At 39.7% G+C, this 1,110,974-nt stretch overlaps 12 protein-coding genes across 30 annotated transcripts; 8 read left to right on the top strand and 4 right to left on the bottom strand.

Moving 5' to 3' along the window:
• Nucleotides 1-16,490: 16,490 nt before the first annotated feature.
• LMOD2 (leiomodin 2) lies at nucleotides 16,491-22,927 on the bottom strand. Of its 2 annotated transcripts, none has more exons than XM_050904408.1 (3): nucleotides 22,593-22,927; nucleotides 17,265-18,611; nucleotides 16,491-16,920 (listed from the first exon to the last, which is right to left on the bottom strand). In XM_050904408.1, exons 1-3 carry the CDS (start codon nucleotides 22,863-22,865, stop codon nucleotides 16,894-16,896), a joined length of 1,647 nt encoding a protein of 548 aa, XP_050760365.1. In that variant the 5' UTR covers nucleotides 22,866-22,927; the 3' UTR covers nucleotides 16,491-16,893. The 2 variants fall into 2 exon arrangements, with proteins under 2 accessions (XP_050760365.1, XP_050760374.1); XM_050904417.1 differs by having other exon boundaries at nucleotides 17,265-18,602.
• Nucleotides 22,928-33,763: 10,836 nt separating this feature from the next.
• On the bottom strand, nucleotides 33,764-52,799 carry ASB15 (ankyrin repeat and SOCS box containing 15). The gene is made up of 11 exons (XM_050903427.1): nucleotides 52,669-52,799; nucleotides 52,079-52,239; nucleotides 42,925-43,061; nucleotides 41,528-41,580; nucleotides 41,299-41,430; nucleotides 40,719-40,877; nucleotides 38,426-38,671; nucleotides 37,610-37,781; nucleotides 36,657-37,227; nucleotides 35,923-36,076; nucleotides 33,764-34,430 (listed from the first exon to the last, which is right to left on the bottom strand). The coding sequence occupies exons 3-11, from the start codon at nucleotides 43,038-43,040 to the stop codon at nucleotides 34,258-34,260; spliced, it is 1,776 nt and encodes a 591-aa protein (XP_050759384.1). The 5' UTR covers nucleotides 43,041-43,061; nucleotides 52,079-52,239; nucleotides 52,669-52,799; the 3' UTR covers nucleotides 33,764-34,257.
• Nucleotides 52,800-53,382: 583 nt separating this feature from the next.
• Nucleotides 53,383-57,358, top strand: NDUFA5 (NADH:ubiquinone oxidoreductase subunit A5). 3 transcript variants are annotated; one of them, XM_050900066.1, is made up of 5 exons: nucleotides 53,383-53,445; nucleotides 54,002-54,046; nucleotides 55,656-55,772; nucleotides 56,503-56,568; nucleotides 57,153-57,358. In XM_050900066.1, the coding sequence occupies exons 1-5, from the start codon at nucleotides 53,425-53,427 to the stop codon at nucleotides 57,252-57,254; spliced, it is 351 nt and encodes a 116-aa protein (XP_050756023.1). In that variant the 5' UTR covers nucleotides 53,383-53,424; the 3' UTR covers nucleotides 57,255-57,358. The 3 variants fall into 3 exon arrangements, with proteins under 3 accessions (XP_050756023.1, XP_050756040.1, XP_050756032.1); XM_050900083.1 differs by lacking the exon at nucleotides 55,656-55,772; XM_050900075.1 differs by lacking the exon at nucleotides 54,002-54,046 and having other exon boundaries at nucleotides 53,410-53,445.
• A 5,084-nt stretch (nucleotides 57,359-62,442) lies between these two features.
• On the top strand, nucleotides 62,443-87,402 carry IQUB (IQ motif and ubiquitin domain containing). Its single transcript, XM_050907941.1, has 12 exons — nucleotides 62,443-62,532; nucleotides 62,749-62,902; nucleotides 64,143-64,304; nucleotides 64,410-64,585; nucleotides 64,826-64,981; nucleotides 67,177-67,387; nucleotides 71,426-71,601; nucleotides 76,521-76,691; nucleotides 78,130-78,306; nucleotides 79,921-80,169; nucleotides 84,039-84,224; nucleotides 86,481-87,402. Exons 1-12 carry the CDS (start codon nucleotides 62,443-62,445, stop codon nucleotides 86,646-86,648), a joined length of 2,076 nt encoding a protein of 691 aa, XP_050763898.1. The 3' UTR covers nucleotides 86,649-87,402.
• Nucleotides 87,403-95,402: 8,000 nt separating this feature from the next.
• Nucleotides 95,403-148,765, top strand: ATP6AP1 (ATPase H+ transporting accessory protein 1). The gene is made up of 10 exons (XM_050912669.1): nucleotides 95,403-95,515; nucleotides 102,765-102,891; nucleotides 102,997-103,065; nucleotides 109,531-109,724; nucleotides 110,789-110,832; nucleotides 115,487-115,572; nucleotides 135,695-135,936; nucleotides 136,542-136,595; nucleotides 143,129-143,366; nucleotides 148,082-148,765. The coding sequence occupies exons 1-10, from the start codon at nucleotides 95,403-95,405 to the stop codon at nucleotides 148,289-148,291; spliced, it is 1,377 nt and encodes a 458-aa protein (XP_050768626.1). The 3' UTR covers nucleotides 148,292-148,765.
• Nucleotides 148,766-182,640: 33,875 nt separating this feature from the next.
• Nucleotides 182,641-210,438, top strand: SLC13A1 (solute carrier family 13 member 1). The gene is made up of 15 exons (XM_050903655.1): nucleotides 182,641-182,739; nucleotides 184,518-184,646; nucleotides 185,390-185,526; nucleotides 189,448-189,635; nucleotides 190,227-190,284; nucleotides 190,374-190,440; nucleotides 190,952-191,115; nucleotides 199,276-199,395; nucleotides 200,597-200,695; nucleotides 200,785-200,886; nucleotides 207,184-207,287; nucleotides 208,187-208,296; nucleotides 208,968-209,129; nucleotides 210,056-210,193; nucleotides 210,295-210,438. The coding sequence occupies exons 1-15, from the start codon at nucleotides 182,641-182,643 to the stop codon at nucleotides 210,436-210,438; spliced, it is 1,821 nt and encodes a 606-aa protein (XP_050759612.1).
• An 11,566-nt stretch (nucleotides 210,439-222,004) lies between these two features.
• WNT16 (Wnt family member 16) lies at nucleotides 222,005-1,095,678 on the bottom strand. Of its 2 annotated transcripts, XR_007766149.1 has the most exons (5): nucleotides 1,095,407-1,095,678; nucleotides 1,095,051-1,095,304; nucleotides 1,092,744-1,093,030; nucleotides 1,082,945-1,085,025; nucleotides 222,005-222,015 (listed from the first exon to the last, which is right to left on the bottom strand). XR_007766149.1 is itself a non-coding variant. In XM_050893046.1 (4 exons), exons 1-4 carry the CDS (start codon nucleotides 1,095,493-1,095,495, stop codon nucleotides 1,084,561-1,084,563), a joined length of 1,095 nt encoding a protein of 364 aa, XP_050749003.1. In that variant the 5' UTR covers nucleotides 1,095,496-1,095,678; the 3' UTR covers nucleotides 1,081,738-1,084,560. The 2 variants fall into 2 exon arrangements, 1 of the variants encoding a protein (XP_050749003.1); XM_050893046.1 differs by lacking the exon at nucleotides 222,005-222,015 and having other exon boundaries at nucleotides 1,081,738-1,085,025.
• On the top strand, nucleotides 294,190-621,310 carry CADPS2 (calcium dependent secretion activator 2). Of its 14 annotated transcripts, XM_050892945.1 has the most exons (32): nucleotides 294,190-294,513; nucleotides 362,886-362,999; nucleotides 403,478-403,810; nucleotides 431,366-431,446; nucleotides 435,259-435,495; nucleotides 439,568-439,689; nucleotides 457,554-457,665; nucleotides 468,284-468,423; nucleotides 497,959-498,025; nucleotides 504,047-504,155; nucleotides 505,298-505,501; nucleotides 512,221-512,229; nucleotides 514,694-514,830; nucleotides 518,478-518,665; nucleotides 530,723-530,824; nucleotides 536,909-536,972; nucleotides 539,173-539,296; nucleotides 541,887-541,907; nucleotides 553,670-553,773; nucleotides 555,337-555,345; nucleotides 557,419-557,575; nucleotides 566,531-566,672; nucleotides 566,802-566,921; nucleotides 575,304-575,459; nucleotides 578,200-578,347; nucleotides 579,377-579,391; nucleotides 585,008-585,082; nucleotides 588,558-588,641; nucleotides 588,759-588,791; nucleotides 598,463-598,570; nucleotides 617,706-617,810; nucleotides 621,116-621,310. In XM_050892945.1, the coding sequence occupies exons 1-32, from the start codon at nucleotides 294,190-294,192 to the stop codon at nucleotides 621,284-621,286; spliced, it is 3,915 nt and encodes a 1,304-aa protein (XP_050748902.1). In that variant the 3' UTR covers nucleotides 621,287-621,310. The 14 variants fall into 14 exon arrangements, with proteins under 14 accessions (XP_050748902.1, XP_050748920.1, XP_050748906.1 ...); XM_050892963.1 differs by lacking the exon at nucleotides 566,802-566,921; XM_050892949.1 differs by lacking the exon at nucleotides 579,377-579,391.
• On the top strand, nucleotides 632,244-634,749 carry FEZF1 (FEZ family zinc finger 1). Its single transcript, XM_050893034.1, has 4 exons — nucleotides 632,244-633,041; nucleotides 633,222-633,356; nucleotides 633,668-633,800; nucleotides 634,445-634,749. The coding sequence occupies exons 1-4, from the start codon at nucleotides 632,244-632,246 to the stop codon at nucleotides 634,747-634,749; spliced, it is 1,371 nt and encodes a 456-aa protein (XP_050748991.1).
• Nucleotides 666,726-698,784, top strand: AASS (aminoadipate-semialdehyde synthase). 2 transcript variants are annotated; one of them, XM_050893015.1, is made up of 24 exons: nucleotides 666,726-666,776; nucleotides 668,976-669,196; nucleotides 670,349-670,525; nucleotides 671,181-671,265; nucleotides 672,001-672,068; nucleotides 672,182-672,328; nucleotides 673,334-673,412; nucleotides 673,503-673,630; nucleotides 673,803-673,951; nucleotides 675,191-675,313; nucleotides 675,466-675,577; nucleotides 676,100-676,159; nucleotides 676,254-676,321; nucleotides 680,012-680,133; nucleotides 684,465-684,594; nucleotides 685,478-685,588; nucleotides 686,910-687,018; nucleotides 687,451-687,591; nucleotides 689,506-689,673; nucleotides 691,933-692,028; nucleotides 694,024-694,139; nucleotides 694,313-694,401; nucleotides 694,731-694,907; nucleotides 696,208-698,784. In XM_050893015.1, exons 2-24 carry the CDS (start codon nucleotides 668,984-668,986, stop codon nucleotides 696,324-696,326), a joined length of 2,787 nt encoding a protein of 928 aa, XP_050748972.1. In that variant the 5' UTR covers nucleotides 666,726-666,776; nucleotides 668,976-668,983; the 3' UTR covers nucleotides 696,327-698,784. The 2 variants fall into 2 exon arrangements, with proteins under 2 accessions (XP_050748972.1, XP_050748980.1); XM_050893023.1 differs by lacking the exons at nucleotides 666,726-666,776; nucleotides 668,976-669,196; nucleotides 671,181-671,265 and having other exon boundaries at nucleotides 670,478-670,525.
• Nucleotides 704,757-848,207, bottom strand: PTPRZ1 (protein tyrosine phosphatase receptor type Z1). Its single transcript, XM_050904294.1, has 31 exons — nucleotides 848,132-848,207; nucleotides 805,632-805,697; nucleotides 769,586-769,765; nucleotides 767,603-767,754; nucleotides 766,031-766,126; nucleotides 765,705-765,771; nucleotides 761,883-762,040; nucleotides 761,165-761,315; nucleotides 752,948-753,132; nucleotides 752,073-752,199; nucleotides 745,228-745,271; nucleotides 739,048-742,627; nucleotides 735,203-735,347; nucleotides 727,856-727,947; nucleotides 724,401-724,486; nucleotides 722,089-722,109; nucleotides 721,826-721,922; nucleotides 720,279-720,361; nucleotides 719,402-719,536; nucleotides 717,986-718,120; nucleotides 716,741-716,904; nucleotides 715,956-716,039; nucleotides 714,221-714,356; nucleotides 713,074-713,220; nucleotides 710,895-710,988; nucleotides 710,509-710,582; nucleotides 709,438-709,566; nucleotides 707,805-707,951; nucleotides 707,391-707,533; nucleotides 706,622-706,757; nucleotides 704,757-704,920 (listed from the first exon to the last, which is right to left on the bottom strand). Exons 1-31 carry the CDS (start codon nucleotides 848,205-848,207, stop codon nucleotides 704,780-704,782), a joined length of 7,071 nt encoding a protein of 2,356 aa, XP_050760251.1. The 3' UTR covers nucleotides 704,757-704,779.
• On the top strand, nucleotides 1,039,565-1,073,872 carry FAM3C (FAM3 metabolism regulating signaling molecule C). The gene is made up of 10 exons (XM_050893062.1): nucleotides 1,039,565-1,039,611; nucleotides 1,056,685-1,056,745; nucleotides 1,059,441-1,059,545; nucleotides 1,060,607-1,060,636; nucleotides 1,061,048-1,061,171; nucleotides 1,065,889-1,065,947; nucleotides 1,067,965-1,068,015; nucleotides 1,068,473-1,068,557; nucleotides 1,071,026-1,071,152; nucleotides 1,072,219-1,073,872. Exons 2-10 carry the CDS (start codon nucleotides 1,056,733-1,056,735, stop codon nucleotides 1,072,306-1,072,308), a joined length of 684 nt encoding a protein of 227 aa, XP_050749019.1. The 5' UTR covers nucleotides 1,039,565-1,039,611; nucleotides 1,056,685-1,056,732; the 3' UTR covers nucleotides 1,072,309-1,073,872.
• Nucleotides 1,095,679-1,110,974: the final 15,296 nt, after the last annotated feature.

Genomic DNA, 1,110,974 nt, shown 5'->3' with positions numbered 1-1,110,974 from the left:
TTTTCTGTGGTTCGTCTCCTGAGGGTAATGTGTGTAAGCGTGAAAGGCAAGTGGCTAAAGCAGAAATCTGCTAGGTAGTAGCATTCTCTTTCAAGGTCCTACATCAAGAATAAAGTTTTCACCAGTAGTAGCTTTAGTACCTAATCCTTAGAGAATATGTTACTAAAACTTACCTGCTGTCCCCAAGACAGGTAAGAGGAAGATCAGTTCTGGAGAGCAAGCGAGCCCCTCTGCTGTCAGTCATGTTAAACAGTGCTCAGGCCTGCGTTTTATATTTTTGACCATGCTAGTAGTGGGTTATCTGGTACAAAAACAAATAGCAAGCTCTTTGTATCAAAGTTGGTGCCAAGAGCACATGACAGGGAAGATACAGACTATGGTATTGCTGTTGGGTTTGTTTTTGAAATGGGGATGCTGTTGTTTAGTTTTCAGCGTCCCATCCGGCTCCTATCTAGGTTTTGTGCTGCCCTTTTCATATGTGAGTCAATATAATTCCTGGATGAAAAGCATAGCGGGATGGTACCTGGACCTTTTCATTTCTTTACCATGTCTACAATTTGCCAAACAGAAATAATACATCTTTAGAAGTATTTCTAGATGATTTTTCCAAAACTTCTGTCTGAATGGCATACTGTGGTTTGGAGAGGGAAATACTGATTTTCTTGGCAGGTCTCCCTGCAGACTCTGTGTTCTTAGAAAAGTATTTGAATATGGCATGTTACATTGCTAATCTGCTCCTCAGCCAGGCAACCCATCACGTGTGGGTTACTCCTTATGGAGAAAATAGTTCTTAAAAACCTACTGTATATTCCTTATGAATTACCCTAATTCTAATGCAAGCTATCAGATAAAGCAGAATTCTTACCAGACTAGGAAAAAAGGAAAGCTACCAACAAAATTTAAGACCTCAGCCAGCAAGATGCCTGGGAAGAAGGCACAGCCCTACTAGGGGTTTTTAGTGGCCAAAATGGAGATAAGTACATACCACGAGTGTTCAGAGACCTTAAAAAACCAAAAAAAACAAAAAAAACCCAAACCAAAACAATCTGATTATAAGTCTGCAGAAGGACCAACAGAGTCCAGTAAAGCAAGATGAAGAAAAGAAAAATTGTATGAAATCATTCTGTAATGTTTAAAGTATCCCTTTTGCGCTATAACATCCTGCATGCTGGCCTTACAGGAGCTGAGATACTCTTCTGACTCCTGCTAAACTAATGTCCTATGCAGACAACTGCAGCGTCTCTTTCTTGCAGATACATGATCACATCTCAGCCCTTACTACTCTCGGCCATTCTGGTCTTCACTACCAATGTCTTATTCCTGCACAGCTCTCCAAACCCCATGATAAAAATACAGTTAGCACAATTGCCTAACAAATACCTTCAGCAGCCTACAGCATGCAGCTGTTGTGTAAGACATGAGCCATTTCAAAGTGAACAGAAGTTGTCCTAATGTGGATTCCTCTTTCAGAAAAAAATGATCTTACCTACATACTTAGCTGAAGAATACTCTGAGATGTTAAATGACCAATAGAGAAAGCTTTGCACTGATTGCTCTAACAAACAATGTGACAAGTGGGTGGCTGGTCAAAGGATAGCTGTAATCCAAGAGGCATCCTTCAAGGAGTCAACCCAACATAGATCACTGCTGGCATAGAAAACAAAAAAATACTGGAATCTTTCTTTGCTGCTGGGCATGTTGCCTGGTTCATCGTGTGCTGACTCTCTAGGGTATGGACCTCAGGAAATCACGCAGACCTTGGGCAGCGACCAGTCAGGATGATCATTGTTGTTCCGCTATTTTATGGGAGGAATCTGCCTCCTTAGTCAAGCTGCCCATCCAGTCTAGAGATGATACCTGGATTTGGAACAAGTTTAGAACAGCATTCCTTGTACCTCGCCCTGTGGATGCTAGCTGACTAACCGAGTTGCCTTCAGCTACGCTGCTGTGCAGAGGATTTAGTGAGACTGTGTATTCTGCCAAGTAGAAATGAATTGTCGCGCTATTACCTGTAGACATAACATATCTCTGTTTCCTGAAAGGCTGTAGCTGCAACCCCCTGATTGAAATCAAATGCTGTGGTAGTTGACGTTGTTAGTCGTGTTCCTTCTGTTTTCACTGTCAGAACAGTCTTTTCTGTTGGTCCTGAAATCCTCCAGAAGTGTGGTACAATATGAGATCATTACAGATCTTCGTGGTTCCTGACTTTCCAATAAAACTAGATTATATGCTTCCTTATGTCCTTCCCCAAGCCATTTTCAGCACTAAGCCTGTTACCTTTGGCCCATTCTGCAGATGTTCCCTCTCTGCATAGATAGAACTAGTGCCTTCTGGAAGACAGTGAAAAGTCAGACTATCTGAACATTTGCCATCTTGTCCATTCTTTGCCATAAAACTCATTCAGGTTGTTAGCAGGAGGACAGTGTCCTGGATGAAGCTGCTGCTGTGTGTGGCAGAAGCATCTTGTCTAATCTCAAGCAGATTATCTCTTAGTGCTCTTTTGGAGGTGACTCCAGAGAGTGGTGGCCATCAGGGAGGACTGTCTGCATGGGGTAGCTCAGCAGTGCGTACGAAAACCTGTAGTGAACATCATGGGAGTCATGTCCCCATGCAAGAGGCCTCATGGCTCAGCGTTCAAGAGATTTAGCTGTATCCTCTCTCAGAAATAGATGATGCGTAACTGAGAAATCAGGGTGGGATGCATCCCAAAGTAGCCTCCTACATTTGCCCAACTCAGTCACTCTTCAGACTCTGTTTATCTCCACTGGCTGTAATGAGAGTGTAGACATCCATTGAGCAGGTAGGCATCCATACTTCAGACACTTAGATGTGGGTGTCTTATCTGAAACCAGATCTCACCCCAGCTTGCCCTGTGCCTCAGTTGCCCATCTGTGTAACGGTGGTAACAGCGTATCAAAAGTAATGCATATAAATACATATAGACCACGGTACTGCAGTCCAGACATGTGACACTGAAAATATTTTAAAATGCCATTTTACTTGTTAAAATTTAGTTATCTCAATTCTCAGAACAAAAACATTAGGTAAGACTTCTTTATTTCTACTAGGCCTGGTTTTCAGAATCAGCAGCCATTTTTAAGCTGCCAAAAAGAAAAACAAAACCCACCAGAATCATGTCTGTAAACCAGAGTTAATCTGAGCAGTTTGATTATCTGTGTGTGCAAATACTGGGTCATACTCTAGTGTTGCCTTAAACTATGCTTTTGAATTTAATATCTCCTGTGTGATCAGAACACTGGAAACCCAGCCACAGCATGCAGTTCCCCTCGGATTGTTTTAAGAAACTAAAAGTTTTAATAAACTATGTGAAAAACATGAGTTTGGGGACTTGAAGTTATAGAGCAGTTGCTAATCCCGTAGTTTACAAGCGAAATGTGCTCAGCAGGTTTGCAGCACACCCTCTCACAGCAGCTCTCTCTCACTGCACTGTGATCGACGGCGTCAGAAGCTTAACTGATCCCGAACAGGGAGTCCTCGCCAGGGCGAGCCACCCGAGCCCAAGCGCTGACTGGCAAGCGAACCTGCCCAAGATTATTGCAGGCCGCGTTTGTACGAGCGGCAGCAGCTATGTATGGCCCTATCATATGGCCACGCAGCTCTGCCCATTTAATCTATCAGACTTCCTTGCTGATTGGCTGCAAACGGTCACACATTTCTCCCTAAAGATGTAAAGAACCTTAGTTTCATGGGTGTAAGTCATTATAAAATCACCGGAATTGGTGCCTCTTCTGAATCCCTGCAGGTCTGCAAGACCAAAGGGTGCAGCAGTGGTGCTGCCATGCTTTCAGAAAGCTCAGGGGCCTCGGAAGATTTTAAGTACTGGAGGCATTCTGTTCATGGCTTGGATTTACTGCAGCTCTGTGTGTACTGGCTCCTGCTGGTTTCGTCTTACTGCCTCGTCTGTCTCTATCATCTCAGTTTGAAAGGGGCCATCCTGTTTTCATCAGGGTGCACGTTAAAGCTCTGACTTTGAAGTGTGTGATAATATTTTTGCTGTGGGATGACAGTCACACTGTATGTCCCCCAGCTTCTCGGATCATCACGGGACATTAGGAGAAATTGTGACTGGATGCGGCTGAAATCAGATTGATTTACTTTCCTCTATTAAATTTCTTTTTTACTATTTGCACTTGATAAATACTACAGCCACAGGGTAAAAATGTGACAGCTATTTCAGCTGAACAATGTGATCCATGCTTACTTAAAACTGTTGGACTTGCCATATATTTTAAGATCCCAACTAAGATTTTATTAATCTTTCTGCATAATTTTCAGTGAACAGCTGCACTGTCAACTTAGAGACAGAGAGGGCTTCCAAGAAACACAAGGGCAAATGTAGCTCTTTAAGTCTGACCTCCTGTTGTATTACTATGAGGACAGTTGGGTTCTAATTTAGCAGCATCTATTTTGCAGCATTAAAGAAGGAAAAAAGAAACAAAAAATTTGTCTTTTGTGTTGCTAATTTGACTGAAACTGGGAAAATGTTTCTGCCCAACGCAACTTCTTAAGGTCTTGCTGAACAGAAGCTCATAGATGTACTAACCCCAAAGTTTTTCATTCAGTGTAAATATTGGTTATTCTCTGCAGGCGTGTGCCAGCATTTTGTTCAGGACCTCTGAGCATTTTCCTAACACTAACCAGATCAGTCTGCAAGAGATTCTGTAAAGGGTTCAGGCAATAAAATGTTACTGCTCAAATTGCAAATGGGGAAGGCTCATTTCACCAAGGCTTTTGCAGAACTTTGTGGTGAAGGTACGTGCTCTACCCATTGCTCCTTCGTTCCAGCAGCATTACATTTATCCAGTCATGAAATCTTTCCACCAAGCTGTGTTTAGAACTACTAAACTGGAATGAAGTTGTGGTATGGACTCAATCAGTCAAACTGTTGGGATGTTCTGGAAATAGATGGGATGGGATCTCTGCAACAGCAAACACAGCGGTATGGCGGTACTTAACTAGCAATAGTCTCATTCTCAGAGACTAATATGTGTTTAATTGGTGTGATACTTCAACCACAGGTTTGGTAAGGAATAGAGCTATTAGTTTGTAAAGAGTGAGTCCCTATAGGATTAGTTTTTATTATGTTCATTGAGCAGCTCTCATGTACCATAGCTACCTGCTGGGGAGACATGGTATGGGGTTGTCTCTGCATTTCATCACTGTTTCCTCTTAATTGTATGCTGTCTCAGAGAAGAACATAGCTGATGTACAAAATACAAGGTTACATTGGAGATGGGAGCATCTGCAGCAATCTGCACAGTATGTACGATCAAAGCCCCCAGACCTCTCTCTGGGGTACATGAGCGTTTGGCAGAATTCATAGAGCAGAAACAAAGACTGGAATTACAGGCTTGAGAAGGGATTTGTTAGGCTATCTGAGGCAGTGCCCCATTACACTGAAAGACAGCAGTTTGTACAAGAATATATCAAGAGATCCACAAGTTCATATTACAGTTTTGGCAATTCTTGCAAGCTGGCAAAACATTTGGCCCTTGTAACGAGGGTAATTGTTTGGCTGTCTGGAGGCTGGAGCTGCATAAAGGACATACCCCTGTGGTACTGGAGAAGGCATTTAAAATAAAAATCAGGCTGATTCTGCATGCTGCATTATATTTATTGAATTCTTCTGATAGAGAATTTTTAATACCAGAACAAACTCACTTTCTCCTCCAAGTTGCAATTACATATTTTATATGTGGTGCAGGTGATTATGTAGCTGCTTTCCAATAAAATCTGTAAAAGAGATTTTTAGAATACAGAAAAGCAGCAAATTATATTAAAAATGCTTTGTGGATTTTTTGCTTTAGAGAAATTAATGCTGAAGAACATTTATTTAGATTCATAGTGGAAGTTTCAGTTTTATCTTTCTTTATCCACCAGAGAAACCTCTCATTTATGTTTATCACATTTCCAACCACCAGGACAGGACCTTCTACCTGAAACACACTCAGGGATTTAAAAGCCTGTGTGATGTCTACTAGGAAGTACATTCTTCATCGGTAGTGAGACACAAGATGAAAAGATGTCTTATTCTTTGTTCTGGTTCAGAGCCAGTGGGAAGGAAAAGCAGCTTGATGGAGCCTTGATTCAGGCTGTCTTCATGGTTTAGGCTTTGCTTTTCCTTACCTCATGTACTTACATCTCTCATGACCCGAGCAATGCCAGATGAGGATTAAAAGGGAAAGAAAAGGTTGCAGGGTGTCGTTTGACATGACAATGTGGAGCCCAGCACAGAGACGTGTAAGGAAAGGACTGACATTGATGAGAGCACCCTGAGCCCAAGCGGATAACACTTGGATCACACTGAGTATGTCTCTGAGAAAGTTATTAGACAGACAAATGTCCCAAAGCACACATGGAAAAAAGCAAGCCTCTTCTATGCAAAACACTGAAATGAAGGGAAGGGGCGGCAGGAGAAAATAGAAGTGATGGGGCATGCTTCTTCCATAATTTTGAAAGTGGCATTGCAGGAATGGGAAGAGACATGCAAAGAAAAAAGAAAAACTGACGATAGTTAAACCTTTCTTGGTGCCGTGCAGCGTGGAGGCCAAGCTGGTGAGACAGCCCTTCAAGTGAGAAGTCTGATCACTGGCAGCCGGTGCCCACGTCCATCTCACAGCAAGGTGATCCCTCGCACACTGCCTGCTGGAAAAGCAAATAAAGGGATATAGCATCCTTAGTTCCTCATATATTTTTATGCAGCTTTCCCCCATGTACTGCAGTGGGAGTCCTGCTCATAAGCAGCTGTGCTGAGACCGTACAGGAAATTCTGCCACCGGTTAGCTCAGTGTTTGCATTTTAAAGCATTATAGAATATCTGGTGTAAGAGGCAGGAAATCAGGGTAAAGCTTCAACAGCTTTTCCAGACTAAATCCCTAATTTCACTTAAAAGCTGACTGTAATAAATTATGCAACTCCTGATCTGCCTTCAGGTCATTCCCAGCCAGTTTCAACTAAATCAGATGTGCTGCTTTTAAAGTATGATGTTCTGTGTCAGAAATAACATACCCAACCAAGGCCATTACTTGCTTTTGAATGCAGGCAATGGCCCTGGAGACCTCCCGCGACCTCAGGGCAGCAGGCAGCATCTCTTGCTGACAGAACAACTGGAATGAGGTGGACACATTTGAATCTTCTTTCTCCTTTGCACGTTGATCATTCCAGCTCTCCCAGCCCCAGCGAGAGGACTGAATGGCCCTGGAGAGGTTTTCCATCCCATGGCTTGTTGAAGAACTGAACGGTTTCACCATTTGCCCCAGGAAGAAATGAACCCTGCAGACTTCCTCATGAAAAGCAAATGTGAGAGAGAGACACCCGGAATCTGCCCAAGAGATGCATTAACCTCGAATTTCAAATAAGGAAATATCCTATAAACAAAGCAAATTGAAATTCTCTTGAGACCACTGCTCCATTTGGAGAGGGGGTAAATATTTATCAGCTCAGAAAGAGGCTGATTTGGCAACGAGGTGTTGAAACATTCATTGAAATATGACAGAATGAAGTTCACATCTTTGTTTTGAGCGGTCTCAGGCATGAGTCCCACCACAGCAGCAGCACTCAAGACCTGAAGGGTCAGGCTGACTCTCTCACTCTGATCAGAAATTCCATCCTGGAAGTGATGAACTGGCCCATCCCTGATGAAAGAACCGCCTCTGCACCTATGACTCCATTCCCACTTTATCCCAGGTGGCACTACTAGTGTCCACACAACGATGAGACAGTATCAGAAAACTGACAGGCAAGGCAAGTGATGGGAGAGCAATCTTGGGTCATGCAGATCCCCAAATGTGACAACGACCCCATATTCCCAGTTACTCACCACCATGTCTCTTCTGGTGGGGAATATAGCTGAGGAGCTGCGGAGAGGCACACTGCAGGGGGAATAGTGGACTGCTTCAGAATTAATCATGCTCTTGGTGGGATCACAGCTAGCTAACCATGCAATGAGCTATGGGCCCTATTAGCTCTTGAACGGATGACCATCAGAGGACCCAGTACCCTTAGCATTGAACAGATCTGGTCACTCTGCATTTAATTAAGTGGTAGAATGAGATACAGCATTTTGTATTATTAACATGATATACAATCACTCACAGATGAGGCCACACATTGCCACTTTGAGGTAGCCAAACAACAACTATCCAGTGTGAATCGTCCTCCATGTGCAGTGTGGATGGTACAAAAAGTAATGGGCTTACTTTCCACCTGAGAAGATGACGAAGCTCTAAGGAAGACTTTCCAATGGATTGTTGTTTAGGGAGACTAGGCGTTCCATCTACTGCGTATTTTTAAGGACCGGTTTAGTTATATTTGATCTTATCTTGGAGCAAAGGCCACTCTGGGAGCGCTTTCTGTAACTAATTTTTATGCTCTACAGAGATGGGAAGCTGACACAGGCCATTCAATGCCCTTGAGGCACACCGTGTCTCATAGCACGGAGCTGGCAGAGCGGGATTAGAGCTGGGGATTGTCTGACACCCAGCTGTGAGCCCAGTTCTTCATGTGACCTGTGGGATTCTTCTCAGTGGGAATTTGAGAGAGGGAGCCATCACAGTGGGGTGATGCGGGCTGCTCAGCTGTGCTGGGCTATCAGCATCTGCCATTCCGTTGTCACAAAGACCTTAGGGTACGGATCCAGAACAATTTAAAACAAGCTAAATCCACGCTGCCAGATGCTGTCCTCCCTCCATGCGTGGTCAGAGGTTCCCACCACCTCCCCTGCACCAGCAACACAGCACTGAAACTGCAGTGAGAGGTCTGGGGAACCAAACCAGAACAGTCTTCCTTTTTGTTTGTTTGGTTTTCTTTTTCTTTTATTTTTTTTTGGTGCTGGTTTACCTCCCCAAACTGACTGATTGCAGGTTTGGTGCGAGACAGGGAGCAGCAACGCACAGACAGGCAGGCATGAAGGGGGCAACAGGGACCACAGCAGTGCTCATCCAGAGCTGCAAAATTGTCCTGGAGCTGCTCCGACTGGTGTTGCATCGAAAATCCAGCAATTGAGATGTTTGGAGTGATTGGATCTCACTTAGACTGTTTTGGGTCACTCTAAACTGAAAAGTTTAGTTCATGACTGGCTAGACAAAAGATAAGCCTGTCATGGGATGTGGTAAGGAAGCCTACAGAGCCCATTGCAGATGAATGGGAGCAGACCAAAAGTCATGTAACAGGGGCTAGTGAGGCACCCAAACCTGTGCAATAAACCCAGATGAAAGGCAAGAACGTTTGCCTTGTCTGAGTGCTGCCTGTGCAGTCACACACCACCTGGACTGGCATTGGTGCCTGTCTCACCGGCTCGTGATACGGGCAGAGTTTGCCTGTACCTGCCCACCCTACAGAATCGAGACTAACCTGTCGTGGTCAGGGCAGACTTGGTGAACAGGAAAACGAAGAGCTGGAGTTCGGCGGAAGTGTTCAAGAGCACATGAAACACGAGCACTGTTGCCTTCCAACTTGTTTGTGAAACACAGCAACAGAGGCATGTATTGCTGATTAAAGAGCAGTAAGCTGAGACTGAGCGAAAGGAGTGACCCCACTTTGTGTACACATAAACACTTCCTTCAGGTGCCTGTGAAATTCACTGCTTTAACTGTAGCTCATTGACAGCCCTCAAGAACAGTCATGAGTATGTTAATATAAAAATAAACCTATGGCTCCAAATGTTTCTCAGAAAAAGCCCTGGAAAGAAAAGCCCAGGAAATATTTAGCCCTTTATGGGTGGATTGACCTAATGCTCTTGGCAGAAAGGCGTAATGGGGTGCAAAAGGGACAAATTCCTTACCTATGGAATTGAAACTTCAGGTATGTCCCATGCAAGAATAATAGTCTGATGGGTAGAGGTTATACTTGGTTAGTCTGGTGAAATTGACTCCTAGGCCTCTCCTGGGAAACAGCCCCAATTTATTCTCCTCAGGGTACATAAGCATTTCTGACTGTCCGTTCCGTTCCGTTCCGTCCCTTATATGCTTGTTTCTTAGGTGACTAAATGAGAGAAATGGCATGTCTTCCTTTCGACGGCATTCTTGCATAGCCGAGTCAGCCTGGGGATTCCTGGCCTCATGGCTTGCTTCATCTGTATTTACAAAATTTCCTGCACTGGGACATGGGCTGTGCTTCTCTTACCACTTAGAAATACACTGACATTCATCATATTCACTTATATTCAGCCAGTCAAAACATTCCTGTTTGTTAGCTAAAATAAAAATAAAAATAATGCATCTAATAGCTCTTGATGTCTGAGGATCTTGGAGCACACTTGAGTCTATATGAACGTAGCCTTGCAGTACTGTGAGGCAGATCAGTACTGATATCTCCAAGGCAAAGCAGAGGCACAAGAAATTAAGCAATATACCCCAGAGTACACAAATAGCAGAAGCACAGCCCAGGACAGAACCCTTAGTCTTGGCTCTGGGATACATGTTCTGGCTCTTACCAGAAACTCACTGAGAATTTTTACTGTGACAATATTTTAAGGAAAGAGAAGCATCTTTCCCTGTGTTAGAGTTCTGTAGAAAATCATTTATTTTTTGCCATTAAAAAGGCTTTATAAAATTCATATTCATCTGAAGCTGAAAATAGTCAAGTGTTACAGATAGAAATAAATACACCTGGCAGGCAGGCTGTTGCCCTGCTTTCAACAAGGGCAGAATTTTTCCATATCTCCATTTTTCTTTTGGACTGATCGATCCTTTTCACACAGAACTGTTACATCTGGGTCTGATAACGCACCAGCTACCCCACAGCCGGTTGGTGAATGTTACCCTATTTTTCCACCACCTCCACAGAAAGAAAGTAAGCCCCTCAACCGCTGCGCACAAGCTGCAGTTTGCTCTTTCACCTCCCAGTTTCAGCGCAAGGCTGCGTCCGCCCGGCAGACCCAAAGCTGCGACAGACCTTCATCCCACGCTCCCCTTGCAGGACAGCCCTGGCAAGCTGGGGAGCTGCTGGTCCGTGCTGGGAACTACCCTGCCGCAGCTAACCCTTACCAGTAGCCCACTTACTTCATCCAGATTCATACCTTCACTTTGCCTACCTGAGCTGTGATGGCATCCCTTGCCCGTAATCCTCCTCCTTCGTGGCTCTGGGTCTTGGCAGGTCGGGGTGAGGCTGAGGACTGGGAAGCTCAAGTCTCAGCCGAGAGGCGGGATGTTGAGATGTCTCCCCTCAGATGATGAAGGTCTTTTCTGAGTAGCAGCTCTTAAAGATGAGTCCTCTGTACTTCCAAGAGCAAGAGAACTGTCAGATAAAATAAAATGACCAAAATACTGCAAAAATCACGGTCTGGTTCAGAAACTTCATTTAGAGGTGCCTAACTTGAAACACCGTCAGTGGGCTGACATTTTGCATGTCTGAAAAGAAAAATATCTCATGCTACTTATATAAAAGCAGCCACTCCAAATCACCAGGTGCTTCTAAAGAGCATCTTCTCAGTGACACAGGCACACAATTTAATTTCTGAGCAAGGCTTTATCTCTTGGTTGCAGGTTTTCTCCTCGTGTGTAAGGCACAGTTATCACTATCCTATTCAAGAAGTTAAAATTCAAAATGAAGTCATTGAACTGGCAAGTCAAAGTAAACTTCTGTTGTAAATTTTGAGGAATGAATCTAAAAATGAATTCTGTCTTAAGTGCAGGGGTTTGGAAATAGAGATCTGTCAGACCAAGACAGTCTTGTATAGACCATGTACAGTGCTGGGCTTATCAATATGTGAACCAAATTCTGCTCCGTCTTGTAAGTATTTGGTTCCTCTTGGTATCAAGTGTAGATGGTATCAAGCCACCATCTAGTAGAAGACTTTGGCCTCCATATGACAGTCTTTTTCTAAAGTTACATCTGACTTGCATGGATTTGAAAATAAAGCATCTTACTACAAATTGTAGGAGATTTTTACAACTTTCAATACTATTCCAGCTTGCAGATCCTCTGGATTTATCACATCTAAGAGCATTAATAGAACAATGGCAGGAGCTTCTGTGTTACCAATTTCAGGCTTCTCCTGCTGAAAGCACCATACTATACTATCCTTTTCATAAGCTTCTTGCATTCTTTTAACAGTAAGTTTGTGGATTTGCCCATTCCTTTTTAATGGGAATGCTGTTCCAAGAACCTTCTTGTTCTAAGAGTTAGGAAATGTCTTCTAATTTCTGATCCAAATGCAGTCATGCACAGTTTCTGTCCTCTTTTTTCCCTACTGCTGACAGTGTCCTGTAGCTCTTTCTCCTTTGCAGTATTTATAGACGTGAGCTGAAATCCTTTTGAGCCTTTGTTTGGCTAGACTGATCCCACCACCTGTTCTCATCTCCCTCACAGGACAGCCTCTCCAGTTCCGCAGTTATCCTAGCCATTTTCTGCCCCTCATCTGATTCAAAACAATTTTTCCTGGCTGTTAGTTACTGGAATTGTACACACTCTTCCAGATGCTGTTTCATTTGGGCCTGCACCCAGGAATAGTTCTTGGAGCTACTTCTCCCCTTACATCCAGGCATTGCAGGTGCCCCCTTCATGGCTACCTCATGGTAGTTATGTGTCACTCTCTAAACAACCTCCAGACAAGTCTTCTCTGTTTTGGCTGTGGAGCTGCTCTGCCTTAATCATTACTTCCATAGATCTGATGAACTTCTGAGGAAACCATACGAGTGGTGGCGTGGAAGTCTTGAATACTCACAGCTTCTCTTCTGTGCTGGGAGGGTTGCGCCTGTGTTGTGCTAGCATGCGGGTGAGGGAGAGGCCTAGGCCATCTCCCCTCCTCCTCACAGCCTCCCAGGCCCCAGGACATCCATCCTCCCACCACGCCATGCTGGGACTGTGCTGCACCAGCTCTTCTGGCTTCCCAGCTGCATGCAGCGCAGACTCAGCCTCCAGAAATGGATGTGGCTTCGCCTGGAAGGAGCCACGTTGGCCACCTGCCCTGTTTGGTGGGAAGGAAGCACCTCTGCAGGGCTGTCGGACCAGCACCTCTACCCCCAGCTAAACCCCCCAGTTGCAGAGCAACGTGGGTCACTGTCCAGAACATCTAACAGGGGACTAGGCAGGAGGCAGGAAACTTCCAGAGGACGTGGAAATAAAATCTCTTGGACTTTTATGAGCTCCTTTTCTTTCTATAAGCTCAGACACTTCCCTAGGTGATGAGGCACAAACTAAAGGGCCAAATAGTGGAATTACAGGTAACAGTCAAGCTCTTGATAATTCTGGTGCTTCAGTAGGTCAGCTCTTTCGCACCATGTGACACGGCATAGATGCTCACATGGATACACGTTATGGGGAAGGGCCAAAGCATGAAGTGGAGGCAGTGCCTCCTTGTCAGACTACCTGGGGTATGGGGCTTCACAGGGTGGCATAGCCTCCGACCACCACGCAAGGCTGCAGCCCTTGCCCGGCGCAGCTGGGTGGCAGATCACCGCTGCAGCGGCACCGCAGCCGCACACGGGGCAGGGTAGGCGTGGGGTGGCGGGAGGACCTTGTGTCAGTCTCAATCACAGTGTGAAGCTTGTGTGGTCTGCGCAGCACCCAGCCCTCCTCTCCCGCCCCCCAGCCCAAATTTGGCTCAGTGTAAATAGGGGAGGCAGGTTTTGCTTTTTTTCTTCCTCGGGAAGCTACAGTATTTCCACTCTTCAATGGGCTGGTTATTTCTGCAACTCATGAGGAGATGATAAATAATGTTCTAAGGATATATCATCTGTTCCTAAAGACATTATAACCCATTGTCCTCTCCTGTCCCTTTACCTCTTCAGTAACAGCAAGCACTTGGTTATCCTTTGCAGCTCTTTTATTGCTGACCAATTCATTTTGACGGATTTTGGTGTGTTTGTTTCTCTGACTGGTCTTTGAGAGAAAGTGGACGGCCACCCACTGCAGGGAGCCCTACGAGTCCAAATGAGGAGCATACCTGCGTCCCGGGGCTCCCTCGTCAAGACACCGCATCCAGCTCTGATGGGGGCATAGCACTGGATGTGCAGGAGCTGACCCAGGGGCCACCTTCCTTACAGGTCAAACAAGAGGCAGTCAGGCCTTCAAAGGAGATGATTTGCCTCCCTGTGACTCAAGGGAAGGGTACTGAAAGTGAACTAAGCTGACAGGCAGGACCTGGGCCCCAGGGGAAATGCACAGTTGCGGGGTGTTTGTTCCCCAGGCAGGAACACGGCTTGGCACCTCCTGGCTCCTGCTAAACCATCTTCCAGTCCAGGAAGGCGGCACGGTACCTCCCAGAGGGGTTTTGAATGCTTGCCATATGGTGCTTGCTTACCTATTTGAAAGGAAAACAGATTGTTCCTTGGAAGCATCCATGAGGGAGATCAGCGCTGCCGGCAGCAGGGCTGACACCCACCTGAGGAGGGAAGGGGGCTGCCTTTCCCTTCAGCGGGGCATCAAAACCTTAACAAGGTGTTTTCGGGGGCTCTGCCTCGCGACTCTGTGAATAGGATACATGCCTTGAAATGCCTCCAAGTGAAACCACTGTGAAATTTATGTAGGCAGAAGGTAATTACCCAGATTAGACCTTGGCTAAGGCGCAGGACTGACACTTCGTGAGGGAGTATACTGCACGAGCTTAAATAACCACACGCAGCCGCCACTTCCGTGACTTTACATTTTAGCTGAAATACTAATCTCTATCATCAGAGCAGGCCTCACACCAGAGAGGACTGATGAGCCACTTGTCAGCAACCGCAGTCAGCAGCTCTGGCCGAGCCTTCATAAGGGCTGTGCCCATCGCCCTCCCCTTCTGCAAAAGAGCAACTCCAACAGCTCCTACTGACCTGAAAGTTGAATTTTACCTTCCTTTTTTCCTTCTTCTAGGTTTTCTTCTTCTTCTGCATTCTTCTCTTCTCTCTTCTGCCACTTTTCAGTATTCTTTTTCTTCTATATCATCTTCTCTTTCTGTATCAGTTTTCACCTCCCATACGGATAGTTTCCTCACTTCTCACTCTCCCTCTTTCCTTAAAGGTTTGGGTTTGGTTTTTTTAAACATTTTCTTGTCTTCCTCCAAATTCTCTCTGTTGTGGTTTCCCTGAGTTCCCTCCCTATCTTTCATTCTCCCTTGCAACTGCTTAGCTGCTTCTGGCACTTGATTAAACATTTTGCTGTTTCTCTTCCTTCACAAAGCTCCTGGGGACAAGGTCTGGGGTCGTAGGTCTCCTCCTGTCTGTGGGCTGCATTCCAGCATTGCTTCCATCCTCAGAAGATCCCAAGCTCCAGCTTCCATTCGGTCATGGGAGACTGACCATAGGTTGATTTTTATGCTGTGGGAGCCTATGCAATTATAAAGGCAGCTAAAGACTAATTGTACGTACCATATTTCCTGTGATACTGGGTCTAGAAATACTCATGAGTTGTTGTGATCCTGAGACAAGAGGAAAAATGTTGGAAAGTGTTTCAGTTAGTTATAAATTGTTTTTGGTATGTTCTAGTCAATAAATACAAAGGCGAAAAGGTATCTTCACCGTTTTCTTGCTGTAACAGTAACATTCCTGACAATTCACTAATGGATCCCCTCTCCATTATGCTTCATTTCCCTCCAGTAATTTGTTCCTCTTTCTGGGGAAACCTGTCTCATTAATATTTCTAGATACAAGCTTGCCTGTATTTTTCCAGTACCACTGCAATGTTGGGTAACCTTAAGTAATTACTTCTCTTTGGTGTGGTTTTATGTAAAAGAAATACTAATTCTGTTATTTATTGTTGAAATGAGCGAACTAATTAATATTTAGTAGTGCTTCTAAACATGTATCTCCTCTTGCCTTTCAACATTTTGGCCGCTGCTCACTTTTCTTCATGTTATCGCTACCTTCACACTAGCTGAAGCACCCAGAACCATAACTAATCTGACAGAGGGAGATGTCTAGTACTACACGAAGAAGGGCTATTCCTGCCATCGCCTGTGATGTGATACCTCCAGCCGTGCATCTCCAAATGATATTGGCTCTGCTTCTACCATATCATATTGACAGTTCACACCCCGCTTGTTGTTCAGCTGATATCATATGAAAGCCTTTTTCCACCTTAATGCTGAACTGCTTTTCAAGTTTCTCTGTCTGGCTGAATGTCTGCACTGGGGTTAGTTCTGCCTAGATACAGCAGTGTGCACTTGTACTGAATGGATCTCAGTTGAATAATTCTGCTGCGTCCCTAAAATATCTACATTAATTTTTAACCTTTAAGTCAACATAAACTGCAGCTCTATTCATCACCTAGTTCCCCTTCCGTTAGATCAAGGTTTAGGACCTGGTATGCAACACCAGTGACCTGACACAGCCCACAGCTTAGTTTTAGTTGTATGTAGCCTTATGAACCGTTTTTTCCCATGTCAGTATGAAACCGCACTAACATATGGGCTCAGGTACTATTCTCCAAGCAGGCTTGATGGGGGCAGCTGAGAAAGATCTCAGGTTCTTTCCCAGGAGACTTCCCTAATGCTCATGAACTTGACGCAAACATCTGGTAGGTTTTCACTCACAGAAACCCAGGACTATGTGTCTGCTTGAAAGCTTCAAACCACATTTATTGTAAATTCATGGAAAAAAAAGAAGAAGAAACCACAGGTTGGTAAACTGTTACATCTCAGTGTGAAGAACTTGTCCAGTGATGTGCAATCAGATATTGAAAAGAATATCTAAATAAGCAGCAATTTCTCAATAGAAATCTCATTAAATAAAAAAGAAAATTACTTCCATATTTACAGATTACAAGGCAAATGTATCCTTAAAGCATTCTTTCGTATTTAGCGGGTTTATTTCTTTGAAATAAAAGAGAAATGGTTTGAATCTAAAAGTGTACTTTGGAAGCAGCTTGCTAGACAGTCTATGTTACCACCAGCGAATGGACAAGTAGCCTCCCCTTGACCACTGCAGTGCTCTGCTTCTTCTGTCGTCCAGGCTTTCACCGAAGGGCTTCTGGTACCTCCACCTACGAAAGAGGAGTGGGGTGGGGAGGGTGTTCATTACATTTGCTGTACAGTCTGGATGGCAAAATTCCTACCAGAGACACACTCCCAAGAGCCCTGTGCTACGCAGCATCTCCCGTAACAAGCCTGAACCTGGGAAAGTACCCCACTTTCTGTCAAAATCACAGTTGAATAGAAATCAGTGTGCTGAGAAAAGCCTAATTAGAGAAAAGCCTCCTCCCAAATGTTTTCTTATGCTCACATTTCTAAGAATTTTTTTTTTATTAAATATATATGTACTAAAATTAATTGAGCTTGTGCTATATCTAAGCCACAATCAGTTACTGAAATATGATCCCTTACTTACCCGCCTTAATTGCTTTATGCTGCTTGCCCGAATTGCTTCCATAAGGTTGTCATGGAGAGACCTTTGTGGGGTGGAGGGACGGCTGGAGGGTCGTGAACCTTCCTCTGATTTTCTGTCTGAGACTGATTTTAGAGAATCTTTAATTTCCTTCAATATGCTGTTCTCATCTTTTTTGCTTTTTTTGCCTTTTTTCTTTTTCTGTCCATTCTGTAAGGCTTTTTTTGAGCTTTCTTGCTGTTTGATGACTTCAGCTATATTCCTGGTTGGTGCCTTCTTCTCTGGAATAACCGGAGGAGGAGGAGGAGGAGGAGGAGGAGGTGGGGGTGGAGGGGGAGGTGGGGGTGCCGGAGCTGGAGGCTGACTTTTCACTGGCGGTGCTTTCTTAGGGAGCTTTGGAGAGGACCAAGGTGAGCTCTTAGGCGACACATAAGGTGAGGACCGAGGCGTCCCTTTCTGCAAGACTTTGGTCTTTGGATTGATGGCTCCATCACAACCAGACTCTTGTTGCCGCTGCTCCTGCATACGCTTTTGCCTTTGTTTATCCATATTTCTTGTCAGGATACTTGTCATGCTCATTCTTGGGCCAGCAAGCTCAAAGTGGTATCCAAGCTTGACCAGAGTGGTGTTCTCTTTCAACAGTTTAACTATGTCCATTTCCACCTGGCTGCCCATGATATGCCTTTGATTGTGGAACCGCAGTTCTGTTAGAACCTTGTTGGTCTGCAAAGCTCTCATGATGGCCAGCACTCCTTTGCCTGTGATAAAATTTGACTCAATATTCAGACTAGTTATATGCTGATTTACCTTTAACATACCAGCAATAGCTATTGCAACATTGTCATCAGCATGCGTGTTAGCCAAGCTGAATGACTTAACCACTGTGTTGTCCCTCAGGGCCTGAGAAAACTGTATAAGCATCTGTGAAGTGATGTTTTCAATGTTGTTCAGATTGACCTCTGTGGTGTCAGGGTCATTGCTCCTAACCTTTTCCAAAGCATCCTCAATAACCGTTGGATTTCCACAAGGGTGGATGGCACTGCTTTTTAAACTCAGATTATCGGTGTCTTTTCCATCGTGGCCATTGAGTAAGTTTTCATTGTCCTTTGCGCCGTTACACTTTTTGCGTCTGATGTGGTCCGAACTCGTGCCATCCTCAGGTCTTTCACCAGCTGCAGCATTTTGCTTTTCCTCATCCTCATCATCACTCTCATCTTCATCTTCCTCCTCATCTTCTTCTTGTTCTTCATCATCCTCTTCAGTATATGCCTCCTCAGACACTTCACTATTGCTTTCTGTGAAATATTCTTCGTGAATGTCTTCTGAATTGTCTTCTTCTTGCTCAGAATCCTGAACAGGAATGTAAGTGTGGGTGTTAAACATGACTGCAGTAATGTAGCTACTGCCTTTTTGCACAAAAACAATTATCTTGAAACTATATAAGTTAATGTTGAAAGCTAAAAATAAATCCCCAGAAACAGAGACAGTTAGGAGAACAGAAAATTTTTCAGCACCTAACACCTTCTTAACATTATTTCTTTCATATTCTTTAGAAGACAAATGCTTAGCATAAATTGGAACAGTTTTACTGACGTCAATGATTTCTGACAAGAGAAAATTTGATACAAGATATTGCAACATGGACATACTTCATGTTTTCTATGTGTTGGCATGTCCACAAGGGGCTATTATTTGGATCCTTGCCAGCAGAAATACAAGATAGCAATTTCAGAAGGGACATGATCGATGAGCAACAAGTTTCTTCATTTCATAAGGATTAGACATCTGTGTCAATGCTCAGACTCCCCTGCATATGTTAGTACATCTAAAAAGGCTAAAGACTGCCATGATTTAGAATACAAATAGTGTCTGCACATGTAAACATGCATGTTGACATGCAAAATAATACAGAATTACAGGAGTCATGTCGAAAAGACTCTGGATGCACTACATGGGCTATACACACTTAGAAGCTATTTGTGAACAAAGGATTCAGACACATTCCCACAGGTAACAAGTAATCACATGTCAATAATCCCCAAATTTCTTCATGTTTGCCAAGACCTAAGACTGTGCTCACCAACAGCTGTTGCAGGTCTGCTGCCATACTGTAACTTGTTATAACCCATTGCCTACAGAGTAAACTGATTGTTTTTCTAAAACCCAAGGTTATTTTAGCGTGTTTCGTGGGCACCAAGAAGGCACATTTGGAACCACTTCTCAAAGCTCTGCCTGGTGCCCTTAGCAGTTACGGTGGCAGAAGACAATTCTCTGCACAGGAGCAGCAAAAGCTCTGCTCCCCAGGAAAGTCTCACTCTCCACCTGGAGGACTCCAGAAGCACGGCTGGGTTGTATGGGCCATGGCTCAACCCACATGCTATGACCAACCTTAAACCTCTTGCCCAAAAAAATCTCCCATGTCCTGTTATGTCTACTGGACAAGCCATAGCATATGTCTTTTTATTTACATTTGTAAATGTTTATAAAATTTTGGATGAAATACTATTGTTCTGTATGCACTACTTTAGCAACATTCATATTTTAGTCTTTGTAAAATACCAGGTGGTATTTTACAAAGTGAGTATACTCTGCGGAGACACGGTGATGCTGTTTTGTGCTTCTGGAAAACAAAAGTGTTGTTACTAACATGACAGCCTATTTTTAGAAAACCTGTGCAGTTTTAGGTTTGCTTAATTATCTGGCTCTAAAAATGCAGGGAAAGGTTAAAATAATAGTAATGACAGATTGCATGGTACTGTTTCACAATCTTAAGCAGATTTCTGTGTTGAGACACACGCAAAAACAGACAGTAATTGTAATGTTTGCAGAAGCATGACTCTAATGAAACAGGACATCGAGCTGTTCCAGCCTGTCATTCCTGAGCGTTCAGAGCCTGGAGGGTTTGCAGGGTCCAGCCCCGTTGCCCTGCACATGGAGGACTTGCAGGGTCCGGCCCCGTTGCTTCTCCTGTGGATCATGTGCGGGAAGGCCCTTACACTCAGAGATGCTGTGCTGCATATAGAAAAAGGGCTGTGTTTAAGCCAGGTTTATTATGGGACTAAGATTTATATCTGTAGCTTCTATACATATACGCAGACGTTTAAAAGCTGAAAACATCAGGTATCCAGGAACCCGTCTTCATGGCTATGCTTTTACCTATCCAGGAACATATATACTACAGCCTTCAACACAGCTGCAGATGAGCAGAAGTTGGTGCCTCTAAATGGACTGCTAATATGCTTGATGACACTGGATTAATAAAAAAAATACTTGATTTTTTTTTTTTGGAGTGGCATTTCTGGGGTCAAAGGGGGAATTAAGTTTCCTGTCACATGCATTGTTTGGTGTCACAACAATCTGCACAATAATTTTGAAATCGAGTACTCTCCTCTTTGCAGATCCATAAAGGCATGCTCTGTTGTTGTGGCAGCATTTCAGTACAGGACTGCTGCAGGCAGCCTGCAGGGCTTCATCTTACTTCGTAGCAGTAACTTGATGAAAAGTTACGACTAAGACAGTCAATGCAGAGAGGTAAACACCTCTGGAGGGCAAGTCATTCACCCTAAAAGGCTATCTGCAGGATGCTTGCCTTCTGGAGGGGCTGATCTCTCACCACTAACTATAGAAGGGGCACAAATAACCATCTTAGATAAGGTGTCTAAGACAGTTGAGGGCAAGAAGAAAATTGCTTTCAAGAACCTCAGAAGGAGCTTTCTTAACTGCCTTCAGTGGAGAGAGCCTTTGTGCCCTCTACCTCAGCATGTCAACATTTTCATATTTACAGATGCATTTGGGAAGTTTCTTCTCAGATCAATAAGTATAGAGGCTTTTGCTAGCACTTTGAGATTTAGCCAGTACCCATTGTTAATGCTGTTTAGACATGGAAAAAGAAAAAAAAAATCCTGCCATTATATAAGACACCGAACTAGACCTGTTCAGAAGGTTTTTTGGAACTGTCCGGGTTTCGAGTTCCAGGCTCAGCTGGAAATAAACATTAATCTTGCCATTGCCTCCCTAGGACTTGACAAGCAGGGAGTGAAGTCAACGTCTGCAAGCTGATACTAATGGTCTGATGACAGCTAGTGGTCTGTGTGCTAGCCTGCAAAGACATTACACCACCATTCACGAGCAGGACAAAACATTTATGTGTAAAGAAATCCTGGATATTATTATTGCAGGCTACTTTAATCCAGGTGACTTTTCTCTAGGAGAATATTTTATCTAATGTACAAACTGCAATTATTTCCTTGCAAATGAACCGAGCTCCTGAATCAAGGCTGTTAGAAGTTCTGAGTCCAGTTTTGCTGTCTTTGCCTTTGTTGTATTATTTTCTACTTAAACATGGGAAAACATGTCCTTATAAACAGAGTCAGAGCTTGGTATGATGCAGTGCTTAAAAATCAAAAAGCTACTCACATCCCCAAGTCCCCACTTTGCTTTGAAATTACATGGAGCCAACATGAAAACAGAAGTTGCTTTTTGATAGAGCTCAGTCTCACAAATTGTTTTAGCAAGGGCCCAGGGGATGCCGACATGGACATTAGCTTAGACTGAGAGCGCTCATTGCCTGCTAGGACTGAGCCCTTCACTCCTGCCCAGCTGTACTGTTCATTTGCAGGTCAGGGACCAGCTTTTATTATTAACATGTTTATTTTGGGGGACGAATTGCCTAGCAAGCACTATTGGTTGTTTTTTGGGGAATACAGATAAATGGTTTGGCTGATGACTCTACCCCAGGCCACTTTTTAAATAACTTACAGCGACCCTCTGACACCAGTTGCCAGAAGACTCCTGAGCCGTGCCAAGGATCCTCAGCAGGAACAAAGCAACATAAGCTGCTGACTGCAATGCAGCTTCCTTCCAGCAAGCACAAAGCCTGGCGGCCGCTTACTTAACTTCTGACATAACACGTATTCAAAATTATCTTCCTGACGTGCTTCTCAGCAGTCAATACTGATTATTTTTTTTAAAGGAAAGAAAAAGTCAATTTTTTAGATTTTAAACAAAATCAAAAATTACCCCAAAGTCCACATTGCTACCTGGCAATAATTTCTAACATGCCCTTTAAAATTTATTCCTATTTTAACCACTAACGATAGTTTTTACAGGATTTTCTTCTTTTCTCAGCTAAGCTTTTAAGGTACCTCCAGAGAGAGAGCAAAACCTCCCTGAGCTAACACGCAGCGCTTTAGCAGACACAAAAGTATGGCTAACAAAGTTCTTAAAAATGCTGCGAGAGACTGAAAGAAAATGAAAACAGTGAGCAAGATTATGCCAGGGAAGAACAAGCTCAAATATTTCTAGGAAACAGCGAATGCCTCAGCATCTTACCTTGTCACACGCACCCAATCTCTCTTTTTCTAAGAGTTTCCTGGTCTCCCTCTCCCAATAGGCCATCAGCGCTTCTCGGCTGAAAGTCCCCGTCGGTGTTTTCTCCGTCAGACTCTTCTGCCGTTGTCCCACTGGAAGGTTACGGTCGGGCTCTATGTCCTCCAGCTCCCGCTCCAGCTCCTTCAGCTCCTCTTCAGTGAGAGAAGCGAGGAGCTCATCTTCGTCAATGTCTTCATATTTACTGAGCTCTCTTCTGTAGCCAAAGGTAGACATGGTCCCTCTTGGTCAGGCTGGTACAAACCTGAAGTGACTAGGCATTCAAGAAGGCTGAAGCAAGCAAGCTGTGTCTCGTTTGGTCAGCAACTGTTTCCCTGCGTAGCGGAGGCACCCTTTTAAGAGTAATCATCGGGGGCTTACGACAATGCACGAAGGGATGAAAGCATGCTCTGTTTTAAGCATCAGACGTCAGCTAGACATCTGAACAGCAAGAATGTCCCAACACTAGTGTTTGCAGGTCCCTTAAAGAGGGGGATTATTGACACACTGGCCATGGCCATATTTAGAGCAGGCGGCTAGCGGGAGAATACCAGCCTCGTGGACGGGGGGGCGGCAGCAAATAAAACCCCGGGCGCATTTACACTGATTTCGTGTCCAAACTGCAGTAGAGAAAGAACAATGAAAATCCATTTAATCCTGAGCTGCCACAGGGGCTGGAAATAAAACACCCTCGCCGTTGTTCACTGGACTTCCTCTCGTTTTCACGGTTTTCGAGTGGAACCACACTGTTACCCTGCCAAGGTGTTTGCAGGAGGTTGGGATCGGTGGGAAGGCAGCCCGAGGGGAGGAGGTCGGCGTGCTGGCGCCCATGGGGAGCACTGCTCCCGCAATGTCACGCCTCGCCTGTAACAAATCACACAACTGGATTATTTGTTAATTCCCCTTTTTTTCTGAGGATGATCGGAGGGAGAAGCAGCTTGACATGTCCATTTGGAGCTCCTGTGAGATTTTTTTTTTTCACACGGAGAATTGTGCTCTGCTGGGGGAGTGAGCAGAGTCCCCCAGAACTTTAGGGGGAACCAGCCCTGGGTGGGGAGCAGGACTGTGTCTTCATCGGTTCTGACAGCCCCTAGCAAATGAAGGCCTCTAGTGGCTATTTTAGTTAATGGCTATTGCTTGCTGTAGCTGACTGATCTGCAGCTGGAGTGCCCTTCAATTCTTAATTTTAAATTTATATCTACATTATCATGTCTGCTAATAAATGATACATTATGCTGATATTATTTTTATGGACAGGCGTCTTCCAATGTAGGAAACTACAGAATGAAAGGTTAAACTTCACGCTGTTTTTTTCTTTTCTCTATTAGCAGGGAATGATGGTGAACTAGCAACGTTTTCTGAAACGTGCAGGCCAGCAATATCTGCAAACCTGTGTTGTGAGAGAGAGAGAGGGAGAGGAAGAGAGAAAGACAGAGAAAAGGTTGGTTTTGGTACAGGGAAGTAGGAGCACATCTATAACAACATTATCAACCTTATTAAATGATAACACATGGTGGGTTTATTTTTAGATAGTCAAGTCAGTATTTAATAGAAATGTAAGTGAAGATAATTTGAAGTATTGTTCTTGTCCAACATAACCTCTTTTTGGTTAGTATGGATTGGACACCTGAACTGATGTATGATATTTAGCCAAATTGCTCATTTAGTTTTATTATTATGCATATTGCTTTATTGGCAATGGAGAGAGGAGATTGAGCATGATTTTCATAAAGAGACTTGATAAAGAAATTACATTTTCCCTTTGATCATTTTTCTATATGAATTTCATGCAGTTTGGCTTGCTCAAGAAGTGGGATGAAAGCTTACAAGCTTAGTCTTCCCTCACACACGAAATACATTAATAAAGCAGACTAAAGAATATTGTGCATCTTAAAATAAAATAAATATTTGCAGGTCATTTACATTGACCAAATCTTTGCATAAAATAAAGAGGAGAAAGATGCAAACCAGTTTGGTTTATGGAGCTAAGAGTGTTACCTTCATGGTGTAAGATACTGTGATGGGTCACCTGTGTCTAGACAAGTCAGTGGGTCAGTAGAAGTTCTGTTCACTCTTTCAGCTGCACTTGCAGAAATGATGCTTAGGCCACATTCTGTAATATGTGAAACAGCAGGAAAAAATAATAAGTACCTTTTTTCTTTCAACTTTGCATCGTGAATGCTGATGTTGGCATTAATTAAATGTATATAACAGAACTCCAAGCAATTTTATTTCTTCAGTATGTCTAGGACAATGGTTCACTTTGTTATTGGAGTTAGGCAGAGAAGCAGCACAATAAAATTATCTTTCTTGGGCGCATTTTTGCAGACAACATTTTGTTGCAAACATTATTACATGGAGCTGGTTAGAAAATTTGCACTGGACAAATTTTCTGTCAGAAAATGCCGATTGAAATTGAAATGCTTTTAGGAATGTGCTCTATTTTATTAGTACAATGTTGACATGTACAACATCGATATGTACAATATTAAAAGCAAAAACATGTTGTTAAAAATGAAATCTATTCAAATATACTGTTTCCCAGAAAATTCTGAGCTTTCTGATTTTCCTTTTTTCTTCAGATACAACAAAATTTGTAAGTCTCTGAATTTTCCGGGGCTGAGAATCCATAATACAAAGTACAAACATACAGATGCCTGAATTGTCTATTTAAAGTTTTCTATGTATAATTCAAATTTTCCAAACTCAAAGGAACTTCAAAAAGCAACATGCATTACTCGTAAAATAATATTCCAAAGGACGACTTAGTTCAGTCCTTGGCAGCAACATCAATATTACCTTCAATGCTACTCCTTGCTGAGGCATGATACAACACTGGGCCAGTGGTGACGTTTTTCTATATATAAAATGTCAGTGATGTCCATTCCAGCCATGAGATAAGAGAATTTAAAGATGTTACTAAAGATGGACAAGGACTTTTATTGTAAATGTCTCCCCTGAAGGGGGGGGGGGGGGGGGGAATTGGCACAGTTAGGTGAGGTTATGAGAGGTTTGGGTCCTTTTTAATCCTGTACATGTCAGTCATGGTAATTTAGGACCCATTCTTTATAGGGAGATGGCCAAGGGTGAAGACCCATGAACACTCTCTAGAACAATTTTAATAAAAGTAATAAGGCTGTAGCACATGGCAAATTACACACACAAAAAAGATGCTAAAACTGTAAAGCTAAGCACTCACAGGTCAGAAAATGCGGGGATAATATTTGTCCTTGCCTGTTGATGAGCACTGAAACATGGTCCTTAATTCCATAATTCCGTAATCGTATACTTTGATCCTAGACCTATGAGTCCCCAGGACCTTTACTCTTGTTTAGTGTACAGGAGAGATCATGCACATTTAATAAACAGCCTTTCAGCATTTTGTTTTGCCCCTGTTCTTCAGCATATCAAGACTACCAATGGCTTTATTTGTCCAGCGGCCCTTTCAGGAGACGTGAAGGTGTTACCGCCTTTGTGAGGAGGAAGAATAGAGGTACAGAGACCTTAAGACTGAAATATCCACTGATTTGGAGTTTAGGATTCCCTGTTTGGGGATATTTGGCATTATGCAGCACTTCAGCTGGTCAGGGCTCAGTTCCTGTGGGCACCAGCCACTGCTGAAGCTGCCCGCCACTTCGACAGTTCAGATCACAGGTTAACACTCAAATAATTTAGTTACAATTAAATTCACTTGTCCAACTTCTGAGAGTAACTCTGCAGCAAAGACAGCAGTGATTGTGTTTTCCTGTTATTAGCATTCCTGCCTGAAACTTTTTGTTCTTTTTCCACAGTCCCATTTCTCAGGCATTATAAGTGTTCAGATTTCTGCAAAAACAAGCAAAAAAATAGCAGTCTGAGCATCCTGTTATTCGTCCCAGGCTACGTGCTCGATCACACCATTCTAAACAGTTTAGGAAGAGACCTTGTGCTAGTGAGGTGCCACAGTGAACTTCCTTCCTTCACAGAAGGCAGGAGTGCAGAGCGTGAGCCATATGCAGTATGCGAGGGCAGGTTTACACTGGCTGCGTTGACGGCTGTTTAGGATGAATATTCTGAAGTGCTTCCCACCTCCTAACAGAAAACCCAAACTCACCTCCGTTAACGCCCTGCTGAAATCCTGCAGGCAGGGAATAAACCATTTGACGTATAGGCCATGAAAACTCATCACTCAACCAACAGAATTATTAAAAGGTTTGTTCCCTTCAGGACCTGGCCTAAGATGAGAGAAAATAAGAACTGGGAGCGCCCATTTAATAGGAGCAGGATTCACTCTGCCATTGCAGATACTTGGCACCCAGGTTCCCGGCTTCGAGTGGGACGGAGCCCACTCAGCGGCAGCTAGATTGCAGACAAGACTTTCAAACTTTTCTAGCCTGGATGATCTATTTTCTTGGTTTTAAAAGAAGAAACACTTCTAGATGTTTTTTTCCTTTCCAAGCAATTAACTATTTCAAGCAGCAGCCTAGGAAACTTTGTTCTGCTTCTCACACATTTCCACACTTTGGGCACGTTGGCCCAACGGCTGAAAGGACGCGAGCAACACCTGAGGGAGGGAGGGGTGGTACTCACCCCCTAGCAGGACAAAGCCCACAGTTTAAATTTTACTTCCACTTGGGTGAGGGCAGGGAAAACTACAGGCAACCAAAGAGAGGGCTGCACAACCTTGTCCTCAGGCACGGGACACGGCCGGCCCCAGGACAGTGGCTATTTCAGTCACGGCTCCTGAGGACAGCCTGTCAGACAGATGCGTTGGCTCGTACTGAGCTGCAGTCCCACGCTGCAGGAACAGGTCCAATTGCCATAGAGCACATTAAAAACAATGCACCACAGCACGTCTGGGCTATCCCCATCTCTCCTGCTGCCCTTCTGCCTGCAGTGCTCGCTCTCGCCTCCCCCCACCGCTTTTGCACCCTTCATTCCTCAACCAGCTCCTTCCCTCCTGCCGTCCCCTCACGCAGACCCCGAAGCGCCAGCCCCTGAGCTCTCCCACCTTCCCCTTTCCTGCCTCCTTGCTGCTGCGCTGTCTTCCCCATCCCCGACCCTGCAGGCCCCCCTCACCTGCCGTTCCTGCACAGCCCCTCGCTGTCCTCACCTGCCTCCGCAGCCTGTTCGCTGACCTCTCCTGCCCTCCCCTCCTCGCACGTCCCCTGTCCTGCCCCCGTGCTCCTCGCTGCCTGCCTTCCCCCTCCTGCCTGTATCAATTGATATATACATATATATATATGTGTGTGCATGTCTCAATTTCTGTATGCTGCGTGTACAGGCCCAGGTTGAATGCAGAGTCCAAATCGGCCTGGAAAGACAAAGGGTCAGCAACCTGGCGTCTAAACAGGACTGCGAGGCAGACTGATGGGACAAGCTGTAGCTCTTTCCCCTGGGAGACTAGCGCAACTTGTGAAAATTGTGGACGCCGTACTGTTCCTGAAAAGGATGTGTCATCACCTACATTTAACAGTGGTATCAGCAGAGCAAATGGGATAAAGCGTGCACTGAAGGCATTTGAAGGAACAATTTTTCAGCTGCTTTTCTCTATGCCAGATGATTCTGTTGTCCAGTCTATCTCTCCTGGTGATGCCGTAAACAGGGAGTCACACAGGAGAAAAAGACCTTTCCCTTCATCCATGCTAGGGAAACAGAAAGTGGGGTAAGTTTAAAGATGACCCTGATCCAAAACCAGTCTTTGCTTGGGAATCGGACTCGGCATCCAAACTCAACGACAGATTTTTCCCGCTGATCCCCTGTAGCACACCAAGGCTACCGGGAGGGCAGATTCCAGGTCCGGATTGTAGCTTAACAACTCGGACCCATCACAAACAGTGATCAGCTTTCACTCAAAAACATGTGCATGTGGGCTGCCTTATTGCTCAGATTAGTTTTGAAAACAGCATTCCCAACAGCTGCTGGGGACATAACCCGAAGTCTATATACAACACTGTATATCAACAAGCCACGGGGTAACCACAAATCTGTGTTTTGATGGCAGCAGTGTTTGGGTTGCCTTGCTTATCAAGACGACAGAAGAGTCATAGTGAGTGAAGAAGCGAATGGGCTCTGACAGTGCTCCTGATGGCAAGAGCGTAAGGACGCATTCCGGAAGGGGAGTCAAGAGGTTGACCTGGCTGCAGGGAAGCACAGGGGGGAAAAAATCATCTGAGTGCAAATAAGAATGTTTCTAGACTACCAAATTCCTCAACCTTTGATTAAAAGAAGGAAAACTCACTGCCCACATTGCACAGGCACCCGGTGTCCTTCATGCACAGATCCTGAAGGTCTATTCGAATATACAGAGAGGCATGCAGCTGGGTGCCAAGGGTGCAGCAGACTCGGGGTTTACTGCCCTTTTCGCCTACCTGAATCACACTAAAATAGGGAAGGTGAGGGGGACAAATAAATTTTACTGAATAAATGTCATTCCCATTCCCAGTTTTCTTTCCTTCCTACACAGCCAATACTTTTTAATCATCTTGTGTCAGTACAATGTCATGTTCTGTAATAACAGCACAAGATGAACCTGCTTATCTTTGACAGCACAAACTATTCCTGCCAGGGTTTTGCTCAAAGCAAGTGCTTCTCCACATCTCTGCAGACCGCCCATTTCCTCGATGCCAGTTTCTGCCACACCAAAAAGATAAACTGCTTTGTACGCAATGATGATCTTAATGCTCTTGCTTTCATATAGCTGCTCTTATCCCTCAGGAAAAATCTCAGTGTGCTTTACAAACATTGCCAACAGATTTACAGACTATATATAGAAATCATTTCACTTGCTACTGATGTACAGCCATAGGGTGACCACAGCAGCTGTTTGGAATTACATCGCGATATTGCTCAACTGGTTTGGACAGAAAGTAGAGGCCACTGTATTGCAAAGAAAGTAGCAGAGGAACTGCTGCCTGCACAAAAAATGTGGGGTTTGGAAGTGCAGTTTGAATGGGAGGCTGTTTAGGCATCTGCAGTTAGCCTATTCTTTCCCAAAAAAGCATGATAAAATAGGTAACATCTGCCAATGTAAGTATTATATTATTCGTGGCGGTATTTGCAAATATACCATATTTGCATGTCCAGGTCTGGTAGTTATTAAAGTGATTATAAAACGTGCATGGATTTAATCCTTTGTTAATGCCTTAGTCCCAGACAGTTCTCCTGTGTAGCTTAGCCAAACCTACAGTTTGTCACTCAGATTAAAAAATTGCTCTATTTCTTTATACACAGAGAGCAATTCAGGTACTTATTTCTATATTTAGCATTTCCTTGGGTTTTGTCACTTTTAACAGTGTGTGTTTATTAAGATTATTTTAAAAAGGAAATCCCAGCAATATAAACAAGTGATGTAATTCATAGGGAATTAAATACAAGCAGCAGTACTAACTAAAAGTAACCTCTCTACTTTATTGTCTTTATTTATGTCTATTTTTTAAATAGCCCATACTAATGATGACGGGAGTTCTGGGCACCATATCTACCATGCACAGAATATGCAGACAAAAGGCAATGGTTTTGCCCAATCAAATGTAGAGATTTCTACTGAAAATGTGAATTTTGAAAACTAAATGTAAATACCTTGTACATGTCACCAGCTACACTGTTATATCAGTCTTACGACTACTAACAATTTACTAATGTATTTTTACAGCTTTTCAGGAGAACCACAAAACACAGATTCCTCAGGGAATATTTCTCCTGATCTAAGTACCTCTTTTGCTGGTGTGAGTGACACTTAAGGGAGCATTTCAGAGAGAAAATGGTTCCCATTGCAATACATACCTTTAAATATTTATACAGTAATTTCGTGCACTTACTTACCCATGTACTTCTTTCTGATTTATCCAGCATTTGTCCTGGTAAAGAATCAGGATGGATTTCTTTGAAGAAGACTGCTCCATGCATTTGGAGACAGACAGTGTATTTTTGAATCAAGGTCATTATCTGTAGGGTGCAGAAGAGGGCTCTGAAGGATAGACACCTTGGGTGGCAAGGTGCCATTTTTAATTACTGCAGCCTAAACAAACAATTTCCAGCAGAAAGGTCGGGAAAAGAACAAGGCAGAATAGGGCCATTAAGGCTGAAATTCACTTTGGTTGGAATTACTTTTCTTGATACCATTTTCCTGAGCAGAGGTCTATCATCAGTCCTAAGGCTCACATGAAAAAAAAGTAGAGGGAAGGCTTTAAAAGGTCTGATTTAGCAGGCAGACCAGAGCTGGGGCAGAGTACACCAGGGAGGCAAAGCTGGTTACACAGAAGACACAGAGGTGAGGGCAAGAGACTGTTGATTAGGTGCATATTAAAGGGAGTGATGTAAAAGCAAAAGAGATGAGACCTGTTCTACAGAGATAAGCGATCATGAATTTATGCCACTTTTCTCCATGCAAACCACAGCTAAACAGCTGGATATTTTAGAAGCTTTTTTCTGCCCCAAGTAAGGGTCAGAAAAAATCCCTTTACCCTACCCCAAGGCAGACACAAAGCCTGTGGCTTTGTGACTGTGTTCTTCCATGCATGACTCCCATACTATCAGCAACAGTCTGAGAAAGGGCAGCGCAGGCACAAAGAGCCCAAGCCAGAACAGTAACTGCTGCAGTGAAACAGTAAAATTGACCCCCCCTTGATACCCAGAACAAGGATCTGCCGTGCCAGCTCCCACGATTAGATAGTAGCCAGCGCATGGAAGTTTTATGGAAGGCACACGACATTATAGTCCCTACAGGGAATAGCTTGGTCATATGCAGAACTCATGGCCATGGTTTGGTCCTTCACCGAGCTATGAAAACACAGCTACAAAGTCCGTCTCGCTGGTGCTGCAAAGGCTGACGTAACCACTGTTGAATGTCTGGCTCCTTGGAGAGCTCATTAGTCTGGTGCAGCTGCTTGTGTCAGATTTTATGAGAAACAGAGACCAAATGATACCTCTGCTTTCAAACATTGTCCCCAAACCGATCAGAGTCCCTACCCCAGAGCATGCCTGAATCAATGCCAGGGCATTTAATTACTTCTAGCCAACATCATCCATGGGGTGCACATGCCATGGAATTGGGTTGCGGTGGAGCACCCCATGAGTCACACCCAAATAGCAGAGAAAATTAAATCCCAGCATTGCAAGGGTTCAATCACAGTCCAAGCAGGGAAAAAAGGAGTAGATTTTTCCTACTAATTTCTTCTTCCAGCTGGGGCTGCTGCCTTTGCCTCTTTTCACACAACCACCAGTCCTGGACCACTTATATTTCCTGCTCCCACCAGCATGTACTCCATAAAAGTAGTATTCAATGTTCTGGCTGCAAAACATGGGAGTCGAAAGACTTGTGTTCAATTCCTAGCTGTGCCATAAGCATGACACAGGGTAAACAGCTCGCTTTCCGTGTGTATCATCTTGCCCCTCCTGACTCCATTCAGTTCACAGATGCCTTGAAAGCATTAAAGATGCTTTCTCATAATGTTGTACTTCCTTTGGCATCCGGGGGCGGGGAGGGGAAAGTCTTCAATAAATAAACCACTTCAATGTTGAAGGACAGAAAAGCTTTAAAACAGGATTAGGCCACCTTCTGTAACAGGCTACCAAACAACAAAAAGGGCCCAGATGTATTGTTTAAAAGATAAACACAATAATATCATGTCTTTTTAGCTTACCTAATGATATTCTAGGGACTAGTTCATGGTATCTTAAACACTTGGGGCAATGCTCTGTCCTAGAGCTGAATGCTTTGATGCTGCAGGCAATGTAACTATTGCCTGAGGCGTGTATAGAGTCCTAAATATAAACCTTGGCCCATGAACTAAAACTATTAATGGAATTTGGCTCTAGCCACAGAAAGGGTTTAAAATCTCCTGTCTAAAGCCCTATTTGATCATGTTTCCTATGCTGGTTGCAGGATACTGTATCAGATATGTGACTACCCAGATTCTTGTGTTGTGGTCACTGTATTCATTAAAATTACTGCTATTTAAGACTTACTATTATTAAGCCCGCATTTCTGTTTAGGAATTCCCACATAGAAATACCAGTTTATAGGTTATGCAGCATACATGCACTTAGCCTGGTATGCCCAGGATGTTTTGGTCGGTGGAGCCTTGACTATGGACAGCCGTGTTGGGTTCACTGGGCACTCTGTGCTCAGGCCATGCCTGCAGTCACCAGTCACCTGGGGCATCCTCCTGTCAGGGGCCTGGCCCAGATGCCAGATACCTAGAAATTTTTCACAAGTGTCCAGATTCTTCTTTTTCACCCTGGTCAAAATTTCTGGCAAAAAAACCTAGAGGACATGTCTTGGAAAGTCAGATGAATAGTACCCCTAGAGAGAGCAGAAGCAGCAATTAAGCCTTCTGTCAACCTTATACATGTCCCAGACCAGTAATTTTCACTCCTTCCATTTTGCTCCTGTGAATCTGTTGTGAGGAAGGACAGAACCACAAAAGGACTGATACAGCTGTCTTTGGAAGTGGAATTTACATCTCTGACTGAGGCGTTAATAAGTTATATATGACAATGACATCTGGCAAATAAGGAGAAGTTCTGAAGAACAGGGAGAGCCAGTGTAGGGAGCAGGGCAGGAGGATGCTTGAGCTGACCTTTGGTTTGTGTGAGTGCGTGTATGTGTGTGATAACCAGCATATCTCTTAAATTACACATTTAGCTAAACTCTGACTATGCACTATGTAATCCTGACATCCATCAACTGAAATCTTTTCTGAATTTTGGGGGTTTGGACTCTTTTTTGTCTTTTTTTCCCCAAGATGGAAGGGATGGCAGAATAGCAAAGGGAGTAAGTGCAACCCACTTTTAACAGAATAATTTAAAGAATATTTAATCAGTTGTCTTTTTCTCTAGACGTGCAGAAACATACTGCCAAGTGCATCACAGCATGACCAAGGGTGTTGTTTAGCCTGGTCAAGAACTGATCTGTGAAATCTCTGTAGGAAACATAATTAAAGTTATGAAATTGCAACATTTCTCAACCAAGGGGATATGCTGCACTATTATTTCCCCGTTTGTTTGTCCATCAAAATCTACTCTTTCTTTGAAACAGCCTAATTAAAGTCCCTCAAACTTTGCCAAGCATTAAAACATGCAGTACTGGCACACACAGCAGTCATACCTAGGAGCAAACACTTTGGAAAAATAGCTAAAAAGAATCTTTGAAGTGCTTGGGGAATTTTATAATAGGACCATGACTTTCAAAATACAAAACGTGCTACATTACAGGCCAATTACGTGACAGAGACGTGCATTTAGTGATTTAACTTTCTTTGCCAAGCTAAATTAGACATTTATTTTCTTTTACAGATAAACTAACGCTACAAACTGAGAGCAGCAATTGTATTTATCATCTTCATTGAGAAGTCCATCAGGAAAATTCTTCTTTTATTAATGTGAATTCCCATTTAGAGTGTACTGTTCTACATAATTATTATAGTGTCCTTATTCTGATTTTAGCCTATATTTAGATAGTACGATGCATTAAAACATGAGCTTTAATGTACTAGTTTTGAAGAAAAATTTGTTCCCATAAAAGAGCTATTAACAACAATTATCAGAACGCTGTGAATGTATACAAAACACCAAGCAGCTCTTTAGCTAGTAAAAAATAGTGAGGAAATGAGTCAAATTACAGACTGTATGCAGTTCTTTTTAGAAACTATTCTAAACGTATCCCTTTTCCATACAGATCATATTCTTTATATAGGATATAGTTCTTGAGAACCGGTGGAAGTGGAAACTTCTTCATGGATGACAGTTTCTGGAGTCTCTGTAACCCCAAGAGTTTACGTATTTTCAGACGACACAGATGTTTCAATGGGCGAGGATTATCTAAAAATAATAGTGAGAGAGAAATGGTGGAAAAATCAATGCCATTATTAATGACTGCCAGTTCACAATCCAAAACTTGCTTTAATAAAATTAATATCAAAATCTATTATCTTGGGGCGTTATTATTTCGCTACTTCTGAATAAAATACAATTCTTTTCACTTCAAAATTGTGATGATACACACTGCTGATATTAATCAAACTTCTTCCATCAGATATCTGCCTTTTTTTGTCTTACTTTTGGAAATATGCACACTGTACTCTGTCCCCAAAGCACCCACCTGAACACCTAAACAAGGACCTTATTTAGCATAATCAATGGTAACTGATGAACGATCTCTCCTTTCCCTAGGTGCACATCTTAAAAATGGCATGTTGTGGCCAGCTGTGGCACCTTCCATTTCTGCTGTATCAATAAGGCACCAGGACCAGACCTTGCCATGCTTGGGCCTGCTGAGTCTTCTAAACAAATACTTCTTATCAGAATTTACATCAGTCAAAGAGCTTAGTTTAATGTAGCCTTCCTGAACATAACAAAACCTTCCAAGGTACTTGAAATATCAGTAGTTATGTCTATCAAATTATTTTGATTTTCCCGTGCCACTAACAAAAAGGACGTCCTCTGCATTCCAGTGTAAAATACTAAAGCAAAATGAAATACAGGGTACCAGTTTTAAACATAAATATTTTGCTCTTTAACAGCTGATGTTAAATCAAATTCTATTTAAAATTTAAAAAAAAGTAAATGAAATTAATTCATGCAAAGAGAACACTTAATACATTCCTCAACAGATTTTTTTAAGTTAAGCTGGGTGAAACCTATCGCTGGTGCCAGCAATGGTAGAAGATCCAGGCTAATGTGTAGAACTTCAAAAGGAAAGCATACATAAGAAATATTATTCAATTACAGTATTAGTAATTGCAACTCTAGATGTATATCATGTAAATCGGAGTTAGGAAATGATGGTACACAGACTGTGATGGTACACTCATTGTGACCACCTACCACCTTGAACATAATGGGATCTAAAACATGCTCTTACAATAATCCTTGAACGATTAATAGAGAGATCAAGAGAGCAAAAAGAAGGATGGAAGTGTGAGCAATATTCCTCAATAAAAAAAGTTGTGCCCCATAGCTATGCAATGACTAGTGTCACATGGGTTAATAAGGAGTTTGAGAAGTACCTCAGTGGTCTTGCTTAACTAAAAGGGCTCCCCACACAACAGTGACATTCCTTACGAGATTAATTCTCACCAGGTGCACATTTGCCATATTCCAGTCCGATTAACTAATTTATGACCAGTAGCAATAGGTAAAGATCTGTCTCAATCTGAGGACTGGATGACAGGCACAACCTGGTTCTTAGCTAGTTCTTAGCTTAGTACACATTTGGACTGCTTAAACACTTTGTATGAATGTGACCTGACATAAGCAATTAAATTATCCTATAATAAATCATAACATCATTAACTGGAAGTTAGATATTTACCCAATATCTGGCGTATCTCTGTCCATTCTTTCTGTGTTTCTAAGACAAACTTAATTTTTGTGCATAGAGGAACATAATCCATGTAATCTATAAAAACACGAACCACTTTTCCTGCTAAATGTTTCAACCAAGGAACAGCAATAAAGTCACAGAACTGAAAGGGAAAACACATCAAGTCATAATTTCAAAATCTGTGCAGAGGAATGCCAAAATAACACATTTTAAAGCAATTACACAAGATAATTTAAACAAAATATTAGCAATGACCTTTAACAGTCATAAACTGATGCCTAGGTAGGTTACTTTAAAAGCCATTTTCTTCCATGCTTAACCTTTGTGATCCCTTAATTTGTCTGGACAGGCCTGAAGGCCAATAATTATTATAACATTGCTATAATTTGCGGCACTGTTTTGTTCAACAGCGATCTCTCTTTGGAAACACATCTACTCCACTGGTTAGGATAGGAACAGAAATTCCAGAATCCTGCCTCATGATTTCTTAAAAATTCCTTCCTAAATCTCTAATATACGAACCCCAATCTAAACCCACTCTATGTACGTAATTTCCTCTATCTCAGAGTAGAAAATGAAAAATGGCTGGTTTATTTTTAGGGTGTTTTAAAAAAAGGATTTTGCCAGTATGTTAATCTTAATTCTGCACAATAATCTGGAATGTTTAAAGCTGGCTAATGAAAAGAGCAAAGTGAAAAGAAGGAAGGAAGGTATGTATTTACTGGATTATCCTTTATTACAGAAGAAGTCCACCCGGGGAGAATCTCTTCCTCTGGAGTTGACCACACAAAAGAATTTCCAAAGATATCTTGATGCATACAGTCAAAACACATCTCCACATTATATCCGTGATTGAGCAACAGCCTCAGCATCACCTCGTCATTCAAAGCGTACTGAATGGCGCTGGGGAAATGCGTATCATTAACCAACATAAAGTAGCAATTGACGTTTGCTCCGTAAGATAGGAGCAGCCTTACAATTTCATGGTTGCCAGCTCTCACTGCCACAAGAAGACAGTTTAAAGGATCCTTGTTTGGATTTGCCCCTGCTTTGAGCAATATTTCGGTGCAAAGAATGTCATTGTTAGAAACAGCAAAATAAAGTGCGGTTTTCCTTTCGTCATCGTAACTATTTGAAATGTGTTCAGCCAAGAGAGTATTGACATCAAAACCATTTTCAATGAGGAGCTCTAGACACTGTGAGTTCTGGCCATCTGCTGCTGAGTGAACAGGGCTTAACCCACTTTTCTGGATTGCAGTTTGGGATGTGACAGGAATGAGATACTTCAGGGCCCTAAAAAACAGTGAACAAAACTAGTTAGGCATCGCTGCCCTGCATGAAGAAAATGACCCTCATCCAGCTATATGCTAAATTACCAGCTAGACATTTTACACAAGAAGATCCAAACACAGAAACACCAGTTTCGAGCACTGTCAAATAGGACCTTGTGTTTAAGTGGTTTCAGTGGTTTTCACTTAGTTCTAAGGAGTATGTTTTGCATTTTGCTTTGTTTAGGCTAAAAAACACTTAAAAGTTAATTCAAACTAAGGTAACATAGGCACTTCTGAAATATAAATGATCTATACATTTGCAAGTTTACCACAGTCGTCTTCAATGTGACCTTGTGCCACATATTGTATCTTAAAGAAAATGTAAAGTCCAAGCTCATACTCACAGGTAATGCCCCTCATAAGCCGCTTTGTGTATGGGAAGCAGTCCTGCCTTATTAGGCACATTGCCACTTCCTCCATATTCCAAAAGAAGGGCTATGCAGTCTGGATTACCTCCTCCGGCTGCTTCAAACAGTATCGATGCACCATCATCTGCTAGGGCCTCGACATCTCCACCTTGAAGGAGGATACGGAGTTTATAATTGTATCCCAAGTGACTTGCAGATCGTCATAAGAACAAGTGCAGAGTACTTTCCTCTTAATTTTCAGATGTATTATTTAAGTTAAAACTTCACTAAAACAAGAAATATTTCTTGTGGCAAATTTAAAACTCAAAGGCAAAACAAGAGTTGTACAGATACAAGTTCAAATGCTCACCTGAGCAGGGTCTGCTTTGACCGTTAAGTGTTATAACTGAGGATTTTAAAAATTCTGGCGTATTTCAAAAATATTTCATTTCATTAATTAATACCAATATAATTATGTACATGGAAGGAAGGGAGGAAGGGGAGGGAGGGAGGAAGGGGAGGGGAGTAAAGAGAGATAAAGTAGGGCAAGAAGGGCATGTGTAGCAGTAAGTCCCTCCTTGACTGAAATGGATTGGTATCAATTCTGCCACTCCTCTCACATGCATTATGGAAACGTGTAAGCATCACTGCAGTCTAGCAGGAACACTCGTATATGCTTCCTTTCCTTCCAAGAAACCAAATCTTCTTATTCATCACTACTCTTTCTTTCCATGATCACCCTAAAACACCTCAGCAACCAGGCAAGATGTATGCCAGTGCAGAGGTGTATTTCCCTTTTACCTGACTACATACCTTTATGAATAAGATGCTCCAGCACATCACAGTGACCATATTCAGCAGCAACACCTAATGGTGTTACTCCATATCCATCCTTAAGGTTCACATTTCCACCATTCTTCAGAAGAAGGGCAACAATGTCTTTGCGTCCCTGTTTTGCAGCTTCATGCATTGCTGACCAACGTTTTACGCATGGCTGGTGGATTCTACAGTTGTGTTTAATCAGAGTGGATACCATTTCAAAAGAGCCCCTTCTTACAGCTTGAAGATATTTAAAAAAGGAAGAAGATAATACAATTACATTTTCAGGTATGTTGTCTTGAAAGTTAAAGACATCTAATAAGTTTAGAAAAGCTTTTCCTTGTGTACTGATATGAGGAAATTAAAAAGGTTTCCAGTCCTAGAAATCTGGGAATCCAATTTACTGGTAAATAAACGGTAATGTCAGCTGCTCAGGAAATCAAGGTAAAACAACACAAGCTGGAAAATACGTCAGTTTGGAGCACAGAGGGCAAAAGCAGCACCACTTCGATTCTGAGAAAGCAGAAGGAGGTGTATCACAAGGAAAAGCAACGATAAAAATAACATAATATTTGAATACAGTCCTTACTTCTAAAGTTGGTGTAAACATTACAGCGTCCCCAAAAAATTCCACTTGTGACTTTGTCACCTGGTAACTCTAATCCCAGCATGTACTCAGTGGTTGCTGTCAGCCAAAGTACAGTTGACATCTGTCATACTTAAAGGCCGCGTTCTGCCCTTTTGAGGTTCCAGGTTTGAAATTTTCATGGATAACTACACCTGCAAATTATTTACATATAAAATAGTGATCCTGAGTAAGAGTCTAATTTGACTTCTGAATTACCCCACTGACTGGTGGGGCAGCTGAGGGAGATCAGCGCCATAGAGTTAGCAAATTTAACTTTTGCGAATGTCTCATTATAGAAGAAGGTTTTTAAGAGGCAACAGTCTTCATAATTATCCACAATTGCTTTGAACTAGAGTATTGCCAAGTGTACCTGGAAGCAGAAATCATCCCACTAGATAGATACTTCTTCAGCATTTACTTCTGTACTGAAGAGCCCTTTAATCCAGAGCTTTAAAATTAAAAGGAGTAACTAAATCATGAGCATCATCTACTAAGTGTTAAGCACCTGATCCTCTGTTTCACTAAGATTGAAATGTATGATGCACAACAGTATCTACATCCACATTTTCAGCGCTAAGTGACACAAAAACATAAAAAGCATCACATAAACAATACTTAGCTGACAAACCTCATTTTCAGGAGTTTGTCTAGAGGAATATGTAGGAAAATAAATTGTCATTATAAGGGGGAAAGACCCTTTTCATAAGCTCTAGTTAACTCTTTGCAGGATTCATTAAAAGCAAAGGCTGAAAATAGCTTAAAAGTTTCACAGACTTACAATTATTGAAAAGAGCTTAAACAACGCTAAGCAAGACATTGCAGCGGAACCCTCTAGAAATTCCTCAGGGCCTTAAAATGTTAATACAGTAATTGCGTGTGATGAAAGTTAACAAAAATTCAGAGAACTGAATATTTTAATACTGATAATTGTATTATATATTGTATTTTCTTATATTGTATTAATTTCACAGACTGATTCTCTTCAGAATGGAGACATTTTGACATTCAACAGAAATTAGAAGCTAATATAGCTAAATTACTCATGTATAGTAAAGCTCACTTAAGTCTACCAACAACATAAAATCTTCCAAAGGAATCATCTTCTTTTAGATTGGGGCATTACTTCGAAATGCAGTTGAAGCTTATTTTCAGTGCAAGAGGGGAGGGAAATGAGATGGAGATTTTGAAATTGAAAATACCTGCCTACTCCTGAAGAAATCATCTGATAAAACTAAAAATCTCCAATAACCTCCAGACCTCCAGAAAAAGCACATTCCAGTTAAAGCAACAGCTTATTCTTGTACCATACTTGTACCTTAAGATGGTCAAAGAGGACCAGGTTGGTAAAGGTCTTATAGCACCTGAAGATACAGAGAAGGTACCTTGAACAAAAAAATAGGCCCCAGTTTCTTAGGAGCAGCTCAGCAATGACCTAAAGCATAAGGAGCATCTTTAAGATCAGCTCAGTGATCACCTAAAGCATAACGAGTGCTGAACTGAACGCTGGGTACATTTCAGCAAGTGCTGGGCATTTAGTTTCATCTAAAAAGAGAACCAGCATCTAAATCACACAAGCCAACAGGAGTACTCAGGTGAGTACTCAACGGAGGGAAGCGCTGCCATTCACTTTGCTTAAACGCAGGGAGAGGAGGCAATTACCGATAAGAAGTGGAGTTTCTCCTTTGTCATTTGTGGTATTGGGCCAAACACCCTTTTCCAGTAACGTTCGTACATTTTCCACAAAGCCAGCTTTTGCTGCCAAAGTTAACGGTGTTTCTCCATCGCATGTTTTGTATTCCCACATTGCTTTATAAGATGCTAGAGGTAAGGAAGTGAGAAAAGATAAAACACAATTAAAGCACAAGGCTGTTAACACATACACATATACCAGAAATCCTTAAATCCTAAGTCTTATGAAAATTATTTGTAATTATGTTTAACTTAACCCCACTAGTACTGTCAAACACACTGAATATTGAACAGTAATTTTTGCTCTGTCTGTAGGTTTCTGAACAAAACGTTAAAAATGGTCCAAGTTCTTTGCTGGTGTAAATTGATGCAACTTTCCCAAAAAGAAATTTGCCTGAATATTTAAACAACATAAGCAAGATGCTCCATGGAGGATTTGATTATACTTTTTTTAGTAAACAGTTCTAGCCTGTTGTTGTGGATGGCTGTTTATTGCTCTCTGTTTCTTCACTGCTCCCCTTATCTTGTGGGATGTTTTTATCTTACTCACCATCTAAAATGATTTCAAGTATTTGCTGAATTGGCTGAGCTGCAGCCTCATGCAGTGGAAACCACCCTCTTTCATCAGCTTCATCCAAAGCATATTTCTGTTTCACAAGTTCTTGGAGCCCAAATACTTGACCTTAAAAAAATCCAACAGATAAATAAGATGCAGTTGGAAAAATAATATAAGGGAAGCCCAGTTTTGCAAAGGGACTATTTTATTTTAGGGTTTTTACCTTGCTTTATGGATGTTACAATTTTCCTATTTTCCTCACTAGGTGGCACAAAACTATCCAAAAAAGAACAGAAAATAGTAAATATAAACAAAAAGTAGATGCATTATATTATTCATTCAATATTTTCCATTAGGTTCTCATCTGAGCCAACTTTTGTTTGAATACATCAGCTACAATCTTGATGAGCCTTGTGACCTCCAAAGTTACACCTGTACTGTGGACCTTCAGAGTATCCAAAATTCTCGAGTTAAGTGCAATTTCTGCTGTAGGCTGACCTGATACATCTCCGAATTTAGTAAAGAAATCTGAGGTGGACTAAAAAGCTGTATTTGCCCCACACTACAGAAATGAGCCCTTCAGATTCAGAAACCTTAGACAGTGAATGAGAACGTGATGGCATCAGAATGTCAATATTCACTAACGAAGGAGAGTTTGATGATATCAATGGTACCATTTCCCCTGAAAAAGAGTTGTAATGTTTTTAACAATATCATTTATACCTCCATGAGATGGAATTTAAATGCTGGAGCCTGCTAGTTCCTTGAGATATTTTGGCGATAAAAGTGTATTAAAAAATAGATCAGATTTAATTAAAAAAAAAAAAAAAAGCAGCCAAATAACAAGAGTACCCAGTGGCTCTGCTGAGAGCCTTCAGTGAAAAGGGAGATTCCAGTCCTACAACAGGAGCCCCATGAGGACCCAAACCTTCATGAGATCCCACAGGAAATAAGAAAAGGTTAACAGTCCCCCAAGACTTACAGTTTTCTTTCCATTTTAGACAGGGCAATCTACAAAATGTATTTATGGGATTATTGCCGAAGAATTTCTATTAAGACAAAGTTTAGCTTTGTTCAACACATACACTTTTCGTAAGAAGGTAAGTGGCCTGAAACGCTAAGGGAAGTATTTGCCTAGCCAAGTGAATCTCATCTCCCTAAGCTCTCATCACCCCAGGTAGCTCAGCTGAGCCCTATGTTTCCTAATCATGGGAACCACTCTTAACCATAACATTAATGTCATGTATGAACCCTCGCTGGAACACCCCTGTGGGTTTTTTGTTATTGTTCTGGTTTGGATTTTTCCTGTACACGTATGTATCCAAGTGCACAGGGAAAGACTGGGATGCTGTTACAATTACAGAGCAGACAGATTACTAACAAATCCAAATTTACTGTCTTTAAAGCTTGAGGTTTTAGAAATGTTTGAGAAAAACAAAATCAACATTTCTATTTTGTTTACTCTTTTCAATCATTGCTTCAGACAGTGCTTCACTGAGAAAGAGGCATAATAGCCAAACGAAGAACTGTTTTAAGCATGATACAAGGCACTAAATATCAATGTCTCAAAACACTGTTAAAATATGGCATAATCTCTAACACATATTGAATTGACAGTACCTGTCACTATAGCTGGAAGACACTGGTAGTTTGGCCCCATTTGATTCTTGAATGCTAAGCTGTATGGCATACTCAGTGAGCAGATCTTCAACCAAATCTTCTCTTTCATCCATCATATGGTGAGGTATAATGATGAGCTATTTTGAAATACACACAAAAATATACTGCTAAGGATCATATCTTGCTTAAGGTATTTTTTATACTAAAATCAGCTGTTTCCATAAATTTCTTTTAATTTAATAATGTTTTGGTGAGTTTATTCCTATTGAAAAATTATTAAATTCCTGTTTAGAAATGGTGATAGAAAAGAAAACAACCCTGGAAACATTTAGTACTAGATATGCCATTTAGGAAGAACTCTTTTTATTGTTCACACACTACATTTGTCATCTACAGACAAATACTGGACTATTTGTGAACCATAAAAAGAAACTTTTCCTCTTCAGAAAGCTGTGGTCATCACGTCAGTGAATATATGATTTCCATACAAGCATGAATAACGAACAGTAAAGAAAGTTATCACCTCATGAATTATTCCTATCAAACACAGGCATTCACAAGGAATTCATGAACATAAAACACAAGCACATATACATTTAAATATTATAGACACACACAAAAAAAACCCCCACTCAAATTGTTTGAGAATTATTTACAGAGAGGGTCTGCATTTCAGAATGAAACACATGACCAGTTCTAAGGGTGATCACACACTGTACTTTTTCAGGATTTACACAAACATCAAATTATTTCAGAGAAGCTCTGAACTAACTTGACTCTCTTGCATGGGGAAAGAGCATTTTTTCCCGCTTCCTTCACCCAGGTGGCACTGGCAGCAGACACAAGATGGATCCACCAACCAGCGCTGTTTGGACACAGGATTTCAGTGTGCGAAAGCCCATGGCATGTCACTACAGTTTAGGTGGTGACACGTCATCCAGTTCTGAATTCAGAACAACTTTATTATCTTTCAATACTTACAGAGGGCTTATAAGAAAGATAGGGACAGACTTTTTAGTAGGGCCTGTAGCGATAGGACAAAGGGTAATGGTTTTAAACTAAAAGAGGGTAGATTCAGACTAGATGTAAGGAAGAAATTTTTTACAATGAAAGTGGTGAAACACTGGAACAGGTTGCCCAGAGAGGTGGTAGATGCCTGTCGTGGTTTAACCCCAGCCAGCAACTAAGCACCACGCAGCCGCTCACCCACTCGCCCCACCCAGAGGGATGGGGCAGAGAATTGGAAAAAACCAACCTCGTGGGCTGAGACAGTTTAATAGGACAGAAAGGAAGGAAAATAATGATAATAAAATGACAATAATAATACTAAAAGAATTAGAATACACAAAACAAGTGATGCACAATGCAATTGCTCACCACTCACCAACCGATGACCAGTCAGTTCCTGAGCAGCAATGCGCCCCTCCCAGCAAACTCCCTCCAGTTTATATACTGGGAATGATGTCATATGCTATGGAATAACCTTTTGGCCAGTTTGGGTCAGCTGTCCTGGCTGTGTCCCCTCCCAACTTCTTGTGCCCCTCCAGCCTTCTCCTGGCTGGGCATGAGAAGCTGAAAAATCCTTGACTTGGTATAAACACCACTTAGCAACAACTAAAACATCAGAGCGTTATCAACATTATTCTCACACTAAATCCAAAACACTGCACTGTACCAGCTACTAGGAAGAAAATTAACCCTATCTCAGCCGAAAGCAAGACAATGCCCCATCCCTGGAAACATTCAAGGTGAGGCTGGACGGGCCTCTGAGCAACCTAGTTGAAGATGTCCCTGCTCATTGCAGGGGAGCTTGACCAGACGACCTTTAAAGGTCCCTTCCAACCCAAACCATTCTATGATTCTATGAAAAGTTTTCAGCTGTAACCTGTATTCACCTCTCCTCTCCTGGAGCTGGATGGGGATGTTTTCTCAAATAAAAAATAAGGGATTTGAAAGAGACGATACCAAATGCAAAACCTACTTTATGTTAATATAATAATGTACAAGATTTTTGGACTTCACGGACAGGTAGTTGTACAACAAAATATTACAATGGTCTTGTGTTATTAATTATCACTTTTAATGATCATTAATATATTAAAAAAAAAACCCAAACCACAAACACTTGCAAATCTTGCTTTATTTTTACACTGCCAAGACATGGTCTATCAAAGCAGACTAAGGAGTTTGGAGTCTCTGCACTACTTCTGCAGTCATGATGTTTAATGGACATTCACAGGAGTTCGGTACAGAAGCCTGGGTGATGGTCAAGCCATGCCAGCTATTATTTTCAAGGTGTGAGAGTAGTTGGAAGGCTCAGTGGATTAGTAACGGAGTATGTCAAACCTTTTAACTATAGTCACCAGCTTAAATTCACTCTGCTCATATCACCAACTTTAACTGTGGCTTACATTCACTATGCTTTTTGCTAGTGATATCACATCAACCGAACGCCTTGCTAGTAAATTATAATTGGATGGTCAGGAATGTTGCTCTTTACAACATCTTCCTATAGGTTCTTGAAGTGTAAAATGTAGTATTTATATATCATAAAAAAATACATAAGAAACAAAAACTTAATATACGCCTAGCTGTACCTACCTAGGTTTTTAGAAGTGGGCTTTGGGTTTTGCCAAAGTTTCTCTGTTTGATTCGATCTTTGTGGCTTAACATGTTTGTCCTTTAATCAGACTGGGGACACCAGATGTTGAACTATTTTTTTAAAAAGTTTTAAACTATTACTCCCACAGTTTACACAGTAATGTACTGTATCTACCACACAGAACACTTCTCATCGTCAAAATGTTGCACAAATATTAAACAATCATACTAAGCATCTGTTGTATGTTTCTCACAGAACGATCATTGTGGGGTGTCCTAGTCATTATGCAAATAGAGAAGGAACGTTGTAGAAATTATTTGGAGGCCATTTTCTGAAAATGATCTTTAAGGGAAAGTGCTAACCAGATTTCTTTTTACACTAATTTCTGCATTGTTCCCGTAAATAATAAGCCAAAGTACCATAGCCAATATTATAATCCCATCCACAAATACTTTACTACTTAGTATATTATGATAAAGCTTGCAAACCAAAATTAAATTAGTAAGGGCTTAGAGTCAGAGTGACTCAGAAGCTAAAGGTCCCTTGGATTCAGATTCCCACATAATACCGTCTCCCACCTCTTTCAATATGTACTGGAACCCTGTCCCAGGTTTTTAACTGCAAGGATGGGCAATCTGAAGGAAAGTGGAAAAAAATCTCCACTTCAGTCCCATTTTCTTTGAAGGTAAAAATATACAACTTTGGTCTTGACTGCCACCTCTGACTGCAAAAACACTTCCACAAATAATAATAAAAAAATATTCATGGACACATTTTCTTTTGGGGCTTATAAGAATAGACGTTTACGTTGTTCATAAAAGACAATGCTTTTCTGAAGGGTTCTCTGTTCCTTCCTTTTGTGTCTCTAATCAAGACTTCAGCATAACAGTCCAAAAGAAGATTTCACACATAAGTTAGACTGATGAACTGGTCAGCACAACGCAGATACACGTACCAAAATCTTTCACATACTACCTAATGTTAAATCTCCTGCATATCATATTAATGCTTAGAAGTTCTCGAAGTTATGTTCTGGCATACTGAAGTTTAGGTAGAACTCCTCATGCAAAAAAGATTTCTGAAATTACTGAGAATGCTGACTGGCTGACATCCTGTTGGACACGATGGACAATACTAACTTCTCTATAATTCTAAAAAACAAAGAAAATTATGTCCTGAAACTCTTATGATCAAAACCAGCTTATGAAAGCCTATCAAGTTTGTTGCAGCAAAAAGAAATTAAGAAGAAGTTGTTGGTTTTTTTAAATACAGTTTGCTTTATGCAGAAAGGAAGGTATCCCATGTCAAACTTCCAACGTGTAATACAAAACATAGCAACTTCAAAAAGCTACACAAAACAAAGCAGCTGACCATCTGTTTTTCTAAATGCTGCCACAAGTTTCTTATTAGACAGAATGTAAAATTCTCATCATCAATAAGGCCACGAAACTGAGCCTCTCTTCCTTATCTCTTGTTGGCAATGCACTTCGTTGACAGGCAGGAGAATTCTGAGTTGAGGTTCTTTCATGTGTTTATCTTCACATTTCCATAAACACTTTTCTAATTCTGATGGCACCTTAAAGCTTCCATCATTTAACCCACAAATATACACTGTTCTGAAGACTGACAAACCTTTTAGACAGCAAAGATAAAATCTCTCTTGGACTAGCAGTTTTAGAAGTGTATCTCAATAAACGTATCTACAACCTCTTCCTGCCATCAGCTAAAAGAAAAGTACATTTTAGAATAAATTAACATTTCACTGGCAGCTGGGAGGTGCTCCTAATTAGACTAAACTGTTAATCTACATAAGATAATTTATTAAGGAAAAATGTGTAACATTCATAATCTCTTGTTTCCTCCACAACAGCTTAACGGCAAACAGAAGCTACCTTCCCTTTCTTCACACCTTTCGTTTTGAAAACCCTCCATTTGAAGACTTCATGCCATTGCTGAAATTTTTGAAGCATCTTTTGATGAATCATGATCACCCTATCAGATCCACATGGGTGGACCTTCATGCCCTGCAAGCCCTACTGAAGTGGCTGTCCTTAGGAGAACCGAGACTGAAAACCACTATATTACATTTTATAATGTATCATCATATTATATTTATCCTAGAGCCTGAACCAAAAAGACTCCTGAAGACTTATATAGGCCTTAGATTAGACCCTCACATTGCAAACTCTCTGAAAAAAAGGCTGTTTTGGTATATTACAGTATCTTTATGAAGATGTTCACATATGGTTTAGTCCTGTGAGGTGATGAATACCCTCCAACGTCACTGATTCCAAGAAGGGTTAAGAGCACAGAGCATCTTGCAGAATAGTCATTTAGTACGAAAATCCTTTTATCTTCAGAAAAATGTATTGCCTTTCTACCTTCCCTTTCTCTCCAAAAGATTAGAGGAAGAAATCAGTTCACAGGTCATCACAGAAACTTGTTTTCTTTTCTCTGGTCATACAACTTCCATACCCATTTGGTCAGCTATGTCCTGCTTTGCTGTATTCCCCAGACTGATTATGCTACAGGCAACATAAAGCTCTGCTTGAACAGAGACCTAACCAGAAAGGTCTCAGATAAGCAGTGTGTCAGAATTGTTGTATGTACTGTTTTCAAATTATCTTATCCCACAAAAATTAATAATATATTAGAAAATAAGAAAGTTAGTAAGGTAGCAAGTGACTGTGACATGATAGAGCAAGTATAAGGCAAACAGCTCACCACAGCACAAGTGCTGGACACATTGCCAGGGGTCTATACGTGCTTTGAGCGCCTGATTTGCTATATCACTGCTGGTAATACGCTGTGCTGAGGTGACAAGGTCTGACTGAAGCATGGATGTTCCACTAGGATCACAGTGGCATATACCAGCACGGCTGGTACACTGAGCAGCAGCAGAGACATCCCTGCTACATTACCTGATGTGGCAATGAAAAGGCTAAAAAAGCTCAGCAGTAAAATCTCCTTCCATTCACCTATGGAAGTTTTGCCATTACCAGACCCAGGCACTAGATCACTAGAAACAACTCCAAATGCTTACTCTAAACAAGTTTTACTTTTTGTATTACCAAGAATATTTTCCTGAAACAACATTTTGAGTAGTCTGATATTTTTTTCCATTTATGCCTGAAAAACTAGGTATTGCTTCTTGCTGTTTTCCTTAAAAAAGAAAAAAGTTTTGCTCTCTCAAATTAAGTTACTGTTTTTTCATTGAAAAAAAATCTGAACTACTTGCTAATCATGGAAGTTGCATCTTTCCTTGGAAAGAAGTGTATCAAGCATTCACCACTTTTAAACACATAGGTATAAAGTCAAAGTTATGTGAGTGTTATTCTAATTTCTTATCCTTAAAATAAACTAGACAATCCTAGCTTTGCTCTCTATAAATAGAAGGCCCTTAGGCATGCAAAGAGGTTATTCATAGCAATAAAATAATTAATAGCAGTCTAAATTTGGACTCAGTCTATTAAATATTACAGTTTAAAACTATTTCTCTGTTAGTCTAATTGGGGAGCATACCATATATTCTCACCTTTTCAACTCATTATCTTGCCACTGTTACTCTGGGGCCTGCATTTTGAACAGCCAGGAATGGTGCCCTGCAAGCTGATGTGTCCTGTGATACTTCTAAAATTAAATACGCAGTTGCTAGATAAATTAAGGTCTGACCTTGTACAACTGTAACATAAGCAGGCTCGACCCACAGGAAAGTATTACACATGACTTCTCTAAAATCTCGTCAAATGTAACACGAGGTCTGGACGGTATAATAAGACTATCTGTGCCCTCATTGGTTCAACAACTCTCATTAAGAAAATAAATTATTTGCCAACTTAGTCTCAAGGGCTACATTAACAAAATCTGGTAACGTATTTACATACATTAAAACAAACCTGAGAAGGTTTAGCCTTTAACTAGTCGTAGATCCCACCATATTACACCACCAAACACTAATCTCTCTCTCCCAGGCTGATAGGATGCAAAGCTTTATAGATTCAATGACAGCCAATTATAGTACTTACTTGACTAGATTTAATAACCTGAAATTGGACAAAGAAGCAGGAGGCACGGCACCACAGGCAGCAGTGATGCAAAAGCAGAATAACCCAAGAGTAACATCAAGAATAGCAGTACCCAGCAAGTTAAATCACAGGCATGGGATGAGGAAGAAGCTGGATACATATCACTGATGCAATACCTCTGTCTTGTTTTGGTTTTAACCAATTAGTTACTATCTTTACCAAAATGAACAGACAATAAGGGAACATAACACAAACTGAAACAACAAACTTGCAACCTATCTTTAATTGTTCTGATGAAATTGTACACTGTGAACTCTTCTGTGCCCCATGATTCACTTGCATTTATAGAACCATAAAACCGTAAGCTTAACTAAGGCACTACATGCATCTCATCTTTGGACACAAGATCAAGAAAATCATTTAATGATGATAAATAATATTCATTGCAACTTCTTTTGCCAGTGCAACCTGAGTGTGGCGAGCCTCCAAAAAACACAGTACAACAGAAGCAGACAGAAACAGTGCTGAGACCCTGCTGTACTGTTGGCTAAGAGATGATAAGAACAGAAATATATTCTTATATGATAAAAAAATACCTAAAATATATATTTATAATATATATAAAGAACACAAATGTTTTAATTGCTTACCTTGAGTTCTTTCATTTCCTTTACATAACCAGGACACTATCAGAACTAGTACATATCCACATTACAAGCACGGTATTGTTTTGCTTTTCAGGTATTTTTAATAATATTTCGCATTGCTATGTAAACAGCGTCTGATTCTGCTCTTACGAGGTATAAATCCATCAGTCAATTATGCATGTAAAGCCAGAATAAATAAGACTCTTGTCCAGATACCAAATCATATGGCGATTTGCTAGACTTCACAGTGAGATTGGCGAGATAAAAAAGGGAAGAGAAGCCACAGCTATAGCAAGGCCTTCTTAGGGTGCCTATGCACTGTATATTAACACACAGGATAACACTCAGAGTTCCCAGTGTTAAACAGATAATAAACTGTGAAATGCTATGTGGGTGGTTTTAGAGGGCTTTTTTGGTTTGTTTTCAAAACCAGGTAATTATTGAATGTACTCTGATAATACTTCTTAGGTCTTAGAGATGTTGTATTTTAAAATAAATAATGTACTGAAACAGAGTTTGGCAATTTGGGGAACTTCCCACTGTATCAATTCTGGATTGATTTAATGAACTGTCTCATCAACATGGCTTACTATTTTTTACTCTTTTTACTAGGATGTGGCAAGGACACCTACATGCTTGGGTTGTCTAAACAGACAGAACTACTGTTTGAATGACACTAATTGAGCTAATTTGGCTAAGGCAGATCGCGAGGCACAGAACAATTTGTGCTGTGGTCGGTTAGTGTAATCAGGAGACAGATCATCTGGCTGGACCACCACAGAGAAGGGAAAAAGGCAGAAATTTTTAAAGATTGTCATTTTGACAGGAAAGAGATTCTCAGTGCCTTGGAAAGAAACCCCAGGTCTCTCTGATGCAATCTCAAAGAACACTCAGAAGCGGAGAAGTACAAACCCTGAATTCTGATATAAACTGTATCAATCACTTTGCATTAGTTATGGAATGGTGGTAGTGCGTGTCTTATTAAAAGACGGGCTTTAAGGGAGAATTCTACAATATTCTGAAACTCAGTTTGTTGGGTTTGCTTACCAGTTATGGAAAAGAGGAGCTCAAGAGCAGGCCAAAGGAATTATAAAGAAAAATTTGTCCAGAATAAATACTATATAAAGTTACAACACAATTATTATCAACTCTTACTCACTGTGCAAAAATCACTCTTTAAATTAGCAGCTAGGCCATAAAGATAAGACTTAATAGAAGGACAACCGGATCTTCAAATGAACATCATGTTTATCTCCACCAAAAATTTAAACTTTTTATTGCTCATTTCTCCCACTCTCTCTATCTCAAGTCTCTTAATTTTCTACTTTCTGTCAGTATTTTACAGGTTTTTTTTCTTTATTAACTGATCACATTAACTCAGAAATTACCTATTTGCCATATTCTATTACAGTGATCCTTATTTTTGGTTCTGCAGTTAACACAATTTCTTGGTCAAACCAATTTCACAGCTGAAATTAATAGAAGGTATATGCATGCTTCTGCTTATTAAACAAATTCCAGAATACTTATGACTGTTCTCTGAGGTAGAAAACTATCAACGTCAGGAAGACTTGACTGGTAAGTACATGCACATACAACCCTTTAATATGTATTTTTAGCAAAATTATTATAATATTCTAATTGTTTATAAGCTTCTGCATTATTTCTAAATTAGACCCTATTCCCAGGCATAAAAATGCTTACTGTTACTCACTGCATCAGTTATCAATCGGAAGGTATTTATTTTTTACATGTATGTTGCAGAAAACTAGAATTCATGTACTAGCAACTTCTGCAAACCCTAAACACATAAGTGTTTCATGAAAGAATGACAGAAGCTGACACACATTCAAATCACATCTACTACACCAAAATCTCACCTCGAGTGGACATAAACAGCTTTATTTTGAAGTACACATCACACAAAACTGCTCTCAGCAGCAGCCAAACATACTTCTGAAGCTTTAAGGTTTGACACAGTTGTTTGACTCATGAAAGGGAGCTTTGAAATCAACTCAGAAGCTTGGACTAAGCTTGGACTCTGCAAAACATTTTGGAAAATAAAACAAATCAAGAACTATGAACCTATAATAGTTCTGAGAACTCATTACTGGCAGTTAGTTAGCTATCACTTAGCAAAAATCAGTTGATTTCAAGTACTGTCACCAGCCATACAGAACACACCAACCACACATGTATTGCATCTTTACTAGACATGTGCTGAATATCTAAATGCAACATACAGCACTTACAACTTCTGCGTGACACATTTCTAGTAATAGATCTTTCAACGGCTTATTCCCTATTTAGAAACTGCTAAGTTCTGCAAAATTGATCATAAGCTGTTGTTAGCAATTTCATGTAGACAACTTCACTATTAGAAAACGTTTATACTTAAAAAGGGATCTTCAAATCTACATGTCTTGTAAGCGCAGCCAAGCATGAACTACAGCGTACTGCTATAGCATACCCAGCCCATCTAAAAGCACTGGGCTCCAAAACTAGGGCCGCCTTCGGATCGGACACCAGTCCTGAATAAACACTGCGCACGGGCCGGCCTGTGGTGCTTCCACGGGCAGGGATCTGAGCGAGCAGGCCTCGCAGCCTCTCCCCACACAGATACGAGCCGCTCCGGCGAGGCCGGGCCGCCCCCCGCCAAGGCTGGGCAGCGCGGCACCACACGGCCGGCACCCCCGCCGTCCCTCCCTGCGGCTCCACAGCAAGGGCCTAGCCGCCTGCCCCCCACAGCGGCCGGCACACCACACAGGCTTTCTTCAGAGGGGGACACCCCGCCGAACCGGGCCGGGCCGGTGCCAGCCTCCCGCGCCTCCGTCTGAGCACAAAGCAGCGGCGGGCGCCGGGCTGAGCACGGCCCGAGGGAGCGCAGCCGAACAACCCCCGCCCCGCGCACACCGCTACGCGCATGCGCGCCACCCCACCGCCCTCAGCGCACGCGCACCTTCCTACTGCCTTCAGACGACGCATGCGCTGGGCGACACCGCATGCCGTGGCGCATGCGCGTTCTTTACGACCCGGCCTGCTTCGCTTTCTGCTCGCCGGGATCGGGAGCCGCTGCAGCTGCGGCGCGTGCGCAGTCCGGCGTCCTTTGCCATGTCCTCTAACCGGCGCCCGCAGGCGCCCGGCCCCACGCACGCGCATGCGCCCGGCTGCTCCGCGCCCGGCGGTGGGTGGCGGAGCGGAGCCGGGCGGTTGGCGCCGCGCAGCCATGGCGGGGGCGCTGAGGAAGGTGAGGCGCCGCGGAGGTCCTTGAGCCGGGCAGCCTGCCGCCTCCTCGTCCTGCGCGGCGGGCTCTCTCCCCGCCCCGCTCTGCTCTGGCGGGTTCCTGGGGAGAGGGTAGGGGGTGCCCGAGCGGCGGGGTGAGAGTGGGGCGCCCTGCGAGGAAAGGGCTGAGGGGAGCGTTGGGCCCGGCTCCCCTCCCCGGCCCACGGGGGACGGCGGGCCCGGCGCCGGGTGCTCGCGGGGCAGCAGCGACCGTTAGCGGAGGGAGCGGGCCCGTCGTGTGGGGAGGAAGGAGGCGGGTAAGCCGGAGCTCACCCCACCAGGCAGGCTTTCCAGCAGCCGCTTTGTAATGTGAGCGGCTCCGTCTCTTCGCGCTCTCCGTCCCCTTCGTGTGCGCTGGTCAAAACACTGCAGATACGTGGGATCACGTGTGTGTGGTGGGAGGCACAGGCTCATGTCACAGAATGGTCCCTGTCAGGTGTATGTTGAGCCAAAACAAAATAATCGGGTAGCATGGAAATAGATGCTTAGTTACATTAAATATCTTTATGCTCTCCATGCAGACCACTGGACTTGTAGGATTGGCTGTAGCTGAAAACCCTCATGAGGTATGTCACATGTCTTGTTTTGTATTTAATGGAAACTGTCAGTGAGATCAAAGCTTTTGTTATGTATTTGCGTATGTAGGTACGCTGTGTACCTTAAAGCGGTGCCAACTTAACGAAAGTGTAAAAATGTTCCAAAGTGATAAGGGAAGAAAGTTAATTCTTAAAGGTTTAATTCATATCATTAGGAGTTCTTTTGCAGATGTACTTCTTGTTGCATGTGCTGATTTCAAAAATCTTCGTGTAAGTACTTTTATGAATCAATATTTGATTTCTCTCATCTCCAGTGCAAAAGCAAAGAACTCTTTAAATTCAGTTCTTCATAAATGTAATTTCTAATTCACAGGCATACACATTTTTGCTGTCTTGCTATGTTGTGTTTCCAACAAGGACTGAAATAACTTATACCTATACCAAGGGGATAGGCTAGTCTTACGTGATAGAGGCTAACCATGTGGTGCAAAGCCACATCAAGGCCCTGTGATGGCAAGCACTGTTGAGACTGGAATACTTTGGTGGTTCTCGGGAACTGCATTAGGTGGTTCTTGTAGCAATTTGGTACTTTCTTTTTACCTTCTCAGGCTCAGTAATGAAACTATGTTTGCCACATATTGCTTGCTTATTCAGGAGGCATGAGCTTTGAAAGGACTTTAATAATTCTTCAACTTCTCCATGCTTTGACATTTCCCACTATACAATGATTCTGTGTCAAAAATGCTTTTGCCACCAAAAGTTAGGAATAGTGTCAAAAAGAACCATTGAAAAAATCATTATTGTTCTGTACAAATGATTCTAGCTCACTCTACAGCCTTGTCAGACACATTCTGGGTGAACTGAATAAATGTTGGTTTTTTCAGTGACTTAAAGCCAAGAGTAAAGAAATCAACAATGCTTTAGTTGAAGTATAGATTCTGTGCCAGTCCCCTTTTCGTTTCCTGTTTTTTCTTCTTTGTATTTCTTCGACTGCAGTATTCTGTTTCTATTTCTTATTGTTCCTATAGGACATCCATGCCTCTTCAGTTAGATATGGTTACCCAGCCAACATACGGCCCAAAAGCTGTAATTTCTTCACCCTAATGTGTCCTTTATCACTGCATTTAAATCCAGCAATAAAAGTTTCAGGTTTTAGTTTAATTTAAATCTGTTCGTCACTCAGAACTTTGCACCAGCGTGAGGAGAAGTGCCAAAAAAAATTTAATCTAGTTATGCTTTGGTAGCTTATGTGCTTCTTTATATCTTTCCCAGGTAATTTTTCAGAAGCTGATGGTTTAGACATGAATTTGGCTCATTTTTTGAAAGTATGGTTAGTATTAGAAACACAGCTTTTATTGTTTCCATTTTGCATCAAGTGTACTTCAGATTGCAACTTTCTTTTTTTTTTTCTTTCTTTTTACTTTGAGGAATGTGACTGTGGTAACTTCCCAGTCCTGGTAAATCCCAGTCTTACCCAAGACAGAGTTCTGTGGTTCAGACTTGGTTATCTTGGCATTTCTGGATTGAATGCCATAACCCTCTATATTTTGTGCATAGTTAGTTAGCTAGTAGGTTAAGTAGGACAAGAAGTTAAGTAATTCTAGTTGTGTATTTTAATCATGTCTTGTGATCACTTCAGCGCCTGCGAATACTGTACACAAAAATCCTTGGTGTCCTGCAAAACATTCCCAAAGATGCAGCATATAGGAAGTACACTGAGCAGATTGTAAATCAGCGATTTAATTTGGTGCAAATGGTAAGTACAGTGCTGTTTCATAAATGTTACACATGAAAAGATTTTTAGGATGAGAAGAATGATTTTCAAAATGACTGGCTGTTTTTCACGAGTATGTGTAACTTTCAGGTATCAATTCAGAAATCATTGAAGTCTTGAGGTTTATTTTTGTTACTGACTGGAATATTTTGATAGTATATTAAAAAGAATTGTTCTTACTGATGTTTTCTGTGAAAATTAGAAGAAAACATAGTTTTTTGAAGATTCGTAGAACAGTGGCAATTTCCACACACTTGCACAAAAAATGTGTGTGCTCTTAGCGATGTAGTATCTTAGCACAATCCTTGCCGTCAACATTTTAAACCACTTTTTGGTACATTAAACTATGCCATACTGGTATTGTGTATTTAAGGTGATAATTGGAAGGTTGCATATCATTTTATAAAAAGCTAAGATCAAAGTTTTCTTTCAAGATACGTACTGAAGCCCTTAGCTGCTAATGCTTCTTTGGATGTCATTAAATAGTACTTGTTTTTTTGTATTTATCATTGAGAGTTTGATATTTGTTTTCCAATAAGAAAAGTGTGTGAGATTTCTTTGATAATGTAAAATGACAGAAGCCAGCTAATTTGATGGTAGTGTTGAGGAAGACTAGAGTGTGATCTGGTTAAATTATTGTTTTCATGCTTTATCTGGGCTTTCTACTTCTCAGTAAAACTGAATGTTTATTTATATGTATTTGAATACACAGGAGACTGATGTGCAAAAACTAGAGGACAAACTGAATAGTGGTCACATAGAAGAAGTCATTGTACAGGTAAAGCAGGGAAATTTAAGGTTAGGTACAAAAGGGAGCAGTGGTTTTCAGCATTCCTTTGGCTGAACTGCTGTTCAGAAAATTGGCAGTTTTCCATATCTTCCTTTGCTGCAAAACAATCAAACAGGGAAAAAAAAAATCTGAAAATGAATGGTCACGTAGTGATTGGGATGACCACACTAAAACCTGACACAATTAACACGTGTTTACTGTATTATGCTTACATATATACCATGCATACCTACATTGCTTCTTACAGAGTCTGAATCAGTGGAAAGGGCAGAAGATGATTGAATAATTTTGGGGGATAATCCAAATAGACTGGAAAATATCATGAAGTTGTAATTGGGAATGATTAGGTGAACAGACTGTCTATTTGGGTATTTGGGGGTGATTCAGTATGTTTCTTAAAAACAAAACCCCCAAAACACACAGTTCCTTTTGATATTTATAGATGAAATTTGTGGTAGTCTGTGACCGTGATAGGTAGTGACATCACTGAGATAATGAACTGAAATAGAGGTAATTTAATACTTTGGCAATTGTATAGAATTTAAGAATTTGTGTATGGTGTTTATTAACAGGCTGAAAATGAGCTTTCCCTGGCAAGAAAAATGATACAGTGGAAACCATGGGAGCCTCTAATTGAAGAACCTCCTTCTGACCAGTGGAGATGGCCAATATAATTTTCAAAATGGTGTAACCTCTCGAAAGTCAAAAAAAAGTTAATTATTAATGTATTGTTACTGACAGTTGTCTTTAAATTAAAGATGATAACGTCATAAAAACATTTTTTGTCCTAATGTCCACTTATATTTAGCAATCTAAAGACTGCCTCCAATTTCTTGTAAAAATAGTTTTAAGAAAATTCTTTTCAGCTGTTGTACCACCTTTGGTTTATTTCCTTTTGTAATTTATTATTAACAGGGTATTTGTGCCTCATTCTGAGTTATTTTTATAATCTGTGGTTGTATGTTAACAAATACAGATATTATAGGCTATTTGAAATCAAAATCACAGTTGTAGAAATGTGTGATCCCGCCCTTCTCTCCCACCTTTGGTTGTGTATTTTTGCCAGCCACTGCCAGTGTCTTTATGAGCATGCAGATACTGAGATCAGGGATCTGATGTAATGAAAACTAGGCTTACCAGAAATAACAGTTTTTTAGATTTCAGCTGAATCACCATCTGGAACTGGCTGACTTTGCTGCCCACATAAACACTAATTCTGACTCGAGGGAAGCACTGGGAAGACCCGAGATCAGAGGGGTGAGGGGAAGAAGGGAGACTACCCCTTAAGGTGACAGCAGGAACAGGTTTCTTGGTTAGCAGGTAGGTTACCATACTTGGCATCATACGAATGGCATAAACTTTAGTATTGGGGTCTTACAAAGGCTTTGTATATAAACTTGTCTACTTTATAGATTTATTTGTATATTATTGATTCAGACCTTGAATGTTACTTAGTAATATGAAAAAAATAGTGGATCTCTCTTGACACATCTGGCTAGGTTCTTTCAGACATTTAAATGGAAACAGTGCCTGCCTCTTCTGAAAACTTTTGTTTACAGATTTAAGCTTATAAGCCCCAATTAAAATATCCAAACTAGATCTAAGGATACTGTGTGAGTTTGCCTTTACTCACATTTTTTCAGTACCATTAATAAAGGTCTTGCAAGCTTAAAGATAAGAATATAGCTGTATGACAAAAATCTGCAGTTTGTTAAACGTTTACAATAGAGTGCCACTGGACTACATTACATAACATACTTTGTCATAGCTGTTTTTTCATAGTCATTAGGCCTATAAGTTTACCTGTGACGTCATTATTGTTAATGATTAATTACATCTTTATAGAATATTTCATACAATCAAGGTATTAGGGGAGTAGGACAGTAGAAGAGAAAAACAGTAAGCATACCTAGGGTATTGACTCTAGCAACTATTTTCACTGCATTCTTTAGCATTGTTTTTTCAACTATTACTAGTATAATTAGAGAAATTTTTAGATTTTGAAAATTGAAAAAGTGTAAAATATTTTGCTTCGTTGGTTGGTTTTGAAGGCTTTTTCAGTCTTGAAAAAGGTAGAAGCTGGTCTCTTCTGATAAAACCACTAGATGGCATTCCGGAAGAGGACTTGGCTAAAGTTAACAAACACAGTTTTCACATGAGAAATACTAAAGGATTACAAACTTGAATGAGGGCGAACGATGTCAGATGAGAAATGAAGATGAATGGTTTTAGGTAATAAGTATTGAGCTGAGAGGAAGCAAAATAAAAAATAAACAAAAAACCCAAAGTCTAGTATGAATGATACTGGCATGCAATACTTGAGGGAGGAAAACAAAAGTTGCCAGAACATGGTGACAACTATTGGAATTCTTTCTACTGTCATAACTGCGACATTAGCTGAACTCTCTTTTTGCTCAGTTATTTTCTCCACTTCTAAAGCCATATTTGTCATGTGACTTACAATAGCTCTCCTATAAGCTCATGAGTTGTGTTGCAGGGGAGAGGGAAGTCTTTTTCTTGGTCCATTCCTGCTGAAATTTGATATCTGGTCTGTTAAAACTGAGTTTCACTGATCAAAAGCATATTCGCATCTTTTCCCTTTCACAAATGCAGAAATACATCATCAGCACAAACCCTAATATAAGTTGTTTGCTACCTTGAGGGGATTTTTTTTTTTAGAGCTCTATTTCCTAATTTGTATTCTCAGTGATTTTTCTAGTCTATAAGTGTTTCTTTCACGTGACTCAAAATAGGATCATTTTCTAAATCTTTCTATCCAAAACACTGGATTAGCTTTCACAAATGCTTTAATTTAGGAATCAATTAACTTGAGTCTTAAAAAGGTTCTACTGAAGCCAACTCTAGGAATCATTAATAAGGATTTTTCAGCTTTCTGAGCTTTTTATCAGATTCTCAGAATGTTATGATTTTTTTCATTATTTTATCATTGGTTAAGTTTCGTTTCATTATCTTAGCATAAATTAATCATCTGTGCTACATAAGATTACTAAATGAATTAGTATTATGTTGTAGCATCAACTTTAAATAGCAGTTATTGAGAACAGAGGGAGGAAAGAAAATGGATTGCTGTTTTGAGATGTAATGGTGTATGCCTTTTGTTCACATCATCCTTGTTCCAGGCTAATTTAAAAATGCATCTTTGCTAAGAAGAGAAACAGTAATTTTTACCTTGCTATTAACTCTGTAACTATATATCTGATATTTAAATCCACACTGTAGCAACAAAACAGTACACATATTTTACAAGCAAGAGAATCTATATTAGGAGTACTATGTTGCAAATAATTTAAGAGGAGTATGCTCGCAAGGTATAATTTGGAGACTGACTGTAATGATTTTGCTTGATTTTTCTCCATTAACTGTGTTGGAAATACATGATGATGCAAAAGATTTTATCATCTGCTGTAAAATGGTAAGGTAAATCACGGCAAGCCTTAGCGCTAACAAACTTTAGATCTTTAAAACACTTTGAGATCGTTTGATTGAAATCATTGTGCAAGTGAAAATTACCCTGTCTGCAAGGATGAGACCTCATAGAGACGGAGCCTGTTAAACCAGAAAAACAACTTTCGGATTGCCAGGTAGCAGCAGTGCTGAGGTTTTTGGTATTCCTAACGTGCTATCTGTGCTGCTTAACCTATTTTGAGTGGCTGTTCTGAGCAGGACACCATTTTAATCTTCGACATAATTTCTCATTGTGTTCAAAGGGAGATGAGTGAAAGCTGCTTTTTTTTTATTTACAGCATATATGCTATTTCATTAGAAAAAAATGAAAAATCATCTTGCAAACTGAAAATAGGTTTGAATGTTTAATCAAGTTGACTATATAATAGTGACGAAGTGACACAAAATGACATAGTATCTTTCTGTAGAATTACTGCTGGTCCTATTCTACCCTGAGTTCAAGTTCAATCCAGGTTTTAGAAAAAAGAGCATTAACAGTAGGAATGGGAAATTTCTGTCCGTCTTTTCATGGGGAGCAGGCCCATGTTCAAAGCCTAAAAATGTCTGTAAAACATGGTAACAGTGGTCGTGGCATACTGTTACTGAGTATGGATATAATTTCAACGCCTGATGAAATACAACTTTTTTTCAGGATTCTCCCAGAGTTGTGACTGTACAGAACTGTATTTCACCTCTAAAATGGTTGCATGAAGTGAGTGTAGTCTCAGTTTTCCTGTAGCATGCTGAAACACTTGCAAGAGTTGTCTCAGAAATCACACATCAAACACCAGGCAATTCAGTTCCATATGGTTTTAATTCTGGTATAAGTGTCTTCCTTTCCACTCAAGAGCCTCGGTCCTCACACCAGAACCGCAGACCTTCCAGGGGAGAACACCACTATGAGGCTGAACACATCCCACAGGTAAGTGCTGACACACGGCTAGGAAGCGATAGTCTTTACAGCGAGGGTTATCAACATCCCTTCACAACTTCAACACACTAACTTTTCATAATATCCAGGAAACAGTTCTGGGTATTAACACAATTTCTGCTATTATCTACAGTACAAACTGAAAGGAAAAATGGTGTTTTCTTACATTAGTGCTACTGTAAGCTGGTAAGAGTTGACCTTCACCTTGCTATGGATCACAACATAGGACATGGCCGTTGTCAGGAGCATTGGTGTGCCAACGCCGTATGATGCCGAGGCACAGTTGCCGACCTAAACGAGGCCGGGCAAGGCGGCAGCGGAGGCAGCAAGCGCAAGTTGCCGGAGGTGCTACGTTCTGAGGTGCTGTGGTGCTTCCGTTAGCCGCCGTGGGGTAAAATGGAGCCAGGCAGGTCTCTCAGCCTCTGTCCTTTCACACCGCTCCCCTTTTCCCCTCTTTTTGGCCTGCCTCGTCCCTGGGGCCTGTATAGCACCGCGGGTGTTAAGCGCAGCGCGGCCCGGCCCGCACCCAGCCGAGGCTCTGCGGGAACCGGCCCGGCGCGGTGCCCCCGCCTCCCGGCCATCCCCGCCTCCCGGTGCGCATGCTCGCGGGCCCCCGGCCCTCCCCGCCCTGCGGTAGCGTGCTCCTCGGGGCACCGCCCAGTCCCGGTTCCTATAGCTACCGCGACACGCCGCCGACGCGAGAAGCGGCCGCTGCGGAGAGCCGCTGTGGGGGGAAAGTAACGGATGCGTGGCCGGGCGGGGGAGCCCCACCCGTGCGCCGAACCGCGGCCGCAGCCCTCCGGCCCCCGGTGCGCCCCGAGCCAAGGGCTGCTGTCCCCGGCCGGCCCGGCGGGCGGTGCCTGCGCGCCCCCCACCGCCACGGGCCGGGCGGGCGTCAGGGGGCGCGTGGCGGCCCAACCGCTCCGGCGTGGCGGCGCCCGCCGAGATGGGCGCTCGGTAGGGCATCACCCGTTTGCCTGGCTCCTGCCGGGAGTGGCTTCCTCCTTGCTTTTGGGGTTTTGGTTTTCTTCGTGAATATGGGATTTGGATTCTTCCGGCCCGTGTCCTTTCAGTGGCAGCGTGGAAAACCTTGAAGGTGTGCTGTCTCTGGGTAATACTGCTCTGTAAAGTCTTGTTATAGAGAGATAGGTAGATAGATATAAAGAAAGAATTATGCTAACTACCTGCTGGCAATGCTATGGAGTATTATATTTGTTAAACACCAGTGAGAAGATGTTAAGTGTTTTGCATTTGGTGGAAGCAAAGGCCTCATGCTATTCTAAATAGGCTATTTGGGAATAGATACAAAAAAAAGCTTTTCAGGATATTAAGTCACTCATAAGTCTGGTAGTAGAAATGTGCTAGTATGCAATTTTAAATAGATACTGTGATGTCCTGGTTTCGGCTGGGATAGAGTCAGTTTTCTTTGCAGAAAGGTTAAAAATGTGCAACTGATACTTCAGGAAATGGAAGATGCATCGGATAGTTGCTTTGAAGTTGTTACAATGGAGAAGTCAGGTGCAGAGCAGCCATCTGCATCCTCAGAAAGAAGAGCGGTCGGAGTGGCCAAGAACGGGGAGCCAGCAGAGAGGCCTCTGCTTTCAGAAGCTACAGGCACTGTACAGTCAGAGGAGGGCTGCGAGCAGCAGCCTTCTCTGGAGCAGTCAGCTCTGAAGGAACAGGAGCAGCCAAGGTTAGCACCGTGGGAATTACCCAGTGAAGGACCAGGCAATCAAGAAGTGATCGGAAATAAGGAGCAAGATGTATTTGAGCCAGATGCCCCATTCAGCGCATCATCTGAGACTGCGTCTCCTGTTACCAATGAGAATTATTCTACTTTACTTGAATTAAGAAATTCAGAATGGGAAGAACAAACATCTCAAAACTCAGTACTATCAGAGAATACGGCAAGTGGGACAGTAACAGGTAAAGAAGTTATTAAAATATTGGACATTAAGGCTTTAAAGAGATTTTTTTTTTCTTCAACTTGATTATGGCTTCTTGCATCCCCCACACTCTCATTCTGCTCGTGTTTGCTGGTTTTTGGTCTTGAAGTGACTTTTTAAATTCTCATATAAAACATGCTTGAAAAGGTGAGGAGTGTATTCTTTAGCTCAAGTTGCAGTAGCAATTTAAGGCTGATATGGCATTTTATAGAGTGATCTTCATTTCCAGAAACGTGTGTGAGTACGTATATGTGTTTTGTACCTGCATTTGAAAAACAGCAGTGAGTACATGGGCTACTAAAAGTTTAGACTAGACCATAGCAACCACCTTACTGTTTTATGTCTCTTGGATTCCCCTGTAACTTACCTGCCACCCTTCCGTTATCCGTGCCTTTCTCCTGCAGTCCCCGAAACACTCCATCATTTCCTGCACTTGTTCTTCTCCATTCCGCGTGTCCTGTGTTTCTTGCTCTTCCCAATTCAGTGCCCCGTTTTCTTAGGTCTTCATAGCGGAAGGTAGCACATGCCATTCAGCAGGTGAGCACCGTGAGTGAGTGACCCTGCGGAGTATGGATCTGCTGACCGCCTTCCTCTTGGAGGAGCTCCATTCAGATGCTCTCATTCTGAGTAGCTGGCGATCGCTTCCTAGGAAGGGCACTGTGCCAGAGCCAGATAGACTCTTATCTCTGAAACAAAAGAAGTAATTTCTGGAGCTTCAAGTTAAGTAGATCTGGTTCAGAATGTAGTTTTTGGATAAACACCAGGTCAAGTATTGTGTGAAAGACAACAGTGATTCAGCCATCGTATGCTTAGATCAGGTCTAAATTGGAGCAGGTTTAGGTAAGATTTTTCAATAAAAGTTCACTGTGTAAATGAGTAACTTTGATTTAAAATTATGCATTTGCAAATAAAACACTTACTGTAACTTTTTAAAAATTATAGTATGAATGACTTTTTATGTGGTGACAGTATTACGTTGGATATCTCTTTAAAAAGTATATGATAATACTGTTTCAGCTTTCAAGTAGACTGTCTTTCCAGCTCAAAAATCTGTGATTATTCTGTGTTGCAGTGTTTCAATAAAATAATCTCAGGGTAAAATTGAGTTATTTTATTTATTTGTTTGTTTTGAGAATCATAGAATGGTTTGGGTTGGAAGGGACCTTAAAGATCATCTAGTTCCAAGATGAATTAGGAATTAATTTTGGTTTTATTTTTAGGAAGCATGATTGAGGATGATGAAGCTCTTAGGAGGACTAGGCCTAACTTTAATGAAACTATCCAGTCTGAGAAGTTACATCTTGATCAGGGACACTTTCCTGGGACAGCAGTTCAACAGGATTACCACATGCCTGATGTTATAACTGTCAGAATACAAACAGGTAAATGCTGTTTTTAAACATGTATCAATATAAATAATTGTGCTCTAATCTCAATCTGTTACTAAAAGAAACAATATTTCTATCTTGGAACTTCCACTTTAACAGATTCTGATTCATTCCAAGATGTAGTTGTAAAAATTGAAAGACCTACCTATCATAAACCATTTCTGGGTGGATTTAAGAACAGGATAACAGGACTGGAATTTCATAACGCAGGATCACAAACGATACCCAAAAAACGACCTGACAAAGGAATTCAATTATTTTGTAGGGAAACGCAGGTAATGGCTTTGTAGTGTCTTTTTAGAATGTTGTTTTTGCCAAACAGAATAGAATGTTGACACAATTATTTCCAATAGGAACGAGGAAGTAAATCGGAAATAAGTGTGCAATTGCAAGTATTTAGTGAATGAATATCATTAGTCTTGTGATTTTTGTTAGAAATAGCTAATTTTGCCACTTATTGTAATGAGGAAAAAAATCTCTGTATATTTTGTTATAATCTGACATTTTTTCCCCAGACGGTTTTTGAAAAAAATAAGCCACAACAAACAAGAAATACAACATCAACACAGATGACTAAAATTGGCCTGTATGTGTCAAACATGACTGACAAACTAATAAGTCCTGGAAAGTATCTTACAGCAGAAGAATACCATAAACGTAGACTTGAAGCAGTAAGTTTTCCTCTGTTTGAAACTGTATCTGTAAAGCAAAGTATTGCAAAGGTTATCTGAATATTTAATGAGTGTTCAGAGTGTTCAAAGACTGAATTTAAGTGGACTGCAAAATGTCTGCTTAATCTTCGCATTTTGTAATCTTTCACATGTGGGGGAAGCGTGTGTCTGCTCATTTACAATATTGGTGTTTCTAATGACATTTGAGACTTTGTGGTTTCTTAAATATTAAGAATTGTGATTTTGCTGGTTTCTGTTTTACAGTGACAGTTAAGCTTCCATATAGAGCATTAGGGATTAAAATAGGCTTGTCCTTACGGCATTCTAATGATCCCTTTAGAAGGACCTAAGCTGCAGACTAGATATAAGGAAGACATTTTTTATAATGAGGGTGGTGAAACACTCGAACAGGTTGCCCAGAGAGGTGGCAGATGCCCCATCCCTGGAAACGTTCAAGGTCAGGTTGGATGGGGCTCTGAGCAACCTGATCTAGTTGAAGATGTCCCTGCTCATTGCAGGGGGGGTGGACTAGATGACCTTTAAAAGTCCCTTCCAACCCAAACTATTCTATGATTTTATGATTCTACATGCTTAATGTATGGCCTCAAATGGATAGAGTATTGAGTTAGGATTTAGGAGATCTGCATTCAGCTTATGGGTTTTGTCGTTTTCGGGTTTGTTTATTTGTTTTAACAGGCCTGACAGGTTTCCTTTGGCATACTGTTCTGTTTTGGATTGTGTTCAAGCTCCTGCTTTGGCCTTAAGGTAGAACCTGGCTGTTCAAACACATGCAATGGGCCTGTGGAGTTTTTTGGTGCACTGAGTTGCCTCATGCAGGCAATTCTGATCACAGATTCTGTATAGTCATTGTGCAGAGGATGCCACTTAGGCATTCCAAATTGCTTTTTGAAAACCACATATTCAGTGACTGCACGCTTAAGTACACCCAACATCATGTTAGGCGGGGTACTGCTTGTAAATGGTCTAGTTATTAATTTGATTGCTTAAAATAGTCAGTCTGAATCTAACTAGATTGAGAAACAGTTGGTTCCTCATGTGTCCAAGTAGAATAATTGTATTGACATGATTGGCAAGATGCTTTGAAATGTTCTGGGTAGAAGTTTTCTGGAAGAACTTCTTATTTGGTCAGCATCAGCTGGCGGCAATAAGCGTCTTGTAGAAGTGGACCCAAATAGGTAGCCGTTTCCTCAGGACTGCCAATATGTTTTACTCTGATCATTACTGCCACTTACTGAAATCTGTAATGTATCTGTAGGTAATCTATAATGCATGGTAGAGAGACATCAGCTTGGTGTTGGTTCAAGTTGATGGATTTGCACAGTGGAGTGTAGTTCCATGTTGGAATACTAGCTGAGGAAATATTGAAGATAAATGTTAGGTTAAGATATCTCTAGAGACAGTATAACTGTATTAATAACTGTATTAGCGTGGTTTTGTGCTTGATAGCCTTCAACGCTGAACAATGCTTATTAGCTCATGGTATTGACCTGGCTAAACTGCTTGTGGTGCAAGTGCTAACTCAGTTGGCCGAAGCTCAGGCTTGTGCGTTGTGCTCCCTTAGCTTAGTATAGACACTTCCCTAGTGTTTAATGGCCACAGCTTTGGAAGGTGGATTTTTTAATTTTCTTTTTTAAGTTCTGTCATAACAGCATTGGTAATTTCACTTTCATTATTTGTTTACAAATAAAGTGCAGTTGATTTTGTGTGTATGTGTGTTGATTTTTGTATTTAGAAGTTTAAAAGAAATTTTGCAAATATGTATCTAAATTCCCAATCTAGATGCTATATAAATGGGTAGTAAAATGAGGACCTCTGCTCACAAAGCTGAAGAGAAAAGAATAAAAACAATACACGGCAAAAGGTGTTTTTTAAGGAGAGATTTGAAAAAGAAAAATAGATTTTGTAATTGCAGTTTATACTTTAACTTGATTATTTGAACCTCGTTTCTCCACTGTATTCACTGATTAAACCCCTGCAGTTGTGTAAATAAGTAAGCATACTAGTGTTTAGACTAGTAGTACCTGACTGTTTTTAGTGTAACATTTGAATTAGTTTGAGTACAAGACAAATCTGAGAAAATGTAGTTAAGTAGCTAGAAAAAATAACAGTTAAGAAAAAAATATTATGCTGTATTGTTTTAAAATCACGATTCTTTGGTATTCTATCACATATAGGTAATAGTGTTACAGACATATTTCCGTCGTTGGCATGCTATAAATGTCGTACAAAATCTGAGGGAAGAAAAGAGGTTAAGGCTGGCATGGGAGGCACAAGAAGAGTTACGGAGGAAAAAAGAGAAGGAAGAAAAACTGAGAAGGGAACATGAACGAAGACTGAACCCTAAAACAAAAGAAGACTTTGAGCTACTGTACCATGCTTTAGAATGTAAGTTTTTTGTTAAAGGGATACTCTTAAATCAGCAAAATAGTACAGTTTGTTTAAAACAAACTCTTCTGGTTTTGATATGTTTCTATAGATACTTCCTTGATTTTTTTGACTTACAGTGGAATTTCTTTCATTTTTAAAGAATTATTTGACTTTCATATATTTCTAGAAGCAGAAAAGGCCTTGACACTGTGTAAGCACTCTAGCAGTAACTAAAACGTCCCTATGTTATCAACACTGTTTTCATCACAAATCCAAAACATAGCACCATACAAGCTACTATGAAGAAAATTAACTTTATCTCAGCCAAAACCAGCACACCTTTTTAGGAAATGATCAGCTTGTAGAATAATGCTATTTGGCAGTTTTGGTTTTTTTTTTTTCATTCATCTCTAATGTTAGGGTCAGCTAGAGGAACAGGAACTGGTTTTTTGGATCAGAGTTACTTTAATCTTTTTACTCTACATTTAGGATGCTGAAAATAATACCGTGAAGAAATGACTATTAAGATCCATCATTCATCATTTAATATAGACATTTTTTTATAATGGATTAAATTTTTGCCCAGAATTTTATAATATATGACTGAGGTTATTCCTTTTGTCCTAGTCTTCTTCTCCTTCTGCTTTTCCTCCTTTCTAATTTATTCCATGTTTCACAAAACTGTGTGGTCAAAATTTTAAAAATCTGTTAGGAGTCCTACAGGGCATCCTGAAAGACTTACTTTTCCTGTTGGAGTGGATGGTGTCTAATATAGGTGAGCACCTCTAAACCTTCCTCGAAAAATAAGGTGAATGCTGCCGATAATAGACATAACTTACAGGAGAATAATGTTGCAAATGTAACAAAAAACCTAGAGTATGTCCTTTTGGAAAAGCAAAAACAATAGAAAGCAGTGGACTTGTACCGGCATATAATGAAACTGCAAGAGTTCTTTTAAAATGTCTCCTTTTAAGCAAGATGCTTGTGTTGTGACTTGTAACAACTCCTATGTTATCTAAGGCTACAGTGCTTGCTTATGGTATAACTCTTCGGCAGTTTGGACATTACTGTCCCTATAGCAGAACTGGCCTAATGGATTACCTGCTTCATTACAAAGCCACCTGACCTACCTTAAACCATTCGAGCTATTTCTTCCATGGTAAACTGAGCATAAATTTGGTGGCGTGTGTTATTCATAGAGCTTAGGATCATGATTCAAGAATTCCCAAGTTACACGCTAATCTTTTAATACTGTCATACTTTGTGTGGCATTGAACAAATCGCTTTGTCTGAATGTATAAATGACTTACAAATATTACTGTTTGTGACTAATGTAAAAATTATTACTGGTCTTAAACTTTAGAATTTTGGGAATGGTATCTGCATGAGATTTGTGGTTTGTTAGGGGTTGTTTCCCCTGCCCCTTTTTTCTTCATAGATAGTTTTTCACTTCACAAGAATCAAGCCCTTTTAAAGGTGTGGCTGGCCAGGTAATCAAAAGCCAAGGTACTCAAATAATCATTTTCTTCCTTGCCACTTATGGCAAGTGATACTATTTGGTATCTGATTTCCTGCAATATTTTCTTTAAAAAACTGCTTCCTAGCTAATGTGCTATCAAATGTATGATCCGCTTTTTTTTTTTTTAAAGTGTGATGAGTCTTACTTGCAATAGAAACAACAAACCTGAGTTAAAGTTGTGAATGAGTGCTGATATGCCCAATATTTTTAGATTTAAAATTTATGGTTATATAAGTGTCTCTTTTGCTTAATTTAATGTCATTGGATTCACAAACAATAAAACTTTCAGCTTTGCATGTTCAGGAATTTAATATCTAGGCAACCTGAAAAAGCATGTGCCACTTCAAAACTGGAACAGAGCAAACTCCAGTATTTGAAATGTCTTTTTAACGTTTTGTTAAAAATAATGGTCTGGTATCAATCTTTTTGGTTTGTTTTTGTTTACCGGTGTTGACTGGTTGCTTCCCTACATGGAGACTTGCAGTCATGCTCTTTATTTTAATAGAGCTTAGTGGTTCTAGGAAGTTTTTTTTTTTTTCCTACCTGCATCTGAAACTACTTTTACATTCTTATAGTGTCAACAGTCTACACAAGCTAAGTCATTGTGACAGTAATAGAATGAGACTATTGTCCTCTAGAGATCTGTGAAGGTTGTTGCTGCTGATCACAACAGGGGGATACTATTACAGGGTCAGCCAGTACAAGCAGTTCCTGTTGGTACAAAAACTTGCTTGTTGACTGTATGGTGCAAATGAGATGTATCTATATATTCAGTGTGTCTGCATAGAGAGACATTGATTATTTATTTGAAAAGCATGAACTACTTTGTTTTATAAAAACTGGAATAAAAATTATACTGAGTAAAATCTCTGTAGAACAGATAATCTAAGAGGAATGTTTTTAACTTGATTGCATGTATATGGTGAATCAGGAGGTGAGTATTGATGGTAACTGACAGCTTCTTCATTTCTGCAAGTACAAAATTGCTTACTGTATTTATTAGCTGTACCTTTGAAGTTGCTGCCCCCTTCAGGCATATAAAGCTTCATGTAAATTAATTCTATACAGTGCTTTTGTTTGCTGAAATGGCTTTATTTAAAAATATATCTTTGGGTACTCAGAACTTGTCAGACAGCTGTCATATTAATACCAAAGCTTGGAGAGCCTTAAGGAAATGAATTGAAATATTTTAAAATGGAAAACATAAGGTATTGTAGATAAGGAAGCCACAGGCAGAAAATAAACCTTCCTCCTTTCCCTCCTCCTGTCTCTAATCTTACCTGATACAGGATATTATAGATTTTTTCAGTAAGTGTGCATCGCTTACTGGATTGTTTTCTTTATGTTGGGTTTTGCTTTTGCATGACTGTTCTGGAACAATGACAACACTTCGAGATATTATTCAGGAATGTTGGAGTGTTAGATCTTATAAAATTCCCTACAAAACTCCAGATGTATTTGAAATGGAACAGACTCTTCAGAAAAGCCAAGAACTGTTACAATGTATGCAAAGGAAAACACTATTTAGTAAACACAATTTGATTTTACTAACAGATTGCTGTAAGGGCATATAGTCTGTGTATCAGCACTTATAGTCAAAAAATGGGTACCACAAAATAAACCATGATAGGCACATATGTATACGTCTGTATGTTTCTGTCATTAAGTAGTCTAACTTGTAAATGCAGCAGGTACCTGTGGGTTGGTGATTTGACCCTAAGAGTCAGAAGGCCAGATTCTTATACAGCATGTACTGATTCACGTGCTGCTGTCATTATTACCTTGTGGTTTGCATGCCACTTCCACTTGAAGGGTTCTGTTGTAGAAGAGGAAAGGGAAAGTAAAGCAATGACTGTCTAATTATTAATGTGCATCCATCTGCCTTAGATGGCAAAAGATGATACCACTCAAATCTTCAGTGTAAGACCTGGAGTGCTAAACGTGACTGTCAGTCAAGTTTTATCTCGGTTTTGGAGGACTTCAAGCTTCTTTAGGTTTAACTCATTTATGCAGGGAGAAGCAGTAATATTCTCAGCGCTGAGTACTAGTGGTACCACAGTCAGATGCTGTCCTTAATCTGTTGAGAAGATCTCCATGGTATCTTTTCTTGTGACTTTGATGAGCAATTGTTTAAAAAGTTCTTATTGCTCATACCTTTTGGAGCTGTTTGAGTCTCAAACAGTTATTTTAGATGCAAAATTGTGAAGAAATCATTTCATCACACATTTCCACAGGAGCTAAATTATTTTTCTCACATAGAGTTCCTTTTTCTCCTTACCTGTCTTTGAGTTTGGAGTACGGATTGGCAGTTTGGAATTAATATACACACACATATTTTCACAGAACATCTGTATAATTTACATTAATTTCTGGGCCATTTCACATGTATTGAAAATGTGCATAACAATTAATTCTCTAACATAGAAACTGGCTTTTAATGAATATTGAAAATTAATTATGTTATTTCTTAAATATGAAAGTGGAAGTTTCACTGGAAAACATCTTGTAAAAAATACCCAAAATATTTGTATCTGTAGTATGGAGGCAGGAGGAGACTGAACGGATTAACAGAACTCTTACTGGAGCTGAAAGAAAGGCAGCATTTTGTGGACTTCTCGAACAAGAGGCACAGCTGATTGCTTCCATTGGGAGACACAAACTAAATGCTGATGAGGAGAATCAACAAAAAGCAATATTGCACTTTCTGGATAAGGTCAGTGATGTAATTTTAGGCTGAATGTAAAGAATACCAAAGTACAGGAACAGAAAAGACATCTGCAAACTACCTGCCAAAACTAACTTTTGTAGCTTTAACAGTTAATCATGTGAATGCTAATGTTAGAAATATCCAAATTATCTAGTTGTTCATGTCAATACAATTCAGTAAATTTCTTTTTCCAAGCTGAGAATTTTAGCTCTGTGACTGATTGAAGGACTAACAGTGCATCATTAAGACTGTTAACTACCTGTGTCTATGGTAAATCTCAGGTGTGTATATATAATATCCACTCAGTGCTATTTTTTTATGAATTTTGTATTATGTAACTATTCTGCATAAAGAACATGATTCTGATGGCACTGTTAACAGCATTAAAGGCTCAAATTCTAACAATTCAGAATGGTTAATTTGAGGTTATAAAGCATCAGGGTATTGCATACCATTCTATATTTTGTATTGTGTGCATTACAGTGATGTCGGAATTCATGCATGAAACTAGGCTCTTTCCTAATCTGTTTTTGAAACTTTAAAAATCTACCTATTAGCTTCTCTTTCTAAAATACTCAGTTTCACTAATCAAAACTAATGACTAAGTGATTTTCCCTCTGGTATGTTCTGTTCATTGTTCTCTATAGTGAAAAGTTTGCTATTCAACAAATGTTTAAGCCAGTATTAGCAAAATTAAACTTTGACCCTGCAGAATGGATTAATTGATTCTTTTTTTTTTCTTTTTTTTTTTCCCCTTCCCTCAGAAATGTTATCCTTCAGGAACTAGATTTGTCACTTATTTCCCCATTGAGCACAGGCCTCTGGTCATCATATGTCTGTCTTTAAAGAAAACATTTATTCTGTTTTCATGTGGAGGATAGAAACCCAGAAGAGCTTTGACTGAATCTTATATCATATTGAACTCGGTTATTAATTCACTAGTTTCAGTTGTGTTAGAACTTCAACTTGAGATTTTATTCTTGTATAATCTTGGGGATGAAATTTAACGCAAGTGTTCTTCAGGCTCTCATCTATAAAACAAAGATGAGAATTCATTCACACACAAAGATGATTTAGAATGGCGTTAGATTCAATGGCACCTTAATGTAAAATGCAAAAAAAAGTCCTTTTTAGGTAGACATCCCAGGAATCCATCCCCTCAAAAAAAAGAAATAGTTTATTTTGTGGCTGTTTTCATAGTATGTGACATAATTATGAAAAGAAATACTGCAACAGAAATAGGTTTTTTACTATCTAATTAATTTTTTAAAAAATTTGACTATTTAGTGCTCAAAAGTAAAAATGGCAGTTTTGTCCAAAAGATACTTTTTTCATTCTTTTTATTACTGATGTATGGGAACTGGACTGTAAAAAGAGATTTGATAAAATCTATTACCTTTCTTCATTATGAACAAATTACTTATCTGAAATGTTGGTGGAACTGTTACCAAGTTTATTGCTGTGATGTGATTGTATTCTCTGTTACTGCTTTCAAGAGTGCAAAAAACCAGAAAACGAAATATTTAGGAACAATATCAAAACGTTGAATCATTTCTATGTTAAATGTTTGCTTCTACTATTTACAATCTATTCTGTTATCTTCTCAGAAGAAGAAGCCTGGAACAGTCAAAGCAAATATATTTCTCTCTTAACTGAGTCTCTATCTTTATTTTTCCTTTAAAGACTGCTTTCCAATGTCCTACCATATATAGATTACTTCCAGTGTATATTCTCACAAGTTGTACAGTTTTCTTACATCTAGGAATCAGAAGCAAAATGTTCTTCAGTACCAGAATTCTTAGTGACAATTGATGTTTGGAGATTCAGGAGACACATGAGAGACAAGAGATGTTCTCTCTTTCCAAAAAGGGAACTTGCTTCTGAAGCACTTACTACTAATTTATTTATTCATATTTTAAATGTATAAATTATGTTTTTCATTAAAGAGACTGGTTTCTTTTTAATTTGAAAAATCTCGTGAGCTTCTTAACTACTGCAACTTTTTCTTTTCATGTTTTTTTATCACGTCAGCTATAGGGTTTTGAGTGTTGTTCTAAACTGTTGACATAGATAGCAGCCTAACTCAGAAGTAAAGAAAGTAACAATTTCTGCATTTCTCAAAAAACAAAATAAATAAAAAATAATTTTGGAAATCTCAAAATTAAATGGATGGTTTGTTATGACTGTAAGTGCAATTTAATCACTTTAAACTGTAGTATGAAATTTATTGTTGGAGTGCTAGATTATAGATCATTCAGTTATTTTTTTGAACTTTGAGCTGATAATGTTAGTCTGGACACTTGCCAGTTAAATTTGAAATAACACCTTTCACATCTGAAGACTGCAAGCATTTCACTTTGCTGCAATAGCCAATGTGATATGAAACTTGCTTCTCCATGGAAACCTTCGTTCCCTTCTTTGCTACTTTAAGTGTGTACCTCCTCATGCATGTGTGCTTTTACAAGGGTTGTTACGGGTTGCGTGTGCACTACATTCTAGGGCGTTCCTTTTTACGCTGAGCTCGTTCTTCTTCAGCATTTGTATTTTGAAGAGGAAGTACTTGATTAAGCTTTTATACAGCAATCATATTTTCTTAAAGGAATTTGTGTAATTATTAAGTATCGCTCGGTTCATACCTTTCATGCTTTGTGCTATTTCTGCACCCGTCCTATGGATTTTTTTTTTTTTTTACTTTTCTTACCTTTTTCTCTCTGTCTGTGGTGGTATTTCTCTCCTCAGGTGCTTTTTTCTGCTTTCATGCATTGGCAGCAGAGTGCAGTTATAGTAGTCTTGCTCTCTGAAGTAATAGAGATAAGAGGATTATTGTAAATTCTGCAGCACTGCCAGCAGACTAAAAGGCAAGAAAAACCTGGCAAAAAATCTCAGTTTTAGTTTTCTCACATCAATCTTGAATACATTAAAATAGTCCTGAAATCGGAGAGCTTGTGATTCTTTCTGAAATACAGGAAATCTTCATATTGATGAGACCTCTGTATAATTTTTTTTCAGTAAAAAGCTATATAATTTCTTTCTTTTTAAATTATTTTATATAGTACCCAGTTATGATGAGGTAGTAAGAAAAATTACAGAAGTTATAGGTATGATAGCTTGGTTTGAATAATTTAGACATTATCATAATATAGTTGGTCTGTGTTAAGGGTCATTTGCAGAGTGGAATACCAAGACTGCTAGCTCATATATGGGTTGTTGCAAATTTATCGGAATAACCTAGTTTTAATAACCATTTCCTAGGGTAAACTCTGCGTGTTGACTCTCCCTAGCATAAGCAAATTACTTTTCTGTCTTATAAGAAGTGATTTTATTGAAGAGGATCAAATGTAGGTACTGAATTAACTACTCTGTGGAAAACGGTGATTTTTGCCAGTCTACCATACAAAGGAGTTACAGCATGATATAGCTTCAAAGTTTGTGGGGGGTTTTTTTGTTGTTTGCTTGGGGTTTTTTTGTTTGTTTTTTTTTTTTTTTTTTAGAATTTCTAGTACTGTGCAAAGTGAAACAAAGTCATAAAGTTACAGTAGAATGCTGCCTTTTTATGACAGAGAGAAAATCGCCTCTTTCTAGCTTTGCAGAAGTTCAAAGATTTCACTAAGGAATTAAGAGTTTTATTTTTTACTAAATCTGGTTTTGCTATTGCATTTCTTAATCAGTTTTGGCTCTGAATTGTGACCTCTGATTAACAATACCTCCTTTAATTAGCATTCCACCCCCACTGATAATGTAATTAAATGTCAGTTATTCAGTGTTAAATCCTTTTTGCAATTATTTTGTCTTTCTTTTGCTTACCTAACTTTATAATTTATTTATTTAAAAGTGAGGAAAGCTCTATTTTGATTGTGGTGGTGACTAATCATATCTGTTCTAACTATCTAATATTCCTGGTATTTTTATGACTTATCACCATAGCAAGCCTGTGTATTTGGTCAAAATAATGATTACATCAGTGCTGGGGTCATATCCAGAAAACTACTAGGCATGTGAATGCTGCATGAAGTGTTGCTGTAGTTAACTCTCACTGAGACTGCAAAGTGAAGTTCACAATTGTTTGTGAACACTCAAGTTCCAAATACCATGAAAAGGAATAATTAATACACCGAATGAGGTTCCAAATAGCTGTCCCAATTAAGGAAAGGGAGTGGAGTTAGGTAATGATGGGGAGAGGGTTTTGAATACTATTTTTCTATTGGATTTAGATACCTACCTCCCTATGTAACAGCGTGGTTTGCAACCAAACCCAATCCTCTTTCAAGAGGGGAATGGTTGGATTTTTCAAACTGAGTGGGGCAGCTGACACCATGTAACTTCTCACTGTCTATTGAAGTTAAAGACGTGCAAAGAGACAATTGAAGTAGTAGGCATATGGTATGTGGTTAAGTTAGCAAACAAGAAGCTAGGTGAAGTATCTGATAAGCTGTAAACTCATACTTTGCCTTAGTCAGCTTTAACAAAATCTATGCCTTCTATCTGTCTGTATAGCTAGCATAAATAGAACAGTTCCCTGGAGATATTTTGTACTGCAGTAGACTCTGAGGCCTTAAATTTGCAATCTTTACACAGTCAACGGTCCCATTGATTTTTTTACTGATAGTTTAGAGGGATTTATGACTGCAAGATGAAATACAGAGCAAATGTATTCTAACACTGCTGTCAGTAAATTCGCTTTAAGGAGGTAGAGCATATCCCTGTAGGAGAATATTATTTACTTTTAATATACTGTAAGTCAAAATTTTCATGACCTGCAACTTTAAGCAAAGTATAAATATCGACAATAGAATTAGCTTTTTGTATTAGTCAAGCATTAATGTTAAGTCCCTATTTGCTCTGGTGAAACTTGATGTAACATAATGCACTTGTTCAGCTGGTGAACAGATTATAATAGCTCAGAGTTATACAAATTGTTTCTGAAGTGTGCACAACCTAAGAGATGGAAAGCGTATGATGGAAAAATCACTGAAATGGATACACAGTACACACTCCGTGCCAGAGAACTATTTGAAATCTACCGCAGCATTAGCATGAATGACATCCCAAAAGATGAGAGAATAGATGTGCTGTTAACACTCAGACATACAGTGAAGGTATGTTTTATTTTTCTGTTTATGTTTAGCTTGAAGCTGTACTTCCCAAAGATACAGTCACTTAATTATATGTGCAATACAAGCATAAGCAATACTTCTGGCAGACAGGTGCCAGGATGATCAGCTGGCAGCAAGAGAAAGCCTAGTGTACCACCTGGAATGAGAGTGTAATTTACATTCTAGATATACTCTAAATTCATATATCACTTTGTGATGTGCACGTTTTTCTTCAAGTTGTGTTAGAATTTTAACCCCATGCTTTAGACTTTTTTGTATATTAATACATAATACAATTTTAGTACAAAGTTTAGCTTAAATATTTATAACAACTTGATGAAAACCATGGCAGAGACTTAGGTGGCTATTATGATTTTTTTTTTTTCTCAGTTCTTTGAAATGTCTGTTTAGAACCTTGTCTTTCTGTTGGTTTGGGTTACCAGTTTTACGGGTGGCAAATACTGACTTTTTTTTTCTGTGCCCCTCACTCCCCACCCCCACTGCTGCTGCCAGTGCTCCCAGTGAATTAGAAGCTGTTTGCATTTCTTTTAGTCTTTCATATTTGTTTTATTTATTCATGTACAAAAAGAATAATATGAGTTTCAAGGTACTTTCAGGATGATACTGTTGACGTCAAACTAGAATAGAATGCTGCTTCCTGGTGTTCTTAAAACAAACGAACATCTTGCTGTTGGCTTTGGTAGTACCAGAATTTGATCTAAAGCCAATATAGCACTGGGAGCACTGCTAGTTTATGAACTCCTGCCCATCTTAATACAAGTCAATATTGCTGTAGTGAACAAATTCTAGAATTTCTGTAAATTAGCACTCTATTTTAGGTGAGAAAACATTGGACTCATTCACCTCTTATCTCTCTCTGGAGAATCTCCTGCTAAGCATTTGAAATATTGAAATGACTGATTTCCAAGCATACTCATAAAGTCCCCCATGCCTTTGTGTGGTGGCGTTTTTGTTTGGGGTTTTTTGTGTTTTGTTTTGTTTTGTTTTTTTAAACCATCTACTGTGTATATACATTACGCCTCCTATCACATAGCCAAAGGAAGCTTATCTTAGGGAGATATTTCTGGGGGCTTCTGGAGACTGAAAATTTTGCATGTGTTGTGTGCCTCTGCTTAGCATTTTTTAATGCCTCCAGGTTTACAGTTCCTCATAGCTTTGGTACATATACAGGCCCCTTAAAGCAGAATCTGTAAGCATTCTCAGTTTTGTAGTTCTTTACATTAATTTTCTTGGAGGTTGTTTTCCTAAGACACTAAGGGTTTCTTCTATAAAGATGTTCTTATGTGAACATACAGAGGTATGAATGATGATTGGCATAGAATCCGTAGTTTGCTTTCATATCTGCATTAGAATTATTTTGTTTGTTTGCTTCCTTATTGCTGTGGAGTTTGTTTTCCTTTTTCTTTGTGTTTTCTTTCAGGAACATGAATGCAAATTAACACGGGAAATAGTGGAATTAATTGACAGAGAAGTTGATCTTATGTCGAGAGAGGTGAAAGAATGCAACTTAGAGGGACTGAGGAAAAGAATTTGTACATTATTTCTTCAGTATATTAAAACTCCAAAGTTTAACCCTGAAGTTGCTAGGATACTTAAGGTATTATTCCTATTTTGCAGTCTGACATAGTGGCCATTGAACTAAGGATGATGGAGAAGGGGAATGGAAAACAATGAAAGCTTTTTTTATTTTACATTTTGCTGTAGAATTGCTGGAGGACTTCCTAAAGAAGTAAAATGTAGCAAGTACACAGGCTTCACACAAATAAGCTTATACAGTCATATAGGAAGCATGGGGCATAGACACGGGTATAAGAACCTGACAAGTGGCTGGTAGCACTGAGAGCACCCAGAAACTCTATGTATGAAATAAAAAATCTGAGAATTATAAATGGTAGATCTTATGGTATGGTAACAGTAAAATGTAATAGCAAATGGGGAACCAATAGAGAGAGCAGTTCTCTTTTTTCCACTGGACAAGTGGCAGCATCCCATGTGTCCAGAAAGGAAGAACATTGCCATTGTCAAAGTGATGCCTAATGAGCTGGCACCTAAGCAAGAGCTGTTACGAGCTTCTGTTGTACAACTAGTTGCTACTTTGTGAGAAGAAGATACAGCTAGGAAGTGGAGAAAGTGGTAGACACCTCTCAAGTTGTGTGATTGTTTTTCTTTTCTGACTACAGATTACAATTAAAAATATGATTCACTATCATATGTTGCTGCTTTAGGCAGCAATATGTATTCTGCATCTGTCAGAAGAGGATTCCTCTTAGAGTGGTTGATGGTATTTCAGGAGTAGAGAATCTGTCAATAAATGTTAGCTGGATTTAGAACCAACAGTTATTTTACACTAGGTTTATGAACAGGGTTACCTAGATGTGTCATAGCAGAGACGAGATGGGAGATCTTTGTCTTGCATAGCTTTTGGTTAACTGTACCTTGAGTTGAAGGCTGAATTGCACCTATATTTGTATTTGAATCTTGTAACCTTCTGTAGACCATAAAAAAGGTGGCAGTTCATCAACAGACAAAGTGACCAAATCCTCAGGGTACTTTCAAAAAAAGGCAGACGACCACAATAGGTAGCTGGATTATCAGACAACTCAAACTACTCAATTACAGACTTGGGCCCTCTGCACAGACTACATTATATTCTTTCCAGAACCCATGAAGCAATATGAGGATGAGGAGGTCATTAGCAAGTTTAGTTTCTTACCTTCCCATATATTGTTTTTTGGACATGTGGCTCTGATGATTTTGTATTCTTATGCCAAAATATTAATATGCCCATAGTCTCAGGGCTTTATCTTTGACATAAAGGGCAGATTCTATACGAAAAATTAAATGCAGAAGAATTAGTTTCTGTTTTCTGTGTTGTCATCTTTCCAGAATGGCTGACAATCTGCATACATAAAAGCACCAGCAAGAGCACTGGAGCATAATGCCTAGGATCTTCATATAGCTTAAAAATGAATTGTCTGATTTATAGAACTGATTTTAGCAAGTACAGTAAGAAAATGCAATGGCTTTTGGTCTTCTGTTTAAAAAACAAAACAAAACCCTATTGAGTATTTTAAAATAAATATTACTAGCTTTTACATATTAAAATACTTGCATGAATATAGGTAAAATGTATTCCAACAGAGTTAGGGTGACACACAAGTAATACAAAGATACTTTGTGGTAAATTAACTTTTTTTTTTAAATCTTTTAGGTTCCACCAGATCCCTTAAAACTTTATAAAAATGTTAACTTCTGTCATAGTTGTGAAAATTACTTACCATCTACTGAGTTTCCTGTTCCTGCTAATTCCCGCACCATTGGCAGATGTCGCTTGTGTTGCAAGCTTGATAATGAGGGTCGGCATCGAGAAGCATTTTTGAAGTACAGACTTATACTAGAAAATCTCAGAAAGTCTGAAGCTGGTTATCAAGATGATGCTAAAATTGTTTTCTTAGTTCAGGTACTGTCTGAAAGAGCATTGCTAATAATGGAAACCAATGGCTTTGACTATAATTTTTCCTTTGTTTTGTGTATGTTGAGAAATAGGCTAAAAGCTACAAAAACTTCTTCCTGTGACATGGGATGTTCCATACCATAAAGAAGAATCACTTAAGCTCTTGAAGTGTGGCTGTACTTTCAAAAGTGGTTACAAGCTGTACATTAAAAGAAGGTAGAAGTCTAGCTGACAGGTCAAAGAATCAGATGATCCAAACTCTTCTTCTGGTTCTGCTATGGCCATCCTGTGGCTTAAAGATACTAGCATCATTTGTAAAGCAGCAATAATGTTTTTGTGACTATAATATTGTTCAACACATAATGCTAGTAAAACATTTTGAGCCCCATTATTTGGACTCTTTTAGTAATACAACTAAATTGTCTTGTGTTCTCAGAAGGAAAAAATAAAGGAGAGGAGGTTTTGACATTCCTGTTCTATGTCAGTAGAATATCTGTATAGTTGGAAGTTTTACTGTTTTGCATTTATTAGGAGAGGGATTCACTAAATATTTTAATTTTCTAAATTTTTTACCATCATCTGTAATATTCTGCAATATTACTAAGTAGCTAATGTTTCTTAATAATCATTACTGGAACAACCAAAGAACTGCTTGCCTCTGTCTTCAGCAAATTCTCTCTTTTAGTTGTTATTACTTATTTTGTCAACATCCAATGTCCACTGGGAAAGTTTTAAATCTGAGGTAATTGCAAAGTGTTATTTATTGAAAATATTGAACAGCTAAGATTTATTTGAACTTTCTGAGATTTAGTAATAAAGATCTCTACAACATCAACATTCGTAGAATAGTTTTTGAACTGTATTTCCAGTATGTCTGAAACAACAACCAAGCAAACAAAAGCCAGTCATCAATATCCCACTGCTACCAAAAGAAGCCATGCTGTGGTTTAGCACTTTGCCCATGGCAGCTGCCAAAAGGAAGATCGAGGTTCTTTAATTATCATGCCTGTGTTAAGAAATATTATCAAAGAACCTGGATTTTGTAGATGTTGTTTGTCCATATTGGTTTTCACTTAAGCTTAAAAGTTTTTTTGTCTGTGTCTAACTTAGTTTATCTTAATATGTAAACATCCTCCAAAATCTTTTGGACGTCTCACATCACATCGCTTGTGATGGCTGGTGGCCATTGATGCACTGAAACATGACTGCTTCTTAACTGCTGACACCAAAAGCCCTCACTTGCAGTTCCGTTTGTGGTTGTGCCACTGCAACATCTGTAGATACTGTGTCATTTTCATCCAAATTAACTTCTTTTCTTTAGAGTTGTAAATATCTAAACAACAGAGGTTTGTATCTTAAATCACTAATTTCCGTGGGTTTTTTCCTAACATTTCCTTAAATTATTAATTTTTTTCTGAGCTACTTGCTTTTTTTCCCTTCCCCTCCCAACAACTGTCTGTCCCCTTCTGCACTTACATCCAGAAAACAGCTCTGAGGCATCTAGACTTGGGCACAACTAAAAGTCTTTTGCAGTAGCTATGACAACTTCATTCATTGCCCAGTGCAGTACCATTGCTGGCTCTGATTGTATTGTCTGTGGATAGATGCAAGACTTTTGTGATAAGATAAAAGATTTTTCTTCAGATCTCTTGCGTACTGATTCTAACTGTGTTTGGGTTGACCACCTACATGAGTGCTGCTAAGGTTTAAAAGGCAAAAAGCAGTTGGTGAGCGTTATGGTAGCTCCAGTAAGTTCTGCTTACTGCAGCTAAAGACCTCTTTTCTATCAAAATGAACTAGTTCAGCAAATATGTCAAGTCCTGAGGCTGCCTTTTATTCTTTCAGAGGGTTTAACTATTCCATGCTCCTTAGAATCAATGATACATACTATGGCTTTGATTTTTCTTGATGAGCAACATCCCAATGGCAATGTCATATTCATTTGAAGTTACAAATATATTTAACTCCTTTATTGGTTCGCTGCCTGCCCTTGTTTCCCAGTCTCACCTGCTGAGCATTCAATGATACTTGCTCACAACCTGTCAGATGACAATACTTGAAGGCCATTTCTGTTTCTTGTGAGCACAGAACAAATTGGGGGGCAGGGAGGGAAAGCATCATTTGAAATGAATTAACTGTAAAATTTCACAGCAAAATGCATGCCTACCTTTAGAAACTGCAGAAGAAGTCTCTTAAATCAAACTCTTCCCCATAACCTGAGAAGTTTTAACATAGAACAAGCTTTTGCCTATTTTTCAGGCAGGAAAAAAAAAATAGTAATCCAGGAAAAAGGAAGAGTCAAATTATGGATCCGTTTTACATGGACTCTTATATGCCTCAGTATAGATTTTTGCACGTTCTGGTAACTTTTGAGATGTGTAGCTTAGCACAAAAATAGTAGTACTTGCTAATATGTCTGCTTGCAAATTTCTGGCTTCTAAGAAGAAGATACAGAAGTTATTTGAAATTTTGTGAAAAGGAGGAAATACTGAAAACAGAAGCCAATTAGTGAAACTTAATAAAGGAGGCCCTGTAGGACCAGATTTAAGACCAAATGTAGGACCAGTCCTATGTTCTTGGAATCAGCAGGCACATATTTATTACCAGCGGAGGTTCTAAGCCCAGCTTTAATCTTACATTTTCCCTGGCAAGAATTTATATGGGCTCCTGGATTTTGGAAGCAAGATGGATGAGAATACATGAGGCTACATTTCACTAAAGCACTGTGTTGGTATAGTTTCATTCATCCTTTGTCAGGAATTTAATAAGTAATATGTAAACACCATTATTTAATTAATTAAGTCAAGATTTCTTTTTAGAGGAATGAGTCTTCTTCAAATGGCTAGCTTGGAGGAAAACCTATTTAAAAGTCTGTTGTTTACAGACTCCTGTAGATAAAAATCGTCCAGTAATTTTCCATGACTAATATAGAGAAGAATTAATGGAGGGTGACAGAAAAACTTGCCAAAGTTCAGTGGTAACTGCTGTCCCAAGTTGTTTTTTGTTTGGTTGGGTTTTTTTCTTTCATTCAAGAGGCTGTGTTTATCAAGATTTAGTAGTGATTTCAGATGGCTACTAATAAATTAAACAAAGTAAGATTGACATAAATTAACCTTAGACATAGGTTAAAAGTACATTTAAAGGCCTTTATGTACTACAGACCCTTTACAAACAGACCTTCTATTATTTTTTATTAATATTGTAGCATAGCTGCCTGATCTTATAATCTCATTTGGTAAAATGAGCAACATTATCATGAGCATAATAAACTCTCCATATGTCAACAGCAGAGTGAGGGGAAGAAAGCAAAGCAGGCCGTGATTTGGGGTCTGTCACAGGTGGGAGTTTTTCTTGTCCTATTTCCCACATTTCCAGGCCAGATTATTCTGATTATATGTAAACTTTAAGTAATTTAGTAGTGTAATAACTCATTTAACGAATAACATTAATTCTGAATCCAAGAATGGAATGGGGAAGTCATCTCAGTAATGACAGAGATAGATTATGGTTATTAACCAAAAAGGTCTAAAGAGGCTTAAGCATGCTATATGAAAAAAACCATGAGATTTAAGAAGATTTATAAGAGCAGTTAAGCAATCAGGATGTCAACAGAAGATATGAATTGCCATTGGCAGAGACAATCAAAGTAAGAATGTAATATTTTAGAGATGATACAAGAAAAATGCAGTTAGTAATTGCCACACCATGCTAAAGGAAGATGTGTATGTCTAGACGTTCTTTAACCAAGTGATTATATGACATATGCATAGAAAATTTTTTTACTCAAAGATTTATTTGGATTCTTATACGATTACAATGCTTTTGTTGTAGAATGAAACATGCTTCTTCCTTCTTGACCCTGTTTTCCATTTCAGCATCAAGATCTGCAGTACCTGATGGAGAACATATGGGGCTGTCAGTCAGCTCTCAGTGCCTGCAGCGACCTCTATGATTTGGTTATGGTCAGATGGGATAAGCAGCATGAGTGGTCTCCGTGGAACACTATTCTCCTCACCAAAGATGAGGCAGATGCACATCTTAAGCTGGGTAACCTTCAGAAGGTAAAATTGGATGGGCTTAATTTTTTTACAATATTTATATTATGTTTTAATAGAATCCTGTGACTAATGATGTTTGACCAAATTTAGTCCTTGCACTCATCCATGTTTAAATTGGCCCATTGTGACTATTTAAATGATTGCATCTGTACTATTTAATAAGACAGGCACTAGGCCAGAGGGCAGCTGGCATGTACAACTCACATCTATGTACCTGAACTCTGTCTTGCCCTGATTCTCCCTCCCAAAATGCAAGAAGCTAAGTGGCTTCATCCATGCTGCCTACTGAGGACGGTGCCGTGCCTATGCTCTTCCCTCAGCTGAGATCAGACAAGAGCCAGCCTGGATGAAAAACATACTAAAGACTAACCATAATACTATGGCAATTGTGTGCCTGTGCTCTTGCACGTGCTATGGCCTCATTAGTTTCTGGTCTTATAAATTTCTCATCAAACAACAGAATGGCTCTTTGTCTAGAATGTAACCATTTGTCATAATAAAATTTGTCTCCATTTACTTTCTTATACAGATGTCATTTAAGTACCCCTGACAATGTAATCTTACAGTTTGCAATTAAGCAATAAAAATGTAATTGCTGTTCTGAGTTAAAAAACTTAAGAATTTGTTAAAGAAGTCATTGAAACTGTGTATTTTTAGACCACTCCCCCCAAATTCTATATCTAAACACGATAGCCTCGTAAATATCTCACTCCACTGGACATCATATGGTAGAGTATTTAGTTGTCTAAGGCACGGGAGAATCTTGTGAGCTGTGTTTGTCCCGCAATTAGTAATGGATTATTAAGCCTCTCACCTCTAGATTATTGATTTATGTAGGTAGTGACCTGAGATCATTGCTGTATAGTGTCCTTTTGTTCAGGGTGTTCTTAACTCAATTTCTAACGCAATACGTGTGCATCACAAATGCAACTTCAGCTGTTACGCATTGCCCTTCTTTTTGGAAGTCTTAAGAGTATGTGATAACTAAACTAAGAGAGCAAATGGATTGCTCTCTTAATGAAAGGTTTGCTTTGGGGACAAAATATATCAGTCAGGGAATTCTGAAGGTAAAGGGAATTCTGCCATCCATGCTATTTTTTGCATGTGTGCCCAACTTGTGTCTTCAAGCGGACACATGTTTAAGGGAGCATTAGCTTTAAAAGGTAAAATCAATTTCAAGCTGAAAATTCCTTTATTGACTCCTCTGTCTCACTTCCAGTCAACAAGGCTGTTCAGGCAGTCTGAATATAGCGATGCTTCTCCGCATCCATAAATTTATGTTACTAGCATTACGGCAGGCAAAGATTCTGATTATGCACTTATCTGGTTTAAATTCATAAGTCTGGATGTCATAGTCGAAGAGATGCCATTAACTTGATTAGGTCTAGAGCTTCAGTGGAGCTGGGAGTTAGGCCAGAAGAGCAACAGGGAAGGTATGCAAGCCTACCTAAAAATCGTAAGGTTTTTTCACTTAGCTCTTGCTACAAAAGTAGAAGTGGACTAGCTGTAGTGAGGAGTCACCTTTCTTCACTGGTAATGGCCAAAGCTTTGTTTCAAAAAAAAAAAAAAAAAAGAAGTGTGAAATAAGGAAAATGAGGCAAAGTTAGAATGTCGCAAGTTGAATCGTTGTTTCTCATTCACTGAAACAAAAAAAGGCCTCTCAAGCACTTTCTTTAATAGCAATTATTCATAACGATGACTATAGTGATAGCAAAGGGTTTTTTCAACTAAATATTCTGGTTATTTGTTACATCATCTGAACCACTACTAATCACTAGAAATTTAGGAAAATGTCACCACTGAATGCAAAGGCTGACTGAAATGCTGCAAATGCTTGCTGCCATGAATATTTGTAAATAATCACTCTGATTCTTATCAAGGAAATTTCCTATAGTCATCACCTTGCAAATGTTGATATTTAAGCATTGCCTTTTTTAATTTTCCAAGGTAAATACAAATGTTCTTACCTGAAAAGAAATAAATAAGTTTTATCTTGAATGGATAAAAAAATGCCAGAAGTTTTTCTGTTTTTAAAAGGTGGCTAATATTTCACAAGGAGCGGTTAGTAATTTTCATTATTGGGCCATAAGGTAGCAGTATAGAACTACAAAATATTTCATTATGTATCATATACAAATAAATTATCTGGCTTAGTTTCTTAAAGGGTCACTATTTATACTGTCTAAAATATGAAGCAACATGTAGACTGGTAGATATTTTAATTGTATTTAATAGGATTTGGATTCTTTTTCCTTTCAGGCTTATGAAGCGGCATTTATTCACAGAATAAAACATAAGCATATCCGGGCAAAGAACTATTTTGCTCAGATTCCAGCGATGACATCATTTTTGCATAGGAGTGACAATCAGGCTAATGCAAATGAATTTTTAATAGCTACGCCTATTCCTACTGGTACAAAAACATAACTCTTAGGCGAAGTTAACTGAAGTTAACTGAATTATTGATTAATACAATTTCCTTCGTTTTAACAAAATGTACTTTTTCATCAATACCTTAATTGTATTACACAGATCAAAACAAACTTCTGAGGATAAAATAATTTGATCTTGACCAGTCAATGTAACTGCATTTCATGTTTTGTAACCTCATTATTTAAAAAGTAAAATGTTGTTGATGAGCTTTGTAAATTCTAAATTTTTAGAGCAATGACTGTCTTTCTGTGTACGCCTGTGTTGCTTGGAACATTCTGTCTGTAGTGTAATATTCCTGTTGGGGGAATTTAGCTAATTCTTTGTCACCTTCTAATTAGAAAAATAATACTATAAACACTGTATTACATGCTTAAGATGAGAGAAATAAATTTAAGGCAGCAAACCTGTCAAACCGTAAATTCCTACAGAACAACAGGATTGATATGCCCTTCCAAATATATCTGCTTTGCCTTGCAAACATTTGTGCAAGAGAATAACTTTACTTTTTATAGCTGATCTTGATGGTCATAGTGGAACTGCCAGCATGTAATTATTGTATCCAAGATCTTGAAATTATTGTAAATCAGACCAATAATTTGAAATACACAATGCAGACTGTTTGGAACATGTTTATTTTTTGAGGAGCTTGTGTTATTTAAAGTAGAAGTCAATTCTGTCTGTAAACTTATTTAGTTATGTTTATGTTTGATTATATTTACAGAGGAAAATATGGTATGGGGTACATTCAATAAAGTCCTACAGAAAGTTGCAAAGTTCTGCTTGAAACCTCTATTCTAGACATGGTTTTGACCCAGGACAAAACCTTTTGCTCTGATAAATAGAACTGACTAGGAAGAAGCAGTAGCATTTACAAACAGAAATAAGCATCTATTTGGCAGCAAACAGCTGGAAACTGGATTGACTCCCTCAACAGAACATGAACTGTAGAACCAGTACCTGACTGACCAGTGCATTCTAACATCAGTGGAGTCTTTCCATTGATTTTACCATTAAATTCAGATTCTGGATTTTAGTTCAGTACTGAACTAATTATAGAATTATAGAATTGCAACACATGAGCATTCCGGTTGACTTATGTGCGTTCCAGGATCTGAGCCTTAAGATAGGAATGGCTGCTAAGATTGGGCTTCTTCCAGAGTGATAAAAGGATTTTTGAAGAAAATTAATGGCAAGAAGGAAAACATGAATCATATAGATAGTAACCTCCCTCTTTATAAATTTGTCGCCTTTCTTTTTAAATGGCTTTTAAAAAATGTACTGTACAACCCCAGAAGGATGATTTAAATAAACAGTAAGGAAATAGTTCAAACAAATGTGAAAACCCACAAGTCCATTGATTTCAGTGCCATGTGGTGTTGGCGATTTTTGGAATCATAGAATCATTTAGGTTGGAAAAGACCTTTAAGATCATCAAGTCCAACCATTAACCTAACACTGCCAAGTCCACCACTAAACCATGTCCCTAAGCACCACATCTACACATCTTTTAAATACCTCCAGGGATGGTGACTCAACCACTTCCCTGGGCAGCCTGGTCCAATGCTTGACAACCCTTTCGGTGAAGGAATTTTTCCTAATATCCAATCTAAACGTCCTCTGGCTCAACTTGAGGCCGTTTCCTCTCGTCCCGTCACTTGCGCCTTGGGAGAAGAGACTGACACCCATCTCGCTACAACCTCCTTTCAGGAAGTTGTAGAGAGCGATAAGGTCTCCTCTGAGCCTCCTTTTCTTCAGGCTAAACAACAACATTCCCTCAGCTGCTCCTCATAAGACTTGTGCTCCATACCCTTCACCCGCTTCGTTGCTCTTCTTTGGATGTGCTCCAGCACCTCAATGTCTTTCTTGTAGTGAGGGGCCCAAAACTGAACACAGTATTTGAGATGCGGCCTCACCAGTGCTGAGTAGAGGCGGACAATCAATTCCCTAGTCCTGCTGGCCACACTGTTTCTGATACAAGCCAGGATGCTCTTGGCCTTCTTGGCCACCTGGGCACACTGCTGGCTCATACTCAGCCGGCTGTCGACCAACACCCCCAGGTCCTTTTCTGCCAGGCAGCTTTCCAGACACTCTTCCCCAAGCCTGTAGCGTTGCATGGGGTTGTTGTGACCCAAGTGCAGGACCCGGCACTTAGCCTTGTTGAACCTCATACAATTGGCCTTGGCCCATGGATCCAGCCTGTCCAGATCCCTCTGTAGAGCCTTCCTTCCCTCCAGCAGATCAACACTCCTGCCCAGCTTGGTGTCATCTGCAAACTTACTGAGGGAGCACTCGATCCCCTTGTCCAGATCATTGATGAAGATATTAAACAGAACTGGCCCCAATACTGAGCCCTGGGGAACACCACTTGTGACCGGCTGCCAACCGGATTTAACTCCATTCACCACCACTCTTTGGGCCCGGCCATCCAGCCAGTTTTTCACCCAGCAAAGAGTACGCCTGTCCAAGCCATGAGCAGCCAGTTTCTCCAGGAGAATGCTGTGGAAAACAGTGTCAAAGGCTTTACTGAAGTCTAGGTAGACAACATCCACAGCCTTTCCCTCATCCACTAGGCGGGTCACCTTGTCATAGAAGGAATGTACAGAATCATAGAATAATTCAGGTTTGAAGGGGCCTCAGAAGTCCGCCTGCTACTCAAAGCACAGTCAGCTATAAGGTCAGACTGAATTGCTCAAGGCTTTATCCATTCAGGTCTTGAAAACCTTCAAGGGTGGAGAATGCATAACCTCTAGCGGCAACATGTTCCAGTGCTTGACTGTCCTCATCTTAAAAAAAAGTTTTTCATTTCAATAGAGTATGTTGTCTCTCATACTCTACCATGCACACCTGTAAAGAACCTGGCTCCATCTTGATAATCTCTTTTAAGTTTTGGAAAGCAGTTATCTGGTTTTCCCCAAGCCTTCTTTTCTCCAGGCTGCACAAGCCCAGTTCCCTTAGCCTCTCCTCACATGCCAAGTCCTTCTGCCCCCTGATCTTCTTGGTGCACCTCTCTTGAACTTGCTCCAGTTTATCAAAGCCTTTCTTGGTTTGAGGGGCCCAAAACTGACACAGTATTACAGATTTATGCTTGAAGAGTTCTATATTCAGTTCAGTATTCTCAAGCAAACTAGTATTTTGGCCTGCTAGAGAATTGCTCACACACATTTTTTGGTTTATGCAGAAGCCTGGAAGGTAGTCCCTGATAATGGCAGTGCCATTTAATCACACTGTGAAAGCTCTTGTGTAGTTAAAAATCTGCGTTGCAATTATAGTGAATTGGATACTTGACTAATATTTGGGACATGACTGTCCACAAAATAAGTGAGTACCTGTATAAAGTGAAAACTAATGTCTTCCTTCAAGTCAGTGTTTGAAAATGGCTTTTGAAAGCATAGAAATTGAATGTTTTGGAGGATATGATGTATTGAAAGAGAGCTGTTGAAAAATGGAAAAAGTATTTTCAATATTTTGGATATCTAGTTGAATCCTTTTGTTAGGGCAAAGCCAAATAAAGCCAACATAATTCAAAAATAAGATAACATTTTTTTTAAAATCTAGCATAATTGAAATCAGTATAAAATCCTTCATGTTAGTTTTCTTTAATTGCTACTTTGATTATCATAAATGTTGTGTTGATATTGTCACTGAACTTAAAAACAATGATTTTTTACCCCTTTTTGTCCATAGCATTTATAATCGTATTGCATTTTGAAAAGGAATTAATTTAAAACTTTTCTCTAATAGTTGTGTTGCTTCACCTGTTTATGTAGCTTACAAAAGATATTAAAAAAGGTACTGGACAAGTATGAAGAATGAAAGCGTTCTCTGTATCAGACAGTGGCAAATACTGGAAAAGCTGACTGAAAAGATCAGAGCCAGATTAAAGATACTATATTTCTAGGAGAAGTAATTGCATTTTATCAGGAAAAGAAAACTGTTCAGATAAAGGGTCAGATCTGCCAGTTTCTATTAGAACTGAGTAAATTCTGTAAAAGCACAGCTGATCATCTTTGCTTGAATTACAGAGTTACTCACAAGATGGTTTTAAAAGCTGTTGGTAAAAAGGCCTCTGCTTTGGAGCCTAGATCTTTCCAGGATAATGAGAACAAATGATTGCAAAGTGTCAGTGCCTCTTCAAAGGAGAATAGGCTGTAAGGTGAAATTCTAGTCTTCTCTCTTCCCTTCTGAGAAGTGGCTAAAGTGATAGGCTTATAAAGTCTCTTAAATCATAGCTTAGAGGTTGAGACCATGAGGAGTCCACACTCCTGAAACACTGGTGAGAAATGCTGGGTTTGCCTCAGATCTTTCCCAGATGTAGATACTCACTACCAGGAAAAGGGGATCGGTCCATATGGCTTGCATTTCTCCTTCTGCACTAGCAGAGACACGTGGCAAATTAACACCTGCAGCTTACCTCACAGGACTCTTTTGTGAGCAGGACTCTTCAAGCATGAAGCAAAATTTGCCTTCTACCTGCCTCCAACACCACTGGTAATCCATTTCCAGAGGGAAAAGTTCTGGCTTTCCTCCCACATGCACAAGTGGCTAATATGTTAATTTGGCAAAGAAGCACATGCATTTTGCCTCCCCACTCCCAAGAGGAAAGTCAATGCTTTTTCCAGGATGTAAATTTCCCTCTTTATGTCTCAAAGGAAAAAAAACTCAGAGTAATTGCTCCCTCCACCTCCTTGCCCCCAAAAGATGTCCCAATGAACATAGCATTAATTCCCTTCTTAGATAATAAAATGATTGTAAAAAGTGATAAAACAGGATTATAAATTAAATATGTGAGGGTAGCAAAGTAGTTGCTGACCAGTATTTGGCATATGGAAAATATTTTTTCAATAGGAAATGATACTAATAGTAACTGAGATTAAAAAAAAAAAAAATCCAAATCTTGGATTCTTTTAATTTTTATTTATTTTTTTTAAAGAGCCTAAATTTGAATGTCTATTATCTGAGCTGGGGGAAGAGGTTCTTTAATGTGCTGCTGTAGTACCATGTTAGCTCCCAAACCTATTGCTCAAGGATCAAATTTGCATGCAAAATGGATGGCACTTATTTTTGTCACCTATCTATAGATAGTTCTTCTGGCTTATCTTGCACTGTAAATTGTCCTTGTTACAACAGTCATCCCTTTTAGTCTGACTTACAGTCCTAAATTTACCTTCATCCCACACAAATCTGGGATTCACGCTTCTTTTTATTAAAAATTTTTTACATCAGGAATGTAGAATTCTGAGGTTGAGAGGATTTTTTTCTTTTTTTTTTTAAAGAAAAGGATTCATAAGCAAAAGAAATTAAGCATCCGTGATGTTAGTCTTTTCTCTCCAATTATTTTTTATGAGTCCTATATTTCAACCTTGACAGGATAAGAAATATATAGGGTATGTGATAAGCATACAATTGTAAAAGAAATTATGTATAAATCCAGATAAATGGGTAGAAGTAGAATGTAAATACATGATATGTCAATATTATAGCTTCTCTTAATAAACTTATTTTAGTTTAGTGGAGGTACATGGTAATGGAGGTATTTTTTTCTTCACTGCAGTTTCATAATGGTTTCACAGTGGTATGAGTTTCAGTATTTTGAATTTGTTTTGGATTAAAAAAAATCTTCGTGTGCAAGCAGTTCTAAACCTGGACTCAAGATCACCTATGGGTTTTCAAGGAAAAAGCCCTATGGAAACTGCAACAGTAAACAGTGTGCTTTTGTGTATACCAACAGACATCAATCAAAAGTGGTTTTAGGTTCCTGCTCACAGATAAAAGAACCACTGTGTTCTCATCTCATTTTAATTAAATGAAAGAAAGGAATCTTTCTGAAAAATCTCTTTGCAATAGGCATATTTTTTTCTCGTCATTTGGCAAAAAATCTTTATTTTTAGGAGTGAAGAAAAAAAAGAAAAAGGAGAAAATATATGCAGATGCATTTGCGAGCCAAATTTACTGAGGGCGGCAAATTAAAATCCCACTCAATAAGTTCTTCTCATTCCTTTTTTTCAAAGCTTTCTTCACTTCAGTTGTTCCCAAACTGTGGTTTGTGGTGAAATATTAAAAAGGAAAATTCAGTTTGTTTTCAGTTAAAAGTTTGTTCCTAAGTAATATGGTAATCTAAGAGAAAACAATCTGGTTTTGTTTCAAAAAGTTTTAAGACTGTTTCTATAAGGCAGAATACGGAGAGTATACCCACCAGCTGTGCTCCATCTCACTTGTGTGTGATCTGTTAGCGTGTGCAAATACCCTCCAAAAGATCGAGCTCAAATCAAGGGATAATTTAGTTTTTGAGATATTACCAGTTGGAAAGAGACAGGGACAATATTCTTTTCTTTCATAATTCTCTCCCTTGTATTAGCTTCTCTTTTGTTTTCATTAACCTACTTTAAGCCATTTCGGATGGAAGAAGTCAGGAATCTCTTATATGACTGAGGCTTTTTGTCTGGGGTGTCAGCATTTGAGTATGCACTTGTAAAAGAAGTTGCACATGCCAGCAGTGGAATTTTTGAAACAGTGTAAACGCTTTAGCCCTGTGAAAATGCTCTGTAATGATAGAGTTGAGCACTAGTCCCCCATTTAAAAAGCATAGAATTGACAAATATTTAGTAATGAATCATTTGCTCTTGTGGTGAGGTTCCTGTCAGGTTACAACACATATTTGTACAACACTATATATTTGTTGGTCTTGATTTCCATACATTCAGATCAGATTGTTGAGGGTTTATTCTGATGTGGAAGTCCTGGCAGTGTTAGTCATATTTATCAACTGCATTAGTAATGGAGCAGACCCAGTAGAACCTATGCTTCATTGTTTCATGTTAGAAGACTAGTAAGATATGCTGCTTTCTTGTTCTGTTTCGCAAAGCAAGGATCTCTGCATTGTGTAAGCTGAAGAATGAAAGGAATCACAATCTGAGAAGGCATGGGCTTAGTGGAATACAAGTGTAGTAGTAATGAACTATTTCTCTAGACTGCCAACTGCAGTGCAAATCTAGCAGGTTCTGCAAGATTGAAAATTTTTGTGGAAATTCCGTGATTCCTTTAGTATTCTGTGGGCAACCACATTGTGCACTCTTGATTTATGTAATGCTGACCTTCAATACATCTTCTTTTCTTATATGAAGGTTAATTGTAAGAAGCAGACAGGAAGACTTACAGTTGATTGGCTTTGTGGGCAGGAAATGCTCACAAAAAATGGCAAGACTATTCTGGACAGTTATGTGAGAAACCAGATCTCTCATGTGCTGGAAGATACCATGGAAAAGTCAACCACTTTGAGAATTACAAAGTATTTTGCTTGTGTTGACTGAGCTATTCCAATTCATATTAAATTCTCCCTGGAGTGTTCCAGTTCTACCCCTGTCTTTGTGCTCTGCCTTGCTGTCTTACCTGTACGCACCCTTAAACAGATGAACAAACACCGGCTTGTCAAAAGGGAGATGAAGGATTTCTAATATATCTCTGAGGAGAAAAGCAAAAAGTGCAATTACAGAGTTAAATTCAGTGTTATGTAAAGGTAACATGGAGAAGAAAATGAACAGGTAGATTATTAGTTTAATTGCTTCCCTCAAAATTATTATTTTTGTCTCAGAAATCTGGTTTCAGATTGAAGTGATGAACAAATTGCCTTCTATTAGACAACAGCGCTGTAACAGTATGCTGTGAGTTAAGGCAAATGGATTTAATTAATCAAGCTATGTGTGCTCAGATTCAGAAATGTATGTCTTCTGACATCTGTTTATATCTTCTCTTAAAACTGTCATTGTGCTTCCTTATTTTTCCCTTATCACAACTTGTTTTAACGTAGCTAACAATTTCTTTTGTGTATTATCCCTAACATCTTGTTCTGATTGTGAAGAGGCATCCGTGTCCTGTGCCGAACACGTGCCAAGTGACTGCTGCTGCCTAATGTAGTCACAAGGTGTAGAAACAGCTCAGTGCTTGGCAGGAGCAAAAAAAATATGCCAGAGGAATTTGCCTCTCAGCATGAAGAAATTCTCTATGACTGTTTTGATCTTGCATGAGACTTGTGAAATACTGAAGTCATGTCAGGTTCTGAATTTATTATAATTTGCTCCTGAATTCTGATATTTTTGATTTTTGGGACAGCATTGCTCCATGCAAAAGATAGCTGAACAATTCCATGTTTCAGTGGATACACTCCAAAAGTACCATTTTCTCACTCTCTTCCTTCTTGCTGGAATCTGCAATGGATAGATTTACTGCAGATTTCAAACCTGTCAACACCCAAATGTGTGACACCAGCTCTCAATACATGTGAAAGAGCTAAGCTGAGGGACATGGTAATATGTAGCAAGGGAAGAAGATAAAAGTTCTGCAGAATACATTTTGTGCAGTACAGAAAACTTTTCTATAAACTCCATTTTGAAGTTGAGCAACTCTGTTACCAGCCTGCAGTTATCAGGGAGTTAGAAAACAGTAGGACAGGGGTTTGGACTTCACGATTCTCCCTTGTACTAGAATATTAGAGGAATCTGTCTACGCTTATACTGCGGAGAGTTTTATGAGCTGCTTAAATCACAAACCTGAAAGTTATTAAAAATATGTATAACTCCCAACTTCAAGCTAAGGAAGTCCATGTTTTGAAAATTCCCACTGTCATTAGAGAGCAACCTCACCCAGCAGCCTGGCTGAATCTGGATAGCTGCAACTGAACCGGGAAGTGCAGCTGTACATATGCTCGGACTTTCCTTTGCAGCTGGCCAGTTACGTACGCACTTGCCTGGAGTCATGACGCAGCTCTGCTCTGCTGCTCCGGCCCCGCTGTTGTGCATCCTCGCTGGGCTGTTCAGAATGTCTCTGTCAGTGGACCATGTACCGATGCTGCTTTGGTCAACTCAGAGGTAAGAAATCTCATAAAAGAGTATCTCTACTTATGCTATTGCTCTGTGTGTGTGTGTGCACGCAGAATATATTGTATATCATCAGTTGTGGTAAATACCCTCTGGGCAATAAAATTACGCAATAAATAAATTTGCCTCGTGGCAATCAAACAACCTAACAGATGAATTTACCTGGTTTTATTTATAATTTTAGTGTTCTAAGCTGGGCAGTAAGAAGTAAATAAAAGCCATATTCTTCAAATCTGAAGGAGATATGCTTTATTCACTCTAAGGCAACCTTGAACTCCACTGTTAGAGATGTCGTGACTTAAAGGCACAACATAAAGCAGTCTCACAAAAAGGAGCTGACCAAAAACTGTGTGGGCAACCTTAATCCTTGCATTTCCTAACTCCCGAATCCTGATTTTTCACTTTAATGTTCTTTTTAATGCAGGTTTTTTAATAGAATACACTGCTGTATGTATAGACATCCGTTGTTAGAAACAACTGCAGAGTCTTGACAGATCCAAAGAGGCACATGAAATTCAGGGGTTCGCATATACTTATGAAGTAAGGCTTTGCACCTGTCTTGAAAGAGCGAGACATAGACCTCTTTTTTTCCAACCAGGAATTTTATTCATGCAGACTGTAAGGACTTTATATAATTACTTGGGATTTCCAGAAATACGGCAGCTTGGGCAATGCAGTAGCTTCAGGTGGGGTACTGGATATGTAAAGCTGTCAGAGGACTATGCACCACTCATTCACAAGGCTGCCTCTGCAGGGCATACACATTGGTTTTGTCTAGGAAGTACTGCCCCAAAATACAGTAAGCAGATGTCAGAGATTTGTAAGAAAAGGCTCCTGAGGGGCTTATGGGATGACAGGGCTGCTTGGAAGGGCTAAAGGCAAAGTCCTGTTCTGGGTGGGAAGGTGACAACAGATCTGCTGTACTCTGGGTTTGCCTAAGGTGCTTTGGCCTGAGTAAATCACTTGACTCTCTCCTCTTAATTCCTAAATCCTCCACATTCTTAACCTGGTTTATCTAAATTGTAAACCCTCTTGTGGAGAGTTCATCTCATACCCTCTGCAAGCACATATGTATTATACCTAGTTCAACAGGCCTGCTTTCAGCTGGGTATTTATTAATTTCTCTCATACAAATAATCCATAACACCAACAGTATTTGGAATTTGTCACAATCCAGCTGGGTGACTTCATAAGCATAAAATGCTTTCCTATATCCTGAAGATCCTGGTGCACAGGTTAAGCCTCACTTTTGCTGTAAGGATGAACAGAAGGGGCTGCAGTGACGGGGATTCCTGTCGGGTCCCTTTGGTGGCATGACCAAGCTGTGTGAGCCTGGGCAGGGGGAGTTTTGCTTCTGAACTCCTTCAGTCATCAACTCTTGTTAGGTCTGAATTCATGGGATTTGAATCTTTTGTATCTTTATTGTTTTGTTAATTCCCAGAGTGTTACTTGTGATTTACTCTTCTGTAAGCTGAGAAAGGAACCAAACCAATGGCTTCTTGGGAGGTAATTATCCTTTCAGCTAGTTGCGCTGGATTCACTCTACCTTTCATGAGGCTTTCAGCCATTCTTCAACACATTTGAGACACTGTGAATTATCTAGCTGTCACTAGGAAGAGAATTAGACTAAACTCTGCTCTCATTTATCCCAGTGTAAATCTTTTGTCTTTAGGCAAGATTATTAAGATTTAAATCTGAGAGCTAAATCTTGTTAATCTTTTTTTTTCCTTTTCTTTTTTTTTTCTTTTTTCTGTTGCTTCTTAATGTGGTAATTTTAAGACAGCAATAGGAGGATTCAGAAATCGTATGAACATCACGAGTTAGATTAAGTTCTTCAGGAGATCTTTCTCCGTGTATAGTGCCATATAGACAAGCATGCTACTTTTCTGTTTTTTCATATGTTGTGCTGTAATGTTGAGGGCCATGGAAAACAGATGTGCAGGAGGTGTGGATTGTGTTTCTTTCATACATATCCTGGACACTGTATTCTTTTCCCAGCAGTAGTTAATACCAGCTTTGATGTATGTTTACCCATCTCTTAAGCATTTCCAGAAACTGAACCTCTGGTCCTTGGGGATCCCCAGCATATAGAAATCTGCAAATTTTAATAAAGTTTGATTCGGTAACTTTGACTTTTTCTTTTCCTCTTGAAAGAAATAAATGGATATCTCAACATCAAGGCTTTTTTAATATTCAAAATACATAATAGATTCACCTCTATATAAGACAAGCATGTGCATGAGTACTAAACCTCTGTATTTAAAAGCAAAGTAAATGTTGGAAAGAGTTGTTCTTAGGATAAAAGTGATCCTAAGAGTCTAAGAAAAGAGCAGTGCTTCCTTTGTTCTATTTCCTAGTTTATATAAACAACACACCTGTTGTCAATATAAGCAAAATCTTATCAGTTAATCCCAGGTTGTCATAAAAGCAAACTTTCCACCAAGGTGCAATTAGCAACTTGCTCTACTGCAGATTGTTCAGGTTTATACAAATCTAGAGCAAGACAATCAGGATAGTGGACTGATTAAACCAGTTTCATGTTTCCACGAATAGAACATTTTCTGGAAGAAGTGTTCCTCCTACCATGACCTTTGCATTTTTGAAGGGTAAAGTTCTTGTGGGGCAGGAATTAGTTCTGGTGAAAGTCAGTGAAGCAACTGGAAAGAAGATCTATGTTGTTTTTTAAAATAAAGAAACAGTAACAGCAACTTTTGGTTGCTAACACTTAACTCTGTGCTTTACATCTTGGTACCTTGCAGTGATGCAAGGTTTGCAGTGTGTGATCTACAGGCTTATGAAATTTGGAAATTACTATTAAGAGTTTTAGGAAGGGTAACTAAAGAAGTGCGGCAATTATCAATGGATTTCTATTCACTTTGTGGTAACATGTCCCACCAGTTTAAAAGTTCAGTGATTCATCCATCAACAGAAGCTGAGGATCACTGATCTATTCCATCAGTGTTCAGATATGATATTGAATAGTTGAAGGATAATACATTTTGCTCTTCTTTAGAATTAGCCAGTGTTTGTAAAGCCATATCTCAGAACAGCTGTATGAAGCGGTTACAGAAGAATGTAACACTTTAAAGTCTTTTATGCATTATTATTGTACTGTAATCATGCTATTAAAGATAATGTCAGATGTCAGATACAGACGAAACCTGCAACTGACAAACACATGCAGTGTGTAAAGCATAAGGGAAGCATGATATAAATCCTTACAGGGACATTAGTAAATCAAATACCTCTTTCCTCTAGAAAGAAAAATGCAGATCTCTACTTTGAGAACAGTAGGTGTTTTCTACCAAACAACAATCTTTCTCCATTGAACTCGGAAGAAAGATGAAGTGGGAATAACTCAGTAGGTCACTGTGTCCTGCTGTTCACAAAGGAATACTCATGTATCAGTGGACATTCTCTAAATAACTTTGGCCTGGAAAAATTGACCTTTATCTTAAATTACCCTTTAAACTAATATCTCCTGGTTGCTTTTTGAAGCAGGAGAGATGGAGAGGTTCCTCTTGCGTACGATACACAGCAGAAACTTGATTTAGCCATTTTGAACCAATATTCAAAAGAATTTCTTTCCCTCCACAGATTAGAGAGGGAGCTTGAGGAAATAAATTCATTAAAACTAGCTTTTGTGATTGCTCCCTCATGTGTTTTTTTTAGGAATTATTTTTGCCTACAGTCATTGAAAATATATTACTACCTTCATTTATGCTATGCTTATATTGGAGAATTAATCCTTTTCTGGCAAATCCAGATTATAAGTGACTTTGAGAAGGCATTAATGCCAAATAGTACATTTGCAGTGTTTCCTAAAACTGCAAGGAATTTACTGAAAAATCTGCTGGAAGAAGGTGGAACATAAAAAGGATACAGTAGAACAGAAAAATGTTTTAGCTGTAACTTTGTTGGACTTCTATGGAGACACTGTGTGCTAGCATGCATGTTAGTTTAATTGTGCTGTGCAGGAGAAAATATTATTTCTTATATGGTAATCACAAGGTGACTGAAAGAGACGACTGACAAGAATAACCTGTAGGAAAGAGTTCAGAAGCCAGCTACAAATCAAAAACGTAAGGTCACAAGTTAGAGTGATAGAAGTCCTGTTATCTTACCATCTGCCCTTCTGGTGGGTCAAGATACAAGAAATCTTGAAATCTTTGCTTCCCTCAAAAATAAGTGCTCAAATCCCAGTTCTACCTAGAAAGAACACTGGTCAGAGAAGAATCTGTATGCTTAAACTTCTTGTCATGCCAGAGCAGTTAGGGACAAGAAAGAAGCAAAATACCAAGCTAAGATTTCTTTCTTCTCTTTCTTTAGTGCATTGTATGGCTACTGGAAGAAAGAGAGAGCAGCTGAGTTTTCAGTTTCCTCCTTCTTAGCCCGCAGGAAAGCACATACTTTAGCAGAGATGCTCGTCATTGTGAGCCCCCACCACTGAGGACCCCAGGATGGTTCTGTGGTGGGGAGGTTAAGTCTGATGTGCTTGGCATGCAGATGACTATACAAGGCTATGCATCTTTGGACATAAAATTTTGTGTGAGCAATCAATTGTAGCAATCAATATGTATGTTGGCCTACTGCCTGTTTCATCCTATGCCATCCCTTACTGATCTCTTGCTGACTGCTTGAGGTGAAGAGTTCAAAAGGATGGACAGGTTCATTGCATTCAGTAAAGCACACCATCAGCGTATCCACTGTCTGTGGCAGTCATGTATCTCCGTTTCACTCTGCAGTTCACAGTAAACCAGCTAGTAAAACATACTGACATTTCCTGTCTGAACCATGGTGAGAATATTGTTGTACCCAGCTGACAGTAGCAGCTCATTCAATGAAGGGTATGGCCTTGCCTGCTGCCATGCATAGTGCTTGGCAAACTATTTAAAAGAAGCAAAATAAATGCATGTATACTATGGTGAATAGAAGTATTAGGCAAACGCTGCATTATAATAGAATTATTAACTAACTGATGTAGATTTATTTTTCTAATGATGATGCTGGAGTTACTGAAGTTGACTGCTTGGAAGCTAAAAGGTCTCACAAAAGGCGCTTTTCAAGATTAGATAGCTAGCAAGAGCTGCTTCAAGGAACAAGGAATACCTTAGAAGCAAGCATGCTTTAAAACAGGATCATTAAATTTCTGAGGTTTTGAATTTACAACAAAAGCCTTTGCCATTGTGCTGCTGCAAATAACTTAGTTTTGTTTCATGTGCTTTGTTACCTTTTATTCTTAATTGCAAGTCCCAAAAGCTCTCAAAATCTTCAATTTTTTCTAATATTAGGCATGAAATAGATTTATTTAGTTAGTTTTTAAAATAAATATGCCGAGATATTCACTGTCATTTTCTTTCACACAAGCCATTTTTTAACATCTGTTATAGAATCATAGAATGGTTTGGGTTGGAAGGGACCATAAAGATCGTCTAGTTCCAACCACCCTGCCTTTAATATTGTTAGTATTCTGGTGTGGCCATGCAATGCATAAAGTCAGTATGAAAGTCAGTTCCTGAATAGTCATTCAGAATCTTTGGGAGTTTTTGTGTTTTCAACTGTATTATTTTCAAAGATTATTTTTAAATATTTGAGATCATGAGGTTTGACTTTTCTGAAAAGTTGAGGCACGTCTGTTACAATTTCTAAGTTGTTGGGCTTCATAAATGTAAGTTAATGTGGATTTCCAAGCACAAATTAACAAAGAAGTGAAGATGATGAGTAAAACTAAGAAAATATCAAGTGATAATTTCAACCAAATAGAAAAAAAATTTCCTTCCTGCACAGCAAGGTTTACTTCTAAAGCTTGAAAAGTGACAGGCAGAAGATCTACTAGAATTTAATTTTAACATCTGCAGCAGGTTGTCCTGAAAGAGTCTTCCATATGTACGGTTTGCTCTAACACTCTCCCAAACCCCAAATCTGAAGTGAGCTAGGTATCTAGTACTGCAGGACTGCACTGTTTTTATCTCTGCCGTGGGTGCAATGAGAGGCTTTTGATTCAGTCTTGGCAATCCTAATGGGAATTACTGGGAAGTCTTGAAGTGAAATATAGACTTTCCTTATCCAAGAAACAACATTGAAAGCCCCCTATGTGTTCATTACCCCTGTTCTGCCTCCATCTTAAGAAACTGCAAATATTGTTCTTATTCATAAAAGCTTGCTGTGCAAGGGTCATTTCTGAATTGCTTTTGGGTTAGAAAATTTAATCAGCATCTCAACTTCACCAAATTGCAATCATATAATAGCTGATGCTACAGCACACAGCAATTCTCTATATTCTATTCTTTGTAATTAGAACCAATTAAGGGGTCTGGAATACCTGATTTCTCAGGCTCTAGCAACTGATGTGTATTTGGGGAAGATAGAAGATTATGCTTCAAGCTCTGGGTTTTCTACAGAATGACAATTTTACCTTAGTCAAAACACCTAGGACCAAAGTTTTCATAATAAATTTCATCCCTATAGACCCATGTTGCATACTGTTAAAATCCCAATCAGGTGTTGAAAGAATAATGCCACCTCTTGTTTTGTCCATAACTGGTTTTTGTAGCAGCAAAACTAAATAGATGAGTTATTTCTCTGTCCAATCCTCATAATAACAGATTGGCAAAAGAATCATAACCTTTTCTTGGTGTCTTGAGCCATTCTGTTCAGAAGAGCTCCTGCTTCTGGAAAGGTGGCTGTTCTGAGCTGCTTCTGCAGAATGGTTCCTTCATCATGAAAACCTTAGGAGAGAACATACCGTTTACAACAACACTGAAAAGCCACTTTTACTTAACAAAAGGTTTATGAAAAAATATTGGTTTATGACAACTTGTAGTGTAGCCTGAGTTCTACTCCTCTCTGGCCACCAAGATGTCTGACAGCACTGGAAAGTGTTTTGGGAATTGGGATTCCCTCTGGGAATTCTCTCTGAAGGTTTTCAACATATTCTTCTTCATTCCACTTAGTAGCTAATTTTTTTTTGAAAGATGCAACTGTGCTGTTGTACGCAAACAAGAAAGTAGAGAGAGACAGTTATCTTGACCAATTTCATTCCTGCTGTAACACAGTTAATGTGATATGGGCATAAATGGGCAAGTTCTTTTCCTCTTGAGTAGAATGAAAGCAAACTGAACTGTAAACCTGATCTTAATCCAAAGACGATGATATCATTACCTGCTGCTGCATATTTAAAGAGAGAAGAGGTGTCATCATTGGCAGCAAATTTTACAGAAAACAACAAACTTCTTTGTAGATCACAGTGGAATCCAGACACTGCTTTGCACGAAGGACACCTTGTCTCAGCACAGGAGCTGACTGTACTCTTGGAACCTGTTTTTACCCAGAATTCCAGAAACCTCATCTTGTTCCTGCAAGATACGGTATGTAACTTTAATTCCTTTTCTCTCACCAATGCCGAGTACAAGTCTGTACCTAAATGAGATGCCATGGCTCCTTCTCACCAATCTGCTCTCTTTGTTTTTCAGCTTAGCATAGATGATTTCACGTACCTCAGTGAATCCTACGGTAAGAAGAATCCATTTCAAAACGTTCAGGCAAGCATTTCTCTCTTTTATTTCTTTATATGCAGCATTTAAAATTAAAAAAAGATGTAAGAAAGATGTAAACAGACAATAATTGGGAAAATTAAACTGAATTGAAGCATTTTTCCTATTTACATTATTTATTAAAATTATACCAGTTTAAACAGATAGGTTAAAGGAAATCAACTGAGTTTGCAGAAGTGTGTTTTGTAGGTATTTTATTTCTGAAGATCAAGTTTAAAGAATTCATCGTAACTGACAAAATTGTTCCTAAACGTGCTGCAATTTTGTTTTGTAAAAAACAATATAAACTTCAAGACTGAAACCCCAAAATTCTGTTTTGAAGCCATAGGAAGAAAAGAAGTTACAGGAATCAATTATTTATTCCTGATTTTCAGAATTGAACACCCATTTTATTTTCATAGAAGTTGAAGCTCATGCAGGGAGTTAACTGTTTCATATTTGAATGTAGTTAATATATGACTAGATACTGGATTGCTTTAATCTTCATGAAAAAAAGTAATGCTACTTCAGTAATTTGAAATAAACTCCAGGCACAGAGTCTAAAATGGAGTCCTCCTGAGCCAGTCAGCAACTTCAACTTCTGTCCTCACGGAGGAGGTTTACGGATTTTGTGCACAGCATCTATGGTTGTACTGACATGACAGTTTATTGAACTGTAATTAGACAAAGGAAGTGTTCACACGTGGAAGTCATGAAGGCATTCCTGCAGGCAGTGTGGGATGAACAGAGCTATTGGTGACATAACTGGTATCAGAGCACACGAGGAAGTGTAAATTCCCAAGCACCACACAGCAAGCTGTATGTGTAATTAAATACATAAATATTCACATATTACCTGTCTCCACATCTATACTGTCTAAGAACCTCACGTCTTCCTTGTATCACTGATACTGGAGATCTTCATCTCTTTGCCATATAACAGCATTTTGACACTGATGCTGACACAAAAACAACTAATCAGAGTATGTACATGGGTTTTCTGAGGAATGAATGGGAGTAATATTCATTTGTAGTGTAATGATCAGCGGTTGTGTCCACAGGCAGATGTACTGGTACTTCTCTGGTATGCCTTATCTTCTCTGGGTTTAAAATCTATGCAAGGCTGTCTAGAGCAAATTTTGTTGCTGCCTGACTGCAAAACTGGTTTGATTTCAGAAGCTGTGTGAAATGTACACATGGCATTGCAAGCTCCTAATGATTTGGTGGTTTTATTTAAGTAGGCCCTAGATGTTTAAGAGAAGGAATATTAAAGTATTTAAAACTTTCTTCTTTTGCCTTGTAATCAGGACTCCGTCAGCACTGTAGATAGAGCTTATAGCCAAAGGCTAGAGATGAGTCCAGACACTGATGGGTTTAGAAATCGGGTGGTATACTGAGTGGATTGGGAACCTACTGAGGGCTAGCGAGGAGGTCCTCAGCTAAACAAAGGATCATGTTTAAGTGAATCTTTGGTCTGTATCTGGCAGAGCAAAGATTTAAACCCAGGTTTTCAACAACCTGAATAAATGTCAGTAACTGTTTGCTTTCTGACCTTGCCTCTGTTCCCTTTCTGTCTTGGAGCTGAGAAACTTTTTCTCATTACAGCTTCTTTAAAACAGGAAAGTTTCTTTTGACAAATTGCGCACCTTAACTCCAGCACTTCCTAGATTTGTTCTGTTGGACTTGGCAATCAATACTTTTCTAGCATAGTTTTGTGGGGGTGAGGTGCTGTAACTTGAGTGAAAGAAAATGAGTTGTATAAATTAAATATTTCTTTTTCACCTAGGTGCCCATATGGAGAATTTTGTCAATATCTATCACATAGACTTGTAGCTTTAAGGGCCAGAAAGGATCTTTATAATCATCCAGTTCCATCTTGGGTGTAACAGAGGCTACAAAAATTTGCTCAGTTGCACTCCACTTGAGCTACTTTGGGAAAGAAATCTGTTCCTAATCATGCTATGAAAGACTCTATCATAATATTCACAGAACACAGGACGAAGTGGAGGTCAGGTCTGAATTTTCTCACTGGGGAAATTAGAATCTTTGATGTTGCATAATCACAAATTTTTATACCTTCACACTCTGTATTATACAAGTGATTTATTAAGCTATAATAGATGTTCCATGTCACTCGAGTATGCTCCTTTTGAACTTCAGAAATGCAAATTTATTCACAAACTTAAACTGGAGATCTCATTTGGAATGTATATGTGCATGTAGCAGCATGTGTACTACAAGAAGGAAGTATTATTTGTAAAAGAGTTATAGGCTTGTAAACCACAGAGGCATTTACAGATGTTAGATTTGTTCAGCTACATTAGCAGCTGTTTAGAGGTTTTGGGATCAATGGGTTTGTATGCAGTAAAAGAATTCTATTTCCAGTTAATACAAAAGGAATCTTATAGGTAGATCATTTATCTTAAACATTCAAAGAACTTTTTAATTAAATAATAAAATACAAAGATTAGCACTTGGGGAACTTTTTTGTCAAGCAGTCACCTACCCTACAAACTATTTTTCTTTAATATTAGCTTTGGCTTTCCCCAAACAATGCTCAGCCTCTTAGAACTGCAGTGTCTGGTAACACACTCCAATTAGTGGCCAGCTGTGCAGCTGCATAATTATTATTGTAAGTCATTGCCATTCGTGGTTCTATATCTCCATCGTATCCTCGCTCAGTGGTCATAGACTGAGTACTGTTTAGTCACGTGTGATACAGAGGTCCTACTATAGTTTTGATTGGTTTCGTTTCCTTTCTCTACCTCTTTTAGTTTTATTATATTATTTTTAACGAGGGAGCATGCAGAACTGCATAATAATCAAGATATAAGTTCATCATAGATTTATTCAGTGACATGATGATGTTTTGTTCTCTAGCCTTTTCCAAAAAGCTACTAATACTTGATTTTTCAATTCTGATCACTATCAGCCACCGAATTGCCATTTTCAAAGAGCTGTTGTGCCTCTTAAGGTTTCATTACTGAAGGGTAACACTCAGTTCTCAGTCTATTATCTATTATTGTGTACATAAAATTAGTATTGTTTTTTTTCTCACCCTGTGCTCTGTTAAAATCAATTTACATTGAATCTCATCAGTTACTTTGTTGCCCAAGAGGTTGTACTAGATGTTGCTTCTGCAATTCGTCAGTCAGGCCTTGCCTTTACTATCTTGAATAATTCAGATTATGCCTTTTTACCAGATAATTTATGAACATATGGAACAGAACAGACCCTAGTGCAGTAGCAGATACTTTTTCCTACCCCTTGCTTGCTATCTCTTTACCTATCCTTTACCTACCTCCATGTGAAGACTGCCTCTCTCATGCTAAAGCAGCTTAATTTCTTTAGAAGTCTTTGCTTCAAGACTCTGCTGAGTGCCTTTTGTGGATCCAAGGACACTGTACCAGCTAGAGCTCCCTGGTGTACATGCCTGTTGACTCCTTCAGAGATTTTCAGCAGAATTGTGAGGCATAACTTCTTTTTGCAAAAGCCATGTCAGCTTTTTCCCAGTATAATCCTTCCTTGTCACTATAGTCTGTATTTTATTCTTTGGAATAGTTCCTCCCATTCTTGGACTTCAGGTTTGCTTCTCTTTAGTTCCTCGGATCTGTCTGTAACCCTTGAAAAAAAATCTGGTGTCATGTTTCCCACCATACAGTACAGTAGTATGGAGATTTGTTTAACAATACTTTCTGTAGCTGCAACATATTTTATCAGCTAAAGTACATCAGATCAATTTTCATTAAAATCATAATATATAGCTTTATGTATACATTTGGAGAACACGAGTACAGTGTAAAAGTCTGTAAGATTAATAGTAATTGGAAAGTTAGAATGCAACAATGATAATTTTCTTTGTAGTTATCACTGTGTGTAGAAACAGATGTGCTTCCAAATCTGTTTGAATAGATTTTTCTTTTTTATAGATAACCCATTGACCAATGCTGTAGAAAATAAATACAATACTTTAATATTTTAAATGACATACAGGTAAAAGATGAAGATTTAAAAGATCTCTTTTACATGGAAGAGCCTGCCTACTTTGGGTGTACGTTCCCAGATATTTCCAGAGCCAACACAGGAGCCTTTTTCCCAACTAATATTTTTATTATAGGAATGTCTATCAGCTTTGATGCCAAACATAAACTAGTTCAGAACAATGAGTCTGCCTACATGATCTTTTACAGATAGAAGCATGAGTCTTAAACAAAGATTTTAACAATAGGTTTTTAATGATAGACCTAAATTTACTCCATTCCAGCTTCAAATTGCTTAGGTGTAATATCAATCCAGTTAACGTAACACTGAAACCAGAGCTGGGCAAGTAAGTCTAAGCACAGCTTTATCATAGTGCAGCTACTTGGCTTCAGGATGGCTAGAAATGTGGACAGAGTCATTTCACACCTACCTTCAAAAAAAACCTGAACAGTGATATATGTAATCCAAGAGTGAAGTTTCTTGTAATATTTCTCTCAGGAGAGGTGCTTCAGGGGACACTAAGGAAGGTAAATGTACTCATAATGAGAGTAAACTGCCCATAGACAGGTTATATGTTCTGGCATTTAATGTAGGAAGTTCTGCTATCAGTCCAACAGCTCAATAAGAGGTTTTCTTCCCTTTCTCTCTCCCTCCTCCTCTCCTTTCCCTTCTTTCCCTCCTGCTCCCCATCCCCCCTCCCTCTCCCCTTCCTAGCTACTGTGTGGTTGTACCTCTTTTTTTAGTCCTTTAGCAGAATGCAATATCAGATGTTTCTCAGTAGTCCTCTTCATTCTCTGCCCTCTTTCGGAGTTCTCGTGTTTTGAACATGCATGGTAGTTGAAATCCTAAAATGCATAAAGCAATATATGGGTGTTGTAAAGTCAAGTGTGCAGTGGCCAAATGTCAAGAAGGACAAACAGGAGGCATGGGATCAGAATGGCTATCTGAGGCTAATGAGTAGATATCCAGCTGTGTCTGCCCTTCAGACAGAACACAGTTGAATACCAGTGGCTGGAAGCTGAGACAGATGGCAGTGCAGGATTGGTTAGGAGCAGAGGCACAATTCAGATATTACTCAGTAATGATGCATTTTATATCTTATTCTACAATAAATGAGTAATCTGCTTAATATATCCTTGGAAGAAGTGGCTGCTGCCATTCTGGCTGCTGCTAGGGGGCAAGGGATTAAAAATATTGAAAATAAAATAAAATAATTGACTATTGCTCAGAATTTTAGCTCTAAATTCATATATACAAACAAACCAAAATGAAATGTATCATCCTTTCCTTCCAGGCGGTCCTAAAAACACTACTCAAAGACCTGCAGACCAGATCAGTGCTTTCTGCTCTACTTTAATTTCTGCAGTTATTTTTCTATCAGTCTGGCAAATCAGACAATACTGCATAATCATCCCTTATGAGCATCTATAGAAATGTGAAAATAACTAGCCTTTGCCTAGGAAGGAAAACATGTGAGCAATTAGAAAGAACCAGAGCAGGTCAGAAAAGTGGTAGGCAGTCGGAGAACAGACAAAAAGGAAAAAGAGTAGGAGGAGAAAAGTGTTAGCAACACCGCAACACTTGCATCAGTTAGAGGCGGAGAGAGAGTCTATAACAACTTGAATACCTGAATGTTGGATCAAGTGACAGACTCAATCTAGACTTAAATATAGAAAATGGGAAAGCAAAGTTAACAAGTTGCAAACTAGGACTCAATGAAAAAGTATCATCTTCTAATATTCACATTAAATTTGGGGTACATTAATTTTGATCATTCTCAAGTCTCCATCTTGCATTTTCTTTCCCTGAATATTTCAAGTTAATGTTGTTATCAAGAAAAATCTGTGGAAAGATGTTTTTTGACTATGCAAGTTTCAAATTTATAGAATGAGAATGTTTTTTAATTCATTTCACTCAAACATTTTCATCAGAAACTCAGCTATGAGAATTATAAATAAAGTGATAGATACCCTGATGCTTGATTATCTGAACCAGTTCAGCCTGAGCTTTATAATTTGTATTTTGAGTAGAAAGACAGAAAGTACATTACATGAGTATGACTCTGTACTGAATAAAGCTGCTGGAACTTGAGGTGTCTGACGGTGATCCTTCTCACCTCTGAGGGCATCTATTTAGATGGTCGTCTGACGAGCTTTGCTTCTGGCAGCGTTCATAACCTGTCTCTCTAACACATTCTTAGCTTGAGAACTTCTACATCATCTGTCTCTCCTCTTCCACCACACGTGTGGAAAGGACAGTAAGTATTTGATGTCACTGAGTACCTTAACCTTGCCACAAGCAGGTGCAGGAATAAGAGCAACACAAGTGTCCCTTCACTGCCCCTTTCCAGGAGCAGCCTGCAGCCAGGATCAGGCTAGTGAGAACTCATGTAGTGTTTACCATGGTCACCTTGATATTAAATTAAGGATGCATAAAAAAAGTTTGTGTTAATTACTAAGCAAGTACATAAACTGTTCATAAATTTTATTACAGGAAATTCTTCAGTCTTCTCCTTCATCTTTAGTTTTGCCAGCTGTTGACTGTGAGGCTACCAGGTATCTTCTGAGCTTTCTTCAGGAGTCAGGAGATTGGAAGTTAACAAACATAACTCATCTCGATGTCTCTCAGCTGGAAGTGAATACATCTAAACCAAACTTACTGGTGGTTCAGCTACAACCACTTGTCAGGTAGGAGCTTGTCCCAAACAAAACTGACCCACATGTGTGCATGATTTTTAAAGCTTTTGAAAATGTCACTTGTATTCAGGAAATTTAAAAACCAAAGTGGAAGCTTACAGGGTTAGCAAAGTTGTTTTTCTTGCAAAAGTGAATTCGGTGTTTTTTAAAGTCCCCTGATGAGCTTACCAGGTGTAATAGATGAATTATGTTGAGAAAGTCAGTCAGGCATTCCTATTTTGTCTGCCTTATTATATGAGAACAAAGGGACAACTAATAAAACTAAATGGCAACACACTTTTAGCAGAAAGGCTGAATTATTTTACGCAACACACATGATTAACCTGCAGAATTAATTGCTAGAAGGCGTTCCAGGGGTCAAAAAAACTGGCAGGATAAATAAGCAAGCAAACAAACATATGGACAAACGGAAAGTTAATATGAATAAAGAGACCGGTTTTCATCACACTAGAAGGAAGAGGAGGGCTATAATTCTTTATGTTTCCAGGCCTATGATAACTGTGATCTAACGGAGGTAGAGAGAGAGTGTTCCTTCAGGTGACTGTATATTTAGAAAATATAAGGCATGGGTGTATCGAGTCCCTCTGCTCAGCTTCTGCTCTTTCTTCTTCCTAGCCTGTTACTTAGGCATTTGTACATGTCAGTATACAGTGCATGTATCAATGGGTCCTAAGGAAGTGCAATTATAGCTGTCACGTCACTACACAAAAAAAGACATGATACCCATTTTAAGGAGCTCATGTACAAATGTTACACAAGGGGCCAACACCAAAGGAAAAGAAAGCTGCGCAGAGATTGGTCAAAATAACGTCAGTAGTCTGGCTTCTCTGCAGCTAAGGAAGTTTGAGGGGTTTGAGGAACCAGCTGAAGATGTGGTCTTTGTGCTATTAATGGCTTTGCAGAAGAAAAGGTTCATAAGGAGGAGATGAGAGAATGATGGAGGGACTGATGCTGACAGTAATCTTTTTACTAGTCGGTATCTTTGTACGTTTCTGGTTCACATTGTTCTTGCCTAGAAAAGATTTTTAATTGTTTTTCTCCCACTCTTTTTGTAGTGGTTTAAATGAGATTTCCGCCCTGGAAGCAATTGCTGAAAATGGTAAGCAATATGACCAAGATTTAACTAACATTTCATCATTTAAGTCTGTGTTTTCACTTGAGCAGATTGTATTCTCTAGTTCCTCAGTTTTGCTGTAATACTACTATTTAAAGGTTTTCTTTTCCCCCATCTATAGTACTTACAAGCAGTAAATTATCATAGTGTTGAAGTACTGAGTGTCTGAGTCAAAATCCACCAAAATGGGTACAGCTCTGTGGCCTGAAATGTAATGATAATTCACCTCTGCTTTAGGCATGGGCCTTTGCTCATGCTCTGAGATCCTCCCAGTTCGGAGTACGAACCCTGCATCTCCGTGCAGCTCGGACTGCCTCCTTGCATCTCACCTCGCACATCTCACCTCGCACCTCAGGCTTATCCGGCAGTTCGAAGGTCTTGGTCTCAACAGAGGGTGTCTGAATGAATAGAAAATGCTTTTCTAATCTTTGTGAAACAATACTGATGCCCTTCACAGCCTTTGATTTGAGAGTCTTTCATTGGTTTTGCAGGTATTAAACACTACTTGTTAAAGTTGAATCTCTCTATATAACACTATAATAAAACTTTCTTGCCTAGTGTCTGGCTGAAAAAGGCAGATGATACACCAAAAGAGGCATCTGGTTTTTTGCAGAGCTTTTGCTTACTACTCTAAATTAGAGATTGAGTTATAAAGTCTGCATATCACTGTAGTGGTAGTTTTAGTGTAGTAATGTAGGGGGCTGATAATTAAACAGTGTCCTTAGTGCCTATGACTGTTTCTGCCCAGAACTGGGGTTTTAAAATCAGAAACAGATTTGAAAATCAAGGGAAAATAGCTTAGTACTGAAAATAGCTTAGTACTGAAATCAGTGGTGTGTCCTTTTCTCTTTGTTTTTGTACTACTCCAAAGTGAGTGTGGTTTTTATACTCAAATAAGCAGCTGGATTTCCATCTCTGAATTGCAGAGGAGTTGTTTAGTTCTCTTTTCTTGTCCCCAGAGCATATTAGATAGGAAAAACCTTGGCTTAATGTTGGCCTTGGCTAAACATTAGTTTTTTCTTTATGGGACATGTCTTTCATCAGCTGCACAAACTCAAGAAGAAGCTTCCCAAATCCTGTCTCAGGCTACTTTGTTTTGGAACAGCAAAGTTAACGGGAGACCTGTGGGATGATGGAGGAACAGGATATACCAACTTTCTGGTTAGTGTCAACTAGGTATTATCAGGAAAAAGGTGTGTGGATCAGGGAAGATGTGCCACTTTGTACGGCCAAGTGCAAAATTTGCACTTAGTATTCTGCGTCTCAGCTATGCTCTAGAAAAGTGAGAGTGTGGGCTGAATCCTCGCCTTCTGGTTTATTTGCCAAAGCAGCCACTCAGTGCATTGCTGAATAAAAACTGGAAATAAAATCAGCAGGAAGTTTTAATTCAAATGAGAGTTACTGAGCCACAGTTCCTTAAAATTATCCCACTGAAGGCCTGTGCAGCAGATAGGAGAGAGTTGGAAGAGAGTCATTCCAAAAGTAGTAGATAAGTGTCCCAAACACAGTCTTCCAAGTCATGCAATCTGGGCTCCAGCAGGTCTAGGTGTTTAGGTACGGTTTGCAGCACAACCGCAGTCATTTGCCAAATACTGCTGTCAGGAGACCCTTCAAGGTCAGAACTGCTTGCAAGGTCATGAGTTGTTATTGGTGTTTGTTACGGAGGGACTGCTGCTAGATCCTACCTGGGTAAGCAACAAAAAATACTATTTGTCACGTACCTGCAACATGACAAGAGAATTGTTAACCCATAAATATTGTTGTAAATTTTTTTTTTTGCAGTATCAACAGTAGACCCATAGAAAAACACTGCAGACCTGTAGTAAGCTGCCTAGAAGTTCACAAAGCCTCTTATGTTTGTCACAGCAACTTCTTTCCTTTCTGCTGTAGAGGGTTTTAAAATCTGATGTAATAAAATGTCAGAGAAATCTCTCCTGCTGTTTTACTCACTGCAGACAGGAAGCTCTGTAAGACAGAACAAATGGGCTCAGATTCTGCCCGAGGGAAATGTGCTGTTCTGAAATATCTAGAAGCTGGAGTAAGCAGAGGTTTTTAGCACGTTATTAAAATGAGGCTCATTACAAAATCCAAACTGGAATTCAGAATCCAAATCTGCTCAAGTTTCAAGGGATTCAGACTTACTGTTTTCTTTATGCTTCTTTTTAGTATTTCTTCATTCTTTCTTTCTTTTGCATGAGGTAGAGTCTGACATTATTACTCAGTTTTTGCCAGTTTTCCTAAACTTTTCTCTGCTCAGGAGAAGGTTGCATTCTGTCATGTCAGTCTTACCTGCTGGATCCAGCATACTTCAAAATCAATGGCAAAGCTGTCTATGACTCCATCTGCATAAGATGAGGCTCTTTAATTGCTATTGCAGATATTCCTTTTTCAGCTGATTCTCAGTGCACTACTCTTTCTGTTCTTTCTCTTCTCTCCCATTTTTCCCCCTCTCATCTTGCTCTTTTCTGTTCTTTCTCTCTTGTTCATAGTTTATACTCTTCCTTACTTTTCACTTTTCCCCTTCCAGAACATTTCTTCTCAGTTCGTTTCTTCCATCCCTTACATCCATGTGTAAAATCACACAAAGAAATTAAGGTAGATTAGAAATTAATAATAGCACTAATAGTGCACTCCCTGGTGAAATTCAAGGAATGTGTCTTCAATGAGTTAGAAAGGTTTAATCCTTCCACCAGGGCATAGGTGCAGGCAGTTATGCTAATTGGAAGGTGTTATCCTAGACAAACTGTTTTACATTCATAGATCTATGTAGTGTTTCCTTGATCCATGCTATCTAAAATAAAAAAAATCCTTCAGTAGAACCACTCTAAAATCACTCTAACATCAATATCACCATCTGGAGGTGCCTCTTGTTCCATTAAAGAGCGAGCCTGGGATGACTAATGTTCCCATGTAGGCATGTAATATAGGTGCTTTAAAATATGGTGGACAATCTGGGCCCTTTTCCTTGGAGAATTTGCAAATACTTCGTAAGCAAGGTAGAGTTTTGATCACAGGCAAACAAAGCTCTGTATCAACTCTGTTGTCATAAGGGTGTTCACAGCAACTTCTCTGAATGAAGGAATTGCCTCTAGAATCTTCCCAAAGGCAAGAGTTATAGATGTTACTGGTAACTATAGTTACACGTAGCTCCTTACTGAAGTGAAATGCAAATAATGTGTTATTTCAGAAGGCAATCAGTTGCTTTAATGAAAGAAAAAACAATCTATGCATTTTTCTATGTGTTATTTTCTCTTCTGCAAATTTTAGCTGAGGCTGCTGAGAATTTCCAGTGAGTTGCACTCTGCATACAGAATACAAAATCGACATTATGTAATGCCTTCAACCTCCACACCCAATATAATTATACTAGTAGTATATAAACAGTTGTTTTTCTGAGTAAGTCTGTTTCTTATAGTAGATCCTTTTAGCAATAATTTTTTAGAAGGAAAATTTACATAGCTATGATTCTTGACTGATATGAGGGAATCAATTTGGTTAAAACCCTGCAGAAAAACCAATGCTTGCATTTTTACAAAAGCTAAACATTTTACTCAGCCAGGAGACCATAATTACTTTAAATAGAAGAGGTTAAAAGGGATAATAATATAAGCTCCACTTCCAGTACATGAAAATGAAATACAATTTCTGTAAAGTATAACGTTGAAATCTGAGAAGCCTGTATGTCCTGGCTATAAAATATCCATTCACCAGACTGGTACATGGATGAGAAGTGGGAAGGCACTGAAACAGTAAATGTGAGTCAGCTTGCTTATTTCTCTATCAGTCCCAATAACAACACTAATAATGGTTCTTGATTCACAACTATTATGCTCCTTATCATAAGCAGATGTTAAAATTTCTGTGTGGAGCTTGAAAACATTTATCAGTTGTAAGTATTTGTCACAACTGCCTGTGGTTTCAGAACTAATGGAGGATCTTCTGTAGAGGCGTCTTTGGACCTCTTTGAAAGGTCCTCTCTTCTTTACTTGACTTTTCCTTCCTTTTTCAGAAATACTCCACCATGTTTCTCCTTTGGCCTCCACTGTAGTCAACAAAACAACAAAATTTTCCATATCCTGTTGAGGGTGCAGAATCAGGCTTTAAATCCACTGAAGCAAAAAGTAATATTGCTGCCAATATTATGCATATCATGCCCCAAACTGAGCACTAGGTTTCGAGTATTGTTTCTCAGTGATTGGTTCTGTGTACTTTGTAATTCCAGAATAATACTACTTAAGCTTTATTATTTATTTATTGACTGGTCACTCGACTAACAGTATATGCATCCTGCTCTCACCTCTTAAATGATTTCTTCTGCTCTTGCTTTTAATTGCCCAAAGTTCAACTTTTCAGGTATTACTTCTACGGTATTTACTTTTCAGTTTCAAAATCACCCCTTTTTCTGAACTGCTGTAATGTATTTGTTTTGTATTGTCTCACTGAAATTGTGCATTTTTCAAGACACTGAACACGTCTTATCCCATTTGTACCTATTGACATATAAATGATACGAGCATCTAAATTGCTTAAATAAACTAAATAAGCTTAAACATCTAGCTCATTACTTCTCCAACTACTGTATGATTTTAGCTTTCTCAGCTTACAGAGTTTGTTAAATTATACATGTTTCTATGTATAGACAAAATAATTGGAAGACTGACCATGGATCTGCAGGAACGAGGGATTCATTTTTCAGTAATTTATACTGCAGTGAGACCTTCAAGGGTGAGTAATCGTCAGTGCCTAGAACTGTCAGATTTTTGGCATCTAACAACTTAATGTTTACAGAGGAATGCTGTAGATGATTTTCAAGATTACACAAGCAAGCAATCTGTATTATATGAGGTTTTGACCAGAAATGATTGCATGAATTTTCGTGTACGATAGCTATATCACATAACTATTGAAGTTTTACTGTTCTAGGAGACCATAAATCTGCCATTGTCTTTAGAACTTATTATTATTATTTTTAAGGACTGTAATTTTAGATTTTTTTTCCATTAAACTCTAATGGTTTTATAGTAAGTTCTACGTGGAACCTCATCAAGCTTCTTAGTGTGGCTGGTCAGTAAAGACAGTGTGTTGTTAATTAACTGAAGGCTACTAATGTATCCATTTTTAAATTAACTGGTTTCATTCCTTTTAGTCAATACTTGGTATTTACAACTAGAAGGTAAAGTTTTCACCCTTGCTGATAGTCAGAATATCATTTATAGATCACATCATACTATGTTAGCAGTAAGTAGCAACGCAGAATAGTTATTTATGCAGAGTTATCTGTTTTGTATGACATACAGGTTGTAATCGAGAAATATTCAAATTTTAATTTTAATGTGATTAAATGGAAGACAGTCATGCCTTGAGGAAAACAGAATACAGTTCCCACTAAGAAGAGAGGCATATGAGGGATGGGCTGTATCCTAAAAATCAGCAACTTCGAAAGAAACATATCTATCTGTTCCAGTGGTAACACATCTGAGCTCCTAAAATGATGCTTAGTTTAATTTGAATTTTAATTCAAACTCAAGATAATGTCATTTGAGAATACAGAAGATATAATTTCCTTGGTTTAGACAACAGGAAAGCCATTAGCGGGATTGTCTAGACCTAGTGTGAGCACTGCAGACAGGATCTTGAGAAGCTGGAGGGTTTTGGGGAGGAAACACTAAGAAAAATTCACAACTGTTCTTAACACAAGTACAAAAGCTAGAAAACCTGTTTTAAATGGGTATGGAGTGAAGTCCCTTTAGCTTATCCAAAAGAAGAGTAAGAGGCAACTTGACTGCACTTCATAAATGTTCTTTAAGCCAAAAGTGGATGAGCCCCCCCAAAGGTGTTCTCTGTTCGATCAGAAATAATCTGTGTTGTTGCAGGGAGGTAGGATCTTGAACCTCTGGCTATCCAACCAGGTGATCAGAATAGTCCCTTCAGACTCTAGGAAAAAGGCTAGTTCTACTGAAGAAAAACAAGAACTTTCTTCAGTAATCCACCCTGTGAAATTCATTTCCAGAGCCTGGGTTTTGAAGACCAGACTTAGACTACAAAGACAGAGCAGCATGAGGAAGGAAGCTCACATTGATATTCACTGTGCTGTATGTTTTTGTGGTAAAGGAGAGGACATGAGTCCAGGACTTTTGATCTGCCTTTTTTGTAAAATTTTTTTAACAAAGATCCAAAATAAAAATTATTTAGTTATTGTGGCTGTTTACTGTTTGAAATCAAAGGGACATGGGCATTCTTAGCTGAAAATTGCATTTAGAACAATTGGAATGAAAAATATTTTTAATTAAGGAAAGAACTGGTGTCAAGAGAAGGAATTTTTTGAGCAATTTTAAAAGTTTGTTGAATTTTAAATCTATGCATATTTCAACAGGCTTTCTAAGTTAAAGTGACTTAGTTTGAGCAACTGGAGCACTTTTAAATAATTAAAGCAATGTATTTTAAGATGTTCTGCTTTTTTAAAAAATAAGCAATTTAAACTTTTCTTAATTCTGTAAATTCAGTGCCATATAAAACCATTTGAAGCATATTTTTTTCCCCCACATTTAAGTCATTTCAGTGCATTCAATGTTATCAGCTTCTGTACAGAGCTAGAAAAGGCAAAACGGAAAATACCTTTGAGGGTTCATCGGTCTGTACATTTGCCTGTAACCTCTTCTTAGTATGTATTGCATATCTTTGGCTGTGCTTGAACTGCAGATGTGAACTGTTTTGTAACCTTAAGCTAAAGGACTAACTCCCTTTGCTTAAGCTATAAAAACTATTCCATGATCTAGAAGTTACAGGGTCTCTCCCCAGTGATAACCAAGATCACTATATATGAGAAGTAAAAGGCTTTGATCATATGAGAAAAAAGTCTACATTACTTAGTACATTTGAAAATCAATAGCAATCATTCAGTATGAAAGATGTGCATTTACTAAGTTGGCTTTTTCTCATTGATGAAGAAAATGAGCTTTAAGCATGACACTTCAAAAAAAAAAAAAAGACAGCTCCTTCTGATCAGGTAAATTAATTTTATGCAATGAAGCTCCCAAACACTGGGGCTATGAGATACTTCTCTCTTGATAGCTCTACCTCCTTGCTGTTGGGCAGTTAATGGCTTCATAGCATCGACTTGTTACATTCGCTCATTCTTCTGTTGCCTCAAGCAGAGAAAAATAGATGTGAGAAATGCATATATTGGAAAAAATTCCAGGCTGGTATTGGCTTCACAGAAAGTAAATTAATGAGACAGGAAGCAAAACTCCCCTATGACTGAGTCTCTTTTCTGATTTGATGAGAAAGAGCTGTTTAGTCAGTGCAGCCACAGATCCCTTTGGGCTATCATAGTTATCAGTTAATTACCCCAATGCACAATGGAGATTTATTCAGGCTGGTTCTTGCTCTGTTCCAGTTTCAGCATTTGAAGCTGGAAGACAGAATTAAGACCCTGAAAAAGAGACTGTTTTGTGACCTACGTGAAATGGTTTCACTAACCAGTTGAAGATTCCTCTGAATATCCCATCTTGTCATAAAGTAGCTGCCTTCCTCCAACAAGGCAACTGACACGTCTTGCGACTCTTGTTCTAAAATGCTTTGCCTTTGAGGTCTGGCTGAGTTGGGCTGACATTGAGAGAGTGATTTGTATCATGTAGTTCTGGGCAAGTGAAGTATAAATGTCTACATGTGAAGTCATCAAGCAGGGTTCTTTTTACAATCAAAGACTTTTTAGGGTATGATACTTCTGACCTATTTTGTAGGGGACTGCTGCAGGCTGAGATGAAACTCACCCTTCATAATCTCCTTTGTCTCTGACAACCATAAAGGCAGTCCTGATGCTTAGGTCAGATCTCAACATATACATTTAGTCAGACAGCTCTCACTCAACATTTCTCATCTTCTTTTCCATTAAAAACCAGAAACTTATCCCAGGAACTGAAGAGTCTCCTGCCAAGACCTTTCTTCCTTTTGAAACTCATTTGATGATAGCTTATTTTTTCTTCAGGAGAATCAAACCCCTCTGCAGTCCTTGTTCCACTCTTGCATCAGGAGTTCTCATGAATACATGAATTTTTGTGTTCTTGGGGACTATGATCAAAGTCACCCCTCTACTTGTGCTTGCTGCTAGGTAGTTTTTTTGGCTTGTGGTTGTAATACATATTTTTTCTGTGCTGTTGTAATTGGAGAGGTTAAAAAGGCTGCAGTGATTGAAAGATAGATATGCTTCAAATCATAAATCTCATCATGTTTCCCATTCTTCAGATCCTCATGGTGTCCATGTCACATTTTTACAAGTTTGCTTCTGAAACTTCTGCAACACAGTTTTACAGTTATCTCATCCCAGTTAGATTGAATGCTGAGGAACCACATGTTGCCAAAAGGAGATTTATGGCTACTTCCCAGCTGATATTCATTTTGCTGACTCCACTTTTTACAGATGCATTCTGAAGTGCTGTTTAAACCTTCTCTATTGCCTCCGCATTTTGAGAGAGTTTCAGCTACCGTGTGATTTTGACTGCTTCATTCTACAAGCTGTCTGCTCTAGTTGGCATTTAAGTGTGTTGAGATTTTGATCCCACTCAGAGCCAAGCAATATAAGTTATAGGAACTTTATTCAGCCATACGTTAACATGGGCATCTGCAGCACAAGTGGTTGCATTTTACTCTTAAAAAGTGTCTCTTGAAGGTATCCTCAGGTGCTATTGATGTGCACCCCAGCTGAAAAGAGTATGAAAAGTTTTTATTGTCTTTGACAAGTGCTTGTGGTTGCATTTTCTTTGTTTCTGCCTTCTACCTGATGCATTTTTTAAAATGCATTACATTTTGCAGCGCTGCATCTTCCACTTACAACCAGCTCCTCTCTTTTTTGTTGACTATTCAGTTTGCCGCTCTGAGGAAAATAAACTCTGCAACAGCCACCCCACTGACTTCACAGCTTCTGATTAATGAAATGTTTTTAACCATTTAATATACTCAAACTTTGTATAATGGGAGCTTTCCCATGAACCAAATGTTAGAAAAATTCTTATAATGCCATTTGCTAGAGCTGGGATTGCAGAGTGGATGTCTTCATGCATCCTTCAATATGGGAATTGCCTTATTCATTTAGTCTTGTATTTTTTACATTTGAAGGAGCAATTATAGTTTGACATAGTATAATAAAGCATCAGTTCTTCCAACCTAAAAGAAGAAACCGCAGGAATTCCTCATCCTTTAGTCCTCTCCCCACTTAAAGAATTCCATTATAATAAAAAATAAACTTTAACTTGTAGCTGAAGAATATGCACTTAATTATTTCCTAGCTAACTCAGGGTTTTTTTACTTAATAGAGGTAGAGTCTTTTTAAATAATTACAAAAGAACTGCTTAAGGCTGGTTGAAGCCAGTTAGGTGTCACTCTAGAGGAGAAAAAAAATGAACAAACATTTAGCCAAATTAGCTTGAAAACTGAATGCTAAGGATGTGAGAAATGCTTGCTAGCGATTCTGTATGATTCATTCCATGTGTTAGTGGGGAATTCAGGGAAATAACTGAAAACTAGTGTTTTACCTTTAACCCTAGACTTTGCACTAGGGCATTAAGATTCACTTACTTTAAACATTTTTGCAACTTTAGCTTTCATTTTATATTTATGTTTTTATATATATATTCTTATTGACTTAACTGGGAAATGAAGGGCAGCGTGGAACTAAACTATTATTCTTATCTGATCAGAAAAAAAATTTTATTTTCAGTTGCTAACTAACTTTTTAAGGCACAGGTGAAGCCTATATAAGTGTTCTGTATACACCAAATTAAAAAGTTGTAAGGGCAATTAAAACTAAGGACCAGGAAAATTGGGGTGGGGGAGGAATGGTGAAGAAGGATACAGGTGAGGGTGAATTCTGTCTTAGGAAAAAAACAGAAATTGGTAAAATGCTGGTATAATAATTGCAAAGAATATTCTTAAAAATATATAGGCAGAGGCCATAAACATAACAATTCAGATCAAAATTAAGGTGTAAGGCTAAAATAGGGTAGAATAAACAGGATGTGTAACTGTAAACAAGCATATTGATATGGCATGTTGGTAGGCATGTTATATTTCAGGAATTATAGAGTCCTGTTCTAGGAATAGGGTCTCTGAAGACTGAGGCCAAACACAGCATCCAAGTGATATGACTTTAACCTAAAGATTGAATCCTAAACCTGAGATGGTCCATATATCTGTGATTTGGCAAATTGCCTGGTAAGCTCCACTAATTACATTGACTGACTCTGTTTGTAGATGATAGAATGCAAACTGTTTAAACACAACATATTAAAAGCTCAAACTATATGTCAAAAAGCATTTTTGAAAGACAAAGAGGAACTCAGAAAAATGAGTGACAACACAAAGCCAAATGAGCCTGTGTGTTGATAATCTCTGTGGTGGAACACAGAGAAGTTTTCACTTCAAAGTCTTTTTCAGTAATCATCAAGACTCAAAAACTTTTGCTGTTACTGAGGTGGTAGTAGAAGAGATTTCAGAATAAATCAATAAAATGAATAGTATCATATCACCAATGTCAGATACTTTTCACATAAGTTTTAAATAAAATAAGAATTTGCAAGACTATAAATTGTCAAGATTTATAATGTATAACTTATAATTTATATAATATATGTATATATATAAATTATAAATTAGTTTGGCCTTAATCCCCGAGGAGCAGGAAGTGGCAAGTGTGACATGGTTTGAAAAGAGGCTCATATCTCTGAACAAATACAACCAGGAAACATATCTTCTGTACTGACAGAATTAGTTGAAACTAAAATAATAAATATGTGGATATAAGAAGAAAATATAATATGGATTCGGTGTTCTTTGAGAGGCATAAAATACATAAGTAAAAGTGATCCTGTTGCTACAGTAAAAAACGCGAAATTATTTTGGGGCAAAAATTAAAAAAAAAAGGTTGAAAAAAAGGATAAAAATAAAGGATCAGTGTTTACAGTGGAGAGTAATTACCAGTGGAATTCCCTGAGGATTGATGTTGATACCTGTGCTGCTCAACAGAGTTGTTGTTAGTATGGAAAGGGGGCTGATATCTGAAGGTGCCCAAGTTTGCTGATGTACTGACAAGTTGGAGAAACCAGTCACAGCACTGCGTTACTGGGTGATAAAATGACAGATGAAATCCAGTATGAAGGAAAGTAATGCACATAAGGAAAACTTTAAATACGCATATGACACTGTGGTGAGTGGCTGCTATTTCTCAGAAGAGAGATTACGGTGCGAATGTGGGTAGATCTCTTGGAACATCCCAGCAGTCAGCAGTGGGATGAATAGCGAGCAGAGTGTTACAAATCATTTGGAAAGGAGGAGGGCAAAGCAGCAAGTGTTAATTAGTTCACTAAGTAAGTCCTTGATGAGTGCAAGTCAGCCAGTGGAATAGTGTATGTGATCCTGGCCACCCCATCTCCAAAGGGATACAGTAGAACTACAAGATGAAAATATTTTAGCTAGGAAATTTGGCAATTGAAGAGGGAAATAATAAATAAAACCACCAATAACATGAACAGGCTAAACAGGAAATAGTTATTCACTGTCTCTGGCCAGTATTCACGATTATCACCACTCACAGACCATAACACAGAATTCAGGAGCACTAAATTCCTTTAAAGAAACAAAATAAACTATTTTTGGGTGACAAAAGTACATGGAATTCAGTGATTTGGTGAACTAATGAAAGATAGGAAGGAACGATGGAAGGAAGATCCTATTACACGTGTTCATTTGAATGCAACCTTTGGCTCTGAAGGTTTCTAACCCAAAGATTACAGAAATCAAGGAGGGTATCCTGGGACAAGTATTGTTTGTATTTACCTTTTTCTTCTTTTTAGCTCCCAGTTACTCTCTGTAGCACTGGCAGTGAGCTAGGTGGACCTTTGGTCTCTCACACAGTTTAGCTGGTCTTGTGTCTTGGCAGTGGAAGGTTGGGATATTGACGTAGCATTTCTCTGGGACAGGAATGTGAAAGGTAATATGTAACTTATTTAACTAAAGGCCATGAGCCAGAAAAGGCAGCCAACAGACTAAACAAAGCTCCACTAAAGGAAGCTCCCAGACTTTCCTCCTCATGCTCACCTATCAGGCTGTTGCAGAATTGCCACGTTTGAAAATGAAAATAATTGCCACATCAAAAAAATGGTTGCTGCACATAAATCATTGTTCTGCTGGCAACCAGGAAATCCATAACAAAAAGTGACTGTGTCAGCTGGAAATCGGGTAGGTAGCACCCGAAGCTTGGTCCAGTTTCCCCTAGTTTCAGTGTAGTGAAACAGGATTCTCAGGATCCCTGTGATTAAGGATCTGCAAGTTGCCTCTCTGGGGACTCTGAATCCTTTCCCCGTTCATTGCTACCACTGAGTGCAGAGACTTGTATCTTCAGCACCTTCTCCAGGCACCAAAGCCCACAGGCGTGATCTTTTTCAGAGGCAGATATGCATTCCCATTTTGGGGAAGCAAAGGGTTAAAAATGGGAAACGATCCTGTCCTCTCAGAGGATCACAGCGTATGTGTCTCCTCCAAACACGTTCCTAGGGCTGAACATGTTCTGGGTCCTGAGTGGCTGGGTAGCTCCTGCATGTGGTCAGAGCGGCCTTGCCCCAAACATCTACCTGTAGGACTTTTTGTCTTCCTTCCCTTTGTAGGAAATTAAATGAATAAAGCTGGTAAAAGAACCAGCTGGTGCAACCACGGGGATGCCCCATGCACTGGCAAAAGCATTCACATCCCGCACCATTTGATTTCTATTGCAGCCTCCGTTGTCTGTGCTAAGGGAATAGCTGTTAGAGGAACAAAGACACACTTTACCAACACATGACATAAAAACTTGCCAATAAATGGTAAAATGCAGATTCCTGATCCTGGGAAGTGCGTGAGATCTGATGGCAGAATAACCAGCCTCTAAGTTTTAGTGCATCCAATCTGTAACACAGCTAAGACTACTTAGAAGAAACCTGAATTATTTCATTTTAGTTTCAATTGGCATATCATATTCTATCTTTCTTTTCACTTTAGAAAATAATTCATTCACTTTATGTAGTGCCACAGAATGTTTCGATTTTAGAAATTCAGTGTTTTGTGGTAGCAAGACATTTTGTTGAGCAGTTCTAGATCTGCTATATTTATGCATGTAGTGGTTGTGTTTTTCTCTACTTTCTAACTCCTGCCCTGCCTGTGATCCCCTGAAGTATTAGACTCTGTTCAAAGCCATCAGCTAATGATTTTCTATCATTTGAAACAGAAAAGAGAGGCCATTGTTATTCATACATAGCCATTGTGCATATGCAGCCATTAAACTCCTAAGTACAGCATACATGCCTCTCAAATCAGGATACAGGATTATAATTTTTTGCATAATTGTCAAGCATATTTATGACTTTAACAGAGAAATATATCCTTGCTTTAGTGATGGATAATTCTATTGAAATGTTCTCTCTAAAAGTTACTTTTATTAAATCCTACAGGCTTTTCCATAAAAATCTGTGAACCTGGAATTGCGTGCAAGCCTCTCTTCACAAAGTTTGCACATTAGAGCTTTAGCAGACAAAGCTAAGAACTAGGCCAGGGTGTTAATAAAACATTGACAGACTGTTACGGCAGTGTTTGTGTATTGAAATACATATCTTATTTCTTTCTGAGGACCGTATTATCCCATCCCTTGTAGCTGACAACTTCAAATTGAATCAGATTTCAGTCACCTAATATATGGTATCTTTCTTTTTAGAAAGTTGTCTAATTAGAAAATTGACCGATTACAGAAACTTGTGGTACTAATATCTTTTGAGGAAATAGCTCTGTACAGTCAGACCCCTGTGCAGTCACCTGTGCTAGCACCAGCCAAACTACAGCAGACCCGGAGGCAATGATGGGAGGGCTCTGGGACTCGCCAGTGGACCCCTGGACTGTTAGCTGGGGGTGCTGTAAGAGAAGAGGCAAATTTGCCCAGCATGAGGTTGACAAGTCTTTCTTTCTTCTGGGATCCAATCTAGCATTGTAGCACTGTACTGATCCATGTAGGCTTACCAACTCACTCCAACCTTGCATGGGAATCTCTGTTATTGGATTGTTGTATGACATATATCCTTAGTGTCACTGGTAGACAAAAAAAAAGACAAGAAATTCATCCTTTTCCTGCCAAAATGCCACAAGCCTCTTATTTAATTTGTTAATGGAAGCATTGCTGTAAAAGCCATACATAAAGTGGTGCCTGACATCAAATTTGATATTACATGGCATATTTTGTTCTCGTTCTGTCCTTTTCATTTTACTAAAACCTCAATGTTTACAATTTTACTGAAACATTGAAGCTGTTCTTCTGTGATGGGATTTCTGTTTTAGCCCAAATGATTGAGTCAGTTCATAGATAGATATTTAATGAATCATAAAAAGTATCATTCTACATTTTAGTGCACTATGGTATGAAAGTTAAACCCCAAGTATTCTAACAGCTAGATGTCTCTGCCTCTGGGGCTTTCAGCCAAATCACTTGCAAAATCGTAGAATAGAATAGGAGGGTTTCTTGCCTTATGTTGAGCAGAACTATTACAAGGTGAATGTTGGATCCTACTTTGCCTCCTCACTGTTGAAAACTCCTTCCTCCTCCCCAGTACATGATTTCCTTATGACTCTAATGATATTCCTTGCTACCGCTCCATTGTTTTTCTCAGGATCTGAACTGCCAGCGGAAGCAACTGATTGTGGTTGAAGCAAATCCCCAGCCAGATTTGCCATTACCTAGCATTGAAGCTTGGCTATGGTGTAGGAACAGCAATAGGCATCAAGCTGCTAAAGCAATCCCACAGGATTTGTGCTGGAAGGAACTTGGTCCTTGTTTTCTAATACCTCTCACCTTATAAAGTTCAGTTTTCCAAAGTTCAATATCAAAGCATCATGACAAGGGTCAGTAACTACCAGCCACAGAGGTGGCAGTTGCACCTAACTGCTGGCAAAGATTGCAGGCTTTGGTCTCATTTTGTTTTAGCTGATGGGCTAGAGACTGGTAGGAGATGAAGGAAATTATGAAATTGAGATTGATGACATTGGCTGAGATGTGTTAACTGGAAGGGTTAACTAGGCTTTTGTGGAAATACGTCTATTTTGAGACAAACTTAGAAGAGGGAAAAGGGTTTATCAAGAGAAAAGAAAGCATGGTAATCTTCAAAAAAACATGGATGTTATTTCTAAGATTAGCTTTGTCTAGACTTTCTGATGTGGGTTTCATTTGTGTATATACCTTCTAGCTTACATACACTACTGTTAGAAAAATTAAAAGTGGATACTGAGTGGAAGAAAGCAGAGTAGAAGGTAAGCACCTTTTTATTGATTTTCTGTGAAAAAAATGCTTAACTTCCCTGTCAAAGAGATCCAATTTGCTAGAATTATTGGCCTTTGCCTTTTGATTCAGCAAAACTAGGAAGACAGAGCCAGACTCCCCTCACAAGTTCCTGCAGTGCAACTTCTGGCTTTCTCTGTTTTCTCCAAAAGAGCTGTCACACAAAGATGGAGAAGCCGAAAGCAGAGAATGGTGTTGTCACATTGAACACAGTATTTTTACAGGGAGAATCTGACCATCTGAAAAACATACTGGTATTTAGACCATAATTTATTACAGACAGACCTGAGGAATTGTAAGAATGATGTGTAACTTTTTAAAGTTAAAAGTAAATTTCCTTGAATTATCAATAAAAATTTCAAGTGTAACATGTAATACTATCGTCCTGTCCACACCTCTTTCTTCAAGTTAGGAAAAAAAGGGAGACAGGCTCCCCAGTTTTGCAGGTTAGTCCTCCAAAGTGCTGCAGGATCAAAATATTAAGTGAAGGGAGGGAGACTTTTGTGGATCTTCAGATTTTTAATTTCCCTGTGACTAGCCTACATCTGGGACAAACAGTGCTGGCAACTCTCCCGGCACTGTGAGTAACACGTTTTGGCCCCTGTCTGCATTCTTCAATTAGGTCACCCACCAGACCCTAACCTCAGTCCAACCCTCACTACATATCTGTTTCCTCTTATTGCAGCAGAGGCTCGTCATCCTTTTCCACATCTCCCATGGCAACTTGGATTTCACAGATGGACATAAGAAAGTGGGGAAAACAACCAGTTGGAGTGGGTATTCCCCTCAGCAGTCTAAAAATGATGTAAAATCTGTAGCTTCTTTTATCTTTATGGCAGAATTGCCTGAAACAGAGCCCAAAATCTAATGTTAAAACTGGGGAGACTGGCATCAGCGAATACTCCTTGAATGGTATATCTGGTAGATTCCTTTCAGAATTAATTCTGTTTTACAATGCAAGCTCTTAATAAATTTTTTTTTATCTTTTGTAATTAGATGGAAAAATCTGATTAGCTAAAAGGTTGTAAATGAGTTTTAACACCCTGGTAGATGACCAAGACATTGTTTTCATTGGAATAATAGTATTTGGGTTATTTGTCCTAAGTGAAATTTAAGGTGGAGAATTAAGTGTAGCAGCTCCTTCCACTGCTACTCCAGCTTATACATATTCTGTTTCACTTTCTAATATCAAGATCTTTTTATAGGCCAATTCCTGCTCTTCCTTAAGTTAACTGAAAAAGTTTGGTATAAAAGTCCGTTAGAAGTTGGAGTGAGAAAAAAACCACAAATATAATTTTCTTCAGAAAATTGGGACTACTGTGGCATTTATGGATTTGCTTGTATGTCCCATACATGCAAAAATTTCTTGCCTCATTTTAAGTCTTTCAAGCAGAATGATTGTCACAAGTGCTGCATCACAGCACCTTCCTCTGCTCTGGGTTCTGTCACTTGCATGGTCCCTGCTAACTCACTCGTCTCTGCACCATATTCGGTTGCAGAGTAGTCACATTCTCTGTAAATGATAGTCAAGAGATCTCTTATACAGCCCAGTGCTGCAAAAGGACAGGCCTATGAAGAAACACATCTAACCGTAAACATACGAGCTGACACTGCAGAGTGTGTTTACGCAGGCCATTGAACTGAGCAGTATAATAAATATTGCAGTTTTATTGTCCCTTTTAACAGAAGATCTCCAAGTGCTTGGTCATTATTTGGGTACTCTCCACAAGTCATAACAGTACTATAAATTATAAAAGAGAACATTATCTTTTACAGTGAGATCATTATCCCTTACGGCGAGACTTATATTTTGACTTTAGCATTCATGTCCCAGCCTCGCTTTTGTGAGAAACCCTGGGAGATGCAGAACACCGAGTAGGAGCGGAGTGTCACAGTTCCCAAGCCATTTGGCTTGCTGGTAGAAGTATGCATGGTTGGACAGAGGAGCCATCAGATGATAATGTGAGCCAGTAAGCTTGGTCATATATCCTGCAGGGCACTAAAATGATAGTAATCATTGTTAATAAATGATTGCTATTGATATAATGTACCTCAGTTCTGTGCATTCTTTTTCCCCTGCTTTATCAGAATATTAATAAAGAAGGGAAAAAGAGGTGAAGGATTCCTCTGGGCAATATGTCATGCTATTGACATTTATTCTGATGTCTTGATTAGGCTTACAGTTGCTTTACAAATGTGCGAAATAGCATAGAATTCACTTCAGTGTGATAGCAAGAAGTGGCCTAATGATTTCCTACCAGCTGCTGAAGTGGAATTGAGAAGGAGAAAGTATAGTGTTAAGGAGACCATTTTCTGGAAGTTTAATTTCCATTTTCTGTGAGGAGTCCATTCCAGTTTCAGCAATGCAAACTTAATCCTGCTTTGAAAACATTTTTCTTTGTGTGTGCTTTTAAGTATGACCACTTTAAGCTCCTTCTCTCGGTCCTCTTGTAAATGCCCTCAGATCTGCGCTCTCCATCTGGATCTACCTGTAGATCCATGCAGTCAGCAGGCAAAAGAATGAGATTTCTGAGAATTTCTCCACTTGTGAGTGTATTTCCACTCTACTCTTTCTGTATATGTGTATGTGTGAATGCACATATGTATGTGAGCAATACAGGTATCCAAGTCCATACTTATGCCAAGTATTGTCATAGTTCAATTATGCATGGATTTTGAATCAGATTATCTTTATTTTAAAGCATGTTTCTCTCGTTTCTTATAACTTAGAATAAATTTTCTATTTTGTGTTTCACTGAAGAGAAGCACATTACATACCTCCTTGCTTTTTCTGCGTAGACTGGTGATTCTGGTCAGTTTAAAGTTTCTACTTGGGAAAAAAATTCATTAATGTTGACAGGAAATATGTCTGAGTAAAAAACATAAGGGCTTGGCTCTCACAATCCAAAGAGCTTTACTGCGGCTTATACATATATACAAAACCTGATTTTTCTAAATGAGATTTCTAATTTTTCCTGAACCTACTCAATGAACATTTTTACCTGCTTTGTTTCCCTTGAAAGCTGTATTGTAGCTTTACCTCATGCTGTTTGCATTAAAGACAATTAATGTGGAATGAAAGAACAATTTCGGAAATTGAATTCTAGTTCTGATAACACCTGCAAGTGCAATTACTTGGGATTTGAGCAGTCTTTAGATATGTAAGTTTTACTGTATTATATGCAAGTTATAAAATTTCAGATGATTTAGTATGAACAGAAATTTCAAATTTGAAAAACTGTCTTGACGTTGTGATAACCTACCACCTTGAATGAGATGATAGGTAAATGAGCAAGAAAGGTGTATTAAAAGGAGCTTCTGGTAATTCCTGATAAGCTAAGCATCTCCACTGGAAATGTCTGGGGGATTCTGGGTATAACTAGGTCACCCTACAAACATTCCTGGTGGAAAATGCAGTTTAAACATCCTCTGCGTTCAGTTGCAGCAGAGCGGAAATTTTGTCTCTGTCAGTTTTAGTTATAAAGCATGACAGTCAAAATTAGTTGCAGGTAAGCAAGATCCTTTGCAACAGAGCACAAAAGACTGTAGTTGCTGCATCAAAGCTTGTATTTGAATTTGAACTTACTCAAAACTTTGTGCTGCTCTGAACCAGTGGGTTTTTTCAGTACTATGCCTAATTTCATATCTTTGTAGGTGATGGACGGACAGTATCTCATGGTTTACATTTTGTGCTGATAAGTTAATTTGAACAATAGGACTTGGAAAAAGTAGTGGGTAAAGTATGTGTAGTTCACTTAGTAGGCAGGAAAATACATCCTAACAAGACTGAACTTCTATATCTTTTGAAAACTAGGAATCTAGGCTTTGACCATTGTGATGAAGAAACCTTCCTCATCCTGCATCCTACTCAGGTCATGCTGAGGTCTAGATCTGTAGATGACTTAGGACGGAATCACACAGAATCACAGAATAATTGAGGTTGGAAGTGACCTCTGGAGGTCATCTAGTCCAACCTCCCTGCTCAAGCAGAGCCATCTAGAGCCAGTTGCCCAGTACCATGTCCAGTTGGATTTTGAACATCTCCGAGGATGGAGACTCCACAACTTCTGTGGGCAACCTGTGCCAGTGCTCGGTCACCCTCACAGTAGAAAAAGTGTTTCCTGATGTTCAGACGGAATCGCCTGTGTTTCAGTTTATGCCCATTGCCTCTGGTCCTGTCACTGGGCGCCACTGAAAAGAGCCTGGGTCCATGTTCTTTACAATCTCCCTTCTGATAATTATACGCATTCCTGAGATCTGCCTCTTGAGCTTTCTCTTCTGCAGGCTAAATAGTCCCAGCTCCTCAGCCTTTCCACATAGGAAAGATGCTCCAGACCCTTACTCTTCCTTGTGGCCCTTTGTTGAACTCTCTCCAGTATGTCCGTGTCTCTCTTGTACTGAGGAGCCCGGCACTGGACCCAGCACTCTGGGTGTGGCCCCACCAGTGCTGAGTAGAGGGGAAGGATCACCCACCTTCGACCTGCTGGCAATACTTTGTCTAATGCAGCCCATTAGCCTCCTTTGCAACATTGCTGGCTCATCTTCAAGTTAGTGTCCACCAGGATCCCCAAGTCCTTTTCTGCAAAGCTGCTTTCCAGCCAGTTGGCCCCCAGTGTGTACTGGTGCCTGGGGTCGTTCCTCCCCAAGGGCAGGACTTTGCACTTCCCCTTGTTGAACTTCATGAGGTTCCTGTCAGCCCATTTCTTCAGCCTGTGGAGGTCCCTCTGGATGGCAGCATGACCCTCTGGTATATCAGATGACGAATCCAGGATGAATCCAGTCTCCTCAATAAAACAGAGAGAGAATCTTGAGGTTTATATGGAATGCAAGATTCACCAAATCTAGGGCCAAAATTGAAATTATATTTTAAGATAGCCTAGAGGGGAAGAAAAAACCAAAATCCACAAAACATTACAAATCATAAAAATGTAAACAGTTCAGACTATCAAAGATAGAGATAATTGGTTATTATCTCTTTACTTAATGTTCTGGATTTTGACAGTTCAAAGCACTGTTATGCTACAGTCTTGCACCGACAGAGGAATGAAATAAGTGTAATCAAATACATTCTTTCTGCTTGCTATGCATGTGATTTTATAAACTTGACACTGCAAAGAACATCTTTGTGGTTATACCAAATTCTAATGCTTGCCTTTCCAACTTTTGACCTTTAGCAGTGAGATACAGCCATTGCCTGCACCACAGATTCGTGGTACAGTATCTTTCAGAAAAACTGATGTATTAGCAGGGGTGGTGGTGATGCTGTCTGTAGTGAGGCCATGATGCTACATCAGTTAGAAGACATGGAGGAAAACTGACCTATTCGCGTGGGAAGGAAACTGAAATGTTTTCTGAAACTAATTTCAGAAAAAGGATTTGAAATGTGCTGATATTGGCTGGGATGTGAATGCTGAGTGGCTTCTGATGTGCCACAGCCAAACCCCAGCAAGCAGCATGATCTGCCATTCTGCTGGGAGCAGCACCCCCGCACTCAGCACACAGCAGCCTCCTAGTGTCATTTTTTAAATGAAACTTGTGAAAAAAGATTGTAAAGGTCCCTGTTAAAGTGAATTGAGAAAATGCAAGTGTACAGTCAGCTTGGTATCCTGTCAAAAGAAGTACTGATGGTATATTATGGGTAGATGCAGTTCAAGCTACCCAAACCAGAATGTAGTTCAGATAGCAGGTATTTGTCTTTGGGGTGCTATGGTAGCGGTTGCAGTGCCTGCCCTCCCCTCCTCGGACGTTACACCTCATGATTCAGGCTATTGTAAGTGACCCAAAAGGATTCTTTGACCTCCCCTTTCACAATGTATTTTGAGCTTTTGTCTATACATAGACATTGTAATATATATTATTATATCTATACCTGCATGCCCTAAGCATGCAGGTAACATACCTAATAGCCCTATTTTCAGGCTCTTTTCTGCATTTGTGAAGTTTAATGCTATTAAGCAATGTCTGGTTCTCATACTGCACTTTTTTTTTAATAGAAGCTAAGGTTTTTATGTAGTTTTGTGATTCCAACAACGGGTTTAATCGTGTTACGGCTAAATTTGGAAAAATTACCATTTGCCATCTAAGTAGGGTATACACAGAGAATGCACTGTAGTGCACAGTACAGTATGGAGGCAGAGACTAGGCTAATATACAACCTAAAAAAAGAAAGGGAGTGGACCCTTCTTCCTCCTCTCCTCCCTCCTTGAAAGTACAGAAAGACCTTCCCCCCTAGCTGTTACAATAAGAGCAACAACTCCACAGAGAGGATGTGGTCATAGATCCATACTGTTAGAAATGAAAAGGAGTAGCAAGCACCTTTTTGCTTTGCAAAAGCAAAAACAAGCACCACCAGGACAGTTTTCTTATTCTTGATGTGCACACCTAAACATAGCAATAAAAAAGTCAAGAAGTACAAGACTGAAAAAGAAGGCATAACCATCTGTTGAACTGATATCCAAAAATCCCACATTGAAACTAGTGTGAAATGTAGCCTGTTTCTAAGGTTCATTACCATTCATCATTTCAGCCAATGAAAATTTTATTTTCCTAGTATTTTGTATTTGTCTCGTATGTGTTTGCACCATTTGATTTATATTTGTTTGTAATTTCAAATATATAAAATGGCCCCAAATCTTTTTTCTTGTCTCTAGCCATTCTATTTTGGAACAGCTAACAAAACCCCGGCAACAACAACAAAACAAATGAATAATTTTGGATGTAAGGTCTGTTTGCTTTGAAAAAGATCAGTATGTTGGTGCATCAAAATCTTGCCAGATCAGCTGTCTTTCTGCTTTCCAAGAGAGATGATTCTGAATTAGGAGGCTTGCAAAACAGATCAAAGGGAAGAATTTTGTCCAGGCTACTTCTATTGCAGGTTCAGTTAGTAATTACAGCGTTCAATTCTGGTCTACGACAATGTAAATGGCACCCTTTCTTTGCTGTATCTTATTTAATCAGGTCTTGTGATTGTTCACTGCATATCTGAGATCAAAAATGTCATTGATCAATCCAGAGGAACAAGACAGTGACTCACACATCCCATGGTTCAGATTAGGTAAAGGTGAAGGGGGCACTAAACAACAGAATAAAATAAAGTTTAATGATTGACAGCACTGCCACTATGGATTGTTCCTAAATAATCTAATTTGATTTACAAGAATTCAATGTAAATATAACCCATTTCTCAAGGAAGTATCTTGTCATATATAGTTTAGTATGAAATATATGGCATGGAGAGAATTATTTTAATTCAGTAAGCTCCTGTTTGTGAACCAACAAAAGAACAAGAAGATGTGCCTGCAACAGAGAGGCAGGGATGTACTGGGGAGCTCTCACTCCCACTGCAGGTCAGCTGGAAGGAGCTATCTTCAGGTCTCCAGTGGGTCCCAGGCTGGACTGTTTCAGAGATCCTCCTTCCAGCCTTGAGACTAAATTTTCTTGAATCTCTGTGAGGTAATGCTCTGATTTCGAATGGGCTAAATTACCTCACCCGCAGGTAACTTGGAGAAATGCATCTCCAGGCTGAAAGGATGAATATAGAGGCTGATAAGTGTTTGGGGGACATTTCTCCAGAGAGGTGATACTTTCAGGCTCCCACTTAGTGTAGTCGTCCTGCCTGCCTATAGCTGTGCAAGTGAGGACTCGCTGGGCTGCACAGTCCATGACTGCCTGTATTTTCAGCCACAAATATAAGTGAAACAAAGCCCGCTTTTAGAAATGTTTTTGGCAAGCTGTGTTGCCTCCCTTCTTCAGCATGGGTGAATTTGTTAAAACAGGTTTAATCATGGGAAACTAGTGGATTTCTTAGTCCCTGACACCCCTTCTTCACAGGCAAATGCTCTTGTGGTTCATATGCTTTTTCAGAGACAAAAGGGAATCTTTATGTGAGAGCCTCACGACAAAATACTGGCAGCAGAGCAACAGAAATAAAGCTGTAGTCTCATGACTATATTCTAATAGCTTTCTTTTTATTTTAAGATACTTAAACCTAATCCCCCAAGTTAGCCCAATCACAGTCTCCAATGTAGTATTGTTTTCAGCTATTAGCAGGTGGTTTTTAAAGCCCTCTTTAGATGATATACGGGGCCCACATAGTGAAGTCAATTGTTAGACAGGATATAATTTAGGCTTCAGCTCTTCCTCTCAGTTTGAAATAAAATGATTACATTTCAGGAGCGCCTAAGGGAAGATTAAAAGTTTTATATCAAAAGTTGAATATTTTCTTTTGTTGTACACTCTTCTTTTAAAGAAAATGGTATTCATTTAAAATAATGCATGTTCTGATGTATTTGAAAAGGCACTACTCTGAATTAAAAAGAAATTCATAAAGTATGCATGTATGGGAGAGGAAGATTGCAATCTTCATTTGAGCATTTAGTCAAAGGTTTTTAACTCAGCCCATTCTGCTTTGTTCGTAGAATGAGGTATCTGCAAAGATGCATTGTAAATAACAGATGGCCCATAGCATTTAGAGAGCAGCGGTTAAGGTGACAAATCTTCTGGGGCTCCTCTCCACAGGCAGGTTATAAAGCGATATTATAGCCTCTGTTCCAGACTGGAAAATGGTCCTTGCCTGTCTTTAAACCTGTTAAAAGTGGTTCCAGGCAATAGCTCCACATAATTATAGTTCTGGTAACCTCTGTGATGCCTCTCATTTCTTGTATCCCAAAGTTATGCAAGGGCAGAGGCCACTTGTAGAATACAAAAGTTGTAAAGCTGACACGAGTCTTAAAAATAGATAGAATAGCCCACATATGAACAGAGTAAGAAGTGAAGAGCAAGATATGAACAACAGGATTAAGTTATTGTCTGATAAGGTCAGCTACCTTTTACCGTTGATATCAATGGGGCTGTTTTACCAAGGATGCCCTGGGCACATTTGTAAAAACGCATGACCTATTAAAGGGAATTCCTGGAAACCTCCTAAAAGCAAATGTGTATATACAGTGAAGTCTCTTGTAGGAGTTCACCACATCAGCCAAATGAGCATAGATCTTCTTTTTCCAGAAGCCATCAGAAGAGTCTAAATATAACACTGCTGTAGTTAAGTAGCCTGCTTTCATGCCTTTTAAAATGAACAGTGCAAAACCTGTTATTGTTACTAAGGGGGGTGGTCACTGAACCGGTAAGTTGAAGTTTTCTTGTGATTTTATTGCAGAAAAAAGTTAATTTCTTTCAGTATATTATTCTGTTAAAAAAAAAAAAAGTTTTACCTGTTAGCATAATGCATACTACTATCTTAAGGCAGCATTAACGACATGGTTTTACATTCATTTGCCTAATATCAGTGGTGCTTGTTTTCACATGTGGACACCTGACCATGGGAACCTAGGTTAACACCACCTCATTAGCCTCCATACTGCCAATTAAATAGACAAACAATAATAAATATTGAGGTTGATTGAGGATTTAAGAAGGACGGGAGCTCATGGTACAGAATGGTGAAGGTCTGTGTTCAACTGATATTATCTAAGGAGATGAATTGTTAATGTGCTGTTTTTCTAGATTTCTAGAAGAACTGATGTGGTGGGGGAATTAAGACGACAATTAATGGCCACTGAGGAAGAAGACAGTTTATCATATCCTCCTCTGAATGTGACCACTGGAAACGATATATGCATCCTTTTTTACGCTAGTAATTTCAGCCTCAAAGCCAACAGTTCAGTTTTTATAGATTTGACAAATGCAACATTTGTAACGCAGAATGTGGATATTTCTTCCTCTGAGTGCTCAGACATCAACACAACGTGAGTAGCACAAGAAATTTCCTATCATAATACATGTGATTCTGAAAACTAATCAGAAATGGTGCAATGTCAAGTTAATACTAATTTAATTTTCTTCTTCTAAAGCATCCAAAATAAAAAATACTAAATTGGTTATTCTTAGAAGAAAAAGATTGAGTCAAGACCACAAAAATTGTTCAGATGCAGCCTCTTATTTTCACAATTTTTTTCCTCTTACATTTCTTACTTCCTTGTTTGTTTATATTTGGTCCAAACAGGTTTCCCTGTGCCTGATCTCACAATCACAGAAATCTCCGCTGGCATTAATGAGATCATAATTTTGTTGTAAAATTCCCTTGAAGGGGAGTATTACCAGTTACTAGGTAGTAATTCAGCTGAAAGTACATTAATGAAACATGATCTCTGTTTTCCTTTTCTTTGAAGCACCTGCTCTTGGGTAAAAAAAACTCTAGAAATATTTTGTCATATTTTTCTGTGTACTGAACCTTTGCTATATGACTTTTGTAATTGCCTATTGATTTAGAATATTCCCTCCGATTGAAATGTCACAATGATCTAATTAAAGCTGACTACTCTAACATTAAAAATCTGTTTCTTATTCTTAGACTGTCATTAAAATACACAAAGCCAGTGAATGGAATCAGCAGCCTAGAGATAAGGTAACTTATGATTTATTCTTAAATAGATCTTTGTGATGTACAAAGCCTGTTTGTAAACTAGGAGCTAAAAAAGAGCAGGAGTTAAGTGAAAATGTTTTTGAAATTACAATTTGCTTTCTGTTCTGAGGAGTTACTGTGCAAGAGAACAATAATACAGTCTTTATATAGAGAATATATTAATATGCTCAGGTAAAGTTCTCAAAAAGTGGTGTAGGCAAACAACCATACTGCAAGGTACTGGTATATGCAACATCCTGTTTTGCTAATAGGATCAGACCATGATCCTGTCTCAGGGAAATCTAACTGTGATCTGTAAACAATTCTAGGGGCTGAAATCTACTTGCATGGCCAGGGTTGTATTTAGTCCTAATGTGGATTACCAGTGTACTCTGTCAGAGCTAGCTTGTGGCTAATGAGGGGTGCAAAAACTTGTAATTTTTCTGCTCCATGGATGGTGACAGTACCACGTTTCTCCTGCCATGAGAAGAGGGAACAGAAGTTAGGGAATGGGAAGACATGGGATGAAAAGTCAAAGGGAGAACTTGCAGCTGTTGCTCTCACTAGTGGATTCTAGGGATGGGGAAAGCATCTGCTACTGTTTGAGGGCTGCCATACAGCTGCTGGTCCACAAACCTCAGTTCTTTCCTCAGCAGCAGGAACAGCAGTTAAAATCATTGGCTTAAGCTCTGGCAAAGATAATATGGCCTGCTCTTTTCATTTAGGTACCACAGTTAATTGCTTAAATTTATTTGGGAAGGACTTGGGCCAGGGAACTTGCACTGAATTAAATTTGCATATATCAGAGGATGAACTGTGTGTTTGCTCGGGCAGCAGCAGGACAAATGACTTCTGCCATCTCAAATGCTTTTGACATCTTGAATAAGGGAAACTGAAATCCAAGGAAACCGAAGAGAGAAAGTTTAAAGTAATAATGTAGGAGACAATCAGAGCTTGAACAACATTTTGGTAGGAGAGTAAAAGAGGCATGTGGCACCAAGATGATAAGCACGAATGAATAAATACCAATTTTTACACTGTGATAGAAGAATGTTCTACATTTAGGTAAAAGGACCCACAGAAGGACTTGTGTTGAAGAGAGTCAGTGATGTGTCTGGAGTTGTATTTAGAGTGCATAGAGACACTTGCATTCATCATCAGACACCATGATAGGTAGCAAAAAACAAAACATGCTTTGTTATTTAACACCTCCCCTCCCCACCCAAGCATCTAGAGCTTTGTGAAAGAACATAATGTACAGATAAGATTGCTGTTAGTGTAGTATTTTTACTTTTTTGACTATTGTAGTTAGCTGCGTATTGCATCCTTGAGACTTGTCCTTGGTGATGGAGTCAAGCAATTCTTGGTTTCAATACTGTAAATTATCAAAGGGGCGTGCATTTCCCTGAACACCACGATGAATTAAGGAAACATTTTCCTTGGATCTCATTCCAGAAATACTTTTCTCAAACCAAGACTCTGCCCAAGTTGTGTCTTTACTTTTACTCCAAGTCACAAAATATCACTTTCTCTAGTGCTGCCCTGGTGCTTCTGTCTACTGTCTGCTGCTCCTGTCTCACTCTCGTCCAGACAGACCCACCAAAACAGTGTCCTGGATTCTCATTCTGCATCTTTGCTGATACTAGTGCAGGTCTTAGCTGCTCTCCTGTAATCTCTTTCTGTATGAATGAAGCTGGTTACTTTCTACCTTTGTCCTGAATGTGACCATCCTCAGCATAATACCATGCTTTCTAGTAAAATTACAGTTCCAAGAAAATAATATTAATCATAAAGCACTTGAAAATCCTATGGAGCATGATGGTGTGCTGCAAAACTAGCTACCAAGTTAACTGATAGATCTTAAAGGGGTTGTTTTCTTTAAAGTAGTCAACAGGTTTTGCTCAACTATACAACAGCAAATTGCAAACCTTAGGATGCTACTGTAGAAACAAAACACTTTGGCAGTTGAAACATTTATCTTAGATTTTGATTGCTGCAGCAGGCATAAGAAGATCAAATGTGATGTTAGTGCATGCATATGGACTTAATGAAGATTATTCAGATTTATGTTTAGTCATCTGTTTGTTAAAATCTTATAATTTTAATTAATTATTGGAAGAAAACTTTAATGTGGTCACGAATCTGGGATGCATCTGAAGAGAAGAAATTTGAAGCAACTCTGCAGACAGACTGACTGTAAATTAAAGGAGAACATCCATACAAAAGGTGAATGGTTCATGTTTTCTGTCTTATACTGGAATATTTTTTTACATCCTTTGAGCCTGTTGTAGTAAAGGCAGAAATACTCACAAAGTTTCTCTTGACCTGTGCTTCTACTTGAATACATTATAGCTAAATACCAAAATGCATAAACAGCCCTTGAAGCTGGGATAAGAAACTCAGGCTCCACAATAGGTGAGGACTTGAAAAGAGAGCAGGTAAAGTCCCGACCACTGTCATGCCCAGTGAGTAATTAAAGTAGCATAGGCTGGCTGTGTTTTGCAGGAGAATTTGATTTATTCTATTGAGCTAGGTGTGATCCAGGTTTTTAATGGGCCCTCAGGGCATTTAGACACAAAAATGCCTAAACTGATTATTTTTTATGTGTGACACAGGTGCTTAGCAATAAAAAATGGAATAGACGAAGAAGGTGGGGGGTGGTTTCCAGGGTATTCATTGCTTGGGCATTCACTGTGCATTGGCCTGCTTGTGGGAGAGTGATTGCTTCTGTATCGCTTTTTTTCCTCTTTCCTTCACTTATTAAGCTGTCTTTATCTCTACCCACAAGTTTCCTCGTTTTTGCTCTTTCTATTCTCCCCCCCTGTCCTGTTGGGGATGGGGAGTGAGCAAGCAGCTACATGGGTGCTTGGCTGCTGGCTGGCGTCAACCCCCAACATCTCAGAAGCCTTTTTAAAGAAAACTTTCTGCTAAAACCACACCTCGGTATTTGTGCTGTTTTCTGTTGGATTATCTCTTGATTTAAGAGACAATTGTGTCATTTTAGGCCTCTATTAGCTACCATAATACAATCTTGCATGGCATATAATGCAAATAATAAGATATAATCAACAGACCCAGAACAATCCATTGATCTTTTCATGATTCAGGAACACTTTATTCACCTTGTTTATCTCAGCATGTCTATTGTCAAGAGCTTCCAAAACCCACAGATATACATTACAACCTCTGTTTTCCCCTTCTGGTTCACTTTGATTACATTTCTTGTTCAAGATAACTCCTTGGTAAGATTACAGTCTGCCTCAATAAACAGGACACAAGCAGGGCAAAGAGGTGGGAAGGAACAGAGCTTAGAGCCGTGACTGCATTTTTTTCCCCTGTAAAGGCCATTTACTTAGGTGTAGGAGAGCATCCCTTGAAGACAGAAAGTGACACCAGAGAGGACCACATTCAAACAGCTCAATTTATTTGTCAATAAAAGAGGCTCTAACTTCAGCAGCATGAGCTGGATCCCGAGCCTGCCCTTACCACCACTAGTCTACCACCTCGTGCTGAGCAGCTAGTCATATCCCACCTCTCACGAGCAGCTGCAATAGCTGCTTCATCCTATGCAAACAGCTGCTGTCTCCCCCTCCCTATCAAGAGCAGCAGTCCTGTTCATCCTCCTGCACTTGCCGCTGAGACGTGAGCTGTTAGGGAGCGGTTGTAGAGTGTTTCTGGTTGTGCTAGTTTTAGAAAAGTGAACTACTGCTGCAGCAGGGGTAGGAGCAGTGGGCAGTAGTTTTTGCTGGAAGAAGCATCATCTCAGCTCTCTCAGCAGCTGATGATATCCAGCTGTTCAAGCACCTGTCTGTCATCGTCTCTGGGACAAGGTGTCAAAGTGGGTGGATGTGCAGAGCATTAGTATTTTCCCCACTTACATTGATAAATACTTGACTGTTGTTGTTGCTCATAGCATGTACAGAATAGAATTGACCCAAGAACCATGTTTTAAAGTCTTTTACCTAACACTTGTGTTTCTCTTTGAATCTTTGAAACAGTAGTAATACCAGCTAGCTTCCTTTTCAGAAAAATCTCTCCTTGTAATGAATAGCCACATGAGACGGTGATCGGTAACAGGCGGTGGCATTTAGACTTCTTATGGTTATCTCTGGCACAAAGGGAGTCTGGCCTATGACCAGGAATTGTTTGTGCCACAATACATAAAGTACATAATGTCTGTGTGAAAGTTTGCTTCCTGTATTGCCTCTAATGTTTAATACAAACACAGCATTTCCTATAAAAGCCAAGGTACTTTCAGTTCTGCAGATAAAATCTTTGTTACCTCTCCTCCCCTTGTCACTCATTTGCTATATTGTGCTCATTCTATCTGCTATCTACTCATCTGAGAAAATATTAAAGTAAATTAATTCTATTGATTTTTGTTGTTTGAATGTCTTTTTTGTAATTTAATGAATTATAGTCATATCAGTTATAAGTTAAGCGTGTGCTTGTTGGAGGCTATTCACTATCAGTTGTTTGGAAAAACGCTAAGGATAAAAGCCTGTATTATTAAGTTAACCATGCTCAACTAGTTCACTAATTAGACTCTTAATTCTCATAAATCTGCAAGTAACATAAAATTTTAGTCTTTGGTGCAACGTGAAGAGACAGCGTTCTCTTGGAGGTCACTTTAGACTGTACTCCCATACATAGCCTTATAAAACTTGTTTGTTCATATGCTAAGTCTCGAAAGAATTTCCTTGTTTACTACTTGTCTTATCTTCTCAGCAAAAGTACAGAGCACACCCAACATCTGTGGTTGTCACAAACATTTAAGTAAACTTCTCTGTGCTTATAACTGGCCTTCAGCTAGTGCCTATAGCATTGCTACTGAGACACCATGGAAATTCTGTTCAGATTGTGCTGTATATCAGGAAAAGATTCCTTTCTTCTAGCAATTAATATCTAGGCTAATACATGTTTTAATTCTGTAACTTTATCACTATAACAATAGAATATTTTCCATAAATATCTGTAAATGTGTACTAGATGAAATTCAAATGTTTTTTTCTTTTTCACTGATGCGTGCAGCTGAATGTTGTATGGAAAGAGCTGTTTAGGATCAAAACGTAAGGCATGCCATAAGACAAAACACCCTTTTCTCACCTGAATGACACTTTGAGTTCTAGGATTCCTTCTGAGCATTTTGAAACTCTTGAGGATTATGAAGTTATATGAATCAAAAGCCACAGATTATTAAAAAAAAAAAAAAAGAAAAGGCTCAATTACTGTAGTAACCTAACCTGTCAAATTTTGTGTTTTACTCCTAAGGAGCATTGTTTGTGTTGAGTTTAGACTCTATGTTGTGTGGATGACATGCTACTGAAAGCAACTGATTTAAACAAGCAAGCAATATTCTACAACCAAGAATATTTTCTCTCTATATACATATACCCTATAGAACATAAAATATTCTATATTGTGCCACATTTATAGATGACACTTATTTTTCAAACCTGTCATAATTGCATCTAAGTATTACCCCACATTCTAAAATCCACATACGTGGACAGACATATTAGAACATTTCATTTTGTAGCAAGTCTCACTTATTGCTAAAAAGATTCCTCTTCTAAATTTTTTGTGGTTATCAATAAGCAAAAAAAATCTTCAGCAAACTATATAGAGCAATACATACATAGACCAAGTACGGTTAAAGTATTAAGCAACATACAATAAGGAGAAAAGTTTATAATTTCCTTATGAGATAACTTAAATACCTAAGAGTAACTGGGTAGAAAGTGGTAAAGACTAGGACATAGTCCTGATCTGTAAAGGATCAGGATGTACTTCTGGATGTTCTCAATTATTTCTGTTTCAGAACATTTGGGAGGTGTTCAGACTGCAGTGGTAGTAACATATATATAAATCCCATGATTATCAACTACTGGAAACTGCTGCAATACCGCACATACACAGACCTTTTCAAAATGAGAAAATATTTATTTGTGCCTAACCCACTACAAATTGGGAAACTAGGGCTGATGACCCGTCCCCACCCTCCAGTGAGAGAAAACTCTGTCTTCTACTGCAAATTCAGACGCTTGCAAAGGAAATTGCCATTTAGGCATCTAAGCCAAGGAAGAATTGCAATAATAAATCAGAATGGTTATCATGCCTGTACCTATCATAAAAGCAATTTTCAAGAAATCCCATAAAATGTTTATTGAGAGCCACTGCAGGCCTACTGACAGTCTCTCAGGTTCTGTTCCACTGATTATAAACTGTTGGTAACTGATGAAATACGGCACTGGCAGAGGCCCTTGAAGAATAAAATTGCATTTGCTCCTCGCCTGCCACAGCTATGGAAAGCTGTGCTTGTGAGATGAAACTCTAAGAAGTAGTAAAAACATATTCACAGAGTCTCTTCACTTATGAACAATCCTAATGACATGGGAGGCCAAGCTAAGATACCAACTGTGATGTTTGCAGCTAGCAATAGTGAACCTTTATCTGCCACCAGTACTTTATCAAATTAATATTAAATTTTTCCTTCTGTCATTTTGACTTTTTTTTCCCCTCTGTTGTCTTTCTAGGTTTTTAATGACCAACAAGTTCTATGGAGGCTCGGCTAGAAATTGGTCCACTTTAGATTCAGTTGAGATTGTACAAGATGGAGAAAAGTTTGCTAAATTTAATGTTTCTGTCATCGCTGCTCCTGCAGAGTATTCATTTCATTGTCAGCTGGTGGGAACAAGCAATCTCTATCCTGCAAGGCTGATTCCATCCAACAATGAGGCAAAAAACTGGGATGTTTTCATTTCCAGGTTGCAAGTGAGTACACATTGCCATTTCAGAGATAATTCCAAGAACTATTACTTGCTATTGTAGGTGCTGAACGACACACATTCATAATGCCCTTACTTTCATTTCAGCCTGAGGGAAAATGTAAAAGAAAAGCTGTTCCCCCTAGGTGAGCTATTCAATAAAGGGGTAAAAAAGATGACAGTTGCTGAATACTAAGAACATGAAAGCACAGCTTTGAAAAACAAAAAAATATGAAGTTGTCCACAGAAAAGAAAAACCAATAAAACCAAATGTGCTTAATCAGGCAAAGAATGACTAAGTCCCCATGCCTGTTTAATGAATTGGGCTGCTATTGGAAACATGGGCCTCTTAGGTGGGTGGCTTTACGCTGCTTGCTTTGTTTTTATTTGATTTCTTTGCACTTTGTTTACCTAGGAAAGTACAGCTTAGTGTGGTTACTGTTTTCAGTGACATGGACTGTCTGTACTCCTACAGATACAAACAAAGCCCAGTGCAATTAGATTTAATGGAAGGTTTGCCATGGACTTCAACTGGGAGCAATACTAGGTCCCACACGGCCCAGAAGGAAAGCAGCTGGCATTTTTTTTTTTAATGAGGCATAGATTTTCTGTGTATTTAGTGCAGTAGTACAGACTACATATGTGAGATGTAGAGGATTGCATCTTTACTATTTTGAGCATTGATCTTGACTTAGGAGAAGCACATCAACATTTGTATCTTAAAACAGTATTGCACTAAGGGATCTCTTTGATTAAAGAGATCATGGAAATGATAGGAATAATTCCAAACTGGACTCTATTTGTCAAAGATGAGCTAACCCCATGATAACTGGATACAAATGCTGATATAATTGTATTTATGATTTTGATAACAAACCAAATCTCAATAATCTGAGTCCAGATTTGACATTACTGCTTAAACAATGGAAATCTCAAAGGAACAGCATTGGTGCCGAGATTTATTTTCCACAAATTCCAGGAACAAGTTCCACAGTTTTTTGAGAAGCAACATAGCAATACACACCAACATTGTGAAGGTTCCTCCTGATGGTATTTTTTATGGAAAGGCCTGAAAATACCAGGCAAACTGTACTTTGCCTAGTCAACTCTTTGAAGTTAGACTTTGGCATCACTAGACTATGAAAGTACATGGGCTATGACAATACAAAGCATCCACTTACAACATACCTTTTCCTTGAATTTCTATGTACATTGATACTGCTGCCTTCTCAAAGCTTAGAGAGAGGCCTTACTCCATCCTTAGTAGGCATCCTTTCATTGGGGTCTTGATCAAGAGTAGTAGTAAGTTTCCCACCTTCCTTACTAATTTGGAGCAGCAGCTGCTTCCACTGTTCAGACAACAGAATGTCCAGTTCCTCTTGGGAAAGGCTTTTTCTCTGATAAACTCCTAAATGAGGAACACAACCGAAAAGTCCTGTTCTGATCTTTTCTGTTGTGTGAGAAAACAGAAGGTCACCATTCTCGGCTCGTTTCTAAATTCCATCTGAACTAGATCATACCTTTCCAGATATCTTCCAATGATACATGGTGAAATCTGATTGATCTCAATATCAGTCTTTGTTCTAGAATGAGGTTTAGAAACCCCCAAGCTCTGTTGCATGGTGAAAAAAGCACATGGGATGTGCCAGCACAAAATCTTGTTGATGAAACTGAGGAACATGATTTTCGTGTCAATGTTATGCAATTAATTAGAAACCAGGATCCAATGCCAATCTAGCTGGTACAATTGCACTGTGCAATGTTGGGCCCTGAAAACAGTATCACTGTATTAGAGGGACAAGGCACCTGCACAGTGAAGCCTTGCATAGCTTGTTCCAAGGCAAGGCTGAACTGATGCAGCCTTTTACTTTAGTTCTGGAGCTAGCTCAGTCACTACCACCTAAAGAACCTCTGTGGGATGCTGTCTAGGAGTACCCTTAACCTAGGATGTCACCACTCATAGCTGTACACAGTACCAAAACTGCTCTGGTTTTGGTGGGGTTTTTTGTTGGTTTTGGTGTTGTTACAGGAATGGTTGTTCTACCACAATACCTTTTATCCTTTTGAGGATCTCAGAATTGTCTCTGAAGTTAAAGAGGAGGCTGCCACCAAAAGCACTGCTTTTCTTTAGTATATGTCATAGTGATTTAGAAGCCCTTTCGTCCCTAAAAGAAAAACTGCTAAAAACTTTAAAATCAATAATATTAGGATTCTTTGTGGCTAAAATATTTCTAAGTTCAAAAATAACATGTTCAGTGTACACTTAAGAGCCATGAAAACAACAGATTTTACCTGAAGGCTTTGTCAAAGATCAAATGATGAGAAAACTCCATTCAAAAAAATATTTTAAAAATTAACAGTAAATGCAGACTAGTATAACTAAGACAAATGACACTGGTCCAAACACTAAAATTAAAACTTCCGCAGTACAGAGGCCTGTATCCAAAAAGCTTTTACATTCATAAAAATTAAAGAACCACATGTAAGTATTTTTAACTTTTCTATAGGTAGAAATGCTGCTAGGAGTCACATTTTTATCTCCCACCTGGGATCTAACACCCCCACAGAAATGATAAAGCTTCAGAAAAACAATAGAAGAACGCTGCATATACTTCATCTCCCGCCTAAAAGTAGACATAGCATTTTAAGAATGTACAATTAAAGCTTTCACCTTGAAGGTTCAATAAGCATAATCCTGCTTCAGAAAAAAACCAGTAGGATTGACATAATAAAATTCAGTATTTCTGGCTCTAAATCAGAAGTGCTAAAGCCTTTCTAAACCTAATATACCTGTTAAGTGCTTCAGAGAGTTCTTGTAAGTGTGGTAACAAGTGTGTATTGTTTTCCAGAATTTCAATCCTTTTTTTGAACATAAATGACATAAATCTTCACCTGCTTTCTGTTTTTATTGTAAATAAGTCTTTCAGACTACATTTCATGATTCTATTCACATTCTCATCTGTTGTCAAAGCAGTGGCTTAACAAGCAAAGGCTTTGGTAATCACCTGTATTCTCTAAAACTGTGCAAATAGTTATCCAACCCAAAAGCTTATTTTCGCTAATCCTGCTTTAATCAGAAGTCTGATATAGCCTATAATGAAAGCAGGCAGTCTTTGCAAGTTAGCTACCATGATCTGACTTGGAAAGATTCTTCTAAGAGGCCCAGAAAAGCTTGAATTGCGAAAATTGTCTTCACCTTCACAGTACCTAAATAGCCCTTAGTTCTGCATATGATAATAGTTTTGTTAATCAGCATTCTGGAAAGTATAGACATTGGTCTTAACAGACATTATGTACTCAGTAACTTTAGGTGCCTGAGCCATGAATGAACTTAAACCCAGAGCCCTTACTGGTGTAGCATGATATGCAAACCACAAACTAATTTCTTCAATATTTGTACCAACACCTTTCCTGGGAAGTAGAAACTCTTTTATTACCACAAAGCTTTCCATTTAGTTTATCATAAAGCATAGAGTAATCATGGAGTGGGAACATAGAAAAGTAGAAATCCATGATCTTCTGCTTCATTGCTTATTGCCTGGTGAGGGAAGTGATTTAAATAAAATAATCCTATTTTATTTTATTCTATAATATTTCATAGGAAGTAGTCAGTTTTAAGGTATTGTTTCTTTACTGGTGGATTTATGACGTTTGGTGCTTTCCTTACACACCCATTTCAAAGAATCTGCAAATATATAAGAATCCCAGTCTTTATTTTTCTTTATAAAATTATTTAAGAAAGACTCAAGAACACAGATCAGATTAATTCTTTCCTTCATTTTCTTCCATCAGTTAGATTCCCTTCCTTCTGAAGGAATCAGTGTTTATGTCATTATGTGCATGTGTGTAGAGGGGGGATTGTCTTCCCTTTCTTCATAGTTTTCTAATCCTTTGACAGTTTTTAACAAATTTTTTAGAAGGATACTGGTCTCAAAGGCATTCAGTTTGTTGATACTTTTTGCAAAATTGGTGGCTAGGCAGAGAATAGATCCCCAAATTCGTTGATTTTTCTGAGGAAAATAATATGGTAGGAGCTCAGTCAGTGGCAGACCTCAAGAATCCAGTCAAAGCAGAGATAGTACAGATTTTTCTAACTGCTGGAAAAGCTTATATGGGTTTCATATGTTAATAGACAACACAGATCCCACACCTCAATAAAGCAAGCCCTCTCTCCTCTTTTGAGTCTCTGATGTCTAAGGAGGGGGGACGAAAGGTTTCACAACTGTTTTCTCCTTGGACTTTCACTAAAACTCAGCCAAAAAGTTCATCTTCATTAGATGCATTTTAAAGTAGGTTTCAGGAGTTCTGCTTGTCAAGGCGTTATTAGCTAAAAATCTCAGGGTATTTCAACAAATCTCATGACCTGGGGAGGCCTTAACTCCCATGCCTTTGAGTGCTTTGAGTTTCCTGATTCTTAGGTGGTCATTGAGCAATACTGATCACACGTCCCCTTTGGGACTTTACTTCTAAAAGTAACACAAATTTCTGAAGTGATAAACCTACTTCTTGTAAATAAATGAATTCTGCATCTTTAATTTCCTGGGTGAAAAGGGGACCTGGAAAAGTGTTATGCAGAGGATTTGGTTCTCACTCTTTTTTAATGGGCAGAGTGTGAGTGGTAATTAACAAGTGCATTTTTTTTAATTACCACATATATCCTGAAAGTAGGGCCTACGCTCCACGCTTCATCGCACTCATCTATCTACCTTTCTTCATTTTCAGATTCAAGGCTTCAATGTTGAAAACAACCAGTTTTCCTACGCAAGTGACTGTACAGGTTTCTTCACTCCTGGAATCTGGATGGGCTTAGTGACATCTATAGTTTTACTGTGGATCCTGGCCTATGGAATCCATATGATCATGCAGCTCACAACAAACAGCAGATTTGATGATCCCAAAAGTCCGGCTCTGTCAGTTCCTCAGACAGAATAACCATGGATTGACTTAATGCTGCTATGGCTTTTCCTGGTCTGATATTTATGATTTTTATAACCTTTCTACTTCATAATATGTGTAACCTAAAAAGATATCATAGCAGAAAGGGATAATTAAACTACTTATAAAAAGGAACCTTATGCTTGGCAACAATAATAATTCTACTTGTTATTACCGTCATTTGTTAACAGCTATCATCTGTGTTAAGGGTCAGAGGTGAGGCTGTAGAGGTTATTACTCTATCTGGCTATTAGAAAGACCATTACAAACTGCCTTCAGATTAACTATTACTGGCAAAGAAAGGATATCACAACAGAGATAAATGGGAAGGACAAATAACTTATTTGATAGGAAACTATATATTGAAACTACCAGTCTCTCTAAAGGCTCTTTAGTAAGTATGTCATGTTGATGCTACATCTTAAGAAGGCTGAACAGTGTCATTTTTTCTCTTGAGAAAACCATCCAGAAATGTACAGAACTAATAAAGTATAAATCACTAAATAAATGGTCTTGAAAAGTCTTTTCAAAATACATCACTTTTTATTCAGATGTGGCATCACAAATGAGAACGGGTGGATTAAGGTTTAGCTTCCCTGTAATATTATCCCTCTAATCTTATACCTGTGAGAATTACATTGAGTAACACTAACTCATGTGTTTGTTTTAGCCATGGACAGCTGATGGAGTTACTAAGTAAGATAGGTCCTTGTCCAAACTGATCACAAAATTATATTTGGTGTCATGGCAATGAATGCAACTTTTCAAGCTCATAACCTAGTATGCTTCAATGTGCCAGTGCAGACAGCATCTTAACAGAGATAAGGTAATTTTCTTAGCACCCCTCCTTTTCCAGGTATCTTTGGAGTAGTCATGAAGTTTGTTCAAAAAAGGAAAAAAAAATTATATAAAGTCATTAGAAGCACTGTGCTAATGTACTGTTTAAGTCTGAGAATGTTTATGGTCAGCTCATGATTCCAGAAGCCTGAAAACATTCAGAGCGTGCTGAATTCTTCTGCAATTAATAAAGACACTACATCTTCTCATTGGGCAATCTGACTATGGAGTGAATTACTAAATGTTATGAAAAACTAGGAAATAGTAAAAGAGCAATGGTAAAACGGTAAAAAATGGTAAAAAATGGTAAAAATAACATTTTCAGTCTTTCTTCTGTAATGTTTTGTTATGACTGTGCATGTTCTATTAGTAAAGAACAAAAAGACATCATTTGGACAAAATTACATGTCACTTGAGAAAAATTCTAACTTTTCTGATCTTGATCCATATCATAGGACAAGATACAGAGGAAAGACAGTTAGAACCAACTATTTAACTAGACCAACAATAGCTTCTACCCATCGTTCCTGGATGTCACATTTTTATTATGTAGTCAGAAAGGTAAATTAAATGCTGTCTGAAGCTATTCCTCCTGAATTATTCAATCCTGACCTGGAAAACAAAAAGAAAGCTGGCATGTAACTAGCAGAGGTGACTCCTCTGCTGTAATATTTTTCCCAAATGTTTTTCAAAACCTCAAAGAATGTTGACATTTGATCTACACAAAAATGCTGTGTTAGAAAAGCACATTTTCCTTGCAAAAACTAGTTGCCAGGAGAGACAACTGGACTTGTTTTATTAATTCTCCCTTCAAAGCAAGTTACATAAATGTGACAATTGAAAATTTACATAACAGTCTGTGTTGGGTTTGTGTGGCGGGGGTTTGTGTAGCAGGGGAGGGGCTACAGGGGTGGCTCCTGTGAGAAGCTGCTAGAAGCTTCCCCGGCTCCAACTTGGACCTGCCACTGGCCAAGGCTGAGCTCATCAGCGACGGCGGTAGCGCCTCTGGGATAGCATATTTAAGAAGGGGAAAAAGACTGCTGAAAAAGGAAGGCTTCAGCGGAGAGAGGAGTGGGATGTGAGAGAAACAGCCACACAGACACCGAGGTCAGTGAAGGAGGAGAGGGAGGAGGTGCGCCAGAGCAGAGATTCCCCTGCAGCCCATGGTGAGACGGCAGGCTGTCCCCCTGCAGCCCATGGAGGTTAACGGCGGAGCAGAGATTCCCCTGCAGCCCATGGAGGACCCCACGCCAGAGCAGGTGGCTGGGCCTGGACAAGGCCGTGACTCTGTGGGAAAGCCCACGCTGGAACAGTTCGTGGAGGACTGCAGTGCGTGGACAGGACTCGAGTTGGAGAAGCTTGTGGAGGGCTGACCCCCATGAGAGGGAGCCCATGCTGGAGCAGGGGAAGAGTGTGAGGAGTCCTCTCCCTGAGGAGGAAGGAGCGGCAGAAACAGCATGTGATGAACTGACCGCAACCCCCATTCCCCGTCCCCCTGCGCTGCTGGTGGGGGAGGAGGTAGAGGAATCGGGAGCAAAGCTGAGCCCGGGAAGAAGGGAGGGGTGGGGGAAGGTGTGTTTTTAAGATATGGTTCTATTTCTCATTATCCTACTCTGATTGGATTGGTATCAAATTAAATTTATTTCTTTTTCCCCAAGTCGAGTCTGTTTTGCCTGTGACCATAATTGGTGAGTGATCCCTCCCTGTCCTTGTCTCGACCCTCGAGCCTTTCGTTGTGTTTTCTCCTCCCCATCCCGCCAGGGGGAGGAGTGAGCGAGCAGTTGCGTGGTGCTTTGGTGCCGGCTGGGCCTAAACCACGACATAGTCATGTAACTGATAGCTAGAAGAGAGGAAGGCTATTACAAAGGACTTGGTTTGTAGAAGACAGATTTATGACTTTTATCTAGATTCAACAACTTTTGGAACAGATTTTGTTCAACAGTGGTGATATGATGCAGTGGTGAACTGCAGAACAGCTTTACAAGGCCACCCAGCTCAGGATCCTATCTCCAGCAGTGGTACGAGTATGGTGAGCACGTAGTAGTACTTCCTGCAGATGTTCTCCCATTCTCCACCATTTAAGCTCAGGGACTTGCTCAGCCAGAGATGGTGTCTTTGTATTTAATAACTCTGGGTGTAGTTACAGTCCATGAATTTATCCAGCCTCCTCTTGAGCCTATGGAATCTCCTAGAGCTCACAGTGTCCTGACTGTAGTGTGACACTGGGGATACCTGTATCGTCTCTTGCTTGCCTGGGCTGGACTCTGGAGAAGACAAGGAGGAAACAGAGTCTTATATAGGCTGTACCATGAGGAAGAGATAAGCCTCTTTCAGAAGAGCTGAAATTGGGAGAGATGTTGTAAAAAAAGTTTGTTGGATTAGCTTTTTGCTGATTCAGTAAAACTGAAGCCCTCTGAAAAGGCCCAGACTGAACTGTCTGCTGTGTTTGATATTATACATTCCAGGGTGAAGGGGAAGGTGTTTTTTGGGTAGAACAGGTTTTTCCTTCTACCTTCTCTCACAACAAAGATACCATGAATGCTTTGGCAAGTAGGGCCTGTGGGGCATATAGTCTGTTTCTATAGTGAGTTGGGATATCCCTGTGTTGGAAAGCTCAAGCCACCAACCCTTGATGTGGCAGGGCTATCCTTGTGAGGTCTGTGCTGGGAAAGACAGCAGAAAAGGAAGGGAACTGCCTACAGCCCTAGGTGTCCTGGGGGCTAGGTGGACTGCGCTCTGAGGACAATGGCCAGTCCCTCTTAGAAGAGGATCAACTGCTCTCTGTCCACATGTGGTGGGTTGACCTTGGCTGGCTGGCAGATGCCCACCCATCCGCTCTGGCCTCTTCTCACAGAGGCCACCTGTGCTGCCAACACCTGGACATGGACATCCAATACACCACTTCAGGGGGCCACGTGTGCTGCTGAAGTCCCCATGCCATCTTGAACCCCTGCAGCTGCACATCACGCTGCCCTGTGGCTGGAGACAAAGACAACTGATCACTGATTTCAGCAGGGCTGGATTCCTTCCTTTCAAATAGGGCTGGGCCTCAAGAAATTCTAGCAGGATTTTGCACCTGCCTGTGCTTGTTTACCTTTCTGACTAAAGTTAGAAATCTGTCAGAGGCCTTCCAGTTCTGTATACTTCTGATTTCACAATTTAGCTTAATCACAGGTGTACTTGTTAAAACATGCCTGCTTTGGGAGCTGTTCCAGCCAGAATATTAGCTCTGTCTGGAAGGTGTGAGCCTTTAGGACTTCCCCCAGAGCTCACTGAAGTTATCAGAAGTACTGACTTCTGTAAGTGCTAGCTCATTTCTCTACAAAGTACAAAAAAATTTAATAAAGATGGAGGGGGTGATGGGAAAGAGCATCAGTTCGAAAATTAGAAGCTTTTTTTTTTGCTTTCAAATATGTAAATAAATGAAACTTTATCAAGAAAAAATAGCAGATACTATCAAAAAACTATGGCACAACTTGAAAAAAATCAATTTAACTGTGAAAAATCAAGATTAAAACCAGAGAAAACCCAAACCTAAACACAAAAGTCCTGAAGCCATAAGTTAAGGTATTTCTTCACAAAATTCAGCAATGATCGTTTGTTGGAGGGGAGAGCTGAGATGGAGCTAGAATCTGAACCTCCTGATCTGATACAGGTTTGTTTTGTGTCCTGGTCTGGTGGTTTCTCTGCTTGTAAAATTAATTATTTCACAAATCATGTGGAAACCCAGCAATGACTTAAAATGAAACAGAATTATAATAGAAATAGTCCAAGAGTAGTATTTTTATGTAGGCAGTAAAGGAAGATAAGTCATTCCATCTGTCAAGGAAAGACTCAATGAAGTAATTGGCTCCTCCTTTCCTTCTGGGTAACTGATAAATAATTAATATGCAAATCTAAATCAGCTGAATTATTAGGCAGCGTCCAGGCATTAGAGGGCTCTGTAATTATTTTAGCATAAGCTGGGGTCAAGCAGGGAAACTAGAGATGCTGAAAACAAGGAATGACCATGAGAAGCTAACTCCTAAGATAATCAGAGATACAAGAAGAAGCCTGAATGTTGGATACTGGTCACTGCTGGCAAAAAATTAGCAGTAGTCTCAGCAGGTGGTGATGATTGTGGGGGCAAGTGTAGTGATAATCTTATCCTTACAGTGAACAAGAGGATGAGACAACCTACACAAGGTGGGCAGGGACTCCTTTTCCTTCAGGCTGTTTTTTCTGTTGCATCCTGTGGTGGGTTGACCTTGGCTGGCTGCCAGATGCCCACTCGGCTGTTCTCTCACTCCTCCTCCTCCTCCTTCTCCTCAACAGGACAGGGGGAGAAAATAAGATGGAAAAGCTTGTGGGTCAAGATAAAGACAGGGACACCACTTACCAGTTACCATCATGAGCAAAACAGACTTATGGAAGATTAATTTATTGCCAATTAAAATAGGTTGGATAGTGAGAAACAAAAACAAAATTAAAACAATGCCTTCAGTCTGCTCAAATGCAAAAAAATCCTGTGGTGTCTAGTATCTTCCAGTAAAGGAACCTGATCTTCAGTTTGCTAATAAAGGTTCTGCTCTCAGATTAGTCTGTTCCCTATCAAAACTTAATGCAAAATCAAGGAGAAAAGGGCTCTTTCTTCAGAACTCAGATTTCTAGAGGCTTAAAAATTATTGAAGTGCAGGGGAGGAAAAAAGGAGGAAAAAAAAAAAAGAAAGAAAGAAATGAGATCTTGCCAAGGGGTGGTTCCCTAAGTAAGTAGTCTCTCGCTTCCATAATGTGGGACGGTGTCTTTCTTAGTCTTCCTACCTGTGTGGGTGGAAAGGAGACTTACGACAGTGACTGAGCCCAAGAGCAAATCATCTGCTATTGATATCCCACAAATGAAGTGACTTCCTTACCTTCACCACAACTTTTTGTATGCCTCCTGTTTGAACACAGGCTCCCTGCTCCAGAGTGGCTGGATTTCTGTATAACCCCTGGACCTGGTATGTTCTTGAATTATTACAGTTGAACTTAGTTTTAGGCTGGTTTATGTATCATTCATTATTGCCATAACAGAAGATTACTGAATGTTCATATACTTTCTGTTTTGCAAATGGTAATGTGGGTGTCCAGTGGAAGACTGGGAAACCCATTCTGAGTCTGTCTTAATACTCCTTTAACTAGTTGTGTAGAAGTAACGAAATGAATGATGTACAGTCACCATGACATCATATACAACTTTCTTTAGTTAATGAAAACTGTGCAAAAATAATGTTTGCAACGTAAAAAAACCCAACAAATGCTTTCATAAAAGTACTTTTGGAAGGTGGATAAGTTAAGGACTTTCTGATGTAATATTTGAATTATAATTTTGTGTATCCTATTTATTCTGGAAAAATGTGGATACATATGGTTAGCAGAGTGATCAATTTAGCTGTATAACAGGTATCTTTCACTGAAGCATACTGGCATGATTTGAGATATTACTGTCCCTATCTACCCTACCTTTCATTCACGTATACCTGTGCCTTAGCTGTTCATTAAGTTCACACTGCTGGGCTCTCTTTTTCCACCAAGGATGTAATATATCAGATTTTGCACTAGAGTAGCTGAGATGCAGGTGCTTGTCTGGGTCTGTCATTCCTGCTGCTGAGTAATAAAATCCTGGCAGAGGACAAAGCAGATAGATAGTTGCAAACACTGATGTCTTATCATATTATAGTGATATTGGGGAAGACTTTTTATTATAGCTGTCAAAAGGGGAAACCAAAACATGCAAGCAGCCATGTGCCTTGTCAGGGTGAAAGACCACATTGCAGATAGCCTGGGAGGCAGGACCAGCTCCACTTTAGGCAGTGTGTTTTCTGTCTCTGCATGTCTGAACACAGTTCAGCTAGTAACCTATGTTAGGGCAAGCTCAGGAGTGCTCTGTTTCATGTCCTGCTACAAAGACCCTAAAGGCTGTCCATGGCAGAAGATATGCAGAGAGCGCCAAGATCCAGCTCTGGCTGCCTTCTCTAACTCTGTATCTTCAGACTGCAATTGAACAAGGACGTCCCAGGCCCTCAACGGTCTCAAACCCTTCTCTTTAGTGAAAAAGAGGAAAAACAAACATGGCAGAGGAGGGGCAATATGGATCATCCTCTTTTCCTCAATAGACAGTGAGTCCTTGCACTTCTGAGTGGTCGCCAGAGTCCTTCCCTGGAAAAGCAAGGGTGGCAACAAAGGGCCCTGCCACTGCCAGTGAGGGTGTGCACACCTCTGTGATGCTGGGCTGTCTTGGAAGGTCGCCCAAGTCTTCAGCTTTCTCTCCCAGAACCATTCTTTGGGGCTGTCTGGAAACTAAGGCAGGAGCCGCCGCTTTGGCTGCCCTCCAGAAACTCTGAGGTAGCTGAAAGGGAGTGGGAGGAGGGAACCCTGCAGCTACACCACATTTATCTTACCATGTGCACGAAGCGACAGAACTGGACCCCAGAGTGTTTGAAACAGGCAGTTGAATTCTGAATGGAAAAATCTGAGGTTTCACCTATCTTTCTGTAACTGACTAGTATTACAATTACAAAATAGATGGTCTGCTTTTGCTTGTAGATCTTTCATGGATGTGTAATTATACAGCAAGAGTGGAGCGGTTGCAATAGTTTTCATTGATTTAGATTTTCACAGAAGCTTTTGTGGGTGTACTGGTCAGTTTTGAGGCCAGAATTTAGACCTTAATGGCTTACTGCTACCAATTTGTGTGGCCTAATAATGATTAATAGATACCCAATTGGAAAGAAATTAGTGTGGGGTTTTTTGGTTTGGTTTTTTTTTTGTTTACCTTAAAGAGCACAAAAAATTCTTTATTGGATATATCAGGGAATGTAAAGTTTGCTCATGTTCTGACATAATTTGAACCCATTTCAGCTATAATTGCTTTTATAGCACTTTGAAGTTCAAGGGGGCAGAAAGGATGTAGTGGTCATAGATTGTTGGGCTGAGCACACTTCTGGCAACAGATAAATGAGCTAAAGATTAACGGTCAGTTTTCTTAATTGTAATATCTGAAACTCTTCCCTGGGTAAAATTGGTGTCTAAGAATTAAGAAAGACATAGGTTTTTGCCTAATGAATGACTATCTTCTGTTTGTTATGAAACTCTTGGTTAACATGTGAGCTAGTTACTTTTACCACCTTACCTTATCAGAAAGGTGAAGGACTCCTTCAGTAGGGTCATTGTTTTCATCTGGAATAGCCAAAGGTTTCACTTGAAAGATTCGGTAAGATTGCATGTTACTCATTAAGTAAAATCTGCACCTTGTCTAATCAGCAGTGTATGCGTCTGCTGCAAATCCAGGGCTGGATTCAGTTGCTGTGTAATGGGACTCTCGTTCTGAAAGCTGTTTATGGTGAGGCTGTTGTTGTATCTGGAAATTACATAGTGATTAAAATTATAGCTTATGAGTTTCTCTGATATTGCACTATATTGGGCCTCCTGTCTCAAAGTGTTAGCACAGAGCTTCAACTGCAATATAATCTGTGCTCCAGCCCTTTGCACGCTTTGTAGGAAAGGAAGGCTAAAGGGCACTTGCAACAGAGGAGGTGATGTCTGTTATTAGTGTTCTAAGTGAAATAATTTCGTTATTGTCATTACGTATTATTGTTTTAGTGTATTTGGAAGGAGGATGATCTTTTCCCTTTAAACACTAAGTCCAGTGTTAAAAAATTACCTATTAGATACTTCTGATAAGGAATTTAGTAACCTTGCTCTACTGGTAGTGCTGTGGTGGTAGTCATTTCATCGCAGATACTAATACAGAAACTGTCTCCAAAGCAAAATGTATTGATGGAAATTGCTTCATGTGTATGGAAAGACCGCAGCTTTTTGACAGAACATAGCCTGTATTTGCTGGTGTGCTACAGCATGGTGTGAAATTGTCTATTAAGTGAAGAACACAGCTTATATCTGAGATGACGCTGGTTGTACAGGCCATATGGTTTGGCCAAGACACTAAAATTCGCAGTTTTCCCCAAAAAACTGAAGGGTCAATGCGAAGATTATACAGATTTATGTCTCCCTCCTCTGCTGTGGTGCTCCCACCACCTTTCAGAAACACCGCTGCTGCAGTGTCACTCACCAGTGTAGCTCCCAGCAACAGCCAGCCGGTCTGCTGATCTCACTGACGGCGCCTGACCTTGCTTAGCTTGTTCAGTCCTAGCCAAGGTGGTTAGGACTGGAGGTCATGATTCATTGCCTAATTTTTCTAAAGTTCAATTTTTGTAAGCTCACCAAAAGCACAAGCAACCCAGAAATTACATCTGTTCAAAAACATTTTAGCCAAAAAGCTGGAAGGATCAACAGTCAAAGTTCAAACCTTAAGTCTCCTTCTGATGAAAACAGCTGTACTTGCTCACATCTAGATAAATACAAATTAGAAATCAGAAAATGGAGGAATGGAAAAAAAAAATTCCTTCTTATATGCAGCAGCTCTAGAATGAGATTGGAAGACCTGCATAGGATACAGGACTTCTGTATGAACCTATGAAATACTGCAAAAGTTTTAATAAGAAACCTGTAAAGAAGAAGATTAAATTCCTCTCTTCTTCCCAGTTTCCTTCCTGTGGGGCATAATATATAATTAAATAAATGGTAAAACACAGCAGCTGCTTTAAAATGTCAGGAATGTTTCTGTCACCATAAACTTTATTCAGTAGGAATGCATAAGTTGCGAAAAACAACATGCAAACAGATTTTTCTCCGAGTTAAGCTTTTATTCTGAGAAAGGATCTGGCTCTACAGAAAAAGTGAGCACCACTATATTTGTTCTTTGAAAACAGACTCCGAGGGAGACTCTGCAGTGTCCGACTGCTCCCAGTTCTCCTGTTCACTTGCTCTGAACGAGTCAGGCAGGGAAAACAAACCCTGCGCTGGGCCGTTCAGGTCCACCCACTTGCAGACTGTGGGCTGGCTTGCCTCATCTCGTCTTGCGCTTTAGGGAGCGGGGAAGCAAGGTGTCCTTCTCTCTCCCTCTCTGTCCTTGCAAGCAGCAGGCACAGCAGCAGTATCTATGCTCTCCTGAACGCAAAGAGTGTTTCTGAAAAACACATCAAGCGATGTTAGCCCTCTTCTCCAGAAAAACAAGGTATCATTCTGCTCCCTAACAGGCAGACGCAGTCTGGCAGCTGAATATTGAGCCTTCTATTGTTTCCTCCTTTTTGTTCATGGGGCTATGTTGTCCACCTGGACGTCTGACTTTAAGCTTTGCCTGAGTTGAAGCGCACCTCGTTTCCCCTTTTCTTCATGTTTGCAATGGGTCTGTTTGCTAGTAAACATCAGAAGTGAGGGGTGACCTGATCTGATTTGGAAATTCTGTGAAGTTCGAGACTCCAGAACATCCCCCGTCTGCCCCCACACAAGGCAGCACCTTTGAGCTCCTCCTTCCTGTTAGGTGACCCAGTTGCTTAGAGCTGAGCTCAGTGCTTAAAAGCATTTGGCAAATGCAATGCATGTCTGAGAGCAGCACAGGTACCATTTGTGGTCCTCTGCAGAGGGGAAAAGCTGCTTATTTGTTTAGGAAACAGAGGCTATAGTGCTTAATTTGTGATTAAGTGCTTAACAGTCACTTCCATGGCAACAGGCTCTGAGAGAACAAAGCAGGACTTCACCAGATCATATAACAGCTTGAAAACGGAATAGAGAAAATTTTACATAGCAACACTGTGAAGTTTCCTTTAACTTTTGAATTCTACCTCTATTAGTTAACTATGATTTAATCAGTGAAGTAATTGCTGTTCTGCCAAGCAGTTATGAGCAAATTGGCATTGATTTCTTTCAGTTGTCAGGCATCCCTTGTTTCTGTAATGACAGGGGATGTGCCAGCACAGTGTGGTGCCCCTCTCCCCCTCTGCCCAAGGATAATACACACTATCCGGCAGATGCCCTGCGATGATAATTGTACTTAAGGGGCAGCATCAGTTAGAAACCATGGCCTGGTTCAAAGGCATTGGAATTTTTCCACCTTCTTCTGCGGGCTTCAGACTTGGCCTGATCTTAGAAATGTGGCCTGGCCCATTGCACGGTCTGCTGAGTAAGAGGTCGCAAAGCACGTGGCTGAGTGACGGGATTGTGAACCTCCCGTGTTTATAGGCAAACCCCTTATGTTCCCAGTCTGAACTAGATCTGGTCACTGGGATTTTAATCCCCTCACCGCAGGCAGGGAGAGGGAGAGACTACTTTACCCCTCAGGTCCTTGTCTTCTGGGCATCACTTGCTCCCTTTCCTTTGGCTGGCTCACGCAGGTAGCGCCAGAGAGGGCTACAGTGCCCGTGTGTCAAAGGGTTTATTCTTAGGCTTACACGTACTGCAGGAAAAGGGAGGGTTATTAAATGAAGTGCTGATATAGAAACAAATGCATGCTGTTTCATTAACAAAATCTTCTCTCATATCTCTCTAGTAAACAAATCAGAAATTGCTGTTGCAATATGATGTGCAAAAAAAAAAAAGGGCACCAAAGGTGACAGGGTTTGTTTTTAACTTCATGCAAATGGCAGCAGATGAGTCAATTATGATGCAAGTAACTGATTAAGTAGCTCCATAGGTGAAGCTTGAACTTTTAAAACTTTAACTTTATTAAGTTTATTGCTAGAAGAGTACCACTTAGATGAAACAATTATTCTTGAAGAGTATTTCTGTCATATCTCTGACAGCATAGCCTTCACCCTGAGCAGAACAAAAAGCAGTCAGTGAGATTTGGTCATTTTTTAGCAAAGTAGGGACTATCAGATTGCAGTGTGACTTTTGATTTCTGAAATGAGTGAAGTGCTTGTCAGCCACGTTAGCCAAATAATTTTTCAGTTTTTCTCTCATTCCATGACTGCAAACCAATTGAGAAGGTTGAGAGTCAGACATTTCAGCTCTATGACTTAGCCTTCTGCACTTCCTCCTACCCAGCCCTTACATAGCCTGGTATTTGCCCCACCAGCCTGCCACAACCCTTTTATAAGGCAGCTTTAGGAGTAAATAAAAGAACTTGCTGCTTCTCAAAAGCTCTCTGTATAAGTATGTAATTTTATACTCTGCCTTGAACAGCCTCAGTTTATACAGTAGGAGACACATGATAAGGAGCTGCAATCTCATTTCTGTTGCAGATCTGTACTGCAATATGTAATGTTTGGTCCAGCATGGAGGTAGGTGTCACTGACAGATGTTCACATGTCAGTGCGGTTTGATGTTCATCCCTTTGCATTACTATTTCATATTGCTTTTCTAATTTACTCTGTATGAAGCAGACACTTGAGATAAAATGCTTCATCCTTAGTTTTCTTTAGGTCTTAAAATATTAACCCCCTAAATATAATTCTTCAAAGAGGAGGTTTGCGACTGCATCAGGAAGACTTGGAGTGGGGAGGCAAAATTACCTAGAGGTCAGAACTGGGGAAATCCATTTTTTCTGACTGTCATTTAGTCTACTGACAATCTACAATATGTCATTTAGTGGTAAATCATCAGTCTCAAATTTTGGACACAATTTTATGATACTTGCAGTTGGAATTTAGACAAAGAGCTGAGGTAAAGGCCCTCAAACACCAGGCTGGTTAATAAAAGCAGATGTTGTCCAATGCAGCAAACGTTATGCCAGTTTAACCTAAACTTTCAGAGACTGGAAATTAACTTTGTGGAAAGCTAACCCCCCTAACATGGAAGCACTCCCAATTACAGGCTGCTTTCAAAAATTCAGACCTTCCTCTCCATGTGCCTCAATTTCTGCTTCAGTAAAATGGTGAATCACTGAGATGTGCCATGAGATGCTCAGGTAAATGATGCTGTGCAACTGCAAAGTGTTTTATGCTTCTTTTGATAGCTGAACATCCACTTTTTCAGGTAGAGGATCTAAACCATTATTTCTTTTGTGCCAGTGAAACAGCATTAGTTTGAAATAAACTGGAAAAGGAGAAGTTTTTATTTTAGATTAAATGGTACTTAGACTCTTGACAGCTGTCCTAATTTTCCCCTCACTTACTGTAGTGGTAAAACAAGATTTGTTTCACCTAAGTAAACGAAATGAAACTTCTAATGTTATTTTGGTTGTTTTACTGCAGGTTTTGATTTTTTTTCTTTCTTTTCAAGATAAAGACAAGTTTTCAAGTTAGAAGGAAACTAGACATTAAACCCTCAGTGCAATGTGTCCACAGTTTCAGTTTGAGTCTTGTAGGCCAGACTGTAATATAAATAATTTAGCACACAGATGAGGCTGATTAAAAAAAAAAAAAAAGCCCCAAAAGAACATAAACCTTGATCATAATTTATTTAGCTAAGTTACTTTGATGGATTTAATAACTTATATCCTGTTCTGTAGTGGTATCTAAGTTGAACATTTCTCTGGAGGGAAGACGTTTTCCAGCGTGTTTTGCTGGTGAAAATTAAGTAGCTAGAAAAAAAGGATTCCTAGAATTCAAAAGATTCTGTAGCAAGTTGCATCCTTGTTTGTGTTTCAATATGAAGCAATATGAAAGTACTTGGAAGTGGTGAATCCTGCTTGTTGGGGTTTTTTTTGTTGTCCTCTCCCCCAGCTTTTTTAACCTGCTCTTGAGAAGCAGAGCAAGCCTTGCTGGTTCTTCACAAAATTATAATTCTCTCTGCTTTTGCTTGTGGGTGTTTGCATCTAGCTGCTCCTAGAAAGCATCTGGGAAGGACAAGTGCCCTGACATTCAAATCATTGGCAAATACTGACATTTTATCCTCTTATTTTATCATTTCATTATATTTTGCCTAATGATTGTATCAAGATGATACGAACCTAAAATAAAGTACCAAATTCATATTTTCCTGTTGTCCGTGGTTTCAGTTCATGCGGCAGTTTTCTTAACACAGTTAATTTTGAGAACTAAAAAAGGAATGCAATTTTAGAGTAGAAAACCCACAATACTGTTGTAGACCTTTTAAGGAGCCTGGCTCTTTTTAGCCATAAGCTAACTGCATAAAATCATGGAGTTTGGACTTAAAACAAAGTGTTGTTGAAAACTAGACCCTCAATTAGTATTTATTTGGTTAAATATATAGGCTACTTGACAGAAATTTTGGGAACCCAGATGCTGCTATAGAAGCCAATGGCTCAGCAAAGCCATGCACCTTGCTGTCACTTAGAGGGAATTAGAGACAGCACCTCTGCTTTGCCATTGCTGCACCCAGCCACATAATAAGCCACAGCAAAAGCTTGCTGTGTCGCCATCACTTACAAGGAATCTCATCATCATTAAGTCTGTCCTCAGACCTTGCATAATTGTTTTTACTGGTTTCACCTAGCACTCCCATGAAATTCCCTGAATATCTGCACTACTATCTAATTGGTCTTGGTGTTAGGAACAATTTTCATAATGTCAAATGTTCAGAACACTTTAATTTCTTCAGTTCTCTCACTGTGGTTTTCCTTGCCAGTTTAATCCCTACATTCAGCAAATACCGGTAACAGAATCAGATCCTCAGGCATCTAACGCACATTGGTTCCTTACAATTTGCTGAGAGGAGAGAAACAGTCTGACTTCTTAATTGTGTATGAACTGAAAAAAATGTGGAGAAGCTCTGTAAACAGTCCTTATTCAAAAGATTTTTAAAAGTTCCAAGTGGAAGAAGTGAGACACATTTAATCCCTTACTCTTCCTGCAGAAGTCTGTCCATCTCCTTCAACCACCCTTTGAGCAAGTAATCCTTCAAGCCTGGTAAACATTAGAACCTCAGGAGCATGATAGTAATTTTTATATTTCAGTATCTGAGGAATGAATGAAAATTATTTGGATGTTTTTATACCTGGGTTAGAGACAAATGACCCAGAGGGTTCGATTTCGTGTGAAGCCTGGAGATTTTCAATAAGTCAGTGAACCAGAGTGCTTTGAAAAGCCAGTTTTGAAAACTTCTCCGTTCCTCCTGAAGTAGTACCGTTTGCCTGACTGTGACACAAATCTCACTGTGGTGCAATAAGTTGAGCTGGGAGGACTGCGTCCTGTTAAGCAGAGAAAGGAACCATTTTTAATTACGATTTTTCTGCAGGTCAGCCTGTCAGCGAGTCCACTGAGGAGCAGATAGAAAGGAAAGACAGAGCAGAGAGACAGAAACGATAGGATGTACCAAAAGTGAGATGAATAAAGGAGGGGCAATCAAAGGAAACACTGGAAAATCTCAGTCTTCCTCCGAAAATGCTGCTTCAGATACTGTGAACAAGGCACTGTTGATAGAAAAGGCTCAGCTCCACTGGCCAGAGGAAGGAAAGTTGAATATGTGTGACAACTAGAGCTGAATGAATACCATGCATAGTCATTCACCTTTGTTGTGGTTTAACCCCAGCCAGCAGCTAAGCACCATGCAGCCGCTCCCTCATTCCTCCCCTCTCCCAGTGGGATGGGGAGGAGGACCAGAAAAAAGGTAAAACTCGTGGGTTGAGATAAGAATGGTTTAATAACTAAAGTAAAATATAATACTAACAATAATAATAATTAAATATAATAATAGTAATGAAAAGGAATATAACAACAAAAAGGAAATAAAAAAGAAAAAAAAGAAAAAAAAAGAAAAAAAAGAAATAAAACTCAAGGGAAAAAAAACAGTGATGCACAATGCAATTGCTCACCACCCGCTGACTGACGCCCGAGCAGCGATCCACCCCCCCATGGCCAACTCCCCCCCAGTGTATATACTGGGCATGACGTTCTATGGCATGGAATATCCCTTTGGCTAGTCCGGGTCAGCTGCCCCGGCTCTGCTCCCTCCCAGCTTCTTGTACACCTGCTTGCTGGCAGAGCATGGGAAACTGAAAAATCCTTAACTTAGGATAAGCGCTACTTAACAACAACTAAACATCAGAGTGTTATCAACATTATTCTCACACTAAATCCAAAACACAGCACTGTACCAGCTACTGAGAAGAAAATTAGCTCTGTCCCAGCCGAAACCAGGACAACCTTCTAAATGGATTTGCTTTGATTGTATTTATGCCATCTTTTTTGGTTTTGGTGGATATTCTAGTGAGCTTGTTGTAAACAGTGACTACCAGTTGATTAATGTAAACTCCTTGGATATATGTATGAGCTTTAATAATAAAGTACTAATAATTCAGAATCTTTAGCAAAGGAGATATAAACAAACATAAGGTACTTTTCCTCCCCCTAAAAATGTCTTCTTTCTTTCCTTTAGGGTGTGATAAGACAGACAGAAATAGATATTAGTGAAGATTACTGAAAAGTTTTAACAAAGAAATCTTCCCTGTTATGTACTAATGGTGCACTGTGTAGCCCATAAATAATCTTACCAAACCCTACCTTAAGTGGTAAATGTTTTATACTTATAAAGATTTGAAAGTTTACTACCGTTCAAACTCTACTGACCTTTACAATAGCAGAGCTTATGAGAAAGTTTGAGTAGTAAAAGTAGTTGTTCATGTTGCTGTGTTGTAACTTAGAACTTTATACATGCTTATGTTACAAATACAGCATGTGCTTTCTATAAAATGTGGTTTTACTGCAATGTATTGACAGCCTGTTGATCTGCTGTTTTCTGTAAGAAACGTTTGTCAAATCGTGCTACAGCAAACAATGGAGAACGACTGCAAAGAGCAACCTTGGCAAAAAATAATGTAAATGCAAAATTAGTTAAAATAAAGTGAATTAGTAGGCAATTAGGGAATCCTGTGTACAGATTTTTGAAACTCAGCTGAGAAGAACAGTGTGTGAATTCAATTATACTCAGCTATAACTCACCACACTGCCTGAATTTGACATAGCCACTGTTTGCGACACATTGATTACTAGCTGTAAACCAAATACGTTCAGCTATAGAGATTAGTCAATGTTAATTTGCTTTAGGCAAGGAGGTTAATTCCTAATTATTATATTTATAGTTACATTGCTTGCAGTATCCATAACCGAGGGCATGGACTTAAGAAGAATGTTGTTTTGCAGCTTAGCCTATTCTGATGGTGATTTTTAATTTTTTTTTTTTTTATTAAGGGATGGACCTTAATTGCACAATACCGCTGACCTCCTCTGCAGGTCTGCAGCTGCCTTTCTCAAAGTTTGGTGACACAGTTCAAATTCAGGATAAAATATCAGCCCTTTTGCAGTTTGTTCGCAGGGAACAGGGCTGACGTTTGTCACCCTTGTGTGCAAGGAGATGCATAGGCACAGGGGGTCCTGTGCTTTCTGCCTGCGCCATCGGGCTCCGCATGGCCCCACATGGCCCCGCAGAGTCCCACGTCCCAGGCTCATGCTGCCTGTCCTGGCTGCAGGCAGCTGTGTGCTTCAGGCTCTGGGGAGCCGGAGCAGGACTTCAGCCCTGGAGAAGGCAGCCAGGGCGCAAAGCAGACTGCTGAGGTGACCGAAATGTGGCAGTGACGGCACAGCCCTGGTGATGCTGCCTGCTCTCTGTGTGCGAGCATCTTCCAGAGCTGAGTTTGCTATATGTGGCCTGTCAAGAGAGAAGACAGGTGAGGAAGATATTAACAGAGTTAATGGCTTTTAACGGGGCTGTTGACGGCACAGTTCCCTTTGCCTCCAAGGCTGAGCAGCAGGGTCTAACTAATCTTATCCTGAGTGCTGGCCACCAAAAAGTCATTTGGTCCACACAGTTGAGAAGTCTTGAGCCAGGCAGATTTACATTTGGTTTGTTGGTACGGATGTTTTCATGCTGATCGTGTAAATAGAAACTATTTGGCTGCAGCCAACAGGAAAGAAGGCAAGATGTGGGAAATTGCTCCCGAGCGAGCGAGCGTGCTGAGGGACGGGGCAGGTTCAAGAGCCGTCAGGGAGAGGTAGCAGGGCACGGAGCTGGGAACCTGCAGCTCGGAGATGGGAACCGCTGCGAGGAGCAGGGAGCAGCCAGCCAGCCCCTGGCAGGGCCGGAGGGAAGACTCTCCAGATCAGGGGAGGCTGTGCAGAATTTGCTGTGGTCAGGAAGCCACAAAACCAGCTAAACCAAGCCCTGAATAAAGGACTAGGTTGGAGAGGAAGAGTTATGTATAAAAAATTATTATTTATATATTTAATTTTATTAGCATCTTAACTAGCTGATTTTTTTCCTATTTAAAATGTTAGCTGACTCACTTTATATTATAGTAAAGCCTATTTGGTTTGGGTTTTGGGTTTTTTTTTTTTTTAAGCTTTCAAGCCACTTAGTTGCCTTTGAGGAGCCCTATAAGGAAGTGGCCTAGGGAGGAAACTTCAAAGCTGTGGACAGCTTTCAGTCTCATCACCTGGCTGTGGGCAGATATTCCCAGCCCCAGCAACACAAACTTGAGCCTGGCTGAAGACCAAATTGTTATAATATAGAGAATTTCTCTCCTTGGTTGCTCTGCAACCAGCAGCAGTAGGCTTCCTCTTGTTAGATCACCCTGACACTCTGCAAAGGAATGTGGAGGCATTGAACCTTGTGACAGAGGAATTTGCAGGCTGCTTGATTAGCCAGGAGAGAGTTTCCAGAATCTGACAGAAACTCTCATTAGCCCCCCATTATCATTTTTCAGAATACCTGGGGAAAGGGCCGTGTGTCTGCATAAACACACAACATATATATCCTGTAAGGGAGAGCTGTCATGACCACTCTTAGCATACTTGGCTATAGTGGGTTAGCGGTGCTTATTGACTGTATGTACATAGAGCACAAGGAGCCTAAATGAAATAGGAGCCCATTTGGTGGATGCTGTTAACACACACAGCAGAAAACTCTATTGCAAACTGTCTTGGCCTCAGTAGTCAGAAGAGACAGACCTGGTTTTGGAAACCATAGGGCAGGCTGCCATCCCTCCTCTGGACCGAGGCTGCAGAGTTGGCCTCTGCTCTCCGCTGGCAGCTGTGCACAGGCAGGAGGAATTTGGGTGTTTGGGCAATGATTGCTGTTAACCAGCAGTTGCCCCTTCTCAGGGAAATGCAGCAAGCCCAGTGGAGGTGTCCCGTAGGAAAAGCTGAGGTGTGGGATGAGCCAGTGTTGAGCTGTGCCAATCTCAAACCGGGAGACAAAAAAAAGGGAGATGTATTGTTCCCATCAGGGGTTAAACACAGAGAGCCTGAATAGTCGGTACAGTGTCAGTCTGGCCTTGAGTACCAGAGCTGGGAATGTAATTCTTGTTTTCAAGAAGTAATTTCTTTGTATTGAACAAGTAAGTGTGTTATAGTGAGATTTTAAACTGTTGAGTCAGTTAGGAAACAACATCTTTTGTAACATAAGGGAAGTTGACCGGGGATTGTATGGGTGTTTTTTACCATGAAAGGTACTGTGTCACACAACAGGAAAGGAAAGAAAAGGTTAATTTCGCTGAAATGCTGACAATTTGTTTAAAGTGTATCCAACAGTTGGCCAAGAAGTTCACTTAAGCTACTGCTGTTCAGTTTGCTTTATAAGAATCCAGCCCTTGAGACTCCAGAGCTGCTGTGTCTTGCTACCCAGCAGCACACGAAAATAGTCTTCTTCCCTGAACTATTTACTTCTGCCTTCTTCATGAGTAAAGTTATAATCACTCAGGATATATTTTAGAAAAAAATGACCCTGTTTTGAAAAAGTCAGGACAAAATACAAAATTTTTGTATTTTTTTGTATTATTATTCCACTATGGCTGATTTTTTTTTTTGAGGGGGGAGGGTGGGAAGAAAACATAATCCAGGATTTAATTTGGAAGAACCAGAAAGACAGGAAGCTTGCAGAGATATCTGGACCTCATTCCTACAATCTGAATCTGTAAATCTTTTACAGACCTATATATGTAAGTTGGCTGATTGTTAATCTTTGCAAAGATTAAGAGTAAAGGTAGTGACCTAAAGCCGAGTTAGAGGGTACAGTGATTAACGTCTCTCCATAACTAATTTCAGCAAGGAATTCCAGACTGCCATACTTTACATATTTTTGGAGTTGTAAAGTTCTTCTCCTTCATATTTTCTTGGGAATTGGAAATATACAGCTAATGAAGCCTTTCATATAAATGTAAAGAAATACTGTTGATTTGTAAGACATAAAAGACATTTCTGTTTTCTGACCTGTAAAGTGTGTTTTGTGTCACTTTCATCCTGATTTACACCCACTGGATCTGATGATTTGACTTCCCTGACATAAGCAGATCCTTCAGGCAAGCAGCTTGTTGGAGTGGGTCAGTAGAGCTGGTGAAGTCAGGGTGTTTCCAGTTCACAGGAGCTGTTAATATAAAAACTTACCTTTGTTTTGAATCAGTTTGAAACTAGATTAAAAGCAAAAAAATCTTACGTGTTAGAAATTTAAGAGAGGGGGAAGACATCTTTCTGAGGCATGAGGTGTTTCCGAAATTAAGTTGTCCAGCTGGCATTGGCAGCTGCTGCTGGAAATGTAGCCTGGCTACCTGAACGAGTTTCTATAGATCACTGTTACCTATACGCCAAGATCTAGAGCATACAGTCATTCATTTCTGCTTCGTATCTGCTGCACAAAGGTAATAGCTGACATGCTGTAAATCCACCTGCTAAATTTTGGTGAAATCACTTTTTGGAGAAGCCTTGCCCACCACTGATGTAAACTTGTGTGCACCCATTGACCCCGGAGGCTGGAGGCTCAGCCTCGCGTGACTGAGCTGGCAAGGAGCCGGAGAGGTCCAGGGCTCTGTTGGGGGACCAGTTTCTGCATAATTCTGCTGGAAGCTCAACGAAAATTCATCATCAGGACTGGGAGGCTTCTGCAGAACGTTTCCAGGTGTCGGATGGGGGGTGTCCAATAAAACAACACGTTTCAGAAGTTCTAGCCCTGCTCCTTTTCTTACACTTAGCCATTTCTGTGGGGAATCACCATGGCTTCTATTCTTTCTTCCATCATGGTCAGCTCCTGAGGGAATGTGAATATTCCCCCAGACTGCAGTATAACTGAACAGATTTGTTATTTATTAGGTGCCCACTGTGTACTGAGAACTCCTGTTGGCTTCAAAGGATGACACAGATATAGGCTTTAAATGAACAATTGCTGAAGACCTGGAATGCACACACAGGGAAAAAAAATCCTCTTAAAATATCTTAAGATCCTAAGTACAGGCTCAAAATTACTTCTAATAACAAAGTAATAGCATCTTTCTGCAGTTTTTATATAACCTCTTAGGTACAATTAAGAAGAATTCTGAATCTTTCCACAAAAATGGCATGGCCCTACAATATTAATTTACAGCTTGCTTTGAACCTGAAATAAGTAATTATTTCAGAATAAGGGAGAAGGGGATGGGTGCTAGCCAAACCTCACGATTAGTGCTCCCTGATCTTTCAGGCTGTTAGAGTTCAATACTGATTGAAATTCAAATGAGGCAAATTGGAAACTGCAGCCTTAAAATCTGGTTCAGTGCAACTCTGGACCTGATCTCTGAACTTCGTCTATTTTAAAGGAAAATATTAATGGTTAAGCAATTACTGATTAATATTTTTCTCTTCTGTATTTTTTCTGTATTGCTTTAATAAACACATTACAGGATTCAAAAGGAAATTTATAGTGTGATTTCGCATTTGAATTTTAGTCTTTGATCATTGAAATATGTTTTCCTTGAAATATATGTTTTCATTGAAATATGTTTTCCTTCACTGTTGATTAAATAACATTGATACAAATATGCTCTCTTGTCATGAGACTGCACTTGTATCCCACAAGAAACAGTTTTCTTGAAAGCAAAAACCTTTGCAGCATGGCACATGAAGTCTCACGTTACCTGTCTCATGACACATTAAGGGGAATGCTCCCAAACTCAGTGAAACTTCCTGTAAGATAATAAGTTGCAAACACTTTGTTTATCTAAGTTAAGGTAGACACTTGCTATTTCGTGCAGATTAATTCTGTGGGTATAAGAGAATTTACATTTGGTCAGTTTTCATCTCAGAAGCATTAACCTTTTCAAAAATAACTTCCCAGGTGATTTTTTCCTGCCACTCCATTACTCCTTCAGAGACTCCCTGTGATAACACTGAAAAAATAATCTATGAAAATATATTCTCATCAAGCAGAATTTACTCTTCAAGGTTGAGCTGCCTTTCTTTAACGTGACAGCAGCAGGTCTTGCTGTGGCTGCAAGCCAGAGAGCTCTCTTGACATGGACAGTGTAAATGCTGGGACAATGCAGATGTAGATGCAGACATCCCAGCACTGCATCTGCATTTTGCACTATTCTTAAGATGTTATTAATGACATAGCTACCTTAATTTCCTATGATTATTTTCATAGAAGATGTAGTAAAATAAGTACACATGGACATGGGCATGAAGATGGAAGCAGAGACTGTCTCCACCCACTTCTACTCCACCCCAGTGGAAGTTGTGTGGCTGCAGCCGTCTCTCATAGCTGCAGTTTCAGCCTGAAATTTAAACTTCGTTAACAGGAAAATTCCTCCACCATGCTGAATGGGGCTGGTGATATGACATGTGTGCTAGTACCTTACTCTCTTGCTCAAGCAGTGGCTTGCTCCATGAGCCTGGCCCATTTCACTGGGACTGCTTGACTTGGGATATGCTACGGGCCCACATTTACTACCAGCAAGGCAGTCAGCCTCCTGGCAGCACAGGAGACACTCTGCCAAGCCAAGCTTGTACAGCGTTTACTAGGTGTTGACAGAGTTCCCACTGAACAAGTAAAAAGAGTAATATGTTCAGCTAGCTCCAAGACTTCACAAGCCAGTTTTATTACAAGATGAGTTTGTTTTCTGCAGCGTGGGGAGACGGGAGTACTTGTGTGGTTTGTTTTGCTAGTAGATGTCGTAGAAGTTTTGTCTGAGAGAGTCTAGATCACAAAGAATTCCTGAGTAAATATATCTGTGTGTTTATTGTCCAAAATTAGTGAAAGATTAGGAAGTAAAGTCTTGATTAAGATAAACCTGGCTTTGATCTGGCTGTGAAATATTCTCAGGACCTTATAAACATAAATGACTGCCACAATTTTATTGTTGATGATAACCTGGTCACAGAGAGAGAGACAAAGGATGAGTGAAAATTGAAGGAAGGAACAAGGAAAATGGGACTTAAGATTAGCTAAAATATATGTCTGCCAATGAGAAGACTCTGGATAAGCTCATCTAGCAGTTTGGTAGACTTTATAAACACAAAAAGCACGTAAGAATATTGACAGGGAAGATATACCTCCAAACTCAAAAGTATCATGAAGTCCAACCTTTACATATAACTAACCATTCTAAGATGTATTTTTTCATGTGTTTTTAGATGCGGACATTTGTGAAAAACAGATGCCATTTTGGAGAATAAAGTATTAATGTGAAGGTTTGGGCTGAGGCAGGAGAAGATCTAATAAAGAATTCCAAAAATCTGTACCAAAAAGAGAAAATGGGAGTATACTCCTATGGCTTGAATGTGGAGAGCATATAGTTAATATAACAGAAACTTGATAAATAAAATGCCACCTGGGGGGGAAAAAAAAAGCATTTCTTTTCCCACAAAGTTAAACATGATGGAGGAATATTAAATAAATGTAAGGGCTTTTAAAGTGTATTAATACAATGGAAAAAAAAATGTCTTTTACTGAAAGGAAGTAAACTGTTAAAGTTACTAGTAACTATGAAATGAAAAAAATAAGAGTAAGTCTAGGAATGATCAGTTTAGAATAATTATGCCACTGAGAAATTTCACGTAGTGACACTGATCAGTTAAAACTTCCCACATATTTTTGACAAACTGTCTTTATTCAATTTTGTGTTTCACCAGAAAAAATTTAGTACTCTTCTTTGCAATGATTTATCCTCTGTGGCTTCCAAGGAAGAGGAAGTTGAACTTTGTTCTGAGTATAAATCAAAGATAATAGTTAATGGTTTTGGCTGATTAACACCTTCCCTCAACAATAACACAACTGATCAAACATCTTAGACAAAAGCCAGCATGGTTGATGACATTAACGTGTCACCAACACACAGACAACATCAATTGCAAAAAGTACAATTATACCACTTCCAATTAGCTGTCATCACCTGAAATAATTAAACAACAAAAAGCTCTTAAGCTAGCAAAGAATTGATTAAATGATTTAAATATTTTCCCTTTTCATGTTGCTTCTCAGACATCATTACGGTATTATTGACTCAAATTTTTGTTGATAGAAGACCATGTAAAATAGATTTTGCTGTCATGAAGGAAAGCCCCTGCAAACAAAGCCACATTTTGCAGTGCCATCCTAGGCAGACTTTTTTTCCTGCTGCTTTTGCATTCTGTGTGAGACTAAACATAGAATGGTTTGGGTTGGAAGGGACCTTTAAAGATCACCTAGTCCAACCCCCTGCTGTGGGCAGGGACATCTTTCACTAGATCAGGTTGCTCAAAACCCCGTCCAGCCTGACCTTGAATATGTAGTCTTCCAAAAATGAAAACCCTGATCTGGGAGTCATATTGTACAATTAATTTTAAAGCAAACGTCCTCCTCCAAAATGATAAAAATCAAAAGCATAACATGGTGTTTAATCAGGTGGCATCTGCTTTTTTGTAGCTCAGATTGTTTGCTGAAAATTGTGCACTATTTTCAGAAATATATTTTGAAATTCACTGCCAAGCTTGTGTTTTGTAAGTTTGAGGAATATTATTAGCACTTCATGAAATGAAGAGGCTTACAAATCTATGTTTACTCTAGCACAGTCTCTATCACCTTGTTAATGAGGAATGTGCACATTCCAGTGGGAAGAAGTCTGAAAAGTCTGTGCTAAAAACTCCAGGAGAGCATTAGGCCATGGTGCGTGGCAAACGGATCTGCCTGTATAGCCACTCTGGTGTGCACACAGACTCGCCCAGGCTTTGGGAGTGTCTCTTCTGGTAAGAAGACTTGTCCATGCAGATCCACTGCAGGTTAAAGGGTTTGGTGCACACAGCAGTCTTGGATTCACACAGCACCAACTACACAGCCATCATTCAACAACAATAAACATGGATGCCATATTTTAGGGAGGCAAAAAGTTGTTAAACAGTGAATTAGGCCTATAAATGATTCAAGGTTGGTGTTCTGGTTTTGTGCCAGAGTCACGTGACAGCAGCCCAGAGGATGTGTCTTTTAAAGAACGATATTATTACCTGTTCAGTCAGTAAGCAGGATATGCGGGAAAATGGAAAGTTTTTGAAGGCTTGGGTTTCTTTCATCACATACTGATAATTGGCAAGGGAAGTTTGCCAGAATTTAGAAGCACAGGTATCAGTTGCACAAAGGCAGAATGACTGTTGTCCTTAAAAGGAGCACATTGGACAACCATGTACAGGAGGCTGAGGCATTCAGCGAAGTCATTAAGAGGACCGTAGTGAGCTCAACAGAGAGGTCCTGGCCTGTCACAGAGGCTCACACAATCCAATTAAACAGGTGTTAAACTAAAAAACAATTATTCTTCAATATCAAAATTGTTCAGAACTCCAACAACGTTAGTAAACCACAGGTTCAATGATGTAAGGGGAAATTAATACTACACAACCAACTTAAGAATTCTTAAGCTTTAGAAATAATAAGCCGAAATGCACATATCACTCATCTAAAAGATGAGGGCTCCTAACCTGCAGGAGTTACCTTGGGCAGCATCCCAACCCAAGGGGAGAGTCCCCGACTGCAGACCAGCAGGTCGAAGGAGGATTGACTCAATTGGCCCCCCAGCGGGGCTCTGCTTATACCCTAGTTGACTCTGATCTGTGGTTAAATTAGGTCATGTCAGTCCTCACTGGCCAAGGGCAAATACTTCCTTATTCCTTGACCAAAGTGTGTACCTGGTGGTCATAACCCGACTCCACCACGTGGGTGGGGCAGCTTGACCCCCAAACCGCGGCTTCTGGGTTTTTTTCTCCTTTCACTGGCCAAGTAGTTTTGCTCTCAATCAGGGCGGGTGTACCTGCCACATGGCCAAGTAAATAACTTATGCTGTGGAAGCTGAGTGGCAGGTTTCCCAGGCAGGTTTCCAAGGTGGGTTCCAGTACGTGGAATTGGACTCACCTGGTTAATGTCATGCTCCATCCAGGTAACACTCTCAGCAGAACTTATTTACTGTCGGCACAATATTGCAATGATGAAGCAAGTTCAGAGTTGAAGAGAAGCATTATCAAGGAGTTGTTTGGAAGAAGATTGATGTAGAGACGGACTTAGTATAATGTGTCTCAAGTAACTGGGCCTTTTTAAGCTTTCAGGGCGTGCTTCAGGTATAAGAGACCTGTATCTGGGCTCTTTATTTTAAATTCCCATTATTCATTTGTATTTTACATTTCTACAGGAAGTTTATATGTAGTTTACATCTTGGAAATACTACTTTGTGACACTGGCCAGTGATTCCAGTGGGAAGACTCACATGAACAGTGTACCTGAGATGAATAATGAGTATATTGGAGGAGCTCTGTGCTATCTAGTGTCATTAGAAGAGAGGATTCTGCTTCAGAAAGATGGAAGATGATACAGTAATTGCTGAAGCACTTGAACTGATTCAAAGAAAAAGGCTGTAAGTACAGGTCATCTTGAAAAATCATGGTACTAATGTCCTTCAGGCACAGTGGGTTTCTGTTCAAAACTAAAAGGAATGATATATGTGCTTACAATGAATAGTGAACTTTTCAGTCTTTAAAATTTTCGAAGTCAAGTCATTGGAGTTTGTTTCTTTTCAGTTTGTTTGCCTTTATGCAGTAAGGAGTCTGGAAATGTATTCAACATGTCAGGTTCTGTCCATTCAGAAATACAGCCTGAATGTAGGTATGAAATTTGTTTCTTCTTCTCTCATCACATGCTGAAAATAGATTTCATCTGGTTTCTGTGAACTCCTTCTCCAAAAGTAGTCAATAATCTCTTCCAAACAGCACTTTCCCAGCAGTTCTGTAGTTTAGAAACAGAAATGCAAGGAAAATTGGAAAGAAAAAGTGGTTTGTAGGGGTTTTTTAACTACTACTCTTTAGCAAATCAGGCCAAGATCATAAGAATATAACATCCAAATTATTTCAGAACTTCCATCCTCCGTCTGGAGATAAAGCTCACCTATTGTTCAGAGTCTTGAATCTCATGCTATTAAAATTCCAGAAAGGTACTTTTTTTCTGATTGCTCTGCATGTCAGTTTACCTCCTTTTCCATACAAATTGCATTGTCCCTGATAGCATTCTGCTAAGCTTAGAAGAGATTGTTCCTTAGGAGACAGTTTAAAAAAAGAAGACCAATGGAAAAATGAAAAAACACAGTTTAAAATGCATCAAATTGCATTTCCATAAAGATTTACTAACTTAGAGAGTTTTTAGAGCATTTGGAGTTGTTGAAGTAGTTGTCTGTCATCATGTTGGATATGTACTTAGAAATGGGAGCACTTCAGGGTGGGATTTCATTTGACACCCCTAAGTGCTAAATCTTAGATGTGCTATTACATTTTCCCAACATCTGTTGCTTTGGTTCCCTTGTGGGTTTTAGAGAAGTAAATCTTGATCAAGGCCCAGCACTTTCCTATCATCGTTCCTCTTCACCACTGATTTGATGGGAGACACTGTGTCTCTGGTGGGAGACACCTGTGGCTACACACCCAATTCTGCCACTGATCCTCAGTGTAATTCTGACTGCTTTCACTTCCCTGCTTTCATATCTGTAACAAGGAGAAAGGGAGGGAGAAGGAGAGTTTCATGCTCTCCAAATGTGTTTTCTGGGGATATAAATAGAATTTTCAGTCCCAAAAGCTGTTACATTTTTGAGGAAAAATAATGAGCGGTAACAATGGGAAGCAGCCAGGCAAAATTTCCTGAGCTGGTTAAAAGACTTGCAGAATATGCAAGATCTTGGGGAATTAGCGCTTGTGATTTAATTTCCATGCTTTCTGTTTAGTAAACTTTTATTCTCAATGGCATCTTTCAAAGGGTGGCAATCTATGTTGGGTTCATACTAAAGATATTTAATTTTTCTCTGGTAGTAAAAAACACCCTGATCCCAGCCACTGCTAAATTAATACACAAATAAAATTAGACATGTTTTCCACTCTTTGCAATGATGAGGAGGAAGTGAAAGCTAATTATTCAATAACAATAATAATGAATTGTTCATTGATGGATACATGCTATATCCTGTTTGCTTAAACTCTAAGACCCAAGGAAAAGAGAGTTGTTTATTTGCTCAGTGCTCCAGGTCTCTTGCAGCCATTCTTGACTTCAGATAGCTTAAGATTTTTTCCCAAACAGGCAGAGGGTAGAACACATCTGTCCTAGCACAGACATCTAAAAGTTAGACACCTTGCTCCAACCCATTTGCCTAGGGCTTTTTGTAGTCAGTGAAGAGAAACACTCATCTTTAGCGTGTAATTCAGCTCAGCCTGGTATAAGCACATCAGTTAAGCAGGGTGGAAGTACTTACATCTCTCTGTAGATTGTGAAAAAAGGTTATGGTGACCAGTTTAGGTGCGGATGTGTAAAATTAGAAGTGAATCCCACCACGGTGCTTACTCAGGCCATTTCTGGAGCTTTTGTCTCTGCCCACTACATGTTGTAGAACATGGTAACTTCAGAATTTAGGCTCTCAAGTTCTTCTTATATAAAAAAATTAATTTTGTTGATAAAGCCTCTTAATTTTGTTATCAATAAGTATCATCTTGAGAATCATTAATAAAATGTTGTAAAAGTATAAATCCCTCAAGTATCTTTGAGAAGCTGCTTTTATAGCGTTCCTTTGCCCTGATTGTTTTTCCACTGATGTCTTCCCTTTAGGCAGTACCTTACCCATCTTACAGCTCTTGTAGTGATATATAGCCTTTCTGTTACAGTAATTAGTCATATATTGGTATAACAAATACTTTGCTGCTAGATTAGATGTGCTGCTCTAAAATGTTTCTTATCTCATTCTATAAAGGTATCCTGCTAATGCCATATGATCAACCTTTGACAAGGAAATACTGGTTTATTTATTTTTTCCTCCACATTTCCAAGGATCCTGCCCTGCTGAACAGTGTACTAAAATTTTGCATGCTTTTGAAATTCTCAGGAAGTAGTGCTTAACTGAAGTGTTCCTCTTAGTTTTGTACAGTAATATTACCACTGTATCTGTCATGGTCAAAAGATAAATGCATGGTAAGGCAGAGAGTGGTAATGTATCTTACAAGGCCATTGACAAAGTGTGGTGGGTTGACCCAGTTCAGCAGCTAAGCACCACCCAGCTACTCACCTGCTCGTCCCCAGTGGGACAGGGGAGAGAATAGAGAGATGAGCAAAAGTGAGAAAACCTCTGGGTCAAGATAGTTTAATAAGCGAAGGAAGGCGGAAATAAAAAACAAAATAAAACAATTGACACAAAGGCAATCACTGACCATGTCCCACAAGTAGACTGATGCCCAGCCAGCCTCCGAGCAATGCCTCCCTTCCCAAAACACCTCTCCCCCTCAGTTTTTATTGCTGAGCATGATTTTGTATGGCATGAAATATCCCTTTGGTCAGTTAGGGTCAGCTGCCTTTGTTGTGTCCCCTCCCAAGTTCTTGCGTACCCCCAACCTACTCACTGGGAGGGCAGAGTGGGAATGTCTTGATGCTGTGGAAGGACTGCTCAGCAATAACCAAAATGCTGGTGTGTTATCTACACTTTTAGTCACAATCCAAAAAATCACAAGATGCAAACCAGCACCATACAGGCTGCTATGAACAAAATCCATCCATCCCAGCCAGACCCAGTACAATCTCCACCCCTTATTCCATATCATTTATGTGATGCTCAGGTCTTACACTATCCAATATATCCCCATTAAGCACCGCCCTCCTTCCTGTCATGTGATATACCTATATACAGATATCATTCTCTTAGTCTATGGGCCACCCCTGTAAAATGTTCATAAAATGTCCATTGAGTTCCTTTAATCCATGACTTGGGCTTCACGTGTTATGGTGGTTGCTCAGGACAGGAGAGATGGCATACTGTGTTAAATTATTGGCTCAGGTTGGGTCACTGCTGTACTTGCTTGGCTTATTGCGAGGCTCGTTCTCCGTTGATTCAGGTGATTCTTAATGTAGTACTTCCTATTATATGCAACTCACATCACATGTTATATTCCCCCAAGGTTTAATCTCCTTGGGGTACACACTAGATTTCCCCATTCTTCCGCATTACCCACCAACTGTACCCAGGTCTTTGAGCGAAATGCCCTATACCTCTAGATCCAAAACCCTAGAGGCCGACCTTGGATCTTTCCAGGTACTTTCTGCCAGAGGCTCCAGTTGAGGTCATGCTCCCTGGCAACAGCATAGGGAACATTTCTCACATCTGGTCCTGTCTGGACTGGCCCATGGGCTACTGCGTGAAGTATCTGATGTTTGATCTGTTCAACAGCTTGTTGTTGCTCAGGGCCTTAGTCAAAAAAGTCTTTTGGGTCACTCAATAGAGAGGACTCACAAGCTGACTGTAACCTGGAATATGCATTCTTCAGAATCCCATAATGCCTAGGAAACTTTGGGTTTCTTCTTTGCTAACCAGTGGGGACATGACTGTTATCTTATTGATCATATCTATTGGGATGTGACGATGCCCATCTTGCCATTTTATTCCCCATAACTGGATCTCTCATTGTCCTGGTTTCAGCTGGGATAAGGTTAATTTTCTTCTTAGTAGCTGGTACAGTGCTGTGTTTTGGATTTAGTGTGAGAATGATGTTGATAACGCTCTGATGTTTTAGTTGTTGCTAAGTAGCGCTTATCCTAAGGTAAGGATTGTTCAGTTTCCCATGCTCTGCCAGCAAGCAGGTGTGCAAGAAGCTGGGAGGGAGCAGAGCCGGGCAGCTGACCTGAACTAGCCAAAGGGGTATTCCATGCCATAGAACGTCACGCCCAGTATATAACAGGGGGGAGTTGGCTGGGAGGAGCGAATTGCTGCTCGGGCATTGGTCAGCGGGTGGTGAGCAATTGCATTGTGCATCACTTGTCTTTTCTTGTGTTTTATTTCTCTTTTTTTTGTTATATTCCTTTTCATTACTATTATTATTATTATTATTTAGTATTATAGTCTATTTTACTTTAGTTATTAAACTGTTCTTATCTCAACCCACGAGTTTTACTTTTTTTTTCCCTTTCCTCCTCCCCATCCCACTGGGAGGGGGAGGGGGGAGAGGCTGCATGGTGCTTAGTTGCTGGCTGGAGTTAAACCATGACACTCATGCAAGTCCTTTGACCTTGTTTTGTTTTATGGCAAAATCAGCTTTTGGAAGAATCTGAATTTTTCTTTCCTCTTTCTCAAACGCTTCCTCTGCTGTGTTGCCCCACACAATGATGAATTTCTAAGCATACAAGCCCTTCTTCAAGTACGAAAGAGAAATAGTAGTCCTCAGCCAAGTTGCAAATACAGCTATCTGGACAAAGCTTCAGCATAAAAGGATCATCCCCACAGGCTTTCCTGAGGTTTGGGAAGATGAACCACAAAACTCAATTCAGCTACTCAGAAAACATGCAGGATTTGTCCACAGTTAACTCAAGACATAACAAAAATAAATAAAACATTCCAAGAAGGCTAGGGAGTGAGGGATCAATACTGACCCAGATCAGCTGACAGTGGCTGGTATAACAAGAAATATCCTTTCTCCCTACAAACTTCACCTCTTTTCTATTTTTTTCGTTGTTGCAAACACATCCTTATTTTTCAAACTGAATTTATCAGTTTTTTCCTAATCATTCAGTAATACCTCAAATCACATTAGAACCCCTTTCCTCTTCACATGCAGAGCTGTATGTTCAAGGTCCTTGTAAGCAGCTTTCCATACCTTTGCTTGTTCCTGGTTCCTGCCTATAAGGAAAGTTTTGTGCCAAATTCCATGGTCTCTCACAAAGCCTTCAGCCTTCCTCCACTAAGCTTACTCCATTACGAATTCATTATCTAGCTGAGCATCTATCTGTTGATCCGTTCTCAGGTTGCCTGTAAAAGCTTGACTGCTCCAGAAACATCTCAGTATAAGTTTGGAAGGAAACCTCTTCTTTTAACTCCTAGTTTTGCCCTGGCCATCTCCGGTGGCTGACTGCAGGTCTCAGACGTTTCATTTCAATGCTAATTCTGCAGGCCAATTTCTACTGCCTCATCAGCAATAATTCACTTGGATTAGTACTGGAAGTCTCTTTCATTTTTCTCTTTTGTTCTGAAATGTGTACACCTATCTCAACACAGCATTTTGCTATAGCCATGATGGTCTGAGAATGCTGAAAAAGCAGCCTTTATGGCCTAATACCAGCTAGAAGGTATTATCTTTGTCCTGCCCATTGCTAGTTTATGATTCAAACCAGTAATGGAAATATGGGCTAGAAAATTAATCAGAATAGACCCTTTAAGGACCCCATTTGAAATGTCATCTAAGTATGAATGTGAAACATTTGTAACTGCTCTTCAAGAACAACTTTTTTACGAGTTGTGCACCCAAACATAATTTCCCCTAGAGCATTTCTTCTGTGCTTACTTCTGAATTGCTCTCAGTTCATCTAAAAAGTGTCTTAAAATCAAATAAAATGTGTATATTTTATATCTTTGATCACTAAGTTAGTTGCCCCATAAAAGAAGAAAATTAGATTGAGTTCAGGTGACATATTATCCATATTTCATTTCCATGTATGCCTGACCAATTTTCTAGGAACTTGTAATCCTCCACAATTTTTCAAATATATGGCACATTAGAATACATTCAAATATATTCTAAAACAGTTCTCAGATTACTGCATGAATTCTCACCCATGAATTATGGGTGAATATCACCTGGAACTGTTGACTTGAATACATATATTAAACGTAAATATTCAGCACTCCCACCAGCACCGTGCCCATAGTGCATTCCCTTTTCCATGTTAAAATTAATTTCATTAGAGAGTTGACTGCCATTTACCTTTGTGAAGACTCAAGCAAAGAAAGTGTTGAATACTCCATCACTGTCTGCAGTTTGTCTTCCCTTCTCTTTACTAAATCCCTCTACTCTCCTCTGTTTTCTTCTTATTTCTGACGTTTAACAGAAATTTTCTTTGACGTCTCCGACTGAAATATATTTTCCATCACAATCTTCCAGAATTTATTCATCTATTTTTTTGTTATTCCTTTATAGCCGTCCTCAGGCACATGCCAATTTTTCCAGATCTCATACAATTCCTTTTTCATTTTTGGATATTTGAGGCTTTCCTGATGCAGGCACCATAGTGTCCCTCTCTACTCACTGTCTCTGAAGTCTTTAAACCAGGTTTGTCATTGTATATTTAGAATAGCCCCTTTCAAAAGCTACCAGTTCACTTGAACTTCTTTATCCCTTACATTGTCTTCTCAGGAGGTCTCAGTCTCAGCTGCCTAGGTTGTGTCAAAGCTGTTTTCCCAATTCTTTCTGTGCAGTAGCAAAAGCTGTTATTTCATTATTACTTTCATCCCCAAATTTTTCCCCACCTTTGGGTTTTCAATCAATTCCTTCCTGTCAGTTAGATTTGAAATACTGCTTTCCTAGTAAAACCAAAGTCCTGCCTTCCTGAAACCAAAAGTTTGTCCACAACACTGGCAATCTGATCACTTGGTTTGTCTGTACCCTGACACATGGGATCCTTATAATCAAAAAGTTATATGGATAGTAAAAATCTACCTTATTACCTGGCCTTTGGATGATTCTGATGGTAGCTCAAAGACTCCTTCATCTGTCTGCTCTTCCAATTTTCTGCTTCATGTAAGATCCTGAGCATGAAACAGTGTGTTCTTTCCCCTTTTGATCTTCTCCCACAGATAGCGTACAAGCCTCTTTCCTACTTTTCCTCTTCTTTATTTGATGCTATTCTGTTGTATTACAAAGACTGTACCCAGTTTTCTTTTACTGAAAACAGGAAAATTCAGGCAAAAGGATTTATTTATTTTTTACTTCTGTCTCAAAAACTCTCCTACTCTTAGCCTTCCTCAAAGCTTTACGTGATGTACATGGAACACCTTATCCTGTTTCTTCATGAGAAGAGAAAATGACCTATCATACACTCCCTGGCAGGCAAGACAGAAAAAAAACTGTTTTTCTCATATATTTCAAATTCTAGACAGATAGAATCAATAGAAAGACTAAGGCTGGAAGGGACTTCTGCAGGTCATCTAGTCCAACCTTTTCCTCAAAGCAGAGCAAAGTTGAGAGCTAGGTGAGGTTGCTCAGGACCTTGTCCTATCAAGTTTTGAATATCTCCACAGATGGAGATGAAGATGAAGAATTTTTAGTTCTGTTCAGTAAAATGATCTTGCATACATTTTCACATAATGCTATAATTGGTTTTGAACATATATTCTATGTATATTAGATGTTTTGATTTCCTACTGAAGCCAACGGTGACTGGGAGAGCACCTGAAATTTTTGGTTATCTGGTTGTCTAAAACCTGCTCTAATTACATAAACTTGTTATGAGGAAGGGCAGGGAGAGAAAGTCATGAGGAGGCTGACATCTAGCCTTGGTTTATGATGAACACTTATCTTATCAACCTACTGTTAATAAACTCACTAAAACAATAAAGAGCAAGATTTAATTTTAACTTGGTTTACTGGCCTGCTTTAGCAATGGCTAAAGGTAATAGCTTGGAAAAATATTAATCAGAGTCAGCTATTTAAAGTCAGACCTATTTTTTGGCAGTTTCTGCAGGAAAGTTCATCTACCAGCCATCAACTATGAAGATTCTTAGCTACCTCTTGGTTTACCGAAGGTTCCTGCTCATTGTCCTCACCCCACTGCTTTTACTTCCACTTCCACTTATCATCAAAACCAAAGTAAGTGACCTGCTTTGAGAGGTAATTATTTTCCACCTGTGTGTCAAGCCTGAGATTCCCAGATCTTTTCAGAATCATAGAATCATAGAATGGTTTGGATTGGAAGGGACCTTGAATGACTTCATGATCTTTGCATTGTGGAATTTCTTTTTTTTTTCCTGTCAGCTCAGAGTATTTGCATAGAAATGTAGAGAAAACAGCTTTAATGTAAGATTCTGTGCTGGTTGCATAAAGTTCTGAATTATATATTTGTTTTCTTGTTCAGGAAATGTTTTTCTCATTTAATATCATCTAGACTACCTTGAAAATCCTGTCCTTACTATTATATTTTGGCCACTTTTAAACAGCTCTGTATGATTGACAATGGAGATGAATTGTCAGGAAGACAGCTGCAATTACCTTTTTATTTGATGATGGATTTTAAGTTCATCATATACTGTGTTGTCTGATAGCAAATGACTGGAATCAATGATCTGAGAAATTCCCTTTGGTTCCTAAGTAGAGCAAAGGTTATGACAGGACACCTTAGTTTTATTTTACTTGAAATAAATTCTTCTGGCATTCAATAACTCTTGTGAAAACTCCAGGTTGATGAAACAGCTATCTAAAAATTTTATTAGTGATTCTATTTGGTACAGCTCTGATGTCAGCAGAACGAAATTGAGTTCTCACACAAGCATTATATGTATCATGCATAACAATACATGAAAGTCCAGTTCAGAAGTCCTTGCATCACAGATAGACAGTGGTTACAGAGCAACATGCTTCACACTGTCTCACATCACAGTTTCAATATTTCAGTTTCCTCTGTGAGAGGAAATTCTTGAGAAATGAATTGACACTATCAAATTGTTTCATACGTAACAGAAGCTTCCCCCCCAAAAAAATGCTAGACATAGCTGACTGACTGGGATTTAACATTGTTGTTTTCCAGTCAGAGGTTCCCAGAGCCATTTCATTAAGCTATTCCTTTCCCAATACAAACCATCTCTGCTGCTGCTGAGTAGTTTCATGCCCTAACCAGTGGCATTAAAAGGTCTAAACCATTTTCCTCAAGAGCAGAAATATAAATCAAAACTACACAAAAGAGGTTTCTAGGATTCTAGAAGAAACTAGGCTCACTTCATCTCATTATATTTGGCTGTGGCTGCATTTTACGGGCAGCATTGAGGTAAACTCTCCTGAAAAAACTGAAAAAACTCCTGTTTTACAGGAGTTCAAATGAAAGACACTCAGTAAAATTACAAGTTTTACAAACAACAGCTGTGTTTCTTGTCAGTCTTGCACAATGCTTTTTATATTAGATGATATCCGTGCCTTATTGATGCTGATGACAAAACTTCATTGATTACAGGAGAGAGAAAATTTGACCTATTATTGACTGTGAGTACTCCTAGAGGTTTAAAGGTTTGCTTGCAGCTGCAGAATGTTTGTGATTTATGTTAATTCATGGTCTGAGAATGATCCAGAATGACCTATATGATTAATTGTGCTTGAAGGAAAAGGCAGCTGACTTTTTCTACCTTTCATAAGTGGTGGCATTTAAGTAGTTTTACTATCTCTCAGAAAAAATTCTTTAAAACTATTTTACAGACTATGTTTCATATCTTAGCAGGATTATCAATAGCAGACAATAAGTACCCTAAATTCAGGTCCCTTGGCTCGTACTTGTTCCAGGTGGGGGGAATCTTTCTACTGATATAGCTGGACTTTTTGCAATTGTGATTTTTTTCCTGGATGATCCACTTACATTTTTGTTGGTGCCTTTTGTATTCTAGGAAGCAGAATGTGCGTACACGTTGTTTGTAGTTGCCATCTTTTGGCTCACAGAAGCTTTGCCACTGGCTGTTTCAGCTTTGCTCCCTGCCTTTATGTTCCCATTGTTTGGTATAATGGAATCCAAGGAGGTAACCCTTTTTTTCCTCTCTATCGTATTACGGATTTCAATGATAAAATCTCCAAAGAAAGAACCACATAATGTTGAAACCTGATAGGCTAATCCGTGGATTTGCTGAGTGCCAATGACAGTAGGTCTGCCTGAAGACTTGCTTACATGCTTTGTCCTCAGGACTTGTTCATATTTCTTTAATATTTTTTTCTAGATTGTGATTCAGTGCTTAGACGCCAGTTGTTGGGAAAATGCTAGATAGGTATAAAATATCCTTGATGTTACAGAAGCGAGATGACTCACTAAAGACCCCATGTGCAAAATGCTGGGTATACATCTTCATGTCAAAGAGATGACACCACAGATGACCATACTCTAAGTCTATGTTTAAAGTTGTTCTTTTATCTGTTGGATAGATGACAAAATTAATAAAAGCAGCATTTCACTGGTGATTTAGTTCATATGTGAGATGTGCCTGATGATCTTAGGTTGTGCATATCATAAGCTTTATTTTTCATTTTGTTTTAACACTATGCACTTTAGTGCAGTTACTCTTGCATCATTTGGTTAAATGAAATTAAGAGTTTCAATGAAATTAACAGTCTCAATGAAATTAACAGTCTAATTTTAAGCCACAAAAGTTCCTCGATATTTATTTCAATATATACCCTTACTGAAATTTTTTTTCATTAATCTGATAGTACCAAATACTAATAGAAAGTCACCATTTAGTTAACAAAATATTTTTTGTTTTTATTTCAGGTGGCATCTGCTTATTTTAAAGACTTTCATCTGCTGCTGATTGGAGTAATTTGTTTGGCAACGTCAATAGAAAAATGGAATTTCCACAAAAGAGTGGCTTTAAGAATGGTGATGCTGGTGGGTGTCAACCCTGCATGGTATGTGCTAAACAATGTCTTGAAGGACAATAATACTTGTGGAAAGCTATGCATTCCAGAAATAATTGCCTACTGCTTTTTCTGTAGTAGAAATCCAGCCTTTCTTTTCTACTGAAACAAAGTAGATACTTGAAATGATATGATTCATTTGTAGGTGACACTTTATTATTTTGCTGAAATCCTAATTGAAAAAATCTGATTAATTTGTGAATAATGTAAGGGTCCTATTTCTTATTCGTGGTTAGTACGTTACATATCTGATGCCTACAACTGAACATCTGTGCTATGCTTATTATCAATTTGTATTTCAATACTGTTTGCAGAAGTCTGGACACTTCCCAAAAATACAAGAAGAGTTCAAATACACAGTGAGGAAAAAAAGTCATAAAACTAAAGCTGTGGTGAGGAAGGAAAAACACATTAAGCACAATGTCTTTATTGATGTTTTGTGCTTTGTCTACCTATGAAGAAAATATCAGAGGAATAGGAACTTCCCCAGCTGGATGAGGTGATGAGGGAAACGAAATCACACACTCTCTACTTACTCATTATCAGCATATATCTTATGAAGTGAAAACTCTTTTCTTTGCTTGCTTTACAAGCTTGCAGAAAAGCTTTAGGCCCACGGATTCACCTGTTAACACACCAGGAAGGTTGCAGATAAGATCTGTAAAGCGAGTCTGGCTTCCCAGAATACCTGATGCTTATGACTCCTTGTCAGGAAGCAGACAGTGACAGGAAGTAAAAAGTCAGAAAAATAGAAATCCCAGGTCTAAAAAATGAGATGCCTCTTAGGTGATCTAACTAATAACACCTCATGGAAATGCTGGATTACTTCTATTCCTCAGTGATTTGTCTGTCCTAATTTTAAATATCACATGTATTTTGATTTTTCCTGCATCTTTTGATAGCTGGTAGCTTTCTTTTTTGACAAAATGCTCCCTACATTCTCGTTCAACTGCCTCCCGTTATCTTTAGCTATATTCTTGAGCTACGCGGTTTTAGTTATTTCAGCTTCTCTTTTTTTGATCACTCCTAAATCCTCACCTTTTGGCTGAAATCTTGAAAGGGAGAACACAAGTGGATGGTGTGCTGTGCTAAGCTGAACACTGCTGGGGAACTTGCTGTGAACACAGAAACCCGCAGCCAGCTGCTGAGGATACCGAGAGCAACTCCACAGACAGCTGAGGAAGCAGTATGCCTCATAACTATCTCAGCTCTATCATGTTTCCTGATCTTGACAAAAGGATGATAAGACTATGATAAGATGATCTGTGAAGGAGAGGATCCTCCCACCTCTCAGCATCTGCTGCTCGTTAGCTGTGCCCGCTGCAAAGCGATGCATGCTGTTCTCTGTGCACAGCCCTCCTCCTCCGCTAGCAGGAGTCCCCAGCCAGCCTGTGCACATTGGAGCCTCATCCAGCCCGAGGCAGAGATATCATTGTAGGAGGTTTCTTGCATTAGAGGGCATGGGGGACGCAGCAGTGGAAGTAGAATAGCGGGAGTCTTCTGGATTCTGCATTCTTCTGGAGAAACAGGCTTGTATCAGAAATAGTGGGGCCAGCAGGACTACGGAAGTGATCATCCCCCTGTACTTGGCACTGGTGAGACCACACCTCACATACTGTGTTCGGTTTTGGGCCCCTCACTACAAGAAAGACATTGAGGCGCTGGAGCGTGTCCAAAGAAGGGCAACGAAGCTGGTGAAGGATCTAGAGAACAAGTCCTGTGCGGAGTGGCTGAGGGAACCGGGGTTGTTTAGCCTGGGGAAAAGGAGGCTGAGGGGAAACCTGAAAGGAGGTTGTAGTGAGGTGGGTATCGATTTCTTCTCCCAAGTAACAAGCGATAGGATGAGAGGAAACGGCCTCAAGTTGCACCAGGGGAGGTTTAGATTGGATACTAAGAAAAATTTCTTCACCGAAAGGGTTGTCAAGCATTGGACCAGGCTGCCCAGGGAAGTGGTGGAATCACCATCCCTGGAGGTATTTAAAAGACATGTAGACGTGGCGCTTAGGGACATGGTTTAGTGGTGGACTTGGCAGTGTTAGGTTAACAGTTGGCCTCGATGATCTTAAGGGTCTTTTCCAACCTAAATGATTCTATGATTCTGTGAGGCCTTAAAGGCCTTCTGCCATTTGAGCTATGCGGTCTGGTCTGCAGACTAGCAGGGAAAGGTGAATACATCTATGCAACCTGCAACGAGTAATAAAACATTGATTGTGCATTACATAGCAAAGAGTGACTTTATAGTTGAATGTAAATGAAGTTATCATCCAAGGCTCCATGCAGAATGTTTTTTAACACCACCACAGGGAGAATAATGCAGAAAAACTGGGGCTGAACAGGTTAGGATATATTTTATTATTTTTTTTAATCAATTTCAGAGTCACTCATTAGAGTACACCACACTGTATTAAATGGTCACCTGACCATCAGTCCATCAAATGCTGGAAATTTATGACGAACAGTTTTGAAACATGTTAGTGAATGTCTTAATTTGGTTTGGTTTTAAATCCTCTTGCAAGTTGTACTAAAATTGTATTTCTCTACAATGTTAATGTTCATATTCAGTGTGCTTAGCCTGACCAGTATTTTCTGCATAAAAATTTCTCCTGAAAACACAATTCTTCTCCAGCTTCCATCTGAGGACCTAATCAAAAACTGCGTAAAGTTAATGGGTTTTATACTACTGATGACAATTTGTGTTGAATCAGATCCACCACTTGCAGGTCTGCAGATTATTTCATCATTATGCAATTAAAAGTGCAAAGAGAAAAGACAAGGTGCCCCTATTGAGAAAAAATCAAGTTTGAAATGTTGTTGCTATTAGCTGAAATGAAAGGCTATGAGAGGCATTTTGAATGGTATTTTTATGTCATAAAACATTGCTTACATTATTTTTGTATAAAATCTTGTCTTCGTGTGCCGAGTAATCCTTACAGTTTTTGTGAAGCTTTCGATCAAGGCCAGGCAAAGAGCTTTACAAATTGCACAAATGACTTCCCAGAAAATGCTGCAACACCACAGTCCCTCCACTCACAGTTTTTCTCTCACTGTGGTGATGCATGGCAGGTGTTTAATGACACTGCCAACACCTTGGGACAGAAAGTCAAGAGGACTACTCTCATTTACAACTCCAAGAGATGCATTAAAAATTACGATATAGCCTGTATTCTAAGTTTACTGTCCAACTTTACCAGATATGACATGGAATATTTGATTTTTTTAGTGTAAAACTAGAGTGACTCCAGTCACTGATGCAATTTGGTGAATTGCATCAGTGCAATCAGGAATTGCACAGATGCAATTCCTATTTGTAGTAAACTTAGCATAAGCTGTGCCAAGACCAGACTAAGACATTGTAATGACCTTCACTTTCCTATTTAATATCAAATATGATGTTTATTGAAGCACAAATAATCCCTACACCTGTCTTGGGGCTCTGATTAAGAACTAAGTTAAGTACCACTTACTGAATTGTTAATATTTCTTCCTATAACACCTGGACTGGTATCTAGAGGACTTACAGCCCAAGTGATAAGTCCGGGGTTTTGACCTAGCTTGTACAATACAAGTTTAATAGCATTAGCAGTATAGCCATTTTAACTTTCATTTGAACTTGTGACATGCATGGTGCTCTTTCTTCAAAGATGATTCAAATACAGTATCATTCTGTGAATAAACATTATTGCTTCTGTTTCAATTTATAATATATTTGAACCTTTAACTCTAACATACGATAATTTCAGTGATCAAGAAAATTGTAATTCATAAACTTCCTCAGAGGTCAATTACAAACTTTAAATTTTCAGTGTTTCCTACATTCAAGCTTTCTGTTGAAAAAGCTTTCCATTTATATTAAATAGAGTGGTGATAAGAGGTGTTGCTGTAGCAGCCACAGACTCTTCTCTCCTGTTCCAGGCTTATGCTGGGTTTCATGGTGAGCTGTGCTTTCTTGTCAATGTGGCTCAGCAACACCTCTGCTGCTGCCATGGTGATGCCAATTGTAGAGGCTGTAGCTCAGCAGATCATCAGAGCTGAAGCAGAAGCTGATGCGCGGGAGATGTCTTGCTCTAACGGCTCCATCAACCCAGCACTGGAGCTGGATGGTAGGCACGCAGTGCAGTTTTTGTCTTTGCCCACCCTCACTCTGCAGCGGACTAAACACCACGTAGAGTTGAATGGCTAGGGAAGTACTGGCATCATTACATGCTTCATTGTAAGACTTCTCTTGGACTGCTGTGTGTGAGGTCTCACATGTTCACAAAGATTAATTAAAACTGAACAGATGCAGAATATGGCAGTTATATGAGAGGAGGGGAGAAGAGAAGAGGAGAGGCTGGCTTGTAGTAAAAAGTCTGAAAAGAAATATAAGGCTATAAGTACACTGGGGTTAAACATTAGCAAAAGAAAAGAGCTCTTTGAGCTGTAGGGTAATGGTGGGGGAACAAATGGATCTAAACTGGTTACGTACACAGTTGGATAGTAAATTAGAAAGATTCTCCTCATTAGAAGATTCAGACTCTGGGGAACAGGAGTCATGAAGGAGTAGGGCACAACTCAGCTGTTTTTAAGATTGCCACTTGTAAATGTATTCATGGGATGATGTGAAGTGATTGCATGGAATGGGACATGCTGATGGAACCTTTCCAGTTTTGCTTCCTTAAATACTTATCTGTCTTTGCATCAATGTCTTACAGAAAATATAGGAGAATGTGAAATCAGTGACTGGAAAAAGAAAGAAAAACAAGTTAATGGGTAATAGTTATTCATTTACTAAATTCTGTTCTAAGAATTCATCTAAATAGAATATCTGTTTATTACAATACATACCTTTGTTTTTCCAGATATGACAACAATGTGGGTAGTACTGTGTGCACAATTGAAAAGGAAAATGAAAAAGAAAAGGAACAGGTACTTAAGGTGTCTTTTTATTATGCAGCTAATGTGTGTAACTTAGTTTTAACCTAAATCTCACTTCTAGGTAACACCTAACATGGCACAGCTAGCAATGAAGCTAGTTTCATGTGAATAAGAGATACATGTGTAGATACACATATACATACAGTTTGTTTATGTAGTTATTTCATTAGTGGTTTTGTGCTCCCAGTGTATTTTACACAAGTTAAACCAACCTCACCAAAGTAGAAACTCTATATATCAGGTGTATATATGTATCAGTATATATAAATGAAATTCTTGTGTAAAGACTGAGACAGCTCAGGAAAAGGACTTCAGGATTTGACTCTCCCTCATTTTCCTTCACATGAATAATTGTAGTACCACTGTAACAGCAAACCAAACCATGCTGCGTACAGCTATATTGCCAGCAAATTGTCTGGCTCTTCTGGGACATCCTTGAATCCTATTTTTGTGCTTGATGATGAGCCCTTTTATATATTAATTGGTGTATATCCTTTCTAAGCAGAACCTACCACCTGCTGAAACAGGGAGAAAAAGCAGAGAGGACAAATACAGTGGGATTTTCAAAGTGATGTGCTTATGTGTTGCTTATTCTGCTACCATTGGAGGGCTGACCACAATCACAGGAACATCGACTAATCTGATTTTTGCTGAGCACTTCAATACGTAAGAGACTATATTACATTGTTTGTATTCATCTTAATCCAGAATTTTAACTGTTCTTTCTTGAGCTCTCACATGGCTCCCCTAAAATGCATTAGAAACCTGACCCTTTTATTTTTATATTGTTTGATTCTATTGCTTTCTTTTTGTTATTTTTTATTAAAGGGGTAAAATGAAATTGCATGGTTGCATTTGCCTTATACTGGGAAAGGCTATAAGTGATCACCCAACACATGCAACAAGATGAACATTCTTTGGTTAAGTAGTACTTTACTCTTTGAATAGCTGCATGGAAAAAGATGGGCTGATCTGAGGAGGAAGACGCTACTTAGTATGAATGTGACAGATGCTATCCGGCCTTAAAGAACTGTTATTCATTTCTAAGTAGAGCAGGAGCTAAGTTCAGGTCTGCTTAGCAAAAAGCATCAGGAGACTTTCAGGAGGCTATGCTTAGTGCATTGTTGAAATGAGGAATTTAGGTCTGTTAATCAACAAAAAAGCAAATCATTTCAAACCAGTCTGAAACTTTGCATTCAGTGGAACACTTTGTTTTGAGGTTATTAAAAACATTCTTTAATATTCCTTTTCTTTTCTAAGTAGAACTACTTTGAAAAGAAAATTGGCAGATTTCATTCCGAAGCTTTTCAAAAACCACTAGTTCTTGCTGAACTTTTTTTTCTTCTGCAAACTACTCATTGCCAGAAATATTCATACTCTAATTTTAAAATATAACAAAATAAAGCACAATCCTTTTATTATCCTCTGCCCACTATTCTATATTGCACACGGCAAAATGGTGAAAGACCAGTTATTGATAGGTTTTCTTCCAACTTGTGTTCCATGAATGGATGAAATTTGGCTTCAGCATGCTGCGAAAGAGAACTGAAGTGGTACAGTCTGTAAATCAGCCTGTGCTAAGAGAACAGCAACAATGGAAACAGTATGGAAATTATAAGAGTGCTTTGTACTGGGGCCAAAGAACTACACAGGGCAGACTATGGCATTATAAGTCCTTCAAACTTAAACTTTTAGACATATAAGCATTTCTGGTTCAAGCAGGGTTCACACTCAGGAGCCTAGAAGAATCCAAGATTGATTACTAGGGGTAAGAACTGTTCTTGTTCATTTCCCTGAAGTTGTAGGAAACTTGAAGAAAACTGGCTTGCAGCTGGTTTTTCAGTTTGTCTTAGCTGTTAACAATCTCTTCAAGAATGCATAAGCAGATCGTTGTTCTCTCCCTGGGTCTTCACCCTCTGCTAGGAGCATGGGCCATACATGCAGCACTGCATGTGTAATCCAGTTTTATACCCCACCAGGATTTTGTTTAATCTTTACACACCCTCTGAGCCTAATCCTTAACTTAAGCTGAATCTACCAAGTAACTGTGCAAATATTTTTATCTTTAACTGTCTTGCTCCCCTTCTCCTCAGAGGCCTCGTTTGTATTTACGCCCTGTCTGAAGTGGGAATTGACCTGTTAGCATGACTTGGACACATGTGCAGTCTACCTTCACGTATCATAAGCATCTGAAGTAGAATAATTCAGCAAAAGAGTTGTACATACAGCATATTCCTGGGTTTCCCACTCAGTAACAAAACACTCAAAATCATAGAATCATAGGATGGTTTTAGTTGGCAGGGACCTTCAAAGATCATCTAGTCCAACCCCCCTGCAATGGACAGGGATACCTTCCACTAGACCAGGTTGCCATGCCACCTGGCCTTGAACACTTCCAGGGATGAGGCATCCACAACCTCTCTGGGCAACCTGTTCCAGTGCCTCACCACCCTCACAGTGAAGAATTTCTTCCTTACATCTAATCTAAATCTACTCTCTTTCAGTTTAAAGCCATTACCCCTTGTCCTATCACTGCACGCCCTTGTAAAAAGTCCCTCTCCAGCTTTCTTGTAGGCTCCCTTTAGGTACTGGAAGGCCGCTATGAAGTCTCCCTGGAACCTTCTCTTCTCCAGGCTGAACAACCCCAACTCTCTCAGCCTGTCTTCATAGGAGAGGTGCTCCAGCCCTCTGATCATCTTTGTGGCCCTCCTCTGGACTCGCTCCAACAGGTCCGTGTCCTTCTTATGCTGGGGGCCCCAGAGCTGGATGCAGTACTCCAGGTGGGGTCTCACGAGAGCAGAGTAGAGGGAGAGGATCACCTCCCTCAACCTGCTGGTCATGCTTCTTTTGATGCAGTCCAGGATACGGTTGGCTTTCTGGGCTGCAAACATACATTGCTGGGTCATGTTGAGCTTCTCATCAACCAACTCCCCCAAGTCCTTCTCCGCAGGGCTGCTTTCAATCCACTCATCACCCAGCCTGTATTTGGGCTTAGGATTGCCCTGATCCATGTGCAGGACCTTGCACTTGGCCTTGTTGAACTTCATGAGGTTCACACGGGTCTACCTCTCAAGCCTGTCAAGGACCCTCTGGATGGCATCCCTTCCCTCCAGTGTGTTGACTGCACCACACAGCTTGGTGTTGTCGGCAAACTTGCTGAGGGTGCACTCAATCCCACCGTCCATGTCACCGACAAAGATGTTAAACAACACTGGTCGCAATACTGACCCCTGAGGAACGCCACTTGTCACTGGTCTCCACTTGGACATCGAGCCGTTGACAGCAACTCTTTGAGTGTGACCATCCAGCCAATTCCTTATCCACTGAGTGGTCCATCTGTCAAATCCATGTCTCTGCAGTTTAGAGACAAGGATGTCATGTGGGACAGTGTCAAATGTTTTGCATAAGTCCAGGTAGATGACATCTGTTGCTCTTCCCTTATCCACCAACACTGTAACCCTATCGTAGAAGGCCACCAAATTTGTCAGGCACGATTTGCCCTTAGTGAAGCCATGTTGGCTGTCCCCAATCACCTCCTTATTTTCTGTGTGCCTCAGCATAGTTTCCAGGAGGATCCGCTCCATGATCTTGCGGGCACAGAGGTGAGACTGACTGGCCTGTAGGTCCCCGGGTCTTCCTTTTTTCCCTTTTTAAAAATGGGGGTTATGTTTCCCCTTTTCCAGTCAGCGTGAGCTTCTCCAGACTGCCACAACTTCTCAAATATGATAGATAGTGGCTTAGCCACTTCATCTGTTAGTTGCCTCGGGACCCGCAGATGCATCCCATCAGGTCCCATGGACTTGTGCACCTTCAGGTTCCTCAGATGGTCTCAAACCTGATCTTCTCCTACGGTGGGTGGTTCTTCATTCTCCCAGCCCTTGCCTTTGCCTTCTGCGGCTTGGGCGGTGTGGCTGGAGCACCTGCTGGTGAAGACTGAGGCAAAAAAGTCACTGAGTACCTCAGCCTTCTCCATGCCCAGGTAACCAGGTCTCCTGTTTCCTTCCAGAGAGGGCCCACATTTTCCCTAGTCTTCCTTTTATCACTGACGTACCTATAGAAGCTTTTCTTGTTGCCCTTGATGTCCCTGGCCAGATTTAATTCTATCAGGGCTTTGGCTTTCCTAACCTGATCCCTGGCTGCTTGGACAATTTCTCTGTATTCCTCCCAGGCTACCTGTCCTTGCTTCCACCCTCTGTAGGCTTCCTTTTTGTGTTCGAGTTTGTCCAGGAGCTCCTTGTTCATCCACGCAGGCCTCCTGGTGTTTTTGCCTGACTTCGTCTTTGTTGGGATGCATCGCTCCTGAGCTTGGAGGAGGTGATCCTTGAATATTTACCAGCTTTCTTGGGGCCCCTCTTCCCTCCAAGGCTTTATCCCATGGTACTCTACCAAGCAGATGCCTGAAGAGGCCAAAGTCTGGTCTCCTGAAGTCCAGGATAGTGAGCTTGCTGTGCACCCTCCTCGCTGCCCTAAGGATCTTGAACTCCACCATTTCATGGTCACTGCAGCCAAGGCTGCCCTCAAGCTTCACATTCCCCACCAGCTCCTCCTTGTTGGTGAGAACAAGGTCCAGCATAGCACCGTTCCTCATTGGCTCCTCTACCACTTGGAGAAGGAAGTTATCATCAACACATTCCAGGAACCTCCTGGATTGCTTATGCCCTGCTGTGTTGCCCCTCCAACAAATATCAAAGTCCCCCATGAGGACCAGGGCTTGTGAACGTGAGGCTGCTCCTATCTGTCTATAGAGAACCTCATCTGCTTGGTCTTCCTGGTCGGGTGGCCTGTAGCAGACCCCCACTATAATGTCACCTGTCCCTGCCCTCCCTTTAATCCTGACCCATAGGCTCTCGGTCAGCTCCTCATCCATCCCCAGGTGGATCTCCATGCACTCCAGCTGGTCACTGACATAGAGGGTGACACCCCCTCCTCGTCTCCCCTGCCTGTCCTTCCTAAAGAGCCTGTATCCTTCCATTCCAACACTCCAGTCATAGGAGCCATCCCACTATGTCTCCGTGATGCCAATAAGATCGTAGCCCTGCAGGCGTGCACATGTCTCGTAACTCCTCTTGTTTATTCCCCATGCTACTTGTGTTTGCATAGAGGTATTTAAGTTGAGTCCCCAGTGAAGCTGACTTACTGGCTGGAGTGGTTGGAATTCCTTTGTGCTGCTCTTCAGGTGCTCTCCTGCTGACCTGTGATCCCTCTCCAGGCTCTGGGCATCTCTTGCTGGCGCTGGCATCAAGCTGGTAGGAGTGGGATGGATTGAAGTTCCCCTCCCCAGCAACTTTAGTTTAAAGCCCTCTTCACCAGCTTGGCAAGCCTATGACCAAAGATGCTCTTCCCCTTCTCTGACAGATGGACCCCATCAGCCCCCAGCAGACCAGGTTTCTCAAAGTGAGTCCCACGGTCTAAGTAGCCGAACCCCTGTCTCTGGCACCAGTCCTGTAACCATTTGTTGATTCTCCAGATTCGACTGGCCGTTTCAAACACCTTCCCTTTGATGGGGAGGATTGATGAAAAGACCACCTGTGCTCCAGAGTCCCTTACCACCACTTCCAGGGCTCTGTAATCCTTCTTGATACTCCTCAGACTGCTCCTGGCTCTATCACTAGTGCCCACATGAAGCAACTGCAGCAGATAATACTCAGTGGACTGTACGAGGCTTGGTAGTCTCTCAGTGACATCCCTGATACAAGCCCCTGGTACACAGCACACCTTTCTAGAGAGTGCATCAGGTCGGCAAATGGGTGCCTCCGTACTTCTCAGAAGAGAGTCGCCTACTACTATCACCCATCGCCTTTTCTTAGTTACGCTAGTTGTTATACAGGGAGCAGATCGGCACTGTGAAATTCCATATTCCTCATATCTTCCCAATTTCAGTATTAAATAAGAAGTTGGAATTAGTGTTTACTGTTCTCTAATTCCCTCTTTTTCATCTGTCACATGAAGAGGAAACCAGTATATCTGTGTTAGCATTGGAGCCTGCGTGTTGCTGGGCAGCCTCAGCCTGCTGTTGATTTAGGACATGCAATTATGCTGTGTTCCACAGGGCAGAAGCAAACAACGATGCAATGCTAAGCATCCCTGCCAGTGAGACCAACTTCCATAAGGGCTCCTTTTCAAGACAGATTTGTTATTGATCCTCTCAGGGTCACTCTGTTCATTCTTTAATTGTGTGCAAAGAGACACTACAATACAGCGTCTAGAATATACCCAATGGGAAAAAAAAAAAAAAAGAAAAAGAAAGAAAAAAAAAGAAAAGGATTGGTTAACACACCAAGAAGTTGTGTAACCAGCTAGTAGGCTAAGCATTAGTCTGCTCACCTTTGCCCATAAGATACCCAAAAGCCTTTACTGGCCAGGGAGGCATCAGTAAGGATGAGATGGGTTGGTTCTCACTGCTCCCTGGAACAGATCCTCGATGATGCTGGGTCCCTTTCTTCTGACTCCATATGTTTTTCCTTTAGTATTTTATCCCTTTCTGTATTGGTGTTTTTCCTCTTGAATCCTTCAAGCTGCTGCAGATCCCCATGTCAGTTATCTCACATCTGTAGTTTTACCTATATCTAATCTTACATAGCTCTGCTGTAGAGACTTTCTCACAGTTCTTTCCCATATGAAGAAGTTTCTTCAGCACTGCAAGCCAAGGTTCACAGCTGGGTCATATTAGAGCAGGGCCGTGGATCCTAGGAGCGCAGGCAGCTGCACCCCTGTGCAGGGCGAGGGGAAGGCTGTGGAGAGACTAGAGAGAGAAAGGGTTACCAGACAACACTGTGTCAGGGAGAAAACCGAGTTCTCCTATGCTTGAGGAAGCGTAAATCCCATGATGAAACCTTTGGTTCTCCAGTCAGGCTCAGGGTTAGGCTACTCAATGTCCTGAATCCTATTCTGGTAACTGACTTTGACCTTCCAACACAAAGAATCAAACTTTGCCAACATTACATTATTTTCAACCTAAGCAATTTTATAAAAGGCCTAAAAAGAATAATCTTATCTTTCGTTCTATGAATGAAATTTGTTGGCATTTGTAGTGTTTGCCTGGAAAGATTTTATTGTTATTGGCACTGAATCACTGTAAAATGAGGATTATTAAAATCAATCACACTTTTTCATTTTCCAAAGGAAATAGGTCTAGAAAATAAATAGTTCAGTGTGTCCCGTCCATCCTTGTCTCAGGCAAGACCTGTAGTAGATAATCCAACAATAGCAGATAATCCAACCAGCACTATATAATACATCATTTTTTAAATCATTTAAATTGATCATCCAGTCTACCTGAGGAATATTTGCTCTGGAGGTGAAGAATACCTAACTTTAATATTAAGATTACTAGAAATACTTACATATATATTCAGCCCTGCACAAACTTACTGTGAAACCTGACCACAATAAATTAACATTTTATAACAGAATTGCCTCTTTATAATAAAGTTTTCAAGAGCTTGTTTTGTTGCTCAGTAAGGAATTCAGGAATGATCATAAACACTTTAGCAAGTGACGAAATGCTAAATCATTGCTATGCTGATGTCAGTTTTTTCCTATCTTGGAATTCATACATTCAAAAATTGATGTGGCTAATCATGTAATAAAAGCTAAATAGCCACGTAATCAATAAATTATGTATAATAGCACAATGCTTTTTCTTGTTCCAGTTTCACTGTCATGACTAAGTATAGTTGCAGTTTAGAACATCACCTCAAGAAGTGGGTAGGAGTTTTGGTTCAGTCCCTGCTGGCACTTTAATTGCAATATATGTAAGCATCATAGTAAATATAGATCAATCCTAACATTTGCACAATACTTGAGAAAGCATTTATAATAAGCATTTACTGCGTTGAAGACCTACGTGACCATCAGAATTCCTTTTCTTCTAGCAAGGCCTGAAATACAAAAGATTGGCTAATAACTGGAAATAGTCATTACAGCCTCCATCTGGACATTGTGATTTCCCTTCCATCTGATTTTTGCATCAAGGAGGAAGGCTGTTCAACGAGACTAGCATTTTCTCACTTTTAGCATTAAAAGCTCTCTCAGTAGAGCTGGAGGAGCTCAAAGGAAGAATAACTCCTGTTCATAAAGTAAATTGGAAAACAGGATTCATTTACCTGGCCTTTTTGCCTATCTGGCATCTATCTATTTCATTCAACAGTAAATTCATTTCTTTCAGAAAACCAAAGTCCATTTCTCCTTTTCTTAAATGCACATGGCAGGGACAGCTCTGGTTGAATGGCCCACATGTGTAAAGAGTAGATTAAGACAGCCTCAAAGAGACAAGGTGACTGGAGAGACAATCCACCACAAATGAACATTCCTGCCTTTCCTGGAAATTAGTAGTAATAATTTTGGTTTTAATCAGTTTTGAATCCCTTATGGAACCTTAAACAATACAAGTCTCAATGTTGTCTCCACTGTTGTCTTCTAAGTTCATTGGAGTTTTTCATTTGAGTATATTTTCTTGTGCTAAAGTCTCCTCTCAAAGAACAGCTTTTCTTCAAGTTCTGTTTCTTTGTAGTCCTAATGGTCCTTAACGCTGTGAGTGGCCCTTCCTTGCCTACTGAACTCAGGTTAGACAGGCCTAGATCGGTGTCAGATCCCCAGACGTGTTGCTGATCCAGTGCTCAGATAACTGGCACAGCTAGTTCCTGTAGTGGTCATGATAATCAGTAACAGGACGGGAGGATGAGGGAAGAGGACACCAGCGACCACCTCATACTGAAGTCAGCTGCCAGCCAGAAGCACTCTCTTGCAGCAGGGCTTTCTGGCACTTCTCACAAGTCTTCATTCCTTTGCAAAGCTCAACTAAACAGTTTTTCTACTTTCATCCAGACGTTACCCAGCTTGCCAGTGCATCAATTTTGGATCCTGGTTTATCCTTTCCATCCCCATCACAGTTATTATTCTGCTGCTCTCCTGGGTCTGGCTCCAGTGGCTTTTCCTTGGGTTTGAGTAAGTAAATGTTGTAATCAATAAAACTAAAGATTGATGAGATACTTCGTACCAGGAGTAAATATTGCATCTAAGTTTAACAGGCTCAACAGGCAGATAATACAGCAACAGTGATTTTGCGTCCTTGATTAATATGGCTGAGTCTCTGGATGGGACAAGAATTTTCTAAAATAAGGATCCTTGACTACTCAGCCCAATGCGAAAAGTCCATATTACAGATGATACCCATTCCTTTAGAATATACACACATCATCATTAAACAGTGCATGTGTGCCAGACAGAAGAACACTGAAATTTTATACATTTTGGTCTAAGACTGGAAGATTTATAGTCAGGATGTTGCCCTTCACTGGAGTCAGGGATTGGCTTGAATACTAGAGCAATATCTATGTTATAAACTGGATGACTATATTTGTAAATGTGAAGTAAAAAACTTCCACTTTTATATGCGGTAGTATGGTGGGGTGGGGGGAGTTCCCCTCAGAGCCTGTGCTTTTAAGGTTTTGGAGAGGACAATGCTTCTTTTGGGCTGATTCTTCAAAGCCTTGTGCTCCATGAGTTCACTAACATCTGCAGAGATATAACAATGGGGACAGCTGTCTTCCACAATTACATGGCTACTTATGGTGCAAGAGATGAAGAGTGAGACTGTCTGCTCTCAAGCAGGCTTAGAATCATCCCATGCTTACCATTCTGTATGTGAACATTTATTGTTTCATTTTTCTTGATTGTTTCAATAGTGTTCTTTTTAACATTGTGTAAGGGTCTTACCCAAGAATGAAACCCTAGATCATAGCAAATAGTCTGCTGATCAGTATGCAGGCTACTCATGCGATACAAACTTTTTCATTACAAAACGAAGTAAAGCAAAGTCATAGATGACTTTCATTAAATAGCCAGGTTATGTATTTGATTGTTTCAATTAGTTCCGTGATTAAAGTTTCATCCTGCCTGGGCAAATGAGCTAGTCAATAACAGGACACATTTTGTTGCTGCCTCTGTCAAGCTCCCACTGGGCTTTGTCAGTTAATTCCAATATGCTCAGTTTGGTGTGTGATAATTAAATGGGAGATACTGCATTTTAAAATGAAAATTTTACTTTTGTAAAGTGCTATTGGTGACTGGAAAGGTTGGACTTTTTTTTTTTTTCTTCTGTATACACTCTTAATTCATCATTCAATATTGCTGATTTACATTCCAGTTTTAAAAACATGTTCAAGTGTGGCAAAAAGAAAACAGCTAGAGAAGAGGCCTCGGCACAGGTGATTCAGGAGGAGTACAAGAAACTTGGACCAGTGAGGTATGTCAAACTATAAATGTGCAAACAAGAGTGAGTAAATCCAAGTGTGAATTCAGGAAAATGTATAACCCATTCTGTTTCTGCTATAGCTACCCAGAAATCGTTACACTTGTCCTATTCATTCTAATGACCCTACTGTGGTTCACCAGAGAGCCTGGCTTCATCCCAGGATGGTCTTCACTTTTCCCAAAGTAAGTAATCTTTTTGATGCACCAACAAGAACTGTACTGTGTCTTAACTATATACCTTCTTTTCTTCTCAATTAAAAAAAAAAAAAATACTTTCAACACTTCAGAAATATCCCAGGCTGAAGTTGTTGAAAACCTTTGTCGTGTATGCAGAATAGGTAAACTCCAGCAATTTCATAGATGTAGGTATGCAATATCTGAAGTGTGCTAAACCCATTACAGGATAAAATAAAGTGCCTCCTAAGAGGGATTATGCCTAGATTTTAGACTTGATCCAGTGAGGGAGAATGCATGATTGATGTTACAGTATCCTACTTCCCCATCAAATCTGCAATTTCAAGAATAAATCTTTGGTTAGAATTTTTTGATCTACTGCCCCTAGTGACAGCCACACTTGTATGCATACAGGCCAAAATCCCCTACTTTGACAGCTGTAGTTAATGATATAAATTACGATCTGTTCGTACGTAACTCTCTCAATGTCACAGTTCAACTAATCACCAAAAAGCCAGGAACAATTCAGAAACTATTACATTTTTTTGCCTTCTGCTCCAGCTTGGTTACGCAGTCCCTTCCCCAGGATCACCCAGACTTTTTTCCCTAAGAAACTGGTTGCTCTTGCAAGAACTTATAATACTGTGATATCTCCTGTTGTCTTGCTGTAATTACTGTAATTTCAGTTCTGTTCTTCTGTGATAAAGGTCTGAGTTTTGCTCTGGAGTACCGGGAAGTAGTTGCAGGATAGGGAGGAGCAGGACTTTGTGTTGTTTAGGTCCTTCTGGATTTAACGTTTATTACTGGATGGGTCAAAGGCCAGTGCTGGATTTGGATAGTAATTTTCCATTTTGTTTTCCTGTGTGTCTGTCATAAATGACATGCGAACATGCATCCATCATGCCTCCTCTCTTTAAATATATTCCCACCATTCATACGCTCACACACCCTCCCCAGTGCTCTGCCAGAAAATCTGGTAGGGGATGTTCCAAGGAATAATTGTAGCTCTTTGAAGATTTAAAGTGCAAAACAAAATTATTTTGTGTAAAAATAGCATTAAAAATTGTATTTAAAACTAAAATTGTTTTTAAATTATTTACTTTTTAATTATAAAAAAAATTGCAAAAGAACATTTTTTTCCCTTATAACAACAGCAGAGCTGATGATCATTGTCTCATATGAAACAATGTATTCTTGAAGGGGTCTTGGAGTGTTGACCTAATCAAGCAATCAGCTAGCTAAGCAATCAGGCTGGCTTTGCTTCTCTTTCTGCTTCACATTAACATTCAGTGCTCATCGAGCACTGTTTAACGAGATAAATCTGATACTGAAAAACAGACATTGTAAACAACCTTTCAAATTTGGGACTTATGGCTCAAATGAATTATTTCAGTCCAGAGATCCACATTTTCCTATTTGAAGTTGTCTGGTTGCTGTTGTCTGAGGATTTTTTCACTGGCAGGGAAAAGAAGAATATTCTCATAATAAGTGTGGTTACAGGTTCTGCACGGGGATTGTACTTTGTGGATGCCCTCTAATGTTTTCCTTGGAAGGGAATGCAAGCACGTGTCATGTCACATTAGGCTGAATCATGTTATAATTTGGGTGAGGTAACCTGAAGACAAACAAAGCTTGTGTCACTCCCTAACAAAACCTTTAAGGGGAAAGAAAGCATTTCTTACTATTCAGACCTTGCCTATTTCTAGATAGCTTTCATTTATCAATCAATTGCATTAACAGGCATAAAACCAGGCAATTAGGTTTTTACTTTTCTGAGCAACGAAAACTTCTCAGCTGAGATACATGAGTGGGGCAAGGAGCCAGTGCAGGTACAGCTGGGAGTAGTAACCCATCTTCCTTAAAGAAAACAAAGAAACAGGAAAAAGAACTCAAAACCCAGGAACTGTGGTTCTATCAGTGGTTACATTGCACTCATCACTGTAATGTCCAAGAGGCTTCTTCTAGCAGTGCGTGAACTGCGGCTTACATCTCTCACGCACTTGTTGCCTAATGCCTCTGTGTACAAAGCTGTTCAGTGTTTTGGATTTAAGTATACTGAGAGGCATGTGCACAACTTCCTTAAGTTTATGTTACAGGAAACAACTGCAAGGAAATATTCTCTGCCCTTAGAAGTCTGATTTCTTATCAGAAATCTGATAGTACTTACTTTCCACAGGATCTTATCCCACAGTCTCAAGCCAGCCTCAGGGAAGTTCTGTCACCTGCACAGATGAGCTTTGTCCTTATGAAAAGCCGCAATGTCAGAGCTGTAAGTAACCTTGAGACCCTCCTGGACCAGTAAGTGGGTCCTATTAGGTGGGAATTACACCACTCCCAAGGTCTTAAACCAGACAGGACCACCAGTTCATTTATTCTAACATGCTGAAGTTCAGAAGAGTTACATTGTTCTGTGTGTTAAGCCCAGTACAGATTTATTTTATTAGAACATGAATTCCCAGAGGGCAACCAGGCTTGATTTCAGGGTGGCAAAGCACAGGTTCCTCAGATTTTGGAATTTACTGCTTTCCTTGATAGTCTGTCCTGGTAGATAATCGTCTATGTTGCCAAACTAAACAAGACAAAATCGCACCTTTTTCTCTGTCTGAATATAGCTTCCAGCCATCTGTTTTTGTCTTTCCCTGCTGGATTAAAAACTTTTCTGTGATAGGTGTTTTAAGGATATACGTTAATTATATCACATTATAAGCTTTGTTTTGACAAACTAAATGGAATGCTCAAAGTTTTGCTTCAAGAAACAAATTCCCATCACTCTCACCACCCATGTTCATGTTCTCAGCCCCTTGTGTGCATCCTCACAAGTTACTGAATACCCCTCTAAAATACAAACACTGATTTTTTTGAAATCCCAGCAGAAATATTGGTATTTAATGATGATACCTCCCCACTTTTTAAGTGCTACTTTTTGAAATGTCAGCCAATTTTTAATCCACATTTGTGCTGTATCAGCATTTAGTAGAGCTCATTTTAAAGCAGCATTAGCAGATGCCTTTCAAATATACGTTACCTTTATCAGTTAGTTTTTCTTAAGAAAATTTTGTAAATCTATCAAAGACTAATCCTTTACTGTCCTGCCCTGATCCCCTGTTACCTCCCTCTGGAGGCAGACAGCAGGATGTTTTAATAAATGTTGTATAACACTATAGAGAGCAGCACAGGGTAAAAACGCCTGTTTCCTCCCCATCTGTTGACAGCAAAGGATCACACATCATTTCTGCTACAGTGGTTTCCTTCCATGTCCTGGCCTGATTCCAGGCTGTAGGGTATTAGCTTGAATTAGGGGAGTTTCAAGTTGGCCTTTGGCCAGGGCTTTATGAACCTCCTAAGAAACAGAAAGTTCAATACTGGGCTGCAGCTGATTACAGCTGATGTATGCAAGGTGGGCTTCCCTCACGCTTCCTCAGATTATTGCCTGAGTGTATTCTTTCTTTTTTCTGCATGGTTTATTCCTTTCTTTACTTCCAATACATGGCCACTATGTACTTTTGCCCACAGCCCTGTTCTCTACAATGATCTCAGTTGGAGTCATTGTGAGATTTCCTTAATCAACAGCTTTTTTGCTTCCTTATAGGACAATCAGATTTGCATTGTTATAAGCAGGTAGATGTTGTATATGCAATTGTGTTACAGCTTGGATAAATGGACTTTGAAAAATGTTTATCTCAAAATTTGATAATGATTGAAAAGGTTCTGTTTGGAATGGTGCCATGTGTGTCTTTATAATAGTACGACTAACGGTAGGATGTTGTGTGTGTCCCAAGCAGGTTTTCTGAGAATGGTGTTTTTGCATCAGGAACACTAAGTTTTTGTGAGGAAAAAATTGCACCTCCTTCAACAAGGGGAAGTGCAAAGTCCTGCACCTGGGGAGAAATAACCCCAGGCACCAGAACACACTGGGGGCTACCCAGTTGGAATGCAGCTTGGTGGAAAAGGACCTGGGGGTCCTGGTGGACATCAAGTTGAACGTGAGCCAGCAATGTGCTGTTGCTGCAAAGGTGGCAAATGGTATCCTGGGCTGTGTTAGGAGGAGTGTTGCCAGCAGGTCGAGGGAGTTGATCCTTCCCCTCTGCTTATCACTGGTGAGGCCATACCTGGAGTGCTGCGTCCAGTTCTGCTGCATCCACTGCTGCTCCTCGGTACAAGACATGGATATACTGGAGAGAGTCCAACAAAGGGCCACAAAGATGATTAAGGGACTGGAGCATCTTTCCTATGAGGAGGGGCTGAGAGAGCTGGGACTGTTTAGCCTGGAGAAGGGAAGGCTGCAGGGGCATCTTGTCAATGTTTAAAAATACCTGAGAGGGTGCAAAGAGGACAGAGCCAGGCTCTTCTCAGTGGTGCCCAGTGACAGTACCAGAGGCAATGGGCACAAACTGAAACATAGAGGGTTCCTCTTGAACAACAGGAGATGCTTTTTACCTGTGAGGGTGACCAAGCACTGGCACAGGTTGCCCAGAGAGGTTGTGGAGTCTCCATCCTTGGAGATATTCAAAAGCTGTCTGGACATGGTCCTGGGCAACTGGCTCTGGGTGACTCTGCTTGAGCAGGGGGAGTTGGACCAGGTGACCTCCAGAGATCCCTTCCAACCTCAACTATTCTGTGAAAAAGCAGCTGCCTAGAAGAAAGTGGCAGCATGAATTGTTTCTGTACCTAAATCTTGCCTTCCTTCAAAACCCCTAGCAAGTCTTAAGAGAGTGCAGGATAGGATCCTAGAGGAAGAGATTTTCTGCTCTTTAGACTCAGTGCATCTGGTCCTAGGCTAAACGTAATATATAGGCAGAATCCTCTGCCTTAAGAAACCATAACAAAATAATAACTTGTTTTTTGGAAGTGTTTTCTGTGCTAGCAGACAGCAGGAAGCAGGAGATAACATATTAGAGAACCATTTCAACTTCTACGGCAGCTTCATTTTGTGACAGTGTTAGCTAAAACTATGCTGGTTGTGGTGTCAGTGTGCTATGTATATTAAGGTTTTTTGAATCTCACCTAACACTGTTGTTAAAGCAAAGGGATCTTCCAGAATATACATTTGTAACGTATGACTGGGAGATGATTTTTCCCTTTCAGTGAAAAGCCCTGGTTTAGTATAAAACCTTAAGCTGCTGGGAAGATATGCTTGGACCTACTGTAGCTGCATATGCAGAAGAGCATATGGTATGAGGCTGCGAGGACAATTATATTGGTATATTGGTTCAGGAAAACTTACAGAAGAACTTACAGAAAATAGAAAAAAATAATAACAAAGCTTAAGAAAATGTTAGTTTAAACTTTCTTCAGCAAAATTCTTATTCATTTGAATGACCATCTTGGCTGAAATAAGACAGACTGGGATATGTCACCACCTAACAGTGTATAACAAAATCAGACGGATGTGTTAAAATGGCCTTAGAGCTCAGCTTTGCACTTTACCTAATCTTGGGGCTACTCTGGACAAGTTAGAAGGGCATTGGATTAGTTTAAGAAACACTAGCGCAAGCAGTTCTCAGGCACTGGAAATGACCAAAATAAACATGGCCCTTGTGTCTATGACTGAGTAGTGACAGCCATAGGAGGATGATAATAAAGCTCTGCTGCCTTCTCTTAGCTACAAAAGCATCATCCTTTGTGGGTATGCACAGTGCTCTTAAGGCCTGTTGGACTGAATCTATTACAGAGCATAATAAAGTTATTAAATTTATCACTGAACTGTGAAAATTAGTTGTTTAAGCATCAGCTATTCCCAAACGTTCCCCTCCCCCAGCTTATTTCTCTGTGACAAAATAACACATGCTTACTCAAGATGCTTATTTATGAATTTAGAGGGCTTGCATCTAATATTTCTACAGATGTGGTGAACTGACCTTGGCTGGCTGCCAGATGCCCACCCAGCCACTCTCTCACTCCCCCTCCTCAACACGACAGAGGAGAAAATAAGGTCAAAAAAATGGTGGATCAAGATGAAGACAGGGAGATGCCTTACTAGTTACCATCATGGTCAAAACAGACTTGATTTGGGGAAAATTCATTTAATTTAATTGCCGATTAAAAATAGATTTTGATGGCAAGAAACAAAGACAAAAACTAAAACACCTTTCCCCCACCCCCTTTCTTTCCAGGCTCAACTTCACTCCTTCATTCCTCCTCTACCTCTTTCCACTGCATCAAGCAGCATGGGGGGTGGGGAATGGGAGTGTGTGGTTAGTCCATAACAGCTCCTTTCTGCCACTCCATCTTCCTCCTCACTCTTTTCCCCTACCCCTCCTGACTATATATATTTATGTGGTTCTTTTCTTGTTAACTTCTCCTTAGGTATAAAGGCTATGCTACAGATTCAACAACTGCCTTAGTGATAGGCCTCCTGTTCTTTATTATTCCAGCAAAAACGTTGTCTAGGACTTCAAATGGAGAAAACAGTTGAGTATATTTTGATGTGAATTTTACTACAATAAGGTATCTAAGATGCTACCACAAATAGAGCTTATTGCACTTGTTAGAGGAATGTTGTTAAATGCTGATGTTACAATCTTAATACAGGATAATATCTTACTGGGATATAAAGCATCTCTGGCCTGGAAGTTAGTGCCGACAATTAAGCAATGTGAGCAGCAGGAGCTAGTGCTGTGCAGGAACTTGCTACCTGCAGCCCACCGCCGCCAATGGAAACCACCTTTCCATTGACTGCAGTGGGCTTTGAATGGGACTGCATGGGCCAAGGTTGGGTTTATTTTTTGAAAATGTAACTGCTTATTTAAGGTACCCGCTAAAATTCAACATGGTAAATGAGTCCATTCTCATTTAATTTATCCCTTCAAAATGGAATTCACCCTGATTAAAGTATACCTCCCACTTGTCGTCTTTATGCATTCAATTCTGCTGCTGAAATCAATGAGACCTGGGGGTTCACAGAGAATGCAAGATCAGAACCTAAATGAGTCTACGTGAAACAGCATTTGCTCAGCAATCTGTCTGAATAGTGCAGTTTTATTGAGTAAATTAAACTCATTGATATCCCATAGCTATCTTCCACATAGGGAAGGAGGGGAGAGGGGCCAATGCTCCACTGGTGGAAACCATTATAGCTCTATTGTCTTCAGGGTGTGACAGTTTTCACCAGCTAAGGATCCATCCCAGGAAGTGCAGGTTGTTCCCGTCAAAGACTTTCTTCATGTTATAATGATGAGATTTTGCCTTTGAATATTTCTGAAATACTTCCTCAGAGAGATTATTTCAATATATTTTTCAATATGTTTTTAAATGTTGGTGGGGGTTTTTTGTTTTGGTTTGGTTTTTTTTTTAATTTTTTTTTCTCTAGCTGTTTTTGGTTACACTCCACTGATTACTTGGAAGGAATTTCAGTCATGCATGCCCTGGGAAATAGCTATTCTTGTTGGTGGCGGGTTTGCACTGGCAGACGGCTGTGAGGTAATGCAATTTATAGAACATACTGAACAATTAGCATGACCTACATCAGGAGCAATTCAGACATGCAGTGAATTCACAGTTATTCTCCTGTTTTAGCAAGTTATTCTGTAGCAATATTGAACATGATAAATGTGACGAATATTCAAGACATTCAGAAAGCAGGGTTACAAAAAAAGGAGTTTGCTTTGTCTTCAAAGACTATGCACAATGATGACTACTGTTTGTTATTTAATTTAAACCTGATGGTGGTAGGAGTTGTGCAGACACACTGTTTCCAAAGCCTTAGGGTTAATGTCCCGTGTCACTGAGGTACCTCCCATGTGGAGCCCTGCTGGCTACTCTAGTAAATCGAGCAGGTTTGGGCCCAAACTCTGGTTACAAAGCCTGATGTATGCATATTACAATTTTCTGATTATAACTCCTCTAAACATCTCAGAGGTGTGAATATAAATAAATGGAATGTAGTTTGCATAGGTTCCTATAGTACACCATTGAGTTAGAAAAATATGCTTAAAAACGTGGTAGAAATATGGAAAATATTTCAGATTTTTTCTCTTTTACACAAATACTTCACAATTAGCAGATGAGTAAATTCCTGTTCCATACCATTTATTAAATTTTCTTTTCAGTGATTTGTAAAACATAATCATGTTGTCATATTCCTTATGCAGGTTTCAAAACTTTCTGAGTGGGTAGCAAGTAAATTGACCCCTCTAGGATCATTACCCCTGTGGCTGATTATCCTGATATCATGCCTTATTGTCACTTCAGTAACAGAAGTGGCCAGCAATCCAGCTACCATTACGATATTTTTGCCCATACTATCTCCTTTGGTGAGTATAACACAGGTTGTTTTTAATCAGAATCTGCTCTGTCATCCATGTAATAATACAGCTTCTCAAAGAAGCAGTTTTTAAAAGTCTCCATAAAATACTTCATGCATTTTTTTGCTGTTCTGTGTCATGCATTGGATACTTGGTTGTTACAAGAGATGCTGAAAATTCAGTAAAATTAGGTAAAAGTTCAACACTCAGAAATCGATGCTGTTATTCCTATTTACGAATAGTCGAAACACTTAAAAAGGACAGCTCTCTTCATGTTTCTTCAGGACCACATCTTCAGCAAAAATGGTTAACACTGCAACTTTCAAGCTGTCACCAAAGAGAACAGAGGGCTAATAGATGTGCTTTATATGTAATTCTCATTTCTTCTCTTCTCAGTTCAATTGTGTCCTTTCTTCTCATCATCTTTATCAAAACACGCAGTTCTTTCTTCTTCTTCAAAACTTACTGATCATCTTCTAGTCTGTAGATTTTCCTCTTGGCCAGCCTAGACACATACTAATACCCTTTTCCTCTCTTACAAAGAAACCTTAGTTCTCACTTCGTTGAATCCCTCCTATGTATTATGTACAAATTCAACTATGCCATCTTTCTTGCAGTGTTTTTGCTTTTAGTGCTTGTGCAGTGCATGCACTCTTTGCAATAGTCTTTTTTTGATGGACTCAATTACAATTAGAAAACATCAGGTGTGAATTTAAAGTACAGTAGCTATTCTGTATTAGAATCACCTTTTTTCCCCTGAAGCATTCCTAGATATAATCTTACAAATGAGTTATCAGAAAAGGTTATTTGTCACTATTTAAACTGGCAGTTCTGTTCACAGTTCACTTGTGTTAATATAATAAGTTTGTATTTATGTATTTCATTTGGCAAATGTGTCCCTTGACAGCTGTTCTCTCTCTTTTATTTTACAACAGGCTGAAGCCATTCATGTGAACCCACTTTTCATTTTGATACCTGCTACCTTGTGTACTTCCTTTGCATTCCTGCTTCCCGTAGCAAACCCAGCCAATGCCATTGTATTTTCATATGGTCATTTAACTGTTATGGACATGGTGAGTTTTAAGCAGAAGTCCCTAAAGGGTTTTTTTAGCATTTTAAAAACTTTCTTCAGTGTCTTGATGTGAGTTTCTGCTTTCTTTTTCCTCTCCTTTAGGTGAAAGCTGGTTTGGGCATTAACATCATTGGAGTTGCTGTAGTTATGCTCGCAATTATGACATGGATAGTGCCTATATTCAATCTCTATACTTACCCAAGTTGGGCACCAAACATTCCTTCTACAAATAGCACTGGGCTGTAAAAAAAAAAAAAAAAAAAAAATCCTGGGGATCAGTTTGGATTGGTTTTGTTTCTTTTCTTTTCCACTGATGTGTGGTGAGTCACTTAAAATGCTTTTTGTCACCACAACGATAGGGATCCGCATTACTATAAATGCCATATTTCACAGTTCCAGAGACTGATGATCCAGTCTGACAGTCTAATCAGGAAAAGTGCTAGACTTTCTAAATGTCATAAAGTTAGATCAAGTTTCTAATCTAGTTCAGCTAGTCTGAATTTTTACATCTTCATGTTATGAAGGAAAAAATAAATGTGCATAGCCATTATCGCTGGCAGTTTGCCCCCATTCTCAGGGTAGTGGAATAATGAAATTTAGATTTTATTATTTCAAATACATTTTCTTACTATTACTTTGGTGATATTTGGGGTTTGTCAAAGAACATACTGGTTTTCTCTTTTCTAGATTCAAACTCTGTTTGAAACGGTGTTGATCAAAAACAAAAGATCAGGCAGGGGATTGTCTTGAACACATAGTTTACAGACCTGTCAAAAATGCACAGAAAATGGAGAAGAGCAGCACGACCACTTACACAGCACTTTATCTGTTAAGCACCTTGTAATCTGGAAGGAGAATACATACTTAAGCATATGTTTAGTCTACCTCCTTCCATGACCTCACTGAAACATGTCATTGTTGTTGTCATTCAGTATTTTTCTGGATAGACATGTATTGATAGATCTGAGTTGATCTATATGAATGGAGACTAAATCATCATCATACCTCTCTGCCAAAAGTAGAGATATATCCCATTGATGAATGAAAGCACAAGATAAAGTGCTGAAGATGTGACGCTCAGTCCATCAATCGAGACTACAGTGCATCTTCACCAGGAGGCTCATGATCTCTACAGGACAGGTGGCAGTTTAAGGTTACTAGACTGTGTTAACGTTGTAAACACAAAACAGTGCAATGTAGTCAGAATGGAAGTTTGGAGTTCAAAGATATCTTCAAATAATAATGTTTTATATGGTTGTTACATGTTTTTCAGCAAGGACTACAGCGTTGTTCTTTTCACCTGTTGGGAAGACCCGTGACAATTTGTAAAGAGCGTTTAGTTAATAGTCTGAATCAAAGCTGCATGTATTTAACTTGGGTCATCCCCTGGGGCACCTCTATGATGGTTGTAAACTTTAATCTGTCTTTTACAGATAGTGTAAATTATCCATTTTTCCTAACAACAACAACAAAACAGCGCTTTTGTTTTTTGATTAGATGGTTTACATCTATTTTTGATAGTGCGTATTTAGAGTAGAGATGTCAGTCCTGACTTCTATAATGCCAGAATACAGTGTATAGGATAGTTGTATACGTAGTTTACTTCCATTAGCTACTAGTTGCAGATTCAGCTGCAATGAGTTATTAAAGAAGCACTTTTTCTTAATGACGATGTTTTTGTGTAGGTAATTGCTATCTGTACATGCCACCACACTTTTCAGCCTGACTGAGGCTGCTATCTCTTTAGGATGGCTACCTCCCTTTTCTTTTTTCTTTTTTTTTGTATTTTTTATACAGTGCTTGGCAACATAGGGCTATGTCCATGACTAGGCCAATCAGGAGCTGCCACTGTACAAATAATGTTATCTGATCCCCTGCAGTAATGATTATGGTTACAGATATGCAACGCCTGGCTAAATGAAGCCTCTAACTCATCAAGTACTAGAGGGAAATGCTTATGCAAGTAGCTAATCCAAGATACAGGTCTTGGATTATATCATACAGTGTCTTCCCAGAAGGATGTGCAGCACAGAAACAAGGACCTCATGGTTTATGTAGGCCTTTGGTCCTGCAGGCATAGAGAGGAGAGCCAGCTAAGAGAGTGCTCTTACTTTAAGGTTCCCAGATATCACCTTTCCAGTTCTGTCAGTAATTTCCAAATTATTCAAAAGCAGTGGAAACAGTGAATCATAGAACACTTCAGGCGGAAGGGATCTCAGAAGACCATCTCGTCCAATCTCTTGCTCAAAGCAAAGCTAGCACTGAATTCAGACCAGGTTGCTCAGGGATTTGTCTAGTCACATCTTGAAAATCTCCAAGACGCAGACTGCACAACTTCCCTGGGTAATGTTCTCCAGTGTTTTACTGTCCTTGTGGTGAAATGTTTTGTCTTTAAATAAATGAACAAACATATTATAGTCATTTTAGTGAAATAGACTAATTTTTCTTCCTTTTATTTGGGATAGATTTTTTCCTATGTGCAAAACTGTTTTTTTATTTTTTAATGAAACATGAAAAAGGGAGACAGTCCTCTTTGTGGCCTTACGTTCACTACTCCCAGAGGATGTGATATTTTCAGTCTCCACTGGTCTGCTCTGCAAAGAATCACTGGTATTATAATCATGTGGCAACTGTGGTTCAGCCAGAGAAAATTTGTTAACCGCTTATGAGCTGTCCCCGGTTTTATTAATGTTCACAATACAGAATTGGCTGTTGTAACCTCAGCCTTGAATATGACATTGAGGTCTACAGAGGTCCATGAATGCACTGCTCTGTGAAATCATGCTTTGACACCTGTATTCTCTCTTCAAGTTGTATATCTTCATGGAAGAAAATAATCATTTTGCACCATTTAAGAGAACTCTTCAGAAGTTGTAAACTGTAGTAAGTGATACGGTTTTCAGTGTAAACTGAAGCTCAGTTTGTGCCAGATGATTTTCAGCTGTTCATTTGCTTTACTTTTTGGCTTATTCATAGGATCATAGATAATACTACAAGAAAGGCCCATCATGTCTGAACCCTCACATAATGCAGACCACAGAATTTCCCTAAACTACTTTTTCAGGACAGACAGCAGGATAAAGTATTTTAGTAAACAAGAAAGAAGATTCAAATTGTTTAATGAAGGATGTACTTTTAAAAACTATTTTCACTACAATCAGTGTATGCAGTGAATAATATGCAAAGAGAGAAGGGAGGGATTTGTAAAGTAAGGAAAGTTAGTCATCTGTTGGGCCATGTGTATTTATAAGTTATTAAAATGAAATGCAGAATTATAAATAAACTGACTTTCAGTGAGTAGCATCTTAACTGTCATAATATACCAAATTAGTGACAAAAATGAAAAGATCAAGCATGAGGTTTTTGAGAGATTGTATCCTGTAAGTAAACCAGTCATGAATAAATGAGTTGGTAGTAGTGGGAATGTAGGGTTTCACCAGGATTTTTTTTCCCTTGTTTTGTTAAAAGTTTAAGGAACGGGTCAGACACAATCTTTGCACTGAGTTGTTATTATTGCTAACTTATTTTTAAAGCTTTTAATAACCTTTTAATTCAAAATGAACAACTCTGCAGTGCAGAGATTAATATTGCTGGAACTTCCTCACCTGAGAGCGTTGAAATGGAGGAAAAAGAGAATTACAAAGTGGTTGGATCTCTGGGTACCCAATGGGTGGATTTGGCTCTGACTGCAGGCACAGAGCACCATGCTGACCGGCAGCAAAAAATGTGCTCTTCATATGTCGCTATTATATTCATTGCTTTGTCCAGAGTTTGTGAGTGTTGTGACAAATGGTGGAAATGCATCTTTAATTATTTTAAGAGTTGATTAATATATGATGACTACATTAACTATTTGTAAATTGCTTTGTGCATAATTTTCATATAAAATGGTGTGGTTTTTTCTTTGTCTCAGCTGAGTCTAATTAGTCTACTGTATTATTACATAAGTAATATTTATGACTGACTTACTATTTATTTGTGGTCCCATACCAGCTGAATTAAATGGAGCCTTTGCCATGTACTTCATTAGGGGAGATGTGCCAGGTCTTTGTTCTCCTTTTCTATGGCCGTGCTATATTTAATATACTTTCACTTTGCTTTTGGAAGATATGCTTTTAGATTACCAGAAACCACAAAACAAGTGAACCCTGGGAAAAGCTTCTTGACTGTTCTATTACTACGATCAGATAGTCAGATCAATCTTGCAGTGTAAATCCCCTTACGTACTTTTAAAATTAAATATCTGTGTGCGTTTACTGCAAGGGTCTTGCTTGTTTGAAGTCAACCAGCCTATAGCCCAAGGGCTCACTGAGAAGCAATGCAGCACAGCAGCTCAGGAATGGTGTAGTGAGAAAAAAATGCCTTATACCCTGGATCTTACAACTTTTTGATTAGGTGTAGATACCAAGCCAGTTTGCATACTAATTACAACAATCAAAAGACTGTTGTATGTTATGTGCAGTTGCTGGCAGGACCGGAAGGCTCCTAGTGACCCCTTAGATGCACAGAAGTCTAGTCCTGCCTCCCTCTCCTGCCCTGCCGTTGGCAGCCCACAGTAGGACGCCAGCTGCCCTGATGGTGACACCCTGCTGCCCCAGAGCTCCTGGGGCTGAGGATATTCCCCAAGGGTCGGGTCTGCACAGATGTCAGACTGCTTTGCAGCTATTAGTGATAAATGATAACTTCAGTTATCAGCTTAGTTCTTTGTCTCTGCAAAGTTGATTTGATGATATATGGTTTTTAACAATTACTGACCTCTTTGTCAGTGTTATTCCTTAATACTTTTGCCTCGTGTTTTTGGAAGCTGTTGTATGTTACTTTACTTGCACAATGTTCAATTTCTGTACAACTTTCCTTTACAATACTGATCTACTATTTTAAAAATAAATATTTCCCAAATGCTGTACAGTCCAACATGTATTTAGTGATAAATTGACAAGAGCTAAAACTGTGTTCTGTGAAGAAAGGTGTCGTGGTTTAAACCCAGCCGGCAACTAAGCACCACACAGCCGCTCGCTCACTTCCCGCCCCCGCCATGGCATGGGGGAGAGAATCAGAAGGGTAAAAGTGAGAAAACTAGTGGGTTGAGCGAAAGACGGTTTAATAGGTAAAGCAAAAGCTGCACGCGCAACCAAAGCAAAACAAGGAATTCATTCACTACTTCCCATCGGCAGGCAGGTGTTCAGCCATCCCCAGGAAAGCAGGGCTCCAGCACACCTAATGGTTACTTGGGAAGACAAATGCCATCACTCCAAACGTTCCCCCCTTCTTCTTTTTCCCCCAGCTTTATATGCTGAGCATGATGTCATATGGTGTGGAATATCCCTTTGGTCAGTTGGGGTCAGCTGTCCTGGCTGTGTCCCCTCCCAACTCCTTGTGCACCCCCAGCCTACTCACTGGTGGGGTGGGGTGAGAAGCAGAAAAGGCCTTGACTCTGCGTAAGCACTGCTGAGCAATAAATAAAACATCCATGTGTTATCAACACTGTTTTCAGCACAAATCCAAAATGTAGCCCCGTACTAGCTACTATGAAGAAGATTAACTCTCTCTCAGCCAAAACCAGCACAAAACGGTATCTTTCAATAAAAGTGCCTGCGATTTCTTAAACCTTTTTTATTGTTATAATATCCAAACACCTGATATACACGGCAGAGAAGAGTACCCGCTGAGACTAATTTCAACTTACTGGATACCAAAAAAAGTCCACTTTTAAAATAATTAAAAAAGGAGAAAAGTCTTTTAGCTTCATAAAGCAGTTATAAAAATTCTGCTCTCTGCTAGGTTCCTCTACAAACACAGAATAAATATATCACAGTCTCTAAGTGATTGGTGCTTCATTAGAAAATCACAAAGCAACACATATACCTGTGTAAAATAGTCCCTGAGTGCCTGGTACCTGATTCAGTGCCCCTTGAAGTCAGGAAGAATCATTTTAGGTCAGGGTGCTGGAGCAGACCCATAAGGATGGCTGGAAGCGTCACTTCAAAGCATTTCATTCGGTTATCCTTCGATGAAGGGCCTCAAGTTCTGCCATGTTCATTTGAGGCAAATGTGGAAACTTGGGTGTCAGGCTCCAAAAGTGGGCTTCAGATTGCTGTCCTAAGTTCTCAAAACTCCTGTACAAGATGTGGGAAAAAACTAGGTACCACATGAGGGCTGAAGAACCAGAAAGCTGATTAGACCCAAACCATCCAAAATAAAATGCTAATGAAAAGCATGTGCCTGAAACTCTGTTCTCAGGCATTGATCCAAGAGTGCTGCAGGGCATTTTTGTGCAACCTGCTTTCTTCACTTGAGATTTCCATTTCCATCCTCCAACATCCTCTTAACAACACAGGAAGCACGAAAACTTCTTTTGTGATCCTTCCTCAAATGTTGACTGATTTAAACCCACAGCTTTTACATCCCAAAAGAGCGCCCAATGTTGCCAGGCTATAAGATGCATTCTCCTCCTGACAGACTGTGTGTAGCCAACAGAGAAAAATTCATGAGCCCCAAAAGGATAGCTATAAGCCCATAGCATGGGCAATCAGCTGTGAGGGGAAGGTCTGGGTCTGGCAGCTGGGACCACAATCATACTTTTGCCCTCTCCCACTGGTACCCCTCCAAGGTGCGGGGCGAGACCTTCACTGGGCAGCTGAGGGTGAGAATGTCTTACTGTAGCTGGATTGTGGTCCAGCACTCCACAGAGAGATATAGGCACAGTGACATTCAGAGCTGCCTAAATTAGGAATCAATCTGAACAGTTGGAGAGTAATTTAGTATTTCCAGGACTAAGCAGGCAGTCAGATTCACAGATTTTTCTTTGGACATATGCCTTTGGGTAAGTAGGCATGAAAAAAAAGAAGTTCAAAGCCTACGTTAAAATACAGAAGTTGGACCTTCAGACCAGGTGTTTTTCTTTAACAATAAAACAAAATCTTTTTATTATAAGTGGGATTTAACACAAGATTCACTGGGATTTATCAGGCTAAGAGGCTCAGCCTTTACAGTACACAGAGCATCACAGAGATAAGTTGTTCTTCACCCCCAACATTGTAATTCATGCTATATAATGTCCATCTTCATCTGTGCACATCATGAGTGTAGCTAGCAAAGTAAACATAAAAAGTGGCAAGCATATGCACTAAAGCTACACAACATAAGCATTCCAGGCATGTGTAACTAAGCCATAAACATTTGATAGTTTTTACTATTTGGCTCAGCAGAAGTAAACAGTATAAAAGTCTCTTGTTTATTGTAGTACTTGCTTGAATGCATAACAAATGGCAAAAGTGTTTTCTGCTCTCCTAGGTGATTTCTGTGAACAATTGTCCTTTATCAGACTTCTATGTTGTCTTGCAAAGCTCTGCCTCTTATTGTAAAGAAATAAAAGGAAGCAAAGAAAAAAGGAAAATAAATGAGAAGGGCAAGGGAGCAGGGAAGAAGGAAAGAAAGGGATGGAGGGGGAGAGAGAGAGAAAGAAGCTAACCTACAATCTGCAGTTCTGAGTCTTACCTTTGAAAACTGGTAATGATCCGTGTACAAGACTGACAACTTTTGCTGACATCCTTCATGAATTTGAAAAGTTCAGTTGGCATAATATAGAAAACCATGTGCTGGCTAGTTCTTTCTTTAGATGCTATTATAATGCATCAGAGGAGAAAGAAATGGATGGCATAGATAGTACCATAATTTTCTCTGTTCACACTGTGAAAGCAGATGGAGTTTTGCACCCATTAAGAACAATTCTTCAATTCCAATAAGCCATTAACTCTTTCCTGGTTGCACTGCATATTTTCAGTGTAGCAATTATCGAATTCATGGCTTAGGCAATATCTCATGAGTGATATTTTTGAAGATTCTGAAATTATTAGGTGTGGAGCACACTTCATATAATAGTGGATTATGACTAAAGCCTTATAATTAAAGCCGAACTTCCAGTGCCCTCCTGCAGCCACTTACCCCTTCCCTCTCAAGTTGTATTGCACTTCCAGGATGATTTTACAGACCACATGGAAAAAATAGATTGTGTTACACATGATGCTGACAAGGTCAATGAAGGCTATTATATGAAGTTGCCAGGAGCATAGGAATTTTCTGCTTCTGCTACACAGCCATGATGGGACTAAATCACAGGAAATCTAAATCTTGTCCTAGCTAATCAGAAATGGAAACTCCCATCTACTCTGATTCCCCTTCAAAGGTAGCAAAGCACAGCAGTGGAAAGCTGATCTCGGTCCAGCCAAACGGGTCTCTTGTCTATAATGCGCCCTCAAACTGTGTCACAACCCAAGTTAGCTAAATGTTAGCTGCACCCTAGCCCAGCCTCTCCCCATGGACTTTACCTTGCTCTGTCACCTGGGAGCACAGCTCTTGGGAGAGCTCTGGAGACGGTCTTCTGACAGTAGATACCACTACAAGCAGCTTGCAGTCCAAGGAGGCATCCTCAACCTGATTCAGCTTCTGCAACAACCTCCCGAATGAGTGTCCCCTAAGCACATCTTGGGTCTTCTTCCTTGTCCACATCCGAGCAATGTCAAGCTATCTCTGATTTGAAACCACTGGGATGTTTTCCTGACAAGTAGATAGTGTTAGCAGAAAAGTAAAAAATACTAAAAGAAAACAACAGTACTAATTACTACTAGCTACTGTATTGTGTAGGGCCGTAGCAAAATTGTGAGTGTCTTTTAGGTTAGCAACGCAAATGAAAGTAAAAAACGTTTTGAGAAACGGGTGACAGACAACATTAATGGAAGTTTTGAGCTACTTAGCAGTGGATTAGAGCTATAGAAAATCCTACTCATTTTACTCATAAGAATAGTTGTAAGCCCTTTCAGTGTGATTACCCAAGGTTGTGAGCCACATCCTGCTGAAATCCATTTGTAAATAAAATTCATACACTTTTCCTACATAAATAAAATCACATCACTTGATTATGGTTGCAAATTAAATAGAACTGTTTCCCAAGATACGTGCTCCCCTAGGATAAAATGATGCATCTCAGCAGGACCAAGCAATTAATTGCCAGCATTATATTGGCTTCTTTCTTAATTGTGAAAATAGCTAAAGATTGATTGGAAAGAGGAATTGGTTTGGGCTTTTTTCATGTTTTTTTCCTGTGGCTACTGATACCTCAAAGCATAGAAATAGCAAAATGTTTTTGTAGCTACTTATTACTACAAATTCAAAGGGGAAATATTTCTTTGTAATTTTGATTATAGCCAAGACAGTAATGAAATTGTATTAACAATACTTGTAAATGCAAAAAGTGTGGTAAAATAATTAAATGGTTTGTATTTGGTTAACATATTAGCATTTGCAGGTGATAATGCTGCTATTAACTTCAGGAGGTACTACTCCAGCTAGACATTAATAGTTAGTGAGAAGAGAGATCTGCATTCAGATAAATGCCAATTTCATCTACTGAATCATTCAAGAAAGTAGACTTTGGATAGCACGTTACAGAAAGTTGTATAATACAGACTCTAATCCCTGATATATAATCTAAATTTTTCTCATGTAAATTAGTCACATCTCAGCTAGCACCAGAGGACGTGGTGACCAATTTGTCATTGTTCCCCATAAAGGATTCTTTTTTTGTCTGTTTTTAACACTTAGAGCTGCCATTCTGTCCCTTACTCAGACTTCGGCTTTCTAGCCTAAACAACTAAGATGTTTCTGTATGTTCCTGGCCATGATGCCAACAGCCAGTCATGGGTAGAGAAATTAAGCACGTGCAAAGAGACAATCTATACCTTACTCAGTATGTGAGTCTGATTAGCTGTACCACTCATGTCATTATCTGTATATGGCGGCAGTACCTCCTTTGTGAAATTCAGTAGCCTGTGGTCCTGGGAATTCACAAAAATCGACACAAAAGTATGGGAAAAGCCATATATGTTTTAAGCAAAGTGTAAGTATTTAACTGATAGAGGAAAGCTTTCAGTAGGATGTCTGGCTGGTGGGTTTTTCAACATTCGACCATTTTGTATTGCTAAATCACCTCAGTTCTTTTCCACTTCATAATAATTATTTTCTAGACTTTTTATCTTTTTTTGTCCTCTTCTGGACACTTTGCAGTATAGTCACATCTCTCCTGAACATAGGGGCGAGGATCTCTGTGCATCCAATAATATAGGCAGATAGACCTGATAAATCTATATAAGGCCCCATGAGTTCTGAGTGCAATGCAATAATTATTTTGAAGCTCACACCTCTGTTCATACATCCCAAAATGAGGATTATGCATTTTCTTTAATTCATTTTGAAGAAGCATCTCGCTCTGTTTGTGATCCACTATAGACCTTGGACTTTTTCTGTCCTACTGCTGTCCAGTTAAGAAGTCCTTAACTTCATGAAGTTAACTTCATGAAGCCTTTCATGAAGAACCTTCATGAAGTCTTTAACCTCATGAGGTTCAACAAGGCCAAGTGCAAGGTCCTGCACATGGGTTGGGGCAATCCCCAATATCAATACAGACTAGGGGATGAGTGGAATGAGAGCAGCCCGGAGAAGGACTTGGGGATATTGGTGGATGAAAAATTGGACATGAGCCAGCAATGTGCACTTGCAGCCCAGAAAGCCAACTATATCCTGGGCTACATAAAAAGAAGCATGGCCAGCAGGTCGAGGGAGGTGATTCTGCCGCTCTACTCTGTTCTCGTGAGACCCCACCTGAAGTACTGTGTCCAGCTCTGGAGTCCTCAGCACAGGAAAGACATGGACCTGTTGGAGTGGGTCCAGAGGAGGGCAACAAAAATGATCAGAGGGCTGGAATGCCTCTCCCATGAGAAAAGGCTGAGAGAGTTGGGGTTGTTCAGCCTGGAGAAGAGAAGGCTCCAAGGAGACCTTATTGTGGCCTTTCAATACTTAAAGGGAGCTTACAGAGAAAGACTTTTTACTAAGGCCTGTAGTGACAGGACAAGGGGCAATGGTTTTAACCTGAAAGAAGGTAGATTTAAATAGGACATAGGGAAGAAATTTTTTACGATGAGGTTGGTGAGACACTGGAACAGGTTGCCCAGAGAAGTTGTGGATGCCTGTGCTGGTTTTGGCTGGGATAGAGTTAATTTTCTTCATAGTAGCTAGTATGGGGCTATGTTTTGGATTTGTGATGAAAACAGTGTTGATAATACAGAGATGTTTTAGTTATTGCTGAGCAGTGCTTACACAGAGTCAAGGCCTCTTCCACTTCTCACACAATCCCACCAGCGAGTAGGCTGGGGGTGCACAAGAAGTTGGGAGGGGACACAGCCGGGACAGCTGACCCCAACTGACCAAAGGGATATTCCATACCATATGACATCATGCTCAGCATATAAAGCTGGGGGAAGAAGGAAGGCGGGGACATTTGGAGTGATGGCGCTTGTCTTCCCAAGTAACCATTAGGTGTGCTGGAGCCCTGCTTTCCTGGGGATGGCTGAACACCTGCCTGCCGATGGGAAGTAGTGAATGAATTCCTTGTTTTGCTTTGCTTGCACGTGCAGCTTTTGCTTTACCTATTAAACTGTCTTTATCTCAGCCCACAAGTTTTCTCACTTTTACTCTTCCAATTCTCTCCCCTATTCCACGGAGGGGGAGTGAGCGAGCGGCTGGGTGGTGCTTAGTTGCTGGCTGGGGTTAAACCACGACACTGCCCCATCCCTGGAAGTGTTCAAGGTCAGGTTGGACAGGGCTTTGAGCAACCTTACCTACTGAAAGATGTCCCTGCCCATGGCAGGGGTGTTGGACTAGATGATCTTTGAAGGTCCCTTCCAACTCAGACCATTCTATGATTCTAAGTCCCCATTTCTTATTTGTACAATTGGTATGGCCTTGCTAAATACAGCTGTCTGCACTTATCTTAACTAATTTTTTTTTTTTTATTTCAGAGCATTTACCCAATTTAGCAATACAGTTTTGGATTCTAAACCTGTCTCCAAAGAGCTCACAACCCATAAAACATTTCTGTTATCTGCAGATTTATTATATCATTCCCTTACACGTGATCTAAATCACAGATCAGACTAACGCTACTGGAACCCTGGAACCACAATGTTCTCCAAGGTAATCTGTTGGATATATGCCTCCATTTTTTTGGCAAGTGACCCCTATTTTTTGAGTGCAGATTTTGAACACAAATGTATGCCCACACTATATACTGTTCTTGTAGGTTGTATCACCCTAAGTTACTTAGGAGAATGTAATGGAACAAAAGCCTTTCTAAAAAGAAGATACATTACTTTTATTGCTTCTTCATTTACTAGACCAGTCAAAGTCACTGGGTAGTCAGAGAAGGAATTGCTTTCTTTGACATGACTTTCCCTTGACAAATTAGTGCTGACTGTTTCTTATCTTATTTAAAATTGATTATTTAATTACTTGTTTCAGGAGCTTTCTGGCTATCAGAGTGAGTTTGATCATTTAGTTGATCTTTCTTTACTCATGGCACACCTCACCATCTGCCATGAGGTCTCACAAACAAGTGCTAATTATTCAGAAATTGTTTCATGTAAATTTCTTAAGTACTCAAGAGGTTCTTAAGTACTCAAGTACTTAAGTACTTGATCAGTTATCCCTCGTCTAAGTACATCATACCTATCCATTCTTTTACCTGTTCTTTTCCTATTCTGGCTTGCTTCCTATACCCTTAATAATTTCCATGTCTTGAGCTTCTGATCACAACTGACCTTTTGTACGCAAATTAAAACAGAAGTAAAAGGACTGAAGATTTTGTCTTCCTGGTGACAACATGAATTGCTCCTCTTCCCCTGTAAGTTATGGCCTACACTTTATATTCCTTCTAATTAATTTGTTAAAATGATTTTTTGTTTTATCTTTTATGTCCTTTGCTACTTGTGATGCATTTTGAATATTGGCTGGGGAGGATTCTGAAAAGGCAAGAACCAATAAGTAGCTACCAGTAAGCAGTCCTAGTTCATGGCTTCTGCTCAGCTTGGTGTCTTTGTGCATGTCAGGCAGCAGAAGTGTGGCATTATTGGATATCTAGACTTCAGGACCCTGTCATTGCAAAAGCCATGGGAACCCAGATGCTGTACTCAAAGGTCCCCTTTATGAGTCTGTTCCCTAAAGGTACACAAAAGTGGAATGGATGTGATTTGTCACTGATTTTTTAAGGGAGACAGGAGGTACTTACATTCAATTTATCTATGAAAAAAGAAATTACTTTCTGAAGTTTAATTAGAAGTTCCATATTTTACATTAAGTTCTATGGTTTTGTTTTTACTTCACATATGGCAACCATGTGATTTAAGCTATGGCTTTTCTTTACCTGATTTCTTTCTCATTGGGCCACCCGTGCTAAAGGAATTTTGCTAAAATGAAAACAGAAGAAACATTCTCTGTGTGAAGAGACACAAAAATAGGCTTTTTGTCACTTCATGTTTTTCTGCTTCAGGATGCACATCATTGTTGAACTAATTATTCAGGAGCATGTTGGAATTTCTTTTAACAGCTGAGCAGAAACTTAAAGGTATCTACCTAGGATGTAACGGAGTGGCAATTTTGTCTATTTTATTTCTGAGAAGTGTCCATATTTATCCATGCTTTGCTGGCTTCACAGAACCTTGATGAAGTGCCTCCAAGAAGCAAGCAATGGCATCTAAATTATTTAAGAAAACATTCACAGCACTATAATGACTACTAGCCCATCTCAAGAATAAAGGTCAGTAAATCTATTAGGGTCCTTGAGCTTTGCCTTGCTGATATTTCCAATTCCTGTAGCTCATTTCCCTTTCATTTTTAAGAAAGGTAATATAATTTGACCTTGAATTTATTAATGGCCTATGCCACTAATTGGACTGCAGGTAGCAGTTAGAAAAACACAAGGAAGATGAAACTAAATAATCATCCACACACTTTTTTTAGTTTCAGTTTTAATTGGCATTGCCTCAGCTAATCACAGTTAAGTGAAGTGAATATACAACATTACATACTCAGCTATAAATATATTTGCATCAGAAGCTGTTTAATGGATCTGTGACCAAATAATAAATTATATTCATGTAGCAACATGGTACTCACCACTCAACTCTCACTGGAAAAGAGTTCATGTACAGAAGTTCAGCGTAGTGGCTAAGAGAGGACCCTGAGGTAGGACACACGGACTTCTCTTCACTGATTTGCTATCGCCTGATGCTAACCAGTAGCTCAACCTTCCTGTGCCTTTTTTTTTTTTCTGGCTGTACCATCACTATCGAAGATGATGGAAAAAACCCTCTCTCTCACTTTCTTCTAGGAGATTGCTGATATTCAAAAGTCGTTCAATATTACTCAAGTAATATTTTAATTATATTAATATTTTCATTGGAACAAGGACAAAAGCCAGAGAAAATGGAGATTTATGAAGGTTATAAGAAGGTGAATGGTGTGTTGCAACTTTCACTGTATTCTTTTGTTAATTCTATACATAAAATAAAAATTCTCCCCTGTCGGGATAATACAATTCAGTACATCACACTGGAAAAAATGCAGAGCCAGGTATTATTAAGAAGGATGGCATGGTTCAAACAGATGGAAAAATTAGGAGAAAATGATGCAGCACTGTCCAGCTGTAGCTCAAAATGTTACGGCTTCATTCCACATAAGCAGACCACCACTATTAATCACTCACACCTGTGTAACGCATCAGCAACAAATACTAATGGTCAGTGCAGGACTTGTCTGCCTTAGCCAAATTGTTCAATCATTTAAATGAGCTTTAGACGACCTGATCATAAGACTGATTTATATGAAGTTACTTACTTACCCAATGCATATGTGCGCTGTGACATGAATGTGGCTATAAAGAAATGTAGTATACCACCTGCTGATAACTGAGTAGTGTATCGATTATCATTCTGCTCAAAAAAAAAAAAAAAAGGAAAGGAAGTGGTGCTTGCATTGTCTTAAAGTAACTCAGATGACACTTAATGTTGAGGATGATGTGGTAATACTCTATATTATCCAGGTCTACCAATAGCAAAGTCAACTAAGGTTAACTGTTCCCCAGACTGAGAACTACCCGTAGGTGAGACAGTCTCCTCTTGAGACAGTAGAGCCCAGTGGGACCAGGCATGATCCCTAGACCTCACATTTTGAAGCTAATACATAAAGAAAACCTCAAATCCTTTTTAGTAACTAAACCAAGGAATTTTGTAAGCTTCCCTAGTGACTGGCTGGCTTTCCTAGCTAGTTCAGTTTCCAGCTACTTTTCATAAAAACAATCCTCTCCTCTGTATTGTCACACTCCTTTTATCCTGAAAGAAATGTTCAAGCACATGAACAAAAGAGGAGGCAATTGTCTAGAGATCCCTCAGGAGACTGGATTAGGGTTTGGCCGATCTTGTTCAAATGCTCACAAAACAGTAGGAGTGCTTCATTGTACAAAAATGCCACATACGTAGTGAATAAATGCCAAATTTCCAACAGCCCTGATAACTGTTTGTTTGGTCATCATTGCTTTTCCTTTGATGTGACCCACAACGACCCCAGCTGGTATGAGGGCAAATTCCCCACACAGACAGGAGTGCTAGCATGTGGAGGTCAAAAGAGAGAGTTATGATTCCTTTAAGACACTGTCTTCTTGAAACATCCCTTGAAGACATAGTACCAAGAGAACTTGGCCATTTCAAAGTAACCATCTGAAAGGGTCTCACAGGTGGTCAACTAAGACAGAGTTTTGTGAATAAATACAGTTTATTCACAGAATGTAGCTTAAATTAATAGTCTCATTTTGTGACAAATCAGTGTCTTTGTACCATAGGAAGAATTATTCCTCTCCAAGAATTTAAGAATGTGCTATGTGGTCAGTCACTGAATGGACATACTATTAATGTAACTTACAGAACTTAAACCCAAAAGGTGACTTCTGATCAAAAGTCTTCTCTGCCCTTAAAGATTCTGGAGACAGGCGTTTACCCTTTAATACATGTAACACTAACAACCCTTATGATCCATGGGTTGAATGATGGTTGGAAAGGGCATGGCTTTTTCATTGTTCTGTGTTCACCTAAAGGAAGATATTCTAAATCACAAGTTTTGCTGGAAATAAATTCAAATGCTGTGGTAGGGTGCATTTTTGTTGTTATTCTTGTCATTTGGGTTGAAGCTGGATGAGAAAAGTATCCTTTTACTTCAAAAAAAGTAGAGGGAAGAAAAAGCAACTGCTGGCATTTATAGTAAGCAAATGACAGATGTGAAAATCTAATAACATGTTCATAACAAGGTGGAAGAACTAAACATATATTCACAGACGCAATATCCAGGAATCCTAATCTGACAGGCTATGGCTATATTTCAGCAACAGCAGCAAAGAAATACTGACATCACAGAAATGCACATTAGCGCTTTCTTTTTTTCCATTCTTTTTATCAAATACAGGTTCAGAAGTGAATTATTATTTATCTGGATGTTAGACTGCAGAGAGAGCAACAATTCTGGTAACTGTGTTCAGCACTGAAAAAAATGGGGAACAAAAAGAATAAGCTAGGTGTATCTTCAATACATATTGGTAAAATAATATGTTTGAATCAACTACATATAGGTGTCTTTAAGAAGCAGCAGGATGATATTTGTTGGAGGGCTTGTCAAACTGCCTATTACTGGTTTGTTCCAATATGCTGCTGGGTATCCTGGCTTGAAACCAGGGCATCATGTCCTTAAAATTAGCAATATGTAAGTACTTTACTGGACAGCGGCCAATGATACCAGGCAAGATAAAGTCCATTGAGCTTTTAATGCTGCAGTTGTATAGCTAAAATTTACAGATAACATAAATTGGATATACCCAAGGGTATCTTAATTTGTTTGTCATATTTGGGAACCTACCCAAGTGTTTTCCTTTCTATTTATGATGGATAGATTTACTCTGAAGACCATGATATTTGTTCCTTTAAATTCCACCTGTCCTGTAGGGGATCCAGCTGCCTGACAGGATGAATGCTTTAAAAAAAACAAGCCTAAGTACCTGTAAAAAGACATATTCTCTTTCAGTAGCAGTGATGACATTTTTAAGCTCCAAGACCATCTCAGTTGTTTTTGCTTTCCTCACAGTCACAGAGACAGCAGCTACATAAGTAAGGGGGAAAATGAGTTAATATTTTTTCAAAACTTATCTAAAAACTGTAAAATGATGGCCAGAGGCAATTATTTTCCTGTTTTCCCATTTCTTTGACTCCCTGTCTCTCATCTGTGTTTTGATTTTGTTTCTGTTCTTGGCCAGCCTCTGGGCTGCTTACACACTTTGTACAAACAATACACTAAAAAAAACCCAAACCCAAACCTGAATTAATATTTAAATATTTAATGACCTGGGTCCAGAGGCAGATATGAGTTGCTGCTATATACCCCCAAAATAGTATGTTTCATGGTAGGGAGTTTGGGAAAGCAACTTGAAATAAGCAAGGGAGTTCATGTAAAATCATGGAATATCCTTGAAAAGGATATTCTAGCAGAGTCAAACTGGAGATGAGGGTGACACCAGATTTGGAAGAGAAACAAATAGTTCTTGCACACTCACTTTAAATTTTATAAATTTAAAAGTCTAGATTGCTTTTCCATTAGAAAAGTCCAAAAGGCCACTAATGTTTGCCACGGAGTATTTTCCTTACAGTTTCATTAATATTGTGGATATGCCTTAAAGAAAAAAACAGTATACACAGACTATTGGAAAGTCTTCTCCAAGCCCTGCTGGATGTCCACCAGCAGTGGTGCAGTTAATGGGGTGCTCTTCCTGCTCCCAGGCTCCCGCAGACTGCTAACATCGCCTCAGAGAGAGTGCTCGGCTTTTGTTTCATGCAGTTCCTGTCCTCCAAATTTTGTTGTCTTTCTCATCCACCTCTCCCCATTCCTGGTATCACAAGACCTGGGCTCTTTTCCCTTTCCGAGCTTTTCTCCTCTATGCACACACTGTGTGCAGAGCAGGGGGGAGCACTTGGGAGCTGAGAGGGGACAGGACCTCTTCTCTGCCCCCATCGTGGCCTGAGAAGGCCTGGGGTTCTTCCTGCAGCCCTCGGCGGGAGGAAGCATTGTCCGTGAGCTGCTATCAATTAAATGTAGTAAATGAACATGTATGTGAGCACAGGTTTAGACAATCACAGTGTAACCATGCTCTGATGCCTACATAGGCCTACCGGAGCTTTCTATCACAAATAAATTAAACAAGAACAGCTCATCCATATAAAAATATTATCTCTGCCATGCAGTCAGGAACCATGCTGTCTGCAATACAGTGATCAGTTGAATCGGTTCTTCCATTACAAATTAAAACTGCCTGAAGGCAGCTTTATTTCATCTAAAAAACTTTTTCATGTCTTCATATAAAATGATAGAGACTATAGGCATGCTATTGGTTTTAACTGAGTTTATTAAAAGCAGTTTTGTAGCATCATTTGGACATTGGCCCCTTCTTTACATGTATAAGATAAATAATTCACCTTTAAAGCCACGGTTGCTGTTCAAAGGAAATTAAAATCTGAGGTTCACCAAGCAAAAGTAGGGGCTAAAGTAGGAGCTGAGATATTTAAAAGTCTGGTATTGAAATGGCGTGATGTTTTTCTCTGCATGAAATTCTTCTCACTACATTTTAGCCATCTACAGTATAGGTGTTTCAATTAATTCACTTGCCTGGAGTCCCTTTCCAGTTGAGAGGGAGAGAGAGATCCCCCCCAGAAGAAGATTCATTTGACTTCTTAGCAACTATCTTAGAGAGCACAGCTTCAGCCCTCTGAAATGGCTTCTTCCAGAGGCAAGGGAGAGAGGCTGGCAAGAGGATGCTTTGGCTAAGATGTTTAACAGTAAAATGGCTAAAAGTTTAGCCTGCTTCAAAATAGTGCCTCAAGCTATTTATCACAAAGAGCCAAGAAACATCAGCTGGTTAAACCTGTTGGCACATGTCATCAACCCAAAGTTCCCCACAGGTGCCAGCAGGTTGCAGAGGATGGCTGGGTTGTGCAGACCCTGACCCGTCAATACCAACAGGCATGACTGTGGTCTGGGAGCAAAACTTAGTAGCCCTAGAGCTACTGGTTATTGCCTTCTCCATTTTTTGGCTACAAATACTCTCTGGGAATGCCGCAGTGATACAGAGCTTATTACTGGGTCTTTATTCGTCCCTTTCTGCAATACCTTTAGGGCATTTTGTAGCTTAAGACAGGTAGGAGAAGCAACTGACAGTCAGTAAACTATGGCAATTTTCAGGGAGCCTATGGCTCCTGAAGTGATCATTGTCAGTTGGTTTAAATTACAGAAATCTTCAGGCTGTTCTATCAGTGTCTGGATTTCTCAGGGTTATGAGGAAAAAAAGCAAGGATATTTTCTCCTCTGCTCAGTAAAAGAAAAAGAAAATTTCTCCCTGTAGCTTAGCTTAAGACAAAAAGAAGAAAAAAATCACCTTTCTCATCAATTTTGTTCATATGAGCAAGACATCAAAATCTTAAGTAATGACATTAGAATCTTTTTGATATGGTCTCCAGAGCTGCGGAGAAACAGAAGAGAGATGTGTACAGCCTCACACAACTCACACTGTGGTCCCAGCTTGCTCCAAACACTATCTCATCAATCCCGATTCATAAAGGCAGTTCAACAGAAGGAGGAAGAAAGTCATTACTGGTTGTTCAGTGTTTCATCCCAAGTTACATTCTCTCAGAAATAATTTTTTGACCCATAATGAGCCCATTAAATGGCACTTATAAAAAAACAAAAAAAAAGTTTGAAAGATTTTTTGATTCTGTCATCTAACTTCATTGTACTGCTCTAACATTCACCCAGCAATTTATTTAACCACAAGCATAAATTATGTACCTGCTAGCCGAAGAGCTCTTAATAAGTGAAAGTGACAGAAAGACAGAAAGACTGAGATTAGCTGACCAGTTCTTTTCTCCACAGAACCCATAGCTCTAATTTTAAGTCATATCATATTAATTTGCTTTTCCTTCACAAATTATTTTTAGTTCCAGCCCTTTCAGATTGATGTGTATAGATATAAAACAAGGCAGGTGCGTGAGCTCCCTCCTTTTTATTCCTCAGAATTACATTTGAATATTTACCAGTGGAGAAAGTAAGAGCCAACAACGAGATTTCAATGGAGGATTTCACAGTACCGCTTTGGAAAGATATTTATATGATTAATAATGGCTGTTGAAAGTACAGGATATGAATCAGCCTTTATGTCCTGATGATTGGCTCTGTGAGAAGAAGAAAAAATCATCATAGCAGGGGAAAAAAATGTGTTTATGAAAAATTAGTGGAAGTGATTTAAAGCAATCTACTTGCAGACTTACTTAGCTAGGTCATCACTACAGCTATGGTCTAAGGAAAGAAAGATTTCTGGCCTGGCTTCAGTTTAAAAATATGAATTGACTCCTGAGCAGGTCATTTCTGCTTCTTATGCACTGGGCAGTTTAACTGCTCGGTGAAAGGCATAATTGCTGTGAATGCAATGTCACTAGCATAAAAAGAAAGACAAAACCTTATTGCACAGATCTGAAAACTGGTACAAATGCAGACCTACCTGAAAAAAAAAAGATGCTGTCTTTGAATTATCTTGGATCAATAATGAATCTCTGACTATACACTGCAAAATAGGTATTCCTGTGCATTCTGTGATACAGCAATTTGTGCTTGCTTTTCCTTTGGTAATAGGTCTCATCTAGAGAAAAGTAGGGATGAACATATTCAATTAGCTTCCTGAAATACAGTGCCATTGTTTCTTTCTCCTACCTTTTTATCCATGGACATTTTGCCAGTCATTTTTAGTTACTGCCTCCTGTGGGCTTGTGTAGCAGACATGCTGACTCCTTAATTAAAATTGCATGCCAGGAAGTAAGTAACTGCCAGCTGAATACTTGCCTCCTACTGTTGCATTCTGTCAGCTCAGGGATGGTTTTCTTTCTCCTCCTCCCTTATTATTTTTTTTTTAAGGAAATGTCAGTTGCTGTTACTGAAAGTAAATTTGGGAAACTCTGGAAAATGCACTTAATCTGGTGATTAAATCTAGAAAATGTCATTATTTTTGTGTAGAAGAAAAACAAGAGCACATTAAAAGTATGAAGTCAGTTTTTCGGGTCTGAATAACCCAAAGACCATGCAAATGAATACTGAGATAAAAACATTGATGGACAAACCAGGGTCACTTATACTGCAGGTTGGTACCCATCTGGGAACATATCTGTGGAACACTCCTGGAATTAAGCAAGAACCTCCCGTGTACTTGTCTCACCCCCTAGATATTTCTCTGTTTTCCTGGAGGTAAAGTCCTGCTCAGGGAGGAATAAGAAGTGTGGATGCCTGCCTGAAGCTTCCCAGGCTTCGAGAAGAGATGCAGGGCAGCAGTTTGTCTTCCAGAACACACAGGTGAGGCGTACGCATCTCTGCAAAGCAAGCAGGCTTGCACGCTAGCAGCGCCTCTGCGGGCTGTTGCCGAAAGGGCTGTGGCTGGGAGGCAGCAGGAGGCTGGCTGCCCCACGCTAGCACCCTTCTGGAGGCTGCTGCTTCTCTGTGCCTGTGCACTGAGCTTCATCTAGGATTTTTCCCTTTGAGAAACAATCACACTATCTTTGCTCTGAACCAAGGTGGAGTGGAGAGTTAAAAGCCATTTCTAGAGGGGGAAGGTTGAAGGCAGAATCATTAGGGCCCGAATTAGGCTCTTGAATGCCTCAGGTAGAGGCCAAGACATCCACTCTTCTCTGCCTACACCAACATTTGTTGATTTTCACTATTGCTTCCCATGATGTCAGGCTCAGGCAGTTGCCCCTTTTGTTTATAAAAGATTGAGTAACAACAGAAACCTTCTCCCAAAGAGAGGGAAATAAAAGGAGTTTGGCAAAAGTTCCTCCTGTCCTTCTAGTTCTACCTTTTTTATATTCCTCATCCTGTGAATATAAACTCACATACCATTCCAATGTTTTCCAAATATCTACAGGGATTTGAAACAGGCTGGTTTGTTTGCCCTGATAAGTGGAATCCACCTCTATGTTGGCTGCCTGAGAATCTGAAATTTCATCTTCAACCTAATTAGAACGATACATTCCAGCACAGACCAAGACTCAGGGCATATACCACAGCACTCAAGCAATCGTGCTTCTTGGCTTCCGGTATTTCTTCAGGCTCACCTCGTTGCTATGAGCAGAAATAGATGTGTTAGAAGCACAGCAAAAATTCCAAAATAAGCATCTGTTTCCCTACATCAGTACATTTGCAATGCCTTGTACTGTACTGCATTCACAATGATTGCTGAACACCATTGATGTTAAAAAGTACAAACAATGAGAACTGCCGACTTCCAGGTAACTTCTGCTCTACCAGCTCCCAAAAATGGAGCTCCTGGGCAGCCGGAGGCCTTGGCAGTTTGCAGTTCACATGCGTGCTGTGCTCCACAGCTTCCAGGGAGAAACAAGAGCTTAGCAGCTGTGATAGCTGGCTACTTTAGCATTTCATATCTTCAGGGTATGATTTTTTTTACAATTGCCTTTGTTTTTTCACTTACAGAGTAAAATTTTGACCCCAGGAAACACAATAGAAAAGTTCCCATTGATTTTAGCTAAGCTGGGATGTCAACTTAACATTGTAAAATGGAGAAGCAAAGCAAAGGTTTTAGGACAAGTAACATCTTTCATTACAGTAACTGATATGCTTGGAAAAAACAGGTAAGCCTTTGGGCGCACAAGCTTTGTAGTTCATATTGCACTAGGTTAAATATTCGTCAAGTTAAAATATACATGAACATAAGCTAAACACAGCAGGACTAATATTTTAACTAATCCCCAAATTAAACACACTTTTCAGAATTAATTTTGAAAATACCACTCATTTCAGGCTTCCATTTTTAGGTTGAAACTGATAAAGCACAAAGCTCCACCACAACCAAAACACTGAAAAAGAAAATAAATAAAACAAAGACTAAAAATACCCTTGTGATTTGCTCTAGGTTATTTTCTCTGCCTAAGCCATCACAGTGCAAATTGAAAACCAGCTAAGAATAGATCCTCATGTAGATGAGATAGCAATGGCTCTCCTGCTCTGGTTTGTATTTTAGTTCTGATTTTCCATGTTTATTGCAAGCAGGTAGGAGCAAAACCGTGAGTTCAGACGTCTGGCTGCATTCAAACTTTCTTGAGTTTGAATTCCAGTCAGGAGAAAAGGAGCAGAGAAAAACATGTATAAATACATGATAAAATTTGAAACAAAACTTTTAAAAACTAATCATGGTTGCTAAGTAACAAAAACATACTTAACCTTTGCTAATGATTAACAAATCTCAAAATTTGCATAAGCCAGGAAACAAGTAGCAAAGGAGTTTTGCAGACATTCTTTTGTTTTGGGAGTTTTCCAGGTTGCTTACAGTTTTTGCTCTTCTAAAATCTGTAAGGAGATAAGAGGAGGAAATTACCCAGATTACTGAACTAAAGAAGGCGTTGTTCCCCTGTGAAATACTAGCAAGTGATATTTGTGTTCTGAAGATTTTTTTTTCCCCTGAATGATACTCAACCTGAAATGAGATCTGAGCCTGAATATACCAAGCTAGCTTTAGGGTAGGGGCCTATTTTTGCAAGGTTTATGTCACCTACTCATCACTGCAAAGACAGTGTGCATAACCTTCACTTTGACTGTTAAGAGTCAATTGATGATAAGAGTTTTCACAGAATATATTCCCTTTATATTCCCAGAATATAAAGTCAGGTCTTTATCCTTTTTCTCTCAGCACAGGTATTGCTTAAACACTCTTATTTCTGCCCTTGAAAATGTCTTATTGCATCCGCTAAAGTTAAACCTAGTCTATCTCATCTACATATCTCTAACTTCGTTTATAAAGCCTTTATCACTATGTCTTGCTAAATTTCTTGCAAACTTCCCACAGAGTAGTATATAAGGGATCAAATTCATTTCTCTATAAGGGTCAAGTTGTTAGATAACCAAGGGTTGTACAATGAGGTACAAGCATCAGGCCATGAAAAATGCATTCCAGCTATCCATGAGACCACAGTTCTATCCATAGCTCTCAATGCCTTGAATGCATGTTACTTCCCAAGTATTTTTTGCCTATAAAAATCTCAGGAAATCAGAGACTTTATAAGACAATTTGTCTCTTTGCCTATCTAATGAAGCCTAGCTAGATTAGTTTAGATTTATCCTTTATTTACAGCTCCTCTAAGTCTGTTGTGTCTATCTGCCTATTTGAGAATGGGAGAAGTAACAACCTGCAGTTATGAAAGTCATGATTTTGTGTCTGACTGATTGTACGATCCTTGATCTCTGCGCACTTCTGTTGTGCAATTCCAGTTTTGCATCTAGTGAGATCTTTTATTGTTATTTTCTACTCTACTTTCCCTTTCTGCCTTTCATTAGCAGGCAGTACATCCTCACAGGGTACATTGACACCATGTAAAGAGTTGGTGTCCGTTACTATCACACAGCCTTTGTTTGGACTGTCAAAGACAGGGGAGTAGGAACAGAGCTTTCTTATTATCTCCAGCTCAGAACAGGATGTCACACAACTGTATACTGGAAAACAAGATAGCCTGTAAAACTGGTTGGGTATTTTGGGGATGATATGCTTTGTTCTCCAAAAAATAACAATTTATTGACATTGAAATATCGAAAATGAACAGTATTGACATTTTTTGATCCAATTTCTTTTATAAAAATAGAAATTCCAGTTTCCCAGTTTGAAATTGTATTTAGCTTCATAATTTAAGCTAACAAGAGAGATGGTAAAAATTAACTAACATCTGAAAACCATTCAGAGTCAATTGGAACAGTGTATTTTGGCTGACACAAACAAACTAACAAACACAAATATGATCATCATTGTGCCAAAAACTTTCAAGATGTCAACTGTTTATCCTGAGCTTGGAAAGGAAATTCTTTCGATATCACAAAAACACTCTTGGGATGAAAAAGCTTACTTCCTGGAAAAGTTGAAAGAAAAGTTTGGCAGTGCTTTTTTCTCAAAAATAAGCTAAAGGACAAGCAGATTAAGAACAGGAATGCCAGATAGATCACTATTACCTTTACAATGTAAGTCTTTATGAGTTCTAAATTTAAAAGCTTATACTCTAGTAGATGGCAATTTAAACCACCCATGGACTAAGATACTAAAGATGAATTCCCCCGCTGATCTTCAGAAGACCCTTTGAAGATCCAGATCTGGAGGATGTACTGTGTATCAGAGACCCAGATGTGAAAAGCAGCTTTCATAAATCTGTTCAGTAGGGGTAAAGTTTATTTCATTTATTTGTGACATCTCTAAGTTAGTCGCCTAAGCCTTAGCTGACGTTGTGCTCTGTTTCTAATTGAGGGATAAAAAGAGGCACCTCCTGTTGATGGTTTATCAGGCTGATACTAGAGATGTGGTTTAGAATAAGCTGAATTGCTCTGCTTGCACATTTGCCCATGTAGATGGTTAAGGCAGCCTAGGATATCTAGCTTAGACTTAGAGGTCTAAGGTTTGGGCACCTAAGTAAAGACAGCTGATTTCTCAGGCTTGTTTGTTTTATTTTGAGAACATATATGACCAAGATGATGTCTTTCTCAGATTGTCATCATGGTTCAAAATGTCTCTCCCTCATGTACATGCTTTACCCATGGTACTGGTTAAACACAGCTGTGTATACTACTTACTCATCTCTGGAGAAATGATTAGATCTTCATGTAGTTCTAGATATGATTAATCACAAATGCAAGAGTTTTATTAGAACTTCCAATGTACTAAAATGCTTCCAATGTAAGCAAACTGAAATTGCCCCAGGATTATGGATGCTATCATAATAGCTCTGAAGCTATTGCCTTGCTTCATAAAACTGCTCTTTTTAAAAGCATTAAACATCAAATTGATTTTAAATGCCAAGAACTGAAATCAAGAAGAGAGTTATAACCTAGATTCATTTTACATAAATATTTTTGGAGTTTTAGAATTTCAGAGCAAAAATGAACTAGCTAAATACACTCTCCTTACTAATATTTACAGTTAAGAGCTCTTATGAAGCAGGAGAAAAAATTGGCCACATTCTGATTGGATTAATAAGGTAGACAGAATTACCAAGACTGATGAAATTAGGTAACAGACTCTGCTACAAACAATAAAAACATTTTTAAGGCATTTTCCTTTTACTGTGAAAAGTTACATGAAACTAGCCAATGCACTGGAAAATGAAAGCACTGATAGGCTGGAGGAAGCCCGATGCATCAGTTGCTAAATACTCCAGACATAACGCTTTGTACATTTGCAAGCTATAAGGTGACACAACTGAAGAGAAATTTCAGGCAGCTAAAAATTCATGCAAAATAAGTCACCAGGCTGAAAGGCTTCCTGCAAAAAATCTTCTGTAGAAAATTATCAGTGTTATGGCTGAGATATCTAGCTTTGTGCTACCAAAATATTAATCCTGTAAACTTCTAAATAAAGCATGGCTTCTTGTAGCTGTTAATCTACAAGAAATGCATAGAAATGCTTACTGGTCTATACTTTTAAACAGAATAAAACCCCCTGTATTTAAAATATAGTTACTTATATTTCCAACAGATATATGCCAAGTAAACTGAGATGATAGGAGGCTAACGTGACACTGGAAATGTACCTGAGCTCCCCTGCACTCTTTCCCTGGCACGCTGAAAATTTTTGAGATTTTATGTCTTTTATACTAGAAGTCTTAAATTTGTTATAGAGCTGGAGAACTTTTTGTGGGCTTGCACTGGGTAAGGTGAGGGGAAAATGATGGGGGAAAGTCAGACTTGTTAGTCTAATTGGCCCCCTCCAGACCTACATTTCTGAGTATGAATTATATCTTGTTGCCCCCTTTCTGCCTGCCTCCTACACATATATTCTTACATACACACACACGTCTTATTGCTTAGCATTTCTAAACTTATAACAACTGCCTTAAACTAATTTACATTTTCAAGGGGCAGTTACTCTTAATACTGAAAGGGACTAGAGACTTAGTTTGTCAAACAAGCTCCTCCTTTCCCCTTGCAGCCTCTTCACAGGAGGGGGAATTCCCTGCTCCGGCACAATTCAAAGTCTAGTTCTGCAGCTATGCTCAGAATTTAAATGGTCTCATATGGCACTCTATAGGTGAAACTTATTCATGTTCTTGTGAACAGTTTATTTTTCAATATTCTGCTTGAAATTTTGCATCAGCTACCTATGTTCCTCATTAAAAGATGAATTTGTTTTCAAGAACCATTGCCAGAACTCCAGGCATTACACAAAAGCAAGGAAAGCTTCTTAGAAAGCAGTAGAAAAGGTTTATTATCCTGAGGAAATATGGCCTTTGAGCCAAAATCCTGGGTCAGAGTGGACCAAGTATCTGATGTACACTGGGAAATACATGGTCACAGACCTGACAAAGACAAGACGCTGAGTGATATTTTCATGCCTGACAGAAAATAAACAACACTTTATTTACAGAAGTTTAACTGTTTTATCACAAAAGACTTAATCAGCCTCCTACTTTGCTACATGCAGTACTCCAGAGCCAATTCTTTTTTCTGTATAAAGATTCACATGTGTGTCTGCACAAAGGAAAGCTCCCCCATGATCAGATGTCTCCTCTAAAATCTGATTTCATTGTCAAAGCATCATGGCTACTGGACAGCTCAAACAGAGGCCGAAGAGGGATAGGCAGGCTGATTTAATCATTTGCCTGTCAGAATAGAAAATGAGTTCTCTGTTCTATTGCCATTAGCATTTCAAAGAGAGTCTGACAGGCATATGTAGTTTTAAAAAATAATAATTCTGTTTCTTCCCAGATGCAGAATCCAGCTGTTTGAAACTAGCACCAAAAGAAAAGCAGAGTACATCGCATATAATCCAAATGGGCTGACACCCCTGATCTCCATTTAAAGGCTGGATATGACAAAAATGTCTGAAATTCTATTTGATTTTTGAGCTATTAATTATTTCAGCAACAGTAACGATTCCAGAGAATCTGACAAAGCAGTAACAAAACCACAGAGGTTAAGACACAAAAAAACCCACCCCTGCAGGACAGTGTTTAAAATGGCCATAAGGCATAATCCAGTACTTTTAAGATCGAATGATCCAAAGTGACGTGCTACTGAATCTAAAATTCACCAGGTGCTTCTATTTTGGCTCTGAAAGTTCTCTTGCCTTTGGCACCTGACCTTAATCTCATGGAGACACCCTCACCGCTGACAGCACCAAGTCCTACAAAAGGCACAGCCGTTATCTCTCAGACTCACAGCAAATGGAGAGGTGGCAGTGATTTGTACAGTTGGATCCTGCCAAGCACTTCCATCCAGGAAAGCAAGATCAGGGTTTAATTCCCTCCCTAATTTGATGGCATTCAAAGCCATATCCCTCACAAGAATGCTGCAACCATCAGGCTACAAAATACTACCAAGTGAATGGAAGCATCCTATGAGCGACCCAATTCATGCTTTTGCTAAGGAGAAACAGGAATTCAGATACTGCCTGTGCTTGTTCCTCTGTTGATTAGCTCCAAGCAGCTCTCCTGCAAAGGGAGTTTCTGTAGACCATTCTAAGAGAGCCAGATGCCTCAAGTCATTCATCACCGAATCATCTTTATAAGGGAGCTTAACTCTTTTGCCTGACTACATTACAAGGAATGTAGTGGCCCTAGTTTGACCCTCCAAGTTATCCTAACGGGGTTAGTGCCTAATTTTATAGTCTTGCAATATTTGATTTGTCAGGGTTTAAATGGCTTCTTTTCATCTCAGCCTTACTCCACAAGGCCCTCAAGAGATTCCTGTAGAGTGGAGATAAAAATGTATTCCCTGTGGCTATATGGCAGTTTAGATTTTTTTTTTCTGTAAATATGTCCTTTGGCTTTATGAATGCCTCCACAGGACGGAATTTTGTATGAATTACTCTGCATCAAAATCAAAAGGGATTCCAAAGAAAAAAGTCTCATTTCTAACCTGAATGCATGAAAAATGAGTTCCTTCATTGACTGAAAGGCTACTTACTGTGGGATCTAAGCTTGTTGTTTACTTCTGTAATTGCCATATCATTAATTACTAATTATCTTATCCTATGTCATATCTGTGGATGCTTGGTGGGTACCCTTAATATTTATGCATATGTACAGATTCTTTCATCTTGGGACGGGGGCTGTTTACACTCTTACATTGATCAACATTTTCTTTCATATAAAGAATTTCTTGCACAGATTAAGTGCAATTATTATGGGTTTAGAAACCAAATGCCTCTGCACTGCTGGTATTTTCAGAAACTGGATACAGATCAAATTTCTGGCAAATAATTCCAGGCAACACATTTGTGTTCCTTTTATTTTCTGCCATTGCAGTATATGATCTCCACTGCTCACTAACGCTGACATCTATTTTTTTGTGTTGATGTGACTTTTGCTTCACATCAACATGTAAGACAACTGACAGCAAGACTGGCCAGCTTTCTACAAATCTCCCCTTCTTGCTCAGACTAGCTCACTGTGTTCCTGTTTGTTACCTTGTCAATTTTCTGTTGACAAATTTTGTCCTCATTCGTACCAAAAAAAGTCAATGGAGTTTATTACTTGTATGGGAGAGTGGAGTATTATCCTAAATCCTCAGTGAGTATTTAGGAGTTACTACCCAAAACACTATTGGAAGTTTGCATGTTGCAAACTTGCAAATCAAAGCAGTTGCCCAGAGTTTGGATATATCAGAGCCGCTAGTTCAGATGTGTATAACACATCTCCCGTTGTATAGATGTATCCAAAGAGCAAGGCTGAGTGTAGCATCTTTCTGGCATGAGAACATGTCACATCTCATGTAACTTTTGCTGAATCACTCAAAAAGCTGCTTGCAAGCACTTTAGTTCTTTCTGTTAATTCAACCCTGATTAACCTGAGAAGAGTGGGGTTTTATTCCTGTTTCTGCAATGTGACTTTGGGGAAATCAGCTTTGCTTCCCCATGTCTCTCTTTCCCTTCCTGTAAAATGGAATAATAAGAGCTATCTAAAGTATTCCAAGACATAAGAAGAAGGGAAGGAAGTACAGAAAGCAAAACACTGTTATTACTTCACCTTATCTACACTATATCTCTTCCTCCAAACAGCATTTTATTCTAAACAAAAGAAATTCATCAGAAGTTCAGCATTATCCTTGGCCCATCATGTTTCTATGGTTACAGAGCCAGTGTTTTTCATCTGTAGAAACTAGCAAGAATTTTCCCATTTTAAAAGACTGCTGTGCCCTGTCTCTCTGACCCTCCCTTATCAAGGACTGGTTATTCTCATTTTGCCAGCCTCATCAAGCCCTGCACTGAAAGCATCTCCGAATCAGACTGCAGGACAAAGCATTTAAATACAAAGTAAGCATTATTTGCAGTAAGACCCAGAAATGTCATCACAAAAAATAGAAATGTAGGAAGGGATGTTAAACTTTATCCCTGAAGGCTTATCCAGTCTCTGTTTTTCAGTAGATTGGGCAAGCCTTTGCATGATGGAGGGAACACGATCCTCTTTCTGCCAATGGCTGCGTGCCTTGGCCTTTGTCTCAAGCATGTTGCATAGCTCATGTCAGAGACAAGCCACCAAGCTTCATCTCATACCCAGTCCTTCTAGGATATTTTCTCATGCCATTTGATTTTCTATATGAAGTGCAATACAATGCATATACAAGCATATATCTCTCTCTCTATGAATATACAATCTCAGTAGATAAGCAATAAATGTAAATACACAAACACACACAAGCCCCTCTACTGCATGAACCCCTGTGAGTCAGTACAGATCCCTTTTCTCACCCCCAACTATTCCTTTCTACAATAAGAAGGCATGCTTATGGATTAAACTTAAGGTTCCCTTAAGCACAAGCTTGCAATTCCCTTAACATCCTCTTGAAATACTACTTCTTTTCTCTTCTCTACACCTCTATGAAGAAAGGTAACCCTCCCTTCTCAGAAAAGAAGCAAAGCCCATCCCTTCTCAGGGTAACATGGCTGCTTCTGAGCCGGCTCCCTCTTTATTCCCCCTCCTGACTGGTGTATTCCTCATTTGCATTCCTCTCCTTCAGACATCTGCAGGATTTTATCTGTTGCTGTAACATTAGTACAAATTACCACATAAAACCTCAAAGTTAGTTTGGTGCAGTGATCTACCATGCCTTCTTCACAGCATGCTTAATGGAGGGTTTTGTGATGACACAGAGAATAACCTGCACCAGTACTGTGCAAGATGTTCAGTGTGCTCTTGAAAGACTGATACTGATGCTGGATGTTGTATCCATCTCTCTCCCATCTGAGAGAAAAACATGTAAGCTCCCCCTAGGCCTATCACGACCACCGAGCCCTAGCTTGCAGGCTTTGCTGTAAGTTTGTCCCTCTAGAGTTGTCTGAATGTAAGCTTTGCTTCCGTGACCGAATCCCTCTAACAGAAACCACTGCAGGTGCTTTTTCCAAGTTTTTTTGGTTTAGGGTTTTTTTTGGGTGTTTGTTGGGTTTTTTCCCCCCAGAATTCTTTGGGAGCTTCCATCCTCCTTGTAAAAAACCCTTTACCGAAATACTGTTTCCCTGATCATTCCCAGTCTTACTCCTTATTTTTTGCTGGACTACTGCTAACTCCACAGGGAATGACCAGGGCTTAAGGAACCTGCAAGAGTGCCTGCAAGTAAAAGCCTAGAAAAAAGTATAAAGCAGAATAAGCAAATGTCCTCCCAAGCTTCCTTAGAGGAAATGGAGATTTCCTCTAGTTCACTAAAGGCAACTTCTCTATGCTTAATAAGTCTTACTGTACTTTTCTTCCATGAACCTACACAGGCTCACCTTGAACCCATGTCAAACTTCCACAATATCCCAGAGCAAGGACTTCTGGTCTAACTAGGCATGGAGTGAAGCACCTCTTCCTTTTGTATGGCCTGGTACAAATCTCTACCATGCAATTTCAAAGTGTATTTCTTTGGACTCTATCTTCAGTGCTAGTTTGTGCGAATTCACAGTGAAGCAAAGAGGAGTAATAAATCAATAGCCGGCATGCTGTTCCAAATGATTGGCACAAAGGTTCAACTGAGCAGAGGCTGGCACAACCAAGATGTCATTAATTTAAGAGAGAGATCAACTAAAGCTCACAGAAGAATAAGGTGTTGTTCACTTTTTCTTCTAGACTACAGAGTTGAGAAATAGCATAAATATTTAACTGTGAAAGAAGGTTTACCAGGGGTGACATTTGCCACAAAAGGGGTAGGAGGATGAGAGCAGGGGTGCCTTGGAGAGAGACATGCCACAGCCTGTGTCTCAAAAGCTGCTGGTTCAGCACAATAACTAAACCCAAATGTTCTACTACTGCTTTACCTTGTGCCCCCAAACCCTTAGAAATACTGTCAGGGCCAGACAGCTGCTCAGCCTAGCTCAGAAAGAAGCCAGGACAGAACCTGTTGGATAGGGATTTTTGGGGGGAAGGAAAAGGACTCTTCTCCTACAAACTTTCCAAGATGGGGAAGTATCTGTTCCATGGTGCTCCAAAGTGCCATTAGAATTTGTACTACTCCCTTCTACACATTTGTGAAGGAGGACAACCAACCACTTTCATTTTTTTCGCCAAAAATGCAGCCACGCAAAATTTATAATACTAGATAAAACTTGAGAAATTAGTATTTGTCAAAACTGTACCAACACTCAGCTTCATTGGTATAATTATAATTATAATCATTATAATTAATAATTAATGATTTTGTTCGGGATTGTTTTCCCCCTTTAAATGCATTTTGTTAAGCAGTCTGCAGATTAGAGCTAAACTAAAGATGTCTATCAATTTTAGATTGTGAGAGTTGAAATATAAATATTTCTATAGAACCTGAATAAACTGCAACGCCAAGGCCAAAGTGTGTTTAAAGGGTCATTTTTTACTTCTTTGGAGTCTTTGAGGAAGGATGTAATTTTCTGGAAAGTTCTGAGAAAGATCAATTAATCCCATTTTCAGCTGACTGATGTAAATCTGCAGAGAAAGGCTACCTTCTGTTGACATCTGTTTACACCAGCTGTAAATTGGGGGCCATAGCTTTAGATCTGGTTATGATTAAGATTTATTTTTATGCCTCACCAAAAGCTTAAATGCAGTTTTAATTAAAAACAAAAAATAGTTTGACGATGAAGTGGTTGCCAATTCCTCCTTAATTATCACATTCGCCAAATACTAGAGCTAGCTTGTCAGCATTTTGAATTTTCTAAGTGGAAAGAAGGAGAGGAAATAGATAAGATGTCAATTACAGCAAACTGCAATTAAGATTATTGGCAGATGAAGATCCTCAGGGAACTAGAGTCCCACATAGCAGTAAGCTTGATAATCAGATGGTCCAGCCTTGCACTAAAGAAGTGAATGAGTCATGTTATACAATATAAATTAATCATTTAAAAGAAAAGTTTAAAAGAAAAATAGGATAGAGAAATACACACACAAAATCCTCTCAGTTTTTCTTGTCTTCTAAGGGACAAACACATTTCTCATCTGATCACCAGTTTCTTGACCACATGCAGAGTAGGGAACCCAGGAGCTCCTGGCACACACCAGCCGTGTTCCAGCTCCATATCGGGGTGAGACCTGGGTGTGCTCCTCCAACAAGGGAGCCTGAGCATGCAGTCCCTAAGGACACTAACTGCTCCCCAGCTTAGTTGGGGGAGGATCTGCTGGGCAGCCTTGCGGGGTTGTTGACAGGACCTGCGTGCCAGGACTTACCACAGCACACCCCCAGCAGAAAAGCCCAGATGCTGCTTTTTCCTTCTGTCATTAAACCACAGCAAAAGCAGCCAGCTGACCCCCTGTGTAGATTATCATAGCAAAAGAGACATCTGAGGACTGATACTGAAGACAATATCAGAAAGTAGGGAGGCTTCCTGGATTACTACCTTCTGTGGCAAATTAATACAAAAATTACTGTGGTAAGAGTGAAAAACCCCTACCCTCTGACATTGAAGACAGTAACAATTGTTTAAAAATGGCGGCAGTCTTTCCACCAGCCAATGACCTTGTGCAACAGCCCTTGTGTCAAGTGAGAAGCATGAAAACAAGATTGTTTCAGTTCGTATTTCCTCCCACCACATCTCTCTCAAACAGTAATGAGGCTAGGGAGAAAGGAAGTTATTGTAGTCGTAACGGCTGTAATAAAACATTCACACCAGCAGGTACCAAGAGGTTAAACTAGATGAGATAACTCAGTACTGCAAACGGCATTTCTGTCCTTAACTGTGTAACCACTACCGAGGCTTTGCCATGAGAGAGATGCTGCACTGTCTTTGCATTTCTTATTCTGAAAGGGGTGCACAAAAGGGAGCTCTACCCATTTTCCTCCCTATTAACACTTCCTAAGGGGTCGTATAACTCAGAAATACTCATATGACAACGACATTCTCCCTCCCCTGTCAGCTTGGAGCTCCATCAAGCTGTGCTGTAATACCTTTTTATTCACTAAAGTCTCTTTTAAATCTAAGTAATCCGTTCCTTTCAATATTCAGAGTCCCATCTGCTTACTCAGGGGACAGGAGAAAATTGTCATTCCTTTAGTCAGCAATAAAGCACCAGCACATTTCAGAGAACATCAGTGGGGTTTTATCGTGACTTCTGCATTATCCTATGTTAGCTAAGTTCCCAGCACTAAAAGAAATTCTGCCCTCAATTTTTCTGCTGACAACACTGTGGTGACAGGGAGCATACAAGCAAACAGGTTTTACAGACAGCCTGATAGACCATATAGATAAACTAGAAGAGATGTAAGTTCACATTGTCTCGTGCATCAGTAAAAGTCATCACTGAATTCAACTAGCAGAAAACATATTTTTAGTGAAACCTATGCTGGAAAGAATAGAGCTCAAGTTCCAGAACTAAGATGAACTGGGCATAGAAACTGCTGTTTTGGTTCACAGAGGCAAGACATTGCCACCATGTCATTTCTTCAGTGGTTACTTGAAAGACTAGGGAGCTTAGCTCCCTGTGCATAGAAAGAATGAGAAAAGTTGGTGATTATTCCTAATAGTCGTCAAGGATGACAGCTGCTTTTTTGCATACCTGGCACATTGTGACTTCCAACATCCACTGCAGATAATGGGACTGCGCAGGTGACATCCGCATCCCAGTGACTGGTCTTGGGCCACGTGCTTAGAGGGTAACCGGGGCCATGGTGCCTTATCAGTAGGTGGCACTTACGCTGTAGTTTCATACTCTGCTGAAAGACACCAGCTCAGCAGGTACAGGGGGACACAACACCCTTCCTCATCCCAACTGCAGTGGTGGGATGCTCTCCAGTGTTAGTGCAGAATGGGAGAGCAGGCTCAGAGCTCAGGCTGCTCCAGGCAACATATACTGCTTTGAAAGAGTTTTTAATTTTGAAAGAATTGTTATAGGTCTATACAGCTAATTAATATTGGCCCCAAACTCTCAAGTAACTTCTCCTTTAATTTTTTTCTTTTTACTAAAACTTATGACACTACTCTGTCTTGGGAACTGACATGTCTGCCAGCCTCATGCTCATGATCTCTTAAAATAATACAGCATAGGAGTGACAGGTTCACTTAAATAGTATCAGAATTAAATAGAATAGCAATGGTTGGCAATCAGTTGGAATTATATACTATATATGTGGGAGTTTTTTAAGTAAGCCTGACTTTGGAAATAAAGTATACACAATCAACTGAAAGGAAATGCAGGTTTTCCCCAGAAATCATTAAATTATACTTTCTGAGGGACAAGACACATCCCATTTTAGAAAATAAAAAATCACTGTGGTGAGAAAGACTTTCTGTTTAACCAATAATACAGCACGTGAAGGTATTGTAGTGGATTTTCCTTTATTTGAAATCTTTACATGAGAATTATCTTTCCAAAAGACACATTGTAGCTTAAATGAAAAATAATTGATTCAGTGCAAAAATTACTGGCTGAATTTTTAAATTTTTATATGCTCTACTAAGTCAAGTGGTTAGATTACTTGATCACTGTGTCTCTCTATGACTGAAAATACATAAATCGCTGAATAAAGTTGACCAAGTTTAGTGGAGTTAGTGATATACATAGACTACAGACAAAGGTGTTGCAAATTATTAGGAAAATCATTTCACTAATGACCAATCCTACTTTGTAAGTACTCTGATACTGCAGCCCAGATGTCATCTTTTCATTAAATAACATAGCAATAGACTTAGGAAATAGAAAACTGTTAATTTTGGTGAAAGCGAAATGGATCAAGTGATGCAGACAACAGAAACGGAATTAGTGGTAATATTTAAAGTTTTTACTCATTTTAGTTCTGATCAAAAGTTTTTAAGTCCTAAATTGCATTATGCTTCCAGTTATTTTTCATACAACTCCTATTGTACATGACATGAATAAAAACCTGCCTGTAAACTGTAAATTAAGAGTATCAAAAAGAATACTGTAGTTGAAAGTTTGCTCCATAAGTATTCATAGAATTTTGCATTCAGCTACAAGTCAGGGAGTCATCAGGGCAGAGCACTTACAGAACCAAACTTAGATTTAGGTGAACTAATTAGGTTAACAACTAATTTACAGCCTTATTTAGAGATTTGCATTACCCTCTGGAGTTCTCTGCCATTTTCTCTTGGTGAGACACCTAGACTACCAACTTCTAATTTAGATTCCCAAATTGAGCTTTTGTGTCCCCATCATGTTAAGAAGATGAAAAAAAATTACCCTCTGAAAGAGACTTGGGAAGGAAGAGAGGGAGAGAAAGATTAAAGAAGTTTTGAGGTAAGCTGGGAAAGATATTTTCTGCAGTGTTTCAGAAAAGCTGGATCCAATTTTGTACTTTACCTCAGGGAGGAAAAAGAAACAAATTTTGAAGAGACAATAGGTGCATTTGGATGGAGCTACAGAGGTTTTGATTGCAAAAGTCCTTTGAAAGGTATATATATGCAATTAATTATTTAACAGTCTAACAAAATCTCAGGACTGAAAGTAGAATGCTGATAGCCTCTCCAAAGTTAATATTGAATGTAGCATTTCTATATGTTTCTGGTATTGAATACAGCTTTCAACTTCAGTCCTTTCCTTCTTCCAAATTTTATCGAAAGAGAGAAAATACTATGCAATTTATACATAATACTCATCCAAGACTAGACAAGTTTTGAAAAGTTTTTAAAAGAAATTACGATCGTTAAAGTATTTCTGTTTATTTTTTAACATTATTTGAACTTTGTTTTCTAATTTTCTGAAAATGGCAATGGGAAATAGCATCATGGGGGGAAATGTATCCAAATGGTTTAATTAAATGAGTACAATTCATCATGAACTCCATATCTTTCTGAAATTATATGGTAAATACCTTCTTGGAAGTGATTATTAGGAAAGTGGGGTCCTATGAGGACAAAACTAGGAGCTAGTTATTACCCTAAAAATAGCTTAAAGTCAAAGCCATCTTTTGGCTGTAATGGATATTAGTTGATAATTTCAACACAATCATGAACTAGCCTCCCAGTCATACCTGTCACTGGTTTAGCTCCTTTGGTTGCTCTAAAAAAGCCCAAAGCAGGTACACACACCTGCTTACATGCTCCTCTCCAAAACAGGATGGACATTGTCCTCCCAATGACGTGGGGCAAAGCACAAAAGCTGCAGGCGCAGCACATGAGCCTTGCTATTCCACCCCTCCATTTCTCCCCAAAATGTATTTGTTTTCTTTGTCACCAGCTACCTCTCCTGAAACCTCCTTTTTTGGGGAGTTCATCCCTCTCTTCAGTCCCTCAAGACACGTTTCAGTGGATGAGAACTAGACAGTGTCTAAAACATCCTTGTATCTCCTCCCTCCTGACGGAAGAAAGAGGAAGACGATCCCATTTACTGTATTGTGCCTTTTTACTAGTCCTTGCTGACCCACTTTGTGATCTAATTGACCAGATTTTCTGTGAAAAGAGGAAGATCCTCTTCCTTATATCAGTCCAATTAAGCCTTCCAACCTCTCTGAGGCAGGAAGACCATCCTCTCCCTGGCTGGGCAGGTGAAAATCAGAAACTCTGTGTGGCAGCCTCCGTCCTGTGTGTTTATCCCGCGTGCGAGGGGCAGACTGTGGGGCTGGCAGCCTCCCGCAATGCTTTGTCTGCCATAACTGCAGTGTCCAAACAGGTCCTGAGATTTATGCTGAGAGTGTATGCTGCCCGGAGATTTGACCGATATGTTCTGCAGGGCTATCACAGCTTTCGAAGAGGCATGAATCACAGTTGTGATGGTAGAAAGCCAGTTATCATGCTAATAAATGCAATATGGAGGAAGCTTCTAGTGCTGCTGTTGAAATGCCCTCCTCTATGAAGTGTACTCCATCCACATCCTTATGTTAATGGATCTCAGATAAAACTGAATGCCTCTCAAACTAACTCTTTCCATCCCTCTCTGATCATACTCATGCTTTCCTCTTCAGTCATGCTTCTCAGATCCATGTTAAGTGGATAGTCACGGTTTACAGATTACAACCAAACCTTTTTTTCTTTTTTTTCCCCCAGAATACGATGACACCCTAGTTGGCCTACCTTATATATATAGCTGTACAATACAGCTTTACAGTTTTGTGCATAGTTGAACTTTTCTCGTCCTGCATCTGCCATTAAACAGTGTTTTTACAATTCTATTACCTCAAATGTAAATATAGAAGAAAGTATTTAAAAGAGTAGTTATGCAAAATTTAATAAAAGATACTAGAAACCATTTATTTATATCTGAGCTATAAAGAAAGCACATAGCAGAGGTTATCTTGAAAAATGGATAAAACGTCTTTACATTTTACTAATTATTAAGATAGTCTGTATTAATAAATAATATTGAAATCTGATTATAATAAATACTTTAGGACTACATTAATAATAGTTACTAATAACCATTATGTAACTAAAAGATTTTGTTGTCTGTGCATATATTTATACATTCATCAATGATCACTGGCTTTAAATGACTTCACTGTAATTGTACGTTCACCCTTCGTGCAACCTTATCTTTTTTTTTCATACCATTTATTTATGCAATATATACTTCATATCATTTATGACTAACTTTTCCCCTACACTTTTCAGCTACTTCTCTGGACCATTCAAATCTTTTTCATTTGGTTTCCTCTAGGTCAGGCATTGAAAAGCCTGATCCAGAGAAACCAAAATCAGGTTGAATATAATCAATTGACCCCAAGGAGGCCAGCAGCATCCCAGTCACATGAAAAGTATCCCCTTCTGGCTCCTGTTTGAATCTTGGTATTTCTGAAAACCACTCACCAGTCTGGAATGGGAAGACACAGAAAGGAGCAATACAGAGAGCAGGGACTTTTGCAAAATCCTGGGGCAATGGGCCACTCGCTGGCTTAAAAGCAGGTGCAGCTCCTGGAGGAAAGCAGCCTTCATGCCTGGCAGGGCTGGTGTGACCTGCTACTGCTAGGAGGCATCCATCAAGCATTCCCACAAGCCACATCAGCTTAAGCAACCCTCATCACCACTGGAGAAGCAAGGCTTAATTCAATGTCTTGGCTTACCCTCAGTGAACATGACTGGAAGTGCTGCTTTTCTTTGTGTTTTCCCTCTGACATTTAGCACTAAGGATTTCTGCTTGGCCTTCAGCTTGTATCATCCCTTTTCAGCAAACCCATCTTCTTTCTTTTCTCTCTCTTTTTTTTTTTTTTTAATTTTTCATTTTGAATTTTATTAGTGAAACAGAAGCACACTTAGCAATTCCTCTGTGAGTTCTTCTTTCAAGTAAGATTTGTAAAGCCCTGCCCTTGGCAGCAAGTGCGTTCCCCACTCCAACAAAGCCTCTACTGAACAACACTGCTTACTTGTGTGACAGCACTGTCCTTACAGGAATCAAGGACCTGTGGAAAGATGCAGATTTTAACACTAGGACTTGTATGAATATTTAACTTAACTATCTATCCCAGGCTCTCACTGTCTTAATTAGAAAAGGCTTCCAAATATCGTAATGAAAAAGAAATGTATATGGCTTTCTGGGAAATGTCTAGCAATCTCACTTCAAGTATTATCATTTCTTTCTTACACTTTTCAGTTTTGTTGCTGCTGCTTGTAGCAGATGGCTAGTTTATACCTTTTGCCCTTTGTGCAGGAATTTTTGTTGTTATTGTTGTTTGATGAAATAACTGGCTTTCAACACCGTTTTTAATTTAGCTGACATACTTTTTGGAAGATGGGTGAAACTTAAAAATGTTTGTCGAAGCAAAGTGTCTGGCCACAGACAGACATATTTAAAATGAGGAACATGTACGAGGCAATTTGGGTAGGATGTTCAGAACAATGGCTTGAAAAAAGCTGCTGTTTTTAAATGGCTATTTACATAATCTGCCATTTCTGTTATCTGCAACATTCTGCACAACAAAATTACTGCAAGCAAATGAAATTTAAATGTCACTATATGAACTAATCTTAGCCAAAGCATAAGAAATTTAAATTAGCTCATAGTTAAAGCAGCTTGCATGACACACTTAGAAGATGAAGTAATCTTTTCAGCAGGACAAGGACGGTGGCTCAGCCCTGATCTTTGCTCAGCTGGTAATTTGGCCATCCCCCCATATTTTCAAGGTGAGAGGTGTCATTCTTAGAAGGTGGCACACCGGCCTGCCAAAATGGCACACTTCTCACATGGGGGACCCACCTGCAGGTCACCTTATGCTTCAGTTTGAACTATTGAACAAAGAGGATGTTCTCCTTTAATTGAACAATAATTGATATTGTCACATCTGGGGCAACTAACCAACAATGAAAAAATGTTGAGCATTATGGGTTCAGTCCCTGCAAGTGTCTTCTGGCAAAGCACTTAAAGCTATGCTAAATGGGAACCATGTGAGTAGTCCCACAGAAATTCAAAAGTACCTTGTGCTCTTTAAAATAAGCACATGCTTACAGTCTTTGATGGATTAAGGCAAGAATGAGCACAAGTTTGTGGGAGCAAGCCTGTGTTTTGCCCTGTTGCTAACAAGGTACTTGCTCAGCACTGTGGGTCCCAACGTGCTTTCTGAATGATCTCGCACGGTATCTATATCACTAACAACAGTATTTGGGGAGCGGGCATAGACAAAGGAACGCAGAGTAAGGTATGTGTTCTGACCAGTCATCAGCAGTCTTTGCAGCAGAAGTGATTTTTAAGGAAACACAGTGAGGAGCCCTCTCATGAATAAACTGTAACCCCCCATCTATGGGGGTTGTGTGGGGCAGAGAGAAATAAGATGATGCTGGATGGTTCTCCCCATCTTATCAATGCATGTCTTCTAGCTGTCAAGGGCAGTCCACTGCATCAACTGATGTCCCTAGTACAGCCTGGGCACCTCCCAAGATCTCTTCTTCCTGTCTTTCTTCATCTCCAATATCATTACCCACATGAAGACACTCTGTGAATCTTTGCTCCTGCATCACACCAGAGATGTGCACTTGCTCACCAATCCTTGGGGCTGCTGCAGGTAATAAAATCCCTTTCTTACATCCGCCATGGCCTTAATGGCTGAGGAACTGAAGAGGAAGACCTGGCTCTTAGGCTGCAGCATCTACTTGTGGACACTCAGCACTCATTACAGAAGCACATGGACCATAGCAGGTTCAAGCACAGCCTTCCTCTCAAAGATCTCATGCAGATCAGCATAGCATGGGCAATTATGTTCAGTTGCAACCAAGAACCACACCTGTATGCATGTGTCCCTCATCTCTTTAATTCTGGATCCACACTGCAATTTAGTTTGTACGAAGCCAGCTCAATCCAGATGACCCAGTGCAGCTTCACACTAGGACAGGGGAAGGGAACAAGAGAGAGGGAGGAGCTTTCTAGTCCCCAAATCCAGCAGTACGAACACCACTTTTGCAGATGTTGACCATGGTTCTTTTTTCCTCCTATACAGGTCCTTAAATACACATATGTTGTACCATCCCATACACATCTTTTTGTAATGGGATCCATGTATGACTCAATGATAATGACACAATCATGGAGATAAATAATGAGGTTACAAAGTCTGCTGATGACACTAAGGTAGCACAGACAACTGCCACTGTAAAAAGTTGCAGAGACACTTTATGGTCCCAGGTGACAGGATGAAAAAACGGCAGAGGAAATTCAGTGTAGGTAACCTAAGAGATGTGCATGAAAATAAATACTCCTAACTTTATATATTAAAAGGATGAGCTTTGAAACAACTATTTCCAAGCAACAAAATTTGGTGTTATACGAGATAGCTTTATGAAAAGTAAGATTTTCCAGTCTTTAGAGGACCACTTCCCCAGAGAGGAATAAATTTATTATATGTAGTCTTGGAGCGCTTTGTAAAATAATTTGTTGTAAGAGTATTACAATAATATTTTAATAGTTTTGTATTTAAATTGATATTGTGAGATAAAACTAATTGTTTTATTGGATTATTTCCTGCACTTTGTCAATTCCTTGTCAGGTTGCTTGTAAAGACTACAGAAAAATCCTGAGGGTACCATAATTACGTTTCATAATACGGTAATTATATGTGCATAACTTTAAAAAGGAGAAATCTTCAGGGATATCTTCCTGTTATAGTCTGTGGTATTATCACAATCATCTACAGTCATACAGAAATTTAAATAATTAAATGTCTGAATTTGCTCCTGTTTTTAACTTTTTCCACTAACCGTGTCACCATGATTTGTTAGTACATATTTTTATACCCACATATACAGAGCTTTCAGAGAAAACCTACTTACAAATGATTAATATTTTGGACTAAAATGACAGAATTAAACCCAACCTTTCCTTTTAAATAATAACTATTTTCAATACTTTTTTTTTCTTTTTCGGTATTAACTCAGGCAGCAGGTACTAGATCAGTATATGTGCAATGAGTTTTGCTTTTCTGCGACTGCATTATAGGATTAGATGACCTCCTGAGTCCCTACCAACCTGAATTACTCAACGGCTCTGTGATCATTGCCCAAGACCGAGCCTGTGACAAACTATAATCTGTCCTGCCAGTATTGCCCCAGTGGTTAAATACAGTCTTTGCAGGAGAAAAAAGACTTGGCCAATATTTTTAATTATTTCCAGCCTTCTGTGTGAGGAAATGAAGAACCACGGTCTAACCCCAGCACTATAACCAGAGTCTGAAACCGATCTGAGTCTTCTATCAGTCTATGTCCATTTACTTTGGCTGCCTTTTACAGTGGCATGAGTGTGAAATGAATCATGCCCTCTATTTTTTTATCACCATGCCTACAGCCAAAGTCAAGTGATACAGGTCAGCCAACACAAAGGGGGCCAGCATCTTAAAAGCAAACTGCTAAGTTGCTTCCATACCCTGCTCCTAAGCTGAAACTGAACATTTCAAGGCTGAGACGAATGAAACCAGGAATGGTGAGAATCATAAGGGCTCTGGCAGAGAAGAGGAGGATCCCTGAACAATGCATGTTGTCTGGTCTCTGTGCTTTTTCAATTCCTGCAACAGAAAATTGTCATACTATTACCTCTTACAGAAAGGAGTGGTAAAAATCAGTGGAAGAGGAATTATAGCCTTCCTTGGATACAGTTTTATTCCATTTAATTGAACTACTCCACAAAACCAAAATAATGTTATTAGCCAGTTAAGTGATCAAAGGCTACATTTATGTAATAATGTTTATAAGGCTTTAGCATAACAAAACTCAATCAACAGAGTTTGTCCTGCTTAACATAAACTTTGTTAGGAAACACTTAGCTATGTACAGATTCATTTGACATGCTTCACCGTGATAAATGGAGACCCCTGCCTGTCCGTACGTAATGAATCTCTGCAGCAAAGGCCTTCATACAATGAAAACTTGTAATAGTGGGTGTCATTGCATTAAAAAGTATTAAAAACTAAAGTAGAAAAAGCAACACAACCAGTCTTAGAAGACTGTATGGTGACTGTTTACAGATTTATACTATTGAGTTTTGACATGTGAGCACACACAGGCATAAGGAATTCAAAGGCATAAAATAGATGTGTCCTAGAATACTAGATTAATGGGCAAGTAAAGGCTAAACATTCATTTCCAGCAAAGTGAATCAACAGATAGCAGAAGATAAAGCTCCGTCTCTCCAAGAAGAACCTGATTAATTAAGAAATGAAATGTAAGCTAAATAGAAAGCCCTCTGGTAAAGAAGAAGGGTACAGGCATCCATTTACTGGACTCCTTAAAAAATTTAGAGACTGAAGACTAATTTCTAATTTCACTTTCATCAGTGTAAACTCAAAGCAACTCCCTCAATTTCAGTGGAGTTGGTCCAGACTTTTAGCATTTTTAATGACAAGTCTTTCCTGGAACTCTCCATTTGTCGGAAAGATCAATCTTTTTCCTAAACCCTGAGTACTATTGTCTGTTTTTCAGTGCTGTAGGAGTTTTGAATAAGATCAGTATTTTATCTCTTGATGTTCTTTTTAATATTCCAGGCTACCAGATAGTTTCTTTAACGTTCTGTGTGGATGCTTCCATAAACTGTCCTTATTCTGAATCCATTGAACAGGTGTTACTTTTATACACCTGCAGATGGTAAGGCTACCAGAAAGGACACCAAAGCAAAGCTAAATAGCACTTCTGATAATATAATGCTGATTCCTCATTCAGTGCACAGCTATCATGGGTAACTTCAAAATGGGCAGGCTCCAAATGCCGAAGTGGACTTAGATGGAGTAGTGGAGATACAGAGTTAGGAGGGATAGTCCAGGAAGTCTCACACTTTCTATAGAAAGATATGCTTTTGTTTTGTATACAGGAAGGAATATTTACCAGACCCTCACAAAAAAACTTTCCAGAAGAAATACTCTCATATAAAAAGATGTTTTTAATTTTGGTAACAGAACCGCTTGGGGATTTCCTTTATTATTTCATTGCTATGTTTTGTATATATTGAGTTATAATACTAAAAAAAAAATCAGAATTATTCTCTTTGATATGGTTTGAGGGAGACAAGACAAGGCTGTGACTTGAGAGGAAAAGGATTTCTTTGTTGTTTTGTTTTATTGGCTGTCTGGCTGAAGATGTCTCCCCAGCACCGGTTCTTTTCATGCTTCTGATAATCACTATTTTTGACTAGACGACGTCTTAACTGCTCCTCCTCATAAACAATTGCACAGAGTCAGACTGATCCAAAAGCTGCCATGCCTTGGTCTAGTGCCTTTTTGCATCAAGAGGGATGTGAGCTTCTTGTAGTGTTTTAGAGATGACCTTGCACCCTTTGCCTCCTCCCCACCACAGTTCTGCTGTTGGAGGCACCTGCAGTTCAGCGAGGTTACTTGCTCTACAGGAAACTGAAAACAACAGTATCTAAACCTATACTGGCAGTTTTCATGGACTAGCTAAGTTTATAAATGGGATGAAGAATAGGACAGAGGTTATGATTTTCACAGCACAATACAATAAAAAGTTATGTCGATCTGAAGCAAATGGAATTGTAGTTCTATGGCATATCAAACCACAAGATGCAGTCCACACTTTGGATTTAGGGAATATTTAATGATATTTACAGTACAAAGTAAGCATTTTGAACTAAGTTATACTAGTAGCCTCCATGACACTAGGTGCTACTTGATATGTGCCAAACAAAGCAGGTAGACGTTAACAAAGCCTTAAAATGTGTAAGCAAATAAAATTATAAAAATCTAATACATAAATCTTAAGGGCAAGATATGCAGAAGACCAAAAACTATTGATTTAATTTCTTAGGCTCAAGTGCTGAGAAACTTGGACATTTTTATTTTTAGAATATGCCACCAACAGATCAGGTCCATGCATAATAAAGTAATAAAATACCACTTTTTTTAAGGACCAATATTTCTCCAGTCCTAACCATAGGAAAAATTTTCATTGCTTTAATGATCAGATCCGACTAGCACCTTTTCTCTCCAAAATAAAACTACAGTATTAACAAGGCAGTGGGGTTACACAGCCCTGCTTCTCTCCCACTATTTGGCACAAGGCAATGACACAGCTGATAGATGTCATTTACCCTACTGGCAACACTTCTGCATCAGAGATCAATCCCTCAATCTACAGCCAAGTCCAAACCAGAATACAGCATTGGTTTATGTATAAATGAACATCTCCATGGCTGTTGGGGATTAAAGCACATAAAGAGTAAAGTCATAGCCTCTGAGACTACAGGGAGAATTTGGGGAGAGAATACATATATTTACTCAAATTTGGGTTAGTCAGGATACATAATAAAAATCTTCACTTCTGATGCTTTTTTTATAGAGATGTAAATAACTCTACTTTATTCCTCAACTCAGTCACATTATCAGCCTTGGATCCAAATGTATGTCTGTTCATTAACTAATAGTGATCATTTTAATGAGCTTTTCATCAACGTTGGCCATAAATGTTTTACTCCTCCTGAATGACTCACCATTCTAAGGCTGTAAGGGAATTCTCTGAGAAAAATCATAAAGTGCAGTCTGGCCATTCACAGCAGGTACAGTTTGTCATTAAAATACCAGTTAAGACTTCCTAGTTGATTGTTAGTTAATTAAAATGTTATTAACTAAAAGTTTCCAGGGAAGCAGAGAGAGAAATAATCTCCTGATTTCCAGAGTTACTGGCTCCCCAGTATAATGCACTAGAAATCTGGAAGAACTAGATTCTAAGGATTCTAACCAAATATAACATTTCTGGCAAATAACCTAAGTCATAGAGGTATATGGTGAAATGAACCTTCCTCATTACTTGATAATGAACATTAAATAAAGAAAAAGCTAGCTTTATTCTGATTGAACTATTAGGTCCTGAAAACTGATATGATATTTATCAAGTCCAGTTGGAAACAACTCTAGATCCGTACCCAGACCTGAATATACCTGCAACCAGTTGAACAGGTAGACAGTGCAAGTACTCACATTCAAGGCCAATTTACATTTATGAGTGTCGTGGTTTAACCCCAGTCAGCAACTAAGCACCACACAGCCACTCGCTCACTCCCCCTCGGTGGGATGGGGGAGAGAATCAGAAGAGTAAAAGCGAGAAAACTCGTGGGTTGAGAGAAAGACAGTTTAATAGGTCTTTTAATAATATTTTAATAAAGCAAAAGCCAGGCACGCAAGCGAAGCAAAACAAGGAATTCATTCACCACTTCCCATCAGCAGGCAGGTGTTCAGCCATCTCCAGAAAAGCAGGGCTCCATGAAGCGTTATGGTTACTTGAGAAGACAAAACACCATCACTCCAAACATCCCTCCCTTCCTTCTTCTTTCCCCAGCTTTATATGCTGAGCATGACATCATATGGTGTGGAATATCCCTTTGGTCAGTTGGGGTCAGCTGTCCCAGCTGTGTCCCCTCCCAACTTCTTGTGCACCCCCAGCCTACTCGCTGGTGGGGTGGTGTGGGAAGCAGAAAAGGCCTTGACTCTGTGTAAGCACTGCTCAGCAATAACTAAAACATCCCTGTGTTATCAACACTGTTTTCAGCACAAATCCAAAACATAGCCCATACTAGCTACTATGAAGAAAATTAACTCTATCCCAGCCAAAACCAGCACAATGAGCAAGTCCTGAATATGCATAGATATGAAGTCTTGGAAAGGGAGTTCTGTATTCATGTGCTTGTTTATTTAATACACAAATGCAACACCAGCTACATTAAGCAAGAAAGCATAATATTTTATTAGGCAAGAATAAGAGCATACAAAGGGAAAGGAAGCATTATTATCCCAATTTTACAGAGCATGAAATAATGAACAAAGAGCTCAGCTTATCTTGGATTACATAGGACGTCTGCGGCACGGGCAGGAAATGAAACCAGGTCTGCCTGCTTTACCCCCATTTCTTAGCACGAGATCATCCCTCACCTTTAAGTCTGCATATCTGAAATCAAAGGCATACACATTCTTTCAGACTAAATCAGGGAAGGTTTGTACAGCTCTCTTCTTGCAAGTAGTAAACCTTTAACTTAATCTATAATTGAAGAGGCATCATTTCCAGGAGTCAAGCCCATGTCAGGGCACTGGTTCAGTACAGAACATGGCTACTCATTAAATTTTTAGTACTTTTTCTAGTATCGCCTCTGTGGTCCTTAAAGTTTACCATTTGAACTCACTATATCTAGTAAGATCATGACCATAAATAATAGGGCAGCAAGAAAACGAAGCAATAAAGAATATCGCAGAAATAGTCTGACCAAGAGACCACTAGCTTTTACAGAGCAGAACAAGAAGTATTACCTAATTAGACCTAAGGCCACAGGTTTGTAAGATGAAGTAATGTTGACAGGTTATTGGCTAATGTAAACTCTTGCTGGACGTGTCTCCACCGTGAACTGTACTCCCACACAGGTCCCTGTTCCACAAGTACCTAGACGCCAAGACTGAGGGACCCACTGGAGAGCCCTGCCTGGCCACTATCTTTCCTTTCCAAGAAAACCAAGGTGCACAGAAGAGTGAGGCAGATCACGTTTGCCCTGATGTAAAGTCTGCAGGTGGCCAGACTAGGCATAGCTACCATACTACAGCCTTACAGTAGACACACAGCTGCTAAGGCTCAGATCTTCCACCGTGCCTCCTGACTTTTGATTATGCTTGGCCCCTCTCAGCACTAAGAATTTTTTTAACCTTTAGCTGCTGCTAAGTCTTTGTGAGAAATATTTTCACCACCTGCAAAGAAAACATACCAGCCAAAAATAACTATATACCTGAAAATACCATTTTTTAATAGATTTTCCCCCAGTGTAAGACACTCAAGGTAAAATAAATGAACTTCTGTCTAAATGCAAAACAAAATTATGAATGTAACATGTCTGTGTTGTTATGGCTTAGAATAATTCCATGAACTACTGTTGCTAACAAAACATACTTTGAGATCACACAATATAATGGATTACAGAGCAAATACCACTGAGTTAAGAGTTGGTGCTACAGAAGTATTTTATGAATGGAGAATCCACACAGGCAGTTTCCATTAATATCAGTGACTTATCAGTGCCATTCTTTACTTGTTTTCCTGAATGGAATGAGAGTCCCTGCTAAGAAGAATAGATTCCTCACCTCAAATTGAGCAATAAAAAAATGAGCACAAGAGTCATACACTCTGCATATAATTACGTGTTGCTTGATGGATGTTAATAGAATTGCACTAGCTGATGAGTTGGTCCCTTATAAGAATAGGACTGCAGAATCTCAAGATTCATATATTATACGTAGCTGGATAGATATATGTATACAACTAGTCTACCCATACTTTTTCATTACTACTACTATTATTATTGTCTGTTTCCCTGTTATGCACAGGAGAGACATAGCTCTTTAGTTATCATACAGTCTTTACAGAGACTAAGGCAGATTTTATTTCTTTTTACCCTTTCCACTTAATCTTAAAGAAGCTCTCACATTCTGGAGACATGCAGGAAAAAATGACTTCTAGGAAATGTGCATTTTCACAGCCCACAAAGCTCTCTGGCCAAGAAAGCCGTATTGTAGTCAATGGCATTTATCCACCCATCATCCTGCACAGGGTGCCAGGCTGCAATTCTGTTTGCTTCTGTATCTGAGGCCTTCAGAAAGGAGCTTCATGTATTTATGGAGAGTGTTTCAGTCTCTCTGGAGTCTAAGTGGAAACTTCTTTTAAAATCCCTTCTATTCTTTCTGCCGTAGCATCTCTACTTGAGCAGAAATGTCAGAGCGGTCTCAACCGCCTAGATGCTGCACTTCCAGGGCCTCCTGCTTCTCATGGTTAAGTGCTCTGCTCTACCTGCCTGCCAGCTGGTAGCTGATACCTGGGGACCTTCCCACCATGTCTTCCAGTCCATTAGAAGGCATACCATAGATTGTCAGCTAGTTTGTTAAAGTTCTCCCTGTTTTAATTAAGAACCAGTCTACACCCCTCGCTGAACTTCAGGAGCTTACCACAGTCTCGATATTGTTTTGCACCCCCTTTAAAAATCTGACAAATTCACCCTGGGTGATTACAGGGCTTTCTATCACTCGACTCCTCCATGCTCATTGCTTTACCCTCAGCTCCTCACTCAGCCCACAGCCTTGATTACAATTTTCCCAGCTGCCGCGGGGGCCACACAGCTGCCTTTGTTCTCAGGAAGCACTGCTCTGCTCTGACCTCCTTGTTACCCGATTCTCCTCCATCTCCCGCATCTTCTCCGTGTGGCTGCCTGTCCTGGGCTCATCAACTTTTTCTGCTCAACCTCTCTATGACTTTAAATCTGTGAGCCTTAATGACTTCTCATCAGCTCCCGATCCTCTCCTGCTTTGTCCACCCTTTAGTTTGCTAATGTGGTAGTTGGTCCTGTCTATGTTTATGTCTCCTCCACGTTTGGTCATCACCATAGAAACCACCTCCATCTTGCCTGTCAGTCAAGCCCATAGCACAGCTGGCACCTTTGGCAAGAACTCTGAAATGCCAACAGTTTTTCTAAATAATAATTCTAAATTACGATCCTGCAGCTAAATATTTAGCCAGATTCTTATGATCTCAATATTTGATTGCTGTGACATATTTTTTGCTGATTTTGACATGCGTCTTCTTGTCCAATTGTACCTATCAAAATTCTTATTCAAGGAGCACCTTCCTGGCTTGTGACTACAGCAGCATCGCTTTCCTCTCTGTCTCTCCATGGATTCTCCTTTTGCTGCTCTCCAGCTACACACCATGTGTCTTGAATTCCTCCCAGCCTCTGTCTATTCGACCTGAACCTCTTATTCAGTGTCAGGAGTTAACTTGCAGCTTCTATTTCCCGTAACACAGTTTCCACCATGCACTTGCTAATTTTTCAAGGAGTCACCTTTGGGTTGTCTCCCCCTAAGACTTGCACAAAGCTCCCAACGGACGTCTCCAGCAACAGTGGTCAGCACTGGCTGTTGCCACTGCCCTGCCTTGTGTCAAATCTGCTGTTTCTTATGTCATACTTGAAAGGCCACCTTTAATGTGCTCTGTTTGTTGGGATAAGCAAGTCTGAATCAGGGCTTCAAGCTCCTGGGCACCATGGTGAGGGAAGTAATATAAATGTTTCAAGACCTGAGTCCTAATTCCTTTGTTGCTGAATTTAATGGTCCCAATAGACTCTCTGAACTTAAACCAGATCAAAGGAGAGCAGGAATCAGTCTGTGCATTGTAGGTTTTGTTTTAATCTGCATAACATAGTTCCAATCTGAATATGGTTTTATGGTATGCAAGGACCATTTATTTCCTACCAAGTACTCTTTAGCTGAGGAAAAATGAAGTGTTGTCACTTAATCATAGGATCCCTTCCTCACCACAAATTCTATATAAAGTCTTGTTATGATGTATTACACCTTCTAAAAATAAAAATAAATATCTGCACTCACGTGTCAACATGACTGATTCCAGCTTTTGGGCTTTTTCAGACACCTCTACTCCAACCTTTTAGAGTTACCAGTTTAGATTCACTTAGTACTCTATAAAATTTACCCAGGAAAGGTCCATTAAAATATTCATCAAATTCAATATTGGATGACTTAATTAAATCTACAAGATAAAGAAATAAGATAGAATAAGCAAATGAAACTGAAATGCAGTTACGTCACACAGCAGGAGAACTGCCTTAGCCTTAAGGCCTTCTGAAATAACGGATTCTTAATTTCTATACTGGGATAATACATTGTTTTGTGTGGAACTGCTCTCTGCTAACTAAAAGAATGGAATTTATCCAATAAGGCGAGGAAAAAAATTGTCATTTTATATAAGCTCATAGGAGCAAACCTACTTTGTGCTATCAGGGTGGCAGGTCCATGATGATGCTTGATTATAACCGCAATCACCCATTTAGAACTCTGTGAATAGGTTTTCAACTCTATTTCCCTTGTGGTTAGGCTGTTCAACAAACAGTGCGAAGAAAAGTTAGTCTGAAACAACCTCATTACTGCTGATATAACAGCAGTTTAAGAGAAGTCCTCCATAAAACCAAGTCATAACAGCAATGAACTGACCTTGTGAGGAACCACAGCCTACACTTAGGTCACACAGCTGCACAAGGAATCACTGCCTCGCAGGCGACTAGATGGCACTGTTCTGCTTAGCACAGCTGCAAATAGAAATACGTTTGCTTGTCTAGTGAAACACCCTAAGTCCTGGCTGAAGTCGCTTTCATCATCAGTATGAACACAAAAGAAAGAAAAGCCAAGCTTAGTATGTTTTTATATGAACGAAATATGTTTTACTCTTTTCTTGAAGAAATTTGAAGCGCTTATTTATCGTAAGGCTACTTAAAGGAAACTATGTGTTACAAATATATAATCAGGCAGACAAACCTTAGGTATGAAGAGGTATTACCTACAGGTCAGTACACTCAAGTGCAGACTGGTATAAAATCCAAGCAGAATAATGCTTTGTAACAAAGTCTAGCTTTAAATGGTTTAAGTAATTCTACACCATATTTACTCTTCTGGTAGTCTTGGATATGCTCTCATTAGCTAAATGCTTTAATTCATTAGTGAGTCTGAGTTAAAATCAAGCTGCAGTAAGCAATGACAGTTATATTAAAAACATATCTTTCATGTAAGTGTCAATAGTTTTAAGATGAGCTAATTTTAATATGACTGATGGTCTAAGAGGAAGGCAATATTCCCTGTCATTCAGAGGGAGATTCAAAACCAATTATATATATGAAAAGTAATTGTATGTATGAAACAGAGGAACTCAAAGGACAGAGCCAAAGGACAAAAATGTTAACAGCTAAATGATGACCTTTCTCAGTGCAGTGTTTGAACCAAGATAACAATCTCTGATTAACAAAATCAGGGTTTAACTCTGCTTTGCTAATGACCTAGGGTGAATTTGCGGACTGCACTTCAAAGCCCAGAGCTGACCTGCCCCTGCACAGCCAGCTGGAGCCACAGACCTGTGCGGAAGCACCAGCTGGAGCTCACGGGTTTTCCAGCTCTGGTGGAATGAGAGGTGATTTGTTCGTCATCCAATCCAGCCAAATTAACTCAGATCACCTCCTTAGCTGCTCCAAAGAGAATGCTTGTGTGATCCCATCTGTTCAGCAGAAAAGCTTGGGAAGCAAGTACCCCCAGAAGAGAGGCTGCAAGAAATGTTTACAGGTTAATAACTTCTTAAATCATTGCAGCTTTTTGCAAAGTTGATGTCTGTGCTTGACATCTTTTTTCCTTTATAGGGTTTGTCTGTCCAGGGGTTGGAGAAGACCTAATGTAATTCAGATCGCATAGGGGGAGGACAGAAAATCTTTATAATTAACATAGCCTTTCCTGGTATGCTTCTGTCACTATATGCAATAATCTTGTACATCCCTCACCTCCAACTCAAGACTGAGCTTTTCTTTTCTGCCAAAGCTGTGAAGAAGCCTTTACAGAGAGCTTGATGTATTTACATTTGGCAAAGGGAGAATCTGCCGCATGCCAAATACAAAACTTTTAGGATCTCATTCTAGCACTTCAGTCTTTTAATCTGGAATAGAAAAGCCAAAACAGTGGGCGAGGACTTCTTATCTTACATTTATTCAGACTTCTGAAGTATCTTTTTCTACTACATGAAAGAATGCTGCAGACTATTATGTGACAAAGGATTTGTCTGGTTCATCAAATCTTTTGCCTGGGGACTTTTGTGCCTCCAGTATTTACAATGAGGCACCTTCAATTTCTAGTAGCTACATTATTCTTTAGCAAACCTTTGCCCTACTATTACTATAGTCTTAATGTAAACTATTCAGCTATGCCCACAATTAACCGCAGAATGAATTGCCTTGCAGCACAGAAAAGAAATTATGACTCGAAGACCTTTAAAATCAGTTCAATAAAATTGATAGAACGCTTCCAGCACTTTGCCTGGGAGCAGAGCATTTCTTAGCAGGCCCATCAGGTCCGACGCGGGGAAGCCAGACGCCCCGCTCACGCTGCCTCCCAGCTGGGGCTGGAGCACACATATGTATGCAGAGCAGCCTCTTTTCCAATCTCTGATCCCACATATCAGACCCAGTTAGATGATCGGTCACTCCTGGGTGTTCAGAGGAACATTCAGTTATTGATTTTTTTTTTCATTGCAATTCTGTTATACATAGCTTTTGCTGTTAAGATAAGACATTATTGTTATTATTGTTTAAGAAGGCTGTGAGGATGGTTTGTAAAATCCATAAGCTTTCTGGGACCATTAAACTGTGTTAAAACTAGCTTATCTGGTTTTTTTATTATGATCTTTCTTCTTTCTTTTTTTTGTGGTGTGGTGTGTTTTAACCCACTTCAGATCCTAAGTCCTTTGTTGTACAGCTGACAGGAAGTTGACTTAGTACAAGGGAACTAATGATGTGAGGATAACAAGAAGCAGGCATGGGAAACAGCGGCAGGGATAGCTTTTCCTATGGCAATGAAGGGTTATTCTGGCTTGATGTTGTAGAAAAATACAGCCTTTGACTTACTCGGCACAGGAGAGGCTGTTGCCCAAGGTCCTCCTGAAGCACAGGATGGTCAGGGGTTTCACTCCTGGCAGAGGTGGGGAGTCTAAGGTCAGAAATGCAAATAGCACAACGGTGGTAAGCACTGTGGCTCTATGTCTCACCAGAAGGGTAATGCTGCAGAGTGCTCCATTTTTGCCCAGCTATTCAAAGCTCATGAGTCAACCATCAAGACTGTGAGAGTTTTTAAAAGACTAACATAGGAAGAGGTTGTTTACTATCTAATACCTACAGCTGGGATATCTTTCAAATCTCCTTTTTCTATCTAGAAACTCCTTAAGTCAATTAAAACTTATTTTTCCTTATTAGCCTAGAAAATCAAGAGTCAAGAAAAATGCCACTACCACAAGCTTCAGGATAAAATTCTGTAAACTGGCAATGCTGAGTGTATGAGATGCTACCTTCTGAATTACCAATTCATTTTGTGTTATTTTTTCTGCATTATTTCCACAGTAAATCCATCTTCTGCCTCACCAGCCCTGCTCTGCTTTACTTATGAGCTCTGATAAGATCACAGCTTGAGGTAGGGTGGTTGCATACAATAGGCAGAAGAGGGTTGTGATTGTGGTAATTGACTGAGACATCCAGGCCTGTAATTGCTTAATAATAACTGTATCTTGTCTTTTTTTGCACAGCAATCCTGTTTTAAAGTTGTCTCTGACTGCTTAGCTAACTAAAAGCCATGGTGCACAAAGTAGAGCTGCATGCAAATGGTGCGACAAACATAGAAACCATCAGATATGTAAAATACTTCAACTCAGGGGTAAGAGAGCCAGTAGAGAAATTCCTGCTGTGGAAAAACAAGGCTTGAGAAGCCTTTGGTTTCCTGAAACAAAATAGTACTTAGCACTTCTTAGGAGATGTAATTCTGTATTTCAAATTCTTGTTCTGTACAACATCCTGCCTGACAGATTTCAGAGAAAGGCATGTTGCCATTGTTTGCTTGTGGCCACTTTTTAATTTTTCTTAATTGTTTTTCTGCAAATTGATCTGACAGTGAATCCTCACTCCTGAACATGGTTACTTTATCCTCTCAATGCTATTCATTAAAGAATGCCATCTGGGTGAGGGTTGGAAAGAGACAGTCTTGGAGAAAAGTCTTTTGTGAAATGCCTTCTATATTAAGCTATTTTAAGGACTGTGATTGATTGGCATGAATTTCTGTGGACCAACCACTATAAACGTTAATTTTAGCAAGAGCAAGTCCTGAGGATATTCAGATGACACTTTTTTTAATGCAGAAGGAAATTAATGTCTGGGACAGGTTGTCAAGTAGCAGTTGTATCTGTCACCATCACTTTGTGTGTAATACATGAATCGGACAACTGTATAGAACAAAATGACAGTCGGGATGTGAAAGTTAGACAGAAGGGTATACAGAATCAGATAAGTCACGTATCTGCCTTTTCTGATGAAACTTTACCATTTTGAATTGTATTTCAAGACAATAAGCATGGCAATAATATGAATAAAAATGCAGTCTAGCTATTTTATTTAATATTTTAATGATGAGTTTCTCCATATATGCTTTTTATACACTGAGGAGTATCATTACAATGTAGAGAGTGCTACTGAGGAGAAACTAAGAAGAGGAATAAAGAGGGGAGCAGCAGTAATCAATATGAGGGTAGGAAATCTGGTAGAGGCAAAACAAATGAGTTAAAAGACATGGCATAGGTTTATTAACTACTTAAAACTTATAAAGGTGGCTGACGTTCATCAAATGTCCTGACATCCCGCCACTTAGTCAGCTGGTTGTTCAAAGGTACTTGAGAAAAAACAGATGTTTGCTTCAAAACTGAGTGAAGATGATTCCTGGCAGCAGAGAGAGAAGATTATGGTCTCCACACATAAATCAAAATAGTTATGCACAGAGACGGTGGCATAAATATGGAATGCAACAGCTCCTTGGCTCTGGTGATGATGGGAACGGTGGCTGGAGGCACAGGACTTTGTGACAGATCGAGTAGATACTGTAGCAAAGGATTGAACTGTGCAGAAAGCAGGTTATACCTGGCATCAGATTCTCCAAGTACTTTTCTGCTTCTGTGGTGATACAAGTTGTGCAAAATGATGAAGATGTGCTTAAATCAAAGTGGTCTATTAATTTATACTTTTGCCTGTGGTATGTTGCTATGGATGTAAACAGCTGTGCCAGTGTGCATTGCAAGAGTCCAGAGACTCAGAGGTGCAGCTACAGGAAAGAAAGAAGGAGTAAGTCAAACAAAACTAGCTGGCTGGAGGATGCACATAGCTGTTGGACTTCATGGTGTTGTCAAACAGACTTTCAAGCTCAGTCTGCTTAACGGCATTGTATTTTACAAACTTGCTAATAGATTAGTCTAAGGCAAACAGCCTTAAATCTGTAGCAGCTGATTTCATTCTCTGATGAAGATTTCTAATCCTCAAGTCCAATCTTCAAAGACTTTTTGGCAATTGTAACATTAAAAAAAAAAATTCCTCCCACAAATTTCAAGCAGGAGCAGAAAAAGGAATTGCTAGTTTGATCAATCTTACACTGCATGAGCTTTCCATACTTAATTTTTACCCATCAGATCAAAAGACTGAATTCTTCCAGGCTGCATTGAACTTCTTTAATTTCTTACAAATAAAAAGGCAGTAATATCACAGAAGAACCATGTTGTTAATATCTGAATAGATTTTGTGGCTCATGTAATTACATTTAATAAAAAAAAATTAAAAAATCTGGGTTCCCATGTAGAGCAAATTGCTTATCAACCTTTCAGAAGTTTTACCTATCGAAAAGCATCTTCTGCATTCGAATCTGTAAAACCTCAATTTTAAATTGTGTGTAAACAAACAAATTCCTATTTTGTACCTGAAAGCATGTTCATGTTGGAAACTCTGAGGATTCTGCGGTTTTAAAGAAATCTAAGTCATGCAATGTTTCAAGGAGTTTGTAAACCTAATTAATGGGCAGACTCAAATTATTAAAGGCATTATTGGGCCTCCCAGGTCTAGGTGTCTAACATTGGTTCAGTTGCTGGACTTTAGTGGAAATAAATCTAAGGCCATGATTCGGGAAAATATACACACTTAAACGTGTTTTTATGTAAATGCCAAGACATGAACTCGTACATCTCCTTAGGCCAGTATTTTTTAACTAGATGTATCTATCTGAGTTGTCTTTCTTTTAGGAATATTTTCCCAAATCAAAGCCTGAAATGATATACCTGCTGCAGAATGTGTAAGTATACCTGGTGGGTATAGAGGATATTCTTGCGTCCTTCGACTCCTGGCATTCTGCTACACAATCAAACTGCCACAGATGATATTTTCAAGGACAGCTAATCACACTCTACTTAAACGAACAACAATATTCAGCTACAGAGTGTTGGAAAATCCAAGGTTATGAAAAGAACATAACATTTTAAAGGAGTATAGTAACCATTTTGTAGATTCAAGTTCACTGGCAAAGTTAGGGAGCTTAAAACTTAGAGACATCAGCACTTCATGACCTAAAGACCATTCACACACAAACGTATATTAAAAGAAAAAGAAAAAAAAACAAAACTGGCTGTGTGCAAGCTACTATTGTGTGGCAAAGCATGTTCTTTTCTTTGCAATATACATAATGAAATACAATCCCTCACCAGTTCATCACTCAAAGAGCTAAATCTGATTTTACAGTGAAAAAGCAATTTCATCTCATCAGGTTCCATAGTGCTGAAATACTAAACTTAACAATAGAAACTGATGTGATATATCTCAAATTAAATTGAACCACTGCAAACAATGGGTTTCTTCAGAGGCTGGCCTTGACTGAATATGTTTTTCCACTTCATTTTGCAAAGAAATCATCAAGTCTAATGGCTTCAAGCAATCTAAAGTGATGTGCAGGTTGAATGAAAAAAAAAAGCAACGTCACTGAAAAAATGCCACGCACAAAGAGAAATTATCACACACAGCACTGAAGGCCTTATCACTTCCCCAGTCCGTCTGAGGAGCTTCTAACCAAAGCAAGAAGCCCAGCCTTAAACCAGTGAAGTCAGTAAAAAAGATTTTGACTTCTTTAATCCCTGGATAAGGCCTGATATCTGAAGAACATTGTGTGAAGTTAGTGTATGACCTGAAAAGGTGGATACAGAGGCATGAGTTTGAATTTTTTATCAAACACCAGATGTTCTTTCAAGAACCGTCAAGAGGCAAGCAGAAGAGCAAGCTCTCAGCCCACAGGAGACGCACCTCGGAGCCAGCCTGACAGGCATCTGCGGCCAAGGCCAGCCACCACCCATGGACAGCACCGGCCATGAGCTGAGTGGAGGATGCCGATTGCACAACGGCCCTGACGTCTTCCGTACCATACGGCTTCCTTTCCTCAGGAGGCATAAGGAGAATAAAGGCTGGAGCTAGATGTGCTGGCGATATCTGAGTAATGAGTAACACTGATCAAGAGACTCCAGTGACTGGGGTGGGCAGGATTAGGGCTGTGTCACCCACAACTGCAGAGTCAATCCCTTCTGCATGGCTGTTCACTCCACACAGAAGAGTTGGGCATTTTCCTCTAAAGGGGGAGAGTCTTACAGAGATTTTAATCTACTTTCCCTGGAAGAAGGGGCCAGTGTAGGCCTGAGAGCGTGTCACAGACATAAAATAAAAAAAGGCTTGTTTAAGTCATAAACAGTCGTTACGAAAAATTACAAGTAAAACAGGAGGCATCTCGGTCTGAATTTAGTCTTCTGTGGTCTTTTACTTCCTTGCAGATACTGTGAGAGACAGGTTTCTCCAATATAGTAAAAATGAACTGATTAGTTTTTTTCCTGTGCTTACAAATAAAAAATAAAAGGTGGGGGGGAAATACCCAGAATTGTTTGTTTCTTTTAGAGTTGCACTGCCAGCCAATTCCTCCTTTCAAAGCCAGATGGCTGTGAGCTAATTCCAGTATCAACTGTCCAATTCCTAGATGCCTGTTCGACAATATTTTTGTTCTTTATTTGTTTACTTCAGGAATAGGTCTGCAGGGAGGTTTACGGTCTCTATCATCCTCACCTAGGAGAAAGCCTATGTGAGCAAAGAAAGGGTTAGGAAAACAAAACCTGGGAGGTTTCCCAGTGAAGGTTTTCTCCTAATCCTTCCAGGAGAATAATGAGCAGAGTGGCTTACTGAAAGCAAAAGCACTCAGTTGCCAAACTGCTCTGGTCCTCACATGACACGGATATCTGAGCCTTCTCTGCAGGACAGTGAGTATGTGTCCATAGCAGTGTTCTCACTTCAGAACTGAGCTCCACTGCCTTCTTGTTGGCCTTCAAAGCCCTCTTGCTCAGCGACATGCTTCAGAAGGCTCACCTCAGAAGCCACACTGACTTCTGAAGAAGTTCTAGGGGAAATATATAAATTCCTGGAAACCAGCTCAGCCCCCCACATGGGAATCCTGCAACACCCGGGCAGTGGGTTAACATCATTGCTGCAGCTGCCACAATGGGAACCCAGTATTTACTTAGAACAACAGTTATATGTTGATGCTTCCAGATTCACCTTTTCAAAGCTTGCCACAGTCTTTTTCTTGGGGTATTTTAGCAATGCTGACACATCAAGCTTGTGAAGCCTATTAACCTGTCTAAGCAATTAATCCAAGGGACAGTCAGCAATCCAGCTGATAGAGTTTGTCTAATTGATTGTAGGTATGAAAATGGACCTACAAGAGTTTGTTGCTTATCCTTTATAAAAGTATTTGTAATGCATCAACCACTCATCTGATCAAACTAGTCTTATTTTCCACAATTGTACTCAGGGCAGTTGAAAACTGATATGAAAGGGTTTGACTGGTCACACATACTCCAAGAGGTGTTTCACCAACTCCAGAACAGCGGCTATGAAGGCTCTAGACTTCCCTCTGTAGCTTACAGCTAGTGTTTAGCTCATAATTTCAACAGATATATCAGAACAGTGCTAATAATAATGAAATTTTGCCTTCCTTCTACATTCATGTTCTTGCTCTGGGTAAGTTATACAACTAGGGTGAAAAAATGAAGACCTGTTACACTCAATGAGCTAAATTAATTTCTACCAGTTGAGAATCTGACATGATATATCAAGAATACCATGTGGGTCAAACTGAGAGATTTTTACATTTACAAATATAAAGAGACTTTAAAAAATAAAAATATTCACCATTTCCTACCACTCTTACATTAAAAATTAGGCTAGCTTTTTTTTTCTTTCCACGGGTAACACTTCTGAAGAGTTGACAAGCCAGTTGTTATCCCTGGCAGCACAGATTTTTCACTATTTATTTTTGATATGATTATGTTAAAAGCAAAGTCTACTGAAATAATAATGACATACATAGTTCTCCTGTGATATGACTGCCTTTTTATTTCTAGGAAATGAAAGAAGTCTAATGCAGTCTGGAAGAATGCAGCCTATTGATCACATGGGTAAAAATTCAGCATGGAAAGCTCACACAGCTAACTACCTCCTTATACATAATTTTATCCTGGTGAAAATAGTTTTGCAAAATGACAGCATCTCAGCAACTTCTACATCAAATGTTCCTTTACAATGAAACAGACGATTTTTCAAATGGCCGCCCCTGGAAAGGCAACGTGTTAACTGGGAACCTCACCACGATCCTTTTGATTTCTTCCAGCTGTGTTGCTTGGTGGCAATGTTTCTGCAGGTCAGATTCTGCTTTGCTTATGTCTGTGCAGCTGCAGTGTTTTGGAAGAGTGTCAGGAGTAGAAAAGGCAAAAGAGATAACTGAGAGCACAAGAGGTAGCTTGTGCTCTCTTGGGACAGCATTTATGTAGGGCTTCAAAGGGAAGGTTCAGTTTTATATAATAAGAGGAAAGGTAGTAATTTAGGAATTATGTGACTAGAGAGCCTGGCGATAGAGGTGAATTTTGGAGCACCCTTTTGGTCATGCTGATGTGAACAGAGAGAGTATTAGGGTGAGTGACTAAGTTGCCTTGGGCAGGAATTTTAATGGTGAGGGAGAGCAGAATTTTTGAATGTTAATCAGGAAAAAGGAACAGAAATTTGAAAGCAGGTTGATCTTGGGGAAAAAGAGACAGTCGTTAGGGAATATGACCCCAATTACATATATTACCTTAGGAATATTTGTACTTAACAACTCAGACATATATTGAATGTGTCATTCTTTATCAGCCCTTTCTGTTATATTAGAAGGGCTATACAAATAGTCTTTTGAAGTTAACCTGAAAATTCCCTTTTTCTTTTTCTTCTTTTTCTTTTTCTTTTGCTTTTTCTTTTTCTTTTTCTTGGCAATCAAAGACTTTCTAAAGGCTGGTGAACAAAAGTGATTGGCTTTCACACAGTAAGTAGCAGGCTTTCATTCTGATTTGATAGGGGATTCATTTAAAATTGAGTTTTCAATGCCTTCTTTCTTAAAATGATACAAGTACGTACATTTTCTCCATTCTTATGTTCATGCAATCTAATTAATGGTAAAAGGATTAAGCTTTTCTTAAAAGTTGATAAATGTGAGGTTAATGAGCAGTGGAAGGAGCAATTTGAACCATGCGGCCACACTACTTGGTTCTAAATTAACTGTAACTATTCAGGAAATGGACTTAGGAATCATTGTGGACAGTGCAATACAAACCTCTGATCTGTCTGTGAGAGCAGTTAAGAAGCAAACAAATTGCCAGAATTTAAAAGGAGCGAGTGGGAAAGTAATAATGAAAGTATAATAAGCAGTTCTCTGAATTGACAGAATGATGCATCTGGCTCTAGTCTCCCTATCCACCCAAAAGACGCTGTATAAAAGTAAAGAGCTCAGAGGTAGATGATGAGAATAATTAGATATAGGACAGAGAGACAGGAGAGAATGGTACTGTTTTCAGAGAAGAATTGATACAGATATGCACAATATTGAATGAAAAATCTCTTTTAAAAAATATTTGTATGTTGTCCCTCTTTCTAAAGCATCTATATTATCGTGCAACCAGTCCTGACAGTGTCCGTACTATACACACTTCAGATTAGTCTTATCTGCTTCCTAGGTGATAATAGTAGCACCAAGAAATCTATATTAAAGATATTCTTTAAGCCAGCCCTGTGGGCACCTTGCTATTTAATCTGTCTTCTACATTTGCCTGTGACCTGTCTCCTATCCCTAATGCAGCCTATTGATGCTGTTGAAAATAATGCTTGTTTGGAATCCAAATCAGTGCACACATGCTAACAGTAGGTGAGCCAATGACACAGACGTGCATGGTAGTGCTCTGCAGATGACACACAGCTCCTTCAAAACGTTTGATCACGTCAGTGTCAGTAAATTGCCTGATCCTTAGGCGTATTCTCTCCTGCGTAAGGACCAGCAGGCTGGCTCTGAGTCCAGGGGAGGCAGGACAATGTTAGCGGGTAGATGAAATCACTTCGAAGAATTTTCTGTGCAGCCGTCTGTGGTCAGAGGTACATACTCATTATGGCCAACCGAGCCTGTTGCTAAGGCATGCTCTCTCATTTCTCGGTGTCACTAAACTCTCACAGACAGCATCTCCAACTGGCTTCAGTTACCTGGGAGACCTCACTCCATCCCGGTAAGCAGCAGCCGGCCTCCCGTACGCACACCTTCATGGAGTCTCTTCCAGGCTACAGCAACCTGCCTCGGCACAAAGCAGTCGGGTCAGCGGCACAAAGTGCACTTGCGCATCCCTCCAACAACCTGGGTAACTGTGGAACACCACCATTGTGTACACGTGCAGCACTGATTTCCCACAGGGTACCGTTCAGGTTCACAGGAGCCATACTTTTCTTAACGATGCTCCATGGTACGGGCCCAAACCAGCTGGAAAATCCAGGATGAATATCATGGTTTATACCTCAAGGACAAAATAATTTTATTCCTAAATTATTACGGAGAACTCAGATTTTTCAGGCATATGAAAATGTGATAGAGTTGCTTCAACTGCAAAGAAAATAGCTTCAAAATTACCTTCTTTTAAAGTAAACAGCAGATTATATAATAAAAATGGAATAAATAAATACATAACCTTAAACAATAATCCCATCAAAGCAAAGCACTGCGCTTCACACATTTCTCTCCTTGGAGAACAGATGAAGAAGAGAAGGAACCACATGTAATTTTGGCCAGTTGGGTCATTTAAAGAACTACTGCCAAAAAACTGGGAGAACTTGGCTGTGACTCACTTTTTTCTATTAAAATTCATAATGAAAAAACACACATTTGTGACAGACCTTGGCTCCTCAGTAATAACACATCACATAATTGCTTGAATCTTTGGGCCTTTCTTAATTCTAAACCAAATTTCTTCAAGCTTATAGCTTCTAGATGATTATGATAGCTTCCAGGATGATTATGGCTATTTTTCTGAAGAATCTAATTGGCATGAGGCTTTTCAAGAAAAAAACCAAAACCTGAAAAAAGCCTAGATCAGTGTTCTTTACATCCAAATGAAGTTATCTGATATACTGTAGAGCACTTTATAAACTTACTTATTTAGATCCTTGTCGTGGTTTAACCCCAGTCAGCAACTCAGCACCACGCAGCCGTTTCCCCCTCCCCCTCCCAGTGGGGTGAGGAGGAGGAAAGCAAAGGAAAAAAAGTAAAACTCGTGGGTTGAGATAAGAACAGTTTAATAGCTAAAGTAAAATATAATACTAACAATAGTAATAATTAAATATAATAATAATAATAATGAAAAGGAATGCAACAAAAAAAAAAGGGGGGGGGGGGGAAACAGTGATGCACAATGCAATTGCTCACCACCCGCTGACCGATGCCCAGTTAGTTCCCGAGCCGCGATCCACACCTCCCAGCCAACTCCCCCCTGTTTATATACTGGGCATGACATTCCATGGTATGGAATGCCCCTTTGGCTAGTTCAGGTCAGCTGCCCCGGCTCTGCTCCCTCCCAGCTTCTTGCACACCTGCTTACTGGCAGAGCATGGGAAACTGAAAAGTCCTTGCTGAAGATAAGCGCTACTTAGCAACAACTAAAACATCAGAGTGTTATCAATCAACATCATTCTCACACCAAATCCAAAACACAGCACTGTACCAGCTACTAAGAAGAAAGTTAACTCTGTCCCAGACGAAACCAGGACAATCCTATTGAACATTAGATATGCAAGGGATACAGAAGAGATATTGGTTTACCCCTCCAATTTATCAGAGTTTATTGAAATTCAGTTAGGCTTTCGAATTACCCATACAGATATATTTCCTTCAAATAAGCTTTATTTAAAAAAAAAAAAAAAGTGTCCCTTTAAACCTCAATTGTAATCAGGCTTCAGACAAAATTTCCAGATGGTAGTTTCATTCTGGACAATCTGCTCTCTCAAGTGCCTCTCTTTGTAAAGCCCAACAAGCATCAATTGCATTTATTACATTCTGATGCAACTCCTAGCGCAAGATAAGTTTACTTTTCATTTAACAGTATATCAAATATTTTACATTGTAATAATTGATGCAGCGATTGCAAAATTGCTGTTCAGCAGAGGAAAAAAATGCCATTACAGAACACAGCCAAGCACCCTGACAGCATGACATGAACCCTAATGAATTAGCTGACAAATAAGCACAATAAGTTCTGCTCAAGTGTGCTCTCTAAGTGGCAATTCAGCAAGTCTGCTTTTCACTGTATTTTTCCCTTGTAAGGCTAAAGTCCATGCAAATTAATTCTCAGCTGGGGTGTCAGGTGAAATGTATTCAAAACATACCAAGAGCAGCTTCCAGTCCCCCTTCCAGCTCTGCATTCTGCTCAGCACTCCCTTTCTGTACACTAAATACCTCCGAGCCTCTCAGCACTAACCATGCTTTAACACTTATGGGCTATGACACTGAAAGAGGTAGAAGAGGCAGAACAAGGACATTTTGACCACAGCATAAACCAGGCTTTGCTCCTCGAGATGTGGCTCCCTTGGCCTGTTGTTGCCCTTGTCTCAGGAGAGTCCTGCTGTAGCCTCCCAGGCCCACACTGCACGTGATGAAACCTCCACTACGCTGAATCTGCCAAAGACAGTTTGAAGTTCTCTACCGCAATCGTAGTGCAAGGTCTGCCCACCAACTGCTCTGCAAATCTCATGCTGGCAGATTTTGAATCAAGAGTAGGATGCAGCCCTTATCTCAGCAGAGGATTGCACTTTATTGCAGATACATGGCACAGGAATCAAGCTACATTAGTTCCCCCACCTCCTTAAGGAAGGCCATACACGCTTTGAAAATCACCGTTGTAATCTTTCTAATCTTAAGCATGTTTTTCACAACCAATTCAGAACCTGCATTTCCTCCACTCTGTCATAGTATTGGGTAGCCTGGATGGTTGTTGGTTGTTCTTTGTGAATTCATGACAGTCTTCACGCCTCTCAGCAAGTCTTTTGTCCACATACAGACAGGACAATTCTCCACCAGACCACCAACCCACAGCTTGGCAGAAACCAAGGTTCCCCTTCTGAACCATCAGGAAAGACTAGCAATATGAAACTGTAACTGTAGGATCCAGTGGCTTTGGGATGGGATCACTCTTCATGACCCTGTCATCTACATAGCCTGAAGATCTCACATGACAATGGACATAAACGCCAATATATTTTGAGGACAGAGATTCCTTTGCTCTGCTGGTGGTTGGCAATAGGAAGAACTTCCCTAGTCTCAGCAGCCCTGACTGCTAAGGTCACAAGGACAAGCAGATCAGCAGCCACCTCTGCAGGATGGTCTTAACTCAGAGTGGAAGGAGTTTAGCTTAAAGCTGCATCCATATTTGTAGCTGCTCCTCAGTTACCATCTCTAAGCTAAATTCCCTCATCATCCTCACTATCTAGCCACAGGATTGCATAACGAACACACCGGGAATAGTCAAGCATGAAAGTATGAGGGAAAGGAGAGAAGGCTCAGCCTGTCACAGCACTCAGGAGCCCTCTGCCCAGAGTGCCCCTCGGAGATGACAGTGACTTTCCATCCGTCTGGAAGGAGTGCCTCTGGGAAAGCATTTTCAGGAAACTGAACCACAACTGTCACATAGGAGATCACCGATGACCTTGCAGGGAAAGCACTGCAATTGGGTGTCATGGTAGGCAAAGGTGAAAAAAAATGGAGAAGGCCCACGGTCAGGCCACAGACAGTGATTCTCCATTGCAGAGTTCCACTTGCAGAGGAAGCAAATGTACCTCAGAAATGACCTTTCCCAGAAAGACTGTGACAGAGAGGTCATATATGTGCATGGAAAAGATGCTGTGAAGGATGCCCAAACTTCGGCCCCCAGTCCACTTCCGAAGAGGATGGGAGTCCAACATCATATACCTTTACGCAGCTACAACTCTCTGCTTTCCGCAAGCGGCCTGATAAAGATGTATGTCAAACAGACAGCAACAGGCAGCCAGGTGACCTCCACCAGCACCAAACCACTGGTGCCTACAGAAGAAAGAGTGTAGCTGGAGGAGCCTGAGCAACAAGCCAGGACATGATGAATAACAAACATGAACAAGGAACCTGTCCAGGGAAAAGAAGTAGCAGTGTGTGACAGGCATGTTGTGTACCTGCAGGTACACCGTGTACGCCTCAGTTATGAGGCTGTCCCAACTCTCTTTGCCTCTCAGGGCAGCCGTCAGACCTGCAGTCTGGCTCAGGGAGAGCAGGGCCATAGCGATGAACCCGCAGGAACGGGCCCTGCTCCATCTCTGTCCCATACACAGATGCAGTCTCTCTTCAAGGCAGGGCCAAGCAGAGACACAACACTGCAGACCAGGACAGGAATGGTGTAAGTGGTGGAACCTCACAGAAACGCCGTGAGATATCTCCCAGCTGTGGTCACAGCGGATACCCGGGGAATTACAGAGGCACTGTAAGAGTGTGTAAAATAGATGCAGGCTGTACTCCAGCCTGGGATGTCCTCAAGAACCCTTACATCGGGAACAGAGGATAATACCTAAATATACTTAACCGTATGGGACCCGGTTGCTTGATTCATTACCTCCCTTTTATGTCCTGTAACAGAACCTGAGTTCAGAGGAGTGATTTTCTTCTGCTGTTGCGGTTGCATGGGACTTGTTAGTGTACGTCTCTCCAGAGGGGACCTTTGCTCAGGGAACCTATTCCTCATGTGACACTGATGTCTTCGCTTGTCAGAAAGACTGTTAACTGCAAGCATCTATGACTTTTATGGCATATCTTAGAATTCATTTTAGAAGTTACTTCTGTTTGTATGTCATTTATATACCTACTGAAAACACAGCGTTTAGTCATCAGCTCTCCTGGAGATAGCCACTTTATAAAACAATAAAATAAATACATTCCATAAACACTTTACTCTTTTCCTTTTCTTATTTTGATGATGGTATATATATATAAAGCAAACCAAGAATTCTGTCATGTTGAGATCATAATGGATGAGTTCATGAGTTCATCTTTTTTTTAATATGTCTTCTTGGTTTTGAATTGTCTAACAAGTTTCATAAAATGAAAAAGACAAAGCCAAGGGGCATTTTGGCACTGCTACATATATATAGCTTTTACCCTGAATTCATGCTTGCCACTGAAACATTCCATCTTTGTAGAAATGATGTGAGCACTTTGCTTTGTTGATGTAGTACACTACCTAATGTATCAAATGAATGAGGTATCAGGTGGCATTATAATAACACAGCACATCAGCAGAGTTAGCTGTCTCTATAATCAGGTCTTGCATCATTACACCGGAAAGCAATCAGAATGCAGCTTGAAAGATAGCACTATAGGAAGGAAGAAAAATTCCTGAAGTGTGTTTAACAAGAATTCACAGGATTAAAGTAAACCAAAATATATTGACAGCATCTGTTACATGATGCAAGGTAGAAGTTCTAGACTTACATTAGCATGTAGCCTCTTGAAACTAATCCTATAGCATCTCAGGAATAATCTGGCATACACTACATTTGCTTTATATATGTATATTTTTAGCCTCCAATTTATATTAGCTCCATTAAAATAGCTTATGCTTCCTTCTTTTCCTCCTTGATCATCTGAACTGGTTGAAGAACCAATTTGCCTGCAGAAAGGTGTTATCATATGATCATGTACTATTAAGAATGATATTTCAGTTTTTGTTTAACCTCTAAATAACAAGGAGAAAAATGAAAATATCTTTCAAGTTTGTGCTCTATCTTTCACCAAAAGTAGTGATTTTTTTGTAATCTAGGGACCAAAGTTAGGAACATAAGCACACAGGTTTTTTCTACATTAACATTTACCAATGAATGAAATTCATTAGCCAGCTGGAAAGGAGTTTCCATCCTTCTAATGAGGTAATCGGAGTTTCACCAGGTCTAGAATCAACAGGGTCAAAGGTTTAATCAAAAAGGCAAAGGAGGATGATATCTGCAGAGAATATCATCCCAATCCCTCAAAAACAGAGGGAAGATGTTATGAGTCTCTTACTGGTGTATTCCATCTCCTGGTCTAGCCTGGATCAGCTCAGGTGCACTGCCGACACTAAGTGCTCTCCCTCTCCCTTGGCCATGGACAATTCATTCACCATTTCCTTTTTTTCTTACTGCCTACAGCATGATGCTGCACCAAACCCATCTTTCCTTCTTCCTCTCCTGCATTAGCCATTTTGCATATTGTGTCTTCCCTGACTCTTGTTTTCAAGGAGAAAAACTGACTCAGACTATGTACAAGTAACTCCAGAAGTAAATGCATAACTGAAATAAATTATATTGAGAACCAGAGATTTATCAGCTGATCAGTTGCTTTTGTCATCTCATCCCTTCAGAGAAATGAGCAGGGAGAAAAATGGATGGGCAAACCTGAATGATTCATGCAGGCAAAATTCCCAATGTAACAAGGTCTTTGGAGAGTTGTAGCCTTCTAGCTGAAAGACAGGTGGAACTGCAGGGACCTCGGCAGATGTGACAGCCTTTTCTCTCTCCAGCAGTCTCTTTTCCCTCCTCCTGTCAGCAATTTGGCTGGCTTGGGCTGGGAGCCACAGTACCACTGGCAGCTCAGCCCTGGCTGTGCATTACTCCAGCCATGAGATGTGGGGGAAGGCAATTACTGAGCTATAATCCACTGCCCAGGCTCCAGCAGGATAATGCTGTCATTGGTTGCTCTCCAGCCAGTCCTCCTTTCGACACCATTGTTCTCACCAAAATCCTGCACTACTATGTGTTGGCTGCACAGGAAATTTCTGCTCTCGCTGCCCGTGTGGGCGGTTATAATGTCTCAGATTCATTTCTCCCACAGTCTTTTCATTTGCTGGCCAGATTTGGCCATTGTCCCTCATCTGTACCCCTTTAAATAGAACCCCCAGTGCACCGTTTTGTCTCTTTTTCCATTAAAGTCATGTCTGGAGGAATCCTTGGACCACCACTTGCCTTCAGCAAAAAAGGATGGAATGAAACTCGGTTGTGAAAGCAAGCTACTGGCAGCTCACATCCCGAGCACCACTGAAACTACCTTTCAGCTGGTTTTACATTTTTCAGGCTTGAACAAAGGTGCTGTGACTAATATTTTAATGCATGTAAATTAACATATTGGAGTGACTGGAAACTAACATTTGCAATATGCCTGCCAAAGAAATTGTTACCAACGCTCAGCTTGTAACAAGAGCTCTAGCTACAATTGCAACAATGTTTTTATTTTTTAATGCAAATGACTGGTCAGATTTAAGATACAGCACCATCTTATGGATATTTCTGTACAGATTAATGAGTGCAACTGTTTCCCTACTGGCAAAAATGTTTCTTTGCCAACAAAACATAGCAAGGCAAAATTATCCATCACTGTGCACTTTCTATATATGTGAAAAGTTAGAATGAGCTCTGGGAATAGGAAAGGACATTGTTCTGACACACTCACTTTGGCAAATTTTCCATTTAACTACCAAGTCTGTGATCAGGATGCCGAGTATTCCCAGTATTCTAGTATCACAGCTTCCAATAAGTACTAAAATTTCATGTAAGAGATCTGAAAACACTTGAGATCCATTTTTTAATCATGATATTAAAAAATACATTTAAACCTCATTTTATTTGTCTCTTGGTTTCTGGGCCATTAAGATGAAGCAGGGTCATATTTTCAAGATTTTCTCTGCAATTTTATATAATACTTACTATCTTTTTCAGTTTTCTTTCCATGACAGTTTAAGTTCATTCCTATTTTGGTCATTCCAGAAGCTCCAGAAGAAAACCCACATTCAAACAGCAAGGACTGGCAATCCTGTTTCCAGTTTAACTCCCCACTATTTAAGGGATCCTGTAATTAAAGAAGGTGTAAATGTTCACTCTCATTTCATGCATTTTTAGTCATGAATGTCATAAAGAATCTTTTGTGTAAGTAAGAGCCAGACCCTACCTTTTTTCCTTCCATCAGCATTACAAAAAATTAAACAAATTCAATTTACTTTTGCCATTTCTCACCTGGCAAGCAAAGCATTAGCTGAGTTTAATGCTTTGTTTGTTAAAGTATTATATAAAGCATGGGAGACCATTGAATGCTCCAACTCATCAACAGTGACCTTGTGTGCAAACCCTCACTCCCTCTACCAATGTAGATCTGATTATAGGGAAAGGACATATTATCCCTTAATCCCGTCTCTTTGGGAACCCACATAAGTATGTGTTTAACCATAAATCTAAGTTTTAGTCTCATTAAACTCAACAGTCTTAAAGTTTTGTAGGTACTTGCTTGACTAGGGTTAAGTTTACATGTAAAATGAAGTACCTTCCTGAATGGTGGAAAAAGCGTGTGTAGGATGTATGTCTTTATGTGTATCATACACAAATATTTTAAATTACATTATTTTATCAATTATGTTTTATTATAATACATCTAAATACAATACAATACAATATAAATATAAACATATCTAAAATTACATCTAAAATACAATCTGAAATTCTAGGCACCCTGGCGATTCAGTAACAATACAGTACGTACAGTGAAATCCTAGAAGCTTTGAAACATTAATTGATTTCTAGAATAACTTATGTCCAGGATTTTGTTTCTCTAGGAAGCATAGGCTCCAAAAATCCTATTAGACTGTATCCTTGCAGCCTTCCTGAAATGTCACCACTGAGGGGCACAGAAGGAGAAAAGTTTTCTTTGTCTTAGGCCATTAAGAGCATGTTGCTGGCTTCTCCCACACTGGCCTATTCCAGCTTTGTGATTTACAATAAATGTCTTCTAAACTGCACTGGAAACTAATGGACAGCCAGTGCAGTATCCTGATAACGGATAAGAGTGTTGACGCTTCACATCGAAATGGTAAGATCACACCTTCACCAGGTGATCAGGCAGGTGGTGCTGGAGATCAAAAACCCAGCTGCAAAACCTAGTAGCAACGAATGGCAGGTGAATTTGGCATAACTCCTGCCATTTCATTTTGTTAACTTTCCATTTAACACTAATCTCATGCCATGATTTAGCAACCATCCCCAAAGGCTGCAATCCAAAGCACTGATTGCAAGATGCAGGACAGCAAAAAGAAATTGTATTTGTATTTGTTGTTTGCCTTTGGAATTAGTTGAACACAAATATTTAAACACAATCAATATGAAGAAAGTGTGTCACCTTCTGCTTGCAATCTATTGTTAAGTCAAATATATTTCAATAAACTTGTACTGAAGCACATGTTTTAATCTAGGACTCTTACTCTCTTCAAATTAGTTTTTGTAAAAAAGTAGAATTAAATTGAAACAGCTGAATTAATTGGAAAATGTACTTGGTAAATGTCCACTTTACTTAAAATATCTATTATATGTATGAAAATATGCAAAAAAAGGAAAATAAAATATTACCTTTGCTCATACATATGTCCTTACTTTAGAAGCAAATGCAACAATTATTTATCTGGTAAATGTTTCCAGCTCTCCTTTCAGCTTACTGCCAGACAGAAAGTTGGTAATTCCAGAAAAATCACGTCAGAGTTTCATTCAAGATATAAATCAAAATCTTACCTGTCTTGAATGATAAGAAGAGTGAATTTATGACATTCTCCCTGACAGAGTCACCAGGACACTACAAACATAGTTCCAGTAACGACAGTGGAAAGATGACAAAATTCTGAAGAGCCAATGTGACACTATAAAAAGATGCATACAGCCAAATGCAGTAGTACCAAGCCCAAGTTCTTGGGAATCCAGGATCCCAAATCATAATATTGCCTTTAAAAACATTAGATCTAGATCTAATCTGTCACTAGATCATTAGACTCACATTGTACTCTTTTTAACCGCCTCCTTTTTGACAAGCCATTAGCGCACAGCCACTTCAACTTCCCTCCACAAGTGGAAGGGCAAGGGTTTTCAGGAGGCGGTGGGGGAATATGAAAGCTGAATTCTCACTCCATATACTAACTGCAGTTGACGAAGTTAAAGATAACATACCCAGATACTATTAAGATTGCGGCAAATTGCATGAATAATGCAACTTCATGTTGTAACCAAAAATTTCTAGGAAAAAGGAATCGTCAGGTAACCTGTGAGGAATGAACTGAACTGTATTAAATCTGCACTGAAACTGTACTAAAACAACTATATTGAAATCAGACCTTTAGCTAACTCAAGGCATCGCGTTAGAAGACCAAGAGGCTGAGAGCATGAGAAAGCAGAAAACTTTCACATGGTGATGCAGAGAAAAGAGTGCAATGTCACTTCCACTTACATGGTGTAAATTACTGGGCTGGTTCAAAATAAAACCTAAAGAAATATTTGATTCAAGTCTAGCCACTGAATAGTAATTAAAAAAATGAGTGATTAAAAAATGGTTCCAGCTTGCTAGGTCTAAAAATATCCCCCTTCAGAAAGGCTATAAGAAGGTCTTCTAAATGATAAATCCAGACATTAACAAGACTTCTCTTATCCCTGGTTTAAAAATTATTATATTCTGGCATATCCAACTAGCAACTTCATTCAAGTTCAAATGCAGGGCAGAGTTTAGGAGCCTTTGGAAAACGAACGGAGAAAAGCCCACTGAAGAGAAAAAAGGGGCTATTTCTGTCATCAGTGGACTTTGAATCAAGTCCTAACTTATCAGGATTTACATGCAAAACATGGACAACTGGGTACGGCTAGAAAGCTTTTCAAAGAGGCATAATCACAATGAGGAGCTTTCTGCCCTTCCCAGAGCGCAGCCTTTGGGTATGCTCGGTACAGCTGCCTCTATCTGTATTCTCTGCAACATTTTTCTGTGCAATAAAGTACATGAGCTGTTTGCAAGGAATTCTTCTAGAAGAAAATATATCAAATTCAAGCTCATACATAGGCATCTGAGCAGATTTTGACTGTCCGAGTACTTAAAATGCAGATTTCAACTGTGACAGCACGGATTCTTTTTTTTTTGGACCATATGTTGTAAAAGGTCTGCCAATGTGTTCAAACACTCCATCACAAAACAGAAAATTACCATATATCACTCCATAAGGGTCTGAACCAAGCTGGTTTCCTTGCATGCGGTGGGAAGACCTGGTCATAACCACAAGGTTCTCTTGTTGCCATTTCAAACTCTTGAAGAAATTTCCACACACTCTCATCATCCTTGTGGAATGGTTTGATTAAACAGCTAATCTTGTTTTGCCATCTAGGAATATTTCCTTTACACGAATCATTTAGGATATGAGTTAATGACCCTCTGTACCATTTATTTCACTATCCAGAATTTGACAAAACAAACGTTGACTCTGGCTGTTTTTCTAGACGTTAGGGTACCAATGCTTAAAGTTAATCTGTTTTCTTTTCCAGAACGTTGATTCTGCATTCATCGGTCAGTGCAGTGCAGAATAGGGCCATGTTAAATGACAGTTCATTTCCATAACAAATGGAATGGAAGATATGAAAAGGCCGTTGTCAATCCACCTGTCAATCCACTCCAACACACACCTTAAAGGAAGACAAATTCATTACAGGTGACTAGACCGAGACTGAAGTCCAGAGTTTAGAACAAACAAGAAAGGATCTCCCTGAACTATGCAAGCAGTCATCCATCGTACTATGCAGTTACAGGCCCGGTTCCTGGTAAGAGTCCACAGAAACTGCATTTTTAGTTAATTAATCACTTATGTACACAGCCAGGAACCTGATCTCACACATGAAACAAAATTAACAGGATAATAATGGCCTCAAAATAGTTTTTTCAGTGGCCGGTATGCAAAACTGCAGGCTTGCGTGGTGAGAGTAGGACGAATTGGAAAGGCTGAGCCCCTTCTGCATCCCTGTTATCACTCTCCCCACCTCACTCCTACTCCTCTCATGATCACAGAGCCATTCTCACCAGCAATAGCACTGCAGAAAATCCCTGCTTGACTGGAGAGCGGGGCCATATTTCTAACACAAGCAGAAAGACATCAGTGGCTGCTCAGCTCATAGTGTTAGGGAAAAAAGGCAGCTCTGCCATTAGAAGTATTCTGTCTGTTCAGCATGATGTGGTGAGGTTGGCTTACCTTTGAGAGTGCCACTTCAGGAAAAGTGTACTTCAACTGGGAAGAAACAGGGATAATCAGAATTTGTACCCATTGCCTACGCAGAAAGACTGAGGGATCATGTAGCCCACAGAAAGCTGAGAAGGAGGAAAAGAATTCCTTTTTATACAAAAAACTTTTATAAATAGGAAGGGAATAAACTGTTTTCCATGTTCGTTGCAGACAGATGAGACTAATAGCTTTAAATTGCTCAGGGACATGGTGTACATTTTAGCGGCTCCGAGCTCATTGCTGGCTAGAGGTTAAAACTCCTTCTCTTGCTCTTCCCCCCGGCATCTCCCAGTCACTGTCCCCTCTCGTTCTTGTCCTCCTCTCTGCAGGACTGGGACCAAGATCCAAGGCAATGCTGAAGGGAGCAGAAGAATGAGCCACTTGGTTTCCTCTGCTTCAGCCGAAAAAGCGGCACGAGTCTTTGGCAGGAGCACACCCGGCAGCAGCTCCTGGAAGAGGGATGGGGCCTGGCTCAATGCATGCCTGACCTCTGCTTGCCTCCCTGAAAACCCACCCTGTGCTTCCTTCTCCATGCCCTGGTATCAAGTGGAGAACCAGGTCAGGCCCCCTTTGCAAGTGCCTTTTCTTTCCAGCATAAAAAGATGGACATGATGTTTTTTTTCAGATGAGCCTCTCTTGCACCCAGAGAGATTCCCCTCAGGGTCTTTCCCTCCAACATAGGGAAAGGTCTTAAGTCCTGCCCTTGTCTAGACTGAGCAGAACAGCTCCTGTAGGAAAGGGAGTGGAGGCAAAGTGCTTTTGTCCTCCTGAGTGCCCAGGAATTGAGAAAACACAGTGCAGGGCAAGCAGGGATGGGGTTTGGGTTCTTTGGAGCAGAAATAACAGAGGCTAGGTTGCATGCTCCCATGCATGGCACAAGTTTCCAGAATAGGAGGCTTAGGGTAACATTAAGACAAGCTTTCTGAATTGAAAGAGAGTTCAATGTTGGAACTGTTTGCCTAGGGACATGAAATACTGGAAGGTACTAAGAGTAAGTACACATCAGTCACGAATGAGTTCGGTGTAGCGCATCTTATTTGGGAGCAGAAGTACAATCCAAATAACTTCTTAAAATCCTTTCTAAGCCTACTTTCTAATATTGTTTATAGACCTGAACAGGGCTTAAGCAAGCACATTCCTCTGGAGATGTAACAGGATTCACTGGAACTCGCTAGCAATGCCTGGCGGTGTCACACGTGCAGCATCTGTATCATCCCATAAGAGATACCACCTTCCATTATATTGCTCACAAGACTCCACACCGCTCACATCAGCAAGTTTTGTGTCATCTGGGCTTGCTGAGATGCCAAGTATTTTAGAAAGCAGTAACAATCCCTAGTAAAAAAAACACTACCTGTGTGTTAATGATAACAACCACAAGAAAGTCTTAATGTATTATGGCTAAACAACAGCCACTTTATGGCTCTGTACATTTCTTGATGTTGCTAATCCAGAAGTTCATTAACCTATAATAAGACCAATTTTAAGATTTCCACTGGCATTATTAAGCTAACAAGACAATAGACCCTGTGGTGTATATGGTCCTAACATCCTTCACCAATAAAGACAGGTTGGGGGGTAGCAAGGTTTCTTTTGGGTAGAAACATTCCTTTAAGAAAAAAGGATTTGGATATTTCTTTAGAATTTTAAAGGGGATATTAATGTCACTTTTTCAACCCCACACTGAAAAATCAGATTACCTTAACTACTTGAGCTTAAGGTGAGGAGAACAACACTACATTTCAGACACAAGGCTACCCTGAATCAAATTAATTCAAAAATCTCCGTTTTTTAGAATAGCTTTTAGTACTAAGTGATGATGTGACATAAATTTTAATCCGGCCTCTTAGCAATAACCTGCTCATTACATTGATGCTGCACAGCTTGTGAGTAATGCAGTGCCTCAAAAATGTCAGAGCAGGACATATGATTAGCATTTCTCATATATTTCTGTACATTTACATACATATGCATGAACTAAACCTGAGCTACAAAACTGAAAACTATGCATGGAAATACTTGGATCTAACTTAGTTTTTTTCTTTATATGGATCAGCTATTGACATCACTTACCCTGGTCAGCTGCCCCTGGGGACTCACCTGAGGAGAGGATGGGAATTTCTCTTAAGAGCTAGGAAAGCTAGTTAGGAATCAAGCACGTGGACGCTCTTTATTCCTCCCTATGCTCTTGTCTGAGACCTATCTAGCTCATGAACACTGGCATCCAGTTCTGGCATGCCAAAAGGAAATATCAGGACATAAAGGCCATTTTGTTTAATGATTACTCTTAGGGAGTCAAATCAAATGGAATAGTTTGGGAGGAATGCTTTCCTAAGCTCTGCAATTCTGATACAGATTAGTGGAGCAAAGGTGTTTGAATTAAGCAGGAGAATAAGAATATATTCCATCATTGTCTGCAAATGCAAGAGGTTGTGGTGGACAAGAAAGACTTTGCAGCAGAGTAACAGCGTGATGATGGCTGCAAGAGTGCAACAAAAACATGATGTAATGTCTTCTCCACCTTCTAAGCCTGTGAATGCTCTGCCACTTGCTTGTGTGGTTGAGAGGACCAAAAAAATAAATCCCATCTTTTCAGGCATCAGAAAGAAGCTGTGTGAATATTTATGCAGAGGGTTCCACCACCTATATAGTGCTATAGTGAGACCCACTATGAAGTAAATAGGTGGCAAGCCTGGTTTTCAGGGAAAGCTCTGTTTATTTTGTCAACGCAAGATGAAGAGCTGTTCATTGCAACACTGAGTTACTACTGCCAAACCCATTTTATGTGTGGCCAACACCACAATGTTAGTGATTTCTTTCTACAAATTCCCATCCAAATACTTGAATCTGCACAGAACACCTGAAATTAATGGAGAGGTACCATCTGACATGCCTCTGGGAGAAATGCATTCCTGAAATGAAATGAATTTATATTCCAGAAATGAAACCTCCAGAAATTTTAGCCACCTCCTGCAAACTCTTCACAAAGGAATAAAATAATCTGCTGCATGGAAGAGCTGGAGGACTGGGAAATGTATCAGCTATGCACAAACTTCTCACACTGTAGAGCTGAGCACTGCACACTGGTAGCACACGAATGCTGATAAATTTATCGTTATGAAGATCTATTGGACACTGCTTATCACAAAAAGAATGCAAGCTCTTTTGCACTTTCAAGCTTATATGCTCCCAGGTGGACTGTAAATCCACATTATCTATTCCATATGCCTGTACAGCATCTCCATTATGCTCCAGTTCTTGCCTGGGCAAAAACTCATACATATCAATGAACAATAGTGTCAACAGTCAGACACCTTGAGAAACTGTAAGCCAAGCCACAAAAACAATACATGCTCAGCTTCACCATCATATTATTTAAAAAATAATCATAAGAATGTGGTTATTTCTTCTACTTTACTTTTAGGTTTTGTACTTTTGTGGCAGTATTCTTTCATGCTTTCAAGTTTTTCTCCACAAGTTCATGGTATACATGTTAAGAAATATTAGTTGTTCAGCTTAAATAAGTAAGTTTTAAATAGAATGAATCGCTTAGACTTGTAATGTTGTGTAATTTAGAATGCTGTTCACTTACTTAGCATGAGTGGCTAGATTTGCTGAAGCCTTAGGCCGCAAACTGTAAACTTTCACCTAGATTTGCCGAACTTGTACTGAACTTGTATCTATTCAAGCAAGACAAGGCCTTCAGAGCCAGCACAAACCAGAAGATAAGGAGCGTACAACCGTTGACAGCAGCTGCAACTAGACAAGATAACGGCTTGCCTGGAGACAGTGAAGGAATCTAGTAAGGAGTCAGAAGGTGTCAGAAGATCTCAGACCAGAATCACTATTGGACCAAAGGGCACGTGAAAGGCGCGCGGAGATCGCATGAAGGGCGGATGCACAGTCTCTAAGGGTATAATTGCCCAGGGATTTCTTTGTTCAGGGTCCCTCCCTGGAGGCACCCAGCTCGAGCTGATCCTGCTGTTGTACAACTCTACTAAATTATTTATTTTTATGAGATTCGATGCCTGAGACTCTGCTTCGGGAAACCTAGGGTTCGAACTACGGAGCGACTAATACCAGACGCCCAGACCGAACCGTGCTTCTTTAACAATACAAACAAAGGTGGTTGCAGTGGGTAAGGCAAAGGGAGAGGCAGTACTTCACCCACCACTCAGTGCTGCCTGGGGTAGTATCTTCCCATGATAAAGCAATTACAAAGCACGCTAGAAACATCACCATCATGTCTGGCTTTGGCTATGACCTGCTTACAAATAACATAAGGTGAGATTCTTGCTTAATCACATGATTTGGTAATCCAAAGCATTAGGGAAAAATAGTACAAGAAGTGTCTGAACTGACAATGCACTGCATGAAGCTGAAACTCATTACTGCGAACTACTGAGCCTCAAAATAATAATGAATTTTATGACCAAAAGACAGTTTATAAGTGAATTACAAGGCACTGATTCTATAATAGGAAAACTTTACTGAGTATAAATATATTCTTATACACCTTATTTTTAGTCACATGTTTTCCCAAATGAAGGGTTTGAAAATATAGCTAAAATTTTAATCGGCATCTTGAAACGAAAATCTTAGTTCAGTTCAAAACTGAGGTTTTTCCCGCTAACTGTTTTTTATCCCCTAAGTAGCAAGCTTTATTGACAAAATCCTCATTTCATTGCCATATAAAACAGAACAGTCCAGTTCTTAACACGATTTTGTTAAAATAAATATGGTCTACAAACTAAACTAGGCAAAACATAACATCTAGGCAGAAAAAATTGCACTTGAATGAGTGCAACTGTAAATAAATCTGTGCTGAGGTTGGACGAAATGAAGAGAAAGTACAAATAAAACGGGTTTGGTTAGATTATCTTAATGAGAACTAATGAATGGCTTTTCATTGTTGTGGTTGGATTTTTTAAACTTATAGGTATTTGAATATAAACATTCTGCATTGACATTTGTGTACTTAACCGGTTGAGCAGCATTTGAACACAAGCATCTGAGGAATTCAGGGACAAGTTCCAACTGATTCTTACAAGACTGGTACCACCAATGTTTGATGGTAGCATTATCAGTAAAGTAGACAAAGGGGATTCAGGAAAAGAGGCTTTCATGCTCTGCAGAAATGTTTAAAATATAAAAGAAGATACTCTACATTTAAATGCACCAGATGAAAAAATAGCACCAAGAACCAACAAGAGATCAGAACCAAAAACTCAAATAATGTTAGATGAGAGTAGCTTTACAGAATGGAAAAACACAATACCAAATAAAGGGTTGTGTTAAAAGTAGCTGCAGAAGGTAAGCATGTTCATCCTAAGCTGTTAGATATGCTGATAGATATTGTCAATTCATTTTATCGATGCAGTCAATTCCAAGTTGAGAACATTCTATTTTGAGCCTGGTCTGATAGAAAACAAGATCTAAATTGTTCTTGTTTTTATCTTTTCCCCCAAATAAGGAGATACAGTGGGAAAAGATGAGGCCTGAAAGCAAAGTACAAGACTTTTGCTGCCTTGCTAGAGGTCCTTTGTATGCAGCTCTAGGGAAGACATTTTAAATGGATGTTTTTTAAGTGGTGGAAGAAAGCAAATAACACCCCTATTTTCAGTATAGCTAAGAAAAAAGAACTATAGGCCAGTCAGCCTCACCTTGATCCCTGGGAAGATGATGGAGCAAATAATCTTGGAAACTATTTCCAAACATATTCAAAGCAAGAAAGTGACTGGGAGTAGCCAGCATGGATTGGTGGAGGAGAAATCGTGCCTAACCAAGCTAACAGGCTTCTACGACCAAATGACCGGCTTGGTGGATGAGGGGAGAGCAGTGGATGTCGTTTATCTTGACTTCTGCCAGGCTTTCAACACTGTCTCCCATAACATCCTCATAGACAAATTGATGACATGCAGGCTAGATAAGTGGGCAGCGAGGTGTAGTGAAAACTGACTGAACTGTCTGGCCCGGAGGGTTGTGATCAGCGGCACAAAGATCACCTAGAGGCCAGTCAGCAGTGGCATTCCCAGGGACTGATATTGGGACCAATTCCATTTGACATCTCCATTAATGACCTGGACGATGGGACAGAGCGCACTCTCTGACAGTTTGCAGACACCATGAACTTGGGTGGAGTGGTTGATACACCACATGGTTGTGTAACTGTTCAGAGGGATCTCAACAGGCTGGAGCAAATGGCAAACAGGAATCTCAAGAAGTTCAGTAAAGGGAATTGCAAAATCCTGCACCTGAGGATGAAAACACCCATGCACCAGTACAGGCTGGGGGCTGACGGACAGGAAAGCAGCTTTGCAGAAAGATTTAGGTCCTGGTGGACACCAAGGCGAACACAAGCCAGCAATCACTCTTCCAGCAATGAAGGCTGACAGCCTCCTGGGCTGCACTAGGATGAGAGTCGCCAGCAGGTCAAGGGTGTGATCCTTCCCTCTCCTCAGCACTGGTGAGGCCGCATCCAGAGTGTTGGGTCCAGTCCTGGGCTCCGCAGTATGAGAGGGACATGGACATACTGGAGCAAGTGAAAGGTCAGGGACGTGATTAGTGACTTGGAGCATGTGAGCTATGTGGAGAGGCTGAGAGAGCTGGGATTGTTCAACCTGGAGAAGAGAAGGCTCAGGGGAATCTTATCAATCTATATCAATACCTGATGGAGGGAAGTAAAGAGCACAGAGCCAGACTCTTCTCAGTGGTACCCAGGGAAGGACAAGAAGTAATGGGCACAAAATGAAATAAAGGAAATTATTTCCATTTAAACAAAAGAAAAAGCTTTTTTACTGTGAGAGTGGTCAAAACACTGGCACAGGTTGCCCAGAGAAGTTGTGAAGTCTCGATCCTTGCAGATATTCAAAACCTCACTGGACTCAGACCTGGACAACCTGCTCAAGGTGACCCTGCTCTGGGGGTTGGACTAGATGATCTCAGAAGGTCCCTGCCAATCTCAACAACTCTGTGATTCTGATATGAAGAATGAAGGAAAATAAGAGAGATCTTCCCTCCAAAAAGGTGCAGGTAGCTAGTGGAGCAAACATAATCTTTTCTATAAAGAAGAGTCATGTAAACTTATGTATGATAACATGATCATCCTGGCCTTAATGCAGCAGTAGTTGTGAGATGACACTGCTAGACTGAGCCATTACCTTTAAAAATGTTTGGGACCTGACTGTTTTGAACTTTCAGAGAGTTCATATCCCAATTGGTGCTTTGCATATCTTTGGTGGCAAGTTTTTTACAGTGTTACTTTATTTTTATTTGCCATTAGAATGAGAACAAGTTATTGCAAAAGGCACCCACAAATCTGAGTGCACATTGTATTCCTCTTAGTGAAAAACTAGTTTACAATAACCAGTTCCATATTTTATATGGAACTACCTCTCATCTACTACAGGACTAGCACTACTTGCAATGAGACACTGGAAAAACAAGCACTGACACGACTGGTAATGGTGGTACCCACGAGAACTGGCCTTAGCAATTCCTGCACTAAGGAAATGTGACCAGAGATGTTCAATAGGACATTCATACTTTTCCCTGACTGCCTTTCTGCATTTCACAAATTTTGCCCACTACTATCAGTTAATGTTAAGGACACGAGCCAACCATATAAATAACCCACCTATTTTAACATGACTGCTACACTTAGCACCCAAACTTCAAAAAACGCCAGTTTGTTTGTCAGCATGGCTCTCCCTCAGTCCTCCACCTCATTCCCCTGGCAGAGATGCAGAGGCAGAACCCGGACTCCTGACGCTTAATGCTGCCATCTAGCTAGCAGCTGCGGCCCGCAGCAGGAGCAGTTTCACCTCCTGAAAGCTGGTTCACTCAGGAGATAACTGCCGCCTTTAAAGATCTTTTCCCAAATCTCCTACTGGAGGACTGGGCCCTTCAAAATACTGGTAACGGACTAGAGCCTGTCACGGCTCTAAACCCAGCCCAGCTCATACAGTGAGAAGCGGGCAGGCCGCCTGAGTTCGTTGAGTTTCCATTCAGGGCTTTGAAAACTTGCCACTGCTACTGAGCAGAGGCCTAGAGCTGAGTGGGCAGAGCCTCAGTTGCCATTGTTTTAAAGCAGCGTACAGGGACACTGCCTTTCTGTGAGCCAGTCCATCCCTCCCGCCGTTGTCCTCCTGACCCCTGATCCTTCCCCATTCAGTAGTTCCCATGTCCTCCCTGGTACCAGCACCACCATGCGTGGGTGTGTAGGGAGCAAGAGAAGGACTTGTTGGTTCACATGAAATCTGATGTGCCTTCCCTCCCCAGGGCTATCTTTCCATTGCGCCCTAATCAGACTCCAGAAATTTAGCTTTCACATGGTGAAGCTTTTTTTATTTCATTTTAGAGAGTGATAGTGGTAGGCTTTCATATGTTTCTCACAGCCTTAACTGTGAAGATAAACATTGTGAATATGAGCCTGGCTGGATCCGCAGATAGCCTGGAACAATGATTTCAGAGAGATGTGAACTACCTATTTGTGGCAGCGGGCTCCCAACAGAAGTATCCTGAGAGAGCAACGCATGCTTCAGCATCAGCTCACTCCCCATCTCAGAAAGGCATGGTTTCGGTGGCTTCTTTTGCTGGGGCCATTTGAGATGCCTCTCGTTTTTCCCCGACACTACACGGCAGAGGATGTCAGCGAGCTCGGGGTCGGCGGCGAGCCGTGCCGTGCCGTGCCGAGCCGAGCCGGGGGCACAGCCCCCGGCTCTCCCCTCCCCGCACGGCGTCCCCCCGTGTGCCTGAGCCGGCTAGCGAGCGGCGAGCGCGTTTCGCACGCTGGCCCCGCTGCCCGGGACGCGGGGCAGGGCGCAGCCGGGCCAGCCGCTGCCAGGATCGGCAGGGTCCGAGCGGCGCAGCGCTGCTGAGCGGGGGCCAGGGGCTTTCCCGGCCAGCAGCTGCCCTCGTCGCTAGGAGCAGGGCAGCCGCGCCGCGCCGGGCCGGGCCGGGCCGGGCCGGGCCGGGCCGCGCCGGGCCGGGGCCGGGGCCGGGGCCGGGGCCGGGGCCGGGGCCGGGGCCGGGGCCGGGGCAGCGCGGCCCCACCCCGACCGGCCATCTGCGGCCCGCTGCCCCCGCCGGGGCGGTCGGAGGTGTTAGCCCGGCCCCGGTCCCGGCCCCGCCTCCGCCGGGAGCCGCTCGGAGCAATTCCCACGGCAACCCAGGCTCGACCCCCTTCCCAAACCCCGCCTCCCCTCCCCGCCCCTCCGCTCCCGCCCGGCGGCCGCCACCGGTCGGAAACAGTCTGTGTGTAAACTCGACGTGTCCGGAAAGGTGCGCGCCGCTCCCCGCCTCGCTCCGTGCCCGGCCGCGGGGCGCGCCCGCCGAGCGCGATGCTGGACCCTTCCTCCAGCGAGGAGGAGTCCGATGAGGTGCTGGAAGAGGAGCGGCGGGACGTGCTGGTGGCGGCGGGCGGCGGCTCGCCGCGCTCGCTGCCGCCGCCGCCCCGGGACCCGCGGGGCAGGGAGGCCGGCGCGGCGCGGGCGGCCAGCCCCAGCCCCTCGGTGCTGAGCGAGGGCCGGGAGGAGCAGGAGCGCCTGCAGCGAGAGGAGCGGGAGAAGCGGCTCCGGCTGCAGCTCTACGTGTTCATCGCGAGGTGCATCGCGCACCCCTTCAACGCCAAGCAGCCCACGGACATGGCCCGCCGCCAGCAGAAGGTGAGCCCCCGCCGCCCCCCCTCCCGCTCCCGCCCTGCCCCGCCGCCCCCGGCCCCCGCCGCCGGCGCTCGCCCCTCGCCGGGCCGTCCCGTGCCCGCCCGCCGGCAAGTGCCGCGCTGCCGCCGCCGCCGCGCTCCGGCCCGCAACAGGTTGAGCCGGGCGGCGGCGGGGGCGCGGTGGGGGGGAGCCGCCGCCGGCCCCCGGCGGCACCGCAGGCGCAGGCGGTGTTCGAGCAGGGTGTTGCAAAGCTCGGTTTCGGCGCGGCTTCTCCGCAACGGCCCGTTTACCTAGAAAGCCATCAGTCAACAGGGGTAAAGTCTTTTTAAGTTTTGAGAGCCGCGCTTGAAGTCGCCGTGCGAAGGAAATCGGAGGGCGGAGTGCGGGCGTAAGGGCGGTAGGGCTGTTTGGCAGTGCAAGAGATGTTTCTGCTTCTCGGCGCTGCGTGATGGATGGAGTTAAACCTCACGGAGGTGCCTCCTGCAAGTCGTATTCTGACCATCTGTACCGAACTCGAGCTAATTCAGCCATAATACAGAGGTGAACGAGCGAACTATTTTGCTTCATTAATTATTAAGTGCGGTCTCTCTGTACAGAGAAACAATTAACATGCGTGTTTGTGATGAGAATGGCCTTCTAGTGAATGTTGACCAAAATTATTCTCTGCGTCTTGTACATCACACACAAGCTCTTGAGAATTGGCAGGTATGTGGTAGGTATTTATGCTGTAACGGTGCTTATCCTCTGTTACTTTTGAGCTATTGAATAGGTAGAATACTTAAAGTTTTGAAACAAGGTGCAGCATTTCCAGATAATCACTTAAAAGCTCAGTTCTTGAAACGTTTGGTCTAAAAAAATGTGTGTATCTTTTTTTAACTTTCAGTTTTGTAAAACAAACAAACCCAAATCAAAACAGAAAATAAACAAAAAAAAAAACCCTTCCACGTCATTTTCCAGAGAGATAGTGATAGGACACAAAAAAGAATTCAGTTCCACTTGGCTTTTTATGATCTTGGTACTTCCATAGCTCTAAGGGTTTTTAAAATCCAATACTAACTGTTTTGGGGTGTCTGAATTATGCCTGCTATAGGTGATTTGTGCTTAATGAATTCTCTGACAAGTTAACGTGGTGGTAATAATAAGATTATTTCTGGAAGAACATTTTGTTTTTATTAAGTGTTAGGTACTTAAACTGTGAAGCCTATATAAAGACATCTTGTAAGCAGGAAGCCAAAGAAAATCTGGCAAAATGAGAATTTTCACCACCCCACTGAGGACTCCCCACCCCAAAACAGAGTCATCATAGAAATGATATTTTGAAGGGACATGTGGAGGTCGTCTGAGTGTGACTTCCCACTGGACAAAGCCAAAGCTGACCTGATGTAGCGTTGGTATCAGTCTAGGTTCAAGCAGGAGGCTCAGCAGCCTCTAGAGATGAGATCCCGCAACCCATCTGTGTGACCTGCTCCAGTGCTGCATTGCTCTCCTCTTGATGAAATTTTCTTAATCAGCTTCCAAGTTACAACTTGTGGCCATCAACTGCAGAAGATACTGAATATTTCGAAGTTCTCACTGATCTCAGTCACTAAGTATAGGAACTGTGTTTTAAAAATAACTACGGTATTAATTATTTTTATTAATAAGATGTATGAAAAGAGATTACTGATGTGCAGCGAATACAGAAATACAACAGTGGTGGATTTAACATACGAGCAATGAACAGACTGATTGACAGGATTGATACCTAAAATTAAATGTTACTCTTGCTAATTGCTGTTTTTAAGTGAACTCTGACTTTTGGTTTAACTACTATATGTAGAAAGAGATTTTTGTCATGTTTAGGAGTTTAGCTGCAGAACAAGGATGATTTGTCTTTTGCTGGTCAGGAACTAGTATTTTTAAATAAGACATAACACGAAAAAATAATTCTTTCTTGGACTTGCACTTCTCTCTAGAAATAATGAAATGCACATGAACATCCTTCCTCTTATTTGATAATTTGATATATTACCCAATGAATTACTGAATATAGGGTAGCAGAACTGGTCCTGAGTTTTGAGAGTTCAGAAAACCTGCTTTGATAGTTCAGGATCGCTGAGAGCCGTACGAAGGAGCCCTCTTTTGTGCTCTAATATTTGCGCTTTGTGCTGCACGGTGGCCCCATGTCAGCCTTAGGAATGCGAGTACAACCACCTGTCTTACACTGTGTCCTGTAGTAAGACACTTTTGGATGTGTGATAGCTGGACTCATATTCCATAGGGTAAAAGTCTGTCTTATTTCCTGAATGAATTTTCTCACTGCTAAGATATGATACAGATGTGGACTGTCCCTTAATCTCTTGCTCTTTTGCTTCACATCTGGCTTCTGTTACGTGGCTGGCTGTCCATTGCAAGCTGGACTGAGATTCCTTACCTCTGTTATTTAACTGGAGCCGTTAACTACCACATGCCCTGTCCATCATCAGTGGATAAGTGATCCAAGGTGTGGTTTCGAACGAGAACCTGAGATGCTCTGCGGTTCCAGCTCCCAGCCCAGTCTGCCTGTCTCTGGTTGGGCACTCTTCGTAATGCTTTTGTACCAGCAGTCTTTCTGATAACCTAAGAATAGTATCCACCCTGCTTGAGAGCAGAAGTAATTTGTTCTGTCTGCCAGTTCATTTGGCATATTGCTGAGCAAATATTGCAGAATGCAGTTTACTTCTTTTTTAATGTGGAACATATTATCTAGTAACAGAATGAGATGGAATTCACGTATCAAATATCCTCAATTGCATTGTAATATCAGTAAGGAAATTGTTTACAATATGGCTGGCTTCTTATGTTCTTGCTTCAGTATCAGACTAAAATTGTACTATACAGTATCTTGAAACCATCATACTTAATGGACTGAGTTATACTAATTAACGTAAAGAATTTTAAATCCAGGCAGTGTTTCACTCCTCTCTTGTCCTTTCTCATCCTTCTTTCTTCTCACTAAGTAAAATTAGCAAACTCTATTGTGATAGATAAGATTAATTAATTTAAAAAAAAAAAATCTAACTTCAAGAAAAAAAAGAACTATCGTAATTCACCAGAATCCATCAACTCCACTAACTTGTTTTTAGAATCATAGAATCACAGAATGGTTTGGATTGGAAGGGACCTTAAAGATCATCTAGTTCCAACCCCCCTGCAATGGGCAGGGACACCTTCCACTAGATCAGGTTGCTCAAAGCCCCATCCAACCCAGCCTTGAACACTTTCAGGATGAGGCATCCACAGCCTCTCTGGGCAACCTGTTTCAGTGCCTCACCGCCCTCACAGTGAAGAATTTCTTCCTTACATCTCATCTAAATCTACCTTCTTTCAGTTTAAAGCCATTACCCCTTGTCCTATCACTGCATGCACTTGTAAAAAGTCCCTCTCCGGCTTTCTTGTAGGCCCCCTTTAGGGACTGGAAGGCTGCTATAAGGTCTCCCTGGAACCTTCTCTTCTCCAGGCTGAACAACCCCAACTCTCTCAGTCTGTCTTCATAGGAGAGGTGCTCCAGCCCTCTGATCATCTTCGTGGCCCTCCTCTGGACTCGCTCCAACAGGTCCGTGTCCTTCTTATGCTGGGGGCCCCAGAGCTGGACACAGTACTCCAGGTGGGGTCTCACGAGAGCAGAGTAGAGGGGGAGAATCACCTCCCTCGACCTGCTAGCCACACTTCTTTTGATGCAGCCCAGGATACGGTTGGCTTTCTGGGCTGCAAACACATGTTGCCGGATCATGTTGAGCTTCTTGTCAACCAACACCCCCAAGTCCTTCTCCTCAGGGCTGCTTTCAATCCACTCATCGCCCAGCCTGTATTTGGGCTTAGGATTGCCCTGACCCATGTGCAGGACCTTGCACTTGGCCTTGTTGAACTTCATGAGGTTCACATGGGTCCACCTCTCAAGCCTGTCAAGGTCCCTCTGGATGGCATCCCTTCCCTCCAGTGTCTCAACCGCACCACACAGCTTGGTGTCGTCAGCAAACTTGCTGAGGGTGCACTCGGATTGAGTCACCGACAAAGGTGTTAAACAGCGCCGGTCCCAATACCGACCCCTGAGGAACGCCACTCGTCACTGGTCTCCACTCGGACATCGAGCTGTTGACCGCAACTCTTTCAGTGCAACCATCCAGCCAATTCCTTATCCACTGAGGGGTCCATCTGTCAAATCCATGTCTCTGCAGTTTAGAGACAAGGATGTCATGTGGGACAGTGTCAAATGCTTTGCAGAAGTCCAGGTAGATGACATCTGTTGCTCTTCCCTTATCCACCAACACTGTAACCCCATCGTAGAAGGCCACCAAATTTGTCAGGCATGCTTTGGCCTTAGTGAAGCCATGTTGGCTGTCCCCCATCACCTCCTTATTTTCTGTGTGCCTCAGCATAGTTTCCAGGAGGATCTGCTCCATGATCTTGCTGGGCACAGAGGTGAGACTGACTGGCCTGTAGTTCCCCGGGTCTTCCTTTTTTCCCTTTTTAAAAATGGGGGTTATGTTTCCCCTTTTACAGTCAGCGGGAGCTTCTCCAGACTGCCACAACTTCTCAAATATGATAGATAGTGGCTTAGCCATTTCATCCACCAGTTCCCTCAGGACCCGCAGATGCATCTCATCAGGTCCCATGGACTTGTGCACCTTCAGGTTCCTCAGATGGTCTCAAACCTGATCTTCTCCTACAGTGGACAGTTCTTCATTCTCCCAGTCCTTGCCTTTGCCTTCTGTGACTTGGGTGCCAAATTCAATGTAATTTAGCCCAGACTTTGCTGAAACACATACTTTCATAATCTGGCTGCATTTATTTTTTAATCTGTAGAATATGTGGTAGAAATACTCTTTTTTTTAACTGTTCAGAGTTAGTTGGTGACCTACTATTACATCCTGTCTTACTTTGGTTACTGGTAGATTTGTGGTGGAGAAGGAAGAATAAGCTAATATTGGAGATGTGGAAATGAAGCATGGTGTGATTTTTTCAAGGTGGGGTAGCAGATCCTGATGACAACGGCGTTAGTTCTACAGAGTAGAACTAATATGTACTTAGTAACATATTTTCAATAGATATTTATGGACATTTGGTCATGTATTTTCCAAACTTTTAGAGAAATATTAATGCATCAATGCATTACATGTCATGCTTTTATCAAGCAAGGTTTGTCTGTTCCTGGTTTAAAGAGACCTTGTCACTTCTTTGTAGTTTCCATATTTTTTAATGAGTCTTCTGGAACGTATTTCAGCATCTTTCTTTTTCTGCCTCTCCACTCCTCTTCCTTTCTAGTCCAACAAAAGAGAAGAAGAGAATAGTTAACTAATCCCATTCCTCTTCCTTCTTCTCTCCTACCCCAGCCATACTGAATCTCAGACCAGCAGATTGAATTTGTCCATAGAATGGGATTTAGGTGGTGAAAAGAAATGCATTCCTTGTGTGGCTGTCTTCCATCAAGGGAAAGTGGTGTATGTGAATGTACACAGAGTCAGTGATTAGATGATGACCCTGGTAACTGTGGTTTGTACTAATCAGTTGTACACTTGTATGCATATACTTAGTTTTACTCAGGGAGCATGTGCCAAAGGTGGGTTCTGTATCTGGGAGATGAATCAGAATTAAATTTCCTGGGGAAGGAAGGGACAGTGAAATGCTACAATTAACTAACAAAAAGGTGTTCTTCCAGTGTTTTTCTTTCTCAACATTTTAAAATTTACTCTAGTAATCAAGTGGTCACACAGAAACCCAGGACTGGGGGAGAAGTAACACTCCTATGCTAAACAAGATTTTGTAGTGCATGAAAGGCTTAGTACATCAAAGCTGATAATTCAGGTCTTGCTTTCATAGGTGATAAGTAGCAGAAGTAATTGAGCTGACTGTTTAGAAGTCATAATTAAATGAGTTTACTTCCTGAATACACGCTGACTTGTTTTCCTTCTGTTTCTTCTCTTCTGTCCACCTGCTCAGCCATGAATAGATCAAAAACATTGACTTCTAGTTAATTCTCAAAAGTAGAAGTGGTAATAATCAGTAGTTTACTTTCATCTGAACTCCATGAGTTTGTTCTTTTCTGTTTCTTGGACTTTACCTCTAAAGGAGAGGTTTGTAAAGATACGTGTCATCTAAATAACTTCATCAGGAGAATGTTGGGTACAAGGATAGACTTCATTCTCTGGATCACAGTTTTATTCTCAATGTCTTTATTTCTCCTGCCCCAAGCCCCACTTTTCCTTGCTTTTGAGCTAGTGATGTGTATCTCCTTATTTATTGGCTGAGCATGTTTTGGGAAAGAAAAATTGTCTTTTGGTTTCTGAGCCTCCTTCATAAGATGCTGCTTTCCCCACTGCTAAAGTAGTAGGGAGAGTACATCCAAAGCCATTGTTGCCAGAAACTCTAGACACGTTTCAGAGGAAGAGCTTAGCTATAAAACTTGGCCATCTGGTCAAAATTCTGCTAAAGAGCTTTCTAGGAAGACGTCTTCCTTTCCTACCTTCAAAGTTTCCTTTACAAATTTCAATTTTTTTGTGAAGTGTTTCAGAAAGTCATTTTAAATCAAGTTTATTTGCCTCTTTGTTTTTCCCCATCACAAACACCTTGATAACACCTTGTCATGATGCTCTAAGCTGTGCGTATTTTGTTTTCAGTCAAGTGAGTATAGAGTATTTTGGTAAGTCCTGTCAAAGCCCGTTAAGATGGTGGCCTACACAGCTCGATACATGTTGAGACAAGATTATTTGCAAATAAGTCTTTTTACCCCAGTCAGAACGTGCTCTTCGGGGAAGAAGTTGTTCTTGTCTGCAGTAGGAAAGTTGCTCATGATGGGCAATTGAGTCAACCGTGGCTGAAGAAATACTGAAGGGTGATGAGAGGAGCAGAGCCTTCTAATTACCAATGCCACTTCAGAAATGACAATCCATCAGAGTTGTGTTTTAACCTTAAATTCTTCTGCTGCCCCACCAGCTCAGCATTGATCGGTGTGGCTTGGCCAAAAGCTAGGCAATGTGCTGGGGAAACGAGGCTTTGGTAAACAGCTCTGTAATGAAGTGGGCATGTAGGGGCAGTCTGCAAACCTAGTTTACTATGCTGAAAAATTCATCAGTCTCTTCTTTTGCTTGCTTGTTTTGTTTTCCCTGCCTATTTTACCCATACTTGCTTTTGAAATTTGATTATTTTTTAATTATTATTTGAGGGAACAATTTTAAATTTTTTTTTTCTGAATGAGTGACCTCAGGTTGTTTGTTTCTTTCTGTCACCCATGCAGTTTGACAAGTGTGTTAACTCTGTTGGCAAACACCTCATTTAAAGTGCTTGAGGAAGACTACTTACTAGTTTTTTTCTACAGGGGAGCTGACAGGAAGGGAGTTTGAAGGATCAGTTGACTGTCGCCATTTCTGCAGGAACAGTATGGGGGGATTGACTGGCTGGGCTGCCTTGCAGGCAGTTGTTATTCTCACATTATATTTTATGTATCTGAACCGTTGGCAATTGGTGACAGAGAAGCAGAAATACTAAATCAGGTCATCGTGTCCTTATAACTTGCTCTGACATCATCCGAGAAACATACTCATTGCTGCCATGGAAGAACAAAGCTGGTGAAAATATTCTTTTCCGCTCTGAACCATACTCCTTTCCCTGTATCTGGAGAGGGGCAGTATATAAAAATATTCATTACCATGTACTGCCTTTAACTGTAGAATATTGCCAGAGCAGAAAATACTTGTTGGTTGCTAATTTACTATTCATTGAATGATGTATTTCTATAAAAGCAAATTTACCATTTCACCCTCTTCTTCCCCCATGCACACCTGTTGTCACCAGTTCATGTTGGGGGACACTACTAACCAATCCTCTCTCCATTTGCATGCTGCTTATTAGACTTGGTTTTTCTCTTTCTGGCTTTGTACCATTTCTTTTTAATAATGGTGAATATCATCCTGAAGTTGCTTTTGGTATATATTGTTTTGCTTTTTTAATGTACCTCTGTATTTGTGTTCTACTTTCCTGTTATCCTTGTTTCTTTTTTGTGTGGAGATGTCTCCTGCTTTGCTAGCTTAACACATCCCTGTCTCCTGCTCCTTCCCTTTTATTCATATGCTTGCTAGAACTGGAAAGCTAATAGCTCAGGGACAAAACTTGCTTCCCATTTATCAACCCAAGAGGTGTCCATGGGGGAAGATGGGATGACGCATCTTCTTCTAGGAAAGTGCTTGGCTCTCCTCTGCTGATTGAACGATGTGTGTTGGGGTGCTAGTCTTTGTGTCTTGACTCTGGTCCTATATTTAGTTTTACTGAGCCCCAGTTAGTGTATTACTCTGTCTGAACTGGGTGCCAGCCTCTGAGGTTTTTAAACTTTTTAATCTTTTAAGTCTCTCTTCATGTAGTTTTTTTGGCACAGTGGCTGCAAAGATGCCTCCTGTGTTTCTTTCCGACTTACTCGTCTTGCTGCCTGCTGATGGCTGTGGCATGCACAGGTCTGGTACTCAAACTTCTCCTTGGTTTCTAGCTATTGCCATTCGGCAGGGGGGAGCCAGGGAGAGGAACAGCATCTGCTCGGCTCCTGTTCCCTTTGCCTGGTGCCTATCTCCAGTGCCCGCTTCTGCCTAGAAGTGCTGGCACCGAATTGAAAGCAGCCCAGTTCTTGTGCGTTGCAGCCGATTCCCCCAGGTTTCAGAATAGCAGCTGTGAAAAGGCAGTTTTCAGCTTGTTGCTGTGTGGGGGAAACTCTGAGCAGCAGGAGAGGCAGAGTGTTTGCACGTGGGTACCAGGCTGCATCAGCTTAGGTTTGCGTTTTGAAGGTTATTTTCACAGCCGTAAGTGTTGAAGGCTTTTCATTTTTTGTTTAAAATTCTCTAGAAGTTGATGGTACTTGCCCAAAAGAATTTATTTCTGGTTCTTATTTATTTTGCAGCGAGGAGATAAAGCATATGCTTGTCTTCAAGCGTGATTACTTCTAAGCATAAGTTTAAGAATGTTCTTGAGTGTTTTTCCTGTCAGGAAGGGGAAAAGCATTAATTAACAGCACTGTGAAGAATGAACAGAGCTACAGTGAGTACTTCTTTAACTACATGACCTGGTGAAGAAAAATTGGAAGAAGGTGATTGTACAAGAATTTTTCTCCAGCTCTGTTTCCATTTTTCTCTCATGCATTAATTATTCATTTAGGTTCAATTGTCTTGGCTGTGGGGTTTTGGAAATAGAGGCCAGCAGCTTCTGTTTAATGAAAGTGCTGGAGAGATACTCTGAGTGATAGTATAGACAAACACAAAAAATCCTTAGGATAGTACTTTGAGTAGATTTGTTTGGGCCACAGACAAGGTCGTGGAAGAAAGGACAAAGCTCAGATAGTGCATAAATGAGATCTCCAAAGAGATGATGTACATCTACAAAGATTAGGGGAGAAATGGAAATGGGTGATGGAGAGTTTCATGGACTGAGTTGAAGGTATTGAGAAAGTACGTGGAACTGAATTAATTTTGGAGTAGAGGAACTGTTCAGCAAGGACAATGACAAAGTTAAGAGGAATGAATTTGTAGCAGAGAAATCCACTGGTCATGAGAGTTACGCTTTTCAGTATGAAACAGAAATGAAGGAGGAATATCTTGGGGATAAGAGTTTACAAGAAAGACATCGGGCTAGGAAAAAGAGATAAGGATTAAGCTGGGAAAAAAGTGAATAGTCTCAATATCCATGTCAGTGTAATACAGAGTAGCAAGGGCAAAGAGTTGTTGAGAAACTTGGTGCTCAGAAGTTGGAGTCCAAGGAAATCAGAGTGGTAGGATATAGTGCATTGGGGAAAACAGTGTTCTCATGGTCTCAGATTTTTTTCTGCAGAAGGCTGCAGTTGTTTTATGTGTTTAGGTTTTTCTTATGGTGAATTCATGAGTTGTCTTTTCAAAAAAAAAAAAAAATCCACCTCCAGGCAGTCTATGCCGAATATTTATCTTGCTGGCTTTTGCTGGGGAGCATCCCCAGTTTGTGCCTGTTGCTCATACATTCCTTTATTTATTTCTAAATTATGTATTCTGAGGCCTTGTAGCAAGGTACTGGCGGCTGTTTCTCGTTCTAAAGTGTTCTACGAATGTTTTGCCATTCCAACTGTTTAATACATCAAATATGCATTAGTGTTAAAATATTAATATTGACCAGGTTTTTTTTATTTTGATCTCCTTATGGATGGAGCATAAGCAAAGAAAAGAAATAAAAATAAAGAAGAAGTGGTTGTTTGGTATAGATCTGATATTAAATCATCTTAGCAATCAGTTCCCCTCTGACTCTCTCTTCTTTCCTACAGTGTCATTAAAAGGCAGAGGATTTTTCAGTCTCTTACCAGTGCGGATTGAAGAGCAACAAATAGCGGTATTATTTAGAGATGGAAGTTAACAAACTCCATTAGAAAATTTTTTTTCTAGTGATCTTCAGCTTGCAGAGTTGGAGTATTTGCCTGAATGGACACTCAGGTTCAGCTTGTGGTGACTTAACACCAAATGCAATATCATTCTCATAACCACGTATATGCTTCAAATGGTGGAGGTTCTGGGCATGGTAGTACATGGTTATGAAGTAATTAGAAGCATTTTAGCTTAAATATTCTGTGATGATACAAATTCTGCCAATCTCAATTTATATGGTTTTGGGTTCTTTTCAGCATGCTTTGGCTCCCAAATTCAATTACTTGAAAAACATCACTTGAGATTTTTAAGGTCAACTTCTAAAGTAGTCTTTCTCTGCCATCTAAGTTTTTGGGTACCCTTACTTAATGCTTCCAGGCCTTTTTCCATGATAATAAATGTTAGAAAATGACTAGCTATGTTTTGTGTATATAAGCCTTCTGTTTTACCACTTGGAATATAAAAAAAAAAAAAAATCCTATAAAGGTAATCTCAGAATTATGAGATCTGGCAGCCTGTGGATATATAGATATATTTTGCTCATGTGTTGCTGAGAAGGAAATAAATTAAGAATGTCATTCTTAACTGTGTAATCTAAAAGTGATCTGCTTGATCTACAGATCAGTGACCCACTTGTATCAGAGTATGTGAGTATTTTTGTGCGTGGCTCTCACTTGGACACCCCGTCTGTAGGATGTACCTTATGGGACTGCTGTTACAGCGAGATGAAGATTCATTTGCCCTCACCTCCCACAGGCTGGGGTGGGGAATTTTTAAGACCTCTTCACTTCCTAAATCGCAAGGAAGGACAGTGGTACACTGTGAACAGGGCTGGGTATTATCGGTGGTCTTTGCTTGGCTCTTCCTCAAAGCTGCCTTGAAGTAACTGGATTACAACAGTCTGTCTGCTACTTTAATACAACTTGTTGTCTGTAGGTGAAAAGCATCATGTAAGAATGAGAAGTATTATTTATTTAAAATGACAACAAAATTTTTCAGATTTTCACTAAACAGCTAGCTGTTTTATGTGTTCTGGATATTTAAACTTTAATAGATTGTTAACACATTAATTTGCTAACTGCAGTTGTTACTCAGAACTCTGTCTGGAACGGCCTTCAAGAGGTCACAGAGATGTGATAAAATCAGTAAACTGGCTAAAGCCTCAATACGTGACCCTCTTGCTGTGTTACAAGCTGTATCTGTTACAAGTACACTTAATTATGCAGAGCAGCACACAAGGGAAGGAGACCGTACAGGCTGGCAGAGTTCTTCCCGTATTATAAAAATCTGTTTCTAAACCTGACTGCCATATTTGCTAATCCATGCCTGATGGTGTTGGGCTGATGTGCAGTGGTCATGGCTACTGTCCAGTAGCTGCAGAAGTATGATCTGCTGAGATAATTGAGACAAGTAAGACCATCCCCAAAGGTAACACACTTAAATCAATGACAGCATCATCGTCTGCATCACCATTTTAGCTCAAATCAGGAGTGTGCTTTAAAGTCACCCTCCTTGTCCCACTTGGAGAGTTGTGGTTTGGACTGCATGAATATGATGGTGTGTGGACAAAGGTAACCAGAAGTTATGTTCTGGGAGCACATTAAGTCTTTGCAACCAGACTGAGGTAAAGCCTCCTGAAATGCATTTAGAGTGAGTGTTAGGTCCTCAGCGTGAACTGTTTCACTGTACAGATGCACTTTTCTGGTGTCACACTGCTTGTCAGCGTAGACGTGACTTCAGAGAGAGTCAGAGAGATTTAAAATACAGCAACTAACACAGAGTCAAGAAAGAGATGGAACCTAAATGAGATAAATAGCACAATAGGGCAGTCTCCTTTCTGAGCCAGTAAAGCAGGACAGAATATGCAATGCAAACATAAAAACAGCTGAAGTCACAAAGTAATGGAGTCTTGCTATGTCTGAAGTTAATTAGGGGCAATAAACTGCCCCTAATTACTGAAAGTGTGGGATCCTCAGCAAAGCTGCCTGGGATACTAATTAAAAGAACTGATCATAAGAAATAGAATGCATAATTAATGACTGAGAAATCATTTTCAAGAGTATCTTCAGACAGCAAATAAAGTGCCCTTGGAAAGTATTGTGACACCCTGAGCCATCCACTGAATCTAATCCCACAGATAGACCTGAACTGATTTGCAAGAGGTCGCTGTGCTTATACTTTCTAGTGCTGAGATAGGGATTAATGGGGGCAGAATGACAGGGAGAATAGGAATAGTATTTCCATTTTAATATCAAATGCTCTCCTCAATTATTTTTTTTAATGTCTGTCTTCAATAGAACCTGCTTATGAAATATGCTGACATACTGTATTTTGTTTTAATAGTTGGCTTTGCGATAGTCTGCTGCTCATACAGTTGAGTGAGGTCTTTTAATGCTTGGAGAGGGCCTTTGGGGTAGCATCCTCTCTGTGTTGATTAGTAGCATGTGTATGTCTGGCAACTGTTGGCCATCAAGTGTACAGGCCACCGAATGGACTGTGATTTCTCTTTTCTATGTTCTTGAAAAAATAGCAATCTGACAATTACATCTGACAGAACAAAAATGGAAAGTTTAAAGATTTATCTTCCTCGCAAAAAAACCCCATCTAGCCCAATTAATGAGGTTTTTTTACCCTAAGCAGTTCTTTAAGGGGCTAATCAGGGGTTAAGTTTTATCCAGGCACCTGTTTGCTTAATTGGGCACTCCTTATTTTATAAACTTGAAATGTTTTAAATAGCCCTGGTCCTCAATTACTTTGACATGTTTATAGAAACTTAGATTAGGAATAAAAAAGCTATAAATGCTTGGAAGCATCGAACCCTAAATGTAATTTCCTATGCTGCTTCTAAGCATCTGCTGGAGGCCAAGGTGGGAGGCTGGAGGTGCCCCGAAGCGCTGGGGTTTGCGTGGAGGCAGCCAAGAGGGACATGGCTGCTTTTAAGTAATTAGGCTGTGAGACCAACCCCCTGCTGTATGATGTCCTGCCAGACACACATTACATTTAATTCTCACTGATCGATCTGTGATCATTGTAGTGAGCCCCCCTTTACGTGGGAGTTGTGTTCACGGAGGGAGCAGACCCAGAACTGAAATATCCATATTCTCCATAGTGTCTTTTACTTGTTCTGGGATTCAATAAATTTATCAGTAGCTCTTTGGTCCCATAAGCTTGTGTGTTGTAACTCTGAATGTATTCATATACTGGAAAAGGGAAACAATCGACTCATGTATGCCTGAGGTGAGACCACAACAGCGCTGTGCAACTGAAGCAGGGGGGTCCTGCTGCTGATGGTGCATCCCCACTTCCCTGCATGCTGTGGTTCTGCCAAATTCCCTATGGGACATGAAAAATATGCATATGTATGTTTATATATACAAGGAGGGAGCGAGTGTGTATGCATGAGAGAGGCAGGGAAAAAAGCTGTAGATACTGATATGAGGGGAGCAGAATGAGTGCTCCATAGCATCTTATGATCTAATCTGTTTTAAAGAGATGACACATTGAGCATAAAATATTGAACACAAGTAATTTAATATTACTACTTTTTCACAAGCATCTTTTTCTGTTTGTTGTTGTAAAAAATTGTAAACTGCCATTTACTTTCTTTAAAAATGAACAACACACCCTCCCCACCCCCCCTAGCCAAACTAAAACAACAAACCCAACACCCCAAACCCTGCAGATCTATGTTTCTGCCTTGGCCCAGTTTGGTAGCTACTTCATATAAAAGGAAACTCCTAAACCTTGTGATAAGGAAGCAAAGATGTTCCTATGGCTTCTGTTAACAGTAGAGGTTTTATTTTTTATTAATATTGAGCTTTCAGAATTGATCTCATTCCTTAGGGCTAGCTCAAAGTGTGCCCTGTTGAATACAATACACTGAATTTCTACTTTTCTGTTTCTGCTCTTTAAGTCTTACAGGGGTGAGACTTAAATATCTGATTTGTTTTTGTATTTGAGGATGGATTTATACCTTGGCTGCAGAAACTTGCTCTGGATTGAAACACAGCATATGTGTTCTCAGTATGAAGGATAATTTATTTTCCTAATTTGATTCAATTTGTATTTTTTTGCCTACAGTGGAAAAATAATTAGTTCCAACAGGAAAACAACTATCTTGATTGTGTTGTTTAAAAAAAAAAAAAGGCAAAAACAAAATTACCCCCCTGCACTGCACAACTGTGCAGATAGCTCTTACCTTTTTCTCATTCTGACTTTAGTGAGGCTACAGAGCAACTAGCGCAGCTGTCATAAGCCACTCTTCGGGGAAAAAAAGAAGTTGGCCCATTTTATTTTTAATAGTGACGTGGTAAGAGTGGAACAGCTTCTTCGTATCAGTGATCAGAATCGCACTACCTCAGTGCTAATAAGATAAATGGGGTAATGCATACTGATTATAATAGCTGGAGTGATATGTAGACTGAGAGATTGAGTAAAGAGGTGTGAGATGCTGAAGCCCTGAGCAATACAGATAGTCAGCGATGCAAATCCATTTCAATCTATAATGCTGGAGAGCCTGGAAGATGGACAGAATTGCATAATAACACCCAAAGAAGATAGGTAGCCTCTAGCCTTTCCTTTCAAAAACCGTGAAGGATTCAGAGTGAGAAACTGGATTGTTTTGTCGATGGAGTGAACCCATCCTTGAACAGTATGTGCATTTGTGTGTTTAAGGCAGGTGTCAGGTAATATTTATTCACTACAGTCATTCATATAAGTAAAATAAAAATAGAACTTAGGGTACTATCAAAATTGTAAAACTGTATCAAAATGCTTGTAAGTTGCTTGCTAATTTTAAGCCTAATAATTTTAAGCCAAATAAAACATTGACATAATTTGATTCTTTTTCTATAGCAAGTAAATAAATTTGTGGAATCAGTGCAGAAGAGTGAGAAAGATCAGAACGGACAAAACTAATACAGTTTTAAAGAGGGGATGGCATTTAATGCAGGAGAACTATGGTTTTTTTAAGAGGAGTTATAAACTTGTGGATGCTTTGAGATAGGCTGAGTTAGGGACACCGTTTCTGATGCAGTAGCTTCTAAGCAGTTTCATGTGTGTGCTTCCAAATTGTGTGCATACGACTTAGTAAACCAAAATAAGGGCTTTTTCTGAAAGGTGGCACAAATAGGATGTTTGTAGGTTTCCCCTCAATAGTTCTTGTGTTAAAACAGGTATTTTATCAACCTGCCAGTTCAGAAGATTCTTTCTGAATCAGAAGATAGTTGCCAGGGAATAGCACCACTGCTGCTGAACAGCTCTGCTGCTGTATTTGTGCCTTTAGTGATATTTGTTTAGTTAAATGCTTTGGTTTTGGCAGAACGTGTAGTAAGCTAGGCTAACAAAGCTACCGTGCCTCAGGTACACCTGGTAAGCACCCTGGGGTATATCATGGCTGAAAGAAACTATTGCTTTGCTGTGGGATGGAAAGCTTATCTTGCAAAATTATTGCAAAGCTGATGAATGTCTTCAACACACAAACAAGTTACTGTGTATCATAGTTTTACACCGAATGGGAAGGGACCTCCTAGGTTGAGGCAGTCTCATGTCCAAAAAAGAGACCTGTTGTCTCTTTTATAAGCAGGTAAAACTTCAGTTAGTAGCTACCCCCACTGTTTTTCATTACTCTAATAGTTGTGAGACTTCTGCTTCCCAACTGAATGCATTTGCAGTTTCTTTTATACCCACTTGCTGTTCTGTCAGCTCTGCCCTTCAGTTAAAATAACAGCTTTTCTGTCCTGAAGGGTTTAATAGAGGATGGTGTCTCATTCTGCTATATGAAACAATCCAAGCGCTGAACCATCCCTCAGGCAGTAGTCTCTCTCCTTCTCTGATTATCCTAACGGCCTTTCTCTGTATGTTTTGCAGCTGGAATTAATGCATCCTCCTTCTCATGTCCCCTTTCACGTTAGCACGGTGCCTGGGGTGTGCTGAGGCAGCGCATCTGAGCCTTCAGCTCTGAGCGGCCAAGGAGAACGAAAATCTCGCAGAAGTTCTTGTGAGTCCTGACCTGAAGCGTGGGATGCTGAATTTCACCCCGTTTCTGTTAGCGCAGCTCTCACGCTGGCTGTGTTTTCCAGTATGGTTTTCTTATCCGCTCTGTGTGCTAGTGCATCCCAGTCTTGAATTTCAATATTAGTCTTCAAAATCAGAAGATTACAATGTCATGTTCCTGTTCTCTCTGTCATAACAAGTATGGAAATATTACATTTATGTTTAATTTGCAGGTACAGCCCTCCAGAACTTTGCAGCTACCTTTCTGGAGGCCTGCTATTACTCCTTTAATACCTACCCTCATGTTTTTATGTTTTGGGGTTTTTTTCCCCCTTTGTGGCAGTATCTCAGCTGCTTAACTGTTGTCTAGATAAGATCTACAGCATTCTTTTAGCCAGAAAGCAAGAATAAAAAGCAAACGGATTACTTGATTTTATCATCTTTTAAATAATTCTGGCAAATCTGTGACTTTGTATGACTAATCCTTCCCATTCTGGGTCAGACATTGCCCCGTTACCCTGATTCTAACCTTATTTTTGTATCCTTCTCCTGAGGAGTCTATGCTCCTCTGAATATAGAGACATGCTGCCCTTCTTTGGGAAGGAGGTTTCTTTGGGCGATGCTGGACAACTTGCAGACTGTTCTTCTAAAGAACTTTCATGCCACCTCATTCAGGTCTCTCAACTATTCAGTCTAGATGACTGAATTGACTAACTCCTCTTGATTCCTTGACGTAGAGAATAAATTATCACTTCTCAGTTTCCAGGCTAAAAAGATGTTTCTGACAAAATTCAAACTGCTGAGACCAGATTCATGTTCAATAACCATGCATATCAGCAAGCTCTCAAAATAATTAAGTGCTGCAGTGATAAAGAACAAAGACCGTTCAGTGGCACAATTCATATGCATTCAGTTGCAGCATTGCTGAGTGCCTTCCTTTTAATTTGTTTTTAGCCCAACTGCTATCAAAAGTCCTGAGTTCCAGGTCAGCCAATAAGCTTCTAAAAAGGCTGTTTCTGGCATTTTGCCCTGGCCACATTTGGCACGCTGCAGAGCAGAGTTTAACAAACATCTGTTGGGTCAAGCTTTTCATTGACCACGGGAGGTTAAATGGTCAGGATGTGCTGATTTCTCTACAGAATACGTATAGACTTGTGAATTTTTTCTATACTTTTGCATATGACTTGAACACTCATAGCAGACAACATGTATAACGGTACAATTATGCCACCGCATTTGGAGTTAATTCTCCCCTCTAAAATATTATCCAGCATACTTGAGCCAATGTTTTTGTTTTCAAACCCACTGACATGTATATACATTGGTTTTCTGTGTGACAAAAGACATAGATTCATGCTTCCTTCCTAACTTCCTTTGACACCACAACTTTGTGGTTGAATAGAGCACAACAATGTGTGACTTCTGGGTCTACCTCATCTTTTATCCTGCCTGTAGTGCTATAATTCAGGCATCTCCCAGTACTGGAAAGTTGCAAGGAACCTTGGCCTGTCTGCCTTACTCCGACTCAGCACTTCTAAGTAACTATAATTTTTGGAAAAGATGGTACAAAGAACATACTGTGAATTATTCTGAAGGTCAGTCATTATTTCTCTGCTTCTTGGGAACAGTGCTCACGCTTGTGCTAGGGACCGAGTGAATCACTTAGAAACTCTGGTTCTTGTTCCTGTGAGGTTTACTTGCACAAAGTTAAGCAAACCTCATTCACTACGACTCTCTTCCACTTCTCACACTCCTCAACTATACTGGATTTTACAGAATAGCATGTGTGTCTTTTCTTTTGGTTGAGGATTGTGTTGTCTGGTCCTTTGCACCAGAAGGAAGAAGAGTTTTAGAAAGGGGAAAAGAGGCATCCTGTCAAAATAACTCAGTAGTCTCGGTAAAAGAGTGCAGAACTGGGAGCTGGAGGAAGGAGTAAGCTCAGTCTCTCCCTCTGAAAGCTCTGATTTCTGTATGCTTCAGTCCTTCATTGTTATGCCCTCTGCACAAAACATGAAGGATAGCTAAGTATTGGTCCTCTACCGTCACTTTGCAAATAATAGAAATATTGAAAGGTGATTTTTATCTGAAGTTTGGAAAGGAAATTGCATCTCCAGAATAGCAGATGCTCCCCCCACCCCTCCCACCCTCCCCGATTCACTATGCAATAGCTATGCAAGAGTGTCAGCTCTGTTTCTCTGGCATGTTCCTAATCACCGTGCCATTTTTTTTCTGTGACAGTGGGAGAGATGGAGATCAGGAATCCTGTTCTGTTGCTTTTGGTTAGATACATAAATTACCAGCACAGTGTGTACTGAAATCTTCTTAAGCAGCTTTTACAGGATAAAAGGTAAGAATTTACTCCTGACAAACGAGAGAGGCCTGTGCTGAGCATCTAAAGATCTGTCGCTCAGCCCCTCCTGTTGATCCGAGAGGGAAGGGTACTTGATAATTGTATGTGACAAGGTTAGTCCAATTTATTTTTTCCAAAACTGAATTGTTACTGTTAGAAAAATTCCCTTTAAAGCAAGTGGATATTATAAAAAGCAACAAACAATTAAAAATCCAACCTCTAGATTATGCAGTGTTTTGGGGAGGAAAAAAATGCAGGTTTTCCACTCCTACTAGTTTGAGTAAGCCTTTGCGGACACTGATGGGTTGACCGTGTACCTCACTCGAGTTAACACATCAGAGGTTTGAAAAGACACATGGAGACACTGTGTTTTCTTCCTACAGCTCACCACTCCATTCATAAGCAGAAAGCAACAATTCAGCTGTCTCCTAAACTTGTTGTAAAACTACCTGCAAAGAACTTAGTGGTGAGTTTATTTCAAGGTAAGGCAGTGTTTTTTCTTCTGTGTGAACTTAAGTGAAAGACCTGAGGACAGAAGATAAACCCTGAACATAAACTGTGGCTGATCAGTGGGTTCTCATTGGATTAAAATGGGTCCTAAGCTGTTCGGAGGAGAAAGCTGCGGCTTCCCCCCATGTTTAAATATGATGGAAGGAAAGACACTGTCACTCACTCACAGACCCAAGAGGGAGAGCGGTGGGTTACTTTTTCTTGGCCATAGACTGGATACGAACAGGGCATGTTCCCTAGGCAGTGAAGCATATTAACCTACCAATTTGGTATTTTGTCCTTGCTGCCTGTACCTTTGTATTCCTGCTTTGTGGTGCCAAGCTGACATGCCAGTCTCTTTCCCCAGGCTCCCTGGTAGCACTCCCCATCACCTGGAGGGTCTGCTCTATAAACGCAGACCTATAGTGGTCTGTGTTTGAAAGTGTCTTTATTCTCCCTTGGGTTTGGATTTTACAGCTTTCGTTCTACTCCAGTAATTCCCCTGTTGGCCTGTTTTTGTTAGGCTTGTCTTTGAGCGTGGTTTTTGTCAGTGGGGAAGGCTGGGAGGCTTTCAGCTGACTTCCTTTCATTGTTTCTTTCAAACATCTGATGTTATCTCGTCTGCCTTCGTGTTATTAAATATGTGTGCTGTCCTGGAATCACTTAACCTCTTCCCATTCACGTGCCTGCAGTGCCTTGCTCAGATCCTGGCCTTTAGGGAACACAAGCAAGTGAACTTTTTTCATTTCAGTGGGATTTTGCACAAGTAGATGCTCTGCGAATATATTGTGAAGTTGTAACTAAGCATTTACAGAGAGTAACAACTTTAAGACTATTTTCTTCTTTTCTTTTTTCCTTTTTTTTCTTTTTCTCTTTAAGAAGGGAACAAAAAATGGTCACACTGCTAAGCTCTAATTACAGTAGCTTCAGAGAGACCTGCTTGATTTGCCTTTTGAGCTCTGCGCTGTGTCAGATAGGTTTTGATCAAATGCGTTCCTGCCAGCATTCAGTCGTTAGCATTCAGTCTGGGTTAGTCACCAGTGAATTATGGTCTGTGATACAGTCCAGGTCCCATTGCTCTAGTTCTTTTTCTCTTTATTGATTTCCATTCTCGTTTTCTTTATTGCCCTGGTCTCTCACTGCATGCTTCCTTTTATTTTATACCTTTTCAGAGTGAATATCCATGAGTCATGATTTGAAATAAAATGCTAATAATGACATTATGCAACACTTTGAAATAAACATTTCTGAGATTGTTCCTTAAGCTTTTTAAGTGGTAGACTTTGAGAGAAATCATACCACTCTGCAATGATAGGGCAGTAGGGAAAAAAAAAAAGGCTGGTAAACTTTAACATTTTAATTTAAATACCTCATTCTTGAATAGGTTTGCCAGCATCAGGCAGAGCGAGAAAATTTTCTTGGCCATTTCCTTTAAGCAGAAATCAAGTCATTAAATCAAAACTGGTGCAGAATTAAAAACACAATATAATTGTATGCTTTTTCCTAATCTACACAGATCTGAAAAATGGGTAAATAGTGTTGTGTCCCCCTCCCCCCGGGTTCCTGTCTTTATCAGTGTGCAAACGTCAAATGTCAGCTCCTCCTAGTTGTCCAGAGGAACGTAACATGGTATGGCTACAGAGCCATATTAAAATAGGTAAGTAAGAGCATTGACTATTATGATACTTAAAACTTGCTAGTTTTTTACTGTCTCTAGTCAGCTGTTGGGTCTACATTTCTGGGTTTGTTTCTAGGCTGAGAGATTTCCCCACTCCCCTTTATTTCACTGGTTTGCTTCTCCCTGGAAGTGGTATTTTAAAGACCTACTGATGGAAGTGGGGAGCACTTCTGGTAAAAATTTCTGTGTCCCTTGTCTTCCTTTTCTTTACAACAGCTGTCTTGAAACTCAGTGAGATTACAGGATGCAGTTGCAGCTGCCAATGTTTCATGATACGCTTTGCAGCTGTGCAACTCCCATCCTCACCCCTGATTTTTAATGAAATAATTGAGATAATGTAATCTGAATATTATAATTTTGATAATTAGTTTCCAGGAGGGAAGTCTTCTCAGCTGTGCTTGCTGTCATTGAGGAATAGCAAATCTGGCAGCAAATAACTTGCTGGAGTTGGTGACTAAAACTTTGGGTAACTTGTCTTTAAAACAAAAAAAACCAAACTAAACAAATCCCGCAAGTGGAGAAAACTCTCTCTTATCATTCTTATCTCATGGTGTTTTCATTTATTCATTGATGTTTTTGCAGTGGGATTGGTATATCAGACACTTTCTGAGCTTTGTTCCTTTTGTTGATACATTTTGAAGGCTTTTTACCTGTGCACTTTGTTCTCAGCCATACACCTCGGTGTGAAACATATTATGATTTGGACAGAAGCCCTCTGCTCGCTCTGCAGTGGGTGCTGGGAGGATCTTTCCTGCCTGTTGCTCTGAGCAAGGAAGGAATTGATCTTTTTTCTAAACTTCTTCCTACTTTCAAAAAACTTTAATATTCAGGACTAGACTATCCTCATTTTTAATTACTATCAAAACATATTGTAAGGCCCTTGAACTTTATGGCTGAAGATCTAAGCTTATCTCTGTTTATTACAGGATGAAATTTTTATTTAAGGCAAATTGCCTCCAGTCTGTCATGAAGATCTTGCGTCTTCCTCTAGAGAACCTGCTGCTAGCCTTTGTCACAGGCAGAGTACTGGGCTAAACTGGCATAGTCTGAAACAGGGTGGAAATGCTTTTGACCCCTTAAGTGTTGTGGTTGAAGGAAATCAGCAAATCTTGAAATTTAAGCAGTACTGTGAGATTCTGTAAAAGGTGCCTATGAACTAAATATAAGATGTAGAGGAAAACAGGCAGAAACTGTAAAATGGTTGGCATGTGAGTTTCTGCATGGTCCCCAGTAGTAATCAGAATGAGAAATTTTGGAGGCATGCGCAAGATGATGATACACTAGTTGTCTCTGTTTTCGGGAAGATATGTAGAATGTACTTTCTTAAGTGTCATTGCAAGAGAGGAGTAACGTCTTCAGGAAAGGGGAGAGGTTGGAGGTGCCTCTGTTTTGTCTAGAGGTTCAGTTATCCTTTGCTAGAAAGTTGGTGAAACTGCTAGTCTGATTGCTCTGGAGGCAGAAAGCCCTCTTGAGGCTGAAGGTTACAGCTCTTCTGTCCCGCTCCAGCGGGCGGCTTGGGGGAAAGCTCCAGGTGTGCAAGCAGAGCCTGCAGATCTCCCATTCGGGGTGACTGAACGAGGAGCAGGCTAAGTGTTAGCAGAGGAGTCAATACATGGCGTAAGGACAGGCAGATGAAGGGGCGAATAATTTGTTCTGGGGGAGGCAATCTGGATTTTCCCTTACTGATAGTGACGGACACCCTTGCTTGAATGTTTTGACTTAGGACAAGACTGCAGGAGGGTTAGCGAAGGAAAGCTGTCAGATAGTTTTTTGGCATAACTGTTCAGAACTCAGTATACTTTTAGTTTGGGTAGTATAGTGTTTCCTATTAATTTTTATTTTTTCAAAAATTAATTTAATTGATTTTACCTGTTTTGACAACAGTGCCTCTGAAGGTCAGACATGAATTAAAAAAACACCTCAAACTGTCCATTTTTTTTGCTCTTCTGCTTTGAAGATACTAATTTAGTCAAATTAATAGGAATTACAAAACTGTTGGTGGATGGGAGCCTACTGTTCATGACTGTAAAGATAAAATTCAATATTAGAGAAGGGTCAGGCATCTGAAAGACTTGGATAATTTAAACATTGGTATCAAACATTAGTTGTCTGAGGCAAATCTGCCATTATTTGACTTTAAAATGCCTGTTGAGCTAATACACAGCTGAGCAGTTACTAATTGGCCTGTGACGTAAGGGCAGTGGGATAACCTGGAAGTAATAAAAGGAGTTGAGTGTTGTTTGAGTGAGGTCATACCACTATGAATGGGAACTGCAGTACTGAAAATGAGGTGTGTGGCAATAGCAGCTCATGACCAGATTCTAAAATATCTTCTCTTTTTTTGGTATTTCTTTCAGCCTCCTGTCCAGAAATAGGTATTCTTTCTGACTGCTGTCCGAAATGGACAGGCTGCAAATTTATCCTCATAAAATGTGTTTGCGAATCCGCCTTAGAGGGAATTGTTGATTTTTGCTAGGTGTGTTCATCTTGAAAGAACAGTAATGTACTATTCTTATGTTTATACAAGATTTCTGGATGGAGGAGAAAAATACTTGGCTTTAAACCAGATGGCTCATGGAGAGTGTGATTTTATTCTTTAACATGTGACTCTGGGACTTCATTGTATATAAGCAACATAGTCATTAATCTTTTTTTTTTTTTTTTAAGATTATTTTGTAGCAGTTTTTCAGAGGAGCAGTATGGTGTGGCTAAATATGCCTGAAAGTCCTGCATCTGCTTGTTAGAGGTTAGGAATTTAGGCTGAATATGCATTATTTCCATACCTCTGAAAGTTAATAGAAATGGAGATGAAATACTGGGGAAAAATTGCCCTGTTGAAAGATGAGGTGATGTTTATAGAAGGCTCACAGAATCTTGGTTTCTTTTCCTTATTCTTCTGTTGTTTGATACTGTTTATGATTAAATAATTCATGAAATACTGTTATGAAAAACTCAAATTTTTGGCTTACACAGAATATATTTTCTAAAGTAAGAGAGGCATTGGTCCTTAAGCGTTACTCCCCTTAAGTGTGGGTTTTCTACAAGTTGTAGATTATTGTGGATGTTGTGAGCATGCTGCTGTCTTGTCATGATGCCAGAAGCATCCAGTATTTTTGGGTAATAAAATGCTCCACTTTCAGAGTATCTTGTAACCTGTGATGCTGCATCAAGATGGAAACTGAGAGATGTAAAGTTTCATGTCAGCCTTTTTAGTGACTGTACAATATTTGTGTCCTTCATGCTATGAATGAATCTGTGTTCCTTATGCTACCATGCACTGCAACTACCTTTCGTATATTTTACAAATAAAAGACAATTTGCAGGGGATATACCTAATTATTGTAAATTACAAAATCGTCCATACAGTAGGATAATTTCTCTCACTTGATACATGAAGAGGCTTTATTACTTCTCAAGTGCTGTAATGTTGAAATAGCAGATATTGTCATGGATGGAACCAGTGATTCAGAAATGAGTTAGCTAGTTTTAATGTTTTTATTTAACTGGAGAGATTGGTTTGCTCATGCAAGAAGAAGAGCTTGGTGTCGTGGTTTAACCCCAGTCAGCAACTCAGCACCACGCAGCCGTTTCCCCCTCCCCCCTCCCAGTGGGGTGAGGAGGAGGAAAGCAAAGGAAAAAAACAGTAAAACTCATGGGTTGAGGTAAGAACACTTTAATAACTAAAGTAAAATATAATACTAACAATAGTAATAATGAAATATAATAATAATAATAGTAATGAAAAGGAATATAACAAAAAAAAAAAAGGAAGGGGGGAGGGGAGAAAAAAAAACAGTGATGCACAATGCAATTGCTCACCACCCACTGACCGATGCCCAGTTAGTTCCCGAGCCGCGCCTCCTGGCCAGCTCCCCCCTGTTTATATACTGAGCATGACGTTCCATGGCATGGAATACCCCTTTGGCTAGTTCAGGTCAGCTGCCCCGGCTCTGCTCCCTCCCAGCTTCTTGCACACCTGCTTGCTGGCAGAGCACAGGAGACTGAAAAGTCCTTGGCTTAAGCTAAGCGCTACTTAGCAACAACTAAAACATCAGCATGTTATCAACATCATTCTCACACTAAATCCAAAACCCAGCACTGTACCAGCTACTAAGAAGAGAGTTAACTCTGTCCCAGCCGAAACCAGGACACTTGGGAAGGGGACAGGTTCAGTAAGATCTGTAAATTTGGGCACACTTGTCTGGACTCCCATTTAGTTAGTGGTGATCTGGTCAGCAGAGGCTAGTGTGCATCAGTTCATTCATTAGGTCGTCCACTCATTTGGGCCATTTATAAGGCAGCTGCTGTAGAGTGAGGTGGCTTGCTCGCTTGGCTATGTTGATTGCATGGGTGAGATCTCCATTGAGCATCTGGAGGAATTTGAACACCTCCAAGGATGAAGACTGTGACCTTTCTGGACATCTATTCAGGGGTTTGACCACTCTTACGGGGGAAAAAAAAATAAAAAAAAAAATTCCATAGGTCTAGAGAAGAATTTCCCACGCTCAGCTCTCCAGCTGTAGGCAGTGTAGGTGGGACACAGCTGGGTGGGTCTCTGGCTAGTGGGAAGTGCTGAGCTGGGGTGTGATGGCTGCAACCCAAGTCGTGGGAAGGAATATCTGTGTGACTGTGTCATAAGGAAATATATCCTGCATCTTGAAGTGTTGCCAAACTGTTTACAATATAAACTGTATCTAGAGTTGAATTTGGGTGTTGCGTTCATTTTGCTGGTCTGCTGCATTTTTACCACATTGTGTTTTTCATGGAATCTCTTCCTTCAAGACCAGAGTTCATCAAATGCAAAGTGATTAGGACTCACACAACATTATTTTGCTTGTGTGTAAAGGGGGGAGAAGGGGAGAGGCCCTGAGAAACTGCTTTTCTCTTAAGAAAACAAACATCGCTTCCCAAAATGATGTCCCCATATTTACTGGGACAAGGACCAGGATGAAGCTACCCCATTTAATTTTGGCCAGGTGATGGGATTTAAAAGTTTCTGATCTGATGGGAGTTCAAGAACTTCTCTGTGAAGATGAATCTATCAACTTGAATCTTCGTTGCCATGCGTACATCAGTGTTGCTGTAGTACACAGCTATAGACAAGCACTTCTCAGCTGGTGGGCTGGGATGCTCCAGGGTCATGAAATACAGTTAGGCCTTAAGTTTGAAGGCATACTGTGCTATCTGAAGTCAAGACAATTTTACTCCAGTACACTTGACTAATAAAGACGAATGTCTGTCAGTTGGACACACCCCCTTTTTCTATAATAGATACAATAAAATAGTTAGGATTAGAAAGTACATTTATTTGATTAAGAAGTATGATTTTTTTGTAGCTTGTTTTGTGTTTAATGTTAATAATTATCTGTCCCCATTAGTTTTTTTTTCCCTGTACCTCTTATATACCTCTTGCAACTTGCTCTGTTGTATTTGAAGAAAAGAGCAGTTGTGTTTTTAATGTGATTATCAAATTATATTAAACCTTATTTAGCAAAATACATTTACATTTTTTTTATAAACAATTGTTTGACAATTATTTTCCCCTGAAAAAGAGCCTTATTCTATAGCAACTAGCTTATTGGTTTGGGATTTTTTTTTTGGTGTGATGTCTTTTTTTTTTTTTTTTTTTTTTTTTGGTTGCTACTTCAGTGTTGATTGCCTGCTTGTTCCTGGTTTTAGGGCTTTAGAAACACTGTTTTGAAGGAAGAAGTAATCTCTCATGATGAGTTTCCCTTCCTTTTTCTCCTGCTGGATTGAGTGGTCCTAGAAAAGATACTTCTCCCTAAAATCTTCTATCTGTAGAGAAGTGGCTACCACAGCACTGCTGTTTTAGCTTTGGCAGTAGGTATTAGTCTGTCCAGTTCTTAACTTTATAAAGTCAGACTTTAGGAGATGACACTGCTAGTTCTACCTATGGTAATTCATTCTCTTGAAAAACAGCATCTCATTCTTTATATGATTTGTTTGCTTTCTGCTTTCTCAAGAGTATTAATCTTATTTTCAGTCATTCTCCTGAGAGAAAATCCTTTCAAGGTAGCTTGCTGCCTCTGAAACCTTTCATAATAACTTCATGCTACAGCTCCTATTGCTTCACAACATGGTATCGTATGTTTGTCTTTAAAACAAGAACAGAAGCTCTACCTCCTTTTTGCAGTTTTTAAAAGCAAACTTTCTTGGGATGTGGGCTTTTGAAAATTAAACTTGCAAGTTTCAAGTTCTATTTCAAAAGAAGACATAATGCCTGTATGAGAATGCTTTGCTTCCCTGCAAGCTTTGACTTCTTATACATGAGAGGCAATACCTTGGGGAATCAGTGTTCCATTCAAAGAAACAGATGTGCAGATTATAATGAATTCTAATATCAGGAAAGATCATGATGTGGGATTTCTGTATTTCAATAATGTTAGAGCAGAATTGTCATTAAAAACTTACTCGTTTCTACTATTTTTTGTTTTGTTTTGTTTTCAGCTGGCTAGCTTGTAAAGCCAGGTTGGATTACCAAGGAGGTTTGAAATGTTATGAGAAAGATATCTGTAAAAGTGAATTATTTAATGAACGTAGCTGAAGGTGCATATGAAGTATCTAAAAAAGATGAAAACTAAAATACAAAGTTGTGTAATGTGCTGCCTTTAGAGAACAGGAGCATAATCTGCAAGACCCAAAAGATGATGGAATATGCCTTCAATATTCTTTGTACTTCAATATGAAGTATTGACTTCATAAAAGCCGTGTGTCGTGGTTTAACCCCAGTCAGCAACTAAGCACCACGCAGCTGCTTCCCCCTCCCCCCTCCCAGTGGGGTGAGGAGGAGGAAAGGGAAAAAAAGTAAAACTCGTGGGTTGAGATAAGAACACTTTAATAACTAAAGTAAAATATAATACTAACAATAGTAATAATGAAATAATAATAATAATAGTAATGAAAAGGAATATAACAAAAAAAGGAGGGGGGGGCAAGGGAAAAAAAAAAAAACAGTGATGCACAATGCAATTGCTCACCACCCGCTGGCCGATGCCAGAGCCGCGATCCGCGCCTCCCGGCTAACTGCCCCCTGTTTATATACTGGGCATGACGTTCCATGGTATGGAATACCCCTTTGGCTAGTTCAGGTCAGCTGCCCCGGCTCTGCTCCCTCCCAGCTTCTTGCACACCTGCTTGCTGGCAGAGCACAGGAGACTGAAAAGTCCTTGGCTTAAGCTAAGCGCTACTTAGCAACAACTAAAACATCAGTGTGTTATCAACATTATTCTCACACTAAATCCAAGACACAGCACTGTACCAGCTACTAAGAAGAGAGTCAACTCTGTCCCAGCCAAAACCAGGACACCGTGTTATCTTGCTGTAGATGATTCCTTCCATGACCAATTCTTGTCTGTTACTTTTGTGCTGCTGTGGAGCTCACAATCCCTTTTTTCATCTTCTCTGGGAACTGTGTTTGTTCACTTGTATCACCCATGGGACACTGTGATAGGTATGCACCATTCTGCTGGAATTTCTGGCTGGAAAGGCTTTGGAAAGTTTTTGTATTGAGTTCTTGACTGACTTATTCCTGTGTTCATAGAAGACTGTCTTCCATTGCAGAATCTAAACATAGCTGAGGTCATGTAGCTTCTGTAATTCAAATTACACAGCTTTTTTTTTTTCCCCTTTTTTAAAATTATTGTGTGTTTCTCTCTTTACTACATACCGCTGTTGTTGCAAGTTGGTCACCTTGACGAGCTTGTTTTGGAGCCACAGTATAAAAATGTTTTTCTTTAAAAAAGAACAGAAAAGTCAGAACTTAAATGTCTACATTCGTGAAGTCTTAAGCCATATTCAGAGGTCTTCATATGGCTTTTTGTTTAAAAGCCAAAACAAAGCCCTAACATTATTCACAGATCTTTGTGGGAAAAAAATAGTTTTGTTTAGTAATTTCTTCTAAATTGCCTTGACAATGGGGAAAAGTAATTTTGGCACTAGGTTTAATATCTCTCCCTGCTTGGTTTTTTTTGGAGCCTTTTGTTGGCTTCTGTTCAGCTGGAATATGGACTGGAGAAGTTAAAGCAGTGACCCTGTTCACAGCCTGGTGCTCTGGGATTGGAGCTGCCTCCCATTTCTTATGGATGTGAAATCAGACTTCACCTATGGGGCAACTGAATTACAGCTCTGTTGGCTTGAACTCGTGCTCGTAACAACGGTCTGCCTTCAGCACAGGGATGCAGTTACTTAGAGGAGAGTCTTATGAAGTGGGAACAAGCATGCCATGGGCATCATGTACCGTTTCTGTTTTTCGTTTGCCACAAATCTTGTGTTCAAGTGTAATATCCTTCTAAGATTTGGCACTCGAGAATTCATAAGAGCTCTGCCATCAGTGTTGTTACTTAGAGATGCTTTCGATGTGCTGCCTAATAGTCTGCTGTGCAAACTCTTTGCTATCAAAGAGTTCACTTAGGTGAGGGATGGAAAAGAATAAGCTGTTTCAGAGGCATAAACAAAAGTATTGTGGAGATGTAGTCTTTCCAATTATTACTACTTGTAATACAGTGGTCTACAGCACTTCAGATGGTGTAGAAAGCTTACATGTGACTTAAAGCGCAAGAACAAATTGGCACCGTAATAGCTCAATTAATATTTATTGGAGTCCTGGCTCACATCAGACCTGAATGCCAGTGAAAAAGCAGGTGAGAAGCTTTATGAAGAGTTGTAGCTGAGAAGATGACATTGCTGGCAGACATAGGCATAGTCCTATGACTGAAGTCTCCTAAATGTATTAGAAGTTAGGAAGGGTGTGGCTGGTGTTCTGAGCTGCGGTCCCGGGAAACCTGGTGTACAATTTTTGGAGTCTTCACTCTGCCTGGAATAGTGTGGAGCTGAGAGGCTGGGAAGTTGGGTGCAGGAGGAGACCTGTATGGGCCATGGGACGGAAGCGGAAAACTTATTTAGGTAGCTGTTCAAAGGCCAGAAACCTTGTTGCAAATGTCTTGCAGAGAATCAGTGAATCTCTTTGTTCTGTGCACTTTCCTCTTTTTCATACCATCTTGACCTCTTTTTCCTTTGAATGACTACAGGACCAAATAAATGACTTTGAAACCATAGTAAGCTCCTTTTAAAAAAGATATTAAGAAGATGAAACTTTTTGGTGTTGCAGTCTTTTCATGTGGATAGTACAGCAATTATGTTGTCAGAAAGGCATTTTTGTGTGTGATCACTTAATTTACTGTGTGGTGGTTTTTTTTTTTCCTAAGTAGTTCTTTATCTGTAGTGGACTCCATTTGGAAAAAGAAAAAATGCTAGGGAATGAGAGATGCTGTATTTCAAAAATACATAAGTGAGCATAGCCACTCAAAGGCCAAGTGTAAATAGTGGTTAGTATATAATGTCACTCAGAGTGATGAACAATCAAGTTACTTGAAAACTCAAAGGTCACCTACCAAATGTCCTTTGTCAATACATTTCCATGGAGTCTGAAATCATTAGAGGAGAAATGGAAGCCAGCAAAAACTGAAGAAAAAAACTTGCATTAGATGTATTGTCAAAAAATCCCACATAATTCATGGAATGGGTTGCATTTGTATTTTTGTATTAATCATAAGATTTATTTGAATTATTAGAGGCTATCAAGGCTTTTTTTTAAACAAATAATGTTCAATGCAGTAACATTTCCTATTGTGTTTACTGAATTGCACAATTTATGATAAGCAGTTTAAGATTTTGTAAAAGTATCTGTTTGTGATAATGTACTGGGAAAAATTTAGTATTAATTAATCCGGAACTATAGATGGCAAAGGGAGAAGTTTCAAACCTGCTGCAAGTTTGCATTTATTATAAATGATCTTGAGCTATTTCCTTCAGACCATTGGTATTTCCCTGTGTCCTGGTTCAATGCAACTGCAGTGACTATTTCCAAATGATAACCTGTTATCTTGATTGGTTGTAGAATTTTTTATGCTGGAAAGTGGTGAAGGACTCTTGATGTGTAGGTATGGATTTGGTTCCCCCCATTCCCCTGCTGGGGAAATTCACCCTTTGACCACATTTTAACTCTTTTCTTACTGGATCTCTGCTTCCAGGCTGGACCTTGGGGCTGGCTGCCCATCAAACCCTGCAGTTCACCTCACCACCTTGGTGCACCCGTGCTGCTGGAGCCCTCCATGCAGCGTCATGCCGGGAGCACGGTGTGACTTGCGCTGCAGCTGCCTGGCAGCAGAAGGCACCGGTGGGGGAAGCCTCATGCAGCAGCCAAGCTGCGGTGCTGTAAGGCTGCTCCGCCATGTGCCGGGCCCCTCTTTCTGCCCCTCGGGGTGCCTGACGGGCAGCCCTCTGCCACCCTGCCTGGTTGCTCCCCGTCAGAGGGGATGTAACAGCAGTAAGAGCACTCTGCAAAACATCATCACTGCCCACGTGGCTGGGAAGGAGCAATTTGCTGCCAGTGAGCACAGGCTGGGATTTGACTTTGGTTTAGCCGTGGTGGACAGCCTTTCCCTCTGCCAGTGCTTGCTGCTTTTCCTGCGCATGTTGAAGCGTATGCCATAGGGCAGGCATCACACAGACAGAAGCCCTCTTTATTTCACCAAATTGACATGTGGGGTTTTTCAACCCAGTTCTTGCTCATTTTCCAGGCAAATTTTGCTTTCCTGCTAAGAGCTGTGCTGTAATGGAGCTCTCCTGCCAGTCTTGTCTCCTTGCATTGCCCTTTTTCAGCCTCCCTGTGCTACCTGCAGGTCCTGTCCCAGCCTTGTTTTGCAACCTGCCCCAGCTCTAGTTTCCTGTTTGCCCCAGTTGTTATCTCCCAGCCTTTCACCATCCTCCCACTCTCCTTCCTTTCTTCATTCATCAGGTCACCTTCTATTTTACCATCTTTGAGTACCTAGTGTCAAGGATACCCTGAGCTGAGGAGGGTGGTCTCATTGATTTGAGAGAGGAGGGGAAACAGACTGGCAAAGGCAGCATTGGTGTTTGGAGTTTTCCCTTATAACTTGTGTTAGCTTGTTAGCTATGTCAGAGGGCAGGCCAGCACCTTGGGGTTTTGGCTGCAGAGGGAGGCTCTAGCCTCTGGAGGTTTTTCAGGGTACACAGCTGCAAAAGACTTGATTGAGTAGACAGAAATGAGAATTTTATACCTGTGCTGGGTTGACCTTGGCCGGCTGCCAAACACCCACCCATCTGCTCTCTCACTCCCCCTTCTTAATAGGACAGGGGGAGAAAATAAGATGGAAAAGCTCGTGTGTCGAGATAGGCAGGGAGATCACTTACCAGTTACCGTCACAGGCAAAACAGGCTTGACTTGGGGAGAATTAATTTAATTTATTGTCAAGCAGAATAGAGTTGGATGGTGAGAAACAGAGATGAATAGTAAAATAGCTTCTGCCCCCATCCCACCTCATCTTTTTCTCAGGCTCATTATCATTCCTTCATTCCCAACTCATCTACTTCTCCCCCCCCTGCCCCGAGTGGCACAGTGGGAAGGGGAATGGGGGGCTGTGGTCAGTCCAGAACAGCTCTTCTCTGCCGCTCTTTCCTCCTCACGCTTTTCCCCTGCTTCAGCGTGGGTCCTTCCCAGGCTCTGCAGTCCTTCAGGAAGTACCACATGCTCCAGTGTGGTCTCTACGGGCTGCAGGGGGACAACCTGCTCCACCATGGTCTCTCCATGGTCTGCAGGGGAATCTGCTCCGGTACTTGAAGCACCTCTTCCTTCTCTCACTTTGGTGTCACAGGGCTGTTTCTCACACTTTTTTCTTCACTCCTCACTGCTGTACAGCGTTTTGCCCTTTCTTAAATACATTTTCCCAGAGGTGCCACCATCTTGGCTGAGGGGCTCAGCTGTGCCCTGCCGTGGGTCAGCTGGAGCCGGCTGGAACCAGCTGTGTCTGGTATGGGGCAGCCCCGGCCTCTCCTCACAGAGGCTGCCCGGCAGCCCCCACTGCCAGCAGCTTCTCATGGACACCCAGTACAGTAGCGTGTCTAAAACCAAACGTTGTTTTTATGTAGATGGCAAAATACCTTTTCTGGACACAGGGAACATTCTTTGGTCAGGCTCAAAAATCCTCTCAGCATCCAGAGGTATTACGGCTTTTCCAAGAAACGCACCTGTACTGGTAGCAGTGGGCACGGCCTGGGCCGCCCCTCTGGACGTTGCTGAGTTGGCTTGGTTGGGGGGGGGGGATCACTGCAGGCAGATATATACGAAGTTGCAGCCTAAAAATTTGTTTGAAATTTTCGCCATGTGATCCAATTAAGGGGGTTTCCAATATAGTGCTGTCAGTCTCACTTACCATAGCAAAACATCTATTTAAGTATGTTTAATCATGCATAAGAAGATCCAGATTTATTAAGTGAACTGTCCATTTACACAACACAGTGATTGCTTATTTGTTTGTGGGTTTTGTTCTTCTCTATGCATTTGGGATACTTTCTGGTAGAATAATAATCTTGATTACTTTCTTCTGATAACATTTAAATCCATCTTCCTTCCTCTTTTCTTATTTGAAAAGATGTAATTAACTTCTTGTTTGTTTTTTGGGAGTCTAGGTTGACTGAATATTATGCTCTTTTTATTTATCTGCCGTGGCAGCCAGAGCAGGGGTAGTGTTCAATCAAGAACTGCATGGTCCTTTGTCATATTGCTCCTTTTTTTTTTTTTTTTATTTAAAACAAAACAATTGGTATAAATAATGCAGGAAGAAAAAACAGTAGGCTTTACAGAGATTTCATTTTTGTTCTCTCTACTGATAAAAGCTTGAGGGGGGGGAGCTTTTCTGATAAATATAGTCATTTAAACTCCCTTGTATTAAATGTTATTGCTTCATGGCAATTAGTGCTGTTCTTCGTGATTCGTCTTTAATATTAAAAAGAGAGAGGGAGTGTGAGTTGAACTTGGCCTCCCTATGCATGAGACTAGACCCTCAGAGGTGCAAAGCAGGCACCGCTCCCTATTCGTGCCAGTGGCATTGGTGGGGGTTTTTATTTTGCAGTATGTGTGCCACAAGTATTCATACCCGAGCTGGATGTAATCTTGAGGCTGGAACATGAGAGAGCTGTTTTGGTTGGAGGTGTCTTGGGAGGCTACTTATTTTCTTTTTTTCTCTCTCTCAGGTTTTATCTATTACTTGAAGGAGACAAAGAAAACATGAATATGAAGGTTTCTGTCCATTGTGGCTTTGATCTGTTCCAGGAGGGGAAATGAGAGCTGCGTTGCAGCACCCTGTCTCTAAAGGTGACCCTGTACTGCTATTGGAGATCAGAGATTGACTTTCATCCCTCCTAGCTTTTAACATGTCAGGGAAGGAAGAACAGGGGACCACACCTCTTTGCAGAAGCTGAGGGTTTTGGCACTTTATTGCACAGCAGAAATTCTTGCTTTTTCTGTTCTTTCCTCTCCTACCTGATGCACTTGAGAGAGTGCTTAGTTTTGGGCTGGCATTGAGAACTAATAGACAAGTAATGCTGGTGTGGAGAAGGCTGGCTATTGGGGCTGTAGCAGGTAGGGTAGAGCTCAGCGGTTGAGACATGTGAGAATCAGGGAAGGATGGAGCTTCTGCCAGCACCTGGAGAGCTAACCTCAGTGTTACTTGTACAAGGACACAGGCAACATGAAGTCCTACATCGTATGTCTGTCATGGGGTACATTGGCAACTAAGTTGTATTTCTGGATTTCAAGACACTGTTTTATTGTTCAAAATAGCAGAGAAAGCCAGCCAGGTGTATCCAATAGTCTGATATTCAAGCATACAGAAAGGTTTGCATGTGAGCCTGATTCTGTTCATATTTGCATGCATTCTTGTACTTTCCTGCAGAAAGGAGGAATTAAATTCCTTTGCTTAAAATCACGCTGAAACTTTGATGAGGAATGGAAGTAGTGTTTTACACTGTTATCTGAATAGTCCAGTTGACTTTGAAACTGTTGATGTGCTTGAAGGAAGAGCTATACTGAAGTACAAGTAATTTTGCTGCAAACTCAGTTTTATTGTTTCTTAATAGCTCACTCTTTAGCACTGAGAGATCTTGTTCTGAAACAACAGAAATCCTAAGAATTATTGTAACTTCCTTCATACTATTGAGTCCTTACGATTTGGGTTTGCATACAAAAACAAATAAAAAGAATAAAAACCCCAATCCTACAAATGCCAAAATCTTTTGGCAAGTTAAACTGTAGTTCCTATGTGTAGGTGTCTAATGGAGGAAACTTCAAAACTTCGTGTGTTGTAGAAGCACAGGACTTCAGGCTTTCCAGCAATAACCACTGCTAGAGAAAGTTTAATAGTCAGAAGTTCTCAGGCTTTAACTCTGGTAGTGCAATGTATAGATGCGTGATGTGAGTTTACATTGTTCCTCTTGCTGGAGAAGTTACCTTGACTTTTCTAGTATAGGTGATCACTTGAAATACAAAACAAGGGGAAAAAATTATCTGTGAGAAGACTACATCTGTAAAACAAGGTAAAACTTTTTCAGGAAGAATCAGGAAGCTGAAGAAATGCAATTAGAAATGCACTGGTAACATACAGCTAAAAACTGAGCAGCATTCAAATACATACAGTAGTGCAACTTGTGTTAAGTTGAAATTGTTGATGAATTTTAACCAAAAAACATTTCAAGTTGTATTTGTCTTTCTAAATCAGGAGTTTGATTCCTTTTTAGATGCAGTGATTTCAGCTGGACCTTTCTATAAGCGTAAGGGAAAAACTGGTTTTTAGGATTTGGGTAAGGTTTTATTTGATACTTACAGTATGGTCATTTTTAGTGGCTTCTTTAATTGAAATATCTTTTAATACATTTCTGACAGTTTGTGAGCTGGAGGATGATTTTTATGTACGAATTACATTTACTTTTAAAGTAACAGATTGATCTTGTTTTATTTTTTCATTTTTAAGTTTTAGTAGTTATGGCAGGGATGAGAGAATTGGACCCTATATGGCAGAAAGAGTGGAATTCATCCTACCAAGTGGAGATGTCTGGCTAAGTGTGTGCTGCAGGTCACTTTCCATCGTCAGCAGAGGAAAAGCAGGCATTTGTGGGCTGCAATTTGTCTCATCTGTAGATATCTGCATTAGGATGAGCAGATTGTGCTATGCCTGTTTGTCTCCGCTGACTGGAAGGGGCCTAAGCTGACGGTTCAGCTGTGGACCGTAAATATATATTTAAAGACATCTCAGTTAGATTAGATGAATTATGCCTTTGATATTGGCTGTATATTTTGGGTTGAGCTTTTGAAGGAGAGAAGGAGAGCATTACAGCATACTCTGTCACTGTTGTGTTAAAATTTATGTAACTGGCTTTCTAAACAGCAGTCATGATGTGTGAGAAGGGTTGAGTTTTCAGAGTCGTTTGGACAACTTGTTGTAGAAGCTTAGTTCGTATTTACTGAGAAAAAGTAGTATCTTACTGATGATGATTTTCATGCTCCTAGTTTGTCATACAGTGCTTTGCAAATACATTTTCTCTGTTGTGATTTTTTTTTCTACAGTGCCTGTAGAAGTATTTAAAATCCTTCTGCAATCTAAAAAAACCTAATAACATATTTAAAGTCACTAATTTAAACACTTGTTAGTGTCTCCTTTTCCTGTTAATGACTGTCTCATTTTGCATTACTTGAGTGATCAGGGGCTTTCTACTTGAGAATTTAAATGAGTTCCTTCACTTGTCCAGTCTGGCCTCAAGATTTTATATTTTTCCTCCTACCTTTCTAGCTCAAATTAAAAGACAGAGCCTAGAAAATTCCTAGGATGTAGGTTGTCTATTTGAATCCCTGAAAGCTCTCCCAAAACTTTATAAACTTAGGCATCTATGTCTTGACATAACATATGCTCCTGAATCTGTGGAGGGAAATTGTCACTGGGAAGGCTTTGAGCTATAAGACTGTGGACTTCTGGCACAGGGATTTTATTGCCAGACAAGTTGCTGTGTAATTAACTGATGAGTTGGAATCACAAGTTCTTGTCAGGAAATTAACTACTACATCATTCAGAATTAAGTGAGATTTGTTTGTTTAAAAACAAAGTAAATTGTCCTCTGCTTCTTAATACTTATGCTTTTTTTTTGTGATTCTCTTTCTTTAGGAAATGGATTTTCTTAAAAATTCTGAATATTTGGCTTATCTTCAGTAATTTGCATTTAAATGCAAACTATGACTTTTCATCTTTTGTGCAAGTAGAATATAAAGAAATGCTGATAAAGACATAATTAGCTGGCACTTTAAGATAATGGTTTGAGGCTTTATAACTGCTTACTACTAAGATATGGGAGAGGAAAGGAAAGAAAATTGATAGTGTTGTGCTGTTTCTTCCATACAGTCTTCTTCCATAATGCATCCATTGCATACCCTAAAGTTCAAACCAGAAATCTTCTCTACTGGCATGCAAGAGTTTTAAGGGATAATTGACCTTCATACTTTCTAGTCTATAAAGGAGAGAGCGGTGCTCTGTGAGACTGTGAATATATATGCATATAGAATGTATTGTTTAAGCAAGATAACATTTAGCAAATTGCTGGTTTTCCCCTTCCTCTACTCCCTTTGCTTTTCCATTATGTTAACATTTAGATTAGAACTAAATGGTCATCTCCTCAAGTGCATTTTGTATGAATAAGCAAAGGAGGGGGGGAAATGACTGTTGTATTCCCTTACATGCACTTGTAGAGTCACCCCAACAATATAAATGGTTTTGACACGTATAGTATAAGCGTTATCTGTATGTTTCTGAATGAAATGGCAAAGAGTGTAGCCCTGAATACTTAAAATACTGTACTGTCTATAAAATACGCTCCTAATATGCACTACAGGAGCTCTGCTATGAAGTGTGTGGTTTTGGGAGAGATGTAAGGGGGAAAAAGAGGAGGCAAAAGAAATAGTAGAAGTGTAAGAAGAGAAGATAACCACACACTGTCCTCTATCTTCGGGGAATCTTCTGTAAGCCAGGAGATCATGGTTTTCTCTGCATGGATGAATGCTTTTGGTACTCTCAGTAGTGTGAGTAGAAATAGACTTGAATCCTAGAGACCTTGTTTGCTGAAAGTTGCACTGGTAGTAAAAATAGGATTATTTGCTTTTGAAGGAGCAGGTATGATACAGTAGGGGGTCTTGGGGAGGGTTTGGTTGGCGCTTGTTTTGGGTTTGGTGTTGGTTTTCTTTTTTTTGGAAGACAACAATGCCTTGAAATGTCTTAATGCGTTGCGGTGGTATGCATTTATAGGGTAGTATGTATTTAGAGGGCAATGAAAGTATTTGATAAGGAGCCTTTTCTTGTCTAAACACCCCAGATTTATATTTTCATAAAACATTTGTAAAATCATTTGTGCTACAAGGTGGTTGAAAGTGATGTAAACACTAATACATTGAAGTTTCAGCTAGCAGAATTTAGTTCCCTAATATTAAATGGAAGAATGTAAGTAAATGAAGAAGTACTCTATAGGTTGTAAAAGAAGAAATGAGTTGTTGCAATTGTCTTCACACTGATAGCTCTTTGATCATAGTCTTTCAGTCCGAGAAGTTGAGAAATATGAAAGAAACAATAAATTCCTACCTTAGAATAGCTTCTGATTCTCCCCCCTCCCAAAGATAAACTTCACTTTTTAATTTCTGCTCATAGAAAATCACAGGCTTGATTGAAAATCTTTGAATGTCTAGTCAAAGCAGAACGCAGAAAAAGTAAGAAATGTTGTTTTATCTACTCTGCTCAAAACAACCCAGCTCATTCAAAGACTGTAGCTGTATTTCTGTGGTTTTAGACACTTTCAGAACTGTTCAAGATTTTGTGTATTATTATCTTGTGGGATGCAGCTGTTAGTCGCCCATTTTACAGTTGAAAGCTTCACGCTGAGTTCTGAATTTAGCTGTGTAACTTACAGTGATCATCCAATATAGGAAGTGTGGAGGCTTCTCCACACCTTTCTGCACATCAAATAAAAAATGATGGCAGACTCAGAATTTATGATTCACGTTTGAATTTCATAGTCACCAGTCAATCTTACCTAGAGATGACAAACAGCTTTGGCTGTTGCAATAGTTCATTTACACATTTTTCCACCTGCTAACAGTTCTTTTTTAGAGCATTTTTTTTTTCCCCTCTCTGTTTTTATTAATTAGCTCCTATCTAAATTAGGACAATACTAACAGTATTTCCCTACTTGTCTTTTTTTTTTTTTTTTTAAAGATCCTGAAGAATTGGTGAAGACTGGATTTTAATTTTTTTTCTGTTTTAGGTTTTGCATATTTAAATGTGACACAAGTAGGATTTATCACCTTTTAAGGGAAGAATGGAAGATTATTATCATTTTCCTGTCCTAAGCAGTCAGTTTTCCCAAGCTCACTGGATCTTTTCTCAGCTGGTCATTTTGAGCACTTTCTGTGGTAAGGACTATTTAGAAGTCTTCTGCTTTTTGGCCTTCTTGGAAAGGACTTGGGTAAACTTTAACATTGTATTTGATAATACACAAATTGTTGCTAACTGGCATAATTTTAAAATGTACCATGCATTATTTTAATTTTTTTTTTTTTTTAATATATGCTGTCTTCTAGACAGAAAGTGCTGGACTGCATTGCCTCTAAACTGAATTCATGTAAGGAACGCTTGGCTGTATTGGTGTGCCTGTGTGTTTTAGCACATTTAGCTGTTTAGTATTCTAGCAGGGGATCATGCCTGTTCTTTTCCCACAGATGACTCTAATGGGATATTTTATAATTGGATATGCTGCCTGCCATCTTTAGACCACACTCTGTTCTTGGAGCCACGTATAAACATCTCTTACCCTGAAAATTCTGCTGCTGTCACAAAGTTAGTGGTTTCCTGGTGGAGCATATGTTGCCCATATGGGCTTCTCTACATGCTGCTTCCCCTCGAGTCATTCCTATCAACTGTGTTGTGGATCTGAGAGTTTTAAGTTCCAACACTGGATGACCTACATAGGCTGAAAAGTAGACTTCTTTTTTGTGGTGGTTTTTTTTTTTTTTTTGAGCTACTATAATTATTTTGGAGCAACTGTTGAATGTGTTTAGGAGATATGTCACACTTGCTTTGTGCAAAACACTTGCATTGAGTGCTTTTGGGTAATGGTGTTTGTTTGCTCAGACCAGGGAGGTGTGCTTTATGGTCTTGGCAGCTGACGGAAGGACATGGAAGAGCCACCGGTGTGCCAGGTGCCTCTGTGAGGAAGGAAGAATGGTCCTACACCAGCGCTCCCCTCCTGCATTTGGCTTGCGCACAAGCTTCGTGCTGCACAGTGAGATGGAGAGGCGCTGGAGCATATAAGCGTAAGAAAAGCCAGGCTGGCAGCTGTCCCAGAACCTGGTGGCTGGCAGGAAGTCTGTCACCAGTGTTGACCGGAGGAAGGGAGATGAGCCAGGGCATGGACTGAAATGTGAGCTGAGCTGGATGCTGAATCCACTCTGAACACCAAAAGGACAGGAAATGGGGAAAATGAGTTGATGGCAAGAATGTTACATGGGAGAACCATCAGTTGGGATTGATGAGAAGGGAGTGATAGCAGAGGACTGATAGCAGGGTGGAATGACAAAGAGGTTTCTTCAGCAACAACAGAACATAAATTAAATTAATAACTGCCTAAGCAGTTTGTATTACCAGGCTCTGAGATAATTCGCCAATATAATAAAGCAATGACATGATGCAGTTCCTGTAGCCAAATATTTCTTGGGCAAAACAAACTAATAAAACACAGCACCAAAGGACCATCTGCTAACACGAGACACTGTATTAAAACCTGTCGTATTACCATTAGCACGTGTGCATATATATAAAATGGGGTCCTACAATTCTTTAAAAAGGAAAAAAAGAGTAATACTCTTTGTATCTAGTGAAAAAGCTATTAAAATACAATCAATCTAATAATATTTTGCAATTCCCCGTGTTGATGTACGTATTCACGATTGTGTGCAATGTTTTTAAGTGAGAGAATTCAATCCTCTTTCCAAGAGGTAGAAATCGTCAGTGTAAAGAACTCTTGAGAAAAGACTTAGCGCCAGCCTCTGCTATTACCATCATGTTCAGTAATGTGCTAACTTTTAATCTATGTTGGCAATGTAGGGGGAAAAAAGCCCTTCTCTGAGAGCTCACTCTGCATATCTCTGTGAAAAAAGTGCTTGTAGATGAAAAAAGATGACACTGATCAGGAAAATCATCATTTTTTGGGACTGGGCCTCTCTGACTCAAATGATACAAGTCGTGCATGCTTCTTACCGACTCCCTTCTGAAGCTGTAAGACCATTATGCACTGTGTGCATTACCTTTGCTTTGTTGTCTTGCTAAAGTTTCATTGTTTTTGTCATACTGATAGGAATTTGTAATTAATCTCAAGTCAACTTTAGTTAGTACAGACGCCTTTTATTCTGATAGTGGTTGCACTGTTAGTTGCTGGCCTTTGTACTGTGACCAAAGGAATAAACCTGAGATTTTTGTTACTTGCTTGGTGGAGTCTGGATTTTCACCAGTTCTTAACTGTGACCTGTTCCCACTGTGTCCTGGAGCCAGATGATCAGTTACTCAGTTCAGACTGTTGTAGTGAAGGAAACGCATTTCACTTTTTGTTCTCTGTGTGTTGCTTATACATCTTGCCTGGGAAATTAGGCAGCCTCTCATCTGTAAGCTGCCTTCTAGAGGAAGGATGCTTTTGGAAAGAAGCCCTGTCCAGGACAAGAGAGAGCAATAAGCCTCTATTAAGACTGATTTCTCCATCTTTAGAAATGTCTCTTCAATGACTAAGGAGTCTGAATTCTTCCCAGGAGCTGTGGTATCTTGATCAGCATCCTAAATTGCTGGAGGATGTCTCTCTTCACTGAGCAGTATTTTAGGATCTTGCATAGTAATACTACCCTGCTGTAGGGATAAAATCAGGGGTAGAAGCTGGAGTAGAGGCTAGTCCTTCTAAGCAATGTCTTAGGAAGATGGGAGAAGATGGCAGATCTTAAATTTTGGTTTCAGTGGGGCTTTCCTGTACAAATGTAAATAAAACTGGGAATTACCTGTGCTGATGTAAACACTAAGGCTTGAAAGCTATGAAGCTATTTTTTTGTTCTCTGTTTGTTTCAAATCTTTTCCTCTCCAGGAAAATAGAAACAGCAAAACCCCCAACCCTGTCAATTAAAAAAAAAAAAACAAAACAAAACACAAAAACCTGAATCCTGCTCTGTGTCCCCATGTGGAACAGGGAGAAGTGACCCATATTTATATCATTCGTGTTTGTTACTTGTAGGATGCACTGTTTTGTAGGTTCATCTTCTGGTTTTAGCTCTCAATTTTAGCTTCTTTTAAGGCACAGCTAGTTGTTTTACCTCTTTCACCCAAATTTACATTCTGTATAGTTTCTGTACCTTTCTTGCTGCCTTTTGCTTTCCCATATCTCTGCCCTAAATGCTTCTATGAAATCTTAGAAGGAAGGTATAAACTGGGATGTCCCAAAGAAACTGGGAGAGTTACTTTCTAGCGTTTCCTGAGGTAGTAATATTAGGGAATTTACGATTTTATTATGATTACTGGTATATGTTGGATTTTGGGGGATTTTTGACAGTTTATATTGACTTTCAATAGCTGATGAACTCCCAAATGTAACAGTGTCATATGTTTTAAGTATAAGATTAAACATTTTTTCACCATTTTTTGTAGGTTGTTGTTTCTTTTGGGGTGGCAGGGGTGGAAGAAAAGGAGGAGAAAAAGTATATTTTCTTAAGCATTTCCCAGTTTTAATGAATCAGACAAGATTAGCTGATTTGTCACAAGTTTTCAGTGTGTAAGGAAGAAGGGAATGGGAAGGGGGACCAGTTTATGATAGCCTGTAAAAACAGGCAATTCTGTGTTTGTTTACAATGTTATACAATAAAGACTATGAAAGCACCAAGCTACCACGTATCACGATTCCAGTGCATTTGACAAATTAGGACAGTGGAAAGACAGTGTCTTGAGACACATCTGAGATGGTAAATACTGGATCAATTTGATTATCTCAGGAAGATTTTTAAATACTAGTCTAAGATTACTGACTAGACAGACAACATTTCATTTCTTCTGCTAACTTTGAAGTAATTTATTTTGTTTTTTTCTTTAAACTTTTCTTATTACAATTCATCAACATGGGACTTAAAAATGAAGGATTTCTAAATTATCCTGGATAACTATATCCCTGTTAATGCTCTAGACAACTTGATTTATCTTTGAAGTTAGCTTTGTTCTGGTCCTGGGGTTACACTAAATGACTTCCAGGCATTCCTGCCAACCTAAATTTCTCTATGATTATATTGGAACAACGGATGGTTACATGATTAGATTCAATTGATATTTCAAATTAAAAGTTCCAGGACTGCAAACATGATTGATCGCATGTGTGATTGCAGATTAGGCAGTTAGTTTGTTAAATTCCATTTGGAACTCATATTTCATGTAGGTTTGGAAAGGACAATTTGACTACTCTGAAACAAAGGCACATTTTTCTAGTTGTTAATAATATCTATTGCTGTCTTGGAATCTTCAATCTGAACTCTAAACCAAGTTTCTAAGATTCAGAATTTGTCACTTGAATTGATTTCTTGTCCTCTTTGGACTGCTAGGATGTAGGGAGTTCATTAACTAGTTGTTCTGCTTCTTTCAACACCAGTATGTATCCTTTATAGTCAATGTGCTTGACCAAACTTATCAAGCATCATCCTTTCCTTTCGTTAATTAGAGTACTAAAGATCTTATTTCCCCCTCTGATTTCCTGCTAAGAAATTTGTGAAGCAGTCTTGTACAACAGATTTAATAGAAGTGTTTTGGTTACTAAGACAGATCTGAAAATACTTGGTTCAACTGCTTGGTTCAGTTCTTTTCCACGACTGCTTATTTATTTAAACTTTCTCTTGAGATTCAGTTTCATCTGTGTAAATGAGATCACCGTATCGCAGAAAAGAATGAAGTGATTAGTTTGGATTTCCATCAGTTATTTAACTGCCTATTTTTACAGCAACAAATGGTATATAACGAGCATTCTTAACCTCATCCTCACTGAGGTAATCAGATTTTGGGACTGAACAACCCATTGCTTCTGTCCCAACAAATGCTCCATTTGTGCAACTAGAGTAGTGTCAGTTAATTGCAGTTTTCCTGACTTAATTAAAATATCTGCTGCTTTTATAAAACTTTACTGAGCTTTTGATCAAACAGCTTAAGTGTCTGCACAGTCAACAACTGAATTTGTCATTGGGGCACTGGGGTACCTCAGGATGGGAACTGTCTTCTAGATAGATACCTGACATGCAGGGAAGGCAAACATACATATGTCTGTGTGTATGCTATTTAAGATTAATGTCATGTGAGAAAAATATTTTGTGATTATTTTTGTGACATCAATCAGTGTGACAGTAGCGTGTATAGATACAATGAAGGCAAGTTAAGGTGGTAACTTTAATTTTGGGGTTTTTTGAGTCCTTGGTTTTTGCGATTTGAATGGGTAATTTAAACGTAACTTCAGTGTACAGTTCCTTATCTTTTAACTAATTAAAATGTACTCTATAATCACTCCATTTTAAACCTTAGAACAAGAATTCCAGTTCTTGAGAACATAGTATGAACTGCCTGCAAATGTCTGTTACTACAGAAGGAGAGGCGGGCTAACGGTGCTGCTATTAATATATTGACTGTGCTTGGTCCTCTGTATGGTCAAACATCTTGATACACACACAACTTTTTAGTTTTATATAGCTGCTGAATCTAAACAAAGCTTCAGGGCAAGCATAAAATAAATCTGAAGTCTAGGGCTTTGATTTAACTTCAAGGATTTGCTGCAAATAATGTTGGGATTCAGAGCTTCTATGGGATACTGCATGCATCTTATCTAAAAGGACAGAATGTTAGGCAGTGAAAATTACAGATCATTACCAGCTGCTTCTTTACTTATTTGTAGGAGTAGCAAATATTTTAAAATACTGAAATGAGAGAAAACTACATTGAATGTGTTATTTTATGCAAAGAGCTAAAAGCAATACTGGAATCCTGACAGCTTGCAACCTAGCTAATGGGCATCAGTTCTTTCCTCCAAACTGAGAGTGTTTAAAATAGGTGTAATGTAGCTTTATTGGAAAGAGTGTTGGCCAAAAATCATAGAAAGATTCAATCACTCGATCTAGTGATGTGTTTCTTTTTTTTCTCCCCCCTCCCCCCCCCCCCCCCCCAATATCAGATGCTGAAGAGAAAAACAGGAGAGCGGGAGAAAAAAAAAAACCACAAAAACCCTTAATAAAAACAACACACCAAACTAAAACCCTGTATATGCAGCTTTCAAATAATCATGTCTCTGTCTCTATCTTCTCTCTTCAAGCCAAAGTTTAGCAAGCCCTTGAACTTTGAGATTTATTTTCCTCATTGGTATTCAAATTGTCGTTTTTGGGTGGATGTTAGTGTGGAAGTGGTGGTAACTGATAGGGAGCTCTCGACTGGGGAGTGGCTGTAGTGCCTTGCTAATGCTTCTGCTTTTTGCCTTTCCTCGTTTCTGTAAGTTTGTTATGAATTGGGGGTTTTGTACTCACTCCACTGCTGAGATCAGAGGGCCTTTCAGAAGCAAGTATTCCTGCCTCTGCCACTTGTTTTCTCTCTGGCAAGGTAGCAGAAGCCAGTACTGCCAGCTGGTCATCTTCTGGACACAGTGCCATCCCGCTGATGAGGCATAAATATCTGAGGCTGTGTTTTAAAGCACAAAAACATACCATGTTGTATGAGGGCTTTTCCTGCTATCCGTATCACTGCAATCCTCCTCTTATTACTTGTTTATCTTTGTTCTGCTGTTGAAATTACTGTCCTGTGTGCTGGCAGAGACCTGGCTAGGCTTGCATGAGGAAAGCCTTTCTTCTTTCTCCTCTTTCAAGGGTAGATTCTGCCAGTGTTGAAATAGTTGGCATCTACTCTTCTGTAGTCATGGATGCTGGAAAGCCTCGTTCAAGATGGATAGACGTTTGGCCTTTGAAGTCAGGGAGAACATCAATGGGAGTGTGGTGGAATGGACTAAAAACAAATAACATAAGGCTGAAGTCTGATAGGGACTGGAAGGGGTGGGAAGCATCATTTTAGGGCGGAAAGTTGTTTTAAGGGAACTAGAAGATTCTAATCAGTACTCTTTTAATATCTTTTTCAACCCAGTTGAAAGATCCAGTTGCTCCCTAAGAAGCTTGTCGGCTTTCCTGTTGTGTTCAGCCTCTGACTTAAAACTCACTTGGACTATACCAGTCAAGAACTCGCTGTCCTGCTTCCCACATTTTCTTGCAGAACAAGTGGAGAAGGTGATAAGGAATTACATATTGATGAACCAGAAAAAAATCTGAATCGGTATATGGAGAGTCTTGGCAGACGTTTCTTACCATAGTTGACATATACTAACTATGCTGCAGATGTATGACTAAATGTAATTTGTAGTTGTGAGCATACTCTGTTTTTCTGGTCAGGATGATAAATTTCAGATGTGTATACACAATATCAGCTAAACCATGCTCTGTTGTTAACGAAAGAGTCCACATGAAGATTTTTATTCAAAAATACTGGAAGAAAATATATTCACCTGTTTATCCGGCCCACAGAGGCAGAACGTGAAACTTAAGTTTTTCAAAAATAAGTGAGAATTTAACACTTTTTGCCATCATGTCTGGTGATGGAGAAGCCTTATGTAAGGTTGGGTCTTCAGACCTGTCTAAGTCATTAGGGAGTCTTTCCTTCAATTCCATTGCAGTTTGAGTGTAATTCATCTTGAATAAAATAAATAAAATAAATGAATTAAATAAATAGGAATATTCTAGAGTCACTGAAGCCTGAAGGCTCCATATTTAGCAATCCAGGTAAGTCATACTTCTGAATAACTAGGCTAAGCACTCGACTCTTCTGAAACGGCATCCCCCACTGCCCCCCAAACACAACCCCTCCCGCACGAAATAATAAGTCCTCCACAGCTACTTTCCCCATGCATACAGTAAAGGCTATGATTTGACAGTCAGGACATTACCTCTAAAATATTCATAAACTATTGCTGTTTTTTCCCCTTTAGGAAAAAAATATCACTGCTGTAAAGTTTAATTGAATAGTAACTCTTAGAAACACAGTTAAGACATCTACAGAGCACTTGTCTTGTTCTGCTGTGGACCATGCAATAATCGGTGCTTTGAGACACGCTTTGACATTTGCTTCCCAGTGAGTTTGATCTGACTCTAAGAGAAAGAGGAGATTCACCACGTTTTGTGTTTTTTCTTATCTGGGTGATGCTGCAGGAATAACTAACTGTGTTTGAATGCCTTAATCGTACTTTTTGCTTTTAGTTTTAAAGTTGGATTGCAGCATAATTAACTCTGAATTTCAATTATTTGTAAGGCATAGTTCTGGAGGATGACTGCAATCTGTAAGCTAAAAACCTCGTACTGGCACCCATAATTCCAATATACTGTGACTCTTCCTAGTTTTTAAAATCTTGTTAAACTACTTTGCATAGAGGAACACTGTATCAGAAATTCAGTTTCTGGTACAGGCAGGAGAGATGAGATTGTAGAATCAATGTATGTACTTTTGAGGGCCTTGGCACAGCATCTTCTATCTGTCGTACCTTGAACGTGACATCCATGTTTTCTGCTATTGCCAGCATGGTTTGGAGATGAGGAACCTTTAAAGAATGCAAAGATGTTTGCAAGGTAAGTTACCCAGAGAAACTTGAATGTGTGCAGTATCTCTCAGACAACCAAGTACTTAAGAGTGCTGCTACTTTTTTTTGACTGTGCAAGTGTTCCTGTTTCTGCCAATCACATGTGCAGAAGACACATTTAGCTATTTCCTCATGTGTCTTCTGCTTTTCTGCCTGCATATCTTCCAGTGTTTATGTTTTTTATGAATAAATTTGCTATTGATATGTAGAGAAATCATGAACAATGGTCTCAAAAGAATTTCCTGGCAGCTTTTGCAGAGGTGGGGTCAGTGGTATAGAAGAAATGGAGATTCTTCTGAGAGATGGACAGCAAAAGGATAAGACAAAAATTCTAAGTTGCAACAAAGGAAACTCCAACCGGATATCAGGAAAACAAACTTCTGATGGTGAATGTGGTTAAGCACTGGAACAGGTTGCTCAGCGACTTTGTAGAATCTGCATCCCTGGAGGTGTGCAGACCTGGACTGGCCAAGGCCCTGAGCGCTGCAGTAGTTGTAATACAGCAAGTTTGATTGCTGACCTTGCTTTGAATAAGAGTTTGGACCAGACGACCTCTACAGATCCCACCCATCCTAAATTTTTCTGTGATTTTTGTGCCTGAGCAATACACAAATGGTGTGTACTTGCACAGTATGCTTGATGCTTCCAAGAAATTTTGGATTGATTTATTTGGGCATATGCATACCAACTGTATGGTGTATTCAGACACGGACAGGAAAACAGATGTGTCTCAAAAGCGTGGGACACACTGAGCTTTGGCGACATTGCCCAAAAATAAGCAACTGTTAGGAAAATCCTAGAAAGAAGTATGCTTAGGCATACTAGTTAGGGAGGGATGGGGCAAGCTTATTTTGTGACATGATTTAGAACCGTGAACTGAATGTGACTGTCAAAACAGAGAAGAAGCTGGACTGTAGCAATGCCACATGCCAGTGCGCTGGAACATATGGGCTCTTGTCGCAGCTGGAGTTGCAAAGGTGCCAGTGGTACTGTAAATGACGTTGGAAATAATCCTGTACTGTGAGAAATACTCATGGTGACAGAGTTGACTTTTGATAATGTCAGAATACCCTCCCTGGTTAATCTCTGCCTGCTTTCCAGTGTATTAATCAGTTAAATGCAGTTGTTACAATTTAGCCTAATTTCTATATATTTCCTTGAAAGATAGCCTATTTGCTTGACTTCCAGTAATTGTAACCACATGGGAAACTGCATGTTTCTTGGGGGTTCTTTTTAAAAATATTTTTAAAGAGTAAGCCCTTGAAGGCTTAAATTTTTGCTTAATAGCTTAGCGTGTTGGAGGCAAAACTTATTCCAGTGTTTAGTTTAACCAGTAGTTTTAGCTGTTGATAGTCAACTAGGCAATTTTGGTATGTCTATGCTTGCTTGTTTTCATCATCTCTCTCTTTTAATTAGACAGAAAACAGTTAACATTATTAATTCCATTTTTCCCCCTTTGTTTAGGAAAACTTTGCTCCTTGTGAGGGTGGAAAAAATAGTAAGAGTTGTAGAAGATTAAGGCAATAAAATGCAAGTGGAAAACCCTTTTCAGTTTATTGTGTGCATATTGGAAAATTTGTGATCAAATGTTTGGACTTTGGGAAGAGAGACGGATGATGGCTTTTTAATTTTCTCCTTTATGGTATGTAGAATAAGATATTTTGATATAACTGATTTTGAAAAGGGGCATCCTAGAGGTAGAAGATACAACTCCTGTTAGGCAATGTGTTTCTGGTTATCACCTGGAACAGTTCCACTGATAATAGGAAAAAAAAAACCCAACAACAAAACAACCCCCACCCATAATCCTAAACTTCAGAGATTTTCTGTTCTCCAGGGTTTTTGAGATTTTTAACTAGATGAAAAGCAAAGAAGTAAATTTTATTTTAAAATTAAAACATTTTTTTGGTATCAGCAGTAGTGCATGTGTATCTTCCAAGAGCTGTATGATGTGTAGTTTCTTACTTCTCTTCCTAGATTACTTGGATACCTAATTTTTATACATGTTAGGATGGTAGCAATTTAAGGGAGTGAAATGACTTTTGGAACCATAACTTGTGATATGTTAATCAAACACATCATACTGCAAATACTTGTCAGCATAGAAGCAAAGGTAAATTGAGAAGAGTTCACTGGTTCCATTTCTACACTTCATAAATTCGGGAATGAATTTCAGCAGGCCGAAGTGAAAGTGTTCCCAGTAGATTTTTAATGAACATTCAGGAATAACTCAAGTAAGTAGGAAACCACATCTCTGCTCACTTATCTGCAGCCCATGTTACTCTGAGGGCTAGTCTCTGATTGCTGTTGCACCCAGTTAGGGTTTTTCTTAAAGCTCTTTGCTCCCTCTTTTCTTCCTTTTTGTACTTGTCTATGAAAATCTGGCACAGGACATTGCCCCTTGGTGCCTGGATCGCGTCGAACTTTGTCCTTGCCTTGCAGCTGGCCAGTTTCGATGCCAGAAACCCTGGTGAATCTGATACTTCAGACTTCTCTTCTGCTGTTTGTTCATGACTAACCAATTTCACTTGTGTATGTCTTTTTCCCCCTCTATTTCTTAACATTATAAAGTAAACTGTTCTAGCATAAGCAGGAACTAAGCACAATATGTGATTAAAAGTTTTATTGTCTTGTGTTAGGATGTCAGTAGTGAAGGGATTTCATCAAGTGTAAAAGCTTGTTGACAGACTCCATCCTCTCCTTCATACCCTCAGACCAAGTTTTAAAACCAGTTGTTGTTTCAGAGTTGTTTACTGTGTACATAAAATCCGAGCAGTTTAGTAACCAAGCAGTTACGAAACTGTATTTATAGTATTGTTTTTCTAGACTGTATTCCCTCAATTGCTGTTTTCTAAATAAATGGTTGATGAATTCTAATAATATTTCTTACAGCTAGATTTCCTGTAACTGTGTGGTACTTCTTGTCTATTTTCTTTAGCTAGCTCCTAATCAAAAATGTAAGACTTCTACAATATTTATTTAATCTTGATCTGACTAATTTTTTTTTTCCTCTGCACTGAGTTTAACAAATGCACATATCCCAAAATACTGTGTCAATCCAGTTCCCTTTCAAACCTTAATGAACAATCTGTGACAAGCTAATTAGGGATATTTATAACAGTTCTAGACTTAGTAATATATTTATCTGAAAAAGTTATTAGGTGCTGTACTGTCCTCTGAGCAAAGAAATGATCTTGTATGAGTTAAAATTTGGAGGTGGTAAAAATGGAATTCATCTGTTGCTGTGTCCTGTCGTTCCAGAAGAAACCCTGGCACTGGTTTAAGTGATTTAATCTCTAACAAACATCAGAGAAGGGGAAATGAACATAATCACTTGTTGGCTGATTCCTGGGTTGATCTGAAGGTCAGGAGAATTTTGTTGCTATACAATCATTTGGGTTACTTTATCAAGTCAAAGGACGGTTGTTTCTTCTATCCGAATGCTTTGGCAAGTGACAACCTACTGAACTTGGCTCAAACTTGACTCCCTCACTTGGATCTCTTACTCTCTGTCCCTGCTGCACCCAGCTTGCATCCAGTGCTGTTGCCTTTTTTCTGCTGGTCTTTTGTTGTGTTTTATCAAACCTGATTCCACAATGTGCCCTGGGAATTACTGCAGTCTAAATCAATAGTATAAGACTGTCAAGTTTTCTGTCACTTTTCTCTTCCAGCGTCATTCCCGCAGGTGTACAGCGCTTTCACTTCCTAGCAGGGAAGTGTGGACTGTTGATATGAGAAAGGAATACTGAGGTTTCACAGGCATGGGCTGTTCTGGCAAAGGCTTGTGAATCCTACCATGACTATAAAAAAGAACATCATTTTAAAATTTAATCATAGGTAAATCTTCAGATCCACATGTTTTTGTAATGAAAGTACTTGTGTTTGAAGTAACTTTTTGCCTAACCTGATTATTTGGATTGTTACATTGGAGAATGTCATGAGGCCTTTGTTCTTCATTATTTGAGATATGGAGGCTGTACAAAAAGAGGGAAATGAAACATACTTGTATGTGTGCAGAGTAAGAATGAAGCCCTTAGAGGTAACATTACCAGTGGATCCTCTTTGTTATATTGCAAATGAAAAAAAAATTCTTTCCTGGGGCAGTTTTAGTAACTGCCTATATTTATTGTTGAGTTGAATATACATGTATGGAGTAAACAAATCTGTAGTATTATACCCTACAACCTCATTGTTTGTTGTGATTCATTTGGTTTACTCATTGAAGAGCAAGGAAGTTATCAATGCATCCAGCATGGTACAGAGTCATGTTTCAACTGGCAGACAGTCAGCTTTTGTTTTCAATATTCTATCCTCTTTAGTATTCAGAGCATGGAGGAGAACGTGATGTAAGGGAATTGGTTTGCTGTTTTACTGACTGACTCAGCCATTTAACTCTGTTCCCTCAAGGCATCAAAGACTGCAATAAAGGAAATACATTTTGCCAATAACTTTCTATGGAAATAAGTGCAGCTTAATAACTTTTTAAATTAGTGCTAACATTATTGCACAGTGGAGAACACCTTAATTAAACTTGTCTTTTGTTTTGTTGTTTCCTCTAAGTCTGTATTACTGATACTGAAATCTTATGTAAATCTAACCTCTGATTTATAATTGGACATGGGATTTTTTTTTTTTTTTTTTTAAGTTGAAACTTCAATTGAAAGGTGATTTCTTCCAGTACTATTTCTTGTGGGAAAGCAGAATTTTGCTATGACTTTATTCCTCCTTATTTTTAAGTAGGATAAGTGATAAGGTTAAGGCCAGACTTCTCCAGACTTTTATGCTCTGTTTTCACAGAATTAAATTTCTCTCAACGCTTTGTATTGTGCATTGCAATGTGTCTGATTGATAGTCCCTGTTGCTTGCAGAAAAGGACTGTATGGGAAATAAATTACTGGGATACAACTGTAAAGGACATGAAGTTTTTAGTCAAACATAGTTATGAAAACCTAATAAAATATCCTAATGCAAGAATATTAGGGACCTAAACCCCAAAGTTTCTCTATTAATTGATTTAGAAAAATGCATCTGTGTAAAACTGATGATATGACTGAATTATATCTCAACTATCTACCTTCTTTTCATGGCAAAAGAAAGGAGCAGGTATTTGCAGTGGTGAATAATCACGTCTTTGGAAGACAAGGGTACTGTGCTCATTAGGTAGAATTTGAAATAATAACTCAAGTGTACGTAGCTTGTGTTGAATGTAGGAAAAGTTGGATCACAGAGATTTAGGGGGAAGCAAAAATTCTGCCTGGAAAGAGGACTGAGCTGAAGCTGATTTAGATTTCTAACTAGATCAATCCCTTTCTAGATCCCTTTCCTAGCAATAATTTTGAGGGCGGTGGGAGGAAATGAAGGGGATGTTGGGGAGCAGTAGGGGCAGGCTGGCCCATAAGGGGAGGCAAGCTGGGATGCTGGTGGGGGGCCGGAGTCAGGATCATGTCTGGAGGCAGTGTTCAGGGTCAGCCTCCATCCAGTGGTCCCCTGGGAAGGCCACGGTGATGAGGCAGGTCCAAGGCCGAGCCAGGGAGTCATGTCAGTGGGTGAGGATCTGGCTGAGGATCAGGGAGGCAGGAGACAGGGCGCTGACAAGTGCCATGCAGCCACCACGGGGGCCAGGGGCGAGCAGCTCCCAAGGCAGGAGGGTCAGGACCTCCCTGCTGCCCTTCTCCACTGCAGCTCTTTGCCATGAAGGGGCCGATCTCCGACTCGGCCAGCACATTGTACGGCAGAGGTGACCAAACCAGGTATTTTACTCGGAAATGTTAACATACTAATACTGTCCGTTATTCAAGTCATCTGGTGTGCGAGCACATACGTGCTGGAGACCAAATTAAAACTTAGCAGTTATGGGAATTGTGGTGGCCTGAATTGTGTACATCAGGTCGCAGAAGGACTTGGTGACAACCAAGGTGCATCCGTGTTGGGTTGCTTTATATGGCATTTTCACAAGGGAAGACAGAATTAATGCTTAGGAATGAGATTTTTAGATGATAATTAGGTGATGTCATAGCAAATAATGCAACTTAATTTCAAATGGTTAAGAAGAGGGAAATATTTAATTGAGTAAAAAAGGAAACAGAATCCAGAATCTTGATTATGAAAGGGAAAAAACAACAAATGTTTTCTTTTTAATGTAGGAAGCTGCTGCTTCCCTCCAAAAAAAAGCACGGGAACAAGGATGAGATGGGAAAAAGATGCTCATAAACAGAAGTAAATTCTAAAAGGCTTGGATGATATGAAAATGTACCAAGCAGAGGAAATCACTTAGCATAGCAAAAGGCAGCCCTAGAAATAGGATTAAAATGCAGCAAAAAAGAGGAAGTTCTGAATCACTATCAGGAAAAGCCTGACAATAAAATCTGTTAGCTACTGTTATAATTTCCCAGTTTAACGATTATGAGGATCCCATTGCTTGGAACCTCTAAAATAGAATGGACAGTCATTTATTTGTGATATTCTAGGGGGATTTTTTTGAGTACTTTTCCTTTTAAGGGAATTTTAATCAAGTGTTTTCTTGTGCCTCTTAGTTATATAAAGATTGCCCAGGGAAATATAACTTTGGATAGAATTAGTATACCAATCTCTTGGGCCTCTCAAGAAATGTGTGAAGTCTGACAGATTTATTTAGAATGTGAAAACTGTACATTTACATTTATGTACTGTATTTTCCTTCTACATTTTAATGTTATAGCATACAGTTCTGAGACAAGCTCATTTTTCCGGAAAGGTGAGTGACTTTGCACTAATTGATGAATTTACTTTACCTGTTAATAAATATGCTGTGGAAAAAAGATGTCAACAGATGTTTGAGTGCTGCGTGTAAACTTTTAACAGACTAAAATGATGCTTCGACAAAAGAGGACACCATAGTCATGTATGGTGTCTGTATGTATAACTGAAATGAGATTGACTGTGGAATGCTCGATCTAGCATTTCAGATATGTGGGTCAGTACGACCGAATGTGTAAATTTGGACAGTATGTCTATGTATTTTGGTATAGAAAGGATTAATTGAGTCCGGTGTACTTAGACATCTGACAAAACATGTTTGATTGTGTGGTGGGTTGACCCTGGCTGAGTGCCAGGTGCCCACCAAAGCCGCTGTCGTGGTTTAACCCCAGCTGGCAGCTAAGCACCACGCAGCCGCTCGCTCACTGCCCCCCACCCCTGGGATGGGGGAGAGAATCAGGAAAAAAAACTCGTGAGCTGAGATAAAGACAGTTTAATAGGACAGAAAGGAATGAAAAACAATGATAATGATAATAATAATAATATGACAATAGCAATACTAAAAGAATTAAACTATACAAAGTAAGTGGTGCACAATGCAATTGCTCACCACTCGTTGACCGATGCCCAGTTAGTTCCCGAGCCGCGATCCCCCCTCCCAGTTAACTCCCCCCAGTTTATATACTGGGCATGATGTCATATGGTATGGAATAGCTCTTTGGCCAGTTTGGGTCAGCTGTCCTGGCTGTGTCCCCTCCCAACTTCTTGTGCCCCTCCAGCCTTCTTGCTGGCTGGGCACGAGAAGCTGAAAAATCCTTGACTTAGTATAAACACTACTTAGCAACAACTAAAAACATCAGTGTGTTATCAACATTCTTTTCCTACTAAATCCAAAACACAGCACTATACCAGCTACTAGGAAGAAAATTAACTCTATCCTAGCCGAAACCAGGACAGCCGCTCTATCGTTCCCCTCCTCAACTGGACAGCGGAGAGAAAATAAAGCGAAAGGCTCGTGGGTCGAGATAAGGACAGGGAGGTCACTCACCAATTACCGTCACGGGCAAAACAGACTCGACTTGGGGAAAAATTAATTTAATTTATTACTAGTCAAATCAGATCAGGATAATGAGAAATAAAACCAAATCTTAAAACACCTTCCCCCCACCCCTCCCTTCTTCCCAGGCTTAACTTTACTCCTAAACTTTCTACCTCCTCCCCCCAAGCAGCGCAGGGGGACGGGGAATGGGGGTTTGGGTCAGTTCATCACACGTTGTTTCTGCTGCTCCTTCCTCCTCAGGGGGAGGACTCCTCACACTCTTCCCCTGCTCCAGCGTGGGGTCCCTCCCACGGGAGACAGTCCTTCATGAACTTCTCCAACAGGAGTCCTTCCCACGGGCTGCAGTTCTTCATGAACTGCTCCAGCATGGCTCACATCCACGATGTGCAGTCCTTCAGGAACAGGCTGCTCCAGCGTGGGTCCCCCGTGGGGTCACAAGTCCTGCCAGCAAACCTGCTCCAGCTTGGGCTCCTCTCTCCACAGGGCCACAGGTCCTGCCAGGAGCCTGCTCCAGCGCAGGCTTCCCACGAGATCACAGCCTCCTTCAGGCATCCACCTGCTCCAGCGTGGGGTCCTCCATGGCTGCAGGTGGATATCTGCTCCACCGTGGACCTCCATGGGCTGCAGAGGGACAGCCTGCCTCACCACGGGCTGCAGGGGAATCTCTCTGCTCCGGTGCCTGGAGCACCTCCTCCCCCTCCTTCTTCACTGACCTTGGTGTCTGCAGAGTTGTTCCTCTCACATCTTCTCACTCCTCTCTCTGGCTGCAACTGCAACTCCCCTGTAACTTCTTTTCCCTTTCTTAAATATGCTATCCCAGAGGCGCTACCACGGTTGCTGATTGACTCGGCCTTGGCCAGCGGTGGGTCCATCTTGGAGCTGGCTGGCATTGACTTTATCGGACATAGGGGAAGCTTCTAGCAGCTTCTCACAGAAGCCACCCCTGTAGCCCCCCTGCTACCAAAACCTTGCCATGCAAACCCAATACAGATTGTAATATGCTCGAGAATCATGTTACCTCTGCATCCCTTTTCGAAGGCTTTTTTTTTCAGTTTGAGAATTTGAAACTAAGTGGAGTACTGCTTAAACCTGCAATCAGATGTCATTATAGAATCTGTGTTGCTCACATGGGAGTTTCAGCTGTGTAAATTAAGCCCTGAGAACTTTCTGCAAACTGACCAGAAGGACTAGGATGATCTGGTTTGACTTCCTAATTATGTGCATGTAAAAATGCATCCTGTTGTTCCTTTTTTCAAATCCTTTCTTTCTGCTGGAACATTTGGTTCAGGAAGATGTTCCTTTGTACTTAAGTCTTCAAATGATGGAGGGTCTCTTACATATCTTGATGAGCAAAACCTAGTGGTGTATTAAGAATTTTCATTTGAGTGTATTAGATAGACTGCTGATGTTGAATAATGCTGTAGCAATCACGGCTCTTGAATGTAAGAACAAGATTTGGGGGGGGAAATTAATACCTTCTATTAGACTGGTCTGTATGATTGGGGGAGTGGGGGAAAGGGCAGTGAGTTTTAGACGTGTGAGGTATTCAACTCTGAGATGGAGGCATAAAATTTCAGAGTTCACTGCTAGCTGGGGATGTTTGTTCTTCATTGAACTATGTTACAGTAGTCAATCAGCCTGTGTTAGAGAATAGATAGTTGTGGTAAGTGTATATGGGTATTGAGGGGGACATGATAAAGCTTTTACCTACTTATTAGACATTTCTCTGGTAGAATTTTATAATGCAACACAAAACTGAACTTTCTTGGGTTCATGAGTACTGCAATCCTCTAGGTTTATGAAAATCAGTTCCCAGAGATAGCTATGAGAGATGGGGCTGGGAGGTCAGAGAGGGAGCAGTTTCATGAGAAGTGCTCTCTTTGCTGTTCAGGAAATGTTTGTGCGAGTTGGTTGCCACGTGCAGTTGCTTGGTTTCATCCCTGTGGTTTTCATGAGATCATCTGCTGTGCTGGTTCAAAATCATATTATGTGCTGAGAAATAAATGTATTCAGGGATTTGGATGTGTCTGTCACAGAGGATGTTTATTGTGATGGTTATGCAGATGTTTGTATTTATTGTTCAGATAGTGTCTCGATGTTGTTTGTGATAAATGGATTCCTGAGGCTCGTCGAAAAGTGGGAGAAGGAAATGTTTGAAGGCTCATCTGGAGAGGCTGTGGAAGGATTTCAAAGTAGAAATTTCTCCCACTACAGGTTTCTAAGGTAGGAGAGTATGTGACAAATACAAATGTACAAGATGAGATGATACCTGGATAGATCATTCAAAGCTGCAGTCTCTTGCAGCAGTGGTGTCCTTGCCAGACAAAACTGAAGGTCACTTGCGTTAGCACAGGGTTTTTTTGTTTTTTCTACGGTCCTTAATATTATGGCTCTTTGAGCATCCCAGTTCTCCCATACCATAGCTAAATTGGGTTGTGTGTTCATGTGTAAAGTATGTGTGTCTGTATGATGTGATGTCATAACTGTTAATGACCTTACAGGCCAGGCTTTACCTCTGTTTCTTTAGGTTCTTCTGTTTGTTAATTGGATCGGAAAAACAGTCCATGTAGCCAACTACGCTATTTCTAACAGTGCCTAGGTGGAGATTGAAAATGGAGCAAGTGTATGCGGTAATTCCCGTAATTATATTAATCTCAGGAGTTTCCTATACCAGATGGGGGGAGTGAGGGTTGTATTTAGTGTGTAGCGTTTCTGTGCATATAATCTGGAGTAGATTTCTCTTCCATAAACTTGTCTAGTCTCCCAAGATGATTTTTGGTGCCTACAACGTACTTTGGCAAGGTGTTAATACATGTCTGTTATCCACTAATCTTGTTAAATTTTCTTGACATTAATTTGTTAGTTGGAGTTGAAGGCAGGTAATTAATGAGATAGTTTTTAAGTCTGAATTTATTGCCCTTAACCTGAAGAGTGATTCAGTGATGTGGACCGTCTGCTCCTATCTAGTTCTAGGGAAGCCAGAAAGCTTTAGTTCAAAGCAGCCGTTTGTGCTGCAGTTTATGTATTGTCAATTTATCTTTCCAATCTCCATAAAGAAGTGGTATTTTCATGTTTCTGTTGGGATGATGAACTGGGGGAGGGTATGGGTGGGTTGACCAAAAGATGGTGATGTACAAGTATAGTAATCAAGTGTAGGACTCGATGATCTTAAAGGTCTTTCCCAACCTAAATGATTCTATAGATTGGCTTGGAAAATAGAACTGTATGCAGCCTCAGCACATTCTCAGATGACATCAAATTGAGAGGAGCACTTGATAGCAGAAGGGCAGGGCCGCAACTCAGGGGACTTCTGACTTCCTGGACAAATGAGTCAACAAAAATCTCCAGACATTCAGCACAGAGAAAAGCCAAGCCACACTTCCAGGCCAGAGCGCCATGCATCTTTACAGGCAAGGGACTGACTGACTGGGTCTTCTGCAGCAAAGGACCTGGGGATCCTGATGGGGAGCAAGTAGAGCGTGAGTTGGGGGAATGAAGGCTGGCTGCGTGTTCAGCTGCATTAGCAGGAGTGCAGCTAGCAGATCAAGGGAAGTACGTTTATTTTCCCATCTGCTTGACACTGGTGTGGCCGTATCTGAAATACTCTGTCTGTTTTTTGGGTCCCCAAGTAGAAGAGTGGTATCAACAAACTGGAAGAAGTCCATCAGGGTCCCCTCTGATGCTTAGAGAGGCGGAAGACGTGATACACAAGGGGAGGTGGAGAGGTCTGGGTTGGTTTAGTCTGGAGAAGGTTAAGAGGTTAACTGCTGTCTTGTAGTTCTTAAGGGTGACTGCGCTATAGAGAAGATGGAGCCAGACTTTTTTAGAGGTGGACAAGAAAAGAACAGGAAGGAATAGTCACAAGCCACAACACGGAACTTGTGACTAGATATTAGGAGCTGGGCAGGAACTTCAGAAAAAGCATTGGAGCAAGCTACACAGAGAATCTGCAGTATCTTCATCCTTGGAGATATGTGAAGCTTGTCTGGACAAGGTCTGGAACAGCATGATGTATCTTCAGAGCTAGCCTTGCTTTGAGAAGGAGGTTTGACTAGATGAATTCTAGAGGTCCCATCCATCCTAAATTTCTCTGTTTCACAGCCCTCACAGAGAAGGTAGATGGAGTATGGACACAATTCTGCTTATTAATTAAACTAGATAAATTTTTGTGGAAAATATTTTGTAAAATTACCTAGTTTGGTGAAATAATTTTTTAAATGTTATCAGAATCCAGAATAAAATGGATACTTTGTTCTGGATTTTATTCCAACTTCTATTGTTATCCTTTCTATTCCTTGAATTTAAGCCAAGCTAGTCCTGAAACATGTTGGCACAGAGTGTGATGGGCATATAACTTGTATTTGCCAGGTGCCAAACAGAAATTACAGCCTCTTAGTTTTGCTTGTATTTTCATCATTGAGAAGAATAATTTGGGTTTCTTTTTAATTCCATTTTTCAGAGAAGGGAAAATCTTATTATCTGTGAAACCTCCACACATTTTTGTTCCTTAGAACTGATAGAAACTGAGAAGTGCATGCAGAAGTTACGTGTGTGGGGAAAAAGCTGACGGTTGCACAACCAAGGAAGGGTTGGATGATCACAGTGTTTCCTTAGCAAGTGGGCTAAAATGGAACATGAATGTCAACCTTGGAAAGGTGAGAGTAGGTTGGAGGAATGTGTATTTTGCTGATGCTTCCGTTAGTTCAAGCAGCTCTGCTGTAGCCTCCTTAGCTACACTTAGAGATCTTTGCTGGCAGAATGTCCTGGTGTAAGGTTGTTGGCAAACAAAGCTCTTCAGTGCAACACTTTTGAGGTATGAGAAAGCTGTTTCGGATAGCTTCATTTGTATGTGGAGAAGTTTTGCAAAATGAGAAGGCTGGTTTCTTGGAGTAAACAGTTCTTCTGACAAATAGTTCTGGGGGTGCAAAGTTGACATGGGGTGGAAAAGATGATATAGATGCAAAGGAGGAAGACAGGAGCTGTGCTGTAGGAAGTAATGCAAATCCATTCAGTCCAGCACAGTTTGAACTGCTGACGTACACTGTGAGTCAGAGTTGTACATCTATCTACATATTAGCAGCAGTTACCTCTAAAACTTCCCTCAGTTTTCATTTCTGGAAAGGCACTGGTAGCTGAGGTTCCCACCATGGGCAAGAATCACTGTGTGCATCTCTGCTAGGCATAATTTTCATGGTCACCCACACGAGTCATCGTCAGCTTTCTTGGCTGGAAGCTTTGGTTGCGTAGCTTTCAGGCATGACTGGTCTCCTTGTGGCTCTGGCAACCTCAAGGAAGTAAAGCTGTAGTGCCAATGTGTACTCTGCATGGGAGATGGCCCCAAACAGTGGTGGCACGAGGGACAGTAAAATGTAGCTGGCCTAGCTGTAGCGTGTCTATGCAGCCGCTCAAGACTAGGAAGAGATCAGTGAAGTCTGCTGCACAGAAGAAACAAATACAATAATATAAATCTAGCTGATGATTGTCAGCTAAATTCTACAGCACATCTCAGGTAGTAGGAGTAGGTACAAACAAAATGATTGCAGCTGCACTGACAATCTCATCTCAGAGGAGATAGCTTTTATTGGGGTGTGATATTTACTGCATTTAGGACAAACACGTAGCAGATGCTTTCTTTCCTAGTGTGGCATAGTCTGTAAAAGGTTGACAATTTTTTTCAACAATAAAGAAATCTACCGTTGCTATGAGGAACTTCTAAGTAGTTAAATTTTTCTGCATTTCTTTATATCTTTTCATTCTTCTGTCCAAAAATAAGGAAAGTCTGATTTTATTTCCTCCCTCCCCCCCCCCCCCCAAATATTTGTTCCCCTTCATTATCAAAATAATTATTTTTCTTTTCCTCTCAGGTGGCCAATCTGACCTTTTTGGAAGCTGTCTTCAGTTGTGGGTTTTGGCAGTCAGTGTGGTACACTTGAATTCCTTCATATAAATCAGACTTTGCCTTTGCTCACTGCCTGTGATTTTTGTCCCATCCCCTCTACTCCCTGAGGAAAACCAACCCCCAAACCCTCCATTCCTTGTGAAATGTTTTACAGTCCTGTCAAAGAATCTTGAATATGCTGCTCTGGACAATGAAAATATTTAAAGTTTCAGACTTAATGATGCAGAAAATATTTCTAACTTAAAATGAAATACCCTGTAAGTGGAATTGAATGACCAATACATTATTGGTAGTGTTTCTGGTTTTTAAACAAGTGGCAGACCAATGAAAGGTAAATGCCATGTTGTGCTTGTTTGATTATAAAGAATGATAAATTTTTTTGGTAAATGTATTAGCTGATTTTGGAAATCTAATACTTGATTCTAGGAGGCGCTGAATTGTTGCACAACAAGTATGTACACAGTGTAGTCTGCGCTGAGTGACAGCAAACAGAATCCTTACACACACTGTTTTACTTGGAATAACTTCAGCTTTAAGAAAATCAAAGAACAGCTAAGGTTGCTAAGTGACAGCAAAATATTTATCCGTTATTTAGAAAATCAAACCGGTTTATGCAATGAATAGTAAAGGACAGCATATATTGTGTGCCACCCACATGCTGTATAGGACCATTATTGTACATGATGAAGACCTGCATAATTCAGCACAGTAACCACAGCTATCACCCCTGTCTTAGTACTGAGATTCTCTAGTACTATTTAGTTAGTCTTCTTCCTCAGTAGAAAATCTCTCAAGTAATTCACTATAAATGAACACTCTCCGTCTCTGCTCTGAAACACAAGTAATACTCTTGTGTAGGCAGATACTGGAAGAGGAGGCAAGGTCGGGGAGAAGGAGGGGAAATGGAGTGAGATTCACTGTTTATAACTGGCTATTTGCTTTGCAGGCTTATTCTCATCACAGATGTGAGATGAAGCTCATTAACAGCCAATGATGTGGCACAGGCGTTTTGTTTTTCTGGAAGGAGAGGATAATGATGGGTTCAGCCTAAGGCTCTGGTGTCCTGCCCTTGGCTCTCGCAGAGGAAGCGTGCGTGTGGCTTTCCAGAGTTCGGCCCTGTGGATAAAGCCCTCCCCACCACCATGGGTGGTGGTGGGAAGCTGGGGTTACAGCAGGGTCGGTTTGGGACGCTCTTGAGTCTCGCTTGGCAGTAGTGTGAGAGTTGAAGTGTTGTTAGATGCTGTCCTGCTGTTTCTAAGGCTCATTTGTGAAGAGGAAAGCCTGCTGTGATGGGTTGACCAGTACCCCTGCACAGCTGAGCTGGGAGACCTTGCAGAGGAGGCACAGGGAGGGAGTCGCTGAGCTCGACAACCTTGAGCACGCTACTGCGGTTGGAGGATTTGGGAAGGTGACAAAGGAGATGGCAGTTAGATCGGCACTTAACCAGCTACCTTTCAAGGCAGAGTGAAATCATATGAAACAAAATCTTAAAAAACCCAACAAAAAGCGTGTCAAGCGCACAGATGCTTCTTTTGTAGGCACGTGGAGCTTAGGTTGAAAACTTGGTTTGATGTGCAAGTGGACCTGTTAAATGTGTAGGGCCTTGAACACATGGTCTATTTGAATTGCTAGGAAATTATCGGTAGTTGGATTTTTATTGTCCTGGAAGTGGTCTGTTAAATTGAGCGTCACTGTAAATGCATTGACCTGTTGTATCGTCCAGGTTTGGTTCTGGCTGAGAGTATGGGCAAATGGGATGAATTATCTTATAGCGAAACTCAATTCATGACATCAGAAAGTTAGTCCTTGGCATAATTTCTACTCTTTTTTCCTTTTTTTTTCTTTGACAAAGAGGCTGGCAGGACACGAAAAAAAAAATATGTTCAAAGAAGTGTGTGAGAAGTTGGATGGAAAAGGATTTATTTGTACCTTCATTTCTGTTCATTCAGGAGATGCAAATTTATCTCCTGACTGAAAGGGAAGGGAGAGACAGCTGTTTGAGGGAATGCTCATTGGGTTAGTTCTTTTTCCGCTCTTCTCTGCTCTCAAAAAGTATAGTTTTGGCTAAAGTTGTCCAAAAGCAGCTGCTGCTGTGGAAGGCATTGGACAAAATGGCATAGTTTTGAAATAACAAAGCTTCTTATTTTTAGGAAGTGTTCAGGGACTTAAGTCATGTTTGGTGCTACAGATCATATACATTGCAGCTGAGAATTCGGGGAGTGGCTCTTTGGTTGGCTTGTCCCTACCCCTTTCTTTTTGTAGTCTGCATAAGAAATATTTTCTCTAGCTCTATAACTGCAGTCACCACCTCCTGCTATTTTCCTAAAATACCCATATGGTCTGAGAAAGGGTAATTTCACACTACAGCGTGCAAGTAGAGAAGAAGCAATGCTGTTGCTTGTGTTAAGGTCAGGGGCTTATTGATACTCACACAGATCCCAGCTCCGAGTGTGAAGATGTGCAACTTGCGATTATTTCTTTGCTATATTTCTAAAATTGCCACAAGGTGGCAATGGTTCAGAATGTTGTTCCTCCAGTACCAGCTCTTTGGCTGACAGCACTTGTGGGGAATAGGGTCAGCCGCAGGCTGTGGTTGCAAGCCAGCATCCGCGGTGCTCTGGGGCATGGAGGGAGAGGCTGGTTGTGGCCGACGCACAGGCCACATTTTAAGCTTTTTCATTTTAAAGGCCGAAGTTTTGTAGGGGACAGTTGTGCTGTGAGTTATGTCTTTGCCAGCTGCTGTTGGCTGCATATCTTTAGGGCAGTAGTGAGCTGCTCTGTGTACTTGGGCAGTGAGAAGCAGATGAAAATGCTCTAAATCTAGCATCAAACTTTGTGAAGCTGGGGTGGTTTTTTTTTCCTTCTTTCTTTCAAAGAGAAGATAAGCAGTATTACTGTTACAAATACATACATGCTTCATTTTTCCTTCAAAATATTGGGGTTTATTATTTAATGAAGTAAAACCTGCGACATTGGAACAACTCCCTAAACTGCCAGATCTGTTTGAAATGCAACTTCTTATAAAAATAAGAATTTAAATTCTGTGTAAAATCCATTTATTGAAATTGTTTAAAGATATGAGTGGAGCTCAAACAGAAATGCCTCTAGGTTTTTCATACCCAAGTTTCAATTTAGAAGGGAAAAAGCAAATCTTTAAATTAGTGCTCAAAGAGGAATATATTGGGATATATAAGACTTCTTTGAAATTTTAAATGCAAGGTGAGAATTTTTTTGATAGTTAAGTGCTTGAGGCTCTTTTGATACCTTTGTATTACTCTGTAAATTATGAAAAGTTAAATTGCTACTGCAATTTGAAAAAAGTTATTCTTAATTTACTTAGAATAAACTTCTCAAAGAGCTATTTATCTTAAATATATATTTTCATTCTTTGATAGTCTACTAAGGTTAGCAAATGTAATGTACAATATAAATGTTACCTTTTGTGAAAGGCACAGAGATGGAGGGGAAGAGAAATTTTTATCTGTTGTGTGGCTGCAATAAAGAAAAAGCAAATTCGAGGGCAGTTAATCTTGTTTTCCCTTAAAGTTGTCTTTGCTTATCTTTAGTCATTCTGCAGAATGCAATCAAACCTGATATTCTGGGTTGCTGGAATTTAGTTATACATTCACCTGTGAAGCAGCAGTATTATTTATGAAGTATCACACAGAGTTACAACAACAGATTTCATACCACTGAGAATGTGAAATCCAAATAAGCAATACAAAACTGAAGCACGTTGATGGAAAGCAACAGAATCAGTGAGGCTTTGCTGTACGCTTCAGGTGATATTCAGAGTTCAGTTTACATTTTGGGGTATATGTAGTAATGTCAATTTTTATTTTTATTTTAATTTTGCTGTTCATGGTTCTTTCTATCAGAATTAATATGCGAACACAGAGGCACTGACAGTAAAGATGTAAAGAAGTGGTGAGGGACTGAAAGCAAAGGTCTCGTGTATGTGTCTTGCGCAGAGGAAAGGAGGAAAGGGCACATGTAGTGGAAAGGTAATCCTACTGCAGAAGGAGTTTGAGCTCCTTTATGTGAGTTCCTACCAGAGAGAATCTGGCCAGGCTTATTGCCCTTAAGTTTAAGCATTTCACTTGAGATTCTGGTTATGCATGATGTCCATCTTGGTTAACAAGGAACAAGAGATGAGGACAACTTTAAAGGTAGCCCAGACTTGGACAGGTTGAGCTGTTTGGCAGTGTCCAAGAGTTAATGTCCTGTACAGACGCCTGTTTCTCTCCATTTGCTATTATGGCATTCTAATGCAATTAGACTTCCCTTTTTTCTCCTCATTTCTAAGCTACTACTTTTACTGTTAGTTTTGTTTTGTTTTGTTTTATTTTTAAAGGCACTTGGCTGCAAATTGAAGAGTGTTAATCAATCCATTAAAAATGACCAACATAAAAAAAAAAAAAGAGTGAGAAATCATTGTACACTTAATATGGTGACAAATAAAAAAACCAGAGGAACTGTGTGCTACAGCAGACTACTATAAATTATTCTGTATCTTGACAGTTAACACAACTGCGTCTCTATATATGACAGTACTTGGGACCTATAGAATAGACTTCAGATCATCCTTAGTGCAAGGTGTAGCTCTTCATATTTTCCATTGGAATTATTATTATTTTTTAGTTTTGCAGGAGAACTTTATTCCCATACACATCCAGATTTTGCACACACATCCACATTTTGCACATACATAATTTAAGAAATGTACAGTAATCCTAAAATGCCACTCAACCCTTAGAATTACTTACTACCTGAAGTAGTGAATATGAAAGCCATATATAAATATTTTAAAGGCATTTCAGTTTGCTGAACTATGATGGTTAGAAATGAGGAAGTCAGAATTAAATTTATATTTCATTGCCTTATTCATAATGTTTTTGTTTGATATGTGGGTAATAGACAAGCAAATCACCTAAAGAATGAAGTCTGCAAGCATGAAAACACATTTCCATAATTGCCTTGGCAGAAAGCCCGCATGTTCTCGTGGCAGAACTGTGAATATTCCACAGGATGAAGGAGCTGCCTGCTCAGCAGTGGTGCATCGTCTGTGGGAGCACTCTATGAGAACAAGCGTGTGCTGGAAAAAAACCTCAAAACATCCTTAATGATTTTCATTTTCTGATATCTCCATTTGTCTAATACCTTTAGAAAATGAGAGAAGAATAAGGGGAATCGAATAAAGAGAAAGACTTGTCCTGCATATCTGGGAATAAAGTTTGATTCTGTTAGAAACAGCTAACCTTTGTGGTACAGATTCTGTGCAAGGAATGGATGTCTGGCAGACAAGTGGATAGATGCCATTTTTGGTGTATGTGCAGACATAATATGAATAATTCTCTCCCATTGACTTTTAACTAGCAGTGGTACAGGCTGGCAATGTGTCAGTGTTGGGCTGCTGCTCTCAAGAGCTCATGCAGGATATTTTTCCAAGTCACAGCAACCTCTGTTGAAGTTTGCTTGCCTCAACGGGAGGCCTTTTCTTCTGTAGGGGTTTCTTGGGGCTTGTTCTGTATCGCTAATCATCTTGTTAAGATGAACAGATTTGTCATGTATTTTTAACTATCTTGGATTTTTTTCAAAGGCATAGTTCTTTGGCTTTGCATTGCTACTACCTACATTCCACCATTTTTCAGAGGATTTCTCATATCAAGTATTTAGATGGCATCTATACTGTTGTTTCCTGTGAAAATAGAACAGCTTTCAGGTTTGCATTCAATTTGGAGAGAGTTTTGCAGTAAATTGCTACGTTTCATAGAAGCACATGACTTGACAAACTTAGCAAACTTTACGTAGGACAAAAATCCTCCCTTGATATGAAGGAAATAGAGATTGTCCAAAGTAGGCATATTATCAGGATAGCAGTAATTTTGCTAATCTTGTAACAGTGTTGTAGCTTACATGGCTTCAAAGTGTCAACACTAGAGACCTGAAAGCCTAAGGTCACCATACTTACTGTAGATACCAAAAAGTTCTTCTGTGAGAAACTATGATGCGATCAGGGTAATGTTATTTGTTGTAGGTTAGCAACAAATATTGCAAATATAACTTTATGCCCTCTGGAAAAATACTTTCAATTTCTGGCTATACATTTATTTATTTGTTTATTTTTAACTAAGCAAAATACAGGAAGGATGAAAAAACTTTTCAATCAGTTGTGTTTGAATTTTTTGAATGTTAAATTTAAAGTTCAGGAATACTCACTGGAATAAAGGCTTTACATGAGTTTTTAAGTTCTGGGAAAGCAAAACTACTATTTTTAACTGTTGCTTTGTTATATTAGTATGTTAGTGGCAGTCTCCTTTGATGTGACGTTCTAACTTCTCACAGATTTCATAAGAAGAAATATCTTGCTAAATATTTCAAGAGTTGATAGGAACCTTGGCAAAAGGCCTGTCTCTGGATCCCTGGAGAGCTTTCAGGTTTTGCTTTTTCCCATAACATTAAACTTTAATAAAAATGGGTTGATTGCAAGGTTTAATCCTGTAATGTTCTCTACTAGGAGTCTGTTTTCAAAATGCACTCAACTTTGATGTGAAGTCCACCAGATGTAATTTGGTATCAGTCTTGGAGTCTTGTGGCTGCTGTTCCCCGAGATTAGTTGTTTCGTGTCATTCATAGTGGTATAACATCAGTGGCTAGAAGTCCATTTTCTTCCTAGGGGGCATGTTTCATCCATTTTCTTCACAGTGAGCATGCCTGTTAAAACATGCTGATGGTAGCGCTTGGATTACTCCAAAAAATGGAGGCATCTCAGTTGTTTTTCAGTTATTTGAAGACTGGAGGTAAGAGCTAAGTTTTATTAGCTGAGGCTGCTGCCGTGGGGAAAGTCAGCCATTTTATTCACCATATGCATATAAAATACTGTTCAGAAGAAGTATCCATGCAGACTTACCTGTAGCATCTGGAGGACACAAGGGAAAGTGTAGAGGTTTAGTTGCATGCCAAGTGCATGCACGACTTGCTGCAGCAACCTGGCTTGCCCAGGTGGGACTCTGAAGAGCTGCCACTCACTAGGGAGCCAGGTGGTCAGGGAGCCTCTGCCTTTTCTTCCCTGTTCACAGCTTCCAAGTGTGTATAGTGCTGCATATTTTTACTTAGAGACTAACTACATTGATGATTGTTCTCTCCCCTCTTCTTTTTTTCTTGCATAGCTCAATAAGCAGCAGCTACAGATACTGAAGGAACGTTTCCAGGCCTTTTTGAATGGGGAGACGCAAATCGTAGCAGATGAAGCATTTTGCAATGCTGTGAGAAGTTACTATGAGGTAAGTTATGTGCTTTGTTTTCTGTATTGTTTAAAAAGTTCATAGGATCTCTTTTAATGCAGATACAAGGAAAGGAATTTTAAGTTTCAGAGGCTATGAACTTCCGGACCTTCTAGGAACAGCTTCTTCCTACTCCAGCTTTGCCGTTTTAAAAGTTGAAATCCACTACCTGGGCACAAGAGATAAAATGAACTGGAAAATATCCACCCTTTTTGAAGAAGAAAAAAAAAAAAAGGAAAAGAAAAGACCAAACAAAACACTCCTGGTGCTAAAAATCTTTCTGGCAGTGTTTGATACAACTAGGCACCACTATCTTTATCTCCATATGTCTAAGTTACCTCTTTTAATCAGCGCTTCAGTTGTAAGTTACCATCTTGAGAAATATGTCTTCTGATTTTTGGTTACCATGCAGAATTTTTTGGAGCGGAACCTCCTGTTCCCTTCCCAAAGAAGAGAAGCTTTCCGTGCAGCTGGGCCAGCTCTCAAGTTCTGCTGTGACCTCCCAGGCGTGTTCAGTGCCTATGGCCACCAGTGCAGATCTTTAGATGTGGTTTTAATTGCCTAAGGGACAGGTCTCATTCCAAACTAAGAGGACAGTTCACTGTCCTTTTTGTAACGTCAGCAGCATATGGCTATGGAATTTATTTCTTACTCTTAGCACATGGTACTGGGGATTCATTTTGTCTCATCTAACTTCAGACTTGCTCAGTGAATCACAAGGGTTGTATGTTAAACTTGTATTTCTTTTGAAGAGTCTTCCTCCATATTTCACTCTACCACAATTTTTTTTCAAATTTTTTAGCTTTATTTTTTATATATTATTTGTCCTTTTTCTCTGTCAGCTATTCTTTGCTAGTGAATGAAACTTTTCTTCATGGAGGAGATTATGTGACTTATGTCCTAGCTTGGTTTTATCTACATGAAATTATGTTGCACAAAAAAAAGAAGGGACAGGATGGACAAATTGTTTCCCTGTTGTACAGAAATGTGAGAACTCAGTGCAAGTTTCTCCATATCACGGTCTGATCAGTACTGTGGCAGTTGAAATGAAGGAAATCTCATAAAAACGCTTGTGAAAGGATGGGGATGGGTCTGCAGGTGAAACAAGAGAATATGAACTTTCATGAGGTACTACATAGGAGTGCGAGAACAGTACAGAAGTTGTTAGAAAGTAATCCTTTTTTCTGTATAACGATGAAGAAGTTAGACTGGGAGGAAGGACAGTTTGGAAGATGGTGCAGGGCAAGGCTGAGCTAGTTAGCTGCCCAGCAGTAGGTTTCAGAGGAGTGGGATGTCTCAAGATGCTGAACGTGGGGTAGAATTGAAAAGGACATAATGTTTATGGTTCTTTCTTTCAGCAAGCTGTGTAAGAAGCTTGATGTGTTAGAGGAAGTAGCCTGCCCTTTGGAAAGGATGTGATAGAGAATAAAAATGATTTTAAAATAAATGCCTAAACAGTAACTGTCCTGTTAAGATTTACTTTGTGTCTCTTGTTAATGAGATTTTTTGGACACATTGAGAACTATGTTTTTCAGCATATCTGCTGTTGTGATGAAAGGCTATGCATAATACTAAGATAGCCCTATAAAATGGAAGACTCAAATTCTCCAGCTATTTTCAGCCATTCACCACTTTGAATTAAGTGTACAAATGTTCTAGCTGTCTAGTTTCAAACAGAGGATTCCAAAGATCTCAGATCACTGTCAAGGCTATAATGACACCATGGGCTAGTGGGATCTTCATCCCATGTTAATACACCGTGAGCTCATCTACCAGCTGTAATTTGGTTCTTCAGTCTTTTTTTTTGTTTATCCCACCCCCCAATTCCATTTTCCATTCTTCCCAGAGATTTCCTTCCAGACTTGCACAGCCTTTTCCAGTTGTGCAGTTTGAGTCAGCATTTGCTAGTCATTTTTAATTTCTTTTCAGGGTTGTAGTAGACAGTCACCAGTATGCAATATTAGATTTAATGAACACTGCAGTGGTGGAATCCAGCTGGAGAGTTAGTTCAAGCTACTGCTCTTCTTCAAAGCATTTTAATCAAATTCTATGCATCTTACCATGTATTCTCATGTCGTCGATTATATGTGTCTCTTGTGCCTTTTTCATTTGCTTCATTAACCATTTGTTGAAAATATTAATCTCTAGTACTTCTTTGTGTGTTCTGTTGATGCTATGCTCTGATGCTTTCTCATCTCTATGTCTTCCACATGTGGTCCATCACATCTCCTGTTTGATGATGTTTGCTAGTAGTTTGAATTATGGACATCTTGCTTGTTTCTGTCATACAGCATTTCATAAGATTCAGTGTTAATTTCCTTATACTTTAGTTGCTGAGCTACAGTTCAATTTTATGTGACATGGAAGGAAACAAATACGTGGTCTGCACAGTAATTATTTTACTCTGAAAATGATTAATTTGCCTTTAATCCTATGCAGTAGTCATGGTTTGAGACTTATTACATTATTGCTTGCAAAGCCAGGGTATTCTCATTACTGTAGTTGATTTTCCACACCCAACTCTTTAACTTTGAATGTGAAAGAGAAGGTTTGTTTTGGGCATGTGACATAAATCCTTTATCACTGATTGCAGGTGTTTTGAGTCACTAAATCTGTCTATAATTACTGGGTTTCTTCAGAATTTGTCCTCTTAAGAATCTAAGAGTAAGTTCCAAGGATTTAGGAACTTACTATAGCTCAGTCTTTGATTTACTTTTCTGGAAATATTTGCTGAAAGAGTAGTTTAATTACTAAGTAAATAAATATGAATTTCAGCATCAATTTCACTGTGTTGTAAGAGAGTCATGCTCCTGTGTCAGGACTCCTTGGGAAGGTTTACACTGGTCAATTTTGTTGCCTTATCCTCCAGCTTTACGTCTTTTCTAATGCTGCTGTGGTTTTTAAGACTTTCTGTTAATATTCTGGCATTGTTTTTCATTTATCTTAAAAATGTAATAGGAAAACAATTTATAGGAGAGGTTGCATAAACTCTTCTTTAATTCTCCAGAAGTGGTTATTTTCGTGTTCTGCGTGATCTCCCCCTAGCATCCCACCACACTTCCTGAAAGTCTCACTGAAATTTAGCATGATTTATTTTTGTATACATATAATTAAGATTGTCTTGAGGAATTATTTCCTCTTCCATCCCAGTTTTAGAGAAGGTATGGAAATCTTTACAGTTCTCTTTCTGTAATCATTCTCTCAGAATTAACACAGGATTTTTCTTGTGGAAAATTCCATTACAGACATTGAGCCAGATTCTAATCAGTAGAACATCAGATGTTGGTGATGCTTTTTGGATAAAGAGAAAAATTCAATCATATGGCAATTTATTATGAGTAATTATATTGGACACACTGCAAAGTGTAAAATTAAGTGAGAAAGTGACTTATGAAATGAAGTCTTTCTTTGCATCTTTCAACCCAGCTTTTTAAAAAGTTTTCAGTAAAATAGTAGATAATCTTTCATTCATCAATTGTTGCATGCTCTTTCATGGAGGTTGGAAAATGCTCTTGTGCAGAGCCCTAAGAGGTTCATAGCCCATACCTTGGGCTAAACTCACAGTACTAATTCTTTAGTCTTAAATTTATGCAGTCTTAGATATGAGTAAAATGAGTGCAAAGAACTGTAATGAATGTTTGAAATACTGTGAAAACCTTTTCAATATTTTAATGATTGCAAGTTCTCAGGTTTTCAACTCTCTGCTTAAAGCATTGTGAAGCTGCAAGAAATTTTATGTACTAGTGTTTTTCCTGTTTTTCTTGCAGCTTCATTTTAAATACGTGGTTCTAAGCCATAATTACTGCATGCTGCTTAAATCTGAATGTTAAATGCAGGATCTGTAGCAGTTAGCACTATGAGGGGTTTTCAGAATTTAAAATCAGACTTAGTTTGACTGTACCAGTTTGCCTGTGATACAGAGATCATATTTAACTTAATTTCTGTTTAAATTCAGGTGTTGTAGTCCTTGGCAAATTAAATTGTTGTCTGCCACAGTCAGGCAATAGGAAAGAGCTGAGGTATGGCTAATAGCGAAAACTGATGAGGCAGGAGATGCATGGACAAACCTAGCTAATTGTCGTCATTTAACCCCAGCCGGCAACTAAGCACCACACAGCCGCTCGCTCACTCCCCCCCGGTGGGATGGGGGAGAGAATCGGAAGGGTAATAGTGAGAAAACTCGTGGGTTGAGAGAAAGACAGTTTAATAGGTAAAGCAAAAGCCGCACATGCAAGCAAAGCAAAACAGGGAATTCATTCACTACTTCCCATCGGCAGGCAGGTGTTCAGCCATCTCCAGGAAAGCAGGGCTCCATCACACCTAGTGGTTACTTGGGAAGACAAATGCCATCACTCCAAATGTCCCCCCCTCCCTTCTTCTTCCTCCAGCTTTATATGCTGAGCATGACATCATATGGTGTGGAATATCCCTTTGGTCAGTTGGGGTCAGCTGTCCCGGCTGTGTCCCCTCCCAACTCCTTGTGCACCCCCAGCCTACTCACTGGTGGGGTGGCATGAGAAGCAGAAAAGGCCTTGACTCTGTGTAAGCACTGCTGAGCAATAAATAAAACATCCCTGTGTTATCAACACTGTTTCCAGCACAAATCCAAAACATAGCCCCATACTAGCTACTATGAAGAAAATTAACTCTATCCCAGCCAAAACTAGCACACTAATGGATTGGCACTGCCTGGTTGGGGGGAGGGCTTAGGAGGGTTTTTAAAAAAAAAAAAGTTAACTAAAAGTAGAAAACAACCAAAATCAACAATAAGAAAGAGCAGAGATCCCATGTCGTAGAATCATAGAATGGTTTGGGTTTGAAGGGACCTTAAAGATCATCCAGTTCAACCCGCCTGCCATGGGCAGGGACATCTTTCACTAGATCAAGTTGCTCAAAGCCTCGTCCAACCTATCTGAACATTTCCAGTGATGGGACATCCAGAATTTCTCTGGGCAACCTGTTCCAGTGACTCACCACCCTTACCATAAAAATTTCTTCCTTATATCCAATCCAAATCTACCCTCTACAGCTTTCTAAATAGTAAGAGAAACCCTTTCCCTTCCCTCTCCACAGTGGGGGTAGGTGGCACCTTTCAGCTTCTGCAGTAAGTAGAGCAAGTGTCCTACAAATACCTTACTCCTTCGATACCAAATCCTGAACTGCCAGCGCAAGCCTTTGTGGGTAACATGTTGGCAAGGGAAGAGCAGGGCATGAATCTTGGCTGCATGTTGCTGGTTAGACGCGCACCGATGTCTGTAGGCACACGTCTCCTAAACCTGACTGGGCTGCTTTGACCATTTGCTCATGTAACCTGCCTTCCATCTCCTCTTGAGGCTGGGGACACCTTACTTCCCTGTGCTGTGGGTGGTGTGCAGAAGGGATTCCTCACGTGGGGTTTGGCAGCTGGTTGAAGTGGTTATGGTGCGAGGCAAAGGTGGCCAACCCCAGTCATGAGCATATTCAGAGTGGTCAGTATTGGGCTGTTAAGGAGTTTGGAAGTTCTACAGAGACTGAGAATGGAAAAAAATTATTTATACAATAATCCCGTGAACATCTGCCAGTGTAGATGTACCTGTGATAATATCACTATTTCTTTGTTTTGATCAAATCCATGTGAGCATTTACAGGCATCCTGAAAATGTTTTCCTTCCCTTAACACAGAGCAGTTGTTTGGCCCATAGTGAAAGCACACACTAATATGACAAAAACATTGATTATTTCTTGCACTTATCCTTAGAAAAGGATGAATTGTGTTTATTGGAGCTTTTTTATATGAAGACATTCAGACATTGGGTTAATCTGAAAAAAGTTGAGGTGTTTCTGTAAAGGAAGGAGTGAAGCAATGATGCTATTTCTGCCCATAATTATGGAAAACTTGGTCTGAAGGTATTTTTGCACAGAAGTGAGGGGCAAAAGGATCTCGCTGATGAAGCTGCAGAAAGGAACAAGCTTTCTGGACTAAGTGGTATTTTGATTGCTTTTACGGCTTGATTTTTAATATCAGCTATTTTAGGTACACAGTTTTTATTCAAGGCAACGAAAGGCCTGTTTCAACAGGATGTTTTCTTACATGAACTTCAGGGTAATCTTGTGTTTTGCCTTGTGAGGGAGCCTTTCAACAACAAATACGTTTGTAGTTGCACTTATCAGCACTTATACAGTTAGTTTCCTTCCAGTTGCTTTAAAACATTGGCAAACTTGAGGTCAGTGTAATGTTGGCATGGGGGCTGTTATTTTAGAGGTCTGTTTTAGGCCAGTTCTTTGGAAAGCTTCATAAAAATGTTTTTAGGCCACCTCCAAGAAAGAGGTGTAACAAAGGTTTATCTAGGTCATCCGTTTCACTGAAGAAGCTCTAATGCCTTCAACATTTTGGATCAGCAACCACAATTTGGCGTGTAATGGAGATTGTCTCAGTGTTAGCAGTCTAATTATTTTCCTCAAAGAAGTGAGGGGGAGATAAGATACAACAAATTAAAACATGCTTTACATGATCTAGACCTCTTTCGTGCTAAGGAAAGGCCTGATAGAGTCGAATTGCAGGCTTCGCGATGTACAGCTTTCTTTTGAGAGAGTGTTGTTGTATTGCTCTTGCATGGAAAGTGTATCAGTGCTGAAATCCTCTAGTCTCTTGCGTTACAAATAGCTACATGTAACTATATTCTTTGCATTTTCGAAGACTGGAAATCCGGTTTTCAGTTCTACCTGTATGGTGTCAGAGAAGCAAAGCATTTTGCTGTACATCTGCACAGAACATAATTGCTAGCTGTTGAAACTGTGTCTGTCCGGTCTCTTTGGACACTGATATTTGTGGATGATCATTGTTAATTTGACTGAGGATGTCATACAGTTTCCATGTTAGCATTACAGATGTAATTATAACAGACTTGTGTTTCAAACTTCTAAATGAGGTAGGTAGTTGACAGATGGAGTTTAGTGCATTAATTGTACCAATCCTTAGCTTTGCAAGTGGTGTATGCTGACAGGAAGAGAGGAAGAAATGGCTCATTGAATTTAGATGAAAAAAAATTCCCAGTAATGGTATCCTTTTTGTTCATTTTGTGACCACTGTTGTTCCAGGCAAATAAGGATGCCTTGTAGATCTGACACTTCACTGCAGAAGTAATTAGTGTAGGGTAGTGAGGTATGTCTCTACTGTAGTAAGTATTACGTGACATTATTTACTTGTTTATTAGGTAAATTCTGAATGTCTCTTAATCTGAACAAACCAATTAGAAAACTAGGAATGGCTCAAGTTGTTACAGAACAGTGAATTTGATCTACGTTGCTTAATTATTTTTCTCCTAATCCCAGTGCTGTTTTACTTGGTCTTAAAGGAAGACAAAACTTATCTGGATGTTGGTTTTGCACAGTTATCCGTATGTTGCACTGAGACATGGACTATACACATTTTTGTTGATGCTGTCTTCTCGGCAACTGAAAACAATGGGATTTTTTTCAGCTAGCCTGATACTAATAAGAAATGTGACAGTTTAACATCAGTGCTGCAGAAATCTTGCAGGAGGTACTAAAATTTTCTTCGCTTTTTTAAATTTGGAAATCATTATTTGGAAGGATTTTTCTTTCACTAGATGATGAAAGGATGACAACTCTTGATCTTTTTAAGTTATCTTTCCGCTGCCTTTTCCAGGTCTCAGCACAGAGCTGACCTTAAGGCCCTTTGGAAGTGGAAATAATACTGCAAAATATTTCATTTAAAGAGTTATATTAATGCCAATGAATTTTGCTTTGTGCCTTTGTATTGTGATGTCTGTGTGTTCCAGTCAGCAGTATCTCAGGGACTCTCCAAACTAATGGGGAGCAGCAGGACACTTTTTTTCTCCTTTCAGTAGTCAAAGAGATATTCAGCCCAATCTCTGACTAGCTGTCTTTCTCCATGACCAGAGGGGTGCATGTAGTTTCACGTTAATAGTACACTTGAAGTATCTGAATACAAGACAAGTGAAAATTTCCACAACATGCCTATGGACTCTGTTTGAGCCAAAGTTAGTCCAACCAGGGTCTCTCTCTCTTGACTCTGTAGGTCCTGGAATTTTCTCAAGTAATTTCTTTAGGCTTCAAGTTTTGATTAGAGATCCACTATAGAAAGTTGCCATATTTTTCTAATTAATCATTCTACTGAATTGTAAGCAACTAATAGCCAAAGGATTTCTTGATCTTAAAAACAAACCAAACCAAACAAACAAACAAAAACCTCAAACCCAACCCACCAAGCAAACAAATAGTAAAGGAGAAAACCTCCTGTTTTCATGTACCATTACATTGAATTTCTAGGACTGGTATTTACTCTGGATGTTATTTAATTTACTCTCAGATTTCTAGATGGAGGGATAAATAACTTTTGTTTGCTTATTTTGATTGAACCTCTGTGTTGCCATTTTACTTTGTGATAGAAAGCTTTACCTGTCAAATCCTTAGAGATGTATGACTTGTCAAAATCTTTTAAACTTTAAAGTAATATCTTGGAAAAGCGGCATTTTGTTCTTAATGGTGAATTGATAATCTCTGAGTAAACCAAGCTAGAGAGAACATGGCAGTAAGGGATAAAAAAGGTCAGCAAATGCATGGCTGAAATCCAGAAGTCGGTAAATGAGAAGTGAGCTTTTAAATTCTCAATGATCTCTCTAACCCCATTTCATTTCTGTTCTGTTAGTAATTTCAAAAGATGACAACTAATTCTTGAATTTTGAGAACTGTGAAGGCAGAACACACATAATGATGATGTAAATATTTTCTTAGTGATTGTTTTCAGATTTTGATTGATCTACATTTCCCACTATAGGGTATTGCTGAAAAGCCAAATTAGAAAACAAGATTTTTCTCAAGTTTTTATTTTCTGAAGTAAGCTTTATGGTGCTGAAGAGATGGCTTTTTCAATTTCATGTTGCCTTAAAAAGGTTTTACTCCTCATAGAGCAAGAAAGAGGTTTCTTCAAAGTTAAATCCAGGCATAAAGTTGCTATCCACCCGAGATTCTCAACAAGAAACAACATTATCTTAAACGGAGCATACTAAGAGAAATAGATTACCCAGTCTGTTCCAGTTAGTAAATGCCTGCTTTGAGCACCGCTAGTGAACAGTAACTACCTCATTAAGGAAACTGTTCTTTCCACTTGGCCTTGCCATCAAACCATTTCCCCTAATTTCCTAGTTCAGTTTTTCTTATTAACTTAAGCTTATTGCTTAGCTTGCTGTTTTTTAAATGTAAATTGTACAATGTCTTCTTTTATTGTATTGCCCTTTGTATAAATGGGTCTCTCTTGTGCCTCCTTAGTAAAACAAAAATGCTGAGCAAATTACATATTCTTAATCTGTAGTAAATAATTTGATATCAGGCATTTATTATGGTCCCTCTTTGGACCTTTCACTTTTCTTATTTCTAAATTAGGGTTCCAGACACAGCCCCAAATCCTGGTGCGGTTCTGATACTGTGTACTGCTTTGTTTTACTCCTGTAATTCCTCTCAGCCAGCTAGGTGACGGTCCTTACAGAAGTGAGTGATCAGCAGGGATATGAATTTTAAGGCTGATGTAAAAGAAGAAGGACTCACAAGTGACTGTACCAGGATAGGAAATACCATGGGCCTTAGAGCTATGTCTGCAGGTGTTTTGAGCAGGTGTCTAGGGCAGCTGTACACAGGGCTACCCTGTCTGTAGTACTTCAGTTAGCTAGTGCAGAACTAGCTTCTGTCTGTCTGCTTGCCAGCATGTTGTCACGGAGGTGTACTCCAGCGTTCAGAGCCGAGTCCCACACAACATGCCTGCTTGCACGGTTGCCAGTGACTGGCAAGATGGTTAAAGACAGTGCTGCTGCCTGGTTTTTTTTTTCTTCTGAAATGAAATAGTCAAAAGATGCAGTTCTGCATCTGTATTTATAGATTCATGTGGTCCTAGACATGCATATGATTTCTCTGGACATCTTTCTGTTTCTTGATCTTTTCAGCAGTGATGGCAAAATAAATGTTAAGATGCTCGCCTGTGGCATGCTACTAGGCCTGCACTTCCCAGCTAGAAAGCTGCAACTTGGTGCTTGGGACTTGTGAGCATTGCATACCTTTCAGCATTTTGGAATGTCAGCATGCTGGTTCACAGCCCAGCATGAGAAAATAAATAATCTCCTGGGGGTGAGACTGATGTTTTTGTTACTATGAAGTTTTCTGTTCTTGGTGTACCTTTCCTAAAACTAGGAAAGGTTTTCCTTTGAGAGCAGCAGGCATCCTTTGTTTGTATGTGTTTGTATCTCTGCAGTTTCACTGTGATAAATATGCACCATGAATAATGTTATTCTGCTCGTTGTATGCAGATACTACTGCAGCAGAGCCTTCCAAGTCTAAGAGTAAGAAGTACTTCAATCAGAGATCAGATTTTATTTTCAATGAAATCCAACATTTTCTCAGGTCTTTCTTCTTGACCAGCATAAAATTAGCCACGAATACGTACTTATCTCCCTGTTTTGAGTCTGTTCACTTGTGGGTCTTCTATAATCTTCCTTTGAACATTAACAATAAAAGGAATATACCTCTGTCAGTTTATATATGGAATTACAGCTTGTTTATTTGGTCTGTCTTAGTTCTTCTCCTTGGTTTGTTTATGTCCAGTCAGTCTAGAATGCTGTGGTAGAAATCTGTGGACAAATTACAAGAGTCAGTATCCTAGTAGTGTCCGTTGTCTGTTTTACTAGTTGTCTCTCAATGCAGTTCAGTTTTTAATGCTTTCAAGAGTATTTCCTCTATAAGTAGTTAAATTAGATGGAAGCAAAATGAAACAAAGCAATGCTAACTGTCTAGTTCTGTACTGTTTTTCTTGCACTGTCATCATGAGTTGTGGCACATGCAATGTGATCAGTAGTATTGAAATGCCCATGTCAAACCCCCTTGGCTTTACTCTCTCATGTCAACTCTCTGCATCTTCCTCCAGGGCAGTAGTGCAGCAGTTTCTTATTTGAGATAAATCTGCGAATTAGAAAATATCCTTTATTTTTGCCATTAATTAAGAAGTAATTTTGTAATTTTAAAGTCTAACATTTTGTAATGGAAAGCAAGTTATCTTTTTACTTGGCTTTTGAGCTTTTGGTAGCTCAATAAAACTTAGCGATAAACTACGAAAAAACCACACAGCCAAATCTTTTACAAAACTTGATTTAAAAAAAAAGGCAATGGACAGTTACAAGTTTCTCAAACTTAATAACATTCAAGCAGCAATACTGTGTCAGATCACAGTCCAAGGAATTCAGTGTCCTTTCTCAGATATTACCAGATCAAAGGAGATATCTGATGAAGAATACCGGGGCAGGGGAGGCCCACGCGATGATTTCCGCCAGTGTTCTCCCTGATTCCAGTCATCAGGGCTCAGGGGCATCCTCTACTTGGCCACCTTTCCATCACTGGTAACAGCATAAGGCAATTAACCAGTTCTTCAGTTTTGTCTTTCAACAACAGGAAGAGCTTGTTATTACTGTGTTCATATTCTGTGCAGCCAGTCTTCTGTGTCTGGAAAATGAGACTTGCATCAATTGTTAAAATGTTTCCTTTTCTCATTTCTCAGGCTTCTCAGAAGTTTGTTTTTGGGGATAGGAAGGAGGGATATGGGTGAAGTTTTAGAAGGCCTGTAGTCTTAGCTCCAGAATCAATTAATTTCCTTGTCCTTACTGTAGTGGAGCTGGTTTCAGTTGCTATCTGTCCATTCCTCCTCTGCTTATGTGGGGAGGGAATGATGAACTTACAGAAGTGATCTTAAAATACAAACTTTTTTCTTCTAGACAGTGGCATCCTGTCCTAACAACTATACAAACGTTCAATTGTGAAAAGACCGAGTAGACTGGTCCTTGGGCCCCAGTAACTGATGTAATTTGTTTAGCTGGAGAAGAAAGTTCTTTTGAAACACAGGTTCTGATCTGAGGCTTGCAGCAGTAATTGGTGATTAATTGTAAATGATTCCTGTTGCCTTATTCCAATTCTCAGCCTTCTGACTATGCTTCAGACATGCAGCAAATATAATTGAGAAAATTAAACAAGGGAACAAAAAGAAGTGATGCTTTCCATTTAGCTCCTTCTGTTTCTCTGCATGCTTCAGGTTGATGGGTCTTCTGTGCCTCGCTCCTGACAAGGGACTCAGAGGGGAATAAGAGTGAGAGTGTTTCTGGAAGTGTGCTGGGAATGCACAGCTCCACCACGGCTGTGCAGCTCACCGTGATGCTTTGAGCTCTGCTTCCCTCTTGGACTACTGAGCACATCCATAAAGGCTCACTGGGAAGTAAGCTAAAGCTTTCATCTTTCATCATGAAAGAGATTTACTGCTTTTCTAATCCAACTAGCAGTGAGTACTGCTTCAAAAAGTCAATCTCTCCTGCCGATGAATTGATGAAGAAGGAAAAGGTAAAGAGTGTCCTTCCTCCATACTTGGGTTCTTCTTCGAGCATGTGAATCACTTTTAACTGCATTTTCCCTTCACTTCAGAGAAGGGTCGAAAAGGATGGACTGCTTTCATATTTTTATGTTTACATTTCCATGAACATAACATTGAAATTAAAGATGAACTTGAGATAAGTATCTGTACCTAAACAGAAATACACTCCTTTTGTACTCTGGGTGTGACACGCAGTGTTAACTACACCAGCAGCTCTATACCTTCTTCATATCGGTCATGTTCAGCTTACTCTGCGGCTCAGCTGGCACTGTGATGCTTTTTTTTTTTTTTCCTTCATATGATGGCTACACTATCAAATCTTTTTGTATGAAGGATTTTCAAATGCGCAGAGCTGCATAGCTGAAACTACACCTTTGTAATTTGCTAACAACATGTTCTGTTGGCATGTGATGCCTCAGATAAGGTACAGGAAAGCTCATCATTTGTATGTATCATCTGAGTGAATACCAAAATCTGCTGCAAATCCCTTTCCCCTCAGCTGTCTCCTCAATTCATACCAGTGTTGGGAACTACCTCTCATCTAAACCTAAAAGACTCTTCCAACTGCAGAAGAGCTCCTGACGCCACCATTATACAACACTGGTGTTGAACTTCAAAGCTAAGACTGAAAGGAAGGACAGAGCCAAGACCACACCAATCGCAGGCCCTGAAGAGAAGACGAATAGAAGTCCCAGGATGAGTCATCACCCTTACATGAGTAGAGAGTTTATCAGTGTTAGAGGAGTGAGGTTTAAACACACAGGACTCGTGGTAGTGGCCATTGGCCCAGATATGTATGGATGCTGAAGTCCTTTTTGTGGATACTTCTGAAACAAGAGTTGAGATGTCACCCCAGGGTCTACTTGAAAAGTACTGCTCTCTCCTGGAAGGATGCCTTGTTTCTGGCATTAAGCAAGGATAATTCTCCTACATTTTGAGGATGAACCCAGAACGAGTATGTAGCTTTTGTTTCCTTGGCAATATCACAAAGATGGGTCTGAGAACTGCAAGTGGGCTGCAATCCTTCTGACGTGCCAGCCTGATCACTGTGACCCAACATGTGTGCAGCTTGTATCTAACTGCATTCTGTAGGTCTGCGAAGAGGAGACTGAATTGTCTGCCAGCATTACAAGACAGGCTGATGATGCAGAGGTCAGACTTCTTTAACCAAAAAATGGCAGCAAGAGAGGAAAAACTTATGCGTGAGAGTTGTCATAACTATTTTAAGACAGCCTGTGGAAAAAAGATAAGGCCCCTTTGAATAGGAGTCACAGAGAAATTTCCAAGCAGTTGAGGGGAAGATGTTTTAACTCTTTGTGGTTATGAAATGCAGATTTTGCTTCTACTGTTAACTCAGAGAAGGATAAATTGTGTATATCACTTCAGAATCAGATTGATCACTGTGGGTGTCTTCAGGCTCAGCATTGTTTTATGGCTCTTGATCTGAATATGCATAGTCATTTCTCCTGACTTTTAAAATATGAAGACTCACGATGGCTGTAGGCTTCACAATAATTCTTTCTTTAAACGCAGTCTCCTCTACTGAAAGGGAAGGTACGTCTGTCTTTCCTCAAGTGAGACAGGAGGCAAACGCTGCTTCCAAAACATGTTCATATTCAACAGTTAAGAAGTTGAGTAAGTGGTCCTGAACGTCTGAAAAAATGCATAGGTAAATAACATGTGCTACAGGGACTGGAATAACTTCAGATGTCAAGGAATAAGACATTTCTTTTAGAAGAAGTACATGAGCCCTGTCTTTGTGTACAAGCCCATACCTGATCCTTTGAAAAAGTAATAACGACAGTCAATACTGGTGGCAGGGGAGTCTGCAAAACAGGAGCTTGCATAGACTGAAAGTGTGTTCAGTGTAAGCAGTAATGAGAAGTTCTTCTTATTACTGTCAGTTTAGAGGGGGAAAAAAACCTTATTTAATGAAAGCTCTTAAAATGTACCGAGGTTTACAAGATAGAAAGCATTACTTATAAAACAATCTGCAAATTTAATTTTTGGAGACGGTCTTGATTTGTCTGGTAGCCTAAGTTAGAATAGAAGTTAATGAAAATGAAGTTGATGCTGTTAAACTATCAGAAAAGGTTATGGTTAAACAGCAGTGTGGACGCGTTAACAGCTTTCAGTAAAGACAACTTTCCTTTTCCACACGACAGACTATGACAAATGATGATTTGAAAAAAAAAAAGTCTACTTTTCTCTCAAAATAATGTTATAGCCAGCCTGATGACAGCCTGTGAGATAGAATTTAATTTGTTGCCTTCAACACCAAAAGCATGACTCTTGATACTCATACTAAAGCAGTGTTGCTTCTTTTTTATCACCTTGTTTTCTGTATAGAGCAGGTAGCAGAGAGGTCTCATCCACCTGCGGCATGTTCAAATGCCATTGCTTTTTTTGAGGAAATGCTCAGGACTTCAGTGTCCGGCATTCTTCTGTTTGGATACCAATGTAACAATAGAATAATATTTATATTAAGAATATTTGAACTAATGGAAGTATTTAGCACAGTCTTTGCTGGTTCTTTAAAACATTTATTTATTCACCTTTAAAACATATTTCTCAAATATGCAAATCAGTGATCCTGAAACAGTTGTTATTCTGGTTGAAATCAATAGGAGAGAGAAGCCCATTGCACTTCGGGGAATTTGGAATAAGTGTAAAACACCTAAATTACTGTGGGGTTTTGGCTTTGGTTTTTTTCCTTTGTTCAGTAACTGAGTAACCATTATGGTGAAAGAAGGTAGAGTGGGTCTGGAATATATAGAAGCTTTAAAATGGAGGTCTGAAAAAGCCACAATGACACTTCTTAAGATGATTTCTATAAAAACGTTCTTGGAGCACTTGAGGTAATTCATACGTAGATGTGTGACCCACAGTGATCCAGCTGTTACCTGTCAGCTGGATCATGGGTCAGGCAGATGCCCTGGGCATGGCCCAGTAGTGAAATAAAATGCATTCATGAAGAACAACTTCAAGGGAGGCTGTTTAAATTTGAAATTAAGCACACATTTAGCTAATTAATAGAGCTCCAGCAAGGGACTCATTACATTACAGCCTACAGAAATTTATTTATTCTGGACTACAGTAGTATATCAGGCTACATTTTGGAGAAATGCTAAGGTTCTGGTGGTCACATCTAGATTGACAGGGTTGTTTAAACTAGAAATCCCCCTCAGTTTGTTAGAAGATCTGTGCCAAGTTTCAGCACGTCCTGTGCAAGGCCCAGAAACCCGTCTTCTCCCTTACATGGAGGTTGGTTTATAGTTTTTTGAGTTCCTGAATAATAACCAGACATGGTGTTTTGAAAAGCAGGATTTAAAACAAGTTTTTCCAGTGGTCATCTGTTCAGTCAAAGGGGGAATAATGGACCAAAACTCCATGGGAATTTTATGTGCAGTTATTTACAGTTCTAGCATAAAGTCCATGTTTCACACAAACTGCTGGTGCTGCCTTCCCTTCTGTGAGGGATGGGTTTGATAATCAAATGTGTACTCTGCAAGAGAAGGCTAGTGAACTTAAACGGCAAGAAGCAAGAGGTTGCCATAAGCAGAGCTGAATGTTTGTTTCTTCAAATTTGCATAACTAATCGACAGCTCGTTAGGAAAGCTGAAAGCTAGGTGCAGGAAAATAAACTCGGTGCAGCAGAGGGAAAGTATTGTTACAGCATTTGGGTAACAGGGAAACTTCAGCCACATTAAAAAATTATCCTTCAGAAGGGTAGATGGAGTGGTCCGTCAGGAGCCCCCGGGAATAACTTTCAGCTGGGTTTGTTGGTGTTGCCACTCATTTCAAACAGTGGCCGTGCTTCTGCAGCGTGCTACCTAACTGCTCTAACCACAACCAGAGCAACAATAAATCTTGTTGCTCGTTCTGACTTCCTTCTCTGAGTGCTCCTGTCGTCCCTCTCCTGGATCTCCGTGCTGCGGTGGATGGCTGCGCTGTTCGCCTGCTCGGGGCCCCAACGGGGATGCTGCTGGATGGGCTGTGAGTTTTGTAGCTGGTCTGAGACCTCTGCCATGCGCGAGGCACCCGGTGCTGCTCTGCAGGGTCCCTCTGTCTGCTAACGGCATCCCGAGACACACTTCTGGAAAAGAAACTCTGGCCAGGGCAATGTCCGCTGTATCGTACTGACTAACAAACAGCGTAAGCAAGGGTAGGGAATGAAAGGATGTATCCAGCCTCAAGGAGAAGATGTAAAAAGCAATCAGGCCTGCCCGCGACAAATCCCTCTCAAGCACCCCAAAACCAAAAAAGGTAGTAATTATGTTAAAAAAAAAAAAAAAGTTCTAATCATATATGTCTTGTGGCTATGCATATTTTTTTGTGAGAGCAATAATGAAAGCAATAGTCTGAAAGATAAGAAATTCAGCAAAATTAGCTTCACAGATAAAAGAGAAGGCATCTCATGCAGGTCACTGATTTAAGTTTGAGAGTGGGAGAAGCTTGTTTCCTAATTTCTGTTTCAGGGAGGGAAAAGTTATCATGGAAAAATTATATTTAGATGGCTTTGGTTGGAAATTTCATGTAGCTGGTTGTAAAATACCATCAGCTCTCTTAAGGCAATGCTTTTTCATATAGGATAGACTTCTAAAGTGAAGGAACTCTTTTGGGTCATGTAAAATTAGGATTTAAAGAGTAAAATTTCCATAGCAGCATTCTGAAGCTTGTCCTGCCTGTTTAGCTGGCCCCGTTCCTTGTGCTGGGAGCATTTCAGTATGTTCTTGAGGAAAATGTTGTGAGGAGGAGGAGGTTTGTTAAGAACTAGTGAAAGTTTTGGCAGTCAGAGAGCTGTATGAAAAAGACAGGCATCACCTAAGCCAGAAAAAAACTAGGTTGCTGGTACCTAAAATTAGAAAAAGATTGTACCAGGTTTTTAAAAGTAAACTGTAGGAGAAAGCAATCACTTTGGGATAATACATTGTTTGTAAATGAAATCGTAACATCATATCTTAGAAAAAATAGGAAAAAATCTGTAAAAATCAGTAACTGAATAATAAAGAACAATCTAAACAAATATCAGTTAAGCAGAGCATGTAAATTAAAAGCTGAAAATAATTTCCAGTAAATTCAGCCATAAAATCCAAGTGAGTAGTCATGCAAATGCTCCCTGTAGTCAACGGAAGGGGACAGACGTCTTCAGGAAGGTGCAGCGTATTTTCAGATGGAAGGAACCAAACTATGATCTGTAGAGAGCAAGTGATAACTCTACAGAGGGAAGACTACTCAAGAAGGAAAACGAAACCATAAACATATTCTGTATGAGTTTAATTACTGTCTACTGCTATAAATTTGTTCCATCTCCAGAAAAGGATATAGCAGAACTAAAAGAGCCATAGGAAAGGACATCATATATATTTATGTGTATATAGTTTATATATAAAACAGTTTGCAATCATAAGGGCTCTTCAGCAAGGCTGCTGGAGTAAATGCAACTACTCTTGCAATTCCTGAAGTGCAGCAGAATCACTAACTTCCTGAAGCTTAAGAAACTGGTAAGATTCACTGGTGGGGAGGGGAAAAAAGGATGTGGAAAATTAGGAGCTCTTTAATGAAGGTTGATTACCCACAAACCATGACTGCAGATATGATGGGTGAAAGCAACCATATCCAGGAGGAAGGAAAGCCTGCAATTAAACTAAGAATGAGCGTAAAACAGCTGGAACTGGTAACAGTCAGTATAACTGAGGATATATGAAGTGTAGGAGATTGATAAAAGAAGTATTCATTGAAGGTGGAAAAAAAAGCCATAGTTACCAAGGCAAAAAGCATGTTCTCTGCCTTTGATTTAGCACTTCATATAGTTCATAAAAGAAAAGAGTGCAATAAATTAAAATGCCAAAGGTGTTCCTCAGCATCTTCTGTAAATACTACCTATAACTACTATTAAACCGGTTTTAGTCTAAAAAAAAAAGAGACACAGCTTTTAGTTATTTTTCTTGTTAACACAAGAAAAAAATGAATATGACGGTAATTAATATGACAGCAATTAACTCTTTGGCTCTTTGGGTAGACTTCTGTAAGAGCTGGTTGATTAGAGCCTTTAAGATCAGGATAGGTACCTCCTTTGATATATTAGTTAAATATAAGCTAGGTTTCCCTTGAGTTATCAGACTTAACACATGGTAACTGAGTAAGATTCCTTGCTCAGAAGGTAAGATATTTGTTTTCTAATGATGAAAACAAGATCATGTCAAGCTTGCAAGCAGTTTCTGATTTCAGGAACTATAATAGCAATAACTCCTCCAGAGTTTTTATCTATTTTTGTCTACTCTTTTGGCCTTTCATCTTCTTTAAGGCTTCTCTCCAGCGATTTGTTCATGCTCGTTTATGTATTTTAGATTAATTGATCACTGGCTAAAACAGATTAATATGCCTTGGAGGAGGAATAAGAATACAGACTGCTTCCTCCCGGGTGGATGTTCTAATATCACTAATCTGGAGAGCCAACTTCTCATGTCTCGGCTGTAGTATGAAGATGGAGTAGGTTCCTTGACTGAGAGGACAGTCAGTCTCCTCATTGATGGAGAATTAATTCTTCTAGGAAATAGGAGATGTAGTTTTTATTTTCCCAACCCCCATCACCTCACATCGTGGATAAAGGGGCTTCTCGTCTGTGTCTAGGAGAAATTATTTGACCATTTCTCTCCAGGACAGCGTTCAGGACTGTGAGGCAAGTTAGGTCCTCCAGCTTGATGCTTGACACTTGGGCTCTGCAGAGGAATAGGATTTTTAGATATGATCCCTTTTCTCTGTGTTTAGAGATCTGTGCACTGTCTAATGTTATGCCAAACCTCCTGGTACACTGATTTAGTGTATGGAGGCATCTAGGTCAGGGCTCTCCACTGCATGGTAAATTCCCGCCATCAGAGCACCAGGGTCCTTCTGAGGTCTGTCCCTGAGTTTCCCCAGCTCCCTCCACTATAGAGGGCATCTGTGGCTTCTCATGTCTGTTTGCCACAATTACTTAAATAATTGATGATTTAAATAAATGCACAGAGTGAAATTAGTTTTTTATTATGTGTATGTAAGTGTTTTCAAAGACAGCAGTTTGAAGAGTCATTTAAGGCAACCTTAGTGAAAACAGCCTGTGGAAGGATTTCTCTCCCCCCATCTCACTGTCCCAGCTGTACAGCCATGCTCTGAGCCAGACTCATCTGAAAACTAGCTCATGGGCAGAGAGCTGGATCAGGTTGTTTCAAATATTATCTGGTTTTGTGTTAGTTTATTAATTTTCAGCTGGATCTGTTCCTTGATTTATATGACTGGGTCATGTAAACAAGATCATCAGCAGATCTGAGTCAGCTGAAAGACAGCCACTAAACACTTGACGAGGGATTTGGGCAAGGAGTATCAGCTGCCTTTTGTTGGCCGCCAGTCTCAGGTTGCCTTAAATGTTTCTGCTTAAGACTACTTCTTGTTCTTAACATTTTAATAATTTGCAGGGGAAGTTGAATGAGAATATTATTGGCCTTGTTAGGTGTCATTATTTAGGTGACAGAGACTGTGTTCATGTACACGCATACAACAATTCAGACTTGAAAACTAGAAGAACTCTTAGTTTAACATTATTTTGGAAAATAATTGGACAGCAATTCCAGTGCTTCTTCACCTTTTTCCAGCATTCTGTAATGGAGGTCCTAAAACTTTGTCCACTCAGAGATAGCAAATTTCTTTTTTTAATAAAAGGCAATCGTCCCTCCCCACGCACACTTTTTCACTTTTAGATATGGATAATCATGACTCTGTTCTGACATGTGAAAGAGCTTTAATATTATGTGCTCCGTGTAATGTGTAGCTTATAATTCTTACAGACACAAAGTGAAGTTAACCCAATTAAACACCTGCAGGAATGAAAAAGGAAGAGTCAGGGGAGAAACAGAGAAGCCACCTCTGTTTGCTTGGGGTACATATCTATAGTACATTTCTTTCCTACTGCTATTTGCACAGATTAGAAAATGTAACTTTTTTCCTGCAATGTTCCCAGGGTTTCCGACTAGATAAAATGAGAAAAACTGGATTACTGTCCTCTTATCCTTATTGAAATACCAGAAGATGTCATCTAAAAAGATGAGAAAGTCAATAACTCAGTTCCATTGGGTTTTAGATTGATGACATTGATTTCTTCTCTACGGCTCTGTTGGAATCAGAAATTCATATTGCTTACATAGCTTTTAGACTAAAGTCTGTTCAGTATAATGGATTATTTTGAAGCTCTCTCCAATCCTTCAGTTGTTTCTTCTCTGAATAATGCTGCAGAATGGAAGCCCGGCCTCGGGTTTGCTCTAAAATTAAAAACAAACAAGCAAAAAAACACTAGATGAAGCACAGTAAGTATGAGCATATCTAGAAAGTTCTAGCAAATTAGGGTTAGCTAAGCTACTTCTGGACTGGAACCATGCAATATTTGACAACATATAACAAAACTGCCTTTTTTCTCACATTATGACTTGCTTACCAGATAACTCGATGAGCATAATGTTCATAAATGGGCACTGTTCATAAATAGTGGTTTTGGTGAAGAAAACAGTGGTATGGAGGATGCATCTGGTTTAATGCCTTTGTTCAGTTTAGTGGTTACCTCTGAGTGTGTCTGGGCAGGGAAGAGAAAGGGGCCCGGCTGTGTTTCAGTGGCTGCTGCACACCGGGTTGGGGAGACCTCTGATGAGGGGAGGCTCCATCTTCCTGGGTGGAAGATCTCCTAGGGATCTACCAGCAGGGAGCAGACCCAGCCTAACAGGCAATAAAGAGGAACATGACTTTCCTGCGGACCAGGAAGCCATTGAAAGTTTCTAGACTATAAAACAAAACCATGGAAAAAGGGGTCCACCTTGAAGGGCTGCTGGACAGGAGATTAAGTTTTGAGTTCAAGGACTGTTCTATCTGGATTACCCAGTGGATCTGAGTTCTTGGTATTCAAAGTTTCCTTCTTCTAGATTACTATTTCAAATTTTTTTTAAAACATAGCTTTAGAATTTGGAAGCTTCAGTATTTTCTGATGTGCTCAATTTAAACTGAAGGTGGGACAAAGTTGGTATAGAGTCATATCTCAAATGGTATAGGTAAAGGCAGCTGTTATAAAAGTAGCATCTTGCTTTTAATTAAGTACAGGGAAGAACTGCTGGAAAACTGTCATGAATCTTTATTCAAATTAAAGCCAAGATCTGGTCAAACTTCAATATAAATCTGTTTCTGTTGCTGACAGTAAAATATAACTGCCTTTGCTGAAGTTTTCATTTAGGGTTTGTTCAAACTTAGCAGTGGCTGCTCAGCTGGATGTTGTTTTATTTTGGTGTCAGTTGTTCTTTGCATCTCAAAAGATCAAAGGCTGAGAGTGACAGTGAAGTTCTCATCCCTTTTGATAATGTGTTTATGAGCTGCCTTTATGATCATTTCACTGCCAGTCTCTTAGTTGATGACATTGCAGCTTTAATTGCTTCCTGATTACGAGAGTGATGCTGCACCTTGCTCTGTGCCCGGAAGCTCCAAGATTTGTAGTATAATTTAATGCAGACAGATTCCAAATGCAACCTGCCAAAATATATATTATCTTGGAAGTTAAAGATGTTGAACTTGGCTCTGTCAGTGTGTGAAGCAGTACCTGCCAAAACCAATTGGATGCACTGAGTGAGGAGAACAAGGGCAGTTCCAGGTAATGCCGAGGCAGCTTGCTTGTATTTGCTGTAGCTTGCATGCGTTGTTGTAGATGCGTGCGTCTTCCTAGTTGTGGCTGGTCCACTAGCACGTGCTCTGGGATGTGGCAGCGCTGCTACGCAGCTTTATTCCAATGTGCCGGGCTTTGTAGGTTGTATCTAACAATCTTGTGAAAAATCACTCCTGGCGATAGAGAGTTCACTTTTTTCTCTTGTTGGGCAGCTATGTGCTGCTGACTTTGTGACTGCAGCAAGTGTTAGACTTACCTTCTAATAGGCTGCCTCCTGTTATAGTTTTGTTCCTTCTCTTAATCTTTATCCCTTACCTGTTCAAATTCACTAGCCTTTTGCCTGTTTCATGATTTATGGGCTCAATTCTTAGTGTAAGGGTGAGATAATCTGACTTGTTTCACTGAGTGGAAGCATTAATTCTGCAACGACACCAACAATATAAATTCTAAATACATGGCTTACTACTTTTTTACTAACTGATTTTCTTCATTATTTAAATAGTGATTAAGATATATATGCAAATTTCACAGTAAGTTAATCTGTTTGTAATATAAGTGTCTTGGAAGGTGCAATCATTTGTAGAAGTGGCCATGATAAGGAGGTTGTTTCTGGCTGTCATAAAATTTATGATTAAAATAAAGAACTTTGAGGGATTATTCTGGGCTTTTCAGACCATCAAATTAGAAAATCTGTGTTAGAAGATGGCAGAAGGCTCTTGGTATGAGTAATGTGTTTCAGAAGTTGGCAGACGAATAGTGCCAATGTTTCCAAATAGCCTGACACAGAATTGAGTTACCCTTTTTATAAAAACTGCTTAGATCAGTGCAAGTCTGCTTCTTAGATAAGTAAGTGGGAAATATGTTTTCAGAATAGTCTAGAAGAAGCTGTAATAAAAATGAAAAATCTTATGCATTAGTGGAATTATGACTAGAAATTGAGTGGAATAACAATACAAAAGCTAAAATGAGAAGAATTTGCGATCAGACTTGGGCTTTGCAGTGTTTAGGATTTAACCTTAGAGGTGATGAGATGTGCGCTGTTCTCTCTGCACATTAAAAATGCATGAGGATGTTGACTAATAGGCTAGTCACAATAACCAAATAACTTAAGCCTTATCTTGGCGTAAGTAGTACTGTTTTTACAGCAGGAGGGTAATGTTTGTTTGCTTATTACATTTGACTTGTACACCATTTGCGTTTCTTGCCAAAGCTCTTGACTGGCTTAGCTTGAAAATATTTTGGAATATCTGTATAGTTACTACTGGCATTTAAAAGAAAAAGCTAAAAAATAAGCATACCTTCCTGCATCTTTCTAGTTTATTGAAACCAGTGCCCATAATTGGAGAAAAGAGATGAAGTCTTGTTACTGTGAATTTGAAACCGGACTAGGAGCAAACTGGAGAAGGAAAACTTTTCAACATCATGGTGGTGGTGGTTTTCCTTTTCTATTTCCACCCTCCATTCTCTACCCCGTACTCATTGGTGGGAACTGTGAAGCAAAAAGGTTCTGGGCTTTGGGGTTTTTGAGGGGGTTGTGTGTTGGGGGGCTCAATTATAAGAGCCCTATGAAGATACTTTTTTTTTTTCTGTGTCTATGTGGAATTGTCCAACAAAACTATCCGCAGGATCTTGAAATACACTGGATTGATAACTAGGTTTTGTCCCTTGGTAAACAACCAAAGTCATCTCGAAGAAAGAGGTTCCTCTGACTGTAATCATTTCAGACTGCCCCATTAACTGCAAATGAAGTTTCATAGGTTGTTCTGCTATTATCAGCATCTCCCTCCAGAAGCACAGAAAAGGGAAGGCATCGGTGTCAGAATGCTGAGGGAGGAGGACAAAGCCACGTGGACAATGTCTTCCCTGTTGTCCCAGCCTGGGTGCAGATTTTCTTACCTCAACTGTAGCATCCTTTGGGACTTTATGCAATATCTGAACAGTATGGGCACCACATTGGTCAGGGGCGGCGGGAGCTTGGCGGGTAGCCATTGCTGCTGTGAATGGTAGAGGCAGCAACTGGCCAGTGTGGCTGTAGGGAAGTCTGTGGGGAAGTTACTGTTCACCTTTGTGTCTTAAATTATTCGCTCAGTTAAATCCTTGCCATAGAATATACTGCTAGCAAGGCAAAATAACTGATGATTGTATAAAATAAATAAATAAGAAATTGAAGGTGTTTCTGACTTGAGATGATACATTGAAAAGTAATCTTTAGAATGGTCTAGAGAATACTGTAGTGGAGTGAATTAATATTTTCGAAAACTTAAGTACTCTAAAGAGAGAGCAAACTATGACTAAGAAGCCTCAAAGTTACCATTAAAGCTATTTGGACCTTGACATATAATTGGAATGCATAAAAACAGTCTAATTTATAAAAGTTTGCACTTTGCATGCTAAAATCTAGAGGGATTAAACTGCAGACCAAATGTTCATTAATCTTCCCATTGAAGCATTGCTGTCTGAAGTGCAGCCAGCTGGGTGATTATTAAATCTAAAGAAGGATTTAAGATTCAGAATGCATTTTGAAGCTTTTATGTGTATTATAACTTTTCTACCAACACCATGAATTGATCACCCTTGTGAAAAATTAATCAAGGGAAATGTATTGTTGTTTTGACACACAAAGATTACACTTTATAATGGGGGAGAGAAGGGAATGTATTTATGATAAAGGCTGACTTTTTAAGAAAGTTGTATTGGAATAAAAAAATTTTTAAGACTACAGTTAACAGCTAAATCCTACATGCCAATGGCTTGGTATCTAACAGTTCTGTATAACCTTTGTACCGCTTTCCAGAATAGAAGTGCATTATAATGAGTGATGAGATGGTATTGCTGTAAGAGAAATGTCCAGACAAATAATAATGCATTTTAAGTGTAAAAACAAAACAAACAATTCCCCAAGCACTCCCATTTTCATGATGCATTGTCCCTGACTGCATTTGCACTCATATTCCGTTATTCATGTCTTCCTCTTAAAACAGAAACACTTTGAAGTACCGATTCTCTTTTTTGGGGGGCAAGGAGGCAATTTCTGTAACACCAAATATGTTGTCATCACAAAGCAAGTATTATCTATCACATCAGCTTGCACTTAAACTTGACTCTGTTCCATGCTTTTTCTCCCAAAATAATTTGAAGTCTTCTGTTTGGCCAGTTTAGAAAATTTTGGAAAGCATTCGCATGACTTGCCTTGAGATGCTTTGTAAAACAGTCTGGACAGTGAATCTTTGTGAGCTTCTCTGTCCTCATTGTGGAGAGAGAGGTTCTTCCAGGGAGTGCTTCAGAGCAGAGCCTGCATTAAGTGCTCTGAGTTGTCCTCTGGATGAGTATGCCCTTTGCCAGCACATGGAAAGGGGTCTAAAATGGATGAGTTGCATAGCTAAACATGGGTTGTAGGACTGTTTGTCCTTATTCTCCTCTGAATGGTTCCTTTCTCTTAGTGCGTAAATACAGATGGAGATACAGTACTAAGACTTTTCATTTTTCTCTTTGCTGAGAGTTTACACGTTGCTAAGTTATAAACTAGATGGGATTTTACTCCTTTAATCTTCTGGTTTGCATCTCCTCTTTATTTACTTGTCTCCAGTCATACAGCTCTTGATGTCTACAGCAGTTTTTACCTTCTTTTCCCCCATTCAGCCTATTTGTTCTTACTTCCATCATTTTAGTAATGATGGGATTATTTTTGAAACAATCGTAGTGGATTGTCCTAGCAGCTATTGGTCATACAGGAGACGACAGCTGCAGACAGCCTTTCTTTTTGGTTTTTGGGATGGGAAGTAAGCAGCTGTGGTTCTTTCTTGGAGATCCTTCTCTCTGCCACTTCTGCACGCTACATCTAATTCTCAAAAATACTGTTAAAACAACCTTCATGGGATGCAAAAGAAGTTTTTTCCTTAGATGGAAAGGGGCTGCATTTTCCCATGTATGTATTGCTTCCTTAAATCCTGGGGATCATAGTAGGAGAAAGATGCTATATTAAAAGATAAGACATCATCAATAAGCCTTGCAAGGCTTAAGAACGTCTACTCTTGTCTTTGTTTTCAAGTGACTATCCAAGTTTCGCAGTATTCATGGTGTGTCAGTTCTTTTCCAGTTTCCTTAGACCACAGAGTGAACTCAATGCTTTAACCTTTCTCCCCATCCAACAGCGCCCCTTCCATCCCACCAAAAAATAAACCACCAAAACTAAATAGTACAGGGAAAGAAAGTGGCAGGTTAATTGCTTAAATTGTCAGTTTGCTGACACTTTTTCGGTTGCTAAAACAGAGACGGAAAAAAAATAATGTGATATGATGATGTTTCAGGTGTCTTCAGCCCAATTTCTATTTGCTCATGTGCTTTTTGAGCATTCGTCTGCACTGGCAGAATATATAAATTGGAAACGAAAAAGTGATCTTGATGAGTAAAAAAAAAAATATTCTGAAACAGTGTCCTTCTCATTTTAAATGAAAGTATTTAGGGTGGTGGTGCGGCATAGGGACCAAAAGGATCTCAGCAGAGCTACGCTGACTATAGGCTGCCTGGTATTATGTTCAAAAATAGAGATATAGTAGTATGTTCGTTCGAACTAAAAGCTATTAATCCATACTTAGGTGAAAATGGTTAATGCAGGAGAACGTTAATGGTAGTAGGGAAATGAAATAGCCAGTTCTTTTCATCTCTGACAAAATGAGCCCAGTGCAATATCAATGATGAAAATTGTCACTTACGTAACTTCCACTTTTCAGTCAAGTGGAATAAAAGTTAGAACCACAAGACACTCTAGAGGAAAATTCAGTGAAGTGAAGGACTCTTTTCCCTTCCTTATTGTACTTGCCCATTTACTTAACTTTTTCTCAAAGTTAATGCAAGAAATTGGATCTTATATTTAGAAAGATCGTATCCTAAGAGATAAACACTATCGTAAGAGATAAAGTGCTGGGTTTTGTTGTATTTTGTACAGCACTAAGCAAACACCAGAGTCAGCAAATTGAGCAGTTCCTTACCAAGGCAAATGGAAATGTGGGCTATTGATTCTGAACAGCTGTGTGTTTTTGTCAAGTTTGCAGGTACCAGAGGAGGTAGTTATGCCTAAACTAATCATCATCTGTGATAGTGAAATAAATAAGTATGCTAAGTAAATGTTTTTGCTAATCCTTTTGGCATGGCTGTGTTTGCTACTCATTATTTTAGTGTATGTATGTTTCTTTTTTGAAACCTGTTTCTTTCGGTCTTCAGTTTCCTCTTTCTTCTTTCTGCTTTGTTATTTCTAGCTGCTTTTGTTGTCCTTTACCTTCTTCCCTCCTAGTCAGGCTCAAACACCTTCCTTCTGGAATTTGTTTGCTGGAGAATGAACGGGACCAATAGTGCAGTGAGAGTACGCCTTTTCTCAGTGATATCTCCAAGGCACGCTGTGTTACACATTCAAGTTAACAGCCTTTTTCTGGCTTATGGTAGCTAAAATAGACCCTTTAAAACTCTCACCACCTGAAGCTTTCCATTGGTCCCCAAAGGGAGGAGTTCTGGTCAAGCAAGATGAGCATACTGGGGAGCAAGTTTTTGGCCCTTTTGTAGAGAGGGAAGAAACTCTGGAAGCAATGTGTTGATGAGCTCCTAATGCTTGCTGAACTTCACTTTACTAACCAAGAAAATGCACTTTTGCAAAAAGAGACTGCAAATTACTTCTTTGCCAGGTAGATGGTGATAGATATAACCAAGGACAGTGAGCATGTTGCAGCTTTACGCAGTGGAGGAAGAAGTGGTCAAGGAAAACCTCTGCTTTGTATCTCCATGCTGAAATAGTTTCATGTCTACTTTAATTGCCAAGTCTTGAATAAACTGGGAAAATAGCATAAGAACAGGTTGTTGGTAACTTGTCTGGCTTGGTGACAAGACAACCCCTGCATTTAACTTGCAAGCAAACAAATGTGTGCTTTAAAGCATAAAACTCTTCTCCCTCCCTTTCATGTTTTCTGTTGTTCAGTATAACGTACTTTCACTTGTGCTTATGGTCTGTATCAGTCGATACATTAAAAGGATAGACGTTGAAAACATCTCACGTCTAGCATGGATTTTAGGTTTCTCTTGCTATGATGGTAATTAACATCTTCCCCTGGGCAGGCTGATAGCTGGAGTACCATTTCTGTTTTGGAACTATTGAACTTAATGATTTATTCTAGATCCACTCTGTGCAGTCTGTTCTTTCTCCTATATCTGAAGGTTTTGAGAAGCATCTACAGAGATAATATGGCTTTTTTAGCAGGAGAGAGCTGTGGGATAGAAAAGCCCAGGGTTGTACAGAAGCTGCTCAGTCTCCAGTGACATTTACACATTTATTTCCACAGTTAAATAGGAATGATGAGTGGACTGTATAGGTGTGCTTTCAGACCTCACGCATTGTCTACAGCAGACTTATAATATCCTGGCCAGGAGGAAAGCAATATGCAGATGGAACAGTGCTTTCTCCCTAGCAGCACGTCAGGTGTCCCAGTCCCATTACTGAACACAGAATTACTGAGACTTCTTTTAACAGCAGGTTGTTTCTTATGTTTCAACAAACCAAGCATCACAACATTTTGAAATACGCAGATCTATTTCTGCTGTCCTTTTACCTGTTTATCAGCTAATTTCTCCCTGCCATAGACAACTGGAAGGCGAGAAGTCATTTTTGCTTGCTTGTAATTACCCTCATGCAGGGTCTGCTGTAAAGGAACTCAAGCCTCATCTTTGGGGAAGAGGATTTACCTCTTCCTGGCTGCCAGTGTTGAATATGTGGCTGTGGATCAGCCCACACAGATCTCAGACCACACGAACATTCATTGCCTGTGTGAGCAAAGTCGCTCTCGAGGGAAGTTGGACTACTTTGGAGTTGTACATCCAGGTGATATTTGGCGAATAATTCCTCCAGAGTGCTGGTACCACCTGAGGGCCAATACCACGGTGCACAAAGTCCCTCAACATGCTTCAGCCAGCCAGTGAACTCTGGGGCTTGGTGGAAGGGGAGACTGTACTTTTAAAGAGAAGATAGCAGTGGCTGTAGCAAGTAGAGCTCTTGCTGAAGTAATCCACAACTATGCTCATATAAGCAACAGTATATAACTTGCTGTGTCTCACCAGGGTGCAAAAACTATTGTTGCTGTTGTCAGCCTTGAAAGGAGGATAAATATGCTTGTTCCAAAAAGGCATCTGGTTAAGTTTAATAAATGAATCCAGGAGAAAACACTGCTTCTGGGTGAAATAGTTTTGTGGATTTTTTATGGTGATTGTCACTATAGCTCTGTTTGTTCTTGTGCCCAAGGCACGAACATTGCAGTACATGAGTCTGTGAAATGTGTAGCTATCAGGAACAGACATTTGGGAAGACTTTGGGCAATTGCTTGTGCCAATTTGAAAAAGGAGGCAAAGAAACAAATCCCAATGCACAGTGTTGTGCAGTATGCTTACAAGGATGTACGCCTACAGAAGCAGCACACGTTTTAATTTGCAAGAGTTTGGGTTTTGGTGTTTTTTTTACAGACAGCTGGTTGCTAAGCTGTGGGAAATGTCCAATGTGCAGCTATCATATTGCCCAAAAGAGTTGAAGAAAACAAAGTAAACCTTCTAAAGATTTCAAGTTGTGATGGTTTATGAACCATTACTCTTGATAGGAAGAAATCATTGCTTAATATACTCCAGAAAGGTAGTAGACATAATATTTAAAAAAAAAAAAAAAGAGGAAAAATGTTAAATGAAGATTATGCCTCTTCAGATGATGATGGTTTATTACTTTAAATTTTATTTCCTTTTCTCACCTTAATGTAATGTGATGTTTTAAAGAGGTTTTAAAAACAAACAAAAAAACTTGCTGTTACCCAAAATTTAAAATTTTTTTATTTCAGCATTTTTTTTTCCTCTGAATTAGGGAAAACTGTACAGTGTAGTATACTTTTAGGAGAAGAAACCTGTGATTAACAAAATCATGACAGAAATACTTAAATAGAGAAATAGGAGTTTATTAGTGTGATCTCTTAAAATTTGAGTATCTTTTGCTTTTACCTGAAGGTAAGGACTCTGGTCTGAAGACTTACACAGATAAAGTAAAATGGCACTTTAACTCTGATAATTTCATTGGAAAAAAAAAATCAAAATAATGCCTTGAGGATATTTCTAGGGGGTAAAAGGGAATGATGGAGGAAGAAGACCTGCAAGCCAGTCTTATAAATATTTTTTTTCTGAAAACGTAAAAAATACTTCTAATTTCAAAATACTGAGCAAATGTCAGTAAGTAGCTCAATTTCCACTCATGTTCAGCAGCCGATAGTATTAAAAGTAGTTATTAAAATGCATTGGTAACTGTTAGTCTCTTCTTAGAATATAAATGCTGTTTCAATGGCTAATACAGTAATTTTATTCAACTAGCATAAAAATAATTAATATGTACTATTAGATGTACAAAGCTACTGCATAAGCTATTTATTTTTGATCAAAAATGATCTTGTTCTTGTAGTCTGATTAGCTGATCAGACTAAACCTAATCTAAACAACAACTTCATAATTTTTGGAGTGTTTTTTAATTTCCTTCCAGACTCTCATAAGTGCAGTGAGAACATTGTATCTGAAACAATGGTTTTTTTCTGCAGTTCCAGTGTATAGCAGCAAACAATGTTGGTTATAATATATGTTAATTCCTACTAGGCATAAGCCTTTGTTCCTGAAATATGTGGTTGTGGAAGCTGTTCTCCAGACTGTCAGAAGTTTTTTGCACCTCATCAAACTAGCACTAATTCTCGATGTGATGCATTGTGCTGTTTCAGAATACAGTAGAACTACTGAGGGCTGTGTGAGCTGGTCCCAGAGAACATTGCTCACGCTAATGACTGAAATGGGGCATATTTTTAATCCTGTGGAACAGGAAGGACTTTAAGAAGTGGGTGAGAGCTGTTGACTGCGATGAGAGTTGCTAATGAGCTTTTGTATGAGAGGCTTTGAGGAGCTGCTACAGTAGCAGCAAAGGTGCTATTTAATGTCACACAGTAAATGTCCTATGCTTTGTTTTGCATCAAGTAATGCTTCTAGTACAGTATGATGATGCATGTCACATCAAATTTTTAAGTAAGAAACTTATTTCAATTCCCTTTAGTTCCTAGAAAGAGAATTGTTGTCTTTTGCAGAAATTTTAGAACTCAATTTAGCCCTGAAAATTGCTGGCTGTTTTTAAAATTTTATTCTGCATGTCATGAACTCAAGAGTTCTGGTAACTGTAAGAAGCACATCAGGAGCTTGAGTGGACAACATATCGGAAAAGCACATCAGAAACCTGAAAAGCATTCACAAACTTGAGTGTTCCTTGGACTTCTGTCAAAGTCCTTTTTGCCCTTGTTCAGTCTTTATCAAAGAGGCACTTCTATTCGTTTATATTTTTTAATTTTAATTGACAATTTCCAATAAGACATAGTTGCCATTAATCTTAATAGAGTTCTAGCTTTGATTCAAGCACGCTTAAAGTAAAAAAAAAAAAATACCCTTTAATACAGGAATGATTCCTTAAGGACAGAATGCTGCCCTCTGTAGTTGTATATCTGTGTCTGGTTGATAGGGTTCTCCTGGAAGAAATCTCCAAAGAGAAATATCTGTAAGCCTTATCTGACAACCTTTTTTCTTAGTTATATGAAAAAGTTCAGTTTTAACATGAATGTGTTTTAAGGATGCCCCAAACATCAGTTGCAGTACATGGGCATGAATAAATACATTGGAGATCTAGATAACTAACTAGCTGGCTCATCAGTCTTTGTGAGCCGGTGTAGGAGGGACAGTGTTTGGCCCTTGTATAGCAATACATTTATAATTTATATGTGGAATACAGTTTGAAAGATCTGGAAACACTTGAAAGGTGGAATGTGTGATGTTGTCGGAGGCTGAATTTTCCTTACGTGTCTTACAGTGAAATTTGCTCTTTTTTTTTTTCCTGAGAGAAAGAGAGATTAAACTAAACTTTAAAGGTTTATGTGGGGGCATTGATATTCAATAAACGTAGGATTACAGTACTGTATAATAAGTAACAATGACAAGCAGATTAAATTGTGGCAGCTGTTATCTTGGGGACAGTGGGTCTATCCTCACCTTCACCCAAATCCTTTGAGTCTTATTTCTCTGCACTGAGCACAGGAATTGACATGGCAGCACCACGAAACACAGGAATGGGAAGTGTATCCCACCTGCCCGAGGAGGGTCCCACCAGCTAAAGAGCAGTAGCGTCAATGCTGGTGGCACTAATACGGTGAAGCACCACAACTCCAAGCAGACTGAGCCTCTGTGACAAGCTCCAGCTCCAACTGGAAAAAATGCCCTTCAAGTGTTGCCGTGGTTTAACCCCAGCGTCAACTAAGCACCACGCAGCCGCTCGCTCACTCACGGTGGGATAGGGAGGAGGATCAGGAAAAAAAGTAAAACTTGTGGGTTGACATAAGAACAGTTTAATAACTAAAGCAAAATAAAATATAATACTAACAATAATAATGAAATATAATAATAATAATAGTAATAGTAATGAAAAGGAATATAACAAAAAAAAGGAAAAAAGAAAAAAAAAACAAGGAAAAAGAACAGTGATGCACAATGCAGTTGCTCACTACCTGCTGACCGATGCCCAAGCAGCAATCCACCCCTCCTGGCCAACTCCCCCCTGTTTATATACTGGGCATGACGTTCCATGGTATGGAATATCCCTTTGGCTAGTTCGGGTCAGCTGCCCCGGCTCTGCTCCCTCCCAGCTTCTTGCACACCTGCTTGCTGGCAGAGCATGGGAAACTGAAAAGTCCTTGGCTTAAGATAAGCGCTATTTAGCAACAACTAAAACATCAGCGTGTTATCAACATCATTCTCACACTAAATCCAAAACCCAGCACTGTACCAGCTACTAAGAAGAAAATTAACTCTATCCCAACAGAAACCAGGACAAGTGTATTTCTTCATGAACAGAATGTGACTGGGGCTTGGAGAAGAGAGGCCAAATCCTCCCAGTGGTTATGCTTTACAGTCTTGATGGTGCCCTGTCTGCTTTGATCGTGAGCCCATGCATTGGGAGTTGCTTGCCTAAGCATTTTGTTCCAGGCAGAGAAGAGGACCATGTGGGAGTCAGCACCTGGTGGAGTCTTTGGAAGAACTTCACCATTAAACAATGTGTCTGGATTAGTGGTGCTACCCAAATGACCACACTGCAGTGCTTGCAGCTCCTTAGCAAGCTTCAGGAGGCCAACAGAAACCGAGACCTGGATAGTCCTAATTAGGAGGAGATAGTGTACTTTCACAAGCAAAATAAAGTGTGCAGCATCCATGGGAGCAATTGGTGCAATCACTTATAAATGTCCAAGTGCAGGTAATGAAGCATTTCCTATGGTCTACGTCAGTGCAGAGGATACTGTTACAGCTGTGATTGGTAGCCTGGAAGACAAGGATGTTTTATGCTTAATTCAGAATGGCATACAAGTAATCATAGCAATAGAAGTAGGAAGCTACTACAACTCCTGGGTAAACCATTATTTAGAGGCCCTCTCTGTGTATAAGGATTGTGGTGTTTTATTCCACCTTGTGGCGAATGGGTGATTTAGATCGCTTAAAGAATCACTGTCAAAGGTATTAGCAAAAGTGGTTTTAATATGATGTTGTAAAAGTGTGGCTTAACAAAGTTCAATGGCAAGGTTCACTCTGTTACTGCATGGCACAATCTTCTGAACAGTGATTCAGAACTACCAGGGCACAAATCAAAGTTACCAAGTCACAAGTCAAAGTTACCAGGGCACAAATCAAAGTTACCAAGACAAAATCAAAGTTACCATACTACAAGGTTATGTGCGATAGTGGTCACTTACCAAAGATCTGCTGTTGGTAAAAGGTCTCTCTGCCTCGAGGAGCAACCTTGAGAGGCATCCCAACTCAAAGGGAGATCACCGCCATGCAGCCACGCTGCTTATCCAGGAGAGCTCAAAGAAGGCTCACTTAGGCTGTCATATTTATGGAATAAAGTGGTTGGCTTGTAGTCAAATTACATGCGATGGGAATGGTATGCATGAGACTCCTTGTACCCACAACTGTCTTTGTACCTTGATAAATGAGTCTTGGAAAAGCCAGCTGCTATTCATGTGTTAATCGCTTGATCGGTGTTCCAAGCTCATATGCATCAATGCTCACTGTGTTGCTCTGCTCCTTTGTGGGTTTTCAGAGGGCAGATTGGAACTAGAGGAGTTCTTGGCCTGGCTACGGCTCAGGTCTTTACCTTCTTTGGAGCCTGTACCAAACTACTGCTGGTTTGGTTAAGGGGTAGAGTGCATCTGCCACACCTGTTACTGTGCTGGAACATGCAGGATACCAAGAGCTTGGATCCAGTAATGCCAGAGTTTAACAGAAGTGAAAAAACCTATGAAGCAGCTTGAACTATGTGTTGTAAAGGTGATAAGGAAGCTGATTCAGATGATGTCTAATGTGTCTAGAAGTTTACTGTCCCAGAAACGTAGTGTGCATTTTGAGCTGCAGCCGTCTTTTCCATAACAGATGCATTGAGCCCTGGCTGTTAAGACATAGGATGTGTCTAGAGTGTAAATGTGATCTCCTCAAAGCTAGAGGAACAACAGTGACGTCAAAAATGAAGAAAAATCTCTAGCTGCTCTTGTGGCAAATGAAGTTCCCAGTGCTGCTTTGCTTAATGAAGAGGAGAATGTTGGTGCAGTTGCTTTACTAGAAGGTGTACAGGGGCCAGATGAGTAAGGAGTTTCCTTTTCAGAGGCTGAGAAATCATTCCTGTGGTCCTTCTGCCCTTCTCAGTACCCTTTTGAATTTTAAAAGCGCAAACAAAGTTTTGCTTAAACAAAATCCTATGTTACCACACAAAACTTGTACTCAAAACATAAGAAGCAATAAGTCATAGTAGAATTTAGTTAGTCTCCGAAATGGATAATGGATAAACATAACTGACTGCAATGCTTTTCTCTGCGTGTGTGTGTGTACACACATGCATTACATAGACACATATGCATTTATATATATATACACACTTATATTCCCTGAAACTTAAAATTTCAGTTTTCACATGGTTAATAAGAAGGCAATTTTATGTTGAAAAAGGTGTTCCATTATAACTTATTACGTACAAAACCAAGGATTTTTATTTTATAGCACTGGATGTACCACAGATATGAGTGGTGTTCTGCAAGAGATTTGCGTTGTACACAGAACATTTTTGTAATTAGAAATATGGGAGGTTACTTTCTGTGTTTTACTTTGGATGAGAATGTTAGTATGCAAGTGAGATTTTGGTTAAAAATCCTAATGTCTATTCTTCCCTTTTGAGGTGATGTACTGTTTAGAGCACACATTTTTTGTTTGCTTGTTTTTGCAATCCTTTGTTTAAAAGGGGGTGGGGTGGGGCTTAGATCATAAATTTTCTCTTTATCAAACCCTTTTGCAAATTTTTCTGCCAGAGAATAAAAGAGCTTGTAAAATAATTTGGTTAGTGCGAGCTTAGTGTGTTGCCAGTTGGTGCTGTGCCTGGAGCTGAGTCAGGCTCTGCTAGAACTGATATATAAGCAAGTAGCTGAAAGATCGTGTTTTACTGGTGTGTGTAGCAGGATTACAAAATGTTATTTTTTATTAATAACACCACTTATACAAACTGGTGGAAACATTACAGATATTTATAACTATTGTGTTGGGGTTTTTTTCTTCCAAACTGGCTAAAAAGGTGACATTAATAGAAAACTCCATCAGTATGTGTCTTTCAAATGAAAGAAAACACATATAAAAGTTTGTAATGCATGGCCTAATGGGCTTCATATTTAATCCATTTACAAAGGAAAGGCAAAGGTTATCTACAGTTGAGTTTATGCAAACTCTTTTGCATATTGCTCATGGTTTTTTCTAAGCTTTACAGTAGAGAATAAGTTTATCATGTTTGTGTTGCCTGCATGTATTAGTTAAATTGGTATGATGTTCGATAAATAGAAATGTTATTCAAGGGTTATATGCTAGAAGATGTAAAAGCAGTTCTTTGTTTAATATTTCCAATATTTTCTCAAGTTGTAGGCACTGCTAAATGATGATTTTTCATCTTTAAACAGAAATATACTTTTAGTGTAACTATCTAGTGCTAAAGGCTATTTTGAATTAGCTTTTTACTAGCATTTGCAACAGATGAAATTGCATATGTATAATGATTGGAAAAAAGTGAATTTAAACCATACTTCAGTAGATAGATGCAAATGATAATTGTTACTGTAATTATAAGGGAAGAAGAAATGGAGGAATTTTTTTTTTTTAATTCCTTACCTGATCATCTTTGAATGGTTATGATATGAGGAGAACTTTATCCATCAAAGACTGTAGGTACGGCTCAGTCCAAGAGTATTTAGAAGGGCTCTAAATAATATGAATTGAAAAAGTTCCTCAAAATGGATATATTGGGCCCATCAAAACCTGTCTTTTAACTATCTGTTTTTTCCTGAATGCACTGTATGTGTTAATAGAGTGTTTCTTTTTGATGTTTTATATAGCAGTAGGTAACATGAAGAGTTGATGTTGACTTAGATTCAAGGAACCAATAATGACACTAAAAGTTCAAATGCTGACTGTCAAAGGGCGTCACTCCAGGATTTCTTTGAGGAAGTCCAGAAAACATTGGTGGAAACAGGAAATACTTCATTAAAAACTTTGACTCTTGTCGACTTATTTCTAAATAATAGATCTGCCAAATCCAGTTCCCTGTAGAAACAGATTTCTTTGTCCCCACAATAACTTTTTCTGGTATTTTGTATTTTACATTCAAACCTCTAATATTTTTTTTCTCTCCAGTTCCCCCCTAGTGTTGAGAGGCTTGAGATAACATTTTAACACTGGAGGTTTTTGAATGATTGTTTAATTAGAACTCAGTCTAATGATCAGATAATCCAAATACAGGAATAAAGGGAAGAAGAGCCGACAATTTAGTGAATGTACTAAATTAGTATTTTGCTTTAAAGATAGATATCAACACAAATATTTTCCCTAATGGGGATGATTGGGCTACGCATATAATCCACGTTGAAGAAAAAGTGGCGGACTATGTTAAGACTACTACAAAAGCTTATCTATTTCATTATAAAAATGAATGCTGCAAAGAAAGTACCACCAGTGTTGTAAAGCATGTATGTATCCCTAGACTCTGGACCCACAGATACTCAGCCAGATGGGCTTTCTGGAACAACGGTGGAAACAATAACTCCATTGGCATGAAACTGGTGGAATGCCATTCTCCATATAGTAACGATTCCCATAAACTTCTATTTAGAATTTTTTTTAAAAAAGCAGCGATAAAATGGCTCAGAAAAGCTTAGAAACTGAGGAGACAAATCTCAAGGAATATAACTGAAGCAAAGGATTTTGCATTTAACATGAAGTGTACCATATGTCTTTCAGGAGCAGGAATAACGAGACATTTAATAGCTTTTTAATGCATCTTACTGTGTCAAATTTGAGGCACATATGGTACACTCCTCACTGAATTTCCATTCTCTTACGGTTTTCTGTTGCAAACAAAGTCTTGAAAATGGAGTCTTTCTGTTCAAATGTTGTTATTACTTTTTAATTATCTCAAATACAAGTAGTTCATTTTAACGATGATGTTACATTTTTTCCCTCAGGAAAAATTTTGGTAAATTGCCACTCAAAAAGGAGTAGTACGATAAGAGTTTTAGGTCTAGTGGATTCCTTTTCAGAACGAACCGTGTACTTTTTGTAGTCTGTTATTCACACCTTGGGTTTATATTTTGAGTAATTTCCTTTAATATCCACCATATCTTTTGTGAAAGAATTATCTTGGAATAATTTTTGAAAATTTAATAAAAATACAGTTTGTGACCCAGAACACTTCAGAAGGGAACATTTTAAGGTCAGGGATACATGCAAATTGTATTTTGTATTTGCACATACCTGTTGTCTTACCCACCATGAACAGGCCATCATTTTGTCAATGTTGCGGGCACCAAGTGTTAGAACAGTGGTCCCCTTCCACAGGTAAGTGCTGAAAAAAACGGAACAGATTTTTCCTGCAGTCTCCTAGAAAATCAACTTTAAGATCAGAAATAAATTTTGAATTAGTCTGGTTCATAAGTCAAGGGAAGTGCTAGCAGCTTTTCAGACCCTGCATTCTGGATTAATGGTTTTGGATAATATGACTGAAAGAAGGTAATGAAAGGTGAATGATATTCTGATGATCTTACAGTGTGCATTTTGCAGATTTTTTAATTTTTTTTTTTTATTAGACTGATCCAGTTATATTAGCAATACATAGGGTCGTGTAATCTTGGATAAACATGAGATTGGGGGGGGAAGAGCCTATAAATATTCTTAATTTCACTCTTTCTTCTGCATCTGCTTTCTCTCATTGGGTATGCAAACTAATGTGATGGAAGATTTAATGTTGTTTATGAACAGTACAAAGTAGCTGAAGTTAGTTTGAAGTCATCTTTTTTTAAATATTTTTTTTCTGTTTGCTTTCCAGTGAAGCTGTTGGAGGATGAATCAATTGTAATTGCAGACTGTTAAAACAAAGAAAGGCTTAATATCCTTGTACCTGTTTGTGTTGATAAGTTTTATTGCTGAGTGGAATTTCTGATTATTATTTGTTTTGAAATGAGATTCAATATTTGTGTAGCATTTTGAGGAAATTAATATCAGCATTAATTGACGGTAACCATGTCAGGTCCCTTTATGGATAAGAATTTAACTTTAGATACTTATGTTTCCAAAAAAGGAAATTCATCATGGTACAGTTAGAGCATAAATGTGATTAGCAGATATTGGTGATGGGTTTTTTTGAATAATCTGTTTGGGCATGTACTTTTAGGCTTAATCTGTGGCCTTCTGTAAAATATCAATTAGGATATCTGTTGAAAGGTATATTTTGTAAGTAACTGCTTTTTAAAATATGCTACAGGGAAACATGCATCAACAAGCAATGGAACTTTTACAATACGTTTTTTCTTGATCTGTTTCCACCTGTGTACTCCTCTCTGCTCAGCTTTTTAGCTCCTCTCCTACTCCTCTGTTTTCTATTTTCCAAATGAAGCGCAGTAGTATTTTAGATTGGTTGTTAGGTGCACCGTCTTCCAACATGTGATAGCATATGGAGTCAGAGCTTTACTGTGCTATCATCTCCATTCATTGTGTTTTCATAGCTGTTGGTGACTAAAATGACTATCTGAAAATGCATAGTTAACTCCTCTTCCACTTCGTAGCATCTGATTGAAGAGAGCAAACAGTCAGAAAGGTGATGGATGGGAAATCTGTTTAGACTATGTGGTATCACATCTGTTCTTTGCATTTCAGCTGTGCTTGGGGTGTTGGTGTGGCACCCAAGCGGTCCCCCAGCAGCCAAGCCTTGCAGGGTGGAGGGCCTGGACCCATCTCCCTCTGCTGCAGTAAGTCAGGTGGTTCTCCCTGAGTTATCCGTTCAACGGCACGATGCAGTTTATCCCTTGTCCAAAGTGCACGGGTTGTTTACATGGCTGATCATGCTGCAGTGGTCATCTTTCTGTTGGTTGCATTTTGTAGAGGAACAGTTTCATGAGACTTGCTACTAGAAATGAGCTGGCCACACACGGTGGCTGGAAAGATCAACCTTGCCAACGCCTGTGTTAGAAGAAGAGATGAATGCAACCATCCTTGAACACTGAAAAGTTCTTACAGAATGCTGATGCTAATTTAATTGATTCGTTGTTGTAATTTGCCTTGTCATATCTTAGAATATGTGTACCTGGGAGAGTTTTTTTGTGTTGGTTTTTGTTTGGGTTTTTTTACACAGAGAATCCTATATTATGTCTCCAGTATTGTATCTACAGTACTTGAACCAGTTCTGTATCTTTGAGTCTTTCTTCTCTCTGTTGTTAATATTGATTGTAGTATTTCTCTAGTATTTTTTTTTCCTGGATTTCTGTCTCATCTTCCATGAGATTCTTGGCTGGCTTAAAGATCATATTTTAACTCATACTCCTGAGTTTTGGGACAGTGTAGCTTATCCATGAGTTACTTGCAAGTAACTTTAGACTTCTGTGGTTTTCATGGAGAAAAGAGTAATTAAATCTTGTAGGTAAATTTTAAATTAGCTGCTGTTAATTCAAACTTCATTCTAGCTTAGCTATTGTAAATTTAGGCATAAATACTTTAAAAGCTACTTAGTTTAAGTAATTACTCAATGCAGAAACTTACTTTTTCAACATGGTCACTTGTTTCTTTAAGAAAAATATTGCAGACTTAGCTTCTGTAACTCTTCCTTGTACAGCCATCTTACATAGAAGCAAAGTATTAGCTTGTAATCCCTTTATAAGGGATTGTTTTGTGTTTGTGTCCATGCCTAACTGTTTCTGTTTCTTCTTTTTTTCTCTTCTTTTATTTTAAAAGGTATTTCTCAAGAGCGACCGGGTTGCAAGAATGGTCCACAGTGGAGGATGTTCTGCAAATGACTTTAGAGATGTTTTCAAGAAAAACATAGAAAAGAGAGTCCGAAGTTTGCCGGAAATCGATGGATTAAGCAAAGAGACAGTGCTAAGTTCTTGGCTAGCCAAATATGATGCCATATACAGGGGAGAAGAGGACTTTTGCAAACAGCCGAATAGAATGGCCTTAAGTGCTGTATCGGAGCTGATTCTGAGCAAGGAACAGCTTTATGAAATGTTTCAGCAGATTCTAGGGATCAAAAAATTGGAACACCAGTTGATTTATAATGCCTGCCAAGTAAGTATTGGTGTCACTCGGTTCTGTTGTGTCCAAAATATCTCCCTGCTGACAACAGGTCAAGTGCTTCCTCCCTGTCTGTAGAAGCCTTCAGTTTTAAGTACATCTCCACAGTCCAAGGAGATGAGACCCCTCAGAAAAGAATCTTTGCATCATTTGATCGCTAGAGAGCACTTGGAAAAAGGGTGTGCCAGAGTATAGGATACTTACGCTGCAGGGATCTCCTGAGACCTTTTACAGTGTCACAGCTCCAGTGATTTGGGTGATTCTGCAGAATGCTCTATGGTCTATATACCTGCATACCCTCATATAAATTACGTATGTATGTCCATACATTTCTGTGTACGTGTGTACATCTGTAAAAGAAATTTGCTGCCATAAATAGATAGGTGACAGATGACTGAATTCAGGATGCTCTTGGACATCCGGTGTCTAGAAGGTCAGTATGTTAGAACTCAATGTGCTTCATTTCAAACACCATCTATGAAGCTAATTTGCACATTTTTACTTTGTTGTTTTGCTGGATAAAAGTGATGTTCCCCGTAAATTACTGAGACCAAGACAAACAGTCTGTTCAGCAATCGTATTTGGATTTATATGTATAATCTAGCTAATCAGTAGTGTAATGGATGTAAAAATATTTTATCTGGCCAGTCTTCATAGTGATGCAACTATAAATTAGGAATTACTTAGGGAGGAAAAACCTGAAAAAAGCGAGGTATTTTTGAAAGTCTCACAAGCGACCAGTGTGGATGTAGCATTTAAACTGAGCTCAGACAGCTTTTTACACTGTCTATAAAATAGTACACCAGACTACAGTTAAGCTGTTTTTCATATATTATGTTAAAGGTTGGCCTGTAGTTATGGGCCATCTTAATACGGGAACAAATGAGGAATCTTGGACATTGTTGCGTACTTCATTTATGGATTAGTGTGGCATGAAATCATGTAAATGTTCTATGATTGAAACATCTGTGGTGTTTAATGCTTCTCAGGGTCATAGATCCAACTTTCATAATGAGGAAGTGTAATATTTTATTCTGCATCAAATATGAGGGCTTCCTGTTTTCACTGTGAGCTGTTTACTGACAGGGTGAAAAGAGACTTCTGAATGAGCAGTGTTTTGAATGGAGAGAGAGAGAAAATTTTCCTTCTTTTTTTCCTGTTTGCCCCATGTTTTTCCTTTTGCCTCTTAATTCACGTACATGTAAATCATGAAGCTAACCTCTGGGATATGCAGGTTGGTAACAAGATGAAGCACCACTGAAATCTTGGGGGATAATCCTGCTTATTTGGGGTTTTTTATACAATAGAACATAGAGACATGGGATAATTCAGTTTGGAAAAGACCTCAGGAGGTCATTCAGTCCAACCTCCAGCTCAAAGCAGGGTCAGCTGTGAGGACAGACCAGGTTACTGAGGGCTTTAACCAGTCAGGTCTTAAAACTTCAAAGAGTGGAGGTAGACTGCACAAACTCTCTGGGCAACCTGTTCCAATACCTGAAAACATGAAAAATAACTACTTTTTCCCAAAAAACAGATAACCTGTTACTTATAGTAGAAATTCTGTATGGATTCCTCCCTCCTCTGGTGTCTGATGATTGCTAAATCTTACTTTATATGTCACTGTGAACAGTCAAAATCTGCTGTTAGCCTGCGTTGTGCTGGAGGAACACAAACAAATATGACTAGAGCTTTGAACAATTCAACAAAAAAATTGTTCCCTTAGTCTAGAAGTGGTTCTGATGATACAGTCCACTAGGTTCTTGTATTTGTATACTTGAAGGCTTCTTTATTTTGGTTCTTAATTGTATGAATGTTGATGGAACAAAACTGGCTGGCAAATATCAACAATTTTCTGTCTGTTCTTGGTCCATAACCTACGGAGAGACTGAAACATCGCAGTGACTCATTTTTGTCTTCTACCATGGTAGAATTTTGAGCATGGGATGATTTTCTTTTCTATTTTTTGAATTGCAAATTAAAGAGGAAATAATCTTGTGGTAGGTAGGAAGGGAGAAAGACTGACTGATCGTCCCCATATGTGCAAAGATCACTCAGTGGGATTAAGAGAAGACTCTTCTCTTGCTCTTCCTGATTTTGGGCACTGAAGGTTGTAAAATCTCCTGTGCAGGTCTCCAAAGTACGCATTGTTTACCCTGGATTCATATAAGTGTTGGAGGACAGGAAGAAAGGGAGACTTACTTCTTTGGGAGCAGATATAGGAGCACCTACATATTTCAGGCTGGGAAGAATGGAGAGGGAAAGACTTCAAGCCTATACCCTTTTTGTTTGGCGTTCTAGCTTTCTGAAGATTTTCGTTTTCCAAGGCAAGGAGGAGATTACTTTGCTAAGGCAAAAACTTTCACTATGTACTCCGACAGAGTTGCTACCAACCATACATTTCATATCCTGTTCCTGTGGTCCAGTCAAGCACATAATACACCAAAGGTATGAGGAGAAGTCTGTTGCAAAGAAAAAGACAACAATCATAACCTACGCAGGAAGTGTATTGCAGACAGCAACCAGTCTCTGATAATATAATGTCTTTTCTCCTTTGGCGAAATCCCTTATTTCTCATTATAGTTTTAATAAATATTTTAGTTTAGGCTGTATCTCATTCCTTTCTATTGACAGTGTATTTATAGAAGATGAGATGAAGTTAGACTCGGATTTCAGTCAGCACCAGCAGTTTCCATTATGCCCTAGAAGCCTCTGTCTGTCTTTATATGAAAATCTTTGATTTCCCTTTGCCGCTGCTGTTTAGAATACTAGAGACTTGCAGATAACGATAATCAGTAGTGTCTGGGAGCAGTGAGATAAGTGAAAGTCCAAACAGATGTTAAAATTGTATTTTTGATAGAGGTTTTGATGAGTTGGCTTCTAGCCTGTGCTTCTAGCAGAGAATCAGATATCTGAAATTCTGTATATTTTGCAGCTCTGAGAAACAGCTGCCTTTAACAGCAAATCTGTACAGTTACAATTTGTGCAGAAAACTCTGTCTTTTTCTTTCCCCCCTTTTTCTTGTTCCTTCCAGCCCTTTGGAAACAGGAAACAGAAAAATGTCTTACAATGTCGATGATAAGAGTAAATTATCCTGCACCTACAGGGCTGCTAAGCAGACAAGGATGCTATTTGTAACAGTAGGAGGTATTGTCTGCCAGCCTCCTCCTTGTGACTTTCTCTGCATTTAGAAACTTTTTATGGTTTTTCAGCAGCTTTTGCTCCTCAGCCTGTTCTAAATGGAGCGTTCCCTTCAAGTCTTAAACCCTTGGTGTCTTGCAGCCATTCATCAGACAATTCTGGTAGGGTGTGAGTTACTGCGGGTCCACACAGGTTGCCAGTCTCCATCCTTTGTGTGATAGCAGTGAGAAACAGTGTTTGTTCAATCAGCACAAGAACTTAATAAAAAATAAAGTGAATAGTAATAGAGCAGCTCTCTGACGTTGTCAAACACAGTCCACATAGCTATGAGAGTTTTATGCATTTTTCTTTGAAGAATAACTTTTTGTCACAATCTTTTAACATATAATAAATGCCTCAGCTTGTCCTTAGGTAGTGAACATTAACAGGATGTTCACATTAGGACGTTGAAGACTTCTTCTATGATCTCGTTTTCAACTTTACAATTTAGAGCAAGGCCGGAAACTGCTGCCAACCACCTATATCTCTTTGTGATTAAAAGATTCAATTTTGTAAGGCTAACACTTTCACCTGATTTTTATTTACGTTGTGTTGCCTTGAGCTATTTTTTATGATAAAGAAATGATTGCCAGTTAGCTGGGACTTAATGAGCTCCTTGACTTGCTTTTGAGATGCCTGGCCACAGTCTGTTGTTACGGTTTCTTTGATTTATAGAGATCAATCATGATATAGCCTTTCTTCTTTTTTTTTTTAATTATTCACTGATGTAGAGGATAACTTTGATGCAGAAAGTCAAACTGAAAGTCAAACTCAAACTGATGTGTGGTCATGCACTATTATTACACAACTTCACCGGTACTAGAATTTCTGTACCAGGTAAATCATAACTCCACACAGAGTTTATTTTATTTTGAAAGTACCTTTATAAGGTTGACTTTTTTGGCTGATCTAAACCCCTTGTCTTGGGTGCGGGAAGGAGAGAACAACACTGATTTTCATAATGAAAGAATTCTTGCAAGTCACATTCTTTTTTCTGACAGGTAATAAATTTAAGAATAATGTAACAGTTTTTAAGAAGAATTATTCTAAGTCTTCTACTGTCAACTTTTTGGGAATCAACCACAAACTAATTCTTCTGGAAATAGCTTTAGGTGGTACTTTGCTGCAAGATACAATTTTCTGTTTAAAAGCCTTGTATTGTGTCTGGTTCACATCCTTTATTATCTTTAGCTTTTACAAGATGTAACTCTTTGTATAAGTGTCTAATATTGAGAATGATGGACTATATTGTATCTTCCATAATAAATTTTTGTATTTTTGATTATGAGAATATTTTCTGTCAAGAATTTCTCATGAACTGAAGTCTGCTTATGGTGCTCAATACAGTTGGACTCTTTCACCCAGCACTTCACTGAAGTCCAGTTAATTATGCAGTTTTGGAAATAAGTCAAAGTAAGGGCAATTTAATTTGTAACAAGGCCTTCATGACTTTTGAATGTTTGTAGTTCTGATCCTTTCCTCAGTAAAATCATGAAAAGTAGTGCAGTTATGTCATGGATCACAGAATTTCCCATACTTCTGGATATTTTTCTTAGAAACTTTCATACCCTATATAAGCTATAGGGACAAATGCAACTTTATGAAGCACAAAGAATAATGATATCTTTGTACAGAAAGTTTCAGTGTAGAGTTAATAATCTTCTTCTTGAAGTAATTAACCAAGTGTTAAGATTCCCTTTAGTATATAGACCAAAACTTAAACAGTTTCATTAATTCTTTAAGTTGAGGCAAGGCACAGGAAAAAAAAATTGATTTGGGCTGTACATTATAGAACACATACTGTTATGCAATATGCATATCTGAGTCTTTTTAGTAAAAAGAAAAGATACTGGCTCCATGAGATGTTGTAATGTGACCAGGGCTTCAGCTAAGCCAGTGTCTTTCCGACGGTCACCAATGACTGTCATTACTTATTTCATGATAAATTATACCTGATACAACAAAGTAACCTCTGAAAAATGTTGGCAAGGTCCATTGCTGTATTTTTGAGGTAGCATCCGGTGTTAGATAACATCCACTGATGTCTTAAACATCCGTCTGGGCTGAAAATGTGCTTTTACCTGGCCCAAGATATTCCTACTCCTCTGTTTAAAAAAAAAAAAAAAAAAAAAAAAGATACCTTGTGCTGATCGCCTGCTTTATATGGGAGATGTGCTACCTTCAGGCCTTATCTGGTAGGAGGTTACTGCTGGGTAGCCAATGCACGCCCCCAGCATGGGGCAGGGTTTATTTGCTCTCTAGATAAAAGGCAGTTTTGCAGAGACTGCAGAGCAGATGGCAGGCAGGGCAGGAGTGAGGGGAGAAGCTCAGTCGGCAGAAAGGACTGCAGTGGTATGGGAGATCTCTTGGGAGAAGAAAAGCAATAATTTTGTGGGACTGTGGGAGGCTATAGAGTTATAGTTAGTATTCAGGTGTTGACCACATTTTCATATGATAAATGTGAGTCTAGAAAATTTCTGCACACAGTCGTGATGCAATAACGATATGCTTCCTTACAGAACAGGTCAGTGCTTTAAAATTGTCATACGTGTCTGTCAACCTGAAAAGTGTTTCATGCCTTTGATAACTGAAACGTTCAAATGTTCACACTTCAGGCTTGTTCGCACATCAACTCTATTGGTTTCTAGTACCTGTAAATACAAGAATATATCTTCTCCCATGCCCTCCTCCTCACAAAAAAATCTGCTTTCTGATTGATTTTTCCCTGTTCTTCAAGGGGAAAAAAGATCTGCTGCTGTCTGTTCTTGAGCGAGAGCAAAATAATTCAAACCAAATATTTCAATGGAGAAATAAATTGTCATTTCTCACAGGATTTTAGGTGTTGTCTCTTCTTCATGAGATGTCACTCTTGATTACATGCACATAGGAGTTTAATATGAAGTTATTTCAACAATTATCTTTTTTTTTTTTTTTTTTTTGCTGAGGTGCTTCATTTGTTTTTTACTGCTGTTCCAGAGATCTGGAGAGGTCGTGCTCAAGACAAAAGTTTCAGTGCTTTGGAAAATAGTGCTGCAACCTCAGATATTCCTCCTAAGATTACTTCTGTAATGAGACCGTGAGAAATCCAGAGCTAAGCTGAACAGTGTATGTCAGGCCAGTTTGGAGTTTCAGCTTAATAACGTGAGTTCTGATGAAAAAGGAAGTCTTGGAACTCTCAAGTGATTCAGTTCTGTTAACAGACACTGATAGTATTTAAATGGGGGGGGGGAAGTTTTAGCTCCTGTAAACAAGTGTTTTTTCTATAATAGCAGAATTTACTTTGGAAAAAAAGTCTCTGATTGCCCCAAAGGGTGTTAATTTGTTCTCATTTACTCTAATGACAGAAGAATGATGGAAAGAATATTAAAGCATCCTCAGAGAAGCAAGTTACTTTTTTAGCATGTTTAAATATCTGACTCTGAACAACGTTTAAAAGCCTTGCAAGTTACATAATGGAGAAGTACTTTGAAATATTTTTGTTTGTAGTTGAAGGAATACTGAGGAAATACCAGAGAGAAATGGTGCGTTGGCAACGGTAATGCATTTTCAGTACTTGGGGTGTTGCAGTATCCTTCTTACATTCAGCTATTGGGTGAGAAAAATTGGCTTTGACATCTACATTTGAAAGGAAAACTTGAGTGGGACATCTGAAAACCATGAAAATATTCAAAGGTTTACTTGTTCAGTGTAAGTGTTAAGAAAAAACATTGAGGGATAGTTTTTCACTTTTAATCACTTTTAAGACACAATTTATGTGTGGATTTTTCTGTCATAGAGCTCTCTTTGTGCATATGTGGCTTCTGTTCTTGTGTTTTGTTTTGCACCTGCGTGAAGGAGTTGGACATGTATGGTCTCTAGTAGCCTGAGAGACTACCAGCACTCATAGACTAGTGGATTTACTTGTGTTTTCTAAGTTAGCATCCTTCTAGGCCTGTTCTCCTGTGTATCACCTTTCTTGTCACAAGAGGTAAGCCAGCCTTGACTGAGAATCAGCAGAGAGAAGCCGAGAATTACCCATCTCCCCTGCTCTGTCTTGTGCATCCTCTGAGGATTGAAATCATCAGCGTTGGGATTTTGGCTACAGATCTTTCTTTCAAGCTGTTTTGTTTTCTGAGACTCTCTTTGGCATTCAGTGAGTGCAGGAAAACAGCAGCAGAATGGGCATCGTAGCATAAATAAGGAAGTTGGTTTTGGCTTTGTTAAAGCAGATCCTTTTAAGCTTCTTCTATTTTTTACCTTTCCCTGTGTTTCTTCCCCTAAAATATTCTTTTGGAGCCTTCATGAAGTAATTAATGCTATTTTGACATTCTCTTGAGTTCCAGATCCAAGGGAGTTAAGCTGCCTCAACACTCAAAGCCAAATATATCCAGCATTTAACTTGCACTTATATTAGCATCACCAGTGCATTTGACTCATCATGTTTAATATTACCAGCTGAGGATAAAGTTCCTCTACTTTGGTATTAAGCAATAAAAATAAATCTTTTCTCCCAAAGGCTGTTGTATTAATTTTTTTTTTTATTGTTTTGTTTTTAAGGAGAGATTCTGTGTCTTCAGGTAAATAAATACAAAACAAATAATTTTTACAGCCACATTTCCAGAGTAATGATTAAGTTTATTAATGTGTCTGATTACTAGCTTATATGTGCATTTGAGTGAATGCTTGTGAGCAAGCTGAGTAAGTTAATGACCCTTAGCATGAACTTGTCACCTGTTCTGCTTAAGACATGGTAGTATTCTGTATTCCCTCTTTATCAATTCAAAGTAAAGCAGTTTTGCTTAGAACAGTCACTTCTATCCCAAGGATCAATTTGATTATTTAGGTTTGTTCCTCTGCACGGTTTTTCATCCCGAGGTGTCTTCAGCAGCCAGTGTGAAGCCAGCAGAAGCAGCTGAAAGAGCCACAGGAAAAGAATGAGCCTATGTTTCCGTATCCCTCTCCCTCACTGGTACTGAATGTCTTGTTCTGAAGCTCAGCTGCTTTTTTCCCCCATTTTTGAAATTTTTAAGGGAGAACCCTCTTAGTTCTCCCTTCTTGAGAGGAAGTTTCTTTGCAACTGGCTGCCTGGACAAGGTTCCCGCACCCCAGTCACTCCAAAGGGAAAGATGCAGGTAAATTTGGAAATGAGCTGGCTAATATATATGGTAGATACATATTTTAAACAGAAATATCAAAGCACAGCCGTAATAGAGGATAGACTGTCCCATGCAAGGGTAATTGTGTATGTAAAAGGGCTGAGAGATCTGCAGCTCTCTTTGAATATGCTATAATTTGTGTGTTTATTTTTTTATCCTCTAGGAAGGTGTTTTTGTGGCTGTCCTAAACATGAGAGAACTCTCAGGTCACCTTTTCAGCTGTCTCCTCTGCTGAGGCTGTCCTAATCTCTAGGATCTAATCTCTTGATCTCTAATCTTCCAGGCTGTCCACCCCAGACACCCTCTCACCCTAAAACAGGATTGATTCTCACCAGAAGAGTCATCATGCAGGGAGATGCTCCTTGGCCTGTCATTTATTCCCATATTTTATATTACAAGACTCAGAGATAGTTGTTCATATCATCCACATTCAGTCTGGTGTCAATGCTGAGGCTGTCTGCTTTGTGATTAGATGTTCATCATTTCAAACTTCCAACATGTTTACAAGAAAGTGCCTGTTTCTATAGGTCTTCTATATGTAGGTAGATTATCTTCATTTTAGTTTTCTGCTACAGGCATGAAAAATTCTCAGGCCAACTGAAATAATCCTTTTTTGGTAACATGAGTAGAGAGAAGAAAAAATAATTGCAACCCTCAGTCTAAAAGTTTACAGCCTACAGGGAAGGGGAAGAGTAAGAGGAGAGTAAAAATAGAATTCATCTGTACTTTGTGTCCTCTATGGGAATCTGTTTTTTGAGATAACAGATAAATAAATTGACTTCCAGGCATTTTAACTATAAAAAGGAAAAATCTGAAATAAAGTTCAGGCTACTTATTTAGTAGAAATGTTGACTTCTAGCTGCTGTTGAAAGGAGCCATTGTATGGTAAGCACTCTGGGGCTATGGCAGAAGAAATAGCCCTTTGCAGATGAAGTAAGGGAAGAGTCAATCCTTCCATCACCTCTGAATAAACTATTTTCCTAACTGGTCATGCAGTGCCAAGCTTTTCTAATGTGGGAACACTAGGACTGCCCGTAAATGAGGGAATATAATACTGAGCCATGCCTGAGAGAGCCTCCAAAAGTGCACACAATTTCTGCAGTAGTTTTTTTTTATTCCTAGAAGCACTGTAAAATCATGCTCCAATCAATCTGGCACAGTCTTCTCCCTGTACTGTGTCTTTCCTCAGGAGACTGGAGACAGCAGGATCTTGCCTAAAACACCTATCCCTCCATAGGAAAACTTATCTGACCAGTATTCCAATTTTACCATACTGGAGCAATTATATTTTACAGATGGATAGCAGACTTTCTGTAGCTGGTGTTTTCCCACCTGTTTAATGTTAGTAGTTTCCTTCCGTTCCCATGTTTCCAGGAAGATGGAAGCTGGAAGCTTGTAACTTCTAGCAGCAGGAGAATGGCTCCCTTTCTTTCTGCAACTGTTCGTCTAGAAAACTGGTTCAGGACCCTGGCAGCAGAGGAGGATGAATGAGTCCTGTTGTGGGAAGAATGCATGTTGAACACCTCAGGTCATGGGACTGGGACCAGCAAGAAGACGAAGCAACAAGTGTTAAGAGTTTGGTGACTCCACCCTGTCCAGGACAAAGGCACCCATCTGCTGGCCAGACCTTTTTAGTTGCTTCTAGCCTGGATCTGTGACGTTGCAGAGAGATTCCTGAGGCCCATCTAGGCTTCCAGCTACTGCCCCTTGCTGCTTGTCTATGTGAGCACCAGTGACGTGACCTTGAGGAGATCAAAGGTGACTGTAAGACTCTGAGAGCAAAGATGGCCCAGGGTGACACATCCAACCTGCATAATTGATGTAATCAGTGTGGCCTTGACCTTTGGTTGTGGCACCTTGTTTTGAGAAGAACTAGTAAGAAGTGATAGAATGAACCTGACAAGAAAGCATGGACGTGTTTGTGGACAGGATTGCTAACCTAACATGGAGGATTTTAAACTAGGTTTGTTAGAAGATAGGGAGCTAATCTCAGGGTTAAAAGAGAAAGCAATGCATGTGGAGAAGATACGTATGGTAGAAGGCTACAAGGGAGATGATAATGTTCCCTCTCAGAAAGGGGAGTGTTCATAAATGTGTCTACACTAATGCCTACACGATAGTGTCTACACTATCCAGGCAACAAACAAGAAGTCCGGTCTCTGGGTCAAGATCAGAAGGGAAAGTAATATTGGTAATGTTGTGGTGGGGGTCAGTTACAGACCACCTGACCAAGAAGATAAGGCTATTAACAATTAAAGGAAGTCTCCCAATAGCAGGCGTTGATCCTCATGGTGGATTTCAGACGCCTGCCACCAATTTGCTGGGAGGTTAACATGGCATTGTGCGAGCAATTGAGGAAGTTTCTAGACTGTGTTGGTGACAATTTCTGAACACAAATGCAAAAGGAGCAGTTGGGATTAGTGTTCTATTTGACCTGCTGCTCACAAATAGGGAAGAGTTGGGGGTGAATGTGACCACAGGTAGCAGCTGGGCTGCAGAAATCACCAGTAGACAGTTCAGGAGTTGGAGGAGGCTGAGAAGGTAAGCTGTGAGCTTACTTGTAATTTAAAGAATTGCTATGCAGAGACCCTTCAGAAACTGCAATGTGGGAAAAAGGAGAGCCCAAGAGTTCACTGATTTCTTAAGAAAACATACTAAGAGCTCAGGAACCAACCATCCTGTTGTACAGAATGTTTGAGAATTACAGGCATTACCTTACTCCCTGGAAAGACTGTGGAGCACAACCTCTTGCAATCCATTTTCACATGTGTAAAGGTAATCATTATTAGTTTACATGGATACCAAGAGCAAATCATGCCTGACCAACCTGACTGCTTACTTTCATGAAATGACTATGTGAATAAGGAGAGCAATTAATGGTAATGCGCCTTGACTTCAGTAGGACTTTTGACATCATCTTCCACGCCATTCACATTTGTAAGTTGAGGAAGTATGGTCTGGACAAGTTGACTATTAGAGGGCTTGAAAATTGTCTAGGTCACAATGCTGAAAGGGTGGTAGGCAGTGGTTTAAAAGCCCAGTTGGTAGCTGGGACCACAGTGTTCAAGAGTTCAGTATCGTTCAGTATTTTTATTGACAGCTTGGATGATGAGACAAAATCTATCTTCAGCAAATTTGTGGACAGTACGAAACTGAAGGGGAGGGTGGTGCAGCTGACATGCTGAATGGTTAAGGGTGATCTTGAGCATTAAGCTGACAGAAACCCCATGAAGTTCATCAAGAAGAAGTGGAAAGTTTTGCACCTTGTGCAAGGTAACCCTGGGCATGATTATGGACTAGGAACCAAGTGGTTGAGTTGCAGCTCTGCTGAAAAGGATGGGGTGGGGGCGGGAGGGGGGGGTCGTTTGCAGAATGGATGCCAGGTTGAATAAGAGCCAACAATGTCCTTTCACTATAGATGAGATAATGCTGGGCTATGTTAGAAAAAGCATAGGTAGGAGATTGAAGGAGTTGTTCTTCCCCTGCGCCTGGCAGTGGTGAGGAAGATAGACTTGCGTAGCCTGGCAAAGAGGAGTCTAGTGGATGGGCTGATAGCAGCCTACCGCAAGTAACTTGGAGGGAAGTTTCAAAGACAAAGATGGCGGCACTATTACTGTGTAGTAGCAGATGGTATAACAAGAGTTAACTGTCACAAGCTGTGACTTAGGATATTCAGAATTATCATTAGAGGAAAACTTAAGTATGAAGGTAGTAGAGCAAAGGAACAAGTCAGCCAGAGAAGTTGTGGAATGTCCATCTTGGAGGTTTCAGAACTTGGCTTGATATAGCCACAGCTGACTCATCTACTGTTGTCAAGCAGGAGGCTGGACTTGATAACCTCAAAATTGCTTATCAAACCAATGTTTCTATAGTGCTGTGTCTTGTACTTAGATTAAAAATTAAGAGAATGTTGATAAGAGGTGCTGACAGTGGTACGCAGTTCTTGATGCAAACACCTAAATATTACTATTCATATTTTTGCTAGGTATCAAAGCCTTGTTATAGTCAGTTGGGATCTAGCCAAGCAATGGAACCTAGAGAGTACTATCAAGCAGACCCTTCCTTCCTGGTCAGTTGAACTCTGTATGAAGCTTCTTAAATACTGGGCTAACATTTAACTAGAGTTGGCTTAGAGAGAATATGGAGGTGATGACTAGAGGGGTTTTTAAGTAAGTTGGAGAAATATGTTTCTAGGCTGGGCTAAATAGAGTTGGTCCTTCTTTTGGGATAACTGATCTACGAGGTATTCTCTGACCTGTTTTCTAAGCTATATGTTACCAGTGAAGTTGTTTGCAAACATTGGAAATTTCTGATTATATTACTCTTTCAGAAGAGTAACAGTTGATTGTCATGGAAGACAGATGTTGGCTCTTTTCTTGCATCACCAAAAAAAAAAGTTCCCAATGTTAAGGATATACTAGCTGCATGCCCTTAAGCAATATTTTTTCATCTTCCTTGTTAAGGTCTTTTTTCCTGATCATTAAGTAAGCAGAATATAGACTGAAGATCTATAATCTGTTTTCTTTTGGACCTCACTCGGAACGTTAGAACCTTCATAGATATGGAAGTCAATTTTTCGTGGTGCAACACAAATCTGTAGATGAAGCTTGCCTTCTTATACATTAACCTCTGGATTAAATCTATTTTTTAGTCCTTATTCAACTATTTGGGATTTTTAGTTTTATGGATAGGTATGTACACATCACTAATACCACTGACTTCTAGAAGAAGGTAGCAATACAGAACATTCTCCAGCTGGTGCTACAGAATTGAACAGAAAGGGAGAAAATGGGATTCAATTTCTGTCATCTTCTAGCTTCTCCACATGGTATTTACAAAAAACTTCAACAATATTTCTTTCTATCCCCTGATTTTCTTAAATAGTTTTTCATGAAGAAATTATTAGCTGTTTTTTAAAAAATATTAATATGCTCAGATATTGTATATGTTTAAATACAAATGCAGACTTTCAACTAAATAGAAACATCGTGCCTATTTGAAATAAGAACTGTTTATATGTGGCTGTTTTGGTCTGTTTTGTTTTTTTCATGGTGCATTTTGAAAGCAACATCATATATAGTTTTTGGAAAATCTGGGATAAATCAGTGCTTCAATTGTGAGTTGTGAGCCTGAATTTTAAGTTTTCTATCTGGTTAAGTGAGCCACATGTAATTATTTGGGAAAAAATACTGACATGACATTCAAGGTGCTTTTGCTTACTTAATGCAATGCTCATTAACATTTATTGCCTTAATTGCATATATTCCCTTTGGTTTCAACACTCCAAAGAAAATCAGTGATTAATCAGGCAAGAAAACATTCTGCATGATATTTTTGGAGAGTGAGGAGGGTAAGCAAAAGGAGAGGGGATTTCCTTCTGAAGCAAGGATAACTTCAGGAAAATATAAAACACTGTGAGCCCATTTAAGACGTAAATATGCATATACCAACAAGGTTTGCATGCTAATCTTTGGGTTGTCTTGGATATGGTAATCTCTGTGCAGGGAGTGGGAGAGGGGGAGGGTGGAAGACTTTTTCTACGGAGGATCAGGACATGAGTCACAGCTCATTTAAGGCCCATCACTTCCTGGTTAGGGTGGATGTGGGAGGGTATTCCCTAGATAGAACCTGAAAGCAACTTGTATTGAAGGAGACAGCCAATATCTATTTCAGCAGGGTCCGGGGGAAGGTGAGAGAGAGAATAAGAACACCCATTTCTTTGATCTTCTTACTCACCAGAGATTACCAGTGCAGTTGGGACTTCCACAGTATTTATGGTAGGCGTGTAGATAACTGCTTAAGTGCTTTTAATAACTCTCTGGAGGGTTCTCTGTCTCTCCATTGATTAGCTAGGGACCCTACATTTCTGACTTAAAAGATACTTTATTTGGATGGTAAAAGAGGCTCTATGCATAGCTCTGAAGTTTTTTGCACTGCCTGGCTGTAGGAAGAACACCCATACAAATAACAAGACAAAGGCTTGAGTGGAAAATAAATAAAAGTTAAACTGTTCTGTGTGTGGATATTCATAATTTTGTGGTGGCAAAGTTGGAGTGGAAGGCATTTTCATAGTTAGCAACAACTGAAGAGTTTTGACTTTTACGGTGTGGAAGAAAGCGCTGTGATGAGTGTGTAGAGTCTGTCTTGACAGCATCCCTGAACTCCAATATGTGGATGCGAAAACCAAGATACAGTTAGATAAAATATGTTTACAGTATGACATATTACAGATCTTAATTTTTCCATTCTTGTTGATAAAAAATGATGCTTTGCGTCCACATCCTTCACTTCTTAATATTTAGAGTGATTACATCTGTAAATAGTGAGAGCCTGCCATTCTCCTTCCTTCTGTCTCAGCACAACATGCTTTCCTCAGGTTTTCATCCTGTCCAGCAGAGGTGGTCAGATATTGTAGCCTCAACCAGTAAGAAGGGCAAACATGGGTTTTGCCTATTGATCTGTGCAATCATCACAAATGCCAAGAGAATGAGAGACAGAAAATTCCATTGCTTATAGTGACACTTTTGATCCGTGCTAACATTTTTTTTTCTCTTCTGTAATCCACTACTGAGCCACTCATGTGGATCCTAATGTGATTCTAGTCACATCTAATTCTGGAGTTTAATGTTAATACTTGTTGATTTAAAAACAGTGCTGTTCTTAAACAGCCAGTGGGCTGACTCGTCATCAGCCCATGACACTTTTTTCTGAATGACAAGTTCTGTAGTAAATATCCAAGTCCTGATGGTGTTGTTTTTATGGTGCAGTCTTGATATTTTAGAAGGAGGTTTGGGGGGAAGGTTTCTTTTGTTTTCCTTTTGATTGGTTCCTAGCGAGCAGTTTCTATCTGATTCACTCTATTTAGGAGAAGTGTTGCATCTTTATTCAACATCTTCATGAGTGTCCTGGAGAAAGTAGTGTAAGGGAAATGTCCGAGTTTACAGATGATACTAAACTGTTTTGGGTACTCTAATGTTGCTCTAGTTGCAGGGAACTCCAGAAGGACCTCACAAAACTGTATGGGCAAAAGCGTGTCAGTTAAGCTCTAATATAGCTAAATGTAAGGTAATACATCAGAGGAGAAATAAACTAGCGCACACCCACAGGATGCTGAACTGAGCATGGGCAGTTACAGCTCGAGAAAGACACTTTGGGTTCCCTGTGGTGAAATCATTAGTTCTGTGTGCAACAGTAGCATCATTTTCCTGCTGTATGTAACCTTCTTATGCCCATACGTTGAGTATTGTGTGCAGCTTTGGTCTCCCCATCTCAGGGATATAGGGGAGGTCAATGAGGACTAGAGGGTGGCATTGAAAATCATGAAACAGCTGCTTTTCCAGGAGGGACTGAAAGGGCTGAAGCTCTTCAGTCTGGAGATGAGAAGGTTGATGGGGACGAGTATGGTTGAGGTATGTTATGAAGGTAGTGGCCAAGGTGAATGTGTACCTTCACTCGCCAAATACCACACCACTAGAAACTGGGACACTCAAGGAAGTTTGTAGGAGATTTAAAATGGAGGCAACGCTTCCTTATCTGGCTTTTGGAGAACTTCCAGAACACTTTGTCATGGGGAGCGATGAGGGCAGACAGCAGCAGGAGATTCAAAAAAGTTTGGGCAAGTTCCTGGAGAACAGGTCCATAAATTGATGCTAATAGGACTAGGCCTGGAGGTACCTTATAACATCCCTCACACTTCCTCAGGCTCCACTGAGGAGTAATGCACTTTGGAGAACAACCAGGCTTCAGCATTTTACCTAAATAACCTCTGCTGTCACTGTCACACCCACAATTCTGGGCTGTATGGACTTTTTGTCTGCTCTAACAGGGTGTTTCTTATGTCTGTTGCATGCAAGATGATTGTATAATCCAGAGAGAAAATAAGAAGGTATTTCCTTTAAAATTTGGGGGATGAAACAGGAATTATACATATGTATAAGTACATATTTTATTGTTTGAAGAATAGCATAATTTTATGAGATTGGTCAAAATGCCAAAAAAGATGTAAACCAGTAGTTTGTAAAGTGAGCAATTTAGAATAAAGCACAATTTATAATTCTTTTTTTACTTCTTCTTATAGAACTGATTTATAGAAGTGAAATGGCTTCTGTAAACTAGATGTTCTATCAGTTTCCGAGCCTCAGTTTCTTTCAGCTGTCTGTAGATGCTTTTAAGCTTTAAAACAAATAATCAGTCTTCTTTTATGCAGGTTTTATTGCATCTCTACACATTGTTTACTTGGGAAAGCCAAGGCTCTTGGCTTGCATTGAACTTAAATAGATTCTTCTTGGACGATTTTTTTGAACAATTTATAAATGCAATATAGGTACAAATAGGATAAACTAATTGAATTGCTTTTATTATTTAAATCTTGATAGTTTACCTAGTGGAAAGTGCATGAATATAGTGCTCATGAAAGCAACAGCCATATTACTTTTAAGCATGCGTCAGAATAAGTGCTGTGGGATATGAACCACTCTGACAGCAAACAAGCAAGAATCCTGCAAAGGGTTACATGTATATTATTTTCTCTGTCCACAGTGGCCATTGGAGATGTACAACTAGAGGGATACTTAAGCTTCCCACTTTCGTATCTATTTGAGTAGGGGCAACCATTTGTGTAACAAGGGAGTTGTAGTTGAGTTATGAAGGCAATTGGGGCTACAGCTAAAACCAAAACATTATTGGAGGAGGCATGGTTTGCAATTTTGGGGCTCAGCTTTATAGAATAGAGCCTCTACTACAAAAACAATTTGAAGTGAATGTTCAAGGAAACTAAGCAAGATTGAAGAGCCTGTTGTTGAAGAAAAGGGCATCAATGTAGTGAAACTGTTCTTGGTGAATATTCCAAATAGTGTATATATATGTCCATGTTTATACAATTCATAAAACTGATATGTCTTTACTTGATTCTCTTCACTGTGGAGAAAGTCAGAAGAGTACCAGAATCATGGCATTTATGGACAAGCTTGTGACAGTGTATCAAAAACGATATGAACAGAAAAGCCATTTAAGTAGTGAATAAAATAAAATAAAATTCTGGGGTTTTCTAATGTTGGAGGGGTTTTTTTATTTTATTTTTATTGGGTTTTTCCCTTTCAGAATCTGCTGGTAGTCAGGACCAAGTAATATAATGATTCCAAGGCTATGTAAAGAGTCTGTAATACTTACAGAGAACTACTATAATGAAAATACAATCCAAGGAATGCTAGCTGAAGACAAATCATTAACTGTCTAAGTACCTGCTGTCTGATTTTTCTCTCCTTGATGCCTAAACAGACTGCTGTGCGTAGATGAATATTTAAAATATTTCTGTCTAGGTCAGTGTATCTTTTTCACATTGCATAATGTATTGGGTTTGTGTGGCAAGGTTTTGGTAGCAGGGGGGCTACAGGGGTGGCTTCTGTGAGAAGCTGCTAGAAGCTTCCCCTATGTCCAATAAAGTTAATGCAGTGGGTTCCAGGACGGACCCGCCGCTGGCCAAGGCCGAGTCAATCAGCAACAGTGGTAGCGCCTCTGGGATAGCATATTTAAGAAAGGGAAAAGAAGTTACAGGGGAGTTGCAGTTGCAGCAAGAGAGAGGAGTGAGAAGATGTGAGAGAACAACTCCGCAGACACCAAGGCCGGTGAAGAAGGAGGGGGAGGAGGTGCTCCAGGCACCGGAGCAGAGATTCCCCTGCAGCCCGTGGTGAAGACCATGGTGAGGCAGGCTGTCCCCCTGCAGCCCATGGAGGTCCATGGCGGAGCAGATATCCACCTGCAGCCCATGGAGGACCCACACGGGAGCAGGTGGATGCCCAAAGGAGGCTGCGACCCCGTGGGAAGCCCGCGCTGGAGCAGGCTCCTTGCAGGACCTGCGGACCCGTGGCCCCATGGAGAGAGGAGCCCATGCTGAAGCAGGTTTGCTGGCAGGACTTGTGACCCCGTGGGGGACCCACGCTGGAGCAGTCTGTTCCTGAAGGACTGCACCCTGTGGAAGGGACCCATGCTGGAGCACTTCATGAAGAACTGTAGCCTGTGGGAAGGACTCCTGTTGGAGAAGTTCATGAAGGACTGTCTCCCGTGGGAGGGACCCCACACTGGAGCAGGGGAAGAGTGTGAGGAGTCCTCCCCCTGAGGAGGAAGGAGCGGCAGAAACAACGTGTGATGAACTGACCCAAACCCCCATTCCCCGTCCCCTGTGCCGCTCAGGGGGAAGGAGGTAGAGAGAATCAGGAGTAAAGTTAAGCCTGGAAAGAAGGGAGGGCTGAGGGGAAGGTGTTTTAAGATTTGGTTTTATTTCTCATTATCCTGCTCTGATTTAACTAGTAATAAATTAAACTAATTTTTCCCCAAGTTGAGTCTGTTTTGCCTGTGACGGTAATTGCTGAGTGATCTCCCTGTCCTTATCTCGACCCACGAGCCTTTCGTTTTATTTTCTCTCCCCTGTCCAGTTGAGGAGGGGGAGTGATAGAGCGGCTTTGGTGGGCACCTGGCATCCAGCCAGGGTCAACCCACCACACATAATTAACAGCCTCTGTGAACCAAATAAAGCTTCAACTTTTATCTTTGCATTAAATCAGAGGAAAAACTATTAGCAGACTCGGTATTGAGGTAGAGTGATTTCCTCTGTAAATACAAGGGCTTAGCAGACTTGCTTCAAATGTTATAATTGAAATACCTAGGCAAAAAGGTGATTTGCATGCATTATTGAATTTTATTTATTTATTTACATAGCACATGTCAAGATTTAGCCAAGAAGAGAAACAGATCTCTTAAGTCTTGGAATTTATGGAATTTAGATTAGCAGAATACCAATTTTAATTTCAGTTCTGTGATATAAAATAAAATGGAAAAAATGTTTCATTTGGGCAATGAATGCAGAGCAATGATATGACAGTGTGTTGTGGAAAAGATCATGCATATAAATTAGTGAAAATCCTGGTTGGGAAGCCATACTCTCTCCTCAGCTCCTGTAAATGAAAAGAGTGCTGGGGTCTGTTCAAATACACAAACAAAAAACTCGTTCTTCGTTGTGCAAAGACATTTGCGTTACTTTTCCAAGTGTCCTGTTCACAAAATATCAGTTCAAGTCAGTAGATGAAAATATGCAATAAAATGTTGAAGACTACATTTTAATTTGGGCTAGACCAAATTTTGAACCATTAATTTCTTTTTCGATTTTGTTCAGTAAAGATAATATTAAATAGAAGATATATGTTGCATTTGAAGAATCCTTTGAAGCTCTTTTTAAAGATTGGAATATTCTCTGCCATTTGGGACATATCATTTTGGCTAAGGTTGTCTGGTGAATTTAATCAAGTTAGCTGTTAATAAAAGGCATTTGACTTGTTACAGTTTCTCTAAAAGGTTAATAGCAGTCAAATATGAAAGAAGATTGCTAGGGAAACAGTCGTTGAATAAAGTTGCATTGTACATCTGCACATCGCAGTGTAAAAGAAACTTACTTGCTAGAGATTTTCTCATTAATACATGGTGTGTATTTAATTCTTCAAATGTCTTACCACTTACAGTGTTGGCCAAGTACAGTGAAAGTTTGACCTATGTACGTGTACTTCATGTTAAGTTTTGAGTGGAGTGGACTTAATACAAATTTTTAACTATTCCCATTACATATATTGTGATCAGCTTGAATACTGTATGTGCTTCCTTTCCTGTTTATTTTCAGGTCTCACTGCAGGTTTTCCTGGGGTTTTTGGTATTGGTAGTCCCTGAATAAACTGAAATCTAATTGTGAGAGACAACTTTTCAGCTGATGCTGAAACTCTCAAAACTGCTTTTCATACATTTTCAAAGCTTGAATGTGAGGAAATGCCATACAAAAGTCACAGCTTTGATTATTTTGGAAACTGCCAAAGTGTCCATCCAATGGTTGATTAAAAAAAAAGTCTAAGATTTTAAAATTGTATAGTTTTCAGTTTTGTTTTTGAGAACTTTGAAATTTTTTTATTCCATTGAATTAATTAATGTAATCTTGACTTCAGAGTTTGTTTTGGTTTTAATATTTTTATGATAACCATTTTTTACAAACCAATATATCATCAGTATAATTAGTGAGTGCAAACAATTAATATAAATTATATCTTCTGCCACCTTAATCAGTCACACATATACAAATGAACATTGAAATCACATAAGCAGCTCCAGAACTTTATAAAAATATTTTAGAGATGAAAACCTCTCACTATCTGAGGTCGTGCATTAATTTTTTGAGCTTCTGGCATTGTATAAAGCTTGTAAGAAAACTCTGAGTAAGGTGTTATATCTCATGGACTTATTGAAGGTACTCAGGCACAGCTTTTGAAAACATTGATTTGATTGGATTTTATTTTTTTATCCAACTGAAGCCACTGTAGATTATTTGACTGTTGACTGGCCTTGTTCTTTATCTGCATTAGTACTTGTTAACAATATTGGCTACAGAGAAAGTGATATGCTAATTGCTTGCTCTGTTCATCTATACCCCCTCCATCCTAATTTCAATACTTATGTTACTGTACAACTGCTGCTTCCCCCCAAAAAAATTTGAGAAAGAAAATAATAGCAGTCAGTAAGCATTTGTATTAAAACAAATTAATTCAAACTGATGTTTGAGCTTTTTGCTGGCACTGTGTTGCAGGAAAACTGAGCGATCAGCTTGGTCAATTGTCTGAAAGGCAATCTTGTTGTGCTCTACTAGAGCAAAATCGATAAGAAAAGGCTGTGAGGCCTGATGGTGCATTGTGAAAAGTTGTTTGAACATGTCATACGGGCTTTGGACCTGTTAGCTTTTGTAAGTCTGCTTGCTGCAGACAAATTGAAAGTAGAAATGCTTTCAGTGGTTGCTGAGTTGGTCTTTTGACTTAGAATTAGCTGAAAATATGTATACTGGTATTCCACAAGAGAAATAATTTCAAAAATAGGTGCTTTTTTTCCCCCTTTATTTTAATCATTAACAGATTTTCTCTCTCTGACATCCTTCCTCTTATGTTTCACTTTGATTCTGTGTTGCACATATTCTAAAACACATCTCTGAGTTTATTTGCCAAAACTAGCAATTTGTTGTTGTTTGTATGTGTTGACTGGGAAAAGGAGCAAGTTGGGAAGAGGAAGATTTAGGAACTGAGTTTTTAAAGTTTGTCTTTTGCAGAGTTCTGTGGGAAATCTGCAGGAATTCACCATCGTATAGGCAGGGTCAGCCATCAGCATAGCCGTTTGCATGATACATGATAGGGACTTTGCAGGGTGCAGAGAACATGAGAGAGGTTTTAAATATCATTTTATTAATCTGTTTTATGAATCTGAATTAATCCTCTGTATAATCTATACACAAGGAAGATAAAAGATTTTAAAATTGAAGCTAAATGGCATGGCCTCCTCTGAAATAGAGTGACTACATTTTCCTTTTACAGCTATGTTTTCCTTGCTGTGAAACAGGAGGCAGAAGGTTTATGAAAAGGTCGAGTAGAAGCCATTCAGAAGGCTTCATACATCCTGCCCTTTAATCAAATCTGGTTTTTCCCTCCTATAGGAAGTGGAAGCAATTACTTCTGTCACAATTTTGTTCTTCAGAAGTTAAGTCCTGTTGAATTCATGTCCAAAAGCGTCTGCTGTCGTAGACTGGAGTTGGGCGCTCTGTTTTTGGCCTGACTTGGAAGTTGTTGATCCTTCTACTTTTACATATTTAGCTGCTAAGCTTGGTTCACAAGCTTGGGAAACTTTGGGAATCTCCGCAGGCTGTTTGTGTTCAGCACATGGCGGCTCCTTAATGCTGCAGACACCTTTAATCTCTTCCCAGTCTGTTCCTTTAGAGCAACTCCGTCTGTGTAAAGATAAGAACGGGAACAAATCCTGCGGGTCTTAGAAGCAGCAGGTCTGTCTGAAGCAAAACTCCTTTTTTTAGAGTCAAGAGATAAGAGTAGCAAGGACAACGGTCTGAAATACATCGGTATTTGCATCTGCTACACCTACTGCCTGCTTGCTGCTTACTTGATTGACAACCAAAATTGAGCACTCGGACTTCTCTGGCCTTTGCTTTCCCTTCCAGCCTTGCTGCTGGATGGCATTCATTACTTCCAGAAATCCATTTTTTTCAGCATTATATTATCACAACACTTTAAATCCAAGCCCTTTATTCCATTTGGTGCATGTTGACAGTTTTTGCCTTGGCTGTCAGACAGTAAGCGGGGTGGACCCTGCAGGTTACCTCACACGGGCATCCACAAATAACCTGTCAGCTCAGCGGGGCCCAGGCTTGGTTACGTGTGGCAAAAAGTGGCTATAAAGAAAAAATGACCATTATGTCACACAGAGTGAAAAGACTTTGGATTTTGTGTTGCGGAGAGAAGAGCAAGTCCTAAGACATGTATACTGTCAATTTAGTCATTAAATGTAGAGAAATTTATATCACTATGGGCAGGTAAATGTAATTTCACATTGATGGTACTGTGAATTAGAGAGCTGCAGGGAAGCTAACCGAGCATTAATAAAACAGTCACTTCAAGGAACTACCAGTTAGTTTCAGCACTTGTGAATGTGAAGAACAGTAACTTGCAGCAGGTCAGTACTCATCCATACTTGAACTGGTCTTGTTTCTTGGGCATAGGATATCTGACTTACTTTGTATGTAGAGGAATGCGAATGAGTGCAGTACCTCTTTGCAGCATTAGTATCTTTTTTACCTTAAGTTGCTTTTGCACATTAACCCGATTTTTTGCCAGTGTACCATTTTTCTTTTGCACCAAAATACACAGATCTATTGCAGCCTTTTAAGTAATATTTTTTTAAAAAGTTATTATTTAAATAGGAATCACAAAGTATGCAGTCTTTTCCAGCCTGTTAAAATATGGAAACATTAATTCATTCAGATGTATTTCTCTTCTGTGCTGTTTAGGCACACAAATTAAACAACATTTTGTCAAGCAAGATATCATGCTGTTGATCTGAATAGTGATTTTTAACTCTGATAAACTTACAGTCTTTCTTAAATGAGCAAATAATCTGAGGAGCATAGAGTCCGTGCATATTCAACGTAGAGAGCAGCACGACCTGAAGACAAGTCTGAATGCTGAATCTGATCTAGCCTCTGGTAGTGGCTGTTTGTAGCCTGACTGCTGCAAAGTTGATTTTTCAAAGGTTCGTAACTTGGCCAGAGTTGAGCAGATTTTCACAGATGGGGCCCTGCTAAATTTCAGATCTTTACTTCAAAGCAAGATGGTGCTAGAGCTCTTTGACAAGATGGTCACCATTTTTCTCATGGATAAAGCAGTATATTTTCTTCCCTAGCCTCTTCAGAAGCAATGGAGTGTTTTGGTTGAAATTGTTAAAGCAGAAATTTGGAGTAGAAAACTTCAGTCTGTCTTTTAGAAGTCAACACTTATATAAGCAACTGAAAACATCCTCTAATAAGTATTGTTGGGCAACTTGCATATTGAGGACGTTCCCACTCCATCTCTACTAATAAAGAAGTTTGTAATAAAAATGATTGCCCTTTTCAGAGTGAGAGAAAACAAAGGCAACTTCAAGCATTAATGAATAAAAACATTTTCAAATGAATAGCTTGATGGCTAATGGTGGCAGGTTTATTTTAGAAAGCTGTTTTTATATAACACCATTGGGAAAGAAAAGATTATAAGCTACCACTTTTTTCTTTTAATAAAAAGTAGCTTCTTATTCACCCAAGCATAGTCATTCATAACTACTGATTTTTCTGAAGAAGCTTTTAAAATCCAAATAATCATCTTTGCAAAAATAAAGGGCACAAGTGACACAACTGTCTTATTCATACTCTTGCTCGGTTGGAAATTTTCCTACTGAATGAACTAGCCCTCAAAAGGGGAGTCAGTGTCTTTGCATAGGTTTTACAAGTTTTGGGGGCCAGATACATGGCATTTAGGGGAAACTTTGTTTACTCAGGACTTCTAATGTATTTTATACTGAAAACAGATCTCTGGTGTCTGTAGAGTCTTCTGTAGTGAGGTCCCCTGCTGCTAAAATACTGACTAATTGGTTATGTGAGGTTTAAGCGACATGAGGAGCATCTCTAGTGTTGGTGCAGTCAGTAAATAGCTATGGTGTATAAATACTACCACTGCAGAAAGCTGAAATGTTTTTGTTAAATGGAATTCATATGTACCCTCTTTTAAAATAATCTCTAAGGCTATAACTGGTTTTAAAAAAACTTGCCTTCATATTTAAGGGTGGGAAGCATTATATGATGCCATGTAAATGCCAATTATTCTTTAAAAAAACAAAAACAAAATAAAAACCAAACCTTTGCTTGAATTTTAGGTGATTACCAGTTAATGATTTTTTTTGACCAAATTTCAGTTGCAATACTGAGAAGAATCTGGATTTTTATTCTGCAGTGTTACATTTATATTAATTTCTATGCATAGTGTCATATGCTTTTCTAGTTTTTATTTAACGATTGGAAAATTACTGCGATGGTTGTCATAACTGTGTATTCCACAGATGTCTTGGGTACGGGTTTGATCCACGAATAAGGAATTAAGGAAAAGGGTACACTTAATGTTAAGCCTTGTCACTGCTTCCTACCCATATGGTAGGTTGTATCAAGTGTCTTCCCTATGTAAAAAAGTGGACACAACTCACAAATTCCAATGCATTTTCAGAATCTGCTCAGTCTTACTGTTGTTGTCACTTCAGATTCAGTAGATATATAAAGCATGATTGATTACACATTCATAATTGCTGACTGCTTTGCTCGCAAAGTTGTTTTTCATGCATTTTGTTGACTTTAGAATAAAAACAAGTAGAATGACCTTGCATGGAATATGATATCAAAGTTACTGTTTTTCTCATTGTCACTTCATTTTGCATACTGCAAAAATACTAATATCAACAACTTTAATTCTTATTAGGACAGCTGTGAATGACCTACCAGTCTTACCTTGGCTCTTTTGTATAAGTAAAGCAACATTCTTTGGTGTTTCACCTCTTTAGCTTCTTTCCATACCTTACAAAACATCATTACATACATACATGAACAAAACCATTAAAATGTATAAGTATTTCAGGAAGAAGACTGAAGTTTAAAAGTAAGTAAGTAGGGAAATCAGCACATTTTTGAGTACTGAAGTACAAACAGATAATGGGAAGCAAAGCATAGTTAAGGAAAAAATGCTAAGATTTACAAAACCAGATTACACCTTCATTAACTTAAATGATCATGTGTTTTTTTAAATGGAAAAATAACTAAATATCAGTCTTTAAACAAAAGATTTGCCTCTTCAAATGAGTTAATAGTAGAGGCAGTCACTTAAGTTGTGCATTGACACAGGAAAAAGTTTTAGCTTCGTTCTGCTCTCCCACACCCTCCTTTTTGCAGAAATCAAAATTCAGTCATCAAAATTACCTTCAAGCAGATATTTTTCAAGCAATTGCCTGTCATGGGTTATATTATTAAAATAATGTTGACCTTCTCTTAGCCCAAAAAGGAAAACAAAATTGTTTTTCATATTAGACTGACTTTCATACTGATTAAACAAAAATAATTGCAAAAATTATGTGGTTATAATACAAAGGAAAATAGAAGTTAGAAATATTCTTGGTGACAAGTTCAATAAGCAGTCTCTTACTCTGTTAAGAAATGGAAGAATACAAATTTGAGAATTTATTTGAAATACTGTAGTTGTGTTCTGAAAACCTAAAATACTTGCTTTCATCGAGAACGCTCTTGCCATTTATGCTCACAGTCAAACTAGGAGCAGATTTACAGACACGCTTAGCAGGAGGACCCTTCCAGTCTGCAACATGATCCATCTTCTACTCTCTAGTTTAAACTTGAGCCTCTTTTGGGGACGCCATCAGGTTTTGTTCTCTTGCTTTCTGGTAGTCTGGATCAGTTCCTGCAAGGATCTTGTGAGATGCCAGATTGCACAGGTGACAGATTGCATGTTCTGTCATCGCTTCCGTACTAGCAGTGGAAAACTTTTCATCCTGTTGCTAAATGTGGTCAGATTTGCATTAAGCATAATGCTGTAATTGACCTGTAAGCACTGGAGAGTGTATTTTTAATTATTCCTTTTTTTAAATTGAATTTTGAAAGAAAAAAATGCCTTAGTTTCATGAGTGCCTTGGTTCAATAAGATCTAACGGATTTAGCTGAGGACCGTTGCAAAGGAGATGGTGTCATGTATTTGGCCTGATGCACTGAATAGCAGTCTTACTTAAAAACCATAGCTTAATGTAATGAATCATTTACGAAACTAATTGTGCATTCTTTAGCTGAAGATCTCATTTAATTAGAGAACCAAATTTTTGCCAGTTTACATCCCTAATCAATTTAAGTTTTTTTTAGTGAAGAGCAATTCAGGTATCCTTAAACCTTAGCCGCATACTAAATGCACTAAGGTTGTATCAGCATGTCGCATTGTGTCTGTGGTTAGCCTGAGGGACAGAGAGAGCCCTCCATTGGGACTCCATCTTTGTCCTTGTTTGACATTTATTCAGGTAAGAAGGCAATTTGTGCCTGATCTTTTCCAGATGCATCACTCTTCTTCCTCTTAACCACCTGTGCAGGTCAGCGCGTTGAGGTGAAGCCCCACTTCACCTACACTCCCCCTACCGCCCTTAACAAGTAAACAGGTGAAAAATGGGTTGGGGAGTCTCCTTTCTGTTGAGACCCGGCTGTTCCGTTGAGGTGAAGAGATGTGTCCTTCCCCTTTACCTCCCTGATGGAAGTCAGACATTTAGTCATGACTGTTCCCTAGGTATGAAAATATCGGAGGCTTAAAAATTGCGTATGCCTTGATGTGAGCAGTTGGCCAATATTTTGGGAAAAGAGCTACGTGAGTGAAATAATACCATACTTAGAAGGCATAGCCACACTGTTTTCTTTCCCTATATATTCCTATACAGGAACTCATGGCACCAAAGAGCAGATTTTCTTGCAAACATTTTCTAAGCCAGTCTGTCAGTCCAGTTTTCTGCTTCATGGAGAAATGTTTTCAGCTGCTATTTTCATAAGGAAATAATACTTCTGTTTAGCCTGAGTATTAAAAACTCAAGGGAATGCTGGCTACCCTTCAGAGACCCTGACTGCCATGGGTAACTGCTGGCCATTACATTTCTTTCATCTTGGTAAGACTGAAAGCCATGTATTTGCTTAGCGTTTCACTAATTTTAAGACGAAAAGGATGCAATTAATTTCTGTTTTGTTTTTAACTACATTACTTGCTATAAAGTTAAAATATAGTGTGTTTCTCACAGTTAACATTATTTTTGTTCTCTGTCCAAGTTGGATAATGGAGATGAGCAAGCAGCCCAGATCAGACGTGAACTAGATGGACGGCTACAATTGGCAGAACAAATGGCAAGGGTAAGTGGTTGCTTTCATATACCAAAACCATATCTTCATATGAGATTGAGCGGGACGATACATAGTGTGTGTTTCCAGTTTCTGATTCTGAAATTAAGCAGAAGATCATTTGAAAACAGTCTGGCAGATGCATTTCTTTCTGCTCTGGAGTTTCTGTGTCAACAGAGGTAGGGAGAAAGCAAAACTTGTTTTTGGAAAGTCATGTGCTGTGTGATCCTGCATTTCCTTCATCAGCAAGTCGAGCGGTGAAACAAAGGATATATTATTTGCACTTTTGGGATTATGTATTTTGGATTGAAATAAGTCATCTTTTATATACACAGGTGCATTATGCTGTGCTTAGGGTATAACCATAATGTTTATGTCTTACGACCGGTTATATGTGATATACTTTTTAAGTATATATAATATAGTTTACATTTATAGATTAAGTCTAAGTTCATAATGGTTATATGAGTATTGCAACTAACAAACTATGAGTGAGTCAAATTAGTGATGATTGGGTAAATTATAAATTCTTTTTGTAAATTTTACAAAGCCAAGCTGATTTTTCTCTCCTATAGCTTGCATTTTGTTTCAATGGACAAGATTATGCCCTTCTGTATTAAATATCCCAGGTGGGATTGGTATTGTCCCTGGCCATATCTTATTAAATTTTGGTGAAGGACTCCTTTGTCCCAGAAAGGCAATCTCAAGTCTCTTCAGTCTTCTGTGAAGCCTGAGCTTATAATCAAAGTTGTCCAATAATCCTATGTTTGCTCTGTTGCCTTCTTGCCTTTAGCTCCAAAAGTTACAAAATATTAGAAGCATGTACGTTATACTCTGTGTGTGCAGAAAAAATTATATTAATATGATATTAATTGTAAAGCAGTTAAGATTTGCTTGTTTCTTTAAAAGGAAAAAAATATCATTTAGGTGTATGAAGTTCATAAATAACAACTTGGAGGTATAATTTTCCTAAAAAGCAAAATGCTGTCCATAAAAGTTTCAAATTCCTTTTAAAGCGAGTGAAAATTATGAGCACTATTTAAACGGTGTAAATCTTGTTCTTTCTGTCTCTAATGTGCATACACTGCACAGCTGTAGATTTTTTAAAGAAAAAATTATTTATCCATTTTTTACCCAAACCATTACTTGAAAATTCTCATGGTTGCCACAGTGTCAACTGCACAGTTTTGCACAGAATAAGGAACTCATGTCCTACATGGTACATCCAAGTCACAAATCAGAGTTTTCATACATCTCTTTTAAACTACTTGAAATGCAGATTTTTTTATGGTGGACTTTGAGAGCTAGGCCTAATTCTAGCAGCTGTGAGAATTATTAAGGTCATTTAAGCCTAAGCAATCAAATGCTGCAAAACATGAACTTTATTCTCAGAGCTCAAAACCAAGGTAAAAAGCTTTTTGATACTAGGTTATGTATTCTAGCATCTTTGTGGGTAAAGAAAAGGGTTTTCAGTGATTATCTGCCTGTATGAGAATTATTAAACTGCAGTCTCAAAAGATCAGCGCAGCTAGAGAGAAATCTCTGCGTACAGCTTTTTTTGTTGTTGTTGAGGTCTCATTCATGATTCCTATAATACATTACTTGCTGATTTTACAAGTTCTTAATTATATATGAGAAGTTTATTTTAGCAGAAAAGATAATTTAGCCTATTTAATGGAGGCAAGAACCTTAGAAATATGTTCATCTATGACAGAATGAAATCAATGGGGAATTTGTGCATCTATTTGCCCATCTGTTTCTTCATATGACTAAATTTAAAGTAGTTGAAATCAAAGTATGTATGACCTAATGGGGCTTTCTGCCTATTGTAACTGGTACTATGCTTATCTAAGATAAACTTTTATGTGATCCTATGAAGAGACTACCCAGTGTCTTTTCTCCTTGAGAAACACATCCTGAAAATCCATTTTAGCACTGTCAGAATCCAGACCTAAAGGCTAGTGTGTACATCAGCCTGATCAGTGTCTCACATCTGTCCCCAGGGTCTTTGTTTCAGGATATATTCGAGTATGTTGCAGTCAGAGTTCCCAAAATTCCAGTGCTGTGCTGGGGGATGTGTTCTTCTTCAGACGATTCGGGCCTTTCAAATCAACGTAATTACATTCCTGTGCATATGCACTAAAAAATAGTGGAAAGGCCTCACTATTCTTATTGTGTGTCAAAATTATTTTAAATATTATGTGCTATAGCAATTTGTTACAAATTCACCGTTTTAAAAAAGCAAATAAAAGGTGAGGGGGGTGGGAGGGGTGAAATTTGTAGACCTCAGAGTCTTTATGGAGGATCCTCACCCTTGTTTTGTGAAGGAGAGAAGTGGCTACAAACATTCAGGTGTTACAGAAATAAAGACCTCCATATATTCTGATAGTGCTGTCTTAAATCATGGAAGATTATAGTCATAAAAAATATACAGCAAAAGGCATTGTAAAAAGTTTCCTCAGTTTTTACATTGGAGTGGAAAAAGCATCTTAACAAGAGGAAAGATCTTTTAACAACATAATAACAGTCTGTCTTCTGTGTTGGCATATAATTATTTGAATGATCCTCACAGGATAAGGTACAGTTCAAAAAACACTCTGAAGTGGGGTTTTTTTGGCTACAGCACCCTGAACCTTACCCTGTGTTTTTAGTTTCTAACTATAAGTAACTTTTTTTTCTTTTTCAATCTGTAATATACTGGCTCTGTAATGCTGTAATGAGCCAGACCACTGGGCTTGCTGCATGTGTTTTGGGTCACAGTCAGCTTGCTTGGTCTTTGTTATTGAAACAAAATCAACTGTAAAGGTTTTAATGTAAAACATTTTATGATACTGCTTATAACAGCTAACGATAAAAATTGTCTGGTTTAGAAGCAAGGTGCCTACCTTTGCAGACAATACGTGGGGAGTAGTGTTTGTTTCTCACTTATATGTAAAACATATATTTTAGAATGATGTACGTTTTTGTTTAATCTTGAGTGATGTATTCTCCCAAACTGCCCTATGTTCAATATCAGGAGAAACTGTGCAGAAAATTGGCTCTGTATGTGTTCATATATGCCTTATATATGTTTATATGTTCCCTCTTTGTTATAAACACAATATTTAAACACTAATATCTAACTCCTACAGAAGAAAAAAAGTTATTTTTAAGTTCTCTCTAACACTTATGTTTAAAATAATCCCGTGTGTAATAATTCAGCATTACTTTCAAAATGAATGACCTATTATTAAAAATAGAAATAAGCAATGATAGGAATTTCATGTCATGGTTGTAGTTTAACAGCTTTATGTTAGAAGCATGAATGTGATTGACTTATTTTTGGTAGCATGGGGAATGGATGAAGTAACAAAATTATTAGTGGACCGTTCATTTTGTCAATTTATAAAATATTTGAAGGTAACATTAAAGGTATATTGTGAATTGATACACTTAAAACGTGTATTAGAAATATCTAATGTGTACATATTCAACCTGGCTTTATGGCTAAATGATTCTGGGGGGCAAGCGGTTCCGTTTTTACAAATGCCCCTTACTTTATTTTTTTAATATGTTCAAAAAGATATTTTGTCTAACATATTTGAGGATTATGATGGAATTCTCAATTCAAACTACATTTCTTCTTGTCAAAATTAACTGTATTTATGAGACTGGATTAGCCTTCTCATTACTGTTTTGAAGATATAAACATAGATAGACACTGGAATTAAGACTTATTTTTATTAAATATCTCTTAACTGACAGCAAATAAGTAAATTAACATGATGTATAATGTGGGATGATTTTTTTTTTTCCTCCCTAACTTTTAAAATATATCTTCCAAGGAAAGAAAATTCCCAAAATTCGTAACAAGAGAAATGGAGAACATGTACATAGAAGAGTTGCGGTCTTCAGTGAATTTACTGATGGCAAATTTGGAAAGTCTTCCAGTGTCTAAAGGTGGGCCGGAATTTAAACTGCAGAAGTTAAAGCGATCACAGAATTCTGCATTCTTGGACATAGGAGATGAAAATGAGGTTCAGCTGTCGAAGTCTGATGTGGTCCTCTCCTTCACATTAGAGGTAATCACATATTTCACAGAAAACTTGTTGACAGTTTAAATTACTAGAATTTCTGTGTCTTGCTACTTTTTTGTTATTATTCCTTCCTTGGTAATTTTAAAATTTTATATTAAAGAGGTAAATTATTCTCTGTCTCTTTGATAATTAGGAGTTAGAATACAGCTATATGATTCATTTTCCTCTTGCGGCAGTAGTTGCATTTGGGCCCACACAGCAGTGTGGGCAGTTGAATCTCCCACACAAATTTAACTTTAAATGGATTCCAGTACATTAAATACCTAAGTATACTTTTGAACGTAATAATAAAACACTGTTGTTATCAGGAACTCATTCATAGAATTTTACAAACCAGTTGTCTTTTCTCACTGAAAGCATTTAGAGCATAAACAAAAATTTTTTTTTTTACTGGTGATCATAGCAGATTTTTATAAATTTCTGCATTTTCCTTGAGAAACTAGCTCATGTTTACTGAGATTATGCAGGAAGTCTGGTCTATAGGAATGCAGTCCTAATCCGTATAGAGCTCAACTGACTTCAAGAAGAAAACACAAATACAGTTAGTTACTTAAACATATCTGATGACAGCATCATAGCTCAGGTCCAATTCCACAAATGTGTATATCAGGAAATGCTGATCTCTCTTTCAATAATAATAGAATCAAAACATTTCCAGTGTGCGCATTGTGTGTTTGTTGGTGAGAAGGTGCCACACTTGTGCTATGCACTTGAAGTGGCTCTACTTTGTTTAAGACCATGGAGAATGTTACAGAATAAATATTTCAATTGTTAAATGGTTTAAAACAAACAAAAATTGTTTATCTTTTAAACAATGTTTTTTCTTAAGTGAAATGAGCATCTGCTTTTTTCATGTAATGTTGAAAATTCAGATCAATTTTTCTTTCCCATGTCATCAATATACACATAGAATTACAAAAACGTCAAAAATGGACAGATGAAAAAGTTTAAATCCTTTGTATAACAGAGAAATTACTTATCCCACTGTATGCAATTTTAATATTACTAGCTAGTAACATAAAAGCCCAACATCAGCTTTCAAAGAGTAGTAAGATCCATCATTCTATACGCCAAAAAGTATTAGTTCATCGAGTGTGTAAAACTGGAGTGCAGGCCTTAACACTGAAGTATATGAAATGATGAAGTAGTTTTGTAACTCCTGTGCTGAATCCTGTGCGTCTCCGTCATGTGTGCTGTGTCTGCTCAAGTGGAATACCAAGCCTGGAATGGTCCATAAATAGCAATAACAAAGAGTAGTTCTGAAGCACCCATAAAGTACCTGAAAAAGTTTGTAGATAAGGTTTTCTATCTTCAAGAAAATTTGCTTGGTGAGGGATGTAAGAAGAAGAAAAGCTTTCTCTTGCCTCTAGAGAGCAATATTAAGTATGTACTAAAAACGATGTGATATTTGGGGGAAAAGCACAGCAAAAGATTTGAAACAATCATGAAATGAAAAATGACAGGAGATATAATTTCCGGTAAATTTGGAATAGTTTTGCTTTGTTTACAGCCCTTCCCCTCTCACACCAGAAATGTAGACTATTAGGTCTGGTGAACTTAGCTTTTCCACCCCCCCCCCATCACTGACAAAGAAAACACACAGATGTTCTGCAAGGTTAGTAATCTACAGTTCATCCTGTGCAAGGCAATGAATTAAAGTGTTACTCTACATGTAGCCGTTTTTAGTAGGGCAAATTTTCATTTTAAACATGGTGTTAACCACATAAGTTGAGTTTCTTGCTCGACAAGTGTGTGCATATCTTACTCTTGGGAAGCTAAATCTCAGAGGATGTAAGGGCAAAAGGAAACACCTGAACTGATATTTGTTTTTGGAAAATGCGAGGTCATATGTGCACAATTTCACACTTCTTGAATAACACATAAACATATCCATGTCATGTCTTTTGTGGTGTGACCTAACTAAATTGTAGGGTAACCAGCAAAATCCCCGCTGGGGGCTGCTGCACAGGCACATGAACAAACAGGAAATCTAGAACATGTCTAAACATTAGGATAGAGTATAAGAACTCGATGAAAATTTCTTGGCGGGGGGGGAAGTGGCTGGGGCTCATGCTGCCACTGCATGTTGTTATTAAGACAGAACAGTAAAAGACGTTATTAACATTTATAATGTTCTGGTGGGAATGGACCTTGCTGGCTAAGATAAGAGACACCCCTGCGTATCACTGCAAGCAACAGTGACTGTTTTTGCAAGCTGGATGTTTCCTCAAATAGCCTGTTTGCAGAAATTTGTAAAATAAATAAGTAAAATATCAAAGTAGTAGGAGAAGACTTAATCACTTATGTTCTTCAGCTGTTGGACAGTTTCAGAATAGACAAGCAATATCTAGGAAGCTGTTTATCAGCTAATGAGCTAGTAAATCAGCTTGTGGCAGTTTCCTTCCTAATGAAATGCAACTTTTTTCCATTGCTGGAATCCAGAATTGCTACCAAAGGCAAATGTACTGCACAATTACATTGCAAACTCAAGGAAAAGAAGTATCAAAATAAAAATGAATAAACATGAAGTCTGCATTCAACAAGGACATACGTTTGGCATGTGGAAAGACCGTATAGGGCATATTAGCTAGAAGGACCTCTAGTGCAGTCTCTCAGTGGTCGTTGATCACTTTGATAACTACTTGAATTCCTGGACTACAAAAGATGGAAAAGAGAGATGATGACGTCATTCTCCCTGAATTGCTGTTATTATTTATAAACTGTAATAGGCAGTGTTGATAATTTATGAGTAATGTAAAAATGTTCTAAATGATCAATGACTGTCATCTCACTGTAATATTACCAAACCAGCAATTTTACAAGACGTCTAACTATTACTAAGGTTCTGGGAGTTTTAAAGTACAAAGCATTTTACAGCTAGGGGTGAAGTCTGGCTTAACATACTTGAATAGAAACAAATTGGCAAATATGCAAACAGTTTAATAGCAAAATATTTTAGCAGTTGCTTGCTGACCTAAGAAACCAATTGCCTCTAATGAGACCAAAAGTAGTCATTACTTTTGTCACCTTTAAAACAATCAAACACATACTGGTTTTCATGTATAGTTCAGTTGAGGACAGCGTCTCTGCTGATTAAATGGACTACATTTTTCCCAGTTTCTTCTCATAGGCCCAAATGGGGCTGGAAAGGAAAGCAGCTTTTCCAAAGCAAGCAGAGAAACCTGACTTTCTTCTCAAATCTTCTCTGAATTAGAAACATCTGAAGTGTAAAAATTCCAATAATTTCACACTGTGACAAACTGTAAGGTTTATAAAAGGCGGAGGGCATTTGAAATAGGGCTGCATTTGGCTCTTCTGAGCTGTAACTGAGTAGTTTAGAGGAGCTGAAAAACTATGGGATCTGCCAAGCTCAGAATTTCCCTGGTGAGGAAATTTCTCAGGGTGCAGCTGGTAGTGGTGGCTTTTTCCCTTTCTCTCCCCGCCCCGTCCCCATATGCACGCTGAACCTGACTGCAAGTACTGAGCTGGGAGAGGGAAACGAGGTAAGTAGCGGGGGAAAAAAATTACAGCAGCTGATAGCGATGCTCTGATCTGCCTCATGCTCAGCACACCACTAAATCACTGCTGAGATTCAAGGGTTGCAACCTCCAGTGTCACAGCACCACGATTAACCTTTCAAGATGTGATACTTACTTGTCTTGTTTAGAGTCTGACTCAGTAACCTATTTGTTCTATAAATAATTATTTAAATGACTGCTTAAAAGATACATTTCCTCATGTATTAAGATTTAGAATTATATTTAGACATTAGTCTCAAATTCAACTACTAGCATTTAAATTATGATTGGGGTGAGGTTTTGGTCCTTGTCCAAGTAGAAACAGAGCAAAAATTTCAACTCCTACTATATGTTGTTGAAAGTGGAAAAAGAAGGCAAAATTAAAACACTTCTCTGTCTGTGAAGATTTGAATGAGTGGCGTTTGGGGATTTTTTTTCTTTTTTTTTTTTTTTTTTTTACCTGTGTGGAGCTTAGTACTGCAATAGCTGTATTAAGTAATGTTTTCTGAAGGATAAACTATTTGCTTTCTTTTCCTCAGATTGTTATAATGGAGGTACAAGGTTTAAAGTCAGTCGCTCCCAATCGAATTGTCTACTGCACCATGGAAGTGGAAGGGGGTGAGAAGCTTCAGACAGACCAAGCAGAAGCTTCCAGGCCACAGTAAGCCACTCTGCTGTTGCTGCATCCAGCATCTCTTTCCTTCATATCATGAGAGAGCCTAACTGACTATCTTTACAGTTTTTGCAATTAAGTTAGCGCTAGGTTATATGAAGTTTTTTCCTGGGTAGTTATCTTAAATTCTTTTTGAAAAATGAAAATACAAGTAATAGTTATTTATGGTGAAGTAAGTACAAAGTGTGAATGCTTTCCAAGTGAATGCCATTGAATGTATGTGTGAGGAAAAGAGCTAGAGACTGCATTCTCTGAAATACAAACCTCTCTATAGATGTTAGCCCGAGGTGATTTTATGTATTCTAGGTTAATGTGCAGGTGGCCTTGTGGAGTGTAACTTGTACAATGGGTGGAAAATCAATACTCAGTAATCAATCTTGACAAAGCTTACTCACCTGCTGAGCCTATTTCATTTTGAATTATAGGATCCACTTCTTTCAATTAATTTTTGAGGGAGGCAGTCAGCAAACTGACTTGGAGGGGGATAACATCATGCCATCTGTAGTTGAACCAGTCAGAGTGGCAGAGAGGAAGAAAATTAAGTGTGTTTTTTGGTTGATTTGTTTGACCTACACATTGACTTCAGACACTTTTCTCTCTGTTAAAACGTCATTTGGAATCTTTTGTAGATAACTTTCCAGACAGCATGTTGGGGTTTTACTGGCACCATAGTGTGCCTTCTGAAAGACAATTTAAAAATTGCAGTTGTTACAGTATCTGAGAAAACATCTTCAGCGGAGTTGGGATGGTGGTTTCTATTCCATTCAGACCACAAATACAGACTTCTGTTAGGCAAAATTATAAGCACAGAGTTTTATCTGCCTCTTCTGGGGTTGGGAGGAGGAGGAGATCTAATTTGGTGGCCTTTCTCCTAGTTGCAGCAAATTTCCTTTACTGGAGCAGCCTACTCCAATAACATATTGAAACAGCTTTGCAGAACTCTATGTGGGACAAGATGTAAAATTCACTTGTCGCAGTCCCTGGCTGTGTTCCTTCGCCAGGGCACAGGAATGCTCAATCTTATCATTTGCATGTCGTACGTGAGGAACTTCTAAAAGCAACAGTAGCGCAAAAGACACGCAGATACACACATTGAAGCAGGGTCATAAGTGGGTATGCAACATCCCCTGATCATTTGTGGACCTGTTGGGGCATTCTCTGGTGGCTCAGGGTCCCACGAGAGTCGCAAGGCTTTCTCATGGAGGGCACATCTCCAAGCTGTGCTTTGTCTTCAAACTCAGAGTTGCTCTCGTACTGTTCCCTGCAACGAGTGCCTCCAACCTTTGCCTACTGTCACAGTCAAGGTTCCTGTTTCTTCTGATGGTGTGTCTCTCTTTTTCCTCACCCTTGAACTTGTTAGCTTCTGTTTTAAATGCCCAATTAACTTCTGATGTCATTGGTTTGGGTCTTCAAATCTCCCTAAATCACCTACAATACACAAATTCTTGAATCTTGGGCACAGTTATTCTCCTTCCAGAAAACAGTCTGTAGATGTTAAGGATTTTGTTTCTCTCTAGCTATTTCCAGATATGGTGAACAAAACATGGTAGGGATGCTTCACGGTCAGTTCATGGTTTGCTTATTACATACTGAGGGCTGCAGGTTAAGGTAAAGGTTGTAAAACCAATCAGAAGGTATACATTGTGTATAGATACATCCAGTAAAAGTTAATAACAGATTAGTTGATTTTCCTACCTGTTAAAGTATAAACTTTGTGAAAAGGAAGTTCCAGAATAGACGGAGTCAATATGAGAACAACTGGAGTGTTTCTAGGAAAAGGGGTAATGTTGAGACCTGCTCTGAGCTTGTTAACCAATTTAGTGGATTTCAGGCTCAATAGGTATGAGTTGATTGAATATGGGAGAAAGACAGGTTATGGGCTATTCCATGTAACTGATGTTGTATGAACCAAATTCATATGGATTTGCATGGAAAAAAATTATGCATCTTTAGGAAGTGGATGATTGAGAGATGCCCTGAACTGTACTCTGGAAGGACAGGAATGGGAGTTACTGGTGCTGTTGACCTGCTGTCCTACAAAACAGTGTACGTTGAAGGGGCACAGCTGATAGAGCTCTAAAATCTGTCTAGTTCTTGTGCTCTTCTGAGTTATACTGTTTTCCATTTCTGGCAAGAGTAATAATGAGACACTGGCATACACTATGATTATGAGCATATAGAGAAATGTAGTTTGTGAGCGTATATGGAGATGTAGTTTGAGGCAACGGAGGAGGATATTAAATTAGACAAGCATGAAATTAGCAAATTATGGGCAAACAGTAAAGAAGATGGAGGAAGCTGCCTATGGAATGGGAGATCCTTTATTCCACAGTTTATTTTTTCTGTTAAAGCCAAATCAGGTTTTCTTGACAGTAGCAACATTGCTTTTTTTTGGTTGGTGGCAGAGGGAACTAAGAGGACTTGGCAGAGTTTAATTAGAAAATTACACTGGTGGAAGAGAGCCTACAAAATACTGTTACAGGCAGGGAGGAGTCCCAAATTTCAGAAGACTTAAGGTGTCCTCTTTTTTTCTCTCTCCTATCCCAGCCTGTGTCCAGTCCTTCTAAGATCTTTCTTACTTTTATGACCAACGCATCCCTTGCCCCACGCAGTCATCTGCCTCCTCTTGCCCCCCTGCTTCTTCCAGCACTCATCACTGTTCTCTGATAGGGACCTGCCAGGGTGATGGGGAGGGTCAGTCACTGGGTGAAGGGTTGGATGTTCTTCTGCAAAGAGGAGGTATGGGAAGAGGTGGAAACAGAAGTGACTTTCTGCTCCTGTTGATGTTAGTAATGGTACTGCTACTGGGAAGAGAGATGCCTCCTTTCCCCCTCGGTCCTTTGGCAGCAATGGGCAAAGTCATGTAAGTAGAGGCCAGTGACCAGCTGGGCAAGCACAGCCAGTCCATCTCTTTTCTGATACAGAAAAAACAAGCTGTCGGCTGCCCCAGGCTACTGCCTACTTTGCCTGCTGCTGGAGCTGGCTCCTTACTGGGATAATTTTCAGTACTGTCATTCTGATATGAAGGAAAATAATCAGTGAGGCTGGAGGAGAAAACACAAAACTCATTGCAAAAGAAAAAAAGGAATCGAGAACTGCAGTTCAGCTCAACTCTTCAAATCACTGGCAGTAACGTATTTGCATTGACAAATCCCAGATAAATGAGAACATAACTTCAGATTTTATGTAGGACGTGCAGGTAGAAAAGGGTAGCAAAGCTCTCATACTAAGCATAGAATGAGACAGTGATGAAAAGTGAATTATTACCACCAGCCTGCTGTGGGAGGCTGCTGGCAAGAGCTCCAAATCATGTGCTTGTCATACACATTTTCTGTAGTTGGTTTATCCTTTTGAACTGGTAGCTACATTTGTGGAAAGAAGCAGTATAAAGAATTATTTATGCCTATTTTTTTCATCTGCGAAACATCAGTGTATGCAGTGCAGTGCTGCTACTCAGTCAGAAGTTTCAAAAGCTTTGACAGTGAAAAGGAGAAAACGAGACACTTGGACGAATGCTTCAAAATGGAGTGCAAGCCAGTGTGACCTTAGAGTGGAGATTAATGGAAGCATGAGTCAAGTGGAGACTTAATTCAGGATTTATCCACTATTCCAAAATGCTGAATATTTTCTCAGTTATTTTTATGAATATACATTTAAGTATTCCTCTGAATCCCTGAATGCTACCGTAAGAGTAATAAGGAAATTAGAAACAATGTTCTTTCTTAAAGGGGAGAGACCTAATTAGAGTCCCAGAGAGGAGAGCACAGTTTTTATCAGTAAGAAATATTTTCTGGTTTCTTAATGCTTTTAACCTCTGTCTGCTTTCTCTCTCTTTGAGTAATAATTTTGTGAGTTTATATTGAAGTGCTTCATTTTCTTCTTTAATAAGCTAAAGAAAGCACTGTTTATATGTGTGTTACTAAGTGGCTAACGGTCATTCTAAAATGCAAATGCTATAGAACAATATAGTTTGACTGAGCTTAAGTCTTGGACAATTTTACAAACAGATCAGTCATACAGCTTCACATGCAAACTCTATAAAATTTTTATTATTGCCTGTGAAATATTTCTTCATTCCTTCCAACTGTTTCCTGCCTTTTAGCCCTGCTGAAAATCCCTCCAACATAGCCTGTGACCTTTTCAGCCAGAGATCAGTAAGCAGAGCCTTCAGAGGACCCCTTCAGTTGTATGAAGCTTTGCATAACTTTGTTGCTGTGACGCCACAGGGGGTCATGTTGCAAAATCCAGTGCTAATTTCATTTTTCAAATGTTACTGATGTGGCTTAGTTTTTAGTCTTGTGGAGTCTGGTGTCCACATGTTTTCTTATCATTGATTTTTATTTGTTCTGAATATTAAATAATGTGGTTTCTTGAAAATGTCATCTTTTGAGTATGTATAATCATACCTAAAGATAAAAGATGGGAATATGCTTTTTATCATAACAGGCGACATTTTGTTGTCACATATTTATGCAATAGAAAAAGATCGTATCTTGCATGATGAGAAAATTTTAATGGAGCCAGGATATTCTTCATGTAGACAAGACAAATAAGATGATCATATTTTGCTGCCGGTGATTGCATAACCTTATAAAAAGGGCTATTATATATTAGAAGTATGTGAAGAATGCGTGATTAAATACCTGACCAGAGGAGGCAGGGAACCTCGGTCAAGACCGCACAAAAAAAGTAAATGCTGCTCATGTTATTTTTATGCAATATTCTACCATGGTTAATTCCATGAAGTATTTGAAGTATGAGGACTTGTGCATACATAAATAAAGATTACTTAGCAAAAATTTTATAGAACAGTTTTAAAAAAAAAAAAAAAAAGCTTAATTTCCAAAATTTAGAACTTCCTGAAACAACATGGTCACTCATGAAAAAAATAATACTTTTTTAATAGAATTTTTTGAGGATATGGCCTAAGATGACATTTCTGAAGGGAAAACGGATAGACAACATTTATAATCTGTGACAATCACATTCCAAGCATCAGCTAGTTTTATTTCTTCATCATAGTCCCTACAACTTTCTAATTTTTATTTTTAATTGAGGGAAACAAAGAGATGATCATACCTACAACTGTCACCTAACTTGTGGTTGCACGACACAGATGTACAGTATGTAAGGAAACAGAAAGCACACCTACTCTTTTTTCTTTCCCACCTGCTACGGCTCTGAGTCTGATACATCTGCATAAATGAGATTAATTTGGTTAGTAATACTTTAATTATACTGTTAGTTTTCAGTAATCATTCCTTATATTGTTTACATGTGTCGGAATCCATGTTATTGCTCTTGCACAGGCAAAAAAGTAAAATGAAAATGTTGTCCCTGCCCTCATATTGCTTCGAGTCTTAAGTATAAAACTAGAGACTAAACATAGGGAGAAACGAGGGACAGAAACACAAGTGTTTACTGATCAGATAGGCACTAATCAAACTAGTCTGTTGCTGGCAAGCCGACCAACTCTCCTTAGGGTGTGGGGGTTTTTTCCATTGTTTGTCTGGGTGCTTTTTTGTTGAAATGAGTATATTTGCACATGGGATTTTTACAGAGGGATAATGAGATTGCAATTTCATAGTGCCTGATCTAACGTACTTAACTTGTTGTTCATATACTTCCTATTTTATCTTCTGAGGATAAATTCTCTTTAGGATTTAGCTTCTTGAACGGAGTCTTTTGCTTGATGGACTTCACCTGTTCTTTTGACTGTTACTTCTGGAAGTTTTTTACTTACAGATAAGTGCAGTGACATCCAGCGTTGATCTTGCAGAGGATAACAAAGTAGAATTGTTCAGCCTGCTTTTGGCATCCAGACTTATTTTCTTTAAAATATAAATACATTTTATGCAACATTTACAAGAGTGAGGTTGTATGTTAGAGAACCTCTGTGTATTATTCATAAGATCTTTTCAAAGGCTAAAGCCTGAGAGACATAATTATGTTGATGTGGATAATGTTGAAAACTTGGTGAAGGTGAGCGTGATCCTTTAATAAGTATTTTGGAATTTTAGGGAAGCCAGTGGGGTAAGGATCATGACAGGAAACAAAGTGCATCGGCTTTCAGAAACTAGATTTGATCGAGTTGTATAATGATTATTATCATTTGCTCGAAGATTCATCTTTGTGTCTTTAAAGGATAAATTCCATCATGGCTTTCATCTTGTTGTATGTCAGTAGTCTTTCTTTTTTGGATTGTCATGATTGGAGCAATTCACAAAGTAGGGTGGAAGAAACTACCTTTCAAAAAATTGGGTGCTATGAGTAAATACCATATATGTCGGTCTAGTATCCAGCTGTGAAGAGGAAAAAAGAAATTGCCAGTAGGAAATTATCTGATGTTTTCTTGGTTCTCCAAAGGAAAAGATGGAGAAGAAAAAAATACACATTTATCCTAGCCTGTGTTCTGGATTAATGATTGAAGAGTTTCACAAAAGGAATATGGATTCAGCTAAAAATTTACATGACAATTTTATCCAGTTATTCTTGATGCCTGATCAATTGCTTGCTTCTTTGAAGAAAGGAAATAATACCTAATCAGCTCAAATATAGAGAGTAATATGATATCCACAAGAAAAAGATATGGGATTTCTAAAATAAGTAAGTTTCTATGCTATGTTCTGTCATTGATTACTATTTTATATTGTCTAAGAGATTTTTCACCTCTCATTGCAGAGAAATATGAATTACATACAGGCTCTTAATGTTAAAAGAAATTTGAAACTCGACTGGATAATAACCTAAGCAACCTGATTTTAACTGGCCTTGCTCTGCGCAGGGTTTGAACTAGATGACCTCCAGAGGTTCCTTCCAGCCTAAATTTTACGGTGATTCTATGATTAACTCCTAAATTATTCTCTCATAAGTCTATCTACCTAAGGGACTTGTGAAAACCACCACTGTTAGAAGGGAATATTCACTTGTCAGATCAAGACAACTGTGGCATGGAAGAAATTGAGATGAGAGGAGGAAGGAGATAATTAAAGTTGGTTGTAATCTCTGCTCTATTTGGATAGTTAGCAATGAACATAATCCTTCTGCCACCAGGGCGTATCTTTTTTTAATTTTCTTCACCTTAATCTTTTTGATTGTTCTGGCTAAATCCTGGTTGTTCTCCTTGCTCCTGTGTGCTCAGCATGCTAATAATTGACTGAAAGCAACCAGGATTTCTGCCCTGGTGTGATGTTTGCACTTCTGAAGACTGCGGCTGTGGTGCACCACCTTCTGCTGTAGTGCTTAGACCCCACGCAGAAAGCCGGTGGGATGAGGGCTTTATGATTAACAGGTTCTCTGTTCAGAGTCGGGATATGAACCCTGCTCATCTAGTGTCACTGCTGGAAAGAATAGCTGTTTTGGGGTGACTGTCTTCTTTTAAAATGTATAATGACATTACATGTCTCTTGCAAGACTGATACCAGTTTTATTTCATAGTGCGTTTTGGAAACCTCGGGGCTTGAAGATGCATGTCCCACTGTTATCCCTTTCACTATAACAGTCAGGGCTTGGAGAAAGACTGTTTACACGCTGCTTAATGTACATGATATATCTGTTTCCATTCTCATTCCCACCTGATCCACAGCAAATGTGACTAACATTTAGCAGACAGACATAAGTGTTCTCTAGCATTGCGCTAAAGCATCTATAGATATGTGACCCAGCTTCAAACTGGAAGGCATTTGGCTATGAATAGTGTGGTGTTGAGCCAAAGCCAATTAAATCCTGCTTAGAAGAAAAATGTTTTGGACCAGGCTGAGTCTCTTACTAATACAGCTACCTGGTCTCTGGCTGGGTCAAAGTGAAGGCAAAGGCAGCCTGTAAAGTATCATGAAGAGGGATGGTGGTCTGTCAAAAAAAAGATGGTGTTGGGAAGGATTATCTCAAATTTTACCTCCAGTCTCCTTCTGGAGTGCTCTGGTAGAGTGGATTTGAAATTTGTCATTCAAAGTGGTCTGCACCTGCCTCATCTGTGGAAAATCTCGTTATTGTTTGTGGGCAATAGTTGACGTGAAAACAATTCCTTTTGATTTCCCTTAAATTTTTATATGATCAAAATGTCTTATTTTACATTTTCAAAATATACCGTTCTTGTATCTTGGTTTGAAGAGACCTTTCAAAAATTTTCTTATATTTGTTGTAAGCAATATAATATAGGTACATTCAAAATAATTGCTAAACATTTGCCTAGATATAGTGTTTGAATTGGAACAAATTTTATGGTTTTATTTAGTTTTGGTTTGTTGTTTTGGGTGAAGAGAAAGGTGGAGGGGAAGGGTTTAAAAGCAAGAAGTTTTTGCCTTTGAGTCCTGTTCAGGCTAAGAATACTTTGTACATCTCAAATGCTCATGACACTCAGAAAACTGTTTTTCACCCCACCATGGGCAGACTCTTCTTTGCTGTCACTGTGTTAGTATGTGCATTGATCCTCAGAGCTGTCAAGAGGTCCAGTACTTTTAGAATACAGAATAGTCCACTGAACAGATGAAGAAAAAAAATTTCTAGATCTTGAAATTTCTTAATAACTGCGTAGCACGTAAGGTATGAGTCTACAGGTTAATGTGCCTACTTGAAAGCAATACCAGCAGATTGAGAGTAGGTGGACAGCAGAAACAAAGGCAGAATAATCTGGACAACTGATAAGAACGGAAAGAGTCAGAAAGAGGAGTAAAAGGGGTTTCAGAATAAAAGAGAAGTGGTGTGATGCCAGATGGAATACTGAAATTTTCTGATTTGATTCCTGGGTCTTTCCTGATAGACTGTGCAGGCTCAGATAGGTCAGTCTATTTTGTGATTTGTTTTCCCACATCTTGAGACTGAGACGACAACATCTATCTGCTTCATCAAAGTACTGTCAGTTTATCAACATTTGTACAGCATTTTGAAGGTTTAAAGTGTCACACAAATACTAAATAACATGAAATAAATAGGATTTGCAACTTTTAACAGTGTTACGATGGATTCATAATTATCTTTTTCAAGGCAAAAGTGAAGTAAATATGCATATAGAAATTTCGAGAGCATAAATGACCATGTCTTGCCTTTGTGTCCAGCCCCTAGCTGGGTTTGAAACTCGGTGGGAAACAGGAGTTAATGCCTCTCATGAATTCTTCACACAATATGTAGCAATGGTTCCCAGCACCTGACAGTGTGTCAGTCTTGTTACATACCCTTGAAAATCTTCACCCTGACTTGTCTTGGTTGCCTGTATTGAAAATGAGATGGGAAAGCCGGACTAAGTAATAATTTATTTGTACTGTTTTATGTTTGTGATGACAATCCTTGTCATAATAGCAGTCTGTAGTGTTAGAGTGCACTTTTCTCATTTTCAGTGTAGAAAGCCTAAATGAGTGTTTTTACTTAGTTGCTTATTATGCTTTGAACGCCTCTTCTGGTTTTCCTTTCTGGTTTGTATTAGACACTTTTTTATTTTAAAGAAAAACTATTCACCATTTTGTCCTTTTTTTACATGTGATTTTTTCAGATATTAATAATGTTTTATGTTTAAAAAGAATTAGATGATTGTGTCTAGCTCATTATTAGCTCTGTGAATAAATGGTTAGTAATTTTGAGCTCTGTTAGTTCCTTTATTTAAAACAGTTATTATTTTTACCAAAAGCAAACCCTGAAAAAAACACCATATGATCAGATTATTCTTTTCTTCCTTTCATATTAGTCTAGTTGTGTAAAGGGGCTTTACAATATAGCATATCCATCAAAACACTGTATCCTTGCTGTTGCCGAAGTAAGGATCCAGTTTGGAGCTTTCAGTTCTTCAGAGCAGAGTTCCAAGAAGGGATTGCCAATGTTTTGTAACAACCATCCCAAAAGCCTTTTATTTTACTGCTGACTCCACAGGAAAAAAAACCCAAAACCATTCACTCTTTCTGAGTGACTGTACTAGATAGTGACTCGACAATGCATTCAGAAATTGAATGCCGGGCTACTTAGTGTATGCAGCTACAGGTGCTGAACACCCAACTTTTCTATAAGGGAAGCACTGAAGAGATGGCTTGTTAGTCTGCATTTCAAACCGCTAGTGTGCCGAGTCAAAAGTTCCCATACAGATGGAAATGAATGAAAAATGGTAAAAGGGAAAAAAAAAAAAGGGAAAAGAAAAAGTAAGGGGCAGTAGTGTAGACCCTGCTTAGGTGGAATCAAAGGTGACACTTAAAGGCAATTGTATGACTTTCCATCCTTATACCAAAATTTCCCTTGTTTCTGTACTTCTCCTTCCTACTGTCATCCATCTCTGTAGAACAAATTATCTTTGTCATATCTGTATTTTGTAGTTTTAGGAAGATTTTGATGGGAATCTCAGGGTTAAAACCATTACTATTGTAATGCTTCTTCACTAGCTGACAGCCCTGAAAGTTTTTCTGCAAAGTATCAGTGTTTCTGTAGTAGGGATTGTAAAACAATCAATCTGTCGTTCTCAGCAAGATATCTGCATAAATAGTGGAATCACAGTAACACAGGGAAGAACAGAGTCAAGACACATAAAAGATTAGATGAGGTTAGCGATGAAAGGCCAAGATACTTGGTCAAGCTCACGGTTTAGTTTGCCTGAGCACAGGGCTTGTCTGTGCTTCTACTGTAAAAGGACATTATGATTTGTTTAGAACTTTATGCATTGCCTTTCAGCTGCAGTTTAATGTGCTTGCTCTGATGGAGGAAATTATGCTTCTTGTGCTTCCATCAAAATAAAGGAGTAATTTTCAAATAGAGAAGTAAGAAAATGTAGATTATATTTTTTCCCCAGAAAAATCTTTGCAATCTAAACCACATTATAAGCATTATAGAAAGGTACAAACATACAAACTCTTTCCCTTGTGGTTTCAAACATGAATTCCAGATCCCATTGATGTAATGGAGAATATATATGTAAATATATATGTATATGAAAAAATAATGGTTGTAATGTTGCATATAAGGAATAATCATTACCCTATTAACCCTTGATGGTGCATAATAGACTTCTGTTGGTTGTGCAGTAACATTTCAACATCCTTTTTCAAGAACTTTCATTAAAGGGAGAAGCTGGAATGTTCATATTACTTTGTAAGGCGTGCAAAAGACAGAAAATAAACATGCCTTTGGGTTGTATGAGACAGCTGTTAGTGTTAAGGCCATGGTTTCTAGTGTAGCATCCTGGTGTCAGTCATTGCCAAATGGATGGGTATTTCTGTGCTCATAAGAGAAAAGGAAATGCTTACAATATGTGTCCAATTATTAGTGGAGAAGAACTAGCAGCAATTAGTAGCAACTCGTACTTTCTTTGGGAGTCTCAGTAAAAAAGCCATAATCAGATAAGTATGGATTTAACTCTGGTTTTGTTTGGCTGAATGGAGCCTCCTCATCAAATTAAAGATTTATTGTCAGATCGCTGTGGGGTAACTTGCACTGCTGGTACAGCAGCTTGCTTGCTCTCTCACATTTTTTCTCTCTCTGTCTGTATATATGCAGTTGTAGTCAGTAATGTGCAACACTTCATAAATTCCACATTCACACAATACTTCACTAACAACAGAATGTTTGTCAGGCCTGGATTTAAGGTGTTTTGAACTAGATTAAAGTATCAGTGTAGTCAGATGTGTCAGGGAGGTGCTGAGTCTCGTCTGTCTTCTTGTTTCCCGGCCTTTCATCTCACGACTTGCACTGTAAGTATGATTTCTAACCTGAAGTTTATAGATACCTATTTTTCTACAGTTAAAATATGTTTCTAAACAAAGTAGAAACAATGCAGGTGGTATAGATTCTTGAAATAGTTGATTTCACGGAGATGTTACAGGGGCCTGAACATTGTATTTCCAGTCCAGCTCCGAGTTGTGCAAAGATGAAGTGCTGGTAAATCTCTTAGTCCTGTGGAGCAGTCGGACACCTAACAAACTGGTTTTGGTGGGTCTTCCTGCTCATTCCAGCTCTGTAGCACATCCCTGCATGGATAGGAAATAAGAAAACTCTTTCAGAAGACCTCTTAAGGTGATTTAATGAAGAATTAAGAAACCTGTTGAGATAGATTTAGGCAGTAGATTTAAACCAAGAATCAAACCTGGAAAGATGCATAATGAGGCACCAAGGAGACCAATACACTCTGGTATTGGTTTCAAAAAGGAGAAGATTTCCTAACTGCTGAGGAAAATCAATTCCTGATGGTGCAAAATTCTGTGGACTTGATATTTTGTCAGAAAGAAAATGTTCCAATAAGTAGGGCTAAAATAAAATTTCTAGATGTTTGCTTAGAATAATAAATTTTATAACATTCACTCCTGTGTAAGACTGGAGATTTAAGATCTCATAAAGAAAAGTTTTGACTGACAGAGACCATGATTAGGGTGGAAAATCTGAGAGAGAAATTTGCCGCTGTTTCCAGTATACGAAATGTGTTCCAAAATGAAGCAGAAAAATAAATTTGCTTAGAGGGCTTTGTGGCACAGTGATAAATCTTTACCTGAAATAAACGTCCACCTGCTTGCTGGTAGTGGATACTTTTGCAGTGAAAGGAAATAAACTTTGGCAAAGGACTCTGTCACTAATTGTGGTATCAGCCCACATACCTCTGACAGCAGTGTAAATACGGTGAAAAGCCTAGGGCTTATGGTTGAAGATGATCAAACATCAAATCATTGCAGTTTCTAAAGTAAAGAGAATGAGTAGGTGAAAGCAGAAAAATTATGTATACAAAGGAAAATGATGTAGCAAAATGAGAGCCTGAAGAGGCAGGATTGGGGTTTTTTTTAGTCTTAAAGTTGGTGTTTTTAGAGGTCTCAAGTATGCTACACGGGCTGCAGCTGGCAGTGCAGTGAGCGACACTGCAGCATGTAGCACCGAAATTATTGTTACTTTTGACTACTTTTCTAGCAAGATTTAAAAAAAAAAAACAACAGACAATAATGGGAATTTTTTAACTTAATATGAATACTGCATGAGATCCACACTTTTTTTGACAAAACTTTTGCACTTTCCATTTAGACACATTCAGCACCACAATTGTTCACATTAGCAAAAATCATTGGACAGATATTCATAAATCAATGGCTACTTCAAATGTGTGGAAGTGGCTGGTTTGCTGTTTCCATTGCTTACATACATTTGGTAGTTAAAACATACACTATTACAAATACAAAGCATTACAGTTTTCTATTATGTGAAGAATTATTGAAGATATACTTTTTATAAATAGCAACTTCAGAAATTAGGTGAATTAATATACCTGTTCATCCTGCTCACTCTTCCTTCCACAGTTCAGCATCTCCATAACAGAGCAAGCTTGAAATAAATTACCTGCAACATATTTTGACTCAAATGAGATCAAAATGACGCATACAGTTTCCTTCTGTTTTCACAGAAAACCAAGTTACAACCTACAGGTTCACCTGCTCCCCTGTATGAAAGGAAGTCAGCTGTAGGATTTATTTTCTTGCAGAAAATATTACACTGTTATTGCTGTTGAAAGCTAAAATATAAAGAAAAGTAACTTTTCTTTATTCAGTGCTCAAATTCTGGAGGCCACATTGTTGGTTCTTATTTAAAAATGGTCAAAAAGTTGTTCAGTTAAACAACTAAAAAGTTATTCAGTCTTATGAATAATACAAACAATCCTTTGTACGGTGGTTGACTTTTAATCTGTGGATCAGAAAGACATTTCTGAGAAGTACTGTATTTTCTCCAGGAAAATATCAGGGTGCAACCCCAACCTTAGAAGAAAAACACAGATTTGTCCGACCTATACCTAGCAGCTTAGCTTATAAATTTAAAGGAAATATTCCACTACAGCTACTCCAATGAGATTAAGCAGATGTGAGAACAGGAAATATTAGTGTTTCAATAGGTATTAATAAATGCATTTGACAGAAGACAAATGTGTTATGGAAGAAAAATGTTAAATTTTTGAGAAACCAAGTGGATATAATTATATTAGCACATAAAATCTATAAATTGAAATAACAAATTACAGTAATGGTGATCAGGATTTACATCATGATAATTACTGTTTGGGTATTGATTCCATGAATTATTAGGTATCCTCCTAACCTATTTTTCACCATTAAACTTAACAGGTCCTTGAACAGACATATAGTTATAGAATAAGTAGCCATAAGTATGGAGAAACTTGACAGAATTTTACAGTGGAAATAACAAGTGATTCAGTAAATTCGTATTTATTGGCTAGGAAGGCTATATTTATGATCTTGGCATTATATATAGGATTCATGCAATTTACTTGCACAGTTCTTAGTCACAGATGATGATGGGACAGTAGCTTCTCCAAAGTTATTGTTTGCAATTACATTATACGTAATTTTAAGATGATCTGTACACTGAAAATCTCATATCTCTTTTTATCCTCTCAGATACAGAAGCTGAAAGTGTGATATCCATTTCAATGGGATTTGGTTAAAATAAAGTATTATTCATAAACAGGAAGAATAAACAAATAGTTTGTTGAATGGAGTCTGACCAAGTGTCATAAAAGAAAAAGACAGGAAAAAAAAACAAGTTGAAAGGTCTCAGATCTTGAGCACCAGTATAATTTGATTTCAGAACAGTAAAGTGTATTTCAGAATAGGCTAACTTATGTACACCTGCATGCTTTAGTCAATCTATCCCTTGTTTTGGATCACCCTTAATAAATGTTGAGTGCCCAGTATCTTGTTATATTCATGGCACAATCTTTACAGCTCAGAATTTTATTTTTAACAAGACAAAAATTTATTAGTGGGTGCTGACAGTGCAAAACACAGGCAGTAAGGCCGTTCTTATTCCTACACTTCATTTTGTACTGACAAAACAGAAAAATGCAAATTGCAAATTGCCAATTGTTATTAGCAGCAATGTTCATATGGGTTAGCCTACAGCTGGGAGTTCAATATTATACATTTTGGTTACGCTGTAATTTCTGACTTCCGCTTCAGTTAATGCCTGATGCATTAATAGTATGCATAATAACATAATAATGCGCTTTTAAATGTACAGCATATAGATAAACTCAATTTCTGTCTGGATTATTGGGTCTCTCATACCCATGTTCATTCTTGGAAGAAGCAAACTAAAACGAACACGATATTGCTTCTAGTTTGGCTGCTTTCTCCCAACTTATGATTTCAAAAGGTATGAAGCGATACCTCTGCAACAACACAAAGCTCCAGAGAAACAGGGCTTGTGTTCTAGTAATCCACAAGGAATGAAAAGGAAAATGAGCTGTGAGCCTTGTGTAGTTTGCTGTGATATTGGCAGCTCAGAGGAGTATCAGACGCCCACAAGTAAGCGTAATGCTAAAGAATACAATCTTGGATTTGCCTCTTCTAACAGAACATGATTCCTCACGTGCTCTTTCATGAGGAATGATGTTAAAGTCTAGGCAGTAAAATCCGTGACCATCTGCTCTGCTAGGTAATTCACTTCCAAAGACATGGTCTTAAGAGGCTATGAGAGTTAGCTGAGGTCCTGATCAGCCAGGACCGTGAAGATCAATGCGTGGAGTGTTTCCACCATGACCATTAAGCTTTAAGAATTGATTCAGACCGTTGCTTTTCAGCCCAGGATTTTCACTTACTGCTGCAGATGGAACAAGGGGTAGAAGAAAGATGTCAGTCAAGGCTCGCGATCAGATCTGATGTTAAAGATGATTTCTAGTGCTACATGAGTGCCAACAACAGGTGGATGACCCCGTGTTAGTCTCATCCACATCAGTTTCTCATTGTGCATCTAAACTAGAGAAACAGCAAATTCTGCCAGGCTCCCTGGGCAAGGCTCGTGTGTGCCCCATCCCTCCCTGCTGTGTCCTGCAGAAATGGAGCCTGGGTATGTGTCTCCAGAGAAAGCTGCACCGCTTTCTGGGGAGGTCCTGGCACCAGATGCTGGGCTGCCCAGACCCCAGCACGTGCCGTAGCGCGTACCTGCTGCTCAGCTTGCAGAAGATGAGCCACAGCCGGCGATGTTCTCTTCGTTGAACACGCTCTCTTCCCTTTAGTCAGCGTGACTTCTTCTGATTTCTTTTCTTCTGTCTGTGAGTTAATGCTGGCACCAGATCTTTGTAGAGAGGCTTTTGTTTTGTTTTATTTTAATAGGAGTTTCTCTTGATTATTTGGGTGGTCCTATCCATTGCGGCGTGCACAGTTCAAGGCTTCTGGAAGCTCGGGGACAAATATATCCTGGCACCTGAGAGAGAGAGTGTGGCTAACAAAGTGCTTAGATTGTGTTTGCGATTGCAAGGCAGCATTCTTCCTGAATAATGGGATCTAGGGGGGAGACTAAAGATATGGCTATCTCATCTTTTATGAAGATGCTTTCGCCTTGGAAATCTCATTTCTGTATTGTGACAAAGCCTACACCTGGGACCGCTGCTGGGAAGAGCAGCAGTGCTAGGCATTGTCTTGTCCTGCAATTGCAGCATCTATCATCAGATCACAAAACAGGTTTTCTCCCCCTCAGGAAGGTAATTTCTTGGCAGAGTCCCTGTTTCAATTACCACTTTAGCCAAGGCTAAGGCTATGTCCACCACAGACAGAGAGAGCGAGCATCTATCTAATCCAGACAAAGCAAAGAAGACAGAATGTAATGTAAGATTCGGCTAATTTTCAGTGAACCTCACTTTTGTAGTCTGGCATGTGTTCAGCCACCTGTAGGACTGGTTTATACAGAACCACCGCTTTCTTAAAACTTTTTGGGTTTGGTTGCATATTACTTTCTAGACTGTCTTGAAGTCTGTAACTCATGTTAGTTGAAGGATTTTCTTTTACCTATCAGGTCCCTTTGCTGGAGGATTACTACTGTATGTTCATTTTCCAATAATGGAGAGTCCATGTAAATTATTCTTGAACGTAAAATGAAAATACTGGTTTTTGTAAATGTGGCCCTCTAGGATTTTAGCTTGTATAATACATCCTTTTCTAGAGCATACTCTTAAGGTCACCTATTTTCTTTATTTCTTTAGTTTCTGCTAATCGTAATATCTCAAGTAGTGGAAAAAATGAAGAGAAACTGGAACTGCACTTACTTTTTGCATTTTGTTTGTGCCTAGTAACATAATCAGAATCAGTATCGTCAATGCAATGAGTACCATGCAGTTGTTTAGGAAGAGGAATAACTTGTCAGAAGACGTTGCAATCTAATTCATATAACTTTTTTTTTTGTACCACTGGCACACAGAGGGGGGGAAAAGACTGACAAACCAAGTGTCTTAGCTGAGATAAGAGATTAACAACTAGAAGTTTGCCTGCCTAATTTAGCTTCTCTAAAAGCATGAAGCCTTGTGGCAGTAATTATCCTGCAGAGCCATAGTCACTCTGATAAATAACATTTTTTTTCCATTTTTTGCATTTGTGTTTACATTTTTCCTACATGCTTATACTAAGTTGTAACATCTCATAAAACATAAGGTTTTCTCTGGTCAAGTCTCTTACTTTCTGCATAGTTTGGTCATCTAAAGTTAATCATACAGATTTTTTTTTTAGAATTGAGACATGGTTCTTTGCTGAATTCATTTGACTTGTATGCACAAAACAGTGAACAAAAATATTTAATAGAAAAAGATCTCTCTCTTTCTTTTTTTGCTTTCTTGCTTGGTTCTGTTTTTCCCTATGAGGATAACATTTCAGTTCTTTGGGTTTTGCCATTAACCCAAAGAATCTCTGTCTTATCACAGAGAAAAGCCAATTTTCCCATGTAGATATTTAATCTTGGATACTCAAAAATGTACCTCCCCTCTCTCTGTCTCTCTCGCCCCCCAAAAGTTTGGAAATTAATTTCTAGGAGTGCACTAATAAATATTCTGTACAAATGATTACAGTCCTATCACTCTCAGGCCTGTCCTCTGCCCCAGTTAAATTCTGTTCTTTTATTTATTGCAGATGGGGAACTCAAGGGGATTTCACCACTACTCACCCTCGGCCTGTTGTCAAAGTAAAACTCTTTACAGAAAGCACCGGGGTGCTGGCACTTGAAGATAAAGAACTGGGAAGAGTGAGTATTATGTGTAGAAACAAGAAATATATGAGAAATGATGCGTAGAAATGTGAGTATTGATAAAACATGCCATAAAGCAGTATAAGGTATTCAGTACAGCACCTGCTCTGCTGCAGCTGTACCAAACAGTGCTTTTTCTTTTAAGGGTGACTTTTCCCGGTGTTCAAAATGAATGTTGACTTGGATTACCTTTCAGAAACTTGCATCAGGGATCCATGATGGTTCTCTTTGTCTTGTTTAAAACTTTTTTTAATTCCTAGGTGACCTACCAATGCTTGTAGCTATCCAAATTAGGAGTGAAGAGGAGAGAGAGAAGACTTGGCGTGTAATAAATACAGCAAACGATTGGGGAAAGGGAAGGAAGGACTTAAGTAGTGGAAGGATGAGGGGAGAAAACAGTGATGGAAATAATATGTCAGACTAAAATAAGAGTTCTCAATCTTGTACTGTATTAGCTTCCCTTCCCTTTTCACATTTTCCCTATCTTGACAGGATCATTTATCCTTCTTAGGGCAAAATCAGGGGCTAGAGAGTGCAATGTATCATAGAAAAAGGAGGGTAGTGTGAACGAGGCAGAGAGGGTCTGCAAATCTCGCCTGTGCATCTCCTGTTGAAATTCTCCCCTCTGACATGTACCGCGTGGAGGAGAGCTCACGTTTTAGTGCTCAGTTCTGCATTCAGAGTCATGGCTGTTTCTCATTCAAGCAAGGACAGATTGCTGGGAAGAGCAGGGCTCTTCCCCACTTTGTGTCCTCCAAGTGCAGGCGGCTACACAAAGACAGATTCTCCCACACATTGGGTCACTTGTTAAGGTCAGGACTGTACCCCAGTATTACTTCTTCTTGTGTCCTCTCATGTCCTTCTAGGAGGCCTCCAACGTCACTTGGTCCAGGAGGGCTGAGGTGAAGGTGGGATCTGCGTGGGGAAGGTTTCCAGTAGGGGTAACACACTGGCAGGAGCCGGGCAGGCGTCGTGGCAGATACAGAGGAGCCACAGGGGTGCAGCTGAGCAGACCGGAGACAGCAATATCTGGATTCAAAACAACAAAAAGAGGCACTGAAAGGGTGGACTTAGAGGAACTGCGTAGTGCTATTAAATGCAGAGAAGTTTGTTCTCTGTCCCTACTCACTCAGTCCTTTCAAAGAAGCAGAAGGAAAGTCAATGCAAAAATGCAGGGCAGTGGAGAAGGGACTATGTGGCCTTTGTGAACAGTAGCCAGCATAGTCATTGCCAAGCAGTCAGAGAAGAAAAGAAACATTAACAGAATAAAGGGGCTAAGAATTACAAGTGTTAACGGGTTCCTTTTGCTCTGCAACCTTAAATAGCCAAAGTTCAGGTACAAGCTTGGTCTGCTTTCTTACGCTGCAGCTTGTCTGAGTTTTTAGGATAGGAGGTTAAAAAGATTTTAAATTATTTTAAAGAATGGAAACATTTCAAATGTAAAATATTGAATATACCTTTTGCCTTAACTGTATCCTGTGGCCCCAGATGGTTTGCTCTGGGTTTTTTCCCTGCCTCCTCTCCCTTCCCACTCCTGGCTGCCTTGTGACACATCTGTATTTGTCAGCTGGCCCAAACCCGTTTAAAGAAGGTAATAACTTTCCTTTCTTGGTTGGGAGTGGTGAGGGGAGGAAAGAAAATAAAAATAGGTAGTTGAGAGGGGCTAGGGCTGAGCTCACTGGCCTGTCGTTGCATGGAGTCTGACCTAGCTTTCCCAGAGACAAAGCAAGACATATAAGAGATGAGGGAGGAAAGAGCAACCTTCTGTTTCTGTTGCTGATTCTTACTCTCCTGTTGTTCTTCAGCAGACAGTCTAAACGCTCTTATCAGATACTCTGAGGTTTGGCAGTTTGTGCCAGAATTAGGCTATTAAAATCATCGCTTTTTGCTGTTTTTTTCCCCCTTGTCACAAAGGACGAAGGCCATCGCCTTTTTTCCCCTTGTGATAAAGCTTGTGCTGAGATTGGGTGTAGCAAACAGAAGTACCTGAGAGATGCTTGGATACTGATTTTACGTTTTATAATCCATTCCTGATTTAACAAAAATGTCCAGCCCCCGTCCTTGCCTGAAAATACCTTCTGTAAAAGAAAAGTCAGTAAAAGATAAACCTCCCACAAGGACCTTACGTACAGCGCGTAGTCCTTAGCAGTGGAAAAGAACATGAAAAAGGGCACGTTGGCTGTGCATCAGCCTGTTCGGGCGTCTGGTCTGTCCTGCGCCTCCCAGGTCTGGCAATACCCGGGGCTGCTGACAGACACCTTCCAGCTGGTGGTGGTAGATGCTCAACTCTGGAGAAGGGGGAATCTGCCAACTTACCTCTCTGGTTTAACCAGAGTATTTGAGACTAGTGGTTGCTAGCTTCAGGGGAGATTGGAAGAATATTTGACAGAATTTTTACAAAATAATTTTAAGGTACTGCGTATGCTCATGGTATATGTTTTAGCTTTCAAAGGCTTGTTTTGTTGTCAGTGTCTTCATTTTCAGGTTTGAGAGATTTAAATTCAGGTAGCCTTTGAAAAGATGCCGGATCCCACTGGATAAGTTTAATTGTAATAAAGTTTGGCAACTTTATGCCTGGTCAGTACACTGCAGTGACTTGCAGGAGTGCAGCTGATTCAGCTAGGTTTGTTATGCTCTGAAAAGGCCTGAAGATACTTCTGCTGGTATTTTTTCTGTACTTAAAAATTCAACTCAAACCTGCCCCTTCTGAGGTAGGCTTGCTGTGGACATTAATTCTCATCTGTCAAGTACTTTCTTCAAAGCATGTGTCTTGACCTAATACCACTTTTCTACATTATTGAAGTTTGCGTTTCCCACACCCTGCGGTTATTGTGAAGGTTTAGTTCTGTTTAATCTATAATTAGAAATAGAAGGTGGCATCAAGCTACCTGATTTGAATTTTGAACTTCCATCACATACCAAAGGGTTTCTTCTGCCACCAAGGGATCAGCTTTTTATGAAAACAGAACTAAGGTGTGAAATGTGGAGCCAGGAAAGGTTTAGCCAGAGCTGCAGAGGAAGAGGTGTTTCCGTTGACCCTGTCAGTACATGGCAGTCTCTCACACTTATGAACTTAAGATGTAGGCCCTGATCTCAGTATGACGGCACTACAGCTCCTCGGTTTCAGGAGGAGACACTGCTGATTTCCAGAAGTAACTAGCTCATGGCGGAGCAGAAGGGATGCAGGCTCGTGCTTTCAGTAGAGAGGGCAGACCATACTTGCAGCTTTATATACTCCCTGTTGGGAAGCAGAGGCTGGGGGCTGCAGCCTCTGCTGCAGAAGTCACCAGGTGAGCACCAAGCGACAGAAGGGTTGTTGCCTGTACTTAACATCTTCTCCCTTCAAGGCATTTCAGATGTGCTTAACCGACAGGAAGTAGTACTTACTATGTCGCTTGTCTGACATTGCTCTCTTTGTCTAAAAAAACCAAGATAAATCCAGTCGTGAATGCTGAGAGAAGATTTTGCTTTCTGAGGGATATTATTCTGACTCCCTGCTGACCGCTTTAAGTGTCTTCAAACAAAAAACAAATCTTAACCTTTATTCTGTGTTCTACACAAACTGGAGGACAGTTGGACAAACTCAGTTTTTCACTGAAAGAAAAAACAGAGACATGTGCTGCACAGGAGGGGAAAGGATGTTATTTGGATTTGGGTTCTGCAGAACGTGAGCTTCTGGAGTCGTGGTCTGTGTCTGTGGTTGTGCAGACCTCTGCATACAGTGAGCCACTGAATTTAACTTCTTGAAAGTGAGGCAGGCTGCATCTTTCAAGCTAGGTTTCTTCTAATAAGGAAATGTTAGGAACTTACTTTATTCAAATACCTTTGAAATGAGTGGCACAGTTTTTATGTGACTGACACTGATCTGGCCTCTTCAGTAATGTTTGTGTGTGCATACAGAAGGCAGAATTGATGTTTCCATTTGTACATGCAACACCTGAGGAAGCGGGAAGAAGCGTTCAGAGTTTGGAGTAAATATTTCTGAAAAATCAGCCTGGTGGTTTCTGAAACTCAGGGATCTGACACCACTTTTCCTTGTTCAGTACTTTGTGTATGAAGATGTTCAAACCCAGTAATTCAAAGTGACAGCCATTGTGCTTGCTTAGCACACACGTGAATACAATGTGAGAACAGCAGGTGGTGTTTGATTGCTGATACTTTTTGAATGCAAGAATATTTCAGCCCTGTCGCTCTGACTATTCAATTAAAAGGGAACTATTGTCTCACAACCTGCTTGTCACAGTCAGCTGCAGCCAGCAATAATTAGCTGCGCAGTTATGGTTTTTTTCATTAATGCTGTTACTCTGGGTTTGATTTAAAGACATGATAAAATAGCTGTACTGGCTAGGTACCCGTACTCACATGATTGCCTCGTTTCTGAATGCCGACTGCACCAGGCATGTTGTTTATCTTCCGTGCTGCGTTTGAAGAGCTGCTGAGCGGAGACAATTTCATACTGTGAATATGTTAATTTAAAGCCTGCCATCCTGGGGAATGTGTTTCTCCATCACATTTTGAAATGACTGAGGTTTCACAGGTCTGAGTTTTTCTGTCTTTTTTTTAAGTTTGGGAAATGATAAGAGATTGCTTCCACTCCCCCTTTTTCTCTTGCTCCCCGAGCAGTCTGCCTGTCCGCACCCTGCTATGTCTGGCTGAGTGTTATTGTTTCCATGCTAACAGGGGTTTTCTCAGTAGCTTCTCTGGGAATGCCTCTCGTCAGAAATTGTTGAGATATTTCTCATTCAGGCATGCTCACTCTTAGATATGGGGGACAGGCTGTTTGGGAAGGACTTAAAGACAACTTTTATCAATTGCTAAGATCTATTAAGGTAAGTGTTCAGCTGGCAGCATCAGCAGAGGTCCATTGACTGCATAAATTGCAAAGTCTTCCTGGTTCTTTGTCAACAACAGTATTTTAGATAGCTCTTTCACCGTGCGCCTGTTCAGTTTTTCTGTTTGTTTTTTGTTTCTTTTTAACCATCTGGTACCCAAAGCCTTCTCTCAGTGTTTCAGCTCTAATACAGTCATAGCTGAAAAGCGAGAGATCGCTCAATAGGTGAGATGATGGAGCTTGTGTAAAATACTTATAAGCTCCCTTGGTGATCAAGCTCTTATTAACCCTTTCTTTAGGGATTCCCTAGGTGAGAACTTCTCTAAGGGAGTTACTTTCAAGAGAGCCATCTCCTTTTCCCACTTCTACCTCCAACCTTGTCCCTTCCCCTGAGCTTCTTTTGCTTCACCCTCCTGGCAGCAGTGCATCACGACTTAACGCTCAGAGGATGCGAGTGCGGCACTGTGCTTGGCAGGCTGCTGCTGGGGCGTTCAAGGGAACTTCAATTCTTGTCACACTGACAGCAGCTTATGGCTTTCTGACATTAACCTGTCTTTGGGCAAGGGGCTGGCATAACTCAGAACGGCTCCAAACTTTCAGGTTAGGGGAGAAGGTGACTTGAGAGGAGTCAGTAGACATTTCTATCAAAAAAAGGTAAGTATCCCCTAAGGCTAGGGCCAGAGTTACACAAACAACGTAAGATTAAAGGGTCGCTACACTGTTACTAGTCATCTATTTCCTATCCCAAACCAGCTTCAGTAATTTTTGGTCTATAACGCTATTTTCAATTCAGTAAAACAGATTGTATTTAACTTGGAAATTTTCCCATGATCTTTGCTCAGACAATGACCAGCAGCATAAATTTGCATGTGCCAAATAGTAATGGGTGCTTATTTCATAACATAAAATTTGCCTGTCCTCTCTGCTTGCACTGGCATCTTTTCAAGTCACTACATTTTAAAACATGAAAGAAAAAGCCTTCCATAAAATGAATTAGTCCTGTTGCGTGATGAAAGCTTCAACAAATGCAGTTGAGGGAGCATATGATCTTATGTGTCAGGCACGCACTGTTTTTCATAGTTTTAAATAATCACAAATTGAGTTAGAAGTGTCTCTGGTAGAGCACGGGAGTTAGAGAACTTGGTTTCTTCAGTTCATCTGGGGTTTCTTACATGACCATGAGTGTATTCTTTATTCTGAACAGAGCTCGCAATGCTGCTTATGATTAAGGCCATGTGACGTAAGATTCAGTTCTCAATTGCTTGTAACTTAGCCAGACCTTAAGTGTTGAGGCTAAAATTTTTCATCCTAGGTATGGAATAAGATAAAAAGAAAATGTGGGTTTGGTCAGTGGCAAAAAGCAATCATTTGTAGCACCATTTGTGCTCTGGAAGAGCACATCAGGCATGGAACTTCTTTTGTCTCATAAAATCTTCTGGCTTTCCTGTTGGGGACCATGCAGTTTGAAGAAAGGACAGGAAGCTGGGTGCCAGAAGCAGCAGGGGTTCCCTGGGGTGGCAGGGAGCAGGGCAGGATGGGGGACACCAGGGCAGCCCCAGGCATCGGGCACCTCCCTGGGGATGGGGACAGGTTGAGGGTTTGGTCTGCTTTTTGAAGATGGCCCAGGCTGGGTTGTGAAGAAGAGACTGTTGATGGGCTGCCTCTTTACTTTCTTTAAGGTTGTGTGGTGTGAGCTGTACTGAAGGCGAGATAAGGGTTTTCTGTAATAGCATGTTAAGTGTCATCTGCCTCTCAGCCAGGGCATTAAGGAGCAGCTGCAGATCTTCACTTTCGTCTTTTTTGCTTGTGACAGTGAACCAAAACTCAGCATACTCTGCTCAGAATTACCATGATTACCAAGGTCTGGTGCTCAAGGTGTGAGATCTCAAAATGTGTCTTAGACCACCCCAACTTGTAAAATCTATCTCATTTCAAATACTTGGGTCAAAAGAGTCGGTAACTAACTCCAGCGCTTGGGTTCGACTGTTGAATATGGGTGGAAGTAGGGGAGGGGAGCAGCCGGAATACAAGGACGCAAGTTGGCTGAAACTGAACTCAGCTGCAAATGTGGGATGGGGTAAAAAGCAGAGATTCTCTTGACTCTTAATTTTTGTGTGCTTACGGCTTGCCAGTCTGCTTGCCTCTTAGCTTTGTTGGTCCCTTTTGAAGGCTGCATTTTCTTTTGACAACAGGACAACTGCAGCCAGGGATGGTTAGCTTGAGAGCTTTATCTAAACATGGGAATACTGATAGGAGGTATTTCTGCACAGCGCTTTTGACTCTGAACCTTCTGCTTCGTTGTATGCTCTGAGAAAGCAAGATTGTCCCAAGTTTGGTTTGTTCAAGGTTTCAGAGTATTTTGGACAACTCAACTTTTCTTTCATACCTTTAAAAGAAGGTATGATCAATGTGCCAAAGGTAGAGGAGACTTAATAGTTGCTTGGCTGGATTGACTGTTTGGCTCAGGTGTACTTCAAATAACTTCTATTGTGATCCAGCTGGGGACTTAAATACACAACTGAATCACAATAAATGATGGTTAGTTAAGTCGTTGAATGATATTAGCTTCATATCTTTCAACCTGTCATATTTTAAGCCCAGGAGAGAAACATTTTCAGTCATTCACAATTAAGAAACAGTGTTTTGAGAACATCACCTTGCACAAATCCATAAATGTGTTGCTCTATAATATTTAAGATTTTATTTTACATCCAAATGAGGAGAGGCATAAAATGAACTTGCCACTTTTTCAGTTACAGTGTGGTCTGAGGAAATGTAATACTAGATATAATCAGACCACATGGTCAAGTATTTTTAATGATCATGAGATGATTGAATTTACTGAATTATCTCAACCCACACTGTTCTGATACTATTAATTTGCCTTAGATCAACTGAAGCGATGCAATGCACAGCAGCTATGTTTGGTGTGTAGCATTCTGGTCATTAGTAGTTCATTATACTTTTTAATGCAGATTACCTGTTTCTTTACTTATTGTAAACACGGTCCTCGACTAACAACTCATAGTTCTCTGTGCTGCTGCTGAGTAATCTACTATGGTGATATTCACAGGTATAAGAACAATAAAATAAGATAAATTAAAATAAAATAAAAATTAATCCAGAAATGTATGACGTAGTAGGAATTTTATTAAACTTTTAGAAGCTTTAGGCACAGTGGAAAAGTATCCTGTAGGTGAGTTTTATGTCCCCCAGAGAAGACATATGAGTTGATACCATTTTATTTTTTAAAGTAGATTATAGAACAACAACTAGAAGATTAAAATCCCTTAAGCGGTGCTGAAAGGAAATCTGAGACAGAATAGCCTAGGAAGATTCTCCATGGGCAGTGGCAATGACATTGCGTTGCAGTGTGCCATAGTGGAGAGAATGCTTTTAATACAAATTTCAGCAACTTTTTACTTTTCCTATCAAGGAACATTTGCCCAGTGTTTTGGTTTCAGTGGTTTCATGGGAGCTTACAGTTTGTTCCACCTGATGATATGGTACACAATGGTTAGCATTGCCGTTAAGGGCAATATTAGTATGAAGGTTATTGTCAAGATAATTAATGCCTGTCAAATGCTTTATGTGCATATGTGTACGTGTGTTTGTGTGTAATGATAAAAAGTTTGATGACGAAGTTCTTTTAGCTCTCATTGTTTAAAGCTGGAAGGCATGACAAAGTGTAATACAAACACAACACAGTGCATACTTAAATATTCTGCCAGATACTTATTCATTGTGAGAGGTTTGAAAACGAAGCTCCAAAATACTTCTTTAAAAATTCAGAAAAGGAATTGTCAGTACTGAAGTTATGAATTAATTATACACTTGTCTGCTTATATTTTCATCAGCATTCTAAAAACTCAAGAAGTTGACAGGAGAAAGATGTCGCTTGAGATGCATGAGCTGTGATAAGCTGTTACAGGACAACAGGAGCTGCAGCCTGTAGAAAAGGAAAAATTCATAACATCACCTACCGTCCTATGTGAATGCCAAGTGATTAAATGCAAGAAATGAGTAATAGTTCTGTTTATGTAATCTTGCATTTAAAAAAATAAACTAACTAAAAATCGTTTTCTGTTTGATGCTTCAGAACTCAAAGGTTGCCATACTCATAATGCTTTTAAATTTTTTTTAAGGGATGGCTTTTACTCAAAATGAAAATCAGCTTGTTTCTTGGGAAAGAAGGAATAAGCTCTGTTATAAATACTGTTTGTTATGCATTTGCAAAAAGAAAAAAGAAAGTAGCCTCCTGATTTATTAAAATCAGAATATACTTTTTCTTTTCCTATGTCTTTAAAAGGTACTGAACGTACTCAGTAGTTCTGACAGGTTATTTCTCCCACTGGTGTTATAAAGGTTGCACACTTGATTAGAGGTGATGCATCATATTTCTCTGCTTCGCTAGAGCTCCGATATTAATGGGATGCAGGAACGTGTTTCTGCAAAATACTGAGATGAGAAGCCGAAGGCCTTCAGCTTACGTCATCTTTCAGATGATTAGATCTGAATGACACTATTGTAATATTTTTGGCTTAATAATATCTGTTAGATTTATGCTTGCTTGGAGATTCTTACTCAAATCCTTGATTTAACTTTCCTAATAACACAGAGGAGAATATATAGTGTTTTATATATGTGACACAAGGCACAAGGACTATATATAAGAAATTAACTTGATGGTTAATGTTATAATTAATTTTAGGTTTTGAGAAATAAAAGATGTGAAGAATGCTGCTTTTTAGACTGTCGTTACTTTTGAAATACTGCTTCGTGATAATGGTAATTCAGAACTCACTGAATGTTATGAAAGTCTCCCAAATAGCATGTTTAGAATATTTTAGAGTCTAAATTGATTCAGAAGTAGTGCTTATAATAAGAATGAAAGGAAATTATGTTTCAGCAGCATTTAACTGCTAAATGTGTGACTGTGGGTAAGGATTTCATAAAGCAGTAATATTTAGTTGTACTGACTATAAATGGATAAACTTTCTGGATGGTAAATAAATAAATATTTAACAGCTTGTGACTAATTTTAATCTAAAATTAATGGTTAGCTAGTAAAACTATCAAATTTATATAAATGTTTTAAAAATTAAATATTTAAAATTCAGTGTATTTTTAATTTTTTTATATGTCTACCACTGTAGATTAAACAAAAGGTTTGTGTCATATCACATGTGAACTGGACATGGTATCTTACATTTATCATACTGCATTTGCAGCAAAGATGCTTAGGAATTAATCTCCAATTCTGCAATTTTTACTATAATTGGCTTTTATTAATGCTAATGATCAAAAAATGGAGTTGGTAAGAAAAAGCATATTTTGATTTTCTTCACTCAAGCAATGTCACTGCTGGAGGGGAGATCTGTTGCATAATGCTACAGCAAATTGTTTCAATAGGATGTTTCCAGCAGAGCACTGAGTAATGTAAAAGTTAAGGTTCTTGTTCAATTGTACATGACAATTTTCAAGTGTCAGCTGTTCCTTTTTTGTTTAAAACTGTTAATTCAGAATGAACTAACAAAGGAGGAAATTTTATTAACTGATAATATGAAAATTCCCATTTGTAAGAAAATGAATGAGTTCATTTTGGAAATTTGTCTATTACAATAAGATTGAGTCAACTGGTTTATTAGATTATGAAACATTTTTTAGTCATCTTTCAGATTGGAGGACATGCAACAAGAATCTTCACTGCTTAGAAGTTTCCATTAAAGACTAGCAGCTTTTTTTTGTATCAACTCGTTGAAGTTTTTGTTTTATGACTTGCAGGTGGTGTTGTATCCAACATCCAATAGCCCAAAGTCACCTGATCTGCATAAAATGATAGTCCCCAAAAACAGCCAGGACAGTGACTTGAAAATTAAACTGGCGGTGAGAATGGATAAACCACCTCACATGAAGCACTGTGGGTAAGTGTCCGTTTTCTGGCTGTCTGTATTTATTACTTTGCCTCATTGTGCCTGTGTTTAAGCATATGTAGCTAAAAACATAAAGTTTGTAAAACATTATAAATGTGTACAACAGTTCCTATAGTATGGCATTGCATTATATCCTCATTTTGTACATAAAGTTTGGAATAGTCAGGAATAATATTCATTTCAGATGTTCAGTGATGTGTAAAGACAGGTGATGAGCTAACTCTGAAATGCAGAACTAAGAGTACAGTGTCATTTAGAAACTGGTTTTGAATGTTACAATTTATAGCACTTTGGAAAAAAAAGTTGATATTTAGGAGAAACATATTTTTCCATTAAAATGAGATTAATTATATACCTGAATGTGATGGTACTTGCAACATAGCCTCCCCTTTTCTTTCTCTGTCCACTGTATGGTATTTCTCTTGAAAGGAATTTATGTACGAATACCAGTTTAAGAAGGTTTTTTTCTGTCTTACACTGAAACTATATGGAATAAGTTATTCATAAAGACAGCTCCCCTAGCCAACTGCCACCACTATTCCTCATCCCAACTGCAAAAACAGGTAGTGTTGCCAACAGTAAGCAAGGCTGTATCTGTAGCTATAAAGCAATTAGCAGGGCTGGTTTCCATCCTTTTAACTTCTTCTGAATTAAGTAGAAGTACATTTCAAAAAAAGAGGACTATTCAACATGTTAATGTAGAATTAATGTAGTGGCCATACTATTTAGATTTCTTTTTAATCTCCTCCTGTTCATATTCTACTCATTCTATACAGACAGCAAGTGCCAAAATTTCCTATATTCAATACTTTTAAAACAAACAAACAAACAAACAGACTTATTTAAGTTTTGGCAAAGCTGTGATTGGTTGGGCTGAAATTTCCCAGGTATCAACCTCAGCCCTCGTTTTGGTTTTGGGAAACTTAGACACAAATGATCAGGACTGTAACAATGAGACTTGCTGGCTGGATACCTGTGGCTGGTGACCAGGAGCTGCAAGGAAAGAGAGGGAAAACAGTTGTGGAGCCAACAGGGGAACTGGAGCTACTGTGCTTGGAGACTGGGACTGAGATGAGAAAACTTAGAAGTAGGGCTGCAAATACATGAATAAGGGAAATGGGATAATGTGGCAGGAGAGAGCAGGAAGACAGGGCTGACATGAGTCAGTTGGAGTGGAGAGGACCTAGGGAGGAGAGAAAAGTGCTTGTCTGTACTAAAGCATGATGCTCTCCTGTCAGTCCCCACCCCCTGCCCCATTCATTTGCACTCACCAAACACCTCCGAAATGGTTTGGTAATTGTGGCACATCTTTGTCTAGATTTCAGTCCACTAGCATGGTTTCAGTCTCCTGCTGCTGGAAGGTATTCAGCCAGTTGAAACAGTGAATGCTGCATGGGTGGCACAGTGCTGTCTGCGTTCTTCAACAGTTTGTCAAAAGGCAGCCATGGGAATGGAATGACTTGAAGAACATCAGTAATGAATAATACACAACAGATGCATCTAACTTGCACGTGACCTGGTTCAGTTGCATACTCCACAGTACAGCTACATCAGGGATGTTGTGCTCCCATGCACCTATCGCAACAGGTGACTGGGATAAGTCCCCATTTTTGATCAGGTCATTGATAATGTTGGGGTCATGCTGTCTGCAACCCCAATTAGGGTATAATATGCAACTTATTTTGACCTGGGTCCAGCAACAAGGACAAGGCTCCAATGCTTCCTCCCATTGTGCTCCTGGGTTTCCCCAGAGGCTTTCTTGGCTGGGAACTGTTCTTCTGGGGTCTTCAGAGAGTCTTCCTAACCACCAGTTTGCTTTTGCATACTGGTTTATGTCACTAGTCTTCTTGTCTGAGCATTAAATGGATTGCTCAATCAAATATTACTTTCAATAATTTAATTCAGTCATTATCCCTTTCATCTGCTGCTGCTGGTTACTTCCTCACGTTGATTTTGAATCCTAATCTCCTGGCACAGTTGTTTACTTCTTCATTTTACTTCAGGGTCACTGCTGTCACTATTCTCCAGGCAAATATTGTTGTTCTTCCCACCAAAAACGCTCAAGGTCAGTCATTGTTTCCCTTTCTTTGTAGCCATTAGCTATAATGATTATTACCTACACATTTGTCCAGAAGAGTTAAGGCACTGAGGGAAGGCTATATGGACTCCTCCACCATAAATACATGTGAAATGAAATAAAAGATTAATAATTCCTCCAATAACTGTTGAAAAGGTTGATGAAATACTGTATGATGGCACTGGCGCTGCAGTGAGAGGAAGGAAGATGGTGTTTGTTTGGAGGGAAAAAAACACCTTGCTAGAAGAATTATTAATGTGTACAGTCAGGAACCGTTGATGTTATGAAAAGCCATCATCCAGGCACTCTGTGCAGCCTTCTCTTGCCTTCCTGGGTCAGCATAAGTGTTAAGTGGTCATTTGCTGTTTTTTCAAGAGGGATTCCCACCTGCTTCAACACAGAGATTAAAGCTGTTCTGGTTCTGAACTGATACTGTGTTATCAGAGAAATCCTCATTTGTGAAGAGGCTGGAAACACGCGGTGGATGATGGACAGTATTACGGGAAGACAAAGGAATATTTTGCGGCTAAGGTAGTTGAGGGATGCCTGGAAGAACTGGCTTTTATTCCTCTTTGTGCTACACAGAAGGACCTGCCTGTAAGAGACTGAAACGTTTCCACCTCTACTAACTGGTGGTATGTTATTTGTTTCCTGTGCCCAGTTTGATAAACTGCAATCTGATTTCACAGAGGTGCCCAACACTCACAGCTACTAGCTGAAATCAGCGGAAACTGGGCTGTAAATATACGTTGTGCTGTTAGAGTTCAAATATCCTAAAAATTAGATCTTAATATCTGAAGCCTAAAGTTTTTAGTACTTCAGTTCTTCCATTATGAAGAGAGAATAATACCACCTCCCAGTGTCATAGACATTTGAAGGTAAATCTTGGGAAGCCACTGGTAGAAAAGGTTCCTGCACACCTCATGAGCTGGGGGAAGTGGGGCACGGTCAGTTCTCTAACGCATGGCCAAAGGCTTATGCTCTGCCGGGTGGTTCCCTGGTGAACCTGCACAAGGCAGAAAAGCAAAGAACTCAATTCTCTCTGTAAAGCAGTGTTTGCGTAACATGCAATGAAACAGGCCATAGGAGAAAATAAAGTGTTGAAGAGCTGGAAGGCAGCTGCTGCTATCCTGAATAGTGAAAAGGGCTGGGAGGTTTTTGTTTATTTTATTTATTTTATTTTGGTTTATTTTATTTTATTTTATTTTAAATATGTGGTCAGATATTTCAGCACAGTGTAATAGAGTACACAAAAGGGCAGGAAATAAAAGGATGAAAGAATGTGATCATCCTTGCGGCTAGAATTTCATCATGTTAGCAAGTTGAATTTTACAACCATAATAACAGACTTCTAATGTAGTTAGTGTGATTAGCCCAGTTAGTTAAGTTCTAATTCTTCAGTTTATTTTTCAGAAACATCTCATGCTTTATCTTTGCCCAGTCTTTGAACTAGACAACTTACATTTTCTGTGTCAGAGTTAACAAGCTAACATGCAAGATTCATATTTGTCTCATAGGAGAAAAAGGCAAGCTGTTGGCATTAGACAATGCCTTTCAGCTCAGAATCTCAAGATTTATTCAAAGTTGAATTAAAATTTTACTCCACAGCCAACTGCAGAAAGAGGGGTTTTATTAGATTAACGCTCTATCATGATTAAAAAAAATAATAATGGCAATAAAAGACCGTTTTTTCGGATGTGGGAGCTACACTCAAATATTTCAGTTTCAGCAAAACCCACAGGCCCAAGCTAATTGTGGGTTTACAGTTTTACTCCTTTAGAAAAATTTTTCCTATTTAAGACTGACTTTACTTATTGACACAGGGGATATGCTGAAAGACTTCAAAACCTGTCTCACATTTATGCTTCAAGAATATTCACTTTTACAAATTATACTGTCTTGTACTTAAACTGAGATTTTTAATTCACAAATAGTATTCTGGACTGCAGCACCCTCAGATCATGTTCCCTCTTTGGGTTTCCACAGTCATAACAAATAATTATATTTGAAATAAAATTTTAAACGTGGGATTTTTTTCATTATAAATTGTAACCTGAGAGCAAGAAATAAAAGTCCTTATGACTCAACACTACTATGAATCTCAATTGCAGTTCATTTGTGCCTCTGCGAAAAAGAGGTAGCTTTGCTAACCACATTACTTTTACACTAGTGTTTATGTTGACACATTCATACAGCTAATCTAGTGTTACTCCACTAATGTGAGTCTTAAAAAAACACTTGATCGAGGAAACACTCTGTGATTTTTCTATGCATTCTGTTATATGCTTAAAAAATAAGGAGTACTCATATACCTCTTACAGTAAACATAATCCTATTATTTATTTTAGATAATTTTATTTATTCTTGCATGAAAGGCTCTCAAAGTGTGAAACAACTCAAAGGATACATAACCATCCTTTTCTATTTAAACCCTGTCAATAGATTACAAGGGGAAGCATGCACAGCTAGAAATTCTGAGTAATGACAAGGTAAATGTCACTCATTAATGGGGATTTGTAGAACAGTTCCGATTATTGGCAATTCATGATACTTCAGATTCCTTTCTCATAATTTGTAATGTGTTTGCCGCCTTCTCAGAGAATGTGGTAACCTTTTCCTTGTCTAAAATGCAGAGCATGTACAAGGTATTTTTTTAATCTTCTTTATTAAGGTAGTAAAGCCAACATCTGTACAAAAGGAGGTTTTTTAACATTTCCATTAATTTCTTCTGTTGCAATCTTGAATCTAAACCAAATCATCAGAGGAAATAAGCAAAAGTTGACCTAAAAACTTCCTATATAAAATGCTAAAAGTCTGTTTATTTCTGTCAAGTTAGAATAGCAGTGTTAGGGAGGTACCGTTTGCTTCAGGAAGGCTCACTTGGCTCTCCTTAACTCATAATTAAACCAGGGTTGAAAACCCAAGCAGGACAGGTTAATCCACTCAAGATATGTGTGTTACTGTAAATACCTTTTCTAACGTGTGGGGTTTTTTTAATGTGCCTTTGCACATCCGCATGCAGTTAAAGTATATGTGATTTTTAAAAGTAGACTTTGTGTCAGTTAAATTGTCTGTTAGCATAGCCTAGTGGTTACTAAAGGGTATTATTCTATTGCTTCCAATCTAGAAATAAAAAAGGAAGACTGAGATTTTTCAAATAGCTTGCTTTAAAAGGATTAATAATGCTTAATGGTCATACTGAAAAAAGGAAAATAAATAATAACGTAAAATGCAATTCTTAAAATGGAACAGCCTGTACAGGACAATATTACAAAGTAGTATTATTTGGGTTTGACTGCTGACGTAAAACATTTCAGCATAGCTCTTGTCCAGAACTTTTTCCAAGATTTGAAAGGCAAAATTCATTCTTATAAGTTCTGTTCTGCTTTCTGCTATGACATGTTGCATATAGAAATGTTATACCTTTAATTTCGTAAACTTTTGGGTTTGGAATATACATTCTACAATGACTTGAGTATGTACATGCCCAGATTTTCTCCCTGTCTCCCATCTGTAAAGCAATTATTTTGGCGACTTTTTTGAACTTATACTCTCTGAAATTGTAAGGAATCTGTGTGAAATCATTTTTCCCTCACAACGTTTTTTTAATTATTATTATTATTATTTTATGGTTGTATTTTCAGAACCTAAAGATCACCATGAATTTTAAACCTTTTAAAATTTTTTCTCTTGTGCCCTTGGAATGGACTGAAAGGTTCTTAGGAGAGCATTTATAAACAATAAATATAGCTACTGGTTCCTGTATGTGACTCAAGTATCATGTTTCTCCTCCTGCTGCTGTAATTTTAGAGCTAAAGGAAATCTGTGAGAGGAATGCCCTGGTTAGTAGTCTTCCAAGATGCAGAATTAGAGGATAAGTAATTTTCCCCTCTCATTTTTATGACTCTGTCACCCATTGATAAAAGAGTTCATTGGAGAGGAAGGCAAGTATAATTATCTCTGTTTTACCGATGAGTGAAATGAAGCACAGGAATGAACAGAGATCACCCAAGGTCACAGGCAATTCAGTGACCAAGCTGAGGATAGCACTGGGGTCTGCTGGCTTCTCAGTGAGTAGGGCTGTAGTGTGTGACTGTCACCTGGATAAACCGTTGTCATAGCTACTAGTGAGCTCGTAAGTCAGCTAAGAAGAGCCACGGGGACACTGAAGTTAGCCAGAACAATGGTGGTGCCAGCTCTTACGGGCTGCTTGTCCATGGTCACCTAGCAAAGAAGGGCAGGAGGGGAAACAGAATTAGCTTTATAACTTCAAGATGTGTAATCAGAAGGCTGATCTGAAGATGAGATCTGCTCCCAGTGTCGTTATTTCAGAGAAATGTACAAGGTGACCCCATTGAAATGACTCTATTTCAATTCTGGGTTACTTTTACAGATAAAGTAAGATGTCAGGAATACAATCACACTTCTTTTAGCAAGCGCTGCATGCTCCCTGTCACAGATAGGCCTTTGTGTTGCATATAGTGAATTTGAAACTGGTTTCAGACCTTTCTCTGAGCCGAAACACATAGATATGTCAGAATAATTCTAAATCATTTGTTTTACCAACACTAAAAGGATGGAATAGAAACAAAATTTTGGCTAAGCTAAAATGTCAAGTTTAGTTTCTCTTAGAAGGAGTAGGTATACAGTTGCTTCAAAGTGAAGAAAAGTGTTAGAAACCTGTATGTATCCAACATCTTAGAAAATCCTTACTAATACTTGTTATGATATGATAATATGTAGCATAGACTTCTCCAACTGGTGTTATTTTCCATGAGATAAAAACAATAACTTTCTACATTACTTTTCAACAGTTACTGAAAATACTTTTCTCATTAATGAAGACAGTAACATTTTTCTCTTACGAAAGGGAGAGGGGGCTATCTGAGAGATTCCTGTTGCTCTTTTTTATTTCTTATCAACACAACATAATTGCCTGAACCAAATGTTAAGATAACTAGATACTTATCTAACTATACCATTTCTTCATCTACATAAGTAAACTCTTCCATATCTCCTTATAACATTTGATATGTCTTTCCAAGTTTGTGTGCAGCACATCTAGTTGTAACCATGAAGTCAGTATATTAGCACCATCTAGCTTTCTGTTTGTTGCTGTTGCACTTTTTCTTCCAGCTTAAAAAAGGTAGCAGAGCACTGACTTCAGCTGCTGCTTCGAAGAGCAAGGTTCTCACTGTCATTTGGTAGAAGGCTTATTTTTCAGTTTGTGAACATCAAGACTGAGAAGCATAAGGAAAGTCAGATGGAAGAAACTGTTGAGTTTGTTTGAATTTTGCAAACTTTACATAACATCAGATAGCTTGGAATCCTTTTCTGATCATTTAGTCATATGGCCTCACTATAGCAGCCCAAAAATTTAGGTATTTAGGCTATGTCAGAGTTCTCTGAGTTTTCTCAAAGCCACTGGATAGAGAGGGATACCTTGACAGGTTGATTTATCAATGCTAAGACATTGGCTATGGAAAAAAAAGGAAAGGTACACTGGACTTGGTAAGGTAAACTTTTCTCTATATATACTGCATTCAGAAGAAGTATAGATTATTTACTAAATGAAAACAAATGCCTGATCACCAGAAAACAAAACTTTGGAAAGATGAATCACCAGAGCAAGAGGTGGGCTTCAGTCATGTAATCTTTTTTCTTCTGCCTAATTCACAATTTCTCAAGTCTAAATTCAGGTCAGAGATAAACTATGCATAGCTGCCTAAGTGATTTTTAAAAGCTAAGTCTCCTTTTATTTTAAATGAAACTCAGGCTACTTTGATAGATAGTAAGACAATTTTGCTACAGGTAACCATGCAGTTAGGAGAAATATCTTCACTTCTACTGATATTTCTTGTTTTTCTTACTAGTTATAAATATTGATCTTTACAGATAAAATAGTGTCTGTGTATATACTCTTATGAAGATGAATGTAATTAAATAGATATTTTATATGAAATAAATGTCACTTCAGTTAATTCCCGTGAGGATTTTTTGTTTGCACTGGTGGTAGTTTAGGGTTTGTGATGTCCTCTGACACATATAGCTTGTTCTATTTGGCAGCAGACACGCTTGATTTGTATTTTTAACATCTGCAGTTTTGTTCAAAGCATTTTCTTATCCTATCATAAGAACAGTAGAGTTGTAAGAAATATGGGTGGAGCGTATCAGTGCTCTTTATCATTTCTATTACAATTACTCCTAATTACTCTCAAATACATTTAGGATGTAAATCTTTCTACAAATACCTGACAGAGATTGCCCACTGCCATTTGCAACATCAGGCCTTCCAGTATTTTGAGATGACCTGTAATCCATATACAAATGGGAGGTTATTAAACTACCTTTGTGCCATCGATGAAAAGATAATCCTCTGCCACTCATTCCTCATGTGTGGGTAAAGAGTGCCTGCCATGAAGGAAGGCCTCGGTCTTCACCTGGGTCTTGAATCACTAACCATATAACCAAAAATGCTCCTATTTCCTGAGGTTGTCTCAGTTGTTAGCTTGTGAAATCTTGTTATAACATGTTGAAACACTGTGGGATGCAGCAGTCTGCTGCAAGAGGATCCCGTCACAGGAATAAAGTGTGTATGCAAGTCAGCTGGGTCTAAGTAAAACTTAGTCACTCCCTCTAGCTATGTTTTTATAGCATGCACAGCTTTTCTTGTCTCTCCTGTAACTGGCAAATGGGACAACATTTGCCGAGCGTAGCTGGCCTGAAAATTAGTGCCCAAGTTGTCCCCAGAACCTCTTTCTCATCTACCCATGTACATGAACTCTTTTCCAAAGAGTTCCTTATAAGCTAATGGGGATGTCAGTAATATGGAAGATGAACAAAAGCAGACATATCTAAAGGGAATTCTCTAGTAAAGAAACTTTATTTGTGAAGCAAAAGTGAGTTAGAGGTTTCTTTTCGATCTAACAAAGTATTTCAGATATGACCATTTGAGGAAGTCATGGGACTTGGCAGCAGAGAGAGAGAGAGAGAGAGATTATACTTGGCCAGCTCTCCACCCTGACCAAAAACTGACAATGTGATGCCAGCACCTGCACTGCAGAACTGTTGGGGTTGCCAACATGGTCACAACACTTTTGAATTAGAGTTGGCTCATGCTCAGACTCAAAGCATGGACAGTGTCACCTCATATTTGCTTGTCATATACAGAGGACCTTTGAGACACTGGGCAAAAGATTTCATTGTAGTCTCCAACAGGAAGGCATAAAGAAGTATCAGAGTTTCAGTTAAGTTTCATTGGCTTCGAAGACAGAAAAGGCGTGAACTGCAAAGCTTCATTTTCCAGTCCATATTCAACCTAGACCTAGCATGACAGTCCAAAATCTTAGGACTGATCAAGATAAGTGTGGTAGCTGTAGATAGTTCTGCACTGCTGAAGCAAACTGTATTCATGCCAGTGCTTAACTCAACACCACTTAAAGAAGATGTGTTTTGTAGCTGATGAAATAGGCTTTGGTTGAATTTCAAACACAGTTGACTGTAGAAGAAAAGAGGGGTTTCAGTAAAAGATGTGAGCAGCAACAGGTGTATACAGTGCAGCAAATACCACTGCATATTCAGGAATGTCTGCTTTTTTTACATCAAGGTATGCCAAAATGTCACCTAACATCCAGCACCACGTATTTATATGTGTAGAGCATATTTTCTCTACTCAGTGAATGATCCTGCAGAAGGATATGTCAGAAACTACTATTAAAAGTATCCTGGCTGCAAACTTCAGAATACTTCATGAAATGTAGTCATTGCTGAATACCTTGGACTGGAAAGGACTGGCATTGCTGATCTGTAACTTAACTACTCTTCCTGCTGCGTGAAGTTAACATGATTCTTTTGAAACCATAAGAGCTTTTTACTAAAACTTAGGAAGAGGAGATTATCTTTCTTTTCAACAGTAACTCTCAGACAGTTGCTGACTCCAAAGATCCAAGACCCTGAAGACAAGCGTGTGAGTATCCCTTTCTGCAAGACAAGACTCATAAATCCCAGCACAGAGTAAACCCAAGTGTTTCGAGAACTTCTGACACATGGAATGAAACTACTGACAAACTAACACAAAATTTGAAAACTAAAATGGTGAATTTACAGTTCAGCAGAAATATGGGTCAAATTTTGGCCCATAATTAATAAACATTTTTAAATTTGGGTCCAATAGCAATGGTGTATATTTTTTGTTTAGTCAGAGGCTCAAAAGTGTCATTCATGTAGCTATAATTATCTTACATTTCTTGCCAAATTCTGACAAACCTGTCCTCATTTTTACTTTCATAAGGCAACATGCACTTGTATATAGTAAGGTAAAAATTTCCTGTGTACGTTATAAGCAGCATGATAGAATGGCTTGATTTTTAATTCACTTTTAGTGATGTATGGATGCCTTACTATTATTATTCCAAGGTGTCTCATAGCAGTATTTTCTGTTATGCTAGATTAAGCTGTGCTAAATGCTAGTATTTCATTGCGCTAAATGAATGCTAGCATTTTGCCATGGAGAACAGTGCTAATGTGTTAACTGTCTTCATTTAAATGATTGTAATATTATACCCTTTTGCAAAATCAATTGACTGTAATCAGTTACTTTTTAAAAATGAAAATTGAACTTCATGAAAAATGACACATTAAAATTACATTAATGATTGATTGGATAATGATGATGGATTAATGCAAAATTACTATGGAAGGAAGAAGCGAAAGTGTTTATCCTGCTGCTAGATCCTTAGAGAACAGATTATAGCTATGAGCCTGATTTTCAGTGCTTCCCCCAGTAATTGCTTCTGAGGAGGCATGGGGAATCTTGAAGACCTTAATGATATGCCACTGCCACTTTAATTGCTACGAGAAGCCAAGAGAATCCTAATTGCCAAGAGAAGCGTTACTAATTAAGGTGTCATTCTTCATTCATTCCGTAGTAATTAAGCTGAAATATTTGTAAAAGCTGAGATACAAATTTAGATCCAAACTCACTTAGCTTAACGACAACAGACTTTATGTGAAAAAGATCTATGGGTTAAGCAAGGTTAATAGTCAGAAAACTTAAAATATAATTTTTTTCTTAAAAAAAATTTTGCTTTGTTTTTACTCATAACTTTTTAAAACATGAAGTAAAAGAATTGAGAATAGATTTAAGAACCTATTCTCATGAACATGTAATCTATATTTAAATCGTGATTCTACTCTCACATTAAAAAAATCATTAAAACTGTTTATGTAAGGTGTTCCTTTTTCTTATATTTCACTGAAAAGCTACATGCTTCTGAAAATGTTAAGATGAGTTTTCTTCAGCTCTGTGATGAGCAAAATGATGCAAGTTCAGTTGTATATGTGTTATCTTTAGATCATAACTTAACAACACTTGTTCAATATCTTCCTACCTTCACTAGGATTGAGTATGCATAATTGATTAAGTCTGGAGAATCCCCATAATCAGTACTGCATGTGTGTCAAATCCTTCTTTGGTTCATCTTTGCTAAAATCCTTATTCAGCTTCACAAAATAATCAGCTGGAGTGAGCTGGTCCTGTTGGCACCGGTCCGTTTCCTGCGTACTGGTTTTTGTACCTTGTTCTCTCCTCAGCATTCTTTAATGCAGTTATGTCTCAGTCTCACTGGGTCCTAAACTCTTATTCTTTCGGCATGGATTATCTCTTATGGTTTACCTTAATGTAAATGCCAATTTTTTTCTTCTTATCATGTGAGATCTCAGAACCTATGACCGAGCATCTCAGTGACCCATAGAACAGCTAGGTAGACTTTTCTAGTCTATACTATCAAATTTCTGTCTGTAATTCTCAACTTTAAATCTCTCCCCATCTAAACTTCCTGGTCTTTGTGTGCATGCGTGAGGGAAAAAAGAAGTGAAAAAAACCTTGGCAGCAATTTTCGGTCTATCACGTTAAAGAAGAGGTCACTTTCAGACTGTAAAGATGGTGATGAGCTGTGCTGCAGCACCACTGAGGACTTGTCATCGAAGTTTATGTGACTGACTCCTAATTCCTGGCTACTCCACTTGAGCAAATTTGAATGCAGCACCACTGCATGAGAGAGACTGGTTGACTGAGTACCTTCTAGCAACAGCCACTTGTTGCAGCAGTGGGATGAGATTAAGCCCTGTACCCAGATGGCAGATTGCGTGTGATGATCCTACCATGGAGGGGGAATTAAAGAATGAACGGTGCAAAGAGCAGTAACCTGGATTTATCTAACTGAGGCACCTATGAAGGCTTTTTAGCCACTGATGGCTACCAAAATTATGCTGCCCAATACAAAGAGATGGAAATCTGGAAGACCTGAACTGTGCTTGGCATGTGCCTCCTTGACTACAAAGAGAGCCAAGTGTGAAGTGTGCCCAAACAGATCTGTAAAGTGACTCAGTGGTTGCTGAGGACCTGATAATCACCTTACATGCATTTCTGGGGATTTAGTTCAGTCTCTGCATGGTCTTGTCCTAGACTGACTGCCCTTTAGTGGCTGGAATATGTGAGATGCAGTAGCGGAGCACAGCATCTGATTTTATTTCATGCAAGAGGAGTCTAGTTCACATGCTCTGAATCACTTCTGCAATGTGAACCAAGTGAACCAAGTGCTGCAACTGGGGGCGATGGAGAGATTCTCTTCAAAAGCACACTCCTTATTCAGACTAAGTTACCAATGTAGATGCATCCTTTTTTGTTTTGGTACTTCATTTAAGTACCTAAAGTAGTTGGGCAAAACTGGGCAACAGCTTCTGTTGATGCCCATGTCAACAGTTCAAGCAAGGGTTCAATCCTGAAAATACGTGAAATACATGCTCCTGTGAAACCTTACATTTGTGCTTGTAAATGCTTTGCTTTGTTGGATTTTTTAAAAATATGAAGAATAAAATCTAAACAGTCTTGCCTGTTATTGGAAATGCTCAAATCACAACTTCAGAAAGCTATTAATGTGTAAAACAGGAATTTTTCTATATTTTCATTAAAAATAACAAAGCTGGTGGTAACTTAGAAGGCCAAATGGTGAACTAATATTTAACTGAAAATAGACCTTAAGTTCGTGAAATTGTAGGTGAGTGTCGTGGTTTAACCCCAGCCGACAGCTAAGCACCACGCAGCCGCTTGCTCACTGCCCCCCCACCCCTGGGATGGGGGAGAGAATCAGGAAAAAAAACTCGTGAGTTGAGATAAAGACAGTTTAATAGGACAGAAAGGAATGAAAAACAATGATAATGATAATAATAATAATATGACAATAGCAATACTAAAAGAATTAAACTATACAAAGTAAGTGGTGCACAATGCAATTGCTCACCACTCGTTGACCGATGCCCAGTTAGTTCCCGAGCCGCGATTCCCCCTCCCAGTTAACTCCCCCCAGTTTATATACTGGGCATGATGTCATATGGTATGGAATAGCTCTTTGGCCAGTTTGGGTCAGCTGTCCTGATGGTGTCCCCTCCCAGCTTCTTGTGCCCCTCCAGCCTTCTTGCTGGCTGGGCACGAGAAGCTGAAAAATCCTTGACTTAGTATAAACACTACTTAGCAACAACTAAAAACATCGGTGTGTTATCAACATTCTTTTCCTACTAAATCCAAAACACAGCACTATACCAGCTACTAGGAAGAAAATTAACTCTGTCCTAGCCGAAACCAGGACAGTGAGGAATTGAGAAAATCTAAAGTTTAGCGTGATTTCTAACTGGCTTTTGTTCTAAACCACTAAGTAGTAACTTTGGTTTAAGTTTAATTTACATATAAGTGGTTTTCATATACAAGATAAGAATAGATGGGTCGACCATTCAGTGCTATGTGGATTGAAGGTAGTATTAAAAAAATAAACGTTGTTATGTTGTAGCAAAATATGTGTCTTATTAGGTCCTCACATGGAAGATCATGATCTGAGCAGTTTAGTCACTACATGTACATGAAGTGAAATATAGGCAGGTCATTTTCTTTCCTATGCATCATTCGTCTTACTAAAATGAGAGCATTGAGTAGACTGCTTATTTTTGCTACAATAAATGATAAACAGTTAAAAAATTTTTATCACATCAGAGGTTTTCTAAAATTTGCAGTAATAAGTTCAGAGTAGTGGGAACTTCCCGGTAACTCTACACTCTAATTGAGGAGACTCTGCTCTGACTGGAATGTTCAGGTTGGCTTCTTTAGCTTAAATTTCTTTATGCTATTGTTACACAGTTCCCATAGCTTTGGAAAAGTATCATTCAGAACAACATCTGACTTTTGCTCTTAGTTTTGCTTAAAACTTGAGAAAAAAATTACTACTCTGTAAATACACCCAAAATATTGCTGACAGTATCTTTAGAATGAAATCTCACGCAAGTATCCCTGCTTCATAACCTGTTCCAGAATTATGTATAGTAGAATATATATATTTATTTTGTATTATATTTTTATTTATTTTGTATTATAATTTTTAACTTTTTTGCCATCTAAATTCCTTTTGAAAATTGTCTGGAAACTTTCCTTACGTGCATGAGTCTGTAGTAATGAAGATGTAACTGACTGTGATATTCATAACATTATTACTGTACATAGTCACCTAAGCAGTATTCTTATTTTCCCAGACTGCGGGACCAAATGTAACTGAAATAATTGATATAGATTTTGTTTATATTGCTTTATTCTACTACAAATCAGCATAGCACACATATCATGCAGGCGAAAGATGCGGTTTATTTATTAGCCTTTCTCATCAGGTGATCTGACTTGTTTCTTGATACCATACACTAATCTGTGACATAGAATTTAAGAAAGAGTTATTTCTGCCTGACATACATTGACATTGCATATGGTCTGGCATGGCCTGGCATTATTTCTATACAGAGAGTGCCAGTACTATTAGCTGCAAGGATGGGGGCATGCCACCTGCCTGTTGTGTCCTTCTGTCACTTGCGCTGTCCATCTGTTACTTGTAGGAAGGTAAAATTCACCTAATTTTTGTCTTTTGGAATATAAACCCTTACAAAATCAAAGGCACTTATGACAGCAAAATTAATTTTAAATGCTAATTGTATATAACCAATCTAATTCCCTGTATGTGCCAGAATGCTGGCTCAGTTCGATACTGTAGGGTCAGTTGCGCTATACTGTGTCTGACGGTGGATTTCAATTCATAATACACTATTCTGTATGGGCAAAAAGAAATTTTAACACAATACTGGATGTAAAGGCAGATGTAATTTTTTATAAATTCAGTTTAGTGGGTTTTTTTCTCCACAGTAGTATAATTTCAGTGATTACAGTATTGCATTTAATTTTGACATAGTAATAGAGTCCCCATGGCCCTGCACTACTTTTGTTTTGCCCAAATAGTATATTCGTCACAGCCAGCTCCCTTTAAGTAGTCCACATCCTGTTAAATGTCAACACAATTGTGTTGGCAGTTCCATACTGTACCATTTTGTCAGGGTCCTCGAGTACATCTCACATCCCCGAATAAGCAACATGATGGCATCACCTTGGTAGGCTGGTGGTTTCTGCGATGTCATTGGTGTAGCAGTGCTTTCATACAGAGTTCTGCACGATGAGCTCACTCTGTCTTTTTATTTAAATAATATCTGTAATGAAGAGTTCACCCTGCACTACAAATAATCTTTTTAGCATGCTTACTGTCACAAACCTGTTTTAATCTAATCCCATCCTAAATTAACTTTGTGTCTGTTCAACGATGTAGTATTGCTTTGTCTTTTTGTAATGTGTGGGATTTTTTTTTCATTTTATGCATAAATGGTAAAAGAGATCAGGTAGGTGAAAAATGCATATGAAATGGTATGTCAAATCCTGTGCATGGTTTGTCTTTGGAGCAAGAGACAGAAAAGACCTGTTTGATTATCTTTCATGCTGCTTTTATTGAGTAAACTGGGGACAAATTGGCAGGGCAAGTGTTGTGGTAGGTGTAGGTTTGAGTTCCACTGCTAAGTCTCCATCGGGATCAGACCAAATTCCCTTGCTTTACCAGATGGAGAGCTCCTCTGATAACTTTAGAAGATTGCCAGCCCAAAACTGCCATCTGCTTTTCTTCAGAGTTTATTCCAAAGATGAAAAGGTATGTGGTTCTGGTGAGGGAACAGATTCCTAAATACAAAACTAGTAACCCTTGTTCAGTAAATCAGTGGCTTAGAAGTTACTATTTTTATCATGTGTTCCTCCATTTCTGATTTTGACCACTGACATTTTAAGCTTATTTAAATTTTGAAACCATTTTAAGTTCAAAGTTTTAAGTGGACTGCACCATGCCATTGACCAAGTAGAAGAGAATAAGAAACTTGGCTCAGTTCGTAGTCGTGCTGGCATGGAGAAGTCTACCTGAGAATGTGCTCCTCTCACAGCTGGACTCCTGACGGCCAGTCTCTTTTCTAAAACTGAATGTTTATGGCTCTCCAGCCCTTTTTCACCTGGCTGTGAGTCTTAGCTTTGAAGGGCAAGCTGAAATCTGAAGCAAGGGTCTGAACACATAGACTACAGAATGGTTCCTGTTAGGTTAAAAGGGCCATAGGCTGGGAACCAATACCACGTTATGTGGGCATGAGATGTCATTTCAAGGATCTTTCAGTCAAGCCATTTAGAAACACATTCTGAATAATGAATGCATTCAAACAAAATTGGAGTTGTTATGCAAGCAACACAACCAGGGCTGGTATTAAATATAACAAATATTGCCAGTAGCTGAGAACATGTGCTAGACTAAGATCTCCAAAAATGTTACAATTGCTTTTCTTTCATTCACTACTTATGCCAAAAAAAAATGCATCAGAGGAGAGGAACCAACAATTTGTAAATGCAGCTTTACCATTATTTTCTATATTGAGAAGCAATGGATCCATTGTCAAACAGAAGACAACTCTGATCCCTAAATTAGTATCATATGATTAAGTTAATGAAGTAATCATGTCATGTAAAATTTTATTGCCCTTATAGAATGTGAGTGTTCAATTTAATCACAAATGCTACCTTCATTTTTAATTGAGCTGTATGAATTCTACTTAATGGAAGGCTTGGGTTTTTTCCTTGCACACTCAATAAATTTTAATTGAACACCTGATTCCTGCCGCTAACACATTAACATCTGGACACTATCTATCTTTTATGCATATAGATACACTGATTAAAACTCAGCAGAAAAGCAGATAATAGGAAAACAAAAAGACAACATTATGGAACACTTTCAGCCGTAATTTTTTATTATATATTGAGAAGCATTTAATTATCTTATTTCATTTAATTAGCCCCACTAGTTAGGTCAATTGTTTTTTATTGATATGGCATGTTAGCAACTTCGCTAATTGACACAAAATAGCATGTGACTATACTAAATGTCTTGTCCAAAATAATTTCTTATGGTTTTTTGCTTTCCTGAGACTTTTTAGTTATTTCACAGTCTTTTGAAAATATTGAATAACATATAAAATATTTTGGCAGGGAGTAGCTTGATTTAGAATTTAGCATTTCACTTTTCATTTTTATTTCTGAGTTAAAGACAGAAAAGATTCTAAAGAAAAATTGTTTACTTTCTAATGTTGTATTTTAGAATCAGAAAGTATCACTCTACCTTTTGTAGCTTTTAGAAATTTTAGTCTTTCTTTGGAAGGAAAAGTGTATTTTTAAGCATTCTTTATCATTAAGACATAATTTGTCAGCATTTACAAATTTAGTCTAGAAGAAAAACAGCAGCGTTGTGTCACTCCAGCTGTTGTACTTTAGTTCTTTCGGTATCTGTTCCATACGGATCTGTTTTAAACCAATGATTTAACAAATCTCACAACTCTAACAGAGTGTAGATGAGCTCAAATTATATAGATGTTTTAGTGCATAATATTAATTTCCAGTTAAATAGTAACAAAGCTTATTAGAACAGAGACTTTATGGAAATGGTAATTGATCAAAAAAGATTTTTTTTTTTTTCTGCATGAGATAATTTCTTTGAATAATTGATTATACCTCTCCTTAATTTTAGATTCTTCTATTCCAAACCCATTTTTGATACTTTTCTTTAAAGACGTAACGTATTTTTGACTCAATAATTCCTCAAGATGTATTTGGTATCTCTGTACCAGGAAAAAAAGATTACAATTTCACCAATTGGCACTTTTCCAGTTTGCCAAATACTGATACTTCTGCAAATTATTTCCATACTTTTTGAGTTGTTGGATAATCTTTATAATATATGTGTTCAACTGTGTTGACACTTCAACAGATGAAGTAACTCGTCATTATGCAACGAATGTTCTCCTCCTAATTTGAGAATAAATGTATTATTAATATGTATGACTGTGCTCCCATATATACATGATTTGTGGAATAATAAGACATTCTACTTATTTAAAATATTCATTTTAAAGCTATTTCAAATATAAGTTTCACAGTCCTTCCCCTGAAGTTTAATTTAACCACTTTTTGTTTTTACACAGCGGCATTTTCTTTCCTCTTCAAGTCAGTGACAAACAGGTAGCAGAGATCAATTTGAACTAGATTTTCTTAGTCTGGGCCGTTGCATTATACATATCCTGACATCCACAGGAGGGCAGCATGGTTAAATTAAGGCAGAAGATGGGAATATGATTATAATGCAGCTAAATTAATCTCACTTTTGATTGTCTATATTGTTTTGTGAAAGCTTTTATAATTAAGAAGAGTGCATATTTTCCTATCCAATACAGATAAAGCAATTGCATGTCAATTTTAGAAGTTTCGAAGTGTAGCTTCTTAGTAGCTATAAACATGAAGTTTTTCTCTGTGTATATACAGTCTATTTGAGAAGAAGGTTTTAAAATTTTTAATGTGGGAGTTATCAAAGCCTAGCTGGAAATTTAGCTCTGCAAATTCCAATAAAATCTGTTATATTTTGGTAAATCAAATATTTGGAGAGTGGAGGTAGCTATTCCAGTAGGTTTACGGGACACTGGAACTACTCTGCTCTCTAACTCTTGACTGAGTTATAGCAGGAAATTAGTCCTTTTATATATATGTGTCTAAATATATATATATACACACACACATAAAGTTCTATTTGGGGAAAGACAATGAAAGATCTCAATCTCAGATTTGAACAATAATCAATGAGTGGTACTAAAAAGATTAATTATAGTTTTTGTTCCAATTAAATTGATCACCAAAACACTTATAGAAGGCATTTTACCCTTTGTGTTATATACAAATAAATGTTATTTTTAAAAAAGTATTTCTAAAACTTCAAGTGAGGAGAAACCACTCAAACCTCCCCTCACATCCAATTCATCAGTGTTACAACTTATATTTTCTCTTCGATTTTACAGATTTAATTATTATTTTTTTTATGTAACAGCAGTTTTACAGTTGAATATCACTTTAGTATTGCTATTTTGGGGAGACAGTTGCTTGTCAGAGCAATCCCATGCAGCAGGAATGGGCTGACCCCAGTAGATGGCTCTGGCATCTAAATTCTGTATTCCTGAAGTCCTACTTCTACAGCTCTAAACGCAAATCAGCTCCAGTTTAATAACTCTAGTGCAGAAACAGTGCGTTTGAATGTTTCTATTTCTACGTGTTTGTTATGGTAAAGAACTTCTGACAAAGAGCAAATCCATGCCTTTTTTATAGGCTTGTATCTTTCTTGTATATCACTTTTTTGTTTTTGTCTAACCAGCACCCAAACCAAAACCATTTTTAAGATACTAACATTTCTTTAGGAATTTTTTTTCCTAATTATGTTAATCCATTTCTAAAATCCTGAATTCCATGAAGGGATACTAAAGGAAGTTTCTCAGAGGGGATAGATTTCTCAGTGATGCATTTCCATAGAATAACTAGAATAACTCCTGTGGAATTCAGTTTTAGATTGTTTGCTTCTGTGTGGCATTTCCAAGGATAAACATCAAATCACGTTAACGGTTCTAATGCAAGTTATTGTACACTGGAAGCTGTCTCTTCCAGTGCCACAAGACAATCGCTAAATAATACTAGTAGGTGGCCGTTTCAGAACGAACCAAAAGAGCTGCGTCTAGGCACAGGTAGCTGAGATGTGGAACTGTGCTACCAAGTGTAGATTTTAAAAGTTTAAAAAGGTTGAGAAAACCATTATGGAAATTCATTCAAATGAAAATCCATTAACAGGTAATAAGTACAGAGACACCATTTCTAGATAAAGAAACTCCTAGAGCCAGTAATAGCATGAGTATAGGAGAAAATTCTGGGGATGTATAACTGCATGCTTCCATCCAGTTGCTGCTTCCCTCTGCATCCTGTTGGGAACAAGGTACAGGCCTGAATGTGCTTTTGGGTGGCTACTTCTATGTTCTTTCATAGAGAAAGTTTCTTCAAAAGAGCCGAAGTGACATGGAGTCAGAAGTTTTTCGTTTCTTCGGCATCTTTAAAATTCTACATGTATTCTGTATAGGAAGGTTTCTTAAAATGGGTATTTTAAGAGAACTGATTGGCTGGGTCATCCTATGAAAGCTTTCTTCCTTGTTCTTACTCCTGTATTGTCATCAAAAGGCGGCCAGTATAAAAGTGCTTTTTTTACTCTAACTTGTGATGAAAGGATCACCTACAGTTGTCGTTCTGCACTGGTAGGTTTTCCAAGGCAGAATGTCTCTATCAGAATGTTAGATTAGCCTTACTGTCTTGGACCAAATGTTCATCTAACCCAGTATCATGTCTCCCACTGTGGCCAGCAGCAGATGACTGAGAAAATTGGTAAGAGTAGTCTCAGTACTCAGACATCTGCAGAGCAAGGACTTTCTGAGCCAGATATGGTTCTTTGCGTATAACAACATTCAATGCAATTGAATTTCTCTTTCACAACCTGTCCAGGAATGCCTAAAATGCACAATGAAATGTAACTAATTTGAGTTCATGGAAAGAAGCCATAACAGTTGCATTGCTGTGTGAGAATGGAAATTAATGTCTGGCACTGTTCCTACATTCCTTAGAGGTGCTAGAGATGCAACAGAGACAGTCTGCACCACTGATACAGGCAGCATCATGTGTTTTTCTGCTGTTGTATGTTGGATGGAAAGAGAAGTGGTATTCATTAGTTCCAATGTTTACGTGAAGTCTGGTAGATTAAAAGTGTTTTCCAATGTATGAGAGCATGAAGCGTCAAAATTTTAATCCAGAAGAAAATCACATAGTTCCCAATAAAAAGCTTTTTATTTCTGCAATGTGGGGAGAGGCTGCTATTTCAAAGATTGTATATGAATTCCAAGAAGGTAACTGCATTTTCCTGTTGCTTAAACTGCACTCTAGCACTTTTCATTCTGGACTGCTCTGTAGTAGCACAACTAAAAAGAATCTTCTACCAAGTGTGCCAAGCATTTTGAAATCTTTACAGTCAACATAGTCTCTGTTCTTTATCAGCTAAGTTCAGTCATTGCATCCACAGAAGCTTTACTTCATAGCACTGACTGAAAAGGGCAAACTAATACATATTATTCTAATATATATCAGAATTGTGCTTTAGAATGAGCACTTTTGTCAGACTGCAAGCAACAAACATTTTCCGTGAAAGTCACATTATCTGCTTTTCATGATGCCTAGGTACAGAAAGCCTCCTTCATTTCATCTGTTTTCAGGCAACTAACTGCAATGCCGAAGTTTTGAGTCTTGGTACTGTAGGGATCTGGTATAGCCAATGGAGACAGAAGGGCACTTCCAAAAGATAATTTGCAAAGCTCTGAAGATGAAATATGCCCCGAGTAGTTTACACTGGATCCATACACAGTACAAGGGAAACATGGTCACTGGAAGTGGCATAGTGGAGTTGCAAAGACAAGCATATTTAATTTGCTGTTTCCCTTTGGAACATTTTCTTTTATATTTTTTTAATTCATGAATGACTTGCATGTTTTGACACATGGAGTGAAAAGGCTGAACAGCTTTACAGGCTTCTGAAACTCACTCTCCAATGTCTGGAAGATAAGGGCTGGTGTGAGGCTTTCCTGAATGTTTCTTCTGCTGCGCTAGGACCTCAGGTTCTGAACAGTTCTCGCTTTTCTCCACTTTGGTTTCTCTCCCACAGAAGCTAACGTAATAATGCTAACCTCCTTCACTGGACATGTTGTGAGGAGTAATTACCTGAAGTTTATAAAGGTAATTACTTGACACTCAAGTGTCAAGCAATGTTTCTATTAAGAAAATAGTGATAGGTAAGTTAGGACTTGTTAAACTGATTTGTTTCAAAACTTTGGTGACGTTTTAAAATAGTGTTTTAATTGAATTATTTTAGGGATTTTTTTAAAAATCCGGCTGTCAAGAATTTAAAAAAATAGTTTTAAAACATCATAACATTCTGAATAAACATCTTCTGTGTGCACAAATTGAAGGAAAGTGCTAGACTAATTCATTATCATAATTTCTGTGCTTCGTTTCAAATCACAAATAGGGATACCAGGTGTAACATATTTCCTCATGCCTTTGCTAGATCAGATGTACCTCTTTACACTAATTCATAAGGACTTTAAAATACCTATTAGTGATGATGACAACAAATGTTATGAAAATACTTAGAACTGACAATCTTTAGGATGGAAATGTATGCATCTTGTTCTGCTTGTATGTTTTATTACCAAGAAAATACAAGATTAGCTCTGCTAAGGTTTGTATTCTTTATGAAATTAAAGTTGTATCAATTCAAAAGTAGCTTTCTAGGCAGTGAAAAGAAATACATAACCAGCCAGAGATAACCAAAGCCAAGTATCGTTCCTAAAAGAGTTCACTGCTCTTTCTAGCCTCTGCCACTCTTCCCATAAGTGGGCTATTTTCAACACTGGGACTCCAGAATTGGAGTTGCTTCAGTTGGCAGCTTAGCTCATTGATTTGTTTTATACCAGTGTGACACTGAGCAGGGTGTTTTGACTGATTCCATCAGTGGCAGTATATGACCTAGAAACAAAAGTAGTTTTTTCATATTAACAGGTCCTCGGCCATTTAGGCTTTCTAGATCGCTGCCTGGCTGGAAAAACGGTCAGCAGTTTTTCTATCTAATTGCAGTGTCATGTGCTTCCAGTGACATGGAGGGATGTTTAGGCTGGATACCCGGATGCTTCTGGGTGCTCAGGATGCTTCTGAGTTAATTTAAGGTCTGGCAATGTAAAGAATTGTTTCCACAGCCAAACTGGATGCTCAGGGGAGAGCAGTGCAATTGAAACTTTTTCTACTGCATCAACATTAGCATTTAAATTCAGATTTTCACTTTTAAAACCAGTCTCTTAGTTGTTCCAGCTTACTGTGCTTTGTTTCACATCATGGAACAGTTTGTGTTCACAGACTGTTATCCTTTTAGATGAAATTAAACCAAGAGATGAGCTCCAGGGGTGCACCCATGTATGCTGTAACCACTGGTAGCTATTTGGTCCATGGGTTCAGACTAGAGCTAGTCCAAAGCAAGCTGCATCAAAAAGCACAGAGAGTGGATGTCTGCTCCTCAGCACCAGCTGTTTCGAAGTTGTGCTGCATTACCTGTTTACACTACAATTAGATTACATTAGAATCGGAGCACTTTCTACATTTATGTTGCATCTGAAGGATTTCATTCTTTTGTTGACGGGAATTCTCTCAAGGCTAAAGGATATTTTTCTGTCTTGACAGACACTCCCACTTTACATACCAAATAGGTTTCCTGATATGACATAAATTGGATTAATAATTCTCAAGTTGCCATTGCGGTTACTTCACAGATTCCATAAGTACTGGCATGCATATTCACAAATGTTGAAGCGCTCTGGAGTGCAGTAAGATACCACTGTTAAAGAACCTAGGGATATCTGATCTTCCAGCATACAAATAACCATTTATACTGTAAGTGAAAAGTTGGTTGGGGGGGAAAAACCCCACACATTCTCCTGTTCATATTATGAGTATCTTGCTCATTGGAATAAATGGAACTGTTTTCTGTGGCTGTGGTGTTTGTATGACTTGACATTCTTCAACATTTCTTTATCTTTAGCAGGCATAATTACAGTAGAAGTTTAGGCTGATTTTTTTCATTCCATCTGTTGAAGGCTTATTTAGTTCTCTTTCTCAAGAGCACAGAGAGTACTAAAATGAATCCAAGAATGTTTACAGCTAGGTTTCTTATGACCCAGGTCATATTGTTGTCTTGAATCAGTTTTCTCTCTCATCCTCAACTGAAGACAAAAAAATGGCTTAATCTTGCGGGGTTAAATAAAAGAAGGAATGCGATGCAAGGAAGATTCCTTTTATGCAAGCGCAGGGACGACTGAAAGTGCCTGTGGGCATTTGGTCCCCATTGGCTCTCACAGCGAATGCAATGATGCCCACAGATAGCCTGTATTGTTGTCAGTTAAATGGGATCATGAGTGTCTGAAAGGTGTTTGAGAATGAACTGAAAATCATTTTCACAAGTGGATGATTACTTCTGCCACATGTTAACCGAACTCTATCAGAGTGGCCCAGATTTTTGAGACTGCATTAATTGCTCTTTCAACCTTGACTGAGGTTTCTCTTTAAGAAAGGCCTTTGCTGGACTAAACTGCTGCACGTATTGATTTTTCTTTCTATATTTTTTTCATTGTTTGTGATAAATGAAGCCTTTTACAAGTAGAGAATTTATCATTCAAGATGTAGATAGATTGCTTCATTCCTTAGAATAAAAAAGCCGGTCTAAAAATGATCTCTGTAGAAGTAGTAAGTCCTTTCTCATTTCTGCAGCAGTGAATAGCTCCGGTATTCCACACTCAATTACGTTTTTCAGCTATTCATTAGTGCTGATTTTTTCATCAAAAAGTAGAACCCTGCACTCTCGCAGCGTGGACTCAGAGCAAATAAGCTGCCATCTTCTTTCCTGTGTATGCCATCACATAATTGAAACCGAACTATAATATTTAGCAATATGGTTTTGCATTTTTGTAACACAAGGAAATGTACTTCAAATATTCAACCTTTGTACATTTAAAATATAGTGATGCTCAGACTTTTTAAAGAAAATGGTTGTTCGGTTTGTTTGTTCTGTTTCCGGAGGACAAAATGATACTGACTGAGACAAGATGATATATAAAACACTTTTATCCAGGTGTTTCTGTGTTTTGTAGTGGAAATGTAATTTCTCGTGTTTTTATTTGTTTTCCAGGAAAATGAACTTTAATTATTAAATGTTTATTTTTCTACCATATTGTAAGCATTGTGAGGTATAATCAGGTAAATCTGTGACTTCATACAAATCCAATTTCTACTTTTTAATTTGGGAGTGAGTGAAGAGAAAGAAAGCAGTGTTAAATAATGTTGAAGAAAAGAAAATTGTAGAACTGTTTTTAAGAGCAAAAGTCTCAGGAAAGTGATTGCATGGTTTGTACGTTTGGTTGCGTTTTCATATTACTACAAAACTGTTAGAAAATCTTTACATTGGGGTAGCACTTAATGACTCAACGTGTTAGATCAAGGTCCTATATTCTATGTGCTGTATAAAAGCAGGTGTATTAGTCTTAAGTTACTGGAAATTATGTGAGTAATATAAAAAGACTGAAGAATACAACCAAGCATATACATACTAACTATAAATATGCTTTCTAATGTGCACATATGCAGATATAGATGTTATGTATACATATCTTATTATATTAATATATTTTTACAGAATAAAAGTCTGCCATCTATATCTGTTTCTATGTACATCAGAAAACCAATCTTTCCTAACTTCTTGTCAGTCTACTCATTAAACACTCTCAGAACATGGTCTTAAAGAGAAGTCAAAATAAATCTATTTAGTAATAAGCAATTACTATTTCAGTGCTCCGATACAGGGGAACCGTTTCAGTATCTTCTTTCTCAGTTTATGGCTGAACTGTAATAATTCAAGAATTATTTTAGATTATCCCAACTCTGGAACCCAAATTAGAAGGAGAAAAATTGTAGCAAATGGTGTGGTTAATTTTGAGAGATATGGAATTGGCTACTTCTGAATATCAGTTTCTTCTTTGTCTTGCACAGAATATTTTATCTAAAGAAAGGTACAGTGTTTGAAGGAATGGCTGTTGTGTGTTTCTTGTTGCTGCTGGGAGTGTTTAAAATAGTCTGAACAATACTATGCATGTTGTGTGCATTTTTTTGAATGGAATAAGTGGGGCTTGTAGGTGAACACAGATACACGTATGGGTAGAGAAATAGCAGGCTGCAGCTTTGTGAGTAGGTGACTATGAGGGTCTGCTATGGTTTGTGGTACTGACATTTACCTGAGACCCATGAAAAATGATACAATTCCCCATCTTAAAAATAAAACATTCTTCAACTTAGCTCTAGGATTTAGTTCACTTATGAATCTGTTAACCTATTAATTTTCTGCTCCAGTTGTGAAACCCAAGTGTCATTGAATTCTGGAAACTGGCTTTTGTAGACTTTTTCTGTTCTAGACATCAACTGCAGTTTCTACAAATCGTAGATATTACTGTCCAGATTTAACAAGGTTCTTAGGTCCTTTGCTTCCCATTTTTTTTCAATAGAAAATAAACGGGAAAGAGAAGTTCAAAGAGGATTCTAGGAGTCTAGGATGTTTGGCTCCTTCTGGGTGTAAATGTTAGACTCTTGAGTAAGAATTAATCTCCTCATCTTTCAGGAGCATGCACACTTACGATGAGCACAGGATATATCCCTTGTAAATGGCTGAAACTTTCTACATTGGAAAAAACCTGTCACCGTTAGAGATGGCACTGGAGAAGGATTAATAACATAAGATTATAACTGTATTTATAGTGATTTGTAAAACCAAGTAACATAAGGCTTTGCCCTTCTATACTAAATCCCAGCTTTGTGTCATGAATGCTGTTTTCTTTGTTACCTAATCTTATCTAAGACCAGCGGATTTTAAAGTTAGGTAGTTAATGTTCCACTCCTTTGTTTCCCAAGGAAGCTCTTATTTAACACCTTAGTTGGAAGTGATTTACAGGAGGAATAAAAAGTGCACATTGCTATTTAATTTCTTTTTTGTATGCTTTCTTATTTTATAATTTTGACTTTACTGTAGCTTGTGATAGTTCTGCCTGTACTGTGGGACCATAAGTGGTATGTCTTACATGAAAAGTAATTTAAAAAGCAACCAACCTTTTCTCTGATAGCAAATGTTCTTTTAAGATCTCTTATTTTAAAAGCACCTTTCTATATCAGGCTCAGTTAATAATGAAAAAGAATGAATTAAACCTGGTGTTTCTAAGGTTGCGTTACTCATTTTCTGCCGTGTTCCTGTTAGAACGTAAAGTCACTGCTGATGATGATACCAGGGTTACTTGCCACTGGTGATACCAGGATTACCGTTGAGCAAGAAGAATCCTCTGTTAGTCTATGGCTCCTTTACAGTCATTTAAGACATGCCAAGAGGGTGGGAACGTGGTCAGGATATCTTTGTACTGTAGAATTTGAGGACTGTGTATTCTCAGTTGGTCTTCACAGTCTATGGGGCAGTTGTCCTCCAACATACATCAGATAAACCTACAGGATATTCTGAGGGATGCGGTGGCAGAACCACCATGAAGAACAGGGCAGGCTTAGGACTGAGAGAGCCCAAAGGCCACCTATGGACCCTTTTATTTTTCTCCTCCCCGGTCATTAATCTTCAAGACTGAGTGAAATTCATCAGTCATTCCCCCTCCACCCTGTGACAATAGTAAAGCGATTAATGGGGCAATAGCAATGTGGTATGCTTTGGGGAAAGTAAGTGCTCTCATTTAGGGGAACATGCCTGGCTCTTTTGAAACATATATGAAAAGCAAAACAGTTTGTATTTTGTGGGGGAATATGCGCCTATCACTCTGTGAGGTAAATGCTTCCTTAGTAGGAAAACATTATAAACTTTCAAATAAACTCTAGTAGGCCCTTTTTTTGGTACCCTTTCTGACATAACCCTTACTCCTCTCCTTTCTTTTTATTGAATTTACTAACAATCACAGAATTAAAAAGTTAAAAAGAGTGTGGCAGGATCTGGACTATTCAAAGCTACATCAACTGGTAATCGCGTACACGAAGCCAATTGTCCTCTCTCTCATAGGAATAAAAAGCAGAGTAACCAAGCGAGGCAAAGCTTCAACACAGGTGCAGCAGGAGTTGAAGAAGGGCAAGATATCGGTGTTGTAGTAATGAGGGAGCCACTACATAATCTGACAAACCACCAAGGTTAATTAGCATTACACTGAACATTCATGTTAGACAAAAATTTGTCCTTTGTGATACCTAAAGTGGGAAAGATTGTGCTTGAGTGTATGCTCAGGACAGGTGGAAAAAAGGTTTTGCCTGTATCTTACTTGCCTGTTTCACATGAGATGTTGGTTTATTGCGCTGTTTTTCGACTGAGTTAAAAACCACTGGGCAACAAAGCCGCAGAAGTGATCACAAAGTAGAGGGCAGCAGACCCTATCTTCTTACCACAAAGACACCTGTCCATCTACCAATCATCCAACCAACCGTCTCAGATCCTAGTTATTATAACTTCTCCATAAAATATGTGCCAGCATCCTCTGGAGAGTGCCCTGTGAAGCCAGCATTCATAGGTCTGAACAATTTGGATCTTTGTTCTACCTTGGACCCACCTAGTTGTACTAGATGCCCTTGATAGAAGCTGGCCAGCCAGAAGGGACGTCTCATAGGTAATATTTTACTTTCCTGCCAGGTTTTAAGCAGCAGATCCTTAGCACTCGTAGGCTCTTGCTTACAATCCCACAGCTCATCCTTTTCCTCTTGCTGTCTTTGTTAACAACAGTGCAACATGACCACAGTGACAGAAAAAAGTGTCGCTATAATGCCATAAAACTTGCTGCAACTTCTTGGGTAATGAGGGTGCTTCCTCTACCACCAAACAGTATCAGCATCTGTGGTGTTGTCATCTCACTAGCTGATACTCCTGATTACATTGTTTGATTCAAAGCCTGGAAATTGCCAAGGTGACAAGGATTTTTTTGTAATCTAGGAGTCTTTACAGTGAAGTGCTTCTGTTTGGGAAATTAGATTCTAGTTTACTCTGGAAAAAAAATTAATCATCTTGTGTGTCTGCTGGCGTTTTGTTATTTGAGCATTTTCCCAAACTGACACTGTGACTGACTTCTCACAGACTACAGAAACACTAGCAAATCTATGGAAACCAAATGGAAAAAAATGTGTTAGGGAGTTTAACTTTTCTAACATTCAGTATCTCTGTGTAGTCAAAAGTGTTCTGCTTTAAGCTATTTTTTCTATTTTCAGACGCAATTGGTGAAAAATAGGTGATAAGCAGGTTAGTCTTCTCAAACATGAGATCTTTTGTTTCTGCTTTTTGTCTTATTTTGAGTGAAAAGGAGTATCTCTTTGCATTTTTATGGTCTGAGTAAATAGAAGAAAAGAACACTTCTTAGATGTGACAACACTGAAGAAACAGCTCAGTAGGTAGAGCAAATGAATACACTCATTTGTATTGGGTCCTCCTAATATCATGCTTCTTATTAATGGAAAATATATTATTATTTTCCCTTTATTATTTCCTTTGCAGGTATTTGTACGCTCTAGGACAGAAGGTTTGGAAGCGGTGGAAAAAACGCTACTTTGTTCTTGTTCAGGTTAGTAGTCTGCCATGAAATTTCATTAAAAGTAGTCTTGGACTATCAATTTTCTTAGGTATGGTTTCTGGAGCCATTAGTAAATCAGTATCTTCGGGCAACATATGCAGCACTGCTCCAAGCTTCTTACAGCATAGAGACATCCCGGGTATTTTTTTTTTTAATTTACATATGTGGCAAACAGAAATGTCACTGAGTTTTACATATATATAAATGAGTCTCTAGACTGAGCTGTGTTTCGACTGAGACCTAGAAATTTCTGAATGAAATTGTTGTGACCTTGAAACATTCCGCTGACAGCTGTCTAGCAGCACTCAATTTAAAATAAAGTTATATTTCACCAAGTGGGTTGTACTTACTGTTTCATTTATTCTATCTCAACAAAGATTTCTTGCCTTTAAAATTAAAGCAACAATAGTTACTATTAAGAACTTCTTCATAAATATTTTTTGAATAATGCTATTTTTTGTTCTTCCTTGGAAAATTAAATTGGGTAAAATTGTGTAGTTTTTACAGAAAATCTAGTGTAGCAGTTGTTCTTGGCCACAAAAATGTGCTGGGCTGGTATTTCGTAAGTTTTTGTCCAAACCTAGAACTGTAAGTATTTTCACGTGCTAGTGAATGGTGACATTAACATGAGATTAATAGAATAGGAATGGAAAAGTAGATTTTGAGTGGTCAAAACTGAGAAATGAATGATTTTTGTGAGTCTTTGGAAAAATCATTATTTTCTGTTTGTGCTTGTCTTTGGATTGCGGTTACAAATTTGATGTTCTTCTGAGTCAGTTCAGGGAATACTATTCTTCTGTGTCCTTTGTTTTGTTGACAGAAAACTGTTAAAAGTGTGAGCCTTCATAAATGTCATACAAAGGATGAAGCCTGTTAACGAGGCTTTTTTAAGAACGAAGGCTTCTAAAACTACTTTACAGAAAGCCTGATTCCTCTCTCTACCACTCTGTCAGTCACACTCACCTGGTCTCCTCCTACTCCTAAATGATGAAAACTGTAAGGATGTAAAAAAAAAGTCCTGAACAAGGTCTTTAATAAAGTAAAGTTAAAAGCAGAGAGTATTTGCATATTCTTGCTAAGCTTGATGTCAATACAGTGTTCTCCCTGGCTTCAATGGGAATTTGCTTGCATATTGTTAATCAGTGAGTAATGGTTACAAGGTTGAACAGGATCTTCTGGAAAGTCTACTGAATTCTCACTGTGAAGAGATGAGGACTTTTTGTGACTTTGTTAAGATTTGTAAAGGTTGGGAAGATCTCTATTTAGGATAGCTGTTAAGGCATGGACGTGAAGGGAAAATAATTTAAAGTTACAGAAAAAAAAAAAGAAAGGCTAGATGCTCCCTTGTCCTTCATGCTTTTCTTTAACACTCCTCCTACTTTACATCCCCCCTTTCACAAAAAGAAAGACCTTGTTCTCTTCCTCTAAGCCACAGGTGTCATCTGAGTTTTAAAGTGCGCACCTAAGACACGTAGTCTTTCTGTGCGTGTGATATGGAGCCATCTGGGAGACCAGTTTATTCCAGCTAAGTTAATTTTAACTATCTTCTGCTTTCTATGCTGAAATTGAAATACTGGAGGAGAATATTACAGGAATTTTCCAACTGTGATGGGATTTAGACATCTATTTCATTTTAAAGCATCTATCAATTCAATAAGACTACATAAAAAATACCGTGTTAAATCAATATTTACTGTCCAGACAGCTCTAGCTCGTTTATATAGTCCAGCCGTGATACATACACTGACAATACGCTGAAGTCAATATGTGTGAAATAAGCATTCAGTAATGAATATCAGTCTGTTGTATTGATATATTATTGATATATTGACGAGTCTTCCTCTATAGATTAGCTTTTAGCTTATGTTAGTAAAATATTAAGGCCGTGAAATTCAGTTCTAAGACAGAGGCGATCAGTATGATTTACACGTGCTGTGGAAATTTAACTCAGGTGTGAAATTAAATGAATAATGTTGATTTTTCAGGAGTGTGATGTGAGTAATGTGCACCTTTGTTATTGCTACACGTATTAGAAGTTGTTAGTGGTTTCTGAAAGAAGAGCTCAATGTCATAGGAAGGTTACAGAGTCTGGAAATTTTAACCCTCTCATTATATTTGCTTTTCTTCCTTTTACAATCCAGTCACTTCTCTAAAAGATTTTTCATTTCAAACTGGAAAAAGACAGGGACATAACGTGTTAGGTAAAAAGCCTCAGCTCGGCATGCTGTGGTTTACTTCATTTACTGTCTGATAATATCTTCCTCCAGTAATCTGAATGCAGATTCACTTCTGTCATTTTAATTTCATCTGTTCTAATGTTTGAAAAGTCAGTCATTTGTTTCATGGATAATTTTTTTTCTAAACATGCCAACCACGCATGCTAATTCTTGCTGCTCAGCTCCTGAAGCGGGCTGCCCAGTGATGCCCCATAGCAGGGACCACAGAGTCCCCCTCCAGGTTTGCAGTAACAGTTCTTCCCAGCACGTCAAACAGGCTCTTTCTGCCCCATGGGGACATCCTCTAGTGACACTGCTCATAAGTGATGTCCATATTTCTGTGCCTATCTGTCTGTCATACATGCACAGGTTGTTGGTTTTCCACTTTGTTACAAAGTAGGTAGAACAGCTGGTAGTCGGGTGTTTGGACCTCTGGAAAATTATGAAATTCAGGTAAATGCAGTTGTAGGAAGAGGATTGCCTTGTCTTCTGTCAAGAATTACTATTTAAGAAGGTGGCTTGATTCTGTTTTTGTCTGAGAATGTGTTGTACATAGTCTTGACTTTTGAGTACCCCTTATTCCATGAAGTATTGATGCTAATTTGCTGAATTCTAAGGAAAAACTACTTACAGCTCCATTAACTACTAACAATACGCTTAAACCCGGTCATAGATCTATATTAAAAAATGTAATTTCAGATTGTGCTGGTGGTTCTCTCTATAATAACTGATAGCAGCCACCAATAACCATAAGGAAAAGTGTTTAAGAGCTTGCGAGTGTAAACAAACGAGGCACATTCTGTATTTCTTTATTTTGTTGAAACTTTTTTCCGCCAACAGAGTTTTCTGGAGTTTTTCTATTTGTTTCTTTGGTGGAGAGACTTTAAAATATCTCATTTTCAACAAAAAGATGAAGTGTAAGACTGATTGTGACATGAATATCTTTTAATAAATTGTTCCTTTAAAATAAGAGAATGCATTTGAAATACATTTGAAAAAGTAAAATCAACAGCATTATAATTGCTGTCTTGTTAATAGAGATGAGGTTAAAAATTAACAAAGACAGACACATAGTCCAGATCTTCCACAACCTTATCTTCAAAAACATACAGTGGCTGAGGAAATCTGAAAAAAATGGGCATCCTCTGCATTTCCACAATTAGTGTCTGCTAGCTTCCTTTTTGATGGCTCGGTTCGGCTGTACAGTGTGGTTGTACGGCGTTGTTGACATGAAAATATGAGTGATGTGAGTGCTTGCCAGGTTATTTCATTCAACAAAATAGAATAATTTGAAAAATGTTTTTACTGCACTGCCAGGTATCAAAAATTAAATCTGTAGGTTCAGTTTACAAGAAAAGGAGAGGAGGGAGCTCTCATGAAATACAGTGCTAGTTGCAAAGGATTTAGAGGTGAGTGACTAACCAACAGCTCCCTCCGTGCTTGTGCATGAGGGCAAATACAGTTCTTGGGAATATAAACAGGGAAATACCGAGCAGTAACAGAGGTGATATTGCTGCTGGGCCTAGAGCGGATGACATGGCGTAGGGGCTGAGCCCTGCATCAGGGTCCCAAGGGGACCACCAGCCCAGACTGTCCCTGCCCAGCCCGCCCAGGGCCTCCCCACCCTGCCCACAGGCCAGGACCCTGTTTCAGCCTCCCAGGGCCATCATCCCCTGCCCCAGTGATGCCACGGCAGGGCTGGTCTCCAGCTCCCCACAGCCCTGCCCTGCCCAGCAATGGGCCCCGGCAAGCAGGGCCCACCCTCAGGCCCACATCCTGGCCCAGCCTTGGCCTGTGCCCAGGGAGGTGCCCAATGCCTGGGGCTGGGGCTGCCCCGGTGCCCCCGGCTGCCCTGCTCCTGGCTGGGCCCTGGCTGCCAGGCCCTGCCCTGCCAGCCCAGGGATAACTTAAAATCTTTAAACCAAAACACAGTAATTTTCTAAAGTACAAACTATAAATGAAAGCAAAACTATGGGCTCAATGCACAAACAGTGAGGTGAAATTCTGTCATGTATGTCATGCTGGAGGACAGGCTGGCTGGTTGTAATATTCCTTTCTAGCCTGAAAATCTGAATTTCTGAAAGTGATGGGCTAGATTGTTTTTTGCATTTATTTATATTTAGCTCTTTCTCCTTGGTAGAGCCCACTTAAGTGAATGTACGAAATTTGATGTGGAAAGCTGGCACTCAGTTTTAGTTGCCTGACAGTGTCTCTCAAATTCTTATCTCCTATAAAACTGCCTTCGCTTAACTAATGTATTAATTAAACTGGAATACCTATGTTTGATTTCTCTCACCTGTAGACTTCTGCTGTGGTTCTGGAGACATCAGTTCAGCATTTGAGGCCTGATGGCAATTTTGCAGAGAGCTGTTAAGCTTGTTCCTTTTGCTTGCACACGCTGTGGCAGAGGATGTTCAGTCACCATACACTGCATGCACATAGCACAGCATAATCCTGTTTCAAAAAAACCCAAATACTTAAAATAATGAAATATTTTTTAGAGCATTATGCAGATAATAATCACACCTTCTATCCTTATTTTCCAAAAATATCAATCTTTTAGAGAGAATCAAAAATCTTTTGCCAATAGCAGTTGAAGTCATTGGACTTTGAGATGGAGTGGCGTACGGGTACAGCACCAGCGAATATTTGAATGAAGCTGAAGTCAGGTGTCAAAGCTTTACTTCAGAAAGGATCATTCCTGAAGTTGTAGCCAAAGCAATAAATCTAGGTAACAGTTAGCTGAGCGGTCAGCAACTGAGATAAAGATGGTCCATCGTCTATCAGACAAGCTCCTTGCCTATCCTTGCATAATTTTACAGATCTAAGAAATCATATTATAGTGCAAAACAAGTCAGTTGACCAGGTATCGTACAGTCCTTGGAGATGAGAGTTTCACAGGCCCATGTAAATTCAGTTCCCTTAAGTTTCAAGTGTTCACAGATTCACAAGCTCTTTCTTCTGGTCACCTTTTATAGTCTTTCCAGCTCTTCATTTAAGGCTGGGAACACCTCAGTTTTGTTTCAGTGATTGCTTTTCCTCTCCTAGCTGTTACATTCCTTTCTTATCTTTCCAGTCACTTTTTCCTCAGCTCTCATTGCTTTCTATTCTGTCTAGGGAGTCTTAGACCACGTGGCGACAGATTCTCTTCTTATTGCTTTGGGTTTTTTTAATAGTTGTACTTGATGAGAAGTAACTGATGTTGTTCATGCCAGCTGCAAGCTGCTTGGCCTACACAGTACTGTATCCAGTGAGCCAAGCAACCTGGAGATGGGTGTGAACACAGGTGCAAAAGATGCAGAAATTAGACTATAAAATCAAACTGAAGGTTCTGGTACTTATCATCTTTAACGAGAATTGGCCAGATTATGTGTTCATCTTTCCAGCTGCATGATAATTGTGGCACTCCTTCTGCAAACAGTACTTTTATACATTAAAAGTCCTGTTTTTTCCAGCTTCTTTTCTCGCACAGTAGACTGAGCGGTTTAGTCAGTACCACAGTACCAGGTATTTTCCCTACCAGAACCTAATCTGCTTCCTTTCAATTTTTCATAAAGCAACAGCCCAAAATACATTGTATTTCAGGAAACTGCAGAGAGATGTGTTTATAGCTTTTTTTTTTTTCCTTCCTTTTGGCAGGAAGGGGAAAGAACACAAAGTTTTACACTGTAGATATTTCTGGGAAAAAAATGGGGTTTATTTCTTCAGCACAACTGAAAGCTGATTTAAACCATGGTACATGTGTTATACACTTCTGGAATGGAATTCAGCAATTAAGAAGTCCTTTCTTATTCAGGTTAGCCAATATACATTTGCAATGTGCAGTTACAGAGAAAAGAAATCTGAGCCTCAGGAACTGATGCAACTCGAAGGATACACTGTGGATTATACAGCTCCTCACACAGGTACTTTTCCTGATTTTGAAGTACGATATGTTTGTGTAAGGTGGCTCGTTCAATTTGCTCGTTTTGATCTAGCAGCAAAAAACCCCAAGGTTCTTTGACTATTATTCCACTAGGATTTTCTGGTGTGAAAAATCATGCTTTTAGAAAGAAGCTTGTTGTAAGAAGAATGAACAATAAATTTACACTAAGGTTGCCTGAAACATTGTAAGACCACATATGATACAAGGAAAAAATTATGAATTCTTGTCAGTCTTTCCCTTTTCTCTCTATTTTTGATGGTGGAGTCATGTGGCAGTGTACTGTGAAGTATATTCATAAATGATTTAGAAAAGAAGGTGAACGATGACAGTGCTTGCTAAGAAATTACTCAGCGTAATCAAAAATAAATTTGAAGAGATCAGAAAAATCTGCACAAGTTAGTATTAAAATGGCAGAGGGAAATCAAAGTTACACATGTAGAGAAAAATTATTCTACTCTACCTATGCAGTGGAGGGTTATGAATTTAAGAGACTTCTAAGATACTGAAGATTGACCTTTGGAAACATTGGCTTGATGTTTAGAAAAATTGAGAAGGCAAACAATGCTCGGAAGGTGTTTGGAAAGCCAAAACAATGTTGTCATAAAAAAATCCCCAGTGCAGTTACGTTGACTGTTGTGTGCTGTTCTGCTTGTGCGCTCTCAGAACAAAACACTGGAATGAGAAAAAGGGACCAAGGAAGGAGCAGCAACACTGATAAGAGGTGTGGAGCTGCCTCTGTTCAAGAAGAGAGAAAGTTGACAGGGAGTTCCAGCTAAGAAAATGATGCCGAGAAGGAGGATATGTTAGAGAAATGCAAAGTAGCGTATGACACAGAGAAGATGAATAAGAAATAAATTGGAATTGAATTGGAAATGGAATTATGGAAATATTTTCTCCTGTGACTTCTATATGTATTCTACGTATATGTTACTTGCATGTATTACCATTTGATCGTTATAGCTCTAGATTTTATCATATTTCTAGGTCATAAATACCTATAAAATGTTTTAACACCCACCTCCCCACACACACACAGAGGAAAACCAATAATGTAATAAACATTGATGGTGATTTAGAAGTAACTTGTATTTATTAAGATTACCTTCCTATTTCCTGCTCCAGGTCTTCAGGGTGGTCAAATGTTTTTCAATGCTGTGAAAGAAGGTGATACGGTGATATTTGCCAGTGACGATGAGCAGGATAGAATACTCTGGGTTCAAGCCATGTACAGAGCCACAGGTCAATCATATAAGCCTATTCCTGCAAGTCAAGCTCAGAAGATGAATCCTAAAGGAGGAAATGTCAACACGGATATATCCCCACTTTGTAAGCTGGCTTTCTTTTTCTTTTGTGGCTTTGGTTTTGGTTTTAGTTGGTAAAATATGTAGCAGCTCCCTCAATGAAGTTTAATTAAGCAGAACTCATTCACTAGGGAAATGTGCCTAGCAGTTTGTTGTTAGCCAGAAGCTCTTTAACTCAGATTATTATTACCAGCGAGGGAAATCCTGACTTGCAGGTCATTATTTTTATTATAATCCATGAAAATACGGCAATTAGCTTCTTATTCATTACAGTTGACCCACATATTACCATGGAGATGGTGTTTGGTTTACATTATATTTTTCAGTAGCCAGCCAGTGTAGTGTTGAATAGAAAAGCATCAATTTGTTCTCAGAATTTCGTAGATTTAGGTCAGCTTTATCATACATTCTATATATTAGTTATCTAAAAATTGCTATGCAGACAGTACATTGTGAGCTGAAAGGCACTAAATGGGCTGCTGGATTTTTGCACCCCTCAGTGTAATATTAAACTACATATAAAAAAATTTCCAAAAAAAATCAGGTTTAAGTTTTCCTCATCTTTCTTTGAGGAATATATTGTTTCAGAGAAAATCAAGGTAGATATCATATATTAACCATATGCTGAAATTTTCATATAATCTCTTTGTAAGTATTCTGTCATGTAGATATCTGCACATAGGAAGCATATATGATTTTGTTGTTGTTCTGGAGGCTGAGTGCAATCCAGGATTTTTGTAATAGCCATCAAATTTTTACATTGTATGACTGTATACAGTAATCCTTCTTCATTATCATATATTTGTATATGTAGAGTGATAGAAGGGAAATATGTTTTAGACTCAACTTGGTTTAATGTCTGAATTCTATAGCGGGTTGACCCAAAACCATTCTCGTCCATCAGTCCTGCTATCACTTGGTCTCAGAGCCTTCCATTCATGCTGTAATCTTTTATCATTTTGCTATTAGAAGACAGTAAAATGTGCTCGTTAAACTCAGTAATAGTTATCTAAAATCCTGACTGGGCTGTCAAGAACATGGAAAAAAACATAGTTTAATCTCACAAAAGCACTGACATCTGTTGAATTTTTAATCTGAAACCATTTGGAAGGGTGAAGTAACCATTCATCACGGGAGGTGTTAAGGTGAACTATTTTGTAGGATGTAAGTAACACTGCAAAAGCAAAGGTGGGGCAACAGCTGGGGAGTGCTTCTGCTCACCTCCTTCCAGTTACCTGGATCTGGACTGGGTACTGGGAGTTCACTGTGTTCCCCTCCTAATGTTTCTACTTCATGTGCATCATTAGAAAGTACAAAAGAAGTGACTGTAGTCAGTAGTAGCCAAGGAATTGCTGTTCTTCTGGGACACAGGGTTTACGTGGAAGTGAAAGCAACTAGAAAACACTGACCACAGGGCAGGGAAAGTTATAGAAAGAAAAAGGTACAAAGAACAATTGCAAGTTTGGATATACTGAAATTATGTTTTCAGAGATAAAATTACTGATAGCGGTAAAGAATTAAAAAACACGATTGACACGTCTTAATATTGCCTTAGACAGTTAGGGTGACTACAATTCTTAGGTGGAAACCATAGGAAAAATAAGGTTTATTTTAAAGACAGTTTAAGGAAAGATCAAAAGCCTCAAAATATCATATATATTTCTGTCATGCTTATGTATCAACTTGCACAAACTGGTATGACTGAACTGGATATAAATCAAAAATCCGTGGTTAAATTATTATTTGCCTTTGGTTTTAATGCACTTCAATGTTGGTATTTTGTAATTAATTCATAGAATCTTTGCAATAGAGTAACTTGTGAAATTTAACTTAATGTGAGGTTTAGTCTTAAAAGAATCAATGTTTGACTTATTTCTGTAATACCTCCGGTTCTGCCTACAAGAGGAAAATCTTATTATTCTGTCTTTTGCACTTGAGGTAGAAATGGACATAATCAAATTAATCAGTTTTTAAGAAACTGCAAGAACTAGGGTTTACAGATATAACCTTAAATAATTTTCTAAGACTCCTGCTTCATTTACGTATACTGTGCTGATTTTCTTGGGGCACAGTTTTACTCCTGAGAGGAATCTATAGCTGACCTTTTGTCAGATTTAAATATGTTCGGTTTCTTAAGAAGTTCATTTTGTTTCCCCCTAGAAAAAAGTTTTCGTGAAGTTAAGAGTATTTTATTTTTAATCAAGATATAACACTGAGTACTTGAGAGCTAGTGTATATATTAAGTGAAATTCATTTCCATTTTTTTCTTCTTTACTATGATACATTTTTAGTATTAGGAAATACAATTATGACCAGAGAATTTGTCAACTACTTTTTTATGTATCTTATTTTTCAATTAATACATCATGTAAGCATTTCCGGCCAATACAAGATTGCATTGTTTCAGTTTTTAAAGTACATCATACAATGCCCCCTCCACATACAGAAAGCAGAAAACCAACTAGGGCTTTGCAAAACAAATGTCATTTAATAATATTCAAGTCTTGAAAGTCTGTCCCCATCTTCCTCATCGTCTAGGAAGATAAGAAATACAACTCACTCATCCTGATAAAATGTACAAAAAGAACTTTCAATAACTTGAAAAAATTTAAATATCTTTAAACGGCTGGATGTAGAGAAAAATCAACCTAAGGAGACATGTTTCAATGGTTTTATATATTGTGTTTATAAAATATCTTCTGTAATCCTGAAATTCTCTTGATAAATATGAAAAGGAACTGAAAGTTGTCATTAAAGAAATTAAAACATCAGATGATGATTAATATGCCACATACCTAGCTGTATTAAGGTTAATTTTTTGCTAGTAATAAATACTAAGATTTCCATTTTCCATTGCCTTGTAGACAAAATTCTACCTTCCAAAGTAAATGTTACATTATTAGCTGAAAATGACAACTTGTCAAATGCAAGCATTTCATTAAACATTTAACATTTTTAATCAAGTGATGTGTAAATGACAATAAATGATACTTTATTTCACAGCCTCTACTGTTTTCTATATTCTCAAGTTCAAAACTCTTTAAGAGTTTTTGTAAGCTGTGGTAGAATTATTCCTGTGATCTGTACCATAAGCTCCTTTTGTATAAAAGAAAGTAGTAGGAAGGAATAAGAGACTCCTTTTGTATAACAAAGGCTGTATTTTTTGCAGTTATTGGTGCCTTGTTCCACAGAAGACAATTCCTTGTACAAAAGTGTGCTTAAAATGATATGAACAAAATCCAACCACCCCAGAGCTGGATCAAAACAAACACATCAGGAACTCCTGAAAAGAAACTAGACATGATTATAATAAGACAGCCAGGGTCTGACTGATCTTTGCAGCAATTATCACAAATGCAGAAAATGGAAATGTTGCTCTTGCATGTGCACAGCAGCAGCACTCCGAAAGACCAACCTACAGATCTCTGACTGATCTGAATGTGCAGTCTCTTCTTGTTGATGCTGTATAGCAGTTTAGGATCATTCAGGTAGGGCATTTAGAAGAAACTTGATATTCTATACAACCAATGAGGCAAATGATACACATTTAAGTGTGGCACTGGATCAAACTGCTGTTGTACCTGTCCAACTTCTAAAATGAATACTAGCCAATTTCTTCATTTCTAAGTAAAGCAACTTGGTACTGCACTTTTGTAGTATTAGGTGGCTCCAAAACAAAAGTGAAGACAGGCTAATGTCAGCAATGATCAAGAAAAAGAGACAGCTCTTCAGTTCCACTATTCTGAATAAGCATGCTGTAATGCAAAGGAGAGAGTATTGAAGGATGCATGATTGTAGAAAAGACAGAAGTTTCCCAAGGACATGAATGTTTCAGGGAAAGGGCCAATTAAAAATAGATTCATCTAAGTCACATAAAGGTGCAGGAGGCGATCCCTTTCTTAATGAGCCATGTATTAGGAGATCTATTCATACAGTTAGAAAGGCTGCTGAAGTGATGAACACTCTTAAAAACATGGTTGTAACAAAGGAGTAACAGCAGCACATGAGGGGATTGTCATGTCTTAATGAAGCAACACAAAGCCAAACATCATTCTGATCCTACACCACCATGAGTTCAGAGATGGTCTCTTTGTGAAAATATTTGCAGAGAAGAAAGGAGAGAGACAGATACTAGAAAACCAAGTTAGGTGAGGAGTCATTTAATCTGAGATGTATAGTTTTCCTCATCTCTCTTTTGGAATGATGTCACTTATCAAAACAGCTCACAAAAGGAAAATAATTTGAGATTTTGCAGAGACCAATTATAACAGTTGTCATAAAAATGCTGTTTAAAGCCCATGTGCAAAACATGAAATCCTATTTATTAAGTAGCAAGGGAGTAGCAAAGGGAGTCAAATACATAGGCCATACATTGGTATTACAAGACATCAATCCAATGACAGCAAAGTTGAAGACATTTCCAAATGAAACATCCATCTGACCAAAAGAGCATCACGGAGGAAGCTTGTCTGGACATTTAAATCATCCAAGTGGAGCTGTCAGTGTTGTGTAATCAAGAAGAAAGTGCAGGCAATTTGCCAAATGAAGAAATGCTTTGGGATTAGTCATGAAAATACAACATTAACATTTTCAATCTATTTGGATATACCGATGATAAGCACTATAAAATTTCTCTCCCTATCATAGTTTAATGATATGGGAATAAATTATGAATTTCATATTTCTTTTAAATGTTATTTGTATCACTGAATCTTTGAACTGGCTACATCAGAAACTCTGTGGGAAAACCAGAATATGATTAATATTAAGGTACTGGTGTCGTAATACATACACACAAGAAATACCACTGCTTAACCCTATGGTGGCATTGCTCAGTTTTGGAATAGTTGGTAATGTTCTTGTAAAGCAGTTCTTTTAAAATGGTTCTGAGATGTTTGTATCTGTATGTTCAATTAATTAAATCTTTTAGAAACAAACAGAAATAATAGATATTTTTCCATTTGATATAGTTTTCTCAGCAGGTTTGCAGCTTTATATCCATCATAGACTTTGCCACCTGGAAGAGTGGAGTAACTCCACCTTCCCTGCACGTTCCCCCATTCCCCTTCATGTCCCATTCCTGCTCGCCTCCAACTACCCCATCTCCCTTTTAGAAAGAAAAGGTTAACACTGGCCTCCACCGCCTTAGGCAGTCAGTAAGTCACCTTTATGCTCTCTCCCGTGCTACTCAGAAACATGCAAAAGCTAACTAGTATCCTCTTCAAATCTGTCCTTTGGCAAAATACTGGCAATCCATCAGTGTGCTATCCCCGGCCTGACGGTCGGGCCATATGGGCCAGCTGCTTTCTCATATTCTGCCACTTTCTCTGCATCTGTTATTTCATTGTCTGATATTTAAATGATAAGGTTCTGGGGGCATAGATTGTCTCTTTGGCCTGTGTTTCTAAGCATGCAGCACTCTGGAGTCCTGGTCAATGATCAGGTGTCGAAACGTTCCCTGTGTAAGCTGTCACTATCTGTACGGAGTGGCACCTGAAGGAATGTAATGCGTGTCTTGCCACTGTCTTTTGCAAAGAGCACGTGCACCTTCATCTTCATCCAAGCAGTTCCAACCTCTTCTGTGTCAGAGTCGTAGTTCTTACCCTACTACTCCTAGTCTTTAAATCTTTTTAATCCCTGCAATACTAGATTTCTTGCCTCTACCAGCTCTTCTTTCCTGCCTGACTGAGTTAGTTCAAATTGCTTCCACGATGCTTAAACTCAAGCAAAGATGTCACTGAGAGCCAGAAAAAGGAAGAGGTCATCACTTTGCAAGGCCAGTTCCTGTAGTTCACCCTAGCACAGAGTAAATGCTACAGAAAACGTGTATTTGCTTCTGGTCTGGAACTACTCGAGCATGTGCCATAAACATGGAATTCTTGGTAGTCTTAATTCATCCAACTCTACTAAGTCATTGAGGATGTGATGATTTTTATATCATCACATACCATCACATACCATCAGCTGGACTAAAATTGGAATTTTCTTGTAAAGATGGCAAAAGGCATATTCAGGATGCTATTCTGCCAAAATGAATATCCTTGTCTAAAAGAACACCCGAAGAATTTGCTAAAACTCCTGCAATAGCTTTTGTAAGTTTTTACCATGGTTTTAAAATATATATATATATGTCCTATCTTGATCCAAAAAAATAGATAGTTTTTTGGCTAACAGTTTCCAAAAGATTAAATAAATACACAACCTGAAACAGACAGTATAACATGGAAATAGCAGCCAAAACAATGAGTTTGAGTTAGAGGCAACTTGAAAGCAGGACAACAAATTCCATTAAGAAGGGAAGAAAATTAATTGTGAAAAAGCAGAAGTATTACTGCTTCAAAGTTCTCCCCAAATATCTTCGCAATACTTCCCAAGATTGAGAAAGTGTACAGAATGAAATGGAATTGTATTTTTTCTTAACTGTGTATCACAATATAGCACTCTTTATGACTGCTGCATTTGCATGTAGCTTGAACAGGACATCTAACGCTCATTTGTGTAGGAATTTGAAAAATACAATCACTCTAACAATTTTTAAAAGTAGCGTGTTAAATAATTTTTAAATCACATTCATATAACATTTATGAATGCCTCATAATCTTTGATCAAGTTCTTACATTTTTTTAAAATCCATTTTGTTTCAAAAAGATTTACCAGTTATCTTGTATATCTAGCATAACAGTAAAATAAAATGTAATGTATTACACTAGATCTATTTTTCTATTATTTCCTGCTTGCCTACAGCTGGCAAAGGTAAGTTTTTAATTGGTTTTCTGTTGCTAAAATATATTTGGTAACAGATCTTCTGTTACTATTTGAGCATGTTATTTGTACTGTTTGATTCACTTAAAAAGATGGTGATCAATCATAGATCTTTCTGTAGAATTAAATCTAGCAGGTATTTATATTTTTAAATGAATATTTTTGTTTATTTTGCCCAAATTATGTAATAGCAGATTCTACTTTCACAAGCTGCATTGTATTCAGTAGGTCACCTTACACATTCTGATCATCTGGATGACTGTATCAGAATGTTGAATCTGTTTCATTTGCAACATCCAGTTTCGTGATTTCAAAATACTTAATTACTTGTCAGTACTTACACAGATTTTCTTTTAAAAAGGGGAAATCTTTTATATTTGTGTGGTTAACGAGAGAAAAAAATCAAGCCAGTTAATTTAAGAAAGATTCACCTGTGTATAATTTGTACATGAGACCAATGGCAGAAAGAAATATTAATCCTTTTTCTTTTCTGTCATCTGTCTTATTGTAAACAATGACTCGATGAGTCAGATATTCATATAAGAAGGAAAACTTACAAGAAATGTAGAAACCAGTCACACATTGAACATACTGGGTTTGGAAGACTTTTATCTGTGTGTGGATCATTTTGAAAACTATAGAAAACTTCCCATTGTAGTTTAGTACTTTCAGTAATGTAGTTGTGTTGATATAAGTTGTTTATCCTTGAATTCATGTGTTTAAACACATTTAAATTGCACTAATTAAGAGAGGGCATTTCACGTACCTATGTCACAGATATGAGCTAAGTTTGTCATTAATGATAGGCTAGTCTAATGCTCATGGAAATATTGTTAATCTATGTAATCACATATGCTACTGATCCTTAAACCATTAAAAATATATGCTGCTGTTTCTCTGGGATGATGGTCTCATACCTTACACCATCGATATATTGTCATACTGTTTATTTGCTACATCCACCTTGGTGAAATCTGTCACATGGATGTGACTCTTGCTTTGACAATGCAAAGCCAAGTGATATGAATTAGTTTCTGCATCTTTCCAGGACGTGATGCTGCAGATCCTTCAGCTTGAATTAAATAATTCTCCCATCCACAAATACAGCTGAAAGTTGGACTTGACATGGATCAATATGATCTGGGGCTAAATTTCTAAATGTGACTGATTATGTTAGCATCATGCCCACAGATCAATATTGAGTTTTATTATGAACCTGACTCTATAATTGGGTTTAATCAATAAACTTTTGTCTCCTTTTCTTTAGAAATTTTAGGTTTGTACTATGCAGGTTTTCAAAATTGCATTTAGGATACACTTAGATCTATACTTTTCTAGTAACGAATATAAAAAGACCTAGGTTTGAATTTAAAGGAACAAAGAGCTAAGACCCTATTGAAAGGGGAAGTCAATTTTTAAGTTGATAGGACTGTTCACCCCAGTACAGTCTATAGAATCCAAGACAGCTAATGTGCTAATACATAACTAGTCCTTTTGGGCACTGTAAGGCTTTTTCTGTCCATACTTGATAGATAATTCACATTGAGGACTTTGACAAAACATAGCATTAATGAAAGCAATCACTAGAGCTTCTCTTTTGATAAACCCGCGGGGTTTAAAGGCGTTGAAAGATGCAATCTGTGAAGAACAATAAATTTGGGCCTTTGATTGAAGTGCCATTTGGGATGGTATGTTTTCTCCATGTATTTACACAAAAATGCTGCTCCCTTTTTCACTACTCTTTGCTGGAAGGTTGAAGGAGCTCTTTGCCATTACTACATTAAGGTTTGTCTCATTAAAAGCTGAGTACAAAAAGAAGGCTGGAAATGACCTAGCTCAGGCCAGTGTGTTCATTTCTGCTCCAGTTTGCCATTTGAGAAGTAGGCTTCAAGCAATGATGGATATTTCTATGAGTGGTACTTTGATCTGCAGCGGAGATGCTCTTTCTTATCTGAAGAAATAAATGCATAAACCTTTTCTTTTTTTTTTGCAATGAAGGGAGGGATATTTATTTGGTTATTTTGCTAAAATTAGAAAGAGTGCTACACAAAGCCAGGAAATTATAGAACACATTTTTTTCATACTCATAACATTGTTTTGTAAATTGTAACATTTGAAGAGCTCCACTAGAAAACCATGCTTTAAGAATTATTTTAATGTACTATGTTGTATTTTCTGGTAGCCTTTCTAAATTTTGTTTAATCTGTCAGTGGGTAGCAACTTTATTTTTTTTCACTGTTACACTCCATAGATTGGTATGATATTATTTTCAGATTAAAAAACAAGATTCTGTAATAAGTCACCTGCAAGCATCTACTTATGTGACTTATTTCTTTGAGATATTTTCAAGAAAGTTTATATATTAAGACTTATATACCATGTGTACACTTGTGTTTGTACATCTGCACGCACACTCACATGTATTGTTCTGCACATTTTTCCTTTCTATGAACAGATACAGACCGTGGTCAGAAACATGGCATGGATGAGTTTATTTCTGCTAATCCCTGCAAATTTGACCATGCTTCCCTCTTTAGACTGCTTCAGAGGCAGACCTTGGATCACAGATTGAATGACTCCTATTCTTGTTTGGTGAGTACTAGCTGGAAGATAGATATAAAGAAGTGAGAAATAGTTGTTACAAAGTAGTCCTTTCTTCCTAGTTCATTCAATAGCTGCGGTTGTAGTTGGAATAAAGGGTCCAATCGATTGGTTTCAAATTTGAAAATTATACACTTGCAAGCTGCTGCTGTGCCACTCAATAGAAAGCAAAGAGACCCAAACTGTCTCTGATTTTATCAGCTGAAATTCGTCATGCCCTCTATGGAGGTTTGAATAAAAACAGAAGGTTTTGATAATGGTAAGAGCTCCCGTGGTAGGATTTACTGACACCTGTACAGGCATTTTAAGGTACAAATGTAGTCGCCTCATATCAGACATTTTCACCTATCTTGTAATTCTGCATTCCACTGTGGTGTGAAGAAGAAAAAATGCCAAAAGAGGGGAAGCAGAACCACAGGCAATATAAGATATATGGGCATATATGTATTACCTGAATTGCAAATAACAAATGGGAGTATAATTATTAAACAAAAACAAGTAAAATATGATCTCTGTATCAAAAGTTTTTCACATTCAAAGACAGCTATAAAAGATAAGATATTGGCATAACATGCTTCTGTATTTGTAGCTGCAGTTTCCCTTTCCTACATAACGTTTTCTATTCAATGCTTTGTGGACTAGGAGTTGAGGATGGGGCTGCTTCAGGTTTTGTTTTCAGTAGGGAAAACCAGCAACAACCTTGTGGAAGTCCATCAGATTCTACACACTTGTTAAACAGGTTTGTGTGGGTCAGACCTCATAACTTCCTGAGGCTTTATTTTTCGCCTGATACCGTGTCTGAAACAGTGATCTCTCACTAAGGACCTAAAATGCCTCACAGCACATCATTTTTTTCACTTTGCTATCCCAACAGCAACAAAAAAGGGTAACTTTTTTTTACTTCTTTTTTTCCATTGGTCTGACTAGTCATGTAATACAAAGATAATGATGGAGTTTTTTAGGTTTGTTTGCAAGTGTAAAAAAGGGAAGCAAATTGATTATTTGATGACAGTTGCTTCCTTTTTAAAATACTACCAGATAAGTATGTATAGAAAAAGTTAAAGGACTCATTTTCTGTCTGTGGGTTGCACACTGAATCAAAGAAGAGGCCTGAAGGTACATCTGTACAAAGTAATTGGCACTCAAAGAGAAAATGGTTAGCTTTCTAACAGTGCATTGGGGTCAAAATCTTTTTTTATAATAATAATATAGTAAGACACTTAATATAACCTTGAAATCAGGAACTTTTAGAAGAGGTTAGGTGAAATACACAGTGCTATAGCAACCATAAAGCAGATGCATTTCTTATTGTTCTTTTTAAAATTCAGCTTTTAATAAGTAGAATGGATGGTCATTTTTTATTAAATTGCATATTTAACTATATTTTTTGATTAAAAAAATTGGGAATGTCAAGGTAGCAATACAATACATGAACATATAAGTGTCTTATTTTTTCCTGAACAGCTCATTTCCTACCATTTTTAGAAACAATGCATCCCTTTATTTCAATAAATATAGAGTAACCACACATACAACTTGTAAAAATAAAAAAAAAATGTGTAAGAATTAATATTAAGCACAGTTCCATATTAAATTACTATATGACCTAAACTTCTTTAATTTTACATTATTCTCGGTATTGGGGAGCTTCTTTTTTTTTGTTTTTTTTGCAATTATACAATAAAAAATATGCAGTTATCTAACACTCTGTAGCATATTGTTGTTATGTGTTTGTGAGACTTATGCATAGTATGGGGTTGAACAAGGGCAAGGAAGGCACATATTTATATGAAAACGACCGCACTAAAACAGATCTCTTGCAGAGACTGAAGTTAAAGTAATGAGTTCTTTAAAAATTTGTATTCTTGTCACAATTTTCTCCTATGAGACTCTACAGAAATTTTAATAATTATTTCCTTTTGTACTGCTAGGCATTGACATGGAGCATTTTTTCATGTTTTCCATAAAAATGTAGAGAGAGATCAGTGACAATGACGACATATTGGCAGAATATCAATCACAATAACCACTGTTTATTATATCTAGGGCTAGGATACGTATTATTGCACAAATTCAGTTAAAATCCCTTTTCTTTCTTCTTTCAATGGAATACCGTATTTTCTAGCAAACTGTGTAAACTACGTGAGCTATTGCAACATGACTGGATATTAGTTTAAAACACTGAGTACTGTCTGGGTGCAGTAATAAAGCTACGTGTTCTCTAGAAACAGCTGAAGCTCTTTAAAGGCAGTGGAAACCTTGACTTCAAAGACATTAATCAGGAGCAAACAAATTTATGAAATAACTTTGAGATGTTCTGGTTTGCAAATAATATGTTAAATAATTCAAGAGTTGGGGGAGAATATAAAATTTAAATTCCTGTCTCATGCAAGTCTTTTAGTAAAGTTAAAACACAGATGATTTAAACCTGATGTGAATATATGTTTAAGTATTGTTTAGCAGTATTTTTGCTGATATTTTGTATAAATATTAAACATCAGAGCTTGCAGAAGTATTCACAAGCAATAGGGAAATACTGGTCTTAAGCTGCTGAACTGATGTTGTAAATTCATGACTTGCAAAATCATTTTGCTTATCCAAGTTATTTGTATATTTGAGTTCAGGTGTTCCTAAATCTCTCTTAACCATTTGGCAGGGACGATGAGAGGGAAATATCACCGCAATTAAGAAAAGAACAAAGAAAAATGCTTATTTAGAATAGCTATGCAGTAGCTGTGGTTTCCCAAGGTTTATATTTTTCTCCCTGCTGCTTTTTAGAAGCTCACTGTGCTATTTTTTTTCATATTGGGAGGCAAGGCAATCAACGCTCTTCTGTTTTACATTTCTACATCAAGAATCAAATTATTTTTTTTTTACACTCTGGATTCACTCAAGAACTGTTTTTGTTCTGGGAAGGAGTCTGTACTTTGTTCATGTCTGTGTCAGGGTTACGCTGTTCTGGTCTCATGAGGACTCTGCCCAAGTAAGCCTTCAGTATGCCCCAGAATATCTAATTATTATTTAAGGTCAAATCATACTCATCTTACTCAGATGGCTTTTAACAAACTACCTAGCTTTGTATCTCTTTACTAGTATAAGGTCTTAAAAAGTTGTTAAAAGTGCACGCATGTTACCTAAGAAACAGGGTAAATGGTCAAATTGTGGTTCTCTCACATTAAAGTTGCAGCCACGGGGAACTGACCATCCAGAAACTGTGTTTTAATGTCCATGTTAATGTCTCTCAGCATTACCCAAATGTTCTCTCATAGCTTACAATTAATTACTTTAACAAAATTAATTATTTTAAAGTGTTAGTTTATTTTCTATTAGGTTTTGATATAATTTAATCTGTAGCAGACTTTGGATGTATTAGCATGTTTTTGTAGACTATGTATTTCATAGTAGTGGTAACTGAGAACTGCAAATAGTTTCCTGACATTTACTCCTTTCAGCAAGAGGGCTATTGTTGGATCTAGCTTCCAGTGCCATCAGCATTAGTCGGATATAAATCATTCTAGTATAAAAAGTTTATGTAATGCACATAAAAATATATGCTTCTGTTCTTTGTTTGATTTAAAAGCTGTGAGTGGGAAAAGAAGTCTCAAAATGTTGTGGGTTTTTTTGCCTTTCTCTTTCAGGGTTGGTTTAGCCCAGGTCAAGTCTTCGTGTTAGATGAATACTGTGCTCGCTACGGAGTGAGAGGCTGTCACCGCCATCTTTGCTATCTCAATGAATTGATTGAACATTCAGAAAATGGTTCTGTCATTGATCCAACCTTGCTGCACTACAGTTTTGCATTTTGTGCTTCTCATGTTCATGGTAACAGGTAATTTAGTGATATATTTTTTATTCATAACCTTAGGAGGAAGCAAAAGTATTTATAGGCTCTTGCATTCACCAGGTAGGGAAGTTGCACACAACAGAAATCAGTTCATGAAAGTTTCTTCAGGGGTATTGGAGGTTCTATACAGATTACTATTTAAAAAAAAAGTAATCTCCTTTCAGTTTGTACTGTCTTAATGCAGTGTGTTTTCTTGGGCATTGTATAGACAGGCTGATTCAAGGCTGAAGAATATCATCCTGTTAAAAAGGTAGTCTTCTGCGTTCTGCATTTATGTTGTGTTAGTGAATGGTGTTTGCAGTGAACATTTTGAACAATTTTGCAGTTTAAGGGAAGTTTTGACTCTTTTTCTACAGTCTGTAGCTTGGCAACTGATCATACTATACTGAGTTCTTCTGGCTGTGCTACCACAGGGAGAAATAACATATATTGGGAATGTGGTGCGACCCCCAGCCAGGAAGAGCTAGGACACTTCTGGAATTCTTTCCACTAAAGAGGTAGGCTACTTCAGGAGCTGTTAGTCACAGTGATGCTCTTGGGATGATGTCTTCCTTCCGCTTGCAAGTGAAAGACTTGGAAAAAATTAAGCTGTTGCTTTGCCGTGCTAAGCACATTCTTTAAAAGAAGCTTTTGCTTCATCTCTGTGTTATTCCAAATTGTGAGGGAACTAGCTCTGCTGTTGAACAGCAGGTATTGGAGATAGGATCATTGGATAGCTCAGGTTGGAAGGGACCTCAGGAGGTCTCTAGACCAACCTCCTGCTCGAAGCAGGGTCAGTTGTGAGGTCAGACTGGGTTGCTCAGGGCTTTATCCAGTCAGGTGTTTACCCAGTTTGCACCTGTCTTATTTCAGTGTAGTTATATCCATTGTCTCTTGTCCACCTCCCAGTAGCAGCTGAGGGGTTCTCATTCAGTCCCCCTAGACACCACCAATTCTCCAGGCTGAACAAGCCCAGCTCCCTCAGCCTCTCCTCAGAGCAAGCGCTCTGGCCTGTGACTACCATGGTGGCCATCCACTGAACTTGCTCCAGTTTATCCATGTTTTCCTTGTACTAGAGTGGGGAGTGGGGCAGGCAATCTGTCAAATTATACGACAACATGCATTTATACCCTACTGTGCACACTAGATTTGTAGACTGCTGTAGGAAATATCTTTAAAAAGTTCAAAAATAACAAGGGAAAACCCAATAGATCTCCCCGTCTCAACTGATCCAATCCTGCTGCTAGGGGAAAACCTACTCACAGTCCCAAAAAGCAATTACTGTGATGCTGTCGGTAAATCCCCAAAACTGAATGCTGGTAGGGATCAGGAGAGAGAGGTTTTTTCTTCCCAACATGTATGCTTTTGTTGCATTGCAACCAGTCAGTCACAGGGGCCGTTTTACTTGTCCTCGAGCCAGTGAAGAAGGGACAATCCTTAAAAAGGATATTGTTTCCTTCATCAGCTCAGACAAAGCCTCATCTGTGAGAACACGAGCTGGGCATTTGTGACCTGAGTGATCTGGTAGTGGGAGATTAACATTATGTAATCCTTGATAATAATATCCAAAATTAAAATGCTTTTGAATGTGCCTGAAATACTCTCAAGAATCTTAACGTTCATACTGGTAAGTTAGGAGATTTTCTGGCTTTTACGTGGTAACCTATTCTCCGTAAAAGCATGCTTCTTTTGTCGGTTCCTGAAGAACCTGACACATTCTTATTTCCTATTGAGTCTAAGTCTTTGTTGTTTCTAGCCTTTTTACTACTGATTTCAACCTAACAAGACAAATATACAGTGATAATTGCTCAAACTTATTTCAAGAATTCAAAAGAAAGGTAGATACATTTCTTTTTATTTCATAATTTAAGTGAAGGACAACAGTGTGTGCAGTGCATGAAAATATCTCAGGGAGCACATCATTTACACAGTGGTAAGTACTCTGTTTGTATTCTGTCTATTCCTTCTGTACAGATATTCTCTGAATAGCATTATGAGTGTTTTAGGAATAAAAGAAGTGTTGAACAGAGAGAGTCTGACTAGAACTGAGATATTGTAAGAAGGAAGAAAAAAGAAACATGAAGAAAGAAGAAAAGTAAGTCAAGGACAGAAGCAGACACACTCACTGAGGATGACAGACACACATATACGCACATAATACATCCACTCATTCATCTGCCGCAGCACTAAGAAATAGTAAAAGGGAAAAAAGAATTTCACAGACAATGCATGACAGGCCAAAGTTCTAGGCTGATCCCTGGCGTTATACGTCTTGGTTTTATAAGTCAGGCTGAGAATTAGAAAGACCACAGAACAAAGACAAAGAGCTTTATACTCTGGGCATGATGTATTCAATTTATATTTCACCTTTGCTTCACAGAGGGATCTTAGACCTTCCACTAGCCTGAGAAAGATCATCAAAAAAGATCTTGAAGTCAGATGATGGAGGAGCATGTAGAAATGCAGCTGTATCTGTAGTTCAAATTATCAATTTCTTTTAGGCATGAATTTTAAAGTAGCAGCCAATCGAGTGACATCAGTCAAATGATCAGATAAAGGTGTCACTCGCCTTCATTTCTGGTAGTCTGGTGAGGAGAAACTCAAGCACAAAGCAGAGCAAATCTACAAAATATACTGGGGCCATACCAGGACATATGCTGAGCACAGCAATGACTACATCTGATTTGCTAAATAAAACTGGTGAGGAAGCAGTCTCATACAATGGACCCCAACTGTCCATTAGTCATAGGCACTCTCTGAGATCCCAGGCATGGTTGTGGGATTGCATGTACTGAATACTGCTCCCAGTAAACAGTATGAACAAGGCTGAATCTGCTTCATCCACCCTTCATATGTCTCCACAACTCTTCCAGCAGATTTTGAACCCTCAGGTATCCCCTGTGCTCTGTTGCTGCACGCTAGGACTTGAAATACGAACTCTGTTTCATGCTGCAGGCTGTAATGCTCTTGCAGGCTGTAACACAATAGCCAAGGTTTTATTTCAAAACACCCAGAATAAACACATAAAAGTAAATTGTTGTCCTAGAGCTTCAGGGACGTTGTGGAGCACAGAGGAGACCTGAACTGAGCTCTGGTGTAGGCTGTATGCAGCAGACCTTGCCACCTGGTCTCAGGACCAGAGAACAGTGCCCAACTGTTTTCTTTCCTGAGATGAAGATATAGGTAACAAGTTCTGACAGAGTTATCAAGCATACTGGTACTTACCGTGTCTCTTATGCCAATGTTATTGGTTTGGGAACAGAAATGTTTATGCAGGGTCGAACACAACGTGCTGAGTCATAGACTGAGGAATTCAAGCCTCATTCGTGCCTTTCCTTTCCTGCTGGGAAGAGCATTACAACTGGGCTAACAAACTGCTTATGTAGAAAAGGTATTTCTGCTTTTGTGGATGACATTCTCAAGACATTCTCTTCCAAAATAGCCAAAACCCAAAATATTTTAGTAAAAGAATAGCCTTTCTGAGTGTTTAAACAAAAACACATCCTTGTTTCTGAATCAACTGATTCCTTTTCCTCCAGTAAATAAAATCAGCTTTCGTTGGCTGTGCTTCTGGTGCTATGTAACTTTACAATAGCATCTCCTTTGGCTCCACTTCACAATGTTTTTCTTCTGAAATGTTCCACTATATGGTCCCCATCAAAGTCATTAGTTCACAAGTGAACTTTTTGCACTGCAGTTATGCATGCACTTGTGTATCTCTGGTGAAAGTGAAATGGGCAGAACAAGGAACTATAGGATATTCCTGAATGCTGACATTTCAGTCTAAACAGTCCAGGTAGGAGCTATTGTTTTCTTCCCCATCACGTTCACTTTTGTCTTCTTTTCATGCTGTGACTGCTATTCAGTCCCTCTTGTCTGAAATGGATGCTGGTGGGTATCACATGAAGTGCAAAGTGACTTCTTTCCACCTGCTGAGTTACAGACTGAATTGAAAAATTCAAAATTCAAGCATATTCCCTGGTTATACCTTTTTCTATTCAGAAAGAAAGCTGATTTATTGGAAGTTCATATACGAGAAGTGAAGGTGAAAGTAATGCTACAAAAATCAGTTTGTAACCGAAGGTAAATAGTTTCTTTCTGCCTTCATTTTGAAATCTTCAGCGCATGTGTGTTTGCATAGAACACCAGTCATATTGAGTCAGGGTTCTTCTAAGCCAGTCAGTCATCTGTCTCCAGCATTGACCTGCTTGGAGTAAGAGAAGGGCAAGCGTATGCAGTATTTCCTCTTAGTGCTCTTTCAGTCTCCAACTCTTTGCAGCTCAGAATATGCCTGTTTGGTAACCTGGAGTGAGTCTCTGTTTCAGGTACTTGTCCATTGCACCCCTGAACCTGTGTAAGCCCTTTGCACCCTCAACACCTTTGGCAGCAAGTTCCACAACTCAGCCTCCTCTTGCTTGAAGAACTCTTCCTTTGAACTTGACTCCTACACATCTCATTTCATTCTCTGTTGCTATTGGAAGAGACGGCAGAGAGACAAAAAAAATAAATCCTTCTCTGTTGTCTCTATTTAAGATTCAAGAAGTATGAGTGAACCATGCATTGATTACACTGGATGGATGTTTTCTGCTAATTCCGTATCCTTTTCTGGTAATTCCCAATGTTGATTTGCTCCTTTGACTGCTGCTGAACAGGGATGGTTTCATGGAATTATCCATCATAACACCAAGATCTCTGTCCTGAATAGCAACTGATTTTTCCTTGCATTTATCTACCTTGATCGTTGTTTGCTGTTTTATTGCTACTTGATTTCATAAGGTCCTTCTGGAATTCCACACTATGCCACATAAATATCATTACAATTACATTTACTATCACCTCAGTTCTTAGCTGTTTGCCAGGTCATTTATGAATACTGTAAAATAACACAGGTCTCAGCACAGATCCCTGCAGAACTCTACTGATAAGTTACCTTCACTGCAGGTACTCACCATTTATTCCTACTCTCTCTTTTTTCACTGTAAATATAAGGACTTTCACCCTTACTCAATGGCTGCTTAATTGCCTTAAAAGCTTTTGGTTAGGGACTCTGACAAAAGATTTTTGGAAATCCAGGTACATCGTATTAGTCAGGTCACACTCATTCACCTGTTTTTGATCCCTTTAGAGAACTTCAAGAAGATCAGAAGGTAAGATTTCTCTGCCTTATGGCTTCAAAGCCATACAGGCTTCTTCACAATAGATAATATTTACCCAGTTTTCTTTAATTTTATCCTTAAATATCCTTATATTATAGTTCCTTCTAATTTTCTGGGATGTATGTAAAGCTTACTGGCCTGTAGTTCCCCCTACCTCCCCTGGAGACTTCTTCTGATTTTTAAATTGATCTCACATTCTTCACCTCCCATTCCTCAGGAGGAATGCAGTTCTTGGTGAGAATTTTCACACAACCATAGGTAATTCGGTTCTGGCCCTGGCAACTTACTGATGTCCATTTTTCTAATTTGTTCCATAAGCTTTTTCTTAGTTTCTTTCATTTTGAACAGATTCTGTACTGAAAATAAAGATTTTTTTTTTTTTTTGCTGTGAACAAAGGGTTCCAGCATAGGAGTCTTCTTAATTTCCTTCATAAGAAACACCAGTACAAAGAATTAATTTCGTATCTCTGCAATAGCCTTGCCCTCTCTGAGAGCTCCTTTTAGATCCTTGCCGTCATTTGGCACTGTAGACTCTCTGATAGGCTTCTTGCTCCTGTTATGCTTGGAGGAAATATTAAAGTGGAGTAGATGAACACATAAGAGAAATGAAACTATGGGAACTTCGGGGAGCGCTATGCATTCATATATGTCTTTTCATTTTTCAATGTTTTGTGATAAGAACCATTTATTGCAATTTTACACTTTGTGTCAAGTGATAAAAGAATGTTCAGAGAAATCGTCCCCTTCAAATATGGGACAAGGAACTTTGTAAAAATAAGGAAAATAATATCATTACATTGCTCTGTGTCTTCTAATCATTCTTTGTGGAGCTTCTGATAGATATTTCCTTCTCTTCTGACTACATTAACTCTAGAGTTAAAGTAAGGTTGTCTGTATCTTGCTGGTTTCTCCTTTGTTTTATATCTTTCATAAACAATAATAAGATTTAATCTAAAATTCCAGAACTTAAGTCAGTAGTTTCACCATTTGTCTGCACATGGTCACCATCTGACATGAAAGGTTTTGTCCAGTTGATCTCTTCCCAGAAGTGTTATGTTTTTATATGTATAATTTTGTATATAAAAATACTTGAATAGCATGTAGACTTCTTCTTAGATGGTTTTCCCAAGAAACCATTGCTAGCAGGATTTTGTGGAACCTTTCAGTTTTAAACAGTTGAAAATGCTTCCTCTTTCTGCTGTGCTGCTTATTCACTCTCAACCCCACATGTTCTGTCTGTGTTGTAATGATAGCAAGTGCAAGGTCTTCTTTCACTGGTTTTTAATGGCAATTGGGCCTTCTGCTTTAATCTTAGATCTGTTCCAAGGCTGTCCAACAGCTGGAGGAAGGAGCCTGAGATCCCTTACAGTGTGGATCTTTAGGGAAGTGTGTTACATCAGATGTTATATTCCATCAGTCTACCAGCATCTTATATAAATTCTCTCTCATGTTTGATACAGCATCTAGAGACCTAACAAGAGTCTTTTGGTTTTGTAGTTTGTCTCATTTTTCTATCAGTTCTCTATGATGGAAATAGTGAGAGTGGATTTCTCATACCCGAAAACATGTTGTTATTCAGAAGTCATTTGTTGTCAGTCACCATTTCCCCAGAATAATGGAATGAGAAAAATACCTTTTAGGACTGATATGCTACGTGAGTTTGTGCTTCTAGATGAAAAGCAGTGTTCTCTCAAAACTGGAAAACTAGTTGATCCTTGGACATTTATATCCCTTTTCTTCAAATGAATGTAATCTTCCCCTTTTCTGAGGCTCGTTGGGCAATGCTGAGAATAGAACTTTTTCACTAGGTCTTTCAGTTTTATGTACTGCCCTATGCCAAGCATCTCGCATTATCCAGTTCATCCTTCATTTTTGGAAGCTGATCATCTCCAAGGTATATGGAGCACAGAGGAAGGTAAACCTTCTTTAATTTAACCTGTATTCTCCTTTTTAAGTGGATCACTTATGAGCATCATACCCCCAAGCCTCTGATGTGAGGCCTCTCTAAATAGCTAAGTTTGGGGGTTTTTTAATTAATGTTTTTCAATTAGTGACAGAGCTTTCTATATATTAGTGTTGTAAATAGCCACAAGAAAGTTATCAGTAGAGCTTTCCTGAGCTGGAAGCAAAGTTCTTCACCCTATTGCAGGTACCAAGTGAAGCCATGTTGACCTCACCTTTGGTTTAAGGAAGGATACTGTCCTGTGTTGGAAAGTGCTAATAACTGTAATAATGTTATAATAAAATGTGTCCTCACTAGAGTATTAACAGAGGCACATTTTTCAACATATCAAAACAAATCTGCTTCTGAAAAGCTTCACAGAAATTGTCAATAGAAAATTAATCACAATTCACACATTCTTAAGGAATATTAGAACAAAGTTCTGCATATTTAAGGTGATACTTGCCATCTTAGGCAATGAAGGAAGAGCTAATGCTATTATATACTTTCACCTTCCCTAAACATTATACATTGTTTTGTCATTAATTTTAACTGATTAATGCTTATACATAACCTTATACTTTGGATAAAATGATATTATATTAGTACATGCGTAGCTTTTCAGTAAAAGGGCATTAATGAATCCCACCTAAAATATAACTGCATAAGAGATCATTAAAATTAACCTGATTTATCATCTTAATCTGTTTTAGTGGCCTTCAGAATTGGTCTTTTTCGTTCACTTGTGAAAAAGAGTGTATGACCTGTAAGCAGATGTACGATCAGCCTGAGAAATGCATACAGCAGAAGGCTCTATTGTGCCATTTTTTTTGTCAGAATGTTTGAAGAATAGTTAATATAAACAACGAAATGCTCGGTCTTCAAGTGCCTGCTGGTTAAAGCTATGTTTAAATGCCACGTGATAATTTGCTCTCTTCATTTTCTGTTAATAAAAAGACGTCTGCTCTGCCTGCTTCTAAGCTGATAATGTAAATCATTGTTTTTCTTAGATTTGTCTAACATAAACCACGGACTCTGCAAAAGCCTTAATTAATACAATTGTGTTGTAAAGGAAAATTTGGGTATTAAAGTCCTTGGATAGTGAAGTCCTATAAATAGATAATAAAATCTCTACATCAAAATTCTAAACAGTTTAATCTTCAGTTTACTAAGAAACAAGAAGTCAAACTTTTATCTTGCTAATTTGAAAATTGTCACTGTTCTTTCATTTTATTGTGCATCCTGCTGAATTTAAAAACAAGTGCTCTTAGAAAGCACTGAAGTCTTCTAAAACAATTTGTTTCTAGGAGCCAAGATGACACTTAAGTTTTGTTTCTGTTTTTCCTACGCCCTTGAAATGTAGTTTATTACATAAATGTCTTGAAGTAAGACCTTAGCTGAAGTATTTTTCTTGTATTTTGTTTTTCTTCATAATTTCTCATCTTTCTCTGGCAGATTCTTTTGCTCAGCCTTACTGTTATCATCTAGGTGGGTGTGTGTGTACATGTTAGAATATCAATCTGTGCATTCCTCTCCTCATACTCCTTTTTTTCTTGACAGACCAAAGTGATGGTCTATGTTTTTAATGAGGAAAGCTCATTGAAAAGACAGTAAACATTTTTAAAATATGCAAATATGGAAAAAGCACCAGTACCAACAATGTTCCAGAGGAGAAAAGTCAGTCACGTTCAGTTAGTATTTTGCAAGGCGCAAGGCTGTCTCAACAAAGCAGTCTTGCTTAAGGTAACAATTCACTCTCTGACAGGCCACTAGGAGAAGCTGTTTCCAAAGTTGAGGGCTGGAAACAATCTACAATCTACAGTCAACCCAGTGTCCATCATATCTAATGCCCATTGGAACTGGAATACCATTTTTATCTCACATGCCATAGCTGTTCACAAGAATCTTAATCCTACAATGCATCAAGTGACCTCTGCAAATTATTACAGGTTTTAAGACCTCTAGACATCAAAATATTTCTAGAGGGCACTCTAAGCCTTAAAAGATTATATCAAGTGAGGAAAAACAGTCCATTCCCAGAGGAAGACCTAAATCCACCACCTAATCAATCAGCTTCCCTAGAGTAGCTGCCATCAGGACAGCAATGTTGCAAGATTGTCACAGTAAAAGTTTCTTTAAAAATTCCAGTCAACCTCTATTTTTGGTGTCATTATTTAAGTGACTTATGGTTGAACAGCTACTTCCCACTTGAATTTACCAGCTCTAGTTCATGAGGTATTTATTTCAAATCCCTTTTGATATTTAAGTCTGAGTGAATTAAACAATTTGAGATGTGACCAGAGACAACATTACATCTGTGCCAGTTAGACTGTGATCTAAGCAGACAAGACAGGCCAATCCAAATCCAATTGACAGAGTTCTCAAAAAATGGAAAACTAATATAAGCGAGAGAGAGAAGGCTACTCAGGTTTTGAGTGTTCACTGTTTCACCTAGTTCTCTAATCCCAAAAGCAGTTGTGAAGAATAAGGAGGAAAAGAATGTGGAGGAAAGGAAAATTCACTCTCCCTTTACCTTCTTGAGAAGATAAAGTTAAAATGAAAACTCTTCTTAAAACAGTCCATCACTTTTCTTGGCTGAGTTCTTGAAGGAGAGGTCACAGGCTGCAATAACAATGCTGAATACTGGTTTTGAATTGAAAAAATCAAGTCCGAACCACTATCCATAACATTTGGGATAGTAGGAAATGCACATTTGTTGTTGGTTTTAGTTGCAAAATAGTTCTTGCATAGTTTATGGATGACTTAAACCTTTGAAAACCAAATGACTGCTTGAGTCTGATTTTCTTGGCAGGCACAGTAATTTGTAAGTAAAAATAAGCAGCTCAAAACAGTGCTATTTTATTTTATTCTGTCTTTAAAGCAATTAAAGAAAAAGGTCTAGAAGACAAAATGAGTGGGAATTTTGAAACTATTTATTTTTTCTATCTTAGCTTATCTCAGAGTCAGATTCTTTTTTCTGTGGATTCTTTTTTCTCAGTAGTAGATAGATATTCCCGAGAGTAGCAAAAAATGATCACCAGCACAATATGTGTCTCAGAACTGTGTTGTGAAAATGCATTTTTATATTCTGCTTGTTGCAATAAGGCTAACAGGAAGAAACAAAATAATGATTCAGAGTTTGTGCTGTTTTTTAAAAGCATGTTTTCAAGAGACAAGTTTTTCAGCGCTATAGATGGTACATTTTTCTAACACCTTTTTGTGTACTCTTTCTTCTGGGACATTTGCTTCTATGCAAACATCCACTGAAAATGTATTTAACAGTTCTGAAAATTTTAGGTGTTGTCAGCGAGGTTCTTTATGACAACAAACTCAGTGAAGTGACAGGTCCCCGGTACGTAGTGATCCTAGCCTTAGTGCAGGTTGACAGATATGACATCCTACTGGCTCACCTTTTTCACTCACTGTTATCTGGACCCCTAGGTCTTTTCTGTCATATATATGACATGCCTCAGCGAGGTTTAATATGACAGAACTATTTGCTTTATCACTTCAGAGCACGATCTCTCCTGACAATGAAATCAGACAGTGCAATTTACTTAAATTTGAGCCTGTTCCATCTGTCAGAAGACTGAGGTAAAGTATCCTGGCATCCATCAAAACAGAGAAGATAAGTTATTTACTCTTTCACGTCAAATTTATACAATAGTATATTGATGTGCCTGGTTACTCATATCTCCACCATATCTGATTTTTATTGTTGTCTTCACAATAATTTAAGGACTTCAGACATTCTTTCCACCTTGACCTGGTAGATCAGAAATATAAGTGATTTAAAGGGTGAGAGAAATGTTTATGTCATGACCAGGTAGCAACTTATTCCTCCTAGATTTAAGTATAGTGCAGAAAGTTAAAGTAACAATTTAGCAAAAACTTGTTCATAGAATCGTAGAATGATTCTTAGAATATTCATAGAATGTTGTCTTTCTTCATGCTATGTTACTACAATTTTCTCAGTTCTAGAAACATTGGGATACAGTTTTGGAGGCTCTGGAGGATGTACAGGGCGGATCTGCACTTAGTGTCAGGGTCGTAAACTCAGGTGGGAAGCAGTAGCTGTTTTGTTACCCTGGAGCTGGAAGTTGAGCGTGACAGGAAGTTTTCAGATACTTCTTTTTAAAGTATGCTGTGTGGGGGGAAGTCGTGACTGCATGGCAAAAATACCATTTAGGAATGTGTATTTAAATTTATTTAATTTTGTCATTATTTTAATATAAATACATTAATAGCACCTTTAGGCTAAGACTTTAGACTGTGTGCTTAGCATACTTAATACAAGGCTTGTTATTAATTATTGGGACTTAAATTTGATGTTTAAAAAAATGCTAGTGCTTTTGGTTTTTAAAGACTATTTTTTTGTTGCATCCTTTGTGCTATATTTATATGGAAGTCTTGTTTACATGCTGCTATTTGTCAATATGCGATGGGAGAGCAAAAATCTATGCTCACTCTAAGCAGGGGGATTCCTAGGTGTTGCCTGCTCTGGCTTTTCTCACTGTAGTTTGCCTCCCACCTTTATTTTAAAATCACTTTCAGCCATATTGTGCCTCTAGGAAAATATCTGGAAGATTCAAGGAGCTGAAATTCAACAAGATCCAAGTAGACCCCTCTATTGTGCCAAAAGTACTAATTTTCTTGAGAAAGGGTATTATATATCTTTGCGAATGATTTGGGAGAAATATATGCTACTTTGTGTTCATATTGGGATCAGGTAGATCTGATTAGGACTTGAATTTAAAAGTTCAGCTCAAAAGTTAAATTGTTTGTCTGGTTGCAGTCTGTTCTTTAACTATATTCACACGTTACTGTTTATCCTTCAAGGCAATGGGAAAGGGGAAGGGAGAGTTAGCGCACATGTTAACTGAAAGCTTTAAAAATAAAGATAACTGTTCAAAGAGGAATCAGCGTGAAGAGATATCAACAATTATTAAATATTTAATGTTGCAGGCCAGATGGAATTGGAACTGTATCTGTTGAAGAGAAAGAAAGGTTTGAGGAAATTAAGGACAGACTTTCCTCCCTTTTAGAAAACCAAATAAGCCATTTCAGGTAAGTGTATAATTTGTTCAATGAATACTAAGTTTTTTCTGGAAGAATTTTCTCATGGTGTTCAATTTTGGTCTTGAACAAGTGGAGTGAAAACAAAATAGTCTACCTGCAAAGAAATTTTGAATATATTAAATATGGAAAAATTTATTTACACAAGTGATTGTGCTTAAAATTTATGTATCATGTGAGTTTTATTTTTCTGTGGTAGAAAAGATTGTGCAAGAATATAGGCCTGATTTTTGTTGATGCTTTTAAACTTTAAGCTTTCTATAACTCTAACTAAGAAAGTTGTCTAAATGAAAATGACTAAGCCATAGCAATTTCTGGATTAGTACTGAGCAGAAAAATCATGTGAGTAGAGAACATTTTTGATAGATGGCAGCTAAAACTTTTCTAGATGTCTGATGTCATTTTCTTGGGTTCATGATATACTTATCTTTCCTGAATCAGCTAAGGTCCATCATCCTCAATAAAGAGTTTGTCATATGTAAGGACTGTCGATACCAGTAAAAGATGTTTAGGGAAGGAGTATAAGAAACAGAGCAAACTTGGGGTGATATTTCCTTCTATTTTCTAGCGATTGATGGTTTATGAAGCTTAGCATAAAAATAGCATGTAGACCACCAAAACTGTTAGTTTTACACTAAAGCAACCTATCTGCCATTATTCTGTCAATCTAATCCTTTTTTAGAATGTATTTATAGAAATTTTTTGTCTCTGTATCACCTTATGACAACCAGTTCCACGGTTTAAGTAGTGCTGTGTGAAACAGCTTTCTTTTATTTGGCAAAGTTGGGTGTACGTTTATTGGATGCCACTCTGGTTTGATGAGGTAAATGTCTAGTATTCGTTGGTATGTGATGTTGATAACTAGGTCGCTGGGGATTTTTTGAGCGTAGAGGACATAGCAGTCTTTACTTGGGACTTCATCTCTGTATTAAACTAAAGAGAGCTAGGATTCTCCTTGGAGGGTATTTCTTTCAGGAAAAAATTATGCTCCTTTCCTTTATTTCCTTTAAAGATCCTTCCCTGACACATTTCCTGTTTCCTGTCTTCCATGGGATTAAATAGCTCTTGCCAGAGAAGCGATACAGAGCAGCATAGGACAGAGTGCTCCTACTCAGGTCTTGGAAAGGCAGGAGGAGAGTACTGACAAAGAACATCATCTGCAGGGGGAAGTGACAATCTTCTCATGATTGCTACAAAAGAAAAAATGGAGTATTGGAGCTGGGAGAAGACCTCTGGCCTGTGATTGGCATACTTATGACCGTATCCTGTCAAGTTTACAGTAGAAACACAATTGCTGTAATTTCCAATGAATATAAGTACTTTTACTCATACACAATGCTGAGGTCAGTGAGAGTAGCTGTGACTTAAAAAATATTGAAACAGCAGAAGCCTTCTGAATATGTACAGAGAGAGGAGGGAGATGGGGGAACAAGAAGAGAGGCTGGGCATCTTCAGAATAATTCTGTTCACCTTCAGGCCTTCACAGGCATGAGACTAATTACAAAATGTATAATGGTAGTTATCTGAGTTGGAACAAATAAAGGTAAAACCCATCATGTCTGCTTACCTACACACTAGAGTATGTTGATGAGCTTGGGCTATATCAGTGACCATAGGATCTTTCTGCCTCAGTCTTGGTGGGTTTTGAGGGAATTCAAACAACGTTAGAAACTCCTCCTTGAGAGCAATTAAATGTGTCATTCAAAGATGAATGCCTCCATCCTTCAGAGGACTCTAAGGTTTGCCTTAAAATCCACAAACAACAAGACAAACAGTTCTCAGCCAGGTGAAGAGCAATTATTATATCTTTCTCTGAACAAATGTTAGAAATAAAAAAAATTAAGTGGAATGTCTGGATTTAAATGAGGATACTGGCATAATACTGGTAGAAGGAAGAATCAATAGTGCCCTGGAATCTGAATTTATAAAGCATATAGAGTCACAATATAGGACATCCTGATAAAGAATTGGCATTAGACTTTTAAAGAAAACCTTGACTCAAGTAATGTAAAACGATCACCTGTATCATTAATTAACAAAGAATAACCTTGGCTGTGAGACTGCTTTCTTAAGAAAACATGGTATTAAAACCACTCCATATTTCAATCCATCAAAATTGTTGTGATAACTGTGGAATGCTGAATGTTTTGAAAAATACATTCGGCACTAAAGACTGATGCAAAGCAAGCACTGAGTTTGTCTGCTTTAGCCTTACTGTCCCTGAATGCCCTGTATTCCTTGTCACTGGGCAGTCCCACCATCTCCCAGGCTGGCTTCTTGCTTCTACTGTTCTTTCTACTGTCAGTTTGAGCATCCGTGCTGTTTACGTGTGCCCTAGAATATTTTAGAGACTTTCACATCCTCCTTGTTTGGATAGGTTTTACAGTTTTTAAATGCCAGATTCTCTACAATGACCTCTTTATCTTCCTTATGGATTCACATAGAGGGTTTTTTGTTTGGTTTTTTGACCACTTGCTTTTTTTAATTGTGGCATGCATTTGACTTGGGCTCCTACTTTTTCAATTTTCCCTCAGGCTGCTTGTAGGTTTCTTGCTTTTTTGATTGCTCCTTTAAGGTTTTGCCTTTTGTTTTTCAAGTTCTTCATTTTTCCATAGTTCTCATTCTTGAAATTGAATATACATGTATTGAACGTACATGTACTGAATTTTTTTGGCCTATTCTCTTTTGCTACATTATTAAATTTTATTGTTTTATGATCACTGCTACAGAGCACCTGTCTTGCTCTGCACCTCTCAAACTATGTCCTTTTCGCATTTGAGACCACATCCAGAATAGCATCTTTTCTTGTGGGTGCTAAATTAGCTGTCCAAGAAAGCAATTCAAAACTGTGTCCCAAACTGTTATCGTTATATCTCATCCTAATGAGGCATTGATCAAGTGTACATGTGTATAGTTGAAATCTCTTACTATTACTATTTGTCATCAGTTTGCAGCTTCTCTAATCTCACTTAACATTTCCTAATCACTCTTGTCATCCTAATTAGAGGATCAGTGGTACAGACTTTCACGGATCACCAGAACTTTTTTTTTTTTTTTTCTGTAATATGTCAGAACTTTTCTAAGCTTTGCCCTCGCTCCATTGCTCAGCATTGCATGCACTGGTCAGCTGTCATTGTGGACAGTTTAACTGAAGAGTGTATTTCTCTTCCTGCCTTTTCAGAGATGCACTGAACATTTGCTGTGCCCACCTAGGTCACTAGGTCACACCCATCTGAAAAAGATGCTCTCCCATGCCTGTCAGCTAACCTGCAGCTGACAGTTTTAGTACTCTCCTATGGCCTTTTTAATTTTAATTTTCACTGCTGTCAGCCTGGCTCCATTATGATTAAGATGCAGTCAGCCCATCCTGTGCTGGTGGCTCTCATCTAAAGTATTTCCCAGTTCTTAAGGTACTTAAACCTTTCCTCTCTGTCATCTAACCTACCCACTGAGACTTCAGATCTCAGCCTGCCTCTCAGGCATCAAATGTGGAAGAGCCAATATTTCAGAGAAAGCTGCTGTGAGGGTCTTGAACTTTAACCTCTTGCCTGGCTGTGTGAACTTTATCTCTGGACTGTTCCTCCTACACTTCCGCATGTTGCTGGTACTCATGTAGACCATGAGTGCTGCTCCTTGTCTGTTCTCCCCTAGGTAACATATAAACATCTCCTGATGTCCACTGCCTTTGTACCCGGCAACTAACTTACTGCTTGGTCCTCTTGGATGTCAAAGACCCAGTCATCCATATGTCTAATAACTGAACTGACTACTGTCACCATCTATGTCTCCCTATCCTTAAAGCTCCCCTCAGCTGTGGGAGCATCCTTACCACAGCCGAACAGTGTGAAATCGGCTGCCATGGGAGTTTTATCCAAGAGACTGAATTTCTCCTTGCCAGCAAGGTGCTGCTTCCCTGCCTCCTCAGCAGCACCGAAGCTGTAACACTGGAGGCAGGACTGCTCAGAGTGTCCTTTTAGGCCTTTACTGTGAACATTTCCTTTTCTTTAAGCTGCTTATCTCAAGAAAACAACTCTTCGTTGTCAGAAGCTCCTTGCACCAATTGCACACATAAGCTTGCTGCCCCTGTTCTACTCATACATATTGTCTCTGCAATAAATTGAGTAACCCCTAGTCTACTGTGAGACTTCTTTCTGCACCTTGAACTTAAAACTCGTTGGGTTTTGGAAGCTTGTTATGTTATATACATTGCAGAACATACCTGGAAGGAAGTCTTTGATTTGAAATATTAAGTATAATCAAGAAATGAGTGACATTTATTCAAAAACTACCATTAGAGGTTGATAGGAGTAAACAGTGGGAAAGACAAGTCAAGGATTGTGGAAACATACTGCAAAGGGAGGATGAGACAAAACACCTAAAGATGTGTTCTGTTTTAAGATGACTTAATGCCTAAGGGTCATTAAATCTGCTTTGCTGATTTGTTAACCTGTCCTCAAAAATTGTTAGCGCTACAGTAAGAAAGAAACAAAATGAGGCAAAGCAAATACTGGAATTCTCGCTGCAGGAAATCCTTTTTTGACCTCATTTACAGGGCTTTATTTTGGCTGACCAAAATGTATATCTCAAATTCACTGGTCTAAATCTTTTTATCATAAGAAAAGATTTTACTATTGGAAAACATTAGAATATGAGGCTACCATTCTCAATGAGTAATAATAAGAAAAAAATAATCTCAGCAAAGTAAAAAATCCTTTTTTCAATTGGGGATATCCCAGCAAGATTTTATAGACAGGATTAAGAAAGGTTACAGTTGCCTGCACATTGTAGTCTCATTAAGCTGATATATTGGATCATTCAGTAAACAAAAATGAAAAAAAAGCTGTGAATGGGATCACTTTTTAATTTACATAGTTTTAGAAGTATCGAGACAGAATTATGTATAGTTTAAGTTGTAGCTGATAAAATTTAAGATAACATAAAATGCTGTTGTAGTTTAACCCCAGCCAGCAACTAAGTACCATGCAGTTGCTCGCTCACTCCTCCCCGCTCCCAGTGGGATGGGAGGAGAATAGGAAAAAAAGTAAAAATTGTGGGTTGAGATAAGAATGGTTTAATGACTGAAATAAAATAAAATATAATAATAATAATAATAATAATAATAATGGTAGGAATGAAAAGGAAGATAACAAAAAGAGAGAGAAATAAAACCCAAGAAAAGACAAGTGATGCATAATGCAACTGCTCACCACCCGCTGACCGATGCCCCCACAGCGATCTGACCCTCCCGGCCAGCTCCCCCCAGTTTATATACTGAGCATGCCATTCTATGGTATGGAATATCCCTTTGGCTAGTTCAGGTCAGCTGCCCCGGCTCTGCTCCCTCCCAGCTTCTTGCACACCTGCTTGCTGGCACAGCATGGGAAACTGAAAAGTCCTTAACTTAGGATAAGCGCTACTTAGCAACAACTAAAACATCAGCATGTTATCAACATTATTCTCACACTAAATCCAAAACCCAGCGCTGTACCAGCTACTAAGAAAAAAATTAACTCTATCCCAACCAAAACCAGGACAAATGCTTTTCCAAGCTGTTTATAATATAATAGGAAAGATTATGGAATACCTGCAGGCATTTTTATTCCCATATATCTCTAGAAACTTAAATATCTGACATTTTATCCTTATCTTAATCCAATATTAAAACAAGATATCATATACAGAGTGCTGCTTCACAGCTCCAGTAGCTGTCATGGCTACATGAGAAACAGTACCTCTTTCCAGGAAGATGGCAATTAAGCTCATCAGAGACCATTAAATATCCTTCATAGTTGAGAAAGTGGAAGTGATGCTTTTTACCTTTTGTATTTTTTCTGTATTTAGGCCTGAGCTGCTGGTGGGCTGATACTGCTGTACTATGTATATGCTCCATGGTAGACTATTGAAGAGGCCTTCTGCTTTCATTAGTACTTCGTGTATGGGAGTCTTCTGCTAACATAATTTAATGCAAGTTGTGTACAGTTATGTCTCAAAGTAAATTCTTAACTTAGGTGTTATAATTCTGATCATTTTCTCTTCCTCTTTTTTCTTTTTCTTTTTTTTTTTTTACTTTTTAAGATACTGTTTCCCTTTTGGACGTCCTGAAGGAGCTTTAAAAGCCACACTTTCATTACTTGAAAGGGTAAGTTTGAGAACATGTTTTAAATTCTGCTTGAGTACTAAGCCTGCATTTTTCTTTTGCGTTCAGGCTGCTGAAAGCAGACTCATGTCTTTGCAGGTATTTTGCTACTGGTTTTAATTGTTCACTGGGAGGTTTTTTCCTCATTGTCTTCCACAGAGGCAAACAGCCATTTTCTGATGGATTTATTTGTTAGACTTTCACTTCAAGCCACTGTAGTGACTCTCTGTTTCCTTATAATTTAACGATTACCCAGCATTACCTCTAAAGTAGTACAAGTCTACTCTACAGCCCCCCTTTCCTGTTTTCTATGGCTTCTATGCTGCTGATGTTGTCTATACTGATATGTGACATTAAAAACTTCTGTATAATCCAAATAATCTTCCATAAATGCATAATGTGAGTCAATTCAAGAGGAAAAAGCTATATGCAGCAAAACTGAAATGGGCAGCTATAAATATAAACTCCTGCCCAGCAAATCCTCTTGTATTGACTGGAATGGAGAAGACCTTGTAATGGTAAAAGCACCTCAGTCATCTCTGAGGAAAGAGGACTTTAAATTCCAGCAGAGATTCCAGAGGAATTGTATTAGCATGAGCCTGATGAAGGTATGAATTCAAAAAAAGCTTAGATCCCAGTCTATATAGCTTTGCCAAAATCTGAGAGATCTGGTCTGGGGGAGCGTCAGTTGTTCTGTACTGCAGAACACTCCATGGATAGAGATTCTGTCTTAGAAAACCTCTGCCATGTTCAAAACCACGTAGAGAGTCTGGGTACATATGTTTTCTTTCACTTATAATCTCAGTGATTGTAGTGCTGTGTAGGTTCCTTTGTGTTATATGAAACAGCCGTTTCCTCTCACTGTCCCTGCTGTTACAAATGGCAATGGTACTCTGTCTGGTGCTCAGGCAACACCATTGTCAGTCTTGACTGGGAATAAATGGGCATTCCTATACTTGTGGATGCAGAACGGGTTAGAAACATTTTATTTTACCAGTCTTTGAAAATTTTGAAAAAAAATCAGATCCAGAATAAAAGGTTTTGAATACTGTATTTTCACTTGTTGATAACCCAGAAGTTATTCATTAAAAAGAAGCAAGTTAACAAAGGTAGATATGTCATACGTGGGTGCAAGTAATGGAAGAAGTCTGCTTTGCAACAATATCTTCCTAATAGCTTCTCTGTTGCTGAACCTGTTTCTTTTCTACCCTATTCTTCCCAGACTGTATCTCTTGCTCCCTCCCTTTAACAGTAATTTTTAGATATGTTTTATAAGGGTGTAACTTGTCTGGGGATCCATTGGAGAAGCATTTTTAAAAGGTTGTGAGTTATCTGAAATTTTATTGTTTACATTAAAATATGGTAAAAACATACTAAGTTTTGTTTACACCTACCTGTTGAAAGTTAATGGAGTATAGAATTAAAGTAAAAATGCAAGTGAATTATTAACCATATTTATTCCATTTTTAATAGTAATCCAGAGTATATAATGTTGCATTCATATAAAGAGGTATATATTCTCAGTTTACCTCACTTGAAACAGTTGATCCATTATATCAAAGTGCTGTATTTTAAAAATTAATAGGCTTTAAAAACTGGCAGGTTTTGAAAAGCTTTATATGATCTGTTCTTCTACTTGTCCATAATAAAATATTCCGCCAGAAGTTCAATGTTTTCCCTGCCTACTATAGATGACTATTTTTCACAGCAAGGACATGTTGAATTTGAATAACTTTATGAAGGAAGAAAAGCAAGTTGGTATTAGCTAGCTCCGATGGTGGTGTTCACAGTTTCTCCTTTACACTGTTGAAGAGTCGATGGTTATGCAATGGTGGAAGCTTTTCCACAGGCAAGAACCAAGCAAATTTCCACGTCCGCATCTTTAGTGGGCACCATGATCCAGCCCATCCACGGAATGCTCCTGTTACACTGGTCTTGGTGTCACCCAAAGGAAGACTCACTAGCATGCTGCAAGATGCCAAGCAGTAGGGGTATTGTATATAAATACCATATAGGCAGTCAAACCAGAGTTGAGCAGAAACCTTCGAAGACAAATATCTAGTTCCACCAGCTGAAATAGTTCCTTTATGATTTCTGCCTTTAATCGTTGTCAGATCTGTAGTAACTTTAGGATACTTTTATCCTTTTCCCCTGGGTTTTGGGTAAGGACTGTAACCAAGCGGTATAATTGTCTCTGGCACAGGTTTTAATGAAAGATATTGCCACGCCCATACCAGCAGAAGAGGTGAAGAAAGTGGTTAGAAAATGTCTGGAGAAGGCTGCCTTGATCAATTACACTCGACTTACAGAATATGCCAAAATAGAAGGTTAGTACAGCAATCAACTGCCAAAGTGGCTGTAAAAGCCAACAATGCCTATTAACTGAATATTCTGTGAGCAGCCTTTTCCCTTTCCAGAACAAACCCCTTCCACAGCGAGGGGAAATGTCTCATTAAAATCTCAGCTGGTGAACTATGGAGCTTTTTCCTATTCATTGCTTTAATATGCCTCCTGGGACCCTGTTTGAATGGAAGACTAGGACTTCCTAATTTAAGTTGCCCTTTGTTCTTACTTTTGAGTTCTCCATAAATCTAAAAGGTTGTTTACGGGTTATTTTTTATTTCTCTAACTATTTCTAGTAATTAAACTACTGACAGGAAATTCTTTCCTTAACAGCAGTGACAGTACCTTGAAACTTGAAAACTCTGGGTATAGATCCTTTTCTGGTGTACTTATAAGGCAGACAGATAGATAAGTGTTATTTACTTTTACTGTTGTGTTGTCAGATGTATAATAATAATCTGATGATTAAAACCTTAATTACATCCTGATTTTCTGAATGAATTAATGGGACAATACTCAATTTGATAGTAATCAGAAGGTTTTCTGGAATTTAGGTATGTTCTCGAAAGTATATCATGAAATTAACTAAGATTTTGCTCAAAAAAATTGGCTAGGATACACAATGTCATTCTACTATTTGTAAACTTTATGTAGAACAAAAAGGAAGTCATAATAGTCAAATGCCTTGTCAAGACACATCTGTTATTCTCCATAAAGCACAGAAAACTTGAGATATACCTGTACAGATATATTCAGGAGTAGAAAACAGTGTGTGCGCATCTATATAACTGGATTTTGGGAGGTAGAGTCAATTAACAGGAAAATATACAAAGGATGAATTCTGCTTTAAAAAATTCCAAATTTTATGCCTATTATGTTTTTTTATAGCATGTATTTCCAGCAATACACTAGAAGAAATGGAGTTATCATAGCAGCAAAATGAAGAAGCCTCATATGTTTAGCAATATTATAAAGCCAACTTTTTTTCCTTTTTCCATTTCTACTCAAATTCTCTGAAGAACATGAGTTAACCAATCTCACAAGTGATTAACAAAAAACCCATCTCATCACTATAGCAACCAGTATTATATCATGGGAGTAACAACATGAAACCATCTTAGTAACCAGTTTATCATAATTAATTATGATATCATGTTGTGTTAAAGGAAGAAGGATGAATATTAAATCTATTGTGGAAAATGAAAAAGCAAAAATAACTGTTTTCCTTAGTTTTTATCTTCCTGTATTCATAAAGGGGATTTTTTAATGTTCAGTATTTCAGTCTTTTAGCAAACCTGTTGAAATAATGGGTATAAAAATAGAAGCATTTTTAAAAGATGACAAAAGCATGCAAAAGATATCTAAACTCACTGACACTAAATTGGATTGGAAAAGTTTTTTACAGTGATGTAAGTACATCTTTGCCCAAGATTTTTAACTATATCCTAGAGAATTGTGGCAGTTCCACTGCAAGTAGCAAATTTTGCACTTTAAAATATGCACACTGTTAACACTGCAGTAAGCTGGAACAGCACATAAAACTGCCGTCCATCCCATGGCATATTTTGACGTGCAAATTTCCTTTTGGATTTATTGTCTTTTGGTTCAAACACAACTAGATTTCTTTAAGGAGTTTTACACTCATAATTGTAAACCCAAAGCACAATAGCTAGTTGCATATGTAAGTCTAGTACCTCAACGAGAAATAGGTTGAGTACTTTTCTGAGAATAAACTAGGGTACTATTTGAAAGTGAAGGGCTCCAGCATCATAACATCAGAAAATTAAACACATTGGTTTTCAGTAGCGATGAGACCTGTATTGGTCTCTTTCTATACTCTGGTCATTACAAATATCCTACATTTTTACCAATATAAATGTAATAGTTTTCAGCAATAGGTTTCATTCTGCTTCTTTAGGTTGATGGGAGCATTATTGTATCCGTGCACTGAAATTACGTTCTTCTCTTGATAGTAATTAATGTTAGTGTTTGCATTAATTGCTTACTCCTCAAATTGCACACAGAAAGCATATAGTCATTATCTTTATAACGTCACTGATGTCCTCAAATGTAGCTGTCATACATTTGGGGGATTTTTGTCCTATTCTTTGAATATTTCTTCAGTGAACATCATATCAGTCAGTTAAAATGCAACTATTGCATGATAGTATCAGCTATAGACCAATAGTAACTACCTAAAAAGTAGAGATGCAAAGAAGGCTCTAACAAAAATAATATTCTTATATTCTTACTTTCTTATATTCTTTTACTATTATTTATGTTTCTAAATTCCCAGGCACAACATGGATGCAAACTCAGCCAGTGAGCCCAAAATATAGACTATATATGTATAGACTGGTAGATATAAATATACTGCCTAAAAACATACACCATTTCTCCCTCAGCTGACAAAACCCATCACTTGTGTGAGCTGACTGTCAGGACTCTCACTGCTATACTCAAGATTTTAAGATTTTAACTCCTTATTTGGTATTTATTCTTCTCTAATGAAGTTAAAATACTTATATTTCTGTAATGATGTTTTTCTTCTCTTTTTTTTTGTTTTACATTTAGCAACAGCAGAAAAGGACTCAGGTGATTACTATTTGTGTGGATGTCTGCATGTATTACAGGTGTAGTGTGTTGTGTCTGTTGTTTTATTATTTTTGTTGATTTCAAAATACCAAGATATTGACCAGAACATGTGTGAACATTAAAAGTAATTTTCATGTAGTATAGTCCCTGCATTCTTCATTTACACTGATACTTAACTGTGATGTGCATATTTATTAGCAATTTAGATAATTTTATATTTTGGAATATGATGCAATTGTAGTTTCTGTGAAAGAGGTGTAGCTAAGCGATGCAGAAAAGTTTGGCTGTTAAATTCAAAATCAGGAGGTGTATTTAGAGAAATGTAATTTCATAGTCATCAGCAAAAATGGTATCCGTTTCTTAATAGGACTGCTGGATTTATTGATGAAGGTCTTGATAGGAGAACTAATTTTGTAAAGCTGGTATTTCTCTGATACAGCTTTGTTTAGTAATATGTTTATTTTTCTAGTTATAGCTGAAGGCTGGGAGGATGGTAGTTCTTCACATTCCTAATTTCATGAAGCTGATATGGTGTATATTCTCTAATAGTGCAGAAATGTTTTTTGAGTGCTTATATCCCAGTATTTAACAGAGTGATCATAAAAAGAGCATAGCTGAAGTAGTATTTGTGGCTGAGTAGTATTGGCTGTGTAGAAGTATGAGGGATTGTGCATATATATACTAAGAAGTAGATGCGTGCACTACTTTGTCTTACCTTTTTTAAAGACATACACACAGACCCAATTCAAGGCTAATCATGATGCTTTGTGGGGTTTCCACAAATATCAACCACAGTTATGGGAAGGGGCATTGATTTAGTAGTATTCTCAGGATGAAATCGTTTTCCATCTGGAAAGACAGACTGGGCTGATGACTATAAAGGTTGCATGAAAGTAGTTCAAAGTGGAGCTCCTTGCCAGTGAGGGGCTTGAAGGGAGAAAAATGGTCCATTTTTGGAGGAACAGCTTCTTTAGCCAGCAAACAAGCAAAAAATAGTAGCAAATTATAAAAACTACTTTTTTAAAGTCTGTGTTCATAACTGAAGATTCAAAAAATTCCATTGGTTCCCAAAACTTCCACTGGTTTTCATTTGAAAGCTTTAAATGCCCTCGAAATAGAAGAGCTCTATTTGTAATAAAAGAGAGCAAATGATGCACTGGTGGTACGGGTATTCATGCCACAGCCTGTTAGGATGAGTTGATATGAGCTCACGTTGATCAGGTAATCTCCCAACCCCCTCTGATCAACAGGGGGAGGTTGGTTAAGCAGGTGATTCAGAGCGCTTGGAGGCTCCTTCAACAATTGCTCTGTGAAAGGACCTATCTCACGCCATCAAATACAAATGCACGCTAAGACAGTTTCCCTACTAGGTAAGATACCTAAAGCTAGATAGCACAAATATTCCATTTAGTATTTTTACGCCTGTAGGTATTGAAGAAAATATCTCTTCAATTTAGAAATTTAGAAAAATGTTGAAATTAATTTGTGAAATGAGAAAACTAATTTTAGAGTTTGTGTCCTTTGACCTTTGCGCTCTAAAACCTCAGCTGTACACTTTTGTATAATGCATATCACCTCAAGTACAAATCTTCCTTGTGCCACACGCTTGCTATTCTTATTTTTTCTCATTAAGTCAGAAATCTAGACCATTAAGCACAGATGACATACAGTTACAAGCACAGGAAAAAAAAAAAAAGATTGTACCTGATTTCAATCATTTTACATTAGGTTTATGCATGCTTTGAAAGAAACTATTGCCACGTTCTTAAGATAGGATAGCAAAGCTGTCCCTTAAGTGACCTGGCAAATAACTATATTAGAGAATGAATGAGAGGAAAGCCTATCACATGCAGTGAGTAAATGGAAATTCACTATGTGAGTTAGGTGAAGCTAGAGGTTTATAGGCTGTGTTTATAATTTAATTGCTTAATTAAATTCTGCTTCTGACTAAAATGCAGCTGAAAATTAATCAGACAACTCAGAAAAATTAATTTTATTGAAAGGAGTAAATAGACTGTGTTCCACCAGAATTTTGTGTCCTATTGAACCCATTTCTCTGATGCAAAAGATGAAGCAGCTGAAAGGAATCCCAATAAAATTGTATTTTAGCCTGGCTAACAGGGCCAAATCCTGCTTCTGTTGGTGTTGCTAGCTAAACTCCTACAGATTTCATTATGAACTTGATGTACAATATGCTTAGCTCTAATACCCTATATTGCATTGTCATGGAAAATAAGGAAAAACTATTTCTTGATAACTGTTATTTACCCTTTAACTTGTGCACTAGATACTATACAGAGAATCTTGAATTGCAGGAGTGTCCTTGTTAGGTAATACAGAGGTGAACATGCAAATTCTTTCTGTTGCGAGAATCCTTTTTCAGCAGTGTGGTTGCCAGGTTCCCGGGTCTGTTCCCCAAGTGCTCTCATTTTCGCAGTCTCAATTGAACATGACTCTGAATGCTTTCCCAGAAGACAGTGGTTACTTTCTTAATGGCAGACACAGTGGTATAAGCAGCACTTGCATCAACAGGATTTGTTTGCAGTCAGGATGACATTTTATTTAGCACTCCTATGTCGTTGTACTATTATGAATATAGAACAGCTTTTTTCAATAAAAATTACATTTGCAATCACAATTTTACAGGGTTCAGCATGTCATTCCTTATGACAAGTACAGCTGAAATTCTCATGAGTAGCTAATCTGTTCAGTCAGTATAATTGCCATTATGAGGAGAACAGCAGCAAGCCTACTATTATAATTTTGAACTGTGTCTAAGAACTCTCATATAATGCCCTTGTAGTTGCAGCAAGGATTTATAATTTGTCAAGGAGATGATCACAGCATCAATATGTGAAAATCTCTTTTTAAGTATAAACCATTTTCATTTCAGCACATGCTGCCTTTGAGACTTCACTACCTGAAAGTACTTTTTAGATCATTTTGTGTATGGCACATTTTCCTGTCTTATTCAGTATTTAACTTGAGTTAACTCTTCCTGTAGATAATGTTGAACATAACTGGACCTGCTAGATGCTGAGGCCAGAGACAAATAGCATTCTTCAGATTCATTTTGTATAGCACCCAATGAACAGCTTATAGAAATTTGCATGCCTTCCTCACCTGTTTTCTCTCCTTTAAAAAAGGTGGCCTTCCTTATACAGAATTCAGATTTTTTACTTATATTTTATATACATCCATTAACACACACACACACACACACACACAGAGTAATGAAATACTTTCTTTATTCCTTCTCAGAAATGAATGGGTTTCCCCATTTAAATTTATTTGAAATCTGAATGGCTGAGGAGTAATGGACTCTGCTAATGCTGCTGTCATTGCCTAAGAGAAGTGATAGAAACTTACATGTAAATACATTTTTCAGCACAAGGACATTACCTTGCTGTGGAGAAATAAAGGGACTAGGTTAGGGATTAAGGTGGTAAATGGCTGTGAAGCGAACAGAGCAGTATTTGTCATTGTCTGTAGATATTAATTTCTGAGGCAATAGACACATTGTAAAGATTTGAATTATTAGGTAGTTGTCTTTTAACTCATTTTTTAAAAGTCTATAGTAACTGAATATACTGGGCTGCTTCTGCCAATCAGTTTTAATAAAAGGAATGAAAATAAATTCGATTAAAATCAGAGCAAATAGTTACTGTGTAGTGTGCAATTGCTCAAAGACAAATCACAGTTGTCATCCCAATATTTCTTTCCATCAGACAGACTGCCAAAGACTGAATAACTGTTAACTCCGTACAGTAGAAGGTCAGGAGCAACTCAAGTTTTCTGTTTTTTAAAGGACATCGATCGTTAACATACTCATTACATACAAGTTTCTAAAGGAAGGGTAGTATGTAAATGCCCTCAAGGCTCAGAAGGATCTATCTGACTTAAAAAGAAGAACACTACAAACATTATTGAAATTGAGAAGGCAAGTGGAGAGAGTCATTGTACCTGGAGAGGGCTTGATTAAAGCTCTCCATGCATGTTCATTTCACTGAACAAACAAAAACGAATGAGTTGCACAGCGGCATCACACCTTCTTGGTCCCTGTTTGTTGTGCAACTAAATGGAAAGAAGAAGATATGGGCAAATATCCCTAATTTCAGTTTTGGAGGAGAAGTCTGGAAAAGAACCCCTGGATACTCCTTCGTAAACATACCCACATCCTCTCTTAACAGCTGGGCTGAGTCAGACTTTGTCACTGCTCTTCCCCTTTTCCGCCCCCTGCTTCACCCATATGAAGGCCATTTCAAGTCCTGTTTGTTCTATAGGTGTAGGAATTACCTTACAGTCAAATTAGTTCCTAGTTTTTAGCATGCTCACCTTGTTCTATATCCCTAATGAAGGAGGGATAGTTCCCTCCTTCATTAGCATTTCATCATCTCCAATTCCTTCTCGCCCTGGGATACATTTTTAGACAGTTGTTTTATACTCATGCAACCTAGGCTTTCATCACTTTATCTCAGAGTTTTAGCCTCCTGTTCTTCGTTTTTATCATCTTAGGAGCCCTCCTCTATTAAAGTCGGAATTCCACCTTCTTGAACATTGCTGACAAGAACTGTGCAAAGTCATCCCTGGAAGATGCCTTGCACGGTACTGGTAGTACTATTATACCAGAAATGTTTAATCTAATATATTCAAGAAACACTTGTCTTTTGATGTCTATATCATGTTTGTGGCACACAGCCGTTCTGTGAAAAGCTAATTCAACCCAGTCTTCAGAGTTTTGATCATTTCCAGCTGACAAGTTCCCAGTTTATAGCAAATGTTTATTGCTGTTCATGTGTCAAAATGTATTGGCCTCCTTCTTAAAGGATTAATTTTTTTTTCTCTCTTCCATTCTTTGGAATTATCCAATTCTTGTTACTGCATTTTGACCCTGCTGTCTATTGCCAGTGTTTTACAACATTGTTATCAGTGCACTCCTAATATTTATTCTGAAGTCATTGGTGAAAATATTAAGGAAGCTCAGGCCTAAGATGGATCTTCAAGGAATTCCTCAAGAAACCTTTCTTTGCTCTTTCTCAACGCTACCTATTGCCTTTCTCGAGGCAGCTTCTTTATCCAACACATAGTTTCTTTTTTAATCCTCATTTTCTTCAGCTTAACTGGTAGTTTTCCCATGAGGCACAGTATCAAATGCTTTATTAAAGTCAGAATAGATGAGATCTACTGAATTTCTTTTATAAGAAAATATCCTATCAAGAAAAGCTACTGCACAAGTCTAGTGCGGCCTACCTTTGCAAATCTGTGTTACATTTTATTCTGTTTTCTGTTCATTTTATACCCTCAATTAGTCATTTCTTCAAAATCTGTTTTAAAGTTAATAATTGTCAACATCACTTTTCTCTCCTCCTTACCTGCCGGCATTAGATTTGTTCTTGTCATCTTTCAGTAACTCCCTAAAATTTAGACTCTTAAAATTATTAGATTTTTTAAAAACACTTATTACTAAGTCTCACTTTCAAGTGTCAGTTTTCTCTCAGTCTAGTACGTCAGTTATTCAGGTCTCTTCACTCATCGAGTCCTTCAGTTTGCCATGTTTGTTACCTCTGAGTTTTATTCCACAGGAACAGAAAGTGCTGAGAACATTAGTTCTTTCCCCTTTTGAAGAGAAATTAGAAGTGAGGGAAGAGAAGAAAATACCAACTGCTTGTATCTGTGTTGCCAAAACCAGAATACAAAGAATCATAAATTAAGTGCCTTTGATCAGCAATTAAAAATTGAGATTTCTTTTCATCTCTGCCTTTTTTCTTCTGCTTTTAACTTTTCAGATTTGTTGTTTCAATTTTTTTCGATGAGCCAAGATTCCCTTTTTTTGGGTGGAAAAAAAAAAAACAACAAAAAACCCCCAACCTGTGATTGTCCCATGAAGGTAATTCCATTGAATACTATGATAAATTTAAAAAAACTGAAAACATTGTAGTGTGACTCACTTTATAAAATGATAGGTTATTGGCTAGGAGGTGTGAACTCTAACTTTCTACAATCTCATAATCTCTCTGTACATAGGTGACAATGGTAATTAATTTTTTTTTTTTTTTTTTGTCCCTAGAATTTAAAATCCAATTGAATTCTCAGAAAGCAATTATGGAAAGACTGGTTTCAGCTTCATAATTAAAGCTAAATTCCATTATTTATATAAGACTAGATTTTTTTTTTTAATCAGAAGAATATAGGATGTCCTCCCAGATGTCCACTCCTTACTTTTTCATGCAGAATTAATTCTGTGAGAATTTGCAAGAAAATCCACCACAGTCAAATCAAAATTATCTGTGGGTGGATTATCCCAGTTGTGGATTAACTCTGCAGAGTCAGTTCAGGTCTAGTAATATATTAGCTCCAGTTTATTATGTTTGTACTGCTTTTGATACAAGTCTAGAAGCAATCTTGCTGGTTTCACATGTCAGAGTCCGAATTAATGGGCCCTACTGGAGCAGAGCTGGCTCCATACAGCTCAAATTATGATGTATCTGTATTATCGAATAATATTATGGCGTGCTTAACTGCAGGGCTTCCCTGTCATCCCCTCTGCATCAGTATGAGTTCACTCTCAGGCTCCTATTTGGAGTGAATCAGTCAGATTCCTTGGCAAGAGAGTTGGTATAGAATAAAGGGTAGCTCCTTTAGGCTCCATGCACTACAATTGGATTTGGAAAGACGTACATAAGCTTTAGGTCCCTCTGCACAATATCCAAACAGCCAATATTCCTTCAGAAACTCCAAAACTTGCTCAGGCCATGCACTGGTGTGTGTGCAGCGCATCCTGGAAGGAGTTTGACAGCCAACAGTCATCACGTTATCTGCCCTCCTGTGGATCTAATTCTGGCACATGCATAGAAATGAATTAGTTGATGGTCAGACACCACCGTTAGTAGACATCTTGCACTTTCTCCTGGCTTTAATGCTGGTAGCATTAATGTTAAGTAGCACAACAGCTGAGTCCTGCCAGCAACCAGAGCAACAGTGCCGATGAAAATTAAAACAAATGCCACTTGTCTTACATGAAGGATCAAAATGCAAACTGGATGTTCTGTTGCAGTTTGGCATTAAATGAGCTGGACCAAATCCTGAACTGCAACATCACCACAGAAGTCTCCAGCTCCATCTAGCTGTCTGGATGTGAAGGTACCTGTAAGCCCACCAAGGCTTTGAACTCAGGGTCTCTCAGCATACTTGCCTTTTTTCCAATATCCCTGCCATTGTTCTGTGGGAGACCCTCTGGCCTGGAGACAGGTTGGCTCTCCTGAGTGTCTTGGTCTGGATATGCTTGTTTGAAGAAAAGGAGAAAGGATGAAATACTGTACAGGGAAAACCAGTAAGGGATATATGCTGTGCCACGGGGGGAGACTGGCAGGCCAGAGACAGGTACCTCCTAGCTGCACTGTACTCATACCCAAAGAGGAGAATCACCTCTTTAATCAGTAGATTCCTGTGCTCAGCAAGTGCCAATGAGAAATTAAACGCACACGTTCAACAGCTTACATGCTGGGGAGAAAAAGAAAGAGGTGAATTGTGCGTTTGTCTTCAAGGATAAACTCTCTTCTGGAAAGCAAGCTTAAGTTAGGTTTTAGACATACTGTTGTTAGGTTGTAGACATCCTGATGGGCTCAAGAAAGGAGGAACGGGGAGAAGTTCTCTGACCTGTGTGACACAGGAGGTCAGACTGGATGATCTGACAGTCCCTTGTGGCCTTAGGCTCCATCGGTCCATGAAGCAGTCACCTTGTCATTTCAGTAGCATTTTAGTCAGTTAACTTAGCTCATTTAACAATATTTTCTTGGTACCTGTGTGACTCACTGATAATGCATACTTGAGAAAGCATCCATTATTTGCAAAGCCTGGCTTGCTTTTTCATTTCAGCAGAATGTGAAGCTGAAAACAGATGATTGATGGCTTTTTCTGTTTATTTTCTAAAAGATGTCAAGCAGCATATTTACTGACTCGACTCCTGCTGCAGCTTGTTAGTTTGAGCAGTGTAAACACATCTTAACAACCCTTAGTAATTGTGGGGAGAAAGACATCATGAATATAATGAAAACTGACAGCACTGATTTCCATTCCTGTAATTTTTTTACGCTTATAAAGACAAGCACAGTATTTTCCTCAGATTTTTGGAGGTTCTAAAACTTCCAGATAACAGTTTATTGGTACTCATATTTCAAATATACTACTTGTTTGGTAAAAAACGTTAATATTTAGTTCTTTTTCTCTCAAATTACTTTGTGGCCGCTTGTTTATACACCCATGTAAATGGTGGTTATCCATAACACATATTCACTAGATTTTGGAAAGTGAAAGGTCCTTAGTTACAAAGAAAAAGGTCTAGCTGATGTGGTAACTTACAGATGAAAAAGGAAGCTTTAGACGAAGCCTAAGTGAAATGTAGGGAAGCATATACCATCCAAATGAAATTGCACATATTGATTTACTCTGTGAATAAGTAAACAACAACAAAATTAGAGAGATTTGTCCAAGGATGCAGAGTGAGTGCAATTCTCTGCCACCTTTTCTTATCAATAAATCTTACAGGAAAATAATTATTTTTAAAATACTGTCGAAAGCTGTATGAAGCATCAAGAGTAATTTGCATGTTTTTAGCAAGTAATAAATAGTTTCAGAGTAAACTAGTAAATAGTAAATAGCATGGGGAATTTCATGCAAACTTGAAACTGGAATTTATTGAGCCTAATCTGTCCCACATTTTTAGTAATTGCTGCCATGAAACGTCATTCAGAAATTTGCCATACTCACCTCAAAGGGAAATTTACAGTTTTCGTCCTCTTTTTACTCCTAAACACACTAATCCTATTGAAAAAACTACTCGTGAACATTAGTCCCATAATGACTGAAATCCTTGCGATTTCTGGCTTAAATAATTTATCATGACTGATTTATTTTTATTCCAGCATCATCCCTGATTATAAGTAGGTCTTCTCTTTCCCAAGTGTTCCCACTGTGGGAATACTGTATTCCCACATTGCCTGTGTGGGAACACTTCTGATCCCCTCTTTCATCCTTCATTTTATTAGGCTTATTATGCCTTTCAAACAAACAAACACACACACGAAAAAAACCCAGACTCTCTGTTCAGTGCCATTTCTGATTGAAATTCAGAATTCTTATCCTTTCAATGCCATTTCTGATCAAAATTCATCACTTCAACACAGATGACCAGAACTGCATTTTGTCAGTGCCTTGCTCAATGGAATTAATACTTCCCTGAGACCATGTTTCTCTTCGTCATGATCTCGTCACAGTGGTGGTTCAGGATAATCTTATAGTTAGCTAGTAAATCTATGGTCTTTCTCCTGCTCTCCCTACTGATAATGATGTCTGTTCAATAGCCATTTTTAGGCTATCCTGAGCTTATTCCAGGTGTGGAATAGTGAACTTACTCCAATGTAAAAATGCAACATCAGATTCAATATAATTATTAGAATTACTTTCTTACTAATTTAGAGGAGCCCTTCTAGGATGTAATTTTTGAATAGTTTACAGCTTATTTAGTTGCATTAGGAATGAATGCAATTGTGAATGCAATTATTTTATTTACTTGGTTAGTGGTAAGGTCTATGAAGATCAGGCTGAATTTGTAATAAAATGAGTTGTTTATGCTGAAATCAGATGTGCCAGTCGTGCTCTGTATTAATATCACTGGTTTCTTCCTAAGACTCATTAACATCACTGATACTGATAGTGATGTATCAGCTGTACAGATAGTACTTGCTGTGTGTTCAGGGAGGGGAGGACACTGACCACTAAAGGAAACAGCAGTTTCAGTCCAGGATAAGCATAGAAAACACTGTTTAAGTCTGAATCCAATAGCAGTCTTTATACTATAACCTAAATAATAGGGGCTGGACCAATCCTTTCTAGTCTCACTTGACATAATACATTAATATAGTTGTGGTTATATTCATATAATTGTTCTACAGTATCAAATTTGCAAATTCAATACAGTATTAATAACTGTGATGTTTACAGTGTGAATGTAGTTTTGTGTCCTGGTGAGTGTTTTGTGCTTAGTCCATGTTCATACAATAACTCTTTCTTGAGTTAGATTGTGGTTTTGGAACTCATATTATTTGAACATGTCTGTTTATGTGGTCTGTTTTAATAAGATTTGAAAATTTTTTTTTAGTTGCTTCAGTCACTAATTTGCCTGCTTTGTTTTTTGCATGAAAACAATGTGTCTTGTAGTCACCTTTAAGTAGATGCTTGGTGGCGGTTCTAATCCAATGTTTCTTCAAAAATTGCATTAAAGCTCTATATTTCATCAAGGTACTATGCATCAGTGTGTTAGTGCTGAAGAACTGGACAAGGTCACCTGCCTTTAAGATGTCTGAAAAGTTGTTTTGACTTGCCAGAAATGTTAAGTGTTAAAAATATTTAGTGCATGCAGTTTGATATTCTTACTGACACCAAGGAGATTATGTAAGTTTTTAAATTAATCTGCTAATGTTCTATGTCATGATGAATGCATAAAGTGGGAAAGAAATGTCAGCAGAATTTTCTGCATATGAAGATGTGTATTCATGTGATTTGCTATTCACGTGATTTGCTATTCATGTGATCCATGAACATGCACAGAAAATGAGAAAATAGGATTCCTGAGACCCTCACTCACCTTGTGTTATCAGCTTCATAAGTCCTCTGCAAACCTGGTTAATGTGACCATACTTTATATATGATTATATATCATTTCCATCGCATGATTTACGCTTAGGGACATGAGCTTTGTTAAGTAAACAAGCTCAGATAGCTAATACTGAAGTTATTCCTGAAGATACAAATTATGTAGTTGGACAAATTACTTTCACTGATTAAACTATGATTGTAGAAAATTTCAGTTGGTCTCTTCCCTTATCTCCCATGACTGTTCCTGGGATCTAGTCCTATGAATTTTTTTAAATTGAAAACTAAACTGAGTTTAATTGCCCTGTAAGAATTTTAGTTACATTTGTTTTACCTTTGTTGTTTGCTTTCTTTTTGAAGTCTGCTCTGTAGAATGAGTGATCCTCATGTCATTTGTAACTTTTGCATTTGTCCTTGTTTGCTTTTATGTGGAGTTTTTAGTAAGCTTGTGTCAATTCTGTTATAGCATCTTTATTTTATAGTGCTACTTTATGGTACTGAAAAGAATGCAGATTCACTCATTGCTGAACAGCAGGTAGAAAATTAGTTATTTGAATAATTAGTTATTAGAAATTAGTTTTTTGAATAATTATTGTGTATTGTACTTTTCTTATTTTTAAATATACCTAAAATGTAGCGTCTTATTTAGATGAAACTTTTGGAATTTTTGACTGCTGCAAAATGCGTGAAGCTTGCTGATGACAGTAATGAGTCATCTAGTGGGAACAGCATTGTACTGATGGTACAATAACAAAAAAGGTCTCTGCTGTCTGCTGTCTTTGTATATCTGACCTTGAAGAGAATTAGAATTTGCTTGTTGCACAAGTTGAGCATCTAATACATTGATGCACCTGTTAGTTCTCGCATATTAAATCAGATGTTTATAATGATCAGTGATTCTTTTGTGAATTAAGTATTTTCTCTTTCTAGTGATCTGGACATTCAGCTGCATTTACTTGTATTAAGTGATTGTCCTTAACACGTGAAATTGCTTACACTTCAGCAAATAGTAACTTTGCACCATTCCCATTCCTTTCTGACATTGTTTTCTCTTAGTGTTGAATCTTATTTGTAAATAAAGGAATTTTGGTTTGCATTTTATATTCATATAGAGACCATGAACCAAGCAACACCAGCTAGAAAGCTGGAAGAGGTTCTTCACCTTGCAGAACTCTGTATCGAAGTATTGCAGCAAAATGAAGAACATCATTCAGAGGTGAGGCCGTAACTGCATTTGCTGGAGAGAATGGTTTCTTCCTAGATTTTTTTCTCCCCTGATGCGAAGCAATTCTGTCAACAAACATTTTAGCTTTACTTTCTGACATATGTTTAAGGCAGTTCACATTTACAGAGGAATAAGAGACTTGAAGCTTATGAAAAGTGAAGTGAAATAAAACTCTACTTCAATTCGCTTGAATGAACTGTAGATTTAGAAATGAAAATTAAAGAGCATAAAATAGAGAAAGCATCTTTGTGCTGGAGGTGGTGAAATGGTATGGAAAACATTCATAGCCTTATACAGTTGTTTCTTCCAACTTTTCACCTCTCATTCAAAATAGAAAGAAAATATAACTGAATGCTAGTTTTCATCATGCTGTATAGATCTTGATTTTAACGTAAAAATAATGATGGGTATAATAATTACATTCACATTGCTCTTCCATTGATTGGAAAAGTACTGCTTTTAAACTTGCACTTTTTAAAATGACATTATAAGGTAGAAGAAGTAGAAAATTTCATGTTTCTTACTCTCAAGTCTTTTGCTTCATGATACAGAACCCATAATATTCATAATATTTAGAATTATAGCACCTTTTATATCAAGGAATTACAAAAATAAACTTGACCAGGTACACACAATTGTGTATTCTATTAACATTTAATTAATACATACAGTTTTCTAAGGTTCAGGAAATTGTTTTAAAAATGTTCTCAAAAAACTCAATAAATATTTTTGGGGAAAATATGCAAAGGAATAAACATGATTTAGTATATATAGTTATAAATATGATCATTCAAAACATCTGGTTTTATGTCACACTATGGAATCTAGTTTTTAGCTTACATCTGTCATGTGTGAACTTGTTATAGATGTTTTATCTTATACTGAAGAAACAGCTGTTTCAATGATTTGAAATGAATTCCCTGGAGGTCCTGTTCTGCACTACTGTTGCCACTGTGTTACTCTGTAATGATTACTTAATAAAATGTATATATTGTTGTCTTTGTCTTTTGAGGACCTGCATTACTGTAAAAATATTAGACTTCTGTGGAAAAGAACACAGAAGAAACAGATCAAATGATACATGTATGATTAAACATCCTTGTTCAAAGATTACTTTTCGTACTACTTATTTGCAGTCAGAGATGTGGTATTTTTCAGAAGGGTAAATATCTTGCATGTGCCTTCAGAAAAAGCAATTCAGCAAAAGTTTTCAATCTAATCTAAGACAGCTTGAAAAGAATAAAGATAATTTTAAGATTATTTTCCCCTTCATTCGTGTAATAAATGTTCAATTTTGCTGAAATTTATAGAGCATGCAGAATTTCAATATTAAAATATATCTAAGAACAAGATCACAGAATTATACATTCCCTATTCAAAACTGAAGATTAAGTATAGTGACTTCACATCATAATGTTAAGTAAATGTTCAGTGTTTGATGGTGCAGTTGACGAAAAGGACCAGTAATCTCTAAAATAGTATATCACATTTTTTAATACTAGATTTTTTTTTTTTTTAATTCATAACACTTCCAAATTTCTGGGATTCCCAAAGGGAAGAGAGGTATGTGATTCCTGATGAACTAAGCATTGTTTTTCACAGTTTATAGCATGGAACTGTGCATTGAATGTATAGCATAAATTGTTCTGATGATTTCTGGTGTTGTACTGCCACATTTGTGTGTCTTTCTAGAATCTGAGAACTTCAGTCCTCCTTTAAGCCCATCAATGTTTTTGTTCTCTTAGAATGCCTGTCACCAATTGCTAATTGCCTTTAGCCTGTTTTCATATTATCCATAAAGACTGAACAACTATCTTATCTGTAGTATTTCTTTTTCTATTCTTCTTCCTTGCTGCCTAAGCAATGATGGGTAGTTCTTGAGAGGGTCAGAAGAATTTCTGTCTGGGTTCAAAGTGTCATTTGCAAAGGGGAAGAAGATGGAAACAAAATGTGCTGGTTTTCTGGTTTGGGTTTTGCTTTGTTTTGAGTTTTTGGCAATATTTTCTGAAAAGAGTTTTGCTTGCCTAAAAGGGGCACCTGCCAATGCCTGTATACGTTTCTTCTTTCTTTGTTTCTTTGCATTTAGTTATTTTCTAGGGTAAGTCATCAGTTCCTTTAATAAGCTCCCATTTAAACAGGATTTACTAATGAGAAACTTCTTCCAGTTTGAGGAAAAAGACTCCATTTCAAACTCTTGCCAAAAATTTTGAAGACTTATCTGTCATTTTCACTATGGTGCCAATCAGCATCCTTCAATCCCAACACTGCAACACACAAAGTACTTTTCAGTAATAGCAGAGGATGCTCAGCATTTCTTTAAAACCTCTTGCCAGTTCATCTTTTCTCCATTTGCCCCATGTCAAAAAGAATTACAGGCGGTCATCAGAAAGTCCAGGATGCAAAAACATATTTGTAGACCACTTTTCAGAAGTTGTCTTTTATTTGATGCCTTTCAGGCCTGAGTGCATAATTCTACATTACCTAGGACCTGCATTTCAGAAATGCAAGCGAGGATTTCTATGACTTTATTTGAAGTTGTGGGAACTCAGCACTAGTGTAGATCAAGCTACGTATGTTCCATGCTGGCAACTCAAAAATATTCAAAATGAGATATTCAAAATGAGGGGCATAAGTTTGAAAGCAAAGACATTTTCTTATCTAGTATGTGTAGGTATTTCTCACTGTCAGTTATTTTTGTGAACTCTGAGCAAAACACTCTCAGCAGTATGTGATATTCATCCTATTTCATAAGCTCACTTCGCTTTCATCTTTAACTCCGGAATCATACAGCTCCCTCTGATCCAATACTCGGCTTCAATACTGACCTTTCAAAGCCTAGATTTAAGTGACAGTACAAAGGTACAAGAGTTACATGTGAAGCAGTCTTTAATACGGAGCTGGCTTTACTTGCTGACACACTATTTTTCACAGATTTCTTCTCTTCTTTTAAGCTAGGATTACCCAAGAATCTAAATTTTTACCAAAGAAAACTGTGTATTCCAACGTGTTGTTAAGTTACTGAAAATTAATATAGACATTAGTGAATTTATAAAGATGTATTTATAGCATCTGTGGAAGGAAAACTGGATGTCTTCCTCAGGAGAAGCTGACATCTTTAAGGCAAAAATAGGAATTAAAAAGCGCTCTGTATCTATTAAAAAGCCCTTAGACTTCAAGGAATAAAATTTCACACTAAAGCCATCCCTTCTAATTAACAAATGAGTGCAAAATATATTCACAAGAATTTATTTGAAAAATAAATTAATCTGATTACTTATAGCCTTAGAATTGAATGAAATCAAAAGAAGCATATACAGTAATTTTTCAAGGATGAGGCCTTCATGCTTTTCTTTGCTCTCTGGCAAAAAGAGTTGCAGGGATTTATACTCCTTTTTTTTATTTTGTGTTACATTTTTGTTCTGATTATATCATCTTTCGCAGCATAATCTATTTGATTTCTTACATTTTTGATGCAAGGTTTTATAAAATATTTTCACATTTCTCACTTGGCCTGTTCATCCTTCCCAAATGAGATAGGACATGAAGTGACATATCCAAATATATTTTGCCATAGATACAACACATCTCTTTGCTTTATGACTCGTGTTTAGTAATTCTATTTTGTCATGTTTGCAGGCATTCGCTTGGTGGCCAGAATTATTGGCTGAGCATGCAGAGAAGTTTTTGTCTCTGTATTCTGTTGATATGGATTCAGCACTCGAGGCACAGCCACAGGACTCCTGGGACAGCTTCCCACTTTTCCAGCTGCTGAATAACGCCCTCAGAAATGACAGTAAGATCTTAAGGTTTTTACTTATTGTGTGCATAAGATTTTTCAATGTGCCCACGCCTAAGAAATGTGTTTCTAAATAATATAATTCTCAAAACAAAAGTAACAGTGCCTGTGTTTATGATATATATCCTGGTGCTCCATTTCTTGGAAGTTGAGCAGTTTCTCTCTATCCTTGCACCATTTCAGTCCTTACTCTGGCAATCCCTTAACCATTCAGTATTCACAAATTGCTCAGTTTTAAATCAATGACGTACAAGCAGCTTAATATGTATTTGATATTTCATATTTAATCTATACTGCTTGAATAAAATTGTAGTTAATATTTCCTTCTAAGCCTTCATGTAAACTACTTTCAGACTAGTTATGTCTATAAAGGTATTGTAGGCTTAGCATGGATGGAGTAAGATACACACAACAAATCAGAGTGTTATTTCCACTTGGTGTATTGTTGTATCATTATTTGAGTTGCAGACCAAAATTTGAGATAGCCGTATTATCTTGCTTTTATTCGTCTTTGAAGAGAGATTTTAATAGTAGTTAAGAGATTATAATAGTTAATAATAGTAAGTTAATAAAATAGTTAATAATAGTAAGAGATTTTAATAATAGTTAAGTGACGTCCTAGGCATGTTTCATGTGAAAGTGATTTTGATAATGGAATTAAGGAAATAACCAGTGAAACCAAAGAAAATGGATTAGGTGTTAATTTAAAAACATTGAATTGCACCTAACATTTTAAGGCATCATAAAGAAAAAAAATACATTTGTGCTATGTTTTATGTTTACTCATATTCTATTTTTAAAAAATGAGAAAATGACCTACCGGCTTTTTTGATTACATTGGAGATCCAAATGCTATTTTTATTGAATGATTCCAGTTATTCCAAAATTTGATTTTTTTAATTATAAATACAAGAAATCATTTTTAACTCTTCCTGAAAAATTCATTTCATTTCTGTGGAAGTTCAGTAACTTTTAAGAATTTTAGCTCCATGTGTGGAAACTGCTTGACTGAAAGAATGGAAAATAGTATTCAAGAGCTTTTCTCCAAGGTTACACATATTGCAACCTATATTATTTATCATTGTATTATTGTTAACCTTAGCTGCCAAGTGTTTATTGAAATATATAGGTCATTTCAGTCTCGTACCTGTTGGCCACAGCACCATATCATGAAATGGAGCAACTAGCAAATGTACAATTCACTGTAACACGATGGATGACGAACTTCATTGAGGGAAAGGGGCAAATGGACAGGGCCGCTAAACTAAAGCTGAATCTTAAACAGGATTGTTGAAAGTCACTGTTATTGCACCATGTTGGATGTGGTCTAGGACAGAGCAAAAGAACATTAACATCCAGTCTTAGAGGTCTCTTTTCATGAATTATGTTTCCATACCCTGACATTTAGCAGTACATGAAATGCCATATTCCTGATGATTTCTTTTTTTACATGTTATCCTAGTGAAAGAAAATGTATCTGTTAGTGTTTCCCTTAGTTTATTTTTAAGATATTCATGAATGTTTCATCTGGATCCTTTGTTGGACAAACTGCAACTACGGAAACATATTAAAATTGCCATGCTGGTGGTAATTTAAGCTGAATTTAGAAGGCTGCTCAGAGGGTGTAGGAATTGTTCGATCTTGGTGCAGATCCCATAAGAGTGAGACTCCTGCAAGGTGGATTCTGCATTACTTTAAGTGGGTATCTGATCATCTAAAATCCAGATTAAAAATCTGAAGCCTGTATTCAGGTGTCTTTCCTACCATCTTACATTTTCAGTTTAGGAAGCACATCGCTAGTTGTGATGTTATGTGCATTTAAAACAATTATTTGGTTTCTGAAAGCTGTGGAGGTATTTTACAGTATTCTTACAAGAAGGATTTGCAGCACCAGTTTTAACTATGTTTTTGTGTTATTTGTGTTCCTTTGCGCTTTGGTTCCAACCTGAGACAAGTGATAGAAACAAACAAGGCTTGTCCTCACGTGCAAAGAGGTTGCTGGTAGGCTACTGATTTTTCTTTCCTTAAAAGATTAAATGGATAATAGTGCTAAATGATTAAAACAGCCTTAGGAAAGACATTTTATGAAAACTTTCATGTCAAAGCAATTATTAGAAAGATTGTAAAACCTTAACTGAAGGATACCAAACAACTGCTGTATGAAATGTCACACCTGTATACCAATTTCAGTAATTCTCTAATGGTAATAGATATAGTAAATGACGGTTTCTGGCAAGCGAAAGCCATCTGGAAAATTATACACTTTTTTTTCCCAGAACTATTGGAAAGCAACCATGGAAATTAGTCACCTTTTAATCGGTGGATATGTTAGCAAGTGGCAAGTGACCATTCTACCAAGAACTGATTCCCAAGTGGAACATACCTCAGTGCTTATTCTTTAATTAACAGCCTTTTCACCTTGCAAGTGCATTAAAGCCATTAGAAAGAGCTCCCCATGCTTATATAATCAATTTTACAGTCTTCCAAAATGAAATAAATAATTCTGGCTTTACCCTAAGTGAAAACCTTTTTCTGAAAACTATCACCTTCATAAAGATAGATTTAGAAAAAAAAAATCTAAAAAGGGAAAAACTGGAATGTGGTCTCATGAGGATAAAAAGGCTAGTGTTAATAATTAACAAGGAGAGTGAAGTGGAGTAAATTAGCCATAATAGAGCCCACAGTGACTGGCAAAGTCACCTCTCATTATCAAAAAACTCATTAGGAAATGAAGAGGTGGAAATCCCACTGGGTTATTCTCACTCTCCAGCTATATCAGAGATTACTTTTCAGATTTCTTCCAAATGAAGAACTGTTAGGTCACCATATTGCATATTAGGTTAATCTTCAGTGAAATTTGGAGGACTGACACCTGCGTGTTATTCTATCTCAAGAGCTTTAAATGAGCTCTAAATCTGCGATGCAGGAGTCAGTTTTCACGTAAACCTGACATGAGTGAACTCCTAACAATAAAGAAACAATATAACATTTACAGCATTAAAGAAAACTTACATGTAAGACTATTTTTATAAATATGTCACTAAAATATAATATTAGGCCTATGAGATAATGAAAATACATAGTCTTTGCTATTCAAATAATATCAAATGTGTTATTTTACATCTTATACAAAACATCGTACAAGATTCCAGCCGAATACTTCAGAGCCAATATTCATTTAACAATGAGAAAAAAATGCATTTTCCAATACAGCATATAACTTCTCGCGAAGTAAAAGTGGGGAGGAAGGGGGAGTCCTGACTGAAGCTTCACATTTCTATTATGAAGGACTCCATTTTGAATCACTTTAGGCTTCTCGATTTTTTGCTGACCTTGTTCCACAACAATTAAGAGTTCATCAGTGAGTCATCAGTGATTGCTTTCCTGTTAAGTCTAACTGAAGAACTACTTAAAAAAATTGGAGGAGTATGATCTTCCTATCCTATAAAATATTTCAGCTTTTCTGACAAGAGCTAACAAATAACAAAAAGTGATTTAAAAAATGACATTTACTGTGGAGATGAGTAGTAGATTGTAGATAAATTTGTTGTGATTTTTCAAAATGTAAAGGTTTGAAAACAATATGGTAGCTGCTTTTATAGTATACATTGTAATGATCTCCAAAGTTTCTATTGTTCATAGACAATTATGCCTGACTGTGTAAAGCTTTGCAGATTGTACAGCGATAACATTACCCAATATCTCTCTATGATAGCGAAATTATTTTTTTTCCAGAATTGGATATTCGTAGAGGGAAGAAGGACATGGTTGTCCCAGGGTTGTGTCTTATTTTCTGTAATGACCATGTTACTTTTTGTCCACAGAGCCTATCAATTATGTTATGAAGGGGCCTGCTCTAGAGGGCAATTCACTTTCTGCAGTTGTTTAATTACTGAGATTAGTCAGGTTTTTAGTGCCTCAAGACAGACATGTATTAATTCCTCTTCGTTTAAGACAGTGTCAGAGATATCTTTTAGTGGTATATGCCTAGTTACATGAAGTGTCTATATATTTGGCTTATTTTAGAGGTTTTTCAATTGTATATTCAATATTCGGCTCCTTTCCTTGCCAAGTTTTCTTTCCAAGTGTCACTTACTGACACTACGTACTGTGCTGTTGCTCAGCATTATTGCATTACTACGTTGGCACAAATCAGTCAAAGCTAGGAGTATTATAAAGTTAACTCATAACCTTTGTTTTCCATCAAGTATTACTCAGTGAAATGTCTGTGTACCTGCTCTAACTCAGCCATGGTACACCTGTAGACAGTTTGATGAAGCTGATTTAGAAAAACCAGCATGCTGAGTGTTAGCCTCTTGAAAGCTATTGCCATTATCAGGGCTATTGATTTCAAACAGGAATTCTGTGATATGTTTTTTCCACTATTGCTGTTGCTAGTAGTGGAGTGGCAAACACCACCAAAGACAGCATCACCTTCCTGCTTTGTTACAGCCTGTGTACCACTTTTGTACTAGAATTTATGTATAACATCATAGCCCCTATCTTAAACTACAGGGTGAAGATAGAAAACAATTTGGATTTAAGGTAATCAGGGCAAACTTTATACCCACACCGATACCTCTCATCAAACCTTACACTTCTCATTAATTGTAGTGGGAATCTTTTCTTCGATCAGGGACTTACAATTTTTGCTCAGTCCTATTAGGAGCTGCTTTGAAATCATAACCTGCCTTCAGATAAGAGCTACATGGTTTGGTTATTCATACTGAGAGCTAACTCAAGCTGCATTATTGCCTACCACAATATCCAATAACCTTTTTGACTGAATGGGAGTTTTAGGCACAAGAAAATTGTACAGTAAGCTGTTCATGTCACTTTGTCTTATAAAGATGAAATAAATTTTCAGCTTGCTTCCACATGGTACATCTCTAAAATTCACTTTTAAAGTATGTCTTGTATGTAAAAATACACAACAATTTGTATATAAGCTGAGACACTTGCAATTTTCACCACAATTTAAGTAACTTTAATAAATGCTCTGTGGAGGCAGAATGTAATATAAACAGGAAATGAATGGAAATATAAACTTTCTTTTTACAGGTTATTGGGTGATTTTCAACTGCTATGAATAGAATATGGAGCCCCAAGGAAATTTCCTTCTTGAAATTTACTGGTTTTATTTTGGATTTAAAAATATGCCAGAAAATCCAAGTGGTGCCTTTCCGAGAATCCTGTGGGGAGCAGGATAATTGCAGACTGTCTGGCAAAGTGCTAATTTCGTCAGTGGAAAAGAGACTCATGTTAACCTGTATCATTCTTCCTTTCCTTTGATTCTGCAGAAGCTCTCAAGGACAACGTAACACACTGACTCCAGGATAACTCCTAAACTGTGCCTGTATAAGTAAAAGCAAAACAAGCCCCACAGCTTCTGTTGTACACAAGCACAGTAGATTCTTTTCCTACTGTTAGAGGAGAAACCTCATTCCAGTGCTGCATTATTAGACTGTACTTGTCATCTCTGGTCTTTTCTTGTCATATTTTAATATATTTCAGCTACCTAATATGTAAAAATTGAATAATTTTCATCTTCAACTTCAGTATTTCAAGAATTTTTCATTTGGGGATCTGTTTCTGTTCCTGTAATCCAGTTTCTATTAATATCATCTATGCATTAGCTTGCCCTGGCTAAGCCCATAGGCTTTCATTTTGTTGTTGTTTGTGTGAATACGAGATGGCTCATATGAAGAGGGTGTGGGGTGTCTGTATTGACAAGACAATGGAGAATTAAGCTACATAGCTTTGAAGACAAGTGGTAGTTGAGGGATTTGAAGTGTGGCATTTCCTCAAGGATCTCTTGTTTCCCGTCTGCTTTGATGCACAGGTGGTACCTTTTGGCAAGATCAATTCTAATCATAGGGTAGAGTGCCATGTGTCTGCTGATGATACTCAGCTATATCACTTACCCCTGCTCTCTGAGTTCTTTCTCTGCCCTGCAGTAATCCTTGACAGAGATCTCCAGATGGGTGAATCAGAGCTGCCATGTCCTCAGCCCTGGGAAAACACAATGTTCACCAGGTTGTTGATCCGAGACAGTGCTCTCGTGTGTGTGCCCACGTACAGAGGGAACTCTGTGGAGGAGCAGTCATATTAAAAGTCTTGGCATCATTTTGGAAAGTTTCACTTCCCTGCAAAGACTGGTGTCAGGATGTTAGGAAAATGATTCAGCTTTTTAAGTTGAACAGCTTTTATTGCCTGTGACTTCTTTAAATTTCATTCTGACTTCGGAATAACAAGAGTCGCCCTCCTGCCCATGAGGCTTTATTACTGTAATTCCCAGAGTAGGGCTTGTAGCGGAGCATTTCTGCAGTGTGCTCAGAAAACAGTAAACTACAAGCTCATCCCTTCAAGTAACTGTGATTGCCTGATTAATGTCAGTCCTGCACTGATTCGCTATAAAGCAGCAATATTGACTTAATTGACACAGGTGTATTCTTGTTGTTGTTTTTAAGCTCAAAGTTGCCTTGAAAAATCACCCTAATATGTAGCTTTCAAAATCAAATATGTTCATCAGCTGTTTACTGTGAAACCTTTGTGTTAATATCCAAATCATTCTCAGTTGTTATTATTGCTAGTCACAGATGCTGCAGTTCTAAGATATATAAATACAGAAAAAATAACAGTTTTGAGTGCCTGATATACAAATAATTATGCCAGAACTAGCTAGTTAATAAGTAGTTCTATGAGCAGTGTAAATAATGGAGCATGTTTGTAATGGACTCATAGGTGCTCTCAAGGGTGGATTCTCAAGTGTTTAATAAGAGATGAGCCTATGCCGCTGCCTTTTTCTCAGTGGAAACCCTAATAATATCTGCCTGCTACCTAGCTGCCTGTTTTCATGAAGCTTCATGTATCTGATATCTCCACCCCTGTGTGTAATATGGTTGAAATTAGCTGAAAGTTTCCAAATTCTTAGCAGGAGAGAGGCAGGTGAACAAAACCAGAGAGAGCTGATCGCATTAGTATTGTCTCCTTAGGTAAAAACAATTGATACATAATTTCCCGTTACTCTACAAGGAGGTTTTCAAGAAAGTAGTTCTTGCTTTCAGATCATTGTATTCAAGAAAAAAAAATAATGTTAGTGTCCAGATATTCAGCAACAAAGGCACTTCCTTGCAATACACGTAGCAATAGCGAACTGAAACTTGATGACACATTTTCCCCATAGTCTCCGTCTCTCCCAGGTTCAGTTTGTGGTGGATATCATTCAGGAATGGAAGGCAAAGGAGTTTCTGGAAGTTACAGAAATTATTTTTATATGTTAGACATGGAGTTGTACCAGTAGTGGAACCAGAGGGATTGTAATTTTATGAGATGATTTCCAAAGTTTTGAGCCCCATGATCCAGCCTTTTCTTCTTAGGAAGAGGAGGAAGCCTCCTCAAAATGTGGTTGTGGTACCCATCCAAATCAAATGAGAAGCCTGGATGCAGGAATAGGTGGGAGGAGAAACCCACAAGAGAATTTAAAACATCAGAATATGGGTGGGAGAAAAGGAGGGCTACCAAAATCATGAAAATTTCTCTCTGTGGCTCAGCTTGCCTGTATAATTTCCATGTACACATGGGAATATTCTTATAGGTCCTAATAATAGTGCTGGGTTAATGGGTGAACACAGACACATTCAAAACATGAAACTGATATACTCCCTTGGTGGGACAGGACATTAGTGTGCTAAGAGTTAGGAGTTGCTAAGAGAACATTTCAGGGAGTACAGAGACAAGCAGTGGTGGTGGCAAACTAATTTTCAGGTTTTAAGCATCTTCAGTTTGCATTGTGTATACAGTTTTTGTGCAGTAAATCCCATCTGTGAAGCAAGTAATTTTCTACTGCTTAGAGCTACTTTACTTTTCTTGAGTAATGTGCTTCATGCTTATAATATGCTCACCAGTCAACTCCATTTCTTTTGAAAAGCAAGAGAACACCTCTAGGTGTGTTACATGTTGTCAGCTTTCCTAAGCGCTTTCGGCAACTAGTTTTCAGGACTTCCTTTACATAGTTATAAAACTACAGTTGCTGTAAAGTTGCAGATAATCACACCAGAGAATTAGCAAACTTCCAGAAGGGAAGTGTAGAGTTAGCATCCTTTAAAATTTTGCAAGACAATTGAAAGGGCAGAGGAGAGGCAAGCTTGGCTGCTGAGGCTGCTTCACATGAACACAGACTGGCTGGGAGGTACTTTTCTTCGTGGGGGTCTTGATGAGGTTTGTGCACATGTCAGGATGGGAAAAGCCAGGATTCTGGTGGTGAGCTCTGCCCTTCAAGATTTTTATGTATGGACATGCATAGACATACCAAGACACGTTTTCTATTCAAGAGCTCATTGAATGTCCTGTGTAGCTATAGGCAGTGATTCAGGACTTTGCCGGCTCCCGAGCACACAGAGCAGATGGGTAAACTGTTCTTATTCCCCCAAACACTCGTATGTCACATGTTGCCTTTTTCCATTAAGCAATTTGGAGGAAATAGTGTATACCTCTATATTTTTGCACATAGCCTAGTGAGGCTGTAATGTTTTACTGTAACCTTTGTTCTTCTTAGCATAAGGAGAATAAAAATAATTGAATGACATTCAAATACTGTTTGTTTGGTTTGGTTTTTTTGTTCTGTCTTGGTGTCTAAGTATTGAACAAAACTGCCAATGCTTAGATCAGCAAAGTATATTATTAATTTTAAGAAGATGCAAAAGTGTTCTCATTCAACAAAGAACTTGGTATGTGCCTAGTTTTCATTACAGTGACAGTTTCAAATGTACTGCAGTGTCCTCATGGAGCACTTAATTTATCTTTTATGAACTGTATTTCCTACAGAAGTTGGATCTTGTTCTTAAAATGCTTTTGTGTACTAAAACATTTTAAGAGATACTTTTTTCCTATAGCAAAATAAAGTAGGGAAAGGCCTGACATTTTTTATTTGTGTTTTGTTTGTTTTTAAAGCATTTTTGTGCAATGGAAAGTTTCACAAGCACTTGCAAGAAATTTTTGTTCCCATGGTCATCCGCTACATCGATCTCATGGAATCATCTATTGCCCAGTCCATTCACAGAGGTCTTGAACAAGAGTCGTGGCAACCTGTCAAGTAAGTGCCTTCTACAAGAGCTGAACGAAGCACCTGCCTATAGCTTTCTGTCTAATCAGGTGTTCTCCCCCGTTGTCCTCTAAATATTCTATTTTTTATTGTATTCCTACATTGTTTATTTCTTCACAGGAGCATCACCAACAGTCTTCCTAATGTAGCTCTTCCAAAAGTTCCAAGTTTGCCTCTTAATCTTCCACAAATACCTAGCTTTACTACACCAACCTGGATGACTTCTTTGTATGACTCCACGTGTGTATTCTTCAATAACCTTCTGACTGTATGTCAGCTCTGCATGGCCTTGCTAGTGTTCTGTGCAGCTGTATTTGGATTGCATGGTGTTTATGATCTCTTAGTTGGAAATTATTGTTTCTTGGGAGTGAGCCAAGCATGGACTGTCAGTGAGTTGCGCTTTCTAGTGCATTAAAATGTAGCAGTCTTAAACCTGGTAACTTACAAAATCAACTTGGCAAAGGTCTGTCATAGTATGAATGGTGTTTAATACCCTAAACAACTTAATGACTCTTCTGAATTAATAAGCAGTGGGGAACCTTTTGGATAACTGATTTTAGATCATGGTTTTGTAAAGTGAGGCAGCCCATCATATTTTTGCATGGGTTTGATTAACTCATTGTATATTGGTTCTGAAAGTCATTCATTGCAAATATTATCATTAGATTAAATATCCATGTTACAGGAAAATAGTAAAAGGTTAATAAGTACCCAGAATAGAAGTACATCCATTTCTTTGTCTGTTTGAAAAAATATGTATTTCTTTTTGATTTCTCCCCAACACTTCAGTGCTCTTTTCTTAAAAAAAAAAAAAAAAAATAGAGCAGACGTGCCCTGTTCTGTGGGAATATTCCCATAGTTACAGGCCAGATTTCTGTGTGAGGACACATTCATATACATTAAAGAAAGGCTCAAGAAGAACCTTATTTTAGCTAAAGTTGTATTAGGAAAGGATAAATGTGAAAGACTTCAAAAACCACACGTTCAAGATGCAAAGCTAGATAATATGATTTCAAGCCAAGTATTGTCCTCTCCAGTTTTATGATGGAGTTAAACACTCCTAGCAAGCACTCAGATCCATTACTGCAAGAATTCATAGAATCATAGAATACCAGATTGGAAGGCACCTCAAGGATCATCTGGTCCAACCTTTCTTGGCAAAAGCACTGTCTAGACAAGATGGCCCAGCACCCTGTCCAGCTGAATCTTAAAAGTGTCCAATGCTGGGAAATCCACCACTTCCCTGGGGAGATTATTCCAATGGCTGGTTGTTCTCATTGTGAAAAATTTTCCTCTTGTGTCCAATAGGAATCTCCCCACGAGTAACTTGTACCCATTACCCCTCGTCTTTTCCATGTGACTCCTTGTAAAAAGGGAGTTGATAGTTTGTGCTCTGCCAGACTTCTGGCACTTGTCTATTGAGTATTATGATTATTGTTCTGCTGCTAATTCCCCTAAAAGTTGACAAAATTCCTCTTAATCCTTGGCTTTGGTACCTTTTGTGTTTACTATAATAATGCTAGGTTTCTCCTGATGTGCTTATGCAAGTCATTTCAGCTTTGAATACAAACTAATTGGTCTTCTGCTACTCAAATTCCTTTCTGTTATTCCCATGCTTTCAAGGCTTACTTTTTTTTTAAAGAATAGCTTTCAGAGTTAAGAGTTGTTATAATCTCAGATGTGGTCTTCTTACAGTCTGTATTCTAGCAGCCCCATCCAGTAAAAATAACTTGTACATATTAAAATTAATGTATTTTGAATATTGAATTTATAATTAATATATAATAAATATGGATTCTGGTTGGAGGATTATAGGGGTAGATCTTTCCTAAATGAAGGTTTTGGTGTGGACTGTGTTGTCAAAAAATGTGCGAGTATAGTGAAATTCAGCCATTGGCTCATCCCCCTTGCACATCTTCTGGTATTAAGGTTCATGGTGTTTATGGCAAAGTATGCATAACATCCTAAACTAATCAGTGGGGTTTTCAAAGCATTCAGTGAACAGAGGTTGACGTGTGTTGTAAGCACTTGCCAGCAGTAGCTGTCGCTCTGCTGCTTCTCAAGAGAAGTGGGGACGAGCGGTGTCCCCACTGTGGTGTGACCTTTGTAAGGTCATCATCCCCTTTCAGCCGCCTCTCACAGCATTCGAGAAGAGGTCTGCCAAGGTGCCGGCTCCATTGTAGTCACCTCTTCATGTTCTTTTTCCCTAAATGTAGAGCTTTGAAGTTGTGTTTTATAAAATGTGTATAAATTAACATTCAAGATTGTAGGTAGTATTAAGTTACTTTTGTAATACTGTGGAATTCAGGTAGTATTTTAAGAATCAGCCTACCTATGTCCTACTGAAGAGCAAAGTAACTTCTCAGAATGGCCATGTATTGTATTTGGATCAAAAAATGAAAGCGAAGGCACTGCAAGCCAGTTAATTCTTCCTCCCATGCTAATGAGTTTCCTCTTTCCTGCTGGTTACTTTCGCTAGCAATGGTTTACTTTCGCTATTACATGAAAGAAAGGAGGAGCGTTTTATTTCCCCCACTTCTCCCATCCCATCCTTTTCAGGAAGAACAAAGCTTCCTCTTTCTAGTTAAATTCTCCAGTGGGGAGTAACCAAATACCTAGGCTCCAATACCTGTTAAGCAAAACCTGATGTTTCCTGTCAGTTTTCCCTTTTGGTGTGATGAACACTAGAGTGACATATTACATTGTACATAGAGTCAGCGGAGGCACCTAAATTCAGGAGCCCAAGCCCTGCTTTGTCAGTCATCCCAAGTGGTTCCTTCTCTCCACTGACTCCCCCAAGTCCTTCTCTCCCAGTTCACTGTGCTCCCTCCTCCGGGCCACACAGCTGATGCTTTGGCAAGAAGATGACTACGTATATCACTAAGTTGTGCTGGACTTCTCTCTTTCTCTTTGAAAGTGATGATTTTGGCCAATTAATCATTATCAATTTGAATTACACAATGAAGAATCTACCGGCAAAAGGAATGAGAAAAAGCAGTCTGTGAGCCAACTGAGTTATAGTTAAATGTTTACCAAGAATGCCAAGTCCTGTGTCTATTTTGTCTGCAATAGGAAGAGATTTCATATTCTCCAAACTTTACTAATGTTCATGTTCATGCTCTTATGTTCATCTTTAAGTCCATTCACATTCAACAGAGCTGTTATGTGCCTACCTAAGATCTTTTGCTGAAAAGAAAGAGGTGAAAATATATTCAGTTAGGCATTTCTTTGTGTGCTTTATTGATGAAAATAGATTTTCCTCTCTTTCACTTAAAAGTTGCTGCAATTCTTTTGAACGTTACTAGAGAAGATTGTTTATATTTTTTAATTAACTGATGCTTTTTTTTTTCCTTGATCACATGTTTTGGAGCAGTAAATGTATGCTGCTTATAACAGCGCTTAGGAAGATCATTACCTCATTTTCAGTTGTTTTGGCTTAACCTTTTATTATTGGGCATTGGAAAGGGAGATATGAAAAGGGGAAAGTGTTATGAGTAGTAGTCTGTTTTTCTTGATTGGTCTCAGGAGAGGACAACTCAGAGGACACCTTGGCTAGACATGCAGAGCACTGTGGATTACTGGCTGAAGACAACATCTTTAAAGAGCAAAAAAGTTTGAATATTCTGTAAAAGCTTCTAATCAGCCAGAATGAGGGGTTTTTTTCCTTACTTATTCATTAATTCACATGTACTACTTTAAATTGCATTTTTGTTCCATTTCATATTTTAAATTTAATTTCTCTGCCTCTTCTGGACCTGGCTTTTCAGTTAGATTTGTGGGTGATTTTAATTGTTTATGGTTTAATTTATATATTATTATTTTCACTGCAGACATGACATAGATTCACTGACCAAAACTATTATAGATACAGACCTAAGGTTGTTTGCTGCTATCTGGTGCCGGTCTAGAACGTCAGGTTCAGCAAAACTCAAGGCTGGGGAAACATGGAATAAGATACATGCTTGCAGGAGAATAGTCTTGTCTTGTCTTCCAACCAGAACTGGCAACATCAAAGGAAATGTGTCAGCTATATTCTTCCTGCTATGGCTCAGCTATAATGAGTGAGAAGAGGGACCGGCTGGAGCAATCGCAGTGCTCTGATTGTGATATGAAGGGGTCTGGTCTGAATGTGTCTGAGCTCTCATGCTGGACCTCTCTGTGTGTTTATGCATGCTGAGTAAGTCAGGAGGCCACGTTTCAGCGCTGGTTTGGGGGGTTGCATCTGTAGTGCCACATGCATTCCTGTCGCAGTGCTTGCCTCCAGTCAAGTGGTAGGAGGCCATGGTCTGTGTTTTTAAGGATGGGTATTTAAAACTATAGCTACAGTACTGATGGAGTAGTGAAATTTAGCTGATCTTTCTGTGGAATAAGGAGTTTTGAATATAGCTAGTTCCCATTGAGCGATCTGTAAGATGAATGCATATTGCGGGCCAAATTTATTTTCTTCTAAAAATACTAACACGCAGGACGAAAGAAGACTCAAGAAACATGTTTTGGTTGCTTGATCCTCAGGTTGCCTCACTCTTGAACTAAGTAAGAGGAACCATGAAGTAACTCTGTTCCTAATATCTTTGAGGGACCATACACAAGCTGTTACTTGCCAAAGTTCTGCTCCAGCCTTCCCCCTCATCTACTGGTGGAAAACAGAGAGACGGGGCTAAGTGTCATTGACTCTGTAATTACTGAAAATCCTTTTCTGTTGAAGAAATTCTCAGTTGACTTTCTGAGCCCTGAATATAGGTCTTGAGGCAGCATAAAGGAAGTAGAGCTGGAGCTCACAAGCTGGGGGCTCACAGAGGACATAGAGCTGGTGCCCTGTTTTGTAAACAGTCCTCACAAAACACTGATGGGTAGTAACTCAGTAATAACCTTAAAAAAAAGATAATTGCAGTAATTTATAAAATCACCATCATTGCCCTTGGTAAATTCTACAAGAATGGAAGCCAGCTGCTTTTGAATCTTGTGGTTGATTGAGAATGTCCTTAGATATTTAATATTTCTGCTATATTTTCATATCCCAAGCTACCCTCTGGAGTTTCACATCTAGGCAAGAAATGATATGTTCTACATCTACTCTGGAGTCGTGTGTGTGCTGATCTTGCAGCCAGTGTGCCTTATTAGTGGACTGTTTGACTAATTGCTACTGCTTAGGTAGCTGGCAAGCCTAGTGGGAAGCTGCCTCTCTCAGCTGTCAGTGGATAACTGAATTACTTAGGAGGCTGTATGCAGCTCCTAAGTTTAATATTCTGCAGGGTCTTGGAGAAACGTTATGTCTTGGACCTTTTTTTGCTGTGTTCAGTACGATGCAAGACATAAAGCCATAAAATAATTCAGGTTAAAATGGACCTCTGGAGATACATGGCCCACTCTCCCAGTCAAAGTGTGACCAAATACAAAGTTAAATTGCCATTAAAAAAAAAACTTAGGATGGGCATAATATTTGTCTCTTTTAATCATTGGAAACCTTCTCTTACTGCTGTGACCTGATTAAAATGAGTGGACAACTAGATAGTACCTTTTGCACAAAAAACTAGTGCTGAAAGCTTAAGCTTTGACCAGCAAAACAGTAGAGTTTGTGCTTAGTTTTAAAAATATGGATAACTATATTGAATATAGTTTTTAAAGAAAGAGTACCAGTTCAGTTTCCTGGTAGAGCAATATTCCATTCATTAGATTGAAGTAGCTTTACCATACATGTTCAAATAAAAACTTTTCAATAGCCAAGAATGTGTCTTATCCCTTCACCAGAAAAAATGGTTCTGGAATTATGGATGTAGATTCAAATGCTTTGATGGTTTGATTCAAATACAGGAATTCCTCCTGCTGCCAGGAGGAGGTAAAAACTGAGTTTGGCTCTTCTTCATGTTACACTTTATGGAGTATTAAACCCTGAAGTGACATAACCAGCTCCTAGTAGGGAAAGCAAATCTATAGACTGTACAGCTACTTTAGGGTATTGAGGAATGTGCTGACAATTAATACTATTTCTAATGCTTTTATTGAATAAGGGCCAGAAAAAATCCTAAAATCCAAATAAAACAAGTATCTGGTACAAGTAGCAGTAACAAGGTGATTGAAATCACTGTTTTCTGCAGCATTTAACAAACAAATTAGACATTTGTGTCTGGATCTGTGAACTAGGAACAAATAGTTTCTGTTGTAGCACTTTATTTTGCTTCCCCATCTTATTAGTATAATATGTTAGTCAAATTCAAATGTCATTGGACAATGCTGAATAAAAAATTGAAGAATGGGAGCTCAAAATGATATGAAAAGAGAATGAATGAATTAGTGTTTCTCACAGAATGAATTAGTGTTTCATGAACCTGTGTCTATTATTACATTTATTCTAATTGTGAAACTTTATTTGGTAGTCTAATGAAACCAAATTAAGTGGCTACCAGGGAGTGAACGTGCATAAGAATACATTGATGTTATTGAGAGCATATTAGTCCTCCTGAGTCCTGAAGAATTTCATTTGGAATTCCATTAGGCAAAAAAGAAAAAACTACGGAAGAATAAAAAATTATTAAATTGTATGATCTGATGATGAAAAATGGTAGTTCTGTTTCTTGAGAAAGTATGGTTGGTTTTCTAGAAAATATGTGTTCTTATCAACTGTAATATATATACTGAGATTGTCCCCATTTCTGTCCCTATATAATTTGTCTTCTTCTTTTACCCCAGTCATCTCAAAAATTGACTTGGTCACTTTTGAATCAAATAATGTGTATAACGTAGCATCTACAACTTCACTCACTGCCAGCGTACACAGCAGATGTAATGAAATCTTCAATATTTGCTTATCATGTAACTTAAGAAACAGTCTAACAGGTTTATAATCTTTCTGAGAAGTTTTGGTGGTTTGTTATTTCTATTTCTTAATTAAACTTAGTGGTGTATAAAAGTGCTCCCTACTCAGGTCCAACCTTAACAGGTAACGTCCCTGTGCAAGTTGAAACCTTAGCAGTCCCATGGGCCTTTTTCCAGTTTCTGCTGTTTTCTTTCAGGAGCACGATACAATGTAAAATTAACAATTACTGTTTAAAATAAGTGGGGAAAATATGCATGATATCAAAAAAGCCTGTCTAGAACTGTGGACTATCCTGCTACGCATAGTGAAGATATCAGAACTTGCGCCATTTAAAACCAAAGCCGAAGTCAGGGTCGGTCACTTGGAGCCAGCCTTTTCCTTAGGCAGACGCCCCTGCTCCCAGCTTGTCACCCACTGCCCAGCCCTTGCTGGCTGCCCCCTTCGCCTGGCCCGGCAGCCCCTTTCAGCACTGAGATGGCATTTCAGGAGACAGCGATGGCTCTGAAGTCGTGGTAGCGTTAAGGCAGCGGGGCAAGGGGGCAGTTGGGTGGGTCTGGAAGGTGGTGGGGTGCTGTGAGACAGAAGCAGTGCTCCTCCTGCCTCCGTGCTGCCTCTTCAGAGCCCTGAACATGAGCTGTGCTTTGCTTCACTTCACCACCCACTGTTTCGGCTAGGAACCGGTGAGTGGTGCGACCATCTGAGGAGTGCATTAGGTGGTCAGATATTAGAGGTCCTTTCTATTTTTTTCATTTGTTTTTTAATCTGACCCTGTTCTGTCCTGTGCACACTCAGCACTCAATGACTCCTTTCATGAGAGCTGGGGTCACTTAACACTTCAATAATTATGTTCTTTTGTCATGAGGCAGAAGAAAGAAAATGGCAGTAGTGACATATTTAAACTATTTGGATCTGAATTGGGACTGTCAGGCTGAGTTTTGGTTGCTTGTGTCACTAATATCCTGGAATGCCATGCTGTGTAGTATAACTGTCCTTAAACAATAATCCGCGCATAGCAATACAACGCATCATGAAAATACAATTAATCTGCGATGACAGTGGAAGTGTAACTTTAGTTACTGCTGAGATTAGCCTTAAATTATTGTATCTTATCACAAGCAAATGTCTTTAAATTTAGCAATCGGTTCAGGGTGGAAGAACTTTAAAACTACGTGGGCAATCTGAGATGACATAGAGCCGTATTAATCCCCTGTTTTGTTTGTGCACAAATTTCTTTAAATAGTTTCTGTTCTCTTTTTTCCACCAGGATGTGATGTTATTCCCTCAGTTAGAATTAATGAGCATTTATCAAGGGACTATTTGTCTGGGTATCTCTTTTACAGTATTACTACTAGAATCCTCATTTCTTTGGTAGGCTTATCTACCAGAGTTATGAAGGCAAGAAAACATATGTGCAAAGTCTTCACTGTTTTGAAAAGGTCCTTACTAATTAATAATTCCTGTACCCTTTATTTTTCCTGTCTTGATCTGAAATTTGAGCTACTTCATTCTCCATGTTCCCCAACATCCCATCTACCTCCCTAGCCTGTCATATTTCTCAGCTAACAGATGAGAAAACTTTACTTTTTTCACCCTAATGGGAATTATTTTAAATTTTCCATGACCATTTTCACATTCTTGGAATAAGAGCAACTGTGTTATGAGATACAGGGAAGTTAAGTGAAGTGAAGGAGGAAGATGGTGTGATAAGGAAATCTTATTACCTTAGATAATTCTGTGGCAACTGGGATAGACATCCATACATTTATCTTCTGTTTCTTGGGGACTTTGTTTTGTTTTGTTTCTTACAGCAATGGCTCAGCTACATCAGAAGATCTTTTCTGGAAACTGGATGCTCTGCAGATGTTTGTTTTTGATCTTCACTGGCCAGAACCAGAATTTGCCCACCATTTAGAGCAGAGACTTAAGCTCATGGCCACTGACATGATAGAAGCCTGCGTTAAAAGGTACAGTTGAAACGATCAATTAAAAATTGGGAGAGATTTGAAAATTAACATAGGAACAGCCATACTGGCTTGCAGAGGTGCATCTGTACCAGAATCCTGTCATAGGAATCAGGGCAACTGTAAAGAGATCATGACTTGTGTGTATTTCCCAGCATCTGGCAATCAGCAATTTGGCAACATCTAGGAAATACCAAGGAGAGTTTCTACCTATGTTGTGAATAGACCCTTGAAAGTGAATAAACCAAATCTCTTTTCTATTCCATATTTGTGGCAAATATTAACAAATCTCAGAATTCTGCTAGAAGAAATCCTTTTTCTTTTTGTAAATTTCCCTTCTCCATTACTATATTATTCTTTATGTTCAGTTAATAATACTACTTAATTTGTCATTATTTTAGAGTACTCTGTCTAAGAAATATGTTACAAACTAAAGAATATACAGCATTTCTGCATTTATACAATAAATAAAAGAAGGCTATCTGTAAGTCATCCAACTGAAACTAAGTTTTATATTGCTAAGCTTCTGGAAATTATAGAAAACATAGTGTTTTTTTCTTGAACTGTATCTTGTAATTATGGGTATATTCTTTTAAATTAAGCATAGGTGATCTAAAAAGATCTCTGCCATAGCTTTCAGTACATATCATTGAGTTTAGAAGAAGTATCTGTATGTCTAGAAAATTTACAGGGATCTGCTGTTAGGTGCTTCAGAAGCCATGATCCCACATACAGAGAAAGCTTAGTCTGGACACATAAAAACACTGATTTTAAAAAAAATAAATAGAGGAATGGGCAAAAAATAAAGGAAGTTTGTAGACAATTTAATAGTGTCAATCAGAAAATATACAACATTGATAAGGAAGGCTAAAGAAACAGAGAACCTTTAACATCCACTAAGGTTAAATCTGATAACATAGTATTTTGTTATTTTCTGTTAAACACAGTAGGAACAAGGAGAACCTCAGGCTTAGTGTATGAGCCTGTTGCTAGAGCTACAGTGATGAAATCACAGTAAAAAAGGCAGAAGCATTTCACAAACATCTCTGATTTTGGAAGGGAGATGATACAGTGAATGGAATAAAAGTTTAGGCTCTGTAGCAAACGAAGATATGAGACAATATCTACTAAAATTGAAGTCATGTAAGCTTACATCCATCTGTTCTAAAGAATTTGGCGTAGAAGCTCAGTCAACTACAAATATCTAACAAATCTTAGAAAAATGGTGAAATCTCGAAGGACTGGAAGACTATCAGTGTGATCTTAGTCTTAAAAACCATAAAAGAAGTAGCATTGAGATGCAGTAATATATTGATTATGTTGACTTCAAGCCTGCAAAAAAAATGACAAAAATCTTTACGCTGGAACTCTTATCAACAGGACTAAAATACAAAGATGTATATAATTAGTACTAGTTAAAATAATTTATTGAAAAATGAATCTTTTCAAATTCATCTTATGTCTTTTTTAAAGATTATTACAGATTAATGTGGGAAAGGCAATTGTGTTAATGTAAATACTTGGATTTCTCCTAGGCAATAAATCTAATGCCACATGTTGTCATTATCTAAAACGTTGCACCATACAGATTTGGCTCTGTGGATTTTAATGGCACACACAAAATAAGTTAAAAATCGCTCACTGCCAGGATCACAACCAGAAGCTGAGAACAGAATCTTTAACACACGGGCACTAGAAAAAGAATTCCTTATGGATCGGTTTTTGGTCTGTGATACCAATCCTGACATCTTTGTGGCTTGCTTTTGTAGAGAATGAGAAGATTCTGGTGGCAATAAATGAAGGTTTAATTAATATTACAGAATGATCCTAGTGTCAATGCATAAACTGTATTAATATTTTAGAGTTAATACACAACACACTAGTGTTAATACACTAAGTATGTTTTAGTGTGGTCAAAGATACCGTACGTCAGGTAATAAAGTAAATTATATCCATAGGATGGATTGTATTAGACAGTAGCAACTCAGAAAAGAATGATGGAACTATTCTATTATAACTCTTACTGCAATACTAATATGATCTATAAGACTTTTTAGAATGGAAATAGGATGCTTCTGTTACGATCTTCTTAAGATATTGTGTCAGTTTCTGGTACCCACATTTAAAAATAAGGGTGGAAATAAAACATTACTTTTATATTTATGTATTCTGAACTATTATAATTTATTTCAGTGACATTGCTCCTTATTTACACTGGTGTGAGAAGAGAATAGCTTTTTTGTATTATGTATCTCCTGATACATCTTACTTTTCAATATAAATATTAATATTTCCTTAATAATAAACTCCTTTTCTTCAATAAAATTCTCTTTTCTATTAAAGCCAGAAGAGGATTTTTTAATTATATTTCTTAGAAGCAAGTATTTGGTATGATAAACTGCATTTTAACATAGAAGAGCTGGAAAATGTGGGGTATTTTCATTGCTTTAAATTGTTCTTAGTGATCATACAAGGAAGTGTATTGTTATCTAGTAGGCAAGAAGATAATACTTTTGTTATTCAACTGAATTAGCTGAAGCAGTGCAGAACCTTGAGATTACTATCAATGCAATTGTTTATTGAATGGGTGGATATTCTGCACTTACAGAATTTTATTTCTAAAATGTTCTCACGTGTGTGTACATTGTTAAGCCAACATGTTTAGTGAGGTTTATACATTTGTACACTGGTTGTTCAGAATTATCAGAGACACTCATATTATGAATTGTGTTTTAATAAACAGAACAAGAATTGCATTTGAACTCAAGCTACAAAAGACAAACAAATCAACGGACCTGCGTATTCCTTCTTCTCTGTGTACAATGTTTAATGTCTTAGTTGATGCCAAAAAACAGACGGCTAAACTCTGCATACTGGATGGGGGGCAAGAGGTAAGTGAAATTTTGTATGTTTAATTCCTATGTTTGGTTAATCTGAAACATCTCACACTGCAGACAGTCTTTAGTAGATTATGCTTAGTAGATTAATTTCAAACTAGCTGAAATGTGTCACATAGCTCTGTTTGTACAGGAGCATGCATAGATTGCTCCCTAGAAGCATCATGCAAGACACAACCCCTCATCTTCCACCAGAGAAGACACGGAGTGCTTCTGTAATTTATTTGCTTTGACCTGTGAGTCTGTTGAACATTCAGAGGATTTCTTGACTCACAGCCCCTCCAGGAATTTCTCTTGGGTTGCAGCAGAGAAACAGCCCACTTCAAGACTCTTTTGTAATAGTAAAATAGAGCCAAAACATTGTCCTTTGCAGCCAGATCTTAAACAAGTAAGGTTTGTTTTTAAATGGCTCATATACGCAGCATTCAGGCTTGTATACATGCTGAAAATAGAGGAAAGAAATAATCACATAATTTAATGGGATTTTTTATTTGGTCTCCAAGGACAGGGACCGTTTTGGCAGTAGTCTGCTGCCAGGATTGTAGGTACTCCACAATGGAGCACTGATGTGCCTTTGAAGGATATTTAGACTTCACTGACTACTGTCCTTCCCATGTTGTCACTCTCAGCAGGAATAATCTGTGAAGTGAAAAAGGGCGTACTACGTAGACTGGTGAGACCACCAGCATAAAATTAAAACTGTTCTCCCTGTGCTAATGCATTAGCAGTGTAATTTTGTTTGATTTGGTTTTGGAGAGAGGGTAAAAACATTTGTCAGAATTTGGCAACAAAAAAGTATGTCTGCTTTGGGCAGTTTCACGTTTACATTATTTGGTCATATTGTTTCTGTTGATTTTTCCATTTCTGTACTGTGCTCTTCATTTTATTGACTCATCTTTTTAAGTTAGCGTATTCGATGTAATTGTCTTTTTTTTTTTTTCCAATTCAATGAGACATTCATCATTTTCCTGTTCTACCCTGTCATCTTTATTTTTCCTTTTGGTTTTCGGTGACATGAACCAGTTTGCTAGTCAATGGGTAAGTGTCTTTTCATTGTTTTTTAACTTGTTTTTTCTTTGGTTATTAACAGCCACTTTGTATTTTAAATGGCAGTATTGCTTTTCTTGTTAATTTGTTAGCCTAGCCCTCGGAATTCCTTTACAGCCTGACCTTGCTACAGACTGATCATCAGCTTCTCAATTCTTCTTTCCTTGTTCATCCTTTTAAGGTGGTTCCAGATGAATTCTTCACAGTGTCCTGTCTTACCGAGTCACAAAGTTATGGACTGTTTCACCTCTCAGTGAGGCAAAAGAGGAACAAACAGCTTGTTTCAGGTTCATCAGAAGTAAACCACAGCTAGCAGCTCTTTGCCTTAGGCTGGTGCTGCCATTTCATCTTTTACTTACTGTCTGAGCAGTAACCTGCAAATACACACATGCACACCCTTCTTTGGGGACAGACAATACCAGTACCTCCATAAAGACCTGCAGACAAATGGTATAGCCTCATTCTCCACAGTCACACTGTTCCTCTCGCCTGCTCTGGATGATGCCTCCTGCATTGTCAGCCAGTCCCCCTCAGAGCCAAAGTTGAGCGTTCACAGTTACCTTTTGGACTACAGACCCTCACCAGATTCTCTTCCGAAATCTTCCCATTCTCTAGATTTTCAAGGTCCATCAGACACTCTTCGCAACACCAAAACAGAAATACAGCCCTTGTTCCCTGCTAGGTCTGACCATGACCACAAATGCTTCCAGTGCTTCTTTTCAGTGCAAGAGTTTGACAATTTAGCATACCTGTGATGAAATACATGCTTCTTTCAAAGTCCCCAAGTTAGTCTTCATCCCAGTTCATCTAATAAGCCAAAGGAACCTCAAATCTTTCACACATCAGAAATTATCAGATAATGTGGAAACTTCCTTCTTTCTCATAAATTTTGAATTATTGTCTATCAGTTTCTTCCATTCTCAAGGCTCTTTTTGAAACTTAAGAAAAAATTGGCTCTTCAGTTGCTTGTAGCTGATATCATAGTTGTTTGTTTGAAATGCTTCAAGATTTGTTGGGTGCGATACTTCTGGAATCTGCCCATCTGTCAAAGCAGGCGGGAGAGCATCTCATAACATAAACAGTTGCATCTCTGACTCCTCTATAGGAGCTCTGGCATTTCAAATTACTCCTACTTAGCCACTTGGTCTTGAAACTTTTTCCATATTACCTTTCTTTCCCTTGTCCTCTTTCATCTTCATTTTAGTCTCAAACATGATGCTTTATGCCAATCAAGAAAAGCATTCCATAAGGCCCGAGTTAAAATTTTTTAAAAGGGCTGTTCATTCACCTAAAACTCGACACTGAATATCTATCTGACAGTTTCTAGAACTTATTCTGCAAGTTATGGAAGGTGTTATTTTATTAGATGGTTAGACTCAAACATCTCCTTGAATACAGCATGCACTTTTCATTCCCTATGTGGAGCTATAAGCAGTTGTGTATCTGGTTCAAGTCAGATGCAGAAGTTTGCACCCTGAATTGTCAGATAGGAGGGAATTCTTCCTTATCATGTAATTAGGGCATTCTGGTCATGGTTAGCAATCATAGTACCTTGAGTTTAGAGTTTAGATTTGATTGAATCCCCAGGTTTTCCTATGTTACTTTGTGCACTGCTCACCATTCTCCCAAATGTCTTCCAGTTAAGTCCACTCGCATAAAAAGTCACTAAGTCTGCCATTCAGGAGGGCTCCCTCCCCTCCTTGCCTTCTGGATATCATCTTAAAGCTTAAGAGAAGAACAGCATGATTTGGTTACAGGCGTGATCAGTACATTGTGTTTAAAGAGAGCTCAGCTGGCTGGATGCCTTCTGCATTGGTTGGCAGTTGCCTCAGGAGGATTTGAGAAGCAGATCCAGGGGAGAATCGCCTTATGTCAGACTAACTGCTGGTGCCTGCAGCCTGCTTCATGGACAACCAGAATGGCAATTCACGGAGTACAGGTGAAGGGTGCAGCAAGACAGCTGAGTAACGTACCAATTGCTGCTATTTCTCAAACAGTTGCCTGCCCGGCTTCTTAAGTTTCTGTCGATGTAATCTTGGGTAGTTGTACGGTGAGCAGTATCCCACTTCCTTCTTTCCTGAACCAGAAGCCAACAGGTGCTACTCCTTTACAGTCCATGGATCCCAAGTCAAATGAATAGCAGCAGTAAGGGAAACCTTTTCTCTCACACAACATTCAATCCAGAGATTTTTTGGCCTTTGTTATTTGTGATAAATAGTTTAAAACCTATTAACTTATAACTTTATGACCTAGATACTGCAGTATTCTGGCAACATTAATCTTTTTGAGTATGATAGGTAGGAATCCCACAGGAAATATTGCTGGAGGCAAGAATCAAATAGAAGATATTTCTGGGGCCACTTAGGTTGACAAATCGTTAGATCCGAGCAGGACCTTAGATCCGAGTCACAGCTTATTTGTTGTTTCGTGTAACTGGGTAGCATGAACAGAGTAAATGCCATTGGTCAATACTGTTGAGTGCTTCATAGCGGAACATGTATAGAAGCTATTTTAGTTGTTTCAGAATTCCAGCCTCCCAGTACCCTATCATGCTTATAAAAGAAGAGAGACATACTTTTCAATTTGGGGAAAAATGAGTGATGTGCCATTTCAGTGGAATGTGCCACAGCCAGTGCTATGTTTATCTGTAGAAAAATTTAGGGAAAAGTAGGCTTTCATGTGATGAACCTTGTTTCTGAAGCTATTTTGGTTCATAGAGTTCAAGGAGAGATTCATTTAACTGCATAAGTAGTAGAGGATTGTAGCCGATTTGATAGTAAAAGTGCAGAGAGAATTTAATATCTATGTAATATAGTAATGTTGTATGTTGGCAGTAGCAGTTTCCGTTCAGATGATCATGTGCAATTTATTTTCTCAGCCATCCAACCTTAAAACAAACAAAGGAAAGCTAGCTTGAAAATCTTAAAAAAAAAAAGTCATTAAAAAAGCCAACTCCAATATTGGGACATAGTGAGGTAAAATGGAAAAGAAAATTGAATATATTGTAGAAATGAGCAAGTTAGAGTTCTCAGCTGATCACCACAGGATTTAGCAACAAAATCCTCTGTTCTCCAAAAACACAAGTGTCAAAAGGCACTAAAATACTTTGTCTCCTTCTGGATGCTCCTAGGAGCAGAGAGCCACATTTGGAAGACCAGCCAGATTGTCCTCAAAAGACAGTCCTGTTTGGTTACATCTCCTGACACACTTTGCCACTAAGCATAGTTTTCTCCCATGTACCTCCTACAGCTGCAGCTGTATTTCATATTTTACTGGGAGTTACTCTAGGGCAGCTGGAAAGACAGAGTCCCCTTCAGGGGCTTCGGGATGATGCTGAAAGGCTCTACAACATGTATTCAAATAATTTAGCTGTGGGAGCTGACTTGTCTAAATTCAGACTCCGTGTGGATTGTGATCACATCAGCCAGCAGAGGAATGTAAAGGCACAACTATCCATAAATGTGTTTGCAAAAAGGGTGAGGGTTTGTCTGCTCTCACTGAGCAAGCCTGGCAGAAGTAGAAAAGCTGCAGTCCTACAGGTGCTGATTTCAGCATCGTGCATACAACCTTGTCAGCTCATACAATTTTACCATGAATTCTACAACATTTGCCATCTTCTTAAAGCCTGTCTCCTGGAGTCAAATAATCTTTCACGAGGATCTGAAGTTTTGTTTTGTCGGGGGTGGCAGTTTTAGTGGAAGTTGGCATTGGGGAGGAGTGGGTTAAAAGATTTATGATCTCATAGTTTGCAAAATAAATCTTGAAAAAAAGGAAATTAAATTCAGATTTTTAAAATTCAAAAATTATTTCTAAATAAATGTCATGATTTTTGAAGCTTGTTGTGATTTTTGAATAATTTGATTTAGTTCTTGTTTTTCTTGGTCACACAGTGAAGTTACTGATTATATTCCTACAAAATTATATTTGCCGTATGGTGAGAAAAAAAAAAAGAAAGAAAAAATATAGGAACTGATCTTAGAATATACATAGATCCATTAATTTAATGTGCTGTGGAGATAAAGTTGCAGACACTTTATGGAAGGGGCAACTGTGATTTTTCATGGATCACAGGAATATGTATAGTTTTGACATGCATCTGTAGGAGAATAATCATTTATTGTTTTCAGAGAGTAAGAAACCATTGCCTTCTGAAGACTGTGTAAGCAAGAGATGTCAGACAGTTTGAGGTGATTTAAATCCTTAGCAGATCAAGGGAATATTACATTGGTCAAGACATTAATATGAGTAGAATAAAATATATCTGGAGCTATGGAAAATTCTTTGATGTATTTCTAATACATTCTTTCAGTCTTCCGAGATGTCTGCTGACGTTTGTCTGAGACATGTACTCACATTTTCCAAGTGGCTTTAAATTTTAAAAGAAATTAAAACCAAAAATTAACACGCTTGGTGTTGCTACCTGGAACAGATACTAGTAGCTTGGTGTTGCTAGCTTGCCCACTCATAGTTTTATTCTCTCTTAACTTAAATGCAAGTTCAGTAGATGCGCTGTTCAGAAAATCATTCCTAAATATATTAAGCAGATCAGATTTAATGTTTTGGTCTGTATGGCAACTCTGAGACGGATGAAAAACAGCCTTTAAAAACATACAACTCTGAAAACTATTCAGCTGGCAGCTGCTAAGTTAGGCTAATGTTTATACTGACCTCAGTACTTTTACTCCGAGCATTATGCTGTTAGCTGTTCCAAGTAGCCTTGAACTGTGAAGATAGGGTTAGTCTTTACAAGTCACATTTTCTGTGAAGTGGCTATTGGGGACAATCTTTGCTGTCAGATAAATGTTTCTAAAGGAAGAATTACTGTTTAAATTGATGTGCCTCCTTGACAGAATGGGATCCCTAGTTCCTGCTAATTTCAGGAGGGAACTCTGTAGTATTATCTAAAAAGTCTTTCAGATTTATTTTAAAAGTATTTACTTAAAGGTACCTTCTTTATGAAAAAGCAGAAGAAAAAGGCTATGGAGAATGAAGTCTGTTTTATTATGCCTTTTATGGCCTATTAATTTGTTACCATCTATTCTGCTTTGTTGATGAAATTTTAATTTTGCCCTTGCTTGAGCATATTGTAAGATTTGTATAAACTGCAGCTCACTGTGCTAACAGAAAGGCTCTTTTAGGATGAACAATTGGAGCTCATTTTATTTCTAGAGGACATTTAAAATAACTTATGAATGAGAGTTGTCAGACATGAAATGCTGTATTAATTAAATCTTATTCTAGTCTTTTGCTTCTCCAGCTAAACCAACCCTTTAGAAAAAAAATACATGGCAACCTTAATTATATAGGAGAAGACAAAAAGTATCCTTCACATTCCTTCGCCTGAATAAGAATAAGAACTCAATTCATCTAAATAATAACCCCATTAGCTGCTTAACTCAACAGTGTACATGGGAAAATTTTCAACACAGAATGTAAGAAAGTGTTGATTGGGTGGATCGTTTTCAAGGGTTTGTTCTTCTGATGTTCAAAATGATAATTTTAAGTAAATCTGATCTGGCAGGGTTATCAGCTTTGTACCATTTATGACTTATGACAAAAGTGTGTGTTCATATACATGCTAATGCTTCTTTATCTTTTGAAATACAGCAACAATACCATTCAAAAATAGATGACTTGATTGAAGAAACTGTTAAAGAAATTATTTCACTTCTTGTTTCAAAGGTAAAACTATTTAGATTTTAATTTATAATAAAGCAGAAAATATATCTCTAATTATTGAACTTCTGAAATGTCTTTAAATATCACACAGTTTTTCTATACACAGTGAGATTGAGGGGGACAACAACATCATTTGTAAATAGTAGTCATGCAAATCATATTGAATTTACAAAATTAAATTTTATAACCCATGAGGTAAACAATTTCTGTGCAACCTGCTAATCAGATAAGTTTCTCTTCTGTATTTCTGTTATATGTAAGAACTGCTAGCAGCTAGTAGAACTGGTAGAACTTGATTATGTCAATATTATCCTAAGTAATAGCAAGTTTTATTTTTTGTTTAATTTTTCACATGAAAACTTTCTTCCTATCACTAAGTAGTATTTAAATTTTGTATTTAGAGATGGGCAACATCCACAGTGTCGGTATAACTTTTTAATGAGATTTTGTTCCACAAACCATTTAATTTTAAAACATTTTATAAGTTGTTATTTCTTGAAATTGACTGTAGGTTTTTATGTTTAAAAAGAAAGTATGTTTTGACATGATATAGGGACTTGGAGAATAAGTGAAGAAAACTTAAACAATGTCTTGTGTTACTGTAGCGCCCCTACTCCAGTAAAAGTCTTAAGTGCTTGATATAAAAGAGAAGCTTTCAGTCCCTAATAGTTTCAAGGACACAGCAAATAATGACAGAAGAGAAAGATTTTATAAGAAGTTTTGTTATCTATACCTTGCAAACCACTCAGAAATACCTGATTTTCAAAGTAGGAGAAATAAGCTGTACATTTACAATTTGTGAGTTAGTGACAAAAAATAAGACTCTGGTCATATTTTCATCATGCCTTCATTTTCACTTGTCACAGCTTGCTGGCAGGGGGTGGGGGGAGCCGGAATCTCCTTTCAGATTGACGGCTACCATGCTTGCACAGGAGTTGAAGAGGAAGGCTTTGTAGAATCATTGTAGAAGTTTAAGCAAAATGTGTCCACTTACTGATAAATGTGTAGAAACCACACATTTTTTCTCTAAAGTGAAGTTTTGATGTAAATGTAACTACAAATGGTTCAACTCAACAGTTCTGAGTTTTACATGCTGCCGGTCATCACTCCAAACTAACCTGTCAGTTTATGGTTTTACTGTTACTGAAGAGGAAGAGGAAGAAAGGGGAATTTAATCAGAGCAAATAATGCTATTAAAAGTTAAACCTTTTCATTAATTTTTTTTTTTTTTTTAGTATCTGAGATTATAGAAGACGGAAGAAAACAGTCATATTCCTCCTGGATAGATGTACAAGAAATTCTAGAGACAACTGCTGTCAATAGAGAGGGATTTGCATTGTTAGTTATCACATATACTATTACCAGAGGTTGAAATCTCGGAGCAGGAAGCAAATATTCTGTGTCATTGGCTGATCGTTTTAGAAGCTTAACCAGTCTCTCCCCGCTTGAGATGTGAAATGCCAATGACATCCTGATTGCTTCTGTTTGAGGACGGAAAGCGTCTGAGGGTACAGAGGAAGGCTGATGTTTCATTCTTGATTTTGGCCAGGAAAAATGCACATCAATGATATCCTAGTGTGTTCATTTTTTTCATCTAATATATTTTCATTATTTTTTAGCCTTTGCCTCTGTGTTATTTCCTTTGTGTTCCAGTGGAATAAGTGTTTCAATCATTGTTTTTAGCTGCAAGTCATCTATGAAAATGAAAAGAGTACTTTCACTTCAGTGAGACTTTACTTGGTAAAGACTATACTGTGCATTTTGTACGCAAGACTTACCAAGCATTTAACAAATCACAGGAATAGCACAAAACAGTGAAACAAAGCACAGTGTGTCTCAGGGTAACCAATTCAGAGAATGTGAGGTATACGCAGAAATGCTCTTAGAGCTTCACATGTCCATACACTGAGATCTCAGAAAACAAGTTTCCAGCTTCATAACTAATCCTTTCGTTTAAATGGACATCCTTGACACTGCGATGTTTTGCTCTTTGTTCTTTTATGTCCCACTTGTATTTGAACCATTTGTTGGCACTGTGGACACCATGTTGTTTGTGAGATCAGCCCCTTCCATAGCGGATCTTTGCACAGTGAGACTGAACACCCTTCTGCAGAAAGAATCCTTGCCAGTCAGATAAAATGAGTTAAAGTATGAACAGCGGCTTCTCAAAGGCATGCAACAGCAAAGCAAAAAGCTGGTATTTGGTCTAATAAAGGGCCTGTAATTATACTGTGCATGGGGTGCAGAAACAACTGCCACTCTCTCTCCTGATGTGGTTTTATTCCTTGATTGGCACCTACGTACTGGTGTCTTAATTAATCACTGTAAATATGACAGGTTAGATTGATAAATGACAAATGTAGGTTTGCACTTGCTCCTGCTCCTTGAACTGTTAAGAGCAGGGCTTATTGTAAAGTGATGATCTCAGTTCCTCTGGAGGTGACACTGTTGTGACACTGTTACAGTGCCCATTAACAGCATGCCAGATGGAATTTTGTTCTGTCCTCACACTCATAAAATGATACTCGTGGTTGTGGGAATGACTGTGTTGGGAGCAAGGGATGACTTTTAAAACAATCTTTATATAAACTGGAAAGCAATTCATATGTGTAAAATAAATGTGCACGAATACAACGGCTGAAAGACATTTTATGTTATATACCATGAATTACTTGAGCAACATAACATCACATAACATAAGAAGGGGATTTGTTTGCTTTAAGGCTAATTTGGGAAAGTTTAGACATTAAGGCTACAATTAATACAATTAATAAGATTTTTTTTGGTCAGAAGTAAATTTTGGCAAAAAAGCCTTTTCATGCCACTTGCTGAGGAGTCACGCTACTCAGAGAATCGCAGGTGAAAGTATGGGGGAGAGGAACCACACCATACCAGAGATTTGGGGCATACATTTTCTTGCCCCTTCTTGGCCATGTAGTAGCAGTTCAACAGCACATGCTGTTGACAGAAAACTCTAGTGCTGTTACACTGTTGGGTAAAATCAGAGCTGGGTTTCTATTCAATAGCAAAGATAAAAGAAACATGATATTGAGATCACCACCTTTAACAATTGTACTCCATCATCTTTGAAGCTGTGATTATAGAAACCGTGGTCCTAGAAAATGTGTGTTTTCTACCCAAAATACATGCTGGCTACACACAGTCCTATATTTAGCCACGCAGCAAAGAGGCAGCAAAGTGGTGTTGGGTAGCAGGCCCACCTCAAGAGAATTTTTGGATTGGGTTTCTATTTCTGCAGTGGTTCAATGATTTCCATCAGTTCGATCGATAGGTGAAGCTGCAAAAAGAATGTTGTCCTTGATTTCAGCACTTTGTGAGATGGAGAAAGTGATCAAATTTACAGTTTGCATTACCCTGCTGAATAATAAAAATCTGAGGAAGAAAAACTCACATTCTCATTCCAAATATTTACTTTTCATATTGTGCATTCACATTTTTCTCTGTGCTTTTCCTCCAGGTTGTTTCAGTGTTAGAAGGTGTGCTGTCTAAATTGTCAAGATACGATGAAGGCACTTTCTTCTCATCATTAGTTTCATTCACTGTAAGTGTTTGGATTCACAATGGTTCTGTTGTTCTTTCTGTGCATAATTCTGAAATTGTGCACAATCTGTAGTAATAAGCACTTACTGTGTGTTGTTTTATTTTTAATTTTCTGAAGGTGAAAGCAGCTGCAAAATACGTTGACGTTCCCGTAAGTACAACCTTTTTAATTTTTTTTTTCTAGTGTTCATAATAATTCAAAAAATAGGGGTTTTGTTAGCTCACATTTTTTATTGTTGACATTTTGCTTTCCTACAGAGATTCATTATAGCTTTACACAGAGTATTTAAACAGCCACTACAGCCCTCAGAGGGCATTTCATTTCCCTCAAGCAATGAGTAACTCTCAAAGCAAAGCTTAGAAAGGTTATTCTCAATGCACTTTTTCAGTTGTGGAAGAGTGAGGATTGTAACTTAGATACTCTTTTGTAGGGATCTTTCCATCATTTGGCTAAATTGTTCAAATGGACAGGATAAGCAACAAGTAAAAGCAACATACTTGAATACCCATTATTTATTGATTTCTTACTTCAGGACCCAATCTTGCTTATTTAATCCCTTGCTTGCTAAATCTCTATTTGATTTACCATTGCTTATGCAATGTTTGTGTGGTATAAATAAAAACTAAAAAGGGTAGCTGTTGGAGCTCTTTTATGCATAAAAGCAAAATTCAGCTTTTAGAATATTTTTATTAGAGTATCATAGTAGAATATCTTGTCTTTAAAAAAGCAAGGAAGAAGTTATCAATTATCGTCATTATCACTATCAATAAATATTCTTTGTTCTTTCACAAGTCTGTGTTCTCATCCCTTTTTAATGTAATTCTAAAACAATCTTATTTTCCAAGCATAGCAAAAAAATTACTGAAATTATTATGTTAATGACCTTACAAGAAATAAAATCACAAATATAGAAGAACGCCAGACATGCTAGACTGTATGGTGGCCAGAAATCCTTTCAGCAGTTCTATACTTAAAAATATAATATTTGCAAGCTTTAATTAATTATTTTTTTAAAATCCATGCATACTAAATAAAAGGAAAAATCTCTATTTCTGGAATTTCTTATTTTGCTATCTTTGCGTTTGCTTTATTCTTAAGATAACAAATTGTAACATTTCTATTCGGATGATGTTTTCAGAACTTTTTCTTACTTGGTTACATGCGGACTTTTTGTTGAATTGTATAAATGCTCTTGTGTTTTATAAAAAAGAAAAAAAGTAGGCCCAATCTTGCATTCAAAGGAATGACCTCATATCAAATCCAGTTAGAATACCTCTTGTTAATATATTGTGCTGTGGAGCTGCCCCAAAAGGTCCTTGGTGAGGCACTTAAGACTTAAAAGCCTAAAGAAAAAATTACTGAACAAACTAGAAATTCATTGACTTCTTTCAGGTAACATGAAAAACTTGCCAAATTACGTAGACTATCTATGAGAAGGAGAAGTCAAAGTCTTTTACCATTGGCCTGGATATGTTGACGTTGAAGTTCATGATAAAGATGAAACTGAAAAATACCTTTGCCACAAGCTCAGGGGACTATTGGGAGTCAGGTCACACAGGGATGGACTACTTGGGAGAGAGGGAAAGTGGCAGAGCGGGGAGGTGGTTGCTGGAATCTTGCCTTTCTCACATTCACTAAATGGTGTTGCTTGGCCTGAAGAGATGACCAGATTATAGACAGGCTATCAGGATCCTTGCATTTTTACAGCCCCTTCACTTTTCAGCTATCCCACACACCTTTCCCACAGCCCAAGATGTGAACTGGTCTATAGTACTACAGTTGTAAACTACAGGTGTGAGCTGTACTTCAGGGAGGCTGTAGATCTGACCAAGCAAACATTTTCCAAATTCTGGAGGACATTTTTCCTGGGTTGAAGGAGTTTGATAGGCTGGGTTTGGTTTTGCTTCTTCACATTCTTCCCCTTGTTGTGAAAATGCAGTAGAGGCCAAGAAGAGCCGTTACTGTCATAACTGACAGCGAGTGTCCAGTCTGAATAGGGTCTAAAATCACCAGTTGTGGAAGTTACAAATTGCAACTGCAAAAGGAGGCTGTAAGACATCACATTACAAGGTCATATCCTGGGCTCACAGCTGCAGTGAGAAGTGGAGAGGGGGGCGGCACAGGGTGAGGAATTTATGCTGAGCTCTTGGTCATGTGACGGTAACCTAGCAAGCCTGCACTGAAGCTAATTAAATGCCTCATGTGGCTGTGTTTTGAACTAATATGGTTTAAAATCTCTTCTTGTCCCTCCTTACCATATAGCTGCATATATGGAAGTGACTTAAAGGTGACCACAGTAGGCCCTTTCTTTTGATACAGTTGCAAATATGTGCAAAATCGCGCTTTGTTAGATGACCGCATTCTGCCCCTGTCCCCCACCTCCGTTTGAGGATCTCACTGGGTCACCTTAGTGCTGTCCTTGGGGTCCCTGAAACAGAGCTGTTGATCGCTTGGTGGATCTGGGAGAGAAGGAGAAGGAGGTTGGGAGGGGGCAAAAGGGCTTTGGGGTTTTTTTGAGTGTGTGAATTCAACAGAGTTTTTGATCTTTGATTACCAGGCTCAATATTTGGCAAAGAGGGAAAAATACGCTGGTTTATAGTGAAATAAGAAGAAACTAACTAGACAAAAGAGGTGTTAGAAGAAAAGGAAGGTAGCACTGAGCAGAACGTTTTAGAGCGAGGATGAGAGGTAAAGGGGATTAAAAAGTTAAAAGGTAAATAAAAATAGGAATAATAAAGGATTCAAAAAGAAGGAGGACATTCTTGGATGATTCTTCATCATTTTGAGGAAAAGGTTAATTCTGTTAGTATTGAGAGGGGATTGAGATATTACATAGTTGGACACGAAGATGCACACTCCCCAGAAGGCACCCCTCAACTTCTCAGGGCCAGGGTGGGAAATGTAGACACAGACTTGCAGTTCATTTGGCAGATATGTTTGTAAAAATGCTGCTGTCTACCCTTCCATTCATTAATCTTGCCAGAGAATTATGAATAACTCCACCCAAAAAAAAGCTTCATCTTTTTTTTTTTTAACCTGTTTAAGAAAACATTCAACATAAGCCTCCATTTTTCAGAATGCCCTTTAGGAAGTGGGACGTACGCAGTCACAAGGAGTGTGATGCAGTCACAAAGTCATTGCTTTCCCCAGCCATTGCGCATAGGGCTAAATGGACACTGTGTATGTTTTAGTAATTGAAACACCAACAGAAGTACTAGGAACAGTGCAAAATAACCCAGACTAAGAAGAGTAACAGCAGTGATGGCTTATGATTTCCTAAAAATAATAATGAAAAAATCTAGTTGCTATTACAGTCTTTTTGTTGGTAATTGTCACAGTACGCTAGGCTCTGAAGTGATAGAAATTGTGGCTGCTGTGCACCTGAAAGAAACCAAATGTTTGGAGGAAAATAACTCAAACATTACAAATACAAATAGTGCATGAAGGATGCAATGTGTTCTCTTGTTAATGCTACGTTTTGATGTTTGGGAATGCAGGAGCTGATTTAGGTTACTTTTTTTTTAAAACAACTCACCCAAATCCGCTATAACTCTTTGTTAGTTTCTCTTAAAGCCCAAGCAATCCTTAGGAGATGTAGAAGTACAACCTGTCTAATTTTTTTCTATTTTTTAATATTCTGTTCACAAAGCCAGTTAATTAATGAGAATAGGGAATGAATGCGGTAGAATCGAGGGCAAAAAATGTATATTGTTAATCTCAAATGATTATTATTCCTCAAATTCCTTGTAGATAATTTCATTGTATTCAGTTTCTCATCATGTAAGTCAGTTTTGCACACAAATAATTGTGTCTCTAGCTGGTCATTTCTACACGCATTTGCCTCATTTACAAATATAACCAGAGCAATTACTCATACAAATTGAGCATCCAGTTACATGCATATGTATATACTGCTTTTTGTTCGGAAAGGTATGTTTAAATCCCTTTGTAGGAGCCAGTAATCTATGCCAGTCATTTAGAGGGCACAGAAGGAACCTAATCCTCCCTCACTTCATGTAGGCCACCTGTCATACCAAGTGCAGAGAGGCCGTTTGAAGGACCCAGGGCTGACAGCAGTGCACAGCTCGCACAATGCCAGGCCTCTCGCTCCGCTCTTGCCTTTATGCGGGGATCAAAGGTATGAAAAGGGGCCTCACACATGTGCCAGCATTTGACTTATGGGGTCCTGTAGAGGCCAAAGTAGGAACTCTGCCTCCTACCAGGCAGATGCACATTGGGACCTTCCAGATACCTCCATTTCCAAATATCACACTTGTACTGCGTGGCCTCATTTAGCTGGTTTTAAGAAGCAAACGACTTTTTCTGGGAAATCAGTGTTTATTCAGGTGTGGCCATACTGTGCCATTCATTTTTAAGCAGGATTTACTTGGAGACCTCTGTTTAAAAATAAAGAGCACAGAACAGTCATTATCCTCATGCTCAGGGCTTCTGCTGCCTTCCTTCTCCTTCTCCTCCTCCTCCTCTGTATACCCAAACCTGGGAACTGGCCCTTCTGTTTTCAGATCCATAAAAACAAGCTATTGCAGAATTGGAGGGAAAGCCCTGCATCATCTGTTTTAAGTCAGCAGTATTTTTGAGATACCTCTTAAATGGAGATCAGAAGGATGGCTGCTAATCAGTAGGAAAGTTAAAATAACATAGTAGAACATAGTTATTTTGGGGGGAAAAGCATATTTTAATACCTGATTTTGTCATAGGAACTGTAGCATTTTGAAGACCTTTTGCACTACAGAATCAAGATCCTGGTGCAGACACTTGCGTGCCTGTGTTGCCCCGTGAATGCAATGAAACTACACGTATATGAAAAAGCGTTTGCGTAAATGCTTGCAGAATCACAGCTTAAGTTCTGCATGACAGTTCTCAAAATACATGTTTAGCCTTTGCCAAGGTTGCTTTTTCTTCTGCAAGAAGATGTATTAGAGTCAGGGAAAATGCATCTTATTTTTCATAACCATGTGAGAAGAAAATGTTACCTTTATAATAGACTGATTATACAAATGATGCATCTTCCTGCCTGGCTTATGTATTTTGATTTGTAAGAAAAGAAGGGAGCAAGGATCTTGTCATGAGTACAAGTAGTTTCTATTCCAAAAATATTTTAATGATATTTTAAGTCTGACATTCCAAAGCCCAAGTGGCAAGCCTTGCAGTATTTAGAGGAGAAATTTCAAGCAGTGAAATTTTCCAGCGTGCTCTTTCATTTGGTGGTGGACACTGAATAAGGAGCTCCTGTGTTTCTCACAATAGCCCCCTCCAGCTCATCACTCCTTTTCATTTCATTGTTACATCCACGCTGTAGTTAAAACGTCTCCCTCCAGGATGCAGGGGAGGGGAGGGGGGTGGAGAGGAGAGCAAACACAAAATGGGATGAAGTTTGTTATTATATAGTTAGTCTCTAACATCTGTTCTCATCTTTGAAACAGTAATGCTTTAACAGGATAGTGACTCGGTAAAACTAGATTTTTTTTCTTGGTAATATCAAGAATGTAAGTTTGTTTAATAGTCTCTGATGCTAAGAAATGTTCTGTGACAAATGCCAAAGTGAGATTAAACATAAGCATTTACAAATGTACACGGTTTTTATTGAGATTTGTGACAAACTGTTGCATTGCAAAAAGCTGTGCAGAAACTTAGGTGTATCTCTCCTGTAGGAAAAGCCTAATATTAGTGGCAGTATTAAGCTTGTTGCAAACCTTTCAGCAGCAAAATATTTGAACGCCTGGAAACCAAGGCAATGCAGCATTGCTTTTGACTAGGTGCCTCAGGCAAATTTCGCCAGTGGGAGTGATGTGTGTCAATCATAATACAGCTTCTACATCATCTTGGAAACTGGAATAATGTATTTTAAAATTTGCCTCCATGTTAAATAGACACTATGATAGTGTTTTCCTGTTTAAAGGGGGAAGGTTAAGCTGTTTCTTCTTTATGTGAATTTGTTGCTTTGAAAAGGTGCCTGTCGATCTGGACCCACCTACCAGTGAATAGTAAAAGAGACAACCTGCACCTGTGGGATTAGGTGCAGCAGCAGGAAGTAAGAGCACTTGCAGTATATAATTAACAAGGATTTTTTTTTTCCCCCCCAAACAGCATGTTCATCTTGCCAGGTTAACTAGTGATTAACCCTAAAAAAGAATGTGCTGAAGCCTACACCCTTGTTTAAACTCATTCACTCGCCTGTGTATTCAGTTACTTGTGTAACCAGCGACAAAGTAACCCTATTTACAACTCTTCATTTCCTGGTATTTTATTTGATGTCTTTGTGTTTCCAGTTTCTCCATTCATCTCTTTGTTTGGTTCTCTTTCATTTTCAGATAGGCAAAACATCTTGTCTGCTGTTCTGAATAAAACAAACGTACAATAACTTTTTATCTATCATAAAAAAACACTTTTTTTCTTGGGGAAGTTTTCAGACAGAATACCTTTTTTTTCACTTATCCGGATAAATATACCAGGTTAAATTCTTCTCCCAAAGACGTGCAAATAACTCTCTTCCATTAACTTCAGCAGATGTTCTGCCAGAGATTCAGAGGAACAGAATTTTTTATATTGGGTATAGATGTGGAGACTGAATTGCTTAAGTCTGTCTGATATTAGTAATGAAATGCCCCCTGTCACAGTTACTTAAAATATATCTCAGTTTCTATTTGTTTGTCTTTTAAGGTACATCCAATTGCTTAATTTTTGTTTGGGTTTTTTTATTCTACATTAACCTGGTTTTTTTTCTGAACTTTAATTATCCAAAATAGAGCAACAGAGGATCATGTAATCAGAGGTTCCCATCTAATACATAATCCCTATTTAAAAAAAGTTAAAACATTAAATATATAGCACTAAGCCTGTTTTGATGCTTTTAATATCTTTCTTTTCTTCTTTCACATGTTTAGAGAAAACAAATAAACTCAGTACATGCAATATGGAGAGACAATGAAGTATTTGATATACTGTTGGTGCATTAAATGTTTAATGTGTTTTGCCCACCATGAGCAAAGATGGTTAACTTGCAATGATTTTGGTAAGGTTTTAAAACAGAGAGTCATACAGTTGGAATATTGATAATCTTCCTTACCCAGACGTATTTCTACTGTAGGCAGACACTGTTTAAAAGGAAAATTAATTTTTTTTCCACAGCAATTTCAAAGATAATTATCCTGCACACATTATCCTGCACACATTAAAGAAGGATGAAGTGTTTTAAAGAACTGTAATTCTAATTGGTAAATGTCACCAGCTGTTGCAGTTACTCTTACTTGTGTATATTCTTTTAATGATTACACTCCTGTGCCACAAGCTACATGAAAATATATTCACTAGGTGTGAAATTCCCATATGTCACAGCTTCAAGACTAAGTAAACATCTCAAAGATAAGAGGAGAGTTAATGCTGATGGGAAATATTATTTTCCTAGCTTTGACTGTCTGCAAGATGAACATTTTTTATTGAACTTAGTAGAAGAAAAAATTGCATGAATCGGAGAACCATTAGGTTTTAGCATTCAGTGGAAGATTCATTTATACGTTTGAATATATATCTCCAAGAACTATAATCAGCGTTTCATTTGTTAGATTATCATCTCCTTCACCCACCCCCGGAGATTTCAAAATATTTTCCCATTATCCATCCAAGTTAAAACTAGTCCAATTTCTATAAATTGCCTATCAGGTTTTAGAAAGTATATAAGGTTTCAACACTGGTTGTATTCTTTTGTACCATCACAAATGAGTATACGAAGGTAAGATTAGCAGCTTTCTGTTTCAAATCTCCTTCACTTTGTGGTTTAGTTTAATTTAAAACATTTCTGTCACATTTTAATGAAGGCACATTTTTATGAAGGAAATCTATTGATTTCCGAGAACCAGGTTTTCCAACAGAACACTGTTTTATCTATTGTAATCTTATATTTTTATTTCTATGCTTAGGATCAAGGTGTGTAACTCAGATGTAAATATAAATAGTCCTGCTTTCCTCTTAAGAGTTTCATGTAGGCATGTATGTATGTGATAAGCTTTTGAAATGAGCTTTCATTGCCTCTGGAATGACCAATTCAAATGTGCAGGAGACATTTCAGTTTTTCAGTATGAGTTTTGGAGATGCTAGGAGTGTTAAACCAGGCCATCATTCCACATTTAACTTTGAAGAAATGAAACTACCATGGATGCACGTGTATAAATGAAGAAGAAAATCTACTTATTTTGGATCATATTCCTATACATGTCCGTGGTAGATTCAGGAAAAAAGAGATGAAGCTCATGATCCAGGAGGTTTCACTCACTGCAGTTTTGAGGGGAGAATGCTCTCATCCTATTATTGTAATGGCAGTTTCTGGACAGGTATTAGTTTGGGCATGTTGCACCTTTCCTTCCCTCTTATGCTCAGACCTGTTCATATACACTATAATATATTACATACAAGCTAATAAGGAATGAGAAAAATTACAAGTTATCCACTTGTAGACTGGAAAGGAAGCCTTACTATAAAATTATATGTAAATATTTTAAGTATATGAGCATGTTTATGCATACAGGCCTTTAAAATATGCTAAATATTTTACTCTTACAGCTTTGTACGTATGCTGTTTTCAGACAACAGCTTCTGAGAAACAGAGATGACTTATGCCTGGGAATTCAGGGACTGGGTATAGCTGCTTTCATCCTCCTTCCCTAGAGCTGTTAATTTTTCTGTACAGAGTCATTCTTAGCCAAATCTGAATCCTTTATAAATAGCTTTGTGCTAAGTCTTACTGTAAAGTATTAAAAAAACTTAGCCTTCTTTTGCATGCCATGAACTTTAAAAACTATTATTTGGGAGCAAGTGATACTTTTACAAACTTGCTCACACAGAGGGCATTTACAGAAGACTTTCCAAAGTGCTTATGTTCATTCTTGGTTCCTGTTAGAGAAAGGTGAACTCCTGACCAGCTCTGCGTACGCTGCCAGGAAAGGGCATGTTGCAGGCTCTTAGGGACTTTAGTGTGGAACAATATTTTGTGGATACAGAGGTCCAGAAGTCCCAGCTGAACAGGAGAGAGCAGTTTCAGCCACCACTCTGGCTAGCCTGACGTAGTATCACATACACATGACATATCCTAGCCTGTCCCATGTTTGGTATGAAAATTATGCCTACTCTGCTATTCATAGAGAACATAGATCAGTACAAGAAGGGAAACATTTCAGCCCTTGCTCCTTGCCTAGTCATCCTCTCAGCTGATTGTGCCAGTGCAACAGTTTCAGAAAAACAGGGGTACAAGTCTACTCTCATACCAACCTTTTTATGCTGTTGCTCTCAGGGAAATGCTTGAACTTAGTTTGAATCAGAATTAATAGAAGCAAACCTCAAACACAAAATTCAGCTGCACATTGGAGGCAAATCACAACAAAACTGAGGCAATGAAAAATGAACTGAATGCTTTTTTTAACCATTTTCTGAATGTGATAGCAGGATCTGGACCTTGAGGGTGGAGTAGCTATGAAAGCCTCACTAACAAAAAAGGGGAAAATGTCCAAGTTTGCCATTGACTTTACCAGAGCCAAGACTCATTCCATTACATAAGGCAATGTAGATTTGTGACTCAAAGCATCCATAAATTATGACACTGAGAACTTTATTAATAGTGAACCCTCCTGAACTTGGTAACTAACCCAGAATTCACAGCAGATTTAGTAAATACAGCTTATACATATGTGAACATTGTAACATAGTCTCAGTTTTCGTTATGTTTAAGTATAACTTATAAGTCTCAATTGTTGAGTGGTCTATCGCTTTCCCTTCCCACTACTTTCTCCCCTTACTTTATGTCTCCACAGAAACCAGGGATGGATCTAGCAGACACCTACATTATGTTTGTTCGACAAAACCAGGATATACTTCGAGAAAAGGTCAATGAGGAAATGTACATAGAGAAGTTATTTGATGTAAGTAACTACCCTTGCAAAGCTTGCTGGTATCACTACTACATCAGAAGGGATAAGCTGCATTTTGATGATATTTGACAGGCCATTCAGATGTTCTTACCTGTTGATCATTTTTTCTTTTGCTTTTTATTTACCATCTTCAGCTGTCAAGGGTGGTCTTTCTTTAAATATTTTCTGCATGAAACTTTTAAGTGCTAGAAGGCATAAATAAAATTGGTAGAAGATTATTATTTGAAATAGTCATTTTTCCACTGTGAGTAGTCCAATTTTATTCCATCTTTTGATTTTGAATGTGTTAATGGAGAGAATTGGATTGGTGTGGTTTGCGGATTCCATTGCAGACCTAATTTCCCTAAATAAAGAACTTGTACATATCACTGCCTGCTCGTATACAGAAAGAGGCCAGTTATGCCAGGTACATCTATGGGTTTGACTGGTACTTTCATGGAATGACTTTTAGAATTTTGTTCTATGGATTTTTAGTTTAAGACTTATAATTTCTTAAAGTTGAGCAAACATTTATTGAATTGTCGAACTCGTTTTCAAAATTCTAATCCCGCTTCTGCAAGTTCAGAGTAATCCTCGTCCTCATCCTTGAGGCCCACACATTGCTAGCCAGCCTGTATCTTTGCAATAATTTCCCTCAGCTTCGATACTGGTTTCCGCAGCCTCCCTCCACTCATTCCTTTGCCCTGATTCTGCCTCTTTTTTTTAGAAATTATCACGTACTCTACCAAAATTTTCCTCATACAAGGCTCTCCTATAAGGCCACTAGCAACACTCCTGGGCGTATTTCTGCTCATTCAAGTTCTGACCACTAATTTATGTCTAGTATGTCCCTTTCTGAGTTGTCTGAAGGAGAAGCTGTAGGCAGCTGAAATTATACCTTCTGTATAAATTCAAAGCACTACACATGTAAAATATGTCTAAAATATAAGTTATTTTATTATAAACTTGGATCGATTTACATGACAATGATGTCAGTCACTTATAATTATGTAGGAGTTTGAACAGGGAAAGGAGTCATCGCTGGCACTGTGCAATGCAATTTATTACAAAACAAATTCTGGAACATAATACAGACTTTGAAATGTATTTATTTGTGTGTCATCTCCTAAGTATTTTAGAAAGCTTTGCTGGCAGTTTCATTTAATTATGCAAGTTACAGCAAATGTTTTCATAACAGCAATTCACAGCCTTTACTGTGACACTACAGTTGTGGCAGTCACAGAAGGTCCCATAACATAGACTCTCAGCCATGGTATGTCATGTCAGTGTTTGTTGTTTGTTAGACTGGGTGGTCAAAATGAGACTTATCTCTCAGATTTTATATTTCCAGACACTCCCAGGCAGCTTTACAAAAAAAAGTATCATCTGTTTTAATAAGCTAAGTGCTAATATGTGTGAAAAGAATGATTTTATAAAAGCTTTGATGCCCTGCAGGGGTAGAAAAATTATCATCCATCCAGCTGGCACCTTCACAAAGTACTAAAACCATATTAGCAACTTCTGCTTCAGTTTGCTTTTGCACTGAATCTGCAAGCATATGTTTCATTTTCAAGTTTCTATTTTTTGTTTTTCTTTGGGGTTATTTTTGCTTATGTTGTAATTTTCTGAATGTTAATAAAATTATGTGCCTATGGCCAAGTCTAACTCTCACTGGAGAGACCACATTGACTTTGTTGATGTAGTGGGATTGGACCAAGCCTTAGGCTATGTCCATAGCAATAAACTGGCCAGGGTCTGGGCACAGGCCTGAGAACTAGCAAGTGATCATCCATACCATTAAGTCATCAGCATAGTTCCTGGCGTGATTTTGGGTTAGGCCAGCTAGCACTAACAGCAAGGACAGGGCTTCAGTACAATTGGGTTAGCATGGGTCAAGGACGTCTTCCAAGTTTCATTTCAGCAATCAAGCTTTTCAGCACAGGAAAACATGTCCTGTATGGATGCAAGTCATGACATAGCACTTGCCTTTGAGATGCAAAACCATTCCTGTCCCCTTTTACTCAGTAGTACACATTGTATGCTGTCATGGCCAATGCTTGTAGCAGTAAGGAAAGAAAAAAGATGTCCATAAGTATTATGTGTATCAAATATCTATTTGTATCTTTATTGTTCTTTATATAAGGTGGTATCACATCTCTACATAACATCACACTAGGAGATATAACCAATTGGACAGATTCAGATAAATGCATTAACAAATATGTAAGCTAATAGCATGCAGAAATTTAAAACAAAGGCATCTCACTATATTAACTCACCTTTCCTGAGATTAATTCAGATTTAGAATGGTATGATTGAGCAAGATTTTGCCCGTGTTTTTTGGAAGAGTTTTTTTAAATTAGTGATATAACAAAACCTAGGTACTGTTTATAAATTCAATTTTATCAAGTTATGTTTCAATAGAAAGAATAAAATATATTCACATTTTTATGTAAATATACTTTAAGCCATTTGACTGGCTACAGTTGTAGATCACAGTTGACTTCCCCTTAAAATACATTGTATTTGTATCAGATAAGAAATCATCAGCCAAGCAAAATAGGAAAAGTGCATGTCTGTGCTTCAGCCAGGGAAACACCCCATCCAGAATAACCAAAAAAATCAGACTGTTCTGTGTGCTAGAGGTGTTAGTTATAAACATAGACAAGATCAGGCCTCAGACGCTATTTTAATCCCCAAAACTGTATAATTACAAACTATTTACACACAGATTTCATTGACTTGATTCAGGGCTGCTATATACTAACAGCTATTACAGTGATCAAGAGAATGGGATGTCTATCATGTGAAGTAATGTACATAACAAAGAAGATTATTTAAATTTAAGAATAGTATTGATAAAAGTACAGAAGTCTGCCTGTGGGTCACAATATGTTAAAGCTAGAAGTTGGAAAAGTTTCTATCTATCTACCTGAGAAGTCTCAAACTAGGAAGAAGACAAAAAATGTGCATTGTTTTATGGTGGTGCTTGATAAGCCTGGAAAAGCACTGCCATGCTGTACAAAATGTGAAAATCAGGAGAATGGAATTTAAGCTTGTGATATGAATCCTTACATATGAGAGAGGCTCAAATCTCCAGGGGGCTTTGAAAGAAGACTGGGCTGCTGGTTTTTTATGCGCCATTTTTAAACCATTTAAATCCTATGCTTCGGTACCTCTGCTGATCACGCAGCAGAACTAAGGTGGTTATTTTTTTCCTTCCTTTCCTCTCAAAAACTTGGCTTCTGGGTGCATTTCATTCTTATCTCCTCCGGAAGGGGTGTAGGCAGCACGCAGAACAATATGGCTTGGTGCTCCTGGTAGCACCGGTCTCTCCCAGGTCAGTGTGCTGTCTTCTTATTCTCAAAATTAATCACCAGATTTGGAGTCACAAAGAGTTTTTGCTTGGTCAGTTTGTCAGAGACACTTAGGACTTTTTGTCTTCCTTTGCAGTCCAGAACATGGTCTTCTTCCTAAGATCAGCTGGGAATTTTACCTATCAAATGCCTTCCTGGCACAGGAACTCAGGACATTTATCTCCTATTCTCATGCTGTAGCAGCTTATAGTTGGGGGGGAGGGGTTGTTTGCTTGTTGTTTTTAACACCACAGATCTTAAAGAGCACTAGAAAGGTTTTGTAATGCGTTGTGCATGTGGATGGTCTGCACTAGCTCTGGGTTAAATGTCTACTCCATGTTCATGATCCCTGAAGGCTTAATTCAATGAATGATCCATGTGGTTCCTTCCAATCCCATACTCCACTGAAGTAAACTAAGACAATGAAGTTACATTGGGACAAGTTTCTCTAATAAACTCAAATAAAGCAAACTTTTCTACCATTAATGCGTAGATTCAATGTATAACAACTAAATCATGAAGACAGGCACTACAGTGTTTGTTTAATGATTACAATTTTTAATTATGATTAAGAGCATCACCCATGGAAACTTTTTTAAAGTTTAATCACTTAAACCAAGAACTCATTTTTTAAAATAATGTTTAGTAAAATGTTTTAGAAACAAAGTCGTGCTTTAATTTCTTTTTTGTTGTTGTTTTTTGAACCAGTGTTGGAAAAATACTCATTTTCAGAAAAGGCTGTAAAAGTAGCAGTTGGTGAATGGGAAAATGAAGTATTTAGAATAGAATTACAAAAACCTAGAATAAATCTAAAATACTACTGATTATTATTAAAGCCCCTCTTATTTATAAAGATAATCTGCTTGATGGATGATGTAAGAACATTTGCGCAGCCTATCAAAGAACAGTACTGTGTATTGAATCACAAAATTAACAGATGTAAAAAATATCCAACTATGAAATTCCCATGGGGTCTGGTTCTACACTATCAAAATCAATGGGAGTTTTACCATTAACCTTAATAAATGCAGTGCTGTGTCCATAAACATGCCAGGTTATCATCACTGACTAGACTTAGATTCATGTTTCTACCTGAATTTTTAAGATGGGACTAAGTCTTGAATTCCTGAGCATTTTAAATTACATTAGATTTATAAGTTAAAAACTGTTTCCTTTAAAACTAGATTGGATTTTGTTAACAAACCAGCTTAAAAAAGAGAAGTCATTTTGCATAAAGCACTGTTTAGAACATCGATGCAATACTTACTTTCTGTAGTAATGTATAGTTCCTAAGTGCCACTTGGGTAGATTCTCACTTTCTTGTACCTGTTAATTGCACATGAAGTATGGAGATTCTTGGCTGAACACAGAAAAAAATTTGTTTCAAACATTTTTCCTTCAAAACCTTTCTTGGTTTATTTGCCATTAAAAGTGTTATCTTATAGGTTATATTTGTGGGTCTGTTGTGAAAAGCTTATAGTGTAAACAGATGTGAGATTCCAATTTTATTAAGACTATATATGCAATGAAATCTTTAGGCAATAATTGATTGCTGCTTTGAGAAATAAAGAATGATTTAAGAGAACAGTTTTAACACAGCAGTGTTTAGCCGTTGATACGACTTAAAGGTTTTCCAATTTTGGGAGGGCTTTAATTTCTGGGAAACCTGTGCACAAGTGTGCCATAAACACATAAAATTGTCAGAGTGCGCATCCTGGAGAGGTCGGCATTGGCAAACAGGTCCCTTCATTATCTTGTACAAGATGGCACCTGTTAGCAGATGTTGACTTTGGCCCTGCTCGCCCATCTCTTCTGGGTGTTAAACTGGTGTGGTGTGACCGAGTAGTCCTGCTGACTTCACAGGGACTGCTCATGTGGGAGAATGTCCTCGGGGTTGTGGCCTCGTGCAGGGTAACAATTCAACAAGCAGTGTAAGAGATGTTAATGGCAGGGAACTCATACAACTTTCTTTGGAGTGCAGAAAGACTGAACGTCTTTATGAGGAGTATAAATGCTTAAGCACTCCAGATTTACATAGCTGCTTTTGGCTTTTGTATTTCAAAGGTTCAGATGTAATGTGATACTCTTTTTCTGTCGAAAAAATGCTTATATTTTGTCTGGAATGTGAATTAAATACTAGTAGTGTTCCCATATCACAACCATTATTTTCCTTTTCCATTAGTAGCAGGGATGGACGATTTAAGTTCAATGATGTACTTGAGGTTATTTGAGGTAGTAATTATTCTCCAAAGATTACTGTGTCATGTACTTCATTCTGTGCCTAAATGGAGATATGAAGTATTCATCTGATTCATTTCTGCTTGCCATCATTTCTGCAAGTACATTTTTAGCAAATGCTTTATTCAATTGCATCATTGTCATGGTTTAACCCCAGCCAGCAACTAAGCACCACGCAGCTGCTCGCTCACTCCTCCCTGCCACCCCGGTGGGATGGGGAGGAGAATCGGAAAAAAAGTAAAACTCGTGGGTTGAGATAAGAACAGTTTAATGACTGAAATAAATTATTATTATTATTATTATTATTATTATTATTATTATTATTATTATGAGAAGGAAGATAACAAAAAGAGAGAGAAATAAAACCCAAGAAAAGACAAGTGATGCACAATGCAATTGCTCACCACCCGCTGACCAATGCCCCCGCAGCGATCCGACCCTCCCGGCCAACTCTCCCCAGTTTATATACTGAGCATGACATCCTATGGTATGGAATACCCCTTTGGCTAGTTCAGGTCAGCTGCCCCGGCTCTGCTCCCTCCCAGCTTCTTGCACACCTGCTTGCTGGCAGAGCATGGGAAACTGAAAAGTCCTTAACTTAGGATAAGCGCTACTTAGCAACAACTAAAACATCAGAGTGTTATCAACATTATTCTCACACTAAATCCAAAACCCAGCACTGTACCAGCTACTAAGAAGAAAATTAACTCTATCCCAGCTGAAACCAGGACAATAATTTCTATAAGTTTTCTGACCTTTTACAAAAAAATGTGTTAAAAATGTGCAAATGCTTCTCCCTGGCAAGTGAGTTAGCCTTCAGGTGGTGTTACACAGCTCAGAGGAACACTTATTTTAAATGTGAGTTTTCTGTAGTACCAACTCCTTGTGCTGTCCATGTCTGCCTCAAAAGCACCATTACTGTAGTATTTAGTATTCAACAATGTTTTTCTAGAAAACTTCAATTGTGATTTTTTTTTCTTATTCTCAAATTGCTTCCTGTCACATTAATTTTAATAAGTAATCTTCACTTTCGTTGTTATGTAATTATTTGCAAGTGTGTGATTTGACAAAAGGTCTGCTTTTTGATCTAGATTATATGCCAAGGCAACTTCAGCAAGTTGAGACTAGGTAGGTCTGGTTAAAGGCCGCATTTGAATCAAAAGCTGTGTTTGTATTAACCTCTGAGAAACATGAGAGGACCGTGCCTAATTACTTAAAAGACACTCAACAAAAATGGATTGTAGCTTGTTGATCTTCTTATTTCTTTGATAACTCAGAATAATCTTCAAGAAATATGTGGGCTTCTTTCTCGGATTCTTGAAATTTGATCACAGTGCAAAATTGTCCTTTGGCGCAAACCCAGAAATACACATCTTTGCCTGATGCACCTGGACATATGTGGCAGGTCTGGTAGAATCAGCTAATTAACAACACAGGCTTAAACAGGCACCTCATCTGGCAGTGTAGTTAGTTGCCTGATGGTGCTCAGCAGGATTTGGTAGTGCTTTTTATTTTTCTATCCTAATGGTCTGCTGCCCACCTAATTTTGCCTTATTGTCAGCCACTACTTACCGCAGCTTGAGGCCCTCCCAGGAGGCTAAATTATTATCAAAGGATTAGGGAGATGTAGCCTTGCAGCTCTGACATTTCTGATTACTTGTCTATGCCAGAACACTAATTAGCTGTGACTAATTAAGAAAAATGTTCCTGCCATAGAAAACCATTTAAAAGAACTGAAAAGTAGAAAAGCAATTGAAAAGCTGAGCAGTGCTCAGATTTGCCGATGCTCTTTAGATTTTCACCAAAATCTTAACTCACCTTTAATTATGTCTAATATTTTATAGGGAAAATAGAGAGCTCTTGATATGAGAACCACTCTGCAATTTTCCCTTGATCTAAAGACATTCTTGTAATTTTAAAACAGCTTGTCATGTCTTTTTTGGTAAAAGAATTTTAGAGAAAACTGTAGGCAGTGTCACCGAATGTGGACTGAAAGAGTGAATTATATTAACATGCTCAAATATATGAAACTCTTCTGCAAGATGGAAACAACATCTTGCAAATTTACTGTTCAAAGACTTTTCAAAGTTCACTAAATTATTCCTGATGTTTTCAAGTAGATTCACCTAATTTTTTGAGACAGAAATCTCTGTAAAAGAACAACAATTCATTTGAAAGCTGAAAAATGTAACCTCCATCTGATTTCATATAGTATATAAATTTTCTTTGATTTTTTTTTCTGGCATACGCTGAGAAAAGGAGTGCCTACTCTTGGAGGGTGCTGATTATGCTGCTATGAATCCAGCAAAGCTCAGTACTGTTGAAATCAATAGGACCACAACACACTTAAAGCAAAGCATGTGCTTCAGAGTTTGCTGCTTCAGGATCAGAATATTCAGCACTTCGTAAGCTGTTTTACAGTGTAGCTGAGAGTGTTTTCTCTCGAGGAAACCACAACACAATGGCTGGTTTTGATATGTTTTTGATATGATACATTTTCCCACTTCTTCATTTTTATGCCATTTTTAATTTCTGAATTTCCATCTTGTTGGGTACCAAACAGCCCAAAAACAGATATAAAAAGCGTTTTCTCAAGACGTTATGTATCCCATAGTCCAGTCTGCATTTAGTATTCATGGAATGGATGTCTGACACCTTTTTCACACCAATTCAATCATATTATTTAAATCTTCCCAGCGGGGGAGTAAGAAACTATGAAATAGATATTCTGATATCTTGGTAAAAGAGCTCTTTGGGTATAAAAGGGAAATAGAGAATTATTTTTCAGGGCACTAAATGTCATATCCTGATATTCAGAATTTTTTATGCTGTCCTACCCTCTAATTTCCCTGACTTGTGTGAGAAGCTCACTTTTCTTGGGGGGGGGGGGGGAAGAACAATGTATAAATTGTTATAAAAAGGCAATTTAAAATGTGCATCATGAGTCAAAAGAGGGAAAAAATAGGAAAAAAAATCCAAACTCAAGATTTGAAAGCCCATCTGATTTTTTTTCTGAGGGAATTTTGTCAATCGAGGTGGAACTACAAGAGTTTTTTGCTTGTTTGTTTGGGGAGGGGCTATAACATTGGGAGCTTCCAGTACAGTTTCCCCATAGACATTTCTGGTCTATACCATTCTTTCATTTATTTAACTTAGTTAAATGCATCTATCCATCACTCACAGTATCCATTCACTAAAAACAATAACAATTCTATCAAATAAAAGAGAACTCCTTCCAACATCCAGGCACAATTTAGTCCTTTAACCTTTTTATCCTGCTAGGCACAAAGTAGCAGCATCTCATTCCAGGCACTGCATTTTTTTTTTCTTATCTAGATGGCTTGAAATGTGTCTAGCAACTTAATGGAATCAATTGAGCGTGGACAACTATAAAAATATAAAATAGCACTGAAACTTAGATGAGTCTGTCAGTAAGTGTTAACTGTGGCTGCAGCTTTCGCATTCTACACAGTCAAGAGAAATCAATAAGGATTGTACCATTTATATTGTCTTACCTAATGTTTGTTCACCATGAAGTGCCAGGCACAAGCATCATCTAGGGGATATTGATTTCTTGATGTACTGTAATTCACACACGTATAAACAGCAGGAGAACCTTGTGGCTTCTCAAACCTTACTTGCGGGTTTGATATTTATACTTGTATTTCATTTGGGTCAAGCTTAGTTTAAAAAGGAAAATCAAGCAAAACTCTGCGTAAGTGTTCACAAATAGACACCCAACCACATTGTTGATCGTATTACAAGAAAAATAGTGCCAGAAAGCATAAGAATAATCTAGTTTTACTATAATGAATCTGGAGTAACAGAAAGAGATTGCTGTGTTGTAAATCAAAATAGTACCGGGTGAGGATGCTGCAGAGTGCTCTGACAAAGTTAGTGATTCATCAGTGGAAAGAGCTTCTTAACCTGTTTGGTCATGGGGAACTGAAGCTTTAGTGCTGATTTAAATGTGCAAAAGCATTGACCTATATAAAGATGATTTCCTTTAAATGATAATTTTCAAGTGTTTCACTGTATATTTTCTTAATTTACACAGCGTTGACTATCCTTTGTACTTACACTGTGCTAAAAGTGTTTACGATGTGCAAGAAAACCAGTACAAATAATGAATAGAAAAATCAGCTCAAAAAAAAAAAAGCAACGCAGCTGTAAAATCTGCATAGCTGAAAGAGTGCACACGGGCAATAGGGTCAGAGATGGAAAGGAGCAAACCAGGCACCTGCCCAATCCAAGGACACTTTCTCCAAAGAGGTGAGGGGAGGAGAGAAGCAAGAGGGAGGCAGGAGGCTGGACCTCTGCTCCACATTAGCGCTGCTCAGTGTGGTGCCCAATCGATGCGGTGTAGGAGAGGAGTGCCTCCACCACTGTGCAACTCCCTATCAACTTCACAGCTGCATCCAGCCCTGTCATATGCCACTACAATAACATGCAGAGTAAACAGATGATGAGTCAAGATTGCTGAGGTGGAAAGAAATGAGCTGCCTGTAAATATTCACCCAGAGGAATCCAGGATGTTTTAAATACTCTAATTAAAATATGTACTTGACCTCATTCCACATGGAGCAGGGAGTCTAAATAGAAGACTTTAGGACAAGAACTACTAACGTGAGTGTAAAAGGTACAACACAGACTTCGGCCCAACTTCGGTACACCTCACTTTTGGTACATGGTTTTAAGAATATACTCACCTTAAAGGAGAGCTGGAGCTCGCAGGACGTCTCTTCCTGTGGTCCTTTTGCCGATGCCTCACTCCAGGGACTTCCCGAGGAGTCCCGGATGACTGGGCAAAAGCAGAGACAGCTGTCTCAGTTACATACCTTACAGGCAGAGTGAACCTGGACCTGTAACCTTACTGTTACGCATGCACTTAGGAAGACTGCTTAGCATCTGTGCAGCTAAGCGCATTCGTAGGGTTTTTAAAACTAGAGCCTGATAGCAAGAGGCTAGCATTATAATGAGTAACAACTTGGTCATTTTGCATTATGTTCATTTGTTTATTTTGAGGATCCAAGCTGGCTTTCATTTCAAGGTCACTCAAGTGATGGTCCCCATTCTGTGCCTTGGAGGATGTTTGCAGATATACCCAAATTGCAACGCAACACACAGTGTAGGAAGACTGTCAGTGTTTGCTCCAGAGAGTTTTAGCACCAGAATAACCTATGGAAGTACTGTTCACAGATGCACTGCGTATCCAGAGTGGAGTAGGGAAACTGTTTGTGCTGTTAGTCTCTCGCAGTCATGAGCATTATGTTAGTACCTAGGGTTTAAAATCAGAACAGCAACATTACATATGTCCAGATACGGAAGGAAGTTATGCATGTCTAATTTTGCAAACTTCCAGTTTCCAAGCACATCTACCATATGTGAAGAAGCCAGAAAAAAACAAAGGTCACAAACATTGTAAAGTAGTATAAATATTGTAAATTGCTGTTTAGCAACCAATATACAATGCAGGGAGAGATGAGTACTGTATATGTTGTATTAAAAGTGTATATGGATTTGTGAATTGACAGCAGTTCCATAGCAACTAGCCAGCTTCTAATTATAAGCCTAAAATATGAAAAATTTATTTTCTGCCTAAAAGATAAGCTTTTCATGTGTTAGATGTCCTTTGTTATTTCAGAACAATATCCTTTTTGCCTAGAAGTTTCAAAGATGCTTAGTATGCTTTCAAGTGAGCCCCGTTCTCTCTTTTCTTCTCATTACTGATTTCTGAAAACTAGCCTGCCTAATTTCTTTCCTTGTGTCACCAAAATGTCTCATCCAGCAACTGCTCACTTATTTGTTGTCATGAGTCCTGCTGAACAGGGTCTTTCTGTCAGAGTTTGGGTCCCTCTTTCTGTTGAGCTCCTTTCCCTTGTCTCCCGGTTGCTTTGGGAGTGACAGTGGGAATCCTTCATTCAAATAGGCAGGGAAGAGACTGACTAGAGACTAAAGTGTTTGTTTCATCACTTAGTCATTCTTAAGAAAAACAAAATGTTTTTTGAGTTCCCTGAGAGGTTCATTGGAGTAATGGCACAAAAAAGGCAGAGGGAAACCAAAGGAAGAGTCCCACTGGAAGGAAGAAAACCTTTCTTCCCTGGCCAAGCAAGGGTGCAAGAGGCAAGTTAATAAGTCTGCTACAATCACATACACACAAAAAAAGAAAAAAAAAAAAGGGAGAAGAAAAAAAAAAAGAAAAAGAAAGATGCGGTTTGTACCCAGAGTTTGTAATTTGAAATGACCAAGCTAAAGAAGTCTTGGTCCTGATCCCTTTATCACAAGAAGTATGAGTGTTGAAGCAGACAGTAGTATGTGGTTTCTGTAGTTTATCTGTAATTTAGGTTGTGAACATTTTTGCACATTTCCAAGCCAAAGTTCAAAACTTGGCTTAGCATTTCAGGCCTAGAGGAGGAAGCAAAACACGGAAGCTGGACAAAAGCCTTAGGCATTTCCAGGAAGATGCCTTGATAAGTGGTGCCGAGCATTAGAAATGTAAGACACTGGTAGGGTGGAAGAGGTGTGTGTCAGGGGCTTTGTGCAAAATAGGAGCGTGTGAGGGAACACAGGGCTTGGGAGCATTATAGCAGAAATTAGTGATATAGCAATAGGGCGACTTTTGGACAGGACTTGGATGAAAATGTGGGAAGGAACTGAAGCAAAATGGGGAGCAGAGATAAATACAGTTTTTTCATATTACACTTAATATTGATTTAATCATTTGCATTTTCCAGATGAAGGGCTTTTAAACTTCTGATTTTCGGTGTAGGGGCAAGGCTTCATTTGTTTGTACTGCCTGCTAACCCCACAGTTCCAACAAGGCTAACTCCATGGATTTTCCACTCGTGCTTAGTTTAATCTTCATTTCTTTCAGGTTTTTTCAATTAAAATTCCTAGGGGAAAAAAAATGCAAAAGGAATAAAAATAGTGGCATCATGGTGACCCCCAAAACCAATACTATTCTCCTTGAACTTTGTGAACATTGAGGAAAACGCAAAATTAAGCCCCCAAACTTTCCAGGTCTGATGTCTGCATATTAATGGATATATACTACTATTGGATGAAAGCTAAAGTATGTTAAAACATCCTTTCAGTTTTACATTTGTATTGATTGTATTTTATGTGTTGTAAATAACAATAAGAGTAATGTATCCTAATACAGTAAATATGCAGGAAGTGAACATGTAGGTAAGTAGTAGAGCTTGATCAGTGCCCATGCACTGGAGATACAATTCTAACTCTTGGCACAGTTGTAATGTCGGCTGTTTCCCTCTATATTCATTTTGCTATGAAATCTATGCCACATAAAATTTTTTCCCCAGTCATAGCAGTGCTTTGAATCAAAAGGTGGAGACTTTTTTTGTTTTTCAGAGAAATAATGTAAACTTCTTCGATGTTCTAAACAGATTGCTGTCTTGCCAAAAAACAAACAGCCAGAAGCATTAGGGTAGCTGTACGAATATCCAGGCTACAAGCATACTTGAAAATTTTATTGTATCTAGAGATGGTGTAATTTTTATTTCTACAGTCAGAGGCCCGCTAAAAGACCACTTCTGCCAACTGAATCTTACTGTCTCTAACGTAGAAGCACATCTCAATAACATAAAATTCTCTGTTGATTCAGAGCAATAACATTCACACACACACACACACAAAATACCACCTTTGCATGGGCTTCCCACAAAGATGAAATTCTGAATTTTGGTGAGAATACTTTTTCAGGGACGTCACTGTAAACTTGAGTGCTCAGCGTCAAACCTAGCTCAACATTTTATGTTGTGGCACTATGAGGCTACGTATAATGAGAAACCACATTCTTGTGGGGCTGGATAACCTGTCACAGAAGGGCAGTGGCTGTCACCATGAGGCTACATGGAGCTGATAGTGGGATGGGAAGGCTCTTGCATGAGAGCTTTCTCTTCTCTGAGGTTTCCCCAGCTTCTGTTCCTTCAGTTTCCTGGTCACTGACACAGTTATTCTCATTGGAAGTGCCTCACAGACTAGTCCACATCTATGACGAGTGCAATCTAGAAAAGTCACTGGGGAGATAATTTGTTCCTCCCAGGGGAGTGAAGATACAGCAGGGAGTGGTGGGAGGGCACTACGTCACCAGTCAACAAGTTCTGGTCTCCCTCCAGCAGAAGAAATGGATATTTTGACCAGTTCATAAATTGCCTGTATTGGGAATCAGAATTGATAGGGCAGGAAGAGAGCACAAACAAAATGTCTAGATGCTGATACATGAATTTCTTTTGTCTATGTCTACTACAGTTGCCTCCACCTTCAAAGGTTTCTCAGGCTTTCTTAATCAAAAGGCTACCTAAACCTGAGGGAAAAGCATAAACATCTTATGCAAAGTTACTTCATTGTTACTTTTATTTGCAACTAAATATTTTTCATTTCTGCAAAAAATATAAAGATATTTTGAAAGTTAATTACTTCTTCTGACTTGATTTCTTACTTTGGTGTTCCTGTGTGTATTTACAAGATGCAGATGACCTTCTGATGTATCATGGTGGCCCACAGGTTGAGAAATACTTCCCCAGGCTGGGTTTTTTTAAGAGTTACCAAGGCTTTCCAGCCTTCAGAAGAGTCTATGAACTCTTCTCTGCTAAGGTAAAAATCCTCATTTAGTTGGATGATGTCTACACCTAAACTTGAAAATACAGCTATAACTTCTAAACCTCAGACTATTTTCAAAGACACTACAAGTCACACATGGTTCCCTCATTATCAGTAGCGTTCAACAAAGGAGGCCAGTATGATTATTCATATTTTACAAAGAGGGAAACAAATTATGAAACTTAAATCAGGAACTTTTTCCTAACTTTTGCTGTTTGCATTTTTAAGGAATAACTTATTTATTCTTTCGTCATTTAACATTTTTTTAAATATTCTAAAAGTTCCATGGCACACTACTAATGCTAGCTACCAAAATCCCGGAACAATGTAATAGCATTGCCTTTTAATAAGAACTAGGTATTTTAGCACTTAATATTTAACATGCTCATAGCATTTCTTATGCATTTTAGCTTATGCTGCCTTTGGTGTACAATCTCTTCAGTGAGAAGAATATTTTTTGTCATTGTTCCTGGTAGGAAAAGTAGAGCTGGAGGAAGTAAAAACATCCTGTTGTCATCTGAGCGACTCAATTCCTGATCAATAGTGCGATAAAGGCTTCCGTAGGAAGATAAAATGCGGTTCCTAGAAAAGCTGTTCCCCCTGCCATATTCAGCAGAAAAAGCATTTTGACAGTGCCCATTTATCAAGAGCAAGCAAGATATAGAAACTCGATGGGGTCTTATGTCTCGGGTGTTAGGGATACCAGCCCTAGAAGGACTAAAGCATTGTGTATTAGTATGTACTGAGCCTCCTTCCAGGTGGCAAACAGCTGCACCTTTTTATAAAACTTCAAAAATAAATCTGAAGTGCTTGCTTTGAGCCGATAAGTGTTATATTTAATTGAACCGTTCTGCGAATGTTATAGCTCAGGCACCCAGAAAGATGGTGAATATTTAATATATTTGTTTTGTATTTCCACTGGTCAACAGAATAATGAAATTCCTTAACTACTTCTCTTTAACTTGCCTGAAGAAAGCACGGTATGTTGCTAAATCGCTTTTCACTGGCCCTGCCGAGAAACAACTTTAATCCTTGTTAGAAAATTGCAGAGTCTGGGCCTGACAAAGAGCTCATGCCTGGCGCATTGTGAGCGCTGGGAGCGGGGCGAGGGGAGCCCTTTACAGCTGCGTGCCTCCAGCCCGCCTCAGCTGGACTATTTAGGCGAGGAGGTTTGTCAATTCCTCCCGACAATGGAGCGAGTTTTTCAGTGCCTGTAGCCGCGCCGAGCCCCGTTGGGGATCAATGCTGGCCATTCAAGCTGCACCCTCTTTCATTGCTTTGGTTTGTTAATTTAAGACTAAAGGTCCGCTGAGGGGGTTTAGGGTGTTTAAGAAAGCTGATGAACTGTTTAAGAAATCTGATGAACTGAGAGCGTTTATAGCCCTGGTGTGGCAACTATTGGCACTGAGGGAGCTGTGTCCTTGTTGACCCTCTTGTTATTAAAAATGCACAAGTGCTGCGCTTCTCAATATTTCAACACTCTTTCATTGTCAATACCACCTTCTGAGCCCTTCAGCTTGTTGCTTGCTCTAAAGATCTTCTTAGATTGGGTTTGAAAACTTCACCTTAAACACTAGATTAGACTGATGTTCTGTTTTCCGTGCTCCTGTTGATTTGTTGAACCTTCCCAGGGCTGGAAAGCAAGTAGCAGCTTGATGGGGAGACGGGCTGCTAATATGATTTACCAGTCTACAGTCATGCACAATAAGTGTGAATAAATACAGGGGTCTCACAGAGTCAACCCTAGCCTTTCCTTTTCTCTTATTTTTTACTTTAAAAGAGGTATCTCAGGAAAATGAAGTGAGTAATGCATGCCCTTACAGGAGCTGGATGAGCTATGAATAAGAAGGGGGGGGGAAACAGGGAGGCAAACATATTTTTGTTAAAGTGGTTGGCTGCTGTTATGTGCTGATGTGAAAAAAATATATAATAAACACTTGCTGCTTTATTCTTGCATAGGCGACAGCAAAGAATATGGTACTAATACCATATAATTGACATCTGCAAGAGTCGCATTGTCCTTTCAGTGCTATTGTTACTAGCAGGAAAGTGACTTTTTCTTAAAACCAGTTAGAAGGACTTTTTTAAAATTATTATTACTTTAAAACTGTGTAATCTCAGGACCATTATCTAATCGCTGAAGCTTTTGAGTTTGCAATAGATTCCTATAAGTCACAGTAGATGCATCCCTGCCTCCGTAACATGCTCATGGTTGTCAAAATGTGTAGCCTTGGATTCCACCTCTGAGAGGCATTTGCAGTGCTGTGCATTTTAACAGGCTCCAAAAGAAGCGATAGGGAAATATTTACTTCTCTTCTTATGAAGTCCAGCAGATTTATGTTTATGCAGCTTCAGCCTGTACTAAGTGCTCAAAACTAGTGGGTATAAGGCCAATAGTGAACAGGAATCGTATCCACAAGTACCTCTAGGAAGACTCTAAAACAGACTTTATTAAACAGACTGTGACAATTCAAAATAAGAATACATCTTTTTATAATACGATAGCAGTTGTAATTTTTCGGAAGAAGGTACGTTGACAGAGGAGCAAGTACCATAGTATGATTTCACAATCACCAAATTAAACATTTCTACTGAAAGTTTAATGTATCAAAACTAGTCAGGAAAACATATTATATTGTTTTCATTCACAAATTTGAGTAGCAAAATTAATTCCCTCTAGTTTCTTAGCTTTGTTTTCAGTGCATGTAAGCATATCACAGATATGTATGGAGAGTCTAATTTTTGCTGCATCCATCTTAATTAAGTTATCTGGCTGGGCTTTAAAACACATGTTTTGCCAGAAAACTGGGACTGGGTCTATTCTCAGTGATCTGGCACCATTCAGTGGTGTTGCATGGGGAAACCGATCCCAGAATTTTCGATCTTGTCCGTAGTTTGTTTGCATGAGCAAGTTTGAGCCCCTTCTGCTTTCTACTTGATACAAACCAAATACATCAGGAAGTGTTATTGGATTTTTTTTTTATGGAAGAATATCAGTTTTGAGAAAACTCCGCTACTAAAATCATTCTCCCTACCGCAATTATGTTAAAGATTAACAACTGTAGAGTCTGAGTGATAATATAATAATTGGGCTCATCTTATTGCAAATAACAATAGATATTCTGGGTAGAATGCTTGGCATATGAATTTTTATGTTTATTAGATCAGTAGAGCTCCCCAAGTGAATAAGCTCAACTGTATTTTATTTTCTAGACATCTGTATACATACAACACCTGTCATATAGCTTACAGCTGCCACTTAGTAACAACTCTGTCACATTAGAAATATTTTACAGGTACTTATAAAGGAAATCAAACCCAGCATGCATGTTTGGGGTAAAATAATGTAAATAGTATAAGAATGTCATTCAGTGGTAAAAAAACAGTATTTTATGGATACCCAATCAGTCCCACATTTTACTGAATAAATCAAACTATTTTGTGAAATGTGCAGCTATCTGCGTTTTGTGTGGTGTGTTTGTTCACTTCTGTAAAATAGTAAATTAATAGGAGAAACCCTAAAAAATGTAAAAGTAATTTCTTTCCAATGATTTATAATTAAAATACATTTTAACACATTGAACAAAATAAATGGCAGCCATTATTATATGAAAATCTTATTTCAAACTTATCTTAAAACTAGATAGTTACAATGAAATGAGACTGTTTCCTGTAAGGACAAAGTATTTACATAGACTTACTGTACGTGTTTAAAGCTTTTTCCGGAGAGCTTACATTTTGATGAAATAATTCTATTTCTGTCTTTTGTTACATCCAGTATCTTCATTTTTTCAATATATATTTTATTTTGTTTGTTAATGTAGAGGTGGCTAATGAGACATGTTAAATCCTTCCTTTGAATTACTTCACGATGTATGCCTTGCCTAACATGCTGCATTTTAAAATATGCCCAGTGTTTCCTCTCTTGGCATATCTGTGTATTTTGTAAAGACACAGGAAATTACATTAGAAAAGAATTTAAGCTTCTTCCCTGTGGGGAAAGAGGCTAGAAACAGAGCTACGACACAAACTCTTTTAATCTCTCACTGCTAAAATGAAAAAAAAAAAATCCCTTCCTTTTTTTGCAGTTTGACTAAATGACATCTGGTTGGTATTTTACAGGAGGGGGAGGAAAACTGCTACAACTATGTTTAGTAAAATCTCTTTTAATCCAGTTAATGTGAAAGAACTATTATAGTAGCTATTTGGATCTGAGCATTTTTTTACGGTAACATAGACACCAACAGCAGAGAGCTTATTCTTACCACATCCATTTGTGAAGCTTTGAGTGAAAACATACCCATGCCTAAGACATAAAAAAGAAATAAGGTAGGCTGTAATTATAATTAGTAATTAACGTAAAACAAAACCTTAACATGTTGATTTTGGGAGGGGTGGAGTGGTGTTTTGATCATACTTAAATACAGTTTCCATGGATTTCTGAATTTTTTTGCTTAATAAAGAATTGATCTAAAAGAAAAAAGCAAGACAGATTCCATATTCTATGTTTGATGCTGTTTTCCTGTCTCAATTGGAAAATCTAGGTATTGCAAAATCTCTCTCAAGATACTGTACCTGTGTTTTTCCCCTTGCTGTTTTAGCTGTCAATTCTCTCATGTAATTGTGTATTTAATATCCATTCTTACTGACAGATAGCAAAGTGCATAACGCTATTTTGCTTGAAAATGTTGTAACTGAAAGATAAAATGGCAGTTGCTAATTCATGTAAAGAACAGTCTAGGTCAAATTATTTGATTTCCTACTGACCCATGCAATTCTCTTCACAGGAAATTATATCATTGTTGACTTCAAGTGCTGATCTGTGATCATTTCAAAGTGTTTCATTACCTCTCATTACCAAATCTGTTAAATGAATACTGCAGGGTTGTTTGGTGGTTTGTTGTTTGTTTTTTTTTTATCCTTCTTTTCAGCAATGGTATAGCAGCTCCATGAAAGTCATATGCCTGTGGTTGGCTGATAGATTAGACCTTCAGCTTCACATCTACCAGCTGAAGACTCTCATCAAGATAGTGAAGGTAAATAAAATGTGTTTGTGTTAGATTGCATAGTAAAGAGAGAAAAGTGATAAAGTATTAACATGGATAAGTATAGATCACCCTAAAAGTGAAAAAATGTGGAATAAAGTTGCGAACTTATGTAGTTTTAGGTTGTTTTTTTTTTTTTCACAGTGGTAGCAAATTTCAGAAGAAAAACAATATATTAAAACCTCTAATGTTAATTATATGTGCACTAGTAATTGTCATCCATTCTGGACTCTGTGACAATTAAGATTGTTCCAAGGAATTTTAACAGATTACTGCTAGCTGTACAGCAGTGCTGTATGGTATTCCTAATAAATTATTGTTTGTCATATTACTGGGTTTTTTTGTTTTACTTTAATAATCCCAATAGCGTTCTTTCTCCATTTTTCCCACTCTTCTAAAAAGTAACCATTTTCTTTTTTATATGCATGTGTTTACTACGTTCAATTGGAAAACAATATTCAATATATTAGATAACGTCTTCTAATCTTTTGTACGCCGGGATCAGTATCAATAGAAATACCAATCCCTCCAGTCCAGTCCTCAGTCATTTACACTGGTCAATGTCAAATGCTTCCGAGCAAAGTGTAAAATACCTTGCAATAGGCAATTATGGGTTAACCTACCATAAAAGAAAGTTTCCTCCTAACTCCCTTTCAGATCTTAGTTAATACCCTTAGGCAAGAGACCAAAAGCCATTTCAGATTTTTTTCCTTTTAATTCTGTCTTGTTTAACTCTGAACATTCTTGTTATCTGTATAAACGTGGAGTAAGAAGTACGTGCTGTCAATGGTGACCTTGATTTCTTCAAAATATTTTCTCATGAAGGTCATGCAAGACTGTAAAGTCAGAAGTGTTTTAACTCGTGAACACCAGAATTGCAACTGCAACTTTCGGGATTCACTAGTTAAAAGGAAAAAAACAGAGAGAGAGAGATGCAAGAAAACAGTCATCATAATAATGGCATCATGGCTCCCTGAACCACCCAAGCTTAGTTTTGCTATTTCTGACCTTAACTGATTTCTCTGGGAACAGGATTTGGTTCTTCATTATATTATGTGCCAAAACGGCAAAAGCAGTTTGCTATTTGTTGTTGAAATGAATGGCTCTTGTGAAAGGTTTAAAGCTCTTCTCAAGTGAAGGTAGTTATCATCCTCTGGAGGGGGGGAAAAGTGTTATAGGATCTAAAACCTGTGCCCAGTGAGATCTAAGAATGGGCAGGCTAAATTATACCAGTTAAATATCACCTGGGAGATTAAAAGAAGAGGCTTTTACAAAACTGAAGTGCAGGTGAATGAGCAGCACTGTCACCCAGCCTTCCCTCTGCAGCCTGGCACACTGATAAGCCTTGTTCAAAAGCAGTAGGCTCCCAGTGGCAATGAGAACACACAGGTTATGGCAGTAGCCTTTCTGTGCCCGTACACCTGGTTTGCTTTGCACATAAATTCCAAGTGTGTTATTCCATGGCACCTTCTGTGGATGCAGAAGATTGAAGAAGATGATGTCAATCATAGAGGTTCTGGTCAATGTACTGGAAGACAGAAAATCTTGTCCACCTGTGTTTTGGTGGGTGAAGCAGACAGAACTGGTAAAACAGGAACTCAGCAAACAGGAGGCTGCTGGCAAATAAGAAACAATGGTTCAAGTAGAGTATCATAAGAAGCTTTCACTGCTGCAGCGCAGCTGGGGAGAGGCACGTGAGGAGGCACAGTTCCTCCAAACTCTAGAGTGAATGAAGGCACATTTCTGTTTGCTTTTGGAAAAACTGGGAGGCTGTGTTGCCCCTGTCATCTCTTGAAAATATTCCAAAAAAGAAGTAGGAGGTCATTTTTAAGTAAGTAAAGTAAGAAGAGTAAGAAACAGATGATTCTTTTGTGTTGGGATGTGGCGAAGATAGTGCATTATTAAGAATGACCAGAAGAAGAAACATTGTTTGTTCCCATTAAAGCCTTATGATGGCATGAAGGTGTCATTAGATGTCTGAGACACGTGCAGAGGGATGTGACTAAAGAAGGGTCAAGGACCAAGAGGAAAGTTAGGGAGAAATGAAAATTAAGCTTGGAAGTGAACATTATTATCCTGCAAAAGTATGTCAAGAGAAGAGCAATGACTGAACCCCAGAGTGCTGGTCTGAGAATGGGAGGAATACAATGTAAAACTGAAAAAAATTGCTGTAGGACCTGTTAACAGCATAAAAGGAAATTGAATGCACAGTGTTATAAAAAGGGAATGCAATGGTGACACTTGAAAAAGACCAGGTAGAGTACTCGCAGAAGTGTGTGAGCAAAACATAAACTGCATTGACTCTGAAGTTGACCTATGAAAGTCAAATAAATCTCGGTTGCAGGGATTCAAACAAGGTTTAAATAATCATCATAGATAGTGGCAGAAAAAATTCTCCCAGCTGAATGTTACCTATTTTGAGAGGTGTCTTTTGCAGTTCTCTGAAGTATTGAGGGAAACAAGATCAGCTCTTTTCTCTTTTTCTAAGGGTTGTGCACAGTCTCCTCCGGCAGAGGAGTGGGCCTGATAGCCCTTAATTATCTGCCATTTTCTTTTTCCCATATTCTCTTCCATAAACATTGGGAACTCATAGTAACAATGTGCACAAAATAAGAAACGAGCTAGATCATCTTGTCCTTAAGCTTTTTAGGCTAACTTCAAGAAAGATTATTTCAAGTGTGTTACGACTTAAAAATAAAGACAGAGTAGATGATTTTCCATATGCTCACTTGAACATAGCATCAATGAATAAAACAATTCCACTCAGAATTCTTACTTGATAGAAAGTCAAAGAAAGTCATATCTGCTGGTTCATAGGAAGGCTGAATACCAGGGAAACAAAACTTTCTCAAGTGAAAAAAAAAAAATTATGTAGATGTGAGTCCAAATGTAGATGACTTAGAATGCAAATTAACTGACTGAAGTAGTCAACTGAGAAATGTTTACATTATAGAATAGAGATCATAATCTAAAATTTATTTTATTTTTCCACATTTGGCATATAAATGTAAAGTTAAATGCAAATAAGATCATATTATGGGGAAAGAGTCAGACATTTACATTTTCTGTGAAAAGACAGAACTAGCTATAGCCAAATTCACATTTCAATATGCAGTTAGAAATATTCTTTGTTGGTTTCTTATTGAATAAATGAGACAAAGGGAAGTTAGGTGATAGGTCCCTAACTGCAGGAGGAATGAAGCTGTTCTGCTGGCATGCTAGAAATGGCCAGTGTATAGTGGAAGACTGCTCAGGCTTGCTCAAGTCCAATTCAGGATGTTTTATGTTTGCCGCAGAAAACCTACCGAGACTTCAGATTGCAAGGCGTGCTGGAGGGAACGCTGAACAGTAAAACCTACGATACCGTTCACAGCCGTCTGACCGTAGAGGAAGCCACAGTCTCAGTCACGGATGCGGGAGGACTTCAGGGCATTACTATGAAAGACAGTGACGAGGAGGAAGGATGATACTATTTCACCAAGCATTTGGAGTTTGGGGGTGGTGATCTGAGGGTGGGGGTTATCTTTGGCTTGGGGTTTTTTTGGTAATTTGTCCTTGTAGTTGCATTTATAGTTTTGCCTTATGATATAGGTGCAGAAATGTAATTTGCTCCATTTTTTAAAAAAACTGAAAGTAAGATTATCAGTGGAAAAGTGCCAAGGACTTTTTGAGAACAATGGTTGTAGCATATTTTAATGTATAGCTTTGCTTAGGGCTGTGAGAACACTGGCATGGAGTTTGAGTTCCACTTGTGATTATGTTTCTTTCCCTTTTGTTTGTTACCGTTCGTTCTTGTATCTCCATCAGATATTGATGTCCTGTGCAGAAAACAAAATGCGTGCCTCACTTAAAACACAACTATACAGGAAATCATTCTTGGAATAAGTCAGTGCCCTAGGTAAAAAAATAGTGTATTTTCAAGATTACACTTTGTTTACCTTTTTTGTGCTTAATTTTACATTATTATGTGATGTGCATTAAAAATTTTAATCTTGGTTCTTTGTGTTTTGAGGTTGGTATATAAGTAGTAGGACTTCAAGGACAGTCAAACATACAAACTACTTAGGAGTGTTGTGTCTATTCATTTTGCAGGTTTAAAGATATCTCATCATGTTGGATGTCAGTAAGCTTGCCATCAATGTTTCTATTTCTGTGAAAAATTTCAGGCAATAAGAACACATTTTGTCGTGACCACTTCTGTATCTACCCAAGTTTGTATAGAATTCTACAATTAAAAGATGTTTTCAATATTTCAAACCATTTGAACTGTTGTATGAGTCCTCATGACAACAAGTTTTTTGAAGGATTATTATATTTAGTTTATATAGTGATTTATAGTGAATATATTTATTTTATAGAGCAGATATATATAGCAAACAAACAAATATCCAAGGACACAATGTCTTGATAAAGAAAAAAAGCAAACAAAACACCCTAACTGGCAGATGAACAGACAGTGCCCGCAGCCCATTTTTCTATGCCCTCAATATGAGCTGGAAAGAATTCAAATTTTCGTCAGTCAAAACTCACACAACTGATGAAAAATGCAGCTTTTTTTTTTTTTTTTTGTGGGAATATGACTAATTCCTGGGTTTGTGTAGACAAAAATCGGAAAGAACACAGATGATACCCAAAGAAGTAAGGAAGGTTGCTGCGGTCCTTGTTGAGCCGTAGTATTATACTTGAAGGGCTTTGCTAATGGACTGTTGAGGATTTACCAGGCTGGCGTGAAGTTTCCCTGCAAGAACTTTGGGGGTCTGTCGCAAGCACACGGGGCTGCAGGAACTGAGAACGAGAGCTGCAAGGAAAGTGTTTTTCAGCGCACTTGGAAGCTTGGCCTAGCAGGGAAGGACAAGTTACGCTTCTTCCTAGCTGTCTAAGGAGAAACCCAAAGTGGCAATTTTTCCCTGCGGCAAACCAGCCTCCTCGTCTGCACTGAGTTGAGGTGAATTCAGCGAAAAGGAAGAAATGGGAGCTGGTGAGGAAGACCATTCTTCTCAGCTCTTCGTGCCCCAACTGAATGCTCACCCAGAAGTGCCCGGGGAGGCTGGGAGGGCTGGGGTGCGGGCACTCCCCGCCCCAGGATACGTGCAGCTGCAGTGCAATGCGCCTTTCGGGGAGCAGGAGGGTGGGAGGCGGGTGCTGCGGGGTAGGGCAGCCAGAGGGGCGGGCAGGGCGCACACAGCGTGCTCCCCTCCATCACTTTGCATTCGTGTTACCAGCTCTGCTGGGCTGGAGGGAGCACGGGGGGCCTCAGCAGTATTTTCCACCATTCCTAGGCTCCCAGATGAGTTTGCTGGTTTACGTTTTGATAGCAGTAAAAGAATTGCATATCCCTTTCCCGTCTCTCGTCCTAGTCGTGCCGGTGCATGGAAGTTGACAGCATTTGAAAGGCCAGGTGGGGCTCTGGCTGAAACACAAGCTTGGTAAGGGGTGCCTGCTGGGCTGGGAGCTGCCCCAATCTGGCTGTGGCAGGCAGCGGGGTACGGGGGAAGCCAGGCTGCCCAATGATGTAACACCCAGCTCCCAACCAATGAAGCAGAGAGATCAGTGCGGGTCAGACCCAGGGGAGCTTTCTCTCTGCAAACATCCCCCTGCTTGCCCTCTGCCCACCACGTTTACCTCCTGAGACCCTGCGGAGGTGCCTGTGGAGGAGCCATTTGTAAACAGGTGAAGGGAGGTGTCACTGCAGTGGCCCTGCGGTGCCTGCCGAGCCTCCCAGTACGGGGGCATGCCAGGTCCATGCAGGGCTCACCTGAGAAGAAGGCTTTAGGAGATTTTTAAGGTTCTGAGATGACACAAGGGTAGGAAGCAATATCAAACTCGACGCTGTCCCTAGCAAGTCACAAACAGTGTGGGGACCTGGAGTGGGAACTAGAAACGCTGGGACAGAAGTGGCTGTCACCAGCACAGCCCAGGAGGTGATGGGTCCAACTCTCCTTCAGCAGAGACCAATGTGACAGTAAACCATCTGCCCAGCCCTGCTAGCCAAAAGCCCTGTGGGGAACATACTGATTGATGCTCACCTCCCCTGTGGGCTTGTCCTCTGTCTCAAATTGTCCCCACCCTGAGAAGGGTTTCCTAGTAAGACTCACAACTCTCCCTATGGATTTGGACAATTACAGAGTAGGTTATAGTAATTTCACCTGTCAGGGCCTCAAGAGGACTCATAGGCCATCAGGGTCCTGATGGGCCTCACCTGGGACCCCCACCCACAGCATCTGCCCAGGGACTCCACCTCAGCTCAGTCCAGGGCTGCCAGTCTCTGCCCCAGCGATGGAGTGGGAGTGCTGGTTTCTCACTCAGCTACAGCCCCCCTATGCTTGCTTATGGGCCCTGTTGATCCAGACCCGGACGTATGGATTGACTTCAGACCTTCCTGATCATCACAAACGTGTCAGTGATCTGGACTCCGGGTTGCCACCACCTCTCCCCCTGCCCTGGCCTGCCCTGATCCCTGGCTGGGTGTGATAGGAGCAGCCCTGGCTTGCGGGGCCCTGCCCTGCCAGCCTGGGGAGTCCTCCCAGCTCCCTGTCCCTTAGGGAGCAGTCAACCTTTTCTATGCCCTGACATAATTAAAAAAAAAAAAAAATCTATGAATTTTTGTGGCTTGAAGTGGGTCTGAGTTAGTTACTCAAATTTCATGAAGCATGATACATGTACACCCCATATGTCGAGCCCTTTGCTATACAATTTCATCTGCATGCAGCACTTGCAAGACATGTCTGTCAGTAAGATCGAGATGAGTAAGGAAATAGTAAAAAACCAAAGTTGATGTAACATGAAGAAGTTTGTGATTTCAGAGAAATTAACTTAGATGCAAAGTATGTGATAAGTTGTTATTAGATAGGCAGCACAGCAGACATCACAGGAAGGCAGGTACAGAAATGACACTGCTCCAAAGGTCATTCCATTTCTTATTAATTCACATATTTCTTAGTAACTGGATTTGTGAAACCGTGAACCAACGCCAAGCTTGAGAAGGCCAGTGAGTATCTGTGTGACAGCTTCGGAGTCAGGCACCGCCGCCGCCAACAGCCGCGGCAAAACCCCGCTGACATGGAAGCAAGGTCCGCCTTGACATTTTAATTTACGTGTTTAAAACCTCAGCGCACTCCTGGAGGTGTGGGCCCGTCGCGGGGAGGCGAGCATCACCTCTCGCTGTACGTCTTCGTGCGAGGCAGCCAGCGGCTCTCCCGCCGCTCTGTCCCGGGGCTGCGCGGAGGGCTGCGCGGGGGCTGCGCGGGGGGCACTGCCCTAGCCGCCGCCCCCACCGCGGCCTCCGCTTTTCCTAAGCGGGCGCGGAGTGCAGGGAGCCCTTAGCAAGGCAGCAGGAGGGGTCTCCTTCAATTCACCCCCCTGCATCTTTGTGGCGTAAAAGGGGCTGTGGAAGCCGAACCAGGAAAAGCCAAGACCGGGTGCGCGCCCCGCGCTGCGGACGATGTTCGGGGCCGGGGCGGGAGAGCGGCGCTGCCCCTGCCAGCTCTCCCGCCGCCGGGGCAGCGGGATGCCCGGGGCCAAGAGCTCGCCCCCCTCGGCTATCGCTTCCCACCTCCCCCGGCTAAGGAGGCGACGGGCAAGGCAAGGCAAGCCAGAGGCCGGGGGAACCGCCGCGGCGGCAGGGCGGCTTTGGGGCACCGAGCCCCTCACCTCCAGCCGAGCTCAGCCTCCGTCCCGGCACCCGCAGGACCCCGCAGCTCCCCGCTGCCCGCCACGGCCCCGCCACGGCCGGTCCCCCCTGCGGGGGCAGCACGACTCCCGCTCGGCGCCGTTTGCGCCCGCACCGGCGGCTCCCCGCCCGTAAGACTCGTGCTTGTAGAGCCGCCCCGCGCTCTAAATCCGATCCCGAGCAGAGAGCGGGCAGCCCCCGTCGCAGGAGCCGGCGCAGCTTTGGAGGGAGCGCTATACCGAGGGGGGCGAGAGGCTCCCGGGGGACCGGGTGCTCATCTAAGGCGCCCAGAGAAGCGGCCTCGCTCCTTGGCCCTGGGGACACGGCACCCACTCAACGCTTCCTGGGGTCCCCAGGAGATCTCGGGTCAGGCCCCCAGTGTTTCCAGGCTTGTGGGGGGCCGGAGCTCCTCCTGGGACACGCCAAACCCTCGGCGCGGAGGGCGGTCGGGGCACCTCTGCGTGGGCAGCAAGTGCGGCCCCGCGAGGGACATGGCAATGAGCGCGGGGTGTCGGGGAGGGGGTGTAAGGCTGTGGGGTGGGCTGCCGGTGAGCCTTCCTGCACAGAGAGTACTCCTTATGCGTCTTCCGAAGGGGTTTTGAATCAAACGTTTGACTAACGGCAAACGAGCGCGCAGCAGGCGGCGGCGGCCGCAAGGCAGCAACAGGAGAGTCCTCTTGCAGAGGGGGAGCTGGACTCGTTTTGTGCGAAAGAGACGGAACCCGGGACCCCCCGGGGACCCGCAGAGACACCTCGGCCGGCCTGGGATGCCCGGCGCAGCCCCCGGCCCGGCCGGGCTCGCACCGTCACAGGCGCGTTTTGTTCTAATTGCGACTAAAAAAAAAACCTCCCCCAAAAAACCCAAACAAACAAACAAAACCCCAACCAAAGTTTAAGTTTTTGGCCTTAGGGGGAAGAGTGTCATGTGTGTGTCCCCATCCCTCCCGAGGGCTGCTCAGTTGTCCTCCGTGTCCGTGCCCAGGTAGGGGTGCCGGGCGAGCAGACGGGGGCGGCGAGGAGCCCTCTCCGGGCGCCGTCCAGCAGCAGCCGCGACAGGGCATGGCTCCTGCTTTTGTTCCTATTTTCATGTTTTTCACTTGGCTTCTCCCTCCCTCTCGGCAGCGGCACACGGAAACGGACCCCGCCACAGGAGAGCGGGGTTTTGTCCCGGCTCCGTGGCCGGCAGCCCGTTGATGGCGGACACCTTCCCGCCGTCAAGGCGAGCCCGGCGTACTCCGGTGCCGGGAATGCAGCACACAGGCGCCCACGCAGCCGACCGGCTCTTTGCTCTGCTCCAGGTTAGCTCCCAATACACTGGGAGAAAACAGAAACAAAAATAAGTTAATTGCTCCTGATCCTATTCAGGAATCTTAAAAATAAATAGCTTCCCCGAGCCAAAGAGCGCAAGGCGTTCATTTAGCAGCAACGGGGCTAAACATTTGTTGAACTGGGAAAGGAACAAATGAGAAAGTGTCATTCATGGCTCCAGCTGCCGCTGGCCTCTCCCAGCCACTTCCACCAAGGGCCCTTTGGAGTTGATGACACCGCTGGGTCCCCTCACAGGCGGACTGATTAGATTAGACGTGATTGCTGCAGTTCACGTTCGTAGCTGGCACACTTAGACAAATCGCTTGCATGAATTACGGGAGGGCCGGGAGCGCTGCTTTAGAGGGTCACTTGTAATTTCGATTATATGTGATTAAAGGCTTTATACGTGAAAAGGCTTAATTTGCACCCGTTTGGTTTTCGGTTTAGAGGGGTCTGTACGAGACGTACTGTACTGTCAAACTTTGTTTTACCTCCGGGAACACTTGTGTTTGGCGGGTCAGTGTCAACTGTTTTTCTTTTGTGATGGATTCGGTTAAAAATAGCAGTACTTTATTATTTTCCTTGCGGTGGAACTGATATAGAGGGATGCCAACACGCACTCACTGTATGGGGAGACTATACATATATATATTTCCCCCCCCCCCCCGAGAAAATGTCAGTGGAGAGAACGGCGAAGTGTTACAACTTAAAGCAACCCTGTAAAGCCCAAGCGCCTTTGCCCGCCCTCCTGAAGGAGCAGAGCCCGAGGCTGCTGCCCACTACGCCCGGGCTCTGCTGCCGCCCTCGCCTCGCCTCGCCGGGGCCGGGCGGGCCGGGGGGCTCCGTCCCCCGCCCCAGCAGCCGGGCGGGCAGCGGCAGCAGCAGGTTCCCACCGAAAAGGACGGCGGCGCCGGATCTCCCCCCAACGCCGGCCGATAAATTGGGACCGCAGCTGGCCCACCATCCCGGTAATCCTGGGGTCTGCTTCCCCGCCCGCTTTAACTATTTCCCCCGTTTATATTTTGGCTTCCCTTCAAAAGACAGTGAACAACGAGCCCTGAGTGGGAACGAACGGCAAGCCCAGCAGCCAGGGGCTAATTCCGAGTTTTAACAAGCCAGGGTCAATGCGTTTCGCTGCGGCGGGGTCTGCCGGCCGGCGGGCTGCGGGGAGAAAAGGCGCTCCTCGGGCACGGGCACGGCGGCGGAGCTGCGGAGCGGAGGGAGCTCTTGTCCCGTGTCGAGGGTAAATCACCTCTTCACAAAGCTGGCGGCTCGGGAGGGGACCGGTGTTTAGCGAGCGCAAACCCCGGCTTTTGCAGCGAATCACTATGAACGATGATTATTACAATAATAACAACAGTAACCAGGCTCTGACCAGGCGCCGTCGGGTCCGCCGGTGCCGCGGCCAGAAGTATTTTCCGTAACCTCCCTGGTCCCTCCACGTTAAGCTCGCCCAGACGAACGGCCCCGGAGCCCGGCTGGTCGGTGTCTTCCCTTCCCCAGCCGTGGGGAGCCGGCTCTGAGCGCACGGAGGGAGCTCGCTGAGACGCAGCCTGCTCGGGCAGCCGGGCTGCGGTAAAACACTTCCAGGAAAAGATTAATACACGCAACAGAAGGTTAGCGGAGTTATTATCCTTTTCAATTCATTTTTTACTTAAAAACGCAATGGAATTATTCATTTTATTAAGGAGGAAGAAATTAAAGATTAGGCTTTAGGCGGTATTTTACCTCCCTCTAATCGCCTCTGGGATTGGATTGGAGTAATCCTGACGACGAGATGAATTCGCCGGTGACTGGGATTTTGACTGCATGTAGAGATACGTTATGATAATAATGCAAGTGAGCAATATCAAGAACATAGCTTAGGAGCGAATGAAACACAAAACCGATTACGGGGAAAAAGAGAACAGCAGCTTTCCCAGGCAGAACGCGAAATCAACTCGAGGCAAAACTTTTGCCCTTAATTCCTCCGACGGTTTGTAACTCTGGGAGGCCGGCGGGCTCGCTCCTTCCCCCGCCGGCCCCTTCTGCCGGGACTCGATACGTGCCGCCAGCCTGGAGAGAGGTCCGGACCCGGGGAGGCTGGCCCAGCCTGCAGCCCGCGGCGGCCCCTGCAAAAAGAAACCGGCCAAGAGGTTACTTTTCGCCACCCTCAGAGCCTGTAAATCTCTCTGCCTCGGGAAAAATCTCCCTGCACCAGCAGGACTGCAAGATACTTGCAGCTCGGCAGATACGTAACATCGCTAAAATGATGCGGTCCGAGCGCAAGGCAAAGCTGGGACAGGACTAATAAAATATATCGACATTGATTTTAGTAAGTCTATCTATATTGCGGGCAACTCCTGCACTAGCAAGGCTCCATCTCTGAGACTGAACGGAATGACTTCACAAAAAAGAAAAAATAAAAAAAAAATTAAATATGGCTTTTAGATCGCTATTTAATAATTAGGCACGAACGTAAGTTTTCGTGTGCGGTACGGAAAGAAAGGGAGGCATATCCGTAAAGAAGTAACGAATAATAAAGCTCCCGCTTCTCCAAGAGTGTATCTCAGTATCGAGGAGGCCAGTATAATTCTAATGGCAGGGCTGTAATTGCTGCTTTGGGATATTTACCCTGCTCAAATGACACTACATATTTTACTTTCAAACACATGTCAAAAAGTCAATCCCAAAAAGACCAGTTAAGAGCAAGCTGTTAACATATTAAGTATATGGGATTTGAAGCCTCTAAAACCCACTCAACAATAATTCCCTTCTTCAGCACCAATCAAGAGGAAATTTGCCTAGATTGAATTAAATGTAAATTGCTCTGAAGGAGGAAACTCTCCTCTGGCAGACGCAAAATAAGCGAGAGACACCGACACCCCGGAGAAGCGGGCAGCCCGGAGCAGCTGCCCCGCACGGCGCTGGGGGGGACACGACTCCGGGCCCCCCCCCGGTCCCCGTGGCCCCCTCCCCGGGTCGGTGACACCGGCCGAGCCGGGGCTGGCGGTGCCGGTGCGGGAAGCAGCAGGTAAGAGGCGGGCGGCTGCGGCAACCCCATCTCGGGCAGCAATTCGGTCTTAACGCCGCGACCCATCTGCCGGGCGGCGGCAGCTGCGCCCCGGCCGGTGGGCCCCCCCCACCCCCCACCCCGGCCGAGGGAAAGCAGGGAGCGGGGCTGGAGCGGAGCATCGCGGCCGGGGACCCCGCACGGCACGGCACGGCACGGCACGGCACGGCTCGGCTCGGGTCCTTCCCCCGCCCCAGCCTTGTCCGCACGGCTGTGTCCATCCAGGCACGCCCCGGGGTCAGCCCCAGCTCCTGTCGCCTGCCTGCGCCCCGGGGCACCGAGGGGACGGGGCGGACACGGAGGTCGCAGGGTGTGCGGGGCGCGTCCTCCGCAGCGAGGGATGCCCGGGCCACGGGCCCGTCGTCGGACGCCTGTCCCGGGGACGGCGGGGCATCTCTTCCTCCGTCCCCCGCAGCTCCCCGATGCTCGCACGGCAGCTCCCGGCTGCCGATGCACCGTCGTGCAACAGCCGCTGCCTTGTCCTCCTCAAACGGGGCCGCGGTGACCCAGGGCGGCATCGGCCCGGTCACAGCGCCGAGGGCAAGGATGCCTCCCTCCATCCCTCCCTCCCCGGGGCTTCAGCCCTTCCTCCCTGCTCCCGCTTCCCCACAAGTGGGTTGTCCTGGGCCGGGGGGGTGGGGGGGGAGACACAGCCTTTTGCAGGCTCCCCAGCTAGTACCCGAGCAGCGGGGGCCGGGCCTCCCTGCCTCGCTGGAGGCTCCTCTCCACTAGCAAACCCGAGACCTCCTTCCTCCCTCCCCCGGCCCCGGAGAAGGGCAGTGCTGGGCCGCGGGAGTGGAGGCCGCCCCGTGGGCCCCTCCGCCGTGGGAAGCGGCCGGGCTCTGCCCCGCGGGGCCCCGCCGTCGCCCGCTCCCGGAGTGGGGGGGTGGCAGGGACTGAGGGACCCTTGGCTGCTCCCGGGGATTTCGGTAGCGGCCTCCAGCCAAGCGAACCCCAGGCCGGCGGGAGGAACGGGAGCTTGTTCTGACCCCGAACTGTCCGGTGGTGGGACAGGGTGTGAATACAGACAGCCCCTTACCCACTGCTGTCCCTCGCCTCTCCCTGACCCCCTGCTTCGCTGTAAGTACAAACACCCGGGCGTTGGAGCTACCCGTCCTGAGCAGGGCGCCAAGCTTGGCTTAAATACATGGGGAGCGCATCTGTTTAGGTGTATACATACCTATAAGCAGTGTGTGAGCTGTATATTTCTTCGTGTATCTATACCGATCCTGAGTTTTCGGTATTTGTGTTGTGCATGTGTTATTTAAGGATGAAGAAGCTATACCTAGTGTATATGCAGGTTACTTTATATATCTAAATAGTGCTTCAGATTTAAAAGGCACTCCCTCTTCCTACCTCCTTTTCCTTCTCTCCCCCAGCCCCAGGTTTTGATTCATCCTTTTGCTCACAAGCACTCGTTGGATTTGGCCCGGGTGGTTCCTGCATCCCCATGCGTTGCTCTCTCCGTCTGCTTGTCACAAGTTCCCCGCTCATTTGTTTACTGTGTTTTCCAAAAGCTCACCGCCACCTGACCTTGTTCTTTAAAGCAGTGAGCAGACCAGGAGCAGTCCCAGGAGCAGAGCAGCCATCTCCCTCCCTCCCTCAGACACACACACCCCCCCACCACCACCACGCACAAAGAGAGCTCGGGCTGGAAAGTGGCAAGGAAACAAACAGCTTCCCCTCCAGCCGCTTCTCCTGCAGCACCTCGTTTGACAAATACCCTGGCGCTTGCCCTTGAATTGGGTTTCACATCCCTATTTAGCACTTGGACAATGATTTTAGATGATGTCACTTAAAGCCAAACAAGAAAATTGATCTCGGATTTGCTTGGCCTCTAAAGCCTGGTTAAGCAGATTGCAAATAATAATAATAAAAAAGAGAGAGAGAGGGAGGGAGGGAGGCAGAGGGGAGAGAGGCAAGAAGGAGGGAGAGACGCCTCCTTCCCTGGGCGGGGGAGGCGCGGGCGCCAATGAAAAGTAGCCGCTTACTGGGGGGGGAAACTTTTCCTGTTGACTGTTGGAAGCGAATTGAGCAATTATCTAGTTTACCTTCTCCTCTTGGAAGTTAACGATTGGCGAGATCTTGGCTGCGTTATTGACACAACACTTTCTATTGATAGAAATAAGTAGCGATTGTCCCGAGTCATTGGTGCGCCAAAGTAAACTGTGATGGGCTGGCATGAGTCCACTGGACTGAGAAGGCTGGTTCCGCCGGCGGAGGCTGTGGTGATGGTGGCGGCGGCGATGCTGATCTCCCTCCTTGCAGATCAGTGACAAGAAAAGGGGCAGAGAGAGTGAAAGAGAGCGGGGGGGTGGGGGGAAGGAAAAAAAAAAAAAAAAAAAGAGGCGTCTACCAAAGCGGCTCAAACCGGGCGAACAAATGCAATCCAGCCATGGACAATAGTGGCCACCACACGGCGACCAAAATCCTAGCGACTCCTCCGGCCAGAGAAAGCCTGTCTGCCAGGAGCAACATGATCAGCACGCCCAAGCCCCTCGCCTTCTCCATTGAGCGCATCATGGCGCGGACGCCAGAGCCCCGCTCCATCCCCGTCCCGCAGCTCCTCCACGGCTCCGTGGCCAAAGGAGACCCCAAGCACCCGCTGCACCTCAACTCCTCCATCCCCTGCATGATCCCCTTTGTCCCGGTGGCGTACGACCCCCTGCCCAAAGCGGCGGTGGCCGGAGCGGAACCCAGGAAGGCTCATTTAGACTCCTCTTCCTCGCCCTCCTTTAGCTGCGGCGATCTCTTGAACTGTGCCCTGAGCTTGAAAGGAGATTTCCCCCGCGATGCCCTGCCCTTGCAGCAGTACAAACTGGTAAGACCCCGAGTGGTCAATCACTCCTCCTTCCACGCCATGGGAGCCCTGTGCTATTTCAACCGAGGCGACAGCCCTTGTCACCCGTCCTCCAGTGTCAACATCCACCCGGTGGCTTCTTATTTCCTCAGCTCTCCCTTGCACCCGCAGCCCAAGGCTTACCTGGCGGAGCGGAACAAGCTGGTGCTGCCGGCCGTGGACAAGTACCCGGCGGGGGTAGCCTTCAAGGACTTGTCGCAGGCTCAGCTGCAGCATTACATGAAAGAAAGTGCTCAGATCCTCTCGGAAAAAATCGCCTACAAGACCTCGGAGTTCAGCCGCGGCTCCCCGAGCAGCAAGCCCAAAGTTTTCACGTGTGAAGTTTGTGGAAAGGCAAGTAGAGCCGCAGCCCGCCTCCCTTCCCCCTGCTTCCCCAGCCTCCTACCCCCGTCCGCCTCTCCGTCGGTCGCTTGCTTGCTTGATTTTTAAACGACGGCTTCCCCTCGGCGCTCTCGCCTTCTAATCGCAATTATTTTATTTTATTTTATTTTTTTGTCTGATTTTACTCTCAAGGTATTTAATGCACATTATAACTTAACTCGCCATATGCCGGTGCACACGGGAGCCAGACCCTTTGTTTGCAAAGTTTGCGGGAAGGGCTTCAGACAGGCGAGCACGCTCTGCCGGCACAAGATCATCCACACCCAGGTGAGCCTGCATCCCTCCTTCCCTCCCTCCCTTCCCTCCCTCCCTCCCTTCCTCCCGCCCCGAGACCCCTTCGCTCACGCGTTTTGGGGGAGCCCGGCGCCGCCCGGCCGCCCCGAGGCAGCGGCGCGGTGCGGGGGGCGGCTGAGCCGGAGCCGCTGGGGGATTTCGTTTGCTCCAGGGGCGGTGGGGTACCGCGGGGTGCCCCGCGCTGGGAGCGGCGGGCCGTCAGCTAACGCACAAACCCTGCAAACCGGCACCCCAACCCTGCCAACCGGCCAGCAAGCCCTGACTTGGCGTTTGTTTCCCTCCAGGAAAAGCCGCACAAGTGCAACCAGTGCGGCAAAGCCTTCAACCGGAGCTCGACCCTGAACACACACACGCGAATACACGCCGGCTACAAACCTTTTGTCTGTGAATTTTGTGGCAAAGGATTTCACCAGAAAGGTACCGGTCTCCAGCGCCCTCTCCCTTGCCCGGGGCCCCCCTAGGCGAGGTCAAGCGTCGGGACAATTTGCGACGGGGAGCGCGGGGTGGGGGGGTGGGGGAGAGTTGATTTTGGTTTTAATTTCTGTTATTAGAGATTTAGGTTAGTTTTAAGTGTCGCTAGCCCCGACACATTTCCTACGGCACGGCCCACGGAGTGGGGCAGAGCTTTCGTTTTCGGGGGAGCGCGGGGGGCAGCCGTTCCGCGGGCGCAGCCTTTCCGCGGGCAGCGCCCGTTTTCCGCGCACTGCAACACGCAGCTTCCAGCGCAGTTCGGCAAACGAGTGCGCCGCCTTTTTTCCCCTCCGAGTGCCGGAGTTTGGTTAGTTTTTCTCCCCGTGTTGCTGGGAAGGCTAAACCCAGGGGTTTTGTTTCTGTAACTGATGTGATTTTGGTTTATTCGATAATTCCCTTCTCGTCTGTCAAAGGAACAGCCGCGGGGAGGATGGGGAGAAGGCGGGTGTTCGCTAAGAGATCGGCGATCGTTTTCGGCAAAGGCCGGGCTCTGGGGACGGGACAGGGTTTGGGGATTTTTTTTTTTCCTCCTCTTTGCAGCCGCCGGTTCTCAGCCCCAGGTCCCCTTGCCCTTCTTGTCTCGTTCCCAGGCAATTACAAAAACCACAAGCTGACTCACAGCGGGGAGAAGCAGTTCAAGTGCAATATCTGCAACAAGGCTTTCCACCAGGTGTACAACCTGACCTTCCACATGCACACCCACAACGACAAGAAGCCCTTCACCTGCCCCACCTGCGGCAAAGGCTTCTGCAGGAACTTTGACCTCAAGAAGCACGTCCGCAAGCTGCACGACAGCGCCCTGGGACTGCCCCGGCCCCCCGCCGAGCTGGGGGGGCCCGACCAGCCGCCCCCGCCCGGGCCGCTGCTGCAGGGCCCGCCGCCGCTCCAGCCGTGAGGGGCGGCCGCCCGCGGGGAGCGCCGCTCCGCCGGTGGGAGCTCCCGCCGCCGCCCGCCCGCCTCTTTGCATGCACCTGTTAAGCGGTTTTGTGTATTATGCTCTATATCGCCACTAACGTTTATGGGACTGATTGTTTCCTCTTTTTTCTTTTTTTTTAAATTTTTGTTTGTTTGTTTTTTAAAAGACTCTATTTTTTGTTGTCGTTGCATCTCAGGTGGAGAGATGGTTTTAAAAAAAGGAGAAGCGCCAAGCCAATTTCTGCTGTATTTATTTGGGATCTGTATTACCCAAGCCGGGAACGCTGCACCACTTTAATTATTTCGATGTATGTATATTTCCATTGTGTTGATCCTGCCCTGCCTCCGCTGCCTGCCGGTTATCCTTCCCTTCTTGGTTTCCTCCTCTCACTCTCCCCCCCGAATATCGTATCTATATGGACAGAGCTGGTTCGCTATGTACGGATTTGAATTTCGGTTTGATTCTTGCACGTGGAAAAAAAAAAAAAAAGAATTCGTTGACCTGGTGGAAATAAATATTTGAACACGAGTGACTGTGGCGGCGGGGGCTGGCGCTGCCGGCCCGGGGGCTGCGGCTCGGCCGGGCGGGCGGGCGGGGAAGCGCGGCGCTGGTGCTGTCTAACGGCAAACCTCTCCCGCTTCCTTGCCAAAACACTGAAACAACCGCTAAAGACTTTAATTAAGAGGGGTAATTAGTTCGGATTGATCAAAGGCGGGTTGTTATGTTATTAGCTGCTCAGCAGACTCTGCCAAGCCGAGCCTGGAAAGCGGAGCCCGCTCGTCGGTGGGCGCCTGAGGAGCGGCGGGAGGGGGCGGCTGGGTTTGTAACGCTCCCGGGGTAACCGAACCAGGCATGAGAAACGGGTGCTGCCCCCCAGGAAGAGCAGGCGTACCCGCTCACCTCCCGCTGCCCACGCAGGGCCGTGCCGTGCCCGCAGCCCCCACCTCGGGCTCGGGGGTCCTTTCCGGGCGGGGGGGGGCCGCGCCGGGACACGGCGGGGGGGCCGGGCGGTGCTTCTCTCCGGGGCAGGGCCTGAGGACGGCGGTGCCGGAGGGGTCCGGGGAGAAGCGCAGGGGCCCCCGCGGGCGCTGGGGGGTTGCCCCGCTCTCGGGGGACCTGGGGAACCGCTCCGGAGCGGAGCCCTCACAAACGGGTGATTTGGTCCCTGCTCTTGCCTAGGTTTTGCAGCACCTGGAGCCCTCCCCGGGTTTCGGCTGTATAGGAAGGAGCGAGACGCGATGGTTATAGTCGCGCCTAAAGCGTTACGTCCAGGAGAGGGATATCCTCTTGCAGGCGGCGCTTCCCGCCCCCCTCCCCGGGCCACCCCTCTCAGGGGTGTCTGCAACCAGCGAGCCTGGCCTTAACGCTTAGGCCGGCGGCACTTGTGTCACCGTGCACCTTTGAAAGTGGCTGAGAGGGGAAGCGAGCCTTTGTCCTTCCGCGCATCGCGGATGACCGAAGCAATGCTCTGAGGGGACTGCTGAAGGGGTGCCGCGGCACCCCGGCGGGGCTCAGCCCCTCACGCAGCCGGGGGAACCGAGGGGACGCGCCGTTTCCCTCCTGGCTCCCGGGGGAAAAGCAGCCCGGAGCCTGGCTGGTGATTTGGGTGGAGGGACTTCAGTGCAACCCACTGACACGCGTTGCGTGCGCAGCGGCGTGGGGGCCCCCCAGGGAGCGGGTCTCCGCTTCGGAGACCTCGGGGAAACGGGGAGTCGCTCCCCGCTTTTCCACGCTGATTTGCGGCGGCGGGGGCGGACGCGGGTGGCGGAGGCAGCGGGATGCGGGAGGTGAGTGACCAGCTGAAGTGACGCCGGCTAAACTGGGAGGCGGGCTGGAAAAGGGCAGAGAGGAGAGGGCCCTGCAGAGCGGCGGGGACAGCCTGGGTTTCCCCTGAGGATCCGTCCCTGTGGTCACTTCCCCTCCAGCTCTGCCCGGCTCCCGAGGCCAGGAGAGGGTCATTCAGGCTTCAAGAGGGATAAATTCCTCCCAAAATAGGTGACTGCAGTGCATCGCTAGTTCGTCTTTTCTTGCTTGCCGAAGGTAAACTTTTGCAACATGTAATGAAAGGTAAGATGTCCCAAAGATCCCACTGAAATTATGTGGGTCTGCCATCTCTGTGAGCCTCTGCTTGAGTGAAATAAATCGAAGCAGAAGTCCAACTTACTTTGCTCAGCAAGTGTGATAGTACAAGATACTGCAACCATCTTGGCAAGGTGCTAAGTATCTTCACTTTATAACTCTTTTAAACAGTTCAAAACTATTCAAGCACTGCAGGTATACTGGAACAGTCACAAAAATATTTCATATCATGGTGAAAGGATATAAATATATGATGAAATGAAAGGAGAATCTAATCTGCCCCCCTTGTGATGAGCATGTAACATCAGTCTCAAATCAAACATCTACGTGAGGCCTGAAGACACCACAGAAGACTGTGTGCTCTGGTTACTCAGATGCTTGGCAATTCTTTGCTCTACCTTGTTTCTCCAGACTGTTTTCTAAGTGTTGAGAGAAATGAGGGCTCAGGCTTCCCCAGGCAGTAGCAGTTAATTTATTCCTTTTGTACAGTTAGAGAGGGAGAGAGAATTTCCGACGTTGCTTGACCATAGACCATTTACAGGCTTATAAACAGTAATCAGTGTTTTGCCTTCCCTCCTGTAAAAGATTTGCAGTCACTGCATAATCTGGGTTCTTCTGCATCTTCCTGATGAAAAATGCTATTTTGCTAAAGAACTTGCATGCAGGAATGACCACGTTTTGAAATGGAGTGGAAATGAGGCACTCCGGTTTTATTCCAAGGTGAAGTAGAGAAAGTCGGTGATGGGCATGGATAAGTGTTTCTTCTTCCTAGATTTCTTGAGGTAAACACTACAGACATGGGACTTCACAGGGAGATAAGGATAGCTCATTTGTTATTTCGCTACATAAAACCATGTTTGTGTCAAAGGCTGGGATTAATACATGTCTCGGAAGGCCTGCGCAGCATTACCTTTCATTTCCTGTCTTTCAAGATTAATCTCAGGTTAAGTGAATTTCTAGTTAATGGTCAGAGGCAATTCAAAGCTGGTGAAATCATCATGAGAGACAAAAGCTATCGTTTCATATATATCCAAAGCTTAGAGCTTTTAACAGCTCTCCTTACCACAGACAAGATTAATACTTTTTATCTTTTTTTTTATTTGTGAATAATTTTGATAGGAGAAATGGAGTCACCTGTACATAAAGGAAAGTTTATATGTTCTGGTTCCTGCTTGTCGGTCAGCATCATTGCCATATGATCCGTATCCTGTATGACAACTGGTCAGCCTCATTCTACCAGTCCCTGGTGGATGCTGGGAGGAGAAGGGCGTTGGTGTGTCTGGATGTGTTAAAACAGAGCTGCAGAGTTGAGCATTAGCATCCTGACGACACTGTAGCCCACCCCCATCAATCACAACAGCTTCACTTTAGTACTGAATAAAAGGGAGACAAGCCTGGTGCCTATGGGACTCCGGAGCAGAGAGCCCTTGTAAAAGAGGAGCTGTTGCCCTCTACCCCCCCATCCCCGCCCACGATTTCTCAGATGGGACTGAATTTCTTCTGTGCTTGTCAGATGCTACAGTTATGTTAACATGTGTCAACGCTGAAAGTGCCGTGTATCTGAAAGAGCTACCAGAATTACCAAAGCTGCCATAGATGGCTGTAGAAATAAAATACAGCAACAGCAGCATCTTCTCACAGTCAGATACAAAGTTCTTTCTGAAGCTGAAATGGTACTGGCTTTGCTTTACTACTGCTTTATCGGTGATCAGACACTCCCTCCCCCCCCCCCCAAAAAAAAAGGGGGGGGGAAGAGACAAAGATATTAGTAATGACCTTTGGTGGGTGTTTGTTGTTGTTGTTGGTGGTGGTGGTTTTTTTAAAGAAAAATCCATGCTTTTCAAAATGTAAACTAAGCACAAAGCTTTTCAATAGCTACCCAAAACCATGCTGTAGTTCACAGGTAGTTAAATAGAAATCCAGCATATCTCAAGGTACCCAAAATGGATATTGGACAATATTTAGTCAAGGAAATATTTTGGTTTTAATTTTCCTTTTTCTTTTTTTCTTCTTTATTACCACAGTGGTGAAAATAGAGGGACTAAACGAAGTGTCACAAATTCTTCTGGAGTCAGCTCAAATGAAGGCATGTCAGTCACAGCTTAGTACCAGAACAGTTTAATTGGGCAGTGCTTGAAAACTAGAAATTAGAAAGCTCTTACTCTGTACCTCATGTGTCATACTTAGAATGGGACAGTCACCATTTTATTGTTTGGGGCTTGATAAAGAAAATAGAGACCTAGTTTGTGCCTGGCATTTTGACATGCTAATATGAAATAATTATAACTCTGTAGGTATGTAAATCTTTCCATCCACTGGCTATTTGGCTACTGGTTTGCTCAGGTACCATCCTTACAAAGGGAGAATTGTGTTGTACCCTGCTGGCAACTGTAGTAGTAACAATTCAGTAGTAACTCTCGCCTCCCCCATAAAAGCAGTGGTGGTTTTAGCTCCTGTAAAAGCAGTGGTAGCTCCAGCTCCACTCCATGCTGGGTCCCCCTTCTCCTCCCGGTCCAAGGCTGCAGGCTGGGTTCCTTTTGGATGACCGCTTCGGGGCTGCACAGCACACGGCGACCCCCTGCAACAGCTAGGGGACTCACCGCTAGTCCCGGGGGGTTGCAGAAAGTTGTCGTTCTGCTTCAGTAATCTGCGACTCTTGAAACAATACAAAACTTCTCGTTTTAAAAACTCTGGTGGTATTCTGAAGTACGAGCAGTGTCTATCTTCGGTCCTCCTTTGAAGCTTTCATGGAAGTTATTTAATGGCTCCACTGCTCAGTCACTCTGTTGTAATTGAATCCTTGCATATTTGATTAGGCACAGTATTAAATCCAATAACCATGCCTGTGGAAACCCAAAAACTCCTCCCTTTCTGCCTTTGAGATGGCTAATATTTCACCACCTTTATTATGTGATTTCTAAGAAATCATCTTCAGTTACCAATCAATTAAAACACAGAGATACGTTTTTCTGATTCTTTTTTCTGAATAATTCTATGAAAAATTAATACATAATAAGTTTTATTTTGGGTGGAAACTGAAAGAGTGACACTTCGCAGATGTAAGCGTGAGCAGCTTATCTGCAACTGCACAGATAGGTTAAATATTTATTTTCAGGAATGGGACTATAAGATTCAGTTGCAGACTGACACAGCATGTAAGAGAAACCTCGATTCATGGTACTTTAGCTTAGAGGGATTAAATACATCTGATGACACAAAATGAACCTTTTCAACATATTTCTAAAACACCAGTTAACCTCTTGATATCACCATGAAACATCTGAAGAGTTTATACCTCCACATAAAAACCTTGCCTAACTCCGATTTAAAAGAAATAATCTTGAACAAGAACTTTCTTTCTAAATAACAATAATGAAAAACCCTTGGATGATAAATACATTCAGATGAATATTTTTTCCTGAATAAGCAAGAATTTGTAAAAGTAATCTCTGCTGAAGAAATTAAACAAAATCTGAACCACAATATGTTCAGAAAAATAATCATTAAGCTTTAAGCAGAAAAGGCTTTGATTGATTGATTCTTTTCCTGTGTTTGCCAGAAAATAAAAAAGAAATGGCAATCTTATTTTTTAACCTACTATATTTTAAAGGAACAATATGTTGGTTCTTAAAATAAATAATAAAAAATTATTACGAGGAATGCAGGAATCATCTAATTTTTTTTCTTTTATGTTTACCAGCAAATACATTAATCTACATATCACAAATAAGAATACATCTTAAAAAACACTTTGGGCTACTTTAACTGAATATTAAAAGCTGAAGGCCAATGCTTGCTTATGTCCAGTAATGCTTTTGCATCCCATGAACCTGGGAAGTGCAATAGGTACAGATAAATTAATTTAGAAGACATTTTTCAATTTATGGGAACATCCAATTTGAAGAGCTACAGTAGAACTGGCTAGAACAGTTAGGTAAAGACCTAAACAAATTCATAATTACTTTTGTGGACAACCTGTAATTATTACAATTTCACATAATAAAGTCATGGACTGTTTTGATTTCCTAGTCCTAAGAAGCAGAGACACCCTTCCCTACAAACAGTGTTTCTTCTGTTCTTGTGGAGCGTGCTGGTTCTCTAAGTATGTTCTTCTCACATACCTTCAGAGATGCAGTGTATTGTCACATTTTTTGCGAAAATATTAAATTACATAAAGATTATAACTACAGCAGAGACTGAGTTACCCCAAAATGGATATGCCACAAGACAGGCAGCTGAGTGCCCAGCAATGCAAAATTCATACTTCTTGAAAAAGCAGTCAGAAATTGTTCTAAATCCTCCCTGATGCTGACTGTTATTGCACACCAGACTGACTTGTAGTGGAAGTTACAGTGGGCAAAGAGCTACTTTAATTTATGCAAGCAAAGGAATACATCAGAGCTGAGTTGCATGTACTATATTTAACTTACATCTGTCTCTATACTAATTACAGAGGGTGCTACTTTATAAGATTTTTTTTTTCCTGAATCTTTTTGTAGAAATTTCTTTGACAAATCAGCATTTACAACTCTCTGTAGAAGTTTACAAGTAGATTTTGATAAAACATCAGTATAAAAACCTGTTGTATTGGGAGGAATTTGCTTAAAACCAGAGATAACCAGCTTAAGGGTAAGGAAGAGTCTGCTGGGTTGGGTTCTTGCCTGAGGAGGTCACACTCACATTCAAACGCCCCTCCTGCTTCACGTGTTTCCAAGCACTTCAGCAGTGTCTGTCCCGTGCTATAGAGTCAGTGTGTCTGTTTTGGTCTTTCCTGCTTTCCTTGGACTGCTTCTCTTCACATAAATGACAAACAGTCATAGGATCAGAGGGAGAGTTGGAAATTGGACTTGGGTCCCAGATCTGCAGCATGTGATTGGCCCAATATTTTGCAAGAGAACCACCTTTTAAAATGTGGATTAATTAAAAAATGATCTTAACATGCTTAAGCAACTCATAAGCAGATAGAAATCATTTAAATGCGGATGTCAAGCATCTCAGGAGCATTCCCCAGTCCCCAGGCTGTTTGCTATTCCAGATTCTGGGAATTAAGTTTTCATTCTGTGAGTGTCAGAAAAGGACTGTTGGTTATTCAGGGTGGGGTAGCAATACGTTTGAAAGATCTTGGCTTCACCCTAGTGCACAATGAAGATAAACTCTGGAACTATGAGATTATTCGCTAACCGGCATTCTTGCTTTCCCAGCCAGTTTTGTTGGTCATGCTTTTTGTACGAGCAGTCTGCTTCTTTTTCAGAGCTCTTACCCTGTTTTTTTTTTCACTTCTTAAGGAGTGTGAAGCACCAGCTTATAGAGTGTCCCACAGTCTTATCCAAGGTTTAGGTATAGTTACCCCCTCCCCTCTTTTTTTTAATCAAGTGGTTGCCAAACACCACATGGAGTAATTAGGTTGTGAATCATTTATTTTCCAGCTTTTTGTTTTCTTTTTAGCAAAGTTCAATTCAGAACAATCTTGTTCAAGGCATGAGTCAAACCAGCCTGCCTGCCTTGGGCAATGCTTACACCAAAATTTTGGGCATCTTAACAGGAAGCAAACCATCATAAATGTCTGTATTTTCTACACCATCAATGGAGAGACATAGGAGCCTCTAGCAGCATGAAAAAGAGATTCAGTCCCTCCCGTGTTAGGTACTGCCTTCACTGCAGATAATCTGCAGTTCTTCTAGCAGCCTTCTGAAGCAATCCAGTTACCGAAGCATCCCTCTTCTCTGTTACAACTTCTGGGAGCACAAGAGGAAATCCTAGCAAATGGTGCTAGTGACCACTTTTTGCATAATAATTTGACGGTGAAGTTGCTTATCCACATAGCCGGAGGATGGGTAGCTGTACCCTGCTTTGCTGGGCTGACTCACAACGCCAACATCTGCTAGTCCTCAGGTCATGGAGTACACTGAGCAAAAGCACTCTCCAAGCCTCCTAGTTTGCTTTGCATCTGACATGAAAACATTGATGGGGCCAGCAGGACAGTAAGCAAAAAGGACTCCTTCCCCTGCCCTCCTGGGTCAGGCTTTCAGAGGGAACAGGACTGCTGGGTTCTAGCTGGTTCTAGCTGGGTGCCCTGGAGCACACATGTTGTTTTCAAGCAGCCTTGGAAGCAGGAATGAAATCCCAGTCCTACTGCCTCGCAAGTGCGTGCTGCAATCGCTGGCTGCTCTATGTCTTGCACTCCTGGCGGTGCAGTGTCTCAGTTTAAAGAAGAGAGAAGAAAAATACTCTCATGTAGGATATTGTGTGGCTTGCTTGTTTTCAACTTTCCCCTTGGATTTGGGTACGGTCCATCCTGTGTTGTGCAGATTAAGGACTTTTTCATGCAGGGTGAGCTGAATTTTGACAACTGTTAGATTTCATTATCAAACATAACTCTTGTTTGTACCTTGTAGATTTTAAGAAACCTTAGGCTCCCGTCAGTGCAATCCTGTCAATGGAATGACTCTTTCTGGAGCCCATGGTTGTGTCCGTATTCAACCGTGAAGACTTTACAGCCTAGCTAAGTGCCTGGGCAGATTGGCTGTAACTGCTGCAGGTAATGTCAAAGCAGTTGCTGTTTCTAGTAGCTAGCACAGCTGAGGGAACAGAAAGGTTCTGGATTCTTCAGTGAAGAAAAATTAAACTCATAGGAGACTTCTCCTGTTTCTTTAAGAAATATCTCAAAATTAATTTGAACTTATTGAATTGTTAAAACTTTGCAACTATTTGGAATAATCAGGAAACCTGTCCTTCATTTGCTTTTGAAAAAGGCTCTTCCTTGGAGGGGAATTTCTTTTGGATATCTGTACCTTTCCAACAAAAGTAGTATTTAAGAATAGCATCACTGGAGAATGAGTGTATTTACCTAGTGAAGGCTAGCATAAGCAAATAGGACTATGTAAACCTCCCCATACTTCCCACTCATATAATACTTTGGGTTGTATGAAGTCACATAGAAGGGAATGCTTCTTGCTTTATCTGTCAAACATTTGCAACAAGTGCAGACAACCTTCTTGACACTTGGATACCTATCGACCTCTTCAAATTTTTGAGCGCCATCATACCCATACCTTATACCTGGGAAGCCAAGAGGAGAGGAAGCACTAGGAATCTCACGGTGGTCTCAAGACTGCTGGGGCTGGAAGCTGAGACCTAGACGAGCTGGTGGCAATGACTGCAGACACACTCCTGCTTTCTTGCCTCTTCCCCCCACTGGGGACCTGAATTAACTGGCAGCCCGTGTGCCAGAATGAACTCACTGTAAGTCATTGGACATCTCAATGTGGCAGATGCACTCGTAGGGTGTGTGGTCCATTCGCAATGAAGAAATGCAGTTTGGAGACCCTTGATCTCAAGCACTGGGGCTCCTGCCAGGCTGCGATACTGAAGAGCTAACGTAAAATTATACTATTCTGATCACACTGAGGGTCTCTGGAGTTTGGGTGAGGTTTTTTCGTTTGTTTTTTTTTTTTTTTTTAAACTGAGAGTGGAATTTAAATCTTATTAAAGTGAATGGAAGAAAACTCTCTCCTTTAAGTTCAACTGGTCAGATAAGACAATTTTTGGTAGGCAATTATCCTGTGTTATCAGGAATCTAAAAAAGTAAAATATGATCTATGGTACCTTAGTTTGTAACTAATAATTTTCCATTTCTGTGGGGCTTTCCTAGCTGTCAGGAACACCATGTCTTAATTGATCCGGATGTTCTCAAGTATCTTAGAGTTTTACTTTGTTACTGTTTCTAAAAATCTGGTGATATACCATAGTATTCTCTTTTCTTGTAAAAATGAATTCTTCAGTATGAGCAGCAGAAAATCTTTACAATTTAGATACAGATTTTTTAATCCACTTCTCAAGGCTTATCAAATAATGAAAAGTGCTGTGTAATTTTTAATAAAATAACTTATTTTTATTAAGAGCTTGGACAGAAGCTTCTTAGAATTTAGATTTTGCTACCAACTTCAGTAGGACCAGTGTGAGATATGGGTATTTGAAAGATGATAATATGAATATGCTGAAATACTATCCACTTTGGTATCTAATTGCTTTGTGAAGATGTTTTGTTAAAATCCAAATATAAGCATTCTGAAGATAGAACAAGAGGAAGATGGAAGGGTATCCCCAAACTCTAAACATTCTGTTTATATCTGTAAAAATGTTTCGGCATCAACAATGGTGGATATAATAAGTAAGGCACACAATGTTTTCCACCCACAAAATGTTACCATGCGATAGTGCATTTCAAAATGTGCTGCTGAATAAATATTTATAGATAATCCTGCATTTTTGGAGTCAGTAGTCTGATCTCTTCAACAGATATCTGGGCAGTGTCATTCCGCTGCAGACGTATACCATGCAATCAGCCTTATACTCACAGTGGGATACTGCTGCTAATTGCAACAGTTGTAGCTCAGAATAAGGTAGCAGCTTCTCAGTGAGATCTAAACAAATTAAGGTTAAATTTAAATGAATCAATCAGAAGAAAAAAACCCCAAAAACCAACTGTCTGATGCTTTTATAGTTCATTAGCTATTAACACTAATAGCACTGTAAAGGGATTGTTAATTTTCTTGTGATATATTGTATAGGCTATTATCCAGTAAAAGGGAGTACGTTTCCCATGTGACTTGATGGCTTAGGGATCTAACTCAGGTCTTCTTTGAGCTTTCTGAGGATAGATCCCTTGGTATTCCGGCTTTTTGGTGGGCATAGTCAAGACTGAGCTCTCATGGGATCCTTGTGAGGGAGTATCATGTCCGTTTGCTTTGTTTCTTTGTTTTCCCAAGCCAGGAGATTTTCCTGGTCTTTGCCATAAGGAAAGACACAAGGGTTCAGTATCTATGAGTTGAGAAGGTATTTTGTTATTGGCTCCTTCTGTCCTGAACCTTCATCACACCAGTGAAGGAACCTGTTGTCAAGGAAGACAGATGGAATTCAGAAACTGTGGGGTATTTTTAAATCCCAATCTGGCCAGTAATGCCATCATTTTATATTTGTCCATATTAAAGACAAAAGTGGGTCATAACAAGATATCCTTGAATGATATACTCTTTTAATTAAGAGGGGCATGCGCCTCATGATGATGAGGTGCGTGACTAGAGCACCTGTTCTGGCTATAAAACTCTGTAATACGTAACAGATCCCTCCCCGCTCTGAAGAAACAGCCTGAGTTAGGCTTTTGCACTGGAATTACACTGATCATGTCTAAGACTGTAGCTAAGCACAAAGAAACTTGGCATGTAAAACCAGACATAGGAGAAAATCTTCATTGTTAAAGTCACTGACAGATCCTGTCATCTCTCTGAAATCCAATTGAACTAAATCTTTCCTTGATGATTCAGCTGTGAAGGGCAGAGATTTAAGCAATTGTTTTCTGTGGCTGGTAACTGAAAGCAAACAGTGGAAATTCAGTGGGAGGTTTTTGGGAAACCCCAAGATTAGAGACTTGCTTTTCCCATAATTTCCCTTTGCATAAGTAGTTAATTCTTTCTCCCCACCCCTCTCTCTCCCCCTCACACACACACACAGAGGAAAAAAATACTTTATGAATACTCATTCAAACCTGTAACTGTATACTCATTTTGTGTCTGGGGCTTTATGAATTCCTGTAGAGACCAGGTACTTGCGTCTTACCCACCATCCCAGCCTGAATCCCTGGTTCTGTCAGAGACCCTTGCACATGAGCACTTGGCTTGCATGAATTCCTTCTATTCAATGCAGCATCAGAATGGAAACTGCTCATAAATAGCACCGTCATGGAGACACAGGCTCTGCTTTAGCAAAAGGAAAACTGTACAGGTCCTGCCACACAACCATGTGACTGGTTGTATTGGCTAATTCCAAAATAGTTGATTAAATAGAGCCAGGGAACCCTCTTGGGCACTGAAACTGATAGTTGTCCATACTATCAAACTAGTTAGTCCAGTCATTAGCATGGTTTAGTGTGGGCCAGCCAAAACAATTCCCAGGCATGGTTAAGGGATTGGTATTGGCCAGAGACCATTCCCACTGGGCAGGTTGGATGCAGCCACTCTATTTTTGGAGAGTAAGAAGGTTGAATAATATACATACAGGTTGGTTTTGTGCCAGCTAGGTTAAGTGCCTGCAAACCAGTCCAGTGCATGTTTTATTTACTAATACAGAGGTAGCTATTGTGTATGTTTGTGCTTATGCAATTTAGGTGGTGTTTCCATGGAAGGGCTCGATTGCTTGCACATCTACAGGAAAAAAACCCCGTGCTGGGCATATAGAGCATGTCCAAGCCAGCAGTCCGCTCCTTCTTTTTCTGAGGAGTGCTGAAGGGAGGACTGGACTGAAAACTTTAAGAAGCTTTAAGAAGCTGCCAGGACTTCTTCAATGATATGGTCCACTCAGTCGTGGGACCATGTTTTTGGGACCATGTTTTTTGGTGCTGTCTGTGTGGTGACACAAGTCTGAAGCAGCATTTAGAAGGTTGTTATATTTATTTTTCTATACTCACAATGTCTCCACTTTCCAGTATTTACTGTCACTGATTCTATAAAAAGTGGTGAGCCTGACTTAACATATTGTCCTGGGTCAAACTGCTCACAGCAAGGGAAAATGAGCCAGAAATATTCAAACTAAACAAGTGTTACAAGCAAGACTTCAAAATACATGCATTTTTTTCAGGAATTCTGTCCAACAGATACAGAGAATCATTGGATTCTCTGGAAATGGATAAAGCATTTCTTTTGGTGCTTTGTCTGACATTAATCTTCCCTAATAGAAGGTGTTCACAGCCTAATTATCTACGAAGGATCTACCTGTCCAGACTCCCCTTAGAGTCACTGGAGAGAAATAAGCATTTCTAGAACATGATCCATCTCCTCTAAAACTGGTTGCACAAACTGTGCTTTAGATGTGCTTTTTTTCTTTTTTTTTTCATTGAGTATAGAAGGAGTAGTGATAATCAGCTTGGGGTATATGCCTATAGTTGTAAGCATCCAGTGCTAAGTTGGCTAACACCTTCCTGTGCCTTTCCGGTAGGCACATGGCCACATGCACCAGTTACCTAATTCCACCCACATCCTAAGCATTCTTCAGAAAACAGACGGCATTCAGAAATGCCATGACTAGTGATTCTTCTTAATAACAGCAATACCCTCTGTTTTCAATATATATTTTTTTCATTTCCTCACCTGTGAGATGTCCTTTAGCAGTAGAAGTTGTAGCAAACGTATCAGTCTTCATATGCTCTGTTTGCAGGCATGTCCTCCTGCATGGAAAACAGGCTGATGCATTTCCTTTGGTGGTGGTCTTAGCATTTTCCTTCTGTGCCTTCTGCGTTGCATATCCTGTTAATCGTACTTCCCAAAAGATAACACTCTCATGGTACGGGCTAAACTTCATCTACCTTCTTTCTCAAGAGATGCAGCTTATTTGCATTTCAACATCCATCTTAAATGTCGTCTTTTTTTCTGGATCTGTTTAGATATTTGCATATGCTTTACCACAATGCAGTTCCTAGTTTGTATAGTAGCCAAAAGGAAGATAGTTTCACTGCTGCTATATTACTTTTTGTGGTGATGTTCTTCAATTGTGTGCCCTGTACGACCTCTTTCTTCTGTTTGTTTGTGCAGAATGCTAATGTAAAATGCTTTGTTTTGTGTCACTTTGTACATAGCTTCCCTAATAATACACATTCCTTTCCTGCATGATATAATCCACATCTGCTAAAAACCTGTAACATCTTTGCCTTTGCTATGCACTTCTGTTTCTAAGCTGGAGTGTCTGGTGCCATACTGCTGCATTTTGTGTGTGTATTATTATTCGCTGGTACTACCTTTCTGTTTTATAATATGTATGTCACTGGTGTTAGTGAATATTTCTCTCTGCTCTTCTGAATAGCTTGTTCTGGCTTTCTAATGGCTTTTTCTAATACGAAGTTGTCCTATGTTAGTGATTTCTTTTGTATTTCTTTTGAGTGTCATCCTCTTGTGATCTTTATCATCATCATGTCACATTTATCAGTGAAATAATAGCTATCTTGTGTTAATAGGTATAACTGGGTTATCCACTCCCTAGCTGCCTCTGTGGGTTCCTGATTTCTCTCACAGAAAACACTTCTTTGTATGAAGAGTCTTTTTCTTGACAAAACAATAAGACTCCAATGGCATAAACAACCTATCTGATTTTTTTCCCACTCTGCTTCAGTGAGCTTGCCACTTGAGACCCTTGCTCTGCTGATACCTCTGTCTTTTTGCCCAATACTATTCGGAAATGAGCAGCTTCCTGGATTGCAGACCACTTAGCTGCTTCAGATCCTGCACAGATCAACACCATTAACTCCTTCCACTTAGTTCAGCTCTCTTCAGCGGCTTCTGTTCTCTAAAGTCCTTGCAGAACACATTTCTGGCATTAGTTTGCACAACAGCCATGGTCAGTTAATTTTTTTTCTGCTGATACTACACCATCTTGGTTTGACTTGGGCAAACCATTGACTGCTTACGGCAATGGAGGACTGTAGATGGATACACTGAAAGGCCCGTGAATAAACAGCAGTTTGAATATGTATTCTTGTACCCTGGCTCATGCCTGTCATGTTACCTCAGGGCTTAAACTCTTACTGGAGCCCGAAGTCCCAGCTTATCCCTACTGCCCATGTGTTGGGCATCTTCTACACCTGCCTCGGAGAGGGTCAGCTGGCTTCACACCTGGGAAAGGCAAAACATGTGGGGGTCTTGGGTCATGCTTGAGCTCTTCCACTATAATTAATATGGATGCAAAACAGCCTGGACCACGTCTCTGAAAACTGAGGCTAGCGTGTGGCACCTAGACTTGAGTGTAGTTACTAAAACCATGTCAGAAATACCCTTAAACAGAAAGTGAGCAAAGCAGTATCTTACAGCCAGAATCATACAGAATCTAAGCACAGAGACAGTAATTTCCTAACAACTTCATAACATCAGCCATAATTAAACACAAAGCCCATGTGACAGAAAAAACCAGAAGCAAAAGTATATGGGTAGGATGCTTGCAGAATTATTTGGCATTGGCATGCATCTTTTCTCTTTGCTCCATGACTCTATTTTTAATTTAAAATAATTTTCAGTAGTAAAAATGAGAGGATGCAGAATTCGTGTGGAACAGCAGTAAATGATTGCTAAAACATGAGAGCTAAATCATGGGTATGTTGTCAGGATACTACTCAGGCAAAAGGAGTTGTTGAAATACGGGAGGGGAAAGAGTAATTAAAAGGGGTTTTTTTTGTGGCATTAGTAACTTCTGGTTTAATTGTGAGTTAAGACTAACATGACCAACCTCTATTAAATAGGGAAAATTAAGGGTTTAAGTGAGATTAACTTGCCCATGAAAAATGAGTTTGGCTGTCAGACCTCTGTCCTAGGGGAAGTACATCTGTTAATTAACCCCCACATAGTTCAGCAGAACGGCAGCAGTGGAGTGTGTGCTGGGGCTGACGTGCCTTGGCAGGATCTCTGCTCCCAGAGAAGCAGCTTTGGGCTGGACTCTAGATAGCTGAAGTGGCTTGGGAAGATGTTATGGTGCCAGGAGTTTTCTTCCTCTGTGTGAGGAAAAGACAAATATTGCTCCCAGCTGTTATTTTTCATCTCTAATAAAGCTCTGGCTAGTAATGATTGCTCTTTGTATTTTCCAGAGCAGAAAGGAGGCTCATGCTCTTTTCACAGGCTCTTGGATTTCCTCACCAATTTTTTTCAGCTTCTAACAGAAAATGAAACACCATAAATGTCATGTAGTAATTGAATGACAGCAATGTGCAGGGAAGAAATGACAGAAGAGCGTAAAGTCAAATGAAAAGCTTTTTTTTGATAGTTAGTTGCAATGAGTGATGTTATCAGACAGAAATGATAAAAGATGACTTGTTTAAAACAGATCTGAATTTCAATGAATAGTGCTGTCCTTGCACATTTGTAGACCTGCGCTTTATTCCATGCTGTTCTTCTAAAGAGGAAAGGAGGAAAGCCAGCCTATGAGAGACATTGATCTCAATGACGGAGTTCAGTTCCTGGTCCAAGAACTCCAGTTACTTGAAATGTTCACATCCTCAAAGAGGGGTTTGACCTCAAGAGTAGATCTCAAATGGAGCTAAGACTGTGTGAAAATCTTCCTGATGGGAACCAGGACTGGGCAAGTGGCTTACTTTCTCACAGAAGACAGAGAAATCTTGTGGAAATTAGAGTTGAAAGATACTTCTGAAGAAGAAAGGAAATCAGTCTGATCATAGATTTGTGAACTGGAGGTAGATGAACAGGTTGCATTGGATAATCCTTTAAAACTTATGGATGAGAGGAGTCCTTTAGAGGTGGACTCAGGACTCACCTGGGAAGTTTGGACCTCGAGGGCAGGAAAAGACAGCAGGTGGCAGAAGGGGAGGGCGATTCCTGGATGAAAGCAACCTATACCTACGCTTTTCCAAAGAAGTCCTCTTTCCTGTAAGTTGAGTGAGACTTTTGGACATCTAGCAGCCTGATCATGGCAGTGACAGTAGCTCCAATCATGCTGCATATCTGAACATCTAAGTGATGGTGCATGTGCTGTCTTGGACACACAGTAAACGTGACATATCTGGGAAGTGTCAGCCCTGCTTTGCACATACTAAACCGTTGATTTGCACCTGCACAATAAATACAGCACATCCTAAGTGCTTGTCTACCGCACGTATGCACAATGTCTGTACAGAACATGCATTGCAGAGTCTACTGCTACAAGGCCCAGACAAAAACACAGTCTGTGGCAGAAGACTTCTGGTATTACCTTTTGCCTTGAAAACCCTTAACTGGTACCCTAATTTTGGATGAGGGCATACACAGGACTGATCTATCCCTGCTTCCCAATCCTCTCCCTGTCCAGGACTACCCCCCCCACCCCATCCGTCCAAACCCCAATGCTGGCTGCACTGCATTCTCTGTTTTGCGGACAGAAACGTGACAGATCTCATTATATGTGGCTAAAATGCTAGTTTGCAGTTGTAGAACCTCAACAGATGGTTCTGTACATCATTTGTGTCACTGTAGTATCTGGGAGGCTTAGTCATGAACCGGGTCATCCTCCCTCCCCCATGCAGGTACCTCACAGACACAGGACTCGGCCCTGCCTTACCCGGCTTATTGCTGAAACAGGAGATGAGAAACAATAAATGGATATTTACTGTAATCTAGTATTATCCAGTACGTAATCTACTAGTATCTGGTACATTGTACATGATGCTGACCATTGTCTAAAGCTTGTGAAATCTCCAAGAACTGGACAACTATTTAAACAACAGTTTTGCTTGTTTACACTTTTAGTGCCTAAATAGAACATACAAGCAAGGTTTAAAAGTTGTTTTTAAAGTAGTTAAGGCTATTGGAGAATTACTGCTCAGTAATTACTACTAATAAGCAACAGGCAATTTAGGGGAAGAATCAAAATCGACAGCCCTTAAAAAATTGCCTGTTATTTTGCTACAATCTGTACGGGTGCCTTTCATTTTTAAAACAAGCAAATGCATGATGAGTTTCAAGGATGGGGCTAGAACCAAAATTTATCTTAAAATGCATGATTCATCCACATTCAGGAGTTGACTCTTATAACAATATGATAACACAACATTTACTGCACTGAAAGGAGATATGCTCTAAGCAGTGGAAAAAAAAATAGGCAGTTCGAATGACTACATGGTCACGGTCAAATGGAAGAGACAAAGCCACTGTAACAAATTCACTGTATTCCTTATAAACAACTCCAGCTTTTTAAGAAAAGAAATGTGCTCAGAAAAAAGCATCTTTTTTTCCTGATTATCTCCTTGGAATTCAGCATCTCTTTTGTTAGAGAATTGTTTTGAGTTGAGGTTTAAAAAAAAAAAAATTTGGTGCCATCAAGTGGAAATACTCTGTATTGCTGAGAAGAGCCGTCAAAGTGGCAGTGCATGGATTTCATTAGGCATACTAGCACTTTGTTGCAGTGGAAATGTTTTCCCCATCGTACACATTATAACCTGGTCTAAAATTGGCAAGAAATCCCACCGGTTCATGTTTTAGGAACTAACATCCTCCCCTCTTACACACGCCAAAAATCTCTTGGTTTTTGACAAATCACATTTACGGCTGTCATTAAAGACTATTCCTCTCTGGTTGTGTGATTTCCCTGCTGTCGACGTGGCAGTGTGCTCCCGGCAGGAATGTTGCCTATTGCCAGATCCCCGTTCCAGAGCACAGCGGTCCCTCTGAGGGAGCTCTTTCGCAGAGACAGCCAGCAGTCAATGCTATGTGTTGAATTTGTTCCAATGTGCAGGGACTGAAAGTCACATTCCTTTGCATTTCTGAATTTCTCATGGCAAACACTTTTTTTTAATGCAGGACCACCTGACAGGAGGGAAGCTTGCTCTGGCAAGTCCCCTTGCAGCGGTCCAAGAAGCTCCTTAGTGTTTCACCTCTGTTCTGGAAGTACCCTACTTTCACACTGGAACTGGCAGAGCGTAACACCACTTGGAGATGGGTAACGCTTGACACTGCCTAAGCTGCTTGTTCGCTGAATGTCAACTAAATCCCTCGGCTTTATGTTAGGGAGGAATTGCAGGGGATAAACTTCAGGTCAACAGAAAGAATAGTCACGGGTCTCAGAGACCTGTATCACTTAAAAAATACATTTCCGCCCTCTGGAGGCTTCTTTTTCAACATCAAGACATCTGGATTAACCTAAGTAACTCAGGACTTTGTGTTATTTTTACTGAGTTTTTCCATGGCTATCCCAAATGTTTTAAAACCAAACATTTAGATATTTATTATTTTAAAAATTTTTCTTTATAAATTGAAGTAATTTTATTTTGGAATGTTAATAATCGTTCAAAATAAAAGAACAAGTTTCATTTTTGCTGAACCAAGATTCTTCAGATCAAGCTTAATGATCAAAATCTTTGAACTCTTCTGTTAAGTGAAATATTGGGAAAACCCTTCACTTCGGTCACTTCTAATTTTTTTTTTTTCAATTTCTGAACTGTTATTACACCAAAGTATGTTGTTTCTGTTACATTCAGGGAGATCGCTCTTGCCATCAGTTATCACATATAAAGTATACTATATTTGTAATGGTTGGATGCGATGATCTTAAGGGTCTTTTCCAACCTAAATGATTCTGATTCTATAATCAACTACCGCATTTTCTTCTAGGAAAGCAAAATTGGTAGATTGTATTATTTCAATTAAATTCAGAAGATGGTCTCTCTGTATATACACATACGGATGCACACATGCACACACACAATATATACACACATATGTATGTACTTATAAAAAAATTCTCTCCATGGTTTGGCATCCCTGGCAAAGTACTCTCCTGAAGCATTATAATATTCAGTCAGATTTAGACCAAAATACTGTATTATACTCTGCTCTGGAAAAGAGCTGGGAAGGTATGACAAACTCTAGTGTGTCGTTGCCATGTTTCCATCCCCTCAGGCACATAGCGAAAGGGTCCGACTTGTGAATAACGTATCACTGATACTTTTGTCACCGTAAGGTTTGACTCCTGCTTTTTTTTCTCAGCAATCGTTAAGGATGCTGTAAACGTATAAAGCACGCTGCATGAGGCCTGGAAACCAGAGCATGGTTCTAGATCACCGAACGCTGAATGTGCTCCTGGCATGCTTCTGTGCCACCTACCACCTCCTGCTCTGTCTCCTAGCACAGGGCTCTGGGAAGAGGGATGCTCTGGAGCCCTATTCCAGTACTGTACCAGAAAAAGAAACTCCTTAGACAAAGGTTATTCTCAGAGGGGCTGTTTATAGACATTTGAAGGGTTTTAGAAGCCCACTACATTGCAAAGTGGTTAAAAGGATATAAATATAACTGAGAATTGGGCCCCTTGGATCTCAAGGGAATAGTATGACTGTACTTGAAATACTGATTTACTTAAGCATTTTCAAGTGTTGTATCTGGAGGACAGACTAACTATAATACACATGTGGGTATTTTAGGAAAAAGAGCAGACGGGATATGACCAAATGCTTCAAGGATCTCATATGAAGTATATTTAACTATGTATTTGTTATATATCTTTGCTTTCAGTGTCTTACCTCTTGAAGTCTCCAGGTATATTGCTGTGAAGAAAGCATGTAGCTGGTTTTTATGCATACGGAAACTAATATGTAAACTGTAAGACCTCACATCAGAAGAACAGTGTACTCTTGTTAAAAGGAATGGGGAGTTTGTTATTTAATTCTTTGGAAATGTGGTTTGGTTTCTAATATTTGAAAGAGAGAAAATGGTTCTATAATCACTTTGAATAACATGAGAATTTTTCTTAGTTTGTTATGGGCCACTAACAGATGTAGTTGCATCCTGTGCCTTGATTTTGACTGTTTATTAGAATCTCTTTTAGTAGCAAAACCATTTGAAGTCAGTTAATACATGCTGCTGTTCTCCATCTTGATCTCTCTAATAGGTGGACCCTTTCTTGTATTTTGCTGAATAGTGTCAGAGCCATCAGTAATTTGAATTCTACATCAGTGTTAAAGCAATACCCTGATCACTAAAAATTGCTGGGTGCCTCAAAGACTTTATAATTGCATAAACAATATTTAATTTGTGAACTCAAAGGCAGCCTTATTTGATTCATTCTAATGTCCTTCTTTTCAATGACAAAATGATAAACATTTTAATTTTCTGAGTAAAGACATACTCTGAACCAGCCTATTTAAGACACTGCTATTATCTCAAGTTTAGGGCTGGTATTTCTGGTTTTTGTGTTCTTTCTCTTCAAGAATTGAAATCAAGGTAATGGTTTAGTGGTAGACTTTTGTTGCTATGGAACTATTCATTATCTTGTGATATGGGATGCACAGAGCAGAGACGCAAAGATTTGATTTCATAAACACAATATGAAGCTTTTAATCCTTTCACTCTTACTGAACAATTTATGTCGCACATATTAGTTTTCAGTACATTTTTTATTCTCCAAATGTGTGTGCTGGATGTGTTTTAAACGCTTTCCTGAAGAAGACTGAGACATAAAGTACGAGTATGCATACATGCATCTGTTTGTATGTGTGTGTATATGTGAATATAAATGTGTTCACATACACTTAGGTGGTGGGTCTATAATTTTTCCTATAGTGTTTTTAAGCATATCAGATTTAAAATCTAAATATTGGAAATCACATAGAAAGATAACGTGCCTTGGTTAACGGTATGATGTTTTATGAGGCATTTATGGGGTACAAAAGTATTTTTTAAAGGGTAGCACAAAAGAAGCATTTTATGTGTCAGGCACCTGGGCAGATTCCTGGGTAGGTGGAATCAGCTGCAAGGGAAAAGAAACCAGGTCATAAAATTCACATAGCAAAATAGGGGGATTAAAAAGATGGGAAAATCTTCATGGCATTAGATTTTTTAGCCTAGGTCCTGTCTGTGGCCCTCATATTCCCTCTGTGGAGAGCTGTTTTTCATCTGCACTGCACTCTTCCAGGTGGTGGAGTGAAAGAAATCTCCATAGCTACATGGATGGGAAGGCAGAGCAGGCTTTGTCCCACTTACAAGACTATTCAGGCTCTTACCCTAATGTACCACATTTTACAGTTAATGATCATGTAAGAACACTTCCTATTTTGGAGAAGAACAAGGGAAAAAAAGATTTCAGTCTAGGCTTCATCGGCTAACAAATTTTGGGGTGGAAAGTTTACATTGTGAAGAAAGAAGACGAGGTTAGTATGATTTATTTATTAATTTATGTTGATATCTACCTCAGCTTGAAAATACCGCTCTGATAAATAAAAGTAGACTGTAAGGCAGAACAAGGAGGAAACAAAACAATGCCAGGGATAAGATCTCTCCAGGGAAAAATACTAAGAGCCTTTAGGGAATAATGCAGGAGCTATTAATCGGAAAGCCAAGCCTGCTCCTGGAGCTGTGAGCTTAAGAGGGAGTGTGTGTGCATGTCTGTGAGTGTGTGCATTTCAAATGAAACTCGCACTTCAGCTGTTGTAGGCTGGGGACACCAGGCTTGAGACAAAAGAGTTTCAGGGAAAACAAAGTACTGCCCAAACCAGCAAAGACAGCTGGGGATCTCTCTGGACAGAGAAAGAGGACACACAGAAAAGACAAAATATGAGATGCAGTCTGTGTCGGCATGCAAAGAAACAGAGGCTAGACTCAAAAAATCTAAACAAGGCTCAAGTAATCGTTCTGCTGTATCGAGATGAGCAAGCAGGGAATCACACCAGATCAGGACAAAGACTAAAGTTTGTTGGTGAGAAGCAGTAGGCAGGGGACACACTAGCCAGTGGTATCAGAGAAGGAAGATATTGAAAGCAACTGTAGTAGTAAGCTGGTGGAACATATTAGCTGGCCCTATCTCTGAGAGTTTGCCCCAACCTGGCAAAAAACCCATCTTGCTCGAGTCAGAAAATCTGCTATTCCAAGTGGCTGAAACTGAAAGAGAAGAAGCTTGATGACTGGAACAAACCAACAAAATGAAAATTAAGACCAAAGGGTAAAAGGTAGATGAAAATGCAGTATGGTCCTAACTATGTGATGGGGGAAGGATGGAGAGAGAGTACGCTAGTTAATCTGGTGACACAAATACCATGCAAATGCTTTGGATGGCGTTCATGCTGCTAATCTGAAAATATGATAGTTGAACAAGCCAAGGGCAGAGAAATACTCAGCTTCCTGAAGATCACCTTCCAGTCCAGTATGTACACATGACTCAAATTTCCATCCACTAGCTTTTTTTAAAAGCAGAAGCACTGACTCTAGAGAAGGCAATTTGGTCACGCTGGATGTAGGCAGTTTCATTGTCTACTTCTCTGAGTAAGGCTTTAGTTTTACAGATATAACAACAGAAACAGGGCAAGCGAATCGGCTGATTCCCAGCACTCAACAAAGGGGAGTCAGCTGCAATACATCTCGTTATGCAGGGCAATGACGCACCAGGTATCTTTGACACTTTTTGTGAGGGCGGTGGTGCTGAGGAAAGGTGGGGCTGCAATGTTCTGCCTATCTGTAGAAAGTGCAGGGCTACCAGAGTTGCCACTGGTAGAACAGATGAGACACTGACAGACTTGCAACTGGGCAAAATGCATGCATCTTTCTATGTCTGATCTTACAAAGGTGCAAAGATGGTCTTGCAGGCAGGCTTCAAGCAGTATTCCACTCTTCTGAAGGACTTTCTGAATTCCTGGTTTCATCTTGTGGATTCAAAGAAGTGCCAGCAAGCTCCTCTGACTCTGTCTCAGAAGGGTTGTAGAAAGTACCATGGCATACATGAATGTATTTTCATCCAGTCATAGAAGAAGCATGTGGCTCATGCTGAGAAGTGCTCAAAACCTTTAAAGATTTTGAGCTGGTAAAGAAGAGTGAAGTAGTTATAACAACGCTAGAGCGGAGTTTTGTCCTCCATAATTCTGTCACGACGCTGTTTCCAGTAAAAGTATTGCAATTATGCTCTGCCCACGACAGAGGGGTTAAAACTCTCTGCACTTCCTTTACTCATTTGGTTCTTTTCATAAACAGGAAGGAAAGGTAGGAACGAGGATCATACTTTATTACTTTTAGGACTATCAGATCTTCCTCATAGTAGTTTGATTCTACTTGACTATACAGAGTTACCAGAGCTGTTAGGGACCTCAGAGGAAAGAAAGACAGCAAAAGTCTCACTTCTTAAAGAAGCGCTAATAATAGAACCATTAATTGTGAAATGGCAAATAACATACTTACATCCTGCACAGCAAGTCTGTTTTCTCATTCCTCCTTCACAATGCCAGAGCTGAGGATCAGAAGGACATAACTTGATACTTACCTCTCCAGCAGACAGCGTCAGGTTTCACACACTGGAGGTGACATTTTGACCAGAAGAGAATCATCATCAGAGGTTTGGTCTCCCTGCTAGAGATGTAAGCAGCTGCCTGCACAGAGCTTGGCAAAACTTGGGAAAAAAAGTTTAATTAGATGTGGATATTTGCAACCCATCTGTACTTGTTATGCACCTTTGCATGAATAAACTGCATGTTACGTTTAGAGAATCAGTTTTGACTTTAAGCAACCGTAGACAAACATAAAGAAATTTCCTTGTATAGGCCAAAAATGCAGTTGTGCTTCTCGTGCTACAGGGAAGCTGCAACTCCAAAACTGAGGGGAAGTGTTCAAGTGGCCTCTTCCCTTGAAGAGATGAAGGTAATCTCAATTACATGTAATGGGTAATCTCAGTAGGTTCAATTTTAACTGCTTTTGGTCTCAAAGAATAATTTTGATCAGAATATGGGAAAATCTAGTGGCAACTGGATTCTCATCTCCATTTTTCAATAACATTATAGACTAGCTAAAATAAACCCAGTCATTTATGTACGATACAACCTTACATTTTGGTGGGCTGTCATGATAAACCATAACCAGTGAGATTCATTTATTACACAGGGACATATTGTATAAAGTGATTTGCACATTTTATTTATACAGCTCTGTCCTGGTTTCGGCTGGGATAGAGTCAATTTTCTTCCTAGTAGCTGGTATAGTGTTATGGTTTGGATTTAGTATGAGAATAAAGCTGATAACATGCTGATGTTTTTAGTTGTTGCTAAGTAGTGTTTACACTAAGTCAAGGATTTTTCAGCTTCTCATGCCCAGCCAGCCAGAAGGCTGGAGGGGCACAAGAAGTTGGGAGGGGACACAGCCAGGACACCTGACCCAAACTGGCCAAAGGGATATTCCAGACCATATGACATCATGCCCAGTATATAAACTGGGGGGAGTTGGCTGGGAGGGGCAGATCGCTGCTCTGGAACTGACTGGGCATCAGTAGGCGAGTGGTGAGCAATTGCATTGTGCATCACTTGTTTTGTATATTCTACTTCTTTTAGTATTATTATTGTAATTTTATTATTATTTTTCTTCCTTTCTGTCCTATTAAACTGTCTTTATCTCAGCCCACGAGGTTTACTTTTTTTTTGATTCTCTCCCCCATGCCCCCGGGTCGGGGGAGTGAGTGAGCGGCTGCGTGGTGCTTAGTTGTTGGCTGAGGTTAAATGATGACAAGCTCTGAGGTCAATACTAGCTTCACTACACACAGGCTGACAATTGAAATGTTTTTATTTACATGTATAATCAAACACGTAAACTTTTTCTGCACCTTGGTATTTTTCTTACTAGACAAAGGAAACCACAGAAGCATGATAATCCATGATATGCCTCTTTTCATCCATTTGCAACCTTGTTTGTTTCTTTCTTAGTGCATCACAGAAATTAGGAATGCAAAAGACTCATTAGATCATGTCCTGATTTTTACCCATAGCTTCTGGTGATGTAAGAATTTTCCTTCTAATTTAACCATAGTCCAGTTTACAGCTGAACCACTGAACAAAACTGAAAACCAGATTTAAAGAGTAATTTCTGCGTTTCAGTACACACACAAATTGGGTCAAAGTAGAAGTGCCGTCAAAGAAATGTTTTGACTAATCTTTTCCAAAGATGTTCCAGAATTGCCTTATTATGACACCCAGAAATCACATGTCATTTGAAAGCAGGCTGGCCCTTGGGTGTACTGTCACCCTGATTACACGCAGGAGCTCACTGGGGACCTAGTTTGGGACAGGTGGTTGTTATTCTTGGCTAAAATTTTGGTTACACCCTGTGCTTCAGGACCTGCTCCAACATGTACTTCTCAATGGAAGCTGAACCCCAGAATATTGAGGCAACAGTCTAACATGCATTTTTTTTCATCAGCAATTGTGGCTTAAGCAGACATCTTACTTCCCTCCTCCCATCTCTGTCCCACTTTGTTCCCCTGCCTGCACACACCTTCAGTTGTTTGAGTCTGCTGAGTTGTACTGGAGAATGAAAAGTATCCTCATTAAAAAAACAGCTATTTTTTTTTAGCCAGCTCAGTTCTGTTTTATTACATGGCTACAGAGATAGTTGTGCCAGTCTGGAACCTGTCACTATACATGTTACATACTTCCTACTGTTTTCATGGCTTTGTTGAAATAATTTTTAAATCTCTGATTTTTAGAGGCCCATAAAGAATCAAGAACTCTTGCAAAAAAACGTTAGTCAAGAAGTCCTGAACTTCTGTTCTGACACTGAACTGAATGTGAATTGTGGGCTGAGCCATAATTTTTGTGTCATTTTTCCCAACTTTAAAATGTGAATAATACACATTCTCCTACTGCCAAATTGATAAAGACATTAGCAGTACAAAAATGGAAAGTGCTAAATAAATGCAAAAAGCTGTTGGTTTTTGTTGTGATTTTTTCAGAAGAAGGTCAGCGCTTTCTGACAGAGACAAACCGCTGGTGGAGGAGCTAAGGCAGGGACAACCATTATTTGCTGAAGGAGCCTCAGAAGCAAGATTGCACTTTTAATGCAGCTATAGCATAATTGCTTTAATGGACTCTTTAAGCACTAAACCCTGATTCTCTCAAAAGAAGGCCCCGGTTTTGATTTTATTCACACTATGGATCCATACTTAGTGGTAGATTGTTATTGACTTGAAAGCCTTACTAGCATGAGCATCGGTAAGTCTAATTAATAGACTCAATGAAGATTCTTATGGAAGTATATTTCAGACAGATTATTTTAGCTGAGCTTCTGCAGTTTCCTGCAATGAACCTAGTACTTGTCTTCTAATGAGTCAATTCACTAATTTGATATCACAGGCTGTAATTTTCTGTGTTTAGGTTTATTTGCACAGCAATTTTAAAACACTTATGTCGGGTCTTAGGAATTATGAAAATTACTTAAAAGGGCATCTCAATTTGATGCAGCAGTCTGAGTATGCACTGCAAATGCAAAAGTACCAAGTTTTACGGTGAACACGGACATATATGATGCTCCTGTCAATTCTAGCGTGTACAAACGTGAACAGATATACCCCACGTCTTAGGTGTTAATAAAAGTAGAAGGTCTTTCTTTGGGGGTGCTGTAAGCCCTGAGAGATGGCAATTTCCCCTACTGGGCAATAGGAATGTAAATATATTCTCTACATGATTGTAGAGAACACAACACTGTGCTGTTCAGTGATGTCGAGTACTCTGCTGTGAGGTCAGTATTCACAGTGGCAGTCAACAGCCACTGCAGGTAGTGGCTTTTGAATAAAAGGTCATGTTTTTCAATAGCCTCATTCTGACTGAAAGCCTGAAAGCTTCTTGGAACTTCTTGATCTCTGCAGTATAAAATCAGAATTAAACAAGAAACAGAGTTTGACAGGTAGATACACCGTCTGCAAAAATCTCTTCAGGATGCCAATTCCCCTGTTCATTTGAGACCTAGGGAGAAACCCTAGCCCAGCAGAAGTTGGTGTGAGTTTTTGATTGACTTCAACGGATTCAAGACTTATCCTTGATATTCTAAGAATAAAATCTATGAAGTCCACCTCCCTCTAGGTGCTCTGGGAGTTTATTGTTACCGTAATGGAAGTCAGCAATCCCCCCACAGTGCTGAGTAAAAAGCATCCCAGCTGGGTAAGAATTAGACCCTATAATTAGGGATTGTCAGACAGATGGAATCACAGTCCACCCAAAACAGAAGGTATTTATTACAGAAAACAGCTCCAATTCCATATTAGCATGTTTTGTAAAATCTGAATTTCAGATTTGTTTTATTCCTTTTAAGCCATTCTGCCTTCCCTATCTGGATCACAGTACAGTGCAGGTGGGATTCATCTTACCTGGCTTTACACTGTCACAGCATGAGTCCACGCTGGTTACTTAGGCTGCCTTTTTCTCTATGGAGCACAGTAGGCACTTTCAGAGCGCAGTTCACCTGGTCTGTTTTAGATGCAGGAAGAGATTCAAATGGTGCTGATAAAATTCTCAGTCTCCCTTTAGAGAGATGGCAAATCTGTAGCAGAAATGAACTCTCCGATAGGCATTGTGGCAGAGGATCTCATTCACGTCCTTACTTGTTCTGCTCCTCCTGCTTGCACTTAAAAGTTCTGCTGCTGGATACAGCCAGAGTCACCAAGTATATCTCTCTTGGTGGAAGAGATGGATGGATCATTGGTTTGCTGACTGTTTTGGCCCAGCCTGGAACTTCATTTCCCTAGAGGGACATTCTAAAAGGATCAGTAAACTAAAATGTACAAACCCCAATAATTTCAAATCATACAAAGAATACTTTGACTGCAAGTGAAGTGGCGTTTATAGATTTTTAGCTAAAAGTGAAGTCTCTTTCAAACAGAAATGTTTTGAAAGTTAAATGCTTTGGTGTTAAAAAAAGGTTTTAGCCACTGTTTTTTAAAATCCAGTTCTGTGTCTGCAGAGTTGACTGGAGCTTCATTCCTGCATATATCCAAGCAACACTCTCAAATTAGGAATCAACTTACCCTTCTTATCTACAGGAGCCAATCCAGTAGGCATGTAGATCATATCATGGCCCCCACAAAGGACAGTGGGAATTTGTAAAAAGTTTGGAAGGGAGATGTGGCCTGGCAAAGGCGCCGAACTCCTGGGAAGAGTCCACAGCTGACAGCTCTTGGCAAAAGAAGTCAGCTCCTTTCTGAGCAGCGTTAGGTTCAGGGACAGTGCTTTCTCCCGGCATGCCCCACTGAGTTGCCAGGATGGCTCCCGCTTGGTTTCTGTAAATACCTTTCTCCACGCATTTCCTGGTAGCACAAAGGCTGAGCTCCCAGCTCAGGCCTGGGAACTCCAGTCCAAGACAGAACATGTTGTGGGTTTCATCCTTCATTTCTCTGGGTTCAGATTCCTATCTGCAAAAGGTAGAAGAGTGCTGATACATAACTAGGCACTAAACCTATAAGAAACTGTTGTATGTAGTCTTGAGGTAACATCTTACTCAAAGAAAGAACTTCCAAAAAAATTGAAAACTTAGAAAATAATAATAAAAAAACCCCTTCAAGTAGATTTGGTGAGGTTTACTTACTGCAGTAAATTCATCATGGTTTGGTTCCCAATTCATTCAACAAACAAAGCAGCTCCCAAAATAGTTTCATTAAGTTAATCAAAGACAGGCTATGCAGGAGTATAATGATGGATTCAGCCATGTACTTTCGACTAGTTTACAATATGAAGTAATCAATATGACAAATTGACACAAAATTATGAGGGACCATCAGTATTGCGTCCTTTTCAGTGTCACGGTTGAATTAAATTCTACAACCACCATATAATTACATGCTTTTGCAAGAACAACGGTCATATTTCAGTTGAATTTTGTGAATGAGTAAAGAGAAGAACGATCAACTTTGCACTTACCAACAATTCCATTCTTGCCAAAGTCCATATTTGCATTTAATCATAAAATGAAAAAACCCTCTGAAAATCAGTTCTTATGAGTAGTTTAGAATCATTGAGCGCAAGTACTGAAGAATGGCATAATTCTTATAATTTTCTATTTAGTTTACACTTTCTGTAGTTCAACTGAATTTGCCTACATTGAAGCAGTTTTGGCAAATTTTATCAATAAAACAGAAAAAAAGATACAATTTCTAAAAGGCATGGATATATTTACACTCTACTTATGTAACTTATAGAATTACATGTGCTTTATTAAGCCCACAAAGTGGAAATTAGACACTGGGGGCATATACACAATGCCCTTGTCCAACAGCAATATTGCCTAGAGTAAAGTCTTTGGGGACAAGCAAAAAGCCCATTGTGTCTCACTGTTTCTTGGGCCCAAAGGGAAGATAAGACCCTTCATGTCTCTTACTGCTTGACAGACAAATCTATCCCAATCCTTTTGGGTCCTCAATATTCAGATGAAACTGATTCATACGTTTTAATAATGTTATATGTAGGAGCTGGTTTTGGAGCCTTAGCTTCCTGCCCAAGCTGATCTCTGTAGGGTGGTTGAGAGGTATGGTTTCCTCCTCTGACCCCAAGCAAGGCGTCCGTTTGCAATCCATGGTACATTCACAGACTGTATCTTGACAACTTGTCTTCTGATCTAGAAAGTCTTTTCTTTTTGTTGTTGTTATCATAGCTTTTTGATTTACTTCTATTTGGTTGGACACCAAGAGCAGTTACTGCCCTTGTTCTCATGGCAGGATTCCCCAATTCAGTGCTCTTCAAGTCCTTCTAGCCAGCTCTCCCGCCACTTCTTCTCACCTATGGATCCAGTCCCTAACTACTGCAATGGATGTCTTCCCAAGAAGAGCAGAAGGATGGACAGGAGCTTCTGCAGGGCTGGGGGTGCTGTAGACCTCATACTTCAGAGAGATGGGGAAAAGAAGGGTCCAGGAGTTAGTTGGAGGAGGTAACTTTCTTCTCCAGCAAGGAAAGGAAAGGGATGAAGATCCTGCAGGAAGATGAGGCAGATTGTAGAAGGTTCTCGACACCAAGGTTGGGCAGGGAAGAGCGGGAGTTACTGAGTGGAGAGAAGGACTTTGTACTCGTACAGTATCCCTAAACCCTGCTGATTCTGTCCATTCTGCTGAGGCCTTAAAACCTCAAAATCTCTGCTGATCCATTCCAGGTCTCACTCCCTAATGTTCACCTCCCAGTCTCTGAAACGATACAACCCAGATCTTCCCCTTCAGTCCTTACCTCCTTTCACCCCCAAAATCTCTGCTGAACCATTCTGGGTCTCATTCCCTAATGCTCACCTCCCCATATAATTTGTATTACAGTAGCAAACCTGAATTGCAGGTCAAGCCTTGATGTTGTTTTCCAGCTCTCCTGTCCTGCCCCGGTGAGTTAGGAAAATACTTGGATCTAAACCAGGGAACTGAAGTCACAGATTATTGTTGTCAGTCCAATGCTGCCTCCAGAAGCAGGAGGAGGAGAGGGAAAAGTTCAGGGTCATATCATGAAAAAAGAGCATGTTTTAAAGACAAGTAAGAAAACTATAAGGAGAAAGTAATCTATGAAGAGGTACCTCTAAAGCCACGTAGTGGCAGTACCGTCAAAATTTAACCCTCTCTTAAGAAAAAGTCAAGTGGTAGTGGCTAGTACAGGTAGAGGAGGCTGCGCCGTGGCTCCAACTTCTCCCTCATCACAGCAAGATCTCACTGTGGCAAAGTGGGATGTGGACGAATTCTCCTCAGACCCTTTAGTCCTTGTGGCTTCTGCTGAGTGCAGTCATCATGCCTCACGTTCTCACACTCTGTAGCAACGTCCTCACATCTGCTAACAGAGACTGGTAACAGCAACTACATCTCTCCTTTGGAGACTTGCTAAGGTGTACTTCCCACAGCATGCAGCCTGCCTCTCTCTGACAGGAAAGCTCTTCTTCACCCTACAAACCCAGTTTGTGAGTCTGGTTTTGCTTTGGTTTCTTACATCTCATAATTTTCATGATTTGTAGCTACAATATCCCATTATTTGTGATAAGCCAACTTAGCAGTTGAGGCCCATCATAAAGGACCTAATTCAAAGACCGAGTTCCAGCTGAAAATTGGCAACAGTAACAAATCATGTATCATTTCTATTTGCCAGACAACTTTTACCGTTTCCTATACTATGCTAAAGACGTACATACATAATTTGAGCTGACGCATAGTATGAAAATGGTCAGCGCAGGAGACCGTGGGGAGGACGGGGATGTGATGGGTCAAGTGCGGCCTGTGCTCGGCCTCGCCCCGGGCACGGCGCAGGGGAGGCCCCGGTTCGGGGCGCTGGCGGAGGCGGTTGCACCCGCGGCGGCGTTGTGGGGATCGTTGTGCCGGTGCGGAGAGCCTGCAGGGCCTCGCGTGGGGCCCGCGGGCCTCCCCGCGGCGCAGGGGGCTCCGCAGGCCGCGGCACTCGCCGCTCCCGCCTGCCCGGGCCGCCGCCAGGCGCCCGTCAGGCGCCGGGGGGTGGTGGCGGTGCGGCGTTGGCCTTCCAGGAACCGGGGGCGTTGAGGGGGCGTGCCGGCGTCCGCCGTGACGCCACGGCCAGGGCCCCTTCCCATTGGCGGGCAGCGAAGGGTGTACCCGGCGGGCTGCTCGCGGTTGGCTGCCGCCCTGGGCGTCGGCGGTGCCCTGGACGTTGGCCGGAGGAGCGGCCGTGCCGCCCCCGCTGCCCCGCTCGCCCTGAGGTAGGTACGGCGCTGCCCGCCGCCCCGCTGGGGCACCCGGCGGCCCCCGCAGCCGGCGGCGGTACCCGGCGCTCCCGGTGGCAGCGAGCGCGGCCTGGTGCCCTCCGCGCGGGCAGCGCTGCCGGCAAGGCGGCCGCTCTGCCCCGGCCTCCCGCGGCCCGTGCCGCCCGCTCGCTGCGCTTCTCCCCCTGCCCGCCTGCCTGCCCGCCTGCCCGCCTGCCCGCCTGCCTGCCCGCGCCTACCTGCCTCTCTTAATGTGTTTTTTTTTTCCTTCTGTGCGTCGCCCCTCCTCGCAGGAGGCTGGAGGGGCCCTGTGAGACCCACAGCCGCAGGTTCAGGGGGGCAAAACACGCTGGCAGCGCCGGGCGCTTTGGTTTAGCTGGGTCTCAAGTAGTAAGTGGAGGCACAAGTTGCCCGTGTAAGTGTATTCAACTCACTCTAGAAATAGGATCATATTCAAATTGTGTGCTGTAATCAAATGCATTGCTGTTTTTTTGTTGTTGGTTTTTTTTTTTTTTGCCTTTGCTGTATTGCTCAGCGCTATTTTAGTCTCAGTGAAACTCAAAGTTGGGTGGAACAGCCCCCACAGCATGGGTGATGAAGAACCAGTGCCGTTTGGCTCCGTTGGTCAGCGAGTGTGCTGAGGAGGCCAGGGAGGGTTCACCAGCTCTGCAGGCTTTGAATTCTAAAGTTACTTTCGCTTTTACAACAGGATAGCGATATCTCTGTGGCTAAGCCTGAGCATACACAGGGAGGCATGCATATGAACTTCTGGCCTGCCAGAGGTCACATGGAGTGTTTGCTTACTGCCCTGGTTCCCCCTCACATGCTGTAAGTGCAGGGCAGCTCACTCCCTCTTGAAAGCGGCGTTTTTCTTCTTGTAGGACTCCTCTGCGTGAGGGAAATTTGCTTCACTGCAGGCGTGGGTGTGAGGTACAGTGCATTGGTATGAACTGCTCTCATCGTTACGTTTTAGTGTGCAGTAATAGTGACATTGTGTGACAAGACTTCCTCTATTTTTGAGAGGTACCAACATGCTCTCTGAGGATCCTCTTAGCATGCTGAAGAGCAGTGTCATAAAATAACTCTGACTTCTGTACAGTGACTTCTGCTGGTGGACAAATCTAGCAATGGTAGGAAGACCACACTTGGAGCTAATGAAGAGGACTGTGTGCTTCAGTTCATACCTTCCTTCATGTGCTAGTCTTTCTGTTTAAGCAAGCCTGGAGTTAAATAGGACCTCTTAAGGCTTTAGGTGTATAGAGATTTTACAAGATTGAGGCATGAGGACAAACAGGATTTTCCAAGTGATTTGGATACAGAGATTCATGTAATTATCAGTTAAAATTGCTTTGGAAACAAAGTTCACATCTTTGAAGCCTCTATCTTTGCGATCCACATCTTTCAATTGCATAAATATCTGAAATCCGTAGGCTCCTAGGTATTTGGTGCTGGATGTGTGCAGAGCCCTTGCCATTCGCAGCAGAGCTAAGCAGTGGCATATATGCTTCCCTGGGAGTGAAGAAGAGGAGAGAGAAAATAAAGGGATAATCATCTGCAGTGGGAGTCTGTTCTAATGAAGTTTTTCCACTTTGCATAAAATTTTGATTAGGAAGAAAACCTAGCGCTCCTGGCCACATATATGCTGACTGCTAAGCAGTAGTTAATGTTTTGTCCTTATCTTCCATTTTCAGCTTGTGTAAGAATTAGTTATGTAAAAATACTTAGCATTGGTCTTACATATTGGGCTTTCTCTTTTAATCAACTGCTTGCATTATAGCCTGTGCTCTACTTTCTTTCTGTGTGTTTGTTACTTCTTATTGTTCTTGATGCAAGCTTTGATAAGTGCTTGGTCTTTGCATGTTTATGCTGGCAAATGAATTTAACTGGTATCTTTAAGTTTCCAGCATTCTTTTTAAGCAGCGTAATTAAAAACTTGGTACACTGAACACGTTAAAAGCCTTTCTTTACCGTAGTACAAACAATTTGTTTCTGTAATGACACACCGCCAAACTGAGATGCAACAAAGTACGCTGAAAGTAAATTCATGTCTCACAAAAGTAGGCTGTAACTGGAGTATAAAGTATCTGGTTTGTGTTTTACAGCAGATGTTAAAGGAGACCAGAACTTTTACACGAACAGTGTTTGAAGCATACATATACATGTCTTATTTTACTACTTTGTCTTTGCTGCCATCAGGCTTTACCATGCTCCGAGCCTTTAGTCACACAAATGGTAGGTGTGCGTTCCGTCACAGTAAGTGTTGGCATCATCGTAAGTCTGTGCTGGCAATCAGGAGAGAAGATGTTAATGCATGGGAAAGAAGAGCACCTCTAGCACCAAAGCATGTTAAGGAATTGACACAGATGGGATACAAGGTCTTGGTCCAGCCGTCAAACCGGAGAGCCATCCATGAAAAGGTAAGGTCCCATTTTGAGTTAGATAAGCAAACCCATAGTTCAGTTATTAACCACAGTACAGGAAAAATAACATTCAAAGGATATACATGAGAAAACATATTATTAATTTTGTTGTTAAGCAAGGAGTCGTGTCCTCGTGGAGAGAAAAAGGAGTAGTTTGTTTAGCCTTTTAATGTAATGTTGGCACACTGGTGGGTTTTTGGAGTTGTTTTTATTTATTTGTTGCCTTTCATCTGTCTCTGAAGAAGTTCTAGGTGCTCTTGAAGTAGAAACTTGGGAATTCATTTGACAATGGTGTTTTTGTCTTCTGTTTGTATGGAGGCAACACTCTAAAAAATGAGCATATTAAAAAAAAAGAAGAGGAAGGACAAATCTGGTGAATCCCATTCCTGCTTCAATCCCATTCCTCATGTAAAATGAGGAGAGAGGGGGTTTTTCTTCAGTGCTGTGAGCTTCAGGACTGAGAGCTTTTACAGTTCTTGTAGCAGCAGTAATACTCTACTGTAAGGTATCTGAGCCAACAGATAAAATTGAAAGATAAGTAGGGAATTACTGATCACTTGCACATGTCACCTTTTAATTAAGGCACAGTGCTGGTTTTCACCAAAGCACAGATCACATTAGGTACACAACTAAGATATTGAAAGCTGGAATTTTAATATGTTTTTGAGATAAGGGAGAACAAAAATAAATTTTGATATGGAAAAACATTCTTTTAGAAGTTGCTCTTCAGCTTGGACTCAGTCTTATACAATTTTATAGAATCACGTCATCAGTCTTCAGATTAATTTGTCAGATTTCTCTAAACTTATTTCCAAGTATTTTAACACATTACACAGGACTGTCCATTATTGTAATACTATAAGATACTTTAAATGTAGTAAAATATCCTTTTTGTAGTCTGTGAATTTAAGATGAAGGATTTTACTAACACATAATTATGTTTTGGCCTTGTATAATAGGATATTAGCATGGAAATTCAGTTTGATATTTGATACCCCTTTTGATAAAGAGGTTTATGAATGTATCACATGCAGTAACTTGTTTCTGGTTTGTAGAATTATCTATTTGTCCTCTGTTCTAGTTGCCTATGTGCTGAGACCTGAATATGAAAAAAACAGAAAAATTTACTTTGATTTTTCTCTTTCATAGGACTATGTCAAAGCAGGTGGCATTATTCAAGAAGATATTTCCGAGGCTTCTCTGATAGTAGGTGTGAAGAGACCTCCAGAGGACAAATTAATCCCCAAAAAGAACTATGCCTTCTTCTCTCACACTATTAAAGCCCAAGAGGCAAACATGCCCCTTTTGGATGAGATTCTAAGACAGGTAAATTGTGTCATAGTGAAGACAATTGGCTGTTAGCATGAGGTGGAAACTGAAGTTCATGCTGAAGTGTGATTGAAAGCTTGCTGCCTAGTATGGTTACTTTCAGCATGCATATTTGTAGATAGCTAATGAGGACTGTTTTCAGTATCCTTTCCTGGAGCTGAGTATTCTTGCTCAGAGGATCTCGTGCTCGCAGTGCTACTCTGTTTATGTGTGTAAGGCAGATGAGTTGTGAGTATGGTATGCTCAAGAGAGGTTCATGCTGTGTGAGCATGAAGGCTTGTTGGAAAGTTATTAAGCTAGAGTGCGTATTGGTCGTTACAGAGGGAGGCAGCCAGTTCACTCAGAAACGAGCAGCTTCTTGGCAGAAGATGTGAATGGCTGTGCAGCAGCTGGAGTGGCCCGTTGGGGAGCTCTGTGCCAAGAGTGCACGGCCAGTGCAGAGACTCTTTAAAACAAAAATTCAATGCAACTTTTAGGTTTTTATTTTTGTACTTAAATCTTGTTACGAATTATTTGCCTTTCTCATATATGCCCATCAGCCTCTATCACGAAGGATGACAAAGGCATACGAAAAGGTAGTTCCTAGGAGAGCAACGTGCCACTGACTGCATTCACTGAAAATTTTAATACTCAGTTTGCTATGTATTTTCAGGAAATTCGACTGTTTGACTATGAAAAAATGGTTGATCATAAAGGAATGCGAGTTGTGGCCTTTGGAAAGTGGGCTGGTGTAGCAGGTATAGTGCATAAAGTAAAGGCAGGCTTGCAACAAGTAACTTCTTGTAATACTTCTGGTTGTCTGCATTTCCTGAAAGTTGAGGCTTGCAATGCATTTTTAACTGCATTTTTAACTCTTGCTTTTAAGAGCTTTTTTCCATTCTGTTTTGTGCACCCTACTTTTGATGAGACTACATTTCAAATAGTCCTGTGGATTCCTGGCAAATCCACTATTTTACGTTGTCTTGAAGTCCCGTTTGTCTGTTCAACTAATCTGAGGCAGTCTAAATATCAAGAGATCAGCTGAATAGGCTTTTGAAAGAAATGGCTGCTGTCAGTCCTGCGAGTTTGAACAACATCTGTTTGTCACTGTTATCCATTTACACTGATTTTTGTGAGGCATGGTTCTCGTTCCTTTCTACTGAACTTCAACTCTGTTTCTTCAGGAGACTCTCTTTATTATCTCCTTCTTTGGAATCTGGTGATGTGGATGCAGCTCATAAAAGGATATCTGAGTATTAAATAGTACTGAAATGCATAATGTGGGCCAAGAGCAGGTTTAAGGTCATGGCCTGCTGGTGAATTTTTCCTTCCCTGGTTTTATGTAGACTTTCTTTAGAAGTAAAGTATTAATATTAAAACACGGGCAAAAATATCCAGGATGATTTTAGACTTCAGTCAGTCTCTGCAGTTTCTAACTGTGCATATTCGTAATTAACACTGATGGTCTGATTTTTCTTTTTTTTTGACAATAGGAATGATCAACATTCTACATGGATTGGGATTACGATTTTTAGCGCTGGGACATCACACTCCCTTCATGGTAAGAGTATATGTGTATGTATTTTTCTTTAGCAAAATGACATTCGGGCATGTGCTAATTATCTGTATTTGAATATGGAAAATATCTTGACGGTTCTGTGCCTTTGATTGCAGCACATTGGGATGGCACATAACTACAGGAATAGCGGTCAGGCTGTGCAGGCAGTACGGGATGCCGGCTATGAAATTTCACTGGGATTGATGCCAAAGTCGGTTGGGCCCTTAACATTTGTGTTTACAGGCACTGGTAATGTTTCTAAGGTAAGAATTCTGTCTTCAAGATGAAATGCTATATTATTTTTAATAGAACTTCTTGGCATTTGATACATATCAGGTTAAATGGGTTGATGGGTTCATTTTGTTTGCTTGGACTTCAGGTTTTCCTTTGCCAGTAAGAATTTTTAAGTACCCTAAACTAATGCCTTTAAGATGAGATCATGCCTGACAAGGCTGACCATGCTAACTTCTTACCATGAAAAATGGGTTAAGTCTTACTGCTCCTCTCCCCTTTCCCACCTGCATCATTTTTGTCTCCCTCTCTCCCCTCTGTTGACTCTGGGCTCACAAGGTATATTGAATCACCCCACTAAAGAATGGGGGAAAGAATTATTTTTTCTAATACTTGCTGAGTTTTTATATCTGTTTCTATAGCACTGACTTGGCTTACAAGTGCTGGACTTTAGAGCTATTTTCTACGACATGGGAAAAAGGCTTACCCCTGGTTTTGGCAACAAAGATCAGTTAACTAGGCTCCAGCTATAAAGTGAAATCACAGCCTATGTAAATGTGTGCTTTCTGGACAAAAGGATGGCATGTCTGAAAGGCCTGTGTTCTATGATCACAGCTCACTGGGAAAGTCATCTTGAAGTTCTTTGCCTTTAGAACAGCCTGGTTGGTGAGGAGTGGCTTCAGGGATCTTCCCTAAAGAGAAACTGCTCCTCAGAGTGGCAGCAAAACCATCTATTGTGGCTGAGTTGAGGCCTCCCAGCTCTGCCATTAGAAATATAAACGAGGCGTTGAATTGTGGGTCAGGCATACCGCAGTAATGGGGAATGATGTAAATTCCTTGTATGTAGAGCTCAGGCAGCTTTGTTTTGGATAAGTGGGGGTATGTGTGAAACAGTTTGTACATCTCTCAAGATATTATCTGGCAGGACTGTGAAGTTGTGCATGGCATTTTTATATTTGTTTTCACGCACAAAATGAGCAGTGTTACACTACCTTTATATTCTCTGCACATTCTGAATCCTACTTCATGGTTTACAGGGTGCTCAAGAAATGTTCAATGCCCTCCCATGTGAGTTTGTGGAACCACATGAGTTAAAGGAAGTTTCCAGAACTGGAGGTATGCTGTGACAATAAAGTGATTGAAAACACTGGAACCCTTTTTGTCCAAGTATAACAGCTAATTTTTTTTTTTTTTTTTTAACCTCAGACCTCAGAAAAGTCTATGGCACAGTGTTAAGTCGTCACCATCATCTTGTAAGGAAACACGATGGACTATATGATCCAGTAGACTATGATAAACATCCAGAACTTTACACTTCTCGCTTTAACACTGATGTGAGCATCTCTTCTGTTCTTTTATGAAAGGTTTTCCACAGAGTGTTGGTACTTACTACACCTTTCCATATCCATCGATTGAGAGAGCATTCATTTGAAACACTAGACCAGGGGCTTTCAACTTCTTGAAGTACTAGATGACAACACCAGGCATCTGTAACTTTCTTTGCAGATTGCACCCTACACAACTTGTTTAATTAATGGCATATACTGGGAACAACATACTCCCCGCTTGTTAAGTCGACAGGATGCTCAGAAGCTGCTGGTGCCAGTTAGATCTGCTGCTGGTGCAACAGAGGGCTGTCCTGAGTTACCACACAAGTAAGACACCTCAGTTCACTTGTAACAATTCTTCAGCACCATGATCATAATATGTACGATATACATAATATAGTACGATAGTCGTAATGTTAGGCAGTTTCACCACAGTATCTACCAAATGATTCTGTTTCTTACGTTGTTCCTCTTGCATGTTGCACAATGCCCCATTGATTCTGCTTTTGTTCTTCTGTGCTTTGCAGTCTTGTTTTCACAGTTTGGAGTTTTTGAAAACATCTCAGTACAAATGATCAACAGGTATCGGCTGTCTTTCTGCAAAGGGAGTTCTGCCATTGATCCTTGTGCAGAATCCAATACAAATAGTGTGACATTTGGGAAATGTACCTGCTGCACCATTATTGCTAGAAGTTTCTATGCCTGAGCAGAGTTTGTTGGTTAAGTTCTTCCTACCCTGTCATTTGGCTTCTACAAGTTCCATAACTGTTTCTTAACACCTCTGATTTCTGCAGCAGGTAGCAGAAATGCTTCACAACCCTGCATAGCTTTAAGGATGGAATGTGGGGTGCAAATCTGGGGTCTGTCTCCTTTCAGTGTGGGTGGGAGCCACCCTTTCTCTAATAGCCCTGTGTAATAGTTCTCTGGGAGACGGGCCTGGGGATGGATTTGGGGAGGATATGGCAATGTATCCTGGTGAGGAAACAGGTCTTTGTCTCTTCTCTGCCCACTCTTGACACCTTTCTTTCTCTCACATGACAAATAAAGAATTTAAGTGTTAACCTTGAGTGGAGCCAGAGATTGTGAGTTAGGCTAATGAATGCTCCGCCTGCAGCAGCTATCTGTGAACTGAAAGGAGGCAGCCACTTCTTTAGGTTTCCCTTTATGATGGTGAAGTTATTCTAGTGCAGGACTGCCCAGTGACAGCTCAGGGGAATTGGTAGATGGGTAATGAATGGGAGGTGTTGGCAGCACATGGAGTACAGAGAAAAAATTATGGATGAGTGGATTCTTCTGGTCTTTGAGAAGTTACACATGAAATATGGATCCTGTTGATGGGAATGGCAATCTTATGACTACAGTAGGGCCAGATTTCCATTACATTTCTGGATGTCATTGTTTGTGTTGTGTTGACTTCTAAATTGGTTAAGATGAATGAAACTACAAGTCTGATAGATCTTCTCACATTTCTTTTATTTCCTGTTCACTTGTGATCTTTTATACCTATGTTTCTTAGTAATTTGTATAACGCTCTATTCCTTTGTATTCTTTGTTTAATTGCTCTAGACTTCTGGCAATATGTGACATTTCAGCAGACACTGGAGGATCTATAGAATTTATGACGGAGTGTACAACAATTGACAGTCCATTTTGTATGTATGATGCTGACCAGCATATTATTCATGACAGGTGGGAGACCCTTTAATTTTTATTGCTTTCCTCTGTAATTTATACAGTGAAACATTATATTGAAAAATCATGCGTTTGAGACACTTCTGAAAGGTAGTACCTTTCAGGTGCCAAGGAGGAGTAGTTTAGAAGAGCTGTGTTCTCTCTTTCAGTGTTGAAGGCTCTGGGATTCTGATGTGTTCCATCGACAATCTGCCAGCACAGCTTCCTATAGAAGCAACAGAGTACTTTGGTGATATGCTTTTCCCGTATATTGAAGAGATGGTAAGGTCTTATGTGTCCAACAAGAAGGTAAAAGGCTCGGACTTTGGTCTGCTTATTTGTTGCTTTTCTGGTCTCCTGTATACATTCAAAAGGAATCTGCTGTAGAACATAACTGACTTTGTACTTCAAAAAAAAGAAAAAAAGCTTCCTAAGTCAATACTTTCAAAAAGCAACATGTGAATGAGACATTAGTGACCTGGATGTCTTAGGGATTTGTCAAAAACACTTTCTGTAGGCAGGGAACAGGCTCTGGCAGGTAGTTCATTGCTCCTGGACCCTGCAGTAGATGTCTAAATCTGATTTTTTTGGGGCACTCAACAATCACTCACAATCAGACTGCTGTTTGAATTCCTGTATTTTCATAAAAGTCAAATGACAGTGATCAGGGCCAGGAGAATTTCAGATCTACAAGGTATTGGTATTGTTGCATGCATTTAAATGTTGCTTAAAATCTTGGTGTTTTACTCTGAAAAAAATTAAGGGAAATAAAATGACCTAATTCAAAATAACTTCTCTCCATAGCTTTTATCAGAAGGCTCAGAACCTCTTGAAAGCCAGAATTACTCATCTGTTGTTCGAGATGTAAGTTTTGCAATTTGGCACTCTTGCTTGTCTTCCTCTGCTTTAAAACATACAGGTATAAAAAAACCTCAAAATTTGTTTCATGTATTTCTAGGCAGTGATTGCATCCAATGGCTCACTGACGGCTAAGTATGAATATATCCAGAAATTGAGGGAGAGCAGGTAATGTATAGCTTCTTGAAGTTTATTTGGTTCAGGATTTAAAAAAAAAACTTGTCTGCATTCTATCTCCCCTTTTGCATTTATTTACTTTTGTGTTTTGGTGGAATACTGCTATATTGCACTGTGTCTAAATGTCTCCTAGCTTGATGATTTCCTTCTTTCTTCATGCACATTACCTAAATCATTAACATGTGTTGTTAGTAACTTATATTGAAGTTGAGAAAGTGGTCATTTTTCTCTTTCTTACATTATGAAGACTGTTTTACCAGAGGCAGAAAACAGCCACATGCCAGTATTATTCTGTTACTCCTTGCCCTTTTAAAATGGGTATAACATACGGCCCTTTGAAAGGAATGGCTGAAAGGAAAAGGCTCTCTAATATACCTTGAATCTAGTTTCCTCTAGTATGGCTCAAGTGCTGTGCTGTATAGCATTGTTCTGTGACTGGATGTATTCAGGAGCCTCTGTGAGACTCTCAGACTTTTCATTATATTCCTGTAGCTACAGCTTTAGCTACCACTTCATCCATACCCTGTCTCAGTAGTTATCCGCCAGTGGTAACATGAAAGAAGTAGCATTGAGTGGATTAAGCTAACAAAAGTATAAATAACCTGGATATCCCTTCCCTTCCCCTTGCTCCCTGTTATTAACAAACACCTATAGTTTACCTATGAAAAATGTTAATTTGTCAATGAGTGGGTACGTCTGGCTTCATGTTCATGGTCAATGCCAGCTGCACTGTACATCATATAAAAGCTGAAATTGGTCTGCCCACAAGCACTGCACACACTATGTGCTAAAAGCATGGTGTGTTGACTTTTGCTTGCCAAACTGAACTTGTGCATGATGAACTATAGGTGTGTTTTCCACTCAAAGTAACATGCTGTTTGCCTCTCAAAGACTTCAGCTCACAGTGATTTTTGTTGTGTGCTGTTGGTAGACCACCTCAAGAGGCTGTCTCAGTAACAAATATTGTTATTCCTCACACAGCACGATGATCTGGTTATTTTTGCTTTCTCCATAATTGCTTGCATGGTCTTGTGTGAACTACCCTGAGAATCTGGAGACTTCATTCCCAATGGGGTTTTTGTGGGGAGAGTTCTGATATTTCTGCAGACCTGCGTGTTGCATGTGATGTGCAGTTGTTCATGGGTGTTGTTCACTTAGCTGTCAGAAAAGCAAGACCTGCTAACAATACTCTCCTTTACTTTGCAAACTTTGGAGATAATGCAAATGAAAGCAGGGATTTTACTGCTTAAGGTGTGATAGTTTAGCTAGAGATAGGCTCTTGTTTAGAGCCTGTAGGAATTATATGGCTTGTGTTATTACTCTAACAAAGTATTATGCTGTGTCTAGTTTAGTTTCTGAGGGCTCTATTTAGACTAATTGCTTATACCCTTTGGAAGTCCATGAACATTTCAGACATAGGATAGCCAGACTGTATGAGCTGAACTGTCTTGGGTGCCGTTAGAATGCAGGAGCAGTTTGATTTACTGAACTCATCTCCATCTTTTCACCTTTACTTGCTTCATACCTGCTACCGGTTCCTCATCCACAGCTGCAATGGCATATCCCATTAACAGTGTGGACCTCTAAGTATTACTGTTACTTGTTCATAGATTAACATAACTGAATTATTTAAACTTGTATGTAGAGAATAGGCATAATCTGAAATGTTCTTTTCTGGGACTATGTAGTTTCTGTTCCCACTCTTGATGGGTCATTTGGCAGCTCGTGTTTGTGCCTGTCCTAGAGCAGACATGCTATGTTTGATCCAAATGTGACCTCATTCTAGAGACTGGAAAAGTTTTTAATAAGTATCGTAAGAAGTTTGATTGCAAAATCCAGCTTGCTTTCATATAGGAAGTCTCCTCTTCGTCAACAGTGTTGCTCCAAGCTCCTGCATACCACTTCTGCTCCCTATAAATAAAGGGTGGAGAGGAATTCTTTCTCTTCCCTTGCTCATGAGGGTGTAGCTGTGGAAGAAGATGTTCTATTAGAATTGATAGGAGGAGGAGGAAGGTCCTTGAGTTTGTCATGTGAAAGGATATGATGGGCTTAGGAGGCTTTCTGTGAATGGATTAAATAATGATTTAACTTTTTGAAAGAAATCAAATCTGTAGAACTTGTATGAAGGTCAAAATGTACAGTAATCTGTAGTAATAATTTAGATAGATTAGAGAGGTGATACATTGGTACATCCTGTTCAGATTTAATGAATTGAAAAGAATGACTTTTAAAAAAAATTTAAGCCTGAAAGTAGAGGAAGGGAGGATGGAACATCTGGAATTTTGGAGAGTAATTCAAGCTTTACAAATACTCAGACACAGTAGGCTGGAATGTGCTTCAGACAGATGATATAGTTGTATTTGGTATTGATTTAACTCTCTTCACTCAGGGTAGTCTTTCAATGCTATTGTTTGAGGCCTTGTTCCCCCAAATGTACTTGGGTATTTCATACCATGCTTTAGGTCATGCAATACCGTTCTTGTTGTCATGCTATTAGGTATTGCTCTAGCAGGCTGCAACACCATCCTTCATTATTATGGCCATTTTTGAATTGAAAAAACACAACCGAAAATTGACTTATGGATGCCATGTGGAGCCCCAAAAAGGTCTGAACCAAACATTATTTAGTAGACATATGGTTAGTCCTCTTCTAAGGACAATAGCTTTAAGCAAAGTGGACATGAACTTGTCAGCTAGAGGTCAGGATTCTTTCTGTGGCATAATCCACAATGCAGTATATGCCTGTGTAAACTCTGAGTAGATAAAGGGGAAATTGAGGAACTTGCTTATACGCTTAGGAAGTTTCCCATAAGTCTGTATCTTCGAAGGTCCTACCTATTTGTTGAAATTTGTTTTCAGGATATGGGATAAGAAAAGCCAAACCTCAATCTCCATTAATTAGGTTAAACAATAGGGCAATGAACAGCTTCCTTTTCTTCAACAATAATAAGTACTTTAAGAAAATTTTTTTATTTGCTAAGTAGTTTTTGTTTGCATAGTGATGATACTTTAGACAAACAGTTTTACAATCCTAATTTTACAACTTAATGCAAATTTAAGCTAAAAGGAAAAATAATTATAAACAAACAAAATGTGTTTTCTTACTATAATTTATACATTTATGAGAGCATATTTAAACAACTGCTGAACTACGTTATTCTGGTTGGCAAAGAAATGCAAAATCTGATGTGAATACATTTTATACTGAAAGTCAACAGGAGAGCTACTTCTTAAATTTATTTAGGAGAGTAGTAGAAGCTCGGTTGAAACACTCTGATGGTTTTCAACTCGGAGTTCTTGTCTGCAAACAGGATTTCTTAATTTGGCATTAACTTTTATTTGACTTTTATTGACTGTCATGTTCCTATGATGGACTAATATGAACCTAATATGAAAAATTTGTTGAACAGCCAGTAGCAATTGGAGAAGCAGTGGAGATGTTGATGGATTTGATCATGTTTATATTAGAGGAAAGAAACTAGAAGTTATGCAGCAGAAGAATGGAAGCAGTACTAGACAGTGATTGCCCAGTCTTGGGTTAGATAGCCAGGAACTTGACTCTTGGTCTGAATAGAGCTCTTGGTTTGTAGACTTACTAAAACATACTTATTCTGTTAGCTTTAGCAGCTTACAGTTTCCTTCTTCTGTGTGGTTTTTAATTTTGCCTGTAACACCTCCTAGGGAATACGCTCAGTCACTGAAGATGGGTAATAAGAAGAGGGTTTTATTGCTCGGATCTGGCTATGTTTCTGGCCCTGTACTTGAATATCTCACTAGAGATTCCAACGTTGACATCACAGTTGGTATGTAAGACTCTGCTTGTTTTTCATTGAAAAATTATGTCGTATTTAAACCTGCTAGCATGGCAGAACCTTTCTCATAAGTAATAAATGGATCTGCTTCTGAGAACAGATAAAGAAAATCTTCATTATTATGCACAGCAGAAAAGGATTTTGTAGCTTTCTGAGCATTTTGAGTTTATATAATCGATTTGAAAATTACATAGCCACATTAAAAGTTAACTGTTTGCATGTGTAACCTATAGGGAAATTAGAAGTATTTTTCCTTCTAACCTGCTTTGGGCTTGGGTTTGGTTTTGTAGCTAGTCAGTCACTTTTGTTGGTGCTTGGCTGTGTTTTCAGCCTCACACAACAAGAAAATGAAATTGTTTTTATAGACATCTGTATGAGTGAAGCCTCTGCTGTTGTTACAACCAGTACTGTGGTGGTAAACCTTCAGACCCTGATCTTCCCATCAGCCCCACATGCCTGCTTGTTTATTCCTCTGTTTTGATTTTATCTGTAGCATATTTCAGTCTGGGCATCTCAGAAACACTTTTCTGTACCCTCAATGATGACTTTACCCTGATTCTGTGATTTCAGATTTAAAACGCAGGCTGTATTGCCTGAAAGATACTTCGCTGGGAAGTGGTTTCCTTTAAAACTTACCATTGTATTTATATTGATTTTTGTTGTTGTTATTGTTGTTGCTTTGGTTTGGTTTTTCCCTTCATGCTACTTTCATACTTGGCTGCTTTTGCTACCCTTTGTGGTGATAACTGTAGTACTGGGAAAAGATTTACTAGGAGGGAGTGGGGAACTCTATTGTTATTAGCACTGCCTGATGCGGTGAACAGGGAAGGATTACAGCAATGTGCAGTGTCCATCCCCTCATCAGTACGGAGGCTGCATCTAGTCCCTGGAATACAGTAGCAGTAAGGGAAACCAGGTGAACTGGAAGATCTGTTTTGCAAAGCACTGAGCAAACATAGCAGGTGCCTCTTATCTGGGTAGCTTAAAAACATGCAGTTTCTACAGCACACACACAAAAAAGCTCAGAAGGAAAGAGACACAAAGATGTTACTTGTCTAATATTTGACAGCAGGCAGGTAGATGAAGAAAGCGTAAAATGCGCATCTCAGTGTCACATTTGGTTCCCTACTGTTAGGCTACACCATTTTAAATCCAAATGACAAAAATCTTAACTGAGAAACCTTCATGTAATCAGCTTTTTTTGGTTTGAATTTGTAGATGATTTTTGCCTAGCTCTTTTCTCTCAGCACAAGTTGATTAGTAGGGTACGGAGAATCACCCTCTGGCAATGTTTATTTCCCATTGACTTTGGAAAGGCTGTAAGGAAATAAGGCCCTAAGTTAGAGGCACAGATGCTTTTAATTCTCCGTAAGCCTGTGCCCCACCTGCTGCCTTCTTTGCCCACTCCTTTCTCCTGGCTGTGTTCCCATTGCTGTCCTTGTGCTGGCAGCATGGTGAGCTGGGACAGGAAACCAATTCACTTTCAGTCAGATGTGGCAAATACTGGTTTCTTTAACCTGGATCTCTTTTTCAGTTCTGCTTTCCTTAGAATGATAAGTGCTGATGGCAGTGGGAGTAAGATAATACAGGAAGGAACAAGTGGAGGCAGGCAGAGACTGGATTTCTCCCTGTTAGTGATAATATTAGCATTTGCAGGATTGGTAGGACTAAGCCATAGGTAAATATTGAAATTAGTCAGATTGAATCTGGGCCTTTTAGTCATATCTGGCCTAAGGAAAAGCTTAATGTTTTTATCTTTGTTAAGTTAAAAATGGTGAATGCTGTGAATTGTTTTTGGTTTAAGCTATTAAGCTGTTCTTGGCTATAAATAGGAATTCTGTTAAAATGTACTGAAACAGAGTTTTGAAAGATTTCTTTTTTAACCAGATTTACCTATAAATGTATGGCTACATGGAATGAGGGCTGGGGTAAGCTTTTCTGGGCACATGTTTGTTTACTAAATCTGTTAGTTAGCTGTGTTGAACCTTCATGTTCATCAAGACCTTAAAACTAGTAAAGGTTTTCCTGTCTCACTTAAACCAGGCACAGCCTGAAAAAGAAAAACAAATTTTCCTCTTTGGACTTTTTCCCCTCCTGGACTTCTAGTCAACTTCTTGCTTTTCAGTGAAGTAGTCTGTGCTTTTGCGGAAATAGCTACTACCATCAAAAACTGATTGAATGCTTCACCTCTGCATTTATTTGGCCAGGTTAGAGAAGTGACCATTTTTAAAACCAGGAGAAAATATGTACTGCATAGTGACCTAAAATACTTTAGGCCTCAAGATAAATTGTCACACTAATTGAAAATGGTTGTTTTTCAGCAGGATGATGCTAATACAAAACCAGTTTACTTTTAAAACACATTGGGCATACAATTTTTCCATTGCAGTCTTCCCTCAAGAGTCAGTGCAACACAATAGTTCATTAAATTGGGAAGTCAAAGCAAGAACAAAACCTCTGCCTGTTTCAATGCTATTTAATTATTCTGTTTCACAAGAGGTTGTAAACCTGCAAGGAAAGGCACTTTTTGGGGTAGGCAATTATTTTTTATTTTTTCCCCTACCTTTCTAGTTGTGCGGTGTTTCTCCAGCAAATTGATGAGCTCATGAATGCCAATAGTACTTAATACATCTAGGACCATGATGCGAGTTTCTGGCATTCTAGTTTTCTCCTATACCTTGTTCTGCCAAGCAGGCCACTGGATGACTCGTTTAAGTAAGGGTTGGTAGACCCGAGAGGTGATGTCCCCCCCGAATCAAAGCATGAAGATTAAGTCTATTGTGTAATTGTCCACCAAATAAATAAGGAAAAGAAAAGTTGCTGCTTGGTTTCATAGTGCTGTGGGATGTCCTTGAGTTTCTACTTGTTACTCTAACTTTGGTTCTCTTTCTCTCCTTTTTAAAGTTTTTCATTCGTCTGATCCTTTTGACTCCCTACCCCTAACAGTTTTTCCACTAATACTCGATCTCCCCCCAAAATACCGGTCTGCCTGAATGGGCTAGTGGTACTTTTGACTGGGCATTGTAGAGCTGCTGTTATATTTTTCTGCTGGTTGTCTTTATTTTATTTTTCCCAGACCTCGCATGGTAGGATTATTGTTCTACTTCACATGAGCTGCCTTCTCCTATATCAACAGAAGTGTGTACTACAGCTCTCGCCGCTTTCTTGTGATCTTTCTCTAAAACTTTTCTCGAGCCTGAACATACACATCCAAGCACCCCTCTTGTGTGACTGTTATTTGCATTCTTCACCGTCAAACACTTTCTTTTAATTGATTTGCTTCTAGATCCAAGATAACAGTGCATTTCTAAGGATTCCAACCATCAGTGGTTTGGTCACTTGTTCTATGAAAACTTTGTAATGTCTTTTTCAGTATGTTTCGACGTTTACCAAAGAGTGGCAGGTATTCATCTGAGATATCAAAGACTGAACCTCCAGTATGTATGTTTTTTAAAACCTAGAATATACCTTGCTACAGGTTTTTATGAGGGGTCAGAGTTAAAGACACGGGAGTATGCTTTTGGGGTAGATCACAGCCCTGCCTAGCCTATAATAAAAGTGTTGGGTTTTTGTAACTAGTTAATGACACTTGTGTGACACATTTCTGCGTAAGAGATGCATTCATTCAGCAGACTCTTTTCCCTCTCTCTAAAAAACACATACGTGTAAATGTGTGCTTCTTTCTGTTTAGTATATCTGTTTTCCCACCATGTGGGTGCTCAGTTACATGGCAAATGTAGACAGTGCTGCTGTAAAAAACCATGCAGGGAGTACACGTGCACATGATGCAAGCGAGCCACTGGGTTCTGGGGTGTCCTACTGCACAAAGATAGGTTTAACAGTTGTTTATCTCATGTTCTAGACCCACTTCTTCATAGAGTGGAAAAGAAGGGAGATGACTTCTAGTTTTGCATAAATAACTTGTGTTGACCTAGTCTACTGATAGGAATACTGCAGTTAAAACTTTTGTTAATTTTAAGTACACCCACTAAGTTGCTAATTGGTTACAAGTCTGTTCTCGTTACACAATTTAGCAGTGAGTGGTTCTTTAGTTCTGAGAGTAAGTATTCTTTGTAGATTATTGTTCTTCAGTTATAGCTGCTATCGCTTGACACTGGCAATTGATAATAAAATTGACTGCTTTAGGGAAAGTAAGCTGCTTTATGCATGATTTCTCTTCAACTGTTAGTGACGGAAAACATCCATGCAACTGTTACTCCTTGGGAAGAAGGAGGTGTGTGTAAAGCACAATTATACATGGGAGTGCTTTGGACTTACTTTCATCTTTAGGTAACAGTTGATGTGTTTTACTTTTAAAACAGCATCTGTCATGAAGGAACAACTTGAACAACTGACGAAAAAATACAGCAACGTTACTTCAGTTCATATGGATGTCATTAAGCACGAGGAAGAGCTATCCGCTTTGGTGAAGAAACATGACCTTGTGATCAGGTCAGAATTCTGTGTAAAACATGATAGGCTCAACCCTGAGTCATGCTGCTTCTGTCTCCTAGTTCACTGACCTAAATGAACGTGGTAACTTTTTTTTTTAACACCCAAGAACTGGGGTCATATTTGTGTATGTAAATAGTTGTAACTGGCCGCTGCCTTCTCATGTAGCGGGGCATCAGGACTTTCAAAGGGGCTTTGACTGCAGCATCTTTTTAGAAGTGTTCACCAGTTACATGGACAGCCTTCTTAACGTGAGGGGCCAATTGCGTCCACCAGCGTATGTGTTCCTGGGATCAAATTTGCGTGTTTGCAAGAGCAGGCAAAAATCTGACATCTTGGTCGTTTCTCCTGAATATCCCATTAAGAAAGATCTCTTTCCAGGTATTGAAACAGGGGAGGAGATGACTTCATAGTCCTTGCCATTTTGTCCCTTTTGCCACAGATGTCATGAGTGTTGTTTCCTTTCCGTGTAGAGCATGCTTTTCACAAAGTACTTCAGCAAGATCATTGTAATGCAAGCTTTCTGAAGGATGGTTTTACAGTTTTGCATCTTCTAAACCTCCAGCATGCCTGTTTAGAAGGTGGCCTTGAAAAGAGGTCAGTGGTTTGTTTTTTACAAAGAGAAGTGTGACAAAAGATGCTGTCTAAAGAATGACTCCCCTATTGTCCTGTGCCCTGTTCTGAGTGCATACAACAATGCTCTTCTGATAGGGTAGCGTTTCACTTATGTAGGTATGAAACTGCTCAGGGCAAGGCAGGTACGACTATTGCATTTACTTGAGCTCTTTTGTAGGCATACAAAAAACATTTGTGAGTGTCTTTCCAGTGACAGCATAAGTAACTGGTTGGATTTTGATGTTGCATAACTCTCCTTCATTTGTAGTTTGCTGCCTTATTCAGCACATCCTTTGGTTGCCAAGAAATGTATTGACAACAAAGTGAACTTGGTAACAGCCAGCTACTTAACACCAGCTATGAAAGAACTCCAGGAGAGGTAGGTATGAAAGTAGCATCTCCCTGGTGTTGCTTCCTTCTTTAGTGCATTATCTGAATATTTTGCAGTCCATTACACCTGCAATGCTTATTGTGAATTACTGTTTTCTGCATTCTTTCTCCTTCCCTTTCTATGATGGAGGACTAAGTACCTTTCCCCAAAGTTGCATGTGGAGGCTGTGGCAGAGTGGAGAAATGAGTGCATACCCCAATCTGGTCAGACTAGTACTCTAAACACTGGAACGTACTTTTCTGCATGCCCCATCTTATTCCGTGTTAATGCGCCTTCCTCTCTTCCCTCAGACCTGTTAGGATGTTTGAGCTGGGCTGATATTCAAGCTGAGCAGCTGGGCTGTCCTCTTCTACCAGTGACAGCAAGCTTGTTTGTCATCCTTCGCATTCCCCTAATAAAAACTCATTCTTGGCTTATTGTATCTACAGAATTATCCTCCTTCATGCCACCTTCTTTTGGACAGGCCCACTATATTAGTCTCAAATTGGTGACAGTTCTAACTATTCTTATGTTTCTGTTGTCCTTATTATATGATTGGAAGTTGTTTTGGGCATGGAGCTTCATCTAGGTGCTCCTCTCAGTCACAGTACTGGAAACTCTGAAGTGAATTCAAGTGAGTGAGATGAGAATTGTACATGCCGTGTCTCTACAAAAGATAAAACCGAGAAAGCTACACAGGTAGAGAACTAGTGTTGCAGACAATGAGGGAGGTTTGGGGCCTCTTCTCCCCTTCTTGCTGTGATGCCAAGAGGTCATCTCTCTCTCTCTCTCTCTCCCTCCCCCCCCCCCCCCCTTCTTATTTGTCAAAACACAAAGTGATTTGGAAAATAAAATAAAATAAATCACCCCAGTTTGTGGTGATAAGCGAGCTGCTCTGGGAGTGTAGGCAACTATTAAAAAAAGAAAACCCAAATGCTTGTAATTTGGGAAAGAAGACCTTTCAATCTCTCTCCCCTGCAGGAGCTGTTTAGGGCAATTATGACTAGCTCTGTGCTCTCCTCTGCATTACTGCCTTCCTACATTTTAGCACTGTCCAGGAGAATGTGGGATATGGAGTAGCTGGTAGGAATTTCTTTCCCACCCCTAGACGATGCAGCAAAGTAAGAGAAACCAAGGCTAGAATGACTCTTAGACAATTGTCACTGTTCAGGTTTTAACATCTGCTTCTGTTTTTTTCCGCAAGCTGCAGACAGAGCCCAGAATTTACTGTGTTGAGGAAAGTTCACTGGGCCTTTGTTGGACAGATTTCCTGAATAAAAGGCCAGTAATAGTGAATATTCTGACAGTTCTGCATTTCTGTTATTTTTAGCGTAGAAGCTGCTGGTATTACAGTTATCAGTGAAATGGGTTTGGATCCTGGTCTTGACCATATGTTGGCAATGGAATGTATTGACAAGGCAAAAGAAGTTGGTGCTACGGTAAGGTTGGCAGGTAGTACGTAGTTCTGCCAAGATTTTATTAGTAAAGTTGTTCCTTTAACACCACTCAGTTTTTGGGCATGTCACTGATGTGTAACAGACTCTGGACACCTTACTTTTTCTGATGCTTGGAATTTGGTGCCAACTAATCCAATTGGTGAGGCCATCAACTAAGATGGCTTTGCCCCAGTGTATGTTTTGGTTTCCTCTCCTTTATGGACAGTGCCCGCAGTGTGACAGTTTGACACTGTTGCTCAGTGAAATTCTTTTGGTTTCCCCTGTCCACTGTAGATCATCTGATTTGGCCCATTTGGGGGATCACATCAAAAGAAAGTTTAAGAACTAATGGGAATTCTGCAGGGTAGCTCTGTACTGTTTGCATCGTGGTCTGCCTTCTCTTCATTGTTTCTTTCCTGTGGATAAATCTGACAGGTTGTATCCTACACTTCTTTCTGCGGTGGCCTACCAGCTCCAGAGCACTCTGACAATCCTCTGAGATACAAGTTCAGCTGGAGCCCACAAGGAGTGTTGCTGAATACAGTTCAGTCTGCTACGTATTTAAAAAATGGAGAGGTGAAGTAATCCTAACATTTCCATTTAAAGCCAGACGAAGGTGGTATTGGGCTAAGGAGGGAATTGGGATTTGTAAGGTGCTGTGTTTACTTTCCAGCCAGTGACAGTCAGTTGCCTAAGCAAGTTGCATACATCACTTAATCCTATGTTTGGAGCGTGATGGTGCCTGGCTGCTGCCAGCTTAATTCTTACTTGCTATATGGAAACTGATTGCAAAGAACGAGCATGTTCTAATGACTGAAGCACTGGATTGAGGTTGGTGTTCTGGGTTCAGCTTCCATCCCTGTTGTGTGTTGCTTTTGCCACTTAATTGCCCTGTCTTTGGCTCTGTGAAACAAAGGTGAGAAGGCATCCTTCTACTTGCTTTTCTGTCTAGTCATGTTTGTAAACCAAACAGCTTTATTCTGTGCTTGCACAGTGTATAGCAGAACTCGTGATTTCTTTTTCTTTTGCTGCAATCTGTAATACCAGTAAACCACTGAGTGGGTTCTGTGATAGTGTACAGTGCTTTCTGATGTGTTTTATATAAGCACTGTTTTGCTGTTTGTGCAGAAGTCATTAGAGTAGACTTAACCTAGCAAATGTCACTGCATCTGTTTTATGGAAAGATTATAACTGATTTGTGCAAAGCTATTGCAAGCCGTTATCACATTTCTGCTTTCCAGTCCTATCTGTTTGATCACTCCCACTTGCTCAGAGTAGTTACTGAGCAGGGGCTCTTCAAATGTCAAGGAGACTGCCTTGTATAACCACCGTAAAGTTTAGCTAATTATCTAAACTTTTTGATCTGCAAAACTGAGAAATCTTTTGAGAAGTTTTATCATGACATTTTGGTGCTCTAGTGTTCTTACTGCAGTAAGAAAGGAGAAATTCAGGGATTGTACATTGGATCATTATTTAAAAAGCAACAGCACATAGTTATAAGTTTCAGATTAAAGGGTCTCTTAGAGAATGTGAAAATGTTTCTTATTTAATTCTGACCTGGTTCACCCATTCCTAGGAAAAATTAGATCATGCATATGAATGATTCATTATGAGAGCACGATGTGAGCTTGTCAGTAAATTGTACAATTTTTCCTTCTTGCCGCTAAATCCTTAGCTGTCTTTGACTGTTGTGCAGGATTCTTCCACGCTAGTGTCTTGCCTGACAAACACAATAAGATCTTTTGGCATTGCTGCAGACTTCATTGCTTTAGTCTTTCTTCTAGAAGGAAACCTTGCCCCTTTGCTCAGAAGTCACAAAATGAGTTTGTATTGATGCTGCATAGCAGATCAGCTACTTGAAGGAAGCAGGGTTCAAGGCTTTGGTTAGGAGTGATAATAGAACTAGTCAACCTTATTTTGTTTTCCTTCCACCGGTGTGTTCTGTCTGTGCTTTGTAGCTGCAAGTAAAGCTACACATGGGCAGCAGTTTTATCGTGTGATATGTGTGATATCCCCTGATTTATTTTAATCTTTAAAAAAAAAAAGAAACAAAACCCCATCTTTCTCTTTACATTTGCCTTCTCCTCCCCCATAAAAAAAGAGAATTAAAAAATTGGCCAAAAAGCAGGGAGCCTATGGGCAGAATTTCCCTTCACACTGGTGTAGTTCAGGGAGGTGCTCCAAAATTACACTAATGTAAGTGAAATGGGAACCTGCCACCTTAATATAAATGCAGCAGGAATTAACAGTGTGTGTGAGAAGGATGAGGCTTGTTTTAGCCCTTTGATTAGTAATGGCTGACATAGTGCATGCTCCTCCATCAGAGGATATGCTTAAATGGCTTGTGCAACTGCTTTATTTAGATTAGGCCTTTGTTTGCACCAGAAACACTAAGTATATTGTTCCTGTTTTGAGCACATTTCATCTTTTCTGTTGTAAAATAAATAACACTGCACCAAACTAATATTGCTGTTCTTTCACAAAATTTAGATTATCAATATTCCAGCTGGAGGAGCATTACTTGATTCTGTTACTCCAATGGATTTTTTCCCAGGATTAAATCTCGAAGGTTTTCCTAACAGAGACAGTACAAAATATGCTGAGCCGTATGGTATTCAGACAGCTCACACTTTGTTGAGAGGCACCTTAAGATACAAAGTAAGTTGTTGTTGTTAGTATTATTAATTATTGTTTTTCTCAAGAGGTGAATGTTGTCATTTCAAGAAGACTATGTATTTAAAAGTCAATCTTTTATAGCTCTGTACTTGCTATTTATGAGCTCTCCACTATCCCAATTGAGAGATCATTGAAAGCACTTTTCTCATTTTTTTTAATGTAGCTTTACTTGGTTTAGTTAAAACCAGAAAAATAGTTCTACTTATTTTAGGCAGCTGGTCAGTTAGCTTGCATAGTCTGTTTCTTTTTTTCTCTGGCTCTGCATTTGGTGTCAGATCAATAGAAGATTTAAAAAAAAAACCTAAATAAATCTGACAGGTTTGTGTGATGTGTGTTGCTGTTATGTACTTTTAAGATTTGATCTATTCTCTTAAAGTTGATAAAAATTTGAACTTACAGTTTGTTGCTTATATTCCTATGAAAAACATAATGTAAAAATCTTACAGAAAATTATGGTTTTCCACCAAGCTGAGAAAGTTTTTCATTAAGTAACTGGAAATCTTGAATTTGAGCAGCTTTAACATCTTGGTCAGTTAAGTAAAATGTTAAGAGATATATGTGTTTTCCTTCTAACTGATAGACTCTTTTCCTTTCATTTGTCAGGTGTACAAAGCAGAATCAAAACATAGTATTTTTTCTTTCAGATTTCTTCTTTTATTATTTTGTTGGTCAATATACATTAAGAAGGAATAAACGTAAGACCATATTGAAGGCTTGAAAAAGCTTTTATGGATGTTGTGATATGTCTGTTGCATTAAGGTTTATGTCAAGGTTTAAGTTATTGTTGTTTTGTACATGGCTCAAGGAATGATGTGTATGTCCTTTCCCTCTTAATTCCTCTGTTGCAATACAACAGGATTTTTTTCTTTATTTCTGGGAGGGAGGCTTGCTTAGCAACAGAAGATGGAAGGCCGATGTGGGGGAATAAGGGTTACAAATTGCAATAGCTCTCTTTTTGTCAGTCTAGATACGATCTCTTGTTCAGAAGCTAAAAATATGTGGAAGGCATCTATCTCGTCATGAAGTCTTAATATGATAGTATCTACTCATCTATTTGGTGCCTGGTAAAATTTTATTCTTTTGTGTAAGCGTTAGCACAAGGAAAAGCAAAAATGTCAGGGTGATGTGAAGAGTTGTTATCAGTGTGCTGCAAGAATGATGTTTCTGTGGTTAGTGCTGTTTTCTTAATCCCCAAAGCCAGGTCCATCACTTTGGGTTGGGGTGATGTTGGTAGGGTTGCATGGAAGAGCTTGCCGTACCTCTACCTGCATGGTACTTACATGTCAGAACATAGTACTGAGCAGGGCAGAAGCTAATGTTGGCCCTTTGCACATGCTGCTGTGTTGCAGAGCAGAAAGCAATCCGTTCAGTGCGGAGGCTAACATCTCCTCAGAGTGCCTTTTATAGGTTAGGTTCAGATAGCTAATGGAGTCAGTTTACAAAGAGGTGTCACAGAAGGATCTCACTGCAAGGCCATCTGAGCTGATAACCTAGTGCTGGTGGAGGTGGCTCCTAATTATAATTAGCCCTCCTTCAGGGTGCTTTATTTCCACCATTCTGCTTGTTTACAGTGTTTCTAGTAAGTGTTTTCTGGTATCCAGCAGCTGTGTGGGAGTGTTAACGGAATACAAACAAAAATGAGCAGAAATCAGTTGAGACTTCTTTTATCGTGCAGCCTATTGCAGCTTCTGCAGTTCCTTTTAAATACCATTCCACTGCTGTCCTGGTTTTGTCTCTGATACTCCTGAAGGAAAGATACAAATGCACAAACTGATTTTAGAGATAAGAATCCTATCTGATGTCCATACAATCGCACTGGTGTAAAACTGGGGTGAGCTGAGTTCCGAGTTGGGCTCTCTGTATTCAGTAGTTTGTTTATGGGCCAGCTGGCTGATACAACCCCATCTGTAATGATGTGCTGGAGTTTGAACTAGTGCTGGCCAGCTTAGCCCTTTGATCTCATGAACCAATGCTACTTGCCATGGAAGTATTGATGGCAGAATAATACTAAGTAATTAAAGAGGGTATTGAAAAAGTAGGAGGAGGGGTGGAGAGGGGCTGAGGAAGGTACTGCTCTGTAGCAGTAACCCCATTGGCATCGTGTTACTGTGTCTGTCTTCCCGTGGGAATAATGCTTAACACTACCAGGGTTGTGTCCACCACTACGTTCAAACCAAGGAGAAATATTCACCTCAGTTTCAAGTGATTATTATTTTTAACCATGTTATTCTTTTATTTCAGGGCTACTCTAAAACTATGGGAGGCTTTGTAAAACTAGGATTAATTAACCCAGATCCTTATCCTTTGCTAAGCTCAACCACGCCACCTCTAACCTGGGTGAGTTACTCTGATTACTCTGCCTTCTTTCCTCTGTTTTATTAATGCTTTTTGTATTGCTAGGCTTGGGTGTGCTTAGCAATGGGAATCGTATTGCATCCTGGTCTTCCCTGCTTTTTGTTCCTGGAAATTAGGAAGATTTTCTTCAGCAGGAATATAATACAATGCTGCAACTGATTCCCCAGAGAGACGCTGGAGGCTTTCAGGACTCAGCTAGACAAAGCCATGGCTGACTAGAGTGCTGGTGGTACTCCTGCTTCAAGTAGAGTGTTGGGCTAGATGACCCTCAGAGGTCCCATACAATATTTTTATGAATTGTCTTGCATTTTCTGTTAGTCAGAATCCAGCCCTCAGTGCTGTGAGTTTGCAGTGTCCATATTGGTACTGGCCCATTGTCTTCAATGTAAAAGTATTTTTTAGGGCGTCAGGAAGTAAGAGATCATGCCTAAATGAGTAAATTAAAATCTTTTTTTCTGTTAAAACTCTGTACAAGCATTTTTTTTGTCTTCTGTTATCCTGCTTTTCTGTCTTGCTTACTGATGTCTCACTTCATCTTAATCTCAGCCAAGGTATGACTCCTATGATGTGCTGCTGTTACATTTGACAATGAACATTTTGGTTGTCTCTGTGGGCAAAGCAGGGAATTTCATATTTTAGTATGGCGTAAAGAGAGCTGAATTTACAAACAGCTTACTACTTGTCAGGTCTGTTTGTCTTGTGAGAAATTTTTCTTCCATTTTGCAAACACCTGAAAGAGTAACTGTTTATTACTCAGATGAACAAAATTCAGATCTGTCTCCTGTATCCTTTCTTGTGCTTTTATCAGCATTCATCTGGAAAAAGACACCAGGCTTATGCTGTGTGATGATCTGAGGAGAGCACAGTATTTTTCTGATGACGCCATTATTTCAAGTTAAGAATGTCTTGAGTGTTCTCAAAAGCAAATAAGCACAAGGTGAAGAGGCGCAGTCTTGCTTGTCTCTGACTAACACACAGCACTGCCCATCTTCCCAAACTCAGGCATCTTTGGGCTGCCATATGGGCTGCCATTTCAGCAGTGTGTCCATTTCAGTGACTGTAAAACAATCCACCAGCATCATGAAATGGGCTAGGAATTATTTTTTTGAGATGATTTTTGTCCACTTTTAATTCTAGGGTTGATATCTTCAAGTTTTCTTTGCAAAGATGGCTAGAATTTCCAGTCATTCTAGCCTCAGTGAATGATACAGTGTCATATAATCTGTGAAAATAACTATAAACTCATTAGTCTCAGTGCAAACCTTATCTCAGCAATGTTGTTACATCTTAGTACTTTCCTTTTATTTCCTCTGCCTTGTGTTTTTAGTTTTCTTGTAAATAGGCTAACCTGAGCTCCTAAACAGACTCTGCAGTTCTTGCTTGCTTCATGTCTTGTTCATAGCTCCGTTTATTATCTGTCTTGCTGTGAATGAAGTAATAATTAGCATCTAGATAGCACAAAATGGCCTTCAGGTATGCACAAAAATCTTCAGAAAGCTTTTTGGTAATATTCCCAGGATTGCCAGAGCCTTGTTCATCTCATCAGTCTGTTTCCTTCCTTTTGAAAGGGACATTCTCCATTTCTAGACCAGCTGAAAGATATCCTTAAGTTCCTGACTCTCTGGCTGTCTCCAGGTGGCTTCTCTTTCACCCTAACATCCTCACAGTGTTCCCTTGTTTATGCAGATTTCTATGTTCTTTCTTCACTGCCAGAGGAAGGGATAAGACTAAAAAGTAGGGGGAAGCAGCTGAGTGGTGGGGTATGAAGTGTTTTAGGAAGAGATGACCCCTATTCTCACTTGCTGCGATTAAAAAAATCTCAAACTGTCTCACTCCCTTTATGCATAACCTGTCTTCTCAGAAGTCCTGGATATTAACTGAGCTTAGTGGAGCAGTGGGTTCTCGAAACCTTGACTGAAAAGGAGTGGGAACAGATGTCAGGCCTTCAGGAACTTTTTTTCTTTTGTTTTAATACAGAAAGAGCTCATGTGCAAACTGGTTGGAATTAAGCCACCTGCTGAGTACCATGTTCTTAAAGAAGCTGTATTTAGCAAACTGGAAAAGGACAAAAGCCAGCTGGAGGCAGTGGAATGGTAAAATGTTACAGTGATTTTTAAAGTTTAAAAAAAAAAAAAGATTTGCAATTCTACTATGTTGGTCCATGTTGAGACTGTTAAACTGGTATGCTGAACAAGCTGGAAATTACAAAACTGAGACTAAACTGTTGATAGGCAGTGATATAAGTCTGTCTCATTTCTTCTGCCAGGCTAGGTTTATTGGGAGATGAACCAGTTCCAGCAGCAGATTCCATTGTGGGGGCTCTTGCAAAGCACATGGAGATGAAGCTGCCCTTTGGTATGTGAGAAATTCTTTTTCATGGCTTTGAGTGGAACAAGTCAATATCTCTTATTAGCCTTAATTGGATTAGTCTGTTCACCTTCATTAATAAACCTTCATGTTAGGTTTTTTAATGTCTTGTGATGTTCTCTACTCCCCCAGTTTATCTTTTTCTTTCCCTGTTACATTTTTAGTTTCATCTTAATATTCTGTCCTCTTTAATAATCCCTGTCTTAAGTCACTTCCCGATACACGTGCTGTGTCTGCATAGTGCCTTGCGCATCAGGAACCTCATCTTGATATGACTGAAATACAAGTAATGAATAGTTTGTGTGCTTTTCTCTTAGGCACTGGAGAGAGAGATATGATTGTTATGAGAAATGAAATAGGTCTCAGGCATCCTTCTGGTCATTTGGAAGACAAATTTATCAATCTGGTTGTCTATGGTGATAACAGAGGATATTCTGCTATGGCTAAAACAGTAGGATACCCCACGGCTATTGCTGCTAAGATGGTTCTAGATGGTAAGTGGCTGTTCAGACTTCAGTAACAGTATTTCAACCCTCTGCATCTTCCTGCCTGTAGAAAGCAGATGTATAGTGTTTCTGAAGTGTATATATGTATATTTTTTTAAATTTATCAGACTTTTCCTGTCTTCTTTACAGGAATTTTTAATCTGCATGTTTGGATGTTTCAGTGACAACTCTTAATTTACGACTTAATCTATAGAGATTTTTAGTCATTTAACCTTAAATGTTTCACTGGTGTAGAGGAGACTTGTACCATGGTAAATTACAATTGATTATGCCACAGTGAAGCAGGCTAACATATACCTGCGCTGAACAAACTAGCGACTTCCCCTACTACTTTCTGGATTGATGAAATATGAGGCTTGGGGCATATTACCTGATCACGTTGTGTATATATAAACAGGCAGACTATGCCTAGTGATCACCGTGTTTAAGGAAATAGTGTGATTTCCACTTGCTTGCTCTTAATCATTAGAACTTCACTCTTCTCCTGGCTAAGTGAATCGAGCAAAAACTGTGGTGGTTTTTTTGTTATTGTTATTTAAAAAAAACAACAACCCAAACTTTTGAAGTTTAGATGCTTTTCACCTAACTGCAGTTTCACAGCTCTATGAATTAAATTCAAGCTGTGTGCTACTAAGTGTTTCAAACTTTTTTCCTTATTCTTTGATACAGTACTGATGCTGTGTGAGAACACAATGCCAGGGTTGATAAATCTGCATATATATGTGTAAAAAATGTAAAAATTTATATAATTGCAAATTGATATTTGCATTTGTGTTGGGTTGACCTTGGCTGGCTGCCAGATGCCTACCCAGCTGCTCTCTCACTCCTCCTCCTCAACAGGACGGGGGAGAAAACAAGGTGAAACAGCTCATGAGTTGAGATGAAGACAAGGAGATCACTCACTGCTTAAGTGATCCTTAAGCTCCCTTTTCCCCTGCTCCAGCATGGTCTTCACCACGGGCTGCAGGGGAATCTCTGCTCCAGTGCCTGGAGCACCTTCTCCCCACCTCCTTCTCTGACATCGGTGTCACAGGGCTGTTTCTCACACTTTTTTCCTTACTGCTGTGCAGCATTTTGCCCTTAAATAAATTTTCCCTGAGGCGCCCCATCTGTGGCTGAGGGGCTCAGCTGTGTCCTGTGGTTGGAGCCGGCTGGAACCAGCCATGTCCGATACGGGGCAGCCCTGGCCTCTCCTCACAGAAGCCACCCTGCAGCCCCCCTGTTACCAAAGCCTTGCCGAGTAAAGCCAGTAGAGCACGTAACGCGCTTTTTCCTACCTTTGTTTCAGGTGAAATAGATGCCAAAGGCATGGTTATACCATTGACGAAGAATGTTTATGGACCAATACTTGAACGTGTTCGGGCAGAAGGCATTGTGTACAGTACTCACAGTGTTATCAAACAGTAACTGGAAGCAGTGGATTGAATTGGGTTTTGGCTTTGTTTGGTTCCCCTCCTCCCCTTTAAGAATCTCAATTTGGACCAGCGAAAGGCAGCACCTGCCATTTCGCACACAAATGATGCCTTCCATAAAACCGGTCGCCTGACTTTGATGTCGAAACTGTAGATACCCAGATGCATGAATTGTGATGTTTTCCTCTTAAAACTGTTACGCTTTCATGTAAATGTTTCAGCATCAATCAGACTTTTCCTTATGTCTTTCCTAAAATATTTTGGGATGGTGGGGGTTTTTTTGTTAATAGAGTTTATCTTCTAAGTGTATAGGGTTAATATTGAGACAAATTTAAGCTGAAAGAAAAATCTATTAGTGGATTCTTTTGAGGTGGAAAAGTTTGGTTAATGAATTCCGTTGATTAAGTTTGATTGTTCATGTGGTAAAAATAATTTATCAGAATAAGAGATGAAAGTGATACTTAAAATTTAAGTCTTGTTGTCCCTTGCCCTTTAGCAGTATTTGTGAATGTTTTCACAATAACAATATGCAAGAAATAGTTTAGAAATTCTGCACTACTAGCAAATAAGATCCTGTTAAATCTTGAAAATGTTCAGTTGTTAAATATTTGAAACCTAGATCTTAATATTTTTTAAATCCCTTTCTTATGAATGTAAACTTAAATTAATTGGAGGAGGGAGGAGGTTTAAAGCAAGCCTCCCCCCATACCCTTTCCTGTTACAGAGTGGAAGCTGGTTGCAATATGTTGAAATACCTGCTGTTCCGTGTTGCCTTGTGCTGTGAGGAGAGCACATTAGCATTTAGCTCTGCAGCTCGGAAGGGCATTCTGAAATGCAACACAGTTAATGTGCTTAGAAGCCGCTCCAAATGACGTGTTTACTCTTTCCACTTACACTGTGTGCCTCGTCCAGGTTAAGTACTGTTACAAAGGGAATAGACTGTGTAGTATAAGCAGATTTGAAATGCATTAGGCTTAGAGGTTTAAATCACTACTTTTTGAGTTAGCTTCTGTCCTTTTGCTATCGTGCTTTTGAAGTGTTCATTTGGGAGCCTATCCACACTACTCAGTACAGTGCCACTTTAGACTGATGAGAGTTTGCCAGTGTACCAGCTCATTTGATGCTAAGTGCTGTGCTGCACAGACGTGCCAGCCCGGCTCTAGTGGCAGTTTAGCCGCATCGGCCCAGAATTGAGCTTTAGTCTGAGTGCAGCTTCTCTCTGACAAAATAGCAGTTGCCTCCTTCCAGTTCAGGGCTGCTTCTGTGGCTTTTGCTCAGGGATTTCTACACCACCTTACAATGCAAGCATGGCTTAGACTTCAGCAGTTAGGCCTGTGAGATGCAATGCTGTGGGCCGATACCATTTGCACTGGTACCTGTGCGACTGCCTGGAGGTCCCCTTTTCTAAAGCTGAATACTGATGCTGGAAGCTGTCTGCTTTCAACTTTGCTCACAAGCGCACTTTGCTGATAAACGCACAGCCTTTTACCTCCTGAGAAGCATAGTGCTATTATCGTGGTCCCGAGGGGCTGGAATTCCAGGTGTTGCTCTGCCTGGTAGGAAAAGCAGCCGTAACAATAGTTGAAGTTTTGGTCTCCAAGTCTTGCTACTCAGGATTTGGATTTTCTTTGTGCATATGTAATGAAGTAGCAACTGCAACAAAGAGGAGGGTGAAAGGAGCCAAAGGGAGAAGGAAGAATGAAGGGCAGAGTATTACTGTCAAAGAGGAGTGCTTTTTATACTGAACCACTGAATGCTTTTGTACTGTCAAATTTGGATTCTGTTACAGTGCCATGCATGTTCTGAGTATTGGATGAAATCCTGGCTCCCCACTAAGTTGCTTTGCTTCCTGCTGACCTTACAGGCTGTTGGTCTGTTTTATGGCGGGTACCTGCAGCTGGGGTAAGGATGGAGCCTGCAATGAATGTTCTGCTCTCTGCTGCCTCTTCCTTCCCCCGGTTGATTAAAGGTCTACAACTAAGGGTTAAAAATTAGACTTGTGTCTGCTGGTCCCTTCCAGTCCAGTGCTTGGTGAGACCAGGATTTCACTGGAGAATTCTCTGTTCCCTCCTTTACCCCACAGATACACAACCATGGAGTTGTGATTCTGTATATATGCATGCACCTTGCTTGCTTTTCTGCCTAGGAAATACAGTATGCAAAGAAAATTGGAATTTTAAAAAAGTATGTAATCTCTTCAGAGCACAAAAAGAATGAGCACTACAGAGTGTTTTCTTCAAGAAAAACTGCTACTGTTTTTGAAACATTTTGTATCAGAATATATTTCTGTTTCCCAGTGCAATGCTGCTTTTCGTTTTCTAAGTTTAGACTTAAATGAATTTATTGCTCAGCTTTTGTATGAAGGTTAGACTTCTCAGTTCTCTGTGCATATTACTGGAAAGAATTGTATCTTATACACAAGATTGCTTCAAAAATAAATCTGAAAACCTGTGTTTCGTTGTCCTGTCATCTTTACAGTCTAATGAGATGTGTATGAATGGGATTTTATTTTTTACATAGATGGTTTTATTGAAAGGGTGTCTACACATGGACTTCTGTATGTGTATGAAATACTGTTCCATACTTCTTGCTAGATTCACAAGAGAAGACTCTTCGAGGATTGTTTAAGCATCCACATCTAACACCCATATATATATATTTATAGACATATATATACAGCTGAAGATGATGTCTAGGTATAGATATAATCTTAAGAGATGTGATTTTTTTTTAGTACATGTTTTATGCTTGGGCACAAGGACAACTACTTAAGTGGAAAGCTACAGAACAGTAGATGTATAACGTCTCCCTGTACCCCAGGAAGAAATGAAAGCTTGGTGTCTCGCTGCCTATTTCAGCTTGAGGGCCTTGCTCAGCTGAATACATGGTTTGGTTTCTGCTATCACTGCCTGGGCTGAAAGGCTCTTAAGCTGTTTGTTCACACCAGGCTGCAAGAAACAGATTGTTTGTCACTCTGTGTCTCTTTATTTTTTCATTTTGGAATTTATGCTAGTGCCAGCTCTCCATGACAGATAAGATCCCAGTTTCTTTCTGAGATGGAGGTGCTCAAGCCCCGTTACACTCAGACTCCCTTCTTTGCCTCAATGATGTTTCACACTCTCTCTGCCCTGGATATTCGTGTAGATGAGAATTACATCCCTTTTCAGGGACTGGAGCACAGAAGTGTGACTGCTGGACAAAGGGCATGTGCTCATAGCACAATAGCTGTTTAAGGGGAAAAGAATCTGGGGTAAAGTCATTGTGATTAGGCTAGAAAACTAATGAGGAGGGGGAGAAAGAAGAAATTTAGCTGTGAGTGTCCAGCAGAATTTATCAAGGCAAATCAGACCATCTCAAATACACTGTGACTAATTACAGGGTCACAGGATGTGACTTTGCTAAAACAAGGGAATGAGTTCAGTAAGCCAGAAGGTGGGGGTTTTTTCCTACTTTTTTTGTTCTAAAAAGAAAAGAATGCAATTGGAAACAGGGGAGTCAGGGGAAATGTGGCCAAATATCCTGAGAGCCTTCTCTTCTCTCTTGTCCCTTTGAAAGTGAAGTCCCTAATCCACCAAAGCACAAACCTGTGAAACAGAAATGGATGGTCAGTCCTTGGCCTAGCTGCAGGGAAGTAGTGAAAACCAAGACCGTAACCTAGAACACCTCAGACTTGCAGTAGTAGTTGGGTCCCCATTTCTGTTTTTAATCCCAACAAGACAACAGAGCTGCCCTCCTCCCCAGCCCTGCTTTGCTTATGCTTCAGAACGATTAGAGAGAAAAACGAGTTTAACTTTGCTAAACTCATCTTGAAGTAAGCATTTACCACAGAAAATTTCAACCCATCTGAAGTGACACACATTATCCCAGGATGTCGCGATGAACTGTGCCAGGTAAAGCATTGTGATAAAACATTGCAAACTGGTGTGGTCAACTGATTTTCAAAGTCCATTTTCAAAGTAACTAATACGCTGTTGTACTGATAGCTATGAGTTTGTATGACTTCTAGTCATCATTTATTGCTGACTTTTGTAAAGCTTTTCCATAGGTATTAAATCACAGCACCACAATTGCCAAAAAGTTGGTGATGTTAGTAAATTACTTGAGTTTTCTTTTTTTTTTTTTAAAAAACTCTCTACTCACCTATGATGTCTTAGGAGGAAGCTCACTAATCAAGTTTTCCTTGGCACACATGACTTCTAGTTTTGTAAAAAAAAAATAAAATCTTACACTGACATTGTTTATTAATATTCTGCTTCTTGCAGGAGATATATAACATTTTTTCCACACTTGACCCAGTTTGAAAAGGCAGGCTATATGTCTTTTGAGTCTGTAGCTTGGATTACAAGAAAAAAATTAATTAGAATATGGCCTTTGTCTGAGAGAGGAACTGACACGCATTTATTAAAACCTGTAATCCATCATGGTTGAAGATTATAGAAGATTTTTTTTATGATTCTTATTTTTTTCTAGATCAGAACCAATATGTGTGAGTAAAGAGATTATCCTAAGTACTTATGTTTTAAATAACTTGTCAGCATGCTAAGATGATGAATGTGATTACAAACATCTCTGGAAGAAACCTTGAACGACAGCTGATTCCTTGGATTATCATTTTAAAATGTCTGCAAAACATTTAGGTTGAAAGGAACAGTTATATCAAGATGGGATTTTAGAAAGGAGGATTCCTTTTTTGCTTTTGGTCTATAGAGGCTTGAAAAACATAGTAGAATTAATTGGCCTAAAAAAGACTTTTTATATACAACTATATGAAACTGTAAATACATTAATAAAAGATATCAAAATAGAAAGCATGAAGTTATATGAGGCTACAAGCCAGTTTTCCTAAAGAAAAGGCTGGAGAAGTAGCACACGAGCATTATAGTTTCTCTTGTTGTGTGCTAATGTGGTGAAGTGCAGAAGTATACGCTAAGAAGAGTATAGAATATGGTTTGCAAATGGCCATAAGATCACAATTAACCTCTCTCGTATGGGCACCCTTAGAGATTAAGAAAGGAAAAATTGTTTCTATATTTTTGGAATGAGAAGGGGGGAATTATATAATATCGCTGTCTTCCTCAGCCTAGATGTGCAAATGGAGGGTGTTGGTCAACCTGAGTGCTTTAGAGAAAGTAGTAAGGAACCCCCAGGCCACCTGGAAAAAGAAGATATTCCCTTCCTCCAAGAGCAACCGTGACACACCTTTGTATACACCAACTTTGTGCCTGAAAGCTGTGAAGAATTACTTATGTGTAATTCAACGGTATTACAAAAATGTGTATCATTTGGGACAATGAGCCCCATTTATAACTCTTGTCACCCCCAAAATGACACAAATATAACCAGGAAAAAATCTAGATCCTATTCTTCAAAGGCGTTTAACTTGGCTAGGGATACATGTTAAGTTTGCTTGCACTTAGAAGTCGTATCTCAGTCCTGTTCTTCCCAGACTTCAGAATTAGCAAATACACAGGTATGACAAGGATCACAGGGAAAAAAAAAAAAGTGTAAAACCTGAATGAAGATGTCTTGGCTCAGAAAAGTAAGTTGCCTCATTTCTGATTATTCAATCAGCTACTTATGGCTTTGAACTAAAGAGGTAAGTCCTAGTATCAGCAGGCACATGGCTGCACCCCTGCCCTGAGGCTGAGCTACCCGCACAGATCCTGAGAAACTGCCGGGCACGAGAGGGGAAACTGCTGAAGAGAGCGCGAGTGAGCAGCTGACAGATGTTGCGGAGTGCCATGAAGTCCGGCTGCGTTTCACAGGCGGTTCACGGGGAGTCATGTGAGGGAAGGCCAAACTCTGGTGGAGACCTTTTGGAAAGAAAAGCTTGCAAGGCCAGAACTACCAAGGTCAACCGTGTTGATAATACCATGTACGGCTGAGATGATCTAAGTGGCAGCAGCAGAGGTTTCACATTTGGGTATGGCTGTAACAAAACTGAGGCCCATAAAGAAAAGGTAATTAGGTAATTAGGTGGTTTATCTGCAAAGAGACAGAGAGACCAGGGTGGAGAAACAGAGGGATCAAGGTGGACAGGGAAAGAATAAGCAAGGGAAAATGGAGAGAAAAGGGGTAAAGGGGCTGTGTGCATGTAAGCAGGCGGCTGGGCAGCACCCTTGCCCACTCGTGCCCTGTGCCTGATCACTGCCCTCTGTCCTGCCTTCTTCTTAAAGCCTATTCCTATTCTCTGTGCGATGAATCCTGTTTCTACCACTCTGTCTCTGTGTGTGTGTATCTCCCTGTGTGGAACGCAGACCCTGCATGGTCCCTGGCCAGACCTGCAACGGGGAATTGGGCCGAGACAGGAGGATCATCCTGCGTTTGGCTCTGGTGGACAGGGAAGGGGAAACCCCTGGGGCCCCAAGCCCAATGGATTCAGCCACTCCATAACCTCTGGGACTGCACTGCTGTGGTTATAAAGAGAAGTCGTTAAGTGTAAAAGAGAATTCAAGCACATATTAACATGTTAAAACAGTTTTGCACAACAAACTATACATTACATTGTTTAGATTATTTTGTCTATGTGATTATTTTTTTAAAAGAGGACAAGAGCAGGAAAAAGTCTGCTTTACTGCTAGCTATTCTGTCATTCTGTGCCATTCTGTCTCCTGGTCTAGCATCTTCATGCTCATTTTGTGTATCATCAACAGTATGAGGATTTTTTAAAGTTTCCACTGTTTAGATTCCTCTAAATGTAAATTCGTTTTGGCTTTGTTGCAGCTCCACCTATCCTCAATCCCACACTGCTGAAGGGGTCTAGATCTATCTGCTGACACACCGAGATCCCTCACACACCCTTGCCTTAGGAATCAGTCGACTAAAATCTCCGAGCCCACACCAGGTCCGTCTTCTCCTATCCTTAGTTTTCATCTAAGACAGCGTCCATTGGTTGCTGTGGCATTCGAGTCCAGAACAGTATCTCTGCTCTCAATATTTCTACGTAGCAACTGAATGCACCAAAGTGAGAAAATAGTTACTCTCATGGCCTGTGTTAGTTTTAAACAAAGATCTATTCTGCTCCAGGCTCCTCCACCCTCCTCAGTGCTGCAACCTTCAGTACAAACAGCATCTTTTCTTGCCAGTTCAGAGTTACAGAAAATACTTGAGTGGCCAAGTTGAAACATTTTGCTTTCCTTCTTGCAGAGATTACTTGCTTTATTGCTTCCCAGAGTTTGGCTTTCGCTTTGCCGAAGGAGGCAGCAAAGAGCTCAGCAGCTGAATGAATGATCTGAAGCAAAGCCAGCATGGAGAAGCCTTGTGAGGGGGCAACTAAGGCAATTTGGAGGCCTGGGACAGCCCATTAGCCTGTGGGCGACCAGACTGGGAGACATGCAAGGAGAGGCTAAAAAAGGAGCTAATGTGGACACTATGGGTACGGGTGGAAGTGGAGCAAAGATTAAATAACAAAAAAGTCTTCCAAAAGTGTCTTCTGAACTCACGTATTCCACGGGAAGAGCAGCCGTCTCCAGGTCAGCTTTGAGTCCTTATTCTTGTAAGTAAAAGCTCTCCTACCTGACAGTGAAGACTGTTTACTGTATGTGGAAGACCACTAAGCACAGACTGGAATATTTATATTTATTTTTGCAATGCCATAGGTAAAAACAATTTAACAATGCCAAGTACAGGTGTTATTCTCATAAAAACTTCTGATTTCAAAACAAATGATTTCTATTTCCCACAAAAAGTTAAAATCACATGCAGCTATATGAAGGTTAATTGCTTAAGATGCACAATTATAGATCAGAAGACTTTGTTAAAATAAAAACATACTGGACTACATCATTTTAACAAGGCAATTACACAGAACTAGAAAACTGACTCTGTAGTAAAATATAAAAATCTACAATTATAAATATAAATTTGGTCCATGGATCACTACAGAAGTAGCAGTATTTACAGTAAGTATCAGATTACTATTCTAAATGTCTGACTGAAGTCTTAAAATGTTGAATGTTATGGAGAACAGTATTTTATTTACATTCTACTATATTAAAAGTTATATTTCTAGCAAATGTAAATTGTTATAAATACAGTAAATAAATCAAATGCTAAACCCATGACATGTTTGTAATTGAGAATCCCCTAACATCTATAAATATGATAATTTTAAGTTAAAAGTAAAGCCAGATAAATCAAAAACTAATACTGAAAAAACATACCACAATTCAATTCTTAGAAACACTGTAAAAGTCAATCAAGTTAGTCCAGACGTAACAACGTATTACAAGAAATCTTTCAAGAAAAGGCACACATTGTTAATGATAAAAGTTCCACAGTAAAGTCATATGTAACAGAAATGACTGAGCAATGGTTGGGATCTGATTATATATATAGTGACTGGACAGATTTTCCCCCCTACAAAGTATAAAACTGAAAATAATAATGGTAAACTCCAGGTGTGACTGGTGTGCTGTAGGTACGTTTGTGTTTAATTTGATGTGTTAATTAAACTAAAGATTCTAAACTTTCAGCTGCATTTCCATCAGGTAAAGCTGAGCCATTACTGTCCATAGATGCTGAAGGGTTTTCTTCTTGCCTTGTGCTGACAAGGCTGAGGATAGCTTTGTACAGGAACTGGTACTGTTCCTGGAGAAGAAAAGAGGATATAGTCAGTGTGTTGTCAGAAATAATAACACTAGATTATCTTGTAACACTGTTACTCAAAATTAATTAACAGCTGATGTGTCAGTCTGTTAATGTACTGTGCTCCACAATTTATTGTGTTAGCAGCTTTATTAATTTTCTGACTAATGGCTCCCCCTGTACACAACGTAAAGCACAACATTAAGGAACACAGTACAGGCAGGGGAGAAAACTGTATTTTAAAAGAAATATTATGTGCTGGATCTGATTCTTGTTAAAGTCAATTGCAATGTTCCCATTGACTGAATGGAGTCAGGATTAGGGCTACTGTTTGTCTGTTGGCTTTTTTCCCCCTTGAATATGTTCTCATTTTTTGGCCTCTGAATTCTACCCAGGCAGATTTTTTTTTTTCTTTTTTTCTTTTCGGTACTTGCAGTTACTGTTTATGTTTTTGAAGATCCTGCCAGGAAGAGGAGGTAGGAAGAGAGATGAGACTTGCGGGAAGACTGAGTGAGGAGGCCACTGCCTAGAGGGAGCGGAAGGTCTGAGCTGGGTGCAGCGGGAAATGGGGAGTGCCAGCAGCCGGCTGGACTGCAGGGTGGGCTGGGAAGGAAGAAACAGCTGGATGCTCTGTGCAGGGAGAGCAGGCACAGCGAAGGCTACGCTGCCCCAGGTAACAGTGGATGCTCTGAAAAGGCAGAGGAATATTTTGGGTTCTAGGATGGGTATATGAGGATAAAGAATTTCTGTGATGGAAGGAGTGAGGAGCAGTAAGACAGACTAAATAGAGTGGGGTTCGTGGTCTGGACTATTAGGTTGGACTAAGATATATCGGGTAGAAAGAGCAACGAATTTGAAAATCTGCGGTAGCAGCATGGGAAACTGGAAATCTGAGGTAAAAGGCCCAGGTATTTGCTGGAGACTCCTGAGGCAAGTGGAGTGAAGCTCCTCATGGTGCTTTTGAGGTGGGAAGAGTTCCCATTTTCACTCCATTGTCCGCCAGGCTCCTCAGTCTGGGCTAGCTGGGCTGGGCAAGGGGCAGATATGTCTGTCAATCCTGTGTTATGTTCTGTTTTTGCTGTCAAAAATGTGATAATGCTAACCCTAACATTTCACCCTTAAAGTGTTCTCCTTATTACACTCATCGTAGCTCTACAGCAGTCAGATTTGTAGTGGTATGACCAAAGGGGCAGGGTTCATTGTTTTTCATTTCTGTGAAGAGTTTTCATTTGTATGACACTGACTTAGTACGTAATTCTTATTTGTTATGCTTTTAATGTTTTTTTCTTTCTGTAAGCCCAGTGACAATGGCGTCAAGTGACCATTCAACGGCTCATGAAAGATCAAAGTCCATCCTGAAATGGGAAACTAGGGTAACTACCTCAGGGTCTACTTGGAGTACAAATTTATTCCTGCCGAATTAAAACCTTAATTTACATGACATAGTGCAGATTTTACGATGATAGTGGCAGCTCTGTACATTTTGAATATGACCACTTGATAACCACATAACAGGTTTTCACGGGAAATACTTTGTTTTGGAATAAGCAGCAGGTCCTCTACAGCACCTCTGGAAGACAGTTTTGATTAACTCAAGCAGAAACTTAAGATGCCAATGGTTCAGTAATGTTGCCCTAAGATCTAAGCGTGCTAATAATACCACACATAGCAAAAAAATATGCACACGTTTTGCTTATTACTTACAATGTCTGTAAAGACTCCAGGCCTCATCAAATTTATCATCTTCGCTACCTGGTAAACATCCACTGAATTCTCATTTTCCAGTTGATGCATCAGTGTTGTTAATGCACAGAAAGTGCCTGCTGTCACCCCTCCATGCCTTTGTAAAGTAAAAAAAAAAAACAACAAACCCACAAAAAAGAAGTCTCTAGAAACTGGATCAAGTTTCTACAGCTGGAGAAAATACAAAATCCAGGGTAAACCGATAGGATGAATTTCTGTCATGTGATCTTTATACTTTCTGAAATAGGCCTGCCCAGCAGTGCCTTAACACAACCTTCATGGCACCTGGCTACAACTTCTGGAGAGTCTTTAAAAGCCAGTCTTAGAGTTAATTCCTTACAATCTTCTACTAACCAAATCCTGAAGGCCTCAGGCCCTTCAGTATTTCAACATTTCAGTATTTTTGGTCATTATTAAACAGCTGGAAAAGGGTAAGGTGCCTCATCTAGTCTTACTTCTTTCAATAATAGACAATGAAGCCCTGATTGATTTCCTCTCCAGTGCCCTACTTGACAATCATCCGGAGTATCAAAACGATAGAATTGAAAAGAGAACATTGAAGTGTGATAAAATAAAAATGTTTCTCTTGTTGATGCAGCTGAAACAGAAGCAGCAGCACTACTGTTAGGTGCAGACTTTGTGCCTTGTTTCAGCAGCTTTCATTCTAAATGAGATGAAAGGATGGTTCTATAGAAAAACATCAAAACAAACTGAAAGCTGCAGTTCTTACTCGTCATGTACAATCATGGGTCCATCACGGTTGGAAGTTTCCTCTTTGATGATGCTGATCAGTTCAAAAGTTTTACTAATAGGACTATCAGGATTTGGCCATTTTGGACATTGAAAATGCCTCACTTCAAGTACATAGTCATCCTAAAAGAGGGAAAAAAAGCATAAATCGATTCGGTAAACGATTGTCTTTATTCTTATCCTTCACCCTGTTCCAGTCCGGCTCCAGCTTCCAGATACATAATCCTACTGCTGTGGAGGCTGGACTACCCTATTCCCAATGTCACCAAATTACCTATAGGGGCTACTCTCTCCCTGGGTGTTTTACCACCGATTTACCACAGAAAATGTAACAAAATATAGGCATTACCTTTAACAAATCAAGTCCTGAGTTACAGGTTTATGACAGTGTTACCTGTGTAGCTTCTAAAATAAAGTCTTGGATTATGAGCTTCTCCTCATTAGACAGACACTTGTGTTCTTCAGCAATCATAGTAACTTTGAAACTCTCACAGTTTATAGGCTCATCTTTGTTTGGCCAGTATACAAATTCATCTTCAGCCTCCAGGAAAAGAAAAAAACACACACATACAAGTAATTAATGTTCAGCTCTTAAAATAAAACTTAATCCTATATAATAAATAACGTGCCATGTATGTAATCAGTGCAGCCAGCTAGATTTAAATTGACAAATCAAAATTTGAGTAGGATTACAAACGTCACAAGTGGTGGTCTTCAGACACCTCTGTAGTGAACCTGACCAGAAGACCACTGTACCCCGTGGAGATAGCGACCCACATAACAGTCAACACGTGCTGTGCTGCACTGTGCCACACATTCAGCCTGGCCTTCAGGCTGTGTTGTGCTGCCCACAGCCCATGGTCACAGGATAAACTTAGCTGGTTGATTGCAACAGAGGAGCCTGCAGGCAGCTCCCACTCAGTACTGGCGATTACGCCACCTGCGTGGCCTTGGAATTATCTAAAAGTGCAGCAAGAAGTTCTCATGACAACATCCTTTCTGTTTGACAGCAGAAATGATGAACAGAGTTGTCTTCTTTTAAGAAAATCCTATAATAGCTTGAATGACCAAAATGGGGGTAATCCTCCCACGGATGGGAGCTGCACAGCGTGATGTATCTTGATCAGAGATACGTTCAGTGCTGCACAACTTGGGGTTCCCAGCATCTGAAGTGACGTAAGATTATCTATATTACCCTCTCCTTTATAGAGTAAGCTCTAATAAATAGCATTTTTTACAGAGTCTGAGTGCCTTTCTTACTGGGATCATAACGAATCAGCACCTCGGGGCAAAACAACCTCCCTTATTACAAAGGCTAACTTAAAAATCCACCTGTTTTGTAGGAAGTGTAACATTCATAAAACATTTCATAAGAAGAAAAAAACAAACATTGTCTTGGTTGTACATGTTTTTCCAATCATGGAAGACTCTCCAAAGCATTTGCATGGTTTTCTTCCAAACTCGTTATCAAACACGATGCCCTCTCACACCTCAAGATTTTTCTAAGTACCATCTTAAAAGCTCTCAGATATTCCTGCATTTCTAGTAACTGAAAAACGTATTCATTTGTTATTAAATTACACATGCAGGATGAACACATGAGCTTCCTTTGCTGTTCAGAGTCAGATAAATCCCTGCTAAACATTTGTGAATTTAGGAGACAAGCAAGAGAAACAGCCTTATATTTCTCCCCTTACCTAATAATGGCTGAAGAAGCCATATTACAACTAATGTAAAAGTCCTGGAGAGAAAACTAACCTTGCATAACAGTGACTTCTGCTGTTTGGCTCTTTTTATAAATTATACAGGAATGATTCAGTATTTTCTCATGCTAGTTGCAATCTGCCCAGACAAGGATCTCCAGTTTTCCACTAGATGATTTGGGGATTTTACACTCAGTACAGTATTATTAATTTTTAATTGTTTTTTGCAAAATCCAAGATATTGTCTCATGTCCTTCATATTTCAAAATGGTAATACTAATAAAATTCATACATAAACCCATAACAATCGGCCACAAAACTTACCATATTCTGGCTATCAGGAAGCATGACTATTAGCTGGGCATTATGGTCCCATATCATTCTCCAGAAATCCTTGATAGTGTGTAGTAAGGGATGCTGAGTAATAATGAATTCATTACTTTGATAATAACCCTGCAAAACAAAATCAACAGACTCAAAATTGATGCCCAACTGTTAACATTTAAAGGAAGCTTGTAGTGGACAGAGCCAGAAGCCTAGAAAATAAATTGCAGACTTGTGTCTCCTTTGGCTTCCTGCAAATATTAGAGGAATATAAAACTTCCATTGCAGTATTTTCCAGATGAAAAGAATAAAATCAATTACACCAAAATAATTTTTAAAACTTCAAAAAATTTGATCAAAAAAAAAAGACGGAAGAAATCAGTGGAGACTTGAACAGCCAACTCAGAATGAAAATACATTAACTCATACACACATGCTAACTGTTCTACATTAGCCAGACTTCCAGAGGAGCTGGCAACCTGAAACAATTAAAAGAATACTTGAAAGCTCTGCAAAAATCCCAAGTGGTCTTTTAATTTGTACAGATGTCCCAGCTTTCCCATCTCTTTCCTGAATGTCCAGGAAGCATTTACTCCTCCCTCTCAGCTAATGAAGGGGAAAAGTGTTGAAGAAAACCCAGGGAACAAAAAGATAACGGAAAGCTGATGAGCTACGGTGCCTTGGGCTATGCCAGTTGCAAAAGCTCCTTAAGATGAGCAGGTAGGAAGGCAAACCACAGTACAGCCATTAAAAACTAACTTGTTAGTTAGCACTTAGTTCATCTGAAAAGATTCTTCCATAGATGGCACTTAGCTGTACTAGTTTTTTAAAACTATGATGGGATTTCTAGTTCTACAGATTGTCAAAATGCAATGCACTTAACCAAACTTAAAAACAGTAATAATAGTAATCATACTTCCTGGGGGAAGTAACTCTTTCAGGCAGAGTGGATAATGGAGGAAAGGAGCTTTCAAAATCAGGACTGTGCCACCCTAATGTAGACACAAAGCAGCTCTGAAAACAGCTGTACAATGGGACATTGTTTTTCAGCATCACAGTTAAATGACTTACCATAATATAGGAAGCATTGATGTAGTCTGTCCCTTCACCAGACAGTGATGAGATACCCACTCTAGACCTTTCCACTGTAAAAAACAGTCATGAACTAGTACAGATGTTGCAATGACTCATATATTATAGCAATTATCTCACATATCTCATAGTAATGATAACACTAAGATCCATCAATCAGGATAAAGCATTATCCAGCCATCTATTTTGTTTTCCTATGTATGTAGTACTTAGACAAATAATTTCTTCACTAAAAGTACTTTATAAAACATTGCTCCACACCCATGCAGATGTCTTCAGCTCTTTCTGAGGAAAAGTTAAAAGTTTGACAATGCACAGTTTGTAAACATTTTGTCACCCTGAGAAGCCAATTTGAACAAGCTTACCAGGAATGATGGATGAAGTTCGGTTCTTTTCTCTGTTACACTGTTTGAGTGCAGTTGAATAATCACACTGCTGTGTGTTAGACTGGCTCAGTAACTGAAACAATTAAATAAATAAAAAAACCAGGTCACTGTACAAAAGCCGTTCCTTCATTAGCTGCATTAAACAGAAGGGTGCACTTACTGCAGGTTAGCTGTCTCTCTTAACTTCAGGCATCTAGTTATCTGGCTAAACTAGTTAGCAAGTCATCAGAATCTATTTTATCAGTTCAAATGATTCTTGAGCCCTAGGTCCATAAGCATGTCTTTGAAGGAAATGCCACTTTATGTTGTTCCCACATGCAGCCCCCCACTCTTTGTTGCCACCCCAGTGTCACTTCCATTTTGCCTGCACGGCTGTTTATGTAACTTTAAATAGTTTTGGAAAACAGTAAATGCCTGTGCAGAAAAATCTGCATTGTTATACAGATAGTATAGCTCCTGGTGTGACGCAGCTCTAGATATCCCAGTTATGAGCTTCCTGATTTTCTCTCCAAACCTGTGAGAGGAAAATAGGACTGATCGGGGAGGGGTCTCATTGACTTATTTGTTTCAATTAATACAATTCAAACAGGCAAGAGTATGAGAGGGAATGAGTATATGTATATATAGACACCACAATGGTGTATATACACTGCTTAGTCATGAAATAAGTTTGGAAAGCAGGTTTTTCCTAGTTTTTAGGGTTTTTTTTAATCACTAGTAAAATAAACCAGATTAATCAGAATGTTCAAAAGACTTTTCTGTGATGTTTTGGGCTGGGCATGTGTAGCTTTCAGAAGCTGCCTGCTTTGGAAAAACAGATAGCAAACCAGGGATGTTCCATCAAAACAAATTAGACCATGATTTTTTTCATCTAAAACAGTTCTTCAGTAAAACAAGACTCCACATTTTTGTTACTATTCTAATAATTTTAGCTTGCAATGAAACATGTCCCTTCCTGATAATATTTAAGGTCTTGAATTTGGAGCTCTACATGGTTCCTGCAATTTGCACTGCACACTCTGTGTTTATATATATTTACACACTCTGTTTGTATATATTATGTATTTTATTCTTTCATCTGTGTAGGAAAGGTGGGATGCTTATTTTTCCAAGCACATCACAGCTGAGATAACAGTCCCTACTTTTCCCTAGGAAAAAACAGTGCAACACTGTCAGATTATTCAAGCCAGGATAGCAGCAAACTCTGAAATCCTTTGGTATGCTGTTCCTATTCTGTTCTGTATTGTTCATTATCTTGAAGAAATACTAGTTACTGTGCCTATGTGACCAAAATACTTCAGAAAATAAATATATTAATATTTTTCATAGCCTCATTATCTACTGACATTATCTACAGACTTATCTGCTTAAGTTTTTTACTTATGATCCAATAGCTAATTGTAGAAAGAATACACGTTATCCCATGCAGTCCTCCTTAGAATTAAAATCCTTAGAGAGAAAGGTTCTAATAATTCATTTCCTGTTAAATTAGGGAGAGCAAAGTCTGTTTTGCCACATAATCTGGAAAACATTTAAGTGTGACTTGCTTCTCTGAATTCAAATTCGTTTGCAAAGGTAGGATTTTCTGTGTTTCCTTTATATGTGCCCCAGTGAGCCAGCTAGACTTCCCATTCTCCCCATGAGTCAATGAGCTGTTACCCGGCTAGGTCTGCTCTTTCTCTGGGTGACTCAAAGTCCTGTGCATGTACGCGCTGATCTCCACATCCACAAGCACCAAAGTGTTCACTTATTGCCTGCTGAGGTGAAGTCTGTCTTCTAGCCAGTGCTGTACACTAAGGGGAATATGTTTATTGGCCAATATATCTCATGACATTTTTGCCAGAATGACATCTTTCCAGACTGTTGTTTTACCTTTGGGATCTTCGTGCAAAGGCATGTAGTTAGATTTTCCAAAATTTATGTACTGGCCTATTTCTCATGCTCTTGGGTTTTTTTTTTAAATTCCTTGTTTAAGAGTGTGCAAATAACTCTTTTGTCCCAACTGACTGCATGCATTTGTTAAATTGCTCTGAATTTAGGCTCAGCAGTTAAATTTTAGATAGAGAAAGCCAATGAAAGTTGTGTTGAGATACCTACTTTTATGTCATTCTAGCTTGCAGGCCTAAAGCTTTTCGTGTTACTATCTTGGAGAGCTCACCTTGAATTGTTTCTCCAGTCTGGTCTTTCCTGTTGGTCCAGGTATCAAGAGAGCATTAACATAGGCATGAATGTGAGTCTCAAGGACTTCTGTTTCTTTACTGAGTATCGCTTCCACCAATGCATCGTGAATGAAGATGTATTGCTCCTAGGAAAATAAAACCAAACATCCAAGCTCTAATTATTTTCAGATTCCCCTGGACACCTCTGGCTAAGCTGCCACTTCTAACATGGTCAGTATTTCTTCACAGCGTGCTGCTGTAGGGGAGTTTTCTCAAAAGTGATCCTCTACAGTGAAAGCTGTCCCTCCGCAGTGACAGTACACATTTACAAGCACAATGGAACTATACATGCAATGTATATACGATATAATATCAAATCCCACCACTTGTGGTATCTCATGTTCACAGAGCAGAGTTAAAAATGCAAGCATAGCCTTGAGTCAAATTTTCAAGTCAGCTTGTTATGTGACTCTCCCTGTCTTTCTTGCAATGAAGTGATGACTCCCAGTTGCTACTGCTATCCTCTGTTTTCTCTCTCACATCCTTTGGAACAAGTGCCCATGCTGTTGTTGATTACCTTTTTTTCTATTGAAAGGCACTGGGGAATCTAACCACCTGTTCTTGAAACCTGAAATAGACTTTCAAATGCCCTGCTGTTGTTCCTATTGTTTTCTTCTGGTCTTTCACTATTCTATATATAATCTTCAGTTTAAAGCAGCTATAGATAATCTTCTGTCTGAAACAGCTTTTTTTCCTGCTTTTTATTGCCTGACATCAACAGTTTGATCAGGTTCAGTGAAGATCTGAACACCTAACAATGGTGTTTCCTTAAAAAAATCTATGACAAAAATGTCTGCCCTGCCAAGAAAGTGCTACTGTGGGAAGCACTATTTATACAGAGTTTCTCTCTTCTGAGTCCTCCCTAATAAACAGACAAGAGCCCACAGATAGGTAATGGCTAGTGCACTGCTTTAAGCGAGCCTAGAAGGATGTCTCTATAAAAACAAGGGAAGCAAAAGGGAAAGTCCAGTCTGGTGACTGGTTGCCAGTCTGTCTGGTGGTGCCAAAAAGATGACTGTATCATCTCTCCTCCTGCAAACAGAAATAGTCTGTAATAGTCTCTCACTGTATATATTTTAGTCTTACCTCAGTCTGCACCAAGTAGTTCCTTTGGGTACGTATGTGTTTTAAGAATCCAAATATGTTGACTGTCCCTTCATGCTGAATTTGCTGCAGCATGCTGTCTAACACTATGTATGTGCCTGTCCTTCCAACACCAGCACTATAAAACAAAAAAATAGTCTTGAGCCTGAAGTAAAACAATAATGAAAAGAACTGTTTCTTATACATAGCTTTTTCAACAAACTGCCATGTAGGGAAGGTTTTCCTCTACAAATCATATTGTTATATGATTCTATTACTTTGCTAAAGCTTCAAGGCTCATAATGAAGAAAAATCAAACTCATCTTTTTCTCTGCGCAAGAAGAGATCTAAAGATAATTTTCTCAAATGATTTTTAAAGTATCAACTTTTAGCAATTTTTGAAGTATCAATTGAAATAGAACTAAGGGGTTTCTTGCAGGTCTGCAATTTTCAGGCTTCTGATATTCCTTAGGATACTTTGTCAAGTATATCTAGAAAGAGTGGCATATGTCAACACTTGGCACAGTCACAATGTGCCCAAGTTCTTCTATGTTGAAACACACATCACTTTAAAGGGAAAGTTGCATTATGCCACCCATTACAGATACATGAGATTTCAAAGATACCGGATGGAGGAAAACCCCAGGAAGTGGCAGAGCTGCTGAAGGTACCTCTGCAAAAGAAAAAGCTTAGTGCTCTCCAGATACAGCTAAGAGGGCAAGCAATGGTTGAAACCCTTCTTAAAAAGGGAAGATGCAGAAGAAAGGGTTAATCAACTCACTCTTGTTATGAACTCTGACTCATTTAGCACAAAAACGGCTGTATCGTAAGATTAAACCCCAACTTTTTCTTTCATAAAATATCTGGGTAGGGAGTACAAGGTCAAGAGGTCATTTTTTGTTATCTAGTCATATATGGGAATTAGTCAGTTGTAATGCCCCTCTAAGTTACGAGGAAACATTATGTGTATTGGCACATGTAACTTGACAGCAACACTGTGCTGGGTCTGCATGGTCCCTTACGGGCAGATCCAAGCTCAGTCCATACACGCTAATTCAGTCATCTCATTTCTTCCACAGAAGTGGCACAAAGCATGGGTAGTGTGAGCTCAGATTGCTGTAATAAACTGTCTAAATAAATGTGATATAAAACTGAAAGGTCCAGGTTATCAACACACTATTAGACACAAAAAAGTATAAAGATTACTAGACACCATCTGTACTTGTTATGAAATATGAAATATGAAAAGTACCAAAACATAAAAATAGCTAAAAAAAGTTTCATGAAGTTCCTCCTATGTGTCCTCCATATAGCCTGTAAAGATAAATAAAAGTTACATTTCTAACATGAGATGACTGCTTTGAAATTCCATACTGCATGGGGACAGGTGAACTAAAAGACGAATAAAACTGCCTACAGACAGAGGTGAGCTATACCTATGACCCAATGGAGAGGTCTGACTGAAGCCACACAACTTACCACTGTTCACTTTTTAAAAACTCAATTAAATTGACTTATAATGTGTTACTGATCTCTCAGCCCGCTGGCATAGATCTCAGACTTGGCATTTTGGGGAAACTCTTATTTTGAACTTCCCAAGAACAGGCAGGATCTAGATAGCAGCAGAACAACCAAAATGTGGAATTTTCATTTTCCAAGCTAAAAACAGATTTCAGTCAGATTAGATCATCCCAGAAATAAAATATCTTCATTTGCAGCATTTGTGAGGCGACTTTACCTGTTGGCTTCCTCAGAGTCAGCTCCAGAAGGACAGAATTCATGAGGAGGTTCTCTTTCCAAATGTTCCATCAAAGGTGAGGTACTACAGTGGAAAACCAGAACCTGCTTATATATTTTACAATAACCCGGTCCTTCACGGGCATTGTGAAGTCATTCCAGGCCCTACAAGCCCTTTTTAACCAATTTTCCCTGAGCTGCCCAGTTTTAGTGAGCACTGACAGAACACCTGCCCGCACACTGCGGCACATGCAGACCTCAAACCGTTCCCCAGAATGCTCCTCCATTGCAAATGACTGCTAGAGTGCAGAGTAATGTTAAAAACAGCAGAGTTGTAGTTCAGCCAGGAATAGAGTGAGTCTTCTTGTGTGGACAGAGCTCCTCTTAGGATTACAAAGTATCCCTGCACCAAAGAAAGCATGAGCCAAAAACATCCTAACGATATATTTGCAGAAATGAAACAATTACTGCTATGTATGTATCTGGTAAGCTCATAGGAATCAAGAGAGTAGTATAGAAATGTGCAAAAAAGTAAAAAGAAAAGCATTTTTGCAAAAAAAAGAACATAGTGCAGAGCAGCAGCATCTTGTTTATGGAGATTTATAGAAGTGGCACAGACAGTTGATTAGTTGGCCTTACCAAGGACAGAAATATCAGCTAAGAAATTAATCTTTTTCAATCAGGAATTGTTAATGTGAAAGTGAAATTTTGCTTAACCCACCACTGAAAAATTCTTTTTTCTGCAAAACAAAAGCGGAGTGAACCTTACGGCGGTAAAAACCACACCTGCAATGAACCACAACAGGCCCGACAGCATGGCGCTTGGCATGCGATGCCTTCCGCACGAAGGTGAGCACGGGCAGCGTGTATTCTGGAACACCCATGTCAGGCCACTGGGTATAATGGTACTGAGTTACTATACGTCCACTAGACCTCCCTTTCTGGGAACCCTGCAAGAGAAAAATAATTCCATATGTAAGCAGCCCACATCTGAATGGCAACTCTTCATAATTTTATTTCTGTACCTGATAGTTCTTGAATTAGTACTGTCCCTATTTAGTTAACAGCATGCCACCTAGCTCTGAATATTCCAGCTTTCAAAGAGAAGAGGAAGGGCGAGTGTTTCTGTCCCATCAGCTTGCCCTCTGAATGGAAAAATGACCTGGCGCTATCCCTTAGAAAGCCATAGAGAAAGGCTAAGAGCACTGGAGGGATACAAATTACAGCTGCTCTTAAGAGTCACTAGCTATTTCTGCCACTTTGCTCCTCTGCTGGGTGGACAGAAAGGGTAGAATTCACCTCACTTAGCTTTAGTGATCTACAAGGGAAGTAGCCTTGTGTAGGCTGCTTTTCTAAGCTCCCTCCCTCAATGGCAACTCAGAGGCATGGATAGCTTCAGAGAGCAGGTCACCTCATTCAAAGACTGATTCCTAAAATAGGCAGAATAAATTACTTGACAGTAAGTGTTGTACTTTAGCCATTAATTGTACAGGGAGACCAAGAGACTAGATGTCTAACATTTAGGTGGCTGAAATAAATTAAGCTTTCAGAATGCCCCTCAAAGTAGCCAACGTCACACTGCTGAGCTGAGAGCATGCTGGTTCTGATTACAATAAAACAAGATGTGGATTCACCTGTTCTGCAGGGGGGTAAAAATTCAGTCCTTAAAAATAAAAATTGATAGCTGAGGTGGATGATTTAATTCATACCACATTTTCTACTAGCAGCTCGCTTTCTGAAAATGTATCCTCCTGCTCATCAGGCAGGCAAAGTCCAAATCAGCTCTCCAGTGTGATCACAGCCTTTTCCCTGATGGTCCTATATCACATCAGTACTATAGACCAGTATCTTCTCAATTTGTTGATCTGGTTAAATTAACTCTGAAGTTGATGAGCATCTCGGCTGGCTGAGACCTACAGGACTCAGCTTTACCTATACAACAGAAAAGAGCTGCCAACTGTCTTAAAAAATATTCTGAGCAACTTTTAACACTCCCTTTTGCCCAAACTATGTTTTCAGGCTGCTACAAACCTTTTTGATCTTGGTGTTTCTAAGAGTAAAATTCCTCACAGTGTAATAGGCAAGTACATGAACACTCTTCTGAGTAACCAAGAAGTTCCCATATTCTTCACTGCCTTCGGCAGGCCAGTACTGGTCACATTTTCTCTGTTAGAAAGCAAATGAAAAACAGAGAAAAAGAGAAAGAAAACAAAATGTCAAACTAGCAAGCTGAAATGTTCAAATTTAAGAGCACAGTCAATCACAAAAACATACAGGAACTCTCAATATACCCAGTTTATAATAGACATGATCTTCAGTGTAAGAGAACAAATAATGTGTATTTTATGCTGTAAAGAGAGATGGCTGTGCAAAGATGCTCTTTATTCGGAATACTCCAAAGAACATACTATCAGAGTTAAAGGGCTCCAATATTGTGGAACTTGGCATTTTATAGGCACTTTAAAATCTAAAGAAAATAACAGATAATCTATAGGAAAAATAGGAATACATTCAAGTCAGTAGAGTTGTATGTAGCTTTTGGTTAGTTCATAGCATGGGCAGAGTATATTTATATCTGATCAGTGAGGGTAAGGGTGAGCTTGTGCGTGGCCAGAATACACAGCAGAGAGCCATGAGGTCCAGCCTTTTGGTTGGGTAGCCATATAGCCTTCTCTAGGAGTACTAGAAGAGTACATGTTTATAGCATGGTATTATAAAAGAAGTGGTACTCCCAGTGTGGCCGTCGTCTGCATTTGCTCTGCCTGTATCATCTGATAGATGCTTATTAGGTCATATGACAAGACTTACATGCATTTTAGGCATTGCTGCCAGTATGTGGCAAGTGTGATGCAATGTCTCCTCATGTGACCCCAGGGTACATGCATACTCCCATCACATAACCAGAGAAACACACATCCTGTGATGGGATTTGACCTCATTTTGTCTCACTGGACAAACGGGTATCTAGTCATGTAGTAGGAAAGGAACTGTGGGTCCCATGGGATGTTAACAGAGAGCAGCCAGTGAATATCCAGAAAAATTCACCCGAATTACAGCCTTCTCCTTTCCAGGGTCTAAGGCACCCCTGAGAAAGAGAATGGCGGAGAGCAGATTGCTAGGAGAATGTGGCACAAGTTCCACAGTCTGGTCACTCCTAAATATATACAAGAAGTCTTTTTTTCAGTATAAGACAATTTTTTTGTAGTTAGAACACAGTATTTTCAAGACTTGTTGTTGACAATTGAGTTTAAATGTTTTCTTTAGTTTCATACTACAAATACTCAACTTTATACTTCTATAGCCAATCCTAGTACAAGCAACTACTACAAACTGTTGCTTTTTGCTCAATAAATGCCTAAAAAAAGATTTTTAAAAGAGAGAAAGGAGTCTGCTAGAGGTAGATCTATCAACATCAGAGAAATAAATAATAGACAAAGGTACTCATACCCTTCCTTTCTCAACGAGATTAGTTATCATCACAATAACTTCTACGTTATGTTCCCATATCATTCTCCAGAAATCTTCTGCTGTCGATTTTAGTGGCCCTTGAGCTGCAATGTAGGCTTTTGGCTTGTTGTAGCCCTAAATTGAAATATAACAAATGACACTTGTCAAATCACAGTCCGCGAGCAAAAGGAGGTTGGGAGGAGTACATGACATTTTATGTATCTATTTTTAAAGAATCTCAAAAGCTTTTAAGTACTTTTGAATTTATAACTATCCAAATCGCAGAAACCCTGTGGTACCAGATGACATACGAATGCAACTGTTATGTCACTGTTTATCGTTTCAACAAATAGGATACATGTTCAAGTGCCCATGTTCCTGCAGAATGTTGACATGATAGTGATTATGAGACATCTGTTATGATAGTGGTTTAAAAAATGAATCAAGATCATTCACATGTAAATTACTAGGTAATGAAAACTGAATAAATGGTACCTCAGTGAGGCTCTCAGCCAAATGGCATCTTCCTCTCATGAGATTATCTCAGACAGAAGAATTAACCACTTACCAAAAATGTATAAAAGAACAAACATTCAGATGCGAAATGCTTCTAAAATGACTCAGATGTGACAGAATTTGTTTCATACAGCTCTTCACTAAGCTGCAGCTGCTACAATACAGGATGGATTCAAGAAAGAATTGGAGTTTTACCTGTGCTTTAACTTTGTAGGCTTAACTTAGATAATTAAATTTTTTTTTAACAAAATCTGTAATATTGTGATACTTTTTTTTTATTACGTCTATTCACTTCCATACATCAGTTTTTACAGAAAAAGCTGACAGATGAATAGGCTGGCAGATAGAAAAAGGCACTTACATCAACATAGTTGGCATTAATGTAATCAGTCAGTTTTCCATCCTTTTCTGCAAGCTGTGCTAATTTAACCCTAGTGTGATCATCTGTAGTAAAACAAGGGAGAAAATAAGCATAGTTTTCTGCAAGAATTATATTCTTTCTGTAAGAAATCTTTTTAAAAAATACTGAAATGGATTTTTACAATACATAAGACTAATACAGTGACAATCACATATGCAAACATCCTGCGCTTAGGTATGAATCAGATTCAAAATTCTAGTTTGCAGAAAAATAAACTAATGAATCCAAGGATTCAAGGGATTCAGAATTTAGTTGCCTGAACAGCAGCACCTGGGGTCATTTTAGGCACTGTGACATATTCCCCTACAGCCGCCAGCTGCTGCTTGTGAAGGGGCATAGGTCTTCTGTAAGTCCTGTGTCACGACTGCCAAGCCTGCACAGAGGGATGTCTCAAATGACAGTAGGCAGCAGTGTTTAGGCACATTAATTCCAAGTTAAAGAGCGGAGACTGGAGAGCAATGGGACCTTGGAGAAGCTGGTCAGCTGAAGTGCCTCAGCAGTGGCTACCTCAGGGAAAGCTGAAGCTTTCTGTAGCCTGCCTTGATTATAAGGACTAGAGACCTGATTCAGTTGCACAGGGCAGTTCTTGCTACTTGAGCTGCCCTAAGCTGCCTGTGCACTGCCCTTTGATAAAAAAGCCGCTGGGTTGGCACCTTATGTACAATCAGATACAAACAGAGTGGCAGAGGAAAATCCCTGACTTTCCATCCCTCTGGAGGTATCTTCAGCCAGGTGGAATAGGATTTCTTGCTGCTGGTTTACATTGTCTTCTGCCAGATGGGCTGATTCTGTCTTTTTTTCTATTAAGCTCTAGTGATGCTGAATGCTGAACATATATTTAATTTAGAGCTTCTTGTTATCAGAACAAAGTTGAAATACAATAGAGAGTTAAGAAAAATATATTAAGCCACCAAAATGATCGAGAGCCCAGAGGCAATAGCTTCAAAGAGAGATTAACAAAAGTAGAATAGATGTGTTTCAGAAAAGAAAAATCTGGGATAGTGAAGAAGGGCGACGCAATGGGAAAACATGTGTCCTGGGTAATGAAGCTGGTCTATTACATTGTTGCAGGTCACAATACGACATAAAACCAGTACATTTATATATGACCGTAAATATATCCAAGGATTGTGAAGCTCCTAGAGAGGATAAATCATTATTCCAGATCAAAGACGGATTAATTTTGGCAATCAAAACACAGCTTCTTTGGCTTTATAATGGCATTACAATGAAATCTCCCAACTCCCTTTGGGTCATCACAGAAGACACAAATATGTCTTGCTAACACATGCTCATCAAAGCAGCAGAATGCCAGAGGACTAACTTGAAGAGATGTGAAATCTCATGCTACTCCTCTCCCAGCATTTTGCTGAACAGTAGCCAGAGCTTTCAGTGTAGAGGTATTTTTTTTCCCTCTAATAACATATAAAACTATACTTGTCTATAATTATTTCTTAAACAAAAGACCAAGTGATGCATTTACTTACAAGCAACAATGTTTATGTATCGATTCTTATTCTTGTTGTCGGGGTGATTAGAGCTGTCTGATGTAATACCTAGATCTACAGTACAGCTCTGGATTTCCTGAAAAAAAAAAAGTATGTCATACTTTAGTAAATATTAAGATACATAAAATGTCTTAAAATACAGTAAGTCAGCACAAAAAGAACCACAACCTTATACCCAATTATCTATGATATTTTACAACTACTTCATTGCTAAAAAAAAATGCAGTGAAATAATTCCTTACCTGATAAAACTCTTTCAGTGTCTAATGAGGGAATGAATGCAAAAAAAGTAAAAAAAATCAAATTCCACAGCACAGAACAAATGGATAAAAGTGTTTATATAAATTACAATTACTATATGGAAAACAGTTATGGTCATGCAATATATATCTCCATAATAACAACAAAGCTGAATATTTTGACATAACTCTTAAAGGAAACAAGAGGTAATTTTCCTATTAAAATACTGGCATCTGTTTTCCTATCTTTAGCTTTAATGTTAGACCTTAGGCCGGTGAAAGCTTATGCATATGAACAACATCACTGACTTTAGCCAGATTATCTATATATTTAACTGTTCATTGGATCTGTTATTGGTCCTTATAACTGCATTAGTTTCTCTGTGGAATGCTTTTGCTCTCTTTGCATTCAGCTGTAAAACCTTCACTGGAGCAGGACAGAGTGCTGCTCAGACAGCGTCACGGCACTCTGGTGAAGGACAGCATTACAACCCTCAGTCTGCCAGCAGTTTCTCAATGAACCCAATGTTTTTATAAAGAGAGAGACAGGCTTGAGAAGACAGGCACAAAGTCTCTAAGACTCACAAAATTAATTTATTTATTGAATACTTTAACTGACAGGAAACTCAAGCATTTATAAGGTCCACATTGTTAAGCAGGAAATATGTTGTCATCACTAGAAGTACTATAATAATGTTTCCCAACACTTTTTAGGATTTATTTTAATATTAATCACCTGCAGCTATTTAAATATATATATATGAAAAGTGGTTACCAGTCTGAAAATTAGATTTTAAATATGAGTTGTTTTACAGTACTATAAATAAAAAACATGAACCACCCCTGTACTCTCCAAATATATGCCACTCTGCAAAGACAATGACTATATTTCAATTTTCCGTATCTTCTAAGTTCTTTATCAGTAGATGAAAGACCAGGACACTAATTCTGGGGTAGTCTATAAAGCCAAAAAGGATCTCCAAGAAATGATGAGGACACTGAGGTTTTTGTAATAGTTAAAACAAAACATGAAATATTTCAGATGATGCAGGTGTAGCTCAGTGAGATGTAGTATATTTGGTCTTTGGATCACTGCTGTAATTTAGGAAAAGAACAATTTTAGGAAAAGAACAATTTAGGATGAACAATTTGATTTCTGTATTGCTGTCCTCACTAATGGTAAAAGAACTTTGTTACCATTGTATTTACACACAGTCCTTCAACATCTGCTCTTATTACCAGCCAGTCTAGCTGGAGCCCAGTCCTGCCAGTGTGTATGCACATGCGTAACATATGAACATGTGCTGGACATTCACAAGTATTTACAAGTTTGGTCCCACAATCAGATGGATATTCTGAATGTTAAATGAATTGGAGAAGAAATGCTGATGAAGAAGGTTAGGTGAATGACATGGAATTTTTGGTCCATTAGATCACAATACATTGGCTGGGGAAACAAAAGCAAAACCAAAAGATGCAAAACTATGAATTTTTTTACTTTCAGTATTGTTGTTTTTGCAGCAGGAATATTAAAATAATATTTTAAATTAATAGAGATCAATTTAAAAACTTGTTTCCATCCCAACTGACTGATTTTGTTAGAAATCACTTGTCAAGAATTTTAATAGCACAGCTTTAATTACAGAGTTTGGGTTTATAACGTTTATTTTATGTGACTTAAGTTAGAACATATCTATCTTTAAATTGCTTGTAGCGCACATGAATGTGAAAACCAATGAAGTTCATTAGTTACATATGGTGATAGTAACATTATATGATGAAAGCATGTTTCAAAATTTTGAAATACCTCTTATGAACCATATACTTTAGGAAAGGAACTGTAAAGCTTTCACTACCACATATGAAGACTACATTAGCTCCCCTGTTAATCAGAAGTCTTGCCACGTGTACTCATTATTACTTCCATTTTTTTTTCTCTGTAAATGGAACAAGCAAATGTGGGTAGCTTCTGCAAAATTGAATTAGCATTAGTGTTGGAAAAGTTTTAGATCTACAACTGTATCTGATAAACCGTATAGATTGCATTATCTTTGCATAGTTTATTCACACAATCATTTAGTATTTCATCACAGTGAGAAACATTCCCATTTGCATCCCAGTCCTGTTAGCTTTTATAAATCTCCCTAGTCTTTATGCATAAACAGTCCTTACTGGGCTCACAGTACTCATATTTACATGCATTTATGAAATTGGTCCCCAAGTCAGAATGTAATGCCCAGTTCTTTGTTTCCAGGCATTTAAACTTAACAGTATCTGTATGTGCTAAGAAGAAAGACGACATCATAGAGCCATACCTCAAATTCTTCAGAAAAACCATTACTTGCATGTAAATCTGCAACATGTTTTGGAAAATGCTTTATTGGAATTGCTCCAACATCATCTTAGGGGTGGGAAAAGACAAAAAATATATTTGTGAAGAATAAAAAGCCAGTGACATATAAATAAGTTTATATGTAGGCAATCCACACAACATCCTGAAATAAAATTTTTGGCATGAACTTTGGATATACAACTCCCACAAAAATAAAAACACTCTTTAACACCATTAACATTTCTAAAATCATTCTCTAACACTTATACATTTCTAAATGACTATTTGGAAAGAAGATACAGAAAATGCCTTGCTAGGTCTTGCTCTGTCTTTAAGCCCCCAAAATCAAGGTGCAGATTCTGCAAGATGTCTGTAATTGAATGCTTGTCTGTAAATTGAAGAGCACTCAGAACTCCCTGTGAAGTCAAGGGGAAATGGGAGGATTAGCAGTTTGCTACAAAATGTCCAAAGGGAGATGGTAGGAGCAGAGCTCCGAATAATACTGATAAAGAAAGATCAGGCAGAGTCGTCTGGGTGCTTTAGGCTGATCAATGTTGCACTGGGACTCTGATACAGTACATGGACTAGCCGCATAGTCCCAAGCCTACTAAATTAATCCAGCATTATGCCAATAGTATAATTTTAACTGATGTGTTGCATGTTTGCATTGGCATCCAAAGGAAACAACAACTCATTTTCATCTTTTACTGCATTAGTGAGTACTTCCTGTAGGGATTTTTTCCCCCATTCTCCCCATGATTCTATGATTACCTATTGATAATAATCTTATGTCTGATCCTGGGAGTATTGACTGCAAATTTTCACATCAGGCTTTATACTTCAAGTTTTAAGTGAAAGATTTAAGTTTAAGACTTTCTGGATACCCACAAAGACAGTATCTACATTCTCAACCAATAAATGTAATTCATGCAACTTCTGGGTCCTGATACTGAGTCTGAATTTTCCATATGATGTTTATATTTCAGGACATCTCCTTTTTCCTTTATACAAATACAGAAAAACACTCTTGTGTAGAACATTCATTAGGGATCATGTCAAAAACCTTTGGGACTTTTAATCTTCTCTTTCCTGCAAATATGCTATGTAAACAAAGTCATCTGTTCTGTTAATTACCTGTTAAAAGATGACATTATTTCAGCTAGTTTTGGTTCTGAAGAATAATTTTGGTTTTGTTTTTTTTTAAAGCCTTTCATGGACTAAAAATATGTTTATTTCACAATTTGTAATTTCATCACTGTTTCATATGAGAAAGAAACATCAAAAACATTGAACAAGGACCTGTTATTTACATTAACAGATGTTCAGCATTTAGGCCACCTAATAATTTTAGCTTTTGGTTACCAAGAATTTGTTGATTTGTATTGAGATCCATCTGGTCTTCCACTTACATGAATGGATCTGAATACAAAAAGTGAATTTATCCAGTCAAGCCTAAGAGAAGCTGAACAAATGTGTAACACTATCTTCACACTTCGGAGACGAAACCTGGCATAAAGTGTTTATTCTAATGATATGCAAACACAAAACCAGAAGGGAAGGTAAATGACCCTAAGAGCGAGGACAGTAAGAGAGAAAGAGATCTCAGGTTTGGTGTAATTACTGTTTTATTTCCTTGCCAGTGCTAATCTCCCAATTCAATCACTTCTGACTCCAGGAATATATTTTATATCTGGATGGCAGGTATCACTTGAAACTACTTAAAGGTTGATAGTGGGTCCTAATATTACCCTGTAATTCATTATTTGTTCTGAATGCATCTTTGAATTATGCTGTGAAGTGCGAGGGCATTTTCTGTGAATAACTGCAATTCTCCTATCTCTGCCAATGAAACCCCACAAAATGAAAACTTAATATATAATGAGATCCGTGGCGTGTGCTTTTAGTCATAGTCATAATAAAAGACTAAACTTAGCAGTTACAAAATGCTCTTCCTGCTCTATGCTCTTTGCCAGTATTATATCGCAGTTAGTCTCAATTGTTGTAAAATTACACTGCTGAAATACTTGTGCAATAGAAAACACAAAAACCGCTCAGTTGACGTCTGTTGCACGTAAAATAAAACAAAAATATTTCCTCAGTGCTTGCAGCTTTTTCCACAAAGTATTTTATGTATCTTTCAGTCACTTAGAAACACTTTTCTTTTTAAGTTAATATGTATCAGTATTTCAGAAGGAAAACCTCCAGCATCAAAACACGTATTTTAAACACTCAGAATAACTGTAAGTGCAATTCTGTTTTATGACAATGGAAAACACTATCTCCCTGAGGTGAGCTGGTCAGGAAAAATTGCAAGAAAATTATACAGTTATACTGCAATACAGTTAACAACAGAGAGTAAAAGAGCAGAGATTTCCTATAATGATTGCCACTTGACAGTCATATATAATCATGTTTTCTGAAATCAAGCTATATCCCTGCCTATTAACCATTTAGAAAAAGGTTGAGTCTCCTAACAATAGCAATCAATACAAGAGGCATTTAAAGATGCCTACAATTCAGTTACAACAGAAGCCTAATGTTTGGGATTTATTTAAATGTGTTTAGTAGTTACCTACACAAGGGCTGATTTTGTTTCCCTTAGTCATTCCAAGGGAACCCTTCCCCCTGCGTAATAGCACAGTTTGCAAAAGCATTACTTGTGGAACAAGATATCCTTTTCTCATGGGTGAAAATGTGGCTAGGGATCTGCTGCAGAATTAATCTGTTTAAGGTACTTTTCATTCTCCTCAGATTGAAAAAGCTGGGAAGGCTGCACATGCTCCTCTGATACTCTTTGAGGAGGAAAGAAAAGAAACAGTTTCTCCAAATAACTGTGGTGGATATAGAACCAGAAGATGCTAATAATATTCTGCACTTGTGTATCAATCATTTTTATGAGAGGCTCACAGAGAACTTTACCAGTAGTAACTATGCTAGTAAAATCTGTAAGTTAAAGAAAACATTGCAATTGCAAATGAAATGCAGATAGATGAGGCATATATTGGTCCTGCTGGCAAAAAGAATAGGTCATGTTCTATACATAGGTGACAAATTCAATTAAAGGCAGAAATACAGCAGAATATGTTGCTGGTGTAATCCTCTACTTTGTGACAGTGAACTGGAGTTATTTAGTGCAGCTCAGATGGCTACACTCGCAGCTGTTTCTAGCAAGGCTACACCTCAAATGGCTAGAAGGCACAGCGTATCTTTGAGACAACTCTGTAAGGTGAGGATATTTCTTTTCTGCGTTACCTACAGGAGAGAATATTAGTAACACTAGTCTCTGCCTACGTCAAGTGCACCTGTGTTTATTAGTACAAGAGGGTACAAATCTCTGGTTTACAGATGTTACAGTATGTGAAGAATTCATATGGACTCATACAAAGCAGCATCTTCCAACAGCAAACACCAATCCACAGAAGAGTTGACAAAAAATACCTGAGACTGGGAAGACTGGAGCTGGGGGAGCAGAAATCACTCGAGGTGATGTATTATCTTCTAAATAAAAGTGAGCAGTCTGGAAACATTTCCTAGAGGGGAAGAAACATAAATAAATATTGTAAAAAATAAAACATTATCTGAGACCTTTTGGAATTCTGGAATTATTGAGTAAGAAAGAAAATTACAGTTTTGAAAACCAGTTTTCACGGAGTGTCAAAAACTACTGCTATAATATAAATATTCCCCCAACACACCACCAAATTATGCATACAGCTTGAAGATGCTACATTAACTCAGCATAATACATAGTTCATGCATCTTTACCTATACCAGAGGCAGAAGATAGAGCACACATCAGACATAGTGAAAGCTGAAAGAGGAACTCTGCATCAGGAGCTACTGTAGATGCTGCACAACAACTCCAAGTATAAAAAAAGCCATTGTCTTCCTTGCTTATCCAAATTCGCACACATAAGTACTGTTCCCTTTCATGTGATTACGCTAGCCTGAAGATGGAGCAGTGTATGAGATCAGTTCTGGTAATTCATCGATAGATCCTACTGCAGACACGGAAATGCAATAAAAGACAACATGCCCTGTAACAGATAAAATGGTGGCTCTGGAACTGCTATGACTGCGGCTAAAAAATTCTTTCATAATGTAATCGCAACACTGAGGGACACCTTAACCAAGGAGGACTTCCCGAAGTGGACAGACAGAAACAGGGGAATTTATAACTCCAGGAGATGCTATCTTTGTTGCAAAAACATTAAAGTATGAATACAAATGGAATCAACCTTAACTATGACCCACAATGTTATTTGTATCTGTGCTGTAATCCAGATGTGAAGATAATAAGAATAGCATCTGTTAAGACTCCAAGCTATTCAAGGGACTAAATAACCAACTGCTGCTGTAAGCATTGCAAAGCCTCCTTAATTAAAAAATCTCCATATGATTAGACATGCTAATAACAATCTTTACTCTGGGTCACTTAATCTATTTGAAATATTATTCACTAATCATTAAATTTAAAAAGAAATATACGCATCAGGAAAATATTAAGCTCATTTTATATTTACAAGATTCTGCTTCTTCAAAGCTGTTGGCTGAAGCTATTGTATGATCGTTTGCTATTTTGTGTGATCACTGTTATTTTAAATTCTTCTGTACTGTTCCTGTATTACTGCACTGATAAAAGCCCTCATATAATTGCTATAATAAAAAAGAAATTTTGAAGCTACTTTGAGAAACAGATAGGGAATATGTAGATGATGTCATTCTTTCCAGAACCATTAATGTAGATCGCAAAGACTTCGGTAAGCTTATTTGAATTAAGCTTCTGGGAAACATGCCCATACTCTCGGAATGTGTTGGGAATTTTCTGTCTGTGTACAATGCAGATTCTCTTAAAACACAAGAAAAAGTGGACAGCTACATCAAAGGCAAAATTGTGGCATGCATAATAGTTTTGGTGATTCACAGGACAATTAAATTTGGAGTCCAGCTAGAATCTTCTAAAAGCATATTTGTGATGTTCATAGAGGGGCTTTGGCTTTGCATGACATGTTTGGAGTAAGACTATCCATTATGTACTTAGTTTTACTTAGAAATCGCAATTTTGGATGCAGACCAAGAACACATTCAGGATGTGCTTGGGAACATCTTTCTGATTTTTAAAGAGGGTCTAACATTAGCACCCCATAGAGTTAGCGGTTGCTGAGGTGAGAGAGGCTGTCTCAGTGCTAGCATAATACCCAAGAGTTAGTCTCAGGACTCTGTGTGAAATGTCTGTGAGAGGTAGGCAAGTATCAAAGTACTTCAAATTACTAAACACTTTTGGAAAGTCTGGCCCTGCCTGCTGGGCACAGAGAATGCTGATGTACTGTGTTTATTAAAAACAGCACCAACCAACCAAACATGCCAACCAGCCTGATGCTAAAGCTCTAAAATCAAAACATGTCCTCCCTCTAATGCCCACTGCTTATGAACAACGATCATTCATACATAAAGTTTATGGACTAACATTACAGAGTTTTGTCACCTCCTTGCTTGAGAAAAGATTGAGCTAAAAAGAATTTAATTAGCATAATGGCTTTCACATCTAAAGCAGTACTTAAAATGTCCTCATAATATGCCATACATTCACTATCCCTCACTGAGCCACTGCATCTTTAATCCTTAACAAGTTAATTGTGGCTGAAAATAAATTACACCCTTAGCACATTTGGAGACAAATTCATAGCAGTTGACTTAACCTGTAATAAGACTCATAAATAGGCACTCCATCTGCTTCTGCATCAGCAGTGAAAGCCTTCATGACTAAACCTAATGTTAATAACCATGTCTCGTTAATTATCACTTGTTGTTAATGAAGAAAGAGATGACTATTTCAAACTTCCAGACAAAGGTCCCATCACTCAATGTTAACCTGATTATTTAATTTACACCTTTCATCACAGCATTTAGATCTTCAACCTAAAACTGTAATTTGTAATTTAGACACCGCACTTCTTCGAACACACATTTTATATATGGAGATAGTGCTAAGCCATTTAATTAATTAGAATGTCTGTATCTGTACAGGAAGGCATGCAGCAGCAGCTCTTCGGTTTAACAGGAGGGATACCAGATCTGAATGAACACTTAAATGTGAACTACTTGGGACAAGACTACGCCTCAGACTGCAGAGGACATCGTTTTACTGATGTGTGGGCCCCTGGACCCTGGCTGAGGATATGTGCTGCCTACTTCTGCCCTGGGGTGGGGACTGCTCAGAGCTTGACTGGGATTGTCACCGAGGCAGGCAACACAGCACGGTGCTGTGTGTGCGTGTGAGTGTGCGTGTGTGCAGGGTGTTCACTGCTCGTGTCGGGTGAGGAAGGGAGCTGAACCTCGGAAGTCAGAGGCATCTGTGACAGGACGGTTTTGCACATCTACTGCTCGCTCAGAATGGTCTTAGAGGCACGATTACTTCTGTCCCTGAGAATTTCAGGGTCTTTTGTGCTCACAGGACATCTGCCAATAAGTATTCTCAAACACTTAGAATTTATTTTTAAATGGTTCCGATCATTTAAAAATCTGATGGATCCAAAGGATCTTTAAATGGATCCTCAATGGGTCCAGTGATTCCAATTATTCCATTTTAAAATGGTTCCAATTAATTTTTAAGTGCTTGTCAGCTGAAATTTTAATTTTCAAATTTTATTAACACTTTTATTTATAATTTGATGTCACATAGTTGAGAAGTTTTTCCTTCATGGATGGATGAGTGTGGCCTTTGTAAATTTAAATCTGTTTTTAGTGTGTGTCTGCATGTGCGAGTTTAACTATCCTCAGAGAGCGTTCTCAACTCTGTTCCCATAAACCTAATCATGGATAAGAAAATGAACATTCTGTGACAGCCATGTTTCAAAGATAAGGTGGTAGAGGAAAGTTAAAATTTAAATGACTACTCAGGGTGTTGTCTGTCATTGGGCTGGTCACTTCTGAAGCATTGCTGTCATGTAACTTCTAGGACGCTTCATGACAACCAGCTGATATTCAGTATGTCTATAGATATAAATGTAGCTGGAACTGCATTAGCAGTTTGCTGTTCACATTATTAGAGCTAGTCTCTTACTGAGATTCACATATATTTGTTGAAAAAGAGTCTTGAATGGTACAACTCCCACTGACAACTGTTACCATTTTACTATTTTCCAAGCTCCTCTTATGATAACCATTATAAAAATTGATCTGCACAAACAGCCTGACATTTATTCCTATACATCATTTCATCAGGTTTATTTTCATTGATCACTTCTATGAACTGTTCCAAAAGAGTACACACATGCATAAGCAATTTCCAGTATATTATATCTTGGCACAGAGAAACTTCCAATTTCAGTCACCTTAACAGATATGGGTAATTCAGCAAAACAGGAATGATGAAGCCATCCAGAAATGAAAAGAACAGAGCAAGGAGATTCAAATATCCCTGCTGCATCTCTGCTGCACGGACTCAGTCAAGTAAATAGATACTGAGAGAGATGGATAGACTCTAGATCTGGACAGAAAATTCTCTCTAAAGCTGTAAAAAAAAATCTATCCGGACAACAAGGCCATTAAACAGGCAAAAGAATCTCCTTGTTTATTCCACTGTAATCTTAATCATGCTGAAGAAATGAAAGGAAAATGACATTGCCTGAAAATTGTTTGAATTACAAAAGATTTCATACACAGAACTAGAGTAGTTCAAAATTGTGTATTTTCCTACTGGCAATTAGACAATCTTTAGACAATATTGCCATTAAAAGTTTTCATCCCTGTCAGAGAAATGAATATTTTATCACAGAAAGATTGAAATTGTGCCTAATGAGGTAGTGAAGAGATTGGGGAATTTCCTCAAGTGCTGATTAACAATTTCATGTAAAAAAAACCCCAAAACCCAAACAACAGATGGTACAGAATTATTTTTCTGATACAAGTCATTTAAGTGAAGAACAAAATAATTTTGCCTTTTTTTAACCTTGAGAAACTGGAACTTGTAGCTTTTGGTAGTCATTTGGCTTTTAAACCAAATAATACACTTTTTGCATATTAAACACACCTTTTGCATATTCAAATTAGGAGCTAACAGTGGAAACAACTCAAAGCACTATTCACTCAAATATCCAGCTAGGATATACCAATGCAATTTTTTGAATACTGTTGCCAAAGGAATATGGAATAACTTCTTGCAAACCTAAGATTTTTATGAACTTTAATAAGTGAAAATAATTGGCCCACATAAAAAAAAAGCATTAGAAAAATAAATAATGACAGTTTACATTAATTATTTTAAAATAAACTAAATCTAACCATAAAAATTCTTATAGACTTTATATTAATATTTTCCAGGCTTCATAAAAACTGCATAGCAATGAAGTTAATGTTCTGATTTTTCCCAGGGTTTAAAAAGAGGTGAAGGTCTTGGCACCTTTGAAAGAGGGCCACAAAGTCCTACCTACAATACATACTGTTTACGCTTCATTCCTCTGAAATAAGAAACATGTTACTGGTGTTACCATAATGCCAAGAAAATTTTCTTGAGGATTAACAAAAAAAGAGCTCCATATTTTATTTTGTAGTACACAAAAAATACAGAAAAGATTAAATTCAAGTCAAGAAGATATTACTGCTAAAAGGATTTTTGTTTTATTTTGAAAGACCTATGTTACAGAATTGTTCACTCCCAGAGAAAGAATACAAAATGAACACAATGTTATTCGACAAAAACAAGCTTGTAATGTGTAGGATTACTAGAACTGCACTGTACAATTTGGGTCTTAAAATGGATGGTGTTCTTTGGCAAATAGAAGAGATTTCAAATACTATTTAGCATCAGGGATGAAACCCTTTGGAAGATGAATATGAACATTCATGTTGTGTAACATGAAAGACAGGAAAAGGTTCTCAATATGCAAGTGGTTAGCTGGAAATCCTGTGATGGACAGTATAATTATCCAACTAGACATAAACTAAGAAATGAGTTGTGCAATTCTTACAGCAATTAACTACTACTTTGGAAAGAAGAAGAAATCCTTCTGAAAATTCATTGCTCAAAAGTGTCTTTAACCATGCCGAAGGCTGACTGACTCACTAGCATACTTGCCTGGAACAAAGGAAGCTCAAACCTAATTTCTTAAGCCTAGTCTGTTCAGGGACAGGACGTATTCTGTTCCCATGTGGGACATACCCTCTTGGGCCGACAGAAAACCAGTGTCACGAGACCAGAAGAAAAGTCAGTAAGCACAACCCTGACATCATAGCCTAGAGATTACAGTAGTCAGTAGCTTGGAAAGGGCAGTCTGGGGTCTAGTTCCTGGTTCTTCACCACTTTTATACATTTTAGATTAAGCACGATTGAGTAGGGGAAAAAAAAAAAAGAAGAAACAGGCTCTGGAAGCATCTGTGAAATATTTGGGCCTGCTTTCCCCCTTGTTCGTACAGCTCCTGGAAGAGCAAGGTCCTGTTTCTTGCTGCTAGTTTATGTTAGCACTGCAGAAGCAGTAACAGGGTCAGGTTCCTGGCAATCACCAAACAGTAAGAATCTCCATGGCAGGAAGTTTTTGCAACTTATTTCTCCCTTCTGGACCACCACTGCGTCTCCTCCCTGGCAACCTGCACACTCGAGAAAGTGTTAGGATTGTGCATGGATTTTGAAAGCCCTATGAGAGCTTAAGCGGACACGTCCCTAAGAAGACTCTCTGGCTTTATTTAGAACCAACAAAACAGAGCCAAAGGCTTGAGCACTGCCACATACTGTCACATGGCTAACTAGATTCCTGGTATGCTTTTAGCTCAGGCCAACTTGCATTATTTCACACAAGACTTGACACAGTTTGGGGTTATCACAGGGCAGAGACCATCCCCAGTAGGTGATGTGAATGCCGCCACTCTGTTTTTTCCCTCCGTGAGGGAAGAGACTTCAGCTGTATGGAAGAGATCTGTGCCATGCCAGCTGATCTGTTTTATTTCACAGTATAGATATAGTCTTTTGCCCTCACTGATTATGTTATCATGACTTCTTATAGCTATCACTTCTCTTTAGACTAATTTTTTTTCTTACTATATCTTATCAATTTATCAAGTCACAGAGAAACACACCCATAAGGGAACCTGAGCATGTGTGTGCACATGAAATGCATCCTTAGTTACCCGCTGAATGGTTTGAAAGGCTGGGGGGCAAATCTTGGTTTGGCAGAATCACGAAGTAAAACTACTTTTTAATCACAGAACATCGTAAGAGTTACTCAGTAAGTGATCTTAAAACATTTATACTATTATAGTGTCATTAAACTACTCAATTTCTGTCTTGCATACAATGTCAGCTACAGCACAATCCTACAGTCCTATATGAATTGCTTATTCACATAGTCCTGTTGAGGACCATAGATTCACATGCTAAATTGACAACTACCTTTTTTAACTGTTAAAAGATTGGAAAGATAGGAAACAAACCCCCATGCTATTTATTTTTCTTCTCCCTCCTATTCTTCCCAGTGGTCTCTTAAGTCACTTGGCTTCTAGGCATTAATAATCACAAGTAATTGTTTACTAAAATCTCTCAATACGGAAATAAACTATTTGCAATGGTTCAACCCTCTGCAACCAAAAAGAATTGTAGTTGAGCATTTTGGACAGAAACCACCTTATTTTGTCAGCTTTATGTCACTGCAGCACTGGGAACAATACAAAGACCCGGTGAGAGACAAGATCCAGTCTCCCTTCTGTAAACCAACTCAATAATGTCAATCACATTTTTCAAATCAGAGCTCTTTAGAACTGAAAAAAAAAAAAACCAACCAAAAAACAACTTACCTCCAGTATATGAGAATACCCACAAGAATCACTAGACAGATAAAAGTCAGGGCTGATACGACCACAAGTGGTATAACTGTCTTCTTCTCTGATTCCAGACTCTCAGCTAGACCGATACGAGACTCATGGCTACTATTACTTGCCTCTGCAGTCAGAGAAAATTGAAACAGTCCATGTTTAAATTCTGAGAAATGCACAGCACAAGTGAATGTGTCTTATTATGAGCCTACTTAATACCACTTACCTCTATTTTTTACTATGTACTGTAGAAAGTGTATACATTTGCAAACCAGCTTACAGAAAATAAGCAGATAGAGGGTAAAGCAAAGTGGTCAAGCTTATGTGACTCAGCCTTCCAGCAGTGGAGACTTCTCTTTGTAAGAATAGCAGATTGTTGTTAAAATATAGGAGAAGAAAGTTTTTTATTTTCATCTGTTTATTAGCTGAAAGCCAACTGAGTTAAGGAATCTGAATATATAATATTGGAATGTGTAAAGAACATTTTGATATTAAACTGTCACTCATATAATGCAAATCACTTCTCTGGCTAATAGTTTAATAGGAAAATTTTCTTACAATAGTCCCTATGTGCTTGCCGTATTGCACTTAAGCCTTCTGTATTTTAATACATTGCCCATTCTGTAACTCGCCTTATAGATACATCCTGCTTCCTTTGAATCCAATTGCAGTACTACCTCCCCCAACTATACTGGAGCCAGAATTAAATTTCCTACCTCCATCTTTACAGGTGATCAAATTATTATTTAGATATTGTCTAGATGTCACATTTCTGTCAGCCTCGTAATGCTGGGTGACAGAAATATTTGGGCATAGGAATCTGTATGAAGATTAAAATAGCATATTTTATAATCTCATTAAATAAGGGAACACAATGGTGGATGAGACCAATCCTGCATTTTTAACTTTGGTCATACGTCAAGAAGTAAACACTTTAAAACTGTGATTTTGACATAAAATGACTGAGTCTTTTCAATCAGTTTACTGTGACCTGTGACCACTATATGATTTAAAACACAGAAATAAGCACTTTTGCATTGTTAGAATTAAAACCCTAGATTTTCTAATGTTTTCTGCTTTTGTGAGCAGTCCTAATTCAATGAATGTTCTTTATGGGAGCAGAATTTTCCTGTCTAGAAATCAGCTGTACTCCATTGGGATTTCAAGGGACCAATTCTACATGAATAAAAAGCTTTCAGACAAAAGGGAGGAGGGAATGGAGTTGGATCTGGGAAAAAAAAAAAAAGATAACAAATCACATGTTCTAAATAGGATGTCAAAATCCAAACAGCTTCACACAGTACAGATTTCCAGGCAGCTCTCTGCTTGCTTCCATTTTCTTGAGTTTAGGGGCTTTCAGGGTTTTATATGCAAAAAGGTCTAGGCTCTGATCTTGCAGATATCTTCTTGGTTTTAGTTCAAAGTACTCTAACACCCAAATCAATCACTACTCTTTAAATCCTGTAGCTCTGGGCAAAGTGACTGAAGGCACAAGTTGCTTCTGAAAAACCTGTCCCTGAGTTTCTGGTGAGTAGGCTAAAATCAGCATTTCCTATTGATTTCAAAAGAAACTGTGTATGCATGAGAGATCAGAATACAATCCCTTTGAAGCATTATCCAACTCTGGACTAATTCACAGCGTAAAACCCAGTCTTATCTGCGTGATGACAGGGTTCCCTCAAACTGCATGACCAAATCCTATTAGGATTCCTTCTATGGGGAACAAAGAGTAGGCTTCTCCTGTAACGGGGGGTTTCTTGCCTACTTGGCCATCACTTCAATGACGGCGGCTGAAAAGGCAGCCTCATCTACAGTAGATTTCTTTGCTCCCTAATAACTGATGTATTTGGATCCTTTGCATATTTCTTTATATTAATTTCACTTACAGTTTTTCAACTGAAGTTGAAAGGTTTAGGTAGCCGTAGAGGTCTTATGGAGAAAGCCCTAGCTCAGAACAAGCATAAAGATGTATCAACAACTACAAACACTGGGAAAAGTTTAAATGACAGTTTTTTTCTGTAATGGTCACAACAAGAAGACATTTCATCAATTTCTGGTGAATTCACTGTAATGTATAAATAAGTTCTCAGCTGAGAGGTTGTCTTGTTTTGTTTTGGTTTTTTTCATTTCTTTATAATTGAATTAAGCAAAGATGTCTTTGATTTACAGGAGACCATGTTAGACATGCTCACATTGAATTTCCAGTTTATTAAAAGACAATATTTGGCATCATTTATTGGAAAAAATAATGTACATGAAATGATACTGTATAGTGCCTTTCAATAATATCTAGAAGACAAATTCTAAGTCTGTTGCACTACTACTACTACTAATCCTCCAGTAATGTATAATCCTTTTTGAGTTATTATCAGTAACAATTCAAATGACACCCATTATGTAAACTATAAATCTCTTACGGTAACACTCATTCACATTAGTAACATAAGTTTTGAAATATTGTTGTTCTTTTTGCTGATTTTTAAAGAAATGTTATGCATTTTACACAATGTGGAATCTACTTACCTACTGAACTAATTCACTTATTGATTCAGTTTTATAACACCTACCTTGTTAGGACTCCTACTACTTTCAGTATGTTTTCTATTTTCTTTTAATTTTTATTTTTTATTTTTCACATTCTACTAGCCCGAGCTACACAGAGTGTCAATTTACCACCTTTTCATATTAGTATTGTGTTGCTCATGAGTAATATGACCTCACGTGATTTAACCGTGTATTTGTAGGACTGGGCCGAAAATTTCCCATGCTTTGTGGATTCCATTCCTTAGTGGGTTTAGTTGAATGATACTGCCCTCTACAGATGCTGTGAGTACTTAAAGAAAGTTCATTTTATTTTCTAAAATACTAATTTAACCTTGTTTGTTGTTTTTTTTTTCAAACATCATAGATTGTTTTTGACTTCACTCTTGGATTTTCAATACTCTAACAAGAGGCAATGCAAATTATGTGTCTGAATACTTCAGGTTTTCCACAAGGCATTTTTAAATACAAGCGAAATGCTTTATATTTATCAGGCTTTTATCTATGCGAGGTTTAGTTTTGTCTTCTGACCTTATCCTTGGAATCACAGATCACAAATACTCTTGCTGACTTCAAGAGGACGAAATACGAAAATCACACTAAACATAAACAGGTACAGGAGAATCTGGCTCTAAGTATTTTGGAAATATGCAAATCTGGCACAAAAAGTCTGCATCTCACTGAAATCTGAAGGTGGCATACAGAGTAAGAATGAAAATAAATGTTTTTATGAGTTAGGATGAATCAGAACCAAACTGAAGCATCTTCTTCCTTGCTCAATACATCTTAGAAAATACAAAAAAAAACACAAGGAGGAAATGTGCTGCTGTAAGTTAAAAACCAGAATCTCAGAGGTATGTTTCCTCTGGCAGAGGCATGGTTTCCTCTGGTGTATTTCCATAAGGGCAGTACTTGTCTTTGTACAGAGAACTTACATCCCTCTTAAACCTTTAAAACTAAAATTAAACAATTAACATTGAAACAAATTCTGGTTTTAGACTGTGCACCACCCAACTTCTGCGGACAGTACACATCTATCCAAAAGCAGAGCATGAATCTTCTTACTGAAGAATATTTCAGGTGCAGTTTTAAGTAGCCAGAAGTAGCATTCACAAGATAGCCAGCTCAGTATGCACCCCCTGTTCCCCAATGCTTCCTTAATCACACCCACTGGCACTGTTATGTTCTCCTTTTATTATACGTAGATAAACCTTCTCATTCGCTATGGCACAAAAGAATCCCCTCACAGCTGTCCATGATATTCATTAGACTTATCCATAACTAACCTGCCTCAGAGATGTTGAATACTGGTGAGTGATCGCTAGTAACAGATGAGGCTGATGACTGTGATGATCCAGGAGTTAATTCTGAGTTACCTGCTTCAACTGCCCCTTCAGTGTCTCTCTCATTAAGGTCAGGAAAACTGAAATCTGTTGAAGTTTCATTATCATTAAGGCTATCTGAGGTACCTTGGCCAGAACCACTTTCTTCATCACTGGTAAAAACAGCCCAAGACTTAGACTCTGATGTGTTTTGCAATGGGACACTAGCAGTCTGAACGTCGTTCTCCAAAACTGTTGGGTCGTTGTGCTTCTTAGGTATCACACTTGCTGTCAAAGTCGGTATGGATACATAATTACGACTGTCCGTGGCATGGTTTATCTGACTGTCTGATGCAGCAGTTGAAATTTTATCTTCTTCTTCAGGTTTCTCAGAATGTGAGCTTATTATTAGGTTACTCTGATCCTTGTTATTGTTTACCTTTGTATTTTGTTCCTCTACTACCATATCCTGAGCTTCTCTATGGGAAGTGCACGAGATACAGTTACTTACAGGGAAGCCATCACCATATTCATCGTAGTCATCCTCAACTACAGAAGGCCACAAATCAGTACTGGACATGATACTGGGAGACAACCCAGAGGATTCTCTAGAAGGAACCAGCAACCTACTCAAAGTTACAGGGATCTCACTTTTGGGAGGAACAGCCGTAACAGGAATGTGTACATTTGGTAAAGGAAGAGTGTGATGAATGGACACGTCAGAATCAGAAACAACTGCCGGCATATGAACAGGATCAAAACCAAGTGTAGAACTTGAAGAGACACTGGCAGCCTCACTTCTTTCAAAAACACTTGAAGAGATACGGCTGTCTGCAGGCGTAGCTACATGTGGTAATGTATCACCTGTTAGGAAGGGAGTTGTTATGGCATTCGCTGCTTGGGGGGGAAAGGCATTTGTATTTTCTAAACTGGTCAGCTGGAATGAAACATCGCTACTGTACAATGAAGGTATAACCTGCTGAACATCTTCACTGTTAAACAAACTGGATGAAACATATTCCTTACTTGCATAAGAAACAGATAAACCTTGAAGTGACGCTGCGGGCTTACTAAAAGTGTCTGGCAAAATATCAGCAACGGAAGGTGCAGATGTAGAATGCAGCATGGTTTCAGTTGTAGCAGAACCTGGTGCCATTTGATGCAATATTTGGTCAAATGTAGAACTATCTTTATGAACCCTGGAGCTTTCAGCCAATATTGGATCACTAGGCACAACTGCAGCCATGTTAAGCAGAGTGCCATCGCCAGAAGATTGGAAGGAGGATTGCAGTAATGCTTCATTATTTAATGTAGCTGAGGTCTCATAAAAGTACGGCTGAGTCGAGGATAACATTTTGCTATAAGCAGGGGCAGAGAGAGCTTGATCTGAGCTTGCACTAAGCATAGGTTTAAGCAAAGTGTCATCAAAGGCTGGAGTTGTAACATGCAAAGGCTGAACAGAAAGGTGATTTTCTGTAAGTTTACTAATATCATGATCAAATATCTTAGTAGTGGGAAAAGCAAGAGAGACTGGAAGGATTCCCTTTGTGCTAGAAACAGGAAGTGGGCTTTCTTGCAGAGACGTATTCTGCTTAATTACATAATTATTAGAAACAGATGTAGAAAGTTCAGGTATCACTTTACTTTCAGCATTGGAAGCCATTTCACTTAAAGAAGAGGAAATTTGCAGTTCTCTCTCATCTCCATATATAACATCACCTTTTTGAAGTATCTTATTAACATCACTAAACCCAGATGATTCATATGTAATTTCATCTACAGAATCAGAGGAAGAAACGTTAAGTACCGTCAAAGTATCTGTATCAGGCAAAAGGGACTCACTACCAGAGTATGCTTCAGACCAATCCATATCACTAGATAGAGAGCGTGTAGGCTGCAGCAAAGTATCAGCTTGTGATATTACAGAAGAAGGTTTATGCACCAGTACATTGTTATAGCTGCTAAATAAAGGATCTTGACGAAATACGTCAACAGAATCATGCACAAATTCTGTGGAGTCATAGGAAACAGTAAAGCTTTGGAGGGAGCCCACATTACTAGACAAAGCATAAGGAAGTTCAGACATTGTAGATAGTACATGCATATTTAAATCACTGCTGGATGGTTCAACTTGAGAAAATATGTGAGTTCTATTATGACCAAATATCAGTGTCTCTGAAGCAGCATGAGTAGTCTGATGTGACACCACATCAGCATATTGAGCAAGGCTTGGCTGTATTAATGTATCACCCTCTGCCAATGTCAAAGAAGCATGCAGGGACACCTTATCACTTGCAACAGCTGGAGTAGCACTTTGTGGAAACATTTGAGAAACTGTATACAAACGGTGAAACATTTTACTACTGGAGGAAGCAGAGGAAAATGTAAGCAAAGGTACATCATCATAGGAAGACAGGGTGGGTTCAAATGACACATCAACACTGGGAAATACAGGTGTAGCATGCAAGGTCACATCACTATCTGATGTAGCAGGGGTACTGTCGAGCATCTGAGAGTCAAACAATAAAGGGGTGACTAGAGGAAACACTTCACTACTGTAGGAAGGTTGAAGAGGTATCTCACCATTATAGACTGGTTGAGTTGTCTGAGAGAGTACCTCACTGGCAGCAGAAGCAGAACCATATTCTCCAGAGCTTGAAGAGATAGAGTGAGGTGATAATTCAGCAGAGGAAAAAGCAAAGGTAGAATAATGTGGCAATTCTAAATCCGCATCTGAAGCGTCTTGTGAAACCACTGGGCTGCTGGAATAGGGCACTGTAGCTGGCTTTAATCCCTCTACATAAGCATCAGTGTAACTGGTCTGAGACAATTGCCTGCTATCCGGTGTATCAACAGATTGAGTTGTCAGATCTGTAGCATTACGAAACCATAAATTTCCATCAGTGGAAGAAGTATGCTTTGGAGGCTCATCAGAGCTTGAGGGTGCTACACCTTCTGAAACATACTTAATGGAGCCTTGGGAAAAAACATCATGCATGCTTGTATCTGGGCTTCCTGAAGGAAGGGTGTCTTCTTGGGAGGTCTCCTCTGTAACCAGCTGTGCCGAAGAAGTGGTAAGAACTGAACTCCAAAAGTCATCAGATTCCTGATGAGGTTTAAAAGGAGACAATAAGAAATCTTCGTCACTATGGCCAGTAGTGGTTATTCTTGTTGGTTCAGTGCCTGAAGAAAGGTATATGTATTCTTCTTCTACGCCTTTGGTGGAGTCAATGAGTTGAGGAGGAATTCCAGTAATTGTTCGGGATTCCAAAAAAGGATCTTCCTCTTCTTCAGAAATTTCACTAACAGGTGGAGAAGTAGGGTAATAAACTGCTTTGAAAACATCATCCTTACCATGCAATTCTTCTTCTCTTGTTAAGTATCTATTTGTTTTAGCTTCATTGGGTTTTGTCCCCATTTTTTCTTGACTGTAGCTGGATGTAGTCACCTGGAAATCTTTCCTCATTTGGTTTATTGTACTGTCAGTGCTAGGAATCACTGCAGTTTCTTCATCCACCTCTGTTTCCTTTTCATCAACTTCATCCTTTGAAAAAATACCATAGCCGAAGACAATTAAAAATGTTTATAGACACTGTACACAAACAAAAAACAAAACTGCAATAATACATTTTCCTGGCTCCATAAAAACAAGACAGGCAAAACAAGACAACACTTGAGAATACTGTTGGTCTTAAAGCAAAATATTTAGCTGCAAGAACAGATATCCTCTTCTCTCTTGAAAATATTAGTTATTTGCAACACAAACAAAAAAATCCTGTGTCACAACAACTTCTTAAATATTGTGTTACTTTTATTCTGAGAGACAAAACCCACTCATAGTATTTATTTACTATATTAAAAAAGCTCTACCTAATAAAGCTTTCCTAATAAAATGCAATCGTATATGCAACGCACATCAATGAAAAAATGGTTTTGCTATCAGAATGTCTTAGAGATTCGCACTAATATCCTGTTGTTGATTAAATTGTCATAGTAACAGAATTTGTAAAATATATTTATGATCTGTCCTTAAATCTGCTGAATCTTCAGAGTTTTCTGGAAGATTTCAGGATGGTCAGCGTGACTCTAACAGTTTCACAAGTGTTGTGAGTGATACCACCTAGTCCCTGTTATGACCCTTTGTTTGCCAAACATGAATAATGATACCTTGTGAAAAATCTGTGTTAGAGTTTTGACTTTTAAGGACAGATCCAAAAAGAAAAAAAAAAAAATTACATGCCTGAATACAATCAGGATTTAGGCAGTCCTTGAGGATCTAAGTTCAAATCTTTTCATCCCCTCTCCAAATTTCCCTCTCCCAAGTCAAAAAATGTAATGTGGAAGCATCTAACTTGCTCAGCAGGCATTTTCGTTTCGACCTAGACACAGCAGCGCCCGCAGCTCTGTGCTGTGCCCCCATCTAGAACTGCACCAGAACCAAACCTGTCCAAGCACAACTCTGCAAACTAGATTGAGGGGCACCTTCAGTTCCTGAAGGGACTTGATTTGATAGGCACACATAGCCCTAACAGACACCAGCAGGACAAAGCCTCTTGCAAAATACAGTTGCAACTCCTTTTTCTTTTGAAGATCTGGCTTGGTGATGTGGTGGCAATACCCGCCTGTTTTTATTCAAAAGCATAATGTTGAGAGAAAACACCCAGAAGATAAAAATCCTCAGTTTCCACTATATTTTAGGCTGAGTAGATCTCCCACACCTGCACTGAAGTGAACAGGGCACAGCAGAGAGAAGAATGTAAAATCAACAGCCTTTGAAAGAAAATGCCCAAGATGAAGAACTGCTGAATAAACTGTTAACTGGGACACTCAGCTAATAGGAGTTGTTAGCTTTTATCCAGTCTCACCAGAGTGAGGGCTTTAACCACTAGGCTAGAGCCGTGCTTCACACTGCAGTCCCTTTTTTGTACCAGGAACCTCTAGTGCACTCACACAATATAAGGTACCTCAGACATGACTCTCAGGTCTGGATTTCATTCCAAGGGCTAAATACCTAAAATGTAGGGACAGCAGCACTTACTTAGACTGTGTGTCCTCAAACCTGGGCTGGACTGGACAGGCCTTTGTTTCTGCAAATCTACTTTCTGTAGGGCAATGCCTGCACTTTTAAACTTTCTTGGTTCAAGTAAAAATCAATTTACATTCACTGGCACTCAGTTACTGTCCTGACAGATGCAATATAATAATCTAGATACGTAGCTTACATCAACAGAGAAATAACTGTATTATTGGTTACTCAGCATCCACACATACAAGGGAGGGTAAATAGACAGGTAAGCACAGGCTGTCTATTTAACTAACAAGGACTTGCCTCTCAGTGAGAACATTGTGGTCACAGACTGAAATTGTAAAATAAAAATTCTGAGGGATTACTTGATACAAATGTAGGTCTTACTGAAGGAACTGTCCATGTTGTAAAATTGGTATTAGAGACCGTTAAAAACTTCACTGTGATATTTTCAGTGCTCTCCTTGCTGGGACACCAAAAACCTGGTTACCAAATATGAAGTCCACAGAGGTTATCATAAAAACATCCAAAATGGTGTAAAATAGAGTTATACTGTAAAGTCTAACTTGAATTCAAGAAGTAAATGACCCTCCAAGAATTTTGGAGTAACTGTTAAATTCAACTGATAGCACAGTGATAGCAGACACCTGAATCTCACTCTTCAGCACAACTGCCTTCCTCCCTTACTTCAGTTTACTACATGCTAAGACCATCACAAGCAAGCCCAAGTCAGATTTCTCTTTAAACAAACTAAAAAGCCTAACACTGGGTGACAGCTTTGATTCTGCTAAATGAACAATTTTGTCAGATTTCACTCAGAGATGACAGTAACTTGATGCCCCATTTTCAAAAATATTTAGGCATATCCTGTGATATCCCTTACTTCTCCATGTATCTCCAGCCCCAGAGAACTAAATAGTAAGGTGTCTCTAGAGTTACCTAGGGAGAAATATAGCTGAAAGAGAAGGCTGTATATGCATATATATGTATGTATATATAAATGCAGATAACACATTCAGTTGGTGACATAGTTTTGCAAATTTTCACAGAATATCAATTCAATTTAGTTGAAATGTATGTATTCGAAATACTCTCTTAAAAATAAATGAATGCTATACCTCATATTCTTCAGTTTCATTCAGTTCAGCAATGAGGTCAGCCTCTATAAAACAAAAATATACACCATATCATCCAACATTTTAAATTCACAGAATTATTAATTCTGCAAGGACTCAACTGATTAGTTAATACATTTATTGAGACCCGGTCTAAGATGTTTTATAGGATTGTGTTTGGAGAAGTGGCCAACCACCTGGGTTGAGGACTAGCTCTGAGGGTAGCAATGCTCATCTAGACAGGACATGTTCAGCCACAAGAGATCTGCCTGGCTCTAATTTGATACTGCAGCACATGTTGGATCTGCACTGAGGAACCACATCCTGGCCAGGGAGAACTAAGTTTACGAGAACGTTTTCTATGAGAAAGTACAGTTTAATGCAGAAATACAGAAGAGAGAAAAGAGGTAAGTCTGGGAATCAACTATTTCTCTACATTTAATCTGAAAGCTCTGAAGATATTATTGTAAAATAATCTGTTCTATTATTTTCATACAGCAAATTCCTCATTTGTGCACCCAGGCTTGGAGATAGGTACTAACGCAACAGCCATGCCATCATATTCAGCATGCAGTAGGCTGCATGCCTCCGTCAGGGCAGACCAAAGAGACCCACCCTTCCTAGAGTCTAGTGCTCAGGGCCTTTTTCAAACTCCCACTCCACTTGATTTAATGTAAGGACATGAACCCAGTTGTATCACAACCCACAAGAAGTCCCTAATAAACAGGTACTGGGTGCTCTGCGAAGAACTACTCTAAAGGTTTTTGAGGCCTCCCCACTTTTCATAAATAAATAGCAGTTCAAGCAGGATCAAGAAATGAATCTCCTGCAGCCCAGGTGAAAATCCTTCTCTCTGTTTATAGGTAGTCTCTCACGTTCTTTCTCTCTTTTTGGCCAAATCCAATATTGCACTTCCGATGGTGGTCAGCTAGAGAGGCTTCAAAGCAGGTTGCAAGAAACCTACAAATCTCTGTTAGGAACTGGCATAGGTCTCCAGTGATGAAATCTAATACACCTTCCACAGCATTAACTCATCTTACTGCTCCTTTGGTCCACAGAAAGGTCCATTCCCTTTCTGAATCTTTCTCAGGCTTTCTCCTAAGCAATGTTCTAGCACTCTGTCTGTACACCAGTGCTAAGCACGTATTCTGAGGGCTGATTTGCACTAAGCGAAAATGCCAGTCTCTTAGCCTGGGGAGCGATTCTAACAATAGCATCACACAGAGCTCCATGTCTGCATTTCCTCCACAATTCCCAAACAAAGTTTCCTCAATACACTAGTATAAAGATGTCACCTTTATACTTCTTATCTCTGCAAAGTCAGATGGGGATCTATGACTTAATTTGGATTCTCTTTGGTCTGTCCGTATCTACCTTTCAAAACAAATTGAGACATGTATTATATGCAACATACACTAGGTAAAGTTTATCAAATTAACAAACTCATACAGTTTTATTTGTAGATTATAGCATGCAAACAAATTTTGACTAAACAATGCTGCTCAAAATCTTCATAAATTGTTCTTTTGTAACAAACGTTTATAAATTACCAAGTACTGAATTAACCTTTCATTAACAAGATAGAGAAAAATTATCTTACCTCTGACTCCTGGAAGCCTAGGAGGCTCCGGGGCAGGGTGGGGAGGGGAGTGGAGGGGAGGAAGGGGTGGAGGAGATAATGATATTCCCTGGCTTCTCAATGATATAAATCAAATATTGTAGACATTAGTTTGAAAGTGTTCCCACAGCAGACCCATACCATGTATTATGTACTCAATAGACTTCTCTGAAAAATGTTTTTTTCTACAGAGAAATTCTATCCATTCTTTCTGTGGTCACTATTCTTGAGTTGAACTTTAATCAGACTCAGTCAGAAAAATAAAGTGTGCCAATTGTGCTAGAGTATACAGTAGGGTATGTGCTCTCAAATTCCACCAGCAGAAAACTACAGTTTCTTGCTGTTGTCTCCATGGAGAGGCATTAACATACTTTTATATATATATATAAAATATATATAACAACACTAAATCTTCAGGCATGTTACAAAGCCTATTTAAATTTAATTGGTCACAGAAAATGTACTTGTCAAAAGCATTAGAGACACACACTTATAAAAGTTCTGTTAATCCTGTTGCTGAGTTTTTGATTTGACGGGAGATTATAGAAATCTGCTAACATCCCCCAACCAAGGAGAAGAACCGCACCCTCCAAAAAACAACCCATTGATGTAGGTTGATGAACAAGCTTGTTTATTTTTTCTGGAACCACATATTGATTATTCTATAGCTTACATTTTAAAATAAAATAATTAAATCATTAGTTAGAAATTTTTGTAGAGGTCTTTTCATAGTCCATTTTAATGACAGATGAAGAAACGATAGAACAAAGACAAAAAAGGTAACTATTTCCCTATATTTATGTTCAATGCAAATCTTTAAAAAAATCTCTTAAAACAATCTGATTTGTAATTGTAGTATAATGTGCACAACATAAACTGTTTTCATTTCTGTACCGTCTTATGTAATAAACGGCACGGCAAGAACAAAAGTAAAGCCTGTTTCTTCTGATTAAATCAGTTTTCAGTTTTCTACATTTATCAGTACAAAATTAGAAAAAAGCATCCCCTAAATGAAACATTTAAGATATGCTTAGTGTTTTTTAGGACAAAAAACACGAAGACAAGTTACAAAGAAATTGCATAGTTAGACCCTCACAAAGCATTGCTGACAGCATGAGCTGCCACTCAGGAGACAGCATTTGAGAGCCATCTCCCAGCATGGGTTTTTTGATAAACACCAACCGAAGTCTACACAAAGGAAGATGAGAGGAGAGATATATTCTTATTTTTCATTTCCTGTGTCAGCAAAAGCATGTAAGTAACACCAGTATTAACTACACAACAAACTACTGCAGAACTTTCAGAGCTATACAGATGTTATCTAGAGAGTCAAACCACACATTTAGATAGTTATTCAAAACCCAATTCTAATAGCAAATGAAAAATCGGTAAATAACGGTTGGACTTCTATCAAAGCTGACTAAAACACTATGTACATGATTCCCTTCATTTTCAGTGGAGGTTGTCTACATCACATAGGGCATCCATTGACTTTTACTAAATGGAAACTAACTGGAAACAATTTTAATGTGCACACACACTATATCACAAGATGAAAGGCTGCCACTCTGAACAGTTTAGGAAAAACCCAAAGAGCAGAGGTGTCAACTATGATCATTTGCCCAATGTCATATCAGAGCTCTTGAGGCTTCCACAAACTGAGGCAGAGAGCATGGCCCAAAAGAGGTCCTTCCTCTTACGAAGCACTGCCGAGAATAAGAGGGTTTAAACCTGGTCTGTGGATCACCCGGAGCCTGCAGAGCCCTCACTAACCACATACGGGAGGCACCCAGACAGGGTGGGGAGAAGGCATGAGAAACGCTCTCTCTTGCAAGCATCTCAAAAGGAAAAGGCTAAAACAATGGTCGCAAGTTTTTTGAACACCAGATTTGTGTTGCACAGTGTACTGAAACTTCCCTCATTAAAAGTGGCCCCTCCAAGGGCAGAATTCTTCCCAGAAAAGGGCCCATGTAATGCTTCCGCATGACTCATGCCTCACTTTAGCTCTTAACATGAAGATTAATTGATCTGGAGGTGACTGCAGTGAATTTCATCTTAATTAAACTGGCTTACTCAGAGTAATTCTTGAAAATGAAAGTTTTAGCTTATGCTTTATGTGAGTCAATTTTATTTCATGTCTTCATGGTGAAGATAACTTTTCTTTCATAAATTCACAAGCAGGAGCTCCAAGAAATCCCCTTTTGCCTCAAGATCTATAAAGCAGATCACAAAACCAATTTGATGTTATAGTGGTAACCAGCAAGTTGCTCTGAACAAATCTTTCTCATTAGATATCTACATTCTTATATCTCTGTTGTTTAATATTTGCAATATTAAAACATTAAATATGAAAATATTTGCAATATTTGCAACAGTTAATTCAGATGTAAATAATTAGTAAAAGTAAGTATGCAAATAAACATTAATATTAGAAATGAATGGAAGTTTTTTTCATGTTTTAAAATTATATCCAGGGTTGATACAGCATCTATAAAACTTATTTATAGAGCAGTGTACACCCATAGGAATCATACTAATTACATGGGAGGAATTTTTCCCTGAATTTTCCTCATCCAATGCTTTCAGATGTACCGCTGTGGAATTGTCAAAATAAAAGAACAGAAAGTCCATTTAATAACTTTGTGTCCATTTCAGACAGGAAGCATCCCAAAGAAACAGTTTTTCTGAAACACGCAAAATATTTATTTTGGTAATTCATTTGTATTAATAAACTTCTCTGACTTTTTAATTTTTTTTTTTTTTTAATCTATTTAAAATATCCTGGAAACACTTCATTTGACATGAAATAATCTTCCTCAATTCTGAAGCTTTTGGAAAACTAAAGGAAAAACCTTAGGTAGACCTGAAGCTATTACAAATCTTCAGAACTGCCTGAAATTTGAAAAAAACCCAGGGTTTTATACAGTTCTGATATGCAGATTATTTAACTCTCCTCTTTACAATACTTTATTTAAAAACAAGAAAACTGAGGATAAGAATATACATATATACATTAATTTGCTTTAATGCAACATTAAGGAGACAAACCTAAATGTTCAGATGACAGAAAACCCAAAAATACCGTTTTCATAGTTACGCTAACCTGTTCATATTTTATATAGATACATCTTTACATTGTTATGCCTCCTAGGTATCCTTGCATTGTATTTTCTCATTTCTTTAACAAAAAGAAATCAGTGGTGTGTCCATGCAAAAAGGCATGAGAATATCAGACCTTCACTCAGAACTTCTAAATATAACATTTATTGCACCAAATTCTCTTGTCTGAGAATACAAATCTCAGAGAAATTTCTGCTGATATACTGGAAGGTGAAATGAGTCTTCTGGTATGTATTTCCGAAGCAAGGCTCCCACTCTTCCTTCTACTGAAATGAATGCAAAGCCACTGCTTTGCATGACTTCAGCAGAAATACAACAGGGATGCCATGATCGGCGGCTGTACCTACACTGCTGGCCAGCTGCAGACTGCCAAACGCCCCATCGCCCTCTTGCTGAGTTTGCTCCCCAGCAGTATTTGCTCGCACCACAGGTACACTGTGCGGTGCTGCCTGCAGTGCTGGCTCCGTGGTTACCCAGTCCCAGAGCTCCTGTCTCCCTCCCTGCCTCTGCATCCACCTTTCCTTCCAAAGGGAGTCATGGCATGCAGCGGGGTGGTATGCAACTCATCCTTACAGCAGGGATACAACAGTAGTAGTAGGGTGGTTTATCCTACGGATATTACCAACATTGGATTTCGGTTTGCAATGTCTATTTTCAGAGGTTTTAAAGCTGTGATGGCAGCACTGCACTGACTTGATTTGTTGAACTACTGTTTAATAATGCCAACACTACGCTGCTTATTTGTCATTCCATGTAGAAATGGATGTGGGGGTATGCAGATGAACTCTCATCTGAGAAAATTTTTCAAACACAAAACCAGCAAAATCTGGAAAGAAAGTGGAGGAATATAGTATCTAATAGGTAGATAAACAGAAAAGTGAAATGTCAGGCAGAATGTCAGAAACTTGTTGTGGACTTCTTAGAAAACTGAAGAGAAATAGAAAAATTCTGGTAGATATTAGCATAAGACTCCAAAAATGCATTCTTCTTAATACATTGTGTTTGAAAGACAAGTTAAATGTTTATTGAAAATTTATATATACTATACCTGAACCTGAGTCCCCCTCCTTCAGACAAAAATGCACTATTATAAGCCTGTTACCATTATTAGTTCATAATTCATGCGGTAGAGATTGTCAAGAATCATATTCTTTCTCGCTGTAAAGGAATGTGGTTCCCTTGAAATGAAAAACTGACCTGTTTTCCCACGTACATCACAACATTGCTAAGGACATTGCTGTAGCTAAACAGACTTAATGAAGTGTAAAACTGAACTTACAGAATCCATAAATAAACAACAAGAATCCAGGCCCTTACATAAAAAATGGTTTCTTGCATGATCAGAAAGTCTTTGATTTTTTCCTATGATTAATTACAGCGTTCTTAATTAAAAACACAGCTCTCACTCACTTTGATAAGAACTGGGTCTGATGCTAAAACTTCCACAGAATTTAAGGAATTATTAAAGACAAGATCAAGCTTCATGCTATAGTTTCAAATTATTTCATATTTACCAGCAGGCGGAAGAAGTAAATCTGGCTGTGAAATCAGTAAGATTTGTTTGTTAGGCCTTTTGATTTTTTGCGAGGCAGCATTAAGAAGCAAGGGAATTCCATCACCACAAGTCCTTTGAAATCAAACTCCAAGTAATCATAAGAAATCAAATTTCAAAATCAATTGATACAGACTTATAAGTAATATATTGGGTTTGTATTACTTGTTTCCTTAATACTTTGGCTGTGTGGATGAATTTTGGGAGGATGCTTGAACCATAGAGAAATAATACCAAACATGGTTTTATTTCCCTACATTATATTGCTAAAAGATACACTTGTGAGATTTGAAATCAGGTAGGTGTTTTTCAGAATATTCTTAGAGTTAAAAAAAATTAACATGCAGTCTTTCATAGGTAATGTTTACAAGGAATGGAGAATTACATCACGTAAAATATCAGTAGCAAAGAACATGCTGAAGGTTAACTGCAGCGATTTTGAAATTTCATTTTAGCATATTTCGATAGTCGTGCATTTTAACTGGTTTGCAAACAAACTACTACTTCAAATACAGATTTTCAGCTAAAAGTGATCACTAAGCTCAAAAGACCACTTACCTGGGTCTTCTAAAGGCATATCAACAATGACTTGGTCACTGTATTTTCCATATAGACCATTAGAGCAAACAGCAACTATCTGAAGAACATAACTTGTATTGGGCAGCAGATTATTTAGAATAGCCCCCTAAAAGAAAAACCATGTTTAATCATTTACTTGCAAATAAGTATCAAATATTTGGAAATGATAATTTTTTCATAACACATTTTTCATATGAACCATAAAGCTCCTTTCTTCTAGGACTCTAATGTATGCTTCTTATGTTTTATTGTCACAAATGTTTTTCAGTCATCTTTAAAAAAAAATCTTGTGAATTTTTACATGGAGGATACCAAACTATATAATTATTTAATGCTGAACACTAGTTTAGGTAACATTATCTCTGGTAAGTTATGAGTCTTTAAAGATGGTTAGAGAAACAGATCACATCATTAGTAAAATACCATGAATCTGTAATCTGTAACTTAATATTTATAGCAGTATGATTGTACTGAATCTTATTAGTTGCTTGTGTAGGTCATTCTTTGTACACCAGTGAGCAATGAAGTACAAATCACTATTAATTGGCTAAGAGTTTTATGGCTAAGGACCTCTGAGATTGACATGGTCATAAACTTTTGGGGATAGTATAGGCAAATCAGAACAGCAATCTGCGAAAGCTTTCTCTCTTCTGGGCAAGAGAGGCTTTTTATTTTTTTTTAATTGTCTTTGGGGCTTCACAGCCAAAAAATGAAATACAGCTTCTGCGAGCTGCAGCCAAAGAAGTAATTTTTTATTGAATCAGCTCCCAGCTACTGTTTAATCCCTTAAGACAATTAACAGTGAGTGTTTTGCCATCACCCCTTTGTATGAAACTTGAAGAGTTTACAGTTACCAAGTCCTGATACCCATCTGTCTGAAACTCATGCTTAGTCTGGTCTTCTCCATCCAACTGTTGATAAAAGACAGCAAATCTCTCAATTGTGGTGTCGTATACAACCCGAGGTCTTTCCCATGTAACGAGAAGACTAGTATAATTCTTTGGATCAGATTGAACATTTTCAGGTTCTGAGCTGCAAACTGGAGGAAAGAAAAGAGAAAAGAATATGATATTTATTAAACGGTACAGATGACTCTACTAAGATCTTGAGCTACCTCCTGAGAAAATTAATGCAATTCTTTCATATGCCTCATTTTTAGCTTTCCACTAAAATATCTGAGATGCCATGCCCTACAAACAGAACCAGTATTTTTACACTAGATTTTCAAAAGCAGGTTAATTTGAGGACTGAGCCCCCTTTCCTCCCTTTCTTATACCATATTTTGTGAAATACTAATATCCAGTTCCCAAGAAATAAAACATAAAACACAAAACATAAAGATTCATATATATGTCCTGGGGATGAAAAATCTCTAGTACTGTCTTTATGGGTCTATCAGAGTAGCATTAGAAGCGCTGCACACTCTCTCACCAGCTATAATAGACTGTAATCTATAGTAGATTGTTTTTAAAGGTTAAAGGTAAACCTATCACATTTGAATTTCCTCTCAAGGATGTTTGAATCTTTTTATAGCACCTAAAGAAGAGACAAAAGGCAAATAGGGAGAGGCTAAGAAATGATTAGGTTAGCAGGTAGTCATTTCATGTTATTATATTTTAAGGCACCATCTAGACATCTGCTGAAGAAGTCTAATCAGACTGTTGCAGTCCTGGGCCTGGCTCATGCACACCTTCTTTCTGAGCCTGGAACCTGCACTCCAGAAGATGCCTGGTCAGGCAGCTACTCTTGCGTGTCTTCCAGCCCTTCCCCTCCAATACTCTTTTCATCTTATTCAAGTAAGCTGAACGTTTTGATACTTTTCTAGACATACAGATGTACTGATTATGAGTGTGCTAAAATTTACTGAGGCTCTGACATTTGGTTTTTAAATTGCCCAAGTACCTGTGTGTGGCTTAAAAATAATATACAAGGTCAAAGGTAGATTAACCTTTATGAAAAAATCACATTAGCAGAAAATGTAAATTATTTAGCTGAAGCTCACTGAAAAATGACCAGTAAGTTGTGATACACGAAAATATAAAACAACATCATACACAGCTGCATCATTTATGGCTGGTTTGGGTTTGGGCTGAGACCCCATTCTCCTTCCTTGCTCTCATCATCCCCTCTGCTGGTGAGGGAACTGTGTCTTCAGACACGGCACTGAAGAATGGAGATTGAAGAATGGAGATGACTGTCAAAAGTGTTCATTAACTTTTGGTTCCCAACTTGAGAGCACAGAAAGTAGATTTGTTCTGAAGTCTCAGAACGAGGGCCAGGGGTCCCCGACATTTCCTGTTATAAATCCCTCTTCTTATCTCTTTGAAACTGCATGGTTTTTGAACTTTGGCTGAAATGCTCAGAGTGGCTATCTGCCCCTGCCCTAGGGGGGAAGGGGATTTTGGGAAGTTCCTTTCTCATGTACTGAATTTCCTTTCACATGCGCTTTCATACGTACTGAAAAGGCATATTATTCTGTCTATTGCTTCATTTATTACCTCATTTCTACTGCTTTATTTAATCTATTAGACTTGTCAAAATCACTGATCAGAGTACACGATTCAAAGTTTACTTCGAATCTTTCAACAATTTACTTAAATCTTACATATTAAAATGATTAGATGGATATATTTTTATTACAAAACTTTTAGCTTGACTTTTGCACAAGTAATTACATAATCATTCCCTATTTGGAATAAATGAGGAAATATATTTTTCAAATCTCAGAATCTGTTTAAAACAGAGTATCTAGCAAAAGCAAGCAAAACAAACTATCTAGCTAATTAAGAAAACAAGTGTAGATTCTTTGGAGTTCTCTTAAAGGAAGCAAACACCATGATACTACAACGCTTTTGGCAGACAATACTGCATTTTGAAAGAAAGGAAAAAAATTCTTTCCATTAACTTTGCAATTTGCCACTTGAACACAGGAGGGCACTCAAACCCCTCAAAAAAATATTTTGAAAAACAATTTCTTCCGTTCTGTACGCATGTGGGCAGTTTTGAGCAGCGCTGGTCTGAGCTAGTCAATGGAAAATAAGCAGCGATTTTTTTTTCTTTTTTTTTTTTTTGTGTGCGTGTAAGCTAATGGTAGAGGCAGTATTAGTCTGTGTAATTTAGTTGAATTCTGTAGCTTGCCAGGCTTTGAATCTACCTTGGTATTTATCTGATAGGCCATTTTATTCATTACGCTGAAGTATTTTAATTGGTGTAAAGGAAAAGCAAATTAAAAAAAAAATAAGAATCTCAAGTTGTGTACATTCCATTCCATTACTAAAACTTGTCATTCCCCCCCTTTCCACCAGATGGCAGAAGGAAATCATTAGACCAGCAAAGAAGATTCCCTTCTCAACTCTGAGCATTAAGGCAGATGACTTAAACTCTGATTTAATTTTTTTTTAATGAATCAAAACACTCTTCAGCTATTTCTTTTCGAAGGTGTTTAAAATAACTCTCCAAACCGTTTTTCATAGTATAAGTACCAAGCTTCTCCCTGTTCCAAACTCCTCTCTACTGTCCTTTTTCCTCCCTTCCTCTTTTTCATGAAATCTCTGACTATATTCAGGCTGAGCAGTACTATAAAACTTTTAAAGGTACAAGACTGGTGTCTCCAATATTATTTCTTTCAGTTTCACTCTGTTTTCTTTTCCAGATGGTTCTTCCAACTATTTTTTTTCCAAGAAAAAAGTTATCTTCCCTTTTGTTCTCTGCCTTTTGATGCTTGGTCCGGTTCATCTCAGCAGTGACCAACAATATTCTTACATAACAGTCATCTGCATATTATTTCACCTCGATTCCTTCCCAAGCTGTTGTCTCTCGCCCTTCTTCTGATGCCTCTTCATCAGTCATCCTGCCTGGGCTGTTTCCTTTCCTTTCCTGCCAGTCTTACTGACACAGAGGTACTTTGCTCTGCCTTTTACCATTTTCCCTCTCCAGAGACTCGGAAAAGTGAGGAGATCCCATATCAACTTACCTAATTCTAGACTTCTGCTCTGATATGGACTCTGATATGAAAATCTGGGCAAAGAGACTTCAAGAAAGGAAGTTCTTGAGTCTGTTACTAGTCTGAAGTCACAGATATTCAACTGGATTACAAGTCTCAAGCAGCAAAATACTATTCGCAGGGAGTTAAGAGACCTATTAAAGCCCATGCTGGGCTTGAATTCAGGTCTCGGCTTTCCCCAGGCGAGTATTCAGATGCTGGTTTTGCATATCAGATCATGATAATGCACCTATCTTTGCTTATTCTTCTGTGGAATAAAATGCTACCCATATAACTTAGAAGTTTTTAATCTGAACTGAATTGCATCATTGGGGCGCACCAAGGTACATTAGTCAAATCATTGTCAGAAACTACTTGGGCTGTGTTTTTGACAAAAAGACCTTTATAAGCTGCCCAAATTCAGCTTATTCAGAGATAGAGATATATATATAAAAAATTTATGCCTGGATTTAAGCATCTCTGAGCTTGACACAGTTGGAATAAAACTAGGTGTAGTTCTGAGGCAGCATGGGATAACTCAGTGGATTTTTTCCACATTCGTTGCTTTCTTCCACTTTTAGCTGAATCTGGGTTTGAGATTTTTATCTTTTCAATCCACATTTTCAGTTGTGGAAGCTGTGAAATCACTTCATTTAGATTAAGACATTCAAGGGCTTTTCAGCTCCCTGTCACAGTGTGTAGCAAAAAGAGTTCTTCAATATTCCCAGTCTACTCTACCTCTATGATGGAGGTGGAGCAGCACAACTTGGCTGGCCCCCAGATGCCCACCCAGCCACTCTCTCACTCCCCCTCCTCAGCAGGACAGGGGAAGAAAATAAGATGTAAAAGCTCATGGTTCAAGATAAAGACAGGGAGATCGCTCACCAATCACCATCATGGGCAAAACAGACTGGACTTGGGGAAATTAATTTAGTTTATCACCAATTAAAATAGAGTAGGATAGTGAGAAACAAAACCAAAACTACAAACACCTTCTCCCCCCTCTTCCCTTCTTCCCAGGCTCAGCTTCACTCCTGACTCTTCCACCTCCCCACTGCAAGTGGCACAGGGGGACAGAGAATGGGGGTTGTGGTCAGTTCATAACACTTTGTCTCTGCCGCTCCTTCCTCCTCATGCTGTTCTCCTGCACCAGCGCGGGGTCCCACCCATGGGATATATTCCTTCATGAATTTCCCCAGCGTGGGTCCTTTCCATGGGGTACAGTCCTTCAGGAAAATACTGCTACAGTGTGGGTCCCCCATGGGGTCACAGATCCTGCCAGAAAACCTGCTCCTGCATGGGCTCCCCTCCACAGGCCATAGCTCGTGCCAGGAGCCTGCTCCTGCGTGGGCTCTCCACGGGCTGCAGCAGGACAACCTGCTTCACCATGGTCTTCTCCACGGGCTGCAGGGGAATCTCTGCTCCAGCACCTGCAGCACCTCCTCCCTCTCCTTCTTCTCTGACCTTGGTGTCTGCAGGGCTGTTTCTCACACTTTTTTCCTCATTCCTCATTGCCATGCAGCGTTTTACCCTTTCTTAACTTCATTTTCCCAGAGGCGCCACCATCTTGGCCAAAGGGCTCAGCTGTGCCCTGCGGTGGGTCGGCTGGAGCCGGCTGGAACCGGCTGTGTCTGGCACGGGGCAGCCCTGGCCTCTCCTCACAGAGGCCGCCCCTGTAGTCCCACCGCTGCCAGTGCCTGGGCACCTGCACTGAGCGCATTATGTCAGTATAACGTATCCTACACAAGAGGAAATGTCTTGAGAGAATCTGAGAATGGTTATAGCTAATTTACATCATCTGGTACGTCAAATGGTAATGGCATGAGTCCTTACCCCTGCTCTTGCAAGAGAATTTAACTAAAATAACTGCTGAACTTTACACAGTTGTATTTTTCATGGGAAAACAGGTTGACAAATATTTTTTACCAACAGATATTGTCAGTCTTGAATTTTAAGAACCCATTGTTTTCTATATCTTTCCTAAATCCAGGAAGATTAGCAAGAATCATGTTTCTGCACTTATCACAGGGCATTACTAGAAGAGTGGAGCGGATGGGAAGTTATGTAACGGGCCCAGCAGCTACCGCGATGGTTCTCAGGTTTATAGGAATAAACAATGATTTCTATTATAAATGGATTTTCATGCCAGCTGAGGTTGGTGGAGATAAAGCATTAAAATTTCAAAAAGCTTTTTGAGTTGAATCCTCAAGTATGGCTGTAAGGATTAGCTATTTTAATCTTCTTCTTAAATATACACGTACATATATGCATACATACATATCACATAGGAAGATTACATGTACCACTAGGCAGGCTTTGGGAATGAAGTATCTCCCATGTCCTCAGAGGGCAGTGCTTGTACACCAAGAATGTTGAGGTTGTCACTGTGTGAAAATTTCTGACAACATATTGCTGAAATGAGTTTATAATTGAATAGGAAGATTCTTTTAGCCCTTCTAAGGAAACTTAGTTCTACTTAAGAAATGCCATGTATTAATAACAGCAATAAATCAAGCACTTAATCCTACTGCCTAATGAAAGTCTACGCTGAATCCAACAGGAGAAAATTGGGATTCTAGGTTTCACAACACAAAATAGTTTTTCAGTTATCTACTTGAGTAAGACCCACTCTTGTAATTTCTTTTGCATCTAATAATCAAAGACTATTTTTTCTCTGTTGACTACAAGAACTTTGCAATATTAAACATGAAATACATAAGTCTATTTACTCTTGGGGACTCAAGCATTCATGTTACAGTTTTTACATCTCAACATTTAAGTTTAATGATTCCTAGGGCTCTTTATTGACCTTCTCTTAAAATGGAGGTGAAAATACAAATGCTCCTCTAATGTTCTACATTAAACAAATCCTATAATTGCATTTGTGTGCATATATATACGTGTGTGTACATAAATATGTATATGTATGTGTAAGTGATGTTGTTGCACTTACATAGTGCACATAAATATTAACAGAAATGTGAAATATATATACAGGAAGACTTGAAATTTTAGTGATCCCTTTCTGTCCCTCCTTGTTTATGGCCAAGCCAGAATTTTTAACCTACAATTTGTTACTTTAAGTACCTAGTTTGGAATAAATACTACATGTGTTCGCTGCCACAGTAATGTGAGTGCAGGACACTTTTGTTTTAAACTTGGTAGATTGAAACCCATTTGTTCACTGTAATACAAGTCTAATACACACACAGAAATTTTGGATGCTCTGTACAATATATTTTATCATTACATAAAGCAGAAGGGCCTTCTAATTTTAAATGGTATAACTCAATGCTGAAAAGGATCCTAATATCTTTAGGCTGGACACTCTTTCCTTATCTGCATGGATACCAAACCCACAGATAAAAGAAAATTCACAGAATCTCTCTTTGATATAGTGCAGAAATGGGACTGGTAGAAAGCAACATCCTATGCAGTTTTAATGCACACGCTGCTTTGGGACAGCACATGGAAAGCTCCTTCAGGTGTTAGCACATGGAGTGGACAGAAGGAAGCAGCGGTCTGTCTTAAACAGTATTATCCAGCTTTTCTTCTTGTCAGTCTCCATGGAAATCTAGATTAAGATGGCACAGCTGAAAGTAGCTTCCTTCTATTGCAGTGACTGAGCTAAAGGGTTAAGGCCAAGGTCATGGCTGTAGTGCAGCCACCTGGGAGGCAAGTGGATTGCAGGTGGCAGAAGACTTCCCGGCCTCTGTCTTCAAAGGTCCTTTGCCTATGACATTTCTTCACTGTAGATTGACGCCTATTTATAAAGGACTGAGAAGACTAATTTCCTTCTGACAACATGAACATAAGAAAAGGTGGTCTGTATTACAGTGACCTATCTCCCAGAGACCTTCATTAAACAGAGGGATCTGGGGAAGGCTGATCTTTCTTTAAATTAGACCAAATCAACAATGTCCATTGTAAGTCTATTTGGAAACCGAAATTTATTTAATTGTGATAATTTGCTTGATTGCTGCAGCTCAATTCCACAGTCCTTCTCCAAGCTTCAAAATTTCAAGTACCTAAACAAAAAAATCCTGCCAGCACAGATATTTCTTGACTTAGACCAATGCAAAAGATTTCATATCCTGGGCACACATCTAAGGACTTCATGACAAGCTGAGGTCAAAACAGAAGTGTCACTGACTAGTTATAGAAATGAACCAGTAAAGCTATCCTGTGCAGCACTGTGGTGATACAGTGTGATGTACTTGTGCAGGGAACCCAGCCCTCCGGCATTTCTGAATGATGAAGATCCCCTAGCTTGTATGCAAGTTTCATACACAGGATCCTTCCAGTAGGAAACAAAACTATCCACCCAACCAAGGCGAATTAAAATGAAACCACACTTCTTTGTAATCTGGAGAACACCTACACCACATGCTTCAGTCATCTGTCTATGTCTAATGAAGCACAGTTCAGTGCAACTGAGTTTAAGAATCTACAGGTATCCCCACCCAAGTAGCAACATAATGCCCCAAAATTAGATGTTTACTATTTATTCTTCTGTGCTTGTGAGTATAGAAATCATTGACTTCCATATTTAGTGCTAGATCTTGTTTCCCATTACATAACGTACTGTTTTGGTCGTATAACCTTCACAAACTTCCCTGAGGTTTTAGGTAAAACAGAGAACAGAGTCTGGCTTCTGAGATTCTCTCCATCTATCACTTTCTCAGTAGATTATGTGAAATGAATTTGGTGACCTCACTTCAGCCTCTGTTGGAAAAGCATCCATATTGCACAACAGAGAACCAAATGGGTTTGTAAAACAAAACCCTCTTGCAGCCCCTGAAAACGCAGCTTTGTTTAAGTCTGAAACATATTAAAAGGGCAATGCAAGAAAGGTTGAACTGACATGATCTTCACTGAACATTTGGTCAAGACAAGCATTTAATTTTCCACTCCATTTAATCTGACATGTTTTATGATTGCTAGTTTTTTTCTCTGAAGTGATAGATTTATGAGTAATAACACAGCATGCTACTTTCTACACAATTTGAGTATCTTCATACTAGGATGAATCTTTCACTGAAAATTGTCTTTCCACCTGTGAAGAGAGGAATGACTATTCAGTAAATACCTGCTTCATGAATTTCTTCTTGTCCAGTGTAAGAGGAAAACACTTGCCCAAAGAACTTATATTGCTGCTCTCGAAAGTTGTTTTGCAGGTAGTCCATCAGCATAACATAGCCAGACTGCTGCATCGTAAGGACTTCACAGAATACAGCTAACTAGAAGAGGCGAGAAAAAAAAGAATTCAGAAGTCATAACAAATTAACCAGATTCTGCTAACAGGCAAAAACCCTGGGGTAAAGATGTTGGGTAAAGTCTCCCAGTTGAGCTCTCCCAGGTGGAACTGAACTTTTGTTCCTCTGTACCAGCAGTATATCTAATGGTTTATTCCACCTGTATTTCTCAGCCACTCTGCTGTTGGATCTATGCTCTGCCCAGTCACCATCATTTAGTGGGGGGAATATGGAAAGAGTGTTTTGAACTCCTCTTTATCTGGGCTAGAAGTCCAGACAGCCTGCAGAGTTAGGAAGTGTGTTCTTACTCCCTTCTAAGGCAAGAAATTACTCAGAATCTAGTCCTGTAGTAAAAAAGGGAAAAGATAACACACTCAAGTAATATATATGCTTTCTAATTTAATGGCTGCATGAAAAATTTAAAGCTAGCTAAAAGAAAAGCCAGGTTGTTGGGCTGGCAATGAATGCCATGAGCTTTTAACATATACATGGCAATTGCTTTTCTTTGGTATTATGTACAAATGTTTGGTTTTAATACATTAAATGAATTACCTGGTCTTCAGAAATACTAATGGTATCTTTAAACACAATCCATTCAACTGTTTCAGAGCAGGGAGGAGTTGATAAAGACCCATTATAAGTGTAATATTTATCTGTTGCATTCGGCAAAAGGTTCAGCAAAATAAATGGTTCTAAGGCAGCCTGTTTCCCTGGGGAAAAAAAAAAAATTAGAGTCAGATAGTTAAAATAGTGCAGAAGCAATGAATAAATAGAAATCACATTCTCCAAAAGAGTTACCATTATAGGAACATGCTAATTTTGAGGCTATTCAAAATTTGACCTCCAGAGAGACTAGCATACAAATAAATTGCTGAGCCTTTTCTATTTAGTTTGAATAAGTATTGTTCAATAACAACTTTGTTTACTCGGGAAGGTGTAATGAGTTACTCCAGTAATAAAGTAAGTAATCGGTACATTGGTTCACAAGAATTTGTTCACCTGTAAGTTTACTCGTAAATGTCTAAGATGCCAAATCACCCATGAACTTCAAAGATAATATGTTAAATCTCTGTTCTTGGTCTCATGACATGGCTTCAGTGTCTCCCTGAATTTGGTCAAGTTGTTGAGTTTCTCCCAGGATCTTAACCTCTCCAGAAAATCACTGCCTGGGGAATTGTCACCATGTTAGACCTGAGAGTTATATTAGTCATGATGGCAGAAGCAGAATTTCTGTGGAACAGGGATTTTTAAAATGGTGATAATACAGTGAAAAAGTGTAACAGCTTTACACAAAGCAGAGAAGGAGGCAAAGACCTCCTCCAGGAGAGTATGACCATTCTGTTTATTGTCCTGTGAAAACACTATCATGTCTTTCAGGTCAGCAGTTTACCTGGTACCTTGTCAGCTGGGAGCATTCATGAGGAATTGCTGGGAGTCCATCCACAAAAAGCCAAGTTCCTGCTGGTATGGCAGTAGGGTCCAGCAACAAAAATCGGCAGAAATGGTAGCAACTTCCTCAAGGCAGACTTTTTCAGTCTGTGACAATTATCAATCTTGTGAGAATCATCTGCCTTGTTGTCTGGTGCATCCAAAATAATATTTGTTTTTTACACCTTGGAATAATGTAGATCCTTATATACCTTATTTCAATCTAAAGTTACTGATTTTAAATTTCTCCCTATTTGATAAGTATTCACTTATGAATAGCTAATGAATTTTCAGACTGTGCATTAACTTGTGGTTTTACAGATATGTTACCTCTTAAGCCCTGTACGGATTTCTGACCTGTCTTTGTCTTCATAATCCCTTACAAATTTGGTGAGAGCAGCAAATTACATTAACAGTTTAATACAAATCATCGATGCTTTTCTTCTGTACAGTGACTGTTCCATTGAGTTAAGGTTTAAGAGCTGGCTCCTCCCCTCTCTCTTATCCATGTGTCATGAAAGGGGAACATTTAGCAGTGTCAAGCAAAGCCCATCCTTCTATTTCTCCTGTCAACATGTTAATCAACCTTCAGACATAAGCTATCATTGGTATCTGGTACGTGTCTAGTTAATGCATTCTTCCTGCAGTAAGAATACATGGCCAGTCCATTTTATACAGATGGCTGGGGACATGAAACTTCTCATTTACAGTAAGAATCTTGCTATACGTTTTGCAACTTTGGATTTTAAAATGCCCTTTAATGTAATGGACAGCCTAGATTCTAAAATCAAACACCTACAAAGAACGATGAGAAACAGAGAGTTTGTCCAGAAGGACAAGGAACAGTACTGCTCCTCTGCAGAGCTTGAGAACTCAGCAACTGGGATTCAAATAAGCACAATACAGATATGACTGACAAGGACAGATCATGTACACTGCAGACAAGGACAGATCGTATGCTGTTCACTTTTCTTCAGGAGGAACAACTTGATTTAGTCATGACCTGAATTCTCAGAGCTCATTTGCATTTTATTCAAGAAAATGATATGCTGCTCATTGTTGAAGTGCCATGTAGTGGCTGTATCTTGAATCTTGCTGCTGATAGTTTTACAGCTCCTTCCAAGCCTGTAGGACAGCATCTGCCTTGATGTATTCCTTGTTCTCCTTTGTGTTTTATAGAAGATGGCACACAAAGATAATGAATCTTAACTGCTTTGTATTTCCCCCTCCTCTGCCTTTGTAATTTATTAAAGTTGCTCCCTTTTATATTTGTTGAATGGTGTTTGTTTTCTTGAGAAAAACAATCTTGATTTTAGTGTCATACTTCTGAAAGCTTTTAAAATAGTGGATTAATAGCTTTTTACACTTTCATCCTATTGATTTTAAAGGGCTTTACAAAGCTCACTTATCATTACATATAGGAAAACTGAGACAAAGTTAGCCATTTACTTAAGGTCATGGCCATGATGTAAGAAAATATCCCTGTTCAAGACAGTGCTCATTCATGTTCATTCTTCTGCGAAGCCATCGTGAAACTGAGTTAGAAACAGAGCCCAGATCTCCTCATGCACCACTGTGAAGTCCATGTGCTCTGACATAAACCCAAGAGGAATTCTAAAACATCAAAGTGTCAACATTTGGTTTGAATAATGCTAGAACAAATATAATATAATTGGATTATTTCAGATTTACACAGGAGCTATTGAAAAAAGAATTCATCTCCACTGAGTCTACTGAATACTGATATTCACACGGTCTCACACTTGTAAGACACATCTTGGATGGCTGCAACAGGGTTATTTGGCTTCCAAGCACATATAAAAATCCAGAAATGTATGACTAGGAAAACTCACAGAATAAATCAGGCATTTCTCTTGATTTAGCATTTAAAGAGTTGCAAATTCCTCATGAAGGCTATATTTATTCATTCACACTTACTGCTGTTGTTACAAATATTCAGTCTTGGGGTAAATAAATCATAGAATCATAGAATATCTCAAGTTGGAAGGGACCCATAAGGATCACCAAGTCCAAATCCTTGCTCCTTGCAGGACTACCTAAGACTAAACCGTATGACTAAAAGCGTTGTCCAGACGCTCCTTGAACTCTGACAGGCTTGGTGCTGTGCTCCAGATGCTCCTTCCCTGAGGAGCTTGTTCCAGTGACTGACCACCTTCTCAGTGAAGAACCTTTTCCTAATGTCCAATCTGAACTTCCCCTGACGCAGCTTCATTCCATTTCCTCATGCCCTGTCTCTGGTCACCAGAGGGAAGAGATCAGCACCTCCACCTCTGCTGCCCCCCTTGAGAAAGCTGTAGACTGCAATGAGGTCACCCCTCAGCCTTCTCTTCTCCAGGGTGAACAAACCAAGTGACCTCAGCCGCTCCTCGTAAGTCTCGTCCTCGAGACCTTTCACCATCTTGGTTGCCCTCGTCTGGACACACTCTAATAGTCTGATGTCCTTCTTACATTGATGTGCCCAAAACTGCGCACAGTACTCGAGGTGGGGCCGCACCAGTGCAGTGTAGAGTGGGACAATCAGCTCCCTCGGCCGGCTAGCTATGCTGTGCTTGATGCACCCCAGGACACAGCGGGCTCTTTTTGCTGCCAGGGCACGCTGTTGACACATATTCAACTTGCCATCAACCCAAACCCCCAGATCTCTTTCTGCAGGGCTGCTCCCCAGCCTCTTGTCCCCCAATTTGCACGTATAACCAGGATTACCCTGTCCCACGTGCAGAATCCTGCACTTGCTCTTGTTAAATTTCATACAGTTGGTGATTGCCCAGCTCTCTGGTCTATCCAGATGACTTTTGTTGTTTCTAACAAAGTAGACATGGCTGAGCTCTAGAGAACCGTGCTCCCCAATGTCCTTAAGGTTTCATAATTACACTGAAATGGAATTTAGTCTAATCAGTAATCAGTAAAACATGGAGGCAGACTTACCGAAACGACTAACACTATCTACTCCATTAATGATTGGATTATAATCCGGATTATCTTCTAGTCCAATCTGTTAAAAAGAAATTGCATTTTTTTAACAGTACAGGCTTCATGAAAAAAAATTGAAAGTTGCAGTTTACCACCAAAATTATAGATGACTTAAAGCAGAGCAAATGTATTTTGCCCATTTGCTTTTCTGTAAGAATAAATTAGAAAGATATATGCAAATTTTTAACTCAGTGATCACACATTGGAACCAGTTAAATTCAGTTTGAACATCTGCCGTGTTTCAAAGCTTGTTTAATGACACAAAGATACATTTCATTTACCTCAAACAAAATTGATAAAGCTCTTAACTTTCCATTTCCTTTAACTGCCTCCTCGAAATTTGTAAACTGATCTGCATCATAGCAGTAGATTTGCATCTGCAAATAAAAATATATTCAAATGTTATATATAGCAAAAATTAAAAAAATTAATCAATGCAGTTATTTATATTCCCATTTTGAGAAAAAATGTCTAAGCAATAAATTTAATTACAAATATATGGATTTTTTATCTATGTCACATGCATTATCTGAAGATATAGAATGGAATTCATCAGCTGTTAGCTATCTAAAAACAACCTCTCCTGGAAAACCACTAAGTATGCAGGAGTTATCGTTTCAAGGAGCACAACACTCTCCATGGATAATACAGTAAGCTGAGGTAACTTGCTGATACTGGACATCTAACCTAGAGTACTCGGGTGAGACGAATCTTGAAATCAGTAGAAAAACATGAATAATAAGGCAGGATGTCCCTACGGCATCTGCCTTGCAGTAAGTATAGAGAAGCATTGGTCATAAAAAATTACCAGGTATTTTGTGCCCACATTTGACTGCCGTCATGGGCATTGGGTTTGCTGCACCCCCTCCTCTCTTTAGCCGGATGCAGCTGGGAAATCTCCTCCAGCGCCAGGTCACCAACAGGAATGGGGGAGTGTCCTGCTCCTACTAGCTTTTCAAGTGATGATGACAGAGGACAATATTCCCTTCAATGCCTTGGCAGGACAGGTGGAGTGTGAGTGGGAATTTTTAAATGGCTAGTGAGGTAAAGGAAATGACATTGCCCAGGGAAAGCTCCTGGGTCACAGCTCTCGACGGAGTGCAGGACAACCTTGGCTCTACTGCTTTGCTCTGACATAGAAGTCCAAAGTGCTCAGTCAGGAGCAGCATGGTTGCCTGCCACAACTACTTCTTTTTAGCTGGAAAATGATCATGACGCCATGTGGAGGGTTGAAAGTTTGGTCTGCAGGGTGCCCTCATGAATCTCAGTGAGAGCTGCTCCTCTCCTCCACCCCATCCCCATGCTGCTGCAAGCTATTCTGCCAAACCAGCCGGGGTGCACTGGCCCAGCTGCCCGTGAATGCGGCTGCACCCAGGACCTGCTCTCACATGGTGGCTCCTGGCACGCCGCTGCCAGCTCTCTTTCCAGCCCAACGACATGGGCCACGCTTTGTCTTGGTAAGGCCCAGCAGCTCCCACGGGCTCTCAGCAAAGCCCCAGCTCTGAAAGGCCCATTTACACTTTAAACAACTGACTGCTGCTGGAATATGATGGGCCAAACTCGTAGGAGCTTAAATGTTAGTGGGAGCTTGAACTTTGTCAGATTAGCAGGACCGACTCCTAATGTCATCTTAGAAGACATGTGTGAAAATGCACAGTTTAGACATCCTCAACATGCCACAGAATAATGCCTTATGTTGCCCTTCGCAAATGCATCATTTAAACATTATTAATTTGGATTTAAGTGAATGATTATATTTGCAAATAGACTTTAATAAAGTGATAAACAAAAGTATTTAGTAAACATTACTTTTTGCAGAATGACAAATCGTCAAAATCTATTCTGTACTTTACCTCAAGAGGAAATTTTTGTCCTTCTAAACTGTGTTCTGATCCATCTGATGACACGTTGCATTTTCCCCAGTGAAAAGCGATCTTGCTTGCTTTGAATATGGTGTCTAAGCCACCTCCACTTACATAATAATCATTTGTCAGGTTAATTTCCACTGAACAAAGAGAGAGGGGGGGCGGAAAAAGGAGTGTCAATATAAAAGCCAAAGGCATCTATGACTCATATTTCAGTATTAGGTGCTAAAAGGTAAATATGATACACCTTTTTCCCTGTATTTCATAAACAATTTGACAGGAAATCGATTATTTAAACAAAGTAAGAAGTGTGGTAATTCACTATTAGCATGGAGAAATATGTTTCATTTCATGCTGCAATTCATAAAATAGTCATCTAGTGAAGTGCACTATTATATTGATCTCCTCTTGTCTGAAACTAGCCATAGAACTATGCTAAAAAGCTCAGAAAACTAGTTTAGCCACCAATCTGATCATCTCAGAAAAGAAATTCCTGAAATACATAGCTTCCTCAAAGCACCTGTGTTTTTAACAAAAAGGACACCCCCCCCTCCCCCCTTATTATCATAATTCTAGATACAAATCATAAGGCAACACATGAAAGGAAAATCTTAGCCAGTTCCTAGGAGGACTGTCCTGTCTGTGAGACCCCTTAGCTGTGGAGCAATCTCCCATGGGACAAGGTGATGACAGGTCTTCAGCTGGACATAACTGTACACAAACTGTAGATGAGCATTTGTCTTCTGGGGGAATGAGTAGGGTGGAATAGACCGAAGCCCCACATTTGGCTTTCCCACCTCCAGTGATTGTTTGACCTTTTGCTAAAACAGCACTAATGGAGTTCAGTTTCATCACATTCTTTTCCTCAAGACTTTGAAGACAATTTTAACTGAAGAGCTTAGCAGTTCCTTTTATAATATCTGAATTGCTGTAGATGAGGAAGAGCTCAGTTCACTTTTATGGACTTTAAAGAATGTTTTCTCAGGGATCTCTTGAAAAGACCAATGCACTATTTATCTTATCTAGTAGGGCAAGAGGGAAGTAAGTCATTTGTGGAGTAGTATGTAGGAAGTACATGATTGGACCAAGAACAGAAGTTAGGAACAATGACAAATAAAATAAAACAAAACAAAATAAAATAAAATAAAATAAAATGGCTGGTCTAGGGGTCTCACTGGAACTGGTAGAAGGTCAAAGACAGTTGTTAAGAGATTCCTTCCTCCATACCTATGCCTGAAACAAGAGACAGTACTTCCAACAAGCAGCTTTCAGTTACTGCTATCCTGGATTTATACAGGATCTTGCAAAAAGATTTGTCTGACAATGTAAATGCCACCATAAGCTTATTTTATAGCTGGGAGAAATAGGCACTTGTAGGCGTAAATCACTTCTTTCTGAAAAACACTTCTAACATAGGTAAGACAAATCGGACCATAAAAGCACCTATTCCTCTTCTTTGCAAGAAGAAGTCTAAGTGGGTAATTCAGACGCAAGTGTCTACATTATAGGCGTCTATGTGTAGGTGATGTGAATCCCATCCTGAGTTTTTTGAAGCCACAACTCATCCATGAAGTGCTTCCAGATGAGTAGGTAATGTATTCATACTTTTAAAAAATCATTTTTGTATACTTGTTATAGATTCTAGATATGTAGTAATAATTATTGTTTCATAGCAGATGCCAAATTACTGTTTAGCTTCAATGAAGTGCTCATGATGGGATGACAGTAATGATGTGATTGCTTTGACTTTATCTGTCTGTGCACATATTTTTCATTTGTGTTTTAGTGATTTCTCTATTATGCTTGGCTACTGTCATCACCTGGGTTTTTTTATTTAACAGATAAATTCAGAATGCACAAGCTAGGGAAAAGTGAAATGAAAATGTTTCATTAAAAGTCCTTGGTTGATTGTCCGTCCTACATCACTTTTCTGACCTCATTTAATTCTAAACATGAAATCTGACTTTTTACCTGTTTTGCCAGTGTTGCGAATGAAAGTATCTTCCAAAGTTTCCTTTTCCCATCCATGGAATTTAAGTTTCTTCAGATTCACATTTACCTGGGTAAGATCTTCATCTATATTAATAGGAGATTGTTTGGCACCATTGCAGGCTGAATATTTCTTTCCCCAGTTCTTTTGGTTCAAAGTTCCTAGACATCAAAACATTTGGGGTAAATACATTTAAAAGCTAAACTGGTATCCATGGTTTTTTTAATGTGGGAAGGTTAAAACACAGTTTGAAATCTGTGACTAGAGTACCTGCCCTTCTTTTATGCCTCATCTGTAGCAATACTTAGCACACCTACCATTGCGTCCTACCTTTGACTGTTAAGTCACTTTTTGACCATTTTAGACATCACACATACATGCTTACGAATCTCTAGGAAAGCAGAAAACAACAAAAAAACCCTCACACACAATATACAGAAATAATCAATAAAACAACGGGGGAAAAAAAGCTTTCAGGTGAAAGAAATTGGCATTCAAAAAAACTTGCGAATTACTGCAAAACCCTCCTTTCCAAATAACTCTTTTAAGCATATGAATGTCATTAACATTCCTTCTGCCCAATGAAGTCAGCCATCCAATAAGATTTTTAAATAAAGAAAAGCAGTAAGATCTTTAAAAAAATCCTTACACAGAGGGAAAAAGGTAAAGTGATTCTACCCTGAAAAAGGAAAAAGGTTAGTGACGCTCTGGCTGGAGAGCCTAGCTGTATGGCCTGGCTTTGCCCGTGGAGGGCCATGCATGCACGCTGCAGCCATCTCCCTTTGCAGCTGCCGGGTGAGAGCGGCCAGGAGGTCCCGCGCTGCAGCAGGGCACCTTATCCAGGGCACAGGGGCTGCACGGCATTTCACTGTGGCCAGTTCAGACAGAGACAACATGGACACAGACAGCATGTCCTTCACCAAAGACTTGATTATTTTCCGTAAGAAATGCTCAAGTACTCTACAGGTCAGTGTGAGGGGTTAGCAGCTGCTCTGAGAATCTTTTGTTTATATAATATAGTAATATAAATAATGCAATATTTTGTGTATGTTTATGTGTTTGCATACATATAAATATTTTTTCCTGACAGGGAATTCTGGTAACACTTCAAAGGGCTAATTAAAACCAAGAGTTGACTGCACAGACTTAAGAAAATATAATTGCTTCAGTTAGCTTCCCACTTACTAGTAGTTAAGAGCTAATATTAGTGCATCCAATGCACACATTTGAATTCTATTAGATGTGTTGAAATGAGTCAGTGCTCTTTTACAGGCTGCTGCGCTACATCCAAGTCTGTCAGCAGAAGATTTGCTATATTGTACCCCAGGCAAGGACAGCCTTCATATTGCACTCAGAAAACTCAGAGAGGGAAGAAGAGATGCAGTCAGTCCTGTAACCATGACAATAGGCAGTAATACAAGATGCTCATCTGGATAGCTAGCTACCTAGAAACAAACCTGAGCTAAATTATTCAACAAGTATCAAGTCAAGTGAGTTACCAGTATCACCTTGCCACATCAGAAGTACTGCAGGTCAGATGGTATATAATCCCATTTACTTCTTGTAAACAGCAACAGAAGAAACTGTTAGGCACAACAGCCAAGCAAACCAAAATGAGTTTAAATCATAGGGTTATGAATCTGAATATCCTGCAGATGGGGATCAGAGCCCTGTACCAAGCAAGCAGTGGTCCCCTTGGGAATGGCACTCGGGGTAAGCTTCCAGCTCCTCCTCAAGTCACGCTTCTCCTGGACATTAGCTGTCAGTTACAGTTTATCACCTGGGCAAATAATGCAGTATCCTGATTTCTAATGTGCTTTTCATAAGAAAAGAGTGGCTAATATTTCACCTTCTCTCTCAAAAGCTTAAGAAATTCTGAGCCCAAGTCAACCAAAACTTGGAGATGAATCTGCTCAGTTCTTCTATTGTGAATTTTCTAACAAATATTGAAGGCTTTTAAAACCAAGAAAGCCAATTTTATTTAAATATAAACTAGAATAATTAACTTTTTAAACTGAAAAACCTTCAAACATGGTTAGAGAGGACAGAAACAACAATTCTTGGCTTGCTCTGTGCATCCTTGCAGACAAGCCCTTGTTTCCAGGTCTGCTTTCAGCCAACTCGGTCATTTTCCAAGCTGCAGCAAACTCTTTAGAGTCCTCCCCGGCTCTTTGAAAGTCTCTGCCAGTTTGGGCAGGGGTAGCTGCCCATGGCTGTCCCTCAGGGTTAGGTTGCGCTCCCCACTCCGTGCTCTGTTTCTTTTGCTCCTTCCTTTCGCCACAGCCCAAGACTTCCCCAGGCTCCTGCTGTTGCCCCAAGGCAGTCAAAATCTCCTTTCTCTTTCCACTGACATACCCACTCCCATTGCTCACCTGTAGTTTCTCCTTCAGAACATCATCACGAATCTTTTCCCAACACGCACTCCCCTTATTCTGCTCTTTCCACCACTGACATTAGAACTGATTGAAAATACTATTCTCTTCTCTCTCCCACTAGTGTACTTTTGGGTACTTTCTTCCATGCTTCTTTTGATGAATGCAAATATCCCATTTTTGCATCTTCCCTTTAAATTCCCTACTATCTACTACCACATTCAATTAAAACAAATACATTAAAATTAGAGAAACTATAATCTCCTTCCAACTTTCCTCGTTTCATATTTTGTGGATTTGTTATGCAGAATGTAAATTCTTTGACTTGATAGTCATTATCTGTGCCTCAGCATATAATATAACAAATCCCTAGCATGAGGCTAATGATAACAATAGTAATCTTAGCTCATCCCAGAAGACAGTGTCGTGCCAACACTGTAATCTGTCACAACGTGCTGAGCCAGGGCACGCGGAGTTACGTAGGATGCTGGCTGTAGGTAGTACGGCGATGCTGTGGCCCAACCAAGGAAGTTTGTTCTTTCAGTCTGGATGTGAAGCTTTTCGTAAGTATTGCCAGAAAGAAATGAGGAAAATTAGAAGGCTTGGTGAGATGAAGAACATTATTTCCTGTCCCCCAGAAAGGCGTCAAACCTATGAGACGAGCTTGCTAAAAAGATTTGATAATGTTCTGCTTTTTTTCTGTGTAGAAACAAAGGCAACTCAGTCAAGTAAGTGATTATAATAAAAAGATTTGCCTTTCATAAAGAACTTTGTTGTTTACACCCTACTGAAATCTTACAGCATCTATGAATCTTTATGCCCCAAAGAAAGTTTTAGAACAGTGATTTTCATGTAATAATGTATTGCCATACACTCACCAATAGTCATGGTAAGAAGCTGATCTATGTATATTACGTATGAAAATGATGCAAATACTGTTTCAGCTACTCTCTGGTTGACAAAAAGAAAAATATCTATCCTATCTGTATGAATGCTAGCTTGAAATCAACCAAGGATAAATGAAAAAAAGTATTTCATGGTTGTAGAGGACAAGAGATAAGACTTCCAGCTACGACAAATTAACTGAATGCTCCAAATCAAGGTTCCTGCTGGCAAATCTGAAAAGGTACTCCACAACTTTTAATCAGTTTTCTTCTTTGTGGTCCAGCAGCTGGTGTAGCTGAAAAAGCCACATAAGCAAAGGACACTATTATTGCTTACAATTGCAGAAGTACAAGTGATCTCAGCACTGAGGAACACAGGCAACATGGAAGCTCTCTTTCTAAGGTAAAAATTATATTGAGCTCAGTAACAAGGAACAAGATCTGTGTACATTTTGCATGTCAAGAGGAAAATCACACTTGCATAACTACTGAGAAGTTGTAGCATTGATCAAAAGCTATGGAATGAAATGTACAGGAAATCAATGGCAGGCTCTGGTCTGGGGTAGGAACATGGGGAATTCCAGAAGGAACTGGCGTTCAGTCATGATGATCCAAATTATATTTGAGCAGCAAAATACATGTTTATGCATAAATTCTGCAAATGTTGGAGCAGATAATGGTTGTGTCTATATTAGCAAGTAGTGCAGACCAATACGAGTGGATTTGTGAAGTGAAACAGTTGGGGTTGAGGACCAGATGTCCATACCATATGTCTTTCAGAAGGTTTTTACCTCAGCCTAGCTCTGTCTGGTCCCATGGGCTGAATGCCCATCGGCTGCTGAAGTGCATTAGGTACGTTCCTCCAGCATGTCTCCTGTTCAGTATCAGTTGAGAGGAACCCATGTCACGCACTGTGACTCTACCTTGCGAACCAAAGCTTGGCAAGTGGGGTGCAGCCAGGAGATTTGCTTCAGAAGTCCACTCCCGATCTGAACTAAAGCGTTAACGTAAATGCATCCGGTGTAGGCAGCAGGTGGTGAAACTGCTGCAGTTTACATGACTTGCAGAAAGCCAAAGCAAAAGCAAAAGAACCAAATGTTTTTAAACAAGAGCAGATTGTTTTACTATAGGTGTTATGATGGAAATCATAAATCAAAGCAGTGCCAACCATTTTGAAAAATATTGTTGAAACTGAGCTTCGAAAATTAATTCCCCCAAACTGCGCTTTGGAAATCTAAGGAGAATAAAAATGTGCACGATATATCTTGAAGAGTGCACAGACGAAGCAAAGTTTGTCAAAGCTGTCAGCTCTGAAGAAGTAACTCACAATTCACAATGAATGAAAATGAGCCTGAACATAGCAGATTACAAGATAATGGAAGACTGCCTATACTATAACCTTTGCCACTCTTGCCCGGGGCAGAATGTCCAAAGAAAATTCTCCTACTCTTTCTTTCTAGGAAATGTTCATACCTAACTCTGCTCCTCATCCTTAGTCCCAATGATCCCATCTCTGCAATGAGTGTCCAATTCTCCTTTTGGCCTCCACTTATATCTGCTGCTGTCTTTAGAAGATCTGGCCCACAAGGTGTTATTGCACTTGAAAGAAAAGCATCTGTCAGACAGCTCTCTGTGTGTCAGTATCCTATGCAAGCGGAAAGAGTGAGCAGGGCTGAAGACAAGCTGTGAAACTGAGTGGGCTGTGGTCCTCCCAGCAACTTGCCAGGAGAGGGGTTTCTCAGCGTGCTCACACCCTACTATGTGCGTGTCTGCTGGGCTGTAAACCTTCATTATGAGTACTGCTGTTTACTACCATGTATCAGTGCTGGCTGAAAGTAATATACAATTTATGAAAAATGGAAGATACCTTTTAAAATCAATCGAAAATATACATAAAGAACTTAAAATGTAAACCTGAAGACCAGTGAATAGGATTCTGAATACATGAAACAAATACTCTGCATTTCTTCTTCGTACTGAATATGGATGTCGTTTCTGAAGAAATATGATCTTAAAAATAACGCTTTGGGCTTTATGGGATTAATAACGATGTCAGAAAATTGCATTAGTGAGGAGATATGTTGTACTTGGAAAATTCTACTTCCCAGCACTTCACTTGAGTAACTGTTGTTTTGACATCAGAGAGTTTGCATCCTTAGCTCTTATTAGGATCATGTTTTCTCGTGAATGGGCATACTCCTAGCATGTGCCCCCTCAGGAACTATAAGAAGCTCTAGCTTTAATAACAGTTACAGAAAAAGAAATGCTTTAAATATTGGTGAAGAAGCCATACTTCCTTCACAAGCATAAGCTTTGAAACATCATCACTGTTAGATATCTACTGTTAGATAGAAATAGGGATACAATATAAGACATAGGGATGTAAGTTTTAGACTAACCAGTTACAGAGTATAAACACTGCTTCTCAAACTGACAATAATGGGTAGTACAGAAATAATCATTGGTCTGATTCAGGTTTTCCATTGCTCCTACCTCATTTATTACTTCATGATTTAAACTGATGTGAACCCTAGCATTTATGTTATAGATGAAAGACAGCAGAAAAGAGAGATGGATTCTTCACCTCTACTTAATTTCTTCCTCTCCATTTTTCATCAGCTTTTGCTTTCACAATGACATCATTACTTTTATAAATATAGATAGGACACATATAGGAGATGAAGGATATCCCCTCTGTGTGGACTGTTAATAATGGATTTGCCTTATCAAAAATGTTATTGATTTACCACTTTGAAGTGTTAAGTGATTTCAAGGGGTTTTCTTTAGAGCAAACACATTTTATCTAAGACATGAGAAATCAGAAATAAGGCCATGAAAAGATGTGGGTACTTACACTGGGACAAAGTTTAAATTTAGATGCCCAATCAATACTGCTCTGAACACCAAACTGTAGAGCTATTCTTTTTTTTCCTCTTTATTTCTGCTTCATTATTTAGATAGTGCATCCAAACTGGATGAACAGAGATGGAGATCAACAAACCTCAGGACGCTTCATACCATTAATAGCTACGGCATTTAGCTTATTACCAAAAGTTGCACAATGCAGTCTCTAATCCTCCAGGGCAGAAGAATAATTTCAATTCACATTCTGGATGAGTGCACTACTGGCCCAAAGAGAGAAGTACTGCCAATACTAATCTTGTGAATGTTACCATAGCTCATATTACAAAGGCCATGACATAAAACATTGCATTCTAGGGAAACATTCTGGTTATCAAAAAAATGGAAAGTTTAAGTTTTACATATTACTCAGTAGAAGACAACATTTCTTCATCTTGATCTTCATTGTAAGGATTTTTGGGTTTTGTGTTTTTCCCCTCCAAAAGTCCCAATTACTCCCACAGACTGTTCATGATCAGTCTCATAAAGTTCATAAAAACTCTTCAGAATGAAAAAGCCCAGACTTTAATGGGTGAAATTACTTGTCAGGACAGAGCCACAACTACAGAGAAGGAGTTTTGGCTTCCAGGTTTGGGCTTAGCCAATTATTACGGCTGTCTCAGTGATTTAATTGCTTGTGGGTTTTCCAAGACTGGATTGCTTGCCAATGTCTAGGTCAAGTGTTCAAAAATGAAATTATACTGGTTATGTTAAAGAGAGTCAGACCACAGAGTAACTGGATGGCCACTCCAAAAAACTTCAATAGCATTTAAACCCTCAAAGTTCAACACTAATAAAGTAACTTGCTTTTAAATGAGCAGGAGCCAAATATATTTATCCCACGGATTTTTTTGGCACACATACAGTGACAAAGAAATGAATGCAATACATTTTGTTACTGTAGGGTGTAATATTTCACATAAAGCAAACAGAATCAACAAAAAATTCTAGTTGCTTTGCAAGTAGATGCATTCAGGCAAGCCAAAACATCTTTTGTATCTAAGTATCAGCATAATTACATTGTATTCTGTGTATTGTGTGTATGTGCACACAAAAAAGACAATATGTACTGTATAAACACAGACAAATATAGACTTTTCCTGAGGAGAATACCCTAAAAGATGGCATAGCACTAACCTGTCTTCAGCTGAACTCTGGTATGTTAATCTTCTCTGTTCCTCATCTAAAATGTGCTGGACCACCTACCCCTTATTAAAAGCTAACTTAGAAGATGAGTCAGGAAAATTCTTACGAAGCATTTTGTTATCTTCAGATTATCGGATCTTTCATCTTTTGTTTATTTATTTGAACATAAACTTTATGCTTCCTTCACTTCTACGGTCACTGAGACATTGCTTAATAAAATAACCAAAAAGCAATTGAGTGAGAAAAATGTGTTGTTTTTTCACTTTATCCCCACAGAAAAAAAATATCAGCTATAATAAACTACAGTTGTTGAGATACAATGCAAAACTGTAATCAGTATTATTAATACAGTGGCTGGCTGGTGATTTTTCTTTCTGGGAGTCAGTCTGATGATTCATAGTCAGACTAAGTGAATTACTGAGCAAAAAGCGTAGGAGGATAAATGCCAATGGACAGCTTTCTTTCAATATAGTAACTGCTTGCTGTTCCTCTTCTCCTTCTTTCATTCCTCAATAAATCTGGCCATTGCAGGCTAGTTAGAAAATATATAATCAAACACTTCTATGCCAGAGAAATACAGATTATCACCGATGCTCCATTTGCAGTGCACTCAATGGGATAGCTGTTTAGACTAGGAGAAGGATTATGGGAGAAACTCAGTCAACCTTTTAAGATACCTCTTTTCTATTATTCTCATCCCATTGCTTCTGAATTTGCATATAAGTGCTGCTAGAGAATCATGTAGCGATATATAATGAAAACTTGCCATGTAATTTTTTATAATTAATGTAGTGTTAAGATCTAAGCTATATTTGCCAACTAAGTATTAAGGAAGAAAATTTGGTACAGTGCCAAATGGGCAAATGTCCAGTAAAAAAGAAATGCATTCTTCCTCCTGCTTTTATTTCATTTTTGACAATATATAAAGCCCTAATTGGAAGCCCTGAATACTTCTAAACCCTGCTCCGAGGGATTCAGATTGTAGCAATGATTTCCTTTACCTTTAGTAATACTTAAGATCATGAAACTAACATTGTTGAGTGACAAATATAATTCCAAGATCACAAATAACCAGAGCTGAAAACAGAACTGGAATACATGGAGCTGACTGACTTTTAGGCTAAGAAATAGGCAATGCCTTTTGGCCAGTGCTGAGGAACATGGCCTATGACTTCATTTCATATACCCTACAGTTGCACTTTTTTTCATGCTGGATATCATAGAATTAACTGTCAATTTTGTGTCATGGCAATGTCAAAGGCCTGTTTGGTCTTCCACAACAAGAGGACTCCTCATCTGTTTTTGAGCTGTTTGGCATACTGCTAGCAAGGAAGGACGAATACAATGGGACGATCGCAGGCTTTGTCCTCTAAAGCTACTCTGACTTGCAAAATAAAAGCAACAGCTTTCCAACATGGTACAGCCCCATCACAGTTCAGCTGTACTTCCTGGAAGTAAAGCTTACCCCCAAAGTTACAGCTACTGCACAGAGAACAAGTGGATGTATTTCATCTTTCTGTTGGTGAACATGGGCATAAATGAAGGTTATGGAGGTATGTCCCTCTGCCTCATATCATGCAAGTACCATTCTATTAGAAATGTAATGGCTGCATATGATAAAAATTGTGCAGACTCAAAGCTTGCACCAATTTTAAATGGACCAAAAAAATGCACCTTAAAGGACCATCAGCTGGAGCAAAGAAATAGGAAGCAATAATCTACTTCAAGGGCAGCATTTAGCATCTGTCTGATAAGTGATAGTTGATGTAGTCCCAGGAGATGAGCACAATGAAACCCATCTTCAGCAGCAAGAAACCTCATTTTTACCAGAGTACAGATCACCATCTAAGTCTAATGAATTGCACTATGACAGTCTTTGCTTTTCACTCCTCATTACTACAAGGCAGACTCTGCTGTATTTTAGAAATTATCTTGGATGGCAGAATCAGGCAGTACAGAAACATAATGCAACGACGAATTTTAGAAAAGAGCATGTAATTTCCTCCTTCTCAGCTTCTCAACAGATCAACAGATCTAACAATATAGGCTTTCACTGAGAAAATCCATATGGTTTCCTTTTCTCTCCTGTTCTGGTATGACCTCCCTCCTTCCCCCACTCTACTTTCCCCTTCCCTCTTTCCTTCTTCCTTCCTTTCCTCCCTTTCTTCCCTCTTTTCTCCCTCCCTCCTGGACCATTAAATGTTAATGAGCAGTCTGTTTAGTGCCATGAAAAGTCCTGTGGTGGTATACCACAGGGGCACTTTTTCCTGTTACCAAACACGTGCATTATTATGTTGCTATCACCTAAGAAAATAACTTCTGTCAGTACTAGCCGATCTACAAGAATAATACATCTCATAAAGGCCACAGTCATAAGTTCTGATGCAAAGCCTGCTGAAGCATATAAATAAATCACAACTAGGTTCTCTGGGCTTTGGATCAGATAGGCTGTGCATACATAAAAAATCACTACTAAACACCACTAGTGGAACTGTGGATGCAAAAATCCCGCAAATAGGCATGAAAAAGGTTGGCATTTACCCTTGAATAGCAAAAAGGCATTTATTTCAACTGTGAAGAATAACATAAAGATCCTGAAAAGCAAGGACTAGACGGAAATAAACCAAAGCAAGACAAATACAAGGATAAAAGACTACTGGATTATATCACTGGCCAGTCAGTCCCAGCAGCTGCCAGCAGATAAATTACCCTAATGTCCAAAAAGACATAGAAGTAATTCTGGTTTTTTGCTACCCAGGTTCTTACTTTTACAGAGCTTCAACTTTTATAAAATGAAGCTCCTACATACCTCCAGAAGAACATAATACCATAGGAAAGTGGGATTTCTTTTTAGCATCTTTTAGCAGGATTTGGTATCACACTTCTATGGGAATTTCAATACATGTTATGTTTGCGTAACGGTAAGGGTAAGAAGAGGTGATGGGCAGGAATTTGTTATATAGTATTATATTGAGCCATATGGATTTCTTACACAGAACCATAGCTGTATGTGTGCTTATCTACACAATTTCTTATCATATTTTATTTTTTACTTTAGAAAGCCAATTCTAGTTCATAAAATGGCTCTTTAGCAAGGACTTTGACTGCAATAGCAAAAATTTTAATTCTCTTTCCCTTTCCCCCTCCAGAATAAAAGAAAATCCTTTGAAAAATATTAAAAACCAATCCCCTCCTAACATTCCACAAACCTTCATGCACTAATGGTATTACTTTATTTGGACTAAGTATAATTTCAGTGTTACCATTATGTTTCCATTTTGTCCACACACCTTATAACAGATACTTTCAGAACTGCCGTATCAATGTCAGTGGATGTGTATGACTCTTGCTCTGATAATATTCCATGTTAAATTTAAATAATACTATTATGTGATTTGTCTTTTTTTGAGACTATCATATCCTCAAAAACACTCTTTACCAACTCTTCCACTGAGTGAGGTTTTACCCAGCCTTGATGTGATAACAGCATTATGTAAATTACACAGTAGAAATTTCTTCCAAGTATTTCTTCCACAAGCATGTTGTGCAAATCTCTGTTTTTCCTTTGCAGATCTATAAAAAGGCCTAACCAGTTTTTAAAATCTTTCAGTATTAAGAACTTTCAAAGTCACTTTCAATGCTGAGTAGTTATTCTTAAGAGTGCATAGCTAAAAGCTATTGAGCAGTAGGTGTAACTCACCTCAGATGGGGAACTCACTCTCCATTAATAGCATTTACCTTCACAGCTTTTCCATTCTATCCTACAGCGGAAACTGTTTGAAATGAGGATGGAAGCAGCTTTAACTGCTACAGAGGCACACGCTTAATTCAGGCATCTCTGGGCAAATGTGGTCTCACATCTATCTCAGTCAGCCAGTAAGTTCTTGTGCCTCTGTGAGTCTTGTGGTGACAAAACTGGCCTAAAATGTCTTGCTGCTGTTAGGAGCATTGCTTTTTACTTCATATTTTCTGAAACTGAGAATTAATTCATGGCACTGCTTGTATTGAGAAACAAATAGAAACTGTCACCTAACCTACTTCCTCTGAGCCAAAAGTTCATAGCGGGAATTCTAGTTTTCATATCAATATTGCTTTAAATTCACTAAACTCTTTAATGGCTTAGTACTTCATTTTTTTTTTTCTTTTTATCTGTGGCTAATACACAGAATAATCAACTTCCATCAAGATTTGTGTCATCATTTTTCTTTTTCTTTTCTCTGTGGAGAAAAAAATATTCTCCTTTCATTTCTACACATAGGAAAGTAGAAGAGGATCAGAAGAGCATGTTATTTTCTTTCATCACATTGTTACCCAAGGATCAAATATGTAGGGTACTTTTTACTACCTGCAAATACAGTCTTTATTTCTTTTTACTAAGCAAACCATTCAAGGAGGAAGAGATCTAGCACACTTTAACACAGTTGGATAAATTAAAGGCATGTTTCTTGGTTCATTTATCTATTCTAAGCAGGAAGTTATTATGGCAGGAGCAAGAGGAACACATGGTATTCCTGACACATTAACATCATCTAACCATCAGCCCTCTCCCCAGTGCAGAAGAGCGATTATCTTCTGCCACAGAGTTATGCTATCATGCACATAAAGGAAATTAGCCAGTCTTAAGAGGGGATTGGATACATACAAGTGACTTCAGTACCAAGTAATCCCAAGTATTCAAGAATCCCAACACTTCTAGATTTGTGGAGGGCTTCTAGACAAGCAGATTAAGTTTTAGTGAAATTTTATCTACTGTTGCTTTCCTGTCCTTTTCCCTCTTGGTGGAAAGTATCAATTTTATGCTCAGGAAAAAAATTATGCTACCCTAAACATGTTATCTTGAATGTAAATGTTATTTTGTTACATTATCTTGAAAAACACACTTACAATTACTGAATTACTCCAGAGTAAAAATTTTCTGACAAGAATCTTCTCGGTTCAGTCTGCAAGGAATTGGACAGCCATAACTAAAAAAGTAGATCTGTAAGCTGTTAGGACGAAATCTCCCCAATACATGCCTATTGTGCAGCTAATTGAAATGTAGTTAACCAAGCTCAAGAGACCAAGCCACATTAGAGTTCATAGGTTCCCAAATTTTCACCAATAGCTCCCTAAATACTCTATCACTGCCTGTGCCCTGAGGCGCTGTCAGTTTGACTAAGCTGAGCAACCAAAATCAAAGCTCATTTTGGATTCACAGGCTAGTCATCCCTTGCCGCGATCTCCCAAGGCACAAACCTAGCTGGCATGCGCCTAGTGATCCTCAGACTGTGCAGCCAACAGCACCAAGATGAAAGCAAAGCCCTGCACCTGTGCCTCCTGCCATTCAAGAACATTCAAGTAGATCCCCATTTTAATACGATATCCCAGCAGCTACAGCCAGGCAGTGTATTCGGGAGAACATGAGTTAAATACCCTCCTCAGCCAAAAAAAATTATTCCTGATCCATATTTTGCATTTCCCATGACAAGGCCTGAGAATATTGAAAAGGGAAGAAGAACAAGTCCTCTTTACTCACCCTGCCAGTGCTGTAACATGGTGAGGCTAAAAATTCAAGAATCATTGGGCCATAAGAAGATAAGGAGGGGGAAGGCTGACTTTGTAGCCCAGCAGCTGGAGCATTCAGCAGGGAAAGGATAGGGATGACACAAATGGGCTGAGACAGGCACCTTTCTGCTAATCTGTGGATTCTGAGGCAAGTAACTCCACCTTGTGCTGTTTAGGCACCTAATGTAGGTGCCTAACCTTGAATTGTGAACTTAAGAGAAGATACATGTTCTCTATGATCCCTGAGTCATCAGTACTTTTACAACGGGACGTGCTAAATCTTTGTGCACTTGAGAAGTCTACACAGCAAATTACTGCAAAATAACTACCACATTTCAAATTCACACCTTAGATTATTCTACATGTAGCTTCCACTGGCACACAAACCCTAAATCATAGTCGAATTCTTCTATAGTATTTCTCTGGTGTTTTGGTTCTCCTTTGAATTAGGCCTCAGTCCCACAACCAGATACATGTGGGCAGCCGGCTATTCTGGTCACAGAATGTACTGATGGCCACAAAACATCCTGTATATCAGTATTCTGTTCATATAATAGATCATATTTCTGTGGCAAATTAAACTCCACTATTATTAAAGCAATCAGAGCAAGTAATTGTTACAAATAATTAAATACAATAAATTTCTAGTTGTTTTATATTTGCTATTCCAGCACAATGGCTAGTGTAGGCGATATGGCATTTAGCACCAAATAGCACCTCATGCATTAAGAGATTTCTGACGCAGTTCCATGACTATTCAATCATAGAATCATAGGATCATAGAATACCAGGTTGGAAGGGGTCTCAAGGATCATGTGGTCCAACCTTTCTTGGCAAAAGCACGGTCTAGACAAGATGGCCCAGCACTCTGTCCAGCTGAATCTTAAAATCGTCCAATGTTGGGGAATCCACCACTTCCCTGGGGAGATTATTCCAATGGCTGATTGTTCTCATTGTGAAAAATTTTCCTCTTGTGACCAAAGTCACAAGACCTCTATTAACCAAAGTCTATATCAAAGGATGATGTCTAATTCCTATATTCTCAAACAAGAAACTCAGATTGCATATAAAAAATAATAATCAGGAAAATCAGAAAAGAAAACCTCACCTAGGTTATGCAAACTATAAACCAACCACCTACTGTTTTAAAACATTTTTTTCCTTTTTTTTCTGGAAGAACTTCCCCTGTGCTTACCGTGTGCACTCTACACCACAGTGTACATGTCACAGTCTCCCAGTGCTCTCATTCTTTGAGGACCTGTGTATGACTTCTCCCTAACCAGGGTAGCTGTGGATGACTAATGTAGGCATTGATTACAATTGGGTGGAAAGTGTGGCAAGAGATTATGAGGTTAAAGAGGAGATACAAGGCCGGAGTTTCTACTATATTGCACAGGCAAGGCATACTAAAGCCCAAGTACTGAATCTATATCTTTGGTATAGTTTTGAAGATATGAAAAGATTAGTCTCACTCGTGAACGACTTGCATGACATTTACACAGAGATTTCAATCTGAAGGGGCTGATCAAAAAAACCTGTAGGTGAATTATATGAATCTTCTGCATCAGTTCTAAGATAGGGAATAACATATTAGATTAGAACAAGGTGGGAGCGCGGGGGTGGGAAAGCAAGGCAAAAGCACTATGTAAATGAAAGTTTCTGAGAAAATGCAGAGACAGCTTCTTGCATAGGTAATTGTGAACTCTTTTTTTAATAATTTCTCTCTGCTGTAGGCAGCAACAACCTTTCCCTTCATGAGAATCAGCTTTATCTTGGAATAATACCCAGAATCTCTTGTTTCCAGTAGAGCCTACCTCCCTGTGGGGAAACATCAAATCTAGAAGACTCAGTGAGTGGAGTTCCCATGGAATTGTTTCTGCAAAGAAAAGATGTTTTTGACTTCACAGAAAATACTGCCAGTCTGTGGCTGTGAGTCACAGGAGATCTGTTGAAATGAGGGTTTTTTCTATATTGCCTCTACTTTTGCTAATATTCTGTCACACTGCGGTTCTGATAAATAATTCCTTGACTGGTGATTGTCTTTGAAACTCTTATTCTGTGGAGACTTGCCATACAAACTTGTTTTGAGACTCACTCACCCTTGTCATCTCTTAGCTTGCCATGTTCTTGTATTTCCTTCCTTCTCCAGTTTAGTAATGATCTGTCTTTTGTGTGAGACTCTTACTCAGAATCACAGAACCACAGAATGGTTGAGGGCAGAAGGGACCTCTCGAGGTCATTGTCTGACCCCCCTGCTCAAACAAGCTCATCTACAGCCAGTTGCCCAGGACCATGTTTAGACAGCTTTTGAATATCTCCAAGGATGGAGACTCCACAACTTCCCTGGGCAACCTGTGCCAGTGCTCAATCACCCTCACAGGTAAAAAGGGTTTCGTGATGTTCAGAGGGAACCTCCTGTGTTTCAGTTTGTGCCCATTGCCTTCACCGGACTCTTTCCAATATGCCCATAACTCTCTTGTACTGAGGAGCCCAGAACAGTACTCCAGGTGTGGCCTCACCAGGGCTGAGTGGAAAGATCACCTCCCTCGACCTGCTGGCAACACTCCTCCTAATGCAGTCCAGGTTACCATTAACTTTTTTTTTGCTGCAAGGGCACATTGTTGCCTCATGTTCAACTTGGTGTCCACCAGGACTCCCAGGTCCTTTTCTGCAAAGCTGCTTTCCAGCTGGTTGGCCCCCAGCATGTACTGGTGCCTGGGGTTGTTCCTCCCCAGGTGTAGGACTTTGCACTTTCTCTTGTGGAACTTCATGAGGTTCCTGTCAGCCCATTTCTCCAGCCTGCTGAGGTCCCTCAGCACTCCTCCCAGTTTTATATCATCAGCAAACTTGCTGAGGGTACACTCTGCCCCATCATCTAGATCACTCACGAAGATGTACTATAATACTCTTTTCCTGTTATGCTGGACGTTGTAAAGAAAAAATAATATGGACTTGTGAAGCCAAGTCAGAAAGAAAACCTCTTCACCAGAACTGCATAAGCTATACCACAGCTTAGAGCTCCTGGGGCATTACAAGTGTTCTGCGTGGCCATCCTGGGCACCCCATCTCATTTATGGGATCCACAAAACCTGGGGATGAGTTGTGCATACTACTCCACAGGTTAGAAAATTATGTTCCATGACCACATTGGCAATGTCAGTAAGCGGAGCCTGAAGAGCGCTGTCCTTGCCAGCCTCTGCGCTGTCAACCTGTAATTGTACTGCCATCCCGCCAAAGCAAAATACTGAGAGACACTGTAAGGGACTCATGATACCAGCATTCAGTTTCACATCAAGGAGGGATTTTGTTGACAATTGTGTCCTTGTCTCACTTCTCAGCTGAGCAGAATTTAATTAAAACACATTTCCTGAGAACATTTGATCACTGTTCAAATAATCCTCAGCTTGCAGGCACAGAGTACTAAGGGAGCTTTACTCCCTGCCCTTGCCCACTCTGCATTCCCGTACCATTTGACTTGACTGCAGCTGAATATCTGCATAAACTCACCCCTTCAGATTAGGTATGACAAGTCCCTGTTCCATAATAAGTAGAGCCCGTTGAAAGACTGTAAAGCATGATCTTGCCTTTAATTTGGTACATAATTTAATTTGCTATTAGGACAAACTCTTAGTTGCATAAAATAAATATTGCCATTACACATACCACAATGGTTCCCTTGTTAAAGCTGCTGCTGCTGATTGCTAAAAATTTGGCAGTTGCATTTCTCCAGATGTGCTACTTAAATGGCCATTTAGGATGGAGAATTTCCATCCTCTGCCTTATACAGTTTTATAGTTTTCATCCTTGTACATACTGGGCATTTGATGGAGCATAAATATATAAGATCTTACTCTATTTTAAAGGGTTTTGAAAACAAAATGTTTCTTTACAAATATTGCAGGAAACAAAGTGACATCAGCAGTATAGTGCTGTCTCTTTTGTATCTGGCCAGGACTGAAATGGTGGTAGCTGACATTGAAAACAAATTTACCAATTTTCAGCTGCGTTGGTCTAATGAGTGCTTAAGGGATACCTTATGAGGGAGCTAAAGAAAGGAAGAACTTGCATTCAAGAAGGGTGATTAGTGTTGTGGGTTCCTGTGAAGCATTAACTTGACAGCCACGCACAAGTCAACAGTATTTTTGTTCTCTCCTCTCTACTGGGGGTATTGTTTCAAAGAGGGTCATCAGTTTGCAAGTCTGGCATCTACTTACATTGTTTAAAAATCTTACAAGACCCCCATTAGAATAATGGGTCCTGACATATGTTTCCTAATTTGCTGTACGATATAACTACTGTAGACAACTGTAATCATACTCCAACTGCTGCTTTAGAAAGAGGTTTTTAAAAAATTGCTCCATTGATCTGAGATGTAATCTGCATCTGTGATGGTATAAACAATATGTCCTGTGGGATGACAGCATTAATATTTTATTAATAACTCCTTGCACAACCTCCTACGTGAGCTGTGGAATGTAAAAACAACCTTCATTGAAGCAGAGGATGAAAAATAAGAAGTGGATATATAAATAACCTTTAAGAAACATTTAGCCATTTCAGCATTTCATAAGCTGCATTTCTGCTTAAGATTTTGGCTTTTAAACTGCAGGTTTTCTGCCCAGCATAGAGTTTAAAGGATGGTTGCTGCCAACTTGAAACCTGGTCAGTCATTTTCAAGAAAAGCAGATTACTTGGTTTAAGAGATCACATTTGTCAGCCTTTGAGGTCTGACAATCACATTGCCTATTTTTAAAGGATGTTTTTCTCCTGAGCATCCATATGCTATAGTTTCACTCAAACAAGAAGAGGAAACTGAGAGGGAAAAGGCACTGAAGTTTTTGGCCATCTCTCTCTGGCAGTGCACAGGCTTAATGCAATACATCTAATGCAACTGGTGAAATATGCTACGCAACTGAAGGTGAAAAGACTTGCAGGGGGAGATCCAGTGTTCATAAATTAAGTGCCTCTCTTCACTGGCTATATTGAAGGCAGGCACCTTTCAAAGGGCAGTCCAATCTGTCCAGTTCAATTAGTTCTCTCTTAATGGCAATGGGGATGATGGCCACAGGTAATATACCACTGCCTCTGCACTAGTGGTTAGAGCACTGGGTGAGGAAGCAGTGACTTGAATTCTTGGGTTTATTCTTCCTGAAGGAGTTATGCCAAGGCATTAGGAAAAGGCCTAACCAGTAAAAGAGAGAAGTGTCCGTCCTTTCCAAAAAGGCTGGGCTGCTGCAGCCTCTGGGCAGCAAGAGGCCTCAGCTCTCAAGGCGAAAAGAGGCGTGACTTTCACCTTGTGGTTATAGCATTTAGTGGAGGGGAATGAGGGCAAGGGAACTGCCTGAAGTCTGGACACCCCTTCTAGGTCTTGTTTTTGCCTTTTTTTCAGAGACATTCTAATTTGAGAGGTGGAGAAGCTGCATCTGGAACCTCAATTCCAGTGAGCTGCGCTAATTTGCAGGAAAATTGCACCATACTGCAGGAAGAAGAAAGGAGCTGTAGGAGGTTAGATAGAGTAGTTGCAGTTCATGTAGGAGCCTGCAACTTTGAAGACTGTAAGTTGTAAACTTTGGAGTGTGTAAGAAAGATGGAGAGTGCAAATAGGTAAAAAGAAAATTGAATGTATTTCCAAAGGGCATTTTAACGGAAAAATATTGTTTGACTGTGTATTTCATTCCACTTTAACTAATTAATAGCAGTGGATGCTTCCTTTGAAAATAAAAAAACAACACATGATACTTGAGCCTGATGAACATGATGCCCTTATGCAGAGACAGCCAGCCCTGCTCCTCATACACACCAGCACTTCTGTGCTCTGCTTCCAGAAAAAAGCCAATGATTCCTGACAACTAGAATAGCCACTTCATGGGTTATAGAAAGATGTCAGAGGGAAGACAAAAGATGTTTGGGAAGTAACAGAGACATTTTTTTCTTGACTGCATCTGTCTTTAAATCAGCCAAGTGCATAAGCCTGTAAACTGCAGTGTCTTCAGTTCCCAGTAACCTCAAGGGACTGCTTAGCTAGAATCAGGTCCTAAATGTGTGTATTATTGTATCTTAGGTTAAAAGAGCATCTACTTAAATGTACTCCTATAACATGCCAGTTTATTATAAAAGCATGCACAAAACTTATACAATGATGTCATTGCTCTGGGGTGCTCAGCAAACAGAAAGTGGTTTGTGTTTTAAAGAACATATATGAAAGGTTGAAGAGGATATGCAGGTGCAAGCCTGACATTTAAAAAAAGTGATTACAACTGTTTTTTCTAGATCTGCTATTGTTGGGTTGGTTTTGTTTGTAACTATTCCATCTCTAGGCATATATTCTGGCTCCATTATGCAGTATCATTATGACACAAAAGAAACCTAACATTATCCTCCCAGGGACACGGATTCATCATACACCACAGTGCAGTCACCTCTGGGAATATTATAAGGAACTCATCAGCTAGGCAGAAAGCAAAAAAGTGTGACATGAAGGAAACTGATTCACCAAGGACAAATGTGTGAGCACCAATGATGCACTGTGCTGCTTGAAGGAAGCTGTGGAGGTGTTCTGAGACAGCATGCTGGCAAAGCTGATTCCTCATATTAGCACGTTAACGTAAAATGTGAATGCTAGGACAAATACAGAGCGTCCACTAGAAGCCATTAGTTGGGTGAACAGGTGATGCTGTGCAGCTGCTTTGCTATGGCAGGACTGCAAAAGGCTCATGAAACACCAGGCTCTGCTAGTCCACACTGTGCCCACAAATACAGAGGAGACTAAAAGCAGTACAAACGCAGAATATCCGACCGTTGGGCTGCTCCGACAGGAAAGTCAGCAGGTTCCAGCTGCTGACAGTCCAGCTGGTCAGAGCTGCTCAGCAGCACGAGAAAGAAAGTGCTGCCAGCCCTCAGTGGTCTACCATAAAGAGCTTTTCCCTCAGACAGAAGCAATGAGCACGCATGACTGCAGGCTTGCAGTAGTGCAAGAGACAGAAAATGAAATCAGTTTAATCTCAAATTGTCTGCAATAAACGTCCAAAGAAAAGCAAAACACTTTTTAATGTCCATGCAAAGCAAATGAGTTTGGGTTTCAAAATGGAATCCAAAAGCTTTGGTGGAGTAAGTGATTTAAAAAAACCACAAAAGTTATGAACTTAGAGTTACAAGAAATCTTCCACATCAAATTTGAATTGTAGGTGCAAATCAGACAGGCCCTAGAAACAAGTCTGAGTGGCTTAAGAAGTTACTGCCCTCACAAAGAAGTTTCTGCCCCATTGGATCCTACTGTATTTCCATTCAAAATAATTACAGTAGTTTAAATCACCCAGATAACATTAAATTAATTCAACACATACTTTATGTCAGAGCGCGGTGGTAAGAACTTGCCCAAGAAACACTTACCCTAGACAGAAAGTGAGTTGGTAAAATAAAAGCTACGTCATCCTTCCAGGTTCCAGATCCAAAATGAGGATGTATTAGGGCTTTCAGAGAAAAGATTGCCATTTTTTTTTCAGAAGAGGGAAGTTATAAATTTTTCTGGGTCTCCTTATAAAAAACACATTTTTGTCTGGAGTAGTCCCTGCAGTCCTTCCTCCCACAGCCTCAAACAGTCAAAAATGGGGAAATGACCTAGCATACAAAATGATTTTCTTAGACAAATGGTTGATGATTAACAAAGTAGTAAAGGACTGAAAATCTGGGTAACTTCAGGAATGGTTCGTAGTATTCTCTTTGTCTATGCAACAACATATACACTAGGTGCTGTTTGAAAGATAAATACAGTCTTAAGTTGCCCCAACGCATCACAGATGTGTAAGACTGAAAGGTCATCTGGGTCCTTTCCTTCATTACAGGATCAAGTACAATTAAACTATCCCTCACTAATGTTTGTCTTGCCCATTTTTTTGAAAGAGCTTCAATGAGAGGGATTCCACAACCTTCCTAAGCAACCTGAGTTTAGCTATTCTCACAGTTAGTTTTTCCTAATATTGCACCTAGACCTTCTCTTCTGCAAATTAAACTGATTCATCCTCGTCACTTCAGTGGAATGGAGAGCGACTGATCACTTTATAACAACTTCTAAATATTTGAAGACTATTATCATAACTCCCTTTTCTATACTAACTTATTTCCTTCAGTTTTTGCCAAGGAGTTTGGGCTTTCTTAGACCCCCATCATTCTTTTTGTTTCTTCTCTGGACCTTCTCTCAATTTGTCACTGTCTTTTCTACAAGTGTGCGGCCCAAGGATGAATACAGAAGTACAGCTGAGACCTTCCTAGTGACAAGTAGAGCAGAATAATTGCCTCCCATGCCTTATACATCACTCCTGTTAATTCACCTCAAAACCGGATTGCCTTTTTTGCAACAACAGCATATTGTTAATTCAGATGCAATTACAGCCACCTAACCAGACAGTCCCCATTTTGCATCTATATACTTGATTTTCCTTCCCGATTGGAGTATTTTGTGCTTACTGTTACCATTGTATTGACGAATTCTATTTGATTGATTTCAGAACATTTCTCCAATTCATCAAGCTCATTTTGAATTCTGATTATGTCACCCAAAATTCTTGCAACTTCCAGCATGGTGTCCTCCATGAATTTGCAAATGCCCTCTCTTTCTTCTCTCATCCGAGATATTAGTGAAAATATTGAAGAATATCACATCCAGGGAGAAGCTTTGTTGGATATATCTTGATAGGCTCTCTGAAATTACTTTATATTTTCACATTACCATTACTTTTGTAAAAGTCTCCATCGTTCTTGGTTGTGCAAAAAAGCTAAACTTGCATGCATTAATTTGGATCTAGTACTACCATAGACTGAAACAATAGCTCTGGAAAGTGTAAACTGAGCCATTCATCTTAGTGAGATATTAAATATGAAGTTTCAGGACAATTAAATGTCAACGTCAATTTTCACTGATGATCAACTTTGTAGAATCAACCTAATACGCTTGTAATTTCTCTTATAATGTAAAATAATGAGGGGTCTGCACAGGGACAGCTAATTGCCATTGAGTATTATAGAGTGATTCCTCACCTAACTGCCAAACACTCCTAGTTTTGCTATGATAATTTTTCCAATCATTTAATAATTTTTACACACTGAAAGTAGAATAAATATTCACAATGCATTTCTGAGTATTTTTGCTACCCACTCCATCACTGCTAAAATCCATACATTTAAATTTTGTTTAGAAACATAATCCATTGTTAATGTGATATAAACTGGTCATAACTATAAGGTAGGACTGATTCAAAGTTCAGTTTTAAGTTAAGGGATATCTTTTCACTGAATTCAGTTGGCTTTAGCTCAGGCTGTTAGACTAAAGTTTGAAATTTGAATATAGGTAATTAGTTGCGGTTGTAAAATTTAGTACTTACACAGCAATAATTAAAATGTTATTTACGAAGGAATTTATCAAAATGGGATTTATCTGTGGGTGATAGCATAATAAAGCTGCTAACTGGGTATTTAATATTCATACAAGCATTTATTTTAAGACTATAAATCATTGCAATTTAATGATGCTTGAACAGGAAATAAACTTTCAACATAAGCGATATTTCGCCTAGGATACAGAACACTTTATGAGCCAACTTCCTTATATTGACTCATACTTATAAAGTCAATGGAGTTAAAGCGAGGCTGAATTCGCCTGCAGAATATCAATGAGAACATAGCCAGCTGTTCAGCTGGTATCCAAGTTCAGATATCTTGGGAGACAGAAGGAAAGACAGAAGGAAAGACGGAAGGAAAGACAGAAGGAAAGACAGAGGAAAAATGAAAGGAAGGCAGGAAGGCAGGAAGGAAGGAGAGAAAGAAAGAAAGTAAGGAAGAAAGAAAGAAAGTAAGGAAGAAAGAAAGAAAGAAAATAAATAAATAACTGGAAGTCTTTGAAAAACTGGAAATTGTGTAATTGTGCTGAATAGATCAGTAAATACCCAAAATTGTTACCACAGTATCTAACTAATCAGTACTTTCACTTGTTTAGTAAATACTAGAGAAGGAGAAAAAAGTAAGCAGCAGTAAATGGGAGGTACTAGGCTGTGTGTGTACAGGAAACTCTGGAGTTTCTCAGTTCTGCTAATTACACCTACTGATGACATGACGTGTGAAAACATGCCATCACAAGGAGGTCCAGTATAGCATATGGGAAAAACAGCTGACCTTGAGAAATGAAGTAGTAAAAATGGCATGAAATTCCACAACGCAATTTGTAAAATCATACATTTAGAGACTACTAGTGGGAGTTTTTGTTACTAATAAGAATCTCACCATAGGAAAAACACGGGGGAGGAGGAGAATCAGACTGTGTCTGACTGTCTCAGAGGACTGTAAACAGTATGATGGAAAGGCAAGTGTGTTCTGAAGCTCTAACCAAGCAACTCCTAGTAAAGATAGGAAAGTACTAATGTCTCTGCACAAAGTCCTGGGGACAGTTCATCTGGGATAAGTGCATGAGATGCTGGTCACCCATGTTGAAGACAAAAGAATTTTAGCTGAACCATGGGTGAACAGAAAAAGCGAGTGCAATGATTAAAAGGGGACAAGAGACTAGACTATCTTGGTTTAATTTAAAAAACAAACAGGAAAGGGATATCAGTGTAGGTAAATACTGGCAATAGAAAAGAAATCTCAAAAAAAAGAAACAAACAATTCTATCCGAAGAACCAGATGACCTCAATGGTCTGCTAATACAGCTAGCTTGGAAATCCAGATAAGGTTTAAAAGTCAAGAGTGAGTTTCTGAGATAGTCTTTCAGTGGAACTATGAAGCAAAATACCACAACTACTTTTGAAACACAGTTCTATTAATTTTATGCAAGAGTTAGACGGCATGATTGCCTGTAACAGCAGGGTGTTAAGAGTTGGGGAGTCCATATCTGGTCCCAATAAGAAAAACCTGAACAGTTCAATGAAAGGAACTTAATCACATTGGAAAATACTACTGACTTCATTCACAAGCGCTAAAGCTGAGCAACTGGGAGAAAAATATTTTGTTTCTATGAAACATTTATCAAGGAGACAGACCAAAGTACACTTAGTTCAGAGTTCTTCTCTGTGTGATCACTGAATCTGATGCAACATGTTTCCAGTCTACCTAACCATTTGTTGAAGAGAATATGACCAACTTAACCTGAAATAAGTGACTGGAACAGAACTTACTGGTAGCTTATTATTTGGAACAAAGGCATTTATTCACGTTTATGTTTGAAATCTGTTTATGAAGTGAATGATCTATTTTAGAGTCAACAATATGACTCAGTTGCATGGGATTTCAAAGTGAGTTTTTAAATCTGTCGGCATTTTAAAAAGGATTTTGCTATTTCAGCTACAAATCTATCTACAGGTTGCTAGCTATAAACCTGAGGTTTAAAAAATAATGTTTTCCAATGGCTGGATGCAGGATGTACTTTATTTGTATTGACTTTCACACCAGGAAACCATATCAAAGAAAAGCTTTTTTGCTAATAACTATGTTTCAGATTGAATAATAAATTATGAGGAAATAGAAAACACCTTCAAATCTTTTTATAGAAGGTAGTTAATGAATACAGCACAGTGTAAATCTCACTGTTCTTCATCAGCATTTACATTTATGTACTGACCTGCGGAGTTGGCAAGCTCACCAGCAGGTTTATATATGTAATTTGTAACAACACATCTATAGGTACACCAACACTCTCACAAATGGAGGGACAAAGAGAATATTCTTAACTGATTGACGGTTTTTATGGTATCAAACTGGGGCCAATCTTATACAGAACATGCACCAAAAAGCACCTCTTGTTATGTTCTGTTTAACTGTGATACAGCAGGTAAATGCCTTTCCTCATCGTATGTTCCTATAAAACGTGCAGTGGGTGTGCTGGCTTTTGTGAACCCTTGCAGGCATGCCAGCTGTATGCACCATGGTAACCACGCTGGAGAGTGTCCCTGACATTTAGGAAAAGGCAGCTGGGAGAGACTGCAAGATAGTCAAGGAAACACTCAGTCGGCTCTTTCTCCATTAGTTACTTGGGAGGAGAAAGAGTTTATCCTGGAAACACAGGAGATAAAGTGGCAAACTGACAGTTACTTTGTGCAGCCATTAATGAATGTCAGGGAGAAGTGGGCAACAAACCCCTATACAATCATTTGACGGTGGGAAAAAGAAGAATTTTATAATGCAAAAGGGAAACAAGTCGTGGCTGCACCATAAGAGACGAAATAAGCCAATATGACAAGAAGTGTCAAATGGAAAGGGTAGGAAGATTTCTCTTGAGAAAGGGATGGAGTGAGAAGACACAGGAAGTCGTCCAGAAAAGTTCTTTTTGGCACATGCTCCACAGCTTCTCTAGACAAAACAAACAATTTCAAAGGGAACTTCAGATGTGTGATCAAGCCACTGCAACAGATTATCATCGGTTCCTTTTATGTAGAAGAGAACCAGTATTATTCTCATTTTGATCAGATACACACGGTATGGTCACATTAGGACTGGCAGATGTACAGATCTCTTATTGGTGGTTAAATGCTGTGGTAAAGATTAGTTCTGATAATGTACTGAATCTGTTTGAAGCAGGTACTTACAGCTGAAGAAAATGAATGGTTGCATTACCTAATGTTCCCCCTCACCAAGAAAACATGTTACATATTGTCTATTGCCTGTTTCTGTTGGTTGCTTTCAACGTGTTCTGGATACTCTGAAAGCAGGTAAAATGCAGATTAAAGAGGTAATGTGCTAGTGCTCCTATTTAGAGAGCTCTGTTCACACATACCACAGCCCTACTGTAAAGCTAGCTTTCAAGAGGATGTGTTTGAATCATAATAATAAAAAAATCTCTTTGCTTGTAATTTTTCACTGACTACCGCTCTAGCCATAAATATCTGCTTTTCTGAAAACCGACAGAAAAACTACAGCTGAAAAAAAAAGAGATTGATCATACTGTACTGTGTATACGCAAAGTGGTCAGAACATGTAAAAGCAGGCAGAAAATCCACTCTATTCTGAAATAGGAGAAAAGAATTTATGAATCATTGACCCAATATTCTTAAATACTCCAGCAACAGTATTTTTTCGGTTTTTCCTTGTCAGTTACTCAGGCAGGGTAATGAAGGTGGGCTTTTTCTTGTTGTGTGCTTGTTTCTGCCATTAACTCAGTAAAAATAATTTGTCAGTCTATGACCATGCACTCAAGCCCTGAATTGACTCCTTACACAGCTAGGGAAATACCAGAAGTTTGAAATCAAATTTCCAAGTGCTTACATGTAAATGATTCTTCTTTCTCTTTTCCAGCATTTAACACATTGTTCCTCTCTCTGCTTTTCCATTTTTAATATCTTCATTTTCTTAACTGGCTTTTAAAAATGGCTCTGGTTAACACAGTTTTCATCAGATAAAGCTCACTGACAGAGAAGGCACTGACAAACACCACATTCAAAGGGAAAACAGCTTAGCTCTTAAATGCAGCATCTACGATAAAGGATGGAAGAAGACAGTCAATTGTTTCTGTGGCTCCTAAAATAGGATCAATGCCAGGCAATATCAGATCAAGCCACAGTTTAATTTCTCATAAAGAAAGCTCTTGGAAGAGAGTAGAAGAGGCTGCCCCAGGACGGATATGGAGTTTGTTGCAAGCACAACTGTTGAAGCACAGCAAGAACTAGCTAAATATGTATGTAGCTAGATGCCCTGACCTGGCTTTTCACAGAAAGGATTTTGTGCACCTTTCACAGCTGAAAGAGATGCTCAGAACTGAACTTCTATAATTCTGGCAACCAAATAATGGAGGGAACAGTTTAGCTGATAAATCTAGTGGATGCAGTGCCACAGCCACTGTCCCTTGGACTGCTGCAAATTAACAGTTATAGACTTTGACAGCTTTCAGCAGTACTTTCTCCACAAGAAAGGATGACTTTGAATGTGGAAGAGTGGTTTCATATGCACCACAATTGTAGAAAAAAGGCAAAGGGAAGAAAGGCTGTGAAATTCAAGGACAAGTACAGAGGCACAGAGCCTTAATTTTGGATTATATACTTTCTTCGGTATCTAAGCAGCTTTTCGACATGCCCACTATTTCTTCAGGGTGGTGTGGAAAGCTTGTTACCCTGGTAGAGAAACAGAACACAGACTTTGGGAAAACTTCCTATAGTGGATCTTCCCATTGGAAATAATAAGCTGTATAACACTCCTGTATAATTCAGGTTTCTTAGAATTGTGCTAATGTGCCAATATAAGTCATGATACTGCATATAAACCAACTGTATATAAATAAACACCATACATCATCACTCAGAAACTTGACAGAAAGTGTTCTGTGTACAAATAAAAATGATTTCTGCCCCTTGCTAATTTACCTTCCTTATTGTGAATTACTACCACTTATAGCAAGGCTGCAGATCAAACTAGCTATTGCTGACACCTCCACAACCTCCTGGCCTACGTAGGAGTGAGCAGGTAGAAAGAAATGCAACAACCGTGCTAATGCTTCACAAGAGAGCGGGGTCCAGCCACCAAGCTACAAACTGGGCTGGCTCTAACATGCAGCTGAAGATAAGTAGAAGCTTATTTTTACCTCTGAAATGAGAAGGTGACATGCTTTACACATGGCGGAGGCAGACCTGTGGAACTGAAAGTGCCATTTCTACAAGTTAATTTTAGAAAGGTCAGGATTTTTCAGTGGTTTAGGGTTTTTTTTTCAGCGAATGCTGATTCATCCAAAATAGAACTGCTGATGGGTTTCCCTAGTTTCTCAAATTGAAAAGTTTTGGAATAATTATTATTTTCTGAGAAAAAAGTCATATTAGAACATTTGAAAATGAAATTCCAAAGTACAGCATGAAAACGTGGTTTAAGTTCATTTACAGTAATTTGCAGTAACTTAGCATTCAAAATTTAGAAATTGAAACAGTATGTGCTGCCCCTCCTATGCTCTGCTTAACTAAGTCAGGCACGCTTGCAAAATACCAAGCACACATCCCTCACTGAGCTTGCGGTGGCTGTGGCTTCAGGGGCACCTGAGCCTACATGAGAGCTTTCTGCTGCCAACAGGGGAGGCCACACTCCTCCTGCCCCCTCCTTCTCAGGATCCTTCCTCTTACCCTTCATCTTCCTTCTCTCTGAGCTCCTAGCCACGCAGACTTGTCTAACCATGCCTTTTGGAGGACTGCTTTAACCCTTACTGACCCATGGAAAAACTGGAAGGGTTTGTTTTCTATTGAATTAATGAGTTCGTTACAGGAAGGTCATAAATGGGTTCAAATTTGTGAGTATGTTGCACAGAATTAGTTATTGCCCTTATTCCAGTACATTAGCAAACTGTGCATACTGAAATGAACGGGATTTGAATACATAAGGAAAAAAACCAGGAACTGTTATAAATACAGCAGAATAGCCTTTGAGTAAAAATGTTCGTAAGAAAGTCCTAAACAAATAGGCTGTAGAAGGTGAGTAAAGCAAGGCCTTCTGTAAACATAAGCAATGGGAGAATTATTTGCTGGGCTCTAAACTTCACAAATCCATAAATCATATTGATATGGAGGTGATGATGATCTCAAAGTAATCATCTGTGCATTTGGTAAGCAAGTAGTCCTCAAGAACATATCCTTCCCACTGCAGCACAGATTGAATGCACTTGTAAATGAGAAATCATTCAGTAGCATATACATGAGGATACTTTTATGATCGTTTTGAAGGGCAAAGAGGCTTAACCAGAGGCTGTAGTCTACTGTGAGATATCCACAATCTGCTTTTCTCATTTTACTTTGGTGTATTCCCAAAGACAGCACTCTCAAAAAGCTTTTAATTTCCAAACGCATTTACTTAATGGGTAGTCTCTACATCTTTCTGACCCCTAGCCAGACCTTATCAAAACAGCAGTGCCACACTATGCAAATACCTCACACTTTGATTTCTATACTTCAGAAACCAATCCTCCTGCGTTTGAATAATCTAGTTGATGCTCAGAATGAGATGCTGTGCAGTTTCTGAAAATGACCCAGCTGTTTCCTTTGTTTATAGCATTAAAGGAGTGAAATGGGGGAAGGAACAGGTCTTATCGGAGTTCCTTATCAGGAAATTCTGGCAAACAGATCACTTAAATCTTTATTGAAAGAAAAAAGCTGTAATTTTACCAGTGATGAGCCAAATATGAATACCAACATGCGGTTCTTCATACCTGTCCTACAAGCATCCAACTTTGAAAAGTCCATGAATATGGGGTCCAATTCTCTTACCTCCTTCCCAAAAATCCCTTGCAACTGTTTTCCACTTGGTTTATCCTACAAATATTGACTGAATCAAAGCTAAATAAATTGCACTTTGCTGCTTGTGGCCTTCTACTGCTCAAAGATCAGCTCTCCTGATTTAAAAGAAAAGATGTTTGAAACAGACTATTCCAAACCATATCACTTCATATGAATTAAAAATTCATAATTATACTGAATAGATATCTTATTTGTGTTGAATAACATACTTTGTGTTGTTGATTCAGTACACTGAGATATCTTTAAAGGAATTTCTCTATGGCCAGCAATGCCAGCATGTAGCTTCCTGCTTGAGGACACCTTGTCTCTTTGATGTCAATAGATGCATAGCACTGTACTTTCTGCTGCTGAATCATCAGCCTTCCCAAAACCATAATAATGTAACAGGCTTTTTAATTAATGAGCCTGTGAATTTAGTGACAAAACACTGGAACCATGAGTGACTGTGTGATCTGGGGGATGTAAATACTTGTAATGAGCTATCATGCAAGAAAAGGTATGACAGCCTCTGAAGCTTAAGGTCTACTAAAAAAGAAAAGACCCTCTGCAGAGCTATTTTGATATGAGCTAATAAAAGAATGCATGTTCTTTGACTTCTTATGCTGCATCCTTTACAGAAGGAACCGACAGGGCCTGAGTATCGGCTTTTCTTTACTACTCACAACTGATACAGCACATCAGTCATGATTATACTTGGTGAATATAAAACACAAAGTGATTTATTTCACAGGAGGTGATAAAAAGACCAGATCTTCTCACAAAGTTATGCTGATACTGCCATGGTAGTTAGCTAGCAAAAAAAAAAATTTGAACTCAATTTGGTGTGCATCATCTCCTCAGAGCATGGTTGCATCCAGCCAGTGAAGGCAGGAGGTTTCATCAGCTTTTGGCCAGGGCTCTCTTGGAAACATTTCAGTTTGGTCTGGTAGAACTGTCCATTAAATCAGTCGGTTCAGCAGGCTGCTCCTGGATCCCACCTCCAGCAGGCTATTGCTGGTGCCTCCAGCTCTCCCACACAGCCCGATTGTCAGGATTTGGCTCATGAAATGGCTCCTCTATCATACTCCACCCTGGCCTACAATGGATAGGACCCAGACCCCGTGCCTCTGCTCTCTAGCTCCCTTTGCCCTGCTCCTGGAGCTGTCTCATAAGGAGCATGCATGGGTGCCCACACTCACACAAACACTCTTCAGCACAGCTTCTTCTCCACTGCAGCTGCAGGGCAGAAAGCAACGCCTATATGCCTGGCTTTGTCCACCCTCCCAGCAGATGGCTGCTGAACAGGGAGACAGGGTGAGCATGAGGGGAGAGCCTGAAACTTTCCAATTTACCTGGATCAAATTGTGGGGTAATAGAAGCAGCAGACGTTTTACAGAATAAGTAGAATTAGCTACCAATGTTAAAATCATTCTCTTGACCCACAGCTGAGATATAGTGCAGATCCTTGCTCACTTTTTAGGTTGAATGAAAAGCAAAATACACCTGTAAATTATTATGGATATAAGCAACAACCTACTTTCCCATAAACTTTATGAGCAGTGACTTTGCAGTAGAATCTCCTCAGTACTGAAACATGATAGAAAAACATTTGAAATTAAAACATCAGATCTTGTTTGGGCAAGAAAGAGAATTACATTTTCTCAGTACCACTGTGTCGTGGTTTAACCCCAGCCAGCAACTAAGCACCACACAGCTGCTCACTCACTCCCCCTACAGCGGGATGGGGGAGAGAATCAGAAGAGTAGAAGGGAGAAAATTCATGGGTTGAGATAAAGACAGTTTAATAGGTAAAGCAAAAGCCGCACACGCAAGCAAAGCAAAACAAGGAATTCATTCACTGCTTCCCATCGGCAGGCAGGTGTTCAGCCATCCCCAGGAAAGCAGGGCTCCATCACGCCTAACGGTTACTTGGGAAGACAAACGCCACCACTCTGAACGTCCTCCCCTTCCTTCTTCTTCCCCCACCTTTACATGCTGAGCATGACGTCATATGGTATGGAATATCCCTTTGGTCAGTTGGGGTCAGCTGTCCCGGCTGTGTCCCCTCCCAGCTTCTTGTGCACCCCAGCCTACTCGCTGGTGGGGTGGTGTGAGAAGCAGAAAAGGCCTTGACTCTGTGTAAGCACTGCTCAGCAATAATGAAAACATCTCTGTATTATCAACACTGTTTCCAGCACAAGTCCAAAACATAGCCCATACTAGCTACTATGAAGAAAATTAACTCTACCCCAGCCAAAACCAGCACAGACTGAAAACAAGGCCATTTTAATTTCTGAGCCAAACTACAGGCATCAACATTTGAAGCCATCAGTGCAAATTTCCAGGACTTGTGGTGGCAAAAACAGCCTTTCAAATGACAACTAAGGTTTTGTCTGTGTAGCGATAGTAATAGGGAATGATAAACTAGGGGGATATCTCCAGGGGGTGCTGAATCAGACAGAGAATGATAATAATTTTAAGCTTAACAATATTAGTTCAGTGTTCAACATGGGAGCAAAACCAACAAGCCATTATGTTTAGCCATTGTTATTGTGCAAAGTATTGGTGCAAGGGCCAGAAGAGCATCATCAATGTACTGCCAAGTTTTACTACTGAGATACACCAGATACTAAAAATTATCTGAAAAGATCATAATTAATTATCCTGATGGACAACGAGTTGTGTGTGAGTCAGCAGTGTGCCCTTGCAGCCAGGAAGACCAACAATGTACTGGGCTACATTAGCAAGACTGCAGCCAGCAGGACGGGGGAAGTGACTATTTCCCTCTACTGCACACCAGTGAGGTGACATCGAGAATGCGGAGTCCAGTTTTGACTTCCTCCCCAGCCCAGTACGAGATCGATATTAACAAACTAAGGGCCACTGAGATGATCAGGGGGTTGGAGTACACCACGTACAAGGAGAGGCTGAGGCACCTGAGTTTGCTGAGGCTGGAGACGAGAGGGGGAACCTAGCTGAAGTCTACTGCTATGTAAAGGCAATCTACAGAGCAGTGCACAGGGAAAGGGCAAGAGGCAATGGTCACAAGTTGCAATAAGAGATGCTGCAGTTGCGTAAATGAAAAAAATTCTTCAAAATGACAGTGGAACACACTGCTTAGGCTGCAGCATCTCCCTCCTTGGAAATTTTCAATACTCTGCTGGACAAGGTCTGGGCAACCTGCTTCAGTTTTGAAGTTTGCTCCACTTTGAGCAGGGTGTTGGACCAGATCATCTCCAAGGGCCCCTTCAAACCTAAATTATTCTGTGATTCTGTGATTCATGATGCTTCCCCGCAGAGAAAAAGGAAATATGATTCACATTCTGCTTGCAAACAACAAAATTGTTCTTTGAATAGCCAGAGACCCAACAGTTTATACTAAAATCATCCTTTCCTCAAGATCAGAGTTGCCAGTATTTACAAGGCAACTGTGTATCAGCATATCACATAATGAATGGCAGCACAAACTGAACTTAATACTCCTGAGTGATGAGACAAAGAACACTGAACTGGCTGTGCTATTCATTCCCACAGTAAATTTAATTTTTAAAAATTTTTAAAACCCTCAGCGCTTGTAATTCCTGGAAGGCTGTTCAGAATTTCTTGCTTTTAACAGAATTCAGCTCTGTTTTTTTCCCCTAAGCCACATAACTTGTTTGTTGTGAACAAGAACCCAAATCCCAAGAGTAAAAACCGAACAGAAAGAAACTTCACTGGGGAAAAAAATCTTCTTTGTGGTATCATTTGATAATTCTACATGTGAACATTCAGACTTGGGGTTTTCACGAACTACTCTTAACCAGCCATATTAAAAAAAACAAACAGAAAACAGCATTATATCATTCCTTCTGGCAAAAACAATGCAGATAAACAAAGCATCAATAAAAATTAATCTTTCAACTCTATGATAGAGAAATTATTGAAGCTCATATTGCTTGCTTCATGGTTTGAAATAATATGTGATTGCCTAACCTTAGTGGCACAGCTAAATAATGTCTAAATGAACTTTGGTCATCAATTAGTATGTAACTGATTCGAGGAAATGAACTTTCTCAGTACACTTGTTTTTTCTACAACAGAAATGGTTGGATTCACTTTTAGTATATGCCATCATTTGAAAATATTCATGATATTATCAAATTTTTATTTCTATCACTGTTTTAATGAAAAATACAATGAAAGGTTGTTAAAATAAAGTAATTTTACTAATAAACTAGCTTCAGGAGCCACTCATGCCTGAAAAAATTGGATGCATCTGTAACAAGTACTTGCACCTTCCACTTCTTTAACACTGTATTTGTTTATGCAAATACATGCAAAGTCAGGACACAAAAAACTAAATTCAATGCTTGCAAATGCAGGATTTGCCTATGGCTTAAAGCAGAGCCCTTAGAAGTACTACAAAATGTTTCCAGTAACATTTATGCCTTTATTAGATATTTACCCGAGAGTCAAAATCTGATGATGACTCACATCTTACAGTATGTAAAATTGCTTTATTGTGAAACTTCACCTTTAGAAATTGCATGATTTCAGCAGGTAAGATTCAAGTTATTTCTCTAGTTCCATTTTACTTTCACCTCACAGCACCATCCCAGTAAAGGAGTGTATTGACCCACTGTGGCTAATGTATCTGAAATTTCTTATTTGAGATAGAGAATTACATCTGCTCAAACTCAGATTAGTTTACCAAGCCAGTTAGATTTTTCTTAGTTACGGTGGATTAAACTCTATGGTTGCAGGATCCCCAGGCCCACCATAACACTTCACTGGCACACAGAGGCTAATTTTTCAGGTCTTTCAGTGAGCACGTTATAAGACAGAAGAATATAACTGGTGTCTGAGGAAAGGATGTACTGACAAAGCATAGGTCATCCATTCAGAAATGTACATGTTTGTCAATGCCTCAAAACCTAAGTCTGAGCTAGGTATAGTAGTTATACAAACAGTACCTGATATCACTTGCCCCAGGAATAAAATAATGAGATTAAAATAAACAAATTATTATAAATGAATGAGATCAAAATCAATGTGCCTCAGCCTCTAGACTTCTGTGCCTCCAACACACAATGTTAAAATTTGTAATTTTTCTTCACATTCAGGAAGACTGTGGTTTTTTAAGTGAAAGCTGAATTTGCGTATTCCCTTTACGCCATGAACCAATTACCTGGTATTTCAGGAAAGCACCGCATAGCACACAGCTCACAATACAGTTGCCAGCCCTAGACACCAAGTACCTGATTTACATGCAGCCAGCCCCAAAAAACTTTGAAAATCCACGTCCGACCACGCGTGGAGCCAGCTGTGTTCTGAGTGCTGGGGCCACATGGAGCCCGTGCGGCAGAAGGCCCGGTGAGGTGGCAGGAGCAGGAGTGGGATGCTGCTTGGGTGGGATGCTGCTTGGGTGGAATGCTGCAGGGGCAGGAGGCTGCAGGCAGGAGGCTGCAGGGGCAGGAGGCTGCAGGGGCAGGAGGCTGCTGGGCAGGGCGCACAGGGCTGAGCCGGGCTCCTCTCGCATTCAGCAACCCCACGCACCACATGCACCTGACTATATAGGTCTAGACAGGGAGAAAGGTTTTGCCAACAGTAGAGTCACTAGGGCAAGGCACATGAATTGAGATGACTACACAAAGGTATCTCACACGTTAAGGGAGAGAACCAACAGGTCTGGATCCTCTGGCTTGCAGAGTCTGTGCTGTTTTGCCATCCAAAATATCCAGCAAATGTGACCTGCGGCTGCTGCAGCAGCTGCACAGTGGGTGGGTGCTCTGTGCAGGCTAGGGAAGAGCTCTATCCTCTGATATCCTATGCAAAACCCATTCGCTATTCTTTAAAGTAAACTCATAAATTGCCCTCTGGTCACCTGTAATCCTGGAGGCTTATCCCTGCCTTCCTCTAACTGCAATATTAAAAAATGGATGGATTTTGAACATGAAATATTGTATTGATTGATCTTATGCTTGGATTTTGCAGTACAATGTGTGTAAGTGGGAGTTTTCATTATAAATCTAATTTTGAAGGGTTTATGACTAGCCTGTTTCAATTCTCTCTAGGCTCAAAACTTGTTAGATATGTTTTACCCTGGAAGATGAAAACTGTCTCGAAAATGAGAAAGAGAGTGAAAGAAAGAAAAAGAATGGTGTAACTTTCTTTAACTACAGGAACATATTTTGAACCAAATATATGAAAGATTGAAATTTGACAGTGCTTATTTCTTTTCATAAATTGGTGTTTTTTGAAACAGTAACGTAAATCATTAAAAATGTAAGAGTCTCAGGAAGTCACTTCTTACATTCGGGGTAAAATATACCTATCATTTAGGACAAAATTACCTTTTCAATATTTCTGAAGTGGCTTGACTTTTACAGAAGAATCTAGGAGGCTAATTGTGAATCTCCCATAGTCCTTCTGTGATGAGGCAAAGGTCATGCAGAATTTAAGGGCATATCTTTCTTACTTATGCAAAAGAGAGAGCCCAAATGACTGATTTTTTTAGGAGAATCATGGTGGGACCTGGAAAGGATGCTCAGGTGCTCAGAAGCAAAGTGCAGAAGTTCATATGCAGTATATGGTTATGTTCTTACCCACATAATGTGCTGTGCCTTGTTTTAGCCTTTCTGTCTGCTTTTCAAACTTGCCAGAACAGTAATATTCAGATGATAAACGAGCACCTAACAATTTATTGGCCCAGCCTTCATCAAGTAAGTCATGTCTCAGGCTAAGGTTTTAAGGATGAGGACTTTCTCTTTCCAAAAGTGACAGATGTAAGAAATGAAAATAGTCTCTCCTGTTGTAAAGTTCCTGCAATTTTTCAGATTCCATTTCCCACATTTTCACTTTAGCAATTGTTTAGGCATATGGTAAGTGGTATACAGACATAACAGGCTCTTGAAGTTATAACAATAAACATGCAAATATCAAAGCGAAATAAGTTCTTCAATAGACAGTTTTGCTTACCTGTATATGACCAATCAATCTCTTCGATCAATTTCCGCTGTTGTCTATAGTATCCGTACACCAAATCTGCAAAATAGCAATGAATTTACAATATAAAAACCAGAAGCCTAACAGGAACATGAAGTGTAGATGACACACTCCCCTCCAACAAGATAATCACTGTTTTAATTACTGATGAATTATTTACTTTGTCCTTATCTTGGACCTCAAATGGCAAGTACTGGTTAAACAGAATATAAATACCATCAACACTGTAGCATATGAAGGACACAAACAGAGCAAACAGAAGTGCTTTTCAGTTTATCTTTCTTTCTCCTTTCTTCCTTCCTTCCTTTCCTTCCTTCCTCCCTCCCTCCCTTCCTTCCTTCCTCCTTCCCTCCCTCCCTCCCTCTCTGTCCTCTCTCTTTCTTTTTTTCCATTTTTCATCACAACCATGCTTTCCCTTTTAAAATTAATACAACTCCCCCTTGAAGAAACCATCTTCTGTGATGTCCTTTAGAAAGAACCAATCTAGATTACTTGGAAGTCAACGCGAGTTAAACTTTCGCTTCAGTGTGGTCAGGACTTTACCTATTTTCTCTAACTTTGTACTACTGATATCATTTAAAGATAGTGAACAAAATATTCTAAAATGTCATTTCACTGTGCACTATCATCAGCAATATTATAGCTGAAGTATGTAAAGTTACTTGTATCTCCATAAACTTTATGGAGAGAGAAGGCTAGATATTAGATACTTTTTAATGACATTATATTTCTCTAGAGAGAAATATCTAATGGTATAAATACTCACTGATTTATTCTGACTACTGAATAACCTTAACGGTTACCCTTTTTATGCCAGTACAACTCTAACAACACTACTGATGTGTGCGAATAGACGACTATGCCCCCTAATACTTATTAATATATGTAAATTGCAGATATAGGTTTTTTGAGACTGTCATTTCGAGAGTCATAATGTTAACTAGCTTCATTAAATACTGTTCTAGAGAAGCACAATATAACCTATTTAAGAAATAATTGCATATGAGCACGTTGAGCACACATATGGATTGCTTCCTTGAGAAAGCGCCATAGAATTCTGCTCACATTCTGCAATAAATACAATTTAATGAAACAGTCTCATAGCATCCGTTTCTTTTCCTTTAATGCAGAAAAGTATGTAGTGCTGATTACAGGATATTAAATCATAATTGCTATTTGCAAGGTTAGAAATGTTCTGTGTCTTACAATGACTTTCTGCTACCTATCTGAAGTCCATACATTTTAATAACTTCAACAGGACTTCTGCCTCCTCCATGAAATTGCGATTGCCCTTAAATGTTTTTCGCTTCCCCTTCTCCCTCCCCGCCAAAAAACCCCCCTTGCAACACTTGGTAACATTCACTCATGACTGCAATTTTTACAAAAAGATCGAACCTCACATGTAAGTAATGGCACTGAAAAGGGATTTACATGCACCAGCATTGTCTTTGGACCACATTTTCAAGTCAATGTGCATTGTGCCTGCTTCTTTAACTAATTATGTAAAAGAAAGCTGTTTAAGTTCTGATTCACAGGTGTTAGTTGCTGTCTCCAGTTTCCTCCTTTATCCATTGTCCTCCTAATTGTTACTTCAAACAATCAGTTAAGCATTCATATGCTAACTAAGCAGGGTTTGGGCGTGAGAGCGTCCCACCACTTTTTAAATTCCACATGGAGGTCTGATGGACAAGGAGTGATAGCTTCAATGAACAAGAAAAAAAGGGGCAAGGTTCACTTTTTTGGTGCATTACACACTTATAGACCCAGTAAATCTTACGGAAAGTCTTTATAAATGCCAGGAGACGTTAGGAGTTCATACACCTTCTTTCCTCTGCTATTCACCTATTGTGCTCCCACAGCCCCTTCACAGCACAGTCATGGCCATGAGCCTTCCCACATCTGCAGGGAGTGTCAGTGGATTCGGTCTTGCCTCTTTCCACTATACATATGTGGCAAAATTGGGGAAGGAAAGCAAATTTCATTTGGGGAAGGAAGTGACTGAAGAATCATAGCTAGCATGGGTGTCAGAGAAAAGCTGTGTGAGTGTATGAGGACAAGTGAATGCAGCAATTCTTCCCTTGAGCTACATCTGTAAACTGCCCTGGCAAAACACAACCATGAATCCTATAAAGCGTTGCTGTGTAAACTGTCTGTGTTGACCAGCTAACAGTGTAGAGACCAGCTGGAAGGAAATTATTTTAATTTTTGTTTAAATTTTATTTTATTTAGAGTTAACAAATTGACGTGCCTTTTGCTCATGGTATATGACAGCAGGTACTTCTGTTTAAATAGTGTATTTAAATTCCTTACATTTAATTTAAATGAATATAGTAATAATGAGAACATCTTCACAAAAGAGAAGGCAAAACTGATGTCAGATTTGTCATTTTATATGTACATCTATGATACTGATACTTGAGCTTGCTCAGCTTGACAGTCAGCATGACTCCTGTGACACTGACTGACATCACCAGCCAGTGCCCAAAATAGTTTGAATTACTGGTTAAGGTGCTGCTTTATGAAGCAAAATATCCTTAGTGTTCTCTTCTGCTTCCAGGAAGCTGTTGAACATGTTTCCATAGATTGTTGATTTATTCATAGAACAAGGATGCTCAGTTGCAGGATCATGTTTTAAACAGTTTTATGGTTATGTTTCTATGCCTGTCAAGGAGACATGCAAGATCTCATTAAATGCTTTTTGTTCCCTTTTTCTACCCTCCTTCAAAGCCAAAATTTTCTGTCTGAGGCTGTGAAACTTGTTTCCTTTTATATTCTGTCCAAACAGTGTGCACCCTGGTGCCCAAGGCTCATGAAGTCAGGAATAGTGGTGGCAAATGCTCCCCTGCTCATGCGGGGTAGTGGGACCAACTGATTTGTGGCTGATCTTAGAATCACAGAATCATGGGATGGTTTGAGTTGGAAGGGACCTTAAAGATCATCTAGTTCCAACCCCCCTGCCATGGGCAGGGACACCTTCCACTAGACCAGGTTGCTCAAAGCCCCATCCAACCTGGCCCTGAACACTTCCAGGGAGGGGGCATCCACAGCCTCTCTGGGCAACCTGTTCCAGTGCCTCACCACCCTCACAGTAAAGAACCTCTTCCTAATATCCAATCTACATCTACCCTCTTTCAGTTTAAAACCGTTACCCCTCGTCCTATCACTACACTCCCTGATAAAGAGTCCCTCCCCATCTTTCCTGTAGGCCCCCTTTAAGTACTGGAAGGTTGCTATACAGTCTCCCCGGCGCCTCCTCTTCTCCAGGCTGAACAACCTCAACTCTCTCAGCCTGTCCTCATAGGGGAGGTGCTCCAGCCCCCTGATGGTCTTCATGGCCCTCCTCTGGACTCCCTTGAGCAGGTCCGTGTCTTTCTTACACTGGGGCCCGAGAGGTGAATGCAGTACTCCAGGTGGGGTCTCACAAGAGCAGAGTGGAGGAGGAGAATCACCTCCCTCGACCTGCTAGCCACACTTCTTTTGATGCAGCCCAGGATGTGATTGGCTTTCTGGGCTGTGAGTGCACATTGCTGGCTCTTAATTCAGTTTTTCATCCACTAATACCCCCAAGTCCTTCTCCTCAGGGTTGCTCTCAATCCACTCATTGTCCAGCCTGTATCTGTGCTTGGGATTGCCCTGACCCATGTGCAGGACTTTGCACTTGGCCTTGTTGAACTTCATGAGGTTCACACGGGTCCACCTCTCAAGCCTGTCAAGGTCCCTCTGGATGGCATCTCTTCCCTCCAGCGTGTCGACTGCACCACACAGCTTGGTGTTGTCAGCCAACTTGCTGAGGGTGCACTCAATCCCACTGTCCATGTTGCTGACAAAGATGTTAAACAGCGCCGGTCCCAATACTGACCCCTGAGGAATGCCACTCGTCACTGGTCTCCACTTGGATATCGAGCCATTGACTGCAACTCTTTGAGTGCAACCATCCAGCCAATTCCTTATCCACCAAGTGGTCCATCTGTCAAATCCATGTCTCTCCAATTTAGAGACAAGGATGTCATGTGGGACAGTGTCAAATGCTTTGCATAAGTCCAGGTAGATGACGTCCATTGCTCTTCCCTTATCCACCAACGTTGTAACCCCATCGTAGAAGGCCACCAAATTTGTCAGGCACGATTTGCCCTTAGTGAAGCCATGTTGGCTGTCCCCAATCACCTCCTTATTTTCCATATGTGCCTTAGCATAGTTTCCAGGAGGATCCGCTCCATGATCTTGCCGGGCACAGAGGTGAGACTGACTGGCCTGTAGGTCCCCAGGTCTTCCTTTTTTCCCTTTTTAAAAATGGGGGTTATGTTTCCCCTTTTCCAGTCAGTGGGAACTTCTCCAGACTGCCACGACTTCTCAAATATGATGGATAGTGGCTTAGCCACTTCATCCGCTAGTTGCCTCGGGACCCGCGGATGCATCCCATCAGGTCCCATGGACTTGCGCACCTTCAGCTGCGTTAGATGGTCTCGAACCTGATCTTCTCCTACGGTGGGTGGTTCTTCATTCTCCCAGTCCCTGCCTTTGCCTTCTGTGACTTGGGCGGTGTGGCTGGAGCACCTGCCGGTGAAGACTGAGGCAAAAAAGTCACTGAGTACCTCAGCCTTCTCCATGTCCTGGGTAACCAGGTCTCCTGTTTCCTTCCAGAGAGGGCCCACATTTTCCCTAGTCTTCCTTTTATCACTGACGTACCTATAGAAGCTTTTCTTGTTGCCCTTGACATCCCTGGCCAGATTTAATTCTATCAGGGCTTTGGCTTTCCTAACCTGATACCTGGCTGCTCAGACAATTTCTCTGTATTCCTCCCAGGCTACCTGTCCTTGCTTCCACCCTCTGTAGGCTTCCTTTTTGTGTTTGAGTTTGTCCAGGAGCTCCTTGTTCATCCACGCAGGCCTCCTGGTGTTTTTGCCTGACTTCGTCTTTGTTGGGATGCATCGCTCCTGAGCTTGGAGGAGGTGATCCTTGAATATTTACCAGCTTTCTTGGGCCCCTCTTCCCTCTGGGGCTGTATCCCATGGTACTCTACCAAGCAGATGCCTGAAGAGGCCAAAGTCTGGTCTCCTGAAGTCCAGGGTAGTGAGCTTGCTGTGCACCCTCCTTGCTGCCCTAAGGATCTTGAACTCCACCATTTCATAGTCACTGCAGCCAAGGCTGCCCTTGAGCTTCACATTCCCCACCAGCCCCTCCTGGTTGGTGAGAACAAGGTCCAGCATAGCACCTCTCCTCGTTGGCTCCTCCATCACTTGGAGAAGGAAGTTATCATCAACCCATTCCAGGAACCTTCTGGATTGCTTATGCCCTGCTGTGTTGCCCCTCCAACAGATATCAGGGTGCTTGAAGTCCCCCATGAGGACCCTTGTTCCCTTGTCTCATGTTCAGTCAGAGGGGCAAACAGAAAAGATGGGTTTCTGGTTAAAGCATAGTGCTGGGAGTAATAAGATCTTGTAGATATTTTTTCCTGTTTAAAAAGTATAAATAACCAGGTTTTCTTCCTCCTGACATGAGTCTGATATTACTTTTGCACTTACTGGCCTCGGTTGAGTTGCTTTTGACTTACCGCTGTGAATGAAACATTCTGATCCTCAATATGTATTTATTCATATGTAAAGGTAAAAAAAGAATAGCTTTAACGATTAACAGAAAGAAATGTCTGTGAGGGAGACCCTCTTGATTTGCCACTCTGTGCCAGGAAAATGAGTCAGAGAAGTGGAAATGGGACCTTAAACCTCTGAATTCTGTTGGGGAAAATCCTCTCAGAGATGCTGAGGCAACAAGCCCCAAGTATCCACCAGAGATCCCTCTCCTAAGCCTCGGTAAAAAGGGTATTCTGAGGACAGTGCTTGAGACACAAAGTATGTTTGGGGATGCTGCACTTAACATACTGCTTTGCTACGCAGGATACAAGCTCAGGTGTAACCTGGCACTGTAATTTATACCAGGATGCTGTAATTTTACCAGCCCTTTATGCCTGTCCTTTTTGCCACAGCGGTGTCAAGAGATATCAGCTGCTAGACTCAAGAGGACAAAAGGACAACCTCCTTATGGTTTTACCTCCACTCAGCCTGAACTTGTGAGTTGCACCTGCAGTAGAGCTGGCATTTACGAGATTCTGACATCAGAATGACTTATTTATGGGAATTGAGACACATTAAGTAACGTCTGCGTTTGTGAGATTTTCTACAAATGGGGCACTGATGTTCTGCATATACAGTAGGGGTAGGCACTATTAACTACGTGTTTACATTGCCAACACAGTTCGGTCCTGGGAAGTCAGGTGTCACTCAGTATTTTCCTCCTGTCCCAAAATCTAATTTGGGAGCAAAGAGGATAGATTCTAAAGTCATAAGCATTCATCTAGTGCAACTGGATAAAGGCTGTGCTGGTATTAAAACTGATAGGATTTTCAATTTACATGGGCAGGATTCAACCTGTGGTTCTTAGGCCAAAGAAGAGCACAGGAACTCTTGGGATGCCAGTAAGGATGTGAGCAATCACTGAAAATATGCGATAATTTTCTCTTCAAGAAATACAGAAGTTCTTGTTTTAAACAATTGTGTCTCATGAGATCTCTGCTATGTACACTCGTATTACTGACTCCGCAGAAACTGGAAGCTGTGAATACCAGAAGCTTAGACAGGTCTGGAAAAGACTTTAAAAATCTGTGAAGGAGAAATCCACAAACACCTCTTAAACACAGTGACACCACTTTTGGCTCACTAAGTCCACTGATGAAATTGGGAGGATTACACTGGGAAATTCTCATTGCATATTTGCCCTATTTTAATGCATTTGCCTGCATTTGCTATTGGTTATTGTCAGAGACAGGTTATCAGACAAGTGGCTTGAACTAGCAAAGCGGTTTTAAAATTTTTATTCAAATACATATTGTGCTTGCCCAGACACTCAGTGAACTGTTTAGAAGGACAAAAGACTATCTACCCAGGTTCAGATTTTCCACCACACAAACTGACCCAACTCCACTGAAGGGTACCAAGATGCACCTATTTATGTCTAAATGTGAATGTCTTGGATGCTGCTCATTCAAATAGAGTGAGGTAGCTCAGTCTTTATGCTCTACTTGATCTACTATCTCTACTCTTCATCACCACTTTTATACACTATAAAACATTTTGACAGTCAGATTTTTAGATTAAGACACAAATCTCTTCACTGGAGAAGAATTAGGACTTGTAGAACAAACTGAAATGGTATATAAGAACAATGGTTACACAGGGTAGCTGAAAGAAAATCTGTACATGGCTAGTGGCTAAGAAGTGGGACATCAGACAAAGTTGCTGCAAAGAAGTCAAAGAGAGGAAGACAAACTGCAAAACTGGCATAATAATAAATTAAAAAAAAGAAGCCACATGTGATTAGCAAAATAGATGCTCAGTGCTTTTCAAATATGAAAAGAATACAATTAAATAGATCGGATAGACCTTTATTATGCAGGTTCTACTTCTGAAAGTAAACGCAGAACCTTAAACACAGCTAAAACTGTCCAAAATCACCTCTGATGATAAATGGAGTGCTTCTTCAACAATCGTCATTTCCTTATTTCAGCTCCTTCCATTGACAGGAAAGTCACAGGACCCACTTCTATACCTTTCATCCATTTTATGATGGTGTAGCTTCATTGCCTCAACTGAAATAATTCTTGATTTATACTGATGGAGGAAATGAAAAGATTCAGAGCACAACCTGCTAACTGTCTTGAAGTTCTAACTGACAGGAGCTATCTATAAATCCCTTTGAGAGAATGATCTACATTTGCCAGAGTAAGGTCTCTCTCTTATGGTTTTCTTTAATTTTGTAATGGCGTCTGTAAAATCCTTAAAACCACCAAAATGCTTTAATAACCCACCTCTACAATGTCATATATTCTTTCTCCCTGAAAGTCGAAGTGTCTAAATCTTTTGTCAAGATGGGTCTGAGAATTCTCACAGCCTTAGAGAAATTTAAAAATCTTTTTTTACCCACAGTTCCTTCTGTGTAGGCTTATTTTAGGCATTGGTACATGTTCGAGTATCTATAAAGAGAGTCAGTTCCCTTCATTATGCTTGAGTGTGGGCTGTTCATTCCAATACAGATTGAAAAAGCAAGACCTTCCCTGCACTGAATATAAAGCCAAAACAAAACTCCTCTTACAATTTGACAATTGTCATGTGTATTTACTAACACAAATTGTGTTTAAATCTAAAAAAAAAAAAAAAAGAAGAAAAAGATTGATTGGTTTCATTTAAAACCAGTTATCATTAAGCACCAGAGTATTAACAGGCACTCTGCTTACTCAACCTGTCACAACTTTACAGTGAATAGTGCCATGATTTAAAAGGATAATCCCTATGGTATCAGCTAAGGTTTATAAATCACATTTAATCACAATTTTCCAGTGCATTTGTATATGCAAAAGCAAGAAGGACTCCAGTTTGACCAATTTATGTTCTACCCCATTGGAATTTTACATGCCTGGGGTTTACAGGGCCCCCGAAATTCCTAACCAGCCAGTGGAAAGTGGGAGGGATCTCAGGATACCACAGGGTATGATCCAGTCTGCTTAAGTTACCTGCTTCCACCTTCACTCTGACTACAGGCAAAGTGGTAGGAAATGTTAGATGTCTCCTTCCATTTGCGATCTTGTGCACCTAGACATCATCTGAAGATGGAGCAAAACGGTCTGATAGACTTCAGCTTCCTACACAGCCATTAGCAGTTAGTTGAAGCATTGGCTATAGCAAGTTTTAAGGCTTCTCTGGTAACCCATGTAGCATTCAAGTGTCTGCTCACCGAAACCAAGCTGACAGTACAGGTTTTAGGTGGGAGAGTAGTGCTTATCTTTCCAGAATGCATATTTCTGAACATGCACAGATGAGTGAAATTAAGTGCCTGTGAAGCTCTTGGGCTAAACACAAAGATATCTCAATAATTTAAGAACCTACAGAACTAAGTAACCCAGAAAAGCTAGATGACTGGCTTGCTGCTGAAGCACCTAAAAAGATGTCCAAAGCCAAAACCAGAAGGGACTTAAGGGGACTGTAATCTCCCCAAAGATGTGACACTATTGTCCTCTGTATGATGTGAGGCTAACAGGTTTTTATGATAGAAATTGGAACTGCTATTCAAAAAAGCAAGTATCAAGCAGTGATTCCTAGGACACGCTTATATATAACTCTCCTGCTACCCAGATTCCTTTCCGCATACGAAGATAGTCAATCCAGACCAGACATGAACAAACAAAAATTCAATCAAGTCAGTGAAACTATAAGCATTTGGTTTCAAAATGAATTTACTTCTCTGTTAGCAGTACCAGAGAAGTAGGAAAGAGAGAGATGAACAGAACTGGACTTTGTTTAAACATAAATAGTAATGGTAATTTAATTTTATTTGCATGATCCTCTTCAACGTTCTGGGTATTCCACAGACAAACTTTTATGATTCTGATTTCTAGCAAAATTGCGTGTCAAGAACCGTAATAAATATAATTAGGAATGAAGAATATGTGCTTTACCTCTTATATTTAGCACTTAAGTGTGAAAACATTTACAATCCCCTTGCCAACAAACAAGAAACATTGTGATAGACATTTCAGAAGTGCAATGAAAAATAAAACAAATTTAACTCCTATACCCAAAATCTCAGAGTTCACATTTAACTGGCTTTTGAAAAGGTTTTTAAAAATCTTTACTATGTTTCTCCAATGCCTCTCTGCCTGTTAATATTAACGTCTACAGATCAGCAAAGCTCTACAGCTTTGGTGATATTTATCCAAAACTCTTGAGAGTAGAACTTATGCAAGTCATCTCAAAGGAACATTTACTGAAATAAATGCTTTTTAGCACAGTAGGGGTTGTGAAGTCAAGCTGTTAGAAACTTTCTCTTTTGCGAACTATTTGCGAATAGTTAAAATCATCTTGTGGACCCTAATGAACAGCCTTAGACTGAATCCTATGAAGGTGTTGGTCGGGGGGATATTGAGAGAAATATATTCTCTAAAGGAGGAAGTATTTAATTATTAAATATTTCCTTTCCCATTTATTTGATGCTGCAATTGCAAATTCTACTCAACCATTAACCCTCCAGTCATGTTACAGTAAGTTTCCTGAAAGGTGGCTCTTTAGATAGCAATATCTTCTTTTACTTCAGGGAGGTATTTACTTGAAACGTCTTGGTGAAATCCTTTTTTCAATGACAAAGGGGAAGAGAGAGGTTGCCCTGGATTATTTTTGTATAAGTATTCATATGAATCTAGGGATTATGCCACATACCTTTTATAAAACCTTACCAAAAACATTCTACTCCCTTGAGGAAGCTCTACACTCACAACATCAAGACTGAAAAATTCCAAAGCTCATCATGGACACCCAATATCAACTGCACGTCTATAAAAACATGTGTCTCTATTTGATAGAAAATATATGAACATAATGCAAACAATACAACCAAAAACTTGTAAACAAATGTAGAACCTGACATTTTTTGACAAATCCTAACAATTATATTATATATATGCATAGGTATGTCCGGATGTATGTATATCTATAAGGATTTGTCAAAAAGAGGTATATAAATACATACACATACATATTGCAATTTCTTATGATTGTATCATGTTATAAATCTCATGTTTACGCTTTCCCTTTAGCCATTTCCTTATTGCGACTGATTACATAAACATATCATCTGGAAAAGAAAATGAAGTGTCTCATGATTGCTAGAGACAACAGAGAAAAATGTGACAAACACTGGCATGCTAAAAACACAAACCAAGGGCAAAACAAAGACACTTAATGTTTATGGGTTTTTTTTTTAATAATTTTCTTTTTACAGCAAAGTTATTAATATAGTGGCATAAGGGAGATCACAGATAAAATAAACAGAATAATTGCAATTACTTTCAAGTTTATTCATGATACTGGATTTCAAAATACACTGAGGTGAGGAACCAAAATCTATGCTCCCTCCTTCCCTACAGCTTCTCTGACTGTAGGAGTAGATTCATGTGGCCACTTGTGTTTTCTCCCACTCCACTCGGGTTCCCTTCACCAGGAGCACAGGGCAGTACCCTCCCTCCTGTTCCTGCAGATAGCTTGTATCTGCCTTTTGGGTGCTCTTGAGGAGCAATTGCCATGTAGATTCACATCTCCACAGGCAGAGGAAGGAAGCGAACCTGTCTCCTGATGTCCATGGAGTTTTCAAGCCAGCGGGATGTAGTGAAAAGGCGAATTAGTGTCAGTAATACCTTACATGGAGCTGAACACTACAAATGTGTGTTTTAACATGTTCTGACAAAGTTTAATTTTGAAAGGGCGCCTGAAAGATGACCAGTTTTTTAAATTAGAAGCATATTTTAGATATGAAATAGACTCCAAGGTGCTCCACACTATCTAGACTGAGAAATTCTCCCCAAAATCTAAAGCAGAATTTTAAGCATTTGGGAGACTTTCAGGTCAGCTTAAGAACTGGGGTATCTGTGAAGTCAGGCAACTGTTTTTCAGTATTTTCAGGACTTTGGTAACTTTGGACTTGGGTGTCCGTCTTCTACATAAGTTTCACTTTTCAATCTGACTCCTGCTGTTTAAAATTACAAAAGCTTTTGGAAAACTCACTGTTGAATAGGCCAAACCATAACTGTTGACTCTAAGTACAGTTTTATACTAACAGAGATTTCACCCCGACATATTTGGAATGTATATGGAATTTAACCTTTATGGTACAACCTAAACCCAGAAATGATTGGAAAAAGAGGTACATGTCACATAGATCCAGAAAAAAAATTCTAGTGCACTCAACCAGAGTTTTTCCCAGATCTTTGAGCTTTGCTCGAAGGTCGTGGCAGTGGGAAGGGGCTGCCTGTTTGTTGGGGGACTGGTGCTGTTGAATGGGGCTGGGGTTTCCAAAACCTTCATCCAGACTTTACAGCTACCAAGGACACACAGCCCCAAGTTTAATTAGTGAGGCCTGCGCTTTTGGTGGGATAACTCATCATTTCGTTCCAGCAATTCTGAAGTTGATTTCAAAAATTTGTCAGTCAATATGAACAGATCAAACGGCATCGTTTTAGTTTCCTATGATATCTTTGGGAAAAGAAGTCATATAAAAATAAGAGAGTACCAAAAAAAGGGGATATCTTGAAGTTCCTTAAGGAATCCTGATTTAATCCTGGATTTTAGAGGATTTATGGAGGAACGGTACCTCCACAGGGAAGTGGATGGTCTGAGCTTTCCTCCATACTTTGTCAACTCCTGCACAATGTAAGTAGAGAGCCACACCACAGCTGTATTTTCATACAATCCAGGCACTTAGTGCTCACACTAGGCTCTTGCTAGCCAGCATGTTTTACTCTTGTTTTGAAAAGCAAACGGTCAGTATCTGGTCCTCTGCTTCATCAAACATACACAAATGTGGTATATTATTGTATAGAATGATATTTTTACTTTCACAGACTGCTGAAAACAAAAAGGTGTATTGATTGCTCCTGGAGGTGACTGATTGTAGCTAACTACAGCAATATTAACACTTGATTTTTTTTTCTCCGTCAGATTTAAAAAAAAAAAAAATAGGAGATATCAAATAAAATAAGGTCATGCCAATTTAAAATCTATTTTCTTCACATTTCCTTTCTTGAGTTCATTTTTTATTCTCTTCAGTACCTTGTTATCTATACTGTATCTACCGTTTGATAGAGTTTTGAGGTCAAATTCTGTCTCATGTTTTATGTATGTCCAAGAGAGTACCATGAGAGAAACAGGAGTCCCATCCTAGTCCTGTCCCACATCACCCACAAAATTGGAACTTCACAGATGATTTTGGAATTCAGATACTAATAATATTTGGAGACTCAGATGTTTTGATCAGATATTTTGCATGATCGATATAGTCATGTGTCTTGCTCATTCGTATTTAATCAATATGTGCTCTTCATCTTGGAGGGGGGAAGTAAGTCTGCCTGGGAAGCTATATAAGGCCCATGTAAACGCAGACAGAACACAAAACCACCGTACAGGCGTACATCCCTCACTTGCCCATCCTCCTAATGTCTAATTTATGCACATTTTATATAACAGTTATAGGAGACAGAATACAGCTTTGTGATTTCAGAAAAAAACCCCACAACATTGTCTTGTTAGTTCATATTCTTGCAGTTCTAATCCTTGTTGAAGTCTGTCAGCAGACATAAACCTAGCTGAATAAGGTTTGACCCAAAATGTGGAAATAATAGCCCGATAAGATGATAGATACATGGTTTAATCAATCATTGTAAACATGAAATTTCACCTTACTGCACTAACCATTTCCCCATATAATCCAGCCTTTCACGAAGACAGTAAAAAGCCTTTTCCCAGGTCTCAGGTGGTGGTGGCACTCCATGAAAAGCCTTAATTTGTGCACTGAACCACAAAATGGAGGTTCTGACCTCTTGTTACTTGCAATCCTACACTGAGTGTATAACACAGTTTGAACTGAGAATCTCATTGCAGCAATCCTCCTAGGTTCAGATTAGTTCAATACAACTGAAAGTTCATATATTGTGGCAGTCAGCTGTCAACACTCAATAACCCACTGCAAATTGACTGTGACTTTCTAATAGTAAGAAATTAAATCTTTGAAACAAAAATCAGGAAGCCTGAGAATGTCATTATGATTCATAGGCAAATTTTTACTACAAGCTAAACACTGTAACATGAAGAAATTAAATACAACACACCTAACTATTAAATTTGTTTTCAGTTAATTGCAATGACTCATCTACCAAGATTAAATGGGTTTTATTGCCAATTAATAAAGTAATGAATTGCTCTGACAATTAACGGCAACCAGAATCAGGGGAAAACATTATCTAAAAATGTATAGTGAGTTAATGGTTTGAGCATGCTTAAATCTTGCAAGTAGGTTTCAATGCATCTAAAGTGACTTGTGAACTTACACCAGGACTGACAAAGTCACTCCCACATTGGGAATTCACCTGCCTAAACTCTTTGCTAGTTTGGATCTCAACTCCCAACAGAACTAAGGGGTTTGGGCTCTTAAGTGATGAAGAATTAGTTCTAGAAAGGGATTTTAACACTGAACTCCCATTGCTAGCTCTCAAAATCCTCAAAGCCCTTGATAAACAGACACCTGCCCTTGGTCTAGGTGTAGAGCACTAAAACCCTGGGTAAAGGCATTAATTAGCAGCCTGTGAAGCGTGTCTGCCTGTCTCCCCCTCTCTTATGAATATTTATGTAAACGTTTTATGGTATGGGGAAAAACTTCAATAGGCTGGATTCAGAGTGTCTTCTGTGAATATTCTTTGTGCACATAATTAGGATGCTTTGTCCTAGAGCCATTTAGACACTTCTGCCATTGTGCTAGGGAGGAAGCCCGACTTACAAAACATGCCTAGTAATGCAGAGTTATGAATAGGGGATGGCCTGGAAGTTTACATATAGGCTTAGAAGAAGCTCTCTCACTGCCTGTTTTCTTATAAATGCTTCCAATTAAGGGTGCAGGCCCAAGCAGACAAAATGAACAGAGTGCTAAAACTCCCTTCCTTGAGTGAGCAAGGAGGGTTTAAACTTCTAGGCCCTGGAGAACACCTTGGGGAAAATAAAACTGCTGAGAGGAGAGGAACATACAGCTGACTCTATATCAGAAAAAACTCTGAGCCCTATTAATATATATCTATATATTAATACAGCTATACCACAGAGTCTAGCAAAGACAAGCAAATTGAATTCCTAAGGGGTAGCAGGGTGAAACAATCAGAACAATGTAACAAACCAGCGAGATTTCAATGACCATATGTAAAATGGCCAAATGGCCCAACAGGACAAAGCTTAGAGAAACAATGCAGGTGCAAATCTGAAAAGTAGCTCTTGAACACAAACGAGCAGAGGCCTTTCTTGAGAGACTCATATAACATGCACAGCAGACAGGTCACCTAGTGAACAGCAGATGAGCCATTAAAGAGTGATGACTGCAATAGAATTTGAATTGACATTCAAGTGACAGCAAGGATGCCAAATTAGTATACTGACACCAACCTTTAGCAAATAAAATGCACAAGTTTTTTAAAAGATCCCCAAAATAAAAAGATTTCCAGTTTTGATAGCAATGCCACTTTTTAGAAGTCGTCAAAATGTCTACTAATTTTCCAGAAATGGAAACAGTTGGTTAAACTAAAAGATTCAAAAGGATATGCTGAAATGTTGTGATGCACTGATGTTTCAGCTATTTAGATTGGGTAGGACTATGGTTTCAAGGAAGTTCAGAGAGCTATAACAAGCAAGGTAAATGTGTGACAACGCCAAATGATGTTCAGCTTTGACAGATAGAGCAGGAAAAATAATTGGAAAAAAGGCGTTGAGAAAAATTAAACTACTTTTACTTTGTTGGGCTTTCAATTAATTATATCAGCTGAAAGAAGAGACCAGGGCATCCCTGGACAGCTAAATCGAGTTCTTCATTCAGTGTATAGCTGGAGTCCAAGCAGAAATTTGGAAATATGTCAGAAATGGTGAAGAAAGAACATTGTTGCCCCTTAATAGAAATCATCAGTGTGGCTTCATCTGGAAAACCCCATTCTGTGCTGGTCTTGCCTTCTCAAAAACAATTAAGCACAATAACATGGGTGAGAGGGAACACTGATGAAAGTGACCATAGAAAAGCTCCAAATAAAGGGAGATGGAAAAGGTTAAGAATGCTTATTTTGGGAAGAAAACAAATATAAAGAATAATGAATGTTGCTAAGATGAAGACTGGGAACTTTTGTTCTCCCTCTCTCTAGAAGAACAAGAACACCCAGAGGCATTAATGAGAAGGCTGAAAGTAAGAAAACTAGTGAAAGGATACACTTTTTTTCACATCTAGGCAATTACCACTGCAGGAAACCGCTGAGGCTAACAGCTAAATGAAGACTGAAATAGCTATAAAGATATCAAAAATATTTGGAGTTACCACAATACATTTAGAAAGGCACCTGGCATAGATGAGATGTGTGAGAAAAGACTGAGGAAGTATCTCAGCTGTGTATTCTACCTACTGTGGGATTTCATGCCTGTTCTTCTGAAGCGTCTGCACTGGCCTCTGTCAGACAATACTGAATTCAGGTATGACCCAACATGGCTATTCCTGCTATTTGCATACTACACATGAACAACCCACGGCATTTGAAACAGTGGTAGTAGTTGTCCTAGATGAAATGCAGATACTATACAAACTTAAAAGAAACATCAGTTACTGTTCTGTAACAGACACTCTACTTGCATCCAGGTAAGCAACAAAGTTAACTTCGAGAAGTTGGCTGGAGCAAGTGATATGACTGACTCTTCCCTTGCTTAGATCCAGGGAATGTGTCCTTAGATGCTTTTTAGCAACGTCTCCCTTAACAGTCTGAAATTCTGTCAGGGACAGCAAAATGTGACTATGAACTGATGTACCCAATAAACGGAAAAATCTCAGATCCATCAGTTGCAGCTTCTTTACAGAACTGGGGATTATGTGACTCTTACTTTTGTGTTGCAATATCCACCACGTTCAAAGAGCAAATGCTGTTTTTAGACAGTGTCGTAGTCTAACCCCAGCCAGCAACTAAGCAGCATGCAGCCGCTTCCCCTCCTCTCCTCCCAGTGGGGTGATGAGGAGGAAAAAAGGTAATACTCGTGGGTTGAGATAAGAACAGTTTAATAACTAAAGTAAAATAAAATACACTACTAACTAATAATAACAATAATATAACAATAATAATTGTAATGAAAAGGAATATAACAACAAAAAAAAAAAGAAATAACACCCAAGAAAAGACAAGTGATGCACAATGCAACTGCTCACCACCCGTTGACCGATGCCCCAGCCCTGGCCAACTTCCCCCAGTTTATATGCTGAGCATAACATTCTATGGTATGGAATACCTCTTTGGCTAGTTCAGGTCAGCTGCCCCGGCTCTGCTCCCTCCCAGCTTCTTGCACACCTGCTTGCTGGCAGAGCATGGGAAACTGAAAAGTCCTTGGCTTAAGATAAGCACTACTTAGCAACAACTAAAACATCAGAGCGTTATCAACATCATTCTCACACTAAATCCAAAACCCAGCACTGTACCAGCTACTAAGAAGAGAATTAACTCTATCCCAGCTGAAACCAGGACAGACAGTACTGCTTTTCACTCCCCTTGTAAGAGAATAGGATAGAGCAGATATTGACCTAATCAACACTACAGAGTACACCTTCTATAAATTCGTGGGCAATGGTATTTTCAAATGGCACAATTCTGTGATTTTTCACTGTACAGTTCATCCTCAAAACACGATTCCTCTACAAAGGCTTATTTAGGTGACTACTGGTATTATTAATATTGCTTTTTCCTCTGGACAGTTTCTAGACATTCTGCTTTATCTAATTGTGTTTGACCTGGAGAACCAGAAGAATAGCCTGATCTGGCCATTGACCCATATGCCTCCTGTAAAGGCAAGAGATATTCCTAAACAGTAGACTTCTGTCTATTCTCTTACTTTTTGTTGGAACTTGTATGAAAATCCTTGCTGCTATTCTCTGCTCCCATGGAGAAAGACAATTTAAATGCCCAGTAAAAATGCCAGCCATTACAGTACTTATCTAACTGTTCCTCCTCTGTCTTGATGAGATGATGATGTTGCTTACACTGTCATTATCCATCAATGGTCATTTCCCTTGTGCCTTGAGCAGTTAGCATGTTTCCCATTATAGCTTTAATGTCCAAACATCTCCACTGGTGAACATGCACAGGGCACAGCAGCTCTTATGAAAATAATTCGGGAATTTACAGCTCTTAAATTGGATTAGGGGCAAGTACCAGCTGTTCTTGCTGTGTTAATTCAGAGCTCTGCATTGAAGGACCTGCCTCTTCCCACTGGAAAGCTGTTGGGTAATGCCATTTTCAAGGAAGGCCAGGAAATGTAGTTACAATTCTCTCTAAATGCAGCTTCATGCAGCAATACAGCAAATTCATTTAGCTAACGTTGGTATAAAATGTTCAAGTAGCACTAGACAGATACTGTAAAAAAAACTTACATGAATTATAGGCACTGAACTTTTTATTTTCTTACACTAAATGTATTTATTATTTTTAACCTTGTCATCCTCATCATCATCAAAAGCAAGCCATCCTTAATACAAGTCTGCCACTAAACTGTGGAAATATCCCGTAGCAAATTAATTATGATATGGAGCAGAAGGATCTTTTACTTTCACTAGCTGAAACAGATGAAGCTGAGACAGGTATTATTTAATCTTGCAAATTAAATCTCTGATGAATAGCCAAATAAACACAGGTTGCCTAATGCTACTGTTCCTTGTACTATAACTTAATTTAAATGCAGGAGAAAAACCCAAATGAGGCTGCTACATACGATTTCTTCTGGTAAAGGTAAAGGGGAATATAGTCTCAATCACTTTCTTCTTACCAGGGCAGCTGTACCAGCAAACCATTCATGTCTGATGAAAAGCAAGATGAGGTGGAGGACTAGACCTGAATTCTTGTTATGTCCTGTGAAGGTTGAAGTAAGACTCTGAATCACCATGTTTGCTCAAGCCCCTCTGTGTCTTGCCTCTCAGGTGTGCTGGCCACCCCTGCTCAGGCAGGACTCCCACCGCACCCGGGAAGGCAGTGAGGACTGGTGCTGCTGAATTTCCAGTCCTAAAGAAGCACTGCGTGAATTCACTCAGCTCCCAGTGGCAGGAGGCAGGTAAGGAGCCAGGACAACTATGGCATTTTCATGCTTCTAGATGCCCAAGTAGAGGTTGTAAATTATTGCAGGATTTTTTTTTTTTTTCTTTATTTCAGGGATGTATCCATTCTTCAGCTAACTGTTAAATTTTTATGCCCCTTTACAGATAAATGATGTATTTTGACTGTAGCAGGTGACCAGCATTAAGCTCTTTCAAAGAGAAACTCTTAAAAAACGATGTCCAGTTCTGATTAAGTTGACCATCTGAATTCAAAGCATGTCTTGACTGCTTTCCATGAAAACAACTGATCCTTTTCATGGGTTAATGCCATTGTAACTTCCTCTACACATTGAACAGATTACCATGGACACAAATTCAGACTCCTTCCATTCACACAAGGTCTCTAGAAATTTACATAAGTCTGCAGAGAAAACAGGCAGCCAAGCTTTCACCGGCATGAATATTGTGATGAAACTTTCAAACAATACATACTTTTGTCTCTTAAAATACAGTTTACAGTAAAAAACTGCAAATTAGTTAAACAGTAAGGAAAAAAATATTTTAGGTAACTGTTTAAAATGGTCTTTTAAAATAAATAATCACTATCCAACTACCTTAGGCTAATTTGCTGCAAAATCAAAACAGTTTGGAAATATCCTATGTACAATAAAAATGCTGCTCTGCTATGCCAATATAGTGAGCTTTTTTATCTCAAAAAAATTACTCTGCAAGTGACAGCAGTGCATCTGTCACACAAAAAAACAAAACGAAGATATAATATCTTCGCTTGACCAATAAGGTGTCCTCAATGCAGTTTGGCTTTGCTGACCTTTTTAAAAATGACAGGCATTTTTGCCACAACCAGACTCTTGCAAACATAAGGAGGGTACTTCTACTCCCCTCAGACCCATCCTTATAAATTCTGTTTAATAAATTTCACTGAAATCAGTTTTGGTCCATAAGACATCACTGTAATTTTGCATTCGAGGACTTTGAATGAGGAGAGGCCAGGACAGGGTCTCCCTGATATTGGATTTATTGCGACTATGTTTACATATCATTATTAGGATTTAATTTTAAAAAAGAGCTTGGGAGACTGCAGTCTTCCAAATTCAAATGCTTCTACTTGATATTGCGCAGCTAAATGACACGAATTCTTTTAAAAATGTTTCCCTGAAAAGCAGCCATACACCTGCTGTTACAAAACACCTCTTGAGGAGAAAACCAGATCTTTCTGAGGAATCTGGATCGGTCCTGTTAGGCTAACCTTTTGGTGAAGGGTATGTTACAGCATGAAGGTCAGTGTCTTACTTGAACAGTTGCTTACTCCAAAGGCAATGAGGGATGCACAGCCTGTCCCAAATGCTTCAGCTTATATTTCTGAGCTTATTGCCATCTAATCTTTAGTCTTCCACCCCTCTTAGCTCGTTTAGGGCTAACAGACATTGTGTCTTCCCTCCACAAAACCCTCCCTCTGCTGGCTTCCAAACCTTTCTCGGCAGCTTCTGCTCCTGCAGAACCCTTCCTGTGACTCTGTCGTGTACATGCTGAAGGAATTTCCAATAATGAAATATATATTTGGGTTTTTTTCCTAACAGAATCACATTGAGGTTTTAAGTTGACCAACATTTTCACAGTAAAGCCCTTTCCATCTAACAAAACTCATGGTTTTTAATGAAAGGAATTATATTTTTTTCTTTATCTATCTGGAGCCTGTTTTTACAGCCCATAAAGATAATTACAAATTGAACAGATTTCTCTTTTATATTTAAGGACGGAAATTTTACAGAGTTCAGAGTTAATTGCTAGTTTCTCTGACAAGCTGTGAATTATTTTTAAGTCAGACTACCATGTAACAATTCTAATTACAAAGCTCCTTCTTGTCTCCCTTACGCACCCAAGCCTCCCTGTGAGAAACCATAGCTCCATTAAAGGAACAGCAAGTTTTGCCACTGATTTTGCTAAGACCCTTAAGTTCAGGTGTGATCTGAGAGTACAAAAAAACTCATAACATTACCTCAAATGCCCTCAATTCAAATAGCTTGGAACACAATTTCCACAAATGAACTGGAAAAAACTTTTCCCTTACCCTATTCTTCTTTAAAGCAAAGTACCCCTTATGATTTAAATTATCTGCTCATCCCAAGATAGAATTTAACAATTATTTCCAAACAATAAAATACATTTTCTTATTTCTACATAAAAGAAAATAGAGAATTTAGTAAGAGGCATTGGTTATTCTGAGTAAATTATTCAACCATTTATTCTGTGAGAGAATTCTAGTAAGTAAAAATCCTTAAGCTGACATCAATAATCATGCATGCATATATGTAGTGACCTCTGTCTGGGAATTCAAAGCTAATCTTGAGGCTGTACCTCAAATTCTGCTCTTAAAATGAATCTGGGAAGAAATCAAGCATCCTGACACTTATCTGAAAAAGACATGAATCCTGAGTTTCTAAGTGATAATTGTCCAAGGGCATGCACAAAATAGATGATAGCTGGGAGAAGAAACTGGAAAAATCTTGCTTCAGTCCATAAATACCTACCACTAACAACAAATATATTTCATATATCTACATAGCTTTCTGCAATTCAGCATTCAATACTTCATGCAATATTCCCTGGTACTCCATATCATTAATTTGTTACTTCAGTTTTACCATCAGCTTCAAGGGACTTTCATCAAAATAAGTCTCTTCATAAAAAGGAAATAGCTTTGCTGTGAAAAAGTAATATATAAATTATATACTGTTTCATTTATGGGAAATGCAAATTTTCCAAGCTACACGTGTTGATTGTTTCAAGTTATATATAATCTATGATGAAAAGTACTGCCTCTTTCCAAACCATGGGTTTCTGCACAAGTATACCAAAGCAAAATAAGAGAAGAAAATGAGAAATTAAACATTTTTTTTTTTCACTCTAAGAGAATGACATATAGAAGTAGCAGGAAGTAAGTGCTCTCTTTGAGAAGAAGTAAGACACACCTCTTGGTGTGCTGGCCACAATCTGTGCAAACAGTGCCATTTGAAAGTTCTCATGAGGTATGTATTATAGGTAATTGAATTCAACAAGAAATAGATAACTGTATCAAAGTCTACATTAGAAAAGAAAAGTTCTAATGTTCACCCAAAGGGGAAAAATATTTGGTCCTTGAATGGTTAGAATATATGGATCAGCATTAACTCTCCCCTCTTGTACTCTGAGGCACAACAGAGGAAAGGACCCAAGGCAGCATGAATCTGCTACGCATCTTACAGCTGAGGTTAGAAAGAAGAAACTCATAAAGATCTAGTCTTCTACTGTAAATTCCAAGTTTCATATAAATGTATCTTGGCTATCATTAGGAGAGTGTAGCATTATGAAGTTCTCAGGGGACCATGGCTTTTCATAAATACCTGAACCCATTGACTTTTGAGGTCAATGCGCAGAAGACCACAGAGTGTGTATCTGGCCATTTTTATTTCTTTATTGGTAAAACTTACTCCTGGGCTGAAGATCAAAATGATCATCACACTGTTCCAAAACAGGACGTAAATGTTTCATCTCTCTTTCCAGAAGAAAAGGAATTAAAACTATAGTGTGTATGTGGAGCTTAAAGTACAAATGAAAATAGAGCTTTTGGAAAAAAGAAAAAAAAAGTATTCTGGAAGAAGTTCTTTGTTAATCCAGAACAGGACCCAAACTTCGCTCTGCTGTCTTCTAGTTTCTTTTCTTCCTTCTCTCCTTCCTTTCATTCCTAATTTTTCCTTTTCTTCTTGCTTTATTTTACGGCTTGAAAGTTTTAATCTAGTTTTTGCTAACTTTAAGTTGTTCATTTAACCTTCCTGCCAGCCATCATTCCATATGCACTTCTTTCCAGATTTCTACTGTTTTAATTGCTCTATTTAATCTGTTTTCATATACCTTACCATGCAAAGGCCAACTCGGTGGGCAGGGCCCATAACTTCATCTGCTGCCAGGGCAGGCTCACGTGTCACTGAAGAATCGCTAGAGGCAATAGCTGAAAGACGGTTGCAGTCATTAAAGCAGTCAGATCCTTTTTCCTGGGGTCATCTTGGGAGCAGACCGAGAGTTTTTTAATGGCCAAATTAATTGCTCTGGCCCGCTCTCTAGTGGCTATCTCTGCCCCAGAGTAGGCAGACACCTGTTTGTGTGTATGCATGGTGTCAGGCAAGTGCAATAAGCTCAGTGCGATAGGAGTAAGCTTCTCAGCCCTGGTAAAAATGACAGCTAAGGCAGGCTGTTGCCATCAAATTAACTCCCCAGGGAAAGCAAGCTGCCAGCAATGGGCTGAATGATGGATGAATTGTTCTCTGAGGCTGCATATAACACACAGATCATTGCTCAAACATTCCTTTTTTCTTGTATCAGATTGAAGCTCCCCTCTTCACCCATATGTTTGTGCCTCGGCCCACATCTCAGATTTGATTTACCCATCATTATCTTCCTAGTCCCCAGGGTCTCATTTGGATTTCATAATTTACCTTTATCTTTATGGTTGTCTTTTCTCAGCATACTCCTCTTATACTGCTGATTCATAGGCTGAGCCCCGTCATCATCAGCAAAGCAAACTCCTTCATACCTAACCCACTTCTTTATTAATTGTCATGCACTTACTTTCTCAAGGCTCGTCATTATTAATTTTGTCATAATTAGATTAAGAGTGAAGGAAGATCTTATCTATGCTGAATGCCAGGTAAGTGCAACCTAACACTTTAACATGACTGGGGTTTTTTTTGAGTATATAATGGAAATTCTATCAATATTAATTCTGCCTACTATGAAGGTATGCAATGAAAGAGAGATTAGAGTATTAATACAGAGAAATCACATTCTGTATTCTCTGTCCAGTGTATGTTTGCTAGTTTGATGTCAACTAATTGCTAAATCAAGCAGTGATGAAAGGGTTGCATTTTAATTTATCCAGCAATGTCTGGCTTATTGCCAAATGAATGGGCTCACTGCTCTTATACTGGCAGTATACTAGTTAGTTTACATTAGGATTAAGTTTTATTCATTCACTAAAACATATCTGGTCTCTCATGAACTCCATATTAGCACTGGAAGGAAAGGAGATGGAAGAATACAACTGTAGGAAAAAAGGTTCTGTTGGTTTTATTGGTATCTTAATTTCTGCTGTTATCTTTATAGTGCTTGGGAGGCTACACTGGTATATGTTGAATAATAGGTGGTTCTCATTCAAGCACTGAATACTCCACATTTTTGGCCGTGTTTTGGATACTTTCCTACATCAAAGAAAGCAGATGCTCATGTATACTTGGAACCAATACTCTTCTTCAAATTTAGTTTGCTATACAGTCATTTGCATTAGCAGTTAACTTTTTCTAATTTCTTTCTGAGCATCTGAGTCACTTAAATCCAAGAGTAGCTCTTGGATACTAGTTCTTACCCTAATATTACCTTACTCTTACAAACTTACTTGTTGTATATGTCAGAAAATTGTAATGCCTAATAGATTTACATCAAAAATTTTAGGGACACAGTTTAGAACTGAGTAGAATTTCCTTTGATCAGGGTTTGCATTAGTATGCCTTTTTTCCTGCCAATATCATGTTAGATTTTTTAATTTTTTTATTTTTTCCATAGGAAAGGACAGCTTGTTTCTCTTTTGATTTTTTTTTTTTCCCCTGTAAAACTAGGATGTTCATCACAGACATCATGGAATTCTTGCTTGGAGGAAAAAGAACAAAGATATTCTCTTTAGAGCTGCAAGTAGAACATCAATTTTATTTTCTAGAGTGAATGCAACCCAGTCAAGCACATGTTTTTTCATGACTAGAGCCTTGGGTGGATTCTTAAAATAGCACTTACTATAGATATTGCATGAAAAAGAATTTAGAGTTGTTTTCTCCAATTAAAATTATTGTGAAATCTAGCTGAAACTTATTTCCAAATATTGTCTCCCTGAAAAAGAACTTAAACTTACAGAACTTACATGCCACGCCAGCCTGTCCATTCCCCCTTGCATGCTAAAACTCTTCCTGGCCACAGTCCTTACAAGTCCAAGGTTTTTAACTCCTCTTCAGATGTTCCTTCACAAAAACAATTTTTACCAAAGGTCTACACATTTTGGTGAAAACCAGCAAAGTCCCTGTTTGACCTGTAATGCACAACTATATTCTGTCCATAGAGGCAACAGTGTGCCATGCTCAGGAGCAGCAAGTTTTACCATTAAATCTTGGTTTTGCATATTGTGCAAGGAGGCAGCATTAGGTCTGGATGCATTCATTATAAATGAAACGTACTATTCCAACCAAATTATCTCTCAGCTTAAGAATACACATTTCTCTTTTGAAAACAATAAAGCTCCTTGGGGTTTTTTAGGTTACAATGATCATTACGGCCTGAATATCACTGTCAGCACTCACTTATTAACAACCATTATTATGATTTATTTGTAATATTGCCAGAACATCCACAGAACTTTAGCTGCATTGGGACTGCAAGTTGTATAAACAGAACTTAAATGATAATCTCAGATATGGATGCTTGCCGCAGGCAGTGAGTGACAATTACCCAGAATCTGCTTTGCAGGACTCCCTCCTCTCCTGTCAGACAAGAACTCTCCTTGGTTCTAGAAAAACAGGATTTTCTGAGGGGAAAGCTGGGTCACATCCACATGTGGGGCTGAGGAAGAGAAGGAGGGGAAGGGGAGTGCAGAAGGTCCCCTATGAGCAGAAGAGAGGAGGGGTTGTGGGTCACCCACAGAGAGAGGCCAAGGGAGTGTGGAAGTGCGGGTAAGGGGGCAGGGGGGTGGTGTCTCTTCCTTCCCCAAACCCATCGCTGCTCTTTTCGTTGCGTCACTTAACTTCTTGCAAGCGTCAACAAGTGTCTTTCTATAATTAGTTCATCATGTATTTGCTAGAAGTATTACATGCCTATGTATCTTTAGAGATCACTGCGGTGATGATGCCAAGAAAGTTATATAAACGATTCCTGTTAAAAGCAAATATATAAAGACCCCTCATCTCTTGCTCTGAACAGGTTTTTTTCTCTGTTGTGATGAATGAACATCTCATAAACTGCTCTGCAATAAAATCCACTTGGCTGCATTTTTTAAAAAAAAAGAAGAAATAGGTAGCATTACCCTCTTCATTTTCCTCACTTTGTGGAAGAGAGTAGTTAAAAACAACTGAGATTGAAAGCTTGGGGTTCAGTCACTTCATTTCTCTCTGGGTTTGGTGATGCGATGCCTGTAAAAGTCACAGCAGGAGTAATTTAGCTCCCTTCCCCAGTCTCCTTTTCTAGTAGTTACAAATGGCGAGTAGCTGCAGACTGCAGCAGCACCAAAATTAAAAAAATATGAGATAAACAGAAGCTGCACAAGTGCCAAGTGTGTCTCATTTGTAAATTTTCTCCTTCCTTCCTCCCTCCCTCCCTTCTTCATTCCCTCCTTCCTCTTTCTCCCTTTCCCTTTCTTTTTTTGCTCTTCTTTTCCTCTATTTGCTCTCTTCCTCATTCTTAACCTCTCTGTGGGATTTCTATGAACTCTGGAAACTACCATTAACACTTTTCCTCTTGTCAGTAGGACTCATCACTTTTTTTTCTTTCTTTCCCCCCATAAGTCATCATTTACTGGAAGACAACAGTAATCTGGAGTGGCCCGTTATTCATTTTTAACATATGCTTTTTTTTAAGCAGAGAGTAAAAAGAAAGGTAGGTTTTTATCCACTGCTAATTTGTGCAATTTAAAGCTTTTCACCATGTCAGTATTTGGCCTTATGGTCACAACTTAAAAGTCAACGTTTACTTCTGAATTACGAGTAACGGATACAGAGCACCACCTCCCTGAAGTCAGAACTGGAGGCAACAATCATGTATCAGGACACCGCAGCGTGGTAACTGGCAGCAAACACTGAAGCGTGAACGGTGACCCATGCCCCTTTTTACCTGCCAGTATGGAGGGCATAAGAGAGAAAAGCTGTACCGATTCATTCGGCACCAGGGACCACCTAGACAACGTGTGTTGCAAGACCTCGTGGAACTGAGATGGCAGCTAATGGAAAATAGCTGCCGAGAGCCACCAGCCCTATACCCATGCTCACATGCCCACCTTCATAGCATAAAGAAGAATGATACATGAAGAAGAATGACACAGGATATTATTATCATTATTCTTATTATCATCATCATCAAACATGAAATGTGGACCCAAGCTGTACTGACTGCTACACGTGAGGAAAACCTAACTTCTTAGGATGTTTTGACTGTCCTACCACACTTCTAGCTATACACAGCATATGAACATTGAATTACAGCAATTAGATAAAATAACATCAGTGGTATCCCCACTCAGTATAACTGTTCCTTTTGTGAGATGTTAGAGCTTCGTTTTATACAGCAAACGCCTATCAGATTTTGCCACATTTCTCCATGCTGACTTTCAGGCTGGGACCATGAGGTAACAGGCCTCGTTGCAGTCCATGGTTTCTGGTACCATTGGGTCACACAGGGTAAGAATTTCCATTTAGGATTGTGATCAGAGAGGATCCACCATAGGATAAATGTTCAGATCAGCTGTTTTGACCCAAGTTGTCAGGTGTAAATGTACATGCAGTCTCACCTAAGTGAGGCCATACACCATTAGGAAGGCTGTGCTCATGCTGAAAGGGTTATCTTGTCATCAGAAGCAGCGTACCTCAGCTCCTCACATGCCAGTGCTCACACTGTGCACTATCTGTGCACCCTACTATTTACACAGTGCTTTTGTTCCTGAACTGACTTCAGAAACTATGGGGATATTGTCTCAGCTGTGCAGACAGCAAACTGAGGCAAAGAAGGTAAAATGACATGCTTGAGTTGACTCTGTCTGCCAGGTTCAGTTCCCAGGTCTCATGATTTTCAGTTTCCTGTTGAATCACCAGGATACACCAGAGACATTAGGTCTCCAGGTGAATGCTTCTCCTCACCTGTAAGTGTTGCCTGGGTCTTGCACGGCATGCAAGGGGCTGCACCAGGGGCTCCAGGTGACTGCAAACCGACCTGCCTGCATGCATGCTTTAGGTCCCACAGAGACTGCAAAGGCTACCTGCATCACTTCCTCGGGGCAGGAAGCGATATAACATAAGACTTGGAGCTAACCTTTTTTCTCTTGAAAGAGCTTTCAAAATGCGAACATGCTCTTGTTCACACAAAACACCTTTGAGCAAAGTATTACTACCTCTACCTTATAGATAAGGAACTGAGACAGACGCGTTCAATACCTCTTTGAAAACTCTCACTAGCAGGAATAGCTAGAAAAGATGTGACAGATTGCTGCTTCAACAACTCAATTGCTTTTTATACTGACTAATATATAATTTTTTCTTAGCAGCTCCTCCCATCTTCTCTGTCCTATCAGCTTCTCTTTTTGTATTTTATTTTATTTTTAAATTCCCTAGGGCAGGTGTCATATTCCTGCTCTGTGTTCATATGGTAACTTACACAATGAAACCCTGGTGACTGACAAATGCACTTAGATGTCGTTGATACATAAATAATAAATGACAGCAATTTCCTGATTATACAGCATCTCCACATGTCAGTTTAACCTCAGATCCCATTTTTGTTTAAATATCCAACACGTGTAAAAACCCAGTTAGAGGATTAATCTGTCCATGGAATGAAATAAGTATAATGAGTAATTTAAGTGGCTGTATTTCCCATAACTAGATATATATTTCTCAAATGTTTGTAAAATTTCTGAAGTATATTCGTATTGCATCAATAGGCATAGCACTAACATTTAATCCCTCAGTGGAAAGCTTACAGACAAGTAGCGAGATTTTTCCCCTCATTTTACTTGGATGTAACTTTATTTTGTTATTATGATATAAAACCATTACAATAATATTTGTTCCTTCAAGAAGCAACTTGAAGAGTATTTTTCACTTACTCAAACATCTATTAGGGAGAATTTAAGCAATTAATCAAAGTAAATGAAATGTTTCTGAAGATGCCTTCAACAGGTACACATTATTTGCATTTGACAGCACTACACTAGCTTAAAAATATCCATACATCCTTAAAAAGAGTCTTTCTAGAATACCTTTTTATTTTCTTAAAATGTTCTTATTTTCTTTCTTCTACCCATGAATAACTGGAAGTTATTTGAGGAAGTGCAGAAAGTTTACAAGCAAAGACTACACTGCTTTATACCAAAGAACCTCTTAAATTTTAATCACCTCATGAAAAATTGAGTAAGTTAGGGCAACAGTTTGGTGGATGTCACTGCTGAACCCACAACCAGCACTAGTCAAGCAAAGAAGACAGCTTCACATATTTTGCTCTCGGAAAACACGATGGCAAAATCAAGATTCTAGACTGTAGTTAGCTAGTTTCTTTACAAAATATTCCTACTCCTGAACAGAAAACAATAGGCTTTCAGACACATTTTTATCATTTTTTTTAAATCCTATCAATTTGGTTTTTTAAATCTTACTAAAGTATCTCTGTTGGAACGTAAGACAGGACACATCAGAATATTTTCATCAGGTTCATTTCTAGCACTGTATCAGAATGTAGCCTTGTAACTGCATAGAAATTAAAAAAAGTGAAGCGAGCATGAAAGTAAAATTCTGCAATTAAGTCTTATCTTCAGACCATGAGTACATGCAACTGCAGACTTCCTAGGACTTTCACAGTCATTTATGCAATACAGAAATACTGAAATGCCTTCAAATCGAGTTTTGGAAGGAGCAACAGCAAATCTTCCTCTGGCCCTCTGCCGCGCCAGTGTATTTAGCAGTTTGCCGCTGTTCTGTCACTCTCTCTCTCCAGTTTAAGTCATGCATTTATTTCCTGCTCTGGAGTGATCAAAGCTTTTCCATCTAAGAGAGAACGTTATAATTGCCAATTTCAAAGGTTTTTAGGAAGTTGCTTCATAGATTTAAAATCATTAGCAACAGCCTTAGTGCTCATCTAGTGAGTTATATCTTGTAAGTGTTACACAAGTGTTAATTAATTATAGGTTTGACTAAGCCTTTAAGGTTTTGGCTGTATTGGGAGCCGTGTAATATGCTCCGCCTCAGCTGAAAGTCTCGGAGATATGGGGCTTTAGGGAGGCTTAGTGACTCACCAGGGAAATGAATCTGTTGTCTCTGTGCCATCTAAAGCAGCTGATTTGCTACAAAAAGGAGCACACGCTGTATTTTCTTCCAGGACACTGCAGCTGTTGCTCACTCGGTTGCCATACCTGCCTGTGGCAGAAAATCTCCTGCTATTCCAGCAGGGGTGGTGCAAATGCATACGTTTCCTACACAGACTAATGATACAGCTACACAATTTTCTTTTCTGGGAGAGATACAATACACTTTTGTGTCTAACTGGTTCAGTTTCTGCAACATAAAAAAAATAGGAACTGGTCCAAGACTGAAAGATGCACAGACTTCATGGACCTGGGGTAAGCAGGTGGCTATTCAGAGATGCCCAGAAGACCTAGATGAGCATCAGACCGAGCCATCCAGGAGATGCAGTAGCATTCTTCAGCAGGTTTCAAAACTACAGGAGACAACAGTAATCCTGGTGTTTTTTACATTGGATAGCAGCTAGATAAAAGACAGAAATAATCAAACTGACAGGGACTGGAACCCCATGTCTCACTCCTTTCACTGCGAGACATAACCCAGCATGGTCCAACTGCTGACCCAAGGCTTTAATCCAGCCTACAGAACATATTTTCTGGCCTGTCTCCTATCCCCCATCCCAGACAGAGTGGCCTTTCCAGCAGTACAGGCTGCCTCTGCAGCCAAATGCCTTCATCCACATTTGCATCCGTCCCAGCAGAGAGATGCACTATTGCAGCCACAGAGAGACAGTGATGTGGGGGGACGTGGGGGGGGAGGTGAGGGGGGAGCCACAGCAGAAGTAGGAGACCAGGGATTTGCTGCCTGCACACAGCAGCAGCTGCTGCTTCTGGGGCAGGGTAGGGGGGGCACAGTGAAGAAAGGAGGGCAAAAATCTAGTCTGGCACCTGGAAATGCTGCGCTGGACCACCTTATCTCTCCCACTAGACTGGATAGTTAGGTTTTCTCTTTCAAACTTTTCTACCATTCCCATCTTCAGCCTGGGTATATATCAACACTGTTGCCCATCTCAACTGCTGTGCTCTGTCATCCTGTGGATAACACTGCTCTCCACAGCTGTGATTCAAACCCCCTTACATGGGAAAGGTTTAGGATTGCCATCTCCTGTTTCTTTGGCAAATGTTGTGCTATCAGATGATTATGAGAAGTCTCCAGTATCAACATTTTATGACTGTTTTAGGAGTAGTAAGATCAACAATTCTGAATTCCAAGATACTTTTTGTCAGGTCTAGTCATCTAAACAAAATGTTTCAGCATAGTTATTCCCAATATGTGGCCCTGAGAGGCACTTCCCAGTTTGTTACTTTTTTATACTGTCTTATCTACACTGATCTTTATTTTACCAGCCAGGCTTTCATGTCCCAGCACCGGACATGCTGGCTGCTATGAATCCCAGTCTAGGTGCCTATAATTCTTGTGCTCTGTACACAACAAGCAGGATGCCTAACCCAGCATTTTGAGTTGCACTGCAAGGTGACTAAACCTCTTCTTTGATATAACCGTAAAGCAACTCCGAGTGGGTCAAATTTCCTGTTGCTTTCAAGTGAACAGCAGATTTCAGGGGACCAGGGTTTCATATGTTTAGAAAAACTCTTGCACATCCAAGGAACTCTTTAACTAATAAACAAAAAAAACCTCAATAATTATAATCTTGCCATGAAAACCTGGCTTACAGTTTTATTCAAATGCACTGTTTACAATTGTGAAAGAATGTGTAGATCATATTAGAAAAAGCTGATTAATTCATATTACCATATTCACCCAAAACAAGACTACATTTTCTGGTTGCTCCATATACATTTTCTTCTATTTCACTCAACTGCATGTAACCTGAAACTATCCATTATGCATCATTGCCTTATTAGCTTCACCTGATTTAGCTGAAGCTGTCTTCTCCCATTCAGCCAGGCAATAAGGGTATTTTTAATCTGCTCTAAATTGCACTTGCAATTTGTTTTAATATGATGAATCTCTTTTCCTACTGTAAACACCTAAATAGTTGCAAAAGCTAATCAGATCATTTAAGATGTGCACATATTCCTAATAAACAGTATATATCCGTTCCTGTTGTCATCTTTCCCTCCATGAGTACAGCCACTACTCAGACAAATCTTTAGCAGATTTTGTGTTACAGTCTTACCACCTCACACAAAAAGGCTGGAATTTCCCATACAGACAGTGAAGACTACTGCCACATGGAAACATTTTCTCTGCTGATTCACGCGTTACAAATCCCACAGTGGATAGCACAAACCAGAAAAGACTGAAAAATACTCAGATTAAAGGATAGCTTCCCATAATCTTTTTGTATGGATGCATTTTTCACTAATGGATTAAAAGAATAATTGCTAGTCTAAGTATTCCTGAATGAATTCTGTTGAATGTAATACTGACTTGACCTCTGCTCCAATATATATATGTTAAATACAGAAATCTGTTTTCTCTCTCTCATCAAGAGATACCAAAAACTAAACCTTTGACTAAGTGATTAGACAACTGTGCAGAAAATAAAACTCACAGAGAAAAAAACCCAAGGAATTTACAGTTTTTATCCACTGTTTGGTTAGTTCAAATACATATTATATTGATTTATGTGTTTGGGATTTTTTTACCATACAGATAAAGCAATAAGCAAAATACAAATCCCTTTTTCTTCATCCCAAATAAAGAAGGGGAGAAAGCTAGTGATAATACAAAATACAGGAAGAAACAGTGAAGAGGAATTATATCAGATATGTAAGAAATACACATTAAAAGAGGGGCAAAAGGCCATCAAGAAGGACCCTTACAAAGTTGCAGGAGTAATTTTACATTAGTAGACTAACATGTAACTGCCTGTGTGTTTGGAGAAATGTGCACGTGGTGAGGAGAGAGTTTACGGGGCTGTCGGGGAGGCCAAACCATTTATATGAGAATGTGAGAGGAAGACATGGAGAGGACTAATGGAAGATGGGTGGACGAGCCTAAGAATACTCTCAGAATTCAGCCAATGTAAAATTTGACACTGAAATACAATGACTTGAAATTTCCTATGGTCGTATCATTTGAGAAAGTGAGAGCACTGCCGGTTCTCAAAGATCTAGTATTTTAACTAAACCCCTAGCTCCTGAAGTCATACAACTACATGAGATTTCAAATACTTTTCTTTAAAGGAGGTTTCTTACCTTGTGCTTGTACAAGTAATCTTAATTAAAATAGCGAACTGTCAACAGCCTCAAAATACAATAATTAAACCCAAAATGTACATTTTTAAGTCTCCTGACTTTATGTTAGACTTTATTTCTTTTCCTGGACAGATTTATGATGTTTTACTACTCAGTGCAGTTGGAAATGCTGAGTGGTACTGGAGATGCTAAGTGACCACTCAGTCCCCAGTACCTCAGCTTACAAATGTATCAGTCCGTCATGAGGAATGACTGTTTTATGTTGTTTCAGCAGTGGGCAGCTGCCTGGCACAGCCAGGTGCACACTGCTCAGTTTTCTTATTTAGCACAGTTGAAACTGTACCATGGTACTCACTGACAGGGACTCCTAAATCACTGATGGGCTTCTCTCCTATTGCAGGAGCCACAGGATCTTGCAAAAAAACATGGTACCCTATTCTTAAAAAAAAAGTAGGTTGGCTTTTTGCTCCTACTATTACCATTGGAAAGACTTTCCAAAATCCCATTGCTGTAATGGTTAGGAATCTTCTAATTTGCAGCTTAAATTTGCACATTGGTAGTTTATATCCATTTGGTTTTGTGTCAGCACTATCCTAAAACTTCAATAGCTCTTCTGGATCTTCTTCTCCTTGATGGTCATCCAGAATTTATTCACGCACAGTTCCACCAATATAAGCCAGAAGTAACTGTACTGTGATCTGTTTATCTACAGTGATACACGGGGTTTTTTAACACAAACCTAAGGTGTGTTAAAAAAAACCCAACAAAACAACACAAAACAAAAACCCAAAGAGAACCTGGTTCCTTGAGATTTTTCTGCAACATTGCACGATACATGAAACGCAAAGCAACTGTCCAAAACTCAAAGATTACAAAGAAAGAGGTAGGCACAGACCACACAGGACTCACCCCAAACTCTGTGCAGATGATGGGTGGATGGGTTGTGTGGTGAGTGCACCACGTAACATGAAATGACCCACACACCTAACAGCAGTACTCCAGGGCGCTGGCAGAAGGCTCCTTAGCCTCCCAGGAAGCCCCAGCCTGCCAAATTTGTTCATTATCATACTTACACACACCTATCAGAATAAGAGTTACAGAACGAAATGACAGAAACAACTGACATGCACTTGGAACAAAATTTTTCCAAATGGCTAGAAATGGATGAAACACAGTTGGTCAGTTTGGGGATGGAGCTAGAAGACAAACTGCCTGGAGTAATATTAGGTCACTTTTATAAAGCCAGCTGTTACTCTGATCATTAGCTATTTAGTCTAAGCAAGCAGATGTTTTTCTTTTGGGGAACTTCTGCTGAAATCATGGAGTTCAGCATATAAAGCAATTGAAGAATCAAGTCTTTTTTTAAACACTGATTTTAAAGGCTTATTTTTTGCTCAAAATACTTGCTTTAGCTTTCAAAAAGCTTTCAGTTTCTTCAGTATAAGCTGCCCCTGCAGAACATTACAAATTTTTCTTTTCCAAGGCTTTGACAGCTTTGAAAAATGGCATTATATTTGGAAAAGTGTATTTTGAAGACTTATGACACAAACCAGTCTAAATCTCAATGAAGTCACTAAATCCTTCCATTTACTTTAGGAAAAATTTTAATTTGGCCTGGATAGCTTATAAAAAAACCAAAAAACCTGTCCTGATTAAAGAACATGTCCTGATTTCCAAGGAAATTTTAAATGACCAGGAATTCTTTGTCAAATTGTGTTAGGGCATTTACAGAGACATAGGTATTCATTCACTAAGATATATTTGATTTCATTTATTTTAATGCAACATCTTTATTTACAGCATTTCAAAGATCAATTCTGTAACACTATTTCTATACAGTAAAAGTACTCTACATGTGTTTTACTTCACCCTTTCTGAAGTTATTGTTTAATAATCTCAGGAAACAGATAAATAAGGCAGTGAAGATGGATACCTCTTCAAATGCTACCTGCTTTATATTTCGGCCTTCAGGTAATCCAGTATTTAGCAGAAATCTTTTGGCAATGAGGGTGACAATTCAGAGCCAAAGTACTAACAGATATACTGCTCCTGAAAACTCTTAATGAAATCTCTCACTAGTCAGGTGAGCAGTCCTAATATCTTCATACAGAAATGTAAATTGCTGAATGCTATCTGCACAGTAGGATCTTTAATATTTCAACATCACACAGAAAATTTTCCAGGTAACTACAGTCTCTAAGTTTAGTTAAACATAAAGGGTTGTAGGGAAAAAAAAAAAATTACCTTGTGTGCCTAACTAGATGGTATAAAAAACTAGAGAAGGAAATATTGCTTTTTATATGCCAAGTAGCCAAGCCACGTCTAGCCTGTTTTTTAGCTGCCAAATCTGAAGGTGCAGTGTAAATGATGTATTTGAGAGCCCTGACTTAGACAAAACCCAGATGCAAAATGGCATTTAGCTGAATCACCCACCTGTTAGGCACTAGCAGTCGGCTCCAGAGCCTTGAAGTTCAGGCTCCTACACGGTCTTTAGGTGAGCTAGGCAGCTGAGTGCAATAACAAGCAACTGGCTTGCCCAAATGGGATTCAGCTGCCCAGGACAGCTGATGTAAAATGCTGAGTTGGTGGAACTGCATCTGAGTTCTGCCCACACCTTTGGGAGTTTGCTCCTTTAGAAGTGCAGCCTAGAATTCCCTTCTGAGTAAGTATCTGGAACTTTCAAAGAAATGAGCAAAACCTGCTCTTTTTAGAGCACAACCAGAGAAAAGGCAGTGGTAGTGATTTATGCATTGTATCCAGCAAGTGGATAATGAAATACTGAGTAGGAGCAGGTGTAAGAAGTCGTATTTCCTGTCTTCTTGTACTATCCTACCAATTCAGAGTCCTGTCTCCAAAAGCCTGAAGCAGATGCTTAAGGAACAGTAAGAAAAAGGCAAACTTATAGGATATGCTTGAAAACTTCCTTGCAAGCTCTCCCAGGCTCTATCTCCAGCTCCAAAAATTCCTGAAATGGATGTGGTTTCCATCTGCTTAGCAACCCTCAGTAGGTTTCTCTTTCAAGATCTTGTCCAGTATCCTCTCAAACTGTTTTGCTCTCACAGCAACCTACAGCAGTTTCACAAGTCTATCACCTGTTGCAGGAAGAACTATCCTTTTATTTTATTTATTTTTAAATCTGGCTCCTACTGCCTTCATTGGCTGTCCCCTTGCTCTTATATTGGGAGAGTCAGTGAAGAACGGATTCCCATCACTCGTGAGTTCATAATGCTCTACAAAACAAACTCTTAAGTTGTCTTTGTCCTTGACAAGGAGTCCTAGCTTATTTAGTCATTCCTCAAAACAACTACCTGTGATATTCCCTGTTGCCATCTTCTCACTTTTTTTTACAAGTCTGCTGTGCCCTTTATGAGATGAGGGAAACATAAGCGTACACAATATTTAAGAAGCAGGCTAGCTATGATTTTATGCAGTGGCATAACTGATGTTATTTGTTCTTTGCCCTATTTTGTCCCTGCAATTCCTAGCCTTTGACCTTTTGTAAAAAAAAAAAAAATTAAGCCAAAATGCTTCATCTTAAGCAAGAGGTATGAAGAGTCCTCTCATCTGACAAAACCTAACGTTTGGAGATAGGAGACGTAGTTTCAACTCCCTTTAGCTCAGAACAGGTCTTCCCTCTAGGCTGTCTTGGTAAAACTCTTCAGCCACTGGGCCACAACAGGAGAAGGTGGCACAGCCATCGCCTTGTCCTTTGTCTCAAACAGAAGTAGCAGCAGCAGTCAGATCAAGATACCTGATCCTGTCAGTGTCTATTTAGGGAAGCCTTACTGACTTAGGGATCAGGGAAGTCATCTGAAAGAACTTTTGGGTTTGGATCCCAATTAAACTTAGGAGGGAAAGAGGCACTGAAATGCACATAATAGGGTCAGGTAAGGCACATGCAGAACAGGAATTGTACCTGCCTGAAAGCTTCCCTGGAAGCCCTGAAATGTACTAGCTGAGTCAGGGACCCTTTTAATTAAAATTTTGGGTTCAGGCACCTCAGTTCCACCAGCATCCTACTTTCAGTGCTGAGCTTTCCTTATCAGATGTGGAATAGTATTTTTGTCATCCACGGGACTTTCACCACAATAATGATTTCTGAAATTAGCGAACTCAAACAATAGCTCCTACAGTCTTCAATTAGTAATGAAAAATACTGATTTCTAGGGTGAAATATAGCTACTTCTAGTGGATCAAAGAAAACCTAAGTCAAGTATGGGCAAGCAGTAGAAGGCAATAGGAGCTTTTGAGAGGTATGCCTCATCTAGAATAATCCATGACACTTTTACACAGTGCCCGTTTTTCTTAAAAAGTCTATTATTTCACCTCAACCAGATAGTGCCACAATATCAGCCAGCGATGCAAAATAAGTAAAATAAACCCTCACCTTGTTTCTAAAATCTCCAGTTATTTCCACCTGAGGCTCAAGACTGAATTGACCGACATCAGTAATTTGTATTCAACAAGCAACCTGCACCATACCTTCCTACAAAAGTACTCTGCTGCCAACAGTTCCTCAACAACCTGCTGGAGCCAAGTTTCATTTACAGTCCCAGCCTCTTTGAAAAATTTGCTATCTTTCATTTAGTGGATTTTGTGTATTTAATACTGTAAGTCCTTTTCTTCCTGTTGATTTATCTTTCTAATGCAGAAGCCTTGACATGTATTCAAAAAGGTAACTTTTGTCTTTATGGGAAAGAAGCTTATTCAATAGCCAAAGGATGTCTCATACAGGAAAGCCACACAAATGGTACACGAAGCTGTGAGAATCGAGCTGTTAAATGGGAGCTGGGGGGCTCCGGAACTGCTACAGACTTCCAGGCCCTACAGGGAATACTGAGAAGCACGGCACGTTTGAAGAAGAATTGAAATTGTCAGTGAAAGAACAGAATCTGTTCACCCTTAAATTCCTAATTAGAGAACTCATAGTGGGAAGTGACCACTTAAATGATGAGCACAGAAAATGAAGGAAATCGCCTTCCTTAAGAAATGGCCAAGTGCCTACATTCATAAATTAACATCCTGATTTACAATCCAGGTTATAATTATAATAGTTTCAAATTACCACCTTATTTTTATATATATTATTTAGTTTCTCTCCAGGAATTCAGATAGAAGAGTATATTTAGAGATGAAATAATGCCAAATACAACTTATAAAACTCCCCTTATACATTGTATTGATTCAACATTGGAAACCACAGCTTTAACTATTTTAGATATGTCTGTCCTGGTTTTGGCAGGGATAGAGTTAATTTTCTTCTTAGTAGCTGGTACAGTGTGTTTTGGATTTAGTGTGAGAATAATGTTGATAAGACTCTGATGTTTTAGTTGTTGCTAAGTAGCACTTATCCTAAGTTAAGGACTTTTCAGTTTCCCATGCTCTGCCAGCAAGCAGGTGCAAGAAGAAGCTGGGAGGGAGCATAGCTGGGGTAGCTGACCTGAACTAACCAAAGGGATATTCCATACCATGGAACGTCATGCCCAGTATATAAACTGGGGGGAGTTGGCTGGGAGGGGCGGATCACTGCTCAGGCATCGGTCAGCCGGTGGTGAGCAATTGCACTGTGCATCGCTTGTCTTTTCTTGGGTTTTATTTATCTTTTTTTTTTAATATTCCTTTTAATTGCTATTATTATTATTATTATTATATTTTTATTATTATTGTTAGTATTGTATTTTATTTTACTTTAGTTATTAAACTGCTCTTATCTCAACCCACTAGTTTTACTTTTTTTCCCTGATCCTTCTCCCCATCCCACTGGGAGAGGGGAGAAGGGAGAGGTGAGCGGCTGCATGGTGCTTAGTTGCTGGCTGGGGTTAAACCACAACAATGTCCTACAGACTAGTGTGCTGAATAAACATTAGGTTACACTGACATTAACTTTTAAAATGTTATTCATTTCTGCACAACTTTTCATACCTGCCAGCATTTGAACCTAAAATAAATCCATACTGTATATTTAATTTTGGTATATATCAAACTCTATGGTACAAAAATGCATGACATATAGATGGTTATCATATAGATGGTTAAAATAGACAGTTTAACAGTCCTAAAATTTTTATTTTTGTTTTAGCTCTTATGTTTTAGATATGGCAGGACTAAATTTCCCCATAGGAACTATGTATCATCATCCACAGGAACACGTCATCTTAAGTGTAAAATATGCTAAAGCATTAAAAATAATATACAGTAATATTACTGTGATGCAATTAAGTTTGAAGTATGCCAAGTATCTGGCCTACAAAAATAGTCAAAATAAGAGGTTAGTGCAAAAAAGAAGGATCTGATCCCATAGCCCTTTAGCAGTCTAAGGGCTTATTGAATCTAAACATGCAGCCATGAGAATGAACAGAAAGCGTGATTGGATTTAGAAAGCTGAGCCAATGCTGTCCTTCAGATTCTCATTATTATTAGTTGGGCCCGTCCAGTAAAGAGCGCAGAGAAGTTGCTTTTTTTGTTGGTACTGAGATGTATGCCGTCTGCTAGCTTGGAAATACGGTCCTGATGTCAGTTGTATAAGAAAAATTAGAATACTTAGGGAAACGTTACTACTTTTGTGTGAATAAAGTCATGGTACTGGGATGCCAGAAACAAACTAAAAATGAGAGAGAGATCTTTTCTAGATAGTGAAAAATTAAAGTGAGACACAACTAATTAAACAATTCATAGTTTAATTAGCTGCATTTTGAAAGGCAAAACCCTGGTTGAGGTCAGACAGTGATAGTAGTAAGGTGTAGATGAGATAATTTTGGAGAGACTTTCTACATTATTTGGGGAAATTACCCATACATTTGCTAGTGAAAGCAGGGAATATTTTTTAAGTCTTGCCTAAATATTTACACCTCTTTGATTCAAATTTAGCCACAATTATAGTGTAATTTGTTAAAACATGTTCCTTTTTCTATTAACATTTTCTTGCCTACACAGATTCATAAATAGTCTAGTTATTGAAAAGACTCCAGATGTTTTTTCCATAAGCACAATGAGATAAAAGCTACAAAAAGGGCACACCCCATTGACTTTCAGGACGTTATATGGAACATATCAGTAAGCCGGGGCAGAATTTCAAAGAATATATTCAGCCTGAGATATATGCAGGCTGAAGACTACAGATTCATATATTTCTCATTTTAAATAAAAACGTAAAAAAAGCAAGTGAATTGTCCACAGAGGGTTTTTTTCCCTTTAATTTTAGTAACAGAAGGAGCTTCATAGGAAATCTCTATTCTAACTACACAGTAGTGTCCACAAATAATTACACAGGACTTCTCATATGCCCTTACTTGTGACTGAATAGCATCTCACTCCACAAGTAGTTCCATTGAACTTCACTGAATGGCACTCACTGAGAATACTCAGATAATACCCTGCTCCATAAATAATTACATCAGTACTTGGCTTCAGTAACACTGTGGAGGAAGGTGCTATTCATATCTCAGCAGCGATATTAGAATCAAGCCCCTAAGCATTTCTTCAATAACACAGAGAAAGAACTGTTACTGTCTTGTCATTCCCAAAAGAACTTTTTGCCTCCATCTGCTCTCATAGGTTTTTCTTCAGTGAGGTTGATTTGACTGCCTTGTCTTTTCTGAACACCTATGAGACTGAGATTTTCCTGCTGAGTCTCCCAGACGCAACAACAAACCTCCCAAACAGATTCATTAGAAGGAACCTCCTGTAGAGACCTCTGTACGTGACCAGCTGAGAACTCAACAACATTTTTTGAAACTACAAGCAAATGAGGCTGGGATCTACATGCTGCCTAGCCTCGAACTAGTAAGCATAGCCTCCAGAATGCAAAGGCAGGCTGCCATGCTCTTCAGCAACATCCCATTCACAGAGCCCTGGGTCTGGTTTCTTCCGTACCAGAAATACCTAATGGTAAGAATCAGCCTGTCCAACCCAGTCCTCCTCTCTCACCAAGCCCTAGGAACCATACACTGGTAGTATGCAATCATTGATTTTATTTTTTTATGAAAAACCAAAAGGAAATAATGTCAAAATTCTAACAAAATGTCTACTCCTAAGAACTAATACTATCAGATGAGAGCATGTTTAGTTATGGAGAGATACTCAAAGAGGAACATATTCAAATGAAATCTGATTAAATCAGTCTAATAACCTGTACAGGGTATTCATTTTGGGGAACAATCATGTCATTGAACACACTGAGCAGCCTAGTCTCTAGGTTCAGAATGAACCACCATTGAGACCAATCATCCATCACATCTAGAAAGGGTGTCCCCTTCAGGTCAGGTTTGAAAACAATAGTGTATCAGTCTAGAGAAAAAAAAGGTAGCCGCACTTATATTATACCTCATGTGTGAGTAAAAAACCTGACAGATCTTTTAAATTCATGAATATAACATACACATGCACACCATGTATTTGAATATTACATTATACAAAACCACCTTATTTCTAAAAAGACATGAGATTGAATTATTAAAAAAACTTTGGTTTCATTTAAAGTTATGTTTATGTCTTGCATTGCGTGCAATGTGGTAGGATCATCTCAATACTGAAGCTAGTCTCCAAAATTGAATTGTGTTGTATTACATTATGATCATATCATGGTATACTTGATCTGTACTCACACATTTTCAAATACCTCCACACACATATACAAACACCTGCTAATTTTGTCCTTTAAATAGTCTTGGGAGTACATTTGACTTTAGGAAACAGGTTGGAAATGTAAGAAAGAAATGTTATGAAAACTTATCAAAAGTTTTATGGCAGGCCAGTCTTTGCCAAACTAGTGTAAGAGAATTATATTAGAATAAGTACCCTGTTTTTAGAAATAGGTTAGTTTATAAGTGACATTAAAATGCTATTAATGCCCTTACAAAGATCATACATTTTAATTAAAGGTCAGTTACATTAATCACATTTATAGTTGAGTTATTCCACTATACTTTCAGAAAGGAGATAAAAATATTTTTCACATGAGAAAATTTTAAAAAGTAGTTTCCTCTAACTAGCAGAACTTGGTAAGAAATTGCTTTCACTCCGAGTAACCTAACACTGATCTTTGTTTATAGAGCTTCATGGTTTCAGAAGCAGCACCACCTATTGAGTGAAAAATGTAGGTTAGTGCCTACTTTATCACGAGACCTATTGTAAAACTGGTTTTGCACATAATGGGCTGAAGCTCCTAAGTTCATCATACTTAAATACAAGCAAACAACTAGTATTTTCTAGTGATCTATTTGATAGAGGCTTATAAATTCAAAACGATCATTCAATATGATACAAAACACACCACTTAAACTCGTAATATTTATTTGACAAAGTATCTAAGACAGCACTTCTAACAGCATCAAACTGACTCACGCTGGTTATAATAATAATACTGAATAACAGAGCATTGCATGATTTTTAGGATGCACTCCAGCTGCACAGATCTGAATGAGTTGAAAATTAATTTGGTTATGTAAGTAGTCCTACTGAAATCTATATATGAATTCATATTCTGTATGCAGGGTCCCACGTGAATGAATGACTTGTATTTTGCTTTTCGAGGCAGCAGTTATACCTTGTTTTAGGGCAATCACTGACGTTGCCCGTTCTCGGAGAACGAGTCTTTTTTTGGACTGAAATTTTGCACCCATGCCCGGTTCTCTTCGAAACAGTTCATGCGAGAGGCTAAAGTAAAATTTCATATCCCACGTCCACAGAGAAGCTCGATGCTTGGCAGGGATTTTCTCCCTCCCTCCTGTCACAGGCGCACACCCACTCCCCCGCGGGTCCGGGCTCCCCGGCGGGGCCAGACCCGTGGGGAGGGCTCGGCGGGGCGCGGAGCGCCACGCGAGATGCCGCTGTGGAAGCAGAGGCAGGGTGGGCTGGCGAGCCCCCCCCTCCCAAGCAAGCCGCCTGTGCCGGTGGTGGCGTGGGGGTACCGCGCATCCGCGGAGCCCGGCAGCAGGAGGCTGAGGTAAAAAGGGGTAAGGAGAAACGTTCCCACCCGTGGTGTTGACAGCGTGTTTTCACGGTGTGGAACAGCCGTTGATTGCGCCTGCAGGTCTAAGCAAAAGGGATCAGAGGGAGAAAACCCCACCGGAGCCCGGGGAGAAAAGTTGGTCTGAAACCCAAAGATGAATTCATGCAAATATCACTCACCCTCTCTGAGGATACAGACGAGCTGGATGCAGGCAACCAAGCGCCCTAGAATGAGCATGTCCAAATCGTCCTTCGCCTCCTCCCGTCTGCCTGCCTGCCTGCCCGTCCGACTGTCTCTCAGCCTCCTGCCTGCCTGCCTGCCTGCCTGCCTCCGCGGGCAGCTGCACCTCTCCCCAGTGGGGAGCCGGCTCCGCGCCGCGGCCGCGCCCGGCGGCCGCCCCCACGCCGCGGGCGGGCGGGATCAGCGGCGCTGGGTGCTGGCGGGGCCGCGGCTCAGCGCATGGCGGGGGCTCGCCGGGGGCCGCCCTCCGCGCTGAGCGGCCGCGCTGCCGAGGGCGCGGGTGCCTGCGGGGGAGCGCGCCGGTGTGTGCGGGTGTGTGCCGGCGTGGGTGTGCGTGTGTGCGCGGGTGTGTGCTTGGTGTGTATGTCTCTGTGTGTGTGTGTGTGTGTGTGTGCGCGGGGGGGCGGAGACCGCGCGCTGCTGGGCGGGTGCGCACGTGTGCGCGCGTGTGAGTGTGTCTGCGTGCGTGTGTGTGAATGCATGCGTGTGCGTGGGGGGGGCTGCGCGAGCGAGTGCGGTGGCGCGCACCCGCGGGCGGGAGGGGGCAGAGCCACCCCCCAGCAGGCAGGAGGGAGGAAAACAGGGGCCGGGAGGGGTTCACGTCGTCGCGGCCAAAGCGTGGCCCCGGGGCCGAGGACCCCGCCGCAGCGCCGGCGTGGGGGGAGAGCGGCTCCGCGCCGGGGCAGCCCCCCGGGACACCGCCACCGCCCCACCGGCGTGCGAAGAAAAGTTTATTTCGGCGGGGAGGGGGGATGTGGGGTTTCTGGGGTCTCGGAGGGCAGCGAGGTGAGGGGCCGGTCGGTGCGACCCCAGGGACGGCGAGCCTGGCAGCCCTTCGGGGGTGCCGGAGGGCGCGTAGGCGGGGGAGCCCCGTTCAAAAGCAGTCGTCTCGGGGCCGGCTCCCAGCGGTGGTTCAAGGGCCCGATTTTGCAGGCGCTTACTGCCGAGGGTAACCGTGAGAATAACGGCGGGGAGTTCGGCGGGGCTGGTAAGGGCTACCGGCCGGTAAGTAGGTGGCGTTTGCAGGCTGGTCCCCGAGCCGGGAAGCGGGGAGGGTACGTGTTCCCTGGGAACTGGAGGGGGCAGTGGGGAAGGGGGCCGGAGCAGCAGAATGTCGTTATCCGCCTTAGAAGTGGGTCAGGGCGCAGGCACTGGCACCGTTTCTTCGGGAAGACAAAACAAGACCAAAAAAAAAAAAAAGAAAGAAACAAACCCCAAACCACCCAAACAAGAAGTGAAAAATTAAGGGAAACAAACACCAGGTCCCGTGTGGTGGGAAGCGCCGGGCAGGGGCGGCAGTGCCGGCGGGGCAGGCACCGGGCTGGGGCGGGGGGACCCGCGGGGCAAAGCGGCACGCGTGGGCCCGGTGGGGAGCCCCGGCCAAGACACCCTGCCCTGCGTGGCACCCCGATGCAGGGAGAGCAGGCACCCTGCCTCCCGGGCTGGGCCTGCCTTCCCCACAGCCTTCCTGCACTGAGCTGAGCTCTTGGGTATCCTGGTGGGAAAAGGTAGGTGGGGGGCTAGAAACACCTCTGACAAACTAGGCTTTGGGAGCATAAGATGACACACATGATCCTGCACTTCATCCCAGGTCCACCCAAGTGCGGCCCAGGAGCCGTGTGAATGGTTTCGGTGGTTGCGATACTGTTCCCGTCCGAGTGAAACCGTCTACTCAGCACAGATGTGATGCGACTTTTAATGGCGGGCAACTTAAGTGTAAAAACACTTGGTGCTTTATCGGTACCCTGCTCTACCAGGCCTCTTAGTCCTCAGGCACCGGAGCTGCTTCTGCCAGCTTGTCTTCAAGGAAAACAAAGAAAAAACTCCCGTGTCAGTTTTTCATTTCGATGTCTGCCTGCTCTACCTGGCTGTTCGGGACGTTATGAGCTATCTTGACAAGAAGCAAATTGGAAATTTCTGAGTGAACAAAAGTTAGAGGAGAAATTGCCAAGATGCTCAAGCAGTTGATTGTATTTGGAAAGCAGACTGCAGACGTGTCTTCTCATGCAAGGTCAGCATCTTTCAGGGTACTATGGAGTTTACATACAATAGAGGTTGGTTCATTAGGAGAAGGATTAACTTTGAATGACAGTTCTTGTTAAAGGGACTTCTAGTATCACGGGAAGAAACAAGTTCCATGTACTGAGCTCCACCAATAAAGAACTATTTTAGGATTGTCCTAAGGGAAAATGTTCTTAAAGATTTTAGTCAGCTGGTTTTCATGTTATTGGAAGAACCTAGATGCCAGGAAAGAACTGTAGTGATTTCCAAACCCGTACACATGCAAACATGCACAAACACACTGATACACATATGCAAGATGAAATATTAATACCAGTGGATAATATATTTGAGACAAACTCCAACTGCAACACCATTTTGCAATTGGCTTAGTTTCTCAGGAGGAATAAGAATTGTACAATATAGCATAGCAATATGTATAGGTATTATTATAATATACAGTATAAAGCCAATGCCTGCAGGACTGCTTGGCTCTCAGGATATACCTCTGCTTGGCTTTCCTCTCAAGCTGGTAGGTAGACATAACTCAATTATGTTGCTTGTGAGTACATGTGAGCTTGCAGCAGCTTCCAGCTCCCCCCTCCCCCCTGGTGGGAACCAACTTTTAGGCAGTTTGGTGCCTTTTCATCTCCAGGTTTTCAGCTGTGGCCAAAGCTTTGTGACCATCTGACAAGGCTAAAGATCACTTCTAACAGCTGCTAAAGTGGTTACCTACTCAGCTACATGCTGGAAAAGCTTTGGATAGGTCAATGTGCTCCCTTTCTTACAGGGTTTCTTTAAGAATCCCCTTTTATTTATACCATGAGCAAGTTACCCATTGTGAACACACCCACACCGAAGGGTGAGCACAGCATTCACAGGTGGCACAGCTATTTCCTGGTTTTCCACAGTAAATTACTACACAGAGAGAATCTGGTCCTGACGTGGTCGTTATGCCAATAGTTAACTTTCACTTCCAGCAGGTAATACATTGTAATATTTTACAAGGTGAATGATAAACATCTAGGACAGATTACCAATGAATGTGTTAGATTCTCCATCATTTGAAACCTTTACATCAAGAATTTAGTCTCCTTAAAACATGACCACAAATGTCTACGCTAAGTAACTCGTGCAGTTTTATAGCCTATATTATCTCTATATACAGAGATAGTAAGGATGGATTAGAAGGTTCATCTCTGGCCATTCAGTGTATATGCACACCTGGTCAGAACAAGAATAAAATTATAATATCCTGATGTGATAGTACTTTACAGCTGCTTTGAACAGGTGTTAATGGTTTAGAAAAGACACCAAACCAGAGGCCAATTCCTACAATACCCCTCTGGTTCTTGTGCTGAAGAATGGTTGGTGGAGAAGCTCTCTCTATAGTCTGGGAAACGCTTGGCTGTGCTAGGGTGACACTGTTCATCTTCACCTTTAAGTGGCATGTCATGATGTTTTAGCTTGTGCTGCATCAAGCCAAATTCACTAAAATTAATTTGGAAATAAGGAAATCTGTCAAGCAAATTGATTCACTAGCTCTACGACGTGATTTCTATTACTGCTCCTGCTTTCTCCTAGATGAAGTATAAATAACCCACAACATGATATAATAGCAAGCAGACATGAAAAGGACTTGTAGTTAACATTCCAGATTTCTATTTCTTTAAAACTTATTATTCTTATTGATGACTTAGCAATGAAAATATGACTTATTTTTATCGCTATAACCTTTAGTAAATATTTTGTGGATTTACATAAAGCTTCTCTTTCATTACATAATATGTCTACTTTTCCTTTTTATGGAACATTAGCAAGTGTTGATGAGAAACTGGTCCCTCTTTAGTTTCTGTGTTAACATTTTCCCCTTTTGATAAGCCTTTCCTTTTTTTTTTTAATTTCTTTAATTTTCAGCCTTCTTTTACTCATCTGATATAGAATATTTTCTTCAAATCTGCTCTTTTTATCCATTGCTACATTTTTCTCAGTCTAAAGGAACCTCTCCTCAGTGTTGATACTGTATTTTCCTTTGTATTGTGACAATCTGGTTATTTTTCAGAGTGAGTCATTCCATGTCTTGTTCAGCTTTTTTTCTAGCTTGTTTTGAGTGCTTATGGGTTTTTTTCAGAATAATGTCAATTTCTTGTTGCATTTACCTCCTTCTCTTGTGGTAAATGTTTCCATTTTCAATGCTGTCTTTGATATTTGTCAAATCCTTTTTTGGGTTTACATGCAGCTTTTATTTTTCTTTCTTTCCTATATGAAGGCTATACCACCAGTATGTCTTGATATGTACGGTACAGTACGTTAACAAAGAATCTGGTGAACTTCCATCTTCCATCTCTAGTTTCTAATTTGCTGGAGAAACCCACGTGTAAATTCAAAATATTAAAAAGGTGTGCGCAAAAGGTGTGTTGTCCTGGCAATAGTTATAACTACCATCATTAGGAATATCATTCAGACACAAATACAAAACCAAAACCCACATTCATTAAGTGTCACGCTGAAGTCAAATGTGTCAGATCTGTCTGTTTAGAGTACTGTTTTTTTCAGAGAACTTATTCACATGAGTATTTAATATTAAACCTGCCTTTACATGGAGGATTATTAGCATAGGATCTCAAGCCTTTTTTTTGTAATATTAAGATACAAAATGAAAGTAAACCCAGTATTTTTGTCTACCTCAATTTTGTTTGGCATGTTGGAGTTTCAGGTCATTAAAAACTTATTAACAAATAAATAAAGACTATTTTGTCGATATTTTATGGGAGTTCCATTTTTTGGACTCTGTATAGTGTTATTTTTGTTTTTGGGATTGGTCTGAGGCATTACTTTCCCAATTTGGTTGCCTCCAAGAACACAGAAAGACAACAAAAACGGTGACATTGAACCTCTTATTTGACCCTTTGCTAAACAGAAGATGTAACTCAACTGCTTTTCAAAGCTAAACCCAAGGACAGTAGATGGTGTATGTCTTCCTCTCAGAAGAGCAGAACTTGACAGTTTGATAGCAGCCAGGTGCCATCAGACCCTGGGAAGAGCTAGGTGAGAGACAAAGTCTATTCACGTGATCTGGTTTTATTATTTTACTTCTCAGTAAGAACCAGTTGAAAAGAGCTGGGCTGTTAGATGCACTAAAGACAGCACGGCTTAAACCTGTCTTTTTAAGCAGCTATCTGTCTGGCCTAGCCATGGAAAAGGCTTCAGTACCACGTCTTCTGGCAAAGCAGATGATCTAATGAAAGGTGTGTGGGCTAGAAATCTTAGATATCTGTTTCTCCCAGCTTTATCAGCTGATCTTGAAATAAACCCCACATCTCTCTACAAACTCTGTCTCTTCTGGCAAAACCAGTCTGTACTTAGCTGATTCCTTCAGTGTCAGAACAGCTGCCCCTTGTTAAATCTGCTGAAGAATAACCTTCTAACCCCACTACTTACGGAGCAGAGTGGTTATAGAGTACGAGAAATAAGAAATGATGGGCTGAAATGCAAACTTTGAACAGAATGGTTTTATATATATGTACATGAGCACTGAGTCAAATTTGTTTACATTTCCTTCATACTCATTTGTGGCTGTTCAGTCACAATTTACCTCTCTGCAATGTAGCCCTCAACACTACTGCTCAACACCCACTACTACTACTCAACGCCTGTGTGAACAAGGGTTTCCAACATTTTCCATGAAGGTTGGTGCTATTTTTCCACACGAAACCTGTCTGTGAAGAAAGACGCACCACTGGCTGACTTTCTGACTATGCTTTCAGCTCTGTGAGAGGCATGGCAGAGAGTAAAATGCTCTGACTCCAGTTGCAAATCCCTTCCTATGTTCTAGACAAACGACTCTGCCTCTAGGGGCATTTGGTTATTTTCCCTCCTGCTATGCAGCAACAGAGAAAATGAAAATAATATTTCATACTCCTGTTTAGCATTCCTATTCATTTCTGCTTGGATTATTAAATGTAAAATTGGGAACACAAAGCACAGCTACGACCACACTAGCACATCATCTCACTGCATGGTTACCTGTTAGCAACACAGTAGTTTCCCACAGAGACAGATAAGGCTAACTCCTGAAATGATAAATGAAGAGTGAGCAGGAGTGAATTATTTAACATCCGATTCCCCCCCCAGTCCCCAAACACAGAGTAGTATGACCTCCTGGGAGGTCTTATTTTTGCTTGTCTTTCTGTGGAGGGGCAGGTAGGAGTAGCTCTGCCTGAATGCCGGGAACAGTGGCAGCCTGGTGCAAAGCCTCTTCCAGCTCCTCTACAACCTATCCAGGCACCGAATTTTGCCCTTCCCTTTGAGACACGTAAGAAGCCCGCTGTCTTTCGTGTCACCCATCCAGTGAACTGTGTCTACAAGTAACAATTTCATGGGTCCCCTTCCTCTCCGGCTCTTACTGCTGGTAAAGCTCTCTTTAGGGAGTGTAAAGAAACGTTTTCTATCCCAGTGAAGAAGGTTCTTTCAATCAGTAACTGCAGAATAAGGCACTATTCTCAGTGGTGTTGATGATTAAAAGGCTCTTCTTCTGCTGCCTTCTTTTTAAAGATAGTGTACATCCTGACAGGAAATTCAGACAAGTAAAACCAAAATGTATACTTACAAAACCAGCAAGCCAAAATGGAAAACTCCAGTGCATACTTAAGCTATGTATTAAAGGCATGCATAGACTCAAACATTTGATCATGCAGAGTAAACAGACAGTTCCTATGTATGTGGTAGGCTTTAACAATAGCCCATTTAATAGTAAATAAACAAATAAATAAATAAATCCCCCCAGCAACTAGCCATTAAACTGAGATCTATCAGATCAATTCCAGCCAAAAGCAAGTTGTTTTGGCTCATTCGCAGATCTAATCAAACAGTATTTCCTTCGTTGACATCACATTTACCAATTTTTTTCTCTTTCATTTGTGAATCTGGTGGCCTTCTTATTACAGCAAATGCTGACCTACAAGTACAATAGATATGAAGTCCCTGGAACAATTTATTGTAATCATCATACTTGGGTAAACATTGTTGATGATGCTGCACAGAGGAGTTTTCAAATAATGCATGTTGAATGGTAGGAACACTTTACTGCTGGCAAATGAACCACAGATTTTTTTTTTTCTTAAATGCATGTTTATAATTTTTTTCTGCATTTTTTTGCTTGTAGCAAATTGTACCACCTTTAGAGGGTATGTTTCAATTTTAACTGGAACTAAAAGCAACTTAGATTATGGAACTGACCTAGTATTTGGCTGTATTTTAAATATGTAAGTATTTTTGAAATCTACTATTCACCTGGGGATAAAAGTAAACGGCAACAGAACAACAACAAGGGTATGCTGATATGCCATAAACCATCTCAAAAAGAGCCACTATTTGTCAGCATTCAAGGTATTCGCAAAATTAACTATTCACAGCTCATCCTTCTTTTGACAGTACCACCAATGTTGCTGGTACATTGATAGGAAAATAAACAGAGGCAGAGATGTTGGCTTCTAGCACACAGAAACAAAAGGAATGAAGTAGGAAAGGAATAAAGTAGGAAAAGGAATAACTAAGTAAAACAATATTCCTCCTTAACATCTAAAAATATTTAAGGCAGTCATTCCATTGTAATGGCTTCTAAGATCTCAGAACATCTGTTGCTAGAAAGAGTAACTTCTTAAATTTGAACAAAATTTAATCAGAAAACATAGACATGTCTTGGTTTGCTATTAAATCTTCAGAGCTGCCTATCAACTGTGGCAACTGAAATATATAAAATTTAATATACACAGAGAATACTGTGATGCATGTAGAGAAAAAAATGCTAGGTTCTAATGGAAAATTACGAGATCTGAGATTACCATTACCACTCAGGAGTGAGATTTGGGGTTATGATAGATAGTTGTATGAAAATACTAGCTCAGTACTTGGTAGATGTCAAAAAAAGGCAAAAACATTCTTAATAATTATTAGAAAGCGAATAGAGAACAAAACAGCGAGCATTACTTATGCCACTCTATAAATCCTCTTCTCTCTTGCCACTTCTAACTCAGACTGAATACAAAACGATTCTTTAGGATCTCTTTCCCCCCCCCCCCCCTCACTACACACACGCAAATCCCCAAATTTTCTTCTTCTCAGACGAACAACAAGGGTGATCAAAGATGAGGTGGGATGGCCTCTATGTTTAAGGAACAAGGAGGAATATATTTGAGGAATTTGAGGGGAAAAAAGAGTCTGGAAAAGAGACAACCTATGATCAAGGTCTGTAGAACCAGCTCAGACCATGGAGAGGGTAGATAGGGAATGACTGCTCACTTGTCCAACAGAAGAAACTGCTGGCAGCAAATGAAGGTGGCATGAGCCAAGTTCAAAAAAGACTCCAAACCCAAAGTTCTTCCTGCGATGAGAGTCAGGCCTGTGGAGATCCTTGGCAATGGTATTCTGGACTCAGTGAATTTATGAGAGTTCAAGGGCAGACCAACAAGAGTTTGGAAGACAGATTCATTAAAGGTTACTAAATGGACATGTACCATCAGTCTCAGTAAATCTGCTGAACTCAGAATTAGTTAGCGGTTGCAGGTTGCTTGGGGAAAATATCGTATACCAGTCCTCTTTTTCTCTTTCCTAGGCATCTACTAACCATTGGAGAGAGATTGCTTGCTTTTTCTGAGCCAAACGACACTTTTGGATTACATTGTTATAGGTGCCTTCAGCACAGAGAATGGAGACCTGTAGAGGTCTTCTTAATTACAGGTATTGTCCTAGGTGACAACACAAACTATAGCACATTTAAATATGCCAGAAAAAAAAAGGTAACAATGGTGTTTGCCATCAGAACATCAAAATATTCTGTCTGCAATTAATAAGCTTGCCATTAGGTTATGCTTTCATCAAATGTCATTTGCTTATTTTAAAATACAACTGGAAAAAATGTAAACATTTCCATAGAACTAAATTTAAGGAAAAAGCAAAATCCCTAAGTAAGTTTTATGGTTAAGGTAAGGGTTAGGGACCAATTAAGCAAAAGCTGAGCAGCCAAGTGTAAGGTATGCAGGGAGATGACTGGGCCCCAGCTTGAGATTCAGCTAATTGAACATGACATGAGACATTATGTTGTGGGACATAACGAATAGCAGAAGCTGTCAAAAGTTACAAATAGTACTGTGAAGGCCAGCTGTGTTTCGCAGTTGGTTAAGGGTGAGTTACATGAGAGGTGGCCAAACTTCACAATAGTTGGAGGGCAATAGAGGGGTCTTTTGGGGAGAAGAACTTGCAATGCCAGCAGTACCTAGGTAACGATATCAGTAAAACGGTGTAAGGTCAAGATTACCTAGGTGACTATCAAAAATACCAAATTTGGATACAGCTATAGGAAAACTGGGATCAATGGGGAAAAATAACTAAGGGTTGGTTGATTATCTGGAGGGACACCAGAGTGGAGAAAGGGGAGGATCAAGGAGGATGGGGGAACGTACATGGCAAAATGTTGATGAGGAGCATGAAGGGATTTGGTCATGTGTGAGCAGGTAGCTGGTCAGTAAGTATTTTTTACTTAAATCAACCTGACTGAAACATTCCCAGTTGGTATTATGAATCAGCAGCAATGTGTGAAGACCCATCTGATTGCCTGGATTGTCACTTCTATTATGATCTTTCACTGCTTTAAAATACTGTATAATATAATTTGGGCAAATACCGGGATGATAGTCAATCCTTAGTGTCAGATTACATTTCACCCTACCAGAATCAGTAGGCTGCCTTGTTTTGTGGCTGTCCTTGAAAAGCCCAAGCTGAATTCCTGATTCTGTTTTAGATTGTTTCGGCAGGGAGGCTATAGTTTGCAAATAAAGACACGTAAATGTAAGGGCTCCAAGATGACTATGCTCCCATTATAGCTCATGGAGAACTGGTCAGTGTTTTCTGACCTAAAGTCAGTGTCTGCTTTGCAGGGTGTGTTGAATAGCTCTCTAAATGCCATTGTGCGTCTCAATTTGGATATTTACCGACTACTGTGAGAACTTAGAAACCTCACATACATGGAGACATTTAAGGGCTCGATTCAGGTTCCTAAATATAGGCATTTAGTGCTATTTGAGAACCTGAGAACCTCCATGACCTGCACACTGTGCTGTTAGATCTGCCTCAGGACTTAGATGAGACCTACAGCCATAAGGAGTAGCATGAAACTCATAAGGCGTCTCAAGTGTCACCAGATGCCTGTACATAGGTACATGCACTCAGTCATCATCTTCAAGCTGAGTCTTCTCCCTGGATTGTCACCTTGAGGGAACTGTTAGGAGCTAAATCCACAAAGGGGCGTTGGTGCATGGGTGTTGAGTTTCATTCCATGTTGCCTTCAGATGCCTGGCTGCTGGAGTAAGATTCATGGTCCTGAGGTAAGTGCTACACCCCTCAGGGGTTAGGGATGGGCAGAAATTCCCTCTTTCTCCAGATCAGTATCCTCCCTGCAGGACTGACTGGTGCCCATGCGTGATCGGGGTCGCAGTCCTTCCATGTACCTAGGATCATGGATGCTTCTATTTGGCCTCCTCCTTCTTCCGTGGTGGAGATGAGGAGATACTTTTTATCCTGCTGTGGTGCTTGGCATAACAGGATTTGGGTGCTTGTGAGACAGCTGGGAGAGAATGCAGGTAGGCTGATGTTGCCAGAAATCAGGAGGATGGAGAGAAAGACAGGCTGTTTGCACAGTGTGGTTTGGGGACTGATTCTGTGAGTGCTACATATAGAGAAGGTGGGCTACCCTGCATGAGAGTGGGAAAATAGATCAATGAGATGGCAGAACTGTGCTGGGGAGAAAGGGAAGATGTGATACTTGTATGGAGGAGGAGGAAGAAATGGGCTGTTCTTGGGCTTGGAGAGGGGAAGCATAAAGTTGACTGCCTACGTGGCGGATGAAAGAAATAGACTACTTACTTATAGCAGAGGTGAACAAAGCTGTAGCAGGTCCTAAAAACAGATCTGGCAACCATGGCTGCCAAGACTTAACTGTCTTGGTCTAAATCATCTCTCAAGGTACAGACAATTGGCTCACTTCTCAAGCACAGCTGAAGAAGGAAATGGCCACTTTTTGTATACTAGCTGAAGCTCTCACATACATAGGCAATAGGACATTCAGGTCCTCTGCCCACCTCATTTGCAAAGTTCACTGCTTCTTTGCACTCCCAGAGTTTGACTGAAGGTCCTGGGACCCATTAAGTTGTGTAAGTGCTTTTGTGGGTTCTGCTCCTTTGTTTTTTCTGCTCTACAGGTTTCTATCTGCTCAGGAAAGATAACAGCGCTTCTCTACTCAAACAGGGATTTTGGAGATAAGAACTCTGCAGACAGCTCAGTAACAGGAGTCTCAGACAAATGTAGCCTGTGCTACAGTTTGTGGCACTCCAAGCTCTATTTAGATTAAAGACTTTGTGAAAGGGAAGGTTATTACTGAGATCCTATACCTATCTCTAGCATAATTATATATGAAAGTATGAATAACCTTGTTGAAACATCTCATATTTAGCTAAATTATTATTAATAGGAGACAGGGAGGCTTAATAAGTGGGATTAGCACACATGAGTGGCTACATTAATGAACTGTTAGCATAAATGAAATACTTTGAACTTTAAGCATTTGGAACAAATAAGCTCGTTCATCTCCTGAGTGATTTGTGAATGTACCAAAAATACCCTCCAACCTTTGATGTGCAAGATAGCTACTTTAACAGGGGAGGGAGGAGAGAAGGGTGGAGGATTGTGTGTGTAGGGGTGTGTGTGTGGAGTACAGCAAGCTCCCGCACTATTTTTTTTTTTTTTAATTTTGTAATCTCAAATTAGCTTTCAGACTCCAGCAACAGTCAAGAATATGGAAAAAAAAATAAAATTAAAAGATGAGGACAGAATTGCACAGTTCTTCCCCTACGACCAACTGTAGCCAGAGTGGCGTGAGTTGGTTCTGCAGTTCAGTTCACCCTGAGCTGTGCTGAGCTGGACAGTCAGTCTTGCTAAGGCCTCCCTTATCTGCTAACTGTCCTGAAGTTGGCAGCAGCCTTAAAAGACTTGCTGTGTGTAAAGGTGTGACAAATTCCATAACTAGAAGAGGTAGGACTCTGAAAAACAGGTCCCTTTTCCGTATTTCTAGAGTACATGCTGAAAGCTTCCAATTAAACCAAAGATTGGAATAAAACCTGTGGTTTGCTATGTCAACTGCTCAGATCAACTGAAATTGCACAATTTGCTCCCACATATCAGAAAACAGGCTCACACCTCCAATATTTTTTATTAAGATGAAGGTAAGTATCACCACCAATTTATGATACTGGCAAGCATGTTTGTCATGAAATTAATGATTTTTTGTAACTCAAATCTTGTGTGCTGGATTAAGCCCAATTGTCATAGGCAACAAATGTGCAGTAGCTATAAAACATCTTGGCTTTTTACTGAAAGAACAGTTTCACAGTTTCTTGGTATACATGGTAAGTAAAGGACTGAATTTGAAATATTTTGCATTCAGTTTCTTTGTACTCAGAGCATTGAACAGCAGAGGGATTTCATCTCCCAGCTGCTTTGTCCTCCCCAAATTTCTGGAGCTGTCCTGGTTTCAGCTGGGACAGAGTTAATTCTCTTCTTAGGAGCTGGTACAGTGCTGTGTTTTGGATTTAGTGTGAGAATAATGTTGATAACACACTGATGTTTTAATTGTTGCTAAGTCGCACTTAAGGATTTTTTTCAGTTTCCCATGCTCTGCCAGCAAGCAGGTGCCCAAGAAGCTGGGAGGGAGCAGAGCTGGAGTAGCTGACCTGAACTAGCCAAAGGGGTATTCCATACCATAGAGCGTCATGCCCAGTATATAAACTGGGGGGAGTTGGCCGGGAGGGGCGGATCACTGCTGGGGCATCGGTCAGCGGGTGGTGAGCAATTGCATTGTGCATCACTGGTTTTTTTTCTTTTTTTTCTTTCCCTCTTCTTTTTTTGTTATATTCCTTTTCATTACTATTATTATTATTATATTTCATTATTACTATTGTTAGTATTATATTTTACTTTAGTTATTAAACCGTTTGTCCTGGTTTTACACTGCACTATGTCAAACTAAAAAGCCTGGGTTCAAATGCCGTTGTCCCTCATACATCTCTCCCCAAGATGCTAGATGACTGTTGCTAAAACCAAGCAATCCCTCTGGCATGGACTATGACTTTATAGTGCTGCCTCTAGGTCAAGCCTGGGATAAGAAGGCCTCTGAAAATATAGATGGCCTTTCTCTTCCTAATATTTCCTACATTATCGTATATAACCCCCATATAACCACCTCCTTGTGAGGAATAGTCTCACAAGGTTCAGGTAGGACAATGACAAGTGCAGGATCTGTGCAGAGAAGACAGTTGTTGTCCAGTCCCAGGGTATATCTGTAAAAATGCACCGTGTAGAGTTTTAAGCATGGGATTGGCAGTGCTGTAGCACTACATCTTCCCACTCCAAACCTGTCTTCATTTCCATTCAGGTAAGAATATTCAGTCTTTACAGAACAAGGTGCATCATTCCTGTTTATGAGGACAATTCAGGCTCAGATTATATGGAGGAGGGAATTTATAAATCTTTTGTGGGATGCCATGAGGATGAAATCCTGGCCTCCGGTGGAGTCAGTGGTACAACTGCCCTATTTACGAGGGTTCATGGTTTAATCTAATCCCCTGTACTTTGTAAAATGCATTTGTGTACTACAGGTTCATTTTCTTCAATACTTAGAGACTCCTATTCAGCTTTGAAATTGTTAGTAGAATAGGTGCTGCCCTTATGCTTTTAAATCCTGTCACTTCCTTCTGCCTTTGGAGAGTCCAGGTGCAAAACAAATGTTTTTGAAAGCCAGATTGCAAAGGCAGAGAAATAATCTCTCCAGAACAATCAGAGAGGAAGATTTATATACATAGTGAGATATGTTGTTGTTCTTTAACAGCAACAAGTGAGAAAGCACAGGAAAAACACTGGTGGAATAATTAAAATGTGTAGCATCAAACATATAAGATATATTACCTAGCCCATCCCCACCCTGAAATTTGCATGGTTCTTTTCTCCAGTATCTCTTAAATACCATAGACAAACAATTCTATCAAGTTTTTTTGATCTAGAGCCATGTCTGTATTATTATAGCTTTAGATACAATTGGATTCTATCTAAAAACAACTGGAACTGTACACTGACCTTCCAAAACAATTATGGAAATTCTCAAAGGACAAAATAGTCTTGAATTGTGTTAATGTATTAAAATACAGGATTACTGAAAGAGATGAGGGCCCTGAAAGTTTACCCCAAAATGTTTGACTGTGCCAGTACACAGTCAGCCTCTGGTGTGTAGTTTGTTTGGCATACATAATAGTTTCAAGAATATACAGAAAAGAGGTCTTAAATCAGCACCTTCCCTTTCACTGCCTGAGCAGCTTTAAAAAAACATATCTACATCATGTAATTCTGAAATCCTCATAAATTTAGGAAATACCTAATTCTTACTGAGTGAGGGAAAGCCCTCTGTAGTTTATTTTTATGTGAAGAAACAGATTTTTCTCCTAGTGCAAACTTACTGAAGGCAGTTTTTGCCCAAGAATATTCAGTTGTTGGTAAGACTTGTGTTGTTTCTCTATACATAAAAATGAAATATTTCTGAATACCTGTGAAATCTGTGCACATTTCAGAAACTGAATCCAAATCATAATGAGTTTCAGAAAGACTGGCTCAGCATTCAAGGACGAAAATGCAGCAGACGGTGATTCTTTTTTTTAATCTTAGACTAGAAGTTATATTCTCTAAATTGAACAGGATTTCACCCCTGTGTGCACAAGTGCATAGAAAAAAACATGCAGGTACTTTATTCGATTTTCTTTTAGCTGAGTAGTCTGAATAGAATTAGTGTTAGTGAGATGCTTCAGCTGAAAGTCGACAAATGTGTATTTTTTAAGCCTACTATCTCACTAAAGGCCAAACTGTGCAACTCTTTCTCATGCTAATGAGAAGTTGAAGTCAATGGGACTTGACATGTAAGTGCTCAACAACTTCAGTAAAGGCTTCATAATCTGACCCTAAATGCTTTTGCTTTGATAGATCTCTGTCTCTCTCTCGCTGTCTTGCTGTCTCTCTCTCTTTTGAAAACAGGTTTTCTCAAACTTTTGCTGGTGATATATTGTGAGAAGAGAGCTCAGTAGGCTTCCTGCCATTTTTTGAAAACCTGTTAACGGTACATATTAATTGCCATTTGCTCCCGACTTCGTTATAAATATAATTTTATGCTGATCTGCAAGCTCCATCTGACAGTACTGAGCACCATAATATCAAGATATCTACAGCATCCATCAGCATGACTGGCATAGATTAGACAATTGTGCTTTTTGTCAATGAGGTTCCTATCTCTGAAGATACTCTCAGTGCAGTGCAAAGCCAAATAAAAAGCAAATAATGCAGTGTAGTCTGCTAAAACACTGCAAAGAGAGTGCTTCAACATCTTTTTGTGTGTGTTTTTAAAAAAGAGACTAACTCTTTGATCTTCTGAAGAAGGAGGATAAATGTTTTAGTGGCCAAGGAGGGTCCCTGAGAGGAGACATGATAATTCTGGCCCTGGACCTATATGTTCCTCCTGCAGTGATATCTTATCTATGGGCTACATGAGATAATAACGACTGGAAAAATGAAACAGTAAAATTCACAGTTAGATATCATGACACTTATTCGCTAGATGAGAATCTTCCTTTTGGGCACAGGGAACCAAGCCCTACTCTGCTTACTGAAGGGCAGCTCAGTCTAACCCACAGGACTAAGGCAGTGAAAAATGAAAGCAATTTCACTGATAGAGCCTGCTGCTAATACATGTGCATCCCTCCTTACCATGGGCCTCCTTACCACATGGGCTCATGTTCAGCTAGCAGTGCTGCACCTGTGCACTGAGAGCCTACAAAGGATGTGTTTTATAAATCAAATCATCAGCGAAAAGGCAATCTTTAATTTTACAGGCTACAAATGACATATATCTGTATTGTATACTCTGCACTGAATGCTTAATGCAGGGACTAAATGGTATTCATGATATCAGGGAGAGATTTTTCACTACGATGAGATTCAATCTAACCTGCAAATGAACTCCAGATCCTTGGCCTCTCTGTCTTTCCCCTTCCTTTGTGGCACATGAAAACCAGAAAAACAGCTGTGGTTGACCTTGGACTGGGATCATTGTCACTGTCAGTGCTCTACCATCCTCTTCATACTATGGAGCAGCAGAAGGGACTCCCACGCGCACAGCAGAGCAGCTCTAGATACAGTATTCTGTATTCACTTCAATAATGGTCTATTCTCGTCCCCTCCCTTCACTGAAAAGCAAGGGTATGGTTATCAACTGTATCTCCGGCCATGGTAATCTGTTTCTCAGCCCTGCTGAAGGACGTATGGTCAAGCCCTGGGGACACAGAGCCTGTACAGCAAATATTTGAGCATATTGCATTGCTCTGCCAGAGGTGGCCGGGTCGAAGTGAGAGGTGGGCAGGGCTGCAGCCGGTGCTCAGCAGAGTTTCCAAGCTGATGCCACTCCCATGCTACACATCTGCTGCAGGCTGTAGCTGCTGAGGACTGAGGCATCACACAGCAATGAGATTTAAGGATAGGTATAAAGTGAGTGTCTGGTCTCTGTCACACGTTTCTTCTTTTAAAACAAAACTTCTATCTTTTTGCCAGTTCACTCCCAAAAAACTAAATGATGCTGATTTTTTTTCTCAAATTAAACAAGAAATTAGCTCTATTAACTCTGTAACAGGTGTTTTTTGTGTATTTGTTACTGCAGTTTTAAAGCTCCCTAACTTCACTGAATTTGTCAAAGTTTAGCCTTACTGGCTCAGCAGTCAGGGCAAGACATCCACAGTTGAAACTCCCCGTGCCCAGCACAGCATACTGCCATTCTGTGTTCCATCCTGTATCCCAAGAAGTCCAACCATCCTTATCCTTTCCCCTGGGAAACCTCAGAAAACGGCCGTTGAACTGCAAGGCAATGTATCTATATTCTAGATTTGCATTTCTAATCAGAAGCTGATTAGTTACTTTAATAACATGCTAATTTACACTGAAGTAACTTCAGGATACTACTACTGAAATCAGTGGATTTACTCCATATAAACACCAGCTGAGCTGGCTGCACAGTTTTATTTAAAGAGGGTTCACATGTGGAAAAGCCAGAGTAAATTGCAAGCACTTGTAAGAGTCCAATGCCGTTCGCAAGAACCTTGTAGGCTGTACAAGCAGTTGATATGAAAATAATGAACCTAGGGGAAAAAAAGGCTATTTTTATCTAGAAATACAGCATAAATCTAAGGGGCTGCGTATTTCAGAAGTTAGACAAGAAAATAAATATCTAGTTCCTATTTGTCTTCTCAGGATGCAGAGAGTGCAGGATAACACTCTCTTTTAAAACATTTTATTGAAGCAGTAGAGGACAGTCAGTAGAAAGGCACTTGCCTTCACTGTGGGATGCCAAATCCACATCTCTGTTGAGTCCGCTCTGTATCTCAGACCTAAGACTTCCGTTTCTGTTAGAAAGACCTATCCACTAGGCTAGTCTCCTGGGCCAAAGCTGAGACAAGACCTCTTAGTTGTAGAGGCAAAACTAAGGGTTCCTCTTCCAAGGATGAAGTGCTAGACTGCTTCTCCACAGGAAACAGCACAGTAAATGGGCTTGCTACTCCAGCAGGGAAGGACAATTGAGTACAGGAGGTATCAATTGCTACCTCTTCTTTCCCTCAAGGTGAAAGCCACTGCCCTGGCCCAGTATAACCTGGCTACTTTCTGAGAAGCAGAAGCAAACTTGGTTTCTTAGAGAACGGAAAAGCAGAGCTTTTCATTTGCTGCCCTTTCTAATTATCTGTTGCAGAATACTGTTTACACTTCCTTTTCCTGAGCTCATATGCCAAGGCGAGATGTTCTCTGTTTTGACCAGAAAATCCATTCTGAAGCTTGGAAATCTTTCCAAAGTGTATCCGTAAACAAGATAAGGTATTGATAGACTGACAACCTTTGCTGAAAAAGAAATGGCAGGAAAAACTCCTAAGCAGCACTGATACTTACGTTTATGAGAAAACAAAAACAAAAAAACCCAAAAAATCTCTTCTACACCATGGGCATTTGTGAAAGTTTGATTAATGCGTGTCAAGAGATTTGAGGGTCTGAAATAGGACAACCTGAATGTCCTGAACATTGAAGAATACCTCACATTATTGGATATTTGACTCCTCCCAGAGTTAGGATCAATGGCAACTTTGTCTCCTTGATAGCTCAGTAAAAAACGTCAGAGTCAAAGGTAGATCCAAATCACAAAATATTTTGATTAGAAGATCACACAAATAAAGTTTGCCTCATCAGATCATCATCTACAGATCATCAGTCATACTTCACTGGCCATATTATTTCTTAACTGCCTCTAACAAAATGCTACATACATTTGGTTTGTGTTTGCAGAAATGAGAGTAATTGCAAAAACTTTCTGTGAGCCGTTATGGAAATAGTAAAGGTCCAAGGGAATGCCCCCAGAATGTGAACTTTGATGGCATACCATATTTATTTATTAATTTAGCAACTGAACGTTTGCATAAAGCTCAGGTAGAGCTATTCCTATGAATAATCTTGCACAATAACATCAGACATCTCTACTAATCCTACAGAACATCAAAAGCAATGCTGGCTGCTATTCAACACTGGGTTCAGTGCCATGACAACAGATGGAATTCATGGCTGAGGGGTAAAAAAAAGACTTCCATCCCCCTGTCACTTTTTGTAAGAATCCCTAAAGAGAAAATTATGCAAACTAGTAGAAACTGAATGTAGAATAGGAATGCCTGTGAACGTGTGCTATCTGCATTTACACAAAACAGCTTATTTGTGAAACAGAATGTAAGTGATAAAAGTAGATATGGAAATCTTATTTAAATTCTTACAAAGGGCAAAGAAGAGGAGGAGGGAGAATGGGCTGGATTTCTCTTCCTCTGAGTTTGGGGGGAGCAGACTGAAATTCATAATATTATGGTCACAGGCAGATGACATGAGAATGATTTTTTGATGTTGTTAAAATGAATGTTCCTACATTTTGTGAAGAGATCATGCTGAGACATTTTAATCTAAATATGTATGTTTTGCAGTAAAATTTTGTTTGGCAATATTGTGATATCTTTAGATTGAACATTTTGGACATTACTGTCCTATAGTATAAGAAAACTGTAAATGAAAACCTAAAAGTTAAAATTACTCATTGGTTTACATCATCCATTAACAAGAAAACTGATGAGATGAATGGGAATTACCAGTGTAAAGGAAAAGAGATCTTGGACTAATTTTTGTTTGTTTTTTTTTTTTTTTCTCTAGTCAACAGCCCACAGAGTTAAGGTGATGAGTCAGATGTGTCTACTATGCAACTACTAAAAAGACCACTGTTGCTTCAAAAGACCAGGCAGTCAGGCTCACCAAGTTTAGAAGACAAAATAACCATACTTTCTGATGCACAAAAAGGTCAAGTAACAATAGGCTCAGTCTTGCAGGTAGAAATGAGAGTTCTGGGAACTGAGATGAAAGTGATAAAAGAAAATGGAGTCTTAAGGGCTGGATCCAGCAATGCATTGGTCAAAAGATAGTTTTTCCATTTGTTAAGATGTTTGCATGATCAGATAATACATATGGAGCAGAATATAGAATAGAAATGGCAACTCTTTAAAGGTACTCTCTGGTTACCTATCCCTGTGTCTAATAGAAACACAATGTTCCATAAATAGATTTTCAGAATTGTCTTCACATTTTCCTCAGCAATAAAAATGTGGCTTTGCATGTTGCTGTCCATCAGAACCATCTGTAGTACAGAACAGAAGCATGAGCGATTTTTTTCTGCAAGATGATAGTCAGAACTAACCATATGGTTCTGCATTCATTTTATTTTGGAATGCTTATTTAGTACCCTGGTTATCGGGTACTGCAGGAAAAAAAGGAATGTTTTAACATTTCCTGGCCTAGCTACAAGGGCTGTAAGCAAACTTGCAGTGGTCTGCCATTGCAAGAATACATAAGAAGCAAAAAGCCTAGCTGAATTTCTTATGCCTGTATCCTTGACCTTTGAAGAAGTTTGGCTCAAGGTCTTCTTGTTTTGTGGCCTTGACTGCATGTCACTGAGAATTTTCTTTTATTTCATTTTCCACATATGGTGAAAAGAAAGAGGCATCTTTTGATAATAGCTGCAAAATTGTTTCTTATTTCTCTGCTTATTCTCTAATTTATTTTCAGTAGTTATGACTCTGAAATACCACTGTAAATTTTTTTTCTGAGATACCTGGTGTTTGTGCCTGGTTCTTTGATCTGACCTATGGCAAGGAACAGAACAGATGTGAAAGACTTCTCTGCCCAAGCAGCGTGATCAGATGCTCAGCTGTGCATAGTTGCATTCAAGAGCATTCAGTTGCAGATGTTAGATTTGAGGCGCATTTTGAAAATGTAGTCAAGAGTATAAACTATGTGTTGGCCTTGTTTTAGCTATAGAAGCATTTATTTGGCCTTTAGCAAGGGCTACTCCTCCTGATGTTTTACACAAAATTTAGTGTATGACTAAATCAGCCTTGTTAAAACTGACCATCAGCCGAGCGGAGACAGAAATTAATCATGATAGAGTAATAGACAAAGTTACATCTTTTTAAGGCTAAGGAGGAATTTAATGTGCTCATTAAAAAAAATATCCACTAACAAAGTTAACATTCTCATACAATGAAAAAATTCCTAATTCCGTGATACACAATGGGACATCCAATTTAGAAAGGGTCAGTGAGTTTCAGAGGTCCCTTTCCTCCTTTCTGGAGGGAATACGTTCTTTGGAAACCTACCTTTTGAGAAGAGGGTGGAAGGCAGCAAGACCTATTGAGATGACAATGAGATCAAAAAAGAAGGAGTGATTATTCAAATCCCTCAGAGAAATAAAAGCCTGAAGTAAGAAGAACTGAACCCAAAAAGGAGCAGGCAGGGTGGGGAGCGGGCAAAGGGGAATGAGAAGCAGAAACTGAATGCAGAGGGCAAGGCCTGAATGGGAAGCAGTGAAAGAATTAGGGGTTGAAAAGGGAAGGAGGAGGGGAAACGAGGGCTGAGGAAGAGAAGAAAGCAGTGAGAGGCACATCATGAAGCAGAGATGGAAAGTTTATTCTTCTCAGCCTGTAGCAACTCTTTTGAATACTTTATATGATAAGTCTATGATGCTAAAACACAGCTTAATCGTATTGCTTGTCCTGAGGTCAGATTTATCAAAGTTTCCATTTTTACGTCTGTTGTCAGAGTGGGCCACGTTGGTGAGTGGCAGGTGCTGCAAAGTTTCAGAAGGCCATGAGACAGCACATCCAGTTCTCTGCTTGGTTGCTTAGATACACTAATGAATTGTATTAGGAATTTCTCACCTCACATTTACACTCTCCTATGTTTCAAGTATTGCATCTCTGGTAATAACATGAGCAGACTCCAGGCATGCAAAAATAAATTCTTTTTTTAGGAAGAAAACTACTTACAGTAGTTCGTTCCCCTTCTCTCCCCATACAAATGCTGTACTCAATGTCCCTCTGTTTCTGTGTGTTCATGAAGCTAGAAATAGAGAAACCTGTGTGCTGGTTTTGGCTGGGACAGAGTTAATTTTCTTCATAGTAGCTAGTATGGGCTATGTTTTGGATTTGTGCTGGCACCAATGTTGATAACACAGGGATGTTTTAGCTACTGCTAGGCAGTGCTTACACAGAGTCAAGGCCTTTTCTGCTTCTCACACCACCCCACCAGTGAGGGGGCTGGGGGTGCACAAGAAGCTGAGAGGGGACACAGCCGGGACAGCTGACCCCAACTATCCCAAAGGGATATTCTATACCATATGATGTCATGCTCAGCATTTAAAGCTGGGGGAAGAAGAAGGAAGGGGGGACGTTTGGAGTGATGGCGTTTGTCTTCCCAAGTAACCGTTATGTGTGATGGAGCCCTGCTTTCCTGAAGATGGCTGAACACCTGCCTGCCGATGGGCAGTGGTGAATGAATTCCTTGTTTTGTTTTGCTTGCATGTGCGGCTTTTGCTTTATCTACTAAACTGTCTATCTCAACCCATGAATTTTCTCATTTTCACTCTTCCGATTCTCTCCCCCATCCCCCTGGGCGGGGGAAGTGAGTGAGCGGCTGTGTGGGGCTTAGTTGCCCGTTGGGGTTAAACCACGACACCTGACAGAGAGTCTTAACTGAGCGTTAACTACTCTTTCTTAATAGCTTACTTTGACATATGCTTAGATGAAGCCATAGCTCTCAGCAGAAATAAAAAAGAACATTGTCCAGATGTTTCAAAAAGTATTTTTGTTTCCTTTTTCCAGCAGGGTGTCTCTATTGTTTGTTTCCTATTGATAGCAGGCGTTAATAGATGAGTAACTAATAATTGCCTCCAAAGAAAAATTCTCCTAAGTAGAATTCCCCATGGCAAAATCATTGCATGCCAAAGACTCCACTGACACTGTGCATACCAGGTATAAGACTCCTGAATGGTCACTCTGCAGTGGCAGCAGCCACCCTTGAGAGTATGTATTAATTGGATCTCACAAATCCCTGGAGGCTTGATGAGCCCTACACAATGAGGTCCCTTCTGTCTCTTCTGGCTAAAAGACATACACAAAATACTGTAATACACTACTCGGTTGGCTTAACATTTGGGCTCTTTCCTGAGCCAGGGAACAGTTTAAGTGATCCATCTTAGACACATTCAGTAAAAGTATTATGACTCAGAGATTCCACACTCCATCATGTTACTATATTTAACATTTGAACAAGCACTGGCTGAGCAGTAGTAATTGCCTGTGTACATGCCCTGGGATAACAGGAAAAAGAAGGCTGAGTTGGATTAGGCCACAGTGAAAGAGATGCAAGCTAAGCTGAAACACCTAATGCTTGCCCCAGGATCAGAGCACACATCTTTACTAATACAGCTGCTTGACTGACGAGTGAAGACCTGTGCAGCTGAGGTAACCTGTATGTACATCCAAACCCTCAGAGTAACTATTGTTCCTCAGCCCATTCTTGGCTCTTGGAAGGAATCCTTTGCAACTTCAAAGGATGCAAGGCTGATCTCCTGCTCTGGCCACCAAGGGGTAGGTGTGGGCCTCTAAAGATATGGTCCCTGTTCAGCCTGCTCATCCTGCCCTGCTCCTATAGCAAAGAAGCGAGACATTGTGGTCTACAGCAGGCCTGGACTAAAAGCAACACACACAGAACAGGGATCTCACTCTCCAACTCAGCCAGACAAAGATACATCTAACTTTCAGAAACTTTCTAATGTTGTGCCACAATTTCTATCATTTGATTGCATAAAACTACCTGCCTACTAAACTTACTTCTAAAAAGTCTTTGGTAAACCCAGTTTGCCTACTTGGGAGGATACAGGTAAGTGTCAGCATTCAGAAAGAAGTGCTTAAGTTCTGTGTGGAGTTGTCAGAGACTTGACTCAAAACATACGGTTAAGGACTGAAAAGTAGGAAAATATTTATCTAATCAATGGAAATTTGCAAACCTAAAAGGAAGACATCTGAAGACAATCAAGATTTGGGAGAGAAAAGAATTGAAGCAAAATTTAGACAATCATGAAGACAGAATGGGTTGATGAGAAAGAAGAGCTCCTGATGAATGAAGAGCTATTTTGATCCCTGTTGTGTAAGGTAGACAAATACATGTGACAAAGTATGAGGAATTTTTTTTTTAATAATATAGTCCTGGTAGGGTCACCATGTGAATAAGGTATGTAGTAAGTAATGGAGTCTGTCTTTCCTGTGTGACTTCCATAAAATCCATATTCAGCAAGTCTTGCTTTCTAGGAAACAATGGGACATTCAGCTTATATGTGAGGGGAGAGGGCATTCCAGTGAAAAGAAAGGGCACAGAATGGGAAAGAGAAGCAACATTGGCACAAAAGAGGCAAAGAATGCCAATTCAGAAGGCGAGTGTGAAAGTAAAATCTGCTTCCATGCCTGCTACAGCATATATTACACAACTGGCACTTACTTGGCAAATCAACCACTCAGGCACTGACCTTGGCAGCGTCACAGGGATAACCTCTATGTGAGGAAGGACTGTTCTTCAACAATGTCTCCAAAATGTTTGGCACCAACGTACTTTTTTAAGAAAGCAAGCATTTCTTCCACTTCGTATTTCAGTTGAAAACCAGCATTTTCTTTTGGCTGCAAAGGAGACATCCTGTCCGTGACTTTTGGTATATTCTTCATATGGTGTTCCAGATTATTTGATATTGCGTACAAATGCCATTGCACAACCATCCCATTTTGTGGATGTTCCCATGTTAGAGAGCAATGGGTGTATTCAGAGACTTGCTCAACTTAAATGATCTCCTTGTTAATTATTTGAGGAATTATGACAGAGTGCTTGGGGCTGCAATGCCCTGGTAGAAAGTCTACTGAAGGAAAAATGGAAAGCATTCCAAATACTGGTGAAATTGAGATGTGTCTCTTCCACCGGCATGCTATCTTGCGCACAGTAGTGAAAGAAAGATTGGGAATGTTAGTAAGAGGAGTAGCCTTTTATTTCTTTAACAAAGTAAATCTATTCACTGTAATGGTTTGCTGGAGGTTACATACTTATATTACGTACTCAGATCATGTAGAAACTCAGTGCCCATTCTACAAACATGAGACTGAATGCTCTTAATTTGTGCGAGCAAAGTTAGGAAGGTGTTCAAGGCATCACAGTATATACCTTTTGGAGGGTTACTTTAAAGAGGGATGGGATCACATGAATCCTAGAATGAGATTGGGTAAGTGTTTCTAAGCACAGTCCAAGGATGAAAATCAGTTTTCTGGATAAGAACCTAAGGCTCTCAAACAAACTTGGGGTTAATTTTGAACATGATTAGAATTATGAATGCTAGAAAGAAACAAATGTGTTAGTCTTCCAATTTGCAAAGTAACATGAAAGTGAACAGAGGCAGAGATGTTTATTACAATGCAGATGAAATTAATTCCTACAGACTTGATATTAATTTGCATTTGGTCTCTAAAGAATAACTGAAACTTTTCAGTGAAGTCAAGTAGTATGATGTCTCCTTGCTATGCAAAATTCAAAGTCTTCGAATCAGGAGAATGAAAGTCACATACAAATACATAGGTGTTGTAAGCAATTTACACTCTATTCAGTGGCTCTCACAGAAAGCCTGTTTTTAAATAACGTAGGTGTAAATACTATTATGAGTTTTAAAGGATATAGTCATTCTGAGAATTATTCTTGCTAGGAAAGATTGCACCAGTGAACTAGCAGATCTTTGTAGGTAAACATTTTAAGAAGCCTTCTAAATAGTGTTTTGCCCATATGCATCCCCATACTTACTACCAGATGGCATAAAAATGGCATCACATGTTGATCTCTCTCTTTTTCGCTTTCGCTTCCACTGTCACTCATTTTGATGAATGGAGGGTCACAGCCAGAATGACAAACTATGACAAGCGCCTGGGGCCCAGATGAGGAAACAAGACTCATTTCAGGTCCCAACTGGTCCATTTTAATGACGGTGGGAAGGGACAGGAACTAGGCCTGATCAGACAGGATCTGCAGCTGACTTTCACCACCTTTCTGACCTGGAACAGGCAGACATTTGGTCTGGACGGGACCTTTACCTTGGCTCTTGCTGTGTCTCCATGCTCTGAGGCTGCAATATACTCTGTGTTGGGTGCTGGCACTCCCAGACTGGCTGTGCCAGCCTTGAACGTCCATCACAACCAGACTGGGTACAGATTTCCTGCAGGACTTCACACAACATTAGTTCGATTCCATTATCTTGAAAAAGAACACCTCTCTTCAGAAGACCGTGAATCATGTAGGCGAAAGGATTTTTTAGAGGATGGGCAACAGGTTACAGAAAATGGGCTGAAAGGCCAAAATGAAGGAAATCTTAAACTCTGGAGTTTCTCCAGGTGAATATTTTCTTTGTAGCTGTTGAAGAGGTATTTAACATCTCTTTCTCAATTTGTCTGCCTTGGAACTGAGAACAACGTTTCTCCTACCATGGATCACGGGGAGATACAGGATCCTTGCATTTAAGTGATCTGTCTTTCCACTGCCAGATAATGTCACAAAGTCAATAGCAGGGAATTGCAAATTGCCCTTTTCTGTCCAGCGTATAGTAAGCCCTGCTTGTATGTCATATCTAGGGGTCTCTTTACAGAGTAATGCTCCTGCATGCTAGTGCAAACACTACTTGCTAGATAAATCAAAGAGCTTTCTCTCACACAGCTATATTGCTGTGGCTTGTAACTCTTGCACAAAGGTCTTAAAGCAGAAGGTTTCTCTCCGCTGCCCAAAATAACCACATTCAGATTTTTGGATGACAGCTGAGATGATTGCTTCGCAACCTAACAGCCACAGCAAACAAAATATGATGACATGAAATTCAACAAAGATTTTTGATGAACAGACATCAGCAAGTAACTGTAGATCTGTGAACACGAGTGTTTAATCCTGCTATTTAAAGTTCTTACACTCCTTCATTTATAGTCATTTCTGTGTCTTGTCACTGCGGTATCTGAGTGGCTCACAAGACTCCCATGAGCAAAGCAAAGAATTATCCCAGCTGGGGGAAGAAGAGAAGAGGAGGCTGAGTGAAGTGGCAGTCACGCAGAGCATTTGCAGAACAGCCAAGATCACAATCCATCCTTCCTCCCCTTTATGAGTTCCCCATCCTTCCTTCCTTTTACTAGACTGTTGGCCAAATAAATATGTGCCTTCTATCCAAAGGTCTTTCTCCTGGTTTTATCATCATGATCGAGCTAATTGGGAGCAGGAGGGTAAATGAGGCATAGCTGATGTACATGGCATGATGCCCAGCTGACGCTACTGTTAAGCTGATGCCGGAAAAGTTAGGAAACCATAGCCTGGCACTGAATAATAGGCCTATTGCAACTCAAGTGTGGGGCAGAGAGAGATTTTCCTGCAGCTGGCACCTTGTCTACAAGTGGTGTACAAGAGAAAGTAATGAATGACTTGACTCTTTATGTTTCCTACGTTCATTTTATCGCAGTTCATCAGGCACCCATGAGTCTGACTGATGACTCCATGTAAAAAGCAACAATCATTTCCCTTAAGAGAAATGAGTGACAGATGAAGAATAAACTGCAATTATAATCTCCCTTTTCATGGGTTAGGTTGGCAATTTAATGGACTGTGCTCATTAACTGATTTAAGTTCCAGTTCTGTGTTTTCATATCTGATGTGAATATCTTTACGTTAAACATTGCTTGTGATGCAGGATAACAGCTAACAGCTAACATCATAAATAAGGAACACTGGAGATAAACTAAATTTTCATTTCAAAATGAATTTGCTCCATCAAAATAAGGTACCTGGCAGCTCGCTCAGCACTTTTTCTATTAAAAGCCTGTGTTTGCCCAAAGGGGAGCATCTGTTAAGATCACTGCTGCCACATGGAAGCCTTTTCCCATATGTACTACACACAAAATGAAATGAGGACATAAATTTTTTTATCACAAATGAAATGCATGTGTTAAGCAAAAGAGAAAAACAGCCATGTAAAAGCCAAACTCTGCCTGGTAAATACGGGTGAAACTTGCCTTTTTCCCCATCTATAGTCTGATCTTCTCCAAATATGCTAATCTGCTCTGAGTACCTGACTTTGGAGGGACAAGGCTGAGCTTCTTGGATGAGACAGTCAAATCACCAAAGATTTTTATGAAGCTTCAGAGCTATTAGTGGGTATGTTACTGCTTGGTTGGAGATGGTGATGATTTACAGGAAACTTGTGGATAATTAAAGGCTGCACAGAGTGGTTGCCATTAAAAAGCAATTATTTACCATTGATTAGCATATTATGGTGAGGCTAATTAAGCAGAGGAACAACTTATTCAGGGTTTTGATGGATTCGCCATTGCTGGGAATTTTCTTTAAGGTTGGCTGCTTTTCTAAAAGATATGAGCACATTCAAACAGGAAATCATAGCTGAAATACTCCTAGCCTCCTTTTGTAAGAGTTGTATTGTAATTAGCACAGCGTTTCCTTCTGTTTTTTCCTTCTATGGTGTTAGAAATGTTATAGGTTTTTGTATACTCTTAACAGAAGCTATTGCAACATTTATTTGGATGGAGCAGCCTCTGGTAAAGGGTTATTCTTTAATGCTGATCTGCACGTATCTCCCTTTCTCCCTCACCACAAGTAGGTGCAGCCAGGAGGGATTGAAGAGTGGAGGCTGAGAAGTGACTCATGGCTCCTTTGCTCTACTGTTGCTCGTGTGCCATATCTAAAACACCTTCTCATTGCAGAGCTATATATAGGGAACTTCCAGATTAGGTGCAGAACTGGTTCTTCAAGGTTATTTTCCCGTCATAAGAGCACAGGAGTCATCTTGGGAAGGATGGAGGGGCTGGGGACAGAGACATGGCAGAGTCAGTTGAGAGGCTCTTGGGGGTCAAAAGAGTCATAACCAGGAAAATACCCCTATGACCCTCCACCACTCCACTGCAGCGTCTAGCAATAGTGATTAATCCATGTTCAGAACTCTAGGAAGAATTATAGCTGCATGGGCACTTCCCACACCGTGATATTTTTCTATTCCAGGCCTTTTTTAGGGGTTCCCTGTCCCTCAGTCCCTTCCAGCAGCTGCTGCTGCTGCTGCTGTGGACTTGCAGTTGCTTTTTCTGTGTGGGCTCTGCTGCCATATGGCACCATAATTCTCCCTTACTCACCACAGCTCTGCCCACTCTCCTAGTATCCATGGTGTTATTGAATAGTACCTCACTTTGTTCTCTGAAGAGAACGTTATGTGTTTTGGCTATTAATCATGAATCTAGTGTTTTTATTCCACAGACCTGAAGGCTTAATTAAAGTGATGCCAATTCTTTTGTTCTCAATCGTCACTCATTCTCTGCGGTATATGGGAAATTTTCCTCTTTCCACCCATACTTACCTGGTCTGCAAAGCTCTGATCAGTGGGCAAAAAGATGTCCCCAGACGTGCCATCTCCAGAAAATACAGTTTGCAACAAAGCATATCTTAGAAAAATAACGGAGATGATTTTTTCAGCTGGGCTGGGAATGTTCACTCAACATGGTGTCCCATGAAATCAAACACCCACGCTGTAGGTCATCTGGGCTCATCTTTCGCAGCCTATCAGTGCGTTTGCTCTTGCTTGAAGCCTGTGATGTCAGGGTGCTGTGAGTAGGCAGGTTGTTTTATCTGTCTGTGTCTGGGCTTTGGATCTTTTCTCTAGTACCACAGCACCTGGAGCAGAAGTCAGCCAGAGAATGAAAGGAAGGGGAATTTAATTTTTTTCCCTCATTCTGCTACTTTTTATGTTACGTTCTCTCTCTATGTTTGTTGCATGTATGTGAATAGCTATAAGCTGTAATGACCTCCCATTTCTTCTGCAAAGACCCTCAATTAACAACACAGCTGGATCAGGCACATGGGCACGTGCTTTTGCCTGCCAGCCTGAAATGTCTGGTATACCAAAGGCTGTGGCAAGCAACACTGTTCTCGACCTGTCATATCCTTATGCTATTTGCTAGAAGAAAGGAGAAGATACTGTGTAGCTTTAATGCTATCCATCAGAAAAATGAAGCCCATTATTATACTATATATCTTGGGCTCATTTGGTCACCTACTGTAAACTACTGACTAGGCAGCAAAAACCCTATTAAGCCAAGAGCAACCTGCCTGAAGACCATAGGATCGAACAGTTAAACTTTTATATCTAGAGTTGCAAGATGTCAACTGGTAGCATCTTTGCTTTCTGCTTTGTTGCAGTGTGAAGTGTCTCACACAGAAAACTGGGATGGCATATGAATAATAAATATTGCTGAGTAACAGCTGGAGTTTCTCAGGGTGCCTGTGTTCCCCTCAGTGAAATGCTTCCCTGTATAATTTACTAGGTGTCTCTCACTAAAGCGGAGATAGTATATACAATTACAGTTAACAAAATGATACCTCTGAACAAAAAGGGTCACTGCGTTGCCTGGAAACTGTTAGTCTGTCTAAAACTGAGCGCCTGCTATTGCAGACCCGTGTTAATTTGTGCTGCTTTTGAGCAGGAGCGGCTATGGGAACTCAGCCCAAGAGCGAGACACTTGTTTGTCGGCAGAGGCAACCCTGCCATAGCTGTGAGGGCCTCCTCGCTCCACATGCAGGGTCACCTGGACAGGAAAAATGGCATTATACTGCACATCACGATGCTATGGGGTGGGGGTAAATCACAAAGTCTCTGTATGTGGGAGCCAGGGACAGCATACGTGCTCCTGATCCTGTAAAATAGTTCTAGAAATAACGTGGCTGTCGTGACTCTGCTCTGAATGCTGTTCCCTTCAACAGGGGCATAGCAGCAGCTTCAGGCTCTCAGCAAGAGGCAGGGGTTTAGCTTGGGGATAACTTTTGTGCATATATTAATACGCTTTTTTCTTCAGTTCAGTAGTGGAGGAGCATTATGGACTTTTTCTTATGATATAATGTCACAATTAGTTGTGAGAGCCACTGAGCCTATTATAAGGGACATTTCATGCAATCATGTTTGCTGAAAAATTTTTCATGCTTGCAAGAACAAGAATATATACCCAATTATTTTTAGAGTGGCAATTTTCTCCATGTGGATTTAATTAGAAAATGAATGAAGAGAAGGTAGGGGTTTTTTTGTTTTGCTTTCTTTTTACAAACTCAAGTTTCAGGAAACGAATTGCATAAATGTTGCTGCCTTGGTAGCCTTTAAAATGATAATAATAATAACAATAAAATCTTGTTCTCAAAAGGCCAGGAAGGCATTTGATGTAAATAGACTCAGCTCCATGGAAGCTCATGGATTTTTGCCAATTGATACCAATTTAGAATCTGTCCTGACCTTTCATTCGGGGATATAAAATGCCCTGATGGCAACTACAAATTTTGAAAACGGCAGAGTTCTTTTAAGACACATTTTAAAGAATAATTGAACCTTGAAAAGAGGAAGATTCAATGACAGAAAGTCTGTGATAAGTGGTTTTTTTGGAGGTGGGGGGGTAACAGTGAATCATATTTTCTTGAAGGCCATGACTCTGTTCTCAGAGTTATATTGAATTGAACCTCGGTATGTGAGAAGAGCCGATTGATTTTGATGGATTTGCTCACAGATCAAGGTGCTTATTCAATGACAGTTAAGTTGGCAGAACTGGATCTTGTAATAAATACAAAGAAAACTTTTTTGTAAAAGACAGATGAAACAGGGTAGCATCTTTCCAGCCCAGCTACATACCTAACCCCTTAGACACTGATCTTCCTAGGCATGTCATTGAAGGAAGGCTTGAAAAAACCTTCTTGACACTCACGTACACTCGTGCTGAGGAGACAGGTAACTATTTCCCACCCTGAACTGCAACCAGCAGTCACATCCTCTTTACATCATATGCTGCCAGTTAGTGCTCATTCTGGGGAACAGGAAACCCTGAATCCAGGTCTTCTTTATCTGAGGAGGATTTGATTTCGTTCAGGCTGTATTGAAGGGTGGCCAGCCCCCCAGCCCTGTGGTGCCCTGGTTAACAGCGTACTCGGCTCCCTTGAAGCCGCACTGTGCAAAGCACCGTGCAGTTTGCAGAAGGCAAGCAAAGCCAATGTTCTCCTCTGTGTAAAGGGACAGCACCCTTCCGCTTTCAGGTGTTCCCCTTCTGGTCCCTCCTATTAGTGGCAGATACCCAAAGTGGAAGTGCATCTATGCCTGAATTACATGCCTAAATTGGGTTCATAGTCTCCGCATTAAAAAGGGGACGGGAATACACTCTGTAGCCAAATGTTTTATCATCCCTCATATTGCAGTATTTGAGAGGAGTTGTGAATGGGAAAGAGCTTCACTTTGTTCCTCTGTGTGAGCTGCCATCACACAGCAACACAGCTGGATCTTTGATCTTTCTCCCACCTGCTTTGTTTTTCTTTCCTGCAGTAAAACACCTTCGTTCTCTTGCTTATTACTTCTGCCTCTGCCTTCACCTGGGAATTTCTGCCCGTATCTTCTCTCCTTCTTAATATAACACTTCTTGTTTGTCCCACTCTGCCGGAGCAACTGAGGACTGCAGCCCTCAAGAGCTGTTTTTGTAGCCCTGCCTTGGATACCTTGCTGTTCATGGGGTAACATTTGCCTGATAACCCAGCTCTGTGCTTTGCAAGTTGGTTTGACAATAATAGCCAGAGCCACTGTGAAGTTTCTCCCATGGATGCATATTTCCATGTCTGTTTGATGTCTCTTCCCTTACCAGTAGTCATGCTGAGGCTATGCAGCTGGAGTGGGGTAGTCATTGGTAAGTCTTGTTTTGCTAATCATTCTCACGTCACACAGAGTAAGGAGGCAAGAACACCTCTAGTACAGGTCTAATGATCGACTATTTTCTGATTCCTGGCATGACATGTCTAAATCAAATAATGTAAAGCACAAATTACTTTCTTCTTAGTTCTCAAGCTATAAATGCAAAACCTGCAAAGCTGTGTTTGATGGGAGGAGCAAAAGAACAACAATAGGATCTATTATGGAAAAGGTCCATTTTAGCAGCTATGACATGAATTGCAGAGTGGGTAATTTCAGAATCAATTAGAATATTCTGTATTTTGAGAGATAAATGACTGAATAATAACTGTATGTGGTTTGGATTTACAAGTGAATTGAAAGCTCTGGAGTTTGGTATCAGAGATGTGTTTGCAATAAGACTGGGATGAAGTTGAATACAGAGAAACCAAGTAAAGCAAGTTGTTGAGGGATATTTAAAGGGAAATAAAACTTATAGTACCTAGGTAGATAGACTACAACAAGAGAGCAGCATTAATTGGAGAAACATACATTGGAACATAAAGAGGCTACATTACTCTATCAGTAGATACTGCATTACCTTAGCTGAATGTTTAAGTATAGAAAATAATGTGGTACATTAAATTAAAAAAAAAAAAATCACTGTAGTGAAGCTAAGGTATTGGAATAGAGCAGTGTATTTATTACAAACCAAGCAAGTCAGAGTTAAAAAAAATAAAAAATACGAGGAACAAGGAATTAGTGTAGTGCTTCATAAGCAAGCATTGATTTAACTGGCTCCATCTTAACTCTGCTCCAGAATAAAAAAAAAAAAAAAAAGAATCAGGTCTTTGCATATGTAGACATGAATGTAATTTAACAAAACAGGCTGAATCATGAATTTAATTACACAGCAAGTGCAAGTAAAGTGGTTGTAATGCTGTTATGGAAATGTGACTATGACAAACTTATTCACATTACATTCTGTTGCTAATTCAATTTCCATGCACAAGCCCAAAATGCTAGGTTTAGTTCTGTCACTACAGATATAACAAAACCAGTATAAAGGAAGACATGTTTTGTAGCTCTTTCAATAGTTGGATATTAAAAAGCTACGTTTTCCTTCCTAATAAATGTTATACTTACAATTAAATAAACAAAAGCACAATTTTATAGCCAATCTTTATGTCCATGAATGATAAATACTGCATTTAAAAAATTGAAGCATCCACAGTAAAATTGTACATGAAAACTCATGCTGAAAATGTAAGAGGAATGAACTTGAAGAAAATCTTAGTGACATCTAGGAAATCTATGGGAAAAGAAAATTTGCTTCCTGCCTGACTCCTCTGCGTCTCATCATTATCACAGGAGTATTACTACACCCGCACTTCACAGCCACAATCGTGTTACTAATTAAAATGTTAATAACTTCTTAAAATGAGTCTACGTATTTGCTCCTCGATTCTGTGCACTATACTAACTGCAATCCCTTTCTCTGCCAATCTTGGGTTTTTGTTACAGGGTGGTGAAAGCTCTGGAAAATGTTTATGCTGTAATGATCTAACTAGTTTTAGAATGGGTAGTTTAGGGATCTGTTGTCCAGATGACATAAAATTTCAGAAGAATATGCAATTTTTGCCAAAAGGTAACAATTTTAAGCTCATTTCACTTCTTTTTTTTCTAAGTTTCAAAGCTGAGGGTAGGGGTCAACAGTTGGATATACACAACAAAGCAAGGCCCTGCTGGGAAAGGGAGAGCAATGCGTCACTGTTCCCTGGTAAACAAGCCACATGCTCATTTTTACCCACTGTTGGTATGTGAGGTAAGTGTGGAAAAAAGGACTGCAGACTAACTATGTACGCATGGGAAGTAGCTGATGTTGGTAAGCCCTTTCCCTGAGGTAACTTGTCTAATGATATGCTGGCTGTACCATTACATCCATCACAGAAACCCATCCACAGTCTTGATGTTGGAGAGGTTGTAGAAACAACTCAACACCATCATAAAGTTGCTGCTGATGACTTGACTTGCCAATTTCCTTTATCGACTTTTGATTTGCGTTCTACAGGATTTACAGTTGGCTAAATAAAAGCTCTGGTTCCTTGGCAATGATGTGTGTACTGACAATGATGTCACAGTGATGCGACATGGATAGGTCTCTGTGAGGAAAAGATGTACATACTTTTGACGCCAATATCAAACTGCTGACACTACAGTAGCAACACGAGTATTATGCCAAGTATAACGTATAATCTGGTTTGCAAGAAGAAGAAACAAGTTTAAAATGTTTCATTAGGACTTGAACTTCTCAATATCATAGCCTAAACCACCTAGTAACTTACCCAGTGGGACAGCAATAAACGGCCAAGTTCTGCACCAGAAGAAGCCACTTTTTGTCAAAAGAAAACATTGGAATTTTTTTTGACATTTGGCAGTAGAAAGCATTCTGGGGAAGTAAACATGACAGAAGTGGTATATTGAAAGTAATTTTTAGAGAAGCCCTGGTAAAGCCGAACAGTAGTCATCTGTGGCCTGAAGGTCCATTGTACATGGCTCTCAGAGGGGCTGCCTGTGAGACTGTGCTCTTTCCCCAGAGGACTGAGCGATCACTGAGGCTGGAGTCTCTTCCAGCTGTTTGGAGACTGAATATTGTGTCTGGACACATGGGGTCCAGGGTCCTCAGAGCTCACGGCAGCCTCACCTCACCAAACCACCCACCACTTGGCTCTCAGAGCGACCCCAGGGACACAGTCCCACCCACAGGTGGCTTTCTATAGTGGTTTGTTAATGGCCATCATGTTGCTGGTGGTGTGGTGCAGGATTTCTGTCATTTGCTATGTAGTCCCCAGCCTGACTGGCCAAAGTGGCCTTCTAGGAACAAAATTTTGGGGATCCTTGTCCTTCCTCAATGTTGGCTCTAAAAGAAAACAGGGAGACAGCAATGCAAGAAGAGAATTTGCCCAATGATCATGTCAAACAGTTTATTATTTTTGTAATTCTTTCAAAAGGACAACATCGACATCATCACATGTCCCAATCTGTGAAATGAGGAGCATCACTGTTATATACTTTTGGCTCTAACTGCTGATGTCTTTGTGTCTTTTTGACCTAGCTCCTTTTTAGTTTACAATTCTTCTTCCTCATGTCTGCCTTGACAGATGCATTGTCCCAAGCCTTACCCCAGCTATGCCCTCAAATGTTGATTGATCTAGCTACCCTGATAATGAAAGCTATTCCTGCTACTTTCCTTGAAACCGAAGTACAAGGAGTTGGTCACTGTCACTCTCACCCTCGGGAGGCTGTGTTCCAGAGCAAAGGGACTGATAATGCAAGTCAGTGAGCACTCTCACTGATTTACAAAAATGCCTAAAACATTAGACCTAAAAGAAAATTCTTGGAGTGCTAATCACATGTTTGAAAGTTTTCTTTGTATCTTCGTTCTATGTTGCACTGCCCCAATGGGATATAAAAGAGCATGGTGAATATTTGGTATTTTCATTTCAAGTAGGTGCTTGGAAGTCTAGATATAAAATATCTGCTGTTGCTGAGAATAGAAAAGAAGGCTGGCAGAGATATTCCCTGTGAGCACTGCCAGAAAAAAACAGAGTTTTACATAGGTAGAATAAGGTAAGGTTTCCTCTGCAGTAGGATATCTCCTGTTCATATTTGAGAAGATGTTATTCGTGAGATTTCTGAATTTACATTGCCAAAAATGTTTCTTTTTTAGTACCTATCTTAAATTTCTTTTCTAGCTTTACAGTGAAAATGTACTTTCCTGTCTTTTTGTTGTGACTCAGTTATATCAGAACTTCTGAATTTTGCTGAGAGAGTTTTAACTGTTTTAAATAATTTCACAATATAAGAGTCTTTCTTCTGGGTAAAATAGGGATATATTTCTGTCTGGAAAAAAGAATTTTTCAGTCTAACAACAGGAAAATACCGGGCAGGGAAGGACATTATCACTGAACCAACCAGTAAGCAGTAAGATCATGATTTTGGGCACATCCTCATGAAAGCTGACATCAAGGTTAGCCTTTGGCTAAGGAGGAAATAAATGTAGTCCAGAGTTACTATCCCTTGAAAAGGAAACAAAATGCAAACTGAAGCCTTGTGTGCCTGCTCCATTTCAGGAGTCATCCAAAAAGACAAGAAATAAGCACTGTGGCCTGAAAAATTTTACTTTTTTCCATTCCTTCAAAGCAAATGACTAAAGAAAGCACCAAAATGCTTCACTGCCCCTCTTTTTTTGTGCACACATTCACTTTAGAAAATGTGTGTTGTTTATAGGTGGAACAGAATATATGAAAAAGCATATAAGTATTTATTTTAATTCCTGCAGCCATTTAGTTTCTTTTTGGGTAAGTTAGACTGCTGTATACTCACCACCTTAGCATGTGCACTGTTCAGCCAGTTACATGTTTCCAATACAATCTGGGGGTTTTTTGCTTCTTCTCAGTACAGAAGAAACTCAAAATGAACTTAAGTAAGCACTAGGAAAAAAGACTTTTTAATATACACCTTATGTTATGGCTAGTGTAAAGGAAGTTAAATAATAGAAGTGGAGATCAGGTTTTCTTCAAACTTGATTTTTGAAAACATCATTTTAAATATTTAAAATGGAACACCTAAGAAATTTGTTAATCAAGCCTAATTTGTGTGTGTAATAAATGTGCACTTCATTCCACCCTGCTTAAAGGAGAACTGCAGCTGGAGACAAAGATCTCAGAAATAGGTGAATTGATGGACTAATTTATATAAAACAAAAATAGGTTCAAGTCTCTTTATCTAACTTATTTGAGCTTTTGAAAAGGATGAACATTAGCCATGGCTGTCTCAGGATTCACTTTAATATATATTTGATGAGATTTGAAAGAACTCAGACTTAGAAATTTTCTTTTATTTAGGCTTTTCTAAATACTAAAGTGGAATCAACCTTGGATTTAAAGGAATATTAGCTCTCTCCTCACATATTCTGTCTAGTCTTGTGAGAGCTACCCATTGTACCCAAATACAACAGTTTCTTTAGCAGTGCTGAATCTTAGACACTAAAGACAGCCTCTCCTCAATGGGGGTTACTACAAGAGGAAAAAGAAATTTTCAGTGCGTCAGAGAAGGGACAATCTAATCCTCTTTGCTGGTACATCTGCTCTGGCAGTTTTGCTCTACAAATCAAAAGGCATCCCATTAATTAAAGTTCCTTTTTCTTTCATTTTTATTCAGCTCAAGAAATGTGACCAGTATTCAAAAAAAAAAAAAAGGTTTCAGCCCACTTTAGTCACAAATATCCACCACCAGAAGTGTATGCACTTCATCTGATTTCAGCTTTTTTCTCTTTCTTTTTATTTTTTCCTTTCTTTCTTTCTTTCTCTCTCTCTCTCTCACACTTTCTATCTCTTTCCTTCTCTCTCTCCACTCCCCCCCCCCCCCCCTTCTTTCTCTTTTTATGGAGAACCTTCTCCTTTGGCAAAGTGCAATACATTCAGAGAGTCTTACAAAACAAAGCTTTCAGTTCTTGGTCAGCAACAAACTCATCTTTGTTCATGCAGCTCTATTAAGGAAAGAAGGCCAATTTTATGCAGGTTTCTATGGTCTGCAGCACAAAGGCATCTATCTGCATGCAAGCTATCTGGCAGGCACACAGCAGACTATGAGATCATCTATTTTAGCAATCGCCAGCTGCAATGAGGAACTGTAAAAAAATTATAAACTGGTTTATATAGTGCTTTTATTTTTCTAAACAGGCGGCACTACAGATTTATGCATTGTTTTGTGGACAGATAACAAGTGCAGCTAATGGGGTGCCTTCACATCTAGATCTCAGGATCTGGTCTGCATTTTCCCCTACGAGTCTAGGTCTGTTTTCATTGGATACGAATGTCATCTATCTTAAGCAGGAAGTGATGCTCGACTGCTTTATCCCTGGGGTTTTAACTGTTGTCTAAGGAATTCTGGCCCTTTATTTGATAGACTTTTACTGTGCTTTTGCAACCATCCACTATTATTCCACAGTGGGTGGCCAGCTATTTAACACTTGCCAGTTGCATCATACACTGCCCATAAAGACCACGTACTGTAATTTCACAGCATGAGGAAAATGAGAATATTTCAGAATTTCTCCTGATAGAAGAGGAAGATGTTTTTAGAAGGGAATTTGAATGGAATCAGAAGGGTTTTTATGTTAAAAAAAATAATCAGCACATTATTCATTTAATTCAGTAGAGTACTACAGTGTAACATAGGGCAAATCCAGCTCTTACCTATTTGTCTGTTGGTCTATCCTAGGCAGGATGCATAACCTGATCTAAAACACAGTGAAAAGACCCCCTTTCAATCCAGTTGGATTTGAACTGGATCTATGGTGCAGATGGACTTATACAAAGGAAGAAACTGGGCTGCATTTAGGTGCAGAGTTCAGTTCAATGGGTTTCCTTGCGTATTAGCATAGGTAGGGAAGAAGTGAGCGTCAGAGTAGCAAAAAAGTCAACCCGAAAATGCTTTCCTGCAAGACAGTATTCCCGTTACCCACAGTGTCCACCTTATGAACAGGTGAGCAAGATACTACATAGTAACGTATAGTGGGAAATTGCATTATGTCAACCCTTGCACAAAAAACCCCTTGAGCTTGTTTTTACTGTGCAGTGACTGCCGGGAAGCCGATGCCTTGTTGAAGGAGAGAGTCTCAGGATTGCTGTACCATGTAGTTAAATTATCACTTCCTTTACTTTGAATGTTAAGCATACCTTCCCTGTGCCAGAAACATTCTCCTGAATTTATCAATGCAATTCTAAAATGTCAAACCACCGGATTTAGAACTTGTTTTCTGAAAACATAATCTCCCAGAATATACCATCTCTTACATGTAAACATAATTCCCTGTAATTTCTGAATATCATGGCTCTTTTTAAACTAAAATTACCTAAAAAGCATAAAAGAGGGTGTAAGAAAACAGGATGGTAGTTATGCTTCATAGGGTATGTATGTGAGATACATTTACCTGATGAGTAAAAACAACACAAGATGCTCCCTTTTGAGCCTATTTGACTGAGAACTTTAATACACAGGAATATAAAAGATTCATAAGCTTTTGTTATCCAACACCAGCAGTTTGGAAACAATTAAATTCTGTAAATAGAGAATGCTGTGTACTTTTCATTAAAGCGGGATATCCAGTTGCAGCTAGTGCCACAGAAAACTCACCATTTTCATGAAAACAAAATCTTTACATCCAGCACATTCTGACTTAACTAGTGTGATCCTGCAATCAAACCAGCGATTCCTCAGTACATGCCTTTTGGATCACAGCATCCATTCTTAGGTACAGAGCAGTACATTTAGAACAAATGAATACATCATACTGCAGCAAAGAAGCTGAAATACTACAAAGGATGACATTTACTGCTGTAAACAGGTGACTGTCTTCTTTCTGCCTCTCCAGATGAAATCCAGGCTTTGCCTTAGGATACACACTTGTAGATGCCCTAAGCATTAGAAATGTATTATTACTTTGTATTATTGGTAATACTATATTATTAGCTTGATTTAACATTACTGTTTACTAGCCTCAGCCCACAGTAGCAGATGTTGCATAAATGCTTGTGAGAACTCTGTGTGTATTTGAGAAGATGATTTCTCACATTGCTTTTAGCATTCCTTATAAAAGCCAAAAAATAAGCCTTGTTTTGTTCCCAAATATGAAAGAAAATTCATGCCTTCAGTAACACCTTTGTGAGTGGGTGAGAAGTGAGCTATATTTCAAATGAATTATTTAGCCACCCACACACAGTTTTATATGGATGATTAACCTGTTAGTGTGTCTTTTCTTAGAGCGTCGTTCACGATTTGTGGTTTTAACACATACACATGCATGTGCGTGCACACACATGCAGACACACAAAGAAGGCACATACCTACGCAAAAACTTGGGTAACCTGACATAGGTAGAAGAAATAAAGGAACAGAAAGTATCAACAGGATCTCAGTAAAACATTCTTTTTGAAAGAATATTAAAATACATGCTTGTGTGTAAGAACATTCAGAATAATATTTCAGCGTATTGAAAATTTGTAGCTATTTTTAAGGCTAAGGAAGCAAGATTCTGTGTGTGTTATTTGGCTAAAAAATGCATTCAGGTATCTATTCAATGAGCCACTGTGGGATTGTTGGAGGAACTTCTGGGTGAAATTCTGTCTAGGATACAAGTCAAAAACCTCTCATGAGCTGAATTTACATATTCATAAGTTCCGAGGTCCCATTGATTTAATTTGCTAATGGTGGAGTTACTACAACTTAATCATCTGCTGTGTGTCAGGTAGGCCTTCATAACAGGCTGCATGCACACTACACGGGAAGTAAGAAAAATTTGCCTGTATTAACCTGTAAAGCAAAAGCCACCTAAGCCTCATTTGCAGAGCTTAGCAGGGTAAGCGTGGCAGTTATTGCTGCTCAGCTGATGTGAAGTAACTCATTACGCTATAGTAATCATGAGACTGTGGCTTCAATGGGATTTATGTTTCTAAGTGGTTATGTCATTTTTGAAAATGGGACTTCAACAGCTTAAGTAATTTAGGCACTTTTGAAGATTTTACCTTAAGCAATGATAATAATGCCTTCCAGCTTTACAGGAATTGATCTGTCCTGGGCTTTTACATTGTGCTGAAGGATGCATTTTGCTATGTGAGCTATACACTGTGAAGACCTCATGATAATAACCAATATCCTTATTTGCTATATAGCATCTGGGAATGGAGCCAGAATTCTTCAGATAGGAGGAAGGCTTCATTTCTTGGGGAGTTCTTCCATGATATGTTCAATTCCATGGGAATAGCTAGGCAGAAAAACAGGCACAAAAATCAGGACATTTGATATTTCTAATCCAGTGTTTCTGTCTGGAGCCCAGAAGTCAGTCCAGTTTGCTCTTTTCCACCTGATCACAGATGCTTTTCCATATGCAACAAAAGGGTGATACCTGTAGCCAGTTGTTCTCTTACCCTGCTAGAGTCAAAGATACTATCTGTATATCTAGATGTTGGCATGCACATCATAAGTTATGTTTAAATAAATGTAAACTTTGAAATTACTGGTCATAAGCAAACTTCCATAAAGCTACTGTAAGAATGTAGAAAGCCAAGATCTGACTTACCAATAAAGGGAGAGGCACCTCCAAGCTGATTGTGTGATTAGGCTTCTGTAGAGGTCTGAAACAATCTGTTATGTTAGTCTTTAACAATCTGTTATCCCTTAGGTAATAGGGATTGATATATCATGGTGATGCTTGGAGAGCAAAAGGAATGAAGGTAATGTCTCCAAATGAAATCTTAATTTACACAAACAATTCTTTGTCTTTTGTTTTAAGATATGAAACCATCCGTTCATATCTGGCGTGTAACATAGTACAGCGTAATTTGTCATTGCTTATTTAACACCAGATATTCTGTGCTCTTTGCAAAAGTATGTAGAGCACAGAATTATCTATTGCCCTTCAAGCACCATGCAGTTCAAACTGCCTGACCAGGGCAATGCATACTCCTATTTGGTTTTCTTTTAGAAAATAATAGCATCTATCTTTTTCCTCACTCAGGATTTGCATGAATCTTAAGGATTTAAGGAAGCCAGTATGTCTGAAGTCACAAAGAAACCACATCTGAAGATCAAACAGCATGGAATTAACACTTCCTTCCCAAGTAGAAGAACCAGCAAAAATTCTTCCTCTCAGATCTGCACTTGCCTGAAAGTCCAGCCTTTCAGGGAATATAGCTAGGTTCAAAAAGAGGCTCTCACAACATCTCAGTAGACTAGAAGAGCAGTAAGTTCTTTGTTACTTGACAGAGCTGATGGTGTCCAACTGTTATGAGCAGAAATATGATCCAATTCTGCTTTTGAGTGACATTGTGGAAGGCTTTTCTGGGCTACCATGGTTGTGGGATAAGTTTTCATGCTCATATTCCATGAGTCAAAAGATGCGTTTGGACATCTGATTTTTTAAAACCAGGATGGTGATTCTTCAGCTGGTTTTGGCTCAATTGAGTTACATGATGCCTTCAGAGTAAAACTTTCTCTTTCCCCTACCCACAGTACTGTGTTTTGCAATGGTCACATTGATGCTGAACTGTTATTTTGCCAAAAATTCCTTCTTCATTACTGTCAGACAACAGAGCACATATTTATACAGCAGCTTGACAGCACTATGGAGGGAGTGGGAGGCTTTGATGTGCATTTCGAGAATTAAAACTAAAAAGACCTTTTTGATCCTATTAAGGGCTGTTTTCTAGAGTTTTAATTACTATCAGTAAAACTAGATACAGACACAAAACTTTCATTGCAATGAATAGGATATGATACTTCTATTTTCTTGCAGTGAAAACATTACATTAAAGCATACTGCATTTGCCACCACTTATCAAAAAGGTAACAGAGTTTATGAAGTGTTCGTATGTATACAGTGAGGGTCTTATCCTTAATTTATTTAGCTGATCAAAAAGAAAATCAAGGCACAACTTAGATATTTATATAAATATGTACATACACATATATGTACACAACAAGGAGACATCGGTAAACGCAATCACAGTCTTTAATCTATCAGGCAAAGGCAGCGTCTGGAAGTTAAACCAGATAATTAGGTAGAGGGTATATATTTTTAACGTTTGGGTTAGTTGGAACAAAACTACTAGAGAAATGATGTCTGACTCAAACTTCAGGTCTTGTTGGTACGTTTGAGAAAAGTTTATTCACTATAGTGGTGTCAATGATCTACTGTCTCTCTTGGCTCTAAAATAATGGATTATATATCATCCATGATATTATATATTATATATTGATTTGCCTATCCCTAACTTTCTCACCTCATTCAGCAGGTGGAATATCAGTTATCTATTAGAAGTTCACGACCTGGGGGAAGGATCACTGGATAATGTTCTGTAGTCTGCATTGGGCAACAAGTCATGCTGTCTTATATGTCTCCTTGGGTCTCATGACTTCTGAATTATAAAAGTTGGGATTCATCCCATCTAACTTCAGACATCTATGCTGTTGTGTCTATGCCTGAACTAACTGTCTGTGGCTCCACTTATGTCAATAAAGTGAAGTAGGTATTTTTAGGATGCAAGTTGTCTGTAAAACTATTCTAGAATGAGAATGTAAACAAACAAATAAATAAAAAAACACAAGTGCAAAACATAATGCATTGAACTTTGCAGAAGCAAATGTGCTCACTAGGAAGTTCTGATATCTGGTATTTTTCAATTGTAATTTATGGCAAAAATTACTAATGAAATATCAGAATGTCTTTAATATTGTACAATTTGACATTCAGGAATATACAACTTTAAAAGTCATTGACATAGGACTTGAAGTTGTTCCACTGAAAATGGAGGCCTCTCATTGACTTCAGTGGATTTAGGAATGCGTCACAGCATCTGATTTTTGAAACACAGTTTGCACATGCAGCTGCCATCAACTCAAAAGTTAACAATGATGACATGCACCTCTGAAATCTGGTTGTTATGCTGGGATGCACTTATCTCACTGACACAGAATCTGATATATGAACAAGTAGAATATATTGTTCCTTCTCTTATACCTAATATCACTTAATAAGCAATACCTGTTACACATTAAGATCTTCAATAAAAGAGTAAGCAGTTTCTGATTCAAGCTTCCTACCATGATGAGACTTCAAAAATGAGTCATGGTCAGTAGCATTCGGCATTTACAATCAGATAAGGCTTCTGTGTTTGACATCAAATAACAAGTAAACTGGATTTGAAAAGGTTAAGCGATGACAAGGCTTTTGATCTTTGTGTATATGTGTGCATATTGACTATCTTTAAAATGGAGATGAGTCATAAATTCAACACACTTTATAACGTCAGCAGAAGCACAATCACATGGGCATATCAGTATGGTTGTAGCATAGGGCAAGACTCAAGGCAGTCGAATAAAATACTGAAGAAGTGTTAGTTTACTTTAATAATTCATGGAATTCAGCACCCAAACCTTGTGGCAATATAACTTCTTCTGAATTTGGTTAGAAAGTATGAAATTCCTTAAGCTGAAGAATTATTAGATCCTTTACAGCAAAGGGCTTGGCATTCCAGTAGGAGGTAAAAAGCCAGACAGAAAGCAGAGCATCTGGAGGTGGTGGTGTGTGTTTTGGAAAAGTATGGTGGAAATACTGGGAGCTTAGAGAGAAGATGCAGCAGTGCAGTACAGGGAGGAAGAAATACTCTCTGAAGGCAATGGAAAAGTCCTAATTGGTTAGGAAGGGATAGAAGATATGTTCCAGGTTGAAGAGAAGCATCGTCAACAACTCTTTGGAGATTTGAAGGCAGGCCATGGGCCCTGGCTCAGGTCTGTATTAGTATAAAATATTAAAAACAAACCTGTTTTAAATTATTGGAGATAGATACAATTCTGCAGAGGGCTTCCAGTGGCTGTATAACTTAAGCTTTGGACTTGTAGCTTCTGATGTGGCTAGAACTTCTTGATGGGATACAAACTTACACCTTGCAGTGACTGGTTGTTAATTGTAAATGTAATTAGCCTCAGCATATATAAATGCATAGTAGTTTCTATTACATTACACCTCAGTCAATTCATTGTTCTAATGGTTATTTTACTGTCAAGTGAAGAGCATGGAACTTAAGCTATGAAGGTCAGAATAAATCAATGATTGTTAGTAGAACAATTTGTTCAGAAGTAGTTCTTTAAAACATATCAGAGCCCAGCATGTGCAGAACAGTTGTAATACTGATGCCATCTATGTGAGTGCATTCAGAACTTAGCAGATTGCTGCTGACTGATCTGGGTTTTTTTCCAAATCAAACTATGTGATCAGTATACATGGCATCAGAGAGTCATATACTGAGTCAGTTGTTCTCCCAAGGAAGCAAAAAGTTCAAAGCAAACATGAGCTCATTTGATTGCCAAGTAAGATGCTGTCCTGCAGAACACTGCAAGTAGTGTAGATCATGAAGCTATGTGTCATTTCGTTCATTGATTGTGTACCCTGAAATCCAAAATTACCTGGCTTTTTGCTCTGAAAAGGAAGTGAGAATTTTTTGTTTCGGGGAAAGAATGGGTGAACTGACTGCCCCATGTATACACTGAGAACAAGGACAACAATGCCTGTTAGAAGAAAGACGAGGAGCTAGTGAAAGCTGAAAGGCTGCGAGCCATGCTGCTGACGGGAAAAGAGGAAAGATTATTTTAATGTCTCATAATGACTTTTACAGCATGCCCTTATTATAAACTCTGTAAATGTTAACCACATCACCTTCAGCTCCCATTCACTGTAATTGAAAGCCATTGTCCAGGACATCAAGCCACCTACCTTCTGTGCTTCCTTCAAAGGTTGAAAGAATACAGTCATCCAAATAGACTGCTCAAAGCCCAAAACTGTCAGGTCTGGTGCTAAGCAGTATCAACAAATCCACAAACAAGTTGAGTTGAAGGGCATTTAGTAGGTCATGTTTCACCTCACAAACTACTACTACTCACTACTGGGTTATCATGAACATATTTCTGTTCTCCCATCCTGAGTGGGTAGAAGCACCTGAGAAGAAACTGCATCGTGCTCCATCTGCAGCTGGCAAAGGAGCAGAAGTACAGCTCAGCACAGAGATGCACTCTGAGTCCATGCGTTCAGTTGCAGTTTGGAAATGGAAGATCTTAGAACCAATGTACAAACCCTTGAAAGTTTTAAATAAACTCTCTAGAAGATATGGAGAGCCTGAAATGCGATTCAGTCCAGTCTTGGAACTAAAATAGTGTTGAGGTCAATTTTCCATCCAGCAATTAGAAATAAATGCCTCTTCTTCTTCTGGTGTTCTTTAAAGGCTTGTAAGGTACCATACATTTAGTAAGTGAGATAATCAACCTTATTTTGCTGCTTTTGGGCAGAGAACAGGTTCCTAAAAGTTCAAACAGCACAGACTAATTTTGAGTTCAAAGTCATGTAAGACAATGGTTTATAATCTTTTTGATGAAGAGTAATAGATTAGGGAACAATCCTGTAAAGATAAGCAGATGGATTTTATAACTTAATATGTCTTTCCACATCTAACTTCTGGACAGTTTAAGATTTGCTGCCAATCAGTGTAAAGTAGCTATGGGCCTTATGTAAGCTGAACCGTTAGCAATTCCAGAAGTGACAAAGGGATAAGGTGATTTCACTCCATATTGACTTTCTTTCTAGGCACTAAGAGTTTCAGTCTGCTAGCCATGGATTGCATAGCGTTGTCATTAGTGGCAGCATAATGGAACTGATCTTTGCTTCTTCGTGGTCTGACAGGTTTTTATATATTATTTTGTAGTTTATTCTTTCCATTCTTTTCCTTGGTTCTTAAATCCTATTAAGCCTTTTGCAGACATTTTATAGTCTGTTCCAAGCATGGTCTGGTTTTCCACTATATTTCTCTATTTGTCTTATGCTGGTTCACAGCTGGAGAACTCTCTTTTCCTCTGCACTCCCTAGGCACTGTTGGTTTCATTGTCTGAGAAGAGTGACTATGCAGTTGTTAATATAGAAGCAGTTGAAGGCAATTAATAAGGCTGCTGAATACAAATCAAACATTTGACAGCCCACGGTGTCAGTGCGACTTTGAAGTGAAAGGGAGACAACTGCAGGTGCTGAACGTTGAACCTCAGGTGTTCTCAAGATTTATGCCCATCAGAGATGAGCTGCTGCACCCTGCGTGAGGTGAAGATTTTGCCTTGCCTCAGCATCCAGGCCCAAGCAGGAGAAACCAAACATGTATGGCTGTGACTGGGTCCTTTCCCAGAGGGTGGGATGTAGGGTTTTGGCCATCAAAGGTGGTAGAAGGTGTTTTACCACCTTTTATTATTGACTAATCAAGCTGGGAAACTGTTTTGGCAATAAAATCCAAACTGTGCTGACTCTTTTCTGTTTCCATTAACTGCAACTTGTGTATGAGACAACTGTAGAGATCATATTCATCAAACTGTTTCAGCAGCAACAGAGTTGTCCAGATTACAAGAGCTATAAAGAGCTTTTAAACTCAAGATGGGTCAGTTCTGGGTTCCTTGCATACAGCTTGTAATCTGGGAAGCTGAGAGCTCAGGTAACCCCTCAAAGATTTAAGCCATTCCATTTTCAAATAAATAATGCAATTCTTTTGGGCAAATATAGCTATTTTTCCTCATAAAGATTTTGTTTCAGCAAAATTGCCTATCTCTATAAACTGCTTGTGATCACTCCAATCTTAAAAACAATTGTTTATTATGTTACACTCAGTAAAAAAAGGCAAAGTCCTAAATTGTCTTTGGAATAAAATACCAAAAACAAAACCTATTTTTTTCCAGTAAATGTGAATTCTGCTTATTTAAATACACCTGATTTTCTTAAGAACTACATGGCTTAACTGTAGTTTATAATATTTGTGATATTTTTCTCTCCACAGTGAATATCTCTTTACCTGCTGTGTCTTCCCTATGGCTGTGGGAATGCAAGAAGGAAAACAAAATGCATAGCTAGTTCACGAGATTTCTGGCTTGATTTATAAAAGGCTCTGTATCTGTCCGCCCTTCTTTTCCCCGAGAATAGATGTGTTACTCTGCAGGGAGAGATTGTGACTGATACTGATACTAGAATAAGACTAAAAATCCATTGGGGAAGTCAAATGAGACTCAGAGGAACTTCAGAGCGGTTGTAAGAGCAGTTATGAAGGAAATATATTCTTTAGATTTCTTTTAATCTTCCTTTTAATTGCTCCATTTGCACACCAGTGCCTCAACATTTATACTTCTGGGAAATTTTAGAGAGAAGGAAGATGTTTTTCATGAGAAGGGATTTAGGTGCACATCTAGGTTTTAAATGAGCTTAGTAAAAAGATCTCCTGTGATGCTAATGATTGCTGGAAGGTTTTGCTCTTTGAATTGGAGTCTGAGATGATAACATCTAAGTACTTTGTTTTGAGTGCTTCCATTTAATTGATTTTTCATTACCATTTTCTAAAATTACTGAAAATACCAATAATGGGTTGATCTTTCTGGGGCTTAAATTTATTAGCTTTCCGAGTCATATTGACATACTCAGAGAGAAGATCTGAATGAAGAACTATCTCTTCATTTGTTTCTGTGCAAAAAGCACAGGATTTTTTATGTCTTCTCAGTAATAATAATTCAAAGAGTCTTTTTGGTTTGTATCATGTGGATTTTTAAACGGAGTGCCACAGTCACACAAATTAAAAAAATTCATCCAGTTTTTAGAAAGAGTAATTCTTCACAATTCATCCAAATGGTTGTAGCTGAATTTGAGTAGACTTCAGAGTACTTGAATATTACTTTCCCCCATGAAACTTCACCAGGCTTCATCTGAATTTCCATTTCTCAAGGAACTCTGAGATATGGAGTGGGATAAGAAGCCAAATATTTCAAAATTCTAGAAAAATGAAAAATTTGGATCAGTCTTCTTGAGATGTTTCATCTTCATACATACAAAATGGTCTGTTTGGATAAGATTAAATTGCTTACTTCCAATGCTATGTCTGCTTTCAATAAAACACAATAATTGTTTTTAACTTTATGATAGAATGCACATTAACATTTAGTATAAGATAGTAATTGAAATGATGACATGAAAATAAATTTTTTGCCTTTGATCAAGACAAAATATATTTCAGACCTGTTGAAGTGAGTATTAGATCATATTGGAATTGTATTGAAAGTAGAGGGAAAAATTATGTTGTGGTTAGCTTCGATCAGAGCTACTCTGTTCTTTTTATTGAGATTGCTTGGATGTAACTTCTACTTGCACGAAGAGAGTGATGGTTCCAGAATGACATTCACATTTATGTGAAATATTTTACATAAGTCAAAATCAGCATTTTTTGGAAGGAATATTGTTCCCTCTACAGTCAACTTAGAGCCCTCAGAAGCCACATCAAAAACTTTGCTAACTGAAGTGGGGTGATAATTATAACCATCATGTCAGTAAAAAAAGCATGAGGCAAAATTTTAGAATTGCTCTCTGAGCAGGTGTGGTTCAAGTAAACTGAATAGCTCTCCGAACTTTAAAACAACAAAGTTACAACTGGAGAAAATTGCAACCGCAATTAGCCTATATAATTACACATTGCTTGCATCTGATGAGTCAGGCTGATCCCTGGATCTGGCAATGGAAAGACGTTTTACCTCCAGGTAGAATTACCTGGGGATAGCTGCCACAAACATAGGCATTTACGTTATAGACATCTGAAGTGAGGTGTGAGGAATCCCATCTGTGGGAGATTTTGCATTTCTTGCTCTTCTTCCTGTCTCATGAAGAAGAGCTGGCAAAGCCTTGGTGCCATTCCCAGCCATGAAAGTGCTTGCCCAGAACCCAGCTGGCTGTCAGTGCCATCGCCTTGCTGCCTCTAAGAGTCTTTATATATTTCCCTAGTAGATTTTAGTAAAAATGAATAGAATAACTGTGAACATATGTGATCCCTTTATACGACAGGTCAGTTGTTAGTTTTTCCCAAAGTTTCTAACACAATTTCAGTGGCTGTTATAGCAACTAATTCCTTTATAGATTTTAAGCAGCATCTAAAACTATTGATTTGAGAGACTGAACAGAACCACACTTCTTAGGTCCCAAATGCTTATACACTCATTTTCACAGTGCTGTGAGAAGAGAATGTAGCAAATAGTAGGGAGAATACTGGGCAAGGAAGACTAAGTCCTACAGCAGCAAGATCCCATGTTTCCTTTTCTCAGGTGCCTGGTTCGAAAGTAAGTAGCTGTGTAAATGCATATATTTGTGTATACATTGTATATATTGTTTACATATATACACACACACACACATATATACATATATACTTATATATAAAAATTGTGTCACTCACCCTTCTTGCAGAAGAATGGGACCTGAAGAAGGAATCTAAATGTAGAAAAAAAATGTTTTTAGTGAACAAAACTGGTGTTAGAAAGAAACTGATAGCCAAGGCAATGTTTAGAGAAGGATGAAAAAGAAAGTATCATGTACTTGCCCTTAAATGAATCCTCAACCTGTCAGACTGTGGTTTTCACACTGCTTTTATTCTTCTGTGATAAGACTGCAAGAAGGCTTCAAGTATGTTCTGTCTGATCTGCTCTTTTTATTAGTAGGAGAAACATTTTAACGCTATTCCGCTCTGTGTCTATCTTCCCATGGGTCAGTCAGCCAGGGAACAACATTCTCAGTTTCCCCCTCTTTTTTATGGGCTGTAATTTCAGAACAGAATGCCAATAGAAGTTCTCAAGTGTTCCTTGAGGAAACTTCATCAGTCTAAACCAGCCTACCAGCTGCTGACTGGAGCTGAATTGCAGCAGAGACAAAGAAATTAATCTGCCCTAGATTGGGCAAGGGGAAGATGTTATACTCTGTCCTACAAACCAGGACTATGGCATGGGAGAGGATGTTCTGTAGAGCCTTCCTGATGCTGAAAGGCTAGTGCATGGTGTTCCACAAAGGTGGTAATGGGATTAGATGATCCAGTGATCCCTTCAGGTGTTCTCATGTTTCATTCATGCTCCACCACTCCCTAATTCATGAGAAGGGGAAACTCAAGAACTGCTGCAGAAAATTAATGAACAGGCACAAACCGGCAATGGCTGAGACTGAATCATAGAATCATTTAGGTTGGAAAAGACCTTTAAGATCATCGAGTACAAAAGCAGCATTGAGAAAACAGCTGAAGTCTGATGTCTCTGTAGCTTCATGTGACCTCTCCTCTGACATTGGTGGTGCTGGGCAGAGGTTTCACACTACCACCTCCATACCCCACCACTCCAGCAAAACACTCACATGGATTTAAACTGAGTTACAAGCTTATGTCCTACTAACACGAACAGAACTTTGTCACACACTTGAATTCAGGTATGTGTTTAGAGCAGTCTGTTGCTTAGCAATGAACCTGGGCCTCTGCTTATATTTTTTGGTGATCAAAGGACTCTGTGAGACAGCAAAAAGCACAGCAGCAGCTGTTTCGTACACTTAACAACTCTTTCCTACTGTTATGCGGTGAAGAGGACTTAGGCAGAGGCAAGAACAAGGTTTCAGAACAAGAATCACTCTTCCTGTCACATCCAGCACTGACCCATGACTTACAGGAGCGCTCCTGTCCTCAAAACATCTTTTTCCTCTAAAGCTGATGCTTGTCTTTGAGTCATATGCAGTTAAATTGTCTGTCTCTTATTTATAATTCATTATCCAGTTCTTCTCTCAACTCCTTTCTCCTCTCCAGTTTGCCTGGCTCATAGATATTTTTTCACTAGAATTTTTAACTTCCGTTTTCACCCTTACCTTGCTTCCCTGGAGCTCATAACTTCTGGCTGCTTCAGTGAAGAGGGCCTCTCCTCTGCCAGGGGAGTCCTTTTCAAGAGACACAGATTCAGGCTTGGGGGGGTCTGACAGCAATTAGCCTGGGCCAGCCATCACAAGTGCCCTTCAGTCTGTAAACCTGGGGTCCAAGCTTACCTGTAGGTGCTGCCCCTGCTCTCAGCAGGCCTTGAACATCACCAGTTACCTCCCCACTCTGGGAGACAGCATGAGGCTGAACCTGCCCTACAGTGAATTCCCCAAATCCCATATAGCTGTCTGGGTAATCTGTGCTTAAGACACTGTATTTCACCGATGATTTGCATGGTTTCATTTACCCTATTAGTCTTGTCACTCTTTTCCCTACCACAGTTTTTGTGTGTTAGTTTCAGTTCTACATTTTTCAGATTTAAGCCCTTTGAGAAGGGAGTGGGAGTGGGAGTTGAATTTACAGATAGCTGAATTTACAGATAGCAATATGAACCACTTTTAGTTTATGAAGATTTAATGTGTAGAATAAAGTCTTTCTATTTTAGAAAAAAATCCTGCAAATTAATTATACTTTTCTTCTACAACAATTGCAGAAGTTTGCAACAGGCCACAGATTTTCATGCTAAGAATCTTTACCTTTTTACCTTGCATCTTTACCTGCAAAAAATTCTTGCCATCATATTAAAAGAGTTCAAGGTACAACTGCTTAGATATGTAGAGCTGATTTTTCACAAAGATTGTTATGGGTCAGGGAAAATTTTCTCACTACAGTTGTAGTCAGAACTGGTAGAAAAGATCTCATTTTCCCTGCCCCTCTGATGTCTTTTCAACTGTCATTTTAGAACTCACAGATATTTTTGTCGGAAATAATCTACTATTTCTCTCAGAGTCCCTTGACACTGCTTCTTTTAATGCTGCTGCCATTCATTTATGTAATCATTTTATGTGCATTGATTTTCCAGTGAAGGCTATGAGACTGACGATCTAGAAGTTGAAGAAATATATTAAACACCTTGGGAGGATACAATTTGTTGTCTTTACGCACTGTCCAGTGAACATGCCTCAGGCCTTACTTGCAAGGGTGAGTAAAAGCACTAGTAACAGGTCTCTCTTTGGCCTCCTTTCAAAACCTATGTGTGAGGGAGCTGAATGGACCTTTTGCAATGATAGAACCTCCTTGTGCAGCAACTAGACTGGGATCATTATATATGGGCACTACCAAATGGCCATGAGACAGTAACAGCAGCTGGTTATGATGTGATAGTTTTGAATGAGTGGCTTTGATGTAAATACAAGTCTTTTTACCTCTTCAAGAAACTTCAGTTAAATGTTGGCACCCAGCCTTTTGCTCAGTCAGAAGTCTCACAGACATCTCTTTCCATTTGCTCTAAAATCATCTGATCATATTTACTATAAATCTAATAAACAATTTTAGATTTTGCAGCATCCAGAAATAATGGCTAGATTCTGACAGTGTAGCTTGCCTAAATTAGCTAGTAGTTCAGATCTAAGCCTGTATGGCTCTAAATTCAATTGCCACTGTAGTTTCAGTCACAGAGTTTAAGTGCTTGGGCTGTCCTACCTGCCAGAGTAAAGCTGTTGTGAAAAAAAGGCCATAGATTCATAGGGTCAAGTCACAGCTCTCAGATTAAGACACTTAAAGCTAGGTGTCCACTTATAAACCTTAACTAGGTGTTGAAGCTCTCAACAGAGTCAGTGTAGATTCAGTCAACAGCTCATAGAGACTAGAGCAACCTATATTTAGTCAGTTAGGATGCTTTCTATTTTCCACTGTCTGTGTCATCTAGATCTCTAGGATGGGATTCAGTTGTCTAAACACATTTGGGTATTTATTTTGGGTGTTGTGGAGTGCTCAGTGCCAAACTACCATAAGTCCTGATTCATATCTGCTCACCCTGTGCAGGCATCTCAGAGACCCAAAGGTGTCTCAAACAGCAGTAGGTGCCTATCTTTAGGCTGATGAATAGAGTTGACTATAGTGGGAGCTCAGACATTAGCTCACAAGTAGACATGTACATGTAGACATTTACCACTTAGAGGAGTCTGTGTGAAAAAGAGACTAATTGAGAGGTGACCTGACTGCGTGGTCCTATGGTACAAAGGCTCTGTAAGGAGAGGGAGGGCAGGTCCTGTGCCCTCGTTGCTGCACCACATGCTACTACTGCCTGTGCTGCATGCACTGAACATTTATTGGACAAAATGTGCAAGCGATGTTGGGAATAGAGACTGATTTCCAGGACTCTCTCCCTCCTAAATACTGCCCTGACTTCAGCAGAGTCAGGCTAACTCTACCTGCTATTTACTTTCTGTTCCTGTGAGTTTTCCACACAGCGGTCCACCGCAACAGCTGGTGTAGACAGTGGTCAGCCCAGGTTAGGCTGTAACCAGGCTGTTTAAACACATTGTAAGTGCATACTTTGAAAAACTATTTTGGCAGAAGACATGGAGGCCAATACCAAATATGTAATAAATATTGGCTGCAAATGTATGCAGACTCTCGTACTATGGGAAGCAAAGTTCAGTATTTGTCTCGGTGCTGTGAAGATTTTTGTCATGGAGCACAGACCCAGACTTTTTACAGTCTAAGAAGTCAAGTGATGTGACAGAAGTGATGGCAATCTGTAGCTTCACAATATGCCAGTATGACTCAGCTGGATTAGTCTCTTTTCTGCAACCAAGCCAGTTCCCACAATATTGCATCACCTTCAGACTTTGGGAACATTTAGGTATGCACAGACACTGCAGCATTGTTTGTTCCGCTCCCTCATGATTGCACATAAAGAGAGGTGTGTACACACATGGCAAAACCTCCACTTGATGGATTGACACTTTTGCTGGGATTTTAACATTTGTGCATCAGTGGGATCCCCAAATTTTAAATGCCTGGGGGGGAATTAGTAAATAGTTGGAAGGAAGGGGCAAAACCTGTACTTCAGCTGGGACTGAGAATGGGAAGGCATGTATTGTCATTTGAACAGCAACTGGGTCTGGGACCAGGAACCGGCGCTGGACCTAAGCACAGGACAACTGCAGGGACCCTCTCCGCTTAGGAGCAGGGACTTCTAGGCCTGAGCCTGAACAGACAGAAAGGAGAAATAGGAGCTATTTCTAATAGCTAATAAGGTAATAGCTAATAAGCTATTTCTAATAAGGACCCACAGAGCTGGCAGAGCAGATGGCAAGGACTGCCTCATTCCCCACTCAGGAACAAGCATTTCCTAGTCTGAATCCGACGAGGATCCTCTGAAGAGGAGAGGAGGCCCAGTTTGCCAAGAGTAGTGACACAGCTCTCAGAAAAGAGGCATCAGCAGGGGTCAGGATTCTCCAAAAGCAGGTTTTAACAAAGGGCTCTGGATCTGGCTGTGATTTTAATGTCCTGAATTAAGCTTCCTCTAGCACACCCTAAATAGGAGGAAATGTTTTTACTCTTGTCTTTAGCTACAATTCATGCGTAACAGAAATAAGGAAAAGAAAAGTGTAAAGAGACTGAAAGAATATAAAGTTGTTTGGGCAACTTGTTGAAGCAGTATGGCAATCACTATCCCTCTTAAAAAGTCCTAGGAACTGTTGATACAAGTGGCAGCCAAGATTGCTAAAGAAATTTGATTTTTTTTTCCTTTTTTTTTCTGTTCTTCAGTTTATTGGTTTTGCCCAAGTGACAAAGTCAATTTTCCTCATTTGCTGATACAATAAATTACTGTCTTATTGTGCATCTCCTGGTTTTTCTGTAAGGAGTTAACTACTGGGGCGATGGCGGGATGGGAATGGTCCACCACTCCTCAACTGCTGAAGGTCTGCACTGTGGGAAAACTCAGGGATCCTGGTTCACCCAGTTACAAGGACTGAGAGGTTGACCTAAGTCTTCCTTGGGTCTCATACAGCCCATATGCCTGTATCTCCTCCACACAATAATCAGTGTGGGGAGAGCTGTACACAGCCAGGGATCACCCCAAGATAAAACCAGCTCATGGCAAAAGCGTGGATTTAGACCTTGGAGATCAGAAGCACCCTGAGGGCTCCTCAGTTCAGGAATCAGCAGTGTGGATTGGGAGCTTATAGACCGCCCTCCATCACTTCTCCCTCGCCGTGTGTTGTGGGGACTCCCAACAGGACAGACAAGATTTTGGAAAATCTAGAAGAAGAGTGACTATATTTATTGCAGACACCTATGGGGGGGGACATGCAGGAGTAAGCTGCTGAAATGATGTTCAGCTAATTTTTTTTTTTTTTTAATTGACCCAGTTTTCAAGAAAGAAATACAAATGTCTTCTCAGGTTCCTTATTGTTAAGGACATACACAAGTGTTTTGTTGATTCAGGACCCTGTGGTTGTGAAAGCTACATTGCTCCATTTACATGAGGGCAGAATTAAGTCTAATAATGTGAAATTAGGGAAAAAAACCGTAAAGGCTTTTCACAATGGAGATTGTGTCTGCATTTGAATTAGAATGGGGAAAAACCTCACATGAGAAGAGAGGTTTTAGGTCTACCAAAATAATTTGTGGACTTTGGGATCAATTTCCAAATTTATTTTTTAAATAGAAGTTTTAATGATTATTCCTTGCAGAAGTCAAATCCTATTTCATTCAGAAAAAAAAGCAGCTACAAGATAATTTTCATAAATGTAAAAAGTACTTGAAAAGCAAATATTGTTGCTACTGCTTTTTATGTTGGCAAAAAGAAATCAGTTCAGGGTTGACCTGAAACAAATTAGAAAGTATTTTTTAGGTTCAGCCACCAAACTGAAAAATCAATTATTTGCACATGTCTAATTAGGATTGTCAGAAAAAGCCTTGAAGAGGAGGAGTATGAACTATTTTTCACAGCTCAGTGTTCTCATTTTTTTTTGCTGTAGTTGCTCACAGGCATTGCTGTAACCCTTTCTGTTACAGTTAGTTATGCAGGCTCCAGTGCACCTTTTTCAATTATTAGCAATACACAGTATCCAAGCTGTCTCTCCTTTGAGCCCCATTATTAAACACAGAAGGGATCTAAGTAGCTCCTTTGCACTGCACAGACAGGAGGTAATTTTGCATGCACGGCTGCCTACTTTCAGTAGGTGTGTTCTTGCTCTCTGTACGATAACCTCTCTGCGAGTGTATATTTTATGAGTAAAATTTACGTTCTCATGTTTCAGTAATACATGCTTAACTCACAAGTTCATTACTTAACCCGGGCTGCTGTTGGGTTAAAAATACCAGGTTAATATTTTATCAATTACATTGTCAGGGTATTCAAGTTACTGGAGCTGTTTCCTGATGCTAATATTCTTGGGCAGTCTTTTTTGCTTAATTAGGACCTTTCAGAAGACCTGTACCTTGGGCACCATTATTTTAAGCTAAGCCTTTTCACTTGTTATACTTCCCATTTCAAGCTGGAATTACCTTCACTTTGGTCCTATGTTCTGCACTTGAATCTCTTCTACAGAAGAGCATAGGTTTTCTGCACAGTTGCTTTCCGTTTCTTCCAAATGAAGTTGGTTTGCTTGTTTTGACAGTTCTTAGTATCTCTGAAAGGCTTTACTTAAAAGTACTTTCAATGCACTCTGCAGTTTTCTGAAGCCTGGTTTCTACCTTTGCCCCCATGATTTAGAATGGCAATAGTATTTATTTTACTGCATGATGTGCACTTTTTCATATGCCACTTCCTGTTTTAAATGCTTTGCCTAAATTGGGCAAAAGGATTGAAAAGAGAAGAGCATATGAGAACAAACACAAAATATCAGATAAGCTCTTCAGGAGATTCTCCTTTTGATGGTATCGGTGATATCTGGTCTGAGACCATCCCAAGTGAAAACATTTCACACCATTGTATTTAGAAAACATAGAGCTCATGTTTCTATTTTAACACTGCCTTAACATGGGGCTGAATACCCAGACAGTCCCCTTGAGTTCCTTGTAATGAAATGCGGTCTCCTCTGGTACATTTTGTTTCCTACTAGAGTGGAGTATAAACATTTTAAAGGACCTGGGAACATAAGGAGCTATGCACTCCTGTAGTAGTCTCTTCCAATATATTCTTATCTTTTGCATCTGTTGTTTTGCTATCAACCTAAAAAAGAACCCAACAATAGCTATAAAACAATGCCGGCATAATTGTCACCTATTTTGCAGGAAAAAATAACAACTCTCCCCACATCTTGTTTAACTTTTAAATCTTAGAAAAATATCAGGTTTTAGGTTGCAGTAAAAACTTCTTCACAGGCTTTCATGTTCATCATTTATTCCAAGAGCTGCTTGCACTTCCTAGTGAAATATGAGTACAAATCGGTTGTTCCAAACGTTTCAAACAAATGGCTCTCTACATTTAGCATTACTTGGTTTCTTGCTTTTATTTCTCAGCTGTCATGATTCTTACCTGCTGCATCTTATTACACAAGCAGCCTTGTAGGCTGGGTTTGAGCTTTTTATTTTTCTCCATGTGGAATAGAGAAGAGATGGCATTTCACAAACACACTGTCCTACGCTTGTTAGGCAAAGAAATTATATGGGGCATTTTGTATCTTAGAAAAATGCACAAAACCCTGCTGAATGGCTCATAACTGGGAGAGGATTATGCAGGGAAGGGGAAAGAGATATAACAGTCAAATGACAACTCCAATCATAATTTGATGAACTGAGTACAGGTGGGTCTATCGTCTAGCTTGGACGTGTCTGGAAAAAGTAAGCTGAGTCTAGGCATGAATGTCAGGTAACAGACACCTTACTTTAGCATTTCTAGCACATATTTTTATGGTCTGTATTCTGTTCTTTTATGGAGAATCATTATGGAGCATTAATGACCTGCTCCAAAGTCTGGGATTGGGTTATAAGCTGACTTTCAAGTAGTTTCCCCAGTGACTTTCCCAAGGCATGAGTCTGACAGCGCAGAGAGAAGCCTTACAGGCTGAAGTGATAAAAACAACAGCACGGTTGCAATGCCTACTAGAGTGAGCAAACTACTAGATACCTTCCAGAATAGGTAGAACAGATTAGTATTTTACAGCAAGGATCTCAGGGCAAAAGGTTGACTGGAGAACTAATTCCCTGGCAATTATTAGACTAAAGGAGCTGCCTCTTTTCTTAGTTCTGATGAAAACACCTTCTACTGAATTTTTTACAGTAGTAGCAACTTTGCAGAAAGGGTTTGTAAATATTTTTTTCAAACACAGTCTCACAAATCAGTATGGTCCAACATTTTCTGTTGGTTAATTTAGTTTCAACCTTCTCTCCTGTACTGAAAGCTGCTGCATTTTCCCTTGAAGCAATGGACTGGTTTGAAAGGTTCCCCAGGGGTCTGCTGTGAGGGGTCTCTCTTTGTTACCTGCTCCTGGAAGAAGGGATGTTCTCTGTGCCTGCCAGGAACAACTTTCTCAATACAGCACTTGGCTCTCCCAGGCCCCGTCTGACCCTTCCAGCCTGGCTGAGAGCATTCAGCCCCATGTCAGGGTGCACCTCATGGGGGGTGCATCAGACTGACGCTTGCATACTTTACCTCCAGCGACAGAACGTGAGCTGAATTTGTCAGCTTCCCTTGGCCTCAACTCTATCACTGGAAAGATGACAGGGAAAATTAATGCAAGCTTATTGGAGCAAAGGAAAATCTTAAGTTCTTAGTATCAGGGTTGGAAACAAAGTGGCAAAGGGAAAAACAAAACAGTAAAATGTAATTCTAACTTGACTCCAACAAAGCTTTCATGTCTCACATCTCTCCCCATTGATTTCTGCAGAGGAATTTCAAGACTCAAAAGTCATGCATAGCAGCAGGGTCTTCCTCTCTCCTTACCTCTGTCCCTTTCTATGCAAATTAGGAATTCATTGCTTCCTTGGAGACGTCTCTAAAATTCTTCTAAGGTTGCTGCAACATATCAAGCCTATGATAAAAATCCACAAAGGATATATCATAAAGAGAATTAACTGTATTTGCAGTCTTGTACAAGCTCATCCTTATCTTTCAATGCTACGTTTTGTATTGGAGCTCTGTCATAAGTAGTTCACTCCCATTTATTGTTAGTTTGAGGACTCTTGTTCACAAGCTCCAGATAAGTGAGCTTCTTAAGCATGTACTTAATTTTAAGCACAGGAAGAGTAGTGCTCCCTTGCAGTACTGAAATTTATTTTAATAGAGTTAATGTCAAGAATGTTTCAAACAAGTCTCTCACAGTTGCACACCTGAAACCTACACAGAAATAGCTGTCCTAGCTCAGAAACTCTGCCCTAAAACATCACAGATCATGTTGAGACAAAGGACAGGGATGTAAACCTGGTCCTCATGTGTCGAAAGCCAGTATGTACACAACTTCTTCTGCATATGTGCACCTTGCCACCTATGACTTCGTGAACTATGAAAGAATATCATTATAAAAATATCTGAAACAGTGTGTTGCTTTGGAACAGAATTGTTGTCCTGGGGTCAGTTGCTAAAGAGTAATTGTACTGCAGTCAGCATGATGGTTCACATGTTTAAAAGTAAACACATGCTTCTATATCACATGGAATTAGGCCAAACCGGTAATAACAGATGAGAGGAATAATGCTCAGCGTGGATGAATGCCAAGAGTACCAAAAGGCCCAATCTCAAAAGGAGGCAGCCCACTGTTCTCCTGGGGACAGTGTGCCATGAGGAGCATAGCTTTCTGGGGGTTACTATTTCTTCCACTACCCAAATTACACCATGGGCACATTGAAGGAAGATAGTGACCCTAATAAGAGCATTCAGTGTTACTCAACCTAACCAAGATGTGTAGGCTCAGCAGGTTACTTAGCATAACCAAGCCTTAAGTCCTCAGTATCTCTAGAGAGCACAATATCTTGTAATTTTGTCTCCTTTCTGAGATGTCAAGAAACAACTTTTGCTCCCCTCTTACTCATGTCCCATATAAGCAGCCTCGCAAGTTTGTCAAAACACACATATTTAAAATTTTGCGTCTCTACAATAATGAAACATAGTCAAGGCCATGTTTCACAGTCGGTCATATGCCAGGGTGCTGGCTGGCCATCTGCTCCTGTGTACTGCAGGAAGCACTAGTCTGGAAGATGGCATTTCCAGCAGCCCTTGGGGGAGGCTTCACTATATTGGGGTCAAATGGCTTTTTTCTGGCTTCATGCAGAATATGTGTGCTGGGGCATGTCATGGGTCTAGTAATTACTGATGCTGGGTTTTTTTAAATTACAAGCAGCTATGTGTATGCACACATTGTATTGTCAGTGTGATAATCCAGAAGCACGTGTCTCCTACTTAAATTTCTACCTTATACTTTAAGGAGCTACATCCCTCCACCCACATGTAAAGAAGATTTTTTTTCAGGAAGGTGAATTCACTCTGCACTCTGAGGCCTTGTGCTGGGATTGCGCTGCTAAAATATGCCACCCCTTTCCATAATACTGTCTCTGGGAAAGTACTCAGTGTCTTCTATTTGCTGAAGAAATGTCACTAGCATACTGGTCTTGGTAGCAGAGTCATCTCAGATTTTATCATGGCTCTTCATTTGCCAGGATTTTTCTTTTCTCTCCTTTGGTAGGCTTGAGATAGCCCTCTTCAAGTAGCAGTTTGGAGTGGCTTCCTATGAAAACCCTCCTCAGGAAGAGGGGGAACTGGATTACCCCACACATCTATACAAACCTTCTCCTCAAAGATCTCAGTGTAACCAGTGAACAAAAACACAAAACCAAAGCAGAATGCTTGATTTTTCTTTCTCTCCACACATTTGTATTCAGCAGAACTTAAAGAAAACACCTCCTAAATCCCTTCTGAATAATTTAGCTTGAAATGTTTACCCTTTGACAAAAAAGCACAAAATAACTAGGAAATACAAAGTCCTGAAACCATTCCCAGAACCCACCGTTGCATACACTGTCTACTTATTTCAGTTCCTTTATGCCAGGCAAGACCTTAGGCTTTCTGTTCAGCACAGGGCACAGGGAAATACAAAAGACACTCAGCTCTCCTTCCTCATGGGAATGGGAATCTCAACAGGAGAGAAAGAGGACCGGTTCACTGTGCAGGAAGTTACTTTAGCTTACAATGAAAGTAATTCTCCAGTGTGCGCCAAAAGATGTTCAACATAGCTGGAGTTCTCTTTTCATTTAAGAAGTGAGTTGCAAAGCAGTACACATTTTGCTATTTACATTTTTAGTATGCTTATGATTTTATGATGATTAATTACCACAATCTGTGAGACCACCTTCTTATGACACAAGAATCTCCTGTTCCTTAGACTCGCTTCATATAAGTACCTAGGCAATAGACTAAATAGTAAAGGCTGAAAACACAACATATATAACAATGTAATATATCAAAAATGAATATGCTTAATGAGTTGGCTTCAAAGAAACCAGAGGCCTATCTGTTGAAAGACTCTGGGGAAGGATAAAAGTACAAGCAAGCTGTAATGATGCAATTGAGCTAGGAGGCTGAGCTAGTTGAGACACATTATTACTGTTAAAATTATTATTAAAAAATCAACTGATGGAGAGCATACAATGGAATGTTTCAGTTTAGGTGACTAACAAGAGAAAATAGACAAGAAGGAAAACTTCTAATTGTATCTTAGAAGTAAATGAAAGGAAAAGACAAGAATGAGCCCAGTACTTACCAGGAAAGGGGAGAAAGTAATGGTTGAAAAAGGCTGAGAAATTCAAAGTCTTTTTTATTTCAAGTATCATGAAAAATTAGTTCTCCTATATGGTTAAAATAATAAAAATGAAAAAGTAAGAACTCAGGCTTGAAAACCTTTTAATATTTTAGATATTCTCAAATTTGGGAGGTCCTGATGGACTGTATTACAGCAAGTCCCAACCCTGCACAGATTTTCTTCAAGAAATCCTGAAAGCCAAAGGAACCTGATGGCAAAGATATTTCCAATTTTGAAAAAGGTAGAATGGAATTATAAAAATACGTCATTTTGATGGTCAGGAAGAATCAAAAGCAAATTATTAAAAGCAGTTTGTAAGTATCTAAAGGATAATTATGTAACAAGAAAAAAGATGACTGATTTGTCAAGAATTAAACATATTCATGCACTGCAATTCCTTTCTTCTCCAGAGAAATCATGTCACGTACGGAAAGAGAGGCAGCAGGAGGACGTGTCTTGACTTTTGGCCTTTGAGACCTTTCCACATGGCACTCTCTGAAGGAAGTCTTGTATAGATGGTGGTTTTGGCAGGTTCACAGCTGAAAGCACACATCTGCTCCAGAGCTATTTGTCAACCATTTCTTATTACATCAGGTTCTCTAGGCCTCTGTCCTGTGCTCAATATTCTTCAATATTTTTTAACAGTTTGGATGAAAGAACTTTCATTAAAAACTGAGTGAAGACGGCAGGCAAAGTTCACTGAAGACGATCTTGCCAGTCTGAAGAATCATTTGATATAAAAAAGGTGAATTTCAATAAAGGTGAAATTCAATATACTGCATGTGGGGATTTAATACAGAAGAGAGCATTAACTGATTGGCAGCAATAACACAGAAGGACCTAGAAGTTAGAAAGCTTCACAGACTAACTCTGAATCAACTATGTCATGCTGTTGTAAAAAGGCATATGTCATTTTGTGTTCTCTGGAAGGTTGCTGTTCTGCTGTATCTGGCACTGGTGAGGACTTAGCTGGAGTACTATATTTAGTTGGGCCATCATATTTTAAGAAAGATGCAGTCAAAGAAAATCTAGAGAAAGTCAGCAAAAAAAGAGCTTTGGAAAACAGGACCCATTAGAAAGTTTGGAAAGATATGGTTATGTTTAGCATACATATAAACAAACTAACCAAGGGAGGAAAGACATGAAAAGCCTTCCAATCCTGTAACAGGTTTTTTGTTTTGTTTTTTTTTTGTTAGCAGAATAATTCTCTTTTGTACTCCAAGTCCACAGAGGGTAGGGCAACAAGTAAATAGTTTAATTTGCTACAAATCTTTTTTTAAATTTGGAAATACTTTATAATTTTGAGGTGAGTAAAGAATTAGAAAAGATGGTCTACGTAGGGTGTGAAATCTTAGTACCTAGAGGATTACAGATGTGTTTAAATAAGCCTTTTTCAGGAATGCTCCATGTTCACTTGATCCTATTGTAATGAAGGTACCCTTTCTCAATCTTTGTTTCTGCGAAATATTCTTTTCATGTTCTGTGTATACAAATGGTTACCAACCAATGTAAAATCACCATACTTCATTCAGTCCTAATGACAGCCCAATGCCTGCTGGGTGTAGATACGGAGTTTGTCCAGCCACCTCCCTGTAGGTCATTGCCTTGCTACAAGCATACTCAGGCTGGCAAATTCGACAGCCAGGAACCCTCTTCTGCCAGCCTCCTTCAGACCCAGCTGTAACCCCCCTTTTTAATGGGCCACCCACAAGGCTTTTTCATGACTATTATAGCCTCCTTTGCCAGAAACATATTGTTTCTCATGCCAGCTCTGAGCCTTTCATCCCAATATCCAAGCCACCGAGCCCTCTTTCTGCAGCCAGCTCCCAGTCTATTTAACTTCTCCCTGCTACTCCAAAAGCCACATAGCCTCTGGCTCTCTGCAACTGCTGGTGGCATTTCCCTTTCTGTGCTGGAAGAACTATTAAGTTCTTTCATGGATATGCACCAAAATTGAATTAAATGAGCCTGGTGGCTCACTGCTTATCTTGGTGAATGATTTCAGGGAAAACTACTTCCTCCCAGATTAGAATTTGGCTGGATTGAGAAACTGTCCTGGTGGGAAAAAACTGTCCTTCACTAAATTTGGCATCCTAAATCTGTTTATTGGAAACAATTCTGAGTTTTTTTAAGAGCCTGGGACTTCAGCTTTGTAGCAGGTAACTTTTTCCATCCTTTCTTAGAGAAGTGGAAACATCTTCATGCACGGAATTGCTCCCAACTTGCAACCAAACCATTCCTTCAAGCACAATTATTATATTAAGCCTACAAATAAATATCTTCTTGCTTTCATACATTTAGGCATGTTTGAACCATTTTCTGTGGCTGAACTGAGCCTTAAGACAAGAATCACATTTCCCTGTGTTTCCAAAGTGCCAACAGCACCAACATCACTTGGCAAACAATCAGAATTTCTTGCACTTTTTCAGATGCAAAATGAAGGAAACCATATGAAGAATGTGAATTTGCATGGAAGCCAGACTTTCATAAGTAATATATTGAAAAAACCTTATTGCTTTGGTGTTAAAAATAGATGGTTTTTAGGTACTGGTACAAAAAGCATGCTCTTTGGAAACAGACCTTTAGAAAGTCATTCAGATGTCCTATTTCAGGTGCTCCATACAGATAAAATTTCATTGAAGGGACTAGGATTTTCCAAAGCCATTTGCAAGCATGTGTGTTTCATGACTTGAAGTTAAACAGAGGCTTCCTGTAAGAGGCCAGTAAGCAGAAGTGCAAAGCAATGACATTCTGAAAATCTGTCTTTTGTTTGAAAATTGAGGTCCTTGTCTCTCTAAAGGGCTTTGTGTGTAAAGATGCCAAAAAGATGAATATTTGTATTATTTTTAGCAAATTTTAGTAATGTGACTATAAAAAGACAACTAGTATACATCCTAGAGATGCTTTTCCACAGAAGGAATATTTTAATGTTATTTTATATTAAAAAAAACCCAAAACAATGGGGCAGGGAGACAGAGGGGGGAAAAAAAGATTTGTAATTAGAAAAAGACCTAGAAGTCAGGAAAATCCTCTGTCAATATGGGTAAGAAAATTAGGCTAATGTTTTCAAACCTTGGTAATTATGATAAAGCACCAAAATAGAAACATGTTGTTTTTAATCTCTGTGCCTGAGGACTCTGACTCAAGTTTGCAGGAGGAGATAGCTGGGCCAAGTCTTGTATCAGAGCTCCACTTCTACCCACCCCAGAGCTTTCCATCCCTGTAGCAAGTATAACTGAACAAGACGTTCATCAGCTTCGCTGTCACTGCCATCAGTGGGAAGGCAAAAGTACTAGAAAGCAATCAGTTGTTAATACATTGCCCTCTTTTCTCAATTACGCATTCTTGTTCAAATATTCTGTATACAAAGGCTTGATTTCTATTCATCACTGGCCTGAAACAAGGATGACTCCACCAAAATCACTGGCATGAGACTGATTCAGCTGAGATGGGAAGTAAGCCTAGTATGTCAGAGTGTTTACATATATTGCAAGTTATACATGCAGGGCAGAGTAAATAATGAGAGAACAAGAATTTACAAGCCAGCAACGGTTGTTGAAAAGCTTTCAAAATTAATTGGGGAAAAAAGTTGGGCGAAATTCTACAATCACAGAATTCCTCTAACCTACTTTCTGTAGGTTACATGCTTTACAGTGTTTAAATCTTTACTCTTACCCAGGATGAAAAGGAAAAAGGGAAAGTAATTCCACCAAATCACATGAGGTGTAACCTACTTGAAAGCTAACAAAGCACTTTCCAAGTGAAACAGCCTCCAACACGTTACCTCTTCTTTCTCTTCTCTGCATGTGAGAATAATTACACATGCACTGACACAGAGAAAATAGTTTTTTCCTTATTTAACTTGATAATAATTTCTGGTTCTGCTAATATGGTTATATATTTGTTCTTTTTCACAGTTAAAAACTTAGGCTGTGAGGTGAGAAGGTGTGCAAAAGAGAGAAGGGAGAAGATAACAAGAACTAAGTGAAGTAGAGTGGTAATTGTGAGGACCTGTGAGCGTGAATTTTATACAGAGGCTGTGCAAATCATTCAGGTTTTATTCCTGAAAAAGCAGGAGGACCAGCGCAATCCTCAGCTGAACATCTTCTCTGTGGCAATGCAGCAACTCTTGTGCATTACAATTCAGAGCAAACATGCACAAATATACTCACAGACATGCCTTCCAGTCTTCTTGTTCTTGCATGTCACATACGTATACTGCACGACTGCAACAAAAGCTGGCTGTGACAGGCTCAGGAAGTCCACATCCTCCTTACAAACCAATTTGAGACATCTAAAAATTGAAAAGGGAACCAAGCTTATTTTTTTAAAAAAAAGAGGAAAGAGAAAAAGAAGGTCAAATGTCTAAACCTTTTCCTTGTGGTAGCAGTCTTGAAATGTAGGTGATACAAACTAAATGTATCCAATAAAAGTTTTAATGGTTTTAATGGACTTCCACCAGGAGTTGGTGACCAATAAGGCAGCATCTTCAAAGGCTTTGTTTTCTGAGAAGGATGCAAGCAGCTTACAGCATTAGAGCATGATGATGTCCAGGCTGCTACAGGTTTCACCAAGGCTCTAGAGATTCCCTACAACTCAACAGTCAGTCAACTTAGTTTGCTAAGCCAACAGTTTTACCCAGTGCAAGAGTTTGGTGGCATGAAATAAAGCAGAACTAAATGATGGACTTAAATTAGCAATCACAGTTAGGATGAGGTTCACCTCACATACATATATATATGTGTGTAAAAGTTGGTATCTTGATTCTACTGTCTCCACATAGGGATCCAATGCCATCCGAGCTGCCCAAAGATGTCCTGCCTAGCTCCTAGCTGCCACTCCAGAAAGTTTCCCATAGATCCTGTGCCATATCTGCCAAGCTAAATACATATACCTTCATATGCCCCAGAGAGTCTCAAATGGCTCTAGGCACTGAAGTCTGAGCAAATGATTTGACCTCTAAGGTCTTGACAATTAGAGCTAACAGAGGTTCATTTAGACTGTATTTCTTGTTAATGGAGACAAAACTTCATCTTCAGAAGCAATTTGTTGCATTTTAAAGAGGAATGGAGAGAAATATCCACCATTCAGACAGAAGACTTCAGTTGCCCAAATATTCAGCAGCTGGAGTCCTGTTTAGACGCATAGTCTCTATAGAGCAATTCAGATTATGTGTCTGCACGTGTGTATAGCACACATGTAGACATCATAGGCTAGGCAAAATGAATCTTACTTGTAAGATTTAAATATCTGAAGTTTGGAGAGATAAATATCACTCTCAATTTCTTCTTGGATGTTTTCAAATGACCCAGGCCAATATCTCCTACATGAATGCTGAAAGATACTGTGAAAAAATAACGAGTCCTCAGCTAGTGTGATCAGCATTACCTTACAGCCTCAGGGATTTTCACCTGTTAAGAGACATATTGAGTGTTTGGGCCAGGGATGTTACACTGGTGTCATTCCTTTCCTGACTGTGGAAAAGTTCCTAAGTGTACAGGTGTAGAGTTAAGTATATTACTGGAAATTTTTCTGAATACTGAAAATCAATCTACATTTCTGTGTTAGTGCTTACTCGAGTTAGTAACTTTTTTTTTCATTAACTGAAAAATTTGAAAGGCCGCTAGCACTACTTAAATGCTTTCTTAATATTACCTATATTCAGTATCAGACATTACTGGAATTTTACAGCAAGACTATGCTATTGAGTGAGAGGAGGGCAATCCACAAGACAGTCACTGCACTGAAATACGGTCAGATTCTAGAAAGATTTGAGAGACATTTCTACAAAGGAAGATATAAATTGTCACTGGTTGGAATAATTAGCTGTAAATTCCACAGAAGTAAGGGAGGTGAGGTTTTCAAAGAAGGAATATATTTTCTCTCATAGTGGCCAGTAAAGAGTTTCAAATAATTTATAAAAATGCCAAAGTTGTAACATGTCATGCTACAAAAATTGTGATATGAAATACTGATTTTGATCAGCTGGAAAATAATATGTTTGTCATGTGGTATTGCAAGATTTGTATGTTGGAGAAAAAGAATCAATCAAGCACATTACATAAGACAGAAGTCAACTCTTTATACAAGACATGCCGAAACAAAAACAGCCCAACCCAGGAAAACCTGTTGATCACCCTTTAAAAACAAAATAAAAAAGTTGCTTGCGCAGACTATGGGTGTGCTGTTTATCAGTATAGCCTGCCTGGGCTCACAGATATAAAGCAATTGTCTTGCAGAAAAGGATCTGATAAGTAATTATTTACCTTTTAATACAAACATTAACTTCTTTAAAAGTGATCATCCTCATAATCAAGTGATAAGCAACTAAAAAAGCTCAACAAGGCTTTAGTTTTTATTTACACACGTGTACTTTGTTAAGAAAGCAATCAATGCCATCATCTGACTATCTGAAACAACTGAATTTTTCCAGTGATAATCTGTGATATTTATGAAGAATGAACTGCAATCCTGTTTAGAATTATAAAAATATCTCAGATAAAGCTAAGTAGCTAATCCTCAGTTAATAATTTGATTGTTTTAGCTTTTTCTCACAGTCAAATAATCTGAAAATTATTTACGTTTTTTTCAATTTAAAAATAAAACATTTCTGCAATTCAAATTTATTCACCAGATATTTCTTGTAAATAATTTTTTTATGTAGACTCTGCTGGCAGGAATATGCAAAATGCAAACTGTGCTAGAACATGCTGATCACATGATGCTCCTTTCTTCTCCAAGTTGGATGAGTAAAACTTGGAAATAGCTTTCTTCACAAGGAGAAAAACGTACATTTATTTGCTAATGCTTCATTAGAAATGTATTGTTTATCCGACCATTCCTGTTTGAAACTGTATCCATGGGAAATAAATAAAAGAACAATTAGGCAAAGCAGTTTCAATTCACCATTTTTAATGAATATGCATGATAGTGTATGTGCATCTTTGTTCAGTTCTTGTAGCTGACTTTAGCCAAAACCAGTGAAAGACAAGAGCTGTCATTACATTACATTCATGTCGACTTCAGTCACTCCGATTAATTGCTACTATGTTTCTTAGGTATGTTTACTATGAAACATTGAACTGAGAAAGTCTGCGTATCCAGTTTGGCTCAGTAAAATCACTCTTATGCTAGCTTCTCAAAGGACCCCTAAAGACTGACATTTGCAAACCTGTGCTCTCCACAGCATCACAGTAATCTACCACTGACCTATTTTTGTATTGTGTTTCTAATAGGTGGGACTGTCTTTCATCATACAGAATAGGCGTGTTTACTAAAAAAAAAAGATGTTAAATGACAGTTTTCAACCTGTCTATAACCACCTTTTAGTATAAAACTACCACAGATGATGCTGTAAGTTCTTCATGCCAAAAAGATTGTATTTCCTTAGTACAGTCGTATCTTCTGTTCTCAACCAGTTTTGAAGTAGAATATAACGGTGTGGAAGATTAAGTAAAAACAAAAAGAACTTCAAAATCTCTCACTAGATTTTTGAGTTTTTTTTTTAAAATAACATCAATAGAAGCCAATAAGAAGGCGGCAATATGTATTTTCTGAAAGGGAAGCTCACCATCTTTGACATATCAGCTGAAACACATGAAAACCTGTTATTTTTATGATTTTTTCACATTGCTCCCAGAAGACTCCCCGAGCAATTCAACCTAGGTAATGCTATACCACCTGCAAAGAATTTGTTTCCTAATATATGAAGTAATTATAATTCAGCAAGCAGTTTGATACAAAATGGTGGCAAAGGTCCACACCATTAGAATTCATTTTCTGGTAGCAAATAATTTTTAAACTGTGTTAAACTGAAATGAAGAAATACAAAAAGATCTCCAGATTTGGAAAATGAATCTATAATGAGTTAGAAACACACAGCCACCTCTACATACCTGCCCGTGACCTAATGTAGACACAGGGGCAATGTAGTCTCAGTTCCCTCAGATCTCTTTGAAGACAGATATTTTCTACGATCCAGTTGATCTTTTCTTTTTTTGTGTAGTGTTTTTTTTATCAGGGGTAGTGTTAGTTCAGAGAGGGATCTCCTGCCAGTTCAAGAACCCTATGCTATACTTACTGTGTTGATTCAGGATAGCTTCCATCTAGCATTAACTCTACTGTCAGCTAAGACAGAATTAGCTGTCCTCTTTCAGTCTCTACATTGCTGTAGCTGAAGAGGAAGAAGACTGCAATCTTCTTTCTCAGACCTTATTTTGGTCAGTAAAAAAAAAATGATAGATTTGTCCCTTCCTGCACCACTGCATTCACATTTATAGAGGCCTTTGGACAGAAACTAACTTACACACCTTTGCAAGTGCTCAAGCTCAGCTATCTCTAGGACTCTGTCTCTGATCTTTTCTAAATCTTCAGTGACTTCAGAAGCCCTGAAATAGATTCAGCATGAGACACTGCTCTGTTAGCCCTTGCAGAGCAATTCCCTATTGCTGACTCAATCAAAATACCCAAACCAACCCCGTAACTATCTATGCTGAAATGACTGGCTTGGTAGATGAGTGGAGAGCAGTGGGCACTGTTTATCTTGACTTCAATATGCTTTCAACACTGTCTTCCATAAGATCCTCATAAAAAAGCTGAAGAAATATGGACTGGATGAGCTGACAGTAACATGACTGAATACTGCCTGAATGACTGAGCTCAGAGGGTAGCAATCAGTGGTATGAAGTTTAATTGGAGGCCAATAACTAGTGATGTACCCCAGGGGTCGATATCAGGTGCAGTACTCCTCAACATCTTCATTAATGATCTGGATGATGGGACAGAGCGTAACCTCAGAGGTTTTGCTAATGATACAAAACTGGAAGAAGTGGCTGATAGGCACCAGAGGGTCATGCTTCCATTCAGAGTGACCTCAGCAGGCTGGAGAAATGGGATGACAGGGACCTCATGAAATTCAACACGGGAAAATGCAAAATCCTGCACCTGAGGAGGAGCAACCTCAGGCACCAGTGCATCCCGGGGGCTGCCTGGCTGGAAAGCAACTTTGTGGAAAAGGATCTGGATGTCCAGTGCTCTATGACTGGACAGGACCACTGGCACAGGTTGCCCGGAGAGGTTGTGGAGTCTCCCTGCTTGGAGATATTCAAAAGCCATCTGCATGCGGTCCTGGGCAACCTGCTCTAGGTGACCCTGCTTGAGCAGGGAGATTGGACCAGATGACCGCCAGATACCCCCCCAACCTCAACTATTCTCTCATTCTGTGAAAATATTAAAGAAAAAGGCAAAAAGAATTAGCTCATTGACTTAAACAGGACAAAGATTACACCCTAACTCCATTATGAGCATTTGAAATATTGGAAGTATTCACCTGTCCCAGATGAAAGAAATAAATGAACACTATCATCTGCAAAAGCAAATGATTTTCTAACAGATATTCTAAAACCAGTGCAGGATTGCCCATTATTTATTCATTTCTTAAAAGAAAGTCTCATTTGGGCTGTCTTTAGCAGAAGCAGGCAGAAAATGCTGATGTATGTGAAAAAGCATATAGTGGTGGTTGATAACAAAGGTGTTAATGTGGATGTTTCTGGTTTATTATGAAAACTTTTGGAAAAGCATGTAACACAGCTACCCTTCTTAACTCTTCCTTAAAGCAATAAACGAAATGCAGTTATCAAGACATCTTGTGGTAAATCTTGTGATAAATAAGCAAGCAATCACTGCCTATGTTTATTTTCATTAAAACACCTCTTATTTAATTATTCAGAAGAAACTACTGTGTTAAGGGATTTTAAAACTATAAACATATGCCTTAATTGCTAATCTACACATAATAATCTGTGGAGTATGTCTAAATGCAGATTATAACACTGATGTGATTTGGGACTTCCCATGTGTGCCATGTCCAGATTGCAACCTTGGGTTGAATACGGGGTTCTTTTTTGCTTATGTACCAGAACAGAATCCAAAGGGTCGGTGATACAGCTCAAAGAAAACTCTTTGGCCCGAGGTGGATGAATGCAAGAGAAAAACAGCTTTCTCCAATTGTTCTGCAGCAAACCAGCATCTGAGGCTGCTGGATTTCTCCAAGGGCAGAACAGCTGCCTTTGAAAACTACCGTAGCTGAAAAGTGGTGAACAAGAGGAGAACTAACACTGACAGAAGAATGCTGGACAGCAGGGAAGGGACATGAATTCATACAACACAAGTTTATGTCTACAGTTGTATTCAAAATCATCCTCAAGCAGCCTGAACTACCTGAATCTCATTTCTTTCTCTATTTCAGGTTTTGCAGCTCCCACTGAAGTGATTCATAACATGCTTTTATAAACCCTTGATATTGCAGCCAGATATATTTCAGGTGGCTTTGCCATTAGCAAATTTTCTATGCCCAAAGTTTACATCACATCACTAAGCCCCAGTCTCACGTAGTTAGCCGTAGCAGGTGAGACAAGCCAAAGAAGAAATAAAATTGCTTGCTTGAGAGTGAGAGGCCATGAGTGTGGTGAGACCTTTCACATTCAGTGTGAAGGATCCTGGATTTCTCAGAGGACTCTGAAGCGTATCCAATGAATGTTGAAGAGAATGCAACTGGGGTGGGGAAATTCTGACAGGTGTGTTATTATTTTTTCTAGATCTGTGTATGTTTATGATAAACAGACTATAATTATGTTTTGGAAACCCTGTAAAGTCTTGTGTCTGCTTACCTTCAGTTATCGTGGTGTGCTCAAGAATAAATCTGAGTGGAAGTCTTGGATAAGAAAACATAAAATGCTTCATTCTCTTCATACCAAGAAAGCTTAAAAGCACACATGACTTACGTTGAACACTGATATGTTATCTAATCAGATGGATCATTCCCAGGTTTGTAATTTTGTGTGATGGCAGCATACCACACTGAGCTGTGAAAATATATTGATAAACTTTTGATACTTGAGGAATCCCAAGTACTCTAGGCAGAAAGGTATAAATTCTGGTCTAATGACATCAACACCAGACGAATATCACTTATCCAGAATCGTAATCAGTGAAGAATACAAACCGGAAATATATGTTGTGTAAGGTCATTGATGTTGATGTAAAAACTTCAGAATCAGGCCTCCATTTAGAGACTATGGGGAAGAAAAAGGTTTTGTTTTCCCCCTTCCCCTAGAGGTATCTCCATGTAGATTTGGCCATTAGTTTTAGTGGCAGCAATTGTTATCCTTTGTGGAAAATGCTTTTTATTATCTGTTATAAAAATCACATTGCATGAGGAGATAACTATATCATATTAACAATCAAGAGTCATTTGCTTCATGGCACTTCAGCATCACATTTAAATGCCACTGCATTACTTACTGCATACTGATGATTAGTTAACTTTAACATCATTGATAATTGGATTAGACAGTTGACAAAAAGATGAAAAAGGGAAGGAAAATGATTCAAATGTTCTTCCATGCTATAGTTTTGGTATAACTCAGGACTTACTTACTCAGGTCTGAGGGTGGGGGGTAAAAGGAGATTCAGGCCCTTAATCCTTGCTCCAGACAGTACGCAGGCTAAGTCAAACAGGAGGGTGGAACTGCTGTGAGCTGTTATACAGTGTTTGTATTTTGTATCCAAGATGCTGGGAGAAGCATCACATCCATCCCTGAAGGTCTACAGTCTCTCCAGAAGCACTAGATAACTCTGAAAGCAGATATATCTAGATAAATCTGCTTTCTGGAAAGACATCTCAGAAGATAAAGATAGAAAATGGACTAATGCCACAGGATTTGCATTCCTCTGGAACTCTTATGATCTAAGGAAGTATACTGAACATCTTGGAAAAGTTATCCATGATGTAATATTAGACAGAGGCAAACTACAATTGCAAGGCAGAAAGACAGAATGACCAACTGAATATCAAATGCAAATTGAACAAGTGCCAGAAATCATGTGAGCTGGCTATAATACTATACTAAACAAGGCCAAAGCACAGCATTGAGCGCTCCACGTTGCTAGTACACTTACATTGACATGAGTTTGGTCTAAACCAGCAAACACTCCCAGTGTATGGGATAGGTCAGGCCAGCAGCTGTTTGCATCAAGGAGTATAGGGAAGGCCGTTGTCTTTCAGAGGTGGGTGATAGAAGTATAATTTATCTGTACAGATATGATCTGTATGGTGCAACTTGCCTTCAGGGCCTAAGAATGGGATCTGCTCCATTTTATTTACCAGTAAGATGCAGGTTCAGATACCAGACCGGGAGGTAGAGTATCAACACTGAAATATAGAATGTACTGCCTTCTATATATATATATATAAACATTATTTTTCAGCTTGAGAATTGTCACAGTATTTGGAATTAGAGGTTTTGCCTTTGCAGAAGAAGTACACCCATCACTGCACACAATTATTCATAAAAGCTGCTCCTCATTTGTGGCTTACAGAACATCACAGGTGTGTTTAGAATTCATTGTGCATAATCTTTAAAGGTCAGTGCACATATTTACAGTTTTGCTGCACAAGGATTTGCTGTTGAATGTAATTTTAGGTCACAGTACTTACGCTCACTTCAGCTGAGGTCAGAAAAGAGAAAGAATGAACAAGGCGACATAAATATTGTCAGGAAAACAGATCATAAAGAAGACAAACTTTATATTATTTATTTGAGGCAAAACACAGAGACGTTGAGTCCAAAAGTAGAATCTTTCAGAACATTATAAACAATTAGGAACAAGGTTAACATGGACATCACTTTGGAAACTTAACTATAGCTAAAGTAATAATGGCATTTTAAAGAATGTTTATAGATGGAATATTCACTGTAAAATGTAAGTCTTTTTTGTTTGTAAGTCTTTTTCTATGATAAACAGAGTGAGGTTTTATTTTATCCCATATTGCATTATAGAGTGCTATTCAATATAGTGTTACAATGTCTATTTAGACATTGCATGCAAGAACAAGGCACTTAAGGAGCCATGTGATTGTAATAGTATCTTAGCTGTAACTGGATGCGTATCTGTATTTTCCTGTATATCAACTAAAGAATCTAAATGTCTTTCTGGAATATATTTATTGTAATCGATAGATAAGTTTCTTGCCATTGTAACACTATCTAATATTCTCAATGTCTAGTTGGATTGTTCTTCATTGTGTTCCACATACGCATGAAACAGTGCTGTATTTTTAATTTTTGGTGCTTTGGTTAAGGGTGACTGGATATAATAAAAAGGATGTGCCTCATAAATGTAACATGAAAATTACAGGAACACAATGACCTTTTCTACTGAAGAAAGAAAAGTTCATTTGTAAACCACAGACAAAAAGAAAAATAACCAAAAGACAAAGAACAGAAGGACAGTCATTCATTTATATGTTAGCTAAACCCACTACATTAAATTTCTCTCTCTCTCATGAATATCTATATTGACCAGAACTCCCATCTGTTTTCATGTTAAAGCTATAGAAAAAAAAAAAAGAAGAAGAAATAACCACAAAGGAAAACAAAGCTAAAAATCTGTTCAAGTTACATAACAGAAGAATGAGTTGTGTTCATGTCAGAGAAAATATTTGCCGTTAGTTTGTGGATCTGATTCTTCAAAGGTGTTATTCACACTGGTGTAAATGAGAACGGAATTTGATCTTTAATAATTTTCAAAAACTGCATATCAACTCCCGGTCACTCTTTAGGAAAAGGTATGTTAAAAAACATAATTTATCCAAGGATGGATAAAGCTACGTGGCTATCTCGCTTCCAGGTCAATGATTTTTGCAGTAGCCCAGCTCAATAGGAAAAAACAAATCCTTACCACAACAGCTTTTTGGTTATCTGGGCAAAATTAATTGGCGGTCTCAGTCTCTGGAAAAAATTAGCCACATACATAAATAAGACTGGGCTTGACTCTCTCTTTGACATTGCAATGTATACTCCATTACAACCAGCATAGACAACTCCTACTTCACGAGTGTAAAACTAAGTATAATTCTCTCTGCTGTAGAGATGGGCTGCCTATATAAATGAGCCAAGGGAAGCGAGGTAGACATGTTTTTCAGTGAGCAGTCCCTTTCTCTACATGCAGTTACACATCGTCTGTAAGTGTAGAGGTTTTTTGACTGGGGAAGATCCTACATTCAGCTGTCTGCCTGCTGGGAGCTGCCATGCCCAGAAATCAGCTGGTTCAGCTCTTTATATCAGGTTTCACTTGTCAGTCAGGTGCAGGCAGGTTTTAACTGATCCTCGAGAATCTGTCTCTTGAGAGTGAAACAGACGGGAATCTCCTCTGCGCATCTGCAGCCAGGATGAGGCCTGTGTCGACATTCAGCACATACCCATGGGTTACAGAAGCCTAAGGGTCAATTTAAAGGCTCCCTTTATGGGTCTAGTCCCTCCGTGACTTCTCCAATTATTTAAAAAGGTTCTGGTAAAGCAGAAACTTAAACCAAGAGCTGAATCTGCACTCAAATTTCTGCATTTTGCTCCACCTCATGAGCACTGTGTTTCATAAAAAAATGCATATAAACCAAAAACTCCTCTTTTTTAAAACTTTGGTGGCTCACTATGTTTTAGGTGTACTTTGTGAGTGGCTCTCTTCACCTTAATGTTAATTTCATAGCAAATTACCATTTCAGAGGGCATTAAAACAGACAGTATTTTCTTTCCCCACCCTTTCAAGTTTTCCTGCACTTATTGTGAAATATGTTCAAGCTGAGAGATGAGACAGGTTCTGCTGCTTAAATATGCTTATATAAAGCATACTTTAGTTCTTGGGCATTGTTATGTTCTTTGTGCCTGTTCAGTGATACCCCAGGGTTCTCTCAGTGACAAAACCCCTGTGGTCTGGCAGGCTTCTGTTTGAAAAGGTTTAGGTTACTTCAAGAAAGAAAAGGTTGGGAAAGAAAAGCATATGGCAAGAAAAAGCTTGTTTCATATAACTAAGGGCAAATAACCAAGGCTTTGCATGCATCTGAAAATTATCCTGGATTAAGATGGGATACACATACATATATATATATATGCAGGACTACTGAATTCAGTATAAGTCTAAGCACAGATCTTATTCAGAATGAGAGCACATTTTCCTGGCGTTATTTACTTCCAAAATACTCTCCTCCTGGAATAAGTGTCTTAATTTGGATTTTTTTTTAAGGTAAGCAGTCTCAAATAAAGTCTACATAGATAGACGTTATAGATACCTGTTTATGAAAATAATTTTTTCTTGATTAGAAACAATGGAATATTATGCACTATAGCTCAAGAAGCATCAGAGTGAGCGGTATATACAAAAGGTGGAGCAAATGTGTTTTAAGGAAGATGTTATGGGAGAAGTTCAAGGACCGTAAAACAAGCAAATTCATATTTATCTTTAATTGTAAAAGAAATCTAAAGATGTTAACCTTGATGCTGAAATGTATTCAGGCATTAAACCCAGTTACTGACATTCACTGGTGCTGGTATTTAGTTGCCTGAATACAAACATCGAATGCATGTATTTGTAACTATCTCTATCTACCTGTGTTTTATTAATTTTGCACAGGACCTATGGGAGACCTTCTCTTTTCTGGAGCAGCAGCTGGCAGTCAGTGCATCTCAAACGGCAATAGGTACCTCTGTTAAGTGGCTGAATTCCATCTTTGGTTTCATTGCAGTTATTTTTATTTCTTTTTACGTGAAGGAAACTACATTGAGATATTCTAAATAAGAAATTAAAGTATGTAAAGTAGTGTATTGATGCAGTCTAGTTTTCTTTGGAAATAAAATACAAGTGATATTGATCTGATTTGATGAGGTCTTAGATTTCAGCAGAATGGCTGATTCCATCAGTCTCTAGTGCTACCCAAATTTCGCTGACCAGTTCTGCTGTTCAGGTTCTGGCCGCTTATAGCTTCTCACATCACACATCTGTTGTCATTTACTCTAGTATAAACTTACAGTTGATATACACTGGAGAGCATAGTCTGGCCCGGAGTCCACAAATTACTTTGTGTATCTGCTTTTAAAGCCAGTTTTTACTCTTGCTATGAATTCAAATGGTGAAGCTGATTTACATTCAGACTTTAGTTATTTCTTGTGTGCAGATACTTTTGTTTTGGAAAAACCCCACAAAATGTTAATTGATACATGAAAAAAATCAACAGGCTCAAGAGGTATAACAAAAATTAGCTATGTTGAAGTATTTGGACAGCTTCAAGTAGAAGTGCTGTCAGTGTAACTTAAAAATTTGCTACATTGTTGTAAATGATCATTATAAAATCACCTAAAACTCATCCAGTTGTGACGACTGCTAACCTGACTAGCATCATAGCTGACCAGAACTGAAAGAGTTAGTCTCTGTAACTGGAAGTTTCATTGCTGGTAAAATGAGCTCAAGAAAGAGGCATATCTATAAGCAGGTTTGCCCATTCAGTGGAAGCTGTGCTAGGACGTGAAAAGAATGATGCGGATGGGGTGAGGGCTGAATGGGCAGGGTCAGCACCAGTCCCACACTGCAGACAAAACAGTGTGGGCACAGAGTAGAAGGAACAAGCAGAAGCGATATGTGCAGGCACAAAGTAATGACAAGGCCTTTACATGTTACCAGACCACAGAACCCAGCATCTGGGAAGAAAACATGGAAATGGAAGAGCCTTAATGAGACCGTCATGACCGGTTGTTTACTCAACTACAGCACAAAACTCATTAGTATCAGCTGACTGCCCCTGTGGTATACTGTGAGGGACCTCACCTAATTGCCTGAGTTCCTGGAGATGAAAGATCTCTTCCCTTGAATAAGCAATGATCTAATTAGTGCATTTCTGTGCAGCATTTCTGGTTCTCTATCTTTCTCGTATTTTGGTACCATGTTATGTGGTATCCAAAGGCAACAGCATTGAACTCTTTGGACGTTTAACATATTGTACTAGCCTTTAAAGAAAGGTTTTTCAGAGCTGGACTGCCATGCGAAATTTTAATGAATCAAGGTACAGATTTTATATTCTGCTTTGCCACAAAGGTGTTCAGGAAGCTGCAAATGAAATAGATTTATAGCATAACATTTATTTGAAAACAGTTGGACTGGTGGACTATTCAGGGAGAATCCAACAAAGAATGTGAAAGAACCAGAAAGCTAACTGAAAATGGTTTTCCCAGTGTACTTGGCTTCTACACAGTAGAAGAGTAGAAGAATTTATGAGCTATGAAAGTCAGAGGATGCCCTCTGCAAGACCACTTACAATGAGATTTCAGTTGTGAATTCAGCTGAGATTCCTCAGGTACAAAATATTATGTGTGACAAAACTGGCAAATGACTGGACTGAACAATTAGTACAGTTTATGTGGATTTAGAGAAAGTACAGGATGAATGATAACAATAAAAAGGGCAAAAGGAGAAATGTTCTTCAGGTGAAAGTGACTGGCAGGAGATATATTATATATACATATGAAGCTCTTTGTTAGCTTGCTTTGTAACTCTCAGCTACTCCAGGGATGTTTTATACTCCTAGCTACACTGGTGAGTCATCTGGCCAGTCTGAGCTTCAGCTTCTTCATCTATCAAAGTGAAGACTTCTCTGTCTTGCTGGAGTGTTATGACTTAGAGTTCCTAAAACACTGTGAGTTCCAAGGTGGTAAAATACATGGGAATGCAGAGGATGGTCATTACTTTAATTCTCTGTTCTGTGGGGTTTTTGCCCAGAGACGTATCTACCACAAGTATTTCTTTGATAAGCTTGTTTGAAGTGGTATGCCAAAAAGCCTTTCAGTTTGCAACAGACTGTTTGTGTGTGCTTTGGAGCATGCCAGAACATATCTGAAAAGCAAAATGCATTTTCCAGGTCATTTCAGATCACAGAGCATCCACACAACACATAGCTGCAGTACATACATTACCTTTACACTACCAGCCCAACAGAAGCCTTTATTACCTAACAGCAGGGGGGATATAATGAATCCTGTCCAGTCTCCATGGAGAAACAGACAGGGGAATTGGCTGGTGAGGTCCAATGGATAGAGTGTGTGGCTGACTGCAGCTAGAGCCTCTCTACAGCCCCGGTGCAGTTTGCCCATCACTGTGGTAACTGCTCCATAGCTGGTGAGAGGCAAAGTGCCTGCAGGAGTTGAAGTTGTCTGATGCCCAAATTAAATTTTGTGTATTTTCCCAAGGGCTCTGCTCCTGCCCCTAGGATTGCCTTACGTGGATCTAAACCCTTACACCCCTCCCATGTCTGGGTCAGAATATCCCTTATCTTACCTCAGATCTCCTCACTCCCTCATTCAGACTCTCCCTACCAAGCCCTGCTCTTGCTGAATTTATCATCACAGGCATATCTTTGCCAACCAGGCAATCTTTAACAGACCTTCATGCCTACATGAGACTAAGGAGAAGTTCCCATGTCCTGGTTCAACACTGGCCTTCACATACCTTTAGAAACCTTCTCTTGCCCCTGATCTAGATGTGTAAGAAATGGCTTGCATTTGTGAATGTGACTGTGATCTTCAGTTGCAGATAAGTAGCCATCTTCAAAAGAGAACATGTAGAAACACAGTGAAGGTCTGATCAGATGAGTGGTAGGCTTGAGTAGAAGAACTTGGAGAGCTTTTTTTAGGCACAACTAAGTACACTTCCTGTAGTAAGCAATAAATTCTGCCAACTCGTTAGGAGGTGCAGCCCCATACCACTTGCCTTGTGAACTGCCTTTGAGTGCTGAGGAGAATGAACAAATGTGTAAAAGCACCACAGACACTGAAGCATTGCCCAGAGTGAGATTACCCAGACTTGAAAGCCTCACAGAATGGATGAGATTCTCATGCTTCATGCAGAAACAGAATATAAGCCATATTCAGCCAATATGGAGGCATGCCATTTTAGTAATTCAGTATGGTATCAAAAGTAGACAGAACTGGGAGAAGTTTATTTCACCTGCTCTTCATGTATTAGCCCCAAGCTATTGGTTCAATGACATACACATAAAATCTGTACAACTAGAGACTGAAGTCCTTCTAACCTTGCCATTGCATGTGCTTCTTTCCATTGAGCATATAAACTGGCACTGGTTGATTAGTAGTGACTTGAGTTCACATCTTTCTTGATCAAAGGTATAACAACTAAGAGGGGCCCTGAAACACAGATTTTCTGCAGAGAAGAGCGTAGGGAGAAAAGAGAGGCTACTGTGTCTTTTTTGGCATGTTTGGCCAGTCGCACTGCACAGTTTTATCCCTCCATCTCGCACTTTAAATATAAGGCTTATGTGATAATGCTGCCAAATGCCATTGTTGCTCTATCAATCAGACAGGTATTTGTAGAAAATTATTTACAGCATGGTTTCTCAAGCACTGGAAAACTCACAAAATGTTTAGGTCTCTGCAATTAGAAGTACCCATTTCACAAGCATTTTTCAGCCCCTTCCTTAGGGAGGCTTGGATCCAAGTGGATTATTCATGGAGTATTCTGAAAGCATAAAGCTGTGCCAGAGTGAACGATGGCTAAAGAAATACAGTGAATTTCTCACAATGAATAGTGGATGTTGGTAACCCACACAGCTGCTGTGAGCAGCAACTGGAAAGCCCTGGCTGAGTGATGAGAATTAAAAAGCAAGCAGAAGTTCAGTCACTGTGGTATTTATTGCAGCAAACTACATTTTAAAAATTGCTGGTTATCTTGGAAATGGCTGTGGATTAGTCAGGCTGTAAAGCTGTCAGATTTATTAAGGTATGGGCACTGAATTCATGCTTGTTTTCAGTGATGCGAGAAAAATAGAAGGTAGTCATCAAAAGTGTCTTCAAAAGTAAACGAGCTGGCTATCGTGTTGAAAATGGCTGTTTTGTCTCTTTGAATTCTGGTCTGAGAAACAAGCTTTCAGATTGATTTCAGGTTTGAAGGCACAGGTGATTTATGACTGTCAAGATTAGCGTAATTACCTGACTTGTTCATGTGTCTCAGTGAGTAGACTGCCAGTTTATAGGGATTGAAAACTATGTCTTTGAACCTTTACAATAAAACTGAGGCAATGAAAAAACAAGTGTGTCTTACAGGAGCAGAAATTGCTGCTCACTCCCAACCCTGGAATTTTTCCTTACTGAAAATTAATTGAAAAACTATTCTGACTGCGCCAATGACATTGAAGAACAATTGCCTAAATTTGGTTGGGAAGTTTAATGAATTCAGTTTTGACAGTATAACTAATGAGATTTTGATTGTGTAGCATTCAGCACAGAAGACACCATCCAAGATGACTTTCCAGGAAAGGAAAAGGAAGAAGTGATTAAATTATGATGTGACAGTACGCTCATACTCAGTCTCAGGAGTGTCCTCAGAGTCTTTTGGCTGAGAAAAAGAAGAAAGTAAGATGCCGAGCTACATATTAGACTTTGATTGTCTTGATACCTTGCATATGTTACAAAAATGTGGGGTTTTTTCTTCCTCATACACCATTTGGATGGCTACCTACGATCATGGCTGACTTGAATTTGGTGGCAGCAGTTTTATCTTTTACCATAGAGCCTACCATCTCAGCTGCTTGCCTAGGAAGGAAGAAATCTCACTCTGACTTCTGAGCTGAAGAGTGGTTTGAACTCCTACGTCCCATATTTCAGGAGGATGTGAATGTGCACCAGGAGGCCAGTGATCGCAGAGCCAAAAGAAGATGAGGCATGAGGAAATGTAATTATTACCTAATGGTTAGAGCACTCCTGTGCGAGCAGAGCCCTTACATGCTTGTCCCTCCAGAGCAGTCATTAGTCTACTAACAAAGACTAACATCTGAAACCAGACTCTCTTTAGCTGTGTTAGGTGGCTCAGTAGCTGCAGTGGACAATGGATCTACCTTCCACACATTCCAAAGTTACAGTCTGTTTCTGATGGGACCCTTGTTCTGTGCACATCCTTGGAGCCATTAGAAGACACAGCACGTTACAAAATGGGGTTTTTTTTTGCTTATAATGCACCATCACCCAGTGTCACATCTTGCAAACCTCTGTGCCAAGGTCTGTTCTCTGTCTCTGTGGGTTTTCTTGATTTGCCAACATGTGAAGGCTCCTTTGTCTCTACTTGAGAAAACCAAAGCAGTGATGAGTGCAGCAACTCAGCTTGAAGCCTAGCTGGACAGCTGTGGTGGAGCTTGAAGCTAAAGTGAGTTTTCAATTTAACATCAGCTATGAATCGTTCATGACTAAAGAGGAAATAGCAAAGGAAAGGAGCTTCAGTCCCCTCACTTCGTCACATAACTAGCTATTTAACTTCACTGAAGCAGAATGCTCCTGGTCTGTCACTCTGTTCAACTCTGAAAGGGACAGCAAATCACAGTGAGCTCATCCAGCTCGGAAATGCCACTTCTGACAAGCGATGTCCTCAGCTAGGCTTACCACCCCAAAGAGACCAGAAGTTCAGATCTGTTTCACTCTCAGGACATGTTGCAAAGGCTCCTACTTTCAACAAACTTCAGAAAGGCACAACAGCAATATAGTTTGGTATTTCAGAGGGCTGTTTCACTCTGTGCTTTTCACCTGAGTAGATGAGAAAAGACTATTTTGTTTTTCGTAAGATTTGGCCTTTATGTATATTCTTAAAAACTGCCTATTGCTCTGCTTTAGCATTCTCAGTGCCTCACAAATGAAAACAGAATAAATAAAAGCACAAAAAGCCCTCTCTTTAATAACTTAATGGAAAACAAAGAGAGTAAGGCTGACGTAATTGTATGAATGGGATCCAGGATTAACTGACCAGAGGCTCAGGGGGTGCTATACTGATTTCGTAATGTGAATATCCTCCCAACTTTCTGCCTAAGTGTGTATCCAAAGAATTTTGGGGATACATCTCAAAAAATAAAGTGTACCTTTTCCACCAACCACAAGCAGTGTGAACTCCAGTATTTGAGTGAATGACGTCACATTTCAGCTTGGACCCAATTATAAACTTCAAAGACCCTTCAAACATCCTGAAATCTGTGTTAAGACAAAATCCCTATTTGAAGTCAGTTCCTATAGGGAATTGGAGGATATTTATATTCCAAAAACCACACTTAAATTATAAAAGGAGTGGCCTATTTTATGCTTGAACACAGCTCATTAGAGAAATCTCTTAATGAATATTTTTCAATCATCTAACAGAGAAAATGAAAGCACATGGGCATACTATAAGATTTGCATGTATTGCTAGATACTCTAGTGGACATGTGCTCTGCAAATTATGTGCCATTAATAGTTTTGTGCTCATTCATCAGCATATGATTTAATAATAATTTCAGTAGTGAATTTCTGTAGTATGTATATTATGAAAGAGAAAAAAAATGCATGAAAGTAACCAGCATCTGTGCTGCTCTAAAGCAGTATCTCTGAGACAGTTACATAATTAATGGTAGCATGATTTTTACATATACTAATGAGTTTTCAACATCAAAATTCTTTAAATAATCTTGTTTGTTTCTCTGATTTATTGAATTTCATTGTGTGAAGCAAACTGCTACAGAATCTGACTCCCCTTCCTCTGTCATCCTGAAATTTATATTTTTTTCTTCATTGTGACTCCAGCTTCAACTAAAAAGGATGGAAGGTGATGATAGTCTGATGACTATTTTCTTGGGAGCTGGGCTCTGTAGGTTTGAATGCTCTCAAGGCAAGGGAAATATAAAACATCTATGGATGAGTGCCTGACCAATGGGATATTCTGTGCAGGGCAGCCCCAGGCGTCTTCAGTGATACTAGCTATGCATTTGATTGAACACTATCTATTTTAGGTGTGCTCATTGTGGGGAGGATCCTGAAGGACACCTATATGAGAAGACATTTAGGCAAAACATTCTGAAAGCAGAGAAAAGAAAGACCAAGAACATTTTTAAAAGTACTTAGAGATTCAGGCTATGTCATTTTTAGGGACAACTACATCATCCCCAACTTTCAGAAAAAGCTGAGCTCCTGGAGGCGTCAACTTAGATAGTCTGAGTCATTGTTCATATTTGGAGAATCTAGGAACTGAGTCAAAACATCTCTCTGCCATAGGGGCTTTTTTACGTTTAGTAAGTTGGCATGTCCTCGCAGGGAGTAAAACATGGGACTTTATTGTTTGTATTGACCATGACTTCCTATAAAGAAAGTAAAATTTCATGAAGATATGGTAAGAGAACCAAAATACATATCAGCACATATACGTTTGTGTCGTGTGAACCGTTACTGTTTATCCAGTTTCCCCTTACATAGCTCCTGAAAGAACAGTGGTTTTTTTGAGTTTGATAAAGGTAAATTCAGGCTTCTGTAGAAAACAAGAGCTAGATAACTGGTGAATAACTTTTTCTGTGCAATATGTTGCATGCACTCGGTTGCTATAGGGAAGAAATAACCTGTTACCCGTGCAGCCAGTACACAACAGTTAAAACACTAGTAACAGATGATATCTTCCCTTCAAACTGATTAACTGGTGACTTCTCCTTCTTTGTTGACATTTTCCCCTGTGCCACAAGAGAGGGGGAGTCACGCATAAGGCTGATGGCTTGCTCCAGACAGTTGAGCAGAAGAGGCAGTGAGCACACACATGCTGCTGCTGCACTTCCCCGTTGTATGACTGGGAACATGAGCTGCGCCAGCAAGTATGGGAGGAGTGTGGAAGAACCCTGTTTTCCTATCTTTAGTCCTCTCTATCTCCAATCAGAAGAATAGAAATGTAACTGTACTAAATATGCAGAACAAGCCTATTTCTTCTCCCTCCATGAAATTATTACTAAAAATCTATTAAAAATGACATAACATTCTACCTCTTAGGGAAAAGTAATGTTCACAAAATTAATTTGGCTTCTTTTCTGCTGTTTGCCTCCACAGCAAACAAACCCGGGGAGTTTCTCACTGAATGGTCTCTGGTGGAGTAGAGTGGACAAGTTGTAGCAGCATCCCCACCAAGGGCAGATCTCCTCTCTCCCTCTTTGAAAGGTCCAAATTCCTGCCCTAACTTACTTGAGCCTTTCTACTTACATTCTAAACCTGTTCTGAATGCTCAGCAGACTCCTCACTCTGTGTGCAAATCCGTTCTCACTGCCTCCTCTTTCACTGTCTCATGCCACTTCTAAGCACCACATGGTCTCCCAGTCTTGTCTTCCCACATTCTCCAAGGCCACCTATAGTTGAACTCCTGCCTAATGACCACCCACATGCATTATCTCTTCCCCTTAGATACAGTTTTATAAATGCCTACCACGAGTAGCCTGTTGCAAGAATTATGCTCACTACACAGTTTTTAATCATAAAATGACATCTAAACCACTCTGACTTGGGTACACCATCTGCTTACTCAGTATATTCAGTGTCTGAGCTGCTCTAGCAAATTTAGGACCTGCCTGGGGTGGGTCATTACTCAGCTACCGAGGCTGTGAGGGCAGGGAGATCACAAGGGATAAATCCACATCAGGCACTGTAGCAGCATGTAGCATATCCAAACTGTCTGCAAATGAACTGGCTCAAAAACTGCAAGGGTTATAGCCATGTCAGAATGATGCATCATCCAAACTTGCCCCAGTGGAAAACTGTTAATTTATGCTTCTGGGAGCCAAGCTAATATCTCTGCAAGACAGTGCACTGTACTATTTAAATATATTCATTTATCCAGCCCTAGCATGGGGCTGTCTACACAGCACTGCATAAATTTTACAGGTATACAAAGTAGTCTCCTTTTCAGAGCCAGCTTAGGAAAATCTCAGTTTTGTTGTTCAGAAGGTGGGAGGCCAGGGACAGGCCACCCTTGCTGCAGGAATGGGAGATTTGGAAAAAGGTGTTGCACTGGAGTTGCTCCCACGTTGCAGTAGCTATTGCTTCACCCAACTTGATCCCTCTCTCAACAATAGTACCAGCAGCAGCAAATCTAGACTGCCCTGCACACAATAGACAAAATCTTGGCCATTTTGCAAGCCTAGCAGTCTGCTGCTCTAGACAATTGCCTGCACAGCCTATGCCTCAAGGTGGCTTTGCTTCTCTCTCAGAAGTCTGTTGTATCCTACATTTTTACTGCATCCCTGGGGATGGTACTGACCCAAAGGGAAGAGCAAAGCTGGCTTAGCATGCCAGATGTGCAGGCTTTATCTTTGCAAGGAGGGCAGCAGCTGGCATGCTCCCACTCCAGGAAATGATGCAGTTCTCCACTGCTCTAGGCTCAGGCCAGTCTTAAATTGCACAGCATAAGCCATAGGTTGTAGGCTCCACAGGGAAGAGACTGTTTCTGGCTTTTTCTGTTTTGTACAGTGCCAAGAATACCAAAGACTTACAGAAATAAAAATGATAAATAGCAATCTCCCCGAGTTTCACTGTGGCTGCCACATTCTGTGCTTGAATGTGATTTTACAGGATAATTAGTTGTGAGTGGTCTTATTTTCTTGCAGAATGAAACAGATCTTGCAATAAAATAGAAGATAACATATGCCTAATGTTACTTCCACTCTGTCTGCAAGAAGAAAATTGAATTTGCCATTAAAAAATCATCTTGAAGGGAACAAGATGTGCACAGTTTAGAGTAACCATGAGGTTGTGTTCACTTTGTTTCCTCTCCTCATACTATTTACTAACCCCATTTCTTGTGACACATCTGAAAAGCAGGTGACAGAGACTTTTCATCCTTTTGCATAGTCAGCAATATTTCCATCTCACAAAACTAAAATCACAGCTCTCAGCCCAGCAGGCTCCCGCCACTTTTTCGTTTACCCAGCAATAAAAGAGAGCTGAAAAGAGTCTTCCACTTGGGAACCCACAGGCAGACTTAGCAGGAAGCAGGGAAGTCTCAGTGTTCTCCCTATCTCTCCCTTGTCTCTCTGTTTCTTGTGGATATGGCAGGGAGTTTGAATACCCTGACTCCAAAAGGAGCCAGCAGCACGACTTATGTTGGTGAGGGAAAAGAAGGGAAAATCAGCTTTCTGGGCTTTTCAGTTCCACACCCTACGTAGAAGCTGAAACATTAAGTTTGGGGAGGGAGTTTGGTGTTCTCTTCAGACTGGATTTTTTAAAAATCTTTGTCTATTCTTTTTATCTCTATGCAAATCAGGATTGGCTTTGCATTTGCCTGTTAAATCTAATAGGCTCTGCTCTGCAAAGGATAGATCTTATCTTTTGCTGTCATTCTTGCAGGCACTATATAAATATGTATATTTAAGAGTTAATACTTCCTTTCTTTATTATATTGCTGTTCTTGCCTGTCTAAATACATATGCCTATGTAAATATATATAATACATATATAAAATATATGGATACACAGTCACATGCATATACATGTAGTGCCTCTTCAGCCAGTATAAATTCAACAAAAATTGTATATAATGATAGAGACAGCCAAGTCTGTCCAGTTTATGTCGCCTACAATCAGGTAACCTGAAAACTATTTCCTTTTTCTATGTAAATATGCCATATTTTCTTGTCATTTTTCTTCCATGATTTCAAGCACAAGCTGAAACTCCAAAGTTTTGGTTTGTGATTAACTTTGAAATGTCACTTCATCTCAATTTGGAGTCAAAACCAGACATTTTTTTTGTTTCGGTTAAACAGGTGATCTTCCCCTCACACCCCCTGTATTTTGAAAAGCTTCTTTTCAGGAAAAAACCCACCAGAATTCTGGAAGTTAAACTTTAATTTCAAACCGTATTGTTTTAAGTTTATGTTTGTGTTATTCCTACATTTATTCACAACAAAGGCAGGAGTGCAAGATAGGGTGTAGATGAGATTCTGCATCCCACCATATCATTCCATGATAACATTTCCAGTTACAACATTTCAAAATTCTGTATTTCAAAAGACATTAACAGCAGCTCCTAATTATGGCAGATTAATGACAAAAACTTGCAGTGTCTCCTGTTATTAAAGAGTTTAATGGTTTCAGCACTTCATTTTGTTTTCTGTTGAATGCGTCGTTTCATCAGAGCATAAATGGGGAACACTCATGTGGAAAATAATCAGGGCTCTGATTCACAGTCTCTGATGGATTTAACTACAATGGCAAAAGAGGTTACTGCCTCCAGCTGTCCACCCTTTTCCTGCGGGAAAGATTAACAACCCACTGCAGAGTCCGTACAGCATGCAGTGTGTCTGCTCCTCACACTCCACAGCTCCCGGCCACGCGTACCCATGTAAACTGCCATCAGCTGGGGTTAACCCTCACGTCTGAAGAGGTGCTGAATTTGAGAGGGTTAACCAAAGCTCTCAGGCAGGATTTTCAAATAGCACTAACTGGCAGCTGCCCTTAATGTTTATTAATATTTTCTGGGCAGCTGTACTAAATGCTTAGAGTTGCCTCTAGTTCAGCCTCTTGATTCATCTGAGACCATGAGAAGTGGGCCCATGTGAACCTCATGAGGTTCAACAAGGCCAAGTGCAAGGTCCTGCACCTGGGTCAAGGCAATCCCCAATATCAATTCAGATTGGGGGATGAAGGGATTGAGAGCAGCCCTGTGGAGAAGGACTTGGGGGTACTGGTGGATGAAAAGCTGGACATGAGCCAGCAATGTGTGCTTGCGGCTCAGAAGGCCAACCGTGTCCTGGGCTGCATCAAAAGAAGCGTGGCCAGCAGGTTGAGGGAGGTGATTCTCCCCCTTTACTCTGCTCTGGTGAGACCCCACCTGGAGTACTGCATCCAGCTCTGGAGTCCTCAGCACAGGAAAGACATGGACCTGTTGGAGAGGGTCCAGAGGAGGACCACAAAAATGATCAGAGGAATGGAGCACCTCTCTTATGAGGAAAGGCTGAGAGAGTTGGGGCTGTTCAGCCTGGAGAAGAGGCGGCTCTGGGGAGACCTTATTGCAGCCTTTCAGTACTTAAAGGGGGCCTACAAGAAAGATGGGGACAAACACTTTAGCAGGGCCTGTTGAGATAGGACAAGGTGTAATGGTTTTAAACTAAAAGAGGGTAGATTTAAACTAGATATAAGGAAGAAATTTTTTACGATGAGGGTTCTGAGGCACTGGAACAGGTTGGCCAGAGAGGTGGTAGATGCCCCATCCCTGGAAACGTTCAAGGTCAGGTTGGACTGGGCTCTGAGCAACCCGATCTAGTTAAAGATGTCCCTGCTCATTGCAGGGGGGTTGGACTAGATGACCTTTAAAGGTCTCTTCCAAGCCAAACTATTCTATGATTCTATGATATGCTTCAGACTGTTTTACAAAAGAGATATAGACAAGTTAAATGACTAAACTGATGTTGTATGGCCAGGAAGCCACTGAACTGGGGACACAGGGATCTTTTTCAAAGTGCATGGTAGTGCTGAATCCAGGTGATGTTGTCTGCAAGACGAGATGGTGTCCTGCCCTGAATCTGATAAGAAGCAGACAGTGGGGTGAATTAGGCAAAGCAGGACAATTACTCCTCTGGGATCCCATTTTGTGGTCACCCATATGGTTCCCAGAACGTTGATTTATTTGGGATAATGTTTCCTGGACTCTTCTCAGTACCTGGTGTCCCGGTTTCGGCTGGGATAGAGTTTATTTTCTTCTTAGTAGCTGGTACAGTGCTGTGTTTTGGATTTAGTGTGAGAATAATGGTGATAACACGCTGATGTTTTAGTTGTTGCTAAGTAGCACTTACCCTAAGTTAAGGACTTTTCAGTTTCCCATGCTCTGCCAGCAAGCAGGTGTGCACAAGAAGCTGGGAGGGGGCATAGCCAGGACAGCTGACCCAAACAAGCCAAAGGGATATTCCATAACATAGGATGTCATGCTCAGTATATAAACTGGAAGGAGTCGGCCGGGAGGGGCAGATCGCTGCTGGGGCATCAGTCAGTGGGTGGTGAGCAATTGCATTGTGCATCACTTGTCTTTTCTTGTGTTTTATTTCTCTTTTTTTTTGTTATATTCCTTTTCATTACTATTATTATTAGATTTTTATTATTATTTATTGTTATATTTTATTTTACTTTAGTTATTAAACTGCTCTTATCTCAACCCACGGGTTTTACTTTTTTTCCCCAATCCTTCTCCCCATCCCACTGGGAGGGGTGAGCGGCTGCGTGGTGCTTAGTTGCTGGCTGGGGTTAAACCACGACGCCTGGATAACGGAGAACTGAGGAAGAAGAGTTGTAGTGAAGAATGTTTCTATGTAACAGACCAAACAAACAAAATAATTAGAGGTTTGTTTTTTTTTTTTTTTTCCTTCCAAGAAGGAAATAAGCTTCAGAGTAATAATATTAGCCCCAGCTCTGGAAAGGCCTAGCTCTCTGTGTGTCCAAAAGGTACACATCTAAGGCCGCACAGGGTCTGCCATGGTTTTCCCTTCTGCTCAATAAAAGGTCAGGCAGAGTACAAGCTCGTTATATAAAATGAGCTGTTGACAAAGACTGTGCTTTCTGTTAAAACCAAATGTCTACATTAACTGTCCTCACTCGAAGACTAGTTAAATCTGTTAGACAGGATGCAGTAACATTTGCATGCTGGTGGTGATAGCAAATCCTTTCTCCTCTTCAGAGTAAATAAAAGAAGGCTGCCTCTATCTGCCGGAATAAAACCGTCAGCCTGATTTCAAAAGACATACATGTTAGCTTTTGCCCTGAATCTCCCCAGCACTGTTCTAAACCATTTCGGTTGCAGGGTTTTGCCAGTACTTAGCATGTGTGGCAGAACTTCCCAAGGCATCGGCATGTTGGGAGATCTTAAATGCCCACTTGCCCCCTACATTACAGTTTCAGGAGGATTTGCTGGGGCATTTCAGGTATGCAGAAACCACATCAAAAGGAAGGTGGCTGTGCACAGTGAGACATCTCTCAGACCACATGCCAATTTCTACGATCTAAAGCCAGTCTATGAATATTGTTCACGTAAAGCTGCAGTCCTAAGGCTTGTTTTGATCATTACTAAGCCAAGCAAATAGATTGTCCTCCTTCCTTTTCACTCAGCTGGTAAAACTGCACATATAATCACTCCCTGACCCAGTTCAGTCAAAATGATCCAGGTTAGCTCACACACTTTAAATAGTAGAGTCTTTTCCCTAACCTGTTTCATTTTGATTGAACTGGGTTAGGGAACAATTATGTACACATATCAGAAGGGGAGCATGAGGAACAGGGGGGATGATAACCTTCAGAGAAGACAGTGAGAAGCAGCCGTGACTAGGAACCTTTTTGATCCAGATCAGCTGAAGCCAGACATGCAACAGCAACTGAGCACTAGCACAACAGGAAATTCCTATGGGATTGGATCTTCACCTGGTGTGAAACATTTTAGTTCCTTTGAAGTTGAGAGTGATACGTTCATTTACAGTACTGGAGATACTGTCTCCTGTGTATTTCTGCAGAGTTGCAAAGTGGTTTACAACCATTCAGACTGGCTCTCAGTAGTGAATTGTTTTAACTGTTGGAAATATCTGCAAACAGAAAAGATTCATCTGAGAAAAGGATCCCACCAGTGGGTCTCTATGGGCTCACTTTTTTCACTCATTGACATATTCTACTGACAAGGTTTCTTCATTGAAAGCAGAGATAAGCTCAGCTTTCCAGGCTGCACTATTCTTCATTAACTAAGAAAGAAAAAGAAATGCAATAAAGGAAGACCAAACAAAACCAAGGAATGCTTCTGAAGGCTAGGGAATTCAATCCTTTAAGCTCGCTTCTTCCTTATCATTTTTTTCCACAAAGTCCCCAGTATGAATCAATTAAAATGGGCTTGCTAATGGTTAAAGAGGTTGACTGTATATTTGTGCACTGTTGGCCGTGTGCTGGCCACAAGGACAGAAACACAGAAGAAATAGCACCTGAAAGCTTATGTTTTTATGTGAATAAGTAAGCTGGCACAGCTTGGCAATTCTTGCCTTTATTGCCTATGGAAAAGAGATGTCTGAGCTCTGCATGTTTGTCCAATAAGGCAAGGAGATCCTCCCTTCACTCAGTTCACTGAATGCTCTAGGCTTTACCACCTTTAAATGGTGAATTAGAAGGAACAGAATTATAAAGAACTGTGCAACTTTTATTTGTGTAGTCAATCACTATGCTAGAAAAATGAGTAGAAGGCAAGCGCTCTGCCCTATAGCATCTACAGTCTAATTTATGTTGTTTGATAGATTTAAAAAACAGGGGTATAAATCATCAAGGAATTGATCGTGTGTGGGTGGAGGACAACAGGCTGAGGTTAAGGCAAAAAACAACAGGGTAAAGTTTTTTCAAAACCCCAAACCTTCACCTGGTTGCAGTCATCTGAGTTGCTCAATTATGCTAATATCCTTGGTGTACTTAGCTTTTGGTAAGCAGGGAAAGAGTGCTGAGAGGGGAGTTTTGTTGGAGTGCAGAGGGCTTCGGTGAAAGGAGTGAGAGACGGAGAGGAGAAAGCAAGCTATTTTTTTAGCTGCCGTAGAAGAGTGGGTGTAGAAGGGAGAGAGGGGCAAAGTGAACTGCACAGATGTGATTGGAGATATAAGACATAGAAAAAGTTCAAAAAATTGGTTAATAAAGTTTGTGAGGGATGAGGTAGAACTGTGTTGCTGTGCAGAAGGGCTATGGAGAATGTAGGACTCCTACAAAGAGTTTGTGCGATGAAGCTAATAAGGACTAGAGATCAGAGATGACGATGGTGTTAAGAGAATGAGATGAATTCCCTCATCATGAGGGAACAGTCAATAGGCAACAGTCAAAGCTACATTTCATATGGACATAAACAAAGGATTTTTTTTCTGTGGGGCAGACAGGAGAGAGTAAGCTTCAAAGAAAGACTGAACTTTCGAGAGAGATTCCACATGATGGAAGTGACAAGGATAAAAGGAGCAGGGATGGGAAATTGGAGTCTTATGGTCAAATCATGAGAGCCAGAGGTGGCATCCACACCCACCTTATGCTTTCAGGATAGGAAATTATCAGGTCCAGCCCAGCTTGCTCTCCATCATTAACTGATCTCATGAATCCATACTGCTGACAGGAGGAGTTTTTATTTTGTCAACAAATCCCACTCACTTATAGGACAGAGGTGCTCAGGGATCTCAGAATAATTCTGTGCACGTTCATCATACTGCAAGAAATGGCGGAAACATTGCTGAAAGGAGTTACAGAGGTGTTTGGATCAGGCATGCTGCACTGAGGGATAATATGATCCAAAATTTCTTCCCCTGGCTTTTTCCAAAGGTCATCACAACCTCATGTTTGCAATGCTGACAAAAGTATTTAGACTTGCATGGCCTCAGGCTCCTCCTCTAAACACAGTCTAGATATAATTAGGTGTGCTCGGCTTATAATTATGTCTCTGATACTGACTTTCTTTTATTGATTGCCTTTGGGTGAGTCACTTAACTTCCCTACCCTTTCTGTCTTTCTGTCTTTCATGTTTAGAACAGATATGGTAATATTTACCTGCTTGGCTTTGAGGCACCTTTCAGAGATGAATGAGTGGCTGCTCATGAAACTCTTTGAGGATGAAAATATTATGTACATGCTGAATAATAGTTCCCTGAGTGTGATGTAACAGTTCAGTCTCACTGCTGACTATTCATATGCATTTGCACAGCATTACAATTTGGACTATTCACACACTATAGACAAGGTTGTATATAAAATGAATGCTGTAGTTTTAGTAGTTAATGCTCATATAACTGTACACTGCTTAACTGTTTCACACTGTAAGATCTTAACTGAACTTCTAAAATCTCTGTGAAGAAAGCAAAAGGAATACATTAAACTTTCAAGGGGAAAATATGTTAGGAGGGATCTGACTTACAGACCTGTAGGCATATATTATAATGGTAAAGTCAGAGATGAGGAAGACTTCCCTAGTAAGTTTTTCAGAGTTAAAATTTGTTTAACTGACATCTTTATCTAAATGAACTGACTTCAAATGTTCCTTAGAAATACACAGAATTTTTTCTAGTCTTCTGCCTAATTATGAGGCAGAAATATTTTTCTTTAAAATCTCGATCCACTAAGAAAAGCCCAGTTGCTTCTTCTAAGCCACTATTGTGTTTTCAGTGGTGGCTGTGAGCAGCTACCTAGGGAAGAGTGATAACAGGATAGGCATTTGCAGTACCCTTCTCCCAGGACCCTTAGCCTCTGACCATTTTCAGTCTAGGAGGCTTCCTGAGTACATTTTGTAGTCTGTAACAGACCTCTCTTCAAGTGCTTGTCTCTCCCCTGGAGCCCAAGTAAACTTCTTGCATCTGTCACCACACTGTAATGAACATCTTTCCCTTTCACTGAATTAGCATTGTCCCAGTGACAATCCAGCCACAGCTACACTGCTTTTCCCCATTAGCCTTGCATAAGCAAAGAGTTTTAAAAAGAGGAAAAAGAAAAAAAGCACGAGAGGAATCCACCAGGAGGTCAGTTTCTCTGTGCATTTTTCCATGATTTTTCTGTTAAGTAAAGGGGCTACTCAGAAGGAGAGCATGCAACAGTTAGCCCTGTGGCTGTTTGAAAAATCCTTCTTGTAAATTAATTTCTTTCCTTCTTTCCTTCCTGCTGCCTGCCTTTTAAGAGAAATGTCTTTTGTAGGAAATAGTTTTATTTGTCTTGACACTCATCACTAATCCCCCATTTTATGGCATTCTAACTTCAATATGAAAATGGAATTTGGCAAATAATGCATGAATCAGGATCCATTTTGTTCACTGATCCTAAACTGAGTGAATGGAAGTTGCATAGCTTTGCAAAATTCAAAAATAGATTAATATAATTTCATAATCAATTAGAAAAAAAATGGTCTGGATTTATCAGTTATTTGCTGTATTACTCTTGCACACCAACTTCAGTAACTGGGGCATCAACTCCTGTGCTCTGTCACCTCAGAGTGAAAACAAACAAGCACCCCGATAACGGCTTCCATCCTGTGTTTCCTATATGCTTTTCTTTCTGCTAATGCACCGAGTTATTAGTGCAGTACTACTGAAATCCATTTCTAGCCTATGTTGTCCAAACAGTTGCCTGAGCTTTTCACATTCTATTCAGTTACATATCTATGAGATTAATGGCATGTTAATCAGAGTGATACCCACCATCTGCATGGCAAACAGCAGAGAGCTGCTAGATTGCAACTAGCCACGGAGTTTAGCCAAACCTCAACAGTTGTGAGACTTTCATCTTCCCTGTCTTAATGGAAAGGAAGGCAAGAGAATGTGGAAAATGAAGATAAAGGGATGCCCAAAGAACAACAGGTATCCAGAAAGGATTCTTCACTGTGTCATTTTTTTTGCAGGAGCATCTTACACATAAAACAATGTAAAAAACTATCTCCCCAGCAAAATGTGACTATCTTTTCACTGGGATAAGTCAGCTGACTTGACTTCTCACAATCACAGAATAGTCTGATCGTAATGTGTATTGCAAAATAGGCATTTCAGTTCTTTCTTAGCCAATTCTGTTGTTCCATGGCTAGATGGGAACTTGCTTCCCCCAGGTTCTGAAACCATGTCATTAAAAAGAAAGTTACGTGAAATCCATGCTGGTTGAACTCTGTATGCTTAATTTAAGTGATTTCCTCTGACTCTGGGGAATTTAGGCAACTTTAAGGGATGATTCAAATTGCTGATGTTAGCTATCTGTCACTCATGTTGCAGTCTACTCCTGCTCTTCTGAGGCTTGTAACTTTAATGGAGCTGTGTGATCGCAGTGATTTTTATCTTTAATGTAATAGCCTAATGATTAACAAAACTGCTCAGAAAGCAGGATGACTCAGGCGATGGGTCTGTGCTCCCCCAGTCTAAAGAGGATTGAGCACTTCAGAATACCTGAATTCACAGCATTCCATGATCTGAAAATTAGGGCATCCTCTGTCCCTCTGTCAAAGCTGAGCTCCATGCTGCTGGGAGCAAAAGCCAGAGGAAAGCAGTTGAACAAAAGCCTGTCTCCGGCCTCATGATTATGGCACTTGCCTTATGGGAAACAACCTTAGTTTTAACCTTGTTTTTGTTTCCACCCAGCAACAGTCCTCTGTAAAGTTCAGACTCTTCTTGGAAAATGCAGAACCCCAGTAGCAGGAGGCAGGAGACTCCTCTCCCCACTAGGCAGGGACATGGCTTCCCATTGCCCAAGGGGTTGTGATTTTTGCTATATTTCTCAAATGAAGAGAGACCAGCACCCAAACCAGTCCCTTTTCCATGATCCCCTCAAACATCTTTATAAAGATGTGTGGGGAAATGGAAAAGAGCACCAGTAGGTCAGGAGAAGATAACTGCTAGCTTTGAGCACAACTAACTTTCCAGGCTGCTGTCAGGACTTAAATGCTGCCTATCTAAATGAACTACGAGGCAGTAAAGCCTCAGGTGAGAAATAAGCATTCCTCTTCCAGGAACAGGTATTAGAGTGTCTAAGAGCTTTCATGCTAAATAATGCATACAATGAAGTTAGGCTCCTCCAGAAGTAGGCAGGTGATGGTGGAAAGTAGCTGGATTTAGCCAAGCTGAACCCCTTTCTTTCAAGAGTTTTGTTAGATTCCCTAGCAAATCTCCCTTTTATTCCTAACTGGGAGTTGAACCAGTTTATCTTAGTGTCTTTGCAAACTACATGAATTTTTATAAGTTAGAAAACCGGAATGCTTTGATGCGTGTTCCTCTTTGAGATACTCAAATGTATCTATTTTTCAAAAAGTGTCCCTAAAGGAAGACATGCAGCTGCTGTAGGTATTAGTCATCCATAAGAGACAGAATTAAAATAATATCATAAAGAATGACTATGGAATTGATTAAGGACAGATACATTTTCTTGTAAAAATCTACAGCCTTGCTACCAAATCAAATATTCGTGAAGATTCATCCAAAATATTTTAATGAATGGTATTGCAGATCACTCTAAAGCAGCTAGAAATCCATTGCAAATTACAGAGCAGATACTGCAGGGAGGCATACCATACAGCAGGTAATTATGGGAAATATATTTTAAAAGCTGCAGATTAAACAAAATTGCTGTTTTCAGTTTAGCAGAGACAACCAACCAAAACAATTGAGTTAGCAGAGAACTGAGCTGACATCCAAAACGCTACCTGTAAAGAGAAAAAAATTCAAAACTGTCAAGGATTCAAAGAAGGATTGGGGATTTTCAGCCTATTTAACTAAGAATAGATATATAGTAGCTCCTGCCAATTTAGTAGAATGTCTTTCAAACACCAGTGCACACAAAAGGTCCTGTTATTTTCAACATGATTAATCAAACTATGTAAAGCACCGCACGCTGAAAATGTCTGAAGAATCAGGGCCTTTAAGATTCATCTATTTGGCTGATAGGCAGTACTCAAGTGTTCATTATTGTTTTCCTTAAATCCTGTTCTGGCTTCACGTATGCATTAAGTATGTGTTTTATTTTAAAAGTAGTCCTTTTGATGCAAAGTTTAACTTAATCACTGGGTAACCAGTGCTGCCAAACTAACATTAGAAATCATGAACTAAGTCCACTGCTAGACATGAAAATAAAGGGCTCCAAGGTAATAAATTGAGCATTGACTTAAAAATATGTTTTAATTCTGTAATCTCTTGTCAGTGTACAAAGGTTTAGGCTTGCAAGCTCTTCCGTAGCATTAAGGCTCATCCTTTCAAGTTTTTCTTTTTCTCTTTAAATAAATTAGAGCTTTTTCTTCATCTTGTGAACTTAAGACTTTCCAGGTTCAACAAATTTCTGTAGATACAGCAAAACGCAAGTGGAAAAACTTTGAGGACGACTACCTTGACTGCCTGATCTTTGGATTTCAGTTTTATGGATAATATAACATTATGTGGGGAAAAGCCTGAGTGTAGGCATCTAGGAGACTGCACTAGTAAAAAAAGAATCTGGAAGAAATACTATCCTGCTTCTAATGAAGTATCGGACACGATTTCTTTTCCCAAAGAAATACAAGGCTTGAAATTGCTTGCAAAGACTTTGTTTGGGGGATTTTTTTTTCCATAAAAACAAAAGTAATGGTATATTGAAAATTTCAGACAAGTTTCAAACAAGGTCTTTGTTTTACATTTATTTATAGTACTCTTCTGAAGCATCTAGTTTCTCTTAGTTTCTCTCTATGAGAAAACTTAGACCAGTTCAGCTCTGATTCTCCTGTTGCAAGTCAAAGCCGTGTTAGGCACAGGACCATGGCTATGCTCACTGTTAGCAGTCTTCCATTTCAATTAGCTTCTCTGCTTCTGTAGGCAGCTGTTATTTAGGTGAGCTTAGCAAACAGATATGCTAAGCTGATCTTAGGGATCATTCTGTGAGCTGACATTTGGCTGACAATAAATGAGACTGAGTAACCATTTAGCAATGACTGAAATTAAAACCATACCTGAAGAATATGCTGAATGTGCATTTCCGTTACCTTTGTATTTTCTGTTACCTTTGTCATGAGATTTTCAACACCCTTAATAACTTTGGAGACTGTCTGTGCATGCAATGCTTGAAGGTCAGCTACTGTGAAATCAATCATTTTAAACATCTTGCTAAGTTTGATTAAGCACGTTCAAGCATCCTTGTCTGAATTTTCTCCGAAACTCCTCTGCGTAGAAGTTCAAAACATTGTAGCTGTACCTGTAACATTAAAATGGTTCTGTTACAGAAAAAAAGCTGTACCCTTGGTCTGTTTGTATGGTCTGAAGATAATTAAGTGCCTTTTCCTGAAAGGACTGGCCCTCTCCATGTAAAATATTTAACTATTATAAAGTTTTTAGCAGAAGTGTCTATCATCCCTAATGGTGTTCAGCCTGACTAAGAACTAAAGAAGAAGGTTATTTTTTTATTTTTTTAAGTCCTTGTGAGGTCTCTTTCAGAAGCTCTTATTACACCTTTGTATGCCTACCCACTTGTAGGCAGTTGAAGCTAATGCTCAGAAGGTAAAGCCAACGTACCTGTAGAGGGTCCATCTTCTTGGACAGCATAATGGATGATTTCCAGAGAAGATATAACTTCATATTTCATGTGGTATAGTTTCTGATTTTCATGTTTTATTATACTTTTATGGCTTTTAAAAATATCTTATTATTTCAAATGTGCTTCTTGATTTGCAGTCTTGTTGCTATGCCTGGTGAGACACCTGCTATACGACACTCTTAAGATTCAGCTGGACAGGGTGCTGGGTCATCTAGTCACACCGTGTGTTTGCCAAGAAAGGTTGGACCAGATGATCCTTGAAGTCCCTTCCAACCCGGTATTCTATGATTCTAAAGCTATTATAACATTGCCCAGTGGGTTTTGATCCTATTATTTCACTACCAGCAATGGTTTCCTTCACCAGTTCAGAATTTACATTTTGAACCTTATTATCTGAAAATTTTATGGAGAGTTTAAATGAATGAGCTTTTGAGTCCCCTGGCTTGAACTTTCTTTTCATAGTGAGTGTCCCAAAGAAGACCAAAGGGACTTTTAAATACAAAAGGCAGTATTTATTATACAAGCTGATCTAATTTACAACACAGAGAAAATACAAAATGAATAGGCCAGGAAGAACAGGAGAAAAAAAATGGGAGTTATATCCAATTCTCCTCCTACCCATGGTGTCCCTGCAGGCAAGTCCTTGCTTCCAGGTTTGGTTTTAGCTGAGTCAGTGACTTTCTGAGTTACAACAGCTCCTCCCAGAAAGCTCTTCCCATACCTTCTGAGACTGGCTGGCTGCTCCCAGCTCTTGAATCAGCCTCTCTGCACAAGCTTTATGCCGTTTCTCTTCTGCCATGTGCTGCTGTCTGGAGCCTTCAGTGTTCATATATGTAAAAATTGTGCAATGATGTTTAATGGAAAAAAAATCGGTAAACTTTATATTGAAGGAGGGTTTTGTGCTTCCTGAATGTTCTTTGTTCATTTTTCAGCTTTTTTTTTAGTCTTTATTCAGAAGAATGATATGAGGGAACGCAGTAACCTCTGAGAAGGAAAGGTCCAGATGGCAATAGGGAATGAATAGGTTTTTCCCCTTTCCCCGTAGTAGGAGGATGCTCATAGAAATCCCACCTAAGCAGGAAGATGTGTGAATGCTTTTCTTCATTAGAGGTGAAATATTAAAATCAAAGTTATCATCCACAAGTTTTATGGAAGAGTAGGTGAGGAATTCAGATCAAATCAGAAGAAAAATGAATTGAGGTGAAACTCATGAATTTGAGGGGAATTAGACTTCTCATCCTTGCTCAGTTCAGGTTATCCACATATTTGGTTGCAGAGTCTTACAATCAGCAGCAGTTTGCATATATCTTGAAATACTGTTTTCTCCTTTTTAATCACACACTTGGACTTATGTAATTTTAGTGCTTTAGAAGTGGAGGGGACTCACCTCAACTTTCTTACTGTCCCATTCCTCAGAGTTCACTGCCACTACGAGACAGCATGGTCCCTGTGGGAGCTAAGCCTTCAGGGCTGCCCTCATCACAGGCTGAGTCCAGAAGCACTTTGAGTCAGGGGCTCTAACCTGTGGAGAAAGGAACTCAAATTAATTACAGAAAACGTTCCAGAATAATTTAATATGCATTGAGATAAACACTACAGGTCAAGAGAACAAGATGCACCTTGGGCTGCACCTCTTTCCCCAGAGGGCCTTGTAGGACTAAAGGGGAACTTATGGCCTCTTCTATTCTAAAAGTAAAAGGTTATTGCTGTTACTTTTACTAATAACATGATAATTATAAAAAACATGTTCTAGTACACAAGGAGATTTCCATTCAGTGAAGTCTCCTTGAAGATGCTGAATGTTAGTGTGGCTGTAGACGTCTCTTTGTATCTCTGTGTTTAGTGTAAAGTGAGAACTGTTGGGTTTGTAGCTAAAGCTAAGCTACCTTGGGTATCTGAAGGATTTGAAGGGGTAAAGGAGTGCTGTTGTCTAAATAATATTCTGGTTTAGTGCCCATCAGCAATCGATAGGAGTTTTCTCTTTCTTCTTTAACCATTTTTGTGGCCTCTTTTAACTTTCTGGCACTAGTTCCTTTAACACTTTTAACTCTCAAAAGTAAGTATTTCTGCTGTAAGAAAGAAGGCTTTCACTCCCACTGCCTTTGAGCAATAACTACAGCTTGCACTGCCCTTCTCCCTGGTGCTTGCTGGCGTGTTTGTGAGTGGGTTTCTGCTGTAGGTTAAGACAGTTTAGGGTTGGGATTCAGCTTGAGATTAAGACAGGTAAATTTTTTAAATGTTTACATTCATATTCAGTTGGCTAACCATAAATATCTAGTGTCATGCATGTCCCTAGACTAACCCACCTACCCTCCAGCAACCAGTCTGGATGGGCATGGGTGTCCCTTAGATCTTGCAACAGACATGCAAGCTCCATGGAAGTACCTTAGATATCCTAGGGCATCTGAGATATTAGCTGGTACCCACTGAATTCTTGCCTAGGTCTCTCTTGACTGCAATGGAGGTTCCGACACGCTGTAAGGGGCTCACCTTTAAACTCCAACACTGGAGAAAAGTCCATTTAGGAGTCTGAATGGAAACCTATCCTATGTTGCTATGTGGTCAGGGGACTGACCTGGATTAAAACTAACCGGGGTTTTGCCTAGGCTGTTTTCTTGGGGGAGGGGAGGGGGACACAACATAGAAGGGTGGGTTTTTTTTTTATTGTTTGGATTGTTTGTTTCTACTTCAGTTCTAATCAGATCGATTCCCTGATCCTGTGTACTCACTCCACAGCCACACAAGGCGAGGGGTGCTGTAAGACAGGTGGTTATATTTGGTATCATGGCTGACCTGTGCTGTCCTGAAGTGCTCTTGGAGCATCAACCTAACTGAAAAGTTTCATGATGTAATTTTGGATCCAAAGCCCTCATATCTGAGGAGGGGATGTTGCTTTTCCTAGCTTTGCTGTGTTGTTTAGCACTGGGAAAAAATTACAAAACTGGAAGTTCATTCACATGTTTCTATTGTATAAAAAAAAATATTGAAAGGGAGTTTAACCACATTCTCTTCAGTGCTTGCTAAAACTTGATCCTGTCTGCAAAGTGAAATGTAAGAAAGACTAGATTGAAACAAAATGATAACCTGAAGGTCTATGCTCGTCACAACAGATGAATAAAATGCAAAAACTTTGCCAGCAGCAAGAGTGCAAAACTGTATTTTTCAGACTGATTCACTTTTAATAATGTAACATTATTCATAATGCTGTAAAGGTTATACATTAATGCTAATTTTGCATTGAGCATTCCTTAAACATACCCTTTAAGAGTGTGATATGAAATAAAAAATCAGGCTTGTTGCTTTATTCCAACACCTCAATGTTTTTAATTAAATAATAATTGTAATAAGCCATTAGTAGCTGGCAACAAATCAGTTTGAAAAGACCTCACTCTGTGCATTGTCTAATGCACTGTCTAATTGCTTCAGTTACAAAGTTATAGACCAGCTTCAAAGAAGGATTCTGATTTTGCCATTCTAACAGTTAGGTATCTGGTTCTTTAGGCAGTGTTTAAGAGTCCTGACTGAATTTCACATGCAATGAATGGAGGACTAGTGGCATAGAAATCAAGATTTATCTGATGCCAAGTAGGCGGATATCATAGGAAAACCCAAAGGGAAGCTTATGTTTGAAGTTCTGCCTCTCTTCAGTATCTGTTAGAGACTGCAGTTGTCGTATGATCTCTCTGTTGTCCCTCTCAGCACAGTTAAGTGCCTCCTTCATGCCTGCTGTAATACTCTCCATGCCTTGCAAATATTCTAGTGGTCACAGCACTCCTGCAAGCGTGGGAAGAGACTTGTCTTTCAGGCCTAGCACAGGCACCTGGAGAGACTCAGATCCACAGATCAAACATCCCGGGCAAGTTTGCTAACCACCAAGTTGTGGGCAAGGCTGGTGTCCCCCATGCTGAGCATGGGATATGGTAAAAGGGAGCGCAAGTCCTGTGAGTGTGGTGGATTTGCTTGGGGAAGGGATCCGGTAACTGGGGCGCTCCTGTACCTTATGATTGGGTATGCACAGTAGCAAAATCTTATGTGAAAACAGGAGAATTCAAAGCACTGAACCGTGTTTACAGAGAAATATAGTATGTAATTTGAGCAGCATTTGCACCTTACAAGCTTTTGTTCTGCTCTTCTTCTTCCTCAGTAAATTGAGTGTATAATCTTGAGTGTAGAGGTATTCTACTGCCAGGCAGAAGTTGCAGAGAAACAGTAAAGGTGCCTTGATTTTTTTTCCATGTAAACAACCTATAAATGAACCAAAAGCAGCTCCTTGACTGATACAAGCTGACAAATTCCATATGTTGTTATCGCTGTTCTTACTTCAGAGCCAATTGCCTAACGTAAGGAAGATAATCAAGTCTGAATGCTAAGTACCTATATCATTGAGTTCTTAAGGCAAATATTTTCAACCACATATTGTAGCTTTTATATAACATCCAAAAGTGTGTTAGGTGCAGTACTGATAAAGGATACAGTTCCTACTGCAAGGTATTTGTATGGTTTGATTATTTATGATAGATCAAGCCAAAAATCAAAAGAATGGGAAGAACAAAGGGAAGCAAGCCCAAAATATAAAGTGTTAATATGTTTCTTTTTCTTTTCCTTCAGGAGTCTTACTAGTTCAGGCATTGTGCATACCTGTGTGTGTATTTTGTTAAAAAAAAGAAAAAAAATATATAAATAATTGAGATAAAAATAGAAGAAAAAAAATGTTAGGGAAAGACGGCATGTGTCTGCACAGGGTACAGCAGTAGGGAAAAAGAAACGCAAAGCAAAATGAGAAGAAAGAGAGAGCAATGAACAAAAGGAAAAATTAAGGAACCGATGGCAGGATGTAAGTCTGACTGTACAAAAGATGTGGCAGTAAGGGAATGATGGGAAGAGGTCAGTTACAAGAAAGTCTGTTACGCAAAGTATTTCCAATACTGGAGCCCAAAGAGATCCCAGAGGTGATTGTTAGCAGCTAAACTCAGAACAAACTGTACTCTAACAACACGACCAATATAGCATATGTGGAAGGTCAAAGTAATACCACAGAAATGACGTACAGTTACAGCCTGGAAGGGACCAAGTTGTGAAATCCCTTCTCTTGCTGAAGGTGTTTCGCTCGCAAGTTAGTAAATGAAATAGAAGTTGAGTGTTTGCATTGCAAAGCTGAATGGAACCTGTAGAGTATGGAGTCTCTTTTCAACACTGGCTGATCAGAGCAGAATAGGACCAGACTGACATTTTGGAAGGTTATCCTAACACTGTCAACCCCACAAAGAACTGGAGGCAACAGGTGCCAGTGCTAGGGTATGGCTTCTCAATAATAGCATAGGTCCTGATGGACCTTGCATTTGCTCCCAGTGCCATTGCTCTGCTGGTTCAGTGCATATTCTCTAAGACTTCCTCATGATAATACAGAAGAATTTACATTTTCCAACAGTTACTTCTAAATCACTGATGTCAGTTTTTCAGCTGAAAATTTATTACTTGACATATCATTCCTAACAGCACCCGTTTTGGGGCAAATATTCAGCATACTCTAGACCTTAGAAATATGCTCTCAGCCTCCCCACACTAATTATTACAGCTTTTTATTAAATATTGAGCACAGCTGCCATATGCTGCTTTTGATGATACACTCCCCATGTGCACATAAAATGGCCATCTCTTAATTTCGTTGCTGCGTTTCTCTTACACAACACAACTGCTTTTGCAACGGAGTCAGCCAGTTGGCATGAAAATACCTGTCCTGTCAGAACAGTTCAGCATATGAAGTTCAAATAACCAATTAATCACTGTACCTGCTTCAAACTCCCCTTAGAGGCTTGCATTGTCTGAGCCAATTGCCCTTTAAGAGTTTCTTTTTATCCCTAGGCACTTATGACTTCATTTGATCTGAATCTAATTAGGTGCAGAAGAATGTGAAAAGCAAGTCATTAAGACAATGGAACACAATTCTCAACACTGAATTTTATAGCAGCACCCATAGCAGAATTATCCTAGGAATTTCAGAGAGTAGGCAAAACCCCACATGCTGTGTTACAGAGATCGTATTTTCAAAGCTAAGCACACTGCTCTAGCAAATAAGTGGGACTTTCCAATGTCTCGCTACCTGGTTGTAGAAAGCTGTTTGAAATTTGAAATCCTGAAAAAATGGACTTCAGACTGCAGTCTGAAACAAAAATGGAATAGGTATATGTTGTGGTTTTGGGGCAACTGTTCCAATTCCTGCCTAGTATTTCAAGGAAAGAAGTATGGGGCGTATAAGCCACAGCTTGGTGTTTGCCATAGGCCACCTTTGTAGCTGCAAAGAGCTTCTATTTAGATCAGCATTGGATCTGCCCCTGAAAACATTACAGGCTGCTTACTCAGAAGAGAGTGTAGTATGCCTGACTGCCATGGCTGCTGACACATTTCTTCTTTCTTCTGCTTGTCTCTTTTATTTTTAAAATAATAATATGAATACCAAGACAGGGTGTACACAATTCCAGATATTCCCCTTACACCAGAAGTAAGCAGTATATACACCTAAACTGATAGACACCTTGGCTAGATTCACTTCTAGCTGCAAGTCTCTTTGTGCTGGAATGATGCCTGCAAAGTGAAAAATGCTCCTCTGTAAACACTACTTCACAGTTTCAGATTGACTACCAAGATTTTAATCCATTCTAGGTTTTCTAAAAAACCTTTTCAAACTCATGTGTGGTCTTTTAATTCTAATGACTGCTCTCCTCCTATCAGTTGCTGAGAGGGGAGAGGTAAAGGTGTCTGATTCAATAGGACTTTAGCAGAACTCACGCAGCTAAAATCCCATGCAACTTTTAAAAATGTCACAGACTCAAGAGTGACTAAGCACTCCAATCTCTAAACAGTCCCGCTGACAATTAATAATTTTATTTTCCAGTTCATTAAATTATGCCTCTCAGCATTTGGGACAAAACACATATTAAAAGTCAATCAAATCCAAAGTGACACAACATAAAATTCAAAAAACCAAGCATCAGATTTTAACATCTCTGTCTAAAATGCTACTCTTCATCGTCAGCCTCCTTCATCAGAAACCAAATGAAGTGAAAGGTGTTTCAGCATGATCTGGATATTAAGAGCTCCAGGCCACTTATCAAGGGTTAAGGCAAGTGCTAGTCAAATGCCCTTCCTTGAGACCACCATGCCACCAAGACTCAGAAGTTTCAACTGATGTAGGGTTCGATTAGGCCTCTCAGATCAACTCAGTAGTTGTGATGGAGACCAAAAAGCCATATGTGTGGGGGAAGGTGGGGGGGAAGGAGTTCTAGACTTCTGATCCAATTTTATGTGAGACTTTTGTACCATTATATGAGTTCATATAACACTCCTTCTTTCAGAGCTAACGTTCTACCACTGATGCCAAAATGAGCTTCATCATTAACCTCAGAGTGAGTAGCAACAAATTCTAAAACCACCAAAGACAAAGGCACGTGTCACTCCACAGGCTACAGCAGACCATGGGTTACAAATGACCTGGGAGCCAGTGCGCTCTGCGCAATACAGAGTGCTGCATGTCTTTGGAGATATGCTGAGGAAAGAGCAGGCAGCTGCCTTCTGCATTTTGAACCAGCTGAAATTTGTGAATAGTCTTCAAATGCAGATCATCGCATAATGCAGTCATTAAGCCAGGAAAACACAAACTGGCACATACAGCTTTGTTCCCCTGTGTATTTAAAGCATAAGAGACACTCAGTGGCTACTTTCATACTGTCTCTGTCTGCTGGGCTGGAGTTCGAGCTGGAGGTACCCATTCTGCCTAGAAGGGCAAAACCAGTGTGTGAGGCAGATCTAGTCTGGACATGAGTTTGCTTGCCTGGAAAGCCAGTTGTCTCATTCCAGATGTGAGTCAGTGTACGAATTGGTGTGTGGGCTCTATGCTCACGTGAGAGCTCAGGCCGTGAACTAAGATGACAGTAATTAGCTCTACCAGAGTTGAGTCTTTTACATTCATTATTGATCCCTGCAGAAATGTCTTTAGCCATATTCACAAGTTTCTTCACCTGGGTGATATCCATGAGATTTGAATAAAATTGTAGAGGTCTCAAATGCATAAGCCACACAAAATGCAAAATCACACAAAAGGTGATTTTAGGCTTGCAGTTATTTCACACTGCTGAAGCTTCTTTTACAAGAATGTCTTGAAAACACAGTTTGCAGAGTACAGCAATATTCCATATATATACAAAACCAGAAAAAACCCACATGCTGTCAGCCTTAGACATGCAAAACCTCTGTAATTATTAGATCGAAAACTAAAAATTAGTTATCTTATTAGAAAACTAATAATATTCCACAACTTTACAATATATAAAGCCAACCACTTGCTATGGTGAAACGTGCAGTTTATTTCTAGACATGAGAGTGACCTAGTTCTGCTTTCCTGATGCTGTGCACGTCAGAGTCAACTTCTGTTTCAGAAATCTCATCATTCAGTGCAGGAAGATTTTGTGCTGAGTACACTGGTGAAAGCCCTAGCCTCGGTTTTCCTTTCACCTACGCTCAGTTACACAGACTGAACTTCACTTATGAGGGAATATGAGGTCAGTTGTACAGTGGCAAACAATAAATAAAGTGATCTCACTGTTTTGGTCCTCATACGAAGCGGGTAAACACTGCACTGTCCAGATTAGAGAGATGAACTCTGTTCACCTGGATTTACACTGCTGAGGGAAATACAGCAGCCATGGAGTAGAAGATCAAGCCTAATGATGCTCTAAGGCGTACAAAAAAAACAAAGGCACTGGATAGCAAAGTTTGTGACGTATTGGGTATGTCTCTTGCTCTACGGCAGGGTTCAACTTCTCACTGCAAACTTAGGCCCTTATCTTGTAAAGAGGTCCACGGCACACCTCCTTATTGGGTCAAGACCTTTGTAACTGTTATTGCTGGCTGAAAAAATGCTGGTATATTTGATTTTGGTGCATTTGGTGGTTTTTTTTTTTTCCGGATTTGACTTTTGTGTACTTAATTTTTTTCTGAGGGTTTACGACAGACTGTCCTAGAGAGATCAGGCAGTTCAGAGGGATCAGAGGAACCTGTGGGAGGTGGCTCCGGCTCCCGCTCCGGCTGGGCCCATGTAGGTACGCCAGCAGAGCCCTCTCGTGGAGATGCAATGTGGAGCAGCAGCATGAGGGTTTTTTTCTAACCATGCAGCTTGCATAATTTTCCTCAAAGAGCTAAACAAAGTGAAAAAAATCCCCACTCTTCATTTGACAGGTCTACAAGCGGCATTTGGTGGTGTAACCAAACTGCTTAGAGAGAATGCTGTCTTAGCCAACCCTTGCTATCCTGGCAAAAGCTTGTATGCATTTGGCTTAAGATCTTCAAGTTACACTGATAGAGGGTTCAGCTGTACTAAATATTGCCATCATAGGGAGTGTGAACAAATCATATCCTCTGTTTCACATGCTTATGCCAGCAAAACTGCTTATGTAGGTGGAAACAGGCTGATGGAGAAGTGCTTTCATTGGCAAGGTTAACATCACTAAGTATGATGGTGTGTCTGTCTCAACAAGGAAAAACATCTTTCTCCAGGCACTGCCTGTGCTTCCCTCGTGGGGATCAGTCAGAAAAAGCTCTGATGTATGGATATTGACTCTGAAAAACAAACTAAAACTAAGGGCCTTAATTGCTCAGAATGTGCCAGTGGAGTCTTAGGGTAAGTCTGTACCATCAATATTAAGTCATGAAGGTCTTTGCCAGTCAGTTTCTCCAGCAGCCTCAGTACTTCGTATGCTCTGGATCGGTAGAGTAAAACTACGTCTCGCATGAAGAAATAACCGTGGTGGTGGAAGGACAGCTATGAAAGTATAACTGTTTTTGCAATAGAGTTTCTGCTATACAGCAGGCAGTCCTGAAGTGTAGACTTGGTCCTAGACAGTAATCTTCTGGGTTTTTTTTACTTGCTGCCTCTCAAGGAAGAATAGCACTAATTAAATTATTGACATTTGCATTTATCATTCTCTGATTACATTTTAATAGCACTTACTTTGTTCTTCATCTCACTTGGTTTAATCATCAGTTCAAGGATGTGCTGAAAAGTCAATAGCTACTTTCATCAGGACACCCCTGGTCCTTGCCAGGACTATTTTCCCTAGTATTCCTGTGGGAATTGCCAAAGCCTCCTCTCTGAACACTGCTGAATACTTTCTACAGGCTCATGTGTGTTATATTAAACATTTAGTTCTTAGGAGTTTGGAAAACACTGAAGAAGCACAGGCAAATAACCTGCTGATAGATTCAATGTTAGAAGGGAAATGTGCTACAGGCCAGTGAACTTCGTGTCTTCTGCCCCTTCATTTGCTGCCACCTTTCACTAGGACTTAGTCTTCATGATGAATGACTCCTCCGCTAACCTATAAATCTGCCTGACATCTTGTACTTTCATCTCTTCCTTGGTAACATTGGCTCTTGATCTCCCCTTCTACAGCTTATGGCAGGGCAATTCACTTCCACGGCACTAGTGGAAAAGAAGCCTAAAGAGACCATATGGCAGCTAAGCCGCCTCAGTCACCAGAGAAAGTGATCCCATTAAAGCTATATTTAGCTGGCAGTAGTCCAGTGTTGTAAGCTGTGACAACAACGTTTCTGTGGCTGTCAAGGCAGCAGAATCGGATGTGGGGCTTGCAGCATGTCCGTAGCCTGTACCTCACAGCATGTTGGGTTTGAGAGATCAGAAATCCACTGGAGAAAAAGAAACGGGCAGAAACTGATGCAGCTGATCTATTAACTGGATTGTTATATTTGCTCAAGAGGTTGTAATAAGAAAACAAAGAGAAGGCTAAGCAGGGAATAATAGAAAATGTGAGGAACGTCCAAACACCCTCAGTGATAGCTTATGTTTGTATCTTGATACAGTCTTGTATCAGGGTGCTGAAGATCTTTGGACCTTGTGTGTTTCACTGCTACCTGTCATACAGTTTTCTTGGCTCCTACATAGTCAGAGTTTCAGATCATCCTTGATTATACAGGATAGGGGATCCTAAGAGAGCTAAAACTTAGAGGGTCTTAAGACTGCAGGCAAAAATAGTCATAATTCTGTGCGTGCCTACTTGTAATGTTCAATTTCCTCAGAGGAATGGAGGCCAGAGCCCATAGCACATATTAGAAGTGGAGAACAAATTCAGGTTTAACTCTATTATTCCTCAGAGGTTCTGCCTCATGCTGTGCATGCTAAATTATCCATGCTTGTGTTGTTTACCACTTCTCTAACATTCCTGATCCTGAAAGCACCTAACGTGAATGCTGCTGTCTATCACTTTCTTATTCAGCATAGTTCTGTGGATAAGAGCAGAATGTCTGCCTAAGTGTTTTTGTCAGCCGTCTTTCTCTTACTAATGTTCTGGCTCTTTGACTAAGCTTTCTAGGTTTTTTGAGTCCAGGGGCAAACATAGTGCAATGCTGGAGTAAACAGTGAATTTGTCTCAGGGTGAACTGGGAAGTAAACCTAAAGGACACTCCCTTGAGTGACCTGACTCTGAGAGTCTGAAATCTTTTCTGAAGAGCTGCTTGAACTACAAAGCAACAAAAGCATAGGAAGGAAAAAGGGTGCTAAAAGGTGATTCCTTCATGAGATGTTCAAGATTGCCAACTGTATACGCATCCTGTCTACCAGAATTCCCCAAGTGAAATAGGGGCATGTGGGAGCAATCTTCAGTTGCCCTTGGCAGAGGGTTTTCATCTAGATTCCAAGTTGGTCTGGGGTCATTTGAGTATGAATGCCCTGATTCATATCCTTAGATGATACAGATTTAGATAGTCTTTTCCAGAGGTAGGGAAGCTTATTCACATTTCTGAAGGTTTCCTAATCCTACAAACACTAACCCTGTCCTGTCCCCGCCTCGCTCTCTGTAGGAAGAAGACTGCATTTTGGACGAGACTCATTCAGGAGCCACTGAGGGGTATGGTGGCAGGTCCTGTCTTAAGGGAGTTCTTAGGGAAATTTTAGTCTCTTCACAGAAGAGCAACTTTCCTCTGCTATCAGAGAAAAGAACAAGTGCATGAGGCAAAAGCCAACAGAGGTTTTTACACTGAAATTGCCAGTAACATACTTGACTCTGGAACAGATGAGAGATGCTTAATAGACTGAGTAAAACACAGCTACTGAAAACCTGTGAAAGATCCATGCCTTTCTGGATCATCAGCTAATGGCAATGTGGGATACCACAGAGTATCTCAAATAGCTTTTGATTTTGATTGAGGTGGGCATCTGAACCATGGAGTCTGTTGTCTTTCTACTCCCAGGGCAGAGAGGATGAGGGAGTCCCTCATGTAAGCTAGTTTCATTTGCTTCTTTTATGTCGTATAAGGCCTGCTTAGACCGTGGATTTAAGAAGGGTGGCAATGAGTGCTTTGTGCCCATCACTTCTTCCTGCAAGCAAGCTTAGTGGCCTAGTGACCCTCATACTGGAGTCTGAAGACAAGGCAAAGAAGAGTGTGTACCGAATTATTTGCTTGAGTTACAGAGATCTCTGACAAAAATCAGGACTCTTTTAGGTATTACAGCTGCACTCAGGGATAAGACCAAAGACATTTTCAATATGTGATTTGTAAGGTGAGGTAACAAACAGTAAAAGAAAATATAAACAAAAAAAAGGAATGAAAGGTTCCATAGGTAAAAAACACCATTATTGTAATACAATCACTTTAGCCACATGGACATCCTAGCATTAGCTCTGCATGCATGGGGAGCTAGAGATGAAGAGAAATAAGGAGCTGGAGGGAGCATATGGGAATGTCACAGGCGGTGAGGACAGAACACTGAGGTGACACTTTCACAGCAGTCATGGGCCATCAGAAGGAGAAGGAATGAAAGGAAACATCTCAGTTACATTTTGATTGGCAGATGGGTGCAATGTTAATCTGACAACTGCTTTGCAAGTCTTGTTCAGGCTGTTTCAGGTTCCTTCAGGCTGTTCAGGACTTGCAAATATATGCAGCCCGATCCTGTACATCCTGTACAATGCAGGAGTGCTATGTTACTCCCAACTACTGGTTAACATCAGATGTTCCCTGAAAGCTCAGTGCTTTATTCACTTGTTTTTACTGTTAACATAAAACATTAAATACCACAGGCTCACATGCCAGTCAATAATTATTGATGCTTATACAAGTGTCCACCAACAAAGTTACCACTGTTATCATTAAAATGTATAAATTCTTGAAAATTTGAACAGAAAAATAGGGAGCAATTGTCTTGCTTAACACAAAAAGTCTTAAAATCGATGAATTTTTAAGCCTACAGGTAAAATTTCTTTACAGAAGTCCAAGGAGGTCATGGAGACATATAGGGAAGGTTGCTATTATCCTATACTCTACTACTTGGAACACAGTCCAAGGTACCATCTAGTCCTTCATATTAAGTCCATCTAATTTTTTCCTAAAGGCCAATTAACATTTTAAAGCATAAAGTGCACCTCTTGCCTTAAGCATGACATTAAGCTCATGTGTAATCATAGATGACTCATTTAATTATCATGGCGATTGTTATAATTTTTATACTACACCATGTTTAAAGCTCTAATAGGCTAAGAACTATAGTTTAATGAACGGTCCAATTTCACTGTAGGCAGCACTCTTAATGATGCCTGTAATTCACACTACCGCTTTTGATTATATGATCCTTTCTTCAATTGCCAAATCTGAAGTCTTTAAGTGTATGTCCAGTCCTGATGTCTACCTAAAGCCACTGTTTTCAATTTCATTTTGAGGGGTCCAGTCATTTCCACAAGTGAGTTCAGAAAATTGTAACTTGTCACTTTTACCTGAAAATCTCCTGCATCCCAATGCTTTGGGACAAATAATTAAAACTGGAGGTTCACTCATTCTTGGGAATGTGCCCATGAAGTCCCAGTGAAAATCTGCCTACAGGTACACATAACCTTGAAAGCTGGCAAGCAGTGTTGAGTTTCCCAACATATATACAATCAATGTGGGCTAATTTTTCATACTAACAAAAGTTCACAGCCAGGTTTATTGTCTACACAATGTGATAACAGTATAGGTAGGGATACAGTTGAAGTGATAACTGAGAGAAGGAGGCAGGTAAGCAGTACCAAAAAGCCATCTTCTTATCCCATAACACTGAGCAGTGCTAAGGCATTGTAGCACCCTTTCTTTCTTGGCTATATCCAGTCGTGCCAGGAATACCTGAGGGAGTAAGGGGCTCTGCTAACAGGTAAGGTAGCACAACTTAGTTATAACCTATTAAGGGGGTCCTTCAGCAGTGGGACAAATCCAATTCCTCTCCAATCTCATGACTCAAGTGACATGATTTATTTAATTTGTATTGATCTGGATTTGTAATGGTAAGAAGACTCTGGCCCTTACTACGTAGAATAATAATATTATTCTGTACCTTCTTCTGTCTATGAAGTCTAAACTGCTCTGTGCTATTTAGAACAATACTAACAAGACAGTTGATTAAGTGCAGGTTGTTATGTCCTGTGTGGGTGCACTTCTGCTGTAAGACAGTGTAGGTGGGAGCCAAGGGAAGGTAAAGGTGAACAGTGTGTTCAGGACTTCCCTTCCCCTGACCCCCAGATGCCAGAAGCATACAAGTGAGCAAGACGCTCCACAGTCACCACTGAAATTATCCCTGATGCACATTGGTAATGTGCTCTTCAAAAATTTTTCTCTTTTCCCAAACCAACCCTCTTCCCTAATTTTCTCTGTTTGCAGTGCAGAAAGAAAGCAAGTAGAGACAGTTGCTTGGAAGATTATAAATGTTAGGAGCATACTATGCAACCTCCTAATTAGTTTCATTTCCCCAGTGTGTACTCAATAGTCCATTTAACATGGATGTTTTAGAAGCCTTTTCTATCCATCCCACTTCTGCTGTAGTCTTTTTCAGACAAGTGACTTCACAGTCACACAAGCTTTGTGACGCTGTCCTGTTCCTATTTTCAATATTTCAGCTCTTCAAATAAGTGGGACATTTTTTTCCCTCCCAGTGTATGCAGCATTAGGATATGGGTTGCTTGAACACCCTGTAATAAAACATTTTAAGGATGTCAGGAGAACCAGCATGTGCAGCAAAAGGAGACTCTTTCATATAAAATGAGCCTGATTCAGCAGTGCTAAGAGATTTAAATAAGCCTTCAAACTCTTGATACATGCTAAAATCAATCCTTACGTTCACACATCAGTACAATCCAAGGCTGAATGCTCAAAACTAGCCATACATTTTTCTTTGGTAGTTGAGCAATATAATGTTTGAAACCAGGAACTAGGAGACAATTCCATATTCTGGTGAAATTACTTTAACTCATAAAAAACTTGAGCTGAAAAACACTGAACTCATTTCAATTGCTAAGGCCAATAGATCTACTGTGTATGGGAAAATTAAAAGCTGTATTGTTCCCTTTTAGATTATATTTGCTGTGACAGATTTTAATTACGTTAGCAGTGGTGCTTTCATGGATGGATGAACCCACTGGTCTGTGGGCTAAGGTTTGTTTCCTCACCTTAGAAACTGCAAATACAACAGAAGCAATTGCTTAGTGGTACTTCATACCAAAAGCAGATTGTGAGTGAAGGTCTAACCTTTGTCTCTCTGAAGTCTAACTCCAACCCTAAACCTAGCATGAGCCTAGTCTTTGTCAGAGCCTTAGCCAGATATCTATGGCCTAGACCTTATTTTGATCACCATAGTTAGTCGCTTTCTAAAATTTGTCTCTCTCCTAACCCTAACCAGGGGAGTGGGCTGAGCCTTAGCCCAAGACCCACAGCCAGAGTCCAGTTTAAAAAGTATGAATTTGGGGGATGGAGGGTGTCATGGTTTAACCCCAGCCGGCAATCAAGCACCATGCAGCCACTCACTGACTCCCCCTGCCCCACAGTGGGATGGGGGAGGGAATTGGGAAAAAAGTAAAACTCATGGGTTGAGATAAAGACAGTTTAATAGGACAGAAAAGGAAGGGAAAATAACAGAAAAATAAAATAATAATAATACTATAATAATAGAATATACAAAACAAGTGATTCACAATACAATTGCTCACCACCCGCTGACCGATGCCCAGACAATCCCCGAGCCGTGGTGCCCCCTAGCCAACTCCCCTCAGTTTATATACGGCATCACGTAATACAGTATGGAATACATTTTTGGCTCGTTTGGGTCAGCTGTCCTTGCTGTGTCCCCTCCCAGTTTCTTGTGCACTTCCAGCCTCCACTGCCAGGGCAGTATAAAAAGCTGAAAAGTCCTTGACAATATAAACACTGCTTAGCAACAACTAAAACATCAGCGTGTTATCATCAACATTATTCTCATCCTAAATTTAAAACACAGCACTAGCACTAAGAAGAAAATTAACTTTATTCCAGCCAAAACCAGGACAATATCCACCCCTTATTCTATACCATCTACGTCATGTCCAGGTCCCACACTTTCCAATACATTTGCAATTAATCACTACTACTTTTCCTGTCTTTTAATACACATACACATGGATATCATTCCCTTAGTCTATGGGCCTTTAAAATGTCCATTGAGTTCATTTAGTCCATGACTTTGGTCTCCATCTGTCATAGCAGTCTTTCCGGGCAGGAGGGATGGTGCAAAGTCCACTCAGTCAGCAGAGCAGGATCAGGCTTTGGTGCAGTGCAGCGGGTGGGTGACATTGGGCGCAGCAGGAGGATGGTGCACGGTGCTCGATTGTTGCATGCTGAAGTCAATTCTGGTTCCATCACTACAGTGCTTTGCTTGGTTTTATCAAAGTTCATTCTTCATTAATCTGGGTGATTCTTACCGTAATACCATTGATTTAGCATATAACAACTATAGTAATGATGACATACAGTGGCAGGGTTATATAGCAATTAACATAATACATTTTAATTGGCTATTGTCACCTAAAATCAAATCCCCTTGAAGCACACGTTGGACTTCCCCATCCTTCCGCATCACCCACCAAGTGCACCCAGGTCCCTGAGTGAAAGCAATCCTGCAAGTGGTTTTGCCTTTGCCTGAGGCAGGAGTGACTCAGACTGTCTTCCCTAACATAATTTTTATGTGCACTACAGGGACTTTATCCCCTTCTACAGTACGTAAAAGTTTTGATTGGGCAGGGCCAGCTCGATTGGCAGATCCTCTAGTGTTAACTAACCAAGTGGCCTTTGCTAAATGTGTGTCCTAATGTTTGAAGGTCCCATCACCCATTGCTCTTAGTGTAGTCTTTAACAATCCATTGTATTGTTCGATTTTCCCAGAGGCTGGTGCATGATAGGGGATGTGATACACCACTCAATGCTGTGCTTTTGGCCCAGGTGTCTATGAGGTTGTTTCGGAAATGAGTCCCGTTGTCTGACTCAATTCTTTCTGGGGTACCATGTCGCCATAAGATTTGCTTCTCAAGGCCCAGGATAGTGTTCCGGGCTGTGGCATGAGGCACAGGATATGTTTCCAGGCAGCCAGTGGTTGCTTCCACCATTGTAAGCACATGGCACTTGCCTTGGTGGGTTTGTGGGAGTGTGATATAATCAATCTGCCAGGCCTCCTCATATTTATATTTCAGCCATCGTCCTCCATACCAGAGAGGCTTTAACTGCTTGGCTTGCTTGATTGCAGCGCATGTTTCACATTCATGGATAATCTGTGTGATAGTGTCCATGGTCAGGTCCACCCCTCAGTCACGAGCCCATCTATATGTTGCATATCTTCCCTGATGGCCTGAGGTGTCATGGGCCCACCTAGCTATAAATAATTCACCCTTATGTTGCCAGTCCAGATCCACCTGAGCCACTTCAATCTCAGCAGCCTGATCCACCTGCTGGTTGTTTTGATGTTCTTCAGTGGCCCAACTCTTGGGTACATGGGCACCTACATGACATACTTTCACAACCAGGTTCTCTAGCCGGGCAGCAATATCTTGCCACAGCATGGCAGCCCAGATGGGTTTACCTCTGCGTTGCCAGTTACTCCGCTTCCATTGCTGTAACCACCCCCACAGGGCATTTGCCACCATCTGTGAGTCAGTATAGAGATAGAGCACTGGACACTTTTCTCGTTCAGCAATGTCTAAAGCCAGCTGGATGGTTTTCACCTCTGCAAACTGACTCGATTCACCTTCTCCTTCCACAGTTTCTGCAACTTATATAGGACTCCATACGGCAGCCTTCCACCTCTGATGTTTTCCCACAATGTGATAGGAGCCATCAATAAACCAGGACAGAGGGGTATGTGAGTTTACTTCTGTGCATTTTATATTATTAAATCTGAAGTTTTTATTTTTTTTGTCCAGTTAACGTTAGCTATTTATGTGTCTACACAGTTCTGATTTCTCTCTGTACTGTTCTTACCTTCCAAGTTTATGTTGTCAGCAAATTGCATTAACAAAGTGTTATTTTTTTGTGCCCAGATTATTAATGAAAATGTTGAAAACTCACTGCCAATGATGATCTTTAAAAGCCTCTGTTACTAACCTCTCTACGACTCAACAATTCCTTCTTCAGCACAACTCAGTGTTCCACCCGTTAGATCAGTTTCCACCCACCTTAATTAAATAATCATCTTAAGGTCATTAACCCCTTCTTTGAGTTTTGTTTCCTTCTTGATTATGATTGTTTCTATGTTCATATCCTCATCTCCAGTGACTAGATTGTCTTTGTCCCTAGGAAGAGAGGAAAACAAGTTGGAACATGGTAAACTGTGATTCATTACAACAATTTTATTATTTTTTAAACATGAGGTTGGTCCAAAGATGGTTGCCCAGAGATGCTGTGGAATGTCCATCCTTGGAGATGCTCAAGAATCAATGGGACATGACCCTGAGCAATCTGGTCTGATTAAATCTGCTTTGAGTTGGAGGGGCAGGGGGTGGACAGTGGATAGTGGACTAGATGACCTCTGGAAGTCCATTTCAAATGTAATTATTCCATGATTCTATTTTTAACATCATGATCCTTACTGAAATCAGAGGCTAATGCATCTCTGATGATCTTTTATTTCTATCCTGTTCTCCCATCACAGTTGTTGTACTTCTTTTCTTGTTCTCCTTTATTTATACGATTGAAGTGCTTGTACTGTATTTTAAGCATATTTTTGCTTTTTTGTTTTTAAATAGTGTGGAAGCACAAATACGAATACAGTTACGTTGGCATTGTGTGTGCACAAAACAGTACTGTCTTACTAATGAAGTAACAGCAAAAGATCGATTCATGGGGCAGAACTTGAACCATCAAAATGAGAGAGAGTAGCCATTGAAATAATTTACAGCAAGATAAGCTTAAAGTAAAAAACTATAGAAATGAATAATCCTTCTTCGATGTCATAGAAATCAAGCTTCTTTGGAAAATCAGATTTGTATCCATATGTGAGTCTCATTTTTTGCACAAAGGTATGCAGCAATTCATAAAAGATGCTAAAATGCTTCTGTACAAAACACCAGTATTTAGTTAGACCCATCCCTTGTCCCAGCCCAAGAGATACTAAGGAAGCAAGTCTTACAAAATATTGCACTTATTAAATCCTGAAGCTTTGTTCCAGAAACTTCGACTGTCTGTCATTCTGCAGACTGCAGGTGGAGCAGAAATGAGGTTGGTGAATACATGACTAAGCAAATCTTGTAATTTTTTTTGTTATTGGAAGTACAGAATAAATTTAGGAGTTATTGAGATAGTCTGATAACCATAAATGACAATTATTTCTATTAACATCCTGGCAAAAAATCCCAGCATACTGCTGCGCTTTCAGGATCAGTGTTGAATACCTGAATTTGGCCCTGTCTTATGAATCACTTACTATAATTAATTCTCCAATCAAATTCCTCCTCTAATTGTTCCTCTTTGTAGCAAAATTACGCCTTGGAAGATTTGCACCTGAATCCCACTGTACTTCAAGGCCTACAAATACTGTGCCATCACCGAGTGGACTTGCTTACATAAAGATGGCTACTCTGCTGCTGTTTACTAAACTGATGGTTTGACATCATTGCAACCAGCAGAAATCATCCAAGACAATGAATGAATGCTGAGAATGCAACAGAGACATTCAACTAATTTTAAATCACCTACTTGCTTTAAAAGGATTGGGCCAAAATATATTTCTTGCACAAAATATCCTTCTAACTAATTATGTTAATGAAAAAAATGTGCATATGTTTACAGAGCATTGATCACAGCCAAGAATCAAGTCTTGGAGAAATGGAATTTTTCTTGTCGCCTCTTACTTAGATTGCAATTTAACTATGAGCTATTTCACAGCTCCAGGGAGAATTTTCTTCAAGCTGCATGACAGATTACAAATACTTACTAGCAGTTTCATCTTGCTATAGCCTTCTAATCATATGAATTCTCCTCTAACTTTGCTCTTCAGCTTGACTTAAGTCCTAGAATGTTCTTCCACAACCATCTTCCAGTCAAAATCTTGCCATCCTTTCAAATTCCTCTAGAAAACTGTATGATGTCATGGAAATATATTAGATGATGTCAGAAAGGACCTCAAACTATCATGGGCAAATACAGACACATGTTTAAGGCCCTTACAGAACTACAAAACACATCATCTTTCTTATCATCTAAGTCTTTTGTTTCTGAATATATTTTTGCCCAATTAATCTGAGTTGTTAGTTCATGATCAGGCATTTGCAAGATTAATTGTGACAGAGGGACAAATGGTGAGAGCTGGATTTCTTTTGCTGCAATTCTGCTTGTTTACAAGGGATGTACATGAAGGTGTTTTCTTGCATATAAGAAACAGGCAATTTCTTTGCTTTCAAGTGCCATATCTGAACCTTCTGTCAGTTCTGGGTCAGAGAAGCTCTAATTTTTTGCTGCTTCTTGAAACCCTTTTATTTTCTGATGAATTGTACCATTGCTTTCTGCCTCAAATGCATATGGATATCCAGCAATGTTGTGTCCTAGCTTCTGATCAGGTCTTTTCATGACTCCGTTGCCTTGAGTGGTGTTTTGAGTTACTCTCTGTGGACAGACTTGATTGCTTGTTCCATTGACCTAATGTATCCACCATCTGTAAATTAGCCTGCTATTCTGTATTAAGCAAAAGACCCGCTTCATGGAAGCTGTTAGTACCTTTCAACAGTATTTCAGACAACACATTACTCAAACACTGCTGTTACAATAACTTATTCAAAACATCTCTTTGCCTGACCTCAGTCACATGACAATTTTTCCACCCTCACTAGCTTATCGAAACCTCTGTAAACAGCAAGATAGATTGAATGAGTCACTCCAGTTTAATCCCTCCTGTGAAATTTTGCACTTCTATGCTAATTGTTATGAATAATTTATTTCAGCTTTCTTTGTGCCAACATCCAGTCACCGATATTTCAACAGATACCGAAATTTCACTGCAAACTAAAATGAATCTGCACTGTAAAAAATCTTTCTGTATCTCTGGTAAATTAATCCAGATTCTGGTTCAGAAAAAGCTAAAAAAGAATAAATTATTGCCCATGACGTCCAAACCTATTATGGTTGCGTACTGACCAAAATTCAGCAGTTAACCCAAATATGTTTTATCAGCTACTCACTTCCTTCCTTCACTTGCACTAGGGTATGTTTTCTTAGTTGTTCCAGGAAGTGTAATACTTTTATTTGCCAGTGTTTATTTAAACAGCACACTAAAGAAGGTTTGTCTAACTTCACGTCATTACTGAGGGCTTTATCCTGACCAAATCCTGATGTGTGATGGCCAGCTACTACTCAACACCTCCCAGGATTTATTCATAACATAATCAGGCTGACTTTTTTATTTCAAATGTGCCTTTCAGAGTAATGGATGATTTTCTCATGCTTCATCTAATTATCCTGCAAAGACCATCACACATCTTCATTTGCTTTGTATAGATTGGAGACCTTTTCTTTCCCCTCCTTCAGCCATCTTATTTAATTCTGTTACAGAAGTTCTAGAGTCCATGAGGATTTTTAGAAATAAGTGTACGTAGCTATGTGTAAACAGTGGCTCTTACATTCAATGGATCAGAAAAGTTTCTTGTTTCATGATATAGTTTAACAGAAAAGGTTGAAATTGATTTTTGGCTCCCTCCCTTCCATCATCTGCTTATAACAAACAATTATTTTACTTATTTTTTTTAATAGAATATTTTTCCTCTCAAAATAAAATGCATTTTTTTCCTCATAATGGCATCAGTATCAGAAGTCACAGAGTTACAATGGCACAGAGAGATTGTGGTAGGCACTAAACTGCAGTGCTGGGTGAAATCTCGTAAAAGTTTACCTTTAAACTTACCTTAAACTTTACCTTCAGTAAAGTAATGGAGTGTAGAAGCTGCAGACAAGTCAGCAGTGGTGCAAATGCTAGAAAGGTCTCACCAGGGGCAGCACAAGCTCCTGGGGGATAGGCTGAGGGCACCTGTGCTGGCATACAGCATGGGCATAACTAATCCCACTCCACATTTGTTGTCTGTGGTAATTTGTGTGATCCTGGGATGTGCTGGGATGTGCTGGGAAGTCCCTCTTATGGTTACAATAAGAACATTGCTCTGAGGAGCACTGGATGGCAATGTACACCTTGGCCATTTATGGGCACAGTAAGGCCCCTAGTTACCATGGCAATAAGCAAACTATTATCAGCATAGACTTGTCAGCACTAAACCACTGTACCTCAGGTCTGTAGGAGTTTGTTGTGACCAGAAGGACATGCTCACCCACTTCTAGACCCAGAAGTAGTTTTGGTCTGTAGTAGGTGTCAGATCTGGGATGGAACAGTGGGGTGGAATAAAAGAGGGGCTGACAGCATGCTCATGTACAAGAAGGCTCAGAGCAATGCAAATATGGCAAATCCTGTGTCTTTGGATGCATCCTTGGAGATCAGAAGCTGAAGGGCAACTGAATTCTCCCTCTCCAGCTAAGTCAATCTTTCTCAAAGCTGTGGTCATGCACATCAAGGCTCCTCAGCCATCGGCCTTTCCCTGATGTGGACATGCTTCTCCCTACTTTTAGCAACTCCTATTCTTGCCATGACACCCAGCACAAGTGGTCATGTAGAGCCCCAGAAGTGACAGGCAGCAATGGAGCACGGTTCTGAGTGAGAAAAGGCCACCGGCCTCTTTGGGACTTACTTCTCTAAACCAAGAGCAGAATGACTTAAAAACCTTTGCAGCATCGCATGCATGAGAACAGGAATATGTTGTCGTTGTGAACTACACCTTTCACATGAACTGTTCCTTAAGACCCTCATAAACGTTGTCCTGTTGGTACATGGAGCAAAGGTATTAGAGGTCAGGTGCTGTGTGGAAAGTGAAATTATTAATCTCTGAAGTGCTTCAGCACAATACTGTTGCTGACATTCAAATATTAGCAGAAACTGAGATGCATTTGCTGTATTGAAATTGTGCAGTGAAGAAATTCTAACCTTCACCCTCAATTAATGTAACACTCTTGTCTGTCCCAATTTCCTAAGAAGCAAGATTACTTTGCCTCTTTTACTCAAGAATGACATTTTTATTGGTATTTTAGTGATACAAAATCATAGCCCTGGAGCCTTCAAGTCCCACTTAGCTCCTATATACTTTTCTGCCCTGAAGGCTGAGTAAATTCTGAGTACATATAAGTTATTAAAAAAAAGAGGTATATAATCACTTTCAGACCATGAAATTTTAAGGATTCTGTGGTGAGCTTTAGTGCAGATGGTGTGAATGGAAACCTTTCTGTTGACGATGGTGCGATCCAGGCAGGACGCCAACCCCGATCTTTCTCCCAGCGAGAGTTTTACCAACATGGTATCAAAACTGGTCTCTACATAAGCCAAAGCTTCAGCAACAATTCCATCTGTAAGTGGAAACGTGACTATTCATTTTGCCCGCAAAGCTCAGCTGCAAAGTGATATGGAATAAAAAAAGATTAAAAACCTCTTTTTCCTATTGACCGCTCCCACACCAGAGATTAAAAGGCAGCCAGGCAGGCAGTTGATTTGACATTCAGCTGCGTGTCTCAGGGACCTGATAGTCACTGATAGGATTTCTCCTCCCTTGTTCTGCACTGCTTCATTTCCAGAAATCTCTACCCTCTCGGCTGTGCCGAATCAGATGGCCCTGTTCTAGCTGAATGGACAGGAACAAGCTGCAGGGGGAAAAGGAGGATGGAAACCACTTAAAACAGCAGTAAAAAAGGTTTACTGATTATCATCATAAAAACACCAATCAGAAACTGGTTAGCACTTAACAGTCCTAAACAACACACAAATAACTATTCATGAAAAAGAGAAAAAAAAAAATTATCTGGTGTCTCCCTGAATTAAGGGGACACTTGCCCTCAGTATAAAATATTAACAGCTACTATTAATATTTATATTAAATCTAATACTTTTAATATTAGTATTCAAGATGTGGTCAAGACTCAGATCCAGTTGGCTCAAGGAATGGATTTCTGAATAACCCATGGAGGAGTCCATACATATGAAACCAAAGAGGTCTGTTCATGGTTGTCTACATGGTTTAATTACTCGGTGTTCTGGGAACAACCGTGATCCATTTCAGGTACTGTGCACAGTACTAACACAGGCCAGGGACTGTTTTGAAGGGGAAGTGTGGATGAGACCACCTTGGCTATGGAAGGAAAGGGGACAACCGTTTAGTTGTGTGAATTCAAGCAGCACAACGACAATTGCTCTTGGAGTCAAAGAATGTTCCTAGTTCCCCAGGATTGCAATTTGGATATCATGGACGTAGTGCATTTCCATGTTCTATTTTCTATAACAAACAATTCTCACTTTAATACCATTTTAAATAGATTTATTTGCTGAATAAAAAGTATATTATTTTCAGTGTTCTTTATTGCCATGTGGGTGGTGATCAAAGTGCATTTTAGACAAGCAGACTGTGTTGCTATAAATTGACCAAATCAGTTATCAGAGGATTCCTGTAATGTTGCTAAATACTTCTGTCAAATTCAAGCCTACCATTTTTTCTAAAGTCCCAACAATGTTATGAATGTTACTGTGCATCTTATTTGTAGTGCTTTCAAGTCACAAAGTTTTGCGTATTGTCCATCAGCTAGGAACTTTTTTATCCAACACTGATCATTCTAAACACACAAAATGAAAGAAGTCCCACATCATCCAATTTATATTTATTTTCAGCTACAATAATTTTGAGCACAAAATCCCCAAATGGTCTGCATCCTCCCTGAGGGCCTTCTCACTTGCCATGAGCTATTCCAGTCATTAAGTCTAGGGCTGTGTCCTGGTTTCGGCTGGGACAGAGTTAACTCTCTTCTTAGTAGCTGGTACAGTGCTGTGTTTTGGATTTAGTGTGAGAATGATGTTGATAACACTCTGATGTTTTAGTTGTTGCTAAGTAGCGCTTATCTTGAGCCAAGGACTTTTCAGTTTCCCATGCTCTGCCAGCAAGCAGGTGTGCAAGAAGCTGGGAGGGAGCAGAGCCGGGGCAGCTGACCTGAACTAGCCAAAGGGATATTCCATACCATGGAACGTCATGCTCAGTATATAAACAGGGGGAAGTTGGCCGGGAGGTGCGGATTGTGGCTCGGGATCTAACTGGGCATCGGTCAGTGGGTGGTGAGCAATTGCATTGTGCATCACTGGTTTTTTTTCTCCCCTCCCCCTTCCTTTTTTTTTTTGTTATATTCCTTTTCATTACTATTATTATTATTATATTTCATTATTACTATTGTTAGTATTATATTTTACTTTAGTTATTAAACTGTTCTTACCTCAACCCATGAGTTTTACTTTTTTTTTTCCTTCCCTTTCCTCCTCCTCACCCCACTGGGAGGGGGAGGGGGAAGCAGCTGCGTGGTGCTTAGTTGCTGACTGGGGTTAAACCACGACAGGCTGCATCTACACAGGAGACTTTTAACAGTAGGACTCTGAATCAACCCAGCTAAATTTAGACATTTTCCTGAGATGGCTAGGTCAGGAACATCCTCATTGTATGCTCCCTTGACAGCCAATGGAGAAAAATAGGCACCTCCAAAGGGTGATCCAGAAGATTTCCGGCATGAACCACTGTCTGGACCTTTCTCTCCATTTGCTATTGCACCCCCCTGAACTACGATTAAAGTCCTAAAAGTATCTGACATGGAACTGGACTTTGGTGCCTAATAGAGCCCACAATGGAGTTATACGTAAAGGACCTGCCTTACACATGGACAAAGAGAGTGAGATAAAAACCTTGCTCCACAGAACCTGTCATGCTGAACTGAAAGACTCTAAGCTAGCAGCTAAGCACATAAACAGCAATGGAGGGAGGAGGGCACTAAAGCCACCAAGATTAAACACATGAACCTTGATTACAAAAATATGCCTATCTTGAATTATGACATATAGTCTTCAAACTTCTGGAGATAAGTGAGTGAATCAGCCCTTTCTTACGAAATATGATAGGATGAATAATTCTGTTCTTATCATGTGGCTCAGTGGTTGTAGACTTTGTCCAGGTAATAGTAAATTAGGTTTGATTTCTTCATTTCCTGAACAGCTTTGCATCAGGTTATTGTGTAACACAGCTCTCATCTTTAAGTTATAAAGTCTTTGAGAATGAAACTCTCTCTCTTTCCTGCCCCATCCCATGTTTCACTCGGCCAGACAGATAATAGAGTTCTATAGTCTAGCAGTACAGTATTCACCTAACAGAGAGAAGAGATGATTTTCAGTCCATTCAGTCTATATTTAAGCTTTCCCTGAAACCCAGACTGGAAGCAAGACTCCTTTCTTCTAAATGAGAATTCAAATGACTAGATTTGAGAATCATGTTTGTTCTCCTCCTCTCTGTCTCATGGAAAGTGATTGAGCAGGGCTTCCAGTTTCAACGAAGACATGTGAAGAATCCCATGTCTAGGAGTTACCTCATGCAACAGTAGGGGCTGGGCACCAACCCGGTAGAAAATAGCTTTGCAGAAAAGGAACTGCGAATCCTGGTGGACAAGTTGAACATGAGTCAGCAGTGTTGTCCCTTTCTGTGAAGAAGGCCCAACTGAATACTGAGTTGTATTTAGGAAGAAGATAGCGAACAGATCAAGGAAAATAGTTATTCCCCTCTATTGGCACTTGTGAGACCACATCTGGAGAACTGTGTCCAGCTTTAGGGTCCTCTGTGCAAGAAAGGCGGTGACATACTGGAGCAAGTCCAGCAAAGGGCCACGAAGGTCACTGGGAGGTGGAGGACAGGACGTAACGAGAAGAAAATGAAAGAACTGGGTTTGTTCAGTCTTAAGCAGAGAAGGCTGAAAGGACATCTAAATGCTATCTACAAATATCTGATTGGAAGGTATAGACAAGATGGATCCAGACCCTTTTCATAGGTACAGTGACAATACAGGAAGCAAAGGACACAAGTTGAAAGAGATGAAATACCAGTTAGATTTGAAGGTAATTTTTTTCACTGTGAGTGTGGTCAGACACTGGAACAGGTCGCCCAGGGAGTTCTGGATTGTCCATCCTTGGTGATATTCAAAACTTCAGTTATAGTCATAACTCAAAACAAGGCCCTGAGCAATGTGACCTAATTGTACCTGCTTTGAGCAGGGGGTTAGATGAGATGACATTGATGATCCCTTCCAAATAACATGTTTTATGATTCTGTGATTTTATGAACTGTGGCAATCCATTTGAAGTGCATAATAGTACCTTTGCACTCAACTGTGTGTCCATGGGTGGTGCAAACTCTGAAATGTGTATGCTAGCAATCTAACTATACTAATTAAATCAGTTATATTAGAAATCAAACAAAGTATCTCTGTAGCCTTTGTCTAAATTACATGGGCCAAATTCGTCCAGGAGTAAGCAGATTTAAACCCACTTAGGCCACCAAAATTGTATTTGATAATATTTATGGGAGTAATGTAAACTTATGCACGTTTTTTCTAGTCTCTCAGTATTGTACAGAGTTGACTTCTGACTTTTTAAAATTAAATGATAAAACCCCTCTACTCGTTCTGATTTTCCACTGTATTATGGTCAGAGGATCTTTCTCACTCATTTTCATGCTCTGTTCTCCATCACCTCTTTACAGCTCCCTGAATTTCAGATGGTTCTCCCACTTTTAACATTTAATATATTTTCTCATAATAATCTGTCTCTGGAATAGACTCCTTGCTAGAGGCTATCTTGACCCCTTAACCTTTTGCAAATCAGTATAACTATCTAGTCTTCCATAGCTACCTTTTTTGTATTTCTTGAAAAAATACCAGTAATGAAAACAGATTTATGATATAACAGTCTCAAAACCATATTGTCTTTTATTCCTAGGTTCTGCACACTCTGGCAGTAGATTCTCCAAAACCTAAATGAGGTCCTAGGAGCAGATTGCTGGCCTGTTTGAATATAGTTTCATTTTTGACGGTTTGCCGTGATGTTAAGACACGACTATCTGAAAAGGGCGAAAATTCATGGTTAAAAGTGGGGTACAGCTGGGCACAACTTGAGATTAGTTACAAGTGGGTATTTTGGGGCTTATGCTGGTTTGTGCCCATAGACTGAAGTCTGGATAAATGAATTAAAGGTGTTGCTAGGATGAGGTTTTATTTGCTTCTTCCCCTGAAACTATTCTTCCCCTTTCTACCTCCCTTGGCTCTCTGTTCCTTCTGCTTGTGCCAAATCAACCATTCACAGAGAAATGCTAAAAATCAGGTTATTAAAGTAATTTGGGTTAACTCCTCCAGCCTCCCACAAATATTTTTTAGAATTTACACAGCATCAATCATGCTGTTTCCAGTGGGATCTTGTTTACTGCTTATATAAAGATGCATAAAATAGTATTGCTCAAATACACCTTCCAATACCTTCCAGAAGCTCTGTCATACCATGAGTCTGGGATTCCTTCTGGGAGGGAGCAATTCCTTGCCCAAGTATGACTAAATCTTAAGAGCTGTAAATGAGTACTGAAGTAGTCACCTTGGGCACAACTTGTGGGAGTCAGCTGAAATTTGTATTTCAGTTTTCAATACCTGCAACAGAAAATACCTGAGATGAAATCAGTTCTTCAGTGATAGCCTTTGGAAGGAAGACAGAGTTAACAGCAAAATAATACATAGTTTCAATAGGACTTGGGGATAAGGAGCTTGTTGGAAACCTCATTTTAGTCAGATAACTGAATGGTAAAAATTGAGAAGCACTGAGCTGAAACTCTTTAAATCAGAATGTACATAGGTATTCTATTGTATTTTCTTGTGACATTTATGCTTTCATCAGGTGGTTGTTGGTTTTTAAGCTGTTTAAATGTACTGTCTTTAGCCTGTCTGATAGCATATCTCAGTGCTTCATGGCAATAATTTAAAAAAACAAATGAAGTCTTAGTCCGCTATTCTGCCAAACTGTTATTCTTGGATAGAAATGTTTTCCATCAATTACTCATAATGTGTAACTGCCAGAAATAATCTTTAACAGAGGGAGAAATTGTAGGTTGAAGAGCCAGAAGGCAATAGGCAGGAGGATTCATTGTAGTAAGGGGATTAAAAAAGAAATGAAAACATTTTTAGTGATGAGAATGGGAGAAAGAAGAGTGAGGAAAAAAGAGATGGAGACATGGAAGAGAATGAAAAAAAGGGAGAATGTATTGTCAGAGGTGGGTGTGGAGAGGAATATATAAATATTTAAGAAAGACGAAGGCCTGAGGTCTTCCCTGCTTTTATTACATTACCTTTTCTTTGTCTTTTCATGCCTATTTCCTACTGCGATCTGCTGCAAATTCCTCCTTACAGCTCCTTAAATCCTGCTGTAAAGACAAGAAAGAAAATTCCTATACACATTTTGGTGTGAAAAAGAGTGGAGTCTTTTTCCCACTTAACAAGAAAGTGCCAGCCCATTGGTAGATTAAAAAGATCACTATGTCTCTGGATCTTTTTGGTCTTTGGGGCTACATCTGTACTAGTAAAGCAAAGAGGGTAAGTGCAGGGCCACCAGTAGTGACATATGAGTGCCCATGCCATGCAGTCACTAGCATGCTCCCAGGAACAGTTTTGGGCTGTGTTAGCTACTTTCCCCAGAGGACGGCGCAGGCCATTGAGGTGCTGCTGGTAAGCAGGAGAGGTAAGGCCACCCTGTTTTCAAGGAAAAAGTCTAGTCCTTGGAAGTGCTCTGTGCCTCACTGCTTGCCTTCATTGGGGAGAGCCAGCAGCCCCTGCCCCTTTTATTTACTGGTTTAGACATAGGTGGAAGAAACTCCACAACTTCTATTCTTAGACTATGGGCACCATCTGCTTAGCGCTATGTCGACCAGATGTTGACATCTGCATTTCCTCCTTCCCTTAGAAAACTTCTCTATCTTGTCTGATTCCTCAAGCAAAGCACTAGATTAAAAAAAAATGAATGTTTAGAGAAGTCACTGTCTTGCCTATCTTATATCCTCTGTTGTTACATTTATTTCATTACAAGCTTCGTTAAGAAGCATTTTCCTCTGAACTCACAGGAACGAAGAGAAAACAGGATGGACATACATGCTGCTGGGAAACTCATATCTCACCAGGTGTCTGAGGTGTCGTGCCATTGTCTAAATTTGTCATGTCTAAAATGAACACATATTCCTTTAGGAAATGGCTATTATCCCTCAAACATACCTGCTTGTTTCCATACTCCTTTTCCCTGTGGAGGTTGCTTTTCTTGCCACAAGTTACCCAGTAGAGGCAGACAAATGTTGGTGCTTCATCTGCTTCATCGTAAAACCAGTGATGTCAGCTTAAACCTTCAGTGAGCCTACAGACCTTCCCATGTGCAAGGTACATTGAGATTCATGGATTTTACTCACAATAAAAATGACATGTTAATAAATAAAAATGCAGGTCTATTTGGAAGTAGGAAACCATGATGCCAAGATAAAAATGCTGTTTCTCTGTATTTACTCTACTATCCCAAAGAGCACTACATTTCAGTTAATAGATCATAGCGACTAGCTGCTGGAGACACATCTTCAAGTGTTTCCGTCAGCAAAACCTTTACAATCATGTCTGATCATGGCCTTTGAAGATTTGCTGTTGCATAGATCTCTAGGAAACTCCTTCCAGGGTAGGTTCAGCTGATACTGTCAATGACTTGCAGCATTTCAGGCAGCAAACAAGGCAACATGTATGGGTAAAAAGAATAACTAGAGAGATTCCCCAAGAATAAATGAATAAGGTGCCTCGCCATTTCCATTACTTTCACTCACAGCTACCTAAGTTGGTGGCTAATTTTCTCCCAAAAAAGAATTGCTCCAAAATTTTCTTTAACATTTTTCCTAAAAATGGTATTGAAAATGTCTTCTTTTCAGCAGCTCATAATCCCTATGAGAGAGCTGTGTGGACAGTGACAAATACCAGTGTATGTCTAACATACTGATTCATCTGGTCATTGACATTCTTTCCTCCGTCTTTCTCTCTCTGTTTCTAATCCTCATGGATCTCAACTCAGTATAAAATACTGCATTCTGGCCATTTCCCTTTGCCATTCATAGTAAGATTTCAATTAAAGATAGAGAGAATCTTCAGGAAAGAAGCAGAACCTATTCTAGTACTGCATGCATTGAAGTTACTAACATTAAACTGATGAAAAAAGTAAGGCTGTCACTGAATTTGTCAGTATATTTGAAACAGAACTTATTTGCAGTGTGTTCTTCATTGACATTTGATAGGGGACCTATATAATCAAAGCATGTATTGACGAAAAATGAGGGGACATAAAGAGAGTCTTTAAAACAGTTATTTTACATGTCCCAAACTGTTTTGGTAACCCAGATTTCAACTTATCCAATGATTTGGTTTTCAGTTGCACTTTAACTCCTACAAATTTTTTTCTGGGAAGGTTTTCTCTTTAATTCCTGATCTGGAAATATTAGTTCCAAATGGAAAGATGAGTGTGTCACACTGTGCCCTGGGAAGGTTTTTGTGATGGCCATCATTCACCTAGCATTAAGCAACCACTTACACTGCTCACATGCAGTAAAAAGCTTGTATTTTGTCTCTGCAAGGGAGCTAAATGAGAGCTTTAATCCTCTTCTGCTTTAGTGCAATGGTGGTAGTTATTTATAGAACCACTCTGGCGAAGGGTGGGCATTGCAGATGGCTCTGTCTCACCACAGAGCTAAATTAAGTAATTTGTTTCTGAAGGGGAGGTTTATTTTTTGACCTCAATAAAGTTAATCTTGCTTTCGCCTAGAGCTCAACACACAAGTTTAATCCAGTGGGTTCATTTCACTTACTCTATGATTTTTCTATCTTTAAATGCCTGGGTTTGTTTCTCTTTACATCCTTTATGTTTTAACGTACCTCTCATTTCAGAGCCCACTGCTTTAGGCATATCTTCTGGTGTCATTTTCTGCAAGCGCTTCGATTTAGCCGGCTGCTTGGGAGCCCGCGCTCAGCCATAAATACAGTGTGAGGTCAAAAACCTGTGAAAGTCATGGAAATAGCCTGGCGGCTGAACTTCTCTCACAAGAGAGCCTGTTGCATTGAAACGCAGGGTCGAGGCGGCCCTGCCGCTGCCGCAGGCCTCCAGCAGTGCCCTCTCTTTGCCGGCTCCGGCCCTCACAGTGACACTGGGGTGGCCCAGAGCCTGAGCTGTCCCCTTGTCCCCTGACCTGGGGACATGCTACAGTGCGTCAGAAGAGACGCACTAAACCAGGCCTCCCCGCGGAGATCAAACCCCACGTTTTTGCTTTTCTGTTGCTAACAAAGGCGGTGTGCATTTGGGTGTTGCTGCCAAACCGAACCACGGTCACTTTTGTGACCAAATGCTGCTGAAGCCGCTATTGCAAGGTGACATTGTGGCAGCCAGGCTTTCTCCTGCCCTGCCGAGGCAGGCAAATCCAACCTTTCCCACAGCTTCAGGATCCTGACCGACATCATGGCATTCATGGCACCGCCCTGCGTACTCCTAGGGTTTCTCTTACTTAGCCCGTTATCTCTAGGAGCAGAAAAGACATAAATGATTCCTGAGGCCCTATCCAGAACAGCACAATTTCTTATACAACATAATGAGCTCAAATCCATACACAAAGGCAATTAGAGAAGGAAAAAACCCCGCACTCTATTGAAATTCCTCACAGTATGTAACCCTTAAGACCAAGCTACAGGTAAATCACCTGGTGGACTGACTGTAATTTTTTTGTATCAAATCTCAGGGAAGTCCATACGACAGCATTTCAAGTGAAGTGAATATGCCTTGATGAAACAGCAGGGCCTCACTGATGGCAGGTGTTTGTACGGTCTAGATGTGACCATGACAGGGTCACAAACCAAGATGTGTTTTGCAATCAGTTGCTTCTAGAGTACATATAAAAGTGAATTTCATAGCTCAACAGAAATACCAGAAGTGCTACCTTCTTTGAGAAAATAAATTTCACTAAAAACTTTATTACAGACTAATCTGAAGCTGTGAGATGTACCTATACCATGCAGACACTTTAGCCCCTCAATGAGTCTGCTAACCAAATACTGCAGTTATTTAGTGCCAGGAGAAATTAATTTCTATAGGCAATCTTCCAGTCCACATCTACATGTATGTATTTAAGATATGTCTGCTTTTTTTCCTCTTTTTCCTTTTGGGGGAGTATTTGTACCAAAGATGCTAAATTCTGTAATCTTGCCTTACATATTGAACTGTTGCTTTTACTTCTGTAATAGTTTGTCAGGTCTTTTGTTCACTATAAGAATTAATTCTTGGCCCAATTTAATGTTTGAATGTGTAGTAAGGAAAATGGACAGTTTCTTTTAGTAATACTGTGATTCTGATCTAGTTCTTATTCTGTGATTGTATGTTCTTATCTCCTGTGGAAAATGAATCTAGTATTCTCATGGCACCCAACAGCATTTGCAGGAAACTGCATTTTGGCTTATTTTTATATTTAATTTGTAAAATAGCAGCATTACTTTTTTAATTTGGTGGTAATTCTGTGACACACTGGGCAAAACTAGGATTGGAGAAATTTCAGCACAGGAATTCTCTATATTGTCAGTAAGCTCCTTTTGTTTGCCCAGAACAGGTATGATCCCCAATTCATTACATTTTTCCAAAACCCAGGAAGTTTCTAGCACATAGAATAAGATTCATCTGCCCATTGCAGGAAGAGAAAATTTACTTTACGAAGGTGCCTGTTTCTCTCCATTGGCTGCGAAAGGAACCTTTAGCACCTTGCTCAGCCTTAAACACCTAACTTCTAGAAAACTAAACTAAAGCAGAAAAATCTGTTCATAGAGCAGAATGGCTCAGCTCTTCCATGAGCCAAGAGGAATTCCATGAGTGTGCTTACACAGAAACACATGCCTTTTGTATTTTTCTACATTTTAGTTCTGTGTTTTACCTGACACCTGATGCACTTCACAAAACAAACTGCAAAATATTTTTAGTTGCTGGAAGTAGACAATCTCAGTCTTTGGACTGTCAATGATAATTGTAGTACTTCATGTAGTACTGTATATAAGAAATATACCTGTTTTTTTCAAATTTTAAATTAACTGATCACTGCATTGCTGTGGAAGATGTCTGTGTGATGAAATGTGCTTTGGGTGACATACAGCGAACAATCTCCATTGCATCTGTTGTCTAAGGTTAATCACTAATCTTCGAGCTAATTCCAGACAGTCTTCAGACCATCTCTAAAGACAGCATGTTTTACATGATTCAGTTATAAAATTATAATATAGTTTAGATATGATAATTCTTTGAATGTTTTGCTGTATTAGTGGCTTAATACCACCATACTAGAATGATGTACTACTAGAATTATATGCTACATTAATAAATTATAATTTCAGATCAGTTTCTACTTAAAAATTATTTCTATCAGTCCTATACCAAGGGCCATAATTTTTCCAGGTATGCAGCAACAGTTAGTTCCTATTGATTATGCAGGAGGTTCTTTACATGCCAGAAATGCAATGTGGCCAATGCAAACAGAGAAAGGGTTTCTGAGTCTACACATTTTATTATATTAAACAGGATTTTTTCAGTTCTGAAGATCACATTTGCTCAAGATGCAGACCACCCTGACCTCTTATGCAATAGCATAAAGACATTTTTTGCCAGAGGAAAAATGAATCGATGCTCTGTTTCACATATTAATTTTAGTCATACTCCATGCTGCCATATAAAACACTGTGACAATCAACATCACTTATGTTGTGATTGTTTAAGTGAAATCCACTTAAAACTGCCAGTGATTTTTAGTCATGGTCTAGCTACTGTAGTAAAAATTCCCTGAAAAGTGAATGTTGCCTCAATCACGTGTAATCAGCATAATTTTTCTTATAAATTTTGGATACCCATAGAAGATTACTTGATCAGAATATGTATATACCTGAAGATTTTTTAGGTTTTGTAGATTAATCAGGTGCAGAAATATGTTGGAAGATGACAAGTAAAATATTTCAGAGGAAAACTTAAATACTAGCATTTACAATCAGCCACATACGCATTTTGGCTGCTTTTCCTAATGATATTCACCACTCAAAACTAACATTAAATACATCCATAGTCCGCAAAATGAGGTAATCCTAACCCCGTTCTTCTAAAAGTCAGTGCAAAGTTTGCTATTGGTTTCAGCGGCAATAAGCAAAAGCCTGGGGAGAGCAGCATTTGCTTGGACCTTCAGCCACAGTAGTGAGGTCTGATGCTCGAAGACTTGTCGTCAGCTTTTGTCAGTAAATGAAATCCCTGGATGGGGTATAATGATACAGTGCATCTGTCTTGCAGGAGTTACCCAACCCTTCATCTAGTCTGGTGTCTAAGGATTTTGATGGTCCTGCACAATTCCACAAAGGCCATTTTCTGCTCACTGTTAAAAGTGTTGTGCTTGGACAGTAGGAGTACTGCAGCTCAGATGTGGACAGCCTTGAGTGGGACCTTGCACAGGGCATCACGACTCTCTGTCACTGTCTGCTCATTGCTATTTTTTCCAATCCTCATGAGAAGGATTTTTCTGCTGAAAAGGAAAAGAAGGAAGCCAGGCTATCGGGTAACAGATGTGATTCCCACATTTTCTGAGTACCAAAATACGGATAAGTAGATTGTGCCTGGGAGGCACTAATTAAATTCCTGTGGTAGGTACCATGGTTTTACCGAGTGCTTTGTTCTCTATTTATTTATTTATTTGTTCTAAAGTTCCTAGTTAAGCCTCAAACACTTTTTCTACAATCCTCTTGTGTGTAATTACATACTAATAGATAATTCCAGAGCAAAATCCTGGTCCCACGGATTTCACTCGCAAAAATTAGGTTAATTGCCTTTATTGTCAGAAAGACAAGTTAAAACAGCCTGAGCCCTGAGCTTCTGGCCTGCCTTTAGATATTCTTTTAACATCTCAATATGTATACTAATTTCTATCTTCACCAGCATCAAGTAATAACTGGAGGTAAGCCAAGGTTTGCTATTCAGGTGTGAGACCCAAGCGACACCCAGCAATCCAGTATGTACTCAGACCTGCACATCAGGGCTGCCAGAGCTCTTTGTCAGCGGATGCTTATGGAAGAAAACTTGAGAAAGTGGAGGCAAGAGATAAACTGCAGGATTTTCAATGGGATTTGCACCTTCTTATAATGGATTTGAAATCTAAAACTTTGTATCCCCACAATAAAAGCTTGTTCACACAAGCTTTAGAGGATAAATGAGTTCCCAGAAGTGAAGGAGGGTAACAATACTGGTTATTTAAATGCACTTCTGCTCAATTTTTCTTTAAAGAATAGGAAATATGAAACACTACCAGATTATTCACATATTCATCAAGTTTTTTACTTATCTGATGATTGCAAGACTTGAATTTAAAAACAAGGAAAAAAAGGCTCAGCATGATCTTTTTTTTTCTTGACAAGCATTACAGAATGATTTCAAAGTACAGCTTCCTAGTAGGAAGCCTACATCAATAATGTATCAGATAAATAGATGTAGCATTCTTGTTTGTTTCCATGTCTGTTATTTACAGCTGTGATATTTATACATGTACCACATGAAACGGAAGGTCCTTCTCAATAATAAGCAAATCAAAATCATATTAAGTTGTTATGGAAACTTACATACCCAATCCCTCTCCCCCTAAAGATTAATATGTGCTTTATCTATCTTTCCTCCAAAATCAACATTTACTGGGGACATTAAAAGATTATGTCCCCATAATCCATGGCAAACAATTTTCCTGCAAGCCCCCTCTACTGTCAGATGCACTGTAATCCTTCTTTCACTCTATCAAATATAATCCTACTTCCACATCAGATACCAAAACACAGCTGCTGCTGCTGCTGCTGCTGCTGCTAGGACACAACTTCCTTCCCCCACCCGCTCCATGTCTAACACGAAGAAATCTCCCTTCAGCTGTGGCACAGGTTAACTCTGCAGCCCATGTTGCATATCTATCAGCCGGAGCAGCTCCAAGCAAAACAGATCACGGTGCTAATGTGTTTATTTTTTTTTTAATGAACCAGAGGTAGATTTCTCTGCTATTACCATCCCAAACTAGCTAGTTTGTCCTTGTGCAGAGGAATCCATGTCTTACTGTACTGTTTGTGGTTTGGATTTTCTTTTTTTGCTATAAATAACAGTGAAGAGTGCATGATTGAAAACATATGCTCTACTGTAGTTTAATGAGGGGTTTGTTGTCATTCACAAACCACTTAAGTTAAATTCACTGTATTAGCAGGTCATCAAAACTGCCTACATTACATTACCATCCAATATTCAATTTTCTATCTTGAGTTATTTTTTATTAAAATATGAAGTGAATCATCGCACAGCAGGCACCTTGCCAGGCAAAAAGTTATTAAATCAAATGCAGGAGACATAGGTTTGGCTGAAACGCAGTACTAGTGGTTGCCTCATTTCTGCTCTGATTAGTGGCAAGATTTGTCAGAACACCTGCCTTACCTTCTCCTGTGACTTACAGCCGAAAATGCTCTCAGCTGCTCAGTAAGGATTTATAAAGACATCTGCTTTTCAAAGACTTCTGACTTTTTTTTTTTTTTTTTTTTTTTTTGCTTGGGACCACCTGCAAGAGTTCTGTGCTGCATTAAATTTTATGCACAGAAATGGCAGCCACCTTCAGTGCTGCCAAAGAGAATCAATTAAATATTCCATGTCTGACTCAATACATGGCTATAATCAAGGGGTTTCTTATTATTTAACTACTAGGAATTTTAGATGAGGACCCCATTAGGTGCTCTGCCTGCTAGATTTCCTGCTGCAAAAGAAAAATTGCGCGGAGTGTTTTTCTTTCTCAGGAAAATTTGATTACATTATCCAGAACTTGACATCATTGAAACAATTTGCTCTAATCAGAACAATCATTTCTGTGCTTATATTGTATCTGTTCCTCTTGACTTTAGACATTGCAGGCTGGAAAGTGCCTCATGCTTTACTAGTGGGCCTTGTGCATACTGAAAACCAGTCTTTCAGTATTATTGGCGTGTATCGTGTATAACAGATGCTAACCGTTAAGAGGCGAACCATGACCTGAGCAACAGTAGACTGACAGATGCAACATGACAGCAGTAGGAGGATCTCTTTCTGTCCTTGAAGTCAAAGGAGGTCCACCAGTGAGAAATCCATGTTAGGAAAGGGAGCAAAAAAGCACCAGAGGGGTTTCTGAGACTGAGAAACACAGCCAGGCTATGAAATCCTCTACATCAAGTAGACATGGGAAAACTGGTGCGAAGAGCAGGGAGTGAATGCAGACAAGACTCAGAGGTGATGGAAATAGAGAGAATACAAGTTTTGATCATGGTTGGGCAGAGGTCTGTTCAGTGATAAATGGCATGAGAAGAGGACTAGAGATTGATTGTTCACTCTCTCTTCCAGTATAGCAGCTAGGTGATACCAAGGAAACTGTGAAGCGGCAAGCTCAAAACAAACAAAAGGAGATGTTTTTTCTCATGTGGTGTAGTTAAGCTGTAAACCTCCTTGCTTAAGTATGTGGATGTTAAAAGTTTGTATTGATTCAAGGGAAGGCTTGATAGGTTCTGGAGAACAAATCACCTGTGTTAAAAAGAGTATAGAGAATAAAGCTTAGAAAATATCTGAGTCTGGTTAGAGATCAGAGAGTGATTGGGGAACATATTGCATAGCTCCTCCTGCTCTTATAGTCTTGCCTAGGCATTCACTTTTGGCCAGTATCAGTGACAGGATGCTGGATGTATGGGAACCTTCAGTCTGGTCCAACAGAGCCACTGTCATCTTCTGAATATGAACGTCATGGATGTTTACCATGGATTTCAAAAAACAAGCAGACTAATGAAATTTAATTAATCTATCTCAAACAACGGACTCACAAAAGGTTTGCTTAGTTGACATGCCGGTCATTTCAGAAAGCAATCGAACTCAATACGGTTGAGTTTAATGAGTTGCCTTCCGAAATCACTTCTGAAATGCTGACTTCTTCATGAACTGTTGGAAAAAATCTACATCATGCAAGTGATATGAGGCTTATCTTGGTGGCTGTGATTGGCTGTGACAGGTTGAAAGTTAATTAGAAAGCTTAACTGGATTTGACAAATTTTGAGTTTCACCAGATGTTAATCCTGATGAAACACTGATGCGTAAACCAAGTCTACTACCAAGTCACATAGATGGAAAGGACAATTACACCTCGGCGCTGCACGCACATGCTCAGCAACCGCCTCTAACAATCTCATTTCAGGCACTTGTCTCAGGTGCTCATGGGTGTTCAGGAGCATTGCCCTGAACGGGGCTGCCCTCAGTGTTTGTTCCTGTCCTCATCGGAGACCATCACCTGTGACAGGAGAATGAGCCACATTTGCATTCCTGACTAGCGTGACATACTTGTATAAAGCTGATACCCATGTCACACTGTACAGGGCACACCCTGAAGTCACAGAAAGGCAATGCAGAGATGCTGCTGTACTGTCACAATGTTAAACCATCACCAGACAACACCAGGGAACCTGGGCACTGAAGGTACCATCGTATCACGGTCCCCATAACTAACCTTGTGCCGTGTTTTGCACAGTCCATTCTGCTCTTTTCAGCAGCTTTCTCTGTCCAGAAGGGAAGCGCAGAGTTGTCATGAATGAGCTATGGGCAGAGAACCTGGGGTCGCAGTGAGGTAAGGAGGGAGGATAGCCTCCCTTACCACAGAAGGCTGGAGGAGAAAGAGTCCCAACACCTTCCTCTGCATCAGGAGATGAAGTTCCCCAGAGGGAGCTTAGCAGGGAGGTTAGCAGGTCTCGCCATCCACAGCCCCGAAAATCCCACTGGGTCCTTTTCCAAAAATGTTAACAATTCTGTTGTACTTGGCAGTAAGCATGATCCTCTTTGGTATCGTGTGCTGTGACAGAGCCTGACGATACTGCCTGTCACAACTGCAGGTACACTTTGTCACTGATCATGTTTTAGGAAAGAAGCTGAAACGGTCTCTTCCCCCACGCCTTCCCCCTCCTCCTGAATCAGAGATACTGCACTTGCTTCAAAGGTCAAGAAAGAAGAGTCAGCCTTTCTGAAAGCTTGACCTAGATTTTTGCTAGCTTTAAAGGTCAAGACAGACCCTTTGACACTGATATAGGACTGGAGCCATCTGATGTCCATACTGCTGCTGGGCTGCACTGCCTCGAGGCTGTGCAATTCAGGCACTGAATTTTATTTCAATTTCCACTTGGTCTTCAAGATCAGCTGGGAATTGCAACAATTTAGCACACACTGGAATGAGAAGGACCACATCTGAGAGGAAGGAATACAATCCCCTCACATCAGATATAAAAGAAGCTCTTTTGAGTCACTGTTGTTGTCTTGGAAGCTAGAAATAGAAAGTCATCGGGGTTTTTTTTTTTGTCCTATTGTCATAGGGGAGATTTGCTGAATGATCTGAAATGCTTCTTCTATATACTTTGGGACGCTGAGCCCCAATTTATCTAATACTCAGCTAGTCTCAGCATGCGATGCTGTGGATGAAATTTAGGTCTACAACCTGAATAATTATTCTAAATCATAAAACGCGTCCTTGTCAAAGGCAGTCGCTCCAAAGGCAAAATGGGAATGATGATGTTGTGCAATTTTTTACAAAAAAACCTCAATACAACTTGCTTTGTGTTAATATTGAGCATTGACTCAGGCTGTGGCTCTGCTCCTCTCATGAGTTGGCATCTGGCAGATAAACGATGCATAAACATCTTGTAAATTCATTCCGCTCTCACAGTTTGCCTTCTTCAGTGCTGTGACCCTGGCCCATCAGTGAGGTTTAGGTGATCCAGGGGGAAATTGGTGGTCTTTCCAGCAAGTTTTCTATATTAAGCAGTTCCCTCTCCCATGCAGTATTTATGAAATGAGTTCCTCTTCACTGCCATATTTAAGCAGATTGGGCTGAAATACAGTTTAAATATAATAGTGGAAGTAAGCTCTTGCTTGTATATTTCTTTTTTTTCCCCAAGACCCAACACTGTATAGTTTGCACAGATTTTATAGAGGGTGTCTCTACACAGCGGAGTTCAGGCACCACCAAATGCCTCTCCTGCCCTGCGGAAGTCAGATACTCAAGCAGCTATAGGATGGTGCTGGGGCAGGTTAGCTCAGCTCAGCTCCCAGGCAGTCAGGCAAGAGCTCCATCAGTTCTGAGCAGGGGCAGAGCAAACCTGCACCCACCATCCAGACAGACCCACTTTTAGCATTTTTTATCAGTCTTCCAAAAATGAGTTTTTCCATTTGCTTCGTACACCCACTTGAGTGCAGTTGCACTCTGGATTTGAACTGTGTGCACTGTTGAGACAGGAATTCGTGCTTCATATGTGCTTTATTCTCAGTCAGTAAAGGATTATTTACATCTAACTAAGGCCTGAAGATAAGACTGTAATACTATTAATATTTCAGAAATAATCTGATTTAAATTCAGACACTATAACATTACAGTCTGAACTGGTCAATAAAGAGCTTTCATATTCTGGAAAAAAAAAAGTTGATATAAATTTCTTTTCCCCATACAAAATTAAGGATTTTCAGCAATTCACAAGAAAATCCAGAGAACGAGAGAGAAGTATACAGCAAAACCAGCCATTATATGTTTTAAAGATAGGCCTTGAACACAGCCTGTGAATGTCACCAATAAAGGCTGTAACCTCAGGGTTATTCCAGGGTTCAATGTGGAAGGAAAATTCCTTACCTATGGTTTGGACCTTAAAAGTTTCTCTGATGACTTTTTCTTCAGTTAATTTTTTTAACAAACCAACCTTTTTCAAGGTGTCTGTGAAGACAAAGCAACACATAGATGCTACAGGGTAGAAAAGGAGGTGGGGGGAAAATCAGGAACCCAGAAAAGATGCAGGGCCAGAACTGCGGGACACAAAGTTAGCAGGTGACTGCTGTCTCCTGCTTCATCAGGTCACCAAGCATATGTATCATTAGCTGGCATTTTAGATAGTTCAAATCTGGCACGTTCAGTAACTTTAATTGATTTTTGCATTTACTTTAAATTGGATTCACCATTTTCTTGTCTTTTAGAAAGACTGCTGTAATTACTGCCTTGTTTTCCCGTCAGATGTGTCTGCATTTCAGAGTTCAATATGTTGCAGTCTGACTGACCAATATATATGTGATTTCTGATATTATCCATGCACAACAGAATTTAAAGAGTTATTTATATTAAAAAATTATAGTACTGCTAATCTAGGAGAATTTTTTATTATAGGATATGTTCATAACGTGTATGTAATACTGTGAAAACAGCTACATTTCAATTCTACCCAAACATCACTAGATGGCACTAAGAGCCTCAGCAATTCTTGGTCACAGGTTGCACTTAAACGAAATGCCTTGGGCTTCATCGTGTCAATGTTTCATTAAGATTCGTAAGAACTTTTTACCAAAAGCAAAGCAGTTTTGAACACCCGTTTATCATACCATGTCACATGTGCACTTCTGATAGATACTGATTTCTAATTTTCTCAAACGTCAATATAGTGAATAAATAATTCATATGTTGAAAGGATATGTATCATCCTTGTGCTTACTGAAAGCTGGCTCTAGTTTTCAAGTGCATCCCTTATATCTCTGATTACAAGCTTGTTTTATAATTGTGGTATGTAGTAACATGGTAGTTTGATTAATAGAATAGTTTAACAGAGATGGGGTCAAACTTAAACAGAAGCAAAGAAAATGCTGAGCACAGATCTAAATGCCATCTTTCAAATCTATCCCTGTACAAATCTACCCCTGGCAGTGTGCCAGCTGCCAGGGCCCAGCGAGGGGACTCTGATCAGAACCCAGGTCCAGCGTTTTTATCTCCGATCCATCCACGTGCAGTCACCAAAGGAGATGATGTGACCTTGGAAGCTTTTATCTGAATCTCTCCATAGTTGCAGAGTTCAGATAAGCTGAAACTAAGATACAGGCTCCTTTTAATCATCTTTTGATTTTCCCAAGCCACAAGTTCACTCATTTTTTGCTTATCTGTAACAAATCACTCCCCAGAATTTTGTTGACTTGATCTATTCAATTCATGCTGACTTTGTGTCTGTTAAATAACAAGAAACACCGACTATTTGGGGAAAGTTTCACAAAACAGCTAGGGGCTAATGTAAATAAAGGGTGATGGCAGACATTTGTCAATACTCAATTTTAAATTATTTTTTGAAAGATCAACTAGCGTGGAGAGAAACTTGTGAGTAACTAATAGGTGTGTCTGGGGAATATTCTTGCAGTTTAAACAGTCATGGGACTTCAGACCAGGAAAAAAAATTCCCAGATCGTGCGAGGAAAGTTTGTTCCTCTACATGATGGAAACATGAAGCATTTCCTAAGATCCTAACAAACTCCCTGATGTTCTCATGGCCTTGGTCTCTCCTGTTCTGTTCATGTGTATTTTTTATGCTTCTGGCTTATTATATGCAAATATTTGAAATTTGCTTGTTGTAGGAAGTGTTGCGCAGTTTCTGGTACACTGCAGGTGCGTTGGCCAGGTTTTTCTGGCCTTTCTGAATCTACTGTGATTGTTTGGGGACCTTCATGATTGCTGTCATTGAATGATTACCTGCAATTTCAAGGTACAAGCTTTGAAGATTCCTTTTAAGCCTCTGCTCCTACTTTCACTCACTATAGATAATAATATAAAATTATTATATTGCAACACTAGGAGCTGTTGTTAATAATAATAATAATAATAAGTCCCTCACAAATGACACAAAACTCTTTTGCTAAAAACTCACTATCCCCACATCCCCCAAACTGAGATGACTAAAACATGACTCAAAGATCACCAGAACATCTTGACTGTCATGAGGGGATGGATATAAAATTCATAATGTAGGATTTCTTACTTTGAAAAGAAGTGATTTTATTTAAAAAGCAGCATCTTTATCATTATTTTATAAATCTTGGCTTTATTCCCAGTGAGTGTAAATGTGAAAGAGCACATCACATTGATGCTCCAGCGGTGTAACTGAGTTCAGAGTCCCCTTCCCCACGGGCAGAATTGAACCCATCGGGTCACAGCTGCTGAGCAGCCTCAGAAACCTCAGTCGTAGGCTCCTGAGGGGACAGAAGGGGTTGTGAGCAGAAGCGAGAGGACAAGATACGTTAATAAGGATTTCAACGTATACCCTCCAAGAAAACTATTATCTATGGAAAAAAACCTGATTCCAAAGTAGAGTTTTTGATGGAAAAGTTAACTTAATCCAAACGTCCTACTAGGTATCTAGTAGAAATGATATCAAATTATTTATGTTTATTATATTAAAGTAATTAGCATTACTGAAGTAAGAAAGTGACTTTGTGCTGGAAGCGCTGCTGAATATTATGGACCTACTACAGCAAATCTCACACTAAGCTGTGAATATGACAGTGTCTATGAAGCTTTTAGTCTCTCTGAATCATGAAGGGTATGTTTTGGAGTGTGGAGTGCAAAGGAGATAATTCTCAGCACTTCGGATAAATGACACTTACTTCCCTCTAGCCATAGAGGATGAATTAATCAGCTCTTTCCCTGTTGTATCTTTCTTGCAGAGGGAATTACAGAAAGTCCTTTAAGTTTAAATTCAGTTCATGATAAGTAGAGCTACAATACGTACTACATATACAGCCACGTACATAATTGCAACTATCACATTATTGGCGACAAACGAAGCATTCATAAAATGAGAACGACCCGTTTACACATAGCTCTGACATGACTGTAACATCTGCAAGAGGAAAAAGAAAAAAGAAAATTTAGAGTTCCCACAAGGCAAAGTAATTACCAGGAAAAGTCCTAAAATGTAGTTTCACTACTTGCCCTGTAACATGCCAAACACCTGCCAGCTCCACAATGCTGGCTCCTGCAGGAGCTGAGTCAATTTGGCATTCTGAAGTGTTCAGCATGTTTCAGGACAGCACCTTGCTGAGCCTGATACTCCATATGAATAGACAAAATCACCAGTGATTGCAATTTCTGAAGGGAAATATTGCCTTCCATTGTACCTAGATCTTATCACCTAAAGTGGGTGTAATTTGAAAAGATGCAAGTGGATGTAATCAGCTTGGAACATGCATTGTGCAATTCTTGAACCGGAATTGCAGCACCGACCTTTAGTTAAATTACATTACTGAAGCCATAAAAACTGTCTGAATTAAAAGAAAATGATACGTGCAATCATATGAAAACCTTGACTCTTAAGGTTTCTTCTGGAAAAGCTTTTCCCTGTCAGCCTTTCTCTCCTGTAATTAAACTTTAGTGCAAACATTCAAAGCAACTTCTATTAGTGAGCTTATATTAATAACCAAAAAGCACCACAGACACAAACCAGGCATGAAACAAAAAGATTTTCCCAGATACTATGAGCTACTGTTTCTGTTTCTCTTCTCCTTGTATAATTCTTAAATCCTTCTCATAGCTTTTGCTAGAAAGTTGAGATTCCACTCTTACCCTCAAAGATGGAGGCTCCTGCTTTTATCAGGAAAAGATTAGCAAATGCTTATTTGAATCTTACCACTTTTATTACAAGCCACAAATATTCCACATCCAGGCAAAGTCTGACCAGTGTATTTGGGAGGACTGTAGTAGTCCAGTCAGAAGTCAGCTAATGAAACTTTAGGAAATTTCTCCTTCTCCATAGATCCCTACTCCCAGTCTCCATATACGATTCAGCTAATCCCTAGGACCCATGTGTTTTATAACTGTACTTCATTTTGTTACTGAACCAAATACAATACCATTAATGCCATGCTAAGGACTAGCAGCTACTCCCAATAGTATTTTATTTGTACTCTTCTATAACAAAGGTTTGTTCTGTTCATTAAGAAATTCTTCCCTGGTAGAATTTGGTGGAACTTTTCTTACTACCTTCAGCCAGACCAAGATACTATCCAGTATATTTTGTTTCCCTGCATATTTTAACAAAACTTTTGGTGAATTCATTGTTTCACTGAAGTGATAAAATTCCACGTGATTTCTTTGGGGACAGGACATTAGCACACATCTTTTTTTATTTTGTATATAACAGGCTTTTTCCCCAGGACCAGACTTTCATAGACGACAGCAGCCAATAAACACAGGCATCTGTTTCCTTCCTTGGTTGATGCTGAGTTTTCTTCTTATTTTTTTATCTGCTCATATCTTTATATTTGGACATTTGTATCGGTTGGAATGCTATTTACAGTCCTGAGAAACAGCAGCTTCTACTTCTGTACCATCCGGTTCTCCCACTCAAACAATGATCAGCATACGTGTCCCTCTCTTCCTCTCCTGTTCTTACACGACTAAACAAGTCTGAACTTTTCATAATAAAGAGAAGCATTTAGAAGGAGTATCATAACATTGCGTATTATTATGTGAGCCAAGCAGTAAGAGCTTCCTTCAGGTTGAATCAATTGCCTCAACGTAAGGGAGCAGTCTACAGTCTGGAGAAATTAGCTCAGTGAAAAGGTAGCCATCTAGGCTAATCCTTAAAAAACCTCCCTTCCTTCTGAAATTTATTTGCCTTAATCAGGGCACCACTAAAGAGCTTCAACGTGTCCTAGCTTCATAGCCTTCTTCTAGAGCCATGACTGGAAAGGAGATGTTGGTGTCTTCATTATTCTTCTCTGTGAAAGGATTTATACTCCCTCCTGGGTCCTCAAATTCACAGCTCATGGTTTGGACTGTACCTGTTAGAAGCTGCCAGATCCAGTAGCCCATTCGAGGCGAGGCTGCCACAACTTCATGGCCCCAGGTCCAGCCAGTAGTGAGGCTGAGCATGTATGCCCGATAGGCACACACACATGCACACAACACATATATGCATATATGCATATATACATAGACATATCTACACATGTACTGGCCACACAGACAGAAAACACAGCACTTAAGCAAGCACAGCACAAAAGGCCTGATCCTGTTCCCCTCTCTGGCTGATCAGGATGAAAGCCCATTAGTGGAAAATATGTGAATATATATATGCCACTGGGCCACCAGCCCAGTCCAGTTGCTGGTACTCTGACCTGCACACGCATGTGCACGCACACACACACATATGCACACGCACATCCCCAGTACACACACCCAGTGTGGAGATCAGGAGCAGGGCATTGCCAGACACAACAACCTGTTTACACATTTTATCCCCTTTCCCCTCTATTTTTCCACACTTGTTCCTCCACAAACGACCTTGATGCTGCCCTTTGCCCCACATTTGGTTCCTCCCCTCAACATCCCACAATAAGTCTCTTACATGCCCCAAATGCCCTTCACAGCATACCGTAATGGATCCCATACCCTTGGAGGCAGAAACTCCCCTCCTCAGTCTGTAAGATGAACCAGGGAGAGCCTCCCAGGCAGCGGGGCTGATCTCTTCCCTGTGGCAGCCCAGAGAGTAGGTGTGCTTGGCTGGCACTGATTAGGTTACTGGGTTCCTCTGCCTTACATTGCTTCCCTACTCCTTCATGTTTATGGAGGTTAGCCTTAAATCACATAACCTAAAAGTCTCACTTGGCACAGAAATCACTACTCACTAGGCTAAAGTGAGTATCAGTCAATGGTCTTGCTCTTAGGTGAGTCTTGCTGTCACCCAAGAGAAACATGGGTCTTCTGGCAGGGTGGTGATGCCAGATAAAACATCCACCTAACAACAGAGAGCCTGCGTTTAAATCCTGTGGTGCCATCAGACCTTTACAGGTAAGTAGGACAGTCTCTGCTCTCATTGATGTTTTGTGTATGGGTTAGAGCACAAACCAGAGGCCAGGTCTCTTTCCAGGTGCCTGAATCATCAGATCACTGACTTATTCTCACATTCCCCATCTGTTGTGCCTACTGCTTTGATGAACCACAGTCTCCAGCACAACATGCACCGCCGTATACACAGCAAGTCTGGATGCTTTTCTGAGAGTTTAGGCTTGCAGCTTCCAACCCCCTTCAGCAGAAGAAGAGGGAGAAGCCAAATTCTTTCCTTTTGAATGCTAATCCTTGAATATCTGCACAAAAAGAATAAAAGTAGCACTGCCAGCACACTCTCCAGCCATGTATTTGGAGAGATCTATCTAGTCATTATTACATAAATGCCTACTGGGCTGAGGCCCCATCTGAGAAACACCACTTTACAAGTCATTATGCGGCTTAATGTGAAATAGTTGCTGAGCTTTTGTAGATGCCAAAACTTACAAGGAAAAAACTTCAAATACCTGGGCAATACTTTACATTGGAAACATGAATACCTGTGGACTTAAAGCATCTTGAGGGTTAGACAGCAATTTTTTAAGAGCTGGATTTTGGGTGCCACCTACGATGGAAATTTGGCACAAAGTGACTGAGACAGCCTACCCTTCTGTACCTGTAAAGCCTATCTGGCTTCTACATTTATTGTGGATCTACCTTGTAATCCTGATGGGTTGTCTGGACCTTATCTTTGCAGTCTAAATACAGGCTGCCAAGCACATGCAGAAATGCCCTACTCCGAGCTGCCAGGCCTGTGAGCTTTCACACCCCCGTCCAGCACATGAGCAGACACATCTCCAAAGAGCACAGATGAAAGCATGTGCAGCCAGCATCCGCTCCAAGAGACAACCACAGCTTCAGACAGTGAGTCATGCAGTGAGTCACCACCTGAACAGGAACATCACCTGTGTTTCTAGAATTTCAGCATAAGAAACTTGAAATATTTTTTATTTTACTTTACTACAAGAGAAATACATTCAACATTTCCAACTATAATGCTCCCACCTTTTCTTCTTCAGTTTTGCAATCTCATGCCATAGCCCACTCTAAATTGTATCAATTCCTTAGAAAAAAATATAAGAAGAATAGTCTTTTCTTACCTGGTTAATTTACAGATGTGCTTTTTTTGGCTGTGGGATTAACGAGCATGCGAAGAAAATAAGTTTTATTTTGGATAGCAAATCAATATTTCTGTCACCAAAAGAAAAAGATCTGGGTGTCTCCTTGGAAAGGCTAAATGATCCTAGAAGTTCTACTCCAATAGACTGACATTAAAAAAAGAATCCCCAACTAATGTGAGCACACTAACAGTTTATGTTATTTCTTTCAGCCAAGGTTCCCAGGGCTTTTTGCAGCCGTTGTTCAAGAAAAGCTTCCTCACAGCCTTGTGAGAAAGACAAGCATTACTTTCCCCACTTCCTGTATAAATAAACAAGCTCGAGCAAGGCTAAATGACACCAGGTAACACAGGAAAGCTTCAATCCTAAATTATTGCAGTATCTGCTCCACTGGAAGAAAAGGCTGATATCAGAAAATCCCAATGCTATTTTATAGTCAAAATATATCAAATGAGCTGTCTGTGCATTCATCATTAACATACAGAACTATCTTTCCTCCTACAGACAGCAAACCTATGTAATTAACCTGGGGTTCATTTATCATGCATTTTTAAGAAACAGAAGGCAGAGAAGATGAACTTTCCTCTTTCCCATTAACTAAGCTCTCCTAAGGAAGATACAATGGGCAGTGTCGCAGCCATGCCTAAGCACTCCGCACTAAGAGACAAGATTATTTCAGCTGCTGTTTAACAAGCTACTGGTAATTGGAGGTTCTCACTGCAAATGTGATGTAAAATGTGTCAGCTCAGGCTTCAGGCTAGGTTAATAAGAGAAAAAGTGTTTTCCGTGGCATTTGCCAGAGAAGGAGCGAGCACCTTGGCAGACACCTGCCTCGGCTGACATGCAGTAACTTATTAAGGTTCAGAAACGCACTGGTGTGCCTGAACCATTAGAGACAAAACAATGTATCACCCTAATTAAAATGCAGCTCTGGAAGCTGCCCTTCAGGAGTAATGGTATGTGTGATGCTGGCTCGATTCTGTTTCATACAGGAGGGAGAGCGATTATGCAGAGTCATGAGTTCACTTTATAGATGAAGGAATAATATTAATGATGGAGCTCTTGGAGACAGAAACATGTGCAAAGCTTTCCTTGTAGGATAGGAGATTATACTGTCAGTGCTGAATAAAAGCTTGTTATGTACTAAAAGGGTTTATTTTTAGTGGGCATTTTTCATGTCTTTTTTCTGCATTAAGCTGTACCTACTATAAGGTATTACAAGAACTTACATCACGTTTATTTTGTAACGGTGTTTTTCTTCAGAAAATAAGCACTGGCATTGGGTTGGCAGCAGGTGGGTCCCCTCTGTTCCACCCTATTTCGGGACTGCTTTGAGGCAGAGGTGAGCAGGCAGCTGGATAGGGTGTAGGACTGCCGGGGAGGAAGGGGAGAAGGAAGGAGTGTCACAGCCTGGGAGCCACCTTGTCCAGGCAAGAGCCGTGGGAAGCCAGGTCACCTACTGCTCTTGCTGCTGTCAGCGGGAGGGCGGGGGGTCACGAGCTGGTGGTTGTTGCAGGACAAGTGGCTCTGACACACGCTGTAATCACCCCTCTGTCCCTCCACACCCCCTAGATGTTGCAGGGGCTGCAAGCCCAGCTTCCCTGGGCTCTTCCCTTAGCTATCCATCCAGCCCTCCGACCTTCTGCACCTTCTTTGTGGAAGAAATGGCCGGTTCACTCTGGGGTGGCAAAATTCAGCTTACTTGCACTGCAGAGGAGCCCAAGTTGAAAGTGTGTGATTCTCCATGCACTGATCTTTCTTCTCAGCTGCTGTGACTGTGTTACCCTGGTTCACAAACATTCCCACACTGAACTAGTCATCAGGATGAAAGAGGGCTTCAGTCTCCCCTGCAGTTAGCTTTTACTTCTAGAAAGTGAAAGAAACTTTATTTTGGAGCATGGTATAAATAAGTACCAAATAAACCAGAGGGCAAAGGCAAACACTAAGGTGAAGGAGCAATAATGGCTCCATTTCATGTTCTTTCTACTGTAGAAATCTACAGAAATTGTCCTATGTAAGCAGGAGAGGATCAGGCAGCTTTGGGGAAGCAGAACATGCTGAGGAATTGCAGCCTTACAACTGAAAGCCAATCTTGAAGTAGTCTTATGCTGCATAGCACCACCATTTTGCTTTCCGTGCTAGCAGGATGGGTGCTAAAGAGGGAAATGCAAGCAGGCTGCATCCTAGGGTGATCCTTGGGGAATTATACAGCCAGCAGTAGGCAGGGGCCCAAGAAACCCATCACAAGCACTTTGCAAAACCTTCTTGTTCAGCCTACAATTTTCCTCCTTTTGGGGTATTTGCTACCACTGGAGGTGATGTTTTTCTCTGTAGTAGTGATTTTTTAAAGTAAAGTAGAGTGTTACTGCAAAGTTCAATAATCATTCATCCAACGGTTTCTGACAGCAATCTGCTTCATTCAGTGCTTGGGCTCTAACTGATAAACAATGTAATCTAAAACCCCCAAACAGACTAAAACAACAGTTGTTGGAATTCCATTCTCTTGAGGTAAAAATTAACATGATTAGCCACTACCTTGCTCCATTCATCTTTTTCCTCTTCCCTGTTGACTAATGTAGTACTGAGAAGATATATCATTAGCACTCACAAGCAAAATGCAAGAAGGTGAACATCCTGTAACGGATTTCAGAAGCATCCTTGAACTAGAAGCATGAAGAAGCAGGTGAGACACTGAAATGCACTCTGAATTTAAAGGGACACTTTTAAAATAATCTCTATTCATGGCTAATACTGTGTGGACAATTCACTAAAAGGAAAATAGCCCAAAGAAATGTCTCATATGTGGAAATAAGCAGAAAACCGGCCACAGAAACAAGGAAAGAACAGTCCTGTGAAGGCAATCACCTTCCATTTCAAAACCTTTGCTTCTCCCAGGAGTTCCTGCATTGCGCTGAATATAATGGCAGTACAGCTGTGCCTGCTTTTCCTTGCATAAGGAGTTATTTTTAATTCAGACTGGGGGCAGCAAAAACCGTGGCAGCCTAAGAATGTTTCCTAATGCAAGGGGAAGACCAGACATCAAGTACTACAGCATTTGACTTAAATCCAGAGATCAACCTCTCTTGACAATAATTAAGAGTCTTCAATAAGGTCGCACTGCCTAAAATGACAGAATGTCAGGGTATTCTTTGCAAATAAAATACCTGAGGATTTTTTGGGCTTGCCTCTCTGTGGATGATCTGTGATACGAATTTCACCCTGGTAGCTGCAGTGGTGCCGACCACAATTATTCCTTGTCCATATTTGCAGCTAGTTTTTTGTCCAGCACCCACTTGCACACTGTGAACTTCAGCAAAGAATACTTTGTGTGTGTAGATCAGGCTGTGTGCAGGCCAGGCTCTTCTGGGTGGTGCATAGATCTTGTCAACAGTTTTCAAAAGGACATTCAGTCAGAGCAAGCAATTGCCAAGAATAGGGAATAATTAGTATGTCAGCCAGACCACTCTGGAAAAGCAGGTTTCCAAAACAAATCTGGCCTGATCTGCAGTATTAGGACATGGCTTTGCCCTAAGAAATGTTTGGAGCAGCCAGTCTGTTCTTTCTGGAAAATGCATGAGCCAGCGTTCTTCCCTGGGAAGAGACAAAAAAGGTGATGCCACACTCAGCTCTTCCTCCCTGCAAGGCAGCCACATTCCCAGGTCTCTGTTTGCCTATGAGACACAGAGATGCTTTGTCTGGGAAGTGTCACTATAAAAAGCCAGCTAGATTAGCTCACAGTTTTGCCACCACTAGTCTTACAGCAGCTGGCAGAGACTGTTATTTATTTCCATCTTAGAAATACGTATTTTAGAAAGACGTCTCCTGGCCTTCGCACACCCGCTCACATAAATGCACTGAGAGCGCAATTGCTCAGACCTTCAGAAGGTGTTTCCAGCTGGGCACTCCATACAGCTCCCTTTGCTCTCTGCCCAGGAAGGACTGACTGAGGCTTCCAGTCTGTATTAACTGGTTAAATGTGTTTGCAACACATTTCAACAGGGGGTTCATTTTGCTCTGACTTTTGCCACAAGTCCCCCATGATCAAATAGGTTATCGAGCCTGTCTGTCTGTCCTAGAGACAGTTTTGTCTGGATACAGCCCCATATTCCCCTCCAACTCGCTCCCTTTGACGCAATGCAGATATTTATTACTGTGAAAAAATCTTTTCTGAAATTGAATCTCTTTGAGTACTGAGAGCCAAATTTTGCAAAGGGAAGGCAAATGAGAACATTTTAGCAGGTAATAAATGGACGATCAAGCTCATGGTTTTTCTCAGAAGGGATCCTTGGCTTGTGGTCAAATGATTTTGGATACTAATCTGCTAAAAATAATGTGGTGTCTTGCATTCCAATGACAGGATTGTTATTGTACAGATAATGCTTCAGGCTGCATGAGAGAATGTGGTTTAGTAGGTCATGCCCTTGAGGGATTTTTTTAACGGGAAATAACTTCTATAAAACCAAGAATGAGTTAGTAAGATACTAATTCCTCATGCTCTTCTGCAGTGAGAACACCCAAAGACACACTGACATCAATTGGTAAATTTTTATTCTGTGAGCATAATTTTGCATCATGCTTAAGCCTAAATTAGTTCACAGCATCTTCTTACACTTTATATTTTTGTAGGCACTAACTGTGTGATTAACTCTGGTGTTCCACGGGAGATAATGTGCCTTATGCCATAGGTCTCCATCGCAGCATATAGACTCTGTAGGAGTACCCTGACGACCAGTAACATGCTCTGTTTATTGCTGTGTGAATCAACTGGTTCCACTGCAGAAAAGAGCAGGTTTGTGATAATCGTAAAAGTGCCATGCATGAGAATTACCCAAGACTGAAAATGAAAAAAGCATCGTTAGCCCTGAAGGCTAAAGCTCACAGATGGAAAGACCTCTCTGATGCCATCTACAGAGGACACACAGGAGGGAATGAAATGAGCAGGCAGCCTCTGCATGACTTCAGGCCAGGCCAAGCAGCATGGGGTTTGGCCAGAAATCCTTTGAATTTCTGGTGTAAAGCTAGTAAGCCCTCTTGTCTGACCCAGTGTGGTCCGACTGGCAACCTGTAGTCAAATCTGGCATACAGAACACTTCCATCTGGTCTCTTCCCTGGAGGAGACGGGATAGCTTTTCAAGTATGAATGACACTTGAAGAGACAACTGCCTCCTCCAGAGGCAACGAATGAGCTGCCACAGCACTGCTGCTGCTGCCTCCGGCAGGCAGGGGCAGGAGACAAACCTTCCAGGCATTGCTGTCTTCTCCCACTTCCCCCTCACTGCCTACAGCAATAGTGGATCTCCCTGAGACAGGCATGGGGTGCAGCTGACACTGCTCTTGAGGGCAAGAAGTTGAGGTAGCAACAGCTTCCAGGAGGTGAGAATGGCCGGTGGAAAAAGAAGAGAAGGATGCCAAAAAATGGTGAGTCTTTAAAATGCCCGAATGAACACACCACCTTATGCAAACTCTCAGTTCAGGGACGCGGGCCAGGGCAAGGTTTGAGATGTCTTCTCAAGCAGAAGGATATCCCTGGTGCTCAGACATTTCTCAAGTGTCCCCACAGAGCTGAAACCCAGGCTTTGGTCTGAGGTCTTGCTCTCTCCTTTCTCTGGACTCCGCTGGCCAGAAACCATCCTGGCTGTGGAGCACCATCCTGCCTCAGCCAGGCATTGCCTGGAGAAACGGACAACAGAAACAGGGAGAGCACTACCGCTAGAGCTGAAGCTACTGGGGTAGATAAAAGAGTCCTTGTACTGGGCAGGCCGAGCACAGAGGCAGTATGACACCGATGGGTAAACGATAAGGCAGAAACACTGTGACTGCTGCTGGCAATACTGCAGCTACAGGGGACGGTACCAAGGCAGGAGCATCTCCAAGGCTCCTTTACAGAAAGCAGGCAGCTGGAAATGCATCTGCCTGAAAACAGCCCTAAGCCCAGAAACTTCACTAACCACTGACAGCCATCTGAGGGCAAAAGGAAGAAAAACTCAAGGGTGGAAGGAACCTTCACTGGTAGGACTGTGTAATTCACTATTCCCATATCCTAACTGTTCAACTCTTCCTAAGCTTTCCTCAGGTAATGGAGGTTTTCCTGTCCCCTTAGAAAAGCATTCAGTGCTTGTCAGTGATAATGTGCTTTCCATTAAAACTGCTTAGGGAGGCATTTGGCTTTCTCAGGTTTCAAGGGGAAGCTTGGCTCAGTTTTGGTTTATACGTTTATTGAGGCTTTGAATCCTGCCCTCATTTCTGAGTTTCAAAGTCTAAGGCTGCTTCAGAACAGCATGAGATAACAACATTTACTGGTAAGAAAAGTTACTTATATCCTTAAGCCCTTGTGTTCTTCTCCACACTCCTGGTTTTAGTTTAGCAGATTAGTCAGTGGGTCACAAAGTGAGGGACATAATGGCCCCGTTCATACACTCCCAAGCAATAAGCAAACCTATCCCTCTCTAGGTAATTCCCGTAAGGGTGTTTGATTTGACTTATTGACACCAAAGGGACACAGGAAACATGAAAGACTCACTTTCTGTGTTTCTCAGGATTATGGCTGAAGAACAATTATGGCTGGAGAGCTGTTTTTTCTAGCATTACGTGTGGTCAATGCATCTGGCCGCTTCATAAATGCTTTTAGGGAACATTCCAGCATTTGTGGAAAAAAATGTCAGGTTCAAGTGTTTATTTTCCAAAGAGATCACGTACTGGTGTTCTTTCATAATGACTATTTCTATTGTACCAGATGACTGATGGAGCATTAATCAGCTTATCTGATGGCTTCTGTGTGCTAGAGTGACATTTTCTCACGCTATTGCTATTGATCCTTTACCGTCCCATTAGCTTACAGAATTGACTTATGGAGCACTTTAGACATAGGAAAAGCAGTTACTACACAAAAGTGCCCTCTATTTTTATTAATACACTAGACCTAAATTCTCAAGGGTTGGCTTGACACCACTGATATACAAGAAACTGTAACCTATCTGCCACTTAGCCTTGTAGGTATGTGATACACCTGCATTTCCCCGTGGAGTTAGTGCTGACCTGAAATGGGACGTCCGTTGCTTGTAATAATGTCTCTCTGCTGAATATTAACAGATCAACTTTCTATAGGATTACGAAAAGATGACGCAGAGTCTAAGTACACTATATTCTAACTTCAACAATATTTACAGTTCTCAGCAAGGCACTTCCATTATTGACATCAAGTGCCTCTATCCACTGTCAGTTCCTGCTCCAGCAATCACAATGATGAAGATGGTCTAGTGGAGGATTTTTTTACACAGTCTACTTTGGACAAAAAATGTGGGAAGGAAAAAAGAAATTTAGAGCCTCAGAAATTTTCCAAATGCTACTTTTGGTTTCAGTAGATGCATAACTCAGCTTCTTTTTCCCTCTCATATCTGGAACCTGAACTTACTCTCACTGAACACAGACTAAAAAAATTCCACTGATGTCCCAGGAGGATGATCAACCCCCATAGCTCACGTTTTGACAACAAGGACCTAAATAAACACCAGGTCTTTCATAGGCAGGACTGGCTTCGAGAAGAGGTGAAGTAGGTAACAGCAGAAAAATCTACACTGGCTCAGCAACAGCAGCAAAGTGGCTCTTACATGGCCCCATTTGATCTGACTGGTTCAGAGCGTAGACACCAAGCAAGCTCCACAGCCCCAGTAGTACACAGCTGTCTGCTGCTGCCTTTGCTCCGTGTCTGCCTCTGCACCCTGTGGGGAGAGCAGCCACACTAGCAGGAGGCTTCCCAAGCACCGGGGTGAGAGCAAAGAGGAAACCCAGTGGTGGGCAGCGCTGCCTTCTCTCACCTTTTCCCTGGTCAGTGGCATGGTATCGCATGAGTAGGGCTGGGCACAGGAGATGGGAGGGAAAAAAGGGGCTGCCACTTACTGGATCTGGGCATGGATGTAGCAGATCCATGACTGCCCCTGCTGAGAAGGGATTTGCTCAGCCTCTGGGCTCCAAGCTGGTCATGGAAGATGACACTTCAGTGAGCAGCTTTGCTGCTGCCATGAAATTGATTTTTTACGACCCAGTATGAGGACAAAAGAATATATTTAACCTTCTTCTTCAACTATGGGGCAGAAAAATGCATTTGCCTTCTTTGCTGAGGTCACTGAGCCTACAGGTGCATGCAGCACATTTGAATCACCCTTTTTCTGCATCTTAGGCAGTCATTTATACCAATGCAGTTAGCTGCTAGCAAGCCAATTTACATTCATTTCAGACATGAGAAAAATAATCAGTGCATAGTGCACAGCGGTGGTGAATCCAACCCAAAAGAGAAAACCTGAGATGTGATTGACACCTCTGTTGTTAACAAGTTAAATGAAATAGACTCTACTTAAACGCCACATTCTTTCTCTCAGCCAGATATGCATATCACAGAGTATATCTTAAGAAGAGATTAGAGTTTGGTTCTTAATTTAGACACAAGCTGCAAATATAAAATCTACCAGAACCTTAGTGAGTGTGATCTATATTTCAGGAGTCACAGGTCCTTTATGGGCTTCCAAGATAAGGCTCAGTTTCTCTTAAAATGAATAGTGCTAACAAACAGGCTTTATTCTTGACTGTCTCCTACGTCTTGCATCAGTTACCGAAAGTTCTGAATACGACCCTCTTTTACAGTAAAAATGACTGCAGATGGTTCCCAGAAATGGACTGTCATGGATAACGCATCTCTCCCTTTTTCACTGGGTAGGGATCTCCCAGATTTGGAAAACTGCTGCAACAATGAATCTAAAAAGAGGTGTTCTGAAAAAAATAGGCCTGGGACAAATTTGAAGGAAAATGGGTCTTAATACTGTGGCTTTGGGGAACAGATAAAGAAAATAGAATGGATTTTGTAAACTGATTATACTTTGTCCTTAGCTTTGGCAGTATCTCTCCACAATCTGTTTAATTCCTTGCACTCTTGGAGAAACATCTTTTCCTTTATGGGGATAATTCATATTAAATGAATAATTGCTTTGTACTGTTGATTCAGTTTTTATTTAAAACATAATTCCTAGGCAAACTCTGTATTCCCTCTAGATTTTATGAATCATAAACCATACATTAAATCTATTTTACTTAAAACAACAAATTTTCTCTTTCAAAAGCTAGGAGCTCTTCAGTACCATAAGAAGTCAGCAATATCTAAGCAGGCAGATGATAATTACCCTGTTTCTTTATCATGCCTGTGAATCTAATGCACACTAATTGGAGCTTTACGTGCAACTCTGAGTAAAACCTCATTCTTCAAGATGCTGAACAGCTTGCCTAACACCTGGTGGTGGTAAGCACCACTTCAAGGTGCCAAGCTCCTGTAAGAACTGGGGACCTCTGTTATTACCCCAAGGCTTCTCCAGCTGCTTAACAGAGTTTGATGCATCCATTATAAATTCTGTCTCAGAGTGAGAAATCCTTTCATATTTATCTGTCTAATCTTTGTGTTTCACTCTTGGCTATCCAGACTTAACAGACAACTGTGAATGTTTTCAGACTTCTAGGGATGACAGCTGAGTTTGTAGTCATCTTCCTAATTCTTATTTAAAAATTGATATACATAAATGTGTTAATGTAATGTAATAATAAGCATGTATATAGTAACTGCACACCATATAGCAAAGTATTAGATCAAAATCTCACACTCTAAATTATTTATCTAGCTCAAATCTTTTATGATTTGGCTAAAACTGGAAGTAGGGTTTATTTTTCTTTTGAATGGTAGTTCTCTGTACGCCTGTATTTGCAGTTGCTGTTCCACACCATGATGTACTGTACCAAAAACAGGCAAGAATTATGTGACATACAATTTCATGACTGTAATGACAGCATCCAGGACTCAGTCACTTGTTTTTTAATTGTTATTGCCCTATCTCTTGTCATTTCTTTTCTTTCTAACAAGTGCACTGAAGACATTTTGTGTCTGACATACATGACAAATACTTGTCAAAAGGTTGTATGCCCAGACAATCAAAACTTCAGCTAAATTTTTAACTCTGGTAGTGTTATTGTAAGCCTCTTGTCTTTAAAATACTACCAATTCAGTCCATTGTACAGTCTCCCTGACCAAGAGCCTTCTGCTGTAGCATTTCAATTTCTTAAGGATGCCACTACACATCATCTGCATTTCTGCTCCCACAGCAATTCAATTTCCTAATTGCATACATAAACCATTGCATTCTTTAGGTACACCACTTAAGACTGAAGTTCTCAAGATAGGATCGAGGACATCTGGGCTAGTTCTTGCATTATTACAAGAGAAGACCTAATTTTCACAGCTATTTTAACAGTACAGTTTTTTGAAGTAGCATTCTGCTTATTTTTATCATTGTATGGTACTTGAAGAAACCAGAAGGTATGGATTTTCTATCCAAAAAAGGAGAAATTAGAGTTTTGAAGCCTTCTTTCAAAAATTAGGAGCTAGAGAGTACAACCCATTATTTAATTCTATCACAATTTTCCGCTCATATCAGTGTTGTGCATCAGAATGTATTACCAAAAACTAGCTGAAATTTGCTGTAGCCATTTCACTTGCTGCAATGAGTATTTTGTTCGTAGATACACAGTAGATGATGATTGCTTTTCTGGATTCCACTGGACAAGATCTGTGGGCTGTTTGAATTGTGTACAGTATCATACAGAAGTAAATGTTACAGAATGATTCCAGATTTACCAGCTTTATCTCTGATGTGTTAGAATTTGTTCAGGCTTTTTCCTCAGCAACACAGAAATTATTTGTTTGAGGAGTGTGACCATATTGTGATGAGTTACTGAGCATTGATTCTTTATGAAATATGCAGTGCATTGCTCAATAGTAAAGGGAGGGTTACATTTTGCTCACCAGGAGCAATAAATTAAAAGAACATTTTCCCCACAGTTGTCGTGCTATGACTGTTACCAAAACGGATTCTATGTAGTTGTTCTGCTACGAAAATTTGTACTTATCATAAACTGATGAAAATACACAGAACACAGAGCGGAGAATGTGCAACACAAAACACAGGAATGTCTGCGGGTGCCTGCACTGAAACACTGAAAATTCACAGTGAAGTTCTCGCTCCTGGAAAGTTTTGTCATTTATGTCTCTCTCTGAGCCATATGTGCTCTGAATCTTTATGAAAAAAAGAGAATGAGAAATGCCCTAGTGGGTCTCCTTAAAATAAAGATCCTTTTCTGTAAATCACCCCCTTCTAAGCTGACTTACTTTTCTATCTTAATGCTTGGAATGTATTACAGTCTTTAAAATAAAAATGTAACATCTGCTCACATACCACACAACCATTTAAATTTTTTAATAAACGAAAAGGATAATAAGTGATAAGAAATAGGAACAAAAATCTCTAATTGTTATAAAAAGCTGATTTTAACATTCATTTACAAAAATATTACAGAATTATGCTTTCTTTCTAGAACAATGTGGTCCCTCCAGATGAGACATTTATTGCTGTGACCCTCTTAGCTGTTTAAGCAATCTGTTAGGTGAAAGCTCTATGACTAACTGCTCATGCGATTCAGTGGCAGAATGTAAACCTTCCAAAAAAGTGCAATTTAGCTAACCTAGAACGCTGTCTTGGTTTTTTGGTGCGGGTTTTTTTGGTTTGTTTTTTTTTGCATTCAAATGGATGAATGGTTAGTTTTAGAGCAAATGAAATGCCTAATATGAGAAGTTGCATTCTGAGACCCTGCTGGGGCCACGGAAATCAAGGATGGCTGTAGCTTCGCTTCCACTTGACAGATACCTTTGGCTAGGGCATTCCCCAGGGCTTGGGATGGCCTGAGTTCAAAGTGCCGTTCTGCTTCGGGACAACTGAACAAACATCATCCAGAGGAGCGCTCTAAATCTTCTGAGCCCAGGGACTGTGGGGCTTTGATTTTCCAGTCACTTGCCCTTACTCAGTTCAACTCAACATGAATAACATTGAATATTCACTGGGGACAAAGGGTCTTACTGTCTCGCTTGCAGTATGTTTGTCTGAGCGGCAGGGGAGGGATACTCCTGAGCCGTGCTTGTGGAGTATATTGCTGCATCCCCACTCAGGACAGGTGATGTGGGCAACAGGCAACACTAGGCAGTATCACAGCTTTGAGAGCACCTCAAAGTGAGCAGAATGACCAGGACTTTAGGTGCAGGTGGGGGATACATGTGGGAGGCCATAACTAACCATTCAACTAAGGTAACAGGATGAATGAACTCTGAATAGATGAGGATTACAGGAGGATAAGAAACCATAAAGACATCTAAAGGTAATGAAACAACTAAAGATAACCGTGCCATCGTGTTGGGGTTAACAGGAAGACAGCAAGTAAAGCAGAATAAGTGAGAGAGGAGAGCGTGGGAAGAAAGAAAAGCTTTGACTTGCTTTGTTTTATGGGTACCAGAAGGAAATAATGCAGTATTCCTTTCTTTTCTCTATGGTTGTGAATGGGAGAGGGGAGTGAGAAGATAAGTTTCAAGCATGCTCATCAACAGAGTGAGAAGTCAGGAAAGCAACTCTTGTTTTGTTCTTTATCGGTTCTGGTGGGAGTTAGGGAACTGACGAGGGAGGAGAGCAGATTTTGTCTAGATGTCAGCTGGAGGAGCGGTGAGCAGAGTGGGAGGACAGTAAAACCTTTTGTAGGTTTCTGAGTTGAAGAGAGCTGTGAAAACTTGAAATCTAGTCTCACTTCATTTGATCATTAGCGTGCAGGGCACAGAATAAAATGAAAATCTTCCATTTCATTGGCCGAGGGGCTTTCAGAAAGAAATGTAGTATTTATTAATGTTGTCATGTCCTTGTGTTTATTGTACTTACTGTATTTTTGTGTTAGTATTCAAGAGGAGACTATCGCGGTTAATGTTTAATAAGCTGATTCTAAAGGAAGGAATGGAAATCGGATGGTTTTATGAGGGGGAGGAAGAAATTAGTGAAAGGAAATTCCTTTTTTTCCTCTTTTTTTTTGTTTTGGAAAGGGGTTTGAAGAAATTAAAGCAGTGGCTTTTGTATGTGTTCACTATGAGAGAAGTTTCTCCTTACATCTCATTTAGTCCAACCTATTTAGTCTGTGGGTAAGAATACATGAAATCCTATTGTAAGAACAGTGAGTCAAAGAACCAGTGCCCATACTGTCTCTTACAGTGGCAATACAAGATGCTATTGGGACAAAGCAGACAAGACTACTATCTGGAGTCCATTCCCCTTATAGTTCCCCAGCATCTACAAGTCTTGGTTAAAAGATGTCAAAAGGCAACATACATCGCTGCCTGTTCCCTTTAAGGAATTTCTTTACTCCCTTTCAACCTGTGATAGTATCTCCCTTGTGTCTATTTTAAACTAGCTTCAACAAGTGCTCTCTAGTCCTAGCATTGCAAGATGTAGTGAATTTCACTTCTGCATTGACCTTTTTCACCACATTCATAATTTTGTAAATCTTACTCCTTTTCAGCCTTCTCATTTCCCTATTGAACAGCTTCAGCCTTTTTAATCTTTCCTAATAAGGCTTCCATGACATCCCCTCAATCATTTTAGTTGCCTTTCTCTGTAGTTTGTCTAACTCCACTGTGCTCTTCTTGAGGACCCAGAAATTTTAAGTTCACAAGATGCGGGTTTTACATAGTGGCAAAATGATGTTCCCTGTCTTATTCTCAACACCTTTCCTGATGATGATCTACATTTTGCTGCCTTTTTTTGACTGATACTGAACACCAGGCCAATGATTTTGGTAAACTGACCATGATGTTTCCAAGATCACTTTCCTGAGCTGAAACCACCAATTCTGTATTCTGCATGCAGGTGCACTTCAAATTCTTTTTCTCTAGATGCATTGCTTTTCGTTTAGATAGAGTGAAACTAATTTGATGCCTTTTTGTTCACTCAGTTTTGTAAACTTCTTCTGGAGTTCCTCACTGCCTACTAGAAGAGCTTGTACCATCTTCAAACTTGAGGATTTTGCTGCATTTCCCTTTCCAGATCACTGGTGAAGATGCTGAATAAATCTGGTCCCAACACCAGTCCTTACAGGACTCCACTGCTGATGTTTCTCCACCCTGGAAAGCACTAGTCTTTATCTCCTATCCTTTATCCATCTTCCAGTAAAGGAAAGGTCATTTCCTGCAATCCTATGTCAGTGTAAGGTTGGGGGTTTTTTGTAATCTTTGGCACGTAATCTGGTCAAAGGCTTTTTGGAAATTCAAATGTACTACCCCCTTTGTTCATGCTCCAGCAGGCCAGGGAAGCAGGACACCCCTTCACCCCAGCCACGATGCCACTTTTTCAATAGACTGCTTATTCATGTATTCAGCAATCCCTTTCTTTATTATAGACCTTTTCTACCATTTTCCCATGAGTCAGACTCACTCCTCAGTAGCTCCCAGGTTCCCAGCACTTGCTGTAGATGGCCAACAGTTCTGCAATTTTATGTCTTGTTTCCTTCTGAACTCTTGGGTGAATGCCATCTGATCCTGGTGACTTATTAACATTTAAATCTTCTGGTTAGTCTAAATCCTTTTGGTATGCCTATTTCAAACCAATCCATCTCATCTGATCTCTCTGCTCTAAATGATGTATAGGTTATTGGAGCCTTCCCAATACTGAAGCAAAGAACCTACTGAGTTTCTCTGCTGTGGCTCTTTTGTCCCCAACTGCTCCTTATTTCCAGTCCTCAGGCAGTCCCATCATTTTCCACCCAGGCTTCCTGCTTGTCTGGATAGGGCTGCTTGACCTCCAGGAGTAAGAAACATGCAACACCTTCTGGGGTGCTCTCTCCTCTTCTCCCATGTAAATGTTCAAGCTGTGGAAAACATTGGTATTATCACCTTGGCTGGGGTCAAAGCTAACGTTTATGTTTACCTGCAGTGCTTGATAAGTACATGCATAATGAAAAAGATCATAGCATAGTAATTAATAATCATTTTTCAAATGTTCAAGAAATAATACTATTTATCTCTCTTGCTCAACTTACTTAAACTATAGGCTATCATTAAGAACGTTTGTACTGCTTTAGATTAAATGTCCATCCAGCCTAGCATCCTGACACTGACAGACAAGCATAGCAACAAGGCGTACTCCCCCAGTTACTAACAATTTGTGGTTCAGCAAAACAGTGAACAGTTATTCCCTATTCATCTTCACTATGACACTCATGATTTTATAGGCATCTATCACATCATATCTCAGGGGAATGCTCCTGGCTGAATAGCCTTGTCTATTAAGCAAATCCTTTCCTTTCTGCTCCATACATTTGATCATCCTTACCCTTCTCTGGACCTTCAGCTAGAGATTTTTGGTTTCCTTACCTATTATCAAGTCCTTTGCCTGGTTTTAACTGTTTTGTGCAATTTGGGATATTTTTTGTCTGGAGTATAATCTGCAAAATAGGGCATTCTGCAAGCTTGTTAATTTTCTTCCCCAGAGCTCCAAGTTGGTAACAGACTCTGGCATGGGGATTTGCAACTCTTTTAAATCATGTATGCCTGTCCCCACTCCACATTCGAAAAGCGTCCCATATTTTCATCTGAGATTTCTAGGAATAAAAGTGTGCATGCACACTATGCAGAGTGTCCATCACAGCTGTTGACACACAGTTAAACTTTACAGCTGAACTAACTTACTTAGATGCTCACCATCTGTCAGAAAACAAACTTGTCAGACAATTAACTCTGTAAATGAAAAGGGAGCAGTTTTTCATCGGATTAACAAACTGAATCAGCATATCATGTGGTGTGAGGCATACTAGAACAAGAGAGTTATGTGGCTGCAGCCATGGGAAGAAAGGGCAAGAGCAGTCTTCTGGGAAGCAATGAGCCATGAGGATGGCCAGGCTACACCCGACCTGCACCCTGACTCACTACGGGTGGGACAGACGCAGTCGCAAATTGGTTGTAGAGTTGAGCTGGATGTGTGCTGCAACCTAGAGCATTCTGGACAAGCTAGACTTACTGCACACTTGCACAGCAACTGTATTGGGTGTCCATGCCCTGGTGTTTGCAGAGGGGGGCTGCAAGGGTGGCCTCTGTGAGAAGAGACCAGGGGCTGCCCCTGCGTTGGACAGAGACAGTTCCAGCCGGCTCCAGAGTGGACCCACTACAGGACACAGCTGAGCTTGTCAGCCAAGCTGGTGGCACCTCTGCGAAAACGTATTTAAGAAAGGGTTAAAGACACTGTATAGCAACTGTGAGAGAGAGGAGTGAGAAAATGTGAGAGAAACAGCCCTGGAGACACCAAGATCAGAGAAGAAGGAGAGGAAGGACGTGCTCCAGGTGCTGGAGCAGAGATTCCCCTGCAGCCCATGGAGAAAACCAAGGTGATGCAGGCTGTCCCCTTGCAGCCCATGGAAGATCATGGTGGAGCAGATATCCACACTGCAGCCCATGGAGGACCCCATGCCACAGCAGGTGGATGTGCCCTGAAGGAACCTGCAGCTCATGGAGAGCCCATGCAGGAGCAGGTTTCCTGGAAGGAGCTGTGGCCCATGGGGGACCCACGCTGGAGCAGTCTGTTCCTGAAGGACTGCACCCTGTGGGAAGGACCCTCGCTGGAGCAGCAGGAAAGTGTGAGGAAGAAGAAGCGGCAGAGAGGAGCTGTTATGGACTGACAACAGCCCCCCATTCCCCATCCCCCTGTGCCACTTGGGGGAGGAGGAGGTAGGAGAGGTAGAAGAGTTGGGAACAAAGGACTGAAGTTGAACCTAGGAAGAAGGTCTGGGGTGGAGGGAAGGTGTTTTTGTTTTGTCTTTGTTTCTCACTATCCTACTCTTTTTTTTTTTTTAATTGGCAATAAATTAAACTAATCTTCTCCAAGTCGAGTCTATTTTGCCTGTGATGGTGACTGGCAAGTGATCTCCCTGTCTTTATCTCTACCCATGAGCTTTTTCACCTTATTTTCTCCTCCTGTCGTGTTGAGGAGGGGGAGTGAGAGAGCGGCTGGGTGGATATCTGGCAGCCAGACAAGGTCAACCACCATATTCTGTAACACATGGAATATCTTAACTGCAACTGACTTATTGCACATGCAAAGTAGAAGTACAAAGTACTCATTTCTCTGGGCTGCCCAGTGTCTGGGAACCTCGGTCAGAGCAGTAGCATCCAGTCACCTTGTTAGAAATCTGGTAATCCTTGCAAAAATGTGGTAATGGTGTAAAAAGGACAGAAAAAACCCAGCAAATTATTACAAGAAATGATAGAGTCGGCCAGTCTGTGCCAAATAATAAACAAGAAAACATAGGAGCTGATTTACAAGGTAAGGTGATGTGAAGTGTCATCCCCAGTCACAGACATGGGAACCACCAGCACTGTGTACTGCCTCTCTCTTCCCCTTCCTTACATTCACAGCTGCAGTCAGTCCCATCTGCTGGGGCACCCACCCTGCGGCAGCGCAGGGTTCCCTGGGGAGAGCCGAGAATGGGCTAGCAAGTTTATAGGGTTCTGGGTGCCCTGGTTACCCATGGGAGTAACATACCCTGGGATGCAGTATACCCATGTCCCTGCATGTTAATGCAAGCCTCCCTCTGCGTGTATTCAGAGGAGAGTGTACCAGACACAGCCCATGTGGCCCTGATAGCACAGAGTAGGAATGTTTGAGAAAGAGGTGTTTTTTTAGACCTTACAGAGTTGTTTATTCAAGTGATAACTTTATTTTTATATAGTTTGCAGAAATCTTGGACTCTGTCTGGGTCACACTTGGCATTTCTCCAGCAGGAGGGATTGTTGTTGTAGTTTTACTTTCATTGTAGGGCTTGCTAGTTATAAGTCTTTGCTGTTTCCCTCTCTTTCTAGCTTTCTGTTTGTACAGCTGTAATCAGAACATTAACGAGCTCCTTGAAAAGCTACAGTTAGGTAGTGCCATTCTCTTCATGCTGCTGCAGAGTTTGTTCTCAGGTTCAGCTACTACAGGACATGTTTAAAAATACATGATGATACAATGGCCACAAAGCATCATTCCAAGCAGACAAATGAAAGAATGATTAAGCTCTGTGAAACCACTGTGTTTAGGAGAAAAGAGCTAACAACAGTAATAAAAAATTGCAGGTGCTGAATCTGCATAGTTCACGTCAAATGCCAACAAACCTTAGAGCCATCCAGAGATGATGTCGTGCTTGCTGAAGTCAATGGCAAGATTCTCACACATTTCAGTATGAGCTGGATCAGACTCAGCCATCTGAAAGATGACAGGTAATTAACACACATTGCAAAAGAATGAATTTGCAGTATACTGTCCTGTACCATTTTAAAGAAAATGCACTATGCTTTGAAATTTGTGATTATTCCTTCTCTTTTTACTCATTTGAGCAGCTGAGTACACAATAGTTACTGTAAGATTATTTGGATGGCTGATTGCTTTATTACTAACACTGAAGATCAGTACAACTCCAGCATTCTGATAATCATGCCTTCTCTGGAAACATGTTTGAAATTAGCTTCCTCCCTCCTAATACAAACATTGAAAAAAATAAGATAGTAAAGCCAAGCATTCACAAGCCTGTAAGATGTCCCAGTTAGGGCTCTTCATGCAATCTCAGTTTGTTCTTCCTTGTGGGTAACTGTTGTGATATCATATTTAATTGTAAGTTAACTACAAGATATTCCAACTTCACAAAGGGAATGGGTGGCGCACTGGGACAAATCTGGAGCCTGTAAGGGTAGAGACTGTAGGCTCCTTCCTTTAAAGACATAAGTAGACATGCAGTGGGTAAGCCAGGGAAAAACAGGATGGCAAGTGATGACCTTAAGACTAGATAGCTGAGTGTGCTTTTCTCGGGGACTGAATCCTAACCTTCCCTCAGCTACGGGCTGCTTCTGTGATTCTAGACAATTTTTTTACATTTAACCTGCTGTTTTGGCCAATAAGTGAGCCTCATGCTTTGAAAATTTAGGGCCTTGATTCTTTTTTTTTTTTTTTAACAGTAGAAATTGGCATATATTTTGTATTGATAATTTTGGTTTTCATTTCTCTGCCTCTGCCTATAGAATGAGAATAATGATACCACATAATGTAACAGTCACACTGTAGAGATAACTATAATAATGGTTTTGAATTACTTAGCTTAGTCTATTAGCAGCACTCCAAACCCCTGTAAAGAAAATGATATTTCTTTTTAATCCAAATCACTGGATGAGGTGGGAAACTACTGAAAAACAGCAGTACAGTTTCATATTATTAAAGATAATCACAATGTTTGTGCATCAAAGGAGCAAATTAGAATTGCACAGAGATCCTCAATTCTGTCATCCTTTAGGTTCTAAACATGTGAATTTATTATATTTTCTCTATTTTAATGTGTCAGTTTTGAACCTAATTTTTAACATTTAACTTTCATTCCCAGTGCCCGCTTAATCACTTGAACTTCTGGAAAAGCAGATAGTAATAATAAGATGCTATGCTAGGAAGAGGAGTCACAAATTTGGAATTTGTTTTCTCATACCAAGATATGTATGTTAGTTATTACAGTCTCTTTCCTTCCAATTTCTTTTGTCTGCTGCTCTTCTGCCATTCAGATTATTAATTTTCTACCTCCCTAATTCCTTCCTAGCTTCCAAAGGCCCTCAATGAACTTACACACAGCAGTATTCTGTTCTGCTGCACTACAGAAAAAGTCATGCTTCACTTCCAGAGCTGAGAATATTTGGAGATTCAAAATGCAATCAAGCTTTGGCAAGCATAGCAAATGGTGCTTTCCCAACTCTAATGAACTTCTGTGTCAGATTCTTCTCTCATTTAGCCATGTTTCTCAAGAAATTCAACCATAATGGGCTCTGAGCATCTAAAATTTTAGAAATAAGATACTGAAAAACAAGTATGACCATTAAAAATGCTGTATAATCTTAATAGCTAATACTAGCAGCCATGCATGAAGTCACAAGGGACAGCACGAGAGGCTAAAAGAGCTCTTCCTGTTAGGATCCATAGTGGTAGAGGATGCAGGGTCCTGCCAGCTTCTGTCCCCACAACATGCTGCAAGGGAGAATCCCTACCTGCACCTGCACAATTATTGATCTGCTGATACGCTTGCACCTATCTTCCCACCTGTCATGTTGCACTAAAAGCATCTGAAAGGCTTCACTCTGTAGGAGACAGGTAGTGAAATTTTACACAAGCAACCTTTGCTTTGGACTTTCTTTGGAACTGGTAACTCATGAAACCATAATGTTGTTCTAACATAATGGGACTTAAAATATTCTTGACAAAGCAGCATTTTTATATAATACTGCTATTCCCTTCATCCTGAGCAGCTAGCCAAAAATGGTGGAGTTGTTGGCTACTCTATCTAGAAGCAAAAGTGGTTGGCAGTGTGTTTCTTTGTTAATGTTCTCTTTATTTTCAAACATGTAGTAAGCTCCATATCTTTACACTGAGGAAGAGGAAAAAAATAAAAATAGATTATTAATTCGTTTTGAGTCTTCCTTCGGTCTACACACACCCTTAAAAGCCCATTCATTTGTCTCTAGCTGAGGTCATGCCCTAGAGCTAGGGTCAACCTTTGGCTTCTGTTAAATTCACTGTTCCACCATGCTCCTTCTCTTGAACAACCTCATCTCCACCAATGTGTCTTCTATTAATAGCACCCAGATGAAGCCCTTCTGCTTTATGCAGTTAAATTTTTGCATTCCAATAACTAAAACCGATGACAGACATCCGGGTTTTGACTGAGAGTTGACAGAGATGAATCTGGCACATCACATAAATTAACATAAGCTATCTAAAAAGTTTCAAAATCTGATGTGCCAAGCTTGCATTTTTCTTACGGTAAATGTAGAAATCATGGCACTAAAAATAGATTTTGCTAGCATGGAGATTTCACTTTTCTCATAGTCATTAGATCACAAAGACACCTCAGCTCCCACATAACTAATTACCCTTAAGTTGCAGTATCACAGAAGTAATCATTTTTAAAAGCTAGTCAAGTAAATAAAATTAATTTTCCAGAGTAATTAGCCAAGCAGCTATGACTGAGATGAACGATTCAATTAGAAATTGAATTATGCAGAGCTTGTTTATGCTGATACGAAAAAAAAGAAATTATTTGGTCCAGCCTTGGAAGCCTGTGGCTTTTGTTGACATTCCTATCAAGACAACTTCAAGAGTAAAGGCTTCCTCTCAGGCAAATAAACAAATCTATTTCTGAGTAATTATTATCACACTTCAGGTAGTGAATGTTGTAAGCCATGATGCTGCATGCTAAGTGACTGACTGCTAGAGACATGGAATTAGCCTTTAGAAATGCTCTGCCTGAAGTGCTGTTTGTTTCTGAAATCAATTAAGGAGCAGTAATAAAGAGCAAGATCAAGATTTTTTTTTCCTCTGGATATCCAAGAAGGCGAAATGGTGTCAGAAGACATCCTCTTATACTCTGCCTGTGAAATGATTACAGTCCCAGTATTTATTATCCCTTGAGAAAGTGGTCTGCTCCACTCTAGCAGTGCAGAATGGAGCATTCCTTCTAGTGCCCCTTCTGCAACCACAGAAGGATACAGAACAGAAAGAAAAAAATGTCCTTTTCAAGTATAACAGTGCAAATGTTTTCTTGGATGTTGCAAAATCTGGACAGCCATTTGCACAGTTCATCTCAGTTATTTTAGGCTCCTAACTGAAATGCCTCATTTGTTGCTTAGGATATTACTTTACAGCAAGTGCTGAGAGATACTGGTAAAGAGTGATTGAGCCCAGTCAACTGCAAGTGCCTATCTCTATTCGTTGATTAGAGAAGATTTGTTGGACAATTCAGTTAAGGGACCAAAGTTTTTTGGAACACTTCTATGTTTCCCAGAGGTGTCATAGGGCTGGTGGAACCTCATATTGTACACACAGAAGAGTGCCTTGTAAGAACAGTCAGCTCACGGATAATCAGACCACACCTCTGCTTGTTATTATTTTGCATAGTAGTACTTTTCCAGGGATACAGGACAGCCTATTCTTGGTCCTGAAGCAATTTTACAAACAAATATTATAGTATAGTATAGTACAGTATAGTATAGTATAATACAGTATAATATAGTATAATAATAATCTGTAAAACAGATTGACTGTAACTATGCTACTCTATGCTATTTCATCCAGTCTCATACTGTTAAGCATCATTCTTCTAGACGACACAACTCTATATGTGTTACAGTACTTTTGCATAGCAAGTCATATACACAGAAATTACAGATGCAGGTAGAATACTTAAATGTTGCTTTACACTAAAGACAGAAACTGCTGTGTTAAATTAGTTCTCTCAACTATACTCCAGCATCATGCATTGTACTGAACATTTAGAAAGTGTCTTGATACTTTGTGACCATCTGTACAGGCCAAATGCACCACTGGTACAAGAAGTTTCAACTCCATTTGCTTCATAAGCATTCCGTTCATTTGCCTGCAAAATAGTAAATAGATCCAAGGAATTTCAAAAGGTTAAGAGACCACCAGCAGAGCAGAGCATGAACACATATTATCTTATACTCCTATCATATATGACAACTTGAATATTTTCCATAATACAGTCATCACACTCCATGCGGATAAAAGTTGCCACTAAAAAGTCTTTCTTTGCCCATAGTTGCTGTTTGATATCATCTTGGATACCACAATATGTCCCTCTATTTTAAGGGAGAAATGGAAGTGCTGAGGTACTTACTGTGCAAATGGGGTCTTCTTTATTCTGAACTTTGTACTATTTTCTTCTTGTGGACTGTGTGACACAGAAACTTTTTGCACACTTGGAGATTAGCTTGTTGTTCACCATGGCTCTCTTGGCAAGCCTAAAGACTTAACCACTGTAGTAACTAAGCAAATAATAAGAAATAGTAGGCAACACTGTAGTTACAGTAAATCAATGTATGTACACAGAACATCACATCAACCTTGGTGTGAAACAAGAAGAGCGGGCCACAAGCTAAAACTTTCTGTGGTGTCTGTATACAGAGGAACATAAAGAGAACACACAAGCTCATCCAAAGAGCCATGGGGAGATGGACAAATTAACCAGTGACTCACACAGGGCTGCTCTGTGGCTGTGGCCATTATCAATGAACATGCTGGAAGGGCAAGAGCAAGGCAGAACTGATTGCCTGGTCCTTCCCAGCACATTGATGGATGTAAGTGTGTCTAATAAAAGCAGCTCATCTGCCATCCAGTTTTGTGTCTCTTCTTGGAGAATAAAATTGGGCAACAAGCTGTCAAAAATCACTATGGCTCAGAAACAGTGCTAAGAAAATACGACTACATATAGAAACAGGAACAGATATGGTAATACCATTTCAGAAGTGCAGTTAAACTCCTCTTCGTTTTCTGAATCTGTTGCTCATCTGAATCAAGTGAGGCTCATGATGACTGAAAGAGGTTGTAATACAGTCTGCTGAAATAAGTCCTGCAAAATAGGTGGATTTCATTCGGCTCCCAAGAGAGACACGTCTTCATCACAAAATCATCACTGCTCCTGCCACTAACCGGCATCTGTGCTGGCAACTTCGCCAGAAGAGCTGAAAGCACTGCCAGAGGACAGAGAGTGAAATCTTTACTGCTCCATAGGGATTGTCATTTGGGACAGGCATGCGACACACTCGCAGGAGGAGAGAGCAGTGAGCGTCTGTGTGTACTGCCTGAGAGCCTGCAGCTCCCCCTAAGTCCAACTTATGGCCACTTATCTGTCCTTATACGGCTTTCATCACTCAATTACTTGAGCAGTGTTTGTGTGTGTTTGTCTCATGTTTTGTGAAGTACCAAAGTGTTCCTTCCCTTTTTCTTTCAAATGGATAAAGAACTGAGGTGAACATGCTAAATGACTTACCAACACATATAATAAAGTTATTCTCACTCCCACCATAGTCACTAGGCACAAGGCCAGTTTCTTGAGGCTTGTTTCAGGAATGGTTGACTTTCACCTGGGGTGAGCAGAGGTCTTCAACTTTCAGGCCTGTTGATGTGATATATTTTATAGCTTTGATATTTTGCATGTATTCTTTTTTAAGAAAGAATAAGACAGCATATAAATTGCTTAGTACATTCTATGTATGTAGGCAGGAACCCTATTCTATTGCTTAAATATGACAATACCAAGTATGTAATACTGTCATTATTTGTGATCAGTGTTTTGTTCATCCACCTTTCATTCTTTTGAGATTTCATTTAAGATGACTACAGCCAGTTTAATCAGCCATTAAATTGGTATTTCTGCCCTTACTAGGAAGATTCAAGTGATCACTAATTCAAGTGATCAAATATACTGAAGAGAAAATAATAAACTGCTGTCCTCGGAAATAACTACAGATGGACTTGTGTAGGCTGTTTCTGAGAAGCAGTCTTCGCCAAGGTTACTCCTCAGCAGCTTAGCGTATTCCTTGTTCAAACTAGGCGTTACTAGGCTTTACTTACAATCAAAATTTAAATGCTCCCATATGATGCAGCAAAATATGGATAGAGAAGCGCAGTGTATAATAAATACATAATAAAAAAGCTCTGTAGGTGCTTAGGCAATTTACTAGATTTACCATACTTCTTCTTATTCCTGTGGAAAAAAAATAAGACTTTAATGCAAGAATTAGAGAAATAATTCTTAATTTGCCACGTTTCCTCTACTTGTCAGGGTAAAATTCCTGCACAGACTTAGATCAGCACCAACTTTTAGCTCTCAAAAGCAAAATGACTCAGATGTTTCCTATTGTAAAAGCATCATTGCAAAAGAAATTATACTGAGGTTGGGTACTAAGGTGCACAGTGTTGCTATCTTTGTGAAGTTCTCCACCTTTTCACCTGTTTGCTCTATTTTGACCACCATGTTTCAAAAATAATCTGCTTTAAAAATACAAAGGGTGTTTTACATACAATTCTGAAAAAAACCAGTTTGTGAATTAATTGCACTTATTCCAGTGAGTCTACAAGCCTTTGTCCCCACAGGAAAAATACTATGCATTCAAGTAAATATCAAAAAAGTCTCAAATCTTGTCCTGGAGATAACAAATCATGTGACAACTTTATAATATTTCTTTTTATCCATGTCCTCATGTTTACTTTATTAGTATCAACCTTGTGTTCTCAAAAACAGGTTTCATTTTCACAGGTGCTTGTAAAGTACACAGTTGCCAGCAGTTAAATATTTAATACGAAATGTCAAGGCTGCAGTGTTAAATGCTGTAACCTGTTACCACCATATTAATATTCCCTTCTTCAAGAAACAATTTCAAAAAATTAATTAGATATCTTTCTTTTCTCAAGGCCTTAGCTTGAATATCGTAAAGCTACAGTAGCATTTGAACTAATTTATTTTTTAATCTGTAGTTTAAAGTGAAAATTGAGGCAGTTATCTCACACAAGGTCTACGTTTATGACAAAAAATCATCAGAGCTGACAGTTTCAGTTCAGCCCAGACTCGGGATCAGAACAACTTACAAGCTCTACATCATGCCTGAAGTACTTTGGCAAAACAATGTGGAAAAACCTGTACCTCTACAGACTTTCATACCTCGAGCCACTGCAGTTAGGGTCAAATTGATATTGTGTCACAGTTTGCTTTACAACCTAACAGGGAAGATAATACGGTATTTACTGATGTTGCAATAGCTATGTCTTGCAATAGAAAGTGTAATCTGAGTATAGGTGTGGTTGTGAGTACCCCTACTGAACTCACAGGTCTGTGGCAGTAAAAAGGGAGAAGTAAGAAGCAGTAAGTATATTAGTTTGTGATAAGATCCTCTACTATTGCTCAGCTTATTCAAAACTAGCCCCTCTACACAATGGAAGTGACTACAGTGAAAATATACTGTACCATACATACGTGTGCGCAGCTTGCTCAGACTCAGGAAGCTCTGTGGGCAAGTTTGGCGGTTTTCTTGTATATGAAGAAAGCAAAATTACTTTTAGTTTTTAGCAGCTACTGCAGCACTAGCTGTCTGTCTGTCTTCTTTCAGCAATGAAGCCTAATTTTTTGGTTTGGTTTACTGTGTTGGTACCTGATTTTAACTTTGGGGTTGGTTTATTGTGTTGGTACCTGATTTACAGGTTTACATTTTGTTCCTTGCTTTGTGCTGCATGAGAGAGCTCTCAAAGCACTGGGATAAAAGGACAGCACCGTGTCCTTATAGGAAGCTCAGTTCTACTTCTGAGAAAGTTTCCTACACACTTACCATTAAGTATGTAAGGCAGATAGCCACAGCGGTGTCTCTTCATACACCATACCTTTTTCATTCTGATCACGTGGCAGATATCCATCTTGGCCAGCCAGGTTGAGGGGGAGGTCGTGCTGTATTACCACAGGTTTTAATGAAGGAACAATTCATGCATAGCCATTAATTCTGAATCCGTAATTGTGAAGTTTTACATAGGCTTTACCAAGGTATGAGGCTGAGATGAGAATACTTCTTGTTTTCTTCCTTAGCTGTGAGCACCCTGGCCCTCTGATTTCAAACTATCTTGCAGCCTTGGCAAAAGGATCTGTGTTGTCTGAAACCAGTAATGCTACAGGCATGTGTTGGACAGCATCTCATTCTGCTAGTGAGTCCAATGAAGTCAGAGAAAGACCGTCATCTTTTCAACCCTGCCTACTCTACCCCTGTAATCTTCTTTCAGACTAACACAGCTCATACATATTTGCATGTGCATGGAGCCTGATGTATCCCAGATGCATTAGAGATATTGTGCACATGCAAAGTGAACTTCAATGCATGTGCTGCAAAATCAGTGTGCAAAATGTGTCTTACTTCCAGTGCATATGCAAATCAGTTGCACAGTGGGCCCCATATGCTATAAACCTCTCATGCTGTGCCTATATGCTATAGCACAAGTAAGCACTTGATAAGCGGCTGTATGTCCTGGATTTGTGGACATGCAGACACTCAGACACTTAGGAATCCTTGACAAGTGGCAAAAAAGCAGCAGTTCAGAAGGTGATTCATAAAAGCAGCAGCCTACTGCTAAAATGGGTAAAGAGTGTGCACGCCTGGCAGTGCAGTGCTGCAGACTAGTTTTCCAACGTGGTCACAATGCCAGTTCAGTCATAATGCCAGATCGCAGTGTAACTGGGATGTGATGACCATTTATATTACAAATAAACTGATTTAGGTTCTTATATTATTTCAGAGAGCTTGGAAACTATTTAGACAGTGTATAAGCTAAACTGTGAATAGAAAGTCTGAGGGAACATATTGGACTGGAAACCCATGTCAGAAATTATGAGCATAGATGTAACTAATCTTATACTGGTACCTCTGACTTCTCTGCGTGGGGTTCTCCACTCTGTGCCAAACTGACCTGTACTTAACCTTACACATAAAATGCCTTTTCAGCTGTGTTTTTCTGACTGGTTGGGTACTCAATGAAGTGAAGCAGAAGACTCAAGAAAATTAACTCTTTCTCTTGCTCTTGCATCCAATATTTCTTTTTTGTCTCCTGGAGAAGTGTGAGGTTATAAGACTGAAAAATCCTGTCCAAGAGCAAGAATAGTTACCAATGGAGTTCCCAAGCACTGCAACATACAGAGGAATGAGAACTGTCAAAGCAAGCCAAGACAAATAGTAGCAGGAGTCCAAAGATACATAAAGTTCAGATTGAGTCAAAACCACCCAGAGGTTTTGTATAACTGAAAATTTGGAATTTCATTTTAAAATAGCCCATTAAATATAAAATATTGCAATACAGTAGATGAAAGTGTATGCACAGAGGGAGTGAATCTGCTCACTTTGAAGTCAATGAGAGTAAAATTGGGGCCCCAGTATTTTGGAAAGAAAATCAAGGTATAAGATCATCCTTAAGGCAAGAAACTTGAGTGTGGGTTAGCCTAAGAATGCTGCAACAGACAAAAAGAAGAGCCTGAGCTTTGAGATAGGCTCAGACACCAGCCCTTCATCTGGTGCCCAGTCGCTCTGTGTTTTCCATCTATGGCATAGATAGTAGTTGTTATCTCATAACAGGACTGGGTGTTTGACTAAACGAGAAATAAAGCTTAATCACTACATAACAGATAATTTGGTCTTACATACAACTCTGCCAGCAACTCTTGCTCACATTTGTTAAAATTTCATTTCATGTGCCTCACACAGCCATGTCCATACAAGGTGTTGGCCAATAAAGGCAATGGGAAGTTTGCCACGACTTCAAAGGAGTCAGGATTTCTCCCATATTCATCACATGGCAGTATATTTGGCATGATAGCAAAAATAAGGCTATTTAAAAACTCATTTATTATGTGCAAAGAGTATTAAGTAAGTAGTCAAAGGTGAATCCATCCAATGTCTCATCTTTGCCAACACATATTTATCCTTATACAAGGCACACCCTTTTGCTTAGTTTACTTTCTAAAATACTTCCCAATTTTAGTCAAGTGAGTGGTAAATTACCACTGTCTTACAGTCTCATAAGTGGGCAGATTAAGATTATCTGCTTGAAATCCTGCTCCACTGAAATCAATAGGAAAACTTTCACAGATGTTGCATACTGCCAGGATTTCATGCTCCCTCAGGGGCAGTATCTGAACACACTGTGTCTACCGGCCATGACTGTTGACTGGGAAGACAGTCAGACTTTTTGTTACTTTCAGCAAATGTTTACGTTCTACAAATGTGGAAAGAGCCGTTATACTTTTCTTTAGGAATCTGGAACTGGTGTTTTCCTTAACAGATAGGTCAATCTAACGGTCTCTTTAGCTCTGTATTTGACAGTGGCTAGTACTATATACTTGGGGAAAAAAGGTTAGGAAAAATCATGAGTACAACATAACAGGTTTTTTTTCATGGTATGTCCTACCCTGATATCCTGTTTATTTGCAATAAAGAAACTTCCAGAGGTCTTGGTTTCAGCTAGACAATTGTGTATAATGTTAATCAAATAGAATTTTAGAAAATATAATTTTAATGAAATCATCGAAATGTTGGTTAGAAGGGATTTATGGAGGTTGACTGGTCCATCGTCCCACTCAAAGCAGGACTATAGCCAACAGTAAATCAAGTCAGATTTTGTCTAGTCAGGACTGGCAAACCTGCAAGGACAGAGATTGCAGAGTCCTCTGGGTGACCAGTTTCTCTGTTGAGTCATTCTCCTAGAGATAAAACTATTCCTAATGTCCAAACAGAACCTCCCAATTGGCATTTTGTGGCTGTCACTCCTTGTCAAGCTATCTGTCACTACTGAGAAGAGTTCGGATCTGTTGTCTTTGTAACTGTCCTTCAAGCAATTGTAGGCTGCTATCAGATCACCCCTGAGATTCCTCTTCTCCAGAGTGAACAGGCTTAAATCCCATAAGTTCTGGCTTATGGGATAAGCTAAGCCTAACCAGCTAGCTGATAAGCTATGGCTTATCAGTCAAGTGTCTCAAGCCCTTGACTGTGTTGTGGGCCCTATCCAGTTCTTGACATCCTTCTTGAATTGGTGATCCTTAACCTGCACATAGCATCCCAGAGACAGCCTCACCAGTGCTGAATAAAGGGAAAAAGAGCTCCCACTGATCTACTGACCAGTGTCCTCCTGATAGAGCCCAGTATGCAGTTTATCTTATTCACCATGAGAGCACAGTTACAGAAGCACAGGATAATTTAGATTGGAAAGGTCTGCTCTAGATCACCTGGTTCAACCTAATGTGCAAAGCAGGGCTGGCTTCAAAGTTAGATTAAGATGCTCAGGGCCTTCTCCAACCAGGCTTTGAGTACTTCCAAGGATGGAGATTCCACAACCTCTGTTGGCAATCTCTCCCACTGTGCTTAATCTCTCCCACTGTGGGCTTTCTGTCTATCTGGTTGAAGTCTTCCTTGCTGCAGGTTTTGAATGTGGACTCTTGTCCACTCGCTGTGCAATTCTGAGGAGACTAGCTCTGCCTTGTCTTTAAACCCTCCCTCCCTCATTAGACAGTTTAAAACAGCAACTGGATTACTCTCTTGGCTTTCTCTTCAGGCTGAACAAACTACCTCAGGCTTTGTACCTCACATGTTCCTACCCCCTCACCATGTTAGTGGCTCATATTCAACTTAGCATCCACTGTGACCCCCACCACCAGCCCTTTTCATCAGTGCTGCTACTCAGCCCATTAATTCTCGGTGCATGGGGTTATCTTGCTCCAGGTGCAGAACTTTGCGCCTCCCCTCTTACAACTTTATGAGGTTTCTGTTGGCCCAATCATCAAGTTGCCAAAGGTCTTTCTGGATGGAAGCTCTACTATTTGGTGGGCCACGCATTACTCCAATTTAGCTGATTGTTAGTAGTTTTCATTACATTTAGTAATTCTAATTGCATATTTTTCTATATTTGACATTGTGCATCATGAAAGGGATATTGGAGCTTTTCCCAAAACATTTTAGTGTAGGAATGCTAAACAACCATGAATAACATGAATATCAAGTAGCCTTTTTGGAAAAATCTGGTATGACTTTTAAGTCACTACCATCTCCATAGCTGTTTTCTACCGTCCTTTTCCTGTAGATCCCCAAGCCAACAGCAGAATGAGTACATAGGTCATGTTGCCACATTAGGCTAAGTTTGAAAGAGAGGCAATGTCATCACACGGAATTAGATAAGAAACAGTCACATACTCCCTCTGTGAGCTGAGCTGTAAGAGCATTAAGTCCTTGATTGGAAGACTAGCATGTGAAAAGTGAAAAGTGAAAGTGAAAAGTGAAAAGTGAAAAGAACAGGCAGGGAAGGTGTGGTTTTCATTGTCTGAAGACAGAACTGGACATCTAAGGCACAAAAGAAGATATGTTAACTAAGACTCTTAACAGAATATGCTGGACTGTGCAATAGTAAACCTGATGACATTGATATGTTTTGTGGTTCTGAGCAAACCAGTAACATTTCCATGTCAGTTTTTTTCCTCTAAAATGGAATATTGCTTATTAGTACTCCAAGGATATATTGTAGGAACTAATCAGTTGTTAAGTACTGTGAAGAAAAGCATTAGTAATAGCAGTGGTATGTAACCAGATCACCATGGGCACTACTGCCTTGTCTTATGTTCAGGTGTGACCTTTATCATTTATGCACCTATGTGTAGTCAGCCTGCCAGAACCCCATTAATACCTGTGTAATTTTATACAACAGGTTGTAAAAATAGATACGCGCTCTCTTGCAGTATTAGGCTCTGATCAGGAATACAGACTCATTAGAGCAACATGAAGAAATACAGATTTTTTTTCCAGTAGATTTTAATATTTCAAAATTTGGAATGAAACGAAGGAGTGTTGAGTCTTTTCATGGCATGATGCCTCAGCTCTGGGGCAGCCTGTCAGCCTCGCCCCCTGCATGTCTGGGGAACTGGGATTGCCAAGAAGCCACAAACTGGAGGGTCCTTCCTTCCCAGCTCTCAGCACTCTGTCAGCCCCAAAGCAAAGGAGTCTGTAAGCCCAAGATACCCTAGAACCGGCCAGAAGGGCTGTTGAGAAGACAGACAGGCAAACTGGCAGGCTCAGTTGTCTTGGAAACTTGCCCGGATTCCATTGGAAATTGGTCAAAAATGGAAATTCTCTTGTGGAACATTTTGATTTCAATGAATGGCATATCCTGATGGGAAAATGTTTCACCAGAAATTTTCTAGCCAGATTGCTCTCTGCTGGAAGCAGATAAAGCTATTTTATGGATTTCTTCTTTTTTCTTTTTTTTTTTTTTTTTTCACTCCCACATGGTTTGGTAGGATCAGATTAATGAGCAAAGCACTCTGAACATTCAGTGGCATTTGGTTCTGAGGTTTTATTCCAGGAACCCCTCCCTCTGGCTGAAACCTAAGTTCCAGCTCCATCATTCAGGCCTCAGTTAGAAAAATTGTATATCAAGTGAAGCACGCTGCTACCAAAAGATAATCAACTGCTCTCTACTGCTACATTTCTTAGATGCCCATAAGTGCTCTTAAGTTCAGAACAGCCCTTGCACAATTAATTGAACTAGAGGCCTGCTTCTGATTAAAGATACACATTAATACCAGATTAGTCTTAAATACAGGAAGGGAAGATTTCCTATGGAAATCCTGGTATATGTTTCTGTAAGCAGTTTCTGTTCATTTAGACAGCTTGTAATACTGCTACGAGAAATAAAATCTAATCCCCCAAAAGCAGCTTCAGAAAATGTAGGATTTTCTCGTTATTTCAATTTAAAAATTGTAGTATGTAAATAACAATCATTCTGTGACTATAAATGTGTTTTGTGGCTAGGTGGGCAAATATCACCTAATTGCAGCGAAATCAATGAAAATTCTCTTAATGAAGAAGAAATGTTACTTCAAATACTGTGAAGACCAAATGTCTTTCCTCACGTAATCATCAGAGGCCCTATCATGCTAAAGAAGAATAAAATCATTTAGGTGAGTGACCTAGCCAAGGTAACAGGCCATGTAGACAGGAGAAATGCAGTGGATGTCATATACCTTGATGGTAGTGGGGTTGTGGACTCTGCCCTTCATGAGATTTTCAGGAGCAATCTTGGCATACAAGATTTAGAGAAAACTGCTACGATATGGGTGCAACACTGATGGAGAAAAACTGCACTCAGCTGTATAATGCCAAAATCCCTTTGTGCTGTGCTATCCCCAGTGGTCTGTCCTGGTTCTAGTACAGAACACTACTCCCATTAACACTCCAGATGATGGAGTATCCAATTGTTAAATATGCAGATACAACAATCTGCAAAAGGCTGTGAGGGCTTTAGAGAACAGGATTAACTTCAAGAAAATCTTGACACATAGCAGAAATGTTATAAAAAAGACAGGCTACAATTCAGAGTTCAAAAAATCAGCTGTATAAATATAGGACTGGAAACTCTCAGCAGGGTAGCAGTTCCACAGAAGAGGATGTAGGGGTCATACACACAGCCACAGCCGAACATCAGTCAACAAGATTGCTGTGGCAAAAATGGAAAAAAAAAAATCATGTAAGAGTACTGTGTGCCATAGATAATTTTATATTGGTAATGTCTGAATAAGAGAGTTGTGTCGAGGTTTGGCCACCATGTTTCAAAGAAATTGTAATCCAGAGAAGGAGACTGAAAGTCTGGAAAACATGATCTGTGAGCAAGGGTTAGAGGGAGTGTGACTGTTTTGTTTAGGGAAGGCTGAGAGAAAATAGGAAGAAAAGTCTTCAAACACATGAAAGGCTGATAGCAAAGGCAAAGCAAATACATGGTTCTCTGTCGTCACTGTAGAGGAAGAAATGAGCTTGCACTACAGCAAGGAAGGTTTAGGTTGGACATTAGGATCATAAGCATAGGTAGGTAACGGTATGGATCATTTATGGAAACTAGATTCTCCACCACCAGATGGAGATAACAAATATAAAGCAACAGTTGTAAGGAAAGGTTCATTATTCTGATGGGAAGTAGAAAGATGGATCAGGTGACCACTAAAGGTCCCTTTCAGCTTCTTCCTAGTATTCTATGAAAACTATGCGTGACTTTATCTGATCAACCAGTAACTGGTTTGGTATATTCTAAAAGGAAAGGATTTAGGGATAATTTAAACCAGCACACTGGGAGAAACACCTTCAGTGAATTTTTAACAGAAATACAGTACTTCAAGAAGGAAAGTACATCAAAAGGATGCTTTGTAACACAAATCTGTTACAGTAACACTTCTGTCTAGTATAAATCAAGTGACTTTAGCTTCAATATGTCCTGTCTCGAAACTAACTGTGCAACAGCATAACAGACTCTCACTCCCCCAGTATTTTCCTTTCCTTTCATTTCATGCTGTTTCCGTTTGCAGGACAAAAGACTGATTGCAAGTAATGAAAGTTTAGAATTCAAGTCTTGCCTAGATTTTTTTTTTTTTTAAGTACTAAACAGATTTTCCTTTTGACAAGCTATATTGTTAAAATTAAAAAAGAAAAAGAAAAAGAAAAAGAAAAAGAAAAAGAAAAAGAAAAAGAAAAAAAAAAAAAAAAAAAAAAAAAAAAAAAAAAAAAAAAAAAAAAAAAAAAAAAAAAAAAAAAAAAAAAAAAAAAAGAAAAAGAAAAAGAAAAGAAAAAGAAAAAACACTTCAGGCAAATACAAATGGTAAAAAACAAAATTGCTGTCTTATGTTTTGGGAGTGTTGCTAGAAAGGGCTGTTAGTACTTTATTTAAGAAGTGCAAGCCATTTTGTGCACTTGCACAGGCAGGCGCATGTACAATCTCACATCCTTTAGAACTAGTGAAATTTCCTGCAGAGACATAGGCTCAGAAGACAGGGCATGGCCTGCTGTGCAGACCTGATGGAGGAAGAAGTTCATGCTTGTTTGAAAAAGCTGGCTTTCCTTGGGATGGTGGGCCCCTCTGCATTTTTAGGGGGGGATCTAGGAGATTTTGCTGTCTGGACAATCCACAAGCTAGTATTTAAGTTGAGACTTGAACACAAGCCTAACAAACGGGGTGAACAGACCCAGCAAGAGCAGAGTAGGACACACCCCAGCACCAAAGGGTGCCTGCCTTGCATTACTTACAAGCTGGATCTTCCTGTGCCTCATGAGCTCTTTCTTTCCTATGCTGTTTGTACAGCACATTACCATGAAACAGAGCACACATTCTCCCAATGTCATTATTTGAACTAAAATTTAAGTTATCTGTAGTTGTATCATACGGGAATATATGGTTTTAAAATTCACTGAAAGCCATATTGTTCTTTTGTCAGAAAATCTGTGGTATCAGGCTTCTACAGTATTGAACCCAGCAGCATGAGGAACAGTTAAAAGTGCTGACGTATAAGGAGTGAGTGCCCTGCTGCAAACAGGAGGTGTCTGTTCTGACAAGATATCTTGCTTAATGAGACTGTTGTTAAAATCGGCCACTTCTTATACCATAGTACTTTGACTACTGAGGTAAGCCTCCTTCAAAGACATCTGAGTTTCAGTGGCCATGTCAACTCTGTGGTAGGAGGAAGTAATCAATGAGAAATATTTTTTTCCTCCTAAACTGCTGAGCTCAGAAAACCACCGCCCTTGTGACCAGATGAACAGAAACTCCCCGCTGCATTGGTTTTATCGCTTAGCAAGGCTGAACCTCTGCCCCAGCTGGACTGTGAAGAGCTTTTAAGACAGGAGTTGGTTAGCTGCAGGCAGAGCAGGAGTCTGCTTGCATTTCACTATGAATGTTACTGTGCTACTTTGAGACTCTCAGCAACAGCAGCGAGATCCATAGAGGCATAACACCGGTGGGAAGATGGCAAGTGAAGAGTATCAGAGGGTGTATGGGTTAACCGAGGAGCTGACACTTTCCAAGTCATTCCAGAAGTTCTCACAGTTCTGGTTCTTTGCCCCACAGCTGCAAAGTAATGCCATCTAACCTCAGTGTCCAAACTGCCACAGCTTCAGTATTTTAGTCTCCGAGTACTGTATCTCCTGGTCCTTGAAGAGATCGTTTTTACAGTGTGATCTTACAGTTGGTGAGCCATAAGCTCTGCTGCATCACCAGGTGTCTGCTCTTGGAATTTCCACAGTTGTCAGGGATCCTTTCATTAGAGCCGAGTTGCTTGTACTAGCTGGGCAACGATGCAGTCTAGTCTGGTCTCTAGATAAACCCCTTTGGCCTAAAACCAGCTGCATTTGGACCTGCTTCACACAAAGTGTGTTTGCTGTCCAAGTTCTCTTTTTCACTTTCAAAGTCAGTCAGATGCCTCTTTTACCAGTTCTGTAACACTGTGGTTTAGAGCTAGAATCCCCTCTTCAGGGATGTGCCTATCAATCTACAGCTAAGAATGCAATTTCTTTTCTGTGGTCTAGCCAAGCATGACAGTAGGGATGAGGTGATCACCAATGTCTCTGCATTTTTTATGTTACTCGTCACTTGAGGCTTAGAAGGATGGGGTCCGGTCATTCCATGCTGGTGACAACTGTGTGAGCTGGCAGAATCCGTAATTATACAGGCTGCTTTCTATTTCTGGATACATAGGATTTAATGTTTTTTATTATAGTAGCACCTAAGGGCCCAACTGAGTACAGGCTCTACCCTCCAGATATTTGCTGAGCTGCCCTGTCTTTTTGCCCCATCATCCTGAGAGTTTCTTCACAAGATGGGATTCTTTCCTTTCGACTAGAAAAGCACAGACATGACAACTACTGACAATGGTTTATATGTTGGTAAGACAGGAAGAGTTGTTATCTTGATTAAGCACTAAGGTGTGGGTGGACATGGAGAGACTGTCCATCAATTCCTCTCTCATCATTTCAGTCGCATTGTGAAAAACAGAGGACATTGCTTATACAGTTACACAGGTGGAAAGAAAGAAATTATGATGGAGGCTGGAGGCTCGTGGCTTCTAGCAACAGGAGGAAGGCTCCTGCTTCATCTGCAGATTTGCACCTACAAAATAGATTGGGTGTCCTTGTAGCAGCTGAGGGGCCAGGAGCTCGGTCCAGCTGAGCCTGACCCCACAGGTTTTCTCCTTAAAAAACACCAGAGAAGAGAAAGGAAAGGCTTGAGGAGGAGTGGATAAATACTGCAGACCACCAGCTGGCATCATGCAGCCGGCATCAATAACAGGGATTTGATTTTTATGATTATAGGACCCTATCTGAGGGTCAATGACTGCTAGGAAGAAACAGGATCCACCTGACAAAGTGGGGCAAAAGCAAGTCTGCCACATGGCTGGCCAACGTGGCGAGGACAGCTTTAAACTAGGAATGACAAGGGACTGAGATGATGACGTACAATCGAGCAACAAAGTGGTGGACCAGTTTGGCAAGGAAATGGTGCAGGGTGATGTGTAATCAACAGAACAGAGTGAAAGAGGTTGACTTAAGCCAATGCACGTCAATAAGGAAGTGCCAACGGTATGGCATTATGGGGAAAGCTCTCATGCCTTTCTGGGATGTCAGGACGACTGGGTGCTCACCTGAAGTGCCTGTACATTAATGCACGCGGCACGGAGAACCAACAGGAGGAATTAGAGGTCTGAATGCAGTTGCAGGGGTACAATATCTCACTGGGATCACAGTGATGTCGTGGGATAGCTCACACAATGGGGATGGTGTAATGGATGGATACAGGTGACCTAGCAAGGACAGGCTAAGAGGGAGGGGAGGAATTGCCCTTTTTATGAGAGAGCAGCAGGGATACATGGAGCTCTGTCTTGGGAAAGGTATGAGCTGGTTGACAGCTTATGGGTCAGGAACAATATCTTGCTGAAATGAAGCATTAATAAATTTGGAAGCAGGCTTTATATACTTCCTATGAGGAAGAGTTGTAGTTGGAGGAGCTTCATTGTGCGGAAAAGAAGAGCTCTCATGCTAACACAAGATGTTCAGAGTGGTGCTCGTGACCTTCCACAGTCCAACTCATGAACAATATCATCTGTAGTGTGTCTGTCTCAGGGTGTCTACACTTTCCAGCTGGTGATGCTTGTTCTTGATCTGAACGCGTACAATCTCAGCTGGAAGTATTCCTCAGACGCTCCTCATCTAAAACTGGAGCACTGATTTTTAGGACTTGTAAAGCTCTTTGGGCGACTGCTTAGATTCAATAATGTCATATACAGGAACCATAAGATCTCCACATCCACAGACTGGAGGTTTTGCAAAAGATTGCCATTTTGCTCTTTATCACTGCACGCAGATTTCATGTGGGTCTCCAGCTCATTACACATTGCTTATAAGACCTCAAGCCAGCAATATTTCACCACATCTGTGCTAACACCTATGTACCAGATGTTAAGACAAATATTTGTGAGTCCCATATGGCAAAAGAAAATTACCACCTTCCACTTCTTCTGTCTAAATGACAGAATATCCTGTCCTCATTGGTGCCAAATTGTCTGATTTCAGAAAAAACATTATATTTCAGAAGGAATTAATAGGATATCATACACAAGGAGTAGCCCTTGTAATATTTAAGGTACTTTAACAAACAAGATAAGAAAGCTTCCTCTAACCTATCCTGCATATATAATTTACAAAATACTTTGGTCTCTATTATTGTCAGTCTGTAAGAGTTAAACAATACTAGACGCACTCACAGGGAGGAAAATGAAATAACAAACCCTGTGGTCAAAACGTGACATTATTTTAGCAATTGCAATTATACTGACTCCAGTGGAATTTTGCTCAATTACATACAGATTTCCTTTTATAATCATATGCACTTAACTTGAAATAAAAATAGACCTAAATAAAGGGGAAAAAAACCCCAAATCTGAAAGTTTGGGAATGCTTGGACCTGGAGTTTATTTTGACGTTACAGAAAAAGGAGATATCTGTGAAATATTGATCAGGATCAGTGCATCAGTGACAAGAAAGATTTGGAGGTGTTCAAATCCATCCTCTGGACTCGGATTTTTGGATTACTTTCATATCCATCGTTTCTATCCATTGTTACTCAGACTTCTCATATCAGAAACCTGATATTTTGGCTTCTTGCAAATTAACTTCTGATAGCAACAGGGGGAGAAGTCACAAAAATGAGAAGGTATCTGTTTTAAATACCTACCTCATCATAGGGTAAACACTAAATAATACATTCTCTTTCAGACACACATCCATACCGTTTATATAAAACTTGATAACACCAGCCAGAAAGCTAACAAAATGTCACTTTAAGGAAGATTTTCTCATACATGTTCTCACGCGTTTGGAAGAGGCAGGAGAGGAGAGCGGAGTGGGCTTCATGTTGTGCTTATACATTTTAGTTTCTGTTTATAGTTAAGCGATTCACAACTTGGTGAAAATCACATTTTCCAATTGCTTCAAGGCAAACTGCCTGCCACATTCTGTAAGTAACTTTCTTCTCTTTTCATTTTTTTCTTTTTTTTCCCTATATAATATTTAAAAGATGGCCTAGGGCTGCATCTTATTTAACACAGCACTGTAATACTGCTCCTACCAAATGCAAGGATAAGTGTTTCCTATGATTGTGCTACTGTGGTGAGAAAAGTAACTTTTATGCCACAGATATTCCAAGTTTTGGAGAGCTGGGTCTCTGCCAGCAGTCTGAGGCTGGCGCATTCAAAACGCCATGGAAAGATCTGCTAGGGCAGAAGGATTAGTTTATAGCATACAAATGTGAAGTTTAGGCTTTCAGAAAAAAAGTACTTTTAAAAGCCACCAGGATTTGCTTTGATACCAGAACTGAGAATCAAGACTGATGACTGATTAGCAGAACATGTATTACCAGAGGCAATAATCAACAGCCTAAAGATAAAGCACCTGGAATGGTTTGCTTCGCTATTTTACTTTATTTTCATTTATCCCCATTAGCCCTAGGATGCTAAATAAGGCACGCATCACATTTAGCTTTCCTGTAATTACATGAAGGAACTGTTTTCATTTTCAATAAAAAAATAAACATAGTGCAGTGCTATAATTTCACTTAGTAAAAATTAGTAGTTATGAGAGAGACAAGAAAGTAAGTTCAGGTCAAATGCTAGAGACACTAGCAAAGAAACTTGTCAAAGATGCGAGTAAGGCCAACAAGGTCATCTTTGTTCAGGCCCAATGTACCCAAATTCTTAAGACACTTTGGTTTCTGATGTTTGCAAAATAAATAGTTACAGTATACGTTTTTCTTAGAGTTTAACAGTGTAACAATAAAACCAAGCTATTTTGTTGTTTTATTGTTTTAAATAAATATAAGCATTTTGGATTTAAAAATTGTAAATTTAGAACACATTATGTCATGATGAAACATTTAGAACATATGTGGCTATGAAACACACTCTGTTTCATACTGAATTTCTTAATCTACAGAAGCAAATATGGTCAGTTCATCACAGACAATAATAAAAAGCAAAATAAACCCCCGTAGGTATAGATATTATTTGTACTGCTTATGGAAGACCTCTACTTAATGGTCATAGCCATTTCATTATAAGGCAAATTACAAAAAAAGGAAATTAGAAAAAAGGGAAAATTGTAAGGCAAATTAGAAAAAAAGGGGAAAGGGGAACTCGGAGCCTTCTTGAGACACTGTGGGGGCTGGCGTACCCTCTCTTCTTTGGGCTCCTGCCAGCTGCCACATTTCCAGGGAACTGTGACTCTCCACCCTGTGTGCATTGTGGCACCCTTTCAGCCAGTTAAAGAATTAATGGGATTTAATTGCAGCCATTCTCAAGCCTTATTTATTTCTTTGACTTTGATACAGATGTATTCTGAGGTGTTGGTTATTGTGCAGATAATATTATTTCTTCTTTTCATAATTTGATACTGCTACTTACGTAATCTTTTTTAAATGTTTGTTTCTATCATCGCAAACATTTGCTTATCAAAGGAGCCAGCCTCCTTTAGCACACTGACTTTATTAGTCTGTTATGTAGACAGTGTCACCTAATAAGTAATCAGGGGAACATGGTGAAATTTCACATATTAAGCACTGAAATAACTGTCAAACTAAGATATATCCATATCATCATTTAGAATTAAAACCTATAAAGACTTTCTTTTCTTGAGCAATGCTCCCACTGGGTATTTCTTTGCTCATTTTGAGATTACAGTATGCCTGAAACTTCAATGTGTTGTGAGAATTTACTAAAGAAATTACTTGATTGATGTTCAAATACCCATCCCATATCAAGGAGCAGTTAGTATCAAAGTATGTTATTTTGAACACATTAAAAGAAACATCTGTTGACCAGATGTGGTTAAAATAAGACATGGAAACTTCCTTTTGTCTACCTGACTTTGATGATGTGCAATATGCCCTATACTTGAGCTGTGGCTTTGTTCTCTGCTGAGAGAAGTGCCACGCTGACTTTCTAAAAATGCTTTCTTTGTGGTTTGACAATAGTGGAACTGACTGAATCTGGCTGGCTGCTGCCCCACCACTTACTATAGCCACCCCAGCAATAGTCCAGCTGAGGGAGTTAGACCAGCAGAAATCTTCTTCTACACAATAAAATGGTGTCCTTCCAGCTCATCTCCCTACCTATGCCAACTCATGGTGGGGTTAGAGGAATACCAGTGCCAAAAAAAATAAAAGGAAAAAAAAAAAGGAAAAAAACCCAGCAGCCACAGAGCACAGCCAAGGATAAAGAAGAGAAAGGGATTACCTTTTCTTCTTACGCAATAGCACACATCAGCTCTGTCCTACTGATCAAAAAGGTTTTTTAAAAAAAAGGTTGTGGTTTTTTTTTTTTTTTAAAGCAGAAAATGCCTTTTCTGTTTCGTAACATAAGTTCTGGTGTGTTTGGGCAAAAAAAAAAAAGGTGTTTAAAATATAAAAGAAAACAAGCATAGACATTTCAAACAGTCTCCCAGTCCCTCCCGGCCCAGGGCACCAGGCTGACTTTTGGGCACACCTTTTGGGCACACCCTCAGTCGTTCGCTTGTGGACGCGTGGCTGTGGATGTACACGCGGAAGGGACTGTTTGAATATCAGCCTTCACTGAATTATCCAAAAAGCCGTAGTCCAGAACAGCCCTTCCTACGCGAAGCGTCTGCGCCATGCCAGCGAGGATCGAGCTGTACCCAGTCTCCTCACGGCGCCCGACAGCAAGGCCCGGGGGGACCCGGCAGGTGCAGGGGAAGCCCCGCTGCCCCCCGGGACGGCAGCCACCAGCGGTGGCCCCTGCGGCCGTCGCCGGAGCCCGCCCTACGCTGCGGCCCTGCGGGGCGGCGGTCGCCCGCCCAGCCCAGGCGACCGGCCTGGGGCGCGTTCGGGGAGCGCGCAGCAAGATCCCGGGGGCAGCGGGAAGGGGTCTGGCCCCGAGTCCGCTCCGACGCGCCGTGACTTGCGCGCACCCCACCCGTGTCTAACCGGGACGGCCCCTCCGCCTGCGGCGGGAGCGCCGCGGGGGCCGCGGGGGCGGGAGCAGGGGGGGGCGCGCCTGTGGGGCGGCGCCGCCGCGGCGGCCCCGGTCCGCCACCGGTAGGGGGCGGGCGCGCCGCCTCCGCGCCTGCCTCTGCCTCTGCAGCGGCGGCGGTTCCGCTCGGCTTCCTGCTCCGTCGCCGGCGGGCGGGCCGGGGCAGCCTGCGCGGCGCGGCCGCTGAGGGGACGCGGGGAGGCTGCGCGACGTGCCCGCGGCCCTACAGCCCAGGTAGGGGCTCGCGTCCTCCGCGGGGCTATGCGGGCGGGCAGGCGCCCGCGCTCGCCGCCCCTCCCGCCGGGGAGCCCGCCGCTGGCTCTGCCGCCCGGGCGCGCATCGCTCTTCTCTCCGCTGGGCAGCCACGCCGCGCCAGGCTGGCGCTGGCCGCCTGCCCTTGCCTCCGCCGCCGGCTTCCCCCGGCGGTGCAACTTCCCCGGGCCGCCCGGCCCTTCCCCCGTCCCCTCCCGCCCGGGAGCTGCCACCGGGAGGGGTGAGGCGGGCCGGGGCGGCGGGTGCGGGGCAGGGCAGAGCCGGGCGGCATCCTCGTCCCCCGGGACCCTTCGGAGCAACCAGCCGGGCGGCGAGCGGGGCGGGGGTCTCCCCTCCCCTCCTCCCCGTTCCCCGGGGCGGGGGTCTCTCCTCCTCTCCTCCTCTCCTCCTCTCCTCCTCTCCTCCTCTCCTCCTCTCCTCCTCTCCTCCTCTCCTCCCCGTTCCCTTCCTCTTCTCCGTCGGCCCGGCACGGCGAGGGGGCTCACGGCCAGCCTGGCGGCGGTGGTGCGGCGCCAGCAGCCGCTCTGCGCCCCGTGCCGGTGCGAGCGCTCGGTGCTGCCGGTGCGCTGGCCACGCCGGAGGCGGGGGAGGGAAGAGGCTCCGTGGGGTGGCGGCGCTCGGCGAAACTGGACGCCTCGGTCCGGTTAAATAAGTTAAGTGTTTGTGCGGTGTAGGCAGCCTCTTGCTGCTGAAACGAAGAGCGTGAAAATGAAACGATGCTGCTTTTAAGCGGTTTTATTCTCTTCTCTTTCTCTGTTGAGTACCGGATCATGGACGTTGTTGGCAGACGGGTTATAAGGCTGAACTCTTGTTTAACTACAACACTAAGTACACCGTTACAGAGAACAGGCGTGAACTGATAAGGAAGGAGAATGTGCTGTGCATCCAGGTTTGCAGAAGGATACTTGTCGAAGGAGTCTGTGTTCCTTTGGTTTCTAGCCTCTGAGTTGCTGAAGTAGGAAACAGTACAGTAATTCTATACATTTATGGGTTTTTTGGTAGGTAAGTGCTACCATATCTTAAGTTACGTTTTTGCCTGAGCTGCTGAGGGGCTGTGTAACTCACCTAATTTCTTTGTCTTTCCATTTTCTCACATTTAAAAGAGGTTAAATGATAACATAATAACTCCAGATTTTTGTAATGATCGCTGCATATAGCAGGTATTCTTTGTAATATTCTGTGTGCCCTGTAATGCCGCACAGGCTTAGAGCCCGTGGTGGTTCTTTGCTGGTGAACCTAGCTGACGGGTCCTCTTCATTTAACAAAGGATTTATTTAATAGTAATAGGAGAAATATTTAGGAAAAAAAACCCAACAACCCAGAAATAGCTGGTTAATGGCTGTGTACAACAGTCTTTTTTAAAGCCTTCGAAACTAATCAAGGTATGAATGTCTTCATTAGCATATATTCCCCCCCCCAGGGATTCTTTTAAGTCTGAAGAAATCTTTTGCATCTGTTGGTTTGCATAGTTGTCTGTGTGGCAAAACAAGTTTTGTAACTTGCTTTAAGCCTGCAGGTAGGCTCTTCACAAGCTAATAGCTTGGTATTGTCATGTAATAATATTCCATCGCTTCGGGATGGAGGAGGCACCTGGTTTGTTGCACACCATTGCTTCCAGCTCTTTCCAACAGTCCTGACCATTTCACCCAGTAAGTGCGGAGTAAATACTTATACAAGTGGCCTCATGGTACCCACAAGTTACTGCCTAGCATCTCTAGGTGCAGCCCGAGTGCTTCAGGGCATACGTGGTCTACATTTAATGAGAATTCTCAGTGCTTTAATAGAAGAGTGATAATATAGACAGAGTGAGAATTTAGTGGAACTTTGGCAAGCTGATATTTAAAAAGTGAACTCCTGAATGTTTAGTTTCCAGTTTTGTTTGGAATATTAGCATACTATACAGGAAAGGGATTTTTTTTTTTCTGTGAGATTGTGAGATGGATCACTACTATGTAAGCTGCAAAAATACCAGTTTGCTTACAGATTATTTGGTAGCCTAAAGATTATTTGTCCGTAAGGTGAATCTGCAGCAGACACAGAGAACTTGTTCCTTAAGATTTAAATTGTTCAAAGAGAAGTTGTTATTCAAATAGAACTTAGGTTCTGGTTTTTAAACCTGCAGTCCCAGTGAAGTCAGAGGGTTGACAAGCGAGTGTAAGGGCTGCAAGACTTACTACTTATATCGGTGATCAGTATCTCCATGAGCCCTAATAGAAGTGATATATACGCTCAGTTTTGAGTTTTTCACTAAAATCTGCTGAGAAAGTGTAGGATTTAAGGCATAATTATTGTAAACCTGTGTGTTTTCTCTGCCAGTGGCCGGCTGCACAAGCCCGTGACAATCGTTTTGCTGTCAACAGCATTGGAATTACTGTAATTGTTTCACAGTTTAGAAGGATCCCTCTGGGAAGTCTCACATTGATCTGAAACCAAGACTGTCCATAAATTCTCAGGATTACTTTAGGAAAAATGTAATCTGCAATAGTGTCAGAAATCTTAGAGTCTTACAATGAGACTTCGTGAGATGGCTGAGCAAATCTTAACAGCGTAATGCTGCTGTGCTTTGGCTCCTGACACTCCTAAAAGTTGTCTGCTAATCTGGCAGAAATTACATTAACTCTCTTTTACTGGGTTAGCTTTCCTTAGTGAGCAAAATCACGTGGGCTGGGCTGGAGAAATGGTGAGTGGGCTGGAGCAACCTGGCAGGTGAGCACACCTATCTCATAAATTTTCATGCTTCCTAGTACTGTCCAGGCCTGAGGCCCAGTGACGTGAGAACACAAAAGAGCGGTGACGAGGAAATAACTTTAAACTGGTATTGCTGCTTGAAACCTCATTTCTTAGCACCAGAATTTTCAACTCAGATGAATGTTAAAGCATCTGTAACCTATAAATAGGTACTCCTGGCTTCCTGCTTCATCATCTAAAATGCTGTGTCTAACCATGAATCCAAGCATAGCTTCCTCATGCTTTTCTTAATGGTATATGCGTCCCAAGAGGACTTCAGGATTTTTTTTTCTTAAACAAATATTTTTCTGGATAATTTGTAGTTCTAATTCTGCCCTGTAATTTGTTTGCATCTGCCTGCATCTTGATGTTATCCACAGATTTAAAAAGTTTATCCCTATTCAGTAGTCCAAGTCATTGATGACAATATTAAATATTATTTTACCCAGGCTTCCTGAAATTCGGTCACACTTAAGTTTTCACAGGGCGTTATCAATAGTTACTCTTTTGGAATTGTTCAACTATTTTTGCTCCCCATATACGGTACCATATTTCTATGATACAAAAATAGTTTGTGTCTTCATTTGCAGACGGAGCTGCAACTTAGCTTTTTCCAGCTCTTGTTGGAGCTCAGTGCCAAGAGGATATGGAAGAGACTTTGTGAGAGGGGGGAGAAGCTTTGGAAGACTTATCAGGACAGAGGGAGCTGCTGGAGTAAACTCTGCCCTGCGTTTAATGTGCACTGCTGTTGAGTCAGTTTTAATGGCAGAAAGTTGCACAATGTGTTTATATGTACAAAACCATGGTACCTCTCATGAGAGCCCAGTTAAAATCTTAATGATCATCAAAACAGATGACACTTACGGTTTCTCCTCTATTCATGAGACTTGCTTTCTTCTTGTGACTGGCTGGCTGACTTCCTTTCTCCTACCCTCTCTCCTGTTTTCTTTTATCTGAGGAGGAAGTAACCATCTCCTACTAGCAAAGACTTTTTCTTGATCTGTTTTGGTATCACCAGTTAGTTGAGTCATCACTTCACAAACATTTAAGCTGGTATAAGCTAGTACTACTGCTGCTAGAAAGCTGCTGACCTGCTCCCACGTGCTTATTTCTGCTTTTGGATCAGCCCAGATATTCGTAGAAGTAACAGTTGAGATGACTGAGGGAACTGCCACGGCTGGCTGGCTGCTTGCTGGTCAGCTGAACGTCAGTGACACCTGAATGGTTTTGGAACTGCATTTGAGTCAATTCAGGCAAAAGTTTATTACAGGAATTTCTGTAATAATTAGTGAATTTCTCTTAAAACAGCATGATCCAGAGAGGCATGGCATCAGGAGTTGTTATAGTATACAGTGATTGCTTGTCAGTGTCTTCACGTCAGCTGTGTATAGAGTCTCAGTGGTAAGCTCACTGTGGTAAGCACCCTTCTGTCACTGAGGGATGCCATTCCTCAAATTAGTTTACGTGTACTTAATGTGGCAAATTTTTCCATAGGTGATGACATGCAGTAACTTGCTATCCCACATAACTTTAATTTTTCCCGCCTATGATGGTTCTTAGATTTTAAAATCTCAAAGGATAGAAGACAGCTGTGTTGGGTTTTAGTTAGTGGGGTATGTACCAACTGTTGCCTAAATATTAAAGTATACAAAGTGTATATATATACAGATAAAAATATAAAAAGAGTACATTGCTTAGAATTTTTTTTTGCTGTGAAATTAATTCATCTCAGATATGGCTTGTGTGTTTGGTACTGGTTGCTGGAAGATTGCATCCAGCCAGGAGGTAGGTTATGGATCTTTGTTCTAATCCCTTCATGCTCAGAAACCAGTCTAGAGACTGCAATTTTTTTTGCTGTCTCTTGGTGTCTTCAGTAGGAAGAAGTGAGTCATTCTAGAGCTGTTAAGGATCATGTGACTGACCGACTTCCTTATAGAATCATAGACTCGTTTAGGTTGGAAAAGACCCTTAAGATCATCAAGTCCAACCATTAACCTAGCACTGCCAAGTCCACCACTAAACCATGTCCCTGAGTGCCGTGTCTACATGTCTTTTAAATACCTCCGGGGATGGTGACTCAACTGCTTCCCTGGGCAGCCTGTTCCAATGCTTGACAACCCTTTCGGTGAAGAAATTTTTCCTAATATCCAATCTAAACCTCCCCTGGCGCAACTTGAGACCATTGGCAGTTGTAGAGAGCGATAAGGTCTGCCCCAAGCCTCCTTTTCTCTAGGCTAAACAACCCCAGTTCCCTCAGCCGCTCCTCATAAGGCTTGTGCTCCATACCCTTCACCTGCTTCGTTGCTCTTCTTTGGATGTGCTCCAGCACCTCAATGTCTTTATTGTAGTGAGGGGCCCAAAACTGAACATGTTATTCAAGGTGCTGCCTCACCAGTGCTGAGTACAGGGCCACAATCACTTCCCTAGTCCTGCTGGCCACACTATTTCTGATACAAGCCAGGATGCTCTTGGCCTTCTTGGCCACCTGGGCACACTGCGGCTCATATTCAGCCGGCTGTCGACCAACACCCCCAGGTCCTTTTCCGCTGGGCAGCTTCCCAGCCACTCTTGCCCAAACCTGTAGTGTTGCATGGTGGTGGTGTGACCCAAGTGCAGGACCTGGCACTTAGCCTTGTTGAACCTCATACAATTGGCCTCGGCCCATCGATCCAGCCTGTCCAGATCCCTCTGTAGAGCCTTCCTACCCTCCAGCAGATCAACACTCCTGCCCAACTTGGTGTTGTCTGCAAACTTACTGAGGGAGCACTCGATCCCCTTGTCCAGATCATTGATAAAGACATTAAACAGAACTGGCCCCAATACTGAGCCCTGGGGAACACCACTTGTGACCGGCCACCAACTGGATTTAACTCCATTCACCACCACTCTTTGGGCCGGCCATCCAGCCAGTTTTTTACCCCTCAAAGCGTACACCCTTCCAAGCCATGAGCAGCCAGTTTCTCCAGGAGAATGCTGTGGGAAACCGTGTCAAAGGCTTTAGTAAAGTCTAGGTAGACTATATCCACAGCCTTTCCCTCATTCACTAAGCGGGTCATCTTGTCATAGAAGTAGATCAGGTTAGTCAAGCAGGACCTGCCATTCATAAACCCATGCTGACTGGGCCTGATCACCTGGTTGTCCTGAATGTGCTGTGTGATGGCACTCAAGATGATCTGCTCCATAACCTTTCTTGGCACCGAAGTCAGACCGACAGGCCTGTAGTTCCCTGGATCCTCCTTCCGGCCCTTCTTGTAGATGGGTGTCACATTTGCTAACTTCCAGTCAACTGGGACCTCCCCGGTTAGCCAGGACTGCTGATAAATGATGGAAAGTGGCTTGGTGAGCCCTTCTGCCAGCTCCCTCAGTACCCTTGGGTGGATCCCATCCAGCCCCATAGACTTGTGTGTGTCTAAGTGATGCAGCAGGTTGCTAACCATTTCCCCTTGGATTATGGGGGCTTCATTCTGCTCCCCGTCCCTGTCTTCCAGCGCAGGGGGCTGAGTACCCTGAGAACAATTGGTCTTATCATTAAAGACTGAGGCAAAGAAGGCATTAAGTACCTCAGCCTTTTCCTCTTCTTTTGTCACTATGTTTCCCCCTGCATCCAATAAAGGATGGAGATTCTTCTTAGCCCTCCATTTGTTGCTGATGTATTTATAGAAACATTTTTGATTGTCTTTTACGGCAGTAGCCAGATTAAGTTCTAGTTGGGCGTTGGCCCTTCTAATTTTCTCCCTGCATAACTTCACGTCATCCTTGTAGTCCTCCTGAGTTGCCTGCCCCTTCTTCCAAAGGTCATAAACTCTCCTTTTTTCCCTGAGTTCCAGCCAAAGCTCTGTTCAGCCAAGCAAGTCTTCTTACCCGCCAGCTCATCTTTCAGCACATGGGGACAGCCTGCTCTTGCGCCTTTAAGATTTCCGTCTCGAAGAATGTTCAGCCTTCCTGGACTCCATTGCCCTTCAGGACTGCCTCCCAAGGGACTCCATTCCTCTCCATTTTTGAGCGTCTTCCACCTCATCACTCACAAATGGTGGCCTGTCCACTGCTGACATGGACCAGTAGCAATGACTTGCCTGTACCACAGGAGCACTGCGATTCTGAGTGCATCATGCAACATAGAGGTTATTAGTCACTGACAGCAGTCTCATGTCTGCAATATGATCCCACCCTGCAGTGTCCTGTAAGCATAGCATGGCCCCTCTGCGTGTTGGGCCTGCTGTGCTGCTGCTGCCCCTTCTCCCCAGAGCTGATGCACAATGCTTTCTCTGCTGGGTACTCCACTCAGCCAGTGGCATGCTCTTTCTATGCTGCAAAGGGCCAAAGCCCTGCCAAAGTGCTGCCTCACATGGGGGATGAGTGAATGAGAAGGGACTCTGTGAATGAGCAGGGGTTTCTGTGTCCCTTAAAGCAAGAGGAGGGAGAGATACCAACAGTGCTCTGAGCAGTGGCTGTCACCAGGGAGTACTTTCCCCAGAGGGACATCCCAGCTTCCGGGTGAGATCAGCTTGCTACTGAGCAAAGGTTAAAACTCCTCTCCAACATGCAGCCTCAGATCATGCTGAGCTTTTGTTAAAGAAGCTTAAATGCTTGGTAGTATCATAGTATTTTTTTTTGGCAGCAGCATGTGGTGATGTCCCTTGCTACTATCGGTACCTTTGATCCTCTCTGCTTTGCAAAGTATATAGGTTTTATATATAGGGTATATAGCAAGGCTCCATGCCTTGCTATGTCTCTGGTCTCGGTGTGCAGCTCTGTGATGAGGTCGATGTGGTGGTCTGTACAGTAAATGAATCTCACTCATAAGATGATGATCTCATTCTGACATGTTAAAGCTACTATCTAGAGTCTGGTTGTGCTTGGGGACAAGAACAGTGCAGAGGAGCAGGTCGGTCTTCCTGCGGTAAACTTGGACCCATAGAGGAAGTATTTGTAATGCTCCTTTCCTGTTCTGCTTGCTTGCTTGCTAACTTTATTTAAAATGGGCCCCAGTGTGAAGTGACGCGCTGTAACCATAGCCTCAGATAAATTTCTGCAGTGATCATGTGTGGTTATATCAAGTCATAGTAATTACATGTATGTTAATTGCTCTTCAGACCCATAACCTTTTTGCATGGTAGTTCTATTGAGAATTGCTGTATGGGGCAGGATAAGATGCATGGTAGTGATGCATCATTCTGATACAGGCTTGGTATTTTTTTATTGATACAAAGATGTGAAAGCTGTGGTACATTTGAAACATCTACTGGATTCTGGCAACACCTTGTTTCAAGTGAGACCTGGTGATCTTGCAGATAAATGCGTTGCAAAGCTTTATTTACTCCTTCCTGTTGTGGAAAGACTGAACAGACTTTGCTGTCTTATGAAATCAAGGTGGTAGTTCGTTTCTTAAAAAAACATGACAGAAAACAAATCAGTGGTTTTGAACTTTTGAACAGGTGGTAATTGCAGCAGTGCTTCAGTTACAAAATAGTTTGTTCATCATTTGACAGAAGAATATGTTAAACCTCACTCTCTTAAAATCTCTATTGTGAGATTTATGTACTTCTCTGTGATGAAGTTGGAAAGCAAGTGGGTGAATGAGGTTCAGCAATTTGTCCTTGAGGATTTTATTTATGTGAATTTCTCTATGTGATTCTATCCAACCCTATGAAATACAGGGCTAAGGTTCTCTGTAATACATACATCAGCAGCAGTGGTACAGTTTACTTTATCACATATAAATAGTATGGATTTTAGGGACAGTAAATGAAATCCCATTTTTAAATATATGGACCAGTAAATTTTGTGTAATATTTGGGAAAAGTCTTCAAAGTATGGATTGGGTGTTTATGAGGTTTGGGGGTTTTTTTTTGTTTTGGTTTTTTTTGTTGTTTTAATTACAAAAGGAAAGTGGATTGAGTTTCATTCTCAGTGGGAAGAATGCCTTAGTACTTTTATCTCAGGCTTCCCAGGATTCAGGAGAATTTTTCTGTGTTTGAGACTGACTAGTTTGTGTGTTGCCTAAGGTGAAAGTACTGGATTGATGCCACTAGCAAAAGCTTGCATGATCAGTGATTTGACACGTCATTTGGGAAACGTTTGTTTTGCACATCAGGTATCAAAACACTCTGGCATAATGCTTCTCATGTATGTTTCCTTTCTTAGAAGTGAAACCACATAGCAGTATTTGCAACATAGGACATACAATGGTGGCTGAATTACCTATTTTTAATTTTGGAGTAAGTTTGGGTTTAATTTGCTAAATTTATCTGGATTTAATTTTGTCGTGGTTTAACCCCAGCCGGCAACTAAGTACCACACAGCTGCACGCTCGGCAGCTTCCCATCGGCAGGCAGGTGTTCAGCCATCCCCAGGAAAGCAGGGCTCCATCATGCATGATGGTTACTTGGAAGACAAATGCCATCACTCTGAACGTCCCCCCTTCCTTCCTCTTCCCCCAGCTTTATATGCTGAGCATGACATCATATGGTGTGGAATATCCCTTTGGTCAGTTGGGGTCAGCTGTCCTGGCTGTGTCCCCTCCCAGCTTCTTGTGCACCCCCAGCCTACTCACTGGTGGGGTGGTGTGAGAAGCAGAAAAGGCCTTGACTCTGTGTAAGCACTGCTCAGCAATAGCGAAAACATCCCTGAATTATCAACACTGTTTTGATCACAAGTCTAAAACATAGCCCCATACTAGCTACTATGAAGAAAATTAACTGTCTCAGCCAAAACCAGCACAGTTGATAGAAGTAAAATAAAATCTCATTTTAACCAGCAAACACTTTGAGTCTAATTCAGTGTTGTCTGAATACCAAGCTGAATCTTACACGTATATGGAACAATACAATTCAGGTGGTATTATTTTTGTAAGAAGTTAATAATTATACTTCATGGTAGTATTTGTCTCGAAGGAGGAAAAAAATACGTATCTGGGAGTCTGTAAGTTGTTCTGTGTGGACAAACCTTTTGCCTGTGTAGAGTTCTGCCATAACCACAAGGAATTCATATGGATGTAGGAGTGCCTGTAGGGAACAACTACTTGGGTCACAGCCTGTGTCATCAGAAGACACAAACAGTGCATAATTATACACTAAAATTGAACTACAGTAGTTACCTTTTTAAAGATGTAATTCTTTTCTATGTGTGCCGTTCACTAGTTTCAAATTAAATTAGTTTTGTAAACATGGTGGAAAAACTATGCGTAGTCTAGCAGAAGGGTAAGCAATCATCTGGGTAAGGAAACGCATCTTGTATTTGAATAAAATGATCGTATTAGAAGCCTAGATTCCTACTCAGATTTAGACTTGGAATGATTTTGACTGTCTCAGCTGTTTGGTCCGTGGCATGTAATTCAGGTTGGCACAACCACTGGTTTAAAACCAGAGCTCATATAAGAATAGCTAGTGCTGTCCCTGACATATCTAATTCACTGTGTAATTTTGAGTAGAAAACCACCACCGCTCTGAACTGCTTGAAAACAGCAGACTGAAATATCTGCTATGAGAGGCTGGGTTAAACAAAATGTTGTTTCACTGATTGCATTTTACCAGGTATGAAAAGGTAAAATAGCTTTTTTGTTGGTGGTGGTTTTTAGCTGTTCTCTGACAGGAAAAAAATACATCTGCTAATCATTGAGGAAGGCAGTTTGTGCTGCAAAAAATAAACACCATCCTAATCTACTCATGACTCAGAAATAAAAATAAAAGCTCAAGCCTTTTTTTTTGTTCTTTGGTATGAAGTGATTTTGAATGCTTATCTAATTCTAGTACAGTGTACTTGGTATGCTATTCTTATTAACAGATAGTAAATACAGATAAAAACAGGTATAACATTATTTGACCATTTTTGAAAGTATGCAAACTTTTAAATCCTGTTTAGGAGGAAAAATTTCCCTCTGAATTTAATCCAAAGCATCTCAGGCTGATACAGATTTAGTATTACGTATCTGGGTACAGATTTGCTTATAATAGTGTAGAAATATGGGGTTAATATTGCATGGGACACTAACTCACACGTTGTAGACTACCTAGGTTAAGAGAACCTGTCTCTTGTATTTTTCCAGACTTTTATGATGATTTACAGCCTTCTTTTGTATTTCTTGTTTATCCTTGTAGCTGGAAAGTTTTTTTTTCTTCAACATTATAGCTACAAATAGATAAGCAGCAACCAGTGGATATTGAGAACAGTCCATCTCAGCATCTTTTAAAACAATTTTTAGATTACACCTTGGAGGTAAGAGACAAAGGTGTCCATTCCTTAGTTCTCTCTTTGCTTTCACAGTTTCTTGCAAAGCAAACCTGATTCTTTTAGCCCTTGGTTGTTTTATTTAGGTCATGTAATTATCTAGATTCTTCCATTTGGGGATTATGCTTTAAGGTAGACTTAGAAGAAACTACATATGGGTCTCAGTTAAAAGTCTAGATAGCACATAGAGCAGAGTATTTTTTGTTTGTTTAGGCAGAGCAGAATAATTGCTTTTTGTTTCACACACAGCAATCCTATTGGTACAGTTCACAATGAGCAGTTACACTTTTGCAGCAGTACCACAGTGTTGACCCCAATATTAGACAGCTGCTATAATCTCTCAGATCCTTTTCTTCATTACTGCTGCCTGTTTTGCCACACTGGATGTCTGTTTTGAAGTGTATTACTTTATGGTTTATTAAATATTGTTGTTGATTTTGGGACCTTTTTCTAATCAACTAATGTCAGAATTCAGAATTATCTTGACCTTCTAAATTCTTGCCTCTCATATTTTGCTTGTTTTTGTGTGGCTGTTCCATAAGTATAATCTATGCATGCTATCAAATTGCTGGAAATACTATTATCCTAGGAATGAACTAGACTAATCTGCATGTTTCATTATTATCCATAAAAACAGTTATTACAATCATATTTGAAAAACCCGTATAAACAGAAGTACACTGCAAGTGGCCAAAGTTTTCACGCACAGTAAGCAGGGCAGAGGCTGTGCCCGAGTGACGTGTGCCCTACGTCGTGCGTCCCACAGCACTGTTTCTGGGCGAGAGTGTTGAGCAAGGCTGATAAAGAATTGATTGAATTGAATTGGCTTCAGCTCAGGACTGAAATCTGTTGTGTTGCGTCAGCGTGGCAGTATTAATAAGAACTGTTTGTGTGTATTTTATCAATTACTTTGCTCAACTCAATACAATTTCCTCTTGCACCTTAATTCTGGGAAGAAAACTTGCTTGATGACCATCATATCTAATACCTGAAAGCAGAAAGAACTCAATCTTGGCGTGTTAGAAACTCTATATCATGTAATAAAAGATGACGATGATTTGCTTGGCAGGATTATAGGCTCGTAGTTTTCCTAAATGAAGTTACAATATAAGCTCCCTATGTGAAGTACTTGGCAGGGTTCCCTCAAGAGACACAGGTGACTTTTAAAAGCAAGTATCTGCTGCTCTGCTGATTGAAGCGATGGTATGTATCGAAATACGTGCAGTAGCTATGGGAACATATGTACTAAATTTGTCAGATTTGTGTTGAGTCTGTCATCCCCACACAAGTTAATTAACAAGTGGAGCAGAGTGGGGGAAAGCCCTTTTCTCTCTTCCTTTTTTTTTTTTTTATTGTAAGCTGCTGTTTTCTGTTTTTCTTCTACTTTTGTTGTGTTGCCCTATGTATAGCATTTTGGGCTGTCATGAGGGTTGCTTGGAATGGCTTTGACACTGGAAATCGCAACATCTGGAAATTGCCCCTGCCTTGGCACAAAATACAATGCACAAGAATGGGTGGAGTAGAAAAAAGCAACCAGTAACCTCAGATCCTAACTGTCTTTCCACATATCCACTCCCTAGTAGTTTGCATCCAGAATAAATAACTCTTTTTCTGCACAGATAGACTTGCAAATCCATGCAGGGAACTAGACAATGACATACCAGTGTTCAAAAAGGATTTATAACGTGTCACTTCTTGTCTTCTCTGATTCAGTGAACTGTCTACCTTTTCCTTCCGATTCTGGAGGGATTGAGCAACCCATGTGCTGGGCTGTGCTGGAAGAGCAATTTCTGAACTTGCTAATATGGCAGCACCAGCTTCTTGCCTGTCTGCTGGTTTTCTCTTACTTTTGTTGTTGAGTCCATCATGTTCTGGCAGTTCAGAGAGAACTTTCCACATCAGTTTAACAAAGCAGTCCCTTCTTTGTTTTCTACTATTCAATATTTCACAGCTTTACAGACTGGAATTTTACCATCTCACTGGACCAGTGAGCCTGGCTGGCTGAGCTTGGCTGAAGGTTAGCATCATCGAAGCCTTATCAGAAAAATATCCGCCAGCTACTGACAAGAGGCCTGACCTACCAGCCTGTAGACCACAACCTCTTTGTAGTTTTGTGCTCTTTATTCAGGATGTGGCTATGGCTTACTGTAGTTGAGAGGTCACTGGTCTGAACGTCGTCTTGCCACTGATTGTTCTTCTGAATGCTGACTCCTGTGAATTGGCAATGACAGGCAGCGAGGTTCAGAAAGCTCTTCGACAGATGTGGTTGTTGCTGAGAGAAGACGTGTCCGCACCTTTAGCGCTGAGTGAGATCATAGGAAAAGGAGAGCATGCTCCTCCAACCTCATGAAGAGTTGGACAAGATTCCTTTGACAGATAGGAATATCGGCAGTTTAATAGAATAGCTGAAATTCAGTGATGCTCATCTTGTGCTCGAATGCGTGTGCCACATGCAGATGTTTGACTATGCTGATTGTAACTAGAATTTGTTCTGAGTTAAAACATCTTTACTGCTGTCCATGATAGATGTAAACCTGCAGTTTGCCACACCTGTCCTTCCAGTAGGCCACCCTGGGGAATAACAACTTCCTTTCTCTTGACCTAGAAGAAAACCAGCATCTGAAGGCACAGGTTTTAGGTTCTTCTGTCAATAGCTTCTTGTTTCAAGGCACTTGATGCTGCATGTGAGGGATTTCTTTCCACTGCCCACATTTTAGACCTTGACTGATAAACCTCTTAAGTTCTGCACTAAGAAAACAATCTGAAGAAAAAGAAAATCCATGTTTCACAGTCATACAATATAATGCTTCCCAAACCCAGCCGTTTTACTTTGTGACTTGTAGGTATTTATTGCTTCTGTTGCCTGTTTTGTGGTGCTCTCCTTGGCCTTTGCGTCTGCATAGGGTTCTGCTGTACTCATCGGGGGCTGCCTATAGACCCTGCTATAGGCTGCACCTCTTGCTTCAGTCTCTGACTAATGAGTGACAGATGTGAGCCTTGTACTGCCTGACAGAGATGAATTATGTTAATGTAGTAATAAAGTGATTATTTATATTACTGGACATTGATAAGTCAAGAAGATACTTAGGTTGTAATTCTGCTGTCCTTGCTTGGTGGAATCTTATGTCAAAGAGAAGAAAAATAGCGTTTGGGTTTTTCTAGCCCATTGCTAAAGCAATCAAAGGAATGTTGTTGCTACTGTTTTTGTGCATCTGAGTCTGAGCAAGCTCAGTTGTGGTCCTGTGTTCTTTGTTTGTTTTTAAATGATCCTAAAATACGCACTATTAGAAATTCCAAATCCATTTTTATATCACTTCTGTAATTCCAATTATGAGGTCTAATACTAAAGATGTGGAGTGATGGTCTATAAGCATTCATAAGGGCTCATGGGCTGTCCTATTTTATTCCTGTTCTGTCTTGAATTAAAAAAAAAATTCTGAGATAATACTGTAAAGGAAAAGGACTTGGCACTTATAAATTATTCTCTTGCAGCTGGAAAATGCTGTGCAACATTTATCTGTACTGGAGCATTCCTGTATTCTCTAGATCAAAACCCACAATTTCTTGGTATGTTATAATTTAAGAAAATAATCTCTAAATCACTCTTAAAATTCCTTTCAAGTTGAGGCATAACATAGTTATTTTTACTTTTTCTAAATCAAAAACATTTCACACACACAAAAAAATGCATCTTACCTGTTGTGTATTTGTTGATTGCAACAAGTAGTTGCACAACTGAGACGGGTGGATGGGGTTGTTGGGATAGAGTAATTCTGCAGTCAAGGTTGGATCATGTGATCGTTTCACTTAGTTTCTGCTTTTTGATTTTGTTCATATTCTTGCTTTCATGCTTTGAATACATTATGTGTTTTTGTTTACAGTAAAACAAAAAGCGGAAACTTGCAGCACTGACTTAAAACAAGCTTGTGGTTGTTCAAACTACAGACGGTGTTTATTTTAATGTTGATATTTCTGGGGGTGGGGAGGGGAGAGAAAGGAGCTTAGAATAATTCTGTTCACGGACTTTGAAATAAAGTGAGTTTATCTGCCTTGACAGATTCTTTTTGCGTTTTTATAACACAGAAATACTAGCCTTTCACTGAAAGAAGATATTATATATGGATATAATATATGTGGCTATAAATATAATGGATATATTATGTCCATAATATGCTATGAGATTTCCCTTGTAGTACAACCTTAGCATTCAAAACCAGTTGTCTGCTTTTCAAATTTTTATGATACTTTTCAAATTCTTATGGAGTAGAAATAAATATTTGTATACTTGTATTTGTTTTTTCCTGTTTATTTGTCTGCTGACCATTTTCTTGGAAACTTTAAGCAATAGAGCACAATGACTGTGTCTTTGGCAAAGAGGACCTGGACACAAATCACTGAGCTTACAGATTCTGAGTAAAGTGAAGGCAAAAGGTTGTTTGTGTAATATCAATTTTTCCTCCCTAGCATAGACGATGAGAATTACATGGGGGTTTTGGTGATCTTCTCCAAATGACTTGCATTTCCTGACTTCTAATAACAATAGTTTTTCAAATAATTTCTAAAGATAATGTTTTTGATGTTTTTTTTGAAATCATGGCATAGGACTGCAGAGTGTTAGGGATGCTGTAGCCTTTGTGATAGGGGTGTGGGACGGCTACTTGGATCGAATGATAGTTTATTACATGTTTTCAAATTCGGCCTTAGGTGGTCCAACAAGATCCCTGAATGCCAATAGTTTTTCTTTTGTCATATTAAATGTAAGTAGTTATGCAGTAAAATGCAAATTCAGAAATAGATTTTTTTTTTTCTTATCCAGAAAGGAAGTACTGATTACAGACTGTTATTTGTCTGAATGCCTCATGTATTTTTGAAAGTAAGTGAGGGCTCTTTCTTACTTATGATGATAAGAATAGAAGAAATGAGAGAACAGTTCAGGTAGCGTACCGTTTTCAAGCAAATTCTAATTTCAGTTCACTTAAAATTTTTTTACATGCTTAATCTACTTAAATGTTATAAAACAAATCACCATGTTTCTAACAGATATGTAGTATTTCATTAGTAAAGATTACAATGTTTGCCAAGCCTGATTTGCATAGATACCATGTCAGTGCTGGGGCTGCCAAGTGGCTGTACATGGTCATCTTTGCTCTGGCTTCTAGAATCGGGAGTAGGGGGAAACTAGAGGCAGATGTCCAGGCTCAGTGCAGCGTGGGCCAACCATGGCTGAGCATGACCGTGGTGCAGAGCCAGCAGCAGCCGTGGCTCTGCAGGCAGAGGGCAAGAGACTTGGTACAGCCCAGGGACAAGGGGTTGCTTGAGGAGGAGGTGGTAGCCTTTGAGCAGAGTCTGTGTAGGTTGTGGCCTGTTTTGACTTTACATGGTGGTAAGCTCTTCTCAAGGAGAAACTTGGGTGCTTATGTGGCATTTGCTCACAGGCTGTGGTTTTCAGTTTATTCTGAAATAGTTTCAGTTCTGGTGCTTCTGTCACCGTTGACCATCACGTGAATCTTCTGGATGCTGCTATGAGTGACAAATGTGTTACTACGTTTCTGTAATGCATAGATTAAAGTATTAGAATAACCTTCTTTCAGTTCCATTGAATGCAGTATCCTAAATGCCAAAATGCTTAAATCTTTTCTCTCCAAAGCATAGTTTGCTATGTTATGTTGCCAAATAACAACTTGAATCCGAAAATTGCTCGGACTTTGAAGCAATGAAGATGGAGTTGTTGACTTTTACCACATAACTTTAGGAAATCAAAGAGTGCTTAGATACAGCACTGATAAATACTTATGTCACAGATTGAAGGGTTGAAAGTTGAACGGAATTTGTAGTGGATTTGATGAAATTAAATTCATGGTTTTTCGGAACACTTGTTTCGTGGAGTAACAAATGAAAGCAATACATCAGAAATCCATCTTAAATCTTCTTCCCTTTACTGTGAGCATTAAGAATTAGGTATTCAGGACAATCATCATTAATGTTATTGACTAGAAAATCTATGGGTTTTTTTACGGTTAACTCATCACAAAAGTACTTATTTGGCTGTAATTACAATGATGTGCTTTTCTTTTTCCCTAGGTGGCTATTTTTAATGCAGTAGTGTCATCAGCTGGCTGAAGACTAAACATGAGAATAGCAGGTAAGTATGCTCAGGAAAATCAGACTTTTGTCACTTGTGAAACAAGTGCTATAGACAGCATTAACAAGTTGTGACAATAAGGATGTAAAATAAACTTAACTGGCCTAACAGGCATTGCTGTTCCACTTAATTGATGTTTAATGAAACTCATTTTGGAATTTGGGATGATCTAAGAGCAAGCAGCTGGTTAAAATGCTTCAGCTGATCTGCAGTGACTGGTTAGGGTGCCATGACTGGACATACTTTGACTGCTAATTCTGTAAGATGATGAAGGAATAAGGAAATGGCCAATTGATGTCTTAAGCGATTTCTTCCCTGCCTCACACCCCAATGAAAAGTGCTATGCACTATTATAATATAGTGCTTGAAACTTCCTGAATGGTTATGGGGAGTTTGAAAGCTATAAAAGCCTTTTCATAGAGGTAAGTTACTGTAATACAGGGTTTGAGAAACTGATTTTACTTGACAGAAGGTGTAGTGGTTGTAAAAACAAGATCTTTGCCAATATAACACTACAAGAAGATATTATTTTAGGCATTTCCTTGCAGTAGAATAGCTTGTGTGGCAATTGAACAGTTTTGAGTTTCTGATGCATTGCACTTTTATCAATAGTTGTGGTGTTATGTTGCAGAAGGAGCAACTGTTGGCTCTTCTAGGAGAGAATGACACCACCTTTTCCAGGAGAGTTGCACATTAACCTTCTTAATACATGAAATTAGTCCTGATTTTTGTCACTGCTTCTAAAAGTTGTTTTATTAACCTCCATATGTATGACTGGGAGCAACCTGCTAAAGTAAATCTGATAAAGAACTGGAAAACACTGCAATTTTTAGAAGATGGCTAAATCACCTGGAAAATGACTTTTCCAAACCTCTTTTTTTTTTTTTCTTTCATCTAACTACTTGTGTTGCTAAAACTCACAGACAAAGAAGATACAGCAGTTCCTGTAGAATGTTTAACCTGTATCAAACAGGCTGGTTTTGGTTCAAGTGCTAAAAGAATTTTCTAGGAGATTTCTCACCTCTCCCTTAGAGGGAGTGCTCGCAGTTCAGTTGAAAGGCTCAGGATATAGAGTGGAGGGGATGGTTAGTGCTCAGACTGAGTTCTTGTTCATCTCACCTACTATCTAGTGAAACAACATGCTGTCCAAGTGCCACTTGCTAGATGACACATTCCAATATCTGGTACCATCTTGTCTTTTTAAGCAGTGTTGCTCTGAAAACCTTTTCTCCATTTCTTAACATATGTTCAGATCATCTGTTTTCTCTAGCGCTTACGCGTGGTTCACTTCCCTTAAAGTGCAATAATCTTTGGATTTCCAGCATAATATTTTTAAATTAAGTTTGCATCTGTGTTTTCTTACATAGTATGTATGTGCTCACGCACACAAAAAGGGAAAGTGGGAGAGGAAGACTGAACTGCAAGGAAACAAAAAAACTATCTCTTTCTTCATCTTTCTTTTCTTTTTCTATCCCCTCATCTTTTTTTAGCCTTTTGGGAGGATTGATTAACATCTTTCATCCTTCTGAAGGCTGAGTAATCTATTTTAGGTTTTCTGAACAGCCCATCGCAGCAGCAGTCTGAGATCTGCAGGAGTACATAAGTTTGGGTTTTTTCTGAAGGATTTATTTGGCTAGCAATCTGAGAAACAGAAGCATGCTGTAAGGTTGCTTCTTCTGAACAGTTTGACATACTGGGGTGAGACAGGAAGGTAGGAAGTTGATCAGATGCCTCCTCACCTAACTTCTACTCTCAGTATTTTACAATAAGCTAAGAGTGGAGTTTTCTGTAAAAATCTATTAAAAATTATGCTAAAAAATGGCAGGGTTCATGGCAGTACCACATACACCCGAGTTTCCATTTCAGATGTAAATTGCTGTGGTTGTGTGCTTCCAGCTCTTCTCCCAGGAAGTAGTGCTCAGCACTGGAGAAAGTTAGGCTTGTAAAATGTCAAGCTACCTGAGGTTTCAACATATTAAAAGGGGGAGGGGAGAGGTGCTGCTTTTTATTACTTTTTAAATTAGCTCTTTTGAGTCTTCAAACTTGCTTTATGAAGGTCAGTAATTTAAATTTGTTGAAAAGGAGGTGAGGAGGCTTTTGTTGGTTGGTTTTTTGTTTTTTTTTTAATGTAATGTTTAGACCTGACTGACCAAAGCAGCCAAGCTACGGTATATGAACAGATCCCTAATCACTCAGTCTTGGCCATACATTAAAATAGAGGTAGCTCAATTGGGGGTCGGGGGGAGAGGAGTATTTGTGGACAGTGAGGAAACAGGTACACATGGCTAAGAACAGAGAAGTGGAATGAGAGGAGGTGGGAATTTTCCCTTTGGACAGCAGCCAGTTAGATTAGTTTAGTTCATTTTGTTAAGCTGGATTTCCATGGAAAAGTCTGTGGTTTCTCCTGGCTGCTGAGCTGAGTTAGTGTACTGTGGTGTGAGACAAGCGTGAAGCTGGAGAAAGCTCAGAGCAGGGTGTGTATTTGGTACAGTAACCTGATGGACTGGTTCAGTTGTATCCTACATTATAACGTCCATTTCTTGCACATTCTTTTTAGTGAGTCTACAAATGATCGTCCTGTTTCTGAGTTCCCTGTAATGTAATCTGATACACATTTCTCATGTAGTTAATTTTGGTAAACTTAATGTTACCATTTGCAGATAATGTTTTGAAACTTTTCTCTGCTTCTGAATAGGTGCTGCAAAGTTGGTAGTAGTCGTAGCAATATTTTTATTGACGTTTTATGTCATATCTCAAGTGTTTGAAATAAAAATGGATGCAAACTTAGGACACATATTTGGTAAGTGATAACTTTGTTTTCTCCAGACATCTATTAATATTTACTTGAGCCATAATCAAGAATATCATATTCATTTTGCGTTAAGCTTGACTTAGGCTCTTACACTTAATAATTCTGTGTTTATTTTTTATGTGTCTACTTGTTATTTTTTATACATATTATACATATATAATATATAATGTATTAAGTTATTTTCTGTATGAAATATTTAACCTACACTCTTAATCAGTTTGATTCTTTTGCCTGCAAACTATGCATAAGTTTACCTGCTTTTTCTGTTTACTGGTACTTAGAGTCTTAGTCTGGAGTTGTAAACTAAGCAACTTGAATGATGTTTCTGGAAATCTGCACTCTGCCTTTCTGCTGCTTAAGCAATTCAAAATTTGTTTTGGATGGGCTTTTTTGCTTGCACAGGTACACTACCATGTACAATTGAATGTACAGTAATCAAAACATTTTTCATTACAAAACCCGCAATTTTAGGTACATGGATAGGGTTCATGTTGTTTAACTCCACATTAGTACAGTGTGAGCAGACATCTGAACCAGTCACCGGAGGCATCTTTAATAATTGTTGGAGACACAGGTGTCATAAAGTATTACAGATGTATTGTAGATATGTGCATTATGAGGTCACTTCTAACTTCCTATCCCAAGAAAGGGAGTCATGAATGGCTGGGTTCAAATACACCTGAGTTGCAGGCTTCCAGCGTTAGGTGAAAGGAACCCCATCCTGGTGAAGCTGTAAGAAGGGAATTCGTTTCACTTCAGTGCCCACACCTCCACAAATCCCTGGTGGTTTTGTATCTCCATGGATCTTTGTGTTAATCAGAGTCATAAATTAAGGCAGTGCTTTTAAATGGGGTTCCTGATCACTTTCATTCTTCTGCCATGTAAAGGTTAATGTTTTTATTGGAACATAATGTTCAGATATATTTGATACTTCATTTCAACTAACCTGTTTTTATAGGGGTACAGAAAGCTTTTAAATTTATAGGATATTTTATAGCAGATGACACTTTAATAGTAACATCTTGTAAAACTTTCTTTTTGCATTTTAGCTAGATCAGCACTGGATGCAGCTGCACGCTGTGAGTATTCATATGCATGTGTTACTGCTGTGACTTGCTTTTGCTAATAACAGAAAGACTGTTGAATTTTCATAGTTAAGAAAGTCTAATTACACTTTAAATGCAATCAGAAACTAATTTTCCTCTTTTCCTGATTTTCCTAAATGTCTGGTAAAGTCTGTTTTTTGCCAGCATTTCACTTGTAGTTTTGTCTTGTGGCTTTTGATGACAGTGCCAGAGCAAGCTGCACAGTGAGAACAAGAAGTAGAATAATGAGGTACTGCAGGAACCTAGATTATTTTAAGCTGCAGATGAGAGATACTGTTTGTCTTTGCTCTTTTCCTTGAATTCCTTCAGAAAACTAACTGATATTTCTCTGTTAGCCTACCTGTGGTGTTGTCTCTAAAATCCTGTTTTATGTCCTTTCAAAAGCTACAAAACCTCCAAGATACAAATGTGGGATCTCTAAAGCTTGTCCTGAAAAGCATTTTGCATTCAAAATGGCAAGTGGAGCAGCAAATGTAGTTGGACCTAAAATTTGTGTAGAAGATAATGTGTAAGTATTTTTACCTGTTGTCTCTAAGTATCTCTTTCAAATGCTGTCTTGGATCACTTTGCACACAAAATCAGTAGTTTAAATGAGTCTTCTTAGGTTTTGTTTTGCCAACGGTTTGACCACATGAAAAAATTATATTGCATTATAACTTAATCTCTGATGAAGCACCCTTAATACTCTGCAGTAAATGCAGAGATGTACGCTATTTTAATACATGCAAGGTAGCTTACACTTTATTTCAGGTTTACAGACTTAAGGATTAGACTGTCAATCAGATGCAAACTTGCCTCCAAGTAACTTGTTCTTGTACCTCTAATAGTAATTCAGTGAATGATTGTATTTTTAAGTAATTACTGTTGGTACTTCTAACTGAATGTCATCAGCTAAAATTGTGCTGTGGAATTACCTTTTGCAAGTCATCTTTTAAACTACCTGTTTCCATAGTACCAATGTCAGAACATATTTTTCACTTTCCTTTAAAGGATGACTTCAAAAGGGAAAAATAGTATTTTAATGATCAGTAGTTATTTAATTCTGCTGATGGTAACTAAAGTTAATAAAATAATTGTGAAATGAGGAAAGGAACTGCTTGAAACACAGTTTGGTTTTAAGTCCTGTATTTCTAATAACCGTATTTTTAACACAGTATTATCAGTAATACTGTGCGTAGAGTATTTAACTGAATACCTTTCAGTAATCCCCATAATGGGAATCTTAATATTTATTTTTAGACTCTTTGTTTCTTTGCTCTTAGGTTGTTCCTGCTCATTGTCACCCAGAGTGTGCAGCTTCGTATAACATAATCTATCCACTCAATTTTGCATGTCACATGTCAGAAAAGACATGATGTTAGCATTGTCAGAAGGAGATATTTTTTTAACATCAGTCACACTTACAAGCCTTTGCCTTCCATTTGTATTTAAACTACTCCAGTTTAGCTGTTTCTCAGCCCACGCTGTGTTAGTACAGAGTGGTTCAGATAGCATGTACAGCGGTTAGTGATAATGTATTCTAGAGCAAATGGCAACTGTGAACAACGTAACGCCACGTAATATAGTAAATAGGATAATTAATCTATAAGAGAATAAAAAGTATTGGCTTACATTTTCCATCACTTTACTCTCTAAAGTAACTCTAAGATTAGTCTTATATGCTCTTAAAGAGAAGGCTATTTTTAGCACTTAACTCTAGCAATTAAGATGTAGTGAAGTTGAAATGGGAACTTTTTTCCCTGACAACTAAACATACACAGCTTCTTCACTTTATGTTATTAGTAGAAACACGAACACCATTCAAATTTTAAGCCGTTCTTCTGTGAGGCTGACTGAGCTCAAGCTTCCTCGCTTGTGTAGGAGTGCGTTTGCAGCGGAGCATCACGGTGTAGTCGAGGAGCACGTGCAAAGTGAGCATGAGCTCACTGTTGGCACATACTAACTAAAAGCTGCTAGGTTCTGCTTTCCATTCTTATCATTGATTCACTTTGTGACCTTGGACAGTCTTATCTAATCTCTCTGCATGGTATTTTTCTTGGTGTTGCAAAACTTGCTACCTTCTCATTCTGGTTGCTAGGAAGCTTAATATCTGTGAAGACTTAGTGATTCACTGATTAAAAGTTGTGGGAGTGCAAGTAATATTTTAACTTCAGGATTGTAGGGTGGTTTTTTGGTTTTTTTGTTTTTTTTTTTTAAATGTCTCGCTTACTGATTAACTGAGAAGAGACTGTTGCTCCTGTCTGAAAAAAAAGAAATAAAAATCCTCTACTGGATATTTCACTGAAGTAAGTGATGAAAAGAAAGTAGTTGCTGGCAAGAAATGCTCTATTCTTTTAATACTAGTGTGCATCTTAGTGCACAGCTATTGGTGTCTTAAGTCCAGTTTCCCTTGGCAAAAATCTTTCTGAATTCCTTCTGAGGAGGACTTGTAATGTCTATTTAAATGTCGACCAGAAAATTTGATTAATCTTATGTTATCTCCCGCTTTGCTCATAAGACATTTGATTTCTCTTTCAAAAGCTCCCATAACTTGTTGATTGTAAATTGTTGGAAGAATTCTAAAACTGATGAACGGCTGCCCTCCTGTGAGAAAACTGTCACATTACAGCCTGTAGTGTTTGCGACAGTGCACAAGCTATCTCAAGTGTGTAAAGTAGTATCTCAGAGATCTGAAAGAACTAATTTCCTCTTCAATAGCTCTTTTTTTAGTGATACTTTGTGAACTCACTCCTGCAAAATGCTTTTTTCTGATTACTTTGTATTCTTCTTCATACTTCCAAGACAAGGAAGCAGGGACAAGTTTTCATAATTAGTCAGGAATATTTACAATGTAGGTTTTTTGCTGTGTATTAAACATAAGGATGTCACTTGGTTTATGAGAGCACTAAAGGTGCTGATATAATTCAGAATGCATTTAATTTCTCAAATTTTCTTTTTAATTATATAGATATTTTGGTGTGAAATAGGAATTCAGCTGTATAGAAGTTCAGTTATATAATCCAAATTAGAAAAAATATGTAGTCATCATCAAAATATTAAATATTGTAGTTGCTACTTCATGGGCTTTTTAGAAGAAGGGGCGATATTGCTATACTTCTTTACCAGCAACCGCTCCATGCAGTTTTACTTCTATTAAGAAGCCAGTTGCATGATTGTGACGCAGTAACCTTATAGCAGAATGTCGCGCTGCATTCCTTTAATAACTAGTAATTCTTGTATTCATATTTGCAGGATTTTTTTGTTGTCCGAAATCCATTATAACTTTATGTGTGGATTTTCGGCATCTAGTCACCCCAGTATTGGATAGTTTTTGACTGGTATTTATTTACAGAGAATTTTGTAGTTAAAAGGAAGCTCTTATTCTTTTTGGTGAATTAAATGTCTGCTAAATGTTATGTGAGCAAAGGAGTGTGTTCAGAACTTCACTGCCTTTTTTTCATTTATGTTTTCAGTCTTTATTTGCCGTACGTTTTTATTGTTTAGAATGGACGCTCAGATGTGACATGAAAATCATGTGATCAGAGAAGAAATGATCCTCCAGTGGCTAAAATACTTCTGGAGTTCCCTACTAACCAGAACTGAATTCTGCATTTCAGCAGAAAATTTCAGGTCTTCTGTTTCAGAAGTTATTGAATCAGAGTTTTAATTTTAATCAGAATTTTTGGCAGATGGTATAACTTAGAGGACTAACAGAAGAATATGGACTCTTTCATCTCTGATTACTAGTTCTTTAAAACCTAAGTCACTGTGCCAAGTATTACCATTAACCTGGAGTCTTTCATGGCCTCTCTGAACTAGCTAATACTAAGTCTGTTCCTCAGTTGTCTATTAAATTTGACATTCCTCTAAATTTTGGCTTCTGTCTTCATCCTGGGTGCAAAAGATAGCATCAGAGGAAGATTTTTGTTATACTTCTGTAACAGACCATTTCTTGTTTGTAGCCTATCACTAATAAGTTAGCGTGAGAAAGCTGATGCTGCAGTTGTGTGTGTAAGGATGCGATCCTTCCAAAATGTTGCTTAGAACGGACCTGAAAATCATATGATCACAGAAGAAATGTGAAAAAAGTTTTGAACATAACAGGATTGTACACACCTGCAGCGCCTTCCTAGAGCAAGCTAGGGAGGCTAAAGAAATCCTGATCAAGATGGAATTAAAGCATCTGTTAGAGTGTGTTTGTAATTCATGAGATATGTGCACCTATATTATGCTGAGGTGCTTTCTTGAATCTCAACTGAAGACGACTTCATTATCTTAATTTATGTAATTGTTTCAACCCCTACTCCTATTTTTCCTTGTGTATGTTAACTCTTTTACTCCTAGCTTCAAAATGTTAATGCAGGGATATTTGGGGCCTGGAGGCAGAACAGAGATCTTTATACAGTGCCAGTGAAAAGCAATGAGGAGGTCTGGAAGATGCCTCTCACTGGAGTGGTACACCTGCCATGGCCCAAGGCAGCACAGCATCCTAGCTAACAGTCTTGACGTTCCCATTAGCTCTTCTCTACAGCTCTGAAGGGCTTCCATTTCACAATGTATCTCTTCTTTCCAGCTCGTTTGCCGCTCTGAGTTTGGCCAAGTAATTGCTGTCATAGATTGTGATGGTTTTTCTGGGACGTGTAACTGTACTCCAAGATTATATTCAACTTTTGTTTAAAGTCCCATCAGTGTACTATTTTTCTTGGATTTAGGTTTCCTGTTATACGTACAAGTAGCTAATGGATTTGACTTTGTTGTTTCTGAGTGTGATGTTGCAATATTAATTTTAAATGCCTCTGTTCAGTTAGCTTTTAAACTCATTAACACATTTTTGTTCATCATGTGCTTACAAAAAAGCTTAAGATGTTGGTTACATGACTGTGCTAAGCTCCTCAGATTATTATTTGTTTCAGGCTCTTTAACTGCAAGGAATTTTCTTAAATACATTAATAGCACTTTGTTTTTTGTGGCACTTTTAATATACGCACATACTTTAAAACCAAGATGATTAAGCGGTCAAATGAAATGGATACAACTGGGGATATTTGATCTATTGTTCTCAATTCAGTGGTGCTGTAAGAGCACACAGATTAGTTCAAGGAGATTTTGCTTCATTTAAGTACTCATGAACATGTGGTCTTTCAACTATGTATCTCTTACAATTTGATTGATCCTATTTAAAAAACAGAAATATTTCACATCAGAAAATTGTCCTATTAAAAATAAAATTGTTTATTTTGTTTCAGCTTAATGAGTGGAGTTAAAAATAATGTTGGCAGGGGAATAAATGTGGCCTTGGTCAATGGTAAGTGACATTTTAAGTGAGCAGATTGTCTTCATTTTCAAATTGTTTCTGAAATTTAAGGTGAAATACTAAGGGATGGTGAAAGGCAAGCAGGAGGAGTGTCCTGGTTTTGGCTGGGATAGAGTTAATTTTCTTCTTAGTAGCTGGTATAGTGCTGTGTTTTGGATTTAGTAGGAGAATACTGTTGATAACACTCTGATGTTTTAGTTGTTGCTAAGTAGCGCTTATCTTAAGCCAAGGATTTTTCAGTTTCCCATGCTCTGCCAGCAAGAAAGCTGGAGGGGCACAAGAAGTTGGGAGGGGACACAGTCAGGACAGCTAACCCAAACTGGTAAAAGGAATATTCCATACCATATGATGTCATGCCCACTATATAAACTGGGGGGAGCTGGCCGGGAGGGGCGGATCACGGCTTGGGAACTAACTGGGCATCGGTCGGCAAGTGGTGAGCAATCGCATTGTGCGTCACTTGTTTTGTATAGTCTAATTCTTTTAGTATTATTATTGTAATTTTATTATTATTATTATTTTCTTCTTTTCTGTCCTATTAAACTGTCTTTATCTCAACCCACGAGGGTTTTTGTTTGTTTGTTTGTTTTTCGATTCTCTGCCCCATCCCACTGGGTGGGGCGAGTGAGCGAGCAGCTGCGTGGTGCTTGGTTGCTGGCTGGGGTTAAACCATGACAAGGAGAAAAGGAAGTATTCAGCATATTTATACTGAGATAATGTCAGATCTTGGCACTTATACCTTTTTGTTAGAAAGTAGAAACAAAAATGCATGGAGTTTTTCTAAAAATGTGTAATAAAAATAGTACTGTGGAGTGCTGTGGTGACTATTTGGTGATATATCAGATAAATTCCTAATGCACACATAAAATGGAAGAAGATGTGAGATGCATGCTACTTCTTTTGACTTTGTGTGTTGCCACCACTAATAAAACTTTGTAGACTAAATTCTCTGTTGCTCTCTTTTCAGTAAAACTTATTTAACAATTCTGTTACTACATGGAAAGACCAGCTCATTGTTTCCTAGCTTGAAATCGGTATATTTGATTAGTCCATATCTATAGATCTTGTCCCTAAATACATCATGTTATGTAATGGTGTTCAGGATTCTTAACTTTCATTAAAACCAAACTAATTTACTTGTGTGTCACCTTGAAAGGTGAACTGAATGTCAGTACTGGCAGATTTGTCCTTAATGTGTAGGAAGCAATTCCTTGTAGCACTGAGATAGCACTTTGTCATTTCACTGCAACATAAATTCATGTTATTTTTGGATTTTACTCAGGTTTACATCATCTAAAGCATGACTTGAACAATACTTGCCTAATCCTATTTTGCCCTGCTAAATTGTCTCAATCTGTTCAAAACCAAAATACCTACCTTTGTGTTATATAGCTGCCAGTCTTCCTCCCTGTCTTCCAAACTTGAAATGAATGTATGTATTAAAAAGAAAACTCTACCTTCCATCAAATACTGCCTTTGTAGACAGCATAGTAAAAAAAAAAAAAAAAAGCTAATGAGATTACTATATTGTCCGTTTCCTTCTATTTGTTCTGGATGTTTAAATTGACTAAGGATTTCCAGTCTATAGCAAAACATGCAGTGTAATTTTAATCTTTCTTACTTTCCGTGTGGCACTAAAGGCAACCTATAGCTGTACTACCTATTTTTGCAAAAACAATTTAAAAAAAAAAAAGGCAAATATATGAAGTGAATTCTCTTTATTGGTTTTGGAGGCTGTGGGCTTTTTGTTTTATAGTCCACTTGAAGCAAAATCAGAAGTTTACATCTTCTCTCTTTTTTTCCTCTTACCTTTTCCTGCACCTTTTCACAAACTACTATGCTGTTTAAGGAGTGATCTTCATAAAAGATAAGAGTTACCATAGTAATTGATTTATATGGTGTCTTCTGCAGCACGTTCTCTGAAAGGGTCATTAAGACAAGTTGGGCATGTTGTCTGTAAAATAATTTTGGCTATGTTTGATGACATCAAATATTTCTTTTTCTCCAGGTAAAACAGGAGAACCATTAGACACTAAATTCTTTGACATGTGGGGAGGAGGTAGGTGCAGTTATCTTAGCTGGTTAGAAAGAAACAACTTAAATGCCTCTTTCCCCCCTGCCCCCCTGCTTCTCCAGGCTCCATCTGCTGTGGTGGTTTAAGGTGATAGTTAAGGGAGTGCTTCACCTCTACCTTTGTAGTTGTGAGGAGAGTGCAACTTTAAAGAAACACAAATAGTTGAGGTGGGAGGGAATGGTATGGTTAATCAAACACACTTGTTCTCCTGAGTAATTCCCACTAGTGGTTATGTCTTTACACAATATGGATGAAACTCTATAAAATGAAAGAGTTCTCACTGATGCATTTTATCTTCCTTCCACTTAGCATCTTTTTATAAATTTGTAAGTACCTTTACAAATATTCTTAAAAGGAATGTCTTTGCAGGAAGGCATTGCAGGTGTTTAAATATGGAATGGTTGCTTGTTATCAAACAGTTTTGTGTTCTCTCTCTTTTCAGATGTGGCACCATTTATTCAATTTCTGAAGTCCATCCAGGATGGAACAATAGTGTTAATGGGAACATATGATGATGGTGCAACCAAGTATGTAAATGATTTAGATAGTAAATATTGCTTAAACTTTTAAATGCTGTTTTATACTGAAAAAAATGCCTTCTTTATCACACAGTCACTTTTGATAAAGTTTTGTTCTTCCAAGATGATGGATTTGAAACTGTGCTTTCATTTTATTAGTTTTATAATGCTGATGTGATTTGGGGACAACAAGGATCAATTTAAAATTAACCAGATGTAATGGGTTATGTATGTATTCACATAGAGGACTGTTATGTGTATACATTTGTGATCCCAACAACAGAGAAACAATAAATTAGATATTAGACCCTTTAGCAGAAATATCACAAGTGTTTAAAAATCTGAAAAGGCTAGAGATAAATAGTTGACTAATTAGCAATTGCTATATCAGTACGCATAGGGGTGTTTTTGCTCCGCTGAGAAAAGATGTTAATGCAACAAGAAGACAATGTAGGGCATATGGTCAGTCCAACAAACTGCTTACTCATAGCTATGAAGAATATATTTGCATGTCAGGCATTGTACTTTTTTTAAACCATGCCCTTATCGTTCCTGGAGACACTGTAGGTTTCTAGCTGCTCTCCTACAATTTGTCCCCACCTCTTTTTTTTTTTTTTTTTTTTTTTTTTTAATGTATGCTGTGAAGGATATCTGTCTTTTTGGAGATGTGCTGCTTTTCCTATTGCTGATAGCTCATACTGTCTTATGCTAGTAAATTCAGATACGTCCAGACATAGCAAAATGACTGTGAGAACATATTCTGGTGGAAATTGGTCTTTTCCATCCAGCACTTTTCTCAGATCAACTCCAAGACAGAGTTTGGTGGTTACAGGGATGCAGAGACCATTCCTGATAGGCTTTGCCTGTATCATTCCTTTTGAAGTCTGAGAGGTTACTAGTGTGCGCCTCATACTTTTTGGTCTCAGTGTTTGGACTGTTCCACCCTAAAGCTGTTCGAGTTATTAATGTAGACCTAACCTAAGAGGTTTTAGTTCTCTTTAAGCATTATCTTCCAACCTTCCCAACTTTGGTCAGCTTTAGTAGATACTAAAAATTACTGTAGAACTTGTATTGTAATCTACTCCTCACTTAAGTCATCCTGTCCAAAGGATTGCTTTTCATAGTGAAAATTAAGAGGTGGGTTTTTTCCTTTTCCTCTAATCACATTGAACTTTTTGCTATTGTGTTCTGTATATTTTTTTTTCTCTTTTGGTTCAATTTGTTATCCACAACTTGACTGTATTTTTGATATAGGAGCAGCTTTCCTGTGACAAAGTCCTGACTTTGCAGTGTGCAGTATTTGCAGTAAATAGTTAAGTGTCTGTACCTTCACTGCTTTTAGGAGAAGAAAGCAATTTAATGTTTCTTTATGCTAAGGCTGGATCTTCTGCCTGTTCACTTGTTTTGTTACTTTTCTTTTTGCTCTTTTTCCTTTCTTTGATGTTTTAGATAAGTATAGTTAGTTTGTTTCAATAATCATGTCACAGCTGATGTTTTTGAAAGCTTGTACATAGATACAGTAAAGGTAACAAGAAGGTGAATTTGGCCCATTCATGCTGACAGCCAGGAGCTACTGCTTATTAGTGATATTACATAATTAGCCAAAACCTTACCACCAGTGGTTGATGGTAATCATAAATTCCAGTTCTTGAAAACAATTAAAATTGTGAAGAACCAACATGTTTAAAAGATAAAATACTTTTGATTTTTTTTTAAATATAAGCTGCCCTAATGCTCTAGAAACTTGGAGTGTGTGTTGTGCAAATAACCTCCAAAGTACTTAATAATTTTCATAATTTTAGCTACACTGAGTCATACAACTATATCTTAGTAAGTACTAATAATCAGAAGTTGTATGTGTTGTTTAGTAATTGGGCAAATATAGTAACTGAAAGGAAGAAATAAAAAGCTGTTATTTGGAGGTTTTGGAATGATAACTTATCCTACAGAATCGTTTTCCCTTCCTTACTCAAATTATCCTACTTGGACCTGCAGGCACTGAACCATGCTGTGGGGCAGCATTCTGAATTTTGAATCAATTGACCCAAGCAGACAAGAACTTCTTTCATATATTTAGGTCATTCTTCTAATCTAAAATAGCTTTTACTTTATCTAGACTTCAGCTTGAGCCTGCAAACGATGTTTACTTTAAAGGTTGACTTTTTTAGGTGCTTGGAGAATTGCTAACATGACTTGAGATGTATGTATAAATTCTCACAGGAGAGGGTTCTTGGCTTTTGTTGGTGTACTGATAGGTTTGTATGCTGGTTCATTGAGATTATAGTATTAAAGAGCAGTGCTCGTTAGATCAGGTGATTTCAGAACTAGCCTTATCTGATTTTGAAAGATAGATCTTGCACAATATTGACTGACTTAGGCTATATTTAATCAGATTAAAGCTGAATGGTCCATTGAACAATGAAAGTTCTAAGGGCATGTATTTTATTCACATACTGAACTTCTCTGTTTTGTTCAAGGCTTAATGAGGAAGCACGGAAACTGATTGCTGAATTAGGAAGCACATCTATTACTAACCTTGGCTTTAGAGACAACTGGGTCTTCTGCGGTGGAAAAGGAATTAAGACTAAAAGTCCATTTGAACAGGTCTGTGATTCTATGACTTACTGGAATTTAACAGCTTACATTAATAAAGGCCTAGCATGTTTTATAAATACCATGCATTTGTTCAAGATGGGTATCTATTGCAGTAGTGGCATACAGTGTTATTTTCAAATTTATTCCTTGACTAGCCTCCTCCTTTTAAATGTACAAAAAAGATTCTTTGGTGATTCACAAATAAGAAAAAAATCTTATATGGGGTAGATCTCATTATCCCAATAACTAGATCATTTATCTTTTTAATGAATCCAATTAACCTGAAGAATTCAAAACTTACTGCCTAATGCTTGTATTTTAGATGCACTAACAATGGTAGACCTCCACCAGATAAGTGGTAGTTAAGGTGTTGGTGTTCCCAGCTGTTCACTTTCCTCTTCTGTCAAAAATTATTGCTGCCATAGCAAAATTTGTGAAATAGAATATGTTCCCGTACTTTAGCTGTTACAATTCAACACGTGTCGTTGTTGCCTTTAATTACTGGTAAAGGTAGCTTTGTACTAGGAGAGTAAGGAAGGCGCGTTCTCTTTTGCCAGCTTTGCAAGGGAGTGGGAACTGGTGCAGGAGCAGTGGCAAACTCTTGGAGGCAGTAATGTCTTACCTGACTGCAGATGGTTGCTTGGTGGAAAAATAAACCCCTAATTTTCAAAAAAGGCAAACATTCAACATTAAATAATGTTCTTTAAAATCTTGACTATTTGTTTTCAGTGCCTTGTAAATTTAGTATCCTTATTTATTTTTTGCTAGTGGTTCATGTTTTAATGCAGCTCGTCTTTTCCTTGCTTGTGTCTCTTCCTAAATAAACATCCATAATAAATTTTAAAAATGTTTTCCCAGTATGGCTTAACTGTTTTTAGCATACACTTGTCTGAGCAAGTCACATTAAGCGGTGAATACTGAGATATTTGATACAAAGCACAAGAAGCTAATAGTGATGTCCTCTTTTTGTCCATGGCCTGAAAATAAGTAACTAAAATGTCTTTTAAAGCTGTGAGTTAAAGCAAAAGGGTAAATGACTTTATGTTAATGGTAGATTGATGTTTTCTATTTATAGCATATAAAGAACAACAAGGACACAAACAAGTATGAAGGCTGGCCAGAAGTTGTTGAGATGGAAGGCTGTATCCCTCAGAAGCAAGACTAAATGAAAACAAAAGGAAAGGAGAAAGAATATGGAAGAAAATGCACTTTCTGCTATTATTAGGGAGAGGGCTATGAAGGAGACTGTACTGTAAATAATATTTTTAAAGCATGCAACCATCTTGTCGGTGTGTGCATGAGCACTGACATTTTGAATATTGGGATTATTTATTGCTAACACACATAGAAATCCTTTTTGTAAATATGTCCAAAATAAAAGAAACATCAAATCATTTCTATGCAGGTTTCTTAAAAGCACAGTATTTAGTTTGCCTGTGGTAAATAATATCTTGTAGATCAACTGGCTAATAAATTGCATATGCGGATGATAAACAGATTCTGACAAATGTTGTACTGTCCTCTTAACAGCGTAATGTTGCTGTATGTAACCTTTGTGGAATATTGTAGATTTTAGTGATAAGTTAATAAAGAGCTTTAATTTTTTTTATCCTCTGCCTTTTTAATGGCAGCATCACTTTTTATTAAAGCTATTTGGTTATTCTAATACCAAGTGCTCCAGAAATTTATTTTGTAGTCCCCCATCAAAACTGAATAATCAGCAAAGGAAGAATACATGATAGTGTAACACAGATATGCCACGAGAAGCACAATAGAAATTACTTTTATTAGGGGAAGAACAAAAGTAAATATATAAATAGCGTGCGTGATGTTTAAAAGCATGCGTGATATTTAAAAGCAACTTGGAAGGATTTGTACTTGAAAATAATGTTTACCATGTAGAAGAGACTTGGCATGTTAAGCAGCGGTACTGTGGCTAACTTATTCAGTTTTTATTGCAGTTCTTGTACTGCTGCTTAACCATCGATTCTACCTATGGCTGTTCAGCTATAGTGGCTAGTCACATAGTAAATGTGCATAATGGAATAGCTTCCTCTTCTAGTTATAACATCAGGAATAAATTTCCCATCACAAAGAGCCTGTAGGAAAGCAGTCTGCCTTCTGGTAAGAGTTGTTTCAGGGTACACAGTTGTGCACCTTTACCACCTATGTTACATCTAATGTGAGCGGAGGTAATTTGTTCTTACAGTGAGATGTTAGAGAAAGCATTGCATCTTGGGTTATGCAATGTGTGACATTTAAACTTAACTGACAATGTTTCCTTCATCCTTTTTTTTAATGGGAAAAAATGGACCAAGTTGAAGTGGCTTTATTCTTTAGCTTGTATCAGAGCTGTGAGAAAACATTGCTTTCTTTGGAAACTTCTGTTCTTTTAAGTAGGGCCAGCTTGAACTTTTGGTGAAACTAAGTTAGTATGGTATAACTGACTGTGTTGGTATTCACAAAAGAGGGGCTGACAGAATTGGGTGTAATCTCTTGGAGCTTTATGTCATGAGTTCTGGTATAATCTTCAAAAACTTCTAGCTAGTACCATGGGACAAAAGTCACAAAGGATTTTTCAGGAACCCACAGTGCAAGTTGAACACAGTGGTACTCAAAATACTATTATTGTTGATGTCTTCTGAGACAAATTTAATTCTGTGCACTAAAAATTTCAAGCAATATCGGGAATTACCTTGTAAGTCAAATAAATAACCTGTGATACCAGAGTAAGACTGGATTCCGAGTTGTTCTGTATGTTGAACTAGCTTGTTAAGCTTGAGGGAAAGCCACATTATTTAATGTAGAACAGCAATAAATGCACCTTATACAGTACAACTGCTTTTGTTAAATCTTTCAGATTTTCTTGTGTAGGAGGACATGTCAAAATCATGTATATTTTTTTCATCAAAGTAAACCCCTCTGTTCCTGTCAATTGGAAAATAACTTCTATTTCATAACATTAAGCTATTGTGGAAAACTAATTGTGTAAGTCCTAGGATTTTCACAGAAACACAGTTTTGTTGGTGTATATGCCAGTATTGGTTATGCTGCTATCCAGAATAATATCAAAATAATTTTGAAGTTACTTGGCAGGGGCTTAAGAGAAAAAAATATTTGTCTGCATTAATAGTTTCCTGGACTACACTCGTCTTCATTCTTCTGGCTTTGAATGTCAATGAGTATTTCATCTTTCATCAAAGTAAAAAAGTTCAAATTTCCTCTACAAAATTAAATGGCGAGGAAATAAGACTGAAGGCAGACCTCTTTTAGCCCTTGTATCTTTTAAATTTGTGCCTTTTTTTTCCAGCAATCTGAGTAAATATATTATGACTCTTAACCCCTTAAAGTTGCACCTGCCACAACCTTTTAAACAATGGATTTTAAAGCAATAAAATGGTAGGATTATTTTGGTAACTTCTTAAATAATTTGATACTTGTGATTTTGATGGAAATCTTCCTCTTATGCTCTAACCCATGTCCTCACAGCTGTTTTGTATCACCTTTAATAAGACTCGCTTCAAGTATATAAAACTTGTACTGGAGTGGCCATGCAAATGGTGTCTCCTTGCTCTTGTCCATCATCGTGGTCTGTTGACTTGCCACAAGATCTAGTCATGCCATCTCCTCTCTTCTGCCTTGAGTGGGCTAGTTACAGTACGCTCCTGTTGAGGTAAATTTTCTGATGCTTACTCTTAAGAAGCGAGACTTTCTGATAATCTATCTGCATTTCATTTGAGTTTTCAAGCACAAAGATTACTTTTCTGGCCTCCCTGGTCTCTCCCACAGCTGGTGGTAGGAAGTAGTTGCAAAGATGAAGGCGTTTTGCACAGGTAGCTTCACATGAAAGTATCTGTGTGTGACAAAGCTCCAGGATGCAAATTTTCCTACACAAGATGATGGGAACATTTGCAGCATCTTGCAGACTTTTTGAGAATAGAGCAGTGAGGGAAGGAAAAGGACAGATTGTGGGAGATGTCTGCCTCAAAAAGTACAGCTGCAAGAAGAGGCGGGGAGAAGACACAGGAAGGTTGTAACTTCATTTTCACCAAGGAGCACCCAGCTGGGATTGAAGCCACCTGAAGAGAACTTCATTGTAAACCACAGCTCTCAATTGCTCTACTGATGTTGCTTTATATGGATAACAGGAGTCTTAAGAAAGAAGCTGAAGGGGATCTCTGCCTTGACATGCCCTCTGCATCTTTCCTAGTGATCCTTCATGATCAAACTTTTTTTTTCTTTTCTTCTGGAAACAGCAAGCCTTTTACAGCTTTAGTTTCCCAAGTGCTAGTTTGGAAAAAGCTTCCTTTTGCTCAGCATGTTTTGCTTTCCAGATGTCTTACTGCGGCACTTAGTTCCCTCAAACGTTGACGTGACTACTAAATGCTTGATGCATATGTAAGGTCTCCTAAACTCTTTGGATTTTCTCCAGTCTGAGTGTTTTTCAAGAATGAGTGTATTAATAAAATAGAGGCCAGGTGGATAACTTCAGGAGGGGAAATAAAGTAATATTACTGCCACCGTAAGTGTTGACTGACGTGCCTGACTTCCCACCATAAGGGTGGGAAGGGCTGTAGTCCCTCCTTAAACTGACTTGGGTCATGGCTAAGGTGGATACCAAGCAAGGGACTTTTCATTGATTAAATCCTCTTCAGTTTTACGTCTGTAAGGCCAGGCTAAGGCCATACCCTACTACAAGGGGCCTGGCTAAGAAAATTGAAAAAGAAACCTGGAAGGCTGGATGGGAACTTTGAGGCCAAAGCAGGAAGGTGCAAGAAGAGCTCTCGGCCTGTTCAGTGATACCACGAGATGTCAGTGGTTCCTGATGCTGTACTAGGGATACGAGGGACCCTGCTTCTCGCTCTCTGAGCAACGTGCCAAAAGGGCACAAACACCTGGGCTCAAACACCTCCTGCTGCTGCCTCCCTGGAGGCGAAAAAATGAAAATTGGCAAGAGAGAACGTGCTCTACTTGAGATGTTTCATTACATTTCTGATTATCTTAATATTAGCTTAAACCCACTTTTAGTTCCTCCTTGCTGCTCCTGTAGTCAGCCTTTTCAGCCTTACAAACAAGATCTAATGCACCCTTCATAGACGCAGGTTAAAACAGGTTCCTCAGATGTCTCTTCCTATGCTTACCTACCCATCTAGATAGGTTGTCTCATGTACCATCCAAATCTTCTTTGCTGAAAATTAATTATTAGTTCTTTGCAAGTTAAAAATTGATGACTCTCCTCTTAGATGTCTTTTACATTCTTCCTGGCGCTATCTTTTCCTTTCTAGAACATGCAACCCAGTTCCTTTAATCTTGCATTTATCCTTTTTAAATCACTGTAATCTGTAAATCTGTAATCACCCGTTCCCTCAAAAAGGTCTGTTCCTTTCTTAGGGTGTTGTCCATAGCAGGATATAGCTACAACCTCATTGACATGAAAAAAGGCACTCCCAGCTGAGGAGGAATTGTGTCTCCTCTTTGAGCTTGATGGATGGCGGTGGAAGGGAGTGCTGTCTTCTGTGGAACGTAGTCTGCAAATGTTTTTTCCTACCAAATGCTGCAGCAATCCTCTCTGACTATCTTCCTCGGCCTTGAATATTTCAGCATTGCCTTTATCAGTACAGCCTCATGTTCCCAGATCTTGGCGCTGAATCATCCTTCCTGTTGGAAAACTTGGTGGATAAAGTCTTGATTTATGGTTTTTATATCTTAGCCCTCATAGGTGCCTCGAAAACACTAACACACAATGTAGATAACTAATGTTTTGTAGTGTATTAGTAAATAAAATTAACATAATTGTTTATTATCTTTTGAAGTATGTAGAAAGGAAAACTTTGTTTCAGGGCTTCAGAATATCTATGGAGAGAGGTAGGGATCAGTCTAGAGCACTGTAATAGTCCAGCTACGTTGTCTACTGTGTAAAATGCACAGAAATCCCATCCTCTATGGGAAATTTCTTATCCCTGGAGGCAGCCTAAAGCAGCTGGTTAATTCTGTTCCTCTTGCTGATCTTGCACTACAATGCAAGAGGTTTAGAGTGGTTTCTTAGCATTGCAATTATGGGACAATTAGCAAATGGAAAAAAACCCCACTGAGCCCAAATAGTATTTCAAGGTTATTTAAGTGGTCATATTATCCCAAATATGGTCTCAGCAGAGAGTACAATACTGTTCTGTCTTGCCTAAGTGCTGTTTAGTCCTGAGTGACCAAAAGCAAGGAGGGCTTTTTAAAGAGGTTACTTGCAGTTGTACTGCCATAAAATCATTGATCAATGGAAAATGTGCCTGCCCTGAAGCATCAACCCTTCTTACTGTACATGGCTGCTTGTTTTCCTGAGAGGGCTCCTATGTTAGCACATTGTGAGGGATCATAAAACTTCTACAGGAAGTGGTTGTAGCATTGGATAATCCCAAAAGTTTGGTTCTACCTAAATGTCTTGCACAGAAATCACTAAAATGGGTTTATTTCAATAGCAGCTTTGTTTGCAGAACTTTTGGCAAATACTCTCCATTCATGCTATGCGGGTTTTTATTTTGTTGGTTTGTTTTATGTTAAAAACCTGGAGTTTTCAATGCACACGAAGCGTGAAACCATAGTTGGACAATATTCTGACGCTGGCAGCACAGTCAGCTCAAGGAGTTACTACTCCTGGTCACCTCCCTGAGTTCTTACTGCCATGTCCTTGCTGCAGTTTGCTGCTCCAAACTGAGCCAAATCTATTGTTTGTGGAGTGTCTCTATGAACCATATCGTTAAACCGATCGATGGGCTGGGGTCAGGGCAGGGGGTAGGGAGCCTGAGCACACGCTCAGCCAACCTGGCTTGCAAACCCAGCCTGCCATGAGACTACGGCCTAAAGCTCCAAAATCAGCAAGTATAAAACTTAGTTCTCTAAGTTTCAGGTAACTTCTGATTTTGCTCCCATTGGCATAATCAGCAGTGACTAGCCAGAACTGTTTTTTAAAAACCCAAATAGCACACCTTAAACTGGAATTGAATAGTATCTTGCTGTTGTGTTCCTCTGCACGTTGATTCTCTTAATGATATATAGATCCTCTGAAAACTCAGTATGTTTAACGTCCAAGTATTATTTAGCACATATTGAGACACAATAGAGTGTCAAATTAATTTCTTAGATTATGGGGCAGATTGGTCCATGCAAAAGAATGGGACATTGTTTCAGTTGTCAGCTGGTTTTGTGCTACTGACAGTAGGCACAATGTACCTTTCAGCACAGACGGTAAATCATAATCCACATAAATAATACTGCAGTCTGATTTTAACCCCTAGCATAGTGTCAAGCTTTTTCTCAAGAAAACAGAAATGCTCATGAAATGTGTTTCACTCTGCTCCACAATCAAATACAAATTTTCAGGGCTTTGGGGAAAGCAATTATAGAAGTCTTGCCCAATCAGAAGTTTCAGCATTTTAATTAAGGCATCCTCATACACACATAACTTGATATTAAAAAAATATATATAAAAAACATGGATGGTAAACTGATGATTCTTGAAGTGTTAACAAGGAAAATGTGCAGCTCATTTAAAATTACACTGTATAGTCAAAAACATAGCAAGGCTAAGAGGAAAATGAAATGGCCAAACCCTGAGATAGGCTCTGATCTTTTAGCCTGTGACAAGCTGTACTCGTGCTTGCAGGCTCAGGTTCAGCAGAAGGTTTCACCAGGTATGTGGCGCTACCCTGTAATGAATGTCTGTATCTTTCTCCAGTTCAATTAGTGCAGCTAAACTCCACGTGTGTCTCTGCTTTCACTCTCCTAGACGCTTCATTTGTTACACCTCTTTGCTGTGCAAACGAAGTGGTAGCTCCCCTCCACCAAAGGCCATCCATTTACAGTCAGCCCTGGCATCCAAATTCCAGCCTCAGCCAGAGGGATCACCAGTCAGTGTTATCTGCTAGCTGTGAAATGAATTGCAGTCTCATGTTCCTATCTGCCACCATACTTCCAGCCCTGCAGAGCTGACGCAGTGGCCAGAGAGGATTAATTGCCATTTCTTTCTCCGCTGAGTAAACCATTAGTTATTTAACAGAACTACCTGTGGAATTACACAGTTGTCGATACAGTGTAACAGCAGACTCTGGGACAGGCATGGGTATTTTAGCACTAATTATCTGCAGCATTAACGTGGAGTTCACAGGCACCATTCCCTTCAGGATGAATTTGTCATTTGTGTGGGGGAAAAAAGCATATTTGACTTCCAGAAATACAAACCACAGGAGGCCATGTTTAGGAAATGCAATTTCAGCCAACTGATTATTTTAGTCTTTGCCTGTCCTTGAAAAACTTTACTGGGCTCTGCAGTAGGACTTGCCCAGTAGTCACAACTTGGATGGTTACTGTACAGTCCTAACTGGCAAACCACAGTTTTCAGACTATGCAGGCTGAGAAAAAAATGCTGTGACCAGGTAGCCAAAGCATTAGGCTGATGATCAGGAGACCTGCCTATTCTTTTTTTTTTTAAACCTAGGTCTGCCACTGCAAGTGCAAGTGACTTTGAGCAAATAATTTCTCCCCAGTTTCCCATTTATAGTGAGAATACTACTACTACTACACTCCTTAGTAATGCTCATTGGACGTATGGGTGTGAAGCCCTGTGTCTCAGTTAGGTATTGTTAGCTATTGTCTGCCCGTGCCAATTCACTAATAGTAAAAATTGTGAAAGTGTGTAAAATCCTAAAAATTGCTATTGCAAATCCTTGCATGAAATGAAAAATAAAGTCATGATACCACATTCACCATTACTACTGCTGCTGGATCTGGGCACTCCAGATCACCTGGCAGGACAGATGGATACAGTCAGGAGAGGATTCACAATTAGCATTTTCGGCAGGTTATCTAGAACAAGTAATAATATTTATTCCACTCTGATACTTCCTGATATTCCACCCTGTGTGATATCTACCATAAGTTAGAGGGCTCAGACAAACAGTGCGTCATTCGGCATGAAGTCTGCCACAGTGGGATGGTCCTTTTACATGTTTTTAATAAATTTTAGCCAGCAGAGTGAGTTGGTATGGGTTCAGCACTTTTACATGACCTAGCCATGAGTTTTGATCTACGAGGAACTGCCCTAAAGTCAAATTTGCTGTCTTGTGAAACCTCATCCTTCGATGAAATCAAGCATCTCAGCTCCGTCAGAAACCTCAGCCAAAGTGGATGTTCTTTTAACATCATTTCCTCTGAATGACCAATGCTAATTGTTGCTGTTTACTTTACACATACGTTTCACACACTTGTCATTCACTGAAAAGTGCTGCCCAGCACAGAGACATTTTGACAGCAATGGAGACAATCTCCATTTACTACACATGCTTTGACAAGGGATCTCCAACAGGCAAGGACAAGACGGTGTTTCTGTTGCCGATGCATGCACAGGCTGGCATGTCGACAGATTGACCAGCTGCGTTCCTGCCATAACTCCTCTGAGTATGTCAGCACTTCAGTCAACAACACAACTTGGCTCTTAAAATACGCAGCCAGTGCACACGCATTTCTGTTTTCAAAATAGCATATAGCATTTTCACTTTCAGAAGAGATTACAGTTATCCTTTCTTGAAAAAGTAAACTTGTGGCATTTTTCATAGGTTTGCTACTTTTCACAAACTGCTGCTCCATGCATAAAAGGGCAGTGTGAGGGAACAGGACAGAGATAAGACCTTTCCCCCACTCAAACTGTGAATTTCTTTCCAATTTTTTTTCTAATCTCACTTGCTCAGATAAGCACACACGTAGCTACTTTCAAACAGAAAGGATGTATTATTGCAAAGCTATACAAGAGTATTATAAGGCTATGTTTTCAAAGTCAACAACCTTGATCCTCCAGTCCCAGCACTGGGAAAAAAAACCCATCCTATTAAACTGAGTGAATGAAATTCACCCCAGTGCCGTATGCCCACAAAAGTCGATGAACCACATATGTCGTATGTAGGCTCCTCTTTGAAAGCAGAGGCATGCTGTCTTACAGATGGCTCTCCCTCTCGCTCCCACCCAAGGAGAGCTTTTCCAGAGTGTGGAAGGACTAAAGGCAGTTTTGTGGAATAAATACTGCAATAGATGTCAGCTAATTTCTTTAGCCCTGATGCTACTACAAAACAATGTTCATATCCTGATCCCATCCAGAATTGCTTTTACAGATGCTGCCCATCCAGAACTAGTTTTATGGATGTAATGTAGATAAGTTACAATGGAGCTTAACTTAAACAGCAATTTCAACTGTGACAGGTAAAAAGAGGGGCTCATGCTCAAGTCTCCCCAATGCACTCAGCTTTGCTTCTGCTTCCCTCTCCAAGCCCCTGACGTTAGTGCGGCAGGAGAGCGAGCAGCAGCCCCTCAGACCGCATGCGCTTGCTCTCACCAGTGCTCTGCCCTCGGTGCAGAAAGGGTAATGCCACCTCCCATGAAATAGCTCTCTTCAGCTTCTCAGAGGCAAGATGGGTCCTTCCGCTGCCAGTGAAGCTTCAAACCCCTGTTACCTTGTTTGTTCAGCCATTGTAGCTTTCATAAACCATGTGTGTTGCCACTTCTCTTTGTTGTCTTTTGACATTCTTTGAAAAAATAAACTCTTCCCCCCCACAAAACCAGAAAAAAATTTTTTATTAACAACATTTAAGAACAAAAAGATATTTTTTTGGAACTAGATGACCTCTCAAAAATAACGCAGCATCAAATGCTGGCTAGCCAAGCAGGCAAGAGGCACCCTGACTGCGTTGGCTGCATCATGACTGCCCCACATCTCCATGCAGTGCTGATGTGAGTGCCCTTCCCCTTCAAACCCACAGAAACAGCCTACTGAGATTTTTCTCCTGGGAAAATCCCTGAAGCTGACCTTAGGCGCAGGAGTCCAGGACCATTTTCTCCCCATTTCCTACCCTGCCAGAAGTTAAGGCATACCAAGAAGTACATTCACTTTACAGATCAGGCATGGAAGAACCTTCAGGTCCGGTAAATCTAAGGTAGTTTTGAGACACAGATCGGGGCTGCTTCAAGAGAAGATCTTGGTCTCCACACTGAACTCCCAGCGGCTGAACTCAGTGGAGGTACCGCTAGGAGCCGTCTCACGTAGGGCACCGAGGCACTTACCTCTGCCAGCAGCTTGGCGCAGGGCAGATTCAGAAAGAGAGAGAGAGGTGGTCTCTACAACACCTTCATATCAACAGCAACCAGTAGCATGTCCCATCCATGCTCCCAATAGGTGCTGTGGCACGGCCTGTGGAGCCTGTGGGTTTCCTTTCATTGCTGGAAGATGGGAGCAACCTGGGGCTCACAGCTCTCTTTTCAAGGTCTTCCACCAGGATGTGTCCTTCCCATCCAAGTTTTCACAGGGAGGGTGTTGAATCCTCCTGTGATCACAACTGGCATGCTGAGCACCCTTCTCATAGACAGCAGATTTTATGGCCTCAGGATAATTATCTGGCTAGGTCAATGGAGACAGACTGGCCAAATGTGGGGGGAAGGTCCAAAAAGAACCAGCAGATAAAGGACTTCTTGGTTGCTGAACTGATGTTCCTGATACTCCACATAAGGCAGTGAAGTATCACAACACAGATTTTGTTTTCTTCTTCCTGACCTACACATCCAACAAAGAGTGACAGGGAATCTGGTCACCATCTTACATGGGAAAATAATTGACAACTAGGAAATAAATTCCTCAAAGTAACTTTGAAAGCCTCAACCAAACTGTCTAAGATTATTTCTTTCTAAAAACTGACTGTTAGTGTGGAACAAGTTAAGGGATTGCAAGCCCTTGCAAGTCCCCTTGATGTCAGTGGGAGTTCTGCACTTACCGCTGGAGCCGGGATTTCACTGTTTGTAAAATGGACTTAAAAGAATAAAAAAAGTATACAGAATATTAATTAACTGATCATTTACAAAATCATAGTAAGTGTTTCTCATCAGAGTGTGTTTTAACTTAACTGCAATAATTATAACCACTCTGATGGTAAAAAAAAGAACATTTATGTAATTCTCTGACTAATTTCCCCCTGCACATGCAAACAAAAATCAATTAAAGGCTACTACCATAGTAACAAATATCTAACCAACAAATGTCAAAGGCTGTAATCTTATCACATTAGTTTTGGAAACCTTTTACATAACTTGCATAATTTAAATATTTACAAAATATAAACTTTCTTGTCTTATCAAAAATAGGTCTTTGCACATTTAAACAACAGAAATGCTTTTTAAGCCAGGCATTAAATCATTGCATAAAAATAAACAACCTTTCACAGATGTAAAATAAAATTGAGCCAACATATGGAGGGGCAGAAAATGTTATCAATAACAGTTTAAATATTTTAGTGGTGTGAGCCAATCCATAAATTACATTGTGCATTGAACTTACTTAGGATGCAACCTAATGAAAAGTTCTAGCTGCTGCTTCTATAAAAGAAAGCAATGTTTTAAAAAACTTTCGCTTTAGAGCAGATTTCTTTGGGCTGAATCTCTTATGGTTAATTGTGAAAATGATGGTGAACCACCAGTGAGCTGGTTGAACATGGCAGGTTATTGCATACAGTCCAACAGTGGGGGGACGACCGGCTGACTCGCAAATTGTGTGTTCAGATACTGAGGAAATGCCTGCGAAGGATTTTATTTCTTTCAAATACCAAACTGTATTTCTGTCCCTCCTCAGACCTGTCCTTTGTGTGTTTGAAAGACAACCTATAAAAAATCCCAAGGCTGCTATTTGGTACACCGTTCAAATTCATCAGGCTGTGCTCCAGCCCCTCTACTCAGGACACAGCTGGCTCCACGCTGATGGACCCTCCTCTTCCACCCAGGCAGTGCCCAGCTCTCTGTAGTCACACGTTTCTCAGCACCAGACGCTTTTCCGCATATTATGCAGAAGACAGCTTTCCAAACGTTTGCAAAGCAAATGCTTCATGGTCAACAGCAGAACATTTCCCCTATCTTTGTTTTTGTTTCTAAAGCCTGCAGAAATGAACCATCTAGTGGATCCATCTAGTCCCAGTTTTAAAAATACAGACATAAGGATTATCTCTAATGTGTCTTACACACCCTCTTAACTCTTCAGTCTCTGGCTAATGAGATCTTGAGTTTTCTCCACTGTACCTACCAACCACACGGATCTTCAGGATGCTGTGGCTATTGAAGACTTGGAAAGGTTAGTGCCTGTCCCTGCTCAAGGAGTTACATGTTCAAATGTGTCATCAGGAGTCCTTTTTTGTTGTTTTAGCTGTCCCTGCATGCAGGCTGCTGTTCACTCTGTTGCTCTTTCATATGCCAAATGCTTGGACTACCCGTTGTTTGCCAATACCCATTCCCCTTGAGGCTGATCCCCCTGTAGTCCCACACGGTAGGAGTAATTGCTGCCTGTGCAGCAGTTATGTGTACCGAACAGTGCAGGATGGTTTGGCCGTGTTCTCCGTACTTAATCTTATTTGCAGGTGTGCACGTCGGTCATGGTCTCGCACCTCCGGCAGCGCACATAGCAGCACCAGACAAACTTGCATTCACACCTTTCCACATGCCTGACAACGTGGGTGTTGTACCCGCGCCCACAGCAGAGGAGGTTGCAGCCGTCGGGTCCGTCCGAGGTGCGGTTACATTCCCTTCCCTGAGTCCCAGGGATCCCCAATTTTTGGTCTTCGACACAGTAATTGGGCGATTTGTTCACATACAGCAGGTCTTCTTTCCTGATTGGTATTTTTCGCTGGCTTTTTTCTTTCCTGCGTAGCTTTTTTTTCAGTCTGTCTGATATTTGTATGCTGTTTTCATACTTATCCTTTAAAAACCGGCCAATCTTTTCAAAGGAGGACATTGTTTTCCAACAAGTTTTCACAGCACAGGACCCAGAAACACCGTGACAACGGCAGTCCACTGACATCAGCTTTGCTACAGCCTGAAAGCAAAGGGAGAACGATATTTGGATGTGATCTTTCATTCATTAGGAATACTGCCTGACATCAGTAACACAGAGGCCTCAAAGTATATAATATTACAGCTGCCATTGCCATTTCAGTGATGGAGAAGCCAGAGCACAGGAGGATACATGTTAGGAATCAGGTTTCCAGCTCCGGACCCCCACTATGAGAAGCCTGATCTTCGGAAGTGCTCTGCATTTGCACTTTGCAATGGCGATAACACAGCAATATCGAATCACAATAATGAAAGCTTGTGTTTCTGGCTGGCTTTTCATTCTGGAGGATCCTAAATACCTGAAATGACACGTCCTGTGTCACTCCTCCCACCGCTGGAATGCAAACGGCCCTTGTGGGGAATAGCAGGAGGGGAAGCAGGGATAGGGCAGGTAATGGCACGATTCCCGCGTTGGAAGACGTTTACTGGGCAGGTCTATGCCATCTTTTAAGGGTGCCTTGTGGCTGCCATCAAGATCAGTAAACATTCACAACACAGTCTGTAACTAAGGCCACGGGAACGGCTTGAGGTCGCACAACAGTGTCTGTGCAACCAGCGTGGCTCAGCATCCGAAGCTGCGCAGCGTACAGCCTGCAGGTGCCTCGGGGCAGACCTGTGTTGGAGGAGCAGGAGGACACCCACGTCTCTGAGCTCCACAGAAAGTCTGTCAAAGGAGCCATTATAGCTCAGCAGAGGTATCTTCAACTCAGGTGTTCTGGAGTAAATCTCAGGTGCTTCTCACTCACAGGATCAAGCCCTGTTCTTATAATTTAGGCATACCAGAAGCAAGCACTGGGCAGAACAATAACTGTCTGACCAACAATGGGAATCTGTAGCCTGCGTTAAGCTTTTGCAGCACACAAGAATTTTGGCTCAGTTTATAGGAGACCAAGCCTCAAAGAAGTGGAATCTGTAAACAAGCATTAACTTTCTTTATCTGGGACTACAACTCAAATAAATAGTCAGCAGACAATCAATATAACACTTCCTTCTGGAATGTCTAATAGTCATAGTACAAAATTATACAATTAGACTTGTGACACATCTCACTTTAGAGTTTGGAAAAGCACACAGAAAAATTGTCGCATGCACAGATACAGCAAAAGGATAAGGTAAAAACCAAAATTTTTGTTTTATTTTGTTTTACCTTTCCCTTAACATACTCTCTGGAGCCACCCTGTAGACTCATATGGGCTCCTGGTTAATGGTGTGGAAAGCCCATGTTACCGTCTTCCATTTTACTAACCTTTCCCCCCATATTTAATTTCTACTATCAAGGCAATTGGGAAATGTAACAGAAAGGGTGAATTTTAAATTAACTCATAGTAAGTTTATCTTGAAAGTTCTCATGCAGCAAGGCCAATACAGATTCAAATTATTCCTCTGTGGAGGAATCACTATTTCCCACAAAATGGGGAAGACAAACCCCCCCCCCCAACTTCATGATGTTTATTAAATTTCACCCTAAACCTTCACTTACCCCACAGCCATCACAATGTTAACTGCTGTCCATCTATGTCTTTCTCAAACTGTCTTAGGGAAGAAAAAAACAGAAGACAAATCTATCTAACACCCTCCTCTGGTTTCCCCGGAGAAAGTAGTTTCATTTGTGCCTGTTCCTAAGCCTTGATTCTGCAGTGAGATCAGAGCCCTGAAATCCTACCAAGCCCTACTGACCCTATGCAGGACCAGAAATAAACTCAAGTCCCAGACTGCTTATTTGTAGCTCAGGCAGCACAAATGCCATCCTCAAAGTTTCAGAGCTAGTCAAGGCATGGAGCAGATAGAATGAGCTGTTTCTACCCTGTGTGTTAAACTGGGACTTTTCATCATGGTGAATGCGGTCACTGAAGTTTGGGATGAGTCCAACGCGGTTAAATCCATTGATTGCAGTGGGAGTTGAGGCCTCCCGGCACGTTCTGCCCCAAAGATATTGACACAAGCCCAAGTTGGTATTTGCATATAACTCTACAAACATTATTAAAAATACACTTGACCAAAGTGTTTGCTTGGAGTCACATCTTTGGTGAATGAACAGGACCTATTTGTTGGTAGAGGTTACTACAGAAGCCAAACAAGCAAGGCATTCAAAGAACCATTAGCAAGAAAGAGCAGGTGTATGCCCTGACCTAGAACAGCCATTAGCCTTTGCAAACTAAACCGGGTGAAGTGATGCACCAGTACAGGAGATATTTCCAGATGCTGTGGATTGCTCTTGGGATTGGAGATTTTCTCCTGTCCTGGAAGAGATAAAAACATTGCAACAAGCAGACCCTCACCCCAGAACACACACAGACTCAGTGGCAAATCAACTGGCAGTAATTCTTGTAGATACTTATCTTCTCTCCTGCACAGGCTAGTTTCTGTTTAATAGACAGACTTGACCTTGTGCTCGTATCTCAAGAATCTATCAATAAGGAAATCACTGGGTAGTTGGAATATGCATCATTACGATGTAACAGTGATTGAGGCAGATGAGAATTTGAGATCCAAAGACAGAAAGTCTTTGTTAGAATACAGATAACGTAATAAAATGTCAAGGAAAAGAGAAATACAATATCAAAAGATAAATTTTACACAAAATTTACAAATAAAAGGGATTTAATAGTATTTTCCAATTTCTAATGATTAGTTATTTGTATCAAGGCAAGTAACTAGAATCTCAAAGTAGTTTGAAATCACATTGTGCTATAAGATTTATAAGGTTAGAGATGTAATCCTTACTTTCACTGCAGTATGACAGGGTACTAACTAGGGAAAAAACAACAGGAAAAATATACAATTTGGCTTGGGGAAAGAAGTGTACTTCCAAGTCTGCTAGAATCAGGCATAGTAAAATCTGGATGAGGCAGATGGATCCAGAAATTGTCAGGGGAAGCACTGGACATGTCTGCTAGGTGCTAAGGGTGAGTTACTTCCATGTGGGCAAGTAGCCCAGCAGATGACACTCAGAGTCTTTCTCTGAGGATGCATTAATGAAAACTGAAGGGAGACAGAGTTTCTAAACAGGAGATCAAACTGATGTTGGAGTCTTAGGTTGATATCAAAATATAAAAATACAGCACATATTAGCAGTGTATGGACAATCAGATGAATCCAAGAACTACAACTATGATTGAGTGTAGAAGCACTGAGAACATCCACAGCAGTTAGTTACAAACATTTTTGTTTTTATTCTGTGTTGCTCAGGATTCTCACATGAAGCTTTGATGCACTCTGGTTTAGAATGATTTATGGTGTCATCACAATTGTGCATGGCTATTGCTTCCCAGCTGCTAGGATGGGCAAGTTTTCTGGTTGGACTCCAACATATTTTGGGTTGCCTCTACTGCCAGCACTGGGAGCTGACATCTTGCTTTGGCTGATCACAAAACATGCCGCTGGATCTCAGGCTGCCATGTGAACTCTAATGAACAAACTAACTCCCACAGTTGAACATCTAGCAAAATTTATGGACTAGGAATCTTCTCTTGCTGTTTTCTTGCAAACAAACCTAAGATGGTGCCTATAGAGCCAACGCAGCCTTCTGGTGGGACATGGCTGCAACACACGCCTGTGTCTCAGCAGCGCACCGAGTTACTGGGATGCAGAGTTACTGGGAGCGTGACTTCCAGACTGACTCCACAACCAGTGCTCAGTTTCACACCTTTAGATTCACATGGTGAATCTTTTCAGTTATTCATGAAATTGTGAGAGGATTCTCCCTAAGGAACAAAATTTCATAGAGAACTTCAGAGGAGCACCGTTACTCACAGAAACACGGTGGATAGATGTGTCCTTCTGTGCAAGCTGGGACAGGTTTTCAGTTTTCTTAGGCTGGTCATGAAACTGACTGACTGCTTGTGAGAAATGATCAGTGTGGAACTGAGCTGGATCCACGAGTGTTGTGTTCAGCCACAAGCCCACCTGAGCAGTTCCTCTTGCCCCTATTGCCACTCGCTGCCCTCAGCCCTGGTGGTACTAGCGCAACAAGAGTGCAGGGTTAAGTGATGAACTGGATACAGTGCTGAACACTGGTCTGTGTCAAAAATTAACCTGAAAAAAAGATCATTTTTAAACTGACTTCCTTTCACTGATCCAATGCAATTAACAAAGGGAGTGGCGTGGGGTGGGAATATGTGGCTAGAACAGGCGGATGGGCAGAAAGCAGAGATTGGTCTGCAGCAAAGGAGAGTCTCAGTGGAATCACAGTTTGTACACCCCTTAATGCCAATTAATGCTTAATATCTCCAAGCTAAGCTCTCTGCTGGCACTGCTCTCAGCTGTGAGCCAGGGGCTGCCAGTACTTGTTTTGCAATGGGAACCGATGCCTGTAATCAAACAGCCTAATTTAAGCCACTGGTAGAACTAATAGGACTATTCATGAAGACAAACACATGTCCTACCGGAGGTACAGCACTTAAGAACAGTTGCAGACTGTTAGTAGGTCTGTTACCAACCACAAGTATCAGTAGAAATAAACTCTCTGATGAGCCAAGCTATTTCAATGTGAGAACAAAAGTCCTGCAGATCAAATACATTTCCACAAGTGGAAAACTGAGCAGAATTCTTCCATCAGTAAAAAACTACTAATACAATAATAGTCAAGCCATAGTGCCTGACTCCCCTCATCCTTTTATATAAGGAGCAGAGGTACCCAACTCACATATGCACATCTAAGTACACTGAACATTACAATGCTAAAAGATGATGAACATTTATCTTGTGGTAGAATAAGGAATGAAATCTGGATCTCCTGAGGTTCAGGTTAGTGACCTAAACAGTGGACAACTCAGTCAAAGGATCCTTACTGTTTTAAAATTGATATATCTTCGATTTAACTATGAGATGTAGAACTGTAAAATAGCATTTTGTACGGAAATGGGAAAGGAACAAGAGAATTCTGCACATACCAGTTCCATTAGTAACTCCAAACAAACACAGAAGTATTGTCCCTGGAAGACTGCTCTTGCAAGACACAAAACCAGGAACATGATAGTATTTATTACAAAAGGTCATAAGGTACCAAAATATATTGCAAAACATCCTTCTTGTAAGTCCCAAAACATGAAGGTCAACATTTTCCAACATCTCCTAGTTAAGGATTTTGAAGCTACAAAAATGGAGAGTTCTGCTAAACTTTACTTCAGCTAATATTGCTGCTAGAAATCCCAAGTACCAACAATAAACATTCTCCTTCAGTCTGGACAGGGGTCAAAATATTTGCTTTATCCTACAGTTTGCCATTAAGTTACAAAATATTTATGCACGGAAGCTGACTAAATACTCTGCATATTTTCTTCGAAGATAACGAACAACAAATACACCATTGATACCAAATCAGTGAAACAAGGGTCTTCTGGCCTTTCAGGCTTGCAGTGGATGGTTTTTTTTCAAAAACACAGTGTCTTGGAAAAGTAATGAGCGTATGTATCGTGTGCACCAAATAAGCCTGTGACAGCGTACTTTGAGAGCCTTGTTGGAGAGCTCACTATTGTGAAAAGTCTGAAACCCCAAAAGGTCCTCAGGACCCAATGGATCCTGTTGGGCCAGATTCTACCACATGCCCGGAGACTGACAGCCTAGTCTAAAACTCTGGTTTCATCAAGTTATGTATAGTAAGAGGTACCATTCAACATGAATAGTAATAGTAGATACTGCAGTTGCATGACATTAAAGATGTGGACTCAGAATCGATTATATTTTAATGCACACAACTGACATTGAAGATAACTTGGATCCTGTCAAAAATACTATTCATGGAAAATGAAGACTCGCTTAACCACATCCTCCAACCCCTTGTAGCTTTAGCTCACTGTTTGAAAATATGTTATCTTCGGCTGAATGCGCTCTTCCCCTTTGCCAGTCAGTCCTGTCCCCATGACATAGGTGGCCCAACTGTCTGTGTGACTGCTATAGATGAGACCAGGGAACTGATCCAACTTTAAAGAAAGCAACACCAAAAGACAAGTTTCTCTTCTAGGCTCTGTGTGTGTGTGGCTGTGTGTGAAGACAAAAGGACAGCAAACTACTGCTGCTGCTAACATCAAGCTGAAGGCAGACAACAGAACAGAGTATCAAAGAGAAGACCTGTGTCACTGCCACCTAGACACAGAAATCACATCTCTCTCTCTCTTTGAAGTTCCCCTGGAGCCTTGCAGTCTTCTTCCCGACACCCCCACTGTCACCCTAATCTGAGAAAATGGCACTGTCTAATGACAAACACGAGTATTAAAATAAAAAATCATATCTGTACTGTATATTAAAAATCATGAAATTAAGAGAGATAATTTTATGGAGATTATTATCTCCTCCCTTAACTCTCTCTCTTTACAGACCTGATAAATGACCCTTTGCTCTTTCCCTAAGGAAATAATCACTTAATCTTCTGTTCCTCTTATTAACATCCCCTACTACACAATACCAACCACCTTTCTTTGGAGATGATTTAGCTGACTGGCATCTAATTAAACTCACAGTAACTGTTCTCAGCATCTGCTTAGGTTTAAAGTTTGCTTCTTCTACTTCAGTCCTGAAAAGGGCCTAGGTCCCTGAAAGATTTTCTGGTTTTCCAACTATATAACTTAATAAAATTAAATAACATATATTACCTTGTAAACTGTAAAAATTAGTTTAAATTAAAATAGTTTGCAAAGATACTACCATTGCTCTTATGATGGCTTACTATGGCTATTCCCCATCTATGGCGGATAGGAAAGTTGTTTTCAGTAAAATCCACTGATGCTGCTTCTGGCTACAGGAAATTACTGAGTTACAATGGAGTCCATCAATATGTGTAGTCAAAACCAGAGGGTCTCCATTTCTTTTCTTTAGTTATAGCTGTGTCACTGAGCAGAACAGATTTACAGTGTTATGGGGCCAGAGAGAGCCATTAAACACTTACGAAGTTAAAAACTCCAAAGTAAAACAGAGAAAGTAATTTTAAAGCAAGAACCAGAATCCAACTCTCTGCTATTCCAGATGTAAGCCCCAAGCACTAGGTTACAGACTCACATCTCCCTATATTGGCTGGTTCTGTCCCCATTTATCATCCTCTGCAGAACAGGACAGGAGGACCCAATGTCCCACACCCATAAACACATTTCCTCTGCAACCGTGGGTCTGAAGTCCTTTGGGCTGAAGAAGAGCTATCCGAAGCCAATCTCCTCTCACATCTCTGATGAGCGCCCTAACCAGTGGGCTACTTTAAAACAGAGGTGTCATTTCCATCCCATCTTTTAAAAGAAAAGGTTAACTCTCGATTTCCTCTCTGAACGATTTTAGACTTCTGCTCGCAGCTGCAGATCCCAGACTGTGGATGGGTAACGATGCCTCGTGTCCAGTCTGCCTGCTCACTCAGTGTTACAGAGAATTAAAAATGTAGGTCATGACAATAACAGAATAATCAGTGAAAAAACTCCTAATGTATTATGCTGATAACAAGACTATTTCAAGTTTGCTACAGAATATCAAATATCTATTTAAGGTAACTCTGATTCACACTCCAGATCTAATTCTTATTTTGTGGATTTTATTTTAACCTGTGGAGTTTAGTTAGTTAGTTAAAACCAGCTCTGATTCTGAGTTTGTACACGTTTTCTTTGGCGATGTTAGTGCTGTTCTTGCCGTTGGCCCCATCTGTACCTGCAGTCAAGGACAGGCCTCATTTGGCTGATGCCATTTTGTCAATGAAGGTGAACAAGCAATTGCTTGCTGACATACCTGCCTCCCAGCCTCGTTGTTGTGCAGGTTCATCGCTGCCAGTCCGCTACCACTCTTGCCCGTTACGTTCTTAACGGGCACATCCAGGAACTTTCTGCTGAACGACATTCCGTAGTGGATATCGTCAGAGCAGCCGCCCCAGTGCCAGCCCTCGCTGGCCGAGCCGCCGTGCCGCAGGTTCGTGTCGCAGGAGCACTCGGTCATGTTTCCTGCGCTGCACGATCGCGTCACCGAATGCACGAGGCCGGCCGACGTCACTGCGTATATGAACGCGGTCTCCTTCGTGCCTACAAAGCAAGGCACGGATATGTTACTTCATAACTCCCTCTGATTACCTTCCTGGCGGAGCTGTAGAAAGCGATTTTACAAGCCAGACTATTATTAAAAGGGAACAGTTACGAGTTTAAAGTCATCACAGCTTGGTCTGTAGAGTTAACTTGTTTAAAGCAGTGGATATTCACATCCAGAAAAGACTTCAGGGCCTCTTCATATGACCATGCTATTAATGGTGCTGTTTCTGGCTGCTTGTACCATGCGATTTTTGGTAACTCCTTTCTAAATCTGGTCGGGAACTTTACTTGCCACAGAAACTTTCAAGCCAATTAAGTTTTAATAATAATAAAAAAATCAAACCCAAAACAAACCGCACCCCAAACCCCTTACTCTCCACTCTGCTTTTCACTATTCATATTGATTTGAAGAAGAAGAAAAGGTTAGTTCAGATCTCGGAGGAGGAACTTGAAGCTGTCATGATCCTGGGTTACTTTGGTATAGGGCCAGAACTTACCTCATGCTAAATTTAGCAAACATTGAGGTTGTTCTAATTCACAAAGGTTGCAAACAGCCCCAAGAATCTTCAACCAGGCAGAAATCAGGATGGCACGAGGATATTTAGGCCATGTGCTTTTCCTAGAATAAGCTGGCCGTGGGAAAGACAGCAGTATAAAAAGCCTTTAACTGTTATACTATATCTCAGTAGAATCATGGAGGAACCTGCCTGGGCCTTTTAAGCCAGTCCCGTTCTCTGAGACTTCTGGCATAATGTGGCACAGATCTTTAAATCGTCTTAAGCAAGGTATACTCTCTAAGCAAACTGAAAATCAATGACTGGCCATTAACTGCAGCTAAAATTTCACTGTACTAATTTTCACTGTTGTAAAAACAATTTGTTATTTCCAGTCTCCCAAGTTTCTGCTCACGGGCAGGAAAGTTCCTGTTTGTCTCTCCTGTTCATATTAGTCTGTGGTGCCGGTACCATCATAAAATGCTTCCACAGGATAGACTAGTGAAGCTTTGTGGGTTAGCAGTGCCACCGACTGATGGGTTTGCAGGAATAGTCCTTCCCATTGGACAGAAGGACTAACATACAATACATATGGCTACATATAGTAGGGTAAACTGCTCCCTGGGGTTTTTTTTCTTTTTCCTTTTTAGAATATGTATCACTTTTTATTGCTCATTTTACATTTTCATGGTTAATGTTTGGGGTTTTTTTCACTGTTGTATTGTAGTATAAAGTGAAGATTGCACAAACACAAAATGAAGTGTTGTGCTACACTTCATACATGAACTACAATACTGAAGTTCACATCACTGGCTACACCGAAATCACTGCTCAAACGAAACTTGCGGGATCAACACCTTTGATACTGCCATTTGATACGAACAAAATGTCCCTATTTCAGTGTAAATTTCAGCAATTCCATTATTAGTTCATGCAACGAAAGCAGCTTTGGTCTTGCTGTGCTGAGCAATGCCACCTAATTGAGCACATAGGACACATTTTAAAGCAATTCACATTGCGTATGATGCTGTGAGCAGATTTTTACCTGCAATCAAGTGACCTTTTCGAAATACTATGTGTCATTACCCCACTCATTTAGTAATTATGACATAAGGGGATAAACCCAACATCAGTCTAAGAATAACAACATTTCAACACAGTTAAGTGGATCTAGTTAAAGGCACTGTCATCCATGGACGTATTAAGCAGAAATTACAATAAGCAACAATAATTTTGGAAAGACAATGGCAGGTTTTGTCTGCTCGCCGCGTTTCGTGTACCTGTGTTAGGCTCCCGGGGCGGATGCGGTAACCGCCCGCCCCGCCGGCACTCCCCTGCCCGGCTCTGCCGGCGGGACGGACGGTCCCTGCGCCCGCCCCGCCGGAGCCCCGGCCTCCCGCCGCCCGCGGGACTCCTCGCCCCGCGGGACTCCTCGCCCCGCCGGGGGGAAGCCGGGGGAGCCCCCCCCCGCCCCTCCCTGCCCCGGCGGGCGCGGCGGCGGCCCCGTCGGGGCGGTCACTCACCGCTGCTGAGCTGGTGCCCGAAGGCGGCGGCGGCGGGGGCGGCGGGTCCGCGGCGGGCGGCGGGCGGCGGGCGGCAGTCCCAGCGCTCGTGTCGGAACTGGCTGCGGCACTCCTGGAGGCCCAGGCGCGCTCCCTCCCGGATGGCGGGCACCAGCTCCGGCTTCTGCTTGCACAGGTCCTGCTGCCGGCGGCTCAGCGGCGGGCTGGCGCAGCCCGGCTTCTCCGGCCCGCCGGCGGCGACGATGCCCAGCCACCTGCAGAAGCAGCCCCCCCCCCGTCAGCGTCAGCGCCGGGCCCCGGCGGACACGAGGGGGACGGGCGCCGCGCAGCCCTCCCTCCCGCGCCCGGCTACTCACATCCAGGTGCCGCCGGCGGCGGCCGGGCAGAGGGCGAGCAGCAGCGCTGCCCGCAGCAGGCACGGTCCGAGGGGGGCCCCGCGCCCCATGGCCGCCGCATCGAGCCCCGCCGCGCCGCCGCTGCCCGCCGCCCGGCCCCCCGGGCAGCAGGGGCCGAGGGGGACGGTCGCCAGTGGCGGCCCCCTACTCGGCTCTGTCCTCCTCGGGGGGCAGGAGGCAGCTGGCGGGGGAAGCCCGGGCCGTCGGAGGGCCCTCCCGGGGAGGACGGGTCGGCGGGGAGGGCGGCAGGAGGGGAAGCATTGGGAGCGCTCGGTTCCCTTCAAGGTGAGAAAGTTGGGTTTGATGTTTACCCCGGCTCCGTCCCCGGCTCTGCCTACCCCGGCCGCGCATTGGCCGCCCGGGTGCCGGGGCGGGCCGGGGCGGGCCGGGCCGGGAGCGCGGGGGCTGCGCGCCGCTCCGCGCCGCGCCGCTCCGCTCCGCTCCGCTGTGCCCCGGGCGGGACCGGTGCAGCTGCTCGCCAGCCCCTCTGCGGTGCTGCCCCTTTCCTCTGGGATGTGAAGCGCTGAGAGGGGCTGCGAGGGGTGCTGGCGGGGGGTCCGGGCGCGACAGAGTGGGGCTGCAGGCAGAGCAACCTGCGGGGCTGCAGGCAGAGCAACCTGCAGGTCTGCAGGGATTTCATTCACATAAAGAAGAGAAGGCACAAAATACTGACGTTAATAAATCACAACGTTCCCTACGCTTTTTATTCAAATTTTCTAATGCTTTAGCAGTGTTAACTAACTGGCTCCAGAGTCAGCATCAGTATTCATTAGGACAACATTTGTCCGCTCCTGTTAACTGCAATGAGACGCTCTTATCAACTACTACCTTAATAATTGTTAGTTACTCATTTTACACATTAAAAGCCAATGAGTCAGCTAGCACCTGATGAAGAGCTGGTGTTGGCACTCTGGACTTTCAAGTCCTCTTTGATCAGAATATATTGCTGCTTCCTTCTGTGTAAGTGAAACACCTGCACTAAAAATAATCTGGATAAAATAGCAGCTCTGTAAAGACTTTGATTTGACACAGTTGTAAATTAGCAAAATAGCTCTTGTTGACTGACAACAGCTCCAAGTGAAGAGCAAAATAATTCATCTCAAATGACAGATGTACATTTTTAAGAGTGCAACATGTTGAGAAATAATCACATAAATGTGGTGTTCCCCCTATCTTTTTCCCCATGGATGTGCTGAGATATTTTAAGAGCATAGGCTGTGGTACATTTAGATCTACAAAATTATGTCTCCTTCCTACTTCATGCTCATTTGCCTGCTCTTAAAGGGTCTCCAAAGCATCGCCAGTCCTGGGCAGATGCCATATGACCCCACGAGCTATTTAAACCTTCCGATATGGCTTGTTGTCTCTGTTCTGAATTTTAGCCTGGAGAACATCTGCTTGTGGTTGCAGATGAGCTTAGTCTGGAGTGAGGGAAATGGATGGAGGACCACATCGGAACACAGGGAATCGGCCATGAAACAGGCCTGAACCAGCCAAAACTGTGTGGGCTGTGTCAGAGAATTATCTAATTATTCCAGGACACATGGTTCTTTTTATCCTCATTGCTGCTTCCTGGCTCCACCTACTAAAGTTAATTCAAAGCCCTGGTCTAGCAGCCGTGTGTTTCTTATGGGCTTCTTGATCTGCTATATGCATTTATCATCCACTGTGAAATGATTTTTTCCTGCCAGTTCTTTTAACAGGGTTCTTCTCCGTGGTTTGTTTGGTGTTTGGTTTTGTTTTGTTTGGTTTTTTTAAGTTAGTTTGGAGCTTTTGGTCCTAAATTCTTATATGTGAATTTTTCTCTAGAAGCTGCAGAATCTTATATGCTAATAACAATGTAAGATTTAAATTAGAAAAATATTAGAATTCCTGTTTGTAGCATATTTTATATATGATACCATAAATAAATTACCTCTCTGTTGGGTTCCCATATGCTGGGATCTGATTTTGTCTACATTTTTTTTGCTACAATAACCATTAAGTAGTTAGGAAAACCCTTTGATCATATACACTTGTGTAAAGGGAAACAGTTGCAATTTGGGGGGCTGATGCTAAAAAAAATAATATAAATTGTAAGAAGGGACTTCTTGAGATCATCCAGTTCAATCTCTAGCAGTGGCTGGAAACAAACCACATTTTTCCATGACCATCTGATTTAAAGAAGTTTGGATTACTATGTATTTGTGTCCTAATCCCCCGTCTGCCTCTCTTCCCATCTGTTTCCCTTACAACCACTCCCTCATTGCCCACAGCCTCTGCACCTCCTCTCTGGCTGTTGCAGCCTGGTTCCCCACCAGATGCCCCAGCCTCTGCCCTTCTCCTGCCTCTCAGCTTGCAGCCTGCCGTTTACACCATCTCTCTTCTTTATTCCCTCCAGCAATACTCTCTTCTCTGGGCAAAAGCAGCACATACAGGAGTATTGCTACCAGTCTAGAGCTATGGGTTTGCATATAGGTCGGTTGGCTACTAGGAAGGGAAGGGAAGTGCAAAAAAATTACTTTGCAAGTTATGATGTGCTTTGCAAACCCACAAAGCGGCACGATTTGGAAATACCTTGCTGATCTACTAAAATTCATTGAAATTTGCCAAATATTTCTAAAGTCTGTAATTCTAATTCACTGGTGCTTCAGAGCCCTCTATGCTGGAAGACCATTCACTCCATGACAGACAGCAACATGAGTGTGATGCAGAGACAGTGAACCAGAATCCAAATCAAGGTCAAGTGCCAAGCCTCAGTGATCAAAATTTACTATAAATCAGGGAAGATAAATTAGACTTACTGCTTATCTTACTTTCTCTGGCCAAGGTGGGGCTATCTGTGGCTATTCATACTAAAATTCCCACATTTTTCTATTTTAAAAAGAAGACAATAAACTGTTGTTAAAAGAAAAAAAAGAAGGAAATGTGTCTAAGCTAAGTGGTGTTTCCTGACTGGACATGTACTAGGTTACTGTTTAATGATGATTAATGTGATCTTGACAGAGTCAATTACAGATATATATATATTTTTGATTCACTGTTAGAAAAGGAAAAATACTCGGTTTTGCAGAATCTGTGTGAATAAGCAGATCACTTGACAGATAATATGCTTCAGAGATAGACCAATTATCTCTTTAAAAAGTTAGTGGCTAGTGCTCTCACTATAATCAAGGTCAGCCATTTTGTTTACTAGATGCAAGTACGTACAAAGTTAACTTCTCCTAAACAAGTCACCAGTTTTGAAAGCTTCATTCAAATTGTTTTCCTTCTCCTGGAACTTCTGATGCCCAGCAGAGACATGAATACAACACAGCAGACTGCATTATCCCACCTATACCTATGGGCCCTACTGATCAACGGGGGCATTATCCCCTTACCTTAAAAAACTGAGCAGAGGTAAACCTGTCATCCAAACAGAAAAATCTCCCGTATTCTCTAAATCAGGTTATCCCTTCGGCTATGAAATCTGTCACGTTTGGTGACCAAGCACAAATTCTATACTTCTAATGCAACAAACGTGCTTTCAATCCACCTCAGTGCTTGGCTGCACGATGGCGCCCATCAGCCCGGGGAACCGCAGACGTGCTGAGTCTTTGCGTTGAAGAAACTGGAACCGTGTCAGCATTAGGTGTTGTCATCAAAGTTTGTATGTGTTGGCTGTGACAAACTCTTCTGAGGAAAGCTCCCAGGCTGTTTCCAGAGATCACGTGCCAGCAGAGCCTTGAAGTAAGTGTAAAGGTCACTGCTGCTCAGTCAGTAGCTGTGAATTGCTATGTGCTCACTTACCAGTCACATAGTGCCGGGCAATACCCTGATAGCACAGCGGTATCGCAGTTCTCCATGCGCAGCTCTGCACGCTGCCAGGGTTACTGGGAACTGATAGCGTGATATTGTAGCATCTGCAAACCAGGCTTGTGCCTTGGGAGGCCTGACCCAGCCCAGCCATCCCGTGCCTTTTTTCTCTGCCCCCACTCCCTTCCTCCTTGGCCTGCAGGCAGTGCTGCTTGTGGGAGCCACCTTGCTCCGGCAGCGGGGAAAGGCTGGAGGCAACCTATGCTCGCATCCCACTTCCCAGCAAAATAGTGGTACCCGAGCAGAGCTGTTGCACTGTGGGGGCTGTGAGAGTACCGTACCCTTAGCGAGAAAGGACATGAGGAGAGATGTGCAGTGAGACCCCAGACTTCAGGCCAGGGGTCCTTACACTCTTGGTACAGTGCCCCCTTACGCTGCAGCATCTCTCCATGAGGTGATGTCTCAGCAGACAAGTCTTAGGCCGTTGATAAGGTCAGGCTGGTAGTAGAAGGGAAGTTAGAGAGGAAAAGAGAGATGCCTCTTCTCCCATACATAGTCTCCTGAGATCCCTCTGCCTCTTGTCCAGAGGTTTAACATCATTGCTGTTATCAGTGGTTTTTTTCATTTTAGTATGTATAGCCTGAAAGTACACACGTCTGTTGCTAATTTAGACCTGACGCACTGAGTTCACAAATGACTGGGACAGCAATTAAAGTGCATCCAGTAATGACACAGTGGCAGATGGAGATCTCACAAACAGACCTCACAAACGTGTAATGTTTCCAAAGCTACCGCTTAATAATATCTTTATAATAGCTGCACAACACAGTATACAGAACTGCGTTTTCTATGTGCATGGATATATAAAAAATGGAGAAGTAGGACCTGGAAGGCAAGGAAAAAGCAGGCTTCTCACAATCCCTTCTGTCCTTACCAAAAAGTCCAGAAGAAAGGTAGCGTAGCATCCAAGTAAGTTTGCTGGAGCCCATTAACTCCAGACAGTTGCTGAAGCAATTGCTGAGCAGATCTCCTGGCAATCTACCTCTATTGGTGATGTGCTCCTAGAGAGCCAGGGCTTAGGAAAAGGGGACTCAGACTGACTTTGAAGTCTGCTGTTCCCTGTGGTCGGAAATCTGGAGACAGTGTCCTTGACTTACCAATATTTACACGAGCACTTGAAATCTGCTCATATTTTGGGGGATCCTGGAAGTAGATATGGGTTTCTTCTGAAGCGCTGCTGGCAAATTCTGTTCTCTCACATGGACAGTCTAAATGTAGGTATTTTCTAGTTACTCCAGAGAGATGTTTTTGGCATACCAATATTAAGTAAAATGTGTCAAGGGAATGCTGATAAGGCTTCAAAGCATAACTAAGAAGTGTGTGAAAGATGTGGAAAAAAATTCCCTTTTTAATTCTGATTTCACCCACGTCCTATTTACTACTAAAAATTAAAATTAGTAGTAAAATTGTATTTGATAATAGTGCACCTTTATGCCATCAATGAATTTCCCTGGTTGTTTTGAGAAGGATGTGAAACGCTCTAGGAGACGTGATATTACGAAAAATGAAATCTTTCACTGACATAAAATTTGCTTAATGTTTTTCTTCATGCTTAAAGCAGCATTATTTAAACTTTTTATTTTCCGATTTTGTAGATAAAGTGTATGAGATTAGAGGAGGGTTGGTGCTGCTGGCTGGTGTCACAGAACTTCTAGGAGATAATTATGGAGTTTGGTGAAAACAGCAGCTCAAGTGTATGGAAGAACCCAAGTGACTTTAGTGGAGAGGGGAAGTCTGGAAGTATTCTTTATTTAGTTTTTAAATCAGACTCCCCTGAGGGTGTAACACCACTGCTTTGTTGCTGTATGTGGAAGCTTTATACAGAAGTTCTTGAGATAAGCAGGATAAGATACTCTGTGTGTCGGTGCACGCGTGTGTGTGCGTGCGTGCACATTCGTTGTGTGCACAGAAGCGGCACACTCACAAGGAGGTCACTGTACTTTAGGTATACAACAGGTAGAGGAAGGAGGGGGAGCTGCTCCCCTAGGAACCGTGCTGTCTGCAACTCAGTTCATATTCCTGCCCAACTGCTAATTTGTGTTAACACCTTCCACACAACTCTTTTATAGCAATAGTTTTGTTATATCTCATAATAGTGACGTGATTCACGCGTACAGAACTATTGCCATCCTGTGATGAGGGAACTGAGATTCAGAGAAATATTTAACTTCCTGGTGTCAGATGGCACATCATCATCAAAACCACAGTTAGGACCTCAGTTTTTCATTGCTAATTCCATTTCTAATGAGTTACTTATCCTTTGAGTGAGGATAATGATAGAAACAGAAGAATCTACTCTGTAACTGTCATAACACAAAATCAGCACTCAATTTTTTATATTATTCGTCGAGCAGATGTGTGCCTAATCCATAAAGCATTTGGTCCAGTCATCAGACTACTTGCATCATATGTGTGAATTTACCTACAAGGCCAGTTTCAAAAGGAGGAAGCTTAGGAAGAAATGGGCGGGAATGGTACTGTGTCAACAACCACAGGATGCTTGTAGTCACTTGCTACCCGCAACGTGGTGGTGATAGGAAAGAATGAATGGCCTAATTTTTCAAGTTAACAGTCTTTCAAGTTATATGACAACATTTAAAAAATCCCAAGCATGGGATTCAAATCATTCCTTACCCACCCTTTCTCCCAATTTCAATGATCTTACCCATTTCAGTGTATTAATTTAATCTTTTCTGCCTCAGCATTTTTCCTTTAGATGCTCAATAATCCTTGCTTCACATCCTGCCCCATTCCCAATTAGTATTTTTTGATCGATAAAAATAAAATAAAATAAAAATTAAAAAATCATACAGTTACGTTCTGGGTAATCCAAGGCCCATGTAAAAGTATATCTCTTTGCTGATAACGAGCACAGCAGATCTTAAAAATCAAGGTGCAAGAAACTCCCTAGCAAGAAGGTAATCTGTCCCTTCATAAAGGTTCAGTTTAATGTCAGATGGTTACATGTTGCCTTGAACTAGCAGGTTTTGTATCACTTCCAAAATTTTTGATTGGGTTAGCTGATAAACACCAAATCCTTCCTTGAATCTTACTAAATCTTGCTAAATCAGTGTTACATGTTACCTGTTTCCTGAGCAGCCTTCTTATTTCCTCTCCTTAGTGATCCTCTCCTTCTCTCTTTCTAACATGTGTTTTTTTGGCTGGGCCTGGCACTGGAGTATTTGAACCCACTTAAACCTTTTAGCACTGTTGTCACAGCTTTGGAAATCTTACCCTTGTTATATGCCTGCAGCTGTGATATTTATCCACTGTTGCATAAGGCAGGGTGGTTGTGGTTTAAAATGTGTGTAGCCGCAGGCAAGATGCCAAAGTCTACAGGGTTTAGGCTGTCCCCAACTAATTGAATTCTCTGCTAAACTGGCGAGTTATCAAAGTAGCTGGGGTTTGACATCTCAGCAACCTTGTAATAGCATACACCTAAATCATGCGAAAGTTAAGGCCGGTGAGGATAAAAGGGAATAGTTTAGGTTGTTTGGGGATGTTTTTTGTGTTCTTATGCCCTTCCCACAGGTAGTTTCTTGTTGTGCTAATAATTATTTATTTGAAAACTTACTTTGACTCTTCTGAGATGTTTGAGCAGTTCAACAGCTGCAAAAATCTCCAGTGACCACCAGTGAAAATGGGGTCAGTTGAGCATCTGCAATTTCCCCTACTCATGTGAGCAAAGAGGTGTATCCCTTAGCACGGCATGGGCAGTAGTAAACGTGCCTTGGGTTTCATCCCACAGAGTAGGGCAAGGCACCCTCCAGCCCAACCCCATTCAGGGGCTAGTACAGCCAGTTAGTCTTTGCTAGGAGAGGCAAGTGGGAGGTATGTGGTCCGACATTGCCCTGGACAGTCCGGGTGATGCCAGGACTCTATAAACACCCGGAGCTCTGAAGGAAGAGTCAGAGCCCCTGCGAAGTGCGGTGGCTAATCCTGACCTCGACAGCGGAGTCGGGCAATTTATCATTCCCTCTGCCTTTCCTCACCCATCCTGCAGAGACAGGGCTGCTGCCCGAAGGGCTGGTTCTCTTACCGGTTGCAGTTCCTGTGGTATGCAAAAGATTCCTCAGATGAAGCGTAAAGGAGCTTACAAACACAGCTGTAAAATTAAGTGCTGCGGTGCCATAAATATCTGTTTTTAATAGCGCACACAGTATTAAGTTTCCCTCTTGAATGAACAATTTATTTACAACCTCAACACCAAGTTAATGACTTCTTCTGTCTAGAAATTAGGTATATTTATTTATATAGTTTCAATATGCTCAAGGCAAATGTTTTCAACTCTCGTTATTGCTCAGAAAATTCCATTATCTTGTGATTCAGAATTTTCCTGCCCTTTAGGTAGTGAAGGACAACAGGCAGGACCACCAAGTCCTTTCATTTCTCGTTTGTGTAAATATTAATTTATTTTATTTCCTAAGTATCCTCAGCAGTTGCAGTAGAATTTACTCTCTCATCACTCTGCCCCAGCTGTGCTTGGTACTTTCATGTGTGAGAGCCTAAAAGGTGCTTCATTACCGTTGCTAAATTTTTTTATGTCTATGGCTATTTCTACAGAAGTGATTAGGAAATACGTTTGGATAATGAAATTTGAGTCTAAGCTGTATATGATTACTCAGAATTGCTTTCCAGTGTCAGACATCCCATTATCTGTGTTTTAATGGAACATACACTCTCTTCAGCCGCACCGTGGGGGGTGTTGTCTGCAAGGGTCCCAAGAGAGTCCATTCATTCATGGACAAACATCACGATGATATACAACAGGCCTGGTCCAACACCAAAAAAAGAAGGGAAAATGAGCCTGTTTTCTGGAGATGACTAGTGCTATCTTCACCTCATCTCGTGTTTTCCAAGACTTGTTATACTTTAATATCTTTTGGAGCAAAGGGGAGGAAAGCGATAGGGGCTTTCTATTTTTATTATCAGAAGGCTGACTTAGTTAGCATGCAAATCCAGTATCTCTGTGCACTTCTTGTCTATCTAACCCTCAGGCTATTCAGGATATCATAGTATGCTGGCCAATAATATAGGTGATTCAATAGGAAAAATTTGCAGGCTGACTTGGTGATACTTGGCTTGTGTTTTGAAGTACAACTTAATGGACACATGCGATTAAAAGCTTTCATGATTGTAGAGGGAGCTTGCGTGTGTCATTCAGGTGCAAAAACGTATGAAAGAGAACTCTTGTTTTATCGTAGCTGTCACAAATTTTATATTATCATCATTTTAAAACACTGATGTATTATCTTTATTTTTACATTTGAGATTGAAAATGCTATCGTTAGCAATGCCAACAATAATGTCTCCATTAACATTCTCCTTCTAGTAAATGTAGAAATTGAGAGGTAAAAATATACTGACAAAGCCAAAACAAAAATATAAACTGAATTTGAAGGACAGAGAGTAAATAATTTTCACTTATCTTTACCAATAAAGATGACTTGTATTGGTATAGAAACTGGCAATGGCAAAAACTAATGCAGCATAGCTAGAAGGGAAGCCTAAATACAAAATGTTAAGTGACTCATATGTATTCAAAACAGAGAGGAACATATTCTCACATCTGGTTATAAAAAACCCCAGAGCTTGCAAATATTCCATATGGTTTCTATTTTATATCTGTGACTACTTTCAAGGAATAAATGGCACTATCTGTACAGTATAAATAAAGCAGAAAAATAAATGTCTGCTGAATCAAACTATATCAGACTATATTTACATCATATAAACTTAACAGTAAGTGTCTACTGGATCTGATCCCTGCAGCAATATTGAAAGACAAAGTTTCATTGTATTATTTGTGGCTATAGAGGGGCTGTATATTAACTTTAAATTTACCTGCCTTGCAAAAATAAGCAAACTGGTTTTAAAAAAAATAATCAGATGTAAAACTACTCCCTAGCTGCAGAATCTGTGAGTTTCAGAAAGTGGCCAGGAGCTATCGAAACGACTTTTTTATAGAAGTAAGCTTTAAGACACTTAAAGCTGTATGCCGAGGTGATGTGTTACAAGGTAGACTGCTTTACAATAAGACTCCTGAGACCACTTACGCACGTGTGAGTGTGAGAGTTGGTGCAATTTACTCACCAAAATCCTGAATCTGCTAGGTTACAGGAATACAGCTCCACCGATTTAAATCAGGGGTCTCCACCTCAACAACACAAAACTTTCCTTCCTTTAGTACACTGCCACTGTATTAGGACCAACTAAAAAGGAGGACTTGCCTGCATAAATACACCATGTAATTTCACCTATACAGGCACAAAGGATGGAAGATAAACAGGCAGGTAGGACACATTTCTGTGAAAACAGAGATTTGATGAAATTCATTTGCTGGTGAACAAAACAAGGGAGACGAAGGAAGAGATGGCTTTTGTAAGAAAACATGGAAAACTGAAATACATTCCCACCTTACTTCAATTTTCATTTTCTCACAACTTTTGCTTCTAACAGATTTTAATCACGCAGTGGACCCCAGTTGTAAACCCAAGGAGTCTTAGCTCAGGAGAGGCATGCTGAGTCCAGAGGCTTGCTGAGATGTGGAGGTCATTGTAAGTCGGCTGTACAGCTCTCAGACCTTCTGAGGAAACAAACTGTGCAACTTGTCCCTTCTGTTTGCTGGCAAGATAGTCTGTAATCCTTATGAAAGTGGCTGCAGCCCAGAGGCACACCGGCTCGCTCACAAAGCCTTCACCACTTGTCCACCAAAATAAAGCTGATGGAGACCACAGCTTCACCAGCTGAGAACTGAACACCAGTTGGCAGGCTAAGGTAGTGTGTGGAGACTGGAAAAATGAGCTCAATCAACTGTTCACAGACAGGGGGAGAGGGAGATGGAAAGCGTGGAACCGCACGAGAAGCAAGGCAAAATGATGGAAGTGGAAAAGAAAGGCTGAAAGATTTTACAAAGGAATATTCAATGAAAGGCAGGAAAAGGAAAAGGCTGGGAATGTTTTTGTAATAGAATAGGAATTATTTGTTTGCAGGACTCGTCAAGATGAGCCGGAGAGCCCATGAATTGCTTGCATGCAGTCATGATCATACAGAGTAGTGTGTGCATCCAAGTAAAGCACGAGCAAATCTGAAGAGCTTTGGGCTTCAGAGGTTCGTCATTTTCTGGAGATCTGGAAGCCCTTTTGGGGGATCTTTTAAAATAAAAATGTTAACAGCTGGAGGAAGGAGTCTAGACATGAGGAAAAAGACCCAGGTATCTGGTCCACATGTTGGAATTATGTGCAAGACATTAATACCAAACAGCATTATCTGCATTCTTGACTAGATGGCCATAAAATATTTATGGATCCTGGAAGCAGGTCCATTAATAGCAGTTGAATGTGTGGCCGTGACAGGGCATTTGCTTAGATGCTTTCATAGTAGTTGTCTCTAAATCTGTCAACAATAATCTGGAAAGATACTGAGCACTTCTGCTGGGTATCTTCTTTTCCTTCAAAAGTAATAAGATATCATGCATGAACAAGCCAGGATTGGACCTTAGATTTCTGTCTATTGAGCATAGCTTGCACTGCCATCAGTATTGTTGTATGGTGAGATAAAACCTGCAGATATTCCATCTGAAACTAAAAAAAATAAGGCTAGGTCCCACAATATTACTTGGTGAAAGATTTTAAGACACAAATAGGGAAGAATCTACTAGTGTTGTGTCATAGCATTTTTACCAGAGCCCTTGTAAATCAAGCCTTGATTTTTCTTTCATTTTATATTGAAGTGTGCTGCCACTTGGACTTTAGCCATACGTTTCACTTCAGCAACTTGCCTGTGGCTGAATTACTGTCAAAACCTTAAGTGTGCCAAAGGACTTTTCTCCCCGTCAGATTTCTTTACCCAGATCTTCTACACTCTGTGTAGAAAGCCTTTTCCCAGCAGAGGCAACGACAACCTTGAACCAGGCAACAAGTAGTCAGTGTGGTGTTTTCACTTACAAACATTCCAGAAAATGTGTGGCCAGGACGATGGACAGGGGCAGGATCATCCCAGCTTCCCCAAGACCCAGAAGGAGGCGGACCCCTGGTTATGGTGGAGAGAGCAAAGCTAGGTCTTACATTCCCAAATGGAAGAAACTGAAGCAAGCCCACGGCAGGGAGCACCTCTTCAGGACAAGAAAAGTCTTGCTAGATGTGCAAGTGCTGCCCTTGGCTGGCATGCAGTGCTCAGTCACTTTGCTTGCGAAAGACTGGGGTGTGCTACTCTACCGACTCTCTCCCAGTAGCTGCAGGACCATACTCTGTAGTGTTGTGATGGTGGTTCTGTTATTTTGGTATTGATACCGTACAGGCAGGTCAGCACACCTGAATTGACCTTCCCACAGTCAAAACACGGATTTTCTGGAGGGTACCAGTCCGAACTAGAAACAGCTGTGAACCTGAGGTACAAATAATGACTAAATGGTTGATATTCTGTCCCTCAGACCCCAGGAAAAAACCCAGCTGCCTGGGCTGGAGCAGCACTGAAAACAGTATGCCGGATACAAAGTGCGGTAATTGCGGCGTTGTCGAGACAGCCTCCATTCCAGACTGGCTCCTGTGGAGTGACAGATCACTCATTAAAATGACTTGCATCTCTACTGAATTTTAATTAACAAAAGTGTGAGGAGCAGGTGTTAACTTGTTTTATAGACTCATTATAGTCCCTTGGGACTCCCTAGGCACAGTTAAATCTAGTTACTGAACATTTAGAAGTTCCTGATTTTGACTCTTTTTGTCTCATTTACAGACTTGTGTTTGTAGCAGGTATTTATTCATGTTAATTTAAGGATATTGCTTTGAAGCCAGGCATTGAAACCCCAGGAGCTGCAGGACAAGTCCATCAACAGGACTTCAGCAGGGAAGGGTGCTGTTTCTGTCTGCAGCTAACTTGTGGAGAGATTGTCAGCTCCATCCTGCCTCCAGCTCACCATTTGCCTTTCCCCTTTATGTCTTCAGGGATGCTACCATTCACCTACTGGCATAGCTGCTATCTAACAGCTGCCCAACCCAAATAATCTGAAATTGCCCAGGTTAGTTTACACACTTTAATTCACAGAGGTCTCTTCTAGCCTGTATTGTTTTGAATGAAGTGAGTCAGAGAGAAATTACGTGAACAGCTATAAACCACGAAGTAACAGGGCAGTAATGTCTGGGGTGTGTTTGTGTGCGTGAGGCGTGGAGAGATGCTCAGAGCAGTAAATTCTTCATAGAGCCAAAATGGGGTATGTGACCAAGGTGTTTGGCTCAGTTTTTTAACACCTGTTAGATGCTTTTACTGCATAGTAAAGTCAGCAGCCCCTAAATTACTTAGGCTCACCATGCACTTCTAGTACAGGCATGAAGTGCTAGAAGCTGGAGGTCTCAGACACCAACCAGGTACCTATCTTTGATCTCGCTTCTAAACCTGAAAAAAAATTATTTTCTGGATTTAAGTGCCTATCAGCTTGGCTTTTCTCACAGAAAGAGAGACATCCACCTAGCCCCCTTGTAAGGCAGTAGACGGAGATTTGTTCTTCATTTTTCCAAATGAAGGGTCTTGAACCTGCATATCCCATACTACCATCAAACGTTCTGCTCACCAGGTTACCTGCAGGGCTGGCTTCCCTCTGATTCAGCGCACTGCTAAACAATCCAGCAGCTCCAGGAGCAGATGTTGAGAATGTACCACCCTAGGCCATGCTGGGGAGCATGTCCTGGTGGTGGTGGTGGGCTTGTGATCAAGTTCCTGGCCTAAAGGAGCAGAGTGGGGATGTGAAAACATCTTCTACCTGTACAATGAGTCCCACAGCCACTGCTCTGTTGAGCTGATGCTCATCTCTCAAAACTTTAGGCACCTATCAGACAATTCTGAGAGTTACTTTAGATTCCCTGTACAGTAAGCAATATTGTACAAGTAATAGACACCTCTAGAGAATAATTCAGACCTTGGTCTTTGCGTGATGAGTACAAAGAAGCCAGTGTGACCACACTCATAATTAAAATGCCTCAGTTAAATATCTAGAGTTAAGGAGGAATCCAGGTTCTGGTGCCTGAAAATAGATAGTGTCTAGAAGCTGTCATCCTTGACTTCCAGGCTGAACTTGACCCAACAGGCATGTTTTGAGTATGTCTGCAGTCTCTGTTGTATGCATTTCATAGCTGAAGGTGTGCTATTTTGATAGCTCCATCAGGGCTTCAGTGCTGAACTGTTCTAGAGACTGAGGAGCCATGCAGACAGCCAGCATTACGGGGTTACTAGACCCTGACTCCTTGTTACTGCACAGAAATGACGCAATGTGGAATTTAGGGACCAGTAATGGGTGGAGCAGTAAGACCTGTTATGATTTAACCTTTTACCATCAGCAGTAAATCCCCTTGTACGTATGTATTTTATAATAACTGGGCAGGACACAGCGCGCAAAGAATATTGAAACAGGATTTTACAGTAGCTAATAGATACCATTTGCTGTAAAACGAGCTCAACAAAGGCCCTGAGATGGAAAAAAACCCCCACCTATCAGTCCACACAAATCATGTTCAAATTGTAATCACTCCAGTAAAAACTTTAGTGGGAGACAACATCACATTATTATATATGAAGATGTGACTGTGATTCTCTGTTTTAAAGGAAGCTAGTTGCGGACTAGATCATGCTGGGTGCTGCATTGTCTAATGACATGCAAGGTCAGGTTTTCAAGGTTGAAAGTGTTTTCCATCCTATTAGGATAAATAGGGATCAGCAGGTTTCTTCGAATACGTTGGAGGCATTAAAGGTATTGTAACTAAAGCCATTGATGATTAACTGTAAATATAGAGAATCTTTGGAGCTGGCATGTGGAAGTAAAGGAAAAAAACCCTGCAGAAATAATAAAACTTCTCTGATCTATAAGACAATTTGACTACCATCTGGGGAAGCTGCACAGTCATTATCAGGCAGAGCAGAAATATTACTTTAAGCTCCTTAATCCCAGAGAATCATAACGGAAATATGGAAGTTGATAATGACAAGTACAAAAGAAAAGATAAAAGATGTTTTCAGAACATGGCAAGTGAGAAACTCTACCAAATACAGATCTGGTCTTCAAACCCTGGCAATATCCCACAGAATGTACTGACTTTAAAGGGCTCCTGACAACTTTAATTTCGCCCACTTGGTCTGTAGTGAGCTCTTTGTAACTGCCCTGACTTCGCCAAAAGGCGTCTGAGGCATTTTGATTCCTCACTCAAGGATTTTAGTTCTGCAGTCTTGTCTTCACCCAGAATCTGCCTAGCATCCTGAGAGCAGCACCAGGGCAGGCAGCACTGGCAGACACCGAGCCAGGCACTGGCTGTTTTAACCTCATTGCCTGTCACTGCTCAAGACAGATAAAAAAATCACACTATTGAAAACACTATCTGCCATGGGAGTTTTGTCCCTGTAATGAGGTATATGAGGGAAATGCCTATCGCAGTGACTTTTTGCGAACGCAGCCCATCTCACTCTGTTAGGTGGGAGCATGCAGAGAAGATCCCTCCCGTTATGTCATGCGAGCAAGCAGTGGGAAAAAAGTTTGTCAAAAGTTGAGAAAAGACCCCATTATCTGAGATTCAGCTGAAAGGGACTGAATTCTGCTCCTCATTAGAGCAGTTCAATTCTAGAGGAAATCAAGGAGATGCTGGGTAGGTGCTGTGTTTCACAAAGACCTCAGTTCAGATTTCATTTACACATACACTTTATCTTCAGTTCA

The sequence above is a fragment of the Gymnogyps californianus genome, chromosome 1 (genome assembly GCF_018139145.2).
Source record: "Gymnogyps californianus isolate 813 chromosome 1, ASM1813914v2, whole genome shotgun sequence".
Lineage (NCBI taxonomy): Eukaryota > Metazoa > Chordata > Aves > Accipitriformes > Cathartidae > Gymnogyps > Gymnogyps californianus.
Note: the sequence above shows the minus strand (reverse complement) of the source record. Positions and strands in the feature narration are given on the sequence as shown.

Excerpts from the sequence above, each read along its gene's own strand:
- LMOD2 (XM_050904408.1), bottom strand. The coding sequence starts at position 22,865 with ATGTCTACCTTTGGCTACAGAAGAGAGCTCAGTAAATATGAAGACATT. Across the intron at positions 18,612-22,592 it reads GATTGGGTGCGTGTGACAAG|GATTCTGAGCAAGAAGAAGA; the intron begins GTAAGATGCTGA and ends ATTCCTGTTCAG. Across the intron at positions 16,921-17,264 it reads GCATAAAGCAATTAAGGCGG|GTGGAGGTACCAGAAGCCCT; the intron begins GTAAGTAAGGGA and ends CCTCTTTCGTAG.
- ASB15 (XM_050903427.1), bottom strand. The coding sequence starts at position 43,040 with ATGATGGATGAAAGAGAAGATTTGGTTGAAGATCTGCTCACTGAGTAT. Across the intron at positions 41,581-42,924 it reads TCTTCCAGCTATAGTGACAG|TTTTGTGCCACCTAGTGAGG; the intron begins GTACTGTCAATT and ends TTTTTTGGATAG. Across the intron at positions 38,672-40,718 it reads AGAAACTCCACTTCTTATCG|CTGTAAGAAGGGGCTCTTTT; the intron begins GTAATTGCCTCC and ends AATATCTTCAAG.
- NDUFA5 (XM_050900066.1), top strand. The coding sequence starts at position 53,425 with ATGGCGGGGGCGCTGAGGAAG. Across the intron at positions 53,446-54,001 it reads TGGCGGGGGCGCTGAGGAAG|ACCACTGGACTTGTAGGATT; the intron begins GTGAGGCGCCGC and ends CTCTCCATGCAG. Across the intron at positions 55,773-56,502 it reads GATTTAATTTGGTGCAAATG|GAGACTGATGTGCAAAAACT; the intron begins GTAAGTACAGTG and ends TTGAATACACAG.
- IQUB (XM_050907941.1), top strand. The coding sequence starts at position 62,443 with ATGGAAGATGCATCGGATAGTTGCTTTGAAGTTGTTACAATGGAGAAG. Across the intron at positions 64,305-64,409 it reads AACTGTCAGAATACAAACAG|ATTCTGATTCATTCCAAGAT; the intron begins GTAAATGCTGTT and ends CCACTTTAACAG. Across the intron at positions 76,692-78,129 it reads CACTCAGACATACAGTGAAG|GAACATGAATGCAAATTAAC; the intron begins GTATGTTTTATT and ends GTTTTCTTTCAG.
- ATP6AP1 (XM_050912669.1), top strand. The coding sequence starts at position 95,403 with ATGACGCAGCTCTGCTCTGCTGCTCCGGCCCCGCTGTTGTGCATCCTC. Across the intron at positions 95,516-102,764 it reads CTGCTTTGGTCAACTCAGAG|ATCACAGTGGAATCCAGACA; the intron begins GTAAGAAATCTC and ends ACTTCTTTGTAG. Across the intron at positions 102,892-102,996 it reads TCTTGTTCCTGCAAGATACG|CTTAGCATAGATGATTTCAC; the intron begins GTATGTAACTTT and ends TTTGTTTTTCAG.
- SLC13A1 (XM_050903655.1), top strand. The coding sequence starts at position 182,641 with ATGAAGATTCTTAGCTACCTCTTGGTTTACCGAAGGTTCCTGCTCATT. Across the intron at positions 182,740-184,517 it reads CACTTATCATCAAAACCAAA|GAAGCAGAATGTGCGTACAC; the intron begins GTAAGTGACCTG and ends TTTGTATTCTAG. Across the intron at positions 210,194-210,294 it reads ATTTAACTGTTATGGACATG|GTGAAAGCTGGTTTGGGCAT; the intron begins GTGAGTTTTAAG and ends CCTCTCCTTTAG.
- CADPS2 (XM_050892945.1), top strand. The coding sequence starts at position 294,190 with ATGCTGGACCCTTCCTCCAGCGAGGAGGAGTCCGATGAGGTGCTGGAA. Across the intron at positions 439,690-457,553 it reads GCAGAAGCTTCCAGGCCACA|ATGGGGAACTCAAGGGGATT; the intron begins GTAAGCCACTCT and ends TATTTATTGCAG. Across the intron at positions 498,026-504,046 it reads GCTACTTTGTTCTTGTTCAG|GTTAGCCAATATACATTTGC; the intron begins GTTAGTAGTCTG and ends TTTCTTATTCAG.
- FEZF1 (XM_050893034.1), top strand. The coding sequence starts at position 632,244 with ATGGACAATAGTGGCCACCACACGGCGACCAAAATCCTAGCGACTCCT. Across the intron at positions 633,357-633,667 it reads ACAAGATCATCCACACCCAG|GAAAAGCCGCACAAGTGCAA; the intron begins GTGAGCCTGCAT and ends GTTTCCCTCCAG. Across the intron at positions 633,801-634,444 it reads CAAAGGATTTCACCAGAAAG|GCAATTACAAAAACCACAAG; the intron begins GTACCGGTCTCC and ends TCTCGTTCCCAG.
- AASS (XM_050893015.1), top strand. The coding sequence starts at position 668,984 with ATGCTCCGAGCCTTTAGTCACACAAATGGTAGGTGTGCGTTCCGTCAC. Across the intron at positions 672,329-673,333 it reads GCACTGGTAATGTTTCTAAG|GGTGCTCAAGAAATGTTCAA; the intron begins GTAAGAATTCTG and ends CATGGTTTACAG. Across the intron at positions 676,322-680,011 it reads CAGAAATTGAGGGAGAGCAG|GGAATACGCTCAGTCACTGA; the intron begins GTAATGTATAGC and ends AACACCTCCTAG.
- PTPRZ1 (XM_050904294.1), bottom strand. The coding sequence starts at position 848,207 with ATGGGTGCAAAATTTCAGTCCAAAAAAAGACTCGTTCTCCGAGAACGG. Across the intron at positions 714,357-715,955 it reads GACTCTGAGGAAGCCAACAG|TGCTGGTGTTGGAAGGACAG; the intron begins GTAAAGTCGCCT and ends TTTGTTTTATAG. Across the intron at positions 706,758-707,390 it reads CCCATGATTGTACATGACGA|GCATGGAGGGGTGACAGCAG; the intron begins GTAAGAACTGCA and ends TACTTTACAAAG.
- FAM3C (XM_050893062.1), top strand. Across the intron at positions 1,060,637-1,061,047 it reads ACTGGATGCAGCTGCACGCT|CTACAAAACCTCCAAGATAC; the intron begins GTGAGTATTCAT and ends TCCTTTCAAAAG. Across the intron at positions 1,068,558-1,071,025 it reads TATGATGATGGTGCAACCAA|GCTTAATGAGGAAGCACGGA; the intron begins GTATGTAAATGA and ends GTTTTGTTCAAG.
- WNT16 (XM_050893046.1), bottom strand. The coding sequence starts at position 1,095,495 with ATGGGGCGCGGGGCCCCCCTCGGACCGTGCCTGCTGCGGGCAGCGCTG. Across the intron at positions 1,093,031-1,095,050 it reads CGGGCACCAGCTCAGCAGCG|GCACGAAGGAGACCGCGTTC; the intron begins GTGAGTGACCGC and ends CTTGCTTTGTAG. Across the intron at positions 1,085,026-1,092,743 it reads ACAACGAGGCTGGGAGGCAG|GCTGTAGCAAAGCTGATGTC; the intron begins GTATGTCAGCAA and ends CTTTGCTTTCAG.